Here is an 823,041-nt window from a genome sequence, read left to right on the forward strand (position 1 = left end):
TATAATACTCACTAGGAGAAGAACGATAACTCCATACAAAAAAATGTCCCCAAACGTTTATACGTTTATACTAGTAGCGCCGCGTTGTGTACCAAGAACTAAAGTTGACAACCGGTTTAGCCTGGTGGGTATTGGTAGGTAGTAATTCTGTTGATAAACATATTTGTTATCTTCATATCACGAAATATATGAAAGATGCAAATATTACCCCTTGTTTGTGGTATTATCAATTGATTTAAATAAAAGGCATATTTATGTTTATAACATTGTATAATTTTATTTATTAAAAATATGTTTTAAGTACATATAGAAATATACACTGAAAATTAAACCCTGACAACTTAATAAAAAAATTTACATTAATAAAGCACATTCACAAAGTTTCCAGTGTAATACAAATAACATTATTAGGCATGGCTACCTATTACACTTTACACACAGATAGACTACACTTTACACACGGCATTTTACACAGATTTCCAACTTGTATTCATATATTTCTTCACGGTTAATTAATACGCTTTCCAGATGCATTATGAGTTTATGACTCGGTTCCTTCTGAACCCACTAAAACTGTAAATTTCACTCTGGCTGCTTCAACAGCCGTTGCTCCGCATTTAGCACATTTTCTATGTGCATTGCTGTAATTCATGTAGGTACAGACTTACAGTCTTAAGTGGTAGTACCGCTACGTTGTATTTATCATTTAAAGATTTAATAAATAAAATTTTCGTTATGAACTTTAACCACAGCAGTTGGATAGAGTCATTGACAAATATATTTTTTATTATGGTGGGTAGACGTACCTACCCTCCATATATTTTATGGACATTGATAAAGACAGTTGGAAGTAAATATTCAATTTTAAAACTGAATCGCGTATAATTAAGTTTTAAGCGTTTTAAGTCCCGTTTTATGATTAATAATGTATAAAATTCGTGATAATTTAAATCAGAGTTGGGAGCAATGTTGCTGTAGAAAAATGTTTTTATTTTTATTACTCGCAACTTTTTCTCGGAGGCCAACGCACACATAGAAGCTTCAGGCGCACACATGCGCAATTGTTTGGGGACATAACTTTCTTAGGAAGTGAACAGGCCTTGAAGCAGGCCATTCCCATGCTCCGTAGCGAACGAAACTCAACTGTCACTGTCACACTAATATGGAAAAGTGATAGAGAGACACACAGCGATTCGATAGCGAAGCGCAAGCGATTGTCACCTTGGCTATGCCGCCTGTAAGGAAAAAAAATGTCGTGTCGTAGCCGTCCGGTGGTCTCATTACTCATTAATTTAGGTCAAACAGTGGACAGTGGAACGTGATTCATTAAATTGGCTCCGGGAATGCACAGCTGGGATTTCATTCGGCATTCCGGAGTCACAAGGACAGTAACTTACAAGCATTGCTTAGTTTAGGCACAATCTATATACGGCTCGATTCGGGAAATGAATTAGAGATTAACTTGATACGATATCACAGAATAAATAGTACAGAAGACTCACTCTCTAACAAAACGCGTCTGTCACGAATAACTAGGTACAGAAGACTCACTCTCTAACAAAACGCGTCTGTCGTGATCAGCACAGATATGGCCGCTAGGTGGCGACAGCGCCACGCGCGGCTTATGGCAAACCCCAAAATTGGGGTCGAACGGATGTACTTTTAGCTACCTGTAGCAAAGCGACGAAATCGCGGAGTGAGCCACGCCTGACGATATAGTAAAGATATTATCTTGACCGACAGTCATTCAACGAGTCGTGCGCACCCGAGTTGCATACATCGCTATCAATGCCTTTTTAGTAGCTCGGTACACATCAAAGGCCATCGGACCACTGTTACCTACTTTTTATATACACTGTGGTTTGAGGCTAGGTCGATTATTGTAAGAAGAATTGTTATTTAAATTGATATACCTTTCGGGCCAATATTGTTTGAACACTCGTGAAATTGCCAACGAGCTGATTTTGGCTTGCTATTGTTTTTTATATTGGGTATAGGGATATTCCCTGTATTTAAATTAAATTATTTCACACCATGCAGGAAATAAAGCACCAGAAAGATATGAGAAAAACCTAGACCACAGTTTTTTTCAGACACAATTTCTATTTAATAAATTCGAAAGAACAAAAGTGTCATTCCATGGAACTTGCTAACTACATTATGTAAAAAAAGTCACTAGTAAATTAGGATTGTTCATTTTTTTTAGACCCCCATTTTTATTTTATTTTCTGAAAATATAGGTTAATTTAAGATACCAATTTGAATGATTTAGTAATTCGTGGCTCGGTTGAATATTTATAATTTATTGAAAATATGAGATACGACTTCTCGTAAATTACATGTCGTCGGCTGATTAGGATAATGCACAAGCAACAACAAGCATTAAAAAAATAGTTGTCAATGTCAATTGATTGTAATGTCACCTGTCGACAATGTCAGTGTCACGTGTTTCTATAAATAACAATCGTCTGGAATGGAAAACTCGTTTATTTTGAATCATTAATTTCAAAATATCTACGCTATAAATTTGAGAAAGCTGATTCCAGAAATCTGCCTAAGTTATATAATATAACTTAGTTTTATTGGAGTATGTATCCATATAGCATCCAACTCCAACCATAACTTGGCTGAAATCAAGGGAGCAAAAATACAAATGTAAGTTACCTACATCATATATATTTTAACTGATTCGATTTGAAAGAAGATTGGATTCATAAAATCGTTACAAGCGTCCATTGCTAAAGGTAGCTTAGCACCCAGTGGGTGCTTTCTACCGGCTTGTCACCATTGTTTGGATATTGTACTACATACTTATACTACTATATTAGGAACATGCCAATTTTGCTAATTATATCCTATTATTTCAGGTCATCGTGATTCCTATTTAGATACAGCTGTGAGATATGTAACTGCACTTGGGCCCAGAACAAAGTTGAGCATTTTGTATTGAAACGAACGTCATATTAATTATTAATCGTCGTAATACTTTACGACCGTAAATAATGCCTGGGAACAGAGTAAATAACAAACCATACACTTCTCTTCTGAATGGTCAACAAGAAGCCATCATTGCAGATGCTCGTGCAGAACATGATAAACATACGTTTAATGTAAAGTTACTATTTTTTTTGGAAACATATATAACATATTTCCCAAATTAATAAAAAAGTAGGTAAACAAAAACATGTTTTATTATTCACAACTCTTTATTAAGTCTTGTCCACCATGATATCAGCAGCTTGAACTGCAACATGTACCTGGAAATTAGAAATTATATCTTTTTAAAGCAGTTTCAGGCTGAATTTTGAGTATGGCTATGTATTCTTGTATATTCCTTCTTTCTAGTAGGCACCATCTCTGTTTAACGGTTTGCCTTTAGAGACTCTGGCTACGTTACCACAGAAAATAAATAGATACCACGACCCTACCAATAAAGTGAGCTTTTAAATACTTAATTGTAGTAAATTAATATTAATTTTATACTTACATCGACGTGATTCTCACAGCAATACTGTGTGTAACACGTGAGGTAGGTAGGTATTCCAAGTTTAATTCACGGCACCATCTTTCACGTCGTAGGTCTTCGTGGATTCGAACTATTATTTTTGTGAATCATTCCCACACATAGGAACAAGGTTTTTGATATATTATTAAGCAATGAAATCTACTGTTTAGGTATTAATTATAAATCAAATTGTAACAAACAAGCGCAGCGGTTTAACTGAAAAATTTTGTTATGACAATCGATGACAATGATAACTTTGACAATACGTGAGTGACGGATTTATTTACTATGGTTCGATAACTTTTATTATGCAATGACTTTACATTCAGCCCAGGAGAAGGTCAAACTAAGGTCATAAGGATATTTGTTGAAATATCTTCAATCCTCAATTATTATATCGCAGCAAATGTCGGAAACTGTTTAAAAACCTTATATCTCGAAATGGTTTTCGAAATAGAACATTTGAAAAAAAATGAACAATCCTAATTCATCATTCAGAGACAATTTCAATATGGCGGTTTGTTTACATTGTTAGCAAGTTCCATAGAATGACACTTCATAAAGAGGTATGTATCTTGATCGTGACGTCATTCTTTTGTATTTCATATAGATTCCATAGTGGCTAATGGTTTTGACAGTTCGAAAAAAGAAACTGATTTGACTAAGCAGTCATGTACCCTATACTCTGGTCATATGCTTTTACAGGGAATAAAAATTAAATTGGTTGGAATCCAAAACAAAAATGAAATTTGTAGCGAAGTCAACATTAAAATAAACGACGACCAAACAACGATAAGCATGCACACTTAAAATCCTTAAGCACTGCCATTAATTTTCCCTAAAAATTGCATGTTGTTCTGGACATTCCTGTTAAATAACATTTTTATTGGATGCAGTCCAAACCGTCGTATTATGGCATTGCCATGGCAACACTTTCGAACCACCGAGTTCCTTCACCTTGGTGGCAACACCCATGTCTTAAAAGTTCAATGTACTGATTTCCATAGCTAGAGTGATTATACTGTTTCCTTCCGAATCTAGTAATAAAATACACGCAGTGACTGGATTAGCCTATCTTGTACTTAGTCTAGATAAAGGCTTAGATCAGTGGTTCTTGCCCAGGCAGAAAGTGAAAACCGAACAAACACGCCAAAACTTCGTTAACTTTAATGAGTTCAATCATAAATACTCCATAACGTTTATTGGGGAGGTGGGATATATAGGGAGAGGACCTCTGATGCTCGCGCGGGTTCGTACCTGGTGCAAAGATTGGCCATCGCTACCCAATGTGGTAAAGGATGACTCACGTCAGACCGGGCCGGGTCCGGACCGGAGCTTCCGTCGCTTACTTTTCTATGACATGACAGGCGATCACGTGATGCTTTCCATAGAAAACGATGCGCCGGAAGTTCCGGCCCGGACACGGCCCGGGTCTAACGTGAGTCATCCTTAACGCGGTAAATGTGATGGGCACCTTTGCACACGGTACAGCTCGCGGAGGTCTTTTTGAGAATATTTTATTGTGTAGTTTACTTATTGAATAATTTAAATACTTTTAAGCTTTTTTTTAGGATTGTATATACCATTAACTACGTCATTTACTTAATCAAGTTTGCGTCATCATAAATAGGTGGATTATCATATTCTTGAAGAATTTTCATTAACTTCCGTGAACGTAGGGACCTATTTATGTCTTACGATGCCATTGCCTTAAATTTTATTGATTTGATAACTAATTCATTTAACTTCCGATAACTTTGTACTCGTACGGCCCTGAACAATGACCGATACCGAAAATGTATTTTCTAAATCCATTTAAATACTATTTCTTCTATTCCTTCTTTAACCGACTTCCAAATCTCAAAGAAGGAGGTTATCAATTCGGTTGTATGTTTTTTTTTTATTTTGTTTTTTTTTTTTATTTTTTTTTTTATTTTTTTTTATGTTTGTTACTCCATAACTCCGTCATTACTGGACCGATTTTGAAAATTCTTTTTTTGATTGAATGTATATTACAGCTACAGCATACAGATTGGTCCCGTTTTTGTCAAAATCCAGTTCTGATGATGAAATCCATGAGGAATCGAGGGAACTCCTCAAATCTTAAAGGCATACACATGGTGATTTTTGTTTTTTTATCAACGAATCAAGCATATACATCCAAAAAAGTGACATTTGATGAAGTGGAACTGCTGATGATGATCAGAACGGAACTCTTCAACGACGCATAGTTCACGGTTGGCGATTTGTCCTCTTCGTTATGTTTGTTAAGCAAGTTAAATTTTTAAGCCACATTTTTGTCAAGCTCGAGTTCTGATGATGGGATCCATGAGGAATCAAGGGAACTCCTCAAATCTTAAAGGCATGCGTATAGAGATTTTTGTATTTACATCAGAAAATCAAGCATTTTCATTAAAAACTGTTGCATTTGATGAAGTGGAACTGCTGATGATGATCACAACAGAACTCTTCAACGACGCATAGTTCACGGTTGGCGATTTGTCCTCGTCGTTATGTTTGTTAAGCAAGTTAAGTTTTTAAGCCACATTTTTGTCAAGCTCGAGTTCTGATGATGGGATCCATGAGGAATCAAGGGAACTCCTCAAATTCTTCAACGACGCATAGTTCACAGTTGGCGATTTGTCCTCTTCGTTATGTTTGTTAAGCAAGTTAAATTTTTAAGCCACATTTTTGTCAAGCTCGAGTTCTGATGATGGGATCCATGAGGAATCAAGGGAACTCCTCAAATCTTAAAGGCATGCATATAGAGATTTTTGTATTTACATCAGAAAATCAAGCATTTTCATTAAAAACTGTTGCATTTGATGAAGTGGAACTGCTGATGATGATCACAACAGAACTCTTCAACGACGCATAGTTCACGGTTGGCGATTTGTCCTCGTCGTTATGTTTGTTAAGCAAGTTAAGTTTTTAAGCCACATTTTTGTCAAGCTCGAGTTCTGATGATGGGATCCATGAGGAATCAAGGGAACTCCTCAAATCTTAAAGGCATGCGTATAGAGATTTTTGTATTTATATCAGAAAATCAAGCATTTTCATTAAAAACTGTTGCATTTGATGAAATGGAACTGCTGATGATGATCAGAATAGAACTCTTCAACGACGCATAGTTCACGGTTGGCGATTTGTCCTCGTCGTTATGTTTGTTAAGCAAGTTAAGTTTTTAAGCCACATTTTTGTCAAGCTCGAGTTCTGATGATGGGATCCATGAGGAATCAAGGGAACTCCTCAAATCTTAAAGGCATGCGTATAGAGATTTTTGAATTTACTTCAGAAAATCAAGCATTTTCATTAAAAACTGTTGCATTTGATGAAGTGGAACTGCTGATGATGATCAGAACAGAACTCTTAAACGACGCATAGTTCACGTTTGGCGATTTTTCCTTTTCGTTATGTTCGTTAAGCAAGTTAAGTTTTTAAGCCACATTTTTGTCAAGCTCGAGTTCTGATGATGGGATCCATAAGGAATCGAGTCCTCAAATATTAAAGGCATACGTATAGATTTTTTTGTATTTTCATCATAAAATCAAGCATTTACATTAAAAACTGTCGCATTTGATGAAGTGGAACTGCTGATGATGACCAGAACAGAACTCTTCAATGACGCATGGTACACGTTTGGTGATTACGAATTTCGATTTTGACTTGGACTGGGACCCGGACTCGGACTCATACCCGGATTCGGTTCGGACCCGGATCCGGTTCGGACCCGGACCTGGACTCGGATCCGGATTCGGACCCGGACTCGGATCCGGGTCGGACCCGGTCTCGGACCCGGACACGGACCCGGACTCTGACCCGGACTCGGACCCGGACTCGGACTCGGACTCGGACCCGGACCTTGACCCAGAAAACCACTATGATACCTTAACTAAATAAACAACTATGATTACCTACCATAAAATTAATGTAGATATAAAGTACGATGATGCCAATCTTACTAGCCCCTCCCGCTTAAACCCCCGTACACCGCACGGCATGCGCCATTAAGTGGGTTAGGTTAGGTTTGAACTGCGATCCTCACAGAACCGAACAAGGATTAGGTTAGGTTAGAACTGCGAGCCTTACAGAAACGAAATGCTACTTGAAAAGTGGGTTTGATTAGGTTCGAACTGCGATCCGCACAGAACCGAACTGCTATCTGAGGAGTGGGTTAGGTTAGGCTAGAACTACGACCCTCATGGCTCCTCTTCACGATGGGCCAACGCCGGCCACTCCAAGGGACGCATTTGAGGGAGCATGCGTTACAGGGAGCAAGTGATAGTGCACGGCTGCGTCCCTTGGAGTGGCCGGCGTTGGCCCATCCTGTAGAGGAGCCATTATACAGAGCGAAATGCTAGTAAAAAAGTGGGTGGTTTTACCTCCTTTTCTACATAGTGTACCATCTACAATAATCTTTCATCGGCCCCCATGGAAGTCGGTTTTTTTTTCTTAAAAATTATTTAACAACATAATCCATATGATAGCGTGCCAAGAAGTCTGTTAAAAGTCAAGTTCATTGGACCTAGGTCTTATAAATCTAGCCCTAATTATTACCTAGTCGCTTAAAAGCAATGAACCTGACACGAAAACGCTTATGCTAACTAATGTTCCAACATGTTATAAGAAAATTACTTTAGATTTAATAGGAAAGGTTAATTTTATTTCATATTTGTGATTTTGAATAATTTTACGGTTTAGACTCACTTGTGCGCGAGTGACTAAAAACAAGTGAGTCTAAACCGTAAAATTAATCAATGTTAGTATGTCTCACAACAGTTTAAATTCGAATATTTGTGATTGTTTCTAGGTATATATTTAAATGTTTAAGTTCGGCTATTGACCTCGTGAAGGCACGTGTAGATTTCATGACGGCTAATATCAAAGGTTAGAGGTGAAGAAAACTTTAAATATGGTCATTTTACGACACTGCAGCAACGTTGCAAAAATGAAAAACATCTCTACTTTAATCCTTTCCATTTAATAATATTTTGATCATTTCCTTTTTACTACCAGTATCCATTTTCGGCGCCTTAGATTTTATTCAAAATGGATATAATCTTTTTACATCATAACTTTGGTATAGGTACCTACACAGGTACAGTGTAAAGCTTTTTAGCTTGGCATCTCTGCAAACACGATACAAGGCAAGTGCTAAGCTAATAGTTTCGCTGACTGGTATGGTATGTACATATCTACTTACATAAAATCTTCTTCGTCGTCGGTATCACTCTTGACAGAGTGGTCGTGGTCATCACTTCAGGTGTTGGTGGCAAGCTTCACAACACGTCGCCACTCTTCTCTGATAGCCGCCTTTACTTACATAAAATACCGTAAACAAAATACCAAAAACATTAAAATTTGCTTTTAACGACCATTACCCTCATATCCAAATCCAAAATTCCAATACACTTATTACATTTATAATTAGGCACACAAGATAATTGCTACCTGGAAGTAAATAGAACTTAAAACGAGGTCCCGGTGTTATCTTAATAACTACGTTATGTTAATACATGTATGTATACATATGTATATGAAACTTGTAAATTATGTTTCTTTTCCACTGTGCCCTATTAGTAGGTACCTATGTACATTATCGATCATTGGTGGTAGACTGATGATTTACTAGAATTGGCTGTGTAAAGTGTGTAGGTAATATATATGTATAAGTCCAACATGCTCTATAGAGCATGCTCTATCAATCAATCAAAATATTTATTTGCATTAATAAAGGTACAATGGGTGGTATACAAAGTTTTCATTTTCATTCCTTATTTTACCATAATATGGCTCTATAAGGCATGTTCGGTTAAATATCTATTGTATAGATATTACGTATGTATAAGTTGGTGGTCTGGTGGTACTAGTGCTCGACATGCTAATGCCCAAAAGATGACACCCTGCTGTCACCTCTATTGACAATCACTTATGTTTCAAGATGACGTGTACTGCAAGTCAAGCACCAGTACCACCACCTTATCTACACAATCGTAGTTGTTTAACCGATTTCAAAAAGCACTCATACTGCCGTATTCGAACTTCAAGATATTCACAAGAGACGACACGCACAAGATCCATTCTAGATACGTTATAGTTTAAATATCAACTAGTTCTCTTTTGCAGCGCAATTCGGGCAACCAATGTCACTTTTACGTTAGATAGAGTAAGATATCTATTAGATGTGAATTGGATTTCTAAGTCATATCCTGTGGAAATCGTTCAAGAGTATCTCCAGAATCGCGCAAATGTCAAATTTGACAGGTTAGATCTTAAACATATCGTTATCGTATCTAGGTATAATAATTATAATGTTATAACGTAAATAAACAAACATTAAATTAGCTTACAAATAATAATACAAACTATCTCTAAACTAAATAAACTTAAAATAAAAAGCCTATAAATAAAAAAACGTCCCCCAAGTCACTGCCGATGGGCAGTGTGCCCAGAAGGCTGGCCGCATTGCCACGTTGTATGGCAATACTTATGCGTTGAGCAAAATACTGGCCAGCCCTCTGGTCTCCTGCGGCATCTTGGTGATATCTAAAAGATATCTAATAAATGTCTATTTCAAAATCCGAATCGGGCCCATACTTCGCGGTTGAATGTTTAAATGTTAATAGCAAAATAGATCTCGTAAATAGTTAATTTCAATGTACATATATACTTTACCTTAAATAATCACAGGTACTTGCATTTTACTTTGTTACACATTACACAGCAGAATCATTAAAAAAATTATAGACTAGTCTTAGAACTAAAATACGAAAAACGTAATTAGGTACAGTATGTAACCGGGTAACTTTTATTGTAATACGAGTATCCACAGAAGAGACGTTTTTCTAAAAATCATTTAATGGGTCCTGCAAGCCTATTATGGGTCGCTTTATCCACACGTGGATACGTGATAAAACAACTGTCACTTTTTAACTCTGCGGGATAGAAAGAGACGGACACCGTTTTATCACGCTGTCACGTAGACAAATACGACCATCATATCCGTACTGATAAATTTCGTTGCTGTCATAGGCGTATTGCTGTAGCGATTAGTACGTTCAATTGATCGTCCAAACGTTTATCAAATACATATTTTTTTTCGGTTAACACCTTTAAAATAGTTTCCCAGTCAAGTATTTTCATAGTATAACCGCTCTATAAAAGAACTCGATTCGGTCAAAAGTCTCAAAGGTTAAATCAAAGCGCTAGATCTGAAGCAAGTCAATTTCGCCCCGGTTTCGTTTCTGTCTAAAAATATTCTTAAAGACACCCCTAATCTAACCTCGATTTCAGTGAATTCTCTTGGCTTACTTACATTTTATTTACATAATAATGGAGGTGGGTTTCATAAAATAATAATGGAGAAGGGGCGCTAGAGTTAAGAAGAAGAAATACCTTGTCTACTTCTTCACCAGGTAGGTATCTATAGTTACTGTGAAAATTGGGCACGTTAAAAATGTTTTAAATGTCTCAAAATGATGAATTAAATTAATTTATTCCAGAAAAGAAAGCATACTTTCATCTTTCATACAAGTAAAGGATGACTCACGATAGACCGGACCGGGCCCGAGCCGGAGGCGTCCGACTTGTCATTTTCTATGACGGCTAATCGGTATCACGTGGTCCGCTCCGCTTCGCTTTAGGGCCTAAAGATGACTCACGGCTTTAGGCATTTATTTGTTCTAGAAAAAGCTGAAAAATGAATGTTTCCGGAACGATTTGACGTTTCCTGCAGCGATGTAGTCTGTAGCATTGTTAGCTGCTGAGTATGTTACCTATTTGTAACTTTGGACTATATATATACAAAATTTTAACGTCATATAAAGTAATCTGTGTTGTGAAAATATTCCTCACTGTATATTGGAAAATAACAGTTCATCCACCTTGAGTTTTTGTACGTATGTATCCCCCCCGAAATATGACCCATTTAAGCGGACTTTACACAATCCAATTAGTCGCAAGTGATTGTAAAAGGAAAACGCTGAACCCCCGTGACAGCCTGACAGCCCCCACTTCCGAAATCATTATTATCATTAGTCATTTACTGTCGTGTCAAACAGTACAACTAAAACATTGTGTATTGGTATCGTAGATCGTAAGTAGGTAATGATTTTGAATTTTTGAACCATTGAACTTATGTATTTTTGAAGTGAAAACTTCTTTAGCGGCGCTGAGCATTTTTTGAGGTGAAAAAAAAAAAGATAAACTCGATTCAGCGTAACGCGTAACGTAACGCTGACGTCATGTGTCACGGACAATGTTATTCACCAAAGAACTTTAGTCATAACGTATCATAATCAGGTCAATTATTTAAAACTGGACTTTTATATTAAGCAATAAAGCTCAATGTTCTAATCTCGTATTACGGGCTGAAATACGAGGATCTCACAGTTACATTCTAACTTTATATTATACTCGTATCACTCAAATATAATTCAATAAAGCTACATCTTGATGAAATCGCTAATAAAAGTGAACTCTAGTACTGGAGAATAAAACTCAAAATATCATGACCAAATATATTTAGATGCGAGGTCTGCAAGGTAACTTTACAATTTCTATTCGAATTTTAAACAATTAACGCTACAAATTTAACCTCACTGGCCAGCAATTTCGGAACTAAAGTTTTTCAATAGAAAGGAGGATGGGTCAATTATACATAGTGCTGCAGACATTTTGGACTAGTCATTGAGTTTTCACTTCTGTCGGCACTCCTGGAGTGCAACCCGTTGTTTTTTTTTATTCCATGTCGGTGGCAAACATGCACGGCCCACCTGATGGTAGTGTTACCATAGCCTATGGACGCCTTCGACCTCGGTGGTTACATGCGCGTTGTCGACCCTGTAGTCCCATAAGTAAACCACAGCCGGAGCATCTGTGGGAGGAAATTTCTATTAAGGGGCCCACAGATTACCAGTTCGCCGGACGATATCAGCCTGTCAGTTGTTCGGAGTTATCAAATTTTGCGTTTAACTGACAGGCTGATATCGTCCGACGAACTGGTAATCAGTGGGCCTCTTTACAGAAAAGTGTTTATGTTTACTGTCTTCGAATCTACAGAAATTCGCACGTTGCTCTAATTGCCTTTCAGTATTCAACTGTACAGTCGCCATCAGATATATCGGAGCGGTCAAGGCTCTCACAAAGATCTGAACACGCCTCTATTGTCAACGCGTTAGAGCGCGTGTTCAGATATTGTGAACACCTTGGCCGCTCCGATATATCTGATGGCGACTGTACATTCAACGTTGACTTTCCCATTTGCTATAATAAAGCCTTGAAAGGCCATATTGTAGGTAGTGGTATAAATTTGCGAACGATGGTATCGCTAGGGTTGCTTTTGTGCGTAGTGTTGTGGCGCCGTTGCCATGGCGACGGTCGATAGCTTTAACCTATGAGGACTGGCGGTGGCAAAAGTTATTGAATACTGTTAGTTTTGGTACCTTTTAGGTACTAAGTGGTATTGGTATTGGGGAATAAAATAACAAATTTTGGGCGTCTAAGCCAGAGTTGGACCAAGAAAAGTCTGCAACGATTTTGATAGCACACGGCAAGTGTTATTTTAAACGTCTAACTGATATGGAATTATGACGTATAAATAAATAACACTTGCATTGCGTGTGCTGTTAAAATCATTGCAGACTTATCTTGGTCTAATTTATTTTGCTACGACTGCTTTGACGCTGTTTTATAAAAACAATAATATTATAAAATTTATAAATTTGAATATCGTATTACTTCCATACCAGTGTATTTCTGGATGCCTTCTAAAGAGGTCCGGATTCCAGTTTCACAACCACATTTAGTTTATTTTTAGTTTATTATTTCATACAAATCACATTTAGTTTATTTTTTCATACAAATGTTAAGTACTTCCTAAATGCAAATAGTACAGCTTCTGCTTGCGATCTCTTTAGCGTGGATGATGATGATTAATAAAAACTACTCAGACTATCACCGAATTAAAATTTATCTAAATCGGTTGAGCGATTTAAGCATGAAGAGGTGTAACAAAGAGACAGATAAGAGCTACTTTGTCATTTATAAAATTAGTGGAGATTCAGGTTTCCTTATGATGTTCCTTTCACCAAAGTGGAAGGAATATGTAATATTGAAATATTTATTGACGTGATAACGTCTTATAAATCGATGAACACCGGTAGCATGCACGAAAAAGTGTCACGTTGTGGACAGATCTCCATGGTAACCTTACGTAATGTAATGGTACTTAATTTTTTCTTATGACGTTATCACGCAAAATTATCGTCCGTAAACCGACTTTACAGACAACCATATTTTATTATTACATAAACGTTTTCATGCTAACAGTACCTTTTCCAAGTAACACTTTCCCTGGAAAGTTGGATCATAAATTGGAACAAAACAAATGACGTGCTTTCATTGTTCAACGCCATCGTACAACATTCTTATGTTCTGGTTCTGACGTACGCGTTTACGTTAACTGTCATTTTGTATGGGATTTTGAGTTTCCAAAACGTGTCGTTTTGCGTGCAGTTCCATTTCCCAATCCCATACAAAAATAGACAACGTTAACGCGGACTCTCGTCACGCTATCGAATGAAATTCATACCAAGGGTTATGTTTATGGCCGACCAAACGGCTGAAATTGATGGATTACAAAACACACAAAAAATAAAGGACACTTTCATTTTGGAAATAGAAAATATCAATTCCCATACAAAAATATGTGAATGTTCTGAAAATTTTCCGTGTGGAATGTTTGTTTGTGGGAACTTTCCGATGATATAAGTAAATTAATAAGTAATAGGCAATAGAGATTGTAGGTACCTACCTTATATAGATGTTATGACGTTTTAACTTCACATTAATGTAACGTATAATTAGGTAACGATTTACCCTGTAATACATACTTGTATTTACGAGTATAAGGTACGTAAGTGAATTTTGTAAATTCTTCATGAGATGATAAATGTCTTAAACCATATATGTAGGTGTGTACATGACGCGTGTAATATTTACCTACAGACATAAGGAAGGTGTGTCTTGTCGTCACCCGCTAATATCAAAACAACGCGGTTTATTATATTTAGCACCAATTACATACAACACGATCATTTGGATTCCATTGTCTTCCATTGATTTTATTCCGTTTAGTACGGACTTGAGTTCGCTGCCACTCTCACGCCATTTTATTTTATATTATAAATTATATTGTAATTGAAAAAAGTGTAAATAGGTATAGTGATTCTGTGAAAATTCTGGTGCTTTGAAATTTATTGGAGTCAATATTTTGTATTGTAAGGTAAAATATTTAGTGATTCACAACACAAGCCTTATTGAGCTTACTGTGGGACTAGGTCGATGTATGTAAAATTGTCCTATAATTTTACTTATCATTTATTTATTCTTTCGATCGATCTTATCGATCCCGATAGGCAAGGGATTCCCTAACCCTGTCCCCCGGACATCATAGCGTTGTCTCTGTCTCAAGGTCGTTGGGGACCGGTATGATTATAGGTACTTCACCGGCTCTAGATTCTAAAGATACGAGCAGGACAAGGAAGTCACTCTACAAAAACTATGGGAGCCCCCTGCGCTAGTACGCTACTGGTGACAAGAAGGCCCAGTAGAACTTTAAATGTCATCTTTATCGGTTGGTGTTTGGTTGGTTGGTTGGTGTTGGTTGTGTTTTGTGGTTAGTGTTGTTGGTACTGGTGGTGGTATTGGTTGGTTGGTAAGTATATGAGTTAAATATTAACATGTTTTCGATTGATGCATAAACAAACTAGGACGAGCGAGATGCACAGATTAGGATGAGTTTATAAACTCCGAATAGGCCTTCAGCTCCTTAAGATCAGTCAAGGTATGAAGTTTCTATACCATTTCGTACCTTGTGACAATCAATATAAAATCCGCTAGACATTTCAACATTTTCAACCTATCTACCTACATTTATTTTAGCTTTATTGCATAGTAGAAGATGTAAAACGCCAACTTAATACCAGAAGGCATTATCTACCAGTCAACCCTCGGTCCAAACAGATTAACAGTAGATGCAGAACCTTATTACAATATATGAGAAACTAAATACATGATATTTGTTAGGTATTTGCTTCCATTTGATTATCAAAGCACTATCATCTAATATGCCATACACCGCAGCGCGTAAAGTAAATGCTGTATTGTGCGCAGGAGTCGAACCGATGGAGCGTTGGACCGTGCTTTGTGAGTGAGTATAAATGGAGGTTGACTGCCAGCTGGGCGTGCGAGGCATGGGATATTTCACGTCCTAAGGTATGTATATTACATAAATAATGTTATATAATGTAATGTAATGTAATATGTGTAAGGTCAGATAAGGGCTAAGATAAACGTAGTTTATGGCAAGATAAACAGGAAAATTCGTACGTATTTTTAAATTAATTTTATTTATGCGTCAGTTTTATTTTAGTATTGTCGTTTAATTTAGTTATTAATATCTCTAAATTTATAATTTCGCTACAAGTGTTTCTCTTGCCCTAGTGATTATATTCCCGCACCTATTAACTTTAACTATGTTATTATCTTACTTAGTCAATTGGGTGACAACCTAAACTAATTACAAAAGAATTAAACAATTATCAGCCTTGTTTTGAGCCTACTACGGTTCACTACAGCTCTGGACTTGTGGTAGTAATTAGTGGAATTTTGTGTCACCTGGCGGTCTACCATGAGTTGTGTTCTCGTGCGCAAGTCCATACTTGAAGACGCGCTTGATGTATGGAGACGCGCGCAAGAACGCAACTCATGCTAGACCGCCAGACGTTGTATAGATAGATCTACTTCTTCTTGTCAATATTTGGTAATAGTGGCCCCTCGATCCGTCATCAAAATTATGGTTTTATCACACAATTTTACAAGTTAAATTTAAACTAACAGGACGATTAGAAAGTGCACAAACGCTCGCGCGAATGACAGCTAACTGATATGATTTCAATATCATTCTAATATCGGTTTGATGTCGATGCACGTTCGAATCGGCCTGTATGGTGTCCGAGATGATTATTTTGTTAAACTTTCGTAACTTACATGACAATATAATAATAGGTATGCTAACGCGAAATTTGATGATGTAGTCGGAAGGAACTCCTCAACGAAGAATGGCAACCACATTGAGTTTGAGCCAAGTTTGAGCTGATTAGAAAGATTTCAAGGAGATTTTGTTTTAGAAAGCAATAAAACAAAAGAAATGCCACTTTATTTGGTTTATGAGATTCTAAATTAAATTGAAACGAAGTGTACCTATATTGTAATGAGGATAATAACTATTAGTAAGGAGGGATTAAGTACACCATGCAGCATCACCTTGCACTCATTATAAGCCCAAAGAAAACATTTAACAATATCTCCACAATAACTTTATAATATCAACATATGTTTGTTTATTAGTTTAAATAACCGCCTCTTACCAACGTTACCATTGACCTCAGTTGATTTGACTCGTTTGTTAAAATGGTGCCATGTTTTTAGTGCGCTCTCGCCACTCCCTCGGTATTATTGTCAACGAAATTCAAAATGGCGGACACGAAGAAGGGTTCAAGTAAGTTTCTTATTTATTATTTTTCATAATTTATAAAGCCCCATATAGATTTTTCTAGATTTCTAGAACTTGCAATGCAATAACCGATACATTGCTAAGTAAATAAAAAAAAAACTGGAGAGTGCAATGAATTCAGTCGATCCAAATACCGCAATGTAAGTAACAAGTAACTAAAATCGCATGCAAGTTCTTGAGCAGTCTAAATACAAAATATTTCTCAATAACTGCAATAAAAAACATGTAAGTATGTTTATTCACACTGTCCATATAAGATCCGGTTTTATAAATATTAGTTAAACTATGTGTTGATAATAAATAAATATTTTGTAAGAATGTACACAATATATATATATATATATATATCTATATATATATATGTATATATATATATATATATGTATGTAAGTATGTATTTAGGTATATATATGCGTCTATGTTGCTCGTGAATATAGACAAATAATTGGCATTTGTCAGTAAGTACAGTCAGCACCAGAATTTGCTAAGCGGGCGAGGTGTTCAAAATTACCTTGACACGCTCTAATTCTCTCATCAATAAAGTCTCGTCAAGATTATTTACAACACCTCGCCCGCTTAGCAACTTCTGCTGCAGACTGTACCTGACACCTGTATTAAAATTCGGTGTGGAACAATCAACTTTTTTTATTACGCTAGGTGGAAGATCCTGTAGTACATTTTATATAATCATATACATATAATTTATTATTTATCACTAAGAGTAGATGGATACAAGTTGATAAAATCATGACAGCATTTTTATAAAACCGAAGCTTACATACCTATACCTATATATAACAAAATCATTGTAACATATTTGTAACTAACATCTGGTTTCTTTATTAATATAATTAACCGGGCATTTTATTCATTATTTGCATATATCCAGACTTCATACAGCGGCTGTACGCACAGTACGGGTTCAGGAAAGATCGAGGTAATCATCTCATAGCTCCACTAAATGATGGCCCAGCGCTGGACCAGCGAGATTGCCATGCGATGGTTATGGCACCTCTAGCCCAGCCCAGCGTTGGACCAGTTAGTTGGCCATGCCATGGAATGGGCCACGTGTAGATGCATTCGCGCCATCGCTAGCCCACTACCTACTTTTGATGGCTCCTCAACACGATGGGCCAATGCCGGCCACTCCAAGGAACGCATTTATGCGTTAGAGGAAACAAGCGATATTGCTATCTCATTCTACCGCATGGCTGCGTCCCTTGGAGTGGCCGACGTTGGCCCCATGAGGAGCCATGACGTGCGGACGAAAAACCGACACCGCGGCCATCCCATCGCCATCCCGCCGCGCCATAAGTCATCCGACACCTACCCTCTCTACACGTAGGCCCAGATTAGTGGGCCAATACGTTGGACCATTATGTAGAGGTACCATCAAATTGCTTACAACAAAATATAATCACGTCTTTCCTTGTAACCCTTATCGACATTAAAAGTTTCTCATTTTATTTGGATAAGTATGATAAAATCATTACCTAGGTGCCCACAAGCTTTTAACTATTGTCCCTCTATTGTCCACAGAAGAGAAAACTTGTGTTCGTCAGAAATATACAGTTCTACTATTAACAGGGATAATTAGTTAACACCTACCTAACTACATATGTCTGTGTAATTTATTCACTAACTCACTCATTAATTTCACATGACAGTATTTTTATGAATAGAACTTACGCACGACACCAATTTCCTGGAAACTGAATAATGAATATAATATTAATACTGCTTTTTTATGTAGCTTTTTTATGTAGTAATAGTCTTATTTAAAACAATCAGGAAAATCAGGAAAGGACCTCCTGTTGTTTACTTCCACTTTAATTGCTTTATATAACAATAGTTATTTGTACAACAAGAGATCAAAGTTTGATATTTCTTCGAGTGCTTATTTTGAGTCCCGTGCAAGCGAAAGATTCTATAATAAATTCACGAGCGTAGCGAGTGAATCTAATTTAGAATCTTGAGCGTAGTAAGGGATTCAAAAGCGCACGAGATGTAAAATAACTTTGATCTCGTGTAGTACACAAAATTTTTCACCCTAAGCAGTGAGAACATAGAAGTCTGGCTACTGAAATTTTACCTAAATTATTGGCGGGAAATTCAAAAAATCTTGGGCTGGTCACACTTTGTGTAGTAGGAATTATAGTTTTGATACTAGACAATATCTTTGATATTCTGTGCACAAATAAGGTACCTAAGGAAATAAGCTAAATAAACGTTTAAGTGCACTCAAAGTCAGCTCACATAATTTCTACCACTATTTAAAGTACAGTCAACGACAAACACACATGTTTACGTTCCAATATTTAGATTTTATAGATATTTTTCAGAACTTTTAATTTATCCGTTTCTTTATACACTTGTCCTATTTATGAGATTCAGGCATTAATAAATTCACGTACTTAATCAAAGTAATCGGCAAATGTTAGAACTAGTACTTAAAGTATCAAAATATTTATAGAGCACCAACCTCGTATTTTGTTTACATTTGGTTAGAAGTTGTAAACATTGCACTTTTTCATTATACAACGCTACACGTCGACTTCGCACATTGTCGTAATTATTTACGAGCTTAAATAATAGTTTGTGAACCTCACTCAGCATAGAAATTATTAATATTATTTAAAATAAACCCCATAAAAACCGCAAACAATTTGAATGAATGACATAAATCGACAACTGACTTTTAGCTTTTTTTCAAATCATAGACAATTGGTGATACAACAACGAAATATCTGTCAACAATTTTTGGCTAGCCAGACTCTACCTAGAGGGACAGAGATAATAGAACCCAAGTATATCGACCCAACTTGTATTAGACCCCGCATGTTGAAATGACATTTGACTATAAAGGTCACTTGAATGACATTTGTCTCACTCAGTGAGCAAAATGCGATTTTGCTCACTCATTTTGTCTCACTCAGTGAGCAAAATCGCATTTTGCTCACTGTTTTTAAGAAGCAAAGTACCCTTGTTCGAGCTGCTGAGGTGAAAAAATCATTACCTAGGTGCCCACAAGCTTTTAACTATTGTCCACAGAAGAGAAAACTTGTGTTCGTCAGAAATATACAGTTCTACTATTAACAGGGATAATTAATTAACACCTACCTAACTACATATGTGTAATTTATATTGGATTTGATTTGGTTTGATTTTGTTTGATATTTTACATTTAATATTTGCTTCGGGTTGGTGTGGTGAAAAATTTTGTGTTTCACTCGGGGGCAAATTCTGTTTAACCCTCGTAACGCTCAAGATTCCATTTTTCAAACCACTCGCTACGCTCGTGGTTCAATTTTGGAATCTTTCGCTTGCTCGGGTATCAATATTAGCACGAGCGGTTAAACAACAACTTTGCCCCCTTGTAAAACAATTAACTATTGTAGTTTATTGTAGATTCTGCGGAAAGAGAAGAGTCGTGGAATCGTATTGTGCCCCATACATTCCACGACTTTTTTCGTTCCGGACAGACCTACAGGTCAGTAATCATGTTAAATCTTTGCCAGTCGCCGGGCAAGGCCAAACCCTGGAAGATGTGAACCAGAATATGGAGCAAAAGGAAAACGAGTTGAAATTAGATCTACAAAAGGATGCGAAAGACTTAAAGAAACTAAAAACTTGTGTGAAAGCCGTCGGTATCGCGTTCAGCGTTGTCACTGTTATCACTGCAGTAAGTTTTTTTTTCTAGACACAGGTAAAAAGTAACACAGGTAATTTGCCACTGAAATTTGAACCTTTAGTGCAGGGAATAGAGTTGATTTTGGTTTTGTTTGAAAATTGAACGAAACAACAAATGCGATTCTGTTCCAATTGAATATGATTTCAATTTCATCGAACCGAATAAGTACTATAGGTAGGACCTTGGGCCTTAGGAGGCTATGATAACATCTTAATCGTAACTTAACATACCTACTTTAAAAAAAACTGAATTTTCTAAATATGATAATTGAAAATTTGAGTCTGAACATAATTGAACCCCTTGAAATAATAACCCTCATATGCGTGGGATGATGAATGATGATTAATAACAATTACCATAATAATGTCCTTTCCCAGGCTTCAAACTATCTCTATAGCAAATTTTATCTAAATCGGTTCAGCGGTTAAAGCGTGTAAAGGTAATAATAGACAGACAGAGTTGCTTTCGAATGTAGGTACACTGGCGTTAAAAAGTGCATGGAAATGCTTCAACCGTCGTATTAAATCATGCACTTTTGAACGCCACTGTACATATAATACCTACCTACTTAAGAATAAAGTAAGGATGCCTGGATAAATTAAACACTAAAAGCTGTAAACCTTTTCAGCTCCTAGCGATATCCCTAATCGCCGTATCGACGATGTCGGCCGTGGCGGCCAGCGCGATGGACGCCCAGGACGACTCGGGGCGTCTGGTGGCGCTGGTGGTATTGGCGGTCACCGCTGCCGTCACCATTGCCATAGTCGTTTATGCGCAAATCGCTACGTGTTCGAAGAAGATTAGGCCGATATTTGTGGTAAGTGACGACACGGGGCGTCTGGTGGCGCTGGTGGTATTGGCGGTCACCGCTGCGGTCACCATTGCCATAGTCGTTTATGCGCAAATTGCTACGTGTTCGAAGAAGATTAGGCCGATATTTGTGGTAAGTGACTCGGGGCGTTTTTGGAGATAGTAGTAGTGGTATACTGGCTATCACCCCTCCCTTGAACCAACTTCAACGTTTAAAAGCGTTTACTATAATACTCGTTCGTCGGTTAAAAAGGAAATTAAAAGAAAAGTTAAGGTTTGTTGCCATTCCCGATCACTATTTTGACCATGATTTTAGAATTTGTATAGGTACCTACTTATTTAAATGTAATCGTATTATGGATGGTTTACTCTATGTGATAAAATAACTATCACTTTTCAACATCGCGGGATAAAAAGTGACGGACAACGTTTTATCACACTGCACGCTGATATCACGTGACGTAGACAAGAACGACCATCATATCCGTACAGATAATTTTAAATTGCATGAATAGACACACATACATTACATACACATACATACATACATACACACACATACATACATACATACATACACATAACATATATGTACATAGTTAAGTAAAATATTTAATCGCAATTATCGCTATTTGCTACACATGAAGGATAACGGGATCCCTTTGTTTCCCATAAACTTATTGTTTCGAATTTCGATAGTCAGAAATTGATATCCATATAATTTATGGACATAAACATCAATAGTCATAATTTTTGTTAAGTATAACGTTTCATAGTTCTAATGTTAAACATCTATAATATTAAACGCTGTAATCTCAAAAGTTATAAAATTGTTGAGTATAACATTCAAAGGTACATATATCAATAATTATTCAGAAATATTTTAAGGCATATATTTTATCGGACTAATGGTCATTAATCATATCGTTTTAATGTCATCTCTTTGTTCCCCATAAACTTACTGTTTCGAATCTCGATAGTCAGAAAATGATATCCTCTAATATTTAGGAGCTATAATATTAAACATTATGACTTTCAATAATTATGTCAAACAAAATGCTATTTTAATGACATCCTTCATATAAGTAAAGAAAAATGAAATCTGTTTTCTCAGGTAGGTTCGTTAGTTACCTTGTGTCCCTCAGAGCGGAAATAGGAGCCCCGCGAAGCGGGGCTCCGTCGACTCATTGGCGGGAAGAAATAGCTTAATAAGCTACATAAAAAAGAAGAAATGGCGGGAAATCAGTAAACCAAACAGTAAAAAATCTGTTTCCTCAGGTAGGTTCGTTAGTTACCTTGTGTCCCTCAGAGCGGAAATAGGAGCCCCGCGGAGCGGGGCTCCGTCGACTCGTTGGCGGGACGAAATGGCTTAATAAACTACATGAAAAATAAGAAATGGAAGGGAAATCAGTAAGCCAAGGTAGACAAGCATGCAATTTGTTTTGTTTAACTTTATAACTATTGACAATATGACTAATAAAAATTATGATGGAAAACGTTATGGTCTAAAAAAATCGGAACTTAAAATTTAGGGAATGCAATAGAGCCCCTACTTACCATTATAACCTGCGATAAAAGACCTTACAACGATTATTGTAAGCAAATTTATTGCCTTCAACATTATGTAATGGTATACCTTCTGGACTTTGAATATTATGAGTAACAAATTTTATGACTAACAATAATAATGACCTGCAAATATCGGAACTGCAATTTATATTGTTAACATTTATGACTATTGACAATATGACTAATAAAAATTATGATGGAAAACGATATGGACTGAATAAATCGGAACAAAAAAATTATGGGAACCAATAGAGACCCGAAGGATAACATATACCTATCTAATCAAACCTAGTATATATTGGAAAAGAACAATGTTATGTGAAACAATGAGCGATCATAAAAATGCATCTAGATATGTATGCATGACTAAGTAGGTACAGTCACCAGCAGAAGATGCTAAGCGGGCGAGGTGTTCAAAATTACATTGACACGCTCTTATTCTATTAACAATAAAGTCGTGTTAAGGTCATTTTGAACACCTCGCCCGCTTAGCAACTTTCGCTGCTGACTGACTATTTAAGATACCTACACACCAATCACACCGTCATGCATACGTACGTACATAGAACAAATGGTAATAAAGTGACATGGGCAAAAAACCATTTGGAAACTCATTATGTTAATTTTTTTTATAGTAATGATGAAGAATAAAAAATAAAATAGTTATTTGTTTTACAAGGGGGCAAAGTTGTTGTTTAACTGCTCGTGCTAATATTGACACCCGAGCAAGCGAAAGATTCCAAAATTGAACCACGAGCGTAGCGAGTGGTTCGAAAATGGAATCTTGAGCGTTGCGAGGGTTTCAAAGCACGAGGGTTAAACAAAATTTGCCCCCGAGTGGAACACAAAATTTTTCACCACACCAACCTGAAGCAAATATTAAATGTAAAATATCAAACAAAAACAAACCAAATCAAATCCAAATGAATGTTATTAAATATTTATCATCCAAAATCATCTGTCGAGCGTAGTTACTGTGGGGCTCGCAGATTCCGAAGTCAGGACACGTTCACGCAGGCTGGAACACGCTGGCTGGCTCGCTGGCTGCTGGATTACCGCACCATTACCGGGAATATGTAGGGTGTTTAATGAAAACACATTTGTAGGTTTAAAAGAAAACTTGGAGAGTGTTGGGAGGCTGGTGCCTCTGTTGATGCTTGCTGATGAGTGAGTGAGCTCCCAGGGTGGGCGCGTATATATAGGCGCGCTCAGCGCACCCCCACCGTAGGTACTCTAGGCCACGCCTACTCAAGGCGTGGGTGTTACGTGCAGAGTAAGTATTTTCTTTATTGAGCCAATCACAGTACAGTAAATATAATCATGTTACAAAATTAGGGAAAAAGAGGATATATTTAATTGGGGAACAATAAAGACTTATTATCTAACACGTGACATAATAAAACGTAAAAAATAGCCAAGTTAGTACAATAATTAATAATAAAAAATAAACACACAAAATAGATTAGTAACATATGGAACGCTTAAAACTAAACATGAATGATTAAAAACTAGCTATACACGACATCATCATTTAAAAGTCATTTCTACTAGCAAACGTAAGAAACCAACTCAAAATTTGCATTTGATTACTTTGTCTCACATGTGAATAAAATGCAACTTTGCTATCAATTTTTGAAGTGCAAAGTAAGCCTTTCCGAGCTGGTGTGGTGAAAACAAATTTAATAAGTACTCGGTAAGTCGGTTTCTATGAAACTGCATTTACTTATTGTATCCTCGCATGTAAATTTGGTTCTTAGATTATATCCGTTTTCCTCAAGTCTTACAAATAGAGGTTGTCCCTAAAATAACGCAAGATTTGAATTTAATGGAATACACATTTTTTTCGTTATAATATTATTTGTTTATAAAATCATAAAATAGGTACAGTCGAGTGCATAAATATGTATACATTTCTTCACCTTAACCCATTGCAATAAGGTGTAAAAATGTATACATATTTATGCACTAAACTGTACAACTAAATAGCGTTATGTGTGGAATAACACGTCGGGCAAATGGCCTCCATGGCTTTCCTCTTTCAAAGCATAGGTGGTTGTGGACTTGTTGCCATAGACTTTTGAGTTTAAATACGATAAAAAGAACTCTTAAGGTGACAGTCCATTTCCATCGACAGCTGCATTACTGTTCATTTTACTATGGAAATTGACAATAACAGCGACGCGTTCAGTACTAGGAGTGCAGCTGCGGTTAGAAATGGAATGTTACCATAAAGGTGTTAAATCACAAGATCTAGGGGGCCAATTCTGATTACCGAAACGAGAGAGTACGAGTACACGACCGGGAAATATCTCATGCAGACATTGCATTGTTTCTCGGATTGAAAACGCGTTGTTTAACCTGCCATTTTTACAAATCCTAAACATTCATCTGTCAAATAGGTTTTTAGGGTTGGGGGTCATCCATTAATTACATCACACCAATTTCTAGGTTTTTTGACCCCTCCCCCCCCCCTTGTCACACTTGGTCACATTTGGCAAACCCCTCCCCCCCTAGTGTGACGTCACATTTTTTCTACGAAATCGCCAAATCGAATTAAGTAAGTACCTAAGTATTATTAATATTTTATCAAAATATTTTTGACGATATAAATATTAGTAATTTTATAACCCAAAACTGCTTAGGAAAGAAAATTAAACGATTAAAAACTATTTTCGTTTTAAAAACTTGTTATTTAAATGTACAGCGAACTAAATAATTTAAATAAATTTTCGGTTACTTGTGTCTCCCCCCTCCCCCATGTCACAATATATCACATTTTCTTGACCCCCTCCCTCCCCCTAAACGTGTGACGTAATTAATGGATGACCCCTTGCCAGCACTAAAATGCAAAAATGGTTGACACCCGAATGCTTTTATTGACAACCGTTACTAGACAAAAAAATATGTTTCTCTTAACCCACCTGACACTATCTGCCTCTCAATCGCTCGAATAGACAAGAATGATAATGACCGGTAGGCTTTCGGGTCAATAAGTTACTATACATAGGTACAGTACCTGAACCTGTAGTATGTAGTGTTATGCTAATCGGACAAAGGCCTTGTGTTAATAATACCCCTTCACGTTCACTGGACGTGTAGCCTATCACGCGATCCTTGAAGGCTTTGGGTGAAATCGCTTAATTGAATTTCGTTTTACTTTTCTCTAGGTATTTAACCTACCAAAAATGGAAGATTAGACTCGTCTACCTATGTCATACGATTTATATAAAATAAAACGCCTGTCTGCATTGTCAACCCAGCCCCAATATGCATGGGCAGTGGGACTTTTAGAATAAATTCCATTTATAACGTGCATGTCCATGCTATTTTGCAGCTCACATAATTGGCTACTTTCCTAATAGTCAAATCAGCTTCTTTTTTAGAACTGTCAAATGATTTGCTAGTATGGAATTTATATGAAAACTTGTGTAGTGACGTCACAGTCAACTCACCTACTTTTTATACTTCCATCCGATTTATTAAATATAAATTATGTTTAAAAATAACAGCTATCTATGTTTTTCTAATAACTATCTGGTGCTTTATTTCGTGCACGGTGTGAAACAATTTATTACCCGACTACGGCAACGCAAAAGGAGGGTTATGAATTCAGGGGTCGTACAAAAAGTGCGGATGACGTCAAACCACTTATAGGATGATTTCAAATAGTATTTTTGATTTTCATAAACAATTATCACTTATCATTTATCAACCTCTTTATTAAACGATATCGCCACTTGAAATGAGTAAGTATGTTTTTGAATGACACATTGTCAATCAGATGAACAATAAATTGACTTCGTTATTGTTTAGCTATTGTATCTTCACGATTATATTTAGCTAAAATTTATATTTACTAATGTATAAGAAAACGCTCTAAAATGTCATCTTTACTCGAATATTGTGGCAATTTTCCGTTTTTGGAGGTACGTGACAAACACGTATACTGCTCTTGCTGTAATCAAGATATACCAACGAAGGTAAGCAATATTAAAAGACATTTATTCGTGAAATTTATTTTATTCACTACATCACCCTACCACCTGTATTATTAATTCCATGGATTTATTTACGATTATTTTGTTACTTCATTAATACTAACTTTGTTACTACATGGTACATGTCACACGGAAGTTTAAATACAAACTCAAACATCATCCTGTGTGCAAGATTACGTCATTTTTACGTCATCCGCACTTTTTGTCCGACCCCTGGTTATGATTAAGTATAGGAAAGTACCCAATTACATGGGTATACATTATAACCAGACTCGCCACTTAGTTTTGCGGCAAGTATAGATCACAATCACCATTCGCCAACCAGCCGCATTTGGCTTTATCATCACTGCCTAAAAAGGGACAAGTCACTTCCCTGTAGAGTGTGGAGTCCCTCAAATAACTTTACACATGGGACAATGTTCTCCGTGCTCAACGACGTGCACTGAGGAATATCTGAGGGCTGCACCCTTAGGGCTGGAAGTGGCAAAGAATTGGCAAACAAAAATTTAGTTTTAAGAAGTTTGATCCCTTTACACGAGAAGAAGAAGTCACTGGGAGGGACTGGGACTGGGTGGGTCAGTTTTTAATAACATAAGATATAATGTAAGATAAAATGTTCCAGGCGACTATAGTGCTATCAATCCTGATGGTGATCCAGGGCATCATCGCCCATGCATCGGTCCGGGTGTCGCCAAAAGACGCAGAAAATATACAGCAGTCGCTGAGGGATTCCTTCGACTTGGCGGCCAAGCAGCACAGTCCAAGGCATGTCAAGATGTGGGCTACGACACAGTCTACTGTGAGTACTACTTTTTTTTTTTTAATAAATCATTTATTTACATACAATATATATACAGTGGTACAACTAAACGAAATTAATAACTAGCTTAAATCTAAAATAGACCCCTGAGGCATTGTACCAAGGATGCTGGCGGCATTTCCCCGCTGTATCGCAATACTGATACGTTGTGCGAGGTAGCCGCCAGCTCTTCGGTCACCAGTTACGTCAACCAGACGCTTCGCGATTTCTGCGAACAACTTAAGCGCGCTGGGACCCCATGGACCTAGAGTTTCAACTCCAAATGGTACAAAATGGTACTCTCTACCGAGGCTCTTATATTTGTACTACAATTATAATTCTCCTAACAGTTTTGAATGATTCACGATTAACTTCACTAGACTTAATAAATCGTACACGGTGGTAAGAAGTGGATAACTCGAGATATTTTATTGAAGAAATATGAACTTATAATAAAATTACATAAAGTTCAAATTTCTGACATACTGACATACTAATTGTATAGAAAAGTGCGAAGGTTGATATTGAGTTGTAGCCGCGCGCGTCAGTTGACGTCTTTGGGGATCAAAGTTCTGAAAGATGAGGTCCGCCAGAGAACCAAGGTCGAAATAGTTCAAAGAGTTGTCACTTGGGTCCACTATCGTCATCCCAAGTTACTTTGCTGAATTACAATAATGATAATCCTTACAGTTCCATTGCTGCGGGTTCCAGTCCCCCTACGACTACACCCATAACGGGCTCCAAACGCCCGATGTACCGATCTCATGCTGCCCAACCTATGACTCAGAGCGCTCAGACTTGCTTCAAGAGAAGGAGCGGTTCATGTGCAAGGACAGAAGAGAGTTCTTTGACGCAGGTATTTTTAATTCATTATCAATCCTCGTATGACTTACACCCACAACGGGCTGCAAACGCCCGATGTACCGATCTCATGCTGGCCAACCTATGACTCTGAGCGCTCAGACCTGCTTCAAGAGAAGGAGCGGTTCATGTGCAAGGACAGAAGAGAGTTCTTTGACACAGGTATTTGTTTAATTCATTATCAATCCTCATATGACCTAGACCGACAATGGGCTGCAAACGCCCGATTAACCAATCACATGCTGGCCAACCTATGACTCTGAGCGCTCAGACCTGCTTCAAGAGAAGGAGCGGTTCATGTGCAAGGACAGAAGAGAGTTCTTTGATACAGGTATTTGTTTAATTCATTATCAATCCTCATATGACCTAGACCGACAATGGGCTGCAAGCTGCAAACGCCCGATTGACCAATCTCATGCTGGCCAACCTATGACTCTTTTTTCTTCTTTTACTTATCTTTTTTTTTCTAATGCAGGATGCAGTGGCGATGTGCTGATGTTTATATCGGAGACCGCTCAATGGGTGTTCCATGTTTCTACTGCCCTGATGATTTTCGAGGTAATTGTACTTGTTACAGCATTTAGAACTCAAGGAAAATCCAGATAAATATTGCAAGCGACGTTTGCAACAGCCAGAGAAAATCATGTAATATAAAGAGTATTTGACATTTTATTTAGAAAACAATTGCCTAATAACAGTAATAACCTAACCTGCATTTTACCATTATACAAACTAAAGCAAACCGCTTGACGTTTTTATTTTCTTCCGATTTTAAATGTAAAATCTAAAATTTGTAAAATGTAAAATTTAATATCTAAAATGTAAAATTTAATGGTAAAATCTAACAACGTCTTGAATATGCATTGAAAATGTCTTGAAAATGTAATAATTGCATTTTTTTTTCAGTTGCTTGCGATTGGGTTTGGAGGGATTCTTGTCAAGAAACGAAAAGAACTAGCTAAAGCGAATGAGAAGGAAAATTCAGATGACAAGGAAGCTAAATGATTGCGAACTCGCCACTAAATACTTTTTTCTGTGCCAACCCTGCCAAATAGCATGAAAAACTGGCCAAGATCTCGGATTACTTGAAATTACTAACTTAATTTATTTTTTATCGCAAACTTCACTGTAAAAATCGCCTTATTGTACGAGTTACAAAGTAAACTACAGTGAGACTTATGAAAGGATTTCATTTATTCCTTAAAATAATTTGTTGAGATTAGCGCCATCTATACATAACACGGCACGTTATTTGGCCGCGCTGCAGTATTAAACAATCCGCATTTAAACGCCTTTGATCACTCAACCAACCTCTTAGTACATGAGATGAACCATAGATGGCACTGTAATAAGTAGTGTGCCTGTTGGTAGGTCAATTTTTATTCCAATATTGTGCTCATTAAAATAAATGGAATTTATATTAGTATAATCAAGTACTTAAATTACTCACTATAACTTACCATGCATAACTCATTTGAATTCTATTTATATTTGATATTAACAGGGATTGAACTGTGCAAATAGATTTTTCGTATACAGTAGCATAAGCATCGGTGGTTCAGTGGTAGAATGCTCGCCTGCCACGCGGGCGGCCCGGGTTCGATTCCCGGCCGATGCATGTTTTTTTTTTGTTTCTTCAATTTTGATAATGACTAGCGATGCGCCCCGACTTCGCACGGGTTTTTAAGCGTAATTTTGATTACTAGCTTTTGCCCGCGACTTCGTCTGCGTGGAATTTGTTCCACCAGCAGTTAGAGTAAGTATAGCGCCTGGATAAAATGTAATGGCAATAATAATTTAGAGTATATTTATTGCTTGCAGTTCAAAAGTTTCCTCATTTCAACCCCCCTTTTCACCCTCTTCAAGGGTGACTTCCGACATAAAACGATAGACAGACAGGCACACTTTCGCATTTATAATATGAATTATAAGCAGTATAATATCTAGTATGGATGGACTCTCTAGACCTAGAGTCTAGAAGATAAGTCAAATATAAAGTAAATAAAAAAACAACTTGATTAACCATGTACAACTTTTATTTTCCATTTATATATATTATTGTCTAGATGGGAAAAAAGAGATCTGATTGAAATAAGTTACTTTTATTTTTGTTTTGAAATTAAAGATTCGGGTTGAAATAACTTGTTACTCATTCTTTCCTCTTTTTTTTTCTAAGTGTTTGAGCTGTCACAGGCTCTTGTGTCATAGGTACCAGTGTTGATCCACCAATTTCATGTTCATCAGATTCTTCTTCTGATTCATGCTCTTCTGTTCTGGCTTCAACTGTAGTTTTTGTATCTCCTGTTTTGGCGTCACCTGTAGTTTTGGTATCCTCTGTTTTGGCGTCACCTGTAGTTTTGGTATCCTCTGTTTTGGCGTCACCTGTATTTTTGGTATCCTCTGTTTTGGCGTCACCTGTAGTTTTGGTATCCTCTGTTTTGGCATGACCTGTAGTTTTGGTATCCTCTGTTTTGGCGTCACCTGTAGTTTCTGTATCCGCTGTTTGGGCTTTAACCGTAGTTTTCGTACCCGGTTTGTGAGCAGGAGATACTAAATCCAATTTTTCTTTTGCTTCATCAGACATATCATCGATTTCGTGGAGAATCCTATTTACATCCTCAAGTTCTTTAAAACTTAAGTCTTCTATAGAAATACCTATAAATTCATTGATTAAGGGATTAATCATAGTAATAATTAGCATTTAAAACAAAAAAATACAAAACAGTACGTCATCATTCCTGACCCTGACCCAATGAAACCTTTTCACATTTACTGCGTCCTTGGCATTATCAGAACTTAAAAAGTATTTTTATGACATTTAATATGAGGGTCGATCAACTTTTTCATGTCATGGAGAAAGATTTTTTTCGAAAAAATAAATCTTTTAATTATGATTATTTTTCAGACATTTAGCGTACAAAAACATTTAAAGTTTTATATGCGATTACGGGCCGCGCACAAATTTTATTATTTTGACAACTTTTGGTGTTATATATGTTGTGCTGTCTCAAAACGTGTCCCCTGGGTTACCCGGGATTTATTAAATAAAACTTCATTTAATCGAAATACATATTCGTCTATTATATAAAGGAGCATAAACTCTTTGCTTCTTTTAACTTAAAATTAAAGAGACCCTTTTTGGTTTTCCTTAAAATCAACTAATAGTGTCTCCTGAGTCACTTATGTCGTAAAATGTACGAAAAGTTTTTATATTACTCAAATACCGCAACCATGCATATTCTACCTATCGGAATAATATGTTAATGTTACGAAATAATCAAAAAATTATAATTAAAAACATTTATTAATCACTCTCCTCCAGAAAAAATGCAAAACATGCCTAAAATTTTTTGGGACATCGTAGTTTTCCCAGAGACAAATTTAGTTATCCAAGAGACATTTTTGGTTCCTCCAGAGACAAATTTAGTGACTCAAGAGACATTCTGTCATTCTGTTTCACATTTTAACTTATCAGTAAGTCTAATCAGTCTAAAAACACTCAGAAATCAAAACAATTAAACAAAAATCAAAGTAAATGATTCTCAGCAATCAGTACAATCAACATCAAAAATATAGTGACAGCCAAAGTGGCTAAAGAAAAGCTCGCCTCATCCAAATTTCAAATACACAGTTTTCAAAAGGAATAAACAATAACATAAAGGCTCAAAAATCATCATCATCATCATCATCTCCTCCTAGCCGTTTTCGGCTACAGCGACTGCTATGCTACAGCTGAGAGCGTCGCTGGTATGCTCTCAGGTGACTGACGTAGCCAATCTTTGCAGCAAATGTGCGGCCACATTCGCTGCAGGTCAGCACCCCTCCGATATAATTGTACGTGATGGCCACAGGTGGTCTGGCCTTTAGCTCGTCACGCTTAACGTCGAGCTCCTGGCCCTCAAATTCACGCACCTGCGTCTGCACAAAGTTTTTAGACCACTTCCGCTCATAAGCAAAGAGACATCATCATCATCATCTCAGCCATAAGACGTCCACTGCTGAACATAGGCCTCCCCCTTGGACCTCCATACGTGCCGGTTGGAAGCGACCCGCATCCAGCGTCTTCCGGCGACCTTAACAAGGTCGTCTGTCCGTCTTGTGGGTGGACGTCCTACGCTGCGCTTGCTAGTCCGTGGTCTCCACTCGAGAACTTTTCGACCCCATCGGCCATCTTCTCTGCGTGCAATGTGGCCTGCCCATTGCCACTTCAGCTTGCTAATCCGGTGGGCTATGTCGGTGACTTTAGTTCGTCTACGGATCTCCTCATTTCTGATTCGATCACGTAGAGAAACTCCGAGCATAGCCCTCTCCATAGCTCGTTGAGCGACTTTGAGTTTTGAGATGAGGCCGATAGTGAAAGACCACGTTTCGGAGCCGTAAGTCATCACTGGTAACACACATTGATTAAAAACTTTTGTCTTGAGGTACTGAGTTATGTCGGACGATAAGACATTACGTAGTTTCCCAAACGCTGCCCAACTGAGTTGGATTCGGCGGTTGACCTCTTTCTCGAAGTTGGACCTACCCAATTGGACTACTTGTCCTAGGTAGATGTACGAGTCAACAACTTCGAGTACCGAGTTCCCAACAGAGACTGGGATGGGCACAACATTGGCATTTGACATAAGTTTCGTCTTGTCCATGTTCATTTTCAAGCCCACCCGTTGTTAAACTCGGTTGAGGTCATCGAGCATCATGCTGAGTTCCTCCATAGACTTTGCCATGACTACGATATCGTCGGCAAACCGAAGGTGAGTGATGTATTCGCCGTTGATGTTGATGCCAAGTCCTTCCCATTCCAGGAGCTTGAAGGCGTCTTCCATTACGGCAGTAAACATTTTCGGAGAGATAACGTCTCCCTGCTTTACGCCTCTTCGCAATGGAATCGCCCTCGTGCTCTGCTCCTGTACTCGGACCATGGTGGCGTTACTATACAAACACTTCAACACTTCGATGTACCGATAGTCAATATGGCATCGCTGAAGAGACTCAAGCACCGCCCATGTTTGCACCGAATCGAAGGCTTTCTCATAGTCCACAAACGCTAAGCATAATGGCAAGTAATACTCTTCGGTCTTCTGTATAACTTGCCGCAGCGTATGAATGTGGTCTATGGTCAGGCGTTATGCCCTCGGACAAGACGGAATTAAAGAGCTTCTGGAGGACTTTAAGTACCGGTGTTCCACCCGCTCTCAGAAGCTCTGAAGTGAATCCGTCTTTGCCCGGCGCCTTGTTGTTCTGAAGCTGCTTCAGGGCCATCCTAATCTCATACAGACTGATGTCCGAGATATCTTCGGTATAATGTCGGGACAGCTTGGCTCTTAGATCTCCTACCAAGCTGTCATCGGGCTTTGCGATCGAAGTGTATAACTGTCCATAGAACTTCTCGATCTCGCCTAAAACCTCCGCTCTGCTCGACGTTATGCTGTCATCTTCCTGTTTCAGCTTTGTCAGCTGGCTTTACCCAATAGACTTTTCCTTTGCGAACACTTTGGAGCCTTGGTTTCGCTCAATAGTCTCTTCATAGTCAGTGTCTCAAAGAGACATAGTAATAATTTATTACTAATTTCTATTAAAAAGTTAATATACCCATGAAAAGAAGCAAATTTATCAAAACGTATTGATAAAGTCTCCTGAGTCACCATCACAGTCTCTTGGGTCACCAGAAAAGTGACCCGGGGGAACGGTGACCCAGAAGACATTTAAAGTCAAATCAATAATTTTAGTTATTATCCACAAAAATATGTTAAAAAAGTATATTGTTAGACCATATTAGAGCTAAGAAGGATCTATAAAGCTACAAATTAATATAAAAAGACAAAACTACTTACGAAATATCACAGTAAGTCAGCGGACCGACAATTAACACATCTTGTCACACTTCGAACCACAGACGAAATGGCCGGCGAATAAGAAAGTAACCGTAATGGTGGATCTTGTCACGTGATACTTAGATCGGCTGCCTATTGGCTGGGCGATACAGTGTCATAACTTTGAGCCTTCGTTGCCATTGTAATGTGTGGTAAGTTAGGGGACTTAAAAATGAATCATTGTTTCGGGACGCAAAAACAACTTTTTTTTAAAATAAATCTACGAATTCTAGCGAAATTTTAGCATCGAATTTGTAAATTAGATGTCAATATCTTTTTAATTAAGCGTTAGTAGTGAATATGGTGGAGTACATTTTTTACACTGTTAAGTAAAAACCGAAGCCGACATGCGATTGGGACATGCTTTTTTTGTATGGGAGTCTAAAATTATCTCCTGGGTCACCAAAAAAAAACTATATTTAAAAATAATTCTTTCAGTTTTTAAGTTCTAGTTTGAATGATTATTTGGTTAATTTACTATAATATACCAGATAAATTTAAAAACTGTTACGATTTGTAAGATTTGAATTTTTATATCGTTGGGACACGATATGACATAAAAAAGTTGATCGACCCATGAAAACGTTTACAAATCAGTCTAATCAACCAAAATATTACTTTCCTAATCCACGAAAAGATAACGTGCTAGTCAATAAGTGCGTTTCCGTTGCCGGGCGTCATTGTCAGACCGTCAACATCTCCTGAAGATGCCTGAACACGTGTCGAGTATTGTTCTTTTGGTGGTTGTTTGTTATATTACTTATATTTATTTTTGCTGTGGGAGGGTGGGAACATTAATTGCATGTCAAAAATACGCAAGTAAGTATAACGGGTTGTTAGCACTGATTGACTAGCATGTTAACTTTTCGCGGATTAATAAAGTAATATTTTGATTTTAATTAATATGGATTTCCGCAAAGTAACACCTGATTCTATTCATTGCGGGGCACTTTTGGATGAGACTAGTGACCGGGCCGGGATAAGTGGCGTACACGAAGAGAGGCCTATGCTCAGCAGTGGGCGACTGAAGGCTAGAATGATGATGATGAATGATTTACGTATGAAGAGCTGACGCTAAAAACCGCCAACAAATTTACGGTCTTTGTGCAAAAGCTACCTAAGAGACCTTCTTTAAGTATTATTTCAAATGCGAAATTAACTCTGTATTCTGTATCTTCTTTTCACTTGTCCTTTGAATCAAAGCGAAGGACTGAAACCTTAAGACTAAGTATCAATTTAACTGCTCTTTTGAAAATCGTGAAGGTATTATACAGAAGTACCTATAGGTACATTAATAAACAAACCTCTTTCCCGTCCGGAATAATTCGACGTATCTATACAGGAACACTCCTCTCTGGGAATTTCTGGATGAGACTACCCTGAACAACCCAGGACTGAGATAAGTACCTATGATACTCGAAGAGAGGCTTATGTTCAACAGTGGCTGAGAGAAGGCTAAAATGATGATGATGATACAGGAAAACGCCTCAACGTCTGCATGTGTCTGTCTATTCGAAGATCCTATCCCTGCTAGCGGCACAGCTAGTCAAACAATATACCTCTTTCTCGACCATAGTACTTCGTCTTCCCTATACAGTAGTGCGAACAGTGGTACTCATTCTCAAACTTGTTCGCGGTGGGACAGCCGCGCCAGTACTCGATCTCGCACCTCGATCCGTACTTGAAGTACGAGAACACGGGGGTTGGAGGGGTCCCGCAGTCGCTCGTGTTTAGAGGGGGGAAGCAGTATTCGTCAGGCACTGGGAAAATTCAATACAGATCATTTGTATGAGACAAGTTTAAATACCTACCCAAATCACTAGAGGTAGATACTTATTATATTTTAACAGTTCCCCTGATTTCTCTCATCCTCAGATACTGACCTAAAGCTAGTACAAGTGAGCAAAAAAATTTACTCCGACATATCGATAATCATTTTAACAAACGATTGCGTTGTGTGTTAAAGTTAAATGAGATTATTTTGAAAGATAATACGTTTTGTTCCAATTAAAGGATTGCAGCTTTATTTTATAATCACATTTTGTGAAATAGGTATGTGGTAAGAAATTTATTCGTAAAAGTTTTGCTCAGCATATTTTTAGGCCGCCTTGTATTCCATCCTCCTAAGTCCCAGAAGCTAGTGTTTTGTTTTTGAGTTCTGAACCTTGTCTAATGTCGTAAAGTTTGAACTCAATTTTGGAATAATGCCTTTATAAACGCCTCTGGGACTCAGGAGGCTATACTTTGTCAACGCCTACCAAGAAGCTTCTTGATGTAATTTATGACGAGCGAATAAGGATTATGGTTGTCATTAATAATATAATAACTTACCTAGTTTAACATAATTAAAATAAACAATGAGTAAGAGAATTTGGAAATAGGAAACTTTCAGTTTCATTGTGCCTCGAGTAGGAAACAAGGTTAGCGTTATAACTTTACTGTAATATGGAATGAAGAAAGTTAATTAACTTTCTTGACCATGGTCATTAAAAATTGACCATTAAGTTAACTTAAAGTTAAATTAGCAGCTAAACTACTATTTTAAGAACACTAGCGTAATTAATGATTAATGAGGTCTAATTAGTTTTTATAATTAGTGTTCATTTTCCCTACTACTTTGACTCTAACATCTAAAATGTATAGTCAGCTCAATATCTAAAATAGCCCACTTTAAATAGCCTACTGGACAGTTGTGGGTCTACTTTAAATAACCCAATGGACAATTGTGGGTCAAAAAAGCATTACGCTTGTTTTGTCAGTATGAAACGGTACATTTTTATAAATAAACCAATTATTTCAAGCCATTTGAGCCATTACTGCTTCATTCAGTATTTCGTGCTTCTTGCCGGAATCACTTTATTCGTGTCGTCTTCAAAAACAACCACTTTTACACGCGACATTTCCTCATTTATCTAAAAGATGGTCGTTTTTATAGGTAAGAAGATACAGCCAAAAATGTTGACTACACGGATCCATTTTAGGCCAACATGGATGCATTTTAGGCCAACATGGATCCCTGTAGCACTCCACATGTTTTACCTACTAGGTATCGATTGGGATTTGTATACTCTTTCCGTACGGTTTTTGATGGCAGTCCTTACTATAAATGGGTCAAACATATTAGAAAAAGGTTACTTCTGTGGACAATGCAATAAAAATTAACGACACCTTGTGCATTTATGTCTCATTTAACTTATTTGAGTCTCAAGTACTAAAAAGTAGATTTCCCTAATTTTGCGATGTCTACAGGAAAGAGGCGAACGAGTTTAGCATACTATATTATGTGTATGACCCAAATTGTGTGTAAATAAATTATTATTTTTTTGCCCTAATGTTACGTTAACATTACGGCTACATATTTAGGTATACATAATAGTTTTACCTTACATCATTTTGACTCGCTTACTACAGTGGGTAACTAAAGTACTACATTTCTAACTTCGGAGTAGGTAATAAAGAAACGCACCTGTCTACAATGGGCAAAATCTGTGTCAAAAAATATTTATTTTTGAAAAACAACTCGTTTATTTTTCTTTCTTGATGTTAAAGAAAGTGGTTTGGTTGATTTTTTTATTAATATTTCGTTTAAACCTTAGAATTTCTCCTTTCATTTTATGAGTGCCTGTAACAGGTTCTTGTGTCAAATATATCAGTGTTGTGTCGACAAGCTCATCATATTCTTCTCCTGTTTCATCCATATCTTTTTCACTGGCTTCAACTGTTGTTTCATCACTTTCATCTGAATCTTCATCGGCTTTATCTGTAGCTTTATTTAATTTCTTGGGTCGTTTCCTATCTTTCTTATGATGTAATAACATTTCTTTTGATTCGATTGTGGTATCAATTTTGTCCACAATGCGATTTACTTCTTCTAGTTCGACAAAACTCAACTTTTCTAGGGAAATTCCGACTTTTCCTTTCCAGGAACCTGTAAATATACTGATTAAAGTATTAATTATCATAGTAGGTAATAATTACGTAGGTATCAAAAAGTCTGACGTTTGAAAACGGCCTTTGAGTAAAGTTAGACTATAAAGTGTTAAGTACCTATTATTATTATAAATGCGAAAGTAACCCTGTATCTAGGGTTCTTTTCACGCACAGTCCACGTTCTACGCGAGCGGAGCAGCGGCCAGAGCTAGTAAAGTATGTAGGTACATGCAATATGTGTAAGACACTTCACTGCACATCAACAAGTTTACACAAAAAAGCTAAACAAAATAAAAGAGGTAAGTAATGAGAGTATATGTACAAAGGCGAGCTTATCCTATCTTCCAGCTAACCTTTGCGAAAATGAGGAAAGAACAAACAGTAGAAGGTGAAGTGAACAAATCAAGGTCAAAAAGGTCAGTCAAATCATGGGATTAGCTGTCAAGCGGACCCCAGGCTTCCATGAGCCGTGGCAAAATGCCGGGATAACTAACGCGAGGAAGAAGAAGAGTAGAAGGTGAAAGAGAACTTAATATCTCAGTTACATACCTCTTTCCCGTCCATAGTACTTCGTCTTCCCTAAACAGTAGTGCGCGCAGTGGTACTCGTTTTCGAACATATTATCAGTGGGACAGCCGCGCCAGGTCTCGATCTCGCACCTGGAGCCGTACTTGAAGTATGAGAAGACGGGGGTCGGGGGTGTCCCGCAGTCGCTCCGGTTTAAGGGGGAGAGGCAGTATTCGTCAGGTACTGGGAATCATGCAGATTTTAACGATTAAAATTCACCTTGAAAAGAAATGATTACCTTATAAGTAAGAAATATAAGGTCCTCCACATGACCTTGAAGTGATACAGCTTATTTTGCTCGGGGCAAGAGAAACTGAGGATACCGGATACCCTTCAAGTACTTTCTCTTCTTCCAATGTTTATCTTACCCCATTTAACTTAAAATGTTATTGACGCCGAAACTTAATTCAAATAGCATTGAAACATTTCCAGTCCATGAGCTCAGATTATGAGATTTATGCTTAAGTATGATAAATATGATGACAAATCTAGTAAGATAACAAGTGTTGCAGTGCCTCCAGCGTAAGGGTTACTTCTACGCAAATATCTACTAAACCAGAGCAGGAATTTTATTTTATACTCTAGAATCTAAATAACTAGATACACTTAGCATACCGTGAGGCACTTAGAATGAGTACTTGAGTAGGACAGTAGTTACTATATAGGTACCTTATTTCTTATAATGTAGGTATCTGATTATGTATAGTATGTCATGTATGTGTCTCCAGATGGTCATAATCAACAAATAACAATTAGATTATGGTTATATCAATATAATTACTTACCTAATTTAACATATTTCAAATAAACAATGATTAAAAGAAGTTGAAAATAGGAAAATTCTGGTTTCATTCTGCATCAGGTAATAAAATCGTGTGCTAATCAAAATCCTTACTTTACATGTAATGAAGAAAGTTAAGTGGCTATTAAAAGTTAACCATGAAATTGACTTTTAAAGTTAAATTAGTTCATAAAATGCAAAGTTTTAAGAGCAAGGGCGTAATTACATAATGTTAGCAGCCATATTGTGACGCTAGCTAATATTTAGGTTTGAAAATTTTGGCAATGTTTGGCAAAATTTATGACTTGTATATATAACTTAATGGATTTTCATAATATGAGGTAGGTACCTATAGTTCGGTTTCTAAATGTTTTTACATTTAGCAAGCAAATGGGTATTTAAACTCATTCTATATTTTTGGTATCACCATTGCTCGTCTCATTGGTTTTTCGTTTATTTCATAATTCGTATCATTCCGTATTCATCACTCGTTCTTTACTCTCCTAGTTTGCTCTTTGTCATTATTATCTCCTTTGGTCATATTCTGTAATCTGTAACTAATAATACTAATGAGACATCATTATTCGTTTAAGTATCGGTCTTACTTAATAATATAAATTTGCACAAAATGGTAATTTATCGCCAAAAACAACTGCGCAGAATTTCCGTTAATTTGTGCTGTAAATAAGCATATCGAAACATTGTTGTACAATAAACCTAAACGATTATAGATTGTCCCATGATGGAAGTGGTCAATGCTATGTTGCTATTAAAATTGATTATATCCGTTCTTTATGTATCCATTGTTGATTCAGGTGAGAATATATTACTCTTTTTGAGACTATGTTAAGAGATTTAACGTAAACACGTGTTAAATATCACAGGGGTCACTAAATTCCATTTTTAGGGTTCCGTACCCAAAGGGTAAAGTAAAACGGAACCCTATTACTAAGACTCCGCTGTCCGTCCGTCCGTCTATCACCAGGATGTATCTCACGAACCGTGATAGCTAGACAGTTGAAATTTTCACAGATGATGAATATCTATTATAACAACAAATACTAAAAAGTACGTAACCCTCGGTGGGCGAGTGCGACTCGCACTTGTCCGGTTTTTTAGGAAATTGTTATATTACAGCACGACCAAGGTTTAAAGCTCACGAATTTTGATTACCACATATATGTATACGAAAGTTTAACGTCCTGATTACTCCTGATACATTTTAGTGTCCTCCAAATGCCAGACTCCTCTCAACAGCAGCGACTGCGGGCTGCCCTCTACTGTCGTATACACGTACTACAGTCCCAATTCCTTCTGCTACCCGGCCATATGGCGGGGGTGTCCGACCAACAACAAGTTCTACAACGAGGACCAGTGCTGGAAATCCTGTGTTATGCATTTTGAAGTAACTGAGTCTATGCCGAAGGAAATAGATGCTAGTAAAGTGCAAGGTAAGTGTTAATACAAAACTAGGCTTATCAAGTCAAAATAAAAATAATTTATTGTCAGGCCACTAAGACCCATAGATAAACATCATCATCATCATCATCTCAGCCATAAAACGTTCACTGCTGCTGAACATAGGCCTATGGGGGGTGAATGCCATAATCGCCACGCTTGGCAGGCACGATCGCAGTCGAGTACACCGAATTTGAGGGACGCTGCTGCCCGTCCACCGGTGGTCTTGGACGTAGTTTAAAGACATACCCGGGTCCATAAACATGTAACACAGGTAATAGTCTAAATTACATGACAATAGTTATAATCCGTTCCCTAAGTTTGTCTGTCTAATTTGAATTCTCCTTTCATCTACTCGAAGTTTAGCTTGAATAGATCCCTTATAGGGATAAGTATGCCTTTGTACCTCCTGTGTTGTGTACAATAGAGTGATTACTAAGGTGGCTCAAAAATGCGTTGACAAAGATTTTGTACTATGCATATTGTTGATAACATTACATTTATAAATGATAACTACTAGTACCTAGTAATCATTTTGGCGACACAACAGTACTTTGCAAATGTTACCTCATACCTGTTCTGCTGAGCTACCGCGAACCGCGTTCGACGTGTTGCCTCTCTGTCGCACTTGTAAATTCGTACGTAAGTGTGACAGGGAGGAAACACGTCGAACGTGGTTCGCGGTAGGCCCTGGTGTAAGAATAAGGAACCGACGAGCGTTAGCGAATTATTAAACAGAATATTTTGTAATTTCGTTTTTGGAAATGACAAAATGGCTGAGCCATACATTTATTCAGTTTAAAGCAATCCTCGCGAGATCTACAGCTCAGAGAGCCACTAGTGTTTATAACGACTATTTTGCTTTCTTTTTAACTCTTTCAGTAAACTTTTTAAGCCAAAAATACGGTTCCACTCAAGTAGTTCATTCTTTCAGTACAAAACAACACGAAAAGTCAGTCAGTAAAAATCAACCGATGTGATGTCCCCCTCAACACCAGTCGCTGCACTAAAAAGATAAAGTTAGTTTTCACATTCAGCGATGTAATTAAATCCTGCGTTATTGCATTGTGGTCAGGATGTCCTACTGAAAACATGTTTCCTGACTTCACGACGTGTCAGAATAACTGTCAAGAAAAGAAGGACGATAAACTGAAACAAAAAGATAAATCCAACATACAACAAGCTCCGAATTTTCTTCAGCTGGACATTAACAACCCCAATGCACAGAATAAAGAAAATAAACTGGTACAAAAGGATGAATCCAAGATGCAAGAAGTTCCAATTGATCTTAAGCATTTGATGAAAAAACCTGATGCATCAAATGAAGATATTCAAATTAAACAAAACTATCAATCCAAGGTACAAAAAGCGTCGAATGTCCCGAAGAAGTTGGTTAAGAAAAAGAATGCGCTGAATAAAGAATATAAACTGGATGAAAAGGATATATTCAAGGGTATGTTCTAGCAATTTTAATATGCGATCAAAATAAACTAGATTAAACATTACTGTTATGCTTCCCATTGCTGGGTCATTATAGGTGTAAAATTTATTAGAATAAAAAAATGTTATGTGGAACGAACTAATTTGTATCGGGGCTCGTAATCATTTTGGCGACACAACAGTTCTTTGCAACGTTACCTCATACCTGTTCTGGTGTAAGAATAACGGACCGACGAGCGTTAGCGAAGATGCCCGTTGCATTTTGGGCAAATAGGTATGCTTTCGTATGTCAGGTGATTGTTGATTAGACAGAATATTTTGTAGATTCAGTTTTTGGAAATGAATAAATGGGTGAGCCATACAAATTATTCAGTTTAAAGCTATCCTCGCAAGCTCTACAGCTCAGAGAGCCACTAGTGTTTATGCAGTCACGACTAACCCATTTTGCGTTTTTTATTTAAATCTATATTTCAATACGGTTCAACTCAAGTAGTTCTTTCTTTCAGTAACAAATAACACGAAAAGTCAGTCAGTAAAAATCGAGCGATGTGATGTCCCCCTCAACACCAGTCGTTGCACTGAGCAGATGAAGTTAGTTTACACATTCAACGATGTAATAAAATCCTGCATAATGGCAGTTTGGTCAGGATGTCCTACTGAAAACATGTTTCCTGACTTCACGACGTGTCAGGATAACTGTCAAGAAAAGAATGACAATAAAATGAAACAAAAAGATAATACCAACAACATACAACTATTTTCGAAAGCGATGAAGAACATTCACACACCGAATAAAGATAATAAACTGGTACAAAAGGATGAAAAGATACAAGAAGTACCGATTGATCTTATAAATTTGATGAAGAAAGCCGATGCTCCAAATGAAGAAAATAAAATTGAACAAAATAAGAAATCCAAGGTACAAAAATCTTTGAATGTCCCGAAGAAGTTGATTAAGAAAATTAATGCACTGAATAAAGAAAATAAACTGAACGAAACGGATCTATTCAACGAAAAAATACATCCGATTTTTTTTAAGAACTTGATCAAGAAAATGGAAGCATTGAAAAAAGAAAAGAAATCTGGTAAAAATATAGATTTGAACGCGACAGCCTACTTTATATATAAACTTGTAAAAGCTAATATGGAATTGGATGAACGCACTAAACGTAAAGACATTGAACTGATGTTACCGGACGAATATTTAATTTAGAAGAAAACAAACACTGGTCAGATTATTCGATTTAAGGAACCCAGCATGCTGTCGATCGTCGTTTTAATGCCTTTTTTTAGAATGTAATCCGAGTTTGCTCAATCCAGGACGTGTGCATAAATTTTGGGAGCCTTGGAAGATAGATTTTCCCGGGATGCTAATGGATTGCTAAACCTCTTTATTAAGAAGGAACCTACCATCAATTACAATGTAGTGACACACCAGCAAGGTTTAGCGGATCAGCCGGCCTAGCCAAGGTTACAATCGCTATCGCTTCGACAACGAAAAGCATTATATCTCTCTATCACTCTTCCATATTAGCGCGACAGTGACAGTTGCGTTTCGATCGCTACGGAGCGTAAGCGATTGGCATCTTGGCTACGCGGCCTGAGATTAGAGATTAATTCTTCAAAAAAATCTTATTTGATTGGCCTACACGTTAAATGAAAAATACACACATTAATAAATTGTTATGGTATTTCATATTTCTTACTTTTAAATCCCACATTTTGGACGGTGAAAGTTAATAATAATCACAGTTGGACTACGCTAAGTTTTCATGCTAAGTCAAGTATGGAGCTCATAGGGATATGTATGCATTCTTAATGGCAAGTTTTTGCAAGTTAGCATGGTCAGATAAAAAATTTAAGAATCATACATGTCAAAGTTCTGTCCAAAATGATAGACGCAGCATTCGGACGATAAATTTAAATGGCGCTGCATCAATCTGCTGTAGACCATGGGTCTCAAGGATCTACAAATAATACTTATAATAAAGTAAGATTTAAAAAAACCGGGCAAGTGCGAGTCGGACTCGCGCACGAAGGGTTCCGTACCATAATGAAAAAAAAAAAACTAAAAAAAGCAAAAAAAAAAACGGTCACCCATCCAAGTACTGACCACTCCCGACGTTGCTTAACTTTGGTCAAAAATCACGTTTGTTGTATGGGAGCCCCATTTAAATCTTTATTTTATTCTGTTTTTAGTATTTGTTGTTATAGCGGCAACAGAAATACATCATCTGTGAAAATTTCTACTGTCTAGCTATCACGGTTCGTGAGATACAGCCTGGTGACAGACGGACGGACGGACGGACGGACGGACAGCGAAGTCTTAGTAATAGGGTCCCGTTTTACCCTTTGGGTACGGAACCCTAAAAAAGATAAAACTATCAATTTAAGATACTTAGGTAAGTGTCGTTCGCAAACCTTCAAGAAAAACGTGTACTCCAATCTTAACGGCGGACAATGCACTTAACCCCTCTGATATTGCAGGTGTTCATGGGCCATCAGGCGATCCGTCTGCTCATTTGCATCCTCTTCTTCTTCCTCACGTTGTCCTGGCATTTTGCCACGGCTAATGGGAGCCTGGGGTCCGCTTGGCAACTAATCCGAAGAATTGGCGTAGGCACTAGTTTTTACGAAAGCGACTGCCATCTGACCTTCCAACCCAGAGGGTAAACTAGGCCTTGTTGGGGTTAGTTTGGTTTCCTCACGATATTTTCCTTCACTGAAAAGAGATGATATTTCGTACATAAGTTCCGAAAAACTCATTGGTACCAGTCGGGGTTTGAACCCGCGACCTCCGGATTGAAAGTCGTACGCTCTTACCGCTAGGCTACCAGCGCTTATGCTCGTTTGCATCCTAAATCTTTTTAAAACAAATAGCCCATATTAGCCTGAATGTAGTATGACTATTTGACATAACTAGAGTTTCGACCAGTCAAAGGCATTCGAGTTGTTCGACCATTCAATATCGATTGTGACGACATGAACATTTTTTTTTCTTGTCAGGAATAAGTAAGTACGTCTTCATAATATTATTTCTGAACAGTTTAAGATATAATCCCGGTTTATATCTGTAGAAGCACAAAGACCCAAAGATTATACTGCTTAACTCTTTGATCAGCATTGCCAAACGTCCGCGCGGCTGCAGCGCAATATCAACCTTAGTACATTCCAATAAGGTTCATAATGTCGCGCCGCACGCGATAGGCGTAGCGTTCAAAGGGTTAAACTTGAAACACTTTCAATAGACCCGCAATCCGATAAACTTTATCCGATTAAAGATAATATTGATACCAATCGTAATTGACACCATAATGGTGGCGCGTTCGACATATTTATTTCTTTTGGTTATCATTTCATCGTTACGATTTCAGTTTTTAAATACAGTAATTTGAGATATTTATGGGATTTGATAGGTTCATTAATAACTGTTCCGCAATAATACAGTTTAGTCTTAGGCATCTAGTTTGGCAAGAACCATATTTTGTCCGTAATATAAATAAACTCACACTTCGTCGCTTTTCGGTGAAGGAAAACATCGTGAGGAAATCGGACTAATCCCAATAAGGCCTAGTTTACCCTCTGGGTTGGAAGGTCAGATGGCAGTCGCTTTCGTAAAAACTAGTGCCTACGTCAAATCATGAGATTAGTTGTCAAGCGAACCCCAGGCTCTCATGAGCCGTGGCGAAATGCCGGGATAACGCGAGGAAGAAGAATATAAATAAACTCACATAAGAAAATAAATATACAGGGTGATTCAGGAGACGTGAGCAGGACTAACACTGCGCATTTCGTAAATTATAAGCAACTGTTTCGTATCAGTATTAGTGAGGTTAACATTAATTTTTTAGTCATGTTGAAAAAAAGGTAATTATTTTATTTACCACATGCATGGTTACCCTAAAATTAGAGTACTAAACTACCGATAATCTGTGTCAAATTGAATGTCAACACTGTCATCACGGTCTGGTTACTTTTGAAAACTCGTATCTCACTCAAGTTGACAGTTTATTTTCTTCGTAATCAAAATGCTGTCATTACGGTTAAAGAGGTTTTATGTTTATTAATTAGGTCTTATAGGGTGACCATTATTGTAGAGAATTAAATTTGCCCTCACCAAAAAGTAAAAAAATAGGAAAAAGTGCGGTTGTTTCACCTGAATACGACGGCGATCGATCAATTATCAGTTAGGTACTGAGTATGTAGGATTAGTCCTGCTCACGTCTCATGAATCAATTGAACAAAATAAGAAATCCAAGGTACTTTAGCTTCGAATGTCCCGAAGAAGTTGATTAAGAAAATTAATGCACTGAATAAAGAAAATAAACTGAACGAAATGGATCTATTCAACGAAAAAATACATCCGATTTTTTTTAGGAACTTGATCAAGAAAATGGAAGCATTGAAAAAAGAAAAGAAATCTGGTAAAAACATAGATTTGACCGCGACAGCCTACTTTATATATAAACTTGTAAAAACTAATATGGAATTACCTGTATACCTAACCCTGTATATACCTAACATGAACGCTGAAAACAATATACATACTCTTTTTTTCGGCAGTCGTGTAAAAAGGGGTTGGTCGGTGGTAATAAAGCACGAATATCAAAATGACTATGGGTTAATTATCAAACATTTTTGCCTACATTTAAACTTGCCGCCTCTTTCTACTGATAAATAGGTTTCATTACATGACATGTTAAATTTATTAATTTCTCATTAAACATGTAGAAAAGTACAAATTATTTATTAAGAAACATTGAACATAATTATAGATTTGTCCACGTACTGTGTACTGGTACATTAAATACTGAGTATCGTGTGACCATGAAGTTGGTGAAGCTGAATTTTGAAATGCCCATTAAATCGTCCATTATGGGTTTATGGCTAATAATGTAGTTGATTACATATTATTTTAGCTACTGATGGGTTAAAAACGTTATTTTAACGTAATGGACACCTGTAATTTAAGTAATTAAATACTGTACTGTAGCTTAAAAAATCTTATACGACAACGTAGTTAAGAACATAAGTAAATGTATAATGATCACATAACCTTTGGCCCGTTTACTGCATTTTAACCGCCTTCAAAAAACCGGGCAAGTGCGAGTCGGACTCGCGCACGAAGGGTTCCGTACCATAATGCAAAAAAAAAACAAAAAAAAAAGCAAAAAAAAAACGGTCACCCATCCAAGTACTGACCACTCCCGACGTTGCTTAACTTTTGTCAAAAATCACGTTTGTTGTATGGGAGCCCCATTTAAATCTTTATTTTATTCTGTTTTTAGTATTTGTTGTTATAGCGGCAACAGAAATACATCATCTGTGAAAATTTCAACTGTCTAGCTATCACGGTTCGTGAGATACAGCCTGGTGACAGACGGACGGACGGACAGCGAAGTCTTAGTAATAGGGTCCCGTTTTACCCTTTGGGTACGGAACCCTAAAATAATAGGGTCTCGTTTTACCCTTTGGGTACGGAACCCTAAAAAAAGAAGAAGGTTATTAATTCGACCGCTTTTTTTTAAATTCTTTTTTTGTTCATAAGTATGAATACCTATCTCGTACTTTTGCCAAATTCAGATCTGATGATGAAATCAGGTTAGGCAGCGGGTTGGTGTGGCTCTTAAAGTTGCTTTCATAACTTTGCTATTCGCCTCAAGAGTAATATAATAGGTACTCACTTACTCGTATCGTCGTAGATTATAATTTATGGAGCAGATATACCAAAATAATAATACATATTTAGTAGAAAGGCATAAAACAGTAAGCTCAATTTAGTAGAGTTATTGACTTATACCGTTCATATAGATAGATATTATAGATAATTGTTATGTATGTAGTAACATTAACATTATCTTACTTAAATGGCAGTAACATTGGAATAAAAGAGTGAGCAAAAACTAGGTTGTACAAAAAATTTGATACAATACTTACGATTTTGACTCGGAGCCCTAAAACGGAAGCTTACTAAAGATTTAAAGTAGGTACTTACTGGGCAAATCCTGAAGATACTTTTCACATCTATTTATCAACGTCATTTCAGACTTATTAACGGTTTTAATACAAAAGGGCTTACATAATTCTAAGCCCCAATGCTCTTAAGCTCTTTTGGCATAAGCACGGCAATTTAGGGCCCCTTGAAAAGGGTTTGAATGTCAAGGTCAACCGATATTTTATAGGGGTGCTTAACGTTGCGATAACAAGCTTTTAATTTAGCCGCCCAGAGAGCTATAAAAAGGTCTCCTGTTCCATTCGAATGTGAACTTTGTGTTGACACAATAAAATTTCATTTTGCTTGGCAAGGTTTGACGTATGGGCGGCTAGAGGTTAGTGTTGTTAAAAAATACTTTAACCTGTCGGATCCCAAGACTCAAATCTGAGCCACAAAGGTTAGTGACCTTTCATACAAACAACATTTTTTTTGTATGAAAAGTCACTAACCTTTTGTGGCTCAGATTTCAGCCGTGGGATCCGACAGGTTAATAGTACAGCCAAACAATTGAACTATTGGAGCGAGCGTAAAAACTAATACATCAGTAAAATGATAAAAAAAATGCAAAAATGTCATGTAGATGTTTTCACTAGGTATATATCATTTATAATTCAATATAAAAACAAAAATAAATGTTTCAGAACTTTAAAATATAAAATGCAAAAAAAGCATGCATCGGCCGGGAATCGAACCCGGGCCGCCCGCGTGGCAGGCGAGCATTCTACCACTGAACCACCGATGCTCGTGTCACTTAAAACGAAATTACTATAGAGATCACTAACACAAATGTAACCTAAAGAAAAATAATTTGATTAATGTTAGGTGTAAGCCAAGTATCAGCAAAGATAATAATTTTCTTTGGTGATGTCAACTTGTGTAAAGTTCATTGTTCCCAAAAATATCTATCCAGGTGTTAAAATGCGATGAAATGTTACTTTATATGATATGCTTTTCTTTGATATTAGGCAAACGTGTTAATTACTAACTCAAGTGTGATAATATGGACTTTAGATCACAAAGGTCATTGGCTTCACCCGTCAGGCGGCCACAGCATAATATTTCTACCAAATAAATACTAAGGTAAGGTACTAGAAGTCATAATAATGTAATAAACCTAATTTTTACTATTTATTTAACCTTTATTGGACAAAAGAAAACCTTACAGTACAAAAGGAGGACTTAAAGCCACAAGGCATTCTCTACCAATCAACCTTAAGGCTATGCTAAGCAGAGAGACTATATTTATTACGCCTACAATACAATGCACTTTTCAATGGTAAATTAAATTCTAAAAATGGGTAGGTATAATAATAATAATTTAATTATTGTTTTTAATGTGGTTTTGTATTTTACTTTTATATTCATATATGACCTAGCCTAAGAAAAAATAAATAAATAAAGAGTTATTTAATTAGAATCACAAAATTTCTGGTAAGTAAGTAAAAGTAAGTGATATCAGCCAAGTTTGCAAATTCCGTCGCAAATTAGGTGGTCTGTTTAGTTGTAGAGGTCACCGATAGATGGCGCAAAACTCAAACCAAGGTGGCGCTTTGCGAGCAGCTGATCGACCGCGCACCTGACGGGCCAGTGTGCAGGGGGCCGATTTTTGAATTTCTATCGCTCGATTTCGTCGCTCGAAAATTGGTGGAAAACGGCGAAATGCTAATTTTTGAAATACAAGCGATCGAAATTTGGAATCTAGTGGTATTGACCACTCGATTTCAATTCTATTAGTAGAATTTAAACGCCTAGTAGTGGAGATATCATTTAATGAAATACACGAAATCGAGTGGTCGAATTTCAAAAATCGGCCCCCTGGGCTGTTATTTCCATCGCCGAGAGCTTCGCTATAAAAAAAAACAGGATAAACGTGGCCTCTGGATCCGTAACAACCTTAAGCTATAGCAGATCACAGTCATACTGGATTGTCGGAGACGTTTAGTCAGCAATCGAAAAATGGTCGGGCACACGAGCCTCTCGCTCAGAGGACGGCTATCAACATAACTCAGTCGCAATTTCGCTGTACTAACGAAGAGACGCGTACACCGCTCAAAGGCTATCCAGTCTGTTTGTTTATAAATCGAACAATGATCTTGAATCGTATGATAAACAAAACAATAAACGTTATCTAGCGTTTGATCTACGATGTGTTTTAAGGTTAAGTGATGGAATTTAGGATGTATAATAAATTATATGTATGATTTTTATCGATTTTAAAGATGTTCGAAATGTAGAACGGAGCTGTCACCGTGTCTAGGTCAGTTGAAATGCTTTGACGAGTATTGTCTTATCAAACGGTGCAATTATTAATTCTTGTGATTCAATGTCAATGGCAGAAAACAGAAGTCAATGATATATGATTATCAGTTTAGAATTGATAACCGTTCGTATTAGACCGCTATTGTAAGTGTTTTTGTAGTTTTAGAAATCTTGTGAATACGTGTGTAGCTCATAATTACCTTATATTAGTGTTGTTTTGTGAAGTCTGGGTCTCTAGAAGTGTGTGAAAGTGCTTTGTTTTCTTTGTGAGACCTATTGTTAACGGATAATTGCTTGTCGTCGAAAATCAGCAAAATGTTTGGAGTTTTCATGAAACGATGGAAGCCAAAAAGGTAAGTGTTTTGTTATCATTTTAATCTTCTTAACGGATTCTTATACGGACTTAGCCGTATTTATGTTTGTATGGGAATGTTATGTTATGATGTTTTTCTTTATTTATATTAGCTTCTTGACCTCTAAATTTAACCTGAGGTCCGGGGTTTATGATTATGATGCTCTGTTATGATGTACGTAGATACATTATATTATTTTGATATGAACGGCTATCAATTACAACTGTCTACTTTTAATTAAATTTCGGGGAAATACGTATGATATATGAGTAATTAATTACGAATTCTGACAGAAACATTACAGTTTCATTAAGTTAATGAAAAACGAAGTGGTTATTTTATTTTCACCTTTTTGTGGACAATGCTTTAGCGTTGTCACATCAGTGTTCTTTATATTTTGCACGTTATTTTCTCACTTGTTCTAGCCTTGACATGGACTGGTGCCCCTTAGAGTTTGTGTAACAGAAGTAGTTAGCAAACAACTGCATATGAGACCTTAGTTTTTAGGGTTCCGTACCCGAAGGGTAAAACGGGACCCTATTACTAAGACTTCGCTGTCCGTCCGTCCGTCCGTCCATCTGTCTGTCACCAGGCTGTATCTCACGAACCGTGATAGCTAGACAGTTGAAATTTTCACAGATAATGTATTTCTGTTGCCGCTATAACAACAAATACTAAAAACAGAATAAAATAAAGATTTAAGTGGGGCTCCCATACAGCAAACGTGATTTTTGACCAAAGTTAAGCAACGTCAGGCGTGGTCAGTACTTAGATGGGTGACCGTTTTCTTTTTGCATTTTTTTCCTTTTTTTGTTTTTTGCTTTATGGTACGGAACCCTTCGTGCGCGAGTCCGACTCGCACTTGCCCGGTTTTTTATCTTTAGAAACTTCCGAGAACAATGTGTCTAAATGTTTGTATTTCTCTTAATCTTTCCTATAATGCGTAAAAAATTAACAACTGTTAGGTCTATGCGTTTTCGGTAGGTTTCTTTTCCCGTTTATAGATCTATACCTAAATAGCTTTAAATTTCAGATAGACACTTACCTATACTGTATCCTGCAGTAATTGATAGCCAAGGAACGAAATTGACGATTCAGGGACATTAAATGATTTAAATGTGTATGCTAGTTTACCTTTATCTAAATATAGTTAACACGTAATGTTACAGTAGTTGCATGGTAGCAGTTTTCAATTAATTATTTGATTATTGGAAAGATCGATAATGAATACGTGCTACTAATTGATTAAAATCAACCAAGAATTCACTACCTACATTTTAAGCACAATAGGTAAGTTAGGCTTGGCTTTCCAGTCCAGTTAGCTATAGTGTTACAAAACACGTGTACAATGCTGATGTGCTAACATACTAAAAGTTTATGGTAATTAGACCACGTCAGCTAATTTGTATGGTGTCAGGTACATGGCAACCGAAAACATTGCGATGCAAATAAACAACAAGCCAGGTGTCATATTCCATGTTACGTGGGTGGTTTCGATATTTGCTACTAGGCGTTTTCGGTACGCATCTGTTCTGTTGAAAAGGTATTTAAAATATTATTAAAGGATACCTACTTGTGGACGCTTAATACTAAATCGTGCAATTTACATACATAAGTATTAAACTGAATGTACATACTGATCTTATAAGGCTATAACGTAAATCAAATAGAAAACCATTATCTGTACGTATAATATCCGATCCGATTTCCAAGATCAAGTTCGCCATAGGTACATTTACTATGGCGTTCCTACTTGTTCTTAGAAAAATGGACAGACTATAAGTACCGTAAAACGGGGTGAGTAGGTTTCGCGGGGAGAGTTGGGTTATGAATGGGGAGAGAAGGTTTGAGAGGGGGTTGATAAGGGATTTTAAGGCTATTGCTACAAAAATAATGTATTCCAATTTAAAATGGGGCTATAGTAATACGCATAATAAAAAAAAATCGATCCAACAATCTTCCAAAATCACCTTTGTATGAAAAACCCTCTCACCCCAAATACGAGGCACTACGGGGTGAGGTGGGTTTTCCTCTTTATCGTCAAAGTTATGAAATGGAACTACCCAAAATAAAATACAAACGTCCGAACCGCTTATTATATACACCATTCAGTTTTCACATGAAAAAATAAAATTTTATCGAGGTTTGAAAGTCAAATTTAAGGTATCTTCAAAATACTTGATAATTCATTTTATTAAACAAATAGGTTTACATTCTATTTTTTTACTTCTACCATCAAATTTATGTAAATGTCTATACAAGTTTAACCAGCCGGCACTAAACATCCCATTTAGTTACTATATCACAATTCCCATCGCTCAAACGTATAATTTATCATTCGGCAACCAAAATCAAAACCGTAGCAGCCCTACAAATTATTTAAAAAGTAAAAAACGGTAGGGTGACCACACAGCGTGAAGCCCTGCAAGGCCGTGAGCAATACAAATAGAGGGCCAATTTCCAATTAAAGTCGCTGCATGTGGTCCGCCAGAGGGCAGTACTGGGGAATAGATTGGATCGAAGGGTTGAGATTTCTGATTCAGTCATTTTAATTATTAGATACGCATAGTTGTATTTTTAAATGCTTTATCTGATCTGATATCTGATGCTACTGTTGAGTAAAAATAGTCTCGGTTGGTAAGTAATATCAAAGATATATTGATTGAGTAAGATGGGTAAAATCTAAGACAATTTCGTGCTTTGAATTTGACAGGTAAACGAGATGGCGCTGTACAGCTCCATACATTTTGCGGTAACTCTGATTGTCAAAAGTTGACGTTTGACAATTAAGTGACCGCAAAATATATGGCGGAGTACAGCGCCATCTGTTTTGGTTGTCAAACCAAGGGGCACGTTTTTTTCTTAGACTTTACCTCTCTATTACAATATATTCTCTTTGGTAATATCAAGAAATCAAGACATTATTTAATTACTTCATTATATGTAGTCATTATTATTTTAACCTTTCTTTAATTATTAATTAACGCCTTGCTTTAATTATTCTTATCAATCTTGTGATTTAATATTACCTACGACTAAATATGAAATCACAGAACTCACATATAGATTGTCATTACAGTAATTTTAAGTTCAGAATTTTTCAGTACTTTTTTTAGTCCATTAAGAAACGCGTGACCGTAAAAACAAGCCAAGTTACAAACTAAAACCTCCAGCCGTTTTATCACCAAATTAATAACTAGCAATCAAACCAAGGAACTTTTAATACCAAATCAAACAGAACCGCGGGCCACACGTAGTTCAACCGTCTCATAATAGCAGTTATAATTATGTTTTTTGTGGTTTTTACGTTTAAAGCAGCGGAAATGAGCGGCGATACGCGTTTTCGATTGTGGTGATTAGGCCTGTCCGTGATAATTTTAATTTTTCGGCATTATTAAAAATAGAAAAAAGCTACATATGGACGGAAGAATAAGTCACACTCAAATATAACGCACAAAAAATACATCTGCTTATAATTGTTGTTAGTCATTAACTATATTGTTGTGATTACCTAGTAAATCAACAGTCGCTAATAAATAATTCCGCTCATTTTATTGAATTCCTTTTCCTAATTATGTACATATACTTTAAAACGATTACAGTCAACTGTAAAAATATGAGTGTAGCCAACTTATTCAATAATATGTCCCATAGTTCTTAATTCGCTGACATAAAAGCTATGGGACATATTTTTGGGATGATTTGTGCATCCATATTTTTACAGTTCACTGTTCCTACGTCTGCCTTCAATACTAGTTACAAGTTATTTAAATGCAACTTCTGCTCAGAAGGTATTTGTGTGAAAGAACTAGTAAAATCGTATGAACACGCACGATCTTATCGGCGGTTATCATAGGCATGTCGCCACGAATGTCACAGCATAATACCTTTACTTGTATTTCTTCTTCAGACACTCGAAGAAAAAATAGTATGCGATGGTCCGGCGCCTAGTAGTTTTTTCTCGAGTGTCTAAGCTACCTCAAATAAAACATATTTATATTGGAATCTTAATACCAATTAGGATTCTTATGTTTTATTAATCATTGTTGAGGATTTTCTACAGAAAAATATGGTGGTATGAGACCACCCTTGAAGTATTTAGTAAAACATTGCTGAGTAAATGCATTAACAAAGGATAGATGAATTTAATGTATAGAATACTGAAGGAGTGATGACTTCTAAACTTCCTTTTTTATGGAGCCGTTAAACTTACACATTGATACATTGTAATATGTATCAATTATGTATATTGTATGAAAGCAAGACCCACAAAGCAATCTTGTTAAACAGAAAACAGAGCACTAATGTAGTTAAATAACATCCCTGCGAAGTCATTTTCCACATGGCCGGCAATATCATCGATGTAAAACTCTATTTTAATTTTGCAGCTTCCATAAAAGCCTTTCCAACGTATCTTCTGTACTAGTGTATGCCGCTGGCGACCAAATAGACGAGCTTGGTTTAGGGTACCTTCATACCCGTTCATTATTTTATTTTTATATAGATTTTCAATAGCTGGAAACAGTAGATTGGTTAGTACCATATAAAAGTTAATTCTTATTAAACCATTTTGTTGAGTATGTTTATTCGTGTTGTAGATAAAACAAATAATAAACAATGTAAACGGTTCTACTTATATTAAAAAAATGGCTTGGCTTGCATTTATTCTACTTCCGTCCGGCTTATAATTTCTTACTAAGTGATTTGAAGAAATACAACTAAGTATCAATATGTTATAATATATTTAATATTCGAAAACTATGATAAATATATAATATTACTTATAACAAGTTTATAAAACCTAAGATAATCACTCGAAAAAACTCACAAGAACCCTTTCTTCATCCTTGCCGTTCGTATTATGCTTTTTAGTTCTCAGAGCTAACACGATTCAGTCGTCCCCCGAGGGTAACAGGCATGGATACATTTTACACAAATTGCAATCGCTCTTGTACAATTTAATAACTGATTAATTTATAACCCTCACGCTCTAATAGAGTGTCAGGTTGTAAAGAATGGGGGCCCAATAATTGCTATTGCTTTCCGATTTGTTTTAATTGGAAATTGCAAGGTTTTACCAACATTGTAGTGCAACATTTATTACTCTTGTTTATGGTCTGTTGTAATTATTACTTTGTTTCCTACGTTGTACAATACAAATTTGTTAGCATAAACATTTTATGATTATCTAACAAATATGGTCGCTGAAAGGACAGTGTTTAATTAATTTGCACCAGTTTCCAATTAATGTCCAGGTTTCTAAAATGGTTTGTCAGAATGAATACGAGTATTCATTTTAAACGACAATATTTATGTAATTAATTGAAATTACATTCATTAAATGTATTTTTCAGCAAAAAATCCCCAGGTATATGCAAAATTATTTTATAATTATAGTCATATAACCTATTTAATAAAACGCTTATCTTTATTAGCTTTTTATTCGCTGCACTCAGTTTCTGTTGTAAATATGTATTGTATAATTTCTGTATTTCTCTTACCATTCCTGTTTCTATCTTTATATTTTTTCTTCATGCCAATAACCATTTGCGAACTCGTATATTTAGCATAAAATTCCAGTAAAATCGACATTTATGATAATATAGTCATTAGGTAAACATTCTCAAATAAAACAACAACTGACAGCTATTTAATCAAATAGGCAAAACACAAACTGGCAGACTCACTCCGTCGGCGTCGGCAGATTAAATTAGACCTGACGTAACTTCTGAACGACAAACTTGGTAAAGTAGTAAATCACTGTAGAACCTTTTCTCAATAGCGTAAAGGTGAGGTAAAGACAAATTACTGCTTAAAGTAATCCTTTGTGTCGCCGCGACAAAGTCTCATTTGCCATCGAATCGGTTGAATGTACTGTGTTGCCTTGAAACTATCCGCTTCAATATTTAATCCTAAATTAGCATGCCCTTGGTAAATCGGATTTTAAGATGAACTTGAGATTTTGTTGGCAGGTAAATTGTTTCTTTTTTATGGCTTTTTAGCTAATTTAAATTTGTGATTCCTACGTAGGTGTGGTACCTACCTATCACCTATCTTAGCAAGTAGGTTTATTGACTAATTACAGATAAATAAGAAGCAACAAAAATGTAGTCCAACTAAGGTCCTTTAAATCTTACATTTATATTCACTTATAAAATAAGTATTATGTTTCTTTTTAGATTCGGTGCAAAACATTACATCAACCATCACATGTAATTTTCCAATAATCCGGAACTTTTCCCACACATAATAATAACACTGTGACACATAGATATGTTCAATACTAGTGGATCAGGAATCGACCGATAAGGCAAAACGTCACTTGTTGACTTATGGCACTGATAAAACGATAAAATACACGCACGTGGAAATAACATTAAAAATGCAGTATATATTCGATCAGCGCTTCAAAATATTTTGAAGCTTAACATCTAGACTTGAAGTCCTAAATTAAATGTGATGTTCAAACGGAGATATAACTCTTTAATTCTAAAGTAAAGGGCGGCGAGGTTAACAAGACGCACGCATACTTACCCTTTCCCGATCAAGGAAGGTGTTTGTTTTTAAAAAATGTCAGTAAACATGATGTTTATAAAGAATTAATTGTGATGTGTTAATTATTGAAAGACTTTAATGTTTTAAAACTGGAACGTCTGATCGCCTGATGATGATGCCATTTGTTAATTTATGTACTTGGCTATATTTTTACCCGTCCGTTCGTGGAAGCATGTTTTGAGCGTATGTGTGTAGTTTGTTTATTTGTTTAGAGTTAAGGTTAACCTTTGAGTTAAGGGTACTATTAGCGTTACAGGTATGTAACAAAATATGGATACTTTTAACTTTTAGAACATATTTTGAATCGTGGTTTAAGGTCACAAAAGTCGTAGGCCGAAACTAGTCATGCATATAAATGTTCAACACTTGTCATAACAAGCGCATTCATCGTTTCACATACAACATTCACTCATTCATTCACTGAACAGAGAGTAAAGAAATCTCTAGAATTATTCGGTGTATCAGCATTAGGTATAACCAGTCATGATGTAAACAAATTTAGAATAAATCACTAAACAACTTGTTTACAATATTACAGGTTATTACGCTGTTAACATATTCCTGAGCCTCTCAATATTAAGCTAAGTGTCGCTGTCGCCATTTAAACTAACAATTGCAACGTCTATCTAACGTCACTTCTGTCAAGTTGTCATTACAAATGACACTTAGCTTTGCGTATTGTTTTGACAAAATCAGCCAAAAATAACCTTTCAAGCCAAGAGAATACGGATTACTAAAATTTTGACAGTTACTATTTAAGTTGGTCAATGACTCTTTAGCATACGAATGCTTTATTTTCATACTTCAACAAGAATCAACACAACTGCCTCACTACTTACAATTCCAAGGTTTCAGTGTTAATTTGTTCGCTTCACTCAAGACTTTGACTTTGACAGTTGACACGAGGTTAAAGTGAGGAGCGTATTACAATTGGCCTTGCATGCTTTCTCATTCGAGTTATATAGAAAAGACTGATTTGCTGTCAATAACACCCTAACTATCTGCTCAACGAAATCAGGAGTTGCTGTAATATTTACAATAATGTTCTAGTAGTTGATGACGAGTTTGCATACAAAATACAAATCAAGATTCTACAGCACAAAGATAAAAACCGCAGCACTGGTCGCCGCTCCGAAGTGCGGAGCAGTGTGATAACCGCTTACAAAGGGAATAAGTACACAAAATTACCATTTATTTGCATGCAGTGCAAGTGTTATTTAAACGTCATAATTTCATAGAAGTTTGAGGTTTTAAATAACACTTGCACAGCGTGTGCTATCAAAATCGTTGCAGACTTTTCTTGGTCTAACTTTAAATCTACATTAATGATTTTGCAAAGCACACATACCCAAGTTAGCAGAGATTTAATATGAAGTTGAAAGAGTGGACACAGCGTGCGTTACGCATAAGATTATGGTAAAACACACTGCTTTCTATTCTAATGCACCCCTCAGACTTCGACTTGAATATGGATTTCATTCTTTGGTGACATATCTCTTGTTAACAGTATTTTGAATTTATTTAGTATGAATGCTTACCCTTCTTTTATTCAATTTAAAACAAAGGTTAGATGCTATCTCGTGGGAAATTCCTCATACTGCAATGACAACTAACAATGCACTAAAACTGACATATTTACCACAACATTAGATTAAAACAAAACCAACATAAATGACTATAATTACTCAAAAATGCACCATTCCTTTCACTCGGAAATTTTGCGAAAGACAAAGGAATGAATGAGAACGAATTTATTTTTTGTCGCGAGCCGACCGCCTGTGACAGATCTTTTTCTGTTTTAAAAGAAAACATTCCTTTTTTAAATACGCTGAATGATGAGCTGTTTCCGCTCGCGATCTATGGAACGTTTTTAGTCTGTGGTTTGGCTAAGTTTCAGAAAATAGGTTAATGTTAGTTTCCTGGCCCGAAGTAAGTATAATGATTTTATGCGTTTTTTCAACGAATGATAGAATCGTGAAGCTGACGGCGAAAATATTCTGACTTGACAGATTTATTACGCTGAAAATGGGACTTAACAAGCAGACGTAAACACCGAATTATATTTTTAGAATTTTCATCTTACTCACCTACATTGCATAAAATTTATATCAATTAATTTAACTTAAATTATCTCAATAATCAGTTCTTAAAGTAATTCAATATCTGTATGTACTTTATCATGCGTTCTCGGGTTAATAACTGATTAAGGTCAATGGCAATATTGGCAATATTAATTTAATTAGATATACAGCTCACATTTTCAGATTGCAAAAAAATATCTTATCGTAGATGAAAATCGTTTGTATTAACAAAATATTATAAAACCGGACTCGCCCACCGAGGGTTCCATACTTTTTAGTATTTGTTGTTATAATGGCAAAAAAATATATCATTTGTGAAAATTTCAACTGTCTAGCTATCACGGTTCATGACTTTCATGAGATACAGCCTGGTGACAGACAAACGGGCAGACGAACAGTGGAGTCTTAGTAATCCTTATTACTAAGACCCGTTTTTACCCTTTGGGCATGGAACCCTAATTATCGGCATTGGTACTTATCTAATATAAGCAATAACATATTTCTCAATAAAGAAACAGGAGGGGTAGAATAATTATAATTAATGAATTCTTTCCGTTCCCGTGTCCGCTTGGCATTTGTTTGACTTGGCCTGACTCACTACAGGTGCTACCGTATCTAAATAGTCTAAATACATGTATTTTGGCGTCGACTGTTCGCCTTGCTACTTTAATTCAGCGCCATCTATCGATAACAGTAATCACTAACGATATAAACTGGGGTACCCATTACCACAAACACAGGTTGCTTTTGCTTCCTGACCAGAGGGCCTACCGAGAACCACGTTCGACGTGTTGTCTCTCTGTCGCGCTTGTAAATTCGTACGTAAGTGTGACAGGGAGGCAACACGTCGAACGGGGTTCGCGGTAGGCCCTCAGCTCGGTCAGGCGTCACGGGCAGTCGGGCGTGCTGCCACGGAAGGCTGATTGTTTCAACTGTTTCAAGTTACCGATGTGTTGGTATTGTTTCTTGAGCCATTGTTTTTTAGGATGTTTAGTAATAGGTAATTACCTATCAAAATCAATTGATTTCGATTACGTGATCGTAAATTAGAATTGAAAGTGAAAAGAAAAACTTTACACTTGTGTAAAAACATGTAACGTTAATAATTAATAAATGAAAAAGATTATAAAAAGTATAAAGATGAAAAAAATGCAATAAGTTATTCCGATACCGGGAATCGAACCCGAGCCTCCTGGGTGAGAGCCAGGTATCCTAGCCACTAGACCATATCGGATATTGAGTACTATGGCGAAATTATGTATTAAAAGCATACTCTATATAAGATTTTCATATAATCGATTATTTTGTGTCGTTTCCAACCTAAAAGTCCCACTTTATCGCTTGCTTTAAGGAAGCTTTGACAGGTTACTCGTATAAAGGTGCAAGCAAATCTCGACCTTATGGTAACTGACAGACAAAGTGGGGACCTTTCACTATACTTCGACACATTTTCAGTTAAAAGAAAACACTTATTAATAAAATGAATACTTATATAAATATTGTTAGATAAAAGTATGGTTATCATGTAGCAATACATAATAATTATGAATACATATTTAATTTTTGCGATACGGTCGCCGCCCGTCAGAGCGACCGAGGTGCTCAAAAATAGCTGAACATCGACTTAGACATATGTATGTGTAGGGCCGTTCCAATACGTCTTATAGCGATAATATTTTTATTGAAATTGATTATTTATTTATAGCATTTTACGTTTTCTTAGAACGAAAATGGTAGATTAGTTAGGTACTTAATTTTAATCTTTTCTTTCAGTTTAAATTAAAGTAAAGTGTGACGGGATGCTCAGAGTGCCCATTGACCCAAATGAGTCGTCTATAATCTAATTTTAGTTAACGTGTTTTTAACTAACGCTTGGCGGGAAGTAGTTCTAAATCTTTTTTGCTAATGAATGGCTAACAAAATATGTACTATATAAGAGTTTATTGCCTATCTTTATTTATTAAGTTATCACTGTTATCAGAGAATGGCATAGCTACTTTTGAAGCACAGTCTGTACAGTCACCTGCAATAGTATATCACACAACGAATGCCGCAAAAATATCAGACACGATCTTATTTGTAGAGCCATAAGAGCGTGTCAACATTTCGAAGAGTAACATATTATAGCAGCTGACTGTACTATTGACGTTGACTGTACCCTAATTTCTGTTGTATAGTAATTTTACAATAAATAATCTTGATTCTCAGTAGGTACCTAATACGAATTACTTACTCTAAAAAATATTTATTGCCTACAATCGCTCCAAACCATTCATTATGGCTCCTCTACACGATGAGCCAACGCCGGCCACTCCAAGGTACGCAGCCATGCGCTAGAATGAGATAGCAATATCACTTGCTCCCTCTAACGCATAAATGCGTCCCTTAGAGTGGCCGGCGCTGGCCCATCGTGTAGAGGAGCCATTAAATTCATTCAACTAAAGACGTAAGTAGTAATCATGATTACCCATTAATCTAATTGTATAATTAACTGACCTCAGTAAGACCGCAACTTGACCCCATTGCCTCCAATTGGTAAATCGATACTCCAGTGATACATACTCAATGGGCGATGACGATTACGTACATGTGCTGTACATGTATGGTAATTACAATTTAAATGATTACTCATTCTTCATACAAAAAAATAGTTTAAAAAGATGCAAATTTTTTTTGCATCGGCCGGGAATCGAACCCGGGCCGCCCGCGTGGCAGGCGAGCATTCTACCACTGAACCACCGATGCTTCATATTGCCGTGCGAAATTTGGAATTCGAGTCCGGTTATTATTATTATAAACACTCGGCGCTGGCAGGCGTGGCTCACTCCGCGATTCCGTCGCTTTGCTACAGTAGCTAAAAGTGCATCCGTTCGGCCCCAATTTTGGGGTTTGCCATAAGCCGCGCGTGGCGCTGTCGCCACCTAGCGGCCATATCTGTGCTGATCGTAACAGACGCGTTTTGTTAGGGAGTGAGTCTTCTGTACTTAGTACATACTATTATTTATTCTGTGGCGCTGGCTAGCCAGTTCCTTTGCTTGAACTTGGCTTGACACGCTGCCGCGTGTCTAGATTTAGTTCATCCGAAATACGATTATAAAATGGAGTAATGTTCAATGTTTCATGTACCCTACAGTTATCAAAGCCGTTATACTTCCTATTTAAAGTATTATTTCTAGACTAGAAATATTTCAAGCTCAAACAATGTTTTTAGCTAACAATGTCTTACATGCACAACGAATAACTGATCGAACCTAACCTTTATTGCCACGATTTAAGGTCTATCAACAGTCACTGTGTCTTCATTAGCAAAGTACACAAACGTGCCGTGTTCAAATTCAAACTTACAATTCACAAAGTGCAATGTACTGATCGTTGCTCTTGCCAATTGCCAGTATAAACTTCATGGCTCCTCTACACGATGGGCCAACGCCGGCCACTCAGGGACGCATTTATCGTTAGAGGGAGCAAGTGATATTGCTATCTCGTTCTAGCGCATGGCTGCGTCCCTTGGAATGGCCGGCGTTGGCCCATCGTGTAGAGGAGCCATCAGAGCTTTGCTTGGAAAACGTATTTAAAACTCAAAAATGCGCGTTTTCCCAGAGATAACACCTGGCTTGATCGATTTTCCGCCACCCCAAACCCCCATATAGTAAATTTCATCGAAATCGTTAAAGCAGTTTCCGAGATTCCCTAAATATATATATACATAAATAAATAAATATACAAGAATTGCTCGTTTAAAGGTCTAACGCTACGTCTTACGTAGGCGAACAACGCGCGAACGCGGCGCGGCGCGGCGCGGCGAAAGCGGCCGCCGCCGCGCCGCGCCGCGCCGCGCCGCCTGACATTCGCGTGCAAATCGCGCCGCACCGCGTTCGCAACGAGATCGCTTACGTAGGACACTTCTATGGGCATCAAAGGATTGATTTCGCCGCGCCGCGCCGCGCCGCGTTCGCGCGTTGTTCGCCTACGTAAGACGTAGCGTAAGATAGACACCCACAACACCAGAGGGGTTGTAAGTGCGTTGCCGGCCTTTAAGATGGGAGTACGCTCTTTGGCTTACGCTATAGTGCCCGAACGAAATTTCGGTTTCGGACTTTCGGCATAAAAATTATGTTTCGTGCCGAATCTGTATTTTCGGTAGTATCTATCCGGCCGCAGTTTTGGTTTCATCATAAAAATAAAGCCTAAAGGTTCGGCAGGTTTTTGGCCCGAACCTTTAGGCCGTGCCGAATCTCTATTTTCGGTAGTACCTAGGTACTACCCGGCTGAAGTTTTAGTTTCATCATAAAAGTTATGTGTTAGTCGAAGGTGCGATTTCAATATCGGCAAAAAGTCCGATTTCTGTCGAACGTAAGATAACGCATAGTTGTGATAAAGCGATCTTTTGAGGGCTTACCGCGAACCGCATTTGACGTGTCGCCTCTTGCCTCCCTGTCACACTTACGTATGAATTTACAAGTGCGAACGAGAGGCAACACGTCGAACGTGTTTCGCGGTAGGCCCTCAGATAATAGACACCGTTCAAAGACGAGTAGTAATCTCTTGTGAACACGAACGTAGGTTCGACGTTCGCTCGTCACGCGCATTTAGCACGACCGCAATTTTCTTTGAAAAAATATGCAAATTGTAACTTTCACGAAGGTATGCTGGTTAAAGGGTAAGTCACGTGAAATTTTAAACATTAAACCAGAATAATTAATCGACAAGTACCTATTTTACTCCAGAAATAACATGCATTAGCAGGCGTGGCTCACTCCGCGATTTCGTCGCTTTGCTACAGGTAGCTAATACATCCGTTCGACCCCAATTTTGGGGTTTGCCATAAGCGACGCGTGGCGCTGTCGCCACCTAGCGGCCATATCTTTGCTGATCGTGACAGACGCGTTTTGTTAGAGAGTGAGTCTTCTGTACCTAGTACTATTATTTATTCTGTGGCATTACCAGCCGAAGAGTTCGTGTAAGAGGACAATTCGAACATACATTTGAGATTACATTATGTTATATTTTATCATACGATATCTGAATGATGTCAGTCAGTTATCATACACTCCTGCGTCTCGCTCACACTAATATCATTATGTACGGACAAGTCCGAGCGAAATGAACGCGAATGATAACTGATAACATTTCTAGACATGGTTTTGATATGAAGAGTACGTCGAATAGGCCTGTTAACTGTGCACTGACTTGAACGGAACATGTGTATTTGCATCTCACATTTTGCTAAATGAGAGAGTGAGACGCAATGACACTGGACCAAGAAATTTGACAAGTAAAATAGGTACCATCCTTAGATCTTCTTCTTCTTCCTCACGTTATCCCGGCATTTTGCCACGGCTCATGGGAGCCTGGGGTCCGCTTGACAACTAATCCCATGATTTGACGTAGGTACTAGTTTTTACGAAAGCGACTGCCATCTGACCTTCCAACCCAGAGGGGAAACTAGGTCTTATTGGGATTAGTCCGGTTTCCTCACGATGTTTTCCTTCACCGAAAAGCGACTGGCAAATATCAAATGATATTTCGTAGGTACATAAGTTCCGAAAAACTCATTGGGGTTTGAACCCGCGATCTCCGGATTGAAAGTCGCACGCTCTTACCGCTACCATCCTTACCACCACCAATCCACCCTTATACCATCCTTAGATATGAAATATTATGATTACTATGAAATTACGAAATGGCTTCCCCGCGTAAAATCTGTGAGCTCATGAATTTCCCTGGCAGCAATCTCAAGACGTATACGGGTAAGATCCGTTGGCTGAGAGAGTGAGAGCCCTCTAGCGTCGAGTAGCGCATTGCATTGCATTACGCGATGCAGGCTGCAGCGTAGGGTTGTCAATTTTAACTATAAACTCAACTTGTTTCATAGCCACGTCAAATTAAGCCGAATATGGACAACCAGCGGAAATAATTCGTGTAGTTTTGAAAATTGGTACAGTTATACCTTGTGGTGTCCAGATAAACATACTAAAAGTCCTTGATGGTAGGGGGTGTGCTAAGGGTGTAGGGGGGGATTGAAGGTACCTTATTTCATATTTTGGCTCATATCTTGAATATCTATTATAATTACTTCGGACAAAAGTTTTAGCATAAAATTTCATACTTACATCACTTTTTAATACTTACTCAACTTCCGAATGGCGCATCGTCGTTTGCATCGTACTGGTCGAACGCGCGACGTGTGCGTGTGCTTGGGCGTGTGCGGGTGTGTCGCTCGATCAGTTGAGACACCGCTCCAATCGAAGATCCTCGAAAACGGACCAAAACTAGAATAACAAATGGAATACTTTTATCATTCTCTGCTTTCGCAACAGTCTATAAATAAAAATACAAAAAATCTGAAAAACGCTTTAGGTGACATTAATTTAAAACTACATAACTTATCAACCACCAAGTAGGTATCGTATCTACCAAGGACTTTTCCTTATTCAAAACATTACATCCTTTTCAACGATCGCAATAAGCGAATAATAAATCAAGTAGAACTCAATAATAAATTTCCCTATCCATTTCCCTTCAGATTGCGTCGTCAGCGTCAGCAAACCCTTATAAGTGAAGAGTCAGCTACTCGAACTGTGTGACATCCTTAGTGCCCTTATCCTTACCTTACGTCCCTAATTAGGACGAGAGGAGACGGGTGGATAGTGTTGGCATTGGCACCAAGACAAAAAATTTCAACTTTAGTTTGAAATCTAAGCAGCCATTATAAACACAAAGAGAAATTCAAACCTATATGTATTTATGTATATTGGGACAAGTCCATACAATCGGATTTACGCTCTCAGTATAAATTGACATGCTTAACTTACGTGAAGCATTATTATTTACATTAGTTTTCACTTCCAAAAAATATTATAATAAGTAATATAAGTACTTAATACGAGTATACTTAATAAATAGAGTTCGCCCTAATTCCTTGGTGTTAGCTGAAAATGTCGTTTTAAAATGAAAGCGTAACTTTTATTTCTGCCAAACGATTAGTACCTAGGCAGTGGCCTAGGTACCGGTAGGTAGGTAGTGGGTAGTGACCCAGTCAACCCTAAACATGGTGCGGCGTCCCAGCAGCCCTCGAAGGAGATGACGGCACGACCTTAATGTCTTTAGGCAAGATTGGCCTAATATTGTCGGAGAAGTGGAAGAAAAAGAGGTCTTTGCCTAGCAGTGGGACACAATAGGCTCAAAGAATGATCAAAGAAATAATTAGAAAGCATCCTTAGACCTTATTTATTTTTATGCAATAAAGTGACAACCCTAGCGTCTTCCCGGAGGCTACGCCAAGTGACCTAGTTTTTAACGGAAAATATAAACCGCATTTTTGATGCCATATTTTATCATAATATTTAATAAGTACTTTACCCTGATGGAGGCGAGGCACTCAAGAAGGCTAAGTAAGGCAAAGGTAAATTATTTAAGTACCTACCTATATATAGATTAATATAGAAGATGGTATATGTTGGAGTTGGAACCTATATATTTTTTTGGCTATTGAGCTATGTGGGGTCCAAGGGAGAATGAATGGTACCAGGCCACGAATAAAACCACCAATGGGATATATATATATAGACGGACCAGATTAAAGCTGCAGAGGATGGGTTAGCACACGAATGCACCAGGATGGCAGCCAACCGAGAAGAATAGCGGCGTGTTGTGAGTTGTGAAGCTACCAATCGCTAAAAACCACGACCTATCTGTCAAGAGTGAAATGACAAAGAAGAAATAGTAGTTTGTGTTACAAGGGTTCAAAATATGTATTATTTGACAAAAAAAAATAGTATGCAAGAAAGCAAAAATCGTGTCCTAGAACAGAAAAGTACAACTTTGATCCCTCCTAGCAGGGAAGAAAAGTGCCACTTTGATCCCTCCTATAGCAGGGAAGAAAAAGCCCTTTTTCGAATAGGTGATGTGAAAAGTACATGTATGTACCGCTAGTCGGGTAAATAGTCAAGTTTTCAAGTTTGACCGTGGATCTGGGAGCGTGGGCTTATCGGCCGATCGTGCCCCGAATAACGCAACCTAATTGGCTCTTACGAAATACCGAATTCTTAGATACATGCTTGTATAGAAGAAACTTGAGCTGTTTCTTAGATATACTTAATAAATCTGTTATTAGGTACTAAACAATAGGTTAGTAAGGACAAAGAAATGGTTTAAGAATTATGTTCGACATGAAAATAACATAAAGGTAAGTAGATGGTAAAACTGGAAATTAAATGTTAAAATAAATAGAAAATTCCTTAACCCAAAATACACAAGTACATGGTGTACAAAACATGGTACTCTATAACTAATTACATACGACTACAACTATCTTATTATAGGATAATTAAAAGATAGTATGTTTTAGAATATTATCACCACATCATGTCACTAAATGAAAATTTAATAATAACATTAGGTTACAAGTCAAAGTTTACATAAAATTTGAAATATCATTGTGCCACATCCTATCAATGTCTTATCAAGAATTTATCGGAAGTAAGATAAAACAAAGGTGTGATAAGATAATTGTTGCCACAAGCAATAAAATAAAAACCACTCAACCACGAGAACTCATCATTCAATAAATTTCTAATAAGACTCCTCAAATGCCTTATGAAAACCGATAACGCCAATAGGTTTTCGGTTACGTGAAAATCAATTTTCCATTTAAGGCTCTCACCTTCACAATCCATACACAAAACACACTTTTTCCTTTCAATTGTAACGTCTCTTACGACCTTTTGGCAAACAAAGGCAAAACCTTTATGCTAATATTGGTAAATTCCAGGATGGAATATCTTGTATACTTTAAGGTGATAGCGTTGGTTTGACCCAGTTCCTAGAGTGATCTGTTGAGGTAAATTTAATAATACATAGTTATAGATTCTGTACGTGGATAAACTTAGATTTTAATCGGTTTGTTTCAGTTTCATTGATAATATTTCTCTATAATATGACACTGAGGAAAGGTGTACCTCAAGGTACTTTGCTTGGTTCGTTACTTTACAACTTTAGCTTGTAGATAATGGATGCCTACTTATATACATATAGCCCACCAATGATTGACCACATTGATGACCCAATGGTTGACTGGTAGAGAATGCCTCAAGGCATTAAGTCCGCCATTTGTACATTTTGTTATCCTGCAATAAAGTTTAAATAAATAAATAAATACCTATATTAGGTATTTAATTTGAAGCGAGTTTTACCCACTTTTTAGATATTAGTCACAATGTGTTGCGTTGTAATTGTTAAACATATGTTACCATTATAAATTTGAGAATTTGTTACATCAGAAATAGTCAATTTAGACATTAAGTATACTTACATAGTTTATAAAATACTTTAATATTTTTTATCATTGTTATAGTCAGTACATAAGAAATAAAAAAATATTACAATTTGCACCTAACAAAACAAAACCTTAAATTCCAAACATAAATCCTATATTAGACTATAGCCTCGAAAGACGTCATAAACCTCTTTAAACGCTTTCAACCTAGACTTCCACGAAGCACTAAGTTACGAAGACAAACCCCATCACATCTACATACCACTAGACGGCACAATTTAACCTAGGTTCTAAAACGTCGTATAAGCCATTGTTTTCCAAAGAAGTTACGACATTTTTATTCTAAAACAGCCGCTATCCTGCTTTCTTGAAAGGTCGTAATCTTGGTACAAAATGACTAGTTACTTACGACGTATACGCACGGAGACCATACAATTTGCCATGAGAAATTGTCGGTTCCATGTAATGTAGGTAACACTTACGTGCTGGGATGTTCACACTCGTGTACTTGGTTGTACAGTTTATAGCTTGATGCATTAAGTACATACATACGATGTTATAAGTTACTTGCGAATTTTCGAGGTAGATAATATAAGTTGACTTTTTGCACGCATATACTTATCCGTACTTATGGATAGGCTTACTTAAGCCTAGTTGCCTTATTTATATATTATGACCTCCCACTGCCATTCGCTTCGGTCTTCAGCATTAGCTTTCTGTGAGCTGTGGGTAATCAAACTTTTCAGTTAACAATGACGGTATCACTTAGGAAAAATTACTTGCGAGTTTCGAGTTCAATCATGAACAGAGTAGGCCCTTTGTTCGTGATTGGATGACAGTGGCGGCAGACCCTAACATCGAAAATCGAAATATAGTTATATGCTGCTCTGTCGGTCTTGCATATTCGAGCAATAGAGACAAAGTAACGAACTTTATATTTTCGATGTTTGCTAGGCTTCAGTACTCGATCTCGTTCTAAACCCTTCTCAAGAATATATATTTCCCGTAGTACATTAAGAACATTCTCGAAAATGGCAGAACTATAAATATTCCAAGTAGGTAATACTCCTTAAAATATGCCAGAAGCCATCGTGAATCTCATAAATTTTGCCTGTAGGTATTGATGCAAAAGTCGCCGTGAACTTTTTCACTAAAATAGACTGTGTCCAGTCACGTTTCAATTGATACGATTTGAATCGCTTAGTCATCTAAATGAAGCCATCGAAATAGAAAGGTGCTTCATACTGTCAATTTAATTATTTGGCTACAATGGCGTTAATGATGCGTCGTTTAAGTCTTCTTGAATGGAAATCGGTCATTAGTTTTGGATTAGGTCTTTATATCTAGGTCCCTGACTTGAAATTAAATAAGAGCATCTAAGGTGCAAACACTGAAAAGAAAGTTGTTCTTTTCCGTAGTGGCGTAAGACGAACACTTAGATATTTCTATTAAAAAGATAGGACCTTCCTAATACCTACTCGTACCTACTTAATCACTACACCTAATAAAACTAAGTCTCCTCGCAGACAGACGCAGCAGGAGTGCTGCGTCTGTCTGCGCGATAAACTCAAAAAGTACTGAACGGATTTTCTTGAACTTTTCACCTATCAATAGAGTGATTCTTAAGGAAGGTGTGTATAATTTGTTAAACCGTGCGAAGCCGGGGCGGGTCGCTAGTTATATTATAAATATTAAAGATTGTTTGTTAAAAGTTGGGAACATATTAGCTTAATCAGTTTATTTAAGCACAATTTAGCACACTGATAGTGTATAACCTGGACAAAAATGAAATATCTTATTTATGCCAAAATTCATTCCTTGCGGAACTGAAAATGATGGCTGAAAGTACTAAGCATCGCGACATTTGTTGGTAGAGTTCAACGACTTCTATACAGATAAACCCACTTGCAGACTCCACAATTTCCAAACCGTACTATTCCCCGGTACCGTAACAGCCTGCCAGCAAGTCTAGGGACCCTGAGTGAAGTACCCTGATATTTTCCTAATAGCAGCCCTGCGCGCCCGCGGCACGCGCATCGAATAGACAATTTTCAACGTCTGCGCTGGTGTTGTTCCAAAATACTAACGTTTGAGTACAAGTAACATATGAGGGAGAATATCTGGGAGACCGAGCTTTGCTCGGAAAACATATAAAAACTCAAAAATTAGCGTTTTCCCAAAGATAAGGCCCCTAAAGCCCCCATATGGCAAAATTTAATAGAAATCGTTAGAGCCGTTTCAGAGATCCCTGAAATGTATATACATAGGTACGAGTATAACTATACAAGAATTGCTCGTTTAAAGGTAGGTATAAGATGCGCTATGGGTCGGTTAATTTGTTTTCTAGATAATATCATGCAAGAAGAACTTCTGTCTTGTCTTGTGTTGTGTCTTGGTCCCTTTAATAAGTACTTAGGTATTTAATGCAACCCCTTGATTTCTATTTATCAATGGCCAGGATCATTCTTGTTTACTTTCCGCACATCCTTCGATACCTGGCCGATATAGGTTTCTATATTGAAATATTGAAAAACCGATAGTCATTTTATGCTTTTCTATGGCTTTAATACCTATGCAAGAGCGATAGAGAGGCAGAAAACGGTTTCCGATTTTTCGATGCTGGCGGCAGGCCGCTCACGTTCAGTAAATTGCATATTGTACCTGCAATTTGCCTAGTTTTTGATAGATTATGGGAAACATTGCGGAGAATGTATGGGAAAATATTCACACACACGAACGACTGGTGCATCCCATGTGACCTAAAGGCCTCTTGAGGTTTATAGAGCGTGGAATTTCAAAACAAATAAGAATTTTAAGTAGAAGTAGAGGTGTAGAGGTAGGAAAATTGGACGTCTTTGTTATACCTCGCTCATATATTTAAGAGCACCTTGGCCGTTACGATATCTGATGACGACTGTATACCTACTAAGGTCCGACCGAGAACACTTTTTTTGTCTCGGCCGAGACCGAGACCGAGACCGAGACAAAATGAAATTCTCGGCCGAGACCGAGACCGAGACCGAGAATTTGAGAAAAGAAAGAAAAAATACGTATTTTGCAAAAAAAAAACTGTATTTTCATAAATACTGACTAAAAACATACAAAACTCTTCTCGGGCCCACTTGCGCTAACCAGGGTTAAAAAATTAAACAGCTAACTTAGGATTCATCACGCCATGTACGAAACTGAAAAGTAAATGCGAGGTTAACCATTTATTTTTTTAACTCTGGTTGGTGGTTGGTAACATTAAACAAAAGGAAATCAAATCAAATCAACGAAGTAAAAAGTAAGTCAACTAAGTAATTTTCTGATGTTCTTGCCTTTTTAACAATTCATATCAAATAAAATAACAACAATTTCTAGATCCAAAGTAACACGAACTTTGTTGAACGAACACGAACCCACGAAAACAGTATTTAGTTTTCATATTTAAATTAATTTCCAAATAGTCTCCACCATTACTACTATTACTAATATCGCTACTGCCATTTGAATATGATTTTTAACTAGTAGGCATAAAGTTCAAATAAGTCATTTACTTTCATTCATTTAATATTAGTACCCAACCCACCTATCGTTAAATAAAAAGCTTTAAAAGTCGTCGCAAAATCTATCGTAATAACCTAAAACACAAAATAATGTTTAGTTTACGTACTTACCTACGGTTTAAAGTTCACTCGTACACAACACAACACACAACAATGTTAGCAAATAACTCTTAATTTTTTAAGCACTGTGCCTAATGTGCCTTTATGTATCTCATTTAATGTTATTCTTTTAGTAGTACACCAAAACATAAACAAACACAACAGTGGTTACTTGATAATCCTGCAATACCGCCAATGGCGCCAATTCACCTACTTAATTGGTTTAGATGTTAAATTAAACACCAATAGAAATCAAGTGAACTGACACGAAGTGTCGCAGAAACCCACCAGGCAGCCAATGAGATCGTACGACAAGCTCGCCACCCGCGCGCGAAAGTTTAAATTCGCAAATCGGAACGGTTTCACAGTCTCGGCCGTGGCCGAGAATCTCGGCCTTATTTGGCCGAGAACCGAGACCGAGATCTCGGCCCGAATTTCGGCCGAGACTGCCGAGACCGAGACCGAGACCGAGATCTCGGTCGGACCTTAATACCTACAGATTTAGCGCAAAATTGTTTTCCATCGTATTTTCTCGGAAACGTTCGTATTTGTCACTACTTCAGTCAACGACAGTACTTTTTGTACCGAGACTGACTGAAATAACAGGACACGTTCGTACGTTTCCGTGAAAGTACGATGGAAAATAATTATGCACTACATCTGTATTATTTTTAACGCTGTAATATTGATTCAAGCGTTCAGTAATGTGTACAGTGTAATATTGTTATCAATGTTTCGTTACACAAGCTATACGTACCGGTAGTGAGGGCAAAGTTTGTCTAAAACTTGCTACCTAAGTGTGCACCTTATTTCATAAGATATAAAGTTTATTATCGCGAGTCTTAACATGAACTTTAATCACTTGCAAAATATTCAGTGGTGTTGCATAAAATTAGCTATTCGAACGGTACTTTCGACGGCATCTTCATAAGCATCGGTGGTTCAGTGGTAGAATGCTCGCCTGCCACGCGGGCGGCCCGGGTTCGATTCCCGGCCGATGCATGCTTTTTGTTTATGGCACTTTAAATTCTATTATTAATTCTGTACTTTTTGTTGCTTCCAGGTACGTGACTTATATTTTGGCAGCGACCGGCGAGAAGAGCTGAGCAAGTTTCTCTTTGTACCGGGATTTCGCTAAGAAAAGTAAGTATGTACATAAAGTGTGAACGGGTTCCAGCAGGTGTTCTACATGACATTAAAGCTCTCCAAGGGGCCTCTACGTGTTGGATCTGTATCCCCACGCAAGCCTATCAAAAGACCGGGATTTATAGGCCCGTGAAATCCAAAATGGAGTACAAATAATATATGAAAAATATAAATCGAAATTTTACCTTGTGTAAATATTAGTGTTTTCTTCTCATATTCGTCTTATAAAATGCCCCAGCCTTGCCCAGAGGCCTATAAAAAGCCCTCCCTATCCATTAAAATCAAAATTGCATTTTTCTTGACAAATTTTGTTTCGTGGGCGGCTAAAGGTTGTGGAAATACTTACTATACTCTTTGGGTTGTGATTACCGTGAGTAAAAAAGTTTGTAAACCTCATTAACCTCAGAAGAGCTACTAATCCTTTTATAACACTTCCACATTTCACCATTATCCCAAGCCTCCTGGTAAATGAAGCCGCTTAATCTTTCATTCCGTTCGTAAGTGGGTCAGTCGGCCGCAGGGACTGCGACTTGGCCGGGTTTTTGCCGTGCCTCCAGATCATTTATATGCTACTGCTAGAGCATAAAAAGATGTGCTGTCGGAAAGTTTCCAAAATTGCGAAATTTTCATTGCTTTCTGCGATACTTCTTATGTTTTTGTATGGGGATCGAAATTATCCATGTCTAAAATGAAAGTTTCGTTACTTTCCTACGAAATTTTACTGAATTTTCAGAAAACTGAACTTTAATGAAACATTCCGCAAATTACACATCCGCAAAATGACTTACGGAAAACCAACCAATATTGCGAAGGGTATTCTTTTTGGTACTTAACAGAAGGATACTAAGTGTAATCATTTATTTCACAATAACAATCTAAATAACAAATAAATTATAATTTTCAATACAATATGAACATAAAACTACTAACTAATCTAGCTTACTGACTAACGAGGATACGCATATGCACCATTCATCTCTCTTAGGCATAACATAAAACCGCCTGTATGCTTTTCTGACGGTGACGGTATACGTAGAGCGTAGTCTACGGAAAGTAGTCTACGCCGTGCCCTGACTAACGGCCTCCCAGAAAGGCCGACATTTATTTACGATCACATAAAGTTATGTGTTTCTATCATTTCGCGGTTGTGGCGTAATTTTAAAGGGTAGGCGTAGGTGGGTCATTCAGTTCGGTGTTACTAACGCTATAAAACGCTTACTCTGGACTGTATAATTTTGAATTTAAAAATACCTGAATGGACTCGAGAAAAAGATGTCGATACCTACTATATCAGTGGCACAGTCAAGTGTAAAAATAAGGGCTTAGACAATTTACTCTAAAGATGATTTGTGCACCCATATTTTTACACATGACTGTACCAACAGTTGCGCCTTTGTTTTTGCTCAACTTGGCGGTGGCACTGCCGTGCCCTCAGATATTTTTTTAAATTATATAAATTCAAATGATTTTGTATGCCGAACAAGTCTGCAGCGATTTTGATAGCCCACGCAGTGCAAATGTCATTTTAAGGGTCAATCTTCTATGAAATTATGACATATAAATAACGCACTGCGTGGGCTATCAAAATTGCTGCAGACTTTTCTTGGTCTAACTCTAGAAATTTTAGGTACAGGTACCTATCAGTGCAATATCAACAATACACTCCTATTGGCGCCGTTACTATACCTAAACGAAGCGTGTGAACTCAGAAGACGGAAACAAGATGTAAACAAACAAGCTTGCTTGTCGCACGTGTAAATTAAATGTAAAAAAAAATTGTCAAGCAGCATTTGTAGTAAGGAAATATTAATATAATATAGCGATTTAAATTTCAGTAACACAAAAATAATGTAAGTATAAATTATGAGGGAACAAATGAACATACATACATACATACCCACATACATACCGGTCAAAATCATAACCCTCCTTTTGCGTTGCCGTAGTCGGGTAAAAAATGCTGCCCTATCGAAATTAATAAGAAACAAATATCACTAATCACTAGTGTTGTACCGCGCCCACTAAATTACTACGATTATTACGATTAATCGGATAAGTTATCGACTGCGATTTAATCCTTCAAATTACCTGTAAACACTATTGTTTACAAACTAACAATATATAAACGACATACTTTTTTACATATCTTCTCACGCAACATCACATAAAAGCAAAATGAAAGGAAGAAGGGAAGTTCATTCAAGTTTTTATTACTTTTTATCGCTCGTTAAGAAAAAAAGTAAAGTCATCTGTTATGATTGTGATTGATGACAGTTCTAATGCTAATAGGCTTAAGTTCATGAATACACCTGTTATTTTACTTCCTGACGAGACAAGATTATTTATGAAAATGTATTGTAAGTAGGTGCGTTTGTTGTATATAGACACGACTTGATAGATGAGTTAGAATTAAATTGTATGACATGCGTCTTTTACGTGTTAAATACAAAGGTAAAACGGGGATTACATTGTTATTCCGATTCTAAATCGCCGACGATACAATCGCTTTATCTTGCAAAATAGCCCTCTAAAGCGAGGCGGTGACACAAGCCCATTCAACCAGCTAGCCGGCCACCACGCAGAGTGGTTGACATCTAAAATTTATTAATACTAAGCAACCGGGATACACACCAGCTGCATACTTGCATAGTGCAAGGGAGCTCGCGACCGCGAGTTCAGTCTCCGTGCAACGTCCGCGGCGTTTGCACGTGTCTCTCGTACGACTCTACGTTTGACGAATACAAAAAACAAATGACAATCGATTCGATTACGATTGCGCAACCGACGACGTTCTATTTTTAAAATAGTGTTTGTAAACAGTTGCAATTCGGTGATCGTTTTGCGCTCGGAATTATTTTCGCCCCTCTAGTGTAAACTTAAAAATAGTGTTGTGCAGTGTTTGTGGTGTGTTGTAGTGATGTGAATTGTATTTGACAACATGTTCGGAGTTTTCATTAGACGTTGGAAGCCTAAAAGGTGGGTGTATGGTCATGGTTAAATGTTAGTTTTAGCTCAAAATAAACATCCACATGCGAGTTAGTTGACACAACTTGTTTGGTACGAGGCTAATAATAGAAAGTAATAATCTTGGCCATAAAAACTTAAATTAACATGGACGGTTCAGTGGTTTAATCAGAGGGTTACTAGAGAAACGGTTTTTATCGTCGTGCCGAGTGAAACATCCGAGTTTAAACACGAATAAAAATTGTTAACGGCCGTGAACATTTCCTGCCAAAATGATAAAATCCTAAATCATTTTCATTCCATAATGCGACAAATGACGATTTTTCTTAGCTATCAAATGGCCCACGTCCGCCCACTGCTGGGCAATGGCTTCTTGGTCGTCAAACAGTTAAATGCAAATAATCATTTTGTGTGTTCTTGTTATCTATGATTAGTTAACTAAAAATGTAAAAGCAAACATTAATAATTTAATACATTGATTACAAATGGAAAACCATTTTATGTTATTTTGTTATGTTTGAATTTTTATTATGTATGTACCTAGTACCTACACAAAAAAAAAACTATTTAACTATAGAACCTTCTCACAAAATTACACGAGAATTTCAGAGAGATCGCAGACACGAAATCATTTTTGCCCAAGCTGAAACGGAGACCTTCGCTAACGCTCGTTCAATAATAGATATAACGTACGAAATAAAACACATTTTTTATTATAGTATTTAATAAGGAACAAATGCGCCTTAAAACTCGTAATCCCTTGACGAGTTGCCAATTAGGATCGAGTCGCGATCGATTATTTGCCGAACAAACGGCGACAGATGCGATCCGAGTGATTGGTGTACGGAATACCCGTCTTTTGCGATGCAAAATAGGGCCCTTGTTTACATCTCGTTTTGTTTTCAGGTTTGAATATAAATAACTTAACTACATAGACTAGGAATCCTCTAGACGGAGTTTAGAGCAATTATTTTATGGAACCGATGCTGCCAAAAATGCGGGGGTGCGCGGGACGAGGTGAGCCAAGTCCCGTGCCGTGATTGGTCCGTTCAAACGACGAACGAGTTCACGGACGTCACACAAAGACACTTTCGACTCGAACATGGAGTAAAATTACCGTATGCGTGGCAGCGGGGGTAGCGCGACTATGCTCAGTCTAGAGGATGTTTTGTCTGTGCTTAACTACTACTTACTTATATGTATACCTACTTTAAATGGTTTGGTAAAAAAATTATAGAATAGAAATATGTATTTATTCGTAACACAAATACAAGTGAAACATAATAATTACGTACATAATAGAAAAATATACAAAGAAGAAATTGCCATGAAATGGCCTCAACTTAGCATGTTGCCAGCATGTTGCTGGCGACTTCCAGCGCTGATTCTTTTGATTGATCAAATTAAAAGCTATCGCTGCTTTGTTGATGAAATTATCAATTGTGTACTATTGTACGGAATTGCCCCTATGACCGAATTGGCCGCATTGACCTTAGAGAAGATAAAGAGATCTAGGGTTGGCCATTAAGTGGAGTCGGAACAAGCTAACAAAATGCAGGTACTTTAGCTCCACAACTTTTACGACCAGAACGTTTTATTCTTTCAATCGATTCTGTCAATTGATAGAGGGACTCTACCAATCTTTAATTTAAAAAAAACTACTACTTCGCTCACTTTTGCAAGAAGTTTCCTTCATCATCATGTCATACAATTTAAGTAACGGCGCGTATCCACAATACCCTGATAATATTTGCCAAAACGTTATATGTAGGTACCCAAAAACCTCAATACACTTGCAACTTTTTAGCTTTGTACGTTGAGGGCAACGCACCTTTATTTAAACTAATGATACAGTCCGCTGCAAAAATGCATTAACTGCAAAAAGTGCACTCACGGTGAATGCATGCGGAACGCGAGAGCGCATACTGCAGACATTGCAAGCGGAGAGACGCTGTAGAGACAGTTTTAATTATTAGATTACTTAAATTGCACTTAAACATGTTATTTACTAAACAAAACAGAATGTAAAATATCAAATTTACATAAAAAACATATTGATTCTTTTGTAAATTTTGCAGATTTTACGGGACAATACGCTGTAGCCTTACCACGACTAGCTTGACATTGACACTTACTTGAAAGTTGACACTGACATATTCGCTAGCGTGTGTGTAACTTACTTTCTATGCATAGCGCCCGCATTGGCATAATATATTAGTGCGAGCGAGATGTATAGAAATTAAGTTGCGCAGACGTTAGCGAATATGGCAGTGTCATGGTAGCCGTAAAGATTTCTTGTAGAACGTTGACTTGAAATTGATGCGTCTAACTAAATATTATTATTTATTATGTAGTTAAGGTTTACTCGGGTAATTCCGAATGTCGAAAACTGTTGGATAATTCCGAAAAGAGACTTTTATTATGATGGAATTAAGGGTGATTTTCATCTGAATTTCGGAATTATCCGACATTCGGTATTACGCGAATACACCTTACCTACCTAATTTTCTACGAAAAATTTACATTCTCAAAATGGTAGAGTCAACAGGTCAAAGTGTGAAATGTCATCTATCTATGAAAAATTTATTTTTATAATGATAATTTTATATAATGTTTTTATAATAAATAAGTAATGATAATTTGTTCCATTCAAGTCGGTGTAAACTGTAAAGTTAGGTTAGATGGACTCTACGAGTAGGTATAATTATGATTAACTTTACTAAAATATCACGCGTAGGTACTAGTTTTATTTTCCCTACTCGACACAGTTTAGAAATGGCAACGCGCGTTAAAATAATGAGAGAACAGACTGTTTTTGTTGACATTCTCGAGATTTTGCGCAGAGAATGTTGAATGAACTTTTGGGGCATTCTACAAAAATGTCGCATACAAAATGCCATTCTTCTAATTCTTCTGAAAATGCTGAGAAAACGATATTTGGTCTGGTAATATTTCATGGCTTGGCTAACAAATTAGGCAAACGCAAAAGCGTTTCGTAAGCGACATTTTTGTGGAATGCCTCATAAGTTTAGTCTTTGTGTACGTATGTTGTTTGTAATTAAACCATGAATATGAACATTATGAACTAATATTTAGACTACGAACGTTACAGTCATGTCTGCGATGTAAGGTGCTAAAAAAGTTTATTGACCTCTGAAGTTGGCTGTACCTAAAGCTAATCTGTAAAACTATTACAATAAAAACATAGAAAACAAATGATGTTTGATAATGTTTTTGAGTGTATTACTATTACTAATGAATAAGTGTTCCGTGAACAATATTTTGTACGGAACACATCACATTTTATTGCAACGCATAGGTAATTATGTATTATGTCCACGAATATAATTTAAGTAACTAGATATCTACATAGATCCATTGTATGTGTACATATTTATATTATTTATAAGTTTATGTACAAGTAAGTAGATTATATTGGTTTTTCCTTATGTTTGTGACATTAAAATTGCTCTATTTTCTGTTTTCCTGCATTATCGTCTATTGTTCTTTGAAGTCATCATTGTTGAGCTCATATTATTATTAACTTATTATAAATGAAGGATAAGTATCTAATAATTGTCAGGACCCGGACCCGGGTATGTCCTTAAACTACGTCCAAGACCACCGGTGGACGGGCAGCAGCGTCCCTCAAATTCGGTGTACTCTACTGCTATCGCCAACCCGCCTGCCAAGCGTGACGATTATGGCATTCACTCCCCATAAGGGGGAGGCCTATGTTCAGCAGTGGACGTCTTATGGCTGAGATGATGATGATGATGAATTGTCAGGATATTAAAACTGTTTCCCAACCTAATTAGGGTCTGCGCGGAAAGAGAAGAGACGTAGAATGTATTGGATCCCATAAATTTCACGACTCTTATCTGTAATACCTAGTGTACAAAACGTCTGTCCGTCTGTCTGTATGTCACCAGACTGTATCTCATGAACCGGGACAGCTACATTTGAAATTTTCACAGATGATGTTTCTGTTGCCGCTACAACAACAAATACTAAAAAGAACAGAACCCTCGGTGGGCGAGTCCGACTCACACTTGTCCGGTTTTTTTCATAATAGTTAGTTAGCTACTTCAGTAGGTATATAAATACTTTTAAAACAAAAGAATTACTAGAATCTACCTATCGCTTATTCCAAATTCAAATGAATGCTTATAGTATTATGGTTCATTTTGCAATGTATTTTTGCCGTTTTAGTTTTGATAGCAATGTAAATTTTCGCAGTAGAGTGACGTAGGAAAATATTGACTTTACTGATAACGTTGAACTAAAGGTTAATGTACTGGAACTGGTATATATGTGTGGTCTTTCGACATGGTTTGGGGTAGGGTTTTGGTGTAAAGTTGGAGCGGTAGCGGAAGCGGAAAATTGTGTCAGAGTTAAATTTTTGTACGCATCCGTATTTTGGAAATTGATTAAAAATTGACGATTAAGTTGAATAGTGCAAAAAGTACCTTTTCTATTATAACATGAGAAGGACGAGAAGAATTCGAATATAAATAAATTATTGCCTGCATTTCGAAATTACGAAAAATAGAGGAGAAATGGCTGATATCAAGTAAACTAGAAGTACTTTGGCAACATGCTACTGCAACGCTTGTCGAGGCATCCTTGCTTACTGACCTTACTGTTGCTAGTAGAAATTGTTTATGTAGATACTTATTTTATTCCTGTGAATGCGTTTGAAATAGAGATAGGGGTTGGCAACCTGTCATTGGTTTTTATAGATAGGGCCATCATAGGTTTTATGGGGCCCACTGATTACCAGTTCGCCGGACGATATCAGACTATCAGTTAACCGGAAAAATTTACAGGTCCGACCAACTGACAGGCTGATATCGTTCGGCGAATTGTCCAGGCCATAAAATAAAATAGAATAAAAAATATCAAGAACAGGGAAAACCTATGCGACATATCGAAAATACTTTTTGGTCGACCAGCCAACCCCATTGACGCATGGCCCATTCTTAACTTGGATTACCATTATAAATAGGAGCAAATAATAAATCAAGAATCAATTGCAATTACAATGAAAACAAACAGCCAAAGTTTCAATACGAAACAAAGAAACAATTTCACCACTGTCGCAACCAATGATCGATGTATAGTCAGCCAAGAAAGTGGTCTACCACTTTTCGACTCTATCAATCAGATGATAGAGTCGAAAAGTGGTAGACCACTTTCGTACTATATCTATGCAAATCCTAAAAATACCCACCATCCATTAACCGGACCTAGAAGAAATTATATTATAGATATAATAGAAAAAGGTGATAACTCTTTACAAAAATATGACACATACATCATTTTTCTTTTAAGAATAAAAAATACGACGCTGCCAAGTATTGCGTATCCGACATCTAAAACTTTGAATGAAGAACGTCATAAGTGTGTATGGGATTTGTAGGCGGTTGTAGCGTTTTGATACTTGCGATTTCACTCGTGCGCATCATTTGTCATCGTCGCTCAAACGATGGATATATCTATCATGGTACCGGTCAATGTATTGGAAAAGTACTCTTAACAAGCTTTTTAGAAAACATTTTCATTTGTTACACGATTTACATATCGGTAATAAAACAGATTGTGTATTGAATTTTCTTATGCTGTCCACGCCATTCGTAAAATATCGCACTATGCAAAAATTTTATAGTGTTTGAAAGTATCGGTACCTAAGGGGTCATTCATTAATTACGTCACACGAATTTCTAGGTTTTTTTACCCCTCCCCCCCTCCTTGTCACACTTGGTCACATTTGGCAAACCCCTCCCCCCGAGTGTGACGTCACATTTTTTCTACGAAATTGCCAAATTGGATTAAGTAAGTACCTAAGTATTATTAATATTTTATCAAAATATTTTTGACGATATAAATATTTAGTAATTTTATAACCCAAAACTGCTTAAGAAACTTAAACGAATAAAAACGATTATCGTTTAAAAAACTTGTTATTTAAATGTACAGCGAATAAAATAATTTAAATAAATTTTCGGTTACTGATGAAGTTAAAGTGACGTCACAAAGTTTGTGTCTCCCCCCTCCCCGATGTCACAATATGTCACATTTTCTTGACCCCCCTCCCTCCCCCTAAACGTGTGATGTAATTAATGGATGACCCCTAATGTGCATCGGACACCTCTAGCAGACATTAGGCTACGGCAACCCTTACCATATCGAAGACCATGCAATATAGTTAGTGATCGTTATCAACGTGCAGTTTTCGTAGCAAAGGGTTGGCAGAAAAAACAAATACATTTGAATATTCACTTTTATAAATACTTATCTTAGGATTTCAGTTTCACCTCTAGATATAACTCTTTACGGTACAAAACCTTTTCCGCCCTAATATATTTTTAAAACAATGTACGTCAAATGACATTAAATGTCATGAAAATACAATTATAGTTGCGTGCAATATTTTAGAGACTTAAATTAACCTTCCTGTGACTTCTGTTAACGTAGAAAGGTCATTTAGCTATTTAAAATGGATTTTTCCAATCGACATGAACGACTGACAGCCAAATATGTTGAGCAAAGTTTAGTTGTTTATTAGGTATAATTTGGATAAGTGATGTAAATAAATCTCATAATACTCGTAATGTTTAAAATACTTGCGTATTTGTTTTTTTGTCAACCATACTTTGCTAACAATACAGCACGTTGAGAACGATCACTAAATATAGTATCCGGTTTATTTATGCATTTATTAATTAACTATATATATAAGTCTGTCATTTCCGTCGTCAGTAGAACAAAGCGAAATTTAAAAAAAAAAAACTGAAAAGCAAAAAACAAGTTCAGTAGTCGAGAACATTGAATCAGTTTCATGATTAACATTTCGTATGTCAATTTTGGACCTTGGAGTTTAAAAATAATGTCCAAATCGCTTGTGACGGATCCGGAACGAGGCATACGAATCGTTATGACACAGATAAAACAAACTATACATTCTTATACGAAACAGCAACTTCAACAGTCGGGACCCATTATTTTCGTCAACATTAGTGCCGCAGCCTAGACTTTTAATGGGTCCCGACTGTTGAAGTTGCTGTTTCGTATAAGAATGTATAGTTTGTTTTATCTGTGTCATAACGATTCGTATGCCTCGTTCCGGATCCGTCACAAGCGATTTGGACATTATTTTTAAACTCCAAGGTCCAAAATTGACATACGAAATGTTAATCATGAAACTGATTCAATGTTCTCGACTACTGAACTTGTTTTTTGCTTTTCAGTTTTTTTTTTATTTTTTTCTAAAGATAGCTTTTTTGCAGTCGGGTTTTTTTATTTTCTAAATTATCTTTTTTTTATTTAACACTTTTTAGTTAGTATATTATAAATGTAAAAACCGGCCAAGTGCGAGTCGGACTCGCGTTCCAAGGGTTCCGTATATTACACAATTTTTAACAATCAGTGCCGGATTAAGATATTTTGATGCCCTAAGCATTTCTAGGTGCCCCCTCTCCCTAGGGTCATCAAGATTACATTGATTTTTTGGTAAATTGACAGAAGTTCATTGCCGCATTACAGCTGAGAATGGAAATCAGTCGAACATCATTTTATCACGAAAATTGACAGTGCCGCAGCAGTAATGTTGCAACAGAGTACCTAATGCTGTTGCAGTCGCCACCCGAATGTCACCTTTATCATAGCTTAGAAAGTAATAGAAACGCGAGCGAAGCGAGCGCGGAAATTTTTCGATATAAAAACGCAATATGATAGACAGTTGTACATTTTTACTTTTAGTATGGAAATCAGTCACATCATTTTATCACGGAAGTTGACAGTACTGCAGCAGTAACGTTGCAACAGAGTAATGTTGCTGCAGTCGCCACCCGAATGTCACCTTTATCATACATTATATAGTTATTGAAAACGCGAGCGAAGCGAGCGCGAACATTTTTCGATATAAAAACGCAATTTTACTTTTAGTCCCAACCAGGCGCGAATCCAGGATTTCATACAGAGAAGGGATGGGACAGTTTTCTATCAGCCTAGCTTCGCATAGGGCTCGATATTTAAGGGTCTCAGCGAGGTTGTTTTCATGCATAAAATATGCAAGAAAGCAGAGCTTGGAATTGAATTGACGAAGTGTGAGAAAGGCAGTAGGCCCGGCTGCGAAAGAGGAAAGCTTGGATTTGGATCCACGCCCAAATGTAATTAAGGCAGAAGATCAACTTTGCCGTAAGGCAGAAGGCCTCGCATAAAACCTAACGCCGAACCGCAAAAGAGTGGGTTGAAATCGAATCTATGCATGTAATCACGACTCTTCTACTGCTACCGATTGTTTCTTAAAGAATTACGCGCCATTATTTTTGCAAATTAGCTTTTGGACAGCTAAAAAAATCGTGTGGTAAAGACGATGTGTCTGTCCCTAATTTTAAAATTTGTTCACCTTTTTCAACCTGGCATTTTGGTGCCCCCCTGTTGATTTAATAAATTAATAATACAACAAAATTAAACGACAGTAAATTAATTGCCCCTCATTGCACAGTGCCATCTTTTGGGAAACTGAGTAAAAATTAAGTAATCAAGAAAACTAAAAATGAGTTTACATAGTTACGTAGTGGTAAAATAAACACACATATCAACACGCTCTGCCTTAATTACACTTGGGCATGGATCCAAATCCAAGCTTTCCTCTTTCGCAGCTGGGCCTTCTGCCTTGCTCACACTTCACATTCACTTGGTCAATTCCAAGCTCTGCTTTCTTGCATCTTTTCTATATGAAAACAACCTCGCTGAGACCCTTAAATATCGAGCCCCATGCGAAGCTAGGCTGATAGAAAACTGTCCCATCCCTTCTCTGTATGAAATCCTGGATTCGCGCCTGGTTGGGACTAAAAGTAAAAATGTACAACTGTCTATCAAATTGCGTTTTATATATAGAAAAATTACATTATAACATATAATAAAGGTGACATTCGGGTGGCGACTGCAGCAGCTTTACTCTGTTGTAACGTTACTGCTGCAGCACTGTCAATTTTCGTGATAAAATTATGTGACTGATTTCCATTCTCAGCTGTAATGCGGCAATGAACGTCACTCAAATTACTAAAAAAATTCAATGTAATCTCGATGACCCTAGGGAGAGGGGGCATCATGGTCTAGAAATGCTTAGGGCATCAAATATCTTAATCTGGCACTGGTCGTTTGCGGAGTGAAAGGATTTGGGACTCGCATTTTATACGCATTACCATGCCTTCCCGAAAAAAATCGAATCATTCGCAAAAGTCTCGCAACGCATTGAGGTTACAAGGGGCACGTGATCTTCCTCAGGAAGATCCTGAAGAAGACCACGGTGAGTGGGTGGCGCTCTAGCCAGGCAGGCCGCTTTGCTTTCGCTCGCGCGCGTATACCTTACTGTATCCTCCGATATAGGTACATCTACTACTCTGTCGTTTAAATCACGTGTAAAATTTGAATAAGGGTGAAAAAAACTATTGATTTTGGAGTGTAGTTTTATTTAGTGGTACCTAATTGTAAAATATTTTATCTGGACTACAGTCCTCTAGCATATCCATCTGTCAACTTTACTTCAAGTTCCGCCTTCAGGGGAGAGGGAGAGAAATTAGGCTATTAGAAATAAGTCGCTTACTGACACAGACCGAATTCCACGCGGGCGGAGCCGCGGGCACAGCTAGTACTTATACTTAAATAAATACGTACGTACATATAGGCTTGATAATAATATTTTTATTTTTATTATAGGATAGTCAGTAGTCACATAGTCACATTGGCCTCCTTTGCGTCGCGCAGTGCAGTATTAATACTGAACAGAATTACTATAACTTTATAACGTTATAGATTTTAAATGGTCACTCTAAATGAAAAACTGTGAAAGAAACCTATAACTGATTTTTAAACACCTATTCAGTGATACCCCACTCGACATATTTCGTTAACTTTTTTTTTTTTTCAATTTTGGCGTCTGGTTGTCGCCATATTGAATTTTGATTACTGTCACGTGTTTAGTGACACACGCAAGAGTAAGACGGTTCGATTGACGTAAGAATTATCAAAATCGGTTCACGCGTTTGGGCTCTGGAGTGCCACATAGGAACAAACATACATACATACATACATACATACATACATACATACATACATACATATACAGGGTGATTCAGGAGACGTGAGCAGGACTAACACTGCGCATTTTGTAAATTATAAGCAACTGTTTCGTACCAGTATTAGTGAGGTTAACGTTAATTTTCTAGTCGTGTTGAAAAAAAAAGTTCTTAATTTATTTACGACATGCATGGTCACCCTACAATTAGAATGCTAAACTACCGATATTCTGTGTCAAATTGAATGTCATCACGGTCTGGTTACTAATGAAAACTCGTATCTCACTCAAGTTTGACAGTTTATTTTCTTCGTAATCATAATGCTGTCATTACGGTTAAAGAGGTTTTATGTTTATTAATTAGGTCTTGTAGGGTGACCATAATTGTAGAGAATTAAATTTGCCCTGGCCAAAAAGTTAAAAAATAGGATAAAGTGTGGTTGTTTCACGTAAATACGACAGTGATCGATCAATTATCAGTTACTGAGTGTGCAGGATTAGTCCTGCTCACGTCTCATGAATCACCCTGTATAGGCTGATAAACACATTACCCTCCTTTGCGTCGCGCAGTCGGGTAAAAAATAATTATAGGTGTGATGGGTTATCGTCCCATTGGTAGACAATTTGAATTCCGCACCTTTTTCTACTGACAAAGTTGTTTGACTGGCTATATGTCTCTATTCGACAATCATTTGGATAAGGAAGGAAGACATCTGCAAATCTGCATCAAAAGTCAGCTATATCTGTATGTCCTTGACTCACATTTGACTAATCACTAATCAGTGAATAAATTATTCTCCGTGACGTACATAAACAGAACATTAAGATAACTTTGTTGTTCATTTCAATATCAAGATCAGGCGATCGCAGACGCGTGGGGGTCAGATGTCAAACAGTAAAATCGTTGTTCTAATTGAGATACGAAACTATCGCAAACTGTCTATTAGTAGTCATTTGTGACGTCACACGGGTAAAGGTACCTTATGGCGGTTGGCGCTTACGCTATTAATAACGCCGCTCCATTATTATTGCGGCGCTATGCGACGTAAGCGCCAGCCGCCATAATAGTCCGATAGCAATAACTTTTGAAGTTATAAGATTATTAATGTTGCTTGTTTTTTACATATAGTTTCCAGACCACATACTAAACCTAATAATAATAATTTGTGTCATCCTAGGTATTTGCTTCGGTAGAAATTTAGGTATTTCTTTTTTTAAACAGCATTCGGTAAAAACAATATTCGAGATGAAATTCTTTGTTTCCCTGTAAAAGCGAAGTGGCTTCCGACATACACACGCATTTTGTGTCATTTTCATCCACGGGTATAATAACATTTAATAAATACCTAATAGTGAACCTAGAATGCCTAAAATAAAATTATAGTCGGTAAGTGAAGTGTTGTACTTCACAGGATATTATAATATGTTATTCAAACAAATGTGTGTCAAATTCATCCACCGCTTTTATTTTTAATATTTTTTTTTCTTATAAAAATCAAGTATCTGCCACAAAAAAAAATTCATGTTATTAAGTTTACTTCTACATTATTATAATGCCACATCGAGACAACATTCATAATTTGGGTCATTTTCAACCACGGTTTTTTACTATTTGGCAAAATAAAACTTTGCATGAACGGCGTACGCGGGGAAGGCTACCTACGCGGGTAGGGTGCTTGTTAGATGAACATTATGGCTTCTCTATCCGATGGGCCAACGCCGGCCACTCCAAGGAACGCAGCCATGCGGTAGAATGAGATAGCAATATCACTTGCTCCCTCTAACGCATAAATGCGTCCCTTGGAGTGGCCGGCATTGGCCCATCGTGTAGAGGAGCCATTACAGTGTATTTATTTCATTCGGAGGCATCTTTTCATAGGCTCCTCATACTGACCAACATTCGTGAAGTTCGCAATCAAAAGGTGCCACTTTATCCTTGCCAAAGGACTCTCTGACAGGTTTTTTGTATAATGATACAATAAAGTTTCGTCTTTATGGTAAACGACAAAGTGGTCCCTACCTTTTGAATGAGAATGTCCCATCAGCGACTTTTAAAAATAACTTTTATTCGATATTTAGAACACTTTTTAAGATTATTTTAAGACGCAATGTATTGCTAATTTTGTGATGTATAAAGCCTGGCATGCAACGTCAATTATAATGATGATGATGTACATTGAATACAAGACTTCATAAATTATAAAAGTTATTGAAAAAAAAAGTATGTTCGTTTGAGGAGCAGAATATAATTGTTTTAATTATTTTGGTGATATTACGGGCTCCACCGGGTTGGTATAATTATGAGAAAAAATGTTGGCTTGCGATTATCGTTAGCCACGCCCCCCACAACAAAGCATGAATTGAATGAAATGAAAATATTTGCACTTGCATGTGCAACTATAATATGTACCTAGTTCTTCTTCTTCTTCCTGGCGTTATCCCGGCATTTTGCCACGGCTCATGGGAGCCTGGGGTCCGCTTGACAACTAATCCCATGATTTGACGTAGGCACTAGTTTTTACGAAAGCGACTGCCATCTGACCTTCCAACCCAGAGGGGAAACTAGGCCTTATTGGGATTAGTCCGGTTTCCTCACGATATGTACCTATGAATATGTACCTAGTTGATACATAATATAAAGACTGATTTTATTAATTTTAGTAATATATATTATAACGATACCTTTTGGTTCAATTGGCGTAAAGAACAAAATGCTACTTTTCAGGAGACGCGAAAAACTGCATTTTTTTTAAATGTTTATAATATATTTTTGTGGTTTATCGAGCTATGTTTTTGATGTGTATTGGAAAAATACTCAAAATGTTAGTCTCTTTAACCAGAATTAGCAATCATATCTATAAATTAAATACGAAAGAAGTTAATTTCCTTTAAAATTGGTCAAAAACACTATGAATGTCCTTTACGCCCATGAATTTTTTTATTAATTTAGTGAATCTTGTTTATTAGGGGGACGTAAGAGACGTTATCAGACTATTTTATTCCAAAATCGGGGTGTATTAGTTACCAGTCACGGTACACATGTTAACTTTTCTCAGCATAATTTACTGTTACGAAGCTTAAAAATGTATCAAACGGTAGTTGATTATGCCAGGTATATCCCGATTAGAGTTATAATAGTATAGTATCTAAAATCCTAAGAACTTTGTTTATTAAAATTTTCATACATAGGAATTTTACATCTTAAAAATAATTACACAGTAACTATTAGTCAAACCCGTTCTTTATCGCTTCCGGTGCAAAAGTGACCATAATACTCACGGCATTACCCCGCTGGATGGCTATGGACAGCCTCTGCACCAGAAAAGATTCAGAGTGGGGATCCTCTCCCTTTTGCCTATGTCACGCACAAATTGTTTCGCGTCAGCAGCCCAGCAGCCCGCAGTTTCCTAAAGGGACGAAAATAAAGGGCAAGTAAAATAATATCAATATGTAGTATAATATGTTTGTTGTGTAGTGTAATGTGTTTTCTATGTATTTAAGTATTTATATATTATATATATCGTTGTCTGAGTACCCACAACACAAGCCTTCTTGAGCTTACCGTGGGGCTTAGTCAATTTGTGTAAAAAAAATGTCCTATAATATTTATTTATATTTATTTATATGTCCTTTACGACCATACTGACCATACGAGATACGATATGAAAAATCATCAAGACAAATGAAGGGCTTAAAGGACGACAAAACACATGTAAGTCATTTACAACAATATTTATAGCGGTAACCTTTACGATAATATCCATATTTCTAATTTATAACTGGTAATTTACCATTGAGATAAGCTGTTTTTGCAAGCTCATAATGCAAAAATTGGGTCGTAAAGGCAACTTTTTAAGAGATATCGAACGAAAGCGCTTGGAATTCTGAACAAAACTGTATATAACGACTACCGTAGGCTCAAAGGGCGTAAGGGACAAAATTGCGAAAATGCAGTTATACCCAGTATTTTTTTTTTCTATCGAATAGTATTATTTAACGTCTTGATAACTTGAAAAAAATGTCCGTTAAGCACTATGAAAAATCAATGCTTATACACAATTTTCCAACGCATTTGGCCGTATCTGACAATTCAAAAAAATTTTGTGAGACATTTTGGCGTAACTCCCAACTTTGTGTACGATTTGCGTGGATGTCTTTTGCATCGGAAATTTTATTAAATAAATATGTGGTAATTTTTTGTCCGTTACGCCTCTTTGCGCTTTTTGAGTGCTAAATGTACGTTACGCCCATAACTAATGGATGTTTACACGAGTGTTAGATAATTCAATGTACAAGATACGCCCCCATACTATGTATAATTTCGGGTTTATAATTGTTGTTTTTTTTGTGTTTAAGTGGGATGAGCTAGTTATACTTTCCTTGTGAATTTTTTTATTAAGTAGGTACTTGCATTACCTACTCATGTGCTCATTGCTTTATTTATAGGGTTACTAAATTTTGACAATTTAAACTGAACTAGTGGGTACTTTTTCATCAGTTTTATGAAAATAATAAAACATGACTATATTCAAATGATAATTATGGCGTTTAATTAAGGTAAGACTGATAACTTTTAGTTTTGTTTGTGACTGGGTCATTGGTAATACCTATTGATTAAAACGTATCATTAATACTTTTTTGTTTAAACCCTAATTTACAGGATTACCCTTATGAAAGTTACTGTTTAGTTAAATTAACGTTTGCATTTAAATCCATAGAAGTACGTAAGCCTGGCCTTTTTCTACTCTAATGTAATGTCATAAATATGCGATCATATTCATTAAGTTTTACTGAATAGGCATATGAAATTTCTAAACTACTATTGTACCTAATAGTATTTTAGTATGTAAAAGTAAAATTTATAATCTAATTAACATTACAAACAGAAATAACGCATAATACTTTCTATAGTTAAATTAATTTGTTAGAAATTGTTGTATATCTATTTATTTATTTATTTATTTATGTTAGGAGAACCAACAGCTATAAAATTTACAATAGACAACAAGATTAAAATAGGAAGCCAATTACAGGAACTCACAGGTAGTTACAAAGTATTAAATTTTAAACTAATGCTAGCACCTACGCACACACACATGCGTACAAAAAGAAAGAGAATAAAAAAAGAAGCATAATTGAAAATGGCAATAGAAGCCTTACAATAGATCTTAAGTTTTAACACTTATAGCTAAGTTTAACACTTATAGCGCCTAGAATAACAGAGGTCTTAGAATTCAAAAGATGAGAACAAAACAAAACAAAATAAAAAGATTGAAATGTAGTTAAGGAATACGTTATGTAATATTGGTATATTAATACACTAAGTTGATAAATTCAATGCATTTGCTCGCCTAGTGAAGAAAATAAAAAGAAAAGCCGAAAGTATAGGTACATGAATTAAATACATTACTAGAAAGGTCGCTCACACAAAACACCGCTTAACCAAACTATATTTTTTCGGAACAAAAATGTAAATTATAGTAAGTACTTAGAAGTATAGTGTTCCCTAAATGCAAGTAGTAGCAATATTGGCAATATTGCAACGAAATTATTGGATTTACGCCAAATGGTACTAAAACAGTTTAAAGTTTAGTACATTACGCCCTTTTTCTAATAAGATAGAGGGGAATATCCCATTTTGCTCAAGACGATAAAGGTAACGCCGGTGTATAAGGGAAAAGGCTCTAAACGAGAACTAAAATCCTATAGGCCCATATCAATAGTCCCGGCGATATCGAAAATGTTTGAGATGGGATTGTGCGACCGACTAACCAAGTTCCTAATGGCTAGCGGCGCACTCTGTAAGCAGCAGCACGCCTACCAAGTTGGTAGGTCCACAACCGGAGCCGCTCGCTTTTTGAAGCGAACTGTATTGGAACACCTCGAGAGCAGGAAACGCGTAGCTGCTGTCTTCTTTGATTTGTCACGTGCCTTTGATTTGGTCGATCACAATCTCATCGCAAACAAACTTGAACACTATGGCGTCCGTGGCATTGTACTCAAGTTGCTCAATTCCTTCCTATGTGACAGAGAGCAATCGACTGATGTCAACAATAAGAAGTCGAGTCTTGTCCCCATAGGAAACAGGTCCGTACCGCAAGGGTCGAATATTGGAAATAACATGTTCCTAATTCTAATGAATGACCTTCCGTTTGACTCGCCAATAGTAGACTTTATAATGTACGCTGATGATATCTGCGCCATTATTAATGCCGACACCAGAGATCAACTGCTTGCAAACATTCGCTACGTTATAGATAACCTCTCTGAGTGGTTTGCAGTAAATGGAATGCTCCTAAATCTCGATAAAACCAACCTAGTCGAGTTCAACTTAAAGAAAAGTCAAGAACCTGCTGAGACTAATTCAGTACTTGTAAAAAATATTACAATCCCGATTGTTGACCATGTCCAATTTTTGGGTTTCACTTTTGACTGTGGTCTAAAATGGCAACAGCATATTGACAGGATGTGTACGAAACTCCATTCTGCCTACTTTATAATAACCCGTCTCATGCCTATCCTATCGAACGAAAACCTTTTAATAGCTTATAACGCTTATTGCCACTCCGTACTAACATATGGCATTGACCTGTGGGGCCTAGCTGCTGACAGGGATCGTCCATTTCTTATTCAAAAGAAAATCATTAGAAAAATAGCACGCGTTGCTCCGGACACGCCGGCCCAGCAGTTATTCATACAGCTCAAAATCCTGACATTACCATCTATTTTCATTCTGGAAGTTGGCAAGTACGTCCGTCAGAATCTCGAATCGTTCAGTAAGAAAAAATGGAAAAGCGGTCGTTATCACGAGAGCAGACAACACGACCTGGATGTGCCAAAGCACCGGCTTGCTAAGGCGGCCAATAGCTTGCACGTTTTGGGTCCGCAAATATTTAATAAAATCCCTGCTACCATTAAAAGCACTAAGACACACTTGGGCTTTGCCCTAAAATTAAAATCATTGCTGTTACAGAAGGCCTACTATTCCGTCTCTGAATTTCTATCCGAATGAAGTTAAATAACTTAGACATGCATAATTGTGTGTTGTGTCCCATATTAGTGCAGCATTTTTTATTTATTACCTTTATTTTATTTTTAATTTTTTTTATATTATTTTTTTTTATTTTTTATCTTTCAAATTGTAATATTTGGCTAGACTTATATCGACCAGGATCTGAACCGAAACTCTGAAAACTGATGTAATATTTGAATTTTTAAATACTTAAATTGACCAAACCTTAATTTATATTATTACTATCTGTACATATTATTGTTTCAATACACACATAATACATATTATTGTTTGTTGTAATTTCAGTAGCATTATGAAGAATCCTGCTACTCGAAATGTTCTTTGCCGCACAAAACTCGGAAACGCGCTGAATGAATGCCCGCACAGAGGTCTGACCGTCATATCTCAACTTTGAAAACTTATTCGCGTCGTTACCCTCACACGTCACCGAAATATTAAGAGGCGCCGATAAAGTGACAGGAGAAGCCTGCACACCAGTGCTAGTGGAAGCCAATGGATCGACCACGTCCCTAAGGGAACTAGCGCGGTCTGAGCATTGCCTAAACAAACTGACACATTGATCATAAGCCTCTTTCTCTACCTCCTCTACACAAGTCACGCGATTAAGCCGATGATAAATGTGATTGATCAAATTCTGTGCTCGGAGTAAGGAACTCCTATTGAGAGGTTTGGAATCAAGTAATGTATTGACCTTCTCCAAAACAGAAACCACCCCGTCTATGTCCTCCTTCGCGTCAAACGGGCTAACAAGTATGTCCTCGGATGGAAAAACGGGACCACATTTGGCTATCTGCTTACGCAAGTCCTGAACTGAAGAAGCTGGAGTCTCACCCCGTATAGCCACTTCGTACTCTAATTCACTTTTTTGAAGAGACATAAATTTTATGGAATAAGCCATTGCAAATGACTATTAAATAAACCTTGGCTAAATGTTGAACAATATTTAAAAGAAATCAAAATACTCCGCCTGTTACAATATAAAATGACAAAGCTACTAACGTTCTGGTTGAAAGTGTATAAAACAAAACGGAATGATGAAGAAAAGAAGCAAAGCACAGACACAAAAATAAAAACAGAAAAAAAAACGTTTAAATTGCAACTAATGCGTACGAAACCGAGTATTGCCAAAATTGAGCTGTAAAAAATAAAATTCCAAAATGTAGCAGACTGTACTAGCGGACAAAATTACAAATTACAGCCGTTAAACAACCGTTACAAAATGTTTATATGATTATATTAAATTAAAATTACAAAAATACGTCCGACTGTACCCTGAGAAAACCTAAAGTTAGTAATACAATTAAAAAAAACAGTTCCATACACTTTAGTTGCTGGCAACCAAAAAAAAAACTTAAAAACGTTTCACAAAAATTAAAGCGTAAAAAGAAACAAACACCAAGCACATATACCACAACTACTTACCCGGGAGTAAAACCAGACTTTCAAAAAAAACCACGTAAGGGCGCCACTGCTACGTTTCAGCTGTGAGGTCTAAATAAAACAAGGAATCTCACTTAATAAGAATTTATTTAACGCTTAAAAAGTCGCTAGCATTCGATAAGATCGTCGAAGGGTCAAAGTCCGTTAACCGTCTGATTTTTACTCCCGGTTTACGAAAGTAGTCGCTGCCCACACGCTAGTACTTCCCTGGCCCGCTGTGTAGCTGAGAGCGATGAAGGGCTGAGGGACGTCAGCCATGTTGCACCAGGGTCAGCACCAGGTCCTCAGGGTCAGCGCGAGCGTGCCATCGTCGGCCTTCTAGCCGTGCTATAGAACCCTGGAATTATTTTAGCTCGTCTTAATAATTAACCCACGAAACGGCTCCCCTGACTGTAACCGGCTTGAAGAAGAAGAGCAGAAGCGGAAGAGGAAGTACATTTATGTTACATTTTGGCGTAACGGACATGCTATTTTCGTTTATAAGCATTGTATTGTAAGTTCAAGAAATCAGTTTAAAAGACCTCGAAAAGTTAGGAATAAGCCACATACAGGCATTAGTTTATTCAAACAAACAAAAAAGGTCTGATTTTTTTTCCTCAAACAAAACTGTTTTTTGGCTCTCCTGAAAAATCGCGTTTTGTCAGTTAAGCCCTTTGAGCCTACGGTAGTCGATATAACTCATTTTCACCAAAATGTCCTTTACGCCAATTGAACCCAAAGGTAATTATTATCCAAGAAGCTTGAACTATCAAAAGTGTTGGTAATTATTATTGAGGGTAAATGTATAATAATAATACTTCAATTTAATTTGTTCAAATACTTCATAGTAGCCTAGCTCTTGTCGGTGGAGTATTCGCCATTCCGTTCTTTTCTCTGCCACTGTTTTGAGCTCCCTGATGCGTCACGTCACTACATTAATTTTCTCTTTGGCCTGGTCAATATATGCACGTCTCGGTCTTCCTCTGCCTCTCTGTTCTTCTATTCTGCCTTCAATTATAGAGTTTATGTAAGTATCGTGACGTATCATGTGCCCCAACATGTTTCCCCTTCGGTTTTCAATTGTTTTTAGCAGAGATCTCTTCTCACCTACCAAATTAAATTAAATTAATATACTTGAAGTAATATAAACAAATTAAAAAAAAAAAACATTGTTTTTGTGGCTAAGAAAACGATCTTTTCCACGTTTAAGCATCCAAAATAACTAAAATGGGGAAAACTTGACAGTGAATACATCTCTATAATTTTTCGGAAAAAAAATGTAAAGTATAGTACTAGAAGTATAGTGTTCCCTAAATGCAAGTTGCCAATATTGCAAAGAAGAGGCGTAAGGGACGCCTTTTTAAAAATAGTCGTGTTTTTTGGCGTAACGGACATGCTATTTTCGTAAATAAGCATTGTATTCAAGAAATCAGTTTAAAAGACCTCAAAAAATTAGGAATAAGCCACATACAGGCATCAGTTAATTCAAACAAACAAAACTGTCTGATTTTTTTCTCAAAACAAAACTGATTTTTGGCTCTCCTGGAAAATCGCGTTTTGTCAGTTAAGCCCTTTGAGGCTACGGTAGTGGATATAACTTATTTTCGCCAAAATGTCCTTTACGCCAATTGAACCCAAAGGTATTATCTAAGAAGCTTGAACTATCAAAAGTGTTGGTAATTATTATTTAAGGTAAATGTATTCAAAACATAAGAATAAACAGGCTTTAAATAACCTCAATATGTGTAATTAATAATATCTATTGTAAAAAAATGCTAAGTCCAAAAAAATACATAAAAAAAATAATGTGCATAATTTACGTTAAGTATGGAAAGACTGGTTTGTGCTATTTATAATGAAAAAAAAATGTTTATATTAAAATTTATTAGTCCATATAATTAAGATATATTGAAGTTAGACTTGATTAGATAATTAGATATAGAAATCAAAATATTAATAACATTGATATAAATTAAGTTCAAAAAGTAATATTTTTATCAAAGAATGAAAGTTACCTCAAGTCACGGCATTAATAAGCAAATTTTACTCAAGTGGTACCTTTTCCCTGTCATTGCCACAAGTATATGATGCGTAACCGTGAACACTAAAGTTTGTAAATTGCGAACTCTTTCTCTTTTACTCCAATTAGACGTAATAAAAGTGACAGAGAAAGATGTCCGCAATTTGCGAATTGCGATGTTCGCGGTAGGCCCTCAGGATGGATATGTCGCATATTTGTTAATCAACATTACGTAACGAATGTCAAAGAGGAATTTCACATTTTCAATGTGTATAGATATAAACAGACCTTAATTCTCTTTCTTACTTACACACTTACAGTTATTTTGCTAAATGGTGATATAATGTACAATATCTATAAGTTCTCTTTGTAGTAGTATAACTTTGCATAAGTTGCGTTAATTTGGCGCGCAGGCGAAGTAAACATGCGTTGCGTACGCAACGTGTGGTTTTTAGAGAGAGGCCCTTACCCGCCGTCACGCCAAGGTCGCGCCGCGCCCGCCGCGCCCGCTCCCCGTGCACGGCCCGCGTTGCCCGTTAACGCTACGTCTTACGTAGGCGAACAACGCGCGAACGCGGCGCGGCGCGGCGCGGCGAAATCAATCCTTTGATGCCCATAGAAGTGTCCTACGTAAGCGATCTCGTTGCGAACGCGGTGCGGCGCGATTTGCACGCGAATGTCAGGCGGCGCGGCGCGGCGGCGGCCGCTTTCGCCGCGCCGCGCCGCGCCGCGTTCGCGCGTTGTTCGCCTACGTAAGACGTAGCGTAAGAGCCACCCGCTAGCGTAGTATGAACGCGAACATTATTTTTGTATTATTTGTTTATGCAATGGATGAAACTGACACAAATTCATATTTCTTATTTATCCCGCCTTTTATATTAATAAGGTGTGAACTCTAGTAACCTTAATATTCTTTTGTTATGGTAATAGCCTGTTAGAACAAAATTATCAAAAATCTTATGAAGCTGTGCCTCAATAAGACACAAAAACATGTAATGTACATATCGATACGATTAAATGCGACGTCAGCAATTTATTTTAACTTTAATTATTTTTTGAGTCATTTTGAATAGTATGACATAGTATCCGATTGCAATGGACGTAATTGACACAAACTATGTTTTCACATTAAAAAAACTATCCTAAATGCGACACAGTTACATGTTTTCTCTCGAATATTCTTTTCTCCAAAATAATTCAAAATAAAAATAATTACCACAAATTATTAAATAACTTAAAAAGCAAATAATATCTGTGACACAAAACAAAATGTAAGATTAACATCTTAAAACAGCATTCGTAAGCGAAAAAAAATTTGACTTTAATATTACTTTAAGTTAGGGCTCAAAATATAGCCAGCGCTGCAGGACTATAAGGTACCTTTTGCCGTGGAACGTCACATTTGTGTGGGATTGCAGATACGATTCGTAGTAATTGGTTAATTTTAAATTAAAGGAAAATTGGACTTTACGGGGGCGATTCGAACTCACGACCTTTTGAAACACCGACTGATCTGTAGCTCTACTATCAGTTTCGTGAATGACAGTGAGAAGTGAAGACAGTGAGAAAGTTAAGGAAAATGTATGGAGTAATTGTACAGAGCCTCTACCGGTCACGTAAAGAACTAAAAAATTCAATTGGTACCATGAGTTATAGACGTTTTTACGCGAGTTTTCCATACTTGCCTAACTTCACACCTAAAACGCTCTCTTTCTAATTATATAATGAAAACTGAGCCAGAATTATTCTGCGTAAATACTTTACGCGAGTAAACGTGACAGATGTTATGGAAAAATACGTGCGTTTCCAACGTGACATTTCTGTCAACTTGTAAACACAACAAATACGCAGATTTTTCACGAATATCAATGCAATTTTCAACGTAATATGTATAAATTTATAACAGTATGTGAACTTCAAGCAAAACTTTAAGGGATAAATCAATTAATAGTTCGATAAAAGGCTGATTTAGTACAAAGGTAATGAGTTATACTTGACATCATATTTTCCTATTTCTACTGCTACATTTGCGAAAATCACATTGCTTACGAGCAGTTTTTGGTTTTAGGCAAGAAGCTGATTGAAAACAACATTTCCATGAAAACCCGGATTGCATCATGTATGCATGTAGAAGTTACATATGTATTAAGAATTAAGGCTCAATACAAGGAGCGGTACATAGATAATGTTGCTGTTTTTGTTGCTGGGTGCACATAACACATAGTAAGAATAAGACATACCATACCGCAAGACCTATTATAATATTTACACAAGAATTGCTACGTATTTTATTAAGCATTATTATCTTATATAAAATAAAACATACAAATGTTCTGTGGGTTTATTTATTTTTCTTTACTAAGTAAGTATTATTTTATTTTCCGTTGTTCAAATTATTGTGTTTGGTACCTAGGTAATCGTTTTTCATGTCAACTTGGTAACAGGAAATATAAAACTTTCTTCAAAAACTTTTGCTGGTGGTTCTGAATCTGAAAATTTAAATAAGATTTAAACACATTTATTGCCAAAAACCCGCTGCGTGGGTTCATTTTGTATTGGAAATGGGGCGCTTGGCACTGAAATATACTCGAGATCATATAGGTACTATAAAATTAAAATCGCTATTAAGGTCATACGTAGGGTCTGTGCGGAAAGAGAAGAGTCGTAGGTATAATGTATGGGCTCCCCTAAATTTCACGACTTTTCTCTTTCCGGACACTCTATTAGATAATGTTACTTAGCAGTAGGAGACGGCCGCTGTCATGATGCGGACTGAAGCGGACCATTATAATACATACCTATTTTAATATTTTAAGATTTCTTCTCATGTGTGTATTATTTTCATCATAGGTAATAAATATGTAGCCAAAAGTAGCCTGTATAATCGCGCCGTATACTTTGCTTCCTATTTTTTAACACGCAATGTCATAATTTTAACTCGATTATTAATGATGTTTACGTAATTATCATATTTTGCAATTTTTGTCTTGAATACAATTATATTTTAATTTATACACTGTTTACTAACATTGATGTGTTTATTATTTTCGTAACTATGGCAACGTCAAATCTTTAAAAATTTGTAGAATGAAGGTTGAGTCAGTAACAAAGTGACAAAACTGGTCTTAGAGTATTTAATAACTGGAGTGGCCATTGAGTGCTTACTGTTAGGATTTAGGATTACTGTTCCAAGCAGGAAAGAAAAGCTTGTTTTAACACCATATAGGTAATGTTTATTAATCTCAAGCAAGACTACATAGTAATGGCGTCTCATACGAGAAGAAAGAACACCTACGTTTGTTTTATATTGACAACCGAATAAATCAAATATCATAGTCGTAGTAGTCTCGAAGGTATACTCTTTATTTTTTTGTTGACATTATTACTTACCCCTCTGCCGAAAAACTTGCACAATTGTGCAAACTTTTGTATGGACCGACATGGCTTTTTGTACGATACGTACAAATCATGTAGAAATAGCAATACATTTGACGTCCCCTCCCCCGCAAAAATCGGCGGACTGTTTTGTAAAGAAAATGACAGCGATGACATCTCCCTTCTAAATGCTCTTAGTGGATGGTAGAGGTAAGGAATACAATCTCCGTGTAATTAATAATGAAAAAGTGTCCGTCAAAAACCTTAAGAGGGAAGTATACTACGTAATCGTCCATACAAAAAGAGAAAACGTTTTTCCACTTGTATATAAATACGAGTATCTTCCATTCTCCATGATTTTTAGTACGGTATTGATACAATGAAAAACTAGGTTTATGGGTTTTTCTTTTTTTCGCTACTCTGGAGAGATTTAGAAAAATTATAATAGCTGACAGCGTGCCCAGTTTTTGCAAATATTCTCCCTTAAAGGAGTTTTCTCATAAAGTCATAAAGGATTCTCCTTACCTCTAACCTCTATATTCACGGCTACCATCAGTATATGTAACATTACTTTCTGTGCATCTCACTTGCACTAATATGCGAGAGCGAGATGCATAGATAGTAAATTACGTAGACGTGAGAAAATTTGACAATTTTGTTATTTAGTTCATTAGGTGACTCCTAGAGGCGCTGTATAAAACTCCGATATACTCGTAACTCTTGCTCTGTTTTTTAGTATAGTTAGAAAGGGACAGTATCGTTTGGAGTGGAGTGAAGTTAGGTACATAAGACCGTAAAGAAACGTAAAACGTGACTCACGGCACGTTTATTCACCGAGTGTAAGTGAAAAATACTCTGCCAACTGATGGTAGAGGCTCTGGCCCTTAAAGGAGTGTACACAAAGAAAAGTGTGTAAACATAATAAACTTTGTTCCGAATGGTCGCGAGCTCGAATCATGTCGAAGCCGTGAAATGTATGCTTAGTACGACATTAATAAAACTCGTTTTATTCATTCTTTTCTTCTCTTTGACTTGATCTGTTTACGTCGTCAGGGCTAGATTAGTCCATTCCGTAAGTCATCCGACGATGAAAATGTATTCGCCCTATATGACAATGACATAACACGGCCATTCTATGATACTTCGGCCACATTTGCTAAGTGATATAGCATCGATACTATCGAGAGCACTGGAAATAGCTGACCATTTAAAAGCTAAACGAGACAAATTATTGTTACAAGACTTATATACATTAGTGTCTTTAGAATCTTCGTCACGCTCAGTCAAACCAGGTCATCGCTCCCGCTACAGCTTATGACATTTTAACCGCAATCTAAACGGAAATAAAGCGTAGAATGGACCGCAAGTTGTTCATGTATTCACAACTAGCACAAACCATTATTTTGTGGTCGGTAAACAATAAAATATTAAACGCGCTGGTGGTCTGTTAACTGTTGTTGAGAACAGTACTTACAGGTGTCTTTGATATCGTCACGCCCGGTCAAACCAGGTCATCCGCTACCGCTACCGCTTATGACATTTTAACCGCAATCTAAACGGAAATAAAGTGTAGAATGGACCGCAAGTTGTTCATGTATTCATAACTAGCACAAACGATTATTTTGTGGTCGGTAAACAATAAAATATTAAACGCGCTGGTGGTCTGTTAACTGTTGTTGAGAACAGTACTTACAGGTGTCTTTGATATCGTCACGCCCGGTCAAACCAGGTCATCCGCTACCGCTACCGCTTATGACATTTTAACCGCAGTCTAAACGGAAATAAAGTGTAGAATGGACTGCAAATGTTCATTTATTCACAACTAGCACAAACCATTATTTTGTGGTCGGTAAACAATAAAATATTAAACGCGCGGTGGTCTGCTAACTGTTGTTGAGAACAGTACTTACAGGTGTCTTTGATATCGTCACGCCCGGTCAAACCAGGTCATCCGCTACCGCTACCGCTTATGACATTTTAACCGCAATCTAAACGGAAATAAAGTGTAGAATGGACTGCAAATGTTCATTTATTCATAACTAGCACAAACGATTATTTTGTGGTCGGTAAACAATAAAATATTAAACGCGCGGTGGTCTGCTAACTGTTGTTGAGAACAGTACTTACAGGTGTCTTTGATATCGTCACGCCCGGTCAAACCAGGTCATCCGCTACCGCTACCGCTTATGACATTTTAACCGCAATCTAAACGGAAATAAAGTGTAGAATGGACTGCAAATGTTCATTTATTCATAACTAGCACAAACGATTATTTTGTGGTCGGTAAACAATAAAATATTAAACGCGCGGTGGTCTGCTAACTGTTGTTGAGAACACTCATTAAAATCTAGCTCTTTATTATTTTATGTTACTGTTCTTAACAAATAAGGGAAATATTAACTGAGTGTCCCCAAAAAAAGATATACCGCCAGGATATTGTGTTACTGAAGTCGCCATTAAATATATCGGAGCGGCCGAGGTGCTCAATAACATCTGAACACACACTCTAACGCCCTGACAATAGAGGCGTGCAGATATTTGTGAGAACCTTGGCTGCTCCGATATATCTGACTTTACCGTAAACCCACCCGAATATAGTCCAATACTTACTAAAAATATGGTTCACAAGTTCAACACTTTTACCAGCATTTAATGATTTTCTATATGTATGTACTCGTATGTAGGTAGTAGGTACATAATATATGTCTTGTTTAAAACTCTCCATAATGAAGTTTGTAACATTTCAAATTACTTTCCCAAATACTACCGTAATGGCATAACATAAGAACATATTCGTTTGTTCCATAACCGTAAAAGCATAACATACTTAAGTAGTCATTATATTACGTTGGTTACATATATCCCACTATCATCAGTTTCTAAGTCAGTAAGTCATATACTCAACAACTTTTTATCTATCAAAAAACCGGGCATGTGCGAGTCGGACTCGCGCACGAAGGGTTCCGTACCATAAAGCAAAAAAAAAAACAAAAAAAAGCAAAAAAAAACGGTCACCCATCCAAGTACTGACCACTCCCGACGTTGCTTAACTTTGGTCAAAAATCACGTTTGTTGTATGGGAGCCCCATTCAAATCTTTATTTTATTCTGTTTTTAGTATTTGTTGTTATAGCGGCAACAGAAATACATCATCTGTGAAAATTTCAACTGTCTAGCTATCACGGTTCGTGAGATACAGCCTGGTGACAGACGGACGGACGGACGGACGGACGGACGGACAGCGAAGTCTTAGTATTAGGGTCCCGTTTTACCCTTTGGGTACGGAACCCTAAAAACGGCGAAAAAACTAGTACTAATCGATTTTTTACGTGGTCTAGAATGAGTCATCGCCGTCATCGGCTATTGCTATTTGAAATTCAACCTTATGAATTAAGAAATAGAGTTGTTATTAGGACCGGTTACATTTTTATTTTGATACGCTTTTGTTTTGTGTCATTATCCAACCAAATCGTAAAGAACTTTGACTTAGGTATATCTCTTGATGTTCGAAGTTCATTTTACATTGGACATTATGTCCAACTTAAAAGACCTGCGTTTTAAAACGATATAAAGGACAACAGAGATCCCACTCAATTGGTTGTTAACTTGTTACTGTACAGTCGCCATTAGATATATCGGAGTGGCCGAAGCGCTCAAAAATATCTGGGCTATAATAACCGCGAAAATCGAAGTTCGCAAATTGCGGGCATTTTTCTCTGTCACTCTTATTACTCCTTCATTGGAGTAAAAGAGAAAAATCCCGCAATTTGCGAATTTCGGTTTTCGCGGTAGCCGCTCTGAAGACGCACTCTACCCATATAACCATTCCAGTCGCAGAATCATCAAAGTGGTAACTAAATGTCAGATGTGTCGTAACAGAGTCCACACAATGTGTCTAGAATTGTTTCGAAACAAAGTGTCGTCGCCGTGTGTACACTTTTCCGTAACAAGGTGTCGACACATTTGTGTGCACTTTGCGTGCGGTTTGCGACTAAATCTGACAGCAAATTTGTGACAGCAAATGTCAATATAAAATACCTCTTGAAAACCAAGGTTTGTCAAACTACTATTAGTGTCTCGTGTGCTCGTAAGTAATTCTAGTAAGTCATCATGGGCGATGCAAATGATAATAATCGACCAAAACCATATAAACACCCAACACCCGTCAACCTTTTACAGAAAAGTTTTTAAAGAAATGCAATAAGCTTAAGCTACTTAGGTCAGCCAACGAATGCTCCAAAAAGTTGTAGAGGGAAATGCTCGGAACACAATTTTTGACTCTGTAACTTGGTTTGGACAAGTTAGGAGGTGAACATATCAAAAGTCCCCGGCCGTAGCCCTTGAGCGGGGGAAGAGAGGGGGCTTTGAAGGTCCCATTTTCCGGTTTTTCGATTATATCTCGGAAACTATGCATCTTAGCGACATGGCCACTTATACAAAATGCAAGTTAATTTAATTTGTTACAAGTTTATTCCGTCAATTTTTTCGATATGTTGAATAGTTTTTGAGATATCCGCTCTTGAAAGTTTATTTAGGGCTCTCAATTTTATCTTGATATATCTACATCAGTGAAGGTGCAAGGCCGTGTATGGTATCGTTTTCGTATAAATCTGGGTTGCTGAATCCATTTAAGGTATCACATTGACACCATTCCAAAAAATAAAAAAATATCTTTTTAGGGTTCCGTACCTCAAAAGCAAAAAACGGAATCCTTATAGGATCACTCGTGCGTCTGTATGTCTGTCTGTCTGAATACACAAAATAGTTCTTTACCTATAGATGACAGGAAAACCTATTAGAAATGTGCAGTCAAGCGCGAGTCGGACTTAATGTACGGAACCCTTAATACGCGAGTCCGACTCGCACTTGGCCGGTTTATTTTAAACTCCTCTTGACGCTTAACCGCTGAATCGATTTCGTTGAAATTTGGTATAGAAATAGTTTGCGTCCCGGAACAGGACATAGGATAGATCTTATAACCAAAATCATCTTTTGAAGGTGTGAAAAGTGGCGTGGAAATTTGTACGGGAAATCAATAACCGCTGAACTGATTTATATTAAATTTGGGATGGTCTACATCTTTGATTTAGTTAAAAATGATAAAAAAAACATGACTTCAAACCTAAACTTAAACAGTATTAACTTCAAGAAGTCAATTCTGAATTCCTCTCCCTACACCTCATTTCACACCTTTAAAGGATGATTTTTGAGATAACTTATTATGTCCTGTCTCGGGACTCAATATATATGTGTACTAAATTTAAATTAAAACTGTTCAGGAGTTTAAGCGTGAAGAGGAGTTTAAAAGAAAGTATATGTTTTTACTTTGGAATGGTGTCCATGTGATACCATAACTAAATTTGGTACTGCGAATTTATACGAAAACGATACCAAACATGGCCTCGTAGCTTTAATGTTGTAGAAGTCAAAATAAAATTGAGAGCCCTAAATTCTTATTACTTGACCAAACTTGTGTAGAAGGAAAAGGAAAAATAAAAGTCTTCGGCAGGAATATAAGACACAGATATAATTTTTTTTTTGCGTTACTATTTCAATCATCAAATATAAACATACCTTGATTATATTATTCTAGTGAGATCCTCACAGATAAACAAAAACATTTACTTAAAAAATTACAAGGTCGAAATGTCACGGAACTTGTGAGAGTAATATGTGAAAAATAAAAACTTTTATGACAAAAAATCTGGACACAATTTAAGAAGCATCCCATTGCGTCGAGGAATCATCTGTATCTTTGCTTGTTTCATTACCTCCTCGCTTCTTTTTTTGTCCTTTGTATTCTGTAGCAATTTGTTAGATCTGAAAATAAAGATAACTTGCGTCGTCACGGATGTCGATTTATAGGTTTTAGGGAGTGCAGAATTCGAAAACGATGATCATTTTATAATCCAAGATGGCGGCTACGTATTTTGTCATAAAAGTCGTCATGAATATCGTTTTATAGGTTTTAGGAAGTGCCGATTTCGAAAATGATGACCAGTTTGGAATCCAAGATGTGTGCCGTGCACTTTGTCATAAAAGTCGTCATGGATATCGTTTTATAGGTTTTAGGGAGTGCAGAATTCGAAAATGATGACCATTTTGGATTCCAAGATGTCTGCCGTGCACTTTGTCATATAAGCCGTCATAGATGTTGATTTATAGGTGTTAGGCTTAGGAAGAGCAGATTTCGAAAATGATGACCATGACCAACAAAACGACATCCATGTCGACTTTTAACATAGTGCATGGCCGCCATATTGGATTCCAAAATGGTCATCATTTTCGAAATCAGGGCCCCCTAAAACCTATAAAACGACACCCATGACAACTTTTATGACATAGTGCATGGCCGCCATTTTGGATTCCAAAATGGCCATCATTTTCGAAATCTGCGTCCCCTAAAACCTATAAAACGACATCCATGACAACTTTTATGACATAGTGCATGGCCGCCATCTTGGAATCCAAAATGGTCATCGTTTTCGAAATCTGCGCCCCCTAAAACCTATAAAACGACACCCATGACGACTTTTATGACATAGTGCATGGCCACCATTTTGGAATCCAAAATGGTCATCATTTACTAAATCTGCGCCCCCCAAAACCTATAAAACGATACCCATGACAACTTTTATGACAGTGCATGGCCGCCATTTCAAATTTCAAAATGGTCATCATTTTCTAAATCGGGGCCCCCTAAAACCTATAAAACGATATCCATGACGACTTTTATGACATAGTGCATGGCCGCCATTTTGGAATCGAAAATGGTTATCGTTTTCGAAATCTGCGCCCCCCAAAACCTATAAAACGACACCAAATATCAAATATCAAATATCAACATTTATTCAGCAAATAGGCCACAAGGGCACTTTTACACGTCAACATTGAATTTACATAAAAGCAAAAATAATAACATCAACAATTTTATAAATTAAAACTAACAATTCAATCTAACGTATTACAATTACTAAGAGATGTATATGGTCTCTTAATGTCGAATTACATACAAAATACAGATAAAAAAACACACACAAAAAATCTATAATATTTAGAGGTGTAAATGTCTCTAGGTGTCAGAACTATAAGATTATATAGTTTATCAAGTTATCCTTAGAGATGTATAGGGTCTCCAAGAGTCAATATCCTGTATAATTAATACATTCATTAAAAGAAAAGAAACATACGAGAACAGAATGAGGCGTCTCACTGTAATTAATTAATAAAAGTTACTAAGTATAATAGCTCGTGTTAGCTTAACAGACCAGTCTCCACAAACAGCACCCGTTCACGAGTATGACGCGTATCTCAGCCATCGCCTCCCTCAACCTTCATTCGGGAAAGTGGCGACCCGATCAACAACGCCACCGTAAGCAAAGACTTTTAAGCGAGCATGACATGTTCAAGCTACCGGCCTATATTAATATTAAAATAGTAATAACATGTAGCTGTAAGACACGGCATTTTGTGCTCATATGTTACATAAAAAGACAGTAATATAGCTTCACATAATTACTAGCCTAAGTTGACTTAGAGATGTAAAGGTCTCTAAGTGTCAGAAACATTAAAAATATAGGTAAGTATGTACAATCAAAAATAAAAAATCAAATAAATAAATATGTACTTAGAGATGTATAAGGTCTCCAAGTGTCCAAAACTAAAATTAAATTAAACAATATAATCAAGCGAGAACATCATTGTCTCATGTGTCAATTCTACTGGACACTAGCATATTTAATTCAGTGTAAAAAAAAACAATATTTATTTAATTCTTATTATACTAATGAAACCAATCAAGCTACCGGCTTAAAAGCATCTCTATCGTTTATAAAATCATTTACAGTGTAGTACGCCTTACATAACAAGGAGTGCTTAATGTGCGACTTAAATTTGTGAAGTGGTAAATTCACTACATCAGTGGGGACTTTGTTATAAAAACGTGTACAGTTCCCGACGAAAGACGTACTAACCTTACGGAGGCGGTGGGCGGGCACGGCAAGTTTATGTTTGTTTCTAGTGTTATAGTTATGGATATCACTGTTAACCTTGAATTCGTGGATGTTTTTCCGAACATACATAATATTCTCTAGTATGTATTGAGATGCAACGGTAAGAATGTTAACTTCTTTGAATTTCTCTCTTAGGGATACTCGAGCGCCCAGTCCATAGATGGAACGTACAGCTCGTTTTTGCAGCACAAATATTGTCTGAATATCTGCCGCTCTTCCCCACAACAGAATTCCATAAGACATAACACTATGGAAGTAACTATAGTATACCAGCCTGGCCGTCTCTACGTTTGTCAGCTGTTTGATTCTCCTCACTGCATAGGCTGCTGAACTAAGTTTTCCGGCTAGAGTGCCTATATGTGCATGCCATTGCAGTTTGGAGTCTAAAGTGACTCCCAGGAAAACAGTTCGGTCCTCAAATTCCAGCGTATCACCTTTTATTTTAATCTTGCCGTTATTTACCTGCTTGACGTTAGGTAGCGTAAACTTGATGCATTTGGTTTTCTTGGCGTTCAAAAGCAAATTGTTTGCCGTAAACCAGTTTACAATGGTAGATAGCGCGTCATTAATGCTCTCGAAGCTATTTTCCTTTCTGTCCACTTTAAATATAAGGGAAGTGTCATCTGCAAATAACACTATATCATGTCTATCTTGCACAACTTTTGGTAAGTCATTAATGTATACCAAAAACAGGAAGGGACCAAGAATTGAACCTTGAGGCACTCCGAGGGCTACCGGGGACCCCGCCGATTGAGTTCCATTAATAACTACTCGCTGAGTTCTATCCGAAAGGTACGATGAGACCAGGTCAAGGGCACTAGCTTTTATCCCATAGCGGCTTAATTTTCTCTTTAAATTTTCGTGATCAACGCAATCAAATGCCTTTGACAGATCACATGATGACTCATTATCCATGATGACTTTCATGACATAGTGCATGGCCGCCATTCTGGATTCCAAAATGGTCATCATTTACTAAATCTGCGCCCCCCAAAACCTATAAAACGATACCCATGACAACTTTTATGACAGTGCATGGCCGCCATTTCAGATTTCAAAATGGTCATCATTTTCTAAATCGGGGCCCCCTAAAACCTATAAAACGACATCCATGACGATTTTTATGACATAGTGCAAGGCCGCCATCTTGGAATCCAAAATGGTCATCGTTTTCGAAATCTGCGCCCCCTAAAACCTATAAAACGACACCCATGACGACTTTTATGACATAGTGCATGGCCGCCATCTTGGAATCCAAAATGGTCATCATTTACTAAATCTGCGCCCCCCAAAACCTATAAAACGATACCCATGACAACTTTTATGACAGTGCATGGCCGCCATTTCAGATTTCAAAATGGTCATCATTTTCTAAATCGAGGCCCCCTAAAACCTATAAAACGATATCCATGACGACTTTTATGACATAGTGCATGGCCGCCATTTTGGAATCGAAAATGGTTATCGTTTTCGAAATCTGCGCCCCCCAAAACCTATAAAACGACACCCATGATGACTTTCATGACATAGTGCATGGCCGCCATTCTGGATTCCAAAATGGTCATCATTTACTAAATCTGCGCCCCCCAAAACCTATAAAACGATACCCATGACAACTTTTATGACAGTGCATGGCCGCCATTTCAGATTTCAAAATGGTCATCATTTTCTAAATCGGGGCCCCCTAAAACCTATAAAACGACATCCATGACGATTTTTATGACATAGTGCATGGCCGCCATCTTGGAATCCAAAATGGTCATCGTTTTCGAAATCTGCGCCCCCTAAAACCTATAAAACGACACCCATGACGACTTTTATGACATAGTGCATGGCCGCCATCTTGGAATCCAAAATGGTCATCGTTTTCGAAATCTGCGCCCCCTAAAACCTATAAAACGACACCCATGACGACTTTTATGACATAGTGCATGGCCGCCATCTTGGAATCCAAAATGGTCATCGTTTTCGAAATCTGCGCCCCCTAAAACCTATAAAACGACACCCATGACGACTTTTATGACATAGTGCATGGCCGCCATTTTGGAATCGAAAATGGTTATCGTTTTCGAAATCTGCGCCCCCCAAAACCTATAAAACGACACCCATGACGACTTTTATGACATAGTGCATGGCCGCGATTTTGGATTTCAAAATGGTCATCATTTTCTAAATCGGGGCCCCCTAAAACCCATAAAACGACATCCATGACGACTTTTATGACATAGTGCATGGCCGCCATTTTGGAATCGAAAATGGTTATCATTTTCGAAATCTCCGCCCCCCAAAACCTATAAAACGACACCCATGACGACTTTTATGACATAGTGCATGGCCGCCATTCTGGATTCCAAAATGGTCATCATTTTCGAAAGCGGGGCCCCCTAAAACCTATAAAACGACATCCATGACGACTTTTATGACATAGTGCATGGCCGCCATCTTAGAATCCAAAATGGTCATCGTTTTCGAAATCTGCGCCCCTTAAAACCTATAAACCGACACCCATCACGACTTTTATGACATAGTGCATGGCCGCCATTTTGGATTTAAAAATGGTCATCATTTTCTAAATCGGGGCCCCCTAAAACCTATAAAACGACATCCATGACGACTTTTATGACATAGCGCATGGCCGCCATCTTGGAATCCAAAATGGTCATCATTTTTGAAATCTGCGCCTCCTAAAACCTATAAATCGACACCCATCTCGACTTTTATGACAAAGTGTTTGGCTACCATCTGCATGCAAGACATTTCTATTATTTTTACGTACAAAAATGGCCCCCTGTCAACTTCCAACCGAGATTTAATCGATAATTTATTCGATTAATGTTCAAGATTCATTCAAATTTAATCTATGTTAGGTCGACTAACCTAATCGTGATTAAAATTTGAGGATTAACTTTTTTTATTCCATTAATTAGCGCCACTTGCACCATTCCACTAACCCGGGGTTAACTGGTTAAACCTGGAGTTACCATGGTTACCAGTACAATTTGATACTGGGTTAACGGTTTAACCGCTTAACCCAGGGTTAGTGGGACGGTGCAAGTGGGCCTTAGTCGAATAAACAGTTAATCTATTAAGTCCCATCTCTGGCCACGTCATTTTTACACTTTGAGAATATCTGAAAACAAATGAACACAAGGAGCCATTTTGCAAATCCAGTAACTTTGTTATTACTTTTGACAGCGCGTGTCATGTGTCTACACAGAGTCGACACAAAGTCGAAACATTTGCGACTACTTTGTGACTGCAATATTTCGCAGCCTTAAACCATATTTATACATTATAATTAACAAGTTTCGTAGTATGTAAAGCGTTATTTCTGTTATCTAAGTATAGTATACGCATCGAAGTACTAAAAATGCATCAAATAATATATTTATGAACACAAGCACTGAGAAGTAAACAATTTCATTTCCGGCTAAACTAAAACAATGTGGTGGCGCGTTGATTATATTACACTTAGTTTATCAAATCACTCGAGCAGTTTAATTCCCCATAATAATTTAAGTCCTATTGTAATATAAATGCAAACAATATATAATTACGTCTTGTAATCCGTTTTAGAGATGGCGTATTAATGTCACTTATTTTTATTTAACTATTTTTCCATCTGACAGTTTCCATTTGACAGGAACAAAATGAACGAATGAACGAATGATTTTGGCATAAAGTAGTCGCAAACTAGTAACAATGTGTGCACACGGCGACCACACTTTATGTCACTTTGTGTCATGTGTCGACCCTTCCCCATTTCTGGTAACTGTGTCGACACGGCGACGACTCTGCGACTGGAATTGTGACCGAAACAGACGGTGTCGACACAAGATGTGTCTACACCGCGTCGTAACGGCGACTGGAAATGGTTGTATGGGTAGCGCCTTGACAATAGAAGCGTGTTCAGATATTTGTGAGCATCTCGGCCGCTTCAATATATCTATCTGATGGTAACTGTACTATAAAATAAAGAACTGTTTTAAGTGGTATTTTCGTGCGCTTCAGCGTTTTGAGAATTGGAACTTTACCCTGTTTGGAATAGAGTCGTTTTTCCAACTGTTCTATTTAGATAGGAAGTTTTACGTGTTAGGTCAGTTTTAACCAATAGTAGTTCTCGTAACAATAGTAATTAGGGCACTGTGCGAAAAATTGGCAGGTTAATTTGCCTTTGCAGAGCCGTTATTCGTAACAGTTTGTAAGAAACGGTAGTACAGTTTAATTGGGTTTTGTGCTATGTCGGTTTTTATGGAACTGTTAGGAAAGTAATTTAGTCTTGTAATTAATTAGATCTTAATAGGAAATGGTATCAGATGTCTTTATAAATGTACATATAAAGTATTAAAGCAGTTCTATTGATATAATATTTTAAACTTTCGCGTTTTGAACACATATTAACTCACATTACGGGTCTAACGCGAATTTTATTCAATTACCTTGATTTATTGATAATTTATTGTTTTATTTAATTTTTTGTTTTGTCGTAGCAAGTGGAAATCCGTGGTCTCTGCCTACCCCTCCGGGAAATAGGCGTGATTATATGTATGTATGTATGTTATTGTTTTTTTTTATATTCATTTCATCCTTTATCTCATTTCAGAAACAATTTGTTGACTAAAATAAGTACACTTGTTTTTATCTGATCCGACTTATGAATGGGATGTAGTCTATTACATATACATATTGTATTTTAGTTAGTTAATACGGAATTATAAGGTTTATTTAATACGATTACCTAATGCCACAGAATAAATAATAGTACTAGGTACAGAAGACTCACTCTCTAACAAAACGCGTCTGTCACGATCAGCACAGACATGGCCGCTAGGTGGCGACAGCGCCACGCGCGGCTTATGGCAAACCCCAAAATTGGGGTCGAACGGATGTAGTTTTACCTACCTGTAGCAAAGTGACGAAATCGCGGAGTGAGCCACGCCTGCTAATGCCTAAAATCTTACTACTGTGTTTTTGGACATTAGTTAATTCCTTCTAAAGCTCATCTATTATATAAAACAATCGTATAAAAAGTAGTGTAGTCGAACTATTAGCTTAAATGCTAAGCTATTAGCTCGTATGCCTCGTATACAAAAAAAAAAAAACTCGAAAAAATGTTTATCTGCTAAGCCTTAGCACAGCGGTCGGTTTGGTAATATTTGTAACTTTAGCAGACATTGTCGATCGTCAGTACTACATACAAAATAGCCAGGGAGGCTCGCGGGCCGCAAGCGAGAGGTTGGCGGGCCGCATGTGGCCCGCGGGCCGCTGGTTGCCGACCGCTGCCTTAGCAGATAAACTTTTTTCACTCTACCAGCCCAAGCCGAAAAAAACACCTGATAATAGCTCTACTATAGGTACATACATATTTGTTTGATACCCCACAAAATTGCCTCATACCTAATAAATTTATAAACTATTAAACATGCCTACTATAGCAATAAAAGTATTATTTATTACATATGCTCCGGCTTTCACACGTCGAAAATATTTTACCTCAGGCTTAGCCCCAAAGGAAATCTCCTCCAGGTCCAAAGGGAAATTGCTTCAAATTTTCGTCGTTTCTCGAAAACTGCGAGTGTTTTTAGTTTTGTAGATACCCACTAACTTCTGCCCGCTACTTTGTCCGTATAGAAGTGGTTGAAAGGTTTCAACTTATTTTTATCCCCGAAGGCATTTTTTTTTAAATAGGAAGACAAGAGGAGATACTCTTCTACAATATTTGAAGAATGACTTTTAACTTTAGTTTTGTTTATTGCACAAAACAAATATATACAGCAGGGTACAAACGGCAGACTTAATGCCAAATGGTATTCTCTACCAGCAACCATAGGCCAAACCAGGATATATAACTACGTAGTTTTCATTAGGTACAGTTTGGCTGTGTATCGTGTGTCAGTCAGTATACAACTATACATACATATAACACCTGTTTGTTTTATATTATTTAGAAAGTTATTTCTAAAAGGAAGAGCTAATGAGTGTACTTTGAAGAGCCTCTTTGTGCCAACATATTCAGGCCAAAATACAATTGCTAACACAGAGATAAAGTTAACAAAGAATAGTGATTAAAGATCTAGTTCTGTGACCGAATAGTTGTCGAGTTCCACTACTTTGAAGTAGGTAATGAGAGAAGATAGCAATTAAAACTTTGTCATTGTATGCGGGTAGCTAAGTAATTTTAATGAATGTTCTAATGTTAAGAGTGGCGCTATATGTCATGTGTGTGCCATCATACTTACATTTAATTACTTTAGTAAATGAGACTATTGAAATAACCCTATTTCATCATCTCATCATCATCATCATCTCAGCCGTAAGACGTCCACTGCTGAACATAGGCCTCCCCCTTGGACCTCCATACGTGCTCCATAGGGGGTGAATGGGGGGTGAATGCCATAATCGCCACTCTTGGCAGGCGGGTTGGCGATCGCAGTCGAGTACACCGAATTTGAGGGACGCTGCTGCCCGTCCACCGGTGGTTTTGGACGTAGTTTAAGGACATACCCGGGTCCTCTATTTAGGTATAGTTAAGTTTTTTACAAGTTTAAGGACTTCCCCTTTCCTGAGCTGAACATACCCCGTAGTGCGAAATGGAGCGAGTTGGCAGGAGAAATGCAATTTTGGTTTATCAAAATAAAGATTAAAAATAAAATGGAATGGTATTAGACCTTTTTATAGGCCTCTGGGCGAGAAAAGGTCATAAATCGTTTTGTTAGGGTGTTAATAAATAAATATTAGGTCTGTTAAGCGTAATATAGGCAATCATTGCATACCATTTTGAGCAAACGCAAGCGGAAAATAGGATGGCAGAAAATAGGACAAGTAGGTAACACTGAATAATAATTATGCTACATAATGATTACATTTATTTTTATGGTGCCTGCACCATCTCCGCCTACACCTGTGCAGGTGAATCATCAGGTCCTTTATTCAGAATTATCTAGAACAAAACATGATGTAAACCCGAATTGATACAATAGCAATTACCTTACAGCACTCGTAAAACAATAATAAAACTTCACTGAAATGCCTCGACACGCTATACATATATTGGAACGCAGCCAACATGTTAGATTTTAATGCACTCCTCACCCAATATAAATTGATCTGCATTGCTCTTACCAACCCCCATTTCCTGACCTAATTCACCAATCACGGGCTACGAGGGAGGTCTTTTCAAAATGGCCGAATATCGCAGTTCTAATTTCAAATTAACTAATTCGAACACGAAAGAGCGACAGATGACCATGTAGAGTAATCAACTTTAAGACATATTTGGAAGATAATAAGATTGAATTTGCATTGTAGTTATTTGTTGAGTTGTTGTATTTTAGTTTTGAAGGTTTTGACGTGTTGCCGGTGATTTCAAATAATTGAAACTGGCAAGTTTGTAGCGATAGTGTATAAAGTTAGGAACAAATAGCTTTTTAAAGATTTGTAGGCCATAGACAATGTAGAGTAGTTTCCGTGTTTAATAAAAGCTTTATATTTACAGTCTGTCAAACCATTTATACAGTAGAAAAGAGAGGCAAATTTAAACAATGTAGGCGGGAAGGGTTATCATTCCACGGAAAATTAGGATTTTGCGCCTTTTTCTACTGCGCCTTTGTTTGACAGGCTATATCTGCCAACTGTGCATGTACAGGCATAGGTATTGAGTAAAGGGGCCACACAGCTACTCAAAAAATATAAAATAGACACGAAGGTGATGTAAAGACATTATAGAATAGTTAGGTACTTACCGCTGTCTGATTTACAAGACCTCACCTAGATATACCTACAGTTTAAACTTACCTATGTTTTATTTACTTATACAGGGTGGAAAGATAAGTCGGGCCCTGGAGGGAAACTACCTTAAATCCTTAAGCTGGCTTATTTTACTTAAAGGAGACATTCCTTTATTTTTAAAAAGAAACAAAACTGCATTCAAAGATTTTCTAAAACTCGCTTGCCTCGCCCGGGATTCGAACCGACTAAAAATTCCAAAAAATAAAAACTCGCTATTTTATTCTACTAGTCGATACAGTTAATGTTAATGATAACATTTCTCCAAGAAACATTAGGTCTTACACTCGTCTGTCGTACAAAATATCCATAAAATCTAAAATTAAGTACTTAAGAGTTTTTTAGACAAGCCAAAATGAAGAAAAAAAGAAAAACACTTTGAATGCAGTTTTGCTTCTTTTTAAAAATAAAGGAATGTCTCCTTTAAGTAAAATGAGCCAGCTTAAGGATTTAAGGTAGTTTCCCTCCAGGGCCCGACTTATCTGTCCACCCTGTATATTCCAAGATTAATAGCATACCTAATAGTTAGCAGACGATTTTGCTTAATACAAAATTAATTTTCGTATTTTAATCAAGTTAACAACACAAGTTGGTAGGGATCCCTCGATGCCTCGAATATAATTTTGTTTGTATACATAAAGGATACGTTTTTTTCTACCCAGTTAAGAATTGCACCAAAATGGTTGCCACGTGTTTGAAGGATGCCAAAAAAAAGGAGACACATATGTTAGCTATCGAATAAACAGAAAAATAACACAGATAAACTGCAAGATTTATGTTTTCAAGTGTCCATGTGTATAATAATTAACACTTTTGTAATGTCTACAGAAAAGACACCGGTTTCCGAACTTTTTAGACCTATAATTTTTTCCTACAAAATCTAAGTCGATTTATATGTTATAAAGCGTGATGAATGTGTCAGACAATTATTGGTCAGTTTGGTAACATATTACATATTAAGGTTGCCTCCAGAATCTCGCAAACTAAATTAACAGGTCAATGTGCACAAATGATACCACAGTTTGGCCAGTGCTGTTCATATCGATATTTTCAAAAAAGTTATGATTAGAGAATATCGCGAGAATTCACCGCTAGCGGCGCTACTGTTGCGCGGTCAGTTAAAAAGTATCTTTAAGTATATTTAAGTAATTTAAATAATTTTACAAATGTTACTTGGTATTTCGATAACTGTCCAATTTTATAGTAATAGATACAAGGATATTAGATAAACATATTGTAGTTAATTAGTTAATAAACAACTTGCCTCCAAACCTGCATATTAAGAGCCAACAGGAGTGGTCATCTCTCCATACAAACATATACTCGACTGTTTTCTCCGTGGGTTTTGATGCTAGAGCAATGATTTTTTCAACACAGATTAATATTGTCAATATCTATCGGACCGTTTTGCTTTTTTGATATTTTTGTTTTTTTAAGGCGCTAGAGCCTTTCAAAAATGGCCAAAATGAGCTCAGTGACTATGCCGCAATGAGAGGCGTAGTATTCAAAACTGATATCAATTAGCCAAAAAAGCAAAACGGTCTGGCACAGATAATTTCATAATCATTTAGACTTACAAATTTGGTTATGACTGGTTAAGTTTTGGAGAAAACAGTCGAGTACGAAACCTCGACGATTTTTGAGATTTTTACGCAGGATTTTTCGCCTTGTCCTTATCGCACTAGTTTAGGAGCCGCTTCCGTTAGCGAGATGGGTATATTTACCTGAAATATTTAAAACTCAGGTCCTGTTTCGTCTTAACATTGAAATTTGTTAGTTTCACATCCGCACCTCTTGATTTGATTGGTAACGTCACAATCTTACAATCGAATCAACCACTTTTCTCATCACATTCATACAAATCGAAATCGTTTGTAACCCCTTTATAATTATCACATGGGTAGTAGGTGCATCTTACTTATCGATATCATTTTATCGACATATACCCCTGACTATTTTTTCTTTGCTATTCCTGGTATCATTTTATTTGTCAAACTCATGTCAATTTAGTTCGCGAGTTTCTGGAGGCAACTGTAGTAGGTATACGGTATACGTTCGCAAATTCTCTCTACGTAATTGTATTGCTCTTTGGCAGTGTATAGTAAAATGAACTATGTATAAGTAAGGCCTTATTTGCCAAGGTTGTGAATAAATTATAATAATATTTCCATTACAATGCAGCTTAACTGGCTCACTAAGATTGATTAAATACTTTGATTAACTATTCAAAACGTGCTTGCTTAGCTAACCGTAAACTTTTTTTTCAGGTAGGTAGAGTTGTTCCAAAATAGACATTACAAAAGTTGACGATTTGGATAAATTTTTTTAAGAATTTTTTATTACAACTTTTAAGAACTGGGTTTTATTAACGCATTCACTGCCAGAGCGGCTGCCGCGAAAAACGAAATTCGCAAATTGCGGGGATCTTTCTCTTTTACTCCAATGAAGGCGTAATTAGAGTGACAGAGAAAAATCCCCGCAATTGACGATTTTCGGTATTGGCGGTAGCCCTACAGGACGCGTGGCCTAGGAACAAACTTGTATGACGGTGGACGCACACGTGCGTCGGGGGCAGTGAATGTGTTAACATGCCAATAAAAATAAGAAAATTAGGCTTTAAAATCAGTAAATTTTATGATGTCTACAGGAAAGACGCAGAACCTTAACTAATATGTACCTACTGTAAAAATATTCACTTGTATATTTTTGTTAAAATTTCTAGAGCTATAAAATGTTGTTAGACGAACAAAAATACAGGAATCGTAAACCTAAACCTGTGTAAATATTTATAATTGACATAGAGTGGTCGAATTTCTCTTCCTCTCAAATAGAACGGAAAACTGTCGTAAGCTTTAGCAAACAGATTTCCCAACTCCCGTATTATTTGGGCCAAACAAATTTATGTCAGTCTCAATAGTCGAAACTATTTTAAAATGTTTATGAGTGACTGTCAAAATAACGTTCAACTAAAAACTAAATGCATAGACTAAATATATGTAGGTGTGTGTGTAAACAAATAAACTATTTATGTGTGGGAGTGTAACGGTTGCGCGCGTAAAAGGAAATTTTAAAATTGTAATTGAATTGTGTTTACATTTGTGCTGTGTTGGTTTAGTTTATCAACAGTCTTTTGTTATTTGATTATTCACGTTTTGTTTACGCGAGACACTAGATGAGAGTATTAAAAGAGTTTGAACCTTCACGATGTTTTCAAATACTTACATGTGCATGTGTAGGCATGTATCTGAAGAAACGATTACAAATTCACAGTTTCAATTTGTTCTGTTTGAAAAGAAAAAAAATAGCCACTAATCGGACTCAATTTAGGGAAAACTATCCAATCCTCAAAAACTGTCAATAAAATTTTACTTGTTACTGTCAAGAAAGATAGCATTGGCATTAGGCATTGGATTGCAAATTTTTGAGATTGATCATTTACGCTAAATTACGTCTAATCATGTGAAGTATTAACACAGGTTTACGATGTCTGCCTTTTTGTTACCAAACTTCTTTCAGATATCAGATATATGCCTAGATAAGTCAGGGATTCTTAACATTTTTTTCGCCGAGATTGATTTGTGTATTAAAGGCTGATATAGACGACAGGATAATTTCGTCGCAAGCATCCGTTACATAACAATACGCAATTCGTGAACTAACGCCCCGACACTCAGAACAGGTCTCATCTAGGCTGCGTTGCCTCACCACTTACCTAACTAGGCGTGCCAAGTTCAACTAACGTTTGATGGAATTCATTATAACTCTGGTCTAGTGTAAAGTGGTTTTTAGACTTAAGAATAAGGCCCCCCCCACATCTGGCGTCTATCGAGCGTCGGCGTCTACAATTCTATGGCCGACGTCGACGCAACGTCGACGCAGCGTCGACGCAACTGCGCAGCGACGTCATTTTCAATAGCGCTGGACCGACGCCGACAGACGCCGACGCTCGAAAGACGCCAGATGTGGGGGGGCCCTAAACGTAAGACGGAAAAGTTTTGTGTTCAAGATTATTGCACTTAATTGTCTAATATGATTTTGTCACAAAGTTTTGCCTACCATTTAACCAAATGAGATTAAGTTGACATTGATATGTAAGTTCAAATTGCTGTCAGAACCTTGTTTTCATTCCATAGCGTGACGAGCGTTCGTGTTTGCGTTATGTCTATTTTTGTATAGGATTTTGAACAACGCGCCAAGCTCGTTTTGGGAACTCAAAATCCCATACAAAATGACACTTAACGCGTATTGTGACAACGCGTACGTCACGTCACGTAATCGAATGAAATTTACACTACTTACAAAAGTATTAGTATAAGCAATAATAAGACAATTCTACAACCATGCAATTTGGTCATCCTTTTGCACTTTCGTGAAACTACAACGTCTTTCACTTTACGATCCTTCCTAACCCTCCATTCCCCTAAGGAACAGTGGTAGTGAAATATTCACCTATAAAACTGAACGTTTTATCTCCTTTACAACCTTCACTGTAAATGTCATTCACTCAAGAGATAAATGTTTTATGATAAACTCTTTGGTATTTTCTATTACAAAACATTTGGCGGCCGATTGGCGTATTTGCAAAACTTATTTATTTCGTCATTTGTAATAAACTTATTTGATCCAACATGCATCGGTTTTTTTAGACGGCTCTTACGGTTTCGATAAAATGTGACGTTTGCTTCAGATGCCCGAAGGACAAATTGTCCACAAAATAGGAACCCCGCGTTAGGGAATGAGACAATGATTTTCACGATTCACGATAATCAAGGCCTTTAAGACCTGCCTGGTTTTACGATCGGCCGATATATGTATATGAATTAGGTCTTATAACCCCAATTGTGTTTCATTCATAAGCCGGAACAATACCCGCGCCATCGTTACGTAGCCAGCCTTGGCATTGGCACCGTGCGGCGGCGTGCCAAATCTGTTCATAAGCCGGTGCCAAATACGGTGGCAGGCAGATGGAAATTTTTAGCCGGATATAGGAAAATACGAAGACCGTTATTTTCGTGGTTTGAAATTCGTAATTGGAATGTACTTGCACATGTTTAAGTTTTAATTCTTAATGACGTCTCTTAACTTTTTCAAGTACCTACTTACCTACCTACAAAACAGTAGGTACCTTACATAGTTTGAGTTTGTTGGAAATCGGGATAAAAGGTAGTGTCCGACTAAAACCGGTTTTTTTGCCGAAACCTAAACCGGGTTGGTTTTGCATTATTTTCGAGGAAAACCGAAATTTCGCCCGGATACTACTCGAAAATACCAGTTTCGGGCCGAAATGTTCCGTAGGTTTTTGGCCGAAACTAAACTTTTGACCGAATCATGATTTTTATACCAAAACCTGCCTGAACCGAAATCGGACACTAATGAAAGCTCGTTTATATAAGTACGACGTCTACGCGGTCGAAGTCGCGGGCAAATACTAGTAAAAAAATAATTAATGTCAATTATGTTACACAAGAGCATACAAAAGTTATTTATTTCCCAGTATTGACATGTCAGTTGTCAACTTGTCATGCATTCGGTATTGCACAAAGACTTAATTATTCTCAATGCGTCTGTCGGGACACTAAAATTGTACGCGTAATGAATAAAACACCGTTTGTACATGTTTGTCATACAATTATCGCCTGCATTTGGGTGGTGGGAAAAATTCATTTTAGAAAGCAAGATTATTAATAAAAGACGACGGTTGCTTTGTTATTAAAGATGTTACCGTTAAACCTGTTTTTAGTGAAAACGCGATTTCCCTACTTAAAACTACTATTCCGTAAAGCTTCGGCGGAAACTTCTGAGTGGGATTTTTCATATTAACTCCCATTTATAGACGGATCTATCGCGAATTTATTTTATTTACCTTTATTTACCGACGCTTCGACACAGAGTTTCACTGATCGTGGTCGCGGCTAAGTGATGTCCCAGCAAAATGACAAAACAGAGATTTGTGCAACTACCCGACGAAAAGTGTATGAAAAATTTTGGGGTAGACATCACATTTTCAAACCATCCAATACACATTATGTTAATTAATTATGGCATGCAACTGTATCCACGCACACATACGAAGTACTTGTGTCGAAACGTCGGTAAATAATAGGTAATAAAATAAATTCGCGATAGACCTAAAGGTGGGATTTTTCAGTTTTTACAGAAACTAGTTTTTACTAGTTGATGTACGTAAAACAAGAAAGTTATTTAAAAGTTAAGTACTAGTAATTATACATTAGTACGTACCTATTCTATAAACACAGTTTTTTCAACATCCCATTCAAAGTCAAAATAAAGTCAAGGTCTTAAAAGTCAATTGGATTATATTTTATTTTACGACATTTTTACCAAAACTATTTGTTTATCGCATTGCAATAAATCAGTGCCGCCTGCGCACACGCCGATGTCTCCTCAATGAGTTTCATTCTCTCTATTTATAGACCTATTTCATCTGTCATTTAAAATAGAACCTTGACTTAAAGCAATAAAGTAAAATTTTAAATGTTTATTTATAGATCGATTTCAGCTGAATTATCGTAAGCAATATCTATGTCACTCAAAATAGAACCTAGACATAGTGTAATAAAGTATAGTTTTCAATGGTGACTTTGAATGTGCTTTGTGTTTTGAGATTTGAGAGCTGCAACGGAATTCTGAGCGTATAGAAGTTTGTTTATCAAGAAGGGCGTTTATAGAGACGTAAGGGAACTGCAAAGTGCAAACATTAACTCGGCTATTCAAATATAACTAAAGCTCACATATCATATAAAAAAATACTTAACAAATACATACATGTAATGAATAATTAATTGTATATTTACAGTAAATACATCTGGTGCTCCATTACGATACCCAGAGCTATAATAAGATTAATATTTTATAACTTATGCTTATAAATTATAAGCACATTAGGTACGTAACTACCTACGTTGAAAATTTAAAGGGCCAAATGCACTGTAAAACGTTGTACGATACACGTATGAATAGGTACCTATACTTAATTCGCAAGTCGCAACTCGTATCGATATAAGTAAAACATTCTCATCGACCATGTTATCTTATTTTAATAAGATAGGTTAACAAGCTGGATCGCTCACTTAATTTGAATAATAATCAAGAATAACATATAATAAATAAGTTGCCATGTAGTTGTAAACATATCGTCCATAATTTCGTCTAGAGCGATCAAGTCTTCGGTAGTATAGTGGTAAGTATCCCCGCCTGTCACGCGGGAGACCGGGGTTCGATTCCCCGCCGGAGAGAACTTTTTGCATTTTTTTATACACGCTGGCACAATCCAAGTTAGACTTTATGTTTTTTCAAACTTTGAAAAAATATTAGTTTTTTTTTCAGTTCTATATTCAAGTATTAGTAAGTCTTGCGCAATACGCGGACACGGGCAGATCTGGCTCTGTGAAGTTGTTGTTTATAGTCTGTAAATCAGCTTGTGAAATGTGCAGGGTATTTTAGGATGATGGCCGCGCGTTCCCGTTGTTGGTGAAGTCACGATACGTCTTAAAAAACAAATCATCATCATCATTCATTTAAGAGTTAGACTCTTGTCGGTGGAGCGATTTCCATGTATGTCGGTCCTCTGCCTTCTCCTTGACAGCCTGATACGACACGACGTTGAGCTTTTCCTTTACTTGATCTATGTACGTTCTCCTTGGTCTCCCCCTCCGTCTTGTTGCCTCAACTTTCCCTTCAATGATATTTTTGATAAATTCGTCGAATTTATCAAAAAACAAATAAGTAATTTAAATTTTAAAACACTACAATTACGACACCTCATATCGTACCGTCAATAACGAACTACTACTAGACATATTCCAAAAAGGATCTCCACAACGACTGGTCGAATACTGTCTTTAGTTAACGGTTCTCTGCGATTTTACCTAGATCGCCCATGACCCTATTTAAATTCCTCATTTACTTATGTGCTTATTATGTTGATGAATAAATAAAGGAATGAAGAAATCATAAACTAGGTCAAGAAAAGCCATTAAAATAAAATTTATAGTGCGTACACAATACTATTGTGTATTTTTGTTGATTTTTTTATCCGACTATGGCGAAATAAAATGAGTGTTACGATTTTTATACACTCATGGACAAATTTAGAGAATTTTGGAGGAATGCAAAAAATAAATTAATTACCAATTTCGAAATTATGTTAGGTGCTATAATCTGTAATTAAAGCATTTTTTTGCGTTGCTAAAGCTAAAGCTGCTAAAGTTTTTGTTTAGAAAATAACCCGCATATGTAGAAATTTCTATTACACATTCCACGTTCCATTTTACAAAATGTACCTACACAATACCAACCCATCCGTCGCATCCAACAGCTTCAATTAATGGCTGTTTGTCGGTTTCATTCCCTAGCCAGAATTTGATATACTTCTCACCTATTTCATACGAGTAGAACAAACGGAAACAAGTGATAAACAAGTCAGTATTTATCTCGACTTGATTATTCGTGAACCTAATTGTATAAGCCATAAGGTTCACCGATGGCTAAGAGTGTTCCTGTAGTCTCGACACAATTCATTGACTTTTCATAAACTTTATTCCCACGAGTTAAGGTTTATGTATCGTTTGTATGTGAGTATTTATCGCTAGCTTCCGTTCGTATTGTTCAGCTTTGGCAAGCTTCCATTGCAGTTGCAATATGATGTCACTGTTGTTTAGGTTTTAACATTACGTTTAGACGTTCCGAGGAACAGGCATTTGAGATTCTCAGAAGAGATGTCAATGGTCTATTTAACGGATAAAAAGGGATTTCTCGTTTCGTTGGGATCTGTGGTTTGATTATGTTCAGAAGATCGTAATGACTGGTTTAATACTAGGCCACTAAAAGAAAATAGGTCAATACACCGCGCCTCTTTTGAGATGTAATTGCGTTTGTTTCCCAAAATTAACAATAGGTTCACTTTAGAGAGCCCAAACGGACGTCAGCTCAATCCCCTGGCCTAAGTAATCGTGCCAAGCATGCTAATTTCCCATTTAATCTAATAAGCCATTGACTCGCATTATTTAAAAATAATTAGAAAATCCAGAAAATTCTGCATATATTATCCTCTACGCCACACTCCTTCTCGGTCGATACACGTGCCGCGGGTTTTCAACTTTTACGTTCAGTTTCTCGATGTATTTGTTTAGTGCCACTTAAACGAGGATTTTATCCACGTACTATGATTTCTCCAGTCGCAGTCAAACAAGATGGGCAGATCAGATCCGTTCCACCCTACACACCCAACTGCACGTCGCTCTGCACGATGCCAAGAACCGGAACAGATGGCGAGATACCGTCAGAAGAAAGTTGATTCCACTGGGACTTCACGACCCTCAGCAATGAGGATACCAACGAGAGGAGGACTATGATTCCTATTAATTTTAAAAACTTCCATAAAAAAAAGAGCACCGTTTCAAAAGCTTATTAGAAAAAGCCCTAAAAGTCCAGCAAAAAGTCGTAGTCGCATGGGCACGCGCCATCTCGGTCGATCCACGTGCCGTTTTACAACTTTTTAATTTACGTTCCGTTTCTCCGTGTTTATGTTTGTGTTATTTGTCCAGTGCCACTTAAACGAGTTTATGGATCGACAGCTTTGCATTAAAGTAGGTTGAATTATGCAGTTGCTGGCATATGGCAGTTGGTGACCTTTGTGTTGATATTAGTTTTTTTGTAGGTAGAAGTATAACGACGCAATGAAAAACAATGACAGGACCATTAGAGTAACTGATTTGACCCCTATTTACATAGGTACATACAGGGTCATATTTGGACCATTATCCATATTGTGCGAGGTGATTAGGTAGGCCATGCTGAACAACTTTTTCTATGGGACCAACTCCGAAATCACAAAATTTTGGTCGAGTGGATGTCGACGTTTTCTATGGGAAGGCCAAATTTTTTTTTGGGATTTCGGGGTTGGTCCCATAGAAAAAGTTGTTCAGTATGATCTATCTAATCACTTCGCACAATATGGCAAACGGTCCAAAAATAACCCTGTATATGCTTAACAAAAAATAAAGGTTTCTGTGATATCAATATCATCGAATGTTGTGTCGTAGTAAAAACCCTGTTTAAAAAAGACCCGTTTCATTGTAGTCTGTGGCCATGAGTAAGCCCATTCATAATAATAAAAAAAAAGAACTAAAAAACCCTACTCCAGTCTTAAATGACGGCAACGCACTTGCAACCCCACCAAATAAAGTTTTTTTTAAATAATAATGATGGTGGTAAACAGGAATACGGCCCGCCCGATGGTAAGCGGGAATCGTAGCCAATGGATGCCTGTGACGTCAGCAACAGTGATGTTTTACAATTGTCGCACCTGTCACCGATGTGAAATTGGGGCCAGGGATGATGGTAATTGCTTTACCATTATGGCACCTCTACACGATGGGCCAACGCCCGCTACTCCAAGGGACGCATTTATGCGTTAGAGGGAGCAAGTGATATTGCTATCTCATTCTACCGCATGGCTGCGTCCCTTGGAGTGGCCGGCGTTGGCCCATCGTGTAGAGGAGCCATTAGGCGGATCGTCCGGTCGTTTGCTTCCTATAACTACTACTATAAAAACCGGGCAAGTGCGAGTCGGACTCGCGCACGAAGGGTTCCGTACCATAATGCAAAAAAAAAAACAAAGAAAAGCAAAAAGAAAACGGTCACCCATCCAAGTACTGACCCCTCCCGACGTTGCTTAACTTTGGTCAAAAATCACGTTTGTTGTATGGGAGCCCCATTTAAATCTTTATTTTATTCTGTTTTTAGTATTTGTTGTTATAGCGGCAACAGAAATACATCATCTGTGAAAATTTCAACTGTCTAGCTATCACGGTTCGTGAGATACAGCCTGGTGACAGAAGGACGGACGGACGGACGGACGGACAGCGAAGTCTTAGTAATAGGGTCCCGTTTTACCCTTTGGGTACGGAACCCTAAAAACTAATACCTATTGAGGAATTAAATTCGTGAATGTCGGCTACATTGGTAGACGATTTAGGTACGATTTATATACAGTGTTGCAGACACATGGAATGTCATAAGTGTCTGCTAATTCAATTTTATTACCTAATTAATTGTTACTTCACGTCCGATTAGTCAGAGCTGTATCATGCTAATGTGTGATTTGTCATACATATATTACATTTTTATTTATAGATAGACAAATTATAATTAATGTTACATGTGTGCGAGTTAATTTTATGAGGAATGCGTTTATTTACATAAGTAGATACATGATATGGGTAGATACTTGCTGGACAACAATGTGTTTCTCTGAACTTTTTATTTTAGAAGCTATTCTGAAAATAAAATGCACACCATGCATCAAGTCTTAATAAGGACTTCATATGTAATATAGTGTGTAGCTTTCAAATAGAGCTCGACGGCTAATTCTATTGTCTATTGTTAAGTAAAACCGCACGTTCCACGTGCCACAACCATCACCTGCATAAAAATACGTACTTCGGTTACTGAGTGCCGGCGAGTCGAACGCTACAGAACCAGTCTAAAATGTGTCATCGAGATGCGTAACAAAAGCGCGTTATCGGAGAGCGCACCTACACTGGTTTTTTGAGCGTTGGACTAGCCCGCGCTCAGGTGCCAAATAGAATAAAGGTGGCCACTGACGGGCCTTCCAACAGTCCAAATAGCGTGGCTGCAATCCAAAATCGGTCCGTGAATGTCAAAAACGTACAATGTTTAATATTAGGATGCCTTCCATTTGGATCAATCCATTGTAACGGCATCCATTTGGAAGGCTCGTCAGTGGCCTGCTTAATGAAGACCCTTTTTTGCAGGCAAGTAGCACGTGCGGTTTTACTTAACAATAGACAATAGGATTAGCCGTCGAGCTCTATTTGAAAGCCACACACTACAACTTAGACGCATTGATTTGTAAAATATGGTTATGCACTATGTAGACCTACCTGCCTACTAATACTAAATCAATCATAATAAAAAAAACTAAAAGTATACTTAAGTGTATACTTACAGCCAGCAACAGAAGTAGCTTTAATAACATTGTGTTGTATATCTACAGTACTAAATATCCCTATCAAATTGGTAACTACAACTACTTAATTACTCATATTAAGCAAATCTAAAAATAAATCTTTGACTAAAAATAAAGCTCAAAATCGTGTCACGGAACATGTTAGATGTGTGTTAGACTCCGACACATTAATCATGGACACCAATACCTTCCACATAATCAAGCTGATCATTATTGGACTTTATTACAAAGAAATAAGGTGTAATTATGATCACCTAAAGTTGCTGTAAACCACATGCCCAAAAAATGCAATACAAATGTCAGCAAAAAACATGACAATGCAAATCTTAATATATTATGGGACGCTGATTGCCTGCATTGTCAGTTTTTTTGCTTATTTTTCAAGTTATTTGAGGTTAAAATGTCAAGTTATGATGACCTTACGTCGGTTAATAAATGTGCCGGACATTGATAATGACAAAAAGTAGTTATTAAGCTTTTAAAGCTTTTTTGTGTTGTAAATCAGATTTGATACCCTTTGGACGCTAAGGACGCATTCGTCACGATTACTTATTAATCTAGGTCAGGCGTGTCTCACTCCGCGATTTCGTCGCTTTGCTACAGGTAGCTAAAAGTGCATCCGTTCGGCCCCAATTTTGGGGTTTGCCATAAGCCGCGTGTGGCGCTGTCGCCACCTAGCGGCCATATCTGTGCTGATCGTAACAGACGCGTTTTGTTAGAGAGTGAGTCTTCTGTACTCAGTACTATTATATATTCTGTGTCTAGGTACGCACGTGTCAAATATGCTAAAGAGATATTTTAAAATGGTAGTAATTGCTAAAAATGGCTACCACCATAAAACTAATTGATTATTGGAAGTAATTGCTATTTAATTATCAAAGTAAGACTTTTATCTTCCAGATTAAATCAATAAAAGGGACCTAAGATGTAATTTATTGCTAGGTTATTATTGGCTGGCCACACTAGGTTTCCTTTAGGTTTACTCGGCACTAGGTTTCCATGTAAAAATCTTAGGTATTTATAACGATTATAATCGTGTTTGATGTTTTGTGAGGCAGGAAAAATTTGTCCTGATAATTTTTCTTTGAACCAAATGTAATATTGCTTTTGTGCTGAACATAATTCAAGAGACAATGTGCTACGTTACTTATAAAAAAAACCGGGCAAGTGCGAGTCGGACTCGCGCACGAAGGGCTCCGTGCCATAATGCAAAAAAAAAAAGCAAAAAAAAAAACGGTCACCCATCCAAGTACTGACCACTCCCGACGTTGCTTAACTTTGGTCAAAAATCACGTTTGTTGTATGGGAGCCCCATTTAAATCTTTATTTTATTCTGTTTTTAGTATTTGTTGTTATAGCGGCAACAGAAATACATCATCTGTGAAAATTTCAACTGTCTAGCTATCACGGTTCGTGAGATACAGCCTGGTGACAGACGGACGGACGGACGGACGGACGGACAGCGAAGTCTTAGTAATAGGGTCCCGTTTTACCCTTTGGGTACGGAACCCTAAAAACTGTATTGTATTTTGTAGTACTCGTACCTAAACTTAATCCCTGAGGTATTATTACTTAAATACTCCAGGACAGTGACAAATGACAATAATTTTAACAAAGCTAATTTGCTAATGGACAAATTTACTAAACAAACATAAGTTTCCAACTCAATATTTCACGTAAGTGTCCCAGGTGCATTTTTAAAGGCCATTAGGCCCGTTGGCAAATATTATCCATTTAAATATTTCTACTAGCTCCTTCTGCCTGTGAGGAATGATGGAATTATGATGATGATGAATTCATACAGTCGGGATAGTTTTCATGATATATCATCAGTCCTTCTCCGGGCCTCAATCTATCTCCATCACAAGTTTCATCTAGATCTGTTCAGCGGTTTTGGCGTAAAGACAGACATGACTCTTAGGGACGAAATCCCGGGTAACGACACACTCTCTCTCTCTCTCTCTCTCTCTCTCTCCTCAGCATTATTATTCTCATCTGATTGTGGGGTCTGCTTTTCTATTATTTTCTCTCCACTTCGCGCGATCGGACGTGTCGTCTACTGAAACGTCGCAGGCCCTCAGGTCTTCCTCTTCCTCTGGACCCGATAATGTTCAGATCCATAGCAACATTCCCGATGTAATCAGGAGGTCTTCTTTTTACGTGCCCAAACCATAACGACACTCTCTCACTATTTTATATTTAATAGTAATGGATTATTTTTTATGGACAAATTTCCAAGACTTCTAAACTTCAAAACCGACGAAACAATAATGCACAAGCATCATAAGTTTGATTAATTAATGGGGCCAATTTGATAGTGTATCAAGTTTTTATTAATTAATCTTGATATCATTGACCCGTGGGTCAAGTGCATGTTTCGTGAGTTATCAATTGTAAGCGCCGCCTGCCTTATTATCTCTCTGAGAATTTAATATTAGTCTTATTTCTTTTCTCTTTTAGTTATGTTTATTACCTATTACAAAATGTATCTTGTTGCATGCATAATGATGTAGGTAAAAATATATTCTGTTGCCGGTGAAAATTGTTAAAATACCATCGAAATAGCAATTTTCTTGTTTTCCATACTTCAAGACGGCTTGGCGGTCGTGCCAAACCGAATCGACATAATACCATTAAAATAACTTGCTATCTAGCCTACTGAAATAGTAGGTGCTCGTTTTTTACGAATGTTACTGCCATATGTCCATTCATTCCAGAGAGGAAACTATGCCTCATTTGGACTAAGTATATATTCTTATTGACTAAGTTTAAGATTAGACTAAGTATATATTATCTACCTTAGGTTAATCTATTACCTAAAATAGTTACAAACCTTTTTTATTTTATTTATAAAGGTTATATCAACGTGATTGGAGTACGACTCGTTTTTTCCTTTGTACAATTTTCAGCCCGCTTTTTTCGCACAATTGAACTGCGATTCCGTGCCAGATTTGCGGATTCGATCGGATTAGAAAGTTTAATAGTTTCACGACACTAGCGAATTTGGTTCTGCTTCGATTTGTTTTTGTTGTTCATTTAGAAAGTTAACATTATTTGCAAAAAGTGTCTCTGTTTTTATGAATTTTATTTGCCATAGTGGTTATAAAATCCTTGGGCGTAAATATCGTTATTTAAATGGGGTAGCATTTGTAATGAAATTATGAAAATAAAAATTTTACTGATATCTCCTAGGTTTTCAAAACTTTTTAATTATGTAGGTATTTTATTGTATGACGGACGTGTTTTTATTTACGTGTTATTATTTTAGTGTAAGCACAATAAGTTAAATAATATAAATGTTTAATTGTTTCAGGTACCTGCCCACAAAATTTATTTATTACTATTTATATTTTCTCATGATCATATCACCGTGTCATCATAGGTAAGTACCTAATAGTAAACTGTTCCTCTCGAGACAAATTCCTATAGGCAGATAGGTACTGTGAAGGCTCCTAAGAATATGTCTGTTAATGATTTTATCAATGATGATGATACTCAATATGGAAGCCATATCTTTGCCACTGACTAGATCAAAGTGGCCCAGGATTCCTTTTAGCCCCCCCCCCCCACATCTGGCGTCTTTCGAGCGTCGGCGTCTACAATTCTATGGCCGACGTCGACGCAACGCCGACGCAGCGTCGACGCAACTGCGCAGCGACGTCATTTTCCATAGCGTTGGACCGACGCCGACAGACGCCGACGCTCGAAAGACGCCAGATGTGGGGGGGGGGGGGGGGCTTAGTTGACTGTACCTTTTTGAGCCACCATCACACCTTTCACAAAGTACACTCATTAGTATGAAGTGCTACATTCTAGAGACAGAGTAATGCCACCAATACAGCTCAAATATTGACTGCACTTGCATTATATTATCACTAACACATCTTGCTCAACGATTTTAGAGTTTCAATTCTATGCTGCACACAATACAGTTCATTTAGGCATTTTGCTATTGAGCGTTATACGAGGTTTAGAAATTAGAATGTATGACTAGCTATCATGAAGAGTAGGCCAAATAAACATTGTTCAAGGGAAGCAAAAACAAAGAAAATTATGCTCATGTTGACTACTTATGATGAGGGAAGAGAGTTCATAATTGCTTATTTCAGATGCACTGTTAGACTTCTTAATGTAATTGAGAATGTAATGTTTGCAACAGTTTTATGATTTGATTTTGGCAGGTTGAGTCGTTAGCTAATATTTACGTGCTTACTCGTAATACAAAGAAAGGGGGTATGTAATCATTATTTAAGTTTTTTTAACAGGTATTTTATAACATTTTGTTGTAATCGAGAAGTCTGTACCTAAATGTTATTAAGTGAAGGTCTCCTTTTCAGCTTGAGCAAAAATTCAATTGTATGTCCGTTCGGGTGTCCTCGTCTACACCTGTAGACGACAGTTCGTCAGAATACCTATTCTGATTTTTCTTAACTTATTTCTGACTCTGATTTAAACTTTCACGATTATTAAACATTATCAAACTGCACAACGGGACTTAATCGCGTATTTAAGTTTTAAGATTTACCTCCGACGTTTCGAGGACGGCGTTGTCCCCGTGGTCTCGGAGAAGACTGGCTCAAGTTGACATCAACATCTTCTAGCCGCGCGAGTTTTTCGAACTACCCGCACTTGGTCTTGTTTATCAGTTTGAACGTTTTGCGCACTAGGGATGTCACTCTGTCGACACACAACACTAACGATATTCGATTTATCGACTGTCGATATTCGTTTCCGCTTACATTTACTAATGACTGGATTCCATGTGGATGAGATCTTAAAACCCTCGTCCCGATTAAAATTGCAATGTTTTTTGATTTCAATGGCTTCCCGCACTTTTCTACTGTAGAAATGGCGATCCGTGGAGAGGATTTTAGGGTTATGCAGCTCAATCCAGTGGTTTGGTCCTGACTCCAGCAAATGCTCAGCCACCGCAGACTTGTTGACCTGACGATTTTTGACAGCTGCGATATGTTCCTTAACTCTTTCTGCTATGGTGCGCTTAGTTTCTCCGATATAGGAACTACCACAACTGCAATCTATTTTATAAACGCCAGGTGACTGGAACGGAATAACGTCCTTCGGTGACCTTAGGCTCCCTGCTGCTTTGGATAAAGGTGTGTACACCGTCTTTATAGAGTACTTTCCAAGTACTGTGCCAACTTTATCCGTTACCCCTTTTACATACGGCAAAAATGCCGGCTGTCTGGAGACATCAGGACGTTTCCGCCTTGCCTTTCGTCTGGGTTGCCACTTTTTTACCTTGTACCCGTTCCTCCTTAGTACCTCCTGAATATGCGACATCTCGCTCTCTAAATATTCAGGGTCACACAGATCATGTGCTCTGTTTACTAGCGAGGTTATTTCTGACTTCCTGAGAATCTTTGTGAGCAAGTATTTTTACGACAATTTTCTAAAGCCATAGGGGCTCGTGAGGTCCAGTTAACAGAGACATAGTTAACAATCTCATTAATCTTAACCAACAAGTCTGTTTAAGGTGCAACCATACCGCAGTTAACTTTAAAGTTAATGTAACTACATATTAGGTAAGTTGCCTAATGTTACCGTGTCGCACAATTTTTTTTTTGTGGCTTTATTAACTGCGGTGTGGATGCACCTTTATGTATTTTGAAATACATAGTTTGAATTAAAGCGTTTTTAAAATAGAACTCGTTATAATGTCATCAATTACACGTTGTTCGAAACGTTTTTATCTGTTTGACATGATGGTTCGAATTAACATTATGCATGAGATATCAATGACACTTTGTTGTGCAATAGAATCATAATTTACATTTACATATAAGATGGTCTCTTTATGAACGCCTACATGACAGCTTTGCCAGTTGGGAAACAAGAGATGTTCTCACAATTTTAAGAGGGGGGAGGACACAATTGGGAGGGAACAAAATATACCGGGTGTGGCCTGTAATATGAGCAAAAAATTAAACTGTAGGCTGGCTGTACTCCTCATACTGACTAACATTTGTTCAGCGACTTTTAAAAATAACTTGTGGTTTGATTTTTAATACGCTTTAAAGTTTATTCTAAGACGCAATGTATTGCGAATTTTGTCATGTTTAAGGCGTGACAAGCAACGTCTATCGCAATGATAATGGCGTCCATTGAAGATAATATTTATTTTGTATGAAAAATAGGAAGTCTAAAAATTTCATATTTTTTAAAAGTTGTTGAACAAAAGTATCACCTTCTGAGGAGTACAATCTATTTTTTAAATATTTGCTCGTGTTACAGGTCACACCCGGTATAATTAGCTATTTTATACTAAAACTATACTGCTATGGTATGCTGGGTAAAGAGATACAACTGAAATAAGTGAACATTACACATGTGCTCGTGATTTTTTTTCTATCTAGCCAACAACTGTAACCTTTTAAGATATTGGCCAGAGTCTGCTCTCGCAAACATAGTTTAGTTTCCGTGTGATTATTTAGAATTTAAATGAGTTCACTTAACTTTCTTAAAGTTTGTAATCGGTTATGTGATTGCCATAAAGCAATCGCAGTAAAAGGTTATCTTCGATTAAAACATTAAGAACACGCAGCGAATTGATTGAATATACGTCAGAATGGAGAATTGCACAAGATCTGTTGGGTCAAATACTGTATTTAAAATAAATTATTTTACACCATGCATGAAATAAAGCACCAGATAATTATTAGAAAACCTCAGATAAAATTTATTTTTAAACACAAGTTCTATTTAATAAATCGGATGGAAGTATAAAAAGTAGGTGAATTGACCGTGACGTCACGATGTAATGTTTCATATAAATGTCATATTATCAAGTCGTTTTGACAGTTCTAAAAAAGTAACTGATTTGACTAGTAGGAAAATACCCTATTGTACTATCTGATTAGGCCTACCTATATACACCGTGTTTTTATTGAATTCCGTTAACTTCGGGGTATGATTAAGAACGTTTAAGAGAACTAAATGGCACAGTTAATTTTCAAAAAAAAATTTTTTTTTGATTTTTATAAAACAAAAAAATAATTTTAAAAAGTAATTAAATGTAGCTTATTGCGTTGTTGTAACACGGGCATTACATTTAACTCACCCAAACGATTGAAATCTGTGACATATCAATGGCAGTGTTAGAATATCTGTGTCTTTGAGAAAGTTACTTGATTTAAGCTCAGGAATGCACCCTTGAAATTAACGGAAATCAAAAAAAAACACGGTGTATTTAAAGGTCATTATCACGTAAGTCGAATCAGTTGAATATTATCCTTGTAAGACCCAGAGTAGTTGTTGCAGTTTTGAATTTGGAACCTACTTTTATTTTATTATACGAGTAGTCCGAAATTCGATTTGAGTTTGTCCTTTTAAAAGGAACTCGGGATAATATTAAAATATTAAGTTAATTTAAACTTTCAATAGGATAAATATATGCATTAAAACGATGAACATTTAATAAATCTAGAGTGAAGGTCATCACTTATCTCAGGCGATTGGTAAATAAGTTGAGGACTAAAACTTATTTATTACTTTTTTTTTACATGAAATGTTTATTTACCAATACCAACAAAATGATAATAAAAACAACATTAAAATAAAACTAAAATTTTAAATTAACTATACGTAAAAAATGCTCCCCAGGTCACCTTCGTTTGTTATGGTGCCCAGGAGGCTGGCAGCGTTTCCTTTTTGGATGGCCAGGCTTATTCTCTGGCCGATTTATTACTCGTATATTGAAATTTTACCTATTTAACGTATATAATATACGTATATAAATCAGCATCGTGTAGCGAAGAATTTCATACCATCCGCCTCAGTTAAACGATACGAGTAGATCTATAAATTTGGCTAGAGTGTACAATGGCCTGCGTTCGCGGTGTTCCACTTTTGATTATTAATATACTGGAATAGAGTATAAAGTGCAGGCGATTGTACTTCTTAATAATAAGTATTATCCTTAAGGCCCCAGACACAATGGGCCATTGCCGGCCACTCCAAGGGACGCAGCCATGCGGTAGAATGAGATAGCATTATCAGTTGCTCCCTCTAACGCATAAATGCGTCCCTTGGAATGGTCGGCGATGGCCCATTGTGTACTGGGGCCTTTAGGTATGTGAAGTGAAATTACAACCATCAAATTGTGCAATGTGTCATGCACATAAAAATACACTAACCGGATTCATAAAAGCGCTACAATCGTTGTCTTTATCTGTCATATTGACTTATGTGTGTGTCAGAAAGGGATAAAACATAATTTAACTAAATCAGGCCTGTAAAGTTTTTTGAATCGGATATTTAACAACTGATTTTTAAAACCCCAAAACAACTTTGTCATCCTTTTATTTTTCTTTTAGAGTCTGTGCGGAAAAGAGTCTTGGAATGTATCGGGCTCCATACTTCTCTACATGTCACAGAGAAAACGGCTATCTATCTTAAATAGGTACAGTCGCCATCAGATATATCGGAGCGGCCAAGGTGTTCACAATATCTGAACATGCACTCTAACGCCTTACAATAGAGGCGTGCTCAGATATTTGTGAGCACCTTGGCCGCTCCGATATATCTGACGGCGACTGTAGAACATAGTCTCCAATCTAAGATTTAAATAATGAAGCCTAAATACTGTTAGATAGGTAACATAATAGATTATCCCGATAACGATACAATGAAGTACAAACCATCTTTAAAGAGTTAAATACCGTGTAGGATTCACAATTACAATAAACTTAGAACACATCGAATCTTAAATTTGAACCGTAATACGTTTCGTTTGAGTTCAAAATTGATTGACGGCGATTAGAGATTATGATTCAACAATGCGATGATCAGAACAAAAGTGTGTTCATTGTTATGAAGCCCCATTTTAGCGACAACTCTAGACTGTCTGGCGCGGCGTGTGTAGCGCGAGCAGCCGATCTTGATGCTTTTATTATCTTGAAAGTGTAAATACTCAGTGTGCTATTTATATACGACACAGGTTAAGTAGCGTAGGTTTATTTATACGTAGAGTTTATGTGAATTTTAATTTGATTTGATGTTGATTACTTATCGTTTTTGGTGACATAACACGAGATGCACAGCTAGTATTGTCAAATTTAGTTAATTTTTTTATATTCACTTACCATCAAACGCAAAAACATGGTCTGATGTGCTCTTGCCCGGTTTTACAATATATATGTAGTAAGAATAAAAAAAAAACCTTTTAATTTACTACCTGCAAACCCGTATTTTATTACGACAAATCAGGAAGTTATCATATGAGAAGAGCTAGTACTGTCAAAAAAGTCAATAAATAATGTGTACTATATTTTTATTAGTCTATCCGTTAGTTAAACCTTTTAAAAAATCTCTCTCTAACTCTAAAGTTTAATTTCACACGTTCTCTTCCTTACCAAGCTGAGCGTGGGTGATCTAATGTCGCCTGAATCTATAAAACCAACTACAGATGTAGTGCATATTTGTTATCCATCGTATTTTCTCGAAAACGTTCGTATTTGTCATGCTACTTCAGTCAACCTCAGTACTTTTTCTTCTGAGTCTGACTGGAATAGCAAGACACGTTCGTACGTTTCCCTGAAAATACGATGGAAAATAATAATGCACTATATCTGTACTGTACGTACATGTAGATACAACTTCACACTTCGTAAAGTGCTTCCAAGTGGTCCATATTACATTCTTCCTGTTCTAGTATCAAACCTTGTTAACCCGCGCACACGCGGCACACGCACATCGCGATTGCGACACCGCGTGGGCGCGCACCAGTTCCGATAGTAAATATTGCGGCTAACTGTACAAACACTCTAAAACTAAAAGGACGTAACTCTGTATGATAGTAGTATTGAGATACGATATTTTCTAAGTAAGCAGAGTGTAATAGTGTCTCATTGAAAAGGGCTTAACTCTCTATGTAACTGGTATGGAGATACGACCTTTTCTTAGCAAGTATGTCCTATTTACAAGGAAGGGCGTAATTAAATTGGAACTTTAAGGCTGTTTAGTCGTTTTGTTTCTGCGTTGATTGTCTAGTCGCTTGCGCAGAGCATTGATATTTATGGAACTTTATATAAGAATATAGGTTATTTAAATTTAAACGAGTTGGTTAGTTTGGTTTTCTCTTCAGAGAAGAGCAAGTCAAAGTCAGCGGACAAAAACTGTAGGTAACAAGTAAATACATGTGCATAAATAAAAATAAAGTAGGTACTTATTACTAACGCTAGAACGGTCCGGGTCTGGGCCGAAGAATCCGCCATTTCGATTTTCTATGACGGGTGATCAATTGATGCTTTCTATAGAAAACTGAAGTATTGAACGCATACGCAACTTTCTAGCGTGGCGTGCATCATCTTTAACTGCTACCGCTTACCATCAGGCGGGCTGTATGCTTATTTGCCACCTCATTAGTATAAACTACTAATATCACAAAAATGATCAACTACAACTTTTTGCTTTCATGTTAGAGTCAGACCGAGAAATGTCTGCAGCGATTTTGATAGCCCACGCAGTGCAAGTGTTATTTTAAACGTCAAACTTCTATGAAATTATGTCGTGTATTAATAACAGTGCACTGCGTGGGCTATCAAAATCGCTGCAGACTTTTCTTGGTCTAACTCTATTTACGTCACATGGCTAATTGAGCTCCCCTCTATTTAAATATCGGGTTTCATACAACCCACAACCCACATACAGATTAAGGATTATGCCAGTAAGTAGGGAGAGTAGATAATAAATATTCCTATCAATTACTGTAAACCTATACGTCATTATTTAATAGTAGTTTATGTGACTACTGCATTATGCCTTTCATTAAAATACGAGTGTGAGATTATAAAACGAGCTGAAAGCGAGTTACAATACACTGGTTTGCCTACACATATGTTATTAGGTATCTATGATGTGTTCTGGAACCGCAACTTCGAAAACCAGTCAAGTGCGAGTCGGACTCGCGCACGAAGAGTTCCGTACCATTATGCAAAAACGGCAAAAAAATCACGTTTGTTGTATGGGAGCCCCACTTAAATATTTATTCTATTCTGTTTTTAGTATTTGTTGTTAGCGGCAACAGAAATACAATTCATCATCTGTGAAAATGTCAACTGACTAGCTATCACGGTTCATGAGATACAGCCTGGTGACAGACAAACGGACAGTGCAGTCTTAGTAATAGGGTCTCATTTTTACCCTTTGGGTACGTCTAATAAAACGCCGCACCAAGCCGTAAGTACCATGAGTTAACATTTGACGTTTAAACACTTTGAAAACAATTTGACCAAATAATAGGGATTGACAAGAAAACGTATAAACTGAAATAAATAATTTAATTTGTTCTTATAATACTTCTAATAGGAAAACTGATTGACGCCACAGGGGACCCCAGAGCTGGCGCGTATTTCTCGCAACGAATCGCCCTGGCGGTTCAGCTAGGAAACGCCGCCAGCGTCATGGGTACCATGCCACAGGCGGACCTACTAGAGGGGGTATTCTTTTTATAATTAGGTTTTTTATTTTATAGGTAAGTTTCTTTTATTTTAGTATTAATTTTATTTTGTTTGTAGTTTTAGTTTATTTTAATAAGTTATTTTATATTCAATATGTACATATTATTATTGAAAATCAATCAATCAATCAATCAATGTCTTTATTCAATAAAGTTCTTTTATAGGAAAACTTATGCTAGCACCTGTAAAATACCGACCAGTAGCCAACCCCATTCTTCAGAGTCTTTGCTTAATTAATAGTTACTTTCCCAACAGACAAAACAAAACAAACGTCCCGTTGCCTACTCGTAAAATGCACTTTGAAATATAACTCCATCAATTACAGTAATTAACGCGGGGGATAAATAAGCGGGACGGAATTAACATGTTTACACACCTCTACACGAATGCATCCGTACTACTTAGCATTTCACTTCCATTTCAACTACAGGCATATCTACACTGAGAGAAAAGGATAACAAAAACACACTTAGAATTACAAAAATAAACTTAATCCGGGGACAAGGAGAGTCAACTAATAGGAACAAATTGACTTTTGCAATTTCTATTATCTGTTTGTTGAAATTAGATTTAGGATTACTGAGCTGTTTGTAGAAATAAATAAACTTTACAGAAATAGTGAAACGTCCATAGTTATTACTAAACTTAATTTTTTCCCTCAGTACAGAACTGTTTTTAATTCCTGGTGATGATTGTTCTCTCAGTGTATATAATGTGCCTATGCCTAATACCTACTAAGCTTCTTCTTCTTCCAGTGCCATCTGCTACCGGAGGTTGGCTATCATGAACTTTAGCAATGTACAAGTTGCAGAACATTCTCAAAAATTCAGTAACATTCTCGGGAATTTCCGTAAACTTAGACGAGAATTTAAATTAAATTTCCAATGAGAACATTCCCTATGAGAATTATCAAAATATGTACTACGAGTATTAGTATTATTTAAAAAAAACTCGTAAGTACCTACGACAATAAGTTAAAATAATTGATAGCGGCGGTGTCCAGCGACTTCCTGAATAATTTTTATGGTTCGTAAAATTTAAGTTCTGAGAACATTCCGTACAGAAAATTTCACAACTTTGGAAACTTCTTCTTGTTGCATTGCTACTTTAGACACAGCTGCGCGGAATAATGAGCGTGTGCTCTGTTTCAACCATGTTCGAAGTTTTTTGAGCCATGAGTTACGTCTTCGTCCGGATGATCTTTTCCCTTGGATCTTTCCTTGTATAATGTTGTTGTTATGTAGTTGAAGGAGTTCATACTCCTCGTTTCGCATATGACCAAGGTACTGTAGCTTGCGTTTTTTGACGGTCTTTAAAACCTCGACCTCTTTATTTACTATCTGCAGCACTCTTTCGTTAGTTATTCTATCCGTCCATGATATTTTGACAGCACTACTCAACTTATTACATAATTGGTCAACATGACACTTCCAGCCAAGATTCGAGTCAACTGTAAAGCCCAGGAATTTGCTCACAGTACACAAAGGCATTGGACCTCCGTCTTACGTTTTCGAATCTTACGGTCACGTGACCTGTCGCGAGTTCAACATTTTTTCCCCATCACAAAAAGTGCACAGCGCCGCTAAAGAAGTTTTCACTTCAAAATTAAATAAATATTTTCGTCTGATGTATTTTATGTTGGCGGAAAACAAATTTCTCTTAGGCCCACTTGCACCATTCCGCTAACCCGGGATTAAGCGGTTAAACTAATAACCTGGTCTCAAATTGTACTGGTACCCATGGTAACGCCATGTTTAACCGGTTAACCCCGGGATAGTGGAATGGTGCAAATGGGCCTTAATAGCACTTTTTATCTCTTGTTACCTCTATACTTTACTCAGTATAACTTTCTTTAAGAGCATAGTGTGTGGTCTTACACGCTATTGTATGTACCAGGAACTCTAGTTAGACAATAGGAAGCGCACTCGGGTGGCATAACTATGCGTTTACGCGCTGATGCGTTTGGGATTTAGCAGTTATATGTCTGTAATGTGATATAATGTTGCGCATTCGTGTAGTTTTTAATGAATTTCATTATTTATTTTTATTGTTAACTCGTTTATAATTTTACTTTCCGCGTATGCGAAATAAAAAGTAGAGTGTTTTAACTCGGGTGAAAGGCAACATTTTTGAAAAAAATATCATCAAGAGATGATCCCTTGGTTAACAATCTACTAATGTTATTGTTATGCACAAGCAGAACATGTAGAATCTTGTTTATTTACAAGAAGATGACATTTTTCTCCACATAAGTACCTATATATTTTTGAGAAAAATACTTTACTTTAATAGTACCTGCAATAATATGTTACTCTTCGAAGGCCGCAAAATTATGTGACAACTCTTATGGCTCTAAAAATAAGATCGTGTCAGATATTTTTGCGGCCTTCGTTGTGTAACATATTATTGCCGGTGACTGTACTTTAGTTTAAAAAGCATTGATTCAATAAATATAGGCTTTTCCTGAGAACATTTATATTTCTGCCGAAACGAAAGCAGTATTCACAAGGCTTTTCGGTGGACGACCGTTACGCGAATGATTGTTTGGACTGACCTTTCTCTTAATGTATAGTTATATAAATGTATTTTATTGTATAATATAATAAGTTATATTAAATCTGGGAATGAAATTATATCAGAAAGGAGACTCTTAAATGAGTATACTCGTAACGTCATGCTTTGTGCATTAAAAATATCTCTCTCTATTGAGTGAAAATAAAACATAATACACAGGTAATCTGTGTTGCGGTTTTAAAATGCGATCTGTTATAGCTTTGATAAATTAAAAATGATTGCTTGTCAAATGAAGTCGCCATGTTAGAATTACACCTATACTATAGGTAAGCATCACTCACACAAACAAGCAATGGGGCAAGTTTTTGCAGTTTTGTCTGTAATGTGATATAATGTTGCACATTCGTGTAGTTTTTTAATGAATTCCATTATTCATTTTTAGTGTAAACTCGTTTATAACAGTCGCTTTCGTGAAAACTAGTGCCTATGCCAATTCTTGGGATTAGTTGACAAGCGGACCCCAGGCTAACATTAGTTGTGGTAAAATGCCGGAACAACGCGAGGAAGGAGGATCAAAATGTCGTAGAACATTGGGGAAATTTTGGATTTCATGTACCTTTTTAGAAAGCGGCAGTGAATTAAGTGAGAAAGGATGTATTTGCTTTCTTTTCTCTGTCTCTCAAGATCACGATACCAGAAATAAATATCAATAAAATACCATTAAACAGCCTTATTGGCTGGTTGCCCTAATTCCGCGAATCGATAATAAGAGCCATTTCAATCGGATCCAATTGAACAACGATAAAATATCGATTGCTGGTTGCAATCGATTTAAAAACTTAACACCTACAGTATAAATAAAATGACGATATGACGGTGTTAAAAAAATTGCAATTTTATTTACATGTACTACCAAGCGTTTAGACTGGTCATATTTTTGTAATATTTAGTCGATTTCGACTGGCAAACCTACTTTTTGACCTAATTAGACCCCGATGAATCTGAATTTGCCGGTTGCTTGATCGAATTCTTGACCGGAAGTGAGATATTTGATATTAAAAGTCCCTTTTTTAGGTTTTCGTAAATAACTCTTAAACGGTGGCGCATAGCAAAAATGTTCTTACACATAAGTAATCTATCTGCATTAAACAATTTTTCGCTAGGATCAATATTCAAAGTTATATTAACGCGGGAAATTTAATTATAGATGTCCCTGGACGGCGATCAGACTCACACTTACGCGAATTTAAATAAGATAAGCATTAAGCATCGTAAATATTTATCACCATAACTACCCACAGATCAGGCAAATAAAATACGAATATGAAATGTTCCTTTTTTATCTCCATACATTAACAAGGCGATCGTAAATACGTCCTATCTGCGCACGGGCATAATCCTTGTGTGATGTATTTAGCGTTTCCTGCTTGTCGCTGTCTGTTGGTTATGAATGGGAGATACTGGGCTGATAAGTTAAAATGTCGCATGGCAGGTTGGTACGAGTATCTATGTTTGCGTAATTAGAAATATGATAAATAGCGAGCGAGTGTAGGGTTGCTATACGAGTATGGCATTTTCCCTGATATTTCAGGATTTTTGGTTATTTGTCGGGGTTGCGAGCAAACTAGGCAAGTGTCAGGATTTTTTAGAAACTTCAGCGAATTACTGGAAACTTGCTAAAAGTTAGAAATTCGGAAGAGAAAAAGGAACGATATAACCTAGAAATTTTCAAGGAAATCTAAGTGTCTGGTAATATTAATAGGTTTCCAAAACTTTGAGGTCTAATTAAAGAAAGGTACGTTGATTGGGGAGGTGCCGGTTTGGAGGAATAGAAAGGATTTTTAGGGTATGTCAAGACAACTTTGTCATATGGCAACCTAAGCGAGTAGCGCATTTGCCAGGATTTTTATCAATCTGTGATCTGTCAGCTGGCAACAGGGACATTTATGGTTGAAGAAATCCTCTAGATCTGGAGTGGAAGTTGTAAGTTGACAGAAATTTGGTGGACTTTCATCTGAACGAAGTCACTGGCTGAGATTAGTTATTTAAAAAAACTGCATGATGACTCATAGGATTCAGTGTACACTTCGGTTATGTTTAAATAATAGTGGACAATTGGACATCAAACCGTTCACTTTTATTCAGTTCTTTTCTGCATACACCGCAAAATCAATCTGCCATCGAAATAAACTTCCCAAGCATGTACCTAATCCCACAGCAATCGAAACAGCTAACAATCGATATTTCTAATCACGCGCACAATAGGTATCGATTTTTCGAGTGCGTCCTGTGTGGGGTATATGAGAGGGATGCTGCATTGTCAGTGTCACCCCCACACGTGTGCAGATAATAGGGTAAATGCTTCACTTAGTTGGCTGGTGAGATTTTTCATGTACCTAATTCCGATCGTAATTTTAACGGCTTGGTAATTTATTTTATCACGAATCTCATTTTTGATTATTTTTGGGTGCCATTGCCATCTGCAATTGCAGTTTGCAAACTATCATTCATTTTTGATGTATTAATTAGGGTTCCGTACCCAAAGGCTAAAAACGGGGCCTTATTACTAAGACTGCGCTGTCCGTCTGTCCGACTGTCTGTTACCAATCTGTAACTCATGAACCTTGATAGTATGTTGCCACTATAACAACAAATACTAAAAACAAAATAAAATAAATATTTAAGTGGGGCTCCCATACAACAAAGTCAACAAACGTGATTTTTTGCCTACAATAAAAAGTAAACGACACTGTGATTCAATGCATATTAAATTTATGATTAATGAAGGAAAAAAGCTACCACTACTAGCAATGTACAAATTGCAGAACATTCCCAAAAAGCGGAAACGTTCTCGAGAATGTTCTCAGAACATTATTGTTCCGCCATCTTGGATTTTTTCAAAAAAAAATTTTTTTATAGGAATCTAGAGGCCTCAATCTCCCGCCATCGCCATGCCAAATCTCAGCGCGCTCGGACCAACTTGAAAAAATTTAATAAAAGTCAGCCATTTTGATTTTTTTTAATGCAGTTTGTTTTGTCTCGGGGCCCTCTATGACATTTGGTCGAGCACCCCCCACTTATCACGCACCGTTTAAAAGTTGCCATACATAATAAAAGTGGCCAGTTTTCCAGTTTCAGGCCCGAGATTCAAAAACTGCCAGGGTCCCTCTATGACATTTGGTCGAGCACCCCCCACCTAGGCCGTCATGCATTTTTCTGAGCGGAAGCGGTAGATCAAATGTCGGAATTTTCTGGGGGTAAGGACTACACCTATATCGTGAATATTCATGGTATAAACTACGATAAATAAATAAATTCTCGTTCTCGAGAACATTCTCAGAAGTTACCGAGAAATTCTCATGTGGAAAGTTTTGCAACTTTGGAAAGTTCTCTTTTGAGGTTATAAAATATGTAATCTGAAAAAAGGGGTATAATTATTGTATCTATGTATCTACTTAATACTAAAAGTGAAGGGTTTCTAAGTACCCAAAGTTCACAGTGCATTTTATACCAAGTCGTACATAAACCGTGTGTATCGAATTGATAATATCACCGAGTAATTTCCAGTAATAATAGAATTATGGCCGTATCGTAATGGAGAGTATTACGATATTTCCATTCTAATGACCTATTAAACTGTGTTAATAGTTTTATGACTTATCCGTAAATTATGAATAACATACTTACAATATATTAATATTAACTTGGAGGTTAATTAACTCACGAATACATAGGTATAGGTATAGCAATTATGGAGACGATATCATTTAGAAACGTGAATATGCGTAGCAATTTTATTTCAGTGCGCTTGTAGTTAGTACCTATAAAACATTCAATTTCTTATTGCTTCAAATGGCACCAAAGATATTAATATTAACATATTAGCCTACCATCAAATGCTCTCTATTCTCTCGAATCCTTAAAAACTCGATGATCTTACAAATATAAATACATACATACATACATACATATAATCACGCCTATTTCCCGGAGGGGTAGGTAGAGACCAAGGATTTCTACTTGCTTGCTACCTCTTTCGCTTCCTTCACATTCATAACATTCCTCATACACGCTCGCCGGTTTAGGGTGCTCTTGACCTGGCCTTTCTTCAGGATTTCCCCGATCTGATCAGAGAAAGTCCGCCGAGGTCTACCCCTTCCAACTCCCACTTCCACTTCTCCCTCATACACTCTCTTTGTCAGCCTTCTTTCACTCATTCTTTCCACATGTCATTAAAACAAATGAATATGAAATCCCGGCTTTGTCCTACTCGTCACAATACGCTCAAAATTTTTACGACATCTTTTCTCAACTTAAGAGGGTTTTCTGTGAGATGTGCTTACTTACCATTTTTTATGTCGCAAAAAGAAACGTGAATGTTTGGAGAAAGCGTTTTATTAGGTTGTTATAAAATACAAGATGGCGTCGTTATACGACGGATGATAACCTGCATAAACGTGCAACTGTGTACTTACCTACTGTATGTAAGTTACATAAATAAACATGATTATAATAAGTCCTACATATTACATATTTCATGCTCTTATTTTGTTTCAGGTAAATAATACCAACTTTTGAGACTTATCAAAACATGCAGAGAAAATGTTTTGGCAGGTACATAACTATTCTGCAGGATATGGAACGTAAAGGATGACTCACGCTAGACCGGGCCGGGGCCGGGCCGGAGATTCGGGTTCTATGGAACGCACGTGATCACCGATTAGCCGTCATAGAAAATGACATGTCGGACGCCTTGGCTCGGGCCCGGCCCGGTCTAGCGTGAGTCATATTTAATTGGGGCATTCATCATCATCATCATCATCATTTCAGCCTATATACGTCCCACTGCTGGGCACAGGCCTCCTCTCATGCACGAGAGGGCTTGGGCTATAGTCCCCACGCTAGCCCAATACGGATTGGGGACTTCACATACACCTTTGTATTTCTTCGCAGATGCATGCAGGTTTCCTCACGATGTTTTCCTTCACCGAAAAGCTAGTGGTAAATATCGAATGATATTTCGTACATAAGTTCCGAAAACCTCATTGGTACGAGCCAAGATTTGAACCCGCGACCTCCGGATTGAAAGTCGGAATCGGTCAAGTCGGTATTGGGGCATTCGTTACATTATTATTAAAATGTCAAATTCAAAATAAAGAAACGATGTCCCTAAACGAACCGGTTATGAGCAATAAAAGACATCGATTCATTTTTGTGCGAAAGCTATGCAATTAAGTGTTTACAACATGTTGTAAACAGTTTAGCACAATTGTGTCTGAGGTTTTGCAATACCATTTACAATCTTAGACGCTTCTACATAAAGTCTAAATTTATCTAGCAACGGTAGCTAGACGTTAATAACGTTCTTTATAGACGCGTTTCGCTATGTGACCCTTTTGACAAGGCTTAATCGATTATCGTCTTTATGGCTTTGGATATAAGTTCTCGTATTTATGGCACTTGTTAGGAGTACTATACTTGATGACAATTGTGTGGATACATTTTGCAACTAGTTAAGCAATATGCGTGCATCATGATACGTGAGCTTTGAATATTGCAAAATTTTGTATCAAGCAGAAACGTCTGCTAACGATTCTATTAACTTAATACTTTTAATTTGCATATTGCAGTTACATTGTATTTGGCTAATCAACTTACTTTCATTATGTTATGCGACATGCGCACGTAGCGAAATTTGAAAATTAAGCAGAGATTTTTTTCCTCTTTGACCTAGTGCGATGAAAAACATTGTGTGCCACGGGCGGGACAGGAATTACAAACTCGTGTTAATTAAGCCCTAGCCCTCGGTTTCGGGCTTCAATTCATACTCATTCGTAAATTCTTGTTTACCGCCTTAATACACAATATAGGTACTAATACGGTTATTCCTTCTTAGTTTGTAATAGGCAACTATTATACAGCATACATCCAATATGAAATCACATCACATCTAAGACTCGTGAGTAAGGACAACAAACTTTCGATCTCCTATTACGTTTATAAGGACAGTCAAATAAAACATACAAAGAATAAAGACTATGATGACCTTTTTACGAGCCCTGCCGAGATTGCCTATAAAAAAGCTTTTATAGCTTTATGATGCGTCCTGACTGCCGTGATATATGATATGACGGTGTCCGATATGAAAAACTAATAAAACATGAATAATGTTGAAGCTGATTTAAATGATGTCAACGCGCTTTTTTATATATTTTTTTAAATTGGATAATGGAAAGCGTTTGTCCACAATCTCACATGATGGTAAGTGCCGATGCGCTCTAGGATGGAGCATGCTTACTTAAGAGATGTCTATTCACTCTCTTCTCTATTTGAAAACATCCAAGTTTTAGGACCCGGGTATGTCCTTAAACTACGTCCAGGACCCGGGTATGTCCATAAACCACGTCCAAGACTACCGGTAGACGGGCAGCAGCGTCCCTCAAATTCGGTGTACTCGACTGCGATCGCCAACCCGCCTGCCAAGCGAGGCGATTATGGCATTCACCCCCCAAAAAAGGGGGAGGCCTTTGTTCAGCAGTGGACGTCTTATGGTTGAGATGATGATGATGATGATGATGAAGTTATATAGTGGGCCGGGGATAGATTAGCAGGAAGTGAGTTCCACTCCTTCGCCGTTCGTATAACAAAGCTGAAAGCAAGACGTATAGTGCGATTTAGTGGTAACTCGTTCAAAGTGTAGTTAGTTGCTGAGTGGCACTGGCTTCCAAGTCAGAGATCATGGGTTCAAACCCACTCATATTAAGTACCAATTGAGTAGGTACGCAGATGTTTGGAGCCGTCAACCTAACTTTGCACAGACTTTGCAGAGACAGAGTCTGAGAGTGCCACCTTGTGAAATTGCATTGAAAATATGAGGTTTAGGTATAGTGGCACTTACAAAAAAAGTTACCGTTAAACATGAAAAAACTTAGATGAAACCGAATATAACACTGGTATTGATCCTTAATTAGGTACGTATCGAACCTTTTGCCTACATATAGTATTAAGCCATACTTGGCTGGTTATACGATACGTGAACATACCACGTACTCGTATAAGAAGAATACAAACTAAGCCTAGATCCCTATTCGACAAGCGACGTTTGACGTATCGTGTTGATCTCCCGTTGATCTGGGAAAAATCATAAGTTCTCGAATACGTACAATGTCAAAATTTGACATTAACAATCCACAGTTAGGGTGACAAGCAATCCAAACCGAACCACCCTTAGTTTAGAGTGGAGTTTTGGTTGTACCAAATGATATTATCCACCGTTGATAGAATCAACACTCAGTATGCCATAAAATCAACTGTTGATTTGACGTGGATGCGAAATCTGACAGTTGTACATGTCGAATTTGGCCCCTGAGCTTACTCGGGAAAGTGACATAAACCAGAAAAATATGGCATAGTAACAGTACACTCAGACTTCAACCGTGCCGGTCCGCCTGACTCTCCTAACGGTTGCGGTCGGCTCGTGTTACCGACGCTTCCCTATGCCCTACTAGGATAGTCAGGTTTCCATGGTACAGTGAAATACAAGCCCTACCGGGATCTGAGTAAAAAAAGTTGAGAACGCAATGCTCTGTTTAGCTAGGGATATATTCAAAATTCAAAATTCAAAACATATTTATTTCATAGCTTGGATGTTACATAGGTGAAGTACAGTGATCTCCACACTAGGCTTAGCCTGTGACGTGGGGATCTAAGCCAAATAAAATAAATACAAATTATTATTAAATCTAGTACCTACATTAAACTAAGAATTTTTATTAAATATATAATTATATCTTTATACTAATTCTAGTTTGGGCCTGGGCCTCAAACTCGATATTTAATTAATAATTACCTACCAAATTATCATACCGTCCATACCCTCATAATTTAATAGAAGTTTGACGTTTAAAATAACACTTACAATACGTGTGCTATCAAAATTGTTGCAGACTTATCTAGGTCTAACTCTAGCTGTCTTTGACTATATGTACTTACGTTTTCTCGCAGCAACTAGTCGAATAGTTTACAATATATTTGAAAGATAGGTGTCAGTCTCGAGATTAGTATGCAGCGAAGGCTGTCACTGGCATCTGAGCTCGAGTTTTCCAGAAGCGATAGAAAAAAAGATTTATAGCCAGATAAGTGGAAGCATAAAGAGCTTTCCTACGCTTGTTATAAATAATCTATTGTCCTACATCTGTCTGTGTGTTTTTATTGCCATATCTAGTATCTCAACCGACATAGTTGCACTAGAAAGATGTGTCGGTTATTGGTTCATATAAATTACAGTTTTTGCAAGAAATACCGTTTTATTCATTGATATGATTGATGAATGGAATGTTTCTAGTTTTTATATAATTACCCTGTTAATTCTTGAAAGTAATTTCGATCCAGTCCTAGTGGCCTGGAATTTTATCACTTAGCGTTGTGGATGTAAAGCGCATCACTCCCGACTTGTCAGAGCTTGACGAATGTCTTTTACATTATCATAGCTGATGTAAGGTTCTTCAAAAATATATTCCTTTTTTTAATACGTAGGTAACTATTTCTAACGATTCCAATAAGCAACCAAATATGTATATCTATACATATATATGTCGCAGTCAAAAGTGTGAACTGGTCAAAAGAACTTTTAACCGACAAAAACAGGCAAAACTGCTTTTGACTGAGCATGTTGGTCAAAAGTAGTTTTACCTGAAAATCATTGGTTAATAGTAATTGTGACTGTTACTATCAGTCAAAAGTACTCGCAGAGATAGGTAGGTTAGGGTTATTTTTTTTGCTACGCCCAAAAAACGAAACTGTTCCCAGAGATAGGTAGGTTAGGGTTTTTTTTTTTGCTACGCCCTAAAAACGAAGCTGCCAGAAATAGGTATGATTTTCAGGTAAAACTACTTTTGACCAACATGCTCAGTCAAAAGCAGTTTTGCCTGTTTTTGTCAGTTAAAAGTTCTTTTGACCAGTTCACACTTTTGACTGCAACATATATAATATTCAAAATCTGTCATTTAGGTACATTATGGATATTTTTCCAATGTTTTCACTTTTGAAGTTTGATATTGTTATGCACTTTGTGCTACAAATACATGTCGTGAGAGCACAATAATACTTCTTTATACCATAATTAAACTGTAAACCATAAATCACAAGTTGCGTGAAAAGTTAGCGAACCAAACAAAAACTCTTAGAACAGTCTGCGCACGCGACTGCGAAATAAGAGTTGCGCAGAGACATCTAGTGTCGTCAAAATAAAACGCACTAAGTTTATATGGCATTTGTATGACGATACGACGTTTTTCAATTAAGCGCATTTATCAATAGCAAAATCTAATAGAAACCAAGTGCAGTAAGATCGTATGGTGCTCGTATGTTTAGGACGTTTTTGAAATGCGCGGTTTCTTAATAAGAAACTTAGATCAGATACATGCGAGTTTTATGAGAATGGTTCTGGGAAAAGACGCCGCGAAAAGTAAGCGATAGCGACACCTAATTTATTTAGCTAACAGTACTCGTAAATAGAATTTCCTACCTGCAATCTAATGGAAAATTCTTCTGTGTTCTTTTTTAAATTTACTGCCTGAGTCCAAGTTTAAGATAACGTCAAAAATTTGCTAAAGATACGATATGGATCGGATATGCCGTATCTTTAGCAACTTTTTGACGTATCTTAAACTTCGAATTAGGCCGCTTGGTATCAACAATTTCACATTTTGGTCCTATTGGAATTAAGTCAGGGTAGCTATTGATAGGACCCTGAAGAAATTGAGCGAACTTTACATATATTTTAGGCACACCTACCTATAGTGATTTGCATATTTTTTTATAGTAACTCGTGCATTTGCCTTTAGAACGCAGTTTCATGAAGTAACACAAGTTTTCTCTCCTGTGGACAATATGTAGTTAACAGCTTGTGGGATGCTTGTGGTAGCCTGGTAGGTAATGATTTTAACATACTTATCCAAATAAAAGGAGTATTCTTTTCATGTGGATAAGATAAGGGTTCATCATCATCATCATCTCAGCCATAAGACGTCCACTGCTGAACATAGGCCTCCCCCTTGGATCTCCATGATGGGGGGTGAATGCCATAATCGCCACGCTTGTCAGGCGGGTTGGCGATCGCAGTCGAGTACACCGAATTTGAGGGACGCTGCTGCCCGTCCACCGGTGGTCTTGGACGTAGTTTAAGGACATACCCGGGTCCAGATAAGGGTTAAATAAGAAAATTAACCTTTTAATCCCTTAACTTTTGAGAATGTCTACAGGAAAGACGTGAACACAGTTTGACCCAACTGCTGATGAAGACCATAAAATTACAACATGTTTTAGTTAGACTTTTAGACCAAGAAGTTTAGAACGATTTTGATAGCACAGTGCCAGTATGAAATTCATCATTATCATTTCAGCCTTTATACGTCCCACTGCTGAGCACAGGCCTCCTCTCATGCGCGAGAGGGCTTGGGCTATAGTCCCCACGCTAGCCCAATGCGAATTGGGGACTTCACAAACACCTTTGGATTTCTTCGCAGATGTATGCAGGTTTCCTCACGATGTTTTTCCTTCACCGAAAAGCTAGTGGTAAATATCAAATGATATTTCGTACATAAGTGATAAGTATGAACATGTACAGTATGTAATTATGACGTGTAAATGACACTTGCTCTGCGTGTGCTGTCAAAATCGTTGCAGACTTATCTTGGTCTAGTTCTATGCTGTTTTGGGAAGATATTTCTTCTTGTGTTAAATATTTAGATAAATTTTACAATCGCTAGAGCTCAAAACATAGATCTTAACTATATCATAACAGTGAAACGCAACGAGACGCGTGAGAATGCGTCTTCTATCTACTCACACACATCACACACATGTATGTATGTCAGTCTGTTCAGCTATAAACAGTGAACAATGCACGTGTGATAATGAATTGGCAGTTTCTTTGCTTTATTTGGCGTTTATGGTGCATTCAGAGAGAAAATAGAGAGTTGGTTTCAAGAATTGACATGCTGATTTCATACTAAGGTGGGTGGCCTATTTAAAGGCTGATATGGTTCTATTTGGCCCTGAGGAAGTGTCGCTACAAGCAGCTACTATGCTAGCAGCATGTATAGTCATATAATTGGAATATTGAAATCAAGAGTGAACAGGCACCTTCTGGGCGAGCTTGCTCCATCGTAGGCCACGTCTACGCCTCGGCTAGTCTGTGGCCATGAGTAAGCCCATTCATAATAAAAAAAAAAAACTACGTAATCTTTCGAAATTTTATTGTAAATGTTATCTTGAAGTCATAACATTTTTTCTTGCATTTCTGAAAATCTTTTTTGTCATTTTCGTGGTAAAAACGTTTATATTAATTCCGAAATGTTGTCTTGTTACATCGTTGATATTGGATGAACTTCGACGTGTGTTGTCAAAAACTATGTTACCTACTCATTGCCAGTAAAATAAATTAGAGTTAAACCAAGAAGTCTGAAACGATTTTGATGGCAAACTCAGTGCAAGTGTTATTTTAAACTTCAAATTTATGAAATTATGACGTAACACTTGCACTGCGTATGCTATCAAAATCGTTGCAGCCTTTTCTTGGTCTATAACTCTAGTAACACTAATTGTCCACTATATCCACAACATGGCGAGTGCCAAATAGAATCTTGTCAGGTTTCAAGTAACAAATACTAAACGTTTAGTCATTGTCATTGCTAAGCCGGCTGAATTGAAAGACTCCAGCCTTATAGTTAGTTTTTTAAACTTTCCCGTCTTTACAACTAGCTTAAGTTAACAAAAAGCATTTTATACGCCATAACTAATCCTAAAATTCCATTCTTTAATTTATGTGCCTGCCATAGACTAGGAATCCTCTAGACGGAGTTTAGAGCAATTATTTCATGCAACCGATGCTGCCAAAAATGCGGGGGTGCTCGGGACGAGGGGAGCGAAGTCCCGTGCTGTGATTGGTCCGTTCAAACGACGAACGAGTTCACGGATGTCACACAAAGACACTTTCGACTCGAACATGGAGTAAAATTACCGTATGCGTGGCAGCGGAGGTAGCGCGACTATGCTCAGTCTAGAGGATGTTTTGTCTGTGGTGCCTGCTAAGGCTGTACTAATATGGCAACGCATAGCAAATTATAAATAGAGAAGAAATGCCTGTCCAATCCTCTATTATAGAGAACTTTCTTTCAAATTCCAACCAACACATGTGCAAACACTGAAATTGGGTTAACTTGTTTGAATAGACAGTAACAAGCCCAGTATAACGTGGTCTTTAAACCCTGTACCATTACTGGTTAATATAGATGTAAAGAAAATGGTTTTAAAACAACCAACGAAGATGACTCTTTAGAATAATAGATAATTACGTAAAGACAGTTCTTCTTAAACTGGATATTTCTTAGTAGAAAAGAGCTCTAAAAGCTTTCAAAAAGTGTGGGCGGAAAGATCAAGATATAATGGTTTGTTATAAGTGTAACTGTCAATGAGTAAATAAAAATGATAGAGCGGTATAGTCTTGTGTAATGTAACACTGTGGGCCAGTAATGCAAACGAGTATGTACGAAAGTTTAATTGCTTGACAGCTTCGTAATTGGTTTGACATATTGTCTTAAGAATTGATAAGAACTAAACAAATTAGAAGAAGGTCTTGTACATGGCGCCATCTAGTTTATCAGTGAAGTTAGCGGCTTCGTTATTTTAAAATATGACTTTATTGGTACAGTCACCTGCAATAATATGTTACACAACGAAAGCCGCAAAACGATTTTATTTGTAGAGCCATAAGAGCGTGTTAATAGTTATTTGTTTTACAAGGGGGCAAAGTTGTTGTTTAACCGCTCGTGCTAATATTGATACCCGAGCAAGCGAAAGATTCCAAAATTGAACCACGAGCGTAGCGAGTGGTTCGAAAAATGGAATCTTGAGCGTTGCGAGGGTTTCAAAGCGCGAGGGTTAAACAAAATTTGCCCCCGAGTGAAACACAAAATTTTTCACCACACCAACCCGAAGCAAATATTAAATGTAAAATATCAAACAAAATCAAACCAAATCAAATCCAAATGAATTTTACTAAATATGTATTATCCAAAATCATCATTTAAAAGTCAATTCTACTAACAAACATAAGCAAACAACTCAAAATTTGCATTTTATTACTTTGCCTCACATGTGAATAAAATGCAACTTTGCTATCAGTTTTGAAGTGCAAAGTAAGCCTTTCCGAGCTGGAGTGGTGAAAATATTTTTGCGGCCTTGGAAGAGTAACATAGATATTATTGCAGGTGACTGTACCAAAATTTCTTTGTTTATGAGATAAGCTCCAGTGAGAATCAGAATCTACTAGTGGCTTTGTGATCGAACTCCCAGGAAAAAAATACATAAACTATTCGATTCCGTCAAATAAAATATTACGATGAATCGATGATATACGGTTTCGTTCAAGATGCATAACTACAAAATTATTCATAATCGATTATAATTATTGTAGACAGGAACTATTTGCTTGCGGGGTCCTTCAAGGACCTTAAAAGTACCCACAGAAAATTTTCATTACACTACAAATTGAACACCACCCAAAAAAGAAAATCAATCGCAAAGATATTCATCGTCGCATCAAAATGCCCGTCAAATTTCCGCATAGCTTCACTAAATTATCTTTTTTAATTAAACACGGGCGTAAAAAACAGCATTACAGGCTTGGTGCTTTACAAAAAACGCTTACAGAACATAAGTGAGGCGAACCTACGGTTAAGCCAGTAAAATTTTGACCTAAGATGGAACGTTTTCACATTCTCCGTCCCGTCCCGATATCGGATGTCAGATACGACTATGGCTGCCCTGCTAAGATAAATAGCGCTATCTCAAAAGAAAATTAATTGCTAATTTATACTTTAGTTTCTATTGAGAATTCCATTTTCAAAATTATTTGTTTTTGAGATAGCGCTAGTAGCGTAGGAGGGCAGTACGATGAAGCAAAAAGTTAAAAAGTACAACACAACTCCCGCGCATTGTCAGTCTTTTAATAACTAGGAGTCCGATTCTGACTTTAATATTTTCTTATTCTGAAACTGTCATGGAATTGATCTATCAGCTGTCATCGGTGTCGAAATTCATTTCTAATGATGGGCTCCACGAGAAATCGAGGGAACTCGCCAAATCTTCGAAGCATTTGCATTGTAATTAATTTTTTTTATTTTCATCACCACGCATTTGCATAAACAGTGCACTATTTGGTGAAACTGAACTGCTGATACAGATTAGAATTAAAACTCTTCCACGACAAGTAGTTTACGTATTGGCACAGAATAAATAATAGTACTACTCACTCTCTAACAAAACGCGTCTGTTACGATCAGCACCGATATGGCCGCTAGGTGGCGACAGCGCCACGCGCGGCTTATGGGAAACCCCAAAATTGGGGCCGAACGGATGTACTTTTAGCTACCTGTAGCAAAGCGACGAAATCGCGGAGTGAGACACGCCTGGTATTGGGGCTAATTATAATTGTCATGAGATGCACTATGGTCGTAAATAATTTTATAGTCGCACCAAACAAAATCTGCAGCGGATTTGATAGCCCACGCAGTGTAAGTGTTATGTATACGTCATAATTTCATAGAAGTTTGACGTCTAAAATGACACTTGCACTGCGTGGGCTATCAAAATCGCTGCAGACTTTTTACGGTCTGTATATATAATGGCAATCCAAACTGTTATAAAACTTATTATTACCTGTTACAGATAGTGTATTATAATTTTCCATCGTAGTTTCACGGAAACGTACGAACGTGTCTTGCTATTTCAGTCAGTCTCGGTAAAAAAAGTACTGAGGTTGACTGAAGTGTCTGAAGTAGCATGACACATACGTCGTATTTCGAGAAAATACGATGGAAACAATTTACGCACTACATCTGTATATGACAGATGCCATACCTTTTCTGATCCGAGAACGCACTTATACTGGTCTAAGCATGTACTTGCCTCCACTCGATATGCAATGAAAAATCATGGCCTGGTCAAGTGGTCAGTCCGGTGGCGCCAAGGCAAAAAATACGGATAAAGTAATGTTATTATTAATCCCGACCTGAGAAACCGGAATCGTGGACACTTTAATAATGTTGTAGTGACAACGCGTCAGGCGATGATAAGGACTGTCTTATCTTTGACAGTGACTACTTGACTAGGATGAGATAGTGTCTAGTGGTATACGAGTTAGTATTGTGCAGGGCTGCCAGATCGTATAATAGGCTACGAAATTCGTATAATGAAATTATTTTAGGCTAGGGTTTTTATAATATGAATATAAAAGTAAAATATAAAAATACTTACAAAACAATAAAAAATACATATAAACACATTATAAAAAACCTAACCTATAGGGTGCCGCCAGCAGCGGGGCAAGGCCCAAGCTACCGGTGGTCAGGGCTGCAGAGAGAGGAACCGACGTACTATCCGCGCCGTGTCCAAGATCACCGCCTTCTGCATCTGTCCCTTGATCCAACCACCTAGTCTCTCGAGATGTTGGTCGAGACTCTTCGCTATTAAACCGTTCACTGAATCGACTATCGGGACAATGATCGTCGAATTAACATCCCACATGGCGGTTATCTCGTGAGCCAAGTCTAGGTACTTACTGGACTTGTCCTTCTCGGCCTTCACGAGATTCTCATCATGGGGGATGGTGATGTCAACGAGCACGGCCCGACATTGCGATCGGTCTATTATCACAATATCAGGCTTATTGGCTACAATAGTTATTATGTTTATTATTAAAATAAGCTTTCTTAATTAATCGTTATCACAGAACAGCTGAGTTTATATTCTATACTCATGAGCAATGATAACGGGTCACTTTGTATTCATACAAATTTTACATTTCCATCCAACGTGACCTATGGTCATTGCTCTTGAGTAGATGCCGGTATCGGATATATTTAAAATTGCTAGACGTTGCGTGCGGGGGCTGATAGTGTTGAATGTTGATAGCGTTGATACTGATAACGCCGCCGCCGTCCGGGAAACCGCTGCTTGTTGCGAGTTTATCGGACGCTAATGAGTGTGAAAACTGTTTAATTATTGACGGTGGAGAATGGAGAATGATTTTCTTTTAATTTAAATATGGGAGTTGGATATGTTAAATAATAAATAGCGAAGAGCCTCGACCAACACCTAGAGAGAGCATCTGTATGGGTGGTTGGATCAAGCGTCAGATGCAGAAGGCGGTAATTTTGGACACGGCGCGTATAGTACGTCGGTTCCTCACTCTGCGGCCCTGATCACCTGCACAGAATAACTAAGAGTGACATTCCATTTCCAACTGCAGCTGCAATACTGTTCATTTTACTATGGAAATTGACAATGACAGCGACGCGTTTCCATAGTAAAATGAACAGTATTGCAGCTGCAGTTGGAAATGGAATGTCACTTTAATAGTACTACCGCCACCGGCAGATTGGGCTTTGCCGCGCTGCTGGCGGCACCCTAGGTTAGGTTTTTAGGGTTCCGTACCCAAAGGGTAAAACGGGACCCTATTACTAAGACTTCACTGTCCGTCCGTCCGTCCGTCCGTCCGTCCGTCCGTCCGTCTGTCACCAGGCTGTATATCACGAACCGTGATAGCTAGACAGTTGAAATTTTCACAGATGATGTATTTCTGTTGCCGCTATAACAACAAATACTAAAAACAGAATAAAATAAAGATTTAAATGGGGCTCCCATACAACAAACGTGATTTTTGACCAAAGTTAAGCAACGTCGGGAGGGGTCAGTACTTGGATGGGTGACCGTTTTCTTTTTGCTTTTTTTTGTTTTTTTTTTTTGCATTATGGTACGGAACCCTTCGTGCGCGAGTCCGACTCGCACTTGCCCGGTTTTTTTATAATACGCTTATATGCATTTTCTATTATTTTTGTATAACTTTTTGTATTTTACTTTTATATACATATAATGCCATAAAATAATTGTATTTGGCATGAATACATGTATAGATCTTTATGAGTTTTATGGCTGTTATGGTAGGATTCAATTCGAGTTGATCTTTTGGTTATTAAAAAAGTAATATTCAGAAGTAGACTTGTTATTATTACGATGTTATCACCATTCATTCAAAGCTACATAATGTGTTTATATCTTAGAGTTCCGAGTAAAGTTACCTAACTTCCTCGCGAATATCAAAACGCATACCAGGAATTACAGTGTCAAATAAAACAAAAGAACAGTGGCGGTGTTCAATATCCGATCTCACAATTGTGACCATACGGTGTGTGCAACACGGATATGACACCCGGTTCTCATGGCCAACGTAACGTATCCTTCCGCGAGTCGTTTGTTTTGCTTTTTTGTAAATACTAGAAATAAAAGCTTATGCTTCCCAAAACAACTCAATTCTCAAAGCAACTGATCATCTTGAAGTTGAATTGTTCGTCTGACTCAATGAGTATGAGACTATTCATTCTAAATTGTCTAACTTGTCTGTAGGGTAGACATGTATCATGCACACAGGTGTAAAAAAACTGTATAAGTTAAACTGCCGTAAATATGAATATTAGATACGTTTACCTACCATTTCTCAACATTTGATTCATGTATATTTTAAATAGTAGTCGTAATTTTAGATAAGCATTCTATGCAATTGTCATGGTTCTTTATCAGAGATCTCCCATTATCTAGATATGGCATGATTTCGGATCCACCGGATTACGGAAGTCATTCTTTACTTACCCAAATTAAGAACCTTAAACTTGGACTTGTATTTCCCACGGCCCACAATGATCACTCGAACGTTACTCAATTACTCATGTTAATTTAATGTATTTTACATAGTTGTTCTTTATCTGAGATCTATTACTTAGTTAAGATAAACCGTCATTTGTCTTGTATAACACATAATTACATACCTTTGTTACACAAATAATCATAAACGTGAACTTGAAAGGGATTTGTCCCGCTCTCATGGCTAACAATGGTCACCATAATGGAACTCACGCTAATGTTATACTAATTTTACACAGTCATTCTTTATTTAAGATCTATTAATTAAGATAAATCATCATTTGCATGAACCGTAATGATTACGCCTTGTAACAACCTTTGCTACCCAAACAACCTTTAACTTGAACTTCGAGACTTGTCCCGTTCCCACGGCCCCCGATGGTCACCCTGGCGTGACTCACGCTAATTTGTTATTGCCGGCGCTCGCGCACGTCCTGGGTGCTTAATATGTATTGGTCGTTGTATTATCGATTGGTTGGCTAGTTTGATAGATTTTACGTTTATTCGCTATATTTTTTTTTCTCCAAAATTGGTCTTGGGAATTCTCAACATTTTGAGTTCTATTTACGACTGTGTCTTTTTTTTCACTGGCCTATATCGGGTGTGGCCTGTAACATGAGCAAACAATTAAAACACAGATTGTACTCCTCAAACGGTGACACTTTTGTTCAACAACTTTTAAAAATTATGAGGTATTAAGACTCCATATTTTTCATACAAAATAAATATTATCTTCAATGGACGCCATCGCCGCGCCATATCATTGTGATTGATGTTGCTTGTCATGCCTTAAACATAACAAAATTCGCAATACATTGCGTGTTAGAATAAATTTTAAAGTGTATTAAAAATCAAACCACAAGTTATTTTTAAAAGTCGCTGAACAAATGTTGGTCAGTATGAGGAGTACAGCCTGCAGTTAAATTTTTTGCTCATATTACAGGCCACACCCGGTATATTTGGATTAATGTGTGTGAGTGTTCAATATATATTACAGGCAGCTAGATATCGAGGCTATGAATTGAGCAGATAAACAGCTACAGAAGTCACTCAAGTACACTTAAAAACATACAATTTTTTTGACTTTTTTTGAATTTCTTGATAACTGTTTTTCTTCCACTTTCCATTCCACCATTTATATTCAACTGTTTTCTTTTATTATAGGCAACACAGCACGTAAAAACCTAGATTTCTAATTTCTTACATTTAGACTGGTCATATTTTTCATCAAAACGACTTCGACTGGCAAAGCATATTACTTTTTGGCAACCGGGTTTTTTAACCTAATTAGACCCCCCTGAATCCGAATTTGCCGGTTGCTCGATCGAAATCTTGACCGGAAGTGAGATATTTGACATTAAAGGTCCCTTTTTTTAGTTTTTCGTAAATAACTCTTAAACGGAGGCGCAAAGCAAAAAATGTTCTATTACATAAGTAATCTGCATAAAATTGCCTACAAGAAAGATTCAGTACAATTTTTCGCTGGGATCAATATTCAAAGAGATATTAACGCGGGAAATTTAATTATAATCATTTCTAAGGTCCCTTTTTTTAGTTTTTCGTAAATAACTCATAAACGGTGGCGAATATCAAAAAATGTTGTTAAACGATAATAATCTACACAAAATTCTGAACAAAACAGATTCAGTACACTTTTCGCAGGGATCAATATTTAAAAAGATAATAAAGAGGGAAAGTTCTAGTATAATGAATTCTGTTTCCTTGTTTTTATTTATTCGTTAATAATTTGAAAAGTATGACTCATAGCAAAAAAAATCTTATACCTAAATAATAAACATAAAATTTCCTACAAGAAACATGTAGAACACTTTTCGCTAGGATCAATATTTAAAAAGACAAAGCAACGGGTCAGTTAATTATAAATAATTTTAAAGTCCCTTTTTAGTTATTTGTAAATAACTCGTAAACGGTGTCCCATAACAAAACAGGTTTTTAAAAATAAATTATCTACATCAAATTTCCTCCAAAAAACATCAGCAATACTTTTCTCTAGGATCAATATTTAAAGCTATAGTAATGGAAGAAAGTTAATTACAATCAGTTCACAGGTCACTTTTTATTAGTTTTTCGTAAATAACTCGTAAACGGTGGCCTTTTGCAAAATAATATTCTACATAAATAGTAAACATAAAATTGTCCACAAAAAAGGTTCTGTACACTTTTTCGCTGCGATCAATATTTAAAGAGGTATTAAAGGGGGTAAGTTCAATAATCAATAATAATTAATTTCCAAGTCCCTATTTTCAGGTTTTCGTAAATGGCTCGTAAACGGATAAATGGGGGGGGGGGAATGGTCATTGTTTGGCTATGAGGGGGGGGGGCTTTATCTCCGAAACTACTGGGTTTACCTATAGATGACACGAAGACCTATTAGAAATATGCAAGTGCGAGTCGCACATTACTTAGTTTTTGAACGGGTTGTTAAATGGCAATTCACTCGCGTTTCACATATAAAAAATACGTTGTTGACATTTGGGTAATGTACGGAACCCTTGTAACGCGAGTCCGACTCGCGCTTGGCCGGTTTTTCCTTTTGAGGTACGGAACCCTAAAAACTAAAAAGAAGTGACATGTGAATTGATCGTAATGAACTTTCTTTCTTTAATATCGTTTCAAATATTTATCCCAGAGAAAAGTGTTCATTATTTTTCGTAGAAAATTTTATGCCGATTTTTTATTTACAAGAACATTAAGGACTTATTTTGCTATGAGCCTTACTTTACGAGTCATTTACGAAAATCTAAAAATATGGACCTGGAAATTGATTATAATTAACTTACACCCTTTAATACCTCTTTAAATATTGAACGAAGCAAAAAAGTGTACAGAACCTTTTTTGTGGACAATTTTGTGTTTAATATTTATGTAGAATATTATTTTGCAAAGGGCCACCGTTTACGAGTTATTTACGAAAAACTAATAAAAAGTGACCTGTGAACTGATTGTAATTAAATTTCTTCCATTAACATCGCTTTAAATATTGATCCTAGAGAAAAGTGTTCCAGATGTTTTTTGGAGGAAATTTTATGTAGATAATTTATTTTTAATAACCTATTTTGTTATGGGACACCGTTTACGAGTTATTTACAAATAACTAAAAAGGGACTTTAAAATTATTTATAATTAACTTACCCGCTGCTTTGTCTTTTTAAATATTGATCCTAGCGAAAAGTGTTCTATATGTTTCTTGTAGAAAATTTCATGTTTATTATTTAGGTTTAAGATTTTTTTTGCTATGAGTCATATTTTTCAAATTATTAACGAATAAACAAAAACAAGGAAACTTAGAATTCATTATACTAGAACTTTCCCTCTTTATTATCTTTTTAAATATTGATCCCTGCGAAAAGTGTACTGAATCTGTTTTGTTCAAAATTTTGTGTAGATTATTATCGTTTAACAATATTTTTTTGATATTGGCCACCGTTTATGAGTTATTTACGAAAAACTAAAAAAAGGGACCTTAGAAGTGATTATAATTAAATTTCCCGCGTTAATATCTCTTTGAATATTGATCCTAGCGAAAAATTGTACTGAATCTTTCTTGTAGGCAATTTTATGCAGATTACTTATGTAATAGAACATTTTTTGCTATGCGCCTCCGTTTAAGAGTTATTTACGAAAAACTAAAAAAAAGGGACCTTTAATGTCAAATATCTCACTTCCGGTCATGATTTCGATCGAGCAACCGGCAAATTCGGATTCAGCGGGGTCTAATTAGCAGAGCTCGGATAGGGTGAGCTATTTGCCTTATATATGACATAAGACATGTCAAATTATAAGGCAAATAGCTCACCCTATCCGAGCTCTGCTTAGGTTAAAAAACCCGGTTGCCAAAAAGTAATATGATTTGCCAGTCGAATCAAGAAGGAGAGCGATTTTGAATTTTTATGTCTAGTCTAATTGTGTAACTGGAGAGTAGGTAAATATTTTGAACTTTCAAAATAAACTCGCTTCCGTAGGTACCTACCCCACAATAAGGTGGTGGTTCTAGTGCTCGACATGCTAATGCCCAATAGATGACAGCCTGCTGTCACCTCTATTGACAATGACTTAAGTTTCAAGATGACATGTACTGGAACCGCGTCGAGCACCATATGTACTACCACCACCTTATACGAGTACGTATACCCAAGAAAATAATGTCCCGCCTTTCGCTACTAAACCGTGTAACACAATTTAAATCCATGTAAACCACGCACTAATTTCATGTTAACACACAGCCCTGATAAATCGGCAACAGCTGTGTAAAATGCACTGCAATCTATATTCACAAACGCCCGGTTCGGATTTTACTACTTAATACGGTTTTGATACAAGAGTATGCTCACGCTGATTGGTGCAAGCGAAAAGTTGTGCGTGAGATGTGTACGCCAGTCACCAAGACCAGGGTTCAAACTTTTAACACAAACAACAACACCACAACACACAACGCTACAACAGTGGAAATCACTAGATACTCTGTATAGTTAGGTATTAATAAAAAATTCGGGTAGTTGTAACATTTATTGATTTATTTTCCTTCTTGAAAGGCTGGCCAGATATTGCACTAAATAGAGACGAGTGGAGAAAGAGGGGGGAGGCCTTTGCCCAGCAGTGGGACACAGTGGGCTCTGAATAATAATAATAATCGGGTAGTTGTAACATTTATTGATTTATTTTCCTTCTTGAGAGGCTGGCCAGATATTGCACTAAATAGAGACGAGTGGAGAAAGAGGGGGGAGGCCTTTGCCCAGCAGTGGGACACAGTGGGCTCTGAATAATAATAATAATCGGGTAGTTGTAACATTTATTGGTTAACCAACCAAATAAAAAACCGCCTGGATCTGTCACTGAACGACCTGACTTTAATCTACATTATTTGATAGTGTAATGTTTTAGGTAGATTTTTTATTTTTATTTAAATACCTAAAGATACAGACTATAGTTTTAGGAAGCTCAGAGAACATTTGCATGTCGCTTTCAGGGGTCGGAAGAAGTGTTCATTTCTTGGATCACTAGAAGAGCCGCAATTGTACCTTAAAAGAGCCGCATGTGGCTCGAGAGCCGCGGTTCGCAGACGCCTGGTTGATGACCAAGGTCGTATCAAAGCCAGTTCAAAACCGTAACAGGTTTTGAAATCTGAATCAGGCTCAAGAGCACAATTTGCAAGGAATTAATGCATTACGACCCGCGCCCACGATGTGACCCCAGACAAATCACAATGTCAAAGTGATAATACGCAACATAAGTAGGTACGTGAAGATATGTAGACTAAGACCAGGTTAGCTTGGTCTCTTGTTTAAGGCGATTTGTGCGATATGGATTAGATGTTTCAGTGTCAAAAATGACTTTTTTGTTTGAAGAATCGTCACTTATGACACTAACATATTGGTTGGTATTCCACTTTTCTAATTTCTTTGTTCATTGTGCAGTGCGTCTCACTCTCTCTGACAATAGACGTAATACGATCGTGACGTATCTTAAAGTTCTAATTGGGCTGACAGTATAGGTAACAAAGCATGTCAAATATTTTATGTACCTAATAGTTATTTCATAGCAAGCAGTTAGATATAAATGTGTGTCGTCGTGGCGAAATCTTAGAATTTGTTATTTCGCGATATGGCAGTCATCTCATGAAATGATCGGTTGGTCACTTCATGAAAAAGTTAAACCTAACCATACCTCCCAGTGTGTACACATCCAGACCGTGCCCAGACCAGACCATTGAACACATAGCGTTGAAATCCCCTCATAAAATACATATAGGCCATGTGAATGACTTCAATACCTTGACCGCAGACTCGGTTGTTTAATTAAAAATGTTTTAGATGGTATATTTTTGTATTCAGTGACATGTAATAAAGCCATACGATAAATTGATACAAAGTCATTATAGATTCTATTCGCCTTAATAAAACTTGCTGGGCCGAAGGGCTTACTTTAGTGGTGACCTAGGGACCCTAAGGTAAGATTGAGCGTTAAGTTCCGTACGTTGATTTATGAAAGCCTTTCCAAATGTCCCGTTTTGGGTAAGACTTGCGGAAATGATTAAGGTAAGACAAAAGGACAGAATTCAAATAAGCTTGTACAGAAATCTGCTTTATGCTACATTCTCGAGATAAGGGCAGGCAAACTGATAATTGTTATTTATTGTACGTAAATTTCAAAAGCGTCTGTGGTACGTTAGCTGCATTATCTACTCCACGAAAACTATATTTGTGAAATTCGGACATAACATAATTTGAAAATGCGCGCCTTAAGGTGACAGTCCATTTCCAACGACAGCTGCACGAACAGTAGTGGTAACAATTTTATTATGGAAATTGACAATGACAGTGACGCGTTCAGTACTGGTAGTGCAGCTGCGGTTAGAAATAGAATGTTACCATTAATGAGTTAGCGCATTCAATGTTTTATATTTTATTTTTGTATCCTTACGTTCCTCAATATTACTTACGAATCTATGAGCTTACTAAAAATACATGCTTATTACTTAATATACTTAATTAAATATATTAAACGTATGTACCGATCAAGGGTTCACCTCCAAGTCAAAACAACTAATTTTGATGGTTCAAAAAAGTGGAAGGAAAAAAATTATATCAGATTACAGTTCAAAGGTTTCAAATATGTGTATTTTTATTTTAAATGCAGCTTGCACTATATTTTTAACTTCCGACGCAAAAAGAAAGATGTTATAAGTTTGACCGCTCTGTGTGACACCTTAGCTCCTAAACGGGTGTACCGATTTGTTCTTATGTGTTTTTTTTTTCATTTGAAAACATGTTTTCTAGTGGCGATTCAGACAAGTTTCAAAATTGCTTCATCTGTTTCATTACGTTAAGTATTTTTTTTTATTCTAAATTTAATAAATTATTAAATAACAAGCATCTCACCTTTGATACACCATAGTTTCCCATAATCATTAACAAACCTGACCTACGCCGAGAGTGAACGTCCTAGCCGTATAGGGCATTGTTACTAATATGGTTATGGCACTCGGAGCAGGTAGTGCCTTATCTGATCATATTAGATCGACTCCATATACGTCGGTGACGTATGTTTTAAAGGTTACGTAGATCGGTGTTCGATGTTTTGTGAAATATGACAATGATGGAAGTATTCCATATACATATATTGTTTTATACGCTTTTTGAACCCCAAACGTAAAAAAGAGATCTTGGAAGTTTGACGTGCGTAAAAACGAGGTTTAGCTACTATAATAGGTTTCGATCTAGCCCCGACTGATTTTTTAATGGAAGCGATATCAGTTTCAATGCTACATGGCTTTGAAACCTCAGTGCCATGTAACCTGGCATCAAAAAACAAAGTCGCATACTGTTCTGATCGTGTTATGACCATCATACCTTATACGTACGGCTTATGCTTCTTCTTTTGTTTTTAGTTGTAACATGGCGCTTGTGGTTATGATTGTCTTTTGTTTTTATACTTCCTGGAATTAATATTGAGTGTAAGAAATAGAACAATAGGTAGATCATTAGGAGCAAAGAATTTCTAAAAGATTCGTGATGCATTTCTTTAACACTCAAGGGTATATCGATGCTATTAATGTACCAAAAAGATGTGTAATATATACAACCTTACCAGCCATATTGTAACTGCAGTGCAATGCATATAGTGCATTCTCGGAAGTTTCTGGAAAGTTTCACGAGACTTTAAAGCAAGTTTCCATGCGGAAAGACTTGTGGGATTTTTTCAAAAGGGTATCATTTTTAATATTATCACAAATTGATTAGACAGAAATAGGAATTATGTATTATGTATCTAATAATGCGTATATATTGAGGTGTTGACATGTTTAAATTTTTTGCTGAAGTTAAATGTCTGATAACTTTTCCTATAAAACTTTTGGCAACTTCTGAAACTTCTCCTTGGTACAATGCTAGGCCTAAAGAATGACTCACGTTAGACCAGGCCGTGTTCGCGCCAGAGCTTTCGGTGCATCGTTTTCTATGGAAAGCATCACGTGATCGCCTGTCATGTCATAGAGAAGTAAGCGCCGGAAGCTCCGGCCCGGACACTGCCCTGTCTAACGTGAGTCATCCTTAATTCGAATTAGCGAAATTTGTTTAATCCATAGTATCAAAAATTATAAAAAAAAATTAATATATATGGATAAATGATTTTATTATTTTTATATCATTTTGACCCATTTTCATTCGCTGATATCTATGTGTTAAAATTGTTAAATATGAAACGGTGTCGTCACGCCATCTAGCCGAGCATAGGCCAAAGGTGTGTGCGCCATCTATCCTAGAATGACTTTTTCTTGATTTCCGAGGCACGTTTTTTTCTTAGACTTTATTCATCTTATACGAAGTGACATGTCTTTTATAGTAGGTATTTACCGAGAAACACTGTTACACTACAAGTAGGACGCGAACTAGGAAACAATCAAATCAAATCAGCCAATCGTGCGCAATCACAGCGGTCGATACCCTGAGCACTGAGAGCCTACCGCGAACGTTCGACGTGTTGCCTCCCTGTCACACTTACGTACGAATTTATAAGTGCGAGAGAGAGGCAACACGTCGAACGTGGTTCGCGATAGGCCCTTTGAGTTCCCACGGCGCCATCATTGGCATCGTTGCCCGCAGTACATTTACTGGGAACAGTACGATTTTGTTCCATAGTCGTTAATGGGACCTAGCACATAAGGACGCGAACTAGGAAACAATCAGCCAATTGTGCGTAATCACAGCGGTCGATACCCTGAGCACTGAGAGCCTACCGCGAACGTTCGACGTGTTGCCTCCCTGTCACACTTACGTACGAATTTACAAGCGCGAGAGAGAGGCAACACGTCGAACGTGGTTCGCGGTAGGCCCTCTGAGTTCCCACGGCGCCATCATTGGCATCGTTGCCCGCAGTACATTTACTGGGAACAGTATGATTTTGTTTTGCAAATGCTCTAACTATGGAATGTACGCAGCCAAATAGCCCCCCCTTCCCCCCACCACCGGGCGAAATCGTAAGCGGAGGCTAGATATGATTTTTATTTTGGTCTATACCTAATTGTAATTAAACTTATTAAGTAAGACTAGGCATTGTAGGAATTAATCAGCCAATCGTGCGCAATCACAGAGGTCGATACCCTGAGTACTGAGTTCCCACGGGCGGCGCCATCATGGAATCGTTCCCTGAACTCTGCAGTACATTCAATGGTAACAGTACGCAGTGTTACCAGGAATGCCAGGGCTCTTGAGTCATGAGACTCAGGAGTTATGTTTCATTTAAGACGAAAGTAGAGGTGGGCGAAATCGCCTTTTCATACTAATATTAACGTAGTTCTCATTTTCCTCTCTGGATATTAACATATCTGGACAGGATCTCACTGCCTGGCATGAGTCCTTAGAGCAAAGAGGGCTAAAAGTCAGTACACAGAAAACCGAATATATGTATTGCAATTTCTCTGGTACCAGCACAAAAGATGCTCCATGTCCGTCCATCTCAGATGCGCCACTAAAGAGAGTGGAAGAGTTTAAATATCTAGGCTCCATAATTGCACCAACAGCCAGCACCGAGAAAGATATTCAAAACATGATCAAGACAGGTTGGCTTAAATGGAGATCACTCACTGGTGTTTTATGTGACCCACGTGTACCTGTAAAAATAAAGGGAAATGTGTATAAGAGAGCAGTGAGACCCGCTCTTCTTTATGGCTCCGAATGCTGGCCGACACGAAAAGTGGACGAACAGAAAATGCACGTTACGGAAATGAGAATGCTTCGCTGGTCTGGAGGAGTCACGCATTTAGATAAAATAAGGAACGAATACATATACATAAGCCAGGACCAAGAAGAAGAAGATATTAACATATCTGAAAATATTTTCTCTTTTACTGTTTTAACCTTGTTTACTATGGCAAGTACCTATTAGTCTAGCTGGCTTATGCTTCAGTTAATTAGATGAACGAAATACTATACTACATATCCTTATCTTGCAGCAAGTGCTACTGCCTCAACTTTCATGGGTTAAAGTTTTACTTAGGTAGGTACTGTTTTAACCCTGTTTACTGTGGCAAGTGTTAATCACGTGGGCTGATGCTTCAGATAATTAGATGAACGAGTTGCTGTCTTATCTTATAGCAGCATGTGCTAATGTTTTACAAATTTCGTAATACTGTTTTAAGCTCGAACATACATGGAAGAAATAATTCTACGCATTTACTGTTTAGCCTTAATTTACTTCTTCTTCTTCGCCTAGCCTTTTCCCATATCATTCGGGGTCAATTTGGGCTTTCCTTAATTTACTGTGGTAAGGATAAATCTTTTTGGCTGATGCTTCAGATAATTAGATGAATAAATTGTTGTCCTTATCTTGGTGCATGTGCTAATGTCTTACAAATTTCATTGGTTAAAGTAGTTACTTTACTGTAAGTTTACTGTTTTAACTTTGTTTACCGTGGCAAGCAGGTGGCAAGTGTTAATCTTGTAGGCTGATTCAAATAATTAGATGAAGGACTGCGATGTCACGAGCCAGATAAGGTCCCGAATAGGGCCCCTTATCGAAACACTTTCTCCAAATTTGACGGTTGGTTGGCTCGATAATGTAAATATCGAGTAGTGTTAACGATCCGTACTCAATTACAGAAATGTAATACGTTTGAGTATTTGTAATGAAACCACTTTGCTATGACTAATGCGTTGAACGCTTACGTATGTGGATGGATGGTAGGTTAATAGTCTTGATTACTTTTTTAGGGTTCCGTACCTCAAAAGGACAAAAACGGAACCCTTATAGGATCACTCGTGCGTCTGTCTGTCTGACCCTTCCCCCCCCCCCCCCCTTTATCTCTGACACTACTGGGCCTACAATTTTGAAAAAAATAACAAAATAGTATTACTTTACCTATAAATGACAGGAAAACCTATTAGAAATGTCCAGTCAAGCGTAAGTCGGACTTATGTTCGAGACCCTTGAAACGCGAGTCCGACTCGCACTTGACCGGTTTTTTTTTAATAACAATTTAATTGACCGAGCGTTAGCGAATGTCACCATTTCAGCTTGGGCAAAAATGCTTTTGTATGTATTTCACCGATTCTCCTGTAATTTTGTGAGCAGGTTTGGAAGTTGCCGCCTGTACATATTACGAAAAAAAAGAAAAAAAAATATCCGATGTCTGATCATGACTCTTCATAACATAGCAGCTCTGAGTGCGTTGTGATTTCCTGCACCTGTGACCAATTGGCCGATGTGACGAATCGCGAACGCAACCCAAGCTTTCAGGAACCGGCATCAAATATATGTTTACGTTTTTGAACCTTACTCCTTTGTATTAAGGCGAAAAATGTATACATATCTTTGACGTCGACGAACCATCTCCAACTCGGTTAAATTACCAATTGTAGACTTTATGGCAACGAGATAAGAGCTATGAAAGGTCAACTCTGTGTTTGTTAGTGCCTATAAAAATTTTAATTACCTTTACGAAATTAGTAATGAACTAATGAAGGATTTCTTCATTTGTGAAATGAAATGAGAATGTGAAAGTAACGCGTATCGGTCATTTTGTAGCTTTCTGTTTTGGTTTTTCAATGAAAAATGGTTTTCATAAAAAAATTAATCGTACTTATATGTATTTATTTTTTTTGACGGATTTCCAATAAATTATGATATATTATTGTTTTATTTAAGTAGTAATATTATAGTACCTAAACTCTTCATACACCATACATAACACAAGTATAGGTCAAATGCAACTTACAAGTAGGTATATTAGAAAACCCTAGTATGAAATCAAATACAAAGTATAGCCCTAAGCTTCATAAGCCTTGTTTAAATAAAACCAACCTGAGAAGTTAAAAATCCAAAATATGGTCAAAAAATCTACCTTATTCTGTCAACAACATGGTGTAAACTCCCTTGACGACTGAACTCAGACTATGCAGAGTAAAGAATATTATACAGAATCTATAACAAGTAATAACTGAATATCATGAAATAGACGACTTAATCTCCGTTTTCAATATAGCAGTCGTGAATCTGTATAATATGTATAATATTGTATAACTGCAGTTATTTTAATCGATGTCTTCAATCATAGAGCGTATCGACTCTATTTCCCATAGGGTTGCCAAAAGGAATTTATGTTCGTAAAATAGCAAAAAGAAAAGCTAAAAATATTCTGAACAATCCCTCTGATAGCATAAAGGATAACTCACGTTAGACCGGGCCGTGTCCGGGCCGGAGCTTCGGGCGCATCATTTTCTATGGAAAACATCACGTGATCGCCTGTCATGTCATAGAAAAGTAAGCGCCGGAAGCTCCGGCCCGAACACGACCTGGTCTTACGTGAGTCATCCTTAACAGGGAAATAAGGATAAAACCTAGTCTATAACGAATCAAGTAAAATTTAACAATCTATCTAAAGTTTCAGCCAAAAAAATTAACAAATGTAAAAAAAATATATATAATTATATTCCTTGTACCACCTAACAATTTGTTCCTGTTTGAGTTTTTTATATTGTACATTAAGCATCAAAAGCATCTGCCACCCTGGAATATGTTTCCATATGAAGATAATTATATCTTCATAATTAGTGCGCGACTGCGCGTTCAAAAGTATTGTTCTACATATTGAGACATATCTCTCTTTGTTAAGCTATTACTGCATGGTAGTTACTTTAGACACGTAGACTGATTTCATGCTGACTGTAATCATAATACAGAGTTATGTTTTTTTTTAATTTCATCAACGAATCGATAGGCACCTCCGATAGCACTGTTCATCTACTGCATTGGTGTCAACCCTAGAAAACGGCCGTACATAACAGGGCTGGGCTCTGTATCCAATTTCTGAAATTTATCGCCAGCGTTTATCCGAGCCTTGATAAATGTCTGCAATCCGGACCTGGATGGATAAATCCACTTCTTATTTTAGAGTTAGATTATTGCAGGCTATACTAACCCTATATGCACTCTGATATATACCTATAGGCAGTACAAATATATCGCAACACATGCTTATTTCTATGGTGACAAATGTATTGTTACCCACCCATCAAAGTACTGACCACTCCCGACGTTGCTTAACTTTGGTCAAAAATCACGTTTATTGTATGGGAGCCCCATTCAAATCTTTATTTTATTCTGTTTTTAGTATTTGTTGTTATAGCGGCAACAGAAATACATCATCTGTGAAAATTTAAACTGTCTAGCTATTACGGTTCGTGAGATACAGCCTGGTGACAGACGGACGGACGGACGGATGGACGGACAGCGAAGTCTTAGTAATAGGGTCCCGTTTTACCCTTTGGGTACGGAACCCTAAAAACGACGGACGCTTCAAGGAAAGGAAGCCATTTAAAAAAATAATGTACAAAATATTGAGCGAAGAAATATAAAATATAGGTAAGTACTAAGAAATAATTCAGGTATGGAAGATATTTCAGGTGTATCGACCAAACACATCGGGCTCAAAATAAAGCTATAAACATATTGAATGTATTGGCAATAAATTGTCTTCGCAAAATGACCATAACATAACAATGAAACGCACAAGTTCATATTGAACAATAACAATGTGTTGTGCGGTTTGAATGCATCTCTACATTATCTTATTTATTTGCAAGTTTTTAACTGGATAAAATCAATTTTATTTACTTATATTTTTTATTCGAGCGTAGTATTAAAATTGAAAAATGTATACTTTAAAACATGTAAAAGAATAATTTTTAAGAAAAAAAAACCGACTTCTATGGGGCCCGGTGAAAGATTATGGTAGATGGTGCACTATGTAGAAAAGGAGGTAAAACCAGTACCTACTTTCTAGTAGCATTTCGTTTCCGTAAGGGTCGTAGTTATCTAGCCTAACCTAACCCACTTCTCTGATAGCAGTTCGGTTCTGTGAGGATCGCAGTTCGAACCTAATCAAACCCACTTTTCTAGTAGCATTTCGTTTCTGTAAGACTCGCAGTTCTAACCAAACCTAACCCACTTTTGTTCGGTTCTGTGAGGATCGCAGTTCAAACCTAACCTAACCCACTTAACGGCGCATGCGGTGCGGTGTACGGGAGTTTGAGCGGGAGGGGTTTGGCATCATCATACCCACATTTTATGGTAGGTAATCATAGTGGTTTTCCGGGTCAAGGTCCGGGTCTCTGAGTCAGAGTCCGGGTCCGAGTCCCGGTCCAAGTCCGGGTCCGGGTCCGGGTCCGAGTCCGGGTCCGGGTCCGAGTCCGGGTCCGAGTCCGAGTCCGAGTCCGGGTCCGAACCGGATCCGGGTATGAGTCCGGGTCCCAGTCCAAGTCAAAATCGAAATTCGAAATCACCAAACATGTACTATGCGTCGTTGAAGAGTTCTGTTCTGATCATCATCAGCAGTTCCACTTCATCAAATGCGACAGTTTTAAATGTAAATGCTTGATTTTATGATGAAAATACAAAAAATTCTATACGTATGCCTTTAAGATTTGAGGAGTTCCCTCGATTCCTTATGGATCCCATCATCAGAACTCGAGCTTGACAGAAATGTGGCTTAAAAACTAAACTTGCTTAACAAACATAACGAAGAGGACAAATCGCCAAACGTGAACTATGCGTCGTTGAAGAGTTCCGTTCTGATCATCATCAGCAGTTCCACTTCATCAAATGCGACAGTTTTTAATGAAAATGCTTGATTTTCTGATGAAAATACAAAAATCTCTATACGCATGCCTTTAAAATTTGAGGAGTTCCCTCGATTTCTCATGGATCCCATCATCAGGACTCAAGCTTGATAAAATTGTGGCTTAAAAACTTAACTTGCTTAACAAACATAACGAAGAGGACAAATCGCCAAAGGTGAACTATGCGTCGTTGAAGAGTTCCGTTCTGATCATCATCAGCAGTTCCACTTCATAAAATGTCACGTTTTTGAATGTATATGCTTGATTTGTTGATAAAAACACAAAAATCACCATATGTATGCCTTTAAGATTTGAGGAGTTCCGTCGATTCCTCATGGATCCCATCATCAGAACTGGATTTTGATAAAAACGGGACCAATCTGTATGCATATACATACAATCAAAAAAATAATTTTCAAAATCGGTCCAGTAATGACGGAGATATGGAGTAACAAACATGAAAAAAAAAAAAAAAAAAAACATACAACCGAATTGATAACCTCCTCCTTTGGGATTTGGAAGTCGGTTAAAAAACGAATCGCTTCTCAAAAGCAAGGAATTGCAGGTAAATTACAAGAAGCCTACAAGTAAGTATACCTAGTCATACCCCTAGTATAAATTTCATTCGATAGCGTAAAGCGTAACGTGACGTACGCGATTGCGTTAAGTGTCATTTTCTATGGGATTTTGAGTTTCCAAAACGTCCCGCTTGGCGCGCTGATCAAAATCCCATACAAAAATAAACATAATCCAAACATGAACGCTCGTCACGCTATCGAGTGAAATTTACACTAGGGGTTCTATATTTAAGTGAATTCGACTATAGTTGGGAGCTTTAATGGAACTTCGGTGGAAAAACAAGAGCATTGCGACTTGGCTGGTTAACAGAAAAACCGGGCAAGTGCGAGTCGGACTCGCACACGAAGGGTTCCGTACCATAATGCAAAAAAAAGGCAAAAAAAAAACGGTCATCCATCCAAGTACTGACCCCGCCCGACGTTTCTTAACTTTGGTCAAAAATCACGTTTATTGTTTGGGAGCCCCACTTAAATCTTTATTTTATTCTGTTTTTAGTATTTGTTGTTATAGCGGCAACAGAAATACATCATCTGTGAAAATTTCAACTGTCTATCACGGTTCGTGAGATACAGCCTGGTGACAGACGGACGGACGGACGGACGGACGGACGGACGGACGGACGGACAGCAGAATCTTAGTAATAGGGTCCCGTTTTACCCTTTGGGTACGGAACCCTAAAAACCGACACGACAGTAAACCCACAGAAATATTAAACCACACTTTCTTATGCTATTCCAAGTAATTTTGCACATAAAACCCTAAACACATAGGCCATAAATTATTAGCAAAGTGACCATAACTTAGAGGCCGGTTCTGATTTACCACTGTCTTACGGTTTTGATATTCTGACTATGACTATAAGTAGCTCACGCCGGTTAGTGCACACGACATGCACTGCAAGCTGTGTCATCATGTATCTCGCTTGCACTTATTAGTGCGAATGAAACACTAAGTAAGTCATGTCAATGATCATAACGAGATCGGAGATCCAAACAAAATATAAACCGCCCGATTAGAATTTTAAGATAGGTAACCGCCCGATTAGATGTGTCAGTGTCCAAAGTGACTTTTTTGTTTGAAGAAACGTCATATTTGACACTGACATATCTAATCCACATCGTTTCTAGATCTATTAATCGACGTATCTTAAAGTTCGAATCGGACCGAAAGATTAAAGAACCACCATTAGAAAACCCGCTTTCAAATAAAAAAATCCGATTAAGTTCTAAGTTGCTATAGAAAAACACACAGACGTAGCGGTCAAAGTTATAACAACGAATCTTTTAGCGTCGGGGGTTCTATTTTTGTATGTAGTTAGAGTGATACACGGAGTGAGAAGTGAAACATTTAATAGGTATATTATTATAAAATTTTATTAAACTATACATATCACAAGGAAAAAATATTGTCTATAGTTCGTTTTTTTTAGCATTAGAAATTAGGTAAACAATCTTGAAGTGTCTTTTAATTGAAAAACACATTTTAAAAATAAGTTGCGGCAAATATGTAACAATTATGAATCTAATACGATCATTTATATTCTTCTGCTTTCATAAGTAATAGTTTCTGAATTTTAAAAAGCGTTTTTCAATTAAAAGACATGTCAAGATCGCTTACCTTCTTGCAAGTTCTTTCTAATGCTAAAAAAAACGAAGTATAGTGGCAGAAAGAAAACAAACGCCAACAGGCCTTGACATATTTTCAAATTCAATATAATAAATATAACAACTGTCTACACGGTCCGGGACCGGCCAAGGCCACGCGGTCTGGGGGCTTGTCGGCGACCGTGTAGCAAGCCTTTTACACTTCCAACAGGGGGTTGATAACAAATCAGTAAACTAGAATAGGCCTCGTGGCCGAATGACCTGCCACCGCGGGGGCTCGGTATCACATAACATATTCCTTTTAGTTAGGACGAAAATTAAAACAAAAGAAGACATGTCTTTTGTTTTAAACCCATTGTCATAAATTACTGCGATTTAAAGCGAAATGGAGTATTGGTTATAAAGATGTGTGTTTATATTAACAGATGTTTTTGTTTTTTGTGGATTTTTATTAAGGATGGACAATGTGTTTTTTGGAATTTTTGCTGTATTTTTTTTAATAACGTTTTCTTTTTCTGTTTCAGGTAATAAAAGCATGCAGTGAATGTGGCGAAAGTCTATAAGCCGTAACGTAACAAGGTTGTATGAAAATAAGATACTAAACGTAAGTACGAGTAAGTAACTAATATATTCCTACCTACTTATATAAGGATGTCAATTATTTGAGGACAATTAGATTGTCCTGAAATCACTAATTGGTATAGTAAAGGTGTTTTAATTGACCATTAAAAAACCCGAAGGACTTTTTGCATTAATTAGAGATAATATTAAACCTATATTAGTATGAGAAAACTATAGTAATTTAAGATACTTCTGGTTCTGGATACCAAAATGTACACTAGCGTACCCTACAAATAAGTTTGTAATACCAAGGCATTTAGTTCCAGTTATGAACCATTGACCCCTCATTGGTATCGATTATAAAATACCCATGCATCGATATCGCATCATAATCGGTTGTTGACCTGCGATAACACCTTAATGGTGCTCATAGAAATATTAGAAATAAAAACCGGGCAAGTGCGAGTCGGACTCGCGCACGAAGGGTTCCGTACCATAATGCAAAAAAAAAAAACAAAAAAAAGCAAAAAGAAAACGGTCACCCATCCAAGTACTGACCCCTCCCGACGTTGCTTAACTTTGGTCAAAAATCACGTTTGTTGTATGGGAGCCCCATTTAAATCTTTATTTTATTCTGTTTTTAGTATTTGTTGTTATAGCGGCAACAGAAATACATCATCTGTGAAAATTTCAACTGTCTGGCTATCACGGTTCGTGAGATACAGCCTGGTGACAGATGGACGGACGGACGGACGGACGGACAGCGAAGTCTTAGTAATAGGGTCCCATTTTACCCTTTGGGTACGGAACCCTAATAAACAGCATGGAGCCTGATTCGGATTTGAGAATTTATCATGGTTTTGATACGACTTTGGCGATAGTCTTGGTGACTGGCGCACCACTTTTACTTCATTTCCCATGCACCAATAGCACAGAATAAGTAATAGTACTACCGTACGGAAATGACACTTGCTACAAAACCGTAGTTCGACGGCGATTCAGGGCCGAAATATGATATCCCTTTCAAACTTATGGCACTATCCCTTTCGAATATTCAGGGTTGTCAAAATTCAAGTAATTATCTTATCTGTGGTCGTACGCGCATAGGGAAGTTGTGTTAATCCTAATAATTGATCGGAGAAATGCTGAGCCGAACGAGGCCGAGTTTGCCCGAAGTCAGGAGTGTCTCCGTCTCCCCACTGATTGCAGTCGTACTCGTGAAGACTAAAATTACATACATATTTCGAATTTTCCAGCATCTAACCCTTACTATACCGTAAAACGGGGTGAGTAGGTTTCGCGGGGAGAGGTGGGTTATGGATGGGGAGAGAAGGTTTGAGAGGGGGGTGAGAAGAAATTTTAAGGCTACTGTTACAAAAATAATGTATTACAATTTAAAATGGAGCTATAGTAATACGCATAATAAAAAAAATCGATTCAACAATCTTCCAAAATTACCTTTGTATGAAAAACCCTCTCATCCCAAATACGAGGCACTACGGGGTGAGGTGGGTTTTCCTCTTTATCGTCAAAGTTATGAAATGGAACTACCCAAAATAAAATACAAACGTCCGAACCACTTATTATATCCATTCAGTTTTCACATGTAAAAATAAAATTTTATCGAGGTTTGAAAATCAAATTTCACCCAACTCACCCCATTTTACTGTACTCTACACAGGCAAGAACCAAGGACTCGCAGCTATTGTTAAGCCTCTACGGACTTTTTGTCCCTTGTAAACTGAAACAAAGACGGTATTCTCGTTCCAGCCTTATCTTTCGACAAAGCTCATTGTTTTAAAACAAAATCCTGATTATTTTTATCATTTCCGTTCTTTATTCTTTGATTTAATGCGTAACTCCTTTAAAGTATAATCATTTATGATTCTTGAAGGATATTAAAAGGAAATGAGTTTTGAAATTTTGAGGCAGTTTTTCTATTACTTGCTTCATGAAATTATAAAACTACGTGCTTGTTAAGTTAAACACAATAAGGTATCCAAAAAGCAGGTGCATAGGGATACTTATCGCATTTATTGTAATATTATGTACATACAATGAGGTTTATAGCCCTATTGAATAAATTATTCTGTTTCACGACTTAAAATGATCAAAAGTTCACGACATATACAGGAAATAACGCCCATAACCGTAACAACAGAAACTCAACATTCTTATTCAGTCTAATTACCCAATATACAACCCTACTTTACATTTTAAAAAGTTATTCGAATAAACAACGTGAAAGGCACCTTATCGCAAACCAATAAATCACGTATTCGTTTGGCATGCGCAGCCCTTTACAAGATATAGTGTGGGAAATGACAATGTGTTATTAATTAGGTATTCATACGACGTGGCCGGTACCGTATTAGTAATAGGATATAGTGATAGGCGGGCGCGGGAGCGTAAGCGGAGTGATTACAGTTTATTAATTCCGTGAAGAAATCGTGACTACGTGATTATTTAATTTTTGCACGAATAATAAACTTCCAAATTTATATATTTACTATTTTCAGTAAGTTTGCATACCAGACCTATTCTGATTGTAATATAATAACAGTCAATTTGATTTGCATGTGATATGGAGCATAATCTCTCAGTTTCAAAACTGATGTCTCTGGTCGAAGAACTATCACTTTCGACACTGACATCCCAGCCGGCCTAGCCAAGCTGACAATCGCTATCGCATTGACAACGAAATGCTTTGTGTCTCTCTACTCTCTATCACTCTTTCATATTTGTGCGACACTGACAGTTGCGTTTCGATTTCGTTGCGTAAGCGATTGGCATGTCATGCGGCCAGGGGCCAGGTAGGTATCCGCTACTGCTACCGCTTCCGTTGACTCTTATAAAATATCCCTGCTTACCAATATGTACTCATTCTAAAAGGGCTATCATTTCGCCTTGCGTTTATAATTACTTTCACCCGCATTTTCATTTGTGTACTTTAATCTATAGTGACGCAACTGCAGTTTGTGATACATGCGATTATGGCACATTAGTAAGTAAGATATAAGTTTCTTTGTCGCGTAAATATTTTCATGGCTTTGACTTACTTTATACAGCAAAGACTTGTGAAATGCTTGTTAATGAAAGTTCAAATGTGATTGATTTCTGAAAGTCGTTTGTCGATACGAATTCAATTTGACTTTTGACTTTTCGAAACGACCTTACCGTAAATTTAATCCAATATACCTTATGTAGCAGGAAACTAGGTACACTTTACAATGACAACTTTAAATGTAACGAAGAAAAATCCCTCTAGCAAGACGTGTGCTTGTGTTAAATGCTACTTCATTAATATGACATTAAAGTTGAAAATGGCTTAAAAATCTGCCAACTAATAGACCCTTTTTAGATCAGATACCACAAATTATGAATAAATTACCAAGTTTGTAATTAAACGGTGTTTTTGAAGATTACCATCAGATTATGGTAATTTCTTGTTAAGAAGTTAAGTGTTGATGGTAATTAAGTGTTAGCGGGGTTTTATCATAACGGAAATTTGTAATAACACCTTTCTAGGCTTATGATTATTATTACGACTATATCGTAATAAAGGAAATGGGGTTATAAAAGGTTAATAAATTAATAACCGTACGAGAGATGTTATAACTTTATTACGCTTTACCAATTAATTTCATCTAATTAAAATTTTTTCTGTAGGTACCTTTTGTTTGAGGTTACAGTAATATATTTAAAAAAAGACAATATAATTAGTTTAATCTTCGAAAGAGAGGACAAATAAATTCTTTGAGATTGAAATGGCGTGTTTTATATGATGGCCTACTTAAATATTATAATAGAAGATAATAGTAAGTATTTTCTTTATTAAACTAGCCATCGGTCATTGATTAAAATATTGAAAATCATACATGATATTTTGGATAGAGAACACAGTGTCTACTCATATAGTCTATCTATTTTAGTAATTATAGTAATTAATTTATACTTGTAGACATAAATAGATAACAATTTTTCGAATTGCTATTTCCTACTCGGGTCCATACGTTTGTAATGTACCTAATTGTAAGAACTATACAAACTATGGTTGCAATTTAATACTTGCATACGCTATGACGATGACTGTCTACCACATCACGCTGCGGTTCATGAGGTTCGGGATACCACAACGGTAAGAGTGGTATTTGACGCGTTTTGCAAAGGATCTATCAGAGTATTTCTTAATGACAAATGCGCGTGGTGATCGTTCATAACTTTCAGCGCCAATTTCATATTAGAATATTTAGGGTGCGAGTCAAGTTGCACGAACCCTTTCTGAGCGGATTTTGACATTGATTGTTACAAATTTCAAAGGTAAATGCTATTTTAGACGTTCAAGGCTGTGCGTTGTCTGTCAGTCTCAGTTCTTAAGTACCTGTACCATTTTATGAAAAAATGATGGAGTATGTCACCTGATATGGAAAGTGACAATGAAATCGTATAGCTCTTTAGTTCATTAAATATTGCCTTGAAGAAAATTACACAAAAACAGATAATAATTAAGTACTATTAAATTAATATAGACCTTGAGTTGAGACTGGACCCCACACGACAAATCGCGTAATACATTAATTTTAAAAGCTTTATCGAAAGCTCCAGGAAATACCATTGCAACAAAAAGCCCCACAGGAAGCGCAGGTGCAAGTCTGTCCGTCTGTCTGTCCGAAACTCGAACCAAGCCGTTATTCACCGACCACTTATGTCCAGTATAAGTTTCGCCTGCAATTTACTACACTTTTTGGGGTCTATTTATGGTGGAAACAAGTTGAGAATATTTTTTTGTGAATAGATAGGATCACATCAAAGAACCGGCCGTATACATTATGTATGAGTGCTTTCATTGATAATTCGAACCTGTTTGTAAGTATTGAATAGAAATAAGGTATTAAATCATAATATGTTTTGTTTAAACTAGTGTATATATCTTGTTGTTCTTGCTCGTTGAAATAATAGCTGCGGGGTCAACATCAGAAGGTTTTCGATTAACAACTTACTGGACGACGGATTGTGGTGTAGGAACTGTAGGAAGGAAAAGTCTTTAAAGAGGACGGAGCCAGGCCTGGGTACGGAGCCAGGATCTGATGAAGATACCATGCTTGTGCACACGACCGGCCATTATTGATGGTCATGAGGTTGCCTTTTCACTGAGTTGGAGATGGACGGAGATATAGGGACGTGGGGGAATCAACCAATATCATTGGCTGTAATCTAACGGAGCGGAGATGAGATGTGAATTTGGATTACAACCAATGCTGTTGGTACGTCTCCTTTCATCTCAGCTTATCTCCGTCTCAGAGAAAATTTGTGGACAGACTTAGGTTCTTTGTATAGTAGTGGATGTATAGTATAAATAATTTCGGCTTATAAAAATATGATCACATTCCATGTACTTACCTATCAGTTGTTAACTCAGGCAGTTTTATGATTTGGCCTGTGAGTCTACAAGATTTTTATAATAGAGACCAACAAGTGTTTATACGTATAATAATTGCAAAATAACATACCTACTGCAGGCGAAATCCGCCTGCAAGTCTTTAACTGGTTATATTTACAGAGCGAATACAAAATTACACACGTGTATACATTCTCGCTACAAAAGGGCATAAAAATTAAACTAATTAGCGAACCTGTGAAAAGCATGTTCCAAACCACTTTACACTTAACTACAAAAACACCTAAAGATTCTCAAAAAGGACATAATGACAATAATAACACGAATTCCACTTAAACAACAACATTACCATTCCTTATAAAATCACTCAAACCGTTTAAAAAAGCATTTGAAAAATGCAGTCAGGTGCTATTCATTGGCTGTGGAAATAAAAAAATCGATTTTCGAATATGGAACAAAAAGTTGTCCAATCGCGCAGCTGCCATGGCTCGTGCCACATGTTTAAACGGCTTTTTTACTACCTTAAGAATACATTTCCAAGCTCATTTCTTATCAAATACAACCCTTTCAATTACAACCTTATGTCTTCCAGTTGAAATTCAAATTTAATCGAACGCACCGAGATAAGATCTTTCTACAGAAACCTTTAGTCCGTTCCTTTTTTGAAAACGGCAGAATCTCTTGTTTAAATCGAATGCATTGTCGACAGGTGGGTAGCGGAACATTAATTGATACTAATGTATGTGTGTGCGTAACGGGTCTTACGATCTTTGTTGCGCGTGAGTCACTGCTGAAACCGTCTCAGTTGTAAACAAGCTCATGTTATGTACTAACATTTCTAGAATAAATATTATATAAATTCAAAGAGATCAAGTAGAAATTTTGATTTTTAATGCATTGACATGAGAAATGTCCATAGCGAGATTAAAGCAGGCCACTGACGAGCCTTCCAAATGGATGCCGTTACAATGGATTCATCCAAATAGACGGCATCCTAATATTAAACATTGTACGTTTTAGACATTCACGGACCGATTTTGATGTGCAGCCACGCTATTTGGACTGTTGGAATGCTCATCAGTGGCCACCTTTAAAAGTTTAACCCCGTACAGCCCCGTACAAAAGTAGCGCCATCTCCTGCGCTTTTATAGTATACATATAGTTTACTTTTATACTTTTATAGTTTACTTCGAGTAATGTCATATCAAAGTATTATTATATTATAGTACCTATTCTTAAAGTTCAAATACCTTTCGAGCGGATAACAGTCCCGCCTGACCTACTGATACTGGAGTCAGTTATGTAACGCTGCCATACATGACCCAAAAATTTTTTATTAAGCTATGAGCTTCATCACATCTGATATTTGAGTAATTCTAAGCATTTCTAGCCTGGGAGGCAAAAAGAAGCGTGCGTCTAGTCGGGGAGGGTGGGATCATCTTTAAAAAAAATCTATTCTGATCCTGGTGGCTGCTAGGGCAAGTTTGGTATCATTTTCGTATAAACCAAAGACGTAGAATTCATTGCTTATATTTGTTTTTTTCAGTTTCATAGTAATTTTACAAGCAAAACGTAAAAAGGTGAAAATTTTGGTTGAAGATTTTTGCTACGCGGTGCCGAAACTACAAAAGATAGAAAGTTGAAATTTGCACACTAGATTACATTTATAAAGTGTATAAGAGATAAGAAGCGATTTTGAGAAATTCAACCCCTAAGGGGGTTAAAAAGGGGATGAAAGTTTGTATGGGGTTCAAGTTTTATTTTAAGCTAGGAATTTGAAACTTCGTAAAACGATATATTATTAAAATACAAGAAAACTAATTTCAGCGTTTTTGAAAATTCATCCCCTAAGGTGGTGAAAAGGGGTTGAAAGTTTGTATGGATATCAAAAAATTTTTCGAACGCGGGACTTGAATCTTTGTATTTGAGGATATTATTAAAAGACAGGAAAAGTAATTTCAGCGTTTTGTAAAATTCATCCCCTAACAGGGTTAAAAAGGGGTTGAAATTTGAATCCATTACAAATCCGAGTAGACGCACATTTCTTATTGCTTCCCAGGCTTGAAATGCTTAGAATTACTCAAGGAATATATGTGATGAAGCTCATAGCTTAATAAAAAATTTTTGGGTCAACTTTATAACTGCTTCCGCTATGAGCCTAGTTCGCACGTTTTTTTACATATAACATTCTTCGTCTATAATTCATTTTTAATCTGATTATGTATTTGTGTCGAATTAAATGATGTATCGTCTCGATATTGAGGTTATTATTTAATCCTGTTAAAAGTAAGATTGATAGTTCCTCTATTTAGAACACAATTTATGTTGCGATTTTATCTGAGGTTCAATTTAATTAGTTTCGCATTATAGTGTTTATTTAATATGTGTTTGTAAATTAATCCTGACTCCTAACTTAATACCTTGTAACAGTCGTAAATAAAAACCAATATGTACCTATAATAAACAATCAAATGTATCGCTCATACACTATAGAACAGAGATATCCAAATTCTGACTTGAGAGCCACGACCCGGTCTTTGACTGCCCCGCTTCTTTGATACGGGCTCAATTTGCAGCAGTATTCTATGGTTATGTAGGTATTACGGTAATGCAAAAAATCTTATTTCACTCATTTTATTTCCCCCAGATTAACAAAATCAGTTTCCATAAAAGTTTACCTCATAATCTTAAACCAGATCAGCTACAGAGAAAGCGTCAGAATTCGGGCTAATCTCAGAAAGCCGCAAATTGCCCAAACTTATAATGCAGATAAGAAGAACACGTTCCATCGTTTAATATAATTTGCGGATTATCAGTTGATATACAGGGTGGAAGAAAGGCGGGATATGAACGAGAACGTATATATCTACAAGTCTACAATCTTGAGTTAGTCAGAGAAAAAATATTATTTAGTTTCGATTTTCCGATTGAAAATTATTTCAATTTCATCTAAATTGATGCGTATCTACTACTTTACTAATAGGGCCGTGAGCCTTAATGTGAGAATAAGTTGTAACTTTGACGGTTATATTATTAACGATATACGCAGGCCTTTCACGATTTTCTCATACTTATTTATGCGTAACAATTTGAATGCAATCTACCTATTTAACATGTTACCACAAAAGGAATGTTTTTTAAGAAGTTGGAATTCAAAAAAGCTGTATCAAAGAAAACCATAAAGATTCATCTTTGATACAGCTTTATTGAATTTAAAATTATACCACGAATTGTTTTAATGCCAATACTGGCATCATTTCCCCATAATTTTGTTATTCGTGATCTCTGATATAATCTGTTTCACGAATTCGGTGATGGAATCGACTCTGACACGATTTTGTCCCGTTTTCCCAGTACAGCCGAAATGCCAAGGTACTCTGTATACTTAGATGGATTTACATTATTGTATGTATGTACGGTAAAGTAAAAATATGTAAACTCTAACCTTAACTTTTAAAAAGTTACCAATAATGGAATTAACGTAAAACTTATTTTTTCGTCACGTTCATCTGTCGGTTCTGTTGAATATATATATGATCGTTCCAATATCCAAAAAAAATGCGCTATCCCCGCTAACTTTTGGATCGGGTCCGAAAAATATGAAATTAAAACATAACATTACTTACGAGTATAACATGAGCGGTTTCGCTGTTTATATCCTTAAAAATTTTTCTAAGGAAACAGTGCCGTATTATCACGGTTGTGTCGGTTGTTTATGTTTAACTTTTTATACATATACCTATTATTTCTAGGTAGGCACCCAAACCTCCATTTTATTCGGTCCGATAAGCACTTGGGTGGTTTTTGACTACCTACATCTCGTTATAACCTGAGCTTTCGTTGCCAGGCCAAAAACTCCAGCAAAATTTTCGCAAAAGTGAAGAATTTTTACATTATAGTATAAGTGAGTATACGTGGCATGCAATTAAAATGAAGCAGGTTGGAGGACGTCTGGCTGTACGGAGTGGAGGGCTTTCCGGCTGTGCTACCTAATTTGAGACATTTTAGTCGACTTCACGAGAAAAGGGTGTTTATACATGTATAATTTTAAGAAAAACAATGTGTTAGATATACTTATGTATGTATATGTAAATACTTAGCTTGTCGTCAATATTAAAAACTAAAATAAAACTTGAAACTGTATAAAAATTGCTTATGAAATTGCAAAACGGGATATTCTACTCTTAGTAAGTTGGTCCAGGTGTTCAAGATCACCCTGTATTTTTTTTATTAGCCTACTTTGGTGTCCCACTGCTGGGTAAAAGCCTTCCCTAGTTTTCTCCACTCGATCCTATCATCAGCATTTTTCTACCATTTGGGGTAGAGTGCGTCCAAGTCGTCCCGTCATTTACTTTTGGTCTACCTGAACCCCGGCCTGCACCGTCTATGGTGTTCCGTGGGTCCCACTCAATAACCATTTTCTCCCACCTTTCCGGGTGCATGCGGACATGTCCAGCCCAGTCCCACTTAAGCTAATATGAGATGCTTCAATGTCACTGACACATCGGCCTTTTCGTCTATATCAGACGATTTATGGTGTAACACCGTTTTTGGTGGCTAAATAGACCGATGCGAGATCGACATGGTCTACCACAGGTCTGACAAGAGAAGTTTGCGGAAACCGGTACTGAGACACCTTGTCGTCGTCTTTGCCTCTTGTCAGCGAGTGCGGCGAACCAGGTCTCATCATCATCACAAAACTTGCGACCCTCCACAACACGTTTGCGCCATTCCGTCCGCTGCTCTGCGAGCTTCTCCCAGTCTTGGTGGTCTATATGGAAGTCTCTTTGACACAAACTGACACACTCACTGACACAAACTGCACAAATCATCATCATCATCATCATCTCAGCCTATATACGTCCCACTGCTGGGCACTGCACAAATATGTAGTTTTATTTATCAGCTCAGGTACCTGAGTCTACACTCTTACATGTGTAGCGTTTTAGCATTCTTTTCTTTTTATAACCACTTACGAACTATCAGGAATCGCTCTTAAACCATAAGTGTCGCAAATTTATGTCCTTTTCTTATCTAAATCTGTGCATAAAATATTGTGACAACCCTAATGGCTTTTGCATATTCAGTTTGACAACATCGCATCTTGTTACGCAGAAGAGTTCAAATTTGAATTTTCAGGAGAAAGAAATTGGGTTGATTATTGACTGGCATTTAGGAAAATGATATGATAAGTGTTTAAATTTTTGTTGATTTGTTTATTTCAAGGTTGACGATATGGACAAAGTGCATGTAGTATTTATTTGATATCACCATCAAATAGATAAGTGACGGACAAAGTAGCCAAATATATTAGAAGACATCATGTTTCCATACATATTGTCCCAGAATCGAGGACATTTATGATGACAATGATTTTAGCCAATTGATTTTCTGTAAAAAATACACAAAAAGATGGATATCTTAGTCACCTCACTTTCCAATTAAAGCCAAGAACATAATGTTATTCTGAATTATTTTCCATACATTGACGTGAACAAAAGAATTTGTATTATCCATCTCTTCATATTTACGATGAAAACAGGAATTCTAAGAACGATATTTAAAGTAGGCTCTACGTTGAACTTTGGACCTTATTTTCAATGAGTAAGTTTAGGGATGTAGTCAATGTCATAAATATGTGTACAATTATCAACCTTAATTCGCTAAAATAAGATAAACAGTGTACACATATTTTTAACACAGTAACCGTATTGATGTCAGAGTACAGTCGGGATCAGATATAGCTGAGCAGCCGAGGTTCTCAAAAATATTTGAACTCGCACTCTAACGTGTTGACAATAGAGGTATGTTCAGATATTTGTGAGTGCCTTGGCAGCTCTGATGTATCTGATGGCGACTATGTCCTCCTAAGGCCCAGCCATACAAATGAAAAATCCAAAATTTGCCATTGAATAAATTTATTAGAATTAAAAATACACCGACGGACATACCCGGGGGTATGTCCTTAAACTACGTCCAAGGCCACCGGTGGACGGGCAGCAGCGTCCCTCAAATTCGGTGTACTCGACTCCGATCGCGAACCCGCCTGCCAAGCGTGGCGATTATGGCATTCACCCCCAATCATGCAGATGGAGGTCCAAGAGGGAGGCGTTCAGCAGTGGACGTCTTATGGCTGAGATGATGATGATGATGATGAAAAATACACTGCATAATCGAAACATAAAACTAATTAAAAACTAAACTTAAATATAAGCAAAATAATATAGACAAAAAAAAGAATTAAACTAACTAACTAAAGGTACCTAAAAAGTAAAAAAATAGTTGAATAAACCTATAGTGTAGGAAATAAGAGTTGATTTTGTGATGTTGGAAATTTAAACGAAATAAAGCAAAAGCGACTCTGTTGCAATTTAATATGATTTAAATTTCATCGACCTGATTAGGTACAGTCACCTGCAATAATATGTTACTTTTCGATGGCCGCAAAAATATGCGACACGCTCTTATGGCTCTACAAATAAGATCATGTCCGATATTTTTGCGGCCTTCGTTGTGTAACATGTTATTGCAGGTGACTGTACTATAGGTAGGACCTTGGGTCTTAGGAGGATACGTGAAATTGGCCTGTATATCGGTCTATCAACTCTATCAGATAGTCTCAAAAGGAGCGCGTAAAAAGTGGCACTTCCAAGTTCGCACGCTCAATACGAATGAGGTTTACATAATAGCGGTGCAGACTGCTTGACTGTTAGTTTGGCAAAGATTAATAAGTTCGTGCGATGTCGTTGCCTAAAAGGATTGATACTTTGTGAGTAATTCATCCTACAAAATGTTCAGTCTTGCGATTGCGTTACTCAATACAACGCAAGAAAGTATGTACTTACATTCCATTTTATTTTTCGACATGACCGATTAATAAACACATTTACGTATTTGCCGTGAGACATAGGGCCCATAAAGCGCTGCACGCTGGTGGCCTAGCGGTAAGAGCGTGCGACTTGCAATCCGGAGGTCGCGGGTTCAAGCCCCGGCTCGTACCTCGTACCAATGAGTTTTTCGGAACTTAGGTACGAAATATCATTTGAGATTTACCAGTCGCTTTTCGGTGAAGGAAAACATCGTGAGGAAACCTGCATACATCTGTGAAGAAATTCAAAGGTGTATGTGAAGTCCCCAATCCGCATTGGGCTAGCGTGGGGACTATAGCCCAAACCCTCTGGCGCTCGAGAGGAGGCCTGTGCCCAGCAGTGGGACGTATATAGGCTGAATTATTATTACCTGCAGGGCCCATTACTGAATATGCAAAACCGATAGGTTTTCACGGCACTTCTCTATCCGTATTAATGTAAGATTTTGATATAGAACAAATAAATAAAATTACTTAGGTACTTAATACAAACATTTTATTTGTATTTGTATTGTAAACACGCGACAGTTACCAACTCCATTGTATCAGATTGTACTGATCATAAAAGATTCAATCCATAGATCAGTCTGTAGATCGCCGCTCTGTGACCACATTTGCTCCGTACCTACCTTTTACGGCAACCTGTGGTATTATGATGTTATTCCAATTTATGAAACAGATGAAATCTAAAACCACTATAAATATTGGTCTCTACTGACACATCTTTATGATGGACCTGAAGATCACGATTACGCTGGTTTTTTCGAGTGTTCGCCTCGCTTGCGTGTTTATAGTTAATATGGTGCGTATACGCAGGTCGCGCCGCCACCTTTGATGGTTCCGCGTACCATTGTTATCTAATTATCCGTGTCTTTGTGTTTATTAAGCAGTTAGATAGCGGTTTATGTAGAGAAAGGTCTTACAATCTAACCGAGTCTAGACCGCCATTTGACTTACTTGCTGTATGCAATACAGGATGGCCCAAATACGATGACAATTTTTTGCGACATATCATTGATTTTGACTATCCTTTGCGGTTGTGTATTCTATGTCTATGTCTTCTAAAGAATTTTTTGGCGGTATAGGAGTGGCGGAGGCTGACTAAATTGATTATTTATTTTTACGCGTTTCGGTGGCTGCCATTCCTCATCCCACCAACGGAGCGGCAGCTGACGTCCACGAGGGTTCATCATACATAGCCGTTAACCACTATACGTGTTTTCGACCGGGAGGCTATTGGTCATGGAAATCTGTTCCTGGCTCGCGGTCTAGTACGGGAGCGCTGAGGTAATTTAGGTATATGCAGTGACCTCGATATTGTCTTATGTGTTCCATCTACTACTCGAGGTGGTTTGTAGTGGAGTGTAGAATGGCAGCCTTAGCGTAGTCAAACATGAAGTAGCTTGGTACCAAGAAATATATTGAATTTCTGCATTTGAGACATTTCTCTAATCTTTGAGATCAAACGAATACCGCCGCTGATTCTCACACACTTAACTAAGCAAATTCAAACCCTATTGCAACGAAATAAAGTCTACTATTGATCACTTCAATATGTTGTCTGTACCAAAGGAATGGCTCGATTGGCCGAGATTGAAGTTCTGACCGTTTAAAGACGAACTGATTAAATAACCTCTATATATGGCGTTTATTTTTTAATCATTTTTAGGGTTCCGTACCCAAAGGGTAAAACGGGACCCTATTACTAAGACTTCGCTGTCCGTCCGTCCGTCTGTCACCAGGCTGTATCTCACGAACCGTGATAGCTAGACAGTTGAAATTTTCACAGATGATGTATTTCTGTTGCCGCTATAACAACAAATACTAAAAACAGAGAATAAAATAAAGATTTAAATGGGGCTCCCATACAACAAACGTGATTTTTGACCAAAGTTAAGCAACGTCGGGAGTGGTCAGTACTTGGATGGGTGACCGTTTTTTTTTTGCTTTTTTTTGTTTTTTTTTTTGCTTTGTGGTACGGAACCCTTCGTGCGCGAGTCCGACTCGCACTTGCCCGGTTTTTTTAAGACTTTGTTTAACTTAAAGTGTGTTATATTTATAATATACTAGCCTCGCCCCGGCTTCGCACGTGTTAACAAATTCAAATTATACACATAAACCGTCCTCAAGAATTACTATATCGATAGGTAAAATCCGCATGAAACTCCGTTCAGAAGTTTTTGAGTTTATCGCGAACATACATACATACAGACAGACCCGGAGGGGGACTTTGTTGTATAATGGCTCTTCTACACGATGGGCCAACGCCGGCCACTCCAAGGGACGCAGCCATGCGGTATTAGAATGAGATAGCAATATCACTTGCTCCCTCTAACGCATAAATGCGTCCCTTGGAGTGGCCGGCGTTGGGCCATCGTGAAGAGGAGCCATAAAGTGTAGTGATATTGCCATATACTGCAGTATACTGCAACATGCATTTAGCTGCGCATAGACACCTCAATGCGCGGAGAGCGTTGAACTGGCGCGTGCGCAATTAGCCTGCGCGCCGGTGGGAATCTGCGGTTACCGAGACCCGGGTCGTCTTGATACTTGCTACGATCAATCATAGAGAAAAAGTACTAAAAAAACTACGCTCACTTATTTCGCTTTGGTTCAATCTAATCATGAATTAAGTGATATTCTGCCAAAAAATATTTTTTTTAAATATAAGTACCTACATTCGTACCATGAATCGTGAGTTGTCAGTGATAGGAACTTTCTTAACATTGCCAACATAAGATAATATACAGTAGAAATTAAATTAGATATACATAAGTACTTAAAAATTTGCAAACCACTGGTTCATATTTGTCTCTCTATCAAAGACAAATATCAAAATATTTCATTTGACGTTATTTTTACATGCCAAGTATCAAAACTGCGCCAACCTAAACACACTAGAGAGCAAAATTATTTTTACCACCATTCTTAATCGCAATCAGTGCACTTCCGTTGCGCTGTGCAGCGACTTAATAAGTGCATGTATCCTATCCCCATTGCTTTGTTTATTCAAAACCATCATAAGTTGAACCCTGACATATAACAACTGTGGTTTATCAGGGATCACGCTTACCTTGGTTTTGCTTAAGCCATGGGAATAACAAGATGCATTCAATAGACTAGACTAGCAACAATCAAAAAAGCTTAGGGTAATACAAATAGCATCACTCTTAACTGACCATCAGTGGACCTTATGCCTTTAGTAATAAGGTTTACGAACTGTCAGTTAACAGTGTGGGCGATGGTTCGTTACATGGGCATTTAAGACATTTTTCAATAGGTTAAGTGTAATCGTTTTTGATACTTTTAAATGACTTGGCCATTAGTTTGAGTTAGTCAATTTGTTTAATTGGTGGTTTGATACTGACCAAATTTGGCTTTGATTTTTAAATCAAAGCAGGTCAAGTGGGCAATTTAGCTGTTTTTAAGTGTGTTTAGTACTAAGTGGTACTTATTATTCTTATTAATAATGTGCTAGTCTTTGTAATACGCATGAGGAATCCTTATGCATACATATTAGCAGCGTTCTATACATAAGATTATATATTAGGGTCTGTGCGGAAAGAGAAGAGTCGTGAAATGTAGGAGCGCCCATACACTCTAAAAAAAATTTGGTTGGCCCTATCAATATCTTGATGGCCGTAATCAAGCATCTTGATTCCATACGAGCCTAACAAGAACTTAAACACATCAAACAAGGTAATTCTGATTGCTATTACTATTGTTAGGTAACTGAACCAATTAAGATCTTGTTCAATATTTACACGAAAAATAATTATGCTAACTAATTGATCCTAGTAAGATCAACTAAGGGCTTGATAATGAAAACAAACAAGTTAGTTTAACTAAGATGTAAATAAATGTTAACATGAAGAATTACTGTATTAACTATTTGACCCAAATAAGTTCAACTAAGAACATGATTACACCGACTTATGGCGTATTAGCCTGAACTAAGATATTGGTCAATTTGAATCTTAATTGTTTAATCATTTCAACTAAGATGTAAATCAATGTTAACATGAAGAATTACTGTATTAACTATTTGACCTAAATAAGTTCAACTAAGAACATGATTACATCGACTTATGCATCTTATTAGCCTGAACTAAGATATTGTTCAATTTGAATTTTAATTGTTTAATCATTTCAACTATGAAGCTTGTTTAGTACAATACCATTCTTGTTCAATTGTACTATGACTTACTTTGTCGCATTTATTAAAACATTTCTTTCAGATCTCTAGTTTTTATACGCGCCGTGCTGAATAATGCTGGTGGTCACTACTTATTTGTTTAAATTTATAAAATTTAAACGAATAAGTAGTGAATAAAATATAACAACAAAGAAAGGGATAAAACATAATTAAACTAAATCAAGCCCGTAAAGTTTTATAAAAAGGGGGTAAATGAATAAAACAAAAAAATATTATAATAAGATGTTATTTATTCATTTAATCATTTTGAAAGTAAACGTTTTGCATTTAAATTCACACGCACGGATCCGTGTCTAAGCATACGAGGGGTTAACACTCGTTGGTCCAATCACGTTCACACTTGTTGGTCTATCCAAGCACACTACACTCACAGTGTCACTACGCGAGTTTGATTCGGATGTCACTGGTTGTTTTTTAGTCAAACAAATCACAAGATTCCACACATATGACAGTTTAAAAACCCATTTTCACGATTAAAATTGTTGTATTTGTGAATTAAGGCTTCTCTTACCAATCTTGGTATATAGTGGCGTGCTGTCGAAATGACCTTGGGATTATGCAGCTCGATCCAGTGACTTATACCCGACTCAAGGTGACACTGAGTAATAGCTGACTTGCGAGCGTCGTTGTTCTTGACCGCAGCGATGTGGTCTTTAATTCTGCAGGCAATAGTGCGTTTGGTATTCCCACTGTACGAACTACCACAACTGCAATCAACTTTGTACACACCAGGTTTTTCCAGAGGAATAAGTAATTGAATGAGCTTAACGCAACTGCGTGCTACAGAGACTGACTGCTCGGTCGCACGCGCCACGAGAGGGGCGCAGGCGGGGCGGAGAGCGGGTGTACAGGCGATCCCCCTACTTATCTCTTGATTGATCGGATTAACCGATTATTTAATTTAATTATTAAGAAAATCGATTTAACAAATAATTCTTAGTAGAATGGAATATTAGTTTCGTAATCAATACAATAACTTGATCATAATGGGATTGAGTGTTTTATCTTCGTTGTTCTAAATATTATATGTTTAGTTGATTCAACTAGCAAATCTTATGTAAATCAACAAAGACAAAATAATCAAATAAACTATTAAAATGTTCATAACTATTAACATATTTATCTGTTTTAATTAAATTGTTAAGGATTGAATTAACCTACGTTACATAATTATGCCAACAAGTTAATAATAGATGCAAAGTATACAATTGTTAGGATTAATAACATACCTACTTTATTAGTTCAATCACAGATACACTTATTGTTTTAAGTAATCAGCTTTCTTTGAGTTATATAAGATCGTTATTGTTGTAATTAACTTAACGTCAACTAAGAGAAAACTGCTCTTAAGTAGTTGGTCTTCATTTTTTAGAGTGTACATTCTACGTCTCTTCTCTATCCGCACAGACCCTAATATAGGTATAATCTTCAAATAATGAATATTGTTAGGAGCCACAAGTCAACATCTTCACATTCTCCACATCCACATCCACATTGACATTTACTTCTCCACATTCTACTACGATTCTAATTAGGGTAGCTTTGTACCTAAATGTAAGTGATTTTATTTGGATAATAAATAGCCATTAAGATATGGATAATAAACTTGTAGAAGAGTCAGAATTTAGTTTTTAGGGTTCCGTACCCAAAGGGTAAAAAACGGGACCCTATTACTAAGACTTCGCTGTCCGTCCGTCCGTCCGTCCGTCCGTCCGTCCGTCCGTCCGTCCGTCCGTCTGTCTGTCACCAGGCTGTATCTCACGAACCGTGATAGCTAGACAGTTGAAATTTTCACAGATGATGTATTTCTGTTGCCGCTATAACAACAAATACTAATAATACAGAATAAAATAAAGATTTAAGTGGGGCTCCCATACAGCAAACGTGATTTTTGACAAAAGTTAAGCAACGTCGGGCGTGGTCAGTACTTGGATGAGTGACCGTTTTCTTTTTGCATTTTTTTTCCGTTTTTTTTTTGCTTTATGGTACGGAACCCTTCGTGCGCGAGTCCGACTCGCACTTGCCCGGTTTTTTTTATTAAGCAGATTTAAGTCCCTTCGGGACAATCCCAACTTCACTCATCAATATTGCATCATAGTTGATAAATGATGAAACTAAACCATTAGGTATTCGTAGGTTGTTTCGCATGAGTCAGAAAAAACAAGCACTCAATGAAAATAGAGAATATCTGACTGTATTTATCACTATAATTCTATTTCGAAAAATTCCGTCTAAATAAACTGACTTTTAAATTTTAATGCCCAAAGCGAAGCTCCTAAACCAGCTGTTCTCAAAATGTGTTCATCTCTCAAAATTTCTCCTCCTCAGACTTCGCTAATAATTTTGAAACTTCGTTTTGAAAACTGTGTTTTTGGATCAATACTTTTACTATTTGTCTTATTGTCGATTATTTTAATAAAAGTTTGTGTTTGTATAATTGTGTATGGTCCATCCATATATTATACATATAATTCTTTTAGGGCGATAGAGGTAGACTATGAAGATAGAAGTTTGACATTTAAAACAACACTTGCACTGAGTGTGCTATCAAAATAGTTGCAGACTTATCTTGTTCTAACTCTATCGCGGTAACTGAAGACAATCGACATTAAATATTTTGACTTAATTTTGACTTCGACAAAATACGCCCGGCACAAATTTCACAAAAGTTTGAGAACCGCCGTACTAGATATTTCACAACCTTAAAGACCCTACTTGACAGACGTAGGGTCAACTAGGCCCTTCGAGTCCCGTAAGGTCAGCTATTGTCGAGGTCTCGTTGGATTGACAGCTGTGTGTGAGGTTTATGAAGTTGTTAGGTAACATGGCAGGGAGAGCGATCGGCAAGTTAGTTAATTAAATTAGGATGGTATTTAAACATGATAATGAAGACCATCAAACAATAATAAAAAAAAAGTTTTCGCAAAATAAAGTATAATATTTTATTTTTATGCCGTTTAGTACCTACCGCTTTTATGTCTCTCTCAATCGCTCAAAGGTTAACTGGAAGAGATCCCTGAAAGGGATAAGTTCGCGTTTGTACTAATGATGTGTGTTTTTTCATGTTTTGTGTTTGTTTTTGTACAAAAAAGTATTTTACTACTGTAGTAGTTTTACCACTACTACTAAATACAAAATATCAAAGTAAAGTTGACTTTTTTCTAAAGTATGTACTTACTGAGAAATTGTATGTAAGTAGGTACTTTTTGTAAGAGACAAAAATTATAATAGCAAACGCGATTAAAATATCTAAAAGGCAAATGTATTTTGCAAGTAGGCAAGTAAATGGTTATTTGTTCATAGATTTTAAGGCACATACAAATTTCTAAATATGTATCAGGTATGTTTTATTTTTTGAACTACATATATTACCATTTACAAAGACCTAAATATTAAATCTAATCATGTAATTTCGTAATTATCTAGTTCTATAAATATTAGATAACAAATGACTATATTTAATCCATATTATCCAATTATATAACATCCTAACACTACAATCTATCATATTAGGCCGCAGGCGTGAATCATATCTAGGCTATGCTAATTTTAGGCTGCCCAGATCGGCTAAAAGCAAAGAGAATAGAGTGTATAGAGACGGATTGTCAAAGTAAATTATGTAGCCACTGTAAATTTACTGCCATCTTTCGACAAAACATAAAACTATTAGAACGCCATTTGACTTTGATCCTTATTCTTTCACTGATATGTGTTAACTTATTAAACATCAATATTAACGCTATCTACTCAATTATAGGCCAAAAGTATGGCGTAATCTTTTCGAGCGATGGCGCCATAACCTTCATCCTACACTTCAGTAGATGGCGTCAATATTAATATTTAACAAGTTAACATAATATTAGTGAGAGTAATGATCAAAGTCAAATGGCGTTCTAATCGTCTGTCGAAAGATGGCAGTTAATGTAAGTACTGTAGCTACATAATTTACCAATGACAGTTGCTCTCTATTTCAAATTCTCTTTGCTAAAATTACTCATAATCTACATTATTATAATTTAATACCAGATTACTATACCACGAGTTATGGTTTAGATTTAATCTAAAATTGTCTGAATTTCATAATAAATTGTCGGTAGTCGATTCTCGTTGCCTTTGGTATTGGCTTTGTTGCGTAATTTTAGTACTTGGCTGTGTTTTAATAGAATTTGGATTGCGTCGCCTTATCGAAAGGTCTGGGCATACATTTCAACAACTTGCCGAGTATTAGGCGCTTAAAACGCATTAAAGTCATAATAAGTTTATTAGTACAGTCACCTACAATCATATGTTACACATCGAAGGCCGCAAAAATATCTGACACGATCTTTTTTGTACAGCCATAAAACCATGTCAAATATTTTTGCGGCCTTCGAAGACTAACTTTTACTATTGCAGGTGACTGTATATCCTGATGGATTTTTTAAATATTATATTGGATTATATATTTTCTCTCCAGTTAATATATTTCCCACTTTTAAGACTTGCATTTAAGCCTGTAGAAGAAATCTCTTTTTGGCCGATTAATTATTGTTAACACTAGAAGTAAATGATTTCCGTATTAGGTATTTTAATGAATTAATCCTCATTACTCAAATTAAGCATTTATATAGCTGTTATTAGTTTGCTTATAATACTTCATTAACGTTAAAATAAATGTTCTGGATTACCTCATGTAAAACATAAAGAATCGCTTAAAAATTATTATTATTTATTAAAGAATGACTGACGTTAGACCGGGAAGGAATAGGGAAAAAATCAAATTATTTCATGAAATATTTTTGAATCGTTTAACGTTTGAAACGGCCCTACACTGGTTACCAAAGGCGGCCATTAGTGTTCCAATACTTCCAATAGGAACATAGGCCCCAGTTCTATAAAGTTGTTACTATAGTGGCGATAAAGTGGAAATGTTATCGCTTGCCTGCTGAAATTACAATGTTGCGATGTGGCGGCAAAGGTTTGCATTGAACACATTTATGTGCAATTAAGATTGCAAAATAGTCGCAGTTGTTTTTTTATAGTAGTAAAAAATACGGAGAGAGCCGATCGTTTTCTTTAACGAAACGACTTGCCTCTTTTGAAAGCGAATTACAAAAGAATCGAAATTTTCACACGCTTTGAGCGGTATTTGATTCTCTATCTCTATTTGATATTGGTTGATGTAAATTTCTACAGAAGACGCAGAACCTAACTCGTACCAAAAAAGTTTTTGGCCCAAAAATAACGCTTTCTAAAAATTTCAATCTCAATTTTCATTTATTTTTTCACCTATTTAAAGTCTGGCAGACTGGCAAGCTTGTAGCTTAAGTAGGTAAGAATTTTTTTAGAAGAAATAACTTTGTCTAGTGGATGTTTTCTCCCCCTCTTCCAACCTATGTGTCCCGTTTTATAGTTTTTCATAGTTTAAAAAAATGGTTGAAGAGAGAATTTAATGATATTGTCCACCGGCAGTTTGGTACTAATAACAAGGAAAATCAGCGAAGGGAGGGAAACATTCACTTGACACAAATTGTTATTAAGTACCTACTTATTTTTTCTTTCTTTCCTACTTACATAAGCAACATCTCTTTCTTCCGTGTGGTACTTCGAACTTGTAAGCAGGACTAAGTAAGAAACATTTTTCCAAGTTCTTTATAAGTGTATCAGCTTATAAAACAAGTGTCTCAACTCCTTATAATGACCTATTATTATCATTATGCCGTTATCGTTACGTAGGGTGTGAGTACGATTAAGGGACGAAGCGGGGACGATTAAAGTTCTATTTATACACGGTAATGAATAGGATGGTTAAAGGGTATCCGGTTGCTGGGTTTTTAACTTGTCCGACGTGTCCAGCGGACATCAAAGATATGTTTACACTTTTGCACCTTATTCCTTTGTAATAAGGCGAAAAAGGTAAACATACCTTTGAAGTCGACTGTCCAAGGCTTCGTTTAAATGTGATTTCCTTTATAATTAATTTAATTCAACAGGTTGTATTATATTTAACTTTTCCGTGTCTTTTTAAATACAAAATTGCACGAACATGTTGAAATAGTTGAGCTATTTTTACTAAATCTTATTTTTTATCTTTTCAGGTAAATTTGCAACGTGATAGCCGGCAAAAGTACAGAAGGATATTACTTAGGTATAGTATAGTATACTCATTTTATCAAGGATGTTGATAGATACAACTCCGGCGATAGCGACTCCACAACAGTAGGGCATTTCTCAGGAGGGCCGTTTTTACGTGTCCGGGGCAGTAATTGATTGAATTTACTGTTCAATAAATCTGAATTAATTTAGGCATGATCTTCAGCTTATATTCTGTCTGGAACACTATCAAATTATTTATTTATTATTTAAATAATACAAGAAAAAAAAATTCAAATGCCAAAAATGATGTTCGGTGGGCGTGTCCCGCACCCAGATTTTATGAAACAAAAAATTATTACTCAAGATGGGGCATTAGATCGGAGTTATTATGGGTATTCACGCATAGGGTATTAGTTAGCTTATCATATTCTTTATACCACAATAATGTGTTTGCTCAACACATTGAATAAAACCAAATTTACGATGTGTCCCGGGCTAGTGACTGATATCGGTGTAATTTGCAAAACATGTCAGTACTCCTTGAAAGTTGTAGACCAGGAACTCAGTGTCTCAAACATAGTATGCTTTAGTTGTGCCTTAACCGTTGAATAAAGTAGAGGTACAGTCACAGTACAATAAAGTGATTTTTTAAACGTTTCTCCGTCCTTCGCAGGGTTTGGTCCTATGTTTTTTTTGAGATCGGTGGTGCAATTTACTCCGAAAGTTTTAGTGCAATTATCGTTATGTAAGTGATTAAGAAGTCATCGAAAGTACGTAAATCCACCATTATTACATCTCCTCTGTATCGTTCATGCTATTTCTGTAATTGCTAAAAAGCGATTAATTTTGATATCGCTGGTGTTGATTTCCCTGGTTTCGGTGGATTTTTTGACCACCGATATCAAAAAAGTGATCACTGAATTCAAATCCTGCTTTGTAAACTAGTTTGTTGTACTAATTTATCATGTCTAAAAAGTGAAAGATACGTTGTACAAACGTAAAATTATGTTTGTAAGTAAATTATGTCATAGTAGGTACACAAAATCACTAGTTCACTATGAGTAGTTTTTTAAACCAGACGTATAGACTCAATGTTTCTTTCTCTGTCTTGATATTCTTTTCCAATCAATTAAGTAAATTATGTTCGTTGTCCTCTGTATCACCGGAGGCCCTACACCTCGATACCTTTAAACATGTCAGCCATGTTAAATAAATGTAGTCAATTAGATCCCACTTCTTTTAAAATAACTTGTGTATGTAAGTACTATGCAAGGTGAACCCAAGGGACGGGATGTACAGAACAAGGGATTAAAAATAAAATAGCATTCTAATGTCGAGATCGCTTCAAAGGCACTGAGCGTACCTACTGATCGATATTTCTAAAGGATAGCCATAGACACAAATTGAACACAGCAAATGTTTTAACAATCCTCAATGTCTTATGTCTTTGTCAACAACTTTGTTACAATTAAGCTCAAGTGTTTGAGGGTGCTGGAGATCATAATTAATTGGTAATTGGATCTTCAAGCATTACTCGACTACTTCAAATATTAGATTAGAGTTCACGCATTTAAACTCTTTTATTAAAAAAAATACTTGTTTTCCGTATTGCATCACATTGCTTTATAAGTACATTAAATATTTAATGAGCATTGAACACCACTCAAGAGTGTATTGTTTATCGGGTGCAGGTAACATAAGTTTTTTTTAGATGCGTGTGCGGTCGGATTGCGTGAAACAAACATCTTCTCCTTCATGGATATAATAATGCAATGAATAAATGATTATAATGTGCGAATTTGTGGTCGACAATGTCGACACGTCTGAAACTCGTTTCAGGACCACACATCACCCTATTATATGAGGCCAATCATATAGTGTGGGATATCTGCTAGAGATGTTGATTTACAAGCCGTAATTTGGTTATTTTAAAATCTTGAGTCTATATCTATTAAAGTTATGTAAGCTTTCGAGATCATTAGCCTTGTTACATCGCTTATCAACAAATAGGATTGAAAAATATGATTAAAATAATTATATAATTGAGATTTAAAACCTAAATGTGATTTTGGTGTAAGCATTATTGAATTCGGTGACGAAAATTGATTTCAGTGCCTGCACATGATTTCGGTGTTTTTAAATCTCAAATATCTTGAAAACTATAAGGTTCTAATGGAGGCCTCCACTACCAATATTTTTTATATCAAGGGTAGATTTTAGGAAATAAACTCGCATATTATATAAGTTAAAAAAAAATGTTGGCACCGAAGTCAGGCACCGAATGTCATCTCTGAGAATCGCCCAGTAACTGATCGGCTACGACATTGCGCGATTTGTGACGGCAGCGGCGGCAACCATAGTTTGGAGCGAGACACAGCGATCGGACCTTTCTGTCCTACCTGTGGTTGTCGCTGCCGCCGTCGCCAGTCGCGCTGTCGTGGTTGCTGTTGATATCCGAACGTCACCTTTACACTGACATAAATTCATCATCATAATTCTTAAGAGCCTGGCTCTTGGCGGTGGAGTAACTGCCATTCCGTTCTTCTCTCTGCCACTGTTTTCAGCTCCTGATACGTCCATCATCATCATCATATCAGACGTCCACTGCTGGACATAGGCCTCCCCCAGGGATCTTATGATATTGGGGGATAAATGCCATAATCGCCACGCTTGGCATGCGGGTTGGCGATCGCAGTATAATTTACCGTACTTAAGGGATGCTGCTGCCCATCCACCGGTGGACTTGGACGCAGTTTAAGGACATACCCGGGTTCTGGACGTTAAGGTCCCGGGTCACCCGGGTGATACGTAACTACGTTGATTTTCTCTTTGGCCTGGTTCAAAAACGCACGTCTCGGTCTTCCTCTGGTTTTATTTCTATTCTTCCTTTAACTAATAGACGTTATCAAATTGAGACACCTATTTTTAATAGCGTCCCGCACTTAGCTAAACATCAATATAATGGTGTTACTTCACCATAACTTGTCACAAGTCACAATGCACTTATCGTACGGTAGCGATAACTGCAGGTATCCTGCTTACATTAAAAACATCTTATCTGAATACGAAACTAACGTTATTTACGACCATTTGAAAATGTGAGGCTGATAACGGCTCGATGAACTCTGTTTAACTGCATTAACTTTTAACTAAATGTTTATGGAACATTATTCATGCAACAAGTAACCGTCAAAAATATTTTTTGATACATACTTTTATTGCTGACTGTACTTTCTCTCCTTTGCATGTCTATCAAATACTTCTCGAGACCTTTCAGATGAGCCTAAACTCAATGTGTTTATGTTTTTCCATCGAAGAGTTCGTTTGGATATCTTCCGACTGCATCATCAGATCAGCTCCATGTTAGCTTATTATTGCATTGTCATCTGAAATATGGAAGTATGTATGCGAAATTTCAGCTCAACCAGACACCCGGATGTAGTTCAAATTTAAGTTACAAGATTTGAAGCACCATATATTATTATACAAAGAGATATACGCAGTGAAGCTAAATAAAAGTGTGTGAAAATTATGAGTATGGATAACATTCCATTTCCAACGACAGCTGCAATACTGTCAATTTTACCATGGAAATTGACAAATACAGCGACGCGTTCAGTACCGGTAGTGCAGCTGCGGTTAGAAATGGAATGTTACCATAATGTGCTTAAGTATTAGGCAATGGGTTCAGCGGGTAGCGCTTATTATATGGCGTTCATAATATGGTTGCCATGGAAAACCAAAAAACCGATGGCTCATTATCTGGATTATTTTTATTAATAAATAATTCTAGTTTTTAGCTATTGTTACATTTATGTCGGTTTATTTAATTAACTTGGATTTAAAAACGATTAATTGGTATTTTGAATTTCACGCGCTCATATTCTTGATTTTCTACGTACATTCACACATGAGTACATTATTCTCCCATCTCAAATGACACGTCAGCTGCAAATAGCGCATTCTGATGTGACTTTGACACGCTTTGATCTCGCCTCGCGTCTTACGTGTCACCTGTGGAAATTCACTACCTACTGAATGACTACATAACCTAAGATAAAATGAGAAATTACATCATTAGTTATTTCTTAAATTTCTGTTATCAAGAAATGTAAAACAGAATTTATTTCGGCATTATTATGTTTCGGAGGTTCCGGGGCAAACTGCTGACTCCGACACAAGACCAGACGACTCAACGGAGCCACACTGTTTTTTCGCCTAAATAGTGTTTGGCTTTTTAAGTTTATATAGATGCGTATATATGTTAGTCTGCAAGGTATTTGTAATGTAGGCCTTGTTACCTGATTTACTATGTTAAATAAATAAATTATGCTTAAAGAACTAAACTGTCTAAACTTGTAGAATTATACCTTATGCCGAGTTCTATTTTATAGCTTTTTACAAGCTTTTATTTAGTTTCAACTAACCGTTGTCTAAGTATAATCATATCTTGCAAGTTAAATTTGATCCACTTCCCGGTTTCCGATTGAGCTGAAATTTTGCATACACATACGTAAGTCGGGTGACAATGCAATATTATGGTGTCATCGAGCTGATCTGATGATGGAGACCAGAGTGGCCATAGGAACTCTGTGATAAAACAACGAAACCTAATTTTGTTTGGGGTTTTTAGAATTGTCTCGATGAGTATTAATTGCCTGTAGAAAGAAAAGTACAGTCAGCGATAATAGCTTGTACCAAAAATGAAATTTTTCCCATAAACTTATTTTAGCAGATACACTAAGAATGACGTAAGTAGGTAAGTAAACATTTTACTTACACACTTTGTAGACTCTTACGTATGATGTTACAAAAATCTAAAACTTTTTCCAAGTCCACAATTTCAGTAGCCGCCCCAAAAACGTCAAAAAGACACAGTGCCCAAATTATGTTCAAGACAAATGGAAGGCATTATGTTACAACCGATTTCCTACAGCTATTCTGTGCTTTATTTCGAAGCAATAAAGTTTAATTTGGTTTGTGACTCGTATTTTTGCTTATATTTGTTTTGTAAAGTGCTTCCTTCCCGTCGTGCGGACGAATATAGAAATCGCCGGATTACTTTCGGAAAGTCGTATTTTATTTTTCTAAGACTACCTAAGGGGTTGTGCACAAATCACGCGAGGTGTTTTTGGCTACTTTTTGACCCCCCTCCCCCTTGGTGATATTTGGTGAGGTTTTTGGCTACCGCCCCTCCCCCCACACAACCTCACGTGTATTTTGTTGAAATTTTTTTATTCGAGCGAAGTTTAAGATAAATAAGGGGGTAATGCCGCCAGTATTTATGGCACATTTGGTCCGGGAGACAATCAGAGTGGGGGGCAATATTTTATTTGTTAAGTTAGTTTTACTCATTCTTAGGTTTATTTTAGTTTATATTTGTTTATTTTAGTTTTAGTTTATAATATAATGTATGTTTAATCTGTTTTATTCTAAAGGTTTTTAATAAAATGTTTTTATACTATATTTAGATTGCATAGGTATATAAAGTCAAATATGATTAAATTTAAAGTACCTACCTAAAAAAAAAAAAGATAAATAGTATTGTAAGTATGTAGAAAATCTTGTTTATTTTTTCTATTTTCGTTCAATAGACTCGCCATTTTGAAGTGCAGAGTGAAGATTTATGTTTAACGAAACTGAGAAAAAGTATCTACTCATGTGGTAGGTTTTTTTCTTAGTTTTGTTCACTGTAGAAAAATACACGTGAGGTTTCCTTGTAACCCCTCTCCACCAACGTGATCTATCGTGATTTTTTCGTAACCCCCCTTCCCCCATCGAACCTCGCGTGATTTGTGCACAAGCCCTAAGTAGCTATTTATGAAATAAAATGAAAAAACAAACAAAGATAGTGTACGAAAATAAATTATTTTAATTTTTACGACAAACATTTTCCATTTTCATTGCTCTTTCTTGTAAATATGTAACTTCATAACTTTATTAAGAGGCAATGTGCCTTTTCAAGGACATTAGGGTTACTATAAGTGATACAAAGTAAAGTAAAGTAAATTTTATTTGTAGAACACAGGTGATACAGTTCTTAAGTAAAAATGGGTAATTACAGAGCTCTGTGTTTTGCCTATTGGCGTACAAATGTTATAAAAATTAAAAACTATGGTGACTCTATGGTATTAATAAATTCTTACAATAGAAATTCTTACATATTAGCATGTTATCAGAAACATAAACAATTAACATTGTAGTGGGATTCGAATACTAATATATTACCTAAATGTAAAACAAACTAAAAGTATAATATTTATAGCGTGAACACCAAAGAATTATATGACAAAGAACAACTCTCAATCTTCAAAAGTGTGACCAAAAATGAAATGCAAGTGTGTGCGTAAATTGTCTATGTGAGATCAAAAATAGTGATGTCATGTTACAACATATTAATAATCTGTCGATGTTTGATTGCTTTATCGACTACTTTTTCAAATGTGTTATTTTAAACACTAAAATTCTATGACATTATGACGTATAAATAACACTTGCACTGCGTTTGCCATAAAAATCGTTGCAGACTTATCTTAATGTAACTCTTACTGTGTTGGAAAGTGAAGTTATCATGACACGCTAAACATGAACACCTTCAAAAAAGTATAACAATCGTTATTATTTGAAGTCGGTTATAAAAGATAATATCTTAATGATGTCTTGTGAGGAAATAATTACATAGCTATTAATATACCGACAAGTTATCGATACTGTCATATGAACATTTTGTCAAGCCCTAGCGTAAACTAACAGTTTGTTTTTACACAAAATATTCTAAATTATTGACTAATATGATAAAATATTAGCACGGAACTAAAGAAAAACTTATAATGAACTGTATAAACCGGCTTCTTACACTTTTTACGCTGTTAATTTGACAAAATATCGCTATGAAAATTTCGCTCGGAATATCATAAATCCTCTGAAATGAGTATTTGCTTGGATTATTTGGCCTTGTGACACTGCAATCCGGCACACTACAAGACACCATCTTCACTGAATTACTTTATTTAATACTTTTCGTCCTAATCCGTGTATATTTTTCAATTTGAAAATTACCGTGATACGCTCTTGACCGTCCGCGGCCGTCGTCAAACTCAAAAGTGGTTACGTTTTCTCATTGGTAGTCTGACTCTTTCGCACTTATGGGATGTTCATATACGTGATGGCTTCCCTTTCGAACACTTAAGCTGTCTGTCAAGCGCAAGCGAATCCTAGGTCTATGGTGAACACTAATTTCACCTTTTATGCCTACCTGTCATTAGTTTTTGAGATAACACTTTTTTATAAATTTCATTAGATTACGCAACTAATAGAAACAACGGATTTCCGTCTACACGATTATCTTGATTAACAGTTGCCGAATCCAACTAAAAGCCCATCTGTCTTGCTTTACATCAAAGCTTGCCAAATTCTTTATCGGAACAGTCTTATGTGTCTTCATATCTTGCGGCGCTTACTACTTTTTACCTGTCGCCAGAGAAGCAAAGTTGGTATTATGTACATTCGTATATCAAAACCACTTACGCTCTTTTGTATGCTACGGAATGACGATTTTAACACTATAAATCACGGATTTAATGAATCAAAGACTTTGTAAATCTTATTTAATATATAATATGGTTGAGAATACATGCAGTATTTGTTGATACACTAAATTAATACGTCTCTTACGAAATGTCGTGTGAAATCGTGTAACGTCGCGTCGGATACTTTATGTTTGTAAACTTTGTGATTAATTTTGATTAATGTATCTGGTCATTTATTACGTTTAATAATCGTAAATTTACGAATGTCATATTAATGTGTGTTTGAAAATTTAATTTATGTTGTTATTACCATGTCGGTTTTTCAAATGTGATCACTACATTATGATTTAAGAGGTATCTACGTAAAAAAGTCCCTGATTTTTCCTATAGGAAATATTTTTAACACACAAATACACTTATCACTTCATTCGTTCGTCTATTTCTCTCTATCGCTCGAATAAGCAAAAGCGATATAGAGGTAAGTAGGTAGAGGCATGTAGAGGCAAAGATAATTAATTGTCTTTGGTAGAGGTATGGCTTTATTGTTTGGTATGGCTTCTTGCCATACCAAACAATAAAATGGTCTCAATCACAACCTGTACCACGCGACCAAAATGTCGTAAGCGCCATAAAAGTTCACGGCGCTTACGCGTTTAAGTCGCGAGATTCACGCTCCGCTTCTATGGTTTGCTGTCAAACCAAAACAATAACAACTCATGGTGCTAAATACTTACTGCTTCTCTGTGCCGGTTCTATACGTATACGTGTAATGATAATTCAAAGAGATGTAAATTCTTAATTTCTTACCGAGCAACATGATTGCAATGACATGTAAGTTGCTCTTATTATAGAATTTCCACAAGCTGCAAAGGCTAATTTTGTAGAGACTTAACAGATTCGTCATAAAACTTATCTGAGCATTGCTCAATAAAATATGAACAACATCAAACTGTATTCAAGTCTAAAAGATAAGAATAACGAAACATCGTGAAATTTCGAGAAGCGTATACAATCCGCAACAAATATCCCGCTCTAGATTTACTAGAATTCGACCTTACGCCATAGACGATACAGTTTGATTTTGCTGTACTGCAGTGTTTGTGTTCGGATACTTAGTTGCCTAGTATACTTATCTGTCTCAGCAGCTTCGTATAATTTGGCGCTTAGCCTTTAGATAGGCTGAAAAGTTTTTTATTTAAGTAGGACTTAGTATCTGAGCTTTTGAAAAGAATTAGTTTCTTTTCGTGAACGTTTAGTCGCTTATTTGTCTTTTCTTCTTTCATTTTCTTTTTACGACGATAAGAAATACAAATACAGTTTATTATTTGATAAAAACTGAGAGGTAACACTTCCTAAATAATTATCACAAATCGTCACTACTTTGAAAAACACTCTATCAATCAAAAGGATGCATTACATTCTTTCTTCCGTGGTTTAAACTTTGAGTAGCTGTGTGAGATACGAGAGTATAACGTACATATATTATGTTAGGTGTGTTTCACAAAAGTAGAACGAAGTCTAATTCATAATAGCATCGAAGTCCCAAGTCATATTGAGTTAAACTACGTAGTCTAAACCAAAGATAAACTTTCGGTATCTCGCGTAGGTCGCGAGTTCAAATATTTCAAATGAATTTCTCCAATGTCACGAAAGTAAATTTAAAAGTGGAAAAATTACTGCCTTCCAATTGACAAAATTATTTTCTGACAAAAATTATTTGTTGCCACTTTTAAATTTATTCTAAGTTTAATAGCATCGTTCGCAGACGTTTCTGCTTGCTAAAAATTAAAGTCACGAAAGTACCTAGATATAGCTAATTCTCAATTTCGCTGCACGAAATTGTAACTGTTTAGTTATTTAAATTCAGTTTATGCTCGTAAGAACCTTCACTTCAACATAATAAACAACTTGACATCGCTTAACTTTACTCAAACTTCAACAAGAGTTAAAGTAAGTTTTTAACACTTAAACTGCATTTCCTTGGCGAGTTTGATATTGGTTAAACTATTTAATGCATAAATACTACAGGCACCAAGTTGGGAACTCTATTAAAAGTTAACCCGTTTGCTGGCGATAGAGAACCTTTGGAATTGTATCGGTAAAAGGCTTTTTTAACAAGAAAATATCTGCCGCTATACAGTAGGGTATACCGTATTTACAATAAATTATTTTACACCATGCATGAAATAAGTAAGGCACCAGATAATTATTAGAACTCAGATAGGAGTTATTTTTAAATACAAGTTCTATTTAATAAATCGGATACAAATATAAAAACCGCCGTGACGCCGTAATAATTTTTAGCTTGTAAAATTTTACTATTGTATGTATGTTAGTCTATGCACCTTAGTTGCCTGATAATAAATGATATTTGATTTGATTTGATTTTGATAAAAAGTAGGTGAGTTGACCGTGACGTCATGTTTCAAATAAATTCCATATTAGCAAATCGTTTTGACAGTTCTAATAGGAAAATACCTACCCTATTCAAAAATGATCTGTCATTTTGTCATACGTATATATGAAAGGAATAAAACCTAATTTAACTAAATCAGTCCCGTAAAGTTTTATAAATGAGGTATGTCTTTCTGTCTGTAAAGTAGGTACAGTATACTTCACTCTTAGGGCCCGATTCGGATTATGAAACAGACATCTATTAGACATCACCAAGATACGATAACGATATGTTTAACATCTAACCCGTCAAATTTGACATTTGCGTGATTCTGGAGATACCTACTCTTGAACGATTTCCACAGGATATGACTTAGAGATCTAATTCACATCTAATAGATATCTTACTCTATCTAACGTAAAAGTGACATTGGTTGCCCGAATTGCGCTGCAAAAGAGAACTAGTTGATATCTAAACTATAACGTATCTAGAATCGATCTAGTACGTCTCGTCTCTTGTGAATATCTTGAAGTCCGAATACGGCAGTTAGCACACTGTAGCAATAAGTAAATGGCTGCTTAAGTTTTACAACTAACAGGTGATAACTTAATGATAAGGACCGTAAATATAAGTGTAAGCCGACGTTTATGGCTCTTGTTTATGCTAAGCACTTACGAGGATCTAATTAGAATTAAGTACTTAAGTAAACTTGGATTAAATCTGAACAGGAGAGGTATTTAGAAGTTTTTATTTTTTATTTTATCAATTTATGGTACCTACCAAATTGGTCTAAAAAAATATGTTGTGGCCGAAATTTTTACCATTGCCACTGCTGTACTAAAAAATTCTGAAAAAATACACAAATTGCGATAAGTATAGGATTGAGAGATATTTAATAGCTAGGTCACAGCTAGGTAGTGTTGGACAGATACAGATGTCAACATAAAATCTATAGGTGTATATTTTTTTTTTTTGTAAATTTCGTTGATAATGCGCGGCGTGTGATATTTATTAAGTAAATTGTTATCTTATCAGGCAGGAATTTTGTATGCAGCGTAGTATAAAAAAACCGGCCGTGTGAGTCGGACTCGCGCACGAAGGGTTCCGTACCATTACGCAAAAACCGGCAAACAAAATCACGTTTGCTGTATCGGAGCCCCGCTTAAATATTAATTGTGACGTTCCACGGAAAAGGTACCTTATGGTGGCTGGCGCTTAGATCGCATAGCGTCGCAATAAGATTGGAGCGGCTTTAATAATAACCTAAGCGCCAACCGCCATAAGGTACCTTTACCCGTGGGACGTCACAATTATATTCTGTTTTTAGTATGTATTTGTTGTTATAGCGCCAACAAAAATACATCATCTGTGAAAATTTCAACTGTCTAGCTATCACGGTTCATGAGATACAGCTTAGTGATAGACAGATAGACAGACGGACAGACAGACCAAGACAGACGGACAGCAGAGCCTTAGTAATAGGGTCCCGTTTTTACCCTTTGTGTACGGAACCCTAAAAAGATCCTTTCTACAAAAAAACAACTGAGATCATAACAAACAGTTTTTTCAACCAAGTAGCTACCTTAATACATTTGTCAACAGGTTGTTAGATAAGGAAGCTCATAACAGTAGCCAGATCTCTCTGATAACACTAATGTACGCTACTTACAAGTCTTAGAACCTTTTCATTCTCGATTACTAAATGCCACCCAAAGTCGGAGTAGAGATGTGGAGGTTGTTTTTATTGTGATAAAGTTCTAAATTAATCTTGTAAGATTTTATCTGAATCCTCAAAATGTTTGGATTCTGTACACGTCTGTTTTGTTAGTAACGTGGGACTCTGGAGTGTGGGTGCCATTTTCAACCAAAAGGGTTCATCATCATCATCATCTCAGCCATAAGACGTCCACTGCTGAACATAGGCCTCCCCCTTGGACCTCCATACGTGCAGGTTGGAAGCGACCCGCATTAACCAAAAGGGTTTTAGGGGCTATTTCCATTAGCTTCAATTTGAAATCAACATCGACACGAGCTGTTGTAGATCACCCAACTAGACGTGTGCGCCGCGCCGGCGCGCCGCCGCCGCCGGGCTTTTTGGCCACGCCGCCGCCGCCGATAAATGATCGGCGTGAAATCGGCGTGACCTTGAGTGTTGTTAATTAGCTATTCCAAGTTGGTTTTTGGATTACAAAATGGATTTTTTGTATTATTTATGTTACAGTTGTCAAATATACATGAATTATTAATTATAATGAAACTGAATAGCCAGGTGCAGAAACTATTTGACACACCAATTAAAGTAACTGAGTAGTCCTAAGTATTCACCGTCAACTGTTAACAAACGAACGAAGACTGCTGCTAGTGCTGCTTATACCTTGGATAGCTAGAAGAGCAAACCCTCCATTCTCAAAGAGCTTTATATCGCCACTCATCTCTTCCCAACATGCCATGGGTGAGCCCTTAGATTCTTCGGACATATTATCCAACGCGTGACGTGGAGAAACACATGAATTTAAACCCAATGAATGGCAAACGTGCTCGAGTTGCAGCATGTATGAGATGGTTGAACGCTATGAAGAGGTCGGCTTGCAGCAGTCTGCACTGTGCAGTCCATACGGCTTATGACCGCATGAAATGGAGACAAATTATATGTGGTCGCGAGCATCAGCAATGAGAAAACGAGAAAAAAGATACGTCTCGGTGAGCCTGGTGCTTGTGCGACAAGAAACTACGAAAAACTACGAAAACACAATAGTCTAGCAAATGTCATGGATATGTGGAGTTCTGTTTTGTTAACGTTTTTTATAGGATAAGCCATGGAAAGCTTGAGAAAACGGAGAGTTACAGATCGGATCGAAGGTCATGGGGATCAGGTAACCTCTTAATGCAAGCAAGTTACGAGGGAAAATAAGTTATTATACCTATCCTATATTAATTAAGAAACCCTATTTTACCCACAGCATATTCAAACTAAACGTAGTTAACTGACCAGTAACCTGCATTGATAAAATTTTCAAGAAAAACTACAAATTAATGTTTTTTCTTAAGAAACCTGAAAGTCAAGGTCACGCCGATTTCACGCCGAAAACACGCCGCCGCCGCCAATTTTTTGGCAAACGCCGCCGCCGATCTTTTTTTAATCGGCGCACACGTCTACACCCAACTACCAGCTTGGTTTAACAATTGAAGTAGATAGGTAGCGCTTCTAATATGAACATAAGCTTTTGGGTTTGATAGCTGAAATAGATGGCGCTTTTTATATTTAAAATGAGTCTTTGACTTTGACAGCTGAAGCAGATGGCGCTTGTAATTTGAAAATAATGCATTTGGGTTTGACAGCTGAAGCAGATGACGCTTCTAATATGTAAATAAGCGTTTGGGTTTAATAGCTGAAATAGATGGTGCTTTTTTATAAAAAAATAGTATGAAAAATTTCTTGGCCAAAACACTGGCATTCGAGCTTACCTCACCGCCACAGGTCATGGAAGTGCTCTTAATTAAACTGGAGCTAAGCTATCGTGTAACTAATACCGCGTAAGGCCGCCCGAGGAACATGCGCCGCCGGGCGTCGCAGCCGCGCGGGCGAGCGTCCGCGGCGCACGTTACAGGGACGGCCAGCAACTAGCGCGTGACGTCACGAGCTGTTGTAGATCACACATCAACTACCAGCTGACTTGAACATGATTAGCCGTTCGCATATAACTAGGAAATTGATCTAGATCCGTTCGCTTATAAATTGGAGTCTCATCTACAGCCGTTCGCTATAAAAATTAGGAGCTCTAATGACCGATGACGTAGATGGCGCTTTTTTAAATATAACAACCTTGTCTTTGGGTTTGACAGCTGAAGTAGGTAGAACCTTTATAAATAAAAAAAGAGCCAAAAAACTGGCATTCGAGATTACCTCGCCGCCATAGGTCATGGAAGTGCTCCTAATTAAACCGGAGCTAAGCTATCGTGTAACTAATACCGCGTAAGGCCGCCCGAGGAACATGCGCCGCCGGGCGTCGCAGCCGCGCGGGCGAGCGTCCGCGGCGCACGTTATAGGGACGGCCAGCAACTAGCGCGTGACGTCACGAGCTGTTGTAGATCACCCAACTACCAGCGTATTTGAACATGATTAGCCGTTGGCATATAACTAGGAATTTGATCTAGAGCCGTTCGGTTATAAAAATTGGGAACTAATGACCGCTGAAGTAGATGGCGCTTTTGTAATATAAAAAATAGTCTTTGTCTTTGACAGCTGAAATAGATGGCGCTTTTTTGTATTAATATTCAGTCTTTGACTTTGATAGCTGAAGGCCTGAAGAAAATGGCGCTATTCATTTGAAAAAAAAAAATGTACGAAAAAGTTGTGCTCTAGGCCAAAAAACTGGCATTCGAGGTTACCTCGCCGCCATAGGTCATGGAAGTGCTCTTAATTAAACCGGAGCTAAGCTATCGTGTAACTAATACCGCGTAAGGCCGCCCGAGGAACATGCGCCGCCGGGCGTCGCAGCCGCGCGGGCGAGCGTCCGCGGCGCACGTTACAGGGACGGCCAGCAACTAGCGCGTGACGTCACGAGCTGTTGTAGATCTTCTAACCAGGGACAGGAACCGGTTACCTTAACCGGGGTTTTTCATAGGGTTATTTTAGAAGCGGTTGTAAAAACCCCTACCATAACGGTAACCGTATGATACGGTAACACTTTGTTTCGGTAACCGTATCAGATACGGTTAACCTCTGTTACCGAAATAAAAACCCAGTCTATTCAGTTACCTCATTATAAGGTTTTTGACTAGTTCAAACGATTGCAATCTTTACGCCCACTTAAATTCAACTTGTTATTGAATAACCGAGGTTGGCATGGGCGATCTATGAAGCCTCCAGCACAAACAAGTTTTTTTGCCGTTCCTTTGCTCATCTTTATACCTACCCGTGTGGTGTGTTCTTATTTTAAATCTTATTATATAAAACAATTAAATAAAATAAATAAAATAAATAAAATAAATAAAATAAATAAAATAAATAAAATAAATAAAATAAATAAAATAAATAAAATAAATAAAATAAATAAAATAAATAAAATAAATAAAATAAATAAAATAAATAAAATAAATAAAATAAATAAAATAAATAAAATAAATAAAATAAATAAAATAAATAAAATAAATAAAATAAATAAAATAAATAAAATAAATAAAATAAATAAAATAAATAAAATAAATAAAATAAATAAAATAAATAAAATAAATAAAATAAATAAAATAAATAAAATAAATAAAATAAATAAAATAAATAAAATAAATAAAATAAATAAAATAAATAAAATAAATAAAATAAATAAAATAAATAAAATAAATAAAATAAATAAAATAAATAAAATAAATAAAATAAATATAATAAATAAAATAAATAAAATAAATATAATAAATATAATAAATAAAATAAATACTTCCGGTCCAGTAATAATAAAATTATAGGTCGTCCGTTTAAAACGAATCCTCAGCCCGCAAGTAGCTACTTCCGAGCCTCGACAATAATGTACTAAAAATGTAGCAAACCAATAAGCAACGGATAATAAAGGTTACCATAACTGAATGAAAACCTGTTAAAAACCCTTAACAATGTTAGGGTTACCGTTTCAATAAGCTTACCATTACAATCAGGTAACCGTATGATAGGGTTACCGAATGATAAGGTAACCGAAACGACTGGGTTACCGAATTGATAGGATTAAGCGTAAAGAGGGGTTTTCCGGTCCTTGCTTCTAACTAGTAGCGATCTATACGGACAGTGGTGGCATCACACTAAAGAACACACCTCCGATGAAGCGATGCCGCTGAAAAGTATATATATGGAGCGGTTGAAAAATGTTACATGTGCGTTGTAGGACATGTGCGTGATTTTGTATGGAAATTGAGAAAAATATTGCAAAATCTGTAGCGCAAAGCATGTCAATACATTAAGCAAGCTTATTTAAACATGTTAAGGTACTTTTTGAATCAAAATTAGAGTTACTTTAGAAGATATTTCATTAAAATTGGTACAAAGAGCGTCAGTGGTGCTTGTGACGCCATCTATTGGGATGTCGTGTAAACGCTGTTGCCGTTCCAAAACAGAGGCGCTTTTCTTAACTTGACTTAATGAAGAATTATGCACCGAAATTGTTTTAGTTATAGGATTCTACATATATTTCCGTACGTTCTGTTTATGTAGTTTATTTCATGTCACGTGGGTGGCCAACAAGGGTCCGGCCCACCCGAATGTAACTTATGCTTACATTTTTGCCAAAAACTTATTTACTTCTTATTTTGTTGCAGAACATCAAACGCCGACAGAAATGAAAGCCCCGAAGCCGAAGGCAACATATCCCCCGAGCCCCCCGACCGCCCCCCCGGAAAGGTTCGCCAAGTCCATCCAGAAGACAAAACTCAAGTCCTCGCCTACGACTCTACTTACAAGAGAAAACCTAAAGCGCTCCCTCTAGAGGACTACAGTTACAACCATCTAGCTAACACGAACGTAGCTATGTCGCCTATGTATCCGCTCACACCGAACATTTGTGTGGAAGGAGGAAAGATTGAGTTCATAAAGTCCCCGTCAGGGAGCGCTAGGAATAGTGTGGCGCTAGTGTCGCCCCCGCAGACACCGGTGGCGAGGCGCGGCTCGAGAGAAAAACGAGAGCGGATATATGACGAGCCGACTGAGAAGTTCGATGGGGATAAGGTAGGTGGCGCTGTTTGCAGTTTTTGTGTTTTGATGTTAAAATTATGATAACATTGATATTGATATGGCAATGCTATAAATATAAAACACTTTTGTGGACTAAAATTACACTTCAACACGAAGTCTGTGCCGTGTACTGTTATTATGATATCTTGTTTAGATTTAAGCAAATTTTAGGTAGCCGCAATGTCAGCCTACCTACTTAAAGCCCTAAAACACCGACCTGCCTAGTACCTAGCTAGTACGTACATATTTAAAAAAAACTACTAAACTGAAGCGACAATAAAGGTTTCGATTATATCTAAGAGCAACTTTGGACCGGTTATACTTTTTAAAGCAAGCAAAAATCTAAAACAACATTTAATAAGAAAACTTCAAGTGTTCCGCAAACACTTTTACAAAAATCTTCCTTCAATATCCGATACCTTTTTCAAAGTTTCAAAAGTTTCCACAGATAATATTCTCCCGAAGCAAAGGGATCACATTTCAATTTGAACAAATCTTCAACACTTGCGGTTCACCCTTATCAAGAATCTTTGAAAACCTCGAAAACTTTTTATTTGTTCGTATACGTTTACAGTTTAATCTTTTAGGGAAAACGAGGTATAAATATACACTGGGGAAAATATCTCGTTAAAAGGGAAAAGTGTGCCCCACCGAAACCGCACTTTGCAAGTGGTTGAAACTTTTACCCCCTTATTCATAAAACTTAGAAAACCTTTGTTTTTTCTCCCTTTATATTTTATAATTTATATTTTCTAAGAAAAAAATTAAAACAAACAAATGACGGACAAGAACATAAACGATAATTAAGTAAAAGTTGACAAACGTTTAATTAATAATCTATAACGGCCATAATATCATACATCGAAACGGAAAATATAGATATACTTACTTACTTCGCTGGCTCAGCGACCCGAAGTGGATCTTGGCCTCATTGATATACTTATTGAAATATATTTACAATCTGATCCTCGGTTTTGTAGGAATCTTCTTTTCTGTACGGTAGTACTATTATTTATTCTGTGGTAGGCAGTAGGTCAAAATAGCAACAGTAAGCACAAGATTCCTTGGCAAGCGTTGCATCAGAAGTAGCGTCAGTGTTGCCAAAGTTTGAAGTCCTTCTGGTGTAGTTTTTAATAGATATTGATGTTTTTCAAAATCACCCCGTTTTTAAAGTTACCCCCATGCATCTTATACTTAATTTAATCCATATCCAGAAGGCAAACAAGAACGCTCGAAACGCTAGTTTTATACAAACTTTGCAACAGCGGCAAAAGCATTTCTTTGACATTAGCAATTTATTAACTCTGCAGGCTGCAAGATTTCAAAGAGAATAAGTAGCCATATAATACAGGGTGTTACTGACCATCGGGCTTTAAATCCAGGGCTCGATTCTACTCGCTAAACTGAGCTACTTTTATTATGGCACCAACCCTGAAATCCCGAATTTTTGTTTTACTTTTTCATATATTGTGGCCTCATTGTAGCTGATCAGATGTCGACGTTTTCTATGGAAAGGCCAAACATTTTTTCCCGATTTTAGGGTTGGTCCCATAGTAAAGGTAGCTCAGTTTAGCGAGTAAAATCAAGCCCTGGAATTAAAGCCCCATGGTCAGACACATACTGTATATTGCAAAGTAGGTATATATATAAATCCCAGCCACTTCATAATTCTCTGCAATCGCAAGCCAAGACAGTTTTTACTAAAGGCGCCGCAGACTGAAAATGGCTTCCTGTAAAGTGCAGACAAGCTATTAATATTAATAAAGGAATCATTGGCCGCGATGGCACACTACATAGATTATAAACCGTTGTATAACATATGTTTGACATTTATAGTAAGATTAATAAGAGTCATTTGATTACGATGGAACAGAATACAGATTAGAGTTAGACCAAGAAAAGTCTGCAGCGATTTTGATAGCCCACGCAGTGCAAGTGTTGTTAATACGTAATTATTTTATAGAAGTTTGACGTTTAAAATTACACTTGCACTGCGTGGACTATCAAAATCGCTGCAGACTTTTCTTGGTCTAACTCTAGCAAGCAGTTAACAAACTCGGGTTATACACGTGATATTAGCTGCTGAATGTATTAGGTACCATGTGGTGTGTAAATGTGGAAGTGTGGATAAGTCACATTATACGATTAGATTGAGACACTTATATGGTTTTCTTAATTGATGATGATGATGATGATGAAAGTTAAATGCGAACATGTTAAATAATTTTCTTCAAAAGGTTGGAAACCCCTGGTTTGTTACCATCCTATTAAGGAGAGCGATTTTTAAACCCAAACGTCTACCGAAAATTGGTTTGAACGAGATCTAGTAAGTAGTTTTTTTTAATGCGTCATAAATCGTAAACCGCAATTTTATTATGTTACTTGCTGCTACGGAACCCTTCATGGGCGAGTCCGACTCGCACTTGCCTGCTTTTTTATTTTAATATCCTTTAATTTTAAGAGTGCATTCCTGAGTTTAAGTTAATTTCTCAAAGACACCGGTATTGTAATTAACTTCCATCGAAGATAATCCAATATTTAATTTATCTAATAAGACCTATATGAACGTGTACACTTGCCATAGGGCTTGTTGACATATTGATTAATGTTTAGTATGACTTTATTCTTCTGTTTCAAATCTGTCCACTGCGTCTCACCTAATACATGTTCAGACGCGGTCTTAAACGATATCGGAAACACATTTGCATAGTTAAATGCTCAATCCGCACTTGCTTTCTCGAATGCTTGATGCTTATGTTGGACATATCGAACGTATGTGGATAGGTACTCGAATATTTTTTCAAATAAAGCGGTAACTCGACAGTTCGCGTTCTAAAAAATATGTAACAGTTTAATTGTTCTATATACCTATAGAGACATATGAGACCTGTCGGGGAGACCGAGGTGAGTTGTGACAGAGGAGAGTAGTGACATCGTCGATTTTTTGGAATCTATTAACTAGAAACTAGGTCGCAACAGTGTGCGTTTGTTAGCACGTAACTTGAACTAACAAACGCGCGTTATTGCGACCTAGTTTCTAGTTAATAGATTCTAAAAAATCGACAACTAGTCTGTTACAACTCGGTCCCCCCTGCTGGTTACCTCCTTCCTTTCCTTAAGTAGTAGATTTTAATATTCTTAGGTTTTGAATAGGTACCTCTGAAACCTAGAGTTGGTACTTTCTGCAGTTCTCAGAACCCAGTAACGTGCACGCATTAATTCATCCACTCTTCGAGCACAGAGTGGCTAGATACGTGAACTGGATATTTCATAAATCTAAAATCTGCGAAAAGCAACTTTATGTGGATTGGATAGAGTTTAATATCAATTAATAAAAATCATTGAAAGGCTTTTTCTAGCTTCTATGAGTTCGATAGCCAATAAAAGCGACTCTTATAATAAGTAGAAGTACTTTGTACACGCCATTAGAAACTTGAAACGATTGAATATAACATACCATCATGGGTTACACTTAAAAAAATTAAATACTGTTGGTGAAAACATAATTTATGTGGGTTTAGTGTGCGTTCAATCAATTCTTGTGTACTAATGTTTATTAATCAAAATAAACTATATAACACAGAGTCTACAGAGAGTCCTAACATTGCGACTACTTTGTGACTAGAATATTTCACAGCCTTCAATATACTCTCAGTTTTGAATAATTCATGGTTAGTTTCACTAGACTAAAGGGGCCCACTGATTAACAGTCCGCCGGATGGTGTGGGCCTGTCAGTTGTTCGGAACTGTCAAAATTTTGTTGTAACTGACAGGCCGATACTGTCCGGCGGACAGTTAATCAGTGGGCCCCTTTATATCGAGCGGGATATGGAATATCGGGAGTTCGAAAACAATACAAAAGGCAATCACGGTCCATATCCCGGTCGATATAAATCTATATAGCAAAATAAACTGCTATTTGTACATGCTATCGAGTATTTAACTCTTGAGGTTTTAAGACTCGGAATCGACTAACTTACAACACTTGTTCCAACTTTCCAGTGAGTTACTTAAATATAGGTACTATCTTATCTAAATTAGTATGCATCTAACACGACCATCGTTTAAATTGCCGAACTTGGGTGCAGTTAGTTCTGCTTAATAGGTCGGGCTGATTTGCATTTACAAATAATGTTAGTAGCCACAGTGATTGTCCTAATAAATTCTAGATTTAGTTCTACAGTAAGCTTCTTTGGATCGCATCCGATAGCTGGAAAGAAATGAAGTTTTCCACCATCATTCCATTTCATTTTTAGGGTTCCGTACCCAAAGGGTAAAATGGGATCCTATTACTAAGACTCCGCTGTCCGTCCGTCCGTCTGTCACCAGGCTGTATCTCACGAACCGTGATAGCTAGACAGTTGAAATTTTCACAGATGATGTATTTCTGTTGCCGCTATAACAACAAATACTAAAAAGCACGGAATCCTCGGTGGGCGAATTCGACTCGCACTTGTCCGGTTTTTATTTAATAATATGTATAGTGTTGAACAAACTCGGTTGAACTTTAGTTCTATTTGTATCGAAACTGCAATAGATTTTCAACATTTATTTTTCCACCTATCTCCCCCATTAAATAACAAACCTTAGCGTATATCCCGGCTTAAGTAACTTTATGAAGAATCCCCTAAACCTCCGCCTTGAGCTTTCAAAAACAATTTAGGCGCGACTAAGGATACATTAAGGTGCAGTTCCAATTATACTTTTATAGCCCCTTGGGAAGGATATGTGAGGTAGACATAAGTTTAAGTAAATGTACTTATAGGTACAAAGCGTTCATGGTTTAGTCTTTTCAATCCACCAAAAAAATATCAATTTAGTTTATTTTCAAATAGGTTATGAATATTCGGAAAGATTCGCCAAAAATACTGCGTGCCTTTGCTTGGGACACTATAGGCTCACAAATAAATAAATATGAGTTTTTTAATGTAATTGAACATGGAATGACTTATAGTCCGAAATACTTCTTCATCTGCATCATCATCATTTTAGTCTCTTGTTGCTGAGCATAGGCCTCTCTTCGTGTACGCCACTTATCCTGGTCCAAAGCTGAAATTCTAATGGCTCCTCTACACGATGGGCCAGCGCCGGCCACTCCAAGGGACGCATTTATGCGTTAGAGGGAGCAAGTGACATTGCTATCTCATTGTACCGCATGGCTGCGTCCTTTGGAGTGGCCGGCGCTGGGCCATCGTGTAGAGGAGCCATAAAACGGTGTCTTCTTATTTAGCATGTAAAAGATTTATCTATCGTATCTATCTGTAATATTTAACGTATCCTAACGTTCGAATCGGGCTGTAAATATACCTAACATCGATTTAGTTTAAATTGTGTAGTGTAGACTGTCTATAATGGATTCCACAATAATACCTTCTAGATGCAAACATTCAACCTCTCCCCGCCTTTTTCTGTCAAGGACCTGCATTTCTATTTGCCGTCTACATTTACAATTCTCGAAGGAAATCTGAAAGCCATGTGAAGCACATAAAGTATATCCCTATTAGGAAATAATGTGTACCTCTAAAAGGGCTCTCTAGACGGAAGGGGTCTCAGTCGTTGAACTTGAAAGTCTGAGCTGAAACTTAAAGTCTGTCTACTGTCTTAACTGAGTGACGTGTTTTACTGACTGGAAGAAATTGCGTTAAGTGTATGAGGATGGTAAAAGAATAAGTTTTTGTGTATGAAAGCGCGAGCGAGACCTTTGAATCAACGAGACCTTTGAATCAAGCTTCTGATTAAGTTTTGCCTTTATATAGATACATCAATCGCTCTTTAGCGATAAGGCCGCCTGTTGTTTATTTATTAGAGTCAGACCAAGAAAAGTCTGCAGCGGATTTGATAGCCCACGCACTGTAAGTATTATTTTAAACGTCAAAGTTCTATGAAATAACTGGCACTGCGAGGGCTATCAAAATCGCTGCAGACTTTTCGTGGCTTAACTCTATGTGTGTTTTTTATGTTTATTTGAGGTTGTTTTAATAAAGAGAATTTGGTCATTGTATTGCGGATACAATTAAAAAAAAATGCATAGTCAGAGGTAGGTATTGACCACTGATAGGAAAGATAGGCATAAAGTACAAACTCCGATATCAATTTTAAAGTCCATTATTGACATTGTTAAGTTTATGAATCATTACAAGAGTAGATACTCCACCGACACGCCATAAAAGAATCACTGATGATCGGCATATATCGACCATATTTTCGCCCCATGAGAATAAACGACAATATTCCACACATCCGTTGAAAATTTGCATTCTCACTGATCCTCCATGCGTGTAACCTTTAACGACGCCCTAGGGCATGCAAATGCAATCAATCACGCAGATAACTGTCATTTACAAAAAAATGTCATTTAATAGATTGCCAGCCTGTTTGCGCTTTGGCCCGCTTTAGAGTTACCAGATATAAATTCAAAATTCCTTACAAAAAGCTTTTCGCTAGAGTTAGACCAAGAAAATTCCGCAGCAATTTTGTTAGCCCACGCAGTGCAAGTGTTATTTACACGTCATAATTCCAAAGAAGTTTGACGTTTAAAATGACACTTGCAGTGCGTGGGCTATCAAAATCGCTGCAGACTTTTCTCGGTCTGACTCTAAGGACAGGTGAGGTTTTAATAGATTAACAATAGATGTGCTATAGGCTTATTAATTGGCCATTGGCTATTGATTCCCTATACGAATACTTAAAGCTTACGAGTAGGTATATGTGTCTATTCTTTTAATTGTTTTTTGCTACTGAACTGTTAATATTTATGAAGCGTTTGTGAAATATAATATAGTAAATATTAGTGAAATGACGCACAGATTATGCAAACACAATATTTAATACCTAAGAATTTTCAATGCTACTATACAGGCACGGCCTTGTTAATAACACTCATACTTACTTAAAATTTTTTTTTCTTAACAAAATTCAACAATCACATTCATAAAAATGTATTCTTCCACTAGTAAAAATTCTTCATTTCAGTTTTCCACAGTAGAACCAATAAACAAAATTCGCGACATTTCGGTAAAATCTTAACGGCTGGTAACCCTACCCTACCTACGGTGTTAGATTAAAACATCGATCAGCCGATAGGTTCTGAATAATTCACTAGAAGGGTTACTCGTCATGTGTGCTCAAAAATTCATTCACCTTTAATTAATGCGTTGGTATCGGTCGAGGTCAGAGATTGTGATTTATTTGCGTTTTTCGCAGGAATAATTGGGAGAATCTTTGAATACCGTAAAACGGGGTGAAAAGACACGATTTTCAACTTCAAGGACGATTTTCACCAATAATCCAAATGATAAAAGTAAAAATTTAGACATTATTTTATGAGTCTTGGTTATTTCTTCAATTTTGCATTTGTGAAATCAAGTTTGACCCACCCAATTCAGAGAAAATCAAAGAAAACTGCCTGTTTTCTCCATATCCTTAAAACGGGGTCGATAGACACACGAAAGGGGTGAATAGAAATATGAAGTTTTAGTTGTCATAGGCATCGAATTTGGTCCTTATCATGTTGATACTCTATTGGTAAACAGTATATATATCTGTTAAACTATTATTTGATACAAATATATTTTTTCGTGTCTTTTAACCCCCAAGGCGTGTTTTTTTCACCCCTTTGTGGTATCTAATCACCCCCTATGACGTAACTATTCACCCCCTATGACGTAATTATTCACCCCATATGCGTGTCCACTGACCCCATTTTCACGTAAAAGTGCTTGTTGATAGTTTTTTGCAAAAAAATGCTTAATTATAGAGAAAATTGGTGATATTATTTATTATTTAGGTACTACAGATACTATATTACCAGGTTAGCTAACTTTAACTACGTTAATGTCACTACATTTACCGCTAGAACAAAGTTCAGACAGGCTTCATTTCTTTCCTCGGTGAGGCCTTCCTTTAGAGTCAAAAAAATCTAACTTTTAGGCAGTTTGATTAACTTCTTTTGGTATCAAAGTAGAGAATAAATAGTCTACTATATATGTATTCCAAAAATCTGATTTTAGAGATGTACGTTTTTAAATATAACAACTTGAAAGAAAAAGTTCAAAATTTCTCTATTCACCCCGCGATTTCTGTTGACCCCGTTTTACGGTACTTATTCTTTTTCCCCTAAATAAAATATGCTTATAGTCAGACCAAGAATAGTCTGCAGCGGATTTGATAACCCACGCAGTGAAAGTGTTATTTTAAACGTCAACCTTCTATGAAATTATGACCTATTATAAATGACACTTGCACTGCGTAGGCTATCAAATCCGCTGCAGACTTTTTTGGTCCGACTCTAGTAGACGGTCCATAATGCAATTGGCTTTTAACAACACACAAAATGGCTGTTTGGTGAGTTTAAATCCTATACAAACAGAATTGTAAAGAGTTATAGGACTAGAAAGTCTTGATCCACCTAAATTGTTCATTTATACTAGGTACAAGTATTCTGGCTAATGTACCATAAGTTTCCATATTTCCATATGTTTCCCCCTTTGGCAAAGAACAGGGCAAAGGGAAAATAATCAACAAAATCGTACATTTAGAATTAATCATAATAATACCCTTTAATTTATACCATAATTAGCCATTGGGTCAGTTTTTGTTCATCGACGGTATGTATTTACAATTAAATTTCGCATTTTACGCTTTATTTATTTATAGTTGACACCATCCTACACTATAACACTATATTTTTACGTAAATAAATATCCAACTTTCCCAATATTTCTCAATATTGGCCATGTCTCACATGATATACACCTGGCGATCAGCGCCATCTGCCGGTAATTAATTTCGTTATGGCCGCCATTGGCCCGCTTCCAACGGTGTGTTCAGTTTTTGTGTTCCATTTTCGAATTTTCTAGTTTGAAGCCGCAAGATCCTGGTTTGAAAATGTATGGGCTTTGGTTGACAAAGGATTTTTAGTTTTTTTTTTGTTTTCTGCGGATCTACTTTTGATCGAGGATCTGAGCTTCTAGTCTGTTGTTGCTTTTGTTCTGAGTTTAGGTACCTATAACTCATATTTTATCGATTTTTAGGGTTCCGTACCCAAAGGGTAAAACGGGACCCTATTACTAAGACTTCGCTGTCCGTCCGTCCGTCCGTCCGTCCGTCCGTCTGTCACCAGGCTGTATCTCACGAACCGTGATAGCTAGACAGTTGAAATTTTCACAGATGACGTATTTCTGTTGCCGCTATAACAACAAATACTAAAAACAGAATAAAATAAAGATTTAAGTGGGGCTCCCATACAGCAAACGTGATTTTTGACCAAAGTTAAGCACCGTCGGGCGGGGTCAGTACTTGGATGGGTGACCGTTTTCTTTTTGCATTTTTTCCGTTTTTTCTTTTGCTTTATGGTACGGAACCCTTCGTGCGTGAGTCCGACTCGCACTTGCCCGGTTTTTTTTTCAGATACTTTTATACGAATGTAAACTTTCAAGTGAGGTTATAGTTTTCGTCCAAATTTTGTAGTATTTTTCATTAAATATCCTAAACACAAATAAAATAATTATTCATCCTATACAATGTTGGACTGCTGGGCACAGGACTCCTCTTGTGCGTGAGAGACCTTCGGCTGTAGACCTCACGCCCGCCGGCTCAATGCGGGTTGGGGATTTCGCATACACCTTTGAATTTCTTTGGCAGGCAGGTTTCCTCACGATGTTTTTGCTTACCGAAAAAGCTAGTGGTAGTTATATAATAATAATTAAGTTCCCAATTCGTACACAAACACATATCTTCCTGAAGTGCAACCATCTCAAATCCATACACACATTCACATTAACGACAATAGACAGGTAACGGTCCCATTTAGCCACTCAGGCTTGTCTGAGACATTAGGTAAAGCACCGGCATATGTTATTTTGCCCCCGTCTATTACTGGGGTTATTGCCTATTGGTTGGATGTACTTGATAGGGTGAAGTTATAGGTACCTTTACCCCATTTGTGTCCGTTTTGTTTTCTCTCTTCAAAAAATATGAGATGATGGCGAAATATTTTTTTTTTTTAATATGAAATTTGACGCTGTTACGTAACTATGTAGTATACCTGGGTAACTTCTTGTCAATTCTATGATTGCATATTTAGATTGGGTAAATATATTGAGTTCGAATAAATTATACATTTTTAACAACCTATATTAACGTATATTACAGCCTCTTTTTATCCAGGAAATTATACTCTTAGAAGATGAAATGTGTGTTTATTTTTCTAATCATTACATAACAACTTTGACGGGTACAAAATCGAATCTATCTGCAAGTAATATCGGTGCTAGCACTTCCAAATCAATCGTACCAGACCAGACATAAAGAAACCTAGATGCATACCTACAAACAGATACGTCACGCACTTACCATACAAAAGTTAACCCCTACCCAATTTGAGTAATGGAAAAACGAATTTGGCAAATGGATGCGTCTCTTTGAAGCCGTCTGTGTTATAATCCTTGGGATTAAGTTTGTTTGCCTTTTGTAATTACTGTTGCCGCATCTATATTGTTTCATTACTGGTTTTGGTAATGTATGTAATATTAATCCCACCAAAAACATAAATGTAAAAAAGGAGAGCCAAGTTCAATACAAAAATTATGCTTGGCAGTGGGGCTCGCCGCAAAAAGAATGGAGATCTAAATGAGTGCCACTGCCAAGTTCTATGCAAAATCCAAATATGTATTTATAGGAACAAAATAACATTATAAACAAGTATTAAACTCTATTTCTTTGCTTTATTGGATACCTATAACAATTGCTGTTATTTAAAAAAATGTGAGATCTTAAAGTAGGTTAGATTTGACTTGGCCAGTTTTCATTATATCAATCATTTTATATATATTGTAATTCTGATAAAACCTGGCCAAGACAAATCTAACCTACTTTAAGATCTCACATTTTTTTAAATAACAGCAATTGTTATAGGTATCCAATAAAGCAAAGAAATAGAGTTTAATACTTGTTTATAATGTTATTTTGTTCCTATAAATACATATTTGGATTTTGCATAGAACTTGGCAGTGGCACTCATTTAGATCTCCATTCTTTTTGCGGCGAGCCCCACAGCCAAGCATAATTTTTGTATTGAACTTGGCTCTCCTTTTTTACATTTATGTTTTTGGTGGGATATCAATACTTTTTGTAAAGAAAACTAGGCAGGTATTGAGATTTAATGTTTTTTCTTGTGTTTCCGCTGTATGGTTTTTACTTCTGTTCTTTGTATAATTATGTGGTACCGCGCGCCGCCGACGACACACCGTTGGCCGGTTGTTTAGAGCGTATTAAAAGTTTTTTGTATGGGGACACCACTTATTTTTTGACTTTATTTTAATATAGCAAATATAATAATACATATATTGGGGTAGTTTCAAATATCTGCTTGTAGCGGTTCCAACGCTACAATAAAAAAATATTTTTTTGTATGGGGACCCCCCCTATTTTTTAACATTTTTTATATTTTTAGATTTTTTCCTACGCTTACACACAATAACCGAGCTGGATTCCAAATTTCATCCTTCTAGGTCATCTGGAAGTAGGTTAGGTTTAGGTACTTATATGTCAGTCCCAATAAAAAGTGGTTTTTTTGTATGGGGACCCGCCCTATTTTTTAACTTTATTTTATTTTTAGATTTTTTCCTACGGTTACACACAATAACCAAGCTGGATTCCAAATTTCATCCTTCTAGGTCATCTGGAAGTAGGTTAGGTTTAGGTACTTATATCAGTCCCAATAAAAAATGGTTTTTTTGTATGGGGACCCCCCCTATTTTTAAACTTTATTTTATTTTTAGATTTTTTCCTACGGTTACACACAATAACCGAGCTGGATTCCAAATTTTATCCTTCTAGGTCATCTGGAAGTAGGTTAGGTTTAGGTACTTATATGTCAGTCCCAATAAAAAGTGGTTTTTTTGTATGGGGACCCCCCCTATTTTTTAACTTTATTTTATTTTTAGATTTTTTCCTACGGTTACACACAATAACCAAGCTGGATTCCAAATTTCATCCTTCTAGGTCATCTGGAAGTAGGTTAGGTTTAGGTACTATAAGTCATAAGTCAGTCTTAAAATTTACGACTTTTTGACCTTCATACCTTTATAACCGTTTGAGCTAGCTTCATGAAATTTGGGCTTCTAGATATCCTTATGGATATAATTAAACACACGTAGTTTTATGTGTTTACGTCAAAGATGTTTTGAGTTATAGAAGGGTCAAAAGTGGCACCAAGTGGTTCGTGTAATATTACACTCGGCGCTGGCTAGCCAGTTCCTTTGCTTGAACTTGGCTTGACACGCTGCCGCGTGTCTAGATTTTGTAAAGATCAGCACCTATCTATATTAATACTTTGTTACGCGAGAGCGTAGATTGGCTTATTTTCTAATTACGAATATCTCATAGGTCTACATATTTAATTACACAAACGGGTCTACCGCGATATAATTTCATTGTTTTTACCTTTAATTCCGACGTTTCGAGTTGCACCAGCTGTGGTAAAAGGTAAAAACAATGAAATTATAAATCGCGGTAGACCCGTTTGTGTAATTAAATATGTGTACAAAACGCGAGAGTTTAAAGTGTTATATCTCATAGGTCCATTTAGCAAAAAAAAAACATGAGGATATACGTATAGAAATAAACGAAATTAGGTACACGAAATTGATTTGTATTTGAACGAATAAGTAAACTACAATAAATAAATATCTTGGGTTTTAAAATATGACATTTTCTCTATTAATATCCCGTGACTTTTACTTTTCTGTCTTTTGTTTTGAGTAGGTACTCTAGGCTCTAGCTCTAGGTATAAATGTTAACCGGGCAGCGTAATCTGATTGTAATATTTGTAATACCACGTTATGCATTATGCATATGATCTCTCAGTGTCAAAAGAGACTTCTGGTTGAAGAAATGTCACTTTTAACACTGACATATCAAGTCCATAACAAACCAGTTATTACAATCAGAATACGCCTCAGGGCCTGTAAGATTGTACAGTCAGCAGCAGAAGTTGCTAAGCGGGCGAGGTGTTCATAATAATTATGAATATAATAATTACCTTGACACGCTCTTCGCGTCAAGATTATTTTGAACACCTAGGCCGCTTAGCAACTTCTGCTGCTGACTGTACGTGTGTTATATTTGCTCAAATAAGGCCCTCTTGTTCTCGAGACATACTGCTGCTAGAAGACAAGCGCACTTCATTTCATTAGACGTCATTATCGTTGTCCATTCAATGCAAAACGTATTGAGAGCGCGCTGTATCAAGTGCGCTATGAACCTAAATTAAACGCAGAGTATAGTGGGGCAGAGGCTTCAAAACAAATACTTTACTGCTCGATTCGAACTTTAAGTTACGTCAATTAATCTTGAAACATAGAGGTACAATAACATAGAGAAGACACCGGGAGTGGCCAAATGACCGAACGAGATACACTTATAGAACTTTCAGTAGGAGTAGCAGAGAAAGCGGTACTATTGCTTGTCCTTGTCACAGTCTCACTTTTTGTTTGTTCCCCACCTTTTTGTTAGTATGGGCTATGGTGGGCAACAAATAACCCGACCGAATTACGTAGATTGTTTTTGGTATATTGTCAGGAATGTTAAAACGTGTTTTTAATATTGTCGCATTGCGTATGTTTTGTTCCTCACGGAGGCACGCGCACACCACTTCTATAGGATGCTATACTTCTATGTCTTGAAACGATATGGATTAGATATGTCAGTATGTGATGTCAGTGTTAAAAGTGACGTTTTTGTTTGAAGAGACGTCACATTTGACACTGACACTGACATTCATTCATAATTTAAGAGCCTGGCTCTTGTCGGTGCAGTATGCGCCAGTTTTCGCGGTCCCCGGCCAGGTTTAACTTTGACACTGACATATCTAATCCATATCGTTTCTAGATCTATTAATTGACGTATCTTAAAATTCGAATCGGGCCGTCTGTCTCCACTTTGGCGAAACTTTTGTATACGTAACCTAGCTCTTAGTATTTTTTTGAAGTAAATAATCTTGCAATAACCCTGATTTTAGAAATTCATAACAAACTTATTATGTAATGCCATTCTTTATGGTACTCTACCAGTCGCAATTGACTGACTCGCGCCGTCCTCAGTTCATATTGAAACTCGTAACGGACCGATTGTTTCAAAACAATGACATTGCTCTAGTGCGGGACTTTTTGATTAAAATAATACAATTTTATTCAATAGTTTCATAATGAACCTAGATGCAAAAAGATGTGCTTTCTAATGTACGTATGTGTAAGATCGTACATATTTTAGAAAATCAAGTAGGTAACGTTAATATTAATTTTTTAATGAATATCTAGGAAGTTAATGAAATTGTTGAAATGTAAACTAATATTCATTTCTGGAATGTAGTGCAAAATGAAAAGGCGTGTCTATGTGTATTCTATGTAAAAGTGTGAAAATCATCTACTAAAAAAGAAAAACTTTTTTGTTGTTTTATTCTGTTACATTCTCTATGACGTGATTTGAGAAAAATTTTGCATGAAGCTAGTGTTGCATCCTTGACTTATTGCATTCATATTTAAAAACTGGTTATTTATACATACATATCTAGCGCTTCTCCACTATTTCTAGTAATGGGAAGTAATCTTGCGTTTGTGATTAGTGATATTTATGTTTTCGAAGTGATAATGATGTTCCACGTATTATATAGTGAGTGCAGTGTCTAACTAATATAAATCTACTTATTCACTGATGTTTTGAAAGAAAATATAAGAGTCGTGTTGTGAAATAAACGGTGTCATGTTCAAGTATTCGTATAACAACGGGAATTCTCATTATGTCAAGGTAAGCGTAAATATAATAATTAGTAAATGTTATAACTTGCGTTACAATAAACGTATATCTGTATTTAGTTGAGAATACATATTTAAAACTGTAGGTGTAAGTAAACACTTAACTAAATATTCTTTATTGCACTACAAAAGAAAACAATTCAAACAAATTTACATTGTAGGTAAAGGTAGTAGGTACCTAAAGCAACAGGCAGGTATCGTTGTAATGGTCTCTTCCAGACAACATTAAGGTAGCAGATAATAAACAACTAATAGGTGTTAGATGTGTAATTTAATATTTGGATACTATATGTTTTACACATATATAGGTTACTAATTATGTATGTTTCACGAATATAGAATCTAAATGAATTGTTGCACTTAATGACAATAGTGACAATTATTATTAGGTATTTATTTCCGTCCAGACGGTCTAGCATAAGTTGCGTTTTCGCGCGTGGTTTCATACATCTATTCATATTCAAGCGCGACTACAAGTATGGATTCGCGCGCGAGAAGGCTTACTTATGCTAGTACCGACATGAGGTATTAGGTATAGTGCTATAATTAGAAAATACGACTTGGAAACAAATAGTTAATTATCAAACTTTACAATGTAGGTACGCCTCAACCACACTTGGCTGGTCTAGACCTTGAACCTCCCTAGCAACGGGAATGCAATTATTTCTTAGCCAACCTGTAATTTTGAATCAATTCAAGTATCATATCGAAAGATTTTTTGGTAGTGTATGTCTTAATTAACATGTTGAAGTGTCTATGTGGAAGTTAATAATATGGAAGTAACTCGAGTTTTCGAATATAAAATGTTTCCCGTGTTACGGGCCGCAGTTGGTGTTTATTTCCCGTTTATTTGCTTTCTTGTTTATTTGTTTATGTTTGATTCACCGACTTGGAACGATTTCATGACTGTTCTTAGTTCGTTTGTATATTTAGTGTTCATACTCTTACCAAAGAGAATATATAGTATAGAGGGCTATTGCCAAAGTAAATTTTGTAGTCACGGTACATTTACTGCCATCTATCGACACACGATTAAAACTTAAAATAAAATTGGAAATGTATAAATTAAACAAAATATGTTTACGGATAAATGATTTTTAATTTTTATTGTTTCATGCTGACCCATGTTCTTTCACTGATATGTGTTAAAATTGTTAAATATCAAACGGTGTCGTCAACGCCATCTAGCCGAGAATAGGCCAAAGGTGTGTGCACCATCTATTCGAGAATGTTTTTTTCTTGATTTCCGAGGCACGTTTTTTTCTTAGACTTTATTTATCTTATACGGAATTATATATATATCTGCTCTTACTCAAGAAGATTACCTAATTAAATGAAGGAAAGGTATTCACATGGTATTTTTTTATCCAGGAGTCCTATCACCTAAGATCGAAGATCATAGATGATCGAAAATCGAATCTCTTTGATCGTTTTGATGTCAAGTGTACGTTCGAATTAGCCTATAAATTATTTTTGTGTTTCCAAATTTCTGTATAAATTTCAAACTATCGAATATGTTTATTTATAACATTAACATTCGTAAAAAAGTAGGTAACTTCACCAACGTAGATTTTTGATGGTCTTATTAAATATGTCACGTTGTAAATGTAAACACTCTAATTCAGGGGTACATTAACCAAAACCTTGCAGGATACGTTACGAGCACTAAACTGGTAAATTGGAGGAACAGCGACAGTTTCATTACAATCGGTTTAGCCTAATTGAAGCATTGTCGGTTGAATTACGCGTTCACTTGGAGCAATTGACCCGAGATGACCGAGTGTCTTATATGTACCTACTTATATATAGAAGTGTTTATTAAAGATACACATACATGTAATACAGTACCAATTGATTATTATATCTACATGTATGTAGGTACCTTTATTTGGCTGAGAATTCTAAAATACCGGACAAAAAGCGACGATGAACTTAAGATTATTTCATTTTTAAAATAATTTAATTTGACTGTAATATTTATGTTAACTGTAATGGCGTTTTTCTGCGATTATGAATAACGCGATTAGAGTTAACTAAAAGCATTAATTAGCTATTAATTGTATGCTTTAATCCGTCATTTTAACTTGTAAATGTACCTATTTGTAAGAAAGGGATAAAATATAAATTAACTAATTAAGGTTTGTAAAGTTTTATGAATAAGGGGCTAACAAGATGACTAAACTCTAAGATTAATTTATGCATAAAATCTTTACTTTTCAAAAAAATTAAAATATGTAGTGTAGGAAATAAATAGGTTAAAGAATGTATTGTACTTCAGAAACCAACACTGCATCCATAAATTCCATACAAATGATATTTCAAGCAAAACAATCTCGAATCTCAGCAAAAGTAAATCCAGCCACTTTTTTTTTTTTTTTTTTTTACTTTATTGTACATAGAAATATAAACACGAGAAACACAGTTACAGAGTCAATTAAATACAACAAAGGCGAACTTATCCCTGAATGGGATCTCTTCCAGTTAACCTTTGAGGAAATGAGTAGAACAGAAGTAACGATGAATGACAAACAAAAGCAAAAGTGTACAATCCCTAAAATAAATAAAATGCACGTTTTGAATACACATTACTCCAAATATACATAAATAGGAATATAACAATACAAGAGCACATATACATATAATATATATAGGTATAAATAAAACTAAATAAATACTCAACATATAATATAAATAGATATATAGATATTAATTCGAACCAGAAAAGTAAAGGAAATGAAAGAAACACTTTTCACCGAACTACAAGTGTAAGGCGTGTGTACACTACAGGTGATTTGTCTGAAACAAAGCGCAGGTGTGTCTGCGGCCTTAACTAATGTACTGCCATCACGCTCAGGTACAGTCGGAACAAAAAACTTGGATGGATGAAAACAGTTTGAAAAAGTGTAGGTGCCATTCTACTGAAGTTATGATTTTAAAAGTATGCTGTTTGTCTTGACAATGTTAGATGTTATATCAGTTAAAATTGATCTAATAGGTGACTATATAGCACTTTACAGTACACCTGGTGCCAAATTACGACACCGGTGCTATAATAAGCATATTACGTAACTACGTCGAAAATTTAAAGGGCCATATGTACTGTAGAACGATGTACGATACACGTGCGAATAGGTAATTAATATTAATTAATTATTTATTGATTGGTTATTAATTAGGTAATTCGCACGTGTATCGTAAATAAATATTATCAAATTTGTTACCACTTTTTGGAACTTTTTTAAACTAAGTAGTACAGAATAGGCTACATTCCTACTAGTCAAATCAGCTTCTTTTTTAGAACTGTCAAAACAATTTGCTAATACGGAATTTATATGAAAACGAATGTAGTGACGTCACAGTCAACTCACCTACTTTTTATATTTCAATCCGATTTATTAAATAGAAATAGTGCTTAAAAATAACTGCTGTCTATGTTTTTCTAATTATTATCTGGTGCTTTATTCCGTGCACGGTGTGAAATAATTTATTTTAAGTAGAGGAAACATCCCTATTGTGAAAATGTTATAAGGTTATGTCCCTTTATTAGAACATTGAACCTTTTTACGTCCTCCTCAATCTCCTCATACAAAAAATTGGGATACAAATATATATATGCCTGTAAAATAAAATTGGGCAAAGTTGCTTATCGCTGACTGTACCTAAACAAATATAGCACTGTAATGTTGAGACAGCGATTTTATTTTCTTACCTACAACAAATATATCCAACTGTACAAGAACACCATCTAATGGTATTTTCGTAGGTATATAAAAACGTAGTGTTGCTAATATGATTTGTATACTTTTGTACTATAATATGAGAGTAATTAACTCGTAATAAACAATTTAAATTTGCCTGTATTTTTTATTAGAATCAGAACGTCATATACTTCTGGGCTATAGGCCTAGGCTAGGCATAATAATCTTGTAAAAAAACCCATCGTTTTATTTCAACTTAATTGTAGGTACCTCGAGACGTGCCCTATTTCAAAGTATCACACCCTTAAACTAACATCGAATAGCTTTTTAACTCGATGGGTCAGACGGACCCTCAAGTTGTCTACAAAGGGCCAGAGGACTTCATCAATCAGACCCCGGCACCGTGAATAGAAAGGGACTTTTTAGGGAAAAATAACAATACGATACAGACATGCAATAGGAATTACGTGACAAAAAATAGGGGCAGTGTTCTTTTACTGTCACTAGGTACAGTCGAAAGTAAATACATTTCTATACGTCAAACCAAACCAGTTAATTACATACAAGACATAAATGACATGGACGTTAATAAGTTTTTGGCAAAAATTTCATTTTTGGACAAGCTTTTATCGCTAACTGCACTTTTCTTAACGACAGACAACTAATACTCATCGAGACAATTCTAAAAACCCCTAACACAATTAGGTTGCGTTGTTTCATCACAGAGTTCCTATGGCCACCTCCTGTCTCCATCATCAGATCAGTTCAACAGTACCATATTATTGTATTGTCATCAGAACTACATACAGCTGCCAATTTTGGTGACGCTATGATCCTTGGAAGATGGTTAAATTAGTTACCTTAGATTCCATTACATAGTTACATACAGATCGAGATCCTATGGCCACCTCCTGTCTTCATCATCAGATCAGTTCTACAGTACCATATTATTGTATTGTCATCAGAACTACATACAGCTGCCAAGTTTGATGACGCTACGATCCTTGGAAGATGGTTAAATTAGTTACCTTAGATTCCATTACATAGTTAGTTACATACAGGTCGACCTAATAAAAGCTTGTTAAAAAGGACTCCCACTCAGCGTACCTAAGTGCCAAGACTGCCAAGTGGTAACTACAGTAACTAGTGCTGCGGTAAGCCGCAGCGCTGATTTTCACCGGGAACCTAACTCATTAATAACTTACTTATAGCTAAGGAATATAGACAAACATTAAAATAAACAGACAACACATAACAGAAGCAGCCGAGGTGCTCAAAGCACTCTAGCCCCTTGACAATAGAGGCGAGTTCAGATGTTTGTGAACACCATGATCGCTCCGATGTATCCGATGGCGACTGTGCAAGAAAACAATTGATGGTAGGAAGATAGTAAAATAATATAAAATATTGTAAATATATCCGATATCAGTACATTTTAATATGTGCTGGTGGCCTAGCGGTGAGAGCGTGCGACTTGCAATCGGGAGGTCGCGGGTTCAAACCCCGGCTCGTACCAATGAGTTTTTCGGAACTTATGTACGAAATATCATTTGATATTTACCAGTCGCTTTTCGGTGAAGGAAAACATCGTAAGGAAACTGGACTAATCCCAATAAGGCCTAGTTTACCCTCTGGGTTGGAAGGTCAGATGGCAGTCGCTTTCGTAAAAACTAGTGCCTACGTCAAATCATGGGATTAATTGTCAAGCGGATCCCAGGCTCTCATGAGCCGTGGCGAAATGCCGGGAAAACGCGAGGAAGAAGAAGGATTAGTACATTTTAATAAATATGTTGGATGGTTTCCTTTTTTTTGTGGGACGTAAACGTTTATCAATTGATTTAAAAAAAAAAACATTTATATGTATGTTTATGTACCTACATTGTGGTATAATAAGGTAAGCTCAATAAGGCTTGTGTTGTGGGTACTAGACGACCATGTACCTATATAAAAGAGATATACATAATAATAGTAACACATAAGTAATCATTGTGTGTAATTTGTAATCCGTCACTATTATTTCTAGTATCCTGCCAAAAAAGTAGTGTAACTCAGTAATTTGGCAGACTATATGGTTATACTTTTGGTTGATTTTGCATTATGTATTTTTACTTTCAGAAGAAACTAAGTTATTATAGTTGACACAAGAACACAAGGACACAAAAGAACAGCAGCTGCATTAATTAAACTCGGTTAATTAGTTTTCATTTCAATTTAACTTGAACAAAGTTACGGCTTTGCAGCGAACGGCGAAATAAAAACAAATCAAACTCTATGAACTAAATATGTAGGATGCTTTAGATACAAATAATACCTACGTGTAGTTCTTAGATCACTAAATACAACTTTTGTGGCTTTTTGAGAATCATAGAACTCATGTGGTGTACAGTCGCCATCAGATATATCTGAGCAGCCAAGGTACTCACAAATATCTGAACACGCCTCTATTTTCAAGACGTTAGAGTGCGTGTTCAGATATTTTTGAGCACCTCGGCCGCTCCGATATATTTGATGGCGACTGTACTATTTTGCACTAGGTAAGGTGGTGGTTACTACTGGTGCTCGACGCGGTTCCAGTACATGTCACCTTGAAACTTAAGTCATTGTCAATAGGGGTGACAGCAGGGTGTCATCTATTGGGCATTAGCATGTCGAAGCACTATACCATCACCTTAAGGTCTGGAAGGGGAAGCTAGAAACAAACACCGAGTATAATCATAAACATGTGTGTTTGTTTAAGCTAAACTGCCTGTCTCCGCACAAAACAAAAATAAGATAAAGATTAAATGATGCACAAATGTTAGTACGATTTAGAATGTTGGCCGTTCGTAACAACGCCATCTACCAGGATATTGAGTAAACACATCAAATTAGGCGTTTTACACAGATGGCTCTTCCCAAAAGTCAAATCTCAGCGGCCAGTAAGTTTAAAATACATATGTATGTTAGTCTGTAAGGTTAATATGGGCCTTGTTGCCTGTTTTAAATTTATAAATAAATAAAAAAAGAAACCAATTCTAAAGTAAGTTTAATTTTATCATTTCTCTCAGATCTACCTATCTATAATATTATATCATATCATCCAACGTCCGGTCAAGTGACTACCGGTCTGACGTTTTAATCTGGACCGTTAATTATCTCGATCTGTAGAGGGGAGAGGGGGTGGAGGGGGGATGTGATGAAGTGCCCTACACGTTAGATTAGCCATTGTCCGCTAATGATGGATGAAAGAGGGGGTGACGGTATTTTGGAGTTGAGGGGCGAGTTACAAGGGTTAGCGGGTCATAATAAAAAAATCTACAATTCTTAAATGGGATGTATTTTTAGCCGGTGTTTTTGGCTAGTATAGTTGTAGTATAGAAATAGGTTAATTTGTAATACAGAGTTAAGTTCGATGTACCTACAGATGAAGTGTGAACTAGAGATGCACCGGATATTCGGTTACTATCCGGTATCCGGCCTATTCCGCCATTATTTTAATATCCGGGCGGATACCGGATAGTGACCTACTATCCGGCCGAATACCGGATACTAACATTGCTTGATTTTGGAGTAAATAAATTAGATTTAAGAAACAGTCACGGTCATAATCGTACTTGTCTATTATTTTAAAACAATTTCAACATTCCATTGACTTGCACGCGTACTCATTTCGAACCTAGAAATGTGTCCGCGCGAACGTCCACTTAGGAAACAAGGTCAAAGAAAAATCGAAATGTAGGTATAGTTCCGCTGGCCGAATACTCGGAGGCCGGATACCGGATATTCGGCCGATGGTCAGGCCGGATATCCGGAATCCGGTATCCGGCGAAACAACTATCCGTCTCTAGTGTGAACAGTCTTTTGCTATCGTATTTTCTCGGAAACATCTCTAAGCTAGCTAAAATTGACTAGTTTTGTATATTAATTATTAACATTTTCAGATTTTGTAGCATTAACCTAAAAAAAATCGACTCTCAAGAAAATATTCGTTTATCATTTGAATTTTACATAACTTGAAAATGTCACTTAAATATACCATTTGCTTAAAAAAACGCCGCGCCTTTCGTCTCGTTAGAGCGTATACTAAAGTTCATTCGTACATCAATAATTGTTCGGTATATCTGATGCTCACCGTAAAGATCGCCACACTAGCCTCTTTTGAGCCTCAGCGTCTCGCCAGCGCTATCGAAAATGATGTCTTTGCGCAATTGCGCCAACAAAAGACGCTAGGTCTCTCCGCTCGTCGCTTGCACCACTCACGCACCCGCGGTGCGGGTTCTGGTTAATTCCGGGTTAATCTCGCCTCATTGTCTTTGAAGGTGCCCATTCGAACCAGTGTTTATGTAATTGCATAACAGATAAACATATTTTTCGTTAGACAGCTAGATACAGATAGAGTTTGACAGTAGATTAATTCTGTGCCTCCAGTGTAAAAGGGTTAAACTCGAGTTTGTCCAAATTACAAATTTTGCCAGTACAAGGTTTATTTCATGAAATTACACCTTTTGGGCTGACACCCACGGCCCTACGACTTCTAATTGCTGAGATATCGATTGTGCAAAAGGGTTAAAGTTTGCCAAAAATCTTAACCATTATGTTCAAAACGATTTATTTTTATATAATCTCGGTGAAAAAAATGGTACTTAAGAATCGTGTTACGAACGATGGTTAAAGTAAAGTTGAATCTTAGTGAATAAACTACATTTCAAGAAACATTCGGTGTAAAGAAATCAAAATTCACTTAGGTACATCTATTTCAACTACCTAGCCTAGTTCGTGAATGACGGTAAAACTTAAGTTTTTTTATTTTTCACAGACAATTTATAGGACGTCATGATGTGTAAAGGGGTATAAATAATTTACTTTGACCGTTTTTCACCATCTAGTTTCGCTAAATTGAGTTAACGATTATGGTTAATGTGCACTTAGATTCCTTTCCATATAATTTTTTTTAGTTGGTCAATGTTGTGCAAAACGGTGGAATCAAATATCAAAAAGAAAGTCATGTAGAATAAAAGACATCTAAAAGGCTGATTATGAAATAATTGTGCAACAAAAACAAAAAAAAACAAAGATGGGGAAGTAAGAAAAACAAGAACAACTGCCCTGTTGTCAGTACAACACTACTAAATACAGTACAACATTACAACAGTACAACATTACTCTGTTGAAATTGTGAATGGTTCAGTAACCATTCACAATTTCAACAAAGAAATTAAATATATTAAGTCACTCTTTAATTACATTAATATTATTCTTTTTGATTTGTTTTTTTTACCATCAATCTAAAAAAATGCAATATTTAGTTCGCAAAATGGTTCCTTTACACAATACAAAAGTTCAAAAAGATTTTAGCAACAATAGAGAAAGTGCAGTTTAACCTTTTCACACATTCATTATTTTTGTGAAAAGGGATATAAGTTGTTTTTGAAAGCCAATATTTCCGTTACTTTCACATAAGTCAGGTTAATTTAAATGACAAATTATAATTTATGACTTAAACTATCTAAACCAAAAACAAAAACCTAATTTTTTTAGAAACAATGCAGAGAAAACACGATTTGAAACGTTTTTCGGCCATACTGAAAAATTTGATTTTTTGAGTTTAACTCTTTTACACTGGAGGCACAGAATTAAAACCGTGATATAAGTACGCTCGCGAGCAAAAACATGGAGTCACTTTACATGTTTAATTTTTCAATACCGTTTCTAATTTTCATGAAGAAAATAGTATCAAATGAAAGCTGAATAATTTTACCTATTGGAAAAAACCAAAATTTCATTTCCATGTTTGTCATCTATAAAAAATACCTGTTTTATAAGAATAGACAATAAAATAATCTTGTAAAATCACAGTGATTTTTATTTATTTTAATAATTTACTTAAGTACGTTGTATACACGGTGGCAAGAAAATGGACCAGTCATAAGTCATAATTTATGAAACAGCCAATTTTTTTCTCGATTTCGGAGTCGGTCCTGTAAAAGTTGCTCAGTATAATCCCAAAACCTCCCTGGCAACAGGAATGCAGTTATTTTTTAGCCACCCTGTATAGGCAATCGAAATATTCCTTAAGATCTTAATGGGGGTCCGAAAAAGGGGGACACAATAAAGCCGTCCGTAGACAAATGGAGACAATGGGACAATGGAACGATGTAGCGGAGAATCGTGGTGCGAGCTCGGATTTGAACTACTGTAATATGGCTCCTCTACACGATGGGCCAACGTTGGCCACTCCAAGGGACGCAGCCATGCGGTAGAGTGAGATAACAACATCACTTGCTCCCTCTAACGCATAAATGCGACCCTTGGAGAGGCCGGCGTTGGCCCATCGTGTAGAGGAGCCATTACGATATTATGCTTAGCTTCTGCCTGCGATTTAGTCTGCATATGATCATCAGAGCGTTTCTTTTATTTTTTGCCATTTTTATATACTGTAACCTTTTTTTTTTTAAATTGGAAAAAGGTAAACATTTGACCACAATCTCACCTGATGGGAAGTCCCGATGCAGTCTAGGATGAACACGCTTACCTAAAAGATTACCTTTTTCATGCTCATGCATGCTTTTGCATGCTTTTTGATGCTTTTTTCATGCTTACCTTTTTGCCCCTTTTGTGTTATTTCTAGTGAGGATCGCGAGCCTTTTTCATCCTTATAAGAGAAAAAAGTGTCCTAAAATTTCCATACATTTTCAAACCTTCCTTTTTGTAACTGCCATACAAAGTATATGGGGAAATATTAACACAATAGGAAAAAACTCTGGGACATCTTTTTATCCCATTAGGATCGAAAGAGCTGGTGATTTTGAGTAGAAATAACACAAAAGTGGCAAAAAAGGTCACGATATATAAAAATGGCAAAAAATAAAATAAACGCTCATCAATGTCCACTGCATCCCTGACGGATGATTGTTGCAACGATGTGTTAAGAGCATCAGTTGAGACGGCCAATACATTTCCGCCTATGGCTATACAAGCCTATCGCTGCACGGCACTTCTTGCCGCATAAGGGCTGATTTAGAGGCGCGCGAACTTGCACGCGATTTTAGTAACATCGCGAACTGTTGGTTACGTCCAATTCAACCGACCGATCAAAAATCGCAATGTAATGAAACTCGCATGCGATTTCTCGTACGTCGATACCGTCTAAATGAGCCCTAAAGGATGACTCAAGTTAGACCGGATCCGGGAGCATCCGGCGCTTGCTTTTCTATGACATGGCAGGCGATCACGTGATGCTTTCCATAGAAAACGATGCGCCGGAAGCTCCGGCCCGGACACGGCCCGGTCTAACGTACTTAAGTCATCCTTAAGTCGCATGTGTGAATTTGTTGAGCCTCTGGATTTGAAAGGGCACCAGCCCGATGACGCCTGTGCCTTTGTCTCAGGTTTTCCAGCCACACTTCGTCGTGCTTCTTCACTCCCACGCATAACTGATTGATAAAAACTATCCTATGTTAAACTATCTCCATCTCAAATTTCACCTAGACCGATCGAGCGAAGCGAAGTCTCCGTTCAGCTTGGGAAAACATGCTTTCGTAAGTTTGTCTGGCCGCTTCTCCACAGATCGTAGGTTCGATAATTTATATGGAATTATTTTGTATTTTTTTTAATGGCTAAGCCATGTGATGGGGGTTTACAAGGTCTGCAGCTTAAGGTTTGCACCGACTTGAACAGAAAAAAGCGAGGCAGTGAAATTTCACACCAATGCCGACATAAGTAGCATTGGCATTAGCATTTGCAAATGGCTCAGTTAGCTTGATCCGACTCTAAGAGCCACTTGCACCATCCCACTAACCCGGGGTTAACCCGTTAACCCAGTGTCAAATTGTACTGTACCATGGTAACTCCAGGTTTAACCGGTTAACCTCGGGTTAGTGGGATTGTGCAAGTGGAAGAAAATGATAGAAATCACATCAAGTCCGTACGCGCACCACGCTCGTTCGCTGACACGCTGACAGGGGCAGGGCACGAATTTATCGCGCGCGTGAAAAATGATGTAGCCTTGTTGACAACCCTGGAAATACGGATAGATTGAGACATTGCAAGCCATAAGGAAAACATTGTTTTAACAATTACTACTATTGCCCGACTCTATACTCTTTATTGTCCGAAGAAAGCAATTTCATGGCTCATCTACACGATGAGCCAACGCCGGACACTCCAAGGGACGCAGCCATACGGTAGAATGAGATAGCAATATCACTTGCTCCCTCTAACGCATAAATGCGTCCCTTGGAATGGCCGGCGTTGGCCCATCGTGCCATAGTGCCATAGACAAAACAGCAAATTCAATATCATCATCATTTCATCATCTCAGCCATAAGATGTCCACTGCTGAACATAGGCCTCCCTCCTCAAATTCAATATAAATATAAGAAAAACAAAAAAACAAATTCCGATAGGACTCGCTTCGGGTTAAACATTTAAGAAATTTTACTTCTACAAAATATATGTATATCTTATACATATATAAGTTTTACTTTATGCATTTTTAAAGACGCGTATCTATGATCAATGTTACAATTATGTATAATCATAATAATAAACACGTTATACAGCCTATAACAATGTCTTATTTTCTGGCCGCGTGATGCAATGCGTGATTGATTAAGTTTGAACAAATCCGTTGCAGATAGCATTAGGTGATCATTAGCTCCCTCTGACATTGACAGCGAGCGATGGTGGCCAAAGCCTTAAAAATGCGCTTTGCTGGCCCCGTCGCTAATGGGGATGTTATTTCAAGTTTTTCCAATACGATCTGGATAAAGTCCATTTCTGGACTTCAAAAACTAAGTAATTACCCGGATGGTTATTAATTACTTTTTGACAGAAATTTGCTTTACGACGGGATAGGGACTGCACAAGACAAAAAATTGAGATTTTCAGTGGATTGGTTTTTTGAAGGCGTATTAAAAAAAATGAATTAAATTATTAGGTTTTCGTTTTTTATTTCATTTTTATTTCAATTAATTAGTATCTTGATTTTATTTACCTTCTCAATTAAACTGTAGACCTATAGTTACTTTTGATGCTAACTGTAGGTACTTATTGCTTGGCTGCTACGCACACAAAAAAAATCACCTCTCCTACATCGCTCACACCTACGTTTTACTTTTTGCTTGAAACTGCCTGTTCACCAGAAAACGAATCATTTTTTGAAATTCGAAGGCAACCGAACGCGACAGGCCGTATGTTACAAACCGTCCGGTAAAAACAAAAGAAACTGTTCCATAACTCTTTTACCGTTGTAATTCCTTTCAATTAAGTATATATTTGAAAATGGAACATGAGTCCATTGAATCAAGGTTGTTTTTAGAACGATGCAGTTGATTGATATGTGAGGATTTGAAAGTAATTGCTTGAAACGCCCAGTTAAAAGTCTGTTTAAGCGGCAACGACACTCCACAGGACGGATGGGCGACTCTGTTTCCCTAACGCGTGCCGAGATCATCGCTCATCTCAGAACCAAAACTACAGGTACCTAATTTATTGGACAAGAGCAGGAAAATTATGAGTAAGTATATGCATTTTAATTAGAAACAATAACGTGTTTTTTTTTTAATTTGATAAGTTTCAGGTGAGTGAGGAAATAGAAATGGTAATTTTGTCGTGTGGGTATGTCACAGTAGTAGGAAGTAAATGGTTATATTTATATTTATGTGTTAATGGCAGTTGACGAGGCTTAGAATAGTATATTACATATACATATTTAGGGCAGAAATGTAAAAAAATGTTTCAGATTACATGTAATCGGTAGAGGCGAAGCCGAGGTCGACAAATATGTGTTCTGAGGCTTTCTTAATCTACTGTTCGAGATATGAACGGAGCCAGAAAGCGGCAACTTCGTTTAGCAGAGTGGGCGGAGAGTTGACGCTTTCCGACCGGAGAGCAGGACTTTTTCTTGAGACATTGTTCATTGTCAGTAGTTTGGTAAGCTATGAAAATGCGTGGAGCCTGTGTGGGCGCGTTTGAACGCGGCGTTCCCGCTCACGTTTTTTTTAAAGTGTACTTCGAATTTGCCAACGGTTTTGAGCCTATGTCCCGGTGGTTTTTCTTTGCGTAAATATTTTAGATGGATTTACGTAGCAGTGAGGTTGATGGATGTCTGGCAGTGAATAGTTAAAGAGACTTCCTAAAGGGGCCCACTGATTAACAGTCCGCCGGACGGAATCGGCCAGTCAGTTAGAACAAAAATTTGACAGTTCCGAACAACTTACAGGCAGATACCATCCGGCGGGCTGTTAATCAGTGGGCCCCTTTAGTCTATAATATGTGACATAAGAAGTAGTTCCAATAACCAGTTCAATAAATAAACTATTCCCCTCAAATCTTTATGGGTAATTTGCCAAAATATGAGAACGGGGGTGAAAATGGAACATGCACCGATGAAGGCCGTTCGTTTCGCGATCATTCCGCATAGATTCACCCCCTTCGGAAGTGATGTCGTGATATCTTAGCATAGACTGCCTCCGAAAGATTCCGCATTTAATTATACCTAGGACGTTTACGGCCTGGTCACGACATTCCGCGACTGGCTTCGGCTAAGGAGCAAACCATAGGTTGGAGTGAGATAGTGATCGGACCTTTCATTCCCACCTATGGTTTTCGACTTAGCCGAAGCCAGTCGCGTAATGTTGTGGCCAGGCTGTTACAGAGGCTCGCAGTCGCGTCAAACACATGTTAGAAAAAGGTCACTTCAAAGGACATCACAATAAAAATGAACGGCTCTGGTGGTCTTAAAGTAGACATGCTGAATAAATGTCTCACGTCTGTATGTGTAACGTAAAAAAACCGGGCAAGTGCGAGTCGGACTCGCGCACGAAGGGTTCCGTACCATAATGCAAAAAAAAAACAAAAAAAAAGCAAAAACAAAAACGGTCACCCATCCAAGTACTGACCACTCCCGACGTTGCTTAACTTTGGTCAAAAATCACGTTTGTTGTATGGGAGCCCCATTTAAATCTTTATTTTATTCTGTTTTTAGTATTTTTTATTATAGCGGCAACAGAAATACATCATCTGTGAAAATTTCAACTGTCTAGCTATCACGGTTCGTGAGATACAGCCTGGTGACAGACGGACGGACGGACGGACCGACGGACAGCGAAGTCTTAGTAATAGGGTCCCGTACCCTTTGGGCACGGAACCCTAAAAATACGGTCTCCCCCATTTACAGCATACTCGTATGTTTAACTTTACTCTTACCTGACATATTGCAATTTAAATTATACCTGCTGTTTTTATTTCTTCTATTTGTTTGTTTTACTTGTGTTATTTGATCTAGTTTTATTCTTTGTATATCTATTGTTGTGACTTATTATAAGTGAAACTAACTCAATTTGCATGCTTGCAACTGTGCTTATTACTTATAGCAAATAAAATTTGATTGACTCTTTTGTTGATATTTGTCGTTTAACTACATGAGTGACTGTCATACGTGAATGTAATTGAAATGAACTAGTGGCTCTCTCATACTAAAATTATATGGGAGTGACAATGACTTATGATCTCTAGTTATCTTTTATGTGCCATCTAGTAGACGAGTATCATCGTGTATCTACCCTTCTAAATTATTTGGAAAGAAAGGCCTAAGTAACACATTTTTCATATTAACATACTCCTTTTCGGGATAGTATATTGGTATTGTTTATGAATTGGCGCCAGGATTCTTAGCTGGGGATTGTTAGGACATTATAATAATTGTCAAATATTTAAAGGAATCAAGGTATTAGGTATGAATAATGAGGGAAAGATGGAAATAACTGAAATAAATGATGCTTATTGTACATTGTCATGTTATCACATTTGACTTATCCAATTAAAAGCAATATATTTAAAACATATTCGTGAATAAAATTCTATAGGTGGACAAAAATTAATTACAGTAATTGAAGATATTATAGTAATACTTACAGTGATATTAGGTACACTTACTAATTATTTCTTGGATATTTCTGCAGTGGGACCTCATTGACTACCGTATTACCTGAAAACATTGCCCTTTTACTTGAAAACTGTAGGTACCTACTCATCTTTAACTTGCTAAGTCCGTAAGGGATTTCAAGATGAGAAAATATACGAACAAACAATCCCATTTGTCATCTGAGTACAAAAAATACAATCCGACTCATTTGACTAATGCCCGATAATGAATGCGGAATCAAAATCACTTTTCCGCATCCTTAGAGTGCAGTTTGGTATGATTAAATCACAGTTGAGTTCAGTTTGGTGTGATTTAATCATGATTAATGTGGTGGGGGTGTCTTTGTCTGAAAGAACTCTTTCGGAAAACTTTGATGTATTGTCAGATTACTGTGTTATTTGATAATATGGAAATTGTGTGAGAAATTAAATCAATGTGTCTTCCTCAACAATTTTTTTTTTCAGAGACAACCAACTGTTTGGTACCTAGCTAGAGTCGGTCCAAAAAAAGTCTGCAGCGGATTTGATAGCCCACGCAGTGCAAGTGTCATTTATACGTCATAATTTCATAGAAGTTTGACGTTTAAAATAACACTTTCACTGCGTGGGCTATCAAATCCGTTGCAGACTATTCCTGGTCTGACTATAATACTAATGATGAAAGAAGTCACTTCAGGTACTTTTAGGTTAAGAACCACTGGGCTAGGATAAATTGATAGGATGTCTTTAGTTTGGGGTATTATAGGATTAAGTTTTTTTCATAGAGTTTAGTGTAGCTACCGATATAACATTGAGTAATTTTACGGTGTAGACTCACTTGTTTTTAGTCACTCGCGCGACATGTTTCGGAGAGCCTAGGTCTCCTTTCTCATTTCTCAAGCACTGACAGTGCGAGCAGCGTTCACGACGGCCGTGTATCGCGTACTGCGGCTCAAAAGAAGTGAGTCTAAGCCGTAAAATTATTCAATGCTAGTATTATCAGTTTAAATTCGATTACCGATATAACCTTCTCCTTTTTTGAAGTCGGTTAAAATATAAGCTCATTTAAAGATAGCTTTGTTAACAATTTTTAAATGTATTCATTTTAGTTATTTTGTCACGTTTGACAGATACTTTAGGCGCGTTGTATACGTATTTTAAGTATAACACAAAGCTTTTAAGTATACCTACGTATACCAAATAAAGGTAGCATTATAAATGACAATATATTATCTTGTAAATGAAAGCGCGCATATTTCAAGCGTGGAACAACAGAGGGCGCCGGGGTCGCATTTCCGGCTAATGGCGCTGGATATACGACGTCACTTCCGGTGGGTGCTGGACAAGTAATGGCGACGCCTATTTGTATAAGGCATTATCTTTCAAAACAGTGTAAATTTCGTTTTATATTGATAATTTAATAGTATGAAAATAATTAATAGATATTAGCTTTAGTCAAAGATCCCATGTCTTTGACATTTTAAATTTTTTCATTCCAAATTCGTTTTCGAAAAATGTTTATCGAACTTGCTCACAAAATTTCACGAGAATCGATTGAGATAATATACGACTTATTGTAGTGTTAAATATCATGTAGAGTCAAACTAAGAAAAGTCTGCAGCCCACGCAGTGCAAGAGTTATTTATACGTCACTATTTCATAGAAGTTTGACGTTTAAAATAACACTTGCACTGCGTGGGCCATGCGTGGGCTATCAAAATCGCTGCATACTTTTCTTGGTCTAACTCTAGTACCGAAACAAGGCCGATTTTTGTTTATTTGTATTTGCAATGAGGTACATTTTCTAGTCTACTGATGATATTATCGCATTGATAATCGTAAAAAATACCATACTTTAATATTATCATAGTTTATATTTTACTCTCAAAAAGAGGTCAACCTTGCCCATTTTAATATGAAAGAGGCTAAAACAATAAATCGGCGAATAAATGCAGCCAGGACATTAAGCCGGGGAATGGCCTTTCAAACTCCTAATTATGGCCCAGTCGTTAATTTTGAAATCAAGAAAATTCGCGTAAGTTAATGCTTTGGGCGGAGAAAATTACAGTAGAACCATTTCATAATGGAACTTGACTTTTGAGGCCTAGGCTCCATTCTAGGTAGGTAATGCAGGGATGCCTAAGTTGATTCTCAATGACGATTTGTTATTCAAACATATTGTACATTTTTTTTTGTAATTTAAAATGAATTACAGCACAATTGCGTAATTGCCGTTAAACAGATTGTGTATAATTGTTGTTGGTTGCTGCCGGCGGTCGTTATTTCCATTCGTCGCCGATCTTAAGGGGCCCACTGATTAACGGTCCGCCGGACGGTGTCGGCCTGTCAGTTGTTCGGAACTGTCAAAATTTTGTTCTAACTGACAGGCCGATTACTGTCCGGTGGACTGATAATCAGTGGGCTCCTTTAGAATTCCAGAGGCAGTCGGGCGTCGTCCGTGACGTCACTTTGGAAAAAGCGGCTCACTTTTACGACACCACTTTTTACACAATATTGGCAATAAATAAGTACTTAAGAATTAAAATTAAATGTATAATCAATTTAATCATACTACTTACAACTTTTACTTTTCCATACCTACTGTTATTTTGCGTTTTATGCTTTTCGCCCAGGGAGAAACAATAAAAAAAGAAAATGGCGTCTTTTAATGAGCAATTTTGTGAGTAAACGACTAAACGGGCTCATTGGTGTACCTACACTGTGCTTTCTTTTCGTAGCTATTCTTTGAGTTTGCGATTTTTACTGCGATCCTGTACGGGTATGATGGCCGTTCTTGTCTACGTGACAGCGTGATAAAACGGTGTCTGTCACTTTCTATCCCATGGTGTTAAAAAGTGACAGTTATTTTATCACGTGGATAAAGATGGATAAAGCCATCCATAATATGGATAAAGCAATCCGGCTGGTTGGTGTTAAATTCCCGCCAAGTAACTTAACAACGTCAGTTTTTTTATTCCACACGCCTTAATATATTATAAGTATTTATTAGGGTTCCGTACCCAAAGGGTAAAATGGGACCCTATTACTAAGACTTCGCTATCCGTCCGTCCGTCCCTCTGTCTGTCACCAGGCTGTATCTCACGAACCGTGATAGCTAGACAGTTGAAATTTTCACAAATGATGTATTTCTGTTGCCGCTATAACAGCAAATAAAATAAAGATTTAAGTGGGGCTCCCATACAGCAAAAGTGATTTTTGCCCAAAGTTAAGCAACGTCGGGCGTGGTCAGTACTTGGATGGGTGACCGTTTTCTTTTTGCATTTTTCCCGTTTTTTTTGCTTTATGGTACGGAACCCTTCGTGCGCGAGTCCGACTCGCACTTGCCCGATTTTTATTCCACACGCCTTAATACATATATTATAAGTATTTATTTATTTATATGTACAGTCGACGTCAAATATATGTTTACATTTTTCGCTTATTACAAAGGAATAAGGTGCAAAAGTGTAAACATATCTTTGACGTCGACTGTACATAATAACAAATTTAAAATAAATGAATAGTAATTCATAATTATGAAGTTTGGTTAGGAATAATGTTTGAAAAAATAAGTCCCGCCGATTTTCTTGCACCGGCAGGCGTGGCTCACTCCGCGATTTCGTCGCGTTGCTACAGGTAGCTAAAAGTACATCCGTTCGACCCCAATTTTGGGGTTTGCCATAAGCCGCGCGTGGCGCTGTCGCCACCTAGCGGCCATATCTGTGCTGATCGTGACAGACGCGTTTTGTTAGAGAGTGAGTCTTCTGTACTTAGTGCTATTATTTATTCTGTGGCACCGGTATCTTCTCGGCGCTGTGGTGTAGGTTAGACCCGGTGGTTTTGACATTCATATGTGCATATGCAAAGATTTTAATTTTTTTTTCATTGTTTCAGGAACTGCTGGAAAGGCGGATTAAGCAGCTGGAGGGCCAGCTGGAAGAAGAGAAGTCGCGGACGCAGCGCGAACGGATGACCGTCACCAAGCTCCAGAACAAGCTGATTAAGGTACGTGCTAGAATCTTCTAGAAATTTCATCGTAACTTTGTTACGTTTAAACTGTCAATATCTGGGAGACCGAGCTTTGCTCAGAAAAACATATAAAAACATAAACTAAAAATGCGCGTTTTCCGAAAGATAAGACCTAGCTAGGTCGATTTAACGCCCCCGAAAACCCCCATCCCCATATAGTAAATTTCATTGAATTCGTTAGAGCCGTTTCCGAGATCCCCGAAATATACATTACAATTTAAATCAAACATTGATATTCCAATTATTACTTGAAACTTAACAGGTTCTAATATTTTTTTAATTAATTAAGTATTTTGCGTATCACAACTGCTCCTGCCAGCAATTAATTTCATAAATTCCATGTTTTACGAATTGAAATTGATTTACTTACACCGAAAACGTGCTCAAATACCGTCTATTTCCCAATAATAATAGCAACTAAGCACATTCAAAATGCTACTTAACTCCTCTGAAATACGATTTAATATTCAAAAGCTGTGTAAAATTAACCTGTCACCTAGTTTACAGTAAGTACATTGTCATTGATTGAAGGGTTAAAACGGAGCCCGAAGGTTTTGATTGAATTTTTCGTTTGCCCCACTGCATCTTGGGGGGAATAATCTTGAGTTAAATATTACCTCTGAGATTGAAACAATTATAAAGAAGCTTCACAATGGCTGTTTTATCTCTATGGATACCTGCTTCGTTAAGGCGAATTAGTGCATTTGAAAACTGAGGATTGTTTGTAACTTTTAGATTGTATGAACGACAAAAAATACCAGAAAAGAAGTTGGACAAGTTAAATTAAGGGAGTAGAAAGTAGTTTTTCAATTTTTTATTTTATTTTTTAAGCATAATAAGTTATTATGTAGGTACAGAAATTCACAAATTATAACTTCATGCATTAAATTTTAATACAAAATTTAATGCTATTATTGGGAATATAAAGTGTGGCTATATTGAGTGATGAGTAAATTACTGTACCTATGTATATATAGGTAATTAATCATAGTCACGCCATACCGTAAGCAAAACTAGTTATCTGTAGGTAAAGTCTTTATAAAATATACGTCAAAGTTTCATCATAATAACATGGTGAATCGAAAATTACAAAAAGAAAAAGCATGTGAAAACATCTTGAAAATTTCCTAAATGTTCTCAAAAATATAAATATTTCGACAATTTAACAAACTTCCTGAAACTTACACATCTTTTGTAGACAATTAAAATCTACATAAAAAAAACATAAGTTATTACTTAAGCTAAAAGAGAGCAGAGTATTAGCTTTATTAAGCTAAAACTCTGTCTTGGCCTTAACAGATGTCAATATTTGGCTTCTGTTAATTAAGCTCCCCCGCGAAGGTTTAATCGGACCCTGAAACAGACGAATTGCCGACGTACAGTATTCGACAATTTATAGGCTCTTGGGGTAACTATTTATATATTTATAGGGTCTCTCATCATCATCATCATCATCATCAGCCTACTCTCGTCCACTGCTGGACATAGGCCTCTCCTATTGCACGCCATTGAGCACGATTTGCGGCAACTCTGATCCAGCTCTTGCCAGCCGCCTTGCGAAGGTCATCGCTCCATCTAGTCTGAGGGCGTCCTACGCTACGCTTTCCGATGCGCGGTCTCCACTCGAGAACTCGTCTACCCCAACGGTTATCGGTTCTACGGCTAATATGACCGGCCCACTGCCACTTCAGCTTGCTAATCCGGTGGGCTATGTCGACGACTTTAGTTCTCTGACGGATGACTTCATTTCGAATACGATCCCTCAGAGAGACTCCGAGCATAGCCCTTTCCATAGCTCGCTGAGCGACTTTGAATTTATGAACCAGTCCTACCGTGAGTGTCCACGTTTCGGCTCCGTATGTCATCACGGGCAGGACGCACTGATTGAAGACTTTTGTCTTCAGACTCTGTGGGATTGACGACGTGAAGACTCGACGCAGCTTCCCATATGCTGCCCAGCCCAGCTGTATCCTTCTATTCGACTCTTTCTCGAAGTTGTTCCGTCCTAACTGCAGTATTTGCCCGAGGTAGACGTATTCCTGAACAACCTCGAGAACAGCCCCTTGTACTGCAATAGGTCCCGGAGCAACACGTTCGTTGAACATAACTTTCGTTTTGTCCAAATTCATCCGGAGACCTATGCGTTGAGAAGAATCAGCTAGACCGGTCAGCATATGCTCTAAATCCTGCAACGTCTCAGCCATTATAACGATGTCGTCGGCAAATCGCAAGTGTGAGATGTATTCGCCATTAATGTTAATACCATGTTCCTTCCAGTCGAGCGTTTTAAACATATCCTCCAAAGCATTTGTGAACAATTTGGGGGATATCACATCCCCTTGTCTCACACCACGATGCATGGGGATAGGCTTAGTCTGCTGGTTTTGGACTTGGACGGCCATGGTAGCTGCGTTGTACAGACATCTCAACACTTGGATATATCGCCAGTCGACTTGGCATCGCTGCAGGGAATCCAGAACAGCCCAGATTTCAATGGAGTCAAAGGCTTTCTCATAGTCCACAAATGCTAAGCACAGGGGCCGATTATACTCTTCAGTCTTCTGTATGATCTGCCGCACTGTGAAGATGTGGTCTATGGTGCCGTATCCTCCTCGAAATCCGGCCTGCTCCGGTGGCTGAAATTCGTCGAGTCTTCGTGCTAGGCGGTTCGTGATGACCCTCGAAAACAGCTTGTAGATGTGGCTTAGGAGCGAAATAGGTCGGTAGTTCTTCAATAGGGACTTATTTCCCTTTTTGAAGAACAGCACGACAACACTCCTACTCCACACCTCTGGAGTTCTCCCATCGAAGAGAACGGCGTTAAAGATGTTCTGGAGCTCCTTCAGTGCAGGTTTGCCTCCCGCTTTCAGAAGCTCAGTTGTGACGCCGTCCTCGCCTGGGGCTCTTCCATTTTTAAGCTGTCTGAGGGCCATCTCGATTTCGTCAGTGCTGATTTCTGGCAAGTCTTCGGTAAAGTGGCGGATTAATGTGGCTCTCGAATCCTCATTTTCGGAATCTGGTTGAGATGCATGCGAAGCGTATAGCTGGCCATAGAAGGATTCGATTTCAGAGAGAATCCCCGACCGGGACGATACAACAGCCCCACCGGTTGTGGTCAGCTTCGTCAGGTGGCTTCTTCCAATATATAATAGGGTCTCTATTGTTTCCCAAATAGTTTTAAGTCATAATGTATTGTTTGTCCGAATTTTCGTTTGTTCTCGGAAACGCGTAAATTTTCAGGAATGCCATAAAACAAACCTAACCCAACCTAACCCATCTATACAATAACCTTACGAAAATCCTGAAAAGTTAACGGTTTCAGTATTATGACTAACGATAATATGACAAACAATACATTATGACTTAAAACTTTATGGGAAACAAAGGGACCACATATTTATAACAATATGTATAAATATAATCAGAAATTATACATAAGGGTCATAATATTATAGTAGTATAGTAACTTAACTCTTCGAGCAACACCGGCTTCCGACACATCGGATGGCTCCTCTACAGTCTACACGATGGCCCAGCGCCGGCCACTCCAAGGGACGTATTTATGCGTTAGAGGGAGCAAGTGATATTGCTATCTCATTCTACCGCATGGCTGCGTCCCTTGGAATGGCCGTCGCTGGCCCATTGTGTAGAAGAGCCAGGAAGGGAGGAGCCCGAGTCATATTTTACCGTACAAATCATTCTGCCATTTTTTACCTGCACTGAATAATTTACTTGTGTCTATGGATAACACAATATATATTATGAATCTTTGTTATTTGAAATAAATTATTATTGATTGATTGATAACCATACCTAATTAATTTAAAATTAAATCAAATTCTCCAAACACGTTTCAACTTTCAAGTTATACAGGTATACAGTTATACAGGGTGATTTCGGGGTCGTGGAGCAAGAGAGCCAGACATCATACAGAATTCAAAGATGAGACTAATGATGTTGTTAATTATTGTTTATCACCAATAATGATGATTATTTTCCAGATGACAAGTAGGAAAAAACATTTTTGCATACAATTTGGTGATCCTACTCAATGTGATGTCTTGTCGCTTTCCATACAGCGTATGTCAAAAGTCATAGGGTGACCATAATTACTTAGTATAACATTAATTTTACTTGAAAAATAAGAATAATTAAAGTAATTACCCTAGTAGCATTTTCGTTGGGGCCCACGGTGCCAACGGTAGGGAAAACGTTGGGATGAGGTTCGTTCCGTAGCCAACATTAATTTTGTATTGGCCCACCATCGCATTTACCAACATTCACTGTGGCACAGATGCCCAACAATGGGCCTTTGTGTATTTTGGTACCGTTGGCTAAACAACGATAATATTCGTTGGCCCAATGATGACATATATCGCATTTACCAACATTGGCAGTGGCAGTGATGCCCAACAATGGGCCTTTGTGTATTTTGCTACCGTTCGCTAAACAACGATGACATTCGTTGGCCCAATGGTGACGAATACCGCATCTACCAACATTGGCTGTGGCACGGATGCCCAACAATGGGCCTTTATGTATTTTGGTAACGTTGGCTAATCAACGATATCATCCGATGGCCCAATGATGACAAATATCGCATTTACCAACATTGGCTGTGGCACTGATGCCCAACAATGGGCCTTTGTTTATTTTGGTAACGTTGGCTAATCCACTATATCATCCGATGGCCCAATGACGACAAATATCTCATTTACCAACATTGGCTGTAGCATTGATGCCCAACAATGGGCCTTTGTGTATTTTGGTAACGTTGGCTAATCAACGATATCATCCGATGGCCCAATGATGACAAAAATCGCATTTACCAACATTGGCTGTGGCACTGATTCCCAACAATGGGCCTTTGTTTATTTTGGCAACGTTGGCTAATCAACGATGTCATCCGATGGCCCAATGACGACAAATATCGCATTTACCAACATTGGCTGTAGCATTGATGCCCAACAACGGGCCTTTGTTTATTTTGGTAACGTTGGCTAATCAACGATATCATCCGATGGCCCAATGACGACAAATATCGCATTCACCAACATTGACTGTAGCATTGATGCCCAACAATGGGCCATTGTGTATTTTGGTAACGTTGGCTAATCAACGATATCATCCGATGGCCCAATGATGACAAAAATCGCATTTACCAACATTGGCTGTGGCACTGATTCCCAACAATGGGCCTTTGTTTATTTTGGCAACGTTGGCTAATCAACGATGTCATCCGATGGCCCAATGACGACAAATATCGCATTTACCAACATTGGCTGTAGCATTGATGCCCAACAACGGGCCTTTGTTTATTTTGGTAACGTTGGCTAATCAACGATATCATCCGATGGCCCAATGACGACAAATATCGCATTCACCAACATTGACTGTAGCATTGATGCCCAACAATGGGCCTTTGTTTATTTTGGCAACGTTGGCTAATCAACGATGTCATCCGATGGCCCAATGACGACAAATATCGCATTTACCAACATTGGCTGTAGCATTGATGCCCAACAATGGGCCATTGTGTATTTTGGTAACGTTGGCTAATCAACGATATCATCCGATGGCCCAATGATGACAAAAATCGCATTTACCAACATTGGCTGTGGCACTGATGCCCAACAATGGGCCTTTGTTTATTTTGGTAACGTTGGCTAATCAACGATATCATCCGATGGCCCAATGACGACAAATATCGCATTCACCAACATTGACTGTAGCATTGATGCCCAACAATGGGCCATTGTGTATTTTGGTAACGTTGGCTAATCAACGATATCATCCGATGGCCCAATGACGACAAATATTGCATTTACCAACATTGGCTGTAGCATTGATGCCCAACAATGGGTCTTTGTGTATTTTGGTAACGTTGGCTTATCAACGATATCATCCGATGGCCCAATGATGACAAATATCGCATTTACCAACATTGGCTGTGGCACTGATGCCCAACAATGGGCCTTTGTTTATTTTGGTAACGTTGGCTAATCAACGATATCATACGATGGCCCAATGATGACAAATATCGCATTTACCAACATTGGCTGTAGCATTGATGCCCAACAACGGGCCTTTGTTTATTTTGGTAACGTTGGCTAATCAACGATATCATCCGATGGCCCAATGACGACAAATATCGCATTCACCAACATTGACTGTAGCATTGATGCCCAACAATGGGCCTTTGTTTATTTTGGTAACGTTGGCTAATCAACGATATCATCCGATGGCCCAATGACGACAAATATCGCATTCACCAACATTGACTGTAGCATTGATGCCCAACAATGGGCCATTGTGTATTTTGGTAACGTTGGCTAATCAACGATATCATCCGATGGCCCAATGATGACAAAAATCGCATTTACCAACATTGGCTGTGGCACTGATGCCCAACAATGGGCCTTTGTTTATTTTGGTAACGTTGGCTAATCAACGATATCATCCGATGGCCCAATGACGACAAATATCGCATTCACCAACATTGACTGTAGCATTGATGCCCAACAATGGGCCATTGTGTATTTTGGTAACGTTGGCTAATCAACGATATCATCCGATGGCCCAATGACGACAAATATTGCATTTACCAACATTGGCTGTAGCATTGATGCCCAACAATGGGTCTTTGTGTATTTTGGTAACGTTGGCTTATCAACGATATCATCCGATGGCCCAATGATGACAAATATCGCATTTACCAACATTGGCTGTGGCACTGATGCCCAACAATGGGCCTTTGTTTATTTTGGTAACGTTGGCTAATCAACGATATCATACGATGGCCCAATGATGACAAATATCGCATTTACCAACATTGGCTGTGGCACTGACGCCTAACAATGGGCCTTTGTGTATTTTGGTACCGGTGGCTAAACAACGATAACATTCGTTGGCCCAGTGAGCACAAATATCGCATTTACCAACATTGGCTGTGGTACTGATGCCCAACAATACCAGTTGAGTTTGCTTGTGGCGTCACTAGATGGCGTTACTGTCTCCAAACATCGAAGTTATAGTTATTTTCTCGATTATTCCGGATATTATCATAATATTTTTTTAAAGTAACTTATAAATCTAATAGCTATAACTATAAATTTATACATACATTTAAAAAATTGTATTTTACCAACATTTTCTCAATTTAAATCTCAAAAAACATAAATCTCGCTTACGAAGTTTCGAAGTGCGGTTAGTATATATACAAATTAGAGTGTATAGTAAGTGTACTTGCTTCGGCAGTACATATACTAAAATTGGAACGATACAGAGAAGATTAATAACAACTGCTGCCTAGGGCCTTCATGTGGATACAACCAATGCCTACCATAGTGTAATTGTGATATTTATCAGCAAAGGCCCAACGTCGTATTACACAACCACTTACTTAACGTAGGGTAACTGTAGGACTCGTAAACAAAAGCCCATTACATAATTAGACTGTAGGCACACTATAAATTACACAACTATGTACCTACGGTAGTATTGTAAGAATCCTACACAAGGCCCAACGTTAAAGTTACAATGTTGGCCCTTTGTGGGACAAGCTGTGTTGGGCCTTCAACCTGGTGCACGACTACCTACCGACCTACGTGACTTGCCGTTGGGTAATTGTTGAATTTGCAAACAGAAGCACAACGAAAAAATTGCCTTTTTTTATTTTTTTGCAGTTGGCCCTACAGCAAGCCATACGGCCAAATGTAACAATTAACCAACCATCAAACAAATGTGTATAGTCCCAACCACGGCCCAACCAAAACCACCACCGTTGAATAATTGTATGATTTATTTAAATAGGCCCAACGAAAAAATTACTCTAATGGCCCTCTGTTGGGAATCTTCGGGAGGGCCTTTGTCGAGGGCCCTCCAGCAAATCGTACGGCCAAATGTAACAATTAACCAACCATCAAACAAATGTGTATAGGCCCAACCACGGCCCAACCAAAACCACCACCGTTGAATAATTGTATGATTAATTTAAATAGGCCCAACGAAAAAAATACTCTTATGGCCCTCTGTTGGGAATCTTCGGGAGGGCCTTTGTCGAGGGCCCTCCAGCAAATCGTACGGCCAAATATAACGGTTGCCCAACTAATACGTAAACAAAGGCCCAACAAAATCCCTACAAGAAAATGCTATTAGGGTATCTTTTTAATCAAATACTACCATATGATAATGTGGATCATTTACAGAGCCAGAAAAAGTGGTTCTGGATCACGACCCCGAAATCACCCTGTATAGTGTAATGGATGCCAATAATCGTCATAAAATATCGAATGCCTTCCCGCGCAATCAATGTTCAATTAAAAGGGTTCGTGAAATTCAACACATTTTCCGCCGAGCACCCCAAAAACGAAATAATCCGACCTGCCATGTACCTATTGGCCTAAGAGTCGACTCGACATGTTCAAGTAACAAACAGTGACATGGAAAAATGGGAACCTTGGAGCTTGAAACCGTGACATAAAATTAACGACGGCCGGTTTTTATATCTTAGGTATCCCTCTATACAAGGGTGGCCAAAAAATAAGTGCATTCCCCTTGCCAGGGAGGTTTTGGGATTATACTGAGCAACTTTTACTATGGGACCAACCCCGAAATCGCGAAAAAAAATTTACCCTCCCATAGAAAATGGACCAGCCAAAATGTATGAAACAGCCAAATTTTGTATAAAACCGCAGTATAATACAAAATACAAGAGTCACAAAGTTGTCAATGTCACGATGTTTTTAAACATTTTAGAATTGGGCCCATGATCCTGCGAATACACCTGCCAAAAAACAATGCGGAATGCAGACCGGCTGGTATTTTTGCTCAGAGTATTTTCGCTTCATATGAGTCCTGAGTTATGTAAAATAAAACTATGGTTCTCTAGGGGTAGTTTAATAATCACGTTAGATCGACACTCCAGTTTATAACTCGCAGATCAATTGAATACTAATAAAATTGGTAACAATTTCTGCGTTTGGAGGTAGGTAATTTTACCGAACTCTTATTCATCATGGTATAATAATATACTTCGCCTGGTACTCTCTTCCCGTCTTTTCTAGGTTACCTGACTGACACAAGCCTACGTCATCATGCGACAGCGCTATATGATAATATGCGATAGCGCTATATATAGCGGCCATGTTATTGTGACGTAGGCTTGTGTCACTCTGGGAAGAGAAGACCAATTCATCGTCTGGCAACGATTTTGTCCAGTCTATCGAATAAGGTATTAACATGCGGTGTTATGGCTAAAAAGCGATCTCTTCCAGACCTTTGGGTAGCAGGAAATTAACTTAAACCCTGTCTACTGTCTATTGTGGTTTTTCCTTTATTTAATATTAATACAGCTTCATATAATGCGTCATCTTTCATCTATTCCTACCCCGACACAACCCTAGGGACCCTCGATTGCCGTGTAAAATTGATTGGTCTTCTTTTTGCCTCTGCTTAAAAATATAAATTAGACAACACTATGAAATTTGCTTTACAAAATATATAGAAAGTAAGATATAAACAGACAGAGAGAGAGAGAAAGAAATTTATTACATACATGTCGTTTCTCCTGATGACACTCCTCGGTACGGAGTGTAACATGTCGAGAGTTTTTCGACTTAAAATACGTGAGTGACCCGTTCTTAATATATTTAATTATGACATTTCTCTTCTGAAACTCTTCCTTAGCGTTGTTTTCCCACTATTTTAGCAAAACCAGGACACAACTTCACACAATGCGTCATTTATTCCTATCCCGACACAGCCCTAGGGGATCCCCTCAATTGCCGCGTAAAATTGATTGGTCTTCTTTTTGCGTCTGTCTATTACTCTGGTGGAATTTGTCTGCATATTTCCTCTGTGATTTGTGTTTGCTTTGTTGTGCTTTAATTAGGCGAGGTAATTTAGCGCGTTTATTGGTCGATGCTGACATTGTTGGGATTATTGGAAGATACTTTGTTTCAACTAGCGTTGCAAGTTTACAAGATGTGTTGGTTGCGACGGTTCTGAATTTGTCCCTTGACCTGTTGCTAACTTTTAGTTATAGGTACATATCTACCAATGAAGAAACGCGAAGTTGCCCGCACTTTGACATCACTGAACTTGCGAGCGTCCATAAGCTGCTGTGCTCATTTCGGCCGGGTCTTTTATCTTAAAATCGCTTGTTAAACCCATATGATTAAAAGAATCATAATTAGGAAAAATGAGCGTTTGACGAATGATCATTAATATCATTATGGCAAAAATAAGAAATAAATAGGAAACGATATAGATCGAGGCGGGCCTCATCCACTTATTAGCTATTGTCTTGATATAAAAAATAATTAAAAACGGGTTTTTAATAATTGGTTTAACTATATTATATTTATTAAATCGGAAGATTTATTGCATGCCACACAGCAGCAAAAACATCGTTCGATGATTATGTTAATTAAGCATTTAGTTTATACTGCCAATGTATCGGATTTTGTCTTCGTTTAGCCTTTGTTAGCTTTCTTATTTGCATACTTACTTTCCAATTTGCATGTTAATACATCACTTTTAGTATTCCAGCATACAGTAGACAACATGGTTTCTTCATCCCAGTAAAAAAATACAGGAAAAATTACTGTCTCATAGGTAAATGTTATTTTTTTCATTATTTTGTTGATAGAATGACAATAAAATGTCTAAGAGGACAGGTCAAATATTATAGCAATCCCAAACTTGAATTGCTCAAGAAATCTCAACAAATACCTACTGTCCGTTTCTAGCTGAAATTCAAACATAGACCGTCAACTGCATCGTCAATACCGCCACTTGTACGAAAGAGCTTATAACCGGCCGTCTGTCCGCAACTAACGCATCTTCTTGTCTCAATGTCCGGCTATGCGATTCACAAAGTCTTCTGTCTTAGGCCGACTAGTCTAGTCGATAGTGACCCTGCCCACGAAGAAGGAGGTCCCGGGTTCAAATACTGTCAAGGGCATTTATTTGTATGTTCATCACATACCTACATTTGTTCCTGAGTTATGAAAGTTTTCTTTGCAAGATAAATACTTAAATAAAAGTAGTTTATCTGATGTATTCAACCAAAAGGACCACCTTGTCGGTTGTCGATAAGGTTGTTGATTTCAAATTGAAGCTTTATGGAAATAGCGCCTCATTGACAACGGACAATTAATAAGTAACCTTTTGGTTGATAATCCCACATATCGTCATCTAGCACCCACAACAGGGCCAGGTCTAAGATTGTTCGTTGTTGTCGTCGTGTTGTTGATCGTCTTGGGTAAGATTGTGCCATAATATTTATTATTTTATAGGTAAGAAATACATAAAATAGACAATAGAGTAATTTAATTTTATGAATATGGGAATTGAAACTGAATTTAATTGAAACTCAATTTTATACCGCGCGCGCGCGGCTAGAGAGCCGCCCAGAGATCTATAAAAAGGTCTCCTGTTCCATTCTAATTTGAACTTTGTGTTGACAAAATAAAATTTTATTTTGCTTGGCAAGGTTTGACGTATGGGATAGTGGTTTTTAGGGTTCCGTACCCAGAGGGTAAAACGGGACCCTATTACTAAGACTTCGCTGTCCGTCCGTCCGTCCGTCCGTCCGTCCGTCCGTCCGTCCGTCTGTCACCAGGCTGTATCTCACGAACCGTGATAGCTAGACAGTTGAAATTTTCACAGATGATGTATTTCTGTTGCCGCTATAACAACAAATACTAAAAACAGAATAAAATAAAGATTTAAATGGGGCTCCCATACAACAAACGTGATTTTTGACCAAAGTTAAGCAACGTCGGGCGGGGTCAGTACTTGGATGGGTGACCGTTTTTTTTTGCTTTTTTTTGTTTTTTGTTTTTTTGCGTTGTGGTGCGGAACCCTTCGTGCGCGAGTCCGACTCGCACTTGCCCGGTTTTATTCATAGTGTGTAGTTTGCGAACACTCTGTTTGCCGAGACGGACCCGCCGGCAACTTGCACCAACTCTAATGAAACTCCCAACTAAAATAGTGCATTCTCAATTTAAAACGATTTCCTTCTATAGGGTAAACGTGGCTGTTACTACCTTCTGTATGAAACTCTCAACTATTCTCAATATAAAACAATTGTCGTTTGCAGGGTAAGGATGCCTGTTACTGCCTTCTGTAGAATGGAAATGCAGGCGGAATGCTCTTGTATCTTAGTTTTATAGTTGCCTGTTTGATCGAGTGAACAGTTGAAGTGGTTATAATCATTTATTGGTCTTGGTGTCTGAACGGCGCTCGCAAAATTTGTACACAGTTCATGTCCAGTCTTGAAGAATCGACGATCTGATAGATACCTACCTAAATAATAACGTCTACAGTGAATTTCAAAATTGTATTTTTCGTGTGTCAAATATCACTTGGTATCCAACCTGCGAAGAATTATTGAGCGATAAATAAAAAAATTAAGTTTGCGGTAGCTTACCTGCCAAAAAGTCATGAACTGGAACTAAGTGTGTTATTTCCTAAAAATCAAAATTTATATCCTTTCAAACAGAAGTAGCAATATCCGATTGACAGTTTCTGAATACTCAAATATATCTGTTGTAGTTAGATGTACCTAGTTGTAATTCAAGAAGCATATAATATGAAATTCCCAAATAGGTAAAATTTTCATACTAATTTTCAGCATCATAGCCATGTATACAGATAGGTTTGATGGGGCCTACCTGAACCACTGTGGTGCACTCCAGATGTGCTTAAATTAAATAAATAAATATGTCAATATGTAGTTAAATAGTTACTCAATAAGTTTTGTGTGTATTACTACTAACATTAGTTGTAAGATTTAAATGTGTCACTAACGTAATTGATCCTTTGCTGGTCTTAAGAGTGCTATTACATTTCGGGGTTGAGCGAGTTTAGGTATTTTACGCGCTGCGGCAGGCCGTGCGAGCTCAGTATTCCGATCCCTTCTACCACACTCGCACTACAATGATGGATTAAACATTCTTGATCCTTCGCGAAGCATATTGAAATCAACCATAACAACACTAACTGGACTTAACTTATAAAGTCCTAAAACTGTTATTTGGTAAGTACGAAAATACTAAATGCAGTGCAAATGTACATAGGGGCTGTTCATAAATTACGTCATCTATTTTTGACCCCCCATCCCTCAAATCATCCAAAAATCATGCTTCGGATGACTCTGTTTCCTCGTACGTCATGCTACCATCATCCGATGTCCAGAGCCCCCCCCCCCCCCTCCTCCCATTTGAAACGACGTAATTTATGAATAGCCCCATACTCGTACTTATGAACGTATATTACTCGAAAGAAATTATAGGTACTCGCTTATTTACAAGAAACAAGTTACAAGAAACTGAAGATACACAGGGTCTGATGATGGAGCTGGAAGGTGGCCACGGGTACCAGTCTATCATGTAACTAAACCACTTCGTGTTTGGGCTCGTTTGATTCGTCTCAACAAGATCTTTGACACTGAAGATTCACAGGGTCTAGGGCTTGCATTCCGGAATTCCGGAATTTCGAAATACCGGAATCTCGGACATATTTTCCGATATTACAATTCCGGAATTGATACCACTGAATATATTTTCAATTCCGGAATTGATACCACTGAATATCGAAAATTTTGGTTTTAATACGTTTATTATTGAAAATTGTTAAGAAACTAATAAAAAGCAACTAATACTGTTGTTTGTTGTCGTTATTACGTGCCTCTTAGTCATTTAGTGAACTATAGTAAGTATATATTTTACTTTTCCGTTTGCAGTGGGACAATATTATGGGCTCATAATAATAATATAGCAAAGCGATTTACTTGCTTAGAATTGTCAGACTAATCTGAATCCTACATAAGCGAAGTTTTAGAATTGAATTTTAATAATATTTGGACTTTTTTAGAAAGAGGTTTTCTCTATCAACGATTTCGGACCCTGTAGAAGGACCATAATATATGATATTCTGAATCATAATTAGGAACTAGGAAGAAAAAAGCCAAACTTAGACCTTCAACTTCTTAAACAACACCACTACCTATTAGGTTAGGAAGAGTAGGAACTGTTAAATTTAACTATTTTATAATTTATAAAATTATGCATGAAATGGTTTGCTAGCAACTATAGTTTCCCCAAATAAATAGCCCGTATCATAGGAATGCATAAAAGTAACCCTTTTGACGTACTCGTAGTAAAATATGGGGAGGGAAAAACGTACATCAAATTAAATTTATTTTAAACAATACTTAATAAACGGAAAGTATCAGAATTTCAAATTTTTTGTTGTTTTTTACAAAAAAAGTCTCATAAAATTATGATAATCCCTAATTCCGGAACCAGTTCCGGAATTCCGGAATTGGAAACCAATATCGAAAATCAGTTCCGGAATTGGAAACCATCCGATATTGCAAGCCCTAACAGGGTCTGATGATGGAGCTGGAAGGTGGCCACGGGTACCAGTCTCTCATGTAACTAAACAATTTCGTGTTTGGGCTCGTTTGATTCGTCTCAACAAGACCTTGGACACAAGTTAGTACTCAGGGTCTGATGATGGAGCTGGACTGTGGCCACGGGTACCAGTCTACCATGTAACTGAACCACTTCGTGTTTAGGCTCGTTTGACTAGTCTCAACAAGATCTTTGACACTAGGTGATACTCAGAGTCTGATGATGGAGCCGGAAGGTGGTCACCGGTACCAATCAACCATGCAACTAAACCACTTCATGATTAGGCTCGTTTGATTAGTCTCAACAAGATCTTTGACACTAGGTGATACTCAGAGTCTGATGATGGAGCTGGAAGGTGGTCACCGGTACCAATTAACCATGCAACTAAACCACTTCGTGTTTAGGCTCGTTTGATTCGTCTCAACAAGATCTTTGACACTAGGTGATAAACCAAACACGAAGTGGTTCAGTTATGTGATAGACTGGTACCCGTCGCCACCTTCGAGCTCCATCATCAGACCCTGAGTAGTATCTTGTGTCAAAGATCTTGTTGCGACGAATCAAACGAGCCCAAACACGAAGTGGTTCAGTTACATGGTAGACTGGTACCCGTGGCCACAGTCCAGCTCCATCATCAGACCCTGAGTACTAACTTGTGTCCAAGGTCTTGTTGAGACGAATCAAACGAGCCCAAACATGAAGTGGTTCAGTTACATGATAGCAGTGTTGGCAAAAAATCAATTCGAATTGACGATTGAGAATCGACCGATCAATTCGAATTGACGATTGACGAAACTAATTCTAAATCTACTGATTGAAGATTGACGATTACTAATCGTTAATTCGAATTGATCGGTCAATCCTCAATCGTCAATTCGGATTGACGATTACTTTGTATGTACCTACCTAATGTCCTTTTTATTTAGGCCATTTTTGTGAAACTGACCAAATGCGATCAAAAGCGGTGTCTGAGTTTACCAAAGGTCCCGAAACATGTTTCCGACGGCTATATGAAGGATGTCCTTTTTGGAACATTTTCGGGACTTTCCTTGAAATTAACCGATAGCGTTCAAAATCGATATCTGAGGTGCCCAAAGGTTTCGAAACTTGTTTCCGAGTGAAATATGAGAGATGTCCTTTTTTGGGACATTTCTAGAAATTACCCGATTGCGTTTAAAATCGATATCTGAGGTAAACAGAGGTTTCTAAACATTTTTTCAACTGCAATATTTAAAGGTGTCTTGTTTTGGGACATTTTAGTGACACTCTTTGAAAGTGACTGATTGCATTCAAAATCGATATCTGAGGTGCAAAATATGGTTTCAACGGCAATATTTAGATTCTACACTTTAGCCGCGTACTTACTTACTACCTGCATTACGCCACCCTGCTGAAAAAAGGTCATTTCTCGGTATTGCCGTCAGAAACATGTTTCGAAACCTTTGGGCACCTCAGATATCGATTTTGAACGCAATCGGTTAATTGGAAGAAATGTCCCATAAATGTCCAGAAAAAAAAGGAAACTCCGTTTGTATTGCCGTCGGAAACATGTTACGGAACCTTTGTGTCAAAGTGCCAACGATCAATTTAAAAAAATGTCCCGAAATGGAAGGGACATCCTTCAATACTGACGTCAGAAACATTTTTCGGGACCTATGGTCGACATCGATTACGAATATGAACGTAATTGGCCAATTTCGAAAAATGTCCCTAAAAGGGACATCAGTCAATACTGACATCAGGCCCCTGTTTCACCAACGTGACAGGTGCGACGAATTGTAAAATCACTGTTGCTGACGTCACAGGCATCCATGGGCTACGGTTACCGCTTACCATCGGGCGGGCCGTATTCCTGTTTGCCACCATCATTGTATTATTAAAAAAAACATTATGATATCGTTAAAAAACAGATATTTCTCTTGCTAAGTTTATGACAATTGTCACAAGAAACACTACAATTGTCACGAAATTCCGACATATAACTCATTACCTGTCAAGAATTACCTACAGTTCTTCTAAATCTTTGACAATTGTCAGAAACTTCGCAGGAGAAATATCTGTTTCTTTTCCGATATAATAAAGTTTTTTTTAAATAATACAATGATGGTGGCAAACAGGAATACGGCCCGCCCTATGGTAAGTGGTAATCGTAGCCCATGGATGCGTGTGACGTCAGCAACAGTGATTTTACAATTCGTCGCACCCATCACCGATGTGAAATTGGGGCCAGGAACATGTTTTCGAACCTCTGGGAACCTCAGATATCGACTTTAAGTCCAGTAAGTAAGTCCGTAAAAAAGACACCTTTGAAAACTAATCTTAGGGAAGGGAAAGGGACCCTAGGTTAATCTAGATTGAGAATTGATTTAATCCGAATTGAGGATTGATGCGTTAATTCCAATTGATTCAATCGGATTGACGCGTCAATCAGAATTAAATCAATTCGAATTGATCAATTCGGATTGATCAATTCGGATTGACGCGTCAATTCGATTGATCAATCCGGATTGATTTAGTTCAGATTGATGCCAACACTGCATGATAGACAGGTACCCGTCGCCACCTTCGAGCTCCATCATCAGATCCTGAGTACTATCTTGTGTCAAAGATCTTGTTGAGATGAATAAAACGTGCCTAAACACGAAGTGGTTCAGTTACATGATAGACTGGTACCCGTGGCCACCTTTCAGCTCCATAATCAAACCTTGTGTATCTTCAGTGTCAAAGATCTTGTTGAGACTAATCAAACGAGCCCAAACACGAAGTGGTTTAGTTGCATGGTTGATTGGTACCGGGTACCACCTTCCGGCTCCATCATCAGACCCTGAGTACTATCTTGTGTCAAAGATCTTGTTGAGACGAATAAAACGAGCCTAAACACGAAGTGGTTTAGTTGCATGGTTGATTGGTACCGGTGACCACCTTCCAGCTCCATCATCAGACCCTGAGTACTATCTTGTGTCAAAGATCTTGTTGAGACGAATAAAACGAGCCTAAACACGAAGTGGTTTAGTTGCAAGGATGATTGGTACTGGTGACCACCTTCCGGCTCCATCATCAGACCCTGAGTACTATTTTGTGTCAAAGATCTTGCTAAGACGAATAAAACGAGCCTAAACACGAAGTGGTTTAGTTGCATGGTTGATTGGTACCGGTGACCACCTTCCGGCTCCATCATCAGACCCTGAGTACTATCTTGTGTCAAAGATCTTGTTGAGACGAATAAAACGAGCCTAAACACGAAGTGGTTTAGTTGCATGGTTGATTGGTACTGGTGACCACCTTCCGGCTCCATCATCAGACCCTGAGTACTATCTTGTGTCAAAGATCTTGTTGAGACGAATCAAACGAGCCCAAACACGAAGTGGTTTAGTTGCATGGTTGATTGGTACCGGTGACCACCTTCCGGCTCCATCATCAGACCCTGAGTACTATCTTGTGTCAAAGATCTTGTTGAGACGAATAAAACGAGCCTAAACACGAAGTGGTTTAGTTGCAAGGATGATTGGTACTGGTGACCACCTTCCGGCTCCATCATCAGACCCTGAGTACTATTTTGTGTCAAAGATCTTGTTAAGACGAATAAAACGAGCCTAAACACGAAGTGGTTTAGTTGCATGGTTGATTGGTACCGGTGACCACCTTCCGGCTCCATCATCAGACCCTGAGTACTATCTTGTGTCAAAGATCTTGTTGAGACGAATAAAACGAGCCTAAACACGAAGTGGTTTAGTTGCATGGTTGATTGGTACTGGTGACCACCTTCCGGCTCCATCATCAGACCCTGAGTACTATCTTGTGTCAAAGATCTTGTTGAGACGAATCAAACGAGCCCAAACACGAAGTGGTTTAGTTGCATGGTTGATTGGTACCGGTGACCACCTTCCGGCTCCATCATCAGACCCTGAGTACTATCTTGTGTCAAAGATCTTGTTGAGACGAATAAAACGAGCCTAAACACGAAGTGGTTTAGTTGCATGGTTGACTGGTACTGGTGACCACCTTCCGGCTCCATCATCAGACCCTGAGTACTATCTTAAGTCAAAGATCTTGTTGTGCCGAATCAAACGTGCCCAAACACGAAGTGGTTTAGTTGCATGGTTGATTGGTACCGGTGACCACCTTCCGGCTCCATCATCAGACCCTGAGTACTATCTTGAGTCAAATAAATACATATAGAATGTCAGGTCGTTTCAAATATTTTTAATCATGTCCGGTAGTTTATTAAACTGTACCATTATAAATTATAATACTATAAAAACAGTGCTAGGATCAAAGTCTCTCGTTGCGGTTTACACGCACACAGTGTAGCGTTTTACACGGCGCTTGCCGCACACAATGATAAAAAACGTCGTCGTCGCCGTTGAAAATGTGCGGAGCCGACCGACACACGTCCTGCCTGTACAAGCTCTGCCGCGGCACTGAGCTGGCGAGCGCGCGTCATCGGTAATATAGAGTAGTTTTCAAAAAATTGCCAAAAAATTATAGTAGAATTTCATAAACACTAATGTATACCAACAGTATAAGCAAACGTTGCAGATTGCTTAAGTATGAAAATGACTTCGATATTAAGTAGATTTTCGTAGAAATTGACACTTGTTTCGGAGAGAAAATTGAGTTCGTTTTACTTTGATTTTCTCTTTCTCAAAGGTATGTAGGAAAAATATCGTTTGATATGCCTAAAATACAGGGTATTAGTAATACAAAATAGCCAGGTTTAGCAGAGTAAACTTCTCAACATTTCCAAATAAGAGCTTGCCGTTCAGTACTTCACGGGGTTTTTCGGAAACGACCATCAGAAAAAAAATCATTACTAATTTAATAAGTCCTTTTTCTAATATTTACAACGATATTTAAAAAGATAAGAAGACGCTTTTACTGGAACAAGTACTCATTGTTTCTAATAATGAGCACAAAGTCCTGAATTTCGTCGACTCGTATCATCAATTTTGCATTATTTCGACTTTTCTTGTAAGAGCGCTCTTAAATAAATTTAATTTAATTTAATTTATTTTTATTTAATTTAAACATTATGTTTCTTAAAGCGTCCATAGTTGTTCCTGGATCACATTATGTGACTTCGCTCACACACACAAAAACACACTATATGAAATATAGTTGTCATTCTCATATAAGCCTTAATTTCGTACCTGCCTTTAATTACCGAACATCCCCAGACACCAGTAAACCATAATCTTGACAAAGAACAGTAGGGCAATAATCGTTACGCATCCAACTAATCAAACTTGGGGGATTCAATTACACGCGGCGCCATCAGATGACCCTTATTACTGAGACAAGATCTTTACTGTCCCTACTGGGTATGGTTTATTGTGAGAAACGCGGCGTTTATTTTTGAGCGTTTAATTAAAGATTACCGCTGATTTTGTTGCACATAAAAGCTTTAAAACTTGGGTTGTAAAACAATAAGCCCATGAATAAGCATGAGTAAGCCCATTCATAATTTAAAAAAAAAAAAAAAACATAAATAAATACATCATTGTATTATGTACTCTATGTACGAACCTCTCATAAGTCTTATACTTGCTTTGTTGAATTTATCAATGCTTTTAATCGCCAAATACTGTAGTATAAATATTTTATACAACATATTTATATTTACTTGAAACAGCTAGACTTCATGTAATGTGAGTAATGACTCGTACAAAGGAATTAGGTCTCTATATATGTATTAGGTATATAAACAAGTATGGCAAATTACACCGGAAAATTAGACTGTTATTAGTCAGAAGAATGAACAATACTTTTGTGTCGGGAGAGATGCGGGGCGGGGTGGGTTTTTCGAATAGTTTTAGTATAGGTTTTTATTGGTTAGATTAGTTTTAGTTGTATTCATTGTTAAGATTATTTTTTAAATAGTTCTTAGATATTTCTTAATGACTGTATTTTTTTTCACTTATTGACTAAAATGGAGACACTGATAATTCTGCATGTCAAAACGTCCCGTTTATCCAGTAAGTGCGTCACTAATGAGTTCCTTGTCTTGTGATCTAAGTCACGGTTCGTGCCTTTGTCTAATTGTTTCTTATTCAAATCGAACGTTAAACAATAGTTAATGAATATTGAAGCCGTTCACATTCGGTAATAAATGTTCGCATTCGGTAATAAAAGAGTCAGTTATAAACCCAACATGTTGTTTAGACTAAGCGAAACGGTAACTACGTTAAAAACCAAGGTAAAATATTACGAGACTTACAAGATTAGAAATAGTGTCTTATTTGTAAGTGTTTTTTTTATGACAACGTACAGGATGCTTTTGTTATCCTGACCAAACTCTGAAGGGTGAATATATAGGTCATACTGAACAACTTTTACTATAAGGCCAACCCTGAAATCAAAATAATTTTATAACCTATAATACATCAGATTACTAGTATAGTGCAAGACGCATAAAAGGATACTCATGTCAAAAGTAAATCACCTTAGCGCATAAGGTTTGGCCCTATGTTTGACTGGGAGTCTTGATTACATCTTTAGTGGGTCCGCATTTGTTTGGTCTAATAGTCACAAATAAATATTATTATGGGCAGTAGAGTGTCCCTTAATAAAACATATGAAATAAAATATATCATCCCAACATGGTTAGTTAGTAAGGTATAAATAGATACAACTGAAACATGCCACACTGAACGCTTAACCCAAATCTGCCAAAAAAGGAAGCGTTAAAGTAGAGTTCTTAGAAAACAGGTGTCGAAGCCGGGCGGTCCATACATTTGTTTACACTCCAGCATCTTTGATGTGCGGAAACAGACAGATGGGCTTTATGGTGCGATAATGGCGCTTGTAACAACATGCTTGACAATATTATTTATACTAGGTTTATTCACTTTTTAAGTTATTTTGTCACGCGAGTTTTCCACGGCTTGAGGAAATCCATAAGTAAACACGGGCAAATTCAAATCCACAAAATAACTAGAAATATCCTTGCAGAGTGCTTGCTTCCACTGGATTAATGTAGAAATATTAAAAAGTTAACAATCTGTTCAATTGATTATTTCCATCAGTTTCAGGCACCGTTAAGAGGAATAAAACCAGATGATTAGTTATTGCGACACAAAGGTACATTTATGGATCGGATCTGTCAGTGTCACAAGTGGATCGTATGGAGATATAATTTTTGACGTTTATTAGAATTAGAATCGGGGCGTCAGTCTTTATAGGTCTAAAGTAAATATCAGTGTTAACAAATCATATGGCTTAAGCATAAAGCACCACAGGTAATAGATAACTTTTTAGCTCCCTTATAGACAATAATTTTGCAAATGTAAAAGTTCAAAAACCAACAGTGTTGTTAGTGATTATGTTAGCCCCAATATTAAAAATTTTCTTAAACAGAAATAAACTCGTTATCTTTGTTTCATGTATCATGTTTACTTCTATTTAAATGACGCCTAATTTTGTAAGGCAAGTGTTACCTCCATCACAGTCATCTTGAATTACGTATGTAAATAAGCTGGCCAGAATACCCGTCTCACCATCTATGCAAATCGTCGGATCACATTGCAACACGACCCCCAGACGATACAAACTTGCCCAGGTTCAAAGCGGTCAAGATGTCTGGCTTGATGTTTAACTTCGCCGACTAACCACTGGCAATTTGCATAGCTACACCTAAACAAATGACTGCTGGGCATGCTTGAGTTTAACTAGAAATCATTCTGACATAAACTATTTTTTTTCTGCAAATAGGCTAAGAACTGGCCATTGAGTTTAATATTTAAGCTATCAATTAGGTTGTAAGGGCAAATCGTATAGCGTGGTACGGGCATGTGATGCGGAGGCTTGAAAGTCATGTGACGAAAAAGGTATTACGAATAAATGTGAAGGGAGGTACTAGGAAAAGAAAACCGAAGAAAAAGTGGACGAACTGTGTGAGAGATCATATGAAACGAACGAAATGAATGATGAGATGACGGGCGACAGAGAGGTATGGAAGAAAAAGACATGCTATACCGACCCCAAGTGAATGGGACAAGGGCAAGCGAATGATATTGATGATAAGCGTATCTTAAAGACTGACATCAGAAGTCTCTCGACTAAAAAGTCATCAGTACCCTAATTAACTACAGGATCTTACAAAGTCATATCTAATCTACTAAAAAAATTATAGATCTTCCGACTGATATTACTCATTTCATTGAACCATAAGAGCGTTTCACGTTGTCGGATAAGATATTTGACGCCTGAGAAAAGCAGGTGCTATAAAATGCTCTATGGCATCAAATTCTTTAATTTTTGCATTAACGCTTACTTTTATATACAGGATGTTTGGTACATCTTTTGCCAAATTAAAACGACAGATAGGTTGAGTCATTTGCTATCTTCTCAGGCCTACAAATTTTTTTTTCACTTCTATGCCAGTTTTTAGTAAATTTAAAATTTTTACTTGCCCAGGTTCAAAGCGGTCAAGATGTCTGGCTTGATGTTTAACTTCGCCGACTAACCACTGGCAATTTGCATAGCTACACCTAAACAAATGACTGCTGGGCATGCTTGAGTTTAACTAGAAATCATTCTGACATAAACTAAAATTTCTTAACATAAACTTTTCTGCAAATAGGCTAGGAACCAGAACCTTCAAGTTTAATATCTATCTAAGCTGTCTATTAGGTTGTAAGGGCAAATTGCCTAGCGGGATACGGGCATGTGATGCGGAGGGTTGAAAGTCATGTGACGAAAAAGGTATTACGAATGAATGTGGAGGGAGTTACTAGGAAAGGAAAACCGAAGAAAAGGTGGACGGACTGTGTGAGAGATCATATGAAACGAACGAAATGAATGATGAGATGACGGGCGACAGAGAGGTATGGAAGAAAAAGACATGCTATACCGACACCAAGTGAATGGGACAAGGGCAAGCGAATAATGATATTGATGATAAGCGTATCTTAAAGACTGACATCAGAAGTCTCTCGACTAAAAAGTCATCAGTACCCTAATTAACTACAGGATCTTACAAAGTCATATCTAATCTACTAAAAAAATTATAGATCTTCCGACTGATATTACTCATTTCATTGAACCATAAGAGCGTTTCACGTTGTCGGATAAGATATTTGACGCCTGAGAAAAGCAGGTGCTATAAAATGCTCTATGGCATCAAATTCTTTAATTTTTGCATTAACGCTTACTTTTATATACAGGATGTTTGGTACATCTTTTGCCAAATTAAAACGACAGATAGGTTGAGTCATTTGCTATCTTCTCAGGCCTACAATTTTTTTTTTCACTTCTATGCCAGTTTTTAGTAAATTTAAAATTTTTACTTGCGTAACTAGTAGTAAAAAAAACCATGGCCAATTTTGTTTTTCTAGGCATGAGAAGATAGCAAATGACTCAACCTATCTGCCGTTTTAATTTGGCAAACGATGTACCAAACACCCTGTATAAAAAGGCATACTTTTTGCTTTTTCTTTGTATTTGTAGGTTACATCGACATCGAGTCGCAAAATGTGAATACGTTAGTTAAGTATACAACTGGCTCGCTGTCACGGGCACAGACACACTGACGCCAGCAATCTTCAAACGCTTCCAGCATACCAATTCATTAGAACAAGAGAGCATAAATCTCCAACTATGGCTGTATCGTCGCAAGGCGCATGCCAGACGATATATGGGCGAAAGTTTAAAACGCCACTGAGCCACGTAGTCAACTTTAGGGGATTAACTCGTACGTGAGTAGGTACAAATGAGGAGAATCGTGTTTTGAATTGCATGAACTTACTGGAGAGTTTTGTTCTCGCTTGCTTGCTTAAATTATCGGCATGTTATTATTAGTGCAAGTTTGAAGTCAAGCTTATTACGATGTCAAAGCTTCTAAATATTTATCATGAATACGAAATTGAGATAAAAGCAAGTAGGAATTTTAATAAAATGTTTCCTTTTCGTCAAACTGGTAAATACACATTAATATATACATAAATACAATTTAGCATATTGGTGGCCGCTTAGGTATGGACGAAAGGAGCGCAGCAGGTGGACGACATTCGAAAAATTGTTGGTCACTTCTGAAAGAGTTTAGCTCAGGACGGGGAAAAATGGCGTATTTGAAGAGGCCTATCCTCAGCACTGGGCGACAAAATGCAGCAGGATTCCCAAAAAATATATGGTTCACAAATACCCCGTCAGTTAGAACAACTAAGATCCGTCTTCATTAAACCAATCACAGCCCAGCTTTCACGAACTCTTTGATACCGTAACAAATCGCAACAAACAGCCAAGGAAGCGAGCTAATGAATCAATCTCGTACGCAATTAACCGTAAAGGTGGACGGCACGCGCCTCAAAGGGTGCGCGCACGCAGGAATGTGCGTGACCGGCGCAATTAGATGGTCCTTCGAGCCGGATGTTTTTGCACTACCCACATTTATAAACAAATTGACGTATTAGTACCTGTCATTAACAAAGCAAATGTAACCGTAATTGATTGTTATAAAGTCGAATTTAGAATTGAAATAAATTTAAAACAACTTTATTGACAAATGTGTTAAGTGATGAAAGCTGTCGATGCAAATAGAGTCTTATAGATAAGCACATAAGGTTGGTAGTTGATGGTCGGGTGTTTTTTGGATGTGGTCCAGAGATTCCTCGATTCGCGATGCATTTTGTTTTGCATCACCTGAATGTGACACCTGCGCTCGTTTCTCATCGGGTCCTGAACTGCTCTGAAGAATGTTTGGCGATAATTTTAGATTGCATTCCTTCTCTAATTAGAGGCGATTAAGTAGATATACAAGTTACTGGGAGTATGTACACATGCACTTAAAAATAATCAGCCAATCATTGAATAATACAAAAATAACTAAAGCAATGAATACCTTTTGATCTTCTTCTTCTTCCCAGACCTTATCCCATTTACTTGGGGTCGGCCTTCCCTGTCCTCTTCTTCCATTCTGCACGATTTAGTGCCAGGTGTGCGTCATTTATGCCTTGCTCCCTCAGGCTTTTCTCCACCGTCGTCAACCAAGTGGCAGGTGGTCTCCCGCTTCTTCGCGTCGTCGTAGGCATGGCTAAGGCTACATTGACCATGTGTTCAGGAGGTCGTCTCTGAATGTGCCCGTACCACCGTAGACGTTTCTCAACAAGCTTATCTGTTATCGGTGCGACTTTGAAACTGCCCCTGATGTACTGGTTTCTAATCTTATCCAGCAGACTGACGCCTGCAGACCAACGCAGCATGCGCATCTCTGTAGTGTGAAGTTTGTTTAGATGGCACTTGTTCGTGGCCCAGCACTCAGCGCCGTAAAGTACTGCAGGTCTTATGGCAGTTTTGTAGATGGTTCCCTTTACTTTTATGGGCATTCGTTTGCCCCAGACCACTGGCTGCCCCAGACCAATGGCTGAATACCTTTTGATCAATATCTTAAAACCGATTTTGTTGTTATTGGGCATTTTCACTTAAAAGTGTAGGTACCATTTACTTTTTTTCGGAAATCCATCAACTTTAGGGTTATTTTGTTCTCAGCATCACGAGGACTAATCGATTTAAAAAGAAAAAAATGTGTCCCAAACAAAAATTCAGTTTTATAACGCCTATCACATACCTACATTTTGTATGGACCGTTACAAAGCTGACACCCAAAATTTGTATGAAAAACTGGGGAGACATTTTCATTGTCTCATTCAATAGTACTCGTGAGTCTAAATAGCCCAAAAGTCGATGGTTTTGGAAAAAAAGTAATAAGTACATTTCTCAAAACCCTTATTTATTATGTACGAACCGACCTGTTGGCCGATTCATAGTTCACAAGCCCCATTTTTTGTGAAAGTAGTATTAACAACATTTCGGACTATAGTTGATAGGTTTTACGGTGTTAAAAATTATAACCATAAACAATACCAATATTTTGGTTACCCTGATAATCATGCGTCTCCCTATAGATATTGCTTGCCCCGCGAATGGGCCGATAAATTGTGTGTCAGAGAGCATTTCCTGAAAATAATGGCCGTCATTTTTCATAGCGATTATACGCGATAGATGGACGTTTGTCATGTCTGGCGTATGTGGACTGCTGTGTGTGAATCAGTTAGTGTTCTCATACTTAAATAGTTACCTATAGATGGTCAAGCAAATCTTGTCAGTAAAAAAAGGCGCGAAATTCAAATTTTCTATGGGATGATATCCCTTCGCGCCTACATTTTTCAAATTTGCCGCCTTTTTCTACTGACAAGATCTGCTTGACCAAGTTTATATCTTTATTAAGTATTCATACAGTTACCTATATCATGCGGATTAAGTATGATTTGGAAATATTTCAAAAATAAAATTATATCCAGTAGGTTTTCAGAAATTATTATTAAGACTGTTCCAGTTAAAGGTTTTGTAAAAGCTTTGGTATATTACTAGGGAATGCAAATCGGTTATTTTTGTCTGGAAATAATCGGTTATCAACCGAAACCGCGGTTATTTCCATACAAAAAATAACCGATTTGCATTCCCTATATATTACACTTTGGTAGTGTCTGTTTGGAAAGAGATAATTCGAGGAATGTATTGGGCGCCATACATTCTACGACTCTTCTCTTTCCTTAAAAACTCTATAGTAGGTACTTACATTTTTCTTTATTAATTTTAGGAACATGTAGTACTGTAAATTTTCTATTTTTTAATGAATATACCTAAACGTTGAGTTTACACTTTCTGTTTGGGATGTAATACTATAATGGTTTCTATGAAACCTTATTTTGAATGTTATTAAAACACCGAAAACACAAAAACAAATGTGTATTTTATATGTAATTTATCAAGTTTCTCAGTTGATAGCGATAGTTTTAATAAATATCTTCTTATTCGTCTCCTTCCACCATTTTTACATCTTTGTAGAGAGGACATTAGGCATTATTATTTGCACATTATATTTATATTTTGTGCAATATAATTCAAATAAATAAAAACAACTTTCATCAAAGATTCACAAGACTAGCGACTACAGTATGAATTTTATTCAAAGTAAATATGAAAGAGAATATTCTCTTGTTATTTACTGGCAACCTTTTTCGCAAATGTACACTATTAAGTGGCGAGAATTGCATAAATTTATTCTGAGAGCCCCATTCCATATTCAGGGGCGTGAGGACGCAAATACTCGTACTAGTTTCGGGGCTTCCGGCGTACTGGTGCAGGACACAGTCGGAACGGGTTAACATTTGCTATATAATAAATAAATATCATTAATATAGGTAGATTTTAATTATACATGGACAAAATATTAAATTACATAAATTACTAAAAGACATAAATAGGAATATAAAACTAAAACTAACTACAATTAAAATAATTAAAACTAAAAATTAAAAATACCTATAGGTATATGTAGAGCTTATACTCTATATCTTTAGGTATTTATACAAAAGTAAACAAATCATTTGTACATTTACGGGCAGTTATAACATTTATTGATTAACCAACCAAATACAAAACCGCCTGGATCGGTCACTGAACAACCTGACTTTAACCTACTTTATTTCATCGTGTCGTGTTTTCATCTACCGTCAACTGGCCTAAGGAGCTATTTGAGGGTAGATTTTATTTATTTTTATTTAAATATCTAAAGATACACCCCCTTATTCATAAACGTTTACTAAAGTTAGCAAGCCGATAATAATCGTTTATCCCTTTCCATCATACCAATACATCGAAAAGGGACAAACGATTATTATCGGCTTGTCAACTTTAGTAAACGTTTATGAAGGGGGACAGACTATAGGATTTTGTGATACGACTAATTAATACCTCGTTAATTTGTACAAACACATAGGGTATAAAAAAGATCGACTACTTAGTCGAAAATTAAAATCACGCTTGAATAGAAATCGCGGACATTTGCTTGTTATCTGTTTGTTTACGTGACACCGTGATAAAAGCATTGTCTGTGCCTTTTTGTCACTTGGTGTTAAAGAGTAATACTAATTTTATCATGTGGGAAAAGCTGTCCATAATTCGCCTGCTGGTTGAATCACGTTTTATAAATCTGTCTCCAGAGTGTAGCAGGCTCCGTAAATGATCAGGTTATAATCTTGTCTCTTACTTATTTAAGTGTAATTTTAGCATATTTATAAACCACCTGCATCTACTGTTGCTGTTTCTTGTCGAGTCTACGTTCTAATACCTTTAAAGTAAAATGTTTTCAAATGAAAAACTCTTTCCCGTTTTTAATGTCTTCTTCTGAGGCTTTACATGTTTACCTTTTCTTGATTGTGCTTCCACATTTAAAGTCGGATAATGGTTTCAATTTAAAACAAAGGAAGAAATATTTGCATAACAGTAACTGTAGTCCAAAACTACATTAAGTAGCTTCGTAAGTAGCCTTGGCAAGACTGCTATAGCAGTTTCAAATTGACATATTCGCTAACGTCTGCGTGACTTACTTTCTATACATCTCACTCGCACTAATATACTAGTACGAAAAAGTATGCCAGTACAAGATGTATAGAAAGTAAGTTAAGTCAGTGTCAAACTGGTGGTAGACGTACAGTATGACTATCATTTGAATGTCGCAGTTAGTGTTACGGCGCCCTTAGACCAACTCAAACGTAGAACAATATGGTTCGTAGGTACAGTCAGCTGCAGAAGTTAGTAGGCGGGCGAGGTATTCAAAATTACCTTGACACGCTATTATTTTTTTAACAATAAAGTCGCGACAAGATCATTTTGAACACCTCGCCTGCTTAGCAACTTCTGCTGCTGACTGTACTTCCTATCCGAATTAACTCAGATGATTCCGAGACAGCAACAGAGATGGTGCTGCCATCAATATGAGTATTACAAGCTTTTATTTACTTTCACCTGACCGTTGTCTGTGTGTAATCAAATCTTGCAAGTTAAATTTGATCCACTTCCAGGTTTCCGATTGATCTGAAATTTTGCATACATACGTAAGTCGGGTGACAATGCAATATTATGGTATCATCGAGCTGATCTAATGATGGAGACCGGAGGTGGCCATATGAACTATGTGATAAAATAACGAAACCTAATTGTGTTTGGGGTTTTTAGAATTGTCTCGATGAGCATTAAGTAGTTGCATGTGGAAAGAAAAGTACAGTCAGCGATAAAAGCTTGTACCTAAATGAAATTTTTGCCAAAAACTTATTTTTACATTCTTTGTACTCGCATATCATTATCATTTTTAGCATCTAAGCCCATGAGTTATGAAAGACTTTGTACAAGAATAAACATTAACAACATAAACTACTTAGTAGTCTCCTGGCAATCTGGGATGCAAATGAGTGCAGGTGAGTGCACCCAAAGTGCACTTTGCACAATTTCGGTCTTAACGATTGTGACAACGTGCTTAAGCGGCTTATGTGTTGTGACCACATTTTGGTTTTAACGGTCGAAAATGGCGGCTTTTGTTCGCTTTTATAATATTCTAAGAGGCATTTTCTGAAATATAACGAGTTACCTTCCTTTAGTATCTAGAAGTTAAGTACTTATAACGGTAGGTAGATATTATTTGAACATTATTTATTTATTTATCGTAAGGTCGTGGTCTCAGCACAATATCATCTTGAAACTTAAGTCATTGTTAATAGAGCTGACAGCAGGGTGTCATCTATTGGGCATTAGCATGTCGAGCACTAGTACCACCACCTTATGGCGTTATACTTACTGGATTTAAATTAAATAGCTATCAATCTTGTTCTGGAATGCCCTCTCACCAAATTCAAGGGACGGATTAAAGACCTCGCGAACCTCAGTGAAAGGGCCATCGAGTATCTGAAGAGTGAGAGAGTGAGTGAAGTGTGTTGTGAGTGTGAGTGTGAGTGTGATCTCTAGACTATTTTAACATTATCATTGTCGCAACATTGACAATTAGAGTTGGCAAAGTTAGGTATCTACCGTGGAAAATCCTAACTTCACTGTTGGAGCATAACTTCGCCCAAGCAACGAATATTAAGGCTCCTCTTCACGTTGGGCCAACGCCAACGCCAACGAGGGACGCATTTATACGTCAGAGGGAGCAAGTGATATTGCTATCTCATTCTACCGCATGGCTGCGTCCCTCGTTGGCGTTGGCGTTGGCCCAAACTTTAAAAAATCGATTTTACCAACCTACAGTCATTGAATTAACAATATATGTACGAAGCCTGAAGTACCAACTTCGCCTAATCATTTGTTTATTATGAAAACTATACTCAAACTAATTTCAATTCCTAAATGTTGAATTACTAATCGCCCATGATACTTTTCCTACTAAATGCGAACTTGTGTGTATGTATCTATGTATTAAATGCAAAATACATAATTTTGCCAACCCTTATTAAAAAAAAAACATTGATAAAGGGATTTAAAAACTACAAATCGCCACACAGTGTGGACGATGGTACTTACGTCTCAAAGTTTGGTCAAAGTTGTACTTAATCCATATCATACTTTTATAGGTACTCAAGCTTCTAAAACTTAATTAAATATGCTACCTCACAACTTGGAAGCTCGGAAGATCGTACTTTTGCAACGAAATGATTCAGCTAAGAACTTAATATCTTTTAATTAATATCCTTTCCTTTCATGCCTTTCCTCTACAAGTAATTTTCCCCGTTTAAGTTAATTCTGAATACTTTTAAGTCTTGTTAAGTTAAGTTTAAGTTGTTAAGGAATATATTTACATGGAAACTCATTGATATTACAAATTTAGACTTTAATTTGTATGAATAAGGTTCAATTTCATCTGGAAGGGATGGAAAAGGGAAGGGTTTTGGAGAAATATTGGAGAGCCGTCATTTGAAATCAAAACATTAGAAACTTTAGTAAGGACTCAAAGCGCATAGCTTATTGCCGTGAAATAAAACCGGTTACATGACTTTTACCCACTTATCACACTAGTGCCAATCCGCACGCCGCTTCAGTGTATGAGCGAGACAACACTATGCATGTGTACCATAGAAGGTAGGATCGTATAGAAGTGGTATACGCGTGCCTCCGTGAGGGACAAAACATACGCAAATGCGACACTGTGATTGGTCGAATTTATTTGTTGCCCACCATTATCCATACTAAAAAAATGGTGGGGAACAAAAAATATGTGAGACTGTGATAAGGACACACAATAATAGCGCTTTCTCTGTTACTCCTACTGAAAGATACGTAAGACTATCCCGTTCTGTCAGTTATCCCCACCACTCATGGCCAATCCAGTTTAATACTAGATTCATGATGTGTACAGTCAGTTAAAACTATTAGCGTAGCACAACTGCATGCATTTTTTTATGCTACGTTAATAGCTTTTTATGTCTGTACATGTATGTATAGATCCACATCTAATGTGAAGACGGCCTTACATTTTCTCTGGTCAACTCTGTCATGAATCTCAAATAGTAGCTTCGTTTCCTAGAAGTGCATTTTTAGCTATTCGTGAATTTCGTAAATTTTATTTTCTGAATTCGATAATGTAATGTTATGGTAATAATGGTCCTTAATGGTTAAACATTATTTTTACCAGTGTTTAGGTTTAGGTCTGGTATGTAAATATATATTTAAATTATGTATGTTAATTGTGTACAATCAGCCCTGATTCAAATCTACGACCAACGCTTTAAATTTTTCTCATCGTTCTTTGTTATTGCCCGTACGTAACGTATTTCCATACGCCTAACGACTCGTAATACTCAGTAAATGTAACGTAGACTCTTCACTCCTTCACAGCAATTGCAATTCAAATTGGCAGATACCCCTTCCACCCCCAGAGTGGCCTCTCGAACCAAAGTATTCGCTAAGCATAATTAGAAGGTAAACGGGCGTGACCGCTACGGAACCCTTCCAGGGGTTCCATAAGGGTTCCGTAACGGGGTCCATAGCTTTATGAACACGCCCCTGATTCCATTCATTATTTTATTTAATTAGACGTTTTGAGACGCTTCAAAACTTTATGGAGCCTGAAAGCTTTGGAAATTATTTGAGAGATGATTTTTCATGAGATGTTTGACGGTGATTTTAACGAGCTGTAACGGGTTAAAAGTGGAGATTCCATTATGGTTATTAGAAAAGACTTTTCATCTAAACTTAAGACAGGTACAATCTTTTATTAATGGTTATGAAGGCCACCCAAGGCCAGTTTATGTAAATATGTAAAATGCACTAGTAGTACACCAAACAATAACCTATCTACTATCGTTTTATAAAAACTAGTGATTTTGTCAATGAAGTTGGCCAGTCGCCATTCTTGCCAAAGCGGACCATTCCTGCCAAGAGTGCAACCAAGGAAAACGCTAATAGGCGTAGTGTAGACATAGCCTTACAAATGTCAGGTGTCCGTTATGACCAGCTTGTACATCATTCGGCTTTATGACCCCGTTATGACGGACGGGACGCGGATTAGTGACGGATTCATTACGGTGAATGACCGTGTTCTTGTAATGACGGTGGGTGACAGGGGGACGAAAATTATTTGGGAAAATATAGGTAGTACCCGCAACAAAACATTATAACAATAGGTGTAAAATATGTACCTACATTATTAAACTTCGTTAAATTAACTTTCATCCTACGAAAAATGACTAAATTAAAACGTAATACGAAAAAAAGCATTTGGACCTTATTACTAAAATGGCCGTAAATATTATTTTATTACTTAAGAACATATTATAACATTAATACGTTCAGAACGCATCTTGTGTGACGTCATGGACGGCCGATTGCGTCCGAAATTCGAAGATCGGCAACGATCGCATTCGTATATAACGTCCGCCGACAGCAACCAACGGCAATCTTCTAAAATAGTTACGTTGAACGACAAACTCTTACTTGTATTGTATTAATTTAATTTTGCAAATAAAACTTTGTAAACCAGTTAAAATAACAAGTCTTCATTGAAGATCCTCTTAGGCATCCCTGCACTACCTAGAAAGGAGCCTAGGCCTCAACAAATAACTAATATTAAACCACAAAATCGCGCATGTAATTCAGAAGCTACTAACGTAGCTATTTTTGTTACCTACCTATTATTGTATTTCTATTATTTTTGTTTCAGGTAAACTTAACAACGTACCTATACAACATAGCTGTCGGAGTTGGTAAGACACAGACAAGACATCCTCCAGACTTAGCATAGTCGCGCTACCTTCTCTGCCAAGTGCCACGCATACGGTAATTTTACTCATGTTCGAGTCGAAAGTGTCCTTGTGTGACGTCTGTGTCTTTGAACGGACCAATCACGGCACGGGACTTCGCTCACCTCGTCCCGCGCAACCCCGCATTTTTGGCATCATCGGTGGCATGAAATATTGCTCTAAACTCGGTCTAGAGGATTCCTAGTCTATGTGGCAAGACAAGATACTTGAATTCATCTCTTTAATTATTTCAAGAGCTCTCAATCCCTCTCTAGAAGGTCATAAATAACCAACACCCATTTATAAATAAATTCCATTTCATTTAAAACTTGCCCGGAAATGCATACATAATTATGGTTGCCTGTGATTAAAACACAGGTGGGTCCCCCCCTTAATTAAGGCGCGGTGTCATCGAGGGAGTCCTTGACGTGAATAAAAGATACGGTGTGAACGACCTTATTTATTAGCTTTACCCTAAAAGGGCGTAAGTGTGTATGTACTATAAAGGGAGTTAGGACGTTTTGAAGTTGAGTTTCGTTTGACCCGATTTGCCCTCTTTGATATAGGCTGTCATTTGTATGATTAAGTCATTATTTGGGTTAATTAAGATTAACAAAGCAGACGTGGTGAAACAAGGAACTTGATACAAACAAGGGGATATACATTCGGTATGAGCCATTGTAAATGTTGCAAAATATTGCAGACAACCTTTGATTGATAGACCGTGGCTTGTTAGTGTATAACAAAGTTAAAAAAGAATCATAAAATATCGCTCCTTGAGAAACATAGTGTCACTACTTCTACAAAATTAAGAACCATTTGAATAGTGACATTGTTCCATTTTTGAAAAGTTGAATTTTCAGGTACAAATTATTTTGTATAGTGACACTATGTTTCTCAAGGAGCGATATGAAGCAAGGGATATAGCCACCGGGTAAGCAAATAAATGCCTGTGTTGTGAGGCACCGCTCTTCCCTAGGTTTATGATTCACAAACATACTTATGTATTGCTTTATACTATTTTAAACAAAATAAACAAATAACTCACTTAAGTATACTACATAGAACATGCTTAGATAATTAGACATATTATTTACAATTTGATTAGGTACAACTATGACACTATTATGAACTATCAACACACTGTGCGTGTGCGTGTGCGTGTGCGTGTGCGCGTGCGTGTGCGTGTGCGTGTGCGCGTGCGTGTGCGTGTGCGTGCGCGTGTGCGTGTGCGTGTGCGTGTGTGTGTGTGTGTGCGTGTGTGTGTGTGTTTGCGTGTTGCTCTTCTCAAGGATCAATACCTAAAATGACAAGGTTATTATGAGCAAGTATTTGTACTATTATTGTAATAGTATATGCAGGCAGAAACGTAATAAAACGTAACCCCCGTGTCACATGTGGTGCCTTCATTTTGATGGAATTTTAAACGATACTTGTATCCGTTTTTGCATACGAATTAATCATAAAATGCCTGTCGTAGGCTAAAGGACATATGTTTAAGGCAAATCTATGTATTATAGTGTCTTTTTTACTTATGATACAATGTAACAGGTGAAGGGAAATGTGATACCATCGTCATGTTTAGTCACATAAAGTTTTGAAAGGTTTTCAGTTAGGTACAATTAAAACCAGATGTGCTTTTTATCCATTAATAAAATAGGAAAATTCTAGTACGGAAATAATAATTATGTAGGTATAAGCATTATTATAGTACGAAGAAAAAAATAATTATGTTCAGTCAGGATCCACACTGCTTAATTAACATTGTTATTATGATCAATTACATTGTTGAAGATAAATCGTGTTATATCGTGGTTATGACTAGAAAATAAACAGCTTGTATTGTATCTCTGGTTTACCGCTGATTCGAATTGCTGAGTCACAATACTGGTTAGATTCAATTTTTAAACAAGAAAAGAATCTTGTTTAATAGAAACGTAAACTACGAACCTATATGTGATACATTTATATATTAACATAAAGTTATCAAGTTATAGGTAGGTAATCTGAACGCAAACGCGTCTTAAGGCCAGTTGCACCAATCATATTTGACAGACTGATCAACATCACTCAACACAGAACTATGAAAATTCCCATACAATAAAATTTAGCGAACGCTTTAACGGTGACAGGCGGTTTGGTGCAACCCACCCTTAATGGGGTTGGCAACTGTCAAAGGTTTGCATAGATGGCGCCATCATAGCTTGCCCCTTTTTCTATGAGATTTGGCTTAAAGGGCTGGCATCCAGGGTTTAAAAAAAACTAAATTTGACATAATTCTAGGGATTACGGGGCAAGCTATGATGGCGCCATCTGCTAAAAACTTTTACCGGCCAACCCCATTAATCGAATGCCATTTTTGTCAGTTGATGTTTATAAATGTTACCTTAGCGTGATTTTAAGTGCTGTATGAAAATATATTTAATAATTTTATTCTAGCACCTACTTTAAATGTCAGAATTGGATCGAATCAAAGTCTAAATAACATTATTATCTTAGAAATATCTGGTAGTTAGGTTATTCGTATCCAGTCTATTCGTATTTAGCCATATATTTTGTAACGGCTAGCCACCGATCAGTTACACCCTCGGTACAGGCTAAATCTCCCGCTTGTCACAATCACAACCGAAGGGGTCGCATTTGTAAACTCACACCTGTGACCACTGACCACAATAGAAGTTTGGCTGGACGGTGTAGCTGTGGTAAACAGAAGTAACAGAACTTGAAATGTTGGACATTAACATAGCATGGTATTACTACCTCAATACATAACCAAATTACACGTAGCACCACTTAGGTATGTACAGTATCTAAAGACGCTGGGTCTATATTGGGTTGCATAATAATTGATTGTCCTAATGAAATGTTGCGCATAAAACTCATTTCGCATAATTGTTATTGTGCTGGAAATATTAACATTTCTGAAAAATTATAACACAAACCTAACCTAACCTATTCTATACAACCTATGCAAAATATTTTAGAAAATACTTTCTGTTTCAGCTGGAGAAAAAATAGGCGAAAAGAGTTTTATGCGTAACATTACATTATGACAATCAATTATTATGCGACCAGATAGAATCCCAAAAACGCTAAATCTATTATGGCTCGGAGAATAGTTAAATACGTGTGAACTAGTCGGTCTCTACTTTTGGTGCCAATGCCAGTAGATAATATAAGACCAGTAGGTATACATCAGATCTCCACAGATCAGGGTCTCTGCTGGCATGCGGCCGGCATTTGACGGTCGTGGAGGCCTTGTAAGTACTACACGGAGGCGATCAGTTGAGAAAGAGGCTGGCTCAACTGGACTCGGCTGGAAAGAGCTGGAAGAAGGCGCTCAAGGTCGTGACAAATGGATGATTCTTCTGCGAGCCCTATGTCCCTAATGAGGGATAGCAGGAATGCATCATCATGATACATGAGATACTCATGTATTTCAGTAGTGTAGGATTAGTTTACGTATTAATGCATTAAATGATGATGATGACATTCTGTTATATCTCATCAGGGACATAGGGCTCTCAGAAAGGATTGCCATTCTTTGCGGTCATGCATTAAATTAGTAATCCTATATAACGATGCTGTCATGCTCAAATAAAAGTGAGTTAAAACAGTTGAAACAGTTATCGCAGCAAGCTATAAAAGCAAAAATGGTATCAAAAACCAAATCCGGATTAGCGCGTCCCACTAAATGTAACAGTTGCGTATTTCAGGCCTAATAACGTCGTCGTTGGAACGCTCAGGAACACTCCACTTAACAGAAAATGTTATGTTTTAAACGAGTCAGAGGAACGCGAGGCACAGACTGAAGCGGGAGCGGAAAGAACCCGTTACTTAAATTAAGATGCTATTGCGAAACTACTTTATCTATCAATTTATCATCGTCTAAAATCTATATACATATATATACGCTGAAGATTAAGTCGTTTTCTGGGACAAGACACTTTGTTTACTTGGGAGTACTTAATTAGTGTCCATTCATTGAATTCACAAACTGACCCGGCCTACAATGGGTATGTTTCTCAAATGACCAAAAATCTGACCAACCGAGAATAAGATTATACATAACTACAATATTGACAATCAGTAAAATTAGATTTAGGTCTTCACCATCAGCTTGTACAAGGGACACGGTGACACGTGGCATGTCAGAAAGCGCGCATACCCATTCTTTACAAAACCGTAATAAACGGTCCACGGACATCGCAACAACGTTGAAATTAGTTACAAACTGTCCGTCAGTTACGGTCGACGCATTCCAACGCGCCATTTTTCAGCTAATTTATAATGAAGCTGTTCTCGCCATTCCGGTCCCGCGGATCGCTTTCACCTTGCACTCCACCATTTAACGCGAAATTAAATCTGCGGCCGTGCTCGTATGGGACATTAAAATTATACAGGCACCCGAAACGTGAATACTAACGCTGTTGTTAGCTAACGGAAACGGAACTGGCGGCCATTGTTACAGGATTCTTGCTTCCGGTTTGTTTAGCGTTAGCTCAGGTATTCATTTTGAGAATTTAGGGATCTGAGGTTCATAGAGGGAAGTGGGTTAGGTAGCCACGCAGACCCACCGGGGAAGGATGCAACCAGGAAAGGACCCTGTTACGGAGGACGATTCGCTCTGTGCATGACTGCGGCGCCACCCCGGCAGTGGGACACATTGGTTATCTGATCGGACTGTTGAAAATCGTTAAACCAAAAGATTTAGAATGATGCTTCGCTAAAAGATAATTGCAGTGTGCGAAAAGGAAGTCATCACGTACTATATGAATATTTCATGAGAGCGAAAGAGGTGTATATTTATTTATTGTTTCTAAGTGAAATAGTCTAGTAAACTAATCAATCACACCAGTAGCTCTCATCTCGGAAGTTTCTGATTATCAAACGAAAAATATAGTGTGCAAGTATTTTATGGTACAACTAGCCAGTGAAATATGATAGACCAGTGGCCTATTTTATAAAGCTACAAGTTACAATTTACAAGCGGAAGTCTCGTTCTAACACATAGGGTTAGAAAGAGACTTCCGCTTGTAAATAGTAACTTGTAGCTTTATAAAATAGGCCACAGGTATGCAAGAAAGTAGTGCCAAACTTTCAGTTTAAAGATATATTTCAAAACAAATTTTTAAGTTGCAAGTTACAAAGAAATAAGTTTAAGTAGAGTTATATTTAATACGTACAGTCACCTGCAATAGTATGTAACACAACAAAGGCCGCAAAAATATCTGACACGATCTTATTTGTAGAGGTATAAGAGGGTGTCACATATTATTGCGGCCTTCGAAGAGTAACATACTATTGCAGGTGACTGTACCTACCTAATGTACATAGGTATAAATAAAATCACCAAAAACATGCCACATCAATGAGTAAACCTCGCATTTTTAAAGGTGAAATGCTGTTCCTGTATTTGAGGAACCCCCAGTATTCTTTATTGTAGATTTTCGAATTTTAAATCCTAATGACTGCTATCACGTAGGTATTTATCATTATAAAATTATCACTTAAAAGTTAATTCCAACAAAACAGCTCAAAATATGCATCTAATTACTTTGTGGATAAAATTCTACTTCAGTTTTTGTCGAATAAAGACAACCTACATTAGGAGCATTCCATGAAATTGTCTACCGTTGTCCCGTACAAACGCGAAGTTTCTGAAGATTTAAAGGTATAAGAGTTTCCTTTTCTATGACAAATGGTCAAAAATATGCACAGAAAAATAATCGCCTGCTTTAAATCCCGAGAAAAAAGTCGCAACACAGGAAATAAAATGCGTTTGTACGGGACAGCCCGTGGAATGCTCCATTAGCAGCTGGTGTGGCGAAAACTATTCTAGTGTTAACGCAGTGCGCGAAAACAGAGTTTAAATAGTAACTTTAACTACTGCTCTCGTGTAAACTGAAAGTAGCCTGAATCCAGTACAACTTGCCAGATTGGATTTCAAATGAGTTTCGGTTTTCACTCGCCGAATCCTGAATTTCGTATTTTATGTTTAATATGTGTGCTGAAATATTTTACATGCATATGGATGAGATATAATATTGTGGATATAATATTTGAGTTTATAGACGAGTGATATTTGTTTACTGTGCGATGGTATTAAATAAACTGGTTTTAGGGTTCCGTACCATTATTACTAAGACTCCACTGTCCGTCTGTCTGTCTGTCACCAGTGGCTCATGAACCGTGATAGCTAGACAGTTGAAAATTTCACAGATGATGTACCTATTTCTGTTGCCGCTATAACAACAAATGCTAAAAACTGAATAAAATACTTATAGTTGGTCAAACCAAATTTGTCAGTAAATAATAATAAAAAAAACTATACTCATCCTTTTCTTTTGGGTGCTAGTACTAGTTTAAGACAAAGATGGTATGATTCTTTCTGTCTATGTTGGAAATGAGACAGTCCTATGACAAACTATACTGACACTATATGACGAAATTGATCTGAATTAACAAATGAAATGAGTCACAAAGTGGTTTCTTAATAAAACCGTAATATTTTCTAGCGTTGCAAATAATCACTAAACTACCATGGTAACATGAATTACGACATTAGGGCAGTTTTTCCGCGAACTCAAAGGGTCTTGTAGGGCGTTAGCACAATAGAATTAGTGTTAACAGTATCTTGAACGATCCATAATGGCATTAAAGCTTGCATCTAAAATGACGATTGTTTAAAAGAGAAAGATTAATGCAGTGGGAAGCCATTTTTCAAGTATTTTTTCCGCTAGCTGGCGCGATTGCACGGCGCGGGTGAGTGGGTTAACAAAAAATAGTACCGTGGATGCGTGCGATGGATTTTAACTATTACCATGGCACCCGCGTGAGTGTGTCTTCTCCGTGCACCCGCCAGTGCCAGTGCCGGCTAGCAAACGCCCTTAAAACCAAGATACTGGTTAAAATAATTGGATTACGTTTCGCGAAGGGCGTTACTCAGAACTATGATTCAGCCCTTCTGAAGTTTGATAAACAGCGCCATCTTGCGTGATTCATTGACAATGTTCATGCAATTTGGGGTAATGTGTTTTTGTTATGACATCATGGAAGTTTAGTTTATTGTAATGGACTAGTTTTTGATGGGATTATAATCAATTAATGACATGTTAAAACGGATAGTTAATTGTCAGACTTAAAAAAAAAAAAACTTTTCAGAAAGGTTTTCATACCTGACGACATATTTGTTTTAAAGCTTTTATTACTACATCAAGATTGCTCGCTAGACGTTATTATTTAATTTATATTAATAAGCTTTTAACAGTTCAATTCAATTGAAATGCCAACAGCTTTAATGTTATATACGATGTTATATACGATGACGTAATAATGTCAATTATCAATCAACTTCTTTGGTAAAATGACAAAATTAATATATATTGTGTAATATATATTAGCGATATTTTTACATTATTTTGTACAAAAAATGAACGAAGTAAACTGTGTTACAATCATCTATAACTACTTATAATATAATTTAGTTCATCTATAGTTATACTATAATCTAGTCAACAATTTTACAACTCCAAAGCAAACAAGGTAAACGTAATAGTAACGGAACCCTTAATTAAACGGCGAAACACCTCAGTTTCGGACTTTTAAACGAGCTGTCAAACGCATCGTCACGGGCCGCCATTTTGGTGAATTAACAGTTGACAAGTTTACAAAGGTGACAAAAATGGGAAACAGCGTTTAATTTAAGTACAGGTTACTGTGATTGGATTTTTGTTTTATAAGGTTTTTTTTTAAGTTGTAACTATGAAGGCCAGAAATGTTATGCGTGCCGTGAAAGAGTTTTTTAACTTTATTAACACATACAGGATTTCGTTTGTTTGGATAAACATGTTTGTAAAATGTTATAGGTAATAATTACAAACATACTAATAATAAGAGTTCATATCAAATCATGATGTCCGGAATAATCATTTGGCATTTTTGCTCTATCGAATAAGAATCTATCGATTTTTTTATTCTTTTTATTGTTTTATTAATAAAATCTGCGAGTAAAAAGTAGTAAAAACCCATTACAAAAGTTTCAGAAATCGCACACGTACTTTTTGATACACAACCCGATCCTATGACAACATGTAAACGTATCTTTATCATCTTTATGTTAAAGCGAAATTTTAACTTTCATAAGAAGGTTCAAAGTACATTTGACATTTTCACAACACCCACACGTTAGTCCGGGTCTTATCCAGCTTTCCCATAAATTGTATATCAAATAAATAAATATTATACGAAAGAATTCCATTATAAACTGTCCGCATTTCAACAAATCCCTCGACGTCGGACCAATGTCCTCCGTTGTGCAAACAAGTTGGATTTTTCACTTGAATGTTTGCAAATAGACGGCTTTTGTCCAGTCGCCATCAGATATATCGCAGCGGCCAAGGTGTTCAGAAATATATGAACAAAGGCGCTATTCTCAAGACGTTAAAGTGCATGTTCTGATGTTTAAAAGCACCTTGGCCGCTCCGATATTTTTAAGAGCGTATGTACTAACGGTAACATTTATCTGACCATATGCAGATCTTATGTCGTTGCGGTACGGTTTAGAAATGGTTAGCCAACTGTGGTCACAATGGTATTTCCTAAAATGTTTTGTTGGCTTGTCATGGGCACGGTGGATTTCACATTATATAAAAGTCCCGTGGTAAGAAAATATTCAAAATTGTAAAGGTTGAGTTCCTAAACACAAGTAGGTAACTAATGTATGAACTCGCACTAATAAAAATGTATACAGGGCCTTATGCATAACGTAAACGTACTAGTGCTCGACATGCTAATGCCCAATAGATGACACCTTGCTGTCACCTCTATTGACAATGACTTAAGTTTCAAGATGACATGTACTGCGACCGCGTCGAGCACCAGTACGTTTTACTTACTTTGACTTAATATCCTATGTCCCCTAGATGGGGCAGAGGGCATCCACAGTGCTACGCCATCCCGTTCGGTCTTGAGCTACGCGCTTCATTTCGCTCCACGTCTTGCCAATGGTCGCCGCCTCTGCGATGATCGTCCGTCGCCAGGATTGCTTAGGGCGGCCACGTTTCCGCTTTCCTTGGGGATTCCAGTCGAGGGCTTGCCTCGGGATGTGATCGCAATCCCTTCGCAACGTGTGGCCGATCCAGTTCCACTTGCGGCGTTTGATCTGCTGGTCGATCGGAGTCTCACCACAGCGTTCCCACAGATCTACGTTGGAGATTTTCTTGGGCCAGTATACACCGAGAATACGGCGAAGACAGCGGTTGACGAAGACTTGGAGCCGACGTGAGATGTCGTTTGTGACCTTCCACGTCTCACATCCGTACAGCAATACGGTTTTCACGTTGGACTGGAATATCTTGAGCTTAACTCTCCTAGTCAGTTTCCGCGATTGCTATACAGGACGGAGTTGTGCGAAGGTCGCTTTTCCCTTGGCGATTCTCGAAGCGATATCCTCTTCGGTCCCTCCGGTTTCCGACACTACGCTTCCGAGGTAGGTAAACTTGTGAACCCTCTCCACACCCTCTGTGCCGATGAGCAACGGCAACGAGCTCGTCGCTCCGCACCTCATCTCCTGGGTCTTCCGGGTGTTAATTTTTAGTCCCGTCTCCAAAGCTTCTCGCCGTAGGTCGTCCAGTTTGGGTTGCATGTCGGCGCGCGTGTGGCTCAATAGGCATAGGTCATCGGCATAGTCCAAATCTTCCAAGACGTTGGACAGTCCCCACTCTATGCCGCGGCGCTTGCTGTTAGTGGTGTTGTTCACGATGCCATCGAGGACGACAAGGAAGAGGAGAGGTGAAAGGAGACACCCCTGGCGAACACCCGCATGAACCGGTATGTCCTCCGAGACTAGGCCGTCGTGAGTTACCCTACAAGAATACTTCCCGTAGATGGCCTTAATTATGTTTGTGATCTTCTCGGGGACTCCAATTTCACGTAGCTGGTCCCAGATACAGCTCCACCGCAGTGTGTCGAAGGCTTTTTCGAAATCCACAAAGGTCAAGTACATTTCCCTCTGCCATTCTGATACCAGTACGTTTACCTTATTTAATAAATAGAAATACTTTGTTTGATATAAACGTATTAAAATGATTATTCTGCTTTGATTAAAAGCGCTGCTTTTACTTCCATAATTCGTTAATTTTCTCAATTCTATACTTATTTTTTACCGACCTTTTTGTCGCTTATGTATAAATCATAATACATTCAAAAGAAAGTACCTACGTACCTCCTTGCAGCTCTATTTTTCACTGACTCTCCACCTTTTAATTTAATAAATGCATACATTTCTCAAACACCTACAAGACGCCATTAACATACGTATTTGCCATGCAAAATTCCAGAAACCCTTTTAATTACAACAAAAAACATTCACCGCATGTAATTAAGAACGTCAAAATGCAAGCTGAACTGAATATATAATTTACCCACAAACAAATTATTACCACACCTCGCTAACAAGTTTACAGAGTCATTGTGTATTTATGGCATTAACCATGTTAATGTTCACCTGCCGTAGACCCTATTACATCAACAGTAAGGATTATTATTGTGTGGTTTGTGGAGGTTTAAGTTGGTTTGCTTGGAAGGGGTAATGTGACGTTGATAGGCAAATTGAGCATTGGTGTTGCCAGTCGAAAACACTTTGAAGGTTTCCTTGATGGACGCACGCAATACTACTATATGTACATGTTTAAAAAGTATATTCTTTTTAGTATTACTGTGTACGCACCCTCAATAATTTTACTAAATTAACTGAATGCACCTTTTAGCTATTTATATACTTTGAAACTTAATAAACCTTACGCAAGAGTTATTAAGTTTAATAATTAAAAGGAAATAATACACAAACTACTTAGAATTTACTTAATATCTTATTGTGCCCTATAAAGGTTTAAAAATCAGCGTTTCAAAATGTTTTTTTAAAAGCTAATTTCTACATTATACATTTTCGAAACAAAGTACTTACCGTAAAACGGGGTGAGTAGGTTTCGCGGGGAGAGTTGGGTTATGAATAGGGAGAGAAGGTTTGAGAGGGGGGTGAGAAGGGATTTTAAGGCTACTGCTACAAAAATAATGTATTCCAATTTAAAATGGGGCTATAGTAATACGCATAATAAAAAAATCGATCCAACAATCTTCCAAAATCACCTTTGTATGAAAAACCCTCTCACCCCAAATACGAGGCACTACGGGGTGAGGTGGGTTTTCCTCTTTATCGTCAAAGTTATGAAATGGAACTACTCAAAATAAAATACAAACGTCCGAACCACTTATTATATACACTATTTAGTTTTCACATGTAAAAATAAAATTTTATCGAGGTTTGAAAGTCAAATTTCAGCCAACTCACCCCATTTTACGGCACTACTAGAGTAATTTGTGTTGTATTTTCCGTTTGACATAAACTTCGCCTTTGAGCAATTGGAAGACAGCTGGGCAAAACTCTAGATTCTGTTCAAATATTAATCAATTAATTAAATTTCAACCTTGATTGAACTTATCGAACGCTAGAGCCTGTCGGTCTGTCTCATAATATAACTCATTCCACTTGATCTTCTACTAAGCATTCCTGACTCTTGTTTACTAAGTCTGTTTACGTATTAATTAGTACCAAAAACTTATTAATAATAAATATTGGAGCGACCAAGGTATTCACAAATAGGAAGTTATTTGCACCCATATTTGTAGGTGGAGACCGAGGTGAGTTGAGACAGAGGTAAGTTGAAACAACGTAATTTTTGAGACATATATAACTGATATCGTGGTGGAAAAAACGATGTTTAGCCGCGTCCTAGTAACCCGCTGGTTCCTCAATATGCGTCCTTGCCTCAAGACGATTACAAATACCGCGAAATTCACGTTGTTTCAACTTACCTCTGTTTCAGCTTACCTTGGTCTCCTCTACACTTGACTGTGCTTTGTCAATTTTTTGTACATATTTTTGGGCTAACCTGTATTTTAAACTTGCAAAAATTACTCAGATTTTATTTTTAGGAAAGAAACTTTGATACCTACCGCATATATATCATGACAATCGCTTAGTATCTTTCATATTCAGTTGAACGGCGACAAAGCGCCTCACTTGTCGCTCCCTCGTCGTATTTTATGGCATCCATAAAATCTAACATATTAACATGGAAGTGAATAATACCAGGTCTGCGCGACGCCGCTCAGTCTGTCCTGATCGGTAGTTGACCCCATTTCTAGTGGAACTACACTTAAAGGCAATGGAAATGAATCAGCTTAAAACGTTTTTATACTATTTTTTTGTTATTAATTTTGTGTTAGTTGTACAAACAAAATTGCCGTAAATGCCAGTTAGAATATTCTTAAATCCAATTGGTAAATAAACATGAAGTTGCCAAGCGGACCCCAGGGGGTATCGTCTTGAGTCGTCCCATTCGTTATTCGTCAATTTCTTAAATTAGTCCTATTCTGCTTTCGTCACTCATTCTACATTGAAAGCCACCGACGATTGTGACGAATGTAGAATGAGTGACGAAAGCAGAATAGGACTAATTTAAGAACTTGACGAAAAACAAATGGGACGACCCAAGACGATACCCCCCAGGGGGCCTACCGCGAACCACGTTCGACGTGTTGCCTCCCTGTCACACTTATGTACGAATTTACAAGTGCGACAGAGAGGCAACACGTCGAACGTGGTTCACGGTAGGCCCTCAGGCATGAGCCGTGGCAAAGCTGTGTGATCAGGTCACGGTGACGCCGCTAAGTCTGTCTTGTTCGTAACTTGACCTTATTCTGAATGGGACCAGTGTTATGACAGTATGTATTTGCTTTACTAATGCTCTTCGGAACTTAGTTGGGATAGTTGGACTCAATTGTGTATTGTTTGTTTTATTTGTTAGCGTTAATTAATGCATAAACAGTACACCACCATGGCTACTAAAGGTGGTCGAGTATATAGAGCGAATGGCAAAAGTGTACTCACTTTATGAATCAGTTTCATTCATAATGTAGGTACTTTAGAGTTGTACCTTCCCCCGCAATTGTACCTTCAAAGTGCCGCATGCGGCTCGCGAGCCTTAGAGCTTCTTTTCTACAGAACATAAATTCTTCACAGTGAACGTTTCAGATTGAGTGTACACGCGTACAGTCGCCATCACATATATCGGAGCGGCCAAGCCATTCACAATATCTGAACACGCACTCTAACGCCCTGACAATAGAGGCGTGGTCAGATATTTGTGAGCACCTCGGCCGCTCCTATATATCTGATAGCTAGTGTACACCCTAACGCTGCAACGCATCAGTTATTTATTGCTTCTGAAACGATTCCTCAACATCGTCATATCTCTTCCGCGCCATTACTCAGACGCGGGCGCATCAATTATGTAGCTGCTCTATGATTTTGTAATGGGGTTAAAGATTAGAAAGAAGGCGGGGTTTGGGGGTTAGAAACTGGGTAAAGGGTAATACTTTAGAAAAATAATTTTGGTAGATATAAAACTGTCTAAAGTCGTATAAAAACTGCCTTAAAAAATTATAGGACAATTTTACACAGTCCGACCTAGTCCCACAGTAAGCTCGATATGGCTTGTGTGATAAGAATTCGAACCCGGGACCTCCTGCTTCGTAGGCAGGGTCACTATCGACTACACTAGGAGGCCGTTAGACTTTGCATGGCATTTTCAATGACAAAGTGTAACGATGCCATCATGAATGTCAAAATTCTATGAGCATAATGACGTTTATGGCACTTTCTCACACTGCTCTGTTGAAGTCAATGCAAAGATAATTTTTACGGGTGGACCATTTTCAATTCGCATTTCCTATCCCGATATTTTTTTTTACCTGTGTGTCTCATTTATTCATAATTCGTTCTTTTCGTCTCTCTAGATAAAGGGTATTTTACTGTGTATATTACAAATGACAGTTTGCCTAAAAGTTAACAACTGTAACTGTTCGTCTTTATGGAAATATGCATAGTAGGACACATAACCACAAGTTCATAGTTTGTTTCTTTCTGTTTCAGGTAAGCTACTAAGAACAGGTGGCCGATTATTACTCGTAAGTATAGTTAAAATCTCCACTTGATTTATCAAATACTTTGACGCGACACGCACACCAATAAGCGCGAGCGATTGTATTATATCAATAATCAATATCAAAATCACAGCAGATTTTAACACATTCATTGACTTGTCACTAAGTGCTACGGGTTACGCTCGTAGCGCGTAGCCATATCTTTGCCGTATGGAGCGCGTATTCGCTACGAACAGTGTACCAGAAAATCGGGTTGTTGGCGCTGAATATGAAGGTAGCCCGCCTGATGATAAGCTGTCACCGTACCCTATGGAAGCCTGCAACTTACTACTTGCGTGTTGCCAACCCTTTAAAAACCCGTGCATTCCTTTTTTGAACGACCAAATATTGTTAACCCTCGAGAAAACCTCGGCAGGTCTCATTCCACATAGCCCGGGAAGTAGTGTCATAAGGTGCAAATTTTGGTATCGGATGAATTCAGTGACAGCCGGAGCGTGCGATTATTTGCCGTACGATTAGTGAAAATTTAAGTGTTACAACAAAAAATAACGGCTTCTTGTACGATTCAACTTGAACTATTCCAAAATATCCTCATTAACCCCATTAACCTCTTAGTAATTACCAAAACACATAATTAACCTCGATACTTCTACATACATTTCGTGTCCCGAAGGATCTAATTGCATTATTCCAAAGTTACAAATTACCGCTCTCCGACCTTCCGTCATGTAATTGAAGACCCTCATATCAGGGGATGTTTGTCATAGTCGGCGGCAAAGACTACGGGGTTCGCAGAAGCGTCATGCCTTCTAATGGCTCCTCTACACTATCGGCAATGATCGTTGATCGTTGTCTATAATCGGCACGATGATCGTGCAAGCATCCTCACGATCGCCTACAATACTTAGTTTGTCGAACGCCAAGCATCAAGACTTGGAGTGATAAAGGTGACATTCGGATGTAAACTGCAAAATGCATTACTGTTGCTGGAGCGGCGTTAATATCAGTGCTGTATCTGTAAATTTCCTTGATAAAAAGAGTGACGTTCGCCGCCGCATTACTGCCGCGATTATGATGTTCGATCCGTCACGCATATTTTTGTTACGCCTCTTTTGGAAAATATGATATCGGCTAAGAGCGTAGCCTATACCCTATACATTGAATGGGTTAACAGTAACACATTCTCCGTCAGCGACCCGCTAAGCGCCTAAGAGCTTTTCCATACAAACAAAATCGTGTTATCCGCTACAGAGTAATCGCTGGCGGTAAATGTGTTAAGAAGATTCTACAGTATTTTCAAAAGTAAAAGTTTTACTCCTGTTTAATTGTGTGAAACTGCCTTGTTATCTTTAACTTACCTATTTCCGTCTCTGTACAAAGCTAGTCTGGGTCCATAAATTCCTGGCATTTGATGTATATTAGCGACATGCGACCCCCGAAGATAAATCCCTTCGCCAGATTATACGCGCAAGCATTTGGTTATGTGCTGGAGTCAAATTCACTCACACCTCTAAAATGATCTACGTACTATATCTATTTGTATTTTTTTCTTTATTTCAGACTTTGTTGTCCATATGGTTATTTGTTTAACTTTGAAATATTTTTATACATTAGGATTTACTGAATATACATTATCAGTTATGTCTGATTTTTGTGACAGTGAAAACATACGAATTAAAATATTATTATAGTTTTATGTTTTTAAGCGATATAAACAAAATTCAGTAATTACCTACCTAGTTAAAACGAGAGTATAGTAAATTTTAACAAAATTCTCACTAGATCTATCTTGGATCTACCTATATTTATAGAGAATGAAGGTGAAAGTTAGTAATGACTTTACGTTATTAGCGTTTAAGATAATTGCTAATTTTGATGTTTCGCTTCTCAATTCTGACCACTTATCGGCTTTTTCTCTATCGTATCGTTATGCTTATTTTTATAACCTAATTTTAGTACCTAACGAAATGGTACGCGACTATGAATACCGAGGCAAATGTATAAAAAAAACCATTATAATGTATCTGCAGATACGTCCCCAAATCTCCAAAATCCCCATAAAATTCACAGATAACGACCAGAATCCGAATATAGTGGGCCGCAGAGCATTCACAAAAACAATGAGAAATCATAACTTGCTCTCACAAAACGTTGTAAGGTCTTGACACGTCTGTGGCGGATACGACGTTCTTTTCACTAAAATGAAGAATGCAATTCCAATAGCCTTTTGAACGTTGACGAGTTGATCGGTTAAATAAACCAGTGTAAGAGGTTTCTATTGGGTCGCGTAGTTGTTAACTAGCTCGAGATCTACTTACGCTGGGTAGGGTAAAACTTGGTTTGCCAGTGTTTCGCCAACTTATGAGAATCCGTGGTCAGCATATCACAGCAAGGTAAACCCATTATCAGGGTGCAGCGGTGTGCAGCGGAAATGTAACTGCGGCCATTTTTCATAGCATTTCACTCTAGATTCAAAAAGACATATGTCTGTTGAAATTTCCGGTAAGTTATACCCTAACAAAACTTCCGTGAGACACAGACATATTAAATATATTAAGAACGGGTCACTCACGTATTTACGTGAATACGTGAGTGACCCGTTCTTAATATATTTAATAAGTTATACCCTTTTGTATTTAGGGTTATGTTATGTGTAAAGGGGATCTAAAATACATAATGGTCTGCGTTCTGTTTGGTGGTTTTTATGATTTAAAAGAAATTTGTACACGTTACATTGTGTACAATAGTGGCTTACTGTTTCTATTTTTGGGGGCAGGTTTTAACCCTAATGGGTAGATTTTTATTCTAGTATCTACTTCCTTACCTGAATAAAACACAGTAAAACCTCTTTGTTTCAGTTATCTCATATATACAGTCTGTCAAGCCATTTCCGTCAGTAGAAAAACCGGCCAAGTGCGAGTCGGACTCGCGTTCCAAGGGTTCCGTACATTACATAATTTTTAAAAATGTATTTTTTTATGTGAAACGTGAGTGAAATCTTTAAAAAATCCGTAGGGGTCGGATCAAAAACTAAGTAATTAAGTCCGACTCATGCTTGACTGTACATTTCTAATAGGTTTTCCTGCCATCTATATTTGAGATCCTTACAATAAGCTCTTTCATTTGATATGTAACATGATATAGTTTGAAAAACTTAATTTTTCTAATATAATTCTCATTTACCCCCCAAAAGTTGCCCTCATGTTTAAAATTCATTTGTGTACGTTTCATATCCGTATTTGGGTCACAAACTTACATATATTATGTGTACCAAATTTCAACTTAATTGGTCCAGTAGTTCCGGAGAAAATCGGCTGTGACAGACGGACAGACAGACAGACGCACGAGTGATCCTATAAGGGCTTTTTCCTTTTGAGGTACGGAACCCTAAAAAGCGACAAATTAAAAAAATGTAGGTGCGAAGAATTATCAGTTATAGAGTTTTACATATATTCTACTATTAGATTGATTTTATTATTTTTATCACTTTACTTTAACGCGGTATCCGGTTGTGCTCTGGGGCACAAAATTGGCAGGATCGCCATGTAAGTTTCGGAAAGGATGAGTAATGAAACAGGAGAATGCTGGAATAATACTGACTATATTTCTAATGGGAACATTAGAAAGAAGAATTGGGAAGGAGGAATCCTTAAATATACGAAAGTTATTGATGTATTCAGTATAGAGGTGACACCACAATACCGCACCAAATACCAATAATGATTGTCAAACCTTTTATGCTAATGTGCATGAAGTCACAATGAAACCCCTTGTCCCACGGGACGTTCAGGAAACATTCAAAGAGACGTGAATTTACAAACGGGTATTTGCTGGTAATTTGTGAGGGGTAACGTTTGATTTCCGATTTTTTACAGCGGCCAATTATTAAATGGGTTAGGTAAAAGGGTGGTTAGATAAAGCGAATACGGAATAGGCATTGCTGAGCGAAAGTCCGCGTTTTGGGAATACTTCTCAGTGGCGACGTAAAAGCTAGGCCCCAACAGATTTAAATCAGAACCATTACTTAGTGAGCCGTTTTTAGGGTTCCGTACCCAAAGTGTAAAACGGGACCTTCGCTTCGCTTCGCTTCACTTCGCTGTCCGTCCGCCCGTCCGTCTGTCACCAGGCTGCAGCACGAACCGTGATAGCTAGACAGTTGAAATTTTCACAGATGATGTATTTCTGTTGCCGCTATAACAACAAATACTAAAAATAGAATAAAATAAAGATTTAAATGGGGCTCCCATACAACAAACGTGATTTTTGACCAAAGTTAAGCAACGTCGGGAGTGGTCAGTACTTGGATGGGTGACCGTTTTCTTTTTGCATTTTTTTCCGTTTTTTTTTTTGCTTTATAGTACGGAACCCTTCGTGCGCGAGTCCGACTCGCGCTTGCCCGGTTTTTTATTTATTTTACTGTCGACTTGTTTTCGTCAAATCTCGATAGAATTTGACGTGGATAGATAGATTTTTTTATTATTACGGGACACGGTTTGAATTCATATTTATTCCACCCAGATTGAGGAGATTGAGGAGCTCTTCAAGTTAGTCAAATTATATCCAAATGTAACGAAAAAAATACTAATTCAAAAACAAAATAAATCGGCTCTATAGTATGAGGTGTTTCTATATTAGTTATTTTTTATTCCTTTTATTGTTGTTACTTAAAGAAGTCGTTACTTAATAATACTTATAGCTTACCGACCTTCAGTCTTTTATGGTTGTTATTTAAGCCTTCGTGAGCTTACTGTGGGACTTAGTCAATCTGTGTAAGAATGTCCTATAATATATATTTATTTATGATATCAATGATTTTATTAAGGACGTTGGAATAAGAAATAAATAGAAAAAGATGATGTTGTAAGGTGGTTATTTTTGCCATCTGAATGTGCCCTAATCCTTAAGCAGCCGCCACCTTAAAAAAATATGTATTTTTAACCCAACACTTTCACCCAAAACAGGCCTTATAACCGTGAAACTTGCAATTTTCTATGCCTGTCGCGTCGCCCCTTCCATTCCAGAGGGCCTACCGCGAACAACGTTCGACGTGTTACCTCCCTGTCACACTTACGTACGAGTTTACAAGTGCGACAGAGACGCAACAGGCAGTGGTTCACAGTAGGCCCTCAGGGATCAAGCTGTGATGCAGCGCGGGGTGCATAGCGAATGCCGGCTGACAGGCGCCGTCTAAAAAAATTAAAAAAAGCAGTTTTCTTTTTAATCTGAAGTGGCAACGAAAGTTCTTTATAAGGAGAAAAAGGAAACGTTTCTTTGAAATTTTGAGACTGGCTTTTTAAATTCTGTAGGTAGCTGGTTTTAGAATGTTTATGGTACAGTCAGCAGCAGAAGTTGCTAAGCGGGTGAGGTGTTCAATATTACTTTAATACGCTCGTCGTGTTAAGATCATTATAAACACCTCACCCGCTTAACAACTTCCACTGCTGACTGTACCTATTTGTGTAAGAACGTCCCATATTTACTCGTATTTATTTATGGTTTTCTTTATAATGTCATCATGTTTTTTTTTTTCTTTAGTGGAATTAAAATAGGTATATATAATTTGGAACTTTGAAGTCTTGCATTTTTATAATAACTGCCATATTTTTAGTGTCTAATTTATATATTGCTCATTTTCTATCTAATTAACTAGATTTCTAGTTCTAATAAACTAGACCAGATCCAAATTACTGTTGTCTTGACATGTCGCCTCATGTCTAACCTCTACTCCTAAACAATGTTCCACATCGATCAGTACAGTCAACGGCGCCGCACTGTCGAGTAATCTCAGGAAGTGCCGTGAGTTATTGACGGCGGGCCTCCTAACACAGTTGCCCTGTTGTAGACCTTAATGCAACGAGATAAGGTCCACTGATAGTTAAGTGTGTTAGTACAGTTTAACGCGATTATGTTACCATGTTTGAGGGTGACATTGAGGCTGAAATAATAAGATACGGCTATGTACGAGGTTAAGTTTGTGATCTTATTTCTTAACAGTAACTATTTGTTGTCATTTATTTTATTCTTAAACTTGGCAGTGTATCTATTATGATTTGATACACTGCCAAGTTTAAGATTTTATATACCCACATTTTTATTTAAAAAAATACAGAAACTTTTGCTCTATTAGGCGTAACCGAGGCGAGAACGCATGTATTTTTTTAATTTGCCTATTTTAGGTTATTTATAGTTAGGTACAAGTTCCTACAAATATTTTTGCCTTAAAAATTAGATTGCCTATCATTCATTTCATAAAACATAAAAGTATTTGGGAAGAAGCAGTCTTTTCTATGTGAAATTTGTACTTATATTTTTTTCTTTCGTTTGGCGTTTATCGATGTACATAAATGTCATCTTAGCTGGCCAACTAAGATGACATTTATGTACATCGATAAACGCCCCCATTACTAAACATTTCTACACATAAAATAATCGTTTATCAAGAACCTTCAAAAATGCAATAAACACACTATTTCGTATTTATTTGCCGTCCATTTTGTCTGGTATTAAAGTTTGAAAGATTATACGTCAATACAGCCCCGGGAGAAATACCATTCCAGTCTAGACTAGCCACTTACGAACTATGAAAAGGCGAAACATGTAATTTGGAGGCCGGTCATTATACAATTTGCTCCTAATCGTCGTGACCCATTCATTCGAGCTTTCTGAAATCCCTTCATAAAGTAGGGTTAAGGATGGGACACGATTTAAGTATGTATCTGTAAAGCTAGATTTTAAGATGAACCACATATTTAAAAATTACACAAATATTACATTGCCGCGATATAATTTCATTGTCTTTACCTTAAATTCAGACGTTTTAACTGAGTTGCACCAGCTGTGGTCACGGAAAGACTGACGTCCCAGCAAATGTCAACTGAGATATAAATAAACCAACAATAAACTACTCGAAATTAGTTTTTAAAAATTTCTAGACTACTTACTTGTAGTTTCTAACAAGTTCCTTGAACGTCTGCCGTGGAGTCATAGGTAAAATAATGACGATGGGCCCGATTCGGATTTTGAAATAGACATCTATTAGATATCTTTTAGACATCACCAAGATACGATAACGATATGTTTAAGATCTAACCTGTCAAATTTGACATTTGCACGATTCTGGAGATACTCTTGAACGATTTCCACAGGATATAACTTAGAGATCCAATTCACATCTAATAGATATCTTACGCTATCTAACGTAGAAGTGACATTGGTTGCCCGAATTGCGCTGCAAAAGAGAACTAGTTGATATCTAAACTATAACGTATCTGGAATGGATCTAGTACGCGTCGTGTCTTGTGAATATCTTGAAGTTCGAATACGGCAGGATGCCACTGTTTTAAATACTGCAAACCACAAATTCCAAGTTAGTCCTCTGAGCTGTCGCATCCCTATCATAAAGCTTTCAGGGGTGACAAAAGCGCGGGGTAATTCGCATTCGGGGCTTCCGGCGCCCGACTTCCGGTGGATTTACATACGGAACGTCCATGCTAGGGCAGCGTAACGGACTAAACAGATTAAAATTATCAAGTACATAAAAACCGGGCAAGTGCGATTCGGACTCGCGCACGAAGGGTTCCGTACCATAATGCAAAAAAAGGAAAAAAAAACGGTCTACCATCCAAGTACTGACCCCGCCCGACGTTGCTTAACTTAGGTCAAAAATCACGTTTGTTGTATAGGAGCCCCACTTAAATCTTTATTTTATTCTGTTTTTAGTATTTGTTGTTATAGCGGCAACAGAAATACATCATCTGTGAAAATTTCTTGCATCTTTCATCTTGCAGCTCTGGTACACCGATCCAACGTTCTACACACACCAAACTAGAGATAAAAAAAATCAATAAAATGATGACGTAAGATTTTTTAGTAGCCAGCAGTTTCGTCAGTAGAAAAGGCAATAAAATTAAATAATATAATTTAAATTACGCGCCTTTTCTACTAACAAGGTGTAAGGATCATTATTTATTAATAGCTTATATTTTGATCATTCTTACTTTTGGTTACGATTAATTTATAAAGGAGTATCAATTGACTCATACTTGTCACTGGTTCCCGCCATGTTGAATTATTATAAAAGGTGGGTACCTCAGTGACAAGTGGCCAGTTCGAGTACGGACAAGTTAGAGTGAAGACGTCTTGAATAATTTATTGTAAATTGATTGTTATTATGTTTGTAACAAATGAATAAAGTTAAAATATTGGTACAAGTAATAGTTTTCATCATCAACCCGGTAATAGTCCAACAACTCAGAAGTTGGATCCAACAAAAATCGATAGGATTTTTGTCCACGCCGCACGAACGTAAGGTTTTCTTTTCTTTTTCGCTTGTATCAGTAAGTAAACTATGTTTACCGGAAAGTTTATTTAATTATGGTAAGTCAGTTCTTTATATTTCTTTTTTTTACTCCCTTTTATTTTAAATAAAATTGGTTTGATAACCTACCGTCAACGTCATGTCTGTATTAAATATACTGTATATATCATTAAAGATAATGATGATTATTTGCCCAATTTTGGTATGTGTATGTGTAGAAAGAACGTACGAACGGATGACGGGTAATCTCGCTTATAATAAAAATACGGAATATAAAATCTACAGTTGTCAAGCGTTTCTGAATATTACATATGAGTTAGTGAAAATCAGATCAAATGTCATTATAATGCTTCTATCTTATCAAACTCTATTGTATGATGGTGTACCACATCGATTATATCAAACTCAGGCTAAGGACTCATTATTTAGTTTTATTGCGTAGCAAGATAGCATAGTACAACTGTAGTAGCGGACTACAGTAGGATATTGTTTTATATACATTGAGATTTACGATCTGCTGCACCTTTTGAGGTCAGTTTGCGTTACTAAAATTGTATGAATACACTGGCTTTGTAACCGTGAAACCGATGAGTAAACTAAAAATAAAATCTTGCCAATTGAATACCTCTGAAGTAAACCTGATACGTTTGTAATAGCAATGCCTCTAGTACGAAGTTTTTAAACGCGATTTGCGTCAGTGTATAACTTAGTTTTGGTACGAATGCATCTAAGAGATTGCTTTTATTAAAATGTTGGGCATTATAATATATGACCTTTCGGAACTCCACTTTAAAATTATTCTGATCACTATGTAAGTTTATTCATAATATTGCGATTCCATGCGCACAATACCGACGAGATTGATACATTATTTAAAAGAAAATGACGTGTCGATCTAAGTTCAAATTGGAAACCATAATGCAGGGTTACGTTATGTAACTTGTGTACCTATTAGCTATTATTAAAGGTCATCTGCTTCCAGAAATATATACAGCCTTTGATTTGTAAATCAATGTATTCTGCTTTTCCAATTAATTAAACTTATATTATTTTAACAAAGAACCAGCCGTTACATCTCGATCATCTTGCCTCTCTAGAATACCCGCCTGTTATTTTTTTATTAAAAATCAATTCTTACCTACATTTTATTTGTTTTATTTTTAAAGATCGCCAGTGTTGCTAACAGACGGCCATTCTGTTGTAGGAATGTCCCCATTCCGGTTAATGCTCGGCCATTCTACACAAGGCGTATGGCCTCATACAATTATTTTATATCTCTTAACAATCAAGAATTTATTTACAATAAACACATTAACAAAACTAGTATTCCAAAATGTAACTTTAATCTTATACAATACATCATTAATAAGCATATAAAAAACTAAAATGAAATAAAACTTTCTATGGCAATGTATCACTTTGATATAACATAACGTTCATTATGCAAGCAGTTATTTCAGAAATTGCACTCATCATCGTCGATTTAATCACACAATTCTTCAGCGTAGACGTCGCTTCTTTGCGAGTGTGCACGTCACCGTCGACGAGATCACGCACTCCTTCTTATGTGTACACGTCACTGTAGACGAGATCACACACTCCTTATGTGTACACGTCACCGTAGACGAGATCACACACTCCTTCTTATGTGTACACGTCACCGTAGACGAGATCACACATTCCTTATCTCATGTGTATCCGTCACCGTAGACAAGATCACACATACCTTCTTTGTTTTTAATGTGTATCCGTCACCGTAGACAAGATTACACATACCTTCTTTTTTTTTAATGTGTGTCCGTCACCGTAGACAAGATCACACATACCTTCTTTGTTTTTAATGTGTATCCGTCACCGTAGACAGATTACACATACCTTCCTTTTTTTTAATGTGTGTCCGTCACCGTAGACAAGATCACACATTCCTTCTTACTCACGTCACCGTAGACGAGATCACACATTCCGTTTTATGTGTACACGTCGCCGTAGACGTTAGGACACACTCCAAACACTGAAAATAAACTCATGTCAGTTACAACTGGTAATACAATTAGTAGCAGACTACTAACAATTTCTTTTTCGTCACTTCTCCACTCAAAAGTAAATAATTATTTCATACCGAACAATAAAATGAGGATAAGGTTATGATTCCACATTTAGCGTCAAACTTTCTACTTTAATTTGCCTCACTAAACCTTTTTCATTTTCATTTTTAAATGTTGCGGCATTGATACAACTAGCATTTACTGCATAACAATTACAATTTATAGAATACCATAAAAACTCAGTCCCATTACTGTGTTTTTCCTCACAAGCTTGATAATAATTTACTTCAATTTTTAACACTCAAATAGAGAAATATTGTTGTTTATGGTGATCGGAATATAGACACTCTAAAAGATAATTCATCTACAAAGGAGCTATCAAGTATAATGAGAAGTTTTAACATGGCAATGCACATAAAAGCACCAACTAGGATTTATGTATTAATGTGTGCGTAATGCTAACTGACACCCACCAACTTGAATTATCAGATTATGACCTGTCACCTTAAACATTAATGAAATCAAGACTGGTACGACCTGGATTGAACTGAAAAGGATTTATTGTTGATTTAACATTCGAAAGTTTCATGATAGTATAAAGGCTTTGAGGCTCTTTCCTTTTGTGAAGTTATTAGCTCGAACTCGAACAACGCTCAGGAAGCGTTTAATTATCCTGTGTCTTATTCAGAATTTTTTTCGATCTGTGTTTTCCCATCATTATCATCATCATCATCATCGACAAAAGGGAATTAAGAGGTTATCTGCCAAACAATAAACTCTTCAAAAATATGGTAAGATATTTAAAAAATGTATACACAAATTGCAATAGCAAATATATATGTATCTTCTAATAATAATATATAAATGTAAAGCAACCTGGAATGTCATATACCCACGCAGGTACCAAATTTAGATCAGACAACAGATATAATTACTTTAAAAAAAAATTATAAGATCTACCAATAATAATTAGTAAGATATAGGTAATGTACTATCCTACATTAATAATTTTATCGATTAAGTAATTTTAATAAGTTAACAACCAAACTAAATGTTGAGAATAGTCCATAATACGATGTTCTTAATGCCAACAGTAGTTGAGTAATAGTAAAACTTTTGGTATTGACGATATTTCAAGCGACCTAGTGAAGTTAAGTAGGTTATTTTTAAGCAGACCTCTTGCTCATGTACATTTATCCTTCAGTCAAGGCTTTTTCCCAGAACAGCTTAAAGCTTCGTTTGACGATCTTAAAGTAACGATCCCAATAATTACAGATCGTAGTTTTACAGTGTAATTACAGCACAATAGTGATTGTCCCAATAATATCAAAATTAATAGAAAAAGCTTTTTATTAACAAAAGACAATAATAACTTCCTTAATAAACATGATATTTTACACCCTGACCAATTTGGGTTCCGTAAAGGACTAAATCCAGAATTGGCTTGTTTTGAATGTGTCAAATTTGTGACTCAAAACTTTAATAAGTCACCGATTATGGAAATTTTCCTCGACATGACAAAAGTATTTGACTTAATTGATCATGCCGAGCATCTCAATAAATTTTATGGTAATGAAATTTAGAGGCCAGGCAAACGATTGACTTAAATCTTACTTAGCCAACAGAATGCAGTGTACGCAAATCAGTAAATTTGTTAAAACTAACAACCAAATTAATTACTAAAGTAGGTGCTACACTTATTTATTACTTAAGGGGGGAAGGGGATTTTTTTTCATTTATGATATTCAGATGGCGATACAACTATAATTTCAGTTAGTGGTCAAGATCAAAGTATGTATAAAACAGATATTTTTAATGCCTTATCTGATACTAAATATTGGATAGGAAATTAATAAGCTTCTTATTAAGCTCAGAAAACACAATTTATGCAATTCACTCATATGGAACAATACCTCGACAGCTCAACGTTCATATAAATGACTATGCATTTCATAAAACAGGTAACATAAATTAAGTTCTTTGGTTTAAATTTCGATTCATTTTTAAATTGGAAGGACCATAACCACTCTGTCATAATGTTCAAGACTTGACCATTCCGTCTTGGCCTGCAAAAATTACGACTATCTGTTTCCTACGAAGCAGTCCTTATGGCTTATCACGGTTACGTCTCATCATACTTTAGCAAATGCTCCTATGGGGATCAGTTGTAAACCACTATTTAAATATTACTGTAAATCTGGCTTGTATGTATGTATATACTCAAAATCTGTCATTTTCAAAAATCATATCCAAAATATTTCCAAGACCTTATGATATGTGCTCCGTCAACCCAAGAGCACAATATCTTACACCATCCACGCTGTATGACAGACATGCAGAAAAAATGCTTATATAAAGATATACAATAACTATACCTGTTCACATAATCACTTGGGGCCATAAGTTTAACAAACTTCTATTGGACTGGCTTCTAGATCACTGCTTTTATAATACTCGTAACATTACCTACTGATTATGTTGCTCATAAGGAGCGAACCAATTTTTTTTTTACTATTTGTAGGTACTCGCTGTGTGATAACTAAATGTTACTTTGTTTTAATTACTGTTGTCTATGATATACCTTGGTGGTATAGTTATTATAGTTCGTTTTTTTTAGCATTAGAAAGAACTCCGCAGAAGGAAGCGTGCAGTTTTTATCAGGCTCGTTAATTGTTAATAATTATTGAACTATCTAATGTAGCATGGTCAATACATATAATTTACTTCAAATTGTTACCGCTAAAAGTGCCAGATTGAGAACCACAAGCGAACTTCTGCGAAGTTCTTTCTAATGCTAAAAAAAACGGACTATAAGTATACCTATTCTTTAATGTTCATTTATGTTTGCCATTTTGGCTCATGTACCTCGTAGTTTTATAAATGTAACTATGTTAATTTCTTATTAACGGTGTACTGCATGCTGCTTATAAACAGCTGAAGAAGGTGAAACGATTACACACTTAACCCAAGACACTTATTGTACCCTTTTTCTGCTAATAAATCATTTCTATTTGTACTCTCTTTTACTACTACGTTCGAACGTCTCATTTAACCTGTCAGCGCCATTTCGATAGTATGATGGGAAGATCATGAGTATTTTATTTTCCATTTTTGTATTATCGTTCGTAAGGCTACCCTGTGACTGCTTGAAGCGAAATCCAATGGAGAAATAAAAAGAAACATTATAGTGCTCATCAGCGTCATCAGCAGACTTATGATATCGGAACCAATCATACCGTCAATAACTAGATACATACATGTACCATTAACAAAACTTTACAGGACCTGATACTGGACCATACTGGGCATATCTATCCAAAAAAATAACAGTCTTCTAATTGTGGTCCACCGCATGTAATTTCCGAAAATCAAATTACATTCGTGAAGTTCGGTTTTAAGTACTTATGGTGCTAACATTCGTTCAAAATTGAGTAAAGCTATGCATTTTTATTCAGTATTTACGTCCTAATTATTTAACATGGCGCTATAGGTTCAGCTTGTAAGTTAGTCTCTAATAACATATACTTAAGGTGTACTAAGGTACTGGACTGGACAGCGCTCATCCGCGACTACGTGACCCACAACCGCGACTAACAACTTCTCTATTCAACTGCAAGTGACACAAAGGAGCCAAGCAACGATTGCAATACAAGGAGCTACAAAAGACTTTTTATCGCCCGCTCAGAAGCCAAAGTGCAAATTGCAGCTGCCTACAACTCACATAGAGCCACAACACCAGCTGCCCAACACGCATTATACGAGTAGCAGCAAAAACAGCTACTGTAAGTTAAAGCTATAGCTGAACCTCTTAACCAGTTTTATGTCACCTCAGCCTGGCTAAGCTAAGACTATGCAACCATTTTACAGCCGTTCTATGTCTAAAGGTTATAAAGTAGGTGCTGAGTGTCGCCTAATTGTAATTGATACATTAAGTAAAAATTGTCATCCCCATTACTAAATTATTCATTGAAATATCAGCTTTATTGTGCAGACAAACGATGCAAGTTGTAATGACCTTACTGTATAAGATGTAACGTTAGTCTACCATACATTTCTATATTGATCAAGCTCACCGATCGCTGCATCACGGAAAACCCAAATAATGCTGATCCTCATTCACGTGTAATGGCCGTATATCACATGGAGTCAATTAACATTGGACCGGGCGTGAAGGCGAAAACAAGCGTTTCGTAAATTGCTAATATCTTGTAGTCTGCACTTGATATTTAGTGGGTAGTTTTCTTTTTAGCTTACTCGTAAATAATCTTACTAAAATCACTGAATGATATAAACAATCTATAATAGTCTATATATAGGTATCTATCTTAAAACTTAGTCATGTTTGTTATATTACAACACATAACTCGAGAACAGCTGACCCATTTTCATGGTTTTACTGTTTGATTTGTCTCCATCGGAATATCAGATAAACTATTTAAACAGTTAGAAATATTAGAACAAATTAAATTATTTTTCTGAAAATATTTTAATTTGTTTTTATGTAGGCCTTGGTAACTTTCTCAGTATATGACATTTATTTCAGTTAATACCTATTAAAATAGATGTAAACAATAGTACATTATTGTCGAGGCTCGGAAGTAGCTACTTGCAGGCTGAGGACTCGTTTTAAACGGACGACCTTGGGAGTCCGTTTAATTGAATCCGAAGCCAGCAAGTAGCCTTCCAGCCGAGTCATATATAGTGCTTTTCTCAAAAATGGTGCAACTTGCAAGACATATAAATATTATAGAAATATTTTACAAAAGCAACGTTCTTACGTATATATTTTCACAGAAAAAAGCCCTTGCCGCCTTTTTATTTTTTTTAATAAAAAAATAGAAGTGTATTTTTCTGCCGAAAATGCGCCAACCTATTTGAGACACCTAAATAGTCGCGGTACTAATCATCTGTTTGGCTGTTTAATGGGCCCGTGTCTTCATTTGATATGGCCATTTCAACTTTTAAAAAGTTTGGAACTCGACAAATAATGGAATTTGTATGCAACATTGCAGTCCCAAAATCGAGACTGCAATGTTTTTAACTTTTTAATTTTTGACTGACCATAAACTACGCGCTTCGCGACCTATTTTTTAGACGGCAAAGTCGACTTTGCCGTCCATTTTTGAGAAAAATTATAAAAGTAATTCATTGCCATAAAATTGCTCCTAGGTTAGTCCGACACGAAATTGTAGAAAATGATTGAGGGCGCCACTGCGTTTTAACAGACAACACATGATGCAACACGGGTCCATCCATCTCCTTTTGCCGCATAAGTTCGTCCTTCTTGTTGTTTGACGTTGACATATATAACTTTACATCGTAATTCAAACATGTACTGTACAATAGATAAATTTGATCATAAAATCACGTATTTCATTAATAATTGTACATCATCTCTGCGTGATTTATCAATATAAAATTATTTATTAAGAAATACTTTTCCAAAAACATCTTGAATTCAGATCACAATCCATCAACATGCAATTTCGGGCCAATCGCCTTTAAAACATGTTTAATGTTATCTTCCGAGTTTAATTACATTTTGTTTTATTGAATTTGATACTTACTATTACTTTTCTTCATTTAATTAACTAAGTTGACACAGAAATGTTTTAAAATAAAAATAATTATTTACACTGTTAGTCGGTGCGAAGTTTGCCGGGTCAGCTATAAAAGCCGAAACTAAGTTCACCTGAAAGGTAGCACGAACAGTCGAACACGACATTCACTGACAACGACATACGAAGTCGCCGGGTCAGCTAGTTAAATCATATTGTGGTACTTTATGCTGATAAAAGAAACACTTACCCATAACACCATCATCATTATAAAATGAATACTTACTTTTAATAAAATCAGGATAGCCAAGGGGGAACCTTAAATGATTTTATAATAACATAATTATGTACCTACCTACACCTATTGCGTAATGTACCAGTTATCTGTTTAAGTGAAGAAATCCCAAATCATTTGAGACCATTTTACAGAAGTATTTACTGGATAAGAGTTACCGTTCACTGCAAGAGTTTTTTTTTTTTGGTGATCCTCCCGGAATAAACAGTACTTGAAACTGCATAATTATTAACTCTTTTTTTTATACATAGTTTATTAAAATGTCTGTACAGTGTAGTTTATAAGGATAATACTTAATACTTATGTATAATTATGTAAAAGACAAATTGCTGTGCCCTTACAGGGTACTTAAGTCATATAACTATTGGCAATAAAATTGTTTGAAGTTGAAGTTAATCGCTTATCAAAAACGTCAATTCGTAAAATAGGTAACAAATATTAATCAGAAACACCTTTATTCCTTTATTTTTGTAATCTCAATACTTGTACCCTGTACAATGATTGTATATATTTTTTTATAATTTACTGGCACTACTTACATATGCCACTAATATTGTATCAGTGTATAGTTATTTTACACTACTCCAATATTATTTAATACAAGTGATATTCCAAATTGTAGGCGTGTAGTTGTTAAAATTTGTATGTAATCAAAATTAACACATACCTGAGGTTGTCTAAACGTTCTTACCACTTCGGATATATTAAAGGTCATCTGCTTCCAGAAATATATACAGCCTTTGATTTGTAAATCAATGTATTCTGCTTTTCCAATTAATTAAACTTATATTATTTTAACAAAGAACCAGCCGTTACATCTCGATCATCTTGCCTCTCTAGAATACCCGCCTGTTATTTTTTTATTAAAAATCAATTCTTACCTACATTTTATTTGTTTTATTTTTAAAGATCGCCAGTGTTGCTAACACTATTAATGGTTTTTTTTAACCTAGTGGTTTTATGCTGATGTCGGTTTTCATTCAGCGACGCTGCCCAACGCAGCATTACTTATAAAAGCCTCGATGAAGCTAAATGACTAGAACACGTGTTTATAATTATCTCCCTCTTGTATGGAAATACAACACCTCTATGGCATGTTGGATGTTAAACGTAATAATAGTATGAATCAGAGTTGGGCACTTATAATTGCAATCTGTGATTAAACTAAAATAAAGCCTAGTCAAATGATTTCATAAGGAGTAAAGTAGCGGTCGTAAAATGAACCTTATTTTAACTGTATTAGTTTGAATAACCATGATAACCATTTGCTCGAATAATTAAAATACTTTCAAACCCGTGATCGATAATAAAATCATAAGTGTGTCATATCGAATTCAAGCTAATTGATAAACTCATAATAAATTTACAAAATAAGTTGCCGTTATTAAAACTAACGTTACCATTCTCATTTTTTTAATTTGACTAATTTTGCCCAACTCTGGTATGGACATACCTACATCTATATTAAATCTCCATGTTATGGAGCGTATGTCGTTTGTTGAATACACGACTAGTAACTCGTTAACGAATGTACTTATGTAATATGATCCTATTGTTTTTCTATTGCACACTCCTCAAGATACGTAACTCGTAACTTTGTGCGCTGAGCATTAAAGTATTTTTTGTGTCAATTTACACATACTAGATATCGTGAACTTGAATCTCAATGGATTCAATTTGATAACCGGTCACCTTTTGTTTAGACTGTATAACTGTATGTCATCACGTCTAAATTCTATGACTAACTAATGTAATCAGTTTCATCATAACAACCTTGTAAGGGCCAGTAATTTTGGCACGAGTACTTAATCAATGTATATAAATCTATGTGTTACCATGATGATCATGGAGAAATAAGAGGTCGATGGGAAATCGATATGCTTAACTATTTGATATAATATTTGATTGCGAGGTACGCATACTTTAAACATTTAGAAACTCATTTACCCCTTTATTTATAGGATGTGAATATTTTGTATGACGTTAAAGTAAAATTATATTCATAATTGCAGTGATTTATCTGACAGTAACGTTTGCTACATTTTATTATTTTCGTTTGTTTCTGTAATAGTAGTAAATCATACTTACCTAAATGAAAAAAACAAAGGACCTTAATTGGAATAATAGTGTATTCTGTGGATATCTTTGAAGTTGCGTGTAGTACTGTAAAAGTGTAAAGTTGTAACTTAAAACTACGCTTATGCATAATATGTAGAGTCATATGTAGAGTCATATGTAGAGTCATATGTAGAGTCATATGTAGAGTCATATGTAGAGTCATATGTAGAGTCATATGTAGAGTCATATGTAGAGTCATATGTAGAGTCATATGTAGAGTCATATGTAGAGTCATATGTAGAGACATATGTAGAGACATATGTAGAGACATATGTAGAGACATATGTAGAGACATATGTAGAGTCATATGTAGAGTCATATGTAGAGTCATATGTAGTCAGAGCTATACATACGTTGAGTGGTTTTCATATAAAGAATCGATGACGTATGTGCAGACGCTAGTATCAGTAGATAGGAAGCGCCATGATAATCGATGTGTTTGTGTAGGTATACACAATATGCAACGCACGTGGATGGACGTGTGAGACTTCAATGCACGTGGATGAACGTGCGAGACTTTAACGCACGTGGATGAACGTGTGAGACTTTGACGCGCGTGGATGAATGCGCTAGACTTTTGTTCCAACTTTCAAAAATATATTTACAACAATTTAAAATAATTAGTCAATCATATATCAGTATAATTTAATCATAAAAACATAATAAACAGTAATAATAATAATAAGCAAAGAAATTTCACACCTCTATTACTAATATATTGAGTTCTCATCTGAGTGCAGTTTAGATTAAAGCGGTATGAAATATCATATTATGTGTGTTATACACGAGTTGGTAAAATCCTAAGATAGTAATAATACTTTTATATTCACAAAAAAAAAGAGACGAAGGAATTAGATACCGACACTTGATTAATAAAAGGGAATAACGATTATCGCTCGTTCGTAAATATAAAATTACATGTAATGGAAATCGATACACGCATAGATTAATGATACCTGTTGTCTGAATGTTTAACTTGAACTTAGCTGGGCGCGTGAGCCATAGAGATTAGACATTCATAATGTAAAATATATATAAAACCAATGGTTATTAATGAGGAATATACGGTAAAGTCTCTGCAAAAGAAATAAAAGGTTCTTATGTTTAATTCATAAGTAAAGCTTTTAAATTTACACGGGAAGTCATTTTTCCATTATTTCGATCACCATAGTACAACATTATTATGAACTTTTATATATCAAATAATAATTGATAAGGTGCTTCACTTTTAATATACTGTCAAACGGTTCAATATTACTTGACAATTAAACATGATTATTATGCATATGTGAATTTACATATTTCGATAATGAATAATTCATAAGAAAGTCCCATTTATTTGAATGTCAATTTCAATATAAGTTATAAAGTTACAAAAATTAAATATATAGTTTTTATTGAATGAGGCTTCAGAAAACGGTTCTTAATTTGTCTCACATTAATTATTTACGAATATCTCGATCTAGTAAAGTAAAATGGTATTATAAATAATATGCAAGATAAACTGTATTCTATATACCCATACTTTATTGTGTCCAGGGTTTTATACGTGAATTATAACAATAATAATATTTTTCTTATGACTAACGAATTAATTTATTAATAAGTCTTATTTTCGTAATTCTATATACCCATACTTTATTGTGTCCAGGGTTTTATACGTGAATTATAACAATAATAATATTTTTCTTATGACTAACGAATTAATTTATTAATAAGTCTTATTTTCGTAAAGCCAGAATAATTTTAATAATAAACATACTCCAAGCATACATACATAATTACATGCATTAATTGTCGAATATGATTTAATTAGTATTATCATTAATTCTTTAGATATGTCCGAAGCAATAACGAATTAGGATAACAAAATGCACCGTAATAGAGTCTGGCTAGCCAAAAATTGTTGACAGATATTTCGTTGTTGTATCACCAATTGTCTATGATTTGAAAAAAAGCTAAAAGTCAGTAGTCGATTTATGTCATTCATTCAAATTGTTTGCGGTTTTTATGGGGTTTATTTTAAATAATATTAATAATTTCTATGCTGAGTGAGGTTCACAAACTATTATTTAAGCTCGTAAATAATTACGACAATGTGCGAAGTCGACGTGTAGCGTTGTATAATGAAAAAGTGCAATGTTTACAACTTCTAACCAAATGTAAACAAAATACGAGGTTGGTGCTCTATAAATATTTTGATACTTTAAGTACTAGTTCTAACATTTGCCGATTACTTTGATTAAGTACGTGAATTTATTAATGCCTGAATCTCATAAATAGGACAAGTGTATAAAGAAACGGATAAATTAAAAGTTCTGAAAAATATCTATAAAATCTAAATATTGGAACGTAAACATGTGTGTTTGTCGTTGACTGTACTTTAAATAGTGGTAGAAATTATGTGAGCTGACTTTGAGTGCACTTAAACGTTTATTTAGCTTATTTCCTTAGGTACCTTATTTGTGCACAGAATATCAAAGATATTGTCTAGTATCAAAACTATAATTCCTACTACACAAAGTGTGACCAGCCCAAGATTTTTTGAATTTCCCGCCAATAATTTAGGTAAAATTTCAGTAGCCAGACTCTACCTGTTAGACTTGTTTCTGAAAAAAAAAACGACTATAGCTGGAAATTAAATATTTGGTATCAACTACAATAATAAACTTGTTGGTTCAGATAAAACCTGTTGAAAAATAAAACAAACATAGTATTTCTTAGTCACTTGGTAACATGAATATTATTCGATCTAGATTCGCTAAGACTGTTATCATAACCAAATACTTTTAAAAATAAATCACAATGTAGATATTCATCATTCATATGGAATAATCAATTGACTAGTTTATGTCTGATGTTTAAATCCATTTTATTCATTCTGTGATGAGGAATTTATTCTCGTAATGAAGTTATGACCTTCTGTGATAAAATTATTCATTCGTTCATTCAAATTTACAAAACCTAACGGCTACTTAGTTTATGTTCTTATACCTACTTGATGGATCTTTAATGGCTATATTTATGACCTAAGGCGTATAAATAGTTCAAATGAGGATTAGTCGGTCGCATTCATATAAAATATAAAACTTTGACTGTTGATAATAGCAGGTTAAAGGACAATAAAACTACCTCTAAAATAAGATTCATTTCTTATCAATTAAACTCTTCAAACGGGTTCAGTCATAATATCTTAATAAAAAAAAAACCGTTGGCAACAGGTAACGTTCGAAGTAATATCAAAAGTTTAATTTAAAGGAAATTATCATATAACCTAATACTGAAACTTCACTGAATCGTGTACACTTGTGTTTATTACGTTTATGAAATTAAAACGTGTTAATTTAAATCAACATATTATATCATCAGATAATCAGTAGCCGAAACAAAAAAAAACGTAATCTGTCACTTATATTATTATTATCAAGATGTTTTTATATCTCGGCATAATTATGATTGCATTCATGTCAACTACGGGCTGGGCCCGAAGATATAAAATCAGAACCATGCATTCTTTATAGAGATGTGACATTTATGTCCTATTTTCATTATTAAACTTTACTGCGCAATACATGATATAGTGAACTATGGATTATTTTAATTGCAAATATTATAATAATTGATACAAATCAGGTACAATATTTGGTAGTCATGTCGTTTATGTACTAAAATATTTGAAACGTGAAAAATAAATTCATAACATGCTTAAATCGATATAACGATATAAATATAAAGATTAATAATAATAAAATAAATCAATGAAATAAAACCACGAGTCTTATGCATTCAATAATAATTTAAAAAAAAGAAGTGTTAATTTCATATATCTAAAGAAAGTCTTAAAAGTTTCAGAACGACCCAGGAGCGTCCAGGTGAAAGGGCCAGGGTTTGGTATTCCATTACCACCCAGGAGTGCCCAGGTAAGAGGGTCGGGGTGTGGAATCACTTCCGACCCAGGAGTGCCTAGGTGAGATGGCCAGGGTGATGACATTCCTGTTCCTTAGCAGAACTAAGGTGCTTCTACGCAGAAATACGATCGTTGACTATACCGCAGAGTCTTAGAATGCTGGCATCATGGCAAGAGAAGCTGCGGCTAGTACCGGCGCGAGATCCGGTGCCCCGTGTTACGCAGCATCAGCGTGGCGTCGGTTAGGCAGACGGCTCAACCCGCGGTGACGCAACTATCTTCTGTTGGTGAAGTGATCCGTGTATAGCGGTTTGAATATTTACATGTGAAAGTGAATGGTGTTGTGTACGTATATTATATTTCTTGAGCATAGTTATTGAAATTTAACAAGTGTTAAAGAAAATTTAATAATGCTAGATTGCGTAATGTTACTATTACATAATGAATTTTCTGTTGTTTAATATTTTATTATGTTTCTGCAGGCCGAACTAATTAAATTTATTCGTTTCTATGACGACGTATAGTTTCTCCAACCTTGATAACAGACTTGTGAAATTTTTTCGAAAACCATAATTTGAACGATTAATAATATGTATTATGTTTTGGTATCGGCCACCTATTTCCTAGTTATCATTAATTATCATTTTATTAATGCCTAATAATTAACAATAATACACATTATAATTATAATCTTATTAATAGTAGATATCGTGCAATCATGAGTGCACATGAGTATTACGTGTTTGTAATTTTATTTTCTCTTGTTACTTATTATTATTTAATATGCATATTATGTGCATAAATATCATTCACATAGTAATATCGGATCAGTGAATCTTGGTTTGTTTTAATGTATACATTTTAATTTAATTCATTATTTTCATAAATTGGTCTTTTGTTTTTATCATTTTAACTATTTTATATTAAGGTTTGGCGAAGGGTCTCGCCTCGAACAGGATGGCCGAGCTGTAAGGATCATTATTTATTAATAGCTTATATTTTGATCATTCTTACTTTTGGTTACGATTAATTTATAAAGGAGTATCAATTGACTCATACTTGTCACTGGTTCCCGCCATGTTGAATTATTATAAAAGGTGGGTACCTCAGTGACAAGTGGCCAGTTCGAGTACGGACAAGTTAGAGTGAAGACGTCTTGAATAATTTATTGTAAATTGATTGTTATTATGTTTGTAACAAATGAATAAAGTTAAAATATTGGTACAAGTAATAGTTTTCATCATCAACCCGGTAATAGTCCAACAAAGGTAGTTTTGCCAGAGTATAATTGGTTATATGCCAGGCGTGGCTCACTCCGCGATTTCGTCGCTTTGCTACAAGTAGCTAAAAGTACATCCGTTCGCCCCAATTTTGGGGTTTGCCATAAGCCGCGCGTGGCGCTGTCGCCACCTATCGGCCATATCTGTGCTGATCGTGACAGACGCGTTTTGTTAGAGAGTGAGTCTTCTGTACCTAGTACTATTATTTATTCTGTGTCTATGCATAGTCACACCCACTGGGACTTTAAGGACACAGTTTAAAAATACTTAGTCTTAATTTGATACGGAAAGTAGACAGGCGCTCTGAGATTTTTTACCGGTTTAGGAATATTTTTTCAAATAATTAGCTTCATATAGCTAGACCGAGAAAAGTCTGCAATGATTTTGATAGTACAGTGCAAGTGTTTTGTATACCTACGTCGTAACTTCATAGAAGCTTGACGTTTAAACAGTTGCACTGCGTGTGCTATCAGAATCGTTGTAGACTTATCTTGGTCTAATTTTACCAACGAAGACAGAAGTAGGTATTTACTACCTAAATCTGGATTCGTATCTTTCTTGGAATATAGATAACCGATCAGATATTTTTTTTTGATATCCCTAAAATAAATATACCTACGCTTCGAGGGCAGACGGTCAAAGAACCTATTAAAACACAACAACACCGAACAATTTCTAGGCACGAATAACGAACTCTTATTTTCATTTCGCTTTAGCAATAGATCACGGGGGTGTTCCAACAAGTTCGTGAAAGTGTCTCAGTCTGGACAATGGCCAGAAACTTGTGAAGTGGTTTACAAGTTATTGTTAGTCTTTGACAAAACTGTAGCTTTAGGCCGGCGCCTCACTGCTGCGCACGCTACATCCTCGGCCCACGTTTTAATACAAACCGTGGGCAAGCCCACAAAATTTTGTATAGGAACGTGGGTCGTGTACATAGCGTGCGCAGCCAGTGGGGCTCCGGCCTTAGGCTGCTGTTTATTAATTCTTTATTTTTCCTTCTTAATTATGTTACAACTAAGCCGTTCTCAACCGAAGGGGTACTTAAGTACTTATTGTCGGTTGTCAATAAGACGCTATTTCCTTAGTTATTTCCACAAGGTGGTACCTTTTGGTTGATAACGTCACAACTGTTTGAAAGCGAGAGCCAAAATATCTTAGTACTCGTAACTATGGTATGATTGGTGTGAAATACGAGTATGCAGAGGAGAAATATAAGGTTCCTTTTCGCTAAGTTCGTTCTGAAGTTTTCTTTATTTAGGTGTTATGCTAATTGTAACTGTATGTCATCTTAAAATTCATAATGTCTTCTTCTTCCTCGCAGTATCCCGGCATTTCGCCACGGCTCATGAGAGCCTGGGGTCCGCTTGACAGCTAATCCCATGATTTGACGTAGGCACTAGTTTTTACGAAAGCGACTGCCATCTGACCTTCCAACCCAGAGGGTAAACTAGGCCTTATTGGGATTAGTCCGGTTTCCTCAAAACGCTGGTTTCGGCTTAAAATTCATAAAGTAAACTTCAATATGTGTTCGTATACTTATGTATACTTAGTACATATTCTAAAAGTAGTACAATATAAATGTTTAAATCATAACCAAAATGGATTATTGGCGCGATATTAAAGCAAGAAGAGAAGTTAGGACTTTTTTTTATATGAAGATTTAACTTCAACATATACATTTGTAGCACAACATATACGTTCCGATTTTGTGACCTGTCAACACTACTCCCTTGTATCCGCCACGCCACACTAACGACAAAAACAAAGGCCTTCAAATGTCAGGGTAACTTTTACCCGCGGCGCCTGTCTGACGCCCGAAACTGATGCCGATTCTGTTATAACTATTGATATGGTTTTCATCCAACATAACTGGAACTCAGACCGCAAAATTGACGCCAAGAGAATTGTGCCGAGACCGACTTAACATGCGAGCATGTTGCCAGCGTCTAATACCTATTATAATGCAGCGCAAGAGGTTTGACATATGTAGGTACTTATAGAATCTTATATATATAGTTAACCAAACTTTAATAGCGGGAAATGCTGTACTGTGTAATATTCAAAGCTAGTGTCAGTCGTATGGACCGTCTACGTCTATATATATTCAGGAGCTCATTCTGATTGGTGCAGCAGACTGGCTCTAGGTCGTATCAAAACAAGATGAAAACCATATGAAGTTGTTTATGCAGAACCGGCATCACGGACTCTAATGAATATTAGATGAGTGTAAACGTATTAGAATTTAGATGGGTGATTGCTTGCTTTGATGATAGTGGTAAGGTCTTTTATACAGTTTTTAGCAGCTTTTAGTGGGCGCAGAGGAAATCTAATATGAAAGGAGTTAAAAAATGAGTAACTGACCCCCCCCCCCCCCATTGCCCTTGTCACACTTTTTCATAGGAAAAAGATACGTACTGTCACACTTGGCATGACACCCCCCCCCCCTCCTGTTACTGCTGGAATTCTTGCATAATTGATAAGGATAAGGAGGATCCTCAAATGCTGGTTAGCTTAGTTAACGGTGCATTAACCGAAATAAAACTGTCATGGGTAATTTATTACTCCTGCACCAAACAGTTTCTACTTTTTTTTTAACTACCAATGGTTAGGCCCACTTCCCCGTGGTTAACCCTTAAATGCATAGTGTTGCCAAATGTCTACAAACCACTAGACAGCTCACAGATAAAAAAAAGAAAGGCTTACGTTCTTGAACGCACCTTTATACCAAACGTCAGGTAGTAGAGTGATGATTTAAGTGTTAAATTTACGCAATATTTTTAATTTATAAAAACCCTTCTAATGGTAGTAAATAATTTCACATATCTATTACTGAAAATTACATATTTACATACCTAAATATGATTTAGCCAATTCAACTTCTAACACTAATTTTGCAGTGAAAAACGAAGTTATATTTTTTTACAATTTTTCCTAGAATCGGCAAACAATTACCTATGTGATACATATATTAATTTCGGGCAAAAAGAATAAAAATCAAAATTTAACCTAATGTCAAATTGTACTGGTAACCATGGCAACTCCAGGTTTATCATATTTGTCAATTATTATTTCCATACTATGCAAATTACTTAAAATAATAACAAAATACAGAAAAATTTCCACATCCCCCTCTTCTAGCTTCCGCCTTTGATTGACACTCCATCGATACAAGCCCGCCGCCCGGCGCCGGTCGTCTTTGTCCCTTGTTAACGTTTGTATGGAATAATCAATAATTTCTGTTTGCCGTGTTCGCTCAAAGTGTTGCTTTGATATTAACGCTCTTGACTCGATTGGGTGTTACAACTGTTACACACAGTGTTTGGTGTTTGGCATATTTAAGTTTTAGTATGTGTATCGAATGTTTCTGACGAAGAGGCTTTGTATGAAAGGTTTTTTATTAGGGTTTCGTAGTCACCTAGAAACCCTTATAGTTTCGCCAGGTCTGTCTTTTTTAAAGTACCTCCCATACAAAAACTTTTTTTTTATATTCTTTTTCCTTTGTTCCGTTAGTGTGTGGTTTCGTTGAATAGGTCTTTCAAAATGACTAAGAGTCTCCTAAAACCATTTTTTGATATAGTTTATATTTTTAGGAATATGCGCTCCGAAAGAAAAAAAAATGTGTCCCCTCTAACTTTTGAACCACGGGTCCAATAAATATTAAAAAAAAATAGTGAAAGAAGAGCTTAATAAATACTTTCAATGAAAACTATAGCGAACATGATCGGTCAAGTCGTTTGTGAGTTATTGCAAAAAATCTTCTTTTCTTAGTAAAAGACGTAATGTACAAAGCGCTGCAAAGGTGCTCCCTTATAATACTTACTAATAGCCCCCGTTTCGCCTATTTTGGCAGAATGGTGACTACGAAACCCTACACTGAGCATGGCCCGACATGCTCTTGGCCGATTAATTTATTTATGATTTTTAAATATATATAAAACTAGCTAGGCCCGCGACTTCGTTTGGGTAGTGTGATGGGTTCAGTGATAAAAACTATCATTAAGTATGTCTTTTAACGGAATTTTAACTATTTACGTACACAGGTACCAAAAATATCGTTTAAATCAGTTTAGTGGTTTAAAGTCGTGAAAAAGTAACGAAAGATAGAGATGGTACCTATTTTCAAACTTAGGTTTAGTTATAGCAGGGAAGTAGGAATTTCTTTATACAACTTTTTAAATTGATACTCTCGCCTGCTCGTTTGTATGTATAAACTCTTTATTGTACAAAACACAAATAATTATGGCACAGGATAGGTAGTACAAAGGTCGTTTACCTCTTTTAACATAAAAAAAAATACAGTAATTTTAAAAGTCCGTTTACTTATGTACTATTAGCTTATGTACATTTACTCGAACAACTTAAAGATAGTAAAGAAATTGTAAAGTACCTACGTCTAGTTCTCTTACCAAATATTATATTCTTCAAAAACCACTACGAATTTAGTCTCAAACTATAAAAATACGTCTTCAATTCTCGAACATATATTTTACACAAGCACGTTTACCGCATGCGTGCACTAATAAGTGTATTGTTACCCGAGGCCACAAATCACCCCCTTGTCGGTAGCAGATAAAAATACCCGCCCTTAGGGACGCGAGATAACGACGATTTGAACGCGTTTGTAGTTTTGATAGATGACAGACCGAGAAACATTGTTTGTCATTTTGGAGGAGACTTGTATGTCAAGCTCAGATAGTGCCAAAACTTATGGCTGACTAATTTCCTTCAATAATTCGAGAGAAGTGTATTTCTTGCGGCGTAGGAGAGTCGGATCATGCCATAGACTAGGAATCCTCGATCATGCTAAGTTTCCGTGCCAAGTGCTATGTATGAAGAGGGATATGCAATTATGCATGCATTCTTACTGTCAAGTTTGTAAAAAGTTAGCGTGGTCAAAGTCTATGGATGGCTTTATCCATGTGACACAAGTGTCACTTTTTAACACGATTGAAGGAGACTGACACTGTCATTATCGTATCGCGCTTTCTCGTTGACAAATGCGAACATCATATTCCTAGTGATTAAGGTTATATTATAAAACCTTTTGATAAACTTATAGATCCTGTATGCAAAAAACAATACTATAAATATATAGATTATACTCGTAACTACGAGGAAAGTTAAAAAAATTCATTGGCTGAAAATAAGTCATTAAAATCTTAGATTTTTGAACATAATCGTGAACAAATACGGGTACTTAAGTACTTAATTTCTTATCTTGAAATAATAAAAAAATCATTACTTATGGAAAGCAAGTACGTCGTACCTATGTGTTGTATGCTGCCGTTGGTAAGATTACTTTTACTTTGTAACTCTGTTCTCGTGTAAGTGACTTGTATGTCTTTTATGAGTTATGAGAATAAATATCTTTAAGCCTACGTATGTCGTATTTGTAGATGAAGATAAAGAGATTAATTCACATCTTTAAGTCACTATCGAAGGTCATCGGCTGTCTACTGACAGGAAAAAATACCGTTATCCTCGTTTTTTACCAGGCCTATAAGCTCCTTTATCTGTTTGGCATGTACTTATCATATAGATATTACATTCTTTTAGATATTTTTAGAAAATGCAATACCTACGTTTAGTTCACATTAGATATTGCTTATAATCGTTGCAGATCGTTACAATTTCGAAGAAATCTCGTATCCCACACTGCTACTTATAGTTGAAACTCAGTAACTGTATTACGCATCCCATACATACTTAGTTACCACATTTTTCTCTTGATTAACAGAACAAGATACGAGTTTTGTTCAAAGTAGTCACCATTACCACCAGTAGATATAACCGGTTTAAAAAATTGACAGTTCTCTAGGAGTTTATGATGACTGCCGTCGCCATGGTGCACTCACCATAAGTCCGCATAGATAAGAATAATACTTAAGTTGGTATAGATTTTTATATCTATGCAAAATCTCTTTTAGGTGCCTACATACATATTTTCTTAATTGATTTTTCTAAGTTGTAGAAAAAAATTGGAAAGAACATTTCAGTGTCAAGACACTCAAATGCATGTTTAAAATTGTCACGATATCTTACACAGAAGCCGTTATAAATCTTGTCGTCTTCTATATTATTTACATAATTTAAATATTCAACACATGAGTGGTCTGCCCGGAGTGTCTAGACGCTGATTTTTGGCAAAGTCAAGGCTACTATTATAGCCGTTTCGTTCGCTATATATTAGTTTTAACGGTGCTTGTATGTCGTTAGTTTTGAGTACGCCATTTTATTTTTAAAGAAATTGGATTGCGTCCATGTCAATAAATAAATGAGCATTGCGAACCGTTCTTGGTTATTATCAAGGAAAATGCAAATAACGCTTCTTTCTTCCAATTCTTGACCATTTTTGTTTTAAATTAGGTACTACATTATTATAATCACCATTATATTAAATACATTGTAGTAGTATTGGTAATCACTTTATTGTACACAACACAAGTTTACATAAAGTTTACAGAAATAGAGGTACAAATACAAAGGCGAACTTATCCCTATAAGTGCCACTTGCACCATCCCACTAACCCGGGGTCAACCGGTTAAATCGTTAACCCAGTGTCAAATTGTACTGGAAACCATGGTAACAACATGTTTAACCAGTTAACCCCGGGTTAGTGAATGGTGCAAGTGGCCATAACCCTTTCCGACCGGTTCGATATAATCCTGCAAACTACTTTTAAAAAATCCTGTCCGCAAGCAAATCGTCTTTTCGAGCTCAAACCTATTCCAATCTAAACTGCAGATATTAGAGACACGTTTGAGTACTAAATACCCTAGGTCAATGGCATCAGTCGGTCGCAAGACAGTGGTGAAGATGGTGGCGTATTTTGGTGTGAGTAGTGACACACGTAAGTTCATAATTTCGTATAATTTTGGTATCGAAGTTGCTATTTAATACTTAATTATTACAGTAAAAGAGTTGAATGAGTTTATTAAGGACAAATTAGAGCAAAAATATGTTATTTAGGGAAAACTACATGCTCGTAAAAAATATGTGCACGAATTTGTGGGTTCGGCCGTAGCTCGTGAATCAATTGTCATAACTATGTATTTGCAAGTTTGTGAGTATCCGGCTTTTGCGCAAAAACTTAAATCACAATGGATAGCATATGTTTGATCCTGTTATAATATATTGCGTTTCTTAGGTTTGTATTTTTTAAGACGTCAATTAGGAGCCAGAAAAATTCTTTGAATTTTGTGTTATGGTGATATAGGTATCAAGAGATGAGAGAAAAAGATTCGATCAAATCGTTGATGTAACAGCTCCAGAATTAGTTATAAACTTTATTAAACACATGTAAATACTTTCTTTTTACTTGTGAATGAATCAATATTCATTTTATGAAAACTTTTTCAAGGATTACCATATGATGTAGGTAGTTGAATTGAGATTACTTTAAATGTTTTCAATCATTCTATAATCGTTTCGGTGTTGATTCTTAAAGAGAACTATGATGATTATGTAAAGTTAAAGACTTATTATTATACTAGTGTATTGTTGTGTAAAATGTTGCGTTTTATTCATATCATTTTACAAATCCAAATGAATTTGCACGTTCGTGCATTTACAGATAAATCCTGAACGTCACTTTCGTGCATGCGATTTTTTTTATGATGAAGGGTCGTTGGATTTTTTTTATCATTTTTTACGTGTATTTTATAACAAATGAAAACGGTTCACATGCATTTTTCATTAGTTTTTGCAAAATATTTTTCCCGGCCGTAAAGGGCTAAGAAGTTAAACTTTGAGTAGATTGTTTTCTCTAACGTTAGTAACATAGGTACATAACATTAGAACATTAACATTTTTTATGCGGAATAATATTTAGGTAATAGGTTAAGTTTAAGGAGTTAAGAATAATTTACACTCTTAATATTAATTTTACATGGACTTGAAATAATTAGAGACGATAGAGAATACGTAGAGATATATTTGCAAAATAAGTTCACCTCAAAAAAGTCCACTTTACCTACCTACCTATATAATGCAATGCAATATCATCCATAATGACGGAGCAAAACTCTTCTTAATTACTTCTACACTGAAACTTACATTTTAGCATTTTCATGTACTTGAAGCTTGATGACAGGTTAACGAGGTACTTTAGACATGCTTTAGACTACCCAAGATTAACGTGTCTAAACACTAACCACATCTCCTGCTTTAATAACATACGTAATCACTAGCACTTTAATCAAAAGACGTTCATTCCTTCACAAAAAGACACCAAAACACAATATCCCCGTGTCCTTACTACTTTTTTCTTCCATGCAATAGTATACCCTTGAGTAAAACTGACCTCCAGCGTATTGGTACCATTCCAACACATTTCAAGAGCGTGAAGAGTATTCGGATTTCATAAATATAACAACAGTTGCCCAACATGATATCAATCGTATTGACGTCTCTTACAGAATTATGGGTCCAAGTGAGATACACAGGTTCCAGTATCATGTTGTTATGCTATTTTTTAGTCGGAATTCGGATCTTGTAACGTCTGTATGGACTTCCCGGAGATTTGTCCCGGCTTTTCATTTCGTTGTTCGAAAGTTGGCAACAGTTCTGTTCGCGTAATCGGATGAATATGTTATTTTTATGGTGGAAATGCAGATTAAGAAAGCCAGGAGATTTAAAAACATTGCCAAATGACTACGCAAAGTGTTTTCATATCTTTTTATCTGCAATTATTTGGTTTATGAACAGAAGTACATTTTACTCGTGTACAATTTCCTTACGCGGAGCTTCGCTTGTTTTATTAAAGAGTTCGCTGCCAATTTTTCATAATTAACCTGTCACTTAAACTTAATTCGCAGAAACACCTACGCATTCTCTCGTCTTAATCACAAGCTTACTAATACAACATTTATTACCCATACAAAGCAATCGAGGCGTTAACCCTCCCGCCGCCGGGGGTTCCGACTGTTCCGACCCGCCGCGTTCCGTTTACTGTACGGTATTAATTCGGCCCGTGAATTAATCGCCTGCCGCCGACGGCCCGATGAGTCGAAGATGAGGTATGGTCTTGTTTGGGGTTTCTGTTGTTGTTACTAATTTATTTAAACATTATTGGTACAAAAAGCGTGAAAAATTGGAATGTTTGCTAGTGGTTGAGTCCGCGGTTGAATATAAAAACTGGCAATAATAATAAGACCGAGAAAAAAAAAGTACACAATATTTTTCAGTTTTTCAATTTGTTGATTTAGTAGGATATATTATCATAAATATCATATTGCAACATTAAAATGATTTGCTTAGTTTTGATTAGTTTATTTCAGGAAAGAAGTTTAACCGTTAGAATATTCCTAAAGTATTTTTAATCAAGAATTACGATTCTAATATGTTAGCCATTACTAATATTTTACATTAAATCCTAATTATAAATACTTTTGTTACAGGTAAGCAAAGCTGTCAACACAAGAAAGTGTAATTACCGTCACATAATAGGTAATTATTAATTAGGTAAGTAATTTCTAACTTCTTCTCCAGAAATATAAATGTAATTCATTCTATTCGCCTAAACTTGCCAGCAAACTTACTGTTCCAATCTATTTGGGCTTGATTTCCAACAATAATTAAATTGAGTCCACAACTCAAAACTTAAATCTCTTAGTATTTGTCACTCAATTGTCTGGAACTCGGAACATTTTGCGACAATGGATTCTGGAGGCTTAATTCTAAGTGGGTATTAATTCTGCTATATATCAGACAAGTTTTGGGGTCTTTGGCACCCCTGAAGCAGGGAAGGGTTACAATCGGTTCATATTTGTATACGCTGATAATCTTCATCATTTATTTATGGGATACAATAGCAAAGTTATCGATTTTCAACTATTTCCTAGAAATTTGCATTTTGATGTCAATTAGCAGTTATTCTATTTATTTCTGAATTACTTCCAGCCGCCCAGACGCCTATATAAAGGTTCATTATTCCATTATTTTTGGAAAAATTGAATTTGCCTTGGCAAGTTTAATTTGTGGGCGGTTAGAGGAAGAGCATCTGTCTTTCAAATATGTAGTTATAGTTATGAAACGGCAACAAGATGATATTAGATTTTTAGGTTAAAAACATTAGATAAGCTTATCAAATAGATATCTAGGATAATAGATTTTTCATGGCAAACATTTTACAGATATTTTTATTTTCTTGTCTTGTGGGTTTTCCTGTTAGATAGGATATCAAAGGTCGAATCTTTCTATTCATCAAAGCTATTTGCGTAGTATAAAACCTTCATGTGTTTAGATTATTTTCACTTTGATACTTAGTACTTTCGCTTATTTCACAAGATATTTAGAGTTCGAGGGAAAAACAATGAGAACCCATTTTCTCTACATTTGATATTGTTTGTTCTTCTGCTATTTAGCAAATAGGATAGGATATTTTTAATTCCTTTCTTAGAATCCATAGAGCCATGTATATAATACGCCTACATCTCTAGAGTTGCCAACGCTGCAGAAACTTGTACACTTGTTTTTGAAAAACTACACTGTACTTAATCCCTCGAGAAACCTCTCTTGGGAGTCTATTTAACCTTTATATTAAAAATATATATTAATTCTCCCGTTTTCATTTAGTTTTAAAACCTCCCAACTGATGAAAGTCATTGTAATCATCGCGCGATGATTGATCATCACTCCCCTAACAATTATGGAGCTATTGACGAGGCCCTTAATCGTATTAAAAATGGAATAGTTGCTTAAAACCGGATTTAAAGTTAATGACGTGGAAGTAATTAATGATGTTTAAGTTTTTAAGTGCTTTGGAGTTTATGAAAAGATAAACTTTACATTTAATGTTATTAGGTTTATGTTTTGGCAACTTTGGTGCAGGAGGAAGAAATCTTTTTTTGACTTAATTGGATCCTTTTTAAATGGGAAGGGTAAGAAGTACTTAAACATCATCATTTAGGTAATGTATCTACTTTTAGGCATCGTTGTTAGACACAAGTCATCTCTCAAGGAAGGACAGATTTTTAAAAAGCCTTTTGCGCGTAGCAAACTATTGATCTCTAAAATAAAATAAGTAATCTTAGTACATATCTTGTTAGTCGTCTGTACTAGGCTTTTAAAAAAAAGTTAAACAAAGGGTAAATAGCGAATAGCTTCCTATACAGCTTTAACATAAATTTAACAAAACTCCAACACAAAAGTTTATGAAACTAGCCAGTCGTAATTACAAACTAAACTTACAATATCAGACCCCCCAAGTTTGCTAAACTGATTTTTAATGTAAACTGCCTCCACGGGGCGCTAAAGATTTTTCAATTAGTTAAGCTGAAGCAAAAAGCTAATTTGCGAATTTAGCATAAACCTAACAAAAAGTATCAAAACAATCCCTAACGCCACTCCATTATATTCGCAACCCTATTACAATAGTATTAAAACTTACTTTACATCTAGAAACCTGCAGACGGGGCTGTACAAAGACCAAAACCAACAACAAAAGCTATCAGGTTTACACTCTATGTCCATCTTCTTAGAGGTTAATTTCGAATGGTTTATCAGCACATGTAACTTGGTTCTCCGTAATGCCAGAAACATATGCGTGGCCACGTGCACCTCCATCACACCCTTATCTGGCCAACCCGGACTCGATGCTGGAAAGCTTCCCATCGCTCATCAACAGCATGATTTTTAACGGACCAGTGTAAGTTGGTTCCTCTATTACACATATCTGTTTGGGTCTCAAGCTCAGGTTTATAGTGGTTGTTCAGTGAAAGTTAGGAATGTTCCTGCTATCGTTGGTCGGCTGAAATGTCGATAGCATCACGACGTATGGCGACATGCGTGTGGAATTAAAAAGTGGGTTTTGAAAAGGGCCTGTTAAGGATTTAGTTTGAAGGGTAAGGTTTCAGGTGATTGTTCAATTCTTTCTTATCTGTGATAGATAACATAAACAACAAAAACAGTACCCATGTAAATATTTAAGCTTTCTGTGGAAAGGAGTTTAGGGGACCTAGGGAACTTCACCTTCTGTAAATATGTGTATATATATGAGTATAATATATGCGTAGGTAATATCATTAACAGTTTCAAAAGCAAACTTAATGAGAACTCTATGATTAGATGTATGATAGTATGTGCTGTTATTAATATTATACATACATAATATATCTCGATGCCTGTTGTCAAATACCTTATGAGCAGGGGTCGGACAAAAAGTGCGGATGACGTAAAAATGACGTAATCTTGCACACAGGATGATGTTTGAGTTTGTATTTAAACTTCCGTGTGACATGTAGTAACAAAGTAGTATTAATGAAGTAACAAAATAATCGTAAATAAATCCATGGAATTAATAATACAGGTGGTAGGGTGATGTAGTGAATAAAATAAATTTCACGAATAAATGTCTTTTAATATTGCTTACCTTCGTTGGTATATCTTGATTACAGCAAGAGCAGTATACGTGTTTGTCACGTACCTCCAAAAACGGAAAATTGCCACAATATTCGAGTAAAGATGACATTTTAGAGCGTTTTCTTATACATTAGTAAATATAAATTATAGCTAAATGTAATCGTGAAGATACAATAGCTAAACAATAACGAAGTCAATTTATTGTTCATCTGATTGACAATGTGTCAGTCAAAAACGTACTTACTCATTTCAAGTGGCGATATCGTTTAATAAAGAGGTTGATAAATGATAAGTGATATTTTTTTATGAAAATCAAAAATACTGTTTGAAATCATCCTATAAGTGGTTTGACGTCATCCGCACTTTTTGTCCGACCCCTGCTTATGAGTTAAAAGAAGCTTGCCTTTTGTGAAAAGTTTTTCCTCATATTACGTTTCATTGATAATCATATTATCGTCATGAGTTAAGCCGTCACGTGCCAAAATGAATATCGACATTGGAATAAGTGTCATTTTTAGGGTTCCGTACCCAAAGGGTCTCCCCCAATCCACTTTCGTTTTTAGGGTTCCGTACCCAAAGGGTAAAACGGGACCCTATTACTAAGACTTCGCTGTCCGTCCGTCCGTCCGTCCGTCCGTCTGTCACCAGGCTGTATCTCACGAACCGTGATAGCTAGACAGTTGAAATTTTCACAGATGATGTATTTCTGTTGCCGCTATAACAACAAATACTAAAAACAGAATAAAATAAAGATTTAAATGGGGCTCCCATACAACAAACGTGATTTTTGACCAAAGTTAAGCAACATCGGGAGGGGTCAGTACTTGGATGGGTGACCGTTTTCTTTTTGCTTTTTTTTTTTTTTGCATTATGGTACGGAACCCTTCGTGCGCGAGTCCGACTCGCACTTGCCCGGTTTTTGACGATAGCTGGGAGTTTATACACCTTGTCACTTTGTCATCTTTGTTTGTATCATGTACAAGCAGCAACACTCCTAAATTTACATCGGTGGACCGTATTACAAAAGGCATAACGTCCACCGATGTACAGTTAACAGTGTGGGAGATGGTTCATAATCAGATAAAGGAAATTGAGAAGAGTATGTCAAGTGAAATAACTGTCTGTAACGCGGAGTGTTCTGTACACATTTTTGTCGATGTTTAATCACAGCTAAACTGTGAAATGAAGTGTCGCCTGCAGTATTTTCGGACCAATACGACTTTAAATCTTTCTTTAAGGCCGGGGACGCACTTGCAGCCTCTCTAGTGTTGGTTTGGTGGAGACAAGGACAAAGACGATTTTTTAATTAAGTAAATGTGAACGCAAAGATCCACCTTGACCAAGGCACATTTGAATTAAGGAGATTAATCTCAATCAATACTGCTATTGTGTCACAAATCAGACCCCACGTCAAGTGCTGTCATCTTACAGCAAGAACAACTGAAATTTTGACACAGTCCAAAGGCGCGCTACGCGAATTATCCACGATCTCAGACTCACATATTGAACTATGTTTAAGAATATACTGCCTTCTTCTACCGATTGTAGATAAAATACATGTTTTATTTAGAGATAAAATTTGGAAATACTTATCTCCATATTTAAATTAACCGCCCTAATCAGTTATGACAATTATGAATGGTGAGAAACACGGTTATTTTCAAACATAAAACAAGTCAAGGAACCCTAATAAATAATGACAAGGGATCATAGGCTATCTTGACACATAAACATATTAAGGCGTTCATTCAATGATAGGCGATATCCTACTAAGTCCTTCAGTCAGTCTTTTCTTCAATGTCTAGGCAAATAGTCGCAACTCTCATGCAAGTTGTATAACACTAAAAACAATGACGCTTTCAAATATTAAAACAGAAGACCAAACTTCAAGTGAAGATCGACCACCATCGTCTTGTGTAGAGAAGAAGTTGTGCACTGTTGAAACGATTAAAAAGAGGCTACCTATAACAACATGGCTACCGGAGTATACATTATCAAAATTAATGCTGGATATGATTGCTGGGATCACTGTTGGACTAACTGCTATACCACAAGGCCTGGCATATGCTGATGTAGCTGGCCTGTCTCCAGAATATGGACTTTATTCAGGATTGCTAGGAGGTGTCGTTTACATGTTCCTTGGTACCTGCAAAGACATTACCATCGGACCAACCGCCATCATGTCAACGCTGCTTTCCAAATACGTCGCTGGGTACTCTGCCGACTTTGCTGTTTTGGCAGCCTTCATGACCGGTGTTATTATATTGTCAATGGGTGTATTACGACTTGGATTTTTAGTTAACTATATATCAAAACCAGTTATCAGTGGATTTACTACAGCAGCTGCCTTACAAATCATAACATCACAGTTTAAATCATTACTAGGACTTCAAGGATCGTCAGGGACCACGTTCCTCGAGTCTATGCAAAATTTTGTAAAGAATATGAAGACGATCCAGGTTTGGGAAGCTTCTCTAGGTTTATCTACAATTGCTTTGCTTTTATTTTTGAAATGGGTAGGGAACGGATGCAATCGTACCGACGGCAATTTGAAACGGTTAAGGTGGTTTGTTTCGTTGTCTCGTAATGCTGTAGTTATTGTCATAGGTATGGCGGTATCATACATTTTATTAAAAACCACGGGCGAAGAACCTATAGTTTTAATCGGAGATATAGAGGGAGGTTTTCCAAAAGTGGCAGCTCCACCTTTTAGTAGTATAGTTGGTGACGAAACCTACACGTTTACCGATATGTTACAAGCGCTTGGTCCTAGTGCAATAGTCATACCTTTTGTTTCTATTCTTGAAAGTATTGCTATTAATAAAGCGTTTGCCGGGGAAAATACTATGGATGCTACTCAAGAACTGATTGCTCTCGGTTTTACAAACTTATTGGGGTCTTTCTGTAGAAGTATGCCTTTATCGGCATCATTTTCGCGTTCGGTTTTGAATAATGCGTCAGGGGTTCAGACTCCTGGAGATGGCATCTTTACTAGTTTATTAGTTCTTTTAGCTTTAAGTTTATTGACTTCAGCATTTTACTTTATACCGAAAGCTCTTTTAGGTGGTTTGATTATCTCAGCAATGCTGACTATGCTTGATTTTGCGATGTTTATCAAATTATGGAAGATATGTAAAAAGGAATTTGTTACATGGAATATCACAGTCATAATTTGCTTATGTTTTGGGCTGGAATATGGTATGTTAGCAGGTATTGCGACAGAGGCTTTCATTTTATTATATACTAGCTGACCCGGTGAACTTCGTATCACCTATCTATACTATGTCTCCTTTTGGCACGTCACGGATTAGCCTGGCCGCACACGCTCGGAATTTTATGTAGGTACTGATTGACATGGTGTGTAAGCGAGACAGCACCATGCATTTGTAGAGCGACGTCCCGTTCCCACCTGTCATTCCGTACGGAAACACAATGAACATTCCGAACGCCTGTAGCCAGGCCTGAAAAAAATTGTTATCGATTAGTCCCTCTACTATATAGGGTGACTTCAAATTGGTAATACAAAATGAATGTTTTACATATATCTTCCCTTCATTAAGCCCCTCAATTAAGTCTCATGCTTTTAAAATAATTAAATTTATTTTGTTTTTGTTTCATCCAATTTTTTTAGGCTTCACATGGTTATCGTAACATAATAATTAACAAAGAAGGTTAAATAATTTCAAATGAACACTTTCCTCTTTGGTTATCAATCACCTGTCACAGTATTTATGAAGTAAACGTATTTTGATCATAGACCTGTATAATAGGTTTCATATTTCAGTGGTTTTGATTAGTAATTGTCACCAAAGAGCATATAATCACTACGTTTTAAGAGTCGGCACTCTCGAACAATCCTCGAACCGAATTATGAACGTACATATCCCAACACACCAAATACAGGCTTAAAGATCTCGCAACCAGGCCATAATTGTTAAAAAAAAACCACACACAATACTACCAACACAAAAAAAACAACGCTAGGGCTCGACACTTCCAGTACCTACTGTTTATCGATATCGATAAATGTGCGATACGTGCTGCTGTATTTACCTACTGTACTACTGTAACAGTACATTTTGAGAATCACGTGGATTAATAAAATAAAAGAACATTATATATATAAACAATTTTATTTTACATGATAAAAATAACATAGTTTATTATTCAAGTAGGCATATTACAATATGCTGAATTCGCGCGCATTCTTTTTTAATCTGGTCCCTTTTTATTGAAGGCACTGGATGGAGAATGATTTCCACAAATGAACTTGTTTCCATTCAGCTTTTGAATAGGTAAATAAATACGCCAAATCCTCATTTCCTTTTCCTCAGCTTTGCCCATAATCGACATCTGAAATAAAGAGATTATCGATAAATTGGTCGTACACTATTCGTGTCATAGGTTACTTAGTTTTTTACTTAAAAATACTTTATTCACAAAATATTTTCGTTTTAATCATGGATTGTACACGACTAAAACTAATTAAATTAGTAACTGTTAACGACTCAAAGTAAAAAATGAAAATATTGCATACAAACATCAGTTTACCGACCTGTTCGGATCAAGTGGAAATTTGGCCAAAAATGCGTCAGTAGTTAGTCTTCTTACACACCCACTACAAACTTCACATTTCCTTAAAGATTTGGCCCCCATTTAAATAACAGCTAAAGTTATTTTACCAATTACAATAAAAAATAACCACATATTTCCACGTTCACGACAATTTAAATGACGTTTGACGTTTTACTACCAATCATACCAACCTAAAGAAAAGTAAGTATAATACGTCTATGTTAAAAGCAAGTATGGTATGTGCCACCAAAATGCAACAGCAGTCATTTTAATTCGATAAGATTATTTCTATCCCTCAATGTTGGTAACAAGTACGTTCTTAATTTATCAAAGTATGGGGTGTCGATGGGCTGATTGTCACTTGTCAATTGAATATTAGATTTTCCGCAAATTTTGATTTTCCAATATGTTTTAAATAAAACAATACCTGAGAAACGTGTTTTCTACAAAAGGTGCAGGAGCAAAATTTGGAGAACCTCCATTTCCAGCAAGATTGTGCACCAGCACAGTTAACTCTAAGTGTGCGATATTATTTAGACCAAGAGTTCCCTGGCAGATGGATTGGACGCAACGGCCCAGTAGCATAGCCGCCTCGAAGTCCCGATCTTCGCATGGGAATTAATTACCCTCGATGAACTTCACCAAAAGCTAATTGAGGTGTTCAATTCTGTGAAACCAATGAATTTATTCTTGGCAGACTAAATAATCTCAAGAGTATTCATAAGAATCAGAGTTATGTGTCCAGAAAAGCGGTGGTCATTTTCAGTACATATTAAAATACGTTTCGTTAAAGTAGGTGCACACTGATCTACTTATTGAAAGTGTTGAAACGTAGGTATTTTAAGATTGTGTTACATTCGGTAGATTACGTATATTAATAAATGATTTCATTTAAATTAATTCGCTTATTATTTACCATAAATTGTATCAGGGTACTTAAAACTAAACCGCTTAACTTAATGCCACTCCAGACGGGAATAGTTTTACTCCAATCTGATTAAATTGTTTGATCAAATCAGGTGGTGTGGTGTGGTTGCAAACTCCATTTTGCTCGCTGATTCCCTTTTATTCGATTGTAAGATTATGACCGATAAAATGGAGGTGCTAACTTCAAAATCTGTTCTTATTTCTTGTACACATTACAAATGTAACCTGTAATGGTGTACTGATGTCAACTTTCTAGCATTAATTGTAGTTTCGGGTCTGCGTGATGATGATGAGTCAGTCAGCCAGTCATCCAGGACACGTAAATTTAACGCTGTTTTTTAGGGTTCCGTACCCGAAGGGTAAAAACGGGACCCTATTACTAAGACTTCGCTGTCCGTCTGTCTGTCTGTCACCTGGCTGTATCTCATGAACCGTGATAGCTAGACAGCTGAGATTTTCACAGATGATGTATTTCTGTTGCCGCTGTGACAACAAACAGAATAACATAAATTATGTAAGTAAGGTCCTATACAACAAACGTGATTTTTTGATGGTTTTTGCGTATTGGAACGGAACCCTTCGTGCGCGAGTCCGACTCGCACTTGGCTGGTTTTTTTTAATCCTGTTGGCACCTCAGACAGTGGCGAGACACTCCTGACTTCGGGCAAACTCGGCTCCGTTCGGCTCAGCATTGCTGCGAGCAGTTATAAGGGTTGCTACCATTTGACGTCCTTTTGCATGCACGACCACAGATAAGATAATGACTTGAATTTTGACAACCCTAAATAGCCGAACGGGATAGTACCATACATTAAAAAGGGATAGCAAGATTCATCCCTGAATCGCTGTCAAACTTCGGTTTTGTAGGAAGTGTCCATTATGGTACTTACGGTAATACCAAAGAGTAAGGTAGTACTATTATTTAGTATGTATGTATTTGTTGGTTGTCATTTTGTTTATGGGTGCGTTCAAAACTGTTTGCATATTGCTGGCTTTAACAGACTACCGCACCGGACCGCGAACTTGGTGTGTCCCGGCGTACTTTCAATCGTGTATCAGAGGGCCTACCGCGAACAACGTAGTTCGCAAATTTTACTCCTATTCGCGGTAGACCCGCAGTACGTTCGTTAAAACCATACCGCCGGGCGCGGTGCGGTAGTCTGTTACGGCTTCATGACGTCGGGCAGTTTCATTCCGTTTCTGAACGCATCTATAAAGCTTGACAACCAACAATGACAATCTTTTGTGACAGGGACACTATTTGGTGTCATTTATGTGTCATTGCTCGCAATAATGTGGACATGACTCCAAATTTGATTAAATAATTAATCATTTAATTATTTTTTTACCTGAGATTTGATTTTGTTCTCTAGTCAATAAATAGCACTGAAATATATTTTTGATATAAAAAAATGAGTACCTACAAAAAATTTGAAAAACATACTTTTAAAAAATTAATTTGCATTATAAGAAATCTTTGTGTTATTTATTGATTAGAAATCAAAATTAAACCTCAGGTAAGAAATTAATTAAATGATTTATTATTTAATCAAGTTTGGAGTCATGTCCACATTATGCTAGCAATGACGCCAATCTGTCCGATCTCTGTGATCTCTCTGTATCTTTGCGATACAGCGGGGAAATGCCGCCAGCATCCTTGGTACAATGCCTCAGGGGCCTATTTTAGATTTAAGCTAGTTATTAATTTCGTTTAGTTGTATCACTGTATATATATTGATCTCTGTTATTTATTGCTTGCATTGTTAATATCTAAATACGCGATAATTCGAATGTTGTGGATCTATGTTATCGACTCAAAACCCTTGATTTAATATAATCTTCAATTTGCGGAATTCCAGTGTACCGTACCGACAGGACAGCTATCATGTTTGACAGGTACGTTGGTAGGAACATTTTGTATGGGAATGATCATTCTTTCATTATTTTGTTTTCGTAAATTTTTTCAATGTTTTTAATAGTTATTCTGCTATTCTAGGCCGAGACTAATCCAACAAATCAAAAACCATGAAAATCGGTCCAGCCGTTCTCGAGTTATGGATGCTGGAACAAACACGACTTTGTTTTATATATATAGATTTCATCAAAGCCTGTTGTAGACATTAACACGATTCAGGGTGAGAAATCAGAGCTGATAATTGTGCAGTTGCCTGAGCATATGTCGTACTGCTCTGCTGAGCACGTTCGTCATGAAGTAAAGAAAGTTTCACTTCAATGTTCTTTAAGTTCTGTTGTCATTTTGGACGGCTCAAACTTGAGAACCATGGACACAACAGTAGCTTCAAATCTTATGTCCGTGGTCAAAATACTGCACAATCGTTGCCAAAGAATTGTTTTCTTGAACTTTATTGCTAGGTTAGAAAAATTGTGTCTAGAAATCAATCCAGAATTTGAGAACAATTTTTTAATTGCTTCTCGTGTAGAAGGTTCTCAAGAACTAGAAGTTTTATTAACATCGTGATCGTGACAAGATTGATGTATTATAATGATATTATGTACCTGTCTAATTGTAGTAGGTACCTATTCTCTTGTTTTTAGTTTTAGGTTTGTTATTGTTGTTGTATGTGAAAGTACTGGTACAAACAATATTTAATGTACTATAATATAAATAATTTTAAGTATAATTAATTTTAGTAAAAAAGTAATATTACACGAACAATTAGCATTATAAATATATGGATTTTTTTGTAAATGTACTTAGTTGGTTGTAAATATACAAAAGTAAGTATAATAAGTTCTTATGTGTTAATTGTACGTTTACTCTCAAGTTTTTATATTTTTTGAATGATTTATACAAAATATATATTTGCCGTTATTAAAATGATCAATAATCACATGTAATCGTTATTTTACCATTTACGGACCCTAACTACTTAAATAATAATAAATCCTTTGCAATATTTATCAATTAGTTAAGATCAGGACTATGTATTCAATAAAAATAAGACTGTGAGAAGATTAAAAATCTGATCTCCAAAAGTATGTCCCAAAAATATTATTAATTTATTTAAGAAGTATTACTGTAAGTGTATAGGCACCTACTATATGAAGGAATTCCATTCATAAAGTGGGTAAGGAGTTTTGCAGATGTAGTAAACTCTTTAAAAGTCACTTTGCAATATTATAATAATATTAATATTTTGGAAATAATTGCACATTGAACCTAAATGACAAATTGTCAAAATCGCTATAGACAATTCATGCTTTGTCAACCCATGTGCTACTGCAAAACTTGGTAAGGCAACTGTTTGCTTACTGTTGCTAGAGTCGAAAGTGCTTCTAGTTAATTTATCTTACGTGTAATTTTCATAATAAGGTCACATTTAAAGTTACGCTAATATATCTTACAGCAGTTTAGCCGTGAAAGTATACAGTCAAACACAATGACAGATTGTCATTATTGCATAATATCAGAGAGATTCAAATTATCAATCCCGTTATCAATCTCTCAAGATCACGAATATCACGATCAGCACTCAAATGATACCGATAAGTGTCTTGTCGATATGTCTTTCAACATTTTTGCCCAGTAGCTATCGAGCTAAATCACGTGAAGCTTGTTGAAATAATGACAATCCTGACTATAACAAGTGAAAATGGAAATCAAGTACGTAGACGACAGAAGAAATGTTCCAAAGACCTGTGTAGTGTAAAGACAGTGAAGAAAAGACTGCCCATAACGGAATGGCTTCCAGAATACAATCTGACGAAACTGATCCAAGATATAATTGCGGGAATCACAGTTGGACTAACAGCTATTCCTCAAGGCATTGCATATGCCGTTGTAGCTGGTCTTTCTCCTGAATATGGTCTTTATGCAGGATTAATGGGAGGATTTGTCTACTTATTCTTCGGAAGCAGCAAGGATGTTACCGTTGGACCCACAGCCATCATGTCTGCAATGGTATCGAAATACGTCTCCGGCTATTCAGCAGACTTCGCAGTTTTGGCAGCATTCCTATCTGGACTGGTGGAGCTTGGTATGGGGATACTGCATCTTGGATTTTTGGTTGAATTTATATCGATGCCAGTCATTAGCGGATTTACAACCGCCGCTGCTTTACAAATAGCTGCAGGCCAATTGAAATCGTTATTCGGCCTCGACGGAAAATCAGGAAATTACTTTTCAGAATCCTTGTACAATGTTGTAATCAACTTTAAGAGTATAAAATTATGGGATCCGATTCTTGGATTTTTAACGATCGGTATACTTCTGTTGTTGAAGAATATTGGAAAAGGGTGTAGCCGTACTGATGGCTTAGCAAAGCAACTTCGGTGGTTTGTTTCACTCGCTAGAAATGCTGTGGTTGTTATAATAGGTATGATCATAGCATACACACTAAAATTATCAACAGGCACGGAACCTCTAATTCTTATTGGTGATATTGGGAGTGGACTGCCGAAAATAGAGCCACCTCCTTTCAGTACAACCGTAGGTAACGAAACCTATACATTTAGTGACATGATGTCAGTCCTGGGGCCTCAATCTATAGTGTTACCCTTAGTAGCTATTTTAGAATCCGTGGCGATTGCAAAGGCCTTTGCAGGAGGAAAAACTGTGGATGCCACTCAAGAAATGATGGCATTAGGAATATGCAACATAGTTGGCTCATTTACCAAAAGCATGCCTATAACTGGCTCATTTACACGAACTGCTATAAATAATGCTTCAGGAGTACAAACCCCTGCAGGTGGTGTCTTTACTGGTTTTTTAATATTATTAGCTTTGAGTTTATTAACGTCTACATTTTATTTCATACCTAAAGCATCACTGGCTGGTTTAATTATAACAGCAATGTTTTCTATGATAGATATCGATATATTTGGAAGATTATGGAGGAACGGCAAAATCGAATTATTTTTGTTAATTATTACAATGGCGTTTTCTTTGTCAATCGGATTAGAATACGGGATTGTTGCTGGAATAGTTGTGAACGCTGCGATATTATTGTATACAGTTTCTCGACCATCTGTGGAAATAACTACAATATTATGTGAAAAAGGAGAATATTTATCAATATGTTTACCTGACAAATTGTCATATTGTGCGGCTGAATATGTTCGGCGCAAAGTATTGCAAGCATCTCAAAATGTAAGAAATGCAGCAATTGTAATAGATGGTACAAATGTCAAAAAAGTGGACTCCACCGTGGCTTCAAATCTTATGTCTGTGATTCAAGATTTGGATAAAGCTGGCCGAAAAGTAATGTTTATGAATTTTTCCAATAGTATTGTTAACTTATGTCTTGATATTAACCCTAAATATACTGACAGATTTGTAATCGCTTCTAACTGTGAAGACGCTTTAATAAAACCGTAAAATCTTAATATAGTCTTTTTTGTTATGTTCACGAATTACTGTTTTAAGTGATGATGAACAAATCATGGTAGGCAAATAAAATTAATAACACTTAAATATTTTTCTATTTACCTATTTGTTACATTAATACCTACCATTACCTACAAATTGAGATGAAAATTGAAATTTGTCAAAATATTTGTTAAATTTTTGCAATAATCGATCGTCACCTGTTTCCAAAAGGGGCCCTTATCAGCCGTCCCCCATTGCGTCGATGTCGATGCGTCAAAGAGGGTGTGCAGTTTCCTTAAATTTATTACCGTGATTCAGCAGTCTGAAAATGACAGATTTATACTCTTTATCCCATCAACTAAATATGTCCTGAGGTTTCGATTAGGATAATGTGGTGACGCGTTTATTTTTGATGGAAGATTTGGGGATTGGTTTATCTTCAACTGTATACTAGTTGAGCAAAAGATTAATTTGATTGAGAATGTTTTTGTATGAAATGTAACGTTGACAGGTTAAAAGATTTTAGTTTAAATTTAAGATATAAATAAATCAGTAATAAAATTTCAATAAACTAAGATCCTAATTAGCATTGAACTTTTATTGTTTGTGGTAAATAAATTAAATAGTAATGAATTGTTTATTAGGTTGTACTCCTTGAAAATTAGAATGTGGTATAACTTTTTACTAATGAAAATAAATGTCAATCAAGTCAGTCAATTCAACATGATAAAAACATAGTAGGTACTTACATAAGGAACAAAATAAATAAACTATAACAAATCGTTAAGTTTACACTTATAAATAAAAAATGCTCCAGGTCACTTTCATGCGTTATGGTGCCCAGAAGGCTGGCAGCGTTAATAAAATTTAAGTAAATGCAATTTTCCTGCCGACTTTTTTACGCAAAATTTATATACCGTTGCCAAATTAGCTTTGTGTCAAAAGCCTCTAAGACCGGCAAGTCTGAGCAGGTTCCGTCGTCTAATCTCAACTGCCAATAACACGCGGAAATCCATCCCGCACAAAATGGTAATCTTGAAAGAACCGATCAACCGTTTTTGAGGAAAATATTTTGTAGCCGAGAAAATTAATTTTTGATTCCGAGACATCCTGCTGGGATATGACTTGGTAATTTAATATTTTTATTGAAAAAGTTAGGCTACGTTTCTTTAGAAAACTTGGATGGCTTATTACTCGGGAAAAATATTCTGAATAGTATTATGTGTCACTAAATACTATTAAGAATATTCCTTATGACTACTTTAATACGGGAAATTCGATCCCCGTTTGCGTAATAGTCCTTAGTACTGTTTCACCCTATATATATGTACTTATTAAAGAAAGATCAACATGATTATGAAAACGTTGATACTTCTAACCGTTTTTGAGATACAGTGTGTTAAGCATTAGTGCAAAAATCTGTATGTTTCAACCCTAGCAAGTAGATCTTATTGAATGACATGACATGTGTCAATTTAAAAATCTTTGTACGGTTGTCACTGATATAAAAATATTTCATTTCAATGATCTTGTTTTACTTTTTAATCCAGCTGTACGAATATTGTAATAACTTGATTGTAGATCACTTAGATAACACTATCCTTTCAGCTCAGTCTTAAAAAAAATTCCCCCTATATAGTAAGTAATATTAGAGATACCTAGTTGCATTGTTAGACTTGCAAATGATTTGTATTGAATATGTAGGTTCAATTTGACTGTGGCATAGACAATAACACCATAAAGCCCACCGCGATCATTGACCTCAAGCCCTATCAAAATAAAGACATAAACAAGCCTAAATTTACGACGACCATCGAATTACAAGTAAGCCATTACGATTATTGCGTCGTCACGAACATCTGAAGGACGGAATATTCGCGTGCGACTTCGGATTTCGCTCGCCTGATATTTAACTTTATCTGTCATACGGAGTCATGGCAATGACACGTCAAATCACGTGGAAACAACGGTTGAGTGAGCACATCGTTCTCTTCCCTACGGCCAGTATCACTAGAGCTTCCCACCCTCCCTGACATCTATTCAAACATTCTTCGTCCGGGGGTTTTCGTGGAGGTTCCAGAGCTCTGCGAAAATTGGCCGGGTGGGCACGAGAGACACCGTGGACCGTTTTTTGTGTAAAATTTCAAGCTTCTGAATAGAGAATAGTTTCCAGGTGATTAGCTCCGGCGTTATATACTGATTTGCTACAAGGAAATGCGCCGTCTGTGGAAGATTGAGTCTTTGTCATATTGAATTATGGAGGCGATAGATAACAGGATGATCGTACCTGAAAAGGTGTCACTGATAGGATTATTCGTACAGAAGATTTTCTTTCGTCTTTTCAGTGACTTAAGTTCGAAATTCAAGTTTTAGTAACGGTTATATTAATTGTCTTAATTGTACAACTAGTAAAACTAAAACTATATCTAATAAAGGCTAATTGTGTCATCACACATGAATAGCTTTCCCAACAATTTATGAATAAACAATGATTCGGTTTAAATTCCGTAATAAACCCTTCTCCATCCATTAATCCCTACTTCCCGTTAAACGCCTGAATAATTGAGGTCACATCTAAACAAACCCGCATATTAATGTTAACACTACCTGATACCTTTTAAACATACAATATTTCCTCAATTTTATCAATATCAACCTTATTTGTATTTACATTATGATTTGAATTTGTATGTGCATAATTAAAATCAAAACTTTCCAAATCATTCACCAAGCTAGCTAATTCATCATCTTTAGTCTCTATTGCATCATAGTTAAAGGTGATTTTACTATCGTTTGGTTGCTGAATAAAGTTGTACGCTTTGGGTCCGGCCCTTGTCAAGCGGTGCCTGCTTCAGACATAGGTAATGAAATACCTAACAAATGAGCCATACATTGTTGCCAATAGCAACGCGTCACTCATTTGTTTAGTTTTGGAGTGGGGCTCTGAAGGTATGCTTTGATGAATGTATTGGCTGTTTGGGCATCGATTAGTTCACTTCCTACAGTGTTTCAGTCATTAGATTTAAATTCTGCATTATAACAACTAACACTTGAAAGTCTATCTTTAGCGATAAGAACGCTAATTGTAGGTACCACCTATGGTTGTGATTTATATCGTTATCTGTTATAGACGTGTGCACTAAAGATTATTATAGTAATGAAATACTTCGATTTCGTGTTACTTATTTCTTAAAGACGTCAATGAGAAAATTCTAAATTTGTAAATTTCATTCTGTTAATTTATTTATTGGTTAGGAGAAAAAATTATCAAATATGTATACACATTAATATTTATCAGTACCACACTAATAATGTAGATTTAGAAATGATCCTACCTAGCTAGTTTAGTTCCTAGTTATTAAAATGCAAAATTTTCAAATAAACTAATTATAATTTCAGGTGGCAATGTTGAACTAAGTATTCTCTTCGTAATGCCAAGACTTCATTCATCTGTACTACTAATATTTTAATTTGTAATACAAACTGTAATGTACAACTGTGCATAACAGACGGCGGTTAGACTGAAGGTAAATATCAAATTCATAAGTCTAATGAACTTGAATATTCAGGTAGTTGTGAAGTATGCGAGGGAGAAATGGTCAGAAGATAGATATAATAATATATATCTACACGACACACCACACATACTTTTGTACAGGGTGTGTCGCTTTCAGTCAGGATTAAACGAAGGCATGATAAACGACATTGAGCAATTTTACTCCCATATGTGTTAAGCGAAAACTAATAGTTTCCGAGAAATTATCAATTTGGTGTATTTTTTATTTAATCGTATGTTATGTTTTTACAAAATAGGCCTTCACATTATATCATTACATTTACATTAAATAAAATTTAACATTACATTATTTTATTACAATTGTATCTGATGTAATTTGGTGTATTAAACTGTGTTTACTTCACTTTTGTAACTTGATTTTTTTCAACAAAAAAAAAACAAAAAAAGCAAAAAGAAAACGGTCACCCATCCAAGTACTGACCCCTCCCGACGTTGCTTAACTTTGGTCAAAAATCACGTTTGTTGTATGGGAGCCCCATTTAAATCTTTATTTTATTCTGTTTTTAGTATTTGTTGTTATAGCGGCAACAGAAATACATCATCTGTGAAAATTTCAACTGTCTAGCTATCACGATTCGTGAGATACAGCCTGGTGACAGACGGACGGACGGACGGACGGACGGACAGCGAAGTCTTAGTAATAGGGTCCCGTTTTACCCTTTGGGTACGGAACCCTAAAAAGTTTTAAGCAAGTGGGTGACTTTGGAGAGGTGTATTGTACATAAATAGCTATTGTGTATGAGTGTAGTTTTAAGATATTCACTTGTGCTTATTATTCTTAGCTAACAAAAAGTAAAATACCTACTTCATACGAAAAATCAAATAATACCTACATATGAATTAATGATCAGGATTACTGCATAATAGCCAGATTTGACTGAAAACTGTTATGATGGTTATTAATGTAACATTGAGTACCGTAAAACGGGGTGAGTAGGTTTCGCGGGGAGAGGTGGGTTATGAATGGGGAGAGAACGTTTGAGACGGGGTGAGAAGGGATTTTAAGGCTACTGCTACAAAAATAATGTATTCCAATTTAAAATGGAGCTATAGTAATACGCATAATAAAAAAAAGACGATCCCACAATCTTCCAAAATCACCTTTGTATAAAAACTCCTCTCACCCCAAATACGATGCACTACGGGGTGAGGTGGGTTTTCCTCTTTATCATCAAAGTTATGAAATGGAACTAACCAAAATAAAATAAAAACTAAAATACAAACGTCCGGGCCACTTATTATATACACCATTCAGTTTTCATAATGTAAAAATAAAATGTTATCGAGGTTTGAATTTCAGTTTTAGTTAACCCTACTCACCCCATTTTACGGTACATTTGATTTTATGACCGCTATGAAACAATTTCATTTATGTATAAGAGAAATAACCATACGAATAGGTACTTGTGGCTACAATATTTTCCATTACTATTCAAAGCTTAGTACTTATTCGTTTATCTGATTAGTTATCTTAATTATAGATAGCTTTAAGTGTTCGATTGCTAATTCTACACGTGAGTTGCATAAAGTGCACGGAAGCGCATCGACGTCGCCATATTTAACGTGTTGTTATTATTCTAGAAGCTTGTTCATCTAAATTCAATATCTTTACATATTTCCTGAGATATTTGACCTGACATATTGAGATCATCAACTTATCTGCTTTGCCTAAAGGTTGACTGGTAGAGAATGCCTTATGGCATTAAGTTCGCCTTTTGTACAGTGTATTTCCTTATGTGCAATAAAGATTAAATAAATAAATAAATAATCATGAGACATTAAAACCATGACTCAGATAAGAACATTCGTATTCATTGAGGCTATTAAAGAGCGGAAACCGATTCCGGGGATAAGGTTGGTGGCCGTGAAACGTGAGGAACTTCTACTTATTTATAGAGATGCCGAGTATAAACAAAAAATCATAAAAAGAATAACAGGTGGAAAACAAACCACCGGTGCAAAACATGTCTTTCATTGGGACGAAAAAAAAGAAGAATGGACTTATGTAACATATTCGGTGGATGCCAATATATATTCAGTCTGCAAAACATCGTTGGATGATTACCTCGAGGGTTTAGTGAAACCTGTGTGCTTAATTGGTTACAGAGGATTTCAAGACATCTACCCCATGTTAATGTATTATAGTCGTGGTAAAGGATTCCTAAAATATGTGTTATATGCGGATTCTTTGGCTGCTTTCTACGACATTTTAGAACCGAATAGTGAAAAAACTACGAAAGATCAGAGACTAGCGGGAGAGTTCCCATGGCCCGGTATTAATTATGGAAAGTGCATTTTGTATAGCGTGGAAAATGTGTTTCACAAAGTTGTGGAATGTTCGAGGAGTTATACAAAGTTGGTGATGATGTTTCTGATTGCTGCAGAGCTCTCTGTGAAGTTTGTGCGGTGGGTGGACAAAAACCATTCTTCGACTTCAATTAGCGATGGTCCTTCAAAGAGACCTAGGACCACTAAGCTATATGTATTAGCATGCAGAGACGATGGGTTGGCAGTTGACGAGGAACTGGGGAAGTTGATCCGTCAGAAGCTATTAACGCTTATTTTGAACGAATCAACCCAGGCACAAAACGCGCCACAGTTCGCAGGATCGAACGTGACTACAAAGGGGCTTCAAATGCAACCAGCATCGATTGAGACCATGGAGTGGCTCTTGGCTCGAGACTTCGGAGTATTGGATGGGCATAAGATAGTCCTGAAGATAATGGTGCGAGTTTATATTACAGAAGACAACGCCGAAGACGCGCTGCAGTACCTATGCCAGCAAAATTGGGACAAGTCGGAGTTGGAACTGGAAAAGTGGTCATTCGAAGGTCAAGATGAAGATTCTTATTTATTTTTGGCGCCGTCTAAAATCCACGAAGTGTGGGGAGAGAATGATGAGAAAACACTTTTCTACAAAGATGGCACAGTTAAGGCAGTGCGAGTGTCCGATACGCTGCCGGTGGGAGAAAGAAACAAGGTTTCAAGGAAATTGTGCAAAAATGAATGAAAAATACAAATAAGTGGCCTATAGATGAATACCTTAAAACTAGCATACACATTATGAAGAAAATAGTCTTACAACTAAAAACTACGAAACACATTATGGCTGCGATACGAAACCCAGTAGAGTCAGGGATCCGGCCGCTAAACCGCCGGAACTTAAGGGGCCCACTGATTAACAGTCCGCCTGACGGTATCGGCCTGTCAGTTAGGACAAAATTTTGACAGCTCCGAACAAATGACAGGCCGATACCGGCCGGCGGACTGTTAATCAGTGGGCCCCTATACACTTCAGACACAAACTCCTTCTTAGTAAAGACTAGATGTGGAGTCGGAACGCTCAGCGCAAAATAATTAAAACTGTCATTGTGTCGGTAGGAACTTCGTGACAATCGGGACTCTGGACGAATCCGGACGAATTTTACTCGTACATACTTTAGGAGTACAGTCGCCATCATATAGATAGTGACGGCCAAAGTGGCCAAATACATCGTAACACACCTTTGTTATCATAGAAATAAATTTAAAATATATTTATATGTATGCTAGTTTTAAGGTATTTATGTATGGGTCACTATATTTCCATAGAAATAAGGATGTGTTCCAAATATATCGATATTTGGTCAGTTTGGCCGTCACTATCTATTAAATGCTGACTGCACATACCTACATAATATGGATCCGGGCCATCTTCGGAGAGATCTTTAAGCCATGTCCTGTTTTTCAACACTTCATTTTGTATAAAGTAGTATTATATTACCAATCGGAATGACATACATATCCCGCTTTAACTTTTTTATGATGTTAACACGGTACACCGGTTGTAGTTTCCAAAACTTTTTGAATATACTTATAACTAAAAAACCTTTCATAGTCTCAGCATCGTCAAAGTAACGAAATAAAACCAGGCCACTCGGGGCTATATAAATTATTCATTGGCCATATAAGTGTCCTGTAAACGCTGTTTAATAGCTTTCAGGGACATTAAACACGACTCACTATGAAAGCCTCTACTTTCAGTTTTATTCGGCGAGGAAATTGCTTTTTCATTTGGTACGCAATTTAAAATTATTTTCGAATCGAGCGGAGAAATTAAGAGTTCGTGTTGAGATGTGATTGCGTTTTGGTAATAATATTGAAAAGATATTAATGATTTACTTTGAATTTTCGTCACACGGTTTCTTAAAGCATGCAAATAAAAAGGGCAAATACTTATCGTGATTTTACTAGTAGTTTTAGTTTTTAGCAAAAATAATGAAATCAGTATGGGGTTGGCAACTGTCATACTCATAGATTTCCATACTTGGCGCCAGCGTAGGTTTTACTTAAAAAAGGATTAGACTTAAAGGGCACAGCATCCAGGCCATAACATAAAAAATAAGATCGAAGTGATCCCATAAGTGTTCCGTGAACAAAGTTTTGTACGGAACACTAAAAAAACAACACAAGCTTAAAAAATACTTTTGGTCATTTTACGATATGAAAAAAAAACAGGTCGTATTCTAGTTCCAACAATGATAGTTATAGAAGAAGTAGAAATCAATTTAAATATAGGTGAAAAGAATAACGAATATATTAAAGGTGCTTTCAGTAAGTCATTGTACTTTTTTATTCAGATCCTCTAAGGAGTCTAAGGAGTCTAAGGTATACAAAACCGCACTATTATATAGAATACTAGCGACCCGCCTTGGCTTCGCACGGGTTAACAAATTATACAATATACATCGAAACCTTCCTCAGGAATCACTATTGATAGGTTATAACCGCATGAAAAACCGTTCAGTAGGTTTTGAGTTTATCGCGAACATACTAAGACACAAACAGACAGACGCGGCGGGGGACATTGTTTTATAAGGTGATTTATTCATTTATCCGAACAAAGGCCCACAAGCTTTACCTAAATGTGATAAAACATGTTTATCGATCCCCATAACAACCCCAGATTCGCATCTCGGCCGCAAAGGGTGATTCTGAAAAACGCCCGGCATAAACAACCGCCATTATTATTCTTTGTTTACACTATTTTCTGGTTGCCCATAGTTTATGCGGACATTTTTAACCTTTGACACGCGTGGGTGTGATGGAAATTTTATGACGGTGTGGCCGTGCATTCTGTTTTAGCGATGGGGTTGGCAACTGTCAAAGGTTTGCATGGGTCTCTATTGTTTCCCAAATATTTTTAAGTCATAATGTATTGTTTGTCCGAATTTTCGTTAGTCATAATTGGTTTTTCTCAGAAACGCGTAACTTTTCAAGATTGCCATAAAACAAACCTAACCTAACCTAACCTATCTTAGGGTTGCCAGATGGTCGGGATTTGGCGGGATTTTCCCGATTTTTAGCATGTGTTCCCGATTCCCGACAAAGTGTAAACTGTCCCGAAAAAAAGCTTCACGTTTTGAAACAATAATTTCAAGCTCCGAACTGTCGTCGAGGCAGCGAGCTGACGTAGTGCCAATAATGTAAAATACCGTTGTATTTAATACAATTACTTGAATGTGTTTGAAAGTAAAGTAAAGTAAAGTAAAGTATTTATTAATTGTAAACTGTGTACATAAGATGTCATATACAGGAGATATCGAATCAACAGTTGCCCATTTCGAGCATACAATATGATCTTAAAACTACTAACTATACTAGCTTACTGACTAACTTATACTTAACAAACTGGTGATTCCAGAAAAAACTCATTTAGATTGTAAAATACATTTTCAATCAACCAGTTTTTTAATTTAAATTTAAAACGATTTCCCTCTAACATTTTTATTTCAACTGGCAGGGCGTTAAAAACTCGTATTGCAGTATTGAATGTACTTCTGTAAAACATTGAGTTGTTTGATTTTGGACATACAAGATTAAATCTGTACTGCTCTCTGAGATTATCTCTCTGCGAGGATTTTTTCATAAAATAGGCGTCATTATTTTTTACAAAGAGGCAAAGTTCTAGAATGTATATTCCAGTAAGAGTAAGAAACCGCTTTTCTCTAAACACATTACGTAAGGATTGTTCAGTGTGCATGCGATATATTGTACGTAAGCATCGTTTTTGGAGGATAAATGTACTCTGGATGTCTACCGAGTTCCCCCAGAAAATGATACCGTATGTTAGCAGCGAAAACACATTACCATAATAGGATTTTTTGGCAACATCCTCAGAGCAAGTTCCTGAGAGTATTGACAGGGCATAACACTGGCTCGAAATTAACTTATTTATTTTAGTAATATGCGCCTTCCAATTCAAAAAAGTGTCTATAGTAATGCCAAGAAAAGATATACTATTTACTTCTTCAATCAAAGTCCCATTTTCTGCAACATTCAAACATAGAGAAGGTGTTTTATAGTTTCTGAAACTAATAAGTTTTGTTTTGGTTAGGTTAACTTTTAGATTTAGAGTTTCAAGCCATTTGATCACTTTGTGAAGGGTGTTATTAATATTTTGTTCCAACTGCTCAGTGTTTGATTTATCACCTGAAAACAGTATTGTTGCGTCGTCTGCAAACAAAACACATAATTCATTAACAACTTTTGGGAGCTCGTTAATGTATATCAAAAACAGTGTAGGTCCTAAGACGCTACCTTGTGGAACCCCGACTTTAATAGTTTCAAAGGCCGATTGTATGCTGCCCAAAGTTTTCTGTTCCTTATTATGACTAACAATCATTGTTGCTTGCTGCCTATTCGTCAGATAACTTTCAAATAACTGTAGAGCATGTCCTCTTATTCCGATATTATCCAACTGTTTCAAAAGAATTTCATAAACTACACAGTCAAACGCCTTAGACATATCCAGCAACAATGATACACATGGTTTTTTACTATTTACTTTATCCCATATGTCATTGAACATTTTGAAAACTGCTAAGGATGTTGATTTCTGCTTTTGAAAACCAAATTGATTTGGGTCCAGTATGTTTTTCCTACTCAAATACGTACTTAACCGGTTTAAAATTACCTTTTCAAATATTTTTGAAAAACATGGCAATAGCGCTATAGGCCTGTAATTATTTGGGTCATCTAAGGCACCCTTTTTGTGAAGTGGCTTAATAAGTGCCTTCTTTAAAGCGTCTGGAAATATACTAGTACTCAACATTAAATTTATTATATGAACTAAAGGATTAACGATATAGTCAATACATGATTTGATTTACTGCATTGATATTCCATCGTAACCGGAGCTTTTTTTGTTTTTCATGGCATTGACTATCTTCTTTATTTCATCAGCATCAACCGGTACAATAAACATACTACTTAATTCTTTATTTGATGTTAATTTGTATTCTGAGGGACATTGTAAATTATCTAAATTATGACTGGTAAAAAAAGTATTAAATGCCTCTGCTATTTGTAAGGGATCCGTTATGATATTGCCGTTTGTATTTAGTTTCTCTACGGTCGGGGGAATGCTGTTCGTAGGTGATGTATGTTGCCGAATGAGTTCCCATGTGGCTTTGGTTTTATTAACACTATTTTTTATATACTTATCGTTTGATATTATTCTAGACTTCCGTATAGTTCTTTTAAAAACTCTACAGTACCTTTTATATCTTATAACATTTGAAGTGTTTCTACATTTTTGAATAGATAGGTACATGTTGCGTTTGGTTTTACTAGATTTAATTATTCCAGGAGTCTTCCAATTGGGTCTCTTCTTAAATGTTTTTCTAACTTGTTCAATAGGTATACAAAGGTTGTAGATTAACTGAAAGAGTTCTATAAATACATCGTATGCATCATTCACATCATCCTGTTCATAGATTTCATAAAAGTTTAATTGTGATATATACTTAATGAAGATCTCTAAATTGTCATCAATCTTTCTGATATTCGTATACCAGTACTTTTCTTGAAAGGCTATACTTGTTGGTATCTCAATGATTTGTCCTGTATGGTCGGATAGTCCCATATTCATAACTTTGGAAACACATTTACGGTGGTTAGTTAAAATATTATCGATACAGGTTTGTGATAAATGAGTAATTCTAGTGGGCTCATGTATGGTCGGAATAACATTAAATTTTGCTAATAGCGACACGAACTCAGTTGATGGACTATCATCACTCAATATATTGATGTTAAAGTCTCCAGTTATAAAAATGTTTTGCTTCAGTTTTCGAATACGCAGGAGTAACTTGCTTAAAAGGTATTCAAATTTTTCAATAAATAGTTTAAAATCGCTACCAGGAACCCTGTAGACGGCTATTACAACAAAATTTAGTTCAGGTATAAATACCCCACACAGTTCCAGATGCATTTCAATGGACATGTCTGATATCCACTGCAAATTTATAAAATTCAGACTTTTTTTCAGGTAGATACTGACACCACCCCTTGACTTGCGAGATCTACAAAAATATGACCCCAAATTATAACCCTCTATCTGTATGGAAGCTACTTCAATGCCTTTTAAAAAGGTTTCTGTAAAACAAAGGACGTCTATATTAGTTGTATCTGTGAGAATTTCAATCTGGCTTATTTTAGATCTTAGGCTCTGTATATTTTGATGAAAAATATTGAACGTATAATCTTTAGTCACGAAAAAGATCGCTAGGCAATAAGCATTCAGGGTCAGAGTTTATGGGGGTATTAACATGGGATGGAGTTACAATTTCCTCATGTCTAGTCGTTGTTTCTTGAATATTGAATATGAATTGTTTCAAGTTTAAAAATACATTCCTTATACCAAACTGAGTAATTTTACCAGAGTAATTTGAAAACATATCTAATGTTAAATCCAAATTAGTGTCAAATATAATTGCATAATTATGGCTTTGCAAATCCATGGCCAGCAAGTTGTTGAACATTTCAACTTTGTAATTAAATATGAGGGCTCCACAAATATAAGTAGGTAAGCTAATTATTACATTTGTGTGCGTTATCCCTTGAAGCGTTTCTCTTAGATAATTTACTAACTGAATACTTTGTTCATTAGATATTATATCTTTTTCTCCTATAAATATAACACAATAATCGTTAAACGTAAAGTCCTTCAATTTTCCCTCTAAGTTTGTCATGACATCTTTAACGCTTCCATTTGGGACTACATAATGGCAGAATTTTTTTACTTCTTGATCAAATGCATATTCGATGGATTGAAGCGTTTTCTTGTTTTTATGATTACTTAGTACACACAAGTTTGTAATAGCCTGGGTGGCAATGTTACCAGTAGCCACAATTTTGTTGTTCAGCTTGTCACCATCTTCTAGATTTACGGAGGCATGTGACGCATTGTGATGATCAGATGTGGTAGAGTCAGAGATATACATTTCCTGTTGGTCTGTCTGATGCCCATTATTTCCCATATCATGTGATCTCTTTTCTTCTTGTGGATTGTTGGAAATTGTGGTCAGCGTATTTGATTTTCTTCGCCGTCGTTTGGTTTTTGAGGCTGCTTTCGGGGTCGGAGAACATAAAAGGGTGAGTTTTTTAATGATATTACCATTTTTATTGATTTGTTTTTTGAGAGTGCCGTTTTCCAGGACTAAGTTTTGTATTTCATTTTCGGCTGATAGAAGACGTAGTTCAAGGTCACATATTTTCTTTTTATATTCTTGTAATTCTTCGTCAATTTTTGTCTCTAAAACAGGGCAGCTTCTATTTTGTAGAGTATCTCCTTCCTCAAATTCAGATTTCGTTGATTCAAATGATATGTCAGTGGAAACTTCGGTGTCTGACATTTTTTGTGGTGTTATAGGATGTTTGTTTGGAGACCCTTTTTTCTCCTTTATCTTGTCTGGAGATGGTGTACTACTTGCACCAATGTTTTTTCTCAGGGGTTTAGTCACTCTCGTGCGTGTTTGCCTTTTTATCAATTTACTACTACTTGAATCCATACAAGTCCTGCATTTCCATTTGCTTCGTTTATCTGGAGTCATTAATCTGTACAATTTCTCTGACAAGCCTACACAATCAAATTCATATCTTTGGTTGCAAGAGTTGCATAATACAGTGTCTTTAAGTTGGACATCTTTTTTACATTTATAACACACGATTTGTGCCGGCGCCTTTCCGCTGTTCTTTGCCGCTTTTGTGTTAGTTTTCTGCGCCATAACTCGTTACTCTTTTATTTTTATACAAAAAGGCAAATATTTATGAACTATAACAGATGCTAGTGTCGTGTGACAGTAACTTTCAATTTATATATTTGCATTTGGTGTAGTTCTCCTCGAACGTGTCTTTTGTAGGTATTTATGAACGCATCCGATATCTGACGTTAGAGTGGCAGTCTACTTGTCACTTGACATTTATTGTCAAATCAGCTGTTCTGAATACCGCTAATTTTATCGCTTTATTTTAGTAAATTAACTAGTTATTTTCAAAATGTGTGTATGTGTGCGTGATATTTGTAATAACGGACCTGGATACTGATTGTTTTTCATCAAATAATGCGTTTGAAAGCCTCACCGGAGTCTTCTTTTGATCATCTTTCAGGTCACGGGTATTTCACTGAAGGTAATATAGTACTTTTATTAGCCACTTAGTTGTTTTTTCAATTATTTTTAATTTAGTTATCAGGAATCGAACTACAGTATGTTTCCTCCGTAAATGTCAGTTTCTGAATGTTTTTTTTTCCCGACTTAAGTCCCAAAATCCCAAAAAATGTCTATTGTTTCCCGATAATAGCGCCTTTCGATCTGGCAACCCTACCTATCTAAGCATAACCTTACGAAAATCCTGAAAAGCTAACGGTTTCAGTTTTACGATAATATGACAAACACTACATTATGACTTAAAACTTTATGGGAAACAAAGGGACCCCGGTTTGCATAGATGACGGTAGCATAGGTTTTCCTGGGGCCCGTTTCTTAAAACCTTGAAACTTGTATTACAAGCGGATGTCACTTTATGACAGCTTTTGTTAGAAAGGGACTTCCACTTGTATTACAAAGTTACAAGCTTTTGAGAAACGGACCTCTGTGCCCTGTTTATCAAAAGCTTTTAACTTGTAATACAAGTAGAAGTCCCTTTTTGACAGCTTTTGTTAGAAAGGGACTTCCACTTGTACCTATTACAAGTTACAGGCTTTTGATAAACGGGGCACTGGCCTCTAGTTTTATTTTATTAGGTTTGGCTTAAATGGCAGCCTAGCTATAGTGTTCCCTAAAAACTGAGAATATGACACATTTCTGAGGATTTACAGGAAAATCTATCCTGGCGCAATATAAGTATTTCATTTATTTATTATTTAATTCTAAATCAGGGTAACAACAGCCGTAAATATAACTAACAAATATTAATGCTTACATAAAATAAGGCCAACAACAATCAACCATATAATTGTCACGATCAAAAGTAACAAAAAAAGGAAACAACGAGAATATACAATACACAAAAATGCTCGATACGCTAGAAGTACATCCCAGTTGTAAAATATTTAAGTAATCCAGTTTAATTTAAGTAGTTTATAAATAAAGTATAACTATAAAGTACTTCGACCGGCCAACGACATTTAATAGAATAATGTGAAAATATGCACAAATGCACACCTGCATGCATTATTAATAATTTAACAAACGAAACAAAATAGCGTCTGCTAAAAACCCGTTATCCAGCAAAACACGTTTAGAAAGTGAGAATGGGGGTTTTTCCAGGAAGTCATTGTTAGCAATGGCTGTATTAGCGTCTCTTAACGGCTGTAAACTGGCCGTTTGGACTAGATTGTATGGCGGAATAACGGGAAACTGTAACGTAAGTCCATGTCTAGTTATGTAATGGTTTTGAGTTGTTCTACATTTAAATTTAATAGTGCGCTTTCAATTTACTCATACGTCTGATTCCTCATTTTGTTCATTATTATCAATGTCATATTGGTGCGAGCGAGATGCGTAGCGAGTAATAACAATCGATAACAATATCAATAACAGATTTTCAAATACCGAAATCTCTGTATCATTTCGCTGGCCCAGGGTTCTATGTCCTACACCAGAGCAAGTGGCGCCGCAACAGAAAACTGCGTCACGAAAATGATTTTTTAGTATTTAAGATTTTTATTATTGTATATACATGTTAGTTTGTAAGGTATGTACTATGTATCTATGGGCCTTCGTAGCCTGAAAATAAATGCTTTGATTGACTGATTGATATGTTTCACTTTTATCGAACTGAAATATGAACATTGTCATAGTGACATTTTTAAGTCGAATTTCAACTACATATCTTGAAAATGTAACATAGAACCCTGTAATATTGGGCCAGCGATTTGTTAACACGAATTACTCCACATTTTAATTTTCCCAGAACTTTAGTATTGTTTCCATTTTCTTTCAGATCAAAGTTAGTACTTGTTCAGATCTTTTTGTACATTAATGATTTAATAAATGTTATTGATATATTTTCGATTTATTTCAGATTTTTTCATGCATACCTACAATTGAATAAATATATAAATTCAGGTATTATAATTTTTGTATACAACTAAGAACTCGAAGGACAGTTATTTTTCCTTAATAACTATTTTTCTCAATACATTCCTGAAGAAATATGATCCAGTCCTATACGGCTATGTAGCACACCGCTTGAATAGATCGTCTGCTTCCTCTATTAAGCTAATCTAAAAAGGTCGTAACTACCTGTGTGTTTCATACATCCTTACACTTATTATCTTCTAAACAAAAAATACGCACGTTTCATCGCCACATCAATGAAAGATAACTAACTTTTACTACCTCACAATCGCTTTTTTGTTATTTAAAATTTAAGCCTTATGCATTAGAAAATTGAGTTTATTTTTAACTGTGGACGTTGAGTTAGATGCGAGGCTTTATAAGTTACTTATTGTATAGGTTATGTAGTTTCAGATATAGACTTGTAGTGTGTTCTAGACTCAGTCTAGACTTAATTGCATATTATGTGTTGTTTAATCGACGCACGGTGGAGATGGGATTTTTGCCGCATCTCTTTTTAATTTAAAGCCTTTGTACTCTAGTTTTTTTTTTGTGACAATGACTTATTATGGAAGATACGTGTCTGTATTATTCGCATTATGTTTTACTAGCTTTTGCCCGCTACTTCGTCTGCGTGGAATTAGTACCAGCAGCTAGAGTAAGTACAGCGCCTGGAAAAAATCTAATAGCAATAAACATAAGCGTGAAGAGGTAACTGACAGACAGACAGACAGACACACTTTCGCATTTATAATATTAGTATGGATTAAGTTTCTGTTTAGTTAATTAAATAGATTTCAACTTATTTTTTTTACAATTTTGAATTACAAGTTTAGTTAGTCGAATCTAGTATTTATTACCTACAAGTATCAAAATCGTCATCATCATCAGAACTTAAGAGCTTTGCTCTTGTCGGTGGAGTAATCATTTATTTCTTGTGCCAGTCTTTTAATTTCAACGTATTATTTTTTATTTGGCTGAAATAAGTAATTATATCAAAATCGTATTGATAGAAAACTAGGGTGGAAATTGTCACGTGACTTTACTGTCATTCCGATATATTTTTCTCTTCGTTTGGCGTCTGTCCATGCACGATTGTCATCTTGGCTAGACCCCCATTTATGCAACACTTACGGCGTAATTCGAACTTTAAGATACGTCAATTAATAGATCTAGCAACGATATGGATTAGATATGTCAGTGTCAAAATGACGTTTCCTGAAACAAAAGTCACTTTTGACACTGACACATCTAAACCATATCGTTTCTAGATCTATTAATTGACGTATCTTAAAGTTCGAATCCGGCAGTTATTGTCCTTACCCAAAAGACCCAATTACCGGTATTTTTCAGTCTCCAACCGTCACGTCCGTACCTCAGAGCCTCTAACAGAGTTTGCGATCGGAAAACGTACAAATGGCCGACCACCTCACTCTTACGAAACGGCGTATCTCTGAGTTGCAATTCCAATGACTGGCCGAACGCGAGTACAACCGGTTTATTGAGCGTTTGATTAGCCCGCGCTCAGTAACCCTATCGTGTAAATTTCATTCGATAGCGTAACGTACCTACGCATCACAGATCCACTGGTCCTTGTACTATACAAAGGGCCTCGAAAATTTAAAATCAAAGTTTCGTTATCTGTCTCTATCGCTCGAATATATATGCAAAAATGATAGAGGCAGAGTTTGACGAGTCGATTTTCTATTTTCGTGGTAGATCCTCAGTTCAGCTCTGCTTAGTAAGCAAAGTGAATACGAACATGAACTCGCTCGAATGACCGTTTATAGATCTTACGCCGTGGCAATAAGGTATACTATAGGTCAGTCAGTGTTATCTTAGATAAACATTATATAGGACAAAGGTGAGTTAGGACCTTTCCATGTGATGTTGGCAGCATTGTATCTGGCCGGTAATTGTTTAACGTGTTTGCTTCTGTTTGTTGGCAGCACTGGAATTTAGTTTGGGTTTGTACGGTTGGTAACCTTGTTTTCAGTGGAATGCAGTTTTCCACGTTTTGGCTTAGATGCACTAAATTCAGTTACTCTATGCGAATGCTCTGAAACCCTGGATGCGGGCCAAGCTAACTATGCATGGCATTTCTAATGAAAATTGTGGGAATGTCTTTTATTAATGTCTAATTTCTATGAAGATATTCAAGCTATGATATTTATTAAGGGCTGGGAAACCGTTTTATTTTCAAACCGGTTTCTTTAATTCTCCCGGGAACGAAATTGATTTTGTTTCCGTTTGCGGTTACCGGTTAAAGAACTGTTATGTTGAGATACCAATTTGTACCATTTCTCTCGCGTCTCATTACTTTTATTTTTGTGGACCGAGAGTCTCCGAATGCCGAGAGTAACCGGTATTATATTATGTATATCGTTCCCCACCATAAATTTGTCAAATTTCTATTTCTAACAGAATTCCAAAATGATACTTGTCTCTGTTTTTTGTATACCTATATACATATATCTTTGCAACTGTAAATAAATACCTCTATTTTCTTTCTGTCAAGTTGATCTACAAAAATAACACCCTCAATGCTGTTCTTACGTTTCCATGTCACCTAAACTTATCTAGCAGGTCTATTTACATTCCCACAATCTTCTTCATAAATAAGCCGAGCATATGGAGCATATCAAGTCTAAAACGCTCCAAAATTTAAGAACACCCTAAGTATAGCTCGGCAAGTTTACTTGTGCGCGTGGTGAACTAGAACAATGACGGTGACTGCATACAATTACTGAGAGCTTGCGGACTTTTGGCGCCGCTTTGAGCTGAAAGTGTAACTTTGTGTTTGTGTAAGCTTAGCAAGTTTACTTGTGCGGGTGGTAAAAAAGAAGAATGACGTTGACTGCGTACAATTAGTGAGAGTTTGTGGACTTTTGGCGCCGCTTTGAGCTGAAAGTGTAAGTTTGTGTTTCTGTAAGCTTTGCGGTGCGGATATTTGAAACCAACGGAAGTGGTACTATTTGCTCGTTGGGTGTGCGTTCGAGAAATGCCGAATGCATGCAGGATCTACCATAAATGCCAGCGATGGGCAGGGCACGTGATAGAGTGACGAGGCCAGAGTACCCAAGTATCACACCTATCACACTAGTATCACACCTTAGGAGTGAAAACTTGGAGAAGGAAGGCCACAAACAGATCGGACTGGAGAGACTTGCTTGACCAGGCTAAGTCCCACCCGCGGCTGTAATGCCTCAGATGATGATGATGATGCAGGATCTACAACCCTAGAACTTAAGGATAGGTTACACAGACGGTTTATAGAAGATAGCTTAGTGTCAGTTTAGATATCTCATTTTTGGTCAAAGAGCATCGAGTATACATACGTCAAATTGGTCAAATATTAGGTCTAGATACGATATGGATCGGATATGTTAGTGTCAAAAGTCAGTGTTGGCCGACATATTAATGCAATTGACCATTTATACCCATTAGAACTTGAACCGTAAACTGTAACCGTCCGTTACCGTTTAAGGTTCAATTTGTAATGGCTAATGGTCAATTTGTAATGGTTAATGGTCAAGGGCAATTAACGTTAAGCCAACACTGTCAAAAGTGATGTTTCTTCAAACAAAAACGGATCGTATCTATACCTTATATTTGACGTATTAAGTATGTATATTAAGTACGTATGCACTAATAAATCAGTTACAAGACTTGAAGCACATATTTGACGTATATTAAAGTTGCCGTATGCTGCCAATGGTAACGCTGACAGTGACATGACATGCCGTCAGTGTAGAATGTCAAGGAAATTGAACACGCTCGGCGTTTACGAATGAATTTATTCTAATTAAGTGTAACGTCTTATGTATTTATAAGCTACATTATGTGGTAATTTGCTGAATTAACAGTATTAGTTACAGTATTTATATTTAGGAAATAATAAGATATATTGAGTGTGGTTTATATTTATATTTGGGTCAATACTTTACCTTTGGGCAACACGTCTTTTGGTAAAGCGTAAAAGCCTCGCCTCACCGCACTATACCAATCTCCCTGAAAACTAGAATATAAGGTATAAGTAGAACTGCTTTCGGCATTCCGCCTGTACGGGTAATTCTCCGCCTTTCGGCCGTTTGCTAACAAGCGCCAAAGAGAACAGCCTACCACTAAGTGAAAAGCACGCGTGGGTACTCGTATTTGCGGCCTGTCAATTTTATTATCCTGCATGATAAAACAAAGAAAATAACAGTCAACGAAATATTCCACGAGCTATCACGTATAAAATCATATTTATTTTGCTTTGTTATTTTTTCTGCGTTTCAAGCCGATAATTGTTTTAAATGCACGTGTTTGTTTAATACCTACTCTTTTGTCACTGAAAAATGAATGTGTATAGTACATAGGTACCAGTGGCGGCGCGTCAAACATATTCATAGGCAACCCGGGGCTAATTTGGCTTACATATTTCCTTTACAACTCTGCTCAAATATCCAAAAACAGGCAAGCCGGTGGGAATCGGTTTTTATGGACGCGCCGCCACTGATAGGTACTTAAAATTTCCAGAAAATGTGTGTTGGTATTACTTGATTGCTAACCAGCCGGGGTTTGAACCCGCGACCTCCGGATTGAAATCCATATGCTCTTACCGCTAGGCAACCATCGTTTTTTTTAATTGCATTCGAATTTAATTAGTTGAATTTGTAATATTGTTGACATATACATTTGATATTATGTAACTATGCTGGCATGTCATATTTAATTACATAATATTAGTGTTAATTGAGCACTCCCAAATTATTAGATGAAAGTGCGCTAAAATGCAGCATGAATTATGTGGATTGACCACGCCTCTAATTTACTAGAATTAATTATTTATAATAACATATTAGTCACGCGATGTGACTGCGAAGCATGCAACTCTTATCAAGTAATGCCTAGAACATACCTAACCCTAAAGTAAAATTTTCGAATTATCTCTGTAACTCCACTCTGCCGGTTTATCAGGCTATATTAAACTTTACCGTGAGTTTGTTCCGGCCACAGTACCGATACATACGGCGGCTTGGTTTGTAGCAAGTCAGTAAGTACATATTTTATTTGTCTAGTATCTTTAGGAGGGTGACAATTGGTTGCTTATTCTTCTAATTGCACTATACAATTTCAAGGAATTATCGTGCAAAAATCTCAAAACGACTACAAATATGTATATCTTTATATCTTTTACATTGTAATAGCTAGCAAGTATACCAAACGCTCGTTTTTATCCTTTGGTGTATAGGCTGACTTACCCTAAGTCGGTAAGTCGGTCCGTTTGATGGATCGGCCGGTTTACTGCCGCCGTAATGAGCACGGTAATCGGACCGGGTTTTATCTCGATGCCTGATGGATGCTGGCCTGGAAACAATGTGTGCAGCTTTCAGGGAAGCTGTTACTAAGCAAAAAGCCAACGGTTTTGGCACCGAATAAGACGTAATAGACGTAGACCACGAAAAGTTTGCAGCGATTTTGATAGCCCACGCAATGCAAGTTTTATTTTAAACGTCAAACTTCTATGAAATTATGACGTACTTATAAATCAAACTTGCACTGCGTGGGCTATGAAAATTGCTGCAGACTTTTCTTGGTCTAACTCTTGTACACTCACCAGCAATAATATGTTACTCTCCAAAACCCGCAAAACTATGTGACACACTCTTACTGCGCTACAAATAAAATAGTGTCAGATGTTTTTGGTGCCTTCATTGTATAACATATATTATATTACTACCGTACAGAAAATAAACGTACTACAAAACCGATGTTTGACAGCGATTCGGGGACGAATCATGCTGTCCCTTTCTTATGTATGGTACTATCCCTTTCGGCTATTTAGGGTTTTCAAAATTCAGGGTAATCTTATATGTGACCGTACACGCAAAGGAACGTCAAGTACGTCAAGTGCCAACCTTAGTAATTGCTGGGAGCAATGCTGAGTCGAACGAAGCCGAAAATGCCCGAATGCTCTAGTTTCCTACCCCTCAATCTTCCAATTTCATAGAAAATTGACGTTTAAAATAACACTTGCACTGCGTGGGCTATCAAAATCGCTGAAGACTTTTCTTGGTCTAACTCTACATAGTATTGATATAAGTGCTATATTAATAATATCATCCTCAAGGCTAAACATCCACCCCCAAACATTAAAAACGTGACCACCCAACTCTTATTTCCAACTTACTACTGTCCAAAATCGAATAACAACAAAACACGTAACACATCACAATTAACTATCATAAAGTCATAACTAACTTTCACTTCCACTGTAAATTAAGCCGTATTTCCAAGCTACAAGGTAGCTTTTAGAGTGACTTATGCAAGCTTTTACTCATTTAATTGGACAGTTGATATGATATTCCCTTTATTTAAATACCCGAGGGTGGGAATAACCTTGGACCGTCCGGGGTCTAGACTAGACTTCGTGTTTGCACTAAATGTTGGACGGGGCGCTGTTTTAATAATAAGGATAATCACTTAGCTTCGTTAAGGTGGTTCGCTTTTCATACAAAATTCAATCAAAGCTCATTAAGTAACTACACACTATTAGTACACAAATATTTCCGCATTTATCTTCTTTCGAATATTCGTTTGCGCGAAATTAACAGGAAAACAATGTTTCATACAGAAATCATGCAAAAATCATAGTTAACTTTTCATCAATTTTACGTATGTGTGTGTCACAAATGTCGTGTACAGATACATTTGCGACGTTGCCATACCATTTCCGACGTTGCCGGGCTGACCACGGCTCGAATTTGGAGTGCCGTCATGTTTAGTGCAATTTTGTTGACACTGATATTTGACAGGTAAATAATTGACCTAAGCGAGAAGTTCGTCAGCTTAGCTAAGAACTATCATGGCGTGTTATGCAAACAGTCGCTTTTTTGCTTGCAAACGGAAGATTCCCGGTTCGATCCCCAGTCATTGTATGCTGGAACATAACTTTTTGTATTTTTGTTACACCTAAATTTCGTATTGTTTTTTTATTTTTATTTAATTTTTCTTATTATCATAAATCGATTATTAAGTATGGGCTACACGTATTCTTTTATTTTTACAAAGATAATTAGAAATTATACTCTACCTTATCTCTCTGATTTTTACAATCAGGACATCCTCACTGCAATAAAAACCGGGCAAGTGCGAGTCGGACTCGCGCACGAAGGGTTCCGTGCCATAATGCAAAAAAAAACAAAAAAAAGCAAAATAAAACGGTCACCCATCCAAGTACTGACCACTCCCGACGTTGCTTAACTTTGGTCAAAAATCACGTTTGTTGTATGGGAGCCCCATTCAAATCTTTATTTTATTCTGTTTTTAGTATTTGTTGTTATAGCGGCAACAGAAATACATCATCTGTGAAAATTTCATCTGTCTAGCTATTACGGTTCGTGAGATACAGCCTGGTGACAGACGGACGGACGGACGGACGACGGACGGACAGCGAAGTCTTAGTAATAGGGTACCGTTTTACCCTTTGGGTACGGAACCCTAAAAAGAAGTGTATAAAATTTCCTGTGGTTAAAAATAATGGATTTTGTCTATGAATGAAAAACACAATTATTACTATAGTTTGTTTTTTTTAGCATTAGAAATAAGGTAAACAATCTTGACGTGTCTTTTAATTGAAAAACACATTTTAAAAATAAGTTACGGCAAATATGTAACAATTATAAATCTAATACGATCATTTATATTCTTCTGCTTTCATAAGTAATCGTTTTTTATTTTTAAAAAACCTGATAACACTGAGTATGTGGGGGAAGCGCTGCTGGCCTAGCGGAAAGCAATTCGGAGGTCGCGGGTTCTAACCCCGGCTCGTACCAATGATTTTTCGAACTTTTGTACGAAATAGCATTTGATACCTATTTATACACCGATACCTATTTTTCGGTGAAAGAAAACAATGTGAGGAAACCGGACTAATCCAAATAAGTTTACTCTCTGGGTTGGAAGGTCAGGGCAGTCGCTTTCGTAAAAACTAGTGCGCATGCCAATTCTGGGATTAGTTGCCAAGCGGAGATTGAATATCTGGGAGACCGACCAAAGCTTACAAAACATAAAAACTCAAAAATGCGCGTTTTTCTCATAGACCTAGCTAAGAGATCAAACCCCATATAGCAAATTTCATCGAAATCGTTAGAGCCGTTTCTGATACCATCCAAATATATAAATAAATAATTATATATCTAATAATTGCTCGTTTAAAGGTAAGATAACACAAAGGAGAAACAAAAAGAAATTACCTACTCGCACCAGTCTTGAACCCCAATCCTCTTGCACGTATTTCCACGAACATACCGTTACGCTATTGCAACATACTTACGTTGTGTGAAATTGTCTACTACAAGGATCACGGAAACACTGTTTGCATGTGTGAGTAATAGTAGGAAAAAGCGTGACAGCAACACTCCGTCGAATTAAAAAGGTGGTTTTTGCACAATGAAGTATTCAATGTTTATTTTAATAGTTCAATATTTACTTAAAGAGTGCGCGAAACATACTTTTAAGTATACAAATACCAAGACCATTTCACAAAAAAATAAAATCTGAAATTTTGCAAAAGTGCCATCTAGCGAGAGTTAAGTTTTGAGTAACCTAGGCGAACCACCTTAAGGTGCGACTTTTAGCTATTGTTTAATAAAATTACAAAGTTCATGCTTATAAATTGGGTAAAAATAATAATTTGACTATGAGGATTCAAGTCTGGAGTAGGTAGGTAATGGTAATTTCAGAATTGAATCAGTAAAATAATCTGACGACAATATTGTATAATTGTTTTTTTCTTCTTCCTCGCGTTATCCCGGCATTTTTGCCACGGCTCATGGGAGCCTGGGGTCCGCTTGACAACTAATCCCAGGAATTGACTTAGGCACTAGTTATTGTTATAATTGTTTTGTTTTTAATACATATTTTAGGGAAGTGGCAGTCTTTGGCTTTGTCAGTCCATTGGTGGTTTACAATAATTATTATCAATTTAAAGGTTTCACTAACAGTAAGGAGCGTAGGTATATTAAAAATAAACTAAACTAAACTAAACAGATACTCTTTAGTGCATAAATAACCATTATTATGTCATCCAAAACGTCAATAATGAACTCGCGACGCGGGGGTCTCCCGCGCAGATCTATTTTGGGCCCCACATGTTATGCTCCAGTTACCCACTGTACCCATTCATTGACTGGCCTGTCATTATAAAATATTAACAGCATGTCATTATGAATTATAGTAAAATAATTTCGGCAATAGTATTAAATTTAATCATACTTATTATTTTCTATTGAATTAAAGAGTGTGTGACGATGTTTTAATTGAGTTTGGAAGTTCGGGTATCATCCTATTCATCATCATCTCAGCCATAAGACGTCCACTGGTGAACATAGGCCTCCTCCTTGGACCTCCATACGTGCCGGTTGAAAGCGACCCGCATCCAGCGTCTTCCGGCGACCTTAACAAGGTCGTCTGTCCATCTTGTGCGTGGACGTCCTATTACGCTGCGCTTGCTAGTCCGTGAACTCCACTCGAGTACTTTTCGACCCTACTAGAGATTCTATTACTGTAGGATTATTCGTAGGATTGACAGTTAAACCCTTAAGGGGCCCACTGATTAACAGTCCGCCGGACGGTATCGGCCTGTCAGTTGTTCGGAACTGTCAAAATTTTGTTCTAACTGACAGGCCGATACCGTCCGGCGGACTGTTAATCAGTGGGCCCCTTTAGGCCTGCGCCATTTGTAATTCTTTGACCGGCCAACCCCATTAAAAGAAACCATCACAAAACAGGTACTACCCTATGTAAGTATATTAAAATTCAATTTCTTGAAATCTTAATGGTAGTCCCCGATCAGTCAGCTGATAGGGTAATGGTTGTTGTTCAATTGTTTCCTCATCAGCGTCGATTGTACAATGACTGGTTAATAGTAAAATGATTCCTATTCAGTCAATAAATAAAATACAAATTGCTTTGTGATTAATTGATTATGTTGTTTGATGAAGAGAAATTATGCAAGGCGTATTATTTACCTTTTTAAAGAAAACTAAAGACAATTATCAATCGTCATGGAGCTATTCTATGTTCAAATATCAATTGTCTGATCATATTTTTTATTGTTTACAGGTAAGCAACATATTTGACTGCATAAGAATAAGCAAGAGACGTGTAAGTAGTTCCTACACAGGTAGGTACTCGTATTGTAATGTAATGTAACACTACAATACAATACAATACAATACAAGTACTCTTCAAGTACTCTTCATTGCACACCCCACTACAGGAAACAATACAAAGATTACTGAAAAGAAGAGGTTAAACAACAAGACCGCCTGTTGTTTAACCTCTTCTTTTCAGTAATCTTGCGATAAGACCGCCTATCGCTAAAAAGCGATTTCTTCCAGACGACCTTTACTAAATTGCTAATCATCTTGAAATATCGTTAGATCTCATATTATCCGGCTAAGATTTGCTTGTCGTAGGGTCTTGAATGTTCATGAATAATGAATATATATATGTGGAGGTGCTTTTCCTTGCTTAATTACCAAATAACATGATGATGATGATGCATTCCTGTTATCCCTCATAAGGGACATAGGGCTCGCAGAATCATCCTCCATTTGTCACGATCTTGAGCGGCTGCTTCCAGCTCTTTCCAGCCGAGTCCAGTTGAGCCAGCCTCTTTCTCAACTTATCGCCTCCACGTAGTACAAGGCCTCCCCGACCGTCTACCAAAGAACATAAAACGCAGTAAATATATAATCTGAATAGCGTCTAATATATTTCTCTTTGACTAAGCGTCCTATGCAGCCCATACAACTTCGTATGCAAGCATCTCAATACAACCTAATGCAGACATTAAAGTGCCTACATTTCTCTAGCCCATTGACGTTTCTATGAAAGAACGCGCCGGGAGGAGAATATTTAATACACGACCAGACAGTGTATGATTACAGACCACTTACCTGCTAGACCAAACGAAATAGAATAACTATACCTAGAAGTCTGAGCTCAAAAATAACCCCACGGAAATTATGCCGCGAGCGACTCAGCTGTATAGCGCGCATGATGACAACACATCATATATTGTGATGGCGCGCAAGAGACTCAGATCATCAGTCATATGGACCGCTTTTTCTCAATCATTAATGTACTATTATTAGGTTACTCCATCGCTGATGTTTAGATTGTGCTAGACGGATATCAGGGAATGTGAATCGCGGTCATCGCTCCTAAATAAGTAGATTTTTTAAACACTAATTTAGTAGAGCGCAAAGTTGATATACGGTCGATCTTTTAACACCCGCACACCTATTAATGGAATCAAAATACACTGCGCGTTTTGTCAATTAATATTAAACTTATGTAAATTACCAATATCAACGAAATTGAATTAGGCGTGAAAATAAATTTGAATGCAACTAAGTGGTGTCATTAGTTTAGCGACCGCGAATCTTCGTATCCTCCGCGATGCGGTGACTTCGGAGTCTAAAGAAAATGGTCTACAGTACGGCGTAGTACGCTCTGTTTACACTTGCTAGCAGTAAAAATTCTATGTGGACGTAGAAAGTTGAACGGCTCAGGGCCTGCCGTTCGTCAGGATTTTATTTAATTTTTCAGCGAAAATTGATGCTCTGTTGACGACCGAAGCAGAATATATTGCCATTTTCCTTTGTTTACAGTTTCATCTGATAATGTACCTAGTAAAAAGAAAAAAGTAAAATAAAATGTTGTTACAATTTTCTCAAATTATTTTTCTTTGTAAGATTGTTCAAAGGTCCTTTAACCCTTCGTATGGCCTCGTCAAAAATTTCCTTCTAAATTTGTAACCTTGAAAATGTAAATTACAGTACAAATTGTCTGGGAGGTATACGGGACAAGGCATAGGTATGAAAGGTTAAAAGAGTAAGTTTTTTTTTAAATCTATAGTTAGAGGGTCCTCATATAAGGAAGATTGTAAATATTAGCTAAGGGCACCGCGAAAATAACCGTTAATTTATCGGTACCTTCCCATAAAATATAGGTCCGGAAAATTCAATATTTAGGCTAGTAAAAACCGTTATCCTTTCGATTATATTTAGTGCATTCTATTATGTTATCGCAAAACCGTAATAATTTACCCCTGTTAGGGACAACAAAGAGGGAATATGCCCTCGGAAGGGAGTGAGCGAGAGGTACATGCTGTGTGAGTTCCCTAGTCCAGTCAGTCAGGGGTCGACCACCGCGGAGGTCGGACGTGTGCCGGTTTGCTCCATAAATCAGCTGCGACAGCCAAACAAACACTCAGTGATACAAAAGTGACCTTGAAAGTGCTTGGACAGTGTTCCAACGTTATTGGCGTTGTGTTTTGTGCGCTTAAGGACGGAAAGGAGCGAAAATTATTTTATACCAGTTTTTTAAGGTGATTTTTTTTGCCACACCCTTTATAAAATAAATCTTATGTACCTACTTAATTAGTTTAGAAATAATGCATAACACGATACCTACATAAACATGTAAAATTAATTGGCACTGCTTTTGAACTCAACTTGTTTACAAATGGATGGTAATGAATTAATAGTTTCATTTTGGGGAATGATTTCGTTCAGTGCTAGTTAAATAAATTCCTCGATTTTAATAATCAATTATCTCATATATAATATTTAAAGGGTTTGAAAATATCACGTAAACAAAGTAAATATTTTTAATGATAATAAATAAAATATTGTAGCCCATTAAAAACGAAACGAAACGGAATGATCCTGAATCCATGAATAATGAATAAGACCGCTTATTGCCGATTGGGATAAAATTACCATTCGATGTGAAATAAAACAAATATTTACTTTCATGATGTACTTAAATCACATAATTTCGCAGCTTTAATTGAGCAATTTAATGTATTACATCAAATTACAGTAATTACTGATTACAGTAACATGTTGGTTGTACCTCATTACCATTTATAACAAAATAATAATAAACGTCAGTTTTATTTATATTATAAACGCTTTATTTATTAATACAACATCTAAAATTGCATAATGATCACTAATTTAATTACTGATAGTGTTTTTTTGTGTTTTGAAAATGTACCTACACACAAAACTCAAAATATTGTATGGATTCTTTCTTAAATTTAAACAACCATCAGGTTTATGAGTTAATTATGGACAATAAAAAACAAAAATAAACTATAATATTAGGGGTACTTTACTTGGTATAACTTTAAAGCACATTTAAATTTGAATTATTTTATTTATTGGAACTTTGTGCATGTTTTGATAGCTATTTATTATATTATATTACTCTCAGAGCATTTCAAATATCTTATTAGATCAGATTATTTTACTTCATAATATGAATAATAACAATACAGATTTGCCTGACCTAAAATTAGGTACACTCGTATGAATTCATATCACGATATTACTTAATAATATATTCATGTACAAATAATGACAAAAAGAACTTAATATTTACCTATTACTCTGGAAATATTTCGGTTGTGCTTATTTTTTATCAATAACTAAGTATTAACAAATTTTAGAGTCTGAAGTTCGCTTGAACTCAAAACTGAATAAAAAACTCTCATTAGAACTTGATCAAATGATGGTAACTCGGTTATGTGGGCCGGTTGTACGTATATCATATCGCGAAGGGCGCAACCCCTTGCTTGTAATTAAAACTAACCGTATCGATCGGACAGTTTATGTTTAATACCTACTGGTCAATGTGGAGTTTTTGCAAATTAAAAAAATAGATTGTAATTTTTTCGGGTAATGACGAATTGCAGTCACCGGTTACGGATAAATAATATCTAGAGAATGATTTTACAACTCTACCTATTTATTATCAATTTACTTAATTAAACGAATCATCATCTATATTTTCAAAAGCCATGCCAATTATTATAAATCTTTATCAAGTACCTAAATTTACTTGATACCTAGTAAGTATTTATATGTGACGTTCCACGGGAAAAGGTACCTTATGAGGGTTTCTAGTTTCGGAGTTATGAAATGTTTTGTAAAGAGGTGAAAAATGCTCAATTTTTTTTAATTGTGTGATCTCAAACCTTAATGCGTAACGTTTGTTTACCTGTTTTTATTTTTGTTATAAGTTAGTTATAAGCCTAGTAACGTCGTCTCAGAGTTTAGTAAAAAGGTACCTTATGGAAAAAAGGTTGAAAATTTCCAAAAAAACTAGTCAATACGGGAAAAGAAGTTTGGTAGAGAACTGTATTAGCATTCTGCAAAACTAATTTGATAATTTCAGTTCTGGTTGGGGCGCCTAGCAAATATTATAACCGTACATCGACCGACATTATAAATCCAAGTAGCCTGCTATTATACTAAAGTTACTCTCGTCAAATCTTTCTTAACTAGAATAATCTTCATTTGGTTTGGTCGCATGCAATAAATCAGCCATTGGTTTGCTGAAAAATGCCAATACCCGACGCATTACCTTATGGAATATCTAAGGTCATTGAACCTCGATGCCGCTTGTCTTCAATGGCAACCAAAATATATTATTGATAAGAAATAGACGATTTATAACATCTTTACCCCAAAATATTATTAGTTTATCCTTACTGTTCCATCATCATCATGCCTCATCATGTAACTTAACCACAAGGTACCTTTTCATTACATACAAATTATTGGTCTTTTTTAAGATTATTATGACGAAGAACCAATTAAATTTGTGGCAGTTTAATGTAAATTAATATTTTCTATTCATAAAAGATAAAAGCTTCAATGTGATTGATGTTTTGTAGTGATGTATTATTAGATTTATTTCCATAAGGTACCTTTTCGTTAATGTATGGAGCAAATACTGTTATTGTTATGTAAGTTTAAAGTGGCATAAGGGGTTAAATATAGTATTTAGTTGGGGTTTTAGGATTTATTTCATTTGAATGACAGAATTTCTTTCATATGTGCTCAGAAAAATTGATTGTGTGTTACATTAAACGTAAAAATATTCAATTTTCTGATTTTATATGAAAAAGTCAGAAAATACATTTTCACCTCTAAATCGGTATTGTTTTTTGCTTAAACTGTCTCTCAGTGTCGTTTTCTAATAGATAAAATTTAAATCTTGAGAGCTCATTGCAATCAATCGTGAAAATGAAATAAAACTTTATTTTCAAGAGACTGGTTAGTATACACATAAATCAGTCGATATCAAAGGTTTCTATTTGCATTACAGAACAAGTCGCAACATTTTTTTAATCTCAGATATATAAGGTATTATTATTTGTAGTCAACTATGTAACTTACTTCAGGAACATAGTTTTTTAGGCGGCTAAACTTAAAACTTCTCTATCGTAAAGTTGCTCATTTCACAACATTATTTTCAAAAAATCATATCTCTGTAACTACACAACTTAGGAGGTTGATCTTTTGTGTTATCGATAGCTTATTTATAGTAGATTACTGGGGTATGCATAACTCCATACCCGCCATAAGGTACCTTTGACCGTGGGACGTCACATATAGTGTTGATGATAATTTCATGTTTTAATAAAACATTACCTCACTTAGACATTATTGAGGTAGGTACCCATTTTTGAAATGGCATTAAGACCGCCATGCTAATCTTAACATATTGGTCTTTTAAATGATTACACAATTAAATGTTTAAATACGAAATATAATAATTTACACGATTAAATCTCTTTTACAACAGTTTTAATCAAATAAATTTGCATTGCACACAAGGGATCTCATTACCATTCTATAGTTTAACATGAAACAATGATCACCAATCAAGCCTACTGAAAAACCACAATAATACAATTATTGGCAAGCACCTTATGCCAAATTATTAAGGTTAGTTTTCGATTAACTAAGCCCCCTAGTTAACGTTGCAGGGTGTAAACTCTGATACACAACGAAACGCCGCGGTACGAAAAAGCGTATGCGCCGTTTCAAGGTTCAACACATACGACCTTTTAACTTCGTTGCTATTACACATAGTACACAGTGAGTCATGGCTTACAAGCCCCCATAGATTTAGAGATAGAATACTAATTAGGGGATGGCAGTGATACCCCGCGGTTAGATTTTAAAGATTATTTTAATTAGAAACATTGACTTTGTGATATATTTCTGAAGTATCCTGGATATATTTAGGTGTCTTATTGTATCTCAGGGGGTGGTCTCGTTTTTACTTACTAATTTGAGAAATGCTAGGGGAAAAAAACGCTCCATCAATCTTGAATTTAGTCAACAGCTAATTTTACAATAGTCTGAGCGATGAGCGACAGTACGTGGCGCGCAGCTATCTTGAACGCTACATAAGCACTGTTAGTGCTTCAAAATCGAGACCTAGGCTTTCAAAAACATGTCGCGCGAGTGAAAATAAAATTAGCTTAATGTTAGTATGACTCACGACAGTTTTAATTCAATTAGTATACAAAAATATTTCGTCACATCCAGCAATAATCATAAAACACTGAGTAAATACATAATGTAATGGCATCAACATATTAAATAGCTCGTTTTACACACTATATACTTATGTTTAAACCCAAACAAGACATCAAGGTCTTCAATAATTGTACATAAAGTAGAATTGACGACTTGATTCCGTAAATGTCTTTAAAGAGTGCTATAAAATCGAGGCTCAAAATGGTAATGTACAAATTGTGTTGCAAAGTTACGAAACCAAATGGCTATTCCAAAGTAAGAGTTGCAACAATACTGGATTATATTGAAGACTTATTCGGAGATGACTTGACATTTATTTTCAATATTTCTCTGGGTACCTAATGAGTTAAAATTTACCGTCATATAAAACTAATTCAAAAGTAAAGCTTTTATTTCTAATATAAAATATTTGACACGTGGATAATTAAAAACAACAGAAAACTAATTGATAGATACGTGGTATCGGATCAATTAATTATTTTGCAAGCTAGGTTGAGATGCAGATTTAACTTTAAAACCGTAGGAAAACATTTAGATACATACTTAAATATGGCCGGTTAATGAAATAAGTTACTGACCGACAAGTATATCTTAATGTCCTCGTCATTTCCTTCCTATCTCGGTTGTACCTAGTGGTGTACGGTAATGATAGTGACATCAAGAGTTGAGTGACAGGTCACGTCGGTCCATGTCGTCGAGCTCTAATAGTATTAGGCTGCCGTAGCCCGTTATAGCCGGTGGATATAGGTTGTAGCTACACTTTGGATCTATGGATGGATTATGTGCAGTAGAAATTTTGTTTAGTTGATGTATAACACAATGAAAGTTTAAAGATTACGGAGGTGTTGCATTTTAAATATGAATATTTACATGCAAATAAAAAGACTCATGAACATAATTCGTATTTTATAACAGAAATGAATTCATATAATGTCATGAAATTGAACTTAGGGCATTGGTATGTGTTCATGATACCTAAGAATAGTAAAATCTTTAAAAAATATGATGACAATTTTTGAAGAACCAAAATTGCAAATTTCAGGGAATCAGGGAGGAATAATCAGATCAGGAAATAAATATTTTTTTATTGAACATAGGTAATGTAATTTGGGAACAAATGAACCAAAACTTAAAAGTGATGTTAATCAAGTTATCGTCAGAATAAGAAGACAAAACACGTTCGCCCACGGCGGCGTGGGCATGAATGGCGAGATGATGCGTTTTGGTACTTACGTTTCGTAAACTAAGGCAGATATATAATATTTATGGTCTGATATTTTAGTGGTCCTTAACCTTTCTTATGTGTGTAGCTGTAAAGGTTAAAAATCGTGAGTTAAATTTATGATCTGATATTTATATAGGTACCTCGGTCGCCCGGTCGTACTGTACTTATAGAGCAGAATAAATGCAAACAGATGACTGAATTCGGTCAAGATCCTTGTCATACAGATATGAGGTTAAGTGTTTTTAAGGAAAAACGTAACGGAAATGTAACTTGTAATGACTAAAAATATTATTAGCAAAAACTAAACTATGAGTACCATAACTTTAAACAATTTTTCATACCTATCCTAGCAGTATTTTAGTTTTAGAGTCTTATGATCTCATTACCATACATCCACATAAATATCATTACCATTACCACTTACCTTTTTAATTGTAAAACTGATCGATTGCTTACTTTCGCGAACTCTTCTAATATCACTGAGAAATAAACAAATTAACTATTGTATAAACAAGTTATCTATGAGTTCGACAAAGGAAGTATTCGAACGGGTGTTTGGCTTTTTTATTTTATTAAAAAAAAAACTGAAAATAATTGTAATTCCTTCTTTCCAGCTTCCACGTGAACCGAAGTGGCTTTTAAAAGACTAATTTACAAATTGTGTTCAAACTTTTACAATTGTGATATAATAAGTGAAAACTTTTCTATGAAAACTGTGCCAAATTTACCACCGAACTAATTGTAAGTGTAGACGATTTTGGACTCTTAGTGTATGGGTTTAAGGTTGGAATTCCGCCATTAATGGCTCCGGATGGGCACTAACCTATCTAAATTGAACAAGACACGAGTCTCCGGTGTTAATCATGTTAGTATCATCATTTTCTACTATTTTTAAGGCTTTTTGTATAGTGATCATCGCTTGTTTTAATAATTTGGTTTGTTAACATTTTTTGCATTTTTATTTGCGTAGATTTGTCAATTTTACTTTTTTTGCTGCCTTCTCTTATTGTTGACTTCATAATTTAATAATCGACTGTAAGTAGTATGTATTAATAAGCAAACATGTGTAAAATGTGGAGTTTTTGCAAACCACGCCGAAAGTAAAGCAAATTTTGTCGATTTTTGTATTGTCAAGTTGGCTGACGATTTAAATGAATAAAAAATAAAAATAATTTAGGTAGGTATGTCTTAATAATTGGTCATTAGGAGTCGGACCAAGCTGCATATCATTTGCAACGAAAAAGTGTGACGATTTCAACAATAATATCAAATATCTATGAAAATTCAACGTTTATAATGAGACTCCCTTACTTCGCTCTAATCTGTGCAAAGGGGCTCTGCGCTATCAGTTCATATTTAGCCGGTTTAAAATATTTAAATATCTATTCAAATGTACTAATGGCAATATAAGAATGAGGCAACAATACAAAACAGCAATTTCTCCAGCTAGGCCATTAAGCGTCATAACTCAGTTAGTGCCGACTGCAGCCAACGTAATAGTGCCGTGTCGGGTAAAGGAAATAGAGGCTACGGCTTAAGGCCGGGAAGACGTTGATTTCTGGTTAGGTACGTTCTTTTACGAATATGTATTTGTAAAATAAGTATGAACCTACTATTGCACGATTAAGTAGCAGCATGATTAAAATCAAGTAAAGCACAGGCTTGGTCAGCCAGCGGGCGCAGCACGACGAAAAACAATTTAATAAAGATGCTGCACAGAAAGGGCCCGATAGTTTAGTGCGAAATAAATTTTGCAAGATTTTATCTTATCAGCTTGTAATGAATCCCGTTATCAGTGGGGACATCGACCTATTTAACATTTCCACACCTTAGGTACTTTGTTATTCTGAAATATGATATCAGAAGACAATAAACCTTAAAAAAGCTACATTTTGATATAAATATACGCATATCATATGCAGTATGCTAAGCTAAATTTACGCTGAACGATAGTATACATACCGCGGGTAGTAAAGTAAGAAATGTCTTAGTCACATGTCACATGTTATTGTCCACATACATGTGATCTAAGGCTTTCATATTTACTAACTAAAGCGGCAACTTAGTTTAGGGCAGCGGACCGAAAGTTGACGCTTTCCGGTCGGAGAACAGAAATAGTGTTTGAATAATAGTAGTGATTAGGGGAAAAGGTGTTTTCTTCTTCTGATTTTAATATAAAACAATGAAAAATTAGCGTAGGTGTGAAAATAACGCCCTCTATATTCTAAGTAAATATCAAAATTTCTAAGTTCGTTTTAAAATTGCTATTATAAATGTACCTATAGGTTAGTATTGAATATACGAGTATGTAATTTCGTCGAATGCTTTAAGAGTTACTACCTGCCATGAACACGAACCACTTGAAACCACTTGGCTCGTTTTTGTGCAAAAAGATCTTCAACATTTCCCCGTTACAAAAACCAACAAATATGTTTGATTTACAAGCTGTTTGTGGCACCACATAACTCACGTTAATGGCGTCGGTATCGCTGAACAAGGAAGTGCCATAAACCGGATTTATATCGAGGATTGAGAAGATATGAAGAAAAACTTCAAGTTGTTAGAAGAGTACCGGGGGTTAAAGGTTCGTTCAGAAACACGGAATTAATATTGATTACTGCTTTGGAACACGCTTAATACGATTTTTCCCGTAATTCAACATTTTACTCAGGTTGCAAGTTGTTTTCATACTATTTTTCACTGTTACACTTTTACGTTTAAGGTGCGTTTTTGACGTGGTCCCTTCAGAATCGCATTAAGCGGGTTTTACTGTATTTGTTTGATTTTATACGGTTCTGGATTGATCAAAAATAAGTAAACCAATGGGATACGAGTTTTATAGATCGGCATTACTTAAAACTATGTCAGCATAATATAGGGTTTAGTTTTCAATAAAGCGCTATAAGCCATCAATTGATTGAAATTCGCTACAAAATAAGACTCTTTTTTACTCACAATTACATTTTAGAGACCAAATCTTCTGGTAGATGGCGTTTGTTATCTCTGAATCCACAGTCAAAGTCATATTGTATATTAGGCAGATATATTCCCATACACGTAATAGGTATACTCCGTTAATAAATCATAATGTTAATAAATACGAAACAACATTGCGTCATCGTCTTTCGTGAAGTGGTACGAGTATGAAAATTGAAACTTTAAAAACCTAAACTTTCACATAATCCGATTATTGCGCTCTGTACGAAGTGTATGATACGTCATCGCGATCAGATATCATCAGTCATCAAATGCATGATGGATGACGAGATGGGAATCTGGTTAAAAAACGACGGACGCATGTGCTTAGGGAGTGCAGATGCGTTTCCAGTAATTAGGTTTAGGTTTTTGGATAATCTATCATTGGAGTCATTTGTATCTTTTTATGTCTATGATAGGTTTGTTACTTATAAAAATTGCAATAAAGTTAGTTGGGTGTGCTTATTATTAGGCATAAAGTGCAACACTATAGAACCACAATGATAAAAATGATTAATGCTTAGGTACCTACTGAGCAGAGATATCTACTAGCGAAATTACAAGTTACAAGTTTTGGCGTGTGTTTTGACTATGCACATTACTGTTTTTTTATTAAATTGAAACTTTCAAATTTAAAACGCACATATACGGTTATTACGGTTTATTACAGAATACGAATAATTATGTAGGTACACAATCACAATCAAAACCACTTGAAAAGTGCAATATTTACGAAACTAAAAATATAAGAACAATCACACAATTCGCACAAAGCACTTCAAAAAGAAACATCAACCAAAACAAACACAATAAGTGACGTCAAACACAATTTTTTCCCGTTCAGTAAGTTTGCTTACTACAGTTACAACATCAACAGCAAAAAGACGAGTCCAGATCTTCCGGCAGCAGAGACAAGTCCAGAGGGCCTACTGCGAAGCACGTTCGACGTGTTGCCTCCCTGTCACACTTACGTACGAATTTACAAGTGCGACAGAGAGGCAACACGTCGAACGTGCTTCGCGGTAGGCCTCCAGATCTTCCGGCGGCAGAATTCAATATCCGCCCGTGGATTTGATTACACGATTACTTGCTCGTATTGCCCCTGAGTTACTCGATTTAAGATATTCGATTATTTAGTGAGGATGTTGGGGAGGAATGGGTACAGTATATATTAGTTTGGATAGTTTAAATTGTAATTTACATTGAAAGTTTCAGCAATTGTTGGTTTAAATCTAAATTGGTATACAATTGAACTGTTGTATAGTAGATAGGTACCTACTTAGTTGGAATTTTTAAGGATTCTGAATGTTACTTAAAAGCTCTTCAATCTCTTCATAACTAGATTATAATCAATATGACGTAGACAGCGTGCGATTTCATTATATTTTTGTTATTACTAAGTCAACATAACTTAGCGATTAATTTTAGCAATTATACTTTAAAGACTAGGTAAGATTTTGACTAGGTACGATAACTTGCATTGCAAGATGTTATTTAACTCTATCATATAATAGGCCTTTGTCATGTGTGTCAGACGTTTTAAGCAGCATCCCGGTTACGACACTTGCGTTCGTATAGGGCTTTTATTTAACTCTATTAACCCAATAAATATTGCTCGTATTATTAATAAAACTTAAAGTAAAATCAAACTAGGTAAGCGAAATTCCTAGGTTCAACCTAGCTAGAAATCCTTTTATAAAAGCTATAATCGAATATTTTCCACACTGTTCCGCAACGGAGCTAACTCTAAAACTTATTTTCCAGTAACTCGATAAGACAGTCTGGTGGCGCATCTGGTTTTGTGCTTTCTTCTATTTTGTTTCTTGGTCTCGCGTGTTTTCGAACATACCCCATTTCTCATGAGAATTTAGCTCTCTGTCAAGCTTTTACTATATTTTACACATTTATTAATAATCTGTTGTTTATAATTTGCTTTAGGTATATTTATATTACGAAAACTGGTTATAATGATTTAAAAATTTCATGTATATCCCAATTTCCTCTAACTTACAAATTCGTAGGCAACGAGTAGTATCATTGGTGAAAATACAAAATAATAAAAAGTCAATTTTAATATAATATTACAACTTTAATAACGAAATAATATGTATTGTATTCCTATATAAAATCAATAATAGCAGTCTGCAGTCTTGGTCCAATCTTGAATAACGCGCTGCCTCTATTGATTGACAACCCTAACTTCAATTGTATCGCCGTCGCCTCTAATTGGTAACGCTATACGTGCAGCGGTGAGATCAAAGCGTTACGCGTCCAATAAAATGTCGGGGAGCTGTGACGTCATGTTTATGTTATCGTAGGGCTGGCGATTCTTAGGTTACAATGATCTCACATGCAATTATTGAAAAGTGTTTAGTGGTAATGTAATTAGTAAATTCAAATTTCATTGCCAGGAACAATTATAACATAAAATTAACGCATAGTTTTACTCTTTATTAGTACGTATATGGCAATTTAACAGTGCATCAATTTGGAACGATAGTTATAATATACACAATAGTATATCAACTCCGTATTCAAACTAATCGTAGTTTTTTAACATTTTCTCGTAGGTACATACATCATAATTTTATTACGCCAGGTCAGTCTAGCCGGCTCATCTGCCTCTATTCACATTTCGCAACTGCGGACTGGCAAATGTAAAAAACCCATGTATGTTTTCAAAAAGCCCGTCATCTATATTTACCAACAATCTATTTTCTCTACCACACCCCTCTCATTTTCCAAACGTTTAAAAGTTAATTCTAATGTCCAAACAGTTAGGGTTGATTTTACAATGTCAGTTCCGAGTGAGATGCGAGGTTTAGAAAATAATACAAATATTTACAGTACTGGCCAGTTCATGCATCATGCAGCATAAGTCGAATGAATTGCACCAGCGCTTTCATTCATAACGACTTCCAAGCCTTTGGCAAACCAGAGTAAGTTTGACCTCTAAACTTATAACAACTGTATGTAGCCGAGGGTTATATTTAAACTGGTTAATATTAGGTATTGAGACTATTGAGTTAGCTATGGGAATAAATGACAGCAAATAGAAAGGGTGCTTTTAGCCGGAATATCCGGATTTACTGTAGATTTAAAAGGATATAAGGGATTATATATTCTTGTGAGATATGCCTTTCTTTAATAGTTATTGGGTTAGATTTATTGTTGAGTTCATGATTAATGATAACGATATAGAATAATATAATGCTACTATCCATTTGGTATCTTAATCACATAGATGGACACTGATTTAACCAAATAAATAAATAAATATTATAGGACATTTTTACACAAATTGACTAAGCCCCACGGTAAGCTCAAGAAGGCTTGTGTTGTGGGTACTCAGACAACGATATATGTAATATATAAATACTTAAATACATAGAAAACAACCATGACTAAGGAACAAATATCTTTATCATCATACAAATAAATGCCCTTACCAGGATTCGAACCCGGGACCATCGGCTTCATAGGCAAATATAATGACTTTTGTATGACATCCAATCGACGCATTAACTGAGTTTTATTTAAAAAAGGGTTACTGATATTTGGTTATTTCGGTTAGTAAAATAATAAAACCCTAAAAACGGCGATTTACTGGGAGCCTAGCCAAGTGACAATCTGTTATTGAAAACGCCGTATAGAAATGATGGCGTGACATTTCGTCGCATCTCTAGTTTTTACTTTTTTATTGTCATGTAGGTTAGGTTAGAATTAACAATGCTTGGTTGACGTGGCACTCAAAGACCCATCAGACCCCAATAAATACGAGTAATAAATGTAATAATAGAATCAACAGAATTCTTTACCCTCATTTGCATTTTCTCAACCAAAATCATTAGAAATAATTTAAAAGTTATCCAGTGTCGCGAGTTCGAGTCTCATCCGTTACAGTGATATTTTTTTACTTTTAATTGATTTCTAAGCTTAATAGCATCGGTTACAGACGTTAATTCAGAATCATTAGGACAATTAAGCGTCAAAGGAGGATTCAACTCACTATCTTGGCTATTTTATAAAAACGGTTCCGGCCCAGTGAATTTTTAAATAAACTTGATTAAAATATGATATTTTCAACTAAATGGTACTTAGTCTAATTTTAAATAGGATAGAACATTATTATTTATAAATTGCAGGCTGAATAAGGATGTTCTTTTTGCATTCGATTGATCGACGAGGAAAAAGCGGTGTCATTGAACTATTTATTCCATTATTGCATTAGCACTCAGCTTATTCTACTTAACTATTCGACGTATGTTTAACAAGTAGGAATAAAAAGTTGTCAATGTCCCAATGTCCCCAAATAAATTTGCAGTTTCTCTGTTCTAAAGCATTTCATTATAAATAATATGAAATTAACCAACCATAATTTATGTCTTAATCCTTGTCAAATCGTATTATTGTAAGAATCGATGTATTAGAGGGTTTCAACTCATGGCCCAGATAAAAAAGTACTTATATACCTACTTACTTAAAATTCCGAGCATTTATATAGGCTATTAACCCCCCACCTTACAAAGGTACCGTAAAGGTAGGTAAGGTGAACGTAATATATTTATTTATTTGACTCAGTTATAACCACCAGAACAATTATTTACTTGATATAATAAAAGATAGACTTAAATTCTACCTATACCATAAAAAAATCTTAAAAGCAAGAGTTCAATAAAGAACTTTATTGAAGACACTCTGTTACAAGATATCATCCCCCTTCCCAAAAAGTCCAATCCATCTTCTTTCTCAGACTATAGACCCATATCTATTCTTCCTTTTCTCTCTAAGGTTCTTGAGCGGCTAGTACATCAGCAGCTTACGTCCTTCTTAAACAGGTATGAGCTCATGAATCCTTACCAGTCTGGTTTTCGTTCCGGTCACAGTACAGTCACAGCCCTTGTCAAGATTACTGATGATATTCGGGCCGGAATGGACAACCGTAGACTCACTGTACTATCGCTGTTAGATTTTAGCAATGCATTTAACACAGTTGATTTTGATGTCTTACTTGGCGTAATGCGTTCTCTTAACATTTCCCCTTCAGTCATTGATTGGTTTCATAGCTATCTTGAAGGCCGTCGGCAACGCGTGAAAATAGATTCCTCTTGTTCTTCGTGGTGCAGCACGTTGGCCGGTGTACCGCAAGGCGGCGTGTTGTCTCCTCTCCTATTTTCAATATTTATTAATAAAATTACTAGTGATATTTCCTCTTCATACCACCTCTATGCCGACGACCTCCAAATTTACTCGCAGTGTGCAATTAGTGATCTCTCTCAAACTGTTAGCTCCACGAACCGGGACTTGGAATGCATCTCCAGTTGGAGTAAACGCTATGGACTGAAAGTGAATCCGGCTAAAACGCAGGCCATAATTTTAGGTAGTCCTCAACTCACCTCTCGGATTGACTTGCACAGCTTACCAGCCATAGTGTTTGATGGCGTCCAGGTTCCTTATTCGAGTCAAGTAAAGAATCTTGGTATTCTAATAGATCGTACACTTTCGTGGATACCACAGATTAGTGAGATCAGTAGGAAATTGTTTGCTTCCTTGGGGTCACTTCGTAGAGTTCGTAACTTTTTACCGCTTGCCACCAAAATTGCGCTTGCACAATCTCTTCTTCTTCCCATACTAGATTACGCCGACATTTGTTACCTGGATATTACGGAGGACCAGCTAAACAAACTAGAACGACTACAAAATGCTTGTATTAGATTCATATATGGCCTGCGCAAATTTGACCACGTCTCGGAATTTCGAACCAAGCTCAAGTGGTTGCCTATTCGTCTGCGTCGCAACTCTCACATTCTCACCCTTCTTTATAACATTCTCTTCAACCCCACTACCCCCCCTTACCTTAAAGAACGTTTTAAATATCTCTCTTCTGCGCGGTGTGCGGAGAAGCATCTCCTTGCTCCTCCTTCTTCTTCTTCTAAATTTTATAATACCTCCTTCACTTTTCGGGCTGTTCGATTGTGGAATGCTTTGCCGTCGGATATAAGATGCGCCAAATCGCTTTCCATATTTAAAAACCTTTTAAAATCCCATTATCTGTCACTGCCTTAATTTGCCTTTATTTATGTATGTATATATGTATATATATATATATATATATATATGTATTTTATATATTTATTGTATTTACTTAGAATAATTCTTTAATATATCTTTTATATTTATTCTTGATATGTGAGGCTATTCTATTAGTATTCTACGTAATCTCGTATCTGCACTACCCGTTCATTGTTGTAAGTTATTGGTTTCCTGCTACCCAAAGGTTGTCTGGAAGAGATCGCTTTTGAGCGATAAGACCGCCTGTTGTTACCTAATGTAATATCTGTTCTTTTTCTGTATTCTTTTTCATTATGTGGTGCACAATAAAGAATATATTATTATTATTTTCTTTATTTATTTTCCTTCTTAAGTTAGGTTAATTATAATATGCATATAAAAGTAAAATATAAAAACACTTACAAAACAATAAAAAAGAAAATTATAAACACATTATAAAAAACCTAACCTAGGGTGCCGCCGGCAGCGGGGCAGGGCCCAAGCTGCCGGTGGTCAGGGCCGCAGAGTGAGGAATCGACGTACTATACGCGCCGTGTCCAAAATTACCGCCTTCTGCATCTGACCCTTGATCCAACCACCTAGCGAGAGTCTCTCTAGGTGTTGGTCGAGACTCTTCGCTATGAGACCGTTCGCTGACACGACTATAGGAACAATGATCGTCGAGTCAACATCCCACATGGCGGTTATCTCGTGAGCTAAGTCTAGGTACTTGCTGGACTTGTCCTTCTCGGCCTTCACGAGATTCTCATCATGGGGGATGGTGACGTCGACGAGCACGGCCCGGCGCTGCGATCGATCTATCAGCACGATGTCAGGCTTATTGGCTACAATAGTCCTGTCAGTGATGATAGATCGATCCCAATAGAGCGTGGCACGACCATTTTCGAGAACTGGCGCAGGTGAGTACTTGTAGTACGGCACTTCACGATCCACAAGGCCGTATAGGAGGGCAAGTTGCTGGTGAATAATTCTGGCTACGAGATTATGTCTGTGCAAGTACTCGCCGTTAGCAAGATGAGAACAACCGGAGATAATATGCCTGAGTGACTCTCCGGGACGGCGGCATGCCCGACAAATGTCGACCGTACCGTCCTTCAGGATATATCTCCGGTAGTTATTCGTCATGATAACTTCGTCCGCAATTGCACAGGCAAAACCCTCGGTTTCTCCGAAGAGGTCCCCGAATCGTAGCCAGTTCACCGACGCGGGTAGGTCTACATCGGGTCCCATGAGGGCCTTGTAGAACCGCCCGTGTAGCTGCTTATCCTTCCATACCGCCTTGCGGTCCTCGGTGCTTAGTACTACAGGTTTGCGCCAGTTCTCGTTCGCCAAGGAGAGCGGCGTGAGGCCCCTGTCAGCTGCCACCACATCACGATGCATCCCACACTCATTGTTGAGGAAATAATTCCTGAGATTGTACACCTCACGGTTGTGGAGATTTTTGGCGTTTAGAAAGCCGCGACCTCCACATTTCCGTGGGATATACAATCTCATAACAGACGAGCGTGGGTGCAGCATACGGTGTGTGGTGAGCAGCTGTCGGACCCTCCGATCCAGGGCATCCAGCTCGGTCTGAGTCCACCTTAGTATGCCAAAGGAGTATGTGAGTAGAGGCATTACCCAGGCGTTGAAGGCGCGCACTTTGTTGCCTCCTGACAAAAGACTGTTAAGTACTTTTGTGAGCCGACTAAAAAAGCGCTCCTTCACCGACCGTCTAATACCCTCTTCCTCAATACCCTTATTATTATTATTATTACAAGCAAGTGCCATGTGTAAAAGGGAATTTATCGTCACACCAATGTGTTATTAGAACGTATCACTCTATTGATAGTTCCCTACTTCGCCCTGTCAAGCTGACAGCTCCTCATGTCAAATTATTTACCCCCCAAATGTCAGCCATTTCCGTCAGAAAGCATCTTCATCTCAATCGAATCAAATGCCGCGATCATTTTTCCCTCTTTTTATCCGTTTTTTTCCCTAATAACACTATTAGAGGAATTGCTGATGCTCGGAAAAAAATCCAATAGACTTGACGCCATTTCGGTGTCCAGAAAGGTGTATTTTTTTATTTAATTCTGCAAATCCACCCTTGTTTTTGTGGGGTGATGCCGATGGGGTCCAAGCGATCGAGTATAGGCGGGTCACTCTTATTTTACAGATGACTAGCGAGTATATGCAGCTGTATATGTAAGTAGGCTGGCGATAAAGGCTATTGGCATAAACCGATCCTTATGATAAGATTCTTGTAGAAGTCTCTATTGAACATAACTTTTAAAATGAACATAATTTACATCTTAGTACTAAATATCTGGGAGACCGAACTTTGCTCGGATAACCTATAAAAACTCAAAAATGGGCGTATTCTCAGAGATAAATAGCTAAATCAATTTATCGTCCCCGAAAACCCCCATATAACAAATGTCTTCAAAATCGTTAGAGCCGTTTCCTAGATCCCCGAAATATAAATATATAAATAAATATACAAGAATTGCTCGTTTAAAGGTATTAGGATAGACACCTTCAGAGACTTTATTTAGTACCTAGTCTGACTTTTTTCTAAATTAGACGTTATTTAGGGAAAATGGTAATTAGGTAACCCACAAAAATTACAATAAAATTTGAACTATATATATCGAAACCAAAAGTCTTTCATATTAGTGCCATATTTTTGTTTTCGGTAAATTATGTCCAATTTTGAGCAATAGAAAAAAATTAGGTTCTTTTAAGTAATTGTATTATGCTTTTCTCATGAGTCTCATGACTTAGACCACAACCCCACTAGAGGGTAGTGGAAATCAATACTCGACAACTGTCGGTTTGAAATGTTTACGCGAAAATTATTCAATTAATCCGCCAGAGGGCACTTGTGAGCTTTTTAATAAACAACTTGTTTGTACAACTTTTGTTTACCGATAAATTATACCACGACATTGATCAAGCATTCATAACGTGTCGAAGAAAACAATTTCAAAATTTGAATTTAGAACGTAAACTTTCAATTGTTTCAAACGGTCTTTGTATTTATGAATCAGTAGGGCTAAGATGGTCGGCTTTTTATCATTTGTCACCATGCCTGTCACGTTCTAACAAATATGTAAGTGCGAAAGTGACATATGTCATGACAGGTGATAAAAATGCAACCATGATACCGCTTCAGGGGTTGATATTCCACATCTGGGTGGCCCAAAAATATCTACGTTGACATTTATTTTTTATTTTTAAACGTTTGTGTTTGTGTAACAAATCTAAAGGAGAATATTTTGACGTTTTGTTCGTATTGTAGTTTTAATATTTTAATCACATTTTGTACAACATGTTACCTAAAAGAAAAATATTTCTAAAAATTCTTGATCGACCTATTTTAGAGCCACCATATCAGAATCAGACTTTTTAAGTTGCCAGTCACAGTCAGCGCTGCCAACTTAACGCCAGCATTCTTCAAAAAATATTTTACAATGTTGGCAGCGCTGTCACTTATCTCAAAGTAAATGAATCCAGAGACAAAACGTGCCCAAGTCGACCACTCTCTGCGAGTGTCTTATTATTATATTACATTTTCCTCGTTTTCTTTATTGCTCACAATATACTCGTAGACGTAAAGTCGCAATGAAACACTTGTTTAGATTATTTGCGTGTAGGACTTTTAGCGAATGATGACCTAGTAATCAAGTAATCATAATCACACATAGGAATCCGCGGGGCAAATTGTGAATCGAGACTTTATGTTGGCACTTATGGTACTAATTACAACAAAATTTAGGCTGTTTCAAAACGATTAGGCAAATCAAACGATCAAACGATTTGACGATTTTTGTTTATTTGACGACCGGTCTGGCCTAGTGGGTAGTGACCCTGCCTGCGAAGCCGATGGTCCTGGGTTCGAATCCCAGTAAGGGCATTTATTTGTAAAATGTAAGATTAGTTCTAAGCCAATAGAATGTTAATTCTTTTTTAAAATAAACAGTTTAAATTTTTTTTTTGTATGATGATACAGATATTTGTTCCTGAGTCATGGGTGTTTTCTATGTATTTAAGTATTTGTATATTATATATACCGTTGTCTGAGTACCCACAACACAAGCCTTCTTGAGCTTACTGTGGGACTTAGTCAATCTGTGTAAGAATGTCCTATAATATTTATTTATTTATTTATTTGCTGTAATTAGTACCATAAGTGCACAAACATAAAGTCTTAATTCACAATTTGCCCCGCGGATTCCTATGTCTGGTCATAATATTTCGAGCTATAAAAAAATAAATGAATGTATGTATGACTGTAATATAAGTGGTAATATCAACGCTGCTCTTGGGTAGTAAATTCAAAGACGCGAGGATGTTAATATAATTTTATTTTAAACAATCACATTATTATTCTTGTGAAATTCGAATGCCAATACAAAAAAGTAAAAAAAAAAACATATCTAAGTAATTAAAAGAAAAATGTTAAATACTCGTGCGTCGCGAATACGAAATAGTACATTTCGATGCTAGTGCGGAAGGTATGTCATTACTTCACGAGTACCGAGATATCTTGCCACGAGCCGCAGGCGAGTGGCAAGACTCGGGACGAGTGAAGAATGACATTTCCGCACGTGTATCGAACGACGTTTTTTAATACAGTTGCGAAAAAATAAGAAAAACATTGTTAATCGTACACTAAACATCAGTGACAGCTCGGTTAGACGTCGTCTTTAAGTATATTATATCTATGGGCGTTTGGCAGCTATTCCGTTCCATTCAGTCAACTTATTAAGAACGGAATTTTCAATATTGAATATTAAAAAATAAGCGTGTTATAATGATGAAGAGGTAAGTAATTAAATATGAAATATGTAATATTTTTCGTATTCTTACATTAACGGTAGGTTTTTATGCTGATTACGACGTTTAAAGGAAACTAATATTAACACTCATCAATAAGTAGTCGTGAATTGGAACAAGTATAAATTAAAAAAAATTGGAAAAGTAAAAAGCACTAGTTCGAGATAACCAACTTTCCGCACGCTAAACAGCTACGTAAAGTAGCACTTTTTGAGCAACTGTATTAAAAAATATTTTAAGAATTATGCCTATTTATATTATAATGTTAATACCTCGTTCAGAAATGTTATCTTATCTTATCTTTCATTGTAAAGAGAGGTTTAGGCAATAGCTATTAGCTAGTTCAATGCGGATAAGGCATTTTGTTTTTTTTTGGAAGATGGTACATGTACATACTTATACGAGAAGGTTCCTAGAAAGGTATAAAAAACCCATAAGCCACAGCATAATTAGAAATCATTTCATTAACTCCATCTTATCAAGGCAGCATTCACCTCCACAGACCTCGGCCGTAGATCACAGGAGACAGTTTTATAGGCTAGCTCATGTGGACCAGTGGACGCCGGTGGACCCTTCCGCAGTTAAGATAAATCAGTACCTTGACTTTAACTTAAAGTTACATCTGATTTGGGCTTCATTAGAGGGAGAGTTAAAGTTTATATGTAAATAATTTATGTAGAATAATTAACTGTACAGCGATGAATTACTATCATAGTTACCTTTCATATGAGATCCACCAGGATCCTGAGAATTAATGTAGGTATATAAGCAGTACCTACTTTTTATACCGACACTTTTCATGACTGATATTAAATGTATTATGACGTACCTAAACAGCGTTAAAATAATGTAACGTTAACAGTCACACTAATATTCACGCTATTAAAAATGTTAAAAAAGTTCTCCCATTCTCATTTTTCAGGGTCGAATATATAATTAGGTATAAGTTTGAAAGTTTATAATCTGATGTTCGCTGAGCTTAAAAAAGCAGTTAGGTATTCGCGGTATTAAACAACCGTTAAATGTTTACCAAAGCGATGATAGTCTAGGTACTGCTACATATATGTTGACTGTAACCGTTCTGACTGTGAACGTAGGAAGATTTATATTGGTCCCCAATTGTTATCAGGTTCAGGAAAATTGTAGGAGTCTGGTTTCAGCTGCAGGGGGGTTAAATGGCTGGATTTGTAGTTATTAATAGGGTTGTAGAAATTACAGTAGTGCCACAGAAATCATAAGCATTTGAGCGCTTAGTTTCAGTAAACGCAAAAGTTTAAAATTTGTTATAATAGTTAGGTACTGTTGCTTGCTATCTCAGCAAATCAAAATTTAATTTTACCTATGGGTACGTGTATTGTAATTTGGTTCGAAAGATTGATAACTACTAACTACTGGTTCGAAAGGATAACTAGATCTATGCGATACCCAAACAACTAAAATCCTTCGAAAGATTTGAGCCGCAGACAGAGAGTGTTCCTAAAATACCTACATAACGCTCCGTTCTTTAATATTATGTTAAGAACTGACATATATTTACCACAATCATCAAATTTCCTTTAAACCAAGAGTGAACAGGCACCTTCTGGGCGAGCTCGCTCCATCGTAGGCCACGTCTACGCCTCGGCTAGTCTGTGGCCATGAGTAAGCCCATTCATAAAAAAAAAAAAAACAGTAGCGCAAGTCCAAAGCAAACGTTTGGCATCAATAATTGGCGGTGTCTCGCTAGGGTTGTTAAAACTAAAATATAAACCCTGTATCACTTTCTACTAGAATAATTTGTCCAAGACCTACATAACCAATTCCGTTGAGGCCATTACAGAGTCTAACCTTACAGTAAGGCAATCATAGTTTTGCCACAATCATCAAATTTCCTTTAAACAGTAGCGCAACTCCAAAGCAAACGTTTGGCATCAATAATTGGCGTTGTCTCGCTAGGGTTGTTAAAAACGGGCAGCGGACCGTGCCGCCTCGCAGCCCTTGTTTAAGCCACTCCGGATTATGGAGGGACAGCAGTTCTACCACCGTTTTAGGTTAACGTACAATACTGAATACAGAAAATATTGTAGACAATATTCTGTCCTACAGCTAAATTCTCTTTTGGTTCTCTTTTGAGTAGTAGAGAAATCACGAACAAAAATAAGCAAAGACAAATTTTGTGCTTTAAAAATGACGAAACACCTTCACTAACTTTTATTTTTCATTAACTGTCAAAGTAGGATCACTTTGGCATAGGTTTGGTGTAATGTACGGCTTAACTTGGACGGAGAAAAAAATACAACAACAGTGTGATGGAAAAAATCATCGATAAGTACCAATACTTTTACCGATAAAACCTTATACCTTCTCTCTACCTACCTACCATTCTCTACAGGTCTACCTGTCATTGTACCTACCCCAAAAAATCGATATGTGATCATGTCATTAAAGCGAGACATCATAAAAAAGATAATACAATACGATATTAAAACCCCCGTAACGGGACTAATGGTAAGCCTAACTTTACAACACCTATAAAACCTATATTACCAAGTCAAAGGTGCATATGACTCATAACGAACCGCAACACGAAAACTGCATTACGTTGCATAGCATCAAACCACCCCTGCATTAATTTGCACACCGTACCTTAGGGATTATGGCCCTAGTCTTGGGATAGTTTTCTGTCCCTAAAACCATGTTTGAAGAGGATTTCGTTGTCAATTGAATGTTTTGTACTTTGGTATTTATTTTTGAGAGGGTACTCGTAGAGATGTGGTATAAGTACGAGGAAATAAATAATGAATGTTTTTTTTTATGGACTATCGCTCTAAAAGTGACGTTCGGATGTCAACTAAGGCTGCTTTAAGGTGACAGTCCATTTCCAACGACAGCTGCACTACTGTTAATTTTACTATGGAAATTGACAATGACAGCGACGCGTTCAGTACCGGTAGTGCAGCTGCAGTTAGAAATGGAATGTTACCATTACTGTTGCCGCCGATGTACGTATCTGTCATTTTGTGATAAAATAAGTGACGGAATGAACGCCTTAAGGTGACAGTCCATTTCCAACGACAGCATCACTTCCATTCATTTTACTATGGAAATTGACAATAACACCGACACCACAATAGTGCAGCTGCGGTCAGAAATTGAATGTTATCGTTACAGATACAGCAGCAATATCAACGCTGCTGCAGTAATGTCGTAACGATAATGCAGCGGTGAACGTCACTCATTTTATCAAGAAACATTTACAAAAAGTAACTGCAGTGTGGATACAGCTTTAGGCCGTTTTAACTGGCTGGCATAGCTGATTAACCGATTTTGCGAAATGTTTGACAGTTGCTGTTGTTTGCAATCGTCGAACAAGCATGCAAACAGTCAATACAAACTGATTTCGACTGTTGGGTTTAGGTGTGTGTTTGATGTATCCCGTTAAATTTTGGTGTTTGGGACAAATTATACATTCAGTTTGTTTAATTTAATATCATATACCGGGTGTGGACTGTAATATGAGCAAATGAGGAGTAGGCTGTACCTACTCCTGTACAGCCTACAGATAAATTGTTGTGTGTTGTAATTGTAAATTGTTGTTGTAGAGTCGCTGAACAAATGTTGGTCAGTATGAGGACATACTGACCAACATTTGTTCAGCGACTTTTAAAAATAACTTGTGGTTTGATTTTTAACACACTTTAAAGTTTATTCTAAGACGCAATGTATTGCGAATTCTGTTATGTTTAAGGCGTGACAAGCAACGTCAATCACAATAATATGGCGTGGCGATGGCGTCCATTGAAGATGATATTTATTTTATATGAAAAATAGAGAGTCTAAATACTTCATAATTTTTAAAAGTTGTTGAACAAAAGTGTCACCGTTTGACGAGTACAATCTATGTTTTAATTATTTGCTCGTGTTACAGGCCACACCCGGTATAAGCACCATATTTATATATACTACAAGAATAAATCAATACAGGTGAGAGTGGCTGGCTTTCAAATTGGGGTCTAAATACACATTGATTAGTGTTTATTACGAGTTCATACATTTGCTACTATACACTAAACGCTACTTGCGTTTAGTCAGTGTGTAAAGAAGCCAATGTGTAATCAATGTGTGTTTAGTCAAAGTGTAATCGAATCAATGTGTAAACAGGCCCAAATGTGAAGGCCAGCCACACTTATCAAGTTGATCAGCAATCCCAACGTATAACCTGAATCAAGCTGTCCGATATAAACGAACTACGAGTGAAAAGCCATTGGAAACATTCGGGAAATTTCCATTTAGCAAAAACATGTACATAGATTACATCATACAATGTAGATTCCGCTTTTAAAACGAAACACAGCGATGGCCGGTGCGAACTCTCTTTACATTACAACCGTACGTTCTGATTGAAAATCCATGAGCTGGCATTAATTAAGCTTACTACGAACTGGACGGTGTTATGCAGCATCGAACTATACAATAAAAATAACATACTATTATTTATTTATTGAATCAAGTTATATAACATTACGGCTTGCGCCAAAGTTTACATAGATTCATAACTTAAAACTACTTATTTACTAGTTTAAATTAACTTACATCTACGAATATGTCTTGCATATTTAAAGCACTCTCTTCCACTCAGATATCAGCCGCACTATCCCTGTCGCTAACAAATGACTCCCACACACACACACACACATAACAAACAGTAGCCGAAAATCATCAAACAGAATCCTATATGATACAAGATTAGTCTCCGTTCTGTTACAAAGAATGGCAGTCGAATTTTCTTATTTTTATTGCTTGACACATAAAGCATAATACCGTCCAATCAACAGGATACCTGTTAGAACCGCTGAACTGGACGAATTTCTGAGAAACATCGGTGCAAATCCGGGCTGAAAGCATTTCATGGGAGTCCTTTTGGTGAAGAGCTTATTTACGGAATTCATGAAACAAAGAGATCGAAAATGGACATACTTAATTTGTTTACGGATATACTTTAGACTCCGTGGAATTAATTCAACTTTTAATTATGGAATAAAATAAAATTATAGCTATTGCAATGATCGACCGATTCCGACTATACACAAAGTTGGAAGAATGATTTGTAAAATTTAGATTTTATATATCAGTAGGTACCTATTTGACGTAGCGACACCAAGGGTCCGATTCGGATTTTGAAATAGATATCTATTAGATATCTTTTAGACATCACCAAGATACGATAACGATACGTTTAAGATCTAACCTGTCAAATTTGACATTTGCGCGATTCTGGAGATACTCTTGAACGATTTCCACAGGATATGACTTAGAGATCCAATTCACATCTAAAAGATATCTTACTCTATCTAACGTAAAAGTGACATTGATTGCCCGAATTGCGCTGCAAAAGAGAACTAGTTGATATCTAAACTATAACGTATCTAGAATGGATCTAGTACGTGTCGTCTCTTGTGAATATCTTGAAGTTCGAATACGGCAGAAAGCCACGGTGATGTAAAAATTAAATCCATTTGCGAAGTATGAATACACCTTCTTCATTCTTGTATTAATTACCTACATAGTGACGTAGAGAAAGTAATAGTGTCTCAACCCTAGGATCAGTAGGCTTGTCACCCGACACGGAAGCCCTATTTAACTAAGTCAAGGGGTCACTGAATCATTTGCATGCCAGCGCCTCTGTAATCTTCTCCTGTCTGTGTTGAAACTGGGATCACCTGAGATATATGAGTATCTTTGTCATGGTATTTAGTTGACTGTACCTAGTGTACCTATACATGACAGTAATAAATACCTAGATATTCATTGACTTAATAAGCCCTATTTAACTAAGTCAAGGGGTCACTGAATCATTTGCATGCCAGCGCCTCTGTAATCTTCTCCTGTCTGTGTTGAAACTGGGATCACTTGAGATATATGAGTATCTTTGTCATGGTATTTAGTTGACTGTACCTAGTGTACCTATACATGACAGTAATAAATACCTAGATATTCATTGACTTAATAAGCCCTATTTAACTAAGTCAAGGGGTCACTGAATCATTTGCATGCCAGCGCCTCTGTAATCTTCTCCTGTCTGTGTTGAAACTGGGATCACTTGAGATATATGAGTATCTTTGTCATGGTATTTAGTTGACTGTACCTAGTGTACCTATACATGACAGTAATAAATACCTAGATATTCATTGACTTAATACGAAATTGTATAACTAATGTAAATAAAAAACTAACATCGAGTAACGACTTTCAACTCAATTTTAATTAAAATGTAATGCATAACTATAACATTAATCCTTCCGTTTAACTTAATCCAAATGTACCTATAACTCAATCCAAATGCTAGTATAGTTATTAATTAGTCCTCCGTAAGTTTCAAGTTACAGTTTACATTTGCACAGTTAGGCGGTCATTGGAAGTGTGCGAGAGGGACATATCTATATACATCTCGCTCACTGAAACGGACTACATTTGCACAATTAACTCGTTGGACCTCGGTGTCGATATTCTAACTTGTCTTGTGGGTTCTGGCACTTAATTTGGATGTCGAACTGAGCTATCGGTTCCGATAAACGTAACTAGAGAACTTGCCACCTTCGGCACTAAGTATTGCACCAATTGAGTAAGCTTAGGACTTATAGGAGAATGGAAACAGTAGATTCCCTGGTAGCTACAGAGTTGGTTTATGCTTATTATCGGATTCCTTAAGGAAACACTTATCCTAAAACAAATCGAGATCATCGGATTTAAGCATAATCATTTAAGCACGAAAATTCTGAACACAAATTCGTAAGTATATTTTTAAATCGCATAGGTATTAGGCACAGACTTGGGCCAAGGAGAAACCTGACTTAGATTAACTAAGCACAAAATCAATGTCATTCCCATACCCAGTAAACTAGGCATAGTAAACGCTGTACCTAATAGTAAAAAGTCCTATCCTTCGACACTATGGCTTCGTCCTAATCATCCTTTTGCAAGAAAAATCCTGACACAAAAGTGTTCCATATTGGATTTAAGTAAGCAGATTACGGGGGTGACCCTGCAGTGACAAACATAATTGCTTATTGAATTATTTATATCAATAATCCTTATAGAATCTGGCAGTAAGGGTATCTAATGTGACTCATGGGGTCCAGCGTTAGTGATCGATTTGAGTTATTGGCAGCGAAATGTATTGTGTTTAAAGCTTATTAAATCGTATCGGTGTTTGGCAGATGTTCTAATGACAGATAGGGAGTGAGCTTCTATGTAATTTAGACTTCTCTGAGTAGTGAGTATTAAACTGCCAAAACACGTAAGGTTGAAGCAAAGAAACGTTAACTTCGTAATATATACCTAGTAAATTTTAATCTGGAATGAAGTGTTTTTTAACGTATGGGGTAAAGTTGACGAAATATAATTACGGTGAGCCGATCTTGTTCAGACTTGTTCGAGAGATCGCCTTATTTTACACGCTTGGATTAATAATCAAACGCTATTACCTATCACTGTCACGCGTATTCGGGAAACGAGATAATCACAAGATCTAGAAACGATATAGAGGTCAACTAGATTTACATTAGATATCGACTAGGTGTGACTTGGATATCTAAGTCATAACTTGTTGAAATCGTTCAAGAGGACCTCCAGAATCGCGGAAACGTCAAATTTGACATATCTATCTTGTCGAAATCGTTCAAGAGGACCTCCAGAATCGCGGAAACGTCAAATTTGACATATATAGATATGTCAAATTTGACGTCTTACAAATATCTTTAAATTATCCATATCGTAACTTGTTGAGGTCTAGTAGAGATCTAATACATTTTCAGAATCGAGCCGTGTATTGTACGAAATTATTTATACATAACTTTTATTAAATATCAAATTTTGTACCTATATCTACTTATTTATAATTATTGACATGGTTTACAGTTTTCATTAATTTTTCTTCAAATCACGATTAAAAACAGCCCTTTTCACGGGCCAATGGCGCGGAATTATTACAATTAACCCTCTAAATACCAATTCCGACTACCAAAGCTCACGAAAAGTATGCAAATTTTCTTTTCAACTCCTCCAAATGTTTGACATTGCGCGCAATTTAGGCGGGAAAAGGTCGTAATAAGGCGGGCAAATTGACGCGTGCCGGCCACGTGCCGCCATTTTGACCAGGGCTTGGTGACGTCATCGGATGGGAATGATGTATTGTTTGTGGAACAAAAAGATGGTAAATTGGATTTTTTAAAAGATAAGTTCATTTTTTTGCCGTACTATAGCCAGCAATAGTAGGCGCAATGATTGCTTGAATGAAGAATCCTCCAAGAAACAAACCTATAGTCTTTCGATTTGTAGCTGGCCCCGAGCGGCTAATCATTTGTGCTACCACCGCATAAAAAATCGTTCGGTCACTAACTCGGTTATTTTCAAAATGAACTAATGGAAAAATATTTTGCGAGTCTATATGTGTGTGTGTGTGTGTAAAATTATACTAATAATAAAATTGTCTACTAAATAAGTCTTCGTTCGTTTTGATTTATATTTCTTTGGCACAATCCGAACGTGTAAATCTAAACCTTCGATCTGAATGAATGATAGATTTATAGTAGATATACATGAATGTATACATATTACAATAAGCAGTAATACAATTAATACTTTTTATTGTATTAAAAATTGAATAAGCAGTTATTCAATGAAACTACTTAATGTTTATAGGTATTATAATTATTCGGTTAATGCAAAACTTGGAGCGCTGGTGGCCTAGCGGTAAGAGCGTGCGACTTTCAATCCGGAGGTCGCGGGTTCAAACCCCGGCTCGTACCAATGAGTTTTTCGGAACTTATGTACGAATTATCATTTGATATTTGCCAGTCGCTTTTCGGTGAAGGAAAACATCGTGAGGAAACCGGACTAATCCCAATAAGGCCTAGTTTCCCCTCTGGGTTGGAAGGTCAGATGGCAGTCGCTTTCGTAAAAACTAGTGCCTACGCCAAATCATGGGATTAGTTGTCAAGCGGACCCCAGGCTCCCATGAGCCGTGGCAAAATGCCGGGATAACGCGAGGAAGAAGAAGGTTAATGCAAAACTTATAGGACCTATGCTATTAGTTTTGACAGAAACAATACCTTTTATTTACTTGATGCTCTTGTAATAATTATAAATATCTCTGATAAATATTTATAAACCTTCACGCCTACAATATAGTACATAAATATACAGATACTTATATCAAAACAAGTATAAATTTACACGAAAACAGTATGCTAAGCGGGTGATTTGCCGCGCGGGCAAATATTTGGCAACACTATTTATTTGCAAGTTCACCCTTACACAGTACCCTTGCCGGGGTTTATTCTAATACCTAACGCCTAAACAAACTGAGATAAGTGAAGTACACAGATTTTAACAGTATGACGAACATTAATGTTGCATTTTAATATAAAAATAAAATGAATCTTTGGAGAGCTTGCTTGTAATCGTAGTTTGTCACACTTAGCGGTACCTACATAAAACTACAAACTTATTAAAATGAAAAAAAAAAATGAAAGTTTAATTCAAGGCTCAAATAATAATAAAATGCACTTTTTCTCTAATAATATTTTACTATTATGTGTATCGTATAATAATTGCCAAGTTTTACTCACAAAGATGATACAAGTTTTCAGTATTAACTAATTATGTATCCGTTTTGTTACAATATCTTTTCTACTGGAGATCAGATCTGATATAACTCTTGACGGTAGTTGCAATACTGTTTTTTATTTGTGTGCTGTCAATCTAAGTCGTCCCTGACAGCACAGGGAATGTTAATATCGACGTTTGCTGACGAATTAAGGGAACTCAAAAAGTATGGCGACTTTTTTGCTATTTTCTTTCGGAGGGGTCTATGGTTTCCGATGGGGTGTCTGGATCTGTTTACATAAAATTAAAGTCTTTTGGAAGAACGGATTCGTTAAGTTGTGTACCTACTATTAGTAAAAAAAAGATTTGTATAACGTTCAAATTTTAGAAATAGAATCAGAATTAGAATCAATTGTGAAACTAGGTATGCATAGGTATTGTGTTAGGAGTGAAAAAACCATATTAACCGTGTTAAAAAATTAATACACAAGCATGTAATTTGTCTGGTCCTTAAAATATTCATTATACATAGATTTTTTAAATGTGTTTTAAACAGAGCGCATATGTTTTTGTCATAATTCAGATTTGAAACGGCATTCAAATGATAAGCCACTTTTTTTATTACGTATATTATTTTACGCTTTTTGCATTTTGATAAGTTATTTCACGCCAAGGAATCAATTTTCTTTTTTTTATTGTACGGCCCTGATTTAACCGTATTTTATTTGCCATCAATCATTAGCCAGGTTTCATTAAACTGCCGGTGACATTTCGCGATACTTAAAAACACATTACGATTCGCCATCTTTGTTTACGAGGCAAATTTTAATAATGAATCATTTTTATAGACTTGAATTATGATAGCGATTCAGTATATTTTCTTTCTGTTTTTTATTGTCATTTATTTACTTTTGTCATTATTTAAATAATTACCGTGATAATCGTTTCATTAACTTGTGAGATTAAACTTAAATTGTAAAATATTGGAAAAATAATAGAATTATGAATTTAGCAAATATTTCAATTTAAAGAGCATTTATTCCAAAAAGAAATTAACAACAAATTCACTAATTAAGACAACAATTAACTGTACAATATGTTTAAATTAGCAGTAAGCAAGTATACAAAATTTGATAGGTTAGTTTAACCTTTCTTTCGTTATACATGTTAGCTTAACGAAAATTATACGCTGGGTTATGATGGCACGGAGGGCAAGTTATTCCGGGCGTCAATCAATCAGCCGACCGCACCGAGCTATGCGGATGTTTTACATACCGGTGCGGTTGGTGGTGACCCGGCTTCCATCGTCTATGACTCTATGAAGTGGCTACCAGGGATGTATTTATGAGTTTGTGCTAGTTTTAACTTTTGTACACACTATGTGTCTCGAATAAACATGAAATCGACGTCTGTAGTGACGATGAACGTACAATTAGCTTGTCCGTTTTAGGCAATCGAAAACAATAAGTACTTATTAAACTATTATATAACTTTTTTTACTTTTTAACTTTGTTTTTAAATAATTATTGTAATCAATAAGGATCTAAGGTAATTAATTTAGTGGAATCACATGAACAATTTACTCAAACTACAGTACAGACGTAGATACAGTATTTGACAACGGGGACAATTGCTGCAATAATTTCTCATTCAAAAGGAATTTAATCAATTTTATATTTACAACATTATTATCTCATAGGTAATAAATATAATAATTCTCTTTTTTTCTACTGCAGCATTATACAATATATTGAATAAATAACAACAACAGTATTAAACCAATATACGTTTTTAGTAGGTATATCATAGACAGCTATTCCTATAAGAAATCACTAACAGCTTCACAATACATTATTTTAAAACTGTAACTAAATACTCAATTCTCATTACCATGCGCTCATTACCATCATTTAGTTAAGTGTTGTCATGTAATGTAACGTTGCTTACAACCCTTCTCGAGTGAACCTAACACCAACACCAATAGTTGTACTTGCGCACCCTACTGTCATCGTCAAGTTGACACGTTGACAGGTGTAAAGCTATCGGTAATGGTTCGACGGTTACGGCGTCTCAAGTGGTAATTGTAGGGGGAGAAGTAATTAACAATGGAGCCGCCATTAACAGGCGTTCCCCTCTGTCGAAAATAGGCGGCCAATGGTCAACCTCATGTCAACCATATGTATGGACTGACGTTTATCTGACATGACGTACCTATACATTTGATGTGCCCCTCCCCCGCCAAAAACGGCAGACTATTTTGTACCGAAAATTTTAGACATGGCGTCTCCGTTGGTTATATCCTCCAAGTTGTAGGGGGTAGGGGTGAAGTGGGAAATAATCGGTATACTTAAATTGTGTCTATGTAGTATTTTAATGAACAACCCACCGAATTAAAAACCGCGTAAGTTTTATTTTAAACTCATTACAAGTCATTACCAAAAACGTTATGATTTTTTTACACATTAAGTGGGAATAATTAATTTCGACAAAAGACCGTGGTGTCTTTTCACAAAAGGAACCCTACATCCTACATAGAAAACTCCTTTTTACAGAGCTTCAGTATCTCTGAAGTATCTATATGTATGAAATAACACGCCACATCATGGAGAAGATGCGTAAAAAGCGACATACCTACTTTAAGTGTGAAAAATACAATATAAACACTATGTCATTGGCACCATACCCGATAGTAGTTATGTACCAAAATGTCACTTGAAATTACTCGTTAATAGCGATAAGCTAATATAATTTATAAGACGAGTTGAAGTCTGTTAACAAACTTTATGATGTTTCACCGCTCATAATGCAAACTTTATGATGTTCATCAACTCCATAAATCTTGTTTATATTCCAAACTCAACTTACACTCGCACTAACCAAACAACATTTTATTACAAATCCATTTCTAAACACGTTACGAGGAACCAGTGAGCCTGTCTAATGTTTATTTAATAGAAAAACACGTCCACTCATAGAGTTTCATCTAAAATAACACGTCGGTTGAGACGCGGCGGAAACGGACGGGAATAGCCGGGTGAAAACGGAACGATGCCGATTTGCTACCGAAATACCGATACTATAGGGACGTTATATTTTACTGGTGATGTCGAAACTACTTAGCTTAAGTTGTCTTTAACATGTAGTTTAATCTCTTGTCTGTGTGTGATAAGAATCCTGAGCGAATCTTTAGTCATCTTTTTGCATTTTTTCGACAACAATTTTTCTGCTTTATGCAACCGAGGTTTGAACCCTCGATTTTCGACCAACTAAAGTATACTGTCATTACCATTGTATTTTTTTTCGGGATGATAGTCTGGCTGTTTTTTACTATCAACTAGTCACTAATCAGTCAGATATTGCAAGTCATACGTTTTAAGAATACATACATTGAGTACAAGCCAAGTGTGAGACTTTTTAGTTACAGTTGGAGACAGCAAGACAGTAAATTTTAGCGGTACCAGTAACTGCATGTGACGTAGATATTATTGGGCACTATGCTTGATCAATTATACTTACTACTTTTAATAGTATTGTAAATAAAATCTCAATAAATTATTGGTTCATGTTCATGTGTGTGTTGAATAATATCACTATCTGTAAGAATTATTATACCGTTTGTGCCCAAATAAACATTAAAAACATAACGACTCCTATGAGATCACCTTTCGTACTTTGCTTCATTCATTCCAACATTACCTCCATTTGTTAAAACAAGCTCCTAGTAGTAGTTTATACTAACTCTACCAATTAAAACTCACCTACACCCACAAAAAACTGATTTATCTCCAAACAACAACTAACAAATGGTAATGACAAATAATGAAACCCTACACTTACACTAAGTGCATTCCTTCTTAAGAATAATTCCTCTGTAAATAGAATAGGGAACTCCTTACTTTTAAAAAGACGTAATAGAAGGAATTTTGTTAGTGAGATATTCTTTTTTGTAAGTAAACTGGAGTTGACGTGGGGCTTATTTCTGTCAACATTGGAGGGAGCATGGAAGCTTATAGACTAGGATTACTGGTATGAGTGCTATGTACTACAAATCGGAATTTTGTTTACTTCTTGTGATAGAAAATGTAATAATTAGCTTTTACAGTACATATGGTCCTATTTTTCCGCACTACTGCGTAAAATAGCACTTTTCGTGCGATGTCAAAAGTTTAAAGGGCCATATGTACTGTAAATCGTTGTACGATACACATGCGAATAGATAATTCGCAACTCGTGTCGATTTAAAACACTCCCTTCGGTCGTGTTTTAATTTATCGCCACTCGTTTCGAATTTTCTCTTTTACGCACTTGTATCGTAAATAACTATTACATATTACGCAAGATAAAAAACCGGGCAAGTGCGAGTCGGACTCGCGCACGAAGGGTTCCGCACCACAATGCAAAAAAAAAAAAGCAAAAAAAAACGGTCACCCATCCAAGTACTGACCCCGCCCGACGTTGCTTAACTTTGGTCAAAAATCACGTTTGTTGTATGGGAGCCCCATTTAAATCTTTATTTTATTCTGTTTTACCCTTTGGGTACGGAACCCTAAAAATGCAAAAATGAATAAAAATATATATATATATATATATATATATATAAATCATTTATTTCAGAAAACAAGTTCCATAATATGGAAATAGGACTTATTTCAGTTAAATAAACAGTGGTTACTAGACTTTAGAAATCTGTTTCTCTATTTGCCAACAATAAAATACAAATATGTATATAATTATAACCTACATATAAGTTTTGTATAGCTGCTCATACACAGTTATATAAAAAGTAAGCTACCTAATACTTGGATGCGAATGTAAATTTATATTTATTGCAACGAAACTTATAAATGTGGGGCGTACCTATTATACATAAGGGGGCCAGAAAAAGCAACAAATTAAGTCTTAAAAGATTAATATTATTTCATAAAAAATTATTTCAAGTATATCAAAGCTTAGATGAAGTTAATTTCCAAAACTTCCAAGTTACCTAACTCACAGTGACAAAAAATGTATATCCAATTACCTATGGGCGTTAAAAAGCGCCAACTTTCGTTTTCGCTGAAAAACATTAAGTCCAAAATCGAGTTCATTTACCGGTCTACCGGGCCAAATGAACTGAAGCCGGCAAGATACGGCCAAGACTAATTTTCAATTAAAACTTCATCAAAGTTAAGCTAGGAACAAACTCTTGGTGGCTGGCTTGCTTCAAAGGAAGCAGCGATATACTACTTAGTATGCTATGTATCTATTGCTGCATAGTTTGCCTGTTTCTGGACATATGCCACCTCTAAATCTGCTCAACACTTTCTGTCCCTTGCTAGTTGGAATCAGTTATGGCCCACGTGTCGATAAGTCGTTCATCCATCTTTCTGATGGGTGACCCCTGCCCCTCTGATCTTCCCTAGGCCTGAAGATTTTCCTGGTCCATCGTTCGGTATGGTCTGGTACATGCGATATACCAGAGAGACAACTAACAAAGAAAGAAAAGAAAAGAAAGACAAAAAAAAAACAAAAAGAAACAAAAAAAAGAAAGAAACAAAAATGAAAAAAAAAAAGAAAGGCCTCCCATTCTAAGTATATGATATTGAAATATAATGATGACAAAATGAAATTGCTGGCTTGAGATTAAATTTGGTTAATAAGTTTAGTAAACTAATTTATTTCTCTTAATTTTGTCAATTAGCAAAGTGGGCCGGGACTTTAAAATAAATTATTGCGCTCATTGAAATGTAAACTTTTGTAGATTAAATTTTTTATTCTAACCATATGTTCATTCTAACACAAAGATCTTGACTCGAATTTGCTGTTTCTTTTTTCATTTTAAATTAGTTTTGTAACGGTTTTTGTTTGACGTAGGGGAGTACTTAACTTTAAGACTGATAGTGATAGGTCAGCAAATCCTACTTCTATTACATGTGCTATTTAGTAACGATAAAGTGATTATATCCCTAATTATTACTCTTATCTAAGCCCTAGTTCAACCGCTTTCCTCCTATATTTGTACCACAACAGTATCCAAGATAAGATCCGCTATAAGCACACTAAAACTGCAGGTAGCGTGAAAACTGCCGGTAAATATTTAGCTCCAGTTAGCCCGTTATTGCCCAATAACTGCAATAGTTAGTTAGTTTCAAACTAAAACTAATTTAGCTTTACTTAATATTGCTTGCGCCTAGCAAAGTTTCCGTTTCAAAGGTTTCCTATGCAAGTATTACAGTGAATCGAATTTGATCAGCTTATATATAGTTTTTCACTGAATTTGGTATCTGTCTGTCAAATTCCAAATACAATGTGACCCACTTCTTTGCCCAGGTTGATATATTTATGAAAATGTATAGCAATTGTAAAGAAATTAAATACTGGAGCATTTAGTTATCATTCTTCTTGGCAAAAAATAATAATAATTTGAATTCAAATTTTCTGAATTGGATTAAAATGTACAGCAAATCCCATTATGTGCCAAAACCTATTAGTAGATTAGCACAAGTAGCGTTTGTTACTTATCAAGACGAGATTTTTGCGAAATGTTTTATTCGGTCCATTAAATATTACAACTCAAACCGAGGCAGTAATAAATTCTTAAATCGCCCCTATGTTTACTAAAAAATCCAAGTCATAAACACATTTTAGTAAAATTGGATGATTTTACAATCTCCGTTCGCCATTGTTATTCAATGATTTTTACCACCCATAAAATATCTCCCGAGATATGTTCTAAATTAATATTTTATCAAGGGATGCGTGTGACAGGCCCAGTCTGCCTCCTTTTAGCAAAAAGTCATATGCGCCACCGTGGACGCAGTTAAATGACCTTTCGTAAACCTTAACCCAACAGCGTAAGGTCTACCGATGGTCAGCAAAGCATTTCTGTTATATTTTACTACTTTTTAGTAAAAGGCAGCCAGAGGACACGGAATAGGATTCTTATCTGATGAAGTGATATCGCTGTCAGTTGAGTGGGACTGACGGATCAAGGGATTGAATTGGGAATTTAGGTCTTAAAGCGAATAGGGGATCGTGAAACTAGTATGTGGTCTGTGTGTGTTTAGGTTTTAGATTAGATTTCCATTGTAAACCAGTGCCGATAAATTGTTCGGATAATTCATAAATTTCATAATTATCGCTTTTTGAGTTGAAATAAATTTTCAAAACGTTTTGAATAAATAATAATATATCTAGTAGGTAATACTAGATAGTCTTCTTATACCTAACTATTACTTTCTTCTTCTTATTACTTACTATAAATTTGAAGATAATATTAACATACTGCGTATCATTTGGTGTCGATTTAAGTATACTTAGGTACCTTTTTTATTTCTATTATTTTTTACTTCATATTTATATGTTCAGTTGCAATTACATAGATCAAGTTTAAGTTGTGATCGCTTCGTCATGTATATGAAGACGCATAAATATTTTAAACATTTTTTATGAATTGATTGTTGTCCTAGCCTAGCGTCGCACTGAAAAAAAAACAATACTATTTTATTTAAAGTAAATAATTAATTGAGCCGGTTTCTAGTATTTTCAATTCAGCATGACTTAAGCATAGGTATTTAATATGGAGGCATTTAACATTTATAAGTGTTTTTCGTTGTTACAGCGCGAGGGAGCGGCGCGCAGCGATGCGGAGCGCGAGCGGCGCGCGCGCAGCGACTGGGAGGCGCGGGCGCGCGCCGCCGAGGCCGACGCGGCGCGGCTCGCTGGCAAGCTGCACGCTGCCCAGCGCGAGATATCCAGGTACTGTGTTATGCCATTTCTTTCACTCTTGGTTGGTCTTTATAAGAGTAATGGAGATAGCATTTGTGACCTCAGTCGCCAATTGGTATTGCGGTGAGTATAGCTTCTCCTCAGCATCGGTGTCTAGTCAACATGGCTGCTGTTTGAAGCAACGTTGGCGCAACTGCGCAGCAACACCATTTTCCATAGCGCTGACTGCGCCGACGCTAAAAATATGCTAGTGTGGAGTCTCTTTTAATGAAAATACTGTACACACAGCGAGTGGGACGCGCGGACAGCCAATAATGATGAATTGCCTTATACAATTTGCTATCGCAAAGCAGAAAATATTAGGTAAAAAGGAAATATGTAATTACAATCTACATATTACATTTTTTCACATATCTACATCGAAAATCAGATAGGTAAGACCGAGATTTCTGCTTCAACAATGTCTATTGTTATTAATAATACAAATACAACACTTTAAACTCTCGCGTTTTGTACACATATGTAATTACACAAACGGGGTGAGGGGGAGCTGAAACGTCGGAATTTAAGGTAAAAACAATGAATTTATATCGCGGTGGACCCGTTTGTGTAATTAAATAATACATACAATAACAATACGTCCGAATTGATAACCTCCTCCTTTTTGAAGTCGGTTTTAAATACACAGACTCCACAAATGAAACATGTAACTTTGACAGTGAAACATCATACTTCGTACAAAAATCCTCGGAGACTGTTGGCTAGTAAACTGCCACGATCAAGCTTTGAGCTCCGTTATAATTACAGTTTGTGTCCTGGGACGCGCGGAATGAATCGATGCACGCTCTGGAGAGTTTCATACAAGCTCGTTAAGTGCAACTTATGACATAATAAACTGACAGAGCAACAAGCATGTACCTACATAATTATATTATCATTCACAATGACGGGACTTAGGTAATCTCGTAGTAGTAGACGGATCTTTTCTAGGGAGTAATTGCACAAAAGATTATATAATCTGTGCTATGGGTCGAAGTGTATCCGTAAGGGCCCCCGAAAACAATAAGATAAGATAGCTAATCTCGTAAAATTAAGGTTTAGCCTCCGACGTTTCGAGGACGGCGTTGTCCCCGTGGTCTCGGAGAAGAACCGGTTAAAGTTGACATCAATCATCAATCTTTTTGGCTAGTTTTTTGAACTAGGTACCCACACTTGGTCTTGTTTATATTGTTGTGTAACTAAATATGTATATTGGTGTGTTTCTGTATTGTTTCATTTTATTAAGGATTTCAATTTATGCGCCTATTTGGGCATAAGTAATACATTTTAGAAAAAAGTTAACTTACAACGCATTAACAAGACGTGGACAATACATAAAAAATGAAGGACTCTGGTACATAATTATATATTCCGGTTTCTTATTTGAGCCTCAAGTACTCAAAAAAAATCAAGCCTTACTAAGAGTGCAGTTCAAAAATTATCTTGTGATTTAGGTATTTTAACTTTGCGATGTCTACAAGAAATATGCAGACGAGTTAAGTATGTACAATTATGTACATATATAACCTACGTTCCATTAGATAAACACATAAGTCAAGAATATGATATATCCTACTTGGCTGTAAAGGTTTGCTCCCGATTCTGAATATTCTGATTTTATTTTGTGTTCAATTGATCTGTCGGCCGTCAACAGTGTTTTTTCCGAGTCGGGCTCGATGCCTTGACAAAGTACTAGACTAGTTACTAAATGAAAAAATACCACCCATTCAATACAAAATCAGCCAACTTTTTCTCACCGGCCACAATTAAATTGGTCCAATTTTTCCGAGTGTTAAAATCGCATTGTTAACTCCAACCCGTAACAGGATTGCGGCGTCCGACTGTGTTAATAAAACCGTCCAATTAAAATATTGCCTTTTACAAACAATCGACGTTCGGAAATCAAACCGAGTTGTAACTTTCCAACGAAAAATACGCTATCCAATAAGAACGGCCTTGAATATACGCCATTTTGAATTCGGCGTTCGAAAATCGAAACAGAATGGTTCGTTTCAAAAGGACGTATGTGAGTATGAAAAGCGTTTTGAGATAGGACTTTAATATACTTAGTATATTATTATTAGGTTCGTTAGCACGCTCGAGCGTGAGACGCAGTGGGATTTTTAACTGATGTTTGATGTTTGCGGATTGTGTTGTAGATTGAAATCGGAAACTGTTGTGTCTGGTGTAATTTTTGGATTCTGTTTGTCTATAATCTTAGGCTTGCTTGCTTTTTTAAAGCATGGCAAACAGAACTACTTAAATTTCATTTCATTGATTGCATAGAAACAAATAAAATAGTTAGTTTTTGTTCAAACACAATATTTTTATTAAAACCTTTGTGATTGTTTTACGGTACTTGACTTCCCTTCGTTTGTTTTTTTGTGTTTTTATTATTATTAGAAGTATGCGCGAAAACAAAGTCCATTCAAATTGAAAAAAGTTTCTATCTTATAATAATATATATTTTTTAAAGAAACCAAACAAAGGTACACCTACATCAAATTGCGTATACTTATTTTTCATAACATTAACATCCAGAAAAAGAATTATGACTACGCTTGTATGGAAAAACCCTTTCCTCTTAATCAGCATTCGACTACTGTAAATTGATGCACTCATTCCAATTTCAAACGTGTCGATAACAGACAGTTATGGCAGTTACATTAACGGGCCGTTAAAATTGCGAACAATCCAGTTAATGGGTAGTTAGCTTGATAATTAATAGTTAGACAGCGTTTTGGCAATGTTTACAGGTAATTAAGATTAGTGGTTAATGTATACGCAGTTTAGATAGAAGAAATTAATTTGATTTATATTCTGTGGCAATTTATGTTTAAGTTGCTCAATTTTAAACTAAAATTGTATCCGTGCAATGAAGTTACTTTTAATTATTATCCTTTTTACATGAAGTATAAAGGCCTGTGCACACCGGCTGCGTGTGCGTGACGTGCACGTGCGCGTGTGGCATTGTAGTATACAGATCCTTATAAGAGACGGCACACCGCTTGCGTGACGTTGCGTGCGGTTCCAATATTTTAACGCAGGCACACGCGCACGTCACGCACACGCAAGCCGGTGTGGCTCGGCCTTAAATTGTAATAGAGATAATATTTTGTAAATTACTCATTATAAAAGTTAATCTACAGTTTTATTACAAATACATAGTAAAACATACCCTTCTTCACTTTATGAGTCAGTCAGGTAAAAAGTCCCGAAAATTCAGTAAATTTTACGAACTCTTAGGTCAAGTTGGAAAATTCTTTTGTAATAAGTAAGAAAGTGCAGCTACATAAAATGTTGTAAATTTAAAACCTTTTACGTAGCTGTTCTCTTTATATAAAACAACGTGCTACACGTGGCTACGAAAATTTCGTAGCACATTATTTACTCGTAGCATCTACGAAGTATAGCTACGTAGCACCTTATTTACCCGCATTCTCAATAGGAAGGGTCCCATTATGAAGTCTTAAACGGCTCGAAAAAAATCCAATTTCAATTCATCCGGACCCCGGCAAATTGGGTCAAATCCATAACGGTCTCGCTGCCGTAAATCCCCAAGTTCGTATTTCGAACCAAGTTACGGCCCATCGGCCAATCGGACGCGCTTATCGGCGCCCAATGACACCGGCCCGATTACGCTGGAACGTAAATTCGAAAATGGAACTCAAGTTCGTTAATTACTGAACTGTTACGTTCGATATCGTGGAGTTTGGGATCTAATTCTGGAGCAATTATGAGTTTTTGAATTTGGAATTGTTTTTTTTTTATTGTGTCGATGTTTTGTTTTGAGTATTTATGTTGTCTGCCAGTCAACATTATTCGATAAAGATGCATACAACACGAAATGTATCAACTGAGATAGAATATATTCAAACTTCAAGAGTTACTGCTATATAAGATATCATAGCATGCCGTATAAATTAATTTAGGGCCATTTTAATTAACTAAATGCCAAACTTTATGATATTAAATACTGCTCATAATTTAATCATGGTGATGAATATGTACCTACTTACGTATTGTACATATAATATAATACAATATGTATATTTCTTTGCATACTCGACTGACTCAACGGCTTGTCAGTTACGACTGTTACGAGACACATATTTCTAAATATGTTTCGGATGAACAGATTTATGCAAGTAGTTACGTTCTATGTCTTTAGGAAGAATTACTTATAGCTGCCAAAATACATAGGTATTTACATTTTGGGAATAAATTCCCTACACTTGCCGCAAAATATATCCTGTCTGATCCAATACCATTTCCACCCTAAGCCTGAATTCCCACCATTCCGACAATAAGTGCGCCCATCGACCCGTGGTACACGGCCGATGTCAGTCAAACAGATATGCTGGGAATGCACACATCTGGACTGATGTAATAGAGGTGTTTACAGCGGGAACGAGAGGACATTTAAACGCTGGATATGCTAAGGCCTTTTACCAACTTGAGCGGGTGTACGGGGATACGTCAATGAATATATCTAGAAACGATATGGATTAAGATGTCTCAATGTCAAAAGTGACGTTGTTGTTTGAAGAAACGTCACATTTGACACTGACATATCGAATCCGTATAGTTTCTAGATCTATTAATTGACGTGACTTAAAGTTCGAAAAGGGCCGAGTGGATACGTTAAATTGCGCTTCATGAAAGCCTTCATTAGAAAGCTTTAAACGGGAAACGGCCTTCTTTTCATGCAGATATGCGGTATATCTTCCTAATCCCAATACCAATATGCTCATGCACGCCCGCATACATAGCCCGCATATACAGTTAGGGTAAGACTATGATATCACGCTAATTTCTTACCGCGAAGTCCTCTGACCTATCAACTAACCTAAAATTCGGGATATAAATCTGATTTATTTATCAAAAAAAAATCATCAGGCTACTATAGGCCCATATTACAATACAAATACCTAATATAGACTAACGTACGTAAACTTTTTGCACACAAAAAAGGTACAAATGGTGGACTTAATGCCTCATGGCATTCTCTACCAGTCAACCATGCCATAAATTGGTCTTGTGTCGGATTCGGCAGTTTGCTTCGGTACCTCCGAACCACGAAAGTAAAGTAGTTAAAAAACATATCAAAAAATGCTATATGTTATTGTGTTATTTCAAACAAAGCCGTAAGTTTACGAATGTTAAAACAAGTTTTACTTAAAGAATAGTATTTGAGCGTTTATTGTACAGTGATATAGTAGATGTAAGCTATATTTTATGAAGTCCTACCTTTGTAAAATAAATTCAATTCGTCAAATATCCGGGGGCTATGGAGGGATTACTGACGCGCAGTAAATATTTGTATTTTTCATTTATACGACTTTATAAACAAGTGCGAGTCGGACTCGCGCACGAAGGGTTCCGTACCATAACGCAAAAAAAAAACAAAAAGAAAAACCGAAAAAACGGTCACCCATCCAAGTACTGACCACTCCCGACGTTGCTTAACTTTGGTCAAAAATCACGTTTGTTGTATGGGAGCCCCATTTAAATCTTTATTTTATTCTGTTTTTAGTATTTGTTGTTATAGCGGCAACAGAAATACATCATCTGTGAACATTTCAACTGTCTAGCTATCACGGTTCGTGAGATACAGCCTGGTGACAGACGGACGGACGGACGGACGGACGGACGGACGGACAGCGAAGTCTTAGTAATAGGGTCCCGTTTTACCCTTTGGGTACGGAACTCTAAAAAGAAGTTTTTTGGTTATGCGTTTTATTTACTTAAATTTATTTGTTTATGATTTTAAATCAGGCAACAAGGCCTATATTACAAATATCTTACAGACTAACAGATATATTTGGTTGTAAGTGCATCTAGTATATGGCGGTCTTCACCCCAACATCGACGACTCGGGTTTTGGTGCGAAGCTCTGTGTTCCTGTTGTTATACAAATAAAATAAAGCAAGTATAAGTTTTCTGTCTAAAACTTCTACCCGCTATAAACTAAATGAAACTCTAGTAAAGACACAGGTCCCGATTCAGATTTTGAAATAGACATCTATTAGATATCTTTTAGACGTCACCAAGATACGATAACGATATGTTTAAGATCTAACCTGTCAAATTTGACCTTTGCGCGATTCTGGAGATACTCTTGAACGATTTTCTCAGGATATGACTTAGAGATCCAATTCACATCTAATAGATATCTAACGCTATCTAACGTAAAAGTGACATTGGTTGCCCGAATTGCGCTGCAAAAGAGAACTAGTTGATATCTAAACTATAACATATATAGAATGGATCTAGTACGTGTCGTCTCTTGTGAATATCTTGAAGTTGGAATACGGCAGTTACTGCCGAACAGGGTATATCATAATTTAAAAAATGAAAAAAAAAGCGTCATATTATGACTTTGAACTTAATTTCATTCTCACTGCCCCTACCTCATCTACTTGGTATTCAGGCCACGGTGGTGCGGTAGGCCCGGGTTCGAATCCAACCCCTGCTCATTTGTATGGCTGGCGGGGCGCTCTCAATAAATAATGAAGGTTATACGGGGATGAATGATCATTTGACACACGTCAGTGGGCTCAGATTATCTTGGAATAATCCGCGTATTTTTCAGAAATATGGTTACCCTTTTGAATAAGATTATGTAGGCTAGAGTGACTATGAGTTGCGTGGGTTAGTGGATAAACGTATTTACTATGATTTACTCAACATACTAAAAGGGTTTTTGGTTATATAGAGAAACACCCAAATTAGTCAAACCAGGAAAAAATTAGATAGAAAAGGGGGGTGTCAATAAAAGAACGAGTACCTACTCATAAAATTATTTACCAATTTCAATATATATCATTTATTTATCAACAAGCAATGAATCTATCTATAAAACTATTTTATAATAAAATTAAAAACTAAACTAATCTAAATTAAAATACAATTAATAAAACTCATCAATTTGATATTTCCTGCAACAATATTATTTATGAATGCTCCATAAAAGTTTAATTCTTCTCTGATGATATGTTAAAGAAGCGGTGACTAAGAGAAAAAATGTCGTAACTTTTGGCCACCCTGAGGTTTATTAAAAGGTCGCCCGTTCTATTCTAATTTGAATCTTTATATTGACAAAACAAAATTGCATTTGCCTTGGCAAATTTTGATGTCTGGGCGGCTAAAGGATATCCTCCTCCTAGAATATATTCCTAACATTTTCAGCTGTAGTAGAATAGTCAATGGCGGATTTGCTTTAAGGCTCAGTAGGCCCGGGGCTAGCTATGGCGGCAAAAATTTAGGGTCGGCAAATTGTGACAAAAATCCTCTGATGATAACAAGAAATAACTAAATATGTAGTCATAGTTAAAACATGGTCTTCTCTTCCCAGAGTGACACAAGTCTACGTCACAATAACATGGCCGCTATATATAGCGTTATCGCATATTATCATATAGCGCTGTCGCATGATGACGTAGGCTTGTGTGGTGACCTAGAAAAGACGGGAAGAGAGTACCAGACGGAGTATATTATTATACCATGTATGTAGTCGAATACTTATGATGAGTGCTGCGAAAAGGGCGGCTATAGGACCTGCAAAGACTACAAATCCGCTACTGAGAATAGTAGTAAAGTACTTACTTAAGGAGAAGAATGTTGTGTTTAAACAGCGTTTGCTGGCTTGTACTTCCGAAAATATTTGCTAATGTTAAACGAACCAATCGTCTAGTTGTAGATTTACAACAAGCCACGTTTCCTTGCGATTCTATAACTGTTCTAATGTCGTATCTAGCTCGTAACTAAGCTGTTATCGGAGCATAAACAGTAGTCAATGGCATCAGATATCGACCGTGCGCCGGCAATATTCATGAAGGCTAATCGAACCACGGCGAAGGCCTGAGAAATACTATAGTAAATAGTTCGGCTCCTTATTAGAAATTGTTGAAAATTATGTTTTAAATAATGTGCCGGAGGCCAAGTCTCACTTTGGGTCGCTGAGCCAACGGAGTAAGTAAGTATATTTTAATGTGAACTGTTTAAAAAAATAATGAAAACCTGCAAATTGGGGCTAAAAGGCTTTATCCCCACTTCGTCGGTACCTGAATAAGCTAGAAATGCACGCCAAATCCATGCTTTCTGCCGGAATTCCATTCCTTTTGAGATTTGATAGGGTTCGTAACTTGTGGGACTGTGGGTAGATACATTATAACTGTGGAACGGATTACTACATTAATTTAAATTTTATGTGGTAATGTAATAATAAAAATAAATTAATAAGCATAGGTACGTGTGGTGTGCTAACTCAGGGTACGTAGGTATGTTAACAAATTAGCAAAAATGGACGCTTCAAAACACAAAGCTAACTCTGCTAACTATACGTTTTTAACGTTGCCAAAATCCAAATAGGCAGGTTATGTTATGTAGTTATATCTCGGGCCCCGCATTGCAGCTTAGGTCAAGGCCTTTGAGATGTTGCCAAGTATCTAGACCGGGCATAAGGCTTTAGCTGAATTTTACTTTCAATAGCGACGTGATTCAATATTTTGTTATTTGGTCTTCATCAAATACAATTCTGTATCTTTAGGTATTTAAATAAAAGTAAACAAACAATTTGTACATTTTCGGGTAGTAATAACATTTATTAGTTAACGGTGAACGATATCTGACTTTAACCTACATTATTTGATCGTTTTTGTTTACTGATCGGTAGTTTTTAATTTTAGTTTTTAATCTTTTTGATGTTACTCATTATACCGTTTTTTTTGTTTACATATATTTAAATACTTAAAAATACAGACTAAGTATAATTTCAGTTACAGAAAGACTGTCAGGCCAATTTGATATCAGAATGAAATGTAGAATTATGTTATTTGATTATCCTGCATTTCACTCCTACCTATTAGTCCGTTCGAAGCGCACGATGACTAAATAACATAATATCATTCTCATGTCAGTGTAGGTGTAGGTACCTACATTCGAATTGGCCTGTGTGTTGTTAACTACACTAATTGATATGTGATCTGATCTGTCTACTCCACGATAGCTCAAAGCGGTTTGGATCTATTAAAGTAAACGATAAAACAAAATCATTTTTTTCTTTGTATCATCTGGTAAGTACCAATTTTGTATGTTTTTAAATCCTAAACCCAACAGCTTACAATGTAATCGAATCTTTGTTACTCGCACGCTCCACCATACAATATCAGCTAGCCCTGAACTTGCTCCGCCTATTTACGGCGTCATAAACTTATAAATAATAAACGGTGGGGCATCGTAAGAATACGATCGGAGGATACGGAGAGGGTGACGTTGCCTTACACGAAAAACGGTTTTGAGTTGGAAACCGTTTTTAGATTTGGAAACATTTTTGTTGGATTTGCGTGCTTGGTAAATATTTTTATTCTCGTTTTACGTAGATTTAAAACAACTATTCAAATTTACAAAAGATTTAAACAGACGTTCCCGAAATTAACTTGTAAAGTGTCATTCTATGGAATCTGCTGTGTAAACAAAAGTCACTAGTAAATTCATCATTCAGAGACAATTTCAATATGGCGGTTTGTTTACATAATGTAAAAAAATCCATAGAATGACACTTTATTCTACCATATTGTCATCTTCAAATGAGATTCAGCAACGAAATGGACTCCAAGCAACAACAGTGACATTGATTTACTGAATCGCTTTTATTACGTCCAATTATAACACTTTTTTCTAAAATTGATTCACAATTAATTTTTTTTTCTCTTTAGACAGTTTACGTGACTTTCCTCGTGACCATTTGATTGCCCTACTAAGCCAAATAGCGCTATCTCAAAAGATAATTCATCGCTAACTTATACTTTAGTTTCTATAGTTGACTAGACGGGCCCGCAGCTCCGCTCGCGTAAATTAAATAAAGAGTTTGTCTTATGTTTACTTAAATACCGATATTATTATGTATTGAATTGAACCCTGCCAGGGTTTATAACTGTGATAGGGACTTCTTATTTGTAACCGATATTTGGATAACTTACTTCGCAAATTTCTCAAAAAATTATGTGATTTGATAAAATGCAAGATTGTATTTTTTCATCTACGTAGGTATTTATTTAAAACTTGTTTCAACATAAAATTATGGGGTTGCATTTGAATTACGCATTATAGGGAGGGGGGAGGGAGTAGGACCCCCCCCCCGAACCCATCCCCAAAGTTAGGAAATCAATAGTTACCACGAAAATAATTTTTTTTATTTGTTGAGGTTATGTTCAATAATACAACCAAAGCGTACGAAAGGGTAACCAATTTTGAATTTTGTATACATATTTTGGAGCACTATGTCCGTATACATGTTTTTGACCACTGTATTTCGTTTTTGACAGCGAGTCAGGTGTGTTGTGAACGCAACTTCAAACTCGCATAAAAAAACTACGCGTCTCCTAGACACGAATTGGGTGTCATTTGAAAGTGGTGACCAACCCCTATAAAATGCCACCCTTCCCCCCGCCCCTCCCTATAATGCGTGATTCAAATGCTAACCCAAAATTATTATTTATTTTTATAAGCCCAATTGCAAACACGTTCATTAGAATAATTTCCGCCTTAAGACGAATATGTACGACCACCGCCCATAAATCGCATTTTCATACAAATGTAAATAGTCCCCATTTCCCTGTCTGGATATTGACATTACTTACGACGGCTACGGTGACGCAACGACCGAAAATGAGTCCTGGCTTCCGACACCAAATCACACCATGTTTCCCGGTCTTGCGATAGCTCTCGCCAGTCGCCATGGCCGAGGTTGATCAGATCTTGAGCAACCCTTGAGCTCCAAAATATCTGAGCATGCACTTTAACTACATTATAATTTACATTGTTCAGATATTTGTGAACACCTCACCCGTTCCGATATATCTGATGGTGACTATTCAGCAAGAAGAAAAAATCCTACCTGGTCGAGTCGCATCGTATTACGCGAGAAAACAGTTCCCGAATTGGTTATATCTGTAAAGTCATTAAAGTATAATTATCACACACACATTATTACGGGCACCATCCCTTAAACTGATGGGTTCTCTGGCCCATCTCGGAAGCCGTGAAAGTCAATCTGAATAATATAACTCAAAAAGAAATTTAAAACAATAAAATACAAATTATTAGCACGATAATCATACGATAATATTAATTTGATTGATATGTCATGTCATAAATGGCATAAGGCACTCGTATGGGCTATGGACTAAGGTTGAGGTTGGCAGCACTTTTTATTTTACTTCGTGTAAAAAAACTCAGAAATACCTGTATACCAACATGACAAACATAATTTAGGTTACTTTAACTTACGGATAATTTGGTCTAGGCTGTAGCACCACCAAACGAAAACAACCGAGAGTTGCCGAAAATGGGCGAATATAGTAAAATCAAGATTGTTATGAAAATTTCTTTTACTTATTGTAAATTAAATACGCATAGAAAGCGATAGTTTTTATGTTCTAGTTTTATTCCTATATGTAGATAATAGATTTAAACAGTTTTTTCTTATCATAAGTGCGTTGTATTCGAGATACGTGTCAAAAACTTTTTTAGAAATTTGTAAGGCGCCATCTCTCTTCTTCACTGGTTTTTTATCCCGTTCTGGTTTTTCAATTTTATACAGTGAGTAAATCTAATACGGGCGATAAATTAAATCGGACATAGTATTCATTAGTCTAATCATGAAGTAAAAGGTTTTTTTGAGTTGCAGTTCATTACGACCCCATAATTAATTTTTTTTAAATTTCTCAGCAGCAATGTACTGTAAACATGGTTGCGGTACCGAAATGTCAAATGTTCATTAGCAGTACAACAATAGCATTTACAAACTTACTTATCTGGAGGAACATTCACAATACATGTTAGCATTACACTGCGTTTAATGTTTTGTAGTTATTTTGGTAGATAAAAGAACTACTAGGCGTGTTAAAAGATATTAAATCTTATTTATTTATCATGTTTATCAACAAGAAACTGACTTCATTTTAATCAGTCACGATGACAACACTTGACGTGATTATTTCTAATCTGAGCAATAGACAAGCACCTTTGATAGCACATCCTTTTTGAAAATTCATCTAATATCAGTATTTCATAAGTGATTATTGTGTATTCATTTCGTATTTAATTTGCCTGATTTTTTATACCAGGATGGCGGAAAATAAGCATACGGCCCGCCTAATAGTAGTTGTGCAGTTATTACCAAAATTATTTCGAGCATTAACTAAACCGTCTAAACACCACAAAACTTAGTTGGTACATTGTGTGAAAACGTGGCAAACTCTTTGGTGGAATTGCAAGTTTCTCATTTTATTTCAACTCTGATTTGACAATGTCAGTCGTTCGATTCAATAGTAATCGTATGTTATAAAAATGCCTCTTTTAACAACTTTTACTGCTCCTGAATTAATGGACATGATTTTAATTTACGGTGAAACACTACAAAGCTCGCGAAGGATTGCCCGTAACTGGAAGGGTGGAGGGGGCAAAACTAAATTCAGGTTTCTCAGAATTTGTATCGTTGTAAATTGTGTTTTTGAGTTTTCTTTTTTAGTTGGTTTTCTTTGGTAAGTATTTCAGCAACTTCAGTACATTTCAGTTGTAATTTCAATGGGTCGTTATTAAAATAAATGATTGCTTTAATAAGATTTTTTGATGTAATTTGATTTTAAACTAGGTAGTAATTTCGTCCGATAAAAAACATCATACTTATTTATTATTTACCCACTCATGACAGTTAATGACATTACATACGCAATAGGAGTTTTTGAAAGTAACTGTCGACTAGCGTTTAACGTGAGTGTGTTTGCATTACATTGCGGGCTGAATTATTTTGTATGGACAAAATTATTGTTGCAACTTTAAGTAAATGTTATCTAATTACCTTTACTTTGTCCTATACTAACCACCGTTAAGAGATTCGCCCGTATTAGATTTACTCACTGTATATATGATAGTTTCATTTTCAAAATCATTTGTTTTGAGATAGCACTATTCGGCTTAGGAGGGCAGAATTTAGTTGTAAATGAGATATCAAGTGACATATTTTAATGATACTGATGACTACTGACTGAGAGATGTGAATATTCGTATATTTCTTGTGCAACGTTTACTTGTTTCTATCAAATAAATATAGTAGACTCTTCTATTCACTCTCTGTCCACGCCGTTCACTCGTCGATAACACTATATCGGACCGTATGATGGACATCAAAGTTGCCTTGCTCATAAAAATACACTTTATAGCCGAATTCTTTTCTATTTCAGGTTTTGCTACTACGAGTATATGAAGCAAGTGTTATTATCTTATTATTTTTAAATTTCTGTATTTTTTTTTAGTTTTATTACATTTAAGTACCTACTTCAGATCTATTTTTTTAGCGTTAAATGGATTATTGGTTATATTAACAGTCTCGCGGGCGGGACGGTCAAGTGGATAACCATCATTATTTCATTTAAAATACAAGGTAGGAAAATGAAATAAAGTAAAAACAAGTAAATTGTAATATATCCCGTTATTATTTCGGATATCTTAATTACTATTTTAATATAGATACAACACAGGTGACAGATGCAATGTATTTGTAGTATGGGCCTTGTTTCCTAATTTAAAATGTTATTTAATTAATTAATTAATAAACCAGACAGATATCGCTCTAAAAGGCAGTAAAGATGTTTTTTTATGCATCAAATCAACACCCATTTTGTAGCTATAGCTTACGTCCCAGTTTTTATACCTCCGAAGATAAGAGTCGTTTGTGTGCAGCGGTGTAAAAATAATAAGACACCCGATATTAACCCCTACATCACACCCCGGGGGAACTTAATACCTCTACGTAATCACTATTGTGCCTTACACATTGGTTTTTGATGAAAAATTCCACTGTGTTTGCTCAATTATTTCAAATACCTACTGAGTGCTAGGAATGCCATCACTCGTTAATAAATGCCCCCTCTTTGTAGTTTTTTTGTTTTCTTAATTATAAATTTGTGTATTAAATAAAAAAATTGTGGTAAGACTTTCCAAAATAAATAAATAAAAACCGTACGTCAACATATTTAAAACAACAATACCTAAATAGTGTAACCTTACACGTCGCCATAATGACTGCTCCCCGTAATTGTCTGTCTGTCCGTAAGCCGACACCGAGGACTTCAAAGACGGTTTTTTCCTAATTTTGATGACGCCGGTAACTTGAGGATTACGTCATTTTGAATGGAGTCGTTAGGAATGGGGAGTTCTAATTTTGAAGACAATGGTGGCTCGCCCTCATTAAAGTACAAAGTTATTTCTTAGGAAACCAAACAAGAGCACTCATGTAATGATGTGTTTCACGATAGGCACCTCATTTATCATCATAGGTTGATAGACACCACTACCGCCTTAAGGATAATTCACGCTAGACCGGGCTGGGGCCAGGCCGCGTAGCCAAGACGCCAATCGCTTACGCTTCGTAGCGATCGAAACGCAACTGTCACTGTCACACTAATATAGAAGAGTGATAGAGAGACATAATGCTTTTCGTTGTCGAAGCGATAGCGATTGTAACCTTGGCTAGGCCGGCAGGCCGGATAGTGGAAAGTACCACCCAATCACCGATCAGCCGTTATAGAAAATGTCGGTCGACTCGGCCCGGGCCCGGCTCGGTCTAGCGTGAGTCATCCTTTATTCTTTTTTACAATAATCAACTAGGTAGGTACCTTCATATAAATGCAAACTAGCATAAGTATCCGTTAATATATAAAAACACAAATTGAAATGTCTCCACTCAAAGACACAATATAGCAAGCAGTTAATTTAATTGTTATGTTTGATAGCTTCAAATTTAATTTCGCTTCTATGAATATTTCGACACAGTAATTACCTATTTAATTAGAAATTTGACCGTTACACGTTTACCGATAATATATTCGTTAAATTCAGCCTTAAATTATCCTAACTAGTGTAGTTATCTACTATCGACTTTTTATTTTATTCACTCATAAGACATAGATAATAATTCCCACAAACTACAATCAGTTGTTTTATTCTACCATACTGCATCCATTTATAAACAGATAGTAATTACCATTAAGATAATGCATAATTTATAATAATGTACTGAACTCTTAAGTACTCTTCTTTATGGTCACCATATGTTAGGCACTTTTCAATTAAAATTCAACTCTATTACATTAACATTAAGGTTTAAATTTCAATGCTGAATGTTAAGGATTGTAATAAAATATAAACGTAGCGCATCTTTCAGTTTTGTATTAAGATTGTTGAGTGAATAGACGATGTTTGTTTGTTTTTAAATATAATATAACGTGCCATAACAATAATAAAGTGCTTTTTAAAGTCAATAAAATTGTAGAAACAATAAACATCTGGAAACTATTTACATTCTTCAAATGTTTTCGATATAAATATATGTATATATAAATAAAAATATGGATCGCAATTACGTCGACCGTGGTTATTGCATGTATATTATTGCGTCTAAGTTCTTAGAGTCATTTTTTAACAACCTGAATTACAAGAGCTCCCGTCATTATCTAATGATGACAACCTGAGCTACTTGGAAAGAAAACATAACATAGAGGGCGTTCCGACCAATCGAATTAGAGAAATGATAAAAAGACGCAATAATCCCGTAGTTGCATTTACCTCCACTGACATTACCTCCTTTGAGATGTACTGTTTTTGTATTGCTGTTTCGAAATTTTCCATAACACTTATAAAAAGTTCAAGACACAAAAATAATGTCAATGTGAGAAATATTATCTTTTCTTCTTCCTCGCGTTAACCCGGCATTTCGCCACGGCTCATGAGAGCCTGGGGTCCGCTTGTCAACTAATCCCATGATTTGACGTAGGCAACTAGTTTTTACGAAAGCGACTGCCATCTGACCTTCCAACCCAGAGGGTAAACTAGGCCTTATTGGGACTAGTCCGGTTTCCTCACGATGTTTTCCTTCACCGAAAAGCGACTGGTAAATATCAAATGATATTTCGTACATAAGTTCCGAAAAACTCATTGGTACGAGCCGGGGTTTGAACCCGCGACCTCCAGATTGCAAGTCGCACGCTCTCACCGCTAGGCCACCAGCGCTTCTGTGATGTGAGAAATATTATAAATTTATAATATTAAATACTGTATTTTTAAATGTTTGAAGTAAACCATCTTCTTAAGCTTTAAGTCTAAATATTGCGCTTGTCTTTTCCTGCTTCCAAAAGACGCAACGAACCAAAATGGCTGACATGTGACGTCACGAGGGTGGCTGGAGGGTGCAGGCTGCATTTTTATTAACATTCTCCTCTATATTCGATTATGAAAGTAGATTATAGGATTTGTTCGGTGAAGCATTCAGTTAAGATAAGTCTGAAGTTTTAATAAAGTGAACAGATATTATGTTTATTATGTAACAATGTAACATTTTTTTTTAGTTTTCTATTAGCCCGCGATCCAGGAATAGATTGCCTTGACCAATAGCATCCCGGGCGATAAGTTGTAAAGCGATTAAGAGCGATGTAGGTATATTGAACCCTCTTGGACGCCAGCTGCCGCTCCATTGATGGGTTGAGGAAGGGGTCATCCATTAATTACATCACACGTTTAGGGGGAGGGAGGGGGTCAAGAAAATGTGACATATTGTGACATGGGGGAGGGGGGAGGCACAAACTTTGTGACGTCACTTTAACTTCATCAGTAACCGAAAATTTATTTGAATTATTTTATTCGCTGTTTTAAATAACAAGTTTTTAAAACGATAATCGTTTTTATTATTTTAATTTTCTTTCCTAAGCAGTTTTGGGTTATAAAATTACTAATATTTATATCGTCAAAAATATTTTGATAAAATATTAATAAAACTTCGATTTCGTAGAAAAAATGTGACGTCACACTAGGGGGGAGGGGTTTGCCAAATGTGACCAAGTGTGACAAGGAGGGGGGGAGGGGTCAAAAAACCTAGAAATTCGTGTGACGTAATTAATGGATGACCCCGAACGATAGCCACTGTACGAAACCACATTACCATATTTACCATATTTTAATAAATGTGTCCTTCAAATTGAAATCAATTTAAACAAGAAACTTAACTGTAAATATAATAGGTCTCATATATGCAAAAACACTAAAATAACACTTAGTTACTAAAGATGCTAATGATAGTTTTACATGCAAATAAGTAGATTTGCATGATTCTGTACTCCTTTTAGAGATGAATAGATTTACGTTTCTAATTTACTGGTTAGGTGTTTTGTAATGTATGTATTTAAAAAACTAATGTAACCAAACAGCTGGCATGTCATAACTCTAGCCATCGTCTGTACATCCGCCTACTTGTCAATGAAAATTAAACGGAGCACACCCTCTTTGTCACCAGGACTTTGTCTTTTCTAAAACTCAAATCCTCAAGCGTCATCCTCAACCTTATCACCAGTAGTTAAGGTTTAATTTTGAAGCGCTTTGTGGTTTAAAAGTGAAGTACAGTTTGAAACCTTAAAGGTTAAACGTTAAAGTTGCTTTTTGCAGATGTATTTCATGCCAACGGTAATGTTATGTTTGTAAAACCATATGGCACTCTCATCTCAGTGTTTGCGACGCTGCAATTAGTTCTTACCGTTGTGCGTAATGAGAGATGTGTCTTGTTCTGATTATATATTACATATAAGGTTTTCGTTTTGTGATGTATGGGCGTGTTGAAATGTGTTGTGTAATTTGTGCTTGTTAATCTTGCAGCATTCATTTAAAATTACGAGAAGCGGTTACTGAAAATAAGATATAGGTACTAATAGTTATTTTTATTTGTTGCAGGTATTACATACAACACGTATTTTCCTGTTTTGGTATGAAAATATCATCATATACGAAAGTCAGATGAGGTATGAGAAACATGGATTTTTTTCGCTCGGGGCAATAGAAACCATGTGAGGAAAGTCCTTCTATTAATTTATGCACTAGTTTATTTTTAGTATTATCACTTCAATTTGTTTATTTTTCCTAAAAGTGTTTCTCTTACCCCATAGTTCATCTTACCCCACTTAATCTAATTTAAATTTCAGTGTATTATTGCTAGCAAGCTTGCGCTGATAATGTTTAGGTACTTTCTTTTTATTTTATTTTATCAATAGCCAGTTCTATAAAAATCTGTTTTTATACACCTATACAAAACCGGTTAAATAAATTAGAGAAATGAAACTATCATTTCAGTATTTGGGATATAAAAACAAAGTTGCTTGTAACCAATCAAATCGGTCCTAATTAGAAAGTATGTCTCAACTGGTCACAGGGAACTTGAATTTCTAGGATTGATTTGATTGGTTACGGGCGTGGCTAGGCCGGCGGACAATAATGAGTTTACTGCATTCTTAACGCGAACGAACTTTAAGGCCCACAGATTATCAGTTCACCGGACGATATCAGTCTGTCAATTGTTCGGAATTGTCAAATTTTGCGTTTAACTTACAGGCCGATATCGTCTGGCGGACTGGTAATCAGTGGGCCCCCTTTAGATACATTTTAACCCAAGACTTCGAAGTGAAACTAGCGTTCGTACTACCGTCGATTACTCAAATTGGTGGATCGATCCCTATTCGCCCGCAGTAAAGTTGTGCCTCGCTTTATAGCTCGCTGCAGGCGTGGTTAGATAAATCCATGTGCATCTCAGACTACTATAGGTTCTCGACTATTTATAATATCCTAATTACCTGTTTAAAAATAAACTTTGTAAACAAATCAAAAGTTATCAAATATTTTGATTTGTGTTTTTTAGGTAGTTATATAGTCACACTAATGAATATAAATTATAAACTGAAGTAGCCACTGACAGCCGTATTCGAACAATGAGATACGTCAAATAATAGATATTGATTAGACATATCAGTGTCAATCAAGTGTCAAAATAGACATTTCTTCAAACAAAAACGTCACTTTTGACACTTGTTTGACACTGACATATCCAATCCATATCGTTTCAATATCTAGTATTTGACGTGTCTCATTGTTCGAATACGGCTGTGAAGGGCTAAGGCACTTTTTAATAGTATATCACTACTTATTGATATTTAGTTACACAGCGCAGGCTTCGTCATCATACAAATAGCTCATGCACCTCAGGTTTAGTCAAAACAAAACGTACATTTTCACATATTAATACGCATCGTGAAATTTAAAAGGAAACGGGTCATTATACAAAAGCATTTAGTTGCATGATTACTAACATGAGGTGTCACCCTAGATTTAAAAAGGAATTGTAATTTTGATACCTGTCGCCGCTCACCTCACTTTAAAAGTGAGAAATATGCTCGGGTGACTTGAATTGGGATCGAGAACCAAAGGTACCTAAACCCATAAACATGGGGTAAACACTATAAACATCCCCAATTTCACAACCTGCAGGGGTCGATTTGCATACAATGCACGTATTTGCCATTTAAATTTAAATGGAATTTAAGTTTAACATAAATAATGGACTTGCTTTGAGTCTCGAGTGTGATATCTCTTTTACTGTAGGGTCATTAAAGAAGTTCAACCGTAAAATGTAAATTAATCATGAGATGTGACACAAATTACTGATTAGCAGAACAAGAATAAACGAATACTAAGAAGAAATAAACTAGTGCTCGACATAGATAGATAGATAGATAGATAGATAATTTCTTTATTCATACCCACAACATACACGGCATTGAAAAAGTACAAGACAAGAACATGCAAAACAACTTAATTACTAAAAACTATTAACTATTACACTAAAAAATTATGAAGCCATGTGTCGTGGCTAGGGCATGCAGTACCGGTCCCGGTACCAAGAATTTCATTTCCCGGTTCTGGGCATGGCCGGAACCGGGATTCCCGGTTCTTTCCGGTTCTCAAGGCATCTTTTGATTACTTTTAGAAATTGTTTCTGTTAGCGTACAATCTTTATGAATGGCTTATTTTCATATAAATAATTGCATAAGAATTAATAAATGACTTTTTTTTATTATAAACAAACACTTAATTGGCGTTCCAACCTATTTTACGAAGTTAACCGGCACACATTGGCTCCGCCTGGGCCGAGCCACACGGCCGTAGCGTAGTCGATGCACTCAGCACTATATGACGGCACGGCCTGCCTTCACGAATGCCTACTTTACTAGGTTAATTTATCGGGTTATTTGGGTCCCCCGTTTCATAGCACCATTATTAAATGTTATATAATGTCCCGAACCAAAATACTAATACATTACTACTATTGAAATGGGAATAAATAGTCATATGATGAGAACCGGGAAGTACCGGTACCGGGTCTTCAGTACCGGTTCTTTTGATACCATAAAATTCCCGGGAATTCCCGGGAATATGAGAACCGGGAATTCCCGGGAGCATGCCCTAGTCGTGGCACAGAAAAGGCGCTGGCTCAGCATTGTGATGCGGCAAGCCACATCGCTGGTATTCTGCCAGTACCTTACATACAAATATGCAACGCTTATTTAAAAAACAGTTGGTACGAGAAATATAAGACAAAAAAAACTACTGTGCAATTTGTGTGTGATGTGTACATTATTGTGTGAGTGTATGTGTCTGTGTGTATCTTTGGACATTTGGTAACGTTATAGTATTAAAAAGTGCGGTTGGCTAAGTAAAAAGTAATTTAAGGAGAAAAAGAAAAAGAAGGGAGCAAGAGTGAGCTTAAGGCATATGCTATTTAAAATTGTTGCTTTTGTTGGTTAAGAAGTTGAAGTCGATGTTTTATTTTGAAAGTCGCTTTGCTCTTTAATTGACGAATTGGTGGTGGTATATTATTCCAACATTTGGTTGCGCGGTACCGAAAACTCCCTTTAAAAGCGGCAGACCGGTGCTGAGGAACCTGTAACACTATCGCTCGTGACGCTCTCATTTGGTGGTGAATGTTACTTTTTGAAAACCATAGGAGTTTCTTATAGAGATAAGACGGCTGCTTGGTTTGAATTATGTCGAACAGCAGGCAAGCGAACATAAGCTCTTGGCGAGCAGCCATTTTTAACATACCTGCATTGTTCAAGAAAGGTGTGACATGCGTACGAGGGGGTATTTTAAAACAAAATCTGGCACAAGCATTCTGAACCCTTTGAATAAGACGCCACGACCGAGCGTGAAGGCAAGAACCGTAAGCTGCAAGACAATAATTAAGTTTTGATAAAACAAGAGCTTCACATAGTCTCACTCGCAGGGCTATAGTAAGAAAATTTTGAATATTATATAGGACTTTTAAACGATAAAAGCAATTTCGAACAATGTCCACCACATGTTTTTCGAAACGCAGATTTGTATCCAGCAAGAGTCCAAGATTTTTTGCTGCGTCGACACGATCCACTTTCACGTCATCAATCCTAATGTTTGGTTGTTTTGCAATGATGGCATTAGTTTAATTTAATGATCCAAGCACTATATATTTAGACTTCATAGGATTAAGGACCAAGCAATTCGCAGAGGACCATTCTGAGAGTCGTTTCAGATCCTCATTTAGCTTTAAAACCGCGGTAGCGAACTCTCCAGGATGAAACGATAGAAAAACCTGCAGATCATCCGCGTAAAGATGGTATTTACAGAATTTTATGCAGTTGATAATATCGCTGCTGTACAAAATGAATAAAAGAGGCCCCAATATTGATCCTTGAGGCACTCCTCTTTCCACAAGAATGGGATCAGACATCAAGCAAGAACCATCGTTTTTTGTCAATTTGACTATTTGCTTTCGGCCATTAAAATAACTATGGAACCACCGTATGGTTTTGTCGTCAAATCCATAGTATCGTAATTTTGAAAGCAAAAGTGGAACATTTATAGAGTCGAACGCCCTGGAGAAGTCCAACAAAACCAAGACTGTACCCTGCCCAACGTTCTGTGCAGCCAGGATCTCATCTATAACATCGAGAAGAGCTGTAGTAGTGCCTCGTTTTTTCCTAAAACCTGACTGCTTTTCGGGTAGTATGTTATTAGAATCGAGATATTTTGAAACCTGATCATAAACTACTTTTTCCATTATTTTAGATACATAAGTAAGGCAAAATTCTGATTGGGCGCAGGTCTTTCAGATCCTTTGGATCATTTATTTTTGGGATCGGCCGTATAATAGCAGTTTTCCAAACTGAGGGTACTTCAGACGTTAAAATTGAAGTATTTATCAAATCTGTAATAATAGTCAAAGTTTGTGGAAGAGTCATTAAAATCATGTCAAATGTTATTCCGTCGTGGCCCATAGCATTGGATTTAGTTGTAAGTAATAGTTTTGCCACTATGGTCTCGTCGATGGTACTCAAACTGAATGTGGAGGAGTTGTGCCGGTGGTTATCAAAGTACGCCAGTGAGGCATCATCCACAGAAACATTACCCGGAACATTTAAAAAGTTTTTATTTATATTTGAAGGATCATTGAGATCCTGTGGCAATTCAAAGTTGTTACTGTTGGACATGTTAATGCCCAATAGATGGCACCCTGCTGTCACTTTTATTGACAAGACATGTACTGGGACCGCATCGAGCACCAGTACTACCACCTTAAAAGCATATCTATTGCTATTTTATTTATATATTTGAAAATATTTACATTTACGTAGGTTTATTTGCTTTTCTAATAATAATAATTCCCAAATGAAGAAAAGTAAAATTGTAATTGTACTAATTATATATCCTAAAGTATCATTCATACCCAAAAATATTTTTCCAAAAGGCCACTAGGAGGCCTGACAAATCGTAAAACTGCATGCAAAAAACTTTAAAATTGAAAAGACTTCAAAGTATACCTACATAGCAAAATTCAATATCTATATTACCTTGACTATTGCACATTTGCACGAAGCAATAGCCATCGAATGCACTCTTATTTTCTACGGCGATTGAAAGTGAGGCTCAGACTGATATACGGCCGCCATTCTTATTCCGACCACGGAACCACGACCTACGTTTGTGTATCTCTGGCCTGTTATTCCCGAATGCATCAGTGTAAAACCATTTATTTTAAACAACAAAGGTTTGGAGCAATTTCTCAAAACTAATAAAGTATCAAATATAATAATCTTAATTTTTTTAAATGGCAATCGCCGTAGCTTCGTTGCGTCTGATCTGACATACATATATGTACCTAGTATAGGATTCCGCATGTAGCCTCAGAATTGTTAAAAAATGTCTAAACTCTCGCTAAAGTTTGCTAAATATAACTTGTATACCTCAGTGACATTCGATTATTAGAGCTGAATTAAGTCTAGAGTCCAAAATATAGTCTTATTTTTAGGGTTCCGTACCCAAAGGGTAAAACGAGACCCTATTACTAAGACTTCGCTGTCCGTCCGTCCGTCCGTCCGTCTGTCACCAGGCTGTATCTCACGAACCGTGATAGCTAGACAGTTGAAATTTTCACAGATGATGTATTTCTGTTGCCGCTATAACAACAAATACTAAAAACAGAATAAAATAAAGATTTAAATGGGGCTCCCATACAACAAACGTGATTTTTGACCAAAGTCGCAAACGTCGGGAGGGGTCAGTACTTGGATGGGTGACCGTTTTTTTTTGCTTTTTTTTTGTTTTTTTTTTTGCATTATGGTACGGAACCCTTCGTGCGCGAGTCCGACTCGCACTTGCCCGGTTTTTTTAAGAGACCTCCGTAAGAAATTACAAAAAGAGGCGACGATAATGTTTAAAAGAAAGGTACTATTTAATAGGTTTCTATAAGCCTTTGATATTGTTCTTATAACAGTCTCATGAAATTAAGATTTAATTCTATCAACTCTATCGATTACGCACCGATTATCCGGCCCGAGATATAACTATGTATCTCATAAATATTCCTAAAGTGATTTTGAGGTCACACTGTCTCAGCGGAGGCGGTTACTCGCTCGGTTAGTGGTAATAGGAATAACAGTGGTAAAGCTGTATCTTGTCTCACACTGTGTCTAGGAGTTGTCTTTGCGGAGTGTGACTTGGCTTTCTTTTTTAATCTAGCCGAGACATGAAGAACATTGTTTGTGCGGTTCTTTTTGGTTGTGAGATTTAAAAATATATAAATAGACGTATATATGCGTACTTACTTGTTTGTAACATTATTGTTTTATAAATATATCTCACAATATTAACGGTTAAAAGGATTTTTACTGATAAAAATAATTATTTTAGTTTATATCTGTGAATCGGAAAATATGCAACTGCTAATAAATAAACTAGTTACTTACCACATAGTGTCGATATAGAGTAGCTACTGTCAGCAGAAAATAGATGATTAGTAGATAAGAAGATGAAGTAAATTAGCGAACAAGATGTCCAAAATAATCTGAGCATAACTTTAATAGTATGTACCTATCGATAATTTTGACCATCATAAGATGGACCACTTAGTTTCTGGCGAGTACCATCAACAAGTCAATAAGTCAAACTCGGAACACGTATTATAACGACAGAGATTTTGCCGCCATCGCAGCAATAAAGAAAATGGCGTCGCGCAGCTGTGCCTTTATGAAGTGACACGCCGACAAAGTTGCTGGCGATTTATTATGTCTTAAGATTTAGGAAGATTTTCGAACTAGTGCAGATATATTTTTTTAACGAAGCTTCGCATACGAGTCAAGTTTGTAAATTTGCAAAGTTACTAGAATATCATTTAACTAACTAATACGAGTAGGGCTCAGCGATCCAAAGAGGATCTTTGCCTTCGAAACGAGAGCACGCCACTTTTCCCGATCCTGCGCCGTTTTCTGCCAATTATCAGCTTGAAGCTGACGCAGATCCGCTTCCACACTGTCTCCCCAGCGGTAATCTGGGCCGACCTACCGGGCGGCCACCAGTTGGTCTTCCCAGGTACGCCCTCTTGGCAGCCCGATCCTCTCCTATTCTTAATAGGTGACCGAACCAGCGAAGTCTGAATATCATTTACTTGATATATAATATACGGTAACTATAAACTGATAAACAAGTAAGTCAAGGTAATAAACATTTCAGCGGCACTACGACGGAACGTTCTGTTACGAGCAACAAGAACGTCTGCGTTCTATGTTCTAATTTGTTCCTGTCTTGTTTATAAACATGCTAGATGTTGGCTGAATAGAAATGTACTAATGTACCTAATGGTTTTGTATACTGAGCGAAGATAATGTTAACCATTACGGTTTCCCTATGGATAAATTAAATTGTTTACTACAATTATAATAGCAGTTTATGTGACGGCTACATAATGAAATACATTATAATACGAGCGTAGATTTACTAAACGAACGAAACGAGTTTCATAAAAGGATGACGAGAATATTTTAAAATTCAATTAAGTTAAGTTATATACACTGTTGTATGATATGTTCAGGAACCGCATTTTATGACCGGCACTGCGGTAACGTTGCTCTATTGCGGATATCAGGTGGCAGGTAAATGACGGTCATTTTTGAATGTACCAGTTTCTATTGTGTCCAAAATTGGTCTCGTTGTTTCTTAGAGCAAGCCGTTTGCCCTTCTACATTATTTAAGATTAAACATCCTGTATTGCTTATTATTTTAACGAAACATAAGGTTAACCTAACATATAACATAATAGGTTTACTTCAGGCACTGAAACCCCGACAAAACCGTTCCTACAACAAATTGCTTCCAACCACAAAACCGACCAATAACATCTAATCTCAGGCCAAAGGTATTACCGGCTCAGACATATCTTACACCACCTCCTATCTAACCTAAACCTGACAGTACAATTTGAACTTTATCACAAGTTTCTAACGTCGCGTTTGCAATGAATTGTAGACGAGATATAAGATGTAAAATATGAGTGATATTACCTTCTGTGGGCAAAGGCGAAGATTGACTGGAATTTACTGGAAACGTCTGGAAATCGCGGGTTTATGTCTGCCTTTCGCGCCATCTTTAAATAAATATAAGGTTTAATATGGTATTCGGCTACCGAATAGTCATGAAATAAAACTATTGAAACGGATTATATCGCGTATATTGAATACATACTACATCCCGACGTTTCGAACCCTTTACAGCGTTCTTGGTCAACGGGTGAGTGAGGAAAAAATTGTACTGTGCAAAAAACTACCCAGCTACAAAATAATGAAACTTCATAAACTATAAATTTTAAGGCCAATTATACCGGGGGGCGAGTCTGACATATGGCCGGTTTTTAAAACTTGACAAGAAAAATATACTAAACAAATAAGTTGGCAGCAGCTCTCACAATTCTTTTAGCATGAATTAAAATTCTCTGGAAACTTAATGCAGCAAAAAATATCTAAGTAATACAAACACGCAAATGACAGAGGACATTGACACGTATATACAACCTCTATAAGTCATGATAACACCCCCCTATAATTCACTTCGCATTTTAATTAAACTCAAAATGGAGCAAAAATAATTCATCCCCCGCGTTGCTTATCTACGAATGACTGAATGAATGAGTCAATGGTAATGAGAGGCATGAAAGGCAAGAAAAGGCAAAGGTAAGAATAATATTGTGCCTGGCATGTCTTTGAGGAGACGTGACATTCCAGGGGTACTGTTACGATAACTTACAGAGCAAGAGCGAGTCGATGCTTCAGGATCAAATAAAAGGATAAACAATGGTAGTGATGTATGGAAATATATGTTCACTGTCACATTGCTGTGTTGTGTGCTTTAAGCGATACATTATGTCACACACGGTTGTAATATCTGGAATTATATGGACGGCATGGCAAGTGACCAGATGTCTCATTGCTCACGTTCTGTGTAAACAAATTACGTATTCAGCAACGTTCCTACTTTCTGCGTATACACACATGTGCACAGCCAGTTGTAATGTATTATATTATATGCGCGCTGTCAAATCGCTTGTCTTGTGTGACAGGATGACTCAGGCTAGACTAGGCCGGGGCGGGGCCGGAGCTTCCGGCGTACGTTTTCTATGGAAAGCATCACGTTATCACCGATCAGACGTCATATGTAGAAAACGGCATCTCGGACGCCACGGCCCGGGCACAGCCCGGTCTAGCGTGAGTCATCCTTAACCTAATATAATGGGTGCAATGTCTTGATACTTAGGTTCTCAAAAGATCTCGATTCACCTGCTCTAGCGAAAGCAATATGAATACATCCAGGGATGCCATTATGCCGTAGTGCATCATTTCAGGACAATATACCTTTGGAAATTCTTGGTGCATTTTGCCCTCTGTTTTAATAGCTACCGTGCATTTAATAGTTGATGTGAGTGGAAATTAGTTTTTGTTTAGTAAGTTTTTTTGAGTTATTTTATTCTCTTAGTAAATCTAGCAAAAATTTGAACTTAGGACAGATTTAAATTGAGATGTTTATGCTATTATTATATGACTAGACTTCAGAATATTGAATACAGAATCAAAACACATTAATTTATTACAAGACTTATAAAACTTCTGTCATTATTAAACGTATATCTACTAAATTTTATATAAGAATCAGGTACATCATGAAAAAAACTGTATTAAAAACTAAACAAATCAAAACTATTAAACTGTTTGGCTCTTATGGAGTGATAGAATGTCCTTTGATGTGCAGTTAAGTTTACAAACAAATAACCAGAAACAAGATATAGAAGTTGAAAAGGCAGCCGTTTCCATTTACACAAATAAATAAATAAACATCAGCAAGACGAGACGTATAAGAATGCAACCCCCGCCCCAAGAAATCAGGGTGCATGCCCCAGCGCGAGATATATGATTTTAATAATCGCCAAGATTACGGTAAGGAGGGATGCGTCGGATTCTTTTCGAGTGTCCCTTGGAGAATCGACTGGGGTCTTGTTCCAGTTGGGTGGTTCCGTTTGGCATGTTTGCAATTTCTTTTAACCTTCTGTCGATGTATGATAAAGATCCAGATCGAATTTTCAGTAACTCTACTTATTTACACACATATGAAACGATAACGCTATCACGTTGTAGCATATACAGTGGTAACGTAAGCTTCTTTTTTTTTAGTTATTGCCTACCGGGCGTACCTTTACCTGTTTTGAAAAGGCAGTAGTTCTTTACCAAACAGGTGATGAAATAAATTATTCAAACATAAATTCAAAAGTTTATTCAAAATGAGGTTAAAGGAATTGAATACGGTACTTCATTCGTAAAAAGATTTTTTAAATCAGGTTTTTTAACGTAAAACAAAAGAAGTAATAAAAATAGAAATAGATTCAAAATAAAAGGACAGTATCTAGACAGTAATAAAATGTTGATACACTTGTTTGTTTACAAATAAAATACAATCTTTCTGCTTCTTCGTGTAACAACATCAAAAATGCATTATTACTCACAAAAAGTATAAAAGTACTCAAATAAAACTTTCTCGTCCGTCCAAACGGATGCCCGAACGGGACCACACCCCATCCTGAGGAATCGTCCCCGAGCTATTTCATTTGTGAGGGCACTTGATATATGCCAGTCCTTGTATTCAAAGAAACCTTTTCAGTTTAGGAAATTCCTTTTATTCCTGCCTTAAGGACCGCCTGGAGAGTTTGGTATTAGTCAAATTTCCCTGGATCAAAGCATATTTGTCTTAATTATTTGTTATTGGGTTTGGTGTGTCTGCTTTGTGTCCCTTGTTATGAGTTATTTGGGTTTTTCTTTTGTTTGGTATTCCGCTGCCTTAAGCAATACGTATAGCTCAAAAATGTAAAAAGTACCCCCCGTATAAAATATGTGTCTGCTTGGTTATAAGTACTGAAATAACATATATGCCGGTCAGCAAAATATTATCAGCGCGTGACGATCCGCTTCAGATAATGTTTGTATAGCGTAGATTAAGTATGTATCACCACTGCATATAAACACCAATTAATATGTAGGTAATAAATCAGTCTAAGTTTACCCTCAAACGCATTACTCACCCAGCCGCTGTCCCGCAAAAACATATAAGTATGAATAAAAAAAAACATGATAGTTTTTAACATAGTTAGCATAGGTACTTATCACAACTAAAACAAGCTCTTTAATTAGTCTAACGTTCACAGAGTTAACAGCAATGATAGTTAACTAGTGCAGCATAAGATACGATTCGCAATTCCGACAGACTCATTACTCTGTATATCTAAGTAAATTTAAAACGTAATAAAAATGCTTAACTCATTGCTGGCCTGTAAGACACGCTCTGCCAGCTAGAAATGTTTAGCTAGCTGAAATTAATTCTGGTCTGGCACTAGACATTTAATTAGATATCTCGTCTACAGCGGGAAACGAGTTATTTGTCGCGCTACGTTCATTTGTTTTTTTTTTAAATGTGAAATTATGAAATAGTTGAAGCGTGGCGAGCGTTTGGAATGTTGTTACATTTTGTACTATTTACTTTGTTCTAAAAATGTAGGTAATTTTAAATGAAATATTTAACACGGAGGCAGACTTATTCGGTATGCACAGTCACAGTTGCACACTACATAATAGTGGTTCGTATATCATGAAGTTATTATACTAAGGAAAATCTATTACAAATTATGATCAGTAAGATTGTCACTGTTACGGATGCTGTTTAAGATGTGAATCTCCCTGTCGATGAAACTTTCCAATCATGATAACTTTAATATGATATATAAAGAAAAACCCAAAATGCTGTAACCCGTAAAAATGTGCTCAATATTACATTTTTGTCAAATTACTATTTACGGTTGGAGAGATATTATATATTTTCCAAAGGTAGTCTAAAATCCCTTCTACCGTTCAGAAGTTACGATTTTTTCGTTTTTGCTAGAAGTTTCTTCGCTCTGGTGTTAAGTTTTGATTTTGCGAGTTACAGCATTATTGATTTCTTGCGACGATATCTATTAGTTACCGCCATTAGTTACCACCACAAACTGCGTCAAGATTAAAATGACATACGACTCTAAAACCAAAAATCAATCTCTGTCTCCCAAACTGTCAACGCTTAGCGACTTGTACCAAATTAGACAGAGAGGAATTAGTCCGACGTCTGAACTAATATCGCTGCTTATTAAGAAACCGCAGCATCCGGCGTTTTGACGCGCTCGTTCAAGATGGCGCTTGCTTATAGCTGTAATTATGTAATTAAAAAGTGTCAGTAATAAATAGAGTTATAGTAAGAAGCGATTAAATATTACACATGTGTGTTAACCTATGTAAACATAACATGGCAACCAAGTTTATATTATAAGTTTATATTTTACCACTAAGTATTGTTGACTAAATGTATAAACACTAGATAAATTTGTTGTGTCTAAAGGCTTGATATTTTTTTACAGATAATCATATTAGTGATAGAAATCTTCATTATTCAACGAAAATTAACTATACAATCATATTAATATATGTTGCTTATCTTAGCACCATTCATTTTGCATAGTACCTACCTACTTTTACAGGATGAAAAAAGAATAAAAAGTGAACAAAAAATAATTTATCTATGAAAAGAAGATAAAGTTTATGATCAAACAAAAGTTTTGAATAACTGATTATTAATTATTTTATAAAATAAATAATAAACAAAAGTTTTGAATAATTGATTATGAATTATTTATTTTATAAAATTAATAATTATTGTGTCCCACTGCTGGGCAAAGGCCTCCCCTGTCTTTCGCCACTCGTCACGGCTTTGTGCATGCAATATAGGCTATAAAAAAAAAACCAGGCACCTTCTGGGCGAGCTCGCTCCATCGTAGGCCACGTCTACGCCTCGGCTAGTCTGTGGCCATGAGTAAGCCCATTCATAATAATAAAAAAAAAAAAAAAACAAAATAAATAACATTGGCTGAAAGTAACTAATAAAATAAATGCATATGAAATAACGGAAATTAAATCATTTAATTATTACTAACTATACTTGCATTCGCACTTAAAAGCTTACATTGCAAATACATCCAGATAAACAGACGGACGAACTAGCGGTGGCGGAAATTGAATTACCACCAGCGGTCATGTGGTGTGAAATATAAGTTAAAGTGCAATATCAGCGTGACGATCTGCAGACGCAGTGGTTGTGGCAATTTTATAGAAGAAATATATAGAGTTAGAGCCAGACGAGGACCTCGAAAGTCTGGCTTACCTCATGCGAAATGATTTTACGAGTATATGTAGGTAATATGATAAGAGTCCAACAAGGCTTAGTTAACCCGATTTGCTAGTGACAATTTATATTAATATTTACGTTGCGATTTGTTTTAGTAAATTCCATCAAAGGTATGGTTTATTGAGGGAACTTCAGAAACGACGTGATGTTGAAAATACATAACTAATATCTAATGAATTAGAACTATTAGAAGAATTCTTCTACAGTAACAGTAAGCATGATACCTTGGTAAGCGTTGCAGTAAGATGTCTGGAGCATCTAGTTTACATAAGTTTACATAGTAAATATTATTGATTTTCAAAATTACCACGTTTCTGAAGTTACCCAGTAGGTATCTGAAAAATTTTTTTTTATAAATTTTTTGATTTAGTAGGTAGATACCTTCCTAATGCCTTCATTCAATGTAACATACCTATACATACAAATTATACATATAACTAACATTATTTTCTATGGTTTCCCTGCATGCCTATGTGACAAATTAAACCAATGTTTTTGCGTCAATATCGCCCTAGGGCGGAAATTTCGCTTTGTGAATGCCGTTTTTGCGGCGCGCCTATAAAGGCCGCAAAGGGCACTTTGCCGGACGCATTGCTGAGTTATTGTATGTAGTCTGGCTTTATTTGGATTAGTGACGAAACTACACAGTATTGGTTTCTATTGTGCTTTGGCATTGTTACGTTCTGATCGTTTTGCTGCCTGGTAACAACTCCCTGTGGCTGTACGCTAGCCGGTCAAGTTACTAAACAAAATGTACATTTTTAAATTCGTCAGTCATACTATAAAATTAAAAAAAAAAACACTTGAAAACTTGAAAAGACAATTTTATATAAATCTGTCAAACACTTAAAGAAATAACTATAAAAAATGCAGTACCTATTAACGCCATTGGAACATTTATAAAATAATCTTGACTTTGAAAATAATTCACAGTTTTACGAGTAGGTATGTAAGTACGTTAGTGTACAAAAAGTTTAAGTATAGATGGTGAATTCAAAATTTGGTTAATACCTGTAGTGTGATAAATTGATATACTTTAAAATTGTTTTGGTAATACGATTTTAGGTAAATGAAGGCTGAGTAAGTTCAAACCGGAATTTAAAAACATTATAAAAGTTACTGAAAACTTTGCGGTGCCAAATAGTGTTGTCAGTAACCCTCCGATGAGGTTTGTGAAAACACATATCTATCTAACCCTACTTCTGTGCAACCCTCTTATAAAAAATATCATCGCTTATTTCACTCCTCTACAGGTTGATAACATATGTAAGTATTTCTAGTTTCAGTGGTTCATGATAATCATATTAATGTGTTTTCTGTCTAAAGTACCTACCTATAGATAAATAATAAAAAGAAAACACATACGTAGCGCGCGAAAAAGACTAGGTGCCTCTTTTGTTTTTTATCTGCATAGCCTACGCCTCGGTTAGTCTGTGGCCATGAGTAAGCCCATTCATAATAAAAAAAAAAAAAAAAGCACAAAAAATACTTCGCACACGACTTTGAGAATTCATATTGCGATGTGTAACATTACTAACCTACGTAGTGGGTCTACTTTTAAGTATCTAAAACTAACAAAAAACTCGTGACATGACACATGCATTGCCGACTCGACTAGGAACCCTGTGAATTTAAACTCCATGTCTAATTTAATCATGGCGCCGAAAATATTCCAAGTTCAGTCCGTCTCAGAACGAAGCATCAACATTTCTATTTAATTCAAACAAAGATGAACTCTCGAGACAGTGCTTAGTTATGAACGCTCCGGAACTTCGTCTTCTGAAGTTAACATTTTACTTGAAGATTGTTAGCCGATTGTAGAAAAAGTAAATAAATGAGATTATGATTGTAATGTAAAATATTGCATTTAAAATAAACTAAAAGTAAACGCAAGCTTGGTCAAAACCGAGTCGTTTTCATACATACACAAACCATAATACTTACATACTTATACAAGCTTTGGTCTTCAGTTGACCCAGTTCATTGCATATTTGAAAAAAATATTGGCCAATCTTACACAAATCAATCTATAATCGTAAGCTCAATAAAATAACGCTTGCGGTGCACACTTACACAACATTACGTTCTAATGCCTCACACATACCTCGAACTACAATGGAACTACTGAGCGTCAGGAACTTTTTTGCGCAATATTAAGGGTTAAAGAAAGTTCCATATTCAAAACTGCAGTGACTGACTGTCTAGCAGGATAGGAATTTTGTTGTCAAGCTATCATATATGACGCTGTACGAAACGGACCTATTCAACAGGACACCAAGACTTAATAATGCCTCTGCCAAGAAAAAAAATCATAAAATCGATTACAAGTACATAATTCATATACCAGTCCTTTAAAACTACAAAATTAATTTAACTAAAAAGCGAACAAAGCTCAAAGTATGCCCGGGCCGGAAGCGGGTCTAGTGCAAACGGAACTGCACGGGTTTGTTTTAATGCAATTGTGATGCAAATCCGTGAATTAATCGTTCTATCCCGCAGTTTTACCGCTTTTATTACTGCGGTTACATTTAAAATGGAGCGAGGCTAAATTCAGTAGGTACAGGTCGCGTTTTTTTAAATTATAACTAGAATTTAAAATCCCTCGTCTAAAGTATAAAAGTCCCACTGTGTGCCAAGTGGGTTAAAACTTCTAATGTAAATACCATAAAATGTGGAACACATAATTTTAATCAAACAGGCATATACAAATTTTGGGTTTTTCATATATACAAATTCGACGATCGAATTGCTTACACGCCATCTGTCACATTAACCAAAACGAAAACCGCCATAATCTATTAAATTTTTCATCCCTAAACCACTTTTTATCCTTATACTAATTCATATCAACGCCAATAGGGTGACCATGCCAGTCAGGTGTTCCTAACTGCGGGCCGCTCACCGTAGCTGCTGTTTATTGGGCCCATATTTCAGCACCCCTGCGAGACGGAACCCCACTCGATTTGCATCTGACAACGACCACCTACGTAATAACGGAACCCCATTTTTTGAATTATTCGTTTAGAGAAATTTGCCGAAAAATTTGAAATGCCGATTCGTCTTTTGTTTCAATTAGTGGATTGGATTGATTTGCTGCTGAATCAGTCTTCGGTAATTTTGACTTCTGTCGGCTCCGATTGCGATTAAGTGCTGAAAAAATGAATAAAGCTTGTAATTTATGAGATCTCCAATATTTCAATATTTCCTTCATTACTCTCATCGATTTGATGTCGGTTATTAGTTTTGACAGCTTTTCTTTTCAAGTTTTTCTTAATATTTACATCGGCCATTGGTGTAAATAATCTGAAGGCATCACACACTTTTAATCTGCCCTGTGTTTTTTTCATTTGCCTGTTGTTTTTCTGTCTTTGTGTTCTTTTGTACATTTCATTTCGAGGTTGTTCAATAAAGATGATTTGTATTTTGTTATATTATTATTAGTAATTTAATAAAATCATTCATAGGTGTGATTCTACATGCAGTATTTTTATAAATACTGAATATAGAATCATACTCATAGTATCATAGTTCAATAATTCACGTAGCTTATTTTTCCTACCTACACAATCACCCTTCAAACCAAGCTCTAGACAAATTAATAGACAGTAATATCATTTGATAATCACGGTACTTAAGCCTCAAACTTGATCCCATGGACTGCGCCAGTTAATACTAATCGATGCCCATTCCACCATCATCACGACTTCCGGACAGGGCCAGGCATCGAATTGACGACAATTCGCGGCCACCCGCGGCGGACAATTGCCCACTTAAAGCCCGTTCTCTGATCACTGATCACACTAAGGGACAATTGGTTGGTAAAACTATTATTTTCTTATAACGTCTGCCTTAACTCATTGTAAATTGAACCTTGAGTAGCAAGACACAAGGTTGGAAGTTTAATCCATGTTAAAGACAAATGAAGAGCAGCGTTTGAAAGAGCGTATTTGCGTTTTCGCAGTGGTTGGAAAGTGAATCTTATGGCATGTAGTTAAAATCGAACATACATATGGAACGGTAAGAATGTGCTGTTTTGGAAAGCGAGTTCTCGAATGCAGCTACAATCCATTACTTTATCTAACTCCCATCTTAGTTGTGAATTGTGTTCTGAAAAGAACCTTAGTATGTAGATATTACGGTTGAAAATAAAATGTAAATAGATTTCGAAAAGTTGCTAATGGTAATTTAATGGTGTTAATCGACAAGTTCTAAGTAAGTGTTAGTTTTGTTTTGCGACAGATTGTTACAGGGAGTATGTTCTCACAGAATTTGTGAAATAATGTGCTTATAAAATAAACTTTTTGGGGTTTCGTGGTCACCCGAGTGAATGCAACAACTTACTTAGATGACCATGTATAAAAGTTGTATATACGTTGTAAAAAGGAGTCTGTGTTAAGAATAACTAATGACATAATGTTTTCTTTTCGTTTTCAGGTAAATATAAATATGCAACGAGTCTACAATATCTGATGATGGTAGTGCAAAGGTTGATAGAACGCTAGTGGTAAGTATACTCGTATAATTATATTACTAGATACTTGTTCTTCTTCTTTACATTTAAGAGCTGTGCTTTTGTCGGTGGAGCAATCTCCAACTCGTCTGGTCCTCTGCCAACTCCTTAACCTTCTGTCGTGACGACGACCTGAACCTCTTCTTTTATACATATCAATCGAAATATATGTACATATACATTTGCACTCAAGAAAAAAGAATACCTAGGTACCATGCGCCGTTGATTTTTCCCCTTGTTATGCGTTTCCTATATTTAGGATTGCCAAACGTTCCACAAAATATTTTGAAGAGTTTGTCCGTCTTCTTCTGTAATTTTTATTGACAATATTAATTCGTCAGTCCTCATTCTCATTAAAACTTTCTTAATTATTCTTTCAGGTCTAAAAAAGGGCCCCAAACAAATAACGAGCCCACTTTAACTCACAAATGTCTCGTCTAGACTTCAGGTGTTGAATTCTCGGGGGGCAAGTTTCAGCCATAGCCATTAAAAAATCCCCTCTACATTGCCTGAAAGTTACATACAATAGTACAATATAGGTGTACAATTTGAACCTTAATACAATGGAGGAAGGTTCAAAAGTGTATGTATTGATGACAGTAAAATGAACAGGAATAGGAAGCAGTGAGTGCGCTAATGGTGAACGAAATATATTGTGGAAGTTTTTAATGCTGTCCTTACATTTTTGAACCCTAAAAAGTATTAAAAAAATGATTTTAAAAGCTAGCTGGAAACGAAAATATTTTTTTCCTAATATGCAACATTTTTATAGACTATTAAATTAAAGAGATTAATAAACAAACTGTAATATGTCAACAACAGTAAATAAACAAAACGGGTTTAAACTAATTCATAATAAAAACGTAAGAAAGTAATATTGTTTAAAAAAGTTTGCAGTCTTACAACTTCTCCCCTTTAACTCAATTTTATAAATAAATAAATAAATAAATATTATAGGACATTCTTACACAGATTGACTAAGTCCCACAGTAAGCTCAAGAAGGCTTGTGTTGTGGGTACTCAGACAACGATATATATAATATACAAATACATAAATACATAGAAAACACCCATGACTCAGGAACAAATATCTGTATCATCATACAAATAAATGCCCTTACTGGGATTCGAACCCAGGACCATCGGCATCGCAGGCAGGGTCACTACCCACTAGGCCAGACCGGTCGTCTTATAAGTTTTATTTTCATCTTAAATTCTACGAAAGGTCAAATGCAGCAGTGGCAGTTTTTCAGGATATAAATAAAATTGATACGTAAAGAGTTACAAAACAGCAACTAATGTAACTATACCTATATTATATTTTAAAAATTTTAGATATACGTACCTTATCTACCTACCGGTAAAAATAAAGGTGCTAAATTTTTTACACTTGACTCAAATTCTTATTTCACCCTCATTCGATTAGACTCTAGACATAAACCGGATCCCAATTTTAAGTATATACAACCTAATCCCACACAATCACCCTAAAATGATTCATATTCCCAAGCACTAAGATACATTTTCTAAAGACACTTCTGAATGTGCACAATTTTCTAAATACAAATTTTCATAAAGCACACGGCGCAGAATGCAACTTGTTACCATTGGCACCCTTCCCTTTGTTTGCATAAGTCACTAAACGCACCCCTACTAATGAAAACCTGAGGGAAAATTCGGGAAAACTGAAAATAATAGAGGGTGCGTTGATGGTATCAAAATACAGGAGGTTTAAAGTCTGGCTTTTGAAATTTTTAATTGGTCCACAGTTTTACTTCGTTTATGAACATTTTAATAAATAATTAGTTAAATTGTACCTACATTGTAATTACTTCAATATAATTAATTGCGGGATATATTTCAAAGATGTTCCCGGAATATAGAAATAAAAACGTTTTAAATTCCACGTTAAGCGTTCTTAGTAGTAAACCGAATTAACTCATGTGACTATTTACATGAAAACTCACACAATTAAAGTTAAGTTTAAGTTAAAGTTGTGGGTTAACAATTACGCCCAAGAATACCGTTCGAGATGGCCCCACCTCTAATATCCTTACTTAAAAACAGGTTTATATAAATACAAAACAACTTTTTGATTACATAAACTAAAATGAAAAGAAACCTTAATCACTTACTCGTATTAGTATCTCAACAACGACAAATTGTTTCTATTCAACACATCAACCTGTACACTCCAAAACAGATATCCCATAAATTCAAAAGGCCCGTTGGCTGAAATTGGACGAAATTCAAAGTTGCATGCAGATCCGAGACAGATGTCGCCCCTCACGATTATCGTATGCAGATTACACCGCCCCCAACTCGGTTAGTACCTGAGTTAGCCCTAAAACGAATCTTCCAAAATCCTGAATAATTTCACCGCGATTTGCATTTTGATGCCTGGGTGTTAAAGTTAATTTTATAGTCTTTTAGAAGACGATTAAAAAATAATTAATAGATTTCATTTAGAAGTTTTATGACTTTGATGAGTTTATTTATTTACCATTTCGATCGATCGATATATAATTAATTAAGGAGTGTACGAGTACGTTTAAAATTTCTGTAAATTTCTGAGAAAAACGGTTAAAAATGTATTCGTATCAGCACATTTAATTTTAACCCAGACGTCAATAACTGTGGTGGCAACTGTTGTTAACATGATACAAAAGTTTTGGATACGCTGACGACTTTTCAAAAATTGTCTCAAAATAAACTCTGCTGCTGTTTATTCATTTACTTTAAGTATAGCATGATGCTTATATCTTCTTTCGTAAGTTGATTTTTCCTCTGTAAACATGACAAAGTTCGTAAACCGATCTTTAAATATGAATATAGCAAACACCAATTAAGATCAGGTACATCTTGGTAAACATCCCAAAGTCTATGGACCCTCACAGGTAGCATCATCATTTATTTAAGCGTGCGTAAAACCTCCTCCCCTAATTTGGGTAATTATTTGAGCAGGGAATCCGCTACTCAAATATTGAAGCCTTTGAAGTTATGGTGGCGAAGTTTTAGAGTAATGTTTTTGGTGTATAAACACATCGAAGCAATGCTAAGTACATGATTTAATGGTTTCCATGTAGCAAAAGACAGTTTACAAGTAACATAAGTATACAGGGTGATTCATGAGACGTGAGTAGGACTAATCCTGCACACTCAGTGACTGATAATTGATCAATCACCGTCGTATTTAGGTGAAAAAACGACACTTTTTCCTATTTTTAACTTTTTGGTGGGGGGAAATTTAACTGTCTACAATCATGGTTACCCTACAAGACCTAATTAATAAACATAAAACCTCTTTTTTAACCGTAATGACAGCATTTTGATTACGAAGAAAATAAACTGTCAAACTTCAGTGAGATACGAGTTTTCAAAAGTAACCAGACCGTGATGACAGTTATGACATTCAATTTGACACAGAATATCGGTAGTTTAGTATCCTAATTTTAGGGTGATCATGCATGTCGTAAATAAATTTATTAATTTTTTTTTGAACACGAGTAGAAAATTAACGTTAATCTCACTAATACTGATACGAAACAGTTGCTTATAATTTACAAGATGCGCAGTCTTAGTCTTGCTCACGTCTCCTGAATCACCCTGTATTGAAGGAAAGACTGCTAACTTATTCTTACTATTTATGATTTCATATTATAACGTATACGAATCCAAAATCTAATTAAGAATCATGGACAGGAAAGACAAACACTTAATAATTTTGTGACAGAAACCGGTACCTAATAGCAGAAAAAGAAGCGGAAATATGAAACTTGTAAAAAGGAGGACACATGGTGTGATACAGCTTTTTACCGCAATGTCGATGTCCCTACGGAAATTATTGAAGCTCAGACACAAATGAAAGTAATAAACATGGCGTAGTCAGTTTTTTATTTTTTATATAACATGTGGCGCACCGAAGAATCTTACAAACTGATTTTGTATTTAAAGCAGGCAGTAAAAATATATTATAACGTGTTTTATTATAAAATTATGTCTCAGAAACATGTAAGCAGAATGAAGATAAACTCATATTATAAATCTTCCCAACCTTCTTAAATAGAAGCATACATAATGTGTTATACTTTATTAAAAATATTACCCAAAACTTCCTCCTTTCCACAAACCCAAATGAAAAGTCCAAAGCCTTTGAACAAAATCCACATTTCCATTTGAATAGTATCTCTGGCTTCAAACACCTTCAGATACAGCACGTTATCACAAAAAGTCGTATCTACAGAAGCTTTGGTGTTGTGTAACCAAAGCTTACTAAGAGCAAGCGAGCATATACATCACTCAAACCAATAATATACTCGTACATCTATCATAGCAACCTCGAAACATTTTAGTCCCATCTCAAAATTCAAAAAAAATATTTCACCAAACGCATCTTTTCTAAAAAGTCGTCGGTTTTTCAGAAAGGCAACAAATCTAATTATACCATATAAGTTTATGACTTCTACAGGATGCCTTTATCAAACTTTTGAAAAATTATGGTTTTTTAATAAAACTTCAAATAAAAATAGGCAAATAAACCATCGCACTAAAGTGCCTATTATCAAGAAGGCGGAAAATCGTACAGAATGGAGAGCCTTGGTGTACAAAATAACGACCTCATATGGCCGCGACCCTCAGTCATGAGGAATGGAGGAAGAAAAAGAAATTGCTTTAGGATACCATTCTCGAGATCTGTAAAACTCCTCTCACAATTTGACATCACTTTTATACCGGTTTCGCTGACGTGGAGTACACGGCAAGTGATAAATATAACAACTTTGAACTGGCACTTATGCTCTTTCAGCATCAGTTAGTGGTAGGTGCAAAATAAACACACCCTTAAACCCTTTAAATGCTCGAGTTAGGGATTTTTCGCTTTGTGGCGCAAGTAATTCTGAGGTTAGTTGAAAAGAATTTGTTACAACGTTAGCATTGATGAGGTGACAGCCGTTAAGCTTAACTATTACCCCTCTTCTCTTTTTTTCTCTCTCATCGTATCGTTTATTTATTATATTATCCTAATTGAATTCTCAGGTTGTGTTTTCGCGGACGTACTTAACTTTGTGAGATACACTTTTCTGGGATACCCCTGTATTATCTATTTGAAAATTAATAATATTAAGACGTTTTCAAGCAAGGATTTACAGATATTTTTGTGTAATTAGATTTAAGACCGACAGCCTAATATGAGTAAATAATGAGCATCCTATAATGAGCATTGGAATTAAAGAGGTAACAACTGCACTCAAGAAAATGAAAAACCATAAGGCCGTGGGACCTGATAGCATACCGGCAGATCTGTGGAAGCTCCTGGGACCAATAGCTATAGAGTGGCTCACAAAGCTATTTAACGCCATACTTGAGTCCGGAAAAATTCCCAGTGCTTGGCGTCACAGCTACCTGATACCCTTTTTTAAGAATAAGGGGGATGTAAGTAGTTGCACAAATTACAGAGGGGTCAAGCTTACATCTCATACGCTTAAAATTTGGGAACGCATACTCAATAACCGTCTGGCCGAACTGACAACCATATCTGAAAATCAATGCGGATTCTCGCCGGGAAAATCCACAACAGATGCAATACAAACATTAACAATACTTTTAGAAAAACACCGAACCAATAGAGAAGACCTCCAGCTTGTGTTTATCGATCTGGAAAAAGCGTTCGATAGAGTACCGCGAAAACTTGTCTGGCAGGCGATGAGAGCACAAAGAATACCGGAACACTATATCGTACTAGTGCAGGACATGTATGAAGGTATCAGCACACAGGTGAGAAGCGCAGCAGGACTAAGTAAACCGTTCCAAGTTGGGGTTGGAGTGCATCAGGGATCGGCCCTCAGCCCGTACCTGTTTAACCTATCAATGGACTATCTCACAAAGGACATCCAATCCCCAATACCATGGTGCATGCTGTACGCGGATGATGTTGTTCTGGCAGATAAGTGTGCAAACAAACTACAGGCCACGCTCCAACAATGGAAGCAAGCACTCGAGAACAATGGACTCCGGATCAGTCGCAGTAAGACCGAGTACATGAGATGCAGTTTCAGTAATCAGACCACACCCAATACTAACATATTCATAGATGGCCAGCCCTTGCCCAAAGTAAATCAATTTAAATATCTGGGATCAATACTGTCGGAAGACGCCAAAATAGACTCGGACGTAAACCATAGAGTCAATACAGCATGGCTAAGATGGAGAACTCTGTCAGGAGTACTCTGCGACAACAGTATGCCAATCAAACTTAAGGGTAAAGTCTACAAAACAGCGGTTAGACCAGCCATGCTATATGGGTCCGAGTGTTGGGCAGCGAAAAAGACCCACGAAAATAAACTGCACGTAAACGAGATGAAAATGTTGCGATGGTCAGCCGGCGTAACAAGGCTCGATAGGATACGCAACGAATACGTCAGAGGTTCCTTCAAAGTCGCACCCATAGGGGATAAGCTGGTAGAGAGACGAATGCGTTGGTATGGCCATGTTATGAGAAGGGACGAAGAGTACCCAGTCAAAAAGGCCTTGGCTATCCCGGAAGAGAGAAAAGGAAGAGGGCGCCCGCTAGCTACGTGGTGGACAACCGTAGCCAAAGATCTGGAACGGGCACAGCTGAACACAGAGACAACCCAGGACAGGTGGTCCTGGCGCCTAAGGACGAGGAGAGCCGACCCCAAATGAAGGGATAAGGCAAGGAAGAAGAAGAAGAAGAGCCTAATATGAGTAAATGGATCACCGCCAAGGATCTATTTCTCGAAAAGCGTTTCAATAATAAATGTTGATTTATTAATGCACTGTCATAGCAAAGCCATACAAAAATACAATTTGTAGTCCACTAAAATGGTTAACATTACTCTAAAGTTAACTTTATTGTAATGTAACTCATTTCTACCATTCTACCTAACATTGGTTTCAAAGGCAGTACAAATGCCGCTATTATTTGCAAACGAATAACCCTTAGCTGCTGGTATGTTCAATGCTCAAGTGTATTAGCGTTTACGGGTTGCCTTTTGTAGGCCAGAGGGCCTACCGCGAACCACGTTCGAAGTGTTGCCTCCCTGTCATCCTTACGGACAAATTTACAAGTGCGATAAAGAGGCAACACGTCGAACGTGGTTCGCGGTAAGCCCTCTGATCGGTTGTGGCTGGCGCGAAAATTTCTACGAGGTGTCGGTAATCGATAGGTTTTAAAGATTTTTTGGTGCAAGATATGAGAGGTAGCGAATTTGGCAATGTTGCAAATGTATACATTAATCAAGTTTACATTAACAATCAAACTAAAAAATATGATTTGGCTTAACTATTATAACATGTCTTTTAACCCTTTGACCGTAAATACGTCAATGGATGCACGTGGCTAAAGCTCTGATCCTTCGTGTACTTATACCGGCAAGGTTCACGATCATAAAATCCCTATTCATAAAATCAAGAAATTCATATACATTTTTAAAGATTAAAAGAGTCTAGATTTAAATCTAAATTAATCCTAACCAAATATAACTTTACTTCTGGTTTGTAACTAATTATTTCCACTTGAAAAACGCCATAACAATACAAAGATCGTATCCTCTTTTAATTAAAATTCATTTACATTTCAATCGCTCTCTCCTGTCTCTTACCTCTTTATATTACTTTAGAGCTGTTTCTAGAACAATGGGAACACTATGGAACTTATAGCGAGGCCTCCATTGTCAGACTTCGCAGACGTCTCGAAATGCTATTAACCGCAAGATATTAAAATTCCATTCCAAATACAATGTTTGCTTCATTTGTTTTGTATTTGCACAATGAAAAGGATTTGCACGTTGCCAGTGTTTAAACCACATTCGAAATTTATTATGGAAAAAGAAAAAGATAAATAAATAAAACTAGTGCGGAGTTCCACAAGGTAGTGTAATAGGTCCACTTCTATTCCTGCTTTACGGATTGATATTGGATTGAAAAAGTTTATAACAACAGACAAATATTAAATGAATATAAATATTAATTCATTACGTAGGCTTTATACCAAAGTTGACGAAACGAAACCAGTATAGACGTTTGAAGAAGTACCTATTCAAAATGAACATGATTATACTAACCCTGCGAAATGTAATTAAACTGCGAAAATTAACAAACATAACAGATTAAGTAGCTACCTACCATAGATTAAAACATTTAGGTGTCATAAAAACTCCCAGAGCAATATCACATTTTAATAAAAATAACCATAAATTTCTGGTTCGTATTACAAACCTGTTAGTGACGAAACTCTTGTAAAACTAAAAAATGTAAAAAATAACCAATAAGTCTCCAATGTCGTTTTTATTCCGCATTATTTTGTTTATTGCAAATTAAAACATCCAGTGTCAGGTGTCAAGTTGCCGTCTCGGGGGCCCTGTATCATTGGCCCCTTGCAATAAATCTGGCATCAGGTGGCTGAAGCAGTGTTTTTTGTATGGAGTCATTTGGGTTAACTATTGTTTTGGGATGGTGAATGTTTCTACGCTTTGGTTTTTAAATATAAATTAAATTAATAAAGTGCATAAGAATATTTTATTAAATTTTTGCAATTGGCAATTTTATAAGTGTTGTTTATTGAGTATTTTTTTCACGTTTTTGTGATCATAGTTAAAAATATGATTTTAAATAGCTTATAAAGCAGAAAAAGACTACTTGTTACATAGGTAGATACCTACATAATAAAGTCTTTAAAACCCTCACTCCTGCGTTTGATAGAAATGTAGCAACCACTCAACTTATCTGACACAAAATGTTAAACTCTGCCTAGCAGCAGAGCGTATGTGGACGTACTAACATACATGTATAATAATGTATAAATCACTATCCTCCCTTCCTCTATAATCGAGTAAAATAAATAGTGTTGCCAAGCGTGCATAGTAGTTCTAACATTTATTGGTTAACCAACCAAACCAAAAAAATACAAAACCACCTGGATCTGTCACTGAACGACCTGACTTTAACCTACATTATTTGATCATGTAATGTTTTCATCCACCTGAACTGACTTAAGGAGCCGTTTGAGGGTAGATTTTGTTTACTTTTATTTAAATACCTAAAGATACAGGGTATAAATGCATTGTGTCCACAGATTCGTATAGATAATTTTGTTTTCACCACACCAGCATGGAAAGCCTTACTTTGCACTTCAAAAACTGATAGCAAAGTTGCATTTTATTCACATGTGAGGCAAAGTAATCAAATGCAAATTTTGAGTTGTTTTCGTATGTTTGCTGGTAGAATTGACTTTTAAATGATGATTTTGGATGATAAATATTTAATAACATTCATTTGGATTTGATTTGGTTGGATTTTGTTTGATATTTTACATTTAATATTTCCTTTGGGTTGGTGTGGTGAAAAATTTTGTGTTTCACTCGGGGGCAAATTTTGTTTAACCCTCGTGCTTTGAAACCCTCGCAACGCTCAAGATTCCATTTTTTCCAATTTTGGAATCTTTCGCTTGCTCGGGTATCAATTTTAGCACGAGCGGTTAAACAACAACTTTGCCCCCTTGTAAAACAAATAACTATTCCACAACCATATCCAGCAATGATTTATCAGGCCCCGGCCCTTAAAAAGTCAGAGCATAGTCCCTCTGGTCGCATGTTCGTGTTTACTCTATTCCTGGCGGCGTAAAATCTAACTCGGCCCGTGTTAATGGGCGCGGTGAAGTCTGGAGGGTTCCGCGATTTATGGTACACGCGTCGGATGAGACAGGTGTAGGCGGTGGCGGGAGCGGTTAGATCAGCGATTTTTGTGAGTGGAAAATACCAAATAAGTGGTGTTTTAATCCTGTATATTTGTATCGGTATTTTAATACCGTTGTTTGTTGTTGTAGTTGTAATTTATGTAAAGCGGGGAACAATAGTACATTATTGCAGAGGCCGGGAAAGGGCAATTCGTGGATGAGTTTCGATTTTGTCGGACGACGCGAAGCGGAGTCCGACAAAGAAGACGAATCCACGAATTGCTATTCCTGCCGAGGCATATATAGTGCTTTTCTCCAAACATGCGAGGAAATAAACTAAAATAATTATTATTTAACCATCAAGCATCACTCAAATCAAACCTTCAGATCCAAAATGTCAAAAACAATTTCCCTCTTTAATTAATTTTTAAAAGTTAAAGTTACAAACTTATTCTGCCATTCAGTATTCGTTCATTCAATATAATTGTGCAATATAGTTGGTCAACCCAACTTTTCAGTCAGTAAGAACCAGGAAAACTATACCCATCCTTTTCTTTTGGGTGCTAGTACTAGTGTAAGACAAAGATAGTATGATTCTCTTTGTCTATGTTTGAAATGAGAAAGTCCTTTGACAAACTATATAAGCTTTATGAACACGGATGAGATTAAAAAAAAATATAAAAATAATCTTTGATTTTATTAAGCAGTATTCGCACGATCATACACGTGAAATGATAGCTGATCGGGTCGTGTAGAAGCGACTCGCGGTAATAATAATTGGCCGTTTGCGTTTTTTATTATTAAAAAGTAAAAAACACTACAGTAATAAGTTATTACTGTAGTGTTTTTTTACTTCCCGTCCGCTAGAACAGGACAGCGATAGTTTGATGTTTTTTAATTAGAGTTTGACATTAACGAAGAACTTCCCGTAGTATTTTTGCTACAGTAAGGTGAACATTTCCGAGCATATTGGAGAAAATATAATTAAACAAAAATTGCGACACCACGGTTATGGTCCTAGAAAAAATTAACTGTTGCATTGGCATTTATAATTGGCGAAAGCTCCAGACATTTATTTTAAGCTCCGATTCGAAGAAAAAGTTAACTTAAAAGGCCTTAACAGTTACCGTCTTGTATTACTCAATTGTTGTTGCTCATTTGTCATGCTATGCTTCATTAATTTTTATTTTAATGTTTTTTTTCTGAATAAATTTTTTGCATATAAATATAAGTAAAGAAAGAGACGCTAGATGTCGACTACGAAATAGCTCGCATTTTGGTAAGAAAACTGATATATGGAGTTACCACTCTTTCCTTATTTATCCCTATGATTTTTTTAATAGTCAGTGTTTAGTTACTAAATAATAAAGAAAGTAGGCGTTTGCGAAAAGATGTATTATCTTCAGTTTTTTCAGCCCAACAATTTTACTCCTGCTTGCTTTAATTATTTTAACATGTCAACTCAAACCCGCTACCGCTCCTAACTTGACCCACAACATACCATGGTTTTAGGGTTCCTTGGTGGCAGTATAAAATGCACCTGCCGGGTTCAGTGGGCGATGTGATTGTTGCGTATGATTGAATCACACGAGAAAGATATACGGTTTCATTAGGTCGATGCCGAGTGATTTCTGGAGTGCCTTTGATAGTTTTATAAAGTAATTTCGAAGTTAAATAATCATAAATAACTGTACCTTTTTAAAAACGAATGATGAATTCTATGTTAAAAATATTATCTATTTACTGTTCCAAATGCCATGGTAATTTTAATCTGTAGTTAAGTGGCAAGCAATGATGTAAACGAAATATATAGTGTCATTTTATTAATGTTGAATAATGTCTGTGTGAGGCAATGTATTCTGTCTGGTTCCAACCCTGTCCCCAATAGCTCACAAACAACTTGAATTAATTTATTTAACTCCACAACTAATTTCTTACCTATTTATGTGTTTATACGCTGTGCTAAAATGTGTTAACCTTGTACAGACACAGAGTTAATTTTAATCAAAAATGCAATATTCACAGCAAATGTACCTACAAAATGTACAAAAGCTGCCATACAGCAAGTAACAATGGTAATATAAATTAACTAATTCCTAAAATCAACACTACCTTCTCAAGTCAAACAATAACTAAAGCAAACCTTCTAATTGGTGGCGACTGATCTCAATGTTTGCGAACTCGGAATTAGCTGAGAGAGACCAGTGTATTTTGATATTTATATGTGTGGTGTTTAGGGCCCCCCCCCCCCCCACATCTAGCGTCTTTCGAGCGTCGGCGTTGCGTCGAGCAGCGGCCGTAGAGTTGTAGACGCCGACGCTCGAAAGACGCTAGATGTGGGGGGGGCCTTAACTTCCTTATATATGCAAAATGTTAAAGCATGTTCTAACCTCAGAATTAAAAATATTCAAAATTTAATTTGCTTATCAAAATTATTGTATAATTTATGATTTAAAAAATGTATGAAAAACGCTGTTAATTTTGGTAGATGATTTTTATTTTTAATTAGGTGCTTAAATTAAGTACAAAGAATATAATAAGCGATTATATTTTTGTTACAACCTGTATGACGAGTTGTGTCTTATCTTATTAATTTCAAACTAGCATGAGAAATAATCATAACTTTACAAAAATATATTGAATATATTTATTTAACAGAAAAGTTACACTTGCACGCACACACGTGAACTTTCCACTAACAACCTAAAGTAGCTTATTCAACAGTTCACGCGAATGTAAACTTCCACACTATACATCGTCAAATACCGTTTGAGCTATATTTGCCTGTGCCCTCGCAATTTACGCTATGCTTGTTAACTTTGGCTCTTGACTGCGCATTTTGAGATGCATTTTGGTTGCAATTATCAAACTATTTAAGTATTTGACACAACTCTAGGGACTTAGACCGAGTTTAGAGCAATCATTTCATGCAACCGATGATGCCAAAAATACGGGGGTGTGCGGGACGAGGTGAGCGAAGTCCCGTGCCGTGATTGGTACGTTCAAAGACACAGACGTCACACAAAGACACTTTCGACTCGAACATGGAGTAAAATTACCGTATGCGTGGCAGAGGGGGTAGCGCGACTATGCTAAGTCTGGAGGATGTTTTGTCTGTGCTATAGGGACTGACAGAGCAAGCTATGCGGGCGCCATCTGTTAACTACTTCGACCGGCAAATTGGTTTTACATATTTAAAATTACACAAACATCTATTTAAAAACAACCTCTAACCCACCGAACCGCTGAAACTTATCTAAACCCAGTCGTGCCGCAAGCAAACGCGAATATAATCCGAAAGTGAAAGCCGAGTATTTTTCCCGCCTACTTGGTATTCGCTGCGCGCGTCACAGTGATTTCGGCGAGTAAATAACACTTGGCTAAACAATCACTTAAGGATTGTGGATCTTGTAAGCTATATGGGTCGGTACCTGTGACATTGTTTGGGATTTTATTATAGTTGGTAGTCGAGATGTTTTGTGATTGGTGTCAAATTTGTGCTTCGCTATTGGTATTTTGTTTTATTTGAACTACATATTTTGAAAACTTGAGTACGGATTGTGTTACTTGTAAGATACGGGCAAAATAAATATAGGTCCTTAGTAATTCTGCCCTGCTTATTGTAAGTGCAGTACTTGCATGAAAATCATCGTTTAAAATAAGAACTTATTCAAAGAGAACAAGATAAACAATTGCATGACTTTTCAATTGCGATTACTGCATATGTTGTTAGCACGGCAGAATTTTGATGTATCAAGACACACAAAAATTATTCTCTTTATTTTTAAACATCTATTTCATTATCTATGCGCATTAAGGAGTTATGATTATGACTACCGGGCAGATTAGCCCCCAAAATTAATGTTTTAAGTATTTTTTCTAATTATGTCCTAATGTTATGTAAACTCAGCACCTAATAAATTTAAAACTCAATTTATTTCATGCTGAAAGCGTGTTTCGTCCACATTAATTACTTCGCACACCTAATTTAGATGAATATTTCGATTTCGGGCTTAATGGTTTTTGAAAAAGCTTTCCCCTAAAAAGATCGTAAATGTCTAAATTGATGAACGAGGGGTTAAATCATGTTAAGTAGTTTCATTTTATTAGAGGGCTTGTCATTAAACCTGTTAGTTTAGGTTTGTGTTAATATTATATAAAAGTCTCCCAGTTTAGCATTTTCTGTAGCAGCTTATTTTTTGCTTTTTCAACTTTTATTTTGAAAACCCTAAACACAGCTTCAGCCTCCCGATCTAAACGTTTAATCTTATTTTTTCTTCTAAAGTTACCATTGATTTTTTTTTAGTAGTAGAAACTACATATGTATAGTACCTAAAAATATTTATAGGTACCTATAGTGCGACATAAAATAGTAGAAATTAAATAAAATTGTAATAAAATCTACATACTAAATTGTTGCCATGTTTTAAGCATTTTACGTCAAAAATCTGACAGTTACGTAGGAAGTGGCGCCCTCAATATTTTTTTTAGAATTTCTTGTCGGACTACCTTCTTCTTTCTTCTTCTTTTTCCTTTTTTTTTTTGTTGTACTTGTTACCTTTTATCTGATTAACTCCCACATGAAAATATCTGAACATGCCCCAAAATCAAAACCTAATGCAGTGCACCCGACGTCTCTAATAAGTCCGTGCGCAAACTTCCGACAGTTACAAATTAAACCAGTGGTCGGTCGTGCGCGCCGCCGCTATGTTGGCAGCGCGTGACGCGAATCCCTATGGCTGTGGATGACATGCTAATGCCGATTATTTAAAAAAATTTGGCGCGTAACGTATTATTCGAATTTGGAAGTTAGAAATATCTTCCAATGAAGCGAGTCATATAATATTGATCGAACTTCACTTGCGAAGCTCGTTTGATCATTTATTTTATTGTAATAAATATGAAGCGAGCCAAATCAAGTTAAAGTTTAAAATTTCTGAAAAGGGAAATAAATATTGAATTTTTTTTTCTGTTTTTAGTAATGGGTTGTTATTGTGTATGGTATCTTATTATATTATAATCGTTTGTTATAAAAAAAAAATCTAAGTGAATTTGTTTGAACGGGTCACTTCAATAATAGATCATCTCCATATTTTTATTATCATGGGTATCGATGTCGGCGGCCGATCGTAAGATCAGGCAGATCGTAATGTTCCTGTGTAATGTTTTAACGATTGTCACATTAATCCAATATATAGGTATAGTCAGACCGTAAAAAGTCTGCAGCGATTTTGATACCCACGCAGTGCAAGTGTCATTTTAAACGTCAAACTTCTATGAAATTATGACGTACAAATAACACTTACACTGCGTGGGCTATCAAATCCGCTGCAGACTTTTATTGGTGCGACTATAGGATAGGTTCGTTAGCTTGCTTCAGATGCCCGAAGGGCAAACTGTCCAGAAATAGGAGCCCCGCGTAGCGGAGTCAAAGATTTTCACGTTTCACGATATGCCTGATTTTACGATCGGCCGCCGACATCGATATGTCCTTTCCTAGTCCACAGAATATCTCTATACCTACTAAATTTCATCCGCTTAAATCAGTTTAACGGTTTAAGCGTAAAAAATATTATTTTCACATTAATAATAATAGTAGGGATTTATCACGCTACCACCACACACCCTCGCTAAGCTACTATTTAGACTACTGTAGCTATACCTACTAGACTGGAGTTATTCCGTTCTCGAGAACGTTCTTCTTTTCCCATGGGAACCGAGAAGTCCGAGAACGTTCTAGAAAAAGGAATAACTCTATACTAGACATGTAAACTAAGAGTGCATCGAGTTTACCCACACGTTAGGGGTAATCGCTGGGGATTAGAACGTGACTTGAAGATACTATTAACTGGCCAGAACGGGTGGACAAACAGACGACCTTCACTGTGCACATACCTACATATAACATCAGTTTTATATACAGGGTAGCTAAAAAATAAGTGCAAGTGGATTATATGTACTGTGCAACTTTTACTATGGGATCAACCTCGAAATCGCGAAAAAAAATTTGGCTGTTTGATATATTTTGACTGGTCCATTTTCTATGGTCGTGTAAATTTTTCTTCGCGATTTCGGGATTGGTTCCATAGTAAAAATTGCTCAGTATAATTCCAAAACCTCTCTCGCAACGAGTATGCACTTATTTTTTAGCCACTCTGTATATGCACTCCGCTCCAGTATGACTCGTTAATAGTATAGGAGTGATTGGCAACAACACTTAATTTCAACATTATAATTTATGCCGACATATGTACCTTATATGCCGTTTTTTAAAGAACTACATATTTTTGGGTATATACAGGTTGGTAAATAAATTAAAGTTTCTAATTCACATAAACACTAAGGAAAAATTAAACATGTGTTTTCAAAAACTTAGTGAATGACAATGATATTTGTATACATTATACATACCTATAACAATTTCTTATCATAAAATATATGTGTCCTAATAGTGTGCTTATAAACGTTCCCATTCATTATGATGGTCATCAACTCATCAACAGTAATTATAATCGAAAAAAAAAAATCTTACTGTAATTTCCGATTGTATCGAAAAGTAAAAAGGCATTTTAATTACCAAAGAACCATTATCTCTTCTTCAAGTCCATTTTCACTCTTAGCCCATTAAGGCCCCCTCACACTTGCGTGACAATATTAATAATCGGAGTTCAAACAACGGGTGTGTTCTAATTGCATAAATCATTGAGAACGCGCTCTGATGATTAACTACCAAAAATGGTTGAAGTTGATTAAAAACATTTTGTTCACACCTATGGCTAGTATGGCTATAGGTGTGCAAGTTGAAGAAAGTTTAGAAAAATTTGTGAAATTTATTGGAAATTTCAGGAAAATTTCACAGGAAAGTATATGAAAAATATGAATATCGGATACGAAAAATTCCGATTCGTATTCAAAAAATTATGAAAAGTTTCCGAAATTATCAAAGTGGAAATTTCGCAATTTTTGGAAACCTTCTGGCGGCACACAGTATCTAATGACCGACTCTTAAGTATGTTCAAATTACTTAACAAACGCAAACGTTAAGTATAAACACAAACTATTTCTATAATATCGAAGGTAACTATCGCAAAAAACCCGCATAAAGCTACTAGAGCACTGCGCAAAAATCCACATTTCAAATATAAATCTCCGCACATTACCCACATAGTTTAAGGAATTTAATACCTATTAAACCTCGCCGACATTGCCCGGTCTAGACTGCGATTATTGCACAATTACGGCCAGTGTGCACGGGCCCTTACGTTCGACAAAAATGCACCAGTAAATTTCAATTTATCGGGCGATCGCTTGTCGATAAAATTCCCTGTCGACTCCACTTTGCTAGTGAGCGAACATAGTTCAGCGCTTGCTGACTTAGGTAACATTTATTAAGCCAGGCGAACCATTGGTATAGTCCAACCAGTTAAGTACAGTCTTTGATAATGCATAGTTGTTACGAATCGAAAGGCCACCTTAAGCTGGCTGTACTGAAGATTACTCTTGCAGTCGCGACTAGTCGCTCAACGGTCGGTATTACACGGCCCTATGTCGCCTGTGCCGTAATCGTAAAATTTGTCGTAAAATGTCGCCAATATGTGCAGTAATTGCTTTGTCATATTATTTCTCTAATTAATTTGAAAATTCCTTCAAACAGTTGTTTTGAACATTTTTTCCGGGGCAAAAGGAACATGTGGAAATCCATGCGAGTGTCTTTTGCCCTGCTTTCTGTGAGCGAAAATGGAAAATGCTTTACTAACGGTTTCGTTGACCTTACTAATCTTATTATATACGTATCGAGGTATGTATCAGATCACGTTTGATGATATTGTAAGTTTACTTATACTCTAGCTAACCTCCGAATCAAAAATTGCCATGACAAATGCAATTTTGATTTGTCAAAATAAAGATTCAAAATGTAATGGAACGGTAGGCCTTTTTATAGGTCTCTGGGCCGATACAGGTTAGATAATATATACTTTTATTAGCAAGGGCACAAACTTTTTGTAGCGTAAACTAGGAAATTAGAACAACTAGTATTTTATACAGGCAACAAAGAATATCCCTACGCGATAAAGACGCAAAAACTATTCACTTAATACGCCTCAAAGAAGAAAATGTCTTAAAGCATAAGCTTCCGAAAGCATTTTAACGCGAGTCTTCTAAAATTAGCGCCTTTGTAAAGGCGGGGATTACTGAAACTATTAAATCTTCAGCAGTCTTTAATTTTAGTGGACTGGCGGCTTAACCGCTTTTAATGAAGACGTTTTTAAAAACGTAGGGAAATTTGCTGTTTTTAATTAAATATTAGTAGGTTTAAGGGAGAATTTAAACGTTCACTATTATTAATAATGTACCTAAATGGAAAACGTGACTGAGGGACGATATAATAAGCCATGGATATTGTGACCGAATGGCTTTAAGTTTTTAAAATATGACTGACCGCGGTGTACCCCAGTAGCACAAAATTAACTATTAATTACTGTTAACTGCAGATAATGGAGTTAAACGCTCTCTGCGGTCGGTAATCGGACGCGGGAGTGACAGGCAAATCCGACGGCTTAGCCTTAGTTCTAACCCGAATTACTCTCTAGAGGGAAGATATTTAGTTATTTCATAGTAAGATACATATATGTTTTCAACAATCTAATTTGTATTGTTATCTCTTTTGTAAGTCATTACCGTACGACTGTTTGCTACCATCAAACCAACAGAACTTTAAACAGTCAAACATTTTTTTTACATTAGTAATAAGATAAATATTGGCCGCTATTTTGCTACTCAAAATGCCTTTTATGTATTTAATTGTAGCAAAATATATTAGTAAGGCCAAATACATCGTCAACCAACATTATTGAAAAAATCTAACAATTTCGAGAGCACAAAACGAAATCGAAACCACGACCATCCATGCAAATAACGCTGTATCGCTGCTCTGACCGCATTTTTTCCGATAAATCTCCATTCCGATCACATTTCTAATACCCATTGTTCTTCATATAGGACGACTAAAACGCCATTTTTCATGTAGCACGACTGTAAACCGATTCTTTGATTTACGGAGCCGTAAATCTAACTTTTGACTTTTTGATAGCGCACTTTGTTACCGTTCTCAATGCTAAAAGATCAAAACTACTGCAGAGTTGGACCTCAAAGTTTATTTTTTCGACGTGTACAGGTCATTATTTTCTTCTTTCGTGGTCCGATGTATTTTGTAAACAAATTATTATTAAAATTAGTTTCGGTATCCGCCTGGAACCTCATACCTACCTACTTTAATTCGGGGATCACATTAGGTGATCGACCTAGGGCCACTTGCACCATCCCAGTAACCCCGGGTTAACCGGTTAAACCTGGAGTTACCACGGTTATCAGTACAATATGACACTGGGTCAACAGGTTAACCGGTTAACCCCGGGTTAGTAGGATGGTGCAAGTGGGCCCTAGTGTGATTGCACCTTAAAACTGCAATTTAAAAAAATAAATATACTTACTTAAATATAGGTACAAAATATATATCAAGACGTGCTTATGCCTTTAAGTTATAAATCTAAAGTTTCTCAATTGTTCTGTTAAACTGATTGAAACCTTTAAAGGTTTTTAGTTCCAACATAAGTCTTGTTTACAATCTTTATCTTGGTAACAATCAATATTTATTGGAAGAGAACTGACTTATTGAGCATAACTTGCTTAAGCACAAAGTTCGCACGAGTAATACATTTATAGTATGATTATAGATTTAAAAATAACTGTTGTTTTTTTGTAAATAGATACAAAATAGAATATTTTAAGTAAATCTTGAGTACTTAATGTTTTGGTTATTTATATTGTGTGTGCAATAAAGAGTATTGTATTGTATTCAGAATTTCTTAGCAAAGTACCGTGTAAAAACGACATTATACCTGATACATTTGCTTAACTCTAACTAACCAGATTAATAGTAGAAATTTAAACTTTTTATTTTTAAAATGTTACCTAGTTTTATGGTTGTCAAATAACTTGGAATAGGTTTAACAAAACCAGAAAAATGCTTTTAGGTAAAATTTTACTTTAATCGCATACAACCCAACTAACATTAGGCGCTAAATTTAAGGGTTAGAAGAGATTTATATAAGCGCCTATTTACTCTTTAGGTGTGGTTAGTGCTCTAAAAATAGGAGTTATAGCCGGCTATAACTCCGTTTTAACCCCGGATTGGGCACAAATTTTATCACGATAAGATTTATAACAGTGCTACAGTAGGGTTAGCGGATAAAAAAAGAGACATAAGAGCGGTATAGTGGAGCTACAATAGTGTTAATTAATTCTTTAGGAGCTAGATGGGTTGCATATAGGTGACTACAAACTGTTGTAGTAGAAGAGCGCTAAAGTAGTGTTGTAATAGCGTTGATTAAGTACTTAGGATTTAAAAGAGTGCCAAATAAGCGAATACTAACTATTTGAGTAGTAGTGTAGGGCCATATAGATGATACTTTCAGCTTTAGATGGTATATTAGCATTTAAAGTCAATATTTGTAACACTCAAGAAGGTAATTGCACATTTTTTCCTTAGCCCTATCTGCTTTGGTTGCAGATGTTTCCATTTTGTATTATTATTCGTAAGCTTGCTCTATGACAGCTTGAAGTGAAATGTAATGGCGGATAATTAAAAGCAAATAATTATTTTAGTTCACTGATGCAGGAGTTATCTGCGGATTTATGATGGCGAAATTAATTACACTGTCAAAAACTATATGTATTACTAACAAAATTTTAAAGGGCCTCTGATCCTTTGCATATTTATGTGAATATAATATTTTTTTATTTGTGGTCCACCGTATTTAATTTTCGAAAAATTACTCAATATACGTGAAGTCCGGTTTTAAATATAACAATACTAACATTAGGTCAATATATTGAGTAATTTACGTTCTAATTAATAGTTTTTGTTTTGCTTATTGATTCATCGGTCATCTTAACATGGCGCTATAGGCTTAGGTTCTAAGTAATACTCTAATAACAGTATAAGATGTACTAAGGTATTGAATAACGCTCGTCTGCGACTACATGATCGATAATGGTGACTCATAACTTCTCTTTTCGACTGTAAGTGATACAAGAGAATTAAGTAGCGATTATGATACACGGAGTTATAAAAGACTTTTTATCGCCTGTTTAGAACCTTAAGTGAAAATTGCAGCTGCTTATTACTCATATAGATATTAAGGTGGTAGAATTCACTTTGAGCTATAACACTAGCGGCTTAAAATGCATTGTAGCGGCCAAAACGGCTACTGTGGATCTTAAAGCTATACATGGACCTCTTAAAGACCTTGATGTCACCAGAGCCTGTAAGCTTAGAATATGTAGCTATTCTACAGCCGTTCTATGTCTTTAGGTGAGAAAATAAGTACTAAGTGTCGCTTAATTGTTTGTTGGGAATACTTTTGGAATTGTCTCTATTAATCATATCTCATAGACTCTTAATTTTATCAGAACCGTTACTTTTCAGACAGCTATTCCCTCAGTAGTTATTCCAATTAAATTACAATCCTTCTGTCAGTTCTATCCAATTAACGTTAACGTACGTTCCGTCAAACGGCCACGGTCCGTCGTCAAACAGTTAAATGGGAAAAGTCAACGGATGTAACTAGTGCTTTGTGTAAACTACGTTTAGCGCGACCTGCGCCAATTAACAGTTTAATCAACGGTTAAAAGATTCAGTGACACTGGGCCTGATGAAGTTTGGAGAGTTGACGTTTAATATGTAATTAATCTTATTTGTACCTTAGTTACGTGTCTACGTGATTTTATGTAGGCAAAAGAGTTACTAATTTTATAATTTTAGTCGCATTTATGTTCTATAGAAAGATTATACGACCGAAGAAAAACAGGAAAACTGCCATTTGCACTTAAATTTCTGAGCAAAGCACTTACCCACATATATAACAAATTATATTAAACGATACTTTTACTTATTAAATAAACAAATGAATCCAACTAACCGCAACATTACCGACCCAATAACAATTAATACGCAAGGCGTGCGTTACCGCCACGCCACATCGCATAAATATCGCGACACGCTCGTACGTCGCACCGCGATATCGCAGATTTATCACACGCTGACTATTTAACAGATTTTATTGTTTGATTTATACAGTAAAATGTTTAGAACTATACATTATATTTACATTACATTAATAGTATGCAAAAAATACACTTGTAAGGGTTAGCACTAATTGATTACGAGTAGCACGTTACTGTTTAGCGGATTGAGAAGAATTTCCTCAAAGAAATCAATAATTTTTTCTTCATTTTCTGATTCAATAAGCTATGATGAGCTTTCTATGTGATCTTTTATTTTTAACCATGTTTTTAATTTTACATGTTTGTACTAAATGCATTATGTTTATTTGTTACAGGTATGCACTTACCTAAACGGTGAAGAAACATCGCAATTTGACACACGAGACAACACCGGTAATTAACTTACGTTATGGTACATTCAAGCGGCCGCTAGAGACCGTTGATAAAGCTGCTTAAGGAATATTTTTTTTACTTTTACATCTTTTACAAAATGTCATTTATAATAATTATAATTAGAACTGCATTCCCTTTACCAAAACTAAACGTAGATCATATCTTAAAAATATACTCCTTTAGATGTAATTAATAAACAATCGCAAGCGTCTGGTAAGATTAAGAACAAAACAATATGCAGTTAAAGTTTTGTCAACATATTATAGGTACTTAATATTAAAATAATGGGTTCTGTAAATCTGCATCTAACTGCGCGGAATGTCAAGAATCTCAGAAACATTACTCGAGATTAATGCTGCATTACGGTCGCAAATAAATATTTCATATAAAAACGCTCCGAGAACATCTTTATGCGATGAAGGAAATGTAAATATTCTCTTGAAAAGCACTTTTCTACGGTCCAAAGCGACTAAACGCTTAAAGAATGTTTTCGATTATTAACTTTGCTTTTAAACGCGTAGAGTTTAAAATGGAATGAAGTGGAGTTGCTACTATAAGAACGTAAAAGATTTAGTTGTTTGAAAGACTTCTATCTGAATTCTAAAAGTCATTTTTATGATTATTTCCTCATTTTGATACGCTTGCGAGAACTGTAAACACAGTTCAAATGTTGAGATATTAATTAAAACAGTTAACTTAAGTCATTTGTGATAAAAGTGTTAAAAGTAGGTAAGTAATTTCAAAAGGGTACCTATGACTAATTTGATAGCACTTCTGAACATAAGACATCACTCATCCTTTCACCGTGATGTCACCCGTAGAGTCACGCCACGCCAGGGGTACACCACACACCACCTACCGCGAAAAACTGCTTCTTTTTTCATGCATATTGCATATACTATTTTTAATTTGAGAAAGAATTTATTAATTTGCCAACTTATAAAGAAACGTTATTACAATTAATTAAAAAATATAAAGACGACTAAGTTAACTTGCTCTCTATAATTTCCGCTTCTTGCTCTTTTAAAATGAAGCTGCAAGGAACTTTAAAGTTATCAAAGACTTCAAAGGCGAAGTGAAGGTTTTGATTTTAAATTACTTTGTCTCTCGACCTGAGGAAACTATAGAGTGAAGCAAAGAAAGTTGAATACATTAAAGAGATTTATATTATTAATTAAAAATTATCTGCATTTTCAGTAAGTTTATGTACGTGTGTTTTGTAATGAAAGCGGTGGTAGCCAAGTGGATCTGACGTCCAACTTTGAATCCAGAGGTCGCGGGTTTAAATCGTGGCTCGTACCAGACACGCGTATTCGGGAAACGAGATAATCACAAGATCTAGAGACGATATAGAGATCAACTAGATTTACATTAGATATCGACTAGATGTGACTTGGATATCTAAGTCATAACTTGTCGAAATCGTTCAAGAGGACCTCCAGAATCGCGGAAACGTCAAATTTGACATATCTATCTTACAAATATCTTTAATTTGACATATCTATCTTACAAATATCTTTAAATCATCCATATCGTAACTTGTTGAGATCTAGTAGAGATCTAATTCATTTTCAGAATCGAGCCGAATGAGTTTTTCGGAACTGATGTACGGGATATAATTTGATATTTACCACTAACTTTACTGTGTAGAAAAACATCGTGAGAAAACCTGCATACGTCTGGGAAGAAATACAAAGGTGTATGTGAAGTCCCCAACGCGCATTGGGCCAGCATAGGGACTATAGGCCAAACCTTCTCGCGCATGAGAAGCCAATCATTTTAGTCTTGCTATTAGTAGGTATTACTAGATATCATCACTAATTACTTGCCAACATCCAATCAGCTGTTAATCTCAGTGTTAATCACGACGACTGATTGATTGTTTGTTAATTATACCGTTGTGTAGGTATTATGTAAACGTACCTAACTAAGCCTAATACAAGATATAAGTACGCGACTCATTGCGCGCGTGTACTCATTACTGTTAGCGGATGGCGCTGGAGCTAATTAATACCCAGGTAGCAAACTGACGTCAGCGAGGCACAGGCGACGTCATTTATAGGTCATAATAAGGTCGGTCATTCGTCGAGAGTAGACGTTTTACTGACGTCCATTTGGGGTCACTATCAGGACGTACCTTTTAGTCACAAAATTGACGTTTTAATGACGTATATTTAGGGTCACTATCAGGACGTACTATTTTAGTCACAAATTTGACGTTTCACTGACGTCTATTTGGGGTCACTACCAGGACGTACCTTTTTGGTCACAAATACGACGTATCACTGACGTCTATTGGGGGTCACTATCAGGACGTACGATTTTAGTCACAAAGTTGACGTTTCACTGACGTGTATTTGGGGTCACTATCAGGACGTACCTTTTTGGTCACAAATACGTCGTTTCACTGACGTCTATTAGGGGTCACTATCAGGACGTACCTTTTTGGTCACAAACATGACGTTTCAGTGACGTCTATTTGGGGTCACTATCAGGACGTACCTTTTTGGTCACAAATACGACGTATCACTGACGTCTATTGGGGGTCACTATCAGGACGTACCATTTTAGTCACAAAGTTGACGTGTATTTGGGGTCACTATCAGGACGTACCTTTTTGGTCACAAATAAGACGTTTCACTGACGTCTATTTGGGGTCACTATCAGGACGTACCATTTTAGTCACAAAGTTGACGTTTCACTGACGTCTATTTGGGGTCACTATCAGGATGTACATTTTTGGTCACAAACATGACGATTCTGTGACGTCTATTTGGGGTCACTATCAGGACGTACCTTACCATTAATTACCAAATAAGTCAAGAGATGGCGCTTTGTTCCCAACGCGTCTGTTCTACAACGCGGTGTTAAGATTTTTCCGGGTTTATATATAAGGTTCGAGGAACAATAGTAGTGTAAATAGTAAATAAAGTGGTAGTTTTATACAGAGTGTTATTTTTGGACCTCGTACATGGTCCTTCGAACCGGATAGTTGATAGTTGGCTATTCGGTTCTAGGATTCGACGGCAGAGGGCGTCAAGCCAATTTCTTGGCTGCCCTAATATGTACGGCGCAGTAACGTCCCTATGAATTCAGTATATGACGTTACTCCAACGTCAGTGGCTGCCCTAATGTGTACGGCCCAGTAACGTCCCCATGAACTTAGTATATGACGTCACTCCAACGTCAGTGGCTGCCCTAATATGTACGGCCCAGTAACGTCCCTGTGAAGTCAGTATATGACGTCTGTCTTACGTCTGTAAACTGACGTCTTGAGACTGTGACAAATTCACGTCATCTGCTGGGACCCCCCGACGTCAACAAATGACGTCTCTTACGTCGAGCAGTACCGTAAACGGACGTCATAATGACGTATAAATGCTACCTGGGTATACAGCGTTGCATGAACAAGAGATTTCCTTTGGCAGGATTGGTCCTTAGGGCCCAGGGATGGATTCAAGAAGTGGAGCCACCGAGATTTTTGATGTAAATTTTTAGGGGGGGGGGGGCTCTCAACTTGATCTTGATATCCGTATCATTTAAGTTACTAGGTCAAGTTTGGTATCGTTTCCGTATAAATCGGGGGTGCCGAATTCATTTCTGATATCATAATGACACAATTCCGAAGTAAAAACACATAAAATATGAAAAATATAATACTTTTTTTTAATGCCTCTTCACGCTTAAACTGCTGAACCAATTTAGTTAAAATTTGGTACAGAGATAGTTTGAGTCCCAGGGAATAACATAGCATACTTTTAATCTCAATAATCATCCCTTAAGGGTGTGAAAAGGGAGGAGGAAATTTGTATGGGGATTCAATAACCGCTGAACCGATTTAGATAAAATTAGGTATAGAGATAGTTTGAGTGCCGGGGAAGAACATAGGATAGTTTTTATTCCAAAAAAAAACCTTAAAAATGAAAGGTAAGGATTGTATGGGAAATCAATAAACGCTGAACCGATTTCGATGAAATCTATGTCTACATCTTTGATTTATTTGAAAATGATACTAAAGTTGACTTAGAACCTAAATTAAAAAAATTATTAACCTCAAACGTCGCAGACGCTTAAACCTTTTTTCTTTTTGCAAAATGTTGAAAGGCGTAACTGGAATTTGAGCTAATTTACTTACTTTTAAAATATTTTACTGCCATTTTTACTACTTTGTTTTCTAATTGTCAATGAGTATAAAAATCCATCGCATGAAAATGCAGTTATTTATTGTCATTTACATACTATTGGCCTAGGGTGTACTACTTGAACTGTAAACACACGCATACATAATAATGAATGAGCTGAGCTACGCTTAATGTAGATAGGTACTACCTAATACCTATATCGCATATGCATTTATGTGCGAGAATGCCAATCAGTATCAAACGCTTCGGTAAATCGAAACTATAATTACCATATCCCTATTAATCCGTATCACAATATTTGTTCAAACATTGACATATTAGCCAATACGCGAAACTCGTATTATAAACACCCCTTTGGGATTAGGTATAGGTACAGCCACCTGCAATAATATTAATTAATATGTTACTCTTCGAAGACCGCAAAAATATGTGACACGCTCTTATGGCTCTACAAATAAGATCGTGTCAGATATTTTTGCGGCCTTCGTTGTGTAACATATTATTGCAGGTGACTGAACGTTGTCAAACAACCATCAGACCGTAAGCTACAGTCGAAAGTTTTAATTTATTACCCAATTTGTACCTTGTCACAGTGACAAATTGACAATAGTATGAAGTCTCTAGCGACTTTCGTATTGATTGTCACTGTGACAAGGTACCTACAAAATGGGTCATAAATTTTTACTTTTGACCGTACTAACAGCGCATATAGAACTCATTTGATATCAGTCACAGCTATCAAATAAGTATTACGACTATTTGAATTTACAAAAATCCTCATTACAAAACGAACTCTTACAAAAAGCGTGATCATCGGTTTTAATGCCGTATTCGAACTTCAAGATATTCACAAGAGACGACACGTACTAGATAAATTCTATTCTAATACGTTATAGATATAAAATAGTCCTCTTTTGCAGCGCAATTCGGGCAACCAATGTCACTTTTCGTTAGATAGAGTAAGATATCTATTAGATGTGAATTGGATCTCTAAGTCATATCCTGTGGAAATCGTTCAAGAGTATCTCCAGAATCGCGCAAATGTCAATTTTGACAGGTTAGATCTTAAACATATCGTTATGGTATCTTGGTGATGTCTTAAAGAACTTATGTAAAAAGTAATGAAATAAACGCATTTGTATTTGTATTTGTATTTGTAAAAGATGTCTAATAGATATCTATTTCATAATCCGAATCGGGCCCTTAGTCGACCAAGTGCAGTATGGTAGCTGTTCACATTGACGTTGCGAACGTTTCGTGTAAACACGTCAGCACAAACACGTGTTATGCGTTAGCAGTTCATGCGTGTGACGGCCGATCGCCAGTTATTGAACGCTCCGGCAGATTGGAAATTTGGAGCTGTGATTAGGTACTTGCTGGTGGGAATATTAATTCGTGATTATTGATGAAAATGCGATATTCATATTAGTACAGGACACATTTTTTTAAACTACAACGGGGATTTATCGTTAGTTTTACTATTTATCTTGACACGAACGTGACATGACGACTCTTAGTCACAGACGCGCAACTTCTTAACAAACCGCCTGACGTAACTATGGATATAATATAACCTAGCCCGATGTTATACACCGTCTGTTCAAAACCTTATGCTTTAAAAATCCTGCATTGTTATTTCATGCACAAGAGCCGAAACATTTCCGCTCCCAGAATGCACAAATGTCTAGTTTTTACAAAGAACAAATTTAAATATAACCAGTCGAATAATTCACCATTTGTTTGTGACATTTGCTAAGGATGTTCGCCATTAAAAACAAAATGTTTGAAGTCAAAAAGACATATGTGCTTAAGAAAGTTGTGTAAGATAAGATTTTTTGTCATATAAAGGTATAATAAAGGGACAGAGAGACGTTTATTCAGCGTTTAGTAGTGTATACTACTGGCAGTGACAGTAACATGAGTGCTCTCGACGTAATATGCTTGCTGGCTTGTGTCAGTTTTGTATGATGGCGTTTGGCAAATAGTTTAACTTGTTTTTTGTGAAAATAGGATTGTCGCAATGTGTGTTGTAGAAAACACTTTATTGTTTATAAGTAGCTTAATAATAACCCTTGCATGGCCCAAGAAAGGTAAATATAACGCGGCTCGGTGTGGATCATTTAGCTACAAATCGGATATTATAAATTCTGCTTCGCTACGGAGGCTTATTCAAAAGGTTATAAATTTGATCTAAATTTGTTATTGATTTGATATTGTAAGCTATCAGTAGTGGGGTAATATTGTGGGGCATTTGTGATAAAGTGGGGTCAGTATTATAAATAACGTTTGTGGTTGAAGAACCTTTGACACTGACAGAATATACATATATACAATTTTCCGGGACTAGTTTTGCGTCTATAGTCAGACCGTAAAAAGTCTGCAGCGATTTTGATAGCCCGTGCAGTGCAAGTGTCATTTTAAACGTCAAACTTCTATGAAATTATGACGTATACATAACACTTACACTGCGTGGGCTATCAAATCCGCTGCTGACTTTGTTTGGTGCGACTATATCAAGGCTCTATAACTAAATAACCTTTATTATAACTTTTAATATTAAACGTTAGTATAAACTGCATTACCAGTGAATAATCAAGAAAAAAATTGTCTTGTTTCATCATCGTACGACGATGAAAAAAGCCAGTTGAACCTATATTTTCACACTCGAAAATATTTCTATGATCGCTCGCTCGCCTCCAAATCACTTCTGCCGCCGACTTGTTTAAAGCGAAAATGTAAATAGGGAGCGTTATTATCCTGGATATAGGCCGGGACACGGGAGCCGGATTCTAGAATATAATGTACTAGCTGCAACAAAACTTTATTTGATTTAAACTAACACGATTTTCACTCATACTTTTATAACTAACACGCGACTTACGGCCCGATTCTAACTTTAAGATACGTCAACTAATAGATCTAGAAACGATATGGATTAGATAGATATGTCAGTGTCTAATGTGACGTCTCTTCAAACAAATGCGTCACTTTTGACCCTGACACATCTAATCCATATCGTTTCCAGATCTATTAATTGACGTATCTTAAAGTTCGAATCCGGCAGTTAATCGCGTAAAACTTACATTTATTTATGAAACATCAGGCCATAAAAAAACGTACATACTTAAGTTTTACGCGATTAAGTCCCGTGTTATAAAAGTATGAGTAAAACTTTATTTGGTCAAATATAGTTGAACTTTTGTGAGTTTGCTTGCGTTAGCTTTCTTCTCTGTAATCTCCTGTAATTTTATAAATATATGTTCCTAATTAAACAAAAAAATATCTTTTAAATGGCATAGATATACTCGTATTATGAATCGAATTTATTCAAAAAGTGGCCATGCACATTTGCAGCTGTCCTACGTTTTCACCAATATTGTTATTGTTAACCCAATAAATTACTGTTTCAGAAATCAACTAACTGTTCTCTCAATAATTATTTTTATAATTCTAAAGAACCTTCAAAAATACATTGGGAAATACCAAAATTTAAGTTACTTTATGTACTTACCTACTGCTCATTTTAAGTGACGATCATTAAATAACACCTGACAAGTGGTAATTGTTTACGTAAAGACTATTATTTTCAAATCGTCCTGTGTGTGGTTTTATTTATTTAATCTTTATTGCACATAAGAAAACACCGTTCACTTTTGCACCTTACTCCTTTGTAATAAGGCGAAAAATGTAAATATTCTTTGACGTCGGCTGTACCTATTACAAGCGACCTTATTCACTACACACCACAAGAGCCATAAAAATGTAGCACAAATTGTGTGAAAAAATACCCATCACCCACAATACTCCTTACCGCGGAGGTGAAAATTTAAATCAGTTTAGGCGAGTTGGGATTATGAAGGCCGGGGCGCCATATCTATGCAAATTCGTAGGCCGATATTGTGATAGTTCCGTTCCCACGATACACGGTATACTAGCCTATTGCTGCTTTATAAAGTGCCACTTCTAAACTTATAAGCTTAGGAAGATAAAGTTGAAATTTGCAGCTTGAATCTTATTTTTTGACACAAACAAACATTTTACAGTATGTAATTAATGCGGAACGGAAAAAAGCGCGATTAAGTTTGTTTTGAAGTGCATTGTACTAAGAAGCCCGAACCACGAACAAGCCAATATATGATCGTGTAGCATGTAACTGGGTCTCAGCTAATCCTTTGTGAGATACCCAAATTCAATCCGCCCGCGACACGGCAGACATCTTAGACGCTACAGCGTCATGTAAATTGCTCGCGGCATCGGCCTAGCGTCATGTAAATTGCTCGAGGCATCGGCCTAACGAAGGCAAAGATAACGACGATTGCGACATGCGCGAGGCTATGGCGTGAGCGACGAGAGCGTAGCGAGGGATTATAGTTAAGAATATTTTGCTGTACTGAAACGATTTCATTGTTAAACTTGTAGGTAACATGTGTCGATGAAGAGCGCTATAACATTAAACATTTAAGGTAATACGATAAGACTATCACTTGTATGGAATCTTCATACTGTTTGTCTTGCGAACTAAACTATGTATGTTAGTCTTACCTTACCTTACAGCTAAACTGTGGAGTGAACTGTCGAGTGAAAAGATCGATCTCCCATCTCAAATGCCGACAACGCACTTACCCATCTGGTGTTGCTTACCATCAGGCGATTCGTCTGCTCGTTTTCCCTCTATATCATAAAAAACCGGTCAAATGCGAGTCGGACTCGCGTTCCAAGGGTTCCGTACATTACTCAATTTTTAACAATGTATTTTTTTATATGGAACGTGAATGAAATGTCTTTAAAAACCCGTAGGGGTCGGTTCAAAAACTATGTAATTTTAATTCCAACTCACGCTTGACCGCATATTTCTAATAGGTTTTTCTGTCATCTATAAGACAAGTAAAGAACTATTTTGTGGTTTTTATTTTTGCAAAATTTTAGATCAAGTAAGTGCCGAGATAAGGGGGTGGGGGATGGTCGGACAGACAGACAGACGCACGAGTGATTCCACAATTTATTAATTCATGAACACAGTTTGAAGTAAAGGCTTGTATCTTGTGTTTTAAATGCATACGGTAATGTCAACGTGGCGGGTAACGACGTGGGCTGATAGCGGTGCTTATTAAACCTGCCGAAAAACTGGGGCAAAACACTTTGGCGACTTGAGAGACTTCCAAATGATTTAGGAGTTCATCTTCTTCGCTTGCTGGCGCGGTTGCACGGAGCGAAAAAAGTTAACGAAAAATAGTATGAGCAACGTTAACTGAGGGCCTACCGTGAACCACGTTCGACGTGTTGCCTCTCTGCCGCACTTGTAAATTCGTACGTAAGTTTGACAAGGAGGCTACACGTCAAACGTAGTTCGCGGTAGGCCCCCTGGCGCGGACGTGTGCGACGAATTTTACCTACAATGGCACCCGCGTGCGTGTTGCGCCCGCTCCGTGCACCCGCGCCAGGTGTGACTCACTCCGCGATTCCGTCGCTTTGCTACAGGTAGCTAAAAGTGCATCCGTTCGGCCCCAATTTTGGGGTTTGCCATAAGCCGCGCGTGGCGCTGTCGCCACCTAGCGGCCATATCTGTGCTGATCGTAACAGACGCGTTTTGTTAGAGAGTGAGTCTTCTGTACCTAGTACTATTATTTATTCTGTGCCCGCGCCAGCTAGCGGACGCTCTTATACCTACTCAGTGAAATAGGCGGAACTAGACGAGTGCTTAATGCAAGGTCGTACATGACAAATTTAATGTGTAAACAGGCCCCAATGCTAACTGGGTAAGTGTGGCTGGCCAGCAGCCACACTTAGCCGTATTGACCTTACTTACTTACTTTTTTGGCGCAGCGACCCAAAGTGCTCGCCAGAGGAGTAAATAAGGTACTCGCCACTGATCCCGGTTCTGCGCTGTTTCTCGCGAGTCTTTAAGCAGCAGCTCTCGTAGATCCTCGTCCACCGCATCCGCCCATCGGTATCGATATCTAGGTCTGTAGGTGCTGTGCCGGGACCTTAGTTAAAAATATAAAATTAATAAATACATGTTAAATAAAGACACAAAATAAATATAAGCGGATTTTAATGCCGACATGTGGATTTAATTAAAGTTTACTCTTTTATTAATAAATTATTCAGCGTAATAACTGTCCATGGAATTATGTATGCAAATTGAGCTCATATACATTTTCCTTGCACCTGAGCTCAGAGTTTTTCAGTATTTCATAGTGTTAATATAGTTTATATTTAAAGCGACAACAATTGTCGCAGCAGTTTTAGTTGTTCAACTTTAATTTTAAAAAAAATTGTTTATTTGAGATTTTAAATCCATATTGTGTCGAAATTAAATGTCGAAATGGGCAGTACAAAACGTTTCACGCATCCTGTAAATATATTTTGAATAATAGTTTAAATAGTTGCAATCAAAATTGTTGACTTATTTTTACCCTTACTAATATATAAATGCAAAAGTAACTCTGTCTTTCTGTCCATCTGTCTGTAACCTTTTGACACTTAAATCGCTGAATTTACAATTACCTACCTAAATTTGGTATGGAGATAGAGTTAGACCAAGAAAAGTCTGAAGAGCTTTTGATAGCCCACGCAGTGCAAGTGTTGTTTTAAATGTCAAACTTCTATGAAATTATGACTTATAAATGACACTTGCACTGCGTGGGCTATCAAAACCACTGCAGGTTTTTCTTGGTCTAACTCTATACCGTAGAGTTTCGTATCTTCGCCTGGGTTTTGACACTTTTCAAAAAAATCTCTCAAATTTGATAACATTTTAATCCGTTTAGGCGAAAAAACGTTTTTTAGTATTCCTAACTATCAGTATACAACACTAAAACTTTTAATTTCATTGGTTAAGTTGGTAATAAATGGCCCCAAAGGCTATAGGCGATGTTTGGGTATTTTTCCCAATCTTCGCCTATGGCATGCCTTGCCGCTAATACTTACTTTTCTGTGACTTACACATGTTAAGTCGTATCTCCTTGGAATGTGCTAATATACTATGAACCTTAACTACACCAGACGAGGCATATATTTAAAAAACGGGGTAGTAGGCGAAGTTTGGTAACGGTTTGAAGTTGTTTTCATACATTTTCTATAATGAAGCTAGGGCTGCCAAAAATTTACCAACATGCCAAATAAAGGGGAGTAATGGTTTATAAGTTAAAAAATAATTATTTTTAACAAAATTGTTTAATTGTTGTAAAATTGTTGTTATTGTCGTAATTGACATCAAATCAACCTTATTTACACAAAGTGAGACATAAAAATACCTAATTAGTACCTACTCAATATCGGTAAGAGTAGAAATAAACATTTGCATATAGCGTAAACTAAAATAACCAAACATAAGAAAATATTTAAATTTGGGAACAAGTAATGTCATCCACTAATGAATGTGGTACAAAAAATTTGTCAACCCTAGGGGTAGGCGAAATTTGGCAACAAGATGGACACAAAGTACCCTCACCAATGTTTTATCCAATTGTGACTTCTAAACGTAAGCTAGCCATTAAATAATAGTTTCATATGAAAAAGAAATAGTTATAGGATATAAACATGTAAAAAGTTTAACATTACCGGGTCCGTATCACCGTTTAAAACTGAAGTTAAAACACTGGTTTAAAAAAAACGAGTGGTCGGCGTCGCGAAAAAACTTCACCAAAGGTCAACTGTGTGAAGTTAGCCGCAGAATGTTCGAAGAATCTTGACACCCGTAAAAAATACTTTGTATTTAGCAGTTTTATGTAAGGCTTACATTAGAAACATTTTGTTAATGGCAACTTATGTCAAACTAGGCGAAAATAGGTAGCGCAGGCAAAGATACGAAACTCTACAATAAATGTGTTTTGTTTTACAATCCATAGCAGCATTATCAAATTTTTATTTGAATGTTACCTTTATTTGATATATACATAATATTTAGTTAACCTTTTAATTGAACCTAATTTAAAGAGTTTAATTAGCTTTAGGGAAGCCTTGCTTATCTTACAAAAGCTATCTCTGCCCAATTCACCGTAACCATATTAAAAGCTTTGTCCTTAGCAAAGACAAAGACCAAAAATTAAATCCCACCGCGAACCCATGTAAATTCCTAATAATGTTAACCCTTTCTATTATCACCTGAACAGTGTTGCCACCTCAGCTTTTCTAAATCCCAAACAAACAGACGGTAGCTGGCAACACTTCCACAGATACATGCAAAAATATTAGAGGGTCGATGAACGTGACTTTGCATGAATTTGGGAATATTTTGCGTGAAATTTTGGCAGCATTGATTGTTTGTTCGCTTTTGACATTGTAATTAGAGGCTATTAAAGAATTTGATTAAATCAAGTGAAAATTTAAACAATGTTTTTGTGATATGTTTATATTAAACGTAAAAAAAACCTCTGTTATTGTGTATCAAGCAAATGAGTTGAGTTTTTTTTTTTTATTATTTAGGATCACCAACAGACAATACACCAAGAAAAAAGAATCAGTAGCTTACATAACATTAAAGGTAGACGTTTGTCCAATTATAGGTAACCACAGCTTGCTCCAGTATCTGAGGACATACAATATAGGTACATAGGACATTTAGACTTAAGCTATTTATAAATAAAATTTAACAAATATATATATATTTTTTTAAATAGAAGAGAATTATGTATAAATAAATGAATTAATTAATTGGAATACATTCGCGCACTTATTGGAAGTAATAGACGGTTTACCCAAATATCAACTTAAATATTTTCATTGATTACTTTCACCATTTGATTCATTAATTCAAACCGGATTTCAAGCACGCAAACAATCCAACAACACCCAAATACTCATTGTGCCAGTTAAAAACAAAAGTCATAACAAACACGGAAGCCCAGTTCCGAGTTTTTACAATTTCATGGCGCTAATGAGAGCTATTGACTCAGCGAAAAACTTAAAGAGTAACTCATTTGAATACGTACAATCCGTTATTCACAACTTTTATGGTACAATACAATCGAATCGAGACTTTGTTGCATGATATTACAGTTTAATTTCCAATGAAACGTAACGATTTGTACTCTCTTTTATAAGTTGTCGGTTTGTTGCGTGTTTACGCATTAATATTTTTACAAAATGTACTGGCTGGTTATACAAAGTGATGCCTTATTGAATATACTGTCATCTCTGTTGTATTATCTGTGGAGGATAACGTGTTTTATCGCGTTCGAAATTAGAAATTCTAATTTATATTTAGAACATATTATTTGATATTCCTGACTAATCGCACTTGTTAGTAGTATAGATATTGTGTACGATGTATATTTTGAATGTACTATCAGCCAAAGCCAGAGTCGACCAGTTTCAAAACAGAGTCGCTTGCAAACGTTGATTTTGGACTTGACCCGCCCCTAATTTGTTGACCAATGAGAAACAAAGATCCTTTTTTTGTTAAGTAACTGTCATTTTTCACAATCTTTACGTAGCTTGCACGTGTTTTGTCAAGTATCTTGCACATCTAAATCGCTAAAAAAGGTGGCTAGAAAAAAAGCCAGTCGTCAAAAGATTTAATTTTAGAACCGAAACTGCGAGGTAAGGAATTTGAGTTGGGTCATTAGAATGCATGCAATTTTAAGTGAGTGTAGCCAGATGTTTCTTGGTGGTTTACTTACAGTATAAAAAAGCTACTCCTTTCGATTTCCTATTCATTGTAAATTGTACCGTATTGTTAGGCACGTTACGTTTATATTAAAAATTTAGAGTTGCTGGTCAAATATCTTGGACTGCATTTGAAAACGATGTAGCATGCTCAACCATCGTTGCACCCGATGCACAACAAATGTTTTATTGACTTGTCGGCTATTTAGCTTTGAGAATGTAAAACAATATCAGTTACAATTTACGTTCGAGTAGTAATTGAATGCGGTCGAAAAATATCTACGCGGACAAACTGGTTAAATATAAATGAACGGGATCCTATCTCATCGCATAATAATTGATTGTCATAATGTAATGCTACGCATAAATCTCTTTTCGCATATTTTTTCTCCAGCTGAAACAAGAAGTATTTTCCCAAATATTTTGCATAGGTTGTATAGAATAGGGTAGGTTAGGTTAGGTTTGTGTTATAATTTTTCAGAAATGTTAATATTTCCAGCACAATAACAATTATGAGAAATGAGTTTTATGCGTAACATTAAATTAGGACAATCAATTATTATGCTACCCAATATGGACCCTAAATGAACTCGACTTTATAGTTAAATCAGTAAGAGCGTTCAACTATTGTCGCCTAAACTGATACTCGATTGTATTGGAATATGGTCGGTAATATTAAAAGAAAAGTAGTTTACAAGTGTCCTTTTGCGCATCTTTGGAGTGGCGTTATAAGTTATACTATTTCCTACTTATTTCTCTACAAAGCTATCAACACCATACGGGGACTAACATATTTTGAGCTTCCTGTTCCAACAGTTGGTACTAGTCCAGGGCTCCAAAATATTAGGGACGTTCACTATAGCGTGGGGGTTTTTCGTTGGACAGTCAAGCATCGAATAACTGCGTTTACCTGCTGGGGTCCTAAAGGACATGACCAGACGTTGCATTTCAAACAGATGACCGATACCCATACACATTTTTTTACAAAGAGCTTCAAGAGAAATTTTAGTGGTCCGCCCCCAAATTTCATTGGTGGACAAAAGCTGACGAGCCTCGGGCAGATGTTCCCGCTTCAAACAAAATGCGCCTTTAAGGTGGTCGACTCTGGCTTTGGGCGATAGTACCTACTACTCGTACCATGTGTGATAAATAAACTATTATATTTCTATCTATCTATCTACACTTCTTGGTGTACCTACCTTAAGGTACCTACGCCATTGGCTATAACGTCCAATTTTTATGACTTAATACTTAGCTTTCATACTTTAGTAAACCAATTTAGTCCGCAGAAAAAGGCTAAATTTGAATCTCGCGCCGTGTCTACTGAGACTATACATTTGCAAGGTTAAATAATAATAGTAATAAGTGCCAGAATACGACTTGAAAGTGAATTTAATTCAATAAACTTTAGTGCTGTAATTATGCCTAAAGACTTCCTCCATCTGCCGGATTAAGTGTGAGGATTAATGGCATCGGTCTACCATTCTCAAATACTTGGCAAGAGGAAATACGGATTGTGTGAAAAATGTGCAGTCTTGCCAGCAATACATTGTGTTAAAGTCGACTGTTATTAAGACATTATTGTATTTTTGAGTATAAAAAGGATAATTGTTATTTTGGCGTGACAGCAAACAAAAATAAAAAAAATAGGCTTGTTTTATATATGTACCTGGCTGATTTTTTTTCATTATATTTTTAACGTTGCCAGTGTGTGGGAACACAAAAATCAAGAAAGGTACAAATTAAATTGACGGATTAAATATATAAAGGTTTCTGTAATCTGTAGACGGGTTTTAGAGTTATACCAAAAAAAGCAGTGCACGCAGTGCCAGTGTTATAGACTTTTCTTGGTCTAACTCTAGTTATATTCCCATAGAAGTATACAATAATAAAGTTACAGCCTTTTCACCCTCACCAAATTTCACATCAACAGATAAAAACAGCCACAAAAATATCAGACCAACTATCAATACCAACTCTCCTGCGGCTGGCTTAGCATAAAAAACATTCTATCACAACATAAGCAATTTTTCTCCATCCAATAACCATAAACACAATTCCTGCTCACTCCACAACTCACCCTAAGCGGGAAAAAGAGAAAAATATGAAAGAAAAGTAAGTAAAAGAAGGACAAAGGACGAATAATTTTGCTGAAGTCTGCCACTCGAGTTTCTCTGTGACGTTACAGCAATAAAATAGTGCAATATTTACTGCAGTTTTTACGCTTCACCGCTAAGTTGAATGTAGTTTTGTTGGTTTTCTATTTGTAACTTTTACTTGAAGCTTGCGGTTCTTTTACAGCTTCTAGAGATATAACTTTGAGGCTTCAGCAAATCTAGAGTTTTAAGGAGTGCTAAAGTTTGAGCTGCTTTGATAAACTGTCTTGTTGTTGTATTCTGATTTGCGCTCTCAATGAAATAGTTTCATTATACTTATATTTGTTTATTCCATTAAATTTAAAATTTCGTTAGACATACTAACATTAAAATAATTTTACTTTTTAGACTCACGTGTTTGTGTCACTCGCGCGACATTTTTCGGAGTGCCTATAAATAAATGATTTCTAAAATAAAGTGTCAGATATTAACTTAAATATACCCAAGATTTAATCCGAATTTTAAGGCTAGGTTACTTAATATGAAACTTTTGAAATTACACTCTTTTTCAACTTCAAAACACAGCGAAATGGTTATCTTTCGCTACAGCTTGAATTTTCTCACCTTCGCAAAATATTAAAAAATATCTCTAAAAAACCGGTATTCAATAAAGAAAGGGAAAAAAACCGGAATGAGGCGAGTGGCGACACTCAAGTCGTTTAACTGTCGTTGAGAAGCGGAATTATGCGGAGTTTCGCACTTTGCAAATTTACAGGGGTTTTTAGACGCTTTAGCTGGCGTTTTTTTCATAATTAATACTTTTTTTTCGTGTTGCTTATTTAGAGTGGTGTGCTCTTTTATAAGGATTTCACAAGAGTTTACTGTTAAGCGTCTTTATTTGTTTAACTATAACAGGTCCACTTCTCGAAGTACAAAAAAAATGATAAAAATGTTCGCTAATTTATATCCCTCTTTTTAACTGGCAATAAAACGTTTACTTAATCGTATCATTTTGTCATCAGTTTGATTATAAATACGATACGTCCTATACCCACCTAGTTTGGTCAGGGACTGTCTCATTTCAAACATTGATAGAGAGAGTCACACTGTTTTTGTCGAATAGCACCCAAAAAACTAAACTCATAGTGACGAATTGGGTTTGCCAGACTCTATTTTATTGATAAACACAAGTAAAAAAAGTAATTACATATTTAATATCTTTCATATGAAACATACATAAACATCGCACTTAGGTCAACAATTTACTTTAAAATCGACGAGCCTTCCACAACTTATGACCCGCGGTATGGTATAAATAATAGCCTCATTAAAATAGATCGCGTTCAGTATTTATTGACGTATTGCGTCATTACGCAGCTTTCAACACCTGCCATCCCCAGGCGGGGTATTGTGGGAGTGCGAGTATAGGAGACCAATTCTGATTCAGTACTTTTTTAAGGTTACCTTATTCACGCAGGTACAATGGTGTCAATAGGCAACTACAATGGTGTCAATATTTAGGCATCTCGCTCTTACTTATTGGTACGCGTTGGATGCTTAATGACAAGACTTAAGATCGTCTCAAACCAAGATGAAAACTTTAAAAAATTAATAAAATCGGTCTGGCCTGGTCGGTATTAACCCTGCGTGACCCTGCCTATGAAGCCGGTAGTCCTGGGTTCAAAACCGGTATAGGCATTTTTTTGTTTAATGAGGAAAGACAATGTTCCTTGGGTGTATGGGTGTTTTCTATGTATTATTTGTATATTATATAGATACTTAAGTATTTGTATATTATATATATATTGCTGCCTGAGCTGGGTAGCCACAACACAGGCTTAGCAATTTGTGTAAAGGAGTCCTATCATATTTTTTTATTTATTGTAAAAAGCAGAATCAGCCCCCATAGTGGTTGGACGCCGAGTGGTGATGAGATGCTTTTATGTGACGTTGATAGCGTCATTAATGTCAGATTAATTGTCACGCTAGATAAACTTGATGATTTTGACAATTGTGAAAATACAGTACAGTCACCTGCAATAATACGTGCCTCGTCAAAGGCCGCGTAAATATGTGACACCCTCTCATGGCTCTACAAACAAGATCGTGTCAGATATTTTTGCGGCCTTCGTTGTGTAACATATTATAGCAAGTGACTGTACCTAGGCGTAGATAATATTTTATATCCGGGATCTAAAGAATATGAAATCACATCATAAAGCGCTAGACCTTGTTTAATTCGATTATCATCTAATATTTATAGCCAAGATACTTAATTTGCCAACAAACGACAATCGAAAAGAAATAAAACGTATTAAAATTTAATATCCCTGTAATGAATACAGTTAGAAAAAGACGGGTAGTTTATCTCGCGTGCGAGATACTGTCTCGCAACTCCTGTGCTAGGCCGGCCAATGCTCCAAAATTATGCCAGTATTCAAAAAATGTTTTTTTGTCATTTCCCCTCAAAGTAGCGTACTGATTCAATACCCTGTATAGTTGTACACCTATTAGGCATGTACTTACAGTAAAATTAAAACTGTACATTAAACATATATGTGATAAAAAACTGTACATTAAACACATTATAACGTCCATACCATAATTACATCTGCGCATTCAATATTCTGCGGCGGGGCTATCACTCGTTGCCCCGGATTAGTGGATCGTGCCCCGAAACTAGATGATTGCTGATCACCCGCCATTTTAATCTATACGCAGCCACCGCTAATTTGGAACTATTCATTGAGATAATGGTAATGCAAGTGTAATATCTAGTGTACCGGGTGTGGCCTGTAATATGAGCAAAAAATTTAACTGTAGGCTGTACTCCTCGTTACCAGCATTATTTGTTCAGCGACTTTTAAAAATAACTTGTGTTTTGATTTTTGATACACTTTAAAGTTTATTCCAAGACGCAATGTATTGCGAATTTTGTTATGTTTGTAAGGCGTGACAAGCAACGTCAATCACAATGATATGGCGTGGCGTTGGCGTCAATTGAAGATAATATTTATTTTGTATGAAAAATAGCGAGTCTAAATACTTCATAATTTTTAAAAGTTGTTGAACAAATGTGTCACCGAGGAGTAAAATCTATGTTTTAATTATTTGCTCATGTTACAGGCCACACCCGGTATTAGAAAGAGCATGATAAGCTATTGCTAGAGTTGGTGGAGATGCTGGGATGATCTTAATGTCATAGTCTTAAAAATATTGTATATCCTTTTTAAGTCTTGCAGAGTAATACCCTTATTCATAAAACTTTTGGCAGGTACAAGCGTAAATCACTTTACCTAAATTACTTAATGTATCTTTCTTACATAAAGTGAAAATTACCGATTAAGATAAACGGTAGCTAATTGAGATTGTTTGTAGCGCGTTTATGAATAACGCCATAGGTGTATAATTAAGTTTGACGTCTATATTCATTAAACTCAAGCTTAATCAAAATATTATTCCCCATTGTTGAATTAAACGTAGCCAACACAAGGCCTATAAATTGAAAAGGTCTTCAATAAACCAAATGTAAACAGGCTATCGCACTGTCCTTTCAATTTTCACACGGACGCAATGAATAAATCATTCACATTCGGAACAATGGGAGGCGTCATTTAGAAAAACAATACCTCCTTCGGAGCGTGAACGCTGAACGCTGACATTTCGGACAATGTACGACCAATGAACCGTCGGCGAAACGGCCGAACGCCGAACGCCGAATTTACGATTCGGCTTATCGTCCACGGTCCCTGTAATTCGATGATTCCAATTTTATTGTTCACGCCTCCGGTGTCGGTGAATAAAACGGTAATGAATTTCTTTTTTTCTTTTACATGGTATATGAAGTCTTTGAGGCCAGACGGTTTTTAACTCGTTTGATTTCGGACAGTACGATTTCTAAGTACGGGAAATATACCTACATATAATACTTAAATGTTGTAGTGAATGTTTCGTGTGAAAGGAAATGTTTTATTTCCATAAAATAATCGACAAAATTATAGTTTAGGGGGTAGGAGCCATTATTGTCGGTATTAAAATGTAAAACAAACGGGTGAAATAATTTGATGACTAAGTCAATGTATTTCGACTGGCAAATAAGTCCACTAGATTTGATTACGCGACACTATTGGTTAAAAGCATTTCATGTATGCTGTTGCCGGGTTTTATATCATCATCATCATCATCATCTCAGCCTATATACGTCCCACTGCTGGGCACAGGCCTCCTCTCGAGCGCGAGAGGGCTTGGGCTATAGTCCCCACGCTAGCCCAATGCGGATTGGGGACTTCACATACACCTTTGAATTTCTTCGCAGATGTATGCAATGCAGGTTTCCTCACGATGTTTTCCTTCACCGAAAAGCGACTGGTAAATATCAAATGATATTTCGTACATAAGTTCCGAAAAACTCATTGGTACGAGCCGGGGTTTGAACCCGCGGGTTTTATATAGTGGAATGTAATATTTTTTTAAGGGTCAAAAATTTAATGCTTTATATTTTAGAAAATGGATATGCTCGCAAAGTAGGGAACTTTAAAATAAAGCGATATATATTGCAAATAGCCATAAAGGAACTCATACAAGTTGTCATACAAGTGTCATAATATATTTTAAACTAAGGAATTTAGATAAAAATACCTAGGTAGCATAGCATAGCTTCTTCGTGGAACAATCATGAAACAGTATAATATACTATACTAATATACAGTATAATTGGACAAAATATTATTTTGTCCAATTTACAAACTCACCAAAAATATGATGTGAACGCAACTCAAACGGCTCAAACGCAAGTCCCAACTATATGAAAGTATAATTCTTTATCCAGCTGAAATCCGGCAAATCCTCAATTTGTTTCGCAGTTCCGTCGGGGCCCAATCTCCGGCCCTCATTTTTAAAGCATTTCGATGAAGCGCTGTCTGCTAGGCATGTTCAGTTTAAATCTTTCAACTAAAAGTCTGTGTATCAAAATTGGTTACCTATACGTTCAGGATTTAAGGTGGTTCGCTTTTCATACAAAATTCAATCAAAGCTCATTAAGTAACTACACACTATTAGTACACAAATATTTCCGCATTTATCTTCTTTCGAATATTCGTTTGCGCGAAATTAACAGGAAAACAATGTTTCATACATAAATCATGCAAAAATCATAGTTAACTTTTCATCAATTTTACGTATGTGTGTGTCACAAATGCCGTGTACAGATACATTTGCGACGTTGCCATACCATTTCCGACGTTGCCGGGCTGACCACGACTCGAATTTGGAGTGCCGTCATGTTTAGTGCAATTTTGTTGACACTGATATTTGACAGGTAGTTAATTGACCTAAGCGAGAAGTTCGTCAGCTTAGCTAAGAACTATCATGGCGTGTTATGCAAACAGTCGCTTTTTTGCTTGCAAACGGAAGATTCCCGGTTCGATCCCCAGTCATTGTATGCTGGAACATAACTTTTTGTATTTTTGTTACACCTAAATTTCGTATTGTTTTTTTATTTTTAATTAATTTTTCTTATTATCATACATCGATTATTAAGTATGGGCTACACGTATTCTTTTATTTTTACAAAGATAATTAGAATTTATACTCTACCTAATCTCTCTGATTTTTACAATCAGGACATCCTCACTGCAACAAAAACCGGGCAAGTGCGAGTCGGACTCGCGCACGAAGGGTTCCGTGCCATAATGCAAAAAAAAAAACAAAAAAAAGCAAAAAAAAACGGTCACCCATCCAAGTACTGACCACTCCCGACGTTGCTTAACTTTGGTCAAAAATCACGTTTGTTGTATGGGAGCCCCATTCAAATCTTTATTTTATTCTGTTTTTAGTATTTGTTGTTATAGCGGCAACAGAATTACTATTACGGTTCGTGAGATACAGCCTGGTGACAGACGGACGGACGGACGGACAGCGAAGTCTTAGTAATAGGGTCCCGTTTTACCCTTTGGGTACGGAACCCTAAAAACCTGATAACACTGAGTATGTGGGGGAAGCGCTGCTGGCCTAGCGGAAAGCAATTCGGAGGTCGCGGGTTCTAACCCCGGCTCGTACCAATGATTTTTCGAACTTTTGTACGAAATAGCATTTGATACCTATTTATACACCGATACCTATTTTTCGGTGAAAGAAAACAATGTGAGGAAACCGGACTAATCCAAATAAGTTTACTCTCTGGGTTGGAAGGTCAGGGCAGTCGCTTTCGTAAAAACTAGGGCGCATGCCAATTCTGGGATTAGTTGCCAAGCGGAGATTGAATATCTGGGAGACCGACCAAAGCTTACAAAACATAAAAACTCAAAAATGCGCGTTTTCTCATAGACCTAGCTAAGAGATCAAACCCCTTATAGCAAATTTCATCGAAATCGTTAGAGCCGTTTCTGATACCATCCAAATATATAAATAAATAATTATATATCTAATAATTGCTCGTTTAAAGGTAAGATAACACAAAGGAGAAACAAAAAGAAATTACCTACTCGCACCAGTCTTGAACCCCAATCCTCTTGCACGTATTTCCACGAACATACCGTTACGCTATTGCAACATACTTACGTTGTGTGAAATTGTCTACTACAAGGATCACGGAAACACTGTTTGCATGTGTGAGTAATAGTAGGAAAAAGCGTGACAGCAACACTCCGTCGAATTAAAAAGGTGGTTTTTGCACAATGAAGTATTCAATGTTTATTTTAATAGTTCAATATTTACTTAAAGAGTGCGCGAAACATACTTTTAAGTTTACAAATACCAAGACCATTTCACAAAAAAATTAAATCTGAAATTTTGCAAAAGTGGTGCCATCTAGCGAGAGTTAGGTTTTGAGTAACCTAGGCGAACCACCTTAAGTTAGACCTATATTAGGTACGGTCAGCCAAGAAAGTGGTCTACCATTCAATCAGATCAATCAGATGATAGAGTCGAAAAGTGGTAAACCGCTTTCTTGCCTGACTGTACCTATTTATAAATATTTTTGGACTTGGCAATAATTCTAGGGAACAACAGTTACGTTTCTCCTACGATTTCTACAACAGCGAAGCACTCTCGTACCTAAACTTTTATTTATATTGCCTTTTTCGCATTAATATACCTAGGTACCTACCTAGGTAAATACCAGGCGTGGCTCACTCCGCGAATTTCGTCGCTTTGCTACAGGTAGCTAAAAGTACATCCGTTCCGCCCCAATTTTGGGGAAAGCCATAAGCCGCGCGTGGCGCTGTCGCCACCTAGCGGCCATAGCTGTGCTGATCGTAACAGACGCGTTTTGTTAGAGAGTGCGTCTTCTGTACCGAGTACTATTATTTATTCTGTGCTAATACCATGCGTGAGACATTCTGATTGTGCCCAAGTTGTACCTATGGCTACTAGAGGAGGTAGTCACTACCTAATTAGTTAGGTCTAATTAGATTGTAGCATCTAAGTCAGACGATTCGTTGTTTCTATCATGTCAATATCAAGAAAAGGTTTATGAAATCCGAATGACTCTCCAGGACGGAGAAAGTTCTAGATCGATCGGCAGCTTAACAGTATTGTGTGGCTACGACCACAATATCGGGTTGTAAAAGGTCACATCTATAATCGATTTGTATGGCACTTACTTCTTTTTGGAATACGAGTTATTGCAAAAGTTCAAGTTGACTGCGTTGAGAGTTGAGAATGTTGAGATGTTGCGAGCAAATTGAAACAAAGAAATAACGATTAAGCTTTTACGTACCTACGTATATGTAGCTTATAGGTTTTGAAAATGGAACAATTTTATTTATGTTAAGGTGAGTTCTAGGTTTACCTATAATAAATAAAATAAAAATAAAAAAGCCTTTATTCTACCATAAATATGAATTTTCAATAACATTACAATAATAACTAAGTGATTTCATAATAAATAAACTGTCAATATTGTCATATAATTTCATGCATTTCATGTCACTCTTAATGATTATTTTTTGTTAATACACGTATTTATGGAAGTCGCCTCTGCGGCGTAGGCCTCCCCCAGTCTCCTCCACTCTTCTCTGTCCCTAGCCAGTCTTCTCCAAGTAGGACCACCTATTTTACGCATTATATCTTCCCTGCGTTTTAGAGGTCTGCAGTTTTTTCTTTTGCTGCCTCTCGGTTGCCAGTCAATTACTCTCCTGGCCCATCTGTTCGTGTCCATCCTGCACACGTGTCCAGCCCATTGCCATTTCAAACTTCTGATTCGCTTAACTACATCTGTAACTTTTGACCTCTGCCTTAAGGTTTGGTTGTTCACTCGGTCAGAAAGCTTGATGCCTAGCATGCTACGTTCCATTTTCCTTTGATGAATAGCCAATTTTGTTTCGTCCTGTTTACGTAGAGACCATGTTTGACATCCATAGGTGATGCAGGGCAGTATCACTGTGTCGTAAAGCTTGCGTTTTAGTTTTGTTTTAATCTCCTTGTTTTTCATTATCTCTTTGAGACTCCAGTATTTTTTCCAGGATATGGCTATTCTTCTGTTTATTTCTTTTTCTGTTAGGTCTTCGAAAGAGATGGATTGACCTAAGTAGATGTATTCTTTAACATATTCGATTATTTCTTCGTTTACTAATATAGGATGTTCTGCGCCATTTGTTATGATTTTCGTTTTCGACGCGTTCAATGTTAATCCAACCTTTTTACTTTCTCTTGCGAGATCGTTTAGCATGTTTTCGAGTTGTTTGGGATTCTCAGCGAACACTGCAATGTCGTCCGCAAATCTGAGGTGACTTAAACTTACACCATCTATTTTTATGCCCTCGTTTTCCCAGTTGATGTTTCTGAATATCATTTCGAGTACCGCGGAGAATAGTTTTGGTGAGAGCGGGTCTCCTTGCCTCACGCCTTTCTTAACTGGGAATTCGAGTCCTTCTTTCTCTAGTCGTATTTGGGTGGTGCATTTAGTGTAGATGCTATGTATAATTTTGACATACTTTGTGTTAATCCCTTGCTGTAGTAGTGCGTTCCATATTGCACTATGTTCTAAAGAGTCAAAAGCTTTGGTAAAGTCTATAAAACCAATGTATAGAGTCCTTCTGTATTCTTTTGATTTTTCTATTAACTGTGCTACTACGTGTATGTGGTCGATAGTTGAAAATGTTTTTCGAAAACCTGCCTGTTCAGGCGGTTGGTTTTCATCCAGAAGCCTTTCTATTCGTTTGAGTATTATTTTAGAGAATGTTTTATACATGTTCGACATTAGGCTAATAGGTCTATAATTGTTTAAATTGGTCCTATCGCCTTTTTTATGTAGTAGGGTGGTAATTGATTTTGACCATTGCTGCGGTGTCGTTTCTTGTTCTATCACACTGTTAAAAAATACTTTCAGTGGGCGTTGTAGGGGTTCTACGATGGATTTCAGCAGTTCGTTTGTTACGTTGTCATCCCCGGTGGCTTTGTTGTTTTTTTGTGATTTGATACTGGATACAATCTCTGTTGTAATTATTTCTGGGATGTTTTCTTCGTTGTATGCTTGATTGTTCATAATAATATATTGTTTAGGGTCGAAGATTCGCTTGTAGAGTAGAGTTGTTGATAGAAACTCGTTGCTTCTTTTAAAATTTCAGGACGTCTAGAAATGGTTCGCCCGTCCCTGTCTGTCAGGTTGGTTGCCCAGTTTAATGACGTGTTTAGTTCTTTAAAAGCTCTATTTATGGCTCCTGCTTTTTCTAGGTGTCTTCTGAATGTGTTTTTCCTATGTTCCCTTTTCTCTTGTAGGATGTTTCTATTTATTTGCTTGCTTATTCTACATACTTATTACCTATAATAAGTATGTAGTAAGTATTACCTTATATTTATGCTAAACTTCAAAACATACAAACTTTCAATGCTGACAATATGTTTAATTTCTACTTATACTTTAACTATTGCACTGGACATTTTATTGTTACTTTCAATCCCGGGAAACTAATTAATATCACCACAGAACGGTCGAAAATTGTTAATACGGTACGTTTAATCATACAAAACGTAATACCTCGGATCACTTTGCCCCGCCCTCTTCAAAATCCCTAAATTCCAATTACTAACTACACATGCTACGACACGTCTGGCTCGGTCAAACAAAACACTGCAATCTGATAACTAGAGATGCAACGGATAGTTGTTTGGCCGGATACCGGATACCGGATATCCGGCCTGGACACTGGCCGAATATCCGGTATCCGGCCGCCGGATATTCGGCTGGCTGAACTATACCTACATTTCGGTTTTTCAGGTGCGCATTCTGCAGGTTGGACCTGTTACCTAGTAAACGTTCGCGCGGATTCATTTCTAGGTTCGAAATGAGTGCGCGTGCAAGTCAGTGGAATTATTAAATTGTTTTAAAATAATAAACGCGTACGATTATGACCATGTCTGTTTCTTAAATCCAATTTGTTTACTCCGAAATCAAGCAATGTTACTATCCGGTATCCGGCCGGATAGTAGGTCACTATCCGGTATCCGGCCGGATAGTAAAATAATGGCCGGATAGGCCGGATACCGGATAGTAACCGGATATCCGGTGCATCTCTACTGATAACCTAAACGCTCGTAAACTAACAGATGCATACACCGGAATATAGCCACAAGGCCGATTGTACTTTAACAATTTGTTATGGTGAACTGGTTTAGACACGACCTTGAAAATGGTCTTGGTATCGACTTGGTATTAGTTTCTCGGTAGGCTCTCAAGTGTACGTGCGTTTGCTGAAATGCGTCCGTCTAAGTAAATCGTACAAGTACATATATTGCCTAGCCTGAGCAATCGACGCGACAAGCATTTGTAATGTTCCTTTAGGGCTCTCATTGACCAAAATGATTTGCACCCCGAATCATACGTATACGTAAGCTATAGAGGTTTTGATAGCCCGGTCGGAGTTTAGAACAGTAATTAATGTGTAGTGTTGACGCATAATATCTTCATCAACGAGTGTGCTCTGTCTGAGCTTAAAGCAAATATGGTCCGTCCATCTGCACTGATTATGGGCGCAGAACATTGATTGGTTCAGTCGGTTTCTACGTTTAACAGTGCTATTAAATATTTAACTGTCTATGTTCAAGCGGTGATAGCCGGAGGTCGGGGGTTCAAATCCCTTAGAAGTAGTTTGAAGAAGAAGAAGGAGATATCCATTTATTTAACGCCACAAAACAAAGGCATGCAGACACAAAAAAAACATTTGATTGTTGTCTTTAAAAATTCTCTCATAAGAAACTATTTTTGGATAGGCTTGAACTATAATTAAACGTAATATACCATTTTATTCATTAATTTTAAAAAGGCAGAAACTATTACTCTTATTAAAAGGTGATTTTACTATTAAGGATAAGACCTGTAAGGATAGTTGCTAAGTGACAATAAATAAATAAATTATTTATATGATGGAAAGCTGACTGATATATAACTAATGTATATTTTGTTTGGTTTCAGGTATGACAAAAGGACTACATGTAAGGACAGCGTAATTATTTTTTAAATACATTCGAAAGTTTTAATTTATGACCCGTTTTGTGCCTTGCCACAGTGTCACAATAGTATGAGGTCTCTAATGGCTGTTATACGTGGGGTGGAACTTGCGCTCATAATTTACAAATATGAGAAGAATATTCTAACACCATGCCTACGTGGCATTAAATCTATAAACCGTCGCGTCTCAGACGTGCCGGCCCGACCGCTTAGTAAACACAAACATGTGCTAACGTGCAAATACTGTAGTTACGGGAGTTTGAGCCCATAGGTGTCTACTCGTATATATCCGACCGGTTGTGAAAAAGCGACTTCTTCTTGGTGGTTCTTCTTCCGCTGTTTGAGATAGTTGACAATTATTGGTGGCTTGAACTCTGAGCTTCTTGAATGCAGGCTTCTATTAGAATGAGCTTGGTCACATTTTGGACTTCAACCTTTTATGAGATCATGCGCGCATGTCTTCTGCTCCTCTGTCTTGGTGACTAGTGGCTTTTTTGTATACCTTCGCTATGTTCAAAGAGCTGGTGGTCGTTTAAGTATTGCCCTCTTTATTGGTTTCGAAGATGGCGTCGAAAGCAGTTCATTGCATTTTTTTTGCGAAGACCTCCGTGTAGATATGTTATTGACAGTCTTATTGTTATATTGAGCTCCTAGGTATAATCGAAACTTTAGTATCACCAAGTTACGCTGCACCTGCTGCAGAATCCGAGAAACCCTCTAATGTGCAAGCTGCGTGCATCTCAACGAGACATGCAACCGCAACAGCCCTGCAGGCCTGCACACATAACTCAAGTGTACCTACACATGAAAACACATACACATAAATATTATACATACAAACAGATGAAACACATGTATTTATAATACACTCTACTATTTACGATTGTTCTGTCTACTATTTGACAGAGCCGGACGCACATAACCTCAAACTTTACGCACATAACTGTAAGGATAAATCGAACAATCTCTGTTCATGTCAATCTCTAGCTAATACTGACAAAATTAAGTATTTGGGAGTCATGATAGACGAAACCCTCTCCTTCAAAAATCACATTGAAACATTGTGCAATAGAGTTCGAAAGTTAATGTTTGTTTTCAAAAAACTTCGTTCAATCGCTGACCCAAATTTAATCAAGCAAGTATATTTTGCACTATGTCAATCGATATTAACTTATTGCATTTCTTCCTGGGGTGGCACAGCGAAAACAACACTCCTAACCCTAGAAAGAGCCCAGAGAGCCTTACTAAAGGTAGCTACCTCCCGGCCCTACTTATATCCTACTGACCTCCTTTATAAATCATGTGAAGTACTAACAGTTCGTCAATTATATATACTAAGCACAACACTAAAGCAGCACGCCAGAACTCCTTTCAACTCTGAATATAGAAATAAAAGGCGCAAGGATATTATATGTATCCAAACAGTACAAAGCAAACACATTTTTTCATCTAGATTTTTTGTCTTTTTAGGTCCATTTTTGTACAACAGGCTAAATGCAATACTAGACTTATACCCACTAAGCTATGCTTGTTGTAAGAATACTCTACGACGCGCCCTTCAAAAAATGACTTACGATGATACAGAGAACCTACTAATAGTCGTAAAATGATTACCTAATACTGTTCTGTGATTTTTAATACTTAAGAACGTACTTCTTTGTTAAGGTGATTACAGTTATTTTGTGTAATAAATATAGTTCATAATTAAGTGAATAATTAAAAATAAATAAATTTAATATTGCCCTTCGCTGCCTGAAACACAGGGAATCCTAGTTCAGGCATCTGTAAAACACGTGTCTCTATGTAAATTCTTAGTCTTTAAGAACAACCATTGTACTATACTTTTTTCAATAAATTATTTGTATTTGTATTTGTATTGTGTAGTGCAATTGGTACAAAACTACAATGTATCGGTCAATTTGCCACTTGCTATTTACTGCTAAATATTATTTGGTTAATATGATAGCTGTCGGTTGGTACTAAGTTAGACTAAGTACATATTTTCCTTCACCATAGTGTTATAGCAACTATTTTAAAGTAACAAAATAAGAAAAAAAAAAACAATCTATAAACTATATTTTATTTTCCTACGGCTCCTTTATACATAAGTAATACGTCCTCCTTCCCAAATGTGGTAACTAAACGCTATCCCCCCCACCCCTCCACCCCTCTCTCTCTTGGGGAATAGACAGGTTACAACTATGGTGTACTCTTACTATTTAATTAAATAAATAATAGTTAACAGACCCAGTGTTTTTTTTTTATCTACGTATTTAGAAGGAGCCTTTATCTATGGGACATGTCGGCTCCGTTGGGCCTCTACATTACATTACTCTACATTAGTTGGTATTAATTAATTACCAGTTACCAATACACCCCCATCGAGCATCCCGATACTACACCAAATAATTCCCATTCCGTAAAATAAAATAGAGATGAGCTTCTGTTGTGTGTTGTGAACATGTGACTTGGCACAGGAATTTATATTTCAGTACCAGTTTCTAAAGTAAATTGAGATTATATATGTTGTGCAACAAATGTTACGTCAATATTAAACCAACGAACACATCGTGCAAACTGTGGTAAGTGTGGCATCACGCAATACAAGCAAATCATACCTAGCCCTAAGATATGCCCTTGTGTGGTTACTGATGGTTTAAATTATTGGCAGCTGGCTCCAAGACTGCTTGTGCGTAATACAGACCCTAGATGTACATAGGTACGAAAACTCAATGATATTCATCGCAGCCATGCCTTTTAATATTTGGTCTCAGATATTCTTATTAAAAAACTTGATTCACACAAATAATATTCAACGAGCACTTAAAACGTTAATCACAAAATACACATATATTAGGAAATAAACCACAATGAGAACACAAATCTCATATATTTCACAGCAAAAACTAGCATAGAATACCAGCTACCCAATACTGATGACAGCCAGAAGAGGGTTAAAACGATAAATGCACATTGCACGTTCCTACTGTCCACTTTTGTCGCCATATCGCCGTTCTTGTCCCTTATCGAGGAGATACGTGGACGAAACGACCGACGCGATTTACAACCTTGCGGGACACCCTGGGGTGCTATTCGATCTCCAAACAAACCGGGTTAGTCCAAGGCTTAGTAAAAACCGGTATAAGTACGTTCTTGGGTTACGGATTGTTGTTACGGGGCCAGTGGTCACGTTATACTGGAAATTTCGTAAATTTGAGTCGTCTAAGATTCTGGAACCAATGCAAATATCAGTTGACCTCGTAACTTTCAGAATAGCTGATAACAGTGATAACCGCCAGTTTTATACGATATGAAACGGAATGCCTTTTGCGTATTATAAGGTAGAAATTCCTGCTTCGGTTTTCCGTTTTATTGTTTTTTTTTTTTTAAAACGGAGTCTTAAAAAAGGTTTTTATAAGTTTCAAGAATCCAGGATTTTAAAACTTAATATTCATCGGTATATAAAAACCAAAAGTATTTATTATTTTTTCAGGGAGACTACTAAAAAAATCAAGAAAACTGTAATTTCCGGCTTTTTATTTAGTGTGAAATGAAATAATAATATGTTTATTTCGTACAACTAACTACTAGGTACGCAAGTAAGAATACAATTCAAACTAGAAACTAAAATAGTTCTTATAAGTGTCTAGGGAATTTTGCACGGGCAGTCAACCATGAACCGTTCTCCTTCATTCAATTTTAGAAACAAATATGATTTCCGATTACAATCCCTAATTTACCGGTGCGCAGTTAACGATAGACGAGTTAGGGCCTTTAGGGGCTTGCGTTGGGGGCCGATTAGGGCCCCAAGAGGGTTCCGCTCGATCGCGCCGGTATCGCTTACAGCATCTTAAGACCGGGCTGAGGTTTCTTGATGGATTAGCACGGAATCTGTGTAGTTAAGAGTTGGAAAACATGATGTAATGTAACGCAAAATGGGGGGTTAGAGAACTTTACTACATATTATAAAAAACAGTCCCCCGCCGCGTCTGTCTACTTGTATGTCTGTATGATCAAAAACTACTGAACGGATTTTCACGCGGTTTTCACTTACCTATAGATTAAATTCTTGAGGAAGATAAATCACTAGAGTCAGATCAAGAATAGTCTGCAGCGGATTTGATAGCCCACGCAGTGAAAGTGTTATTTTTAACGTCAAGTTTCTATGAAATTATGACGTATAAATGACACTTGCACTGCGTGGGCTATCAATTCCGCTGCAGACTTTTTTTTGGTCCGACTCTATTTTAATATTATATTGTGTCTGTATGTTTCGCCATCATCAAGTGTTCAATAACTATTCAACTAGGACAAATAGTCCATGACTGTGTGTGTGCACCATTCGTATGAAATTGGAATCCTATTGGTTTTTACACGCTCCAACTAGCGCGAAACCCGAGTAACCAATTTATTATGTTTCTAAAAAAACATTTAATATGTAAACTGGCATTTATAGTCAGATCTGGGATTAGTGTCAACATATTTTAAAAATTAAAGATTCACTGCAATTCAATTGAGCGGGCCAGGGTCTACATTCTGCAAACAGACATCAAATTCATACACAATTTCTTCATAGGCTTTTGATGTCATGGCGAAAACAGTGGCTCAGCTCAGTCAGCTCGAACAGTGGCTCAGTTGCACAAATACCGCCTCTCTCGTGTTGAAATTAGGTTGAGTGAGCCACTGTACCCGGCTTTTTTCTACCGAGGCGCTGTTGAAACATATAAGACATGTAGTTTGATAAAAATAACTATAAATCAATAGGATTTTTTATTATCCTCAACAGGTTTTATTAGTGTAGGATTCTGACCAACAATATTCTCAATTAAGGAAGACCAACAACAACCAACAATGTTCACTTTTGTTCCGATTTGGAATTTCTGGTCCGGTTTCGCATAAAATAAAGTGTTCTTTATTGAGAATATTGGGCAGGGCGAGGTATGTTAAATATCAATCAGTAGTAGTGGTAGTGTCGGAACACAGTCCGGGCTAAGCGTATTATCGCGGGCTACAGCGGCGGCTAACGACGCGTCAGGGACATTTGCACTTTGACAAATTGCGCTCGACTGTACTTACCTAGTGACAGCGAGGTTAGGTTATACGGAGCTGGCCAAATGGGGATATGTATTAGGTAATATGTGTAGAAAAATCTGAAGAAGGTGCCTTATGCTGTAATTACTTCTCAAAAATGTTTTAAAGCTCACAGATATTAAAATTAATATTATAATCCATTCAGTATTTTTGGGGGATTAAAATATTAATATATGCTGTGACACTGATGAAGTGAGTTTGAGGGCTTAATTAAAAAAAAACTAATATTGTCATGGTTATAAAACTTATATTTATATGTTTATTACTTACCTACATACTTTAGAATCTGATTGTCATAAACTATTTTAAATAAGAAATTACATCACGATACCACAATAACACAACATTAACTAAAAAATATAATTACAGCTTATTCACTAATATTTAAAGTAGGTAGTTGTTTTCAATTCAGTCAGTGGTCATTTATCCCTTTTTTATTTAGATTTTGTTCAACAAACAACCGCAATTTTTCTAATAACAAACCAAACGTACTGCCAACTCAAGCGCGCAGAACACAAAAAGTACACGTCCAATTCCCCATTTTAGCAAAATCATTCACCCTGTACACGCATGGCTGAAATACACGTTTCAATTCGTGAAACAAATTCATCTGACACTCTTCAAAATGTTTCAAAACCCATCCGCCGGGGATTTGAGGCGCAAATCGCTCCGGGCACAATGGAAGGCGAAATAATGGAAAGTTCACACCTCATTTCATTGGGGAGTTATGGAAACCAGACCTTTTGGTAAGTGATGTAGCGACAGCAGCTCAGAGTTAATGATCACAGTCGAAAATTGATTGATTTCGCTTTTTTTGATAAGACAAGAAGGGTTTGTTTATTAGGGTTCCGTACCCAAAGGGTAAAAACCCTATTACTACTACTGTCCGCCTGTCTGTCTGTCACCAGGCTGTAAATCATGAACCGTGATAGCTAGACAGTTAAAATTTTCACAGATGTATTTCTGTTGCCGCTATAACAAAAATACTAAAAACGAAATAAAATCAATATTTAAGTGGGGCTACTATACAACAAACGTGATTTAGCCGTTTTTTTGTATAGGAGCCCCACATAAATATCCGTACGGAACCCTGCATGCGTACGCGAGTCCGACTCGCACTTGGTAGGTTTTACATTTTATAAGCACTGCATTCGTTGCACTTTTAGGATTGATCGTTGATCAGGCAGATGAAAATATAGATACTGTAGGTTTGCTGCAGAATAAACAATTAGTAGGTTTAAAACATATACCTTAATAATTATGGTGTTTAAAAAGTCTCTACAATTCTATCCCCAGAACTCTGTAAAGCTAAATATCAAAGTAAATTAATTATTCCCATTTCTCTATTTTGACTTAGGTTCTTACAAGTCACAAACCGAAACATTATTTAATCGTAGCAGGTTGTACCCTAATGGTACATTACCTATTATTATATGACAGTTTTTAAGTAATGAGAAGAAGGTGTGGGCTTTATTAACTGGCTCTATATTTCTGACACTTGCAAAAATGCTCACTAAAGCACGTTCCCTATTAAATCTGTCTAGTTGAAATTTTTCTACAATCCCGCGTCGACTGTACTCCCCGCAGACGACGCAATTTCCTACAGTCTGCATTCAGTTATCCGGCCGCGCGTTTATCTAAAATTGATGTATTATTTAAGTTAAATATACGGGTACGCTACTTGCTGAAAGTGGAGTTGGGAGATTTATTTATACGAATGGTAGTTTTACAGACACGTTGTATCAATTATAATGTAGGCTACAATACAATACAGATGAGAGATTAAAGAAAAAATCTGTTACAAATATTATACGATAAAATTAAAACATCTTCTATCGACCGTCGAGAGCTTAGATTTCGTTTAAATAAGGTGTTTACCTGATGACATAAACGAAAACATACTACGAGTACAAATTACTTAGGTATAATCAATCGTCGAAAAAAGTACGATAGAAATAATAATTATTTCATTTACTAGTGGTAGTACTAACTTTTTTAATTGAATCGATATGATATTAACGCATGCTTTTCCAAGCTTTACACTACACACTTCTTATTTAAAAGAGGTCTGTCAGCATAACGACAAAATTAACATAATATTAAATAAATATTCATAGGGCTTGCATTCCGGAATTCCGGAATCTCGAAATTCCGGAATCTCGGACAAATTTTCCGATATTACAATTCCGGAATTGATACAACTGAATATCGAAAATTCCGGAATTGGATTTAAGTACTTTTTTCAGGTTTTAATACGTTTATTATTGAAAATTGTTAAGAAACTACACTATACTGATGTTTTTTGTTGTTAATAAGTGCCTCTTAGTCATTCAGTGACCTAAAGTATGGGTATATTTTACTTTTCGGTTTGATAAAGCAGTGGGACAATATGGGCTCATAAAAAAAGCAAAGTGATTTACTTGCTTAGAATAGTCAGAATAGTCTCAATCCTACATGAGCGAATCTTCGATTTAGATAGAAGGTTTTCTTTATAAGCACATAATATATGATATTCTGAATCATAATTAGGATCTAGGAAGGAAAAACCAAATTTCGACCTTCAACTTCTTAAACAACACCACTAGGTACTATGTTACGAAGAGTAGGCTGATTATAGAGCTGTTATATTTAACTATTTTATAAAATTATCCATTGAATGGTTTGCTAGCAACTAAATTTTCCCCGAATAAATACCGCGTATCATAGAATTGAATAAAAGTAACCATTTTAAAAGGGGGAGGCCTATGTTCAGCAGTGGACGTCTTATGGCTGAGATGATGATGATGATGATGAACCATTTTAATAAGGTGGTAAAAAAGAGATGAAATTATCTGTAGTACTTCAAATTAAATTTCTTAAACAATATTAACTTTAATAAACGTAAAGTATCAGAATTTCACATTTTTTGTTGGATTTTACAAAAAAAAATTAAGTAAAATACGATAACCCCTAATTCCGGAACCAGTTCCGGAATTCCGGAATTCGAATCTAATATCGAAAATCAGTTCCGGAATTGGAGACCATCCGATATAGCAAGCCCTATTCATGACTGATTATAAAGGTATAGATTTGTACAACTTGTTTTTATTCAGTACTTAAATGTTACAATAATCATAATTTGTATATTACATCTAAAATTTCCAAACTATTATTTAAACTCTCCGTCCATATTATTAATAGGATAACTGGATAAATACAGGCAAAGTTTATAATTGCAATCGCGCAGTTCGCAACTAACTTGAATGCATGGAACCGAGCTATTTACTACTACATGCGAACTGTAAATTGAATTTGGGAACTAGTTTTAAATTAACATTTTATTGTGACAATATTTGTATAATTACAAATTATCTGTTAAAAATAAATAAAACGCTTAAATGCGTTTAAAAACACCAATACCTGTGTATTACGCGTTATGCTGAATCGAGTTTATAATTTTTTTCCCACCTCAAAGTACTCAGCGCCGCTAAAGAAGTTTTCACTTCAAAAACTTTCACAAAAGGATAGCTACTTAAAGCCTAAAAAACAAACTTTTTTTCAATCATTCCTATTAAATATACCTACCTAAAATATAAAAAAGAAACCTCCCTAACTCGTTACTGGTTAGTCATACAGATATTTTTTCTTCCCCTCATCACTTTAACGTAAAAAGACCTAATATAAATTTTCCACAAACCGTGTGGAAACAAATTGTCAAACTGTTATTAAAGTCTATAGGTACCTATTTCCCTATTAACTTCAAAGTTCAAACTGCACCGTATTCCTGTCATCCGTGTAACTATTTCTTCCGCAATTAGTGAACACTAATTAGTGTATTTAGTATTAAGCTGTTTGCGCGCTGGATGCGTACTATGCATACGCGCGCCTTATGCACGCTTACGGCTTGCTGATGTGGGGTAAACGGGTGACGTGGGAACCTGCAACATTGAGTTATGGTTACTAATTTGCAACAATAATGCATGTACCGATTAAAAAACTGCCTAATTAGATGACATTATAGTAGATATTTGCTAATTGTGTTCTAACTATTTTATAAATAAGTATGGTTAAGTTATTGACGCTCTAGTTAGTTTAAAAAAACTATGTTTATTTAGTATTAGCGATTGAACCTTTTTATTTTTTAGTATTGATATACTTCTAATGAGCTACAAAAAAAAAACAAATCGGTTAAAAATGGCGGATTTAATGCTAATTGGTTTTAAAATAATTTTCACGGGTTATTCACGTAATATTAGTAGAATAATCGCTAAATATATTTCGATATGTTTAGAAGATTTTCACCTAGAACACTGTCTCCAAAAAGCGCGCAACGCGTACTGCGGACTAGAGCTCGGGTCGGGCTATCTGATAATTAATATTCTCTAACAATCAACCGATAAAAGTTAGAAACGGCAGAAGAAAAAGATTACATAATTTGCATCCTTCCTTGCGACAACAAAACGTGCTTAAGCCGCCTGCACACTGTCCGACAAACACAAAAACACCAAGCCACAAGAAAAGTATCCTTAGCTTATTATCAATTTCCCCAGTGCGAATGAAACGTGCCCCAAGGGCCGCATTCGAACCTGCAAAGCTGCAACTTGATTCGATATTTATTTCAGTGGATAATTATCGTCTGCGCTTATCGACCGTACGTCTCGTTTCAGCTTAAGAAAAAATGCATTCAATCTGTCCAGCTGACTGTCCGTTTGTCCGAATGTTCTTTACAGGACGTATTCTCAACCGATTCTTGTGAAATTTGATGTGCAGGTTTGATGATCAGAATTGTTTTTTGATCTAGTTCTACAGCTTACATAGCTACTTTTACACACTTAGGGCCACTTGCACCATTCACTAACCCGGGGGTTAACCGGTTAAACCTGGAGTTACAATGGTTACCAGTACAATTTGACATTGAATTACCGGTTTAACCGGTTAATCCCGGGTTAGTGGGATGCTGCAATTGCTGCAAGTGGCGCTTATACATGTTACCGTAAAAACCCGTTCTCAGTGAAAACTCGTTTTCACCGAGGCAACTTGCGACAACTCGTAAAAACGCGTTTTCACTGAAGCGTTATGGAAAACTAGTTTCAACTTGGGAAAACGCCTTTTCACTTAAAACTTACATATCAGAATGGACTTGCTTGCAAAACCGCAGTCAGTTTTCTTTTAATTCTTGTAACAAACCTAGATTACCAAGTCCGAATGCCACCCCTAAAGCCGGCTGCTCACTGTCCGCCGTCACGTACGAGGAAATGAATTAATTCGCCGCAGAGATTTATTACGCGGGTGTGATGCGACTTACGTGTGTGGGGGGCTTTATTAGTCTGGGAGATTGCGTTTGTAGTTGCGATTTAAATTTTAAGAGGACTTGAATTTTATGTGAGTTCTTTGCTCTTTTGCACTATTTTGTTTTTAACAGAGATGGATCTCGTGATTACTTTGAAAAAAACTCGTATCTTGTTCTGTTAATAAAAATAAAAATGTGGTAACTATGTATGGTATGCATACAGAGTTACTGCGTTTTAACTTTGAGTAGCAGTGCGAGATACGAGATTTTTTCAAAGTAGTGACGAACTTTTAGTGCCTATGACGTCAAACCACATATAGGATGGTTATAAATAGTTTTCTTCGTAAACATGTAACCACTTATCAACCCTGGTACTTATATAATGTATCATGTTTTTGTTATTTGAGTTTCAAATGCCTACTCAAATTTAAAAGTGTAAGTGTCATGGCTGTAATATATAAATAAAGAATATAACTACTGACCCAAATGAAATAGGGCCGGACTAGTCCGGCCGACTCTAAATTCTATGTTAAAAAAAAAAAAAAAACTGACCCAAATACCGTTCAAGAAAAATTCCAACGATATAACGATTGTCGATGATAAATAAAGACACTAAAGATGAGATAAGATAAGATAATCATTTATTTGATATTAGATAATCATAAATAGAGACAGTCAATTCATTATCCATTACTCACTCTGTTCGATTACCATAGACCCATATCTCTACGAAGGCACCACCAAACTTTACACTCTAAAGCAATTTTACGAGTTGAAGCAACTTTATAAGGTTAAAGCAACTTTATAAGCTGAAATGCCTATAAAAAGTGCGGACCGTTTACTGCACAACTTTTTATTGGCTCACCGATATTCATATCCATTTGTAACCTTATAAACTTCGTATATAAACAATTTATTTGTACAAGTATGAACCTTACTACACGCAATTACAGTTGTATGTGGGTCAAATATAAATCAAGTAGTAAGAGTTTTGGTAAATTGTTGCTGAATATTATTGCGATGGTAACTGGGTCGCAACCTCGCAACTGACTATTGCTTCTTTGTTCTAAGTTCTAAGGGAAGATTTTTATTTGGAATCACATGTTACTTACGACGTTTTTGTAATATTACAGTACAGAGTGTAGTAAAAGTTTGGCTATGTCATTGGAGTTTTTGAGTCTAGGGAATATTTTGCGTTCACGCTATGCCGCGAGTAATGTAATGGTATTTTCCTTAAAATTGTCCACGATTTTTGCTGCTTATCAATAGTGCCGTTTTATGCCAAGATTATTCCCAAGAAGTTACAAAATATTGGTTATCATTCACCCACGTAAGAATTCAATTAACTCGTATTTTAAGACTAGTTGATACTCGGGAACTTGAAATTAAGATACAATTTTTTTTAAATCATTATCTATAAGTAAAATTGTTGAATGATTTTTATTCTATAAAAATACTTGCGACCCGCCCCGGCTTCGCACGGGCTAGCTAATTATAGTATTATACACCTAAACCTTCCTCAGGAATCACTTTATCGATATGTGATAGTCGCATGAAAATCCGTTCAGTAGGAATCACTCTATCGATAGGTGAAAGCATGAAAATCCGTTCAGTAGTTATTGAGTTTATCGCGAACATACACACAAACACACAGACGCGGCGGGGGACTTTCATTGTTCCATGGGCCCGGGATCTCTAGGACTTACACATTAATGAAACAGAATCTCGATTTAGCCACTCATTGAATTAATCAACGCACACCAGCAATACAATGATTATTTAATAACCCTTTACTCGCAACGCATTTCGCGAAACCACAATCCAACCAAAATCGGCTCAAATAAGCCCCGCCATCATTCAGACGTAATGCTAATGCGGCTTATTTATTGACGGTAATCCATTATACCACAACCAAATAAAAAGACCCCTCCACCCTTAGAAATCTAACTAATATGCGTGTCATGTTATATTAGACGATAGAGTACAAGCAGCAATTATGTCAAGGAATTTCCGAGCGTTCAAAACAGAAGAAAAGCGGAGGTCTTTCTTGAATGGCCGCGTGGAGCTTCAAATAAGACCCGCTGAAGTGGTCATGTCTCCCACGCTTTCCAATATACATTGACCTCCCCCACCTCTCTTGCTTAGTTAATTTAGATAGCGGCCAGGGTATGTGGTCGTGTTAAGTAGGGTCTTTCTCCGCTGGGCGGGTGAAGGGCTTTCAAGAAAGGATGCGCCTCGACCGCTTCTTGAGAGTGTTCACTTATGTTCCGGTGAAGTATACAGGGGGTATAAAAGTAATTAGTTTGCAGGTACCTTTTGGGGATATAATGCTAGTGGGTGAATTATTTCTCGCTAATACTGTAGCCTATGTAAAACAATTAAGTGTTGTTTAATGCTAAATTTCAACGTATTGAGCAAACCTTGGTGATCCAATTTCCCTTTTTTTTGTGCCCACCAATTTTTTCCTTTTTGTGCAAATTTCGACTGAATATAAAAATACGTACTAAAGTTAAAATTTATATTAACTAAACTTTCAAATGTACCAAAAAAAAATAACGAATATTTTTCTACAGAATTAAATGTTTTTGATTCCAAATCGAAAGAACTCAAAGTATCTAGATAAATAAGAGTAATAAAAGCCGGAGTTCTACATTCAAAAGCCTACTGTTGTTGTCTCTATGTGTTCCAATAGAAATAGTTAAAAGAATAATGGGTAAAAAGTCGTTGTTGTTTGTTTGATTCCAGCACAGCCAAAACATCCTCTAGACTGAGCATAGTCGCGCTACCCCCTCTGCCACGCATACGGTAATTTTACTCCATGTTCGAGTCGAAAGTGTCTTTGTGTGACGTCCGTGTCTTTGAACGGACCAATCACGGCACGGGATTTCGCTCAAGTAGTCCCGCGCACCCCCGCATTTTTGACGTCATCGGTTGCATGAAATAATTGCTCTAAACTCGGTCTAGAGGATTCCTAGTCTATGGATTCCAGCAGCAACGGAAAATCACCATGCAGTCATAAACTCAACAAAGGCTCCACATAATTTACAGCCATACATTATATGCCAAATAAAAAGCATTTCTCCCCCCAGACCCGCCTCTTCCCTGTCCATGGCCCGTGAATTACTCCCTTTAAAAGCTTCACTTGTAAACGACTTATATCTCATTGACAGGATACGTGTTCATACGAAAATGATCCTTAAGGACATTGGCGCTTACGTCAAAGGGCCTACCAAAGTTCTCAAATTGTGGGCATCTTTCTCTGTCACTCTGATTACGCCTTATTTGGAGTAAAAGAGAAATATACAGGTAACTTCGGTGTTTGCGGTAGGTCCTCAGCCGTTTTTGTATTGTAGCTTGGTAATTAAAGTCGGAAACGCCAGTTGCACTTGAGTCGGTTTTTCTGCGGATCTTTCCAAATATACTTAGTATTTTCTTAAAGTTGGGTTGGTCGGATGATCTGGACGGCTTAAGACGCACTTACGGCTTAAGTCAGGGGCCATTACGCCGCCAAATGTCCGATGCTTGTAGGAAATTGTTTGTTTTGTCAGTTGCATGTTCTGACGTGACGGACAGGGGTTGGACTTAGAATTAAGAGGAAATTACAAAACAAATACATACTTGAAAAAGTAATTAAGTAGAAGGTTTACCTTGTTTTATTCACCACAGTTTTAATACAACTATGACTAGTTTATTTTCCTTTGATTTGTTATAACAAATCAAAAAAGTTTATCTATTTTTGAGCTTTTCATTATAATGAAAAGCTCAAAAATAGATTTGAACCTGTTTTTTTTTCAGTTTATTGCAGTGATTTTTTCAATAACAATAAATAATTGTGAAACGCTTTAAGTTTTACAATCTTATTATGTACCATTTTAATCTAAAATGCATAGTATAAGAAGGTATATTTGTCGAAATTGTAAACAATTACTTATATCGATAAACATTCGCAAACGAGAGGATTTAAATGAAATGTCTGCCACAACATTATTATCCTTATTGAGGAAACTACGAAACAAAAAACCCACAGAAATAAAAACAACAACAAACCAACACGAATAAATTAACCCTATTCATCGCGAATAAAACTCCACAGGATTAACCTTTTTACAGACATGTCACATACGCAACTAAAATGTACTAAGTCTACTTTAACTCCATTGCAATTTCAACCTTAAGAATCCTTATTAAGACTCTAACTACATTGAGTAATTTTATTTATTCGGACTTTGTTACTCTCAAGCGAAGCCTATTTAATTTCATCAATGTCCTGTTTTCAATGTGCATTATTTTAAAAGTAATCTTTATTTTTTACATAATAAGGTCGCTTTTGAAATGTAGTTCGTAGTGAGATAAGAGTTTTGGAAAGTAATGTGGAGTATGTGTCGTGTAACAATGTTTGCAAATTAAATCTTCTGAGCGAGCTGATGTGATTTAGTCGTCTGGGAGTAAAAAAGTCAACGGGAAATTTTCAAAGGTAAAGGATGTTTTGTAAAAAGAACTTTTTAACACGGTCTTGTAAATATGCATTAAAAAGAGAATTAAGTTTAGCAGTAAGATTTTTTTATAGTGATTGCTTATATGAGTTTGTTACATGACCATTACATAAATATGTACTTGTAAGTTTCAGTTCATCATCTTTCAAAATTTAGGTGTGGAGGTAGAGTTGTGTAGTTACTAAACAAAGCTCTTTTAATATCCTAACAATACAACCATATTAAAACTAAAATTACGTGCACAAACCGAATCCACAAGAACATTAAATACATATACGAGTGCTACCTACTTTTCTCTTTTGCATACATACTTTTACTTAATCAAATACCCTCCGATATTCAATAGGCAGAAGATTGGATTGTCAATTTTCTCTTAATATGGGCATGCCGACGGGCACTTGGTAGAGCAGATCCTAAATACGGTTTGGGATTAAAATGTGCCTGGCAGTAAATATAGCGAGTATAAAGGGATTTCATACATTTGATTGCGTTAAGGGATATAATAGATTTATACCTTAAATCCGAAATGTATGTGATACCGTTCCTCTAAGAATTAGAGGAACGAGAAGAAAGATAGAAAGATTTGGATCTGAAGACGGTTGTGGAATACCCATCCTTGAAGATTAGATTTCTCTTCTTTCTACCGTAGAACTGTTTTTAAATACGTTTAAAATTGTATTATTTAATGTAATAAATGTGTTATCCGTACCTACCTCAGTAAAAAAAAGTGATACCGCTATATGTAAGGCATGCGGTCCACTTGGCATCCTAAACCTAAGAGCATTTTCACATTGTCTGATACGATATCACAAGACAAGAAGTGAGTTAAAAAAGTGACTTTTTACATTTATTAATTCATTTAATTCGTTTATTCATTTAAGTAGGCTTTATAATAATTTGTCCGGTTTTCTTGCGATGTTTTATTTTGAGCCAGGAAGAAATCATCTCGAATATAAAAACCATAATAATATTGACATTTTAAGCGAGCGATTTGTACTCGACACACCCTTCTGATTGCTTTAACCAACTGCGATTGCTCAGTTGGTTAAAGCTTGCTTGATCCATATGACAGCATGTTTTATCGGTTTTCCATCAGTAAATACAGTCAGATCACGCTAAGTTTGCATGCCAATTGTTACCTGAAGTATGCTTATGTGTAGGGATACATATGCATTCGTACTGCCAAGTTTGTGCCAAGTTAGCGTGGCTAGAGTTTAATTATTATAAACATAAATAGCTCTTGCCCACATTATGGCTAACTACCAATAAAGCCGGCTAATTTGTTCTGGAAATAGACAACTATTTTTTCCAACCGGAAGCAAAGACCAGAGACAAATGAGAAGGCGGTACGGTTAATGCCCGGGGCCATTCGGAGGCCGACGTTAAAGGCTTTTTGGGATTCTTTTTGCCTGCCAAGCGTATCAAGTGTACATTTTGTATTCGTTGTAGGAAAAGTATCAGTCATTAATATGTTACCTAAATGCTTTGAAGATAATTAAAACTCTGAATAAGTTTTTGGCAAATAAATCATTTTTGGTACAAGCTTTTATCGCTGACTGTACTTTTCTTACGACAGACAACTAATACTCATCGAGACAATTCTAAAAACCCCTAACACCATTAGGTTGCGTTGTTTCATCACAGAGTTCCTATGGCCACCTCCTGTCTCCATCATCAGATCAGTTCGACAGTACCATATTATTGTATTGTCACCAGAACTACATATAGCTGCCAATTTTCATGACGCTACGATCCTTGGAAGATGGTTAAATTAGTTACCTTAGATTCCATTACATAGTTAGTTACATACAGTTCGAAAGTTCATGGCCACCTCCTGTCTCCATCATCAGATCAGTTCGACAGTACCATATTATTGTAATGTCATCAAAACTACATACAGCTGCCAATTTTCATGACGCTACGATCCTTGGAAGATGGTTAAATTAGTTACCTTAGATTCCATTACATAGTTAGTTACATACAGGTCGACCTAATAAAAGCTTGTTAAAAATTAATTTCATACGGCAGACTTTCTCAAGTCAATGAAAGGTTAGGCACTAGATATTTAAACACACAGCCACATATAAGTTTATTTACTTTTGTACGTGATGATGATAGGCACGAAAACTTTAATATACTCTGTCAAGCCATTTCCGTCAGTAGAAAAGAGAGGCAAATTTAAAAAAATGTAGGCCTGAAGGGTTATCGTTCCATGGAAACTTTGAATTTCATGCCTTTTTCTACTGACAAACTTGTTTAACCAGTTATAAATAAAATGATGAATAGGTATAAGTAAATATATATCACAGCAGTTAGTAGGGACATTCTATATTATTTTTATTCAATATCATGATTCTAGATATGGAAGAAGATAATCTATGCTTCAATTCGTAGTTTTATTAGCACATGATATTTAACAGTACAATTTTCTTCCCTTTCACAATAAAAAAATCTAAAACAATAGACGTTTCCGATCAAAAATGAATAACAAAAGCGTTCGGCAAAAATATAATAGAAAAAGCCCAAAAAGTTGTCCCATTTTAATAAGAAAACGCCCCCTACCGTCAAGCAGATCAAACATTGTTTTCGGGAGTTATTTTATAAGACTGTCTCGCAGAATCCTCAAATACTTTTAAAAGATATTCAGCATAGGGCGAGAGGGTTCCAATTTAAATGTTCATTAAATACAACTCGTGTTACAAGCGCATAAGGTATATTTTGGATGAAGGAGTGAATACAAATTTTCTGTACATTTTCAATATAATTGCAAGTTTAAAGAGTCTTACATAAGCGTCTTGGAGCCTATTTTTACTTGACAATAATGTTTATATTCCGAATCTAAAATTCTTGGGTATAGCGTACAACTTAACAGTGCATTCATTTATCATTGTTGTCATAAAGTTTATTTTTTCATGCAAGTTAGATTTAATTATGTAAAGTACCTTTAAGGAAGTTTTTTTGTGTCTGAATCTTGGCAGATGCGAAAACATGAATATCTTTCGAATTCGGTATCGTATTTTGATTTTCTTATGGTATTAAAAGGAATTTACACTTTCTTTGAAAATAGATACCTAATCATTGTTTTTCTTACAATTAGGGTGCTACCACACCAATCGATCGACATCGACATGAAACAGGGGGGGGGGAATTTTTGAACTTCCATCGCTCGATTTAGTCACTAGAAAATCGGCGGAAAACAGCGAAATGCAAATTTTTGAAATACGAGCGATACAATTGAGAATCTGGTGGTAGGTATTGACCACTCGTTTTCAATTCTATTTGTAGAATTGAAATGCCTAGTATTGGAGATATTGTTCAACGAAATACACAAAATCGAATGGTGGTAACACCCTTAGCTAGGGATCGGATGTTAGTTGATTTGTGTAAGATTGTCCCCAAATTGTTAAATAATTCTTTATTATTGACTTAATGACACTGACAGCAGGTTACATATCACACTGTTTTACTTTTGAATTATTTCCTGGCCTCCAACACGACTGCTCGCCACTGATCCCGGTCCTGTGCCGTGTCTCTCCAGTTCTCAACCCGGAGCTCGCGCAGATCAGCGTCCACCACATCCGCCCATCGATACCTATCATTATTTTATTTCCGATGTAGTATTAAAAGCATGTCATCCAATCTTCTCAAGTAACCCTAGTAGGTAACCTCTTATTAAACTTATTAAAAAACAACAATACAAACACCGCGGGGCAGAAAGACCTAACATTTTTACTTTTTTTATCACGACTCCCACCGCGCGGCCCGCGGCACATTCTTTCAGCCAAGCAGCCCAAATATGCTGGCAACACAGCCATAAACGTCCTATCTGAGAAGTTTGACATGTAACGCATATTATGGGAATTAGATAACTGTAATATTGTAACATTTTTGCTTGGAGGCACTCCGGCCATTTTGTGTCTTGCTTTTAATACTTTTTTGGAGGCCGGGGGCGTTTGCTTGTTAGGATTTTATTTACTGTGGAAATGTAATAAAATTGGTAGAATGAGGTAAATAATGCTGCTGTATAAACTCCAATAGTAGAACATAATAATATTATTATAAAAAAAATACCAATATTTTAGTTTAAATGTGTTTCGTAGTTTTATTGTACTAATTTTCGTATTCATTTGTTTCAGGTACTTAATTCTAGCTACATGAAATGAACCCTTTTACATTGGTAAGGAGCATTTATGGAAAGCATTTAAGTTTGGTGCTGTAAAAATACACTTTCTACATTATTTTCTAGCAAAAATTTCGCTTAATAAGACAAGAAATATAAATAAATTAGAACTATTAAAATACGTAAGTACGTGTATTTAAACTGGCTCATGTATAGGATACAAAAGTAAAAGTAATTCAACCCGCACTCCCGTTATCGGCATTCCGCTTGGCGGCGCCACTGATGTCTTTATTGGCTATTATATTTATGCCACATCTTGACTTATGTAGCGGGTATGATAAGGGCTTTGTTTTCGAAGGGAGACATTGAATTGTATAGATTGATACATAGAATACTATATTTATAAGCACATCATCATCATCATCATTTCAGCCTATATACGTCCCACTGCTGAGCACAGGCCTCCTCTCATGCGCGAGAGGGCTTGGGCTATAGTCCCCACGCTAGCCCAATGCGGATAACCAGCAGTGGTGGCCGAGTGGATATGACGCCTGACTTTCAATCCGGCGGTCGCGGGTTCAAATCCTGGCTCATACCAATGAGTTTTTCGGAACTTATGTACCTACGAAATATCATTTGATATTTACCACTAGCTTTTCGGCGAAGGAAAACATCGTGAGGAAACCTGCATACATCTGCGAAAATTCAAAGGTGTATGTGAAGTCCCCAATCCACACACAAGAATAAGAATGAATAAATTTACGTTATATATAACGTAAATACCGTAACGTAGTTATAGTATACTATAACTAGCGACCCTCCCTGGCTTTGCACGTTACAAATTGTACACATAAACCTTCCTCAAGAATCACTCTATCGATAGGTGAAAACCGCATGAAAATCCGTTCAGTAGTTTTTGAGTTTAACGCGGACATACAAACACACAAACTGACAAACGCGGCGGAGGACTTTGTTTTATAAGGTGAAGTGATTTTATAAAGTAAGAGAACTCTAGCGTAACCCTTTTTGTTTTTAGCATGATACGCTACGCGATTGTGCTACGAATTATGTTTTCGTTGTACACTTCAATTTTACTTACCACGCGCTACGCCGTAGCACCGTAGCACATGTGTGTATGTGCGTATTGTGCGTAAGCGCATCAAAACCCGATTCTGATTTTAATTTTTTGTTCTGTAACTGATATGGATTGATCTGTCAGCTGATAAAAATTACATGTTTGGATCAGGCTCCATGAGTAGGCCCATAAAACAGAAAAAATCTCCTCCTTTGCAGTCGTGTAAAAAGAAGACAGAGACATTATATTATTCAATTATTATTTTTAGTCATCATCATCATTCAATTATTATATTATTCAATTATTATTTTTAGTCATCATCATCATCTTAGCCATAAGACGTCCACTGCTGAACATAGGCCTCCCCCTTGGACCTCCATTCGTACCGGTTGGAAGCCACCCGCATCCAGCGTCTTCCGGCGGCTTTAACAAGGTCGTCCGTCCATCTTGTGGGTGGACGTCCTACGCTGCGTTTGCTAGTCCGTGGTCTCCACTCGAGCACTTTTCGACCCCATCGGCCATCTTCTCTGCGCGCAATGTGGCCTGCCCATTGCCACTTCAGCTTGCTAATCCGGTGAGCTATATCGGTGACTTTAGTTCGTCTACGGATCTCCTCATTTCTGATTAGATCATTATTTTTAGTATTAACACTTTTTTAACGCTAACACATAAACGTAAACTACAATTTACACATGAATAGCAACGGGAGTCCTGGAGGTAAAACTTAAAAAAAAAATTTAGAACTCAATGCGACGTAGTTCCAACAACTAATATCCAATAATATTGAAATGGACAAATGTACTCGCAACACATATTTCCAGCAAAACATTTCCAACTAAACTCCAATTCATTACCTGTAGCCGTAGGCAATAATTACTCTAACATTACTAATTATGGCAACATTAGTCCCGCGAGTCACATTGCCGGCCGCAATTGCAAATTAATTCAGTTTTAGTTCACTAGTGCGGCAATGCGTGTTTTTGCCGTGTCGTTGTCATGTTTCGTGTAATTTTGTGGCTTTTGAGATATGCCGGCAGTACACTGTTATTAGCCAAATGCCCAACAATTATGCCAATTACTATAGTTTTTCAAAGGACTGTCTGTTTTCAAACAGACAGAGAGAATCATACTACCTTTGTCTAACGTGTTTTGTCGTATAGTAGGTATATTTGAGTTTTGAAATATGTTGGTATTTAGTACAATATTTTTAAGCCAAATGCACAACTTCTATCAAAGTAAATAAGATATGGTTAAAATGATTTATTTGACGTCTTACAGCTATTACTCGTAATGAAAAATACTCACTTTTGAAACTTGTAGTGCACCCTAACAATAGATGCAAAATTGCTGACTTTCTAATAAAATCGGTACCATGACTGGTGCAGTCACCTGCAGGAATATGTTACTCAGTGTTACCAACTTGGCAAAATGATGCCAGATCTGGCATATTTTCACTCGCTTTGGCACCAAAATTTTCCATTTAGCATCTGGCATATTTTTTAGCATAATTTAGTCTAAGCCAAGTTTGCACCAACTTGGCAGCAACAATATGCGCCATCGCCTTATGTGGTTCATATTTTCATATGAATTTTGACTTTTGTGGCCGGATGGACGTCGACGGACTGTATATAGTTGGTCATGCAGATCTTGTCAGTAGGAAAAGGCGGCAAATTTGAAAAATGTATGTGTTTTAAGTGTCTATTTTCAAGTGACATTGTAGCTTTTTTTTTGGCATATTATCAAAAAGCTTTGGCATAATTTTGGCATAATCTAGACATTAGTGGAGCATTTTTACAAAATCATAGTTGATCAGAATCAGAGAGATGTTACTCTACAAGGGCAGCAAAAATATCTGACACGATCTTATTTGTGGAGCGTGTCTCATATTTTTGCGGCCTTCGAAGAGTAACATATTATTGCAGGTGACTGTACATACTTTTCAGTTACTTTATACTAAATAGTGAGGGCCCGATTCGGATTTTGAAATAGACATCTATTAGATATCTTTTAGACATCACCAAGATACGATAACGATATGTTTAAGATCTAACCTGTCAAATTTGGCATTTTCGCGATTCTGGAGATAATCTTGAACTATTTCCACAGGTCACAGGTAGAGATCCAATTCACATCTAATAGATATCTTACTCTATCTAACGTAAAAGTGACATTGGTTGCCCGAATTGCGCTGCAAAAGAGAACTAGTTGATATCTAAACTATAACGTATCTAGAATGGATCTAGTACGTGTCGTCTCTTGTGAATATCTTGAAGTTTGAATACGGCAGCTGGAATGGATCTAGTACGTGTCGTCTCTTGTGAATATCTTGAAGTTCGAATACGGCAGTAACTCGATCCTATCTTTTCAGCAATATACTTACAGGCCTGTGGATAATAGCGACTTAAGAGCTCGTTGATTATGATTACAAGCAACGCTGGCTTAATGCCTATTCCACACATTATCGACAGCTGATATTATCTCGACGATTTTGTGACTTTATGATATCATTATGAGGTGAAAAAAATATGATAAGCTGTGAGTGAGCTTATAAAGGCTACAAAATTTTGTATTCGATGATAAATTTTAATTTTTCATACAGCAGTTAACGTTAAGCAGGCCACTGACGAGTCTTCCAAATGGATGCCGTTACAATGGGTACATCCAAATGGACGGCATCCAATTATTTAGTACACTGACGATCGATCCATTTCATACGTCCATACTTCAATGCCATCGGTGCTCTGGCTTCACTTGCTTGTGTGTGCTTTATCGGTGCAAACACTGCCTAACCTATCCTTATCATACAATACAAACACAACATAATTCAACTATACTTGAGCAAGCAAATCTTGTCAGTAGAAAAAAAAACTGGTCAAGTGCGAGTTCGGACTCGCGTTTCAAGGGTTCCGTACATCACACAATTTTCAACAATTTTTTTTGTACATGAAACGTGACGTGAGTGAAACGTCTTGAAAATCCCGAATGGGTCAATCAAAGAAGTTTTCTGGTGTGGTGGCTTATATCTCTGCAACTATGCAAAGTAGCTTAGATAGGAAGATTAAATGCCGAACAGTAGTACAAGTGTCCAAATGCGAAGAGTGAAGACCGAGCTCCGCCTAGGGCTGATAGCTCGGAGCGTCCGACGACGGGTCGCGCTTCCTAATACAACTTCCGCAAGTGTTTTAAAAGCGAAGGCGGAAGAGAGATAATACCTACAGGGTGGCCAAAAAATAAGTGCATTCCCGTAGCCGGGGAGGTTTTCGGATTGTAATGAGCTTTACAACTTTTACTATGGGACCAACCCCGAAATCGCGAAAAAAATGTATCCTCCCATAGAAAACGGACCAGTCAAAATGTATGAAACAGGCAAATTTTTCCTTGCAATTTCGGGGTTGCACGTTGGCAACGGGAATACACTTAGTTAATTTTTTGGCCAGCCTGTATAGTGCTTTTTAAAATACGTAACAATAGTAACCTAATCAATCAGTACTACACTTGTACCAATGCGGCTGTGTGCCAGATACAGCCTATAGTCACACCAATAAAAGTCTGCAGCGATTTGATAACCCACGCAGTGTAAGTGTTATTAATACGTCATAATTTCATAGAAGTTTGACGTTTATTTATTTATTTATTATTTATTTATTTAATCTTTATTGCACAAAAGAAAAATCTTATAGTACAAAAGGCGTACAAAGGGTTTAATATGACACTTGCACTGCGTGGGCTATCAAAATCGCTGCAGACTTTTTACGGTCTAACTATAGTCGCATTTTTTGTCGTCATTCAGATTTACGCTTGAAGTTAGCTTCAAGCGTGAGTTGGAATGGCACGCCTCTTCGGGACGCTTCGGGCCTTCGGCCTTATGCGGATATCAGCCTAGGGCCTTCGCGATAGCTGTCTACATCACGTTTCACTTAAACCATTGCGGCTGTGTCCCTAAAAAACCTAAACCGCATTTTTGTTCTTAAATCCGACTCACGCTTGACTGTAGATTTCTAATAGGTTTTCCTGTCATTTTTAGGTAAAGGACTATTTTGTGTATTTTTTTCAGAATTTTAGACTCTGTAGTTTCGGAGATAGAGGGGGGGAATGGTAATTTTTTGTCTATTTTCTTGAATAACTTCTAAACTTTTTATCATAAATTTATAAAAAAAATATATTTGAGATTCTTATAATGAGCTCTTTCGTTTGATATGTAACACGATATAGTTTGCAGAACTTTGTTTTTAAATTTTATCATTTACCCCCCAAAAGTAGCCCTTATGTTTAAAATTCATTTGTTGACGTTACATATTCGTCTTTGGGTCAGAGACTTACATATGTGTACCAAATTTCAACTTAATTGGTCCAGTAGTTTCGGAGCAAATTGGCTGTGACAGACGGACGGACAGACAGACGCACGAGTGATCCTATAAGGGTTCCGTTTTTTCCTTTTGAGGTACGGAACCCTAAAAACGGCAAATTCGAAAAATGGCGGGTTAGAAACACTGATTATAATCTAGCTTACATACGTACTATGGTACTAAAATAGGTACACAGAATTCATTACATAAATAATAAAAAATAATCATAAAATTATAAATTTAAATTTCGCGCCATCTGTATTGCGTGAATTCCGCAATTCGGTGCCGAATTCTATCACTTTTCTATTAACCTATATGAAAAGAAGATACCTACCTTATTACATTCTTTTTTAAAACAGTTTCTCATTGAAGCAATTTTCTTTTTAACGGTGTCTATATTGGCATTTTGGTCTTGAGTCTTGAATAACAACAACAATTTTTCTAGCGCGGCATTTCTTTTATCTTTGTTGTGGTAGTCGTCGTTTGTGACTTGCCATAAACTTGGATTATTCCGATACTCCTCTATTACCGACAAAACAAAGTCTCGGCCTCTCATTTTTACGATGAATTCGTTGTGTCGTTACTTGGTGGCAGCGCCATGCAGACTGAATAAAAAATGGACGTAGTTTTGCACATTCACGGAGCGTTTGGAGTGCGTCCAGATGGCGTGGCGTACGTTTGGTGTACGTTTCTTGCATTGACGGTCAGTCCAAGGTCGCCACGCCGATACGTCCAAATGGAGTGGCGTGCTGGATTTCAATCCAAATGGAAATCCACGATTAGGATGCCGTTTAAAAACATTGTACGTTTTTGACATTCACGGACCGATTTTGGAGCGCAGCCACGCTATTTGGATTGATGGAAGGCTCGTCAGTGGCCACCTTTAAAGCGCAATGCACAATATTGTATTAATTGAATTAACATGATATTTTAAGTGATTAAGCGCCATTTGCACCATACCACTAACCCGCGTTTAAGGGCCACTTGCACCATCCCACTAACCCGGGATTAACCGGTTAAAGCTGGAGTTGCCATGGTTACCAGTCCAATTTGACACTAAGTTAACGGTTTAACCGTTTAACCCCGGGTTAATGGGATGGTGCAAGTGGGCCTAACCGGTTAAACCGTTAACCCAGTGTCAAATTGTACCACCATGCTAACTCCAAGTTTAACCGGTTAATCCCGGGTGAAAGGTGTAATTGGCCCTAAGTGATTAGGAATTAAACCTAACCTGTAAAAGCCTCCTCAATATCGTAAGCTCAAACGTCGGTGTGTTTAACTTAACCAGGCGTGTCTCACTCCGCGATTTCGTCGCTTTGCTACAGGTAGCTAAATGTACATCTGTTCGACCCCAATTTTGGGGTTTGCCATAAGCCGCGCGTGGCGCTGTCGCCACCTAGTGGCCATATCTGTGCTGATCGTGACAGACGCGTTAGAGAGTGAGTCTTCTGTACCTAGTATTATCATTTATTCTGTGACTTAACCCCATAAACATTGTTTAAGCGACCTCATCGCTCGTCAAGCAACACCTAAAATAAAAGGCGGATGACTGGCGTAAAAGGTGCCAGTAACGTCGTAATTGCTTAGCATTTTCAAGTTATTTTCATAAAATCTATGAAATAAAATGAGAATTTTGTTATTTACAGAATGACATTACAACATTGCTTCCATCGCATTATACAGGGTGGCCAAAAAATAAGTGCATTCCCGTTGCCAAGGAGATTTTGGGATTATACTGAGCAACTTTTAGTATGAGACCAACCCAGAAACTACGAAAAAAATTACCCTCCCATAGAAAATGAACCTGCCAAAATGTATGAAACAGCCAAAATTTTTTTTGGCAAATACGGGGTTGGTCCCCGTTCGACACTAAATACAACTCCATAGACATATTCTCTAACCCACCTTCCAAATTCAAACTCATCGTTCATAGTTCGAGCACCGAAAACAAAAGAATGACTGGCACAAAAACGGCAACGCCATCAAGACGCCCCATTAAGTTGATGAAGAAAGTATTTTATAGCTGGCAACCCTAATTACACAACGTAGCGAGCGGCAGATGGTTCATTTGGTTTGTGCAAACTCATTCAATGGATGATTTCTGTCAAATTCTCGAGAGCTAATAGAAACCAATGTCAAGTCGCTTGTGTGGAAAATTACGTACACATAACTCATTTCTTATTTTAAGTGTAGGTGAAGTTTTATTAGAAACCTAGACTTAAATATCGGTATGATGCCACATTTCAACTTATTTGAGAGAATTATACCTATGCATTTTGAAGCATGATAACGAACTAATTTAAGCGTGCGGTGTGTCCAGTGCGTCTCACTTGCACCATAGTTGGTAGTAGTAAAATTGTTATCATATTTTAAAAACATGCTTATGGTTTCTACTTATTAATACTTATATGTTAGTTAGCTACAATATATTAATTAATTACTAAGCAATAAAATTCTTGGTTCACTATAGGTGAAGTAAATACAATGTATTACGATTTACAAATATGGAATGCTATGCCAATATACATTTATACAACGCAAGAAAGAATTTGTTTTCATTTAAAACACTTTCTGTACCTTTTTACTCTGTAAGTAATTATTTTGAGTTTGATGCGCCATAAGACGATTGTGCCTCTCGCTTCCTCCTTCACGAAATGACAAAGACGCAGTCCACTAGGGCTGTAAAACAGCTGTTAAATGCTTAACGCGATTTGCATTGGAAATCTAATTTTTATTGCGTTTTAATCACTGGACTTTTGCCTTTTTATATCTCGCGAAGGTATAAAGTTTTATTTGATGTAATTAAAATGTATTTAATTTAATTGCCGACTAACTGTCAGTTTGTATTTTAGCAGATCACATGGCGAAATTTACAAGCGCAACGACGATATTTGTATGTATGTTATGAAACGCGAATGTATGTATGTCTGTTAGTCGCTATATTGCATATCAAAGAGTTCACACAAAAAGACAAATCAAAGTAAAAGATATGAGGTGAACTTATCCCTGCTAAAAGCTACCAACTAACTTTTGAGAAACATGACACACACCTTTGAGATCACGATATTAAACATTTTTCATTAGCACAGTAGCGCTTGGGTAATATATTCATATAATATATCTGTGGCAATGCCAACTATCGTTTATACTTGCCGCAAAACTAAGTGGCGAGTAAGGATATAATGCCATCTCTTTCACTCTTAGTTAGTCTTAACAAGGGTAAACGAGATAGCATTATAATCTCAGTCGCCTGTTATACGCGTTAAGTAGGTAGTCCTTTAATATCACTTGGTTACCGCAATCTCTAATCCGAACCTAACTCCAAATCTACTTCGAAGTTAAATCCCAAGTTAACTTACAAAAGGTAGTAACTGACTTACAATACATGACGGTTACGACCTTATAGTATAATATATAGTTATAATAGTATTGTGCAGTGAATTGTCTTCGGTTGAACATTTAGAATATTCTAGATGGAGAACAATAGTGTTAGGCATTATAGTTTAAGTTTTAGTTTAGTTTGAAACATCTGAGGTGCGTTAGTTACTCCTTGGCGTCTAAAATGTACTTGTAACCCGGCTGTATCAATTGTGACGTTCCACGGCAAAAGGTACCTTATAACGGCTGGCGGTTACGTCGCATAGCGCCGCAATAGTATTGGAGCGACGTTAATAATAGCGTAAGCGCCAACCGCCATAACCCGTAGGACGTCACAATTTATTTCAAATCACAATTAATAAATTAATTACAAAGCAAAAACGTCTTTGAAATATGTACAATAAGCAAAACGCTTTACTATGTATTTTCCGATCATTAAAAAAAGAGTTCTTGGTACTTTAAAGTAAGGTCCATCTATCAGTACAGTCAGCAGCAGAAGTTGCTAAACGGGCGAAGTGTTCAAAAATACCTTGAGACGCTCTTATTCTCTTAACAACAAAGTCGCGTCAAGATCATTTTGAACACCAGGCCGCGTAGCCAACATGCCAATCGCTTACGCTTCGTAGCGATCGAAACACAACTGTCACTGTCGCACTAATATGGAAGAGTGATAGAGAGACACACGCTCCAATATTATGCGCTATGCGACGTAAGCGCCAGCCGCCATAAGGTACCTTTTGCCGTGGAACGTCACATATCTTTACTATTTCATATCTAGTGAATCTCTAATTCATTTCGCGAATAGCGCCGACAAAGCGTTTTGTTGTCAAAGTGATAGCGATTGTTACCTTGGCTAGGCCGGCTGGACCGCATAGCAATTTCTGTTGCTGACTGTACTAAGCAAAATAAGGAAAACCGAATCAAACAAACGAAAAACGCTCCAACGATCAAGAAATTATTAATTTCAAGCAAAACGAAATCATAAATTGGAACGCGAATTCAAAATTCAAACTTGGAATTGGAGACGGTCCGGCGCGACGGTTTGAAATAGACCGGAAATCGGTGATCGGACGTAGGCGGGCCGGACATTGTCTTCCGGAAGCGGACGAGCGTGAGGGACGGCCCGGACCGGAAATAGCGTGTGTTACCAATAAGAGCAGAATGGTGCGATTAAAATTAGCAGTTGAAGGGTTATTTGGCGAGGTGTAAGGTGTAAGTGTAATGGTTATAATGAAAATACGAACAAAAAATAATTACCACAAAATAAAAAAAAATACTATGAAATATTTATTATAAACATGAGATGAGAATAACCTAGTCAGGTTATTCTCCATTCAAACACACAGTCGTCCATTCAAAGGTACCTAAAACTATGTAACAAACTTTAAACTTAGTAGTAGGTATATGAAAATCAAGCTGCTTTGTGTTTATATTAATAATATATAAATTAATAATAATATTTGCTTTGCTGTATGCTTACATACGCACATATTTAGGTACATTTTATGTAATCCTAAATCGGGCTACATCTGCAATAATAAAATATACAAAAGAACCAACGAATTAACCATAGGACCACTTTATTCACTTAGACCCACTTGCACCATCCCACTAACCCAGGGTTAAGCGGTTAAACCGTAAACCTAGTGTCAAATTGTACTGGTTACCATGGTAACTCCAAGTTTCACTGGTTAACCCCGGGTTAGTGGAATGGTGCAAGTGAGCCTTACATAGATAAATAACGCAACTAACTTTCTTTTTAAAATATTAGGCTGCATCCGTGGTTTAAGTTCCAAAGTCAATAAATAGCCAACGATAGCGATCGTCTATCATCAAGTTAGCAAGTCTGAAAAAGGCATGCGAAACAATACCGAGGGATAGAATTCAATTCGGACTCACTGCCAAGACTGTAATTCTCATAGCTTACCGAGGACATTGCTTTAAGCAAAAAGAATAGAGTATAGAGGGGTCCTGTCATAGTAAATTTTGTAGTCACAGTAAATTTCCTGCCATCTATCGACACACGACTAAAACTGAAAACTAAACGTATAAAATTATCAAAAAATTTATATATATATGGATAAATGATTTTATTATTTTTATATCATTTTGATCCGTGTTCATTAACTGATATCTATGTGTTAAAATTGTTAAATATGAAACGGTGTCGTCACGCCATCTAGCCGAGTATAGGCTAAAGGTGTGTGCGGCATCTATTCGAGAATGACTTTTTCTTGATTTCCGAGGCAAGTTTTTTCCTTAGACTTTATTCGTCTTATACGAAGTTACATAATTATGTCTTTGCTTTAAGTTAACTTAAAGAGACACTTGAGATTACGAATAATGGTGACTTTAAATTTTGCGCTAAAATACATAAAATCTTGACGTATTATATATTTCTCTGTAATCATTCAAACAGGCCGGCTATTATGCATGGCTTTATCCACAAGATAAAGTAACTGTCACTTTTTAACACCGTGGGATAGAAAGTGACGGTCATCGTTATATCACGCTGTCACGTAGATAAGAACGACCATCATATCTCTACAGGTTCTTTTTTATTTTTTTTATTATGAATGGGCTTACTCATGGCCACAGACTAGTCGAGGCGTAGACGTGACCTACGATGGAGCGAGCTCGCCCAGAAGGTGCCTGTTCACTCTTGATTTGAAGGTTGCCGGGTTATTAGAACACGGAAATATAGACGCCGGCAAGGAATTCCATTCCTTGGCAGTGCGCATAAGGAAAGTAGACGCAAAGCGCTTCGTGCGAATTGGTGGAATATCTACCATGTAAGGATGGAAACCGGCCGTGCGTCTAAAAGTCCGATGGTAAAATGGGGACGGTGGAATAAGCTCGTGTAGCTCTTGGGCACACTCCCCGAAGTGCAGCCTGTAGAATACCGACAGGCTGGCGACTTTCCGCCGATGGGCCAAAGACTGAAGCTTAGCCGTTAGCTTCTTGTCGCCAATCATCCTCCTGGCTCTGCGCTCCACTGAGTCCAATGCGGCGAGTATATTGGGTTGGTATTGGGTTGGTTTGGCTTAAGTGGCCAAAAAATTTAACATTTCTTCATTTTATTATAAGTAATTGAAAATTTGATGACCTGTTGCAAGATTATTTCATTTATTTATCCATATACCCATGACATACCCAACAGTATATCGCATTCGGGATTTCACGGATTTGAAAGGCAAACTTAGGCTGGATCAACTAAGAATTTGCGTTTGCTATGCAATGGCAACATCTGTGAAGCTCCTTAATAGCGATTCAATATGCACATAAATTTGTCTCGACTTCTGCATTGGATAGGGTCTGCGTTTTCTGAGATCTTGGGTAATCTTTAGGCTGGTTATTCTTTGCGGCTGGTAGGGATTTCATTTTTACTTTTAAATGAAGTGTTATATTTATATATTCACAGAGATGTGACTTATTTGAAATACTTGTATTTAAAATGCAAATACAAAATGCAAAATACCTATTTTGTATTTAAATACCTTTTGAAGAAAACTATTTTGTATTTTATTTGAAATAGTTTTTGGGACCTATTTTCTATTTTCAAAATACAAAATACTTTATAGTTAAGTTAATGTTAAGGTAATGTAGGTAGGAGTTACAATCTCTTGTGATGTTACAATCCTGGCAATTCTCTCATTCTTTTAACATGGAACTGTTGAATGAATCTGTTTAGTAACGTCGCACATGACCACAAGCGTAGCGAGTGGTTAAAAAAGTGGAAACTTGAGTGTTGTGAGGGTTTCAAGGCACAAGAGGAGAACAAACTTTTCTGCCCTGGTGAAACTCAAATGAGACATTTTCATCACACTAACGAGGGGCATTGTCTTCTTCTTCTTCTTCAATTTAAGAGGTATCCTCTTGTCGGTGGAGTATTTTCCATTTCTCCCTCTCATAAGCCATAGCTTTGACCTCTTGATACGACACGACACCAGCTATTTCTTTTATTTGGTCTATATAGCTACGTCTTGGTCTGCCTCTGCCTCTCTTTCCTTCTATCTTGCCTTCTATGATGGTTTTAAAGAAGTTGTCGTGCCGTAACAAATGTCCAATCATTTTTCCCCGTCTGTTGTTGATGGTGTTCAATATCATCCTCTTCTCTTTCACTCTTCGTAATACCTCTTCGTTCGTTATCTTCTCCGTCCATTTTATACCTTCCATACGTCTCCAACACCACATTTCGAAAGCTTCCAGTCTTTTTCGGTCTCTCTGAGTCATAGTCCACGTTTCACTACCATAAAGTGCGATACTCCAAATATACACCTTAATCATCAACTTTTTGCTCTTACATGACAAAGTAGATCTTAAGAGTTGCTTCTTCTGGTTAAACGCCTTTTTTGCCATGGCTATCCGTGTAACAATTTCTGGCGTACATCTGGAGTTCTTTGTAATTAAACTACCTAAATATTTAAAACAATCCACATTTTGTATGGGTATATTTTTGATCACTAATGGTGTATGCTGCCTATTGCATTTTGTAGTGGTAAGCGTTTTTGTTTTTTTGCAGTTGATACTCAAACCTAATTCATTAAATATTGTATCCATTGTTGATATTAGTTCTATTAGTTTATCTGTTGTTTCTGCAAATGCTGCGATATCGTCTGCGAACCGGATAAAGTGAATTGTTTCCCCATTAATTTTGACCCCACCCTTGTCAGCTTCTTTAATTTTCTTAATTGCGTACTCTATATATATGTTAAATATTAGTGGTGAAAGTGGGCACCCTTGTCTGACACCTTGCCTGATTCTTGCACTCCCGTTTTCCTCTCCAATCTCCACCCATGCTTCTTGCTCCTTATACAGTTGGTAAATAACTCTCCTATCTCTAAAATCCAGTCCGGCTTCTTTCAAAATACTCAACATTTGCCTCCAGTTGACTTTATCAAAGGCCTTCTCTAGATCGATAAATGCAATATGCGTTTCAAGGCCAATATCTAGGCGCCTATCTACAACTAATCGAAGAGCTAGTATTGCTTCTCTGGTACCTTTATTTTCTCTGAATCCATATTGATCTGGTCCTATATAAGCTTCTGATATGGGTCATTGGGGTGGGAGGGGCATTGTACTAGCTGTAAAACATTACAAATTAATGCTTTAAAAGTTGGCCGTTATAAACCATCATCCATACATCCTACCGGTTAATATGAGCAAACAACTAGAAATTTGCACTTAAGATAGAGGTTTGATTTCAAAGAATAAAGAGAGTCTTTTCAACTCGGAAATTCCGAGTAATACTTTTTAATTCAGACTAGGTATTCACTACTCAGAGTACTTTTTATAGCAAAGTATTTGTATTTTTAAAAAGTATTTTGAAAATACCTATTTAGTATTTTGTATTTAAATACATTTTCAAAAACTATTTTGTATTTTGCATTTGAAATAGTTATATCAAGGAAGTATTTGTATTTTGTATTTAAATACTTTTTATTAAGTATTTTTCGCATCTCTGTATATTCAATATAACAATGTTTAAACTGAATATTAAAGACTGACTTTGAAATACATTTACGAGAGAAATACGTTTCAGTTAAAGCTTTTGTAGGTATTTGTAACTTCAATTAAAGATTTTTTATATGCTTAATCGATTTTAACTACCGTATTCGAACTTCAGGATATTCACAAGAAACGACACGTACTAGGTCCATTCTAGATACGTTATAGTTTAGATATCAACTAGTTCTCTTTTGCAGCGCAATTCGGGCAACCATCAATGTCACTTTTACGTTAGATAGAGTAAGATATCTTAGTCATATTAGATCTCTAAGATATATCCTGTGGAAATCGTTCTAGAGTATCTTCAGAATCGCACAAATGTCAAATTTGACATGTTAGATCTTTAACACATAGTTATCGTATCTTGGGGATGTGTAAAAGATATCGAATAGATGTCTATTTCAAAATCCGAATCGGGCCCATAGTCCTACCTTTTACTATGAATTGACACTTGACGTTCACGTTAGGGACTGCGTAAATTCAATCGCAGTCCATCCCACTTGCACTGGCGTGTTGGTGCGATAGAGAGGGAATATGATCGAGTTCACGCAGTCGCTAACGTAAATGTCAAATGCCAACTCGTGGCAGCCGTGCTAAAGTTTATTTAAATTTATACTCCTGTTTGACACAAAAATCATTATCTTTAACATAATAAACTTTGAAGACAAACATTTTTTTTTAAATACATTTATCATAAAGTACACAACAATTTTATAACACATTATATTCCTCGCCAAACTGCAATTGCAGTTTGTTGGCGAGATCGCGCTCATCTTCACGTTCAAACATACATATTATGCTGTGCACTATGCACTAAATACTAAACTTAACTTAAATACATACTATCCGAAAAGCGAACATGCATGGCGATTATGTTGACAAATCAAAAAAGATAAAAGATTGCGTTGCTGGCTAACCAAAATTTGAAATAATCTACACAGATAAGAGATAACAAAACGCAAAGACACCTAGCACTCAACTTTCCACTCCACAGCTTCAAATCTCAAAAACCGTTGAGAGTGTATTTCAACCGTTTTCAAACGGACTCAAATAGCGAAGGCGATATTTTCCCTCGCTTTTCTACCACGGAAATAGCCTTCTACTGTTCGAACTTTATCTACGAGAGGCCGATTCTGATTTACAATTTGATAAGGTCTCCATCTATTGATACTCGTTTAGTCTCGAGTGGGTAGATTGGGCACACGCGCGAGAGAAATACCTTGTTAGACTCCTGATTGCATTTCGTCAGCACCAATCAGCGTGAGCCGCTGAATATTAAGGTATTTTCAAAATAAAATGAAAAGACCGAAAGATCAGACCATGTGATGGAATATGATCGCAAGAAGACCCTTTACTTTTTACTCATTATTATACAACTGATGACAACCAATTATGAGTCTTGTAGCTTGAAATAAATGAATTTTATTTATTTATTTTACGAGCTGAGGGTTTTTCAGCGCCATTGTGGTTTTTTGTGGTGCGCGTACCGCTGCCACACTGCTGGAGACCATCGCAAGCGCTGACTTCTGGCTTCTGGCGAAACGGTTTGACCACCTACACTAGAACAGGTGACGCAGAAAAAAACTGTTGTGTTGCCAAAATTACGTTTCCTTTTTAGATTATTAGGCATGTATGTTAGTCTGTAATGGATGTGTCTATGGGCCTTTGTTGCCTGAGAGTAAAAGATTTTTAATTATTTTTTAAATATCAATTTGAAAAAAACAGAATCGTCCTCCGAATCGTCATTTCAACTCGGGTGGCTCTTTGTGTAGTGTTCAATACTAAAAGGGCTTACGGACCTAAAGGGTACAAAAGACTTAGAGCCTTTTAGTTTTATGGGTATGCGATTTGTGACTTGGCTTTTAAGTTTTAGTTTACGGTTTGTGGATGATATGGTGTCGAAGTTTTCCTATGATTTAAAATTCTTTTGAATTCTGCGTTCTTTAAACTATATTTTGTACCTAGGCTATTTCTATGTTTGGGTAGTAATTTACAATTGGTAAACAAAAAATAGGAGTAGCAGACTTCTGTCAGAGCCGAATTAAATTGGTATTTAAGCAGTTAAAGCAACATTTTTGTTCTACACTCCTTATTGGAATATTTATAAGAAATAGAGATTGATAACATATTATTATGTGACATATTGTTGGTAAAATAGATATTTAAAAAAAACTAAAAATTAAAAGACGATGTTTACAGTACACAAAAAGACAATTTAGATTCAAAAGTACACAAAGTTTAATAACTAAGAATTAAAAGGTTGTAAGTTATAAGACTCTAGTATTTAAACAGCACAAAGTTTACTTACTAAAATATCCTCTAGTTTAATTGTATTTTCCTTCCAATTTGCTTATCCCGTGCATTCCTTTAATCTCCTCAAAACTTCGTCTCTCCCAACTTCGCCCTCGCTGTTTCTAGATAACTATGCACTGTTGGGTTGTTAGTTTCGTATACATTTTTGGTAACGTAAGTTTTAGCGTGTAAGAAACCACACTACCAAAGCCCGGAACCGGTTTTTTCTTCATACAAAAAATACCGGTATTATTACGTTCTTTTTCGTTCTTTGGTTTATTATTTCATTTTTAATAGGACAGTCTGATAATACCTACGAAGTCCACATAATATTAAAAACATATTGGGCTATTTTGGGATTAAAAACCGGTTCCGAGCCTTGCACACTAGGTACAAATTTTTCTCTCTATCTTTTTGTAGTTTTTAGGTCCAGGAGATTCTAACGGGTTTTGATAAGACTTTGACGATCGTATTCGTGATTGGCGAGCATATCACGAATCTTTTCCATGTTATTATACTTACTCGTACAAGGTACCGAACACGGAAGTTTTACGTCGCGTCGAGATGCCTGGTATTGAAGCACTGTACGGATATGTTGGCCGTTCTTGTCTACGTGACAGCGTGATAAAACAGTGTCCGTCACTTTCTATCCCACGGTGTTAAACAGTGACAGTTATTTTATTACGTAGATAAAGATGGATAAAGCTATCCATAATACGCCGGCTGATCATGAAGCATCAGCTAAGGTGGTTATGGAGCATTCCACGGGCTGTCCCGTACAAACGCATTTTATTTCCTGTGTTGCGACTTTTTTCTCGGCATTTAAAGCAGGCGATTATTTTTCTGTGCATATTTTTGACCATTTGTCATAGAAAAAGAAACTCTCAGAAACTTCGCGTTTGTACGGGACAACGGTAGACAATTTCATGGAATGCTCCTTATGGCCATGTCGTGCGTATGAAGAATAAGAGACTGCCCAAAACAATACTCTACTCGGAGCTCTCTTGTGCATTTCATAATCCGGATAAGGACGGAGTCGCCATTGCCGGATACGGCAAGGAAGGAAGAGAGATGACTTCGAAGTCAATAAGTAATAGCTTGGAAAACACTGGTAGTTATACCACCATTTATATTTTCACCAAAATTAAAATGGTGAGAAACATTTCTTGATAACAGGTTAGGACACGAAAGGAGTATTTAGAATGTTCGTTATATTTAAATTACTACCTTGTAAATTAAATTCACTTAATAAATAACTTGATATAAGGAATCATGATAGTCGATTATGATGTACTTACTCCAAAATTGATTTTGTAATGAAGTATTTAGTTACGAATAAGTATGAAATCAACCAATTACGATTATAAAATTAACCAAAGCATCCAAACACCAAAAGTCACACAACAAATGTACCATTCGCGCCCATTTCCCGTACCAATTACCCAAACTGCCAATTAGGCCAAGCAGAGCTGAGGCAAGGAAGGCATTACTCATTTGTAAGGAAAAAATCCATGGCACAGAAAATGTCGCCAATAGTGATGGGACGGTCATGGGAACGTTTGTGGTAATATGGGTCAAAAACGTTCGGGAACACAAAACAAAAAAACAAAACAAAAGTGCTTTTACTTGAATGTCAATCAACCAATGAGTGTCCAATTCAAGTATGTTATACTTAAAAACTGAGTTAACGATTAAGATGCATTTTTCTAAGATGCAAAATCATCATACGAAATTGAATGAATATAAAGTTAACAGTGTTAACACCTTGTATTAACATGCATGGATAAATTAACCTGAAAATTAAGTGTCGATTACCTAGGAACTCACACATTAATATAAAACACATACGAAAGACACCTAAGAAAAATATTGTAATAATCCGTAAAAGCCTTTAATGATAAAACTTAGGTACCTTCATCAAAACAGAACTCTTTCCTATAAAAACCTTATTATTCATAAAAACTTTAAGTTTCATCTGAAATAATAAACATGAACAACGCATGTTTGTTTATGACAAGTACATAGCTAATTTCTATTGTACTCGTATTCGACAGAAATTAAAATTCTGACACAAAGCAATGATGATATTTCAGGAATATTCCCGGGAATAAGAAAACATTCCCATGTCACGTCACTAGCCGCCACTATCTGACCTACTTCCTAGCTCAACGACCTCAGTGTATACCCGGCATTATTTTAAGGCAAGCCCGAATTTCACACTCCCATCTCCCAAGGAATTGTAACCTTATCTCTATTGTCACAAAGTCTATATTTATTTGAAAGTATATTAATTTAATTTAGGAATTTATCTGGTGGATCATGAGTGTAAAGTTTATGGTGTCTTTATCGTGCGTGTGTGAAGGTATTAAAGGATACAGCTGTTTATGTCAATAAACGTGAATATTTAATTTAGCTTATGATTTATGGCGGCTATAAATTAGAGAGATAGTAAATGACAGTAGTTTATTGGTTTGTAAATGCAGGTTGGTTTGTGTTTATTTTGTGAAATGTTAGTACAGTCACCTGCAATAATATGTTACACAACGAAGGCCGCAAAAATATCTGACACGGTCTTATTTGTAGAGCCATAAGAGCGTGTCACATATTTTTGCGACTTTCGAAGAGTAACATATTATTGCAGGTGACTGTACAAACAGCAACACTCTTAACTATCTATCGGTAGACCTTATGCCTTTTGTAATAAGGTTTACGAACTGTCAGTTAACACCAAACTACGATTTGCTTTAGAACCTTAGGCTAGATTTGAACTTAGTGGAGGGCTTAAACTGAGATAAAGCTTCAAATTATATTTGATTATTCTTGAGGTAAACTTTTCTTTGTTAGTCTAACAAGTAACTAATGTTACTTCAAAAGTTATTTTTAATTGGACACTCATTGGTTGATTGACTTTTAAGAACAATTTTGACAAACAACTTACTGAAACTGTCTCAAGTAAAGAAAGTGGTGAACTAAAGAAAATCCAATTAGCTGTCCTAAAGAAAAAAAAATTGAACTAATTTTATCAAAACCTATTGATATCAAAAATCTATGTGTAGAATTTTCATGAATACCAACATACAACGAACTGCCTAAAACAGAATAAATTCAACAGCCCTCTATTAAACACATAAAAACATTCATTCAACAATTTATTCACATCCAATGCCCCAATAAACTCCTTCAAAAACAAACTCATCGCCAAAACTGTCGCAACTAGGCACAAAAGAATCGTAAATAAGAGAGAATTGGGGCAAAAAGGACTAAGTGAATGCATCCAGTAATGAGAGTCGGAATTAGGACTCGGGTAGGTTCGGGTATGCTCGGGTGTCCTCGTAAATTGTCGCCGCAGTTTCGAATGGAATTGTTCTGCCATTCGCAAACGTATCCACAGTGTAAGTAATTTCAACCAGCTAAATTCGACCTTCAATTTTGCGTGGTTCTTAAGTAACTAGGGGTCATGTTATATGGAAAGTTCAGTGGCAAATCCATTGTGAATGAAGCTGTGGAGAGTTGACTAGGAGTTTGGAGGTTCTGTAGTTGGAGAAGTTTTGCAGCGATATAATTAAATGAGAAAACGTGCGAGGTTTTGCATGGCTGGGAGCGGGCGTGAAAATATGATTATTCGGCTTCTACATATGTCGTGCTGGTATAAAGTATGTTTCTAATTAATGGTGATATGTATGTTCAACGGCTCTTTAAATCAATAGCAACTTGTTTTTGACGTCTGTTGAACATTATAATAATTATCATAATCATTATACTGCTCATAACCTAAGGTTCTTGTCATTTTAAAGATTAAAACGTCACGAGACCGCTTCTTTATACCTACAAACGTTTGTATGGAAAACTGGTCGTCCACTATCCTCTTAAGAAAGGTATGAAGTGAAAAATCTAGAATCTAAACCTATTGTAGTTTTATTACTGATTGATTTAGTTAAAAGGTTTAACTTCTTTGTTTTGTAATGTATTGCTTAACAGAAAACAAGATTTCGTTTCGGAGCCGGACTTAACGCGTTCTACCAGTCAATGTTTGGGCTTGTAGTAGTGTAAAATCAAATTGAATACTCTTGTAAATATCCTAAAAAGGGTTTTAAAGGAGAAAACAGCTGGCGGATCATCCACCCAAATGAACGGGATAGGAGCAAAAACTCATAAATAACCTAAAAAAGTCAATTTTATTCAAAGGTTTTCACATGGAACCCTAAAGAGGAAGGGAAGACAAAAAGGACCAAGAGGGCTATCTCAGCCCATTCCTTTGATTGCCTCGAGGATTTGATCGCGATTGATTTGTGCACTGAATGGCGGTTTAATGATACGGTCGGAGAAAACGTACAAAAAGTAAAGTTTATGTATAGAAATCTTTCTTTATCCGTACCTGTCTTATGTGCAATAAAGTGTTTACATACATACATACATAGTACTCGTAGTACCGTAAAATGGAGTGAGTAGGCGCAAAACTGACATTCAAACCTCGATAACATTTTATTTTTACATATGCATAACTGAATGGTGTATATAATAAGTGTTCCGGACGTTTGTATTTTATTTAGTATTTATTTTATTTTGGGTAGTTCCATTTCATATAACTTTGACGATAAACAGGAAAACCCACCTTACCCCGTAGTCCCTCGTATTTGGGGTGAGTTGGGTTTTCATACAAAGGTGATTTTGGAATATTGTTGGATCGATTTTTTTTATTATGAATATTACTATAGCTCCATTTTAAATTGGAATACATTATTTTTGTAACAGTAGCCTTTAAAACCCATCTCACCCCCCTTTCAATCCTTCTCTCCCCATTCATAATCCAACTCTTCCCGCGAAACCTACTCACCCCATTTTACGGTACCTATATTTTTCCCGTGATTTTAAAATGCTTAGAGGTCTAATTAAAATTTGAATATATCTACTGCCAGCGAAAAACGTATTATCGTCTACAGACGTAGCGCGTTGCTTGCGCTGGTAGTCAATATTACCTGAATGAGTTAAGATAAATGTATATGTCGGCGGCCGATCGTAAGATCAGGCATATCGTGAAATTCCTAGGCATATCGTGAAACGTGAAAATCTTTGACTCGTTCCCTGAGTCGACGTAGCCCCGCGTACCCTCGCTCCTATTTCTGGGCAGTTTGCCCTTCGGGCATCTGAAGCAACTTAACGAACCTATCTTACCTATGTATTGGTTTAATGTGACTATCCTCAAAATAATACACAGGAACATTACGATCTGCCTGATCTTACGATCGGCCGCCGACATATACATCAGGAATGTTACGGATGCAGATTTTTTGACATCCGCGGATGCGGATGCGGATGCGGATATTTAAAGCCTCATATCCGCGGATGCGGATGCGGATGCAGATGTCAAGATTTGGTACTCAAAAAACGTCAAATGTTACATTTTTAGTAGTTTTTATTTAAAAAAAAACGAAACATTTAGTATTTGAACAAGAATATAGGTGTGTTTTATTTAATAAACAATAACTTGGCCGGTTTTTCGGGATCTAGACGATTTCGTTATATATAACGACGAAATTGCCTAGCACTTACGCCAGCGGTGCCGTCTCTAATACGTTCCTGTTACCTGCTCCGCATCGATTTTATGCGGATGCGGATGCAGATGCGGATGTTGAAAATAATGCGGATGTTCCGCGGATGCGGATGCGAATATGCGCAACATCCCTGATATACATAATAAGTACTCCATAATAGCACTTTCTCCTGCGCAAATTAAATTATCATTTCCCTTTCATTACTTCAAAAACAATGCTCCAATGTAAACAATATCTCGGAAACATTAAGATTTCGCCTGTTTTCCAACGAAAAACAATATTCAAAATAATTAGACGAATATTCACCCTGAAAGGGTAAAGTGATACAATGAGAACGTTATTAATTATGTTTTGAGAATTGTTACATTAATTATAAATTTCGGGCTCGCATATTGTTGATATTTAAATGGGATTCGTAACGGTGTTTTTGTATGATTTACATATTGTTATATCTGATGTAATTAATTAATTAGTATTTATTTATATCCAGTATTTGCGTGTTGAATACACAACATCCGACATTGACTCAAGTCACTGACACATCTTGAAAATGAAATGCTCAAAAATATCTGAACACGAACTGTAGCACCTCGAGAATAGAGTTCAGATATTTGTGAGCACCTTGGCCGTTCCGATGTATCTGATGGTGACTGTACCTCCATGAACTGTACTTGCATGGCCCCTTTATGAATGAATTCATTCATGATGTCCATACAATTTTGGAGCTCGCTGTACACACAGCTGCAAAAGTGCATACCCACTTTATGAACATACAAGTAATTAGTATTTGATGTCAAGGTCATGTAGAGAAAGAGAAATAGTTTATTTTGTCCCACAGCGGTATCATGGTCGCGCGTTTTTATCACCTGTCCATATCATGCGTCACTTTCGCACTTACATACTTGTTAGAAGGTGACAAATGATAAAGAGCCGGCCATCTTAGCCCTTCTGGGCAAGAGAAACAGTATGACTATTCTATTCTTGTGCCCCAATGTTTATCTTACCTTTTCTAAACTTATACCGGGTGTGGCTTGAAACATGAGCAAATAATTAAAACATAGATTGTACTCCTCAAACGGTGACACTTTTGTTCAACAACTTTAAAAAAATATGAAGTATTTAGACTCCCTATTTTTCATACAAAATAAATATATCATAATAATGGACGCCATCGTCACGCCATATTATTGTGATTGACGTTGCTTGTCACGCCTTAAACATAACAAAATTCGCAATACATTGCGTCTTAGAATAAACTTTAAAGTGTATTAAAAATCAAACCACAAGTTAGTTTTAAAAGTTGCTGAACAAATGTTGGTCAGTATGAGTACAGCCTACAGTTTAATTTTTTGCTCGTATTACAGGCCACACCCGGTATAACATTCCTCAGGAAAAAAACAGGATCCGAGCAGGCCGTTGAACCCTCGAACCAGTCGGCATCCTTTCATCTCTTATATTTAAATCAGGCTGTTCCGCCAAATCCTAGCCTGACCCATTTCCGGGCCGTGATGCTGCACACTTCCGGCCGAGGTGCGGCCCTTTGCTCGCGGATTTGTATTACAGTGGATTATTGGAAAAATAATGATTTGGTGAAATGTATTATTCTAAATAGTTATTTAATTTGCTTAAAACTTTAGCAGCTCAAATTATTTTTTTTCTTATGATACGGAGATCCAACAGATAAGAATACAAATTAGCGGCAATGAATAAGAGATGGAATGCCAATTACAGGATCACACTTACCTACATTCAAGTTCATCATAAATCCCGATATACATACCTATGTATTTTCCTATTATTATTACATACAACTTCCGAGAGGGATATTCCCTATATTAAAATTACAAAAAATCTTGCGGAAATAGGCGCCATACTAGGGAATGCTCTCAATACTGAGTTTATATGGCGAGAACCGGGAATTCCCGGTTCCGATACTGTGTTAGTATAGAAAACCAGTACCGGGAGCACTACCTACCATACATATGTTTAAAAAAGATGTCTTTGTAATATATAATTTGTGGAAATAAAAATATGGATATTATTCAACTTGTTAAATAGTCTGTCAATCTAAATAATTTTAATTTTAGTAAATTTTAAACGTTCTCTCATAATCCTCATTCTAATCGCGTGAACTCAAACCCGTCGCAAAAATACAACAACTCCACCCGCATCCTCCGCTGCGCCTTCAATTCAAAAAAATAATAATAACACTTTGCATAACCATCCCTCGCCGGATCCAAAACGCGCATTTTTCACTGAAACGAGCCTTCTGTAAGTAGGTTAAGTGAAATCTGGTAGCAAAGTCTTGTGAGTGCTTCGATGTAAGCCCCCTTTCTGGCTTTAAACGGCGAGATGACCCAGATCTGTCTTAATCGAGTGGCGAATCCAGTTCTTTCGCTTTGAAAGCGTTTTCGCCATTTGTGCATTGCATAGGGAAGATTCTACGACGAATGAAATGCCAATGTTTGAAGTATAAATCGAATAGAAATAACTACAGGGGCATTCCATGAAATCGTCTACCGTTTGTCCCGTATAAACGCGAATTTTCTGAAGATTTGCAGGTATGAGAGTTTCTTTTTTATGACAAATAGTCAAAAATATGCACAGACAAATAATCGATTGCTTTAAATGCCAAAAAAAAAGTCGCATCACAGGAAATAAAATGCGTTTGTACGGGACAGCCCGTGGAATGCTCCAAAAATCTAATCATATCCTTCGTGATCCGAATATTACCGTATTTAACAGGGTATCAAATCGTAATGTAGGTAATTGAGACATTTATCATAATTTTCGCCACTAGTATTTATCCAATGCTGCTAATCCTTGAGACATTTAACATTTTGCGCCTCTAGTATTTATCCAATGCTGCCAATCCTTGAGACATTTAACATTTTTCGCCACTAGTATTTATCCAGTACTGCCAATCCTTGAGACATTTAACATTTTTCGCCACTAGTATTTATCCAATGCTGCCAATCCTTGAGACATTTAACATTTTTCGCCACTAGTATTTATCCAATGCTGCCAATCCTTGAGACATTTAACATTTTTCGCCACTAGTATTTATCCAATGCTGCCAATCCTTGAGACGTTTAACATTTTGCGCCTCTAATATTTATCCAATGCTGCCAATCCTTGAGACATTTAACATTTTGCGCCTCTAGTATTTATCCAATGCTGCCAATCCTTGAGACGTTTAACATTTTGCGCCTCTAGTATTTATCCAATGCTGCCAATCCATGAGACATTTAACATTTTGCGCCTCTAGTATTTATCCAATGCTGCCAATCCTTGAGACATTTAACATTTTGCGCCTCTAGTATTTATCCAATGCTGCCAATCCTTGAGACATTTAACATTTTTCGCCTCTAGTATTTATCCAATGCTGCCAATCCTTGAGACATTTAACATTTTGCGCCTCTAGTATTTATCCAATGCTGCTAATCCTTGAGACATTTAACATTTTGCGCCTCTAGTATTTATCCAATGCTGCCAATCCTTGAGACGTTTAACATTTTGCGCCTCTAATATTTATCCAATGCTGCCAATCCTTGAGACATTTAACATTTTTCGCCTCTAGTATTTATCCAATGCTGCCAATCCTTGAGACATTTAACATTTTTCGCCTCTAGTATTTATCCAATGCTGCCAATCCTTGAGACATTTAACATTTTTCGCCTCTAGTATTTATCCAATGCTGCCAATCCTTGAGACATTTAACATTTTGCGCCTCTAATATTTATCCAATGCTGCCAATCCTGCAAGAAGTAAGTTTTTTTCAATATCGCATCTTAATTTGACGGCCTGAATGGTTTTTTTGCAAACTAACTCGTGCTTGACAATTATCACTAGAGATAGTTAGCATAACACTTTAAACAGGAGATGGCCATAGGAACTCTGTGATGAAACAACGCAACCTAGTGTTTGGTGTTTTTAGAATTGTCTCAGATAAGTATTAGTTGCCTGTGGTAAGAAAAGTACAGTCAGCGAGAAATGCTTATACCAAAAATGAAATTTTAGACAAGTATAAGTATGTCTGAGCAATGCCAGTAATTCCATTCAGAGACTAAAACAAACCACACTCAGAGCAGACCCTTCGTTAGATGAGCTATTTCATGAATAAACATAAAGATGGCGGAAACAGCTGATTTACTACCCCCGCTCGGTGCAAGCATTATCTCTGAAGAAATGAGTTTGTGCTCTTGGAAATTCTGTTTACTTTCTAGTTTTAACATGTAGCACGAAATAAAAGTAAACAATAGTAAGAAAAGTAAAAGAGATGATAAACGAGTTTCCGAAAGAAATTTTAATTTTATTTTCTATGATGTAATTGATCAACTTCATTATTTGACTGCTCATAAATTGTAATTGTTCTTGAAACTTATTAGAATTGCATAGACAACAATTATTTGATCTGTGCAATTCTAATAAGTCTGTCGCAAGTACAAATGTGCAAGTCTCGAAAAATTTCTGAGAAATTTCATGGGAACTAAAATAAACTTTCATTTTGGAAACGAAAAATTTCGATCCCCATACATAAATTAGAGATTCGCGATAGACCCGTCTATAAATGTGAGTTAAGTACATATAATTCGAGAAGTTTCCAGAATTATATGTGGAAATTTCACAATTTTGAAAATTTTCCGATGGCACATTCCTTGAACGGACTAACCTCAACAACTTGAGCCGAGATTTGCATTACCGCGTTAACTCCCGACGGGCCACATCTCTAATTCAATCTGCGCCTATCAAGTATTCATGTATATGATAATCCGCTCGAGCCGTTGAATTCATAGCTCTGTGCTGTGTTATTACTTATTATTTGTATTACCCCCGAATTCATTTGATTATTAATTAAAATATATTTCAAGTACTTAATCCATTATAATATTTATACGAATCAATGTCATATTTTAAAAAAATACATTGAATTTTTGGTTTATGATGAGGCATTTGACTGTTGGAACCGGACCAAGTTAACGCTGCATTGCATTTGCAGTGACAAAGTGTAAACATGTCATAATTCATGTCAAATTTATATGAAAATATGACGTTAATAATGACACCTCTTCACTTTGTTCTGTTCAACTCGGTGCGAAGTTAGCTTAGACCATACTCTATACCTGTGAGAAATAAAATACGATAGCTTCATTAAAATATTAAGAATGCCTTACTGACAAACAATTATATTCTATTCTCAATCACTCTTATTCGACTGAACTAATAGCACAATAACGTTTTTTACATACAACACAACAGTTACGACAGCATGTCTGCTTAGCTAAAATTTCTAAGACACCAAACCTGCACTTCGAGTTTCATTTTCGTTTAATAACGCGCCAACATTTTTATGAAGTAACTTATAAGGCTACAAAATACAAGATATTGCTCCCAACGTTCATAAAACACACAACGTAATACGTCAAATATGCTACGACGGATAACGCGGCCCCTCATCAAAAATCCTAATTTTAATATCTTCCTCAGAACAAATATGGGGCCAAGTAGCTTACCCTGAGCGACTCAAACAATTCCCTGAGAAAAAAAGTGAATTTCATCAAAGCGACGACACCATACACTTCTAAATTCGTTATCCACCAATTTCTTCCTCATAAAACGTAATATTGTTAAAGAAACTTATTTCATAAAGTCGAGGGAAAACTGGGGTAAAAATTAAAAGAATTTCGGGGAAAGAAATTCTTATTAATGTTCGTTGTTGGAGGCCCATTGTAACTGTTCTGTAGGTTTAACCATTACTTTTGTCTGTGGACTTTCGTGTCATTAAAAAGTTTTCGGCGGACGGATAAAGTTAATCTTGTTAGGATCGAATCTACCTACGATAACGACTTGCGTCATTGTTCTTTGTATTGTGTCCACTTGTTTTTTGTATTGATTCAAATATTCAAGTTAATATGTATCAATGTTTAGACGTCATTTGTTTTGGATACTAATTGCTTACATTCTTGACATAAATATAAATAAATCAGTAACTTATTCAATATTAAACACCTAAAATGGGTAATGGATTTCGTTGTCTACAATATCACTAATATTATAAGTTCTTTTTGGAAAAAAAAGAATTTTTTACTAGGTAATTAATTACAAATTAACACTCAGCATATATTACGATTGCAATTTAGTATTAATTATACTCGTTAATGTAGGATTGACTAAATAACAAGAATATATGTAGAAATAATAAGTAAAAGCCGTAGGCCTCCCATTTATTTGTTTCACCATATCGTATTAAACAATCGTTATCCAATTTCAGGGAAGAATTCGGCACCCCAACCAACAAATTAAATTATTTGAAGACGGCAGTATAATCTAATAGCATGCCTTGTGAAGTTGTTTAGCAAAATTAAAAAAATATGGCGCTCGTCTGCCGTCAACTCCATTCCCGCCTTCATTTATTACGAACGAATCAAGTTGGTAATATTTTTTTATTACTTAAAAACTCAATTTACGATTCCAGGTCCTCTATTTCCGCGGTGGTAAAAATTTATCTTTATTTTCTTAAACAGTTAAAACTGGCCTTTTTACTAAAAGGTTTTAATTTTGACCTATTTCGTTTGTTTCATAGTCGTAAAAATTCTCGTTTTATATTTTTTCGTGGCTACTTAGTTACTTAACTAGAACGTTGTAACAAAAGGGCAAATCACAATTTATTAATTTTGAAACCGTACTACGCAAATTCATATACGAATGTGACACGTATATACACATATAAACTAGTAGCTCTATGAGCTGTAGACCTCTAGAACTCCCCATTTTGAAAAAAATCTAAAAAACGTAATTACCCAAAAATTATATTTAACTTTAAACTGCTCACAAAATTTCACGAATCTGTTAAAAAATGCCGGACATACAAAAGAATGTTTGCCCGTGCTGAAAGAGAGACCTTTGCTTCGTTTCGATTAACAAATGCAGATCTATTGCAATTAAAACAAACTCATAAGCCACAGCCGTTTTCGCCCAACAGATCAAAGCGGGCATCTCAAAGAGTCAAGCTCGTAGCTCGATACGAATATATAGCCGTTTGATTGCCACATACAGGTCGGAGTGACCACTGGGGGAGGTGATTTTGATTGGTTCGGAGAAATCTGATACATTTGCAGTGGCAATGACCTCTGGCGGTCAAATGTTTGGAAAACAAGTTACATTACGAGTAACGACGCAACACAATAACCTAAACTAATATTGTAAATTTTCACGCTTAAAATGACGAAACGATTGAGGTGAAATCTGATATGTAGAAAATTTGAAACCCCGGAAAAGACAAAGCGTAGGTACTTTTGATAAAAAGTGAGATGATGATTGATACATCATCATCTGAGAACTTAATACACAATAATTTCCTGCAAACTGCAGCCGCTGCAGCAGATTCGATAGCTTCTAATCCTCACCCGTCCAGTGTTTTCGTGCGAAGCAGGCTGTTTGCTCAGGCCAGGATATTGCCGCCCTCAGGCTGCCGACTGATACGTAATTAACCGTGAAATTTATTTGTTTTAGCGTCTATAGATATACTAATGGTTGAATAAGACCGCTGTACATGCGTAATTGAAGCTGGGTAGCGTTTTGAAGAAAATTATAGAGGGTGAAAAGCGCGGTGATTAGAAGAGGAAACGTATTAACATTGTCACAATATAAATTGAAATAGATGTCATACACAAAAAAAGTGACCAAGTAGTCCAGTGAACGTTATATATAGGCAGTAAGTCGAAATACTTAAAAACACAAATCACAGTATTTAAAAAATAATAATTTGTTTTACTTTTATTTGGGAATTGAGAATATGAGTAAGTAGGTATACATTGGCAAAAAATACAAACTGACACAAGGTTTAGATACCAAGCGTGGATATATGTAGCTTAATTCTATTGATTTATTGTATTTGGTAACTAGTATGTAAGCGACTTGGACATGATCTGTAATGCTTATATGTATCTATTTTTAATAAATCAATCAAATCAAACATCAAATACAGGTTCAGTTTAATGACAAGGACCCAAATATAAAATATATGACGTAATGAATTACATATTTGGGACTCAGTAATACCATTGACCGCTTATATGACTGAGATGAAACAGACGAAGAAGATAATTTGACTATTGAACAGATTTTGACCGTCCTTTATCATTTCAACAAAGCATCAATTTCAATAGCCAAAGCACCTCGGACCAATATTTTAATAATCCCATCTTCATACAAATTGAATTTACAAAGAACCCGGTGGATACAAGGGTCTCGCAAATATCCCGAAGGATAATAACCCAGGAGCGGACAAACAAACATACGAACCCAATTAAATGGCCGATGTGTGCTTAGGACCCTTTAGATACGTTTCTATTTGCCAAGATGTAATTTTATTGAGTGTATTTTATGTAGGGTATGTAAATGTCGTTACGCCTATGTCTGGTTCAAGATACATTCATGCTTTCGGCTGAGTTAGTTTGTGAAGTCGTTCAGTGCTCATCAATCACTATACAGGACATACATATATCATTTGCTAGTGCTGTTGGTGTCTCTTTCGTTTTAAAGTTAAAGGAAAAAAATGCGACTAAATAACAGTGTCTTGAGAAGGTATTAATCAGTTTCTACATTAAATAACTGACGCCAATTCTTCTATCAAATGATTACTTTACTACTTACCACATATATCATATCGTTTGATAATGTTAATTGTGTCTAAATGAAATGTGTGTAACATTTTTGCGATATCCTTGCGTATACTACAAAACATATACTTCATGACTGTAGGATTAAAGAAAATAAAAGAAAATGACACTATTACGTAGCAGTCTCGTCACTAAAAAGCAATATCTTTCAGCCTACCGTTAATACTTAAAGTATATTACTTAAAGTAGGCCAGTACAACTGGTTTTAGGTTACTTTTCGCTCATGTCATCTTAGATATGGGTAAGTATGGTATGGTATTATCTCGATTGAAAATAATTTACTCAAATATTTACTTTCTCGTCAATATCCTGTAAAGTTAATATATTCATACCTAATAGCCTCACATAATACAACGGCAAACATTTTACCTCACAAAAAGGGAGTTTTTCCAGCCAAACCTGCAGGTACGCATATTAAATTTAAGCAGAAAAAGCGGAGTTCAAATTGCGAATGCCATACACTAATCTGCAAAGTGTCTCCCCCAAGGGAGCTGCTGGGCCCTAATTTACTTCATATTTGTACGTCAGATATTCTTTTAAAGGCTGTTTCTACAGTTAATTAGATTTTTAAATTCATGCATTCAATAGGTTTATTAGACTCAGAGTATGAAGCTTTATTTAAGACTATTCAATGTTTGGAAAAAAGCATTTCTGTTTTTGTGTGATGGTTTAAATTGTAAGTTTAATTAAAGTCAGAATTTATTTCTACATTTTGTAGAACTATACCTATACCTATATTTGTGGTAGGTAGTGGTAGTAAAACAGTTTATGTCGCGCGATGTCAAGCACGATGAGCAAACATCGGATTCTAGGGGGCAAATTGTATGACGGATAGGGATCCCGTCATACAATTTGCCCCTAGAATCCGATGTTTGACGATGAGAGCAGCGCACAACCAGTTGTTATTGAAGTCCCAAAGAAGCTGACGTCTCCCGGCTGATTAAATAAAATATTTTATATACTTCACAGGGCAGACAAACGCTTGTTTTTAATAAAGGGTTGAACAATGTAAAAAGGCCGTTGTTTACCGTGCCCATCGGTCGAGAAGCGATCAGCTCTCAAAGCAAACACGCAGTGGGACGCTCTTCCGATCGCTTGCCGAATCAAGTGCACGGAAATAATCGTAATAAACGCGATCTCCAATTATGACACATAGTTGTCATTATCCCTTTGAACGCCTCGCCTATCATGCGTGGCGTGTCGTCGTGCACCTGTATGGTGATCATGGATTAAGCGTAATGTTTCTTGTTGCTTAAATTTTGTTGACATTTTCAAGATTGCGGATCACTTCTGGATGAGTTTAGCTCATCCGGGACAAGTGGAGTACTAGAAGAGACACTTATGCTCAGCAGTGGGCGATAAAAGGCTGATATTTTGGTATGATGATGAATAGCAACTAATATATTCCCAATATAACCTAATCACGTCATTTTTGTGTTCTAAGCGCAAATTGCAAATCAGTATATATAATAAATCGTATTATGGATGATTTTATCCATCTTTATCCACGTGATGTCACTTTTTAACACCTTGGGATAGAAAGTGACGGACATCGTTTTATCACGCTGTCACGAAGACAAAAACGACCATCATATCCGTACAGGAGTGTCTTTTAAAAAGGGCTTATTTCTCTGTAACACCATAGAAAAATTAGCTCTTTTGAAAAGACACTCCTCAAATAAGTATTTAAGATTCTTGGATGTTACTGGTCTCATGGTCACTATTATACTGGTTGGCCTGATCACACAATTAAGTAAGCACCAGGAATATGTGAACTGGAGTCGTTTGCACTTGCTACACGTATTTGCGAATAAATATTTGGCGTTTATCTACTGTAGAGAGTTTTTAATTAATTAAAATCAATATTGTGCTTGGTATTAGCTTTATGAACACAAACTGCTAGCTTTGATCGGGTTGGATGTATGAGACATTAATTTCGTCAATGTTTTGCAGTATGATGTTGAATTAAATTTTAAGTAAAACTTTCCCTTAGTGCTCGTATCCATGTTATTTTTTGTTGTACTTGTTAAAAGATCCTTACAATCAATTTTGAAAATTGTATTAAGTTGTAAAGTAAATGCATCAGACGTTATAAGTTATAACATAATTGTTTATAATAAAACAGACATTTTCATAATTCGATAAGATATACCGATATCGATAGTTTAAGGGCGTGTATCCTCTACTATTTACTCCTAATATTTTTACTAAAAATTCTAGCTAAATATAAGAATTTTACTCCAATAATACCACTGTAAGGGCCTATTCATTTTCACATTCACTTTGTTTACTTTAGATTGGACCTTATAGTACTATACCTACTAGACGAATTGTTATAGAGGAGCGGGATTTTCTGATATAGGCATTTCATTACCTAATAGGAAGTCCCTACCTTATTGGCATAATGTGAAAAAGTTTTTAAGGAAATGAATATTTTTGAATTTTGTATTCATGTACAAGTACGTCAGCGCTGTTAAATCGAATCGTTTAAAATAGACACAGATACAAATCAGATAGCTACATATCCATCAAATCAAAATAAAATTCTATCATTCTAATTCTCATTGTAACTTTTTAAATGCCCATGGGATGGGTTACAAATGCAGTTCAACACCAATGCAAATTAAACGTGTTACAGGGCCGCAGATGCGAGAGGAATGGATGCAATCAGTCCAACGTTAAATGCGTTTTATCCAGGCACTTGATGAAAGGGACTTATTCTCAGTAGGATTTATTTACAATCTTCATACTTTTTATTCCCGTGTGTAATTTTGCCGCTTTCTAAATGCCTCACCAGTACCATCCATCCCTAGATTACATTCTTTTTTAAAACAAATCACGTCGGTAATGAATTAGCGACGTCATACGTGGGGCTGTAATTGTGACAGACAGACAGACGGAAAGGGTTGCGCTAATCACGTTCTAAACGTCATTCACTGTAATTATATTAATGCGCGCTTTTTCCTTTTACTTACGGCAGTCATTTGTCTAATTTCTATCCTTCTTTCTGTCTGATTTATTACCTATTGTATTTTTTTCTCGTTCGCCTTTTTGTTTTAACTGGTGTCGCTACGTGTTTTTTTGGTTCTCGTTTGTTTTTAAAAAGCGCTTTTTATAACTTCATGGGGCTAAGTAATTGGTTTATTTAATAGAGTAGATGTTAAGCAAAGTCTGTAGTACTGTAAACTGGGGTTACTTTGAATCGAGGAAAAACGTTGATCATCATTTTTTGAGAAAAAGGGTGTGGATTATGAACGTAAGCTTACAAATTTTATGATGTGGTTCGCAACCATAACAGAATCTACCGATAGCGTTCAGAAAATTCAAAAACCAAATTCCTTGTAGTTTAAAAATCGATTAAGTAGTTTTTAATATTTTTACCGGTAGTTAATTTATTTTGAATTATTTGTTATGTTTCGTCAGATGCTAAGGTCAATAATACTGAACGATTTGTGAATTCAAATGTAGACATTTCAATACAATTCAAAGACACCGCAAAATGCTAATATCCAACTAGACGTCTAATCCAAATTTCTTATACTTCATAATCCACTCGACAACTTTGAAACAATCTAAATAAATCCATCTCAGGCGGAAACTTTACCTCCATCCCCGCTCCCCCTCCCGTCGGCTTCCAGGAGTATGAATATTGAAGGAATATCTACTAATCTCCAGGGGAAATTAGTCTGGGGTGCAAACATATACAGCTTCATATCTTTACACAACATTATTTACTTGGAAATATCGCTTTCAATTCCAATATAAGTAATATGTTATTAATGCTACTACTACTACATTTTTTTATTCAAACCACAGTCTGAATATTTAATGAATAATTCATATGCTTGCTTATTTTCGATCTAAGTGAGTAATATCTGATTTTTGTTGGTAGGTATATCCAGTCCATTACATATATGAAAGCTTATGCGTGCGGGTATGTCGATGAACTTGTTTTGGGTATTTTTTTTTTAATTTTATTTGATTTTATGACAAAATAAAATTTGTTTTCAAACGATGAAATGTACTTACAAAACAAACAAGAATTGACATTGTTTAACAAAGACTACCTTGGTCCTTTGTTGTTATTGTTTCTGTTATTAGTTGTTCATTAACACTACCTAATTGTTAATAGTACAACTCATTCCTATAAAGTCAATGCCACAAACAAATATTATCTTATAATCATTACAAATGCCGTGCAAAGCTGTCATCAATCCATCATCATTACCATAAAACAAATCGCTACACGCTCATACCGCGGGCCTACATAAATCAAACCTTAAATAAGCCGACAGAGTAAATATTTTATCAAAATTTAAAATGTATACCTCGTCAAATTCCTTAATGGCAGAATAAACTGAATTTTAAGACGTTCAAACTTGGCTTGGGAAATTACTTCCCCATGAGACATTCTTAAGTAAAAGCCGGCAATTTGGGCGGCGAAAACCCTCGCATCTCTCGTGCTTTTTTATAATTTAATCAAGTTGCTTTTCGATACTTTTATGAATGGATGAAATGGTTCGTTAAAATATACTTAACGGAAGCTTTTGGATTGTAATACATTTGATTTTTAAAATGAAGGGGGCGTATATCTACCAGCCATATATTTTTAAATGAACTGTTCTATACAATATAAAAACGAGTTTTGAACCTACCATGTTTGACTACCACACACATTAAAGGTTATATTAATAATATATTACTTCACAATTCGCAAACATATAGGTACAATAAACATTGACACGCGTTAATTTATATTTTGAAGGTATTTCAATAAACGCATACACATAACTTTTGTTATCTGACAAAGCCGTAGTAGACGAAAGCTAAAAACATAATTGAATCGGGAAACATCAAAAACGGGTAAATTAACTAATCCGTCAGGTTATGCGATTTTGGTATTAAGAAAAGGTAATAAGGTAGATATTTGCTGAGACGGTCGAATGGATTTACCCGAGTCTGAAGTTAAGCGACACAAATGGCAGCCATTGATTGCCACAACCGATTTCATCAACGACCAGCCAGATTTCCATACCTAATTTCCCGGTTTCCATAACTTCAACAAAAGCGGACAGGAAATTAAATTTTCCATAAGCTCATTCGACGTTCGAAAATCAAATGAAAGTTTTTTGTAAAGCTTCTGTAACTGAATAATCATTTGGCTATTTCTTGTTTCAGGTATGAAATGCTGAAATCGAAAAATTCGAAATTAATATCAGAGAGCAATTGGTAAGTGAAATCGTTTGAGAATAGAGAGCGATGAGAAATCTAATTTGCTATTTGGCGGTTAAAAGGTATACCTAATGCTACTAGGTACATTTAATTTATTTCCCATAAATAGGTATGTTTATACACAGAACTTATAATTTAGTCAGCTGTTGTGGGCTGGTTGAAGTATAAGGAAGGAATATGTCGTAGACCTCAGACCTTAGGCTCAGATAATAAATAAATATTTTAAGACATCCTTGTGTTGAGGGTATGTACTCAGACAACGGTACATGTAGGTTAACATAATATGTAAGTAATTTAATACGTAGAAAATACCCATGGCTCAGTAACAAAGATATGTGCTCATCGCACAAACAAATGCCCTTACTGAGGGATTTGAACCCAGGGCCATCACTGCCATCAGCTTTGTAGGCAGAGTTACTAGGTACTTCCTAGGCCATAATAATAATATTTAGTCGTCAACATGTACAAGAAATATTTTTGGATGGTATAGTAGTGCCTTTTAAAAAAATACCTTTGTAGCCGCCTATATTTAATCCAAAACGTTTTACTAATACTTAATATTCTTTGTCATGCCTTGAATTAAATCTTATCAACTAAGTGAATACTTCCATCAAACCAAGGGGCGGCCCTAAACGCGAACGCTGTAAGAAATTATCTACCCTTCCTCTACATTTATCCTACAAGTCATACAATTAAACTTCAAGAGAATTCAAGAATTCTGGAGCGTTGTTTTGCACAAAGGTTGCGTATCCCTGCCTTGCCTTTAACGCTCTCGGGTCCAAAGTAAAATTAAATCTACGGATTACTAACGCAGTTACACTTTTTTACCCCTGACGAAGTGAGATTCTAATTCAATGAGTTCGGATTTTTTGGAATAACTTGTTTGCTGATGAGCATTGAAGTGGAAAAAAAAAGGAAGAAGTTTGAAGTCGGTAATGAGTTTTCTTTTAAGGTTGGAAAGGATTAAGAGATAGTCTTCGTGGTACTTGAAGTTAAAACGTTGAAAGAGTTGCTAAAATGTTTACTTGAGTCAAAGGAAAAAGTGGGGAAATGGCACTTTATTTTGCTGATATAAAATTGACATCCTTTTTGTTTGCGCAAAACCGTTTGCTGCTAACTTTTAAAGGAGGAAGTGAAATATAGACATTTTTGTAGCTATTGCGTTTTTAATAATGTTAATCATTTAGAAATGTACATACCTAAACATTTCTCAATATTGAATATACTCCTGGCTGAATTTGGCTTGGCTTTAAAAAACAATCCAGTGATTGTTTTACTAAATTGATATTTTATTTTATGTCTTATTTCTACTTACAAATTGTTTATTTTTTACTCCTAACCTATTACGTAATGTGTCGTTAATTGTATTACTCCAGTGCATACGTTTTATTAATAAATCTAGTGTAATGATTATTATGTAGCTGTAATATTTTTGAGAATGTATGCTTAATACTACCAAATGAATATGAATACCTATATTTTTTCGATGTTGCTATATGTAACATGTAATCATTCGGTGTTTAACTGTGTAGGTATCAACATTTAGATGCAAGAAATTAAAATCTGATTTTTTACTTAAACCACACACAACAACGGAAATCAACCATCTCAATTTCATAAATCTAAATTAGAAAAATCGCCATTTCTAAACACAAAGGATTTTTAATACGAAACGTCATTACCAGTCCTCAGAATTAAAAACATCCCCCTGCCGTGTCCTTTGAGTAGTTAATCAGCTGAGATATTTCATTACCGGGACTAACATTGCGGCCTCAACCCTTCAGCGGCGCAAGGGTTAAGGTATAAGGAAGATTTGGAGTTTAAGGAGAAATGGGATTTAAGTTTTAGCGTATGGCGAGTCACGGATGAATCGACCCATAGACAGAAAACGAGGATATGAAACTAGTGATTCGTTTTTATTTGTTTATAATATGTTTACTGTTTTTTTTTTTTAAGAAGAGAACTAATGTAAAATGTATGTTTTATTATGCGCATAGTGACGTTCGCTGCAGTCGCCATCAGATATATCGGAGCGGCCAAGGTGTTCACAATATCTGAACACGCACTCTAACGCCTTGACAATAGAGGCGTGCTCAGATATTTGTGAGCACCTTGGCCGCTCCGGTATATCTAATGGCGACTGTACGAGTACCCAACGATTTATCTCACACGTGACTTCATTTAAGTAATGCCAAAACCCAATTGTCACTTTAGAGTAAGAGAAATCTGCAACGATTTTGATAGCACACGCTGTGCAAGTGTTATTAACCTATACGTCATAATTTCATAGAAGTTTGGCGTTTAAAATAACACTTGCACTGCGTGTGCTATCGTAAACGTTGTACTTATCTTGGTAACTCTAGACATATTTCGACTTTTTACATCGTAGCCAGACATAATACTTGTACGTCGTCAGCTTTTGCAACTCTCTCTCCGCTTATCAATCCGCTCTCACTCTTGCCGTGAGCTCTCAATAATATTTCATGGAAGGCTCAATATTTCACCCAAGGCGGGCTCCTTGTTTATTAACCCCACCAATCTGCCTTTTTTTACCCCTTTAATGCCCCCTCGGTGACTATTTAGGCGAAGATATTAAATTAATCCCGATTTTTAAATTCAATTTGGATTTTTTGGAGGGTTCGTGATTGAAATTATTGTGTTATGAATATTGTTATATGCATTTCTATTAAGCATCAGTTATTAATCTCAGTCATTAAGCAAGATAATCAAAATTTAATTTTCAACTAGCGACCCGCCCCGGCTTCGCACGGGTTACACAAAACCTTAACAAATTATACACCTAAACCTTCCTTAAGAATCACTCTATTGATAGGTGAAAACGGCATGACAATCCGTTCAGTAGTTTTTGAGTTTATCGCGAGCATACATACACACAAACAGACAGACGCAGCGGGGGACTTTGTTTTTTAAGGTGTAGTGATGACTGTATTTTTCTGATTAAGATGAATTTGATTCAGCGTTAACAAGAGGTAACAGACAGATAGTTAATAAAGCCATTATATGCCATTTATTACCAAATAACATTTATTTACATGCATTTTGATTAAATAAGTATTTTTTTTTATCTAAGTTTTTCTTTATCAAAGTTTCTTTTTTTTCTTTTTTTTCCGTTACCAGTGATCGGAACCCCTTCTTGAATATAGGCATAGGAGGAGGAGGAGACAGATAGAGTTACTTTCGCATTAATAGTAAAGGTACCTAACATTCCATTTCTGACCGCAGCTGCACTACTGCTCCGACACGTCGATGTTATTGTCAATTCCCATAGTAAAATAAATGACAAGACAAGACAATGGATGACGGTAACGTCAGGTAGTGCAGCTGTCGTTGGAAATGGACTGTCACCTTCACTATTATAAATTATACATTTTTATATCACATTGTAACTTTGAAATGTATAATTTCCAGCACAAACCAGCTAAGTTCATTTCGCAAAGCAGATAAGCTGCGAAAAATGTCCCCGAGAATTAATTAATGTAATAAGTCACGGGTTACGAACTCGGAGCTGTCTTAGTTAGACGAGATTAGTCTGAGGCCGTTTACTTTGTCTAGGCTACAGACATTAATCTGTTTAAACAGACTTTGTCGAGGGAGAATCTATGGGAAATATCAATATCATGTCGTAGTATAATCTATTATACCAAAGAGAATAGATATTATAGAGGGCTATTGCCAAAGTAAATTTTATAGTCACGGTACATTTACTGCCATCTATCGACATACGATTAAAACTTAAAATAAAATTGAAAATGTATACATTAATCAAAATATGTTTACGGATAAATGATTTTTAATTTTTATTGTTCCATACTGACCCATGTTCTTTCACTGATATGTGTTAAAATTGTTAAATATCAAACGGTGTCGTCAACGCCATCTAGCCGAAAATAGGCCAAAGGTCATCTATTCGAGAATGACTTTTTCTTGATTTCCGAGTCACGTTTTTTCTTAGACTTTATTTATCTTATACGGAGTTATATATACATATATATCTGATTATACTATAATGCTGCTAATACAGCATATATTTTTCATATAGGTAACCGCTAAATTAAACGCGACGTGGGTTTACCAGCGCTGCGGGAAACGATTTTTTGTGAGTGGCCTATACTAAGTATTATCCATGGAAATTGCTATCGTATTCAAAGTACCTACAAACTATACCTACAACATGTTAAGTTAATGATTATTGCATGATGTACAGTCCCTACAATAATATGTTATACAACGAAGGCCGCAAAAATATCTGACACGGTCTTATTTGTAGAACCATAAGAGCGTGTCACATATTTTTGCGGCCTTCAAAGAGCAACATATTATTGAAGGTGACTGTACCAATTGATTTGTTTTTATGTCCCGGATGGCGTAGGTTACGTACATTTTCTTCTACATAAAATAGAACTGTAGGAAAAAAAATCAGATTATCGTTTTTTTAAACATGTACGTGAGTACGTACGCAATACAAGTGTATTGTGCAATTCTGAATTCAAGTAGAAAAAGGACTGAATCTTAGATTGTATATGTCAAAATTTTATATTATAGGTCCCCAATGTCTCACGAAAGAATTAATTCTTACATCAAAGTAGTTCTATTACCTTTCTTAATACATATCTCCATAGATACATTCGTGACCGCCAGCCCTATGCTCCAAATGGAATCCGTAGAGGCGTTCCAAGGTTTTATGAGTTAATCACTTGCTTTTGGTAGCTTTAGTTACCCATCAACCTTATTACCTAAGAAATAGAGTTCTAAATGACTGGTTAATGAATCGCTTTGAAGTTTGACGAATGGGGAATATTTATAGCTTCGATCACGGCAGGCTAGGGTTGGTACGTGATTACGGGACGCCATTGTTTTTGTGATTGGAATTTTCTTCGTGTTTCATGTTTCGTTTATGTCTGAGCTTCTGTGAAAAGCCAAATGCTTCGAGAAATTTACAAAATGAGTTCTAGAAATGTATATTATTAAAAATATACTAAGTTCTCGGTTATAAATAGGTGATTTTTGATAAATTTAACGCATGACCTTGTCGATCTCCACATATTCGTTAGCTATTATTAGTAAAATGTAATAGAAAACGAAAAATATGTAATCATATTAATACTCAAAACTTTTTCAAAACTTTATTAAACATAGCCGCCAAGGGTTAATATATATACCTACTGTTTAGCAGATTTCTAAGCGCCGAGCTCGTTTATATGACAGACCAAGCGAAGTGCAAATGCTAACTCAAGTTGCTGACTTGACACTTGACTTGCTTAGCTCAAGTTGCTGACTTGCCACTTGCTTACGAGTTACTGGATCCAGTGAAATGCGGTTGTGGTCGTTTAGACTTAGGTCTTGTCTGTGTCTAGGGAGCTAGGAAACCCGAGCCTTAGTAAACGAGTAATTTACAATTACCTACACTTAGCAAAACTGTTAGCTGCATAGATATTTGCAACCCTGCATATATTTGTATAGATATGTATAAGCAGTGGTAGCCGAGTGGATATGACGTCTGACTTTCAATCCGAAGGTCGCGGGTTCAAATCCTGGCCCGTACCAATGAGTTTTTAGGAACTTATGTACGAAATATCATTTGATATTTACCACTAGCTTTTCGGTGAAGGAAAACATCGTGAGGAAACCTGCATACATCTGCGAAGAAATTCAAAGGTGTATGTGATGTCCCCACCTCATAGGGCTAGCGTGGGGACTATAGCCCAAGCCCTCTCGCGCATGAGGGAGGCCTGTGCCCAGCAGTGGGACGTATATAGGCTGAAATGATGATGATGATGATATATTTGTATGCAAAAGTGTTAAGCTAATAGTTTTACTGAATGTTAAACGTGTGTGTGTATGTTATGTATGTTGTTGTGTGTGTTGAATCTTTTACTGTGTGTGTGTTATGTGATTGTGTTGATGTTGTTTGGTTTAAAATGTACACCCTTTGTCTAAAATGCAAGGCTGTGATATTATTTTGTGTTTTTGTCAACAATTGCAAAATGGCTGAAAAATCATAGTTTCTATTGAAATTATAAACGTTTCTTCGTGTATATTTTCTTGTAACAACATACTTACGTTTTTTTAAAACAAACTTCAGAAGGGTTAAGATGGCCGGCTAATTATCATTTGTCACTATGTCTGTCACGTTCTAACAAGTATGTAAGTGCGAAAGTGACGCATGACATGACAGTGATAAAAACGCGACCATGATATCGCTACAGGAAACTTTATCAGTAACAAATTTATAGTGAAAACCTTATGTATGAAATACAAAAATAGTTAATAATATTGTCTCCATTTTTAGATGTTGGTTCAATAAAGCATTATTTTACCTAGAATCATCATCTTTAATCACAAATCAACCTATTTAAGTACATACATATATGCTCACATGCAATTTGATTATGAACTATATCACAAAAGAACAATTCCGAATTTATTTCTTCCATAGAGCTTAATTCAAAAAGATAAAAACCGTCTTATTGCATTATACCTTACCACGCAAACCTGACACAAAACATATTGAATACTGACTTACGTACCTTTAAACGTAACGACTACCGATATAACGCCATCCCTAAAACCCGCTTGCAAAAGGACATATCTTAAATAAAACAAAAATGTTTCATACTTTTCGGGAAATCCCCCTAAGTGAAAAAGGTCATATGTTAAATATACCGAAAACGTGTCTTAAGCTCGTTTGTGTGGTAAAGCCGTATGTAATAAGTTATTTATCGTAAAATTCAATGCCACGTCGATTCCGTGCCGGTCGGTATGAAGGCGACATAAAACGAAACGCATAATAACATCAAAAGGAACGCACGGATTGACACGTAAAGTGTTCAGTATAATGCTTTTAGGGGGCTAATGTGAGCGGATTCATAAGCGGAGCGGATCATAATTTTATAGAGTCAAGTGGTATCCAATAAGAAAAGATCTAAAGTGCAAATTGTGTAATGGTGGTAATAAATATTAAAATTGTATTTCAGTTAATTTTTTATGTTTTTTTTTTCTTTGTGTTGTTGGCGTACCTACGTGTCGCAGTTTTAAGTCAGGCCCCCGCTAAAAACCAGCGCAACGCATTGCCGCGGCATCATCGGCGTTATGTGCTCGTAATAATGCTGAGTGGGGGGCTCCTATTTTAGCGTCCTATGTTTTTAATATCTACATATCTTCTTTTTCCTTGTGTATTATGTTGTGGCATTAAATCGATGTATTTTCTCTCTTTCAAACGGTTTCCGCTATAACTGTGTCCAACCTCAATGTCAGCGGCACGAGACCGCTCGGATTTATATACGCATAAAACATAAAGGCACCACTCGCGCCTTGACGTGAATAGTCGCCGTGAATTATGACTTCTATTGACGTACTATATTATACTATTATTTAAGATATAAATTAGTACGTCGCTTGAGGAACTATTTACACTATTATTTAGGAAATTAGTACTGTCATGAGCAAAGCAATAGGGTTGATTTAGTTAAATAGGTAATAAAACGAACGTTTAAAGTGAAGTGAAGTAAGTACCTATACGTATAAATATATATTTTAATTGGTTGTTTATTTCTATAAAAGTATTTAATGTAAGAAAAATGCGTAGTTAATTGAACCTTTGACCGTTTAGTTTTTATTTTTTTATAGGGTTACTTAATGACAAAATGTAAGTTGATATTTTTTTGTTGTGAATAATTAAGAGCTCGCCTCGATCCCAGCAACGTCAAATTAGAACATACACTAATTTAAAATATGATAGTTTAAGTGAACTACATACGAAGAAATTGAATTAAAAAATATCTTATAGTATTAGGAATTATACATTCGTATACAATACACTATTGGCCTTCAAAAATACTACCAGTAGCATAGATAGGCGTGGCCCGCCACAGAGTAATACATAATACGGCAAGACTGCTCTGTCTAGACCTAGACAGCTCACAGCCTTGTTGGCTAAAGGAAATATAAGATTTATTTACAAACATTATCTAAACTTTTATTACCAACATCTCTTATTTTCGATCCTGATCGAATTTTTGCAATAGAAATAGCCGGCTTCAAAATACGTCCTATTAACTGTTGATAGTCTGGTTCCATTTATTGACACCTTGCCAGTGCCACAGAATAAATAATAGTACTAGGTACAGAAGACTCACTCTAACAAAACGCGTCTGTTATGATCAGCACAGATATGGCCGCTAGGTGGCGACAGCGCCACGCGCGGCTTATGGCTTTCCCCAAAATTGGAGTCGAACGGGTGTACTTTTAGCTACCTGGAGCCAAGCGACGAAATCGCGGAGTGAGCCACGCCTGCCAGTGCCTGTTAAGAATTAAGTAGTATTTAAGACTTGTTCTTAATGTAGGTACCAACTCTGTTCTTAATGCAATAGAGTCCGTGTCAATATATATTTAACTTAAATATATATGTATTGACACGGACGAAATTCTAAACTTAAATAATTTAAGTTTAGAATTTTATTCAGCTACTGTACACAAAAAATTGTCACCATAAATAAAAACAACACAAGAAAATTGCATAGTATAAACACTTTTTACTACAGTGTAATCTCTTCCAATACACCGTTACGGCCTTAAACACGATTTTATTATTATTACAACTGTTTTTATTAAGACGGTGTAACATTTACGACTTTTAAGATCGTCAAAGTGTTATAAATTTGCATATGTGCCTTAATACTTTACATAAGGTGTGATTCGAGCGTAAAACGCAATTGTTGCTTGAATTTCAATGAGCTTATTTTTAAAATACACCCTCCAATCTAAAATTTACTTAAATTGCTTAAATTTAAAGTCGAAATTCGCACGCAGGCTGTATTATACTGATTTATATAGGGCAGGTTGATAACCGCTCCGTTTTTATGACGTCATCAAAGCGTTTAAACCTGTGACGCCATTTCTCGTATTTCGCTCACGAAAGTGAAATACAGCGTTTAATTTTCCGTCTTCTCACTTAAGTTTGCTTAAATTTCAACCTTGCGGCTTTCTAATAAGATTGAGTTGGTATTTGAGTAGTTGAAAAGGTATGTTGGTCGCGTGAATATATTGTGTGTGCGAATTATGTATGTTTCCAGCGGTATGCTTTATGGGAAGGTTTCGTTGGTTTTTACGTAGACTGTATTTCAACGTGTCAATATGGTTTTCGAGTTATCGCTTAATAATGGCGGTTTTATTGGCCTTTCCGTCGACACCATTAAGTGTTATTTGAATTGCCCGAATAAACTATTTTCGTCGCTCGTTAGTTAAATATTTTCAAAACTCCTTTTTGTGGTTTACTACGTGGATGAAAGATGTTTTTATAGTAAAGGGGATTTGGGTTAATTTCACAAACGGCGTTTTTTCTCAAGCCACTACTAATAAGTTTCTAGAAGTAAACCAGAAGCAGTTCAAATTTTGACAATACTTTAAGCCTCTTCTCTGAAACAGTATTTAACAAGGCATGCTAGAGAGCTATGCATCAATTTTAATTAAGTAGATAATTAATTTTTAAAATTCTGTTTCTTTTGAAATTACTTACACATATTTATGACAATTCAGCTGTCTTTTATAAATTCTGATTCACAATCGTCAAATTTAAATTATAACATTAGAATTATTTTAAGTATTTCTTCTATTGCTGATGCTGTTACTTCACATATTTCTGTCATTGATATTATTTATTATTTTAACATGTTAATAAAAATGTATATTCTCTTCTGTGGCTATTTGTTCACACGTGTATATTTCCGTATCCACACCTCGATGACTACGGCTTTTCTTAAAGTTTACCAACTTAATGTATTATTACAACAAGCGTAACATGTTACCTGTCACGCTCCCCCATTTACCAAATACCAGGTTTTTCTAAACTGCACCTTCTATCTCTAATAATAAGGTCGCATTTAGAGTGTAATTTAAGAGGTATATAAGCTTGTTTGAATGACAGACTCAAATATGCGTTGTAGCGACAGGAGTAAATGTGCGAGTCTTGTTTTTGACACGTTTCGTGTGCTTGTTCTATCTTTTATAAGTTACATTTAAGGCGGGGTATAGTTATTTTCTGTGTGTAGGTAAGTCACTCACTTGAATTTGTAGTCGCTATTGGCGACATGTTTCGGGCCCGTTGGGGGTCCTTCCTCAGGCTCGAGTGCTCCGACCGTTGTCGTCTAACAGTTTAAAATATGTCTCACGAAACTTTCATACCGATTGTAGGTAGATTTTTATTAAGAGGGTAGTGTTTGTATTAAGATTGCAGCCGCACTAGAGTAAGATACGTGAAACTTTAGTGTCCGATCTTAGGCCTCGTGCAGATTGACTTTCGGCCTCGGACGAAAGCGCGTCGCGCTCCGACGTTCCGATCAACGCTTACGGCCAACGAAGACGACCGTTGGTCTTTGCGAGGACTCGAAGGTCACAGCCTGGTAATTCGCCTTAAACGTATTTGACCATTGAGTCGTGTCTGAACTCCTATAGCCTGTCGGCCTTGCATTACAATTCAGTTCATGCATGTCTCTTGTCAAACCTTCTTATAGGTAAGTTAACGTCGTTTTTTATGTATGTTTCAAAAACTCATTATGTTATTGCAAATAACTGATACATCATGACACGGGGAATGCTTAACGATGACAGGTAATGACACCTGTGACGTCATGAAACGATAAATGGTCGGCAATAACACGGCAATCATTTATTTCATGCATGTACCCGATAATATTCTTCATATCATGTATTCGTGTCACAAGTATTTTCTAGTAATGTAACAATTGTAGGCAGGTGGTACAACGAGAAGTAAGGTGATTAGGTCAAAACACGTAAAAACTAAAGTAGGGGTGATAAAAATATTATCGGCCCGATTCTTAAGATACGTCAGTTAATAAATCTAGAAACGATATGGATTAGATAGGTATGTCAGTGTCAAATGTGACGTTTCTTCAAATAAAAACTTATCCATATCGTTTCTAGATCTACGAGCCCCGATGCATATGTTTTCGTCTAGTGACCCCATTTTTTGAGGTTCTCGCGTTTGTTCAAAAATAATGTTTTTGTTTAAAAATTACTAATATTATTTAGTAATTTTGCTTATACTAATGTAATTTAATTTTATATGGTAATACTCTGCAATAACTAAATCCAAATACAAGAAATACCGTTTGTACTGAAAGAAAAAAAATAATGATTTTTTATTTTTTTATTAACGGGTAGGATTACAACATATGTGAAAAGGGCTATTACCAGGGAAAGCAATAGGGCTCTGCCAATGTACTGACAATTTTGTTTCGAGCCCATGCATGCAGCAGTGCTGTAAGAGAGGGCAATATAATTTGGACAACGTTTTTGAAAAGTCCTTTCTTTCAGCAATAAAAGTCTCATGCAATTTTATTATACGATCAAAATAAACTATATTAAACATTGCTATTATGGTTCCCATTACTGGGTCATTATATGTTCAAGTGTAAAATTTATTATTTAAAATAAACAAAATTGTTGCGCGGAACTAGACGAAATAATTAGCATCGGGGCTCGTATTAATTGACGTATCTTAAAGTTCGAATCGGACAGTATATTTGTATTTTAACATATTGAGTGCCGGGAACCCGCTCGGCGTGTTCTATTAAAATACCTCCATTGTTCGTAGCGCTACGAAACGTTAACGGTTGCCGCGACTTGCTACGCTACGCGGCCAAATGCTACGAATTCACTTTGTAGAGTTCGTAGAGGTCCGTTCGTAGCTTACTCTACCTACGCCGCTCTTTTTGACGCCAATATGATTATAGATTTTATATACTAGCAATAACTTTTTGATGTACCTGACTGGTGATATTTACATATGTATAATTGCTTCAATTATGATTTTCCACATATAATTTTAACTTCCCTTTTACATTCCTTACATCCCGATTGCACGTTCAACACGTATTCCATTTCTTAACTCCCGTAACATTGTTTTAACCATCTTTTAACTTTTCCAACTCCCACCATTACCTCAAGCACTTGAAACAACTTTGACTAATCACTGGCCCAATATTACAGGGTTCTATGTTTCAGTTTTATCGAACTGAAATTTGAACTTAGTCACAGTGACACAAAGTCGAATTTCAACTATCTTGAAAATGTAACATAGAACCTTGTAATATTGAGCCAGCGTAATGCCAAGAACTCAACGTCATATCCATCTAATGAACGCACGTTTTAAAACGACAGCCGACTTTCAACTTTATTTCTAGTCAGTACAGTTCAGAATTGGGTTTCGTGAGGTATCGCATGTGTTACAGTGCTAAATTTCAGCATTTGTTTGCTTAAATGGAATTTTTCAACAATGGCCAGTTAGTGCGATTTATGCTCGAAAAAAGCTAAAAGGGAAATTAATATCCACGGCTCAACGTATGAATATGGGGATTTTAATTTCATTGCTACAATTTCACTGGAATTTTGGTGAAATTGTGACTTTTGAAATTATAATTTGCCTTTTAATAACTCGCGATGATTACTTAAGGTATTTCGATTATTTACATTAAAGGAAAACGTATTAAATCATTAGCAAAAAACCGTTTTACAATAAATATTCAGGGTCAAGCTAAACTTTAAAATTATGAAAACTCTCTACGTTTACGTTTTAAAAAATAAAAATAATAACCTTTAAGCGTAAGGTACCCTCCCGCTTCCCTCTTAAGTAATAATGAAGCCTTGTGACAAAATAGTCGATATAACCCTTGTGACGCCATACCCGTCAAATAACGTCTTAAATGTCTCCTCTCTCACAACTTCATCCACCCGAGCAATACAAAAAACAATCTCCTCGAAGACGCTCGTTAGACAAAATACACATCAGGGATGTTGCCAATATTCGCACCCGCATCCGCGGAACTTCCGCATTATTTTCAACATCCGCATCCGCATTTGCATAAAATCGATGCGGAGCTTATGCGGATGCGGATGTCAAACAACTCGGTACAGGAACGTCTTATCGGCGGCGTAAGCGCTAGGTAATTTCGTCATTACCTATAAAGAAATCGTCTAGATCCAGAAAAGTCGGCCAAGTTACTGTTTATTAAATATAACGCACCTATATTCTTGCTCAAATACTAAAACTTTCGTTTTTAGTGTTCCGTACAAAACTTTGTTCACGGAACACTTATTTTAAATAAAAATTACTAAAAATGTAATATTTGACGATTTTTTGACATCCGTGGTGACATCCACATCCGCATCCGCATCCGCGGACGTCAAAAAATCTGCATCCGCAACATCCTTGATACACATCCATTTCACTCAATAAGGAAAACGCGTCTTATTTTAATTCCCGCCGAATAACTCCGGAATCTCGCCGTTAAACATATTATTCGTGAAAAGGAACGTTTCCAAATTTAATAAGTGGAACTGAGCTGCGCGGAATGGAACGTAATCCTGTTAGAGGAGACAAAAAGAGGAACGTAACGATCAAAGTTCAGCTGAACAATTAGGACGGATGTTGTACCGTCGACGTCAAAGATATGTTTACACTTTTGCACCTTACTCCTTTGTAATAAGGCGAAAAATGTAAACATATCTTTGACGTCGACTGTACCTGAGGTGAACGCTTGATTTTAATAACACGAGAAGTTTGGGACGTTTAAACATATGCGTGTTTTAAGTACAATTGTAAATGTTTTATATGCGATTATTTAATGGATGCATTTGTAATTTAAGATTGGAGGTATACGCAAACGTTTCTAAAAAGCCTTTTTGTTTTTTTAGTTTATACTTCGAGGTATTTTGAACTAAGGTGCAGGGGGGCAATTTAGGCCGCGGGATAATTTAAACTAGATACTCGAAATATCTTCCATATTTTACATTATTAACTAGAGTGCCATATATGTCTAGATTGCGAAAAAGATATTTTGCGTGTGACTTTAGTTAATAATGTAAAACATGGAAGATATTTCGATTAGTTTAAATTATTCCGCAGTCTAAACTGCATATTTACAAATGGTCATAGCACCAAGTCCACTTGTTGACACAATTTAGGATATGTAGTCCGTGTAGATATTAAATAATTTTCATCCACAGCCCTTTCGGCCCTAGGTTGTTGCATCCAATCAATCGGGTTTGATGCACAGACAATACGCTGCGGGCGTTATCTGCTCTTTGTCATGGCACGGCACGTGGTGTCATATTACATGGGGCACGCTGTTCGACTTGATGTACATGCATGTCCTGTGTTGTGTGTGTATGTTAAGTCCAGTATTTATGTGTTGTCTTGTATATATGACACCGTAAGATTGTGAACCTGTTAGTTTATAATCTAACGTAGGTTAGATTAGGTTAGATTGTAATCTCCCTACCGTCAGTTTATAATTTAACTAGCGAGATTATAAACTGACGAATGTTTACAATTTTTACGGTAATATATACATTCTTTGTGTTGAGATGCGTCCAGGAGATTCAGTTTTGACAACTTGTTAAGGTTTTGAACTGGTTTTGATGCTAGCTTGACGATTTTCTCGGTGATTGGCGCGGTCACGTTGTGACCTTTATTTTACTTCGTTTCGTATGCACCAATCAACGTGAGCCGCGATTTTCAAGGTCATATCTAAATAAGATTAACAAATTGTTAATTCATTTGAATCTCAATCAGGCTCTACAGGCCAATTTGAATGTACAGTCGTCATCAGATATATCGGAACGGTCAAGGCGCTCACAAATATCTGAACACGCCTCTATTGTCAGGGCGTTAGAGTGCGTGTTCAGATATTGTGAACACCGCAGCCGCTCTGACATATCTAATAGCGACTGTACACTGACATTAGATTAGAATGGCATTTAAATAATGTCATTCATTTAAATATTGTCATTGGCTAGTCTGTGGCCATGAGTAAGCCCATTCATAATTAAAAAAAAAAAAAAAAATTCAGTTAACGTACGTACATTTCGCTCGTACTTCTCCGTTCATGTATTAGCGCGAGCAATGCGGACGCAAACTAAACGTCATCATTCAGATATCATTCTGAAGTCAATTTACGTTCGAATTGACCTGCTAGGTTAAATAAAACGTACTAACTATTAATCTTCCCACACCTGTAATAAGGCCATATATTATAATGGCAACCATCCCCCATCGATGGAAAACCGCCACATTAGCGCCACCTGTGCCCAATGAGTAACGTCCGTCCTATCAACTGTAATAACCACCGTAATGGTCATCGTAATGACCACTAGCTATAGGAAAATGTTATGAAAATATACAGGTAGTTGTGTAAGGCCAGTGGAACATTTCAAGAAAGTTACAAGCCTTACAATACATATTTAAAATCGATGTATGAATACACCTGCAGGCGTATTATGGATCGCTTTATCCACATTTATCCACGTGATAAAATAACTGTCACTTTTTAACGCCGTAGGATAGAAAGTGACGGACACCGTTTTATCACGCTGTCACGTAGACAAGAACGACCATCATATCCGTACTGTAGGGCTAAGATGGTCGGCTCCTTACTATTTGTCACCATGCATGTCAAGTTGATAAAAATTCCACCATAATGCCGCTGCTGAAGGCCAATTTAAACTTTGGGAATAGATTTTTTCTTAACAGACTTATGACAAAGATGCATTTTGTTTACAAGAGTTACAAAATAATTTGATGCAATTTTTTACCAAGAAACAAAAATCAACCAAATGAAAGAAAAGGTTCAGGTCGCCGCGTACCAGAAGGTTAAGGAGTTGGCAGAGGATCGGACGAGTTGGAGATTGCTCCACTGACAATAGCACAGCTCTTAATGTAAAGAAGAAGAAGTATCTAATGTCTAAAATAATAATCAATCAATCCAATAGTTTAACTCCTGCCACAGTTTGAACCAAACATTCAGGAGATTTGAACCAGAAGTTCCTTATTGAAGACAATCTTTATCCGATCAAACGATATAAAAGACTGTAATAGATTCCTTTTAATATGCCAAACGCCTTTAAGAATTACCCTTTCATACCTCCTCATTGTTACTTAGTTGAACCTTTAGAATCGACCAGAGTACATAGACCTGTCTTATCTCGAAGCTCAAAGAGTAGTGCTAAAGGAAATTGGTAGTGTATAGACTGCCGCGGGTCTGGTTATGATGGATGAAATGCTCGATCGGATTCATGGTGCAAGGAGATAATGTGAGGTATTTTACGCGAGTTGACTAGGGAAATGGGAAAAATGGATTCTAGTTTTAGACATGTGTTTGAGTGCTAAAAGCTAGTAATTGGATAAAAGGCAGGACGCTTAGCTTTACACTGAGCGAAGTTAGAAGATTGATATTTACATTTAAAAACTGGCCAAGAGCATCGGGCTATGCTCACTTGCTCAGTGTAGGGTTCCGTAGTTACTCGTTTATCACAAAAGGCTGCTTGGAAGGGGCGCAATTAGTTGGTATGTATATATGTTGATATTTCGTACATAAATTCCGATAAACTCATTGGTACATACGAGCCGGGGTTTGAACCCGCGACCTCTGGATTGAAACACTTACCGACATAATTCTAAAGCATGTACAATTGTCAATTACATAATTCTATTACATAATAATATTACATATCATATAGTAATTGGATCAGATTTCACGTCTCGTGACTAAGTAGACCATTATAGACTGTTACCGTTCAAGCAACCAATATACAATACACCGATATATCGGCTTTCAAAGGTTTCCGCGCTTTGTCAGCCGTGTGAAGATGCTTTTAGAACGGTTAGTGCATGAGCGAGAGCGTAGGCGGAAGCGACATTGCCAAACCTCTATGTTTTGTTAAAAATAAAGGGATGGAATATATTCCATGAAAGCTTGAAATTAAAGCTTAGTAATGGTTTTCAAGCCAATTTTTTTTTGCAAAATCAGACTTTGCTGAAAGTTAAGTAGAAGGTAGTAAATAAAAAGGGCAATTCAACTTCAACAGTTCTTCAACTTTTTAAAAATTTAAACAAGGAATGACAATTTACGGCTTTAGCCGTCTGTAAACCCTTTATATTTAGGGCACACTTAGATTTTATATGGCAAAATGGCCACCCTATATCATATGTTTGAATTTTATTCTTATGGATGGAGGAGAGGAGGGAAGGCCTTTGCCCGGCAGTGGGACACTAAACTAAACTAGGCTAACTAAAAAATATGCAAAATTTTAGGACAAAGGAGAAGATGTTTGAATCGTGTATTTTTTTAATCTTGACCGTTAAATTGTGGATAGTACAGCTAGACGACTCGCACGTCATAAGCGACAGCGGCAGCGTTACACACTCACACCACAGCCTTACCCATACGAGCGCGAACGCCTCACTAAAAGCCTCTCCACACGCCACTTATTGTTCCATTGTGCCCCATTGTTTTGTTCCAGTGGCTTTCCTACCGTAACCCACAAACTGGTTATGTAATGCCCTGGTAAAAAACAGAATAGGATTACGTGTTTTGTTGTGGTCAGGCACAGTAATTAAATAGATTTGTAATGTACTATATTACAAAGGCCGGGAGATAGGAAATTGTCGGCCGAATGTGACATAAAGGCGTTGGAAGGCTGTTTCATGAACACCGAAGGCCAATAATTAGTTTCCTAGCCGATGGTCTTATGTATAAGTAGTTATTTTATTAACGCGTGGCAATATAACTTAACCCATATTATTTTTATACCTACATAAAATACAAGGTATTGGAAGTCATTTAAAAATGTTTGTTACCCTAATCATAAAATCGAACTAGGATCTATACCTACAAATAGTATTAGACTACAATTTGGAAAACAAGGAACTTAGGGATCCATCAGCCTCCGCCACTCGAGGATGTGGTTACTAACCCCCTTATTCATAAACGTTTACTAAAGTTGACAAGCCTATAATAATCGTTTGTGACTTTCCATCATACCAATACGTCGGAAAGGGACAAACGTTTATTATCGGCTTGTCAACTTTTAAAAACTTTTATGAATAAGGGGGTTATTCTTTTGTAATTATATGATATTTATTTCAGTTTATAATTTAGTATTAATCTACTACTTCACAAACTGTCGAGTCGTTAGGGTTTTTAGCAGTTATGTTTATAAATGGTCAATGACGTGTTTTAAGCTTGTACATAGTATAATCTACCTCGTTCAAACGCTTCAAAAGCGCAATAAAAGTTTAATATGTGGCGACATCAAATGCAGGCCGCAAAACGCACCATTCCCGCTTTATTATTATTATTATTATTTATTTATTCCATAATTTAACATTTACAGTCAAGCTACACATGTTAAAAGGAGTGACATTATATAAACATTGAGAGTAAGATTTTACTTAAGTACTAACTATACAATAATTGAGCTCGGCGTCGTTATTGACTCCAGGTATCGGCTACTAACTGACAAAAACCTAGGTTCCGTGGATTGGAATATGTCAAATTCGCTGTCGCTGTCCAATATATCGTTCAGGAGAGACAATGCGCGGTGCAGCGGTGAGTGGGATAATGCCCGGGTCCGCGCCGCCGGGACTGCAAACAGCGCGCGGCGACGAGGGCGCAGCTGAATACTGCTGTGGACAGGTACTCGAAACGGGACAAGTGCTAGCAACTGAGGGTTATGTATTTGGCCACGGATTAGGAGATAAAAGTATCTTACGAGTGCCACATTTCTTCTGGCCTCGAGGGTGGTGTAGTTAACCATTCCGAGAATATATAGACTGGGGTACATGTATGGATAGTAACCATAGAGTTTATTATATAGATGACGAATGAACGATTTCTGGACCCTCTCCAACATAAGTGTGTAGTGTTGTTCATGGGGACTCCAAATTATCGCATTCGTCTCAAGTCGGCTTCGTACATACGCGTTGTACAGTATTCTAAGTGCATTCTGTGCACTGAAGGATTTTGATTGGCGGATTACAAAACCTAGGCATTTTCTTGCAGCCTTACTGGCGCTGACAATGTGGTCATTGAATGTGAGCTGTTGATCGAATATTGTGCCAAGATCATGAACTGATGCAACTTGCTGCAGAGAATTATTTCCGATCCTGTAATAACATTTTTGAGGATGTCGAGCACGGGTGTATGACATGACTGAGCATTTCTCTACGTTCAGAGACAACTTGTTTTGGACACTCCAAGCACAGACACTATCAATGTCTTGCTGCAACTTTAGACAATCCTCATAATCACCAACCGGTTTGACTAATTTTAGATCGTCAGCAAACATTAAGCAAGTAGAATGCCTAATATTTGCTGGCAGGTCATTAACTAAGACCAGAAAAAGGAGAGGACCCAGGTTACTACCCTGACCAATGCCTGAGTGTACTGGGTACAGATCAGACCTACATTGGCCATATTGCACATACTGTTGCCTCCCTGACAAGTAAGAGGCTAAGAAGGATAAGAGCTGACGGGAAAATCCAGCTAAAGCCATTTTCCCAAGTAGTACGTCGTTATTTACTGTGTCAAAGGCTTTTCGATAGTCAAAATAGGCAACATCGACCTGTTTTTTATTATCTAGGCTATTGGCAATTACGGTTGTTGCGTTTATAAGGTTCGATGAGGTCGAACGCTTTGATAAGAACCCATGCTGCTCATCGCAGAACCAGCCTTTGAGATGCCGATTTATGTGTGAGCAGAGGACACTTTCAAAAATTTTCCCGAATATGGATAACACCGCAATTGGCCTGTAGTTTTGAACGTCCGTTTTTGAACCAGTTTTGTGTATCGGCAGTACTTTTGTTATTTTCCAGGCCGAGGGAAATGTCTTCAAGTCTAGGGCGAGGTTAAGAATTACTCGTAGAGGCTGCACGAATACTTCTCGACAGTCCTTGACTATAAACTGAGGAATCCCATCAGGACCTTGAGTGTGTTTAGAGCGCAAGCGTGCTATTGCTTTACGGACATCATCCTCACTAATGTTATCAATAGTTACATGGCGATGGGTTTCTTGGATACCGCGTGCAGTTGCGGTTGCTTGTGCGACAGATACATCAAGGGTTGGAGGTGTCTGTAGATAGACATTTCTGAAAAAGTCAGCAAACGAATCGGCAACTTCCTTAGGGGACAAGTTTACAAAAGTTGCTGGTTGGTTAGACATCCTATTTCGTTTAACAAATGTCCAGAATGAGGATGGGTCTTTTACTATGTTTGATTCGAGGGCTTCAAGAAACGATTTTTGGCATTCTTCAGACTTGGACAATACTAGCTTCCTGTAGTATGAAAAGAATGCATAATGGAGCTGGTTTCCTGTTTGCTTATAAATTTTGTGGTGTTGGTTTTTTAATTTATTTAGTTGGATTAGTTCACTAGTGAACCAATCGGGGTAGGTTTTTCTATATTTTGCGATCTTTTTCAGTGGGACACATTCTGAAATTATTGCATCCAATATTAAGTAAAAACTTTTAACACATTCATCAACGGTAGTACAAGTAGTCAAAGGGGACCAATCAGTGTTAGATAACCTATTATAGAGCAGGGGAAAGTTTGCTTTTCTATAATTGCGCTGCAAGCTCGACGCGTAGGCGTCAACACTATTTGAGCTGGTCGTCACATTAGCAAACAAAGTGCTGCACAATATGGTGACATCAAGAGGTAAATGGTGTTTCTCCGAGGATACAAGTCCAGCGACAGCTTCCGTAACCGACACTTCTCTTACAGCTTGATTAGTCAGGACTAGATCTAACAGGCGATCTAAGCTATTTAAAACACTATTATTTTGGGATAAGTTACAATATGTTAATAGTAGCTCAAAATCTTTATTGCCGGCTTGTTTATTTTGCCGTGTTTGTTTATGTTTGGCCATTTTACACAATATACAAATATAAAACGTAACACGTAAAAAAATGCATGATTTGCAGCCCAAAAAGTTCAATGAATCCCACACGGATGAAGCGCAGGCGAAGGCTAGTCCCATGATATATTTCGACTATGTTATACATGTGTCGTTTCCAAGCAAAAAGTCCCACATTGTCGGTTGCCATAAGGACGCTTTAACAGGTTATTCGTATAAAGATACAAGCAAATCTCGTCTTTATGCTTAGCGACAAAGTGGGACCTTTGACTAGACTTCAACACATAAGTAAATATATTTAATAGACAGTAATGTATAAAAAATAAATAATGAGTAAGTACATATATAGGTTTTCAAGGTGCGTAGCCAACGTGCAATCGTTAACGCTCTGTAGTGAATGAAACGCAATTAACTGTCACTGTCACACTAGTGGGAAGAGTGATAGAAAGCGAAGACTACGATTAGCTACGGGGCGTTAACGATTGGCACGTTGGCTACGCTCACTGAATACAGGATTGGTATTAACGTCCATGTTATTTAATGTTGACTGGAAACCTTATCGTTGAGTAAACGAAGCATTTCGCTTGTAAATCGGAAAGTCGTTAATCGTGATTAATAATGCAGCTGAAAGGCTGAACAGTGAACACAGCTGAAAAGTTAATGCCGAGCCGAGGCTACGTAAACTCACTGAAGCGAGGCCATTATTTTTATTTACAGTACTGTAAAAACACCCAAGTGTGTCCAATAGCTCCCAACTATGGTTCTATTCAAAATATATTAAAACTTTTTCGTTCAGGTGCACTTATTTAAATGTTATAGTTCTATGGAAAAATGTGACAAAAAAATTAAAAAACACCAAAAATTTCATTTCAAAATTGTGTATTGTACTTGTGGACCATATTTGTAGTACTATAGACTATATGTACAAATAGCTAGGTAGTTTTAATATACATAATTTGTATATACCATTATACTATCTCAACGTATAGCTAATTAGCTACTAAACTAATAACTATTCAAAGCATGTGTTCAAATTGCCAACTTATCCCTTCACTTCTACACTACACCTTATAAACCAAAGTCCCCCGCCCCGTCTGTCTCTTTGTGCTCGCGATAAACTCAAAAAATACTGAATGGATTTTCATACCGTTTTCACATAGGCATGAATAGAGTGATTCTTGAGGAAGATTTATGTGGATTTGTTTAACCCTTATCTTGGCATCGTAACACCCGTGATACATGGAACTTAAAAAAATCTAGCTAATTCACTGTATTACCTAACAAAATAATTCTGCCCTCAATATGTCGAGGTACCCTCCTTACTTATAGAAAAAAATAATGGACACAAGTGTCATTGTAAATTAATTAGTAATAATCAACATGGCGCCACGGAAACAACAGATTTCGGTTCGCACTGGATGCTATGCATTTATTTCTTAGATTAGTATATATTTTTCCATAATCTACATTTTGATGCATTTACTATCTGTTAGTGCATAAATATTTACAATGATTTCGAATTTAAAAACATTTAATACACAGAACCTGACATAAAAATGTTATGTATTATATTTGATACATTGCCAAGAACTCATAAATGTACATATCGAAAGGATTGTATTACATTTAATACTTTGCCAAGTTGTCGTCAAAATAGTTTTACAGGTTTTTTAATTTTTTTTATATTTTTGGCGTTATAAAACATGTTTCAAGTATTTAATATTAGTTGTCGTATTATTTAGTCATTGAACTTTGATTTTTTCAAAGTACTAGATGTTATTTAACTGTATATTTGTACGCTGTAGCACTATTGCTACGCCGTAGGCCGTAGCACGGAAAAATCTGTGTATGGCAAAAATGCTCGCAAAGTGAAAAAAAAATTTTTTTTTTGTCTTTTAAATTATTTGTGTACTTTTCATATTTTACTAAACTTTTTGCTGACAACTTTTTTGATACTTTGCGGGATCAAATTTTCCGCCCATGTGATCAGATATTCGTAGATATAATTTATTTTTACAGGTGTAATTAGTTATCTGATGCTTTGGATTGCTTTTAATTAGCAATAAATGATAATTTCTGTTGCATTACATGTTTTATTTTTATTAAAATCCGCATTTTTCTTCTAAAAAGTAGGTAACTATTTTGTCGACGGATTGGCATTGTATCAAATATGATACATATGATTTTCCGAAACTGGAAAATCCTGGATTTTTTTCCTTATTTTTTAATAGTCTAGTATGCTCAATAGGTGACGAAAATCTAAAAAAATGTTTATATTTAAGATATTTTGAGCCTTGCCAAGATAAGGGTTAACCCATGCGAATCCGGGGCGGGTCGTTAGTTAAGTGATATTTTTCAAAAAGGAAGATGTGGACTAAATTTGTATGGAACAGCAGTTTTGCTCCTACTGTTCGTAAGTTCTTGATATTATTAAAAACAGCGATATATTCTCTTACGCCATACATACTCCTTAAAACAAAGTATCTATTACCCGCGAGATATGTCAGCAAACATATACACAAAAGTTAAAACATCCCTTCCCAAAGATGTTAACATTTACACACACACCTGTACATTACATTACATCCTCCATTACAAATATCAAGGCATTAAGGTAGTGGAGAAAGTTTTATTTTCCGCCCACTTAGCTGTTTAGTTTATGGCGCCCGTTTCCTTATGTTGTTTTGGCTCGAAATGGCAAAGGTTAACTTTACTCACTTGAACGTGTGTTGACGACGTGTAGGAAAAATTAAGGCCATTTTTCAGTCACGATGTGTTTATTTAGAGTTAATTTTTCATGTAACATTATTTGGGGGCAAGAATTGTAATCCGTTTAAAGGTCAAGCCACGAAAAATGCAGTCGCCTGAAAAAAGAGTCATTAACGACGACGGCGCGATTCGGAAAATAAATTAGAGATTCACTAAGAAGATGCATTATCTTTACTATTTTATATCTAGTGAATCTCTGATTCATTTCCCGAATTACGCCACGATTCTTTCGATCGTTTTTTGCTATGCTAATAGAAGCACAAGTACATAATAAGAATGTAAGTAAATAAATAACACGTCATTCTTACATGGTAAAAAAATCTTGTGTGTCTCTACAGTAACTCCGATAAAGCGCAGCCAGCAAAACTTAGAAAATATATGTTTTCCTTACCTAGAGCGCATAGAACCCCAAAAGCCGAATGCAGCATGCACCGGCATTGTGCACATAGCGAGTCAGCAATGCCAACCATCACAATGCGATGTTTGTGCCCCGCATACGTTTGTATTGTACTTCTTTGAATATACGCTTCCATATTGCATTCGTTGTGGCGATGAATATGTATGATTCGGACTACACGAAAATAAAAACAGGCGGCCCTATTCGGCAAATGAATTAGAGATTAACTAGATACGATATAGTAAAGATATGTAGCGTCCCACAGGTAAAGGTACCTTATGGCGGTTGACGTTTACGCTGTTATTAACGCTGTTATTAGCGGCGCTATGCCACGTAAGCGCCGGCCACCATAAGGTACCTTTTTTCGTGGAACGTCACATGTCTTCACTATTTCATATCTAGTGAATCTCTAATTCATTTCCCGAATCGCGGCGCCAGCCGCCATAAGGTACCTTTAGCAGTAGAACGTCACATATCTTTACGATTTCATATCTAGTGAGTCTCTAATTCATTTCTCGAATCGAGCCGAGGTTCATTGGATATTTGCATTCTTTACGGATTAATCTCGTCGTCACCAGCTTGTAATAAAGCAGCAATAATCTGTTATCCCACATTCATTTATAAGAGTGAACTCGAAAAGACGCGTAATTAGGACATTTTATTGCCAAATGTTGTCATTACGTGCAAGCCCCTTAAATCATAGTCAAAAAACAAATTTTACATTGTAGTAAATAAACATGTATTAGGTATTGAAATTGGCTGCCTTTGGTTAAGTTTAGTTTTTATTACATGCCATAATGCATCTATCAATACTTTTCTATATAATTCGATGCCAAGATCCTTTCAAATTGTTTAATTACTGGCAATTGCGGGAGAAACTTTCCCTGGCTGTCTTCCAGATCAATTTGTTAGTCTCTAGGATTTATACCCTGCTAGCTACCTAACTAAACCTCGTTGCTGGCTTGAATGTATTAAGATAACTTTTTACTATGAGTAGTAATAGGTTGAAACTAAACTATAGATGGTCATGCAAATCTTGTCAGTAGAAAAAGGCGCGAAATTCAAATTGTAGTAGTAGTAGTAATCACTTTATTGCACACACAGGTTTACATAATATTTACAGAAATAAAGGTACAAATGCGAACTTATCCCTATGAATTGTCTATAAGACGATATCCCTTTTCAAATTTGCCGCCTTTTTCTACTGACAAGATCTGCTTGACCAACTATGTGTGTGTGTGTTCTCCTTACAGCCTTGGTACATAAACTTTAAAAAATATTGTCACCTAGCGTAACACGGAGCGTGTTGAGTAACGTACGATAAGTAAACAGAACATAATATATGCGGCTAAACGGCATGCTCCATAAACCGTCGGTGAACGTCAAAATTTCAAATTTAGAACGGCGTCGTAATTTAGGCGCGTTCACAGATACGGCCTAGTTACACGAACACTGATCACTATTTACCACTAGATGTTGCATATGAGACGACTGCTTGTCACCATACACAAATTATGGTCTCCGAGAGCGAAGACGTTTTACATAGGTAGGTGTAGTTTGTCAAAGGACTGTTTCATTTCAATGAAAGACAGAGAGAATAATTCCTACTATCTTTGTCTCACACTAATACTAGAACCCAAAAGAAAAGGATGAGTATAGTTTTCCTGGTTCTTACTGACTGATAAATTGGTTTGACCAACTATGTATACTGTGGCAAACCTTGCTTAGGTCGATTCTTCGACCACAGTTTTCAAAGTTGCCTCCTTTTTCATCTGAAGTAATCATCGTAAGCTGGCTTGCCAGAGATAAATCTGATACTAATCATATCAACAACATTATGTAATAGGTTTAGGTTTCTTATGTTTTCTTTTTTATGGATGAAAAGCATCGAGAAAGATATGGAAGGCTTAAATTTACGAAAGTCCACGCTCAAACTAGAACTGGTGTCTCAGATTAAGAAAAGCTGACCTCGTATCGCAGGAATTACGAGGAGAAAGAATAAGGCGCTTCATAATCTACCTAGCGGGAGGTAATCTACACACGAACGTGTACATTTTTAATATATTAGCGAAGTGGGTCAGGTGCACACCTGCCGTTTGGGAGTCGTTGTGCGCGCGCCCTTATCATTTATCCGTCGTTTGTTTTCGGAATGTTGATCATGTGTGGCAGTGTCATTTGTCATTTTGACGAGAATTTTCGTCAAGTGTATGAAGTGTAGGCGTGTGAGGCTATTTATGTGATGTGGATGCTATAAGTTATAGGAATACAGTATGGGAACTGTAAAAAGAGCAAAATCACTAGCACCCAAAAGAAAGGGATGAGTATAATTTTCCTCGTTCTTACTGACTGACAATTTATGATTGCCAGACTATAGTATGGAGATTTGCGTTCACGAATGTTTTAATTTTTACCACATTACCGCTTTTAGTTCCCCAGCAGTTTTGGGTCAATTTCACCAAACGAGCATTTTTGTCTAATTTCCATGGAATTTTGAAATACCAACATTACACAAAAAAAAATATGCTGAGAATTTGATAAAAAATATAATAAATATTAATTTTCTTATGGGATAAAAATATTCATAAAACTATAAAAGTTATTTAAATTTAAAATTTTGGTCAGGGCACGGGAATTAGTGTGTCCATGGAAATTAGATTTTACTAGGACGGAAATTAGAACACGGCACGGGAATTGTTTTCTTAACTTATTTTGGTACTTAAAACTATTATTTATGTATATTTTAATCTACAATAATATACTGCAACCATACTGAAGTGGCATCGGACATATTTACCTTCTTTAATTTTAGTTTCGAACGACAAATCTACGAAAGTATGTTACACTAAAAACTACGTATATGACTAATCCTTTCCTTTATTTTAATGGCAACTAATCTCTCTTTCTTAGTAAAATGTACATATTTCAAAACAATACTTTGAGTAGTTTCGTAAACTTGTCCGCCTTTACATACAAAACTATTCATTAAAAAGTGTCATTATGTATCTGCATGTAGATAGGTACAAGGTGTATGATCTGGTATATGGTCTTATAGGAAATGATACTAAGAAATAAATAGGGGCACAGTGAGAAGAAGTTATTATGTAAGTTAATCTGAAGAAATCGAATATGCTGCCTTCATAAATTAATAACCCAAAAAATAGTTTGAACACATATGAGGTAAGGTGGGGTAAGACTATCACTTGTATGGAATCCTCATACTGTTAGTCTTACCCCGATCAAAATAAACTAAGTTAGTCTTATCCCGCCTTACTTTACACATAGGTATACAGGGTGCCCCTGCCCTGCGGGAAAATCTTCAAAGCTTGGTTAAGTAATTTCTCAAAAATATCATAATCTTCCTAAAAAAAACTTGCTTACAAAATACCCCCTGGCACTGACTAAAATAACCGACTTGGTTTCACATTACATCCCAAAACTTTTTTGTAGTAGAGTAGAAGAACTGAGTTGCGAGATTTGCATCTTTTTACATGAATTGAAATTATCCCATCTCTTTTTGTAGGCTGTCCTTCTTTTCGGGTAAACATACCCATACCATACTGATACTATGTATATACATATCATGTTGTTGTTGTTGTTGTCCTAAGGCACCCCAGAGGTTCAAAGGGCCTTCACAAGCTCGCGCCACGCCTTCCTATCTTCAGCGACCGCTCTGGCCATACATATCATAATACATCTTTTTTCATACTCACATCGTCCATCGTAGTGTACCTTTATTTTCCCTACTAATTGTAAGAACTAAAAAGTAACGTTGTTATCGCATATATTTCTATAGGATTACAAACTTAATTATGCAGTTATCTTTAGAACGTGACTAATATTGCAGTATTATTAGATTTTTATTGGCTTAAAAAGCTAAAACCTAATTACGTTTCAAATTTGGAACTTGTGGGTATGCTAGAAGTACCTTAAAATAATATTGATTGAGAGTGATTGTGCCAGTGACAAAACTAAGGGATTTTAAAGTGTATTAATTCTTAGACTACATGCTCAAATTAAATGTTATTTAGATAGAATGTTATTGAGATTTGATGGTACGGCCGTGCCAATTTGTTTTGCTCGACTTGGCGGCGGCACTGCCGTGCCCCCAGATCCTTTGTCCTTCTTCAGGCCTCAAACTATCTCCATGCCAAATATGTATTATCAAGATGATATTGTTTCAGCGGCTTAAGCGTGACGAGATAACAGACAGACAGACAGAGATACTTTCGCATTTATAATATAGTAAGAATAGGATATATTTATTTTTTCTTGTACCTATTAGAAACGCTAATTTATAACAACTAATCTATTAAACGAGCAATTCTTGTATATATTTCGGGGATCTCGGGAACAGCTCTAACGATTTCGATGAAATTTGATCATATATGGGCGTTTTCTGGGATGAAAAATCGATCTAGCTAGGTGTCTCTAGGAAAACGCGCATTTTTGAGTTTTTAGGTAGGTATATGTTTTCCGAGCAAAGCTCGGTCTCCCAGATATTTAAATTTTATACCGCTTACGCTGTCAGCTGTCAAATTTACAAAATAAAACCATTGTAAATTTGATTCATTTTGTTTCATGTAACCTTAGGTACGGGTATTATAATATGTAATAATTCCAAAAATAGTTTTATGTTTATATAATGTTTTAATATTATAATATGATAAATGAATAAGGTAAGGTGGCGCAAGACTAACAGTACGAGGATTCCATACAAGTGATAGTCTTACCCCAGTGTCGTCTTACCCCACCTTACCTTACGTATTAAAATTGCCCGGGTTATTCGGGTCCACCCTGTAAGTATGTACTATAGTACTTATACTAAAAAACCGTTCATAGATTTTTTGCATTCTCTGAGATTTCCTTAAATGTAAAATAGAAAGATATACGGCATATTATTATTACATATAATATATATTCAATGCCAATATATATATATGTAATAATAATATGACGTAAACATTGCCAATTAACTAACAGTGCCTCCAATTAAAAAATTGTTGACAATAAATGTAATACTTTCTAATTCCCATGCCACTTAATCAGCTGTTTTAGGTAAATATTCTATGGGAATTAGGGCACGGAAATTAGAATTCGTAATAAAAAAATTCGCCAAAAATTTAAATCGTGTTTAACCAAACTGTTATGTTATGGCTTACATAAAGATACATAAAGGGCTCCTAAATATGATAATTGTTTTTGAAAAGCTATGTGGGAAATAAAATTTATAAGGGGCATCGAAATTAGAAAAAAATTGTCGCCCACCCGGATTCCGAAATACTTATGCGATTTGCTCGAACACGCCGCGGCTTGACGTACATCCGCTTGCTTTGAGAATCAGCCGAATATTGCCAGTACAGGTGAGGCGGGACACGAGGCGGTTCAGATACAGACGTCGGCTGTGAGAGCCCTTTGAGTTTTGCCGACGAAATTTTACTCGCGCGCTCGGACAAAATTTAAACTTCGATCACGAGTTATTTACCACAATGAAGTTAATAGTGTATGTGCTCAGTGATAGTAAATATCATCTAGTTTAAGTATTTGACACTAAATTAGTGATACTAATGTAGAATTTTTCGTAGGATTTTTCATTATGCTCAAAAGTAGATTCCGGACAGGGCACGGGAGTAGTAATTTGAGCCTTTAGGTATTTTTAAGTGTACTCTAAAAACTAATTAATCAGTGAATTCATATGGAACCCGGTGTGAAAGTGTGGCTTCTTTATGTAAAAAAAAAATGGTAAGTATTATTTGATGCTAACCCGCGATTTTCATCACGGACAGAAAAAAAATCGTGTTCAGAAATTGACCCTTTTAATAAATAACACACACACACACATACACCGCACGCACTTCTCACATAGCCAAACGAGACACGTGAAAAATAAATAAAACGGTCTAAAAAAGTTTGACGAACGATTTGTACGCTAAATCGAATTCTTTTTACCGGCCGCCTGGGGCCTACCGTGAACCTACGTTCGACGTGTTGCCTCCCTGTCACACTTACGTACGAATTTACAAGTGCGACAGAGAGGGAACACGTCGAACGTGGTTCGCGGTAGGCCGTCTGGCTCGGTGCGTCGGCCATCGTCCGTTCAGGTGCGGATACAATCCCTGGATATACAATTAGGGGACATTGATACTGGGCGGGAGGGTTCGGTGCAATACAAAGCAGATAGCGATTTACCTAGAGTCAGTCCATGAAAAGTCTGCAACGGATTTGATAGCCCACGCAGTGTACGTGTTATTTTAAACGTCAAACTTCTATGAAATTATGACGTAAAAATGACACTTGCATTGCGTGGGCTATCAAATCCGCTGCAGACTTTTCTTGGTCCGACTCTAACATAACTTGAGGCCCAACCGCGAAACACGGAAAGCGACATTTCTGTATCTGCCTCGCTCTATCGCTCGAATATGCAAGATCGATAGAGAGGGAAATAACCATTTCAATTTTCGTTTTTCTCGGTAAGCCCTCTGTAATATACCTATTGTACATATTTTGGTAAATAATCATTCTGTTTCGCCTGAAAATTTGGCTACTCTCAATACTACAAAAAATTAGAACATTACAGTCAAATTTTTTCATGATTTTCATATTAATCATATATAGTTCATTAGGAGATATTTACCGCACTGAGTGAGAGGCTAGACGTTGAAAAAACACTCAGTGTACCAAACAATAAAACCATTTAAACCTGCTAAAGTCACCAAAACAGGACGTTTAAGAGTCTCTCTCTATATTTAGGTACATGAATATGTGAATTTTGCTTTTTTTTGGACTTGGGTTTTTCAAAGAAGAATTAGCCAAATGCATGACGGCTCTTTCCACCTATAGGTATATGTACAGTACCCTCACCATGGTTTTACTCGGCCTTAAACGATAGCGACTGCGTTAACTCAAACGCAGTGCATCTCGCTTGCACAAATATCAGTACGAGGGAAATGCAACTTGAGTTAAGTTTACGCAGTCCTTGGCGAATATGTCAGGCTGCCGGCTGTCAGCAGGGCCGGATTAACCCTAAGTCAAAGTAGGCAACTGCCTAGGGGCCCCGCCTCGGCTAGGGGGCCCCGGCGGCTCAGCGTGTACCAAATTATAAAATTATGTTTCAATTCATGAGTATATTTTTTATTCTTATAATAAGTGCTTTGTTATTGTTTTTTTTTAGATCCATTCTTTAAATTAATGAAATATTGTAATAAAATTGAAGCAATACGTTACAGTTTACGGGGCGTATTCTGCATACCTGTTGTAAAGTCGTAATAATAGGGATTTTCAGGAAAAATGGTTCACTTTTTTTCGAACAACCAACCACTTTTGGGTTATTTGAACGCAGAATCACGAGGACTATTGATTAAAACAAAGAAAAAGAAAGAAGACGAACGTGTCCCCAGTTTTTCATAGGAATGCTCGACCTTCAACCTCACCTTTTACCTCAATTTATTTACCATTGGTTTGTGTTCCAGTGTTCCACATTTACTCTACTTCAGCTTAGCCTTTGGCCTCGCTGCGCCAAGCTCGGCCTGCGGTCTCGCTTTTCAATACAATGGACATTGGTTCGTGTCTGTGCTCAACTATTTATCCTGAAGCCTGATGAAGCACGGCTTTGACTTCGCATGAAAGCTCGCCTCACTGGGGCAGTTCGGACTTTTAGGCCCAGATGAGGATCGATACCCGGCCTTTTAACACGCTTTTCAATTTGCGATAAGTATTGTTAACAAAAAATTTCGCGCTCGCTGCGCTCGCGGTTTTTTTTTGTTTCTTTAGTTGTCCCCTTTATCATCGATATGTTAGCTTGACTGGTGAATGAATAGAGTTAGACCAAAGTATGCAATGATTTTGATAGTATACGCAACGCAAGTATTATTTATACGTCATAATTTCATAGAAGTTTTGACGTTTTTAAATAACAGTTGCTCTGCGAGTGCTATCAAAATTGTTGCAGGCTTATCTTGGTCTAACTCTAGTAATTTTAACATATGGAAATTCTTTATTATTAGGTTGATTCTAATCATGTGGCTCGGCGTTTGGTCTTAATGGTCGGACAATCGCTGTTCAGCCTCGCAAAATATTAACTATTGAGAAAACTAACTTTGCGGCACTAGTTGAGCTTATTAGCCTTTAGCCTCGCTAAAAATTTTCCATCAGAGGTAGATAGGAAAGTGACGCTGAAGCTCACATCTTTGGTATTCCACTGGGAATTGACCTTAAGCCTAAATGGCTCTCCCCACACTTGACGCGACGCGGAATCGGCCAAAACCGATAGAATAAAGCTTTAAGTCCACGCAATAAGAGCGAAAAAGACATCTTTCGATTAGGATCGGAATTAAAATTAAAGATTGAAATTAAAAACGCAAACTTATTTCCCTATACTGAATATGCTGTGTGCAGAACTGAATGTGGGGGGCCCCGAGCCTCGTACTGCCTAGGGGCCCCGACATGCTTAATCCGGCCCTGGCTGTCAGTGTCACTCGTCTACCTTTCCTACTTTTGCCTTAAGTACTTTTCTTTTGTGGCTGGCCAAATATCACCTTTCATAACTTGGACCACGCTAACGCTCGGGCGGGTTTAATAGATAAGATTTACGACAGCACTCATCTGGTCAAGGGTTGGACGCGGTAATTTGTCGCGAGGGGCGATTTTCCTGTACAGCCACATACGCAAAACGCTTTCAAAACGCTAGTTTTAGTTTGAAACATTCAGGCCCAAAAACCCACCCGCGTATTCGGGAAACGAGATAATAACAAGATCTAGAAACGGTATAGAGATCAACTAGATTTACATTAGATATCGACTAGATGTGACTTGGATATCTAAGTCATAACTTGTCGAAATCGTTCAAGAGGACCTCCAGAATCGCGGAAACGTCAAATTTGACATGCATACAAATATCTTTAAATTATCCATATCGTAACTTGTTGAGGTCTAGTAGAGATCTAATACATTTTCAGAATCGAGCCGCCAGCCGGATACATTGTTCGTAGCGACTACGCGCTACATACGGTGAAACCGTGGCTACGCGCTCGTGCGTAACCCGTAGCACTTAGTGGCAATGAATGTGTTAAACGTAGAAAGTTTAAATCGAAAAACCTGCTTATTTTCATTTTATTCGTATGATTGTTACTAAATTTGACCTCTGAGGGCCTCCCGCGAACTATAATGCTCTAAAATAACGTGCAATTCGTTACTTTTCTACAAATAACAATGTATTATCTTTATTAAGTAGATCGAGGAAACATTCCAGATATTGAAGCAATTTAACATTTAGCTTAACAAAATGACAACCTACTCAGTTAAATCATGTAAAGTCAAGCTCACATTCCATTAGAAAACTAAAAATAGCCAAACTACACGCTCTAGAAATAGAAAAACCTCCCTGCCACCTGGTCGATATTGTCGTGACTGGCCGCCGTAAAAAAAACAACGTAGGAAAAAAACAAAACATTAAATTATACTGTAATAAGCCGAAGGCCCGAAGCCCAAACGGCCAGGGTGATCGACCGCGCGCTCCTAGATTTTCCACATGGGAAATTTGCGAAAAAGTAAATTGTTTATGGTCGCTTTTTTAATTACGGTAAAGGGATGGCAAGAATGGATTTGGCCGCAGCTCTTGTTTATGGTATGCCGACATGTGTCGATGCTTTATAATATAATCGAGTTTATAATAACAGCATATTTTCGAAATTTGAAACATTCTTATCAGTACGATCAAACTAGTGGCTAGACGGAATTTTACTGGCTATGGGATAATATTATTACCACTTTCTAGACGAAATTGAAGGTATTATACGGAATATCAATAAAACCGCCTATTAAATTCTCTTCATAGCCCCGCAGTCATAGCCAGTTCGAAGTTCAAATACTTGGAATTTGAATTTAGAATATTGGAAACGGTTGCGTTCTATTGTAATCAAAAATCTGGCTGGGTGGAAAGAATAGGAGCGAGCGCTGTGTGCCAAGTTGCCAAGTTATCTGCGTTTTATTGAGAGGTCATTCACCTTATCTTTTTAAAAGATTTTTATTTTCATCGTCCATTATATTTTTATAAGTAGTCTATAAGAGTCTCGTATTTCGTCAGATGCTAGATTATTCACCCCTAACTTTTAAAAGGATCCAAATGCCGAATCAAATTCCGCTGAGTGTTATTTCTAATACAGAAAAAAATACCAATTTTGAAAAGTGTACTAGGTACGAGTATAAATAAATAAAACAATGCTTGCAGTTTATTTTTAGGGTTCCGTACCCAAAGGGTAAAACGGGACCCTATTACTAAGACTTCGCTGTCCGTCCGTCCGTCCGTCCGTCCGTCCGTCCGTCCGTCCGTCTGTCACCAGGCTGTATCTCACGAACCGTGATAGCTAGACAGTTGAAATTTTCACAGATGATGTATTTCTGTTGCCGCTATAACAACAAATACTAAAAACAGAATAAAATAAAGATTTAAATGGGGCTCCCATACAACAAACGTGATTTTTGACCAAAGTTAAGCAACGTCGGGAGTGGTCAGTACTTGGATGGGTGACCGTATTTTTTTTGCTTCTTTTGTTTTTTTTTACATTATGGTACGGAACCCTTCGTGCGCGAGTCCGACTCGCACTTGCCCGGTTTTTTATAAGTGTATTCTACGTAAAATGTATTTAACTGTACCTTTTAAAATAAGTAGGTACCTAGGAAATAAGTATATTAAAATTACTCTCCGAAACATTTTCATTAGTACGTTCAAATTAGTGGTTTTCATTAAGAAAGTATAGTAAAAGTTTAAGATACAATTAAGCTTTCCTTCAAGACAAAGCTGGCAGCCAGAGTATATTGTAAGTATGTATTCCCGTAATTTATGAAAATACAAATCTTACACTCCCAAAGCCTTTCTCCACTCACAGATCCAAGATAAACCTACTCAAACTCCATTAGGTTTTTCTTAATACTGTAATCTGCTCTCAGCGGTGTATTAATAATTAAAAGAGGGCAGAATGATTATTCCCGGCCGGGGGTTTTGTTTTAAAGAATGTAAGCCGATTTAGGGGGCCCCCTGTTTGGTTCGGCTTTCGAGAATTATGGATTAAAATTGCAGGTCGGATTTCGGCTTCAATTAATATTCTGGTCAATTGCTTTTAAATAATAAAAATGCTCATTTATGGTGTTCAGCTGTGGTACAATGTGGTACATGGATTAAAATTGCAGGTCGGATTTCAGCTTCAATTAATATTCTGGTCAATTGCTTTTAAATAATAATAAAAACTTTTTACAAAAAAAAGAAAACCGACTTCAAAAAGGATGAAATAAAATATTATCCTTTTTATGTCTATGCGTTACCAACTGATATGTTTGAAGTCGGTGCCAACCCAACTTTTGAAGCATACCATGATTTTGGTGCGATTCAATAGGGATGTACGTTGGATTGCCTTACACGACGACAATGAACGTACTTTCTGTAGGTACAGTCGACGTTAAAAATATGTTTACACTTTTCGTCTTATTACAAAGGAGTAAGGTGCAAAAGTGTAAACATATCTTTGACGTCGACTGTACTTAAGAACACACGTCAGAACACATGATCAAACTTTCTTGGTACAGTCCGTACCATGTTTGTCGGCACGCAAGCGTGGGATTGGGACTGAGTTATTTCCCGTCCCTTATTCAGAGGACTACATTTCAAAATATAAAACAATTCAAGGAATTTACGTTCTTGCCAAATTTCACCTAAAGCGGTCCAGTTGTTTAGCCATGAAAAGGCGACAAAGAGGCAGACAGAATTACTTACACATTTATAATAGTTATTAGTACAGTTCTAATGGGATTTATAGTCATAAAGCTGATTATTTTTGACGGTTATTGTTACTACTTGGCTTGGCACCGACTTCAAACATATCAGTTGGTAACGCATAGACATAAAAAGGATAATATTTTATTTCATCCTTTTTGAAGTCGGTTTTCTTTTTTTTGTAAAAAGTTTTTATTTTTCCATTTTTAGTTTTAACGCAATGTTAAGAGCGCGACGCATTGAATGAAAAACAACATCATGATTAACACTAAATTCGTGTAGTACCTACTTTAATAAATATGTAATCAGGAATTTTCTCGAGTCCGTCTGGGAAATTATAATTACTGTCACTACACTAAATTCATCCTCCGCCCCGCCACTGACCCAATCCCTCTACCCCCCGATCACTCTACCTCACAGCGCATCAACCCCTGATCCATGAACCCCTCGACCCTGAATCAGCAGCCCTTCAACCGTCATTCCTTAACTCCTAACCCCAACCCCCGATCAATAGCCTTACCAGCTTACCAAGAGTTTGACATTGATTTATTCGCTAGCGTGTGTGTAACTTACTTTCTTTGCATCTCGCTCTAACTGGCATATTAGTGCGAGCGAGATGCATAAAAAGTAAGTTATGAAGACGTTAGCGTCGCTAACTTAGCGAATATGTCAATGTAAAACTCGTGGTAAGGCTACACTTGCACTACATCAAATTGGCGGTGTTCGGAAGCAAATGCTCGAGTTACTTTAGAAAACACCGAAATCACTTTACACGTGCCTTTAAAAACTGAGGAGTTCCCTCAATTCCTCATGGATTCCATCATCAGACCAGAACCAAAAATAATACGGAGACACCTTGGAGGTAACTCCTTCCAAACAAAAAAAGAATTACTCAAATCGGATCACAGGTGCCGGAGTAAGCGCCGAACATACTACATTTAAAAAATCATCATCATTATCATCAAAACAATCATCATCATCAGGTCTACTTCATCAAAGTGGTGGTTTTCGGGAGAAAATGCTCGAGTTGCTTAAGAAAACACCCAAATCACCATGTATGTGCCTTTAAAAATTGAGGAGTTCCCTCGTTCCGGCTTTTGTTGCCTTTTTTCGAGGCTCTCTGTGAAATGACACAGTGCTCCGTTCTTATGGTAAATGAAAAGTGTGGTGAATAGGAGCTTTATTGAGAGATCTTCCCGTAATAAGATGGCAATCTCTATACGTATAGTAGAGTTGTAGAATAGAAATGTCTAAACCAGTTTCCTATTTTGTATTTCGTAGGGCCATATGAAATTTGTTTGTACTCTTAACAATCTAAGGCCCACTTGCACCATTTCACTATCCCGGGGTTAACCGGTTAAACCTGAAGTTACCATGATTACCAGTACAATTTGACACTGGGTAAACGGTTTAACCGCTTAACCCCGAATTAGTGGGATGGTGCAAGTGGCGCTAAGTCAATTAAGACAAGATTAAGATTAAGTCAATTGTACTTTTCTTTTGTATCTTTTTACTGAGGTGTGCCAATAAAGAGTATTCTATCTATCTATCTAACAATAAGGTTTAATTGGCTTGTTTCTTTCTGATTTGTTAGATGGCCAATTAGTCAAATTAAAATGTAGTGGTCAATATCTATAGCAGTCACCCTATTATGTCTACATGAACCGCAAACTTTGACGCCCAACAGCTGTTAAAATCAAATATTTGTTTCAGACGATATACCGGGTGTGGCCTGTAATATGAGCAAAAAATTAAACTGTAGGCTGTACTCCTCATACTGAGCAACATTTGTTCAGCGACTTTAAAAATAACTTGTGGTTTGATTTTTAATATACTTTAAAGTTTGTTCTAAGACGCAATGTATTGCGACTTTTGTTGTTTAAGGCGTGACAAGCAACTTCCATCATAATGATATGGCGTGGCGATGGCGTCCATTATTTTGTATGAAAAATAGGGAGTCTAAATACTTCATAATTTTTCAAAGTTGTTGAACAAAAGTGTGACCGTCTGAGGAGTACAATCTATGTTTATATTATTTGCTCGTGTTACAGGCCACACCCGGTATTATGTTTTTAATGTCGTTATACAAAGATGTTTTGTTATTATTGCGAACAGGATTATTTTTCACCTTTTATACCTTTTCAAAATCCAATCTTAACCAGCAAAGTTCTCAAAGAAAATCTTGAAACAGTGCTCAGAGTGGCAAGTTTTCTACGTGTGGCAACACTAAATTATACGAACTAAGTGAATATTCCTCTATTGTCTATGCGCGGCACGAGTTTAAGTTGGCAGACATGGAACTGATGGCTCGAACCGTGTACGGAAATTTTGTTAGCGATGTTGGCATTGCTTTCTCCCTATTATAAAGTTACCAGTTTATCAGTAGAAAATGGAGGCAGATAAAATAATTGTAATTATAAATAGTGGCCATAGGAAATTATTATACGGACAGCGTTTTGGGTAGTATAAATTAGTAAATAAAAGTGTACGTAATCGACGTTTGTGAGTTACGTACTTATTTATTCCTTTAAACACTTGCATAAGTATAAAGAAATAATAAAATATAATAAGAATTTTTTTATCTTCCTAAACTCCCATAGTCATTTTCGCAGTTTTGAATTTAGAACCTTCTTTTGTTCCATTCATTATAGTTCAAAATTCGGTTTGTATTCGTCCTTTTAAAAGGACATCGGAACTTAGAAGGTTATATACAACATCAGTGAATGACACGCTAATACACATTACACACTTGTAATATGAGCTCTATGTTCCTCGTATTAAGGTTAAATCTCGGTTGTTGCAGGATGGAGGAGACAGTGCGATCGCTGCTGCAATACAAGGGCCGCGTGGAAACTCTGAAGCAAGAGAAAGCTTCGCTATCTTCCGCCCTGGAGGTAAGGAACATTCAAAATTGTACTCTAACTATTTAGAATATGGTCGTAATTACTACAGCTAATAGGGGGATTAGGGAGTTTTGCTGTAGGAACAGACTAAAAATATCCTCAAGTGTAAAAAACTTCGAACACATTATGGAAACCCACTATTTGATAGGTACCTACCTACTTATATCAAAATAGCATGTAGGTATGTCTTGAAAAGAACCTTGATTTCCAAAACGATTGTAAAGTTCAAAAAAATGAAGATACTAATAATCTGTCTACATTTATTTGGAAGAGTGGTCCTGAACTTGTGTCTTGAACTAAACTGAAAATCGTAATTCAAGATCAAAAAAAGTAAGACAATTTGCGAGCATCTTAATTATTTACATAAGCATAAGCTATATGCACTTTAATTAAATTAAGTGCTAAAAAAGATAAATGTTGTTAACTTTTACTTATACATATATTTTAACAGGGTCTCATCTCAACGCGTATTCATAGCATATTTACGATATGACTAACGATGTTCACGATATTCATAATAACATAAAAATATATCGCATCGATCCCTTTTGATCGTAAATTGCCCGAATTCCCCAACTTGTCATATTAAAAATTCAGTAAGAATGCTTGTATGAAATACCAGTTTAAAAAGATCTTTCGTTTTATTCACTAATAACATCACTCGTCTCTCATCTTTTGATTTTAGTTTCGCTAAATTGAACTGTATTTCTTTTATTTAAGGTTACAATTTCAATAGCTAGACGGGTGTCATTACGTGCTTGCTATAGTGACACTTTATTATAATAGAAAGTTGAACGAGCTAGGGCATTTTGAACTCTAGCATAAGCCAGCATAACGTGACCGACCGTTCCTTTACAAACTATACGTACGCTTAGAGCGCACTTATAATGGTTAAATGAACATTTGCTTCGCTTGTGCTATTTAAGCAATTGGATTAATATTAAAAAGTCTAAGTTGGCTGGTGATGGCGCTTTTCAAGTGTAATAGTAATAGGAAATATGCAAAACATTTTCTGGACGTACGTAGTTTGATAGCCGATTTCTATTTTCTATTACGATATGGAATTTTACTGGAATTTTCTACTGATTCTGCATTGTAAACGATATTGCATTTTTATTAAATGGCTTTGCATTTCACAATAAATATAGATACTCAATAATAATACATATAGTATGTAGGTATGTAAAGATGAAGGAAGTAAACAAGTGGCTGTTATCATAACGATTTATTCTAGTTAGCCTGATTATTATTTTTTAGGAACCCCTTTGTGATTTCATAGTTATACATTTTGCTATAGGTAAATTTTGTCCATTTCAATATATTCACTCCCTATCACTACGCAAGACACAATACAATCTGACACATCAAAGCTTCCAAAATCACAATAGAAAATAATCCACCTTATACTTTCCCAACCTCCTATCACATAACGACAACAACTTAAAATTAGAACCTTATTAAAACGTTGCAAGTTCCATTTTCCAAAAGCAAAAGACACAAGCTACGATTTTGACAAATCGGTATGTTCCCGTTTCGCTCCTGGTCATTGTTGCTCCCCCGTCAACGTCACCGTTATCTACGAATTTGAATGGCGGACGCGAATTTTGATTTTTCCATTTCCCGTGCTTTTCAATACCTGTGTATTTGCACCACTTACAAAACTCGACTTTATCAAGCCAGTGTCATTGTGAACTCGAGAGCCATAACAACTATACAAATTTAGGGCTCAATTTAAAATGGTTCGAGTAAACCTAGTGCTCGCTTGAGCTTTTAAATATAATGCCTACTTACCTACCTGTACCCATTGTGAACGAACCCCTATTTTTAATATCGGCCCTTAACTTTTTGCGTTGTCAGCGTGGGTGTCTCGCCGATTTTACGTGCTTTTTATATTTTTTTCCACTTTTTCCTGGTGTTTATTGCAAATACAACTTTTTCTCGTCGTTATTTACTGAGAATAATAGAAAATGTAAGCGCATAGGAGCTTTTTAACTCGAAGTTTATAGGCAGTTATTAAATTAATTTATGAAGGCCTGCATCCAAGCACCTATCGAAAGAAAGACGACTAATTACGCAAAAACGTCCCTTCATACACACTCATAATCCTTCAAAGAACGTCCAGTTATAACCAACCAATGTAACATGATATACCCCTCCTTCAAAACCTAGACTAAAGTGGATATAGTTCTAAAAGTGTGAGGGGTCAAGATAATTTGGTGAGTATTTTCGAGAATTAATTCGCATCTGCAGGGGCAGTAATCCGAAAATGATCGCCTGTCCCCCTCCTCGATAAATGGGTTTTAATGTCGCTAAACGACCGGGCAAATTAAGAACAGACCGGACTGAGTACTTTTTGCACTAACTTGGACTTAGGTTTAAATAGTTTAATTCGATTCCTAACTTCTATAGTAGGGTAATTACTAACTATGGCCGTGCAAAGTTACGAGTACTTAGTATACAGTATACAGTAACGAAAAACTAAAACTAGTAGAGCACAGGCCACAGATATGTAACACACATCAGAATGCTGTGCATCATTATATAGTAGATCTTGCCAGACATCCGACCATCCAGACAAAAGGGAAAACGAGGCCTTATTGGGATTTGTCCGGTTTCTACATGATGTTTTCCTTCACCGATGCCATTGGCTAATATCAAATAATGTTTTGAAGGTAGCTATATAAGTACACAAGCCGGAGTTTCAAACACATCACAGCTAGCCCCAATATTTCCTAACTGTAACATGTTTAAGTTTTCAATAGAGATAAATGTGACTTGTAAATGAAATACAGGAAGTATTGTCAGATACGAAGGGGGCGGCCACGTGATCTGTTGTTGCTGTGACTCATACGATGATGCATCGGGCTACCCCTTAGTTTGCACTTATGTCATGACGTTTAGTTTGTTCAGTTTTTTAGATATGTGTAGTTGGTTGTAAAGGTTTTAGCTTTGGCTATATCCATAGAAAACATGCGTATCTAAATAGCTATATAATATAACTTATGTCATAGTCTAAAAATACGTATTAAGGTAGACCAGTGCCCTATCCAACAAAACATTACAAGTGTACAATTCGACAAAATTGTTAAATTGTAAACAAAAAAATGTACCACAATAATTACAAATATGTATTCGTTACAAGTCTGCAGTATACAAATATGTCATGTTTGTAAAAGCGTATCACAAAGAATAAAGGTATGTCACGACATCTACGTAATTGTAGAATTGTTGATTTGTAAATATACAAGCGCAAAATTGTAATGTTACTACTACAAATATGTAACAATTTATTTTGCTTCTTTATTGTTGAAGGTGGTCACTTTATACGCAATGCGCAAGAATTACAAGCTAAAATTACCACTTTAAACCTTATAAATGAAAACAAAAACATTCTCTTTACTAATTTAGTGATAAATTGACGCACACAATGAAAATAAACAAATAGAAGGAGATAACGCAAAATTTAAATGATTTAGGAATAATGGAGAAAGATTGGAAATACTTAAGGGACACTATGTGGCAAAATTGGAAAAGGCGTAAGATGCTAAGCTCAATTTGAGTATATATGCATTTTTTTCTTATCCAGTAGGTACCTATTTCGGTAATATTTCGTAAATTAAATTAAAGCTAAGCAAAATTGGGGTTATACATATGAGGATCTCCAATTTGTAACGCTTTTCATGGTTCCACAGCTAAAATGGCAAAAACGGAACACTTTTAATGTCGATATGTCCGTCTGTCTGTCTTTTCATATTTTATTTTATTTTTATTTATCTATTTAATAAAGTGCAAACTTACATTACTACACCAATGTATATGTCACAAGCATCAAACTATCAAACGAATATTGATGAAATTTTGGCAGGTGTGTATTGGATTGGATGCCGCTACTTAGTTTTGAAGTAAAATTGTCGTATAGTAACAAACTGTAGCTAGAGGTTGCGACACACCTTTAGAGAATTGTTAACTTGTAGGTACAATTCTACATATATGTATAATTATTACTACAATTTAATGTAGCACAAAACAATTGTCAGCTACAAATTTGTACGTTTTCCGGAAAAACTATGTAGCGTATGTAAAGTTTTGTGATACAATAAATTGTAGACCTGTCGATACAATTCACATATTTGTAAGAATTTTCCAGTACAAATTTGTTACTTGTATATTTTGTGGTACGCACATTTGTATTATTACAAACTTGTAACTTGACACTGGTAAAATTGTAATTGTAAGTTTTGTGGGATAGGCCACTGCACAGGGCCGCATCACACGCAACGGTTCAGTGGACGCACTTGTATGAGTTTCTATACATAGAATACTAATATGCGTGCGATGTGTGCGATGCGCGATGCGGCCCTGTCCAGGTCTAACTTTAACAGTGTTCTGTACTGAAATCAAAGTAATGAAGTTGAAACTAACAAAATGTAAAAAAATAAAATGTTGGCTTTTGCTTATAGTTTTAAAGAAATACGAATAAGTAGTTCCGATGTCCTTTTAAAAGGACAAAATCAAATTGTATTTGTAAAAGGAGTTTCAAAATATGAATTTTACTGCAAAAAAGACGCTGATGGCCCGATTCGGATTTTGAAATAGATATCTATTAGATATCTTTTAGACATCACCAAGATACGATAAGATACGATAACGATATGTTTAAGATCTAACTTGTCAAATTTGACATTTGCGCGATTCTGGAGATACTCTTAAACGATTTCCACAGGATATGACTTACAGATCCAATACACATCTAATAGATAATCTTACTCTATCTAACGTAAAAGTGGATTTGGTTGCCCGAATTGCGCTGCAAAAGAGAACTAGTTGATATCTAAACTATAACGTATCTAGAATGGATCTAGTACGTGTCGTCTCTTGTGAATATCTTGAACTTCGAATACGGCAATGAGACTTAGAAGGATATGTCAATTACACTTTGCCGGGATACTACCCAGAAGTCCGTCTAATAATTCCCTCGGGTCACCTACCATAGTTAGACTTTGTTGTTTTCCCAAATTCCATCCACCCCGGACAGATTAACCAACATTTATAATATCAAGGGCCCCAACAAATAACCTAAGATGGCACATTAGAAATACTTAAGACTAAGATGGCGGCCGTAATGGACGGCTGTGGATAGTTTGATACGGTCTCGTGAGGAACAGATTAGTTGAAATGGCTGTGACAGTTAATGTTTATAGGTGTTTTTACTAGAGATGCCACGAATATTCGGCAACTATTGGGTATTCGGCCTATTCGGCCACTTTGCCGAATATTCGGGATTCGGCCGAATAGTAGGCAACATTCTCTTAAAATCATCTGTTGCACCTACCTAAAACGAATAATTTTTACAAAAAAATAACCAAAAACTAGGTATATTTAATATTTAAAATGTATTCTTGGAAAGTGGTTAAATATGAAGGCACGTTTTTGAAGAGCATTTGTTGATTCCAAGATATTTTATTTTTATCATGGGTCTAATTTGATTGATTCTAACTACATTCATTAATTCTGTTCAACATAAAAATATATCTTAGCAAACGTTGTGCTTTGTTGGCGAACAGTTTTCGTAATAATTGTGACTCAAAATGTTCATATATCATACCGAATATTCGGTCGCCGAATATTCGGTATTCGGCCGAGAGGGGGAGCCGAATATTCGGTATTCGGCCAAATTCACTATTCGGGGCATCTCTAGTTTTTACCGGCTGCGTGACTGGGAAGACCGGGATATTTTGTCACTCGTAAGGACTACTGAGTATGTAGGTACAGTCACCTGCAATAATATGTTACTCTTCGAAGGTCGCATAAATATGTGACATGCTCTTATGGGTCTACAAATAAGATCGTGTCAGATATTTTGCGGCCTTCGAAGAGTAACATACTGCAGGTGACTGTAAAGTATAAGCTGCCCAAATATTGTCCTGTAGTACCTACAATTATTAAAATATACTCTTGCAAACTAATTTTGTCAGTACCAAAAGGCGCGAAATTCAAAATTTGTATGGGCAATCGATCGTTCGCGCGTACATTTTTCAAAATTGCCGCCTTTTTCTACTGACAAAGCTAGCTTGCCAGAGTTTAAATAAAAATCAATAAATATTACACGATAATCTTACAAAAATCGACTTAGCTTAACAAGTCTTGTGTTATGGGCACGAGACGACGACATACATACATATACCTACTCCGACAAGAAATTGTAGAAAATTATTGGGGGCACCAGTGCCACTTCTACGTACTTGTCACATTTTTGACGTAAAATGCAACAACATGGCAACAATTTAATATGTAAAATTTAGTTCCATTTTATTTAATTTCTACTACTTTAAATCTAACTAAGTACTTTCATTCCTACATAATATTGCAAAATGAATTCCAAATAAATTAATTAAATATCGCCATGGTCACGGCGCAATCTGGGTTTGACACATTAGCATATTAGCAAATTTGAATAGCACCTTAAATATTCGTTTGCACACAGCATAACCGAGTAGCTGGCAACACAATTAGTGCGCGGGTGTAGATGCGTGAGGGGTGCACCCTTCTAGGGATGGGCCGAGACAAACCTAGTTCGCTATTAAACTATATATCTCATCTAAATCTCTGAACCTAAATTTTCGTCCTAAATGAAAAAAAAAACACATACAAATGCATGCAAATAGGTACAATTTGATTGAGCAGATTAGATAGTAAATTGGGCAATCGAACTTCACAGCATACTCAATTATGGTACTACTCGTACTGGATAACTCAGTTACTTAACTATCCGTCAGATCATATTCATAATAATCATATTCAAGCGACGACCGGTCTGGCCTAGTGGGTAGTGACCCTGCCTATGAAGCCGATGGTCCCGGGTTCGAATCCTGGTAAGGGCATTTATTTGTATGATGATACAGATATATGTTCCTGAGTCATGGTTGTTTTCTATGTACATATTTAAGTATTTTTATATTATAGTTATATATCGTTGTCTGAGTACCCACAACACAAGCTTTCTTGAGCTTACCGTGGTGCTCAGTCAATTTGTGTAAAAACGTCTTGTTAATAAAAAAAAATAACAAAAAAAAATTATGACATATTTCAGCATGTTTAGAATTCATCTAAGATGCATCGTCGACGTATATGTACGTCACTGGTTAAGTTTTTATAATCTCATCAAAAAGCGCAAGAAAACGACTGACGTCAAAATGCGTACTCGTATCATATCAATAGGTATGTAAATACAAATTCCACTATTTAACCCTTAATCAAATATTGGGAAATTATTTCCCACTTCATTCTAATTTACGAAATTTTTTTATCTTTTTAAAGGCAACACTCAGCGATACCAACCATACAGATTTAAAATCTTAGTAACATTTTGAATTTGAAAAATGGCATCACTTTTCTAATGGCCGCCATTTGTGACCATACGTCAAAGTCAATGTCAGTTGCTGTGTTTTTTTTTTGCAATTACGACAATTTTTTTAGTGTTTTGAGGTTAAGTGAGGCGAAAAAAATCTTGTAGGTGCATACACTGAATACTATCATAAACTAGACTTATTTTCCCTGTGTTTTGCTTGAAAAGAATTGTGATAACGATATGATTAAGCCATGATTTTAAGGTTTTAGTAAGTGGGTAATTATTTCCCATTGTTTGTTCCCGAACGTACGATTTACAAAAAAATTGGTAGGTTTTATCAAGTGGAAAATTATTTCCCAGTGTTTGTTCTCCACCTAAATTTTAATTGGTTTCCATAAATAAAAAATATATGTCCATTTGCCTGTTACACAAAAAAATCTGTACCTGTTTTTGTTTTCTTTTATTTATTTTTTTGATTTTTGAAGATAACGTTAAAGGATCATACTTGAATTCCAAGCAAAGCCGGGGGGAGCTACTAACTAGTAAAAAGTTCGTAACCGTATCGGACAATGGGAAACTATTTCCCACTTCATTCAAAATTTTGCTATTCCGTAACGGATAACGGGAAATTATTTCCCACCGCAAAACCCCCCTTTCCCCCCACTAAAATTCTTTTTATATATTTTTTCGTAATCTACGCACCCAAATTACCCAAAAACAATTGTTAGTTTTCAAAAGTCTCATAAAAAGTGTTCCGTTTGATTAAGGGTTAAAGTATTTGCCGGACGACTTGTGGGCTAAGTTAACCACAGAGTGGGAGCCCCACGAGTCTAACCAGGGAGCCGGCAAGCCTCGTCGGCGATGGCTTGGACTCCTTGAGAGGCTGGCCAGATATAGCACTAAATAGAGACAAGTGGAGAAAGAGGGGGGAGGCCTTTGCCCAGCAGTGGGACACAGTGGGCTCTGAATAATAAATAATAATAAAATAAAGTATATTTTAAACCTAGAATTAGTTACCCATCCCTAGCCGTAACTGCGCCCTTGCACTTCGGAAGGGTGAAGCTGAATTATTGTTTAGCGGGGGACCTTTTAAACCGGGAAACCCCCGGCATTGTGCATTGCCGATTTCCCTTCCGCCGTTTTAATGTCCGAGTGTGACTGGTGCGGTTTGAGGACTGAGAAACAGCGATTCTCTTTAAATAATATACATATTTACTTACTCCTGTGGCGCGACGACCCAAAGTGGATCTTAGCCTCCGACACCAAAGTGCTTCTCTGTCCAAAGACATTTCTGTCCAATCGACGACGCCGAGTTCGCTAAAATCATTTTGCATTTCGTCTCACCAGCAGTAACCTAAAATGATGAAACGGGTTGAAAATAATTAACTATTAAATTAAATATATTAAACAGGTCACACGTTTACATTCGCGAAACAGAACTTCAGAATTTTGTCGCGAGACTGTATCTCATAAACCGTCATAGATGATGTATTTCTGCCGGTATAACAAATACTAAAATCAGAATATAATTAATATTGAAGTGGGCATACAACTAACGAGATTTTTGGTTTTGCGTAATGGTACGTAACCCTTCGCGCGCGAGCAGACTCGCACTTGGCCGGTTTCTAATGTCGATTAAAAATATTTCCCAAATTCCCAGTAAAATGCAGTGCCACAACAAAAATACGAAATTGTTTCATGACTCGCGCCACACTGAAAATTTGTCTGTATTGTCATTTGTACGTTTCGTGTGTGCATTTATTACAGTTCCGAGTATTTTTCCCTAACCGACTACCATTGAAACACACTGACCAATCTTCGACCTTACTGAGACGAGATAAGAACTACCAAAGTTCTGTTAAATACATGAGTACCTGATCCGGGGGCGTCGAGTGCTTTTGTGAAATGGCTACGTTTACAAGTACATATTACATATATCGTTACACTTGACATGTGTATTGAAATGGGTTGCTATTTCGTTATAGTTTTACGCCAACTTACATATGTCGCATAGATATGGTTTTGTACTTGACTACTTTTAAGTTCAATATTACGAACTAGCCTCTACTCGCGAGTTCTTTCGCGTAGAACTTTTGTATTAAGTTGCAACCCCGATTGCACTTCTTAGGTTCTCTTTCAACATTTCATCTGAATTTTGGTATAAAAACTATTTATGGTTTTCCAGACATAACCTATGTATATCCGAGGTCTACATCTCACAGAGCCAGTAGCCGTAATATTAGTAAGGTAAACTAATCGGCCTTTTTTGTCGACTAGTCGCCGACTGATCGCCGACTACAAATGAGGCCGGATAGTCGGTTTTCCCGACTAATCGGCCATCCGAGCGCCGACTAATCAATAGTCGGTATATCACTAGTATAAAGTGATACAGTAGACTCGCAAAGAACAGATAACATTGTTACACATAATACACATTGCCTACTTTTTGTCATTGCACAAAACAAGGGCAGCGCAAAATATGAACTAACCGCTCAAAACAACGGATTTACATTTTAAACTGCGAACAAGGCAAGTTATCCATTACGCGATCTACGGGTAGTACGTAATTGCATTACTAGAGTCCTGCGGGACGGCGGCGGGACGGTGGCGGTACGATTGCAGGGTTGCCAGGAATGCCAGGCGTATAGTGCAGATCATTTCCGTAACTAATTTTACATTTGTGTCCCAGTTTTCAGTTGATTTTGAAAATTTTTTAACACATTCACTGCCAGCGGGAGCTATGCGATACGAGAGTAAGCCGATAACCCGTTTTTTGATTGTAGCGAAAATTGCCTACGAACAGACAAACCGATGCGTCGCTAGCATTGAAGTGTTAAAGTTATATCAAAAGTGAATGAACTTAGGGTCAAAATTATCCCATGAAAACTTTATCGTACCTACACGTCTCAAAAAAGGTATTAGCCGTAAAAATTACTACAAAAATGGCAACCCTGCAGCTGTGCGGGCCGAGAGCGGGACGGAAACGGTACGGGCGCGGTAGAAATCAGTCGCATAGTTCCCTAATGAAACCAATTAACTGCCCGCGTTAGGCGCGATGGCATTTTGGACCAAGATTGTTTGGGTGATAATTCTATTATGATATGTAGCATACATGTTTCTTGTTTTGGAGGTTTCAAGTTTTGAAAGCATTAACTAATAGTCTGCGCGGAAAGAGAAGAGTCGTTTATTGGATCCTATACATTTGACGATTCTTCTCTTTCCGCACAAACTATTATGTCAGTACTAGCGGGATGCATAGAAAGTAAGTTACGTAGATGTTAGCGTATACTTATGCCAGTGTTGACACTGTCCGTGACTCGTGGTACGGATACTGGAGACGGTTCGGTACGGGTTCCTCTGAACCCGTACTCGTGTTCGTACCCGTACGTTCACTCTCTAGTGATTTCTTGTTTTATATTTGTAATAGCAGCTGACAAATCATATCCATTGCAAATAGGTAGGCTCCTGTAGGAAAAACCCATCGTAAATATTTTACATCAAAACTCGTAGTGCTACGTTGTCGCCTGTAGTACAGTTTTCCTGGTACCTGTGAGTCATGTGACATATCCAACCAAAAAATACATCAATAAATATTAAATACATACACATGTATAACATGCATACATACATATGTATAAATACATTTTGCATGGAATAGTTAAAACTATAAATACCTATTTTCAGAATCTGCTTTGTTCAACATTTTAAGTTCAAAATAATAGTAACCACCCCTTGTTTTTCTCTTTCAACATTTCTACCCGAAATGCGCGTTATTATAAACTTCTCTAATAGTCTAACCATTGTGGGGTGCAGCCCTTATAATATAACCTACCCTCAATGCCTCTAGAAACTTTAAAAACACAACTTACAGATCAAAAGATTTGGAGGTGCCCCTTGTTTTTAATACATATTTAGAATTTCTAACAAAAATAGCAGTTATTATAAACTTCTTTCCAACGATAGCCTCAAGCTAAAAACTTCTGTAGTTTGCTTATGTGTCGTATTTTCAAGAAATATAATGTTAAAATCCCTCGGTTTAGAGTTCCGTAGTCGAAATAGCACAAAAAGTCTGTAAGGTTTCATTATGTCCATTTATCCTTGCGTCTGTCCGGAAATCAACTGTCAGAAGTCAAAAACTGTTTTATTTACAGTCAGCTAATCTATTAGCTTGGCACATTTGTATGCAGAGGTGCTAATATCTAGAGCTAATATCTTTGCTAACTGTAGTCCGTGCGCTTCTCTAAGTTTAAGAACATCTATGGCGAACTTGATCTTAGAAATCGGACAGACTTGTAAATTTGTGACATTTTAAAACTTATATCGCTATTTTCAAAGTGGAAATTTGCCCTTTTGCCGGTAGATTTTTTTGCTATTTATTCATGTCGTATGAAAATACAAAACCCTCTATCATATGGGTCACGCCCTAATGTATCAATTTTTTTACTAGGCATTTCAAAACCAAATATCTGCATATAAAGTTCCGCGTTATTTACTAATAGCCTACCTTTGAGGGGTCCCTTTATGATCTGCCCTAAACTTTACTAGTTCGGTTATTCGGCTAATATTGCCAGTACGGTTAGTGCTGGGTTTAAGTCATAACAATTGGCGATTTATTTTAACTTTTCATATCGGCGGAACGCGGATTAATAATTTAGAATTCAGTGCTGTACGATTCCAAGTTCCAGCATTGCAGATAAATAATAATTTTCTCGCGATATTTAGGCAATCAGGTAAATAACCAAATTAATTAGGAGTTTTAGCATATCCATAGTGAGATAAAAAATAAACTACGGCCTCACATAGCTACAAACTGGTGCTGTAACTGAATAAGTACTGTAGTTGACAAATATTTGAAAATTGCAATCTTATTTTACCTTAGTTACGCACCTATTTATTTTAAGTTCGGCTTTTATTCTATCCTGCAGGACCACTAGGACCAGGTTCCTTATTTTTGTCAAATTCACTTCACAATTTTTCCCAGTATGCTCTGAATAAGCCTACATGACTTACAAACATAATAAGTCATATTTGGACTCATTGTCCTCGATTCGAATGAGCCTGGATGAAGCATTATTAAGATTCATTAAGCAGCTTTTTCACAATACAAATCGCTACCGCTTGTGTTTTGTTGCCATCGTCTCAACTTTGAAACCTCTTGGATCGGAATCCGATAAGATAATTTGATGTAATTGGAAGGCGTATTAACCGCTTACTCTTCAACTATTAATGCATATGGATATCTAATATACATATGTATATTATGGGTTATATAATATACCGAATACGGATATTAAAGCATTTGATACGTACGCGTATGTGTTGTTTAAATAATGTCCACAAACACTCACTAAAGTCTAACACACAATACGATTAGGTACTTATTATTACTAAGAAAACTCACTGTAAAAATCTTTGTTTACATGCGCAATGACAGATACTACTTGATAGATTGACATACATACGTCAAACAACAGAATAGTGTTTATTTGTAACATAACAAACCGAAAAAACCGGGCAAGTGCGAGTCGGACTCGCGCACGAAGGGTTCCGTACCATAATGCAAAAAAAAAACAAAAAAGAAGCAAAAAAAAACGGTCACCCATCCAAGTACTGACCCCTCCCGACGTTGCTTAACTTTGGTCAAAAATCACGTTTGTTGTATGGGAGCCCCATTTAAATCTTTATTTTATTCTGTTTTTAGTATTTGTTGTTATAGCGGCAACAGAAATACATCATCTGTGAAAATTTCAACTGTCTAGCTATCACGGTTCGTGAGATACAGCCTGGTGACAGACGGACGGACGGACGGACGGACGGACGGACGGACAGCGAAGTCTTAGTAATAGGGTCCCGTTTTACCCTTTGGGTACGGAACCCTAAGAAGTTATTAATGATGCCATTTTATTTCAAAATTATTATTTTCGCTCGATCATCAGCAGCTCGGACTCCAGTCTTCGTCCTAAGCCCGCCTTGGCTGTGATTAAAAGCCAAAATAATGACTACGAATTAATTAGCAACCGAACTACCTATTCGCAAACAGTCAATCCAATGAACCAAATGCTTTCATCAAAGCATTCTACTACACGTCGCTACAAACAAAGCTAATGATGTCTACGCCCACCAACTTATCCGATCCCTCAATTAATCAAAAATAGTCTTTAACACAATGTAATAAAGTCTTCAATAAGTGACGTACAAGCACAGGTTTCTACACTCCAGGCCATGATTAATGATACACGTTTAATTCCAGTTATTGCCGCAGCGGCGCCACCCGCGCTGAAAGGGCTTTTGTAAACTATTTTCGGATTAATCTTGACTTGCGCCATTTGTGTTGATTCGATGGGATTCTGCAACGTCATGTCGTAATAGTTAATTGCGTCAGTGATTCAATTATGTGTGTGAGGATAAATGGTTATAGTAGATACGTGTAACGAATTTCGTGGAGTCAATTTTCGAATACAGTGCACTGAGAGTCATGTCAGGTTCGTATGATATAAATAACAAATCCAATATTTAAATTTCTAATAGGCTCCGGGTTAAAGTTAATCTTATATATATATATTATTATAAATTTATAATTACTATTAGAATGTAAATACTATAATTAATTGGTCTAGTTATCTAACTTTATAACTACAGTAGAGTCCGGTTATAACGACACCCAAGGGACCGCTGATATTACGTCGTACTAACCGGACGTCGTACAAAACAAACTGCCAATTTTAATATATTTTTTCAATCAAAATAATAACAACATTTTATATTTATTAATACTTCTACTTACTACTTGTATAACATAATGTGACAAAGTGCTTCTTACTAAATGGAGCTCAAGTGAGCGTGTAAATAAAACATATATTTTTAACTTAACAAACGTCCCTGCGAACTTTTTACTCAATGTCATTTCATTTCCTATTCCCATTTATTCATAGAAAGCATAAAAATGCAAACTCTGATGCCGTGCCCGGCAACGACAAAAGAACAACATTTGATAAATCGACACGGTCACTAGGGGTCGAGCAATGTCTAACCACAAATATCAAATATACCAGTATAAATACTCTCATATTATAGTTATTTCTTAGTTTATTCAGGTAGCCAAATTATTAAAAACTTTTAACCTGGTGAACATTAGTTGTGCCTTGGTTTTTCGTGTTTCTTCAATGAACCTCCAAAATTACACTTTACACCAAATTATTGTAATACTAGACAACACAGGATATATCTGCTTTTATCAACCATTTTGTATCTATACTGTACTTACTTAGACCTCACGTACTTGTTTACCTTTAACTCGGTGGTGGATCCGCTTCGTTTGCCAATTCATCCAGCCAGAATTTTATTAGTATTAAGCTTTAATTCCCTGGCGATGTTGCAACTATCTACAATAGACTAACTACTGTAATAAATATTAATATTGTACAGTTACTTTAACTAAGGGAGTCAGAAAACGGGCCGATTTTATTAACTGCGGCATTAGGCCGTTGCTGGTGTGAAACTAATGACAGGTAATGCATTTATTCAGAATGGTCATGTACATTACTCGTTCGGGATTTAATAAGCCAGTTATTACTACCAGCAGGTGTAGAATTTAAAGACCGCTGCAGTTATACGTCTGCTGGTAAACCAGGGTTTATTACGCAATTTCTTTGTTAATCAGCGTTAAATACGTTTTTTATGCCGAGTTTACAGAGGTCTTTAAAATAACAATTGCAGAAGTTTAATTAAAAAATACGTGTAGTTTACTTTAAGTACTATATTTAGTCAATCTTATTAAGAAGTGGATTTTTAAGTTCTTGATCGTTGCAAAAATACATAAAAATCTCCAATGACGAACCTTTTAAATTAATTGCTCCGTCCCGTCATGTCTGTGGTTTCAAGGATAAAGCAAATATTTGGACACAGCTCAACATATTGCGACTTGCAACTTTTAATTCATTTCCTTTTTTGGTTTATACAGACAGACTTTACCTACTTAAACTCTTTCCTTGCAGTTAGGTACATTACTTATTTAAAAGTGTAAATAAGGTAATGTAAGGTACCTACTGTAAGTCTATATTATTATAGACTTTCATTACCTTATTTACCTAAACTTTTTACATAATGAACTCACTACGAGTGAAATTCCTTTTATACGAGTAATTCCCATTCATTAAACCTTAACGTGAAACCCCACCAAACTCCATTCACCTTTAAACAGAGAGCCCAGATCAAAGTAAAAATTAATTTAAATATAGACTTAATTGTAACGTATTAAAAGCGGAACTGCAAAGGTTAATACGGCGATTTATAGCTTTAAAGCTTTTAAAGTACTTTTCGATTTCAAGTTATTTTCTGTCATTGATGGAAAAGCAATTACAGTACGGGGATTCAGTTTAATTAGCTGCTACAGCTGCGGTCACGAATTCCAAATATAAATTAAATTTTATAAATTCACTGCAACGGTAAAATTCCTGCGTTAATTTAAAATTTGATTAAATTCAGTTCGCGGCTCCTATTTTTGTCCGCAACTGTAATTACATGTTTGTCTATGGTTGCTAACTTTTTTTTAATAAACCTTTCTGATAGAAATGTTCTTGCAAAATGACAGCGTCAAACCAAAAATAATAGTCATTACTCTTTCAAAACAAAAATCATTTCATTTTTCCATTAGTAACCTGTGTAATAATATATATTATAGTAGTGCGAATTCGAGTAAATATTTACTGTGTTATGTTGTCTACTATTACGGTAAATACATCAAAGGTTCTTATTGATTGCTCTTCACAACGCTTCTTTTTTAACATCCAAAACAACCTGCAAAATGCCTGCGGAATTAAAATAAAGGAAAAGAGCGCCTGAATTGACAAAACCATTGTTTATCTCCGTTAAATAGACAGAGGGTCTTTTTACTATATCCTCAAAAACAAACCATTTCTAAACCAAACACAGATCTGGAATAAAACTCCAAATTAGCAGCGTTCAAGCCTTCCTCTTGTATCAACCGCATGTTATTTCAGACAGACGGGCGCGCAAACAGACAAACAGACTCTTTGTGTCTCACCCCAATGAAAGGCGCATACTATAAATAATGCTGTCAACCGCGACCCTATCTCGACGCACCAAAGACTAAATTAGCCAATTAAACCGCAGCATTATATTGGCAATTTTGTCGTGGCACACCATAGACCTTCAACTATGAATGGAAAACTCATTCCTGATGTTGAGGCTGATTCTAATTTTATCATTTGTTATTGGTTTTGATCTTGTTATGATACTATCTTGACACGGCTCGCAGTCATTGAGATTTATTACTTATTACTATAGAGAAGCCATCCTTAGCCTCCGCTTCTATGGTTTGTTGTTAAAGCAATATCAACTCATGGCGCAAAATACTGATTGTATACGTTAGTAAAATAGTTTAATGCTCGCAGTGCATCTCACGCGCACCAATGCGAAATGCCAGTCATGTCATTGACTGCGCGAGCTATCACGAGCGCGCGCCGGTATCAATCAGCGTATAAAGCGATTGTTAAAGTCGTATCAAAACATAATGGAAACCTTAACAAATTCTTTACTCAGAATCGGCTTAACTGTTGGTCGATTGGAACGCGGGAGTTCAAATAAAACTGGTTTGTTTATTTTAGTAACTGTGGGCGGCTTAATTAAGAGTGCGAATGATGGGAGTTTCGGGGTGTTTTTTAAATGATAATGGGCCGGTGAGTGAAGCCGTGACGACTAAATATGAAGCTTCATTTGCGGGCCATGTCGCTTAAATTGGTTTCCGGGAGTTAACTAACGGGAGGACGCGAGGTTGATTAGATGTGTTTGGAATATATTTTGAATATATGTACTCTAAATAGTTTGCATTAATCATTATCATATATGTTATTATTTCTAACAACTGTTCGCCTTAGTTAATGCAACGAATAATACGCAAGATTGTGAACATTCCGATGAATACGAGTACGAATGCAATGAAACAAAATTTTTAAGTTTTAAAAATTATGTGATCGAGGAATTGTAGTATATGGAAGTTGCTTTAGGTTTAGTCATGCAAATGATTAAAAATGTCTAAATTTGCAGTTAAAACTAGGTTTTGAAACTGGAGCAGCAAGAGCTGTAGCATGGGTGTATTTCAGACATCAACAATATACCAAATTTGCTTAAAGTACTTAAGTTATACCCACCAAGCAAGTAAAACAGTCTCTTGCAAAATTCGCTATCAAACTTCCAAAATTTCCAGTTGAAACTGGGCCTTATGATCGGCAAGAGCTTTAGCATGGCTTCCTTTCAGGCTTCAGCGGCGCACTACCAGAGCCAGCTGTCTGCGCTGACGGCGGAGAACGAGCGCCTGCGCACGCAGCTGGAGGCGGGCGGGGGGGAGCATGAGCGACGGCTCGACGACGTCGCGCAGCAGGTGGTCCGAGCATTACTATCACAAAAGGTACAGCAACATGTATAGTGTGCTTTAGAACTGGTGGTAGGCTTCAGCGGCGCACTACCAGAGCCAGCTGTCTGCGCTGACGGCGGAGAACGAGCGCCTGCGCACGCAGCTGGAGACGGGCGGGGGAGAGCATGAGCGACGGCTCGACGACGTCGCGCAGCTGGTGGTCCGAGCATTACTGTCACAAAAGGTACTGCAACATGCATAGTGTGCTTTAAAACTGGTGGTAGGCTTCAGCGGCGAACCAGAGCCAGCTGTCTCCGCTGACGGCGGAGAACGAGCGCCTGCGCACGAAGCTGGCGGCGGGCGGGGGGGGGGGAGCATGAGCGACGGCTCGACGACGTCGCGCAGCAGGTGGTCAGAGCATTATTGTCACAAAAGGTACGGCAACATGTATAGAGTGCTTCGATGCCTTCGACGATGTTCTAAGCCTTTCTCATTCAAGTGTTGCCAACAGAAAGAATGGGAGTGTAAAATAAGCAGAAATCAAGAAGGTATGGTCGAAAGGAACGGTGATACAGCAAGGGTGAGTTTGGGCATAAAGTGTAAGTGTATTAAAAAAGATAAAAGTTAAAAAGATGCTCGATGGTGTTTTAGAAAGTCGTCTATCAAAACAAATAATGTGTACTTTAGGACAATCCCGGAATCTACAAAGTACAACAAATATAAGGTCAGTTGGTTAAAGCTTGCTTACCCGCTATATTGCATGAAAATCCTACCGCACGTCGTTTACCCAAAACAAATCCTTGAAATTAATTCGCTAAAAACAAACCCGCCTAATCGCACCCAAATATTTCACACAATTCGGCCCAATTTCTGTGTCTCTTAATCCAGTAAAAGCATTAAGATGCATCCCAGAAATTGTTTTCTCATAATTATAGTCGACCTGTTTCGCCGTCGCGGATTATGCGGCTACATTCGCACATAAATCGCCCGAAATGGGACACCCCGGTTTTAGCTGTTACCGTAATAATTTCCAAAGCCTGGCCCGCAGTAATCTGGACGTAATCTGGCCGATAATGCGAGTGTTTGCGTTTAAATCCACAGTTTGCGAGTGTCCGCCATGTTGTTTTAGTTTTGGCGCGAACTTCACAAAGATGGCGCCGGGTGCACGGAACGGCTGCGTTCATTTGATTGTTTTTGAAAGTTTAACAGGTGTTCTCTGTGGGAACGTTTAACTTTTGTGAAGTAACTTTTACATTGAGATTGAGCGAGTATTAATGGTACTCGCTTTACGTTCCTTTTATTTTTATTCCCTTTGACTAACTTTCTCAAAATAACACTTTAATCCACGAACCTTTAGGAGCATTCCATGAAATTGTCTACCGTTTGTCCCGTACAAACGCGTATTTTCTGAAGATTTGCAGGTATAAGAGTTTCCTTTTCTATGACAAATGGTCAAAAATATGCAGAGAACAATAATCGCCTGCTTTAAATGCCCAAAAAAACGCAGGAAACAAAATGCGTTTGTACGGGACAGCCCGTGGAATGCTCCTTTAACAAATGTTTTATACATTTTGTCATGCCTGATTATACAGGGTGAATCCTAATTAATTTTAACCACCGTTCATACTCTGCGTAGTTACTTTATAGGTCATACTGAACAACTTTTATTATGGGGCCAATGTCGAAATCGCGCTTTTTTATTATTGTTGCACTTTGTTTATTGCCTATCTAATTTCACTCACAATTTCCTACCTGTAATCAACACCATCATGTCAATTTCCTTTCCACCTAATTTAGCTGAAACCCAATAACGCAGACAGGCTTTCATCTCGACCCTCTAATTATTACTTAAGATAATTCCTTAAGACGTTCCACACATGGCGCCCTAACATCTGCATATCAAGCCCATTATATTATCAATAAACTCAGGGGATGATCAATCAAATCATAAGCTGGGTGACGTTGATTATATTCTGGAGATATAATGAGTCAAATGGCGGTATAATGTTGTGATGAGAGGAATTGTGATACTTACTCATAGTTATTAATCATTGTCTTTGCTTATCGAAATTTCACAGGTGGGGCGCGATTAACCTAATACCTAGTGACCCGGTATTCGAATGATTTGAATTCAATAATAATAATAAAGGCCTCCTCTCAAGCACGAGAGGGTTTGGACTATAGTCCCCACGCTAGCCCAATGCGGAATTGAATTCAATAAAGTTTTTTCAGTGTAGGTTTTCTACATGTCCCGAAGAGGTTCTATAAAATATTAATATATTATTAATTATTATAGTCGAGAGTAACAGAAATGTTGACATCCTGACCATTCCGTAAAAAACTCTAGGTACCTATGCATGGAGGATATTTAGACTCGGACCAAGATAAGTCTGCAGCGAGTTTGTTAGCACAGAGGGTGGAAGTGTTATTTTAAACATCATTATTTCATACATTTGACGTTTGAGATTACACTTCTACGCTCTGTGCTATCAAATTCGCTGCAGACTTATCTTGGTCCCACTCTAGCCGTTTTAATCATTAGTGTTAATAAGTAAAAGAGACCTTTTTACATAACAAAAAAATTACTGTTTTTAATTTGTTTTCCCTTTTATGCACTTAGTACACACGTATTTTTGAGGTGCTTACTTTAAAAGACGTGAAAGCATGTTATTTAATATGGCTGACGTCTTGAAATTCCTGCTAATGACGCGAAGCCGTCTAAATTCGGAGTCTTCCGTAATTATAATTATCTTTTGGCGGCTTCTAAAATATTATATTTCAACCATCTTAGTTAAACTCATACGCCTTTAATTAACGTTTAAACTAATTTAACAAAGTTTGGAAATCTCTAAACAAACTCTAAGGGGCCATGTTTTCGAATTTTAAGTTGGCAACACTGAAAGCAATGTCTTGTTGCCATCTCGCTATCTGCATCTCCCCTCCCCTTCTAATTACCGCTTGTCAATTACTTATACTTGAATTTAATTTAACTAATGAAGCGTAATTAAAATATACGCGTTTATTTTGAAGATGTCTGACGATCCCAGAGTGGGGTCGAAACGATCTCGTAATTGATATCGTTCAGTGCAAAATTCTGATTAAGGCTTTATATAAATTCACGAAATAGCCTCTTTACTTGGCAAACGTTATTCTTATTGAAATTTTTGAGCGTTTGGTTCTGGTTTCTGCGCTGATGGGTCAATTATACGGTTTAAGGTTCTAAAGGGAATAATGGCTTTTTTATATACCCACTTAATGGTGACGTAGCTTAAGAACTGCCAAGGACAGAAATAATCATTTCTTGCTGTAGTCTATTTATAATTTTCATATTATACAGATTAATAGATGCTTAAAGAAAAAAAATACCGTTTTGCAAAACCGAAGTAATCCCATAAGTGCGCCGTGAACTAACTATTGTACGAAACACTAAAAATTATCTATTCTTGAATAATTTTACGGTTTAGACTCACTTGTTTTTAGTCACTCGCGCGACATGTGTCGCAGAGCCTAGATCTCCTTTCTCAAGCACTAACAGTGCGAGCAGCGTTCACGACGGCCGTGTATCGCGCATCAGTGAGTCTAAACCGTAAAATTATTCAATTATCTATTCTTGAATTGAATTGATACTTGGTACGCCACGTTGTAATTATTCAAACCTTACCTCAAACTTAGATTTCATTTGAATTTTACCAGTTGGTATTGTAGGAAAAACATCGTAAGAAAACTTGATTAAAGCTGCGAAGAAGTTCAAAGATGTTTGTGAAGGCGCCAAGTCGCAATGAGTTATAGTGCGGCCTGCCTAAACCGTCTTGTATTTTGAGAGAAATTCGTGCTTGTAACTTTCTGTGGTGGTAACTTTTAGCCCTTAAAGCTTACTCCACACTAACCAAATACTTCCTTAATTTCCAGAGCGTACGCGAAGAGCTGGGATGCGCACGAGCACGCGTCCGAGAGCTGGAAGCTCAGAACCGAGCGCTGAGCGCGCTGTTAGTCCGTCAGTTACGCCCCGTCCCGCGGCCCTCGCCCGCCACTCCGCACACCCCGCTCACGCCCGCCAGGGACCTGCAAGGTGAGAGCGAGATAACAGAACCGAGCGCTGAGCGCGCAGTTAGTCCGTCAGCTACGCTTCGCCCCGTGACCCACACCTGCCACTGCCACCCTGCACACCCCACTCACGCCAGCCGGGGACCTGCAAGGTGAGCACGAGAAGGAAGATGCGCTGCTAGAGCCTAGAGCCAAACAAATTGTACCGATGGAATCATGAATCAACAAGTCCTGTTTCCTGAGGATCATGAATTCACTCTTTTAAGCCTATGTCTTAATTTGATGCTGTAGGCAGCTTCATCGGAGAGCAAGACCTCACCAAAAAACTTTTTTAACCTCAATCTTCTCCAAATTCCAGTGCACCTCGTGGACGTCGGCTCCTGCGGCTCGTTGATCTCGTTCCGCGACTCCCCGCCGCCCCCTCCGCCTGGCCCCGCGCCCGCGCTCTGCCACGACGACAAACGACGGCATCAAATACTGGCGGACATCTGGACTGAACTGAAGGTAAACTGAACTGATAGACGATTGAGTAATAAACTAGAAGTATACATGTATAACAACGAAAAGAAAACGCAGTACAGATATTATGGGGTTTTGGTGAGGTGAACTGATCTAATGAAGTTGCGGGAGCCAGTTGGATCGACAGAAAACGAACAGTAACATATTCGGACTTGAGACGATACCTTATGCAAACCGACGTAATGCATGAATTCACAGCAATTTCAGATGTTTTTTAATTCAATAGCTCATAAAATTGCGGATTGTTTCATTAACCTTTGGACGGTTTCCCCTTATAGCTATTTTTTCTTGTGTCTTTAGGGCTTGGAGGTGACCCCTGCTAACCTGGCCCGAGCATTGTCTGCGGTGGACCCAACGCTTTGGGCGGCGCCACCACGACCCGCCACGTTAAGCCTTAACATGCCGCAAGCCTGTTCAGATCCTGTTAGAGGTAGTATACCAGTATGAGTCAAATAGGTAGTTCTGAAGAATTTTATAGTGGTCAATAACAATTATTTCGCACATATTTCAGATGGAGCCGGAGACAAGGTGACTGAAGAAGAAAATTGTGAGACTGGCGAAGCAGGTGCAGAGTCTCCAGAAAGCGGCGCCAAAGATGAGGGCTACTCCACAATGTCCAGCGATGTTCAAGCCGACGCGTCAAGGCAAAGTGACCATGCGGCGGACAGAGCCCTACCCGACCTTAACGAAGCATCTGATGAAACAGATAATCAAACAATAGTATCCATAAACCCCAGAGAATCTCGCCGGCACGCCAGGCTACTAGGAACCGATGCGGATTATATCTATTTTCCAATCGGTGTAGCGTTCGCTGGAGTTCGAGGAAGCTACCCTCCCTCACGACCAGTCTTGCCCTTTCAACACGTTGTGAGAAGTTTCTCCGATTCCCATCTCTGTCTGAAACTACTCGCTGGGACAACATGCCCGACGAGTTGTCTAGATAGCCCAACGCCTAGTTCAGGCATGTTAGTTTTAGATCTAAACCCAGGCCCAGAGAGACCACTAAGACGACCAGCAATTGTATCCACAACGAGTTCAGAAAGAGTCTCATGGGGAAGTACGGCAGATGAGCGCGCAGATGGCTCGCAGTACGATGCTGACTATGTTCAACATTGGCTCGAGTTAGACGATGCCAGGTCAGCCTTACAACAGCGACATCGAGATATAGGCGAGCTTGAGTACGACAGAGCGGAATTAGAAGATTGGAGCTTATCACTATCATGTGAGGATCTCAGAGACAGACAATCTCCATTCGCTGAAATAACAACTCCTGGGCAAATTTCGCTATCGACACTACCGAGTATAAGAGAAGATGACGCTTTAGAACTCGAGGAAGACGTAGGAGATTGTCTATGGAACGACTGTGGTTTCGCGACAATCGAAATTGACGAGTGTAGAATAGGAGAAGACTTAGAAACATCAGAAAAGCGGTGGGAATGTTCCAGAACTCATTCACCTGGTGGCTCGTGGTCTAGTGCATCGGACGCTCCAGACAAACGATCAAGCACAGCGCTGAGTGAGGATGGTGACTGCGCAAACGTAGGGCTTGATTTCACCCGGGACTTTTATAGGCTAGTTAAATATGAGAGCACGAAAAGCTTAGCATCAAATTCCTCAAGAGGTTTACCGACAGCTGACGGCAATAACCATTTACGGTTTCACGATGTTCAAGCGATGGCATTGCAAGATCGTGAGCAAGCGCTTCAAAATGTACTTAATTTCATCGCAGAACAGCAAAAGTATTGCCGGGATAGAGAGGAATCTGATTCAATGTCTTCAAGACCCGTATCTGAAATAAGAGAACTACCACCTCCCTACGCGGCGGCCGATTTCGATGACGAATCAATAGGGCCGAGAAGTGAAGTTTCAGAAGACCGTCCTCGACCAGACTCTTTTAGCAGCTTCTCAGAGAACGACTCCTGTGACGTCCTTCCCGAGAGGCCGAGAATCCAATTTTGTGATACCGTATCCGAGCCAAGGTCTACTCCACGTTTCATTGAACGTGAGGGTCCTTACGTAGAATCAGAGGACTACTACGACGAATTTACACGAACCGACAACGATGAAAATGAATTAGACGAGCATCATCTTTTAAAAGTACAACGGAAGAATGAAATCAATAGAACGAATGACCTAAGTAAAATAACAGATTTAGACATGTCTGAAAAGTTCGAGGAGAGGTGTGATATCGATTCTAGTCGACCGGAGGATTTCAAAGAGACTGCTGTAAAAATATTGTTAAAGCAAGGTTTGAGCGAGAGGCCAGAACTAGATACGTGTCTTATAAAATCATCGAGCTTCCCCTTCGCCAACGGCGAGACCGAAGTGTCTTTAGTCGAGGAAGTGCTGAGCGCTTGTAGGCGGAGCACGGGAGCTTTAGTTACCGTTCCCGAGGAGGAGGAGAATTCATCTCCCGAAACGAGCTCGCCTCAGATGACGGAATCGAATACGACGAGCACTTCCACTGCCGAAACTGTGATAGTAAGTAATAAGGAGAGGGAGAGGCCTAAAGAGAAGAGTCGTATACCGATGTTGCTGGGCGGGAAGAGGCCGCCGTCCTCGCCGCGAAGGTCGAAGATCCCCGTGGTGGAGAAGAAAGGCGTGGCGGCGGCGCCGGAGCCGATCATCGTCAAGCAAGAGCACACGCTCAGTTTCCATGAAGCTGCCACTTCTAAGGACGTCATTGAAGAACTGAACAGGTTAGTCCTATTATTATAAACTGCATTGCATCAAAAAAATTGAGTCACTAGCATCAAAGGGTTAGAGAAATAGTTCTTCAACATTTGTAGTTTGGTTTTAAGACTATGTGAAGGTCTCAACGATAATGTGCTTGATATTTGTTTTCAGAATGATCCGTCAAAGTGAGGGCGCCTCAGATGTGAAGAGTGAAGACCGAGGGCAGGCGCAGAAAGATGGCGCTCTGTGGGCGCCGACCGGCTGGGTCCATGTTGAGAAGGACATCGACTTCAGCGACCCTAAGGTAAGACCACGAACTTTTCTTATCAAATTTCAAACAAAGTTTGGACGAAACAAGAAACTGCTTCTATAGTGATTTGTGTCGATGCATCTCGAAATTGCCTCAAGTCCACGAAAATAGTCACATTATTGGATTTATGACCTAGTGGAATAAACTTAAAATCTATGTACAAAATTTTAGACGACCACACAGTTTATTTCCAGTTATGATGAATGCAAAGTTATAAATTGATACTGTTGAGTAAGTAGGTATTGTCATAGGTTGAAAACGTTACGGTCCGAGCAAGATAGCAAGGGATTTTAAGCAGAGTGGAAAGAATCCGATGATACTTTGTTGATTGATTGGTGATAATATATGACGTAGGTAAATATTATTGTTTAATTTCATATAGGTATAGTATGAATAATCTCAGGGGAATTTTTCGGGCTCGGACCCTAATCTGTTAAACAAAATACATATATTGTTTCCTTTATGCAGTGGTTACAATGCTTACTGCTAATAGCCCCGACGTAAGTAACGGAAACAAACCCATTCAAAAAGCAAATTTACCATTCTAATTACATGGTTCAAATTCTTGAATCAGCCCATTCGTAGATAACACGTTTTTGTTATCTCAAAAAACAAGACCACCCTAATTGTTCTCTGAACAAGCTGTCATATGAATTTCAACCTTAATACTATCACGATAGTTGCTTTTTAAACGACATGGTTGCTTTGGCACGAGCTGTAGACCGCTCTTAAAAGAAACAAAGGCTTTTGTTTAACGGATTAGCACCCGAAATCGAAAAAATCATCTGAGATAATTCATACTAAGTATACCTAATAGGTAGGATACGTCATCCTATAATGCGTACCTATTTTATCTATCTTGACTATCAAAACGACTGATTGATAACAATTGTAATATCTTTATAATTAAAACAACGACATTTATAAATAAAGTGAATGTTTTTACAATTAATGATAAAATTGTTGTGTTAGACCTAATAACGCTTATCATTTCATTCAATAATAACGTACGCTAAGGCTTGCTGGTTTATTCTTTTTGAACAAATATTCAGCGAAAGTTTATACATCACCTGTTAACAATGTGAGTAAATAGAATATTAAAATTGCATATTTCCCATTTTCTCCCAATTCCCAAGCCAGTTTGTCTAGCCCAGCCATTCTCAAAGTGTGTTCCGCGGAACCCTAGGGTTCCGCAAAGCCTCTGTTGGGGTTCCGCGAAAATATACTTGTAATAATAATAAAAAAAACCAGCTCTTCTATAGGTATATCTGGTCCACCACAGTGATGCACGAACATTTTTAATTTGGGGTTCCGTCAAATATTTCGCTTGCCGAAAGGGTTCCGTCGCCAAAAAAAGTTTGAGAACCGCTGGTCTAGCCGGTCATGACCAGTTTAGACGCACCTATCCAAGCTTATTCAACAAATAAGTAGTCAGCCTCAAACATGCCTTCTAAGACCTTACACGGGCTCTAATACTATCTCCGATATTGAATATCAGTTGTCTGAGCGGCTACCGCGAAAACCGAAATTCGCAAATTGCGGGGATCTTTCTCTTTTACTCCAACGAAGGCGTAATTAGAGTGACAGACAAAAATCCCCGCAATTTGCGAACTTCGATTTTCGCGGTTATAGCCCTGTACTCCAGGCCACAGTATAGCGAAGGTGACTTTTAGACCTAGTAGTCCAACTTCGAACAATTTATAATGAGGGTTTCCGCGATCGAGATTTTCACTAGATGGCAGCACCGTGACGAGAGGTCTTTTTGACAGCCGTTGTCAAAATCCACCAATAAAAAACATGGCTGAACATGATTGGTGGATTATATGGACAGCTAGCTAGACCTCTCGCCACGGTGCTGTCATCTAGTGAAAAACTCGATTGCGGAAACCCTCATTCAGTTGTATGTTTTTTTTTCACCACACCAGCTCGGAAAGGCTTACTTTGCACTTCAAAAACGGATAGCAAAGTTGCATTTTATTAACATGTGAGGCAAAGTAATCAAATGCAAATTTTGAGTTGTTTTATTATGTTTGCTGGTAGAATTTTATTGACGATGAGTTTGGATGATAAATATTTAATAACAATCATTTGGATTTGATTTGGTTTGATTTTGTTTGATTGATTGTTTGATTTTACATTTGGTATTTGCTTCGGGTTGGTGTGGTGAAAATTTTTGTGTTTCACTCGGGGCAAATTTTGTTTAACCCTCGTGCTTTGAAACCCTCACAACGCTCAAGATTCCATTTTCGAACCACTCGCTACGCTCGTGGTTCAATTTTGGAATCTTTCGCTTGCTCGGGTATCAATATTAGCACGAGCGGTTAAACAACAACTTTGCCCCCGTGTAAAACAAATAACTATTTTATTGTTGGAAGTTGGATACACGGTACCTATAAATGACTGCATGTACCCTGTCCAGGCGCGCGCCAACCTGCTGGACGTGATGCTAGCGTGTGGCGTGGCGTAACGGCGTGATGGTGGCGTGGTGCCATCTAGAATCTAGAATTCTTTACACTCTCCTTGAAATCCCTTGTTCTGCCGCTAGGCTAGGCTAGACCACGGACCTAACGACATAGGGTTAGATAGCTCTGACCGTAAGGTCTTCAACCATATGACCTATGACAATGCTTAGGATGATATTCCACCTGTCCAATTTCTTGCGTCTCACATTTTGCTTATTGACAGAGTGAGACGCAATTACATTGGACCAAGAAATTGTACAGGTTGAATACCGTCCTTACAACTACAGTAGACTCACTCAAACTCTTCCTTCTTCTCTCTCTTTCTTTTTAGTGTTTTTTGATACTCCAAAGTTGCAAAGGTATATAGCCGGGTTCACATTTGTCTGTCGTGTTGTGTTGTGATCTTGTGATGCATCAGAACGGTATCGGTTTCACACATTTAATATGGTTGCGTTCACATTTCTCTGATATCGTCTGTTGTGATGGCTTGTGTTGTGTCGCATCACAAGCGATCCCGGTCCGCGTCAGGACGGGTGAGGTGCGGGGGGCGGTGCAGCGACACGACACAGCGCATCAGACTAGTGTGCACGCGCCAGTGTTGTGTTGTGACGTGTCAGAGCCGCATCAAGTATGGACGAGGAGTGTGAACTCTCCGATAGCCAAGAAGGAACTGATAAAAAATGCGTCATAACACACTGAGAGAAAAATCATTAGTAAACTAAACCAGGAATTAAAAAACAGTTCTGTACTGGGGGAAAAAATGAAGTTTAGTAATATGTAATTATAGACGTTTCACTATTTCTGTAAAGTTTATTTATTTCTACAAACAGCTCAGTAATCCTAAATCTAATTTCAACAAACAGATAATAGAAATGCAAGAACTAATAGAAATTGCAAAAGTCAATTTGTTCCTATTAGTTGACTCTCCTTGTCCCCGGATTAAGTTTATTTTTGTAATTCTAAGTGTGTTTTTGTTATCCTTTTCTCTCAGTGCACGTCATATAGATGTGAACAGTATGCCATCACGACAGAGAGCATCACAACACACCACGACAGACAAATGTAAATGCGGCTTATGGCTCCTCTACACGATGGGCCAACGCCGGTCACTCCAAGGGACGCAGCCATGCGGTAGAATGAGATAGCAATATCACTTGCTCCCTCTAACGCATAATTGCGTCCCTTGGAGTGGCCGGCGTTGGCCCATCGTGTAGAGGGGCCATTAAATGAGTGTGCACTGTGCAGGCGCGCGCCAACCTGCTGGACGTGATGCTGGCGTCGAGCGACTCGTCGCCCTCCTCGTGCGGCTCCTCCCCCGCCGAGCCGCCGCCGCCGCCCGCCTACTCGCGCCTGCACCGCCTGCACCGCTCCCGGAGACAGAAGACCGGTAACTACACACTCTTCTTTAAGGCAGGGGTCTCCATTTTTTAACCCTTACATTGACGGAAAACACGGAAGGTCGTTAGTTTAAATTAAATGATGGTGGTTAAGAAAAAATATGGTTGTCTGTAAAGTCGGTTTACGGACGATAATTTTGCGTGATAACGTCATAAGAAAACGTGGCCGTAACGTTACCATGGAGATTTGTCCACAACGTTACCATGGAGATCTGTCCACAACGTGACACTTTCACGGTGTTTAAAAGACATTATCACGCTAAAAAATACTAAAGACGGTCCAAAGTCATGTCCAGTAAATATTTTTGACGTTACTAATTTAAGACACTAAAGTTATTATAAGTATGTCCCAACCAATTGTTCAATCAAAAAACCGCCTGAAAAATAAAACAGTGACCTGTCATAGAAAATTTCAATTTGGAGCTCTTTAACCCTTTTCCAGGCATAAGTCCATACACGCCATTAGAATTTCAACTTTAGCCTTCCGATTTAAGGTTGAAATTAAACCTAATAAAACCTCAAAAATGTTGGAGACCCCTGCACTACTTAAGTTAATTACTAAGATTAGTTTACCATTGAACCCGAGAAGTTATTATAACGAAGAATTGTTAATATTGTAAACCTGAATTATAGCAATGAATACCCTTCATTTCAAAGAAAAAAAAATACCTTTGCGTGTAATGAGTTTAACATTTTAAGTAGGTATTTTAAACAACTTTGTGGTGACAGAGATAAGATTAACCCCTGGAGCGCTACTGTCACACGTATTATGCTGGTAACTAGTATAGGAGTTTCTGAGTAATTTTGGGGCGCTCCACGGGTTAACACACTTCATTGTTATATTTCAGGCTTTCGCTGTATTTGTTAATTTTAGATCCGGGTGACTTTGTAAGAACTCTGTTAGGCTTCCCATAGACGAAAAGCCATAGAGTTAGACCAAGAAAAGTCTGCAGACATTTTGACAGCACACGCAGTGCCAGTGTTATGTATACGTCTTAATATCATAGAAGTTTGACGTTTAAAATAACACGTATATACTACGTGTACTGTCCAAATCTTTGCAGACTTTTCTTAGTTTAACTCTAGAAAAAGTCAAACTGTAGTCAAATAAAGGCGCAAAAATACACTGTTCGTCCATAGGTGGTCTTAAATATTTGGTATTAGTGGGTATCATATGTGGCTGATTGTATTTCTTATGTGTTTGTACTTTTAACTTTGTTTTATTTAGTTTCCTGGCACTGATAAACATGTATTAAACACTCATTGGGATAAGGGTTTCATTTTCAATCTTGATCATGTTTGACGGTGCAGAGTTTTAGTTTAAGTTCATTGTCATTTTAGTTTATTAACGCTTTATTAGAGTTAGACCAAGAAAAGTCTGCAGCGATTTTGATAGCCCACGCAGTGCAAGTGTTATTTATACGTCATAATTTCATAGAAGTTTGACGTTTAAAATGACACTTGCACTGCGTAGACTATCAAAATCGCTGCAGACGTTTCTTGGTCTAACTCTATTACATTTATTTTAAGCGTGAATTTTTGAAACAAATAGTAATTATCTGGATAAGTGGGTCGCTTAAACACGAGTAATTAGTTAAATGCATTTCCAATCGATTATAATGTACAGAAAGTTGTTTTTCGTTCCAAATAAATACGAATCGAATCGAAGCGTAAAATATATACCTATGTAACAAATCCAAAAAGGATCCATTGGAACGAAATTCATTAGATGAAATCAACTTTTCGTAGAAACGGAGTCTTGCTTCTGCATTGAAATGAAATTGAATTGAAGCTTACCATGAGCAATGTTTCAGAAATTCACGAGCCAATATTGTTATCTGTGTCATGTCATGTGTTGTCATGTAGCGACGTCATCTGTCCGTGACAGGTGGCGTCGTGTGTGTCATGTCCTTGTCACGTCCAGCCACGTCACGTTTCCGCTCTCACTCACGCACCTCACTCTGTCGCCTCATCTCGAGTAGACGTCATACGAGATGCCGTACGGCTTTGCAAATGAAAATTTACAGAAAATTTTCAGTGTTATCGGTACGCTGTCAGAATGCTGAAGTAATAAATTGTGCCCTGAGAATATAAATAGAAGATACATATTAAATATATTATACTATTCATTGATCGCTGTTCGGACTGTTCACACAGACAGCGAGTACTTTTTCTAAGGAAAAACCCTTGCTAGCGAAGAAAAAACTCGCTCGTTTCTACACCGCTCGGACAATTTTCATTCATGTTACGACTCTGTTTTAACTTTTAGTGAATCTTCAATAATTATCCTGGATCTAAGTGTCTTTGAAAATTACGTTTATGAAATTTGCAAAGCAGTAGGGCGATCATTAAACTGATCTACCTGAAAATAACTGGTTATTTTATTTCATATACCAACAAGGAACTTTCAGGTAGAAAAGTTTCACATATTAGATCAGGGAAGGCTACTGTTGACTTAGATGTGGTCTAAGAAGCAGATAAGGGGGATACTGGCGATAAACCGTTGTTATAAAAAAAAGATTCTCTCGCAAAATGGATAATTATCTCTTTAAATTATAAGAAACGTCTGTCTATCTGTAGCCATTAGCGACATTATGTGAACTGCCGGCGTCCTATTTAGCTATAATTTACCTACATATAATATTTCCATTAAAACTAGCCCGCGTAGACCTACCTCGATCTGCAGAAGTTCACATAGGAACTTACCACGGTTTAATAAAAAGTTTAGAACTGTCAGTATCCCCCTCAGTAGCAGGAGGCGCTAGGGAGCGTGAGAGACGGGAGCTAGCCTGGCTGCGGGCTCACCCGTCCCGTCTCCGTAGAGTCGCCGTAAGCGTGTGGTACGTTGCAGCGGCCGCGCTGCGCAGCCGCGGGCTCGGCGTGCTGCGCTGGCCGCGCGCGCGCCGCCCCTCCATCCTCGGGCGCGACGGCTTCTTCGTGCGCTACGGGGAGCCCGAGCGCGCCGCCGTCGCCACCTTCGACTTTCTCGACGACGAGGAGACCAAAGACTGTACCTATTAGCGATAACGCCTCCTAAAAAGTTATAAACTATATTTTTCTATGTGATACGGTGACTGAAGTGTATCGCTTCCGCGTTTGTGCGAGCCAAATTGTTTTTCTAGTGTAGCGTTGTTGATTGCCGCACTCGGGTGTGGCTGCGGCTTCTTAGACGTTTTACGTATTTGTAAATCCATCTTGATTTTGCCCCTTGGATACTGTCCTCTGTATCATGAAAATACTTAATTACTCTGGCAAAATCAGAATGGATGAAAAACACTTACCTACTTTTAGGTGTAGTAATTTCACTCTTGTAACGTTAACTCGAAACTACGACGAAGCACCTAGTCTTTAAAATCTTCCTCGTTTTTACTAAGTAAGGTAGAAAATGGGCCGAGTTGTATGATGACGTGTTTGATGTACAAATTGGTAAAACTTTTTCGTTTGTTTATTCGTGTAACAAAATCGTACCGCATTGAATGAAATTCACAATCCTGTTTTGCGTAATTATTGTGTTTGATTGTTTTATCTGCGTGTGAACGCTTGCAACACAGCTTGTACGAGCGATAATAGCTTTTATTACAATAGCAATACGAACGGTTGATTACTCCCAGCGATGTCTTGCTTACGCTTCGAACGACTTAGGTAAGAAGACGAACTATTGACTAAGAAAATGGAAAGCTGCGGCCTCGAAGTAATGTGATATTTTTGTATATACTGTAAGTCCCACTTATTTTCGTATACATTTAAATGGATTCATTTGTAACCGAACGAAGCGTTTTCAGCTGTTGGTTCTATGGTGAAAAGATAATGTGTTTTCGTGTAGTGTCGTGCGTGGCGGTAGTTGCACGATATAGGCTTGAAGTTGTACTAATACACTAAGAGATGGCGCTATTGTCAATTACAACTTTTTAAAAACCAATTATTCGTTGTAACGTCCAACTATCACCACGTAATTATACTTAAACTATTAGGTACTTATGTAAATACTGACGATGATGAATTCACGTAACGAGCTATAGTAACTACACCTATTAATTATAAAGAATAGTCATATTATAGTGTAACTGTCGATTAACCTTACAAAATCCATTAAAATCGAAGGGTACTAAAGTATGTTAAGTGTATATAATATTACTTGTCATTGATGCTATTTATTGATTTGTATCATTTGCGGGTCTTCGATAGTTTGTGGTATACTTAGGTACATATCATGAATTTCTCGTTTATTTATATTTATATTGGCGTGATTTATGGCGATTCTTGACTTGGGAACTGTAATGGCCACAATTTGGGTTGCTATAGCAAACGACTACCTCTGTGACATGAATCTCAAAGGGTTTATAAAAAAAGTTAAGCTTATATAGCGCCACCTGTCGGACAATATGTCAATATGTTCGATAGACGCGCTGTAACTACTGAAATAAAAGTGATACATTTATAACAATTTGTTTAACTGATAGCATAATAGTAAGGTATGCATCCCACTTTGCAATGTGCACACTCAACCAGAGAGCGATACGATTATTACTAAATAATTTACTTGTAACTTACTTAGGTACTGCAACCAAATTGTTTAAAAAACTCTCACTAAGGAACAATTACGGGAGTAACAGATGTCAGAAATTTTGGCTGTTTGTCAGGAATGCGGCTGGAATACGAAAATGTCAGGAATCTTAGTGAATTGTCAGACTTTTCTATTATGTACCTAAAAAGGTACATTATTCAAATTTACTTACCTACATAAATTCAAAACAAATCAAATTTAAACAATGTATCAAGCATACTTAGCATATCGCGCAACCCAGGAATTTTGTCAGGAAATTCGAAATTTGGATCTGGTAACCCTACCTCCATGTCTATTACCCGCATATCTAAGAAAATGTTTTTTTATCAGTTCATTGACAGCTATTTTAATCGAACCTTATCCTTTCCGGTTGATTGCACATCCTTACATCAAGTCAAGGTACGTCTGTTATGTATACTTGCTCTTAATTGTTTATATCTTATATATTTTGATTGCTTACGGTTGTAAACCTTTGCCAATTATGGTTATTAAATTGCATATGTCCAAAAACGCGTCTAAACAAAAAGAACATCACCCTGCCGCTTATTTGCGTAGTTTTGCAAAATAGATCCAAATCAAACAATTTTTTTAAATAGATCAATATGACGAACGTTATTTGTGTTAGGTACCTATTTGGATCCGTCTAAACTGACCGTTTAAATCCCAGCCTATCTTACGAGCGAACAAACAAAATGTCGAAAAAAATAAACATGTTATTTTTTTAGAACTCACAGAAATTGCAGAAAATTAGCTTGCTATATATTAATATCTCGTTCCCACACTTTCATTACTATAATATGTAGTAGCAATATAAATATACAAAGTAAAATCATTCTTAGGCGCGTGTGATATCACCATCGAAGCTTGTAAAAGACGGGTCATTTTAGTATAGACTAAATGTAGATGTCCTATGAACTGGAATCTTGCCTACTTGATATCCAGGACCTTTATTACACTTTGCTTTGATCTCATTGGTCATATTATTTTATTTCATTGGATCACACCAAACCCACGTTACTTAAAGTCACTTAAAGTTCACTTTGGCAAAGTGGAATAGAGGCTCAATAGGATTGATTTCTCCGATTTTTCTGCAAGTTTTTCGGTCAATTAGGTACCTACTAGTTTCTTAGCCTAACTATTAACATTTCCACGAAATCCACTCGTTAAGCACACACAGTTTCAGTTTAGGGGCTTTGCTTTAAAGTTTTAAAACGAATTTACGACTTTGGTCGCTACACCGACGGCGCGATCCGGGAAATGAATTAGAGATTCACTAGATATGAAATAGTAAAGATATGTGACGTTCCACGGCAAAAGGTACCACTGCCCCGGCTGAATATTGGAGCGGCCATTAATAATAGCGTAAGCGGCAACCGCCATAAGGTACCTTTTGCCGTGGAACGTCACATATCTTTACTATTTCATATCTAGTGAATTTCTAATTCATTTCCCGAATCGCGCCGTTACACTTTAACATTTGACATTTTCACTTCCTACTAAGTGAATATTTTTTGTAACTTCGTTTGTAAACTTTTAAGCCATAAGTATCCTCTGGTTAAATTACCCCAGCCTTGTTTAACGGTTAATATTGAAGACAATAAAGGAAGATTTATACCTATTATTAATTATTGATAAATATTAACGAAGCGAAACGATCGATATCTAAAATATTAACTTATTAGTATAGGTTACCTACATTATTGATACGATGTATTTGGTACTCTGTAAATGCGAATTGGACAGGAAACGTTTGTATATAAATTTGGGTATTTACTAATTAATAGTTATTACGATTGTACAATCGAGAAGTTTTTGTAGTGATACCAATTATTAAAAAATATCAATTTGATTTCATTATTATCGTCCATGTCGGGTGTGGTAACCCTGTGTTTGATTTATCGTATACCTAAAAATAGTAATGTTAGTAAACAATGTAAACAAGTTAGATAACATCTATGCAATTTACCTCCGGAAATTATGTAAGTAAATTACAATTGTTTGCATTAAAATTACCGAGGCAATGTAAGGCCGTGGTTATTTTAGGTCTCGACTGAAAAGAATGTTGAAACAACTGTCATAACAATTCCTATCACCTATCTAAATAGTTAAGTGAAAAGGATCCAACCTACAAAAAAATTATAATTTAAAATTGTCTAAAAAAAAAGGTTAAATTAGAATTGATTTTGTTTGCGAATTGGATCCTTTTCGCTAAAAGAACCCCCGAGTATTCAGTTGTACCTATTTTCATTCCTATCCATAGTTGTTAATTGTCATGTAAAATACATAGTTAAAACGAATTGGCATATTTATTTCATAATAAAAACGTATTATAACCATTGTATTCATTATAAATAACCGTAGGATCCAAGAGGTACTGTGATTGGTAACTACCACTTAATTTTGGAGCACAATTCGAAATAAATGAAAATTTAATATAAATCATTCCTTGGTAATCGGTGCATTTGTTCGTACATTCTAACCTAAGAAATAGAATACTTGAGATAGGTAGGTACTTTGAACAGTACAAAAAGTGTAGAATAACTGTATAATTTAACTTAAACAGATGGGTAATAAACGATTCCGTTCCCAATTGATATTTTGTTTCATTTAACTTGTTTGATTTGTACACCTATTCAATATACTTACCTAATTTTTTTTTTTCAATTCAAAGAAATTCAAAAGACACAAGAAATCACTGAAATTATCTGTATTAATTAGATCCATAAAAAGCGTTTTGAAGAATTAATTCCCAGCAAGCTGGAAATCGTTTCAACTCCTTCGTTTAGTCATGTGAGCAACTGAGCATATTGTATATTATCATAATGTATATTATGGGAGCCTTAAAAAGTGGTCTATCCCTGACTTTAGGATGTTTATGAATCGAAAAAGCGACAGGTCGGTTATCTTTGGCAATTTGATCGCATTATTGCTACTGTCCAAAGTATATTTATCTGACATTTTCTCGAGTCAAATAGGTCCTTTGCTGGCTATAACTAAACTCGCAGTTTGTTATCCATAATTATATAGTATGTAACGTAGACTATACATAATTCATGAAAATGTAAAGCAATTATCGATCATCATGCCATTAACCTATAGGTAAACCCGTATATTTTGTATCAGATAAAAGCTGTGGAAGGCCACATTCGTACGTGTAGTGACATTACATTACATTACGATAGGTACGGCTATGCATGGCATTTCATATTTTATTTACCCCAACGAATTCAATTTCACAGGTTCTTGCAAAAATATACGGTATGTTATTTTAATGCAGATTAAGTTGTGTGAATACAAATAAGTCATGATTGTGTTTATATAGTAGGACATTGAAGTTTTATTCAGTCTCAACATCATCATCAAGTAGGAAATTAATACAAAGACACAAAATAAGTAATAATATACAAAGATTAAGGGTATTTAATTAGTCGTTAATTCTACAAAATATGTGTCTGTCTCTTCCCAAAAGAGTTAATTCTCCTCATAAGACGCCAATCCACATAAAACACTTTTCTTTATGGAAGCAATCCCTAATGCCTACCCAATATGTCTCGTTTTCAACTATTTAAATATCTATAATTTTATCTTCAATTTAAGCATATTTTAATGCATTTACAATATCTAAAACGACCACCAAACCTACCTAACATCTACCTAATATCTAAAACTAAACCTACACAGACCCAAGATACCGCAAGAAACTCGCGGCGGCAAGAATGATATTTTATTCCTCGCATTATCCCGGCATTTTTGCCATCGCTTATGAGAGCCTGGCCACAGAATAAATAATAGTACTAGGTACAGAAGACTCACTCTCTAACAAAACGCGTCTGTCACGATCAGCACAGATATGGCCGCTAGGTTTATGGCAAACCCCAAAATTGGGGTCGAACTTTTTACCTACCTGTAGCAAAGCGACGAAATCGTGGAGTGAGACACACCTGGCCTGGCTTTGTCGGAAGCCGGTGTTGCTCGAAGGAGCCTGGAGTCTGCTTGACAACATTAAAGTCGGTTGATAACCCCCGCCTGTTTTTCCAAATTTCGAAGTCTGTTAAAAAATGATGGTTCGGTTGGGCAGATTGAGCGGTTAATTATTCAATCGGCATTTTATGTGGGATAAAAACACACATTAGTCACGAACCCACACTCGTCTGTTTTCGGACTGATAAGCCTAAGGTCAGATCTAGCCCAACCTTCAGAGACTATCTTCACGGATGGCCGGTGCACGGCTGCACATGCACGTGTGGTCAGATAACCTAGTAGGTGTGCGGCGGCGTTACGTTTCAACACCGGTAGGTACGGTTTCGTTTATGGTTTAAGTTTATTTTAAATTGATATCGTCGGATCGTCGCCGTATATAAAGAAAAATTCACATCCAGTACATGAAGCCGAAATCGAAAACGTGTCTTCAAAATTTGCAGCATCTATTCCACAGCTCATCATGCTCATCAAGCAAGCCACGGCGATTTTCTTGATCTTAGGAATTCTATAATAGCGAGAGAGAGAGAGGAGGTAAGTTTTAGTTACCAAGAGATTTTTATGGCGGCGAACGTAGCCAAATGCCGAAATATTTAACTGCCTGAAATTGTCGTTAAAACAGATCGCCCCATGCAAAAACAGCTAAGTTACCTACCGTTAATTTCGGCTCGATTCTAACTTTAAGATACGTCAATTAATAGACGAAGTGATGTTTTTGTTTGAAGAAACGTCACATTTGACACTGACATATCTAATCCGTATCGTTTCTAGATCTATTAATTGACTTATCTTAAAGTTCGAATCGGGCAGAATGCACTTTGAATTTAATGAATGAACCAATTTACATCACATATTTGTTGTTTTAACAAATGAATAGATACTTACTACTTATTTAGAATTTTTCACCTAAAATGTACCTACATTTTAGGTTACACGTAGGTTAGGTTATACGTAGGTACCTACCTACGTATAACGTACACTCTACATTATGCACGAGTAATATACCTAATATTACTTAACACATTCACTGCCAATAACTCGCTAAGTATTCATTTTGTATTGGAAATTGGGCGCTTTGGCAGTGAAATTGTGAAAAGTTCGGAATGTTCATTGTAAATCAGGATGTTGACGATTATCGCACAATAGCTAGCCCAATCAAAACAATACACTATTACAAGTAAAATTTCATCGACTTAAGGAGCTGTTAGGTGTAGTATAGGTGTACGGCCTGACGATTATTAGCAATGTGAAATGTAGGTATTTCAAAGAAGTGTGCACTGTAAGAGCCACCCCAATGACCTTACACTAGCGTCGTCTTTTGAGAGTCAGCGTCTAGTCAACTCTATGGGTGCTACTCGACGCAACGACCACGTTATTATTATGAACTACTAGGTATAAGTACTTAGCACTTTTTTTCTACTCGTTTTATAACTCTAAATATAGTGCCTAATCACTTTTAGGTTGGCCACACCGCGCCGTTAGCGAAGGGTGAAATAAATAAGGTAAGTAAGGTCCCAGATACTTACTGGCTTTCCAAACTAAATACCTAACATAAATACCGGTTTCGGGAATACCCGTTTCTGGCCGTACAAAATCATTAAGTACAGTCAAAGAATTTAATTTAATCCTACCCATTTTGTACTTTGGCATAGTCACAATCTCACAATCACAATAGTATGAGGTCTCTAGCGACTTTCGTATTAATTGTCACTAACAAGGTACGAATTTACGAAATGGGTCGGAAATTATTTTTTTTTGAGATGGAGTAATCTGGATCCTCTTTAATGTTTGCAAGAGTGTGCGTTATTTAAACGTAACGTTCAGACAGGTACCACGGGGAACCTATACTTAATAAATACAACGCAAAATGTGGCAATTTTGTAATAAAACACAGCAATATATTTTTATTCTAAGCAATCCTACAGAGTTCACCGTACAACCTTCCCTTTGGTGCATTCCAGAAAAGCGGGTGTTTCTTGGTGCGACCTGAAAATGAGCAAAACTATCGTGAATTACTACATCATGTGCATTTCGCATGTTAGCTGGATTAAGTTTCTGGTTAGTTTATCAAACACACTGCATGTGGCAACACTCACACAACGTTAGTTGGTTTAAATACTTACACATCACCATCAGTTAAAATTTTCATTTAACAAATCTAGAAGCAAATTCACCTTCCTCTAGAAACATTTAACTGTGGAGTCCGTGCGGTAAGAGAAGCGTCAAATAATTGAATGAATGTCAAATAAATGATTCTCTTATACCAATTCCATGACTCTTTCTCTTTCCGCATAGACTACCTGTCACCAATGTTGCTTTAGAATTGTAAATTGTAGTTTGGTGAAACACAGAAATATCCATATTACCAGGGCAGTAAAAAATACAACACACGGTATTTGAAAAAACATTTAATTAAAATATAAAATAAATAATTTTGTCATGAAAGTATTAGACCTTAAAATCACAGACAACAAATCCTCTGCAATAATTGTTTTGCAAAGGTTACGCTAGCAATCATGAGCTGTTTTTTAAAACCACAAAATAGATTTAGTGAAGTAAAATGAATTTATAGTATTTGTAACATCTTTAGGAACCATTAAAACAGAGATAATATAGAACGACGTCGAATTTTAAATATGATTAATAAATTAGCAAACTTAATAACGAAATAAGTTAGGTACAGCTCAAGTCAAAAACTATTTAAGGTTTGCTACAACTATATGTAGCCGAACTTAATTAAGTAGTGATATTGTATAACTATTAAGGTGCGATGTACTTATACAGTGACTATTTATACTAATTAATACTTATGTTGTAACCGAATAAGATTTTGTGACGAATACAGTCTGGAATATAAGACAATTATCACAACAGCAGATTAAGAGAAGTAGGTACTAAAGTTGGTAAGGAAAATAACAGATTTACTTCTACACTGTTTAAAGGATAATTCAAGTAGAATAAGTATACACAGTTCAGACAATATATCACATAAAGCTTGAATGTAAATAATCTTTCAAACTCATAATACATTGTTGTAAACAAAAAAATACATTGTTAAGATATTGGAGATTTGGTCCATGAAACTTATTAAAAACAAAAGTAAAATTAAATGTTTTGTTTGCAAGCAACGAAATGAATCATTAGTGTTAAAGATAGCTTTAAACAACATTTGTGTATGAAACCTAATTAAGTTTGGCGAATAACTCCACCGAGTATATTTGTCCTCTCTAGAAGCAACTCTGAGCGAATGCCAAATGACTATTTGAGTCTGTACATTTAAGAGTGATTATGAAATGAGTTTGAACTAAAGCCAAAATAACAGGTAGAGGTGAAGATCAAGGTTGAAAACAACAAGTCAATTGATAATAAAAATATGTACATTGTAAAACTACATAAAATTAAAATAAAATATACAAAATACTTCAGAAATATAGGTACATATAGAGAGTTGAGGTTTTAATAACGTCTACTGTTCATAATGTATGTGTGTACTGTTCTATTGAAATTGCAGCCACCAAAATAAAAACAGGCTTACGGAAGTATGTGAATAATATTTAATACATTGTATTGTAGGTATCTGTTTAAACATTGAAAACTTTACTGCTCAAAACATGTTTTTGATAAAAGACTATTTTGATTCACGACGCAAGCTATGTTATATTGTGACTAGACAATATCATTTCGGAAAGTAGGTAGACATGTAACATAAGAAACATGGATCCTGATAATTTTAATTTTTTTGTTGGAATTTTTGTTAAGACAACTGATTTGACAAAACCATAGCATAGAATAGCATCATAACATTAACTAGAAGTTAATTTAAAACAGAACTTCATGTAACAATAAGCTTCTTAATTATTATAAATCTTATGATCTAAATAATGTGGTAAAATAATTTTGGTCCAGAATTGAAATATATTAAAATTCGGTTTTTAAAGGAAATACGAGTACACGAACAATTGCAAGTAACCAAATGTAGATTCCTCGTATTATTTAATTTTAATTGGTGACTCTTACTACTACTTAGTACAAAGATAAAGATGAGGTAAAGCCGAATATATTGTTTAAGATTAGGTTCATTAACAATAAATAACTCAGCTGAACAAATCTCCACTAGAATTACAAGATAATGCTGAAATTATAGTAATCCCTTAAAATTCGGGAAATAAATAAAACTCCTTGAGATCTAAGCATCCACATTAAGTATTATGGTCTCAGGTGTAACTATGGCTATAGAGAAATATTATTCTCATAATGTCGTAGTCCGTAGCACAACAATAACAGCAATTAGTATTGTGCTGTACTTGTTTGTGTAAGTAACAAGCGCTGTACGTAGTACGTTACGTACCCATCTACGTAGTATGTAGTAGTATTTTTTTAAAGATTGTTATAAGTACGTCTGCAGCTGCACCGAGCAAATGAAAAATCACCGCCAAATTAAAAAAAGTTATGCAATCTAAACTATGTATTACGTTAATCGTCGTCGTGTGTGTGTGTCGTTGTTGTTAATGTATGTGTTGTTCGTCTAGGAAACTAATGTTGCAAATATTGATTCAAGATATGGAACTTGGATGTATTTGTAGATATTTATTATGACACTCAAGTGGGTGGGGCTCATAAACACTATATTCGGCTTTACCTTGCATTATAAATAAGCTCAATACGTCACTGGATATAAATAAACTAGTTTTGTGATGATCCGCATAATACTGGCGTAAAAAAAGTACGGTGAACAAAATGCCAAGTGAGCCAAGTTTCATGAACTTGGTCTTAAATCAAAGAGCATGTTTATTATTGTTAACGTTATTTAATGTATGAAACAAATGTTATGATTCGAAATCGAAACACTAAGTAAAATAACGTAATTTTGAAATACAAGACGCTACTTTATCAGAATGTTTTAGTAAGTACATTCATTATACACTATTTAGAAACAATTACTAAAGGAGCTCTAAAAAGTTGGTAGGTATTAGGGGATAATCTAACGACCTCGACAGCATTTTCAGAAAATTCTCCAAGAGTTTTTACTAGCGATATTACTTATGCAATTAAATGCAATTAGTCGCTTTTACAATCGATAACGGCTGCTGGTTTGTTGGCAAGATAAGAGCAATTACTTTTATAGCTGACGTGAGGGTTTTTACCGCAGATATAGAATTCACTGTTGTTTTCCTCTAGTTACTTTCTGATAACTGATAACCTGTCTTTATATAACAAGAATTCACACCATCAAAGTTCTTCCATAAATTGTTAGATTATATCTGAGGAACAAGGTACTTAACATAAATTGTACTTCACATCTCTAAATTATTAAGATGTCTTATCTGTAGACTGGTATTTAAACCTGCGCGTCTGTATATTATCAATTAGGTACCCGTACATCATGAGATCGTGATTCACTTTTCTTACGCCAATATTACAAAAAATTCGTAATCTATGTACATTTACACAAAAAATTGACACTCTAGCTCCAAATTTGCGGCTTCGCCCCACTGGAAGCACAATGTTCCTTCACCTTACTCTTGTCACTCGAATCTCTAGCGCCGCCAAATATATTTTGCTTCGGTGTCTCTTTTTGGGAGCTGCGTTGAAAATTAAAAAATATATATATGTAAAATAAATTGAGCCACGAATATATACTTGGTCAAGCTGATCTTGTCAGTAGAAAAAGGCGGCAAATTTTAAAAATTTAGGCGCGAAGGGATATCGCGTCATAGAAAATTTGAAGTTTGCGCCTTTTTCTACTGACAAGATTTGCTTGACCGTCTATATTTGATAGTTAAATAACTGCGTAACCTCTCTCTGATAACAGGTTTATCTATAAACATAATGATGATAAGAGACGAGTTGAAAGTATCGTTTTCCCATTTGATGACGTAATGACGTCATGTGGTTTGTTTGGGCCACGTCAGTAAGCTCTCAGGTCAACAAAGGTTTGAGTCACGGCTACGTGACATGGCCAGCGTTCCTAGCTTGTCAACCCGGTTCAAAATGCACTGAGCAATGAACTTTGTAGTCAGTGGAACAATTAACTACGCACTTTAGAAATCACTTAGTGCATACAAAGTGTCTGAAATATTTTTAATGAAAGACGGCTGAAGACAAATTAGCTTATGTCTTTTTAATTACTCAAGTTATAATGAGATTTAATTTGCTTTTTCTATTTTCGAAAACCCAACTTTCTAGCTAGAAATGAATGGCCTTAACTTTGGTACGTCAAAATTACGTTCAGAATTGGAACGATATACGCAAGACTTATTTTTGGTGTCATAGTTTTATAAAAAACCGGGCAAGTGCGAGTCGCACTCGCGCACGAAGGGTTCCGTACCATAATGCAAAAAAAAAAAACAAAAAAAAGCAAAAAGTAAACGGTCACCCATCCAAGTACTGACCCCTCCCGACGTTGCTTAACTTTGGTCAAAAATCACGTTTGTTGTATGGGAGCCCCATTTAAATCTTTATTTTATTCTGTTTTTAGTATTTGTTGTTATAGCGGCAACAGAAATACATCATCTGTGAAAATTTCAACTGTCTAGCTATCACGGTTCGTGAGATACAGCCTGGTGACAGACAGACGGACGGACGGACGGACGGACAGCGAAGTCTTAGTAATAGGGTCCCGTTTTACCCTTTGGGTACGGAACCCTAAAAATGGCCACGATTTTCAATGGAAAGTATCTCATTTAGGATCACAGGAAACTGGTGATTTGGTCCATCGGTGGCGACACCAATTATGAACGTAATGAATGATCTACTTTTTTATTTACCAGTGCTGTAGGTACTATATAGTTACAAAAATGCATTGTGTCGTGTAGTGGACATTGGCACTTCGGAAATAAATATTATATGTAGGTACTCATGATATACCAACATATGAAATATGGTTGCAAAAATCGAAAATTTTATGGAGCGCTAAAGCACAATACATTTTAGAATAATGTTTTTAATATTCCCGTAGACCGTGAACTGAAATCTAGCGGAAAATTTAGGTATTATTTTTCAAGAAAAAGTTAATTCGAAGCGAATAATTTATTCCTATTTTAGATACTATTTACTACCTACTAAAAGCGTAAATGTGACGTTCCACGGGAAAAGGTACCTTATGAGGGTTTCTAGTTTCGGAGATATGAAATGTTTTGTAAAGAGGTGAAAAAATGCTCAATTTTTTTTTATTGTGTGATCTCAAACCTTAATGCGTAACGTTTGTTTACCTGTTTTTATTTTTGTTATAAGTTAGTTATAAGCCTAGTAACGTCGTCTCAGAGTTTAGTAAAAAGGTACCTTATGGAAAAATGGTTGAAAATTTCCAAAAAAACTAGTCAATACGGGAAAAGAAGTTTGGTAGAGAACTGTATTAGCATTCTGCAAAACTAATTTGATAATTTCAGTTCTGGTTGGGGCGCCTAGCAAATATTACAACCGTACATCGACCGACATTATAAATCCAAGTAGCCTGCTATTATACTAAAGTTACTCTCGTCAAGTCTTTCTTAACTAGAGTAATGTTCATTTGGTTTGGTCGCATGCAATAAATCAGCCATTGGTTTGCTGAAAAATGCCAATACCCGACGCATTACCTTATGGAATATCTAAGGTCATTGAACCTCAATGCCGCTTGTCTTCAATGGCAACCAAAATATATTATTGATAAGAAATAGACGATTTATAACATCTTTACGCCAAAATATTATTAGTTTATCCTAACTGTTCCATCATCATCATGCCTCATCATGTAACTTAACCACAAGGTACCTTTTCATTACATACAAATTATTGGTCTTTTTTAAGATTATTATGACGAAGAACCAATTAAATTTGTGGCAGTTTAATGTAAATTAATATTTTCTATTCATAAAAGATAAAAGCTTCAATGTGATTGATGTTTTGTAGTGATGTATTATTAGATTTATTTCCATAAGGTACCTTTTCGTAAATGTATGGAGCAAATACTGTTATTGTTATGTAAGTTTAAAGTGGCATAAGGGGTTAAATATAGTATTTAGTTGGGGTTTTAGGATTTATTTCATTTGAATGACAGAATTTCTTTCATATGTGCTCAGAAAAATTGATTGTGTGTTACATTAAAAGTAAAAATATTCAATTTTCTGATTTTATATGAAAAAGTCAGAAAATACATTTTCACCTCTAAATCGGTATTGTTTTTTGCTTAAACTGTCTCTCAGTGTCGTTTTCTAATAGATAAAATTTAAATCTTGAGAGCTCATTGCAATCAATCGTGAAAATGAAATAAAACTTTATTTTCAAGAGACTGGTTAGTATACACATAAATCAGTCGATATCAAAGGTTTCTATTTGCATTACAGAACAAGTCGCAACATTTTTTTAATCTCAGATATATAAGGTATTATTATTTGTAGTCAACTATGTAACTTACTTCAGGAACATAGTTTTTTAGGCGGCTAAACTTAAAACTTCTCTATCGTAAAGTTGCTCATTTCACAACATTATTTTCAAAAAATCATAACTCTGTACCTACGCAACTTAGGAGGTTGATCTTTTGTGTTATCGATAGCTTATTTATTGTAGATTACTGGGGTATGCATAACTCCATACCCGCCATAAGGTACCTTTGACCGTGGGACGTCACAAATAATTTCCAAGTCTCGTATTTTACATGGTTCGTATAGTTGTAAAAGCATGATTACCTACAAGCAAATTGTTGCTCCTATACCCAATTACCCATGAATTGTTTACGATCGACTAAATAATATCAGCTAGTAAATGCACCTGCAGTGGCATTCGGAAGTAATGATAAACAACAATAGTCATTAAAAACTAATTTTGGAGTTTTATTTTATGCTTACAATAACTATAGTGCAGTCAGATAATTTAATTTCCGATCCTTATCGTACCTTGTCACAGTGACAATCAATATGAAAGTACATAGCTAAATAGCTCATACTATTGTCACTGTGACAAGGTACGAAATGGGTCGGAAATTAAATTCTTTGACTGTAGGTACGTTGTAGGAATTGAATCGTAGAACTGAGAATAACACACCTACAAGAGCACATCGCATATTGACATTGAATTTGTATGGTGTGCGATGTGACTATTAATTTGTTAATCGTTCCATTGGACTCGCTCTAAATTAGGTTAAATCCCAGTATATACTTATGGTTAACAAATGTTATCAACAGCATGTTATGTTTTTAAACAACTGCAGCGCCATCTGCGTTAAGTTTTGCGTGTTTATCACGACGAATAAACAATTACTTGACGAGTAACATACGGGCGTGATTCCGAGTTCTCCCTAATTTATCAATAAATTTCGTGTTCCATTGATGCCGCACCTTAACTACGTGACGCCTTACAAGTGTGCACGCTAAATAGGCTGACGAAATAAATACCTAGCTATTAGGAAACTGATCGTGGCTATTTAAAATGTAGGTTAATTATTTTTATAGCTATTGAATGGTGTCCTTATAACATGTAAACATACATGGCTTGAAAGTTTAAGAGAGGACTAACGCAGAATTGTAGTTTTTATTTTGAATTGCACCCAGTTACCCAGTGCACCAGTTACCCAGCATATTGAAGCAGTATAATTTTAATATAAAATAGATAGTGATATAGCTGAGTGACCTGACGAGCAACATTCTCTTATGGATATTTTATCGCACTTCTCATATTTAACGTAATCGATATGCATCATGCACTCTCTTTGATTGATTAGCTCTATCGCATCTCATTAACCTTGTAAAAGTTGTATTTACCGGTAAATGAGGTATTTGACCTGGAAAATAATAAATAATTGTTATAATAGATCCACCATTGTTCGAAAACTTGTATAAATTTTGATTCCCTTGTGAGTGCCGAAATAAACGTCTTTGCAGCATAAACGGCATCTTTTTTTACGTGAATTTAGAAGTTTGATTTTTTCACAGCTTCAAGGGACTGCAGACCCGAGTATATGGTTATAATTTTAACTCGATACCTCCAGGCATTCCCGAAATATTTCATCGTCTTTTGACAGACAGACGAACAACAAAGTGAAGTGAAGTTCCGTTTTTTTTTCCTTTTGAGGTACGGAACCTTAAGAAGACTAGGCTCCAGTATCCTTGACTTATGGAAACCGGAGATTGTGTTTTATTTGTTTCCTTTCTTTTTCCTTGTGAAATATATACTTGTGATAGGTGTCAGATTGGCCCACGCCCACCTGTTACCGAGAGAGTGTGACTCAGGCCCTACGTGATTACTGCAACGTACGAATTTATACGATTCACTCTGATTGATAGTGCGAGGAAAGAAATGCCTTTACCTTACCGGCTATAAGACATTATTATTAAGAGTTGTGTGTGTATTATATTCTTTGAATATAATTATAGAGCTGGAATCTACAGTAGTTTCTAGGTCTACACTGAGAGAAAAGTACAACAAAAACACACTTAGAATTACAAAAATAAACTTAATCCGGGGACAAGGAGAGTTAACTAATAGGAACAAATTGACTTTTGCAATTTCTATTAGTTCTTGCAATTTCTATTATCTGTTTGTTGAAATTATATTTGGGATTACTGAGCTGTTTGTAGAAATAAATAAACTTTACAGAAATAATGAAACGTCCATAATTATTACTAAAACTTCATTTTTTCCCCCAGTACAGAACTGTTTTTTAATTCCTGGTGATGATTTTTCTCTCAGTGTAGGTACCTACCTACTCTACCTAGCAGAAAAAGACGTAGCTACGCGAGAGAAATAATCAAATTCATTTGCACACGATTACACCGCTCTACACAGTGAACACAGTCTAGTCTGGCCATATTAACCTACGAAGGTTACGAAGCTATTCTATATCTGACGCCGACTGTTTTTTAAGACTACTAGCTTAGTAGTAGGTCTTACAGTAGTTTGAAAGTTATTAGTCCGACAAACGAATTTATCTGGCTTATCTACGATTCTAATATATGCCGGTTAAAAGCCATTATTTGTCCGATATTTGCGTGCTTATTTTTTATTGTTTTTCCATTGACAGGAAAGAAAATTGGATAAATGCGATCTATTTTATACTTTTTTTAAGAGACCTAATTTTTAAAGAAACAGTACGTAGATGACAACAGTTTTTTTTTGTTTATTGAATATTTGTTCTACAAATATTTAAAATATTCAACACCATTCATACCTACTACCGACGTCCTTCAACTGTCCTAAGTAGATTTACTTACTACGAAAAATCACGACTATAATTTTATTTGTTTTAAAAATATCGTCTTGGGTCGTCCCATTCGTTTTTCGTCAAGTTCTTAAATTAGTCCTATTCTGCTTTCCTGACGCAGTCTACATTCGTCATAATCGTAGGTGGCTTTCAATGTACATAGAATGCATGACGAAAGCAGAATATGACTAATTTAAGAACTTGACGAAAACCGAATGGGACGACCCAAGACGATACCGTTTTAAAACCTCCACCATCCATAGCAACACAACACAAGGCACACTCAAAAATCCAAGCAACCTTTCAAAGTCGTATCCAATACAATCCATAACGAATAATCCGCTGACGTTAGATAACTATAATCCAATTTAAATCCAATCCAAGGTCAATCAAATATTAAATAGCCAAACTTTTTAAGCCTCAAAATGTTCTGCGAATTTCTGGTAACCTTTATATCATAAATCGATTTGTTTTGAATCATTCTTTACGGATTTATTCAGACTTAACTTGGCGCCCATAATTTGTTTAAGTGATGTCATTTTGAACACTACAAAATGTACCTACAGAGGCAAACCAATGCTTAGCCAAAATGACAATCGTTTGTAGAAAACGAAACGCTATAATTTCCATACATTATTTACATTTATCTTAGCGTTTCAATGTATTTCGCCAACGGGAGCCAAGCTAAGAGCCGCTAATAAGATGCAACACATAGACAATTGACAACCTCACGTTAAACCAATCACTTTCTACTCGGCCGAAAGAGAAATTGCGTCAAATTTCGTCATATACGAAATGTATGACGTTATGTTTAGGGATCTATTTTAAGATGTTCAGTAAAATGATCATGCAATACAAGTAAAGAATTGGTAATACTTTGTAAAAATACTTAAGCCCTCTGTATTTGATCTAATTCATACTAGCAATATCCATAGGTATAGGTACTTATCATATTTTAAGTTCTTATATAAATACAATAAAATAGAATTAATAATACAATAATGGGACAAAATGACTAAGTGATTGAATATTTAGTGAAGATGTCTAGAGTCCATTTTTCAGTTGAAAATATCAAACACACAAACACACTCTCACACCTCCTATTTACAAACAATAAGTAAATGTTTACGTCTTTATGGTGAACAAACTAAATCTTTAAACATATATACTAGAATCTTTAGATTCTGAAGGCTCTAGGATTATTATTTTTTAATGGAAAATATTTGCCACCACCATTTTTCTACATATTTTTATCTAATATAAATAAACTATGTTTCAACTTTTACTAGACTAGTAATTTTACCTATTTACCAATGACACTAGAGCTAACTATAAGATAATACTGGCTAACAAATTTGGAATTAAGAAAAAATCATAAGGGTCTCACCTGAGCATGTTCCTGAAATTTTCAAGTTCTCTAATACTGTTAGAAAGTCTAGCAAAGGCATTGAATAATGCCACAATCTCTGTTCTCTGCAACCTTTCATGAGCTTTATGCCGCAGCGGCAACCTGCCCTGCTCTGGGTCATCCTCCGGACCATCCCATTTGCCTGAGAATAAGATCTTCAAGGCTGTGCCGAGCCCCTGGGTCTGCAACTTCCCCCACAGCTTACATTTATCACACCCGACACAATCCATTATCCTTGATATGTTACGGAAGTGCTCACGGAACTCGACTTTCAGTTTAGCAGCTTGGCTGCCTCCGTTGAACATTGAGGACTCGTTGAAATGGTCCGGGAAGCTGTAGATGACACCGAGCATATTTCTAATAGCTTCTCTAGTCTCCTCGTCTTCTGTGGGATTGCCGGTATAATATTCCTCTCTTTCTAAGTACGGACCCGCTTTGGCTAAAGCTCTCATTTCTAATAAATAAACAAAATATAGATTTTTCAGCCAATTAGGACTTTCGCCTAGTGTCTGTGAGGGGTCAAACCGACGCTGGAATTCTTCAAGGTTCGGTCCCCATTCACCTTCTGGGGAAGCAACAAAACCAACTGCTTTTTCAGACAGGAGGTACTTGGAGCACAAATGAATATTAATGCTGGTATGCATACCAGAAACTGCTCTATAAAACACCCTTTTCTCTAAGCACATATTACTCAAATCGGTACTCAAAACATATGGGAATGATTCATAAGGATTAACCTTGGGACGGAAGCAATTTTCCTGATATATGCTTCTCCAAATTCTGTGTGCTGAAGGGCCCTTGTATCCTGTGTATCTTTCGGGATTCAGAGACAAGTCCACATACTCCGCCTCGGCATCCTTGTCATCGCATTCACAGAAGTTTTCAAGAGCATCGTCATGGGCTTTCCACTTCGCTATTTCAAACTGACTGGCTGCACTAATAGTCATATTCAAGTAACCCAGGTCCGGGTTATGATCAGAATCAGAATTGCAGTTAGATTGAGCCTCTTTAGAGTATTTGCTAGCTGGTGTTTCATCTAAGATCTCATTTTCATACCCGTTTTCGTATCCTGGTACACTTTCTTTTGTACAAGTTTTGATATGACAGTATTTCATGGCACATCGGCTATCGTCTGCCCAAAAAGGGCATTCTTTCTTCAAATTTACCTTGTAGAAGCGAAAATAGTCTTTGCTTACCAAGCTCTGTATGCGGGGAAATATCTTGACGTTATTAAAGTAGTCTATCGTGTCTACATTACAAGAGCAGTCGCCCAGGGCCCCGTGGAGCTCTTCGAAGCACACATTGCTGTCGCTGTCGCAAGGCGTCGATTCGTACAGTTCCGTGTCGTAACCGACCACTTGGACTATCGCTAAAGCGAAAATTATAAACACTACACAACATTTTTTATATGCCATTTCAGATTTCATTCTATGACATGAAGGTCTCACAAAACAATAATCAGAATCCAATAAGACTGCTCACAACATATTAAGGAAACTCTTTGAGAGTCGCATAACACAAAAAGTGAAAGTGAATTTTTTAAACCGAATAATACAACAATGTAGAGTAGAGACGAGCAGTGAGCCGTCACGCATCTCAACGCAAGTTTGATTGACCACAGATAACTAATATGTGAGTCTGACATTGACAGTTTAATAAAAATGTTGCCAGACATTTCCAATCTTCCATAGACTGTATAGACCTGCCAAATTAGTTGAATAAAGGCATACTAGATGGCAGTAGCAACTCAAGTCCAGGAACGTTAACTAGATGGCGGTGTTGTCTCGTGGTTTGTTTTATTTTTTTCAGATTAATTATAACTATGCAATAGACGAATATCCTCTACCGTCCATTATAATAATTTTCATTTTAATCAAAGAGAATTGAGTAGACACTTCATAGATAGATCTACGTAGAAGGTCGCTTGTGTTGTGTAGGTAAATGCCTACTCGTTAGTAGTTGTAAGTCGTAGTGCAAGCTGCGTAAATAGAATTATTCCTTTATAAAGGACTCTGGGCTATTACCGCGGCTATTACGTCGTAATTGGAGTAAAAGAGAAAAATGCCCGCAATTTGCGAACTTCGGTTTTCGCGGTAGACCCTCTAGGATCTAGGTGGCAAAAAGTATAGCAGTGCATTAAAGTGAAACTAAGGCTCAAGACCAATAATCCTGAATACCGATGAATTCCCACCCCTGATGCATTCGCTAACGTTAAGGAGAAATAGGGTGTTAAGTAAAGTTTTTGTACCTAGGTATAAGGTATAAATATTAACATAAGTATAATTTGGATAGAAGGTAATAGAAAAAAACCTGATTAATAGTAGAAAATTTAATTTCGCCATACAGTACAGTATCCTTCACAAAAGCGATATCATTGGAAATGCACGAGATTCAAAACACGTTACACAGACACTTGTTCCCGATACAATAAAATAACTATTTATATACATGCTAGTAAGGCAACACCTATGAAATCACATTATAATAGAAATGCATATAAATTTTAACACTTTAAATATAAGTATTGTAAATTGGACGTACAACATTGAATAGTATGAAAATACTTTATTATAGTTCTTACAGTAATGTAAAATTACAAACAATTTCTTAACTAAACTTAACAATTGTTTTGATGCAACAAAAGATAATCAAAATGAAGGTAGAGCGTGGTTTATACTTAAAATTCATGTCAAAATAAAAATAAAACCTGTGCTGGTAAACAAAATTGGAAGATTTGCAATATAATAAACACCAGAGAAAGTCTGTTGCGTACCATACATTCACTATGGTCGGCAGACTGCATAGAGAAATTATTCTCTAAAAGGGAATACAGTAAAACGGAATCTGTGCCACCTTTTTACAGTACACATTTAATCCTGGCACTATTTCAGTCAATCTCAAAAACTAAACATCGTTTATTCTAAAGGGTAGGCGTATATTTTGTATCATTCGTACTGCCTCTACTATACTCATTTGCCTCAAAACAAATGTTCATAAAACTTGTGCGTTTAACAGTTGCATGAAATCATTCTGAGGTACTTTTTATGCATAACTAATTCCTTAGATATTTGTTATAACTCAATTGATTTTAAACTCTATTAGGATGCATTAAAGTGGATATTTAATTTATGTTATGCCGTATAGATAGTACAAAAGGGTTGTACCTAAATAAAGGCAATAGGAATGATACATGTAATTAATTGGTCATACTTGACCGTTCTAGCTTTTTTAACAGTTATCTAACTTAATTAACTTGTACATAACATAGTGTGGTGAGTTTCTTTCGTAAATATCCCTTATTGTTCTTATTCGAATGTTTCGTGATGTCTTCGTTTTAGGCGTACCTGTAAATATAAAAAAATATTAGAAAGAGAAGTTCAACTAGTAAACATACAAAAGAGCAACAAAAAATCACTGGTACCATAGATAACCACAACCAATAGTGCCAACAAAAAACAACAACACCAAAAATTAACAACCACCAAACTAAAGTAACAATTTTTCAATACTTTTGTGTACAACATCGAAACAAAAGAATACCTAGTGTACGTATTACACTTATTGAACAAACATGCTATTAAGACCAAACAACACAGACATGCCATGTTAATATGTATTTACAACGAACTCACCTATTTTTAACCGATTTGTGCAAAAAAGTATAAGTTATTCAGAAGATGTCCCAAAAATAATCGCAAATTAGCAGGCAAATCATGGGGTGTTTTACAATATCAAATGATTTCTGCAGAATATTTTAGTCAGTTAACTGTCAGTTTTAGATTTATCTGCCTACAAAGTTGTCATTATTTAGGACATAGGTACAATGTTATATACAGGTGTAAATCAAAACCCAATGAGTCACACGTCATATAGTTTATTGAATTTATAAAATTCTTTGTCAACGAAATACAGCAAGGCACACTTTTTGCAGATATAATATGCAAAACTGAGTGTTTTGGCACGTAATGTATACGAGTGGTTATGACTAATGGTCTCAGGCGGCTTTCCTCTACTTATTATTTAGTTATGTACCCACGTCCCAGGAAATTGAACCATGAATGTATTTGAATTGGAAATACTGCCCCACTACTCAAACGGTTTTATTTTTTAAAACGGTACTTAATGGTCGTGTAGAATAAAGTCATAATAATATTACATACAACATTGCAGCAGCTAAGTACCTAGTCAGGCTACTTCCAGTAATAACTATTAAATATTTTTTGGTTGAGTCTATATTAAGTCAGAAAAAATCCGACCGAGACCATCGTATTCGGTTATTTTATTCCCGTTTTTTTTATTATATATGATAACTGATAACCAAATGTCAACTGTGCCTTAAATAATGCGTACGCTTCAAAATTACGTTGCCATAAAAATGTGATAATTTAAACATCAATAATAAGGTGTTACAAAAAGATAAATTTATATAAACTCTTTTAAGAAATATCACAATCATTACAGAAGTGCAATAAGCACGATTTTGAAATAAATGCTTATGACTACAAAATGTAATAAAAAATACTTATTCGAGATTCTTGGACAATTCCATAAAATAGTAGCGACATCTAAAATACACCAAAGGCTATATAGAATAATATATTATTATTCTAGGCCTTACAAATAGGAGCACTGCGAAAGCCATTTTGCCCTCTGACAAATTAGGCTTAGGGGCAGTTTTCAAGGTCAGTCATGCCAGTCTTGACCGGGGCAGCGTATTATCGGGTAAACATCGAAACGCTAACTCATGGCCTCTACAAACGTTACCAAGAATCGCATACGATTTGCGATACATTGCGGCATTTGATCAATCGATTGAATTCGTTGCTCCTAATTAGCCAGCCATTGTCTAACATTAGACGTCATTTTTCGTAACGTTAGTAGAAGCCTTTTACATTGACTCGCTGCTCCCCTCTTGCATAACGCTTTTTACCAACTATTATTAGATTACAAGACAAATGTTTAACACGTCTATAGCTTTAATTATTAGCAAAACATCCAAAGCACTTGCAACATATAGACTGTGAAGGCTTATAAATTTGGGCAAACGAACCAAATCAATTACTTACAGAAGTTACAGATTTATTTTAATCTAATTAATGCATTGCTGTTAAATCATATTAAATTAAAATAAACGTTCGATTTCCCCTAATTTATAAGTAATTCACAGACGAACCGTGCAATTTTATGTCTAACTTCATCAGACCCTTTCTAGAACCTAAGTTCATTGTGATTGTCATTAAATACAACACCATTACAAACCACTTAAATGCATTTATTAGATAATTCCCCCCGCTTCGAGGACTCTACTTAATTAAAAGGCCGATTTTTTTAAATATTGTTAATCCATAGACAATATATGCTACTGGTTATCGATGCGTAAAAATCGACCTTGGTTTATTATTAATTGCGCAAGTTGTTAGTATAAAGCCTTATACGAAAAAAGCGATCCTTACCAGGATTTCGAAGCCGTTTGCAACGGCATTTCTAATAGTTAATATTAAATTACGTCCGAAGTTACAGTTAAGGCGACGTCCATTTTAATATAAACATCGTTGAACCACGCTTAGTTGAAATATTCTGATTATTAAACTGGCAATACAAATTTTTTGACGACATAAAAAAAAAACAACTAAACATGTTTCAGATTCCTGTCGTTCAGCCATGCAGTACACAGCCCGCTTAAAATTATGTTAAAAACAAAAATAAATTGTGATAATAGGTACCAGTTTTAATGTACAAAATATTAGTAGCGAGACCTTCTGTCCATGTTTCTTATGGAATTGGCGAGACACAGGGCGAACAGGGCTCCTACAACCTGAAAATGAGAAAAAATGTCAGGTAAGTAAAAGGGATACCTAGGTAAATGTTGCTGATCTGTTTATGCTCCTGATACCTCCCTCCTTCTTTCTTTAACCATAACCTACCTCCTTACATTCGTAAGTACCTTTAGCTTATGAAGAGTGCTATGATATGGGCAAGGCAGTAAAGAAATATAGGTACAATGAATACCAATAGCATCTTAAACGATGAACTTGTTTTCATGATGAAGCCCTGGCTTTTAGTCGCATCACTAGGGAAACACGGACTCCAAAGACTTTAATCATAAAAATAAAAAGCAAAATGATCTTGTGCATTTTTTCATAGTAATATAAAGTATTTTGGCGGACCATTCAGTCTACTAGGTGTTCTCGGTGGAGCATACCTAACTTTAATAGTCGTAACACTCAAAAAACCCGGACCCAATAAGTTAATGTTGAATTTATTTTTTATTAGCCCGTTATAGTGTCCCACTCTGCTGGGCAAAGGCCTCTTTGATTTCGACAACTTCCGTTGTAGTGCTTTTTCCGGCCAGTTACTGATGAAGACGTTTAAGTCGTCCCGACCTCTTCGTGTTGGCCTGCCAAGTCCGCGCTTCTTTTGCGGCATCCACTTGGTGGCTATACTAGGCCACCTGTCCTGACGGTCTTCTCCCCCACGTCAGCTATGCGTGTTTTGGAGCGCAATGTAGTGTTTCGGATGCGATAATGTTGAATTATTTGTGAAATATTACCTCAACACAAGCGACTCCAATAGTGATTCCAGCGATGACCTTGTGCGATTTGTCGTAGTAGTCCAGCATTTTGGTGGTGCAACCGGTGGAGTAGGCGTTGACGATGGAGCAGACTTGGGAGCCCTGGTCGCAGCATTCCGGGGGCAGGTTGGCGACCGCCTGGACGTTGTAGTCGATGGGGCCGGTCTTACCGCAGCATGACAACTGGAATCGACATATTTTGTTAATAGTTTCACATCAGATAGATATCCAGAGTAGGTAAGTCGAGAAAGTCTAATAACATTAATTCTACGATGGACAAAATGTAATAATTGATTCCACGATTATTGTCCCGATAGTCGTTTCAGTGAACGGTCTAATAGCGAAGAGTCTCGACCAACATCTTGAGAGACTTGCTAGGTGGTTGGATCAAGGATCAAAAGCAGAAGGCGGTGATCCTGGACACGGCGCGGATAGTCCGTCGGTTCCTCTCTCTGCGGCCCTGACTACCGGCAGCTTGGGCCTTACCCCGCTGCTTGCGGCGCGTGCTTGATGCTGTCGGCGTACACCAAGATGCACACAGCCAGGATCACTTCCACAATGATGATCACGATCAGGAAGATAGAGAGAGCCCCACGCACTAGTCCTATCTCTGTCACTCTTTACTGTATCCTTAGTATTGTAAACGTATAGTGATGGCTCACCTGGCGCTCGATCTGGTGGAAGGGGTTGGGGTTCAGCGAGCGGCCCTCCTCGAAGGACCTGTCCATACCGGTCTTCAGCGCGTGCTTGATGCTGTCGGCGTACACGAAGATGCACACGGCCAGGATCACTTCCACGATGATGATCACGATCAGGAAGATCGCGTACTGGAAAAATAGACAATCTTGCATTAATACTTGTTCTCCTTAGGAAGAAAATCCTTGCAAAATGAAACATAGATTTGGATTTTGAGAGTCTCCTGTCAGTTTGATAATTTAAGGCTACCTTCAGTGATAGTATGTACTCGTAATACAAGGTGTAGCATAATCCGCTAATGGTTGTTGAAAACTGTTATAAGTTCTGACATTATTTTTTTCCTAAGTTCATGGAAAATGCTCTGAATGATTATTTCTAGAGATCGTTTAAACACTTTTGACCATATCCGAATAGATAACGCTGGCCCAATTTGAATTAAGGTCAGTTGCTGCCACTGTTAGTCATTAGTTTAATACGCGCCCAACGCGTATTACTTGTATGTGTTGCACTGTGCACATAAGAGAACTGAACAGTGCATATCTAGTTGTGATTAAAGTTTGGCACAGGCAATTATTCAAATTAAGCTATTATCAGTGGCACAAAACCTTTGGCTCTAGCAGATATTTAGCTCCGCAGCACCCAAAGGAAGACCACAGCCCGGATAACTATAATCAGCCACAGTGCCATATTGAGGCCTTGGGATGGATCCTTCACCCACCAGCAGATGTCGGGCAAAATTAAACCTTATTATAATGCCACAAAGGGCTACACATACCGTGACAACCATGCAGTGGCTCTCGCGGATAGCTCCGCAGCACCCGAAGAACGATATGAGGAAGACCACGGCCCCGATGACGATGAACAGCCAGGGAGCCACGTTGAGGCCTCGGGAGGCGTCCTTCACCACCTGCCAGTTGAGCACGACTGCCACGCCTATGCCCACCATCGCGATGCCGATCAACTGTGGAAGAAAGAGCATGATAAGCAACATTATACGAAATTCCAAATTCTTTATCGTCTTGTTACCAGACTACAGCAAAATAATTTTGATCAAAAATATACTATTGAGCATGAATTTATGAAAATACTTGTAGTGTTCCAGAGAATAGGTACTTAATACTGGACAGACCAGTGGCCTATTTTATAAACATAGGGTTAGAAAGAGACTTCCGCTTGTAAATTGTAACTTGTAGCTTTATAAAAGGGGCCACAGATGAAAACTTGCCCTCTTTGTGCATAAGCTATTGTTCAGTAACAATTTTTTATCTCAATTAGGTACTAATGAGTGAGTTATAATATACAATGTCATTAACTGGAAATTTAGCTTGTATTAAGCTATCTACGAGTATACATCTATTTATCATCAATTATTAACGTTCTAATTATTGGTTCTTACGATGTATATTGTACCAAGATGTACCTATACTTGAGACGTGACGTGTTAGTCAATAAATACCCCTACATAAAGTACGTACACCACAAAATTTTACTCATAGGTATTAAAGGGTCCATCTGTATACCTGTATTTGATATTTATGCAATTCTCCTAAGCAAGCAAATTTTCCTAAGGGTGCAACTTTGTGAGCGAATATTATAAAAAATTTAAACAAGTAGGAGCCCTACATCTAGGAACCCTAGGTCTGTTTCTTTAATAATTGAACTGAATTGAAATAATTGAATTAATTGAACAAAAACAATATCTGAATCTACACATAACCTTAGTTCGTATGACTTAGTGACCCAGTTAGCGACGATAAAAAAACCCATTACATAGGTACTCCTTGCACGAGCCAGTGTGGTAAAGAATTACATTTAATTCTCGTTATTTATGGTACTTTGCATTTGGATTACGGTCTTTACGCTACTATTTAGTCCACAGATTAAAAGCGCATTTTATACCCATTTCATAATTGCACTTGTAACCTTATGTATTAGTGGAAGCTTGAGATTTCTCGTCCTTTCCACACGTATAGAGAAGGATAGAGAGATCACATAAGGGCAGTTTGTATCCATTACGTAATGCAGACATATGCGGGATATCGAGGTCAGTTGATCTGTCGATTGAATCATTCTGCAATTTTATGTTTGTGTTAGTGCTAAAATTTATTACATCTTGTTGAGAGATTGTTGTTAGCAAAGATAGTGTTAGTAAACACCGATTGATTTACTAAAGATGACTACATATAATGAATAATGAAACAGTTGACAGCTAAGGGATATACGTACAGCAGTCCGTCAGATCTATCTGGTAGAAATATGCAGCTGTCTTTGCACTCTTTGCAGACAGAATTCCGACATCTGTCTACATTTTTCTCTAATTCCCAAGTTAAGAAGTTATAATTATAGGGCGATCTTAATAGACCCACACGAGAGCGAGTGCTTCACATAAATATACAACATTACCAATGTAGGTATCTTCTCAATCATCCATCGTATCTAGAAGTTACTTTAATTAATTTGCATTTTAGCCGGTTCCTCTTATCGCGCCTTAATTAAGCCTTCAACACTTGTATGTTGCCTTAAATGGTGACAGTGAAACATATTTACAGTTTAAGTGCATAACTCGTAATTATTTTCCATCGTATTTTCACGGAAACTTACGCACGTGTCTTGCTATTTCAATCAGTCCCGGTACAAATAGTACTGATGTTGACTGAAGTAGCATGACAAATACGAACGTTTCCGAGAAAGTGCGATGGAAAACAATTATGCACTACATCTGTAGGTATATTGCATACGTTTTAAGTCACATAAAATTGTGTTCAGTTCTTTTTCAACAATTTGAGCTTTATACCCCCAGCGGAAAGGGTTCCGCTGGTGACTTTTCCTTCGAGACAAGCTTCAAATTGGTGAAAATACAACTTTCTCGATGTTTGAATGTCAGACGACAATGTATTTTGGCATGTATCTAGAACGGCTAGTGCTAAACAAATGCTGTCACGAGCTAGGTCATATTCCCGCTAGAACTAGACGAGATCAATATTTGCGATATCACAAATTGACACCTATTTCTTTCAATTAGATTGATTACTGAAGTAGGTCAGTCGTAGCGGTCATTCTGTAGATTTGTTCAGATGTGCTAGGATACGTACTATGCGTAGCGAGAGATGTGTTTGTTAAAAAATATCAGAATTTACCTTCTCCTTTCCTTCACTCAGAGTGAAGTGTCTTTATTGGTTCTTATATAACAAACCCCTCGCTTCGCATCCTCGAACATATCTGGTGTAAGCGCAGCGTTAAACTCAGCCAAAGAATATTACTAGGTACATCAGGTACATGTACAAAAAGTTGGATCAAGATACGGAGTGGACGTCCCATAGCATTCTTAGTCTTAGGGTAGCCCATGAGTGATTCTTTATGATTGTTGTACCAGCAGTCACAAACCAAGATTACGAGACGAGAGTGCACATGAAGATGTAACGTAGACATTTTCTTAGATTTTTAATTAATATTTTTGGGTTGAATTCCTTTTCTTATTTCAACGTTTTTAACAATATCCCAAACTAACTCGATTGATTGCACTTCTTTGCATAATCTGTTGCATTCAGATGCACCTTTTGATGCTTATCTGTTGTCGGGGTTATCATATAAGTAAAAATAAGTAAAACTTAAGATATTTATGTTGTCACTCCAGGAAAACTTTGTATGATTTAGGTATGATTTTTTTAGATAAAAAATAATATTGATGTAAAACAAAACATAGAAATTACAGACTGACAAAGTGGCTCTGAAATGAAACATTATTAGATTTAATAATGAAATATATTTCTTAGGGGCAAGAAGGAGTTCTCTAGATAAATCAGTTCAGAATTTTCGAAGGATTTGTGTCTTCAGGGATTGGCACCCTACTTTTGTTTTTGGCCTTTTGTTCTCAACATATGAGGAGGTCATTCTGTGGTGACATGCACTTTTGATGTGTGGACCCCTCCGGGGACGCACGCTCGCATGAGCCCTATTTTGTGATAAGACCACACATTCCACATGGTGGTCAAAATGGTGGAAGCAGTTCGAGTACTTCGGTGTGTTCCACTGAGTAAGTATAAATGGAATTTATTTGTGATCAATTCCACAATGGCGCGAAACATTGTGGGTTTGTTCTTAACCAGGTTTTGGTTCTTTACAGAGTTGACTCCTGCTCGAGGGAAGGGTGCGCTCCGCCAGAAGTCGTAACAGCTTCCAGTGCGGTGAGCTAAATTTCCAATTGTTTCATTTCTTCTTTAGCGACCATAAGGGCGTCGGCTAATGTTTTCATTTCTCGCTTTGCAGGAGCCGGGATGTTTCTAGAGCTTTCGATGTTTCTAGAAGCTTTCGATGTTTCAAGATGTTTCATGAGCTTTAGATTTCTTTTGAAGATGTTTTGAACTTTTAAAATGCTGTGGGATCTATCTGCACTGGCCGGCTCCAACCAGGTTAGCAGTCAGCTTCCCGGGGATAGGCGAGGTCACTCCCCGCTGCTCCAGGTCCGGTAGCAGCTTTTGAGGTCGGTCCGATGCATCTTTAATTTTTAAATTGCGTCTGCGCTCGGCTACAAATTTAAAATGTAATTTAGAGCAATAGTTATTTCAGTTTAAAGTTTTGAAAGTTCTGGTGCATAAAACTTAGGTATTTCGAAATTTAGTTTTATAGTATTTAATTAATTGGTGTAAACCTTCATAACTTGAACCTGTGAAGCGACCCAACTTTACCACTGAGCTTTTACACTATAACTTTAGGTTAATAAAGTTTGTTAGATATAAATTTGTTTAATTGTTTCTCCTCTTAGCTTTCCTACAGCAAGGTTTCCATTTAGTTTATTTTATTTTATTTTGATTTAATTTTATTTTGTTAACATGGCTGTTTCCATTTTAGACAAGCCGGAGCTTTTCATTCATTTATTTTACCCCCTTTCAAAACAGCCGTGTTACAAAGACAAGGAGAATGTTCAGAGCAAATGATTTTTTTGCATCTAAGTCTTTAGATTTATCTTATGCTTTTTTTAATGTTGTTTTTTTCCTATAAAATAATGTAGCTATTTGCCTTTTTTTAGAGTTCCGTCCGTCTGTCCGTGTGTCACGGCTATTTTCTATACACACAAAGCTTTATAAGGCACGCGTTACCACACAAGCTTCTTGAACAAGATCCGCTATCTACGTTCCAAGAAAATACCATCATCATCATCAACGTCATCCAAAATAGAAAACAAACTTTTAATAAGGCCAGTTAAAAGCCGAGATCACTCAGCGAGTTTATTAGCCCAATCAAAAACGTTTGGTTTCGCTGCGTCGATTGGGCTATTTTTAACCCGCGCCGGCTGTTAACCTTTCAAGCGGTGAACGGGTTAAATGTCGGCTCAGACTCGGTAGCTTTGGGACTTGTTTACGGGTTATGAGAACGTGGTTTGTTTTGAGACTGTAAATATATAGCAACATTCATTGTGATTTGTGCGAATATTTACATATACATATGCAATGCCACATATAAGTTGCAGATGTAGTGCATAATTATTTTCCATCGTATTTTCACGGAAACGTACGAACGTGTCTTGCTATTCCAGCCAGTCTCGGAACGAAAAGTATCGAAGTTGACTGAAGTAGCATGACAAATACGAACATTTCTGAGAAAATACTATGGAAAACTTTTATGCACTACATATGTACAGGCAGAATGCCTACATGAAACATATATGACACAGTTAAACTCTGCCATACACAGAGCGGTTGCATTTATAAACAACTCAACTAACTCTGTAAATAATTAGTTTGGAAAAATGCCAACAATATCTCGCAATATCGGAAGTGAGAGCTAAATGAATCCAGGATATATTTTAATGTAAAAAAATACTCCAGTTATATGTAAGAGAAGAGTTAAATTGTATGTTTCATGTGAAGAATGGCAGGAGTTGGCATTGGTTATATAATAACCAAATTCCAGGAAAGAGAGGGGATGCTTCCCCAATGGTGGTTTGTCCGGAACAAATCTCTTTATCACCTTCGTTGTTATCTAATTATATTTTTTTGTCATGTACACTTATTGGTGCAATAAGGAATAGGTACTTACTAACACTATTATCTTTTTCCTTGCTTACATTTATATGACGTACTTAGGTTACGTATTTGTATCCAAGGTGATTAAGTTGTTTGCCGGCTGCCTATGCCATTATGTTGTAGGCTGTAACGTGGGTAAATATTAAAGTATCCATGTGTTTGATAACGTACTTAATTAACCTTGTAAGTAATTGAATAAGAAGAAAATCTCAAGTTTTCTTGAACCTCAAATGTTGTTATTATACTTAAGTATACCTTCCTAGCTTGTTTTGGTGCCTAAACTCTGAACCTAATGGATCGATTTGGAAGCAATGTTTTATCATGTGTTACTATGCCTATATCTATTTAATGAGGTTGGTGTCATATTATTTGAGTACTGATTTGCTTAGTGAATATAGTTCGTTTTTTTAGCATTAGAAAGAACTTGCAAGAAGGTAAGCGATCTTGACATGTCTTTTAATTGAAAAACGCTTTATAAAAATATAACTTAATGAAAGCAGAAGAATATAAATGATCGTATTAGATTCATAATTGTTACATATTTGCCGTAACTTATTTTTAAAATGTGTTTTTCAATTAAAAGACACATCAAGATTGTTTACCTAATTTCTAATGCTAAAAAAACGAAGTATAGGTTTAAAAGGTTGAAAATAAAATACAAGAAAATTCCCAAAAGATCGTGCGAGCTTAAGCCAGTGACCTCTAGAGGGTCTAGTCTAGGATGTACCCTAGCCGACTAGGCTAGACGTCTAGACAGGAAGGAACTACAATTAAGAGAATAACAGTGCAATGACACAAGACAATGGTGTATTTCCTAATTGTTTTATTTATAAAATTATGACGCTAACACCTTGTATTTGGGTAATTTCAATTAACTTCCTAATATTGTGTGATTCCGAAAATCACCCGTAATTCCATCATAATCCCAGTCCATTTTCGTAGTTAGCTTACCGTACCTAAAGGTCGACATTTCCACAAGTTCAACAATTAATCTAATGTGAATCTAATGATGTCGTCTGAGTTTATTCGTCATTTTATGATTACATTTTGCCTCAGATCTGAGACACATAATATTCACACCTGAACCATGATATTCGAGTTACTTTTGGACAAAAGTTGGTTATTTTTACCTTACCTACTTGTCAGACTATCAATCCATCAAAACATTAGTTAAATATAGCTCAGTGATGACAGCTAGTGCAATTGTCTTTAAAAGTAGAGTTAGTAACGAGCCGATTGCATGAAGCGATATTTTTTAATGACACTCGTTTTATTTTTAATGTTAGCTGACTTGTGTCGCCCACATGATGGTCCAGCCAGTGATTCATGTGGCGGTACAAACACAATTCGCGGCGGTTGATGTCATGCATTCGCAGTATGCAGGTTTAGACGAAAATTTAAAGCATAAACGAAGCATAAACGGAGAATATTGTACTAACTATTGTATTGGTTATAGAGTTAGACCAAGAAGTCTGCAGCAATTTTGATAGCCCACGCAGTGACATTGTTATTTTAAACGTCAAACTTCTATGAAATTATGACATTATACTTGTACTGCATGGGCTGTCAAAATCGCTGCAGACTTCTTGGTCTAACTCTAGTTGTAGGTATCGGTTCTAGCTAGCTTTAAAGTAGACTCTACTCTAATTAAAGTAGACTGCATATCACTATGTACGGTTCTGGGACCATCTTTGCTTCGTGGATTTTCGTGAGAGTATGTGCTTAATGCAATATTTTGCACATAATAAGTCACCTTGTCTAACCTTGTTTAGAAACTGACTGTTTGCTGTAAACGACCATGTTTTTCTGAGATTTCATTTTAATAGTCTACGACGTATATTCTTCCACACATAATCGTTTAATTTAAGTAACGTATGTTACAAAATTGCATGGATTACCTTAGTAACAGTTGTCACTGCTAAATGTTGCAGTGTGCATGCTTTTAGTGTAAATATGTACAATTGTACCTACATACTTGACAATATCTCATTTTAGTGTTATGGTCTTAGGTGATAATTTTTAATTTAGGAGCATCGCTGTTATAAAAATAACCCTCGAGTCTCTTAAATAGTCATTAAATTGTGATAATAAAACTAATTCGAAACATAGGATACTTTATTTTGTCATCATTATAGTAGGGCAAATTCGAAACATACCTAATTCAAGTTTGGATCTGGTTTACGAGTAAGTATTAAAATTGAGCTGCAAACATGTGTGATGCCAAATCATTAATGTAGCGTAGCCAAGTAGCCAACAAGGTAGGTAAAGCTAGGTATGTTTGTTAGGTGCATAGATAGTATTTCTGTATTTATGTAGCTCCATATAAGATGAATAAAGTCTAAGGAAAACACGTGCCTCGGAAATCAAGAAAATGTCATTTTCGGATAGATGGCGCCACACCTTTTGGCCTATGCTCGGCTAGATGGCGTTGACGGCATGACGGCAATTTTAACACATATCAGTGAAAGAACATGGGTCAAATAAAAAAAAAACATTTATACCTACCCATATAAATACATTTACCTATTCATATTTTTATACATTTTTATTTTTAGTTCGATGATAGATGGCAGTAAATGTACTGTGACTACAAAATTTAATACGACAGTAACCCTCTATACGATCTATTCTCTTTGGTATGAGTAAGAGCGTTCCATTACTTTAAATGCCATTAAGAAGAGCTTTGCCGCCCTAATGAGAAAAGTGCACTGAATGCGCCTGACCTGTATTTCACCCTCATTTGTTAATTTACACAATTACGCCAATTGAGAGGTCAACTGCAAGGATATTGACTGAATAGGTATGTATATTGTCCTGGAGGTTTTGTGTAGGTATAGTCACAGAATAAGTAATAGTACTACCATACAGAAAGGACACTTCCTACAAAACCGAAGTTTGACAGCGATTCAGGGTCGAATCATGATATAACTTTCTATCTTAAGGCACTATCCCTTTCGACTATTTAGGGTTGTCAAAATTCAAGAAATTATTTTATCAGTGTCGTGCACGCAAAGGGACACACGGTGTCAAGTTGTGTGAACCCTAATAATTGCTCGGAGCAATGCTGAGCCGAACGGAGCCGAGTTTGCCCGAAGTCAGGAGTGTCTCCCCACTGGTATAGTAATCGATCTGTATAATGATTAATGAATCTCAGAGCGACTCTACCGATATTTGGCAATAGAGATTTAGATTTCAACTAAAACAGCAGTTAGGTAGGTAGGGTTTACTCGGGTAATTCCGAATGTCGAAAACTGTCGGATAATTCCGAAAAGAGACTTTTATTATGATGGAATTAAGGGTGATTTTCATCTGAATTTCGGAATTATCCGACATTCGGTATTGCCCGAATACACCTTACTACTAAAAAGTAGAGTAATTCTCCAGTAACTGGCCACCCTAAACTAAAAATGAATTCTATTCTCCTATAAACAAAATTCATTTTAGTATAAGGTTTCAATAATAATATGGCCGGCCTTTAATCACTACTTTTTATACCAATCAAGTTCAGAGCCATAGGTACATAATTATGTTTTGTTATTATAATATCGTGAGCGTACAAATTATTTATAAATAGCATTTTAGAGGTCATAAATATATAAGAACATTAACATCTGGCTGTAATAAAATTTCACTATACTAAAGGTTTATAAGTAGTTTTATGGGTGAAATTCGGAGGTTTAGATGACAGATTTAATACGGACGGGTGTCGGATAGGCTCGATTTTATTCGATACGCTTGATCAGCGGGCCTACCGCGAACCACGTTCCACGTGTTCCCTCCCTGTCACACTTACGTAGGAATTTACAAGTGCGACAGGGAGGCAACACGTCAAACGTGTTTCGCGGTAGGCCCTCAGATTGGTAGGTACCTATACCTACGCACATGTTTAAGCAGTACGGATATGATGGTCGTTCTTGTCTACGTGACAGTGTGATAAAACGATGTCTGTCACGTTCTACCCCACGGAGTTAAAAAGTGACGGTTATTTTATCAAATCAATAAAGCCATCCATAATACGCCTGCTGGTATTATACAGTCCGAGAAAGCTGGTAGACTTTTCTATTAACTTTTACACTACGCATTACTTTCGTTACATACCTACATGGTCTACATTCTACATGTGTGCGCCAAAGCGGCGCCTACTTGGCGGCAATGGCGCCTATGCGATACATTAGATACCTACTTATTTGGGTGAATATTTTTCTTATCATTCGTTGCCATGGTTACAGTCTCCTGGGTCACTCTTAAAACCCTCGTGTGATATAGTTTGGCCAGAGACTGTGTCAATTTAAACATTAGAGAAATTAAATTATTAAATCATAATACGTTTATAGTCTTACGGTACACTCTACAGTACTAACAAACACCCAAAAGGTTCTTATTTACTGACAAATTTGGTTTGCCTGACTATAGTTATAAGGCCGTGTCCACAATTAGCAATCTACCAAGCGCACGATAATACCTATAACGTGGTACAAGAGTTTTTCTAACTAACTATACGGTTATTGTCGCCTGGCTGACGGGACAGTATTTCCTTATTACGTAATATAGGGAGGGAGGGAGTCAGGCAATTCTTATTTTTCCTTACATAGGGGAGGTAGGGGCACAAAAACTTGCAAAAAACATCTTACGTAATAAATGAATGGTGCCATAACAACAAGAAATAGTTGATCCACCCAATTAACAATGGACATACGGAACTTGCTAACTATGTAAACAAAATCCACTAGTAAATTCATCATTCAGAGACAATTTCAATACGGCGGTTTGTTTACATAGTTAGCAAGTTCCATAGAATGACACTTTTTCGGCGCGATTCGGGAAATGAATTAGACATTCACTAAATATGAAATAGTAAAGATATGTGACGTTCCACGGCAAAAGGTAACTTTATGGCGGCTGGCGCTTACGCTATTATTAACGCCGCTTTAATATTCAGCCGGGGCAATGGTACCTTTTGCCGTGGAACTATTTCATATCTAGTGAATGTCTAATTCGTTTCCCGAATCGCGCCGTATGTCAAAATATAACGTTTACAACACTGTTTGTAGAGTCAGAAGATGCGTACTCGTTTTCCCTACGTTTCTACAATATAATGTCATTGTTAACTTCGCAACCACAATGGGGCCCACTTCCCAAGATACAATGGGTGAAAACCCAGTCCTACGCGACCTTAGCACGATGACTAATTGAATAGATGACCTAGGATGACTACAGATGCTAGTTAGGGTTCCGTACCTAAAGGGTAAAACGGGACCCTATTACTAAGACTCCGCTGTCCGTCTGTCACCAGGCTGTATCTCACGAACCGTGACAGCTAGACAGTTGAAATTTTCACAGATGATGTAGCTATTTCTGTTGCCGCTATAACAACAAATACTAAAAAGTACGGAACCCTCGGTGGGCGAGTCCGAATTGCACTTGTCCGGTTTTTTTTCTTTTACAACTTAACTAAAACATTTGTTTGATTTTTGGATGAATATTTGTTATGCAACGTTAAGTAAGGACTCATCTCACAGCAAATGACGTAACTAATTCTAGCAAGTTTATTGAATCTTCAATCATGGTACTTAATTAGTATTGTAATTAATGAAAAATGATACATTAACTTTACCACTATCCACGTTCGCATATATTTGTTTAAAGATTTTATATTAATCTTGATGTTGTTTATGTTGACGATCGAAAAATAAACATTTTTTACGTATCATCATCTAAATTAACTTTGCATCGACTTGTATAGAAATAGTACATTAATGATGACATTACAACATTTTGTCATTACAAATGCCATACAGAGTTAGCTACGTTCGACTTTTTCATCTCTTATTTGGTAACACACATAATGTATCAAAATAGTGTAGGTATCCTTGGAATCTCATTTTCTTAGCTTACTGTGACGGAATGCACCCTAATTTATTGTATCTCTACTCGCCCCCTTTGCGAGACACAGATGCCCTTTTGGAATGAGTCATCCGAACATCCATCTTTTAGTTAAGCTATGCTATAGGTATTATATGTAGGAGAAGGGGCTATATGATGGTAGCATGTCGTAGGAGGAAACGGGGTCATTCGAAGGATGATTGTTGGATGACTTTACGGGGGGAGGGGAGGTCAAAAAAAAACCGGGCAAGTTAGGCACTCGCGCACGAAGGGTTCCGTACCATAATGCAAAAAAAAACTTGGCTTTCTTGGCATGCTGAAATAGAGTTGTTGTTGAGAATTAAATTAAAAAGCAGCAATGCCATCTGGCATATTTTCACTCGCTTTGGCACCAAAATTTTCCATTTAGCATCTGGCATATTTTTAAGCATAATTTAGTCTAAACCAAGTTTGCACCAACTTGGCAGAAACTATATGCGCCATCGCCTTATGTGGTTCATATTTTCATATGAATTTTGACTTTTGTGGACCGATGGACGTCGACGGTGTATATAAAGTTGGTCAAGCACATCTTGTCAGTAGAAAAAGGCGGCAAATTTGAAAAATGTATGTGTTGTAAGTGTCTAATTTCAAGTGACATTTTAGCATTTTCTTAGCATAAGTATTTCAAAAATCTTTGGCATAATTTTGGCATAATCTAGACATTAGTCTAGCATTTTTTCAAAATCCAAGTTGGCAACACTGTTAAAAAGGTCTTTAAAACGATTTCTCACTCCGAAAAGGATGACTCACGCTAGACCTGGCCGTGCCCGGGCCGAGGCGTACTACATGTCATTTTCTATGACGGCTGATCGGTGATCACATGGTGCTTTCCATAGAAAACGAAGCGCCGGAAGCCGGCCCGGTCTAGCGTGAGTCAACCTTAAGCCTTCTAATATTTACCTATATATTTATGACAAGAATTCGGGGGTTTCCCTACCAAAACCAGTGTCAACACCCAAAAAACCGACTGTCGACCTTGGAGTGCAAACCCACGCATGATAAATGGCAATAATAACAACCCAACCCACAAAAATAATTCCATTAGCAACAAAACAAAACTAAATTAAATTATAATTAATTACATTAAAATTCCCAAATGTAGGGCAAATGCACCATTAAGCGACACCTTAATATTACGCGGAACACATACAAACTGAATTAGTTAGTAAAAATCAAAACAACTAAAGTGGGGTAAACGCAGCCATGAGCGGACGATATATTTTAATACGAGTTCTAAAAACGTCACTAAGTACGTTCAGTTCTCGCGTTTGCATAACTGGAGTAATTATACGTTGCACAGTTACCGCAGCTGTGAGTAATCCTCGTTGAGCAACTTAATCAACATATGACGTCACTTTGAAAAAAGTCTTAGTATCAGATGAATAGGTATGTATTTTTGTAGCTGACAGAAAGTTACTACTGACTCAACTGACTTACTGAGGTTGAATGATTGATGTCATACTTTGTGTATTGATAAGTATTTAACCCTTTATGGGGCACAATCAGACATTGTAAGATGAATATAATTGCATTGTAACGTCTCTTTATACTTTTTATGGAGAATTTTTAATCTGATCCGTCAAAGAGAGTTCAGATGTTCCTTGACGATTTAGAATATCTACTTAATCAAGTGTTCAAAGGTGTAACAAAATAATAATGCAGATTTTTACTTTCAGACTGGACTTAGATTACGCGTTTCAAGTAAACACGTTTGTTTAATTAAACAATTATTTTTTACTATCACGTCTTCTTATTATTACACTGAGTCCGTTGAAACTTCCAAGTATACCGATAGTGATGCTATCGTTTCTTATTGATCGTTTGACCTGACGGGACTTGGTCATTATGGATGTTTACATTAACGGAATAGATGTCATCAATATACTTTTGCTTGAGAAGTATGTCACACAGTATATTTTTGTTTGAGATGCGAATCACCAATGTCTGCTATTTTGAGTTTCGCACACTTATTTATAACACTACAGTGGCTTCTCAGAAGAATCTGCTAAACGGCAGGCCTGTTCAGATTGCAATTTCTTGTTATGAAACTGCTACCGGATAAGATCTCTCAGCGGTCAGCAGTGACATAAATAAATTTCACTGACAGCTGACAAATTATATCCATAGCAAAACCATAATAGATTCAAAAATCTAAATACCGCTCCGGATACATAATGGTCTGTGGAAACAGGCCAAATTACAGATCAACGAGCCATTTTATAGTTCTACAAAACCGCATTCTAAAGCCCTTTGTTATTGCACTTTTACAGCCAACATGATAGCATGTTACAGCAAAGCCACTGGTTACCGGTAAGCACTTTAGCTCAGAATGCACAGGGAATTGCAGTTAAGTAAAAATAGACTCTAAATGCGCGCGAAAGAGTGTATTTTTAAATATAGATCCCTGCACGCTCGTTGTTAGCTAACGCGCGGTCAGCAACCCATCATGGTGTTGACCTTATTTCCAGGGCACGAATAAACGAGTAGGAAATTCATTCTTTATCTGCTTAATGAAGCGACTGATTGAGCCAAGTTAGCTGTGAACTAAATAATACAAGTCCCAATTGAGGCCGTAATGGGTACATTAGATTGAAGTATGCTATATAAGTAAGATCTAATAGAAGTAAAATCCAGTTTGGAATCTTCTAATTGGAGGATCTCATCGATGCTCGTTTGTCTTATTTTAGAGCAACAATGACAGGCTATATTTAAAACCTACATGATTTCACGCCAATCAACTTAGCATGAGAGAAAATAGCGGACCCGGTTACACAACTCCAGGTGTCCCAACGTTGCATAAGCGGGTCGTCGACCGGCGACAATGGCTGCCACGTGAACGAGGGGGCGGCAGGCCTATAGAGCCAGGAGACACGGACACGGTAATCTCTAAGCCCTTTCATGGTCACAAGCTCACGACTAATGCGTAACTGGATATTGGAGTTTCCGTGTGTTTTACTTTTGTTTCTTTTAGTCTTTTATCTTTTGAATGTATCTGAAACCTAACTGTTTGACTTGTTTTCTTTGGTATTTCATTCTGGCGCAAATGGAACATGAGAACAGATATTTTAAGTCCCTGGAGCCTCTTGTAGTTTTAAGCTCAACACACCTAAAATACTATCCAACTAGGGAAGAAATCAAATTATTTTATGAAATACATTTTTTTTCCGACTCGTCTCCCCATCCATTTCGCCGATTCCCACCTCGATCACCGGTGGATTTGGTCACTTTTTCTTTAGACTATGATGTCTATATTCAGTTTATACCTATGTTTAACCAACCCTATCGTTCTGAGACTCATAGGCAGTTGTTTTGTTTTTGAATTTGGAACCTTCAATTAAAGAAAAAAAGTTCAAAACAGATTGTGGAATATGTACAAAAAATTGTAACGGGGGGTTTCAAGAGGGTATACTCAATGAAACAGTCGTTTAAAAGGACAACAACAAACACAAATGTAAGTGGATTGTCTAAAATATTCATTAGGGTGTCGCCAAGGATCCGCGCCATTGTGGCGGACTTAACTGCCGATGAAGTCATCGATGTTCACAAAACAAATACAATAAGAAACATGCCATTAATCTTAACGACTGATACAGGAGGATAATCCTATAAATCTATGTATTCAATTCTTGTAGCTTGAATATTGCAATGTAGATCCTTCAAATTGCAAGACAAATGTGTTGCAATTGTGAAATGAAGTATAAAATCAAATCAACAAGGTCGACACGCAACATCCGCAATTATGAAGCCTTAATGCTATGCTTGTGGTGTGCGAACGTGTTACTAATGTAAATAAGACTGCTTAAACAGTGAACACAGTGATGTCATCGTGAATGACTTCAAGAAAAAGGTCACTGATAAGAGGGATCTTAGTGGAGGAAAAAATAGTTAGAAAAAAAGATAGTATTGGGCGGTGTTTCGATACGATAATATAAAGAAGAGTGTAACCAACATTGAAATATTAACTAAACACAAAAAACAAAGACGTGCCACTTGAAATGGCGGCTCTTAGTTTGAAAGAGAATTGAAAAAAAAGGAATAAATCCTATCAGTACGTTGATTATACAAGTACTGGTAGCTGGAGCTTAAGTGGCGGCGCCAGTGGGGCGTCTGAGAGTGCTCGTTTATGAGATGATGTCACGGGATGGGGTCACGTGGGAGAACTAAGCTAGGTCTGATTATGCTAGTACATATGTTTATAGAAAATTTTAATATCAGAACCAAATTTCAAAGGCCAATGTTTCACCCAATCTTATTAAATTGACAATTTAATCAGGTGGTATGGTGTGGACATAAAAATGAGATTGAACACATTAAATCATCGATTTCACCACGAAATGTTGTGGGTACGTGTGAACGCTAGATGAGATTGACACCAATTTATGTACCATTTACACTGATGGATTGCATATATTTGGAAAGACATAACTAAGTATCAAATCTACCTATAATGGTATGATTACTTGAATAATGATTAATGACTGCTAAATTATAAGAGTTAGATAGTTAACCGTATACAATAGTCCATCCGCAAGGATAATAGCCCGGAAAATCTCGGCACAACCTTGAAACTAAGTCAGTAAGTCACGTCTCACATCCTGCGTCCTATCCTAGCCTTGGATTTTCCGAGCTGAGGATATTTCCTTGACCTACTTCTTGAAAGAGTATCTACAAGGGCATCCAGTATGAAAGTCGTAGCCTTAATAACAGCAACCTTCGAGTGAGAAATCTTTGGCATCGCAAGTGATTTCAAGCTTGTTTTCCTCGTAATCTACTTTACCGAAATTATTACCTATATATCTTGCAGTTTACGATTCTTTCGACAGTGAAGAGATTGTCCTTTACATTTAAACGTAAAGACATAATTTTTAAGACAATTTTCAAGCAGTCTTGTGTCAACACTCAAATGACTAGTAAGCAGAGTCTGTGCGGTAAGAGAAGAATCGTAGAATTTATTGATTCCCATATACATAATCTACGACTCTTCTCTTTCCGCACAGACTTTTGATTACAGAGGCATTCAGAAGTGAATCAATAACTGGATCCGGTACAACGCGGGTGAACCCGGCCTACAACCCTTTGTTATGTTGCATGTCACCGATCATTACTAAGCCAATAACGTCAATAAATAGCTGAATCATTGATACCTACAGCCAAACACCAGTGTGGTTTCTGCTATTAAATGATTTCAGCCACAGGAAAACGGTGAGGAAATTACCGGAGAGTTACGATACATTAATTATTCAATGAGTAGCTACCTGTTGCCTGCAGGGCGAAGGGAGCTTGGTCACGCGAGCCGCGACCCAGTTAGGGGAGCTGGGTGCTGTGGAACTCAAATATTTTACAAGGTACAACAAGTGCACAGGCAACGACTTTGTACAATCTCATTAGGTAGTAGGAATCATGAAGCACTTGTGAGAATCGGGTTGAGTCGGACAAAGCAAATTCTGCATGGTATTTGAAAGTGTGGAAGTCATCAATGATGTCAATTTTCTATGAAAATATGATGTTTATAATGGCAATTCCTCACTTCCTGTTCAAGTCCGAGTAAAGTTAGCTTCTTAGTCGGACTACCTGCTAAATCAGCAGGAAATAATGTAGGATAAATATACCTATTATCTACCTCCCTCCAATGATAGGTAAGTTCAATCCATCAATTGTGTGTCTATTAGTGATTTCAACTAGGTAACTTGTAGATAAAAATATATGTACTTAACATCATTTATCATCAATCAATGCACAAAGTATTTATTTTTCCTCTTTGATTGTCACGCCATCTGTGAGTATGTGTATACAGTATAGGTACCGGCAGTAAGTGTGGTTCCAATATTGACAATATTGTGAAAAGCATTTTTTCTACATAATGAATATGAATGATGATGGTGTTGGTGTTACCTAGAGCAAAAATGTTTTGCCAATTTTCAGTAAATAGTTCGCTATTACTGTCTCCATGCATGCTTCATGCTTTGAATTCAACATGTTTTAATGAATTTCAGAATTCCACGCCTTTCTCAGCATCTTGCATTCAGCAGTAAGTTGCCATTGTGTGGCCCGCGAGCGATCTCGAACACATGGCGTTTTTTCACATGCCGGCAGGTGATGATGCATTGGTATTCCCCTTTCCAAATGCCATGCATACGCCACACATGGTTTACATCCGCCTTTTATAATATTGCACTGCATTAATTGGACTTTGGAAATTAGTAAGCTGGACTCCCTTTGAGATTTTTAGAATTCTGATGTTTATCTTTTAAGATCCTGTGCTGCCACCAAAAGGTGCGTCGTGCGTCTGTTTAGATTCAAGATTCAAAATATTCTTTTTTGAAGCACTTTCAAATTAGTTTGCTCTAAGTTCTTATTGTAAAAAAATAACTTCAATCTGTTAAATCCTAGTTTTTAAGTATTATTATTCAATGATTATAAAATTAAATGAAATGACGTTAATAGTTATTTTATATACCTATAGCTCTACTATCAGTTGGCAGAGTATTTTTCACTTACACTCGGTGAATAAACGTGCCGTGTGTCACGTTTTACGTTTCTTTACGGTCTTATGTACCTAACTTCACTCCACTCCAAACGATGCTGTCCCTTTCTAAGTATACTAAAAAACAGAGCAAGAGTTATATCGGAGTTTTATACAGCGCCTCTAGGACTCACTTAAAGAACTAAATAAGAAAATTGACACATTTTCTCACGTCTACGTAATTTACTATCTATGCATCTCGCTCTCGCATATTAGTGCAAGTGAGATGCACAGAAAGTAATGTTACATATAATGATGGTAGCCGTGAATATGGAGGGTAGAGGTAAGGAGAATCCTTTATGACTTTATGAGAAAACTCCTTTATGGGAGAATATTTGCAAAAACTGGGCACGCTGTCAGCTATTATAATTTTTCTAAATCTCTCCAGAGTAGCGAAATATCAATACCATACTAAAAATCATGGAGAATGGAAGTTTCTCGTATTTAGAAGTGGAAAAACGTTTTCTCTTTTTGTATGGACGATTACGACGTATAGTCAGACCGTAAAAAGTCTGCAGCGATTTTGATAGCCCACGCAGTGCAAGTGTCATTTTAAACGTCAAACTTCTATGAAATTAATAACACTTAAGCTGCGTGGGCTATCAAATCCGCTGCAGACTTTTATTGGTACTACTATAGTATACTTCCCTCTTAAGGTTTTTGACGGAGACTTTTTCATTAATTAATTACATGGAGATTGTATTCCTTTACCTCTACCCGCCACTTAGAGCATTTAGAAAGGAGATGTCATCGCTGTCATTTTCTTTACAAAACGCGGGGACGTCAAATGTATTGCTATTTCTACATGATTTGTACGTAACGTACAAATAGCCATGTCAGTCCATACAAAAGTTTGCACAATTGTGCAAGTTTTTCGGCACAGGGGTGAGTAATATTGTCAACAAAAAAAATAAAGAATATAGACTAGGTATCTGCCGTATTCGAACTTCAAGATATTCACAAGAGACGACACGTACTAGATCCATTCTAGATACGTTATAGTTTAGATATCAACTAGTTATCTTTTGCAGCGCAATTCGGGCAACCAATGTCACTTTTACGTTAGATAGCGTAAGATATCTATTAGATGTGAATTGGATCTCTAAGTCAAATCCCGAGGAAGTCGTTCAAGAGTATCTCCAGAATCACGCCAATGTCAAATTTGACAGGTTAGATCTTAAACATATCGTTATCCTACGAGTATCTTGATGGTGATGCCTAAAAGATATCTAATAGATATCTATTTCAAAATCCGAATCGGGCCCTATGATATTTGATTTATTCGGTTGTCAATATAAAACAAATGTAGTTGTTCTTTCTTCTTGTATGAGACGCCATTACTATGTAGTCTTGCTTGAGATTAAGAAACATTATTTGGTGTTAAAACAAGCTTTTTTTTTCCTGCTTGGAACCCTAATCCTAACAGTAAGCACTCAATGACCACTCCAGTTATTAAATGCTCTAAGACCAATTTTGTCACTTTGTTACTGACTCAACCTTCATTCTAATTTTTTTTAAGTTTTGACGTTGCCATAGTTACGAAAATAATAAACACATCAATATTATATATCAAATAGTAAACAACAGCGAACTGATATACATGGAAGTATTCTGTCCGCTCAGTTATGACCCAACGTAAACTATTCGATTGTAGGCGGTGCTTACAAACTATTCGATTCGCAACTTCAGTTCGTCCGAGCAGCCCATCGACACCCCATACTTTGATAAATTATGAAAGCCCTTGTTCCCAACATTGAGGCATAGAAATAATCTTATCGAATTAAAATGACTGCTGTTGCATTTTGGTGGCACATACCATACTTGCTTTTAACATAGACGTATTATACTTACTTTTCTTTAGGTTGGTATGATTGGTAGTAAAACGTCAAACGTCATTTGAATTGTCGTGAACGTGAAAATACGTGGTTATTTTTTATTGTAATTGGTAAAATAACTTTAGCTGTTATTTAAATGGGGGCCAAATCTTTAAGGAAATGTGAAGTTTGTAGTGGGTGTGTAAGAAGACTAACTACTGACGCATTTTTGGCCAAATTTCCAACTTGATCCGAACAGGTCGGTAAACTGATGTTTGTATGCAATATTTTCATTTTTTACTTTGAGTCGTTAACAGTTACTAATTTAATTAGTTTTAGTCGTGTACAATCCATGATTAAAACGAAAATATTTTGTGAATAAAGTATTTTTAAGTAAAAAACTAAGTAACCTATGACACGAATAGTGTACGACCAATTTTATCGATAATCTCTTTATTTCAGATGTCGATTATGGGCAAAGCTGAGGAAAAGGAAATGAGGATTTGGCGTATTTATTTACCTATTCAAAAGCTGAATGGAAACAAGTTCATTTGTGGAAATCATTCTCCATCCAGTGCCTTCAATAAAAAGGGACCAGATTAAAAAAGAATGCGCGCGAATTCAGCATATTGTAATATGCCTACTTGAATAATAAACTATGTTATTTTTATCATGTAAAATAAAATTGTTTATATATATATAATGTTCTTTTATTTTATTAATAGGTAGTACAGTAGGTAAATACAGCAGCACGTATCGCACATTTATCGATATCGATAAACAGTAGGTACTGGAAGTGTCGAGCCCTAGCGTTGTTTTTTTTTGTGTTGGTAGTATTGTGTGGTTTTTCTTTTTTTAACAATTATGGCCTGGATGCGAGATCTTTAAGCCTGTATTTGGTGTGTTGGGATATGTACGTTCATAATTTCGAAGTTCATAAGTTCGAGGATTGTTCGAGAGTGCCGACTCTTAAAACGTAGTGATTATATGCTCTTTGCGTCCGAGATGACAGTAAGTGACGGATGGCCAAATTGATTTATAACAACAACGTTTTTTTGTAATTAAAAATGTCTTCATGTGTCGTGAAGTGGTGCAGAAGTTATTTTAGTTCATACCAAGGATAGTGGAATCACTTTTCACTTGTAGTAAACAGATAACTTCAGTAAAATTTGGAATAAACATGACGATTTGTTTTCAATACTACCGTGCTAAGCTAAAACGTAACAACTGCATACGACTTTCATAACAACATACGACTTTTTAAATTGCGAGGATAATAGGGATGGTGTTATGCAAAATGAAGTAGACTATTTTATTACCTTGTACTTGGTTTAGGTATTTTCTATATAATTATAAATGTAGTAGGTAATGAATTCTTTCTTACAGATTTGTATTTTCCTTTTTTATTTCATGAGACGGAGCTGTAAAAAAACTACCTCATTCTTTCAAATTCATAATCAAATTTGATATTATCATTTTACATTACTTTCCATTCAGATTCCCACAAGATGCTATTCGCAGAGAACTATGGAAAAAAAGCTGTCCAATTATAGAGACATGAAATTAAGTTGATGCCTGGAAAGATATCTAGAATATGTTCTATTCATGAGATATAACTCGTGGGATAATCATACCCGGTCTCCTATATGTAGATACACTTCCACTGAATTAATTTAACAAATACACACATTATCGACCGACACATTGTAGACGACCGGTCTGGCCTAGTGGGTAGTGACCCTGCCTGCGAAGCTGATGGTCCTGGGTTCGAATCCCAGTAAGGGCATTTATTTGTATGATGATACAGATATTTGTTCCTGAGTCATGGGTGTTTTCTATGTATTTAAGTATTTGTATATTATATATATCGTTGTCTGAGTACCCACAACACAAGCCTTCTTGAGCTTACCGTGGGACTTAGTCAATCTGTGTAAGAATGTCCTATAATATTTATTTATTTATTTATTTATTTTTTATCTGAAAATGTTGATCATTCGAATACACCCTCTACCGTCACATATATGTAGGTTCTCTCTCAAGCCATTTCCGTCAGTATAAAAGAGCGGCAAATTTAGAAAATGTAAGCGCGCGAATGGGTGTGGTCCCATACAAAATTTTAATTTTGCACCTTTTTCTACTGACAAACTTGCTTGACCGGCTATATACATATAAAATATTTCCATTGGAACTGAAAGTGGGGATTTATTGTGACTCCGCCTATTCAAATATTTTTGACCCGATTCGTGTACCCATGTAAATTTTGCAGGCTGTATAGCCAGTCCGAATTCTAAGATCAAGTTTACCATACATTTACAATGGCGTACTTGATCTTAGAAAAACGGACAGACTATACCTGAACGTGACTTCGCACTGCCATACAAATTTATAATAAAATATGCAAAATACTTATTATAGCGGAATACATTTATACAACAATGATATGAGTTAGTCTGTCATTTCATAACAACATTTTAACTAGTTATCTTTTAATCTGCATTAAATTATAATACGTGAATTATTTGACTGGTTCTTCAATGTATGGCAATAGTATGGCATAAACCTATCCCTGTCCAAGTCATATTCTAATCAAATGTGAACCGCAAACTCTCAGCGGCCAGTACGTACAGCAAGAAGGTTATTAGCGGATTAATGTCGCTGATTGGTAGTTATTGACATTATATGCATTTCATCTACACTTAGCTATGTACCATTAGTGTAATAAAGATGACTATTATTTTGTTTACCAGCTTTGATTACAGGCTCTGTAAACGCGTCGTCTTATTTAAATGTAGGCGTAATTTTGTATGTGTGCTAATTTGGCCCGAGAATTTGAACGGTAATGTTCCTAAAGGCGGTTTCCATACTAAATATATGCGTTCACTAGTAAACAATGTATAAAATAAAATATATTGTATTCAAGAAAAAAATTGCAAAATATGATAATTACGTAAACATCATTATAGTCTGTGCGGAAAGAGAAGAATCGTGGAATGTATGGGGCCCAATACATTCCACGACTCTTCTCTTTCCGCACAGACTATAATTAACGAGTTAAAATTATAACTTTGCGTGTTAAAAAATAGGAAGCAAAGTATATGGCGCGATTATACAGGCTACTTTTGGCTACATATTTATTACCTATGATGAAAATAGTACACACATGAGAAGAAATCTTAAAATACTAAAATAGGTATATATTATATTATGGTCCGCTTCAGTCCGCATCATAACAACGGCCGTCTCCTACTGCTAAGTACCATTATCAAATAGAGTGTGCGGAAAGAGAAGAGTTGTGAAATGTAGGGGAGCCCATACATTATACCTACGACTCTTCTCTTTCCGCACAGACCCTGACCTTAATAGCGATCTTAATTTTATAGTAAATGATCTCGAGTATATTTCAGTGCCAAGCGCCCCGTTTCCAATACAAAATGAACCCACGCAGCGGGTTTTTGGCAATAAATGTGTTTAAACCTTATTTAAATTTTCAGATTCTAAACCACCACGAAAAGTTTTTGAAGAAAGTTTTATATTTCCTGTTACCAAATTGACATGAAAAACGATTACCTAGGTATCAAACACAAGAATTTGAACATCGGAAAATAAACTATACTTACTTATTAAAGAAAAATAAATAAACTCACAGAACATTTGTATGTTTTATTTTATGTAAGATGATAATACTTAATAAAATACGTAGGAATTCTTGCGTACATATTATAATAGGTCTTTCGGTATTCTTATATGTGTTATGTGCAGTGTGCACCCAGCAACAAAAGCAGCAGCATATCGTACCGCTCCTTGTAATGAGCCTTAATTCTTATTGCATACATGCATACGCATGCATACATGATGCCATCCGGATTTTCATGGAAATGTTGGTTCTTGCCTAAAACCAAAAACTGCTCGTAAGCAATGTGATTTTCGCAAATGTAGCAGTAGAAACAGGAAAATATGATGTCAAGTATATCTCATTACCTTTGTACTAAATCAGCCTTTTATCGAGCTATTAATTGATTTACCCCTTAAAGTTTTGCTTGAAGTTCACGTACTGTTATAAATTTATACATATTACGTTGAAAATTGCATTAATACTCGTGAAAAATCTGCGTATTTGTTGTGTTTACAAGTTGACAGAAATGTCACGTTGGAAACGCACGTATTTTTCGATAACATCTGTCACGTTTACTCGCGTAAAGTATTTACGCAGAATAATTCTGGCTCAGTTTTCATTATATAATTAGAAAGAGAGCGTTTTAGGTGTGAAGTTAGGCAAGTATGGAAAACTCGCGTAAAAACGTCTATAACTCATGGTACCAATTGAAATTTTTAGTTCTTTAGGTGACCGGTAGAGGCTCTGTACAATTACTCCATACATTTTCCTTAACTTTCTCACTATCGACTGTCATTCACGGAACTTGACGGAACTCATAGTAGAGCTACTACTGCCAAAAAATGTTAATTTGATTAGGGTGAGAGGTGTGTCGTACAATAACAGTGACAGGTTAATTAATGTCGTGAAGTTTCAAATAGATGCGCTATTATGTCACTTAGGGATATTTTCATAGTACTTAACCTAAATTCAAGGCAAATACATGAAAAATAATTAGCTCATGCGTAATTATCTTTTTGCAGCGGTAAAAAAAAATAATATTCATATTACGAACATAATAATAAGATTGGTTTCTTAGCTAAAGTGGACCTAGTAACTAACAACGTTGAGATTCAAGGTCAGATCCATTGTGTTCTTGAGACCAAAAAAGAGCGCCAGGTGCAAAAAGTTTCGTTCCGCGGATATTATTCATTTTAAACTTGTAGCAGTTACGTTGTATCTCAGAATGGAATATTTTATTATTTTGGCTTAAGTTTACTGTTTTGTTACCTACATATTCATCATATTCCTAAAAATCTGAATTATGTTTATTTAAGGAAGAGTTCTACGCGTTAAATTATTACCAATTCATCTTATTTTACTAGTGAGCTACGCTCATTGGGGCATTTACCTTACTTGAAAATATCACTTTGAAACAAAGTTGTTTTATATTTTTAATAACAATTGAGTTAAATTCAATGAAAAACTACTACTTTTACTATTTTGGTATTGGTGCACTTGTATTGGTAGTTATGTACTTAGGAATCTTGAACTGGGCGTATCATAGGCGTATCCAGTTTTCAAATGTAACCGTAAGCACAATTAAAACAATAATATTCACTTTTTTGGTGACTACATTTTTTTTTTGTAAATAAGTATTAGTAATTGTGATGTTTTGAGATAATATGTACCTACCTACAGATTATTTAAGTGCCTATTTTTATGTCTTACTACCCACGCTAATGCGAATAGTTGGGTAATAAAAAACAACTAAATGAAAATAATGAAGTACCTGAGATGACCATAAATTAAATTGAGGGTTTGTAACATTGTTGCTAAAAACAAAAAACTCGTTTACGATTTTTCTGTAGCATCCTTTTGTTTCAACGTTTTGTTATCTCTCGGACAATCCGAATCCGAGCGAGCGTTGCGTTCAAATTGTAAACCTGACGCAACCTCGGATAAACCTCCGGACCTTAATGGCTCCACAGGTATGGCCACGTCACAGGGCTGTTGGTTGACCACGGACCGGAACCAAAAACCGGTTCTCACTCACCGCGAATAGCAAGTTGAAGAAGAACAGCACATATTTCACAAAACTCGTACCACAACCCATGTTGGACACTGTTTTGATTATCACAAAACTTCACACACTCGCGGTTGTTTACTTGGTGCGCTGACGGGACGCAGCCTACTCGGGTTGGCGTCGGAGACTCTGTGAGGATCGCGATGGCCGCCGCTCGCCCCCTGCCCCCTCACCCCGCCCCGCGCGCTCGCAGGTACACGCTATTCATCGTCGAACATGTTCGTCGACAAAAAGCCCCTGGGCTTGCATTATCTCATCTCGCGTGCGATGCAATCTACAACTTCTATTACCAGATGCCACACTATTATGCAAGAACTTTTTGTTCAAAGCTAAGATAAGGTTCGCCTCAAATGTTAAGTCCATTATGAAATGAGGACCTACTTAAAGCAATAACCAGTTTTAGAAGACCGATTCGAGAAATCTAAACAAAAATTGCTGCGGTCTGACAGATGAACAGCGCCGAAGTGATCTCATAACTCCCATAAGTGTTCCATGAACCAAGTTCGGTACAGAATGAACAGTTAAGTACTATATAATACTAATAAACATTCTGGTGCTCGACGCGGTCCCAGTACCTACAAGTCATCTTGAAACTTAAGTCATTGTCAATAGAGGTGACAGCAAGGTGTCATCTATTGGGCATTAGCATGTCGAGCACTAGTACGTTCACCTTAATGTAAGTACCTACCACACGCAAGCGCAAACAAAATATGTGACGTCCCACGGCTTAAGGTACCTTAGGGCGCGTTGCGCTTACGCTATTATTAACGCCGATTCAATATTATTGCGGTGCTATGCGACGTAAGCGCCAGCCGCCATAAGGTACCTTTTGCCGTGGAACGTCACATATGCCAGAAGACAGAAGACTAATCGCCATTCTGTTACCTATAAGTTCTTCTTTAGCCCTCATGCAATTGAATAAATCGACCGAACATGCTCGACAATGAATGGCCGGTTATGATGCTTTGCTTTCTTGTTATGATCAGATGCTCGGAATGCTGAATATTTTCAAAGGATAACTTCTCCAAGCTCTCTCACTCGATTATAACCCCAAGCGATTTCGACGTTTCTATAAATAAAGTTGACATTCCAGTGCAGACATGGTTGTGATAAGAGTTTGCTGAAGTTAGTCATGCCCCCTTGGTTACTTGGGGAGGAAAGCCAGACAGGATCACGGTAAATACTTTTAGTCCGAGTGAATAGGATATATTGTAGATAGATACTCGTATATGAATGAAGTTTGTTGGTTAGTTGGCAGGGTGTGAGATAAACTTATCGACACAATGCAGCGACATCAATTTAATTCTTTTCACAAAATGCGGCATGAGTGGTTTTCGCAATAGTTTAGAGGGTTATGAACTGCAAAAATTACTTTGCACTGATCCGATTATTAACACTATCAAGTTCATCTCAAGGCAATTCTAGCGGCAACAGTGAAAAATATGGACCCGATTATTGGGTATTTTACCCTATAAATCACAAATCCTCTGATATTGACAGCATGTAAAATGGTACTTACATGAAGTTTGATCTCAAACATATAACATAAACTCTGTTGCAGTTCATGGCATGACAGGTACCTACTAGAAGCAGCACTACTTACTATTTATATTTAGGGGCCGTCCATTAATTACGTGAGGGGTTTTAGAGGATTTTTTGACACTTACTCTCTTTTTTGACGCTTAATCCATTGGACCGGTTAAGATGAAGATGAAATTTGGTTAGGAAAGGGCAGGATAGTATTTATTACAGGTGAAAAGGCGGGTGGAATTTACTATGGAAGACTTGTTACTAAAGAAATTAATAAGCAATAAAACAAAGCTGCCGACCCGGTTATCATGTGTCTTCAATTATAATTCTGGCCGCCATTTTGTTTTTTGAGCTAGGCGCGAGTGGCGCGACTCGCATAATAATGTCGCGGTCTAGACGAATTAAAGCACACCTCGTTACTCAAATTGTCCGCTTGACAGCTTCCAATTTGGTTTAATAATTATTTAGGCTGGCTGAAAATAAAATACTTCTAGTCAGCATAGAACTCTGCATGGGTCACCAATGTCACCATACTCCCCATGGAACCAAGTCATTACCTTGATTTAACCGTAACTAATATAGTTAGGTACCTACATTAATGTGTGCTATTAATGGAATCCAGGATATTGTGTTACTTAGGTGCAGTTTGCAGTCGTATCTCAAACTTACAATTGTATTGAGCCAATCCCGTAAAATATCATAGAACGAATCATTTTTATTGATTCAGACATCGTAAATTTTATATCAATTATGGTGATGCGGAGTGGTGTTAACGGAATTGATATAGATAAATCATTAGGGTTGAAATTGTTTATTACCAAAATTCCGTTAACACCACTCCGCTGCACCGAAAATGCTATAAAATTTACGATGTCTGATAAAAAAGTAGGTAGGTACCTACTGAGAAACTTTGGGTAAATTATCGTAACATCATGCACCTTTGTTGTATTGTACTTGTATTACATATATTACTTGTATTACCTTAATTGCCTATATAAGCCTTATTGAGCTTACTGTGGGACTAGGTCGATCTGTGTAAAACTGTCCTATAATAATGATTTATTTATTTCTACAGTAATACCATAAATCACAGTTCATTCGCGGACAAACAGCATTCTCAATTTTTAGCTTTCGATCGGCAAAAAGTGGTCGCAACCAACGACCTTACTTGGCTCGAAAAGCGACCAGAGAAAGTTAAACTCGCTGGGCCAATGCCGTGGCCCTTGCTCAGTGCCATGGCTTTACAACAATCGGAACTTGAAAGTTATAAAACACAACGTGACAACGTTTCGTTTGTGTGACTATTGGAGTACCGTAAAATCAGGTAACTTTAGTCCACAACTTACTGAATAGAATCAGGCGTTACTTTGCGGAAACCCATTTTTTTTTTTTTTATTATGAATGGGCTTACTCATGGCCACAGACTAGCCGAGGCGTAGACGTGGCCTACGATGGAGCGAGCTCGCCCAAAAGGTGCCTGTTCACTCTTGATTTGAAGGTTGCCGGGTTATAAGAACACGGAAATATAGACGCCGGCAGGGAATTCCATTCCTTGGCAGTGCGCATAAGGAAAGTAGAAGCAAAGCGCTTCGTGCGAATTGGTGGAATATCTACCATGTAAGGATGGAAACCGGCCGTGCGTCTAAAAGTCCGATGGTAGAATGGGGACGGTGGAATAAGCTCGTGTAACTCTTGGGCACACTCCCCGAAGTGCAGCCTGTAGAATACCGACAGGCTGGCGACTTTCCGCCGATGGGCCAAAGACTGAAGCTTAGCCGTTAGCTTCTTGTCGCCAATCATCCTCCTGGCTCTGCGCTCCACTGAGTCCAAAGCGGCGAGTTGGTATTTAGCTGAGCCATCCCACAGGTGGCTGCAATACTCCATACACGACCGGACTTGAGCTTTGTAAAGTGTTAGAAGCTGTCCAGGTGTGAAGTATCGCTTCACCTTATTTAGGATGCCCAGCTTTCTGGCCGCAGTTTGTGCTTTAGACTCAATGAAGCTGCCGAAGCTGAGGACTGAACTCAGCTCCATGCCGAGGAGTTCCAGGCTGTCGGCAATAGGTACAGATGCACCCCGGAAAGAAGGAGTCAGGTCGAATGAACTCCGTTTTGCGGAAAATAGACACGTCTGCGTTTTGGAGGCATTGAACGTGACCAGATTGTCATCACCCCACTGGGAAACGAGACTAAGGGTCAAGTTCATTCGCTCAACCATGGCCTCTCTCTGTGAACGTATATCCTCCCTGCTGTCCCCTGCACTAGCCAAATATCTCTCAACAACCGTACTGTCATCTGCATAACCTACAATGCTGGGTTGCAGCATGTCGTTAATGTGGAGCAGGAAAAGGGTTGCGGAGAGAACAGACCCCTGAGGAACACCGGCGTCAATGGCCATGAGGTCCGAAGAGCAGCCATCAATAACTACTCTGATCGACCGTTCACTCAAGAAATCACCATATTAATTAAAACCAAGATATTACTTTGCTAATCCGCGCAAAAGATAGGTAACGTGCTAGTCAATCAGTGCTAACCCGTTATACTTACTTCAACCCGCCAACAACTCCTCAGACCGTCAACAACTCCTGAGGATGCCTCGTAGAGAGGCGAAACAGGTGTCGACTGTCGAGTATTATTCTTTTGGTGGTGGTTTGTTATATGTATTTATTTGCGGTGGGAGGTTGGGAACATTAATTGCATGTAAAAAATACGCAAGTAAGTATAACGGGTTAGCACTGATTGACTAGCACGTTATCTTTTGCGCGGATTAGCAAAGTAATATCTTGGTTTTTTAATCCACAACTTATAATTATGGTCCAAATGGTCCAAATTCAAGTTCCAGTAAAATATGTATGTCAACTGTAAAAATATGAGTGTAGCCAACTTATTCAAAAATATGTCCCATAGTTCTTAATTCGCTGATATAAGAGCAATGTGACATATTTTACAACAATGGGCTCCAAAATAAATATAATGAGTATTACAAATCACAAAGGCTCGTTAAGAATCAACGTTAAAAACTAGACCATAGTTGTACTTAAGAACTATAGTTACCTGATTTTACGGTAGTAAGTTTCAATTACGGTATTTAGCTTACGAATTATTTAGATATGGTACCTTATGCCGTGGAACGTCACATATCTTTACTGTTTCGTATCTAGTGAATCTCTAATTTAATTCCCGAAACGCGCCGGAAATTGTGAAATAGATGTGCAATAAAATATCGGAAGTCGATAATTCTGGTCTCTGCCTATTACTAACCTAATCGTACTTATTTACCATACCATACCATACTGGTTTAAAATGAGTAAAATGACTTTTTGAGCGATGCTCTGCAAAAGCATTAAATGTGTTTAATGGTTTTGCAGAGCTAGTATGGTTGGTACGCTTACACAACTCATACAAAAAAGGTAGTGCAAACCTATTCGAGAAAGTGGTAAGTAAACAGCCGAAGGCGACGGACGTGGTTACTGTGTTCCTATCGCTTACCAAGCGTTTGAATCATATACCAGTTTAGACCGACCGCTTAAATGAGTCCTCGCCTGCGCGGTGCGAGGGCGACGGGGTAGGACGAAAGACGACTAAGGGTGGCGGGGAAGCTGCGGGCGGCAGGCGTACGGCGTCGGCGATCGGTCTTCTGCATTTACTTTCCTCTTCAACAATACGTACTTTTGTAGTAGAGCCGTAGGAGTGTGCCATCTAAGATACGAGTATTATTGTTCGAGACTGTGCAACCCCGTAATTTCCGCGTATACCTCTCTTCTTTATCGGTCCCTCATTACCGAGGATCGTGACCACTTAGTTATGCAGTTCCTGTGATTTGTCTTGGTCTCGGTCGCCCGTAGACCTCACCGCTTGATGGAGTTTGCTGGAGGTGACCTTCTTAACTTGGTCAGACCTTTTAGCGGGTGGGATGTCTATACTTTGGGTCTTTCGCCTTTGACTTTTCCTACCGCGGTCACTTTCTTAGCTATCAGCGAGAGTCTAGCTGGTTTACTAAGAACCACCCCATGTTAGCGTCTCCCGAGCGACGGACTAGTGTCAACTCTATGGCTGCTGTTCGACGCAACGTTAGCGCAACTGCCCAGTGACGCCATTTTCCATAGCGCAGACTACACGCCGACTCCCAAAAGACGCTAGTGTGGGGTGGCCCTAACTGCAACTAAGATCTTACGTGTAGGTACTTGTAATCTGAGGCAAACGCTCTCCTTCGCCCGGCTAGAAGCGGAATAACAGTGGTACCCGACCACTTTCCAATCGAAGGCCTATGGTAAATATTTATAGTGCGTAGGTGAGACAATGCTGAGTTTGGGCGATCAGACGCGAAGGAAACATACTAGAACTGTGCTTGATGTAAAGTGACTTCCGATTAAGTAACTGTGAATACATTATCTTCGTTGTACACCCGTAGAATTTATATTAAGTTAGGTAGGTTTCATCGCCGGAATAAGAAACAACGATTTTCTCAAATAAACGCCGAAATGGTTAAATATTATATAACCGGTTTTTGAGAATTATGGGGCCATATTCCAGAAGACACATTTGACGTATCATGAGGATATCCAGTTGATACGGATAAATCGTCACTTGTGGAATTGCGTACAATCGCCACCTGTCAGTGAACTCTATCCACACTAGAGGTGGGGCGTTATACTGAAATAGTTTTTGGGACAGGGTTTTCTTAATGTACGACTTTTTGTTTGTCGAGTATTTAAAAGCACGTACTTTAATTTTCGAAATATTACAAATATGAAGTTGCCAACACCTCGTACCTCCATTTTTACCTTTACTTTAAGTAAAATATTTTTTTGTTAAATGACAGTCGTCTGGGTGTCTGTTGGATCAAAAAATAATGGAAATAATTTTTACATTGTTAATATGTCATTTGATTAATGGCCTTGACTCAAAACGTCACGATACGTCAGATCCCTACTACTGAAAAGTCGATATTTGCATAAATAACCCTTATTTGTAAGACGCTTAAGTACGGAAAACACGTAAATTGCCTATTTGGGGTGGTACACGTAAAACTGGTATTTTCATAGAAACGTACTTTTGGTACGCATTTTGCTAACGTGTCCCAGCTCAAGTTAGGATCGCAAGTTGTTGCATTTGACAACGTGCGATCGTAACTGTCAAATGAACATGCGATACAATCAACTGTGGATTTGATGTGGATTTGAAATGTCAGATTTGCACATGTCGAATAAGGCCCATGGTCTAATAGGAATAAAAACAATCTCATTCAAAATTAGAAGTAAACACAAGGTATGTTAAGTAACACATAAGGTCGTCAAATTTCATCCAACGATCATAATTTTTTTGATTGATTTTACCATAAGAGGACTTAATCATTTATTAAAGCGTGCTAACATAGTACCTATAGCTAAAAGTACAGAGTAACCCAATTCAAAGAACACGAAACGTGCCTAAATCCTAATTAACAAACTGGACAACATTTTGTGCAGCATAGGTACTTACCTACGTCCTCAGCATCAGTACACTGAGAGAAAAATCATCACCAGGAATTAAAAAACAGTTCTGTACTGGGGGAAAAAATGAAGTTTTAGTAATAATTATGGACGATTCACTATTTCTGTAAAGTTTATTTATTTCTACAAACAGCTCAGTAATCCCAAATATAATTTCAACAAACAGATAATAGAAATTGCAAGAACTAATAGAAATTGCAAAAGTCAATTTGTTCCTATTAGTTAGCTCTCCTTGTCCCCGGATTAAGTTTATTTTTGTAATTCTAAGTGTGTTTTTGTTGTACTTTTCTCTCAGTGTACAAACACAAAGTAGCTATCAAAACACTTAGCAGTGTAGCCAGTGTATTTTGTCTGTTATTGGCAAACAGAGGCTATAACATTTTGCATATACGTTTATCACTATTATATAACATAAGTATATATGTAGCTAACAGCGGTGTTATATCATCGTCAGCATCCTTTTTGGGCGACGCGTGGGTCGCCAGCGTGACATTCATTGGATTTTTACGAATGTTACATAGGTACCTACTTTAGATATAGGTACCTTTATGTGTTTGTATTGTAGGTAATAAATTTGTTTTACTGTGTACAAATTATTGTGTCGATTATGTTGTTGTTATTCAGAGTGTAGATTAAATTGGCTACACTGAAAACATATTTAAAATAACTATTGCATTGAAAATTTAAAAACCCCTACGGACAAAAATGGATTACATCGTTTTGGAAAACAGCTGATACTCTTCAAACTGCTGCTTTCATCAAACATAGCTGAGACCCACCGCAATAAAACTAGCTTTCACGTAAAAAAACCGCATCGAAATCGGTCCATCCGTTTGACAGCTACGATGCCACAGACAGACCGACAGACATTGGGTTCAAACATACCAAACCCCGCTTTTTGCGTCGGGGTTAAAAAGCATACAAAAATTGTACCTGATACTAAAGGGTCTTCGTGTAAACCTCACTGCGCATTTGAATGAATGAATGAATGAATGAATGAAAACATTTATTTTCAGGCAACTATTGGCCCATAGATAAATACCTTAAAACTAGCATACATATTATTACAAAATATATCTTAAAACTAAAAACACAATTATGGTTGCGATGCAGTTCGCAACCCAAAAGTGTCAGGTAGACGGCCGCGGAACCGCCGGAACTTGACACCCTTCGGCCAAAACTCCTCCTTGGTGAAGGTCGCTAGATGTTCAGTCGGAACGCTCAGCACAAAAGAATTAAAATTCACACTGTGTCGAGATTCCGACTTCACGACCCTCACCATTCCTATTTCATTTCATTTGACCTCTCCATTCCTATTTCACTTTATTGTATCGATCAGTGAAAGATAAGGTTTGCAATTTGGATTAAACTAGTAGGATTCGTCCGGAATCCGGACATGGATCTACAGATCTCCCGTATAATTTAGATCCAGGATGATAAGGGATACAAACCTCGCGACGGCGGAGCGGGAGCGTGCATTTCACGGTTGTTACAGCTTACAGCATTGGTGATCCAGTATTTTCTACTTGTATTCAATGATCCAGTTCTCTGGTCGTTAGTCTTCAATATAACCTAGATTAGGCTGAATTTTAGATTAGATAGTTGGCTAGATTTAGTTGCAACTGGTACGGATAGCCTTGGTACCTATAAGTGGTTAATGCCATATGCTCCGAATATGCTAAACTATACTAAATGAACAAGTTGTGATAACTGATAAAGTACAACTATCTATCTATCTATACCTAACTATAATTAATATGATTATATACCTAGATTTTATTATTTTATTTTCATTTAATTTTTAAACCGATAAGATGTCATACTAAAGAATCCGGAATCGAACCGGCGTCTTTAGCTTACGTGGCTTGGTATCTGGTTGCTGCTGCTGTTAGGACTGATGAACCCCTGGAACCTGGCTCCCGCGGGCCGGACGCTTTGGGTGTCGGCGGGCCGGATTGGAACGCGTCGCGGGCCCGCGGGTCGGGGTTTGGAGAGACCAGTGGCCCATTTTATAAAGCTACAAGTTACAATTTACAAGCGGAAGTCTCTTTCTAACCCTATGTTTTAGAACGAGACTTCCGCTTGTAAATTGTAACTTGTAGCTTTATAAAATGGGCCACTGCTTTATACTGTAACTGCATATTAATATTATTAATGCAGCAATTGAATAGTGATATTACTAATCAATCAAAATTGTGTAAAGTACAGCTTCCTCAAAAACAGTTAACCAATGTAAGCAAATTAATTTCATTGCAATGTCGGACGCATTGCATTGTATGATTTGTATGTCGGTTGCAAAACGTAAAAGAAGTCAAGGCTTTGAGCAGTAATTTACTTACATAGTAAGTGTAGGTCCAGCTAGAGTTTCCCGGCGAGAATGAAATTGGAAATTAAGTAGATAGGAATAAAACCAAAATAAGGAAACCAAGGATATAACACTTTAAACTCTCGCGTTTTGTACACATATTCCACACCAAACACACACACACCACACACCACAGCTGGTGCAACTCAGCTGAAACGTCGGAATTAAAGGTAAAAACAATGAAATTATATCGCGGTAGACCCGTTTGTGTAATTGAATAACCAAGGATATGTATTAAACTCTAACAAAATTTTGGTGGTAAATGGTAACTACCTACTGGGAAAACTTTTACCAGTGGTAACTACTGGGAAAAATAATTCCCGGTTTGGTGGTAACTACTGGGATTTTTTTACCCAGTATTAGTTACCAGTAGGTAAACGGTGGGAAAAATTCCCAGTAAGTAGTTATCACGGCAACAACGGAAATAACCCGTTTTTTTCTGTCACTGCATTATAAAATAAAATAACGAATTAATTGTGATATTCGAGCTGCGATAGGTATGTAAATCAAAATAAATTATTTGTGGAACCAGGAAATTCATGATTTAGTTATCATACACAATTAGTAGGTATAAGAATAATGTTTATCAGTAGGTATAAATTAAAACAATTAACTTCATATAACTATGTATTTTAATTCCGAGTACAAAATAATACCTAAACGGTACTAATACTATTTAAATGTCTTAATTGTAGGTAAAATTAAAATATAAAATTAACAGAAAATTAACAATCACACAACCCACACATCACTATAATTACTTACTAACTAGGTATATCTATAGACGCTTTATTATACTGTGTCTATAGTTAGCACTACAGCACAGTATAATAAAGAGTACTAGCGTAACTACAGGCCGGCAGGCCGCACGCGAGCTCCTAGCATTTTCGAGCAGAAGAACCTACAAGCTGGGGCCTATTGCATAAAATACAAGCTAATACTATTAGTGATTGATGTAAAATCACTAATCGTACATATTCGCTTGAATTTAGTATGCAATAGGCCCCTGGTAGCGCGGAAAGGGGGACAATGAGTAGGTATAATATAATATAATTGCTAAAAACTCGTGTGCAGACTGTATACTTAACTACAGAAAACAAAATTAAATACAATCAACAATTTTTATCAACAACTGGTTTCACTTGCGCCCATTTGACCTTGTGAACAATGTTAATACGATTTCTGATCCATAGTTCACGGATTTTGCCGTTTGTGCGACACTTATAAAAATTACGAAACGTTCCAAATGGCCATTTCAATGCGTCTAATAGGCAACATTAGCTAATCATTTAACCATCTACATTTTAGCTCTTGTGACGTCATCATCAACACATTGTCCTCTCTATATTCCCTACAATAACTATTTAGTAGCAAGTAAACATCGAATATCCTCTCAATTCCAATTGGGATCCAGCTGAATCCGTAAAAACGTTTCCATACCGTCAAATTCGAATTTGTCTTATATGTAATACGGTACATTATAATCAATGAAACTTTGTATCATTTATTTTGTATGTCGAACAACTACCACCAGTTTACAAAATGTCTTAATCAATATGTTCGTACTCGTACGAGTCGTACGTACATACGTAATCGTACACGGACTTAATTATAACGCTAAATCCGTCTTAATTACAACTATTACAAGCCTTAAAGCAGCGGACTTAAAGGACGCAGGTCTTAGCCAACTCTAAGTATATAACCTTGTTATATCAATATCAACGAGTATAAAACTAAACGACGTAACGATTCAAATTAAATGAACTTTCAAGACTCAGCCGCAATCAAGCCCCCTTCCCGCCGGGAATTATTTCCCGACTCGAAATTCCACATCTCACTTTGCACTTAGAGAATTGTTGGACCTGGATTCTGAAAGGCTTAATCTAATTCAAATTATAGCGGGCACTATTAAGGACTTATGCTAGATTGTCAGTTTGTCCCAAATGCTTTGCGGAGACTCTTTTCACGTTCCGAATATAAATCTAGGCACCTCAAGGCGCTTATATTATGAAGCAATATGATTTAAATCTAATATCAATACCTTACATTTTTGTTTCAGAATTTAACGTCCCTATACATAACTCGGAAAACTCACTCTTAGGCATATGTCTAGGTAGGTACCTACAGTCAACGTCAAAGATAGGTTTACATTTTTTCACTATCACAAGGAATAAAATGTAACCGTATCTTCGACGTCGACTATAGGTATATGTACGTTTAAATACTCGAGCATTACGTAACACTCTGATTAAAATGAAAATTGAAAATCCACTTCAATCTTTATATAATTCACGGTAATTTAGGGTAAATCGTCGAATATACTTGATAGTAAGTTTAGTGAGCTACGTAGCTATAAAGCAAGCGATTATATACCTATCCAACCAAAATATTCTGATTGAACTTTTGGTCCAGTACAACATACCTACTTTAAACTTCGAAGCACCTCTAATGCACACATTTTTCATTCATAATCTGTCAAAATATCATTGCTTCGTACAGTTCGTAAAGATGTAGTGCAAAATTGTTTTCCATCATATTTTCAAGGAAACGTAGTCATTAAGTCATTTATTTGCGTACGAGTGTGTCTTGCTATTTCAGTCAGTCTCAGTACCAAACGTACTGAGGTTAACTGAAGTAGCATGACAAATACGAACGTTTCCGAGAAAATACGATGGGAAACAATTATATGCACTACATCTGTCTATACAGCTATTACAAAGTTTAAAATCCATCAAACCACAACCAATCGAAACCGAGTATTTAACAAATCATTTTAACTGCGTAATTAATGCCATGTAAATGAGGAAAATCTCCAGGACGTCGGTTTTCAAAGAAAAATGACGGACATCTGACGTAGATGACTTGATTATGCATGTTGATGTTTACGAAATTCGAGACGCGGAATGACGCATCTTCAACAAGTGGGTTATTTTCAGGGTTGAACTTGAAAATACTTACATGACCGATTAAGTACTTACTGAATTTTGTTTATTATTCTTGGACGCAAACACAGACAAGACATCCTCCAGATTGAGCATAGTATAGCTCTACCCCCTTTGCCACGCATACGGTAGTTCTAGTTTTACTCCATTTTCGAGTCGAAAGTGTCTTTGTGTGACATGTGTGACGTCTGTGTCTTTGAGCGGACCAATCACGGCACGGGACCTCGCTCACCTCGTCCCCCGCACCCCCGTATTTTTCATGAAAAAATTGCTCTAAACTACGTCTAGAGGATTCCTAGTCTAATCGACGCAAATAAGCTACTTATGCCATACAAATGTTTATCCCAAGAAAATAAAGATTCAAATTAGAATGGAACAGTAGGCCTTTTTATAGGCTTCCGCCCAGAAGCCTATAAAAAGTGTGTTATTTTCAGTCACGGCTTGAACTTGAAAATTCTTACATGATCCATTAAGTACTTCCTGTATATGTTTATTATTCTTGGACGCAAATAAGCTACTTATTTCATACAAATGTTTATCCCCTAGCCGCTCAGACATTAAGACTTGCCACGACAAAATGCAGTTTAGATCTCTCGAAATAAAGATTCAAATTAGAATGGAACGGGAGACCTTTTTATAGGCTTCTGGGCGGCTAGAGGATAAAAATAGAATAAATATAAAACACAAATTTGCCTTTCTCTGTTAATTAGTCTTTGTCACACTAACATACACGCTTTTAAAATACTTATAATTAAAGTATACGCACGAGTAAATTACTTCTAATGACATAATAATGGCATTCGATTTTGTGACATCTATTATGGTCCGTAATAATACAGTGGAACCTGGATAATTGCAATCTCAAGGGACCGGCCAATTTTTGTCAATTAACCAGGTTTTTCATTTAAGCAGGTCGTGTCAATTAACGAGGTTCAAAAAATCGTTGTGTCAATTATAGAGGTTTTCATTAATAGAGGTTGCGTTCTGACAAATTTCTTTTATGGAGGTGCAAATAACCATGTAAAGTAGATTTACACGCTTACGTTCTGGGTTTCTGGTCTATATATTGCTTCTGTCTATAAGTACTTTCACTTTTACACTATATTAATTACCACTTTATTTTCTTATCATTTGGGTTTAAAAATTCCCTTGAATTGTAGAAGAAAGTTTTATTAGAATGTAAAAAGCATACTTTGTTTTTTATTGATCAAAACTATTTCACCTACTACAGGCTGTGATAGATACCCAATAAATAAATTAAATTCTGGATGGGAAAAATCTTTATATCTTATAAATAAAATGGTAATTGCTATTAAAACATTGTTTGTGCTGTCTACAACTACACTATTTCAATTACAGAGGTAATAAGTAAGACTCGTTTCAATAATAGAGGTAAAAACAAGAGAATAATAAGGGATTTTTTTAGCACAGTGTCAATTATAGAGGTCTTAAGTTGCGATGTGGTCAATTACAGAGGCAAAATTACGAAAAAGCACTAAAATCTAAATTGCAATTATAGAGGTTCCAAAATTTCAATTATAGAGGCCTTTTGGTCTCAAGGGGCCGGGACCGGACTTTTGGTTGCAATTATTGAGGTTTTCCGTTTATCCAGGTGCCAATTAACCAGGTTTCACTGTAATATAGCTTAGCAAAAACACAACATTCAACCAGTGTTACTGAGTATACGGAAAAATGCATATTTCATGTAGAAAACTAATAAATAATACTAAAGGTATAGAAAAATATTGAGGACCGTTTACCAAAAATAGACAAAGTAAACGTCCCAATGCCCGACATGCCAATGCCCGATAGATGACATTCTATTGTCACTGATACTGATGATGACCTAAGTGTGTAGTATACCTGTATGTAGGTACTACTGCAAAATTGCATATGGACACATTATAATTGGAATTCATACATAAAAGGTGTAATTAACTGGGGCAGAGACGAGCAATCGGACGCCTAACTTATGTAAGTACCTGAACCTCTGTCGGTAAGACAGACATTTTTTATAGTAAATAATACAACCATGGTACAACCTTGTATTAAAAAGTGACAAAATCTATTAATCTAGAGTTATTCACTTTTACTTTTACCTTTCATAGTACAGAGGAGTCTATTAGACACGCGTCAAAGTATACAGCTTGGCAAAAAAGAGAAGAAATTAAAAAGTGGCACCACTGTAGTGTCGTCCCCAAGGGCCCAACCTTTTCTGTTCTCTTTCACGACGCAGCAACTAGTATCATTTCTCTCTCCTCGCTCTTTTAAAATGCCGTTTGTCAAAAAAGGACAACCATACTGTTGACAAGGTGGACTTCAAATCAAGTGTTGCCTTTCTTGATGCGCCCAGGCTGTGTATGTGTGCGTAATAGTAGTTTATGTGACTGCTACATAATGAAAGGCATTAAAATACGAGTGTGGGTTTATGAAACGAATGAAATGAGTTTCATAATAGTATCACACGAGTGTTTTAATGCCTAATTATGTACAGTTACATACACTGCTTTATCTACACACATATTATAAACTTTCTATGAGATATTCACTAACTTCATATTACAGCCCACTTTGCTCTCTGGCGGAACTCGCGGATATGAGATGGCGTCTCCGAAATATCTTTATCGCACATTTTACACAAAAAATTTGTTATAGTTCCTTTAAAAACAACAAAACAAATTATTTTTTACTTATAAACTAATTAAAAGATAAACTGTACGTCAAATGGCGGCAAATGAAAACTTTTTTCACGTACGTCACGCAACCGTAGTTTTTTTTTTATTCAGAGACAAACTAGAGTCGGGGTCGATTACCATATCGTCCGATACCAACTTATATGCGAGATTTGTCAATATTGTGTGCAATTGTCATTTGATTTAGAATAAAACGTCATCTCAACTGATATTAGAATAGGGGTCAAATCAAATTGCTTTTTTTTCAGAGATGTTCGAAATTTGAAATGCATTACCAAATCGATTTTGATATAGTAATGAAGCTATTACCACATTTTCACAGATAAGAAATTTACTGTAACAAAATAGTTCATCGTAATGTGGGCCATTATTTACGAATTTTGAAGGCATCATAGACAGTTTATGATATGTGTGTAGATAAAAGCGTATATGTGTGCTCTTTTAGGGATGTGAAAAGTCATGTTATATATCGATAAACGCTACACAGCGGAACGAAATAGCGATTAATTGAAGCTTCAATATCTTCGTTAAACATAAACATAATTGAAATGCTAATGGATAATGAATATATTATAATATAATAATATAATTCAATTATTGCGGAACACCTATTTTAGGAGGTATTTATGTATTTTAATTAAATATCGGAACTTTCCCTTGGTTCCCTGCTGGGGCGTGACTATAAAATTGTGATCTGATAACCACAATAAATAATAAAAGCGTTTTTGGTCATTTTAGGTATCGTTAAGTCTTTGAAGTAAAATTAAAATTGCAAGAAATGTCGATAGTTTATCGATATGACTTTATCGACATGGCTACAGCAACGTGGGCCTCATTGTTAATCGTACATTAAACAAAAGTGGCAACAGTGACAGCTCGCTGAGGCACCGACTTTATATATTATTAAGTCTATGGTCGTCCCGTTTTCTTATATTATTTGGTTTGAAAGGGACGACACTATACAGTGTTGCCACTTTTTAATTTCTACTCTTTTTTGCCAAGCTGTAGGAGCTATGAAGATGTTACAATGTCGTATGACGGCCGTATGAGTCATAGCTCCTACATATAATGTTTAAAGGAACCAACATACAAGTCAAAATTACAATACTTATATTAGACGTCTTTTCAGCAAAAAAGTGTTTCATTCACGAACATGGCCTTGAGAAATGATTATTATCTCGTGTGTTATTAGTTTAAGATAAATCCAGGGTCTTAAAGTAATAATATAATAACACGTAATAGAGATATAATTGCATAAGTACCTACCTTTTCTGTCTGATCATAATCTTGATTGCATTGGTAGACAGGTAAGCAAGTGGTCGCGGAGGCGTGACTTAGTATTTATATTTATTTGATTATTATACGTGCAGTCACCATCAGATATAGACAAAGCGGCCAAGGTGTTCACAATATCTGAACACGCACACTAACGCCTTGATAATAGAGGCGTGTTCAGATATTTGTGAGCACGTTGACCGCTCCGATATATCTGATGGCGACTGTACCTATCCTGTAACCTGGAGGGCGGATAGGACGCAAGCGGGGAAGAGGAAAACCCAGACGCAGCTTTTTGGAGCATGTGAAAGAAAAAATAGGGGTCGAGTAATATCAAAAGTCAAAGAGCTGGCGCAAGATAGGGAAAGCTGGAAGATAGATACCTACTCCATCGACAAGAGAATAACTCCTTAGTTAATGATGATACGTACCTAGAGACACATGTATATTTAAGTCCTGTCATATTTGTCAGAGGTTAAGAGTATTTAGAACTATAAGACTCGGTGCCTATTTACTAAACCAAGACTTTGATTAGGGTTAGACGTGCAATGAAAACTAAAAACTTTGAAATAAATATGTAAGTTGTTGCGATCAGTCATTTTTATACCTATTCTACAGGTTCTTAAAACTTTGGCAAGATGGGAGAACGTCATTCCAGCAGAAAATAATAACTTTTTACAAGAATTAATTATAATGTAGCCTGATAGCTCTTGTAATTGTCACATATGTCAATATTACTCAATATGCTCATATGGAATACAAAAGTACTCAACGACCTCTGCGTCAACGGAGTAAGTACATACTTAATTTTTTAAACTCAATTATGGTGACTAATTGTATGCTTTTTAGTGTAACAAAGTACCTACACTTTTTCTGCTAATCGTATTATTTTCCTAATTTTTGCCTGGATCTGCTTTAACACCATGAAAAGCAAAATACTTTATTTAGGTACTGTAATTTCCCCTAATTTTAGCGTTTTCCGGGTTGCATCCGGAAAGAGGATAAATAAACACTTTGTCCCTTTTCGACGTCGCATTAATGGCGTGGCGTCAAACAACAGTCTCACATAACAATGAGATTTACCTTAATTCTGATTCTGGATAAGGATCAAAGGTAATTCACTCATCAGCTGTCCTAATATTTTTAAGTAAAGGCGCGAGCAGGCGTCTCGTCTTGCATCGAAAAACTCAGTTCCACGATGAGACTCCAGAACTCTCGCCTTGGCGTTTAATTTAGAAATTAGACTAATACTTTGGCAGGGTATGTGCAGGTGCGCTAGGCGACAGCAACGAATCGCCAGGAGCAGTAGAGATGCCAGCTTCGCGTAGGGATGAGGAGTTTCTGATCGACGCGCGCCGACCCAACCGGATGGAATATAGTCTAATACTTTGGCAGGGTATGTGCAGGCGCGCTAGGCGACAGCAACGAGTCGTCAGGAGCAGCAGAGAGGGCAGCTTCGCGTAGGGATGAGGAGTTCCTGATGGACGCGTGCCGACGCAACCGAATGGAATATAGTCTAATACTTTGGCAGGGTATGTGCAGGCGCGCTGGGCGACAGCAACGAGTCGTCAGGAGCAACAGAGAGGGCAGCTTCGCGTAAGGGCTGAGGAGTTTCTGATGGACGCGTGCCGACGCAATATAGTCTAATACTTTGGCAGGGTATGAGCAGGCGCGCTAGGCGACAGCAACGAGTCGTCAGGAGCAGCAGAGAGGGCCGCTTCGCGTAGGGATGAGGAGTTTCTGATCAACGCGCGCCGACGCAACCGGATGGAATATAGTCTAATACTTTGGCAGGGTATGTGCAGGTGCGCTAGGCGACAGCAACGAGTCGTCAGGAGCAGCAGAGATGCCAGCTTCGCGTAGGGATGAGGAGTTTCTGATGGACGCGCGCCGACGCAACCGGATGGAATATAGTCTAATACTTTGGCAGGGTATGTGCAGGCGCGCTAGGCGACAGCAACGAGTCGTCAGGAGCAGCGGAGAGGGCAGCTTCGCGTAGGGATGAGGAGTTTCTGATCGACGCGCGCCGACGTAACCGAATGGCGTGCGCGAGGAAGAACGTGCAGAATATACCGGAGCTCTGTGGACAAATAGAGTTGTTAATTTTGTACTCTATGTAGGTATAGAGCCTGCGCGGAAAGAAGAGACGAATGGAATTTATTGGGCCCCATACATTTCAACCCGACTCTTCTCTTTCCGCACAGACTCTAGCAACTTGTTGCCTATGCGGTTAAGATGCTAATGCTCCACAGATGTAATAGGTACCATCGATATATAGTGTGTTATAGGAGTTTCCATACATACTGCGTTGAAGAGCTCTCCAAGCTTGCAAGCAAACAAAAAAATGGGACACATCTTCGAGTAAGCTTGCCTTAGTAAATCAAACCAGCAGAGTAGGACAAAGCTAGCGTAGAATATCTAGTCAATAAAAGTAAATATTATTTAGCAGATACTATCATCAAGAAACACAGAGTGGATTGTTAAGCTTGACCTACATAACTAGAAGTAAAACTAAAAACTGTAGTTTATTTTATAATACATCAACAATGTTAAGGTTCACATAGTAAGCACGATGTTATTTTAATTCTTAATGTTCCAAACTTCTACAAAGAACTTCTTATATTTTTATCAGCCAGAAACTTATCAGCCTCCAAACAAATAGCAAAGATCCACGTCTCTAACAACGTCATACCCGACAAAGATCACTTGTTTTTAAAATTGGAACAAAGCGCGTCTCTGAACGGTCGGTATTTCAATTGCTTTCTTCACCAACCTCTTATCTATCTCAACTTCAACATTGCAAAAGTAATCTAGCTGCTTCGAAAATAAAGTTCACATTTCAATGAAGAGGGTCGTTTTGTTAGGATAATAATTTCAACGGTTGTTATTTGTTGACAATCTCGTAATTTGTAACTGGCTGGAAACGCGTAAGTCATGAAACAAAGAGGACTGTAACGTGAAACCTGCGGCTGGCCGCTAAGCCGAAACATTCGTGTTCTTGTTTTGAAATAAGCTGCCGTGATTTACTCGTGTTTCACACTGTGAAAATATTTAACTGAAATAAAAATAATATTTATTAACTTTACAATTCAAACATTGTCGTATTTTTGTTCGTGTAAATGCGTGAGTCAGCTTAAATTAAAATAAACCTCTCGTTAGGTAGTACTATACGAGGGTTGCACTGAAAATGTCGGGAATAGAGAAATCTGTCGCATCTAGACAGTCAATCTTTATTTTAATGCATACTTAAACTCAAACTGACCACGCATATAAATTTTCTTTTGAAAGTAATCATTCTGTAATGCACACGGCTCATAATCCCAAAGTCCTTTTTGTATGGCGATTTTGGGGCCTTAGTGGTTTTGTATGAAATTCGTGGAGTAGCCAACGGAATTGAAGTTTTTTTTAAATGTATATATATATAAAAGATTTTTTTACTGTTGTCATATGAATATTTAGGAATGTCGAAATCTGCCGATATGCAACTTTTTTGGCAGTCTTTTTAATTAACAGCACAAATGCGATTTTAATTTTTGACGTCGCTTTGGAATGACATGCTTCTTTAAGATCACCCATGGGATAAAATGAAAGTGACTTTCATATTTATTTTTAACTGCAAACGAGCGTACGATGAACTCTAGTTCATAAAAAAATAACAGAAGCCCATTGTATCTTTTATTTATTCGCTGAGGGTATATTGAAAACCGTTTAAAAATATGATCCGAAAAATCACTTGGCCAAAAATTCAAATAATGTTCGACATACAATTTTCAAATTGCCAGTAATTCTTAAATACAAATGACAACCAAATGGAATATACCTTAAAAGTTTTATAAAGAGTTACATTTTTATAAATTATATGCCTCTTTCTATTATGTTATTTCTAAGTGTCCCATTCCCGAATATTTCAGTGCGACCCTCGTACTCTTTCTTCAAATAAAACCTTTAACAACACTGTAACCAACCAAACTCAAGAGCTATTACATGTTTGATAATTTGAATATATACTTTTATCCCAAAAATGTCACAAAATGCCATGATCCAAAAATTGCTACTACTCAGCAGCGGACTTGCTCTGCTCTAAGGCCCAGTAGGCCCGGGCTTAGAGCATTAGGGGCGACAGCAAGACAGCAATCTATCTGATAGGTGCTTAGAAAGGGGCGGCTAGTAATCACAACAGGGCTGGAACCTAGGGCGGCTACAAATGCAAATCCGTCACTGTGACGAATAGGGATAGCCGCAGGTTATCTAGGCCGGAAAACCTTAACATTTGCAGGGACTAGCCTAGGCTAGTCCCTGCAAATGTTAAGGCCAGGCCAGGTCCTAGATGCTAGCATCTAGGACATCTAGGTAAAGAAAAAGGCATTACCAAGGTAGTCATAGATTGTTATTATTTACATACACGTGACAACCTTACATTGTTGCATACTTTGCATACGCAGCATATTAATGAACGGCCATCATACCCATACCACTTTAAGTATGACTTCGGGCTTTATACCAACTACATGTCATCAGGAATCAAAGATATACTGGCTTATAAAAGCAATGGGAATTTAATGTATAGTCCTCTAGGGATTACCTCACGGCTTATCAAGGTCATAGACGCAATAAAGTTATTGTTGTCTTTGATTGGATATCATTGTCATGGTTTAAATAATTATTGGGTAGTTATGGTTTGAACAATGCCACTGTCACCGTCGAAGTTGAGTATGAGGCCCCGACCCGAATATTTATCAGGAGTTTCATGGAGTTCATGGTTTTTGTCCTAATAATAACTCTATTTTCTTAAGAAACGCTGCCCTAGGGAAAAAGTATGGGGAAGAAGTATCGAAAGGAAGGATTAAACTATATTTGGAAAAGTATTGCGAGTTGTCGTGTATTGTGAACATGTTGCGTTTCTGTTCCAATCATTCTACTTAAGTCCACCCCACACTAGCCGCTAGTCATTTTCCATAGCGCTGGACCGACGCCGACAGACGCCGACGCTCGAAAGACGCAAGATGTGGGGGGGCCCTAAGTGTGGGGTGGCCCTTAAGTAAATCGGCTAAATATCTAAGCGAAAAAAATAAGAGAAGCAGCATAACGGAATATAACTTCAAAAGACTTAATATATCCATATACACTCGAAAAATGTTTAAACATTGTTTCACAATGTTCAAAAATATTCCTACACTCATGCCTATTTTGATAACATCACATCCATACGAAGACTCGTCACAGCGTTCTCAGAACTGCCGGCCTAGCCAAGGTTACAATCGCTATCGCTTCGACAACGAAAAGCATTCTGTCTCTCTATCACTCTTCCATATTAGTGTGACAGTGACAGTTGCGTTTCGATCGCTACGGAGCGTAAGCGATTGGCATCTTGGCTACGCGGCCTGAACTGTTTACATAACCTCTTATATCGCGAATTCGGTTCAATTACATCACCTTGCCACTTGCCATACGAGTCAACCTGCCAAGGCACTTGCCTTAAACGTAAGCTACTCATGTGACGTGGTGCGTCAACCATTTTTGTACAAGGTGCAATTGTGACGTCACTAATGTTAGTCAGGGAATTACACCGAGGCATCGCAAGGTTAATCGTTGGCAATAATTTTTATGCGCCAAAATAAACATAATTAAGAATCGTTAGGTGTTTACACTGACTCATGCCACTCTTATCCTCCAGACGCCCAGAGACCTATAAAAAGGCATCCTATTGTACTTTGAATCTATATTACGACAAATCAAAGTTTCAGCGCGGTTAGAAGATAAATACAGGGTGCCTAAAAAATAAGTTCATTCCCGTAGCCAGGGAGGTTTTGGGATTATACTGACCAACTTTTACTATGGGACCAACCTCGAAATCGCGAAATAAAGTTTGGTTGTTTCATACATTTTGGGCTGGTCGATTTTCTATGGGTGGGTATTTTTTTTTTGCGATTTCGGGGTTGGTCCCATAGTAAAAGTTGCTCAGTATATTCCCAAAACCTCCCTGGCAACGGGAGTGCACTTATTTTTTAACCAACCTATATAAGATTTGTTAAAGGGGCTATTACTTAGATACCTATGCATTGTAGATTATCCTAGAATAATTTACCATTTACTTAACTTAAATCGAGTAGCCCTCAAAAATATCTGCACAAGCTCTTCCTCACATAAAATTATTATAATTCGTAACTACTGCTCCCGAATGTCCTTTTTAGGGTTCCGTAACCATAATCTGTCCGTCCGTCCGTCTGTCTGTCACCAGGCTGTAACTCACGAACCTAGATAGGTAGACAGTTGAAATTTTGACAAATGATATTATTTCTGTTGTCGCTATAACAACAAATTCCAACAAACCTTATTTTTTTGCCGTTTTTGCGAAATGATACGGAACCCTTCGTGCGCGAGTCTGACTCGCACTTGGCCGGTTTTTATTACCTTTGTATAATAGATGCCTTACGTCCGTCCGTACACTGACACCATGTTTATTTCTGTTGACATTTGGTGCCGGCTTCAGTTATTTTAGTTCAAAGGCAATTAGTTCGGCAGATGCGTAGGTGCATCTTTTGTTGCTTATTTTTGTTGCATGGATAATAATATTCGTAATTAACATTGCCTAAAATGGACAGTACAAAATGTCAATTCAACATTAGGTATACCTACCTACTTTTTGACTGTTCGCGACTCGTTGCAACGAAAAGTCTAAAATTTTACGAAAAAATAAAATTTCAATGAAGTATTAAATTCAAACTAAGTATGTACCTACTTACATAGGTTACAGTTCCCTTTGTGATTTTTTCTGAAATTTCAGGACTTTTACAACTTTTTGGAAACTTTTCGCCGATAGCACGTCTGTATTCATTTTATACCTCGGCAGCATAGTTAAGTAGGTAGGGGAGACCGAGGTGAGTTGTGACAGAGGAGACTTGTAACATCGTCGATTTTTTGGAATCTATTAACTAGAAACTAGGTCGCAACAGTGTGCGTTTGTTAGCTCGTAACTTGAACTAACAAACTCGCGCTATTGCGACCTAGTTTCTAGTTAATAGATTTAAAAAAATCGACGATATCACAAGTCTCCTCTGTCACAACTCACCTCGGTCTCCCCTACCTCGGAGGCTGACTGTAAAATTCAACAACATTGTCCCACACTGATAATAAGTCTAAATAGTCTTAATAGCGTATAATACGCACTGTTATCGCTAACTATTCAAGGGTCCTCCCACGTTGATTTTTAGACGCTCGTACCTCGTACTACCTGTTTATCTATCTGATACGATCCACGCTTTGACGCTTTGACCCTTTGACGGTTCAAATTAAAAGAATACACAATTCAAGCCTCATCGCAACTTTGAAGTCATAAAAATTATGCTTAAAAAAAAACAAAAAGATGATGTTATTCCATGGTGGTAATTTTTGGCGTATGAGTATCCCTATAAATAGAGAGTAACGGCTCCTCTACACGATGGGCCAACGCCGGCCACTCCAAGGGACGCGTTTATGCGTTAGAGGGAGCAAGTGATATTGCTATCTCATTCTACCGCATGACTGCGTCCCTTGGAGTGGCCGGCGTTGGCCCATCGTGTAGAGGAGCCATTAAACCGCTGAACCGAGTTCGATGAAATTTGGAATGGAGATAGTTTTAGTCATCGTTCTATTCTACCTGTACCTATACAGACGAAAACATAGGTAAGGTAGAAGAAGCATCGTATAGAGGAGCCATAAAGCACCAAGGCACGTTTGACTGCTTTCGTTGGTACCTAATTTGTTGACATACCTACTGAGACGCTTATAATAATATTATTAAATTGTACGAATTGTTTAATCCTTGCAATAAGAAACTGAGAGCAGGAACCACTTAAGAGCACACAAGCAAAGAACTGAATTATCTGCAGTTCATCGAGTACCTTACTGCTTTAAAATAGGGTTCATTATAGCTTAATCAACCTCCTGATTATGTTGGTAGTGCTGTAGATTGAATCCTAAGCTCCCATTGTTCCTACAGCTGAGTCATTCAGTTTACAAATCGTGACTTTAAAACAAGAACGGATCAAGTACAATGAAGATTTGCAGAAATATAAACTTTAGAACTGGTGGAATAAGATTGAAATTATATTGACCGGATTGTGAAATGATAGCTTTTCATTTTCGGGCTACGAAATTACTTCCTCGTACGGTGGCAAATGGCAACGTGAGTTTAATAAGATTTAAGGTAAGTATATGCTTACCTACGTGCTTATGTATACGTACTGTTTAGTGGCAAATTACAGTACTTTAAGATCCCAGAATAAACTTTATAAGTATAATAAGTATGCTTAAAAAAAGGTATGTATAAATATGAATCAACTTCTGAGTTCACAGTCAGAGCTGTAGAATAAGATCACCGCTTCAAAAGTCTTCCAAAGACTAACAAGGTCATCATTAATATACAGGGTGGCTGAAAAATAACTGCATTCCCGTTGCCAGGGAGATTTTGGGATTATACTGAGCAACTTTTACTATGAGGCCAACCGGGAAAAAAAAGTTGGCTGTTTGTTAAATTTGGCATTTTGGCTGGTCCATTTTCTATAGGAGGGTATTTTTTTTCGCGTTCGGGGTTGGTCCCATAGTAAAAGTTGCTCAGTATAATCCCAAAACTTCCCTGGCAACGGGAATGCAGTTATTTTTTAGCCACCGTGTATTTACCTTAGCAATGGAGACGACTCCAGTCTGCACACTTTACAATCTATACATACAACAGACAAGTCATTAACCGCGACAGTTTTAAAAAAGATACCATGCACCGTTACGTACAAGTACGATAACACTCGACCTCTTTTTATGTCAGATAAAAGTGTAGGTCACGTTAAACATCTTGCCTCGAAGCTAAATTGCTAATAACAAGCCTTGTTTCTAATAAAATGTAACCTACTAACGATGCAACGACTAACTAGTTAACTTAACACTTGCCACTTGATGACTGGGTATTTTACATTTTAATAAGATCAGCTTTGATTCGTTATAAATGTTATAATTTCCGAGGAAAATACATTAACAAAGCTCTCTATGATGGTTGTACTTGTACAGTGTCCTGCAAAAGTGCATAGACACTGAATGATATCCATTCATAAAGGGCTTGTGCACAAACCACGCGAGGTTCGACAGGGAGTCACGAAAAAATCACGACAGATCACGTTGGTTGTGTCAAAGAGTAGCCGAAAACACCTCGCGTGATTTGTGCACAACCCCAAAGTGGCGCTGCAATTTTGCGCCTCGACCAATATGGGACTGGTAAGCGTGCCCAGGTTTTGTACAAATATTTACCTATATATGCTGCAACCTGCACCCACATACCACCTCAACTGCAAGTGCAACTCGCAAAAGTGCAACTGTTGCGAGACGTTAACGCGACTATTGTGTCGTACAATATAACCGTCTCGTTCTCTTATCGGCTAATTGATTGTACCAGACCAGACTCATACAGTTTCTGGTTTTCCTTGATGGGGTACTTATTGTGAGCCTCTACTTAGCAAAGCAAAGTTTCCCCGATACAACCACGAGAGTAGCTAGCAACTCAAGAAACTCACTACCAACTAGACAACGCTAATGTTGCCGTATACCTACCTACAAAAGCATTTCGGTGATGTTTTTCAACTTTGTTATCCTGTCAAGTGGTGACAATAGTATTTACATATTGCACCACAGTTGACCATTCCTAACCCTTAATGCAACCACATAAGGTCCACAAAATATCAGCAAAGTATAACCCATCGCCAACGCTTTGACATTGTGTAATCGTTCTGGTAATCCAGCCACAAACAACGCCCACTACGTCATTGTTTGGGTTATTAACTTGGTTACCTATAATATACCATAATCCACAATTTTGAGAGACAATTCTTAAACCTTATTGTCAAAGACATAAAGTCGACTGGTGGTCAACTCATGTTGCTTTTTTTAGTAGGTCTACAGGTACTGTTGACGCTGCATATGATATCACTGTTTCATCACGCCTTAGGACACTTCTTACTCATGAAAAAGTTGAGCGTACTTGGTGCGTCGTGATTTTAACAGGAAACACGACTCAACGGTCATAAAATTGCTCAATATTATAAGAAAATTGTTACTTTGTAGAAATCAACGCAGGGTTTACTCATACTACTCATTTACTCAATACTCATAGTTAGGTTAGCGTATAGCATTGTTAGACGTTTATTGCCTCCCCAATCCAAAGGCTTGATGCCTTTATTAATCTCCTATATTTACCTTTGGTGAGTTTAGAGGCTAAAAAGTAGTAAGTAATTTAAATAACTGGAAATTGCCCTGTCTGCTGTGTTGTCTTGTCAAACCGAGGAATGTTCAATTGAGAGCGTTCTGGGAGAAGCAGCGGTCACGCAAAGATACATTTATATTAATAATTAGGTGTGTAATGTTAAGTATTACAAGCAGTTTATTCTACAATACCATACAAGTATGTTTTTTATACCGAGTGTCTGGAAGTGTAAATCATTCTAAACACGGAAGCTCCCTTCACTCAGGTGTGATAGAAACTTCGTCTGATAAAAACTATTTTATCATCAAATCAGCCGTTCAACCATAACAGTCATTGTAGTAATTTGGACGAATTAATGGACCATTATGAGTGATTCACATCGCGTGACAATAGCACTGAAACTGTCCTTGTTGCAGCTTCATATTAACAACACTTTGTCGAGTTTGAGCCTGATTCTAGTATAAATTGACCTTAAGATTCGTATCAACTGAGAGTCATTGGAGATCAGAATATTTGGTGACATGCTGTGTGTAAGTTGTGAATAGAGACAGCTATAACTATGTTTAGATATGACTTAATGTTTTCGTACCTAGTACTGTGTCATAGTTGTATGTTGTATCTTAGTAACAACACTAACAACCGTGTCATAGTGAGGACAAATCGCATGAAAAATGCTTTTGAAAAAAATATTATGAGCGAAGGACAAACAGAGAACCTCTAATTTCCAAATTAACCTTTGGCATGTTTTGTATGACTAATACAGTCCAGAAGGCAACATAGGCTCCATAAAGGGAAGATATAAAAATTTAATAATTGATTTGCAAGACCGAAGTGATCCCATAAGTGTTCCGTGAACAAAGTTTTGTACGGAACACTAAAAAGTACTTAATTACATCTTATGCCTATCACGCTGCACACTGTACAAGTGTACAGTCACCTTCAATAATATGTTACTCTCTGAAGGCTGCAAAAATATGTGACACGCTCTTATGGCTCTACAAATAAGATCTTGTCAGATATTTTTGCGGCCTTCGTTGTGTAATATATTATTGCAGGTGACTGTACAGTCTATACACACATTTCTAAAGCAGACATAATCGTACTCGTAAACAGTTGTGCTTGGGTTGCAATAGTCTACGTCACAATACTCAAGGTATTCGTAATGCTAGTACAAGTGTATCACACACTTAGTCATACATATGCGTCACACTGTGTTAATTAAGATTATAATGTCAGTAATTAATTAGGTATGGGTACGGACGTAGCCGACAACTTTTGGACTGAAAACCCGTCCGTTTATTTACCGTTTATGGCAGTTTTGTGAATGTTAACAACCAGTTTTATCGGACGTGAGTTGGCTTAGTTTACTTTACATAGTTGAATCATCTTTATTTTTGCACGTCCGTTGTTGTTAAAAACGAAAAAATACTGATAAGAACCAAAAATTGCTTTAGGAACCTGAGCATTTTTTAATTGAAGAAACCTGTAGTCTCTCGAAGACCCTTCCGTTGTCATATTAACATTAATGTCAAATAAATAATTCCACCGCGCACTTTGCACATAGTGGGAACAAATCTAACAGCAACAGGCAACTTAAAAAACCCCAGAACCTATAGCGACATTGAGATACGGCCTGCTGATGCGAAAATTGCTCCTTTCCTAAAGGATTCTTCTACTCCTTTTTACCCGAAAACGTAAAGGAGGGTAATATGTTTTTTTGAGAAAGAAGTAACATGTAGTCCCATAAGTCCCAGAAGACATATCAGACATACATAGGTACCTAAGTCATGTCATAATATCACCACAACTTCGCACCAATCCAACAGTGGGAACAAACCTGATTACTAGCTTCATATCAACGGGCCGTATTTAAACACCCCCGGAACAGCGCGGCATTGAAACACGGCCGCTGATGCGAAAATTGCCCGGAGAGGATGTCACCTAATACGCATCGTTACGCCAATCTAGCTCCCACACTGATATGATATGGGTCATGTGTATGTGTTACTGACTTCGCTAAATATAGAGTGTTCTCTAGTTTCCTAATATGAAAGTGGAGACGAATGAATGTCAAGAAGTGGGAAATTAATCGTAATGAGAATAGTTAGAGCGTGTCGCATATTTTTGTGCAGTTTTTGCACACCTCACATTCCAAGAGAATGGTTTTGGTTTTGGCCTATCCCGCCGTATTCCGATGCGGCGCCAGCGCGAAGAGAGGCCACCTATGTACAGTCAGACGTGTAGAGATAGTTGCCCCCTGTACTAACAAATTTCTATGCAGGGGACTCAGTTATCTCTGCAGCTGACTGTATGAGCTCTGCAGCTCAGTGTACTTCATAATGTGCAGTCGCCAGTCATAACAGCTGTTTAACACAGAACTTATGAGGCTAAGCTTAGTAACTCAGATAGCGACCAGCATGACACTTGACATGGTTGCGCGTACGTCGGGTGACCACGCCCGGTGTGACGTAATCGGCGCAAGTGACCCCAATGTACTTAATGCTAAAGGCAATTCGAAGCTTGCAAATTAATCTCAGAGATTTTGATTTAAATTTGATTGTCATTGCTGCTCTTGTTTGATTATATGCAAGTTCCGTTTTTAGGGTTCCGTACCCAAAGGGTAAAACGGGACCCTATTACTAAGACTTCGCTGTCCGTCCGTCCGTCCGTCTGTCACCAGGCTGTATCTCACGAACCGTGATAGCTAGACAGTTGAAATTTTCACAGATGATGTATTTCTGTTGCCGCTATAACAACAAATACTAAAAACAGAATAAAATAAAGATTTAAATGGGGCTCCCATACAACAAACGTGATTTTTGACCAAAGTTAAGCAACGTCGGGAGAGGTCAGTACTTGAATGGGTGACCGTTCGTGCGCGAGTCCGACTCGCACTTGCCCGGTTTTTTATAATAACCTCTAGCCCCCTAGATGCCTAAAAATGATTTTTGTTTGAGAATGGCTAAGGAACAGTTATCAATGTTACTTATTTATTACATCCATTAATAATCCGTAACTTAACTTTGTATACTTACCCTACACATTAGCTTGTCTATTAGTTATACGCGTAGCCCTGTCCCTAAAGTAAAATTATTCGTCATGCAATGACCCTCCAAAGATATTTATGACGCCTCCCGAGGCCTCGTCCACGCCCGAAGTGTGCATTACTACATTAGTCAACCAGACTGTGATAATGCACATTAGACCCAAGTACTGTTATTCCAGAAAATTTACTAATTTAAGTAAAAGTCATCGACTTCGAGACAGAGAGTATTTTTTAAGTAGCGTTATAGTAGCGCAATATTTTCATATCCCTAAAAAAATACAATAAAAGTATTTTAAAAGCCAAAACAAAAGCAAACATCTTAAACACCAAGATGTTGCCGAATACCGTGCTTGAAAGATTTTAACCGGATAATGGTTATATAATAGGTATGACCTCACTCGGCAGCATCTTGACCTCGCTACTTAGAGACGCTCTGCGCCAAAACTTTGCTAATACGAAGCAATATTGCAACCTTGTGGGTGAGTTACGTTTATTAGTTTCGGGCTATTTATTAAAACATATTCTAAGCCCTCAATACTAATCAGAGCACTGAAACACCGAGAAGTAAAATCTTTCACTTCATAATGCATTGTTCATTTCATATGCTTAATGTAACGTTTAACCATACGTTTAACGTCTTAAATCTTTGAGTCCTGTTCAGATATTGGTGCTATCCGTCCACCAGTCCGCAATATTTAGTGAGATAAGTAGGTAGAAATTTTCATCGTTTTAGTGTATTTCAATTGCCAACAGATAGAAATAGGATACTCCACACGCTAATTAAAACGTGATTTGCTGAAGATACAGATTCTTTACATTCCTTCCTTAATCCATCAGTTTTTAGCACTTTTTCTTTACTGATCATTATCAATATTTAAGAGCTATGCTCTTGTCAGTGGTGTAATCGCCACTCAACTTTTTGCTGGGCCAGCCTTTTAACTCCCTCGAACGACGCGACAGAAACCATCAGAAACTCTATTTTTTATATGGCTGAGATATGTAGAGAATAGAGAGCGTTTATTCGTGACAAAAAATAAAAGAAAACAACAAGTAACACAACAACATAATGATCACGAAATGGTCCCAACTCAGCAGCCTAGCTAGGCTAGCGCTGGTCTTCCGTATGTGAGCCTACTGGGCCTTCCTCTGCGTCTGCGTTCTCTTTACTAAGTACATTATATGGGTGGCTCTAGTTTCTCGATAGTAAAGATGTTCTTCCATAGTAATGACGCTACTCGGTCGCAATGACCTCACCCAGAGCATGTGACCTCGCGGTCTGCGCGATTAGCCATGCCGAAACGGAAGGTTATGGTTTCAAGCCTGATTTACTCATTAAAGTGTACGAACTTCTATTGTTCTCCGATAATGGAAGATTCACGTTTTTGTTCAGTTTTAATTTAGAGGATAGAGCAAAGACGAACTCTAAAGCTAAAACACAAGTTCCTTTATATAGTGTACCGACCTACCTACGTTTGATTCTTCACAGATGGGTTTTTACCAAGTTTCAATACACGGTGTCGCTCTCAGTAGGTACGGATTAAATGATGATCAATGATAGATGACCTTAAGAACTACCGATTTAACTTCCGCATATGTGCATTTAAAAAAAATATGTTTAGCAAAAATAATGCCAGAGATATAACAAATTTTCTGTACTTGCTGGACCGTGCTATATTTGTAACTTGATTATTTCTAAAAGTATAAATATAAATTGAACACATAGTATTAACCAGACTTGTCTGAAAACTGTTCTAATAGTTAGGTATCAATGTATGGACCCATATTTCGGTCTTCCACAGAAACCATTATTAATTTTCGGTGATTAGGTACTACACGGAAATCAAATCGGTAAGTAGTTCTTAAGATCCTCTATCATGGGTCTTCGTTTGATCAATACTGAACGCGACAGCCTATATAAACAATAAGGAATAAACACCAGTTGTTTACCGACAAAGCAGGGTGTTTAGGGCATAATAATCAAGTATGTACGTGACATCATGATCAACTCAATATGGCAGCCGCGACGCCTATAAATAGCGAAATGTCGTCTGAATAATCAATGAGTTCCTTTCGAGACCAACAACAATTTCTCCGTTGTTATGTAATACCTTACCTACCAGTGACTACCAGCAACCTCCAGCGAAAAGTCTAATATACCATTTCTAACTATTTATAACGAATATTTTCAAAAGGCGTTGGAAGTCCAGCGATAACAGCGTGCGGCCACGCGATGGGTGGACAGAATAACGTCAGAGACAAACGCCACATTGCAAACTAACATGCACTGGACCCAAGACAGAGCGGCTTGGAGAGCACTTGGTCAAGTGTCCACATTCGTCACGTCGCTCAGCCATGAGGAAACGACAAGGAAGAAGAAGAAGAACAGCGTGCGACTGTCAATCCAATTTTACATAGATATTTGCTTGCTTCGAAATCATAAAAACGTGGAAATTACGAATTTCCCTAGACCCGAAATCCAGGAAATACCTACCTACCATTTCCCATCTTAAATATTGCGAACACAGTGGGTATTATGTAGGTAGGAAGTTTGTTTTAAATAGAATTTCTTTTAAACGGTGACGTTACGCTATGTGATAGGTACAGTTGGTGCCTGATATCAATTCGGAGAATTAATTATTTTCATTCTTTTTATGACTTCAACATTCTCGAGCGTCCTCTGCCTATGAGTCAATACAGTACGGCGATAAAGCACTTGTTTACTTAATTTACTTTAACCCCGTAACTTCATGACGTGTAAGGTCATTCTTTGATTTCTTTGTAATTTATGGAGTGCAAAAAGATTTCTTGGAAAGCGTCTATCAATAGCATAATAGAGGAATGTCAGACCTCAAAGTCAAGGCTCGATTCGTAAACTATTTATTGTATATTATCGATTTTATTGTGGTAATAAACGCCGATATTATAAATGCTGTGGCAAACAGCATCGCGAGGCGAAGAGTTTAAACAACAGTAGGTTTAAACAACCTATCAGCGAGCTGAAAACTTGCATGGACACTATGAATGAAATTCATTTTTAAAGTGACTACGCATTTTTGCAGCTGGGTGTACAATTGTGCATGTCCAATCAAAATCATTATCAAATTAACCTATTCTTAAAGCTGAATGTATTATGATTGATTACAATTGTCTGCGGCGAGATGAAACTTATCACTCGACGCGACGTTATCACTCAACTAATTCAAAATGGAGTTCATAAGCAACTATAAAGTACGTATTTTTTTAATCAGTCCTCAACATTGATCTTACGTTAGATATTATATGTATATTTACTTTATATTAAAATACTAAATACATAACTCCTTAAGTCCTTACTTAAAACCCATAAAAATAACGTTCTGAACATTAATGCCGAATATTAGACGGTATTAGATAACGGTGAAACAGGTTTGTATAATCGTAATCGTAATAGAATTAAGACCTGTACGGATATGACAAAAAGTGACAGTTGTTTTATCACGTGGATAAATGTGGATAAAGCGATCCATAATAGGTTATAACTATTTTTAGCCATAGCAGTTAGAATTCTAGAGAGCTAGTTAGAATCTATGTTTTACGGGAGTTCCCTCTGCCAACAAACTGTCCTGCAGTTTGGCAGAAGAAAAAACTGTACAAATAGGGTTTATTTCGCCTGAATAAATTATTTATTTATTTTTTCTACTCAAATGGCCGGAAATGTACTTACATAAAGAAATCACGTTTTGTGTAAAATATCTAATAACGGTTACAGCTCCGGTACCTACGGCCCCGGCCCGGTCTAGCGTGAGTCGTCAACCTTTGTGCGAAATTACCGATAACTAACAAATCATAGTCAATCATAGTCTAACTACCTATTATCACCAAGTCTTTCTCATGTTAAAATGACAGTCAAACGTAAATAAAAACCACCTTTCATTTAAATTACAATGTTAGGAACATGTAAAATTAGGTTACGGGTAAGTAAGTTTCATGTGAACTACATAATTACAGGTCTCCTAATGTGTTGTTAAGAGGGAGTATATTCAGAAAAAAAGTAATTAGAAGGAAACTAAAGATATGGCGCGTCGCACGGATTTTGCCATGGACACACAGAGTTATAGCGCAAAATAAAAAAGCGGCCAAGTGCGAGTCGGACTCGCCCATGAAGGGTTCCGTAACAGCAAGTAACATAATAAAATTGCGGTTTACGGTTTATGACGTATTAAAAAAAAAATACTTACCAAATCTTGTTCAAACCAATTTTCGGTGGAAGTTTGCATGGTAATGTACATCATATATTTTTTTTAGTTTTATCATACTCTTATTTTAGAAGTTACAGGGGGGGGGGACACACATTTTACCACTTTGGAAGTGTCTCTCGCGCAAACTATTCAGTTTAGAAGAAAATGATATTAGAAACCTCAATATCATTTTTGAAGACCTATCCATAGATACCCCACACGTATAGGTTTGATGAAAAAAAAATTTTTGAGTTTCAGTTCTATGTATGGGGAACCCTAAATTTTATTTGTTTTTTTTCTATTTTTGTATGAAAATCTTAATGCGGTTCACAGAATACATCTACTTACCAAGTTTCAACAGTATAGTGCTTATAGTTTCGGAACAAAGTGGCTGTGACATACGGACGGACAGACAGACAGACATGACGAATCTATAAGGGTTCCGTTTTTTGCCATTTGGCTACGGAACCCTAAAAAGTGTATATATATAAACGTATGTATTAACTCAAATTACTCTGAAACACACATCTGATTACAATTTTGCTGCTTGTTAGCGTCGTCACGCTTGGTTATATCACTAGTTATTTTATATAGCTAACAAAATATGAAAATTCCATATTTATTTGTTAGATTATAATACCATTGAAAAGGAAAATGAAAAAATGTTTTTTTTTTTATGATTTCATTTTTACCGTTCCAACTTTTACCTAGTGATTTGTTTCATGGCATTTAGCCTTAATTAAAGTGTAACAATTAAATAAAACTACAATTTTTCATCAGCCCCCCCTTAACGCCGGCAGTAAGCTCGAGGGGTTTATGGTCACCAGAAGGACGTGTTTGTAGATTTACTTACGTTTTTGGGTCATGCTCATAAAAGTTCCAGCGTGAAATGTTACGGGAACTAGGCATGGGATCGGTGTGTCGACATATCGATATAATGGTTGACATATGTGTATTAAAAATTAATAATTACCTAATCAAGAGTTCGAAGCAAAGTTTCGAGTCCAGAGTTTTCACAATAACAACGAAGGACTAATCCGATTCGAATAAGGCCTAAGTTTCCCCTGAGTTGGAGGCCAGGTCAGATCAAAAGTCGCTTTCGTAAAAAATACAGACAGACGAACAGAGTTGAACTATAAAGGCTCTTATAATCCTTTTTGGTACAGAACCCGAACTCCAGCCTCCCCAAGTGAGCTGCGGCAAAATGTCGAGAAATCCGAACCAGTAGTATGGAGTGTCCATATCTGTCTCGACTGATCTTGCGTACAATTTGGCTTCAAGTTGCAAGCCCTAGTCTGCGTTCATTTAAAGACTGGTTCGAATTTGCCCACATGGTTTACTTACTATCACCCTAACTGAACCTCTCTTAGGTCTAATAGGCTCATCCCTAAGATTAACGGGTTCAACAAATGAACATCGGAATTAATTGGGGGTGTTCACAGGCGCGCCCGCGATCGATTTACTGTCGCTCGTAATTTGATAACAGCTAATCGCTGGGCGCGACGTCACGGAATGTTTTGGTTTCCGAATGTTTTTCATGAAATAAATAAACAAGGGAAAATTAGTATTGAAGAACTCGACTTATTTAAAAGTACCACGATTTATCTGAATATCATTTCTTTCTCAATTTCTCATATCTTCTTTTTACTACAACTAAGGAGAATCTAGCAGCACCAAACTCGTAGAAATGTGTAGGTAGGTTCTTGAAGTATACAGACACACTCAAACAAAAAACATTACCTACTTCTCTTTTCTTTGTTCTTTCTCGATTAGCAGTCAATATCAAATTCAATGCCAATTCAATATTAGTGTCATTTAAATGAGTGCATGCAGTCAAAACCTGTTCGATATTATCCAAAGAGGTATTTACTTACATTAAGAGTACAGGGGAATGGCATCATATGGTTTAACCTGAGACAACCTTAAGTGGGGAGGTACCGCCTCGTTACAGAATCAAATCACAGTCATTATGACGTTTGTATTTACTAAGTATGCAGTGTTTTCCTGATGGTGAGTAAGGTTGATAGAGCTCCGAGTATGCACTGTGTTGTCTACAACCTGCGTTTCTCCGAAGCTGTGGCGTCTTCGTCATCGCTATATTTTTTTTAAATGATTAGCAAACGCAATTGACACCTCCAGAGTTCCAGTGTTCATAAGTTCCGCTGACCCTTTTCCATTAGACGGGCCGTGAATTTTTGTCATCGCAGTGATATAGAAAATAACGTCATATGCACTTTCTAGAATATATCCCCAGCTGTCATGTAATCAAAGCCTTCTTGGAAGAATCTGCATTCCGCATGCATTTTTACTCGGTGAACGTGTCTGCAAGACGGAATGTCGCTATTTAACATTTTAAAATGGAGCTGTGATAACTGTAGGCATAACTTGTAAGACAAATAGGGCTTGAATCAATCTGCCTACATTTTAAAATACCTACGTGCTAATAGGCTCTTTCCATCGATTGAAAATGCGCTTCAAATAAGAATTTCTTTAGCCAGCCCGACAGATGTGCGTAGTGCCCACACTAAGTCGCGTTTTGTACGGTAAACGAACCAATCTGGAAAACTAAAATGCACTTCCTTAAACTCTACAAAGCACTATTTTCTACTTTAACTTCAGAAAAACTTATTTCACTCCAATGCCGAGCTTAAAATGTGATAATTATCTCAAGTATCTTCAGGGAAGATCAAACAATGCTTTATGAACCGCTCATTTTCATTTTATATCGATAAAAACAATTGAATAGCGTGACAACACTGCTTATCGCGCGACAAACTATTGTTTGAAATCCGATATCGCGCTATCAACTAGGTACCTGCATTTTTTAATGTTTCGCTGGTTGGTCGAGGTTAAATGAATAAATAATCACCAAAGCTGTATGAATTGGCCTCGTAAAATACAGTAACATTGTTGAAAACTGCTGAAAACTGTTTTAATTATGTCAAACGTTATCATTATCGAACTTGTTTTGTTTTACTCTTTTTAAATTTAGTTTAATCGACTTTCCCGGAGCATGATTCGATTTAACAATTTGTCATGGTTTTTAACTGGTTTTGATACGACGTTAAAGATCGCTCACGCTGATTGGTGCATGGTGCATGCGAATGCATGCGAAAGGGTTTTGATACGACCTTAATTTAAAAAAAACACTGACGTTGATTGGTTGGTGGGTCTTCAGCCGAGTCGGCATTCATTGATGGTTTTAGACGGTAAGTAGTCCGCCACTGGTTAGTCCGTCACCCCCCCTGGTTTTACCGGACTCCGGAAAAAAAGGATAGAGTCAGACCAAGAATAGTCTGCAGCGGATTTGATAGCCCACGCAGTGAACGTGTTATTTTAAACGTCAAACTTCTATGAAAGTATGACGTATAAATGACACTTGCACTGCGTGGGCTATCAAATCCGCTGCAGACTTTTTTTGGTCCAACTTTACTGTATTTGCTATCCGGCCAATAAACCAACTTGAGAAGACAGTATTGTGATATTATTTAAACACTGTTGATTGGTCCATAAGAACTCGACTTCCGACGTTTTACGTAATTTAGGAGAATTTAGTAGTTACATACAATCTTTCGAAGATATTCAGATGATATCGAAGATGTGTGCTGTTGATAGTGTTATAGAAACTTAGAAACCTTTAAAAAGCTTCAAAACTTCTTACAAATTACGACCGGCAGAAAAGGAGACAACGGCTTGGTAAAAAAAACTAAACCGAGCCATGACAAAAAATCAATAAATCGCAGATCGATTCGTTTCATCATTTCACTTTCTATGGTGACATAACACAACTGCACTCGTAAAGTAGGTATTGCGTAGGCCAGTTTGTTATGGTCTTTAGAAGTAACTGTAATTATGAAACTAAAATAAAAAAAATACATGACCGTAATAAGATTTTAAAACGGTGTTTCTAAACGCTAATTGGAAAAGAAAAGAATCTAGGGCAAAACGATGATAATCCAGTATACGGTATTCAGTAATAAATTGAGTTTTTAGATTCAAAGTATTCACAACGTTAAAGTCGCTAGGTATACAGTGTGTTTTTTTTAAGTGGGACAGTATGGGGAAATCCCAAAGTATAAGAGATACAGGGAAACTGTCTTAGGAAACATTAGGTACTTTTTTGTGAAAAAAAAAATGGTATAGTCAAAATTTTGGTCAAGTGTGAGTTGTCCCTAAAAATGATTAATTTTGATGAAATTTTTTTTTGACGCACATCTACTCAGTTTCATGAGGGGATCATTTTATTGTATGGGAAGAAAAAAATCGGGACAGCAGAAGTTAGGTAAATTTAATAAAATAATTTTACATTAAAGTAAATGTTCAAAGTGGCCTCCCTCTTGTCGAATGCAGGCACGAGCGCGTTTCAGAACACCTCTGGTAGCTTTAGACAAGGCGTTGTGATGTATGTTGTTCAAATGATAATGCACTGCGTCTTTTAACTCTTGTACCGAGTTGTAAGTATCTGCATAAATTCGACCTTTAAGGTACCCCCAAATGAAAAAATCCAACGGTGTTAAATCGGGTGAACGTGGTGGCCATTTAATAGGGCCATTTGTGCCCATCCAGCGATCAAGAAAATGTTCATTTAAAAACTGTTTCGTAGCGATACTATTGTGGGCAGGGGCGCCGTCTTGTTGGTAGATGATATTATTCAAATTATTTAATGGAATTGCCATATCTACTAAATCCACAGCCATGTTTAATATTTCCTGATATTTTTGACTATTCAATGTTCCATGGTAAATTTTAATGGCAAAGATTTTATTATCTAATATTGCACACCAACAATTAAAGGAAAAGCGGACCTGGTTATGGGTTGCCGTAGTTCGGAAGGGGTTTGTACGTGCCCAATTGCGATAGTTGTAAATTCATTTATTACTGTGGCTCGTCTCTTCCGTTTTAATTTAAAACAGCCTCCCTTTCTTAAATTTTTCACCAGTTTGTCAAAAATTTTGCGGTCCGGTTGATCGCGGTCCGGATAACGTTCCCGATACCACTGTAACGCATTCACAGAGCTACGATAATTTACAAAATACGCTTCAATTAAATCTACTTTATGCGAGTTTGGTAATTCCATGACGAAAACTTAACATAATGTTAACTTTAAACAATGAAATATCAAGTAAAATACTGTTTGTTTCAAGAAGTTCCAAATTTGTTTTTTTTTTAAATTAGATTTGTAAGGTAAGGCTCGCGTAAGAATATCTTAAAGTATTTTAATCCTTTTTAAACCAAATAAAGTGTTCCAAATTCAAATGTAAAACTGGAATAGGCAATATTTTTTAAATAAAAACCTTGCAGTGGGCAGTGGTTTTCAATTTACACGGGTTGTAAAAATGAAAACGATTTTCTTAAATTTGACTAACTTCTGCTGTCCCGATTTTTTTCTTCCCATACAATAAAATGATCCCCTCATGAAACTGAGTAGAAGTGCGTCAAAAAAAAATTTCATCAAAATTAATCATTTTTAGGGACAACTCACACTTGACCAAAATTTTGACTATACCATTTTTTTTTTCACAAAAAAGTACCTAATGTTTCCTAAGACAGTTTCCCTGTATCTCTTATACTTTGGGATTTCCCCATACTGTCCCACTTAAAAAAAACACACTGTATATATAATACATAAGTTCTTAATACTTACATTCCGACCGGCCAAAAGTTCCTTTAGTTGAAATTGCAAAAGGCTGAGAAAACAATAATTATAAATTCAGGTAAACCATACAATTTACTTTTTTTTGTTATAGCCTGGTTTAGTGTCCCACGTCCCACTGCTGGCACAGAATAAATAATAGTACTAGGTACAGAAGACTCACTCTCTAACAAAACGCGTCTGTTACGATCAGCACAGATATGACCGCTAGGTGGCGACAGCCCCACGCGCGGCTTATGGCAAACCCCAAAATTGGGGCCGAACGGATGCACTTTTAGCTACCTGTAGCAAAGCGACGGAATCGCGGAGTGAGTCACGCCTGCTGCTGGGCAAAGGCCTCCCCTCCTTTCCTCTCCAAAGGAGATGGCGGGACGACTTGGACGCATTTAATCCGGATTGGCGGGAAGGTACAAACGATAGGGTTGAGTGGAGGAATTTACTTTTATTTCATGTAATTTGTAAACCATTTATAATAATATGTTCAATCGAGTGACCGTAGCCGGTTATGACTCATACTTTTAAATACCTAATTAGTAATTACCTATATATGTTATTTAAATATTCTCCACCCACTTTAACCCATATACTTATTTTATTTGTTTAATGTCCCAGATATAAGTCCGTGACCTTTAATTGGCCCTGAAATAATTAATATTAAGTTATCGACTTATCGATATTCCTATTGCTACTGGGGCTGCTTTTCTAAATGACCTGTGGACTTTTTTCAAAAAAGAGTTATATCTGGATTCTGGACTGGAATACTGGGAAAAGCAGTTTCTGAACCGATTAGGAAATAGGTGTTTACTCCTTGTGCTACTACTATTGAGATTGAGACCTGAACGAGCGAAAGTCTAAACAATTTTACCGATGTCAGCCACAGTACTTTCTGTACCGAGACTGGATGGAATGGCAAGAACGTTCGTGCGTTTCCGTGAAAACACGATGGAAAATAATTGTGTACTACACCTGTACCAGTATTCACACGAGAGACATAATACTTCGCTGTGTTTTAAATATAGATGAACGAGTCAAAGGCGTTTTTAGTGTACGTGTTTTACGGGCCCATGTGAAGAGGCGCGCTGGCCTGTTAATTGACGGAGGTGGTAATGTGATGTGTTAGTTAGGTGTGTGTCATTGGCTTACTAATACAGTGCCCCCGTGGTACTAAACATATATATTGGGCATCCTGGATCTAATTTGATTTCTTTTTTGTTTAAGATAATCAACTGTCTTAAGATTTAGGCAATCCCGGGGGAATCGAGTTTTGTGGGCGCCCCGTCGCTATAATACACTTTGCATGCTGCTAAGAAACGAAAAAATATATCTACAGAATACTACGAAAATAACGGGATGTATTATGGATACACTATGGTTTTAGTGCATGTTAATTTGAAACATTTGCTACATTCGACAGTCTGGCTGGTAACCCAAAGTGACAAGCACGATACATTTCATTTCACTGACGAAAACCGACAAAAACCAAAAGAAAGAGTGCTAAGAAGAAGTACAATAAAGGTAGTGCAGTATCTAATGGCAGAAAACCAAAATAAGTCTCATCACTCATCAGTAGGGATATTTGTTTCGCCTAATATGTTCTTAAGTTTCGGTTACAAGTTACAAGTGGTGTCCCCTATCGGCCATCTTTAGCACTACTACAATACGTGAACCGCACTAAAATGTAGGTGTTGCTGAGATCATTGAACGACCTAGTTAGCAAGCTAGTTCTGTTGAATAGTAGTATACAGTAGGTGGCACTAAGAACACAGGCCAGACTTGGTGGCCAATGACTGACTGACTTATAAAAAGAATCGCAGGTTTTATTTTAAGTAGCCAAGTTCCTACGCTTCATTGGAATACTATTCCCAAAGCATGTATCTTTCGCATTCGATTTCCTAAACCTCTCTGGAAGATATCTTTATTGTGTGACACAATGACTTTTTCAGTGTGTTTTATATCTCTGCATCCTAATCATATAATGTTTCAGAAGAGTGTAATTTTACTGTCATCCTAATCTGTAAGTAATTTAACACTGTTGGTACTTACTTGAAGTACTGAAAATATTGCCAAAAACTTCATCATGACAAACACAAGGTTCCCTTGCGTAGGTACTCTTGCGACGGTGGAATCCGAATCTTGTTGACAGTGCCCACAATTTCTTACCCTAAAATTTTCTATACAAACAGCAACTGTCCATCGGTGGACCTTATGCCTTTTGTAATAAGGCTTACGAACTGTCAGATTAACAGTGTGGGTGATGATACTAACTTACTAAAGTCACTGTTAGAGCGTTTTCACATTGTCCAATCCGATATCGGATGTCGGAAGGAAATAAAATGTAAGATGTATATGTTTCTATGTATTTATTTATGCATTTAATAGCTGCAGCTGTTTTCGTCATTGCCACCTTCCGACTCCGATATCGGAAAGGCGCGTCCGATAAATTCCGCCATGTCGGAGCCCCCCGTCAGCTGTCTGGCCGATAATATTTGTTTGTGTGCGTATGTATAAGCATAATGTTTGTTGTAGTGTACGTGACCGCTGAAGACGGCGCCCAGGCGCGCCGCCGCGGCTTGACTACGCGGATGTAGGATCGAAAAATGCTTCACGCTCTTAATATTCACTAACCTGCAACACAGACGCGACCAGCGCCGTCATGGCCACCAGCATCAACTGCTGTCTAGCGTACTCATGAAGCGGGTTCCCGCAGCCCTGCTGGAATATCGCGCTGTGGTCAGACACGTAGGGCTTCTGAGCCAGCGTGTCGAGGATGCCCTTGCCTGTGCAGGATACGGGGATGTTGTTGGTGTGGAGGAAGTCTCCTGGGCCCGTAACGCCGCAGCACTGCATCTGAAATGGGAGATTTGGTCATTTACTGGAAAATTTTAAAGTAGAAGATGCTCAATCCTTAAAACTGAACCGATTTATTTTAGTGTCTTATTGTTTGTAGTTGAGCATTTGTGATAGGTAACTACCTTTTTCTAATACTCCTCATAGGTTATAAGTAGGAGTTGTATTAAATCTATGATTGCAATGATATATAATTTCCAAATTATCAGTAGCCTTATTAAAACTCAAAAGGAAACTCTAAGAATCGCATTTATATTAGGTATATTGAAGTATTGGCCTGAAAATAATGTCTTGTTCTTGATAGGGTCAACCGAGGTAAATGCGTCTTTTAAACAATTCTTCTATATGGAACATTTTAGAACTATTGCAATCCTCCCTGTCCGTTGTGTGGTCACTGAACTTTTAGTGTACCTAGACGGCTATAATAGTTCTAATACATATGTTGCGTTTTGAAGGTATCTTCGAAAGACGCATTACCACAAGAGACGCATTTATCCCGGTTGGCCTTACAACAGAACATGACTGTCCTCTTATGCAGTTTGCCCTACCGCAACGACTCATAGAAGTTGTCCTCCTTGTCGTCCATGCATGCAGATAGAACGCCGTGTTGGCCTTAATATCCAGGTCTACGCAGTTCCAAACAACCATCCCACACGAAGCAGGCAAACTCGATCACCAGGATCAGTAGGTATACAACTTACATCTTTATGCAGTTTATCCCATCGCAGCAAGTCGTACGACCTGTCCTCCTTGTTTTCCAAGGTGTACTGCAGATAGGACGCCATGTTGGCCTTGATCTCCAGGTCCACGCCGTCCCAAACGACCATGGCCCACACGAAGCAGGCAAACTCGATCACCTGGATCAGTAGCAGGCACTTACATCTTTATGCAGTTTATCCCATCGCAGCAAGTTGTACGAGCTATCCTCCTTGTTTTCCGATGTGTACTGCAGATAGGACGCCATGTTCGTCTTGATCTTCAGGTCCACGCCGTCCCAAACAACCATAGCCCACACAAGGCAGGCAAACCCGATCACCAGTATCAGTATACAACTTACATCTTTATGCGGTTAGTACCACCGCAGCAAGTCGTATGAGCTGATCTCCATGTTTATCAAGGTGTACTGCAGATAGAACGCCATATTGGTTTTGATCTCCAGGTCCACGCCGTCCCAAACAACCATAGCCCACACGAAGCAGGCAAACTCGAACACCAGAATCAGTAGGTATACAACTTACATCTTTATGCAGTTTATCCCATCGCAGAAAGTCGTACGAGCTGTCCTCCTTGTTTTCCAAGGTGTACTGCAGATAGGACGCCATGTTGGTTTTGATCTCCAGGTCCACGCCGTCCCAAACGACCATGGCCCACACGAAGCAGGCAAACTCGATCACCACCACTAGGATTAACAGGATACCGGTCTGGAATTAAATAAATGTGCATTATTAATAGTTTTAAAAAAAGTGTATCATACTTTCTTTTGAAAAACTTACTACTTATTGGATGGTTTCGACTCATTATCACGTGGACTATTGATTTAAATAAAGTATCCCAATAATAGTCCTCGTCATTATGAGTCGTAATAACCCATAAGTTGATAGATTTAAAAAAATTGGTAGGTACTTTTCATTCTCAAAACGCACTAATACTTGTTCTGGATAAGGTGGACGCTTTTGGGACCGGCAAATGCATAATCATATTAAATACTGCCCAAATCAAGTTTTAGATGTCTTATTTAAATCAATACGACCAGCGAAAACCCCCGAATATGTGACTTGGTGAAACTAAGTTCAACTAGTTACTCCTTAGGAGTAGGTAGGTACCTACTTATAGATATAATATTCGATGCATCCTTGGTCAAGAGTCAAGATCCAATTTTGCGTGCATTAAAGTGATGTAGACACGCAATCTACGTATATCGCACTTGTATCACATAAAGATTGAATATATCTCCTATTGTCTTTATAATATGATTTTAAAGTATGCGTCTACTTATTTGATACCTGTAATTTCAATGGCATTTGTTATGGCATTACATAAGTAAGAGTCAGGTACAAGAAACTGTGTGAAAATACGCACAATGGTGACATGAATTTGATGCATAGACGTAGCCGTCCTCCAACCAATCCAGGCTATGGAGCATGTGATAATGGCCATCATCAGAAGCAGGATTGCGGGGTATTCCACATTCACCCCTATGAAGTGCCGGTAAATGAAGAGCCGATATAAAAGCCAGCCGCTAACTCCAAACAGTACTACTGCTGACATCTGTGGACAAACGGAGGGATTATTTAGTTACTTGCGAACATTACCCGACCGAATTCCAAAGTCGACATACGCGACAAGCTTTCCAGTTCTAGATTCCTGTTAACTATGACTACTAACGCCACTAAAGTTCGTCATGTGTCATGCTTAAATTAATCCGATTGAATTAATTGGAAGGAAGAAGTTTAGCGAGCTAATTCTTCAAAGTAATGACTGAAAAAAGTGTGTCATAGCAATTGATCCCACAATTAATCACTTAACCTTATCATTATTTACATTATTCCACTGAATTAACAGAAGTTTTAACTGTAAACATTAGTTTTGCCAAGCTGTTGTTATGACTACGTAGCGAATTACTTATAACGGGAACGGAGTTTCCCCGTTTTTCAGTGAAAAACTTATAAATAATACTCACTGCGAATAGTACGTTGAAGATAAGCACTAGGTACTTCCAACAGTTTGCTGAGATGGCCATTGTAATGTACACAAATCCCTTCACATGTCAAGTAATGTTTGAAAGTGGACTCATAACAAAGAGCCCGGTCGTTCCACCTCACGGATTTGTTTGTGTTCTGTCTCTGCGTGGTGCGTGCGCGCCCACGGAACGAGCGCCGACTGGGCCGAGTGATGCAACTGAGCCGCACTTCAGAATTAACCATTCGACATTTATCTTGATGAACAACAATGGTCTTATCGCAATTACTAAAATCCAATGCGTATCGACATATTGTCGACAAAGTTCTGAGGAAACAAGTTACTCATCAAAATATCGCTTATCAGACTTCAAATGATAACGATGTATACAGGTGTACCTACTTGAACGGTTGATCTAACCTAATTCCTGTAGGAGATAACCTAGAGTTTAGTTTGAAACGTAGAGTGCAGGCGAGGTATTCTTGGCCCTGCGACATGATACATTTTCTATTTCCGTGACACCGTTGGCGGTTTACGCTACGTCTTACGTAGGCGAACAACGCGCGAACGCGGCGCGGCGCGGCGCGGCGAAATCAATCCTTTGATGCCCATAGAAGTGTCCTACGTAAGCGATCTCGTTGCGAACGCGGTGCGGCGCGATTTGCACGCGAATGTCAGGCGGCGCGGCGCGGCGCGGCGCGGCGGCGGCCGCTTTCGCCGCACCGCGCCGCGCCGCGTTCGCGCGTTGTTCGCCTACGTAAGACGTAGCGTTACTTTCGCTACGTCAGCTACGTGACTCGAGTAAAATGACTTACAAATATACATGACGGGCCCATCATGAATAATCCATTAAACATGGAATAATCTGGATAGAGGCCTGAAGGAGAAACACGTTTTAAACATCATACGCATAGTTATAACACATTTATTGTTTCTTTACAATTAATAGTTTACATGAAAATCATGTAGGTGCTCTGTGTTTTTAGTGACACAATGTGTACATAGGTAGGTCCATGCTTAGTTCTCGTAAATGGTACAGCATTGTCTAACTAAAACCAACTAATACAGTAAACAAGATAATAACATTAATCATAAGTATATCGTAAAATGCAATCATTCATATACCTAAATCGCAAAAACACAAATCTTTCACTAAAGCGTCGGGCATGGTTTGCATACGGAGTTTCCCAATCAAATCGTCAATTTCTTCCTTAATATCGGGACTGATAGGCCCTACTTGATTTGCCGTACGGATCATAGCCCTCGCCTTATCAGTGAGTCGTTCTTTCATCGCCAGAATAGCCAAAAAAGCCCAGCCATCTGCAAGCATTGGCTCCAAATCGACAGCGGTAGTGCCCCAACGTTCAGCCCTGTATCGATCTCCAATTTGATCGTATATACGCCCAATAAGGAGAGCTGAATGGCCTCCTGCAGCTATCTTATGACAACGAGCTGCTCTCTGCAATGCTGCGCTAGGGTTAGTGTGAAAAGTTCCCCGAGCCGCTCGCAAAAGTAAAACTGGACATTGCTCTGCTCCTGCATGATCCGCTTTCAGAAATGACACCTCGCAGTCCCCATCCCAACCGTTAATACACGCTAAGCAACTGGTCTGCATCTGTAAGAGAATAGCACTTGGACCAAATCTACTGATAGCTTTCTGTGTCATATCTAACGCCGGTTCATATCTTCGTCTTAGGAGAAGAGAGGCGGCACGAATATAATACACATCGACGCTAACTTTACTGTTATAATTATAATGCGATCCTCTGTTAAAGCATCCGTTCTCCACGCATTGCAGCAATCTCTCAGTAAAATGATAGCATTTTAAACAGAGGAAGAATGCCGCTGAAATTAAAAATGGGTCTGTGACTGCTACTACAGTTGGAATCCAAAATACTTGCTCTTCTCCAGTTGTTTGCGCCCAACGCTCGTAAAACTTTTTCCATTCCCGGGGTAGCATAAACGCTTTTCTCATATTCTTTGCAGCTACGAATGCTGCATATTGATCGCCGATATAATGATACTGTGTGTGGACAGCTGCCCAAGATATTGAATTAGAAATTCCGTCTGAGTTGTCACCCTTTACAGCTATTCGTAAAGCAGCACTAGCAGTTTCATTTCCCTCTGGGCCTTTGTCGAATTCTTGTGCACCAAATAACCACAATAAATATTTGTTTTTGACCTGAATAGTTAGCGCTCGTAAATAGTAATTTCTAGCCTCTGCATCGTTTCTTGCTTCAAGGCATAATAGAGCTTTAGACAAAAGTGATCTCGGATTTGTATCTGCTGCAAAGGTTTCAACGTAATAATTAGCTAATCTCGTGTCTCCAGCTAATCGACATCTTGATGCAGAAAAAGGCGTGGGGGCTCGAGGTTTAGGGGGTCGCGGCTGGAACGAAGCTGTTACAGCGCGCCTGGCCGCGGCGTGCTGGCTTGTTACTGTATCTTGCCATTCGAGAGTCGTACAATCACCTGGTGGAAACTGCCTTATCATCATACGCACACGCATCATCAGTCGGCTCGCCGCTGTGCGCTTAATGCTTTGACCCATACGCACAGTGCCTCGAGTCGCCAAGACACCTAACTCTGTGTGAACCGCTAATGCTCCACAATCTTTCCTTATTTGTCGAGCATCTAACGACGGATCTTCTGAAGGCGCTTCCGGAGGAAAACTATTAACGGGAGTTGGCGGTCCTTCACCAGGTAACAATCCTAAGGTGTTGAAAAGAAACGACAGTTTCGTCTTTGGCACGAGTGGTTCCACTAAATCGAATCTGAGAATAATGTAGGCGCAGTGGCCGTATTCATCTCTTAGAACAGGATCCGCGTCTCGAGCACTGGTAGCCTTAGCGCTAGTAGGTGGCAATTCCAACAGTGGCCCACATGTTGGTAAACCATTTTCGTTATATAACAATAACCGTGTGCTGGTCGTAACTCCAAATTGTGCGGCTTCCAACAACACGTTTGCATCGATGAATCCCATATATCGACCACGCAATTCTTGTTTTCCAACCTTTGGTATTCCAGCCATTTCAATAAAAAGAGGGGATGAGAGTCTAGTTCGCAATAGTAATGGATCTACTAGGACTCGCTGCATGGAATTCCAGTACACTGATCTACACTCTGGAGTGTTTTGGACTTCCAAATCCGACGGTACAAATACGTCATCACATGGCACATTGAATTGTGTATTAGCTGCATAGCGAGCTTGGCTGACTGTTGCCCACACAGATTTGGTAGCAGAACGAGAGCTTAAGGACTTGCCAAAATTTACAGCTGCAGTTTGAAGAACTTCATCGAGAGCAACGGCTCCCAAATAAACAGTTCCATCCCTAGCTGGAGGTAAGCAGTGTGCAGAAACTAATGTCATAAGAAGAGTGCTTTTATATAATCTTGCCTCAGTCACTACATTCACCGTTACTTCAACTGATAACCCTGTATCTTCGCCGGTATTTATTGATACTAGAGGCAAGGTTACACATACTTTGTCTGCCCCAAGTACCAAAGGGAATAAGTCTACCGTTCCTCCGGCGCGATTATCTCCGTGTAGCAAAGGGTCTGGATCTTTAGGTCCCTTACCTCCAGACGCTCGGAGCAAACATATTAATGGTTGACTTGCAACTAACTGCTGAATTTCAGGTTGCTCAATGTTTATCGGTAAAAGAGTCGTTTCTAGTAAATCAGCTTGCCATTTACATTCAATCAGAATAAATTCATTGAATAATACCAAAAACATATATTGCCCGGCACCCGGAGGAGTACCCTCAAGAATAACAGAACACCGGGGTACTAGTTCTACTGATGATATGGTGTCTTCTCCGAAACTGGATTTCGATTGTGGCATTTTTAACAAATGCAAGTGGTTTTGAAATCGTAATAATGATTAAATAAAATGGTAGCTAATGTAGTAAATTATTTCATTTCATAATCAATAAAACGGAACATTCACCAAAGGTAAGTTTTCATTTATTGTAGTTGTCAAGTTGAGCTGCCAATATTTTGTAGAAAAAAATCTAGCATAGTTTGCAAAAATAGGTTTGTTATAACTCTAAGCCCCCATTCGCACGAGTTTTTCGGGTTCCGTACCCAAAGGGTAAAACGGGACCCTATATTACTAAGACTCTGCTGTCCCTCCGTCCGTCCGCCCGTCCGTCTGTCACCAGTGGCCCATTTTATAAAGCTACAAGTTACAATTTACAAGCCGAAGTCTCTTTCTAACCCTATGTGTTAGAACGAGACTTCCGCTTGTAAATTGTAACTTGTAGCTTTATAAATTAGGCCACAGGCTGTATCTCACGAACCGTGATAGCTAGACAGTTGAAATTTTCACAGATGATGTATTTCTGTTGCCGCTATAACAACAAATACTAAAAACAGAATAAAATAAAGATTTAAGTGGGGCTTCCATACAACAAACGTGATTTTTGACCGAAGTTATTTAAGCAACGTCGGGCGGGGTCAGTACTTGGATGGGTGACCTTTTTTTTGTCTTTTTTTGCATTATGGTACGGAACCCTTTGTGCGCGAGTCCGACTCGCACTTGCCCGGTTTTTTTCAACGCGCGTTAAAGCGCTTGCATCTGTCCGCACTCAAAATTCGATTTAACGACCAAGGCTTAAAGTCGAAAATCCAACAACGCTTGATAATAAGCACCACCGCTGTCGTGTGTATCCATTTGTGTCATTCAAACGCTTTTTATTAATAATTCAAGCGCTCGTGCGTATGAGCTCTAAGGGTTTTCCTGCGTTCCACTTTTTACAAGCTTTTTAATACTACAACGATGGCAAACTCATTGAAAACCAATTGGTCTGTGGGTCCGCCTAAGTTTAAGCGGCCATCGCAGCCTATGACCGCTTGTAACTCTAGCGGAGCACACAACACGAGCGCTTATAATGCTTCACAAGTTCACATAATTATCCTCTAAGGTTCACGTACCTTACCATGTTCCGCAGTGTATGATTGGTAGGTATATTACTTTCTCGTCCCACCTCATAACTGCGTCCGACATCCGTCCGCAAGGATGGATGTTATAAGCCCTTTAGATTAGTCTACGTTGGCCCAATATTCGGCGTATTTTATACAGCCCGGCGGGCCACATACATATAAAATACATCTCATTGAAAAAATGAGGCAGATGTAGGCTCACTCGACTTGACGCGACATCGAAACGCAAAACAATGTGCAATAACTAAACGCAATCTGACGTTTCCTGTCACAGCCATAGACATAATATATATATAGACGGTGTCTCAGCGAGCTGTCACTGTTGCCACTTTTGTTTAGTGTACGATTAACAATTTAACACCACATTGCTGTAGCCATGTCGATAAAGTCATATCGATAAACTATCGACATTTCTTAAAATTTTAATTTTACTTCAAAGGTTTGACGATATCTAAAATGAACAAAAACGCTTTTATTCTTTATTGTGGTTATCAGATCACAATTTTATCGTCACGCCCCAGCAGGGAACCAAGGGAAAGTTCAGATATTTAATTAAAATACATAAATACCTACTAAGATATGTGTTCCGCAATAATTGAAATATTTTATTATATTCTAATATATTTATTATTCATTAGCATTTCAATTATGTATATATTTAACGAAGATATTGAAGCTTCAATTAATAGCTATTTCGTTCCGCTGTGTAGCGTTTATCGATATAAAGCATGATTAAAATCGACTTTTCATTTCCCTAAAAGAGCACACATACACGTTTTTATGCACACATGCACAGCCTGGATGCATCAAAAAAGGCAACACTTGATTTGAAGTTCACCTTGTTAACAGTATGGTTGTCCTTTTTTGACAAATGGCATTTTAAAAGAGCGAGGAGAGAGAAATGATACTAGTTGCTGCGCCGTCAAAGAGAACAGAAAACGTAGGGGCCTTGGTCACAGCATAGAAGGTACATAGAAGGTAGGATCCTATAGAAGTGGTATTCGCGCGCCTTCGTGAGGGACAAAACATTCGCAATGTGACACTTTGATTGGTCGAATCGAATTTATTTGTTGCCCACCATAAAACCATAATACAAACTAAATTTACGGCAGGGAAAAAATAACGTGAGACTGTGACAAGGACATACAATAATATAGCGCTTTCGCTGCTACTCCTACTGAAAGATATATAAGACTATCCCGTTTGGTCATTTCCCCCCCAGCCCCTCATGCCAGATCCAGTTGTACACTAGATTCATGTGTCACAATCACGGACGACGGACGTCAAACGTCAAAGTGACGTTTTGTGACACTCAGATGTTTACACGTACCTATTTTAATTTTCTTTATTATTCAATTGGACAGTAAATAAATATATAATAACAATTAACTGAAAAATGCTACAAAATGTACACGTTATTACATGGATTTTATAAGTACCTGGTTCAGAAAGACGAATACTGCGTATTAATATTAGGTCTTGACAATGCAGGGAAAACGGTACCTACTTTTTAGCTCTATCTTTGTTAAGAAAGTTATTTGTGTATGTTAAGTTAGTCTTACTGAAATTTATTTTGGTTGCAGACTTACCTTGAAGCCACAAAAACGAAGTTTACGAAGAAGTACAAAGCCTTGAACCCGAACAGGATAACGACGACTGTTGGACTCAATATAGGAAAAATAGATGTGGACGGAGTGAGACTAAACTTTTGGGACCTTGGAGGGCAAGTGGAGCTTCAATCTCTGTGGGACAAAGTAATGAATCATTTATATTAACCATTTTTAAGTGCAAAATATTTACAAACAATGTCAATGTGTTCAGGCCCTGATTTATGGCTCCTCTACACGATGGGCCAACGGCGCCAATCCAAGGAACGCATTTATGCGTTAGAGGGAGCAAGTGATATTGCTATCTCATTCTACCGCATGGCTGCATCCCTTGGAGTGGTTGGTGCTGGCCCATCGTGTAGAGGAGCCATTAGACACATAGGCAGTGGTGGATTTGCCCTAAGGCCAAGTAGACCCGGGCCTAGTGCGGCAAGATATTAAGGGTGGCAAATTGTGACAAAAATTCGCTGATGATAACAAGAAATAACTCAAAATGTAGACAATAAGATGGGTGATGAGAAAGGGGCGGCTACAGGGCCTGGGGCCTAAGGCAGCAAAAACTGCAAATCCGCTACTGCACATAGGGTCCCTAGGCACTTAAAAGGGGGTCCCTTTCTCCATCTGAAAACCATTGCTAGGTTCCCTGGGCCCCTAGGCCCGTGCCTTGTGGGTATAGGCAGAAATCCGGCCCTGAATGTGTTGTACTTTAACAATACATAGTATATTGTGTAGGTCTTAATTATGTAGGCTAGTGCCAGCAGACCTTGCCCTGTCTATTCCTAGAATTGTGTCAAATTATTGTTTTACACCATGTTTTTTTATACCCCGGATGCCAGCCCTTTAAGCCAAATCTCAAAGAACTCAACTAGAGAAAGGGGCAAGATATGATGGCACCATCTATTGGACAAACCGTTGACAGTTGCTATCCCAATTGAAAAACTGAAGTTTAAATAATTTTCGTGTGTGTTTCAGTACTTTGCTGAATGTCATGCGGTAATCTATATTGTAGATTCTTCTGACAGAGAGAGGATATCAGAGTCTAAGGAAACTTTCGGTATGTATGATAAATAAATGTGGTTATCAAACAATGATGACAATGCAATTTCCGTATGCAGCACCTACATGATAAATTTAACACATATCAGTAAAAGAATAAGGATCAAAGTCAAATGGCGTTCTAAAAGTTTTAATGCTGTGTCAAAAGATAGTAAATTTACTTTGACAATATGCCTCTATACTAAATTCTCTTTGTTAATACTGATGCTTTTCTTTTCAGACAGAATGATAGCATCAGAGCACCTATCAGGGGTCCCTCTTCTGGTCCTGGCCAATAAACAAGACATTCCAGACTGCATGGGAGTACATACAGTCAAGCCTATATTCAACCAAAACGCACATCTTATTGGCGCGAGGGACATCATGCTAATGGCCACTTCCGCGCTCACTGGGTATGGTTTTGATAAGACAGTTAACTTAGGCCCACTTGCACCATACCACTAACCCTGGGTTAAGTGGTTTAACCGTTAACCCAATGTCAAATTGTACTGATAACCATGGTAACTCCAGGTTTAACCGGTTAACTCCGGGTTAGTGGAATGGTGCAAGTGGCCTTTAACCTCGTAAGGCCTGTAGTGCCTCATAATTTAAATCATATTTAATTGGAACAAATTCGCTTTTGCTTTGTTTCGTTCCATTTTCAATTTTCAAACAACGCAACTTTTTTCTACACGTAACGAACATAGTTCGTTTTTTTTAGCATTAGAAAGGTAACAATCTTGACGTGTCTTTTTATTAAAAAATATTTAAAAACGCTTTAAAAAAATTGTTTATATTACTTATGAAAGCAAAATAATGTAAAAGATCGTATATGATTTATAATTCTAACATACAGTTTGGCAAAAAAGAGTAGAAATTAAAAAGTGGCAACACTGTAGTGTCGTCCCTTTCAAACCAATTTATATAAGAAAACGGGACGACACTACAGTGTGGCCACTTTTTAATTTCTACTCTTTTTTGCCAAGCTGTATTTGCTGTGATGACTTATTTTTCAATGGTGTTTTTTAATAAAAAAACATGTCAAGATCGCTTACGGCTATTTAGGGCTGTCAAAATTCAAGCCATTCTTAAATTCTTATCTGTGGTCGTGCACGCAAATGAACGTCAAGTTGTGTCAACCCTAATGAGTGCTCGTAGTTGAACCGAACGGAGCGGAGCCGAGTTTGCCCGAAGTCAAGAGTTTCGCACCCCTGATTAGTTCTTGAAAATTTTTAATAATGGCGGAACCATGGGGGTCTACAGCTCATGGAGCCACTATTAATATAAGTACATAGTATGGATTAGTCATGGGTCATAAAGTAGAATAGAATGATGACATTGACGACCATAGACTGAATGAATGGCATGTTAAGTTCTATCTAGTTATTTTTTAAATGTAAGTTATTGCAGTGAATCACTTTAACGGTGATTTGTGACACTTGGTAAATTAAATACCTTATTTTAAAGTCGTAAGGACCATTATCGAGTGTTTTACACAAAGAGGATAAATTTAATAACATATTGAAATACAACGAGTATAGAATTTGAGAACTGGATGTGGTAATCTGTGACATAACTTGCTTATCAAGTTTAAACAGAAGTCAAAAAGATTTATGAAAAAAAAATAGTCATTATTACTTAACAGCTGAGTAAACGTTTATTACGGACGTTTATAATGCAATTCGAGACGCGAAGGTGGTTATTAGGCCCCGCGCACACTGTCGTTTCCCGCCAGCGGTAAAGCGGCAAAAAAAGTAACTGTTTCTGTGAGTCTATCTGTTACCTTTTCACGCTTAAACTCGTAAGACCCACCATACCAAGTTTCCCTATTTTTAATTTGAACCATGTTTTATAAGAAAATTATAACGAATTTCGTTTGTTTTAAAACGCAATGAAACAAAAGAAATGCTACTTTATTTGGGTCATGAAAGAATGCAACGAATATGTACAGTCGCCATCAGATATATCGGAGCGGCCAAGGTGTTCACAATATCTGAACACGCACTCTAATGCCTTCACAATAAAGGCGTGTTCAGATATTTGTGAGCACCTTAGCCGCTCCGATATATCTGATGGCGACTGTACATTGTAATGTACAATTTAGTCTCACGAGGATAAACTACTGAACCGATGAAAATTGGTATGGCGATAGTTTGGCGCCAGAGGTCTGTGCCAGAGGACAAACAGGATAGTTTTTATCAATCATCATCCTACCACGCAGACGAAGTTGTGGGCGGAAGCTAAGCAAGGGTGGTATTCCACCTATCCAATTTCTTTGCCCAATGTGTATTGCGTCTCACATTTTACTTTAATGAGAGAGTGAGACGCAGTGACATTGGACAATACCACCCTAACGAATAAATAGAGTCCGTCCAAGCTAAGTCGGCTGTCCTAGAACCAGAGGCCCTGCCGCGTACCACCTTCGACGTGTTGCCTCCTTATCATCACACTTACGTACAAATTTACAAGTGCGACAGAGAGGCAAGACTTCGAAACGTGTTTCGCGGTAGGCCCTCAACAGGGAAGTGTCACTGTAGACGTCATATCTTCATAGGAATCGTGACGAGTTTATACGTCCCACGCGTTGAAGGGGTTAAGCGCAAAATATATGTCCATAAACCAGCGTTGCGATGCGTAAGTATTCGGCAATGCGACGCGCCTATCACAGTAATATGTTTGCAATGCACGAGTTTATGCAAATAAATGTGTCGTTTTCGTTGCTATCAACAAAAGGTACCCACATCCTCGACTGTCGATAAAGACGACTTCCTATTGCATCTTTATTGGCAGTAGCGCCTTAATGACAACCGATAATAAGTTACCTTTTGCTTGAGAATTCCATAAATTATTAATTTACAGTGATGGAGTCGACGAGGGCATCCGGTGGCTAGTGGACTGCATCAAAAGGAACAGCGAACAGCGCCCGCCGCGCAACCACGATGAGAACTTATGAAATCATTGCGACACCTTATCCATAACAAAATTATATATAACTGCTCGTCACAGCTGAATATTAACGAGTTTTCCTATTAAGATAATGATGCGGAGCGAACCATTGTTTTGTACATACATTATTGACATTGTAAGAATAAAAGTTATACTGAACGGTGTCTGTGTTGCTGTCCTTTTTTAGTGATAAGTGTACCTTTGATAAGAGATAGTGTAATTACTAGATATTTGTGGGGTATCTACTACCTGCAGCTGATAAAACTGTGATAACAGTACAGTTTGCACTGTTGTGGAATTGTGTTGTGTTTGTGAAATGTTGATGTTTAAGTGATTTATAATATCTGAGCCTATCAAATTTAGAACAATATGGCTTATCCCATGTATGAAGTCGATTGGAGTGTGCTGCCGCCAGAACAAAATAGAAGGTGCGTTCTTATTTTATAATTTTAACACCAGTAACGAGTAGTTCATAAAACAAATACTGAAAATAAAAGTTACAAAATTTAAACAGGTTGTGGCAATCTCGATACAAATATTATGGCAAGGACGAAAAAGAGATAGAAAATTAGGCTGCTGAAAAGTTTTCCTTTTCCACGTTGCGCTTACTTTTCCTTTTTCCAGTCAAATCAAGTCCAACATATATTTTGATGATTTTGAGAAACACATAATTGGGTCCTCCAATTTAATAAAATATTTTATGTATTTATACTAATCTTTTTAAGCTTTTAACTTGTTTTGTAAATACAAAGAAACTAATTTGATTATCAAATTGAGGAACGTCATGCGACGAGTCACGGCGGCCATGTTGAATTTTGTACAACGCACAGGGAAATGTCAGCTGGCGATTGCCGTATTATTTCTGTCTGTTTCTAAAACTGTGATAAACATTTCGACGGAAAATATAGGATAGATAATACCTTGTTTACACCAAGAATATAACTCATGTAGTCATTATGAGATCGGTATATAAAAAGTGAAATTATGACAGAAGTGAATCAAAGGTGGCATGCGATTTCTCTCTTACATTTTTATAGTTTGTGACGGATAAAATGCTATTATGCTTGACTTTTTACTCATAAATTACTCTTTAGTTTCTTTGGTTTTGATATAAAAGTGCTCAAGTGATAACTCAACGGTTAAGTGTGTTTATTATCTAAAACCGAAACAAGTTGCATTCGTCAAGATTTATTTTCCCCATATTTTGTGATCCCTGGACAAAAGCTGAGTGAAAAGGATTATCATTATAAGTGTACACGATGAACGGCTCCGAATCCGGGTAATTTTTGTTTTTGGTTATATTATTAGTTATCAATTATCTAGTTTAATATGACACGACTACTAACTATCAAACAAGATTGGTTATTGGTGTGCACACATTCTCCATGCACTGATCTTCCAGTTAGTTAAAATACATATTTACATAACATAAAATAAACCTATATATATTATATTCCTACTACAACTTCTCCACATACCTTTGTTGATGCTCTTGTAGGTAAATCTTAAAAATGATTTTGTTTGCTTTAAGTGCTTGCCTCTTTTGTTGGAAAATCTAATTAAACAATTCATGTTTCAATTAGTTTCAAAATAAATATTATATTTGGCCAAATTGAGTACAGAACACTAAAAATATATATTTTAACTTACAGTGTAGCAAAAATAATCTTCCTTTCCTAGGCTGTCCCTATACACATAACATTTTCTAACATAGTGCCACTGTTCTCCTGTCTACTATCTCCATACCAAATTTCATATAAATTTGTTCAGAAGTTAAAGTGTGAAGAGGTAACAGAGTTTATTTAATAAATTAAGATTTAAGTCGGATATAACTGTTGACCCGAGCCAGCGGTATACATGAGTATTTCCTGCCTCACCAAAAAAAAAATATTTAGCTTTATTTCGGAACATTCAAAATTCCATAAAAAATTGTTAATACCATTATTATAGCTACATATTAGTAAATAAATTAAAATCGGAATCGGGTCAAAATATAATAAAAATCATTGACAATATCAACTTAAGTAATACCTTTTAGATTTATAATTTAATACTTAAGTAGGGATTAGTCAGAATTTTTATTACCTAATTCTATATCCAGTCTTAGTACAGGAAAGACACTGTAACAACTTACTGGAACCCATATTCCGCAAATAAACAATCATTCATTCATTCATTCAAGATATTACCAATCACACAATATAAATGAGCAATTGATCCTAATTGACTGCAGTGCTATCTATCAGGTGGCATTGCAGGGTCCGTTGTCACAGAGGTCAATATTGCAATTATCTTAGAAATTATTGATAAAGTTATGTATTGGTTACTGCTTACATACCTAACCGAACATAGTAGTTATATGTGTATTTTTATCTAATGGGTCACTATTGTTTCTCAAAAAGCTTTAAGTTGTGATGTATGGTTCAGAAACGCGTAACTTTTCAGGATGGCCATAAAACAAACCTAACGTAATCTTACGTAAATCCTGAAATTAGGACTAATGATAATATGACAAACAATTTGTTTATAATAATGTAAACAAAGTCACATGACTTGGTCATTCAACCTTTGATAAAGAATAAAAAGAGAAAATAAATTTATTCAGTAAGTAATGTAAGTATGCTAAAGCTAAAACACATCAATTAATATAATAGCTTATAGCTAAGGGTAGCACCTGTCCAATGTGTAATTTGTCTCACATTTTGCTTTCATGAGAGAGTAATGCAATGACAAGGACAGATGGAATACCACCCTAATATCCTATGATAGATATACCTACTATCCTGTGATTAGTTGAATATAATGATATGGTGTTTTGAATCTACAGTATTATACTACTATTGTTAGGTGAAAACCGCATGAAAATCCATTCAGTAGTTTTTGAGTTTGTTGCGAACATACACACAAACAAGCGGTGGGGGACTTTGTTTTATTATAGTTCGTTTTTTTAGCATTAGAAATATGGGAAACAATCTTGATGTGTCTTTTAATTGAAAAACACATTTTAAAAATAAGTTACGGCAAATATGTAACAATTATGAATCTAATACGATCATTTATATTCTTCTGCTTTCATAAGTAATAGTTTTTGATTTTTAAAAAGCGTTATTCAATTAAAAGACTTGTCAAGATCGCTTACCTTCTTGCAAGTTATTTCTAATGCTAAAAAAAAACGAACTATAGGTGCAGTGACATTTCTTTTTTTCCCCACAGGTTTAACCCGGCCTTTAATATTGCAACCATAAAGCAAGTGGTGAATGAGGCCATTGAAAGAGGTGAGTAAATTCTATTATTTACAAACATGCACTGTTAACCGATTCGGGGCTGATGACACGCCTGCCGTGTCATCAATGTTTTTTACGTGTGGCGTATGACACGGGAGGAGTGTCATCAATGTCATCATATTCTATGGCGCATGGCATGACTGCCGTGTCATGAAATGATTGTTCCGCGCCACAGCCAAAAGTTTTCGAAAATGGAACATGCAACGGATCGGTTAAGGCAGCTGTTCGATAGGCAACAATACAGAGCTTTTTCTCAGATAATAAATTAAACATTCATCCGCCGAGATAAATTTCGTTTCTCACTGACTGCCGCCCGTCAGACAGGTGTTATTCCCACTAGTTACCACCAAGTTGTTACCAGTGGTAACAACTGAGAATTTTTTTCCCACCTTTTACTACTGGTAACTACTTACTGGGAAAAATAATTTCCAGTAGTTACCACTAACTAACTCTCTTTATTAGTATTGAACTTTAACAATATTTTGGTTGTAAATACTGGAAAAACTACTGGGGAAAAAAATCCCACCTTTTACCACTGGAAACTACTGGGAATAATTTTTTCCAGTACCTAGTTACCACTGGCGGTAACTAGTGGGAATAACCCTCGGACAGCTGTCAACTAATGCAATCAAACTTACGAATCTGAATACATTTTAGTTTTATTTTACACAAATTAATCACGTGTTGTTTATCACATATTTAGCAATACTCCAGTCAAGTCCATGTACTACTACATTGTTTCGTCAGTCTGTGGCTTATAATTAATACACAATATAAAATTTAATTATTAAAAAGAAATATTTTATTAATTCTATGGAGCTTTTTCCTGTCAGTAAATGTTTTGACTTTGGTGGCTTTTGTATTACAAAATATGTAAAATGCTCTGGTGCCTTAGAGGTCTAGAATAATTTACGCATTTAGGTATTTCAAAGTACCTAAAGACCGATGCTCACTAAATACGTATGCAGCAGGGCAGCACCTGGATGTAATGTATGAAATTATATATCAGCTGTCACACCGCTTATTTGTGAGCGCGTCATGCAATTACAAACATAAGCGACATGTGCACGCCCGTGACTACGCAGCCCAGGGAGCTTGCTGCATTCGCATTTGGAAGGTTACCACTAAAATCACAGTTTCATCTATTTGCCTCTGTCGCTCTTGCTTGTCCACACAGAGAGAGAGCAGATAGACGAAACTTAGATTTTCTCGGTTCTAGTCCTGAGAGCTTTTGCTGCATGCTTGTGGATTTTATACTAACTTTGGCGAAACTTACAACTTTTCTTATAAATATTCATTACTAGCAACCGTAGCTACTGTCCGCGTCTTTGTAAACTTCCGTAATACAAACGTAAGAATAGGAAGTCCTATTTCATACAAATATAATTTGGAGATAAAAATTAATACATTTTCATTCAAATTAAGTAACCATATCAAACATACAAAAGTTCTTAATATTAACGATACGTTGTTTACCTTATTTAAATTGGTGAAAAACATGAATGTCACCCATTGTCCTATTTTAACTGCATGTAACAAAACATTTACTATAGGACTTCATCCGTGGCCTATAAATCAACTGGGGCATGTAAAAACAATAGCCCAGTGACATCACCGCGCTGAAATACCTTCGACTTGTTATCAAAAGCTGGGATTCGCCTTCTGTTTCACAAACTTAAATTAATCGCTTTCTAAATTTGGGTCTGACAAAAACACCTTATTAATTTAGACAGACCGAGTTGTCCCTGACCTGACTGCAAATATACAGTTTGTAGCGGATTTACAAAGAGTTATACTTTAATATCTGGGAGAAACAGAAACTCAAAAATGTGCGTTTTTCCAGAGATAAGATCTATTTTCCTAGCTAGATCGATTTTTCACCCCCGAAAACCCCCAAGCAGCAAATTTCATCGAAATCGTTCGAAATCGAGCCGTTTCCGAGATCCCCGAAATATATAAATAAACAAGAATTGCTCGTTTAAAGGTACGTTATTTGATAGATAAGTACTTATTCGTACCTTAATAGCTTAACCCATTTAGAATTAAAGTCATGAAATTATCGAAATTCATCTTCAAGGCAGTGTAAGGCTGTAATCTAATGCGCAAATGTGACCGAATGAAATCGGCGGTGACAGCCGGCAACCCCCTTCTTTAATCATAGCCTTTGGTACCTAACACCCACGCTGAACGTACAAAGTTGATACCTACATATAGTACCTCAATCCAGCGCGATCGCCCACGTGTGCCCTTTTCATGAATCCCTAGGGAACAGTATTATTGCTCGCGATCAAAAACGTCCCATTAAACACAAGGACGATTTATTTATTTATTGATCAAATAAGTAACACAGCATTACAGTATAAAACCAAGGCACTGTGAAACTACAAAGTAAAAGAAAAGACAAAGAAAAACAATACACATAAAAAAGATTAGGATTTATGGAGAATTACTTATTTTAGTCGTAATTTTTCTAAGCAACGATTTTCTGAGATAACCTACTAGGGGAGACCGAGGTAAGTTAAGCAGAGATAGGTTGAAACAACGTCAATTTTGAGACACCAATTACTGTTATCGAAAATTCCCAATAACGATGGTTAGCCTTGTCCCACCTATCTCTGTTCCCTCAATAATCTCAGTATGCATCCTTGCCTCAAGACGATTATGAATACCGCAATATTCCTACCTCTGTTAACCTGCCTACGTACCTGTGTTTAACTTTTAATTAACTCACCTCTGGCACCCCTAAAGCTTGATAAAAGTATACAGTTACTACTCTGCCTATAAGTTATTAGAAGACCTAAACCCTTATTATAATAAAATATTAAATTTGCATCTTGGCAACTGCATAGCAACAATTACTTAACTCACAACTCAGCTGTATAATTTATATTATAATTATAATAATTTTTTTTTTAAATATTTATTTCTATTTTCTATTTCTATTTTTAAAAATATGGCACATGATTCTCATCGTATTATAATAATATTTAATGTCCTATTGTAAAGGCTTGGTACTACTACTACTACTGCTACTTGATTTACTAGAATTGTACGGCTACCATCAGTTTGGCATTGACTTAAACGCTATCGTGAACGTAATTTACTTTATATAACGTAATTCTCTTTCGCACTAATATGTCAGTACGAGCGAGATGCATAGAAAGTAAATTACATTCACGATAGCGTTTATGTCAATGCCAAACTGATGGTAGCCGTATTGGTAGGTTCAAAACTAGTGACTATCGTTCGAGTTGATTTATAAATCAACCTATAAATACATTCAATAGGCCCGCAGAACATTGTCAAATATGCGCTTATAAACAAATACTTATTATTTTTGTATTCATAGACCTTAGTAATTACTAATTACAAACTGATTATTCTCCAACTTTAGTCATTTCAAGTTTAAATTTGTTAACTGAAATAACCGAGTTGAAAGATGTAATTGTAAGTTTCAACAAGTCTTCCTTATTTAGAATAAATAAGGTGTATTTGGGTACTCCAGATCACTCCCGATTTTCGGGTAGATTTTTTATTCCAGGCCATTCTATGTCAAAAGAAATTCTTCACCTGATTACCTTACCTGTTCGATAAGAATAATAAAATCGGTATTAGACACGCCAAAGTATATAATACTATAAAATACGATCAGTTAGACTTTCGACCAATATCGCTGCTGCTGTGTCGTGAAGATTGCGGTCAATATATAAATGGAGTGGCGAAAAGTCCCTATAGCGTCCACCGTAAGCAAATTAAGTTGCCTTAAAAGATCTATGTTGAATATATTTCATGGACTAACGATGCGAAGCTGACAGTTATAAGGAATAAACCATTTTTTTAATGCAAATCCTTCAACTCCACCTACACATAGTACATGTGCGCTATGATCTAGGTATAGGCGTACATTTTTAAAATAGTTTATCTCTACACATAGTTAAGCTATGCTTTCTACTGCTGACCTGCTATAGTTCGTTTTTTTAGCATTAGAAAAAAGGTAAACAATCTTGAAGTGTCTAATGTCTTTTAATTGAAAAACACGTTTTAAAAATAAGTCACGGCAAATATGTAACAATTATGAATCTAATACGATCATTTATATTCTTCTGCTTTCATGAATAATAATTACTGATTTTTAAAAAGCGTTTTTCTATTAAAAGACATGTCAAGATCGCTAACCTTCTTTCTAATGCTAAAAAAAAGAACCATAGCATGAGTTGCGTTTTTGCGCACGACTCCATACATCTAGCGTGACTTCAAGTAAGATTCGCGCGCGAGATCGCAACTTATGCTAGACCGCCTGATTTGCCTTCTTTAGAATTTGACTACTCTTTTCTATACTAATTCCATTATTCTAATCAAACTCTAACTTCACTTTCTTAGCTTGTAAGTAAGCACGACAATGCACTGATCAACGCTTCTCTATGTGTGTGCCGTCCTTAACAGTCGCGCCGGTTTCAGTGCGCATGCCCACGCCGACCCGACTGCGGGATCTCATCAGGCAAATCAGGGCTGCGCGTACGGCGGCGGAAGAAAGGAGCGTCGTCAACAAGGAGTGCGCCTATATTAGGTCCACTTTCAGAGAAGAGGATAGCGTTTGGAGGTGAGTTTAGTGATGGTACCTATAGGATGTGGTTAGAAGTGGGGAACCCTGGATGCTAGAAGGCTCGGGTGGACAACTGTGCCCACGCCGACCCGACTGCGGGATTTCATCAGACAAATCAGGGCTGCGCGGACGGCGGCGGAGGAACGGAGCGTCGTCAACAAGGAGTGCGCCTATATTAGGTCCACTTTCAGAGAAGAGGATAGCGTTTGGAGGTGAGTTTATTGATGGTACCTATAGGATGTAGTCAGAAATGGTGAATAACCCTAGTTGGCAGAAAGCTCGGGTGTACAACTGTACCCACATCGACCCGGCTACGGGTTCTCATCAGGCAAATCAGGGCTGCGCGTACGGCGGCGGAGGACACGAGCGTGATCAACAAGGAGTGCGCCTATATTAGGTCCACTTTCAGAGAAGAGGATAGCTTTTGGAGGTGAGCTTAATTAGTATAAGATACGCCCATATCTGTGAAACGAGTCTGTTTGACGCAAATCTGCGATACATATATTCAAGATATGACAAAAAACAGCGGTTGTTTCGTAGATGCAATCGTAAATTATAAGTGGATTTTTATTCCATTGCATCAATTGTATAAAATAGTAAACGGCATTCACATTAACATTTTTATTATTATGATCATTTAAGTATTAACAATAACTAATAAAGAATGATTAAAAACGTAATAAACTATAATCAGAAATCAAATTGACCTTTGTTCAAGAAGTTTTGTTCCGGATGAGAGGGGAAAGAAGTACCTATATCGACTTTAAAACTTTAAACCAACGTTTGGAAATGACCCAAGAAAATCTTTAGGCAATTAGTTATTTATGAAAGAGTCATGAAATGTTTCTAAGATAATGCAGACTGGTACTTACGAGTAACTAAGAGTAGAAGCTCTTTTAAAACAACACATTCTTAAAAAACCGGGCAAGTGCGAGTCGGACTCGCGCACGAAGGGTTCCGTACCATAAAAAAAAGGAAAAAGAAAACGGTCACCCATCCAAGTACTGACCCCTCCCGACGTTGCTTAACTTTGGTCAAAAATCACGTTTGTTGTATAGGAGCCCCATTTAAATCTTTATTTTATTCTGTTTTTAGTATTTGTTGTTATAGCGGCAACAGAAATACATCATCTGTGAAAATTTCAACTGTCTAGCTATCACGGTTCGTGAGATACAGCCTGGTGACAGACGGACGGACAGCGAAGTCTTAGTAATAGGGTCCCGTTTTACCCTTTGGGTACGGAACCCTAAAAACAGCTTCTTGTGTCTTAAACTTCCAACAATCGGCAATTTTCTCTTAACAGTCATAAATGATGACTAAAATAAAGCTTAGTCCAAGTTTCCGTAAACATATTTTTCAAATACAAGGGCTCCATAACTTACCGCATAAAATCCTTGAGCGTCCTTTATTGCGCGGTATAATGAAACCGCAACGTAGACTTAACAAACTGAACAATTCACAAAGGTTCCGTATACATCGTCAAAAGTGCACCAGTGTAAAACTGACATCCGATTACGCTCTTTTTAATGGCTCCTCTACACGATGGACCAATGCCGGCCACTCCAAGGGACGCATTTATGCGTCAGAGGGAGCAAGTGATATTGCTATCTTATGCTACCACATGGCTGTGTCCCTTGGAGTGGCCGGAGTTGGCCCATCGTGTAGAGGAGCCATAAAAATTTTGAGGTTAAAGGGATTAATGGACGAGCGCACTCACGAGTATACAAGATTTGTAAATTGATGTGGACTTGGCATCTTCCAGTCTAAAGTCTAGGTTCACTCGACTTCTAGGTTCCGCGGCGAGACAATATCGTGTATTGTCTAGCCGTGGTCTGTATGTAGTGATGTTTATATTACGATCGAGATTTTTATGCCGAAATTTGCGCCTTATTTCTTTTCGGAAATAAGTTGCGGATCTAGAACCGAATGCGATTTACCGATTACTATCAAAAGTTTTTAAATAAAGTATGTATTACTTAGGAACGCGGAGACAATAATTGTAGAATTCAGCTCCCCCAATGCCTTCCAAACGTTTGAGTGGGGTCAATTTCGGCGGTATCAACAGCGTGCGGGAATGAAATTGCCGAATTCCGATAACACCAATAATTGGATGCCATTTGAAACGAGGGACTTTCACCCAGGTTCCCAAGAATAACAAATGCAAGTAGATAAGATAATTATTGTTATGGCCACGCCCGATTGCAAAACAATAACAGATATGAAAAAATACAACGGGTCGTCCTTATTACTGGTTATTTATTAAAATAAAAAGGTCTTTTCAAACCTTAGCTTACCTTAACGCGAGAAAATCATAAGAAACAAATATTGTCTAGTCTGAGAAAATAGTAAGTAAGTATTTATATTGATTTTAGTGATATCTAATCCATCCATTTCCACACAGATGTCGCAACATCGCGAAACTCCTCTACATCCACATGCTGGGCTACCCAGCACACTTCGGTCAGCTGGAGTGTCTCAAACTGATCGCCAGTACGCGGTTCACGGACAAACGAGTGGGCTACCTCGGCGCCATGTTGCTACTAGATGAGCGGCAAGACGTCCATCTGCTCATCACGAACTGTCTCAAGAAGTAAGTAGATTAAGAATTAAGAGTTATAATTTGTATTAGGTGGAATACAGGGCACGACCGTCGAACATTTTAAGGCTCCGTCACATATGCGCGTTTTGCGGGCGGCGCGTGAGCGGGACGGGCCGCTTTTACATATGAAACGCTCACGACCCGTCCGAAAAACGCGCATGTGTGACGCAATTTCTCCACATAGCCAGCTTAATTAACTGTGTTATTTACCAAGTGAATTGTATCGGATTTTCAACTACAATACATTAAAAGGTTGGGTTTTACCTACAGTCATTTTGCTTAACTAATTATCATATTGACCGTATTAGTTTTACCACAAATCGTAAAACGTTTTTTTATTATTTGTAAGCCATACACGATGTCACATGTGTGTCATGTGACTTACAATTTTATGTGTCATACAAGTTTACAACGGATTTTTGCATACTCACTGGAGTTAGACCAAGAAAAGTCTGCAACAGTTTTTATAGCACACGCAGTGCAAGTGTTATTTTAAACTTCAAACTTCTATGAAATTATTACATATAAAATAACACTTGCACTGCGTGTGCTATCAAAATCGTTGCAGGCTTTTCTTGGTCTTAAATCTAACACTTTTTAATATCATCATGTAAATAGCACTCTCTCCTTAATCAGGAGCATCTCATTCCTTATTTACACGTCCCGCTGGCCTGTGTAGATAAGAAAAAGGAAACCTTTATTCGGTCCGGTCTCCCTATTATGTCGGCCCGGTCTACAAATAAACCTGTGCCCACCCCATTCGTAATTTCCTCTCTTTATACATTGCTAAGGTCATGTGGAAATTTTCAATTCGAATTTAACTTGTCGATTCCCACGATGTGACGTCGCCATAAGCGTTGCGGCTCATATGAGCCGTGGGAGTGGACGGGTTAAGGAAGTAGGAGTCTGGCTTTACCAGCAACATTGCAATTCCGATTCTTATTTTATCAGGTGCTTGTCAATATCAAGTACAGTCGCCATCAGATATATCGAAGCGGTCGAGGCACTCAAAAATATCTGAGCACGAACTCTAACGCCTTGACTAAAAAGTGTTCAAATATTTGTGAGCATCTCGGCCGCTCCGATATATCTGATAGCGACTGTACGTAAATAACAACAGCCATGGTTACGCTAAAATATTTTGAACTGCCGGGCAAGCACACTAGTGGCGCGACAGTATCTCGCCCTCGAGATAGACTATAGCCGTCCTTTTTAGGGTTCCGTACCCAAAGGGTAAAACGGGACCCTATTACTAAGACTTCGCTGTCCGTCCGTCCGTACGTCCGTCCGTCTGTCACCAGGCTGTATCTCACGAACCGTGATAGCTAGACAGTTGAAATTTTCACAGATGATGTATTTCTGTTGCCGCTATAACAACAAATACTAAAAACAGAATAAAATAAAGATTTAAATGGGGCTCCCATACAACAAACGTGATTTTTAATCAAAGTTAAGCAACGTCGGGAGTGGTCAGTACTTGGATGGGTGACCGTTTTTTTTTTTGCTTTTTTTTTGTTTTTGTTTTTGCATTATGGTACGGAACCCTTCGTGCGCGAGTCCGACTCGCACTTGCCCGGTTTTTATTTAATTTAAGCAATTAGAAGAAGTCTGGTAGTTTATCTCGCGGGCGAGATACTGTCGCGCCACTCCTGTGCTAGGCCTGCTGATCTTACACACACATTGATGCATGTACAGACATGAGGTGCGCACATAGGTACAGTCAGCAGCAGAAGTTGCTAAGCGGGCGAGGTGTTCAAAATTACCTTAACACGCTCTTATTCTCTTAACAATAAAGTCGCGTCAACATCATTTTGAACACCTATCCCGCTTAGCAACTTCTGCTGCTGACTGTACTCAAACGATATCCGTAGTGTGGCAAGCTGGCAAGTCTGCCCAATGCCTTTGTTTACAATGTAAGGATTAGGAATAAATGTTCTTTGTAAGAGGGAAAACCCCGAGTGGAAATAGAAAGCTGAATTAATTTCCGGGAACCGACTAACATTGACCAACAAATCAAACAATGTTTGCTGTGTTAAATATCCCACCAAAAACATAAATGTAAAAAAGGAGAGCCAAGTTCAATACAAAAATTATGCTTGGCTGTGGGGCTCGCCGCAAAAAGAATGGAGATCTAAATGAGTGCCACTGCCAAGTTCTATGCAAAATCCAAATATGTATTTATAGGAACAAAATAACATTATAAACAAGTATTAAACTCTATTTCTTTGCTTTATTGGATACCTATAACAATTGCTGTTATTTAAAAAAAATGTGAGATCTTAAAGTAGGTTAGATTTGACTTGGCCAGTTTTCATTATATCAATCATTTTATATATATTGTAATTCTGATAAAACCTGGCCAAGCCAAATCTTACCTACTTTAAGATCTCACATTTTTTTTAAATAACAGCAATTGTTATAGGTATCCAATAAAGCAAAGAAATAGAGTTTAATACTTGTTTATAATGTTATTTTGTTCCTATAAATACATATTTGGATTTTGCATAGAACTTGGCAGTGGCACTCATTTAGATCTCCATTCTTTTTGCGGCGAGCCCCACAGCCAAGCATAATTTTTGTATTGAACTTGGCTCTCCTTTTTTACATTTATGTTTTTGGTGGGATATCAATACTTTTTGTAAAGAAAACTAGGCAGGTATTGAGATTTAATGTTTTTTCTTGTGTTTCCGCTGTATGGTTTTTTACTTCTGTTCTTTGTATAATTATGTGGTGCCGCGCGCCGCCGACGACACACCGTTGGCCGGTTGTTTAGAGCGTATTACAAGTTTTTTGTATGGGGACACCACTTATTTTTTGACTTAACTTTATTTTAATATAGCAAATATAATAATACATATATTGGGGTAGTTTCAAATATCTGCTTGTAACGGTTCCAACGCTACAATAAAAAAAATATTTTTTTGTATGGAGACCCCCCCTATTTTTTAACTTTTTTTTATTTTTAGATTTTTCCCTACGCTTACACACAATAACCGAGCTGGATTCCAAATTTCATCCTTCTAGGTCATCTGGAAGTAGGTTAGGTTTAGGTACTTATATGTCAGTACCAATAAAAAATGGTTTTTTTGTATGAGGACCCCCCCTATTTTTAAACTTTATTTTATTTTTAGATTTTTTCCTACGGTTACACACAATAACCGAGCTGGATTCCAAATTTGATCCTTCTAGGTCATCTGGAAGTAGGTTAGGTTTAGGTACTTATATGTCAGTCCCAATAAAAAGTGGTTTTTTTGTATGGGGACCCCCCCTATTTTTTAACTTTATTTTATTTTTAGATTTTTTCCTACGGTTTCACACAATAACCAAGCTGGATTCCAAATTTCATCCTTCTAGGTCATCTGGAAGTAGGTTAGGTTTAGGTACTATAAGTCATAAGTCAGTCTTAAAATTTACGACTTTTTGACCTTCATACCTTTATAACCGTTTGAGCTAGCTTCATGAAATTTGGGTTTCTAGATATCCTTATGGATATAATTAAACACACGTAGTTTTACGTGTTTACGTCAAAGATGTTTTGAGTTATAGAAGGGTCAAAAGTGGCACCAAGTGGTTCGTGTAATATTACACTCGGCGCTGGCTAGCCAGTTCCTTTGCTTGAACTTGGCTTGACACGCTGCCGCGTGTCTAGATCTTTCGTTTTAATTACGCCATCTTTTATTATTTTGTATTATACATTGCTTTTCACTGAGGCTAATTATAACTCTATGTATTAATAAATCTTTGTTTGTTTTTAATATTGTCATATTTAAGTAACAAGTAACTGGTATGCAAATAAAGATCTCATTTTTAGGGTTCCGTACCCAAAGGGTAAAAACGGGATCCTATTAATAAGACTACTGTCCGTCTGTCTGTTTGTCACCAAGCTGTATCTCTTGAACCGTGATAGCTAGGCAGTTGAAATTTTCACAGATGATGTATTACTGTTGCCGCTATAACAACAAATACTAAATAGTACGGTACCCTCGGTGGGCGAGTCCGACTCGCACTTTTTATTAAAACATCAACATCAGCTTCGATTGAACATGTTGAGTCTTACATGATTTCAAATCAAGTTCTAATACTGACATACAGCGGCGTGCCTACGGTTTCGGAGTAAGGCAAGCCGAAAGATATGTTTTCGTAATAAATGTCCAATCTCACTTTGAACTCAAATGAAGAATGAATGGATTTGCTAGCGTAACTATCGCGGCGAGCTAGGCATACTAGGTACTACTATAACTACTAGATATAATTTTACAAACATATCAGAGGGCGTACCTTCTTTCTCTGTTACTCTAATTACGCCTTAATTGGAGTAAACCAACAATCCTTGTGTTTTATAAACGGCTGTACAAAATTTTCTCTCAATGCGACTGACTTTTCCGAGAATACACAAGTCTGGTGTTGGTTTTGGCGCTGACATGATATACCGTTTTTCTACAAAGTTTAACGATTTTACCTTGCCTTCGTTGAGTAATACGTGGACGCATCTCATACCGTCACAAGGAACAACTTCATCAATTGTTAACACTTATAAACGTCACAACAAACAAACAAATCCTCATTCACTACTTAATTCAAATTCACTTAAATAAATTGAGCTTTCGTTACTTCCGACTCTACTAAATAATAATACACTTGAAGTAAACGCGTGCCCGTGCGAACTTATGCAGCAAACTTCACACCAAAAGCCAGGCTTAAATCGCCATATAAAATGGCTATACATGCCAACAAATAGTTACATCGTTTTATGGCGGTTTGTAGGCTAAGAGCGCCTAGAGCGGGACGAAAAAGCAAGTCCGGTTGCAAGCCAACGAGTGCGAGCAGGATAGCTAGAACATTCTACGCCTGATTTCTTTCGCGCGGACGAGGCGCCACAGCAGCAAAAATTTGCAACTAGCGATGGGCGAGTCGAGTTATCTGATTCGAATAATCCGAATCAACCTACAGATGAGTTGATTCGAATCAAGACTATTGGCAATCCGAATCAACTCGGCCAGTAAACTGACTGGTAACTTGGTATCCGATCCGCTGACTCGGCGAATGAATCGCCAATTCACCAACTCTCCGAGCCGAGTCAACGCTACGCTAAGGCCATTCAAAAATAAACCTTAATTCGATAGCCCGAAGGTTCTTTTTACAACAACTGCCGCTTGATTCGCCGTTTCAATCCTACTTGACTGGTACTATGACCATTCAAAAATAAACCTTAATTCCGTAGCCCGAAGGTTCTTTTTACAACAACTGCCGCTTGATTCGCCATCCCGAGTCGAGTTCACTGCTAGTATGGCCATTGAAAAATAAACCTTAATTCGGTGCCCTGAAGGTTCTGTTTACAACAACTACCGCTTGACTCGTTTGCGGCTCCGCGGCCCGTGACCTTGTCGCGAACCACGCAAACCGTCGAGTCGAGTCAGTTCGAATTTCAACTCGGATCAGTGGCCGAATCGATTCGAATGATTCGAATCGAAAAAAAGTGGACTCGTCACATCGCTATTTGCAACACGCTGGCGCCGCGGTCCGCGCGCTGTTGCTTGAATTTAATAATACGGGTTCATTTGGCGCGCGGTTTAGAAATAATCTAAGGCCTGATTCGAATCCAATCTGCCAAATTGAAAACCCTATTAATGGTACTGAAGCTAGCTGAATCAAGATTTGTTTTTCCATAATTTATTGAAAATTTGTTTAAAAATTGTTATTTATAAGTAAATTCATCATTTTCCATTTCTTCCCGCTCCTGTCGTTAGTTTTGTTGTATGCCCTCCATCATACATCCGACAGTGTTTTTTGACAGTTTCTTAGTTTGAGTCCTATCAAGAACAATGTTTATTTTGAAATATTATATTGCATATAGTTTTTGTTGTTTTAACGAACTAATTCCTTGGACACTCCACTCCATACCGTTCAATAGGTCAATACTGTGGGACTTTGTTGAATCAAGTTTTTTGGTCCGATTTCGAGGGTACTGGCTTAAGCATGCTGATTGCCTCATAAACATCGTGGATCATCTCCAAATATTATCAAAGTAATATTGGAAATCCGCATTATTAAACTAAAGCTGCGAACCGTTTCTTTTAGTGATGTTGGTGTCGATTTCTCTGTCGAAAAGTAACCAATGCCCGGTAACTGACACCACATCGACGAAATTCCTGATACGCCAGATATTTGAAGATATGTCTAGATCCTCATTGTTTCATGGATATTGCAATGAAATTACCTTTCAGTATTGGTATAATATTAGGTAACAGGTTATGTTGGAAATTAGTTATGTGCAAGTTTCTTCCATACTTATCAAGTTTTTGACAGCAATTTGGCGCCTAATTAAAAAGACGGCGGCGTTTATTTGATTTTTTTGATCATCTTAGAATTGATAAAAAAAAAATTTTTTGGTATAATAATTTTGTGATTCTGATAATTATAATGTCGTAGTGTATATGTCGCAGTCGGATCGTATAATCCGCCGTATTACATTACGGCTAGCCGTTTTCAAAAACAGGGGCGTTTTGAAATGCGGCGGTTTAACGATTAGCCGTATTGAATGCGGCTGAATGAGAATCCGCCGGAATGTATTCGGCGCCATACGTTCTTCAACACGGCTAGCCGTAATGTAATACAGCGAGTCATTAGCCGCCGCTTTGACAATTTTTAGTTCCCATTTTTAACACTCGTGGCGCTGCCTGACAAACGCTGGGGTGTCCATCAAATCTGGAGATTGTCGGACTGTTTCTTTAAAAAAAAAAATTTCCTTCGCAACTTAACTAGACGGAGCCCCGCTTCGCGGGGCTCCTATTTCTGAGCGGTTTGCCCTTCAGGCATCTGAAGCTACCTAACGAACCTAACCTACCTACCTATTGATTAAGTGAGACCTCCGTGAAAACATTACACTTTGGGGAAAAAAGCGTAGGTAGGTAATTAGGTTAGGTTCGTTAGGTAACTTCAGATGCCCGAAGGGCAAACCGCCCAGAAATAGGAGCCCCGCTTGCGGGGCTCCGTCTATTTAAGTTGTGAAGGAAATGTTTTGGAAAAGAAACACATGTAGTGCGGTGGGACCATGGTAGAAATAAATTAAATTGCAAACATTGTCAAACTCCGGTTACGTAGGCGACCGAAAGAACTGGTCACTCTACAATGTACGATGCGGCTAAACGTGGGCCGCCTTATTGAAGAACGTATCGCAGTGACAATCCGGCTAATCGTCGAACCGCCGCATTTCAAAACGCCCCTGTTTTTGAAAACGGCTAGCCGTAATGTAATACGGCGGATTATACGATCTGACTACGACATCTATATAAAGTAAGCTAGAAAATATCCAAGAAAAATCACTCTGAATTTGTCAAATTTGTTTCGAATCAGGCCTTATATTGATCTTATCACTACGTAATTTCGTTAAGGCAAATATTAAGGCAAGCCCGGCTTTTGGGCTTGTATGGAAGTACCGCCACTGCTGACATAACTGGGTCTCTGACAGTTAACTAAAGCCTTATAATTACTGTGTCTGTAATCTTCACATCTATATCACATCGCACACATAATATGAAATAAAGAAGGTATCATTTCCGTACACGGCGGGAAGAAGTTGATAACTCGAGATATTCTACCGAAGAAATATGAACTTAAAATTAAATTACATAAGGTTCAAATTTCTTCAATTTTTTCCCGACAGATATCAACTTCTTCCCGCCGTGTAGGGATTTAAAATGGGACATAATAGATAGTCGGACCAAGCCAACTCAAACGTAATGACAAAGTGAGGACCGTCATCATTAATGTAAAATTTATATGAAAATAAGTAGGATGTTTATGACACTCCCTCATTTCGTTCTATTCAAGTGTCGGTGTAAAGTCAGAGGGACGGCCGGTTAGTTAGTCGGACTGTACTTTGCCGTCAGGTCATTTTATTTTAGTACTATGTAACAAAATTATCCAATTAGATAAAACCTGATTTACTATCGTGTACGTGTTTACCGTCCGCTCCGTTTATCTTAATACGTAAACCTAACCTAACCTTATACCTAAACATAAGTGTAATCTCGTCCGCAGCAATATATTTCTTGTGATTCGGACGTTGTGTCGCAATAATGTCACCTGGTAGCCTACTTCGCTTACGGCGGGAAGGAACTGAATGCCGGTGTTCATTTCATAATAGAGCTGTATTTATTACCCGACTACGGCAACGCAAAAGGAGGGTTATGATTTTGACCGGTATGTATGTGGGTATGTATGTATGTATGTATGTATGTTCATCTGTTCCCTCATAACTTCTAAAGTACTTATTATAATTTAACAAACGATGTGTCATTCGAATCGTCTTAATCGTCCGCTGGTTATAGGCTATATGGCGTCACAAAAAAATTAACACTGCGCCCTCTAGAGGTCATAAAGTCACGAACCAAAAAACTAAAATTAAGTAATGATGATGTGTTATACATCATTGGAAAGAGCTCAAATAGCACATTTCAAATATATAAATATTGTTAGCTTTTGCACCCGGCTTTGCTTGCATGCGCCAGATAAAACATTAATTTATCGGTTAGGTGATTCGAACTCTGAATCTACAAGCGCTCGACGCTCTGGATTCTATCCGCGTGTTACGCGACTACGGCGATACAAGAAGGTTTTTGCAAAAGAAATTTGTTTGGCCGCTATACATGGTGATTTTTTAATGTCCTGCAACATTTTATAACGTCAATAGGTATAGAAGTCCTGATCAGCCAAAATGTATGAAACAGTCAATTTTTTTACAAGATACGTACGCGTTCCGAAGCCGGGCGTCTTCGGCGCCATCGTACTAAAATTGTCGGGCGTAGCCCGACGTACGCGTTCCAGAGCCGGGCGCCTTCGGCGCCTTCATACTAAAAGAGTCGGGCGGAGCCCGACGTACGCGTTCCAAAGCCGGGCGCCTTCGGCGCCCTCATACCAAAAGAGTCGGGCGTAGCCCGACATACGCGTTCCAAAGCCGGGCGCCTTCGGCGCCCTCATACTAAAAGAGTCGGGCGGAGCCCGACGTACGCGTTCCAAAGCCGGGCGCCTTCGGCGCCCTCATACTAAAAGTGTCGGGCGTAGCCCGACGTACGCGTTCCAAAGCCGGGCGCCTTCGGCGCCCTCATACTAAAAGAGTCGGGCGTAGCCCGACATACGCGTTCCAAAGCCGGGCGCCTTCGGCGCCCTCATACTAAAAGAGTCGGGCGTAGCCCGACATCATCATCATATCAGCCCTTTATCGCCCACTGCTGAGCATAGGCCTCTCTTCTAGTACGCCACTTGTCCCGGTCCTGAGCTAATCTCATCCAGCAGTGACCCGCAATTTTCCGGATGTCGTCCACCCAACGAGCCAACGGACGCCAGGCGCTTCTTTCATTTGAAAGCGGCCACCATTCTGTTAACATTTTAGTCCACCTGCCATCACTCTGCCTAGCCCGATATACGCGTTCCAAAGCCGGGCGCCTTCGGCGCCCTCACACTAAAAGTGTCGGGCGTAGCCCGACGTACGCGTTCCGTACGCGTTCCAAAGCCGGGCGCCTACGGCGCCCCCATACTAAAAGAGTCGGGCGTAGCCCGACATACGCGTTCCAAAGCCGGACGCCTTCGGCGCCCTCATACTAAAAGAGTCGGGCGTAGCCCGACATACGCGTTCCATAGCCGGGCGCCTTCGGCGCCCTCATACTAAAAGTGTCGGGCGTAGCCCGACGTACGCGTTCCAAAGCCGGGCGCCTTCGGTGCCCTCATACTAAAAGAGTCGGGCGTAGCCCGACATACGCGTTCCAAAGCCGGGCGCCTTCGGCGCCCTCACACTAAAAGTGTCGGGAGTAGCCCGACGTACGCGTTCCAGAGCCGGGCGCCTTCGGCGCCCTCATACTAAAAGAGTCGGGGGTACCCCGACGTACGCGCTCCAAAACCGGGCGCCTTCGGCGCCCTCATACTAAAAGTGTCGAGCGTAACCCGACGTACGCGGTCCAAAGACGGCCGCCATCGGCGCCCTCATAGGCACTAAAGGAGTCGCGCGTAGCCCGATATAGGCGGCGCTCTGCGTGTATTTCTGTACTGAGGACGCCCTCGCAAAAGTAATATAAAGTGACTTCAAAAAGTTAGTAACGAAATTATGACCCCAAAATTAATTAAATAAAAAATAAGTTCAAAAACTAAAACCCGACTACTGCAAATCGCGCTCTAAAAAGTATGAAACAAGATAGAATTCTTATCTAAAATTATCAAGCAGAAAATATTATATATGTTACCATTGTTTTTATATATAAATACAACGTAATATAATTTACTGAATTTTTTATATATTTACAGAGATTCTGAGGTTAGCCGTGGTCGTATGCCACATTACTTTTATTTTAAGTTTATAATCGTAATTTTAGATAAGAATTCTATCTTGTTTCATACTTTTTAGAGCGCGATTTGCAGTAGTCGGGTTTTAGTTTTTGAACTTATTTTTTTTTTGATATGAAACGAAATGATTGAAATGAATTTATTTGACACAACAATCTTAAGATTAACAGATATTAAATACCTATTCGACATAGTTTTGTATATAACTTGTTGTCTCAAAGAGGATACCACTCAGCATGTGTCGGAGCTGACATCGTGTTTAGCTGTTTATTACTTTTTATGGTATTTTAATCTGATGATTTCATGACGTAGACTTTATAAAATACATCATCATCATTAGAAAATTTAACAAATTCCGATATGTACTAATTACTTCCAGAGGATTTTTCGTATAAAACAGGATAGTACTGTATGGTTAGTATTTTGGATAGCAAAGTGGTCACCTAAGCAAGGTACTTTCAGACCGGGGGCTGGTTTTTGTGGTTTAGAGAGATAAGATTCTAGGAACTATATGTTATCATTAAGTTGTTTTGAGAAAAAAATCATTGATGAAATACAAAGGTATGTTACTCCACGGGAAAATTCACAAAGGAAATGAAGAAAGCACGCGACACAGCAAAGATAAAACAATACGAAATGAGGACATGATGAGCTCCACGCGGGGATCGATACATGCTAATGTGTCCCACAGCTCTGTATATCTATATTGTCTCGGCTCGGTCTCACGTCTCAATTGAATGGAAACCTGCGCTAATGCTGTCTCTGTAATAGCATTGTGGTGGAACCATTTTGACTAAACATAGTGTTTTTACACGACTAAGGGTCGGAGGCACCAAACTTTTCGTATCGTTAAAGAGTTTGCTAAATTTTTATGTATGGAAAGTTTCATAGTAAATAAAGTGCCGGGGCGCGCCGGCTGACGTTGATTAGTGCCAGTTGCACCAACCACCTTTGACAGACTGATCATCGTCAGCCGGCGCGCCCCGCGCCTTTACTATGAAACTTTCCATACATAAAAATTTAGCGAACTCTTTAACGTTCGTAACAGTTTGGTGCAACCGACCCTTAGTCTGTCAAATATGGTTGGTGCAACGGGCCCTAAGAGAGGTAGTTTTTCGTGTGTATAGTGTATATTATCTGTGTGGAATTGTATATATTTTTTGGCACTTTATGCAGTTTAAAGGCTTGGCCACATACAGAGCGCGACGCAGCGCCGCGTCCGCGCCGCGTCCACGCCGCGCGACCGCGGCACATGCTAACAGGTTACCGACGTCAAACAGACTGCGTCCCGCCGGTATCACGCCCCGCTTCTGTCGCGCCCCGCGCCGCGCGGCCCCTTGCGTCCGCGCGGCGCGTGCGCAGCGCTGCGCCGAGCGAACGCGGCGGCCCGCCGCGTCGCGCAAGGTCACATCAGTAGGATCGGACGTTAGGCAGCGAGCGGTGCGCCGCGTTCCCGCGCGGCCGCGCCGCGTTCACGCGCGCCTTGAGGGCGTGTTGAGAGCGTGAGGCCGGCGCGATCGGCGCGCGCCCTGTTTGACCAGGCTTCGCGTCGGCATCACGCGGCGCGGACGCGGCGCTGCGTCGCGCTCTGTGTGTGGCCAAGCCTTAAACGTCTTAAGTCATTTAACTCTTAAGGACCACTTGCACCATTCACTAACCCGGGGTTAACCGGGTAAACCTGGATTTACCATGGTTACCAGTATAATTTGACACTGGGTTAACGGTTTAACCAGTTAACCCCGGGTTAATGGGGTGGTGCAAGTGGCGCTAAGAAACTTAACTCGCCGACCCAATAATGGATCAAAGAGAATCAAAATTCCAATTAAAATTAGAATATCCTGGCAATTAAGGTATTAATCTGCGTGTGTTGTCCATTCTCTATTGTATGTATAAATGCATACTTACTGTAGAATATATACATATGAGTCATAAAATTATCAGTTGTGATTTAAAGTCATATCACGCTTTACAATCATTTGCATCGTATACAAATTGACTGGGTTATTGCGTGCTATTTTTAAAGCATATTCCGTACACTCGTAAACATACAAAACGCATACAATGCTACAGTTAAACAAAGCGAGTACGTGTATACCAAAAAGGGCAGTGTAACAAAAGCTCTGACTGGACCGTGCTGCCATTTATAACATTTTTCAAGCGCATCAATTTTATTTAACCAGTGTAAGCGTGGATTTCAGTAAGGGTGGGTATACCATCTGTCCAACGTCATTGCGGCTCACACTCTCATGATACTCATAAAGCAAAATGTGAGACAAAATACACATTGGACCAAGAAATTGGTCAGGTGTAGTACCACCCTTATACAGTCGCCATCAATTATATTGGAGCGGCCGAGGTGCTCAAAAATATCTGAACACGCACTCCAACGTTCTGAAAATAGAGACGTATTTAGATATTTGTTAGCGCCTTGGCCGCTCTGATATATTTGTTGACAACGGCACATAGTTGTCACAGATCTCGAGGTTCCACTTTTGACTGGTTCCACTGAGGCAGTGGGACCAGCGATGATAATAATCGCCATAGCTGGCTAAAGGCATACTGTCTTTTTGCCCAGGCCGGAAAAGTCACATTTCCATTAAAGTCAGAAACGGACGTAAGCCCTTTTAGGTCATTTTACTTTATGCGGTGTTTTTGGTATACTGCAGTGTGAATCACCGGACAGTTGAAATACACTAAGTGAATTTAAACATTTGGACACATAGTAGTTCTAGTTGTTAATTTTGAATCCATTTTGGCAATGGAATGCTGTGGTGAATACAGAAAGCTTCTAGTTTCCATATTGTTTCATGGTTGTTAATTGTTATTGAATTAGTTGAGGGAACGTGGTTTCCATATACTTTGTTTTTGAACTAGTTTGAACAATCTTACTTGCCCGTATCCTTAGAAGTTCTTGTGACATTTAAATGAGAAATGATACGTTAAAAGCTATTTGTAGTTCTTGCCTAAAAAAAATTGATATTTCATACATTTTGCTGGTCTGATGTTGAAATTTCCTATGGGAGAGTCAATTTTTTTTCCGCGTTTTCGGGGTTGGTCCCACAGTAAAAGTTGCTCAGTATGACCTAAACAATAATGGGTCTCTTTCTTTGCCTTCCGTTCTGATACATACTGTAGTATCGCATGATATTTTTTCTAATAAACCTAGTAATTTAGCACAAAATCCCGCCTCCAAACGCCTCTGCAATGAATTTTGCGGCGTGAACCGTGACCGATTGAATGCTCGCACGCGATACTATAGCGATCATGGTCGTTTTATCGAGATTTATCACAATTTTATCGGACGAGAGGGATATTAATCATAAAATACATGGCGGTAACGTAATGGTAATCAGATTGTGCATGACAAGATCCGTATATGATAATTGTGGCTTGTCAGCACAGAAGGGTCCCTATGCTTCTGAGCAATAAGGTCGTTTCCATCTGAAATTCCAACAGAAATTCTGATAATTTAAAATAAAAGAAAGGAAAGTACGAGAATTGACGGTCTAATGTATTATCAAAACGATGCATGCTTGTATTTTATGGAATCTGAGACAATTGCGGTTTTACCGTAAGTTTAAACTTTTTGAGACTCGCCTTCTGCTATGAGAAAACCAGGAATCACTAGAATAGATCGCCACAAGGAGTGCCAGATAACCTAACATTTATTGAAATCTTTCTATTCGCTTTAGTCTAAAACTGGTGACAGTGTCAAAGAAACGAATCTAAGCAGGTTTTCAGCTTATTTACTGCGAACACTTACTGATTAACTTTGAGATTAATCACGTTTTGCGATCGCCAACCCTCCGGTATAAGATGCCTTATTAGGCAGGGATCTTATTTTGGTAGCTCCTTTGTGCCATGAAATGTTATGATGAAACATTGTTTGTGCCTTAATTGGCATGTCCCTTTCTTTGGTATTGTGTTTGATATATCTAGTATTACCGCTGTAGTCTCTTCTCATAGCTCAACAATCTCAACATATTAAATAATATGTGAATCTATATATAAAAAGACACATTTTCACCGTACGCTGCTAAGCTAAATTTATTTCAACCGTTTTTAGGGTTCCGTACCCAAAGGGTAAAACGGGACCCTATTACTAAGACTCTGCTGTCCGTCCGTCCGTCCGTCTGTCACCAAGCTGTATCTCACGAACCGTGATAGCTAGACACTTGAAATTTTCACAGATGATGTATTTCTGTTGCCGCTATAACAACAAATAATAAAAACAGAATAAAATAAAGAATTAAGTGGGGCTCCCATACAACAAACGTGATTTTTGACCGAAGTTAAGCAACGTCGGGCGGGGTCAGTACTTGGATGGGTGACTGTTTTTTTGCCGTTTTTTGCATTATGGTACGGAACCCTTCGTGCGCGAGTCCGACTCGCACTTTCCCGGTTTTACAAAACTGTTTTAAGGTAAACTAGCGACCCGCCCTGGCTTCGCACGGGTTCACTTCACCTAGTAACAGAGAAAAGCGTCTTACTGTTTTTTTTACGCTAAGTATAGGTACGCAATATTGTCTACTCTGCATACTTCCATTATCACATAAATGCGTGTTTTTGAACGCCCATAAATTGAAAACCTGGCGCTCCGGGCGCTCGTTTCGTTTACATAAATTAACTGATAAAAACAAGCACTTGGCTTCTTTGTGCTCGAACTAATTAACTCCTTTGTAACGAGGCACTGACGTCGAATTTGTACCCGGCTTATTAAAATTTAAAACCGAGAACTTAGATGGAGAAAAAGATCAATTCGCATTTTATGCTATGACATTGTCGCTCATTATAGTAGTCATGTTGTTGTTGATTGTTAATTAACAAAGCATAGGTAGTCATCTGAATGACTAAATAGAATTTCATTTTAAGTAGGTGTAGGTATCTACAGGTGATAGTCATCACTCGATCATCAGTATCATTACATTCATCACGTTAGTAAATTTTGCTAGGATTTATGAAATTTCCATATCAAAATATTATTCATTTAACTCAAACCAAAGTATCTTGTTGGAAATCGTATAGTATATACCCTTTACATGTATAGACTTAATATAAACTGGCAACACCTATACTCTATGCTACCGTTCTATAACTCTGTCCGGTTTGTCTTTGATTTCCTCCATTGAATATGTAAGCTCTGCATAAGTTAATCCTAATTCCATTTTAATTATAAACCATGTGACTGGTTTTTATTCTTATTTCATCGTCCATTGACATGAACAAAATGTAGTATAATTTGTGGTAAATTAAAACTACTATTTTGTTGAGCACAAGAAATATTTTATTTCTGACGACATCAATCCTTCGCCGCACTCCTATACGCCGAGCCCTGCGCTTACATCTTGCTCATTATATCTGCATTATGTCGATGCGTGTTAAAATCACCAAGTCCCCAGAATTAATACACTCATTTTACATTTATTCCATTCTGTCATAAATAAAATATTCCCATTTTGCGACGTCTACGCAATTTTTATATGAATCGTAAATATCATTCACATAGCTGGTCTACTTGTTCATAGGCAGAATTTACAGCGAGCTGCAAAATTGCATGGACACATTATGAATGAATTCATTCATTAAGTAGCCATGCAATTTTGCAACTTGATGTACACGACTGCACGTACCAACTTTTACTTTAAGGGTTTAAGGTATATCCGACGACCGAACTATTATCTTTCCAACGCCTGTCCTTCAGATTCCAAAAATATCTAAGTTTCAATGCATTTGACGCTGACAGCTGATATTCTACACCCGCATTATATACGAATGTTAAATACCTAGCATGTCAGTATAACCTCCAAGGTAGGTCATCGCCCGCTTTTAGGATCAATATTTTTCGCTTGGACGCAACCGGCAGCTGTTCTTGTTAACTTCTTTTTTTACTTACAAGCCTCTTAAAGATGTTTCGTATAAGATGCCCCAGGGAGAAATAAGTCGGATACTGCCAAATGCGAAGTGAATTTTCGCAATAATAAGCTTAGGAAAGGGTAGGAAAGAGGCAAAATATATTTAGAGGTTTCTGAAAGTGGACGTTTTATTTTTGAAGAAAATAGAATTTGTGCTTGTCGCAGGTATCCAAAAAAAACTTCAAATAATTGATTCCGTGCTAAGCCCTAGTTTCCAAAATTGGCATCCACGTCTAAAATATTCCGAAACCTCTTACATTTTTGTATGGGAATAGAAAATTTCCATTTCCTCAATTAAAGTTACCCTTGTTTCCTTTGAAATTTTCTAGACCAGTGTTTTTCTAACTGAGGGTGGTGGAAGCCTCTACCAGCTGTAAGGCATTACATAAGCGAAACATTTTTATGTACATACTAAGGGGGTCGCATCATGACAAATATTGAAAAACACTGTTCTAGACCTTTTCTAACTTTTTAGAAACTTTCCGCAGCTTGCACATATGTATAGGTAGCCGGTATTTCCCGCTTTGTAACAAAAATCGTCCACTTCGGACGCAGTCTTAACGCAGAGTTGATAAACAGTAATAAGTCCATGTAACAGAATTACACAGACAGACGTACAACAACGACATGGACAAAACATCCAACAACAAGAGCGCACAGGTTTTGACGCAACGTATACGAGTGAAGACTGCCAATTTGACACTTAATAATTTCACGTCATATGCTATGAAACCGAAACCGCTATTAGTTTTCTATTTCATATTTTAATAGCTAAAAACTTTACGGCCCCACTCACTATACGTGTGGTACTGCGTTTACGACTGACATTTGATCTAGTATTAAGGATTAGCGCTAAGCACTCGAATAACACGCCTCGTAAACGGGGCACTAACTCGGAGTAATCATCCGGTTTACGGCCCCGTAATAAGTCCAGGCTAAACTAACATTACTCGGTAGAAGCAAGGACTGAAAAACCGCAAAAGACCGGTAACCTAAAATAAAGGTATCAATTGAGTAGGTATCCAACAGTAATGGTACCCAAATAAAACGGCAAAATACTAGTACTTAAAATAAAGGTATCAATTGAATAGGTATCCAACAGAAACGGTACCCGAATCAAACGGCAAAATAGCAGTATCTAAAAAAAAGGTATCAATAGAATAGGTATCCAACAGTAAGGGTACCCAAATAAAACGGCAAAATACCAGTATCTAATATAAAGGTATCAATTAAAAAGGTATCAAATAGTAACGGTACCCGAATAAATAAAATTCAAACGGTACCGTTAACGCTAACGGTCTTCAGTAGGTAAAGGACCTTATGCCTTTTGTAATAAGGTCTTTGTTGTTTTATAGCTTTTCAGGACTGCGGACTTAGAAAATGATAACTGTTTTGGAATCCAACATGTCTGCCATGTACTTTGACATAAAAGTCGACATAGTGCCGAGTCATCATTTTTGAATTCTGCACACCCTAAAACCTATAAAACGACACACATGATGACTTTTATGTCAAAGTGCACGTCAGACATCTTGGATTCCAAATTTGTCATCATTTTTTAATTCTGCACTCCCTGAAACCTACAAAACGACACCCATGATGACTTTTATGTCAAAGTGCACGTCAGACATCTTGGATTCCAAAATTGTCATCATTTTTGAATTCTGCACTCTCTGAAACCTATAAAACGACACCCATGATGACTTTTATGTCAATGATGATGATGATGATGATGATGATGATGATGATGATGATGACAATATAATTCACAAACAATCAGATTTGGGATCCGTGTACCTAGTGAAAAGTGAGAGGGAGACACGCGTTACCTCCCGCTCTCGCGAGTGACCGCTTTGAATTGAGGTATCAGATCAAACGCTATAAGTTTTTTTTATTTAAGGGTACCGTTTGGATGGTAGCCTACATTTAACGGTACCGTTTGGGCTAAAGCTTATTTGGATACCTAAAGTATTGATATCAATATGGAATGCTAGTTTAACGGTCGGGTACCTATAAAAAAACACCTAAAGGTACTTTTATTTAACGGTACCGTTTGAACGGAAGCTTGTTTGGATACGGGTACCGATTGATATTCGGACCGAAATGCTACTTTTTACGGTCGGGTACCTTTAAAAAGACCGGTCAAAACCGTTTTTAACGGTACCTTTTCAGTCCCTGGGTAGAAGTTCGTTGAAAAGGAAGCTTTATATACTGAAAGCGAGAAAATGAAAAAATATGAAATTAATGAATGATGAGTGATGTGGAGAAAAAGTATCATGGTGTTTCATATCAGTCAAATGACAAAGGTGTCACATAGCTGCTAGACAGACGGGTACCACTGCCTAGAAAAGAAAATAAGGGCGATGCATGAATACGTTGTTACAAATCTCGATGTCACAGTTTTATTGATTTGCTGTAGATAAGGCGACGTGAGTTCAGGTCGCAAACTCGCAATCTTTTTTTATTGTCCAAAAGCTTGGCTCCTGAATCCCGTGGCCAATTTCAGTGAAATCGAAAACCTCAAAAACTTTAAACTCCACATTTAAAATGATCCTCTATCTTATCTATCACCACAAATGAAACTAATTTGACCTTTTCTTCCGTAGCGATCTCAACAGCAACACCCAATTCGTGGTTGGTCTCGCATTATGTACACTCGGCGCCATCGCCTCTCCAGAAATGGCGAGAGATTTGGCATCAGAAGTCGAGCGACTGATCAAGAGTCCAAACGCGTACATCAAGAAGAAGGCAGCATTATGTGCGTTCCGCATTATAAGAAGAGTACCAGATTTGATGGAGATGTTCCTACCGGCTACGAGGAGTTTGTTGACGGAGAAGAACCATGGTAAGATTTATGGTAACTCATAATAATCCCTCTGGGCTGTCTTGAGTTACGAGAGATGTCCTTAGGACAGAGACCCGTTGTCAAGTAAACTTGTGCAGATAAATGTTGAGCGTTTGGTCGACATACTGAACCCTTGTTTCTAAACCACGGAATTTACGATGACTTATTTTATCAAAGTTAGTATTTTGTATGGATCAGATTCACTACTTAACGAAAAATAATAAATAATTCAATGATATAAAATATTTATTGGAAGCTACGGTATAGAAGCAACCGGCAGACACTTTGAATTAATATCAAATATTTCAAAAATCGTTGTTTTTAACCGTTAGGTTGTCTCATACTCCAATAACAAATTGTAGATATATTTTTGCCTAGTAAACTAAAATACGGCTAAGAATTTACTCCGCATTCGTCCCGTGTTACGCGAATAAAATCATGTTTGCTAGGTAATAAAACCAGAAACCGCGAAATTCAGCGGAGCGTGCCCATTTGGATAAAAAGCTATCGTTCAGTGTCTCGAGGGGCCTAGACTGGCCTTGGCCCTACTTATAGATATAGGGAAAGATATGTCAGTCTTTCTTACATTGTGTTATCTTTCAATAAGATATAGAAAATAATGGCTGCATATTATAGCGCTGTCTCGCTCACACACACGCGGATCCGCATCGGTGTGATAACAGCGTGACAATACGTAGGTTCTTCCAATATATTGTCTTTGATCGTTGGCATAACCAGTATTGTTTTGCCTTAACTCTTATAGACTTGATGATAAACAAAACTTGGCGTTTTAGTATATCCTCCTAAGGCCCAGCCATACAAATGAAAAATCCAGAATTCGCCACTGAAATTTGAACCTTTAGTGCGGGCATTGAGTTGATTTTGGATTTGGTTGAAAAAAGAACGAAACAAAACAAATGCGACTCTGTTCCAATTGAATATGATTTAAATTTCATCGATCTGAATAAGTACTATATATAGGACCTTGAGTCGTCAGTAATTTGCCATTTTAGTGGGCAAGTCAACATATTGAACTAAGTGCTAATTGTTGCAATTAGTACCAATAAAAGTAGCAATTCTATTAAAATAGATGACGAAACTGATGTCATCAAAGAATTGACAGTTGGTCACAAAAATATCCGCTGTTCGTAAAGTTGGTTAATGTCAATGTCATGGTTAATGTCAAATGTCTATGAAAATAATGATATTACCTCAATTTGTTCTATACAATAGGTGCAAAGTTAACTTAGACAGTCTCTAGGCTAAGGGCTGATTTAGACGGCGCGCGAACTCGCATGCGATTTTAGTTACAATGCGGACTGTTGATTAAGTCCAATTCAAATTAACCAATCAAACCCGCAATGTAATAAAACCCGCATGCGAATTGTCGCATCATCTAAATGAGCCCTAAGTAGAAAGTATATTTGACAGCGACGACCTTATAAGTCCTAAGTTTTGAAATATTTAATTAGACAAAACTTTCAATGACACTTTACGAAACTTGAACATAAATCCTATTAATGAATCCCTTTAATTTCGGCCTCAAACAAAAAACTAAATCGAGACTTACCGATACCAAAGGATTTCCGAGACCAAATTGTTGTCGAATTTATTTTCTAATTGAATTTGCTTGGCTAAAGTACCGAAGCAAAATACCTACTCGAATCGGCTATTTCGCTTGAATGTTTCCAAAGATGATTAAATTATTGAAACGCTGGGAAAATGATAATGGCTTTGATTTTAGTCCCGAAACAAGCTTTTTAATATCGGGATTCCTCTTTATTTATACAGTCAAGAAAAATTGTTCATTCAAGCTTTTATCTTTTTATTCCTTTCCATTTTCTGCTATGATTTCTTATTTAAAAAAAATGAAATTTCAATTCCTTATCAAAGAAATTTCGTCCGATAGCGTAAACGATAAACCAAAGTATCTTCATCTTTCATTTATCTCTATGCATACAATGGAAGGGTCAAAATTACTCTGGTTAAATGTTATCAATGTGTCAACAGGTGTCCTTATCACGGGTGTGACGCTCATCACAGAGATGTGCGAAAACAGTCCCGACACACTCAACCACTTCAAAAAGGTAAGAACAACTTTTATTTTGAACATTAATTGACCCCTACGGTCGATATTATAGAGTATAATTTAGAGTGACACTTTGTGAACGTAATTTTAGTTAAGTAGATCACGTACATATTTACAGATCGCTGGCCCAATACTACAGGGTTCTATGTTTCACTTTTATCGTACTGAAATTTGAACATTGTTACAGTGACATTAAGTCGAATTTCAACTATCTTGAAAATGTAACATAGAACCCTGTAATATTGGGCCAGCGTGATGTTACAAACAGGATACATACACTCATATATAAATCGTAGGGTGACAATCGAAAAACACCAAGTCATATTGAATGTCTAACTTGCTTTAATACTACACAAAATGGTACTTCCGAACGGTTTAATTGCCATATTAGAGGTATATACTAGTATTAGCTGTATAGTATATGTAGAAAAATGGATACATATGTTAAGACAACCACTGTTCCACCATCCACACTGTTAACTGACTTTTCGTAAACCTTATTGCTAACGTTATAAGGCCCACAGCTGTTCAGTTCAGTATTGTTGTTAGTAAATAGATAGGCATCAGATGTCTTCAACCGAAAGGCAATTTTAGTCTCAAATTCGTATAATGAAAGGAGAAAGTCTCGCCGCCGGCTCTCGCAATGCACGTACAAATTATCATTATTTTTCCTTGTTACCGCCTTTCATGACGCAATCCGGGTCGGCCTAATTGTTGACGTTTGTTTTGATAAAATCAGGCATCCTTTTATATAATCTAGTATGATCGATTAAGGATTTCTTAAGGCAGAAATGCCAGTGAACCGACTCAGCGTAAATAGGTCGCAGCGAGGCGAGGTGATCATTTGAACACGTCTATCATAATCATAGGCTAATCTTCTGTATAGGTATACCATGAATCTAGTATATATCTGGATCTGGCATGAAAGTTGGGGGGAAGTGACCGAACAGGATAGTCTTATGTATCTTTCAGTAGGAGTAGCAGCGAAAGAGCTATTATTGTTTGTCATTGTCACAGTCTCACATTTTATTTGTTCCCCACCGTAAATTTAATATGGATTATGGTGGGCAACAAATAAATTAGTCCAATCATAGTGTCGCATTGCGTATGTTTTGTCCCTCACGGAGGCACGCGTATACCACTTCTACATATAGGATCCTACCTTCTATGAGGTATACACACTTCAGATTTAGGTAATTGGTGATACTTTAGATATGTTGTATGCCGATTTTCCGCATTGCCATTAACATGTTAACATTTATGGTTACAATTACCTACAGTCTTCGACAATATTGAACACCTACATGATGTCAACAGTGTCTGACTGTCTGACTCACACAGCTGTCTTTGTTCTAAAAATGTGTTTATAAATCCCCGATCCTAAAATGACAATTCGATTGGTCAATCTACACAACACTGATTGAACAACTAAACCACAGAATAAATAATAGAAGGTACAGAAGACTCACTCTGTAACAAAACGCGTCTGTTACGATCAGGACAGATATAGCCGCTAGGTGGCGACAAAATTCCCCAAAATTGGGGTGCGAACGGATGTACTTTTAGCTATTACCTGTAGCAAAGCGACAAAATCGCGGAGTGAGCCACGCCTGACTAAACTATCATTAAAGTAGGCATCTGGGATAAACAATGAAATAAAGAATAAAAAAAAATGACATCAGCGTAAGAGCAGTTACATTTTTAATGGTGTTTTATTGATTTGTTTTGCAATATCAATTTAGTAGAAACATGTACAGTGACAACACGGGATTGTTATGTCAGTTAGGGTTCTTGCTAAATTGGAAATTCTATAGCGTACCAAGTACTGAACAACAAATTTAGCTAGGTTCTAAATGGCGCAACAATCACGGAGCGTGATAACGTTTGGCAAATAAGAATTCTTCTTCTCTGCCGTATCCCCATTGCTGAGAGACGTGACAACTGTGGACACTTCACCAGTGCTCTCCAAGCCACTCTATCTTGGGCCCGGTGTATGCTAGCCCTCTCTGACGTTATCCAGACCAGTAAAGAGACGCACAGACGAAACCCGCACGGGCGAACCTGTAACTGGACGTTGTACTGTCTAAAGTGGCCCACAGATCACCAGTTCGCCGACGATATCAGCCTGTCAGTTGTTCAGAACTGTCTCCTTTTGCGATTAACTGACAGGCTGATATCTTCCGGCGAACTGGTAATCTGTGGGCCCCTTTAGACAGTACAAGGTCCAGTTACAGTTTTTGCCTAACCGTGCGTTAATCGTCGCCAATCCGGTTGCCAATACGGTCGTTAAACTGATCGATGTGGTTTGACAGGTTCGCGATCCGATAGGCGTGAAAATCTCGAGCAAACTGTTACTCAATACCTAACTGTGCTTTAGATACCTATCTTGTTAATTGTCCTATTGGGTATGGAATAATACAGTAAGCAAGTTTACGGCACCAACCCGCATCAAATCAAAGCCACGATTCAATTCAATAACACCAATTCACCAATGTAATGTAATATCAGGTACATGCTGTAAATGATGCAATCTAAAAATAGACTGCGTGTTATCTGTGAAAAGTACACAGCAGTGCGTCCCACGTTGATATCAACAAATAAAATGGATTTTCTACTCTTTGGAGAACTGGCGGTTTATTAATATCTACGCTATTAGTGGCATAGCCGTAGGTAAACGCGTGACGTCATTTTTAAGCTGCCTATGTGAATGACCTGTGAAACTAAAGGTCACTGAGGAGTTTCGTAGTATCGATTTTCACATCAAATCGTAGTAAATTTTCGCTAATCGAGTATAATTTTGATGCAACATGATAAAATTAGATAAGACTACTACCTAAATGAAATTCGAATAAATATGTACGTATGTATGTATGTACCGTAACAAGCCCCGTTTTAAAATTAAATTCCAGTAAGTAGGGATCATAATTAGAGATTTATTAAAATTGCCATAGACCGTATTATAATTTTGTCCTCAAAAGTTTACGTAAGAATATAAAATTATTTTCTTTGATCTTTTTTGATGTCTGGAGGTCGACTTAAATACATGTAATAAGAATCTCTGCCATCCCTAGTAACATTATGTAAATACATTTTATGTCTTACTGACGCACCGTTTCATATGTATATTCCTTATCTTATTTTATTTCGTTTCATATGTATATATGTGTATTCCTTGCGTCATTAATTTTCCCTTTCTGATTCTATTTTCTAAATCCCAAAATGTTAGCTTTAATTTTCTTGCGGTATTGTTAAAATTTCTGTTTAAGAATGTCTTTTAGGCCGTTGTTAACAATTTATCAGTGATGTAACGTATATTTAAAACAGAACTGAAGCGTTCAATTCAATTTGCTCTAAATTTTTATTTAGTATGTACCAAACGAATAGTTAAAGTAGGTAATGTAGCCTTACAAAATTAGCATGAAATCATATGTGATGTTCCACGGCAAAAGGTACCTTATAGCGGCTGGCGCTTACGTCGCATAGCGCCGCAATAATATTGGAGCGGCGTTAATAATAGCGTAAGCGCCAACCGCCATAAGGTACCTTTACCCGTGGGACGTCACATATACTCTTGTTTATACACAAAGCGTTACCCAAGTATCAGCTCATCTATCTCGGCCGGTCAACTTTTCCACTTCGAAATCCCGGCATACCATACTTGCCCGAAACATAGAGAAAAAAATACATAGAGTGCTCACTCCATACATCAGTTTTAGTACCAAAACGACTAGTTTTTTTCGAAGTCGACATCTAGCATCGAATAGCTGAATTATCAGTACTGCTACTTAACAATACATGTTGCAACGACAGATAAAGCATATTTCAGCTCATATCTGCTATAACCAGATTAGAGTCTGTACACTCTAACCGGAACTCTATTTTCAACTGCTTATGCTTTTAATATTAGTTGTAAATTGTTGTTCAATACAATTTTCGTGAGTCGCTACACTAGAGAATTCTAGTATCAAGTAGCGGGTTCTGATAATTCCGCTACTCGATGCTAGATGTCGGCTGCGAAAATAATAGTCCTTTTTGGTACCAAAACTGATGGAGTTAGTACTCTACTATATTTCTCTATGCCCGAAATATACTTAGTTGTAGAACGCTCGATTGTACTAGCTCGGGTCTCTTGTTACTTTAATAGAACTTGCACGGCCTGTTTACCAGACTTATTTGTTTGAAAACTTTACGACGGCGACGGCTCTCAGGCTTTAAGCTGGCTTGTATAATTTTATATATTTGACACAGTTTCGAGGGTGTAATTTAGTGAGATTGTAATAGGGGAGGGTGAGCTCTGGGTAAGTGGTCCAGAACCCCCAAGATCTACCTACTTAAAAATTCAAAAATGCTTACGGCTAACTACGAGCATAGATAGGGTCGTGGTTTCTGCCACTATGGAGTGAGAATAGATATCCAAATATTTAAAGTAGGACGCCAGGATACTATACTCATCAAACGTATGACATATCCAAATGAAAATACAAATTTATTTACTAAATACTTTTATTCACTTTACATCACAATAAGACCTGCTGCGGCCTCGAGACTTAACATTTAAATTACGTACCGTAACTATTACTAATTAAATTTAACTTAAGTACATCTCAGGCATATTTGGGCCTGTAATACACACAAAATCCTACATAGGAATTGCAGGTTTCATATTAATAATAGAATTTACCATGTAGAAAGTTCACGTTAAAAAGAAATTCAGACTTAAATATTGTTTATCCTTTCCAGCAAAGGAACACAGTCACTAATGTAAATATAAGTTTTTAACTCACAGTTTTATCGAATAAACACTTCACCTCGAGTCCAAAAATTAAGTGGAGAAGACGGCTTCCCCTCTAGCATGGTGCGACACCACCCTAGATCTTCCAAAAGCCATAGGGCCAAGAGCCAAGGGAAGAGATAGGCCCAGCCAAAAGACAGGCCTAGCCAAAGGACTGGCCTAGCCAAAAGGACCCTAGAAACAAAGAGAATGTTCTAGGTTTTAGAGAGGTTATGTTATAAAAAGTTATATTTATATTTAATTGGGACAACGCGCGATTTAGCTTGCGGAAATAATGAGATTAAAAAAATCCTTACCGGTTTCTAAGCCGAGTCCCTTATATTAGACACCAGACGTGGCGACGTAGGCCCACGCGGTGAAACAAGATGATGTCTCATCTTTGTCAAGGAATTGCTGGAAATTCACACCAAAACACGACATTAGCTAATTGCAATTGACAATAAACCACTTCGCTTTTCCTTCCGTATATTTAGAAAGTGTGGACAACTCACCAAGTTGGTTTGAAAGAGGTGAAAAGGTTATGCCGCCATTACCGGCGCATAGGAAGCTAGGTTAATCATATTTTGGGCCAAGCTGGAACAAAATATATCAACGATTAAAACATTGAACACCGAATTTAACCGAGTTTTAGGAAATATAATCTTTAAATAAAATACATACCCCATGAATTAATTGCCGACCTGATGTACAAATTACGTCTTACATCTTGTCACGGAATATCCCAGTAATCAAGCGAAAAATCAAATGGCAAAAGCCACAGACAAAGTGGTGAATGGAAAACCTCCCATTCAATGACATCGCAACTGACCGGATCCAATTTACAGAAAACCGAAGTCACCAAAAATAAAAAGAATTACTAATTTCGAAAGCTAAAAATAAGGACATTATTTATAACTACGAATTGCAAAATATAAAAGAACACATACCAAATGTTTATTCATAAATACTCTTTATGTATGACTGATTGTCTGTGCAAAACCACAGACAACAAACCAACTGTCATTGACAGACGTCAATGTTTACTGCGACAGTAATAAACAACACCGATTCAACCCGCTTTACCAAGTTAAAGCTATTTCCACGTAGTATTTCCATGTTACAATATATTTCAATTGTGAAGTGTGTAAACTCCAAAGAAAACAAGGTATTTATGTCCCAGCACAATGCAGGAACGAACAATGGATGCGCTAAATGCGACGATTTATAGATGATTGATGACCTACCATTCCGGTAAGTTTTATCCTCTAAATATAGCCAAAAGCGTATATGTGAGGATTAAAAACAACATTTCTGGTCTCCGATTTTGACCTATCTACTCTAATACTCGTGTAGAACGTATATTAACCACCAAATTCTTATCAAACAAACATCTACTTTTCTAACCTATAAAGTATCTATCTACAATAACATTCAGACGTTTATAACACTGGGTGGCTACCCTAAAGTGTTACAGTTCATCTTTAGTTGGGTTAAAAAAAATTTTTTTTTTTTTGGAAAAAAAAATTTTTTTTTTAATTTATACGTCTAATATGAAGTTACACCTTAACCTACCAAACTTAACCACGAGAACACAGATAATCCGTAAAGAAAACACCTTATGACAAAAATTATACCTATGACTTGGTGAATGGCCAATTCAACCAAGGAAAACTAACAACTAATTTTGATCCGGGTCTACTTATTCCTAGTGAACACTTACCTAAATCTAGAAGATGATGTCAAAGACGGCAACCCGAGAAAAAAAAACTTTCCCTTTATTAAAGAAATTGCCTATCACCGACAAAGGTGGAACTAAGTAAAGAGCTGCATCATCTAGCCAATACACAATTCCTAAATCGACAAACAAAAGTTTGGTCATAGTACAGAGTTTATTGAGAACGTAGTCTCGTTTCACGATTTAATAATGTTTTATAGAGTAGTCCCACTTAAGGGTTTATAAGTAAAGTAAGTTTCTGTAGTTTATTCAGATTATTTACTGTTTTATGTCTTTATAAGGACATATCAAAGATTAAGATTGGTCCGTATGCATCCGGTACCAATATATATAGAATCAAATACATGGAACAATTACCCGGTCTGATGAAAACAAGCTTGCGCCAGGCTGCATTCAGTTCAGTAGGTAAGTTCAGTATTTTGTATCATATAGGATATTTCAAATTTAAATATTGAGCCAACAAGTGAAAAGACGAGTACCGCTACGAAGACGGCTCGGCTTCACCAGGACGTACAATATCTTTTATATGAAAGTTACCTAGAAGTTTTCCTTCTAAGGATTTTAAAGAGTATACAAGAGGACTTAATTTTTTATGAATGACACACTTGTCATAACGGGGCGCTAATTTAGCGGAGAAATGTTTTGCTGCATTTGACAATGGGAAACATCTTTTATAAACGATTTGTCCTTCTTCTAGTTCTACGTGACGCTTCCTCATGTTGTAATACCTAGCGTTACGTTCATGGGAGGCGATCAACGAGTTACGCACTTTTTGATATATAGTTTTAAGCTCTTTAAGTTTTTCAGAAAACTCACCGCTGGTATCTAATTCGAGCGCGTTTTGATCTATAGGACCTTCACTATTATAAAGAGAACCATCTAGAATCATCTGACGACCATGTGTTAGAAAATACGGTGTATTTTTAGTTACTTCGTGACGAGCTGTATTTAATGCACATTGTATTTCCGATATGTTCTTATCCCAGTTACGGTGATCAGAACGCACGTATGAAGCAATAGTTCTTACAAGTTCACGGTTCACTCGTTCCGTTTGATTCGTCTGAGGATGATATCTAGGGTTATAGAAAATATGAGGGACATTATATTTGGACATTAAGTCTCGAAAGTCTTTTGAAGTAAATTGAACACCATTGTCGCAGAATATATATTTAGGAACCCCATGTATCAGGAATATCCCTTTTTCCATACACTTAACTATAGCTTTCGCAGTTATGTTGCGTAGTGGAAACAAAGTCACATACTTACTGAAATAATCAGCACATACAAAAAGATACTGATTTCTCAAATAAGACGGAGGAAAGGGACCAAGTATATCACAAGATATGGCTTCGCCTGGTGACGATATACGTCGGGGATTACCCATCAAGCCAGGACGAGCTAAATTAACAGGTTTATAAGTTTTACAAATTTCACAAGAATCGACGTATTCTTTCACGTCTTGAAACAACGTAGGCCAATAATATAAGTCCGCTATTTTGGAATGGGTTTTAGCCACGCCAAAATGACCGGCAGTAGGATCATCATGATACTTATTTAAGATTTCATTTCGATGCTCATAAGGGAGTACCAGCTTCCAGTCAAATTGAGCTGTCAGACGATACTTATTCTTAGAGTAACGGAAAAGTTTATCATTTTCAATTTTAAAGTTGGGAAAGAGAGAAGGTTTTTCAGATACCTTTTTATATACATCAAGATACCAAGGGTCTTGAATAGTAACAGAATTTATAGAACTGACCTGAATACGAGAAAGACAGTCAGGTATGACATGTTCTTTGCCCTTCCGATGAATAATTTCAAAGTTAAATTGACTTTATATTAAAAGTCCTATCCGTTTTGTAAATAATCTCCCTAACAATACGAGATTCGTTAGGAGATTGAAAGTCATCATCCGAACCAGACGACGCAGAAGAGCCTTGCTCATTCAACCGATCCAATAAAGAAGTAATTAACGTTTTCAACAGAAGTACCGCTTCGGTCTCCTGAGGCAACCGTGAAATACGACACAATAGATATTTGCAACGCGAGGATAGCCTGTCGATCGCCGCTGCTGATAATTCTCCTTTTGCTTCTAACTCTATCTCCTCTACCTTATGCTGACAGAGTTCTAATTCGGAAGCTTCATTACTTATTACCAAGTCCTGGAACTTCAGACTACCCTTTTTGGCTAAATCTGCAGTTTGTTTCAAAGCTTGACACAGACTGGATCTACGTGAGATGGGATTAACCGGAAGTCTGCGAATCGCTAATTCATGTGACATTTCGTCTTTATGTAAATGGGTGATTTTACAACCAGCTTTTATGAAATCCATTTTTCAAGATTGATATGTAATATCAGAAGTAAGTCAGTATAGAGTTATAATATTTTAAAGATAAGTTAAAATTTTATTAGATTTTAACAGTTTTTAAGTATTTTAGAATATTGAGAAAATCTCTTTAAGTATAGCTAATTATTTAGCGTATAAAGTATAGCTTTATTTATAAGTTGGTTAAATTAATAAGTTTAACCTCCAACACAAACAACACTTTCAAACAATAACTTGCAATTCCCTTTACATATAAAAACCTTAATACTAAAATATTTCTAAAATGTTTCACTTGGAAATGTCATACTCCATAGGCCATACGTTGGGCACGCCACTGTAATAGGGGAGGGTGAGCTCTGGGTAAGTGGTCCAGAACCCCCAAGATCTACCTACTTAAAAATTCAAAAATGCTTACGGCTAACTACGAGCATAGATAGGGTCGTGGTTTCTGCCACTATGGAGTGAGAATAGATATCCAAATATTTAAAGTAGGACGCCAGGATACTATACTCATCAAACGTATGACATATCCAAATGAAAATACAAATTTATTTACTAAATACTTTTATTCACTTTACATCACAATAAGACCTGCTGCGGCCTCGAGACTTAACATTTAAATTACGTACCGTAACTATTACTAATTAAATTTAACTTAAGTACATCTCAGGCATATTTGGGCCTGTAATACACACAAAATCCTACATAGGAATTGCAGGTTTCATATTAATAATAGAATTTACCATGTAGAAAGTTCACGTTAAAAAGAAATTCAGACTTAAATATTGTTTATCCTTTCCAGCAAAGGAACACAGTCACTAATGTAAATATAAGTTTTTAACTCACAGTTTTATCGAATAAACACTTCACCTCGAGTCCAAAAATTAAGTGGAGAAGACGGCTTCCCCTCTAGCATGGTGCGACACCACCCTAGATCTTCCAAAAGCCATAGGGCCAAGAGCCAAGGGAAGAGATAGGCCCAGCCAAAAGACAGGCCTAGCCAAAGGACTGGCCTAGCCAAAAGGACCCTAGAAACAAAGAGAATGTTCTAGGTTTTAGAGAGGTTATGTTATAAAAAGTTATATTTATATTTAATTGGGACAACGCGCGATTTAGCTTGCGGAAATAATGAGATTAAAAAAATCCTTACCGGTTTCTAAGCCGAGTCCCTTATATTAGACACCAGACGTGGCGACGTAGGCCCACGCGGTGAAACAAGATGATGTCTCATCTTTGTCAAGGAATTGCTGGAAATTCACACCAAAACACGACATTAGCTAATTGCAATTGACAATAAACCACTTCGCTTTTCCTTCCGTATATTTAGAAAGTGTGGACAACTCACCAAGTTGGTTTGAAAGAGGTGAAAAGGTTATGCCGCCATTACCGGCGCATAGGAAGCTAGGTTAATCATATTTTGGGCCAAGCTGGAACAAAATATATCAACGATTAAAACATTGAACACCGAATTTAACCGAGTTTTAGGAAATATAATCTTTAAATAAAATACATACCCCATGAATTAATTGCCGACCTGATGTACAAATTACGTCTTACATCTTGTCACGGAATATCCCAGTAATCAAGCGAAAAATCAAATGGCAAAAGCCACAGACAAAGTGGTGAATGGAAAACCTCCCATTCAATGACATCGCAACTGACCGGATCCAATTTACAGAAAACCGAAGTCACCAAAAATAAAAAGAATTACTAATTTCGAAAGCTAAAAATAAGGACATTATTTATAACTACGAATTGCAAAATATAAAAGAACACATACCAAATGTTTATTCATAAATACTCTTTATGTATGACTGATTGTCTGTGCAAAACCACAGACAACAAACCAACTGTCATTGACAGACGTCAATGTTTACTGCGACAGTAATAAACAACACCGATTCAACCCGCTTTACCAAGTTAAAGCTATTTCCACGTAGTATTTCCATGTTACAATATATTTCAATTGTGAAGTGTGTAAACTCCAAAGAAAACAAGGTATTTATGTCCCAGCACAATGCAGGAACGAACAATGGATGCGCTAAATGCGACGATTTATAGATGATTGATGACCTACCATTCCGGTAAGTTTTATCCTCTAAATATAGCCAAAAGCGTATATGTGAGGATTAAAAACAACATTTCTGGTCTCCGATTTTGACCTATCTACTCTAATACTCGTGTAGAACGTATATTAACCACCAAATTCTTATCAAACAAACATCTACTTTTCTAACCTATAAAGTATCTATCTACAATAACATTCAGACGTTTATAACACTGGGTGGCTACCCTAAAGTGTTACAAGATGAATTTATGATGTGATGTAGGCGAACGAGATATTGATTGTGTTTCGCTGTTAGTTATACTTACATTAGTAACATTCTTAGAGCGTTGTACAATATACCGTGAATAAAGGAGACCATAAATAGCCAAACGAATTGGCTACTTACATACTGATTTACAAAGTTAGAGTACTCGTGTATGTGCGGAAAGAGAAGAGTCGTGAAATGTATGGGGCCCAATACCATTCCACGATTCTTCTCTTTCCGAACAGACTCTATAACATTTCACACCAGTTTTAAACGGTACACAAAATAAAAGTATAAAATTATGCGTGAGGTGTTTTTGAAGATTTTTTAACAACACGCATTTTTAATACTATTTTTTTGACAAAATAAAATTACGTGATATTTGATGACACCCCCTTTCTCCCCCACTTGATATTTTGTGAGATTCGGCTTGAACCCTCCTCTTCTGAACACCTCACGTAATTAATTGACGCCCCTTTATAAAGAACGAATGTGGTTATTTATCGATTTTGATCCTACGATTCTGAAGATATGGTCGACCAAAGTAATAAAGAGCCGTAGGCTAAAGTCACGCGTTTTAATTCCAACTCTGATTAAAATTGTGCTCAAAATAGTTTATACATACCACACTATGCGTCTGCCATTAAACATTTAGTATCATGTCGTATACACACACATTTGTAAATCACACACTTACTATGATAGGATAAGTATATCACACTAATTGTTCTGTTTGTGTTGTCCCGTAGGAGAGCGGACAGCGCGAGGTAATCACACGATGATCCTTGCACTATTACGTGCACTAGCCTGATGACTATCATACAAACATTTAACAAAATTGTCTTGTAGAATACCTAATTGTTTTTGTATGACTGCCTTACGTGGCAATATTGTAAATATAACACTTTAAACTATCGCGTTACATATTTAATTACACAAACGGGTCTACCGCTACCGCGATATAATTTTATTGTTTTTACCTTTAATTCCGAACTTATTTTCTTTTTTTTTCGATTTTATTTGAAATTATATCGCGGTACACCCGTTTGTGTATTAAATATTGTAAATACCGCAACGCAACTAGTAATGATAATACATATTTTCATCAGCGCAACTGCCTGAACAGGATCTTGGGCAAGAACAAACTATGGCTAGCACTAGTTTCTGAGAGCATTTCCTTCTATTACATACTAAGTACTTTAGACACGGAAAATTTCACAAGCATAGCTTAGTTTTGTTTCGTTCTAAAGTTTCTGATACATAGATACAAACGATATTTTAAACATAAAGAATGTCAACAGGCTACGGCACGGACAACAGCATGAATGTCTTGTGTTGGATACATGATATCAAATATACAAATTATATAGTGTATTGTTATACATGGCAAACGAAAGTCTTACAGATTCCTTCTTCTTAGGATGGATTCGAAATGGCATCTCTGCTGCTGTGATAAAGACTTTTTTTAACTGAAGAAAATACTTAATGTACTTGTGAACGAATCTGTCAGGTTTTCGAAATTTGTGGGAAGTTTGGGAGATAAACTATCATATATTTGTGTAGAATTAGTGTTGGAAGTACACACGGCACTCTGTGCATCTTAAATTGTTCTCTATAGATTCTTCTTCGAAAGTTTTCAATTTCTATCTTATTATTTCGCGTGTACTAACTATGATTTGACTGTCGTTTGATTGTGACACGGTTTTGTCAAATATGATTTAGCACTCAAAATGTGACTAATATTCGTTGAGGGATGTGGAACTCTCTTATTATTATTCAGTTGAAATTTGTTGTAAAGATGTTCATTGTAATTTGCCCTGTACTGTAAAATTGTTGTTTGAAAGTATTTAAACTTTATTTTTCATCCAGTATTTAGAAAATTCGCATACTTAAATTGGCTGATTTCTTTTCTTTTCGCTTCGTATAATCTTTCTGTGTGCGCCAAAGAATACTTTATCAATATGATATTAAGGTGTGTATTTGCTTGTAGATCGTTCCGAACCTGGTACGGATACTGAAGAATTTGATACTGGCCGGTTACTCGCCCGAGCATGACGTCAGTGGCGTCTCGGACCCCTTCCTTCAGGTAATAAAGTGGTATAATTACGATGTAAATAATTAAGTTGCTCCAACACCGTTTACAGGTGCTATCACAGGATTATCTAATAGCTCTAGAGCTAGTTTATTGACTTTTTGGGTGAAGATTATTCCGATGATATACAACTATTTAATAACGTAATAATGATATTGTAGTTCACATGTTAGTTTATGAATTAACTCGCTTTTGCCCGTGACTTAGTCTGCGTGGAATTAGTGATAGCAGCTAAAGTAGGTATAGTGCCTGAATAATGCTAATAGCAATCATTCAATTCGCGCATTGCTTACTTCAAATATTAGGTAATTCATTTAACTCTTTCAATTCCACCCCCCTTTGCACTCTCTTCAGGGATGATTTCCGACATAAAAACTATCCTATGTCGGTCCTCGGGACTCAAACTATCTCTATACCAAATTTCAACTAAAAATTTCAGCGGCTTAAGCGTGAAGAGGTAACAGACAGACACTTTCGCCTTTATAATATTAGTATGGATTTGGTACATATTACAAAATTCAGTTAGCTTTTGATAAGAGCTGAACTGTTTATCTAAAGCCATCATTTATGTGATTATATGAAATAACATTACATAACAGAGTATTATAAATTAATATTTCTTCCAGGTTAAAATCCTCCGCCTCCTCCGGATACTGGGCAAGAACGACGCGGAAGCGTCCGAGGCCATGAACGACATCCTAGCCCAAGTGGCCACCAACACGGAGACCAGCAAAAACGTGGGCAACACCATCCTCTACGAGACCGTGCTGTCCATCATGGATATCAAGTCCGAGAGCAGTCTACGGGTTCGTAATATTATCAATTAGTAGGTAGTTTTTGCACAGTACAATTTTTCTACTCGTTGACCACGAACGCTGTAAAGGGTTCGAAACGTCGGGATGTAGTATGTATTATAACATACATACGCGATATAATCCGTTTCAATAGTTTTATTTCATGAGTAACTGTCGTGGTAACCGAAGACAATATTCAGATCAAATCTGTTACTTCTACGCAGGTTATTTTGCAATCTGTGCTACTGGCTCATCTTCGCTCATCGCTCGAACAGTTGTGCTAACCTAAATGAATGGCATGGAATAGAGAACTTAGGAATTTTCCTGGCCCATTTCACAAATTAAAGCATTCCACTGGTCTGACTCGTACAAACGCATGTTATGCCTTTGCCACAAAAAAAGAAAATCTACTTACAGTTGATCGACAAAATGCACGTTTGTACGGGATATATAGATCAAGGACACAATTGACAGATAATATCTCATCGTTGTACCTGAATTGCAATATTTTCATAGTATTTTCTTGTCATCAAAATATTAACACTTTCGGGGCTGGATACCCCGTTTCCAGTACAAAATGAACACACATACGTGTTTTTGGCAGTGAATGAGTTAATAAACTTGTAATACATGTCCACAGGTCCTCGCGGTGAACATCCTCGGAAGATTCCTTCTGAACAACGACAAGAACATCAGATACGTGGCGCTGAACACGCTGCTGAGGACGGTGCATGTCGACACGTCGGCCGTGCAGCGGCATCGGACCACCATTCTGGAATGTTTGAAGGTATATATAGCGGAGTCAGTTATAAAATTGACCCAAAAACATTTTATTAAGCTATGAGCTTCATCACATATGATCTTTGAGTAATTCTAAGCATTTCAAGCCTGGGAGGCCATAAGGGGAGGGGGGTACAAAGATGGCCGCCACCCGTCATCATTCAAAATAAACAGTTTTGACTTATTTACAATATGAGTGGTGGTAATTGCTATAACTGTTCCAAATTTTAGGTATCTATGTCAAACGGTCTCTGAGAAAAACGTATTTAACTGATTTACAAGACCGAAGTGATCCCATAAGTGTTCCGTAAACAAAGTTTTGTACGGAACACTAAAAATCTGTTCTGGTCCTGGTGGCTACTAGGGCAAGTTTGGTATCATTTTCGTATAAACCGAAGACATAGAATTCATTGCTGATATTTGTTTTTTTCAGCTTCATAGTAATTTTGCAAGAAAAACGTAAAAAGATGAAAATTTAGGATGGAGATATTTGCTTTGAGAGCTAATAACTTTTGTATAGTAGCCAAAAATATCATATAAAAAATACTATAATAAAGCGTAATTCATGCAGATTCTAAACATATACACGTTGAGTAATATCCTACTGCAAAAAGATGGTGAAAAAATTATTAAATGACCGCAGCGCGGGTAGTTGGACTTTCGTTTATCTTGCGGACCGTCGTTTATCTTACAAAATGATCGAGTACGAGTATCTACGTAGGTATGCTTACTTTGCTAGATTTTATGATGACGAATAAAATACTTTCATCCAGACATAATTCATCATACAGACATAATTTTATGCACTTTAATTTTAATGCACTTGCAACGATTTGAGTGGGGCCTAGTGTTATTTGACCGGTGTTTTCTGTAAGGTTGAGGTAAGTACGTACTTCCCCAGTTGGGCTCTGCTCGGATAGATCTGGAATGACATCCGCTGTGCTGTGCCCTACCACACAAAGCGAGATGACATTTACAGTGCCCATACCTCTCTTTTGAACGTAGTTTAAGGATATACCCGGGTCCAAAATTGGGTCCGAGAAATAACTATTATAAATGAAATTATTCTAATAAAATAGCGCTCTTATTTTTGCTGATAATATTAAAACACTATTTATGAGAGAAATTGTACTACTTAGGAAGAGGCAAAATATTTATTTTCACGATAATTTTCATGCTATAACTCACTTTAAGTAATTTTATAGGTACTTACTTGTTGTTTTTAATAAATAACTTCAACCTGCACATAACATTCATTTGGATTTGATTTGGTTTGATTTTGTTTGATATTTTACATTTAATATTTGCTTCAGGTTGGTGTGGTGAAAAAATCTGTGTTTCACTAGGCGGCAAATTTTGTTTAACCCGCGTTCTTTGAAACCCTTACAACGCTCAAGATTCCATTTTTCGAACCGCTACCCTTGTAAAACAAATAACTATTATGCGGAGAGCTTACATTTAGAAATCATAACAGCTATGTATATTTGTCATACTAATATAGGTTATGCAAGTATGACTTGGTGACAAACCAACGAAGCCCCGCCTCGCGGGGCTTCTATTTTCTGCTCTGAGGGATAAAAGGTAACTAAGGAACCTAACCTAACCCAACCTGAAATTGCGGTTGTACATGATCTTATTTGTTAAGCGAGCCGCCCTCCTCTTTAGACATGGGGATACCTGTGTCTATTTTTTAACCTATACCAGAATTATGTCTGTGTACTGGAAACTGCGGACATTAAATATACAGAAAGAATTTTATTCGTCATCATAAAATCTAGCAAAGTAAGCATAGTTACCTACGTAGATACTCGTACTCGACCATTTTGTAAGGTAAATGCCGCCTAGCGAGAGTCCAACTACCCGCGCTGCGGTCATTTAATAATTTTTTCACCATCTTTTAGTAGTAGGATATTACTAAACATGTATATGTTTAGAAGCTGCATGAATTGCGCTTTATTACAGTATTTTTTGTATGACACTTTTGGCCACTATACAAAAGTTATTAGCTCTCAAAGCAAAAACCTCCATCCCAAATTTTTATCTTTTTACGTTTTTCTTGCAAAATTACTATGAAACTGAACAAAACAAATATCAGCAATGAATTCTACGTCTTCGGTTTATACGAAAATGATACCAAACTTGCTCTAGTAGCCACCAAGACCAGAACAGATTTTTTTGAATGATGACGGGTGGCGGCCATCTTTGTACCCCGCCCTCCTCGACTAGACGCACGCTTCTTATCGCCTCCGAGGCTAGAAATGCTTAGAATTACTCAGAGATCATATGTGATGAAGCTCATAGCTTAATAAAAAAATTTTGGGTCATATATGGCAGCGATCCGTAACTGACTCCAGTAATATCATCTACAATATACTTACATTGTGACTCAAAAAAATGACAACTGTTGTACTAAAGCCACGGATAGATTAGGGACTGTCCCACGACACGCGTCTTCAGCGACATTGCCGGACTTCGCTTAACATGTTGATGATGTTGAGCAACATTATATGTAAGGCGAGCAATGTGGCTATTTGCTATTTACAATTTGTCGCTACGGCAGCGGGGCAGGGAGTAGGGACTTTGTGTAAACGTATTCCTGCACATACTCTGCGATTGACGTAAGAGGTGCATCAAAGAGCAGCGGTATATGCAGTGAGCGTATTTAATAGCGATGGGCGAGTCGAGTTATCTGATTCGAATAATCCGAATCAACCTACAGATGAGTTGATTCGAATCAAGACTATTGGCAATTCGAATCAACTCGGCCACTAAACTGACTAACTTGGTATCCGATCCGCATGAATCGCCAATTCGCCAACTCTCCGAGCCGAGTCAACGCTACGCTAAGGCCATTCAAAAATAAACCTTAATTCGATAGCCCGAAGGTTCTTTTTACAACAACTGCCGCTTGATTCGCTGTCTCAATCCGAGTTGACTGGTACTATGACCATTCAAAAATAAACCTTAATTCCGTAGCCCGAAGGTTCTTTTTACAACAACTGCCGCTTGATTCGCCATCCCGAGTTCACTGCTAGTATAGCCATTGAAAAATAAACCTTAATTCGGTGCCCTGAAGGTTCTGTTTACAACAACTGCCGCTTGACTCGTTTGCGGCTCCGCGGCCCGTGACCTTGTCGCGAACCACGCAAACCGTCGAGTCGAGTCAGTTCGAATTTCAACTCGGATCAGTAGCCGAATCGATTCGAATGATTCGAATTGAAAAAAAGTGGACTCGTCACATCGCTAGTATTTAACAGGTCTTCTCGCAAAGCTTTAAGTTCTCTGTATCCAATGACCCGACTTTTGTCACTTTGACTATGATTTTCTGTGAATGAACATGTTTGTCTGTAAATATGTTCCTTCTAGTGATCTTTTCTATTGTTTATCAAAAAGACAAGTTTGTCTCCAGAATTTTCGAATTGCAACATCACGCTAATGTAACTTGTTACCTTCCAGGACCCCGACATCTCCATCCGGCGGCGCGCCATGGAGTTGTCCTTCGCGCTCGTGAACCAGCAGAACATCCGCAGCATGATGAAGGAGCTCCTCGTGTTCCTGGAGCGCTCGGAGCCCGAGTTTAAGGCGCACTGCTCCAGCGCCATGCTGCTGGCCGCCGAGAGATACGCGCCCACCAACAAGTGGCACCTGGACACGCTGTTCAAGGTGTTCCTCAAGGTGAGAGCAGGATGGAGCTGCTCGTGTCCTGGAGACGGAGTGCAAGGCGCACTGCTCCAGCGCCATGTTGTGTGGTGCAACCCACCTTTAACGTTTAGAATTGCACCAAATTATAATATATATTGTTTTAATAATTAACTTATTTTTCCACCAGGCGGGCAACTACCTCCGAGACGACACCGTTTCAAGCACCATCCAGATCATCTCGTCGGCCCCGGCCGAGCGGCAGGCCTACGCGGCCATGCGGCTCTGGAGCTCCCTCGAGCGCTCCGCCGTCAACGGCGACTCCTCCGACAAGCAGCCGCTGGTGCAGGTAAAACAAACTCCCAGGATTAAACTGTTAAACCAAGTGTCAAATGGTACTGGTAACTATGGTAACTCCAGGTCTAACCGTTTATCCCCGGGTTAGTGAATGATGCAAGTAGCCTATATGCAGTTACGGTTGAAACCTGCTTCTTAAGCATAGGACATAACCTCATCAAGTCATCATAGTATGCGTTAGTACGTATTGTATGTTTTTATCATAGTCTTTGTTACTAAAAAGTACTAAGTACTCCGTCAAACGGAAGATGTCACTAGTAAAATTTTATTACGTCTACATATTTTTAAAATTACAGTTCCTTGCTTCCAGTACAGGCCGCCTACAACTCTTATTATTATTACATACTTTGTTTTATATTTTGCATTTTCATGAATATTGTTTACTGTTATCGTGTAGTATAGGTATATAAAATATCAATTGAAGATATATAAGTGCGTTCTGTTTATTTATTATTTCAGGTGGCAACATGGACAATAGGAGAATACGGCGATCTGTTGGTGTCGGAAGCCAGCAATGCTATTTCCATGGTTGACGATGACGGCGTAGGTGAGTCGTACCAACTTTTGCGTGGATGTTTCAGTTGATTTTGATTGATTGAATCTAGAATTTTGCTGAACTAAAGTCACCGACATAGCCTACCGGATTAGCAAGCTGAAGTGGCAATGGGCAGGCCACATTGCGCGCAGAGAAGATGGCCGATGGGGTCGAAAAGTGCTCGAGTGGAGACCACGGACTAGCAAGCGCAGCGTAGGACGTCCACCCACAAGATGGACGGACGACCTTGCTAAGGCCGCCGGAAGACACTGGATGAGGGTCGCTTCCAACCGGTACGAATGGAGGTCCAAGGGGGAGGCCTATGTTCAGCAGTGGACGTCTTATGGCTGAGATGATGATGAGACTTGCTGAGTTCCCTTGTTTTGCTGAGTTAATACTTAATAGTGTTGATAAAAAGTGTAGGCAGTGTATGAATGTTTACCTAAGCGACATCTTCTTTAGAACTAGAGTAATTTGTCCGCTTCTATTTAGTATTGTGTGAGTAAGTCAAGGAGACGTGCTACGTGAAGAAAAGCAGAAATTACTCTAAAGCCAAACCAGATATTGCGTAAAAATAGAAAACATTGACATATGATTCGCCAAAATGTGAGACAGCAAATTTTAATGCGTTTTCGGAGTTTGTTTCCATAGTAAAAGTTGATCAACAAATTCACCTCTCAAGATAGTCAAGATACTGATAAATATTTAAAAAAATCACCCTGCATAAATCTAAATTGTTTTGTACAGACGACTTCGAGCGTCCGCGCGAGGAGTACGTGATCGACATCTACCAGAAGCTGCTTTGGTCGACTCAACTTTCCATCACCACTAAGGAGTTCTTGCTGCTGTCGTTAGCTAAGCTGTCGACCAGGTTCACCAGCCAGCCTAGTCAGGAGTAAGTATTTTAGTTATATTTTGACGTTTAATTCTATGCAGAAAGTGTAGAGTCAGTGGCACCATTTTAAATTTCAAAGATGCGTTCAAATTGTAATTCCGTTCGTGAGTTAAGTAACTAAACTGTCATGTTGTTGCTCAATATTTTAATAAGAGGTGTTTGGTTCTGATAGTAATCCTAAGGATTTCCTTGCGGATAGATAACAAAATTTCAAGTATTAATATTTGTTATTTTTGTTACAGTAAAATCCGAGTGATAATCGACACGTTCGGATCTCACATTCACATCGAGTTGCAACAGAGAGGAGTGGAGCTATCTCAACTATACAGGTATACATATTAATTATTTATATGGAAAAAAATAATCTTTAGTTATTTATTTTTTCTGTTTTTATTAACCCATTAAACGCCACGTTTATTGAGTGCGGTGCGTCATTGTGAACCTTATCGGAATACACGAAGGTTAATATTGTTAGTTAGTTGATGCCTTTGGCGGTCAAAGGGTCAAACGAGTTTGCACATTGCAGTTGTAAGGTTTGGATTAGAAATTCGATTAGTAAGGGCGGTTTCGCACTACTTCCGATCCGAACCCGTAAAAATATGGTCCGTAGTAGCCGTAGACCGTAGAACTATTTACATGGTAAGTTACGCACTAATACGATCTCCGTCAACCGAATTCTTTCCGTCATTCAACGTGTGCGGTACGTAACTTACCAAAGAAATACTTCTACGGCTACTATGGACCATATTTTTACGGGTTCGGAGCGGACGTAGTGTGAAACCGCTCTAATGGTGTATCGTTCAGTTAAATTAACTATCAAAGTAAACATGGGTTAACTAATGTGATTTTATCATACAGACAATACGCGCACCTGCGGCCCGCCTTACTGGAGCGCATGCCGCCCATGGAGGCGCCCTCCGCGCGCGCGCGCGACGACGCCGAGCCCGAGCCCGAGCCGGCAGCGGAGCCCCAAGCGCAGGACAACCACCAGGTACACACACCAACACTCCTAACTGTACATCGGTGGACATTATTACAAAAGGCATAAGGTCCAGCGACGTACAGTTAACAGTGTGGGCGATGGTATAATCAGTTGTATCAATCACAAGCGAACAAGGAGATATTCAAGTATACCTCTCGTTACAAACCATCAAAGGTATGAAAGTCACGTGGCATAGATTGTAGAGGCATCTACATAAGCATTTATTTTGCGACAATATATTAATAATGAATAGAAGAGACTTTTGTAATTTTTAAAATGTTGTATGTTTAACTTTCTTTGTTGTTCTTTACTTGTGTATGTTATAGTTTGTCACGAATAAATGAGATGATTTATAAAAATTGGCAAACTGAAACTGTACTGGTTCTTTGTCAGTGTTAAAATTTGTAAATAGCAAAATTGTTCGTTTATTATTAAATGTTTTAAGGAAAAAAAAAATTGGCACCATTTTCAATTTACAGTTATGAAACTAAAACACTATTCAACAAAGTCTAATTTCATTTATAAACCATGCAATTTTGCTCAAGAATCAGTATATCATACAATTAATACTCGTAAGATTAATATAATTTTTAGTGTTCCGTGCAAAACTTTGTTCACGGAACACTTATCTAATTTTATTTTCTAATATGTAGGACGCCCTCCTGGATTTGATCATTGGGTCGGAGCCGCTGACGAACGGCGACGCCGAGCACCGCACCGACATCGCGGCGAACAACAACAATAACAACACCAACACTAATGTAAGCTCAACTATAATATTAAACTCAAACAAAAGTTCAAAATTAAACTTTTGTGAGACATATTTTAAACTGTTTAGACGACAACGGTTTCGTTCACTTGAAATTTTAGTCGCTATTGGGGCCCCCCGGAGGCGGGCGGCGCGCTCAGTGCACGAAGTGCAGCCGACGCGAGCACGAGCGCCTGAGGAAGCACCCCCAACGGGCCCGAAACATGTCGCCAATAGTGACTAAAATTGCAAGTGAGTGAAACCATTGTCGTCTAAACAGTTCAAACAAAAGTTATTCTTCAAATCCATAGTACGGTTAACACAGATATTAAAATTCCAATTAATAGTTCTAATGGTTAACACTGATGTGCTTGTAACATAATTTTAACAAACAGGTTAATAGAATGACACATTGTGGATAAAATTTCAATTGAATATTATTTTAAATAACATCTCTATACACTCTATACATAAAATAAACTAATATATTTTCAACTATCAAATGTTTTACTGCTGAATTTAGTTTTCAAATGAAAGAATGAAAAAAGATTCTTTTTAACATTAATAATTAATAGGAAGAGGTTGTTTTATTGCATTAAATCTGCAACTGAACTTACGTATTGCATAATTAATATTTAGAATATTAGGTTTATATATAAGATACTAAAATCTAAGATGAAATGGCAGCTCGATCGGCCCATCAATTATCTGGTTTGATACATCTTCTTCCTCGCGTTATCCCGGCATTTTGCCAAGGATCCGCTTGACAACAAATCCCAAAGTTTGGTACCTATAGTAATGATAATAATATTGAGCAGATTGAATATTGTACTGGGATATAAAACTTAAGTTCCAAGCAGGCATTATTTTTTATGGATACTGTTTTCCTCAGGATATCCTGGACTTGTTAAGTGGGCTAGAGCTGACCAGCAGCCCTGCGGCCGCGCCGCCGCCGGCGCTCAACAACAACGCGGCCAACAACGCCAGCCTGCTGCTCGACGGACTGTTCGCCGCGCCACAGCCTGTCATTTCACGTATGTTTATATAACGACAACAATGATCATCATCATCATTCTCTTGCCCAAGGGCATGGGACAAGTCCCATTCACTTGGGTCGGCGCAGCATACATCTCACACCTCTCGCCCGTCATCTCATAATTCACTCGCGTTTGTTTCATATCATTTGTCACACAGTCCATCCACCTTTTCCCCTCCTGTTAATTCCCGCATCACATGCCCGTACCACGCTAGGCGCTTACTTTTAATGAATAACGACACAATGCTGTAGTATATTATATTATCGTCGTATGATTCACGGTCTCATCTTAGGGTTTTGATCGGTCGATTAAATTGGACGTAACCAACAGTCCGCAATGTCCGCAAACGCAACTAAAATGGCATGCGAGTACGCGCGCCGTCTAAATCAGCCCTTATAGTACTTATTGAATTCGATAGAACGGAATAGACTTTGGGGTCATCCATTAATTACGTCACACGAATTTCTAGGTTTTTTGACCCCACCCCCCCCTCCTTGTCACACTTGGTCACATTTGGCAAACCCCTCCCCCCTAGTGTGACGTCACATTTTTTTCTACGAAATCGCCAAATCGAATTAAGTAAGTACCTAAACCTATTATTAATATTTTATCAACATATTTTTTGACGATATAAATATTAGTATCTTTATAACCCAAACCTGCTTAGGAAAGAAAATTAAACGAATAAAAACGATTATCGTTTTAAAAACTTGTTATTTAAATGTACAGCGAATAAAATAATTTAAATAAATTTTCGGTTACTGATGAAGTTAAAGTGACGTCACAAAGTTTGTGTCTCCCCCCTCCCCCATGTCACAATATGTAACATTTTATTGACCCCCTCCCTCCCCCTAAACGTGTGATGTAATTAATGGATGGCCCCTTTGCTTCGTTTCAAACGAAGCAAAATTTACTCTATTCTATTGCCTACATTAAAGACCGAATTTCACTGGACGAGCCTTAGCAGGTTAAAAAATTAATGTTTTACAAGTTGTGCAACTTGAGACTTGGTATTGTATAATTTCGTATTTTTTATTAGTGTTACATTTCTAACTGAAATATTCATTATACAACAATTTACGCAACTATAATATCCATTATATTCCTCCACAGAACCCTCCCTGATAGTACCGGCGCTGGACAAGGCCGGGCTGGTGGTGGTGCTGGAGGCGGAGCGCGGCGCGGCGCACTGCGTCACGCTCACCATGCGCGCGCGCAGCTCGCGCCTCGAGCCGCTCACTGACTTCCTGTTCCAGGCCGCCGTGCCCAGGGTACGTCCGTTCATTCATCTATTGAAACGTCACCTGAGATTCAATATCATTGGATGGACTTAGGTCAACAAATCTGATTACACATCCGAACTGAAGTTAACTATAAATATTTTTTTTTAATTAATTTGTCTAGGGTTCCGTGTAATAACACGAACTACGACAATAACAAAAACGCCTTCAAAACTTAAGCCCAAGCGGCCTGTGAAAACAGCAGTCCGAGTCTATCACTCGACACTGGCAGCGATGCGCAGCGCGCCGTCCATCCGTCGATCGATCCCTCGCAAGCTAGTTTGTTGGCCCAATGCAAAGGTGCGACATGGCCTATTAGCTTTTTATTATGAGTTCATGACATCACGCTGTGGACGTCACGTATGCTGCTAACGATTTTACTTTATTACAATTTTACCGACATTAAGAAAAGCATTGTTTTCTTTTCAAGTAAGGCTGGAAAGTATTGTTTACATTAGCGTAGTATTTTTATTGAAATTATCATTATTACACTCATTTTAATCATAAATATTGTTCGCAGACGTTACAGCTTGACATGATGTCGCCGTCGGGCACGGTGCTGCCACCGCAGGGAGAAATCACTCAGGTCCTCAAAATCAATAATCCGTCCCGGGTAAGATACAAAAATTGAATTAAAATTTACTCTTTAATAAAAAAAGTAGGTTAACTTTTAACCCGACGACTCCCATACTCCATATCGACAGCAAAAAAGTTAAATCTAAGTTCCACGAGAGGCTTTTGACGTCGTCTACGGCTGAGATTCGATGGGTTAAGCTCTGATAATATTACTTTCTTACTATTCTTTCAATCACGACTCTCTAAGAAACCGCGCCATTTTGTTTAGATAGACAACGTTCTAGTGACGTCAGTTCACCGCTGTATTACGGCCGCTATACCGGGTGTGGCCTGTAACATGAGCAAATAATTAAAACATAGATTGTATACTCCTCAAACGGTGACACTTTTGTTCAACAACTTTTAAAAATGATGAAGTATTTAGACTCCCTATTTTTCATACAAAATAAATATTATCTGCAATGGACGCCATCGCCACGCCATATCATTGTGATTGTCGTTGCTTGTCACGCCTTAAACATAACAAAATTCGCAATACATTGCGTCTTAGAATAAACTTTAAAGTGTATTAGAAATCAAACCACAAGTTATTTTTAAAAGTTGTTGAAGAAATGTTGGTCAGTATGAGGAGTACAGCCTACAGTTTAATTTTTTGCTCGTATTACAGGCCACACCCGGTATGACGGGACTGCTATACTAGGAAACCAAAGCTTAAAATATCTGTTATTGTTTATTTCAGACGCCGCTCCGGCTCAGGATACGAGTGTCGTACGTGTGCGAAGGCGGCCCCGTGCTGGAGCAGGCGGAGGTGAACGCCTTCCCCGCCGACCTGTTCAACTGACGCGCGCGCAGCCCGCCCGGCCCCCAGCGCCCGCCGGCGCCGCGCCGGGGTAGCGGCGACCACAATACAATGGCCCGACCCCGACTACACAACACACGCAGTACGAGCGAGAACTTAGGTACCACACGAAGCGGCTCAATCTGTAAAGGGGTCATCCATTACATCACACTAAATTTCGTTTTTTTCCCCATCCTTGTCACACTTTTTCAAAACGTAATATGTGGATGAACCCAAGGACGTAGCTCGTTTGAGACAAACACGCGCAATCGGGCGAAACACGTTTTTAGAGATCGAGTTGTTCCGTGCGGTGATTAGGGCCAGTTGCACCGACCACGATTAGTGGCCTGATCACGTAACTATCATATTTCCCATGCAATAAATTTTAGTGGACGCTTTAACGGTGACAGACGGTCTGGTGCAACCGACCCTCCATCGCGAAAATTTATTACGACAGATTAATAGGAAAGGGTGATATGATACAGTGAATGGGACAAATCGCAACGCAAAAACACATCGCAATACAGGATGGCAGTGCAAGTAGGATCAAGGGGTAACCGTCTAACATCAAACTGGGCTCAAACCATAGAGGCAAACGGCGAAACTCAAAAAAACGAGGATAAAATGACATTAAAAATAAGTATGTTTGTTACTAATTCCACAATTAGTCTTTGATAAATTTTAACTTGTTATCAAAACGGTAATATTAACGTACATAAAGCCCTGTATTAATCAATCGTACAAAACGTATCAATATGTCTGAAAGTCCCCTATAATGACATTTTACAAGCACCCTCAGTATCTGCACATAGGAACATACAGCATAGTTATATCCAGAGTTACGACGAAACTGACATTGGCGTATGACTCATTTAACAGCTTTTTGGTATTCATACTCTTTTCTCATCTAAACTGTTTCATTCCATTTACAACACGATAAACATATAATTTCTATGAACCTCAAAAGCGTCTATTTCTCATGTATACTTTTTTTCATGAATATATTTTCTAACTATTGTCAGTTTACGTACATAATTCTGAATACTACTTTACTAATGGGTATCGTCTTGGGTCGTCCCATTCGTTTTTCGTCAAGTTCTTAAATTAGTCCTATTCTGCTTTCGTCACTCATTCTACATTGAAAGCCACCGACGATTGTGACGAATGTAGCATGAGTGACGAAAGCAGAATAGGACTAATCTAAGAACTTGACGAAAAACGAATGGGACGACCCAAGACGATACCTACTAATGACGTGCTGTCAACATCGGTTGATTGAATTAAAAGGTTGTTGCTATTAAATTAAATATTAAAAAAAACACTTAGTTTTGAAGATTATTTACATCTCTCGCGGCAGCTTATACGATTTCTTTAGCCTATTATTTCTCGCTAAAGACTGACTTCACTAGGCCTGCGTAATATGTAGTTCTGTAAATGATGATTAGAACCGTATTGCCTTGATGTAAGAACGACAGTCGCTTGTACATATCCGAGAGTTAGTGAGGTTTTAGACAATCATTAGCAAGAACATTTCCAGTGAACTGATATGATTTTTAAGTCGGGATGAAAGTATTTGAGGCATACTTGCTCATTATAAATATGAAGACGCAAATAGACATTATGTTGCAAACGGTAAATAAATATAAATACAGTAAAATATAATTCGTTAAAACAAAAAAACGTTGACTGTTTCTAAGCTCCCGTTTGTAAAATATGTCTAATTTGTAATTGACTTGAGATTTTTAACATTCCAATTTTTAAGTAAAGTAAGACTATCCTTAGGTCTGTATAAATCTATGGTTTTGGTAAGGAACTGGAATCGTTGTTAAATGTGAAAATATGAACTAGGCGATTAGGACGTGCAGTGTTGTCGATACTGCCCATACCACACCGAATGCGAATGACTGGTTAGTGCGGCCAAATCCGTCTGCGGGAGAAATTCGAACATCACTAGGTACGCGGTTAAAGGAACGATAACATTCTCTGTGATGAACAGTTGAAAAAATGCACTCTTGGACGGATTTCCCCGCATTGATAAAAAAAAATTCCATCACTTATGTAATCATTGATTTAAATAAAAGATTTTTTTTATGGTCAGACTTTGTCAGTATTAGTAAAATCTCAAACTGATGTATCCCAGTCTGAACTACTTACGGATGCAACGCAATGCCTTTACAGATTCGCTGCTTATATTGTTATTTATCAAATATATTGTAGGTACATGTGACGAATGTGTATTAGCCCATCTGTGTGTTAAAACATGCAGTGTGATAACGGGGACTCTAAAATGTACTTAAATCCAACTACTAAGATAATTTACGTGTGATACAGCACTTAGGATACGTGTTAAAATATCCCTTCGATAAAAACTTAGTCATTGATTTAAAATTACGCACGCCTGTTTATTTATTGAAGTATAGAATACGTTGTGTAAGGGTGATATTCCACCTGTCCAATTTCTTTACCCAATGTGTATTACGTCTCTCTCATTAAGCAAAATGTGAGACGCAAGTACACATTGGGCCAAGATGTTGGACAGATGGAATATCATCCTAGGGCTGATTTACACGATGCGCGAACTCGTATGCGAGTTTCATACCATTGCGGGTTTTGATTGGTCGGTTGAATTGAACATAATCCACAGTCCGCAATGTAACTAAAATCGCATGAGAGTTCGCGCGCCGTCTAAATCGGCCCTAAGGCCTAGTTTAGTGCTGCGAGTTCCCGATGCATTTTGTTATTTAAGAGTAGATCGTGTATGAGATTCGTTGGGTTAGGTTAGACTAGTTGTTTTGTAAGCCACGCAGAGGATTTTATATTCGGGATATTGTAAATAAGATGGCTTGTAATCGAAACTACGCATTATGGATAGCATTCACATTTTATATTCCCGTTTTGGTTCTCTTGGGATATTTTAACGTTAAGTAGGCACTAGTATTAATTTTTATTTTTCCTATTTATGTTTATGATTAACCCCTAACCGGCACATTATGAATGAAATAGTTAGCTAAGATAATAATTATTTGAATTGTAACAGATGGACGAGTTCCGCGGTTCGTTTTACTATAATCATGGAGTATAATTATACATATAGGTATTATTTCCCAATACATAAACAGAGCTTGGCAAAAGTTTATAAAATGTAATTTGGTGCTTATTTTATTATATCTGATTAAATAGAAGGCCCTCCACGACGTGAGATGTTATGATTTTGTGTATAACTAAAGCTATGTGAAAGATGTACATATATGATTATAATGATTTTATGTAAATTGGTTAATAAATATTTGAAAATGTTTATATAATCAACATCTTGTTTTATTCAAAAACCGGTTTGTAATTTTTCCATATTTATTATAAGTTTTTGTTACAAAAATCACAATAATATTTATACACTAGAATGTTTATAATTAACTTTGGAAATATTCAATCAACCTGTAAGTATATCAAAGTTATTTAACTTGAATATTCCCAACGTCAATATTACAGACACTGGACAAATATACAGCAAGCTGAAAATGTGCATACCCACTTTATGAATTAATTTCATTCATAAAGTCGGTGTGTACTTTTGCAACTTTCTGTGTGTACAATAAAAATAATATACAGGTGCAACAAAGAGATACATAGATCAATACACCACAACAGTCAAGGGATGATCATAAATATCTGAACGCCTTGACAGCAATCACGTTCAGAAGTTTGTGGTAGGTATTTATGCGCGCAGAGAAAAAAAAACGAAAATTGGTTATGATTTTCGCGCTGGGGACCAAGCCAATCGACAAACGCCAATAGAAAAGAAAAACGTATCGGGATGAAAGGGTGGTACTAGTAGGAGGTACTAGTGCTCCACAAGCTAATGCCCAATAGATGCATGACACCCGGCTGTCACCTCTAATGACAAAGACTAGTTTCAAGATGACAAGTACTAGGACCGCGTCGAGCACCAGTACCAACTACCTTACAACAAAAATGCACGTCATCATTTCCATTTATTATTACACTTTCGATTGACGTCTCAGCGATTGTCACTTGGCTAGGCCCTCTGGTGTAGCAGTGAAGAAATCTCCCTCCACTTCAACGCTGACATATTATTTTAGTTAAGTATCTTATATGGTACACTAGGAGTCCTCAATCATGGGCGTGGCAGGGCCGGGCCGGCCGCTGACGCCGTTGAACAGGCGGTCCTTGATCATCTGCGCCATCAGCCCGTGTATGACCTCGATAGTGGTCTTGCACGCGTCCTTCGTGGCCTTGCCGAGCTTGTCCTCCGTGCGCTTCTCGTGGGGGTCCGCGCCGGGCACTATGAAGCCGCCGCGACCTGGCACAAGAAGTGTTTTTTGAAGACTTATTTGACCTATGAACGCCAAGCGGCGCATCCATTTGCCGTGCCACTGACGCCACGGGGGTAAAATTTAGTTTTATGAATAAATAATAGCCAACCTAAAAGTGGGGTGTTTTTCAGTAGATTTTCATCAAAAAACTATCGACGTCAAATGCCGTCTTTGGCGACGTTGTCACAATTTCGCGTTGACGTCAATCTGTGGCGTTCAAAAGGTTAAAACAAGATCAGACACAGAGACGCAAAGATGATATGTTTTGGGTATGGGATGATATGTTTCCGGGTCTGATGGGAGATAAGTTTCCTGTGAAACACAACAATCAAAGAAGTAACGGAATACTTCTTTTGAAAGTTGCTTGGTCATACAATACCATCCTGATCTTGGTATTGATATTTCGCTGTCTGTGTTTAATTTACCTATACCAAACACATTGACGAACAGAGGGCCTACTGCGAACGACGTTCGACGTGTTGCATTCCTGTCACATAACTACGAATTTACAAGTGCAACAAAGAGGCAACACGCTGAACGTGGTTCGCCGTAGATCCTCACGAATATTTGCACATTTTTAGTTCTTACCCAAGCACACTTCACTCTGTTCCAACTTATCCGATAAATCAAAGATCTGTCCCGTTGTGTAGTCAGCGTTGGTAATCAGACTTGAACTGCTAAGTGTGTTGACCCAATACTTGTTCCACAGAGAGTCCAGCAGTCTCCGGTCCAGAGAAGACTTGAAGTAGGACACTTCCAGGGAGTAGTATTGCTTGCAATGGACACCAAAGTCTTCAATTTTGTTGAGCGGGATGGTCTGGTATTCTGAGGGTTCTTCATTAGCTGGTTTGTAGCCCTATAAACAAAATATGTAGATTTGAATACATTTGCAAATTGTCTGTAAATTGCTTTTCTCAAAAATGGACAGCAAAGTCGACTTTCATACCATTGCGGGTTTTGATTGGTCGGTTGAATTGAACATAATCCACAGTCCGCAATGTAACTAAAATCGCATGAGAGTTCGCGCGCCGTCTAAATCGGCCCTAAGGCCTAGTTTAGTGCTGCGAGTTCCCGATGCATTTTGTTATTTAAGAGTAGATCGTGTATGAGATTCGTTGGGTTAGGTTAGACTAGTTGTTTTGTAAGCCACGCAGAGGATTTTATATTCGGGATATTGTAAATAAGATGGCTTGTAATCGAAACTACGCATTATGGATAGCATTCACATTTTATATTCCCGTTTTGGTTCTCTTGGGATATTTTAACGTTAAGTAGGCACTAGTATTAATTTTTATTTTTCCTATTTATGTTTATGATTAACCCCTAACCGGCACATTATGAATGAAATAGTTAGCTAAGATAATAATTATTTGAATTGTAACAGATGGACGAGTTCCGCGGTTCGTTTTACTATAATCATGGAGTATAATTATACATATAGGTATTATTTCCCAATACATAAACAGAGCTTGGCAAAAGTTTATAAAATGTAATTTGGTGCTTATTTTATTATATCTGATTAAATAGAAGGCCCTCCACGACGTGAGATGTTATGATTTTGTGTATAACTAAAGCTATGTGAAAGATGTACATATATGATTATAATGATTTTATGTAAATTGGTTAATAAATATTTGAAAATGTTTATATAATCAACATCTTGTTTTATTCAAAAACCGGTTTGTAATTTTTCCATATTTATTATAAGTTTTTGTTACAAAAATCACAATAATATTTATACACTAGAATGTTTATAATTAACTTTGGAAATATTCAATCAACCTGTAAGTATATCAAAGTTATTTAACTTGAATATTCCCAACGTCAATATTACAGACACTGGACAAATATACAGCAAGCTGAAAATGTGCATACCCACTTTATGAATTAATTTCATTCATAAAGTCGGTGTGTACTTTTGCAACTTTCTGTGTGTACAATAAAAATAATATACAGGTGCAACAAAGAGATACATAGATCAATACACCACAACAGTCAAGGGATGATCATAAATATCTGAACGCCTTGACAGCAATCACGTTCAGAAGTTTGTGGTAGGTATTTATGCGCGCAGAGAAAAAAAAACGAAAATTGGTTATGATTTTCGCGCTGGGGACCAAGCCAATCGACAAACGCCAATAGAAAAGAAAAACGTATCGGGATGAAAGGGTGGTACTAGTAGGAGGTACTAGTGCTCCACAAGCTAATGCCCAATAGATGCATGACACCCGGCTGTCACCTCTAATGACAAAGACTAGTTTCAAGATGACAAGTACTAGGACCGCGTCGAGCACCAGTACCAACTACCTTACAACAAAAATGCACGTCATCATTTCCATTTATTATTACACTTTCGATTGACGTCTCAGCGATTGTCACTTGGCTAGGCCCTCTGGTGTAGCAGTGAAGAAATCTCCCTCCACTTCAACGCTGACATATTATTTTAGTTAAGTATCTTATATGGTACACTAGGAGTCCTCAATCATGGGCGTGGCAGGGCCGGGCCGGCCGCTGACGCCGTTGAACAGGCGGTCCTTGATCATCTGCGCCATCAGCCCGTGTATGACCTCGATAGTGGTCTTGCACGCGTCCTTCGTGGCCTTGCCGAGCTTGTCCTCCGTGCGCTTCTCGTGGGGGTCCGCGCCGGGCACTATGAAGCCGCCGCGACCTGGCACAAGAAGTGTTTTTTGAAGACTTATTTGACCTATGAACGCCAAGCGGCGCATCCATTTGCCGTGCCACTGACGCCACGGGGGTAAAATTTAGTTTTATGAATAAATAATAGCCAACCTAAAAGTGGGGTGTTTTTCAGTAGATTTTCATCAAAAAACTATCGACGTCAAATGCCGTCTTTGGCGACGTTGTCACAATTTCGCGTTGACGTCAATCTGTGGCGTTCAAAAGGTTAAAACAAGATCAGACACAGAGACGCAAAGATGATATGTTTTGGGTATGGGATGATATGTTTCCGGGTCTGATGGGAGATAAGTTTCCTGTGAAACACAACAATCAAAGAAGTAACGGAATACTTCTTTTGAAAGTTGCTTGGTCATACAATACCATCCTGATCTTGGTATTGATATTTCGCTGTCTGTGTTTAATTTACCTATACCAAACACATTGACGAACAGAGGGCCTACTGCGAACGACGTTCGACGTGTTGCATTCCTGTCACATAACTACGAATTTACAAGTGCAACAAAGAGGCAACACGCTGAACGTGGTTCGCCGTAGATCCTCACGAATATTTGCACATTTTTAGTTCTTACCCAAGCACACTTCACTCTGTTCCAACTTATCCGATAAATCAAAGATCTGTCCCGTTGTGTAGTCAGCGTTGGTAATCAGACTTGAACTGCTAAGTGTGTTGACCCAATACTTGTTCCACAGAGAGTCCAGCAGTCTCCGGTCCAGAGAAGACTTGAAGTAGGACACTTCCAGGGAGTAGTATTGCTTGCAATGGACACCAAAGTCTTCAATTTTGTTGAGCGGGATGGTCTGGTATTCTGAGGGTTCTTCATTAGCTGGTTTGTAGCCCTATAAACAAAATATGTAGATTTGAATACATTTGCAAATTGTCTGTAAATTGCTTTTCTCAAAAATGGACAGCAAAGTCGACTTTGCCATCTAAAAAATAGGTCGCGGAGCGCGTAGTTTATGGTCGGTCAAAAATTAAAAAGTTAAAAACATTGCAGTCTCGATTTTGGGACTGCAATGTTGCATACAAATTCCATTATTTGACGAGATCCAAACTTTTTAAAAGTTGAAATGACCATATCAAATGAAGGCACAGGCCCATTAAACAGCCAAACAGATGATTAGTACTTCGACTATTTAGCTGTCTCAAATAGGTTGGCGTATTTTTGCCAGAAAAATACACTTCTATTTTTTTATTAAAAAAATAAAAAGGCGGCAAGGGCTTTTTTCTGTGAAAATATATACGTAAGAACGTTGCTTTTGTAAAATATTTCTATGATATTTATATTTCTTGCACCATTTTTGAGAAAAGCACTATATATGACTCGGCTGGAAGGCTACTTGCTGGCTTCGGATTCAATTAAACGGACTCCCAAGGTCGTCCGTTTAAAACGAATCCTCAGCCTGCAAGTAGCTACTTCCGAGCCTCGACAATAATGTACTATTATTATCAGTAGGAAAATAAGTGTGCACATAATAAAACTATACAACCACCACTGGCACCTACCAAGTACATATTGGAATTTTTAAAATTGCAGATTTGATATTTCAAGATTGAAGTAAGTGCCTTTAAAAGTCAGACGTTTGTCATGTGATTTTGAACTTTGTTTCAAAGTGATACGGTTCAATTTTGCATAATTTCTGACACCCTTATCATCAGTGATAAGTATAATGAAATACTTGTAAGTCATTACTTGGTAACCTACCTTCGGATATGTCCTAAAAGCGCCAAGGCAGACCTTGCCGGCCGAGATAGTTCTGACGGGATCAATGACAATGGCCACAAATGGTTCCTGGAAGTTCTGGTTGAGCATTTGAGTGGAGACATCGATGCCGGACAGCCAGCACCCGTAGCCAGGGTGGCTGTGGTACCAACCAATGGCATTTTCATGGCGGCCAACCTGGGAACAAAATACATGTTTTTAATGTGGTACTGTTACATAACTCCAAAGTATCATATGCATATAATACAAACATGTAGTGCCATAAATTTGTTTCTTAATCATAGACCTAGTATTACATAGATGAGCTATACGCGTGCCTCCGTGAGGGACAAAAGATATGCAAGGCGACAATATTAAAAACACGTTTTAACATTCCTGACAACATACCAAAAACAATCTACGTAATTCGGTCGGGTTATTTGCTGCTAGATATGAGCGCCGCGCCGGCGCGCCGCCGCCGCCGACAAAATTTTCGCGCCGCCGCCGCCGACGTAGCGCTATCGGCGTGGCATCGGCGTGACCTTGTAGATACTACTACTTTCAGAATCACAGATGATATATATTTTATGTAGTTTAGATCTTTAACGGGGCTAGTCTGAATAGCTTATAGACATTCAAAAGGTATTTTAGATCCAAAAAAATCAAAAATTTCGATCATCATCATCATCAGCCTACTCTTGTCCACTGTTGGACATAGGCCTCTCTTATTGCACGCCATTGAGCACGATTTGCGTTATTTGCGGCAACTCTGTTCCAGTTCTTGCCAGCCGCCTTGCGAAGGTCATCGCTCCATCTAGTCTGCGGGCGTCCTACGCTACGTTTGGCGATGCGCGGTCTCCACTCGAGAACTCGTCTACCCCAACGGTTATCGGTTCTACGGCTAATATGACCGGCCTACTGCCACTTCAGCTTGCTAATCCAGTGGGATATGTCGACGACTTTAGTTCTCTGACGGATGACTTCATTTCGAATACGATCCCTCAGAGAGACTCCGAGCATAGCCCTTTCCATAGCTCGCTGAGCGACTTTAAATTTATGGACCAGTCCTACCGTGAGTGTTCAACTTTCGGCTCCGTATGTTATCACGGGTAGGACGCACTGATTGAAGACTTTAATTTGTCTTCAGACTCTGTGGGATTGATGACGTGAAGACTCGACTAAGCTTCCCATATGCTGCCCAGCCCAGCTGTAGCCTTCTATTCGACTCTTTCTCGAAGTTGTTCCTTCCTAGCTGCAGTATTTGCCCGAGGTAGACGTATTCCTGAACAACCTCGGGAACAGCCTCTTGTACTGCAATAGGTCCCGGAGCAACACGTTCGTTGAACATAACTTTTGTTTTGTAAAAATTCATCCGGAGACCTTTCCGTTGAGAAGAATCAGCTAGACAGGTCAGCATATGCTCTAAATCCTGCAACGTCTCAGCCATGATGACGATGTCGTCCGCAAATCGCAAGTGTGAGATGTACTCGCCATTAATATTGATACCATGTTCCTTCCAGTCGAGCGTTTTAAACATAATATATCCTCCAATGCATTTGTGAACAATTTGGGGGAAATCACATCCCCTTGTCTCACGCCACGATGCATGGGAATAGGCTTAGTCTGCTGGTTTTAGACTTGGACAGACATGGTAGCTGCGTTGTACAGATATCTCAACACTTGGATATATCGCCAGTCGACTTGGCATCGCTGCAGGGAATCCAGAACAGCCCAGATTTCAATGGAGTCAAAGGCTTTCTCATAGTCCACAAATGCTAAGCACAGAGGCCGATTATACTCCTCAGTCTTCTGTATAATCTGCCGCACTGTGAAGATGTGGTATATGGTGCCGTATCCTCCTCGAAATCCGGCCTGCTCCGGTGGCTGAAATTCGTCGAGTCTTCGTGCTAGGCGGTTCGTGATGACCCTCGAAAACAGCTTGTAGATGTGGCTTAGGAGCTAAATGGGTCGGTAGTTCTTCAATAGGGCCTTATTTCCCTTTTTGAAGAACAGCACGACAGCACTCCTACTCCATACCTCTGGAGTTCTCCCATCGAAGAGAACGGCGTTAAAGATGTTCTGGAGCTCCTTCAGTGCAGGTTTGCCTCCCGCTTTCAGAAGCTCAGTTGTAACGGCGTCGAAGGCGTCGGAATCAGGTCTTCGGTGTTAGGTGGAGCTCGGCCTTGGCCATAAATCGGTTTATTGGGTCGATATTGGTTAATGACGGACCTTGATTTTCTTCACTTCGGCTCTTTGGACTGTCGACCAGACGTTTCCCTGATACAGTCAATCCGCTACTTCTTACTTACCACAAAAGATAAGGGCCACGCAAAGATCTTCCGGCGAGGGCCTCGCCAAGATTAAGACCGCCTCTGATGCTGCGCGATATCGTTTATACTATATAAAACAATTTCGTACCTTTATTCAATAAATATTGCTTGAAATAGAAAAATGCACTTATTTTATAACTTTCTTACAGCAAAAATATGTATTTTCGGTAATATTTTGGTTCTAATTCTTTTTTCATTAATCAAAGGTGTTTCAAGGCCACGCCGCCGATTCGCCGCCGCCGCCGACCGATTTTGACCGGCGCGCCGCCGCCGGCTAAATGCCTATCGGCGCTCATATCTATTTGCTGCCCACCATAAACCATACTAAATTTTTGGTGGGGAACAAACAAAAAGTGAGACTGAAAAGGACAAGCACTAATACCACTTTCTCTGCTACTCCTACTGAAATTTCCATAAGTGCATCTTGTTCGGTCGTTTGGCCCCTCCCCCGTGTCATCTCTATGTCATTGTACCTCTATGTTCTTAATATATTATGTGCCTAAATAATATTGTAAGACCGAGCCAAGCTAATCAATCATATTAATGCTATGGCAGCTAACAAACCTAATTATTTGGGATAACATTATCAACCTTATTAACAAAAAAATTCTAAAATGAGTAAACACAATTATTGGAGCAATTAAATATGCCTTAGTTGATTACCTGTTTAGCTGCCTCTATGTAAGCTGTCATATATTCATAAGCCTGTGCCTGCGCGTTGACGCGAGTCTCCGTGCCCTCGACAGGCAAAGCAAATGAGTCCATCACTAGCATAGTATTTGCATCTACTTTGCCTGCAACAAAAAAAATATAACCTTAGAAACCCAACTAATCATGAAGGAGTTCATTAAAAGCAAGTATTCTGACTGTCTTACCTAATAAAAGCCCCATAACTTCTAGAGTCCCGCCGGAGCGAGCGTGCATCACCATTTTCAAGAGAGCTAAAGCAGAGATCTTGATATCTTTGAAGAAATGCGGGCTGCAAATAGAACATTATAAGTAATTCTAGGATACTTCTTATTCGTTTATTTTACATGAAAATGGAGTGGAAACTTACTCTTTTTCCCATGGTTTAGCGGCAAGGATGTCCTGCTGTTGCTTCTTATCGTAGCGGTATATTTCGTCAACACTGGACACCGTTTCGATGCTGTTGGCCATTACCCATGTTTTCTGCGCAATTGTGGATTGATTATCGGAGCTTGTGGAAGCCATCGTTGATGACTTCAATTATTTTTATACCTAGCTTTAAATACTTATGAAGATATCAATATTTATGTTTATTAAAGTAAAATAGTGGCCACTTTTTTACGACAAAGCACTGGAATAAACGACAGATAGCTTTTTTCTAAATTTGACAGCATAACCGATACTGTTCAAGACATTGGTTTAAACACTCAAGTTTACATTGTTGGGTGCGTCCACAATGTACCAATCAAGGCCCCAACGTTGTCTGTCCTCTTTGACGGCGCAGCAACTGTATCATTTCTCTCTCCTTGCTCTTTTAAAAATGCCGTTGGTCAAAAAAGGACAACCATACTGTTGATAAGATGGACTTCAAATCAAGGTGTCCCCGTTTTAGGTGGAACCAGGGGTGCGAAACTCCTGACTTCGGTCAAACTCGGCTCCGCTCGGCTCAGCATTGTTCTGACAATTATTAGGGTTGGCACCACTTGACTTCCTTTTGCGTGCACGACCACAGATAAGATAATCACTTGATTTTTGACAACCCTAAATAGCCGAAAGGGATAGTGCCATATATTAGAAAGGGACAGCATGATTCGACCCTGAACCGCTGTCAAACTTCGGTTTTGTAGCATGAATCTAGTATTAAACTGGATTGGGCATGAGTGGTGGGTATAACAGACAGAACGGGATAGTCTTATGTATCTTTCAGTAGGAGTAGCAGCGAAAGCGCTATTATTGTTTGTCCTTGTCACAGTCTCACATTTTATTTGTTCCCCACCTTTTTTTTAGTATTGATAATGGTGGGCAACAAATGAATTCGACCAATCACAGTGTCGCATTTGCGTATGTTTTGTCCCTCACAGAGGCACGCGTATACCACTTCTATAGGATGCTACTTCTATGTTTTGTAGGAAGTTTCCTTTCTGTACGGTAGTACTATTAATTATTCTGTGGTGGAACTTGGGTGGAACCAAGTTGTGTATGTGTGCGTAAAAACGTATATGTGTGAGCTTTTAGGGATGTGAATAGTCGATTTTAATCATGTTATATATCGATAAACGAAAATTCATTTTAGGTATCCTTTGAAGTAAAATTAAAATTGCAAGAAATGTCGATAGTTTATCGATATGGCTACAGCAAGGTGGTTCCACATTATTAATCGTACACTAAAAAAAGTGGTCCCAGTGACAGCTCGCTTAGACGTAATCTTTAAGTATATTATATCTATGGTACCAAATATATATTTCGTCATGTAACTCTTTCCTTAATATCGCAAAAGAAAGTGAAAAAGTTATATTTGTGCAAATATCTACAACAACCTAGTATGTTGCGGAGAATGTGCCCCCCACTAGACTTTTGAATTTGTACTTTGGCAAGCCAGCTTTGTCAGTAGAAAAAGGCGGCAAATTTGACAAATGTAGGCACGAACAATCTATCATCCATACAAATTTTGAATTTCCTGCCTTTTTCTACCGACATGGCTCATCTCATTCTACCTAGAAAGTAATTTCATTATTTAAATTATTGCGTCACAAGATCTGTACCTACCCATCTCTTTCTAGTTTTCTAGAATTACATTCTTCGGATTGTTCGGTTACCGTTGGCTCCCTGAGCCCATGAGTTTCTGGGAACTTGACTTTGTGTATGAAATATCATACCTACTTATTTGATATTTATCAGTTGCTCTTCGGTGATCTTTTTGGCTGTAACTTACGTAACCATTCTGAAAATAAAAATTATTTCGAATTAAACACGGATTTATTACCCTAACTATGGGGCAGCGCACTTAAGACACCACTGGAGTAGCAGGCATCTTTAGGTGTCGGTAGCCGCTTACCGTCTGTGGCCTATTTTATAAAGCTACAAGTTACAATTTACAAGCGGAAGTCTCGTTCTAACACATGTGTTAGAACGAGACTTCCACTTGTAAATTGTAACTTGTAGCTTTATAAAATAGGCCACTGGTGGTCTGTACACTTGTTTGCCTTTATCGTAGCAGGCATGTGACAACACTCTTGTTGTCTTGAATAAGTACCTATTCCTAGAACCATAGTGATTATATGCTCTTTGCCTAGAACCTAAGTAAGTACGCACTGTACGCAGATCTACCTAGCTGGTAATCTACCTAGCTAAATAAAACCCATTATAATTTTATTTCATGTAAGTAAGGTACCTATTTGATAATTGTTAGTCAAATGAAATCTTCTAGAATCTGCTATTTTTGTAGTTCGTATACTTACGAACTTACCTCTAAGAGTGAAATAAATTGTATTGTTATTTTGTTAAGTACAATCAAGTGTAAAAATATGGGTGTAGACAACTTACTCAAAAATATGTCCCATAGTTCTTAATTCGCTGACCTAAAGACCTTAGGGATCACAGGGACATATTTTTGAGATGATTTGTGCACCGATATTTTTACACTTGACTGTACGTAGGTTGATGGTTATTGTTACCGTCTACTAATTCCTTCAATCTACATATTAACATTATGAAACGACCTTGATGATAAAATAATGACTAATGTTTCCAATAGCTATTTATCATTGTTATTATTTTTCCGCGTAATATACTACATTTCATAATTTTTATTTTGTCATTGCCGCGCGCCGGTATAATTATTGCCGGTACCACTACGCAGACTACGCGTTACGCAGTTAAAAAAAGTATCGTGGTAGGGAGGAATGTTAAACGTCACTTAACTATCTCTCTTTTTCATAGACTGACTGTATCTCGCTATCCTCGTCGTTCGAAATTGTCAACGCGTCGATTCCGCCCCCTGATAACTCTCCGCCAATCACGTAAATCCACGACGCAGTTTCTCGAACGTACAGTACAAATCGAGCTTCTAATCATGAAAGACGCACATTCGGCTCGTTACTCGACTTCTAATAAAGTGAAGTGATTCTAATGCTTTTCAAACAAGCGATACGCGGTAGTATGCGACCGTCACAGTAACATCAATTGGTATCAGAGTGTTTTGTTTTGAAGAATAGCGTCAGCTTCAAGATGAGTGCTCCGATAATCATCACGGTACCGAACAACTACCTGGCGGTGGATGAGGACACAAAGGTGGTTCTGGAGCCGGCGTCGCCCGCCCCGTCGCGGAAGCGCCGGCTGGACCACCTTTCATGGGAGGAGAAGATGCAAAGAAAGTGAGTCCATTGACTTCTTTATTTTGCTTGCGTGGTTAGCGTTAGTTAGCGGACGTTCTTGTCGAGTTAGCGCCGGGGACATTGCCCTGGGCTATGTGTCCCGTTAAGTATGATGACATCTATGCAGCATGTTTTCCATATGAGATAAGGAATATAGATAAAAGTTGTAACTAGGGCAGGAGAGTGCATGTATGAAGTTATGACGAAATATTATTATAACAAGAATCATTAAAATTCTATGTCCTCTTTATAAATGTCAGATAGTATTGATTTTAGCTTCATTAATAATTCAAAGTTATTGAACAAGTCAAAGTCACCTTTGCACGTCTTTCCTGTTCCATGTATGGATAATATAATAATGATAATATTAATAATGCAGGAAGCTGAAGAATCGTGTGGCGGCACAAACGTCCCGCGATCGCAAGAAAGCCAAGATGGACGAGATGGAAACCAAGATCCAGGAGTTGGCTGACAGGAATGAGCGGCTGATTAGTGAGGTTTGTATATACTTGCCCGGTTTTTTGAATAGTTCTTAATGAAAATCAACTCCTCTTGTATCATTCATCATTGAAAAAATCTAAATAATAATAGTTGTTTATAATTGTTATCCTGTAGGTATATATGTATCTTTTTAAGAGCTACAGACATTTATCTACATGAAAAACCAATACCTACCTACTTTGTTTATTTGCATACCAAAGATTTGCAACTTTAGGTACCTTTTGCAGGCTAAAATCACAATTCAAGTGAATAGTCAAAGAACCACTTGTCAAAAATACGTACCACTGTAAAAAGTTCCTAGAGTCATATTTTCATAGAAGTTTGACGTTTAAAATAACACTTGCACTGGGCTGCCACATCCGCTGCAGACTTTTCTTGGTCTGACTCTAAAAAACCTGAGGTAAACAACGTAAACAACAAAGCATGTTTTATCCAGGTGGAAAGCCTGAAGGCGCTGAACGAGCGTCTGTTGAGCGAGAACGCGGCGCTGCGCGCGGCGCGCAGTGTCTCGGGGGCCCGGGGACCGGCAGAGTCTACTCCTCGGCAGCAGGAGGGGCCCCCGACGGCACTGCGCGCGGCGCGCCTGCTGCTGGCGATGTGTCTCCTCTCGCAGACCTCCTCCAGCACCTCGAGTCAGAAGAGTACCTGGACACCTTGCAACAGCTTGCCGACTCACTCATCAAGGAAATTGATGCAGGCGGTGCAGGAGCGGCTCAAGATGTAAGTTATATTACTATATCCCGAACTGGAGAAAAGTGGCCCACGACAGACCTCAATGGAAAGAGCTAGAGGAGGCCTTTGCCAAGCGGCACACTGAGCTTAGAGATATTCTCTAACTCAGAACAAAGGGCCCAAAGGAGCTAGATAGATAGATAAAGCTTAACTAAATAGAAGCTCTATAAGTCTACAGGTAGCTAGGTAACTTTCTAAAATAGGACTTGAATGAGTTAATATTAATGAGGTTAGATGAGGTAAGAGAAACACTTTTAGGGATCCTCAATGATTCTCTTGCCCCAAGCAAAATGAACTATTGATTATCATACTCCATCTGATCTTATCTACCTAGATGTCTTTGTGGAATTGCACCTACATAATGATTTGTTCCATCATCACAGTCACTGTCTAGTAACTAGAAAACTATCACCAATAATAATTAGCTGAGTAGGCCTCTTATCTTATCTGGTATCCCTGTTAGTTGAAAGTAACAAAGTGAAACAAGAACTTTGTTACAAATTTTTTGGCCAATTATTAATGCATATTCAATAACAAAGCAAAGCCTTGTTTTTATTATAAATAATAACTACTTATTCATTATAATCATAATATGTATAATAGTCCAACAAATTTCCTATCTTTTAAAAAAAAACATTGAAACACTTAAAACTATCAATTCGGCAATCAATATAATAAATAAAAGTCAGCAGGAAAACCCGTGTAAGGCAGGAAAGCACGCAACACGCGGTGACCTGTGACTAACGGCTGATGCAAGTGGCACACAATCGTGACGTCACGCCTCCCGCCCACCGAGCGAAGGCTCTAGCTCTATGGCTGATGCAATGTTTTTGTCATTTTACATCTTGTTCATGACAACGAAATATTGACTAAAAGGCTTGAAGTGACATTTTTGTTAAATTTAATATGAATATTTATAAATAAAGTCATCTAATTTGCATTAAAGGCGATTATTCTTAAATTTAAATTTAGTGACTAAATAATTTCGTCTGAAATGCTAATGGTAGTAAATATGCCGACTTGCCATGTAATCATTATGTAACGTTATGGTTAATAAATACAATAAACAATTTAAATGATTATTAAGGAAATATATAAAGGTAATATGTTAGCCATTTGGACATTTTTGTATTCATCTATGAAATCTTAATACTTGCAAAAAAATTACGTGACTAGGCTAATGAGAATTTTAATATTTGAATAATTTAAAATATTACGAGGGTAATGGAAAATTACAAAATAATGTTGCAATAAGTATATACACAAAATGGTACAAAGGGTAAAAGTATGCGTGTCAAGGTTTCCTAATTAACAAATTATTTATTGAGAAACAAGTAGTTTTAAAGTTTTGTCCCCGAATATGCATATGTAATACTTAGAAAATAGGGTTGAAAACAGCAATGTAGGTAATTACTAATAAAATTCTTGAACTCCTGGCAAAAAACTTGACTAAAATTGTTCTTTTGTTGCAGGTCCCAGTGCGGGACACTGGAGAGCGCGCTGAAGGAGCTCAAGTGGTGGGGCCCGCAGCAGAGCACCTGGAACCCAGTGAAGATGCAGTCATAGACCTCAAGCACGACGTGCACAGGATACTGACCCAGCACTCCTACGCGCACCCCTACACTGACGCGCCCGACACGGACACACACGACAAGGGAGACATGTTCTACGCCAGTCTACAGGAGAACTGCGTCACCGTTGAAGTGCCATGTGAAGAACAAGTCATCGAGGAAACTCAGGTCGACTTAGACTTCCCCGAGCTCACAAAGAGTGCTCCAATTCAAGTCGAAACAGACTTCACATCGCTCACCGATGGCTCTTTATCTCTAGATGACATGAAAATGCTCTCCCCTATGAGCTTGTCTCCCAGATCTGCAGATGAGGATCTGTTTGCAGTGTCTCCGAGTCACAGCTTCAGCGATTTAGGATATGATTCAATGGCCTCACCGCTCAGTGAACCAGAATCTATGGATTTGTCAGACTTCTGGTGCGAATCCTTTTCAGAACTCTTCCCTGGCCTAGCTTAGGGATTGGTTCTGACAGCATTTCACCAAAGACTGACTCGTTTTAAGATCTAAGTTATTGAATTAATAGTTAAGTTTAAGATGACAAAGTTCTATTTAAGTTGTTTTCGTATTTTTTATTGTAAGCTAAGTGCCTATGTTTAAGTGTAGGGATGCGTTTAAGTGCTGTGAAATAAGTCAAATATATCTGTTCTGTCGTATTATCTTGTTTCATTTACTTTTCTAGAACGTTGTAGGCGAAAATAGCTGGCTATCGGCTTTCGATCACGTAGGTGGCGCGTGGGCACGTACATGCTTTCATAGTTATCTGTCTGGATTCCCCAGCGATAGCAAAACGACAACCGATAGCCGCCAATAACTTTATGTAAAACAAGGTAATGAAATATCGGCGTCTTATCCGGACCCAATTTAAATAGAAGTTTGTCGTGTCGATAAGAAACTGAATTGCTAATTAACGAAGAATTGTTTTTACGACCGAATGAAATTGACTTCAAAAAATTTCTAGCGAATAGCCAGTTAATAAACATGCGCATAAAAAAAACATTAGCAAATAAACTATTAGAGAACTGTCTTAATTATTATATAGTGTATTTTTTGATTGCTTATTGATTAATTGCATCCTCTGAGATCGTGTAGGTATTGGTTATTGCATTCTTTCCGCGAGTTATTAACAAATTATAAAGTAAATAGACCTTGTTTAGTGTAGTAATTTATAAAATGAAACTATCAGGTAAAAAAACATTAAATATATTTTGTTAAAATATTACAGATTCAATAAAATCGTCCCTTACGCTACGTTTTACATCCATTACGTCCACCTAAGTTACGCGGCCCGTCCACCGCAAGCGAAGCGATTAACATAACATAGGGCCCGCCCAGCTGTGACAACAATACATATTTACATTATTACCTAGCAATGACCTTGCTGCTATTTGTTTTTTTCTGGTGATTAACATTGAAAGTTAGTAATGTCGGATGGCATTGGCTTTTAGTTACACAATTTAAAGTAGAATTATATCATTAGGCACATGATTTTTAATACTGATAATAGTGTATAGGGATCGCTAGCAAAAACAAAAGGAATTATCTTATTTCCTAATCGTTTTATATCAATTAAATTAACGAAATAGTCCAAGCCAATTTGATCTAATATGAACATTAACAATTCAACGAAGTGCTATACAACAGGCGTTTACGTTCTACCAACTATGTTCAAAGCGAAAACTTTTTAAACGCGTTGGCGTAAGGCACAGTTTTCGTTGAGCGGTTAATTCAGCTAGGCGGGCGGCGCAACAACTGCCGGCGTTTGGCACTTGCTCACTACTCCTAGATAACTGACAAAACAAACTGGCGATGGAAGTAACACTACGGTACAAACAAGGTATTTCGTTAGTTACTTTAAAGTTAGGTCTGATGATTTGTACTGTGTAGTTTACTTTAGGTTTGTACCTTGACCTTGATGGTATAAAAATGGACTGTTTAATCCACACAAAAAAGTGTCAGGCCAAAATTATCATAGTACCTACCCTCGGCCGTGTCTCAATACCTATATTTGACAAAATATAATTTCAATGGCGTATGGCGCCATACAAGTGTTAAATCGGCGTAAAGAACACGAATGTGAAATTTAGAAAAACGAATGTTACTTCCATACACCAAATATTGTTAATTATTCTTGCGATAACGCACAGCAATAAAAATATATGAACATAACAAAAGCGATAACTGTACAGCGTTTAACACTAATGGAAGAATTAGAACTTAACAACGCGTTATCGATTATCAAAGCGTAACATAAAATGTACGTAAAATACGACGCGCCATTTAAAATACACCTTGACACGGTGATAATAAGTGTCATTTTGCATTATTGAAAGGTTGTACCAAGGTTGATAGGAATCGATATTTTACACATTTCAAACAATGCTTCTAGAAAATATATCGGCTTATAGCACGTGTCACATCAACAATACGAATTAAAAAGTAAAACAGGTAGGTAACTACTTTCGTACTAAGTAAGTAAGTTTCGTATATCATACCACATAAAGAACAAGATCAGTCATGTCAATAGCAACCATGGGACAATGCTGCTGCTATTTCTAGGTAATATCAAGTATTTAATATGGGGAAATTGCACTGTGGAAATGAGCCACTTGAATGTCCCGATATATATTATTGACATACCTAGCTTCCAATTTAAGTTAGTCACCCAATTACCTGAATTTGTTCCGCAATTATTAATTAAAATTGGAACAAATCGTTTAGCTACCGTTGACTTGTTACACGTGCGATGAAATTCCTTACGATACAGGGAAATAACTTGAAACTTAGTTTGCAATGAAAGGTTTGCAGCCAACTTATTACAAATACTGTTGAAATGGTATGCTGAGGTACTGTAGCTACCACTGAATTTGTTATATAATTGCACTTTCGCGTACGAAATGCAAGGCTGCCAGTGAAGCGATTAAGCTAACTAAAAGCCGACATAATTTCAGATGATTTCATCAGTAGCATCTTTACACAATAAATTCCTTTTTAACAACAGATAGTTCTACAATATATGACGCATGGAAACCTAGTTCATAACAAGAGCCATGATGAGTCATATGTATTTTAACCAAATGGAGTCACATGTAGTCAGGGAACTTTCTACATGTATCATAGAAAGCAAGTGTGACTCATGTTTCAACATATTTTGGCCATTATCAAACTGCACAACAGGACTTAATCGCGTATTTAAGTTTTAAGTGCGGGAAGCCATTGAAATCAAAAAACATTGCAATTTTAATCGGGACGAGGGTTTTAAGATCTCATCCACATGGAATCCAGTCATTAGTAAATGTAAGCGGAAACGAATATCGACAGTCGATAAATCGAATATCGTTAGTGTTGTGTGTCGACAGAGTGACATCCCTAGTGCGCAAAACGTTCAAACTGATAAACAAGACCAAGTGCGGGTAGTTCGAAAAACTCGCGCGGCTAGAAGATGTTGATGTCAACTTGAGCCAGTCTTCTCCGAGACCACGGGGACAACGCCGTCCTGGAAACGTCGGAGGTAAATCTTAAAACTTAAATACGCGATTAAGTCCCGTTGTGCAGTTTGATAATGTTTAATAATCGTGAAAGTTTAAATCAATATTTTGGCCATTTGTATTAGGTCGTAAGTAAACATCTCATCGATCGCAATCAGAGGGCCACGAACCACGTTCGACGTGTTGCCTCCCTGTCACACTTACGTACGTATCTACAAGTGCGACAGAGAGGCAACACGTCGATCGTGTTTCGCGGTAGGCCCTCAGGGGGCCGAAACGGCAATCGAAACTTATAATGTATGTAAATGATCACGGGACTTTTCGTTTGCGTCTGTCATCTCGTTACATTTTTACTCTTCGATTGGAGTTTGTCTATAAAAGATTGTCATCTCGGCCTTTGGTATACAAATGGTCAGTATATATGTATATAGGTATACAGTAAGTTTTTTCTCAATGAACGTAATATAGATGGTCAAGCAAATCTTGTCAGTAGAAAAAGGCGCGAAATTCAAATTTTCTATGAGACGATGTCCCTTCGCGCCTAAATTTTTCAAATTTGCCGCTTTTTGTTACTGACAAGGTCTGCCTGCCCAACTTTATTCTGCGTCAAAATAAAATAAAGTAAAGGTTGTACTGGCCGCTACAATGCTTACTTAATATTTTTTGTACAGGTACCTAACCCCATTTAAAACGTCTAATTCGTCGGTCATTTAGTACTTAGTTTTATCACACTACACTAGTTAGGTGTTATTTAGTCAGGAGTTTACTAACACAGAGTTGGCAGTAAATTCAGTTTCGGTTGTCATTTTTGTATTGACTGTTAGACCAAACATTTCTTAGTAGGCCGTCTACATTGGCATGACATATAGGTATTGTATGCGTTTTAAAACTATGACATTATAATTAGCAAACACATTTATTTAACCTTTTGGTCGCCAATGATCGATATATCCGCGCCGCAGGTTCAACGCCAAAGACGGATTTGTCTGTCACAGACCACAGAGGAACATAGACCCACGTGCATATGCATAAAGTTCAATTTCAGTTTTGACACTTCGTTGACGTGGCGTCCGAGTGACAGCTTTTGTGTTTTTGAAACGGCGTCCAAAAGGTTAATCAAACTATGTGTTTACCTAAGTTGTTTGACACTTTGATATTCTTATAGTTGATGTTAAAATTAATAAAGGCAAAGTTCTACAAGACAAACATACATATCCTTACGTAAATCACCGTTATTTATCACTTGCACAAATGAGGTTATAATAAATAAAGTAAATAAACAACAGCGTGCCTGCATTTATGTAACTGACAGTGACAATCGTATTACAATTAGGTACATTATTATTCCTTATTGTATAAATTGTATTGTAACATTTATCATTAATTAATGAAATATTGACATTCATTACATTTATTCAGATGCACCATAACTACTCGATTTCTACTTTTTGAACATTTTCATCGTCTACTCTTATAATAAGAAATTTACACAATCACAAATTTCAATAAGAGCTTAGAATTCGAAAGTCTACTTTTCGGCATTATACCGATACTAACTGTTTGTACTGGTTATCGTAATACCCTACTAAGGCCCAGCCATACAAATGAAAAATCCAGAATTTGTCACTGAAATTTGAACCTATAGTGCAGGGAATACAGTTGATTTTGGTGTTGTTTGAAAATTGAACGAGACAAAACAATTGCGACTCTATTCCAATTGAATATGATTTAAATTTCATCGAACTGAATAAGTACTATAGGTAGGACATTGGGCCTTAGGAGGATATGGTCAATACGGTCACAACGAACATCTTTAGGTATAATGTAAGTAATATATGTAATCAGTGTGATGTCCTTTAAAATTAGATTATAATCGATTCGTGTTATCATTACATATTAAATCCGTCCATGTAAACAAAATGACTTCCTGATTTCAATGGTTAACGCATATCGTATAATAATGAACTTTGTACTTAATTATGTATTTTAAATGGAAATTCATAAAATAGTGAAAGATACATATGTATTCTTCTCATTATTTGTCGATATATCGGTCGAATCTATCATATCTATCGCAGTCGTGTCGCCTTACGGCAAATGTTTAAAGATTGTGTAGATCTGGTAACAAGTACCAAGTTACCAACTTGTACTGCTGAGTTGTTGCATGGTGTTAGGACGCCAAAAGGGAAAGTAGGCTCTTGGCGTTTAATTTGGCAATTAAAAAAGCGATAATTGCAAAACGTCACTTGTGATGTGTAAATAAATAAACTACTTGTAGTTTATTGTGATTTTAGATGTAATTGTGACGTCCAGATGTTTCTTAAAATCAGCATATCTGTACTTTATCGAAAGCGCGTTTAAACTTGGACAACAGCGCCATCTGTATAACCGAAGAGTTTCTCAAAGCAAGTTGACAGTATGGATTATCGTTCTGCTCCTTATAATTGCGGTATAATGAATTATCAATTCAAAAATAAAGCGTTGGCAGCGGCGCGGTACCGCATTATGACAGTTTATTGTGTTTACCGAAAGCTCTTAATTCATATTTGATAACAGCGCCATCTCTCGTCTACCCAAACAACTTTTCAAAGCAGGTATGACAGTACGGCTTGTCATTCTGTTCTTTGAAGGTGCCCTTATTGAGTTGCCTCAGACAGAAGGCGCAGACGAAGTGCTCAGGGTGGAACTTGCGGAACATGGCGGTGATGCAGCGGCCGGCGATGGGCTTGTGGCAGCCGGCGCAGAGGGAGCCGCGCTTGCCGTGGTAGTGCGTCTCGCAGTAGGGCTGCCCTTCGTGCTCGAAGAATGAGCCGCCGTGGAAGGGCTCGCGGCATTCCTGGAATGGCATAGGGCATTTTTAACACTTTTAACTTCACTTGTAAATTAGTAACTATAGTCTGTCCCCCTTATTCATAAACGTTTACTAAAATTGACAAGCCTTTAATAATCGTTTGTCCCTTTCCATCATACCAATACGTCGGAAAGGCACAAACGATTATGAATAAGGGGGTGTATCTTTAGGTATTTAAAAAAGAGCATATAATATCTACCCCCAATGGCTTCTTAAGCCAGTTGAGGGTAGAGAAAACATTACATGATCAAAGAATGTAGGTTAAAGTCAGGTCGTTCAGTGACATATCCAGGTGGGTTTGTATTTGGTTGGTTAATCAATAAATGTTAAAACTACCCGAAAATGTACAACTTGTTTACTTTTATTTAAATACGTAAAGATACAGAGTATAACAATGCAATCAAATATTGCAAGTCGACTTTAATATAAGTACTTCTATTATAGGTTTATACAATTACCTACAAATGGTAATAAAAACATTTGGTACTGTCGAGCTGATTTGATGATGAAGCCAAAAGATGGATACCTAATGGAACTCTTCGGTGGCTACTAGTAGACCCTTCGAGAATAGGCTCGAAAACGCATACTTATGTCATACTCGTATCATATGCGTTTTGAAGAGTATACAATTCTTTGGGGGCGAAAAGTACCTAAATGTGTTTTTAAAATTATTATTTTTGGCAGAATAATTTTATTTTTGTACCTAGTTCGTGCTTTTGAAAGCGTAGTGACACTGAAGCGACATGTTTTATTTGCTGTAATTGAGGTAAAAAAAGGAAAGAATACTTTCGTGTTTTCAGTTGCAAGATGGCAAGGGGACTTAATATCTCACCTGTGTGATCTATAACTATGCAGATAAAAAGGGTCATTTTAATAATTACATACTTCCGAGGTCGACTGTAGGTTACTACTTCCATGGCCTACTATTATTTGTTTAAAAATTCATTGTGTAAAGGTGGCTGGAATTGTAAATCAATAAAACTCATTTGTTACGTGTGAAGTCAGTCGCAAGGTTGAGGCAGCTTGTTTAGACTATTTCGTATAGGTATAACGTAAAGCCCAGTAGCGTTTTTATTAAAAAGTAATTGTTTGGGAGGTTAGCGATTCAGGAGGTCTCAGGAGCAGCAGGCGGGTCTCTTGAATGACATCTTCTTTTCTTATTTAGATTTTACAAAATTGTTGTTATTTTTAATTTTACAACTTTGGAAAGTATGATGGCGACTTTATATGTATAAAATTGGAAAAAAATCGCGAGAGCGGCTTGTGTGCCTTGCCGTGTATGATGGTAAAGGTGTCAGAGGCTGTCACCGCGCTCCCGCTCGGCCGTGCTTGGAAACTCCGGCTCTTCTTAGGATGCCCGCTAGATGGCGTTAGGCTCGCGAACAGTCATAAATAATCTACGTCATTAAAGTAATAACGAATTTGATGACCGTTTAAAACGATAGGTACTATTACAGTGTTCGACTTTAGTACAACCTCTTTTTTTACGCTGAAACAGCTCCGTTTTGATTTCACGGAATATTTTATTGGTGTTCAAAAATATCTGCCACAATCTTATTTGTAGAGCGAATATATAATTGAAGCTACAACGTAATTTTATTTAATAGCAGTTGTTGACTTAGCCAAAATTAAAAAATCAAATATTACTACATGGTGTATATTATAATTGTGAATTACAGATGACGCGATATGGCAGCAAAGAAGAGCCATACAAACCAAGAGACATAATATGTATCAGCAATCCCTAATGTTACGTGTTACGGCGTAGCACTCATAAATGAAGATTTGTTTACGTTTACAAGAATCTTAAATAACCAAAGGAAGGTTAAAAATTGAGTCTACAGATACAAAAAGTGATGGCATATCGCTCTTGATTTCGGTTTGTGCGACATTTCTATCTGCGATCGAATATAAAATATATTTTATATTCTATTGCTCAAGATTTATGATGTAATCTATCCACTATTTTATCAACGAAATATATCGCGCTCATGATCTCAATAAAAACCGCGCATAATCGTAAAGCGCGGTGCACGCACATTTTGCACTCAATCCGTGTTTATTTACCGCTCGGCGACAGCAGAAATAGCTCGCGCCGAAATACTCTAGTCTCTAATCCATTGGCCCATAAACAAAGCTGATCTACAACAGCCGCGGCGCAGACGCTGGTGTGACGTCACCACTATTAATACCCTTACAGGAAACCCTATACGTGCAACACTTGACCCCATTCACGATTTTCGAATGCGACAATGCATTGATAAGGGGTCACGGTCGCGGCCTTGACTGACGAGACGTCAGTCGCGCACGACCGCCGCCCATTGTTTTGTTTTGTTTTTATTTTTGTTTTTTGTTGTTGTTTTTTTTGTATTTTTTTTATTCTTGTTCTCTTTATTGTATAAATCTTATAATTACAATAATATTACAAAAATATATTACATAAATTAATCCCTATTAAGTACTTGTATGGTTTCTGACTGTTAGAGTAACATCTGTGTAGTGTATGTTTAATAATCATTCCTTTTTCATTTGGAGCATAGCTGTGGAAAAAAAGGGGGGAGGGCATTCATTGGGGGGTTGGTGACGTCATTCTTTACTCGTCCTCATCGACTCCGACGCATTTGGGGCAGACGGGCTTGCCTTCCATCGCATAGAAGGACTTGCCTTTCACTGGAACTTGGCATTCCTGTGTATGAAACATCCAGTTAAAATGTGTACCTCATACTTGACCTGGCATATGCTTGTTACCTGTTATTAAATTTGTATTTCATATTCATATTTTTCATATTTTCCAAGGAGACCTGTATATTTTTTTATACTGACCTTGCAGACGAAGCAATCAGGATGCCACTGGGTGTTAAGTGCGGAAATGTAGTTTTCCATGATAGGCTTGCTGCAGCCTCCGCACTTGGGCGCGAACATGTCGAAGTAATCGGCACGGCAGTACGGTTTGCCGTCCCGTTCATGGAAACCATCTTCTCCGAACTGCTGTCCGCACTGAGCACAGAAGAAGTGCTCCGTGTGCCAGGTCTTCTCCAGCGCGGTCACGCATTTCTGCAAAGGAAAATAAACTATAACATCAGAGGCGTAAATCCGAATTTGCTAAAGTGTTTATCGAGAACACTAACGTCGAGGATCGGGCCGTTGCAGTAGGCGCATCTGGGCGAGAAGAGGTTGTGGTAGTCGGGCTCGCAGTACGGCCGGCCGTCGCGCTCGAAGAAGTTCCTAGTGCCGAGCTCCTGGTTGCAGTGGGCGCACGTGAAGTGCTCGGGATGCCACGTGCGGCCCAGCGCCGTGATCACCTGCACCGAACAATCCGACACTTGAAAATTGCACTTTAAATCACTGTTATTTCACTTGAGGAAAAGCTATCCACCTGTCCGACGATGGGTTTCTCGCACGCGTTGCAGCATCCCTTTTGGGGGGTCTGGACTCCTTGGCGGCTCATGTCTGCCCGGAGGGATCCGAGCATATGCTCGAGGGAGGCGGATTCGGGTTGCCGCGGGGTGCTGCGGTAGTGCTCCTGCCAGGCGCGCTTCTCCCTGTACACGTGTGTTCCACCTTCGCCTCCTGAGCCGCTCACCTAAAACAGAAAAGTAGTTAGTCCCTATCGCTCGATACCAAGTATTTTTTTGTTTTGGTGGTATCGCGAAGTGTTCGAGAGCGTACGTACAGAAGTAACCGGCCGGTCTCGGTGGCCTGGAGTGAATGCGGTCCGAAGATGTTTGCCTATGTGCTTCTAATATCTATAACGCCCGGCCCCACCACGCCTGTGATGTAACGCTGCGAACTATCTTTAGATACGAGCTTTCTAACGGGTGCGAGAGGGACAGGCGCGCTGGAGCGGTGCCTGTTTACGCGGCTGGAAATAGCCGTGGACCAAGAAAGGAGAGTTGTAAATATTATAATAAACGGAAAAGCGTGGTTTACTGTAGTGCAGTGTGCCGAGGTGGCCTAAGGGCGGGTGAATCAGCCGCCGCTCGTAAAATCACTTGAGTCGATACAGTAGGATTATAAACACGTTAATCAGGTAACTCATGAATGAAACTGTTGCAAATGGGTCAGAACGGTGGACAAGTGGCCAATTATGTCCGGGCAGGGCTTTTGGCTTTGTTTTAGACCTTGGATCTCGTTTTCTGTTTCGGCGTGTAACCTTGATGTCGTTTACCATTTATTTTACAAAGTAAAACGCGTTTTGGCTCAAGAGTTAATTGCGCGTGTGCAATTTAATAATATTTGGACGGCGTTACGAGTAAGATGTCCTTTTCCATTAGTTGGCTTCTGCGTCTTGCCTTTAATATGTTGAATACATTGAATGAAAACATTTATTTTCAGGCAACTATTGGCCCATAGATAAATACCTTAAAACTAGCATACATATTATTACAAACACACACACATACAAATACAATACATTAAAAGTGTTATGTAGCCAATCAGATTCGTTGACGTTGTTACATCTGCACCGTACGTTAGCACAAAGTACCATCTATACCACCACTCATAACCTACCACCAGGAGATAACAAATATCATTTTTCTGGAGTGCCTCACGTACCTATGTTGTGTAATAAATGTGCTGACAGCTGTCTTCTCAGACCAAGTCTTCCAATTTCTGGATAATATTGGCTGGTAGTTGGCTTTATTAGTTTTTAACTAACTGTGTTAGGACCTCACGGTGACTTCGGTGACCTCACTAGAAACTGAGACACCGGTCAGCCTTAGATCTGTTTCTTACGTTTTCAATAGATACCGTCCAACACTCTCATGGTATTGGAGGTGTCGTGCCTTATGACATGACGACAACGGTCTCATGAACTTGAACTACGACGTTGAACGACGTTGACGTTCGGTGGAAGGACAACTAACCTTGAAGTCAAACAAGGACGCCATGAGATGGTCGAGCTCTCTCGTGGCGCTGGAGGCGTGGTGCCGTGTAACCGTGGTGCTGTGTGCCGGCGCGGGCACCGCGGGCGCCACAACCGTCTCTTGAACGGTGACGGTGACATGTTTGGTGCAAGGACAACTAACCTTGAAGTCAGACAAGGACGCCATGAGATCGTTGAGCTCTCTCGTGGCGCTGGAGGCGTGGTGCCGTGTAACCGTGGTGCTGTGTGCAGGCGCGGGCACCGCGGACGCCACAACCGTCTCTTGAACGGTGACGGTGACATGTTTGGTGCAAGGACAACTAACCTTGAAGTCAGACAAGGACGCCATGAGATCGTCGAGCTCTCTTGTGGCGCTGGAGGCGTGGTGCCGTGTAACCGTGGTGCTGTGGGCCGGCGCAGGCACCGCGGGCGCCGCGGGCTCCACAACCGTCTCTTGAACGGTGACGGTGACATGTTTCGTGCCTGGGCGGGGCAGGGAACCTGCTGGTGGTACAGGCGATGTCGATGATCGTCTGAGGACAAACAGTGAGATAAGTATACTAAGTACTTCTAGCCATCTCTTCTTCATTAATTTATCGTAAGGTGCTGGTTCAAAATGAATTGCGTACGAGTATCGGCTAGCTGTAATGGTGTTTCTCCGCCATGTAAAACAGATGTCATTACAAATATTGGTCTTTTTGGCTACCGATGATCGCTAAAATATGGGTCTCCTTGTTCCCAAAAAGTTTTAAAATAATGTATTGTTTGCCCGCATTTTCGTTAGTCATACATAATTTATTTGGTTCAGAAACGCGTCACTTTTCAGGATTGCCATAAAACAAACCTAACCTATCTATAGTAGGTATAACCTTACGAAAATCATGAAAGTTAACGGTTTCGGTTTTAGCACTAATGATAATATGACAAATAATACATTACCTATGACTTCAAACTTTACGGGAAACAAAGGGACCCCCTAAAATATCTTATGGATGACTGCTTTGAATTGACCGAACCCTATATGTACATTTTTTGTGTAGGTACCTGAATGGTGATGTACCAACCAATGTTTAATGTAATTATCGTATCCGAGGACAAAGAAGTCAGCTGATTTGTCACGGCTTTTCCCAACCAAGGGCAGTCACTCATCGGTTAGATGTTTGTTTTCTATTTATATCTATGAACTCGTTCGCATGTCACATTTTCCGCTACGCATGTTAACTCGTAGAATACATACATTGTAAATGATATTATTAATAATATATCATTGTTTTCAGTTACCGCGTTGGTTACTCATGAAATAAAACTATGGGAGCGGATTACATTGCGTAATAATTTGCGTATAATGAATTTAAAATACATCCCAACGTTTCGAACCCTTTAAAGCTTGAATAGGGTTTCTCTCAATCTATGTGTGTGTGTGTATATGCTTAATGTCTATGTAGGTATGGTATTTTTTGGAAGATATCGAAATATAAATCGCTTTATAAACAAAAAAAAACTTTTTTGTTTCCACTGCAACTTGAAATTAACACATTATTCAACTATTTTGTTTTATTTATCCATTTAAGAATAAGAGAAGAATAATTTATTGATAATAATTGGGAACACAGTACATGCACAGGAGGTGTCATTTACTTAGAAAGACATAGCCGAATGAGGTACCTCATTCGTTCAAGTAATTTACGACCTTAAAGGCAGTAAATCTTTCTTTCCAAATAACATATATTTGTCGGCATAATTCAATTTAAACAATATACGACGTGTCATATGTTCCTCATAACCGTTTTTGGCAGCAGAACGTATCGCTTCATTAGTGTTCGAGTATTTCCATCAGATATTTCATGAGACATAACATAAATCTAGCTAACAAATGATTCCATGCCAGGGTAAGGAGTAAATATTGGAAGATATATGGTTTGTGGAAAGTGAAGTGCAGCGACAGGTGACAGCAAACGTAGAGCCAAAAGCTGACATAATTTCTGAATTAGGAAATTCGAAATATTGGGCAACTACACAGCGGAAATAAGCAAAGAAATTAGAGATAATTTTTATTTGCAATGCACAATTGTTTATTTAATGTACAATAGATTTTTCCGTTTTATATTTATAATATACATTAAGGCCCACTTGCACCATTCCACTAACCCGGGATTAACCGGTTAAACCTGGCATTACCATGGTTACCAGTACAATTTGACACTTGGTTAACGGTTTAACCGCTTAATCACGGGTTAGTGGAATGGTGCAAGTGGGCCTAAGCATTTTTGTAAAAAGACCATTAGTATCATTACATTTTATATCTAAGTAGCATTGTAGTTCTCTAACTAATATCATAGGCGTGTCTTGCATTTAATATACTATGTACTATGTAGTACCTAAATATGTCATGATTTTCTAAAAGGTATTTAATTTTAAGATGATAAATACGAGTAAAAACTTCTCCTAGTACCAACATTTCAAGTTATTTTCAATCATTGGTTGAAATCAAATGCCAACGGCTGTTAACTTGTTAAGTGTGAACCATAAACTCATGCGCACAATATATCAATGTGCAACAAATCATTGTTTCCGTCAGCCTAGCCGGGTGATAAATCAGCGGAACAAATGACTGAGCGAAGTATATAATGCAAGTCTAGCAAGTCTAGAAACACAGCGGCAGGTGCGTGCGCACTAATTGGGACGCTTATTATATGCGCAGGAGACGCCAAATCGAACCAACACCTACTACATACATTAACTCATTGCATTTGAATAATAAAAGTGATAAACTTATATACCACTAGGTAAGTAGGTGGGAATTGCGTGTAAAGGCCCCAGTACACAATGGGCCATCGCCGGCCACTCCAAGGGACGCATTTATGCGTTAGAGGGAGCAAGTGATATTGCTATCTCATTCTACCGCATGGTTGCGTCCCTTGGCTTGCCGGCGATGGCCCATTTTGTACTGGGGCCTTAATACAAAACACATATAATGATAAGCTTAATTCATTCATTCATTCATTACCAACTAAGATCTATATTCGCGCCTGAATAGAAGAGAACATAAAAATATTTCAGAATAAGTTTAATGCAGCATTGTGTACTTTGGTAAAAAACGTCCAATGTATACAGCAATTGGACGTAGGTACTGCTATGAAGCCTATGAAATACTTGTTAGCCGTTTCCTAAATTTCATGAACAATTAAGAATTCAATTCAATCAAAATTGCATTTATCTTGGCAAGTTTTGACGTCTGGGCGGTTAGAGGTTACAAATCTCGTCTTTATTTTATTGATAATGATAAGATAACATACCTACTGATATAAGCGCGTTTTACGTAATACATACATAGCTGACTAACTTGATCTAAAGTTAGAATTTACGTTAACGCGTAGAAGCTACGTTAACGTGTTTTTGTCATTGTTATGGGTTTCTGTAATAATTTTACTGATTATTAAAAAAAAGAATATTTAAGAGCTTGGACAATCGTATGCTACGTTTGATAAAAATCTAAAATAAATTGGTCCTTCGAAGCGGAGCATACCGAGCCGTAATTAATTTGAAATTTATTATAATCGAGATCCATTTCCATTTTTCTGTCAACACGCCCTACGCCAACAGTGTAATTTACAATATATCCGTCAGCCGAGAGGTTGAATAAAAATAAACGAGACCGACATAATAAATGGACGGGGACGGCCTTTGACGCCCTTTCAAACGTAATTTCACAAAATTAGAGTATAAATAAGTTTGATACAAATATTAGTACCTACCTTATACGTGGCGCTCGTATATTATCTGCTCTAAAGCTTAAAATATATATTTCTGAATAAGATTCATTAAAAAATCTTTTCTTTAGTACCTATACAATTTATTGGGAATAATAATTTGCCCTAGGCGTGAAATAAAACTGCTTATTTAAAGTCTAATGATTGCAGTGATTCTCGCAAGCTTTTTTAAAGACTCTCGGTAACTACACAAGCACCCTTTCATTAGGAAAATACTACAATGTGAGCCGTTGCATCCTACACTATTTTAAACTACAAAAGCCCATTTGTATCCCTAGAACTAATTTATGTCTAGGTTGTAACTGGGAGATAGAACAGTTGTATACCGAAATATATTGTGTCTGTTTCCCCATACCTACTGAAACATTATTTATTTATTAAATATACCTAAATAGGTAACGGCAATTGCCGCGTCAAGAGTATTTGTATCAATGTCATAACCCTACGACTAATGATGAAAAATATAATCTTACTTCCTCAATAAAAAACCTAACCGTGGACAAGGGTTTGAAAAGTAGCTGATTTTATTCCAATCTGCTATATTTTTCACCGTAACATTCAAGATGTTGGCAGTTATAAAATGATATGGGCGTTCTGTTATGCCATTTGTCTCATAGCTGCATTGCGTCTGCATGTATTGTCCAGTTTCATTTGATCTCTAAATACTAGACCTAGATTAGACGTTTAGTAGTCATTAGGCCTACGTTACTAGTAAGCGTAATAAGCGGTTCGTCTGTAAACTTAGTGGATAAATCATATAACATGATATAAGTCATACATTGAGTATACCATTTTTGGCCATAGAGACATACTAATGTAGGTACCTAAGTATTTAATAAGTATTTAACCCATCCCGGCTAGGGCACATTTTTATTAAGGAGTCAGGTTATCATTTAATGTTCTCCATTTGTATTTAAACTTCATTAAAATGATGCTAAAATCTAATCCTCAGAGAGCGGTCTTCCGGTTTTCCGGGCGATCGTACACGCCAACACTCGGCACACAAAGCTATTCGGAATATTAGGATGACGGTTCTGGACGGATGAATACGCGCAAATCCGTCGGTGCAAACGCACGTACGTTCCAATTATTATAAAACTTTCAATGTAGCGGTGTTCATTATTGTACTAAGCAAAATAAAACTGTCACAGTAACGTCAATCTAGTTTATTTACCTTCTGTCTATTTTTTGACTTTTTAATAGCATTAAGCTACGAAAAGTCTGCAGCGATTTTGATAGCCCTCGCAGTGCCAGTGTTATTTATACGTCATAATTTCATAGCAGTTTGTTTGACGTTTAAAATAATACTTGCACTGCGTGGGCTATCAAATCCACTGCAGACTTTTCTTAGTCTGACTCTAATGACTTTTTGTATAAAGATTGTGATTTCAGCGGTTATGTGAGTTTTAGCTAACAACCCGTTATCCGATGATATAGGACTCAAAATTTCATAAACAACAGAGATACAGAATAACGTCAACGCGCGACGTACTCTAGATTTTTCCTTTCCCGCTCTGTATACTGTAATAAGTAATTATCGCACTTTTTAACACGTCACATACTTAATATCACGATCCGACAATGACTAAATCAATAATAGAAACAAAACACATACTTTTTGTCTTCTTTGTGCGTATTGTAGAGATTGAGGAACAACATTATTTTATTTTTCAGAGCGGTGTGTGCGCAAACTCACGGTGTTAGGACCAGCGCGGGCGCGGCAAGACTAGACTTTTTGCCCAGAGTATGGGTTTAATTGCCATTGTTGTTTTCATAAATTCATTAGGACGAATTAGAATATTAAGCCTAGTTTTTACGGCTGAGTCAAATATTTACATACATACCTAGTATATCTGCTGGATGTGGCAATTGTGTTCTTCATTTTCAGACTACACGCGTTCGACGAAGCCGAAGTGGTATCTCTAACTCTAGCGCATTCGCATATTTATTAGCACATCTCTAGAATGAAAAAGAAACTACCCACTACCCACCTCTTTCTAATTAGACGTAATTTACAGTAGGTAAAGGTCACGATGTGCAAACGTTAAAAACCCAATTAATTCAATAAGTATCAATGTATTTTTTTAAGTACGGTGGATGAATTGCTTACAATGCTAGCATCGGGTAAATAAAAGAGTTGTAGGCAGTGTAAGAAGATTCTAATATTCCTATTATTAATTATACATAAAAAAGCGATTTAAAAACGTGACATCCGGTTGTAGCAGGTGTAAACTATAGGAATATGATATTCATAAAAGCCTCGCTCGGTGACAGTCCCTGGCCACGCGGTGTTTACACTAGCGTCGAGAACAACTCGCAGTGACGATGCGATGGTGTGTTCTGTTCTATTTGCGCGGTGCTAGAAATACGCGCTTCACACGGCCCGGCTGCGTCACCGGCGCGGCCCACCCTGCCAACCGTAAGGGCAAGGTAACATGCGAGATTTGTTTTTTATTTTATTTTTGAACTGTCAGCCAAGTGGTTAGTGTGTGACTGTAATAGATGCGGGATCGAATCCCGCTGAATGCTGAATACGCAAAGGTTTTTTTTTTGTGTTCGGCCGATTGTGTGTCTTTCTATCTAGTTAGGGTACCTAAAATATTCTAATGTCTATCCCCCTCCTCTTCTACTTTTTTATAAAGCAGCCACTTTACTGCAAAATACCCGATTACAAGGAATCTGTTTCAGAGAGACCGAATCTGGTTTTACCTATCTATTTATGTCTGTTGGTATACTCTACGTATTATGCCGCTGTATTCTCCAGTATCCTCATTATTTTACAATGCCGCTATGTCGACATTCCTTGATTTGCAAATTTTTATTGATTTTGATATATAAATAAGTGTGGCTAATTTGGAGGAGATCATTTTATTGTTATATTGCGACCTGGATGACCTGATTCAATCACAAACAGTAGTGATTTCCATTACAGCATATTTTCAACAGAAGCCACACGCAATGATGACATTGTATGTGTTAGTTTTTCATGATATTTTTATAGTTCTTTAAACGAATATACTATTTTTATTCAAGGTGAATTATATCATGCGCTTTCAAGTTCAAGCAACTATATAGTCTATTCCAGCAAAGTTTATGGTATGGTATACCGACAATTCTACATAAAAGTATGTAAACATCGTATGTAGTGGATGTATTTATAGTAAATCGTATATAAAACCCTACTCAAATGTTTTACGACCGCCAATCCTTTTGAGATCAAAGAGTTAACAATGTTCTCTCTCTTAATGAATGAATCATTAAGAGATCTTTGTTACGTGTTTTCTAACGAGGTTGTAAAGAAAATGAGCTATTGTGGCGAGACGAATTTCGTAAGTGTTTTGGTCAGCATTTGTTTTCCTGGACACTACAGATTCCTGGACACATTTTTTGGGAAGTTATTTTAAAATCTAAGAAGGCAAACACTTTTCGGGTTAAAATCCACGTAATTTATATAGGCTAACCAGCACGCTGTAAAAATATTCGTATGGAGTTAATAAATTATGAAACATGGTGGACATGACACATTCTTTCATTTTGTACCTACTAAATAGTGTGACAGTGAATTATTGATAGACTGCACTTAGCTACTGATGGCAGTCGAAAGTGGCATGTATTATTTATTATTTATAACAACAGCTGTATAACAATTCGATCGATATGGACACGTGTGTTTAGACGATAGGACTTTTAGTGGTGAATTGTATATTACTTATACGATAATAGTTTAAAGACGGTTCTGGGAAGATAGTCTTCCGTTAGTTTCTGAAGAGTAGAGACCGAAAACCAAGTGTAAGTAGGTTAGGTACCTATCTGCACTTCTGCAGCTTGACTTGATTTGGTTTGGGCAATCCATCTACTACGAGATAATACCGGGTGTGGCGTGTGGCCTGTAATATGAGCAAAAAATTTAACTGTAGGCAGTACTCCTCATAAGGACCAACATTTGTTAAGCGACTTTTAAAAATAACTTGTGGTTTGATTTCTAATACACTTTAAAGTTTATTCTAAGACGCAATGTATTGCGAATTTTGTTATGTTTAAGGCGTGACAAGCAACGTCAATCACAATGATATGGCATGGCAATGGCGTCCATTGAAGATAATATTTATTTTGTATGAAAAATAGGGAGTCTAAATACTTCATAATTTTTAAAAGTTGTTGAATAAAAGTGTCACCGTTTGAGGAGTACAATCTAAGTATGTTTTAATTATTTGCTTGTGTTACAGGCCACACCCGGTATACCCAATGCCGTCTACAAGCTCTTTCGTCGTTTTTAAATCTTGCGTTTGTAATACACATATAGAAGGTTGGGTGAGCAGAAAGAGTAAAGCTCTTCCATTCTGACTGTATCTGAGCTACG

At 37.1% G+C, this 823,041-nt stretch overlaps 16 protein-coding genes, 1 long non-coding RNA gene and 6 other non-coding genes across 35 annotated transcripts; 10 read left to right on the forward strand and 13 right to left on the reverse strand.

Annotated features, from left to right (window-relative positions):
- The first annotated feature begins 15,646 nt into the window (after positions 1–15,646).
- On the forward strand, positions 15,647–29,988 carry LOC134664982 (uncharacterized). 2 transcript variants are annotated; one of them, XM_063521736.1, is made up of 9 exons: positions 15,647–15,781; positions 16,997–17,066; positions 17,971–18,018; positions 20,600–20,763; positions 21,401–21,715; positions 27,772–27,948; positions 28,639–28,971; positions 29,285–29,367; positions 29,716–29,988. In XM_063521736.1, the coding sequence occupies exons 1-7, from the start codon at positions 15,662–15,664 to the stop codon at positions 28,834–28,836; spliced, it is 1,092 nt and encodes a 363-aa protein (XP_063377806.1). In that variant the 5' UTR covers positions 15,647–15,661; the 3' UTR covers positions 28,837–28,971; positions 29,285–29,367; positions 29,716–29,988. The 2 variants fall into 2 exon arrangements, with proteins under 2 accessions (XP_063377806.1, XP_063377807.1); XM_063521737.1 differs by lacking the exon at positions 17,971–18,018.
- On the reverse strand, positions 26,998–479,568 carry LOC134665019 (uncharacterized). Its single transcript, XR_010098332.1, has 2 exons — positions 479,101–479,568; positions 26,998–27,252 (listed from the first exon to the last, which is right to left on the reverse strand). It is a non-coding gene; the product is annotated as an uncharacterized LOC134665019 (long non-coding RNA).
- Positions 30,357–30,427, forward strand: Trnag-gcc (transfer RNA glycine (anticodon GCC)). Its single transcript has one exon. It is a non-coding gene; the product is annotated as a tRNA-Gly (tRNA).
- Positions 30,925–37,118, reverse strand: LOC134664991 (uncharacterized). 2 transcript variants are annotated; one of them, XM_063521752.1, is made up of 4 exons: positions 37,011–37,118; positions 36,239–36,439; positions 31,258–31,464; positions 30,925–31,125 (listed from the first exon to the last, which is right to left on the reverse strand). In XM_063521752.1, exons 1-4 carry the CDS (start codon positions 37,075–37,077, stop codon positions 30,959–30,961), a joined length of 642 nt encoding a protein of 213 aa, XP_063377822.1. In that variant the 5' UTR covers positions 37,078–37,118; the 3' UTR covers positions 30,925–30,958. The 2 variants fall into 2 exon arrangements, with proteins under 2 accessions (XP_063377822.1, XP_063377820.1); XM_063521750.1 differs by having other exon boundaries at positions 30,925–31,464.
- On the reverse strand, positions 38,204–40,044 carry LOC134665467 (uncharacterized). The gene is made up of 3 exons (XM_063522442.1): positions 39,962–40,044; positions 39,159–39,359; positions 38,204–38,607 (listed from the first exon to the last, which is right to left on the reverse strand). The coding sequence occupies exons 1-3, from the start codon at positions 40,026–40,028 to the stop codon at positions 38,204–38,206; spliced, it is 672 nt and encodes a 223-aa protein (XP_063378512.1). The 5' UTR covers positions 40,029–40,044.
- LOC134665468 (uncharacterized) lies at positions 40,650–42,879 on the forward strand. The gene is made up of 3 exons (XM_063522443.1): positions 40,650–40,772; positions 41,184–41,408; positions 42,350–42,879. Exons 1-3 carry the CDS (start codon positions 40,697–40,699, stop codon positions 42,877–42,879), a joined length of 831 nt encoding a protein of 276 aa, XP_063378513.1. The 5' UTR covers positions 40,650–40,696.
- Trnag-gcc (transfer RNA glycine (anticodon GCC)) lies at positions 49,522–49,592 on the reverse strand. The gene has a single exon. It is a non-coding gene; the product is annotated as a tRNA-Gly (tRNA).
- On the forward strand, positions 50,879–625,445 carry LOC134664971 (uncharacterized). Of its 6 annotated transcripts, none has more exons than XM_063521718.1 (13): positions 50,879–51,462; positions 216,785–217,190; positions 251,485–251,595; positions 410,471–410,607; positions 589,060–589,150; positions 606,784–606,933; positions 610,789–610,948; positions 611,282–611,427; positions 611,743–611,872; positions 611,954–614,141; positions 614,290–614,422; positions 618,136–618,277; positions 621,139–625,445. In XM_063521718.1, exons 1-13 carry the CDS (start codon positions 51,425–51,427, stop codon positions 621,306–621,308), a joined length of 4,002 nt encoding a protein of 1,333 aa, XP_063377788.1. In that variant the 5' UTR covers positions 50,879–51,424; the 3' UTR covers positions 621,309–625,445. The 6 variants fall into 6 exon arrangements, with proteins under 6 accessions (XP_063377788.1, XP_063377787.1, XP_063377790.1 ...); XM_063521717.1 differs by lacking the exon at positions 50,879–51,462 and adding an exon at positions 76,821–77,144; XM_063521720.1 differs by lacking the exon at positions 50,879–51,462 and adding an exon at positions 76,821–77,144 and having other exon boundaries at positions 621,110–621,281.
- On the reverse strand, positions 61,261–61,332 carry Trnae-cuc (transfer RNA glutamic acid (anticodon CUC)). The gene has a single exon. It is a non-coding gene; the product is annotated as a tRNA-Glu (tRNA).
- Positions 62,773–62,843, reverse strand: Trnag-gcc (transfer RNA glycine (anticodon GCC)). Its single transcript has one exon. It is a non-coding gene; the product is annotated as a tRNA-Gly (tRNA).
- Trnag-gcc (transfer RNA glycine (anticodon GCC)) lies at positions 73,954–74,024 on the forward strand. The gene has a single exon. It is a non-coding gene; the product is annotated as a tRNA-Gly (tRNA).
- Positions 124,044–124,115, forward strand: Trnad-guc (transfer RNA aspartic acid (anticodon GUC)). The gene has a single exon. It is a non-coding gene; the product is annotated as a tRNA-Asp (tRNA).
- LOC134664962 (sodium-independent sulfate anion transporter-like) lies at positions 344,048–345,841 on the forward strand. Its single transcript, XM_063521693.1, has one exon. The coding sequence runs from the start codon at positions 344,089–344,091 to the stop codon at positions 345,838–345,840; it is 1,752 nt and encodes a 583-aa protein (XP_063377763.1). The 5' UTR covers positions 344,048–344,088; the 3' UTR covers position 345,841.
- Positions 625,446–628,699: 3,254 nt separating the features above from the next.
- On the reverse strand, positions 628,700–641,029 carry LOC134664978 (ero1-like protein). 2 transcript variants are annotated; one of them, XM_063521733.1, is made up of 2 exons: positions 639,393–641,029; positions 628,700–628,815 (listed from the first exon to the last, which is right to left on the reverse strand). In XM_063521733.1, the coding sequence occupies exons 1-2, from the start codon at positions 640,838–640,840 to the stop codon at positions 628,758–628,760; spliced, it is 1,506 nt and encodes a 501-aa protein (XP_063377803.1). In that variant the 5' UTR covers positions 640,841–641,029; the 3' UTR covers positions 628,700–628,757. The 2 variants fall into 2 exon arrangements, with proteins under 2 accessions (XP_063377803.1, XP_063377802.1); XM_063521732.1 differs by lacking the exon at positions 628,700–628,815 and adding an exon at positions 629,222–632,411.
- Positions 641,030–641,727: 698 nt separating this feature from the next.
- On the reverse strand, positions 641,728–672,783 carry LOC134664999 (CD63 antigen-like). Of its 2 annotated transcripts, none has more exons than XM_063521761.1 (6): positions 672,614–672,783; positions 647,456–647,641; positions 646,647–646,811; positions 645,964–646,167; positions 645,133–645,228; positions 641,728–642,753 (listed from the first exon to the last, which is right to left on the reverse strand). In XM_063521761.1, the coding sequence occupies exons 1-5, from the start codon at positions 672,671–672,673 to the stop codon at positions 645,157–645,159; spliced, it is 687 nt and encodes a 228-aa protein (XP_063377831.1). In that variant the 5' UTR covers positions 672,674–672,783; the 3' UTR covers positions 641,728–642,753; positions 645,133–645,156. The 2 variants fall into 2 exon arrangements, with proteins under 2 accessions (XP_063377831.1, XP_063377832.1); XM_063521762.1 differs by having other exon boundaries at positions 641,728–642,757; positions 645,170–645,228; positions 672,614–672,781.
- Positions 672,784–690,605: 17,822 nt separating this feature from the next.
- LOC134665553 (23 kDa integral membrane protein-like) lies at positions 690,606–718,044 on the reverse strand. The gene is made up of 5 exons (XM_063522530.1): positions 717,608–718,044; positions 717,007–717,195; positions 716,166–716,348; positions 714,706–714,927; positions 690,606–691,019 (listed from the first exon to the last, which is right to left on the reverse strand). Exons 1-5 carry the CDS (start codon positions 717,665–717,667, stop codon positions 690,855–690,857), a joined length of 819 nt encoding a protein of 272 aa, XP_063378600.1. The 5' UTR covers positions 717,668–718,044; the 3' UTR covers positions 690,606–690,854.
- Positions 718,045–718,659: 615 nt separating this feature from the next.
- On the reverse strand, positions 718,660–721,450 carry LOC134665496 (uncharacterized). Its single transcript, XM_063522471.1, has one exon. The coding sequence runs from the start codon at positions 721,448–721,450 to the stop codon at positions 718,724–718,726; it is 2,727 nt and encodes a 908-aa protein (XP_063378541.1). The 3' UTR covers positions 718,660–718,723.
- A 2,385-nt stretch (positions 721,451–723,835) lies between these two features.
- Positions 723,836–728,297, forward strand: LOC134665003 (ADP-ribosylation factor-related protein 1). Its single transcript, XM_063521767.1, has 5 exons — positions 723,836–724,049; positions 724,134–724,304; positions 725,130–725,211; positions 725,434–725,605; positions 728,052–728,297. The coding sequence occupies exons 1-5, from the start codon at positions 723,957–723,959 to the stop codon at positions 728,143–728,145; spliced, it is 612 nt and encodes a 203-aa protein (XP_063377837.1). The 5' UTR covers positions 723,836–723,956; the 3' UTR covers positions 728,146–728,297.
- A 79-nt stretch (positions 728,298–728,376) lies between these two features.
- Positions 728,377–785,524, forward strand: LOC134665013 (AP-1 complex subunit gamma-1). Its single transcript, XM_063521783.1, has 20 exons — positions 728,377–728,566; positions 731,352–731,413; positions 735,866–736,022; positions 738,427–738,615; positions 757,478–757,716; positions 759,727–759,803; positions 772,938–773,033; positions 773,666–773,845; positions 774,474–774,620; positions 778,070–778,288; positions 778,443–778,601; positions 779,069–779,156; positions 779,892–780,039; positions 780,282–780,368; positions 780,898–781,030; positions 781,675–781,782; positions 782,662–782,803; positions 783,920–784,077; positions 784,607–784,699; positions 785,402–785,524. The coding sequence occupies exons 1-20, from the start codon at positions 728,508–728,510 to the stop codon at positions 785,501–785,503; spliced, it is 2,643 nt and encodes an 880-aa protein (XP_063377853.1). The 5' UTR covers positions 728,377–728,507; the 3' UTR covers positions 785,504–785,524.
- A 3,316-nt stretch (positions 785,525–788,840) lies between these two features.
- LOC134665497 (COP9 signalosome complex subunit 5-like) lies at positions 788,841–791,170 on the reverse strand. Its single transcript, XM_063522472.1, has 3 exons — positions 791,156–791,170; positions 790,423–790,690; positions 788,841–789,821 (listed from the first exon to the last, which is right to left on the reverse strand). Exons 1-3 carry the CDS (start codon positions 791,168–791,170, stop codon positions 789,622–789,624), a joined length of 483 nt encoding a protein of 160 aa, XP_063378542.1. The 3' UTR covers positions 788,841–789,621.
- Positions 791,171–791,521: 351 nt separating this feature from the next.
- LOC134664963 (COP9 signalosome complex subunit 5-like) lies at positions 791,522–797,876 on the reverse strand. The gene is made up of 6 exons (XM_063521694.1): positions 797,622–797,876; positions 797,440–797,543; positions 797,228–797,358; positions 794,238–794,432; positions 793,104–793,371; positions 791,522–792,502 (listed from the first exon to the last, which is right to left on the reverse strand). The coding sequence occupies exons 1-6, from the start codon at positions 797,774–797,776 to the stop codon at positions 792,303–792,305; spliced, it is 1,053 nt and encodes a 350-aa protein (XP_063377764.1). The 5' UTR covers positions 797,777–797,876; the 3' UTR covers positions 791,522–792,302.
- A 2,539-nt stretch (positions 797,877–800,415) lies between these two features.
- LOC134665000 (X-box-binding protein 1) lies at positions 800,416–803,842 on the forward strand. Its single transcript, XM_063521764.1, has 4 exons — positions 800,416–800,904; positions 801,284–801,401; positions 801,842–802,125; positions 803,610–803,842. The coding sequence occupies exons 1-4, from the start codon at positions 800,759–800,761 to the stop codon at positions 803,701–803,703; spliced, it is 642 nt and encodes a 213-aa protein (XP_063377834.1). The 5' UTR covers positions 800,416–800,758; the 3' UTR covers positions 803,704–803,842.
- Positions 803,843–804,892: 1,050 nt separating this feature from the next.
- On the reverse strand, positions 804,893–815,194 carry LOC134664988 (paxillin). Of its 4 annotated transcripts, none has more exons than XM_063521745.1 (5): positions 815,075–815,194; positions 813,421–813,627; positions 813,173–813,346; positions 812,868–813,098; positions 804,893–810,029 (listed from the first exon to the last, which is right to left on the reverse strand). In XM_063521745.1, exons 1-5 carry the CDS (start codon positions 815,096–815,098, stop codon positions 809,763–809,765), a joined length of 903 nt encoding a protein of 300 aa, XP_063377815.1. In that variant the 5' UTR covers positions 815,099–815,194; the 3' UTR covers positions 804,893–809,762. The 4 variants fall into 4 exon arrangements, with proteins under 4 accessions (XP_063377815.1, XP_063377816.1, XP_063377817.1 ...); XM_063521746.1 differs by lacking the exon at positions 815,075–815,194 and adding an exon at positions 814,913–815,009; XM_063521747.1 differs by lacking the exon at positions 815,075–815,194 and adding an exon at positions 813,718–813,847.
- Between the last annotated feature and the right edge of the window lie 7,847 nt (positions 815,195–823,041).

The sequence above is a fragment of the Cydia fagiglandana genome, chromosome 6, assembly GCF_963556715.1.
Source record: "Cydia fagiglandana chromosome 6, ilCydFagi1.1, whole genome shotgun sequence".
Lineage (NCBI taxonomy): Eukaryota > Metazoa > Arthropoda > Insecta > Lepidoptera > Tortricidae > Cydia > Cydia fagiglandana.

Coding starts and splice junctions, on each gene's coding strand:
- LOC134664962 (XM_063521693.1), top strand. CDS start 344,089: ATGACAATCCTGACTATAACAAGTGAAAATGGAAATCAAGTACGTAGA.
- LOC134664963 (XM_063521694.1), bottom strand. CDS start 797,776: ATGGCTTCCACAAGCTCCGATAATCAATCCACAATTGCGCAGAAAACA. Junction 797,544..797,621: donor GCTAAACCATGGGAAAAAGA/GTAAGTTTCCAC, acceptor TTCTATTTGCAG/CCCGCATTTCTTCAAAGATA. Junction 794,433..797,227: donor ACATAGAGGCAGCTAAACAG/GTAATCAACTAA, acceptor TTTTGTTCCCAG/GTTGGCCGCCATGAAAATGC.
- LOC134665496 (XM_063522471.1), bottom strand. CDS start 721,450: ATGCCACAATCGAAATCCAGTTTCGGAGAAGACACCATATCATCAGTA.
- LOC134664982 (XM_063521736.1), top strand. CDS start 15,662: ATGCTGTATTGTGCGCAGGAGTCGAACCGATGGAGCGTTGGACCGTGC. Junction 18,019..20,599: donor CGGGTTCAGGAAAGATCGAG/GTAATCATCTCA, acceptor AATCTTTGCCAG/TCGCCGGGCAAGGCCAAACC. Junction 27,949..28,638: donor GGGCTACGACACAGTCTACT/GTGAGTACTACT, acceptor TAATCCTTACAG/TTCCATTGCTGCGGGTTCCA.
- LOC134664971 (XM_063521718.1), top strand. CDS start 51,425: ATGTTTGGAGTTTTCATGAAACGATGGAAGCCAAAAAG. Junction 217,191..251,484: donor AGAAGTTCGATGGGGATAAG/GTAGGTGGCGCT, acceptor TCATTGTTTCAG/GAACTGCTGGAAAGGCGGAT. Junction 610,949..611,281: donor GCCCGCCAGGGACCTGCAAG/GTGAGAGCGAGA, acceptor TCCAAATTCCAG/TGCACCTCGTGGACGTCGGC.
- LOC134665467 (XM_063522442.1), bottom strand. CDS start 40,028: ATGAAACCAGAATTTTCCTATTTTCAACTTCTTTTAATCATTGTTTAT. Junction 39,360..39,961: donor TTTGAAATATGTTAAATTAG/GTAAGTAATTAT, acceptor CATGATTCCCAG/TACCTGACGAATACTGCCTC. Junction 38,608..39,158: donor GTACTATGGACGGGAAAGAG/GTATGTAACTGA, acceptor GTATATTTACAG/GTTCCTGGAAAGGAAAAGTC.
- LOC134665003 (XM_063521767.1), top strand. CDS start 723,957: ATGTACACGTTATTACATGGATTTTATAAGTACCTGGTTCAGAAAGAC. Junction 724,305..725,129: donor TTCAATCTCTGTGGGACAAA/GTAATGAATCAT, acceptor TGTGTGTTTCAG/TACTTTGCTGAATGTCATGC. Junction 725,606..728,051: donor GCCACTTCCGCGCTCACTGG/GTATGGTTTTGA, acceptor ATTAATTTACAG/TGATGGAGTCGACGAGGGCA.
- LOC134665000 (XM_063521764.1), top strand. CDS start 800,759: ATGAGTGCTCCGATAATCATCACGGTACCGAACAACTACCTGGCGGTG. Junction 800,905..801,283: donor GAGGAGAAGATGCAAAGAAA/GTGAGTCCATTG, acceptor TTAATAATGCAG/GAAGCTGAAGAATCGTGTGG. Junction 802,126..803,609: donor GTGCAGGAGCGGCTCAAGAT/GTAAGTTATATT, acceptor CTTTTGTTGCAG/GTCCCAGTGCGGGACACTGG.
- LOC134664988 (XM_063521745.1), bottom strand. CDS start 815,098: ATGGCGTCCTTGTCTGACTTCAAG. Junction 813,099..813,172: donor GCAACGGCCCGATCCTCGAC/GTTAGTGTTCTC, acceptor TTTCCTTTGCAG/AAATGCGTGACCGCGCTGGA. Junction 810,030..812,867: donor CTGATTGCTTCGTCTGCAAG/GTCAGTATAAAA, acceptor ATGCCATTCCAG/GAATGCCGCGAGCCCTTCCA.
- LOC134665497 (XM_063522472.1), bottom strand. Junction 789,822..790,422: donor ACAGAGTGAAGTGTGCTTGG/GTAAGAACTAAA, acceptor TTCTTGTGCCAG/GTCGCGGCGGCTTCATAGTG.
- LOC134664999 (XM_063521761.1), bottom strand. CDS start 672,673: ATGGGTTGTGGTACGAGTTTTGTGAAATATGTGCTGTTCTTCTTCAAC. Junction 647,642..672,613: donor TCTTCAACTTGCTATTCGCG/GTGAGTGAGAAC, acceptor TTTCTTCCACAG/TTGATCGGCATCGCGATGGT. Junction 646,168..646,646: donor TCCACCAGATCGAGCGCCAG/GTGAGCCATCAC, acceptor TGTCGATTCCAG/TTGTCATGCTGCGGTAAGAC.
- LOC134665553 (XM_063522530.1), bottom strand. CDS start 717,667: ATGGCCATCTCAGCAAACTGTTGGAAGTACCTAGTGCTTATCTTCAAC. Junction 717,196..717,607: donor TCTTCAACGTACTATTCGCA/GTGAGTATTATT, acceptor GTTTGTCCACAG/ATGTCAGCAGTAGTACTGTT. Junction 716,349..717,006: donor ATCAAATTCATGTCACCATT/GTGCGTATTTTC, acceptor ATTTAATTCCAG/ACCGGTATCCTGTTAATCCT.
- LOC134665468 (XM_063522443.1), top strand. CDS start 40,697: ATGATGGAAGTGGTCAATGCTATGTTGCTATTAAAATTGATTATATCC. Junction 40,773..41,183: donor TGTATCCATTGTTGATTCAG/GTGAGAATATAT, acceptor GATACATTTTAG/TGTCCTCCAAATGCCAGACT. Junction 41,409..42,349: donor AGATGCTAGTAAAGTGCAAG/GTAAGTGTTAAT, acceptor TCATTCTTTCAG/TACAAAACAACACGAAAAGT.
- LOC134664978 (XM_063521732.1), bottom strand. CDS start 640,840: ATGAAATCTGAAATGGCATATAAAAAATGTTGTGTAGTGTTTATAATT. Junction 632,412..639,392: donor AATTTCAGGAACATGCTCAG/GTGAGACCCTTA, acceptor TTTTCAACGCAG/CTCCCAAAAAGAGACACCGA.
- LOC134665013 (XM_063521783.1), top strand. CDS start 728,508: ATGGCTTATCCCATGTATGAAGTCGATTGGAGTGTGCTGCCGCCAGAA. Junction 780,040..780,281: donor ACCAGCCAGCCTAGTCAGGA/GTAAGTATTTTA, acceptor TTTTTGTTACAG/TAAAATCCGAGTGATAATCG. Junction 782,804..783,919: donor GCCACAGCCTGTCATTTCAC/GTATGTTTATAT, acceptor ATTCCTCCACAG/AACCCTCCCTGATAGTACCG.
- LOC134664991 (XM_063521750.1), bottom strand. CDS start 37,077: ATGAAACTGAAAGTTTCCTATTTCCAAATTCTCTTACTCATTGTTTAT. Junction 36,440..37,010: donor TTTTAATTATGTTAAACTAG/GTAAGTTATTAT, acceptor GAATTTTCCCAG/TGCCTGACGAATACTGCTTC. Junction 31,465..36,238: donor GTACTATGGTCGAGAAAGAG/GTATATTGTTTG, acceptor ATGAATTTATAG/GTATTTCTATAGAAGACTTA.